The sequence below is a fragment of the Symphalangus syndactylus genome, chromosome 16, assembly GCF_028878055.3.
Source record: "Symphalangus syndactylus isolate Jambi chromosome 16, NHGRI_mSymSyn1-v2.1_pri, whole genome shotgun sequence".
Taxonomy (NCBI): Eukaryota; Metazoa; Chordata; class Mammalia; order Primates; family Hylobatidae; genus Symphalangus; species Symphalangus syndactylus.
In genome coordinates, this window is record NC_072438.2 from 30745283 (window position 1) to 31898715 (window position 1153433).

Below are 1153433 nucleotides of genomic sequence, written 5' to 3' on the forward strand. Positions count from 1 at the left end.
GAGAGAAAGAGAGCCAATCTTTGGGGTCAGGTGCACATGAATCAAAAGAGTAACTGAAACATTTACTGTGTATGATTTTTGAGAAGTGGCATGAACTCTGCAAGTAACACTGGGTGATCTGTAAAATGCTGGTAATCATACTGACGGCAGAGGATTTTTCTTAGTATTAAAAAAGTGGTGAAGCATAAGCCGTTAAATGATAGTAGTTTACTTAATCCTCTCCCAGTAGAGGGAACTTGATGATGAGCATCACCCATTGCTCTGCATTGTATTACACCAGTTTTCCATCCAGGCTCCAAGTCACTGCTTTCACTGTGAGTGTGTCTGCTTCAGTTAGCATTCTCCCCACTCATGTAGCGTTTCAGACTTGCTAAAACCATGCAACAGATCATCTCACACCTTACAGCTGAGGGTTGATTAAAAGGCAACATGCTCTGAATGAGGGTCTAGCCAAAGTCCATGTGTAGTTAAGGTTTAAGTTTTGTGGACGTTCTTTCCCTGGCTCAGAGTTCCTTCACTTTTATTTCTGAGCTCCATTAGGTTTTAAATTATTGGTCTTATTAAATCCTTGATAGTTCCTTCTATGACCTGTTCCTCCTTCTGCTTACAACACCACTATGCATAGCATCAATATCTTCCCAGTTACTTGTGCCAGAAACTGGGAATCATACTTGCATTCACGCTCAGCCTAAATACCACAATCACAGTAGGTTCTATCAACACAACCTCTCAATTATATTTTATATCCATCCCCTTCTCTCTGTCTCCCCTGCCACCCTGGTCTAGATTTGTACCATCCCTCCTTGGAAGTATTCTAGGGCTTCCCAAATGGATTATTTCAAGTTAACTGAAGAACTTATAAAATTGAATTATAACCTAGCCTTTATTTAAGAAAACTGGGGTTTCTGTAATATATTTAGGAAGACCTCTATACCACTGCTGTCTGTCTTTCTTTTGATTATTAAAGTAGTAAGTTTCAAGTTACTTGGAAAATTCAGTAATGTGGAACCTCTCATTTAACTGTGGTGAACAAAAAAGAGGATTAATATAGTGCATTTATTCAAGATTGATTTTTGCGAAAGATTGTTCCCATTTGTAGTTTGTACTTCTGACTCATGGAGTCTCTCCTTTTGTTCTGGCTGCTTTCAAAAGCCAAGCAAAAGTTCCTTCAAGCCCAGCAGTTAATTGTCACAGTGATGCCTGTTTGATGACTCCATATTTATTTTAAGAGGAACTGCATCCCGTTGGGCCTGCCAGGATGAGTTAGCTGCGAAATGCATTCCTAAATAGCTAAATGATTCAGCGCAGAAACCCATATATAAAATTGACTTTGTAATGCAGCTACATGTCTCTCTGTTGGAAAGTCTATCTATTTCAGTTCTGTGCTTTATTTTATAATTTAATATTGCATATGAATAGGTAATGGAGGGAAGCTTTCCTGCCTCACAAAACCCATGTTACAACCAGTATGTTGTTAAGACTTCGCGCAGTTACTTGGAAGCTTCCTTTGATGAGGAGAGCTCAGTTATATGGAGGTAAATGTATCCGAAAATATTCACAATTGCACACTGCAGTTTGCAAATAACAACTAGGATGCTCTTGAACCGAGAAACCCCCAAAAGGGTACTTACCTCCTTTGCATCAATAAAGTAAAACAGCTTCTTATCAGAGGCTGACTTTTGCTTACATCTAGAAATCTGGCTAAACCCAGTTTCTAACCACTTAGAGATTTCAAATAATTCCCAAATTATACCTTCCTTCAAAGGGAATGTGCTTTAAATCAAGTGTTTAATGTTAGGAAAATAATAATTCACATACTTGCACACCTTAGCAGCCTGTTTTAATTTAGAAACAAAGAGAACAGAGAACAGCACAGATTGTGCTTTGGTCCCAGCCTCCCCACTTCCCCCAAAAGTACTCAGGAAATATGCTTCCTTTTAAAGAATAAGGACTTAATCAGCACTGAACCCCACAGTGACTCAACTGGGCATTTTCCTCAACAAATAGTAGATTAAGGATAAAAATGTGGTGTTTTTCTGATATAGGCCTAATGATGTAAGGTTGCTGTTTACAAGGTCCAGAGTACCACCTGATTTTCAGTAAATTCTGTGTGTGTGTGTGTGTGTGTGTGCGTGTGTGTGTACGTGTGTGTGTGTGAGATGGTTAATTTTAATTGTCAACTTGACTGGAGAATCTCGACTAATACAGTGCGTTTCATTCCATTACTACCAAAGCAACCAAAGGCTGTCAATGGACTGGGCATTTATATCCATGGCTCCCTGTATTCTGTGGACCACCTGATAATTCTGGGTGGAAAGCAATCCTTGCATTGACAAAATGTGTGATGTGGGTGGGATGAGAGATACAGTGTGCTGCCAAGGATGGCCCATCTTAATGAGAGTTGTGGGTGAAAACAAGGTTAGTGCTCCAGATATTCAGGTACTCAGGTAGATAGGAACCCGCTTTCTCTCCTATGTATCTTTATAGTCATCAAATTATTTTTGTGCATTCTGTGGTTTAGTTAAGAAACCCCAGATGAAAAAGGCTGGTTGAGAATCAGGATGCACCATTTCTAATGTTGTCATGTCACAAAGTTATAAAATTTTGAGAAAACCAATTAATTACATTTAGTATCATTTTCTTTATCTGTGAAACACATAAGAAGAGCTGGTTGATTTCTGAGATGCCTTAGTGCTCAAAGAACCTGAGGTGAGTGAGAAGGGCGGAGTAATGCAGAGGGATTATTCATACTGACGACATGCTCAGGAGTTTTGTATCTTCACAGTTCAAACTTTTTGTATATATTTTTACACTGGAATTTTTTTTTTTCCTAGATCAAAGCGAGACAAAGACAGTGCCATACAATCTAGTTCAGTCTTGTGGCCAACCTTTGAATTTCTTCTAAAATACTTTTACTAAATAACTACATATTCCATACTTGAATGCCTCTAGTTACAGAATACTCATAATCAGCAAGTTTATTCACTCCATTTCTGAAGCATTTTCTAACCATTTTGCCCTATGTAATATGTTATTTTTTTCAGCTCTATAATAGGACTACAAAACGAGGTTACATTTTTTATACAAAATAATCTCTCTAAAGATGGTCTAGTTACTGGAGACTCACCCTTCTCAGTGCTTTCACTCCTTTCTCCTGATGCTGTCTCATATAGACTTCAGACAACCCTTGGAATCTTCTGTGTCAACAGACTTAACTCACCATGGTGCAAGTTACCATGTTTTCTGGGAGAGAGGCAAGCTAATGCCTGGCTTCCATATGAGAAGCCAGGTACCAGGGTACCATGAGAGAAGCCTAGTACCAGGGTCATACATGGTGCCCCTGGAAGGAAAATGTTGTTTACAATTATAATCAACTCACCAATTGGGACCCACATCAGTAGGGGCACATAGGCTGGCAGTGCCTCCAACATGGGTCCTTGGATAACTAATAGGCATTAAAGTTTCCAGTTCAGTTTAAATAACTGAGTCTAGTTCTTTATGATGGACAGACTACCTGAGAATAGTTAATCCAATTTGTTCTGTTTGTCTACACCATCAGCTGGGTGGCATTCATCCACCCCATTAAATTACTGGCAACTGCTTTGGTAATGGATGAGGGAAAACATCTGGAGGTGTTGGTGGGGGTTATGAGTGGGAGGCATAGGAACTGGGACCCTCTTCTGCTGTTTCTGATAGACTTCTCAGTAAGGTTAAGGTGAGTGGTGGTCAAACTGTGCTGGGAGCTCTCTGGTAGACACAGCAGTTAAGCTACTTGCAATACTTTGAGAGAGCGGTATCAGAATGTTTTCTTTAATGGTTTTTGTACAGGGTGTTTTCTTCCTACAAGTGGCTCTGAAGGACAGATGATCATTAATGTCCCCCTCTCTCTCTTATGTACCTCCATGAGTTTAAGTTGCTGAGCACTGGGATTGTTACTCTCTCTTCACTGATCCAAAATCAGTGTGCCCATTCCAAGAGCTGTAGCTTCACTTTTTCTCCAGTCATCCCCTATTCACACTGAGATTTTTGTTAGAAACAGTCTATTAAAAAGGGTGAAGAACACTTTTATAAAATGTAGAGACACTAATTATATACTCCAGTTTGTCTTACATGGGCCACCATAGAGGGACTCAGTGAGACATGTATTCATTATCTTTATGATCTAGGGCCATGTCAATATGACAGGAGAATCCAGGTGGATGAACTAGAATGAGCTCTGAATACTTTAGGTGTCCTTTTGGTAAGGTACCTCAAAGATGTATCAACTAGATTTTGTTAGAGTTGCTGTTAAGGGAAAGAAAAAATTGTCAAGCTTAGGAATTGTCAGGCTAGAATCCTGAATTTTCAAAGTAGGTCTGTATAATACATGCCACTTTCTTCCTGACAATTACTGACAATTACCCAAAAGGAGCTAAAAGGAGATAATCCCTTTCTGTGGAAAGGCTGTATTCAGTGACCAAACTGTCTTTCTAAGATGTATGGATTTGGAGGTGTTGAGAGAGGTAGAGTCAGAAAAGCTTTTTGAGTCCATTTTGGAGGCTGTTCCAAACACTGTGTACTGATGTTAGATTGTAAATTGTACAGAAAGCTGAAAACGTGACATGGATTAATTTTACAGGTCATAATGATATGGCTAAAGTTGGATAATTCGGTGCAACTACGCATAATCTGAAAAAGTATTGACAGTGATGAGGCATCATTAATCATCTTGCAAGGGGTTAAAGTTCTGACACACTCAATCTACAGAGAAGAGATGGGGACCACCCCCTGTGAAATATGGTCTTTCCAACTGCAAGAGAAACTGATCAACTTTGGGTAGGATTCATATCTGGTATACAGTAGTGGTCTGTGCCTCAGAAACAAGGGATCCTTGACTTTGTGCCCAGTCTGTGATGGTGGATGCATTGTCATGTCCAGTACTATGATAGATCCAGGCAGCACTAGTGACAAACTGGGCTTAGTTAGCAGCTTGATTCCAGTTGGTCTCATCATAGAGCTATCCCTTACCATAAGGGTCATCTACACAAGTGACTCAGATGGTTTGGTTAGCAGCTGTGATGTGCCTCCAGAGTTTGTAGCCCAAACAAGGTATATCTTTCACCTGCCAACCTACGGTTTTCCAAGTGGCAGACAAAGAGCCAGGCTATTGAAAACAAGTACCACTAGCTCAAGGATTAGTAGGAGTTGAGAATGGCCTTGAGTTTTGTGCAGGGAGCCAACTGACCACATCTACTTTCTGTTCTATATGGCTGGAGCTGAGATTTAACAACTGCAGTAGCCAGTGAACATAATTGGGTTTCAGTTTAGATGAACTATTAGTAAACCAGGCCCAGACACTTAAGGGAACTTTAATGTATTGAGGGCCCTATTGAACAGCAGCTTTGTGGAGTATAATGTTTCTCCTGAAGGGAGAACTTTCACTTTTTCATGAAAGTTTGAGATGTTGCTTGGGCCAGACTGATTACATTACTGAATATACCATTTCAATTTCACAAGCAAATTTTGTTGGGCCTTTTCTACCATGTTGGCCATTTAGTTAAAGTTGAATCACTCTAAAATGGCAATACCAGCCTGGGAAGTAACAAGGATTCTATGGGTCAGGAGTTGATTTATGTCAAGAGCCCAAGAGCAAGTTGAAAGACACTTTATGAAAGATGTCTACTTGGTAGACTTCAGAGGCAATGACTTCAAACCTAAGAAACTCCTCTGGATTGAGGTTACCATGGTTTGCCTGAGGCTCCACTTGGCAAAAATCATCAGTCACAGAGATCTTTAGTGTTAAAGGGATCATCGAGACCATGGGTCCCCAGAGATATTACCACTTCTTTATACGCAGTTCTTCTCAATCAGGAGAATCTCCTCAGGCACTTATGGGATGAGGAAGTATAAGCATATAGTACAACACTTTCTCTTACATATTCAAATGAAGAAGAAAAAAAAAAACACTAAATTGGCCCAAAGGCATTATCCACAAGGTCATGTTCACTTTCCTTTCTCACTCTTAACCCAACTCAAACTCAATCATTTGAATCCAGGTAGGCCCTCTTGTCATGGGACTGGATTGGATGGTGAATTTAGTACCTTTATCCAAAAAAAGCCGTGAAAGTTTGTGACTGTCTTCTCCCCAAAGTTTTACTACATACTCAATTGATATGACTTTCAGTCTCCTTTGGGAACAGGGAGAGCTTTGATCTACCCCTAATCATCTTTATGTTTAGAGTAGTTAAGATGAGGGTAGAAGGGCATGGAGGGCTAGGGGTCCATGGAGAGGAAATGCTTCTGTGCCAGCTAACAAGGCTTTGCATTACTTTCAATTTTGAGTGACATAGCACCAGCTCTTGTTTCAGTTAAACAAATTTTCAATGTTTCCAGCCCATATAGTACTTTAGGTGATGAGGTCAACATTATTGATATCATCTACTTCAGCTTTGGTGACTGCTTTTCTTAACAGCCACAACCACATTGCTTGCTTAGTAGATCTGCCAGGTTTGCACACTGTGGCTGACTTGGGCTTGACTCCTACAACCCTTATTCTTTTATTTTATTTTATTTTATTTATTTATTTAGAGGCATTCACCTTAATCTGAGGCACTTGCTAACCCGTTAGCAAGATAACATCCTGTAAGTTCTTGCCCAGTTTCAACATAAGAACTACAGGGAGCTTTCTAGGACAGTGGTGCTAACTGCAAGAATTTAATCTATGTTTTTTGGGGTCAGTGTCTTATTTTCCAATATGCCATCTTTATCAGCACTGTAACCCCAGTCTGATCAATAAGAGCCCTACTATTAGTGCTTCATCTACGGTTTTCCACAGGACTTTGTCTGTTTCATGGAAATCTGCCTGAGAGGGACAAAGCGCTTTTATACAAGCCAGGATCCATTAAAAAAAATCTGAGCATTTTTACTATCAGCTTGATGGATCTCAGATGGCATGAAGATAAATTGCATCAGGCAATGAACTATAATACTGCCATCCTTCCTTGTCAAGCACTACATACTCTATTCCCTTATCTCCCAAGACGAGCAGCCAAAGTTCTCATGAAATGCCAGTTTTCTGCCCTCAGTGGTCAAGAATTCCCTCTTTGCCCCTCAGTGTAAGTTCATGTCTCTGTAATCCTTGTCTAAAAGGGGACAGAACCTTCTTCCAAGGTAGGGCAAAGCTTAGACTGGTTGCTACAGTGTTACAATAGGGTGGACCTGACCCTGATCACCAGATTGGCTCTCCTCAAGCCTCGGGGACAGATGGCAACAACCAAGGCACTTTACAGGAAGTTCCAGGGTTTTTATTTATTTACTCATTCATTCATTCATTTACAAACACTTAGTGTGTATCTACTAATGCTAGGCACTTTTCTATGTGCTAGGAATTTAGCAGGAAACAAAATAGATAAAAATCTATTTGCAGAATAAAAGCTCCAAGTAAGTAAATTACCACATATATTGGAAGGTGGCAAAGGCTGTGAAGAAGAAGCAGAAGGAGGAAAGAAAGGGAGAAGGGGAGAAGAAGAAGGAGAAGAACAAGAGGAAGGAAGATTAGGGAGGAGAGAATGAGACAGAAGAAGAGGAGAGGAAGGAGAAGAGAAAGAGTGGGAAGAGGAGCGAAAATGAGAATAGCATACTAGAATTCAGGCATGGAGAGGGGGTGGGGGCATGATGTGATGAGAGCAGGGTGTAGCTTAGTTGAGGTCTGGATAGCTTGTTGACAAGGTGAGAATTCAGTCAAGAATTGAAGGATTGGTAGTTAGGCAAACCGAATTGTATGGAAAGAACATTTCATTTCCTATCATGTACCCACCACCTAGAACAGTGCCTGATACACAGTAGCTCAATGAAAACTCACTGAATGAATGGAAGTGCAGGCACCATCTGTTGAGTCCTTTTCTTTATTCACAGACTGATGTGAAAATTCCACATTTTATCTTTGTTCAATTTCCAACTCTCCTGTGAGCAAATCAATAAACATGAACACATAAACCCAATGATCAAATACTTTTTAGTTGTAAGAAGAACATTTAATGGTTCAATCTGGAATATTTTAAGTGATCTGTTTTCCCTTAGGAACAAGGAGCAGATTCTTGTCTTGCACCTACATGACTGAAGGAACTCACTAGAGGGATTCTCTCCCTGAACAAAAGGTGGATCTGTTCCAAAGACAAATTTCATTTTCTAACTAGAATGCAAAAATTGCTGGCAGACCCAAATTGCAGATTTCTAATTTCAAAAAAAATGTGATTGAGACTCCATCCACTATCTGTTATATTAAGCCAACATGTGTCTCCCTATATTTTGCCCATGGTCCCAATCCTACTTTTGGGGCCATAAAAATGAGTAGAATCCCTCTTTTATGTATTGATGCTAAAATGTTTGAGGCAGACTGATATCTTCCCTGCGTTTTCTCTTCTCCTGGAGTAAGTAACTTCATCTTAAAAAAAAAAAAAGATTTCATTTAAGACATTGGAATTTCTTCACTATCTTATAAAATGTCCTCAAAAAATGTTCTAATTTGCCTTAAATTGTGGTACTTACAATTGAATAAGTACACTAGATGTGTTTTGAGCAGCACAGAGAAAAAATATTTCCATCTCATTTGTTCAAGATACATTTTTATTCACGTAGCTTAAGATCACATTCGCTCTTTTAGGGTAGTTTCATCTCCTCATAAGTAATTATTGAAACTATTTCCAGCTAAAACAATTGTTGTTTTCAGCTGTGCTCTGCTAAGCCAAGTTGTCCCTGTGTTCTACTTGTGTAAGTTGTTTATAAGAGAACCCCAATAGTAACTTTACACTATTTCCTATTAAATTTTAACTCACAAGATTTAATTACAATGTTTCATTCTGTCAAAATATTTTTAATTTTGGTTTCATCACCCAATGTATTTGTTATTTTACCCAAGTTTCATCTTATTGTCATATTAGGTCAGTTGGTCTTTCAAATGATTATTCAAGGTAGTGAATTTAAAATTTACATGAACAGAAAGCTTTTTGAAGTAAACTGTTACACAGTATTCTAATATATAAAGATTGCACTTGTCAGTATAATTTTATTTTGCAAGTTAAATTATTAATATTTATTTATTATGAAGTCCTTCATATTAGTTAAATGAGGCAGTTATTGTTGAACACAAAATTTTCAAATCAGTGTTTATGGATAACAGCTGAAATCAGATCAATCTCATTATCTAATGTACTTGAATATTTTATTTTGGTTGCACAGTATTGTGAATATTGTTACTGAAACAGAAGTAGTTGCAGTAGTCTGTTTGGTTGGTTGATTTTTAACTCCATTGTCTTTGCAATCTCAAGATACCTTTTATTAATGAAATATGATGTTTGAGAGAATATTAGAATTTTTTGTTTAAAGCAAAATACAAATAATTTTTACAACTGTTCTCAATGACTTATTCAACAAATATTGCTTGAGAATCTCCTATATGACCAGCACTATTTTACCTGCTGTGGGCAGAGTGATGTATAATGGAAAAAAGTAACTGGCTCTTGGTACCTACACTCTAACGATGTGAGACAGAAAATAAACACATGCACATATAGATATGTGTGTACATGTGCACATAAATTGATGTAGTTCAGTGTGTGTATATATATGCATATTGTATGTGTGTGTATGGGGATGTTATATTATAAAACCCAAACCTGCGTCTGTGCAGTAGGATAGGGCTGGAGAGAAAATACACAGTTTATGGACTCTTCTCACTTTATACTCATGTCCACTAACTTGAATAATACTACTTGGTGGTTATACCACATTTCCCCAGTCCACTCTTCTACTTTTCTTGAGGACTATTTCGCACCTTCTTTTCTCTTCTCAATTGTGAACTGTTTTCCCATTCTCACTTGCAGCCAAGGACTGTGCTTCCTACTTCTCTGAGAAAATAGAAGTTATCAGATGATAGAATTTGTAGTGTATCAATATCTGCTCACTTTTCAATTTTTGTTTCCACTATAGCCTGAGTATTTCATAGATGAAAGAGCCATGCTCCTATTTAATGCCAACCTATCTACTTGTTTCCTAGATTCCATCCCCTTTTGCCTATTCAAAGACCTGTTTGCAGCAATCCTCCTTTATTTTTCCTACGTTTGCTTTCTACTGGATTAGTTTCTCCCATCAGTCCTCCTTTTGATTTCACTTCCTCAAACAGCTACTGCTTCATTTCTTTGCTTTCCTTTGAAACAGAATTCCTCAAAAAGTATTTTCTATTCTCATAATCTCTAGTTCTTCTTCAATTTTTTAATTGCTTGATACCTTAGTATTTTTCTAATGACTTTGGTTTTTTTCGTTATGAAATATAACACAAGCAAAAAATTACCTAAAATAAAAGTTGATATTAATAGCTTAATAAATTATTAAAAACTCATATGAAAACCACCAAAATCAACAAATTGGATATTTCCAGCATCTCAAAAGCCCTTCACTGGCTTCTTCCAAATTACTACCTACCTCATCTCTTCCAATAGGTAATCATTCTCTTGATCTTTTATATTATTTCTTCATTATATAGCTCATATACCAGTTATGCATCTGATATGGTTTGCCTGTGTCTCCACTCAAGTCTCACCTTGAATTGTAGCTCCCATAACCCCCATGTGTTGTGGGAGGGACTCAGTGGGAGGTAACTGAATCATGGGGGTGGGTTTTTCGTATGCTGTTCTCGTGATAGTGAGTAAGTCTCATGAGTTCGTTATAAAAGGCAGTTCCCCTGCACATGCTCTCTTGCCTGCTGCCATGCAACGTGTGTTTGCTCCTCCTTCACCTTCCGCCATGATTGTGAGGCTTCCCCGGCCATGTGGAAATGTGAGTCCATTAAACCTCCTTTCTTTTATACATTACCCAGTCTCGGGTATTTCTTCATAGCAGTATGAAAAGGGACTAATACAGCATCTCTAAGCAGTTCAGTTTTATCTGTTTCTGAACTTCGTTTAAATGGAATTATGTAGTCTTTGTGTCTGTGCATTCTTTGTATCTGGTTTCTTTTACTCCGCATAATGTTTGAGTGATTACCTGTATGTTATGTGTACTAGTAGTTTGTTCATTTTCATTGCTGTGCATGGTATAGGTGTACTACAGTTTGTTTTTCCATTCTGTCATTGATGGGATTTGGTTTGCTTTTAATTTTATTGTGAAAAATGCTATTATGAATATTCTTGTGCCTGTCTCTAGATTTTTATGTATACACAGTTCAATGGCATATATGATGATAAGTAAAATTGCTGACTCATAGGGACACATATCTTCAGCTGTAATAATGTCACATTATTTTCCAAAGTGTATTAATTTACAGTCTCACCATCAATACCTGAGAATTCCAGTTGTTCCACATGCTTGAAAAATTCTTAGCATTTTTAACCTTTTTAATTTTTTGTCATTCCGATGGGCCTGTGGTAGTAATCCATTCATTTTAAGTTTACATTTATATTATGACCATAAGGATAAACACTTTCTTTTTTTGAGACGGAGTCTGGCTCTGTCACCCAGGCTGGAGTGCAGTGGCGCGATCTCGGCTCACTGCAAGCTCCGCCTCCCGGGTTCACGCCCTTTTCCTGCTTCAGCCTCCCGAGTTGCTGGGACTATAGGAGGCCGGCTAATTTTTTATTTTTAGTAGAGGCGGGGTTTCATCGTGTTAGCCAGGATGGTCTCAATCTCCTGACCTCGTGATCTGCCCGCCTCAGCCTCCCAAAGTTCTGGGATTACAGGCGTGAGCCACTGTGCCTGGCCGGATAAACACCTTTTCAAATGGCAACTGGCTATTAGGACGCCACTTTTGTGATGTATCTGTTCAAGTCTCTTGCTTGTTATTTTTTCGTTGTCACTATTTCTTATTGTTTTGTGGAAGTTCTTTATACGTTATTCTGGATATTAGTTCTATGTCAGCTATATGGATGAAAATATCTTTTTCCAACTCATGCTGTCTTTTAACTTTCTTAATGATCATTTTCATGAACGAAATATGGTTAAATTTATTAATACTTCCTTTACAAATAGAGCTTCTACATCTTATTAAAAACCTCCCAACTTAATGTTAGGAAGTTATTCTCCTATATTATTTTCTAAAACCATTATTTATTTTGCATTTTATATTTAGATCTTTATCCAAAAATTTATATTTGTTGATCATGTGAGGCATAGGTTAGTTTACATTTTTTTTCTCCATGTAGGCATCCAATAATCTTTCCCCAGATATCCACCTGGCTAACTCGCTCTCTTGTTTCAAGTCTCTGGTCTCATGTCATCTTATCAATAAGGCCTACCCTGACCACCCTAATCAAAATTGCAGCCTACATCCACCCTTCAAACACTGCCCCAGTCTCTGGCACTGTATTCTCTTATGATAAACTGTACAATTTGTTTATTGTCTGTTTCTTCGTTCACATGTAAGCTCCATGAAGGAAAAAATCTGTGTCTGTTTTGTTCACTGATTTATGTCAAGTACCTAGATGGTGCCTGGACCAGAAAAGGCGCTTAATTGATACTTGAACTATATGAGTGAATAAAGCAATGCACAAAAATAGGAGAAAATACTTTGTTCAAGTCAGTGCCTACACTTGTTCATGTAACTGTATGATTTATTGTATTGGTGGTATCCAATATGTGAAATTTTGAAATATGGTACATTTGAGCATGTGCACTATTTTATTTATTTATTTAAAGCCTTTAAAATAATTAAATATTTTAAATAAATGTTCAATAAAATATTTTGGAAACTCGGAAACTGCTCTGGGGACATCTAGGTTACTGTGAAATGTCCATTCATTCATCAAATATTCACAGAGCACCCACTAGGTGCCAGGAAATGTATGAAAAGTCTTGTGGAACAAGACTGAAGTTGTCCTTGCCTTCAAGCAACTTGCAATTTCCTAAGAACACAGTTTAAAATCACAAAACTAAGGTATTTAAATTTAATTCCAATCTTTGTGATTCAGGTTAAGCGGCTCCAGCAATGTAAGATTAGTGCTAGAGAAGGCCTAAAGAAATCATCAATGAAAGTTATTTTGAGCATGAGGTGAGGCCCTGGATCAGGTCAAGATCCACCCAGGACTTGACTTAGTGTCTAGGTCAGCCTGTGACCTACATGGCTTTAAGTGTTTCCTGAGGGTGGATTTTACAGGACTTAAAAGGTTTCCTGGGTAACCTTTAAGAGAAGGTAATAGAGGGAGCATTTGCACGGAAGCAAAGACTTATTTTGAGTTTTAATTCACTCAATTGTTATATTATTCATTCATTCATCAAATATATATTGCATCTGCATCTTTTCAGGGTGAGGTAGGCACTATTGTTACTCTGATAAATACTCAGAGATGTTTAAAAAAAACTTGCCCAATCTATAACATTTTTAGGTGGCAGACCTGGGCTTCATTCTTTGGCACTCTGGCGAGAGATCAAAATCTTGGCCCCTCCTTTATTCATTAACTCATTAACTGATTAATTAATTCCTTTGTCTAGCAGCTACTTAGTGAGTGCCTACTATGTTCCAGGAATTATGCTAAGAGCTGGGATAATGCGTGAACAGGGCAAAGGCTGTTCTGATCTTTTATGAGCTGATGGCCAAGCGATTACCCACATGCAATGTGGTCTGTAATTATGCTTGGACTTTCTTTATCACAGGTTTATTTTGAGCATCTAAATGACATACAGATTTGGGAGCATTTTTGTAAGCCACAAAGTTCTGTACAGTCAGCAGTTTATTATAATTATTATTTATTCAAAGGTTATATGATTCAATAATAATATTAAAAAATTATTCTCACAATTTGACATTCCTTCTATAATTTTTGTTTGCTCTCTTCCTTTCTCCTTTATGCGAGTAAAAACAAATATTTACAAGGTGACATAATTTAAATGAGCCCCAGTTATAGGAATTTGAATTTCTAAAATTTATTTAGGAAAGTAAATTAAACAATAGTTCTCTTAGTTTATTTAAAACATCATTTAATGTATAAAAGTATTGGATTTGCACATACATTTTCAAGGGTATACTGTATACGTTTGCACTAACTGGTTGCGGTGCTTATATTGAAGCCATTTTTAAAAAGTGAAACAACAGACCAAAAATACCACTGTATCCCAGAAGAGTCAGGCATCTCTGTCCTGAGTTTTGATTTCTTGATTGCTGCTACATTAAAAGTTTTTGAAAAAATTAGGAATATGTATTTTAGTAAATTGTGTATCAAATACATAAAATCTGGAAACAGATGGCAAGGCTTATTAGCTATATGACCTTGGGTGGGTCATTCACCTTCCCTGTTGTTGATTCTCCTTATCTGTAAAGTGGGAATGATCATAACAAACTATTTCTCAGTGTTGTTGTGAAGCTCAAATGAGTCAATATAAATCAACTGCTTATAACTATGTCTGCTGTCTGGTAAGCTGTTATTTCTATTTCTGCTAAAAAGAAACCTTAAATCTTTTTGAAAAAGAAAGAAAGGAGGGAAAGGAGGAAGGGAGGAAGGGAAGAAAGGAGGAAGGGAGGAAGGAAGGAAGGAAGGGGAGGGAGGAAGGGAGGGAGGAAGGAAGAAAAGAATCATTATTAGATTTAGAAAACCTGACTGTAGTCAATTCTTTTCTCAGAGTTTTGATTGTTAAATGTCATTTCTGTTGTCAGAAAAAGAGAGAGCGAGCGAGAGAAAGAATAGCTACATGTGATTATCCAAAGCTGAAAGCCAAGCACAAGTTAGATAGCAGCCATGAATGCAATGCCCAGTTTTGAAGAGGAGCTTAAAACATTAGTCAGTGTCTGGACACATTTGTTAAATTGTCCTCAGCATTTCCATGTAGATCCTATTATTTCTACAAATTCCTTCATAATATTGCACTTTTTGTCATGATGAACACAACCTCTCTTATCTCAGAAGTGGGGTTTTCCAGCTGTTGGACTGAGGAAGCTCTATTCTTACGAGTTTCATATGGAAGCAGTGATAAGAAAGACAACACTGTGGTATTTTAACTAGCTGCTCCGATGAAAAGCTTCCATTGTCAGATGGTGTAACACCAATTGTTAATTTTAATCAAAGGGAATCTAATAGCTTAATGAAATCATTGACATTAGATGTTCCTGGCCCTCCAGCAAATTGCTGACCATATTATGGAAGTTTATTTTTCTCATATTAAAGTAATTATACTGCAGAACCCAGTAAACTTATTTATCAATTTTTTTGTTTTGTATTAAAGAAGCCCTTAATTCCTATTTCATTATGCTGTATGTAGCTGCTTTGTAGGTGAGAGAAATACCATGTTTTTAACCTCTTAATTGATGTAAATCTTTGGCAAAATTCTATGGTCATACTGTTTCCTGCATTTTCCATCTGAGGGGACAAAATGTATTTTTGTTTCCTAGTATTTAGATATTTGTGAAGAGTCTTGATCAAACCACCTTTTACATGATAATTATATAAAATTATTGGTTATTGATTGATCACTCTATCAGCTCTCATCCTGTGTGGTATCTTACAAATCACTCCTAGGATAGTTTCCATAACCTCAAAATGTAAAGTGGTTACTAATGAGCCTTCTAGCAGTCAAACAATAGGAGATTTTGAAATTCTGCTGTAAAAATTAAAGACCATAAAATGTAATTATTAATTTTTAAACATAATTTAAAACATATTTATATTCATCTGCTTCTATATTCTATGTGTGTGTGTGTATATATATATATATATATATATATATCACAATTTTCAGTTATAGGAAATTGTGGGCAGCTGATCAACTATTATTAATCATAGCTATTTCTTGAACCAGATAATTTAGCCTCTGTTAATAGCATATACTGTATTGGTCTCTTAGTTAATCAATGATACATTTTGAGTGACAAATATATTAAAGGAAATGTGTTTGCTTTATTTGTGTTACTATTATCTTTCCAATAAAATTATGAGGTCTTTGTAACCGGGAAAATGGCATTTATTATTTTTATATTCCTCCTCTTAAGAACTACATGCTTATGAAACCCCTGATGATTATTTACTGATGTGTAGCAACTTACCTCAAAACTTAGTAGCTTAAAACAACTGTAATTGTTTATTATGTATGTAGTTCAGGAATTCAGGAATGCTTTCACTGGTGTTTCTAACTCAGGATTCTCACAAGGTTGCAGTCACAAGTAGTGGGGTGGGGGTTTCAGTCTAAAGGCTTGACTAGGACTAGAATTTGCTTCTAAGGTAGGTTAATTATATTACTGACAAGTTAATACTGGGTTAGTGGCCAGACTCAATTCTTCATGTAAGGTAGTCCGTAGGGATGTTTAAATCTTCATGGTGAAGGTAAAGGATCCCAAGAGACTGAAGTTGAAACTTTTATGTCTTTTATGACCTAGCCTTGGAAATCACATGCTGTCATTTCTGCGATCGGACATAACCAGTCCTGATTCCATGTTAGAGGAGACTACATAAGGACACAGGTACCAGAAGGTAAGGACCACTGGGGGTTCCCTGAAAGGATGGCTACCATACTCCTTGATAGAGCTGTCTCCACTACTCAGAAGTCAGCAATCTGTACTTGCTAACTTTTACCTGACATCCATTACCATAAAAATGATTCAGATAAAGATATCAGAAAAACTGATTATTTTAACATAGATGACTTAAGGTTTCATAACTCTCAACCACAGTTGTTGTCTGTAAGAGAAAATTCAAAATTATATTGGCTTAAACAAGGAGGGAAGTTGTTGATTTACATAATGCAAAAGATTAGAAATAAAGTGGACTTAATCTAGGTACTCAACAGTGCCATGAAATACCTACTACATGTTTTGTCTCCTTGTTACACCCTCATCCTAAAATGGATTCCTTTCATGGTAGTGAAATGGCTGCCAAATACCCCTGGTAGTTTTATTTGTATCCATGTTATTAGTTTAACAGTAGTTTTCTGACTGAACCATCCTTACAGCCATGGCAAAGGAAATATCCTGAACGCATAGGTCATTTGAGACCCACCCAGAAAGCAAGGGTGCTGCAAGATAGGGAAAGGATGAAAAAAAAAATACTGGGAGGAACTACAGTGTCTTCTACAGGGACAGATACTCATATTTGTTAAAATTGGTAGCCCTGATTAAGCTAACCAGATACATATGCTGTACCAAAATAAGAATATTTTATACTGCCCTTGTCTTCTTTCTGTAAAAACAAAGCAAATTCTTCAAAATTTCGATGTTTCTTCTAAATATCTCCTAAAGGGTACATTGTTCTTTTTAGTCACTTTATTAAAATTCAGATATAACTTTATACATTTGCAATGCTAATACCTCGCTTTCAAAGTAAGTCACCACTTAAATAAGTTTCAGTTATTTGAGATTTGCATATTTGGGCAGCAGTGATTCTGGTTACTTGCCAATAAACAAGAAAGTTTGAAAGTAGACTCAATATTTGGGCCATAATTGTAATTAATTAATTCACTTGTCGTTCTCTACCAATAGACTGTAAGCTTCTTAAAGTCCTGTACTATACCTTTTCTTTTTCTCTTCCCAGTATCTGTTGTGTGCCTGGAACACAGATGAAAGTCAGTAAATAATTAAAGAGTAGATGGGTGAAATTCGAGGCTACATTAATACTATTCTAGCCCCCAGTCCAGTGTGTGATGCTTCAGGTAGTCAATAAATGATGTCCATCTGCTTTAGAGAATTTCCTACACATCACATTAAAGACTAACAATTGCAATTTCAACCTGCATCATTTTTCATTTTCTAGGCCATATGTGAATGTCTGTCAACAGCTTGCAGATTTCTCTGATTGAAAATCCCATATGTTAGAATAAAATAGACCTGAGTTCAAATCTTTACTTTGCTCCTTAGTAGCTGTACGACTTTTTGACTAATTTGATAACCTCCATAACTCAGAGTTTTCTCTAGAACAGATAATGATTATAGTGTCTACCTCATAGAAGTGCCAAAAAGTTAAATGAGATAATGGACTGTGTTAGTTTGTTTTTGTATTTCTATAAAGAAATACCTGAGACCGAACAATTCATAAAGAAGAAAGGTTTATTTGGCTCATGGTTCCACAGGCTGTACAGGAAGCAAGATGCTGGACATCTGCTCAGCTTCTGGGGAGACTCAGGAAACTTTCAGTCATGGCAGAAAGCAAAGGGGAAACAGGTATGTTTTACTTGGCAGGAGCAGGAGGAAGACAGAAAGGGGAGAGGTGCTACATATTTTAAACAAAAGTAAAGATCTCATGAGAATTCTATTACTAGAACAGCACTAGAGGCATGGTTCTAAACCATCAGAAACTGCCTCTATGATCCAATCACCTCTCACTAGGTCCTACCTCCAGCATTGAGAATGACAGTTCAACAAGAGATTTGGGTAGGGACACGGATCCAAACCATAGTATGGACATAAATCTCCAAGAGCACAGTTCCTCACACATCGTATGCTAATTAAGCATCAGCTATTATTATTCATATGTGGAGATTTTGCCCCATCTCCCATAAAATACAAGGAGATTTCACATCAAAATTCAAAGTTTCGTGAAACTTGGAATTGCATTGGAAACCTTCTTGGCATCACCAGTATTTTACTCATGGGAAACTGGGTACTGCAGAGCAGAGGAGTGGAATGTAGTATAAAATATTAGTAAAGAGCAAGCACTTTGAATTCAAATAGGTCTGATTTGGTTACTGATGTTGCCACTTCTTACCTGTGTGACCTTGAGCAACTTAACTTACCTCTTGTGTTAGTTATCTATTGTCACATAATAAATTAACAAATTTAGTGGCTTAAAAAAACATACATTTATTATCTCGCAGTTTCTGTGGGTCAAGGAGTTGGGCATTTTTACTGGGTCCTCCGCCCTAGTGCCTCAGAAAGCTGCAACTCATGTTTAAATCAAGCCTGGGTTCTCATGAGAGGCTCAGCTGGGAAATGCTCCATTTCCAAACTCCCTCAGGTTGTTGGCAAAATTAATTTTCTCATGCCTGTAGTATTTATGGCAACTTGCATCTACAAAGCCACCAGTAGAGAAATTGAGTATGTTAGCAAGATGGAGCATTACGTAATAAATTGTAATCATGGGAATGATTCATCACCTTTGACATGTTCTGTTGGTTAAAAACAAGTCATAGGTTGCACTCACACTGAAGAGGAGGGGATTATACAAGATACAGGCACCAGGAAGCAGGGAAGGAACATAAGGGCCACCCTAAGGTCTAGCCACTGCTCCCTAAGCTTTCATTTCTTCTTTTGTATAATGAGTAAAAATAGTGCCAACCATGTACAGTAATCCATACAAAGTGCTTAGCATTCTGCTTGGCACTTGATGACAGCTTATATAGTGGTACAATCTATTAGTTGCTTATTAGGTAAGGGTAAAAATGAATCATTAGCCAGAGTGAGCTATCGAAAATCAGGACTACTTGCAGGTAATTCATCCTCATTGCTCCTACAAGCTCCTAAATTTAAGGTATCTCTGTCTCTGTTACGTGACACTTCTCAACATTGCTGTTATTTTTGATGCCACAAAGCCCTTTTCTTCACACTTCAGTGATACAGGCTTGACTTTTATTCCCTCAGAATCAGATTTTCTAGGCTAATAACTATATTGATAAATTAATTTTTGATAATAGGTAAAAGCCAGAGAAATACTTTTCCTTTGCCTTTTCTCCATCCCTTCCTCTCAAATGTAAAGCATACTTTAAACAGTGCCGTATATGAAACAAACACTTTTAGGGTAGAATTTGACAATTCACAAATTACTCTAGCATACTTTACTGAGCTTTTGAGAAGCTAAGTAGTCTTCTCTCTCTTCTGCAACTATACTACTGTAACACTCATTTGGAGATTCTCAAAAATTTATGCCAAATTAAATTTTAACTAATGTCTATTTCAGAGTTTGTCCCTATGCTAACTTTAACATTTAAATAAATTAGTATAATAAGAATTTTGAACCAAGGGGGAAAATATCAAGAAGTTCCATTCATCACAGTTGGGTAAAATATTATTTAGAGATAAGCATTTGGGCTAATTCAAATCATACTAAGTAGGTGGAATCATTACACTGACTCCCAAGTTTAGCCTGGTTTGTGGTATAAAGGAGGTTCACAGACTTATTCACAAACATGAATAATCTACATTGGAATTTATTTATTTAAAAGCCAAACTAAAAATATAATGAAGTACTAGACTACATCATTACACCATAATCAACCACAAACAATAATAAAACTGAACAAAACATATAAATTATTGGGTTTGAGGCTTTGCACAATAGGCAGCACAAGACAATGATCCCTGAAAAATAAAAATGTATAAAGGGAACTGCATGATTTCTGTGGTTATTTGCCTGAAACAAATCCCCAACAATAGTACGAGGAGGGAGAATCCAAGAAAAGAAGAACAGTTTCTGCTGAGCTAAAGAAGCTAAGATCTAAGTATAGGAACCTTCCCTGAAGCAGTTGAAGTGTGAAAGAAAAGACACTGGGGGCAAAGAGGCTCTTTATGATAAATACAAATCTGTGAAGGCAAGGGCTCCTCATGAGTTCCTGATTGAGGCTCATTTGCACATACACAGAATAAAACTACCCAGGTCTACCAGAGAGCAGCTGCTATGGATTTTATAGCAAAAAAGAGATATAAAAGTTTGAACAGTGCTAAGGAATATTAGAGTTCTGGCCTATGTAGAGTAGAAAAATCTCATTAACACTTTTGAATATAACTGAGATACCAAAGTAAGGCCCCTCAGGAGAGACTTCCCCTCAAAAATAAAGTCCACACCTTAGAGTTACTTCTACTCTGTAGCAGCCTTAACCAACCCCAAATCAAGTTCTGATGACAACTTTAGAATTGATAGTTTGGAGGTAGGATCTAATATTAGAAGGACTAAATAAATTTATTTAGTTTTCTACAGATCCATCTAAAAACACACAAAATCAAGCCTACACAGTTTACAGGGGGGGAAAAGCCTATACAATTTCAGCCTTTAATTGAAATGCTTATTAAAACAAAAACAAAACAAAAATAAATACCCTTCAGAGGAAAATAATAGAAACCAGAATCTCTACAGCATTACTGACAATGTCTAGTATGCAATAAGAATAGATAGACATGCAAAAAAAAAAAGAAAAATGCAGCTCAGCTTTAAGTAAAGAAAAACAAACAGACATTAGAAGTCAAATTCAAGATGTCCAGGCCAGGTGCAGTGGCTCATACCTGTAATCCCAGTGCTTTGGGAGACTGAGGTGGGCGGATCACGAGGTCAGGAGTTCAAGACCATCCTGACCAACATGGTGAAACCCTGTCTCTACTAAAAATACAGAAATTAACTGGGCACGGTGGCACCTGCCTGTAATCCCAGCTACTCGGTAGACTGAGGCAGGAGAATTGTTTGAACCAGGACCTGGGAGGCAGAGGTTGCAGTAGGGCCGAGATGGCGCCACTGCACTCCAGCCTGGGCTACAGAGCGAGACTCCAATGCAAAAAAAAAAAAAAAAAAAATCAAATTCAAGATGTCTTGATATTGGAGTTAGCAGACAAATACTGTAAAGCAGCTAATACATTTTCAAAGAATTAATGAAATATATTCAAATAAATAATAGAAAATATGCCTAAATGCAAAAATATATAGGCATTCTTAGCAGAAATGGAAACTACATGAAAAACAAAACCAAAATTCTAGAACAAAAAAATACATTAACTGAAGTGAAAAATTAACTGGATGGGTTGATAGCAAATTGGATATGGAAGAATACACAGTCAATAAATTTAGAGACAATTAAATAGAAGTTGTTTAATTTGGAAAAGAAAGGGGAAAATTTAAAGAAAGTTGAAAGATGTACAAGGATCTGATGGACAATATTAATTGGAGTCACAAGCATTACAGTTTTCTAAATATGATGAAAGACCTCACTGAGGCACATCAGATTTACTAAAATCCAAACATAAAGAAAAAATTTTGAAATCAGCTAGAGATCAAAGACACATAACACACAGGGAAACAATTATAAAAATAATTGTTAGCTTTTCATAAGAAACAACAGACTCTAGAAGACCATGAATGACATATTTAAAATGTTAAACACAAACAAAAACTGTAAAAAAAAAAAAAAGGACTCTTAATGTAGAATCGAATTGGCAAAAATACACTTTAAAAATAAGGATAAAATAAAGACATTTTCAGATTAAAAAAAACCTGAGACCATGTATCACCAGCAGACTAACACTACAAGAAATGCTAGAGAATATTCTTCAGGGAGAAGAAAATAATATCAAATGTAAAAATTACATCTAGAAGTAGGAAAGAGAACCAAAATGGGAAAATATAAAAGAAAATACTATTTTTCTTGTCATAAGTTAATGTAAAAATAATAATATTAAAGGCAGAGTTAAAATGTACATCAAGGTAAATAAATGACCACAATGGTACAAGGAAGCAAGGGTTACATTTGTGAAGTAGAAACTGTGAAGTTTAAAATGTAAAATGGGAAGTTTATTAGTTATTAATAGTAATTAGTGATGTAATGAAGGGTGTGAAGTATGTGGGAAGTGTGAGGTGTGAAGTGAGAAAATATTAACTCTAAATACATTTTGATATGTAAAGAATGGATACTATAAATACATTAACTAAAAATACAATAATTGTAGCTAATAAGCCAAAGGGGTCATGAAACATAACCAAATAATTCGAAAGAAGGCACACAGGAAGAAAATAGAAACAAAGATCAGGTGAGAGAAACAGAAAAATAATAGCATGAATATATAGACTTAAACCTAACCATATTTATGACTACACTAAATACAAATTATTTAAATATTCTAATTAAAAGCAAAGTTTATCAGAGGGGATAAAAAATAAGTCTCAGCCAGAGTTTATCTGTCAGAAATGTACTTTAAATACAAAGATGTACATAGATTAAAAATCAAAAGACAGAAAAAATATACTCTGGGAACACAAATCAAAAGACAGCTATGCTGGGTATATTAACATCAGACAATAAAGGCTGAAGGACTATAAATATTAATAGAGATAAAGAGGAACATTTTACATTAATAAAAGGGGCAGATGTACATCAGGAAGACATAATCCTAAAGATGTATACAGCAAATAATAGAACTTTAAAATTAATGGAGCAAAAATTGACAGAAGCAGATGGAAAAATAAGAAATACATAATAATAGTTGGAAATGTGAACAACACTCTCTCATTAGGATGAAACAAGTAGAAAAAGTTTTGGAAGAATATAGAAAATTTGAGCAACACTGTTCACCAAGTTAATTGACATTTACCAAACACTGTACACACAACTGCAGAATAAGCATTCTTTTCATATTGATATATAATGTTCATAAAAATGTACCACATAATGAGCCACAAACTGCTTCTCAATATATTTCAAACAGTTGAAATCTTATGATATTTGATGTTAGACAACAGTAAAATTAAATTCAATACCAATAAAAAGAATATATCAAAAAATCTTGAAATATCTGAAAATTAAATAGCAAACTTCTAAGTATCTCATGGAGACCAGAAGAAATCAGAAGATAAATCAGAACATATTTTAAACTGAATAATAATAAAAACAAATCAAAACTTGAGGGAATGCTCTAAGCAGAGCTTAGAGTGGAACTTTAAGTATTAAATGTGTAGTTGAATGAAGAAAGTTTTAAGTTAATGATCTAATTTTCTACTTTGAAAAGTTAGAAACAACAATAAATTCAACACAATAAGCAAATTAAAAAAATCAATGGATTGGAACAGGCGAACAATAGAGAAGATTAATAGCCAAGCATTAGTTCTTTGAAAAGTTTTCTAAAATTGAGAAATACCTGACTGGAATTATCAAGACAAAAAGGAATAAAATACAAGTCATCAATGTTATAAATGAAAAAGGAGATATTATTACACATCATACAGACATTAAAAGGAATATGGGAAATAAATAATATGAAGAATTTTATGCTGATAAATTCAATAACTTGGTTGAAATGGTCACATACCTTAAAAAATACATTTTACCTTAACTGACATAAGATGAACTAAAAAATCTGAGTAATTGTATATCTGAATGTATAATAAGATATATATTATATATATATAACAAGATATATAAAATTTGAATGTATAATAAGAAATATAAATCCAAGGAAAATTTAGGGTCCAGGTAAATTTACTGGTAAATAGTATAAACTGTTTATAGAATAAATAATACCAATTTTATGGAACAACAATAACAAAACTTTCAGAAAACAGAGATAAGTAGAATGCTTTTCAACAAATTTTATAAAGTGAGCATAAGCGTGATATCCCAATTTGACAATATATTACTGAAAAAGAAAAGTACATATTAATATCACTCATGAACATAGGCACAAATATTCTCAACAAAATATTATCAAATTGAAAATAGCAATCTATTAAAAAAGGATAACATATCATGACCAAGTGGAGGCAAGTTTGGTTTAAGCATTAAAAAGAATATCAATCAATGCAATCCCCATATTAACAGATAAAAAAAGAAAAAAATATAATTATATCAGATGTTTATGTTATATAAATACAGATATATAAATGTGTAATTATAACATGCAAAAATAATAGTTAGTAAAATTCAACACCTATTCAAGTTTAAATAGTCAACTAAGGATAGAAGAAAATTTTCTGAGTTAATAAGAAGCACTTCAAAATTCTAAAACTGTTATCATGCATAATGATACAACACACAAAAAATTTCTCTCTACAAATGAGAACAAGACAAGAATGTCTGTTCCATTAAATATAATGCTGGAAGTCCTTGCCAGTATAACAAGAAAAAGCTAAAGTGACATACATGTACCAGTTTGGAAGGAGAAATGTAAAATTGCCTTTATTTACAGACTATGTAAGCAAAAGAAAATATTAGGGAATCTTAAGCAATTTATAAAAAATTTTCTGGACTTGACAAATGAATTTAGCAAGGTTTAGGATACAAAATTTATAACAAAATCAATTAAATGTCTATTATATTTAAAAATAAAATAATGACATAACAGCAATAACAACAGCATGAAAATACCTAGAAATGAATGTAACAAAAGGCTTGAAAGATGACAACATTGAAACTGACAAAGAAATTAGAAAATGGAGGGGGACATCATATTAATGAATTGGAAGATTCTGTATTTTTAAGATGTCAGTTCTTCCCAAATTGAACTCTAGTTTGAATGCAATCCCCATCAAAATCCCAGAAAAAATTTTTTAAAATAGGCATTGTTAGGTTGATTCTACAATTTATTTCAAGAAGTCAAACGCTAATGCTTCTAGAAGAAAATATAGAAGAGAATGTTCATAACCTCGGGAAAGGCAAAGATTTCATGGATAGTAAATAAAAAGCACTGACTATAAAGCATGTTACATGAAGCTTAATCTAAAGTAAAACTTGTTTTTAAAAATACAGTATTAAGAATAAAAATTAAGCTACAGACTGGGAGAATAATTAAAATGCATAATTCTGACAAAAACTTCTATCCAGGATATGTGAAAGCCTTTTACAACTTATTAATAAGAAGCTAGCAAATTAATTAAAAATGAGTAAAAGGACTTGAATAAACTTTTTATATAAACTCTTTAAACACCTTTGTATACAAAGGTATCCAAATAGCCAGTAAGTCATGAGAAGTTGCCCAGTATTACCAGGCATCATAAATCACAAACTAAATCATTATAAGAGAACATTTCACTTACTAGTGTGGCTGAAATTCAAATGAACATGAATATCAAGTATTGGCAAGAATGCGAAGCACATGGAATTCTCATTCTTTGTTGATTAGATTGTAAGATATTGGGAAATAATTATTCAGTTTTTATAATACAAAGCAAACATTACCTTGTGACCTACCAATTTCACCCTTAGGTGTTTATTTTTGAAAGCATAGGCCCACAAAAAGACTTGTACACCAATGATCACAGTAATTTTATTCATAGTTGTCAAAACTCGAAGGTAATATTCATTAATAGGTAAATATATAAACAAGTTGTGGTATTTTAATACAATGAAATTTTGCCCAGACACATACAGGAACAGGTTACAGATGTAACAAATCTGAGAAATGACACACCACCACCTCTTTCCTGTTCCACTGGTCACAGAAATTGAACTTGGTATGTGTGAGCAAACTATAAACAAAAGTATAAAGGCTGTGAATACCAGGAAGTTGGGATCATTTTGGCGGTTGGCTGCCATAGACATTTTTAAGAGGCAGTTATCTGATGACTATCTGGTGGTGAATTGGACTATGGGATGTCTGGAGTGAGATAGGCAGGAAACTTAACTTGTATGTGGCAGAAATCAAACTATCATTTTATCCAAAGTAAATTGTAAAGCAACTCATCTGTAGCAATGAGACTGAAAATAATGTTGGATAAAACTCCTTCAAAAGGTCTCAGTTTTGGAATCAAGACTAGGAAATACATGGTCCTCTTGTGTCCAAAGGTATCCAATTGGTTTGGCTCATTGCTGTATGTCTGTTGATGTTGATAGATAATTTGCAAATTGTGTTGTCAACACAACATTTAATCTGCTCTGAGCAGCTCATAAACAACAGTTTGATTAATTCTTTCAGTCTGTGTCTTCTGGACAAGATTTACAGGGCTCTGCTTATTTGGATGAAAAATAGAGAAAGACAAGCTGTCAGTAGAAAAGGAGGGGAAAATGGGAAGATTTCCTTTTCTCTTTCTTTGGTTGAAGTTTAGAAGTGTTTTGAAATCATGATTCTTTAAATGTTTGGTTTTTGAAAGGAAGGATTTCAAAGTGAAACTCAGCAATTGGCATGAGACAAGACTCAGTGTCAAGGTGGCAAAAGTTAGGACAGACAGAGGCAGGTTGGCTGTGGAATATTGTAGGGAGGGAAGAGTAAGTCAAGCCTAAGGCAGGAGATGACTTTCTGAATTACCCAATTAATTCCAGAAACCTGTTGGATGATTATAACTCAGAGAGCTTGCCATCCATGCTCTCTATAGAATACTAAAGTATTGTGATGAATAGAATTTTGTTCAACAAGCACATTTTGGAAAAAATAGAATTAAAAAGAGGCTATCAATCAGTGACATGAATATAAAGGTAAATTTTGTGTTATTAGTAGTACTGAACAGTAATGAGAGACACAGAGAAAGAGATTGAGTCCGTTGTCTTTTTCTTGTATTATTACATGCCAGTTTTGTTCCTAAGTCCCCAAATCTGTTTAGTTGAGTGGTTTCTATTAATTTTGGCTTTGAAATAACTGTCCATTGAAGCATGGCTTTTAATCAGCACCTCTTTACCTGTGTTGATTTATCCTAGCCAAGATAAGTGAATAGAGTTCTAAAACACTGTTTATGAATACCCTTATATCACTTTGAAACATGAGGATCATCCAGGAGCTTAGGCATAAAAACCTGGAAATGAATGTCATTTGGAATAAGGTCCTTTCATAGCAATTATGACACAAGATGTACAGACAGTCTGTGGCTGATAGGGAAAAAAGATCCAAGAAAATAGCTATCTAATAATTTCAGGACTATCAGAAATGTAAATAACCCAACACCACAATTCCTCCTTGTATTTGTCCCCTTTTATGCCTGTCTCCTCTCAAAGGGATAAATATGATTTTTATGAGCTGTATTTTGGAATGCACACATTTGCAGTGATCATGCCAAGTGTTTCTTTTGTTGTTCACATCTGCATCTTTCGATATGATGAAGAGTCAACAAGAAAGTAGATTTGGTTTTGTTCCTTTGACAAATAAAGTTCACTTTGGGACACCATTGGAGACAAGGGAGAGAAAACAACATTGCATCCATACCAGAAAAACCAAAGCTGAATTTTCTATTAGTGGCGATTATAAGTTGTAACTTATATGTGATGGTCTTTGGAAATATTAACCCAGATTCAGAAATGAGTAATAATATTGACCTTGACATCTGTCCTCATTACCTTGTTCCCAGCTCACACAATTAGTTTAGCTGAGAATGTCATCAAAACCCTGCACTTTAGATCTATTTCTAGCAAGAAACTCCTTCAAATCATTGCCCCATGAAAATTACAATATTAAGGACACAAAGGTATACGTGTATCTAATTGCAGTAATTGTGTTGAGAAAGAATTCACATAAATCTCCTTTAGGGGCTTCATTCTGTTTGATGGACTTCATGTCCTCTCTTAAAACTGAAATGATTTCAAAGCATTGTTCCACAAAAGATTATCAGCAATTATTGTATATGAAAAGAGAAAGGGCAAGAGAGAACACTTTGAGAGGTTCACATTGTGAAATAAACTTCAGGCTTTTAGCTTGAGGATGGCAGAGGCTGACTAAACCCTTGTAATTCTGGAACTCCCTGTTTACTGTGCTCACTCCCACTCCCACCCCTCAGACCACAATTTGTTGGGAGCATTGTTGTTGTACAAGCAATATGCTGACAGAGTCTAAATGTAACGCTACCCTCCTGAAAAATGAGGGAACCACGTACTCATAGAAGAAAATACCTAGTAATTTTCAATTTCCTAAAAATAGTAATAATAGTCTATTGGGTTTATTTCATGATTATAAAAGGCTAATAATCTATGATAGCTGAAAGCAAGCGTGATTTATTAGGGTCTCTCACAGGCAGAAGATAAACCCATAATGTGCAGGCAAACATTTTTTTAAAGGATTGTGCTAAAAAGAAAATAGACAACAGCTTGCTTGCTCTGTAGCTCCAGAAAGTGATGATTTGAGGCTCTGAAATATCAGAGTTGATGAATGGGTGAAGCAAAATTATAACTGTTGTTCCATGGTGAGATAAACTTTCACCTCCGTGAAGAAAATATAGATTACTGAAACGGATTGCAAGCAATCAGCACTGTAGATTCTTCTTCCCTAACTGAGCAATGTTTGAATTTGCGCCTTTCAGACAAAGGCATTAATAACATTTAGCCACTAGGTATTTGTGGAAGAAATTGGAAATTGTTTTTAATTTGTTGGTTTGGTGAAGCGATAATATACTGAGCCATAAGGGAGGGGGTTAAAAAAAAAAAACTATTGGTATTTGGTTTCTATTTGCATATGTAAATATATTAATGCAAACAAAGCCATGTTGTTCTTATAAACTCTCTCACGCAAAGGAAGGGGTTAATAGACAGGGAGTTTTTTTTTTTTTTTAAATGCATGACCATGTTGTGAAATATGAATTTAACACATAACTCATTGGAGGTTCCAATGAGTTATGGGCCTCATTTACTGCATATTACAGACATTTTTTTCATACTCCTTTTCAGCAAGGCATTTGTTTTAAATTAGTTTCATCTTGGATTTTCTAGGGTCTTTCGTGGACTATTTCCTGCAACAAACTGTAATACTCTTGCTCTTTTAATTCTATAGTAAGATGCTATTAAATGCAGTTATTTAATTACCATGTAAGGCAGTGGCTCAGGAACATATTCTGTAATAGCCACAAGCAGAGTAAGAGTTTAAATTACAAATTTATACTCAGTTGATGAACTTAAAGAAGCTGCAAATTCTTTATGGATGCAGGTGAATGGGTAAAAGGTCAGTGTTAGTTGGGGATAGCAGTAGGGGCCATTTGGGATGAAAGCGTTCAGACCCACCTTCAGTTGAATCAGGCAAGGAGACTGTGATAGGTAACAACATCCTGAAGGGTTAAGAATATTAAAGGACCCCATTTCCCATAACTTAGCTCATAAATCATATTTTCAGGTACTTTACATGATTTATGAGAGGCCGGCTGTCTGCATGATTAGGAAGTTGCATTAAAATGGCAATTGGTGCTTCCAAAACAGAGCCTTATGATAAGAATCCAAATCTCAGCAGAGAAGTTGTCGGAAAACCTTGGTAAAAAAGGAAGCATCTACAGTTCACTCTCCATGTCTAACACTCAGAATGTAAAATTGAAATATTAAGTGGGAGAAACACTGACTGAAATGATGATGCTTGGGTTTTTGATGTTTCCTCGCTGTGATCTTAAGCCATTTATTTTATTTGGATCTCAGTTGCTTCTTTAGCAAAATAAAGGATCGAGGACACTCTTATCCCTGAATATGCATGCATTGCATATAGCTTCCTTTTTGGGGCATATATTTATGTCTTGTTTATTATCTATGTGCATATGATACGTTGTGTGATATGTATGTATGTATGCATATATATATTATGTTTAGGATGGTGTTTCCTTAAAAATAAAATATGTGAAAGGAGCTAGAGTGAATATATACATCTTTACATATACATACATATATAAGAATTCTATATTTGCATGCATTCATATGCATATATGTATAAAGTATATATTATAAAATAATGTATACATATGATACATGAGACAACTGGTCACTATTCAGCACTATCAGCTTAAGGGTCTCGTTACCTAGTTTTACCTATTATTCTGAAAATAATAAATGCCGACTCCTAAAAGTATAAAATTTATGAATGGGATTATAAAATACAATTGAGCACTCTATTCAATATTATAGTTAGATAAGGATAGTATGTTGTTATCCTTCAGAAATGAAAACTTATAGGAAATTGGTATTTGACACTGATAGTAGGTAAATGAAAGATCAAAATAGAAGCTTATAACGGATGTCTTGTCACTTTATGTTAGTGAGAATAAATTCCATTTCAAGGGTGAATTAAAATTCATAGCTTCGTTATTAGACCTTTATTTGAATGCAACTCATCCATATTTGTATTTTATAATGGAGGACTGGTACATCTTTTGAAGCTTTCTTAACAGGATCAAATTCAGTATATATTGATCTCTTTGCAAAAGACATTTTATCCCATTAGGTTATCTGGAAGTTGTATTTTCAAACACACCAGCCATGAGTAAGGCTCAACAGGTCACTGAGAAGCCAATAAGTAGAATGTGTTTGAGTTCAGAATTATTTGACATATTGAATCAGTTTAGACCTATGAAACGTAAACTTTTCATTATTAACAGAAATTTAGATAAAGGTTTTTTCCCTGGTAAACTATCCCTAGTCATTGTACTCAAAAACACCGCTGACCTCTGGTGTTTGCGCTCATTACTTAGAGCCATTACCTCTATCTCAAGCTCTTAATCAGCCACATAAGAAATCAACAGTCCTTCAGATTTGGTCATTTGGGCTGCTGGCCCCTTTTTCAGTGAGACAAATTCTACCGTTCCAGTTAGTTTCCCATGGCTTCCTTCCCCACTGCTCCTGGATCCAGTCACTTTCAGTTAAAAATCTTCAGTGTGCTTTGGACCAAGGATCCTGTTGGTCATGATGCTAATCATATCTGTGTCTATGACTCAAACATGCGTCACTTTCTTCCCTTGAAGCCTGGGCAGCACATATGGGAGCCAAATTTGAGTTTTCTACATGAAACCAGCTGCTTTTTTTTTTTTTTTTGAGACAGAGTCTTGCTCTGTCGCCCAGGCTGGATGAGTGCAGCGGCGCGATCTGGGCTCACTGCAAGCTCCGCCTCCCGGGTTCATGCCATTCTCCTTCCTCAGTCTCCCCAGTAGCTGGGACTACAGGCGCCCGCCACCACGCCCGGCTAATTTTTTGTATTTTTAGTAGAGACGGGGTTTCACCGTGTTAGCCAGGATGGTCTCGATCTCCTAATCTCGTGATCCGCCCTCCTCAGCCTCCCGAAGTGCTGGGATTACAGGTGTGAGCCGCCTCACCTGACCCCAGCAGCTTTTAACGTTAAAATTTTGGAAATATTTTTCAAAAAGTTCATTTGATTATTTTCTCTCTCTCTCTCAGTAAAATTGAGACTCTGCTAGGTCAACAGTTATGTTGTTCACTACGGTATTTCCAGAGGCTTGAACAGAGACCAGCACGTAATAACCATTCAAAAAATATTTCTGAATAAATGAAAGTGAGGATGCACAAGAGTTCTTTGATTTACTTTCAGTGATTTGCAAATAAAGCTGTATAGAAATAATATGTAAAAATGTTTTTAAAATAACAATTCTGGATGCTGTCCCTGAAGATGATAAATCAGGTTTAGATAGGGCCCAAGAAAGTAGGTGTACACATACATACATACAAGCATGCATACACGTGAATGTATATAATAGATTTTGTAATATTTAATATTAATATTAAATAATATTACATATGTAATATTTAATATTATTTAATATTAATATTAATATTAAATAATATTACATATGTAATATTTAATATTATTTAATATTAATATTAATATTAAATAATATTACGTATGTAATATTTAATATTATTAGCATTTGAAATAGACTAGTATTTCTGTAGAATAGCTCTTAGAAAGTGAATTGCTGATTAAAAGGTAACGAATTTTATATATTTTTAAAATCAGATATTGTCAAATTTCCCTCCAAAAGAATTCTATACTAATGAGAATTTTTATTCTCAATACTCTAACCTACATTGAATATTAACAATTAATTTTTGTGTCATGTTCTAATTATTCTAAGATTCAGCTTTTTCTGTTTTTTATTCATGTATGTTTCCTGTTCTATAAATTTTTTATCCAAATATTTTGCTCACTTTTCTATCAAATTATTTGGGTTTATTTATTTAAAGATAGATTCTTTAAAATTATTTCAACTTTATTTATTTAATAATGTTGTCCACTGTATTTGAAGTATATTAGGTTTAACACAGCACATTCACATATGTACATGAGTTTATTTCTCTAGACTATTTATAATTTTCCCTCAATCTATTGAGGTATGGTATGGGCCCACACCAATACCATATTATTTTAATTTCTGTAACTGTATAATATATTTTGTTATCTGGTAAAACAAGTCGCCCTCATTGTTCTGCCTTTATAAAATTATCCTGGCAAGTCTTGAATATTTTCTTTTATAGAAATAGTTAAGATTACCTTATTAAGTTCTATGAAAAAATCTTGTTGGGATTTTGATAGGTATTTAACCAGAATTCCAGATTAATGTTGGTGAAATGAATATCATTTTTGTTGTTGTTGTTGTTTTTGTTTTGTTTCTGTGTTTGTTTTTTGAGATAAGGTCTAGCTCTGTCGCCCAAGCTGGAGTGCAGTGGCGTGATCATGGTTCACTACAACCTCGGCCACCTGGGCTTAAGCGACTCTCCCACCTCAGACTCCTGAGTGGCTGAAACTACAGGTATGCACCACCATGCCCAGCTAATTTTTTTTTTTTCAAGAAATGAGTATCTTCACAATATGTCTTCTTTTTGAGGAACATGGCATATCTTTGCCTTTATTCAGATATTTTATGTCTCATCTAGTACTTGAAGATATAGCGACAATTAGATCCAATTTGACTTTTGATTTATTGGAAAGAAAAGTATCCATATCTTCGTCTTGCTATTTGTAAATTGCTTGCAAAAAGCAACTTGGAACACTTATATCCTATCATACAATCAAAAAACACGAACACATTAAAAAATAAATCAGTGGTTTCTTTAAAATGCAGTTTTTAAAGATCCCAAATAATAAGAACCAAAAAGTTTTTTGTCTTATGTTTTGATGGTACGAGCTACAGTTAAAATTTAATCTACATTTTAATACTCATTAGTTCTACAAACAAAAAACAATATATGCCATTTTTGAATTTATTTGTTAACAATTCATGCTTTTATTACATAATTAATTTAAAGTCAATGAAACAGTATGCATCACTTGTTAAATGGGAAAAGTAAAAATTTGTCTTTATTTTGTATGAATAATATTAATGGTTCTATTAGCATCTTTATAATATGATATTTAATAATGTATGAATCCAAAACCACTTTTTTCTTAAATCACTTATTATACCCACAGAAAATGATAAAATGATACAAAATAATAAGTGGGGGCTCTCAAGGTTCTATGTGACAGGAATGGCTGTTTTTAAAGACAAGCAAGATTGCGGTATATTTCAGGATATGTGATATGGTTTGGCTGTGTCCCCATCCAAATCTCATTTTGAATTCCCACGTGCTGTGGGAGGGATCTGGTGGGAGGTAATTGAATCATGGGGCAGGTCTTTCCCATGCTGTTCTTGTGATAGTGAATAAGTCTCACGAGATCTGATGGTTTTAAAAATGGGAGTTTCCCTGCCCAAGCTCTCTTCTCTTGTCTGCTTCCATGTGAGACAGGCTTTTAACCTTCTGCCATGATTTTGAAGCCTCCCCAGCCACGTGGAACTGTAAGTCCATTAAACCTCTTTCTTTTGTAAGTTACCCACTCTTGGGTATGCCTTTATCAGCAGTGTGAAAACGGACTAATACAATATGTTTCTATGAATGTGGTTCCTATTCCCTAATTTGGAGTAAGTGCCCAGTGTGCTTTGTTTTTGCCCTGGCTTGTCTTTTGCTTTTCATCCAAGATCTCCAATCATAACCAGACTGCTGAGACAGTGGATAGGGGCTGGAGAGAAGTTGAGGAACATAGCAGTCAAATACTTGCTCTTCATTTTACGATCATTGCTATTTTTCTTTCAGAGCTTAAAACTATCAGGCTAAACATAATAATAATAACTTGGGCAACTTTGCATTCCTATCTAGGACTTAATTTGAGGAACATTAATATTTTATCAGGAAATCAGCATTTTTCTCTTAAATGTGTACTTTAAAAGGTTTGTTGTACCCTAAGTTGTGATTTGTGATATCTCGAGGCTCAGATATTTTCTATTGGAATGCTCTTCCCACTCATTCACAAAAGTCAACTGGCCGATGGAATTCAATATACAGAGCTTGCTTTTAGAGGTATTCGGGTCACTGTTGCAGTTTAGAGATTCAAAAACTATTCCCCGTATACAATGGTATGAAAAACCAGTTGTTTCCATGAAACCTTCCTTATTTTATTTTTTGAGACAGAGTCTTGTTCTGTCACCAAGGCTAGAGTGCAGTGGTGTGATCATAGCTCACTGCAGCCTTGATTTCTGGGGCTTAGGCAATTCTGCCACCTCAGCCTCTCGAGTAGCTGGGACCACAGACACACACTGCCATGCCTGGCTAATTTTTAAATTTTTTTTGTAGAGACAAGGTCTTGCTATGTTGCCCAGGCTGGTCTCAAACTCCTGGGCTCAAGCAATCCTCCCGCCTTGGCTTCCCAAAGTTACGGGATTACAGGTATGAGCCACCACACCTGGCCCTGAAACCTTCCTTTATTATTCTGTTAGGTCACAAGGAAGTCTTGATTTGAATTCTTTAAGTTTCACACAGAAATTTTAGTATGTAGCTTTAACATTTTTATCTAATATCCCACAAGCATTCGAGTTCTTTTTCAAAGAAAAATCAGAGAACAGTTATAGGAGGGTGGGCACCCCCCACCTCATGCCACCAATCCCACATTAAAACAGCCAGTAGGCTCTGTGTTAAAGCCCAGGAGGAAGAATGTGGTAAATCAGAAAAGGCAGAAACCTGCAAGACTTCCTGGTTTTTGGTTCTAAAAGACTAAGTGCATTAAAACAAACAGAGTGCTGGCTCCAATCTAGAAAATGACTTCCTGCTGCTGCAAGATACATGAGTCCCATGGCAGTATTGTCTTGAGAATGTGGCACACCCAGTAGCTGGAATCTTAGTCCTAGAGCTCCCAGCCTTTCAAGATTCTTGAGTAGCAGGCTAGCATCATAGAGACAAACTTGAAAAGAATGCATTAGCAGGGCTGATAAGCATTTCATTCATAACCACTGTGGTCCAATGATGAAGAATGCAATGACCTTCCCACCACTAGCCGCTTCAGCTGACCCTAGAATCTCAGTGTAACACTGAGGAAGCACCAAGATAAACTAACATGTTCCCACCAGTAGAACATGTTAGTTCTACTGGTTGGAGCAGGGTTGGCCTCTCCCCTGCTCTCTCTCTCTTTTTTTTTAATCCCTTCTCTCTATCTCTTTCATAAGTTCTTTCTGCTTTTTCATCCCCATTGCAGAATTGTGCCTACATCTTTTCATTGTTAGTGACGCAGCTGACCAAAGGAATCTCAGCTTCAAATTTTTAGGAGATAAATTTGATGGGACAGGAGATGGTTCTCAGAGTCTAGCACTTACGAGGTCTCATGTTTTTCTTCTCATTATAATCCTGAGTTCATACAAACAAAATACCAGTGATCTAGCTCTTTATCCTTTTTGACACGGCCGGAAGTGCCTGATTTAGCTGTCCATATTTACCTAAGGCTTTTAAATAAGTATCCGTATTGCATACAAGTAAAATCTTTGCGGCAGAAGATACACCTATGAAAATCACATAAAATCGCACATGCAGAAAGCATATAAAGTAATCAATGATAACATACTATGCACAAGGAACACAGTCCTTTTTAAAATTTCTCTTCCTTTTCCCAATTTTCTTCTATTTAGTACTTTATGCCATGCCTTAACTTTATTTTTTCTTCTTTCTTCTTCAAAACTAATTCCCAAACATATTTCCTCTTAGTTCCTTTCTTTAAAAGCTATTATATTTTCCTTGCAATCTCACTTTGCAAAACTTCTGTAATGCATTATTCCAACAGGGTTATGTAATGATGGTTGATGTAAATTTCTGACCACTTTGCTCCTTCGTCTTCGCAGAACTCTTTAGGATGCACAGGAGGCTAAGGTAGCCTTATTTGCTAAATCACTGCTTCGTTAATCTCATTCCTTTACCCCAAATTTCAGCCCCTTAACAATTTTAAATGGATCCTCAGTTTTTCTCTTCCAACTGATTTGCATTTTTCTTGGTTGTGTGCTGTTGAACAGCTGCTGTTTTCTCCCCAGAAGGGGGTGGGGGATGGTTTCCATGGAGATGGTGATGACTCTGCTAGATGTGGACACCTCCAATATTCCCACTGCATTTGTAATTTCTAGCATCCTTTCCATGTGGAGTGTCTAAGTAGTTTCATTTCCTTGTGGCAATAAACCCCTTGGAATTAGGACTCCAGAACTCTTTACTTGGCCCTGGTTTGTGACTACAAATTTATTTAATTGACATCTAGATGTATTTATTTATCATTAAGTCCTTAAGTGGCTATGTGCTACAGAAGGCAATTAAAACAGGTACAATGCCTTTCATAAACAGGACACCTTGTAGTAGTGCTAAAGTCATAGTAGACATAGAACAAATGCTTATTGATTGATTTGTGGCACTATAAAGGAAATGTTTAAGTCTATTATGTTACTGCAGAAGGAAAAAAGAGAGACTAAATTGAATCAGTTCAAAAGCAATATTACCAAATTCATTAGTTACATTCTATTTTAGTCATCTTTAGTGTTACAAAATGCCAATTTTAGAGATAACTTGCCTAACCTCATCATGAAAAGTAATTTAATAACTTAGGCGATATAGCTGGCATTGTAGGGTAAGGTTGAGTCATGGGAGGGCAGATTGTTGAAGCACTGTTTAAAGAAGAAAAAAATTCTAGAAAGTAAAAAAAAAAAATTAAGGCCTATAATACAATCATTCATTTATTCTTTCCTTTATTGATCCAACAAATGTTTATTGAGGACTACTATGTGCCAGCCACTGCCAAGCAGCACAAATAAAATTCTGAGCAAAATACATTCTTTTCCTTACAGAACTTAGAATCTAATAGAGAATATAAATATTAAACTAATCAACTCAGAAATATATAGTTACTAGCAGTAATACTATTTCTTCCAGAAAGGTACAGAGTGGTATAAAAGCACTGTGTGACAAGAAGATAGAATCTAGACTGAGGTACATGTGGCCAGAAGAAATCCAAAACTTGAGTAGGATTTAATTGGATATGGTCAGGGTGAAGTTTTAAGCAGCATTAATGTTCTAAGCCGTGTTTAACAATGGCTAATACTTGTTGTTCAGTTAGGATAATTGAGTCACATCTAAGTACTTTGCCATGAGCCTGGTTTTACTATTACTTCTATATATGCAGAAATGAAGTGTAAAGAAGTTAAGACCAAGGTAAGAGAAAGGCAAGGCCAGGATGGGGGCCCAGGCAGTCTGAAACCAGGGCACACACACACCTGATCATTACTATATATTTTCTTACGTGGTGAGCAGAGGCAATAGTAGAAGTTTTTGTTCCAGTAATCCAGTGATTTCCTAAGACCACAAATATTAGATCTGGGTCTAATGCCCAAAATGTTATCATATTAGTTAGGCATAAAATGGGCTGAATGTATTTATGACTGCAGACAATGTACATACTAAAGACATCATGAAACTGGTGAAGGATGTGAAGGGCTTTCACTAGAAGTCTATGCAAAGTGTTGATCTCACACCATAATTTCCAAATGTCTTCTGTCTTGCTCCCTTTTTGCCCTTCCTTAATAAGTGATGCAGACAGAATAATATATTTAGCTATAGTCCTCTATATGTAAGGACTGGCAATCAGAAATATATACCAATTTTATTTTTTGTCATTAAGGAAGAGATTCCTTAAGTCATCAAAAGCCAGAAAACACTAACAATTGTTTTGCGTAGTTTCGTTTTCCCCAGGAGTCAAGATGGTAGAATGGGATGTTGCAGTTTAAATTTGGGCTCACTCATGCTAGGAGTAAATGGTTTTTAAAATTTAATAGAAATAAGATATATAAATGAAATAGCTAAAGTATATGTGGTAATTCCCTATCACATATAAACTGAATTTTTGGTGCAAAATAAAATAAAGCAAAGTAAAAATACGGAAGTTGGGTTTATTCAGGCACATAGAATAATATTTACACAGATTTCACTGGAAAGAGTCAATTTGGAAAACTCACGTCCTCCCATCTTTTTTTTTTTTTCTGTTTCCACAGTTGTTTTAGGCCATTATGTACTAAATATCTGGATGTTTCCCAACACTCCCCACTCATTTGGCCCAAGAATAGACATAGCCTAAAGTTGCTATTGGTCTCTTTTGAATACACTAATAGCTTAATTGTGTTTTAAAATAACTGCTAATGCCCAAAGCCTCCATAAGTGAATTTTTAAAACCTAGAAAATAAATACAGGTCTACATTGTTGCAGGGAGAGGTTCTCCTTCATAACACTGCTGGGTCAGAGGGCTGCTACGAAGTCTAATCATTTAATGTTTGTAAAGAACTTTAAAAAACATTACAGACCAGAAAAAACAAATAATAACACCTATTTTAAAAAAACATTCATTACTTTTGAATATCATGCCAAATATATAATTTGATATGCTTTTATATGAAAAATATTGAAAAAGTAATTTAAATTGACATTTGGTAAACTGCTGACATCTTGCCTTTCATTTTGTACAACATAGATCTCTTACACATGCAGATTTCGAATAAGAACCTCATACTAACCTCGTAAAAACGGCAAGATTAGTAATGTTAATTTATTGATTAGTGAAGAAATGAAGTTCAGAATAAGAGAATGAGTTCTATAAAGGAGGCAGCTACAAAGTTGGATGTCTTAGTGCTCTTCCTACCACAAAACAAAAAGTTACAACTCATTTGGAAAACTTTGTATTGTATCAATTCTTTACAAGTATCAACTTGAACACCATCAAGAATTATCTAGGATAAGGGATTGAGTCTCCAGCTAATGTACCAAGTTAGTGAGAACCATGCCTTTTGGGTAACAAATAAATAAGCACAAAACTAATTATTTATATAACTTTGGTGGAACTCTGTTTTATTGGCTGTAAGTGGTAGAAATCTAATACAACCTAACTTAGGCAGGAAGATAATTGACTTGCTACCACATCTAATTATTCCAAAGGATGGGACTGGTTTTGGTCTTGGTTGAGTTCATGGATTCACAGCATGCCATTAGGACCCTCTGGTCTTCTCTTGGTTCAGGCTTTATATCTGGCTTTATTTTCAGGCTGGCTGTCTCTATATAAGAGCTAAGATAACTATTGACGAATCTAAGGCTTTCATTGTCTTCTCAGATTGCCATTCCAGAAGAAAGTAGCACATATTTGGAAGACTCAGAGAGGCCCAGTTTGGATCATGCGATTGCCCATGAGCCTATCAATGTGGCTAGGGAGATAGAGTGCTCTAATTGGAGAGGTTTGGGGTATGTGATGATTCCAGGAGCAAGGTGTAGTGGGGTCATCCCCACATGGTCTTAATGAGATTACTAAAGATTGCAGCAACCAAAGCTGCTCTACTTTTATCTTTTCAATTTGTTGAAACTCTAGATATTTTTGAAGAAAGGGTTCTATAGCCTCAAAAAATCATAAACAACTGCTGTAGTGTAGAATGTTGATTAAAGCTAAGGAAAATGGCCGGGCACGGTGGCTCACGCCTGTAATCCCAGGACTTTGGGAGGCTGAGGCAGGCGGATCATGAGGTCAGGAGATCGAGACCATCCTGGCTAACACGGTGAAACCCCATCACTACTAAAAAAATACAAAAAATTAGCCAGGCGTGGTGGTGGGCGCCTGTAGTCCCAGCTACTGGGGAGGCTGAAGCAGGAGAATGGCGTGAACCTGGGAGGCAGAGCTTGCAGGGAGATTCCGTCTCAAAAAAAAAAAAAAACATAAGTAAAAAATAAAGCTAAGGAAAATGTAATCCTTCTGGTGAGTTGATTATATTGGAGATTAGGATATGGAGTTGAACGACCTGGGCTTGATTTCTGGCTTTTCCACTTAGTAACCCTGTGCCTTTGTGCAGAAAGCCTGAGCCTCAGTTTCTCCATCAGTTAAATGGCTTAAACGTAAAGCCTGTTATGTTTTAACAACATGTGTAAAAGTGTTTTATAAAGGTTAGTTGTTGCTGCTCCGGTTGTTATTTATTTTATTTCTTTAATTTGCATGTAAGTCCAGGTCCTGACAGAAAATAGATGGTACACTCAAAAGAAAAAACACCCTGAGACTAGCAACCATGAGAAACCACTATGGCCTCCATGCCTGAAGAGGAAAAAGAAAGGAAGAGTTGCCAGAATTCTATGAGAACTAGAACTCTAGGAAGGGCTACTAGACAGTATCTGTGGCTTTATGGAGAGAAACATAGCCACTGGCAAACCACAACTGCGAAAAGGGATGAAATGATGACCTCTGCTTCTCCTTACCCTTTCCCTTGCGTCTCCTGCTGATGCTTTCCATTGCCCAAATACATCTGGAGTCTAGAGCTCAGGGACCCTGGTGGTGATGCACTCCTTCCTTATGGAGCTGCCTCCTGGGTCATAGAGCTCAGTAGGGAAAATGGAGAGAGGGCTGGAGGGAGAAATAAAGAACATCATGGGCTGAACGCAGTGGCTCCCAGCACTTTGAGAGGCAGGTGCATGGATCGCTTGAGGTCGGAAGTTCAAGAGCTGCCTGGCCAACTTGATGAAACCCTGTCTCCACCAAAAATACAGAAAGTTAGTGAGGCATGGTGGCTGTGCCTGTAATCCCAGTTGCTAGGGAGGCTGAGGCATGAGAATCGCTTGAACCCAGTAGGCAGAGGTTGCAGTGAGCTGAGATGGTGCCTCTGCACTCCAGCCTGGGCGACCTTTCACCTTAATTAGTTTTATTTAAGAACATCAATTGTTTCACTATTTCATTTTATTTAGTTTTTAGCATATTAAAATTTAATGATTGTTAAAACATTTAAATGTGGGCTTCATAAAAAATGTTGCTTGTGTTAATATTTTGTTTTATTTTATGATCTGTACACGTGGACTTACAGAGTACCCTAAACATCCTTCAATGTCATATGAAATTCTGCCTCAGATTGCAAGGCTATCTCTCATTTTGCTTGTGAAAGCAATACATAGAAGCGGTGTAATTTTTCTATAGCAGTATTTTCAGATGTACTTTAAATTAAGTATTTCAAATAAGGATTTAATTTAGGTTTAATGAGGGAGTTATTATATGTTAATTAAATATCAACTGATTATTATGAATATCTATTGGGGCATAACAACCTTTTTTATTAAGATGAATATCTCTTAAACAGTTGAAGCTTAGTAAATATGTTACAAATAATTAGCTTTAAACTAACATTCAATAGAAAGAATACATTTAAATGTACTACCTTGAATATAATGTGGTTATTACCTATTAAATATCAATAGATTATTGGGACTGTGGTTATCGAGTTTCAACTCATACATCTTAATAAACTTCTACTTGCACCTAAATAAACCACCATAAGTCAGCTATTATTTAATTAGCAGAAATATTTATAGCATCACATTTATATTAGCATATTTATAATGAAATAAATAATATAATAACTATTTTATTAAATCTAAATTAAATCCTTGCCAGAGGCATTTAAAGAGCAATGAAACTACATTGGCTACATGGTCTTTAATATTTAACTCATTACATGATTTTTAAACTTTACTAATGTATTAAACAATAAATTAATATACTATATATATTCTAGGGATATTATGAAATTGCACCTAATATATTTAGGACTGAAAATATTTAGGTTAGACTGGACAAGAAAATCCTTGAATTCTTTTATTTTGTGCCTAGAACTAGGCACGAATATGGAACATGAGTAAAATATGTCATTATAATTGGCTATATTTATTGTTGCTAAAGAGATTTAACCAACATAAGTGGAGGACAGGGTTGACACTGCGGCATGTGAGGTGGCCACAAAAGCTTCTGTAAGCAGGAGTTTAAATGCCAAATTGCACCCATAAGAAGAGAAGCCCTAAGGAGGCCCTGTATATAGTTAGTTATATGTTTATAAAAATAGCCTTGCTTATCACTCCACAGATGAATCAGCAGTTGTCTTGCACAGTTAAAAGTGGAGCATGATTTCCTTTCAAGAGTGAGGACTAAAATCCAAACTAATTTTATTTCAATATTGAAATGTCATAATTAAGTTTCTTTTCACACAAAGCAGCCGAGAATGCAAAGAAAGCATATCAGTCGAGATCCATCTCTTCTGAGGAGCCTAGTTAACTGTTCCCTCATCCTTGCTCCAGGTAGAGAGCTTATTTCAGTAAACCTGTTCATTTCATGTTCTGCTGGGGGGAAAAAAACAAAACAAAACAAAAAAACCACATTTTACTCTGTATACATTAATTTCTAGGAAATAATTCCTAGGAATTAATTCTGTGAGGAAGCTGACAATGTGACACTAACTTGTGTATACGTGTTTACATTGGCCAAGGAAATCAAGGAAAGGCTACTACTAATAAGTGGGCCCAGAGCATGAGTGAAGAATTCCACACTCTCCTTAGTGCTAGTGAAATTCCCAGCTTCTTTTCCATACATTGTTGTCAAGTGAAGGAGACATGGATATTGATAATGGTAATGGTGGTTTACATTTATGGAGTGCTAGGCAGACTTGCTGTGTGCAAGGCAATGCTCTCATTGTCTCTATGTGGATTATTTTATTTAATGCTTGGATCTCCTTTGATATGATACTGAGGATATCTTAATTTCTCTCAGTGATCAGTGATAGAAATCAGTGGCCATCAGGTGATTCTTTGCAAATCACTATGACTTTCCCAACTTTATCCAAGTTATTTTACATGGACAAAATGCAGAGAGGATGCACTGGGGCAAGTCTTGTACTAAAAATTTGCTGTTTTGATTGCTACTCTCACTTCTGTGGCTAACTAGCTGCGATTTCACCAAGTTCTTCATATATGAAATAAGGGGTTTAGACTTCAGGATCTCAAATCCCTTCTGGCACTAGGCTTTCATCCTTGAGGAAATTAAGAGTTTAGGGGATCACATATATTGCAAGAATTTGGAATATAAAATACCTTTATTTTAATGTTAGTCTAACAATACGTTATTATTTTCATGGGAGCCGGTTATATTAGTCTGAATATTAAAACTTAATCTTTATGCATGTCTTGAAAGGAGAAATAAAGATGGTAATTATTGAATCTGTACACCGTCTGTCTCAGAGGGGTTTACTTACTTTCCATTCAAGGAATACCAAAGGGAAAAACTTATAAAAAAAGAAGGCTATGTATTTTGAAGGAGGCATAAATGTAGCAATTCTTCTACTCTATTTTTATATCATATTTCTTTCTAAGATATACTGATAGAATCTTTCAAAATTTAGCTCCTGTAGAAACAGAAGTTTTAATTCTTTGATTCACCATTTTAGATAGTTTCACTTAATTTTGCCCCCAATATTGATTTGCTAAACCTGGTTCTTTAAGAAGGCAGGGAACCAATGGTGCTTTTCTAGGTAGTTAAACTACCTGGATCAAATTTTCTAATGTCAGCATTGGCTTCCTTAGATAGAAAGAAGGCAAAAGATGACAGTGAATAGAAAGCCCTGAGATCCTCACTACCCAGAAGCTGGAAATTTCTGTTCCAGACTATAGGGCTAAGGAGATCAGCAGAGAAAGAGAGAGCTTAGTTGGGGTCTAATTGTGAAAAAGAGAATTCAGACTGGAATCAAAGTTTCTACTTTGAAATTTGATTTTTATATTTGTATTTCTTTCCATATCTCTGTTGGATAACATCTTTAAGGGACTCTTTGAGTATTGCTGTATTTTGCATTCTGATTTCATCTAGCGGTATACAAATAATACCATCAATTTTGATATCTTATTTAGAAGTCAGATTAGGCAGCCACACATACATTAATAACACTAGTGCAGGGGCAGGTGCGGCGGCTCACGCCTGTAATCCCAGCACTTTGGGGGGCCGAGGTGGGTGGATCACAAGGTCAAGAGATTGAGACTATCCCGGCCAACATGGTGAAACCCCATCTCTATGAAAAATAACAAAAATTAGCCGGGCGTGGTGGCATGCGCCTGTAGTCACAGCTACTCGGGAGGCTGAGGCAGGAGAATTGCTTGAACCCAGGAGGCGGAGGCTGCAGTGAGCGGAGATCGTGCCACTGCACTCCAGCCTGGCAACAGAACAAGACTCCAACTCAAAAGAAAAAAAAAATACTAGCGCTTCTCTTTGGCTGCTTCTTTTTCTAGTACAAATTAGATATGGTTTTCCAACATTACAAATCATGGATGAGATTGATTTTGCCATTTATTTCCAATTTTAGGGCATGGTACTTTTTTTGAGTTTAGATGAGTTTTGCCAGAACCATTGAACAAAGAAATCTAAGGTATAATAATCAATTTTAAAATATATTGTATGTGAATGTAATGTTTCTACAGCTACCATCTTAGTTGTAAAAAACATCTAAAATTAACCTGCTGCTTTTAAGAAAATAAACTGCATGGCTTGGATCTCTTTGTAAGTATTGTGGTTTAAATGTACATGCAATTTTTACATATGTTATTTTTCAGGGTGCACATTTGTTTTTGTTGATTGCATGGAATCTGCTGAAATATTCTTGAAAGTACAACTAGAAATAGGTGTAAAAACCACCTTTCTATTGAAATCCCAAAAAAATAGGACATTGCATTTTTTTTAGAGGTCAGTCAACAACTACATACTCATTTCAAGTGCAAAGCTCTGCTTCATCACAACAACTCATATTGCCTGTGTCCCAAATATGTGATATTAAATGACTTGATCAAACAGCTTGTCTGGCAAAAAGCAGATAAACCTCTCTCTAAGTGGTGAAGATGAACCTACTTTGAAAACACATTTAGAAATCAACTCACAAGATCAAGGTTATTCCAATGTAGCTTGAGTATAGGAAACAGATAAAGAGAGACTTGAGGAAGAGAGACAAGAAAGCTCTTGGAGTGATTGAGAAGAAAATTAAAACACCCAAAGTAAAGTACAATCTTATGTTACATAACTTTGCCTTTGTTACAAAGGCCTTTTCTTAAAACTATTGCATCTAGATTTCTTTAGTTTTTCTAACATGTTATTTCTAGGATGTGTGTGTATATATAGATTTTTTTTATCCATAGCTTTTGTATTTCTCCCGAGGCTACCAATTATTCTACACTTCCTTTTCTTTTCTGAAGTGAGAACACACTTTGATTAACCTCTCTTAACCCATTTAGATCTTGTCGCTTCTCTGTGTTACTATATTTAATTCTTGTTGTCTCTACTTGGATTACAGACACTTTCCTCCATTTGCTATAAGCCAGCCCTTCTATTTTACATCTGTGAATCATTCACATGCAAGGTTGAGAAGAGATTTATAAGATCTTAATGCAATAATTCAAAAGGCATATTTCTATCAGACATCTGATTTTCAAAAGAATAACAAATAAGTTCCCCTCCTTTTAAAATAAAATGATAAATGTAGATTTAATCATGATTTTAAGCTCTTTGTTTCATTGTCACTTTCACAATTACTTTAAGATTAGTTCAATGGTCATTTGAGTTTAGAGAGTGGATTTGGGTATCTCATGTTTACATCAATATTTGACTTTAATTATACAACTTGCCAAATGTATAGGATTTGTTTATTTTTCAAAGATAAATGGGATCAGCCCCAGACTCAGTTTCTCTGTATCTTTTTTTTTCTAATACATTTCAGCTGGATCCACTGACCTGGAATGCCTGGACTGAAGCAGGTAGAATATAAAGAGTTCAATACCCTTAATGTGGGGCTTAGAATTTAGCTACTCATCCAGACGGACCCAGGGTACAGTGACCCCTACAAAGATGCCATGCTCTCCCAATTCTTTATGCTACTTCTCTGCAAGTGGTTATTTGCCAGTTTCTCATTTTCTCCATACTTACTGCCAGACTTAGCCAAAATCACCATCTCTCAACTTACTGTCCATTTTTTCCCCATATATTTATCGTCCAGTTCATTATTTGAGTGTTTAGCTTTGAGATTGCTAGGACCTGGTCTGCCTTGTTTTCCACTGTATCCTCAATGCCTAGAACAACGCTACCACTTCAGACTTCTAACTCCGTCACTCTGCCTTTTCTAGACATTCATTCCTTAAATGCTGAGGCTGTATCTGGACAAACATATTTACTCTCCCTTCTTTCTGCAACATTCCTCATCCTCTTTCTATTCTTTTTTTATTTAATTAAAAAACTCTATTTTTAAAACTTTTAAAATAATTTCAAATTATATTTTAGATTCAGGGATACATATGCAGGTTTGTTACATGGGTATATTGCATGATGCTAAAGTTTGGGGTACCATTAATCCTGTCACCCAGGTAGTAAGGATAGTATACAATAATTAGTTTTTCAGCCCTTCCTCTCCCTTTCTCCTCCCACCTCAGTTAGTTCCCAGTGTCTATGGTTGCCATCTTTATGTACATGAGTACCCAGTGATTAGCTCCAACTTGTAAGTGAGGCAATGCAGTATTTGGTTTTTGTTCTTGCATTAATTCACTTAGTATAATGGCCTCCAGCTGCGTTCGTGTTGCTGCAAAGGACATAGCTTCATTCTTTTTATGACTGCATAGTATTTCGTGGTGTATATGTACCACATTTTCTTTACTCAGTCCACCATTGATGGGACCCTAGGTTGATTCCATGTCTTTGCTATTGTGAATAGGAAGGAAATGAGCATCCAAGTGCATATATCTTTTTGGTATAATCGTCTATTTTCCTGTGGGTATTCCCAGTAATGGAATTGCTGGGTCTGATGGTAGTTCTGTTTTAAGTTATTTGAGAAATCACCAAACTGCTTCCCACAGTGGCTGAACTAGTTTGCATTCCCACCAACAGTGTATAAGCATTCCATTTGCTCCTCAGCCTTGCCAGCATCTGTTGTTCTTTGACTTTCTAATTATAGCCATTCTGACTGGTGTGAGATAGTATCTCACTGTGGTTTTCATTTGCATTTCTCAGATAATTCCTAGCAAAATTAAGACAAAATATCTTGAATGATTTCCTTAAATATATTTTCCAGGTTGTTTGCTTTTTCTTTTTCTCTTTCAGAAATGCGAATAATTTATACATTTGGTTGCACTTTACATAACCCCATGTTTCTCGAAGACTTTGCTCATTTTTAAAATTCTTTAATCTTTATTTTTGTCTGACTGGGTTAGTTTGTAAGACTGGTCTTCAAGCCGTGAAATCTTTTCTTTCCTTTTTTTGGCTTGACCTTGTCTATTGATAACATTTTCAATTGTATTTTGATATTCCTTAAGTGAGTTTATTTTAATTCCATAAACTATAAATTTTTTAATGATGGTTATCTCTTTCTTCATTTCTTTGATTGCTTTAGAAGTTTCTTTGTGTCAATTTTCAACCTTGTCTTGGATCTTGATGAGCTTCCTTGCAGTCCATTCTTTGAATTCTTTATCTGTCATTTCTGAGTTTCACTTTGGTTAGTGATCATTGTTGCAAAACTAATGTGAACCATTGGTAGTGTCAGATTTTTCATGGTACTATAATTCTTGTGCTGGTTTCTTTTCATCTGAAGAAGCTGGCACTTCTAATTTTTGTAATTATTTTCATGTGGGTGGGATTTTTTTCTTTCTTTTCTCTCTCTCTGTATATTTTATTTTCCTTTCCCTTTTGCCTTCTTAGGAATTGCGACTGTAGAGGATGTTGAGTAGGGTCTTTTGACTTTGCTTTTATAGCCTTATGCACCTCTGTTGGCAGGTTTTATATTATGCTGTGCAATTCAACCCACAAGGCAGTAGATGGAAGTTATGGGAAAGAGCTGGCTGTGGCCCAGACAGCTGGGTGTGTACATGATTCTTGTTTACTGGGAGAAGCTCTCTGTTGCCTCAGGCAATAGGCTGATCTATAAAGGCACAGTGGTCTCAGCTCCCTTCTCAGCCCTGGTAAAGTTGTGGGGCAAGTTGGGCCAGACTGAACCAAACAGGCTTATCTACATGTTCCCTGATGGCAGACCTACTGATCTTCTTCCTCAAACATGAGCATTGAGTAAGAATAAAGTGGGTGGCCACCAAGCATGCAGAGGTGTGCCAACGCATGGAGCTGGGAAACCTCCTTGGCCCCAAGTTCTCTTCACAGGGAGAGGGTGTGGCCTAGATTTCTAATCCAAGAGAGTGGGTGCTCCAGATGTCTGGAGATCTGCCTGAGCATGAAGTAGGGAGGAACCCACTTCATCACAATCTGCACAGGAAGGATATAGTGGCTCAGGCTGCTAATCCACATGTGAAGGTGTTCCAACTGTCTAGAGATGTGCGTAAGTGTGGGGCAGCCAGGACCTTGCTTCACCACAGTCTCTGTACAGGAAGAGTGGGCAGGCCCAGGCTGCTGATTTAGGTGAGCAAATGCTTCAGATGCCTGAAAATCTGCCTGGGCTGGAGCAGAAAGGGGCCTCATATATTCGGATCTCTGCACAGTAAGGGTGGAGCAACTCAGGCTGATAGTCTATGTGAGCAGGTGCTTTGAATGCCTAGAGATCTGATCTGCCTTGGTGCAGAACAGAGATAGTCCTCCTGCACCATGATTTATGCCCAGGAAGGGTGGAGTGGGTCAGTCTGGTGGCAGCTGAGTGAGTGCTCTGAGTGCCTGGAGATCTGCCTGGATGGATCAGGCAATGGGTTGCCTGGGGATCTGTGTGGATCTGCCTGGGGCCCCACCTGCACCAAGATCTCTGCACAGTAAGGGTGTGGCAACTCAGGATGTCAGTCCATGCCTCTGGGTCCTCTGAATGCCTGGAGATCAATGCCTGGAGTTCTGCCTGGGGCCGGAGCAGAGGGTGCACTACTGTACCATGATCTCAAGAGAGCACCCGTAGACTCATTCCAGGTCACCAAGCTGTCCCTAACTGCAAGCCTTGTCACCCAGGAGAAATCACAGCTGTAGCAGCTCTCCTCCCACCTCCGGCCTGTGAAAAGGGACAGTACAATTCCATCACCTACTACTGTACTGCGGTACTTACCACCACTCTGGCTGTGGAGCCCCCTGCTCCACTCCAGAGCAAATGCTCCAGCCTGTGGCCCTAGACCAACCTGCCTGCATGGCCACAGTACCAGGTCACCAAAGAATGACGGATTTTGTATGTGCTTGGATTAAATATGGCATCCTGTTTTCATCCTACGTCTGAGAAAATGCCTGCAACTTATCCCAGTGTCTTTCTCTTTCAGTGACCTCAAGCCTCTTCCCAAGTTAGCCCCCTGCCTTAGAGAAACAAAGTGTTTTATCTTTGCTTGGGTTGCTAGGGTCCCCACTGGAAAGGTGAGTCACAAAAGGAGGCTCCCCTTTTTCCTCGTGTACTGGGGCTTCACTCCTATCAACTAGCCACCATCATGAGGGCTGTTTGCTCGTATTTTCCTGCCTGGGATCTGGGGTGTCCTTCATAATTCTGGAGGATTCCAATTTTCCATCTTGAATTAAAGCAAACAGAGCTGATCTTTATGAACTATCTTGCTATTTCCAAGTGACTGAGGCACACTGAAAGTCTGTAATCCACCATCTGAGAAGGAAACAAACAAACAAAAAAACCAACTTAAACATTTGTCAGCTTTTACTCATCTTTCGAGTTTTAGCTTGGAGCTAACTTTCATCATCTCATGACTGAGTTAGACATTCTTTCAGTGTTTACCCATAGCAACCCTACTCTTCTGTATTGCAATGTTTAGTGTATTTCTCTTTCACACTTCAGTGTAAGTTTCTGGAGGGCAGAAACCATATCAGGTCCACTGGTGTGTCCTCAGGCCCTAGTAGATGCTCGGTAAATATCTGTGGAGGGTGGAATAAATTTTCTCAGATTTACCTTCATCCTATACATCACTTGGGACCAGTGCATTGAGCCAAGTTTTTGCCTTAATCCTCTTTCCTAGGTTTGGACTATTCTGCTTCGTTCTTAACAGTATTCTTTTTGGGGACCTCGTGTCATACCCAGAAGAATAATTAGGCACCGGCTCCCTGAGGGTAGATCTTTAGGATAAGAAAAATATGTCTGCTTGACCTTTGTGCTCTATCCACGTAATCGGAGATCCCTGTGCCGAAGTTTTTTTGTAATTGCACCTAAGTCTGATTGATTCTTATTCTAACTAAGCAAAACTTGTGACTGTAACTCAACCATCCTGGATGCTTGCTCAAGTCCTAGATAACAACATTTAACACAAAGGAATCTTTACAGGTGATATGACTCAATAGCTCTCAAACATGGTTGTGCAGTTGAATCAGCTGGGGAATATTTGAAACGTACAAATTCTGTTTTTTCCACAGACCCACAGAATAAAAATTTTCCAAGGGTAGGGCCCAGAAATTTTGAGTTTTAAAAATATTCTCTGGTGATTTTGATTTACAGCCAGTTTAGAAACCACTGTTTTTTTTTTATTTTCATATTCTGTCTCAAGGATCAGTACTATGAATCCTGAACTTGGAAAATATAATTATATTTCTTCATAAAGTAAGGAAAAGAGATAGTTTAAAACAGTATCAAATAACTGCCTAATTTTTCTTCAGAAAGTGAGATAAAAATTAGGTATCAGACAAAATTAATGAAGATATCCTAGAAAATGAACCAAAATTCAAATAGCTAAAGTAAAAGGCTACTTTCATTTTCTTTTCTAAAGGCAATTACCAAAGTTTCCAGTGCCTTCCCCATTTCACCTCGTTTGTTTATTATATCACTAACAATTATTTATTCAGGGCCTGTTACTGAGCAGACATTATTCTAGGTGTTAAGAATGTAAGAATGAGCAAAATTTGATCAAGTCTTGTACTTACAGGGCTTAATTTTTAGTAAGAACAAAAGACCAATAAATGAATAAACATATAAATGATGAGTTTATCTTTTTTTTTTTTTTTTGAGATGGAGTCTCGCTCTGTCGCCCAGGCTGGAGTGCAGTGGCGCAATCTCGGCTCACTGCAAGCTCCGCCTCCCAGGTTGACACCATTCTCCTGCCTCAGCCTCTCCAAGTAGCTGGGTCTACAGGCACCCGCCACCATGCCTGGCTAATTTTTTTGTATTTTTAGTAGAGACGGGGTTTCACCATGGTCTCGATCTCCTGACCACGTGATCTGCCCGCCTTGGCCTCCCAAAGTGCTGGGATTACAAGCGTGAGCCACTGCGCCCGGCCTGAGTTTATCTTAAAATATTAGGTTCTATAAAGAAGAATAAGGGAAAATGAAAGCATAGAGTATTGCTGTTTTATCTAGGGTGATCGGAGAAGGCATCTCTAAGAAGGTGGCAGATGAGCAGAGAGACCCGAACAAAGTGCTTAAGAGAGAGTTGCAGGCCGCTTAGAGAAAAGTAAGCTCTAAAGGACTGAGGCAGCAGTGCATGCTTTTATGAGAGAGCAACATTTGGTCAGTCATTTACCCCTTCTGAACCTCAATTTTCTTATTTGTCAAACGGAAGGATAATTCTGCTTTGCCTAGTTTTAAGAGGAAGGCTGTGTATTGAATTAAGCAATCAATGTACGTAAATATTCTTAGTAAAAGCAAAAGCACCATACAAAGGGAATCTGTCAAGTATTAATATGCTAATGCTGATCAATGTCGCTTTTACCCAGAATAAAAAGTACAATTTTAGATACACCAGAGCTGAAAGGAACCTCAGGAAACCTTCTTACCTGCTCTAGGCTTTGAAGTTGAAGCGATATTATTAACCTACTTTTCAGGTCACAAAATTTCATCCCAGGAAAATTAAGTGACTTGCCCAAGGTGACATGGCTAGTTAGGACTGGAAGGGATCCGGTAACTTAGTTTTCTGCTTTCTGAGGTAGGGTTCTTTCTACTAGAGACTTTTTTGGGGTACCATCTTATTCAGTCATTTTGGCCCTCAAAGTCCCTCTAATGTGTTTAAACATCAAGCGCTGGTGAAGAAAATGCAATCCAGTCTCTCCGCAGGCACTGTCCAGGCTCAGAAGTGGGGACAGGGAGCCTTCTGGTCCCATTGCTAAGATCATAAATATCTCTCTTGCTGAATTAGCCCTGGGGCTGCAATCCTTGACTCCAGAAAATGACTTCTGCAGCTGGGCCTTCCATCACTGTTAAGTGATATATATCATCATCTGTTATGGATTGGCCAACGTAAAAAAGCTTCTGTGTGCACAAATATTGAGTCATTTTACTGAGAAATGGGACTTGAGAAATTGCCCAATGTCATCCTTACTGTAGCCCCTCCCCGAGAAATGGATATACATGACTTGGTCTGAGAATGCTGTGGTTTAGAAAAACTCCATTGGCCTGGAACTAAGAGAGCTGACTTCATGATTTTGGGGTGATTAAATTTGTCATTGAATTCCTTGCAGGAAAAAGTCCTAGAGAGCAGATATCATATTGGTTTATCCTGCATAGAGCCTTGGTGAGCAAATTACGTAGAAAGGGTAGCATAATAATGCAATCTCTTTGTGCAAGAACTGGTCAATTTGGAAAGCTGCCTTAACTCATGCTTAACTCAACACTTTGGGACCTTTGAGTAAATTATTGCCTCACTGGGAGCGGCTGGCTCATTAGGCTGCCACATAGACAGCAACGATGGCTTTATATTTCCATTCCTAGGAATGTTTGATAGATATTAATGGACTCTATTAAAGACTAGAGGCAGGAAGGATGTCTATTAGAAAGATAGCCCTCCATTTTATTTTACTGGCTGTGCTTTCAATCTCTCAATTCTCAGGGGGAAAAGACATATTCACTGAATGCCTACTATGTGTCAGTTGCTTTGCATAGGATTTTACTCACCGACTCTTACTGACAATCTCTATTTTCTAAATTAGGGTACTAGTGCTGTCTGTATTAATTAGGGTTCTTCAGATAAACAGAAACAACAGGAGGTCAATATCTATATCTATATCATCTGTATCTATCTATATCATCTATCTATATCTGTATCTAGCTGTTATAAGGAATTGGCTCTTGTGAGTATGGATCTTAACAAGTTCCAAGATCTGCAGTGCAGAGAACCAAGAGAGCCCATGGTGTAGCTCTAGTTTGAGTCTGAAGGCTTGAGTACCAGGAGAGTCAATAGCTTAAGTTCCAGTTTAAAGGTGGGCAGTCTGGAGACCCAAGAAGAGTCCATGTTTTAGTCTGAGCCTGAAGGCTGGAAAAGACCAATGTCTCAGCTCAGCCGCCAGGCAGAAGGAGTGTTCCCTGCTACTCAGCCTTTTTTTTCTCTCCTATTCAGGTTTTCAATTGATTGCAATGAGACCCACCCATATTAGGGAGGGCAATCTGCTGTACTCAGTCTACTGATTCAAATGTTAATCTCATCCAGAAACACCCTGACAGGCACACCCAGAATAATGTTTGACTAAGTGTCTAGGCATCTCATAGCCTAGTAAAATTTGACACATAAAATTAACCATTACAGACTCAGAGAAAAAAGGAACTTGCTCAATGTCACACAGATCTGGGTGAACATATTTCTGTGCCTCGAAGCTTGAATCTTTTCCTTGTACCTCACTGCCCCTAACTACTTCCTAACTTGTCTCTCTGTGTGGAACAGTATGTGTTTTAGTAATGTGACTTGTTTTCTAATGACTTCAGGAGCTACCCCTACAAGTTTATCTTTCACTATTCTCCAACATTAAAATTCCAACTCATTTAAACTCATGTCATTTTCAATGATGTATTTATAACCGATTGTATATATGTGACTATAACTTACATTGTATCAACATCCTATAGCAACTGCTATCCTGCTTCTGTACGTGTCCTCCTCTACTCATTACTTGAATGTTTTTAATTTCCTACCAAATGCTGGAAATTGTGCTGAATACTAATAACATAGAAGTAATACAAATACTAATCATAGTTATTATGTATTGGGTATTACTCTGTGCCAGACACGTTTTAACTATTTATACATATTAGTTCATAATGGTCCTTACAGAGCTACCATTCTGCCCTTTGTTCCAGGAGACTAACCAGCATGGGCTACATCAAAAAGGCTGCCATCTACTTTCTGCTGGGTAGGGGCACCAGAGAGACTTGTCAGAAACTAGAAGGAAGGTAGAGTGCGAAATCTGAGTGTTAATTCCCTGGGTTCATCAAAGGACACTGGTCTTCACAAGGAAACAGACTACATGATTCTCCTGTTGGGCTTCAGTAAAAACCCCCTCCTTTCATCCCTTAGTCTAGGGATGGTAAGAGGTCAGCAGCTAAGAATTCCAGGTTCTTTGTGGTTTTCCCGTATACATGTCTTTGATGATAGCCCCTTTGGAAATAAATTCTCCTAGACTTTTTTTTTTTTTTTTTTTTTTTTTTTGAGACGGAGTCTTGCTCTTTCGCCCAGGCTGGAGTGCAGTGGCACAATCTCGGCTCACTGCAAGCTCAGCCTCTCCGAGTAGCTGGGACTACAGGCACCCGCCACCACGCCCGGCTAATTTTTTGTATTTTTTAGTAGAGACGGGGTTTCACCGTGGTCTCGATCTCCTGACCTTGTGATCCGCCCGCCTCGGCCTCCCAAAGTGCTGGGATTACAAGCGTGAGCCACCGCGCCCGGCCTCCTAGACTTTTTTTTAGGGTGATTGGGTCATTGTTTTTTCTCCTGGAACCCTGAGTCCTCATATCAACCCTATCTGAAATGTACCATTATTGCTACATTTTATAATAGAGGAAGATAGATGGCTTATATAATTTGATGAAGATCACACGTTTTGTAAGAAGAGCTGGGATTGGAACCCTAGCAGTCTAGCTTTTCAGATCATGCTCTTAATCACCACAATAAGTATCAATAAGTGTCAATAATCACTATAATAAGTGCCATTGTAGCATAATGACACTCTACTTAGAGCAATAGCTTAGTTCAAGTCATCTTTTCCTATGAAACTTTCCATTTATTTGACTATTATTGTTTCATAGACCCTTCCCCTCAAGTTTATTGAGGGTCATACTTAAATTTTCTATGCTTATGCTCTTTTTTAATAATCACAGAAAGAGTGTACCTATCTAGGGGGCAGAGACTACAGGTTCAGTTTTTTAACCCACGGCAAGTAGTCGTATCCTGAAAACATGGTACAAGTTTAATAAACGTTTGCTGATTTATTTAAAAGTTTACTTGCACTTTGTAAGTAGCTCAATAAGGAATATCTTCTTGAATGTGTCAGGAATATGGAAAGAATTAGGCTGCCATAGAGTGGAAAATCTTGGGTCTAGCAGCAACTCCAACTATTCTTTCTTCTTAGCTGTGTGACGTTGGATGAGTCACTTAACTTCTCTGTATCACCATTATCTCCATGAGAGTAGTTACCATGTTTGTGCCCCATATGTCTTGTGTGGACCTTGGAATCTATTAGACATTTGAAAAATATGTGTTAAATAGTTAAATAAATATGTATTTCAAAAATAAACTTTACTTTTAGAAGAGTTTTAGGTGTACAGAAGATAGTACAAAACATTCCCATATATCCTATACCCAGTTTTCCCTGTTATTAACATCTTGCATCATGGTACATTTGTTACAATTAATGAATCAATACATTATTGGTTTATTGTTTTATTTACTGAAATCATACTTCATTTCAATTTTCTTAGCTTTTACCTAATGTCCTTTTTCTGTTCCAGATTCCTATCCAGGATACCACATTACTTCAGTTGTCATGTCTCAGACTTTCTTGGCTCTTGGTGGTCTTGATAGTTTTATGTATTCTGGTCAGGGTTTTGTGGGCTGCCCCTCTATTGGGATTTGTCTGTTGTTTTGTCATTATTATACTAGGGTTGTAGATTTCCTGGAGGGAGAAAACAGAGGTAAAGTTCTGTTAGATATGAGTTCTAAATTTTCTCTTCAAAGAACCAATATGTTAGTATGTTCAATTCTTTGCCTTCTACTTTTAAACTTAACTTCCTCATAGAGCAACCTTTTTCAATTACCTACTCCACCCTGACTCATTCCGATTACCTGCTCTATCATAACCATTTTTCCCGCCAAACTATTCACCCCATTACTCTCTTTAAATTAGCCAATCGGAGTTAGTTTAACCTGTGCAGTCTAACTCTAGCCAATAGGGGAATGACACAGCAGCAGGGGCCACCTGCATCAGGAATAAGATCCCCTTCCCCTCCCTTGTCCAAGTGTGCGCTCACCATTGCTCCATCTGTGAGGGCACAGCGTTCTATAGAAGGAAATTGCCTTGCTGAGGATTAAAAAGAAAATTTTATATTAGAGTGCTATTTCTTTTGCGGCACCAAAACTTTATTTATAGCAGTTCATTCTCATCACATTCTATCAAGGGTATATATTATCCTCCTAACTTAATGCTGTTGTCTCTCTGTTGCTGAGGCAATGCTTGTCAGATTCCTCCACTGTACAGTTTTCCCACTTTTCATACTGTGGAGTAAGGTCACTATGTTTAGCCCACACTTAAGGAGTGGTGAGCTATGCCTCACCTTCCTGAGGGTGAAGTATTTACATCAATTATTTGGAATTCTCCTGCATGGGAGATCGATCTCTTTTAACCCATTTACTTCATCATTTATTTTAACCAGTATGGACTCATAGATACTTATTTCATTCTGTGGGGTATAATCCCATATTACTTTATTTTGTTGTTCAAATTGTTCCAGGTTTGACCATTGGAAGCTCTTTCAGTTGGCTTTTCCGTCACATTAATATACCCCATCATTGTGTTTTGGTTTGCTCTGTGTGTGTGTGTGTGTGTGTTTGTGTTTTGTAAAGAACTTCTTTACTTTCTTCCACTACAAGATGCTCCAGAGTCACGTGGTACATCTCCCATCCTAGTCTTGGAATCAGCCATTTCTTCAAGGAACCTTGGTTCCTTTTATTGGAGAATAGAATTAGAAATAAAGATCTGGATACAAGATACACTCAATAAGTTTGTCTTTAATGAGAGTAAAGGAAGAGGAAATGTTTCCCAAACAAGGACCTGTTGCTACTAAAAATAACAAAATGACTTGCAGTGCATCACAGGCACTGTCCATTTGGATAACATGTAAAAGGTGTTTATGTCTTTACAACTTTCTTCTAATTCTTCTGGTTCAAGGAGAAAACTTCAGTTTGATCCTGGTAATCTCAAGCTTCAGAATCTCCTTTCTAACAATGTGAAGAAACCTCAGGCTCCATGCCTCTGGCAAGCAAAAATATCGAGCTAGAATTTAGCAGTATCATTTTGTTTCATTGGTAATACTTTTTTGTTTCAGTGTGTTCATTTGTATTATCACCAACAATTTATGGCAAATTCCACTAATTTTCCACTACAATAGCAATACATACTTTTTCCCTTAAAATACATTAAGTAAAAACTGTAAGTCAATTTATAGGAAAAAGGGTTAGTGGTTGGTGCAACATACAGAAAGTGGTGAGTGAATGATTGAGTTTGGAAAAAATTGGAAAGTCAGGCACAGTGGCTCACACCTATAATCCCAGCATTTTGGGTGGCTGAGGCTAGAGAATCACTTGGACCCAGGAGTTCAAGTTCAGCATTGGCAACACAAGGAGACTCCTGTTTCTACAAAAAATTTAAAAATTAGCATGGGGTGGTGGCTTGTGCCTATGGTCCCAGCTACTCAGGAGGCTGAGGTGGAAGGACCACTTGAGCCCAGGAGGTCAAGGCTGCAGTGAGCTGTGATTGTGTCACTGCACTCCAGCGTGAGTGACAGAGTAAGACCCTGTCTCAAACAAACTGGAGAGAGTAATCTCAAAAATCTCTTGGATCTCTAGAATTTGATATTCTATGTCAACCAGCATCTATTATCTCACACCCATGGCTGTGTACAATATTTGGGATAGAAAATATTTTGAAATCTGAAGATCAGAGAGAAAGACGTCCTTGTTGAGAGCACTAAAATCTTTACAGTTATTTTCTTGTAGCTGTTCTCAGCCCCAAAACGGATCTAAGAGCCAGGCATTGGCAGAGAGGTGAGAAATGCCACGTAGTGCCTCAAGAGAGCTGTGGCGTTGGGATCACAGAACTACAAACCAAGGGGAAGGTTGATCCTAATAGCATCAATGGATAGCTTCAAAATATTCATAAAAATGAAAATATAAAGCAAATAATTGTGACAAGCATATTTTCTAATTAAGATGAATGGGACATGGTTCTTATGCATTTTAATCTGTTAAATAAACAGCATATTAATAAGGCTTAATTATATCACCACATACTTAAAGTGACTTTCTAAAATAAAGTTTATTTTGATTTAACATATGCTTTTTTTGTATGTTTTTGTAGCACTTTTACAAGCACCATATATAAATAACATCTTGAAATAAATCTCTTGGATGTGTTCCCCATCTTGATAGAAAATTTTTCCTTTTAATTTATTGGATAATTCAGGATATGTAAAATAATTTTTTATTTTGCGATATGAGTTCTTTCAGCCCTTTCATCTGAATATTGGAGAAATGACCTTCTTATCTTCGATAGTGTTTCTTTGCAATTTTGTTTGTTCTTACCCATTCCACATTTAGATGGTCAACATATACTTCTTATTCCATCTCAGAAATAGCTCCATAGTCTGTCCCCACCTGCCCTTTACATCTATGGAGAATAGCTGCAGATTCTTTGACCCTCCCCCATCAAGAGTTAGGGTTAATTTCTTCTCCCTTTGCATTTAGGTTGGCTTGTGACCCCATTTTTCACCAACAGAATATAATGGACACTATGACCTTCAGAGGACTGATGATTTCTACCTTGATCTCTTGAAGCCCCTAGCATCAATAAGTCTGACCACTACTCACCCTGCTGGAGGAACCACATCTGAGACTATAGGAAGAGGGAGAGAAGCTCAGCTGAATCTAACCTTTAGGCCATTTCTGCTAAGAAATCTATCAAGTGAATGAAGCCACTCGTTTACTCCAAACTAGCCCTAGGTGAACACTTGAGATTCATGAGCATAAGAAATTTTTAAGCCGCTGTTTCAGGGAATATGTATATAATAGATAACCAAGATAATAGATTTTTCAAAATAATGTTTATCCTTCCCCGTAAGAGATTTATAGCTCCCTACTCTTCTGAAGTCCGATTTTGCCACCACCTGATTTCTGGCATTCTTCCCTTTGGGGGGATTATACTTCCTTATCTCATTGACATCACATGACCATATGATTCATTTTAGCCAATAAAATGTTAGCAGAAATGAAATGCCACCATGGCACAGAAGTTTTAGGAGCCATCATGTTGTTCTGTCGCCTACCTTTGCCCTCTACTGAGGGAATAAGAATGCCCCAAATGAGGGATATTCATTTGGCCTGGCTGCTAGAATAAGAAAGACAAGGAATGGAGGTGCAGCAGACTTACAGCTAACATGTAATGCAGTGAGAAATATTTCTTTGTTGAAAGCCACTGAGATTTTAGGGTCTTCTACAGAGCCACCAGGGTCATCCTCCTAAAAAATAAATTCTATTATGTTATTCACCTACATAAAAGACACCATATCTGTGTGGTTTCTTACTATTTTGTTCTGTCTTACCTCTTCAGTCTCACCATGCATGTACCTCACAGTTCAGCAGGGCTTGACCTGATTCTTTACTTTTGGATGTGTGTGGTCCACTCTACTTGGCACATACTTTTCAATTTCTCCACCTGCAAAGCTGATACTTTGAGACTCACTTTCGATGCCATTTACTTTGTGAAGCTTTTTCTATTTTTCCTGGACAAGATTAGTTCCTCCAATTTCGGTGTTTCCATAGCAATGATGATGAAGCAGCACAGGAGGAGGTTAGTGAAGAGAATGGTGGTAACACAGTCCTCTTTATGCACCAGGAATTGTCTTAAGTAGTTTGAATTTTCAATTTATGTAATCCTTGTAATAACCCCAGAAGGAAATTCTAGCATTTCCATTTTATAAGACAGCAGACAAGCACTGAAATGTTGGGTAATTCACTCAATATCAAACAGTTATTTATTACTGAAGCCAGAATTTGAACTCAGGTGGTCTAGCTTCTGAGTCAGTGCTCTTTATTGCCATGCTTCACTGTATTTACAGCTCACATTTTTAAGGTAGCATTTATAAGCTGTAATAAAGTCATCTGTTTTCATGTTTACCCCAGTAGACCGTGAGTTTATGCAGGGCAGTGACCATGTTAGTTGTGTTTATACTCTTGCACGTAAGCCAAAGTCAGGCATATAGACATTCAGTAAATAACTTTCAATAACTAAGTAAGGGTTTGAATTTAAATCCTGAAACTTTAAGTCCAGTTTTTTATTTTATCTTTATCACATTAGTCACCTTCATTTTATGTGGTTTTTCATTTTTCATCTTACTATTATAAATGAGTTCTGGAAATGCATCTGTTCTATTAGTTGAAATAGTAGCCAAGACATTTATTGAAGAAGACTACTATTTCATTTCAATTATTTCCTTTAATGTTACAATAATGATGATTCAAAAAGGAATGCTAATTTTATGAGATCTTGTTGTGCATGTTAAAATGTAGTCTAATCTCATAGCATCTTCTTCAAGGTCTCACACTTCTTTTCTGGAATGTTCCCCACTCTTCTATCCCAAATTATGTTTTCTATTATAAATGATCTGTAATTTTTTGGTTCAAAGTTTTTACTAAGTACATTGGTTGAAAGGTTCTTCTTTTTCATTAATATTCCCTTTCTATCACTGAGCTTACTGATCCTTCTCTTTCCTTAGTGACACATTTCTATGGAAGTACAAACTACCTTGATACCAATGCCACTCATGACCACTATGACTGTAATCATAATCATGATCATCATCCTTGTCCTCATTCAAATATCAGGTGGGGTTGGTAACCTTGCCCATATTATCTCAGATGATTAGGTTCAGACCTGAATACAAAGTAAATTTAACACCTATCCTAAGATTTTCATGCTCTAGGTTATTTCATGTTCTCCTGTGGTTTTGAGGTCCTGCTTTCTCTGAATTATTTCAGTTTAGAGATTATCTTGTTTCTGGACTTCATTGTCTTTTGTCTATAATGCATGGACCGAAACACAGAATTCAGCCATTTTCCACAATTTCTACTATGAAAACCTACTCACATCAGGATTCCATATGTGAAGCAGGCTTTCTAACATACAGGTGTGAAGGACTTGTATTCAAGTCAAAGTGAGAAGTACAAATTTAGTTGAGGCTTCTGATGTTCATCATGCTGTTTGGCCATACTTCTTTCATTATTTTTCTCCCCTCCTCTGCTTGACCCTCCCCATAGGTGACATTTTTGTTCAAGTCTGACTTAGCTAACAAAATTCTAGTGACCTTTTTTTGTTGTCTTGGTTTCTCCAAACATATGCCTGCCTCACTCTCCTCCAACAGGCAGCCTCTCAGGTATGTTTTTCTGACCACATATGTCTTTGCTTCTACCTAACAGACATTTATGTGCCATTATGCTTTTTGTTTTGCTTTCCATAATAACTGTTTTCTCCTATAGATGATATTTTATAGATCTTTAAAGTACTTTGATTTTTTTTTGATATTTTTCTCATAATAGACCTGTCAGATAGGAGAGGGACCAGATACATTAAACTTGTTAACTAAATAACATAGTTGAAGCATGTAGTCCCATGTTTGAAACATGAAGTTTATATTAGATAAGGCTTAAATTCTATTCTCTCTCTCTGTGTGTGTGTGTGTGTGTGTGTGTGTATGAGTCTTAAAGTTGAAAGAGAACTCAGGGACCATTTAATATTAGAAAGATAAGATATTACAATTTCTGCTTTACAGATGCTTTACGTGATGTCCAGAGAGTTTCAGTGATTTGCTAAAAGTGAGGAGAAATGGTGACATGTAGTCACAGAATCCACTCTCTTCTACTTCTTGGGCAATGTTCTTCCTCATTTCTCTAGGAAGTGTATCCTTTAGTGGAAGTTTGTGAAAAGTGGGGAATAAGACAGTAGGGGAGCAGCTGGGCATGCATGTGGTTGTCAGATATAGGTCACTGGGGGAGAGGATGCATTGCAAAAGGTTTAGAAATAATACCAAGGAAACGAATTGTTCACTTAAGTGTAGATTCAGCATATGGAGAGTCTGCGAGAATGAAGGTTTGTAGAGATGTATTAGTAATGTTTTTATTCAACTTGCTACTCCGTGCATCATTGCTAGCATCTTTGGATGGTTAAAGTTTCATCAGAGAGAAAATCATGCTCTCATATTAAGATATTAGACCTTATAAAGACACACAGCTACTTGTTTCACCAAGAGGTATAATCACCTCCAACAACATATATTTATACATTGATTTTTAAAAAATTTCTGTAAAGGACTAGGTCAACAAGTTTAGTTTATCAAAGGGAATTTCATTTCCTCATTGACTTTAAACAATGAAGCCCTTGAAACATTCAGTCAATACACATCTCAGGGAAGAACAAAGGCAGCATCTGAAAGGAGGATTAGTAAATTACCTGCCTTCAAAACTCAAATAAACGGCACAAAAGCAGTTCTGTAGTATGGCTGGTAATTCAACAAAGAAAGTCAAATGAAGCCTATAGATTCTGGTTATGTAGAAATATTCAGCAAGCTGAAGGTTGTGACGAAAAGATGTTCAAATAAAGATCATTCCAATGAATATAATTAATAGAGGGCTGATATGCATAATGAAAAATTTAAAAAAACATTGTTTCTGAATGGTTGGCACACAATTGCAGCATCACACAATTTGGGATTATAGAAAAATAATTGAACTGAATCATTTATGGGAGTGTACCAAAGTTGGGGTGGGGGGACCTTAAAATTCACTGAGCACCTACTACGCTATTAATGTATTGAAATATGTTATTATTTTTGTTTGTTTGGTTGGTTTTTGAGATGGAGTCTTGCTCTGTCACCAGGCTGGAGTACAGTGGCACCATCTTGGCTCACTGCAACCTCTGCCTCTGGGTTCAAGCGATTCTCCTGCGTCAGCCTCCTGGGTAGCTGGGACTACAGGCATGCCTGGCTAATTTTTGTATTTTTAGTAGAGACGGGGTTTTGCCACGTTGGCCAGGATGGTCTCAAACTCCTGACCGCAGGTCATCCGCCCACGTTGGTCTCCTAAAGTGCTGAGAGTACAGGTAGGAGCCACTGCACGTGGCCATTATTATTTTTGATCCTTAACTAACCTGAGAACAACAAAAATAAGGAAATTTTGATTCAGTGGCTAATGAGAAAGCTTCCTACAGGTCCACACTCTGCTTTTCTACATTTCTCTCCATTTTGTGCTGTATTAGAACAGTTAACAATTAGAAAACCCATAATTGAAAAAGTAGTGACAGTAGCAGGAATAGTAAGGAGAAGAGAAGAAAGCCAGTTATTTTCTTTCTCATTTTCTTGCCCCTCTAGCGTGATGGAGACTGTTAGAACAGTGATCTTCAGGGGATACAACTTAAACAGAAATAACTATCTAAAGGGTAGAGTCAAACATCGGTTTATAAGACAAACACCTTTATGACAATCATGCAAGGTTTTTGTTGAGGTAAGGATTATTGAAAAAAAAAAGATTATGGGGAGAGTGTGGAAATGTATTTGAAGCATAAAGTTAATTTTGGTATGGAAAGTGAATAGTGGGTAACCGTGTCCAGTTGACCTTTCTCTGGCTCAGTCACTGTGTTTTTCAGAAGGCAATAATAAAATCTTTCTTTACCACCTCTCTTAGGATAAGCAGGTTCTTGGTTACTTGATGATACATAAATCACATTTCCCTTTTTATATTATCATCATCTCTAGGAATAGAAAGTGATGAATTGCAGGGGTGGTCATGATCTTATTAAATATATTAAGATATTATTAGGTTATAAACAATAGAATTGGGACAATTTATAATATGGCTTTGAAAGATTAGACTTTAGGAATAATAAAAAAAGACACAGAGGTGCAAATTGAGCAAAGAAGGTAGTCAGCAGAAGGTTAGAAGGAAAAGCAAGATCAAAGACTAGGAACAGGTAGAGGATATTGATGTGTTGTAGGGTAGGTAAGTGGGCCTGATACAGATTGGTCCAACATAGGCACTTGAAAGGAAGGGATAAAATGAGAGTGGGGTTGGAGTAGAGAGAGTAGCAATCTAGGTTCACAATGAGAGCATTGTTTCGGGATGGCAAGTAGACTGGCTGAATAAAAAGAGTCAATCCAATTACAATGAACAGGTAAAGATGTAGTCCAGAACCCAGAGCCATGTTCCAAACCCAGATGGTAGCCACCTGCTTATCCCCTCCAAAACCATAGCAAGGTAATAATGTTGTTGACACAGTGGACACTTAAGTTTGTATTGGATTCAATAAAAAAGAATCACATTGCACTTTTTTTTTTTTTTTTTTTTTTGAGACAGAGTCTTGCTCTGTTGCCCAGGCTGGAATGTAGTGGTATGATTTTGTCTCACTGCAACCTCCATCTCGTGGGTTCAAGCTATTCTCCTGGCTCAGCCTCCTGAGTAGCTCGGACTACCGGCGTGTGCCACCACACCCAGCTAATTTTTGTATTTTTAGTAGAGATGTGGTTTTACCATGTTGCCCACGCTGGTCTTGAACTCCTGACCTCAGGCGATCCGCCCACCTCAGCCTCCCAAAGTGCTGGGATTACAGGTGTGAACCACCACACCCAGTCCACATTGCATTTTTAAAAGACAAGAATCTATTAGTATTTGCTTTAACTTGGACTTATCCACTGTAGTTTCCTTCTTAATAAAATAACTTGCACTTCAGAGAAACGAATCCTACTCAACACTTCCTTCTCTGAATTGCTCTCAAAGGTGTAATGCAGACAGGAAACTCTTTTTATCTCCAAGAATCACTTTCACAAACTGAAATGTCTCTTGAATTGAACATTTCCAGCCAAAGCTTTGATTCTCATCATCTGTTACCTGTCTTGTATTTCAGTGACCACTAAATGGGTATCCCTGCTATGACGACTCACTCCCACCTATTATCCATGTTGTCACCAAAGTATCTTCCTAAAACGTGTACCTGATAATGTCATTTTCCTGTTTAGAAACCATCACTGGTTTCTTTTCTTCTGAGTTGCTCATTTGACCTTAATATTTCTCCAAACACTCTTCCTACCTTCCAGGATGCGCACCTGACCCTCCAGCCCTGATGAAGGCTTCACCAGTGCCCCAAAATGGTGTGTTCCACTATGACTGTGTCTTTGCACATGTGTGTATTTTCTGTCCCATTGACTTAAAAACTCTTAAGCATATTTCAAACTTTACATCTCCAAAGAAGCCACTTCTATATATGGTAACATTTCCCCCTTGGTACACCCAGGTGATTTTAAGACTAATATAAACTCTTGACACCTCTTTCTTTTGGAGACCCCACCTCATATTATATCAAACATATAAAAATGCATCCAAATCCCCCAATAAATATATTTTCCTGTTAAGATTTTTGTGGAGATTTTTGTAATGGACTTTGAAATTGTTTGGCTGCATATAACTTATTTAAAGTTGTTATGATTTCTCAGCAGTCATTGTGCATACTCAATAATTTTTGTAAACTAAGAGAATCTATCCTTCAAATTGTTTTCAAGTGTAATGAAATGTTTATGAGTGTTGAATTTGACAATGAATGAAATTGACATAATATGTTTATAGACATCTAATTGAACCTTTGTAAATTTTGACTTAGCAGTTTTAATTTAATATTTTACAGCAGCAATTAGATTTCCTTTTGTCACGACTCAGATATTTTCTTGGGCTTTCAAGAGGGTCGTTGGCCTCAGCCACTGTGTTTGTAATAATGAGAGAGCTTCCTGTCTCTCATATTGCTAGATATTGTATAACATTATCTGCCTGTTCAACTACATTGAGTTTCTCAACATTTTACCCAGTACCATTACCTGACACATAGAAGTGGTTGTATATATCTACATATATATGTAAATGAATATAGATGCCTTAGACATGGATATAGACATATAGACATAGCTATAGACAGAGACATATATATATCTTGTTTGAAAAAAATTCGCTGAAGCTAGACAGTTTAGTCTATTTGTGTCTACTGGAACTCAGAGGTTCCCGATCGTGAGTTCCAGATCTAGAGCCTAAAATGTTCATTTTCCATTTATGCAAGAAGTCTTCATTTGCTGCTTGTATTGTATAGATAATTTGCAGAATGTCAATTAAAACTTTTTTTGATCAGTGATTTGGCACTTTGTTTCAGGCAGTGAACTCTATGGATTGGAATGAATTTCTTTTCACATATTGTTCACTCAAAGATTTTACGAGAAGGCATACATTGGTGTGTTATGCTTGGCGAATGATATATTCTTACCATCTTATGATCTTCATACTTTGAAAACATTTCCAAGAAATACTTTTCTAGGTACCATGTGAAACTGACACATGACATAAGCATTATCGATTTGCCTTATTGCAAAGCGATTCTGTATCACCACACTGTAAGCCTTTCAGCAACTAGTGAAGTATCAAAGCTTTTACTATTAAGTGGTTAGTTTACTAACCATTAGATTTTACCATTAGGTGGCTACTTTATATGGAGTTACATAAAAATTTGTCAAATATCCCCTGCTATTAATGAAATCTTAATGACAGAGCTCGTACTTTGACATCATTTTTGGCAATGAAAAGTAATTGCAGGTTGTTTGGCATAGAGACTAATTGAGGTACTACTATTTTCTCTATCATTTAAGTATGATGTTTAAAGTTTTTATGTGTTTCACTTATGTACATTTTTCTACTAACATGCAGTGGGCTTTGCAAACTTAAATTCATTTCAATTGAGCCATGCTAAAAATATTTCTGAGGTTGTATACTAACCGTCTGAAAGGACCAGGTGAGAATTTTAGGGGAGTAGAGAATTCAGCATACATCTTGGTATATAGAATAGGTTGTGGGCAGTTTAGTGATAACTTCTGCTAATAATATTGAGAACTGAACATCTAAGTTTTTATAATCAGTAATAAAATGATGTTCAGACTTGCCTACAGTATATTAAGAGTTAGCAAGCAGGGTCCCTTATTTTCCAGCACCTCAAGTTAGTCCATTATGGGCAGGCTTTGTCATGTTATTGACTGTTTTTATTACATTTATCAGAACACTCATATCCATTAAGTGCAAAAAGCAAAGGTTAAATAACATTAAGGTTCTGACACAAATGAACAAAAGAAATTTGATATGCAAGCCAATGGCTTCTCTCCCTCTCACTGTCTTTTTTTTTTTTTTTTTAATTTGCCAGCGTAGGCAGAGAGTGAATGAATGAGAAGGTAGCTAGAATTAAGGTAGAATTTCTACTTTCACTTGGTATTTCTGCTATGCATTATTGTTCTTTTCAAGGTGGAAATTATATGTGTAAATTCCATCCTTCTGTATTAAAGATATTTGAGAGTTGAGGCTTTGGACAATTTCCTATAGACATTTGACTATACATGTGTAGACCCCTCAAGATCTATGAGCACAGGAGATGGGTCTGGCACCACTGTATCCCCAGCACCTAGTAAATAGTAGACACTCAATACGTATTGGTGGATTTGTAAATAAGTCTATAAACGTATTCTTAGCCACAACTTAACTACTAAAACATATATTTGGGCATGAAATGTACAGCATTAAGCATTAGATGTGGGAAATGCAGTGGCATACCTTATTCAAAGAATAATTATTTTTGCCCTTCTCTGGTTTACAATCTAGTGAGATAAGTAGTCAAAAATTAAACAAATAATCACACATTAGGTAATTACAAATTATGAGCAGTGTGCTGCAGGAAATACATCAAAACCTTGAGAGATCATTCCAAGGGGTTTTTATTTTTATTGAGGGTTCAAAAAGGAGGTCCCTGAGAAAGTGTCATTTAAGCTCTGTTGTCCTTTGACAACTAGGAATTCACTCATTGAATGGTAGAGATAAGAACATTCCCAACATAGGGAAAAGCAATGTTCTGTGGCTGGAAAGAACATGGCGTCTTCAAGGAATTGAAGGAAGGCAAGGTATTCTGTGTAGACCAGAGATGGAGAGGGTGGCATGAATTGAAGAGGGAGGGGAGGGAAAATGCTTGGAATTTGTGTGTCATGCTAAAGCTTTGGGATTGGATTCTAAGATTTATGAGTAAATATTGAATGAATTTATGCACATACATAGGAGTTATGTCACCTATTTTGGATTTAATAGAGAGCCTTGTAGCAGCTTTGTGAAGATGAATGGAGGGAGACTAGAGAGGAGATAAGATATCATTGAGGAAGCAATCACAGTACTCTAGGAAAGAGATGATGGTGGCTTAGACCAAGAGAGTGATCTTAGAGGTAGAGAGAAGTTGGCAGACTTGAGTCACAATTTGAAGATAGAACCAATAAAACCTTCTGTTATTGGTAGAGAAATACTGGGGGAGAGGAAGGTATCAAGGACAACTCCTGGATTTATATGAACATCTGAGTGAAAAGAAATGTTTAATAAGAGGTAAGAGGAATATATCTTGGGGAGACATCTAAAGTTTGAGATTATTGTGAGATTTTTTTTTTCTCAAGTGTATACATCATACAGGCAATGGAGGTTAGAAAAAAGTCTAGATTGGAGATAAAAATTTGGGAAAAGCCAACATTGGAAACATGGGATTGGTATAATTCCTTAGGGAAAGACTGTGCCATAAAAAGATAAGGAATCACAGAATTGTGTACTGACATAACTCAGGTTAACAGAGAAAGAGGAAACTGGAAAAAAAAAAAAAAGATTGCCAAAAATGTTTATGCCTTCATGGAATGGATGGAACTTAGGGACCCCAATTCAATGACTCTTAAGACTCTTAACCTGGGGCTCATGGTATCCTAGAGGATGTCCTCAAATAGGATTCAGGGAGTCTTCACCATGTGACAGTCATATGAAAAGTTCTGTAGATTTGTACTTGGATCCTTTCCTAATACTAATATTAACCCATGAAAACTCTCTAGGTGTCTGTTGCCTCGAGTTCCTTGACTTCTTCTGTTTTTCCAAATCTTACTTAAATTTTTTCATCCTTCAGAATAGAGGAAGCTCTCAATTTATGTATTCCTGTCTAGAGAGATAATTTGCAAAACACGCTTGTGAATAAACAAATATATTCTTATGCAAGTGATGGACCAGTAATTTATTAGGAAAACCACCCAGGCTCCAGGGCTTCTACTTTTTGGAAAATTACTGAACTATACTACTCATGCAATTTTATAAACACCATTTTTAAAAACTCCCAGAACTGTGTTTCCCTCACAGATTGAAGCATATCAAACGCTTAGAATATATGCTTTATATGCTGCAGAGAGACATATAAAGCTTTATGTGTCTCTATAAGTATATCACATTCTAAGTATGTGATATGTTTCTAACTATGTGACTTACATATACTTAGAATGTGATGGTGTATGTGTGTGTGTGTGTGTGTATAAAAGGGATGGAGATATATATATTTCTCCATCCATTTTTTTTGTAGAAACTTCTAAGTGCTGCTGTATTTCACCAAGCTCCAGTTGATATCCAAATTGGACAACTGTGTGCCAGGACAATCTGCCAGGCTTGCTTTAAAATGATGCATACAAATAAGATAAAGCAAAGAGACTCGACTTTAACATTCAGTAAAACAATAATGTGTTTCTTAATAATAAACATTTGCACGTAAATGTATCCCATTTTAAGAAAAAGATACTTTACCTATGCTGTTTGTAAGTTATGTTTCCTTATAAATTCTATTTTCTTAGCAACTCTCTGTAGTTTCAGAGATGTCTTGCTACTTCCCCTTTGTTTCTCGTGGTGAATAGCAATAAATCAGCTTCATGCTTATTGCCATGATGATAAATCTGCATGAGTATAAAAGGAATTGAGGACATGTACATTATAGAATTGTATTGATATGTACTTTTTAAAATTTTTATTTATTTATTTTTTGAGACAGAGTCTCACTGTGTCACCCAGGCTGGAGTTCAGTGGCATGATCTTGGCTCACCGCAACCTCTACCTCCTGGGTTCAAGCAGTTCTCCTCCCTCAGCCTTCCAAGTAGCTGGGATTACAGCATCCACCACCACGCCCGGCTAATTTTTGTATTTTTAGTAGAGACAGGGTTTCACTATGTTGGCCAGTCTGGTCTTGAACACCTGACCTCAGGAGATCCGCCCACCTTGGCCTCCCAAAGTGCTAGGATTACAGGCGTGAGCCACCGCATTCAGCCCTGATACGTACTTTATATGAACATATTCATTTATTTAAAAATTATTATTGAATACCTACTAGGTGCATATCATTTTAATAAAGTATAGGACATAGCTCCTGCCATCAGTGAACTTCTAATCATGGGAAATGCAGACAATAAACAATGATGCAAAATTTATATTTAACTTATAAATATAAAAAATATATGTTTTAGTGTATATAATGTGTCAGTTTTTGAGTGTTGAATTTGACAGTGAATGAAATTGACATAGCATACTTATAGACATCTAACTGAACCTTTGTAAATTTTGACTTAGGAGTTTTGATTTAATATTTTACAGCAGCAATTAGATTTTTTTAAAATCACAACTCAGATATTTTCTTGGACTTTCAAAAAGTTCATTGGCCTCAGCCACTGTGTTTATAATAATGAGAGAGCTTCCTATGTCATATTGCTGGATATTGTATGACATTATCTGCCTGTTGTGAGTTTCTCAACATTTTATATTATTATTATATTTATATATTGTATTTATATACCAAGAGCACCAGACCTGTGAGAGAGGCCATCCTAGATCAGCCAAGTCCAGCCCAGCTGTGCCAGACCAGAAGATCCATCCAACCAACCCATAGAATTATGAGAAATAGTAAATATTTGTTCTTTTTAAGACCCTAAGTTTTGGTATAATTTGTTACATACTAACCTTTACAGCAGACATTATTTCAGATACTGGATTTCTGTCCTTCTTAGCTTGCCTTAGCTTCCTAGATAGATGTCATATTTCATACCAAAGAACAGACAAATTACATCACTTATGTATTATGTATTTATAATGATGACAAAAGGGAAAAAGAGTAAAATGTTTCCCTTACTCCATTCCTATTTTTACTCAAATGTTACTCTCTCCAATAATCTAACCTAAAAAATAATATGCTTAGCCCACCATCACTCCCTAACTCTTATCCTGTCATTTTCTTTTATGGTATATATCGCTACCTACTATTATTATGATGTAAATTTCCATCATAACATACACACACACACAAACATACATACATACCATATGGTAGGTGGTGCCTAATTTTATGTGTCAACTTGGCTATGCTATGGTGCTCAGTTGTCATTGTATTAAGCCATGACAACTTTGGAGCTCTTTCTTACTGCACCAAAGCTGATGAATAAATTAGTACTGGGAGTAAAGTGCTGCTGTGTCAACATCAACAGTAACAACTTAAATTATATGACATTGACTTTAGGGTTGGACAGCAGAAGGCCAGGAAATTGTTATTGGAGGCTAGAAAAAATGGTAGCTTGTATTGTGAAGAGGCAAAACATTTAGTATAACTGTCATTTATTGTAACTTGGTAGGCAAGTCATCTGCCCAATGACTCTGTGACTTTTAGAAAATATGCTTAAAGACATAATACACAAGTTTCCTTTGGTTATAATTAACTGGATTTGACAAGATATTACCAGAAAGAGATGAGTTCAGAAAATTATTATCCGTTTGCAACAGCAGTGAAAGGAAAAAGTGGATTTTAGGAACTAAAAGATGCACCTGTCTCTCACTTTCAACCAGTAAAAGGTAAAGTTGAAAAATGATTTGAACAACAAAGGCAAATTAAAAGCCCTCCCTGGAGCAAAGATTGAATCAAGAGTATGGCTGTTATGCTTCTGTTAAAACCTCTGAATCAGTTAAGAGGTAAGTGAGCAAGTCCTTTCAAGGCACAAAATGACTCAGGAAGAAAGAAACTAAGGGCATCATCCCATGGAGACTTGATTAGCTCTCTGGAGAGAGGAAGGCCTGGAATAGAATTAGAAGTGTGGTTATTGACATATGAAGATGGCTGCAGTCAAACAAAGAAACAAAACCAACAGGAGCAAAGCTTTTCAGAGAGTTGCACTGTCAAAAGCACTGGCAGCTTGAATGCAGTCTTTGAACAGATTGTTGCTGTTCAAAATGTAAAATGACCTTTCAGTGCATGCTTCTCTACAGGGTGGAGTGAGGGTTGAGGGTGGATTCTTATTCAGCTATGCCCAGGGAGGATAATGCAACAAGAAGGACCTCCCAGACTTCAGAATTGCTTTGGACCAGTGTCATGTGTGGCTCAAGATTTTCCCCCTTCCAAAAGGGAGTAAATTTGTTTATGGTCTTTTGGGCAAATATGCATCAGGTGTACGGTGAACAATCTGTTTTTTGTTTTTAGTTCACAGAACACTGAATTAAGTGGACTGTATTAGTTTGTTCTCACACTGCTATGAAGAAATACCCCAGACAGTAATTTATAAAGAAAAGAGGTTTAATTGACTCACAGTCCTGCATGGCTGGGGAGGCCTCAGGAAACTTACAATCATGGGGGAAAGGGAAGCAAACATGTCCTTTTTTACAAGACGGCAGGAGAGAGAAGTGCTGAGCAAAGAAGGAAAAGCCCCTTATAAAACCATCAGATCTCGTGAGAACTCACCATTACGAAAACAGCATGGGGGTGGGGGGGGAGCGGGTAACCTCCCCCATGATTCAGTTACCTCCCACTGTGTCCCTCTCGCGATACATGGGGATTATAGGAACTACAATTCAAGATAAGATTTGTGTGGGGACACACCAAACAATATCACGGAGCCACAGCTATTCATGTTATAAATCAAGAGATCCAAGAATTCATCCCAAAGCCAATTGGTTACTTTTAGAGTGTATTCCATGGATGGAGGTTGAGTGAATTTTGCTTCCCTTAAGGGCGTAGGTATTTGTGACTGTGTCAGTAGACTGCAACAGATTGTACTATTGCTCCCAGTGATGTGCTTCTCCCCTCCCTGCAAAGTGATTATACATCCTCAGCATTGCTGTTTCTGTGGGAAAGTGTACATCCTGCCCCACTGCTGTTGGGATTGATCATGGGATGTGTTTTGGCCAATCAGTATGTGCAAACTTAGTTTAGGCCACATCCTAGCAGAAGTTTTAGAGATATCATAAGTTTCCTATAATTCTCTTTCTTACTCTTTTCCCTTTGCCATAAGAAATGTATGTCTCAACAAGGGCCTGATTATCCACCTGGGCAACAGAATCCAAGAACATAGGCCACAGAGGCACGGTAGCTGACCCACAGCCTCTAACATGTAAAGTGAGTGAGAAATAAATATTATTATAAGCTACTGAAGTTTGGTGTGGTATGTTACTCTCTAAAGCTGACACTGTGGGAATGAATTATTTTTAGAGAACCAGGACTCAGGACAACCATTTTGAGCCTGAAAAACTCTACATGTATTTTAAATAATAAGAATAGTAATTTTTCCCAGGACAAATACCGTTTTTCTCTGTATGATATTTCAACCTTGCTGTTTTTTTTTAGAGAGGTTTTATTTATTTATTAATTTTTGTTTCTTTCCTGACACATTTGTTTCCCCAGCTTCCTATGTAAGCTGTCTCGTTTTCTCCCAAGCCATGTGCTTGTTTTACAGTATCATGTGGAAGAAATGTTTGAAGGATTTAGACTAATTTTAAATCCTGCTTCTGCTGCTTGCCAGGAGCATGTCAACAGGGCCACCAAGATGACACTGAGGCCCCCACCCAGCATCCCAAAGGCAGTATCACTGCAAAAGGTGGTTGTCCAATATGTGTAATTGCTATTTTTTTCCTCTAGAGACAACTTTGTATGCTTTGTAATCTGTGTGAATGTTTAAGACTATCTCAAACTCCTTACTTTCCCACTATCAGCCTCATCATGAAAATTATATAAGGAACATTTCAAAACTTCTCTTCTTCCTGAAATAACCTTTTAAAAGGGTATCTCTTCACCTCCATTCTCAGTGCACAGATCTGTTCAGTTTTGAAAGCCTTAAAATGTTTCAAAGGGTTCATTTGTTTTGAGGACTTCCTTTGGACAGATAGAGGGATGTAGAGCATTTCCTGTCTCCGCATTGTTCAAGCTACCTGCTTTCATTTATCACAGTATGCTTGAGAGAGTCTATCTTTTTATATATATACACACACACATACACATATATATGTATCTATACACATATGTATATATATGTATCTATACATATGTATATACATATATGTATATATATAAATCCTACATATTCATATATATAAAACAAGATATATATATAAAACAAGATATATATATATAAAACAAGATATATATATATATATAAAAAACAAGATATATATATATGTCTCTGTTGTTTTCATCAGTCCAGTTTCGTTATAAGAAATAGTGTAATGGTGGCTTCTAGCTATTTGGTGTGTTTGGTTCTAGAATTTAGAGTCCTTTTATTTCTTCCTGATGAGGGCTTTTGTTCTGGGGTAAATCTTAGTCTATTGAGTCCTTGTATCCATGTTTCTTTCTTTTTTCTTGCTTGCTTTATTAGCTCTGGAGTCCTCATGACTCTTCCCTGTCAATACGCACAGAAGATTTCTGGTGAGATGCCCAGTCCCTCAGTACCAATGCCTCTTCCAACTGTGAGGCAGTTGGAAAAAGTGTAGCTGGGGCCAGAGGAGAGTAAAACCTCAAGTTTCATAGCAGGATTTCTGGTTTTAACTCTGAGACTACCACTGTGCTCCTTTCAACAAGTCACTTCCCTTCCTCAGTCTGTTTTGTCTTTTGTACCATAGGTGAATCCCAGGAATTTATGAGACTGCAAAAAAAAAGTAATTTTCTAATAGTTCACTTAAATATGTCATTATATACACAGACACACACACACACACACACACACACACGAAGGTTTATATTTTGACTCGGTTAACGACTGTTTTTTTTTTTTTCTTAATGAGAAAACCATATAATGGTTTGGTCCCCACTTCCTTGCCTATTTAAGAAGGACTTAGATTATATTTTCATGTAACACGTGAATTCAGCCATACTCCTTTAGCAGAAATAGACATAAAGAGAGACATGCAGATAAGTAGACAAAGACGGATACATCTCCTTCGTCAATAGAAGCAATAGTAATATACTTCAATACTTAAATGTTTGACTTGCTGAGAGATGATATATCAGCCACTTCCTAAAGAAAGTTCAAGGATAGATTTTAACCTTGTGAAATGTTTACCTGCTCAGGGCAGGCCCTAATCCTATGTGGGATGTAGGTCCTCTGCACTGCATTTGGCACTGGTTTAATCTTGGGCACACATGCATCCTCTATGTCTGCACTCAGGCTGCCTGTAATGTGTTTTGCAAGAATAACGAACTTTGTGGAATGTCTGCTAGGTATCATGCACTTTACACACACATCACTGCCTGCTCTGTAATGTATATTTTACTTGTCCTGTTTCCCCCTAATGAAATCAGAGATACTTAGTCACATGCTCAGGGTCAAACACAGCAAAATTATTGCTTAGATAATGTGTTTCAAACCCACATATGATTATTTTCAAGTCCAACAGGACAAAGTCCAAGTTCATCAGCATGGCATACAAAATATTTTGTGGTCTCACCGTTCCATGCTCCTCCACACTTATCACCTCCTCCTGCTATACTCTGCTGCACCACTGCTGAGAAATGCTGACGTCTTCCCCAATACCATGCTTTGCCCCTCATCTTTGTTTTGTGCCTATGTTATCCTCTCTGTGCAGAAACATACCTCACTTTGCCTGAGTAACTGCCATATGTCTTTTAAGATTTAAGACACTGAAGATACAATTATGTGATTAAGAACGTAGCCATGTAGCTCTCTGTCACTTTCTAGCTATGTGTCCTTTGGCGAGTTATTTAATTTCCCCATGCCTCAGCTTCCCTATTTGTAAAACAACCATAAAAGTACATCACAGTATTGTTGAAAGAACTAGTTGAATTAAGTTATGCATGTATCCAGCACAGGGTAAAACATTACATGCTAGTGTTTGCTCCTTAGATTTGCCTCAGAAATCACCTCCTCCAGGAAGCTTTCCTTGATTCCTACTCTCCTTTCTACCAAACAGGATTGAGTGTTCTCTTTTATAATCATCTACAATATTAATTTATTTTAGTATTACCTGTTTAGATGTTTGTCTTTGCTACTATACATGTTACCCCCCCCCAAAAAAACTCATAAAATAAAGACAGACATCTAAACACACAAGGCTAAATAAAACACATGTATTTTTGAACGCCTAACAGCTAGCACATTGGCTGCGACATAGTAGAACTCAAAAATAATTGCCAAATGAATGAATGAATGAATGAAATATTTACTTTATTATTGTTGTTATTATTGTATTGTTGTTCTAACTAACCTTTACCGGTTACTTATTGTGTGCTAGGCACTGTTTTATGCACTTGGTGTGCATTCTATAATTTAACCTTCACACAAATCCCATAAGGTAGGTATGATTAACCCCATTTGATGGATGAAGAAACAGAGATACAGAGAGATTAAATAACATGTCCAGGGTCAATCACTAGTATCTATGTGAATATGAATTTAAGCCAAGTAGTCTGATCCAAGAGTTCACATTCTTAGCTATTTTCTGTTGCAGCCTCCAAATGGATTGAAAGGGAAAATAAGAAAAAAGGAAAGGAAGGAACAGGAATAAATGAGAGAAAGCAGGGAAAAAGAGAATAACTGGAGTACCACAGTCTTGATTGGCATCACCTGAAGGCTTATGGGATTGCCTTCACTGGCTTCTAGATTTATGTTAAATCTTTGACTTTTCACAAAAGTCATTGCAAAAAATAGCCCTGTGGAATTTCCTTCTTCATTTGCTGTGAAAAATTACTAGTGAACATCACCCATCATATTATTTGATTCTTCTTATCCCCTGCCACACACACACACACAAACACACACATACAGAGTCATACACAGAGTTTGTTCCTTGTAAAACTGTTGTGTCCCTGAAGGCACTGGCCTGCTTCCTTCTATCTGATCACCACGGTTGCCCACTTAATGGAACCACTTTGCATTGACTGCTGTGAAACACAGAGCCAAGCTTCATGCTTGGTCACAGAAATTGTATTGCCCTCTGATTGGAATGTTAGTTTTTCTCTTTTGACTATCTTTCCATCCTAAACTTTATTCCTATATAATTAATTGTATAATATTAGTATTTCTGTCTTCTGCCAGCAAAGTATAATTTTTTTTAAAGAGGTGGGTGTCAATATATACATTGAGTAGACTATCTGTATGATATAACCTCCACCCTTAATGATTAATGTCATTCTAGAAGGGTATATTCAACCAACTCATGGTAACCATTTTAAATAATAATAATTTAATGATAATAATCTTTTGTAAATAAGGTTCAGAGGGGTTAGGACTTTGCCCCAAATCACAAAACTAATTAATGGCAAAGTCCAGGGACAAACAGAATTTTCAACTCTGTGTTGGTGCCCTGTTTTGCATATAATGGCCATCAATATTGATCTTTTGAGGTAATATCAAAATAGATGGCAATGCCTCCTAAAACACATTAAAACATTAATTGTTTAAGATGAAGTGTTAGGTTTGACAGAGCAATATTATAACTTATATGAGAAATTTAGGCTGTTGTACAATCTAAATATATTCTTTATATCATTTATCTCCTGTTTTCAGCTTTAAAAAATAAATTTATATTTAATTCATCACAAATGTTATGAATACCAATCATAGAAAATGTAGAAATCCAATAAATTAGAAGGAAGAGAGAAAAAATTACTCAAAGCCTACCACTCAGAGTAAGTCACTTAACATTTATATGTATTTAAGTCTTTTTGTTTGTATAATTATTTTTTAAAACTTTTCATAGTTGTAATAATACTATTTTATACTCTTATTTGTTACTGAAGGTACCATAGGTATTTCTCCATGTTATTATCAGCACTTAGCAATAGAATTTTAAATAGCTGTAAACTAATTAGAAAAGTAATTCCTGATAATTCCCTTAACCTTTCCTCTATTACTGGGCTTTGAGTTTATCCTTGATATTATTCCCAATGTTTCAATAAATGTCATGATGTGTGTAGCCTGTTTGTATTCAAATTACTGTGGTAGGTCATATTAGAAAAGATCTAATTGTTTGCCCAAAGCTGAAGTGATGGAGTGTGCCGGACAAAGCACAGGCTCTGGTGCTAGAGAGACCTGGATTGGAATCTTGTTGCTGCGTCCCACTAGCTCTATGGTGTGGAGGAAATAGCCTCACAGATCCTTTGGGTCTTCTTTTATGAAATGGGGACATTCAGATCTGTCTCATAGGGTTGTTGTACATTAAATTAGATATTGTATGTAAGCTCAGCAGTAATGTTTTAAGGGTTTGATGCCTTTTGCCAAATTATTTTCGTGATGGTTGATCCAAGTTGCTTTCTCATATTCAAGCAATGTATGAAAAGTTCCCATTTCATCTCAACCTTCCCAGCATTTTTTGGAAACTTGATAGGTATTAGGAGTGTGTGGTGATTTTTCAAGTCCTCCCATGTACTTTGCTTCTCAGGGAGAATGAGCACGTTCACATGGACTGGTTACCAGGGGTTCTACATCTTTTGTGATTTGTTGATCTTCTTTTCTTATGTGTTGATTGGGATCAGTTATTGATTTATGAGGATTTTTTTCTTCCTCAGAAAAGAAATTTTATGTATAAAATGATTATTCCTGATTTATCTTATCCTTTACTGTCGGGTTTAAAATGTCTATTCCTTAACATCCTCCATAGTCTTTTCTTTGTGTCTTCTCTTAAAGCCTTGTGATTACAGGATAACTCAAGGAACTGGTTCTCTTATATACAAACTATTCTTGTTTACAGGTGGGATCTAATGAAATCTTACCTGCATGAGTAGAATCTTATTGCTTTACTAAGAGTAATTCACTGTATGCAAGTAATTCTTTTTAATACTTTATTTCTATATGTGTGTATAGCTCTTTTATTTCTATTTACTTCAGCTTAGCAAACATTTTATTGAGTGAATACTATTTCCCAGACATCATGTGAGACTACAAAGCATGTGCACCCCAAATGCTTTGTGGGTATAAACCAATGTGATCTGTGAACTTGGGTATTAAAATATTTATCAATTTTCATTAACCTCTTACCAACTGATCATTAGTTCTCTCAACTGCAAATGTAAAGCCACAAATTCCAGCAGTACTAGCCATATCGGTGTCAGCAATAGAAATCACAGATATTCTATTTTCAAATGATAGCTATTGCCGATATCTAGAAATGTTGTCTTGTATTATTTCAAACTTATGTAAGTTATTAGTATAACTATTGGCACTTATTTTGTAATGTATTACTAAAAAAATACATTGCTATGTCATAAATTTGTTTTTTAAGTTTTCGGATGGTTTTATATATAAATATGCAAATGTTTTTATCGTTTTCATGTATAATTCTATGAATGTTATTTATCTATTTAAAAGCCTTTTTCTGGAAATATGCTATTCTGTACATGTTACACCAGCTTGACAAAGGCATGGCAAAGAAATGTTTAAAAACCTCATCGAATGAATAAAAAATTCATAAAAATAAGGTTCTCACAGTACTTCAATTCTTTGGATTTTCCACATGTCCTCTGCATCTAATACAGATACTACTGGGGAATGGTGATCCTTTGGTATTCTTTACTCCTTCTTATAGGACTTAAAATAATGCATGTGTACCAAACTCTTACCATGTGCACCAGATACTTCATGTTAACTCCATTATCTCATTTAATTCCTCAGAATGTCTTACGAGTTGAATACTATCATTTCCCTCATTTACCAGGTAATGAAACTGAGGCTTGGAGAAATTAAATAACTTTCCTATTCATAGTGCCCTTTAGTGGAGGAAACTGAGCTGGTTCCAAGGCCCATGATCGCAATTGTGGCCTCATTAAACAGGAGTCACTTGACATAATTAATTTTAATAAAAACCACCGAATAACATAACCCATATCCTATTACCTTATGAGTTCCAAGAACTAAGAGGAGAATGGCATGCTTCCTCTCTCCAGCATGTAGAGGAGTTTCTGTGCTGTTCATTTTTTATTTTCCCTCCAGTTACATTTTTTATCCTTCTCAACCTGCACTCTGCCTCAGAAGTCTGGTCTTAAAAATTATGTTACTTGGCCGAGCACAGTGGCTCATGCCTGTAATCCCAGCACTTTAGGAGGCCCAGGTGGGCGGATCACAAGGTCAGGAGACAGAGACCATCCTGGCCAACATGGTAAAACCCCGTCTCTACTAAAAATACAAAAATTAGCTGGGTGTGGTGGTGGGCGCCTGTAATCCCAGCTACTCAGGAGGCTGAGGCAGAAGAATTGCTTGAACCCGGCAGGTGGAGGTTGTAGTGAGCCAGGGTTGCACCACTGCACTCCAGCCTGGGCGACAGAACGAGACTCCGTCTCAAAAAAAAAAAAAAAAATCATATTACTTGGGCTCCACTTTTTCTCTCACTTTTACTTAAGTTCTGTGAATGGAAGTTACTTGCAAGAGTTGAAGAAAGGAAGGGGAGGGCTACCATTGTTTCTTTCTCTCCTGTATCCTGCTGGGCCATGGTTTTGGCACTGACTGTGTTTCTTTTTCTACGGGCACAACTCCTGGGTGGTGGTTCCTTTTCTTTTGCTACAAGTTTTTCTGAGTACCAGTAACATCATTCTCATCCCTGCCCCTTTAGGCCTGTGTTAATAACATTCTCCCACTGTTGCTAGTCCCTGGGTACCTCACTATTTTTGCTGGGAGGCTTAATTTTTTTTTTTTTTTTTGTTCTGTGTAAATAATGCTTTCTTTGAGGTTTCTTCATTTTAACACACTAAGTAGGCCATCTGATTCTTATCAGTACCCCAGCTGATACAGTCTTCTTTTCACAGATGGAATGGCCAACCCTTGCCCTTACTTCAAGAAAATCAAAAGTGGTTTCTGTTCACTAAATGTTTACATTCTTCTGCCTTAAGATTTTCATATTTGATCAAAGTACATTTTGATGGATGAGAAGTTGAGTAAAAGAGAGGAATAAGTGGGAAGAATACTAAGTCAAAAAACTTAGGTCTTGCTTTTCAACGGTCACATCTTACTGAAGTAAACTCAGGCAAATTCTAGAGTCTTGGTGAAACTTGATTTCTTCACCATGGCAACGATGATAAGGATGCCTGTGAGGAAGTTGTGAGGAACGAATGAGATGAGCCAGCGAAAAGACTTTTCTATAAAGATACATGTAAAGTGACATATTCTAAACCTGAAAGATTGCTCACACCCTATGTTTACTTAAAAATAGGTAATCAATATGGAAGCACAGCAATAATTAGATTTTCTATAAAGGTTATTTAATTATTTATATTGTATATTCCAGAAATTTAGAAGCTGTTTATAGCATTGTAACAAAATATTTGAAACTAAGGAACTTATTAAAAAAAACAGAAATGTATTTCTCACAGCTCTTGAGGCTGAGAAGTCCAAGATTATGGGGCCAATAGGCTCGACTGTCTGGCAAGGTCTGTTCCCTGCTTCCAAGATGGCACCCATTGCTGCATCCTCAAGGGAGAAGAATGCTGTGTCCTCGCATGGCAGAAGGTAGTACAGCAATTTGGTACAGCAAGCTAGCCAAATGCTGCATGAAGCCTTCTTTGTAAGGACCTTAGTACCATTCATGAGAGAGGAGCCTTCATGGCCTAATTACCACTTAAAGGCCCCAGCTCTTAATATCATCATATTACCCATTAATTTCAACACCTGAATATTAGAGGTGTTGTGAAACCATCACAAATGGCAAATGGGAAATGGTCTGATGTGACTAACAGAAGTTGGCTGTGAGAGGGGTGCTAGAAATAGTGCAAGCTCAGGTGAAGATTGGAACATACATACAAAATAGGCTTCTAGGCTAAGATGGAAATTTTGTTTAAGTAAATGTAAGCCAGAAGCAAGAGGAATAATCAAGATTAGATTCAAAGGTTCTAACTTGGATGACTGCATAGATAGCAGCACTCAGCTGATCATAAGGAGAAACTTTGTGGGTGGACCTAACTCACATTCAGATGTGTAATGGAAAGAACCAGTGGGGCATGTAGACAGAGATGTCTGACAAACTTTTTGAAATCTGGGTGTAGGATTCAAAAGACAGGTCAGGGCTGCAGAATTAGGATATGAGATTTTATGAATGCCACAAACAACGAGTCATTTTTAAGAGCAAAACTTTTTGAATAGTGTGGGTTTATTACTTTAAACATTAAAACTTAAAAAAATCATTTGGAGGAAGATCTTTCTAAAATTTTATTGCACATTTTTCTGCCATCTTAAATGATGCATCTGGAACAAAATTTATTTTTTTCTTCTTGTCTCAGGGTCATCATTATCATCTGTTATGATAGCATGCTATAATTCAAAGATGTTCTTAGAATAATTGACATGTGCAGAGCTGTTTCCCTTTATTAAACAACTTCAGATCATTGCTGTGTTTTTTTGTTCTTGAGTTTCATTTTTATCATTTCTATGGTTTCCATTTGCTCTCAGCTGTCGCTTCCTGTGGCTGTTAATGCGTCACCCTGAACTGATATATGTGTCCTTTCAATAATTTGCTCCTCTGCTAACACTAGTTGGAAAACCAGATAATCCAACATATGGTAGCTATGTGCAAACAGTTTCAGAAGAAGGCACAGAGCATCTCCCCTAATAGGCAACTACACTTTGGCAATACCTCTTCGGACTCTTCAAAGGACTTTCGTGTTTATACTTTAGTTTTCAGCTGTGTTTCACAAAGTTGCATGTCTAAAATTTGAGTTCTGGATTGGTAAAATGTTATTATTGTATGCATACCCCAAAGGACAAAATAAACCAGTGGTTTAGGAAAGTACAGCTTAATGTGTATTTTTAATTTCTTAGAGATAGAATCTGCTGTGATTTTCATCAATTATATAAGATTAAATTTTCAGACTATTTTTTTCAGTACATTTGCTGTAAGAATAAAGAAGACAGGCTATCTGACTAGCAGGTCTTTAGTGTGAAGATTGTGCAAGGTCAGTATTCTAACAATTTTTTCAAGATGACTAGATTGAACCTGGTCGATTGAACACACCAGTGTTTGTACAGGGCGAGCCTTTGTTTTCAGTCCATGTGCCCTTGCATTGTTTTCCAGGCAGGTTTTCCTGATGCATTGTCTTGTGTTGGCCTATGCTAATACGCTGAAATGTGTTGCAGTTTCTTTCTCTAGTTGAAGTCGTCCTTCACCATTTGTCACCATTTGTCACCACAAATGCTGCTTTGAAGCTCTTTCACTCTCCCACATGCACATTAGTTAGCAGTTTCTTGGTAGCATCTACTGGGTTATTTGTCTCCGAAAAGTATCATTTTTGGTTTATTTTCTCTGATATTCGTTTAATGATTTGTCACTTCAGCTCAAGCCATAATTTCCTGTCAATTATATTGTAAATTTCTCATGCATCCATCAGCATGTCTCCTGGTATTCCTCTTGTTATGTCTTGTCTTCAGAAATTTTCTTTCTACTATGACCTTTGGCTTTCTGAGGGTTTCATGTTTCCCTTCCTGTACCTTAGGACCAGGAAAGTATTTTCTGTTTTTACTCCAGCAGCTTTTTAAAAGATAGCAAGAAACATACATAGAAGACAGCTCCCTCCACTCTCATTTTCTTGTAACTTTTGATATCTAGACAGACATGCACAGGCCAAGGGGGAATGCCATGCTCTGATTGGAGTTATGCATTCACAAGCCAAGGAGTTACCAGAAGCTAGGAGAGAGACCTGGAACAGACCTTTCCCTGGAGCCTTCAGAGGTGGCATGGCCTCACTGACACCTTGATCTCAGGCTTCTACCCTCCAGAAACGTGACAATAAATTTCTGTTGCATGAGCCACTCACTTCATGATATTTTGTAATGGTAGCCTTGGAAAACTAAACCAGTTCCCACAATTTGTCTCTTTTCTAAACAAAGGCAGACTTGTCCAAAGAAAAATCCTCTGTAGAATCTGCTTTGCACACCTCAAGAAGGAGACTCTGGGGTTTTGGTATTGAAAAACCCGGGAGAAACTTTCTGCCCAGGCTTAAAAAACAACTTTTCAAGACAATGTTCCTCAAACCTAGCTTTGCCAGAAACACTTGGATAAAACTTTTTTAAAAATGCAGATGTCTAAGTTTAACTTTCTGGAGATTCAGATTCAACCTGTTTGGGAAAGAACTTAGTTATCTATTTTGAATAATTTGTTTACATAATTATTATGATTGGCTCAGTGTAGGAAGCACGTACCTAAGATTTTGAGTAATGAAGGAGAGATTTTGATAATTGGGGCATGTCATTCTTGGGGAAAAAAAAAGATAATCTAATAAAACTTTGACTTCCTTGCCTCCATTTTCATTGATTTTAAGATGGAATGAACTAACCAGAAAATCTCTGACCTGAATTTTATTCTTGTAAAGCAAAAAAGATGGGGACCTTGAAAGAAAGTGAATGTAATAAACTTCTAGGAACTTTAACAGGCAATGAATAAAATGTTGGGTAAAGTTGGGTATTACAGGAAATCAGATTCCATTCACTAGTCATTCAACAGAGTTACAGAGGACCTACAATGAGCCAGTTAATATGGACATGAGCAAAGAAGGGATATGCTCCTATGACCAGAGTTTCTAAAAGAAGAGATGACTAAAGAAGAAATGACAGCAAGCTTGAAAATGTAGTTCTGGAAATACGACCTCAGGTGCTACAGAAACCACTGTGGCTGCAAGAGGAGCCCTCTCATGAATCCAGATTGTCAAAATTATGTGCAAAATATTGAAGGAGAGACACATCGAAAAAGACTACAAAAGAATAACGTGAAGCTAAGAAAAACACGGCCAGAAAATCTAAACCCTTTGCAGCAGCAGAGCAGGCATTATAGTTTTTATTCACAGATGGGTAAACTGAAACTAAGAAAGATTAAGGAACTTGATTGTATCTCATACCTGGTCAAACGGACTGAGGCTTGCTCTTTCATTTCTTCTACTACCCTGCTGCCCAAAGCTAACATTTCTGTTCTCTGTGGTGCAAACCTAAAGGAGTCACATGTTTCCCTGGAGAAAATAAACCAAGAATTCCAACCTTTCTTCATATTCATATAGACCGCCTATACACAAAGGAAAAGGAAATATTTATTAGTCTTCAAAATATTCTTTTTGCTGAGAGTTGGAATAAGATAATCCCTGAGAAGGAAGGGATATCAATATACTTTTTCCTGACATCAAAAAATTAGGATATGTCCCAATGTTTAATTTTTTTCTAGGTCAGTTTTTATAATCTTTCATGTTTTGAATTACTGTAGTCAGCTGCCTGATTTTAAAAGCTTGTTGAAATCCCAGCACTTGGGGAGGCCAAGGCAGGTGCATCACCTGAGGTCTGGAGTTCCAGACCATTCTGGCCAACATGGTGAAACCCCGCCTCTACTAAAAATACAAAAATTAGCTGGGTGTGGTGTCAAGCACCTGTAATCCCAGCTACTAGGGAGGCTGAAGGTTGCATTGAATCTGGGAGGTGAAGGTTGTACTGAGCCGAGATGTGCCACTGCACTTCAGCCTGGGCAACAGAGACTCTGTCTCAAAAAAAAAAAAAAAAAAAAAGGTTGCTTGAATGAGTGAATGTCTCTTAGTCCTAGGGTTTGAGAGTGTAGAGATTAATCTCTTTTCGTGACCAACTTATGGCATCCCCTTATGTCCAGATATGGTTATAATTTAGGCTTTTATTAAGCTAATTGTTTTAGTTTTGATGAAAATCAGTAAAACCTCCCACTGAATACAACTCTAGCTCTATGACTGTAAGTGAAGCCAGACTAAGGCTCTGAAACACACCTAGAGATAGACTTTTAAATCGTTAGTTGACTCTTAAGGTATATTGGATGAAATCAAAGGGTTCTGTAATTACCTAATCAATCCTCCCAATAAGTCTTTGAGGTAGGTGTTTAATACCATTGAACTCATTTTGCCAATAGGAAGCTGAGGCACTGGGAAAATATATACTGCTGCCATTTATTTATGTGTTATATGCAATTCTGAAAAAGAAATCCTGTTTTCTTTCCCACTTTCAATCTCTAGTCTTAGAATAGGTTATTTTTCAGTAAATGATGAGAATAAAAATAAGAGAAAAAATACTAAACAGAAGTGAATACAGAACCAGCTGGAGTAAGCTTGAACACAGAAATAGATTTTCTTTTAGAAAATCCTTCCATCATCACAGATATTTATAAACCTTGCCTAAAACATCAGACTTGACTGACATACTACATTGTTGAATCATGATCTATTTTAAAAGGGAGAGAGGGTACTGTCAGGGTGTCCACACAAAGGTAAGCAGGTATTCTGTTCTATTTGAAAAGAACAATGAGGATCATGACCTGTAACTTGCAGAGAGTTCTCCGCACCTCTGCAAGAACTAACTGGTCAAAAGGACATCAGAAATAGATCATGGAATTTCCAGGCAAAGGGCAAAGGAAGGATGTGTACAAAGTGAACTTTCTTAAGAGATGAGAGATCTGAATGCCAGTCAAGAGCGTCAAGGGGGTACGTGAGTGAGACTGAAGAGCAAGATAGCTGTAAGGAACTAGCAAGGGTCTGCGTCTTTAGAGTTTTACCATATATCCCTGCCTGTATTAATCAGTTGCAAGCGTGCATGAAAATGCTGTGGCAAGGTCTGATATTCGTTCCCTACCATCTATTTTAACTGGTGTGAAAATTACCCAGACTTCTCTATGCAGGAGCCCACCCTACAGGAAACTTACAGGGCATTTAGTTCAATGCTCCCATTGTACAGATGACAAAACCAGACACAAAGACATGAAGTGATTTGCTAAGGTCACTCCACTTATTAATAACAGCTTGCAGACTAGAGCTAAGGGATCTTAAGCTCCAGAACTTTTATTTCATGAACACTATGTTGTCCCTACTTTTTGTTAATTCATTTCTTCATTCAACAAATATTTATTAAGTGACCACTATGTGCCAGATACTCTGCTGAGCACTGTCTAGTGCCTTCTATTTTTCAAGAAAAAAAATAAGGCAGTCTCTGACCTAAGACCTCACAGTTTAGAGAGGGAGGCATATATGTATTAAGATACTGACAGCAAAATGATAAATACCATAAGAGTGGTATATGCAAAGAGCTATGGGAATGGAGAAGAAGGATGAGTGTGGAGCTTGCAGTGGCACAGAATTCACTTTCTTCATAGGCTTATTTTACAAAATCAATTATTTACCTAAGAATTCCAATTTAAATCTTTGATCTGAAATAAGATCATTTAAAAATTATATGCTTTGATTTTTTTTCTTATAAATGTGAGTCAAAAGCCATCATAGGTTTGGAAATGTATTTTTTCTTGGAGGTTTTTAAGTTTTGAATAGGCTTCTGATATGGATTGAATTGCGTTGCCCCAAAAAGACAGGTTCAAGTCCTCACCCCCAGTACTTGAAAATGTGATCTTATTTGGAAATAAGGACTTCATACAGACAATCAAGTTAAAAAGAGATGATTAGGGTGAGTCTTAATCTAATATGACCGGTGTTTTTATAAAAAAGAGAAATTTGGACACAGGCAGATGCACACAGAGGGAAGACCATATGAAGACACATGGGGAGAAGATGGCCAGGGGACTGCTATGATGCATCTACGGGTCAAGAAACATTAAGAATGACTCCTTAGAATTTTGGATTTCTTTGGCTTCAGAACTCCAGCCTCCAGAGTTATGATAGAGCATATTTTAAGGCACTAAGTTCCTGCTACCTTTTTTAAGGCTTCCCTAGGAAACGAATACAGCTTCCTTGGAGAGTGATCAAAGAGCAGAACTAATTTCTATTCCTAATACCTTGCTGCAAGACTTGGAGAAAAACACTGGCATCTGTGCAACCATTTTTTTTTATGAACCTTGTGGAATCTTGACTTTACATCCAAAACAGTCAGACACTTGCAGAGGATTCTACGAAGGCTGAATGGAGATTTGAGGACACTCATCTATCCCCACCTCCTCCACATAACCATTTGTGTTCCTTCAGTCCTTCAGTAAGTTTTCAATGCTGGCTTCTTAACATTGTCGCACAATTATCGCATGACACAAAAACTATGAACAGCAGACCAAGGCTAATAACACCTCCTCCATCTCTTTGGGATTAGAATATCAGGCTTTTTGCACTGAAATGATTGGGCTTGCAACTTTCCATTGACAAACTCTAATTCGGTGATTGTTATTAAAGAGTAAGCTTATGTTTTAAAAATGATTTTGATGACCATAGCTGCAATAAGGGGTACAGTGCTTTTTAAAACCATGAAACCATGACTGTAGGTGGCATTTGAAAAATACACTCTTTCAGCATAAAAAAAAGTTTATAAAAGTTATTAGGCAGCATCTTTGAGAGTTGTAACTTTACCTAGAAGACTGTCATAATTATTTGAAGACCTAGATATTCACAACTTGCATTAGAAACATCAGCCCTTCTGCAGTTGACTAGTTGTGCATCCGATGCACTTCACTTACCCTCTCTGGGCTACTGTTTCACAGAGCAGGAAACCTGAACAATGATATTTATTTCCTTAAAGGGTGATGAGAAAACAGAAATTTGTGTCAGGGGTGCTTTTGAAATCCAACAAGTTGGAAAAAAAAAAAAACCCTTTTTATACTTTCCAGAGCATCTTCAGGAGACTTGTTTTCAATTGATAAAGAGGAATGACATTCTTCCTGTACTTGAGATTCTTATGAAGACCTGTTGTATATCTAGTCACTGATATAACAAACTCACGGTGGAAAATGTTGGTTACCAATGAAGCTAGAAGCTGCATGAATGGCCTGAGATCTAGAACCTCTGTCCTGAGATACAGCCAGATATTGGGCACAGCAAGTTATAGAGCCAGGAAGTTCAACCCCACATTGCTAAAAGACCAGGTAGTGTCACAGAGTAGAATCAGAATGTCAGTGTTAATGTACTAGTTCATGAACAGGAATACAAAAGCAGATCTGATAATACAATTAGAGAGATTGCTATTGAAGGTCTTCTTGTATATGTTACACAATCACAGGAGATGGTTTTATTAGAAGGTTCTTGAAGGGTAATTGCTTACCTCTCTGATCAAAAGAGAGCATCAAAATCTTGATTTCCATCTTGAGGTAGATTTCATCCTGTCCAGCTATATCTCTACTTTTATTACAGATAATAATATTTAGATAGGTATGTTAACTTGAAGCATTGTACAGAAAACGCTTTGATGAGGATGACTGAGCTCATCTCTATGTTAAGAACTATATACTGTTTATCTCATATATCCAGAGTGAATCACATAAGGTGTTATCAACTGTTCTGATATCAAACTCTGCTTTCTCTTCACTAGCAAATTGGTGACAATGTTTTACTAGTATAAGCAACAATATTCTCTCCCTTTCGTTCTGGTCTGTTCTACAGTCCTTTGTGGGCATTTCAAGCCACTCTTGCTTTCTGCTTTCTGCTATGGGGCACCGTTTCTTATTTCAGTTCTTTTAGAATTAGTCCCTGAAGCTCGTAGGCTTGGAGGGTTGACACCTGGGTCTGCTGGATGCTGCAGCTCTTTGCCTCTTTAACCCGAGTGCACTGAAGTCATGTTCTCTGGGAACAGCTGGAATCTTTCAGTAGAAACACTATTTTCTCTGATCTTAGAGAATTAAAATAGGGCAATGCAAAATCGTTTTCTATAGTATAATTATTTACCTCTGGATGCTGGCCGGTTGACAGTACCACGCCATTCTCTATGCAGTGCTACTGAATTCTCTCCCTATACTCAGATACTTGAGTGTTATAGCTCAATTATGTGTTACATTATAGCTCCAGTACACAATTCCCTTCCTAATGAATCCCCTCTCTTTTCTTTTTTCCCTCACCTTTCTCTTTTTCTGTTATTTCCTTTAACCCTCACTAAGCAGTTAGTACACACTCAACACTGTACTAAGTACTGTACACACAAAGATAAAATAACCATATCTTTTATATCCCCTCCTAGGCTCACAATTTAGTGAAGGAGATAGTTAGGTAGACAGAAAAACTAAATAAGAGTGTGGTAAGTGCAAAATGAGCAGTCTGTAAAAACTACCATGAAGACAATTAATACTGTGTGGGGAATCAGGGACCTTTCACAGAGACGGTGTTATATGTGAACTGAATCTTTATGAGAGAGACAGAAGATGTTAGGTAGACTAAGAACAAAATTATAAGGGTGTATGAGTATGTGGTATGCTAGCCATTGCTCTTTCAGGTCTGAGAGCTACCATTAATCATGGTTATTGCACATGATAGTATATTGTGTGTAGTAGTCATACCTATGCCCTGTCAAAAGCCACCTAAATACCTTCTTTGAGTTTTCTTACCTTCAGGGTACTCATCCCCAATTCTTACATCACTTTCTCATATAATGATTTTATTCCCTCCCTCATTCCTCAAATCCCACGAGTGCACATATGTTCTCATCCTGGCCTCTGTGGAAATGTTCAAGTTTGCCACCAGCCTTTGTCTTAGAATGTGTGTGAAGCCAAGAGAAGACTATTTCCATTCACTAGAACTTCTTCTAAAGTCTTCTAATAGATGTTGATGGATCCTATGCCATCAGCAGGTCAGTGTAATCCATTGTGCCAGAGTAGATGGATAGATGATGGGCTCTTCCTAGACAAAGCTGTGGAAAGCAGAGAGGATTTATCCTGTAAAACTGCTGCATTTTGCTTGCTGCTACAAAAGTCTCTCCAGCTCTCCCTCTCTAAAATGTTTTCAGGTACTTAAGTATATAATGCAGAAAGTGCTACCACCGCTAAGGGTCTCCATAGTTCGTCATAATTATGGCTCTTTAATCAGTTTTTAAAGTTCTTTTTATTCAAAATAGAATATAGCATCTCCTCCCACCTGAAGGGCACAATTAAGTGTCTCCTTTTTAGTCTTGGAAGAAATTCAAGCAGGCATCATTTGGCAACGTGCCTTAGGTCATTATAAACTTTACTACAACAACTAATTCAACGTAGTTCAACAAATATTTGAAGGTCTATTTTATGGATAAGCATTGTGCTAGGCTCTGAGGAAAGGGAGGAATGTAAGAATGAATAAGCCATAGTCCCTGACTGCAAGGAGCTAACAACCCAATGGTAAAAATAGATATTCACACAGCAAACTATATTACAGACACATAAGGAGATTCCTATGGGAAACAAGAAGGCAGAAACATCACTTTTATTTAGTAGATGTGTATAGGCATCAATAAGATTACACCGCTTGAACTGACCGTATCACCAGAAGACCAATACTTACATTGAAACCCCAAGAGCCTGTGGCTATACCTACCTGAAAAAAGGATTTGAGCCCCGACTTCTCCAACTTATTGTGTATCCTTATACAAATTATTCAACCTCTTTATGTCTTAGTTTTGCACTTAGTTTTGCTTTATTTTGTCTCTATGCCTTTAATGTGAAATAATAACATTAATCTCACAGGTCGTTGAAATGATTAAGTAAGATATAGGAAAAAATGCTTTGTCAACTCTAGAGGACTCTACAAGTTTTAGTTGTTATGATTATTTTTGGTTAATCTCTGCGGATGAAATAAGAAACATAATCTTATAGGATACTATAAACAATATATTTAGTTAAAAGGTAGAATTAATTAGAACTACAGTTCTGATCTGGGTCAATGCCTTCCCCATGACTCATCCAATAGAACAATGGTTAAGCCTGGATAGTCCAGTTCCTGGTTGTTTTAGTACTGTGAATTGAATGCAATATTCTGTATTCTTAGGATTTTCATTTTTTCTGAGGTTAGCTGTACTGTTTGGAAGGCAATAGTGTGGAAGGACAAATTATATCTTGGTCCTAGATAAATTTATTTTACATAGCATCTTCCAGCGCTTAACAAAGTGCTACACAGTGACTGTAAACTGAAACACTGTGTTCCTAATTGCTAATTGAGATACCCAGGCTGGTCTCTGTCTACTTCTCATTCCACTGGCTAACTCAGAGCTCTTTTTATTCTCTCCATGATAACCATCAAAAATAAAGACCTTTGACTTTGTTGAATATTTGTGACTCTGAATTGCACACATGTTATTGAAGCTTGCTTCCCTTTCAAAGCAAGGCTATGGTTTTGCTCTGGAGTCTTAATTATCTCCTCTTGCTATAGAACAGATATGTCAGGTAACATTTCATTTCTCCTCACCACCTCTCAGATAAATGAAGAACCAGCATAGCAGAAAGGAATATCAAATTCATTAATGGAATTTGAGGGTCACCAATTGAAATACTGCTTAAATCAGCTGGAGGATGAAGAGGGTGAATTATATGATGCAAGATGACATGCTGACAAGAGTCCTATCTTCATGAAAACGGATGATTCTGTAGGTTTCTGAACAGATGGACATTCATCTTATATTTTCCTGAGGCTATTGGCAAGTGACTCTGGCTGAAAAGTTTAAAACAAAGGTGAAAAATCATTCTAGTTCAGTAAACCTCTGCGTCAACTTTTCCTGATCTCTTCACAGTTTTCTTGCATCTTGGACCATTGAAGATTTGGCATAAGGCAGAAAGGCCTCTGACCTCAGCAAATTGTTTCTACCTGTGGACACTTGGCCTGTGTTTCCTTTCTATAGCTCTAGGCTTTAAGAATGCAAGTGTGTTAGTCCATTCTCATGCTGCTAATAAAGACAGACCCAAGACTGAGTAATTTATAAAGGAAAGAGGTTTAATTGACTCACAGTTCTGCATGGCTGGGGAGGCCTCAGGAAACTTACGATCATGTCCTTCTTCACATGGTGGCAGGAAGGAGAAGTGCTAAGCAAAAGGTGGGAAAGACCCTTATAAAACCATCAGACCTTGTGAGAACTCACTCACTATCACAATAATGGCAGCGTGGGGGTAACAGCCCCATGACCGCCCACTGGGTCTCTCCCATGACACATGGGGATTATGGGAACTACAATTCAAAATGAGATTTTGGTGGGGACACTGAGCCAGACTATATCATTCTGCCTCTGGCCCCTCTCAAATCTCATGTCCTCACATTTCAGAACACAACCTTGCCCTTCCAACGGTCCCCTAAAGTCTTAACTCATTCCAGTATTAACTCAAAAGTCCAAGTCCAAAGTCTCATCTCAGACAAGATGAGCCCCTTCTGCTCATGAGCCTGTAAAATCAAAAGCAAGTTAGTTATTTCCTGGATCAATGGGGGTGCAAGCATTGGGTAAATACACCTGTTCTTAATGGGAGAAATTGGCCAAAATGAAGGGGCTACAGGCCCCATGCAAGTCCAAAATCCAGTAGGACAGTCATTAAACCTTAAAGTTGCAAAATGATCTCCTTTGACTCCATGTCTCACATCCAGGTCACACTGATACAAGAGGGGGGCTCCCTTGGCCTTGGGCAGCTCTGCCCCTGTGGCTTTGCAGGGTACAGCTCCCCTCCTGGATTTTTTCACAGGCTGATGTTGAGTGTCTGCAGCTTTTCCAGGTGCACAATGCAAGCTATTGGTGGATCTACCATTCTGGGGTTTGAAGACCAGTGGCCCTCTTCTCACAGCTCCACTAGGGAGTGCCCCAGTGGGACTCTGTGTGAGGGCTCTGACCCTACAATTCCCTTCTGCACTACCATAGCAGAGGTTCTCCATGAGAGCTCTCTCCCTGCAGCAAACTTTTGCCTGGATACCCAGGCATTTCCTTACGTCCTCTAAAATCCAGGCAGACATTCCCAAACCTCAATTCTTGACATCTGTGTACCTGCAGGCTCAACACCATGTGGAAGCTGCTAAGGCTTGGGGCTTGCACCTTCTGAAGCCATGGACCGAGCTGTACCTTGGCCCCTTTTAGCCATGGCTGGAGTGGCTGGGATGCAAGGCACCAAGTCCCTAGGCTGCACACAACAACAAGGCCCTGGGCCTGGCCCAGGAAACCGTTTTTTCCTCCTAGGCCTCCAGGCCTGTGATGGAAAGGGCTGCCACAAACAGCTCTGACATGCCAGGAGACATTTTCCCCATTGTTTTGGGGAAACTTGTTACTTAGGTAAATTTCTGCAGCAGGCTTGAATTTCTCCACAGAAAATGGTTTTTTCTTTACTATTACATCATCAGGCTGCAAATTTTCCAAACTTTTATGCTCTGTTTCATCTTGAATGCCTTGCCACTTAGAAATATTTTCTGCCAGATACTCTAAATTCTCTCTCTCAAGTTCAAAGTTCCACAGATCTCTAGGGCAGGGGCAAAATGCTGCCAGTCTCCTCGCTCAAGCATAACAAAAGTCACCTTTGCTCCCATTCTCAAAAAGTTCCTCATCTCCATCTGAGACCATCTCTGTCTGGACTTTATTGTCCATATCACTATCAGCATTTTGATCAAAGCCAATCAACAAGTCTCTAGGAAGTTCCAAACTTTTCCACATCTTCCTGTCTTCTGAGCCCTCCAAGTATCTAGGAAGGTCCAAACTTTCTCACATTTTCCTATCATCTTCTGAACCCTCCAAGCTATTCCAACCTCTGCCTGTTACCCAGTTCCAAAGTTGCTTTCACATTTTTGAGTATCTTTATAGCAGCACCCCACTACCTGATACCAATTTACTATATTAGTCTGTTCTCCCACTGCTAATAAAGACACACCCAAGACTGGGTAATTTATAATGGAAAGAGGTTTCATTGACTCACAGTTCCACATGGCTGGTGATATAGTTTGGCTGTGTCCCCATCCAGATCTCATCTTGAATTCCCACATGTTGTGAAAGGGACCTGGTGGGAGGTAATTGAATCATAGGGGCAAGTCTTTCCTGTGCTGTTCTCATGATAGTGAAAGTCTTACGAGATCTGACAGTTTTAAAAATGGGAGTTTTTCTACATGAGCTCTCTATTTTTGCCTGCCACCATCCATGTAAGATGTGACTTGCTCCTCCTTACCTTCCTCCATGATTGTAAGTCTTCCCCAGCCACGTGGAACTGTGAGTTCTCCATTAAACCTCTTTCCTTTGTAAATTGCCCAATCTCAGGTATGTGTTTATCAGCAGAGTAAAAATGGACTAATACAACTGGGGAAGCCTCAGGAAACTTACAATCATGGCAGAAAGGGAAGCAGACACATCCTTCTTCACATGGTGGCAGGAAAAGGAAGTACCAAGGAAAAGAGTGAAAAGCCCCTTATAAAGCCATCGGATCTTGTGAGAACTCACTCGCTATCAGCAGCATGGGGTTAAATGTCCCCTTGATTCAATTACCTTCCACTGGGTCTCTTCCATGATAGGTGGGATTATGGGAACTACAATTCAAGATGATATTTGGGTGGAGACACAGCCTAACCATATCAGAAAATCAGTATTGTGAGAAGTTCCGTCTTTCTGTATTCACCCTCAAGCATACCAGTCAACTGTAGCTTTTTCTCCACCCCAGAAGTGGATAGATAATTCCAGTGCAAAGAGATAATTTGGTGCCCTCCTGTGTCTCGACCTGAGATTCTCTTGACCTCACAACCTCTTTTATGCCTATGGGAAAGGGTGTAATGCAATATATCTTTGGAGGGCTTCTTGGCTGCTTGCATGTAACCCACATTTTTAGGGCAGTAATCCACCATGCCCTCAATATTATGTAATTATCACAGGAGCAAGAGTAAAAAGACAAAGACAGACCTGATCATATTTTATTTGTAGAAAGAGCTAAACATAACAAAAACAAGTATAAAATTTCAGTCCTAGTACCATCCCTTACAACTCTTTGTTCTTAGAAAAGCCATTTATCCTCTTTGGACCTGCAGAGATTTTTTATGGAACAAGAGCCTGGGGCTAGATGATCTCTAAGGGTCTCCTCAGATTCTATCACCCAATGATTCTGAAATACCAGGGAAGGAAAAAAAGTTTCCAGATGACTTTTACACTTCAACACTTGGTAAAATGTCTTTTTAGCATTTTGGCAACTCAATTTGCTTTAAGAATTTAGAAAGAAGTTGCAGTAAAATGCCCACTTAAATCATGCATGGTATATAAGTAAATATGTGTGTAACCTAAATAAAATTTCTCATTGCACCTGCACTTTAGCAAGATGGGATGGCAGCTTGAGAAGTCATCAAGAGAAAGCATTCTAATTTCCTTGTTTGACAAGGATGAAGGACATATAACTCTCTTTTTGCAGTGCTTACTGCTTGACAGTGACCAGTATATTACGAACTAATAAATGAATGGGAAAAAAAAAGTAACATCTGTCTTAACTCTTTTCATGCATACGTAGAGAAAGCAACTATTTTTATGACAATAAAGAACAAGAAAAACATCTACCTATGACTTAAATTACTCTCTTTTTTATTACCCTGACCCCTAACTCAACAGTACAGCCATAGTGAATCTTACCATTAGAGACCTATTCATCCCACTGGGTAGCAGTTGAGTATCCCCAGGGTTCTTCTTTATGTAAGCAGTTGTCTGGGGAAAATAACACCTTATGGCTGGTAGCAGAGGCTAAGTAAAGGATTGCTGAATAAATAAGGGGATATATCAAGTTATTATTGGTCATGAGCACTTTTGCAAGAATCGATTTGGAGAAGAATAGCAGATAAGTCCCAAGGAGAGAGAAACAAAGTGAGAAGAGACTGGCAGAAGCAAGGGTATAGGGGTGTTATTGCTGGTGGTGATAACCCACTAGAACATTAAACTGAATTTGAGGCAAGGAGTTCTGTTTGGAATATTAAAATAAGGACATTAATTAGGCAGGAGAATGTTCTTTGACTTTAGACCTATGCTGCACAATACAGTAGCCATTAATCACATGTGGCTATTGAGCAATTAAAATATGGCTAGCCCAAATTGAGATGTGGCCTTACAAAACACACTAAAGGCTTTTGCAAAAAGACCTAGTGCAAAATAAAAAGATGATTTTAAAGATTAGTGCAAAAAATACATATAAAACTCTCATCATATTTTTATATTGTAATTTTTTAGACCAGAGACAATAGTAGCTTTGAACATGATGTAGCAATGTTGAGAAGTGGTTAGATTCTGAGTATATTTTGAAGTTTCCACCCACAGGGTTTACTGATGGATTGAACGTGGGGTATGAGAGGTAGGAGTCAAGGATGACTCTAAGGGTGCATTTGCCGTTAATTGGGATGAGGGAGTGTGCAGGAGGAGATATGAAGAAAGTCAGGCTTAAAGATGTCAAATGATTCACCCAAGGTCACACTGGTAATTCAGAGAGAAATGGAATTAATTGACCTGTTAGGAAACTCAGAGATCTGCTGGTCTTTCTTATTTTACAGATGAAAAATTTGGAATCTAGTGAAGAGAAGTGACTTGTTCAAAGTCACACAGCACACGAAGAACAGAGCCTCTATGATGAATTTCTTGACAGGTAGGCTAGAAATCCTATATTTTGTTTTTTGGGTTTTTTTTTCTTTTTTTTTGCCACTACATACTTTTTTTTTACTATATCTGTGAAAATTAAAATGAAACCATGTTTAGCTATGTCTCTAGATGCATTAAGGAAAGAAGAATCACTAGTGACACTTTAGGGGTGAGTCTTCAAAACTCTCAGGTAAAGCATATCCTAGAACATTGAATGTTCGTACTAATTAGATAACTAATTAGATAACTAGCTAATTAGTACTAACATTCAATGTCAGCACTAGTTAGTACTAATGTTAGTACTAATACTAATTAATACTAATGTTAGTACTAATTAGATAACTACCCTACTTGAATTTGGAATAAACTATTTCCTCTTTAACATTAATTTAATGTCATGATGACTAATGGTAACTATCCCTTAATGAGAAAAAGTTTTTATCAAGAGTACAAATTTCATCCTTAGCCCAAAGAAATCTCAAGGCTTACGTCAAAGGAAGGGAGACAGATAAAATATAACAGATTATAGAACACAAAAGCCATCCTTTCAATATTTTTCTCTAGAACGAGAGTTCAAGCTCAACGTATTTTAAACTGGTTGTGAGTATTCATCTATTTAAATATGAGACCCAAATATGTGATCATCTTGTCATCTGTTTCCATTGATTCCATCAATATCCATTGATGGAAACAATTTCCATTGATTCCATCAATATCCATTGATATTTTTCATAAAAAATTCAAACTAGCATGGCATGTGGTGATTTTTTTGTAATGGACATTTGGTAGAAGTCAATTATTGCCACAATAATGTAGCATAACAAACCACACCAAAGATTCAGTGGCTTATTCTGTAATGAAGAATTTCACTAGCCTTTGTCCCCAGTTCCTGGGTGGTAGCCTCTAAGTCCTGTGGATTTCCTGAGCCATAGAAGTGTCTTTGTTATTCATGATGGGCCCTGAGAGTTCACTCAGAGGGGAGATTGGCCATGCCAGAAAGACCAACCATATGATTGGATGGTTGAGTTTTGAGCTATATGATAATATCTTGACTTCTTGGGAGAGGAGGCTGACTGTAGATTGAGTGACACAGGGATGATTCAATCACTCATACTTAGGACACAGAAGCTTAAGTGAACTTCCCTGGTTGACAGTATTCTGAGCATTGTTAAACAACGATGTGCCAGAAAGAGAACTCTGGACTCCATGAAGAGAGGACAATGGGGCTTCCATATTTGGGAGCCTCTCGGACCTTGCTCTGTGTCAGTACATTCAGCTAGTTCTGATTTGTATTCTTTTGCTATAAGAAAACTACAATTATAAGTACAGTTCTTTCTTGAGTTTTATGAGTCATTTTAGCAAATTAATGAATCTGAGAGGAAGTGGGAACGTGTGGATTTGTAGCCAGTTGGTCAAAAGTGAGGGTGGCCTGGGGACTCCTAACTTTGTGGCTGGTGTCTGAAGTGAAGGCTGATTTAAAGAGGACTGTGCCCTTCACCTGTGAAGTCTGACCTAACTACAGGTACTTGGTGCCAAAAGTCATTGCACTTACAAATGTAAGTATTTTTATTTAAAGCATATTTAATTAAATTACTTAATGTTATTTACATATTTTAAAATTTTTATTTATTTTAAAATTTATTTTATTTTGATATATTATTTTATTTATATGTATTTTATTTAAAGCACATCTATTTACTCACACATCTGAGGGTCAGCTGGGAAGTTCTGCCTCAGACTGTGAACTGACAGGGCTTGGATCCAGTAGCAGGTCTAATTGATGTGTCTCATTCTGAACTGCAGGCTGGAGGAGCTGTGGCTACCTGGGATATGTTCTCTCCATGGTGATGACAAAAGCAACTACATTAGCACATTAAACTTTTGCTTACATCACATGTAATAACATCCTGTTGACCTAAACAATGTGAACAATTCAAAAATTATTGGGCGGGATATATAGTTGACCCTTGAACAACACAAGTATTAGGGGCACCAACCCCTGCACAATAAAAAAACAAGCAAACAAACAAACATACAACTTTATCTCCTCCAAAACTTAACTACTAATAGTGTACTGTTGACAGGAAGCCTTACCAATAATATAAATAGTCAATTAACATGTATTCTATATATTTTATGTCTTCTATACTGTATTCTTACAATAAAGTAAAATAGGGAATAGAAAATGTATTTAAGAAAATCACAAGGAAGAGAAAATATATTTACTACTTATTAGGTGGAAGTGGATCATCATAAAGGTCTTTATTCTCATCAACTTCACACTGAGTAGGCTGAGGAGAAGAAGGTAGAGGAGGGGGTGTTGATCTTCCTATCTCAGGGGTGGTAGAGGCACAAGAAGTAGAGGGGGTGGAAAGGGAGTCAAGAGAGGCAGGCATACTAGGTATGACTTTAACTGAAAAAAAATCCATATATAGGTAGACCTGTGCAGTTCAAACACATATCGTTCAAGGGCCAACTGTAAACTCAGTCCTACCACGAGGCCATGAAAATGGTGTGGGTATGTAAGTATACTAGTAGGGGAATGACAACTAAGACTTTTATTCAATATTCTGCACATTTACTGAAGAACATTGTACACTCAGCACAAGCCATCTTTAGCGTTGTGTCATCTGACAGTTCTGATCTCTCATGTTTCTGAGAGAAGACACACATGTCTTCTCAGAACTCCTCCACAGTGCTCAGTGTCTCACTTACTGCCCTGGGCAACTCTCCTCTTATTTCAAACATAGATACCCTCATTCAAAAAAAAACAAAATCCTGGAGCTAACTCAGCTTATTATTTTCTTGGATGCAATTTAGTGATCATTTTTTTCTTTTTGTTAACTACCAATTGCTGTCTATGTGACCTCCTGCAAGTACATTCTCATTCCTTGTCTTCCTTGTCTGTGAAATGGATATATATTACCTACCTGATAGAATTGAAATGACATCGCAGTGAGATAGACATTTAAGCCCTTAGAACAATAACTGGAACAGAGTAAGCATTTAATGATAATCCTAGCAATGATACTATGAGGTCAGTATTTTGCAGTTTTGTTTTTCATCCTCATGTTACATAGGATGAAATTGAGGACCAGGGAGTCACACAGTCCATAAGAGGCAGAGATGGAATTTTAACTCAGGTAGTTAGGCACTTACGTCTACCCTCTTACCCTCCGTATAGTATTACACCCATCTTCAGAGCTCAATAAATGGTTGTTGTTGTTGCTCTTGTTTTTATTTGAGCTTGTCTTTTAGATCTTGCCACTGCACCAAGAAACTTATAATAGGTTTTCTTCCAAGCACATTTAATAATATTCATAAAAGCCCTTTAGATAAATGCAGTTTTCCCTCACTTCTTTACATTTATTTATTTCTGTTCCACTTGGTTATAAATGGGGCTTAATGCCTTTTGATGTAAAAACGTACAATACGACAGGAAAAAAACATAAAGAAAATTGGCTTAAACAGGAATTATTTTTTCTATATTGTAATAAATTCATCTAGAGTTTATTTGTAGACCCTCAAAAGGGGAACATGGTATAATGTCATGGAACATACTGTCAATGATATGGCTGCCACAAATAGAGTGGCAAGAAGGAGTAAAACTTTTCTTGTAGTGTTTCTCAACCAAACCTGTGGGCCAAGTGCCAAAGCACAGTATTGTAAAAAGAATTTCATGAGAGGCCAAATCATAGCTGAGGGATGTCAAGCCCAATAACCCAGCACCTTGAAGCACCCAGCAACAACTTTTCTTAAGTTCCAAGTGTAATTACGAAGTACTGTGATTAATATTTTAATAAGATTATTGGAATTGTGCATCCAAATGCATGCTATCATTCCAAATCATCACCTTGGGAGGCTGTGAAGGTGATGCTATGCTAATGATACTACTATGACTCAAAACTCATTTTAAAAATCTGCATTCAGTGCCGGTTTAAGGAATGAAACAAAACTACCAGTCTCACTAGTTTGTAGTTATAAACTGCATCACTCAGTTTTATCACCAGCCCTCCCACCCACCATTCTACACATCCCACCCTTCATAGTACCCAAGGAATGACCAAATATCTTTGGCTGTATCAAAATGTAAAGCACACTAAAAGGAGGTAGATTCATTAAGAATAAAAATGTTATAAATAATACTGTTGGAGTTTCAGGGTGCTAATACATAACATCTGTATCTTCCCTTGCTGAATTAATTAATTAATTTATTTATTTATTTGATTGTTTATTTGTTTTGGGGGGATGGAGTCTCACTCTGTCACCCAGGCTGGAGTGCAGTGGTGCTATCTTGGCTCAGTGCAACCTCCGCCTCCTGGGTTCAAGCAATTCTCCTGCCTCAGCCTCTTGAGTAGCTGGGACTACAGGTGCACACCACCATGCCTGGCTAATTTTTGTATTTTTAGTCTAAATGGGGTTTCACCATCTTGGCCAGGCTGGTATTGAACTCCTGACCTCAAGTGATCCACCCGCCTTGGCCTCTCAAAGTGCTGGGATTACAGGTGTGAGCCACCATGGCTGGCCCCTTCTTGAACCTGGAACCAACGTAGAAATGGATGTTGGAGTTAGATATTTATAGAGCAACTTGCTACATTTACAGTACTAATGCCAACCAAGGTCTGTGGAAATGCAAGCTTGCCAATCCAACAGCCCTAGAATGAGACCAAATGACCTACCAGATCACTGATTGCTGGGATACCAGCAGACTTCTAGGGCAGGGGAAGGCCCCTTACTCATGGTGATCAGACCTGTGTGCACATCCTGGACAATCCAGGGCAGCTGCTCTGCAGTAATCCAGGGAGGAGAGAGAAGAATAGGATGACAGTCCCTAGAGTTTACAGGTTTTTATTAGATTCATTACAGCCAAATGGGAAACATGAACCAATTAAGGGCACCTAACAAACAGGATCTCACTCTTCCTCCCTAAGAGATATTGAAGTGGAGTAGGCAATCCAAATTTATACTGTAGCTAAAATTGCCTCATGGAAACACAGGGCCAAGGAAAAAGAGAATATTCCCAAACTTCTCCACAGGGTCAACTATCTAACCCCAAAGACTCTGAATGCAGAGAGGTTGTAAGCAACAGCTCCAATACTAGAATGAATATACATAATGTCATGGTAACTATTGTTTTGAGATGAAGTGTCGCTCTTGTCCCCCAAGCTGGAGTGCAATGACACGATCTCGGCTCACTGCAAGCTCCACCTCCCGGGTTTAAGTGATTCTCCTGCCTCAGCCTCCCGAGTAGCTGGGATTACAGGCATGTGCCACCACGCCCGGCTATTTTTTGTATTTTTAGTAGAGACGGGGTTTCACCATGTTGGCCAGGCTGGTCTCGAACTCCTGACCTCAGGTGATCCGCCTGCCTCGGCCTCCCAAAGTGCTGGGGTTACAGATGTGAGCCACCGCGCCCAGCCTGTCATGGTAACTATTCTAAAGGGGATAAACTTATCTACCTGAATGCTGTTTAGCATTTTAGTAAAGTATTTGCTACTACAGCTTTGTAGTATCTGTTTAAGAAATTCAGTTCATTGTATACATTTACTGTATATATGACAAAAAGTTTAGTACAAGCCTTGCAAGTTTGGGTTACAGTTGTGCAGGGACTAAAATGATACTCCAGCAGTGAGGGTTTCTGAGTACCCTGAAAAAGTGTCTCATGAGTACTTCCTCAGACCCCTGCTGGGCTAATCACCTTGACTCTAGAATGTGTCAGAGATACATGGGGAGGCTCTCTGGTCTGATAAAATTAATGCTGTCAGGCTTAAAAGATGGAATTATTTATAAATATTCCAAATACAATTATGAAAGCAAAGATGTAAGGAGAGGAAACAAACACGAGAAATTCGGAGCAGATGTACTATTTCTTTTATATGAAGGTTTTTTGATGTATCACAAATGGATAAACGCATGTGATAACCTCAGCAAGTATTTCTCTATAAACATACATTAATAAAAACAAATGTAACTTTTGAATTGGATATTGTTTAATAAATGAATGAATTACATGGAATTTGTGTTCTAAATTTGATGGTGGCAGTTTCAGATAGTTCCTAGTATTGATCAATATTATAGCATTTCTGGGTATTTCAGGACCGGTTCTGCAGTTTACTAATCATCTCCTAATTATTGTCACACCCTTTACCAACTGCTGTTTGCCCCTATTTCTGATGCCGTCATACTCTCTTCATTGAGTCCCACCTATGTGATCTTCTTTCCAGTTCTAATTTAGTCATTTATAGACATGTTTGGTTTTGCAACATTTAGGCATTATAAATCTTACTCAGAAATATGTGCTTCCTTTAAAAAGATTATAATCTAGAAAGGGAGCTAAGCATAAATTGCTTTAACCTAAGCAGAGTAAATGCCGTGGACAAAGAACACAGAATGTCCTATAGGAATTCAGAGACTGAAATGGTTATTTCCATCTGGGAACATCAAGAAACATTTCATGGGAAAAGTGACATTTGAACTGGGTCTTGAATGGGTCAGATCTGAGCATGAAGTAATGCAAAGAAGGAGGCAGAGAGAACAGAAGACACATAAGCTTGGCAACAGAAAATTGTAAGGTGCTCCCTATGATTAAGAAATGATCAGTTTGCCAAGGGATAAAATGAGAGAATTGGAAAGAGAGGGTAGGGTCAGGTGTTGGATGATCTTGAATGCACAATTCATTGAGAACAATCAAGTAGGAGACTGCTATGGGCAGTCCAGATCTGTGGCCCAGGCAGAGCAATCATGCATCAGTAAGAAAGATGCATGTATTACCAAAGACTGAAGATGCAGGGAGGATTAGGAAGCTGTTCCAGATAATATTTTGGGCTTTGACACAGAACTCATTTTCTCCAGTTACAGTTTGGTTTACTGAGTACCTGTTAACACTTAGCACTTCCTCTTTGACTCACTCTTTTGTTAATTTCCTTCAACATAATTCAGATCTTCACTAACATCAATGTAATTAGCTATTGTGTATGTTAAAATACATTCTTCCCCGACATGCATGTATTCATCCAGTCTCCTCTGGTTCTATGAATGACTCCCAGAAAACATGCAACCCATTTATTCTGTTAAAATATGACTTGAGTGAGACCTATGCTCTTATTATTAAAAAAACTTTAGAAGTTACAAAGTTTCCTTCTCAGCATTTTTCCTCATCCTGTGCCCCTTCCTTCTGTCACTGGAACCTGTGACATACACAGGTTTCACAGAATGACAGGTATAGGTCAAAAGGTGTCATTTTTAATCATATTTAATCACGTTTAAAGTATATACACATTCAAGTAATTTTTTCAGTCGTATGAAATGACTTCTGAATGCCTTACTTCCACTCAAAGGATTAAATCATAACCAGAGTGTCCAATTCTAATTTTCTTGAAAGAAAGACTGCCTATTCATCTTCATGTTCCCCGGATCTAGCACAAAGGCCTGGTAAACAGTGGGTACTCCCCAAACACAGGCTGAATGAAAGAATGAATAAATGAATGAATTACTGTTTTTCTGGCAGTACTTTCTAACATTATAAAAATAGCATTCAGTTGGACTGCTTATACTTTGACCTTGGCCATACAATCTTTCCAATTATCTCCATTGCTCTGTTTTTCTCCTTATTATCTTGAACCGTTTGTTCACTCCTTTCCTTTGCTTCTCTGTCTCCCTCAATTTTCCACTTCCCCTTTAAAGAGTGTGATGAATATTAATTATGTTTTAATATACAAAAATAGCACCCTCATTGCCTTTGATTTTTCTTTGACTTGTCCTTACTCTTTCTTTGACTTGTCCTTATTCTTTTGATTTTTCATTATTTTATGTGAAGCTCAGTCAATGAGCCCTCTTTTTTTCTTTTTATCTCGTCACTTCTTCCTTTTGAAACTGCATTTTCTTTTACTTTCCTTTAACTGTTTTTTCTCATTGTCTTCAAATTGTTTATGGTCATATCCCTTACTTTATAAGATAGCATCTAAATGCAAATATTCCCCAGAAAAATCACAGAGTGGCAGAGGAAAGTAATGGTTTGAAATAAACATTGTATATTCAATTGGTTTCCAAATCAGCACCAGCTAAACAAATGCCAAATAGCAGTCCTTAGAGAGACAAGATTAGTATGTTCTGAAATGAGAGGTTATCTTTTCCTCTCTCTCTAACTTCCCCTTCCTCTTTTTCTTTTAAAATAGCATAAAGAATTCTTGCAAACAACAAAGGAGACTTAGCTGAAACTTTTGGCCTCATATCAGAGAGTTCATGTTTGTCTTTAGACAAACAGATAAACAAATGGAATGTGGGAGAGGAAGCATTAATTTGACTTGCAAGCAAATCATTTTATACTAAATAAATGAAGATTTTTTATGCTATCCAGTCTCTTTGAGATGTATGTGCCTTATAAAGATGTTCCTAAAAGATTCAAAGCCATGAAAAGCATCCGTGCACTTTATTAAGGTCTACCTCTGGTTAATTTATGATGGAATCAGCAAAGAAGTCCAGTAGGGCTTTCTACCTGTGAAAAGAACATGGTTTGAAGCCACCAAACAAATCTAACTGTCGTCTTTGTGCTTATTAGCCATGTGGCTTTGGGCAAGATGTGGCCTGTCAGAACTCCAATTTCCTCATATGCAAAATGTGGTAGATTCCAGTTACCTGTATGAAAGTGCAATAAAACATTGCCCATAAGGGCTTGTAAGAGTACCAACAGTTTTTGGAGCTCTAACTTGTAACAATTGCACTATTAAACTATTTCTGAAAATAGTAATAAACATGTAATAACCCTAAATACATACTGTCCCGGAGTATGCAGTGATCTTTCACACATTCTTGCACACGCTACCCTCTTTTCGTAACATGCTCTCTTCCCAGTTTGTCAACTGGGAACAAAGTGAACATTTATTCATTCTTTATAACCTATTTGACACCATCTTTTCAGGAAGTTTGCTCTGCCTTTCCTGAGCATAACTGATTACTTCAGGCATTGAATAATTCAACCAATATTTACCCAACGACTTCTATGTGCCAGGCACTATTCTAGGAGATATGGAAATGATTATAAAAAAAAAAACAGTTAAAAACAAAACCTGCTTTCATTGAGCTTACATTCCACTAGGAGTCAAGGACAGTCATCAAAACAAATAAGTAAAATATACAGAATGAAAAATGCTCATTAGTGCTATAAAGAAAATAAAGCAGAAAGAAGTTACAAGATGCCAGTCTTCGGGATTTGGGCAGTTTCAGTTTAAACAGGCTAATCAACAAAGACATTTCAACAAATGTATGAGAGAGGAGAAAAAATGAATTACTTGGAAACTGGGTGAAAATTGATCCAGGCGGAGAAACAGCACATGCAAAAGCTATGGAGAACCACCTTTTGTTTATTATACCTCTGTACCATATCTATTAATACATTTATTAAAATATTTTGTGATTATTAAATGTTTACAATAAATAGATTTATGTTATATAAATTATACATTTTAAGTTTGCATTTATGTGTCCCAGGCTATAAAGGCAGGAATTGTGTCTCATTCATCTATTAATTGTGCTATGTAGCAGAGTCTAGTCTTGAGCTGGTACTCAAAAATATTTTTTCCATTGAATTTAATTATGATACTAATCTTTCTGGACAAATGCTAATCTTTAGCATTGTCAGTTGCTAAAGTGGTTGGTCAGGTTAGGAAGTCTTAGCAAGGTTTGGTAGTCTGTTGTTGGCTACTGAGCAATAGACACATCCCCTTGGTGTCTTACATTTCCTTTTCTTTTTCTTGCTAAATTGCTTCCTTGGAAGCTACTTTCTGATCAGAAGAAAGGTATTTGGGATGTTGTAGCAGCAATAGGCATTATACTTTATTTCACTGTACTTTGAATATATTGTGTTTTTCACAAATTGATTTATGGCAATCCTGTGTTGAGCAAGTCTATCAGCACCATTTTTCCAAAGCGTGTGCTTCCTTCTTGTATCTTCATATCTTGGTAATTCTCACAATATTTCAAACTTTCTTTTTATTTTATCTTTATGATGATCTATAATCAGTGATCTTTGCTGTTAATATTGTAATAGTTTTGGAGCAACACAAACCACACCCATATATGATAACCAATCTAATTGATAAATGTGTATATTCTGATTGCTACGGTGACCAACCATTTTCCTATCTCTCTTCCTTCGCAGGGGCCTCTTTATTTCCTCAAACATAACGATATTAAAATTAATAACCCTAAAATGGCCTCTAAATGTTCATGTAAAAGGAAGAGTTGCACACCTCTCACTTTCAATCAAAATGATTAGGCTTAGTTAGGAAGGCATGTCAGAACCTGAGATAGGTTGAAAGCTAAGCCTTTGTGTCAAACAGGTAACAAACCTGCATGTTGTGCATGTGTACCCTAGAACTTAAAGTATATATATAAAAAAAGAATACAAAGGAAGGCCAGGCACGGTGGCTCATGCCTATAATCCCAGCACTTTGGGAGGTCGAGGTGGGTGGATCACAAGGTCAGGAGTTTGAGACCAGCCTGGCCAATATGGTGAAACCCTGTCTCTATTAAAAATACAAAAATTAGCTGGGTGTGGTGGCGGGCACCTGTAGTCCCAGCTACTCAGGAAGCTGAGGCAGGAGAATCACTTGAACCCGGGAGGCGCAGGTTGCAGTGAGCTGAGATCACGCCACTGCACTCTAGCCTGGGTGGCAGAGTAAGACTCTGTCTCAAAAAAAAAAGAATACGAAGGAAAAGTTATTGAAGAAAATGGAAAGAGCTACTCCAGTGAATACAAGAATGATAAGAAACCAAAACAATCTTATTGCTGATCAAACCAGCCTCAACATTTCCTTAAGTCAAAGTCTAAACCAGAGCAAAGCCCTCTCTTCAACTCATAGAAGGCTGAAAATTATGAGGAAGTTGAAGAAAAAAAGGTCTGAAGTTAGCAGAGGTTGATTCATGAGGTTTGAGGAAAGAAGTTTGCTCCATATCATAAAAGTGTAAGACGAAGAAGCAAGTACTTATGTGGAAGCAGCAGCAAGTTATTTAGAAGACCTAGCTAAGATAATTGATGAAGTTTGCTACAATAAACAACATATTTTTAATGTAGGTGAAATAACATTCTACTAAAAGAAGATGCCATCTAGGACTTTCATAGCTAGAGAGAAATCAATGCCTGGCTTTAAAGCTTTGAAAGACAAGCTGACTTTTCTTATTAGGGTCTAATGCAGCTGGTAACTAAGTTGAAGCCAATGCTTACTTACCATTTTGCAAAACCTAGGATTCATAAGAATTATGCTAAATCAACTCTGCCTGTGCTCTATAAATGAAGCAAGCCTGGATGAGACAGCACATTTATTTATAGCATGGTTTACTGAATATTTTAAGCCTGCTCTTGAGACCTACTGCTTGGAAAAAAAATATTTCTTTCAAAATATATTACTGCTCGTTGACAATGAACCTCACCACCCAAAAGCCCTAATAGAGACATACAAGGAAATTAATGTTATTTTCATACCTGCTAAAACAACATCCATTCTCTATTTCATAGACCAAGAACTAATTTGGACTTTATGTCTTATTGCTCAAGGAAGACATTTCCTAAGCTACAGAGGCCATAGGTAGTGATTCCTCTGATGGATCTTGGCAAAGTAAGTGGAAAACTTTCTGGAAAGAATTCACAACTCTAGATGTCATTAAGAACATTTGGGATTCCTGGGAGGGGATCAAAATATCATTAATGGGAATTTGGAAGAAGTTGACTCCAACCCTCATGGATGAAATCGAGGGATTCAAGACTTCAGTGGAGGAAGTAACTGCAGATGTGGTGGAAATAGTAAGAGAACTAGAATTAGAAGTGAAGCCTGAATATGTAACTGAATTGCCGCAATCTTATGATGAAATTTTAAGAGATAACGAATTGTTTCTTATGAATGAGCAAAGAAAATGGTTTTTTGAGATGGAATCTACTGCTGGTGAAGATGCTCTAAACATTGGTGAAATGACTATTTAGAATATTACATAAACTTAGTTGATAACATGGTGGCAGGGATTGAGAAGATTGACTCCAATTTAGGGAGAGAATTACTACTGCAGGTAAAATGCTGTCAGACAGCGTTGCATGCTACAGAGAAATCTTTCATCAGAGGAAAAATCAATTGATGGAGAAAACATTATTGTCATCTTATTTTAAGAAATTACCACAGCCACCCCAGCCTTCAGCAGCCATCTCTGATGAGTCAGCAGCCATCAACATCAAGGCAAGACTCTCCACCAGCAAAATGATTACAATGTGCTAAATGCTCAGATTATTATTAGCATATTTTAGCAATAAAATACTTTTATTTAAGGTATGTACATTGTTGTTTTAGACATAATGTTATTGCATACTTAATAGGTTATAGTGTAGTGTAAATGTAACTTTTATATGCAATGGGAATCCCAGAAATAGTGTGACTCACTTTATTGAGGCATTCACTTTATTGCAATGGTCTGGAACCAACTGCAATAGCTCTGAGCTGTGCCTATATAGTAAAATAAGAAGTTGGTAGATTTTAGCCTTTTTGTAGCTGTTCTCAGTCATTTTTGCAATATACAGTATACTTAGATTGGAGCCATGGCATCTTAAGTTGAAAAGAACCTAGTAGCATCTAGTGCAGGCATCATGAATGGCCATACCTGTGGAGCCAGGTGGGTGACATATAGCGGTAGGATTGTGGCCAATGGAAAGTGACTCCTTATCTCAACATGGCTACTGCAACTCTCTTCCAGGCATCAGGTGTCATGTCAAAATGAAAGATTAGTTTTTCAAGGTGTTTTGAGCAGTATTAGATCTATATGTTATATAAAATCTGACTTTTCAATGTTGTCAACATATCCAGTTTTTTGAAACAAAAAAATATGCCAAAACAAAATGCCAAACAAAACATGCCTGGGTACTAAATTCAGTCATTTTACAGTCTCTTATTTGGTTAAACCCACCCATTTTGTTTGGCAGAGAAAATAAGTAGAAAAACCAAGTGCCTTGTCCAATCACAGTGTGAGGCAGGGGAAAACTCAGGCCTGGAACCTCTAAAATTCCAGGCTGTTATAAAAAATCATTTCATTTTTCAAATGCAAATAATAGCTACTGTGTTTAATATACATATTCAGCTCTGATATTCAAATGCGTTAATAAACATTGCATATCCTTTTTCTTTCAGTTTGTTTGAAGGCTTAGTGTAGAAACAACTTCTGTTACATCAAAGTTCAAAACATCAGATTTTGAAACATTTGTGTGCTCATTAGAGTTAGTGTCAAATGTATCTCCCTGGCTCACACCTACCTGCCATTGAAGGGAAAACATCTTATCAACTATTTGTGGAAGACCCCAGGGGCTTCCTCTTGAGAGATCTTGAAAATGTAATTTTCACCACTGCATGGCAACTGCCACATTTCCTCCACCTCTGCCTCTGCTCCCTAACAACCCTTTAATAGTCACTGGTATTAACACTGCTGTGGATTTTACCCTCCAAAGTCATGATTCTTAAATTGGCTCCCTTCATTTTACTTCTGGCTAGTGCCTTGCTACCCTCACAGCACACTACCGGAAAGAAAAGAAGCATTTTTTTTGTTTATTATTTGTATTTATTATTATTTTTTTGACACAGAGTCTCCCTCTGTTGCCCAGGCTGGTCGCAAACTTCTGTGCTCAAGTGATCTTTCTCTTTGGCTTCCCAAAGTGTTGCGATTATAGGCATTAGTCACTAACCAGGCCAAGAGGCCAGTTTTTACTCACGCATTTCCTGTTATGTCATTTTTGTTAGGGTTATCCCAAGGCCACTTATTTTGCCTTCCAAAAATTACAGGAGTCTGTGTGTGTGTTGCATATATGCATATGTGTGTGTTACACCTGTGTGTGCAACAGAGAGACAGAGAGAATCTTTCAACTTTAATTTATAGGCTAAGTGGTTTTCAAAGGATAATTTAATGGCAAGAGAAAATAATAATGTTACAATCTCAAATGTTTTTTGAACATTTTTCTCAATAATTTGTACTTTCATAATTTGAAAAAATGTATTATCAGTTAATTGTTTAAATACTTTGATAATCTAATTAGTTAATGTATTTCTTAGTCTATTTTAAAGACAGGTTTTTCAAAGTATAATTTACATTAACAAAATTTACCTTCTTAAAGTGGACAGTCGGGTGAGTTTTGGCAAATGTATGCAGTTGTGTAACTATAATGATAATCAAGATGTGGAAAAATTTCTTCCCCCAAAATGTTCTCTTGTATAAAAGTACATAAAGTGCAAAAATCAGTCTACCCCTTATCCTATCTCAGTCCTTGGTAACTGGTGATGTTCCCTGTTCCTTTGATTTTTGTCTTTCCTAGAATGTCAGATAAATGGACTCGCACAGTATGTAGTCTTTTGTGGGTGACATTTTTTCATAGCATAATGTTTTAGAGATTCATCCACGATGTGGCACATTTGCTCCTTTTTACTGTTGAATAGGTTTCTATTATATAAATATACCATGAATTGCTTATCCATTTACCAGGTGGTAAAAATTTGAGTTGTTTCCCATTTTTGGCTATTAATAGCTATTATATACATTTGGATACAAGTATTATATCCATACTCTTTGTATGGATAAGAGTTTTCATATCTTTTGGAGCAGGGTAGCTTGGTTATATGATCAATATGTGATCAACTTAGAAGAAATGGCCAAAATGTCTTTCAAAGTGCCTGTACTATTTTACATTTTCACCAGCAATGTATGAGAGTTAGAATTGCTCCACATTTTTACCCATATTTGGTACTATCAGTCTTTTTACTTTTAGGTATTTGTGAGGGCTAATTTTATTCATCACCTTGGCTGGGCCATGGTGCCTAGATATTTGGTCAAATAATTTAGATGTTTCTATGAAGGTGTTTTGTATGAGATTACATTTGATTTGGTGGACTTTGAGGAAAGCAGGTTGTCCTCTATAATGTCGGTGGGACTGCTTCCATTAGCCAAAGACATAAATAGAACAAAAGGTTGACCCACGTTCCTCTGAGCAAGAGGGAATTCTACTGGCAGACTGCCTTCAAACGTGGTCTGCAACATCAGCTCTTTGTGGTTTGCCAGTAGACTGTCACTGGACTTAACTGTGCTTTCCTGAATCTCTAGTCTGCTGGTCTCCCCCACCAGATTTTGGACTCACTAAGCCTCCACAATGGCATGAGCCAATTCCTTAAAATAAATCACTTTCTGTAGATTATCTATCTATCTATCTATCTATCTATCTATCTATCTATCTATCTATCTATCTATCATCTATCTAATCTATCATCTATCTATCATCTATGTATCTAGATATAGATGTAGATACATAGATAGATATCTAGATATATATATCTAGATACATAGCTACAGAGATAGATATCTAGATAGATAGATATAAACATCTTATTGGTTTGATTTCTCTGAAGAACTCTTATTAACATCATGTTCTAGTGGGTTTATGATGATATCTCGTTGTGGTTTTAATTTGCATTTTTCTGATGACTAATAATGTTGAATATTTTTAATGTGTTTAATGCTGTTTGTGTATCATCTTTTGTGATGTGTCTATTCAAATGTTTATCCAGTTATCCAGGTTTTTGTTTGTTTTGTTTTGTTTTGTTTTGTTTTGTTTTGGTGAGGGGGCAGGATTGTTTGCCTTCCTATTATTGAGTTGTAAGAATTATTTACATATTCCAGATACAAGTCTTTTAGATAATATGTGTCTTCCAATATTTTCTCCCTGTGAGTGGCTTGTATTTTCATTTACTTACCAGCATCTTTAGAAAACCAAGAGTCTTCATAAAATCAAATTTATCAATTTTTCTCTTCTGACTCACGTTTTGGGTTCTATTTAAGAAATGTTTTTACCTAACCCAAGTTTGCAAAGAACTTTCCCTATATCTTCTCCTAGATATTTTATAGTTTTAGATCTTACATTTAGATCAATGATCCACTTGGAGATAATTTTTGTATATACTGTAATGTAAGGGTTGAGATTTATTGTTAGGTACGTGATTATTTAATTGTTCCAACAGCATTGTTGAAAAGGCTATCTTTTCCCAAGTGAATTATCTTTTCATTTTTCAAAAGAATCAGTTAACTGTGTATTTGTAGGTTTATTTATGAATTCTCTATTTTATTTCATTGAACTATATTTCTATATTTATATCAATAATACTATAGATTGCAAGTGAATCTCAAAGTAAGGTAGTGTGAGTCTTCTAACTTTATTCGTTTTGTTCACAATTATTTGGGCTATTATAGGTCCTTTGTATTTCCATGTATAATTTATAAGCAACTTGCAGTTTCTGCAAAAATATGCTGTGATTTTAATTGGGATTGTGTTGAATCTGTTGATCAATTTGGGGAGAATTAACATCTTAAGAACAGTGAGTCTTTCAATTCATGAGCACTGTATTTCTCATCATTTATTTACAATTTATTTAATTTAGCTCAGTTATTATTTGTAGATTTTAGTGTACAGATCTTGCACATATTTTGTTAAATCTATCCCTGGGTATTCTATGTCTTTTAATGCTATTGTAAATGGCATTTTTAAAAAGTTTTTATTTCCAAATGTTTACTTCTAGATTAGAAAAATATAATCAATTTTTGAATATTGATTTTCTATTCTGCAACTCTCCCTAACTCAACTATTAATTTTAATAAGTTCAAAATTTCTTAGCATTTTCAATATACGTTATATCGTTGTCTACAAGTGACAATAGTTTAATAACAATTCTTTAAATATTTAATTCTTTAAGTCTTTCACCATTAGGCATAATGTTATGTGTAGTTTTTGTGCATGTGCTCTTTATCATGTAAAGTAAATTCCTCTGCATTCTGAGATCCCTGTGAGTTTTTTCATGATGAATGTTAATTTTCTGTCAACTACTTTTTCTGCATTTGTTAAGATTATCATATGGTTTTTCTTTTTTTACTTGTTGCTGTAATGGATTATATTGACTAATTTTCGAATGTTGAACCAATCTTGCATTCCTATCATAAACACAACTTGTTCATGATGTAGTATCTTAATGTATTGTTGGAGTGAATTTGCTTATTTTTCGGTAATGATTTGTGTGTTTATGTTCACAACGTATTGATATGGTTTGGCTATGTCCCCACCCAAATCTTATCTTGAATTGTAGTTCCTATAATCCCCACATGACACAGGAGGGACCCAGTGAGCGGTAATTGAATCATGGGGTAATGGTCTTAAAAGGGGAGTGATAGTAGGAGGGACCCAGTGAGAGGTAATTGAATCATGGGGTAATGGTCTTAAAAGGGGAGTGATAGTTTTATAAGGGGCTTCCCTCTTTGCTCAGCTCTTATTCTCTCTCCTGCTCCCCTGTAAAGAAGTGCCTTCCACCATGATTGTAAGTTTCTTGAGGCCTCCCCAGCCATGTGGAACTGTGAGTTAATTAAACCTTTTTTCTTTACAAAATTACCCAGTCTCAGGTGCTTCTTCATTGCAGTGTGAGAACAGACTAATACAGATATGTTGATCTTTAGGCTTTTTTCCTTGTATTTTATCTGCTTTTGATATTTGGGTGTTAATCAAGTTTAGCCTAAAGTTGCCTCCTTACATATTTAACTTCAGCCTAAAGGTTTTTCTGTACATCGTGAACTGTAACAAGTGGAGGTGTAAAACAACTGTAGTCCACACCTGTGCCAATCACTGAGTTCTGGCCAATCAAATATAACCAACTGTTTGAACCATGTTCAAATAAGGGCAACACCTAGCTGTAACCAGTTCAGTTGTTTCTGTATCTCACTTCGGATTTCTGTATGTCATTTCCCCTTTTTTGTCTATAAAGAGCTAGAGTCTCCCTGAATCTGCCATGATTCTGGGGGCTACCACATACGTGGATCATTCATTCCTCAATGAAACTCCCTTAAATTTAATTTGGCTGAAGATTTTCTTTTTCTTTTTTTTTTTTTTTTTTTTTTTTTGAGAAGGAGTCTTGCTCTTTCACCCAGGCTGGAGTGCAGTGGCGCAATCTCGGCTCACTGCAGGCTCCGTCCGCCGGGGTTCACGCCATTCTCCTGCCTCAGCCTCCCGCGTAGCTGGGACTACATGAAGTTTTTCTTTTAACATGGGTAATATTAACTTTTTTAAAATGAATCGTCAAGGGTTTCACTCCTTCAATTTTCAGGAAACTATTTGGTAGATTTCACCAGTGAAGCCATGTAGGCTTAAAGATTCTCATGCCATCCCATTTATGTGTGTGTTAATACAAAAGCTGTTAATTATACATGTACTTTCTGTAATAGATAAAGGAATATTCATGTTATCTATTTCTTCTTGAATGAACTTTGGTCATTTGTATCTTTCAAGGGATTTTTCCATCACATCTAAGTTGTAGAATAAACAAACAGTTGTCATAATACTCCTTTATTATCTTATTAATAGCCGTAGGATCAGTAGTGACGTTTTTTATTTTATTCCTGAACTTGGTAATTACATTCTCTCTCTTTTTAAAACAATTATTTATTTATTTAGCTAGAGGTTTATTAATTGCATTAAACTTTTCAGAAACAGCTTTCAGTTTTATTGATTTTTCTGTTTTTCTCTTTTATGTATAATTCATATGTTCTTTTATCTATATTATTTCTTTCCTTCATTTTTAAGTTTAACTTGTTTTATCTTTTTCTAGTTTCTTAAGGTAGAAAATTACAGCATTGATTAGAAAATTTTCTTTTTTCATAATATTAACTTTCATTCAGTTCCTTTTGAGCACTGCTTTAGCTGCATTTCTATAAAATTTGATATGTTACATTTTCATTTTCAATCAGTCCAAAATATCTTCTAATTTCCAATGTGATTTTTCGTTGACCTTTGTGTTATTAGAAATGTCTTGTTTCATTTTCAACTATTTGGAGATTTTCCTTGTATTTTTCTGTTATTGATTTTTAGTTAATTTCTTGTGGTCAGAGAATACATTTTGTATTATTCCAGTGCATTTATATTTATTTAGATTTGTTTCATTTTTCAGAATATGGTCTATCCTGATAAATGTCTATTTGCACTTTAAAAAATGTGTATTCTGTTGTTGAGAGGCATGTTCTATAAATGTCAATTAGTTCAAGTTATTTAGTAGTAGTTGCATGTCTTTTATATCTTCACTGATTCTCTACTTTTAGGTCTATTTGGTTTCTTTATGTATAATAAGTGCTAACTTAATCTCAAGTATTCTATAATAACTCTATATAATAACTCTTAGCATAAGGCCACTATTGTTAAGTGCTATTATTGTCTCCTCTTCGATGGTGAGAAAACATGTGAAAATATTTAATTACTTGCCAGATGACATATAACTCATATGTGGGCTGGCTGGAATTTGGACCTGGGCATTCTAGAATTTATACCTGGTAAAATACCAATTGAAATTAGAATGCTAAGTGATATGGTTTGGCTGTGTCTACACAAATCTCATCTTGAATTCCCACATATTATGGGAGGGACTTCATGGGAGGTGATTGAATTATGGGAGTGGGTCTTTCCTGTACTGTTCTTGTGATAGTGAATGAGACTCAGGTGATCTGATGGTTTAAAAAAAAAAAAGGGAGTTTCTCTTCACAGAACTCTCTTTTGGCCTGCTGCCATTCATGTTAGATGTGACTTGCTCCTCCTTGCCTCCTGTCATGATTGTGAGGCCTCCCAAGCCGTGTGGAACTGTAAGTCCAACTAAACCTCTTTCTTTTGTAAATTGCCCAGTCTCAAGTAGGTCTTTATCACCAGTGTGAAAATGTACTATTACAATAAATTGGTACTGGGGATTAGTGGGGAGTTGCTGAAAAGATACCTGAAAATGTGGAAGCGACTTTGGAACTATGTAACAGGCAGAGGTTGGAACAGTTTAGAGGGCTCAGAAGAAGAAAGGAAAATGTGGGAAAGTTTGGAACTTCCTAGAGACTTGTTGAATGGCTTTGCCCAAAATTCTGATAGAGACATGAACAGTAAGGTCCAGGCTGAGGTGGTCTCAGACTGAGATAAGAAACTTGTTGGGAACTGGAGCGAAGGTGACTCTTGCTGTGTTTTAGCAATGAGACTGGCGGCATTTTGCTCCTGACCTAGAGATTTGTGGAACTTTGAACTTGAGAGGAATGATTTAGGGTATCTGGCAGAAGAAATTTCTAAGCAGCAAAGCATTCAAGAGGTGACTTCAGTGCTGTTAAAGGCATTCAGTTTTACAAAGGAAGCAGAGCATAAAAGTTCGGAAAATTTGCAGCTTGATAATGAGATAAAAAAGCAAATCCCATTTTCTGAAGAGAAATTCAAGCCAGCTGCAGAAATTTGCATAACTAATGAGGAGCTGAATATTAATCCCAAAACAGTGAGGCAAATGTCTCCAGGGCATGTCAGAGGTCTTCACAGCAGCCGCTTCCATTATAGGCACAGAGGTCTAGGAGGAAAAAGTGGTTTTGTGTGCTGGGCCATGGGTCCCCATGCTGTGTACAGTCTAGGTACTTGGTGCCCTGCGTCCCAGCCACTCCAGCTGTGACTAAAAGGGGCCAAGATATAGCTCAGGCTGCTGCTTCAGAGGGTGGAAGCCCCAAGCCTTGGCAGCTTCCACATGGTGTTGAGCCTGCAGGTGCACAGAAGTCAACAATTGAGGTTTGGGAACCTCTGCCTAGATTTCAGAGGATGTGTGGAAATGCCTGGATTCTCAGGCAGAAGTTTGCTGCAGGGGTGGCACTCTTATGGAGAACCTCTGCTAGATCAGTGCAGAAGGGAAATGTGGGGTCAGAGCCCCCACACAGAGTCCCTACTGGGGCACCACCTAGTAGAACTGTAAGAAGAGGGCCACCGTCCTCCAGAGCCCAGAATGGTGGATCTGCTGACAGCTTGCACTGTGCACCTGGAAAAGCCTCAGACACAATGCCAGTCCATGAGAGCAGCTGGGAGGGAGGCTGTACCCTGCAAAGCACAGGGGCAGAGCTGCCCAAGACTATGAGAACCTACCTCTTGCATCAGTGTGACCTGGATGTGATACATGGAGTCAAAGGAGATAATTTTGGAGCTTTAAGATTTGACTGCCACGCTGGATTTCAGACTTGCATTGGGCCTGTAGTCCCTTTGGCCCAATTTCTCCCATTTGGAATGGCTGTATTTGCCCAATACCTGTACCCCCATTGTATCTAGGAAGTAACTAGCTTGCTTTTGATTTTATAGGCTCATAGGCGGAAGAGATTTGTCTTGTCTTAGATGAGACTTTAGACTGTGGACTTTTGAGTTAATGCTGAAACGAGTTAAGACTTTGGGGAACTGTTGGGAATGCATGATTGGTTTTGAAACGTGAGGTCATGAGATCTGGGAGAACCCGAGGGCCAAATGATATGGCTTGGCTATGTCTCCATCCAAATCTCATCTTGAACTCCCACCTGTTGTGGGAGAGACCTGGTGGGAGGTGACTGAATTATGGGGGCGGGTCTTTCCTGCACTGTTCTTGTAATTGTGAATGAGCCTCACAGGCTCTGATGGATTTTTTTTTTTAATGGGAGTTTCCCTGCACAAAACTCTCTTTTTGCCTGCTACCATCCATGTTAGATGTAACTTACTCCTCCTTGCCTTCCACCATTATTGTGAGGCCTGCCCAGACATGTGGAACTGTAAGTCCAATTAAACCTCTTTCTTTTGTAAATTGCCCAGTGTCCAGTATGTCTTTATCAGCAGTATGAAAATGGACTAATACACTAAGTGACTACATTTATTATTTACAAGAGAATGAGATAGAGCTGGGAAGCCAATAGTGGATATCACTATGTGGCAGATTTTGGGTGATTTATTTCTTCTTCCTACAGTTTTTCATTTTAAAAGTGTGCTTCTTAATTTTAGGTGTCACTTTGAATGGATTAAGGGTTGTCTAGAGAACTGGTAAAAGATTACTTGTGGGTGTGTCTGTGAGGGTGTTTCTGAAGGAGACTGGCTTGTGAGTCAGTTAACTGAGTCAGGAAAATCCACCCTCAATGCTGGTAGCCACTGTCCGATCAGCTGGGGGCCTGGATAGAACAAAAGGCAATTTCCTCTCTCTCTGGGACCTGGGATATACTTATCTTCTCTTGCCCTTGGACATCAGAACTCTAGGCTCTCCAGCTTTTGGACTCCAAGACCTACACCAGCAGCCTCTGGCTTTCTCAGGCTTTTGGCCTCAGAGTGGGTGTTACACAATCAGTTTCCCTGGTTCTGAGGCTTTTGAACTTGGACCGAGCTGTGCCACTGGCTTTCCTGGGTCCTCAGATTGCAGAGGGCCTGTTGTGAAACTTCTCAATCTCTGTAATCATGTGAGCCAATTTTCCAAATAAACCTTTTCTCATTTTTCATCTATCCATCTATTTCATATTGGTTCTGTTTCACTAGAGAACCCTGACTAATACAGTAAGCTTTCTACAATGCCTGTATAAATTTGTTATAGAAAGAAAAAAATTAAATTATTTTATTTGCTTGTATTTACTAGAATAATTAAAAAGAAGGCAAGTCATTCAACACATGCATTTTTAGTAAATAACTTGTGTTTATCTGCCCAATAATTTGCCATAATCTATTTAATCACACTTTTAATTTTATTTTTAGAATGCATCCAAATTTGTTATAAACAATGCTGTGCAAAATAGTATTGCATATAATATTTGACTATATTTCTTATTATCTCTTTAGCATGAATTCCTACAAGTGTATTACTGGCTCAATTGTACAAAGAGGTTTATTTATTTTTAGTTTGTTTGCTTTGCCTTTAGACTGTTTTACATAAAACTTACGTTTCTGTTGAAAAAGAATCCTGTCAAACAAGTTAAGCATTATATTTAGTTTTTTAGGAAGTACTTTATTGAGCCACAGTAGAAGAGAGATACACAGAATAATTTGCTATCTCAAATATAAGAATTACATAGTTTTCATAGTTTAAGCTAATACATGTATATAAGGTAGGAAAGGAGAAAAAAATACAAGAGCTTCTAAGGTTTCTTTATCTCTTAAATATTTAACTAATAGCTGTGTTTGAGAATGTGATTTTATACAGTCACCTAAAATATTTTTTACAACACATGACATTCACACTGACATAGAATTAGATGAAATTATTTTTAAAGTAGATTTTAAAAATGACCAATGATCACTCTTATCGTTTAGATTCTTCACAGCAGGTTGACAAGAGGGCTAAGAAACAGAGGTGCAGCAGTACTTAGCCTATGCAAACAAAATCCTCTGCTGACAAGATGTTCAAAATAGTCAAGTCAGAATCATACGTTGTATTGCCTTTGAATTAACCCTGTGTTCCCGGGATTTCTTCAGGTTTTTCCTTAATGTATATAGATTTATTTCTTAAAAAGACACTCATATTTCTAATTTCATATTTATTCTTCTTAGTAAGGAGCATTATATTATCCTGTTTGCTAAAGGGTAGTTGAAGAATTAGCAAAAAACAATTTTCTAATTGTTCTATTACCAAAACCAAAGCAGTCAAATTTGGCTGTTTATTCTTCCACCTTCCTTCTTCTATTCACCACCTGCCTTCTGCTCTTCAGTAGCTGAAATTTGTTTGTTTTTCACAGGTGATAATGACATTTATCTGCATTTGTGAATCTGATGCTACAAGTGAGAAATTTTAAAAGTCTATTTTATTTTGTTCATTACAGGTTATTCTTATGATGAAAGATAATGAATCAAAATGAAATTCTTTTCATTTAGATTTTTTCAGATAATATTGTGAAATATCACCATTGCCTCGATACTTTCGCAGGTTCATTGTTGAGGCTAATTCAGTCAAATGTATCATATAAATTGATGTTCTTGTTTAGGACATTGTGGTGAATAAGCTAGGTTTTGGACCATGGCTGTTTTAACAAGAAAATCACAACCTTTTTAATACCAAAACTTACTACTGAGGTTTTAATTTTGTTTGACTTTTGTTCAATGCATGTTGGCTGATACAGAAATACATACACACTGATATGGTTTTTCTGTGTCCCCACCCAAATCTCAACTTGAATTTTATCTCCCAGAATTCCCATTTATTATGAGAGGGACCCGGGGAGGGAGGGAGTTGAATCATGGGGGCTGGTCTTTCCTGTGCTATTCTCGTGATAGTGAATAAGTCTCACAAGATCTGATAGGCTTGTCAGAGGTTTCTGCTTTTGCTTCTTCTCATTTTCTCTTGCTGCTGCCATGTAAGAAGTGTCTTTCACCTCCCACCATGATTCTGAGGCTTCCCCAGCCATGTGGAATTGTAAGTCCAATTAAACCTCTTTTTCTTCCCCGTCCTAGGTATGTCTTTATCAGCAGCATGAAAATGGACTAATACACACACACATATACACACATTTGAAGATAAACATATATGTAGAAATATGAAGATACATAGATAGATGTGTATATAAAAATATAAGAATTCAGAAACCACTACATACATTTAATGTATTTATCTATCTATTTCTATGCCCATTTATATGTGTATATAAGTGTATCTTGATGTACATATAATCATCAAATCGGAAGTTGAAATATACACACATATACACCCATATACATACCCATATATAAATATAAATAAAGTTGTTTCTGACTTCTTGTATGCCTGAGAATGTATTTTTCTTTGCTTTCAAGCAGAAAGAAAACATGGTAGAAAAAGCTAAGAAAAATCCTTCTCCTGTCCAGTAGATTTTGCCACACTGCCCTCACACTTTCAGTGTTTCAGATAAGAAGCTGAGATTAATTTCTTTTAGAATAACTAAATTTGGTTTTTGAAACTATATAAGCAGTTTCCTTTTTCCTGGTTTTGTCTGTGTAGGACATTGTTTTTTATAGTTATAATACAAAATTCTTCTAAGCTCTAATATAAAAATTTTGCCAGGAAAAATATTCTTATTCTTTCACTTTTTTGTTGAAAACTTGATAAGACTGTCAACCTTGTACTACTTTTCTATGCTGTATAGCAAATTATAAACTTAGCAGCTTAAAGCAACACAGGATTATTTGCCCACAGCCTCTGTGGTCCAGGAGTTGAGGCATAGCTTGACTGGGTCCTCCTTAGGGTCTCCACAAAGGATAGGGACCTGGCTGCATTCTCCTCTGGATGCTTGCCTAGGGAGGAATCTGCTTCCAAGCTCATTTGGATTGTGGGCAGAATTCATTTTCTTGCAGCTGTATGCCTGTGTTTTGCTGCCTATTGGCTGGAGGCTGCCCTCAGTTCCTAGAAGATGCCTGACTCCATTGTCCCTCTGGCAATATGGTAGGTTATGTCTTTAAGCCAGCAAGGAGAATCTCTCTCCATCTGCTAACACAGGGCTTTATAATCTGTAGTGTAAGCATTGGAGTAGCATCCCATTATCTTTGCCATGTTCTTTTGGTGAGAAGTGAGTCACAGGTTCTCACCTGTGCCAGCAGGGCATTCCAGGGAAGAGATTTTGGAAGGGTGTTTGCATTGGACATCACTTTAGGGCATGTCCACATCAAACCAACTCTCTTTGAGCTCACAAAATAATTTTCTTTAAGTCTGATTATTGGTTCTTTTTCAAATACTTCATTTTCTTCCTTGGCAACAATGGTAATTTGTAGTTTTCCTAGGCTGGTATTCTGTGTTTGTTAGGACTTTTATGATGCTAGCAACAGAAATTCAGAGCTAACTACCTTAAGCAAAACCTGAAATTTAATGAAAAGATCCTGGGGTAGTTGAAGGAATACAGGCAAGGCAGAGATCAAAAGAGCAATGGAAAAGTCCAGCAGGTGTCAGGAACAAATGCAAGTGGGAAAGGTCCGTTCTTGGAGTGGCCCTGGTTTCTGACTTCTGCCTTGTTCTAGGTGCTGCTGTTTCTCTCTCTCGCCCCATGCTGCCTACCTTTCTCCCAGTCCAAAGCTAGATAATAAAGGATTAAATGAGTTAGTGCACTAGAGCCATTAGAACAGTGTTGGCACACGGCAAATGTCTGGCCATTGTAATGTGTTATTATTGGTTTTTTACCATGAATTTTATTATTATTGCATAATGTGTATAATACTGTTGTAGGAGGGGAGAAGCTCCAGTGCTAAACAAGGTTGGAGAACGCTAGAAAGGCTAATTTCAGTTTGTCCCTAGAATTTCAATTTTCTCTTCTTTTCACTAAATTATAGTGCTTTGTCTTTTTCTTGCGCATTCTCTAAGATCTCAAATTTTTATTCTGTATCACTGATTCTGCATTCCACTCTATCAATTGTACTATTTTTCATTTCAATGTAGAATTTGAATCTACAACGAACTCCATCTTTCTTTCTCCTGAAACTTTCTTTTCTCATGGTTTCCTCTTCCTTCTCTTGTTTGGAAGAGGAGGTTGTCCCACCAGTTTATTCTTTCCTATGCCTCTTTGCTTTAGTTATGCAGAGACTATACGGTATGTATCCTCCCAAGAATAGAAAACATTTCTCTAAACATTTTTCTGGTTATTATAATAAATATTTTTCAGAGACTTTTTTTCCTGTGAGCTCTTTACCTAAATATTTTTTTCTAAATTCTGTTGTTTTATGATTTTGTGTTGATTCTCTTCTCATCTAATGACCTTTCCAAAACAGATAGATAAGAGATTCTGTCAGTCCCTACCCATATTTCTTCTCTACTCACCTCTCTGGGCAGGGTAGTAGCTTCATACTGCAAGCACCTGGGATTCTACCCATAAAGCCTTTCTTTGGCATACTTGGGGACAGGACAAAAGTGCTGGGGAGTTGGCATTCCTGACAGTAGTCCTCATGGGAATAGCTCAATGATGGAATGAAAGCTTCCCAGTTTCTTAGTCTCTTGGTTGAGACAACTCCAAGACATGGCCTAAGTTCTCTCCCAGGAGTCTGCAGTGGGTCTAAGTGCCTGTGTCTCACAGCAAAACTTGCTTGGTAATGCCGCTTCCTGACTACCTTCCCTTCCTTTTGTTATTTCCTCACTCCCTGATTGAAGCTTCCTGGGATCCCATCCCATATAAACACTTGCCCTCCAACCTTGTCTTGGGCTCTTGTAGGGGAACCTATACTAAGTTAAGTCATTGTATTAGTCCATTTTCACACTGCTATAAAGAAATACTTGAGTCTGGGTCATTTATAAAGAAAAGAAGTTTAATTGACTCAGTGGTGGCCGGGCACTGTAGCTCACGCCTGTAATCCCAGCACTTTGGGAAGCCGAGACAGGCGGATCACGAGATCAGGAGATAGAGACCATCCTGGCTAACACAGTGAAACCCCGTCTCTACTAAAAATACAAAAAATTAGCTGGGCGTGGTGGTGGGCGCCTGTAGTCCCAGCTACTCGGGAGGCTGAGGCAGGAGAATGGTATGAACCCAGGAGGCAGAGCTTGCAGTGAGCTGAGATCGCACCACTGCACTCCAGCCTGGGTGACAGAGCGAGACTTCCTCTCAAAAAAAAAAAAAAAAATTGACTCACTGGTGACATGGAGTGGAGGCCTCAGGAAACTTACAATCCTGATGGAAGGTGAAGGGAAGACAGGCAGCTTCTTCACAAGGCAGCAGGAGAGAAAAGAATGAAGGAGGAACTTCCAAACACTTACACAACCATCAGATCTCATAAGAAGTCACTCACTAAAATGAGAAGAGCCTGGGGGAAACCACCCCCATGATCCAGTCACCTCCCTTCCTCCACACATGGGGATTACAGATCTTTCCCTCTACAAGTGGGGATTACAATTCAAGAAAAGATTTGGGTGGGGACACAGAGCCAAATCATATCAGTCATCTGTCAAAAAATCAGGTGAATTATTTCCTCTTGGGATTAAATCACATTTTGGATTTAGAACTGGAAAGCAAAATGATGCACATGGTTCCTAATTTTAAATATTGTCATTTGGCTTTACATCATGAGGAACAGCATCTTATCTGTCCTCAAGAGACTCACAATCTAATATTTCTGAACATGTGGACCATAGACTAGCTACAGCAAAATGACGTGAAAGATGAATTTGGGACCTTATACCACAGCTGTTTTCTGTTTGTGTTTTCTGAGTCCTTGCTTGTCTGAAAATATTTCACTTCCACATTTTATAGATTTGGCTCAGCATACTACCTTAGGTTGAAAATAATTTATCCTTAGAATATTGAAGGCACTCTTCTGTTACCTTCTAGTGTTCACTGTTGCTGAAAACAATGCTAGTCTGATTAGTTTTCTCATTCTAGAAGCTTTTAAGATCTTTCTTTTTTCTTTGGGGTCTTAAAATTTTGCAATAATACGTTTAGTGTGATTTTCTTTTTATTCACTGTGCTGGCACTCAGTGGGCCCTTTAAGTTCAATGTCACAATCATTCTGTGTCTCTAGATGCTATTTCTTCAATAATTTATTCTTTTTGTCTTATTGAGAATCTTATTATTCTAGGCATTGGAACGTATGATTCTCTCTCTTGCATTCTTTGTTTTTCCCTTCTCTACATTCTGGGGGATTTCTGAGTTTTATTTGCCTTTTTTCTTTTCTTTTTTTTTTTTTTTGAGATGGAGTCTCACTCTGTTGCCCAGGCTGGAGGTTCTGGAGTGCAGTGGCGTGATCTGGGCTCACTGAAACCTCTGCCTCCTGGGTTCAAACAATTCTCCTGCCTCAGCCTCCCGAGTAGCTGGGATTACAAGTGCATGCCACCATGCCCAGCTAATTTTTGTATTTTTAGTAGAGATGGGGTTTCACCACGTTGGCCAGGATGGTCTGCATCTCTTGACCTCGTGATCCACCTGTCTCAGCCTTCCAAAGTGCTGGGATTACAGATGTGAGCCACCGCGCCCGGCCTATTTGCCCTTTCTTTTACAGAGTTTTTAATTCCAGCAATTCTGCATTTACTGTCTAGGAACTCTTACTCATTCTGTGAGTGTTTCTTTTTTATAGAATCTTTCTCATATTTATTGATATAGTACATTGATGTTTTCTCCATGTTAATTTTTTTTAAAGGTCTCTTCTGCTTCCATTTTATCTAGGATTTACTTTTTTTCCTGCATGTTGATTTTGGCTCTTCTCCTTTATGCTGCTGTTTCCAAAATTTTTGATTATCCATTTATAGTTCTTAAAAAAGCTTTGTTAACTGATGTGTATTCATTTTTGCTTATTATATAGTTTGTATCCTCATTGGCCTCATTGGTAGTAATAATTCTTTCAAGAGTCTAGCAATAAGTTGACTTTAGTTTTAAATTGTGGAGAAGTTGTAAGACTATCTGTTTTATCTCTCTGTTTAGAAATTTTTGAGGCAGGCTTGGAGTGGCTGCATAAGCCACTAGCCATGTGCCAATTAAAACTGGAACTGAGTCCTGTGTTTTCCAAATGAAGTTAACAAACTTGGCTCTTAAATTCATAAACTATGTAATGACATTGGCTGTGTTTCAATTCTTGCTCCCAACTTGTGTTAAGTACTACGGCACTGGTAATTTCCTGGTATATATATTGACCTTTGTTGAAAAAATTCTACCTAACAAATGTGATGAGCTGCTACTTCCAGGCTATTATTTGCACATATTGGGGTATATTTTAAAGCAGAGACTTCAGGCCAAGTGGTTTTAATCACCTGAAAAGCAAATTATCCTGGGTAATTTATTAAGTTTTTTTTTTTTAAATGTGTTTTTGTTCTCTGGAATCCTTAAATAGAAAAGAAACTATCCGAGACAGGCTTTTTTAGGCTGGAATACCATGGTGCGCATCTGCCTAATAAAGTTGTTGTTGAAGCCCTTCCTGTTGACTTTTAACCTCAGGGTCTGTGTAAAGCCCCTCATTCATTAAGCAGTTGATTCCATTAGCAGCAGGCTGTGTCTGGGATCCTGGGGACCCTGCACCTGGCCTGCTTTCTTTCTGACAAATCATCTAATTTTATTGATAGCCACCTGGAAAATTATATTTAGGACAGGGGGCCAGGACACACAGCTCAGAACCCACTCCTCCAAAATGGGCAATGAGAGACAACCCCCTAGAATAGGATCTCTGCAGCCAGTCCACAGAAATAGGCATTTTTAAAAGATTGGCTCAGTATTGCTTTGCCAAGTTCACTCTGCTATTTCTTTCTCTGAGGGGTATTTTAAATGAGGTAAGTTTCTCCTGCAGCTCACATTTCAGAGGGGGCAAGGCCAGCTCCCAGCCTGCCATCAAAAGTCTTCAATGGCCCTTTTACCAGAGTGCCTTGTCAACTCCTATATGACTGTGTCCCCCAGACCTCACAAGATGCTTGTGGGGTGGTGCCTGGCAGTTCGGGAATAGCAATGCTTCTGACCCCTGGCAAGCCTTCTTTCTGGCTGCCACATTAGATCAAAAATTGTGTGAGATTATCCCTTCAGGAGGCAGTTCTCCTTTTTCAGTTGTTAGCAGGTGTTGCTGAACAGATTCACACTCTCCGGGGAGATGGGAAGCGCATCAGTGTTAGAGGGAGAGATTTGCTCCAGGTTAATGGCGATGATGCCACACCTACACACACTTCGTGCAGTTCCCAGAATTTCATCTGGAGCTCTGAAGCAGTAAAGGCAAAATTGGTGAAAAGTGTTTTCTTCTGGGGCAGAGAGAACAGAAACCTTCTAATTAATACAGAGAAAGGAAGAATCTTTGTCAATTATGTTTCCAGAGATGATGAAAAGCTTGAGGGCACTCTCCAAAGTAGAGTCAGAGAGCTTATTTTGAACAGAAAACAAAACAAAACAAAACCCCATAAGATTGCACATGGTTTTAGAAATGAACCCATGTTTGCCCCCGTTTCTTGAGATTCGAAAAGGATGGAGCTTGAGGTTTCCGTGGCTTTTCTAGCAGCTTAGGTCTTATGAGTTCAAGTTCTTAACAGTCCTTCTACATTGAGTTCTACAGTTGCAAATAACTAATCATCACTGATTGGGAGTGGGGAAAGATATAGTGTGTAGTGAAAGATTGCAATGTTTAAATACTATCAAGAAATAATAGCTTTTGCATAGATTATGTAGACTTATTGCTTTCAAGAGAAAGAAATTATCCAAACTAGACCAACTAAAGTATTGCAAAGCACAGCTCCTTGGAACCTTGGAGTAGGGGAAATGACAGTTCATTTGCATTGGGTGATGCAGGCTTAGATTCCTTTCATATTTCCCATTGACTGTGAGATTTTGAACCACGTTGCCATTTAAAGCTATAGTTAATACTATCTCAGTTTGAGAAAAACGCAACTATATTACAGGGTTGTTGATAGAAGTAAAAACAAAACAAAACTATAAAACATGGAAGTCACCTTCTCATTTTCCATAGAATAAAATCTAAATTCCTTGCCAGGACTTATGGGAGCCTGCATGCCCTATCCCCTACTTCCATCTCTAGCTCATCCACTGCTCAGCTCCTCACTCTCCTTGTCTCGGCTGCTTCCCACTGTGTTCTCCCAATCTCAGCACAAATCTCTCTTCTTAGAGATATCTTCCTTTGCCATATAGCTCTAGGTAATATAGTGTCCTCCAGCTCTACCCCATTTATTCATTCATTTGACAATATTTATTGAGCATCTACTATGGGCCTGGCATTGTTCTAATAGCTAAGAATATAATACTGAACAATCTCCAATAGATCCTTGCTTTCATGAAACTCCAATTCTTATGGGGTAAACAGATTAGAAAAAAGCAAACAAAATGATTTTAGACAGTAACAAGATCTATAAAGAAAGCAACATGAGGGTGGATGGGGCTAGCATACTTTCAGGTGTCAAGGTCACCAGTGAGGAGGTGGCTTTGAACTGAGACCTCTGCTTAAGCCAGAATCTTGCAACAAAAAGAAAATAAGTTCTTTTTAAAAGAAGAATTTCCTATCCCACTCCATGTTAAAGGAGCAGGTTTTGTGACAAGAATAAACCTGGATAAAAATGTACTTCTGCAAGATAAACTTGAGTTGCCATATCACTCTTTCCCACCAAGTTCTCTGACTTTAGGAGGACAATAAGATTTTCCTTGGAAACTATTGCAACTGCTGGGAGAAAGTACCTACAATAGAGTCCAAGTTTATAAGGTTTTACAATGCGTCACTTCAAAAGGGAAACTTTTGAAAATCCTGAGTTGGATGTGTGGCTGATGTTTTATTTCACCACGGAGAAAGTTGCACTTTTTTATTCCTCCTCTTCCCTTGGTCATCCATGTTTCCAAAACAACAATTATGTGACTGGCAGCAGGGCTCTTCTCACTGGTTGTATGGATAGGCTGTCCATGAAGTCCACAGCTGGCACCATGGCTCATTAGGCATTTATCCAAGGCAGTCATCTCGATTCTGACTGTTTTCAGACCATGGGTCTTTCCACTGTGGCTATTTCTTCCTCTCTCCTCTGATGTTTCACTCTCTCATTGCTTTAACATGTCTTTGGGGAGTTTCTTTTCAGTGTTATCTGGGAGAATGTTTTTCTTGAATCCTTACTTAAAGAGAATTATGAACCACTGGGAAAAAACTCTTCTGTTGATTAGGCTTTTTTTCACCATTTGGGGGAAATCAAATGACTAAAATATAAATTTGGTTTGAACAGTTCTTAAATATCTTTTTTTTCAACATTGACAGGAATTTTGCTTCTGCATTTTGATTTTGCATATGTAAAAAGTCAACCAGAAAGACTCTTAACAACTAAAAGTAGAAATTGCAAAAAGCACTCTAAATACAAACCAGCAAAAATGATGATGATAAAATGTCTTTTGAACGTCTAATCTGTAAACACATCTAATGGCTCACTCAGAGAATGATGATAGTATTATTGCAAGTAACATATTCTTGGAAAGTGAGTCCCAAATTCAATTTTTAACTGTCCCAAAGAATTTGGAAAGGTTGTCAAATACGGTTTTTAAAAATGCAACACTCTCATAGACCTGCATTACAATTTGGAGAAAACAGAGAAAGACAGGGTAAGGTATTCATACTTTTACTAATGGATGAGGAATGTATCAAGTCAAAGAAATGATCAATATTTCACATAAGGCATAACATGAGCTGCTCCAGAATAGTGGTAGGTTTCAACATGATTCTGCCTAGTCTCCTGTTGTTCAGGATCAAGAGAGTTCAGCAGCAAGTTTTTCTGGATACCTTCATCCTCTGAGTGGTCCATTAGATGGCCAGCTTTCCATCTTGAGTTAGTTTAGCTAGATCCTCAAAGACACATCACTCCAAATGAGGCAGTCGCATCAGATGAACTGCTGGGATGAAACCATCCTGATTGAAGGCAACTGAAAGAACAGCTAGATAATGACTCAGAATGCACAAAGTTCCCTTGACTGTGGTCTGATTCTTTCAGCAAGAAAGCTCACTGTTTTTCAATGCCATCTTTTCCTGCCTCAGTGGCTTCCTTTCTCTACCCCTCTCCATTCTACATCATCATAATAACTAGACATTGAGAGGTAAGGGAAATCAGCGCTACCAGAATACAAGGAAATCTGTCTGCCTTATAAGGGTGTCAGCTGCACTTCACAGTGGCATGTCTGGTCTTTGTTTCTGATTCTAAATTGAAACACTAACATTTAGCTGTTTAGGGTGAAGGGAGCTGAGCAGGAAGAGGACTTCAGGTATAAATCAAGGAATTCAGTGAGAACCTAAATGCAAAACAACAACACGCATTCTGCTAGTTCAAAAACTGGTACTACTGCATATAGAAGTTAGCAACATAATTATACTTTCAACTATGTTATGGTAGAGTGCAAGAGTGGAAACATGTTTTTCTCATCACTATGAGCATGTCACTCTGTAATGTGATGCTGCTGCTTCTCCCTTTAAGAGGTGAAGTTGATTTCTTTAGTCCTTGAATTTGAGATTGTTCATGCAACTTGCTTTTAGCAAATGTGATGGAAGCAGAGGTGTACTGTGGCTTTTTCTCTCTCTAGCTGACACAGAACAGAGAGAAGTTATCCTATCTGAGACTTCCTAGACCAGAGATTAGCAAAGTTTTTCTGTAAAAAGTGAGATGATAAATATTTTAGTCTTTGCAGGACATATGATCTTTGTCATAACTACTCAACTCTGTTCAACAAATGAGCATGATTGTGTTCCAAAATTAAAAAATGAATGATGGTCCATGAGCTGTAGCCTACAAATTCCTGCTCCACACCAGTCCACCTGCCAAACACCAGCCAAAACTCCAGCTGAATGCAGATGTCAATAGGCAAAGATAATATTTGGCACAGACTGGGAGAACCACCCAAATGATACCTGACTCATAACTTTGGGTGGTTTATTATTCAGGAGACAACAAATGATGATATCTTCTCTTGGAACTCATATGTTCCTTTGTTTATAAACTCAAGTACCAAATAAAATGAATGCTTTTTGATGCATCAAAGGATATTGGTGCATGAAACTACAGAGTACAAGTCAAAGACAAAATTTAGAGAAAGAAATAAGTCTCTCCAGAATGGCTGCAGCCCAATTTCTGTTTTTCTAAGAACTTAACAGCCACCAAGCCACAAATTCAAATGGAGAGAAGACTTGAAATGTGGGTATATATAAAACATTTTCATGAACCCCATGGTGGCAGCATCTTGGGTTTTGATAAGTTTAAAATAATTACAAATAAAAGGCCCATTGTTTATGATATTTACACAAAGTATAGGGTCCCCAGTGATACTAGGTAAAAACTAATATTGTGTGAGAAAATGGGCAGAGACAGCTTTGGAATCCATAGCCATGTGCTTGCATAATAAAATAAAAGCAGGAATTCGATTCATTTGTCTCAACTTATTTAGCCACACTTCTGATGGTAGTATTGCTATTTGGTATGTCATTTCTCTCCCTTGAAATTCTTAACTGTCACTTTAAAAACCTGACTGTTTATTATTACATGTCATTCTTCAAGTCCAGAACAATCACCAAAGGAGACATATGAGACATTCTTTTAATGCCAGGATTTACTGGAAATCACAATTTCTTCTTGCTGGAAAAAGAAAGAGGTAGAAGACAAAGATGACAGGGGCACCTGTGCTTAGTTACATATGATTTGAGACTCAAGTTAATAGCATGAAATATATTCATACAGTGAACTTCTGCAAATGTGAAATTTCTGTGCTTCAAATCGAAATTCATTATCAATGGAAAGGTTTAAAACCAGAGAAAATGACTGGGGAAAACTACTTGAAAATATAAAAGGCTTCAAAAGCAAGAGAAACACAAGATTAAACTAAAAAGAATGACCTGGTATTTAGTTGGTTCAGTAAGATTTTATATGCATAAAATCTTCATAATTATGAATGTACAAAGGAAATTATGATAGGAAAATGTAAAGGCTGAAATTATATACATATTCAAACAAAATAATGATAGGATTTATGAGAGACATAAACTATATAGGTTCAAATTTATGTTGGAACTAGGCATAGGACTTCCCCAACTGTCACCATATATATAAAATTTGTAAACCCTTGTTCAAATTCACATCACTGCAATTCTGACATGAAAACTAGTACCAAAAACAAACAAACAAAAATCTTCCTTTGAAGTAATTTGCAAATGATCTAATTAAATAAATGAAGTAAAGTTGAAATGGAGCAATTTTCTTACTTTTAAGTTTATTCACACAGTAATGAGAGTCAGGGTAACATGTGCCAACCCTGCCGCCTTTCAGGTGCAGACATTTATCAAATTTGACTTGAGAAATCAAGGAAGGCCAATTTCTTGAGGAACTGGTTTCCTGAAGAAACAGAAGAGTTAATTACTAGAGGCGGTGGGAGGGGGGAAGAGCATCTCAAGCTCAGGAAACAGCATGTGCACAAGCCAGTCTTGTGGTAAGAGGGAGAATTGTGCATGTGATGAATTAAAAGGAGTGTGCCGCCATTCAGTCGTTCACTAAGATCATAGAGTCATAGGCTGGAACGGGCCCTTGGGATGCCCTAGTTCAATCTATTCATTTTACAGGTGAGGAAACAGACTCAGAGGGGTTAAGTGACTTGGCCAAGGTGACACTGCTAATGAGTGGTGGAGCTGGGATCAGAGCCCAGGGCTTCTAATTACCCTTTTAATGCTTTTCCACCACACCATGCTGATTCTTTGTATCGGTGCTAATGAGTAGATCAAGATGCTGCAAAATTAGCATAATAATTATTTGTATATAAATACTGCATTTAAAATACTGCTGTATAACATAGCTTATCTTTCATGACCCACACCTACAAGCTGCCAAGGTATGACTCAGAAATAAATAATTAACAATTGGCTTTTCATCATTAAATGGTCCAGATCAACACTCAAGCTTGAGACTTCTATGTATTAACACAAACCCTATATTAATGCATTCTAGATTAATGACATTTTATATATTGTTTTATTTCTTTATTTAATAACCATAGTGCTGTTTTCCAAGCATTGTACTGGGACTAAAATCGTCTCATTTCAGTAAACAAGATCCAGTTGCTTCATTCAAGTTTATAATTCAGTAATTCTACTTATGCTTTACTCTTTTTCTCTTTGCATCTGAAAGCTGATATAAGTCTTTTGAGGTACAGCCTGGCACAAAAAGGATGAGATTTGTGGGCAGAATTTTGGAAGAATATCTCCCAAGAGAACATTCAGGACAGGTGACTTCTTAGATGAGAATGGTTTCGGGGTGGAGGGGATGAGGGTGGGTTGATGGGAGGAGATTGCAGTTGTTACTTAATTAGACCTTGGTTAGGTCTTCCAATTGAAATTACCTGGTGTTCTCCTATGACAGATTGCACTGCTTTGGAGAGCAGGTGATGAAATCCGGCCATTGAATTACACTGCACTATAAACTTCATTTGTTCTTGGGTGCATAGTGATTTGCTATAATAATGATCATCCATTTGCCAGACAGCTGAGATTTTTTAAAAGCTTGATTGCTTTTGGCATGGCATTATTAGTCCTGGAAGAAGGCAGCACATTTGTAGCAATTCTCAGCTTGAGCAAACTAGAATATTCACCTCCCACAAATGCTGGCCATTTAAGATCTGCGTGTTAGACTTTGGCATTTTTTTCTAGCAATTCTACAACAGCATACACACTTTTATTTTTCATTAACACCGTTGTGAATATGCCCATCTCTAAAATTTCAAGGGGGTTCACTTAAGCTACTGAGTTTTATGGACAGAAGGGCCAAGAAAAGTCCCCAAAGAAGAGTGCATGCTGTCAACTGTCAATTTTTTTTTCTTTTTTTTGGCTAATGAAAGCCAAACAATTGCAGACAAACCCTTTTCTAAGAAATGCACTACATATCTGGATCCAAATAAATACTCATCTGATAAGAATCTAAAAGCTCTACTGAATTACAGTGGATGAGAACATGATGATGGTGATTCTTTGAAGATTACTGAGGAAATCAACTCTCATGTCTGATTCTGATACTTTTTTAGTCCATCCATGTTGAAAATGTCTATGGAATGATTCTGTTGTACCTTGAGAAATGAAATTCATAGGCATGGATTCTCTCACACAGCAACTTTATATACAAAGATGAGAATAGAAGAAAGGTCATTTCCAAAGAAAGTGACATTTATTCTGTATTCACTGAAAAGCCAAAAGAATTTTCTCATTCACCCATACCGACTGAGCCCTGCATCTCCCTGAGAAGAGGTGAAAGAGACTGCTCCTATCTGCTCCTGCATCAAACTTCAGGCTCAAGACCTGTCCAGAAAAAACAAATGTCTTCTTTCAGGGATGAACCTGCTGTCCTCATCAGAGGACTTATTTTGTTTAGAATTCAAGCTCACTTGACAGGTATTCTATACTTTTTTCAATACAACTAAGCTAATGCCCACCTTCTTTCCGAACTGATTTCATCCCAGTATTACCCTTCATAGCTTTCTCTTATATAGTAAGACAATAGCTGAACAGGTTTACATATACATGTGTAAATATCTAGATTTTATACAGGTGTATGTCTAATATATGTATACATGGGATGTAGGGACATATATGTATGTGTGTATGTGTTTATGTATGTATATCATGAAAAGTTACAATACTTTCAAAAGGAACATAGGCAGGCATCAATTACTGAGGTTGGTGGAGGCCACGACCAAAGTCAAATCAACGTATCCTTCCCAAACCTCATATTAACCAACAACGCCATCAGATCGTTTCCTAAAGTCCTTGCTAACCAGACTGCCAGAATTGAGTTTGAAATAGCAAATGTGGCAGAGAAGTCAAGCAGTTTTTAAGCAGTGGCTTTACATAAATTTGAATCACAGTTCCATCCATTCCCAGGGTCCTACGAGGGCAAGGAGTGCAGGTGCTGTAGCAGAGAAAGGGAGAATACTGGTAGGATGGAAAGGTTTTCTGGCTTTCTTGTTTGCCTTAAGTCAGAGCTTTGTGGCCTCCATCACACATAATGAATAATTAAGAGTTTATTGTCTTTTGCTCAATTGAAACTGATTTTGTTGGAAGATTGCATTGCAGAATGGTTAATCACACAGATTTTGAAGATAAATCATGACTATGCCACCTACTAGTTTTGTAATCTTGAGTAAAGTCCTTAGCCTGTTTGTGCTTCTGAATCTTCACATGCAAAATAAATTTCATTTATTTTGGGTTATTGTGAAGATTAAATGAATTAATACATGTGAAGCAACTGTAACAAATCTTGACATGTGGTAAGCACTGTAAATTGTGAACCATTTAGGAATGCCCCATTGGAGACAATTTAGGTCACTCAGAAATTGTAAATTTTGAAAGGTGAGAGACCATGTTGTTCAAGTTAGGGCTGAACTGGAACTGTAAATCTCATGGTTGAATAATAAACAGAGTAATTATTGAAGAATTAACAGCAACTCTTATGGTATTACATTTAAGACTTGAACCTTACTCAAACTACTTTTAACATCTTTAATGTTTAAGGGCTATAAATGTCAGAGCTCACTAATTTCCTTGGCTTTCAATAAATGCCAGTGACTTTGAGAATTGCTATCTCTTTAGCTTATCTGGCAAGAAGAGCACAAGCTTAAAGGGTATGCAAGAGGACACTGATGACCCATTCTCTTCCCAGTGGAAAATGCAGGCTTTTGAAGTTAATCAGCCTCTGGGGCCCAAGTCCTTCTAGGGAGCTTTTATGTGGAGTCACTTGAACTAGGTGCTGAATGAGGTTCCTAAGGTCAGAGAAGACACAGCCCCTCTGTTAAAGAATGCCTACTCACGAAGGGAAATATGTTGACAAAGATATACAAATTACTCTAGAATCCTTGAGAATAAGATAATTTTATCTAATAAAATGTTTCAAATAACCAAAGCTTTTCCTATGTGGGTCTGCAAAAAAGCAACTTAAATATTTCAAATGGAAATCTTTTAAATAGAAGTTGAACACACTTGACCAGAGACTCTGGAGAAGAATTTTGCCTTTACTTAATAATGCAAGATCATCATTATGGACATCAATTATTGAGCTGCGCTACAGTGTAGGGGGCTACTGAGGTATGAAGGACTGTTTGCTCCTGTCCTAAATAAACCGAGATGAACATCCTTTTTATAGCTCTTCTGTTTCTTTCTTTTTTAGATAGGCTGTTAGCTTTCTTTAAATAACACAGCCTTTTCTCTTCTCTTAGTGGGCTGGACTTCCAGAAGAAACGTTTTCAGAACTCTGCCCAACTGAAAACAAGCCTACTAAAAATAAATAAATAAACAAATAAATAAAATTTAAGAAATTGATTAATTAAAGGAAACCATTTTCTTGAGTACCTCCCGTGTGTTAACAATCTCTGCCTTCACCATTACCAACTAGTACTCTAACAATTTTTGCAACATAAAGGAAGTGACTGGGCTCAAAGCCTTTCCTTGTGTGACCTAAATCAGTGCTTGTCTAAGTTTTGTATACCTAAGAAGCACAAGAAGAGCCTGGTGAAACGATTTCCTGGGACTCATCTCCAGAGACTCTGATTCAGTAGGTTTGAGGTAGGGGCCACACATTTGCATTTCTAACAAGCTCCCAGGTGATGCTAATGGTGGTGCTCACTGAATAAAATTTCCTGGATGATATAATTAAGAGATAGATGGAATGCCGTCCAATGACTAATGTCAGAGTGCACTATTTTCGTGAAATCACACTGTTTTGAATATGTTGACATAAATTTTGTCTAGTTAGACATACATTTTGCTCATTTAGGAGTCTGAATTATTATGCTCTTAGTAGCTACATTTTGTGGATAAGTCGGTAGCTCCAGACTCAGCGATGTTGCTTACATAACCGGTTCCTAAGCTGTCTATGCATATATAGGTATTTATTTCATTTTGGTAAATGTTGCTGGTCAGGTATTGTTATAAGTGCTGTTGATGAATACATCAGAAAACAAAGATGTGCAAATTCTTCTTCCTGGTGGATCTTGCATTCTGTAAGAGGGAGTCAGATATAACAACTAAAGTAAATAACAAAACATGATAATTTCAGAAAATGATAAGAGATGTGACGAACTTAAAAAAGACTGGCAGGATAGAGAATGATGACATGAAGAAGGCACTCCGGATTGGGTGGACAGGAGAGACCTCTTGGATGGGGTGGTATTTGAGCTGGTACCTCAGTGTCATGAAGGAACCAGGTCATTGAAAACTCGGCAAGTGAATCCCTTCTGATACAATGAAAAGCTCCTAAGCTGGGGAATTAGCTTAGTTTATTTAGAGGGAGAAAAAAGCCCATTGCGTTTGTGGTCTGCCTTGGTCACCAGGGAACAGTACAGGACACCTGGACAGAGTCAGAAAGATGACATAGTTGAAAAACTCTTATTTCGTCCCATTGCTGCATGGTGGCAAGGAAGAAAAATAAAACCATGAAGGTCGGGCACAGTGGCTCACGCCTGTAATCCCAGCACTTCGGGAGGCCAAGGCGGGTGGATCATCTGAGGTTGGGAGTTCCAGACCAGTCTGACCAACATGGAGAAACCCAGTCTCTACTAAAAATACATAATTGGCTAGGCATGGTGGTGCATGCCTGTAATCCCCACTACTCAGGAAGGCTGAGGCAGGAGAATCGCTTGAACCTGGGCAGCGGAGGTTGCAGTGAAGCGAGATCGTGCCTCTGCACTCCAGCCTGGGCAACAAGAGCGAAACTCTGTCTCAAAAAAATAAAAAAAACCATGAATGTGAGAGGAGTATCCAAGAAATTGAGAGAAGGACTTTGAGAAGAGCTGAGTAATAAGTGAGGATCCAAAGAGAGACAAGGGTGTACTTCGATGGTGTGCGTGTGAAGGAGACGGCTTGAAGAGACTTTTGACGAAAACAAGCTTCTCTGGTGGCCTGAGCCATACATGGAAAGAATTAGTTATATTAGATAGTAAAGTCTGTTTATGATCAGCACTTATTAATACTTAGAGGCCTGGCAATAGGTAAGGGCGGTAAGATGGCCTGGAATTTAGTTTGGTTATATATGCATACATATTTAAACAGTGATTAACTATAGCCATGAATTAAAATCACCTGATGCTGAAAACTACAGTGGCCTGAACCGCATTCCAGATGAATTAAATTGGTATCTGTGGGTATTTGGGCCTAGGGTGATATGCGTAGTTCTGATGCGCACAATACCCCCAGCTGAGAATCATTACCCTAGAGCAGGTGTTAGCAACCTTGACTTCATATTAGAATCACTTGGTTAAGCATCAAAAAATAACCCATGCCCAGGCCTCAACTTTCATCAATTAAATCAGAATTTCTGGGGGAAGGGGACCTGAACCTTGGTATTTAAAGAACAAACAAACAAAAACACCGCCCTCCCACCCCACCCTTGCCAAAGTTTCTCAGGTGATTCTAATGTACTGCTAGGGAGAAATCCAGCTTGGGGCTACAAAGATAAATGAAACAAGGTCTCTCTTCTGAGTTTACACTCTAATAGGAAAGATGTGAATAAATGCAGGGCAGTGAGCCACTCTTTGTAACATTAAAAATAAAAAGTGGAGGAGCATTAGAGGAGAGAGGGAGTTATTTTGTAACTGAGGGATGGAGCAGGGTGGCCAACTCATCCAGGCTTGCTGGGAATTTTTCTGGTTTTAGAACTGAAATTATAAGTCCCAGGAAACCTCTCAGTCTCATGCAAACCGGAGTAATTGGTCACTCTAGTTGGTGGTAGGATTATCTGATGAAAGTTTTGAATGGTAAAGGGCCTACCAAGTGGGCTGTATGGAAGTGCAGGGGAAGGTCGAGATGGGTCCATTTCAGGCAGTGACGACGACTTGCAAAAAGGTCCGCATGGATCAGGGCTTGGAAGCACAAGGAGCTTAGTTCTGTGGTGTGAAGGCTGTGAAGTGGGGTCAGAAGATAAGTCTGGAGAGGTAGCTCTAGGTCTTGAATGGACTTTCTTATATGTCCGGAAGCTCTGCGTTTCATCCTGAGGGCATCGTGGGAGTCATTGATAATGTTGAAGCAGGTGGTGGGAGAACATAGTTGTGCTCTTCCCTGAATTTGGCTGTTCATTTTAAAAAGATCCCGGAGGAGGCTCTGGGGTCAGACGCTTTCAGCGTCCGCTTTCAGCACCGCAGACTCATTCTGGGACCAACTCATTTAACCTCTCTCTATATGCCAGACTCCTTAGGAAAACACAGGGGTCACAATTTTCCCAAGGCAACATTCAGATGAAAGCAGTTTTTATCTCTTGTGAGAATGCTTCAGATGAAACAGCTTAGGAAGTTGCCCAGTATTCAGACATCAGATTTTGTGAGGCTCTGAAGCCCATCTGGGCTTTGCCACACAACCCTAACAAGTTCATCAAGTGGAGTCTCGCGGTAGCAACCCTAAAGAACAGAGCTTGTCCTCTAACCCAGATGGTGTGGAGATTAATGAAGTTTAGTTTGAAAGAATTTTGCACTCTTGGAGGGAATTTCTCACATAGATGTTTCTGCTATTGTAGAAATAATAGTGGCATCACAACCAAATAAAACATAACTAATTTTCCCAAGTCAGTGTGTTTCCTTGCTGGAAAAGACCACACCAATGACAATCCCATTTTAATACCTGAAGTATTCTGATGCAACATTAACCTTTGGTGGATTATAACATTTTGATATCACTATTGTATCAATATTTTTGTGCTCCTTCTCCATACACTAATCCGTTTAATTGAATGGGTCTTAGATAACATTTCATGTTAACTTTTACCTCATCTTCCTCACTCTCCCCTAATTTTAAAAGAAGCAAAGAAACAGCCTACCGAGTCTGATATGGTTTAACTGTGTCACCATCCAAATCTCATCTTGAATTGTTGTTCCCATAATCCCCACATGTGGTGGAAGGGGCCCAGCTGAAGGTAATTGAATCATGGGGGCAGGTTTTTCCTGTGCTGTTCTCGCGATAGTGAATAAGTCTCAAGAGATCTGATGGTTTTATAAAGCACAGTTCGCCCGCACCCACTCTTTTGCCTGCTTCCACATAAGATGTGCCTGTGCTCCTCCTTCGCCTTCTGCCGTGATTATGAGGCTTCCCCAGCCATGTGAAACTGTGAGTCCATTAAAACTCTTTTTCTTTATAAATCACCCAGTCTTGGGCATGTCTTTATTAGCAGTGTGAGAATGCATCAATACAGAGTCCTTAGTTCACAACATCACAAAGAACAAAAAGAGGAATAATAAAAATAAGTAAACAATAAAAATAAACCACAAACATTAGTCCTTGAAAGTGATGTATCTACATAAAGTACGTGGAATTTGTCAGTATGGGAGATTTGCCTCTTCCATTTGTTCATTTAGTCAACCATTTACTTCCATTAATTTGGACACCTGGATATTCATTTTATACTTTGGATTATAACCCAATACTATGTTATTTATTTTCTTGCCCAGAATATTCCGTATTGTTCAATGAGGGAGCTCTTTCAATTGCTTCTTGTGTGCCTTTGACCTGCTCCATTCTTTTGTTTTTTGAATCCTTTCTTCCTTACTGGCATAACAAGGTGTTCCAGGCACATTTGTATATTCCCTGTCCCAGCCCTAGAATTAGCCCACTTCTTAAGCTGGAGAAGGACATTAGAAAACAAAATCAGGGTGCTGGCATGTCACCTTTGTTTTTGAGAGTTGTCCTTAGCCTGAAAATATGACAATTTTGTCTGTATCTGGAATGCTGATTTACTGTTAACTCTGCTTTACGAATTTTACTGAAAGCAAATTCTCTTTAGCTTTTTGGATGCACGCAGTACCATCCTTAAATTCAGCTATGAAACTTATACACTGTTTTCAGGAGCTACCAGTCATGTGTTTGAGATTCGATTTCTGACTTTCTAGTTCTTCGTCCTATTCTTCATGTTCTGGTGGATTTTCCAGAGTTTCCTATGTGTGCCTTGCTCTATTTTTGGTTTGTCCTATCACCTACTCAGGCACTTCTTTCTTGCACCTGAGCTTAGTGAAGATAATAGCTAAGGGAGGCCTTGGCCCGCTATGATGTCCCAGTACCTAAAGTACTATTTGGCATACAGTGAGCACTCAATACCTATTTGTCAAGTGAAATAATTAATGAATACATTCTGATAATAGGATTCATGAAGATACTATTGATCAGCAATAGCTTAACATGATATTCTTTTGAGGTCTAAATTGGTGAAAACTGCAGATGAGATCATTGGTGATACTACGTTAAAGTGATGACAGCTGTCTGGGTTGATTAATCCCGCCATCTTCTCTCTCCATCACCTGTTTTTCATCATCCAGTTTAATAATACTATGTGAGCTTCCTACTCCCTGTCTAGCATGTAAGAAACTTGGCAATTATCACTCTGTCCTAACAACAAATAGAAAGCTGAACAAGCCAAACAATAAAAAATTATTCTTAAAATCATCAGAGAAGTCATGTCACAGGGCAATCATTGTTCCCCAAAATTGGAGAGACAGACAGATGAACACAGACAGTCACAACTTACCAGAGCAGGAACCTCTTTGGAACCAGAGCCAAAGAAAGAAAAAATCTGAACCATAATGGAGAAATTGCTGGAGGCTCAGAGTGCAAGTGCCTGAGGGGTTCTTCCTGCCCACTGCACAAATAAAGACCATGGCATTGCAGTAAAGAAAGTTTAATTGACACAAAGGTGGCTGTGCCACATGGAAGACGGAATTATTACTCAAATCAGTCACATCTCAGGATGGTAGATTAGTTTTCCAAAGGCAGTTTGGGGAAGGGGTAGAGGTGGCCAGCTAATGGGTGCTTGCTGCTGATTGTTTGGGGTGGAGATAAAATTGTAGGAGGCCGAAGCTGTCCTCTTGAGCTGAATCACTCCTGGATGGAGTTACAGGAGTGGTAGAGCCAACAGTCCAGGTGGAGCCATGGGGGTCAGACATGCAGAAAACCTGAAAAGACATCTCAAAAGGCCAATCTCCAATAGTGAAGCTGCTTCTCTCACAAGAGAGACCAGTCCACAGCTTACGACTTCAGGCTTCTCTCCTTCCCCTAGTCAGATGGTCTCTCATTAGTTTACAGAGGTGGTTGAGTTTTGGGGAAGGGCTATTATCATTTAAACTATAACCTAAATGTCTTCCAAAGTTATCTCTGCATAAAAGCCCAGGAATAATTAAGGGAAAGGAAAGATGGGGTGTGGGTTAGATCAGATCTCTTTTACTGCCATAATTTTCTCACTGATACAATCTTTGCAAAGGCAGTTTCAAGAGTAAACAAGCCTGGGAGTAAAAAACTCTGGGGGACCCACTTGCACTCATGGCCCACAGTTATCTGAGTTTAACCTTCAAGGGCTAAACCAGGTTCTCATAGTGAATATCAGAGAAAAATCCTCTCATGCTTCCAGAAGAGGAAGGGAAAATGTAGTCATTTTGAAATACACTAGAGCACTTCATTTTTCTTAACAAGGCCTGTCATTAAAAGAAACTATTTTACTGGGGCCTAAACTATTGGAGTTTTATAGAGCCTAACTGACCTGGGGGAATGAAAATACTCAACTCCAGCACACTCTAGGTATCCTGTCCTAAGAGCTTAGTGTGGGACTAAGAAGCACATGCAAAAATGTCCAGAGGTACAGATTCATCAAAAGACTAATATCTAATCATAGGACTATATAATGCATTTGCTGCCCACCACACTGCTAAAGGCATATTTACCACAATTCCCTTTACCCAGTGTATCGTATCCAACTAGAAAGAAAAAAATTGCAAGACATACTTAAAACCACAATTTAAAGAGAAGGAGCAAACATTAGAAGTAGACTCAGATATGGCAGAGGTGTTGGAATACTGTGTGAGGTACCAGACATCAATCCATTTACATCCTATGTAATCCTTACAACCTCAAGAACTAGGTATTATTTTAGTCATTTTACAGATAAAACATGAGGCTCTGAGAGGTTAAGTAAACTGTTAAAGGACCCACAGCTTCTAAGGGCAGGTGTAGAGGTCATCAAGACACCATGTGGTCCAGGGAGAGCCTTTGTAATGATGCTTACCTGCTACAGTTGTGCCTTCCAGTATGGAAGCCACTAGACGTTGGTGGCTATTTAAATGTAAATTAATTAAAATTAAGGTTAAATATAATTAATTTTATTTCCTCATTTGCATGAGCCAGGACTCATGAGCTCAATGGCTGGTTGGGCTAGTAGTTATTATATTAGACTGAGCAGATATAGAATAGTTCCACTATTGCAGAAATGTCTATTGGGTAGTGCTATTTAGAGTATTAATTAGCAGACCAGGAAACAACCTCCTTCACACCCAAGTTGAAAAGCACTTGGGCTGCAGATCAACTTCTGCTTCTTTCTTCCCACATTTAAGTCAAAGTTCCTGGCTCAGCATCTTCTCTTATTAGTATAACTGGACACCCCCTAGAGGAAGATGTACACATTACCAGTAATTGACATGGTCTCCCATTGGTGGCCAAGTAGTGCCTTCCTGTTTAAGCAAAAAGCAGCTGATGCAGGTTTCACTCTATCTCTTCCTACAGCAGCAACTTAGAGTGGATGCATTCTGCTTTTTTATTCTTGTCTCAAAATTTATTTTTGTTAGTCTTGCAATATTCTAGCTTATCCAATTTACATCTGCCCTTCAAAGGCTTATATTCTTTTTTTCTCTCTAATCTCTAATTTGATCTGGGACTAATGTCAAATCTTTTTCTACAGCTCTGGTACATACTTCTTATAAACAGACATCACCCCCATTTGAAAATTGAGACAAGAGTGTGCCTTCTTGGATAATGTAGATAAAGGTTGCTTTTGTAATTGTTAGACTCAAAGTTTTTTTTTTTTTTTTTTTTTTAAATACAGAGTCTTGCTCTGTTGCCCAGGCTGGAGTGCAGTGGTGTGATCTTGGCTCACTACAACCTCCACCTCCTGGTTCAAGTGATTCTCCTGCCTCAGCCTCCTGAGTAGCTGGGATTACAAGCTTGTACCACCATGCTTGGAAAATTGTGTTTTTAGTAGAGATGAGGTTTCACCATGTTGGCCAGGCTGGTCTCAAACTCTTGACCTCAAGTGATACACCTGTCTCGGTCTCCCAAAGTGCTGGGATTACAGGCATGAGCCACCACACCCAGCCACAAAGCTATCTTTTAAGGAGAAGATGCTTAGTTCCTGAGTAAGAGCTTGTGTAAACCTGGGGGTTATTGAGATAGCCAATGGAACTCTCAACTCCTCTCTGACTTTCTAAATAAAAGTCTTTCACAACACAGCTGTCCGTTTGGGAGAGTAAGTAGAGGGAGGGAAAAAAGCCATATATGGGGTTTGTGTGTGTGGTCATGTCTCCAAGAAACAGGGAACAACAGGCTGTGTGCCTCACTCTTGATTTGCTGTTATTCTTTTTTTTTTTTTTTTGATACGGAGTCTCGCTCTGTCATCCAGGCTGGAGTGCAGTGGCGCAATCTCGGCTCACTGCAAGCTCCGCCTCCCGGGTTCACGCCATTCTCCTGCCTCAGCCTCTCCGAGTAACTGGGACTACAGGCGCCCACCACCACGCCCGGCTAATTTTTTGTATTTTTTAGTAGAGATGGGGTTTCACCATGGTCTCGATCTCCTGACCTCGTGATCCGCCCGCCTCGGCCTCCCAAAGTGCTGGGATTACAAGCGTGAGCCACTGCGCCCGGTGATTTGCTGTTATTCTTGCTTTTTTTTTTTTTTGAGACCGAGTCTCACCCTGTCGCCCAGGCTGGAGTGCAGTGGAGCCATCTCGGCTCACTGCAGCCTGTGCCTCCCGGGTTCAAATGATTCTCCTGTTTCAGCCTCCTGAGTAACTGGGATTACAGGTGCACACCACCATGCCTGGCTAATTTTTTGTATCTTTAGTAGAGATGGGATTTCACCATGTTGGCCAGGCTGGTCTTGAACTCCTGACCTGGTGATCTGCCTGCCTCAGCCTCCCAAAGTGCTGGGATTACAGGGTGAGCCACCACGCCCAGCCTATTCTTGCTTTTTGTATTTTATTTTAAATATCTCTGGGACAAGGAAACTGTGTGTTTTCCCAGGGAATGTTAGCACAGTGGAGAGTGGTCAATATTTTAAAGGCCTTTCTTGTTTGAGGATTAAGAGGAGTAGGTGTGATGGATGAATGGGGAGAGGCTAGTGAAATGCCCCTGGAAGCTGGAAACAATTCAAAGCAGCTTGCCTGCTGCACCTATCTTTAGGCTTAGTACAGCTACTCAGATTTCCCCGAGTTGATAGTCAAATATGAAGTGATTATAAACAAAAGAAAAAGAAACAAAACGAGATGAATTGCTCCCAAGGAACTTAAACAGAACAAGGAAGGAAGTCCCAAATATCAATCATATGAGACCCGAGTTTTCTGTATGCACTTAAAGCCTCAATTACCTAAGATGAGAGAAACTGAAACTCAGGAGTTTCTTTTTTTTTTTTTTTTTTTTTTGAGACGGAGTCTTGCTCTGTCGCCCAGGCTGGAGTGAGGAGTTTCTTATTAACAACTTAAAGCTCAGACCCCTTCATAAAATTTCAATTCATTCAAGGCCTTGGCACAGAGATGGAGTCCTCTGTGATTTTTTTTCCCTGTTAGAATTGGAGACCTGATTTGGAAACACCACAATAAAACTAACTCAAATTCCCAAAGCACAAAATGCAGAAGCAGACATTTATTTCTTCAATACAGTGGAGATTTTCTATAAATTTAACTTCTGACTAGAAAACTTTTTACATTGGAAAATTTCAGCAATGAAATTTCAGTAATAAGCCAAATGCAGGTCTGCTCGAGGTCGAATGAAATTTAGATGAAAAATCTAGGATTATCAAAAAGAATGAGGGAACTTCAAGTTTCTGTACATCCAAGGTCAATGGGTTGGATTCTTTCATTTTTGATTTTTATGGCAGCACATAATTTCTCTTTCTAGTTGGCTTTCTGCTTTTTTCAAGCAATAAGTTTTGAGTTAAAATAGTATACCTCACTTCTAATCAAGCCTTTATGTTTTCCTATGTGAATATTTCTATAGTACCTATCACTTTAGCATGCTATGGATTATTTTCCTTCATAGAAAATAACAACACATGAAATAGTCCTTTAGTAATATTTTCTTTTTTCTTTTCTTTTTTTTTTTGAGGGGGGGGCCAGAGTCTCGCCCTGTCACCCAGGCTGGAGTACAGTGGTATAATCTCAGGTCACTGCAACCTTCGCCTCCTGGGTTCGAGTGATTCTCGTGCCACAGCCTCTGGAGTAGCTGGAACTATAGGCACCTAACACCATGCCTGGCTGATTTTTGTATTGTTAGTAGAGATGGGGTTTCACTATGTTGGCCAGGCTGGTCTTGAACTCCTGACCTCAAGTGATCTGCCCACCTCGGCCTCCCAAAGTGCTGGGATTACAGGTGTGAGCCACTGTGCCTGGCCACCCGTAATATTTTCTAGCAGGATGTATTAATCCTAGTCATTTAATTATTGAGAAACTGAGTTATAAAGGAATGAGTCCATGGTGAGCAGTTCACATTGAACTTATCTTCTTCTAAATAAGAAAGGATATAACATTCATTAAGCATCTATTTCCATACCTATTTTCTCATTAATTTGTAGCATATACTCTTTATAGCAATCGTTGGGGAAAGCACCCTAGTATTGTCTGTTTCTCTCTGCATTGTTGCCTTTCGTTCTGATGCCATCATAGCACCTTTATCATTCACTCTTTCTAATAAGACTGTAAATTATTTATGGGCAGCGATGGTGCTTTGAACTTGTGTTTCTCTGTCATAATGCCTAGCATAAATACTCGAACACAGTCTAATCTAAATGACAATCGTGACGAGATGCCTGCCAGACCAGTTGTTGGAGACCTCCAGTTTTAACTTAAGAGGCCTCACTTAAACCTCACCAGTTTTTAACTTAAGAGCCTCCCAAAGGCTGTGTCTTTGGGAGAAAGCGAATAGGGGCTGAGGGGATATAGGAGGAAACCAGGGAGAATCTTCATCCTGCAAGATTTCCCTCAGATCAACGTTGTCTCCGTAGTTTCTCTTGTGGGAGCCTTACCCTTTACTTATGCCATGTTGAATAGAGGGAAGGACTCAACAGAAGGGATTTATGGCTGAAAGCTTCCTTAATTATAGGCTAGTATAATAAGTCCTTCCACTATCTTAATGATTGGGGAATTAAGAAGCTCCTTAATAGAAATTGACAGGTTCCATTGTCATTGCAAAGAAGGTTCTGTTACGGTCTAGAGTACCCTGCCAACCATCCAAGGATTTAGGGTTCCCCAAAGGCTCATTAACATCTTAGACCATAAGGTCTCCAAAGGAGGCACTAATGGTCCACCTCTTTATGATCTGAGGATAATGACTGCTTGACATGCGTATCCATTGAGATGATAATGGCTCTGTAAAAACTGTTACGATGTCAGCAGCCAAAAAAACATCTCATTTGCACTTTATAATCTTTGGTTTCTAATATACTATAGTATTTAAATTATGCTAAAATTATTTTACGAATCTGGTTTAATAGAGGGAATGCATATGATGCTCTTTTAAAAAAATCAAAAGTCTCTTAAAAACAGCTGTTATCACCCTTATATCACTGCATAAAGGGTAAGATTAGTAAAGCTCTTATAGCACCAAAATACTTATGAGTAATTGAATAAAAAACAAAGACTTAAATTTCTCGTAATTTACATACACATTTACTCCAGGGAGTGAAAAGAAATTCTCTTCTTAGAATGCCCCCAAACAGAGAAGCCCATAGTGATGATAATACTAATAGGAGAGACTGTCAACTCACACCAAGTGCTTATTATGCATCTTGTCCTGGACTAAGTAATTTTCCTGCATCTCATTTTCATCTTTGCTGAAACATCTCTGAGGGGGCATCTCTCTTGCCCTCACTGTACAGATGAGAATAGGGAGGTGCACAGTGGTGAAAGATGCTGTCCGTGATCCTCAAGGTGGCGCATAGCAAGGTGCAATTCAAATCGATTCACTCTGGCTTCAGACTTGTGCTGTAACTATGAGGATTGTGTGCCAGAAAGAGTTATGGGTTTCAGAATCAGGAGAAATGGGCTTATGCTTGGCCACTAACTAGGTATGTGAACTTGGAGAATTTATTTCACCTCTTGGAACTTTCTGGACTAGTAAATCTTGAAAGCATTTTTTAGTACCAACGTTTTTACTGACAAGGACATCTCAGTAGCAGAATCGAAGTCAGAATTTTCACATTATTCTCTCAATAGCTACCAGTATTCATGAGTAGTAACATCGTTTTCCCATTGTAATTCAGTTTGGCTGAATGGTTTTCCACTTTGGTACCAAAGTGCTGATTTTAAAATAATCTTACTGCTTATAGAAAGCATATGGAAAAAAACCATCCCATATTATTGTTTAACTCTGTAAAGTATACCAAAAACCGTTTTTCCAATCAATTTCTATTTGACTTTAAACAAGGGAAAAATGGAGATGATTGTAAACAAAAATCTATTAGTCAGTGTTAGTACAGCCTTTTTATAGCTCTAAGCATTTCCCTGTGTATAAAACATAAGAAAGCAAATTAACATTTTAAAGAGATTTCTCTATTGAGTTATCTTTAATAACAAACCAGCATAAAAAGGAAGAATCTTGTAATAATAATTTTCTAAAAATCTGCAGATGCTCTTACAGCCTTGAAGCTTAGCTATTTGTTGGAGCTAAAGCTGCAATACCCAGATTCTTCCACTAGAGGGGTGAATTGTTCCTAATGAATAAGATCTCATTGGGGAGGGGGACAGACTGGTGCTGATAACTTAACAATGATACTGTGGACTCCAAAAATATTCTTGGAGTGGCTTTTACCATAATATTCATATTCAGTGAAACTAGCTATAGGACAGAGTGACAGAGAAGAGGTTTTAACTATCAAGTCCTAATGGAAGTACAATCTTGTTATTATGAAATTATTTAGGCTGTGGATGGGAAAAGAAAAGATAGTTGTATTCAAGTTGTAACAAAAGATGTCAATTTGGCTGCAGAATGATAGATGAAAATAGAACTTTTAGGGGACGCTATGGTAATTCTGAGTATCAGGAGAAAGTTCACTGAGAACCTCAAACATTTGTGGTTACTACAGTTGTCTTGCAGAAATACAGTTATTGCAATTTTTACACAAAACATGATTAATTAGAAAAACAATAGGCCTGGGCATAAATAGCCAACATTCTCTACTTTGTTTTTTAAGGAGAAAGGAATGTACTGCTGACAAATTCTCTTTAGCTGCACAGTTCATTTCCTATTTGCTACTGCGTTCTCCAGGAATGGTGAAACGTCTGACTGTAGCAGGCAAAATATTGAAGGAATAGAAGTGTCATAAGCCACAAGGTTGGCCAAAAATATGTATTAGTATATCCTGACAATCATTGTTTAAAAAAGTAAAAGTCAAAAACTAGCTTCTAGTGTTCTAGCAAAAGCAGAAATGCTTTAAGCAAATAATTTCAAGTTATTTCCAGTCCAATGTTGCACATTGACTTTATGTGCACAGAATGTAGACATCATTTTGACATGTTGCTGATGGAAGAGATGCAAAGAAATAAAAATGAGCAGAAAAGAGGTATTTCAAAGGAGGCATACATATATATGTATATATCTTTTTTTTTTTTAAGAGAAGTTCATATGTTAGAGGTTGTTTCCAGTAGTTTCCAAGCTTTTTAAAGGATCCTTCTTGAGGAGACTTTACATAAAACTCTCCAGCAATGCACAGTCCTTTCAGTTTGTGTCAAGGAACAGTTTCTGACACAGTAAGAAATACTAGCTGGTGTCTGGGATAAAATTTACTTCCATCACACACACACACACACACACACACACACACACACACACACACACAGAGTCAATCCTTATTATTCACACATCCTGTATTTGCAAATTTGCCTACTTGTTAAAATTTATTTGAAACCACAAAATCCATATTTCAGGTGATTATTGGTCATTCCTAGGCATGCATGGGGTGGGAAAATTTTGATCTGACCATATGCAAATACCCAGGTGAGGCTGACATAGCAACACTCTGCCTTCTTACTTCAGCTCTGATTGTAAACAAGGGTCTTTTTTGATCCATTTAGTGCCTTTTTGTGTGTGTGCTTTTTTGTTTGTGCTTTAAAATGGCCCTTAAGTGTCATGCTTAATTGCTGTCTAGTGTTCCTATGTGCCAAAGGCTGGGATGTGCCTTACAGAGAAAATACATGTGCCAGATAAGCTTGCAAGTTCAATGTTAATGAATCAACAATAATATTTAAAAAGGTGACTTTAAAACATGATTATATATTGGTCGATTGATTGAAATGTGACCAGAGGCTCACAGGAACCTGACCTTTGCTTTCCCTTAGGAAAGTTCAGTGCCCATTAGCTCAGTGTTGGCAGAGACTTCATAGAACACAACCACTGTGAATAATAAGAATCACGTGTGTGTACAGAGAGTGGAAGGCAGAGGGAGAGAACAGGGAAAAGAATCATAATTGTGAATAACAAAGTGTCCTTCACTTTGGAATATTCCTCTCTGCTGACAAAGACAAAAGCATTTATTTTAATTTTTGCATTCAAACCAAACTCAATAGAATTAGATCAAATACTCCAAAACTGATGAGGGGGAAAACACCCCACTACAACAAAGGCTGATATTAAACCATTACCAGCAGTATAAATGAAGATTTGGTATAATAAGTATGTGTCTGCCAATAGCATAAGGTTAGCTCTAGTCTGCCCAGGACTCCTTCTCAGCTATGCCAACTGCTACAAATGTGATCTTAGATGATTTATGAAAAACCTTTAGCCTCAGCTTCTTCATCTGAATAAATAGAAATATCTATTCAAATAGTTTCCATGAAGTTTGTATAATTTATATAATACATCAAGCATAATGATTATCTTATCAATGAGCATTATTTTACCTTTTGTATTCATTTTTCCTAACAGTTTTTCTTCATGTCCCATATAGAAAAAAAATTAAGACTATGCTCTAAGCAATCAATAGCTTTTAATTTAGGATCAGTCATTTATGATCTCCAGTGTCACCCAGCTCCTTAGCATTTCTCCACAGTTCTTGTGTGGTCCTTTGTCAGTCAGTTCCTGTACCCATTACTTACAATACCTATCTGGAGCTGTCTCCGATATTCTCCTCCTCCTACCTTATCATTTCCTTTGCTCCTCTCCCACATGGCCTGGATGTCTGCTGCAAAGGACTGAATGTTTGTGTCCCCCCAGAAGAAATTGTGGTAAAATCTTACCCCACAATGTGATGGTGGGAAGGTGAAGCCTTTTGGAGATAATTTGGGTCATTAGTCCTCAAAAATGAGACTATGGCCCTTATAAAAGAGGTCCCAGACTGTTCCCTAGCCCTCTTTCCACCACGTGAAGTTACAATGAGGAGTCAGTAGTCACAAACCAGAAGTCTAGTATGAGGGAAATATGAGAAGAAAGACTGAAGAGGTAGGCAACGGACAGATCAGAAAGACCTAGTGAGCTAAGACAAAGAGAAGCCCTCTTTTGCAAGAGCAATAAAGAGGCACTGTGGAAAGTTAAGGAGAGCTGTGATATCAGATTTTTGTTTCAGGAAAATTCAAATTTGACAGCAATGGGGAGAATGGATTGCAGGGATCAAGATAAATGCTGGGAGACCCATTAGAAGCTTATGGAAGTAATCCAGGTAAGAAATGGATTACTTACTGTAGCCCAACCACACTGGCACCCTGATTTCAGACTTCTAGCCTCCAAAACTGTGATAAGTAAATTTCTGTCATTTATAAGCCACCAAATCTGTGGTAGTTTGCTACAGCAGTCTTAATGGGCTAAGAAACCTACTACAGAGAAAATAAACACTTTCAGAAGATAATTCCCTCAGCTTCCTCCTCTATCCCCTAAGACACAATTACGTGCATCCACCCCTATCCTTGGGTATGTATCTTTTATTAGGGTCTTAGCAATTTGTGGAGAATTACACTAAATGCCCAACATATTTATCTTATTTAGTCCACATGACAAATCTTTGACATAGTTCAACGCTTGGTACCCCAGGTGTGCCTCATTGAGGAAGATTCTGAGGCTAAATGGCAGGATAATGAGGAAGGGGTCTATGATAAACCCTTTGTATGCTGTGTGCACAAGAATGCGTTTTGGTGGTCCTTTTGCCACGTGGTTGCCATCTCTCCTCTTGCAAATCTTTCAGTCTCCTATTGGCATTCTTTTTTTCTCTGTTCACTCCTTAAGTGTTGGCATTTCCCGGTGTTACACACGCGCCATATGCACGTCCACTCTACATTTTCTTGAAGGCTGACTGCATCCACTCTTACAGCATCACTTTCTTATGTGAAGGTGACTTCTACTTCTCCATCTTTGGACCTTACTTATTTTCCTCCTAAGTCAGACCTCTAGTTCCATGTGAATTTTTATAGGCATGTGGCCCTCAACATAGCCAAAATGGAAGTCACCATTTGACCTTCTGAACTTTCTTTTCCCGGAGTGACTGCCGTCTCCAAGAGCAGCATGGCGATCAGCTGACTTCCTCCCCATGCCACACACCCAAAGCCATTCTCAAGCTCCACCTTTACGACTACCCTTCATATTCGTCACTCAAAAAGTCCTGTTAATTTGACCCATTGAATATTTCTGAGATCTGCCCTCTCTTTTCTATTTTCTCTACCATTTACTTAATTCAGATTCACATCATTTCTTACCTGTATTACTGCCATAAGCTTCTAGTGGGTCTTCCAGAATTTATGTTGATCCCTGAAATCCACTCTCCCCACTGCTGTCACATTTGAATTTTCCTGAAACAAAAACCTGACCATATCACAGCTCATCTTAACTTTCTACAATGCCTCTTTATTACTCCTGCAAAAGATGACTTCTCTCTGGCTTAGCTCACAAGGTCGTTCTGATCTGTCCCTTGACTACCTCTTTAGCCTTTCTTCTCATTTGTCCCTGATGCTCACTCCCATATCATAGTCACACTTAATTGCTCTCAGTTTCTTAATCATGATAACATACTGTATTTTGCTTCTAAGACCTTGTACTTGCAAATCCCCTTTCCTGGAGCCATCTACCTTCTTCTTATCAAAATAGCCTCCTAATATGTTTAAAAAATTAACTCAAATACCACCTACTTCACAAAATCCTTTTCAAACAAAGTCTCACATGATCTCTATTGGGCATTTTTATAATATCTCATTCTTAACTTAGAGCACATAACACATGATTTTGTAATGGCCTGCTTACTTGTCTGTCCCTGTCTTCATGTTCACTCAGAAGCAGATTCTGACACAAGGGTTCAAATGCAAATAGTGTATAATGTAGCTGAGTTCAGGAACCTCTGGTAGGAGAGTGGAGAAATGAGTCAGAGGAGAAAAGAAAGCCAATAAGGTGTGTGTCCTCATGTAAGTTACCACTATTGGTAACTGGAACATAAATCTGCTAAGGAACTGTGGGAATCAGTTTTGAAGATATGACTCAGAATTGTTCCTATTGAAGGGTTGAGGGAGCTGGGTTATTTATACACCAATACCCATTAGTCACTGTTGAGGGGCTGTTAATAGGGTGGGAGTGTTGGTGGGTAGAAGATAATTTGGGGACATGTCCAGTCTGCTGTGTTACACAATTCCTTAGCAAAAAGATGAAAATGCTATGATTGGAATTCAGGTTGGTATGCACGTGAACACAAGGCCCCAGAGCATAGGGACAGAGCACCAATCTAGCAGTCATCTACTTGAGAACTGGGGTCACTACCTGAATGTTTAATGTTAGAATATTAATTTCCCCATAATAGCACATGTAATAAAACTCAAGTGAACATTTTAATCCAGTTTTATCAGACTTGAAATTCTTAAGTCTTTTTCCCACATCAGACAGCCACCCATCTAGACGCCAAATAGGAGAAAGGATGAAAATGAGGAGTGTAAAGGCAAGCTATCAGTATAAAACAGGTACAATGGAGACTTTAGAGATGTTAAAATGTGCCTAAAAATTTCGGTTTAATTATGTGCAAAGAACTATGTTTTTCCTATGGGATCACAAAGAATAAGAGACCATCTCATTTTCAAGTATATCGTTATCTATGTGTATTTGGGTTTTTATGTATGAGTTTGTGTGTGTCTGGGGGGAAGGGTGGTGGTGGTAGTGGTAGAATAGACATATATGCCACTTCAAGGAAATTTCTAGCAAAGAATGCCTATGCCACCCAACTAATTTAACTTTTACCAGCTTTATCATGGCCATAAACATTTCTGTAGGAAAAATTTACTTAGAATAAACCATTGTGTAGTGAAAAGAGCAAATCAGTAGAGTGTCAAAAGCCGTGGATCCTATGCATAACTTTGCAGCAAAATTGCTGTATTACTTCTAGTAAGTACTGATTTTCCTGGCCTCACTTTCCTTATCTGTGGAAGGGGGTGAAGGCAAACGACCATTATTATTTGAGGAGCTCTAAGGTCCCTTCCAGATTTATAATTGTCATGTTGTGCCTTAAAACAAGCTGTAAACTAGATAGTTTCAGATGGATGTTCTTAAATTCCTTTTTCTCCAAATGAGTTCTGTGACAGTTTAGTATTTGCTTTTTAAAAGAATCCTTGCATTTTCTTTTTTTGATGACTAAAAGTAACTCATTGATATTCCAAACAGGATATTTGTTAAGCCTTCATTTCACAATATGACCCTTTGCACATTAATAGTCAGAAAACTAAGACTTAAATAAATAGAAATTACTGTTTGTCCCAAGGATTAAAAGAGAACAAGTTTGTTATTGTAAAATAATTTTCACAAAGAATATTAGAAGGCCATGCATAGGTTTTATAACAGGACAGAACAAATTCAATTTTCTAAGTTAAGGCCTCAGAAGAATAAGTATTATATATAAATAACATAAATTTTAAATGTACATGTATTAATTTATAATTATATATAGTATATAAAATATTTAAAGAATATACATTCATCTATTGATGCATACTCAACAAGATAAATATTTTGGGGGCTGAAGTATGGCATTTTATGTTTGATTTATTTCAAACTTCAGAATAGTTATAAATATCTAGAGGACTCACAAGAAAATTTTTATTGATTATTGATTGATGCTGTGTGATGTTAGGACCAAAGAAAAAACTTTCTATAAAAGTTCTCAGCGTATTGACTTGAAGAAAACTCAAAAATGAAAAATCATAAAATTAGAGCCAGAGAAAAGAAAGAACACATTTGAGATCAGAAATATTGAAGTGTAATACCAAGTAGAGAAAATTACCCTTTTCATTATTTTCCTTTCGTTTAATTAATACACTAACCATGTTACATTTGCTCTCATGTAAGAACCAATCCTGTGCAAGATCCACCTCCCCAAATTGTTTTCTGAAGTTTGCATTACTTTCTTAGAAACATTCAATAACTACTATGTTTTTGTTGTGACAGTAAGTCCCAGCTGGAGGCTACATATGTTTGTGGCTGATAAACTGATGTGTATTATCAGTCATCTGAAGCTGATATTTATTGGGGCTTTTTTTTGGCCAACAGAGTCCTGATTGGGGGAAAGGAAGATTGGTAAAATATAAAAATGGTTGTTTGAGGCATTACTTTCTGTCTTGAATCCTAGAATTATATTTAAGCCTTGAGAGGGAAAAAACATAGGCAGAAGTCTAAGGCAATTTTTTTTATATGCTACATCCTCTATTGGGAAGACCTAATCCATTATTTTCTTGATGCCCCCTCTTTTGGGCAAAATTATGCATAATTCAGGCCTAAGCTCTTTGGGGCACTTCTTACAGGAAGCATTCCCTACATGTCTCCCCTCTTCTGACCAGCATATATCTTTCTGTTATTCACTCTGTTACTTCCTAGACGTTTTCATGTCACTTACCACATTAATAGTTGACAATTAGGGTCTTTCTTGCCCCAAGACAGTAGCAACCATGCTCATCTTGTTCCCTAGTGTATTTTCAATACCCAACCTGGTGCTAAATTATGTCAGTTGAAAAAAATGACTGGTCCTGTTTCTTGCCTAAAGAACAAAGCTGGCTAGGTGAATATTTAATGAATTCTTGAACATTTCAAAAGCACTCTAAAAAAATAGTCATCTCAATTTTTGGTATTTTATGGTACTAGAAAGCAAACTATAAATCAAGACCATAAAATAATGTTTTTAACATTTTCATTGGCAAAATTTGAAAAGTGTGATAATACCAAATGTCAGAGAAATCATAAATCAACAGGAAGTCATCCACGTTGCTCATAAAGACATGTTGGAAAACAAGTGACATTGTCTTTTATGGCCCAATAGTTCCACTCGTACATATACACCCAAGAGAAATACTTTTACATTTACCTTAGAAGTCATGTACAAGAATATACATAAGAAGCACTGCTCAAAAAGTGAAAGACTAGGAATATAATCAAGGCCCCCTAACAAGAAAGGATAATTTGTGGTATGTTTAACAAAATATTAAACAACAGCACAATAAACTCAGCTACATGCAAAACTATGAATGAATCTTAAAAATGCGATATTGAGCAATAAAAATGTCTCAGAAGAAAACATGCCAGATGGTACCCTTTATTGTAATTAAATTTAAGAATCACAAGAAAATGATGTATATTTGAGGTAGAGTTATGTATATAATAATAGAATTTTATAAAACAAAAAAAGGTAAATACAAGATCCAGAATAGTCCCTACCTCATAGCTTGGGGCAAGACAGTCAGAAGGAATGGGAGGTATTCAAATTCTTAGGTTGGACGGTGTATTCTCAGGTTTTCATTATAATGCCACATCAACTGTATGAATAAATGAGTGTGTAAATTGATGAATCAATAAACAAATGCACAAACTAGTAAATAGCTAAATGAATAAATAACAAATAAGGTCTGTGAACATACAAATTATTGCAATCCACAATAAACCAAAGTTTGTGATTAATACAATTTTATGTTCCTGAGGTTCAATAAAAATGCATCAGAGTATATAATGAGTGGTGACAACTTTGATTTTATTTCTTTAATTGCTCAGATTTGATGATTCTTATAAAGGCCAAGATTAAATACCAGTTTGTTGCCCAAAAATTATCTTTGAAATAAGCAGACATATTTTTGAAACTTTAGGTTCATTTGTTCATTTATTCATCCACTTAATTTTATTCTAGGACTATTTAGTGAACATCTACTGTGTGCTAGCAACTATATTCAGTATGTCAAGAAGTGTGTAAACTCAATCCCTAAGACGTGAATTAAGGCTCAACCTTAGAATAGGAACAAATCACTAATTACTACTGTGATAAATGCTTCAAAGGTAAACATAAAACATATCTACTGTGGGGGAATTCTGAATGTTTCTAAAGCAGGAGCTCAATAACTAAAATTAATCTGTTTTCTGGGGCAACTTATCTGGTGAACAAGCATCTGAATTGAGACTCGAAGGATGAATAAACAGAATTAGAACCCCTGAAATGAGAGAATGACCTATTAAAGGAGGTAACACAGGCTGGAGATAGGAAGAATAGCAAAAGATGAAACTGGTAAGGTAGGCAGAAGGGCATGTTTACAAAAGCTTCGAAGGTCATAAAGTCTGAACCATATTCCAGGAGAAGTGTAATTCCATTGAGGTTTTACAGCAGAAATATGGCAATAATACATTTCCACTTGTTAAGGATCATACTTTCTGCTGGGTGGGGGAAGAAGTAATGGAGGGGTAGGTCAGTTGTAAGGCTATTTCAGTGTTTCGTGAAAAGGATCATTGACACTTTGACTCAGGTTTTTGTGATAAAGACAGAAAAATGTAGGTTAATTTGAAAGATATAGAGGAGGAATGTTTTATACACAGAATTTGTGTGTCTCTTCCCCCCAAAATTCATATGTTGAAACCTAACCTTCAACATAATGATAATAGAAGGTGTAGGGTGCTTGGGGGGTGACTAGGACATGAGCATAGAGACCTTATGAATGAGATTAGTGCCCTTATACAAGAGACCCTGGAGAGCTCCCTTGCCCCTCCTTCAACTTTATGAGGGCACAGTGAGAAGAACCAGAAAGCAGTTCCTTACTGAACACTGAAACTGCAGGTGCCTTAATCTTGGACATCCCAGCCTTTAGAACTATGAGAAATACATCTGTATTGTTTATTAGCTCCCAGTATATAGTATTCTATTACAGGAGACTGAATGGATTAAAACAGAAGTATATATAGAATTCGGTTTCTGATTAAGATTGTTCTTTACTTTTGTTCTACTCTTACTATATTAGTCTTGTGTAAATAAATATTGCTTATTTATCATGCTTTAAATTCACTGGGTTTTCTGAGTCCCAGCATATTGGTCCAGGTAATTAATTCTAGCTTCTATAAAAAATAATCCACAAAGTCATTGTTTTAACATGCTAAAAGTTTTATGGCCTTGCTCATGCGAACTTCAATGCAGATGTTCCTGATTAGTGGCTTTCCTGGGCTTTTGTCCTGTAAGCAATGATCCAGGTTTCTTTAAGTTTGCCCTCGGGACATTAACTTGTAATATTTTCTGAAGGATGGAGAGGTGAGAGAGAGATGAGAATGTGGGAGGCACACCAACTCTTAACTGTATCAGTCAGAAAGTGACCATCTCTTTCATTTCCATTCCGTTGCAGAGAACCAGTCAAATGACTCATCTAAATGCAAGGAGGGCTGGGAAAAATAGTTTACCTATATGCCAAGAGCAATTGACTAGTCTCCCATACTGAGGAATACAGTCTTTCCCCCATTCTAAGCATTTCAGAGTTATTAACTCTTCAAATACTGTCTCTGTCTCATTCCGTTTTCTCCTTCTAGAACTCCATATATCTAATATATATAATTTAACATATTTGTTTTATATATAATATTTATGTATATTTTGAAGTCTGTCTTTTATACTGACACCTCTGCTTCTTTGTACTGAATATTAGGTAATTTTTTTCAGATTTTTTTTCCCAGTGTATCAATTCTCTTCAGCTGTAATATTTAGTGCCTTTGTTGAGTTTTTTATTTCAATGACTGTATTTTTTAGTTTGAAAATTTCTACTTTTAAAATCTTTGGATTGTTTCTGATAGTCTGATTTTTCTGTTGTATTTCAATTCTTTATTTAAAACATATATGCATACATTTTGTATCAGACAAGGCACAGTGGCTTATGTCTGTAATCCCAACATTTTGGGAGGCTGAAGTGGGAGGATTGCTTGAGCCCCAAAGTCAGAGACCAGTCTGAGTAACAGTAAGAACCCCACTCTGCAAAAAAATTTAAAAAATTAAAATTAGGTATAGTGGTGCCTACCTGTGGTCCCAGGTACTCAGGAGGCTGAAGTTGGAGGATCACTTGAGCCCAGGAGGTTGAGGTTGCAGTGAGCCTTAATCTCACCACTGCACTTCAGGCTGGGCAAGAGGGTGAAACACTGTCTCAAAAACAAAACAGAACAACGAAAACCTTGTGTCTGAGAATGTCGTATCAGAAGTCCCTGGGAAGCCTAATTCCATTGCTTATTGTTTATTCTAACTTTTAGTGGCCTGTTTCCCTATGTTAGTTTTGGATTATGGAATCTTATTCGAGTGGTAGGGCTTTATCTTTAAAAATTCTGCAAAGCTTGGGATTCCTTTCTTTAGAGAATATTTGTTTGCTTCTTCCTGGCTCTCCAGGATTCTACTAAGTTGAGATGATTTTGAAATCATTGTTTTTAGCTTGTAGTTTGTCAGATCATATACATAGTACAAATAACAATTTCAGACACAATTAAGAAATAGCCTGATTTTTACAAATTCTCTGAGACATTTTTGTTTTTACCTAAATCTGGGCTAAAATACATGTTTTCTTTAGGCAGACCTTTTTTATGGTCCACGCTTTCACTGAACTCATGAGTTTTGAAAAGCTTGTCTTCCAATTCTAAACTCACTTTGAGTGGGCCTGATGTTATAAAACACAGGTCTCTTGAGTTGTGGAAGTTTCATGCATGTCGTCAAGGTGTAGGTATGGCTCCATCACATTTTTCCCTTGTTTCCTTATTTCCAGCATTCTTTATAATTTTGTCTTTTTAGAATCATAAAATCATAAACCACTGTTTACTTGCACACTCAGCTGTATGTTTTCCAAGATAATTACTATCATTCAATATTCCTAGATGTTTTATAGCAGAAAAGCTTTTCTGGTTTGTAGTTAACCATGCTTTCAGATAGGTAAATTCTTTGTAATCAATTAGATATGCAGAGTTTTCTAATATTTATTATATTCCCACAGGCTCACTTATGTTGCTGGCTGCTAAATGTATGGGTTATTTTTCTTCTTTTCTAAACCATTAACTATTGTTTTCAGTTTTATGTCCATTGCAGCCATTTTAAACATGTTATGCTTAAAATAGTATACCTCACCTTTCTTCTCACTTTGGGTTCTCCCACCTCTGTTTTCTGCTTAACCCCCAAGTCTTATTCTCATACCTGGGTCCACTGGTGCAAGCTCAGTTCTGCCATGGTCTTGGAGGATATCTGGACTGAGTCACTAGATGTTGCCAGAAATCTATGGCCCATAAATCCAGTGGATATCACAATTAAACTGTATATCCAGTCTAACAAAAAGACATTAAGGATACTTCTACTTGTGAGCTAGTTCAAAGTGTTGAGTTATATTTTCTTAGCAGGCTTTGGTAATACTAGAGAGTTAAGGGGACTTCTTTATCTCAATGAGTGTTGGACTAATAGAAGGAGTGACAACAATGTGGCGAGTTACAGCAATGTCACCTTCTAGTAGCAATGTCAAGGTCAAGTCACAAGGCAGAAAAGCAACAGATTCAGGGTAGCAGGTAGGCGTGAGGTTGGCACTGTGAGCTTTATCAGAACCTGAATATCTGCCAAGGAAATCACATGAGAAACTTCGACACTGCCTGAAGAAGAAAGAGAGTTAGAATTCTTGTATATTTAGAAATTTTGTTGAAAGAATACTCAGACCATATTTATGGCCATCACAGATGTTCTCTTTTAGGCTAGAATAGTAAGAGTTACCCATATATTACTAAAGTACCTGTAAAAAGGAAAATTTTAATACAAATAAATATTACAAATAAGTACTTGAAGTGGAGAATACTCTCATATTTATACTGCCACTGTTTCACTTACATTGCCTATTTGTAACAAATATTACTAATAAGAATAATACAAATAAGTGCCTTAATATACGGGGTTGGAGATGTAGTCAATTGGTTTCTGAGAATAGAGGAAATTTATGTATTTTATCCATTTCATTGCATAATATAAAGAACCAAATTACCTGCGTTTGAGAGAATTTGGTTTGGGATTCCTCATGCTGAGACAATTTGAAGTGGCTATTCAAAGTAAAATTTTCCTAAAGCAGCAGTATTAGGATAGTCATGATTATTTGGTAGTAGAAAAAGAAATCCAACATCTTAGTGGCTTAACTCAATAGTTTATTTCTCATTCAGGCAAAGTCCCTTGAAAGTCTGGCCAATTCACCTTTTATTTTCCCAGAGGATGTTACATACTATTATCATTTTAGACACACAGGTGAGAAGTACATTTGTTTTCACAAATCAAGGCTTAATTCTCTCATGAAGGGCAACTGCCTTCCACTTACTAAGGCAGTCATCTGGGCTGAGGAAGGTTCTACCATCCTCCTCCTATATCATCTGGAATATCTACTCTGTTCAGTCAACATGATAGAAGAAGAGACAGCTAGAGAGGTATTGACCATCTCTTTGATACTTCTGCCCAGCAATGTCCTGTCATATATGACCACAGCCACTGACCAGACCTAGTCTCATGACTTCACCCAATTGCATAGTGGTAGAGAATTAGAATGAGAAAAGAACCAGACATTGGTGAACACTATAATGTCTACCAAAACAAATTATGGTGATAGTTAAGAAATAATAAAATCTGGTTTTGATTTGTAATTTGGAGAGAAAAATATCTAATATTATATGCTTTACAGAAGAATTATGAGAAGAACATTCTTTGAAGAAGTGGTAACTTTTCTATCAACAGACAGAAGGTGGTCTTAGGATTTTGATTATATATGGAGATAGGTAATATCACTGCAAACTTAAAAATACTTTGTGAAACCAAATTTTTAGAATTTTTTTATAGGAATATCAGTATAAAAACATATCCTTGAGGAGTTACTAATCAAGAGGCATACAGCTTCAGTTAAACAAGATGAATTAAGTTCTAGATATCTGTTGTACAACACTGTACCTCTAGTCAACAATTGAACTGTACTTAAAAATTTGTCAAAAAGGGAGATCTCATTTTAAATGTTCTTACCACAAAAGTAAACCTAAAAACATAAAAGAATGGCAGGATATAGACCAAAATATTGTCAACAGCTTTTCTTTAAAGAGCTGAATTTATTATATTATGATTTTTGTTCTTTATTTCCTAATTTTTGACAAGATACATGAATTAACGTATGATGCATTCCTCCATGCAACAGTACAATCTATATGCATATCTATAATGCATACATATTACTTTCATGGCATAAAATATATCCAGTTGACCCTTGAACAACAGGAGGATTAAGGGCGCTGACCCCTGCACAGTCAGAGATCAGAAAGAAGAACTGAAATCAGAAAGTCAGATATATTGGTGTTCTTATGTTAACTGCAGCACTATTCACAAAAGCTAAGATGTGGAAACAATCTAAATGTTCATTGACAGATGAATGAATATAGAAAACATGGTATATGCATACAGTGGAACACTACTCAGTCATAAAAAAGAAAACTCTGTCACATGTGACAACATGGATGAAACTTGATGACATTATACTACATAAAGAAAGCCAGTCACAGAAAGACAAATATTGCATGATTCCACTTATATGAGGTATCTAAAATAGCCACATTTATAGAATCATAGAATGGAATGGTGGTTACCAGGGACTGGAAGCTGATGGACATAGGGAGTTACTAATAAACAGGCATAAAAAGCAAGTTGAATACCCTCAAGGGATCAGCTGTACATTTTGCCAATAGTCAACAATAAAGTATTGTACACTTAAAAATGTGTGGGAAGAGTAGATCTAATAAGTGTTCTGACTACAATAAAATGATAAACACATCTAAAAATAATTTCAAATTCTGATAACTGCTATGTAGTGTTAAGTTTTCTATAAAATATTATTTTTTGGGTAGAATGGGAATGAAAAATTCTATGTAAGACATGTTAATTTTGAGACACCTGTGAGACCTCCAAGTGAAGATATGACATTCCAGAGAAAAGGAAGCATGAAAAAGCTGTCAAAATGCAGGCAAGCACCTTTAAAATTTGTCACACCTAATACATGATTTTCTCTGATCTATATAAATATGAAAATCACAAATATTTCATTGAGATAGAAATTAAAGGCAGGCAATGAGTTTGTCTTATGGAGAGATTTATTGCCAAATCTATATTAAGTCCCTGCTTTCCAAGTATATTTCCATAAAATGCCTCTCTCCCTTTACCTGGTTTTCTATGTCTACCCTATCCACCAGCTCAGTCACACAGTGATTCTTGAACTTCAAAGTGCATCAGAATCATCTGGGGAGCTAGTTAACAATCCCAGACTCAGGGTCTGCTCCAGAAATACTTTGGGGCAGAGGGAAGATATTGCACTTTAAAGGGTTTCCCGAAGATTCCAATTAATTCATTTGTGAAATTATTCATTCAACAAATATTTTTTGAGCATTTAGTATGTGCCAGACACTAGAATATAACTCCCTGCTAATAATAAACCAAATAAAACTCTGCTTTCATAGAGCTTACCCTTGGGGTGGGAGTAAAAGAGAAAGTGACAGACAATTAAAAATATATAAACACAAATGTAACATAGTACATTTGAAAGTGGTAAGTACTATGGTGCTGGTAGGGACAAGGGGCAGAGAAATTCCAGTCAGAAAAGGGCGGGTCCCTGACAAAACCCCACCTTCAAGCCAAAAAGCATGAAACCCAAAGCCCAAAGTGAGAACTTCTATCCCTGTGTCCCCAGTGAAATGTTGCCTTTTCCTAAACCACCCATGGCCCTGCCCCACCTCATTCTGTGCCTATAAAGACCCCAGACTCAGCTGGCCTAGGGAAGAAGCAGCTGGACACTGGGGACTATGGCTGGATGTAGGAGAGAAGTGGCTTGATGTCAGAGGGGCAGCTTGGCGGTATAACTTTGAGGAATCTGGCCACAGACAGCTGGGTGTCAGGGGAAGATTACCTAGTTCCCCCATCCCCTTTTCAGCTCCCCTTCCCATTGAGAACCACTTTCATCAGCAATAAAATCCCCCACATTTACTGTCCTTCAATTTGTTGGTGTGACCTCATTTTTCCTGGATGCTGGACAGGAGCTCAGGAGCCACAAGTGTGGATACAAAAGGCTGTCACACCGGCCCTTTGCTCTCGCTGGTGGAGGGCAGCTGCCTCATGTGAAGAGGCGAAGGGCCCACTGAGCTGTTAACATTTAAGCCATCCATGGATGGCAGAGTTAAAAGAACACTGTAACACACCCTTTGGGACTTTGGGGGTTGCAGGAACCCCCACCTGGGTGCTGCCACGGAGTTCGCTCCTGCTGTGGCTGAAGCAGCCTGCCCGTTCCAGTGCTCATCCAGTTCCCACCTTGTCTGCTTGCATGTTCCCTCCCATGAGGAGTTGAGAGCATGAGGCTGAGTAAATGAGGCAACCCTGCTATGAGTCCTGCAAAAGGGTTCAGGGAAACAGCCTCCTTCAGGGTAAATGAAAGCTTGAACTTTATTGCCTTGGATTCGAGTCTGCCCACAATAAGCACTATTTTACCATCAGTGTGTTGGTCCTGAGCAAGAATATTATATTCTCATGTAGCAAGTATAAAATTTCCTGTCACAATATTCTATAAATGCCAGTGACAAGGTTTACTTCTCCTTATTTCCCCTTTAATGAAAATAAACCTTGTTCTTGAGGCCCTATTTCTCCTAATGACTAAACCTAAGTCTTGTCAACTTTGTGAATTTGAGTGCTTCCATCTAAGTGAAGCCTGTATTTCAAGATTCTCCTGCTTTGTCTTCTGCCCTAGGCTCTGTCCACAGGTCTGACCTCTTATACTGACAAAACAGGGAGGGTGGTTTTGGTGGTGGTTGCCTCTTGACTGGGTTTGCTGCTGGTGAAGTTGGCCATCTATTCTCCTTGCATTAGTAAAGATCAGTGAGGAGCTCACTGTCTGCCCCTACTGGCTGGGCTCCAGCTCTGACTGATACTGTTGGTTCTCCATGATACAATCACATTGTTCATTTCATTGTTAATCTGGCATGAGGCTTGAGTAGTTCATCTGAAACCACATGATAGCAACCCCATAGGCGATCCACCGGCTTTCAATTTTAATTGTCATTGCTTCCTCCCTGGACATGCAGGAACTTTTAGAATATCCCCAACTCCTTACAGAGGCCGTGGGAGACTCAGTGCCGGACTGCATCTCAGACATCCCTGCTGCCAATACAATCCCTTCTGTTACTTCTACTCCACTGCAGCTCCTACAGTTGGTGTGGGACATTGTGAGAAATCATCTCCTTCCTGTCCCAGACAGAAGGGGGTCATGTCCCACTCATCTTCCCATCTACCATTAAAATGCTTCTGAGATTTCTTCTACTCAGGGAGAGTTTTGGCTGCTGAAGATAATAAGGATCCAGGCCCCTACCTTAGCATGAACACTTTGACTCACCATAACCTATCCTTTCAGACCTCTTTTCTACAGGCAAAGGAGTACAATTATTTCCTCCTTGGGCCCAGAAAAATGTCTTGAGTCCTCATTCCTTTATCTTTAGCCTATTTCTGGCAGAATAAATATGTTGCATCAAAAATTTAGAGCAAACCCAAAACGTGCATAGTCATCAGGGCTAAATTGAGGTTTGTGCCCTGTAAGGGGTTGGCTAGTGCTGGAAGCTAAGAGGTTTTTTGTTTCATGGACTTGGATGGACAGGAGTAGAGGCCTGTGGTCATGGCCATTTTAATTCACAGAGTTAAAACTGAGAGCTCCTTTCTCATCCAGTTAAAAATAAGATCCCTAAAGGGTAATCTATTGTTTAAGAAAATCACCTACTAGCAAAAGGAAATAACACAAAAACATGGGTTAGCCTTGATTCCAGATGGGAAAATGTATCCCTGAAAATTTTGATCTATGGGCTTGCCATTAAACAAGTCTGGCTTTATACTACTCAGGAGGTAGAAGATTCTCCAAACTAACAGTACTCTTTCCAATATATCTGTACACTAAAAATAAAATTCTAAGGCTCTCCAACCATCTGAATGGACTTCCTCCTCAGCCGGGGCTCTTTTAAAATGTAACCTGAAAGACTGGTTCAGGCCATGAAGGGAAGTGGGGGTCGGACTTGCCTCATTATACCTCTCCAGCATTAACACCAGCACTAAATCTGATTAGAAACATTTTACAACCTATTCTCTCTGAAGCCTACTACCTGGAGGCTTCATGTGCATAATAAAACTTTGGTCTCCACAACCTCTTAACTCAGACATTCGTTTTTTTGATCCAAGGTCTTTAGAAAAACTCAACCGTCTACCAGAAAATACTTAAACTTACCTATAGCCTAGGAGCCCCTCAAACTCCCCTGCCCTCTTCAAATTGTCCTGCCTTTCTGGACTAAATTAACGTATTTCTTAAATGTATTTGATTAATGTCTCATGCCTTCCTAAAGTGTGTAAAATCAAGCTGCACCCCAACCACCTTGGACACATGTTCTCAGGACCTCCTGAGGGCTGTGTAATGGGCCATGGCCACTTATATTTGGTTCAGAATAAATTTCTTCAAATATTTTACAGAGTTTGACTCTTTTCATCAACATATCCATTTCCAATTCCAGAATTTCAGGTCTTCCTTTCTTTATTCCTTTAGTAGCATTTATCTCTATTGTACTATATATCTCGTTTGTTTATTGTCTCTGTCTCCCCAACATAGAATATAAGTAATATGAAGGCAGGTGTTTTATCTGGTGTGTTCACTACTGTCACCTCCAGTGATTAGAACAGTGCCTTGGTATTCAGTTAAGTATTCTTTTAGGAGTGAATGTTGCATTAAATATAAAGAGTGGTTTCAGGATAGGTAGTAATATCTCGTAATCACAAAACAACTCTAGTAAGAGACCCTCCACTCAGGCCATATAGGATTTCTGCAAATCTTTCTGAAGATGAATTCCTAATCCAAAATTATAAAATTTACTAAGAATTCACTAGGAATGAGAGTCAGCATGTACTACAAAAAACCAAGATTAGATACTCAAGAACTTCAATTAAATTGTTAGATATGAAATCAAGTTGCTTAAATTGGAGACCTTAAAAATAATTCAAAACATAATAAAGAATAAAAACATTTTTAAAATGATTTAGTATATTTGAAAAAAAGAAAAAACCAGCAACGGCAAACTAAACCTTTATGTTAGGAATAATGCTCAAAATCCTAAGGAAATTGAACACTCAAACAAAAGATTCTTAGCAAAGCAATTTTACTTCTGCGCAGAGGGGTGCCTCCTTGGCCAGTTGCCATGAGAGCACACCTGAACAAAGGGGCACCAGAGCCTTTATTCCTGACGCGAGTCCTGCCCCTGTACCCTTTCCCCATTGGCCGGGGTCAGGTTGTACAATCTAAACTAATCCCTGTTGGTTAAACATTTGATTTTTTTTTTTTTTTAGATAGGGTGAGCATGTAGAAGAAAGTGAAGAGGAAGGGGAAGGGGTGTCTGTAATGAGCTAGAAAGTTAGTCCTCTTTCCAAATAAGGAAAGGAATCTGAGCTGGTACTGATAACACTTGGTACTGTGGTGTGCTCTGGGCATCTAACAAAGGCAAAAAGGAAAGGAAAAGGGGCAGTATGGATTAAAGAATAAAGGATTGATCAGATTATTTGAAGAGAAACCTCATCATATCCCACAATTTAGAAATGAATCATGGAATAATTTAAATTAAAAACGCAATAGCCAGATTAAACAAAAAAATTAGAGCCAAAAAGAAAATTAATAAAAATTAATATTGCAACTTAATATTTTAAATAAAAAATAATTCCAGTATCTTATCTCCAAAAGATAGGATTAAGAATTTTTAACAATTTACTTCCGTATGCATTTTTCTATTTCAAAAGTTTTTCATAAAAAACATTGATTCTAAAATTAGAAAAAAAAATTAGAAACGTTTATGTTTGTTGACCTTTACAGTAATTACATTGAAACTCTCAAAGGAACAAAAATACTAAGTTAAAAGTTATTCAGCCAAAAAACAATGCTTGCTCTTTGACTGATGCTTTCCCTAATTGCGTCATTTTATTCTGAAAAAAATTTAGAAAACAATCTAAGCACTTTGAGATTTTAATATGAGAATGTCACTCCCTTTTTCCTATAACCTTCCCTCAGGGAAAGTATTCTTATTTTAAAAGTCTATAGGTGACAATTTAACTACAAAATGGGGAAGAATGATTATTGGAGGATAATTTCTAAATACTATCTTAACAAATCATCCAGGGCAGAGGTGTTGCTACTTGGAATGTCCCCTGGGGTGTTTCGTAAATTAGGCTAGGCTTCCTTTGTGAAGGGAAGGTAGAAAATTCTGGAACTGTGGGTAACACAGAGCTATTACATTTTTACCTTTGAGGAGAGATCCCCTAATGCTATTGGACAGAGTCTAAATTTAATGTTTATGTTGCAGGTCTATTTAGACCTTACTCAAAGCAGAGAAAAAGAAAGTAAATCAATGTTTTGTTTTTGTGGTTTATCAATAAGCATAGATTATATGCCAATATAAATGTAGAAACTTATGTTTATTATTTCCCTTCAGAGCCAATGAATAAGGTATAATAGGGAAGACAAATTGATTAAAATTTATGTTAAATTATTTAAAGTTTTTTTTAATCAGTTTGATTCTTTATTCTAGTTTGTAAACTGAGAGTTCTAGAAAGGTTTACACTTATAAGCAGTTGCCTGAGACGAAAATTTGCCAGTGAGTAGTTATAGCTCAAATTTGTATTTTGGTAAACCCTCTCCTAAAATAAAACTAGTTACTGACCACCTCATTTAGCAGTTCTTGGAATACAGTCTTGGGATTCTTGTAGGTCCCTGAAAACCTTTGAAGAGGACAATAAGATAAAAACTATTTTCATGTTAATACTAAGAATTATACTAAGAACTATTTACCTTTTTTACTCTTATTTTCTCATGAATGAATTGCGCAGTTTTCCAGAAGTTACATGGAGTGTGATAATGTCATTACTTTGATGGTTAATAGGATGCATACTTATATATTATATTTTAAAATTTCTCCGTTTTAATTTTGATACAGTAAATATTGATAGATATAATCCAAATAAACATAAGCCTTTTGAGTTCCTTATTTTTAAGAGTTTTTAAAGGAATTCCAACATCAAAATGTTTGAGAACTGATGACCTAATTCATTGAGCTGATACATGCCTTCTCTCCTAAAATTAACAGTGGCCCTGTATTTCCTTTGGAGCTGATAAATTCAGGGTTTGCTTTTGTTGTTATCGTTTGTTTTTTTTTTTTTTTTCTTTCCCTTTCCATGTCTCTTCTAAACCTCTTTGTCTTTCTCCAACTTTTCTCCTGTTGCTTGGAGCTTCCCAATACAAAACAAGAGTGAGATCCGAGGAAGAGGTTTTTTTCCCTAAGGAATAAAATATATTCGTTAAAAAGATAAAAGGATGCTAAATTGTTAAAATAGAGATGATAATTAAGATCTAAAGTGCCACATATGAGGTAACAGAGATGTGAGACAGAGCACCAAATAGAATTTATAGTAGTGTCCGGAGAACAACAGCACACTCTTTACTCCAACTCACTCAGAGTGCACAAAAGAAGCACAGGAATAAAGAAACTGGGAGGAAGGTGTCTTTGGGGAACTTTGTGTCATAGCCCCATGCAAGGGGTGAGAGGTAGGGTTACTTTATCTTTCATTGAAAGTCAAGAGAGAGGACCTTAAGTGGACTGGTATGAGCCAAATGTGAGACACTTGCATTTTGAAGAAATTTTAATTAATGATGTCTGACCTTCATCTGGGAAATTTGGAAGACTTGAATTAGCCACTGCTTTCTTGGTAGATGGGACAAAGCAGAAATGTTTTAGATAGACGTGAGATTTTATACTCCAGGGAAAAGAATGCATGATTGATTGCAATGGACCAGATATGGGCATGTTTTACACACACACACACACACACACACACACACACGTATATGTATGCACATATGATACACCATACTAGGAAAAAAACAAATCTTGATAATAGCAATTGAGATTGATGGGGAAGAATCTCACATCAGATTGAGTGGTCAGAGAAGGCCAGTCCTAGTTGGTGATGTTTCATTTAAACTAAGAAGAAAAAAGTTAGCCATACAAGGATCTCCGCAAAGAACATTCAAAGCAGAGTAAATAGCTAGATGTGAATAAATTCTGCATGCTCAAAGTCCAGAAAAAAACAAAAAAAACCCCAGGGAGGCTGGAGCCAAGCTGAATTTTGGAAGATAGGATGATGAAGGCAGGAACTAGATCAGTAAGGTCTTGTTGCCCAAGGTAAGACCCATATAGCTCTGCTGATGACAGACAGGACTAGCTGGATTTCCTAGGCTGACAAAGAATTCCTAAGCCTAGCTGGGAAAGGTGACCGCAACTACCTTTAAACAGGGGGCTTGTAACACAGCTCACACCCAACCAATCAGGTAGTAAAGAGGGCTCACTAAAATACAAATCAGGCCAAAACAGGAGGTAAAGAAATAGTCAAATCATATATCGCCTGAGAGCATGGGGGAAGGGACAATGATCAGGATATAAACCCTGGCATTCGAGCAGGGAGCGGCAACCCCCGCTGGGTCCCCTCCCATTGTATGGAAGCTCTGTTTTCACTCTATTAAATCTTGCAACTGCACGCTCTTCTGGTCCATGTTTGTTACGGCTCGAGCTGAGCTTTTGCTCGCCTTCCACCACTGCTGTTCGCTGCCGTCCCAGACCAGCCATTTACTTCCACCCCTCCGGATCTGGCAGGGTGTCCACTGTGCTTCTGATCCAGCGAGGTGCCCATTATTGCTCCCTATCAGGCTAAAGGCTCGCCATTGTTCCTGCATGGCTAAGTGCCTGGGTTCGTCCTAATTGAGCTGAACACTAGTCAGCGGGTTCCACAGATCTTTTCTGTGACCCACAGCTTCTAACAGAGCTACAGCACTCACTGCATGGCCCAAGGTTCCATTCCTTGGATTCCGGCCAAGAGCCCCAGGTCACAGAACAAAAGGCTTGCCGCCATCTTGGGAGCAGCCTGCCGCCGTCTTGGGAGCAGCCCGCCACCATCTTGGGAGCTCTAAGAACAAAGACCTACCCTTAACACTGATATCCTCTTCCGTGTACTATTAAAGCTCTACAATAATTTTCCAAACCTTCAATGAATTTGAGGTTTCATATTCTTCGTCTTGGAGCTTTCAAGGGAAGTCATAGAAACTATAATTTTATGGGTTCTGAGGAGATTGAGTATGGCTATCTCTATAGTTTTATTAATATCTAATCCCATGAGGTCCTCTAATAATGGTCCAAAACATTAATTTTAACAAAGGCTGTATTTATTACATGAATGCTCTGAGTAGCAGTAGAGGGGTTTTGGGCCAGATGTTATAATTCCTATTTTATTTTTATTTCCCTGATCACTGTATTAACTCTTGATTTTAGGAACACTTGTCCTAGAAAAAACTTTGACATTCTTTAGAAAAAAAACCCACATCAACCAATTTCTTTGGCAATATCATAATTATAATGTTGGTCTTTATATTGAAGATATTTAATCTTGGAAGAATTTAAAACATTCTTTAATAGGTACTATTTTAGCTGTTTATTATTTTAAAAATATTGTCAAATATCCATTGTCCATTCTTTTAGGTGACTCTTTTTCAGATGTTGTAAAAATAGAGAATGAAAAGCAAATAACTCTTCTCCCATTTCTTATAGAATCTCTCAATCTGCTTGGAAAGATGTGTCTGTGTGTGCGTGTGTACATATATATTCCAAATACATATAATTGAACATATATACATATTTAAAATAATGCAGTTATAAAGTTTTAAAGATGAATGATATTATAGCTAATAAAACCTGCAGAAATTTAGGACTAAGAGACGATTGAGCATCTTCCTTGAGGAGGAACAAAATGAACACGAGCCTGAAGAATGACAGGAGTTGAATAGGAGAGTATGAGACAGATGAAGCATGCAGGCGTGAGTTGATAGAAAACGTGGCTATGGAATCACATGAAACTTAGTTTGGAAAACTGAGAAGGCCAATTTGGAAAAATGAGTGTATTGGTGAAAAGAATTGTAATAAAATTGGAAAGAAACTTTCAAGCCAAAATGAGTTATCTTCTCTACTTTAACAGTAGATATGTCAGAACATCTAGAAGTTATTGTGAGGAAATATTTTAGATCTGCTTGGAAATTCTCCTTTTTAGTAATACATCAGTCACTACGAACAGCTTTTAAAATGAGCAGTCAAGACTTGCCCATGACCTTCCTGAGAAGCATGCTTACAAAATAACATTTAACAGTTTATAGACCATACTTCACAATTGGCAAAATTTTATGGGATGCTCATTTTGGCCCAACCATAATACACTAATGATTCAGCTTTAGAATCCACCAGAATTATTTATTAGTGCCACAGATATTCACATCTGCTCCCAGGGCAACCCATCATTAAATAATGCATGAGTAGGAAAAGGATTAAAAAAATTTCTTTAAGGTTAATGCATGTTTCTTTAAATATTTGTAAATTGACAAACAACTTTATAATTTGGTCGCAAACTGCAAGGAAATGATACTTTTAAATTTAGGGCTTGCCCCTGAGAGCTAGACTTGAAGGAGCAATCACACACAGGACACTCTTGTGTCCTGCCCTGACTCTTGATATTGTAAGTTCAAGCACTGTTTTATCTCCTTACATTTCTGCTGCAAATTAATTTCACTTGTCTCATGAAGAAGATTAATTTTACCTCTAGTTTTGCTCTCTTTCAACTCTTTCTCTTCACTTTTGGCAGAATGGTTTTTCTAAACTGAGACAGAAGGAGATCTGATTACGCTACATTGTGTTTAAAATCTCAGTGATTCATTTTTTTTTTTGAGGGCGAAGGTTAGGCTGATTCAGATGGCAAAGAAAATCATCTCACCAGTCTTCTGATCTCTGTTTAGCTATTACATCCTTAGAGAAGTCTCTGATACCACTTCCACCAGGTTAATTTCACCTGTTAAGCTTTCACAGCACCATGCATTCGTTACAGTTTTAGCATTTATCACAATTGGATATTGATGACTGGTGTCATTATTGATAAAATGTTTGTCTCCCTCACTAGACTGCAAGTTTGATGACATCAGGGACAAAATATGCTTTTAAAACCTATTCTTAGCCACTAACACAGGACTTAACAAATAGAACTTGATAAATAGTTGTTGATATTTTGATGATGCATGAACAGATTAACCTATGACTTGCACAGATAATATAGCCATCACTTATTACATTCACAGAATCATAACATGTTTGAGAAGAAAAGTTTGTTGGAAATGTTTCATTCTAAATCCCTCATTACTTTGATAAGAAAATTAAAGCCCGGAAACTAAATGGCTTGCCCAAGATTATATAGGTAATCGGAATGAGAGCTGGGTTTATAATCTGGGTTTCTACTACTACTCTGAACTTTTTTTTTTTTTTTTTTGAGACGGAGTCTCGCTCTGTCGCCCAGGCTGGAGTGCAGTGGCGCAATCTCGGCTCACTGCAAGCTCCGCCTCCCAGGTTCACGCCATTCTCCTGCCTCAGCCTCTCCGAGTAGCTGGGACTACAGGCGCCCGCCACCACGCCCGGCTAATTTTTTGTATTTTTAGTAGAGACAGGGTTTCACCGTGGTCTTGATCTCCTGACCTAGTGATCTGCCCGCGTCGGCCGCCCAAAATGCTGGGATTACGAGCGTGAGCCACCGTGCCCGGCCTGAACTTTTTAAAAATTATGTTATAGCTCCTCTCAGCCAACCTCCTCATTCCAAAAGTGCAAGCTAAGGACCAGAGTCATAATAAATTTGTGTGACAGCTGAGTGCTTCGGTCAGAGGTGTCTCCACCTGTCTCTATACCTTTAGGGATCACGAAATAGTTGAGTTTTGTAAATCTGACAAAGTTGCATTTGACATGATCTCTTCACTGTGCCAGAAATCTTTCCCTGACCCTTCTTAGACTAGTGTTCTCAACATACATATCATGGTCACAGAAGGACTAGGAAATGAGTCTGAATGGAACCGGAAAATATCCACACCTCCAGTAAAAGAGCTCAACAATCAGATCCAATGATAGTAGTTTTAATCCAGCCTGTTCACACAGCCATGCATGAGATGTGAGCTTATTAATACATCCCATCAGCTTCAATTCATTCATCTCTAAACTCCTTAAAAATACTCTTTATTTCTAAAATCCTTTGTTTCTAAAAATGTCCCAAGGAATTCTCTTCATCATTTTTTAAACTGTTTTTCTGCTCAATTTTATGAATTTGTTGCCTCTTAATTATAGCAGTGGAACTCAGTGTGAAGTAAACACCACTCAATGTGTCCCCCATTCACTGCAATGTCTCATTACCGAGTGGGTCAGATCAACTAATGTCTTTGCTCCCTTGGGAAGCTTGGGGTTACCCCTAGGTAGTCAGATAGAGTAGTAGGTTGGCCATTTAATCTCCCCCCATTCTCCATTTCACTTCCTTTCTTGTGAACACAAAAGAACTTTAAGTGATCTGTTCGCGGCATTGAAATGCCAACCTTAGTTGGTACTTTGAAAACTCAAAGCCTTTTACAAGATGAATAGCAAACTGTGGATGACAGCTCCTGTGGAGCCATTATTGAATTGCAGCCCTGATGGCTGCATTACTTTGGATTTAGATAAAAGACTCCATACAAGACAAATGGTAGGAGGACATCAAACAAGACTGTGTCCATACAGTGACAGAAGCAATCCAATTGAAGAAGCTGTTGATTTCCCCAAGGCTACATACTATTTCTTCCTGTGTAATTTATATTAAGAAACTAAAGATTGTATATTCATCTATTCATCTTCTATTTATACTTTTCTCTAAAAATACTAATGTCCAGTTGTCAAATCAAAGTCTTACTTCTCTGCTCTTGCCTGGAAGAGAAATACTGATATGGGAACATGTTAATTATTTTGTATTGTGTTTTATTTAACCACAATAGCAGTGTGTGTAAAGGTTATAGACTGAGAGTTACAATCTATAATGATCAGATAAAAAGATTAGTCAGCAAATCGATAGTTCCCTGTACCAACAGGAAGCTTGGTATATTCAAGGCAACAATGAGTACAAAGGGTACAGATAAACATCGGGCACCTTTATTTAGATGAAAACTAATTCTAGAGAACCTCCACCACCTCATTAATTATGTACCAACCTTCAGGAGGAACTGGGTGAAACATCATTAGGGGCTTTTGGAATGTGTTGGAAAATGCTTCTGGCTTTATAAAAACTGTATAAAATCAGAGCTTTTCTTTCTGTTGGGCTGGCAGATGTTCACGCAAACCCAGTTACTCAAAATGGAAAGGGTTTCGTATATTGAACTTGCATACATTTTTTTGCATCCAAAATCTTGAGAATGTAGGAGGCTTTAGCTTCAGAAGTACCATCAAAATTGTTTAAAACACGGATTTAAATATTAATCTACTTAATAGGGAAATAACACCCTTTATATATGCTTTATCCTTAACCAGCTCTCTATGTTGACATATTTAAAACAAAAAAATTAATGCCTTTCTGATGTGAACTTTGCATTTACTAACTTGCATAATAACAATTTCCTTTACTTTTCCTGTTTTATTTGGCATAATCTATCTTCCTTCCACCCTTCCCTTATATAAAAGCTAATCCGTTGAAAAGTGGATTTGGATTGGCTGAATTGTGAACTTTGAATAGAATCTTTGGAGTGGAATGGGGAGCTTTGTTTAAATTAAGATCTCTTTTGGAATTACGTGTAACTTCATTCATTTGCATTACCATCTTTTGAATGGGGACTCTTTAGCATTTTTTACTTTGCGTATTTCTAAAATAAGACCTGCTCTCTTCTGGAAAATTATTCAATTATTCAGGAATTCATCAAGATGAAAGCAGAATATCATTTGTTTGGAAAAGAGTCAGACAAAAGAATAGATTTCAATAAGCTCAAAGTTCTTAGAAATAGCTTTAATGGTGTCTAATAGGTAATTCCTGTTTCACACCAATAATTAATACCAAAGAAAATGTAAGAAAAGAAAAAAGAACTTAAAGAATCTGACAATGGAACTCAGTAAAAACAGTTTGATTTTCCTGAAGCAATCCTCAAATATTACTTTGCATGATTGCTTTTAGCATTTTTTTTTCATCCACACTTTGCAAGTTTGAATGGGTATGTATTGATTTCCTTCTTCTGGGTCAAATTATTCCTTTAGATTTGCTCCTGCAACTCTCATGCTGAATCCAATGTGAAATACAGCCTATACTATGTCTCTTAAATACAAAACTCTAGGGGTGTGTGTGTGTGTGTGCATGTTTAGTCAGTCTCCAGGAATGTGTAAACAAACCTAGCTACTGCTAATTGTCAAAAAACTGTGCTGTCTTTCCCGTTGCCTTTGGGAGGTTGTGTGTTTGGCAACAGCTTTCTTTTGCTGAGCTCACCTTAGCTGTGGCTACTTGTGTAGCAATTGAACCATTGAAGAGGGGTTCTGATTAGCTTTCATTTGAGCCAGTCAGCAGCCATCTGGAGAACTGGCTGAGACCTGGGTTACTAGTAATCCTATTGCACGTCTAGGGTAGACTAACAGTTGTTACCAAATTTAACGAAACACTTTGACTTCTAATGTCTATTTAGCTGAAGACTACTATTCCTCTCTGACTTCCTCTCCTGCCTTACTCATCTTCATTCTGTTTCTTTCTCCCTCCCTCTTTTCTTCCTTTCCTTTCTTCCTTCTTTCTTTCCTTTCTTCTCAACACCATAGTAGCATTTTACACTTCACAAAGTAATTTCACACTCCGCCTCTGCCATGATTCAGGCCCTCCTCATTTCATGCCTGGGTTACTACCATGGGCTCCTAATTTGTCTCATTCCTCTCTCACTGGCTCCCACCACCCCTGCAGTTGCTACACCCTGATCCTCCACAATGCAGGCAGAGCAATCTTTCTAAAACACATCCTTCTGCTAAAAATACTTCAGTGGCTCTGCACCACATCTAGGAAAATGATCAAACTCCTTAGAAAGGCATCCAAACCTTTTCTTGGTCTGGTGATTGTTTATTTCCCTGGTCTTATCTTCCGAATTCTCCCAGGCCATACAGATTCCCAGGCATATCCAGCCTTCTCACACATCCCTGCCTTTGTGTAAGCTGTGCAAAGTTCATCCCTTTTCTCCGTATCTTACCCTTCACCTGGATCTCTATTTTTGGCCTGGCTAACTCTTATCTTCTATTTAAGCTAAAGAAATTTCTCTTTGAAGGCTTCCAAGACCAACCACCTAGGGCTGTCCTCTCCAGCGCCCCCACCACACATATGCGTGCGCGCACACACACACACACACACACACACACAACGCCACCACCACCACACTCACATTGACTTGGGCTAGGATCCCATTATATCCCTACATGTCATTAACTATACTGCTGTGATAGTATTCTAACGTATTAGAATTGCTGATTTACTTACTTTTATAATTTTATTTATGTATTTATCTTTGAGACGGCTGTGTCCCCCAGGCTGGGGTGCAGTGGCTCAATCTTGGCTCACTGCAGCCTCTGCCTTTGGGTTTAAGCGATTCTACTGCCTCAGCCTCCCAAGTAGCTGGGATTACAGGCGTGTGTCACCACACCCGGCTGATTTTTGTATTTTTAGTAGAGACAGGGTTTTGCCATGTTGGCTGGGCTGGTCTTGGATTCCTGGCCTCAAGTGATCCACCTGCCTTGGCCTCCCAAAGTGCTGGGATTACAGGCGTGAGCCACCACACTGGCCCTCTGCAATTGTTGATTTACTTTGATATCTCTTCTTCTACAGCCAGGATTATTAAACCTGTCATACTATGAACCCCTTTGGCAAATTGATAAAACCCATAACCCCATTCACTTTTGAACACATAAAAACCAAATAGGTACAATTATAAAATATATGCGTGTTTCTTTTCTAAATCATTAAGTCGAGCACCAAGTCCACTAGTGTAATTTGAAAGCAGTAGTGAGTAAAGACAACATTTTAAGATATCATCAGCCACTGTACTATATTTGTCATTTCTAACTGTGACAAAATACTTCTGTGGTTTGTTGTCTGCATATATATATATATATTTTTAAATGCTGTTTTATTTGGAGATATGTAAAACTAAAAATATAATTATCAAGTCAGTTCATGGACAATCTGTATTCTAGAATTTTGTTTTAGTTTCAGACTATAAGGTCTTTGAGGTTTTCATTTTAATATATCCATGCCTTGGACATAATATTGAGACATAGCAAATACATAAATGTTTGTTGCCTAAATTAGTAAGAAAAGAAATAGTTTTGTATTTCATGTAATTTAAACTTTAAAAGCCTCCCTGTTAATTAGACTTTATTATTCTGATCACATATTAAGAAATTGAAGCTCAGAAAGGTTAAATACATTTCCCTAGTTCACACGGCTTTTAATGTCTATTCCACCATAAAGTTGTCTCTCATTTATTAATTAAGTTACTCAGTAATGACTTATATTGTATCTAACCTATGAAATAGTCAAGAGAAAGGGAACAAGCATGGAAAGGTTATACCATCAGTCTCTAAAAGGAAAAGTGTATTTATGATACCTTAGGTAACTCTTGGCTCCCATTATATTAATGTTCCATCATTGTGGACCAGCTGATTGTGTGGCATTCATTTGGACCTTAGAGAAAGTCTGAGCCCACGTAGGAGATGAGCCTGACATCCCCGAGAGTTTGTCTCACCAGGAGAGATGCTTACTTGGACTCAGGAACAACTTGAGAATAGAAATAAGGATGGAAATACCACTTCCTCAACAGCCTGCTAAGGGAGCAGCGGTTGTATAGCCTTGGCTTTTTGTTTCATTAGCTCTCTTTGAGTGGAAGAATAAAAGAAAATGACTGAAACTAGGACAACCCTTTCACATTTCAGAATACGAGCGAAGGAATATTTGGTGTGCTCTATTCTGTCCTGCTCATTGAAATGGTCAGATCATTGTGTGGCACAATAACTCTTTCTCCAGGACGGTGGTTGTTATTGTGCCTTTCTGCTGTTCTGTTTCTCTCCTGTCTCTTTGCCTTTAATTTTTTTTCCTGTATCTAGTCTACAAAGAAACCACTTAGTAGCAATGCCTGGGCAGACTTCTTAAGGAAAGCGAAGTGAAAGAGAGAGACACCTGCCCCCCTCCTCTCCCTAACACATAACACACACACACACACACACACACACACGAAAAGGAAGAGATGGAGGTGGTGTGAACCCTGGAACTTACAAGCTATGCTGATGCAAGGGTACAAAGTCACTTTAAACACACCAAAACCTTGTTTCCCCTGGCATGAGAAATCAAACAAAACAGAAAACGATTTACACTGTCAAGGTTTGGGAACTTGGCATAAGGATAGTTAAGCTCCTGCCATCTGATATGTCTCTAATTTAGGTATTTCTTGATCTTTTATTTTATGTCTATATATTTGATGGGTCAAACTAGCAACATCAAGAATTGCACAATAGTTTCTAGGGAGCTCCAGCAATAAGATGTGTTCTATTAGTTATACAAGACAGAACCTCAATAGCTAGGGTACTTTAGAACAGGGTGCTAATTTAATTGTGAGGCCATAAGGAAATCCTCATTGGTTCCCATTTTTGCTATTACAATTTTAAAAAAATGCTTTAAATTTTTTTTCCATTTTATTGCTTAGAGAATGGTGACCATACTTTTAATTTTGTTGTCTCATCATATTAGTGCTGGTGTATTAGTCTGTTGTCACAGTGCCATGAAGAGATACCTAAGACTGGGAAATTTATAAAGAAAAGAGGCTTAATTGGCTCACAGTTATGCATGGCTGGAGAGGCCTCAGGAAACTTACAATCATGGTGAAAGGCACCTCTTCACAGGGCAGCAGGAGGGAGAATGATTGCCGAGGGAATGGGGAAGCCCCTTATAAAACTGTCACATCTCATGAGAACTTACTATCATGAGAACAGCATGGGGGAAACTGCCACCATGAGTCAATTATCTCCACCTGGTCCTATCTTTGACACATGGGGATTATTACAATTCAAGGTGAGATTTGGGTGGGGACATAGAGCCAAACCATATCAGCTGCTATAATAAAATAACTGAAGCTGTGTAATTTATTAAGAACAGAAATTTATTTCTCACAATTCTGAAAGCTGAGAAGTCCAAGCTCAAGGCATCAATGATTTTGGTGTCTGGTGAAGGCTCAGTCTATGCTTCCAAGATGCCACCTTTACCATTGTCCTCCAGAGAGGATGAGTGCTGTGTCTTCACATGGCAGAAGGGATGGAAGCACAAAAATGGGCCTAGTTAGTTCCTTTCGGCCTTTCTATAAGGTTGCTAATCCCATGAAATAATCACCACCTAAAGGCCTCACCTCTTGATATTATCATATTAGGTCTTAGGTTCCAGCATACTCATTTTAGGGAGACACATACATTAAAGCCATAGCTATTATTATTTATTACTTAATTTCAAGGCACCTTACTGTAACTCATGGGCATAATTCTAATCACTATTGCGCAGCAGTCATAGTGCTATAGACCAAGAGATAGATAAAATTATGATGCCGAGAAACACTATAAAAATTGTTTTCCTCGCCTAGAGAAGGGATGTTTTTGGGTTAAGAAAGCACATAAAGGCCGAGTGTGGTGGCTCACACCTGTAATCCCACCACTTTGGGAGGCTGAGGGGGGTGGATCACGAGGTCAGGAGATCAAGACCATCCTGGCTAATAGGGTGAAACCCCGTCTCTACTAAAAATACAAAAAAATTAGCCGGGCATGGTGTTGAGTGCCTGTAGCCCCAGCTACTAGGGAGGCTGAGGCAGGAGAATGGCATGAACCTGGGAGGCGGAGCTTGCAGTGAGCTGAGATCATGCCACTGCACTCCAGCCTGGGTGACAGAGCGAGACTCCGTCTCCAAAAAAAAAAAAAAAAAAAACACCCAAGTCAGACAGCTCTGGATGTGTGACTCTCAGGGATGTTATTTACAAGCTATGTGTCCTTCCATAAATTGCTTGACTTTTTTCATCCACTGGACTCCTTCAAAAAAATTGTGGGGGTGCAATTTTACAACCTACTTAATATTGTATTGAGAATTAAATGAGTTAAATAAATGGATGATGTTTGTACTGTGCTTAACTCAGTGTCTGGCACACAATGAGAATTTAATAAATAATGAATAGCTGTTATTATCTAAGTCCTGTTGTAAACTTGTTAAATTGTGATCTGCCTTCAAATGGAGTATACAATAAGGACAACTTATTAAGTATAACTAACATTTGTCTACATTTTACTTTTGTACAAAGTATGAGAAAATATATCATTTCATTTAAGTCTCATAAATTCCACAGTGTAGTTACTATTATCTTCCTCATTATAACAATGGGGGTGGGGCTGAATCTTGGATAGTTTAAGTGCTTGCTGAGGGTCCAAGCTAATATACGATACAGCGAGAGCAGATTGTCTTCAAAAATCCACTTAATGGTTCTCATGAACTGCAGTTTTACCTTAGATGTAATTAATTAAGTCTCCGATAAGTATAATTACTTTTTTTCCCTCATTTCTTATAGTCACATGTATTGTCCAATAAAGGATACAGCTTTGGTGTGCAGAACAGCTATCTGGAAAGCTTATTAAAACATGAATTCCTTTCTTCCTTTCCCTCCCTGACTCTAAAAATTCTTATTCAGGATTTCTGGCATAGGGCAGAGAGGTTGCCTTCCTAACAAGCTCAGGAGGTGCTGAGGGTACTGGTTCTGGGGCCACATTTTGACAAACACTGCCTCAAGCTATTTTTACCATCAGTGAATATCTTGCAGTACATTTCATGAAGAAACTTCACAGTCATTGCTTTATTTAGGCAGAAAGGATGGAGCAGCCCTCTTTTCCAAATAATTTGTCCTGAGATGCATCTTTTTGGCAGTCATTCTATCGAGCTCCTAGAATAGAATAATGCCATTTGTAATACTGGTGATGGAGGCACCCTTGCACATTTCAGGCGAGGTTTTGGTGCACAGCACTTTTCACTGTCTTCTGACAGCAATTTCAGGCTCCTGCTGCCTGCCCCGTGACCATCTCTCATTAAAACTTTGTGAGTAGCCCTGCTGCAACCGTGAATCATACTCTGAGGGCTTCACACAGGCTGGGTTCATTGAGCTGCATTATAGGAGACTATATCTCAGATGACTCCAGTGCAGCCAAAACAATCTGTCACTTTTAATTCTTCCTGTCACCTCATTAAGTATATGGCAACATTGACAATAAAACACATTTTCAAACAAACACACAACACACGCACCACCCCAATTGCAACATTTCCTCCTCTTATATTCAGATGTAGTTATAAATATCTAGTCATTGAAAGATTCATTGAACAAACATATGTGCCAGGGTACTGTATATAACTGAGGGAGGCACAGAATAATCTCCATGGACACATTAAAGCAGTTAAAAATAACTGTGCTTCCAAGCGGGCTACTATAATACAAAGGTCAGGCCCATAAATATGAACAGGGTGGCAGTAATGTCTCTATCCAAATATACCCCCAAACACATAACTACAACAGTTCAGAACTCAAAGGTTAATGTAAAAAAAGAGAAATCCCTGAAATTATTCCATATTCTTCTCATGCCTTTTACTTCTTGTGGTCTTTTCATCAAAGGTTAATATATGTGAATATAGTGGAAAAATTGTATCAAGGCCAAATGTGTGTCATCAGGAACTACTTTACTCAATGAAAAATATTTACCCTTGTACATATGATAAAATGAAGGCGCTGTAGTACATTTTCTGTGAAAGAAAAAAAAATGTCTATTGCTTCCTCCCCCTTTCTTTACTAGGTTGCTTGTTTTTACATTAACTGCACTGAAGTTTGAATTTTACTCAAAGCTGTAGAGAGACTGTTCTGAGAGCTGGGATAATTTTTGCAGTAACACACTGAGTGTGATAATAAGGTTTATGCATGGTTGCAAAGAATGTGCTGACAGATGGAAAAGAAGCCACCTCAGTCTGCACAGAATTCATTTTTATATATATTCAAAAAATTCATACAACACCTGACACTCATTCAAACAGCAGTTCTTCCTCCTGCTGTCTTCTGGAAACAGAAATATTTTAGAGTATATAGAAAAAAATCCAAACCCCAGTGGACTGATTCACTAAAATTTCAAGTTCTGTGCACATCAGAGTAACACAGGTTCCTGCATTACCATTGAAGGTGTCATGTGCAATGTAAAACTTATTCCCACCAAATATGGATCTTTACGTAGTAAGTGCCTTAGATAGTGAGCAAGTAAATTCAGCAAGGAAAAAGATGTGAACAGAATGTCTCCTACAAAGCGCAGGCATTTCCCACCCTTCCTCTGAAAAGCAAAGGGAGAGCTTCTTTGCCAAAGATTTGCTTTCATCAAGGGATATTAAAATATGAGAGCAGATTGTATTAGAACATTTAGGTCATCTGTGCCTCTCTGTGATGTTGTGACATTTGAGAGCACATTGATTAAAGGAAAAGAGCAGTCTGAGGTAAATTCTTTGCTCTTAATAATAATGAAACAATGACTAACCCACCTAGCACCTTGATTCTCTAAGGCGTCAGTTTTCCACTAGAGAAAAAAAAAGCTGCTCCCAAATTCTTCTGTCTCCTAGACCTTATTACTATTTTCTTAGAAAAGCCTAATTCTTGGTTTAAAAAGGAGAATAAAAGTTAAAAAAAAAACCGTTATTTTCCATTCATCCTCAACCTTTGGACTGAATGCATCTGTCATATGGTTTGGTCATGTTCCCATGCAAATCTTATCTTGAGTTGTAGCTCCCGTATTTCCCACATGTTATAAGAGGGGGCTGATGGAAGGTAATTAAATTATGAAGTGAGTTTTTCCCATGCTGTTCTCATGATAGTGAATAAGTCTCATGAGAGCTGAGGGTATTATAAAGCACAGTTACCCTACACAAGCTCGCTCTTGCCTGCCTCCATGTAAAATGTGACTTTGCTCCTACTTTGCCTTCTGCCATGATTGTGAGGCCTCCCCAGCCATGTGGAACTGGGAGTCAATTAAACCTCTTTCCTTATAAATTACCTAGTCTCAGCATGTCTTTATTAGCAGCGTGAAGACAAACTAATACAATCCGTATTTGTTTTCTAGGGCTGCTGTGCCAAAGCACCACAAATTGAATGGCATACACGACAGAATTTATTATCTCACAGCTCTGGAGGCCAGAAGTTCAAAATCAAGGTGTTGGCAGAGTTTGTTTCTTCTGAGGGCTGTGAAGGAAGGATCTGTTCTAGGCTTCTCTCCTTGGCTTTTAGATGGCCATCTTCTCCCTGTGCCTCTTCATATCATCTTCTCTCTTTTGTGTCTTTGTGAAGTATTGGACTTCAATGTGTGATTTTTTGACAGGATACAATTCAATCCATAACACATCTTGTACTCAAAAAAGGAAAAAAAAAAACAAAAACAAGCAATATCAACAAAACAAAACTTGGATCCTCCCACTTGTGCCATCTCTTACCCTGCTGCCTTCCCAAACAGAGATGACTCATACATCCCCAGAGCAGATTCCAAAGACGAGTAATTTTTTTCATTATTGCTAAGATGCTGCTAAATTATTGCATCCACTAACTTTGATGTCTCACAAATTGCAAAGAACCAGCTATGCATTTCCTACTTCTATGATGTGTTCTCATATACTAACCTCAAAATTAATCCCAACATTTGACCATTACTTGAACAGTTGGTCATTATTCTCTCATCAAATTCTGGCATGACTGTTGGTCACTTCTGTAGCCATGTGAATTAGCCACCCAGCAATCTATCCAATTTGCTATTGACCTTTTCTTTTCTTTTTTTTTTTTTTTTTTTTTGAGATGGAGTCTTTCTCTGTCCCCCCGGCTACAGTGCAGAGGCACGATCTCGGCTCACCGCAACCTCCACCTCCTGAGTTCATGCCATTCTCCTGCCTCAGCCTCCCGAGTAGCTGGGACTACAGGCGCCTGCCAACATGCCCGGCTAATTTTTTGTATTTTTAGTAGAGACGGGGTTTCACCATGTTAGCCAGGATGGTCTCGATATCCTGACCTCGTGATCCGCCCACCTCGGCCTCCCAAAGTGCTGGGATTACAGGCTTGAGTCACCGCGCCCGGCCCTCAGCTACAGTCTACTGCTGCTGCCTAATCATATACATACTCTATCTGGCCTATACCTTGTATTTATGCATCAGGTCTAAAAGTTTAAATTTGAATACTCATTCTTTGACTTCTATCTGCTTATGTCAGTCTTCTCCTTTCTCTACTTCCTTTATAGCATCAGTTACCAAATTATGTTATTACAAGGAAAAATAGTGTTTTAGCATGTTCATAGGAGAGACACAGAGGAAGATTTTATTAGTACATTTTCACACTGCTGTAACTACCTGAGACTGGGTAATTTATGAAGAAAAGAGGTGTAATTGACTCAGTGCTGTAGGCTTAACAGGAAGCATGACTGTGAGACCTCAGAAAACTTACAGTCGTGGCAGAAGGCAAAGGGGAAGCAGGCATGTCTTACCATGGCAGAGCATAAGAGAGAGAGAGCAAGGGGGGAAGTGCCATACACTTTAAAACAGCCAGGTCTCACGAGAAACTCACTATCATGAGAACAGCAAGGAGGAAGTCTGCCCGCATGATTCAATCACGTCCCACCAGGCCCCTGTGGGAATCATAATTCGAGATGAGATTTTGGTGGGGACACAGAGTCCAATGATATCAAAGATAAAATGGTGTGTAGGGTTAATGAAAGTTGAAATGTTTCTTTACTGAAGAATTACAAGCACTAACATTTATTCTGAATAACCAAGATTTTGTAATGACTTTAATTAAATTTATGTGAACAATTAAAAAAGCCTAGTGATCTACCGAACACCAGTTTGGTAAATAGTTACAACTGTTCTTTTGTCTATAACACCTAATACCCACTCTTCATTTTATTTACCCACTTCCTTAGCATTCTTTGATATATCCCTTACTGTACTCTTTTGCTAAATGTTTTTTCCACCTACTTTTATTTTCAAATCCACTTTGCAACTCTATGTCCTGTCTATTCCCGTGCATATATTTATGTTCTCCAAATTTCAGTAAGCCTTCAGAACTGCAAATAAGAATATCTATGCTAATTCCTCTTCTAATTTCATGAACATGTCATATATTTATTACTATTTTCTAGGTTACCTACTCATCCACCTAACTCTCCTCTATGTCACAAGGAAGAGCAACACTAATTGCCATTATGTAGGGAAATGCTCAACTTCTGACTCTCATGTAAAACAGCATGCATGGCCACATACCCTCTTAATTCCCTCCATTTTCAGTGAAAAGCAATTCCTTTCTGAAGACAAATTAGTCCCAGTCTCTTTCTATTTCTCCTACCATCTCAGAGACTGTTCTCCATCTTTTGTCCCTCTTCTGTGTCTTCATCCTCTTCTCTACCAATTCTTTCTCTAGGATTATTAACCAATTCCAAGGTTCTCACTTTAATTTTGCTTTTTCTTTTACTCAACTTTCTTGAATTTTGGACTTGTCTTCCTTTTCAGCAAAGTAATTTACTCTCATAATTTCAATGTTCTCACTTCCAATAACTTTCTTCAATTTTCTGAAAATATGGGCACTTCCATCAGCATTAGAGTATAGCTTTTTCTTTTCTTTTTTTGTTTAACGCTCTTATTTATGGCGTTCATTTGGCACAGAGAAAGGAAGAAAGTGTGAACTTTGGATCCTCACACTAGAGTTTGGGTTTCAATTTCAATTTTTCAGCTTCTTAGCATTATGGCCATTGGCAGTTTTTCTTAGTCTTCTTGAGCTCCAGTTTTTTCTTCTGCAAAGGGGCAAGGATAATTTTATCTAAGCAGGATTTTGGGGGGAATAAATTAGGCATTTTATAAAAAGCTTCTAAAAGTTGGTCAATAAGTGTTAACTGTCTGATATTGTTTGTCTCTGTGTCCCCACCCAAATCTCACCTTGAATTATAATCCCCATAAACCCATGTGTTGAGGGAGGCACCTGTTGGGAGGTGACTGGATCATAGGGCTGGTTTCCCACCTGCTGTTCTCATGACAGTGAGTGATTTCTTACAAGAGCCGATGGTTTTAAAAGTGTTTGGCAATTTCCTTCATACCCCTGCTGCCATGTAAGATGTGCCTTTGCTTCTCCTTTATCTTCTGTCATGATTGTAAGTTTCCTGAGGTCTCCAAGCAATGGAGAACTATGAGTCAATTAGACCTCTTTCCTTTGTAAATTATCTAGTCTTGGGTATTTCTTTATAGCAGTGTGAGAATGGACTAATACACTGTCCTACCCATTGACCTCACTCTTGCTTCATCCTTTGACACTGCTGCTTACTCTCTCACTGAAATTCTCCCTCCTTGTTCATGTAGCACCACAGTCTCTTGTGCCTCTTCTTAGTGCTGTGGCTGTTCCTACCTTGTCATCATTCCTTCACACTTAATATTGATGTCTGTTGGTTTTTCCCCTCTAAATTTTCCTTCCTTCTTAACATAAATTTTCTCTAAGTTCCAACTACCATTTCTAAAGATTCATTTTTTAAAAAATTCTGCAACCTGGGAAATTTGTGTAATGCCAGACGGGTATATCTAATTGTTTACTGCACATCTCAACATGAATTTATTTTTTTCAATGAAGTTAATGAATTTAAATTTAAATTAAATTCAAACTTAAAATGTGTAACAATGAATTTGTTGTCTGTCTTCACTATAAAATTGTCACCTTCTTGTATCCCTTGTCTCAATAAATGAGACCACTATTGGCATACATGAGGCAATTTTAGATGCTATTCTATCACAACAATAATTAAATTGAATTAAATAATTAAAATGACATTCTTTTTTCAAGCGTTTCAGAATACAGCAAGAAGAAAGCTTCTGTTTTGGACTTAGTATGTCTTTGGCCCTTTTAATGCACTTCAAAAGCTTCTATTTTAACAAATAGAGGTCAATTTTAGAACCTTTAACATGGTAAAATTTAAAAATGTTGATTTTGTCAATTTTGTCTTTAAATTCTATTTGTGGTAAATAATCCATTAATGAACCAGCCTCCTCAAGAAATAGGATTAGCTAAACATCAGTGAACAATAAACCAATAAAATAGTTTTCCAAGTGTGAGTTTTAAACTGCAAATATAAAAATACATTTTTTAAAAAGCAACTCAGATACTTTAAGATTTTAAATAATAATCATAATCGGCTTTCTTCCTAAATGAATACCCTTTATTTCTTTCTCTTGCCTGATTGCCCTGACCAGAACTTCCAATACTATATTGAATATGAGTGGTGAGAGAGGGCATCCTTGTCTTGTGCCAGTTTTCAAGGGGAATGCTTCCAGCTTTTGCCCATTAAGTAAAATATTGGCTGTGGGTTTGTCATATATGGCTCTTATTATTTTGAGGTATGTTCCTTCAATACCTAGTTTATTGAGAGTTTTTAACATGAAGGAATGTTAAATTTTATCGTAAGCCTTTTCTGCATCTGTTGAGATACTCGTGGTTTTTGTCTTTAGTTCTGTTTATGTGGTGAATTACACTTATCGATTTATGTATGTTGAACTAACCTTGCGTCCCAGGGATGAAGGCAACTTAACTGTGGTGGATAAGCTTTTTGATGTGCTATTTGCAGTATTTGATTTGGTTTGCAAGTATCTTATTGAGGATTTTTGCACAATGTTCATCAGAGATATTGGCCTGAAGTTTTCTTTTGTTTTACTGTATCTCTGTCAGATACTGGTATCAGGATGAGGCTGGCCTTATAAAATGAGTTGAGGAGGAGTCCCTTCTTTTCATTTCTTTTTTTTTTTTGGAATAGTTTCAGTAGAAATGGTACCAGCTCTTCTTTATACCTCTGGTAGAATTCAGCTGTAAATCTGTCTGGTCCTGGGCTTTTTTTGGTTAGTAAGCTATTTATTACTGCCTCAATTTCATAACTGTTTATTGGTCTATTCAGGAATTCCATTTCTCCCTGGTTCAGTCCTGAAAGAGTGTATGTGTGCCGGAATTTATCCATTTCTTCTAGATTTTCTAGTTTATGTGCATAGAGGTGTTTGTAGTATTTTCTAATGGTTATTTGTAATTCTGTGGGTTCAGTGGTGCTATAAACTTATTTCTGATGGTTTCTATTTGATTCTTCTCTGTTTTCTTCATTAGTCTAGATATCAGTCTATTTTGTTAATTTTTTCGAAAAACAGCTCCTGGATTCGTTGATTTTTTTTTTTTTTTTTTGAGACAGAGTCTTGCTCTGTCTCCCAGGCTGAGTGCAGTGGCACAATCTCGGCTCACTGCAACCTCCGCCTCCTGGGTTCAAGCAATTCTTCTGCTTTAGCCTCCTGAGTAGCTGGGATTATAGGTGAATGCCACCATGCCTGGCTAATTTTTGTATTTTTAGTAAAGACGGGGTTTCACCATGTTGGTCAGGCTGTTCTCGAACTCCTAACCTCACGATCTGCCCACCTCAACCTCCCGAAGTGCTGGGATTACAGGTGTGAGCCACCATGCCTGGCCAATTTGTTGATTTTTATAGGGTTTTTTTGTGACTCTATTCCTTCAGTTCTGCTCTGATCTTGGTTATTTCTTGTCTTCTGGTAGTTTTCCCGTTTGTTTGCTCTTTGTTCTCTAGTTCTTTTAGTTGTGATGTTAAATTTTTGACTTGAGATCTTTCTAGCTTTTTGATGTGGGCATTTAACGCTATAATTTTCTCTCTTAACACTGCTTTAGCTGCATTCCAGAGATTCTGGTATGTTGTCTCTTTGTTCTCATTAGTTTCAAATAACTTCTTGATTTCTGTCTTAATTTCATTGTTTATCCATTCAGGAGCAGGTTGTTCAGTTTTCATGTAGTTGTGTGGTTTTGAGTGAGTTTCTTAATCTTGAGTTCTAATTTGATTGTGCTGTGATCTGAGAGACTGTCATGATTTCAGTTCATTTGCATTTGCGAAGGAGGAGTGTTTTATTTCCAATTATGTGATTAATTTTGTAGTAAGTGCCATGAGGTGATGAGAAGAATGTATATTCTGTTGTTTTGGGGTGGAGAGTTCTGTATAGTAATTAAAACAGCATGGTATGGGTAAGAAAACAAACACACAGACCAATAAAACAGAAGAAATAACTGAGAAATAAAAACACACACCTACAATCATCTGATCTTTGACAAACCTGAAAAAATGCAGCAATGGGGAAAGGAATCCCTGTTTAATAAACGATGCTGAGAGAACTGGCTAGCCATATGCAGAAAAATTGAAACTGGACCCCTTCCTTACATTTTATACAAAATTTAACTCAAGATGGATTAAAGACTTAAATGTAAAACTCAAAACTGTAAAAACCCTAGAGGAAATCTAGGCAATACTATTCAGGACATAGGCGTGGATAAAAACTTCATGACAAAAATGCCAAAAGCAATTGCAACAAAAGCAAAAATTGACAAATGGGATCGAATTCAACTAAAGAACTTCCACACAACAAAGGAAACTGTTATCAGAGTGAACAGACAATCTGCAGAATGGGAGAAAAATTTGCAATCTATCCATCTGACAAAGGAACTTACAAAAATTTACAATAATAAAACAACTTCATTAAAAGGTAGGCAAAAGATATGGACGGACACTTCTCAAAAGAAGACATTCATGTGGCCAAGAAACATGGAAAAAAAGCTCAACATCACTGATCACTAGAGAAACACAAATCAAAACTACAATGAGATACCATCTCACACCAATCAGAATGGTGATTATTAAGTCAAGAAACAACAGATGCTGGCAAGGTTGCAGAGAAAAAGTAATGCTTTTACACTGTTGGTGGGAGTGTAAATTAGTTCAACCATTGTGGAAGACAGTGTGGCGATTACTGAAAGATCTAGAAGCAGAAATACCATTCTACCCAGCAATCCCATTACTGGATATACATCCAATGGAATGTAAATCATTCTATTATAAAGATACATGCACGCCTTTCGGAGGTCGAGGCAGGTGGATTATGAGGTCAGGAGATCGAGACCATCCTGGCTAACACAGTGAAACCCTGTCTTTACTAAAAATACAAAACATTAGCCAGGCATGGTGGAGGGTGCCTGTAGTCCCAGCTGCTTGGGAGGCTGAGACAGGAGAATGGCGTGAACCCGGGAGGCGGAGCTTGCAGTGAGCCGAGATCACACCACTGCACTCCAGCCTGGGCGACAGAGCGAGACTCCATCCCCCCCACCAAAAAAAAAAAAAAAAAAAAAAAAAAAAATACATGCATGCATATGTTCATTGCAGCGCTATTCACAATAGCAAAGACATGGAATCAACCCAAATGCCCATCAATGATAGAGTGGATAAAGAAAATGTGGTATATATACACCATGAAATACTACGCAGCCATAAAAAGGAATGAGATCATGTCCTTTGTAGGACATGGATTTAGCTGGAAGCCATTATCATCAGCAAACTAATGCAGGAACAGAAAACCAAACACCTAATGTTCTCATTAGTGGGAGCTCAATGATGAGCACACATAGACACGTGGTGGGGACAATACACACTGGGGCCTGTCGCAGGTGGGGTGGGGGGAGGGAGAGCATCAGGAAGAATAGCTAATCGATGCTGAGCTTAATACCAAGGTGATGGGTTGATCTGTGCAGCAGACCACCATAGCACACTTTTAGCTATGCAATAAAACTGCACATCCTGCACATTTTCCCTGGAACTTAAAGTTGAAGAAAACAACAACAAATAATCATCATCATCATTATCATGATCTAAAATATTAGATTAAAGGAAAAAAGTGGATAATAAAAGTTTGTTTTACTTATCAAGAGATAGTCATACAAACTGTTTTTTAAAATAAAGTTTTAACTTTACAGAGAAATTGTAAAGATAGTACAGAGAGTTTCCATGCTTCCTGCACAATTTCCTCTATTATTAACATCTTTTGTAAGTTGACCACCTGGCTAATATGTTTGTGTCATGTTTCTCCACTGTAAAGTTTTCTTCTCATTGAACAGTATACTCTCTCGAAGGAAGTCACTATGTGCAGCCCACAGTCAAGATGTAGGGCCTTATGCAAGCAGATTATCCACTTTCTTGCAAGCAGATTATCTATATCATGTATGCAATTTATTATTAAAAATATATGTTTTTGGGAAATCCCAGGATGGAATGTGGAATGTGACAAATCAATCTCACTGTATTACAAATGTGGGAAGCAACATCACCACAAAGGATGAAGGATAACACGCTGATTTAAGTAGAAATGAGTGGAATTTGTAAAATTGCAGGCAAAAAACAGTGCATATTAAAGTATGGGAATTGAGTGGAAAATGCTGTTTCATACAAAACAATTAGTTTAAAACTATTGTACTGTTATACATGTATACAAGAATTGAACAATTAAGTAAGTGGATGGTGGATAGTGGGAGCAAGGTGGGAAGTCAGGATTTACCCATAAGCAAAGGGAGGAGGCTAGAATAATCCATATTTCAATAGATAAGAGTTGTAGACATCAGTATGAACTCATGTGTAAGTTTATATACATATGTATGGTTACATAGAAGTATTTAGAGATGTGTATATACACAGGTCAGTGTACATGTGTATATACACAGGTTAGTATACATGTGTATGTTTTCTTACTTCATCAACCTGGAAGTAAAAACATCCTAGTATGTTAACAAGTATATCTAGAGCTCAGGTCTTGGTTCTGAGTACCATTCTTAAATAAAAGGAGCCAAGGCTCCTTTAAGAAATGGCTGATCTAGGCCTGGGGCTTGGAGCATCTTGTATTGCTAACGGTAAGGAAATGATGAGGGAAAAAAAAACCAAAAAACAAAATTCTACTCTGACGGAGCCCTGTCAAAGGATACAGATACACTAAAAGAACTCCTAATAGCCAAACCTGGAATAATGGGAACTAATAAAATTAAATAATATTAGATTATAAAATAAATATGTATGATCCCACATGGGTATCAATTATTGAATAGGTAAATAAATGAGGGAGAAGAAACAAGTATCCCCTACGGACAAATTAAGATGTAATTTTATAAAAGATAAGATCACTAATTCTTTTCCAAATATTTTAAGGCTGATCCAGGGAAAAATACGGAATAAAAGCATGATTTTCAAATTCCAAACTAGAATTAAAAAAACGGTTAAAAAGTAGATCATGGGCAGAAAAAAAAAAAAAAAGAATGCAAGTTGAGTGTCCCTTATCTGAAGTGTTTGGGATTAGAAGTGTTTCCGGCCGGGCGCGGTGGCTCATGCCTGTAGTCTCAGCACTTTGGGAGGCCGAGGCGGGCGGATCACGAGGTCTGGAGATCGAGACCATCCTGGCTAACAGGGTGAAACCCTCTCTCTACTAAAAATACAAAAAATTAGCCAGGCGTGGTGGCGGGTGCCTGTAGTCCCAGCTACTCTGGAGGCTGAGGCAGAAGAATGACGTGAACCTAGGAGGTGGAGCTTGCAGTCAGCCGAGATCCTGCCACTGCAATCCAGCCTGGGTGACAGTGCGAGACTCTGTCTCAAAAAAAAAAAAACTAAAAAAAAGATTCAGATTTTGGATTTTTTTGGAGTTTGGAGTATTTGCATCATACGTGGGTTAGCATCCCACACCTAAAAATCTGAAATCCAAAATACTCCAATGAGCATTTCCTTTGACTGTCACATTAGCGCTCAAAAAGTTTTGGATTTTTGAGCATCTTGGATATCACATTTTTGGATTTGAGATGTTCAACCTTCACTCATCAGAGAAATTAAATAAAAATGGAAGACTAAAGATCAAATGCAACATTTATTTTCTTCATATAAGAAATGTTAATTCATTAGTTCTGAGGTTATGCTAAGACCAATTAATGTTGAAAAATTTTCAAGGCTATTCCAAATTGTATTAAATTTTGTGAGCTACTGATACGATAGAAAATTTTTTTAAAAGTATCTATGTTACATTATGAAACAAAAGGAATGCAGCATCAAATGTAGAGAACATTTTTGTAAAGATTATTTAAATTCTTTATACTTTTTAGAATACAATGAAATGAACAATTTTCCAGAAGGAATTTTTTGTTAAAATTAATACTTTATGATGAAGCTTAAAATAATTTCATAAATATCAAATAAATAGGAAATAATATCAAAGAAATAATTATCAAAAGATCATTCTCACCAAATAATTTAGGTTGTGTTATGAAACTGATGTGTTTAACTAGTTCATATTATAAAAATTGATGGAAAGCTTCCAAATTTCAATTATGAATAAAGCAAAATCCTATGCCAAAACATAAGAAAAATGGAACATTTTAAAGAGATTAGACATCTTTAGAACCACAGCTGCAAAATATTAGCAAATCAGATGTAGCTCCTTATTAAACGATAGCACACTCTGACCAAATAGGTTTTTATTCCAGGAATGCACTAACAATTCAATATTAGGAAACCAAATAATAATTCATCACAACAGTTGATCAAAGGAGAAAAGAAAATTTTATCTTGAGAGACACTGAAAAAGTGCTTTAAACTAATTCAACATCAATTATTGATAAAAAGTGTTAGTCATTTAGGAATTGGAGATCAAGAATAAATCCCCAAAATGATAAAGGCTAGCTATTTCAAACTGACAGCAAACATTATGTCTAATTGTAAAACATTAGAATCATTGTCCCCGAAGTCAGGAATAAGGGAATGATCGCTCTTATTGTTTTCTTGGTTAATTTATTTTTAAGTAAGTATTATTGATGTATAAACAATAAAATTGTTTTTTAAGTGTACAGTTTGATGAGTTTGGACAAATGTAGTTATATAATTATCAAAATAAAAATGGAATTTTTTTTTCAGTTCATCATATTTTCTCTTGCTCTTTTGCCTCTCTGTCAGTTTCCAGGCCTTGCTGACGACTCTTCTGATAACTTTCCCTGTATATTTATCTTGTTTATTAGAATGTCCTGTCATATAGTATATAGCTTCTGTGCAATATATGATGCTTTCAAAATTCATCCATGTTGCATGTATCACTAGTTTATTATTTTTTATTGCTGGGTACTATTTCCTTATATGGATATATTACATATTGTTTATTCATTTATAAGATACATTTTTGCATTATTTCTGATTAGTATGGATAAAATTGGTATAAACATTTGTGTACATGTCTTTGTGTGAAGACAGGTTTTTGGTTCTCTTTGCTGAATATACAAAAATAGTGTCTTAGACCGTTTTGTATTGCTATAACAATACCACAGACGGGGTAACTTATAAAGAAAAGAAACTTATAGCTCTGGAGGCTGGAAAGTCCAAGGTAGAGGGGCCCACATCTGGCGAGGGCCTTGCTGCTATGTCTTCCTAGGGATAAAGGTGAGAAGGCCAGAAAGCAGGAGAAAGTAAGAGAGAAATGTGGCCAGACTCGTTCCTTTTATTGAGAACCCACTCCCATGAGAACTAATCTACTCCTGCTATAATCCCATTAATCCATTGATGAGGGCAGGCCCCTCATGACCTAATCACCTCTTAAAGGTCCCGACTCTTAACACTGTTGCATTGGGAATTAAGTTTCCAGTACATGAACTTTGGGGGACATATTTAAAACACAGCAAGTAGAATTACTAGATTATATAATCAGTGTATATATATATATATATATATATATGTATGTAAACTTTATAAATATTTGTCAAACTATTTTCTAGAGAGGTATACTATTTTGCATTTCACAAGATAAGTATGAAAAGTTCTAGATTTCCATATCACCAGCATTTAATATTGTCAGTCTTTTTAATTTTAGTCATTTTAGCAGATGATAGTGACATCTCATTGTTTTTTATTTGTATTTCTACAATAACTAAAGATATTTAAACATATTTTATGTGCATATTTGCCTTCTGTGATTTTCTGCATAGTCATTCATGAATAAAGATTTTTTTAACTCTATCTTAAAATCTTGAAATTGGGTAATGAGAATTCTCTTTTTATTCTCTTTTAATTTCTGTCTAAATTTTAGAATCATCTCAATTTCTAAAAGTAAAACAAATATCTAATAATTTGGATTGAGATTGTCTTGAATCTATGCATGAATTTGGCAGGAATTGACATTTGTTTGTGTTAGAGTTCTTCAGAGGGACGGAACTAATAGGATCTGTGTATATATGAAAGGGAGTTTAGTAATGAGAATTGGCTCACATGATCACAAGGTGAAGTCTCACAATAGGCCGTGTGAAGGGTGAGGAGGAAGGAAGCCAGTAGTGGCTTAGTCTGAGTCCAAAAGCCTCAAAGGTAGGGAAGCTGACAGTGCAGTTTTTGGTCTGTAGCCAAAAGCCTGAGAGCCCCCAGCAAACCACTGGTGTAAGGCCGCGTCCGAAGGAGGAAGAATCTGGAGTCTGATGTTCAAGGGCAGGAAGCATCCATAACAGGAGAAAGATGAAAGCTGGAAGACTCAGCAAGCCAGCTTATCCCACCTTCCACCTGCTTTGTTCTAGCCATGCTGGCAGCCAATTGAATGGTGCCCACCCACACTGAGAGTGGGTCTTTTTCTCCCAGTCCACTTACTCAAATTTCAGTTGCCTCTGGCAACGCCCTCACAGGCACACCTAGAAATAATACATTACCAACTATCTAGGCATCCTTCAATCCACTCAAGTTGACACCTAATATTAACCATCACGTTAATATTTAGTCATCTGACCCATGAATACAGCATTTTTTTTTTTTGAGAGGGAGTCTTGCTCTTTTGCACAGGTTGGAGTGAAGTGGTGCGATCTCAGCTCACTGCAACCTCCGCCCTCCGGGTTCAAGCAATTCTCCTGCCTCAGCCTCCCAAGTAGCTGGGATTACAGGCACATGCCACATGCCTGGCTAATTTTTGGAATACAGTATTTATTAAATTTACTTAGGTCTTTTATATTTCTCAGTAATGTTTTATGGTTTTCAGTGTACAGATTCTGCACATATTTTGTTAAATTTTCTAATGTTTTTGATGCTATTACAGGAAGTATTTTTAAAAATTTTAAAATTTCCAATTGAACACTGCTAGAAATACAGTTGCTTTTGTTTCTAATAACCTTGTCTTCTGTTATCTTGCTAAAGATAACAGTTCCTCGTGAGCCTTTTTTGTTAGCTATGTTGTGATTTTTCTCTGTAGGTGATTATCTGTGAATGCACATGGTTTTTAAACATTTTTCTTATGTTAGTATTTTGTTTCTTTGTCCTGCCTTACAGTCCTTGCCAGAACTTCTGGTACAATGTTAAATAAAAGTAGTGAGGGCAGACATACTTGGATTGTCCCTGATCTTAGGGAGGAATCAGTCTTTCAGCATTTATATGTTAGATGTGGTTTTTTAATAGAAGTGCTTTTCAGTGTTAAATTCTCCATCATTAATTGTGGAATTAAATATATTTCCTTGTATTTCTATAGCAAATATATTTTTGCATTATTATGTTTTCCTGATAAACTTATCCCATTATTTTAATGTAGTACGATATTTCCTTTTCTCAAGTCTAGTTTGTCTGATAGTAATATAGCCGCTTCGGTTTTCTTTCAATTAGAGTTATGTGGCATATTGGTCTATTGATTTTAACTAATCTATGTCTTATCTTTGTCATTGATCTCTTTGTTGGTAGCATATATTATTGTTTTTTATATGATTTTAAAATCTATGCCTTTTAATTTAGCATTTATATAATTTGCATTTAATGTAATTGATGTATATGCTTACATTTAAATGTACTATCTTGCAATTTTTTTATTTATACTATCTGGTTTTTGATTCTTATTTTTACTTTCTTAGTATTTTTAATTAATTTATTACTTATAATTATTTTATATTAGTTACCATAATGTTTACTATACATATATGTATCTTTAACTTGTCACAGCCTGTTGCCCAATAATATTATGTCACTGTATGTAAAGTATAACAAACTTAGAATACTTCATTGACTTCGTTCTACACTCTGTGCTATTTTTGGTCAAATATTTTAATTCTACATGTAAGTACCACAATACCTTGGTACTATTGTAGCTTTAGACAGTCACATCATTTAAAGATATTAAACATAAAGAATAATATATTTTATATTTACTCACGTTTTTATTCCTTCCCAGGTATTTTATTTCTTTTATTGATCCATGTTTCTGTCTGGTATCATTATTCTTCTGCCCGAGAACTTCCTTTATTATTTCTGATGGTGCAGGTCTAGAATGATAACTTCTTTTACCATGTGTATTCCTTAATATGTCTTTACTTCATCTTTATTTTAAAATTTTTCTTGATAAACTTTATTTTTAAAACAGTTTTAGGTTTACGGAAAAACTGAGTGGATAGTACAGAAAATTTCTATACATTTATCTCCCCCCCACACACACACGGTTTCCTCTATTAATATGTGCATTTGCATAGTATATTTGTTACAGTTCATAAGCCAATAATGGTGTACTATTGTTCACAGTTTATTCAGATTTCCTTCATTTTCACCTAATATCATTTTCCTGTTCCAGGATCGCATGGAGGATGCCACATTACGTTTCACTGCCATGTCTCCGTAGACTCCTCTTGGTTGTGCTGGTTTCTCACGCTTTTCTTGGTTTTGAAGACATTGACAATTTTCTTCCATTGGGATTTGCTTGATGCTTTTCTCATGATTACACTGGAATTGTGACTTTTTAGAAGGAAGATCATACAGGTAAAGTGCCATTTTTATTACATATAAAGCTTATTATTAACATAGCTTCTTATCACCATTGATGATTTTCAGGTTCCCTTACTGTAATTCTTTGGTTTTTTCAAATTGTAAACTTTGGAAGGAAAAGTCACTGTGTACAGTACAGTCTACACTTAAGGAGTGGGAGTCATGTTCTATCTCCTTTAAAGTGGAATCTCTGCATAATTATTCTGCTTCATTGGAGATGTGTCTCTTTTTCCTCATTTATTAATTTATTTAATAATTATAATAATAATACATTGATATTTATTTTATACTTTGGCATATAATCCAATACCACTTTAATTTGTTGCTCAAATTGTTTCAGATTTGGCCATTGGGAACTCTTTCAAATGGCTACTGTGCCCATATGACATATCAGCATCCAGTTTTTAAAACCTTTTTTACTTTCTACCATTAACACGATGCTCCAAGCTCATCTTGTACATTTCCCGCTCCAGTCCAAGAATCGGCTGTTTATCAAAAACCTCTGGTTTATTTTATTGGAGAATAGTATTAGAAAGTAATATCTAGGTGCTAGATGTGGTCATTGCTGCTGAGGTGTAATTTCCGTTTTGCCCCTTTTAGCTGACAGAGCAAGGAAACTGTCAAACTAATTCTAAAATGGTTGCACTATTTCGCATTCCTATCGCCAATGACTAAGAGTTTCTGTTGTGCTGCATCCTCAAATATCAGCATTTGCTGTTGTCAGATGTTTGGATTTTAGCCATTTTAATAGATTTATAGTGCTATCTCATTGTTGTATTAATTTGCAATTCTAAAATTAAAAAGGTTTTAAACATTTTTTAAATATCCTTATCTGTACATCTCCTTTGGTGAAGCGTCTGTTCAGATATTTTGCCTGTTTTTAAATTGGGTTGTTTGTTTTATTATTGTTGAAAATTCACAGTTCTTTGTATATTTTGAACATAAGGCCCCTATCAAATATGCATTTTGCCATAATTTTATCCCAGTCTATGGCTTGTCTTTTCATTCTCTTTACATTGATATTTACAGAGAAGAATTTTTAAATTTTTGATAAAGTTCAACTTATCAGTTTTTTCTATCATGGAGCATACTTCTGGTTATATATAAAAACTATTAGGAAACACAAGTTTACCCACATTTTATAATATTTCTCTAGAAGTTTTAGGAGTTTTCATTTTACATTTAGATCTAGGACCAATTTTGAGTTAATTTTTGTAAAAGGTACAAGTTATTAAATTCTTGCATTTTTTGGATATGAATATCTAGCACTATTAAAAGACTGTCTTTTCTCCATTGTATTGCCTTTGTTCAATTATCAAAGATAAGGTGATTATAGGTAGGTAGGTCTGATTCTGGGATCTTTATTTTGTTTTGATCTACGTGTCTAGTATTTTGTCAGTATCATGCTGTTCTTATCACTGTAGCTGCAGCTGATAAGTCTGAAGATAATAAGTCTGAAGTTGAGTGGTAATATCAGTCCTCTATTTTGTTCTTTTTCTTCACAATTGTGTTGGTTACTCCAGGTCTTTTATTTACACAAACTTTAGATTCAGTTGATCAATATTCATGAAATAGTTTGCTGAAATGTTGACTGGGTTGTGTTGAATCTATAGATCAATTTGGAAGAAGGGACATCTGAACAATGTTCCATGAACATGGTATATTTTTCTACTATTTTACATCATTTTAAAATATATTTTTTCAAGTTTTTTAGTTTTCCATATATAAATCCTATATATATTTTGTCAGATATGTACTTAAATGTTTCATTTTTTAATATTGATGTAAATAGTATTATGTTTTAAATTCAAATTGTTCATTGCTGGCATAAAAGAAGTATTTTCATATTTACCTTGTTTTCTATGACTTTGCTACAATTAATTCAGAGTTCCATTTTCTTGTTGATTCATTGGGATGTTCTACATAAATAATCCAGTCATCCTTTTAAAAAGACGTTTTGTTTTTTCATTGATGATCTGTATACCTTTATGACCATTCCTTGTCTTACTGTACTAGGTAGGACCTACAGTACAATATTTAGTATTAAAGACTGGGGAGAGGGGACATTCATTCTTTGTTCTTAATCTTAAAAGAAAAATATACAGGTACTCGCCATTAAGTATGATGCTATCTGCGGTTATTTTGTAGATGTTCTTTATCAAAGTGAGGAAGTTCACCTCTAGTTTTCTGAGTTTTTTTTTTTTTTTTTTTTTTTTTGGCCGTAAATGTATGTTGGATTTTGCCCAGTGCATTTTCTGCATCAGTTGATATGATTATGTGATGTTTGTTCTTTAGCCTATCGATATGATATGATGGATTACATTAATTGCTTTTCAAATGTAGAACTAGCTTTGCATAAATGGAATAAATGCCACTTGGTTATTTTGTATAATTCTCTTTGTACATTGTTGGATTCAACTTGCTAATGTACTGTTGAAGATATTTTACTTAGTTCCGTAAGAGATATTGGCAAGTAGTTTTCCTTTTTTCGGAATGTCTTAATCTGGTTTTAGAATTGTATAATGCTGGCATCATAGAATTAGTTAGGCAATGTCTATTTCTATTATCTAAAAGAGATGGTAAAGAACTGGTATTGTTTCTTAAATGTTTGATGGAATTCACCAGTGAAAGCATCTTGGTCTGGTACTGTCTTTAAAAAAATTATTAATTATTGTTTCAATTTATTTAATAATTATAAAGCTATTCAGGTTATCTATTTCTCCTTTTGTGAATTTTTTGGAGTTTGTGTCTTTCATAGAATTGGTCTGTTTTAAGTTATTTAATCAGTGGGCCTAGAGTTACTCATAATATTCCTTTGTTATCTTCTTAATGTCCATTGGATCTGTAGTGATGATGCATTTTTTTCTTTACAATATTAGTAATTTGTGCCTTCCCTCTTTTATTTTTTTGGTTAGCTTAGCCAGAAATTTGTCAAATTGATTGATCTTTTTGAAAACCAGCATTTGGGTTTGCAGACTTTATGGATTTTCTGATTTTACTTTCAGTGATTTCTATTCTAATTTTTACTATGTATTTTCATCTGTTTTTATTCGGATTAAATTTCTCTGACTCCTTATTTTATAATATTTTATGTTATGAATATTATATAATTCATAATTACAGTATATAACTAATAAGTATATTATAAAATGAATAATATAATATTTTGTAATATTTCTTTTTTTTTTTTTTGGTGTAAATTGAACTTGGTTTATTTATTTATTTATTTATTTTTTTTTATTATACTTTAGGGTTTTAGGGTACATGTGCACAATGTGCAGGTTTGTTACATATGTATCCATGTGCCATGTTGATTTCCTGCACCCATTAACTCGTCATTTAGCATTAGGTGTATCTCCTAATGCTGTCCCTCCCCCCTCCCCCCACCCCAAAACAGTCCCCGGAGCGTGATGTTCCCCTTCCTGTGTCTGTGAGTTCTCATTGTTCAATTCCCACCTATGAGTGAGAACATGCGGTGTTTGGTTTTTTGTCCTTGCGATAGTTTACTGAGAATGATGGTTTCCAGTTTCATCCATGTCCCTACAAAGGACACGAACTCATCATTTTTTATGGCTGCATAGTATTCCATGGTGTATATGTGCCACATTTTCTTAATCCAGTCTATCGTTGTTGGACATTTGGGTTGGTTCCAACTCTTTGCTATTGTGAATAGTGCCACAATAAACATACGTGTGCATGTGTCTTTATAGCAGCATGATTTATAGTCCTTTGGGTATATACCCAGTAATGGGATGGCTGGGTCAAATGGTATTTCTAGTTCTAGATCCCTGAGGAATTGCCACACTGACTTCCACAATGGTTGAACTAGTTTACAGTCCCACCAACAGTGTAAAAGTGTTCCTATTTCTCCACATCCTCTCCAGCACCTGTTGTTTCCTGATTTTTTAATGATGGCCATTCTAACTGGTGTGAGATGGTATCTCACTGTGGTTTTGATTTGCATTTCTCTGATGGCCAGTGATGAGGAGCATTTCTTCATGTGTTTTTTGGCTGCATAAATGTCTTCTTTTGAGAAGTGTCTGTTCATGTCCTCTGCCCACTTTTTGATGGGGTTGTTTTTTTCTTGTAAATATGTTTGAGTTCATTGTAGATTCTGGATATTAGCCCTTTGTCAGATGAGTAGGTTGCAAAAATTTTCTCCCATTGTGTAGGTTGCCTGTTCACTCTGATGATAGTTTCTTTTGCTGTGCAGAAGCTCTTTAGTTTAATGAGATCCCATTTGTCGATTTTGGCTTTTGTTGCCATTGCTTTTGGTGTTTTAGACATGAAGTCCTTGCCCACGCCTATGTCCTGAATGGTAATGCCTAGGTTTTCTTGTAGGATTTTAATGGTTTTAGGTCTAACATATAAGTCTTTAATCCATCTTGAATTAATTTTTGTATAATGTATAAGGAAGGGATCCAGTTGCAGCTTTCTACATATGGCTAGCCAGTTTTCCCAGCACCATTTATTAAATAGGGAATCCTTTCCCCATTTCTTGTTTTTGTCAGGTTTGTCAAAGATCAGATAGTTGTAGCTATGCGGCATCATTTCTGAGGGCTCTGTTCTGTTCCATTGATCTATGTCTCTGTTGTGGTACCAGTACCATGCTGTTTTGGTTACTGTAGCCTTGTAGTACAGTTTAAAGTCAGGTAGTGTGATGCCTCCAGCTTTGTTCTTTTGGCTTAGGATTGACTTGGCGATGCGGGCTCTTTTTTGGTTCCATATGAACTTTAAAGTAGTTTTTTCCAATTCTGTGAAGAAAGTCATTGGTAGCTTGATGGGGATGGCATTGAATCTATAAATTACCTTGGGCAGTATGGCCATTTTCACGTTATTGATTCTTCCAACCCATGAGCATGGAATGTTCTTCCATTTGTTTGTATCCTCTTTTATTTCATTGAGCAGTGGTTTGTAGTTCTCCTTGAAGAGGTCCTTCACATCCCTTGTAAGTTGGATTCCTAAGTATTTTATTCTCTTTGAAGCAATTGTGAATGGGAGTTCACTCATGATTTGGCTGTTTGTCTGTTATTGGTGTACAAGAATGCTTGTGATTTTTGTACATTAATTTTGTATCCTGAGACTTTGCTGAAGTTGCTAATCAGCTTAAGGAGATTTTGGGCTGAGACAATGGGGTTTTCTAGATATACAATCATGTCATCTGCAAACAGGGACAATTTGACTTCCTCTTTTCCTAATTGAATACCCTTTATTTCCTTCTCCTGCCTGATTGCTCTGGCCAGAACTTCCAGCACTATGTTGAATAGGAGTGGTGGGAGAGGGCATCCCTGTCTTGTGCCAGTTTTCAGAGGGAATGCTTCCAGTTTTTGCCCATTCAGTATGATATTGGCTGTGGGTTTGTTGTAGATAGCTCTTATTATTTTGAGATACGTCCCATCAATACCTAATTTATTGAGAGTTTTTAGCATGAAGGGTTGTTGAATTTTGTCAAAGGCCTTTTCTGCATCTATTGAGATAATCATGTGGTTTTTGTCTTTGGTTCTGTTTATATGCTGGATTACATTTATTGATTTGCGTATGTTGAACCAGCCTTGCATCCCAGGGATGAAGCCCACTTGATCATGGTGGATAAGCTTTTTGATGTGCTGCTGGATTCGGTTTGCCAGTATTTTATTGAGGATTTTTGCATCAATGTTCATCAAGGATATTGGTCTGAAATTCTCTTTTTTGGTTATGTCTCTGCCAGGTTTTGGTATCAGGACGATGCTGGCTTCGTAAAATGTGTTAGGGAGGATTCCCTCTTTTTCTATCGATTGGAATAGTTTCAGAAGGAATGGTACCAGTTCCTCCTTGTACCTCTGGTAGAATTCAGCTGTGAATCCATCAGGTCCTGGACTCTTTTTGGTTGGTAAGCTATTGATTATTGCCACAATTTCAGAACCTGTTATTGGTCTATTCAGAGATTCAACTTCTTCCTGGTTTAGTCTTGGGAGGGTGTATTTGTCGAGGAATTTATCCATTTCTTCTAGATTTTCTAGTTTATTTGCATAGAGGTGTTTGTAGTATTCTCTGATGGTAGATTGTATTTCTGTGGGATCGGTGGTGATATCCCCTTTTTCGTTTTTTATTGCATCTATTTGATTCTTCTCTCTTTTCTTCTTTATTAGTCTTGCTAGCGGTCCATCAATTTTGTTGATCTTTTCAAAAAACCAGCTCCTGGATTCATTAATTTTTTGAAGGGTTTTTTGTGTCTCTATTTCCTTCAGTTCTGCTCTGATTTTAGTTATTTCTAGTCTTCTGCTAGATTTTGAATGTGTTTGCTCTTGCTTTTCTAGTTCTTTTAATTGTGATGTTAGGGTGTCAATTTTGGATCTTTCCTGCTTTCTCTTGTGGGCATTTAGTGCTATAAATTTCCCTCTACACACTGCTTTGAACGTGTCCCAGAGATTCTGGTATGTTGTGTCTTTGTTCTCGTTGGTTTCAAAGAACATCTTTATTTCTGCCTTCATTTCATTATGTACCCAATAGTCATTCAGGAGCAGGTTGTTCAGTTTCCATGTAGTTGAGCGGTTTTGACTGAGTTTCTTAATCCTGAGTTCTAGTTTGATTGCACTGTGGTCTGAGAGACAGTTTGTTATAATCTGTGTTCTTTTACATTTGCTGAGAAGAGCTTTACTTCCAACTATGTGGTCAATTTTGGAATAGGTGTGGTGTGGTGCTGAAAAAAATGTATATTCTGTTGATTTGGGGTGGAGAGTTCTGTAGATGTCTATTAGGTCCACTTTATGTAGAGCTGAGTTCAATTCCTGGATATCCTTGTTAACTTTCTGTCTCATTGATCTGTCTAATGCTGACAGTGGGGTGTTAAAATCTCCCATTATTATTGTGTGGGAGTTTAAGTCCCTTTGTAGGTCACTGAGGACTTGCTTTATGAATCTGGGTGCCCCTGTGTTGGGTGCGTATATATTTAGGATAGTTAGCTCTTCTTGTTGAATTGATCCCTTTACCATTATGTAATGGCCTTCTTTGTCTCTTTTGATCTTTGTTGGTTTAAAGTCTATTTTATCAGAGACTAGGATTGCAACCCCTGCCTTTTTTTGTTTTCCAGTTGCTTGATAGATCTTCCTCCATCCCTTTATTTTGAGTCTATGTGTGTCTCTGCACGTGAGATGGGTTTCCTGAATACAGCACACTGATGGGTCCTGACTCCTTATCCAGTTTGCCAGTCTGTGTCTTTTGATTGGAGCAGAGCATTTAGCCCATTTACATTTAACGTTAATATTGTTATGTGTGAATCTGATCCTGTCATTATGATGTTAGTTGGTTATTTTGCTCGTTAGTTGCTATAGTTTCTGCCTAGCCTCGATGGTCTTTACAATTTGGCATGTTTTTGCAGGGGCTGGTACCGGTTGTTGCTTTCCATGTTTAGTGCTTCCTTCAGGAGCTCTTTTAGGGCAGGCCTGGTGGTGACAAAATCACTCAGTGTTTGCTTGTCTGTAAAGTATTTTATTTCTCCTTCACTTATGAAGCTTAGTTTGGTGGGATAGGAAATTCTGGGTTGAAAATTCTTTTCTTTAAGAATGTTGAATATCGGCCCCCACTCTCTTCTGGCTTGTAGAGTTTCTGCTGAGAGATCAGCTGTTAGTCTGATGGGCTTCCCTTTGTGGGTAACCCGACCTTTCTCTCTGGCTGCCCTTAACATTTTTTCCTTCATTTCAACTTTGGTGAATCTGACAATTATGTGTCTTGGAGTTGCCCTTCTCGAGGAGTATCTTTGTGGCGTTCTCTGTATTTCCTGAATCTGAATGCTGGCCTGCCTTGCTAGATTGGGGAAGTTCTCCTGGATAATATCTTGCAGAGTGTTTTCCAACTTGGTTCCATTCTCCCCATCATTTTCAGGTACACCAATCAGACGTAGGTTTGGTCTTTTCACATAGTCCCAAATTTCTTGGAGGCTTTGTTCATTTCTTTTTATTCTTTTTTATCTAAACTTCCCTTCTCACTTCATTTCATTCATTTCATCTTCTATCAGCGATACCCTTTCTTCCAGTTGATCGCATCTGCTACTGAGGCTTCTGCATTCTTCACGTAGTTCTCGAAACTTGGCTTTCAGCTCCATCAGCTCCTTTAAGCCCTTCTCTCCATTGGTTATTCTAGTTATCCATTCTTCTAATTTTTTTTCAAAGTTTTTAACTTCTTTGCTATTGTTTTGAATTTCCTCTCGTAGCTCAGAGTAGTTTGATCGTCTGAAGCCTTCTTCTCTCAACTCATCAAAGTCATCCTCCATCCAGCTTTGTTCCGTTGCTGGTGAGGAACTGCGTTCCTTTGGAGGAGGAGAGGTGCTCTGTTTTTTAGAGTTTCCAGTTTTTTTGGTCTGTTTTTTCCCCATCTTTGTGGTTTTGTCTACTTTTTGTCTTCGATGATGATGATGTACAGATGGGTTTTTGGTGTGGATGTCCTTTCTGTTTGTTAATTTTCCTTCTACCAGACAAGACCCTCAGCTGCAGGTCTGTTGGAGTTTACTAGAGGTCCACTCCAGACCCTGTTTGGCTGGGTGTCAGCACCGGTGGCTGCAGAACAGCGGATTTTCGTGAGACCACAAATTCAGCTGTCTGATAGTTCCTCTGAAAGTTTTGTCTCAGAGGAGTACCCAGTTGAATGAGGTGTCAGTCTGTCCCTACTGGGGGGGTGCCTCCCAGTTAGGCTGCTCAGGGGTGAGGGACCCACTTTAGGAGGCAGTCTGTCCGTTCTCAGATCTCCAGCTGCGTGCTGGGAGAACCACTACTCTCTTCAAAGCTGTCAGTCAGACAGGGACATTTAAGGCTGTGGAGGTTCTCGCTGAGTTTTTGGTTGTCTGTGCCCTGCCCCCAGAGGTGGAGCCTACAGAGGCAGGCAGGCCTCCTTGAGCTGTGGTGGGCTCCACCCAGTTCGAGCTTCCTGGCTGCTTTGTTTACCTAAGCAAGCCTGGGCAATGGCGGGCGCCCCTCCCCCAGCCTCGTTGCCGCCTTGCAGGGTGATCTCAGACTGCTGTGCTAGCAATCAGCAAGACTCTGTGGGCATAGGACCCTCCGAGCCAGGTGCGGGACACAATCTCCTAGTGTGCCGTTTTCCAGGCCCGTTGGAAAAGCGCAGTATTAGGACGGGACTGACCCGATATTCCAGGTGCCGTCTGTTTCCCCTTTCTTTGACTAGGAAAGGGAACTCCCTGACCCCTTGCGCTTCCCGAGTGAGGCAATGCCTCGCCCTGCTTCGGCTCGCGCACAGTGCGCTTCACCGACTGTCCTGAACCCACTGTTAGGCACTCCGTAGTGAGATGAAACCGGTACCTCAAGCAGAAATGCAGAAATCACCCGTCTTCTGTGTCGCTGGGGCTGGGAGCTGGAGACCGGAGCTGTTCCTATTCGGCCATCTTGGCTCCACCCTGTAATATTTCATAATATATGCAGTCAATGCAATAAATTTTTTTCTATTGGTGCAAAAGGATATGCACTGCAGTGCAGAGTTTTACAGCACCATTTTTGCTATATCGCACAAATTTTAATAAGTTTCTGTTTATTTCACATAGTTAAGATTATTTTAATATTTCCATTGAGTTTTTTTTTGTTTATATTTGACCCAAGTGTTATTTAGAATAGTGTTATTTAAGCTCCATATATTTTGGAATTTTCAAGCTTTCTGTTATTAAAATTTAATTAATTTAATTAAATTTAATTAAATCTAATTAATTGAATTCCATTCTAATCTGAGATTGTACTTTGCATTATTTCTATTCTTTTAAATATGGTATGGTAATTTTACAGTCCAGAATGTTGTCCATCTTGTTGAATGTTCCATTTGAGTTTGAGAAGAATGAGTATTCCACTGTTGTTGAATGAAGTATTTTACAAATGTCAGCTAGATCCAGTTGATAAATGGTGGTGTTTATTTCAACCATGCCCTTCCCAATTTTCTACTGGTTATATTAGATACTGAAAGAGGGATATTGAAGTCTATAACATAATCATAGATTTGTCTATTTCTCATTGCTTTTTTCTCAGTTTTGTCTCTTTAATGATTTGTTTTCAGGCATGGAAAAGTGGTTCTTTTATTACTATGTAATGCCTCTCTTGTATCTCTGATAATTTTTCTTGGTCTGAATTCTGCTTATCTGAAGTTAATATAACTACCTCCACTTTCTTTTGATTAGTGTTAGCATGATACACATTTCCACATGTCTTTACTTTTAACCTGTCTTGCTTTTTATTTAAAGTAGGTTTCTCGTAGACTACTTGTAGTTGAACTTTGTTTTCTTTTTTTAATTCAGTCTGATAGACTGTCTCCTAATTGTTATATTTAGACCCCTCACATTTAATGTGAATACTGACATATTTTGATTAGTGTCTATTGTGTTTTGTATATTAATTGCACTTACCCTTTACTTTTTTAAAAAGTATTTAAACTTCTCTGGCTTTAACTGAGCCAGACTATTATTATTTTTTCTCTTAGTATATCAATGGTGCTTCTTTTCAAAGTATTTTAGTGGCTGTCCTAGAATTTATGATATACATTTACAACTAACCTAAGTCTACTTTCAAATAACACTATACTGGCTAGGCGCGGTAGCTCATGCCTGTAATCCCAGCACTTTGGAAGACAAGGCAGGTGCTTTATTTGAGTTCAGTAGTTCCAGCCTAGCCTGGCCAACCTGTTGCTACTAAAAATACAAAAAATTAGCCAGGTGTCGTGGCGCGTGGTTGTAATCCCAGCTACTTGGGGAGCTGAGGCAGGAGGATCGCTTGAACCAAGGAGGTGGAGGTTGCAGTGAGCCGAGATCACGCCACTGCTCTTCAATTTGGGCGACAGAGTGAGATGCCATCTCAAACAAACAAACAAACCCACTATACTGCTTCAGGGTAGTGCAATTACCTTGTAAAAGAGTATCTCCAATTTCTCCTTTCTTTTGTTCCTTATAAAATTGCCGTAATTCATTTTACCTAACCATATTTTATCATCACTAAATACATTGTTATTCTTATTTCTTTGAACAAACAAGTATCTATGCAATCAATTAATAATTAAAACAATAAAAGATTTTATTTTATCTGCATTTATTCATTCACCAGTTTCTTTATGTGGATGTTAATTTCTTACCTATTTTAGTTTCCTTTCCTTTGAAGATTTTCTTTTATTAACAACATTTTACAAGACAGTTCTTCTGACAGATTTCTTCATATTTTGTTTGTCTGAGGAACTCTTTATTTCTACTTCACTTTTGAAGAATAATTTCACTGATTATAGAATTCTAGCTTGGTGGTTTTGTTTTCATTTCTGTACTTTAAGTATTTTGCTCCACTCTCTTCTTGTTTGCATCGTTTCTGACAAGAGATCTACTGCAATTCTTATCCTTGCACCTCTAGAGCAAAGGCATTTATCCACACCTCTGGCTGCTTTCAATATTTTGTCTTTGATTTTCTGCAGGTTGAATAAGATTTGCCAAGGTGTAGGGCTTTTTGTTATTGTTGTCTATTTTTTTCCACCGCTTATAGTACTCAGTGCTTTTTGAGTTTCCTATATGTGTTGTTTGGTGTGTATCATTAATCTGCAAAAGTTCTCAGCCGTCTTTAATTCAAATAATTATTCTGTTCCTTTCTCTCTTTCATCTCCTCTTCTCATTTTAATTATGCAGATGTAACAATTTTTGTAATTGTCCCACAGTCCTTGTGTATCTAGATTTTTAAAATTCTTTTTTAACTTTCTATTTTAGTTAGGAAGTTTTCATTCGCATATCTTCAAGCTTATTGATTCATTCCTCAGCTGTGTCTAGTCTTCTGATGAGCCCATTCAAAGTAGCCTTCACTTCTGTCAAAATATCCTTTAGTTCTATCATTCATTTTTGATATTTTTATCAAGTTTTCATCTCTCCGCTTACCACCTATACTTGCATGTTTTGTACTTTTTTTTGTTTTTGAGACGAGTCTTGCTCTGTCGCCCAGGCTGGAGGGCAGTGGCACGATCTCGGCTCACTGCAAGCTCCGCCTCCCGGGTTCATGCCATTCTCCTGCCTCAGCCTCCTGAGTGAGTAGCTGGGACTACAGGTGCCCACCACCATGCCCGGCTAATTTTTTGTATTTTTAATAGAGACGGGTTTCACTGTGTTAGCCAGGATGGTCTCGATCTCCTGACCTCATGATCCGCCCACCTCGGCCTCCCAAAGTGCTGGGATTACAGACATGAACCACCGCACCCAGCTATACTTTTTTAATTAATGAATTTAAGATATTCATCATGGTTGTTTTAAATTTTCTAGGTAATATTTTGAAAGTCTGTGATTCTAACTAATCCTTGTCCTGATACTCATTTTGTCTCCTCAGAGACTGGGGTTTTTCCTTGCTTTATCTAGTCTTGTACTTTTAGTTGAACTCTGCACATGATGTATTGCATAGTAAGAACTGAGATAAATAGACTTTTAGTGTGAGATTTTATGTTAATATTGCTAGGGACTAGGCTATGTTTAATATTTACAGTATATTTACATGTAAAAAGCTTCCGTTTTCTTCATTGTCCCTATTTATCTTTATTTTTCCTGTTGTCTTTGGATTTCCCTAAGAACACCTAAATCAAGTCCATGTCTTGTAGTGCTGTTCATCATAGTGATCTACTGTTATTACACTGAAGTTATGTTGATGTGGTGGTAATGACCGAGAGAAGAAAAGCGTTCTGTAATTTTATAATTAAAACTTTAACTTTTTTTTGTACTGAATTTCTGAGTTGTGACATTCAGAAGAGTTTCTTAGCCTTCCCTCCACCCTCTTAGTATGAGTCAGGAAAGCTAGGGAAGGATGGAGTTGACTAATTGCTTTTCCTCCAGGTAGGCAAGACCCTGAAGACCCTGGTAAAACTAGGTTTTCTTGAAGAGCAAGCCTTTGTTATGATGAATGTTCTGGGTATATTTGAAATGGCTACATTTTTCCCACCCTAATTGAAACTGGAGGGAATGTGTTTTGGATCTTGAGAACCTGATTAATTTTCTGGAGGCAAAGTCCATTAAAATGTGCATCGAGGGCAGGGATCTTAGGCTGCAGCTTCTAGTAGCTTCTCATCTTCACTGTAGGCCACAGCTTTCAGCAGTTATTCACAATTGCCTTTTAAGTGTTCCCACCACTTTCTGGCTCCAGTAGCTTCTGTTATAGGTTAGGTGGTTTGAGGCTGTGATTTTCTATATTCTCCTGTCTCTCCAGTTTTTGTTATGGTACTTTACTCTGTCACCTTAATCCTCTGATGGCTCTAAGAAAAGTTGTTGCTTTGTAGTTTGTTCAGCTTTTTTCTTATTGTAAGAACAGAAGTGATGACTTCCAAGCTCTCTGGTTGGAGTTAAAACCAGAAATCTTGCCTTTGTTTTTTAAGAACATTTTCACTAGATATAAAATTCCAGGTTGACAGTTTTTTTCTCTCAGTACTTGAAAGCTATTGCTTTACTATGCTCATGCTTGGATTGTTTCTCAAGAGAAATATGCTCTTTCTTCTCTTAGAACATATAAGAAGGAATAAAACAAGCGAGGGTTGGAGAAGAGGAAGAAAGGCCTTCAAAAACACAGGAAACATTTATTAAAAGATGAATTACCACATCTGGAACAACGAATAGGGAATAATATGCCATTCTGAGGAGGGATACTCTGGCAGACCAGCTGCTAAGCTTTTGATGGTTTTGTCACCCTAGGTAAATTTTAGATCCACAGGACTGAGAAAGAAGTGAGATTTCAACACTCCCATGACTTTGAAGATGAGCAGTGGGAGTCACTTTTACTTGGGGAGGTAGAACACTTTTCTAAAAAAGTGATAGGAAATGTATAATAAAAAGTGTTCAGCTTTAGAAGCAGTCTTAATAAACCAAGCATTCAGGCCCCAAGTTCAAGAACATGGCATGAGAAATGGCAGAATGTCAGGAGTATTAAAAACTCTCGTCTTCCCTAAGATTGGAAATATAGCATCTCATAAATCAAGCATAAACCAAATAAGTATTAAGCACAGTTGAAACTTGGGAAGTAAGTACAGACTGTCAAAAATGTAGAATACTATTTTTCTTTTAGTCTTTAGATGATATTTCAATGATTTACCTCTAAATGAATTTCCTCAATTTTAGGGTTCAGTCTCTGAGCTGTAAAACAAACACATGGTATAGCTATTTACTTATTAGAAAGCAATGTCAAAGTGTAGAACTTGTTGTTTAAGTCTCACCACAATTGGCCGTTTTATCAAAGAGTAAAACACACATAGCTGAATGCACTCATAATATGATTAGTTTGTGATAACATTTTGCTCGATGGGAAGGAAAGTTTCACATAGTCCCTACTTTGGCCTCTATTAAACTTAAGCACTAATAACACAGAAAACTGACACAGAAAACCTAAACATTTGGAAGTACAATAAATACATTACACAAGTGTATAATCTAAAAGCAGAATATTATATGTCTTGTTGCATGAAGGTATCAAAGTGAAAAGTAGCAGAATATTGCATACAAGACAAGGGAAAATATATGTGAGTGCTTAGGGGTATGAAAATCATTCTATTTATGGGCAGTTTTATTTATTCATTTATTGTCAAAGTTTTTGACAATCTAGTGTATACTACATACATTTCATAAGAACAGCAAGTCAAGATGTATTGCTTTTGACGTTCTCAAGGAATAGACTGGTTAACAGGCAATTAAATGCACTAGGCCATGTTCTTTAATAGGAATAGTTATTGCTTATTTTGAAGGGTCATAAGAAACTTTGTATAAATGAGGCAGGAAAAAAGATCATCTAATTAAGAATAGATGTATAAGTGAAGAATAAGAGTATCTTGATCTGTTTTCTTTTGCTATCACAGAATACCTGAGAATAGATAATTTATAAAGAAAAGAAGTTTACTTTACTTATAGTTTTGGAGCTGTGAAATCCAAGAGCATGGTGGCAACTTTTGGTGAGGGCTTTTGTACCACATTATAATGAGGCAGAATAGCAGAAAAGGAAGTGGCAGTTGCAAAAGGGGTGAAACAGAGGGGTGACCTTACTTTTATAATAAGCTACTTTTTCAGTAGCTAATCTAGTCTAGTGAGAGCAAGAGCAAGGTGTCAGTCACTCCCATGAGAATAAGCCAAGTCCTGCCAGAGCAGCATTAATTTCTCTGACTGACCGACTTCTTAAAGGCCCAATCTCCCAACACTGCCACATTTGGAACTGAATTTCCACCCCATGAATTCTGGGGCAATCACTCAAACTACAGCAAACAGTAAGCTCACCTCCCCATCCCAGTATTAGCATACTGAAGGTAGATGTTTTTAGAAAGACTGTCCAGTGTTTCCTAAAGTCCAGTTGATGGCGGTGGCTGCTGCCATCATGATGGCTGCAGCAGGGAGGAGGGGCTGGGGCTGCACACTTCATGGAGCCACTGGGAGCCCCGCCCTTTCTGAGTTGGAGCCAGAGCTCCCCCAGTGCCACTGCAGCTGCTTTCCTAGGGACAAGACCTGGGCATCTCTGCAGTCTGCACCCTCGGGGGCCCCGTGAAGGACCTTTCTCTTTCCACAACCCTGCAGGCTCAGGGGTGTCTGCTGCTGCTGACTGGCCTCTCTCTGCTCCAGGTGACTGCTTCGATCTCTCAGAAGGGGTTGGGGACTGGCCCCAGGGACTATGAAAGGCAATGGGAGGCAGATTGATTCCTAGATGCAGAGGTGTGGGTCCCCAATAAGGCCCTACCTTCAGCTTAAGGAGGGTCTGAAGGCTGGGGGACAGGCTGACAGTCCTGCAGGCAACAGTAGGGACTCATGATGCCTCTTCCTGGCTGCCCATGGCCACCCATGGACAAACTGACACACACTTCCTCCTCTCTGAGGTCCATAAAAGCCCTGGGTTCAGCTAGAGCAGGGCAGAGAACGGCCAGAGAACAAAAAGGGCAGAGAGACCACCCTCTCTGCTGAGAGCTGCAGAGAAGACCTGCTGTCAGAGAGGAGCCACTCTCTCCAGGCCTCCTGTCCACTGAGAGCTACAGACCTCAGGATGACCAGTTGCAGAAAGGAGCTACCCTCTTCAGGGCCTCCCCTCTGCTGAGAATGGAACATCTGATGGATGACCTGCCTACAGAGAGCGCTACCCACTGTGGGTCTCCTCTGAGCTGTTGTAACACTCAGTAAAGCTCATCTTCATCTTGTTCATCCTTCACTTGTCTGCCTACCTCATTCTCCCTGGATGCAAGACAAGAACTCAGACAAAGGCGCTGTGGCCACAGAGGTTTCCAGCCAGAAAACACCCCAAAGATCCTGTAACACAGTCATTATCAGACCACCTTCTCCAATATGGTCATGTCCTGTACCAACTGTGCCATTACTTAATGATGTTCTTTATGCTAATTTACTCTTTTGTTCAAATAACTTTTTATCAAAAGGGAAGGTTTCTATTACTAGCATAAAGACAGTTACATAGAAAGTAACCATATAAAAGATGCAATAAAAACACAATTATTTAGATACGGTTTTCTGAAAAAGTTTGAGCACAGTAAGATACGTAAGCATTCAAGATTGCTGAAGATGGGTAGTACTAAACTGAGAATTTCTCTTTGACAGAAGGACAGAAGGAAAATTGAAATTATATTTTTTATTTCATTTGAGGTTTATGTGCCACAAACTAAATCTGTTCCCTATGCCTGCTAAACCCCTATGCCACATATGTCTTCTACACTTTGGGAAAGGCTGGGCTGTATGCAACAAATAGAAGGAGTAAGGTGAATACTAGAGCTAAAAGCAGGAGGAGGTGTGAGAAAGTTCTTTTTTCTTTCAATAAAAATGTATTATCTTATTGAAAAGAAAGTTAGACAACCTCAGTGTATCAGGGTCTATCTAACAGTATTGTGATAGTTATTAATTTTCATGTTATGTTATAACCCTTCCACTATTAGATCCCATATTGTTATATTAATATTAAAGTCCAGCTCCATGTAAATCCCAGACACTAGTTCTACCTTCTAAAGAGGTTTACATATGAGAAATACTCTGTTGAGCTTAACTGAGTTTATGTGACATTCTAGTGGATATACATTTACCAGGATCTCTTTCAATAAAGAATGAATTAATAAAAGTGATGTTATGGGAGTAAACTGGAATCTCTAATTTATAACGAGTGAGTCTCAATCACAGACTTGTAGTCTTTAATTGTTTTTAGTAACACATCAGTTGGGATTCACCTACCAAATGACTAAAAAGAAGTGTGTCCCCACTGGGAGATGTGTGGGAGAACTGCAGTTTCCATGGCACAAAGCAAGTCTATTTTTGTTTTCTTACTGATTTATAAGGGTTTAGGGATCACTGTCATTTTCCTTGATTTTCTCTTTTCCAGTTTAAATACCCTCAGATATGTCAAGAAGTGATTTGAAGTTGGTTTTCATTACCCTTATTACTTGGGTTGCCCTCATCTGAGTGGACCTCAGTTTCTTGGTATCTTTCATTGTGCGTAGTCTCAAGGATAAATCCTAGTACTACAGCTATGCTATGTCCAGTGAAGAACATGGAATAGCTACTCTTCCTTGTGAGTTCCACTCTGCTTCAGTTTCTGCTGATTCAGATTCATCGTGATTATTTTACCTGCTGGCTACTGCTGGTTAAGATCCATTGTGATTACTTTAACTGCTACATTTTATTGTTGGCTTATTTATATAGAATTCATGTTCAATGAAAACCTCAAATCTTTTATTTTCCATGTGAATTGCTTATCATTATTATTATTTTAAACATATGTATATAATCGTGGCTTTGTCTCTGCTGGAATTTCCAAACAAGGAAATTGTCTGCATTGAAATCTAGTTCTTATATTAACTAGCTGTTTGGCCTTAGATAAATAGCTTCTCCATACTTTTTCTTCCTTGCTTTTAAAGTAGTGAAAATAATAGTGCCTACTTTATAGGATTGTTTTGAGAATGTAAATTAATATATCCTTACTTTTAAAGTAGTGAAAAAATAGTGCCTACTTTATAGGATTGTTTTGAGAATGTGAATTAATATATGTAGCACAATTAGAACAGAACCTGGCACATAGCAATGTCATATATGTGTAACTTATTATTTTGGTATGAGACCCTGGATATTCGTCTTCCCCTAACTTCAATAGAATACATCATGGAACATCTTTTAAGTTAATCTCTCCTTTTAGTTTGCCAGGAAAGCAACATGTGTAAAAGAGGTAATTAAAAAGTAGTTATTTCTAAAATTCTAATCCATATATGTTCATTACTTATAAGCTTATTTCCCTTTTTTCATCCTATCTACCATTAAAAGTAAGTTTTTTCATCCTATCTACCATTAAAAGTAAGTTTTCAGGTTTTATTCTTGCAGAGAAAAAGGAAAATATAACAAGGCAAAAGTCACTGCAAGACACTAAGAAAAAGAAAAGCTGGTTCTTCCAGTCTGGTGATTTGTGGGGAGGAGAAGGAAGAGTGAGTGAAAGATCTCCTGACCTCCCTCACAGAGGGGAAGAGACATCATAAACAAAAGAAAGATAAAAGGCATAGAGCTTTGACGAGTTCCTCCTTTATAGTCTGTACAGAAGTTCTGTTGTATGGCTCCTCTCCAATATGGAGAAGCAAAATTGAAGAACGATGGTATAAGCTAAGCCCAAGTTAACATTTCAGAGCTGCATGACCCTGAGCTCCTGAATGGAAAGGGTCTGACAAGTGTGTAGGGGGGTAATTGAGCAGAGGATGATAAGACAATTGATGGACTGGTGGGAAAACTTAACAGGGAGAAGCGCTGTGACAGCAGTGATGTGGCTCCATAACTGAGGGCAACAGAGCAGCACCGACATCGCGGATAGTCTGCTTTTCACAGTCTGCTCTCTGGAGGCATCCACAGAACCAGATAACTGAGATGAGGCTAAGACCTCTGGCCATGCCAAACAAGTGGACCACAGGAGCCTCTGGGGCAGACAGCAGCAACATCTACCAGTAGGAAACCCAGAGACTGGACCAGATGTACATCTCAAAAGACATTCCATAGCACTCACCCAGTAACCAGCTGTCCTGCTGTGGAAAGTGCACCAAAAAGAGACAGAGGCAAGGTAGAACTCCTCTACCAATACAAAAAGGCTAAAAACTTTCTCCTGCTTTCAGTTGCCATCTGGGTAAGGACACAAAAGAAAAAAGAATGTCTTCAAGAAATATTTACAGCACAGAGACTGACTTACATAGAAAGAAGAGGGATATATTCACAATTAGCAGTTCAGGTCAACCTCTATGCTTCTGTTGGGTGAGGATACTTGAGGAAGGTGATCATAGAAAAATAAAGATGTGTCCATTCATTCATTTATTAATTCACTCTTTAGCCTTTGTAAATTTGGTATAATTTAGCCTTTGTAAGTCTGGTAAATTTGAAATGCTCTGGCGCAGGCTTCTATGTAGCCTTTGAATTATATATATATATACGCATAATTGCATAGGGGAGTTCCATTTGCCAACTTGTTCTATCCTCACAAATACCTGGGAAACAGACATTCTCCATAAGAGGGCCATGGTGCTCAGAGTCGAGCAATGAAGTGTCCAAGGTCACGCAGCACAGTAACTGGCAGAGATTTTTCTTTTTTTTTTTTTTTTTTTGAGACAGAGTCTCGCTCCATTGCCCAGGCTGGAGTGCAGTGGCGTGATCTCGGCCTGGGTTCAAGTGATTCTCCTGCCTCAGCCTCCCGAGTAGCTGGGACTAGAGACGTGCGCCACCACTCCTAGGTAATTTTTGTATTTTTAATAGAGACGGGGTTTCACTATGCTGGCCCAACCTGGTCAAACTCCTGACCTTGTGATCCGCCCTCCTCGGCCTCCCAAAGTGTTGAGATTACAGGCGTGAGCCACTGCGCCCCGGCGAGATTTTTCTTCTGTTCCATTTAACGTGGGACGGTAAAGAGACGGAATAGTAGACACGCTTCCTGTTTTGGTGCAATGGGAGAGAATTTACACCAATTGTGTGCATTAGCTTTTCTTCTCTTTTAATATCCTTTGAATCATTCATCTCCTCTGATTCCAAAACTATGTTCTGTCTAAAAAAAAAATAGAATATTATGCATTGATGTTCTAACACATTTATGTATGAATTTTTACTCATCTGAGAATGAAATAAGAAAAATGCATTTATTGTAGAAAATAATTTTCTATGCTTGGCATGTGACTTATTGAGTCCAGTTAAATTTTGACTGAGACATACATGTGAAATAAATGTATATCTTTTAAAATCAGTTTTCCTCTTGATCTGATTATTTATTAAATATCTAATGGTTAGCAACTTGGATACTCAAAAGATTCACTTATTTTAAGCTCTAAAATTTATCTGCCTGGATTTATTTTGAATACCTTGTTTTTTCTAATGCCATTTCCCTAATATCAACGCTGAACTAAAACTAAAGATAGCAAGGGGGTAAGAACTCAGAATAGCAGGAACTGAGAAGACCAGTGTAATCAGCAAATTAGGGCTATGTACAAATCATGCAATTGGCATCTTGGGAGCAGCAAGGGCCACACCATGTGGAGAAGAGAACACTCAACGTTGATCACTTTGATTAGCATTAACATTGATCGCATAATTCAGTTACCTCCAGGATGTTTCATGTGGCTAATAAATAAAAGATGACACTCTTTAAGAATGATGGCTTCTATAGTACTGTGGCCAGAGACGGCTGAAATGTGGGGTGGAGGTGTTATTTATTTCACCTGCATTTTTGTGGTTGTTTTTAATGCTGCTATGGCTAGGAAACCCAGATAGAGCTGTTTCTCAAAAAAGGGAAGCAAAACTGTAGCTGATGTTCTCAGGGAGATTTATGCAGCAGCTAGCTTCACCTTCAGACCCAACTCCTCTTTTCCTGGGCTTTCTTCTCCTATTTGACTGGGCTTCTCCAGCAAACCAATGTCCTGATTTTTGCCTGTTTAGTTCTAGGTCATCTTGGACAGCGTTTCATACTCCATGCTTTTGTAGACCTCCTCCTCCTCATAGCAAATGCAACCCTCATCCACAGTACTTTATAGGTTCTAATTGCTTGTTATACGCAATATATACCAGAATTTCTTTTTCTCCCTGTCTGTCTTTATCTCTTCTGTCTCTCTCCATAAAGTTCAAAGGCCTTAAGAAATGTTTCCAAGTTCCTAAGTCACAAGGATTTGTCACAAGGTCAAATTGTCTGCTGCCTTAGACCTTTGTCTCTTTATACTACACCTTACTATTCTAACTCCTTTACTTTCTCATTTTCATGAACTAACTAGCATTACAGTGGTCATAGTTGATAAACATTACAAAGAAGCACAAAACCTCAGTACTCAAAGTCAGTTTCTAGCAGGCTAATCTGATAGAAATCGAGTGAATAAATAGAGCTTTCAGAATCCATACCAAGGTAGCTGGATGCGGTGCTCGCACCTGTAATCCCAGCTCTTTGGGAGGTTGAGCAGGGTGGATCACTTGAGGTCAGGAGTTTGAGACCAGCCTGGCCAACATGGGGAAATTCCATCTCTACTAAAAATACAAAAATGAGCTGGGTGTGATGGCGGGCTCCTGTAATCTCAGCTACTTGGGAGGCTGAGGCAGGAGAATCACCTGAACCCGGGAGGCAGAGGTTTCAGTGAGCCAAGATTTTGCCACTGTACTTCAGCCTGGGCAACAGAGTGAGACTCCGTCTTAAAAAAAAAAAGGTAGAAGAATCCAGACCAAGTTCAGGTTCCTTGGATACCCTAGTGAGGAGGAGCTCATTTCTTCTACTTCCATCTTTCTGTTGTCTTTTAAATTAGCTTTTGGTAACAAGTTGAAATTTATTCCCAGAAACTTCTACTTTTTGATTCTAGCTCTGGGTATGAAGTCAAATAATAACATTAACTAATATATACATTGCTTACCTAAGTCTGTGTTCGTTCCAAAGACTTTAAGCACATAAACATTAACTTAAGGTAGTCTGTTGAAAGGTTGCAATAAGCTCATTTTAAGATGGGGAATCTGAGGCTAGAGAGAGGTAATTGCTGAGAAGTGGCGAGCTAAATTTACAACTGACTATATCTCCTTAGCTGACACACTTAGCCAACAATCACCACTGTCTTGTGGCCACTTCTAATGTGCTAGACCTAACAGAAACCTACTTTTTAAAAAACTTTTAAGTTTGGAGTACACAATTACAGGTTTGTTATGTGGGTAAACTTGTGTCATGGGGATTTGTTGTGCAGATTATTTTGTCACCCAGGTATTAAGCCTAGTACCCATTAGTTATTTTTTCCTGATCCTCTCTCTCCTCCCACACTTCACCCTCTGATAGTCCCCAATGTCTGCTGTTCCCCTTTTTGTGTCCACATGTTCTTATCATTTAGCCCCCATTTATAAATGTGAACATGCAGTATTTGGTTTTCTGTTCCTAAGTTAGTTTGCTAAGAATACTGGCCTCCAGCTCCATCGATGTTTCTGCAAAGAACATGACTTGTTTTTCATGGCTGCATAGTGTATGTGTACCACATTTTCTTTACCTACTCTACCATTGATGGACATTTAGGTTGATTCCATGTCTTTGCTATTGTGAATAGTGCTGCAATGAACATATGCGTGCCTGTGTCTGTATGACAGAAAAAAATATATTCTTTAGGTATATACCTAGTAATGGAGTGCTGGGTTGAATGGTACTTCTCTTATTAGGCCTTTGAGGAACCATTTTCCACAATGGTTAATTAATTTACACTCCCACCAACAGTGTATAAGCATTCCTTTTTCTCTGCAACCTTGCCAGCATCTGTTATTTTTTGACTTTTTAATAATCGCCATTCTGACTGATGTTAGATGGTATCATCATTGTGGATTTGATTTACATTTCTCTAGTGATCAGTGATGCTGAGCTTTTTTTCCATATGCTTGTTGGCCACATGTATGTCTTCTTTTGAAAAATGTCTGTTCATATCCTTTGCCCACTATTTAATGGGTTACCTAATTTTTTTTAAAATTAATTTGTTTAAATTCCTTATAGTTGCTGGATATTAGACCTTTGTCAGATGCAATTTGCAAAAAAAATTCTCTCATTCTGCAGGTTGTCTTTTTACTCTGTTGCCAGTTTCTATTGCTGTGCAGAAAATCTTTAGTTTAATCAGATCCCATTTGTCAATTCTTGCTTTTGTTGCAATTATTTTGGCGTCTTTTTCATGAAATCTTTGCCTGTTCCTATGTCCAGAATGCTATTGCCTAGATTGTTTTCCAGGATCTTTATGGGTTTGGGTTTTACATTTAAGTCTTTAATCCATCTTTAGTTAATTTTTGTATATGGTGTAAGGAAGGGGTCCAGCTTTAATGTTCCGCATATGGCTAGCCAGTTATCCCAGCAAATTTATTGAACAGGGAATCCTTCCTCCATTGCTTGTTTTTATCAACTCTTTTGAAGATAAGATGGTCGTAGGTGTGTAGTCTTATTTCTGCATTCTCTATCATGTTCCATTTGTCTCTGGTTCTGTTTTTCTATCAGTACCATGCTGTTTTGTTAACTGTAGCCTTGCATTAGAGTTTGAAGTTGGGCAAAGATTTTGAATTTTATCCTGAGATTTTTTTTTCATCTATTGTGATGATCATGTATTTTCTTTTTAGTTCTGTTCATATGTTGAATCACATGTATTGATTTTCATATACATTGAACCAACCTTGCATCCCAGGGATAAAGTGTACTTACATGATGATGATGGACTAGCTTTTTGGATTTTTGATGTGCTGCTGGATTCAGTTTGCTAATACTTTATCAATAAATTTGTGTCTATGTTTGTCAAGATATTGGCTTAAAGTGTGCTTTTTTGTTGTCTTGCCAGGTTTTGATATCAGTATGATGCTTGTTTCATAGAATTATTAAGGAATGAATCCTTTCTCAATTTTTTGGGAGTAATTTCAGTAGGAATGATACCAGCTCTTCTTCATACATCTGATAGAATTAGACTGTGAATCCATCTGGTTGTGGACTTTTTCTGGTTGGTAGGTTTTTGCTACTGATTCAATTTAGGAACTCATTATTGGTCTATTCAGGGTTTCAACTTCTCCTTGGTTTAATCTTGAAAGGTTATATATTTTCAGGAGTTTTTTCCATTTCTTCTATGTTTTCTAGTTTGTATGCATAGAGGTATACATGGTAGTCTTTAAGTGAGGGTTTTTTGTATTTCTGTGGGATCACTGGTAATGTCCCCTTTGTCATTTCTAATTTTGTGTTTATTTAGATTTTCTCTCTTTCCTTTATTAGTCTAGCTAGCGGTCCATCAATCTTATTTACATTTTCCAAAAACTAACCACTGGTTTCATTGATTTTTTAAAATTTCCATAGTTTTTAGGGAGCAAGTTGTGTTTGTTTGCAAAGAAAAGTTCTTTAGTAGTGATTTCTGAGATTTTGGTGGACCTATCACCTGAGCAGTGTACACTGTACCCAATGTGTAGCCTATTATCCCTCAACCCCTCTCACCCTTCCCCCTGAGTCCCCAAAGTCCATTATATTATTCTTATGCCTTTGAGTTCTCATAGCTTGACTACAACTTATAAATGAGAATATATGATGTTTGGTTTTCCATTCCTGAGTTACTTCACTTAGAATAATTGTCTCCAACTCCATCCAGGTTGATGCAAATGTCACTATTTCATTTTTTTTTTTAATGACTGAGTAGTATTCTATGATACATGTCACATTTTCCTTGTCCACTCATTGGTTGATGGGCATTTAGGGTGGTTTCATATTTTTGCAGTTGGGGATTGTGCTGCTATAAACATGCATGTGCAAGTGTCTTTTCATATAATGACCTCTTTTCCTCTGGGTAGATACCCAGTTGTGGGATTGCTGGGTAAAATGGTAAATCTGCTTTTAATTCTTTAAGGAATCTTCATACTGTTTTCCATAGTGGTTGTATTAGTTTACATTCCCACCAGCAGTGTAAAAGTGTTCCCTTTCACCACATCCATGTCAGCATGTATTATTTTTTGATTTTTTTAAATTATGGCCATTCTTCCAGAAGTAAAGTGGTATCTCATTGTGGTTTTGATTTGCATTTCCTTGTTAAATAGTGATGTTGAGCACTGTTTAACATGCTTATTGGCCATTTGGATATCTTATTTTGAGAATTGTCTATTCATGTCCTTTGCCCACTTTTTGATGGGATTATTTCTTTTTTTTTTTTTTTTAGTTTTTTTTTTTTTTTAGTTTTTTTATTATTATACTTTAGGTTTTAGGGTACATGTGCACAATGTGCAGGTTTGTTACGTATGTATCCATGTGCCATGTTGATTTCCTGCACCCATTAACTCGTCATTTAGCATTAGGTATATCTCCTAATGCTGTCCCTCCCCCCTCCCCTAACCCCACAACAGTCCCTGGAGTGTGATGTTCCCCTTCCTGTGTCCATGAGTTCTCATTGTTCAGTTCCCACCTATGAGTGAGAACATGCGGTGTTTGGTTTTTTGTCCTTGCGATAGTTTACTGAGAATGATGTTTTCCAGTTTCATCCATGTCCCTACAAAGGACATGAACTCATCATTTTTTATGGCTGCATAGTATTCCACGGTGTATATGTGCCACATTTTCTTAATCCAGTCTATCGTTGTTGGACATTTGGGTTGGTTCCAACTCTTTGGTATTGTGAATAGTGCCGCAATAAACATACGTGTGCATGTGTCTTTATAGCAGCATGATTTATAGTCCTTTGGGTATATACCCAGTAATGGGATGGCTGGGTCAAATGGTATTTCTAGTTCTAGATCCCTGAGGAATCGCCACACTGACTTCCACAATGGTTGAACTAGTTTACAGTCCCACCAACAGTGTAAAAGTGTTCCTATTTCTCCACATCCTCTCCAGCACCTGTTGTTTCCTGATTTTTTAATTATGGCCATTCTAACTGGTGTGAGATGGTATCTCACTGTGGGGATTATTTCTTTCTTGCTTGCTGATTTGTTTGAGTTCTTCGTAGATTCTGGATATTAGTCGTTTGTTGAATGCATAGTTTGTGAAGATTTTCTCCTATTCTGTGAGTTGTCTGTTTACTTTGCTGATTATTTCTTTTGCTATGCAGAAGTGTTTTAGTTTAATTAGGTTTATCTACTTATATTTGTTTTTGTTGCATTCACTTTTGGGTTCTTGTTCATGAACTCTACCTAAGCTAATGTCTAGAAGAGTTTTTCCAGTGTTATCTTCTAGAATTTTTATGGTTTTAAATCTTAGATTTAAGTCTTTGATCCATCTTAAGTTGATTTTTCTATAAGATGAGAGGTGAAGATCCAGCTTCATTCTTCTACATGTGGCTTGTCATTTATCCCACCACCATGTATTGAATAGGGTGTCATTTCCCCACTTTATGTTTTCATTTGCTTTGTCAAAGATCAGTTGACTGTAACTATTTGGCTTTATTTCTCTCTTCTGTTCCATTGGTCTTCATGGCTATTTTTATACCATTGCCATGCTGTTTTGGTAACTATAGCTTTGTAGTATAGTTTGAAGTCAGGTAATGTGATACCCTGAGATTTTTTTTTTTCCTGCTTAGTATTGCTTTGGCTATGTGGGCTCTATTTTAGTTCCATATGAATTTTAATCTTTCTCTAGTGCTGTGAAGAATGATGATATTTTGATGGGAATTGTATTGAATTTGTAGATTGCTTTTGGCAGTATGGTCGTTTTTACAATATTGATTCTACCCATCCATAAGCATGGGATGTGTTTCCATTTGTCTGTGTCATCTATGCTTTCTTTCAGTAATGTTTTGCAGTTTTCCTTGTGTAGATATTTTACCTCTTTGGTTAGGTTAGGTATATTTCTAAGTATTTGATTATTATTTATTTTTTTGGAGCTGTTGTAAAGTGAGTTTGTTTATTTATTTATTTTGACTGAGTCTTGCTCTGTCATGCAGGCTGGAGTGTTGTGGCATGATCTCAGCTCACTATAACCTCAGCCTCCTGGGTTCAAGCTATTTTCCTGCCTCAGCCTTCTGAGTAGCTGAGATTACAGGCCCCTGCCACCACACCCAGCTAATTTCTGTATTTTTAGTAGAGACGGGGTTTTGCCATCTTGGCCAAGTTGATGTCGAACTCCTGACCTCAGATGATCTGCCTGCCTTGGCATTCCTAAGTGCTGGGATTACAGGCATGAGCCACCATGCCAGGCAGACGTTGACTTCTTGCTTTGATTCCCAGCTAGGTCATTGCTGAGGTATAGCAGTGCTACTGATTTATGTACGTTGACTTTGTATCCTGAAACTTTAGTGAATTCATTTATCAGATCTGGAAATTTTTTGGATGAGTCTTTAGGATTTTCTAGGTATACAATTATATAATCAGTCAACAGTGACAATCTGGCTTCCTCTTTACTGATTTAGATGCCCCTTATTTCTTTCTCTGGTCTGATTGCTCTGGCTAGGACTTCCAGTACAATGTTGAATAGTGTGGTGAAAGTGGGCATCCTTGTCTTGTTCCAGTTCTCAGGGGGAATGCTTTCAACTTTTCCCTGTTTAGTATACACAAAATTTAGTTATAGTGTGTCTTAAAGGCTGCAGATACCGGGATATGCTTGTATCTCCACCAAATAAACAGGCATTTTTATAATCCATTGGGAAGACCAGGATTCACACCTGGGAGGAGAGCCAGGAAACTGGTGTGTGGAACTGGTACACTATCTTAGGTGGTAAGTGAAATAAACTTCTTCACTACCGTATTAGTTCATTCTCATTCTGCTAATAAAGACATACTCGAGGCTGGGTAATTTATAAAGGAAAGTGGTTTAATTGACTCACAGTTCAGCATGGCTTCAGAGGCCTCAGGAAACTTACAGTCATGGTGGAAAGGGAAGCAAACACGTCCTTCATCACATGGCAGCAGCAAGGAAAAGTGCTAAGCAAAAGGAGGAAAAGCCACCCCTATGATTAAATTATCTCCCACCTGATCCCTCCCATGGCATGTAGGGATTATGAGAACTATAATTCAAGATGAGATTTGGGTGGGGACACAGCCAAACTATATCAACTACCTAGTCACTGTATCCTCTGTCACTCTCTTAGTCCTAAGTATTCATGAATGAAAATAATCAACCTTTGGAGACTCCAAATAATAATCTTCAGGCCAAACTAAATGAAGTTGAAAGGCATTTCGGTAGCTCCCGAATTTGTATAAATTACAAATATATAGAAAGATACTGAAAATTAATAGGCTAATTTGCCAAAAGCAATAACCTGATTAGAAATGTCCATGTGCTTGGAAGAGAGGTACTGTATCTTTACCCACAGTTATATGTGATCTGGAATATGCTTGCATACAAACACGTGCCAATTAAAATGGGTTAAGTCTTTTAGAGGCATGTTGTTGTTACATTCCTCCAAGAATGGCATTTGATGATCAACTCACTTAATTCCCTCAGAGGCCTGAAATGACTTCCCTACATTTGATAATGGACTTAGAAGTTCTTTTGTGTCCTTAGAATCTCAGGTGATACCATTAATGCTGCATAAAACATCACAAAATACCAGGATATCAAACCAAGTAGCAATTACCAAAAACATTTTTCTGATATCTCCCCAGATTTTCCTTTAGGGAGTGCTAACTCAGTAAGTGTTCACTATACATAAACAAAGCACAGGCTATAACTCTGCAAAGAACTTACGATCTTTTCTAAAGTGTTTTCCCTTGTTTGATAAAATAGTCTTTGGGGGAAACTCTAATGGACAAAAGCTAGAGATCCAAAGAAAGGAAACCTGATCCATTTGAAAGTGAATAGGGGGCTGCAGAGAGAAGTAAAAAAAATATGCTGCTGCTCACTCAGAAAGTGCTGATTTCCTCTAGTAGACCATCTTATAGGTCCACCTTATACCACATAATAGTGTAATTAAAAATCGCTGATGTTGGGTACCAGGAAGAATCTGCCCTCTTCAACCCTTGTTGAAACAGCAATGAATCTAACTTCAGTGGGAGTCACTGCAGCACTGCAATTTTACCAATAGCTCAGGATACAATCAAACCTCATTAACCCAGACCTCACTAATTCTGAATTTACAGGAATTCAGATATGGCTTAAAAATTGATTCTTGCTGAGCTAAAAAGCTCCAGATAATTTCTTCTTTTGTGAATATCAGGGTTTTATTCACAAGACCAATAGAATCAAACTTTGTAGTGGTTGTATCAACAAAGGGCCTGCTGTTCAAAGTTCTGCTGCAGTGTTTGAATCCTAATTTCCCACAGAAACTTATTACTATGAGAACTAGAAATGTTAGTCAGGCCCAGTTATTTCAGGCACAAAAATCAGTGTTATTGAAAGAATAGAGCCGAATACATCACAAAGTAAATTTAGTATTTGAGTTTAGATGCTGAGATTATGGATAATTTTAGATTCTACATTTCTTTACTTTCCAATTTAGAAAAAAGCAACAATCATTTTATAAAGACTAAAATCATCAAAAAATTTTTTTGGATTTGGAAAATAGTGGACATATACAAATCTTACTAATATAGTAATGTGAGCTTCTCCTGCCTAACTTCAATAACAATACTCATTTCATCATAGTTTTATAACTTAAAAAATTAAAAAGATAAAAAATACATTTCTTCGTTAGTCATATATATATATATATATATATATATATATATATATATAAAATACACTGGTTTATTATATATATTTTCTTTATAATAAGTGGCCAACAGGGCATGATCTGACTTGAGGAAGTTTATAATCTTTGAAAGTAAAATAAGTACTAAAAAGGGAATATTAACTTCTCCCAGGAAAGTGACTAGCTGCTTTTCTTTTTCAGTATACTTAATTATTACCCAGTAGCTACCGTTACCTCGATCCCTCACTCCGCTCTCAATTAGAAAGCCAAATATTTCCCATTTAATTTCCTATTTGAGTCATTTACAAGGGCACGTTGAGGACTTCTTCACTCAGCCCCACCCTACAAAAGCTACACAGGTTTTTCCATCTAGATTTTCTGGGTACGGTTCAATGGAGCTGAATGATAGAGTATTTTACTTGCTGTGAATGTAGATGAACATTCATAACAATTTCAGTATGAACAGGTCTAAATGATATGCAGTCTATCTAGTATAAGGGGTATTAAAATGAGAAAGTTTGAAGAAAAGAGATAACTCTTTCCTTCTCTTCTTCCTTCTTCGTCTGTGATAGCTTCTATGAACGTGGTAGGTTTATTTCAAGGTACTGTAGCCCGAATTAGTGTTTTTTGCCATGTGATCTGTGGACAACAGTTGGTCCACACTGTTTGTTACTAGTACACGAAGGGAAAGTGTCCAGAAACTTTATGGCAATTTGCCATTGCTGTAATATTGAAGCCGATGATCAATGGACTTGGCTCATTTTATTGGTTACCAATTGGTTTTAATGCTGTTTATCTTGTGTGGTGGCTTGTGTGTAGTGTGAACTGCAAGTCAATATTGGCGCAAGAATTGGAAGAAAAAAATAGCCTTCACCACTGTGTGAACACTGGCCCACATACAAAGGATGATATGCATGAAAAGTGCAACTTCAGGTAGTATCTGAGTATGCTGTCCATAATAAGAGTGAATGTAGACAATCAGCTACAAACTAGATTATAAGCACCATGGAGGACAAGGGGGTTATCTGATTTATTCACCAATGTATGTCTGGAAACTAACACAGTGTCGGGTGTGTCTTAGACACTCAGTCAATCTTTGCTGACTAAATGCATAAATAAGCGACAGTGCAGTTTGTGATTACACAATTTTGGCTCATTAGATTAGGGCACACACTTGAAAATAACTAAAAATTAAAAAACATAAAATCCAAAGCTTAACAAAGACAAAGAAGCAAAACATTGAAATTCAGTTGTGAATGTTAGTGTTGACCTCCTAGAACCTGACTGTATACAAAGTTCCCAAGATTATACTAGCAAAATCGAGAAGTGTTTTATGCTTTTTTCAGTAAGCCTTCCCTGACCTCCTCAGCATCTTCTTAAAGATCTCTGTACTTGCCCAATTATAGCCCATACCACCACAGAGGCGGGTACTGCTATCTTGAAGAATTGTCCACTAAACTATAAACTGCATGACACTTGTCTCAGCTCCTTGTACACTTGGAGTATGCTTGATAGGGCCCAGAAAAACTTAGTTGATTGAGTTAATGCTTACCATATATAATAAGCTATGCTTGATGTTTTACATGCATAGCCCCATGATAAATCAATGAGGAAAGTAATTTATTTTGAGGCTAGTCTGGCTGTGTCCCCTAGGCTGGAGTGCAGTGGCAAGATCTCAGTTCACTGAAACCTCCACCTCCTGGGCTCAAGCCATCCTCCCACCTTAGCCTCCCAAGTAGCTGAGACTGCAAGGTATGCACCACTATGCCTGGCTAATTTTTGTATTTTTTATAGAGAAAGGGTTTTGCCATGTTGCCCAGGCTGGTCTCAAACTGCTGGGCTCAAGACATCAGCTGACCTTGGCCTCCCAAAGTGCTGGGATTACAGGCATAAGCCACTGCACCTTGCTGGAAAGTAACTTTTTTTTTTTTTTTATTGTTTGGTGGATGAGGAAATTGAGACTCAAGATGGTGAAATGATTTGCTCCAGGTCACCTAGTTAGTAGTTAGTTAAATTACCTTTTAAATGTATTCTGTTTAACACTGGAGCTTTTATTTTTGTATTAGTCTGTTCTAATGATGCTGTGAAGACATACCCAAGACAGAATAATTTTGAAGAAAAGAATTTAACTGACGCACAGTTCCGCATGGCTAGGAAGGCTTCAGAAAACTTACAATCAAGGCAGAAGGTGAAACAGGCACGTATTACATGGTGGCAGGTGAGAGAAGTGAGTGCTGAGTGAAGGAGGAAGCCCCTTATAAAACCATCAGATCTTGTGAGAACTCACTCTTATGAGAACAGCATGAGGGTAACTGTCACCATAATTCAATTCCTTCCCTCCAGGTCCCTCCCACAACACATGGGGGTTATGGGAACTACAAGATGAGATTTGAGTGGGTACACAGCCAAACCATATCAATTTTCAACCATGCCATTAAATTGTTTAATGGTTTCTAAAACCTTAGCCCAATGGGTGACCCAACTTGTTGTGTTCCAACTAAATCCCTCTGCCAAGAAATGAGGTATAAAACGCCTTTCTCTCAACAGAAGCAGAGCAGACACAGAAGCAGCTACATAAGGAAAGGAGCTGAGAACATTAGCATTATTTTGATAGCAGCTATTTGCAGGGTAAGACAATTAGCTAGCATTTTACACTAACTGGAATGAGAACAGCATGGCATCCAAAGCAGATGATCAGTCATCAGTCATGGATAAAAACAGCAACAACAAAAACAAAAACAGCAACAGCAACAAAATACCCTGCATGACCATACATAACAAACAAGGGGAATATCCAGAATTTCAAAATTTCTTAGTGAAGTGAAATTAGAGAAACAAATATCAGAGACGTGCTGTGTATAATTTGCAATATTTTGTACTTATATTTCCACTTATTTCAATTGTGTATGGTGTTCAGTCTATGTCAACCACCAATCTATTGGTGGTTGTTAGAGTCTTAAAATACTTCTTGCAGTATTGTTACAAACAGCTGTACAAATACAATAAATCACGAGTTAAAACTATTTCTGTGTTATCCTTACTGGTAACCCCTAGATGCTTGTGGCTACTTAAATTTCAACTAAGATTAAATCAATTAGAAAACTTAGTTTCTTAGTCATACTACCACTTTTCATGAGATCCTAGCCAAATGAGGCTAGTGGCTGTCACATTTTGGACAGATAGAATATTTCCTTCCATTGCAGAAAGTTCTGTTGGATAGCACTGTTCTAGGTGCTTTTGAATAAAGTGTGTAAACCCAGTAAGCAACATCCTTTCTATAATGTCTTTCTCAGGCTTTTTGTATTCTGATATGCCAAGGATACTTCTATTTAAGCATGTTGACTTGGCATAAGTACTAGTAGCGTCCCTCTTTTACTTTGAAAAATGTTCCAATTTGACCAGTAAATTATGGCCACCTTAATTTGCCTCATGGCACACTGCTCATGATACTCACTTCCTTCCTCATCTCTCCCTGTCCCAGTACAAGTAAGGGTGCATCTATAACTTACTGTCAGCCATTCAGGTGTTTTCTCCTGGTACATTGCCTCTTAAGCACATGTTAAACACTGGTTAGAAGGTGTATATTGCAGCTGAAGTGCTGATACATTGTACAGTCTGTTCCTGCTGCCTAGCTCTGCTCAGTTTTCTAGTCCAACCCTCCAGCTCCAAGCCCCTTAAATTCCTCCAGTCTGATTGTACTTTTGCTTAAAGCAAACAGAATTTCTATTATTTGCACCGAAGAACCTAAATAGTGCAACAACCTTGAAGGGAACTTTTAACTTGCAAACTCCCGGTTATACTAGCTGTACTAAGCAATGCTACACATTTTTATTGCAGTTTGCTCAGTGCTGAGGCTCACAGAGGCATCAGACTAACTCTCCTCCAGATGTACATAATAACATCTACGTAATCATATGTTCCTCCACAAATTAAGATTGTAAGGTTAAGATTAGAGAGTTCCCTTCTTCAGAAGATTCTTCTTCAGATATTATCACAGCTTCTCCAGATGTTTATTAAGCATACATTCCCTTTATAATCTGCTTTCGACTGCAAGCCGGCTTCTGTCTTTGCTGATGCTCAGCTGTATTATTATGTGGGTCATGGTCAACTCTCCACATTTTCACTATCTAATTATTGTTTATGGTTTTACTTTGGATTCTGCACTTCAATTACCTACTCTATATTGAACAAACATACTAAATTTCCCTCTATTTATTATATCTTCCATAAATTGTATTGCCCATCTAGGATAATGGGTATAGCTAGTATATTTGTAACATTTCAAATAGCCTAATTTCTTGATAGCTTAAGTGTAGGGTGTGAAACTGTGGGGCTTCAATACTGCATATTGGAAAAATGATAGACTTCTCAAGTTCTCCTAGCTGTGTGTTTTTATATTAAAGTTAATTTCCCCTTTGGTAGAGATTGCTGTACAGCTGTGACTGTATCTTTGAAAAGTCGATGAAATAAAGACATACTATTCTCTCCATTTAAAACTTATAAATATTCCTATATTAAAGAAAACTCAAACCAGTGAGGAAGCTAAATTTGCAGAGAAATTCCACTGGCATCTGGGGAGGTGATTTCTTCCTTCGAGGGGGCAGACAAACATGGTTACGGAGACTGAGGTTATCACATCCTTCTCCCTGAACTTGAGATTTCTAAAGACAGATCTGTAACCACCAGGAAGACCCTGGGCTGCCTATTATGCACTGTAATCAGTTGGAACTGATTACTCAACTCTGGTCATTTTCATCTACAAACAAATTCACAAGTTTTCCAGACAAATATGGATGGGCTGGCAAATTTAAATTTCAAATGAAAAAATATCTTTCTGTAATGAGTTCACATACCTTTTATTTAGACTTCCAAATGCCAGCATAATATGATTAGTTTTGATGTTGTTTCTTTCCACCACTTACGAGAAATCACCTCATCAATCATATTATCAAAATTAGATATGGAAAAGACCTCGCATGTCAACAGGACCATCCCTAGTGCCAGTGCAGACTTGTTTTAGCCAGTCTGCTGTACTTTTTAATATCTTCTTCAATCTAATATTAAACATCCCCTGTGATCCAGCATCTACCGTTTCTGTTGTAATGACATAAATATAAAGAATGAGTAGTTTTCTTAAGAGGATATATCTATGTTTATCCTCTCTGTTTTTCAATAAAGAAAGCTCATGGTGAACACATAGAAAATAAAGATAAATCGAATATATCATGATCAATAATTTTTATTATCATCAATACTTATCCTTAATATTTTCATAGAATTTCCACGTACTGTGTGATACACATTATAGTAGTTGTTATATTGGTAAACATTACTTTTTAGAAAAAATGTATTGGGTGTCCTTTACCTGCCTTCAATTAGGCATATATAGGTGTGTTTAGTTATGCTTTGAAAACAGTTTATTAAGACTTGATTGAGTAGTTTTAGCTTGGCAAGGTATAAACTTGAAAGGATTTTGCTTACCTGCAATCTGTGTCTTTAAACTTGCTCTGTCAAAGTTTCTTCACACATCATTTATTGAAAATTTGTGTAAATTTCGATTGTTAAGATTTCAGTCCAGATTACAATTCTGAATTTGTCTAAAAGTTGCTTATACTGAATCCAGACTCTATGGATTTGAATTCCAGAACCACCACCACTAGCTTTGGATTTTTAGTTTAGTCATCACTTGGGTTAGTCACTCAAATTCAAATGGACTCCATTTTCTCAACAATCAAATGGAGAGAATAAAATAATCCACACCCTATGACTCTTATCATTTGCTATATGTTGAGCACTTGGAACATTGCCTGACATAGGGAGAGAAATATGTGTTAGCTGCTATTATAATTATTAATATTATTTTAATTATTGTTATTTTATCACTGTCTTCATCTCACACTTAAGCCATGGCTCAAAGACATCTGAGGTTGGGAAGAGCCATTATTTTTCCTCTTCATCCTATTCTAGCATCTGCCTCTTTTCAAAGCCGCTTGTATTAATTTTGGCAGGAAAAATAGGTGAGAAAGGGACCACTTTTCCAGACATGTTGGTTTCAGGAAAGAATCCTTGATCTGGTTCTAGCTTGGCCTATTCCATTCATTGCGGGTAGTCTCTCTCAGTGGCTTGGTCTCCACCTGTAGAGTACGTGTAGTTTTGCTGCAACTGTGATCAACATTAATCCAGCACTCTGTTGCTGTTGACCCACTTGGGGCAGTCGTATCTCTTTTTATTTCTTACCAGTAATCCATGCCTCCAACACATTATTTTCACTTTGATCACATGGTCAGCCCAGGGTACCTGCTTCTACCTCAAAGCATTGATCACTTTGAAATCAGAAATAGCTGATTTCCTTATCAATGCCCTTTAAAGGCTGAAAGAGACTTAGATGAAGTGGGAAGCTGCTCCATCTTCTTCCTAGGCACATTACATTGTGATTTCTTTTTGTCCTGTTGTCAAAAGCAAGTCTCTCATCTTGTGAAATCTCCAGATAATGTGATCCCATGCTCTGCGCACATGTAAGCCCCTCACCTTGAGAAGGTGCAAGTCATTCTCCGCAACCACTCTTTTGCTTCCACCTTGATTGATTCTGCAGTCCATCAATCATTTAGCAAGAAAGAGATCCGAGCCTTTATTTCTTTCAGATTATGCCGATCTCTAAGAATTATCTTCCTAACATCATGACTTAACTTTTCAAAGAAGTGGAGGAGCACTTCCTTTCTAATCATAAACACCATGTTCTCCAGCACATTAGTCATCCTCAACTTTTTTTTCGTCCCACTCTTATTTTTTTAACCATGAAGAGGGTTGTGGGGCATTCTGTTTTTGGCAGGTGGTTGTAGGGCCATTTCCAGTGACTTAAAGTAAGACCCAGCAGGAGCTGTCAAAACATAGTTGTTGAAAGTTCTCTTTAGAAAATAGGGAGCTCAGTACCAATTTGTTTGCAGCTTTGAGCCTTAGGCACTAAATCCAGGGCAGAAGGAAAAATCCCACTTAGTTTTATGTTATATAACTATGTAGGGCACATAAATCTTAGAATGTAATCATTAAACCTATGTCATATATTTATACAGATTAATATTACATTTTAAAGACTACTGGGTGGCTGGCCTGATAGTAGGTGCTATATCTATCTTTTATGTTTGATTATCAAAACAATTTGTAAGCTAAAGGGACATTCATTTTTATAGAGAAGAGAAAGTTGAAGCTGAAGAGGTTCAGTAGTTCTCAGTCACATGATGAGCAAGTAATCAGCAGTGGTAAGAGCAGGGACTTAGACCTAAGATGTTCACCTCCAAGGTTCAGATGAAGTATATGGCACTCCCACATGCATGAAAGCATTAATAGGAATGTTGCATGGTAATAGATTTTATATTTTGTAAAGCTAAGACTCCATAAATGGTATTTGTATTTTGAGATTCACCTAAAGAAATCAAGTCAATAGGATCAAATCCAGGTCTTTGGTTCTGCTGAATTCTGGCCTTTAGGGAACTCAACAGCAGCTGCTTCCTAAGCCTTGACAATTGAACATGAAGTATCTTTGTTCTCAGACATCATAGTCACTATAAAAATGAACACAAGACCCAATCCCCTTCTGAAAAACAGAACTAGGAAGGAATCTTTCTTCTAATCAATCATATCAAGTTGACCATATTGGGAGAGACAAGGGAGGAATGTTCCATTCGGCCAACTGGGGACACTCTCAGGAAATGCATTGTGGTGTAAGAGCTATGGGAATTTTTCTCATTTTTAGAGAATATGATACTTTTTATAAATGATGCATATATACTTATGACCTATGTAAACACCATATATCCCTGGGAAATTTGACAGGAAGGAAATGAAACTGCAAAGCTTTGGAAACTTGGTGATTTTCAATAAATCATAATTACACAAATAAATTCATGAGTAAATTTTAGGTAAGCAATCAAATAGCTAATTATCTTTGTGTGCAACTAAACATTCAAAGGGATGACCACAGCCTCCAACTGAGGGTCAACCAATTGTTTGGAGGTTCTCACCAAGGTAAGAGGTAATTTCATTTCTCAAGAGCCCCACTTGCTGGAATTGCTGGTATGTTAGTGGTGCATAATCGTGCAATTGCCAGCTTTATCCAAAGCAATAAAGTGTACCTCCTGAAAAACAGTATTTAAGCTGTCTAATCACATCAAAATAACACTGTTGAAATTCAGTAGAATACAGAATGAGGGTAGAGAAGGCTACTTGAAGGCCAAATCATTAGTTGAAGGGAATCCCAAAGTGGGAGGGTTTTACTCCCACTTGTATTGTATTGTAAGGATTTGAAATAATGTATATAGTACTCCTAGCATATAGCAGTTCCTCAACAAATGGTAGCTGCATTATCTCATTAACTATTCTTGAATATAACCTAAGTCATATAAACATACATCCTCATTTTAAAAGAAATGATTATGGATGTCATTAATACTGGGCGAGTTAATAATTACTAAGAGAAAAAATGCAGTCAATAATTAATGGATTCCTTTATAGAAGGGGTCTCCTTTTTTGCTTTGATGGGTAATCCAAAAAATACCCTGTGAAAGAAGTGTTGCTCCATCCATTTTAGTGATGAGAAAGTAAGTAGGGTGCCATATCATTAAGCAACTTACTCTAAATCATGAGCAGCAGAGCTGGAATTAAAAACTGAGATCTGTCCAGAGCCTTGACTTTATGCTCCTTCTACTCTGCTACTCAACCCTCAGAAGATGTAGCATCAGAAAAGAAATGTGGTTTAAAGGAAGACATAGAAGTTGGAGGGAGATAAAATGCGTCATGATAGTGCTTATTTAGCACTATTTCTCCACCTTTTTCTGTGGGCAAGCCTAAGCAAATGTGGCTCCATTTCCCCATCTTCAAATCTCTCTGGTCATCCATATGTCCAATAACCTCTCTTAGTTAAGAGTGAATAATGCCTGTTGTGTGTAATACTGTATTGATGCTAAAAAATTGCATGACTTTATTCCCCAAATAAATTATTAATTCCTTTAATGTTAATGTTATAATAAAGACTGTCAGGGGTCAATTTGGGTAATGGAAGGGATACCACTTTCTTCCGTATCTCCAAGTAATCGAGACAAGCTATAGCAAAAGGATGAAGGTTAGATCCTTAAGGATACTGTTCACTTGGAATTAGTACAGTTTCCTAAGTTGCTTCTAGCTTCAGAGTTTACCTCTGGTTTTGCTGAAAGAGGAGAGGAGACGAAGAATGAGAATCTCTGTATGGAGATTCTTGGACAGTGCCCCCTGTAGGTGACATAGTCAGCATGAGGTGGGAAGACTTTACTGCCTTTTCATAATAAGCACTCTATACATATTGGTTAAGTTAGTGAACAAATAAATCAATGTCTTCTCTTAGCCCTGTGCTAATCTCTTAATCTCTTCACAGTTAGCATTATGCTGCTTGTTGCTTTTCTCATTTCTCTCTTTGTCCAACTGTGAGCACCTTCATGTAAGAGAATGTTGCATTTCATATCCATGATCTCTACTGCTAAGAAATGACTGCTTGTCATTCAGTACTTGCTTGATAATTGCTGAATAAATACATAACTAATCTATGTCAGATAGAAATGCTGACTCTATGGCAGACATGCACTTCCTCCCTCCCCTCTACTTTATGTCTAGCATTTTTTTTTCTCAACTATTGTCTCTGCTTACAAATAGAAGACCCAGGCATAGGTGCCTCCTGTAGATCCACACTGGCAGCAATTACACAGTAGCAGGGTTTCCATAGCCCTCTCCACAAGCTTCCCTTTATGGGACCACTTTGGCATCGAGATGTATTTGGCTTACAAGATTTAAATGAGTGATTCTTATTCTTATCTTCTGACTTCTTTTTTATAGATTTTCACTTCTCTATGTTATCACACAACCATGTAAGATTTAATCCCTTATTCCCATTTTTCTTATAATAGTTCTGTTTTCCCAACTAAACCCTTTTTAGTAATTTTCAGTGCAAGAAGGGGGGTTCTGCCATAACAAATATAAAATATGTGACATTAGCTTTGGGATCAGGTAGTGAGAAGAGACGAAAAAACAAAACAAAACAGTGATAGAGTAATGGAGTTGCTATAGAAGGCTGGGAAATGGTAATCTGTACTATGTAATTATAAAAAAAACGGTAAAATTGTTGCCTATTGTAACTTGGGAGATAAAAATAAATTTTGAGATTTGAGTCAGAGTCTTAAGAAGAGTTGCTTCTACTACTTATTTATGATAAGGTACTACAAAAAAAGAAGTAAGATTTTAAAAGATCTGGCTAGTTTGCCAGCAGAATGAGGACTTCCTATACCGGAAAAATAAAAGTGTTTCTCATCTGTAGTTTTCTTTGCAGGGAAGGGATTCTCAAAGTAAAATATAGCCTGGAGCAGAGATTAAATTAAGGGTGTATCCATAAGAAGGATTTGGAGTGGTGCCTAGCACCTTCTTTAAGATCAACAAAAGTGCTTCTAAGAATCTTAAAGGCATGGTCTCACAGAAGCATGACCATACAGTAATGGTAAGCCAAGAGAAAATAAGACATGTCTTGAAAAACATTGTGGCATGGCTTTTGGAGTTAATATGAACTCAAATCAGATGCATTAACCGCCCCCCGCCCGAATTATTCAGGGAATTATATTAGCAAAAGTGTCTTCAGTTGGACTAAAAGAACTTGAAATTATTGAAAGGCATTGTATTCTCAACTTACTACAGGCAGGCACTAGGATGAAGAAAGCTTCCGAAGGGATTATTTCCTAACACTGTTTCAGAAGTGGCCAATGGAAAAGGGTGGCTAGTTTGAAGAGCACAGTCAAAAGCCATAGAGAACAATAAACTGAAGAACTGTATCAGAAAAACACATCCAGGTCTGAGATGGACCACAAAGTTCTGGACTCCAAGCCTGATGCCATGATCATTAGAATCTTTTTAGATCCTTGGATACTATGATCTTGTTTTGCATGTTGAAGACACAAGAAGTAATTGAGAACAGAATGGAGAACTGGTAGATTGATTGAATTAAATAGCCCAATTTTTATCATTTTTATATCACACCTGATTACATCCTTTGTGCCTTCCTTTCCACACTGACTCTGTGTTTGGCTGTACAATTTGCCAAGGCCAACGGGACAAAATCAAACTTGATACAAGCAAAAACCTTAAAAGCACTTGTGTATTTCTGTTTTTGCTCTATAACCCTTGTTTCTGCTCTGAAAACTAGCCCAGGTTATCCTGTTGGAGGAATGTGAGAGATATTTCGAGGGGAGCTGAATCTTCCCAGAAAAGACTATCCAAGACTATCTAGGCCCAGCCAATTCATGAGTTGACTGCATAGGTATGAGGAAACCCAGCCTAGTTGAACAAAGACAAGCACAATTTAACAGAACTGCCTAGCCAATCCATATACTTAAAAGAAAATAATAAATAGTTTTTGATTTAGGCTGGTACGTATTAGAGTGGTTGTTATGCATTAATACCTAATTTAGACATATCCTCTTACAAGTCAGAAAATAGAAAACTCTTTCAAGTAGCAAAAGAGTAAATACGATCTCACTCCTGGTTGCCAATACAGATTGATTCTTGTTGTTCTTTGCCTTTCAATAACACTGACTTCCTTGCTTTGTGTCCACTTACCATGAGCTTCAGTGTCAGGCCCTTTATACTTGATTGTTCTCTTAGACCAATCGTCTTTCCCCCTGTTCTTTGTATATCTTTCTTTTCTCCCTCCATTCATATAAGTATCAGGTCAAATGTCATCTTTTCAGGCAGCGCTGACCTGACCACTTGTTATTTTAATTCTCTTACTCTGCTTTATTTAATTCCCCTACATGATACCAAGAAAGATTAAGTCCTATAAAGGTCCTGTATAGATACACACACACATATACATATATATTATATACATATGTATTATAAATACAAGCCAGGTAGATAGATAGATAGCAGGGGCAAAGCCAGTAAATATATGGAATGGCATATATATGGTGTGTGTGTGTGTGTGTGTGTATATATATATATATATATATGAAGATGCTTATTAATAAATATAGAAGGAATTGGTTAGCTTATTAATGAAAATGTTAAAGTCAAGAATCTTGGGGCTACACCAACCATCTCTTTTTATAGAAGGAGAAACAGGCCTAAAAAGATGAGGTAAACACCCATAATTAGTGCAGAATTTTTATTGTTTCCTGTGTACTATGTTTTTGTTTTGTTTTGCTACAGACATTAGTGAATAATTAGGTTTATGAAAATATTCTCTTTCAGAAACATTCAGTGACTCCCATTCATGTGCAAATTTAACACTGAGATGGTATAGAACACTCTTTATACTCTGCCTTTTCTACCTTCTAAAATGTTCTATGAATGCTCCCCATGCCACGTTTATTACCCTTTGTATTTCTCAGTCTGTGTCTTTAATTGCAGCAAAGTAGATAGCGGTCCACTTAAATCCGTGTTGCTCCTTCCATAGAATACAGTTGTCACTAGGATGTGGCTTCCCAGGAAAGGTCTACATATCCCGGTCCATTTGCATCAAGGTATGACAATAAGACCAGATCCCACCAATGGAATATTAGCACAAATGATTGGTACCCTTCCTTGGCCAAGGCTGTTATGAAGCAGTTGTGCCTTTTCCAAGTTCTTTCCTCTTCTACTTGCCAAATGTAGAATGCTCTAAGTCCTAGATGACAGAGTCACAAGTTAAAAGAACCTTCATCTTAGAATCGTCAAGTTACGAACAATTAATTCTACATCAGAAACAGCCACCATGGTCTGTTATGTGTGTGACAAATTAATTTATATTTTATTAAGAGACTGAAAATGTAGGATGCATTGGCAGTAATAGCTGGCATTACATAACCCACGTATTGTTCAATCTATTCGTTCTGTGTAGCATGCTTTTCCCACTAGAGCTATCCATTGCTCGAAGATGAGCTTAAATGCCACCTTCTTCACATCTCCCCCGAATCCTTTAGTCACACTTAATATCTTCCTCCATCACCTTTTTCTAGCTGTTTGTTGTATGTTATAATTAATCCTGTTCATGGTATTCACTACTAAATTATGAGCTTCTATGGGCAGAAACTCTATCTTAATCACTTTGTACCTTCCAGAATGTCAAACACAGTATCTCACAAACAGTAGGTGTTCAATAAATGTCTGTTACATTAAACCAAATGAAACCGACTTCATATATCTGAATGATTAATATGTTTCTTTCATTCAAGATCTTAGGGCTGGTATGAAAAAAAAAGAAATCTATTACTTCAGTCCGACTCTTTAACTTGGCAGATTAGAGTGGAATAAAAATGTGTCCTGGATGAAATGAAAATGCATTGTTTTACCTAAGATATGGCAATTTTGAAAAATACATTGATTTAATGTACTTAGGCCAATGAAAAATCTGTTGGTTTAAGCTAACTGCCATTAGTTTCAATTAAAATGTATCGATCTGGGTAAATGTTGGTTAGAATAAATGTTGCCTGACTGTGGAAAAACAGCCATTTTCTTAAGCTTGCCTTGGAGCACAATCAGAGAGAGAGGTGAGGTGGGCAAGGGTGGGGGGAGCGAGAGAGTGAGTGTGTTAGACAGGCAGTCAGGCAGAATTCTCACTTCTCTGCACTATACTCCACTTGAAGAGGGCAAGACCAGTGGCCAATTAGTAGGTCACCATCCTTTGGCTTTATATTAACTAACATCTGTAAATGAGAAAAGTAGCATTGAAAAAGAATTTTGCTTAAATTAAAATGCTTCTGTGTGAGGCCCACATTAGGTCAATACCATTAATTCATCATCCGCCTTCAAATAGGTCAATTCCATTCATTTATTTAAAAGGTGAAATAATTCAGTTATTTGAGTTCATAATGGCAAAAAAAAAAAAAAAAAACTGGGGAAGTACATCTTTCACTTTTTAACAAACGGTTTTAATGCTTTTATTATGTTGAACAATAAAACATGGCCATTTTTTGGTAATGACAAACAGTGGATTATTGGCAATTTCGTAAGTTTCAACCAAATAGATACTGCTTAAGGGTAATTAGAGAAAGAACTAGATTGTACTTTGTTTTCATTGATATTTTCAAACATAATGATGTGTTTCCCCTTCTGGTCTTTGGAGGCAGGAAAAAACATACACACACACACCCTGCCCAATATATGCACATACATGTACACAAACATGCAAAATTATCTTTCTCTTTCTCTATCTCTATCATCTAACATCTTTGCATTTCCAGTCCAACAAGGTAAGGATCTGAAACATAGGAGGTATTCGTTAAATGTTTGATAAAGGAAGATATAGGCAGGAAAACGTTAAATGATAGTAGATAAGTTTAGAACAAAAGGAACAGAAAATAATGGGAAATTTCAACTAATTTATTAATTGTAACCATTTGAGAAATGAATATTCTTTCTTCCCATGTGTTTTTAATGATGGGAAGGAACCAGATGTCTTAGCAATGAATACTGTGTAAAACATACATAAATTAAGCCAGTGCATAACAAGGAAGTCTCATTGTTAAAGACACAGAGAAGGAGATGCCAAGGAAAATTTGGGAAAGCAATGAGGAGGATATAAGACATCTGAGTAACATTGTCGTAGGAAGTGGGGGGGGTGGTGATTGTAAAAATCTATATATGGAGTATCTGGAAAGGCAAAGATCATTCAGAAGAAAGACTCAGAAAATACCCCAACGTGTTAAATAAAATACCTGCAGATAAAAGGGGAGAATATGTCAAGAGATAAATAGAAAATATGACTTAGGTTGTATAATTATAAGTTCTGATCACATATTCTTTATTAAAAGCAATTATATAGTACAGAGGAAATTAGAATTGATTTTTCAGTCTGGATTCTGCTGATAATTTCTGGGTGACTTAGACAAAACCCTTAAACTCTTTGACATTTTTGAAATGTAAAATAGAGATAATGAAAATAAATCTTTTTTTGCCTGATTATTGTGAAGATCAAAAAGGAGAAAGTTCAGTGTGTACAATAAATAAGAAAAATACATCACTGAGGACCTACAACGAACAGGTGATATGCAGGCAATACAAAGTACTTTATCTCATTTAATCCCAATGGTCATAACATGACACAGACTTTATCTTCAGTTTTCAAGAAGTAAGGCTCGCCTGTCAGAAGTTAAGCAATTTATCCAAATTTAAAGTAGGCACTTAGCAAATATTTTATGAATCACTTGATGAAGTACTCCCTAGCACTCTCCTTTGGCATTCCTCATATTTAATTATTAACATAAAGTAGAACTTGTGAATATGAAATTGTGTATGGAAGGGGTCTATGCTAAATAAAAAGTCTGAATTAAATATTTGGTGAATATAAATTGACCCAACGTTCTTTCCAACTTTTGAGTTTGGCTTATTTGATAAACTTCATGGTGTACAGAGTTATAAGGATTATATCAAATTGACTTTTTATTGTTATTTTAAATATTATCTAAGAATGCTTGCCATACATCCATTCATTCAATCAGCAAATATTTAAGGAGCACTGTGCTAGGTAGTGAGGATTCAGTGATGAGCAAAATTATATAGCCTCTGCTTTCAGAGGGCTTCTAGAATAGTGAAAATAATGGATTCTACTCAAATTATTACAAAAAACTTAAGAACAACACTATGATAACATGATCCTATTGAGAGAGCCTATAAAATTAGGGTTTGCTTTGGTAAGAGAGAGAAGGAAAAACTTGAACTGTGTTATGAGAAGTAATAAGAGACATGTGTCCAGGACAGAAGGAACAACATGAAAAATGATCTCTAGAAGGAGGGAGGAAGCTGAAATAGAATAAAGAATACCCTGCTACAGGGTTAGGTGGTCAACGTAGAATGCATGTGTCTTCCTCAAAACCAATCATGAGTGGCAGAGGTGGCAGGTAAATGAAGATCAAAATATGAGCTTCATTAGTCATCTTGATCACTCTTTTGGGTGATCAGCTAAAATCTGGGACAAATAAGTCTTCCAACCTGCTACCTCCTCCAGCCTCCTCCAGTCTAAACCTCAGAATAATCCAATGAAAGTCAAATGTGCAGGTAAAGCACACCTACTTAGGATCATTGTGAAGAGGAGAGGAAATAAAAGAGATGGAAGAGCAGAGATAAAATAATTGATGCTATCCATTTTATGTTATGTTATGTTATGTTATGTTATGTTATTTTTCTGAGACGGAGTCTCGCTCTGTCGCCCAGGCTGGAGTGCAGTGGCGTGATCTCGGCTCACTGCCAGCTCTGCCTCCTGGGTTCATGCTATTCTCCTGCCTCAGCCTCCCAACTAGCTGGGACTACAAGCACCCACCACCATGCCTGGCTAATTTTTTTTTTTTGTTTATATTTTTAGTAGAGACAGGGTTTCACCATGTTAGCCAGGGTGGTCTCGATCTCCTGACCTCATGATCCCCTGCCTTGGCCTCCCAAAGTGATGAGATTACAGGCGCGAGCCACAGACCCCGGCAGATGCTATCTTTTTATTTGATAAACTCTACAGAGGTAGAAATGAGAACCAATGGTGTCCACCCATTCACTTGCAGAATGAGTAGGGGTAGCACAAAAGGCTAGGAATGTTATTTGAAGTGCAGGATCTTCCACAGGGAAACAGGTCTAGTATGAGAAGAGAAATCTTCCTTCCCAAAAGTTAGGAGAAAAGTGGTTCTAGGTAAAGGATAAAGAGTTGGACAGGACACAATGTTGGTCTTACAGGTGACTTCAAAGATGTCTATCATGATCATAGGGACAATAAGAAGTTAGTAAAGGACTTAAGAGGTATAGGTTGGAGTAATCTTTTGAAAAGCTATTACTAGCTGTTGTGAGTTAAAAAGATTGGGAAAGGAAAACGGAAAATTATTGTGAAAGCGTAGGCAAAAGAATATTAGTAGTTTGGATTAGCATCCGGAGGATGGTAGTGGTGGTCAGGAGACATAGATAGGCATGTGAGCTGTTTATTATGTGAAATGAACAGGCTTTGTTAAAGAGTTAGATATGGGGAATAATGGGAATATTGACAATGACCCATGTTTTGGGGAATGATGGATGTTGGTTTAATTTAGTGAATTCAAGGAAACTGAAGGAAAACCAGGTTTGGGTAGGGAAGATTACATGTAAGTGTTTGAGCCTATTGAGTACTAGGTGCCTTTGAAGTTGGCCAAACATTTGCCGCCATATTAATATTTCAAAATTAATTTGTACAGTTGATTTATCCCAGCAATCTTATTTATACTACCTAATTACATGAAAACTTTTTTCCAGATCTACCTGTCAAGTAGTCATTACAAATTTCACAAGACTGTAGTGGAATATAAATCAACGTGGCTTCAATGTGCTTATAACTTTCTAAACCACCTAAATCTATTCAGATATTCTTTTAGGCTTTTGAAAGTTTATTTTCTTTTTTGCCTTTCTGTGTTGTGTTTCTGTGATGTAATTGTCAGACCTTCTGAACAGCTTTTAGGGAAATCCTCTCGAAGATAGCAAAGTAGAATCTGATGGCAATCGTTCTTGTGTCTAGTGATATTTTACACTATTATGCATGTGAGAACTCATCGTTAACATCATAAAGATTTCACAAATGTGGGAAATTAAGTCCAGGCAACTTTTTAAAGAAAAGAGGGTTGGAATTATTTGTGTAGCCTTGCTGAGTTTAGAAGGAGCTGCCATTTCATCAAGTTTACCTTGGCTTCCTGTAAGACCACAAGAAAAGTATCTCACTAAGAAAAATGTACCCTGTGTTTGAATAAGGCTTAAAATATTTTTTTAAACTTTTTATCTAGGTTTTCCCAAAATTTATCCACTATTTGCCACCACAGAAGTTCTTCTTTACTCCAAATCTAAGATCTACTTGCTGGTAGTGAAACATACTTCTTTTTTCTTTTTCTGAATGAGAGATTTTACAGAGATAATTTTATAAGTTTAAATCTATCAACGGTTTAAGGCACACACACAGGACTAGAAAATATTGTATTTTATGTGGAATCTAAAGAGAATCTTGCACTCATTGTTAACAGCTTAAAATATTTTCATGATTTTTTTCTTTGAATATTCAAGTGCAGAAAACTTTAAAAAACACAAAATAAAATTTTAAGTTTCAGGAGCAAAGAAATATCCTAATTTCTAAAGTGGTTTGTGGAACTCATACACAGATAACTTTGAACTATATCTACAAATGGAGGAAAGTCTGTGTGGAGATACGAAATATACAACCAGTAATTTCAAATGTCTTCACTAAAATTTTATGAGAGCAATATCTGAACTGATTTTTACAACTGCTCTTTTTCTTCAGCCTATGCCCTTCTGGTTAGGGATCTTCTAACAATCACATTGACATGGTTAAAAGAAGGAACATGAAGGAAGACCAAGGAAGACTATAGAGCATTTGCAATTCACCAATTGAGTTATATGCAAAAAAAATCAATCTTAAGGTCTATAGCATTGTGAAAATATTTCCCTATTACATTGGGTTTGATGTAAAAATGAATCTTATTGGATCCAGTAATTCATGTGAATGCCTTATAACTTAAAAGCCACTCAGCTCTGTTGTAAAAATAATTTCTTATAGGGCTCATATAACACTTCCTCTGAAACTCTTTCACAGCTGAACAAATTATGGTATCTTCATTCACCTGTTGAGATAAACACATTTTTAAAACAGTTTTTTTGTTGGAAAAAACAATAACAACATACAAAAATGGAAAATGTGAGTACAAGATTACTCAAGAGCCAATGAAATCTGATTGTTATTTCAGGGGATATTTTAGCTATTTTGGCTATTTCACATCTGTGACTGTATGGAGACTGTATGGCTGCATGGTCTGGAGAGTTTGGTGTATCTTAAAGACACACTTTCCATTTGTAATGAAAGCCATTGCTGTGAAATTTTTAATGAAACAGTAGTGTTTTATTCTATGGATACTGATTAATATGTATCATATACCACCTTCGGGTCCTATAAAGATTTAAAACCCATGAAATCTTAGATTTCAAGCTTTCACAACACAGAATCATAATCTCTTAGAAATGGAGAAGACCATTCCTCCTCCAATGTAGCAATTCTTCATGAAACATCTAGGACAAAACATGGCTGAAGCCTCTGTTTGATTTTCTACTGAGCGAGAACGTGATACTTCACCAAGCCGGTTGTTCCTCTGCAGTACAGCTGTTTCAAAACTCTGTTTCATATGCATTAAAATTTATCCTATTTGTTGGCTCTACCCTACTGAGGCCTCATGGAATATGTCCTTATTTCCACATTCCAAATTCTCAAATATCAGAAGGTAGCTATTGCAGTTCCTCTAATCTCTTTTCCTAGAAAAATGAACCCATTCCCCTTTATGATTTTACATAAAACATGATTTTCAGATTCTTGGTCATTCAGATTTTCCTGATCTGGACATGTTTTATGTCAATGTCCCTTTCAACCTAGTGGCCAGAATAACACTCTATAAGGGATTCTAATTACATGTAGCACTTTGGGGCTGTCATCTCCCTTATTTAAGATGCTAAAATATTGCTAATATAGAGCAAAATACTCAGGTGGTTTTAAAATTAACTCTATTCAGAACAAGATATTTTTATCTTGCTCATTTTTATAGTCCTTTAAAAAAGGTAAAATTTACATGCCTTTTAATGCACAAATATTAACTACAATTTTGACAAGGTAATACACCTATTTAACTAGCACTTCTTTCACAATATGAAACATTTCCACATCTCCGGAATGTATCCTCATGTCTCTTTCAAGACAATTCCTTTTAGCTGTACCACAGAAACAATCCCTGTTTCTACGTACTTTTCTTTCAAGTTCTTGAACTTTAGGTAAATTCAGTTTGCTGTGTCTGGTTATTTTGCTCAGGATTTAGTCTGCGAGAGTCTCCAAACTGTCAGTAGTTTGTTCCTTTTTATTATTAAGCAGCATTTTATTATATGATGATATCACAATTTGCCTATCTTTTCTTTAGTTGATACAATTTCAGTTGTTTCTAGTTTTCCACGATTGTAAATAAAGCTGTTGTGAATTTTTGTCTACAAATATTTGTGGAGACATGTGTTTTAATTCTCTTGGGTAAAAACCTGGAATTGACAGTGCTGGGTAGTACAGAAAGTATATGTTTGACCTATAAGTAATGACCCAACTTGTCTCCAAAGTATCTAAACCATTTTGCTTTCCCACCAGCTGCATATGAGATTTCCAGTCACTCCACATCTGCATGTAGTATTGTAAATCTTTTTATTTCTATCGTTCTAGTTGGTGGCTATTAGTAATTACACTGTGGTATAGAGCACCAACAATGCCCATTATATGGAGAAACCTTAGCCATGCCTTTATTTATCCAATTAAAAGATATAAATGGTTCCAAATATATTCCAATCATTTTATTGTGCACCAAGGGTCCACTGCCTAGCAATAAATAGTCCTTCCAGGAAAGAATTATGAATGTAGTCATAGGGAATCTATGCTGTAGCTTTAAGTGTGATGTCATTAGAAGTTCTCAGTTTAGAACAAATCCTAAAACTTCGGATTTGTGGGGTTTTTTAAATAGCTCTTATTAATAAAGCAGACCTAAGAGTATCAAGTATAGGATGACTATACACACTGTCTCACCCGGGACGTCCAGATTTGTGCTTGTTTTTCCAGTTTAATTTTTGATAGTGCTCTTTTCACTCTTAAGAGTGCTCCAGTTTAGACAATGAATTATATGGTCACCCTGGTTAAGCAGGGACTCTGATATGACTTATTTCCTAATGGTGGCTATGAAAGGGCCACAGTTGCAAGTACCAAGAGCTATTTGAGTGCAGAAGAAACACAAGGTTGGTGGAGGGATACTATCCAGAGATGCTACTGAGAGGAATTAGTCCTGGAAACTGTCTCCAATGAATGCCACATGCTAGCAACAGTTGAGCAAATTGCTAACTCATTTATTATTTATTAATTGCCATTAAGAATCATCACTGTTAGAACTGCAACTAGAAACAATAAATAGCATCAGGCAAGAGATTGCTTAATAGCTAAACTCAGAATTTCCAGTATCAAAGAGCATGCTGCATAACAAATTGTCAAACATTTAGTGGCTTAAATCAATACAGAATTATTATCTCACAGATTATGTAGGTCAGGAGACTGGGCATGGTTTAGCTAGATTTTCTGCTTCAGGGTCTCACTAGGCTGTCGTCAAAGTGTAAACAGGTTCCCTTCTCATTTGGAGGCTGGAGTGAAGAAGGACCTTCTTCCAAGTTTATTCATGTTAGTGGCAAAACTTATTGCCTTGCAGCTGTAGGACTTGAGCTTCCATTTTTTGCTGGCTATTGGTTGGAAGTGACTCTCAGCTCCAAGAGGGTGTCCAAGTTCTCTAACATTCAATTTTCTTCATAGGTAGTTACACCATGGCAGCTGGATTTTTTGAGGACAGCTGGAGGGTAAGATCTAGTTGGCTAGCAAGACAGAGTCCTATAAAATGTAACATAATTATGGGAAGGACATCTCAACAACTTTGTTACCGTCTACTAGTTAGAAATAAGTCAAGGGTCTCACCCTCACACAAGGGGCAGCCATTACACAAAGACATGACCTCCAGGAGGTGAGGATGATGGCAGCCATTTTAGACTTAGTCCTGTTCCACATTCCACAATATATTCTTAACATGGACATTAGAAATTGAAATTTATTTGATCTCCATTTTTCTTAGACAAGGGTAACACTTTTCCAAAAAGAAAACTAACTTGAGTGGAAGCTTGAGGTATATATTATAAATTTAATTGTAACCAGCAGCTTAGTTTCCCAAGGAATTTTCTCTTTTCTCTCTTTCTTTCTCTCTTTCTTTCTTTCTCCCTTTCTTTCTTTCTTTCTTTCTTTCTTTCTTTCTTTCTTTCTTTCTTTCTTTCTTTCTTTCTTTCTCTTTCTGTCTGTCTAGCTGTCTATCTACCTATCTTTTTTTATACTTAATCTCATGCTTATTCTTCAAGAATGATTGTTAATCTTTCTTCTACTAGGCCATAGTCAAATTTCATAAAAAATTTCTTAACTATCCTAGTTCATAGGAATCTCTTTTTCCTCTTAAAGTCAGATATATGTGGGTTTGAGCTGACTCTTATCATTTACTGGATTTTATCACCTACAGCAGATACTTGAACCTCTCTTAATTTCAGCTTGTTGGTAAAGTGAGAATAACACTATTTGCTCCGCCTGCTTCTTGATAAATTTAAATGTAATTTTCCAGAAAAATAGCTGGGCCCACAGAGCATCCTGCTCAAATGCTATTTTCTTTTCTTCCCTCTTTTTCTTGTTTTTCCCTTCTCTATATGTAATTATTTTGACAATATTATCCTGCAAAGTTCATTTTATGTGTATATGTACATGTATCAGAGATACAGGTGAGTGGTGATTACACGTTGCATTCTGTTGTGTAAGGCTTGGTTTTCCAGCTGTAGTGATGCGTTTGTAGTGATTCATCCACGTTTTCCTTCCAAATCTCCAGAATAAGTTGTAACATATTCATGAGATGACTAGACAGGTTACACTTATCCAATCTTTGATCACTGTATATAGAATTCTTTTTGTGGTGCCTATCCTTGTTATTCTAAACCCTGTTCTCTTCCAATCTTTGGGCCACTCTCTGCCCCATGCTTCTTATACCCTTTTGAAGCTCTCTAGGGAGAAAAATATTCAGGGTCCTGCTTCATAGTTTTAGGTAGCAGATGGCTTTTTGTTATACCTGCCAGAGAAGTTTTAATTATGTGAACTCCTCATCATACAATTCCAATGGGAAAAAGTATATATTTTTAGGAACATCCTCTTTGTTTTTAAAGTCCACTTACCTAAAATTAATATAAAGCAACATAACATTTTTCACCCGAAAGAGTAACTTTTATAAATTTTCCCTAAAAGTATTATTGTCTTACTTTTTAAAAAATCATTACATAAATAAAGTCACGAGCTCCATTTGCAGGTTCTATAACTGAAACTAGAATAAATAAGCTATGGGTAACTAAATTCTGAATTCTGATTTTACCACTAAGTAGCTAGCTGATGATGAGTGGGTCATTTTTATCATCGTGAGCCACAGATTCCTAGTTTCTGAACTGTGGGATTTAGATAAGGTGATTCATAAGTTCCTGTCAGCTCCACAATTCTATAACTTTGGAAAATTAGTTGCATTTTCACTTATGTATTCTTGTTTAAAGTTGCATTCATTCATATTTTATTGTAACTTTCATTTTTTTCTCTTCCTTCATTCCTAAGTTTGTATATGTGCTGGTTTGGGAATAGGATATGCTTGTTGAATTCTCATCAAAATGTTTTTCCATATAAATTTGTGCTGCTCAGGTGACATAAGAAGACAGAGATTTCTAACTAAGAATAGATAATTAGAGGCTCCTTTTGAACAGACTTATATTTAAGAGAATAGAGCTTCTCTTTGTTATCAATGCCAAGGATGCAAACCAGGATACCAAAATTCGCAAGAATTTCAGGATCGAGCCCTAGAAAGAAGTGTTAAGTTTTTTTTGCTTAGCAATGCAAAGAGGTGGGCGCACAATGGAGGACCAGGAGTGTGTTTCAACATTCAAGTAATAGAAGTTTGCATTTGAACAGCAAATTTGCCTGGCAAAATCTGAGCACATTCAGCAGGTGACTTCTAAATCCTTAAGCTACGGACATTCTTTCTGAGCATCTAGAATATTAAGAGATGGGAAAGATGGCCAGCATATGCCGATCACTGTTCTCGACACTGAACACCAGACACATCTGACAAAGCTGCTGTCCCATCATTCAAGTGTGGCTAACGGGGCTCATTTCTGACCTGCAGTCTGTTCCATGCTGACTGCAAATATAGTTTGCGCCTTCTCAGGGCCAGCAGGGCCACCCGTGGAGCCTGTCACTCAGCAATGGGCAGAGGCACAGTTACTTTGCCTTCAGTGATGCATCCTGTCTTTAATCAAATTTCTCTTTCCCATTCTGGGAAGCTCCTGGGCTTCTTGTTCATTCTTAAATGTCAGAACAGGATCGCTGCCTTATTTGTTTTTCCTATTATAAGTACCAGTAGACCTTTAGCCCACACTGGTACATAAGGGACCACCTTCTCTAGTACCTCATTTCACAGAGCAAAGGAAGAAAGGCTCATGCAGGGAAGTGACTTGCTCAAGGTCAAATAGGAAGAGGCATAACTGGAATGATGACTCATGTATCTTGATTTCCAGTTCCAAGCACTTTCTCTGACTCCATGCTGCATCAAAACGTTCTGATCTTTTTAATGCACATCCTGCTATGGTTGGCCAAGTTTGACCTTCACAGCTCATTATTATCATTGATCCTTATATGATGAACCTGATAAATGAGCAACAGCTAAGGTAAATAATTATGGTTAAACATACTGTCCTTTAACTCTAATTTTGTTCAAAGTACTAATCTCGTGTAGAAAGAGTGCTTTATCATTTTAAAAGGCACTTTCATATATTCGATAACTTTGATCTATTTTTTTCTTCATTAAGACAACCCCGTGAACTTAACAAAATGATTGTGCCCAAAGGCTGACAGTGACTGTGGCAGTAATTTCAACTTTTCATACAGAAATACCTATTTATTTATGCGTAGGTATGAAATGCTTAAACCAAGCATTCTGACAGTCATGCCTTAGATACACTACACTACTAGACTTTCTCAGACAAGAATAACTGAAACATTCAACATACATGTAGTACAAATGGTTCATTTTTCTTTAGTAATTGAAAGGGCATTTCGAGTATGGCTAAGCCCTGGGATGGTTATATTGAATATCTCCCGTAAGGCTAGAATATGGAAGATGCAGAACTTGTAAGCTCAATATACTGTTATCTTTGAAAGATTGAAATAGATTATCTTTAATGTCTCTTTTAGCTTCACTTCACTTGGCTCTGATTTTCACAGAAGCTGTGAGTGGGCAGCATTTGTGAATTTCCAATTTAAATCCTCTTGTTTCAGGCCTCCAGGCAGTGCCAGACATACCATAACAGGTATTCAACAAACATGGGTGTTCATGGTTTTAGTGAATTCCCTGGATAGCTCTTGTCTTAAGATGTTGCATTTGATGAAATTGAGGTCCTCTCATTTGGAGTCCCTCCAGTTCAGGCAATTCCTGAAGCCCTTTGTCACAGGAATGATTTTCTTCATTGCTCCAGGGGGCAAGCTTCTGAATAAGTGCTTCCCAGAGGGAGGAGGAAGTTATTTGGAAGAGGCTGGACTCTGTCAGATAAGTGAAAACTTTTTATTAATACCTGACTTGGAAGTGAGGGAGAAAAAGGTTTTCAAATCAAAGTGCTAAATTAAGAAGCTTAATTTTGGCACTTCAGCTGACTGAGTCGTTGATGGGAGGGTTTATGCTAACAATTCCCCTGCATCTACAGGGGATCAGGAAAGGAAGCTGATAAGATAGCTTCGGGGGAATGAAAGGACAGTCTCACTCCAGTAGCTCTGTCTTCAGAAAGCATGAGAGGAGTGCTGAGTCTGGGTCTGTTTCCGTCCCATGCTGGCACACAGATAGCTACAGCGTACTGACTTCCTTTCCACTGCACTCTCCTTGGAGGGACAGAGCCAAGGAGCATGTTTCCTCTGGAGTGCCCCAATTTATCATTAAAAATATAGTAATAAAAAGGAAACTCTTTGTCAGAGGGAAAGAGAAAGACATAGGACACTGAATTGACATTTAGACTGTAACTCTAATCTCGAGTTCTAACAATGCTTGCTGGGAAAATTATTTACTCTGGAGCAGCTTTTATTTTTTTTTCCTTGTCCATAATGTTCTCCACTCTTAGAAGCGATATTTTCTATAGCTCTAATATGAAATATATTCAAAGAATATTCCAATATGTTTGTTTCAAAGTCCTAAAAAAACAGTTTTGGCATTGGACCTAATTTAATTTGGGGGGCATTTATATACAAATAATGAGACATTTGCAGAAGTGTTTTTCTATTAGGATCTTTATTTCACATTTATAGTGGTAAAATTTGGGAGCAGACTAACTTCACAAAAAGGAGATTGAATACATAAATTATAGTTTGTCCATATGAAAGCACAAGCTATGCCTATTTGAATTCATATTGCTGAAAAATATTTAATGGAATAGAAAATATCCAAGGTGAATTCCAAATGATAAAATCAGATTGAAAACACTAAGGAGATATCTCAGTTTTGTTAAAGATAAAAATGAGTATGTGTAAGTGTATATGTTGGAAGAGAAAAAAGACGAGAGGCTTCCATTCTAAAATTTCAAATGTTTATGTTGGTTTTGGTAGTTATTTGTAATTTTTACTTACTATTATAATATTCTATAATTTTCAATACTTTTAAAATGAAAATAGCATTTGTAGTCATAAATAAACATGATTAATCTTATTTAAATGTCACATGAATAAAAAACAATAGATGTACACATCCTCACCTTCTTTCACTCTCCTACCTTCAATAGCTCAGAATCTTCAAGTCTTGTGACGAATGATATGCCATCTCAACAAGTTGACAAAGTTGAAATCGCTTCCGTTTATTTTTTGCATTAATCATAGATGTCAGGGCTACTGGAGACTCATTCTGGTTTCTCAAGTCACTTTACAGAGGCTTAGGAAAGCCATTTCAACTGTCATATAACAATAGTAGAAAAGTAATATAATAAGTTGCCCTTACTCTTAGAGTATTCACCATTGTGCCTCAGAGAGCTGAAAGAGTTTCAGAAATTATTTCATTGACTTTTCACTTAAGCTACAAAATTTGGAATCAAAATTCCCCATGTCTGACTCACAATGAGGCATATAGCACAAAGTCATCTTGAAAGGACTCTAGCAAAGGAACAAAAGTATTAAATGATCTAAGACACTAAGATTCTTAAAAGCCTGAAAATATGCCCACAAAAGTCAAGAAGGTTCAAATACCTTTCCAAATACAAGTAGGACAAATAGAATAATTTTGTCTCATAAAGCTGGGTGAATACAAAGTTGCCCATTCCTCTAGATTTCTGCCAAAGTATAACTAGACATTATGGTATCTGAAAGGCATTTTATTAAATCTAAATAAATAGGTAGATTGTTATTATGGAATATGGAAAATTATATGCATTTACCACCATCCCTCATCTCAAAGAGCAATTTCTGGTCATGTGGTATTGCAGCTTAATGACTGTGCTTTGACCATTTGCAGCTGGTGTTTGTCCCTGGGACATAAGTCACACAGGGCACAACACGGCTGATATCCAGAAAGATCACGAGAACCACACCACTGCTTTGGCACCCTTTCAAGAGCTGCTCAGCAAGGAGCTCGTGACTGCTGACCATCTGGTTGGAAATCCTGGCAATGATTTGTTTAATATTAGTGTTAATATGATGTCTGTCAGTAGAAAGCACTTTGCGGGATTGTAACCATCATGGTAGTCTATGTTAGGTAGACTCAGTGTTATTTTTGTTTTCACCCTCTCATTGGTTTCTGGAAAGATAATTCTGAACTGTCATCTTTTATGGTCAAATGTTTGCTTATTAGAAATTCGAACATAATATACTCAGTTTTTTATTATCTTAAATGCTGTCGGAATAGTTAAGTTGATTTCATAGAATTAACAATTTTAATGCTGGGACTTTAGAACAATAGGAACTCTTAGTCCTGTTGCTGTCAGCATAGTTCTAGATGTGAAAAAATTCTATCCAAGGACATGAATACTTCAGAATACATTTATTGATTTTAGTTTGTAGAAATATATGCATCTTAATTAAATATTATCTAAGCTAGCATATTACAACATAGATGAAAAAACTGAAGCTTAGGGAGATAAATATTCCTAAGGCCATAGCATTAGAATGAGGCCCAGCACCTCAGTTTTTAACCCAATTCCATGTGTTTTCTTATAGGCTGACCACACCAGCTCACACTTGTTTAAAGTTTTTAATATGGCTCTTGGGGATTTGAAGAAATAGAAAAAAAATAAAATATCAATTGTAAAATATTAAAGTTATAAGTAATTGCAAGTTAAGCTTATTATATTGTTGAGTTTTATAGGCTTATACTCTTGTCAACTTTCAGTTGTTGTCATAGAAGCCCTATAGTTGTATTCATTATATCTGCCACAGGTCTAAGAGCCTCTCTCTTCCAAAATTCCTGACCTGAGTTTGTCTTTTTCTCATCTCAATACCAGGATAGAGGTGGTGGTGCTGGAAACAGTGTATATATTCTTTTTTATTCTTATAGAGTCTCTCATTATGGGTAGAGGTAGCCTGGTGAAGTTCTGACTAAGATACAGCATAAAGAAAATGTCTTTGGATGTGGAGAATAAATACAGCCCACTGTCCATAGTTCTCAAATGCCATTTTAAATTAACTTGGAAACTGGGTGACTTTGGTCCAACTTATCTCAAGAAATCTGAACAAGGTGAGGAAAGAATTTCATGTGGAAAAGAATAGAGGAAGCACAAAGTGAGAGAAATGGAGAGAGGATGCCAAATAAGAATGGTTTGTCATTGATTAGGGAGAAAAAAATCAAGAGACTATTCTTTTGGTATACTAGTCAAATTTTTGCAGTTTTAAGAAAAGATTGTTTTTCTGCCGGTAAATTGGTTGGCATGTGACTCTCCCATCTCCACCAATCTGTGCTTATCGATCTCCTTAATGATAGGTTTAGGTCTTAAACAGCCAGGCATATCATCTCTAGAGAAAATCATGGAGAAAATATACATGCTTCTCTGGATGTTAAATTTAAAGTAATCACCCATTTTTGGATTAGCTCTTCTAGATTTGAGATATGAAGCAGAAGAAAGCTATGACATGGGTCATTAAAATGCTTCATAGTTGAGATGATCACCATGAAAAGATGCTAGAGACACCAAACAGAATAATAAAAATGTTTATGGCACATTAGCAAGAAAATTATCCGTGTGGCTAGTTTTCATTAATTTCTAGGCATCGAGGTGAACAATTCCTATGCATTATTTCACTTGATTCTCAGAACAACCTTATGATATTGACATTATTTTTACTTAAAAATTATGTGAGAAAACTAAGAATAACGGATACTGTTTGGCTGTGTCCCCACCCAAATCTCATCTTGAATTATAGCTCCCATAATCCCCACATGTCATGGAAGGGACCAAGTGGGAGGTAATTGAACCATAGGGGTAGGTTTTTCTCATGCTGTTCTCATGATAGTGAATAAGTCTCCGAGATCTGATGGTTTTATAAATGGGAGTTCCCCCACACAAGCTCTCTTGCCTGCTTCCATGTAAGACGTGACTTTGTTCCTCATTTGCCTTCTACCATGACTGTGAGGCCTCCCCAGCCATGTGGAACTATGAGTCAATTAAACCTCTTTTCTTGATAAATTACCCAGTCTTGGCTATGTCTTTATTAGTAGCATGAGAACAGACTAATACACTAACATATTTTTTAGAATGTTCAGAGATACATGGCAGTGCTCAAATTAAAACTGTCCTGATTTCACAATTTACGTCTTTAACAATGTAGCAATATTGAGTAATATTTGTGTCAGTGAGAATATTGTAATAAGTCCTGGCTGGATTTTAGGAAATAACAAAACTGTCCAACCTCTCTCAGTCTGAGCAAGGTGATATGTGGAGACAAATTGAAGTGGAAAATAAAGAAGGGACAGACACTAATATCAAAATTGAGTTTTGAAGAATGAGAAGAAAGTCACCAAGCACTGCAGATAGGGTCAAGGGCATGCACAAAGTTCTCAAATGTCGTAGGGTACTTGAGGTGTGATCACTTGTCAAAATGGCTTTGTTACAGGATAAATGCTGAGAACATGGTGAATGGTGAGGAGAAAGGATTTTAAAAAAGATACTTGAAAGATAGAAAAAAAAAACAAATTAGCTGGGCATGGTGGCATGAACCTATAGTCTCAGCTACTCAGGAGACTGAGGCAGGAGGATTGCTTGAGCCCAGGAGGTTGAGGCTGCAGTGGGCTGTGATTGCTCTATTGCACTCCAGCCAGTACAACAAAGCAAGATCCTGTCTCAAAATAATAATAAATAAGTAAATAAATAAATAAATGAAAAGACAGGCTTTATCATGGAAAGTTTTTCTTATTAAAGCATTTAAATTATATCCCATGGACAATGGTAAATAAACCACTGTGAGATTTTATATAGAATAAAGACATTTATTTTGTGAGATATTCCTAATGATGGTATGAAGTTTACAAAATCATTCTTCCCATTAAAAATTGATGTAGGCCCACACTATTAAAGATTTCTGTGAGATGTAGCATAGTGAAAAGAGCAGTAGAGAGAAGACCTAAGGTCTTTATGCGTTTTTCCTACACTATGACCACTATGACTTTGAACAAATAATTAACCTCTGAAAACTAATACTTCATTAGCTAGATTTCATAGGTCTAATTTTTTTTTTTTTTTCGAGACAGAGTCTTGCTCTGTCATCCAGACTGGCGTGCAGTGGCACAATCTCAGCTCACTGCAGTCTCTGCCTCCTGGGTTCCAGCGATTCTCCTGCCTCAGCCTCCCGGGTAGCTGGAATTACAGGTGTACACCACCATGCTTGGCTACTTTTTTGTGTTTTTAGTAGAGACAGGGTTTCACCATGTTGGCCAGGCTGGTCTCAAACTCCTAACCTCAGGTAATCCACCTGCCTCTGCCTCCAAAAGTGCTGGGATTACAGGCGTGAGCCATCGCATCCGTCCTGTTTTTTTGTTTTTGTTTTAAATAGAGATAGGGTCTTGCTGTTGCCCAGACTGAAGTGCAATGGAGTGATCATAGGTCACTGCTTTGAACTCCTGGACTCAAGTGATCCTCCCACTTTGGCTTCCCAAAGTGCTGTGATTATAGATGTGAGCTACTGCACCCAGTTGACCGGTCTCAACCTTTAAGGTCCTTTTGAAATAGTGTTTATACATCCCTTTCCCTCTCTCTGCTGAAGAAGACGATAACATCCACAACCCAATTATTCTGGATCTTATTGTCCCATTTGTGGATTGCTTTGTCATCTATGTTTTCATTATCTCTCTTCTATTACCAGTCAGGTAACCATTATATTGCTCATTTGCACCTCTACTAGAAAGAAAAGATGTGATAGCCAAACCAATCAACATTTTATTTGCTGCAACTCTTGTAAAAAGTTCACTAAGGGGAAAGCATTTAAAAAGTAATGAATATAATAAGATCTAGAGATGTTCTGTCAATTCATTTCTCTATGCTATGTTTTTCCCCACTAACCTATGGAATAGGTATGTTGATTTTAAAATTTTGTAACCTTAAACCATATATTATACTGTTTTCCCTCCCCTGTTTTATTTTCCAGGAAATGGAACTGAAGTAAATTAAGTGTTAAGTGAATTCCAAAACATACTACATCAAGTTAGGGAGAGGGCTTCAATTAGAATCTGAATCTCCTAATTCCTTGATCTGTCTGTGGTCCCAAATTCAATCTACTCTGTGTCCTCCAAATATTCTCATCGATTAGATACATAAATCTAAGAAAAAAGGACTGCAGCTTCAGGATGATCATTTAATTCACCATCCAAACAAGAACATCTGTGGCAGTGAAAGGGAGCACAAATAATAATTACTCCAGGACAATAGGCATAAAACCAGATTTATTTCAGGTTTGCCTGGGTAATCTCTACTTCAGTCTAACCGAAGGTCATCCTAATACGTGGCCTTAACATTCAGGATTATCATTCAGGATTGTGTTCTTCAGGTTATGGCCCTGAACCAATCCCCTGTTAGGTATACTAGATATAGTTGTGCAAGTTCCTTCCGTATTCATTAGATTATGACCAGATTGTTTGAAAGGCTAGGGAGTTTGGGCTTTATCTTATGGATAATGAGAAAAAAATCTGTGTTTTTGTTTTTGCCTTAAAACAGGTAGGCTATACAAACAGACTTGTTTTTAAGAATGTAATTCTGCTGGTAGTATTAAGAGAAATTGAGTCTAGATAATGTTTGTGTTTACATGGCTCTTTGGAACTGAAGTATGATCATGAGGTATATATGTAAATGTCTTAACCACATGTAGGTGAAGTATTCACTTTTGTTACAGCGATATAATCCAGCCTCTTTTCTCACACTTTCGCTCCACCCTTTCTAATACATTTTCATTGGAAGTATTTATTGTTATCATTTTAGAATTCTACGACATAGTGACTCCTATTTAGGCTAAATCATAAGTTCTCTTTGTCCTTCAGCTTCCAAAAAAACTACGCTTGAGATTTCTGTTTCTTTGGTTTCTCTCTATTAATAAAATGAAGCTAAATAGCAGGTTTTTTTTCCTTCCCTTCTCTTTTGTTTTAGTTGGTTTCTATTTTTTCCTGTAGTCTTTGATCAGGGAGAGCTGCCTACATTACCATCAAATTTGCTGAGTCACTTGTAATTTTCTTTGAATGCTGAGGGCTTCAATGTCATTAGAGATGAGGTCCAAGTCTCGTTGGTTTTTGAATATAATTGAGTCAAATTACATATTCTAATTGTACATACTAATTTTTAATGAAGCTAAAATGAGAAGGGGTCATAAGGGTGCATGTACTTACAAAATCTTTCATGAGGTAACAGAGAAATAGTGATTTATATCTTTCACTGTTGCATTTTCAAGGAGAAAAGTCGCTTTAAAAGAAGCCAGAAAAGAGATCAAAACAGAAACAAAAACAGGAAAATCTGAGCTGCAGGAAGCATGTTCTAACTTTGAAAGATGTAGGGGTTTGTTTCAGATAAACTATAAAATCACTGTTTGTTTAGAGAAGTCAAATGCTCAAGTGTGTATGTGTTGTGAAGTCTGAATATGATTTTTGATTCACGTTAGCATATTGTTTTATACAGTGACCCTCGTCATGTCTTGTTTGACTGACTTGATATTTTAAAAGTGGCTACTAGATTTTCAGCTCTTACCATTAAGAGTATATTTCTCTATTTGAATTTTGACATGGACATGTGACTTGCTTTGACCAAAAGGACATTAACAAACATAATACAAGCCAATAGTTGAAATGTATTCTCCAATTTTTTTGCTTCTTTCGGAGTGCAGCTACCTAGTAAAGAAATCTAAGATAGCCTTCTAGACTCTGAAGCAAGGTGGCCTAGTTATCCTTTTCTCTGCAGCCACCACCAGAAATGTGATTAACACCATCTGGGGCCAAGAAGCCCCAAGGAAACCCAAGAGATTAGTCGAGTTGCATGAGAAAATTCAGCCGAGATAATCAGAAGAACTGTTCCTCTGAGTTCAGCCCAAATTGTCCCCACCCCCAACTCTGTAGTATCATAAATAATCAGTTATTGATTCAAGCCACTAAGTTTGAAAGTAGATGATAAGTATCAAACACTAATAGGTTAATGTGTCTCCAACTACAATAAACCAAATTCGAAGATGATCCTCAAAATTCTTACCCCCCTTGTCCCTGTATAATCTGTGAATACAATAGGATACCACTCCTAGATTATGCAAAGGCAAAGAGATTTTGCAGATATAATCAAAGCTGGGTGGGGCACAGTGGCTCACACCTGTAATCCCAGCATTTTTAGGAGGCCTAGGCGGGCAGATCACTGAGGTCAGAAGTTCGAGACCAGCCTGGCCAACATGGTGAAACCCCATCTCTACCAAATAAAACAAAAATTAGCCAAATGTGGTGGTGTGTGCGTGTAGTCCCAGCTACTGGGGAGGCTGAGGTAGGAGAACTGCTTGAACCTGGGAGGTGGAGATTGCAGTGAGCCAAGATCAAGCCACTGCACTCCAGCTTGGGTGACAGAATGAGACCCTTTCTAAAAAAAGAAAAAAAAAAAAGATATAATCAAAGCCTCTAATCAGGTGAATGAGTTAATCAAAGGGGAGATTATGCTGGATGGACCTGGCCTAGTGAGGTCTGTCTTTAAAAGAGTTAAGAAGGACTTGAAACAGAAGTAAAAACTCTTCTTTTGGCCTTGAAAAAGCAACCTGCCATATCATAGAGATGATCACATGGCAGAGAATAGTGGGCAGCCTCTTAGATAGATAAGAATAGCCCTCAGGTAAAAGCCAGCAAGAAATTGGGGATCTCCATTCTTTAGCTGAACACTTTCAACAGCCAGTAGCTTAAAAGAGGACCTTGAGCCTCAGATGAGGTCACAGCTCTAGCTGGTCCCTAGATTTCAGCCTGGTGAGACACCAAGCAGAAGAACCAGCTAGCCTGTACCTGGACTCTTGACTCATGGAAACAGTGAGGTAATAATGTGAGTTACTTTAAGCTAAATTCATGATAATTTGTTACTCAAAAAGAGAAAACAAATACACCAACCTAGACTTTCAAGTATCAGATATAGCAAGAACTGTAATTTACAGAGATTATCAGTTTACAGGTTTCTTCACCAGGTTTTAAATCTTTACAGATTTTAAATCTTGGTAGAAGGAAGAAGTAACATGATTTTACTTGAAGAGAGCCATTTTCTTTTCCTGGAGGCTCATAGAAAATGTATCCTCTTTCATGCCATGTGATTTAAAACAAAAAGGAAGATTTTATCTATAAATGATGGTCTCTTCAAAAGCTGATATTCAATTGGAGTCAAAGGATTGGATTATCTGAACTCTTGAGGGAATTTCTTGCTCCCATAATGTTGTGGCTCAGAATAATGTCATCTTTTCTTGGTCCTAAAAGTGCTGAAAGGCACTCAAAATTGTAAGTCAAAGTGCGTGACTGATGGGATTGTTAATGTTGAAAAAGGAATGACTTGTTCTCTATTATAACACAAACAAAAGGAACATAACTTCCACCAAGGAAAACAAAGATTAGAGGAAAACTGTCTACTGATAAAATAAATGACATAATGAAGCCAGTAAAAGTCCCAGCTGGTTACAAACACAGATACAGACTAGCCAAATCTCCATGTGGCAGAATGGATGCAGAGCTTTCTCTGACAGAACAATGACAAGAGATTTCAGTGAATATGCATTGATTTAGCAGGGCCTCGGACAAATCCATCTTTACTGAGTGGCATATACAAGTTCCCTGTCATTAAGTACAAATCAAAGCATTTAAAATGCATGCAAGAAAAAATTTTCAATCCTGCAAGGCTTAGCACCATGCAGAGAACACCATAGGGCATCAGATTTTTAGCGTGTCATTCCTGTACCACTTTCCGGGATCTATCTCATTTTCTGCTTCCTAATTTTCACTGATTCTTCCAAGTTCTGACCTTTTTATATGTTCACCCAGGCCCTTTCTAGCCATATAGCCTTTGCATACGTTCTTGAATATGATTTACATCTTCCTCTGAATATGCTGTCTTTATCCCATGTTCCATAATGCTGAGATCTTCCACTACAGACCGCCTATTTCTCTATGAGGAGTGCTTTCATCAAGTTTATCCCAACCCCTCAAACAGACTGAGACAAAGCTTAGGTATTATAACATCCCATTGCAAACGCTGTTCTCTTCCTCAAATAATTATTCTAATGCTTTGAAAATTGTCTGGTTGTCTTTATGGAGAATAAGGACTTTGAACAAGGACTTAAAGCTTGGAGAAGTTAGCTGGTCCTTCAAAGAAAGAGGGAAACATGTTGGGAACTAAAAGACTAGAATGTTGATGACATCTTGACATAACCAAGTATATACTTGGTTTTTTTCTTTCACACATAAAAGTCCGAAGGTATGGCATCTCTGAAAAGCCATGAGGTGCCCAGGATCCTTCTCTCTTATAAGTCATCCACAAAATCAGGTTGTCCACATCTGCACACACCAAGATGCACCAAGATGGCGCCTCTCTAAGTCCCTGTTTCAGCTATTGTGAAAGGCAGAGGCACAGGGTATGCTCAGATATTGCTCAAATCATTTTCATTCATGTCTCAGTGTTCAAAACTTAATTACTTGGGTTTATGTAGCTGAAAGAGAATGCTATAGTTTGAGTGTGTCCCTCCCGAGATTCAGGTGTTGAAACTTAATGGTCAATGTAATGGCATGAGAAGGTAGGGGCTTTAAGAGGTGATCAGGTCATGAAAGCTCCTTCTGCACAGCTATAATTAAGGTTCTTATGAGACTTCACACAATGTTGGGCTTTCATACTCTGCTTCCTTCTGACACATGAAGACACAGTATTCCTCTCCTCTGTGGGATATGGTTCTCACCTGTCATGTAAACCTGGCAGTGCCTTGATCTCGGACTTCCAAGCCACCAGAACTAGGAGAAAGTAAAACTTCCATTTCATATAAACTACCCAGTCTTAGGTATTTTGTTATAGCAGCAAAATGGACTAGGACAGAGAGGCCCCTATTACTTTAGAAGAAATTTAGAAAATATACTGGGAGACATCTAGCAGTAAGAAGATGATCATGTGTTCAACCCTCAAGTTTTGTTTGAGATGATAATTGGAGAGGCCATTTATTTAATAAATTTTAATTAACAACCTACTCTATTTGGCATACTTTTAGAATCTTGGATTATATCAGTGAACAAAACACATGACCCTATTGTCTTAAACTATTGATGCATTTGTGCATATAACTATAAAATGAGTAACGAGAAATGGGAGATTTGAATTCATGTGAGAATGTGGGAATAGACTTGAGTTCTTATCAAGTATAATTCACTGGACTAGGAACTTTACTTACATTACCTCTTTTAATCCTTCCAAAAACCAGATGAAGTAGGTATTATTATACCACATACAGATTTGTGAGATATAAATCTAAACCCATGAAAAACTTTTTTTTTTTTTTTTTTTTTGAGACAGATCTCTCTCTGTCACCCAGGCTGGAGTGCAGTGGTGCAATCATGGCTCACTGCAGCCTTGACCTCCCCAAGCTCAGGTGATCTACCTACCTCAGCCTGCTGAGTAGTTGGGACTATAGGCATGAGCCACCACACCAGGCTATTTTTTAAAAATTATTATTTTGTAGAGATGGGGTTTCATCATGTTGCCCATGCTGGTCTCAAATCCTGGGCTCAAGGGATCTGCCCACCTCAGCCTCCAAAAGTGCTAGGATTACAGGTGTGAGCCACTGCACCCAGCTATGAATAAGCCCTTGATTATAGTGTGGTGCTTCCCTGAAATCATGAATAAACAGTGTGATAGAAGTTGAAGAGGATGAAATATTGAGGCGAAAGGAAGTGAGCTTAAAATTTTTCTCTGCCAATTACTAACAGTGACTTTGATGGCCTTTCCATTAATATTCCCTGTTAACCGTGATTTTTCCTTGGCCTAAAAAACATAGACTTGAGAAGGTTATGTAGGTACCTCCTGTCAATTTGTATTTTTAGTTGCTATAAACCTGCATGAGCCTATTCACTTGCCACCTATTTGTAGAGGCAATTCTGACTCATAGCATCTTAAAGAACTTATTTTGCAAATACATCTCTTACCTCTAAAATAAGAAGTGTACTCCTATCCTCGCTTTCCACCATGTTACTTTGTAGCTTCTATGTCAATGTGTGCCAAGATTTTACTATGAGAATCACTTGGAGATGTTATTATGGAACACAACTCTCATGGTGTTTGATTCAGTCAGTCTAAAGTGGGGCTGAAATTTGCATTTCTAACAAATTCTCAGATAATGCCAATGTTTCTGTTCTGATCACCACATTTTGAGAACCACTGTCCTATACGTTTACTTCCTTCTTTAAACTCATTCCCTACTATATAACTCTTAACCCCTCATGCATATGTAAATATATGCAGGCAATCCTCACTTTGCTAGTTCCAATATGCACAAACTTAGCATGGGTTAGTTAAATAACACCAATCCTTCACAATGAGGTTCAAGTTTCAGTTACCATGGTTATTAATTATGAGTAATTGTATAAAGGACCAACTTCCAACTTCAGTTCACAAATCACTATATACGTAACGGATGTCCCTAATAATCAATCATGCCACTGCTTTCAAAGTCTATTGATGATTGTTACTGTGTGCATTGTGTCAGTTGACCTGCAGATAGCAAAGTGATGCAGTTATTTTGCCTCATTGTCTCCCAGTAATGAACAAGCTGTTTTAGTCAGTTTGGGCAACTATAACAGAATGCCATAGACTGGATGGCTTAATCCATATAAACTGATTTCTCATAGTTCTGGAGCCTGGGAAGTACGACAACAAGGTGCAGGCAGATACGGTATCTGGCAAGAGCTCTCCTCCTTGCTTGCAGACAGCCACTTTCTTGTTGCATCCTCACGCTTTAAAGAGAGGATCATAACACTTGTGCTTTATCTTATAAGGGCACTAATATCATTCATAAGGGCTGCACCCTCATGACTTAATTACTTCCCAAAAGCCTCACCCCCAAATACCATCATATTGGTGATTTAGGCTTCCACATATACATTCTGGGGACTGGGGGACACATTCAGTCCATAGCATTTAGAATTTTACATAAATGGATAATTAAAGGAGAGAATCGGCTAACAAAGAAAAAGTTCAGCAAAGAAATGAAAAGTGAAAATATTGGAAGTAAAACTTGAATTAAATGTAAATAGGATTATAAAAGAAATAGCTGAGTGTGGAATATTGAAACTGCCATATTTCAAGATCCTAAATATGAAATAGTGAATCAACATACATGAAGAAAGGGGTCACGACAAAAATGATGCCCATACACTAGCTGAAGTAATTCCAGCAGAAACTTTAAAGGAATTCTCAAAATATTTTAAAACATTAAAGTTGGAAAAGATAAAATATTGGAAACGGAGCCACACTTAGAAAGATGTATGGTAATTTGCCAAGTCGTAGAAAAGGTCTTTGCTCCCTATTTTTAATCATATGACAAGAAGAAGAAAGAAAGCCCTATTCAAACTAATCTTGACACAAAAAAAATAAAATACTTTAATTCTCAATCTTCCCAATGCTTTAAATTATAGTGTACTAAGTAACTATTAGTGTTACTGTGTTTTTTATGTTTCTATGCATCTTCAATAGACAGTAAAAGAAAAATGTTTTGACAAAAGTTTTCAAATGTTAAAAAGCTGTCATAATTTTCCCCATTGATAATAAACGTCATTTTGCATAGTTTCAGCTTGCATGGTCATTTTAACAATCCCATACTACAATACAAAGTGAGTACTACCTGTACCTATTCCTCTCTTCCTAAGTATAGAGAGCTGCCTTTGTGCTTCTAGTGAACCAATGGTAGCTATATCAGTATCTTTCTCAAAGCCTCTGGTTTGTCCCCCCCTTTTTTTTTTTTTTTTGAGACACAGTCTTGCTCTGTTGCCAGGCTGGAGTGCAGTGACCAGAACTTGGATCACCGCAACCTCCACCTCCTGGGTTCAAGCAATTCCCTTGCCTCAGCATCCTGAGTAGCTGGGACTACAGGCACACTCCGCCATGCCCGGCTAATTTTTTGTATTTTAGTAGAGACAGGGTTTCACCATGTTGGCCAGGATGGTCTTGATCTCCTGACCTCATGATCTGCCCGCCTCAGCCTCCCAAAGTGCTGGGATTACAGGTGTAAGCCACCGCGCCTGGCCTGGTTTGTACCTTTTAATCAACCTGCACAAGAATAGTACTACCTTTGAGCAATACAGGGGTTAGGTATCCTGACCCCCTTGCACAGTCAAATTTTTGTGTAGAAATTTTGACTTCCCCAAAACAGAAGGGTAACTACGAATACCCTTCTGTTGACCAGAAGCCTTACCAATAATATAAACAGTTGATTAACACACATTTTGTATGCTATGTCTATTTTATACTGTATTATTACAATAAAGTAAGCTAGAGAAAATAAAATGTTATTAAAAATTGTAAGAAAGAGAAAACGTATTTACTATTCATCAAGGAAAAGTCAATCATCATAAAGGTCCTCATCTCCATTGCCTTCATGTTGAGTAGGCTGAGGAGGAGGAGGAAGAGGAAGGACTGGTCCTCGTATCTCAGGGGTGGCAGAGGTGGAAGAAATTCCATGTATAATTGAACCCACACAAGTCAAACCCACGTTGTTTAAGGGTCACTGTATATGGCTGAAATTTACTGCTGTGGTCTAACTGGTGACCTAATATCAGTGACCTACAATAATACATTTCTTACTCAGCTTCACACCATTGTACCCACTCAAAATGAAATGACAGTCTGGAGAGTGTACCACCCAATATGCTTTTCTAATACACTAGCCATTTGTGTTAATTTATAGGCTGCTATAACAAAGTACTACAAACCGGGTGGCTTGAAACAACACACAAAAGAAATGTATTATCTCACAGTTCTATAGGCGTTTAGTCCAAAATTAAGATGTCCAGTAGGGACATACTCCTTATGAAATCTGTGGGAGAATCCTTTCTCCCTCCTGGTGGTTTACTAGCAATCTTTGACATTTCTTGGCTTGCAGCTACATAACTACAATCGTTGTCTTCGTTGTTACATGGAGAGCTCGTGTGCGTTGCTGTTCTTACATGACTGTCTCCTTATAAGTAAGCTCGTATATTGGATAAGGAGCCCTCCTACTCCAGTATGAACTAGTCTTAACTAATTATATCTGCACTGACTCTATTTTCAAATAAGATCGCATAACACTCACGTTTATTGTCACTGTGTCATGTAAACCAGCCATAGTTCAAATATTTAGGTCATGAGATCTAACCTCTCTTAGCCTCCGTTGCCTCAATATTTGGGATATTAATTCCTAGTCACAGGATGGTTCCAAGTATTAGGCATATTTGTAATGCATTCATCAAAAGGTCATGGCTCCTTAAACACTTTTCCTGAGCACCGCCCCACCCAAGCCTTTATAAATTAAATATTAAACACTCAGCATTTACTATCTTATATTACTAATAAATGTCTATGTTGGGTCACCTAACTAGATTGCAAAAAACAATCAAGATAATTGTGTGCTAACTATGATTTTGTATCTCCAAAGAACATAACACATGTCTGAATATAGATATTTACGTAGCTTTATTGGATATTCCACCACTCAGAAAAGTTAACTGTATATAAATGCATGTTATGACCCTGATTCCTGAATAATTAGATCAAGATAAAAATTTGATTTTCACAATTGAAATTTCACAGAATAAATAAAAACCAGAAGAAGTAATTACTGTTCTTCTGGTGCTAAACAACTGTTTTCATTTTTTACTTTCAGGATAACATGGGAATATGAGTAATAAAGAAAACAAGTAACATTTTTCTCTACAAAAGTCTTTTTGTTAGGTGAAGGTGAACAGATTATCTCAGCTTGGAAGGGAGAGTTGTTTTACAGTTGAATGATTTTGGATGGAAGTGTGAGGGATTCTGATTTTAGATTTTTCTGGTTCTACACTTTTCAAGTCAGTGGATTTACTTACAAAGAGAAGTTGTAGAATTATTCACTGGGAAGTCTTAAAAATCTAATGATAAAATTAGCAGAGTGTGGTGGCATGCACCTCTAGTCCTAGAGTCCTAGGTACTCAGGAGGCTGAGGCAGGAGGATCACTTCAGCCCAGGAGTTTGAGATCAGCCTGGGTAACAGAGAGACCCTGTCTCTTAAAAAAAAAAAAAAAAAAAAAAAAAAGGAGAAGGATATATCATACAAATACTAGCCAAAAGAAAGTAGCTGACTTTAAAATAAGAAGTGTCCTAATGGTAACATAATCAATTTTTCAAGAACATATAACAATTATAAATGTGTATGTGCTTAGCAGAATTTTTAAGTACTTGATAAAATACTTATAGAATTAGAAAATCCAAAATCATAGTTAGAGACTTCACTCATATATTCATCAATAATTGACAGTATCAGTAATTGATAGTAGAAGTGAAAAAAAAAATAAGAATATACAAGAATTGAATTACCCTATAACCAAATAGACCTATTTTACATTTAGAGATGATTCCACCCAACAACACCAGAGTACACTTAATTTTCAAATGTGTATACAACATTCATCAAGACAGACTGAATTCTGGGCCACAAAACAAATCTCAACAAATTTAGAGATCACAAATCATACAAAGTATATTTATTGGCCATAATGGAATGAAACTAGAAGTAAATAACAGAAAGATACCTGGAAAAACATATAAATATTTGGAAAGTCAATAGCATACGTTTAATTATGTCTTATCCATGAATTAAGTAGAAACTCTTAAGGGAAATTGAAAAATATTTTGGATTGAATAACAAGAAAAGTACAACATATTCAAGTTTGTGGTATGCAGCTACAGGAATGGTCACTGGGAAGTTTATACCATTCAATGTTTATATTTGAATAGAAAAAAGGGTCAAATAATCTAAGCTTCTACCTTAGGAAATTAGAAAAATAACAAACTAAAGAGTAAACTTAAACCAAAGCAAACAGAAAATAAAAATAATAAGTTAAAAATAGAAAGTCATTAGATAAAATCAATGAACAATGGATAAAATTAATTAATTTCTAGCCAAACTAAGAAAATAAGTAAAAATACGCAATTTATCATATCAGAATTGAAAGACAGGATGTGTCTGCAGACCCCATAAACATTAATAGAATTAAAAGAATAAAATGAACAACTCATAACACAGGCCCCACAGATATTAACAAGAGGAAAAGGATAATATAAAAACCCTATTTCTATAAATTTGCAACTTGAGGTAGGAGCACAAATTCATTGAAAGACACAATACCAAAATTCACTCATGGGAAAACAGATAACAGAATAATTATATATCAATTAAAGAAACTGAACTCATAGTTAAAACATTTCCAACAAGAAAACCACATTCCCAGGTATTTGCTCTTGTGAATTCTACTAAATAGTTAAGGAAATATATATAACTAATTCTGCAAAGTGTGTTCTAGAAAATAGGAGAGAGAACATCTCAGCTCATTTTAAGAGATCAAAATGAGATAGACATTACAAGAAAAGTACAGAATAATATTTCCCATGAAAATAAACACAAAACTTCTTAAGAAAAATATTAGCCTACTGAATTCAGAAGTAGATACAAAAAGATAATATGTCATAAAATGTGGAGTTTATCCCTGGAATTCTGGATCAGTACTCAGAAATTAAGATAATTCATCATGTTGGATAAATGAAGAAAACCCATACTATCATTTCATCTGATGCGGAAAAAACATGTAGAAGACTCAGCATCCATTTCTGATTTTTAAAACCCCTTGAAAACTTGGAAGTAAAGGAAGCAATTTTTAAAACAGCTTTATTGTGATATAATTGATATACAAAAAAACTGCATATATTTAATGTATACAATGTGATGAATTTGGACATGTGCATACACCCATGGTAACACTGCCACAATGAAGATAATAAACATATTCATCACCTCCAAAAGTTTCCTATGTCCCTTTGTGCATTTTTGTTGTTGTTGTCAATAACATTTAATATGAGATTTCCCCTCTCAACAGGTTTTAATGTGCACAGTATTGTATTGTTAACTACATAGACACTACGCTGAATAGCAGATCTCTAGAACGTATTCATCCTGCATAATTGAGTTTTTATATCCCTTAAGCAACACCCCCTTATAACCCTCTTGCCCCCAGACCCTGGCAACCACCATTCTATTTTCTGCTTCTATGAGTTTGACTATTTTAGATACCTCAGATAAATAGATTCATTCAATATCTGTCTTTCTGTGACTGGCTTATTTCACTTAGCATAATGTTTTCCAAGTTCATCCATGTAGTCATAAATCATAGGATTTCCTTCTTTTTAAAGGTTGATTGATAGTCCATTCATATATATACACCACATTTTCATTTTCTATTCATCCGTTGATGAACATTTAAGTTGTTTTCATATCTTGGCTGTTTTGAATAATGTCACAGTGAACATGGGAGTAAAGATATCTCTTCAAGATAGTTATTTTTATTATTTTGCATATATACCCAGAAGCAGGATTGCTGGATCACAAAGTAGTTCTATTTTTAATTTGTTGAGGAACCTCTATACTGTTTTCCATAGTGGTTGCATTGTTTTACATTTCCACCAATGGCATACATGATTCCAGTATCTCTACATCCTTGCCAGGATTTCTTAGCATTTAAAAAATAGTAATAGCCATCCTAACAGGTATTAAGTGATATCTCATTGTGGTTTTGATTTTCATTTTCCTGATACTTAGTGATGTTTAGCACATTTTCATATGCCTGTTGACCATTTTATATGTCTTCTTTGAAGAAATTGCTTTTCAATGCCCATTTTTAAATTTAGATTGTTCATTTATTTATTACTTTTGGTTATAGGGGTTCCTTATATATTTTGGATACTATCCCCTTATCAGATACATGGTTTGTAAATATTTCTCCCATTCTATAGGTTTCCTTTTTACTCTGTTGTTTTCTTTGCTGTAGAGAAGATTTTACTCTGACTTAGTCTCACTTACCTATTTTTGCTTTTGTCGCCTATCCTTTTGGTGACATATCCAATAAATTACTGCCAAAATCCATATTAAGGAGATTTTATCCTATTTTTTCTTCTAATAGTTTTACATTTTCAAATCTTGTGTTTAATTTGTCAATCAATTTTGAGTTATGTGTATAAGGCCCATTTTTTGCATATGAATATCCAGTTTTTCCAACAGCATTTGTTGAAAGACCATATTTTACTCATTATGTATTCTTGGCAGTTGACCATATGTCTGTGAGGTTACGATAGTTCTGTTATCTGTGGAGGAAATGTTCCAAGCCCCACAGTGGATATCTAAACTGTGAACAGTAGGGAACCCTAGAAATACTATTTTTTAAAACATATATATATGTTTTATATCTATATATACACACACATATGTATATATAAACTGTTATACATATATACAAATATGTATATATAAACTATGTTTTATACATATATACACACAAACACGATACGTTTTAATATAAATTGGGCACAGCAAGGGATTAACAACAACTAATAATAAAAAAGAACAATTATAGCAATATATTGTAATCAAAGTTATGTTAATGTTTCTCAGTCTCTCTCCTTTTCAAAATATTTTATTGTACTGTGCCCACTCTTCTTCTCCTTGTGATGTCAGTTTGATGTCAGAAATGGCTACTAAGTGAGCAACAGGAGAGTAACATGTATAGCAGGGATGTGATGGACAGAGGTGATGATTCATATATGGGATAGGACAATGTGGGGCAGTGTGCGATTTCATCACACTACCTAGAACAGTGCACAATTTAACCTTGATAGGTTATTTCTGTTATTTTCTATTTAATATTTTCAGACCATGATTGATTATGTGTAACTAAAATTCTGGAAAGTGAAACCATGAATAAAGGTAGGACTACTGTATTTCCATCTGTCTATTCTGCTCTATTGGTCTATATGCCTGTCTTTATGCCAGTACTGTACTGTTTAAAATACTGTGGTGTAATATAGTTGGAAATCAGGAAGTGGGATGCCTCCAGGTTTCTTCTTTCTCAAAATTGATTTTGCTATTCTAGGCCTTTTGTGGTTCCAAATAAATTTTAGAATTTTTTTCTATTTCTGTAAAAATATACCATCAGGATTTTGATGGGGATAGCATTGAATATGTAGATCCCTTTGTATGGTATGGACATTTTTAATAATAATATGTTCTTCAATCTATGAACATAGATGTCTTTCAATTTATTTTTATCTTTTTAATTTTTTGAGACAGAGTCTCGCTGTCGCCCAGGCTGGAGTGCAGTGGCGCGATCTTCGCTCACTGCAGGCTCCACCCTCCGGGGTTCACGCCATTCTCCTGCCTCAGCCTCCTGAGTAGCTGGGACTACAGGCACCCGCCACCTCGCCTGGCTAATTTTTTGTATTTTTAGTAGAGACGGGGTTTCACTGTGTTAGCCAGGGTGGTCTCGATCTCCTGATCTCGTGATCCGCCCGCCTCGGCCTGCCAAAGTGCTGGGATTACAGGCATGAGCCACCGCACCCGGCTATCTTTTTAATTTTTTAATTAATGTTTTGTAGTTTTTAATATGCAAGTTTTTCATCCTCTTGGTTTAATTTATAGATCAGACCAATAAAGTAAGAAGATTCAATTAGTAATCCAGTATCTCCCAACAAGAAAAGCTCAGGACTCAATGGCTTTACTGGCGAATTCTACCGCTTAGAGAAGAATGAATGTTAACCTTCTCAAACTCCTTCAAAAAACTGAAGAGGAGGGAATACTTCCAAACTGACATTAAAAGCCCAGAATTACATTGATACCAAAGCCAGACATGAACACTACAGGAAAAGAAAATGTCAGGCCAATATTCCTGATACATATAAATGCAAAAATCTTTAAGAAATACTGGCAACTATAATTCAGCAGCACATTAAAAGGATTATGCACCGTGATTATTTCCCTTCTCTCCACATTTTTCCACCACACCAATATAGCTCATGTATTACAGTGGAAAGAACTGAACATTTTAGACCTTATTTAAGAAGATATTTCTAGGGAAACAATAAAACAAAAGAAAAAAACGTAAGAACAACTGAAGAAATTTCTCACCCCTACCGCTGCAGCAAATCAAACACTGCCTAACTCTTAATCATATAAGCACAACCCCCACACTAAAGGACTATGTACTTAAATTCCTCCCACCTAGCATACTCAACATTCAATAAAATATTACAGTGATACTAACAGACTAAAACACACAAGAGAAACAGCAGGTGTCAGAGCAACACTCAGACATGGCAGAAATTTTAAAATCATCAGATTGGGAATTTAAAACAACAATTAGTGTGCTAAGATTTCTAATGGAAAAAGTGAACAACATACAAAAACAGAAAGGTAAAGTAAGCAAAGAGATGTGAAGTGTATACAAGAGTTAAAAAGTTAAAAATCCAAAAATCCAAAACACTGTAAAAAAGAATGAATTTGATGGGTTTATTAATATACTAGACATAGTAAGCAAAGAATCAGTGAGCTTGGGTAAATAGCAATAGAAACATCTAAAATCAAAATGCAAAGAGAAAAAAATGAAAAGGATGAAGCAGAATATCCATAAACTGAGGGACAATTATGAAAGGTATGATATATGTATTATGGGAATACCTGAAGGAGAAGAGAGAATAAAACACAGTAAACATTTGAAGTGATAATAATTGAAGATTCCCAAAACTAACAATAGACACCAAACCACATATCCAGGAGCTCAGAGTAGGATAATTACCAAAAATTCTGCACCTAATCATATATTTAAACTACAGTAAACCAGAGACAAGGAAAAATCTTGAAAGAAGCCAGAGAAAAAGGCCACCTTATGTACAGAGAAACAAAAATAAGAATTATATTAGACTTCTCTTCAAAAACCATGCACATAAGAGAGTAGAGTAAAATAAAGTATTAAAAAAAACTACTAGCCTAGAATTCTGTATCTGGTGAAATTATCCTTCAAAATAGAAAATAAAGACTTTCTCAGGCAGACAAAATTATAAGAATTTGCTTCCAGTAGATCTGCCTTGCAAGAAATGGAAAAACAATTTTTTCAGAGAAGGAAAATAATATAGACTAGAAACTTAGGTCTTCATTTCTGTAATGATCGGTGATACCATCTCAAGCCCATCAGAATGGCAATTATTAAAAAGTCAAGAAACAATAGATGCTGGCGAGGCTGTAGAGAAATAGAAACACTTTTGCACTGTTGGTGGGAGTGTAAATTAGTTCAACCATTGTGGAAGACAGTGTAGTGATTCCTCAAAGATCTAGAATCAGAAATATCATTTGACCCAGCAAAGGCATTACTGGTTATATACTCCAAAGCAATATAAGTAATTCTACTATAAAGACACATGCACACATATATTTATTGCAGCACTATTTACAATAGCAAAGACATGGAACCAACCAAAATGCCCATCAGTGATAAACAGGATAAAGAAAATGTGGTACATACACACCATGGAATACTATGTAGCCATAAAGGAATGAGATTATGTCTTTTGCAGGGACATGGATGAAACTGGAAGCCATCACCATCAGCTAACTAACACAGGAACAGTAAACCAAATACCGCATGTTCTCACTCATAAGTGAGGGCTGAACAATGAGAATACATGGACACAGGGGAACAACACACACTGGGGCCAGTTGGGGGTTGGGAGATGAGGGTAAGGAGAGCATAAGGACAATCAGCTAATTCATTTGGGGCTTAAAACCTAGATGACGGGTTGATAGGTGCAGCAAACCACCATGGCACATGTATACCTATGCAACAATTCTGCATATCCCAAACTTAAAAAGAAACTTGGGTCTACATATAAAGAGTGTTACAGAAGGACCAAATAAAAGTAAAATTAAACTTTTATTTCTCTTATTCCTAAGTTAATGAAACAGGTAATGTTTGTTCAACATAATAATAGTAAAGATGTGTTCAGTGATTATAGATTATGGGAAAGTAGAATGAAAAACAGCAATGTTATAAGGGACAGGAAGGAAGAATTGAGAATACTCTGTTGGAAGGTACATTTACTATTTGTGAAATGGTTTAGTTTTATTTAAAAGTGAACTTGGGGTAGATGTAAATATATATTGCAAACTCTAGAGCAATTGATAAAAATGTAAAAAAGGCATAATTAATATGCAGAGAGAGGACAGAAAATTGAATCATATAAAATGCTTCATATCTAGAGAGGAATAAAAGATAGTAAAAAACAAAAAAAGAAGAGGGGGGGTAAAAGGAAGAAAGGAAGGAAAGAAAGAAAAGTAACAAAGAATAGAAAAGAGTAAAAAATATGGTATATATAAGTGCAACTATATCAATAGTCCCTTTAAACATCAGTGATCTAAATATACCAATTAATAAACAGAGACTAGCAGAGTGGGTAAATAAAAAGATGCAGCTGTGTGTTGTCTATAAGAAATCTACTTGAAATGTAAAGATGCGGATAGTTTTAAAGGAATGGAGAAAAAGACACCATACCAACACTAGGCAAAATAAGTTGGAGTAGCTATATTAATTTCAGACAAAACAGACCTCAGAACAAGGAAATTTACCTTGGATAGATAAGGACATTATATAATGATAAAAGATTTAATTCTCCAAGAATATACAATAATATTTAATGTGTATGTATCTAAAAAGAAATCATCAAAATACATGAGTCAAATACAGAAATACAAAGAGAAATAGATGAATCCACTACTGTAGCTGGAGAATTCAGCAACCCTTTTCCAGTAATTAATAGACACTGTGGGTGGAAAATCATCAAATAATAGTTAAACAGAACAGAACCATCCATCAACTGATTCCAATTGACATTATATAAAACTTTATTCAACAACAGCAGAATACACATTCTTCTCAATCTCACATGGAGCATTCACCAAGATATATTCTGAGCCATTAAACACACTTAACAAATTATAAAAGAATGGAAATCACGCAGTGTCTTTTCAGAAAACAATGGAATTGAACTGGAGATTATAATAGAAAGATAGCTGTAAAACAAGCAAATATTTCAAAATTAAACAAAATACTTCCAAATAGCACATAGATCAAAAAAGCCTCAAGAGGAATTTAAAAATGTTTTTACTGAATGAAAATGAAACTACAACTTATCAGCATTTGTGAAATACAAGAAAAACAGTGTTTAGAAGGAAACATACAGCTTTGAATGCATGTATTAGGAAAAAAAAATTTCTTTTTTTTTTTTTTTGCTTTTTTTTTAAATTATAGTTTAAGTTTTAGGGTACATGTGCACAATGTGCAGGTTTGTTACATATGTATACATGGGCCATGTTGGTGTGCTGCACCCATTAACTTGTCTTTTAGCATTAGGTATATCTCCTAATGCTATCCCTCCCCCCTCCCCCCACCCCACAACAGGCTCTGTTGTGTGATGTTCCCCTTCCTGTGTCCATTTGTTCTCATTATTCAATTCCCACCTATGAGTGAGAACAGGCGGTGTTTGGTTGTTTGTCCTTGCGATAGTTTGCTGAGAATGATGGTTTCCAGCTTCATCCATGTCCCTACAAAGGACATGAGCTCATCCTTTTTTATGGCTGCATAGTATTCCATGGTGTATATGTGCCACATTTTCTTAATCCAGTCTATCATTGTTGGACATTTGGGTTGGTTCCAAGTCTTTGCTATTGTGAATAGTGCTGCAGTAAACATACATGTGCATATGTCTTTATGGCAGCATGATTTATAATCCTTTGGGCATTTACCCAGTAATGGGATGGCTGGATCAAATGGTATTTATAGTTCTAGATCCCTGAGGAATCGCCACACTGACTTCCACAATGGTTGAACTAGTTTACAGTCCCAACAACAGTGTAAAGTGTCCCTATTTCTCCATGACTGTATATCTAGAAAACCCCATCATCTGAGCCCAAAATCTCCTTAAGCTGATAGGCAACTTCAGCAAAGTCTCAGGATACAAAATCAATGTGCAAAAATCACAAGCATTCTTATACACCAATAACAAACAAATAGCCAAATCATGAGTGAACTCCCATTCACAATTTCTTCAAAGAGAATAAAATACCTAGGAATCCAACTTACAAGGGATGTGAAGGACCTCTTCAAGGAGAAACTACAAACCATTGCTCAATGAAATAAGAAAGGATACAAACAAATTTTTCAAATTAAAAATATCTCTATTGGAATATAACTTACATAGCATATACTTGATTTACTTAAAGCGTACAATTCAATAATTTTTAGTGTATTCACAGATAAGTGGATCCATCACCACAGTTAATAAATTTTTGAAAATTTTCATTACTTCAAAGGGAAACACCATACCTTTTAGCTTTCACCTTTGTATCCTCCCACCTCACTCCTCTCTTTGCCCCCAACTCTAAGCAAATTTGGATTTATGGTTTTTGTTTATAGTTTTGCCAGTTCTGGATTTGCATGTGAATGAAATCACGTAATATGGGAATTTTTGTGATTGGCATCTTACTATTTAATATAAGGTTTTCAAGGCTCATTCAAGTTGTAGGGTGTAACAGTACTTTATTTTTCTTCTATTTCCAAATAGTAATTGTATGGATATAACACATGTTATTTATCCAATTGTCTGCTGATAGACATTTGGGTTGTTTCCACATTTTAAATGTCATGAATAATGCTGCTATAAATACTTGTGAAGAAGTTTTTTATGTGGACATATGTTTTCATTTCTCTTGGGTGTATACCTAGTAGAGAAATTGCTGAGTCATATGCCCACTCCATGCTTAATTGTTTGAGAAAGTGATAAGAGTGTTTTGCACAGTGGCTGCACTGGTCATTTTATATTTCTACCAGCAGTGTACAAAGTGTCCGATTTCTCCATATCCTCACCAATGCTTGCTATTATCCATCTTTTTGATCCTAGCCATCTTAGTGGGTATGAAGTTGTATCTCATTGTGATTTCAGTTTGCATTTCCCTGATAACTAATGATATTGGGCATCTTTTTATGTACTTTTTGTCTATTTGGAGAGAAGTCTATTTAGATCAGTTGCCCATTTATTAAACTGAGTTTCTGTCTTTTTATTATTGATATATTTAGTCCAAATAAAAATCCCTTAAAAATGTGTGATTTTATGTTTTCCCCATTCTGTGTGTTGTTTTTTCACTTTCTTCACAGGGTTCTTTCTATCACAAAAGTTTTTAATTTTGATATGATTCAACTTACCTACTTTTTTCTTTGGTTGCTTGTGACTTTTATTCCATATCTAAGATTTTTTTTTTTTTTTTTCCCAATCTAGGGTCATAAAGATTTACCCCTGTGTTTTCTTCTAAAGGTTTTATAGTTTTAGAGCTCTTACATTTGGAAGCTAAAATAATCTAAATTTCTACCCTAGAAAACTAGAAAAAGAAGAGCAAATTATCTAAAATAAGCAGAAGAAAATACATAACAATTAAATTTTAAATTGATGAAATTATAAACAAGAAACCAATGGGACAAAAGTCAATAAAACCAAATGCTATTTTTTTAAAAGATAATAAATTTATAAAGATCTAGCCAGATTAACCAAGAAATAAAGAGAAAAGGTACAAATTGCTAATGTCGGAGCAAGAAGGACCATCACTACTGATGCCATGGACATTAAAATAAAAGTAAAGAAATACTATAAATGACTCTATGCCCACAAATTTCATAACTTAGATGAAATTGACCATTTCTTAAAATGATTTGACGAAGTCACACCAAAAGATATAGATAATCTGAGTAGGCTGATGATTTTGAATCAATAATTAAAAACCTTCCAAAAAAGCACAAGGCCCAAATAGGTTCACTGGTGAATTCTACCAAACATTAAATATCTTAAAGGAAGAAATTATACTAGTTCCCTTCAACCTCTTTTAGAAAATAAAAGTGAAGGAATATTTCCTAACTCATTCTGTGAGGCTAGCATTACCTTAATAGCAAAACAAGACAAAGAGGTAACAAAAGAAATTTACAGACCAATATCTCTTATTACACAGACCTACCTAAAATCCTCAAAAAATTTTAGCGAGTTGATCATATCAATGTATAAAAATAGAGGTACACATCACAACCAAGTGGGATTTATTTCAGGTATTCAAGTCTATTCAGTATCTGAAAATCAATTCATATAAATCAATCCATCATGAATAAGTATTTTATAAGAACAGAACCATTAGTAATAAAAATGTTCAGCAAACTTAGAGGGGAATTTCCTCACTTGATAAAGGACATCTCCAAAAACCCTACAGTTAGTATCATAATTAATGGTGAAAAAATAAATGCATCTCTGCTAAAATCAGAAACCAGGCAAGGATAGGCCCTCTTACTACTCCTATTCAGCAGTGTGATGGGAGTCTTAGCTAATATAATAAAACAATAAAAAGAAATAAAATGTATACAGATTGGGAAGGGAGAAATAAGACTGCCTTTGCTTTCAGATGACATAATTGTCTATGCAGAAAATCCTAAATAATCAACAACAACAAACTTCTAGAATTACTAAGCAATTATAACAAGATTGCAGAATGTAAGATTAAAATGTGAAGATCATCTTCTTTCTTATATAAAAGCAATGAAAAATTGTCATTTTAAATTAAATTGCAATACCACTTACATTAGCACAAATGAAATTCATAGATATATATCTAACACATATTCACAATGTATTTATGAAGAAAACTAAAAATCTCTGATGAAATAAATCAAAGATCTAAATAAATGGCAAGATATTCCACATACATGAATAAGAATTTTTGAGATACCAAATTTGTAGGTATAGAATTTTTCATAATATATTTTTATTATCCTTTTAATGTTCATGGGATCAGTAGTGATGGAACCTCTGTCATTTCTGATATTAATGATTACTGTCTTCTATCTTTTTTCTTAGTTAACCTGGCTAGAGATTTATCAATTTGGTAATAGATTTAGCCTCTTCAAGCATAAAGGCCATGTTATCACTAAATATCACAGGTGCAACGTCTGATAGAACTAAACTCTTTAAGGTTACAAGATACAGAGCTGAAAGCAATCAAAGCTAATAAAAAACACTTTGTCATTTGCATAGTACTACAGCATTTATAAGTAATTTCCTTTCTGGACATTCCCCTAAATTATAAGTTCTGTAAGTGGTGAATCTTGGATTTATTTGGCTTATATCTAATGTATTTGAAGGGTCTGGAATGGTGAGCGAAATTATGGCAACTGGCAAATAAAATTTTTTGAATTGATCTTCTAAAATATATTATTCCCATTTTTAAAAATGAGAAAAACAGGAGCACAGAGAATTTAAATTACTAGCCCAGCATTTAAAAGTCAAAGAGCTAGATCTTTAGCACAGACTTTCAGATGCTAAAATGTTTCATTTTATTCCATTCTACTAGGACAAACCAAATCAAACAAAAACATATTCTCACCTCAATCAATATTTTAAATTACCTACCAACTGTAATCTCAGAAGAGTAACAAAAATAACTATGCTTTGTGATAGCTGGCAATAGAGAGATGATAATTTTTCTTCGATTAACTGTGTTAATGATGGAAGAGTTGAGACAGTGTCAATTACTGTATTTTGAAATACTTTATATTAATGAATAAAATATAAAAATATATTTTTTTCTTAATCAGGCAGAAATTTCTCTTTTACTGTTGCACTGTGTCTGCAGGGACATGACTATTTTCATTTAAAGCAATGACCCATAGATCACTGAGACATTCCTAATCATTTCTGACTAGTAGAAATTTTCAAATATGGTTACTAGATTTAAAGTATTAAATTCATTTTGTTGCATAATTCTGTTGAAATTTGGGAAGAGAATATGTAATTTCCTATTAATTCAATACTTCAACAAATCTTTTCTATGTGCATGTTAAATACCAGGCTGCATGCCATTTTCTGTGGGTATAATCCTGCCTGCAAGGAGCTCACAATCTATCAGAGAAGACAGACGCTAAACCAACATTCATATGAATTGAAAATCAATATAGTAAAAACATAGGATGTTCAGAGTGGTGTTTAGGTGGAGGCCAGAAGGGTAGGTAGGTAATAGGCAATTGAGTGCCAGAGAAAGAGGTTCCAGGCAAAAACAACAGCATATATGAAGGCTCAGAAGTGAGAGAGAACTTGCCATCTCCAAGAAACTAAGAGGAGAGCACTCAGAATGCCCAGAGTGCAGAGAGCAATGGGAAGAATGAAGATGGGGAGCTCACAGCATGGAGGACACATCAGTCATGTTGGGGAGCTGGACTTCACTGAATGTCTCTAAGCTGGTTAATGAACAAATTAATTATGCATTTTAGAAGAATCTTCCCTGCTGATTTCTTTGAAGTCTCTAATAGTTATGCTACCAACAGACTGAGCTTTGCCCTTTCCATTTTGTAGATTCTCAATGTATTATTATTGAATATTTCATGGATAACTACGAATAATCTCCTTCACTTTGTTTGCTTTACATTTATATCCTGCCTGCTCCCGAAAGGATTTGGAGCACAGTTCAGAGAATGTGTTTATGGAAATGTTTTTTCTCAAAAGTTCACTGGTTTATAAAACTAGAAGACAAGTATTGGGACAAGTAATACTTATCTCTAAATAATTATTGTGAGTTTCTGCCTATTGTGAGCTCTCTGAGCTTTGGCATGATACTCAGTAGATGCTCAATTAGTGTTCAGTAACAAATGAATAATGAATGAGTACTGTACTGAAGATGTAAGGTGTAGATGACCTGCACGCAATGGCAAGTGTTGTACTAAGCACTGGGCAACATATGGAGTGGTGCATGTAACAATCTCTTTCAAGAGGCTTTTGCAATCAAATAGAGGATATCACACCCACAAACACACAAAAAGATGCACATCATTACACACGTGCCTTAACCTGAAGGCTGAACATGATAAACTCCATAAGAGAGGAATAGTGTGTCCTGACTAACACGGTGAAACCCCAGTCTCTACTAAAAATACAAAAAAAAAAAAAATTTGCCCAGCAGAGTGGCGAGCGCCTGTAGTCCCAGCTACTCGGGAGGCTGAGGCAGGAGAATGGTGTGAACCCGGGAGGCGGAGCGTGCAGTGAGCCGAGATTGCACCACTGCACTCCAGCCTGGGCGACAGAGCCAGACTCCATCTCAAAAAAAAAAAAAAAGGAATAGTGTGTATATTTTCTAACACAAAACACATTTTTATTCCTCCTCAAAATAACTCAATTTGCAAAAGTTCAGATGCTTATTAAAACTAGCTCCAAACTCTGAAGCCTTGGGAGTTTTCTTGTCACTGCTTATATTTCAGTTTTGAAAAATAACTGCAGGATGACTTAATTAATTGTTCCTTCTTTCAGTTTTCTGTCTAAAGTAGATGAATACCTATGCATCCCACAAATCAATGAGCTGTGGAACTTCCTACAGATAGATGAGTACGTCTGTAGTTTAAAGCTGGTTTGCATGAGAAGGGAAAAATATATTCCCATGAGGAATGTTTAAGGGATCAATTCATAAGCAAAGAAAACATGCTATTCTCAGCAAGGAAACAATACATTTTGTATCTGTTGCTATGATTAATTACATACTACAGCTTGGAGAATGTTTTTAAAGGGCCACAGTCAATCTTTTAAGACCCACAAGTTGACCTGCATTAAAAGTTGAAGAAGAATTACACACTTATTCTGAGCAGCTTTGTGTAACGGAACTGTTGTGTGAGAAATTATGGATAATAATAAAAACGCACAGTCTGGGTAACACTTAAAGTAGACGGTGTTGTCGCACCTCTTGTGACTGATTCCACTAATGAATCACAGTTAAAACAATCAAACCCCTTTCCTGAGCGTTCCACCAATTATACTGCAGTGAAAATGAGGATAAAATAGCATCAGTAAAACTTCAGTGAGCCTCCTACTCTTCTAGATTCCTTCTAATAAACAAAACATTCACAAATGCATTTCTAAGAGAAATTTTTAAGAACAGATATTTGAGGCATAATAATGTTTCCTGATTTAGTGTTTAAGATCTTATTAAATCTATATTCTGCATTCAATGATAAGAAATTAATAAATATATAATAAGCATAGTCTTTCAAAGTCAGGACTTGTGTGCAATTGCTCTGTCCTCCCTTCCTACTTATCACAGCCTTCTATCTTCTTTCTTTACTGATCTTTCCACTCTCAAGTAATGAGGCATAGCTTTCTCCAAGTGCACACCGTGCTGCAAACCAACTTGACAATCCGTTGCACCATGTCTTCTTGTTTTGCAAAATCGAGGATCGTATTCACATTTCTTCGGTAAAGTGTTCTTCTTACTGTGACCTCCTACCCACTGTATGTCATTTATTTGTTCTCTATTATGCTGAACTTGCAGGACTAGGACATGGATTCTTAGCGTGCAGATTTTCCACACTTTATCTCTGAGCAACTTTCTCCTGCCTCACAAAGCTATGTACTCCTACCTGGGACTATGTAAGTAATAGTTAATTTGGTTTCAATTCCAGGCAGATGAACCCTGCCTTTACACACTGACCTCTGGCAATCAGAAGAAATGAAGCATGTGTTCTGACCACTCATATGTGGAGAAAGGTTGGAAACATCTATTTCATCAGTTTTTCCCCCATTTTTTCAAGCTTCATTGCCACTGGTACATTCCCAGCGATGCCCTGGAATGGGTCCTTGAAAAAACATAGAATCACTTCTGGTTTGTCTACTTCATAAGTATCTGGATAAAGGGAAATTATCTGAAACCCATAAGTTTGAAGACTACTACCTTACTCCCATAAAAGCTTAAGACTTCATTTTTGATGCCTCAAATCTACCACACTGTGGCAGTGAGGAGGCTGTTAAGAATAACAGCAAGAACACATAGACACAGGGAGGGAAACAACACAATCTGGGGCCTGTTGGGGGGTGGTGGGGGAGGAGAGGGAGAGCATAAGGAAAAAGCTAATGCATGCTGGGCTTAATACCTAGGTGATGGGTTGATAGGTGTAGCAAAGGTTGACAGGTGTAGCAAACCATCATGCACACTTTACCTATGTAACAAACCTATGCATCCCGCACCTGTGCCCCAGAACTAAAAATAATGATAATAATAATAGAGTAAGAATTAGTTGCTTAAAAGGATACCCATCTGTCCTATGAAATTGTTCTAATTTCTGTTATCCTGAGATCTCAATCACAGGCATTCTGCAACTTCTTGGTGCTTGCTTTGTAGATTCTTGTTCTGGAACTGAAGTCATGGGTACGATGCTTGAGTTTTAAGAACTTAGAATTAAAAGAAAAAGAAACATAGAAGCATACAAATGAATATAATATCTCAGATTATCTGTCTAATCTTCACATAAGCTGCCAAAACTAGACAGGCATTAATCTCAATGAATAAGTAGCTGTAGGCACAGTTTCTAAGAATAATATCATTCTCATTCCATGAATAATCTCGTCCTGTCTTCCTTCACTGGCATTGCGTGTGCTGTCCCCTGGATCTAGTGTGTTCTGACCCCCATCCCCTCACAACTCATCCTCCCAGAAGCATCTTTGCAAACTCTTTCTCTTAGAATTCTTTCTAAAACAACTTTCAGTTGGTAAATTTGGTTTAGGTGCCCCACTTTCCCCATAGCTTCCCATACTTATCCCTTGTAGCACTTTTTACCTTGTGTTATGAGTGGCTAACTCTATGTTGGTTTCAAATAGGAGATCTCTGGCAGGAGAAACTCTATTCATCGAATGCTTTTTTTTTTTTCTTTTCTTTCTTTCTGAGCATCTATCTAAAAACCTGTTGCATTCATGAATATTAGTTAAATGTGTATCATAAATGTGTTTAAAAGAGTATGATCTAGCAGATATAGGAGGAGAGAGCATTAAGTGTTAGCAATGGGAATCAATTGGAAAATAAAAAGAAATGGAGATGGGAGAAGAACGTCACTTTGCCAGCTTTGGAACAGAGGTTCTTCCTTCACAGAATTGCTTTTTTTTTTTTAAACAGAATCTCACTCTGTCACCCAGCCAGGGATTTTTTTTTTTTTTTTTTTTTTTTTTTTTTGCGATGGAGTCCTACCCAGTGTAATCTTGGCTTACTGCAGCCTCTGCCTCTTGGGTTCAAGCGATTCTTCTGCCTCAGCCTCCCAAGTATCTGGGATTACAGACACGTGCCACCAACACCCAGCTAATTTTTGTATTTTTGTAGAAATGGGGTTTCACCATGTTGGCCTAGCTAGTCTTGAACTCCTGACCTCAAGTAATCTGCCAGCCTCGGAGTTCCAAAGTGCTGGAATTACAGGCTTGAGCCACCATGCCTGGCCAGAATTGAATTTTTTTTTAAACTTTTATTGTTCCTATTTAAAGAGTACAACTCCTCAGGACAAACATGAAAACAAGAGAATATATCAAACTTGCTTTCCCAGTTACAATATCTCAGGAAACAGAAAAAAGAAATTAAATGGAGGCAAACCAGAGAAAATGTGAAGAAATAAACTATTAGCCAGAGACCTGGAGATTGCAGGGAAAAAGACCATTTGCCATATATTTGTCAGCATTTTCTTCAGGTATTGGCAAGACAATTAGTTAGGCTGATGAGTTAAATATTCACCTTGGTAACAGTAGCGTGGATAGGGCATTATATGGAGAAATTATACAACATATTTACCAAATGTAATGGGCTGATTCTATCACCATATTTTAGAACATAAAATGCAGGTATTTTACCTTAAATTGCTTTTCTTAGTGTATTACAAACCTATTTTCTGACACTGGTTATTACTTATTTCTACAGCCTTTATTAGAGGAGCAGTTAAAGAGTAACTTCCACTGTTAAAAAGGTTGATTTGTTTTGCTCCAGGAGGGAGTCTGGTGTGAAATGTTGAGACAAGCTTTACTTAAAGGGCAGTTGCCAGGTGACAGTAGAAATCATTCATCTCCTTCGTATCCTACCTTACCTTTTCTTTCCTCATCTTTCTAACAGTGAAAGTAATTGGTTACAAAGTCACTATCCTTGCTTGCCTATTTGCAATGCTCTTTATTTTATCATTATTTTTTAATCCCCTCACTTCAAGAGATAGCCAATGGTAGATGCAACCATGCATATCTGTAAAAGAGAGAATGAAACAGGGTCACTCACTACATAATGGTTTTAATAATTGTAGATAGCATATTTTCCTCTTGTGCATTAGAAAGTTAGGCTAAGTTATTTAATTGTTTGCTGACTGTTAAGACATTCACCTTACCTTGTAAGGGCATTCATTATCTATTCAGAGAAATTCTTCAGCTTACAAATGAAGAGACTTTCATTCTGGGTGCTTTTATATATTTAAAAATATTTTAGTTATTGAGGTTTCCTGTACTTAATCCAGTCTTTTACTTTCTTTCGTGGAAAAAAAAGGGCAGGTCTAAATGCAAATTAACATTACTGTTTAAATATCACAGACCATTTTCTCTGAGCCCAGTTACAATAACTAGTAATTACAAAAATTGCTTGCCTTCGGCTTCCGGCTAAGCCAGTGCTAAACTTGTCCTTTTATTAGATCTGTCAGACTGAGTTAATTATCTTTATGATAATAGATGTGCCTTACCTCCAACAAAACAAATACACTTATAATTAGCTTTTTAGTTAGAAGTTTAATTTATTTATAGAGACTGTTTGTTTTCCTTCTTTTTGCCTGTTTTAAAAACCAGAGCATGGGGAGGGAGGATTTCTAGTTTATCAGGTTACCAGCCTGCTTACTAGTTTATAAAGACAGAGAAGGAAAAACGACTCATTATATCTAACCACCAGGTCCAGTGTTTAATAGTGGTTCATTCCTCTTCAATATTAGATCAGTTCAACTCCAAGGCATTTTATTTTTCTCTATGTACACAAAAAAAGGCGCTTTTTATCTGCTTTCTGCCTTCTCAACAGAGCAGTGTTATGGAAGCTATTGTATGGAAGTACTAACAAGTATGAATTGGAAAGCTTTCTGTATTACAGCAGAGCTGCATTAAAAATCAAATCATTTTATACTGGTGCCATGTCCCCAAACTTTTGTGGCACATACTCCTCTTTCATCTACAACTAGCATGTTTCAGAATATTACACAAATGCCTGCAATGAATTATTGGAAAGTATCTATGATGAAACAGCAAAGCATAAAGAAAAAAACATATGCTTTGCGTCACGTCAAACAAAGCTGAGTTTCAGTTTTGGTTCTGATGCTTGTTGCCGTGTGACTTAGGCAAGTTGTTCAACCTCTGTGCCTAAGTTTCTGCATCAGTGTAATGAGAACAACACCTACATTAGGAGGGGCTGTTGAGAAAACTCAAAAAGAATGTATACAGAAGGTTCAACACAGTGCCTGACTCAGTATGGGGTACTTTTCATTATTAGTATTGTTGTTAGAATTATGAAGGAGTATAGATGCATGGAGAATCTGAAGTCACTATTACAAACTAATAATCATTTTATAGGTTCTACTTTATATGTAGATATGTATTCTACTGGTTTGTAAAACAGACTTCCCTGATGATCTAGAAATTTCTTCTGATTCAAACAAAAATAATGAAAGCCCATACAAAGAAATGATTTTCCAAAGCTGCTATGCTGAACTTCTACCAATGTCATGCTGAAAATGGGCTGCTTTATCTCAGAGTTATTTACACAAAGCATAACTCTTTTTTTATTTCTTTCTATAAATGGACTAACTCATTTTGATTTGAAAAATTCTATTGGCTTAATGTTCCCTTCCAGTTGAGATTTGCCAAATATAGAGATCTTGGTTATGATAGCAAAGATCTTATTCACTCAATATAGAACCTAAAGATTGTTTTTTAAATGTGAAGTCAGATTTACCCAGAATAATGTTCAAGCTGCAGGAAAATCATTAGAAGTGAGCATCTTAAGCTGATTCCTGGCAAGAAGAGGTATCCCAGTGTTGGGAGTGGTGATGTTAACACCTTGACCATATAGCCAACTGCTCACACACCTGAATAGAGAGCATGGGAGGGATGTGAGGGGAAGGAGCTCAGGGCAGTACAGAGCCTAACAGTGCCATCCTGAGTTGAGCATCCTGGCACCTAACACTGAACAGATTTGTTTCTAGAGGTGCTTTAGGTGTTTGGGCATCAAGAAGCAGGATGTGATCATTCAAGTGCCATCCAAGGCCCTTTGCTGTAGGATTTCCATGACCTTCCCAGTCAGGTCATTATGCCATCTACATTATATTCTTATGAAATCACCTGAATGTCTTTTCTCTACCTCAGGACCATAGTAAACACACTCAAATCCCTCTATTCCATCATCAAACTGTGTGGATTTTTCTTAAGGGTCCCTTTTATTCCCTTTTTCCTAAATAGGAACAGAAGTCTTTGTTTCAGCGGTCTCTGGGTGGTGTTGCCAACATGAGATTATGGCACATATTTCTGTGACCTGTACTTTAGTCCTGAGCTCCTACAACAGGAAATTTATTCATTAATTCAATAGCGATTTTTTTGTGCCAAAGCAGTGTGCTGGAGGCAGCGTGTACAGCGGTAAAATGATGAACACATTCTCTGTTCTTTCTTTACCTCTGCTCCCACATGTTTGTAAAAGGTCAGCTGTGACATGAAGACAATCCAGGGACAACTACAACAACAGGGAGGTGGGCACATTATGCAATAATCCAGAAAAAAGAAATATTCATATTTAGAAGAATAGTATTTAAAATAACATTTTATCACTTAGGGGCTGGATAATCAGAACTTGGAATGTTGTCAGTGTCTCCAGCATTTCCCTTTTTTTTTTTTTTTTTTTTTTTTTTTGAGATGGAGTCTTGCTCTGTCACCCAGGCTGGAGTGCAGTGGCACAGTCTCGGCTTATTGCAATCTCCGCCTCCCGGGTTCAAGCGATTCTCCTGCCTCAGCCTCCATAGTAACTGGGATTACAGGCATGCACCACCACAACCAGCTAATTTTTGTATTTTTAAGAGAGGGTTTCACCATGTTGGCCAAGCTGGTCTTGAACTTCTGTCCTCAAATGATCCACCCACCTCGGTCTCCCAAATTGCTGGTGTGTCCGGAGTTGGTGGGTTCTTGGTCTCACTGACTTCAAGAATGAAGCCGCGGACCCTCGCGGTGAGTCTTACAGTTCTTAAAGGCAGCATGTCCGGAGTTCGTTCCTTCTGATGTTCAGATGTGTTCGGAGTTTCTTCCTTTTGGTGGCTTCGTGGTCTCACTGGCTCAGGAGTGAAGCTGCAGACCTTCGCAGTGAGTGTTACAGCTCTTAAGGCGGCGCGTCTGGAGTTGTTGGTTTCTTCTGATGTTCGGATGTGTTCAGAGTTTCTTCCTTCTGGTGGGTTCGTGGTCTCGCTGGCTCAGGAGTGAAGCTGCAGACCTTCGTGGTGAGTGTTACGGCTCTTAAGGCGGCGCGTCTGGAGTTGTTCTTCCTCCTGGTGGGCTCGTGGTCTCGCTGGCTTCAGGAGTGAAGCTGCAGACCTTCGCGGTGAGCATTACAGCCAATGAAAGCAGTGTGGACCCAAAGAGTGAGCAGTAGCAAGATTTATTGCAAAGAGAGAAAGAACAAAGCTTCCACAGTGTAGAAGGGGACCCAAGTGGGTTGCCACTGCTGGCTAGGGCAGCCTGCTTTTATTCTGTTATCTGGCCCCACCCACGTCCTGCTGATTGGTAGAGCTGAGTGGTCTGTTTTGACAGGGTGCTGATTGGTGCGTTTACAATCCCTGAGCTAGACTTAAAGGTTCTGCACGTCCCCACCAGGTTAGCTAGATACAGAGTGTGGACATAAAGGTTCTCCAAGGCCCCACCAGAGTAGCTACATACAGAGTGTGGATTGGTGCATTCACAAACCCTGAGCTAGACACAGGGTGCTGATTGGTTATTTACAATCCCTGAGCTAGACACAAAGGTTCTCCACATCTCCACCAGCCTCAGGAGCCCAGCTGGCTTCACCCAGTGGATCCAGCACCGGGGCTGCAGGTGGAGCTGCCTGCCAGCCCTGCGCCATGCACCCGCACTCCTCAGCCCTTGGGTGGTCCATGGGACTAGGCACAGTGGAGCAGGGGGCAGCGCTCGTTGGGGTGGCGTGGGCTGCACAGGAGCCCCGCGGAGGCGGGAGGCTCAGGCATGGCGGGCTGCAGGTCCTGAGCCCTGCCCCGCGGGAAGGCAGCTAAGGCCCGGCAAGAAATTGAGCGCAGCGCCAGTGGGCTGGCACTGCTGGGGGACCCAGTACACGCTCCGCAGCCGCTGGCCCGGGTGCTAAGCCCCTCATTGCCCGGGGCTGGCAGGGCCGGCCGGCTGCTCCGAGTGCGGGGCCACCAAGCCCACGCCCACCCGGAACTCCAGCTGGCCCGCAAGCGCCAGGAGCAGCCCCATTTCCCGCTCATGCCTCTCCCTCCACACCTCCCCCTCCACACCTCCCTGCAAGCTGAGGTCTTGGCCAGCCCAGAAAGCGGCTCCCACAGTGCAGTGGTGGGCTGAAGGGCTTCTCAAGTGCTGCCAAAGTGGGAGCCCAGGCAGAGGAGGTGCTGAGAGCGAGCGAGGGCTGTGAGGACTGCCAGCATGCTGTCACCTCTCCCTGGGATTACAGGTATGAGCCACCACACTCAGCCCTCCAGCACTTTTCAATCAACAAAAGTCATTTATAAAACAACATAACTATTTTTTTTTTTTTTTTTTTTTTTGAGACGGAGTCTTGCTCTGTCACCCAGGCTGGAGTGCAGTGGCGCAATCTCGGCTCACTGCAAGCTCCGCCTCCGGGGTTCACGCCATTCTCCTGCCTCAGCCTCTCCGAGTAGCTGGGACTACAGGCGCCCGCCACTATGCCCGGCTAATTTTTTACAACATAACTATTTTAGCAGTTAAGAAAACAAATATAGGTACTTAGTAAAGATATCTGGAGTTTGTATTCTTATTAAAATATATAGGCATATCATCTATTGATTCAACAAATACTAATTAGGATGCTAATATTTATCGGGTACTTCCAGGCACTGGGTATTACTAGTGAACAGGGCCTTTTCTTATATCTGTACATAAGGCTAGGTACATAATACAGAAGAAGCTGTCTCAAACCCTGTCCAGACTAAACAACTTTCTAATCAACCCTTCCATTTTCCCTCTCAAACCTACTGAATAATGTAGCACCCTGCATTTTTATAACTGCTCCTACTCTGTTGAAGTATGGGCTTATGAAAAACCATGTTTTTTTCGTTTCTAAGTTTTGTGTGTACCAGTTTTTTTTTTTTAGTATATTTATGGGAGTTAATTAAATAGGTAAACTAATTAAACGTGAGCATAAAAAGGGAATTGTAAATGTATAAAACTAATTGAAATGTTTGAGAGAGACTCAATGGGAATGAGTCACTAAGATGCATTTGTTTTTGAAATAAATACATGTGCAGCAAATGCTCATCTATCCTCACATGTATCTGGTAATGGGGAATGCCCTCTGGACATTTGTGATGACTGTATCTATGGCTGGCTGAGGATTGGAAGGTATAATGGAGCTCATAGAGCATTTGAAATATGGGAGCCTTCCTCAGAGTAATTTTGATGAATATCCTAAAGAATGAAAAGTAATAATTCACATTCTCTGTTTCACAAGAAATTAAAAATGTCTTCATTTATCCTTCATGAATGAATTCATGATTTAAATATTTTGGTAAAAAGAATTTTTTTAATAGCTGCTAGTGAAGGAAATGTGGCTGAATGTAAAAAGGCCAATCTTGCCTTCCTTTTCTTTCTTCTGTGTAAATCATTTGGGGCTTTTCTTTGCTACTGCTGTGCTCCAGTGAGCCAATCTGATCTCTAAGTCATTATTACCTTTTTTCCCTGAATGGCAGGGCTACATACAAATAGAAGTTGTAGTGTAATTCTACACTTGTATTAACACTTATTTCTCTCTGTTTTATTTAAGAGTAATGGTGCAGAGAGGCCCCAGAATAATATTAGACTCTAGTAGCATGTCTGCAAATTACCATCCATTTCTCTGTATCCTGCATTTCCTTAGCTGTCACTTCCATGGGCTTATTCATAGACTTTAGCTCTTGCATCTGGTTCTACCACTGATGCTTTTCAAAGATTTATCAGATAGAGGTGGAGGATGGTTTTGCATGTGTCTATTTAATTAATTTATTTCTTTAATTTTTTTTTTTTTTTTTTTTTTTTTTTTTGAGACAGGGTCTGGCTCTGTCACCCAGGCTGGAGTGCAGTGGCACGATCTTGGCTCACTGCAACCTCTGCCTCCCAGGCTCAAACTATCTTCCTACTTCAGCCTCCCGAGTAGCTGGGACTACAGGCACACTCCACCATGCCTGGCTAATTTTTGTATTTTTGGTAGAGATGGGGTTTCACCACGTTGCCTAGGCTTGTCTCAAACTCCTGGGCTCAAGCGAGCCTCCTGCCTCGGCCTCCCAAAATTCTGGGATTACAGGCGTGAGCCACCATGTCTGGCCTATATGTGTTCATAAACAGTTCCCGTCTCCTCACACATGGTTTCTACAATGATCTCGTTCTAAAAGCCAGGTCAGGCATCTTCTCTTAGGCAATTCACATTCCTGGGCACTGTTTCTTTCTATTATGTCATCTCCTGCTCTTCAGATCAGGAGAAATTGGGGTAAAAGTGGGGGTATAAATCTCCACCTCACAAAACATTCAAAGATCCAGTCTGATAGAGGCTCTGCCGTCTTTAACATACGTCTTCACAGATGACCTGGAATTACTACCCAGTCAGAAAAGTAGAAATGAGTATGAAGGAGTATGCATGGGAAATTTATAAGGCCCAGTCCTGGGAGCTGCAAATATTACTTGTATGTGTATTAGCCCTTGGTCACATAACTGCACAAAATTGCAAAAAAAAAAAAAAAAAAATTGTGAAATGTAGGCTGTCTGTGGACCTAAGAAGAAGAAATGGCTTTTGGTTTCAGGTGACAGTGACCACCACAGTGACGTTATAGTTTTTCTGGAACCCAGTTGTTGGATCAAAGAGACCATCAATTACAAAGCAGAATTTTAGTGTGACGGGATTGAAAGAAGAAAAGGTTTGGAAATGGGCATTCTTACACAAAAACTCTCTTAGAAATCCCAATTTAATGTGTTAAGCTCAAAGGTTCTTGTCACTAGTGATCATCAGCCTGGGGATGCTATCAGAATGTGGGTCCTCAAATTTTCCATGTCTTCTGGGAGACACAGTTGGGTTAAGAGTGACTCTGCCTCTTGAGAATGAAGTTCTGTCACATTAGGAAAAACCCCAATGGAGGGCTCGCTAAACCTCTTACCTGCAGCCACATCTGAAACAGTGGCCTGGGTGCAGTCCATTTGGGTCATGGTTTTTGGAATCTGCTGTTGTTAAGATTCTCACTACCAAGGATGAGGAGCCAGTCTAGCAGTCAGATCTCCATTTGTCTACAAAGCTGTCTCTACTACGTGACCAAAATTGAGTAATTCCTCATGGGCAAAAATATAACAGGCTTGGCAAATGGTTTCAACTGGTCCTATGCAATACAATTATCTTATGACTTAGCCTGGTTATAGGGTAGCAGTGCCCAGCTGGGTATGATAGTAACTGCAAATATTGAGACCCTCCACCAATCACATTGTATTCCCATGGTACTTTCAGGGGTGGTGAAATGGAGGCTATCTATACATCCATAAATAAACTGGCAACAAAGAAAGTACAAACTCTTAGATGTTTCTTATATTAGGTACAAGGAACAAGGTACCATTCCAAGTCTTTCTACAGCAGTTCTCCAGGGAGGGATCGGAGATATTTGATAAGCAATATTCGTTGCATATCCTTCACTTGGTGCCCATTTGTAGTAATATTTACTCAACATTTTTTGCATTTATTAAACTATGATTTATAAGAATTAGGTATCAGAGCATTTTCATCAAACTCTCAACTGAATTCCTTGCAGAACTTCTTTAGTAGCCACATTAATTTTGCATGAATAACCTACTAGTTCTGAAAACAAAATTATATATATTTTGGTCAGCTTAAAAACGTTTTGATATCTAGATTTGCTTCCACACAGTGATATTATCAGTATGTAGTCATAAAGTCATTGATATTACTAGATTTTCTTTTCTTTTCTTTTCTTTTCTTTTCTTTTTTTTTTTTTTTATTGAGATGGAGTCTTGCTCTGTCGCCCAGGCTTGAGTGCAGTGGCGTGATCTCGGCTCACTGCAAGCTCCACCTCCCAGGTTCACGCCATTCTTCTGCCTCAGCCTCCCAAGTAGCTGGGACTACAGGCGCCCGCCACCATGCCTGGCTAATTTGTTGTATTTTTTTTGGTAGAGACGGGGTTTCACCATGTTTGCCAGGATCGTTTCGCTTTCTTTTTTTTTATTTTTATTTTTTTATTATTTTTTTTTGTTATACTTTAGGGTTTTAGGTTACATGTGCACAATGTGCAGGTTTGTTACATATGTATCCATGTGCCGTGTTGATTTCCTGCACCCATTAACTCGTCATTTAGCATTAGGTGTATCTCCTAATGCTGTTCCTCCCCCCTCCCCCCACCCCACAACAGTCCCCAGAGCGTGATGTTCCCCTTCCTGTGTCCATGAGTTCTCATTGTTCAATTCCCACCTATGAGTGAGAACATGCGGTGTTTGGTTTTTTGTCCTTGCGATAGTTTACTGAGAATGATGTTTTCCAGTTTCATCCATGTCCCTACAAAGGACACGAACTCATCATTTTTTATGGCTGCATAGTATTCCATGGTGTATATGTGCCACATTTTCTTAATCCAGTCTATCGTTGTTGGACATTTGGGTTGGTTCCAACTCTTTGCTATTTCGCTTTCTTAACCTCATGATCCACCCGCCTCGGCCTCCCAGAGTGCTGGAGTTACAGGCATGAGCCACCATGCCCAGCCCTGATATTACTAGATTTTCTAAAATGAATGCTAATACTAGTATTTTTTGGTGGGTTCTGGTTTCAATAGGTTAGCTCAGGCTTAGAGATTTTGACTTTAGATATTGTGGCTGCTTTTAGTTTTCTGTGAAAAAGACATTTTCAACCATTATTTTGCCACCTTTGTAGATGCCCCTCATGTATAGCAGCTCATATGAATGGATTAGAGGAGATGAAGTGGATGATGAAGAAAATTTTTCCTTAACAAATCACTGTTATTCCTTTTGTTCCAACATCTCCCTCTTGCTATCTGTTCAGTTTGTATTTTCAAGGTCCATGATGGACCTCAGCTTTATTCCTCCACAAAGATATCAGGCCACTTTTATCTACCAGAAGAATATCATCCATGTGTAACTTTGCCTCTCTACAGCATCCAAATGAGAAAAGTTAGAGCATGACATAGGAAGGATTCCTTAAAAAATACAGTTTTGGAGATTACAAAGCTTAAGAGTCATTATTTCTCCTTCCCTCCATGTCAGAAAAATAGAAAATAGACACAAGGATCACTAGCTAAATGTGACAAGGTATTAGCTTTGCTAATGGCTAATCAGGTGCCAAATTGTCCTCCTAATATAGGCCTCCTGGTAAAGTATGTTAGAGAATGTAGCTTAGAACCAAAGCCTGATGAAAAGTTTTTGTTTTCATTTTAAAATGAGACCTAAAGGAGAGCTGGGTCTGCAGAATAGACTCCAGTTATACAAAGCTGGCCTGCCAAAAGAACTGTAGGCCTGGTTCATACGTGGTTACCAGAGAGAGAGAGAGAGAGAGAGAGAGAGACAGAGAGAGAAATGGCAGGTCTTCTTCAGGGCACTTATCTTATGGGAACAGAGAACAGAGAAGGAAAGCTCACTCCCTATATGTGTAAGCAGTTCCGGGACAGCGAGAGACTATACCTGACCTCAGCAATGAGCTGCTGCACAATAACCACACCCACTACTAAAAGTATGTTCTTACCATACCTGGGTTCTCACTAATCAAGGTCAGCTGTTCTCCCTCTTTAGAGGAGGAGGGAATAAGACAGCAAGAAAATACTGATGTGCAGTGTGAGAAGTTAGAGGATTAAATGCATACAGGCATAACTCGATTTATCATGCTTTGATTTATTGTGCTTTGCAGATAATGCATTTTTTACAAATTGGAAGTTTATGACAATTCTGAGTCCAGCAAGTCTGTCAACACCACCATTTGTACTCATTTCGTGTCTCTGCATCATATTTTGGTAATTCTTCTAATATTTCAAACTTTTTCATGTTTATTATATCTGTTATGGTGATCTGTGATGCAGAGATTTCTGATGTTACTATTGTGATTGTTTTGGGGTGCCATGAACTGTGCCCATGTAAGATGGCAAACTTAAAAGATGTGTGTGTTCTGACTGCCCCACCAACCAGTTGTTCCCTCTTTTCTCTCCCTTTCTTGGGCCTTTCTATTCCCTGAGACCCAACAATATTGAATGTAGACCAATTAATAACCCTGCAATGGCCCCTAACTGTTCAAGTGAAAGGAAAAGTTGCATGTCTCTCACTTTAAATCAAAAGCTAGAAATGATTACGCTTAGTGAGGGGAGCATGTTGAAAACCAAGATAGGCTGAAAGGCAGGCCTTTTTGCGCCAAAGCTAAGTTGGAGATGCAAAGAGGAAGTTCTCAAAGAAAACTAAAACTGCTACTCCAGTGAACACACAGATTAAAAAAAAAGCAAAACAGCCTTATTGCTGACATGGAGAAAGTTGGAGTGGTCTAGATATATGGTTGAATCAGCCACAACATTCCCTTAAACCAAAACCTCTCTGCAATTCTACAATGACTGAGACAGGTGAGAAAGCTGAAGAAGAAAAATCTGATCAGATGCTAGCAGAGGTAGGTTGATGAGGTTTAAGGACAGAAGCTATCTCCATACCATAAAAGTACAAGGTGAAGCAGCAAGTGCTTGTATAGAAGCTATAGTAAGTTATCCAGAAGACTTGGCCAAGGTAAGTGATGAATGTGATCACCCAAAGCAACAGATTTTCAATGTAGATAAAACAGCCTTATATTGGAAGATGTCATCTAGGACTTTCATAGCCAGAGAGGAGGAGTCAACACTTGGCTTTAAAGCTTCAAAGGACAGGATGACTTTCTTTTTAGGGGCTAAGGAATCTAATGACTTCAAGTCAAACAAATGGTTACTTAAAATTCTGAAAATTCTTGAGCCCTTAAAAGTGATGTTAAATCTATTTATCTGTACACTTGAACCAAAACAACAAAGCCTGGATGACAGCATGCCTGTTTACAACATGGTTTCCTGAATATTTTAAGCCAACTGTCGAGACTTATGACTCAGAAAAAAATGTTTTTTAAATACTTTTGCTCACTGACAGTGCACCTGGTCACCCAAGAACGCTAACAAAGATATACAGACAATTAATGTTTTCATGCCTGCTAACACAACATTCATTCTGCAGTGCATAAATGAAAGAGTAATTTCAACTTTCAAGTCTTAACATTAAAAAATGATCTTATCATTATGTAAAGCTATGGCTTCTATAGACAGTGATTCTTTTAGTGGATCTGGGCAAAGAAATTTGAAAGTCTTCCAGAAAGGGTTCACCTTTCTAGTGCCATTAAGAAAAGTAAAACCTTTATGGAAAACAATATGGATTTAAAAAAATAGAAAATCATGTCCTTTTTAGCAACGTAGATGCAGCTGAAGGCCATTATACTACGTAAACTAATGCAAAAAATAGAAAATCAAACACTGCATGTCATCACTTACAAGTGGGAGCTAAACAGTGGGTACAAATGAACATAAAGATGGAAAAAACATAGACACTGGGAACTCCAAATGAGGGGATGGAGGGAGAGAGATAAGGATAGAAAAACTACCTATTGGGTACTATGTTCACTATTTAGGTGATGGGCTCACTGGAAGCCCAATTTCCAGCATTATGCAGTATACCCATGTGACAAATCTCAACATGTACCCTATGAATCTATAAAAAATGCTAAAAATAATACAAAAGATAACTGTGGAAATTTCTCAAAGAACTAAAAATAGATTTGACCCAGCAACCCTACTATGGGTATCTACCCAAAGGAAAAGAAATAATTATATCAAAAACTGGACATCTATGTACCCTGCAGCACTATTCACAATAGCAAAGTCATGGAATCAACCTAAATGCCCATCAAACAGACGCTTGAATAAGGAAAATGTGATGTGCACATATATATATATATATATGTATATATGTATATATATGTATATATGTATATATATATGTATATATGTATATATATGTGTGTGTATGTGTGTATGTATATGTATATATATATATACACACAGACACACACACACATCATGGAATACTACACAGCCATAAAAGAATGAAATTATGTCAACATTGGTGGTGCTGGAAGCTATTATCCTAAGTGAAGTAACTCAGAAACAGAAAATCAAATACCATATATTCTAACTTACAAGTGAGAGCTAAACAATGGGTATGCATGGACATACAAAGGGAAATAATAGACACTGGGGACTCCAAAAGGGAGGAGAATGAAAGGGGAGTGAGGGTTGAAAGGTTACCTATTGGGCACCTTGTTTAATGTTTGGGTGATGAGAAACCCAAACCTCACTATTATTCAATATATCCATGTAACGAACCTGCATGTGTACCTTCTGAATCTATTTTTTTAAAAAACAACACTTGAGAGTTATGGAAGGACATGAAAATATCAACATTAGCAAGAGTTTAGAAGTTCATTCCAACCCTCAGAGATGACTAAATTGCTGCAATGTCATGACAATACTTTTAACAGATGAGGATTTGCTTTTTATGGAGGTGCAAAGAAAATGGTTTGTTGAAATGAAATCTCCTGGGGAAGATGCTGTAAACATTGTTGAAATGATAACAAAGAATTCAGAATATTATTAATACATAAGCTTACTTGATACTGACTACAATTTTGAAAGAAGTTCTCCTGTGGGTGAAATGCTATCAAATAGCATTGAGTGATACAGAGAAATCTTTCATGAAGGAATAAGTCAGTTCATGGGCTAAATTTCATTGCTGTCTTATTTTAAGGAATTGCCATAGTCACTCTAACCTTCAGCAACCACCACTCTTGTCAGTCAGCAGCCATCATCAACATTGAGGAAAGACCCTCCACGAGCAAAAGAATTATGGCTTGCTGAAAGCTCAGATTATTCTTAGCATGTTTAGCAATAAAGCATTTTTAATATTAAAGTATATACATTGTTTTCTTAGACATAATGCTATTGCACACTTAGGCTACAGTATAATGTAAACATAACTTTTATATTCACTGGGAAAACAAAAAAAATTCATGTGACTCACTTTATTGCAACATGTACTTTATTGTGGTGGTTTGGAACTGAACCTGCAATATCTCAGAGGTATGCCTGTACTTCTGCACATGCTTTTATGTGTTGGAGTAGGAGTATTTCTTGGAAAGCCTAAGAGTCCCTTTGTTTTCATCCGGCACAATGAAAGCAGAAAGAAATATTCTGAATTGGCTGGAAGCAAAAGGTGAGGGAAGAAAATGGGTAGCTCAACTCCCATGGCTTTGAAAGGATTGCTCGTAAGGTGGCAGGACTGGTATAGACAGGTAGTGTCTCTGAATGTTATATTGACTCAAAGTGCCCAAACTCAGACTTCCACAAGGTCTTTCTTTATGTGGTAGCTAATGATGCTTTCATCCCCATCTGGCATTCAGTCTTCCAGGTCCTTCCTCACCTCCACCCCTAGCACCTGCCTTCTCAAGGACATGAAACCTAGAATTTGAAATGAAATTGAGGACTGATAAGTAGGAATGTATTAGAGGAAAGGAACATCCTAAATTGTGCCACCAGGGAGATCTCTTATGGGGACAGGTTTATCACTTTGCTTATTCAACAAACATTTATCAAGTGGAATGTAGCCATCCTCAGGGGTCTACTGATGCCAATTTGTGAAACTGCAATAAAAGGTAAAGTCAGTCTGCCACTTTAGTTGTTCCCTTGATACTAAAATGTTGTTGAAAACAAATTCTAATGTTAGCCTTTGAAACACAATACAAAGTTGTAAGGTGATCATCAATAATATGTTCATCTGTATTTTTAATATCATTATTGAAACTCAAAAAGAAATTCAGAGATCATGTGGACCAGAAAAATATATCCTAAGAATGCCAGAGACCTTATTCCACAGTTTTAGGAATGGTAGTGTAGAGGAAAAACGAACTATTTTGCGCCTCAAATAGACTGAAATTCTAATCCTGGCTGTGGAACTTACAAGACACTTTATCTTAGCCAGATTATATAGTGTAATAACTTTATATTTAAAAAATGAGAATAATACAGCTTATATCATGGAGTTCTTAAGAGGAAGACATAGCATGATGTGTATAATATATGTCCTATAGCATGTTATCGAGTAGACTCCTAATCAATATGGGTTCCTTTTATGCCACACTGCCCCCTCTAAGTGCAAGGAACAATATTAGAGATTCAGTGATCAATTTAACATTATCAATAAGAAGATCCCAACCTGTAAGATGATAGAAATGTAAACACAAATACAATACATTCTGATAAATTATTGCAATAGAAAATGTAACACATAGAAAAATATACATTTTAAATTGTAGAAGAGAAATGCTTATGTGATTACAGAATTACGAGGCATTTTTAAGACGACTATGATGTAAGAAATATAAAATCCTATTTTAAAAATTACGTGGTTTTCTTATGCCAATATAAAAACATACTAATAGTTCCAACGTTTTATTTATGCCATATAGGATGATGGTTAAAAATTGGAGAAAGAATCTAGTACTAAAAAAAAACAGCAATGATTTTCAATAAACAAAACAGAGGAAGAGAGGCCTAAGCTGACATGCTCTTGCCCCATCGCCGTGTGATACCCTCCACCATGTTAAGGAATAAGAAAAAGGCCCACCCCAATGCAGCCCCTTGACCTTAGACTCCTCAGCCTCTAGAGCTGTAAGAAATAAATTTATTCTCTTTAGAAAAGACATGGGGCTACTGCAGCTTTCTTACCACCACACAGCAAGTGCAAATGAAACCAGAAACAGGAGAGAGTAAGAACCAGCAAAGAGATGGTCTAAAGAGCATCATTTGAAGCATCATTTCCAGCCTCCAATTTCAGTTACCTGAACCAATGTATTTACTTTCTACTTAGGTCAATTTGGGTTATATTTTATTTTACTTGCAATCAGAGGACTCCTGAATAAAGAAGTAGGGTTGCTTAGATGCCTAGTCACATTATTTTCCAAAATTGTTATATACTTGATATGTATCTATTATCACATGTGTTTAATATTATATTAAAAAATAAACTCTCATAATTCTGGCTTAAGAAGTTGCACATCACCAGGGTCATTATAGGACTCTCTGAGGTTCTCCCTATCATCAGCTACACATTCCAGAGATAACAACTAATATAAATTTTATGTTTATCATAACTTCAACTGTTTTTGAATATTATTAAAATACATTATTCTTCAGAAATTTACTTTTTTGTTAAGAATCATGTAGTCTACATAACTATTTTCACAATTGTATGAATAGATCACAGTTTATTTAAACATTGTACTGCTGAATAACCTTTGAGATGTATTTGAGTGAACTATTAAAAATGGGCTTTATGAACATTCTGATTGTGTTCTCTGGTGCAGATGAGTAAGATTTTCTCCACATATACCCAGAGAAGAAACTGTAAAGTTATAAGACAGTCACATATTCAATATTACTAAATAATATCAAGGCTTTCCCATAGTATTTTTTGCAGCAGTGTTATTTCCACCAATAGTGTGGGAGATTCTTCTTTACTGTACATTCTTGCCTACCTGGGGTTTTGTCAAAATTTTTTGTTTCTACCCAATCTGTGAAATTATAACTCATTATGATTTTTATTTTTATTTCTCTAATTGTTATTAAAAATAATGTTATTTATCTCATATATTTCATGTTCTGTTAATGTTTATTCATGCATTTTGTTCATTTTTCTTTCTTTCTTTCTTTCTTTTATTTTTTTGAGACAGAGTCTCACTCTGTCTCCAGGCTGGAGTGCAGTGGCGCGATCTCGGCTCACTGCAACCTCCGTCTCCTGAGTTCAAGGTATTCTGCCTCAGCCACCCGAGGAGCTGGGACTACAGACGCGTGCCGCCATGCCCAGCTAAGTTTTGTAATTTTAGTGGATGGGGTTTCACCATGCTGGCCGGGATGGTCTCAATCTCTTGACCTCGAGATCTGCCCGTCTCGGCCTCCCAAAGTGCTGGGATTACAGGCGTTGAGCCGCCGTGCCTGGATGCATTTTGTTCATTTTTCTGTTGCACTGTTTATCTTTTAATTATTGATTTATATTTTCGTTACGTATTTTGGATTCTAATCTTTTACTGGTCTATATTTTACAGACATTTTCTCCCAGTTTGTGGCAGATCTTTTCACTCTTATGATACTATTTGATGACCAGAAGTTTAAAAAAATTTAACATATATGAATTTATTAATTCTCTTATTTTATGAATTCTGTATATTAAGAATCCTTCTCTATGCCAAGTTCATTTTTCTGTATTTTATTGTAAAAAAGTAAAAGTTTGCCTTTTAAAAGTATCTCCTAGGCCAGGCGCGGTGGCTCACGTCTGTAATCCCAGCACTTTAGGAGGCTGAGGCGGACGGATCACAAGGTCAGGGATCGAGACCATCCTTGCTAAAATGGTGAAACCCTGTCTCTACTAAAAATACAAAAAATTAGCTGGGCGCAATGGCGGGCGCCTGTAGTCCCAGCTACTCGGGAGGCTGAGGCAGGAGAATGGCGTGAACTCGGGAGGCAGAACTTGGAGTGAGCCAAGATCGCGCCACTGCACTCCAGCCTGGGCGACAGAGCGAGACTCCGTCTCAAATAAAAAACAAAAAAAATTTCCTAAAGCCTAATAAGTACTTGAAATAGAAATATAATTTTATATTTTTTCCTGTAGATAACTGATTCTTCCAGTAGTGTTTATTTAAGAGTCCATCCTTTCTTATTGCTCTGAAATGTCACCTCTATCATAAATCATGTTTGCATAAGTGTGGGTTAATTTTTTAACTCTATTCTAGACCATGTGTCTCTTTGTCCAAGGCGTGCCAATAATGTTGTCTTACTTCTTAGGCTTTTATAAGATGTCTTAATGTATATCACAAGTTCCCTCTTAGGATTCTTTTTAAGAAATGTCTTCTACATTTAGCCGTTTTCTTATGCATATTCGTTTATAATCACCTTGGAAAGCTTTGTTGGAATTATTATTGAAATTAGATTGAATGTATACATTAATTTGGGGAGAATTGACATTTCAAAATGTTGAGATTTCCTATTTGTGAACATGGTATATCTCTCCATTTATTTAGATCTTCTTTTATGTCTAATAGTAAAGTTTTAAACTTTATAAAGGTCATGTACCTCTTTTATTAATTTTATTCCCACGTAGCATATATTTTTACCTTGTTTTAAAATTACATTTTCTATTTATCATATCATAGAAATTCAATTGATTTTTATATATTTGTCTTATGTCCAACAAATATAATAACATGTCTTATTAATTTTTAAGAACTTCTTCGTATGTTTACTGGAGTTTCCTGTGAGGACAATCTTATTAATTGTGAAAAAGAATCTTAATTTTTATTCATTTTCAATCCTTGTACTATATTTTTCAATATCTTATAACTAGGCCTGAAGTAAATGATGAAGAGTAAATGATGTAAAGTAGTGCCTATTTTCAATTTCTAATTTTATTGGCATTTTACAGTTAAATTTTAATATTTATTTTTTACTCCACTGCATTGTCTTAGAATATGCTCTGAATAATAATGACTTTTTGAGTTTTGTTGAGATCACACTTATGACCTCATTAGTAGTCAAATTTTTATAAAACTGTATACTATCAAGTTTATGGATGCAGGATATTGTTAATACATCAACTTATATAAATATATTTTTACTTATTTTTTAGGTTTAATTTAATTACTAAATGATGTGTGTTAAATGCTGATCCTGTTTTATTAATCAACCCTTTTAATACTGTAAATGTTTATGTTATGACTCAAAGTTTTTTGTAAGTCTAAAATATATAATTCTGTTAAGCTGAAACTTTTATTCTTATGGAGAGATATTCTTTATTTTGAACAATGCCTTTTATGTCAGTATAGCTACACTTTCAGTTAGCAAATGCTTGGAAATTTTCAATAATTTTTTGTTTAACCTTACTCTTTTACTTTGATTTAAATCTATCTTTTGTAAGCAGCATATAACTAGGTACCGTTTACTCCAGAAGGACAAATTTTATCTTTTAACTATCAAGATTAGTCTATATTTAGAGAAATTTTTACAATATTGGAGTTTTTCTGGCATCTTATTTTGTGTGTTTTTGTCTTATTTTTTATTCTTTCCTGACTTTTTGGGACTGAGTTTTTAAAAGTTTATTCCATTAATCCTTCTGTATAGTTGAAAGTTATGTCATCTGTTTCTAATCTGTTAGTGACTATTCTAGATATTTTAACAGGTATAATTAATTTAATCCTGAATAACATAAGGAACTTAGAGAATTTTTTTTAGCAAATCACCCCATGTGTATATTTGTCCAGAAACGTAATTCTGTATCTATCTCCATATATTATCTATGTTTATTATTGTTTTGTATCATTGAAGTCTGTTTAAATTTATTATTGCCTTATTGTTTTCTTTGCTTATCATTTCTTCCTGCACTTTAAGACTCTCAGGAATTATTCTTTTCTTGGAAATGGCACTTAGAAATTCCTTTAGTCACTTCCTTTACCACTGTCAGTGGTAAATTCTTTCTTTTTTAGTTTAAACTGTGGTAATTTTGTCCACACTTCTGATAAGTATTTGGTTGTACAGTCCTAAGTTAGCAACTGATTTCTCTCATCACTTTAAAGTTACTTTGTAAACACATTGCTGTATATTACACTTACCATTTCTGCCCTTGAAATCAATATAATATTCATTTCTCTGAGGAAGTTTGGCTTTTTCCTGGCTACATTTAAGATCTTATTTTACATTCTATAGGCTGAGTACAGAATAAATTGGTGTGAATCTCCAAAAAAGCATTCTAATTCAGATTAACTATGTTTCCTAATCTGTGATTTAATGTCATCATTTCAGGAAAGTTCTAAGCCATTATGACCTGAAATATTTTGACTCTGTCCTCTGTATTATTTCCTTCAGGAAATCTGATTAAATCTATGTTAAGTATTATCATTTGTATTCCGTCTTACTTCCTATCTCTGTGTTACATTCTGGGTAATTAGATTTATTTTTGGGTCACTAATTCTCTCTTTAGCTAAATCAAGTCTGCTTTTCAATATATCCATTGGAGTTCAAATGTCAAGTATAAATTTATTCACGAAAAACATACTTGTTTCATAAAAAATGTCTGGTCATTTTTGATGATATATTTTGTTATTCTTACACAGTTCACCCTTGAATACCGTGGCAGTGAGAGGTGCTGACTTCCTGCACAGTGAAAAAACCTATGTACAATTTTTGATTCCCTAAAAGCTTAACTTCTAATAGCTTACTGCTGAACAGAAACCTTACCAATAACATAAACAGTTAATTAACAAATATCATATACGTTATATGTATTATATACTGTAATCTTTTTTTTTTTTTTTTTTTTTTTTTGAGACGGAGTCTCACCGTCGCCCAGGCTGGAGTGCAGTGGCGCTATCTCTGCCCACTGCAGGCTCTGCCCCCCGGGTTCACGCCATTCTCCTGCCTCAGCCTCCCGAGCAGCTGGGACCATGGGTGCCCGCCACCTCGCCCGGCTAATTTTTTGTATTTTTAGTAGAGACAGGGTTTCACCATGTTAGCCAGGATGGTCTTGATCTCCTGACCTTGTGATCCGCCTGCCTCGGCCTCCCAAAGTGCTGGGATTACAGGCGTGAGCCACCGCGCCCAGCCTATATACTGTAATCTTAATATAAACAGTTAATTATCAAATATTTTGTTATATGTATTATATAGTGTAATCTTGAAATAAGCCAGAGAAAATGTTATTAAAATCATAAGGAAGAGAAAATATATTTATTATTCATTAAGTGGAAGTAGATCACCATATAAGTGTTCATCCTAGTTGTCTTCACATTGAGTAGACTGAAAAGGAGGAGAAAGATGAGGGTCTGGTCTTGCTGTATCAGGAGTGGCAGAGGCAGAAGAAGTGGAGGAGATGGAAGGGGTGGCAGGAAAGGCAAGCACACTTTACAGAAATATGTCATAATTTATGTCTGAATTTTTTGCTTTATTTCTCTAAAAATATTTTTATATGGCATCAATCCTTCTTCCACCATTTCCTTTAGTTTCAGTGCCCATGTCATAGAAGGCTATATCATAAAAGAAGTCAAAAGAAGTCTGAATAATTGGAGTCCTTCTGCCAGAATGTCTAATGTCAGTTTGCTTTCTGGTACTGCTTCTTTTACATCTTCTTCCTTATTGTCTGAACTGGTTCAAGAGCACTCATTTCCATCAAACAGACATCTTTTAAGTCCTCTAGTGTGCTCTCCATTAACTCTTGAGTTTCTCCAGGATCCCTATCTTGAACTCCTTCACCCCTGCCACTCCCACTATTTTTTGCCATATCCACAATCGTTTCCACGATTTTTTTTTTAATTGGTTCTCTGATGAACTCCTGAACATTTGGACACAGTTTGCTCCAGCACGAATGTGTTATTTCTGGCTTAATTTCTTTCAGGGCTTTTTCTATAACAACCATGACATCTTCAATGGTGTAATCCTTCCAGACTTTCATGATATTATATCAGGGTTCTTTTTCATAGTGTTGACAATCTTTTCATAGAACACTATAGTATTGGTGGGAAGTAGACCATTTCCATGTCTTTGGTGTTGAGCTCATGGCATTCTGGGTAGTCACTGGCATTGTCCAATATCAAAAGAACTTTAAAAGGCCATTCTTTACTGGCAAGGGTACTTCATTACTTCAGGGACAAAGCATCAATGAAAGCAATTCAGAAAAAGAGTTATTGTATGAGCCTTCTTGTTGTACAGCCAAAAACCTGACAGGTGATGTTTATCTTTTTCCTTCAAGACTAGGAGTTAACAGTTTTATAGCTGAAGGAAGGATTGTTTATAAACCCAACTGCATTGAAACAAAGCAATAAAAGTAGCCTATCCCTTCCTGTCTTAAATCCTGAATAGGGCACTTTCATCTTCATTAAAAACCTGTTCCGGAAAATATTCTTTCTCCTTTGTGATTTTCTGAATGGTGTCTGGGAGCTTTTCTGCTGCCTCCTTGTTGGCAGAAGCTGCTTCTCCTGCTATCTTGACGTTTCTTAAGCCAACTCTCTTTCTAAAATTATCGAACCATCCTTTGCTGGCATTAAATTCTCTAGCTTTAGGTTATTCACATTCATTTTACTTTTTCATATACTGTAATGACTTGGCTTTTTCTCAAATCATACTAGAGTCTATAGGTATGCCTTTTTTTATAGCAATCCTGCACTCACAGAAATGCTACATTTTCAGTATGAGATTAAAAGATATTTTGTAAAAATATCAGCTTTTCATGCCTGCTGGCACAGCTACAGTGGCAGCTTCATGAATTTCCTTTTCTTTTATTACAGTTTTCTTTACACTGTAATGGTGTAAAGACATCTTAAAATGGTGGGCAACTACAGTTGCAGACCTCAGTCTATGGTATATCTTGAACTATTCAACTTTTAACAAAATATAGTATCTTGACTGTTCTTTGCTTCTTGAGAGCACTTCCAGCATCACTAGTGGCACTACACATGGGTTCAAGGTTTTTGGTATTGGACTCAACACGATGAAAAATACGTGAGAACTGTGAGGGATCACTTTTTACTGAAATATGCAATTTACTGGAGAGATTAACTGCTCACGTGGAGATTATTAGCATCACAGTGCATTTTAAACGATACTGACAATACTTGAGTTCACTACAATAATAACAGGTGGCTATAAAATTATTAGTATAGTATGTACTACAGTAATTTTATGGAGTTATGATTCAATACTGCCTCTATATACTGATTTACATTTCTCTGAACAGTGATGGTGCCATGTCCAGTCTCTGAGTGTTTTTGTGTGTTTTGATATTTTAACTTTTTGTAACAGATTTGTGTATACTTTATGGTAGTAAATAACAAAATAAACTATTAATAGTTTTACATATATTTTATGCATTTATAACATATCTACTTTTTAAATATCTCTAGGCTACTCTGCTTATCTGTGAGTTTTTGCCAATTATCACACATCTACAAAAAGTTTTCCAATATATTTATTAAAGGAAAAATCTACATATAAGTGGACCCATGCAGTTCAAATCCATGTTGTTCAAGAGTCAACTGTGTAAGTCTTGCTTATCCATTTAAAAAATTATCTACTCATATTTCCTGGGTTTTTATTTTTGAAAATTCTATGGTGAGTAGGCTTAGGGATGATTTCTATATAAATTAATGCATTTGGTTTTGCTAGGCTTCTGGGGGAATTATCAAACCTGGAGCACTATAAACTGTTTTCTCAGCTTGAGGGTTTTTAGCAAAATAGAAAATAAGAATTTAAACTTGATAATAAATTTAGACTGTTTTATGTATACACATATTCATTGAAAACTTTTTACTTTCCATTATGGCAATGGAAAAGATATTACTGTCATCTTTTTTCCGGCAGACATTTTTCCTAGTATACCTTTTCCCTGATCTTACAGGCATTTGAGGGTCATGACATTATGCAGAAGTCACTATTCCACGTCCCGCTTTGAGCATACTCAAGAATCTTTTGTTATTTTTTTAAACCTGTGTGATAATTAAAGGTCAAAGCTCTAGATTACTATTCTTGCCTATTGCACCAAGATAGCTTTTAGCTTCTTTGCTCAATTACCATTCTGGATTTGCTTCTGTTCGGGGTCTTAATTTCTTAAGGGTTTCTCATATTTTCTTGTGACATTAATTCTATACTGAGAAGGAGTTTAAAAATGGCATTTTAGGGCATCTCAAGGAATTTCATAGCTGGACAGTTTGAAAACAATTAGAATTTCATATCGCTGATCAAGGAAGCCAGCACAATAATTTCAATTCATTTTTTGCTGTGGAATTCTGGAAGAATATGTAAACAAATAGAACACATGAGTTAAAATTTATTCTGGTGGTTATGGGATTGGAGGGCTTCAGCCTCCACTTGCTCACCACATCATCCCATGTACCAATAGAGAAAGCTAACAGAGTTTGCCAAAGAAGAATGATAGACTCATGAGAAAATGTCCCAAGTTCCCAAAAGAAACTTTGCAAAGAAACTTTGAGAAAAAATTATATGGTTAAGTGTGCAACTACCCATCTTCACTTGCAAATATTGTGGATTTACTGTACTTGTAGACCATCTTATTATGGACCTGAATAGAGAAACAGTGGGTTCGAGCACATCTTGTCTGCAAGTTTTAAGAAGGAAGCCAATTCCATTTTGGAGAGGCATACCTTACGGGATATCTGGACACTGAGAAAAAAAAAAGTGCTGTGCAAGGGATTGGGGCACTTTTTCTTTTCCTAAAAGGTATATGGATACCTGATTCCTGCAATGTCAAGAGCTTTCCATCCCAGTGAAAGAACCACATGGACATCAAGATTTATCTTCACTTCATACCCATCAAATCAATATAAAAATCTGCTGCTTCCGTGGAATGAGAATGAACCAAGTTTTACAGTAATGCCGATAAGATGAGCAAAAGAGAAAATGCTGAGAGTTTTTATTTAGGAGCTCTATCTAAATGGCATGTGCATAAAATATCAAGCATTTAGATGTGCTGAAGTTATAAGGAGATCATGTTGGTATGAGGAACACAAAGGGTCTTTTACTCCCAAAGTGACTATTTCATGCATTCTGTATAGTCTAGAGTGAGTCCACCTGTTTAGCACACCATTGCCCATTTTAAATAGCAAAACCAAAGCTACTGAAACCTCTGGGCTCATTTTAAAAATGAGTTAATGAACATCAAAGTGTAAGAGATGGATGATGAAAATGTAAAACACTGTAAAAATTCTCCGGGCAAAATGTCCAATGAAGTAAATATAGCTTCTATTGTTTTTTTTCTGTCGGAGCCCTCATCTTTGCTTATGTGGGTTCTTGGTCACTGACACTCCCTAATGTTGCTCCTTGGCTGCGAAAATTGATTCTGCATCCCAACATGTCCACCTTCCCTCTCTCTCTTTTGTTTTTTCCCTTTAATATATGTTTGTCAATTTAAGCAATAGCTTGGGAGTTTGATTAAAGCAATAGCTAATTGAAAAAGCTTAGATTTAAATACATTTTCTCAAAGGAAATTAAATAATATGGGAAATCAATCCAATTATAGGAATTTTAAAGATTATAGCAATTTTTTCTGATAAGCCACATGAATAAGAAGAATGAGCAGATTATAGAAAAATTAGAGATTTATTTATTTTACTGATGGTACGTATAGTCACTGACTACACACGATTGAGCTAAGAGTGGCCTTAGCTAATAATCATGAGGTCTGTTTTTTTTTCATCTTCTTCATTCCTGGAGTTCAAATCTAAAAGTTCTTTGTCATATTCAGCAACATTCTAGACATTAGCTTTGTTTTAATCCTCAGGGTGTTATATATTCCTTGTGCTGAATCATTCTGACCATGTGTCTCATCCTAAGCAGCTTGAGTCATTTTCCATATTCAATGCCTGTGGACACCTCAATTTTGACTCCGTGAGGGCTTTCCTTGTTTCCTCTTTTCAGGACCTCTTTTCCCTTGAGGATGACTGGAATTTTCCTGTCCTATGAAGTAACCTAGAAAAGCAAACAAATAAGTAAAGCACCCACTGAAAAACAGTTATTTACAGGGTATTATCAAATCTTGTCAGAGTATTATAGCTTCACACTGTCTCTCTCGGTGTTAATTTATTTGTGACATTTATCATTACCTAAACTTGCATATTTATTTGCTTGTGTGTGGTCAGTAAAATCCTGATAAAATGAAAACTCCATGCAAGCTGGGGCTTTATCTGTTTTCTTCACTTTCAGGAATACCTACGCCAAAAACGGGTCCCATCACAGGGCATGTGATCAGAGATCTTTGTTGAGTAAATGAATGGCTGGCAAAATATGGATGTGAGTCAGGAACTCACCTGAAATAATTCCATGAAATATGAGACAGTTGTCAGTGTTGCCGACGGAAGACCCCAAACACCATTCTGGGCAGTTAGAGCAATTTCATTTGGAAGTTAATGAACATACATTTTAAAAACTGCTGATTTCTGTCACTTTTCTCCAAAACGTATGCAAATAATTGGACAGAAAATAAAAGGTGACTGCATTTCATTTAATGCTCCTAGGCTCTGTAGATGTGTTGTATGAAAATCATAAACATGATAAATAGAAAGATTTCTCACCTCTTTTAATTCAGGCTTGAGTAATTGACATTCACACTAAGTCTTTAAGTAGAGGGAGAGATACGTAGGAAAAGGACTGAAAAGTAAAAAGCAAAAAGTGATTACACACACACACAAATGACACCTTTTAATCCGCGCTTTTCACCTATTCCTGCCGTGTGAAGGTTTGCAACTGTATATGTCATGTTGTCTTAAATGTCATGATGATGATAAAGTTAATGATAATAATTATGGTAACATTTACCTATATGAATTATATTTCACATGTATAAACTTATGCTATGTACTGCATAGATTACAGGAGGTTTAGCACCAGCACACCCTGTAAACCCAATTATTAGGGCCCTACCTGTCATTTGCTTTCCATTTTAATGCTTCCTAGCAGAAAAAAGATGTAGGATTCAAGGAACATTAGTGAATAAGATATTTGTAAGTCTCACAACTGCCTAAATTATTATTAATATAATGGCTGTTAATCTTAAAACAATTGTTAAAGAATGATTTGTAAAAATATGAAGACACAACACACAATTATAATAAACTGAAAGTAAAAGTCTAGATGATTTCACCGGACATGGGAGGGTATTGGACACAGGAGGGAAATAGAACAGCAAGGTACGAATTTTGCCTTGGTTTGAGGGAGGTATTAAAGTATTTTAAACATTCATTTTGAATGTGTGTATTAGTTTCCTAGGACAGCCATAATAAATTACCACAAACTGGGTGGTTTAAAACAACCAAAATTTATTCTTTCACAGGGCTAAAGGCCAGAAGTCCAAAATGAAGATGTCAGCACACTGTTAGTTCCTTTTGAAGGTTCTGAAGGAGAAACCCATCCCATGCCTCGCTGTTAGTGTTTGTGGCAGCTGTGCAACAGTTTCCTGGTATTCCTCATGCTGTAGCTGCATCACTTCAGTCTCTGCCTCTGTCTTCATAAGGCCTTCTCCTCTTGGGTGTCTATCTCTACCTCTTTTTTTTTTTTTTTTTTTTTTTTGAGACGGAGTCTTGCTCTGTTGCCCAGGCTGGAGTGCAGGGGCGCTATCTCAGTTCACTTCAAGCTCTACCTCCTGGGTTCAGGCCATTCTCCTGCCTCAGCCTCCCGAGTAGCTGGGACTACAGGCACCTGCAACCACGCCTGGCTAATTTTTTGTATTTTTAGTAGAGATGGGTTTTCACCGTGTTAGCCAGGACGGTCTTGATCTCCTGACCTTGTGATCCTCCTGCCTCGGCCTCCCAAAGTGCTGGGATTACAGGCATAAGCCACCACGCCCAGCCTCTCTACCTCTTATAAAGACAACTGTCATTGGATTTAGAACTCACCCTAATTCAAACTAGTGTCCTCTTGAAATCCTTATGTAAATTATATCTGAAAATAGCCTTTTTCCAAATAAGGTCACATTCTCAGGTTCTGGGAAGGAGTATGTTTTTGGGTGGTCCCAATTCTACCACTCCAATGTAGTAAACTCTTACAACATTTATAATATGTCAAGCACTAGGTGCTTTCTATGTAGGAACTGATGTAATCTTCCCCTATGAACTATGTACTATTTTCCCATTTTACTGATAAGAAAAATTGCCCCAGATAACACACAGGAGGAGTAAGTGGTAGAGTAAGGGTTAGAATCTACAAGTCTAATTCTAAAATTTATGTCTCTAACCAATTTGTTAAGTCTAAGTGCTACAAATGAATTGCATACAATAAAGGATGTAAAATCCCTTTGTATGTTATCCAAACAACTAGAGGAAATTAAACTGAAACAAAGAGTACTCCATAAATTCTGCAAAAGGCAGAAAACTTCAGAAAGCCAAAAAAGAGCATAGAGAAAAACCCAAACAAGATGGCTGATACAAATTCAAGTAAAATATGGAAATTTAAAGAAAACCAAACAGTAATTTAAAACAAATTTCTACAATACGTTTTTCAAGAAATAAAATGAGATAGAGGTATGACAGTCTCATTTTAACGAAAGTAAGGAGTTACAATATTTTTTAGAGACGGCCCAGAGAATATTTATTTTTTTTTATTTTTTTATTTTTTTATTTTTTTTATTTTTTAAAAATGTTCGTCACACCATGTCATTCCCAGGTTCAGAGCCATGTAATGGCTTCTTCTTGTATTTCGAATAAAATACCAACTCCTTCAATGACCTACAAAGTCACAAATCATCTAGTTGGTCCCTGCCTAATTTTATACCTTGTCTCCTCCTCTCTGGATATCCCTCCCTATGTTATGAGTCCACTGAGAATGTTATTACCCAAACTTATCTGTATACTCACTCTTCTCTTTGCCTAAAATATTCTCTCTCTGGCACTTCCCTGACATGGTTTCTTGACCATCATTCAGATCTAAGATCAAAGATCACTTCTTCAGAGATGTCCTCCCCATCTTACCTGAAGTGACCCACTGTTATGCTCTACCACTTTTCTTTAACTATTACCTTCCCAGTATTCCAATCACTTGATATTATTTATTTGTGAAAGTCATATACAGTTGCTCACAAAGCCATCTATTTTACGTCACAATGACCTATTAAATGAATACCCCTACCTCCAGTCCATGGCACAAAACTAATCCATGCCACTAGGAATCCAGGAAATCTTATACAGGATGGCACCTAAGATCAGTCTTAGAAGATAAGCAAAGCTCTAGCCTTTAAGTTGGGTAAATAGTGGTAATTGGTGAATGAATTTCTAGAGAATTTAAGTATATCCTAGAAAACATATATTTTTATTTATATATTTGCATACATATGTATATATAACTATCCACACATACATGTACCTGTGCGCACGCACACACACACACACACACAGAAAGAGAGACAGATAATATGAACAGTGATCATACGTTGTTGACGCTCTTTCAGTCATACCATGAGAAATCACCAACAGTATTATTCTAAATATCATCTGTTGGTCCCTTGGGTCTACTCTGCCTCCTCCTTCCAACTGCTTGGTGCCAGTAAGTGTGACCACATCAAAGGGCACTCTTGTTTTCTGGATTTCATTTAAAAGAATAAAGGGAGGTTGGCAATGATTCTAGCCTGAGAATAAAATACTCTCCTATGTGGGCTCCCTATACCCTGCCCTCACCTTTGAAAATAGTCCTCCTATTAAACTTTGCTCAAATTAGTTCAAATGTGTAATTTGTTTCTTGCTGGGGCACTGACTAATACACATGTATTTCCTTTGAGCATTTCCAAATGCCAAGAGTACATGCTTCATTTTGTTCTCCCTGCAGTTATTAATTGAGTGCCTACCATGTGCCAGGCACTGTTATAGACCATGGGGACATCCAGTGAACAAAGTAGAGGAAAACAATTGTTCTTATGAAGCTTACACCCCATTATCGGAGGTGACAATGAACAAAATAAATATGCAACATCATATTAGATATACCAGTTAGTACTATGAAGAAAAAATAAAGATAACAATGTTGGGGTGTGGGGGGAACTTAAAGTGGGGGTGGCCATGAAGGCTCCACTGAGAAAGTTACATTTCAACAAATACCTCAAAGCTTTAAAGATCTAGCCAGGAAGCTTTTTGGGAAAAGAGCATACCAAGCAGAGAGAATAGCAGAGGCAGATGGCCCAGGACAAAAGTGAGCCTGGTGTTTTCAAGGAGCCATGAAGACTCCAGCATGATGGAGTGGAGTGAGTCAGGCAGGAGAAGAGGTGAGGAAGGTAGATCCCACAGGACCTAAAAGCCACTAGAAAGACTATGGATTCTACTCAGGGTAAAAAACAAAAAGGAGCACACTAGAGCATTTGGAGATCTGACACCATCTGACTTACATCTTACAATCGTGGTTGTTGCATTTGATTTGTGGTGTACGTGCAGTGTGTGTGTGTGTGTATTTTGGTTGTTGCATTTGTTTGATTTGTGATGTATGTGCAGTGTGTGTGTGTGTGTGTGTGTCTGAATAGACTAAAGGAGGGAAAGAAAAAGCGTAAATTAAATCTTATTTAGGAAGTTAATAGCAATAATGCAGGCAAATTAAAATGATGGCTAAGACCAAGTTAGTGGCAAAGGAGTTTGTGACAATGTGGTATGATAGAGATTCAAGTTATATTTTGAAGGTAGACTCAACATGGTTTTCTGATAGATTCATTCATTCAAAACATATTTATTGAGTGTTTTCTATGAGCTAACATTATGCTAGGTACTTGAGATAGAATTGTGAACAAAACAGAGATCCCTGCCCTTACAGGATTTGAAATATAATGTTGATATGTAGGCGGTAAACATTGAAAAAAATGGAGTGTAAAGTATGTTACAAATTGTTCCATGCTACGGAAAAAAAAATAAGGGGTGGAGTAAAGAAGAGCAACTGGGTTAAAGTAATAAATGGCCACGGTCTGCCTCCTTGAGTAGATGACTTTTGAACAAGCGTGTCAGGGAAGAGAGAGAATCAGCCAAGGAGGTATTTAGGAGAGCAGGTCTTTAGATGGAGAGCACAGCAAGAGCAAAGGCCATAGGGTAGGCACATCTGGGGGTTTAAGAAGCCACCGGGAGGCTGGAGAGGCTGCAACAGTATCAAGAATGTATTAGAAGAGGACTTGAGAGAATTAACAGGTTAAAGACTAAAAATGACCTTGTAAACACTGGTGTAAATAAAACTTATTTTGAAAGTTAACAGCAATAACCTAGGCAAATTAAAATGATAATTTGGGTTTACATTCTGAGTACAGTGAGAGCCAATGAAAGGTTTTGTGCATAGGAGTGGCAAGATCTGAGCATTGCTTTAATGTGATTACTCAAATTACTCAAATTATTGGGACTAAGTTCTGGATGGCAAGTATTGAGAGTAAGTTCCGGGTAGCAGGATTTGAAGCATATAGACCTGCTGTGAGGTAGGATTTGTGGGCGGGGAGGGGGGGTTGTCAAGGACGAAGTTGCCACTTAAAGGTATATAAAGACTGAAAGGAAATTAGGTTAGAGGGAGGATGGTAGGAAGGTTAGGATCACAGCATTGGACATAATAAGATTGAAATGACTATTCATGTTTCACTATTTTTCATCATATAGAGGGACTTCTGGTCTCTCTCATTCCATAGCAGCATACCATTTGACAGCTGAGTTGGGAAAAAAGCAACTGGGTATGCTTAGCTTAGCCAGCCCTTTGGTCCTCTTATTTTGGGACCCATCTTACTTGCAGGGAGGAAAATGTGTTTTCTAATTCTTTGTAATGTAAGTTTTAAACAGTCAACCCCCCAGTGGGGTGTCTATGTCTGTTGAGCAATTGTGTTTGACTAGATGAGTAGACTTAAATATCTGGTGAAGTATTAGCAAGTCTAGCTTGCTACAGTTCCATAGAGACTTTCTCTAAAGAGCTTTATATAGAACGAACAGTGATGACTTGAATCTCCATATGATAGTCTCCATGTCAATCTGTCAATCCTTTTGAAACTTGGGGGTGATGGAAGATGACATTATTCCTCTGTCTTTAACCTAAAGATTTTTTAAATGAATGCAGAAAGAATTTTACACTAAAGATTATTATCAAGAGGCAAACTTCACATCCAAGTCTCCTCAATTTTGAAGGTAAAATTGAATTTGACCTTTAACTAAAGATCAATTCCACTGGGTAACCAATTTGGACTGATTCCACTGGAGATCACCTAAGAGTATTCTGGCATTGTAAATGGCCATTAAAAGCCATCAGCGCTATAATTCTTTGAGAAACAGATAGTTATGTGAGAGTCATATGATGGTTATTGCTTTATGATTTAGATATTATTTAATGAATAGTTGGAAATATCTATCAAGTCTAAGTTGACAAAAGAGGACAGAGAGGACCTCTATCTCAGCCAAGACTACCTGGGGAAAATGCTGTAATTTCTAAAACCATATCCTTTAAGCTGACAATAATAGCACATTACCCATTTGCTTTACATCTCTGATTTACAATTATCAAAACCCTTTGCAGTGCTTTACTTCAGTCTTATGCCTTCACTAGCGGCACAGATATACATCATTAGGGCTGCCCACCACCACCATCAGAGGTCACTCTAGCACAGAGGTTTTTATCTGTTTTGTGCAATGGACCATTTTGACAATCTTTTGAAACCTTCCAGAAAAATAGTTTTAAATACATGGGAACTCAAGGTAAGAATCATATTAAAATAAGTTGTATTTCTTTCAAGTCTACTCATTTTTCTCATTTTGCCAAAACTTGAGACCTAGTCACAAGTTTGTGGGCATTTTTGTTCACCGAGAGTAGCATTATTGTGTTAGTTACTTACCATTGGCCTATAAGATGCTTGGTTCATCTATGTTGCTCACAAGCATCATAAACATTATTTTTGCTGTGACTATCTCATGGCTGGTGTAAATTCTTTGCTAGATTGTTCGAACTTTTTCATGGTCTTATTGATTCAAGTTCCTATAATGTTTCTGGCAGTTTATAGTTTAATGGAATATAGCGATGTATATGTCTTCCCCCCAACAATGTACATATTTACCCTTATTTATTTAACCAGTGTTTCTTAACTATATTATTGCAGACCCAGGCACTATTCAAGATGCTAAGTATTCAGTCCTGAATAAGACAAGATAAGAAAATAAGAGAAGGAAAGAAGGAAGAAAGGAAAGGAAAGGAGGGAAGGAAAAAGGGATGAATGGAAGGAAGGATGGAAGGATGGAAGCAAAAAAAGGGAGGGAAGGAAGGAGGAAGAGAAAGAGGAAAGAAAAGAATTAGAATGTTAAGCTATAATGACAAGATAAGAAGTAATAGGAACTGAGAGTGAGAGAGATGGACAGGAAAGAATTCTTTAAGTAAATGACATGTGAATAAAATTAACATATGACCCTGAAAAATAATGTATTGTTGACAATAACCAAATTTGCTTAATTAAGCATACTCATACTTACATACAAAGTTAAGTGTTCTGCCTTATACCGGAAAGAAGGAGCTCCCGGTGTCTGCCATTCCCAATAGGGTAACAGTGAAGACACCTATTGCAGAGTCACGTCTGGCAAGATTGAAGTGGTGGCTGCCCCACTCTAAGCATAATAAGGTACCTGATGAGGAAGTGGTCAAGTTCCCAGGAACATTTGACTTGAGTATGTCTCCCGATGTACTACTATGTACTACTATTACATAATCTTCTCTTCTTTCTAGATACCTTTACTCCAAAAAATCAGCTTCTACATCAAAGAGTAAGGGCCATTCTCCTTCTGAAACCCACGGGAATGAATCCTTTCTTGCCTCCTCTAACTCCTGGTGATTTTGCTGGCGATCTTTGGAATTTCTTGACATGCAGCTGCACACAGTAATTTTTGCCTCTGTCATTGTATGGTGTTCTCTGTATGGTGTTCTCTCCTCATGTGTCTGTTTTTATATTGTCTTTTTATAAGGACAATAGTCATATTGAATGAAAAGCCCACACTGTTCCAGGATGACCTGATCTTAACCACTTAGGTCTAGAATGGCCCCATTTCCAAATATTGTCACATTCTGAGGCCCTAGTGTTTGGAAATTCAACATATACTTTGGGGAGATGCAGTTCAGCCCACAATGGTCATTTCTAAAGTTTACACAAAAGGCCAGGCATGGTGGCTCACACCTGTAATCTCAGCACTTTGGGAGACCTAGGCGGGTGGATCACCTGAGGTCAGGAGTTCAAGACCAGTCTGGCCAACATGGTGACCTCGTCTGTACTAAAAATACAAAAATTAGCCAGGCGTGATGGTAGATGCCTGTAATCCCAGCTACTCAGAGCAAGACCCTGTCTCAAAAAAAAGAAAAAAAAGTTTACACAAAAAAATGTGAAGTACTTAGCAACCAAAGTGAGTAGAAAGAATACAGGTCTAGCAATTTACATAGCTAATTATTTCACTTTTTTTTTTTTTCTTTCCAGGATGGAGTCTTGCTCTGTTGCCTAGGCTGGAGTGCAGTGGTGTGATCTTGGCTCACTGCAACCACCACCTTCCAGGTTTAAGCAATTCTCCTGCCTCAGCCTCCGGGGTAGCTAGGATTACGGGCACATGCCCCTCCGCCTGCTGGCTAATTTTTTTTTTTTTTTGTATTGTATTGTTAGTAGAGATGGGGTTTCATCATGTTGGCCAGTTTGGTCTCAAACTCCTGACCTTGTGATCTACCCACCTTGGCCTCCCAAAGTGCTGGGATTACAGGTGTGAACCACCACACCCAGCCAATTATTTAACTTTTTACATTACCATTTTTACATTGTTGATCTTAGAAGGTTACTAAAATGTCTTGATTCAGTCTTATAAGCCAAAAACAAATAGTAGTATTAACTATTTTGCAGAACTGTAGAAATAATATAAATAAAATGGGAGTACATAGAAACTCAAATTCCTGTTCAATTGTTTGTGTAAGTATGATTGGCACTAAAAATGAACTACAAGCCTAAGTAGATATTGTAAGTAGTTAATTCTTAGGAATAAATAGAGGTCCTGACTAAAAATTTCTTACTGAAGATTAAAAAAAAAAAAATGTGCTTTTCTGTATTGAGGTCAAAACTCAAAATTAAGATGATCCCTGATATACTTCCACTGCAAATTGAATTGAATCAAACCAATGAATGAATGAAAAGTCCAAAACTCACCAAAAAAAAGAAAGGAAAAATAGCTTAATGCTTGATTTGCAAAATAAGAGTAGTATAGTTGCCCAAGAGAGATCAGTATTTCCCAGCAATTACTTATCTTGAAGTTAAAGCCATGGCTTGTAATTAAGAACATACTTTTCATCAAAGCCTGTGCTGACTACCCCATGTAAATTATGTCCACCCCTGGTAGTCTATCATAGCAGGTAGCTCTTTCCTCTATAGCATCTATCACAATTTATAATTATATATTTAAGTCAGTGTTTACTTGTCTACTCTGCGTTTCCCATATTAGATCTTAAGTGTCTAGAAAATGAGGACGATGTCTCTAGCCCCTAGCGTAGTGACTGTCACACAAAAAGGGCTCCATAAATATCAGTTTAATGAATAAATGGATTGGTGAGTTTATGGATGAATAAAAACATTATTACTCTCTCTAGACATCCTCATTTGACAGAATTCTCTTCGGCAAATATAACACAATAAATTGTACATTTATTTACATGCCATTACAGGGAGATATTGGATAAATTCATGGGACTTTGTTGGAAAAATCCTTTAAAATTTTCAGCAACAACATATTTTGAACATCAAGGATATCTGTGACTTGTTACAGTTCTTTCTTTTGTGTCTGAGGAAAGGTACACATCAGAACTGTGGAGCTGAAATACTGGAAAAAGAACAAAGCAAAGCAAACAATGTTAGTGCAAATGAATAAGAAAAAGTCGAACAAGATATAGATGAAAGTGAAAGGCAAATTAAGCCGAAGTCCAAAAAATAGGATAAATATGGAGATATAAATAAGCCAGGTTAAAAAACTTAATGTAATATTTCACATTTCCGCAGTTTGGACCACAGTAATATGTTTTACCTTATTTTTCATTACTAAACACATTGGTTAATATCCCCATTGAATTTCTACCTTGCAGCACTCTTCTTCCCTCCTCTATGCCTAGAACACCTCCACTTGCCTGTCACTAGTTTTCTCATTGTATTGTCTCTGAAAACCCCTTTGAGAATCCAATTTCTCCATTACAACCTTCTTATTTAATCTATTGAAGAGTTTGAGACTCGGGGTAAAGAGACATGCAAGTTCACACAATTAGTGACAATGCCAGGACTAGAATACAAAAAGAGAATTCTTTCTACTGTGTTCCAAAGTCTATGATTTCTAGCATTCTTTACTCCAAGACTTGAAATAGTTTACACTATTGTCAACTGAGCCAGACCATGTCTATCTACTTGGGTCAACAGAAGGAACAGGAAATGTTAGCAGAGGGAATGAATCTATTGGATGATACTTACTGTCAAACCACAGGTAAACATGATAGTGCCATCCAGTATATTTATATCTTTCCTTTTTTTTTAAATTTTTATTTTATTATTATACTTTAGGTTTTAGGGTATATGTGCACAATGTGCAGGTTTGTTACATATGTATCCATGTGCCATGTTGGTTTGCTGCACCCATTAACTCGTCATTTAGCATTAGGTATATCTCCTAATGCTGTCCTGCCCCCCTCCCCCCACCCCAAAACAGTCCCCAGAGTGTGATGTTCCCCTTCCTGTGTCCATGGGTTCTCATTGTTCAATTCCCACCTATGAGTGAGAACATGCGGTGTTTGGTTTTTTGTCCTTATGATAGTTTACTGAGAATGATGTTTTCCAGTTTCATCCATGTCCCTACACAGGACATGAACTCATTGTTTTTTATGGCTGCATAGTATTCCATGGTGTATATGTGCCACATTTTCTTAATCCAGTCTATCGTTGTTGGACATTTGGGTTGGTTCCAACTTTTTGCTATTGTGAATAGTGCCGCAATAAACATACGTGTGCATGTGTCTTTATAGCAACATGATTTATAGTCCTTTGGGTTTATACCCAGTAATGGGATGGCTGGGTCAAATGGTATTTCTAGTTCTAGATCCCTGAGGAATCGCCACACTGACTTCCACAATGGTTGAACTAGTTTACAGTCCCACCAACAGTGCAAAAGTGTTCCTATTTCTCCACATCCTCTCCAGCACCTGTTGTTTCCTGACTTTTTAATGATGGCCATTCTAACTGGTGTGAGATGGTATCTCACTGTGGTTTTGATTTGCATTTCTCTGATGGCCAGTGATGATGAGCATTTCTTCATTTGTTTTTTGGCTGCATAAATGTCTTCTTTTGAGAAGTGTCTGTTCATGTCATTTGCCCACTTTTTGATGGGGTTGTTTGTTTTTTCCTTGTAAATTTGTTTGAGTTCATTGTAGATTCTGGATATTAGCCCTTTGTCAGATGAGTAGGTTGCAAAAATTTTCTCCCATTCTGTAGGTTGCCTGTTCACTCTGATGGTAGTTTCTTTTGCTGTGCAGAAGCTCTTTAATTAGATCCCATTTGTCAATTTTGGCTTTTGTTGCCATTGCTTTTGGTGTTTTAGACATGAAGTCCTTGCCCACGCCTATGTCCTGAATGGTATTGCCTAGGTTTTCTTCTAGGGTTTTTATGGTTTTAGGTCTAACATGTAAGTCTTTAATCCATCTTGAATTAATTTTTGTATAAGGTGTAAGGAAGGGATCCAGTTTCAGCTTTCTACATATGGCTAGCCAGTTTTCCCAGCACCATTTATTAAATAGGGAATCCTTTCCCCATTGCTTGTTTTTGTCAGGTTTGTCAAAGATCAGATAGTTGTAGCTATGCGGCATTATTTCTGATGGCTCTGTTCTGTTCCATTGATCTATTTCTCTGTTGTGGTCCCAGTACCATGCTGTTTTGGTTACTGTAGCCTTGTAGTATAGTTTGAAGTCAGGTAGCATGATGCCTCCAGCTTTGTTCTTTTGGCTTAGGATTGACTTGGTGATGGGGGCTCTTTTTTGGTTCCATATGAACTTTAAAGTAGTTTTTTCCAATTCTGTGAAGAAAGTCATTGGTAGCTTGATGGGGATGGCATTGAATCTATAAATTACCTTGGGCAGTATGGCCATTTTCACGATATTGATTCTTCCAACCCATGAGCATGGAATGTTCTTCCATTTGTTTGTATCCTCTTTTATTTCATTGAGCAGTGGTTTGTAGTTCTCCTTGAAGAGGTCCTTCACATCCCTTGTAAGTTGGATTCCTAGGTATTTTATTCTCTTTGAAGCAGTTGTGAATGGGAGTTCACTCATGATTTGGCTCTCTGTTTGTCTGTGATTGGTGTACAAGAATGCTTGTGATTTTTGTACATTGATTTTGTATCCTGAGACTTTGCTGAAGTTGCTAATCAGCTTAAGGAGATTTTGGGCTGAGACAATGGGGTTTTCTAGATATACAATCATGTCATCTGCAAACAGGGACAATTTGACTTCCTCTTTTCATAATTGAATACCCTTTATTTCCTTCTCCTGCCTATTTGCCCTGGCCAGAACTTCCAACACTATGTTGAATAGGAGTGGTGAGAGAGGGCATCCCTGTCTTGTGCCAGTTTTCAAAGGGAATGCTTCCAGTTTTTGCCCATTCAGTATGATATTGGCTGATATCTTTCCAAATATGCAGAATGAGGTAGATAAAACTCCTAAGGAGTCAAAACGTAAAAATGGCCCAAAGATACATAGATACATAAAAACTCTTAATATCAAGGGATGCATTTATGGGCACACAAGCAAAATTGAATGAACAAATTCCTGTTCAATGATGTGATTTGCATGCAGTACAACATGTATAACTTTAAGGAGATAATTTACTTTTTGTTTCTAATCCAGAACATAATTCTCATTAATGTTAATATGTGCCTATCAAGGGAAAACATATCCATTGATATGGGTATTTAGAGATCAAACGATATTTTTAATTTAAAAGTGTAGTACAGTTACACAACATAAAATCAATATTTATTGGATATTAAAATAGTTCATTCCGGTTTGACGTTTACAGAATTTTGTTGGCTAGTTTCTTCATTTACCTTATCTGGAGACTCAAATAAGTGCCTATGAACTATGTAAACTTGTCTCAGGAATTTTATATCTACTGCCATACACAAAGTCCACATAAGACTCAGGGTAATAAGTTAAACTAAACAAGTTAGCAATAAGGATTTTTTACTTATAAGTAGAAGTTTCTTGATTTTATAAATGGCTTAGAAAATAATAGAGTAGAAAATGTTCATGGCTTGATATGTTTTTAAAAGAGAAAAACGATAATTTCTCTGGAAAACAATAATAAAAGAAGGAGAATACTATGAGAAACAAAAGATTCCCTGAAAACTTTGTTTCCTAAGACAAAAATTAAAACTTTTCATTATTCCAATATGTCTTCATATAGAGCTTTCTGGATTGGAAAATACTTTAGAGGAATCGATATATGAATAGACGGTAGAGAGAGAAATGGATGGAAGAGTGTGTATATATGTGTGTGTGTGTAAGGGGGTGTGTATGCACACACTGTATGTATACATATAAAGATTGAAGAGTTTATATATGTGTGTTATGTATATAAAATACACAATTCATGTGTAAATATAATGTACTAGATAAAATAGAATAATATAATCCAGTTACTGCTGGCGTACCTTCAAGGGAGAAACCTCATCACTTCCTGATGTTGTAGATGCTTACAGAGGCTTCCATCTACTCATTGATTCATGTATTTGTTTCATAAGCATTAATTGTCCTCTATTATTGGATACTTCAGATTTTTTTTAAAGTCACCGTTCTTATCTTCAGGGAATACAGAGTTACCGTGAGAAGGTATATGTAAAATATGAATGCCATAATATAGTGGCTTTGAGAAAAATGTGAATGAAGAAGAGAAAATATGGTTAAGAATGGAAGTTGACAAAATTACTATTGTAAGGGAAGTTTGCAGTACAGGGAAACCTCAAAAGAAGATCCTGTAGATTGCAGGGGCAACAGGGCAAAGGCTCGGAGACTCGGTTGCAAGGTCTCTGGCAGAATTGCAAGCCTTGCCCGATGACTTGAATTTAAAATGAAACACTTAAAGCTAAGTGAAACTACATGATTATAAACAAAGCAGGAGTAAATATATTTTCAGGTAAACCTAAATTGCAGGTAAGCAGATGTCACAATATTAATATCCATCAAATAAAATTTAAGGCAAAAGCATTTTATAAGAGAAAAATAGCCATTTATAGCAATAAGTATAATTTACAATAATATAAATGTTAGCTATCAAATAAAATTGGCTCCAAATACATGGAGGTGTAGTTAAAATGTAATATTAATGGGAGTCAATAGCACACTCATTTAAGTTTTTGGCAAATCTTGTTAGCCAAAGTTAATCAGGATATAAAAGCTATGAATTTATACTATATACTACATATGATTTTGTGAGCTATTGTATATTACTATGTATCATAACATTTTATTATCTCCTACTTTATTATATGTAATATAGTGTATGTCTAGGCTAAACATTCTACCCTACAAATAGCAAATTTGCTAATTTGCTAAACATTGCTGATCACAAATCCTTTAGAAGAACTGAACATGTAGTAGGCTACCATTGAAAAGCTAGGTAAATTTTTTAAAAAGTCTATAAGCCATACTATATGATAATGCAACAAAAATAGATATTAATAAGAAAAACATATGTTTAAAATTCTAGAAAAACAAATAAAATTATCATAAGTAACTCTGAGGTCAATACAAATTAAATTTGTCTTGACAATGACATAGAATGCAATGTAAATGAGACTGCCACATATTAATAAAATGCAGCAAATCTCCATCTATAGAGAAATATACAAACCTACATGCACATATTTGAAGCAAGAAATAATGGATATTTTAAAAAGTGAACGTTCAGATCAAGAACTCATAACAAAGCAAATGAAAAACGAGTAAAGTATGATAAAGGTAATAATAATAAGAAATAGAAGAAGGGAATGAATTATATAAACAAGAGGTACAAGAATGAAAAATGCATGTAAAATATGAGTTGAAAAAATACAGTAGTCAAGCCTTGCAATGTTAATTGCGAAAGGAAATAAAAGTGAGGAAAATTACCTATGAAACATTCAAAGTAAGAAGGATTAGATTAAAAACACAATGTTATTTTTAATGTAAAATTACTATAAAAATTGCAAAACATCAATTGCAAAATATATTTAAAAATTATATTATCAAAATTAACATGAGAATCATGTAAGACCAGTTACAATTACAAAACTTAAAAAGATTATCTCCCAAAAATTCTGACAGTGGAAGATGGTTTAGATGATTTTATGAAAAAGTTATGTCAGAATTATTCTTTTCTTATTTAAGCTGTTTTAGAACATAGATAATACTTTATGAAGCTTAGAAAAGATTTATCTATAAACCTTCAAAACTAAAAATGCATCATAGAGTGACTGTGCTTAAGATTATAGATATAAAGATCCTTAAGAAAACACTACAAATTTTGCCTAGTATTAAATAATATAAGATGATGGAATGAACTGGGCCCCCCAAATTTAAGTATAATGGCTTATTATGTTCATTATATTAATAGGCAGATTATTTCCCTGGACAATACAATAGATGACACAAAATGCAATTATAAAAAAACTGCTTTTAAAATTATTAGAAGCATTATGTGGTAAGGTGCTTCTATGCCTTATCTGATTTCAATGTGAATGTTTAAATCTGTCCAGTTATCTACCCTTCCAAGAAATTCTCATCCCATTAATTTCTTGTTAACAACTAGTCTTTATTTCCTTCCTTTCGTGATTAATCCTTATAATTTTTATAAAGCTACATATCAATCCGAAAATTTTTTTCAGATCTTAATTTTTTTCTCTATCTTAACTACAAGTTGTCCCATTCTAGAGGATTCCACTTTCTCTTTTAAATGGCAGCTCCTGTTTCTACACTTTTGCAAACATCTCAAGATATAACCTGAGAATCCTACTACCCTTATCGTGTTTTTTCTGACTGTTATGCATTAACCTCCATTTAAAAAACAAACAAAAGCGAAACTAAAACCTGCTTCTTTGAAGTACATGTCATCTGGCTAAATCATTTGTATTCCTTCCTGGGGTCATCCACAAACATCTGAGTTAATCTTCTCACTCAGCTAAAGACCTTGACCCTTAGTTCTCACTCTTCCTTTTCATCAAATTCCCGCTGTTATACAAGGTAACTCTTGAGCCACACAGAGGATGCATACATTACTGCCCATTGCCACAAATTTGAGCCATACGTTGGCTGCCACTTAAATTTTATCCTCATCAGGAAAAGTCGTATCTCTGAAATAATTAACTCAATGACTTCACTCTCTCTCCCAATCCCCCATTCCTGCAGTTCCTCAACTCGACTCTCTTGCATCACTTCTTCCACCTAACTGGAATACCCAAGGCGTTGACTGGCACACATTCAACTCAGTTGAGTGTCTTTAAGACGATGTGGATGCTTTTTTGTCCTATGAAAGACCAATTATTTTACAATCTCTACACTTCACATTTAGGCTCTAGTGAACCCAAGCACTGTGTAGGCGGGTTAGAACCACTGCTCTCGGGTATTTATGTCTCTACTCTCATTTCTTTCTTCACTGACTTTTCTACTCAGCTTGGATTCCAAGTCTCATCACTTCAAATTACCCTTTTGCCAATAGTTTCAATTCCATTCTTTTATGATCACTTACATTTTTTCTCATGGGTAAAGCTTAAGGCCTCTTGAAAAGTATTGCCCTGAGCTTCTAAGCTGAAAGAAGAATAACATACAACCTTTCATACTGCTATTGTCAATACTTTGTAGTCATTAATAATAAAATGATTTTTGTAGCTGCCCTGCAGTCCTACTGTGTGCATAATAAACTCAATTTTCCATTTCTCTATGACACATGTCAAACCATCTCCATTTGAATCAAATCTCTATCCCCATCATCTCTCACAGATGCCCTTAAATGACAACCTCACAGTAAGAACAGAATCCTTTTAATGAAAACTCCCTGAACTTTCAGCTATCACAGCATCGAGCATATTTGCTTCTGCACAATATTATGTCTTTCATTTAACTGCAATGTAATAAATGTCCTTCCTCCCATCCAAAGCTCACCTCTCAACTTGTTTGCTGAATCCCTACGGCTCCTTCTCCTCAAAGGCTTTGCTTTCTTTCTTATCTGTAGGTAATTGGTTTAATGTTGTCAGTCACAGTCTGGGTTTGAACCATGGCTTCTCACTAAATGGCTGTGTGAAAATGAGCAGGTGACTTATCCTATTCAGACTTATATTTTAAATATAAAATGGGGATATGAAATATGTCTATTTCATACAGTTGTGGTGAGAATTGAAAACAGTAATATTTATAAAGACCTTAGAAGAGTAAGCACAATAAAAGTGACAAATCATTTCTGCACTCCTGTATATTTCAAACCTACCATTATATTCACTTCTAACCAGCATTTACACACTCGCTCCATGTTTTCCTTCAGTAGCTCACGTATTTTCCTCTTCCCATTCACAATCAAACTTATCAGGGAAGTCTGAATTTGGTCTCTGCTTCTGTTTCTCCTTTTCACTCCACAACCTTCCAAAATCTGGATTCTGCTTTTCCAACTCTGCCGAACCTGCTCTTGTCAATGTCAGCGATGATGGCCTTGTAGTTAAATCCAATAAATAATTTCCAGGCCTTATCTACCTGAACACTTGGCAGAATTTGACACTATTGACTGTTTCTCCTTTCTTGAAATGCCCTTTCCCTATGACTTTTCTGTTACTGCACTTTCCTTACTTACCTTATACTTCTGTGACCCTTTCATTTTTGTCTGTTTTGTGAGCTCGTCTTTCTCCTTGGCCTACCCTTTAATGATTGGCAATTTTCAGAACGCTTCCCTAAACTCTTTTACCTGCATATTTTAAATAATTTCCCTGGCTAAAATTTTCTGCTTTCAAGGCCCCAGTTTCCATCTATAACCTGATAGGTCCCAATCTGTAAATCTCCAGCTCAGATGAGGAAGAGTGGGACGATGTTTAAAAACATAAATTTTAAAGACAGGAGACCTATGCTCAAGGTTTGAATTCTTACTTTGCTATTTTCTGGATATCTGATAGAGAAATGATTTAACTACTCTAAGCTTCAGATCAGTTTATTGTAAAAAATTGTTGAAAATAATTTCTTTTATACTGTAATTAAGCATGTGTACATTAAGAGAGTCAGTGACATGTTAAAAAGTGCTTAATACATTTTACCTATTTTTTATTGCCTCTACCTGTAGCTCTTTCTCTTGAATTTCAAACTTGTATGTAAACTAGCTATTTGATACCACTATTTGATTGACCCAGAAAGCCCTCAAATCCAATGTCTGAACATAGTTTCCCAAGTCTCTTTTTCGTAATGTGTTTCTTAACTCATTGAATGGCATAGCTATTAAGAACCTCATTCCCAACACTTCTTTCTTATTTAACACCTTTTTAAGTTTTGTGCATTTGCAGTTATATCACCCTTTCCATTTATATTATTATTTATTTAGGCTTTTTTTCCTGTGATAAATCCTCCTGGAAATGTATCCATTTTATTAATGTCTTCAAAAAAATAACATTTTTATATTTAAGAAATAATTTTAAAGTAATTTTATATTTTATTAATTCTGCTGTTAGGTTTATTATGGCTTACCTTCTTTAGTTGCACACTTTGCACATTAACATTCAGCTTTTCTTTTTTATATATAAGCACTTAGTGTATTTCCTTCTAAGTAAAAGCTTTAATAAGTAGTAGTTTTGCTACATTTGGTTATAACAACTTAAGAACAATAAGTTATTACTCTTAAATAGAAGTGTGTATGTGTAATAACTCTTTCGTTATTAATAGTCTTGTGATCAGAGAATTTGACCATTTATATTGACCTTATTGGGAAATTTATTAAAATCTACATTATGACCCAGTGCACAGGTTTTCTAAATGCTTTAGGTGTTTGAGAATAATGTACATTTTCTTATTCCTGGTTGAAGGAGTTTATATAAGTCTGTTAATTCTAGATTCTTAATAGTCTTCAAGTTTTCTGTATTTATACTCATATTTTCCCATTTATCAAGAATTGATAAACATGTTAAATTTGACACAAGGATGAAGGATTTGTTAACTTTTTAAAGTAGCTTTATCAATATTTTGTTTTATTTATTTGGAGATAGTTTTATTAGGAGCATAGAAACATAGAATTGTTAGAGAATCATGGTAAATATAGCCTTTTATCCTGATAACAATTTATATCCATAAATATACTTTTGACCTTAAGGTATATTTTTCTTCTATTAAGATAGTTATGTCCACTTTCTTTTAAGTTAGTATTTGTTTTGTATTTTTTTATTTTACTTTAAGCCTTTCCATGTCTTTAATTTTTAGCCATGTCTCTGTAAACAGCATATAGTGACACTTTAAAAATCCAAATTGATAATCACTGTCTCTTCTTGATGATCATAATACATTTATAAATTTTTTTATTAAAACATAATTGGGTCTGTTTCTACCATCTTACTTTTAAATTTATACGTGTCTCCCTATTATCATGCTGCTTACATTAAAAAAGTTTAGCTAATGTTTTTTCCTCATATTATTATTTATTTTTTCATCTTTTTAGTTTGTATACCCCTGAAATTTTAACATGCAAATTTAGTTTTAGTAAGTCACAAACTAAACAATATCTTAATCCTCTTTTGTAATAATTTCAGAACCGTAGTACTCTCTAAATTAGATCACTCTCCTTCTGACTTGCATAATATACAAAACGTGGCAAATTTTAGTTTTATTTTCCTTCCATGTTAAATATATTCTTTCAAATTTTCTTTCTTTCAGCTGTGTCATAATGTCTCACTTTTGTTTATTTTCGTATGGTTTATTTCACACTTTTCTTCAAGAATGGTTTTGCTGATGATATGATTCTAAGTTAGCAGTCATTTCCATCAGCAGCTCTCTTGCTACTGCTTGCTGGCTTCCAATGATGCTCCCTGTTTATCTATTTGTTGGTTATATGTTATTTCTCTTTGTCTATTTTTAAATTATTTAAATCATTTTTAGAATGAACAATTATTATATTCTACTTTATACATTGAAAACATTCTAATATAGGACTCATAGGAACAAGAAATAAAAGGCAAATCACTACAAGAGACAGTGTTCAGAGGGAAATAAATGTGGAATTGGAAGTCCAGGGTTTCTGTCCCTATTATGTCACATCTTAGATGTATGACCTTGGGCAAATCACAAAAGCCCCTCTAGCTCCAGCATCTCCCTCTTTCAAGTGAGTATCCCCCTCATAGGGTTATCAAGAGGACAGAAGGAGATAGCATATGGAAACAATTACCCGAGAGCCTAGTTCAGAGACATGCCCAAGAGATAATGCTAAATCAAGAGAAGAAAAGGAAGCTTATTCAACCCCTGACGTGGGTCATCATGTGTGAATTGTACACAAGCTGCTCATGCCATCTGGGGTTCAGGAAGCAGTCTGATAAGTTAAATACACCAATATTCAAAATAGCTAACATTGTTGAACATTAACTATGTCTCTTAGACTGCTTTTAAAGTTTTCTTTTTGTCTTTATTCTTCCAAGATTTTACTACAATATGTTACAATTTTGACTCCTTTACATTTATCCTGCTTGAGGAACATTCCAATTCCTAGATTCATAGATACATATTTTCATTGATATTGGAAAATCGATTTTCATCTCTTTACGTATTGCCTCTCCTCTATTCTCTTCATCTGGGATTAAATTATGTGTTTGTTAAAATTACTTATGTTATCCTTTATATCTTGTAACCTTTCATTCATATTTTCCATCTTTTTTCTCTCTGCTTCCTATTGACTACTGTTGAATATGTATACTGGTTCTCTAATTCTCTCTTTAGCTGTATCCGTTCAGTTGTTTAATCTAGTCAAAGTTTTTATTTCAACCAATATATGTTTAATTTTAGAAGTTATATAATCTAAAATGCATCTTTTTATTTCTAATAAACTGAGTACCTTTAAGACAGCAGTTTTTGTTTTATTATGTCTCATATAGAGTATTCTTTTATCTTCTGAGTCTGACATTTACAACAACTGCAGAGATTTTTGACTTAATTTCTCATTTTTATTTTTAGTTTTCCTTTATGATGATCCTTAGACATAATGGCTTGCTTTCCTCTTTTGGGAATCTTGAACTATGTGTTTCTTAAACAGTGAAAGTTCAATGAGCATAAATTAAGGGTTAGGAAGCTTTGTGCTAGAAGCCAATGAATGCCAGAAACTTGTGAGCATTTCAGTCCTTTCTGATAATCTAGACTCAAGTTCTCCTTCCCAACGTCCTGCCATTTCCCAGTGGTATTGTTGCTATTAATAATTCCCCAAGGGACTTCAGTCATTGAACTTCAGCAACTGTGGTTTCTCTCTAGCTTTTAGGCCTTAGTTTATTTTGTCTTCAGTCCTAATTTATAGGACATACATATACATTTATGTGTCTGTACATATACATTTATAGGACTATACATATCCCTGCATATTTATCCTCCAAACAAATGAACAAATCAAAAATGTTTACAATGTACTACTTTTCTCCATCCCCATTTGCAATATTCCTGTTAAGATGACCATAATCTCCCGCTTATATTACTTAAACAATCCCTTAACTTTCTCCTCCTCTCAATCTGATTCACGTCTAATCCATACTTTCCATGTAGTTAAAGTGCAAGTCTAAATATATATATTTGCTGCTTGAAACCATCCAATGACCTCTCTTTCCTTCAGATAAAAGTCCAAGCCCCTTGTCAAGGTTTTCTCCTATGGTGCCCACATAAAATGACCATCGCTTGCCTTCTGATCTTATTTCTCATTACTGCTCAATATTCCTCTGCTCACATTCTACATTTCAGGCAGTATAAATACTTCATCTTGTTTCTCTTTGTCATGTACACTCTCCCCTCTAGAACCACGAGTATGCTATTTTCTATTTGGGATATCCTCCTTCCTCCCAGATCCCTACCCTCATCTTAAGTCTCCATTTCTTACCTCTACCAAACAGAGTCTATTCATTCCTCCTTGGTTCCATTTAGATATAACTTCCTTCAGTAAATCTTGGAACACTATACTAGATTGGGCATCCCTTCTAGATGCTCCTATGAAACACTATGTTTCTTTTATTATAGAACTTGTCACACTTTATTATAATCACTCTTTATTTGTTTGAATTCCCAACTAGACTTTACACTCCATGAGAACAAGTATTGTCTACTTCGTTTATGATTGCATCCCAGATATGTAGCAAAGCACCTTGCATTGGGGTGCTCACAAAATTGCCAGCTACCACATAGTCGCTCATTCTTACTTTAAAAAAATCAGATCTATAGTTCAATAAAGATTTCTTAAATAAATGCCTTAAATATAAAAGCTCAATAATTTTATTAAAGAACTAAAAGATATTTATGGGTTACAACTAGTGACATCCTTGTACTTTTCTAAATAAAACTTACAGTAAAAGTGAAATTATGAAAATACCTGGTTACTTGATGTATCAAAACATTTTTTCTTACAGTTTACATATAGCATAGTATTTTGTCTTACGTTCATTTTCACGCAAATTATCCTAATTGATATTTGAATTTCACTATGATCAGTTTGTCACAGAGTCCAGCCAAACCACAGTATCCCACATGCTACACCACCCACTGTCTCTAACCATTTTGTCCTGTCAGAGGCAGATCAAGCAGCCCTGAGTGTAATCACATCAAAATCGATTTTCATGGCTGAGAGAAAAATAACGGAAATTTCTTTAATGTAGTAAATGTGTGTGTTCCTTTTGGTTAACCAAAATAGCCTATATATCAGACCTGTCAAAATTAAGTGTTCTTGATTCAGTGCTCATCCATCGACTTGTATACAAATTACAAAGGCATACTGTGGAGCACTATGATGCAATCTTCATGCTTCTCTGGACTGCTCTTGCGTCTCCCTCAAATGAATAATACCACCAAGTTACAAAGCTACAAGCCAATATACAGTGTGAATCCCCAAGCATCTTGCTCTATGTTAGGATAGTACTTTAAACCTATCACTTCTTTGGTCAATAGATTCTCCCATCATGAGATGTTCCCAAACAGTAACAATGGTAATATTTGGATGGGATCTGAACCAAATCAAATACCATCCTTTTGAACTCTTTTCAGTGTCTCATTTTCTTCTTCCTATAATCATTTGAGCAAAGGAATCACTTGCTTAAATATCAGTGTTCATTTATCTGAAGCCATTCAGGGTGATCAACCATGTTCAAATATGATCCCAATGATATGGTCACTCTACCTACACGATTCCATGTTGTCTCAAAGCAGATACATTTTGAAAAAGCTTGCACAATTTCTTTTTTTTTGTCTTTTTTTTTTTTTTGGTTTCTTGGTAAGCACAATCACAGTTGCATGTGATTAACCTGATTGATTCAGACTACACTCTTTAAAGGTTAGTAGTTCACTACTAAACTTTGACTACCAAGATAAGTGGTAAATAATGGCTTATAATAATGGTAATGTACAGGTGCAAAGTCAACTAGAAAAATAATAATGCTTTTATTACTAAGGACAGAATGAGGTTCAATACATTAAAGAACTGACCCATGATATAATTGTGAAAATTGCTGACTAATATATAAATCATTAGGTTAACAAATAAACCACTTTTATAAAAATAGAATACAGCATCCATTTACAAACAGCAAGAAATAAACCAAAAACTACTTCAAGTTCAGTATACCTAATGTATTATGCTGAAATTACAGAATTATTTTTTTGGCCTGAAGTAAAAATGAGTATACATTAAAATGTGCATCATATAAACAATGCCAAGATCAGTTCAAAAGAAACTTCTGGTAGTGTGGATACTCCCATTAAAAAAAAAAATAAAGTAAGCTTTCCTAATATCCATCCTTTTAAAATCAAGCTTATTTTCTTAGCTCTGTTTTCTTTATTAAAATCAAACTCTTCTAAGCTCAGATGAAAACAAGATCAATTTTTAGAGTTTGGTAACTTGTGAACAGCAATGAGAAATTGGTTTGCATGTCTGATAATGGAAACCTTGCTAAAAGTCAGATTTCTGTTTTAAGCTTCTGGGATTTCTGAACAAGGTATCATGGTTACATATATGAGCAACCAGTGATAGTACTGTTTATCAATATTCAAATTTAGTAATCTTTACTCTAATTTGATGCTACAATTCATTATGTTCACTGAGTTATTTTTAATAGCAGACAATATGATATAGTTGAAAAAACACTGAACTTAGAATTAAGAGTTCTTTGTTTCAACTTTATTTTCTGAATCTGGCTGGCCCATTAAACAAATCTGTCTTGCCAGTGAACAAACTCCTTTCAGCATTTTTTTAAAATCTTTTTTAAAAAGCCAGTTTTCTTGAGCTCTAAGACTATGTGTGGCTAAAAAAAATATTTCTTATTGGTTTTTCATCTTTAAAAACCTAGAAGAATTTTTTTGCCATCCTTTAAGATCTTTGAGGCATTTAGGATTTTAAAAATCTAATAGCAGAACTTTTATGGATATATGGTAATTAAGTATTGACTGAAATAAAATCTGAACTGGTTTTGATAAGACTCTCCTTCAAAGACTGATGAAAATGTTGTAAAAAGGCCAACCTAAACAGAGTGATAAGAAATCCATTCATACCCTCTCACAGACTTTCGATTCTAGACATTCCAGCTTCTAGATGGCATGTCTCATGTGATGCATATTAGCATAATCAATAGGGAAATTGATCCAGTAAAAAGATGAGGAGGAAGAACTGACAAAGGCATTTCCTTCTTGAAGCACGTATTTAAAAAAACATAATTTCTGGCTGTTATGTAACAGTAGAAATTTCTTGACCTGCCCAGACTTTCAGGATGAAAAATAGCCCTCACAATCTGTAAACTCTTAAAAATTAGGCCACAGAATAAGTTAATACAGAAAACCATTATTATTGTAGGATCTATTAAATTGTAGAGATCTTGGTGATTGTGTGTCTGTAGATTTCAATATGTTTCAAAATCATACACTAAAGTCCTGGCAATGCCTCGTTAACAACTGTGTGGGTTCAATACATCAGCATTATAATGTGTATATTATATGTGTTTTATGCACATAATGAAGTTGTTAAGTGAACATTCACTCACTCATTTGCAAGTATTTATTGGACATTTACTGTTTGTAATGATACACTAATAAGTGCTCTTATTTAAATTCATATTAACTTTGCGATAGCAAGGATTGGACATATTTCTTCCATTTTGCTGCCTGAGTTCAAATTCCATTTTCATCACTTACCTGTTACATGAACTTGGACAAATTATCCAACCTTTTTGTGATACATGTTTTTCTCATTTATAAGATGGGGATAAAAAGAACAGGAAAAGTCATGGAAGTTTTTTGATGATTAAGCTAAATAATGTATTTAAGTGTTTAGTGTAGCAAGTTATAAATGCTATACATGGTAACTGCTATTATTTTCTTCATTTTAAATACCCCAAACTAAGACTATAGAAAGAAAATACCTTGTCTGTGAGTACGTAGGTTATAAGTAGAAGAGTGGGGATTTAGACACTATTTCTTTAAATTGAAAGACTTATTTTTCCTCATCTTTATAAAGATTATTAATTTTATCTACATAATGCCAAGATAGACTGGATTAAAAAAATGTAGTACATATACACCATGGAATACTATACAACCATAAAAAGGAATGAGATCATGTCCTTTGCAGGGACATGGATGGAGCTGGAAGCCATTATTTTCAGCAAAATAATGCAGGAACATGAATGGAGCTAGAAGCCATTATTCTCAGCAAACTAATGCAGGAACAGAAAAGCAAACACCATATGTTCCCACTTATAAGTGGGAGCTGAAAGATGAGAACACATGGACACATTGAAGGGAACAACACACACTGGGGCCTGTGAAGTGCAGGGAAGGAGAGCATCAGGAAGAATAGCTAATGGATGCTGGGCTTAATACCTGGGTGATGGAATGATCTGTGCAGCAAACTACCATGGTACATGTTTCGTATGTAACAAACCAGCAAATCCTGCACATGTACCCTGGGACTTAAAATAAAAGTTGAAGGAAAAAGAAACTGTAAAAAATAAAATAAAATAAATAATAATAATGAATAAGACTTAAATGCAAATGGCACCAACCCTCTTCTTTTTCCTCTGCTTTCTTAATTCCAGTAAGAAATTAATCTTTCTATTTCTTGGTTTATTAGTTTTAAATATTCTTCATTATCTTCTATAATGAAGACTTAACACCCAAATATCTTCACCATCTACTTTGCATTATTTCATTCACCCAGTAAAGTTATATCAAAATAGTTCAGAAAGCAAATTTCAATGTTTGCCTTATAGATGCTAAGTAATTATTATTTGCTCCTCAGCCAAGTCAAGCACTATGTTCCAATTATCTTTCTTGTGCAATATTTTGTTAAGATTTAAATGATTTTTAAAATTAATTTTTGCATAACTTATGTCCCTATTATTAATTTTTCTTAAATTTTTCAAAAATTATCAAATGACTTTTGAGTCCTCTTTCTTAGAGGGCCAAACACATTAGATCATCTACTTATTTATTCCCGCTGGAGGTACTGCTCCATTTTCCTACTCCAGTTTCAACAGTTTGTATGTCAGGCCAGGTATGCTGCTCTCATGCTGGGATTTCTCTTTTCTCCCTTCTTCAAGACAAACCCACTCTTTCTGGATTCTTGGTCTTCTTTCTTGATTATCTTCTTGTTTTGATGGAACACATTTTGAGATGCTAGAATAGTTGCCTAAGAAAAGGTGCCTGAGCAGTAAGTATAGTTGACTCTTGAACAACACACATTTGAACTCTGTGGATTCGCTTATAAGTGGATTTTTTTCCACCTCTACCACCCCTGAGGCAGCAAGACCAACTCCTTCTCTTTGTCCTCCTTTTCTTCAGCGTACTCATATGAAGACAATGAGAATGAAGATTTTCATGATGATCCACTTCAACTTAACGGATAATAAATAGATTTTCTCTTCTTTATGATTTTCTTATTAACATTTTCTTTTTTCTAGCTTACTTTATTATACGAACACAGTATATAACGCATATACCATACAACATACGTGTTAACTGATTGTTTATGTTACCAGTAAGGCCAACACTAGGCTATTCATAGTGAAGTTTTGGGGAGTGAAAAGTTATATGCAGATTTTTGGCTGCACAGGGCTCAGCACCTTTAACCCCTGTGTTGTTCAAGGGTGCACTGTGGTTTGCAAGTTAACGTGTCTGAAAATGTATTTATTCTACTCTCATATTTGATAGTTTGACTAGATGTAAAATCCTATGTTTTCAGCCTGACCAACATGATGAAACCCTGTCTTTACTAAAAATGCAAAAAATTAGCCTGACGTGGTGGTGGGTGCCTGTAATCCCAGCTACTCAGGAGGCTGGGGCAGGAGAATCATTTGAACCCGGGAGGTGGAGGTTGCAGTGAGCTGAGATTGTGCCACTGTATTCCAGCCTGGGCGACAAGAGCAAAACTCTATCTCAAAAAAATAAAAAATAAGAAAATAAAATGAAATCTTATGTTGGAATTGTTTTTTCAGAATTCGAAAGGAATTACTCTATTCTTATGTAGTTTTTAGTTTTGCTTAAGATGTCAATTTCCATTCTACTTCTTCCTTTATGTGTGACATGTTATTGTCTCCATGGGAATATTTTGATTTTAATTTATTCTAGTTTCAGGCATTTTATGATGATAGGACTTAGTACGGGTCCTTTTTCCCTTCTTTTAAATTGTTCTGAACACGAATGGGTCTTCAATTCTGAGAAATTTCCATGCACTATTTCTCTGATAATTCCCCCCTTAAAATTTTTTTCTCTCTTTTTTTTTTTTCTTGAATTTATGTTAGCCAGATGATGGACCTCCAGTTTGTCACTTATTATTTAAGAAATATGCCCTTTTTTCTACTTTTAAAAATATTGGCCTTTTGATTCTACTTTCTTTGATATTTCTGTTGAATTTTTAATTGATGCTGTCTTTTCAAGAGATATATATTGTTCTCTAATTATTCCCTTTGTATATTACCTTGCTCTTATTTTAGGAATGTTGTATCTTCTCTTATCTTTCCAATGTTAAAAATTCAGTGTGATTTGTCTGTTTTGTGTTGAGATTTTTCCTGCTCTCTGTCCTTGTTCATGGCAAGCTCCCTCCATTATTTGTTTCAATCTCCTTCTTCCATGCTGACGTTTCTCATATATGCCTGTTGATTTCTGAGTACCCACTCTAATTTCAAGTGAAAGCACTAACGAGATGATTAGAAGCTCTAGGTGAGCAAGGCATCACTGTTGCGCGATTGAGACAGGAACTAAACACTCTTTGCCCCAGTGAACTCAAATGTTTTTATCTGCATATCTTTCTGTGCATTTTCTAGGCCCATTATGTGCTTAGTTATCATCCTTGTATTTCCAGAGAAGAATCTTCCAATCCACTATCTTTAAATGACAATGCAGTGGAAAGAATAAAGCATAAACCTCCGTAATAAAATTCCGGGAGCTAAGAAGAAGAATGAGGGTCTTATTATTTAATATGCAGAGTTTTGTTAATATCTCTATTATCATTATTGTGCTGCTTATCTGCAAGAGCTGGAGAATCTTGACATTAATTTCTCTGCATAGCAAGCTTTCTCCCACTATGAGTGAGAGGGATAGCTACACAGATACAGAGGATAAAGAGAGAGTTTCATGAATATAACTACTCCTTCTTCAAACTTTCAACCAATTCCAAGCCTTATAGGAACTTCTAAAGTAGCTGATGCCTCAAATGCCTGAGCTAAGATTCTGCAACATGGGCTTGCCTTGCTTCTCATTTGATACTTCCTTAAGTATAGGTAATTACTACATTCATTAATTATTAGATAATTTTTTTCATATCTTAACATTTTTGAACATGGGGAACTATATTACAGTTATTGGCAATATGGCGGCTTGTATTTTCCAAAGATGATTGTAAAAGTATCTTCTATCTCACATGTATTGCTTTTATTATGACTTTGCCATGTTTTATTACGACCTTGTTGATGACCTATGTTTATTATGACCTATGTTTTTATTATGACCTTGCCATCAAGACATGGAATGTACGTCTTTTCTCACCGAAACTGGTTGAATCTTTGTGACTGCCTCAACTGACAGTGTAAGGTGCAAGTGAGGCTATGTGACTTGAAATAGATTATAAAGAGAGATACAGCTTCTGCTTAGCTGTCTCACTTGGGATCTTTGATCTTGCAACTCAGCTACCATGTTGTAAAGAGGCCAGGGCTACATGTAGAGGCCACATGTATGTGTCCTGGCCAATAAGCCCAGCTGAAGTCCTAGATGACAGCTAGTATTAATCGCCATCCATGAGAGTAAAGACTTTGAGATGACCCTAGCCCCAGCCTGCATCTAATGACAACTTCGTTGTTGAAGTTGTCATATGAAACCCTGAGCCAGCCAACCCAGTCAGCTCCCAAAACTGTGAATTACAGTAATGAAAACATTGTTGATTTAAGCTACAAAGTTTGGTGTGGCTTATTATGCAGCAATAGATAACTGAACATTTATCATTATAAATTTAACAGTTATAATTGGCAGTGATTTTTCTTCCTTAATGAAACAAACTAACGGTGCATCTTATAATAAATGACATCACAGATTCAGAAAATATATTAGTATTCTATTTTCTGTCTTGCTAACTTCTCTTCTGCTTTCTATGCTCCAAAATGTTGTCCTCTCTGGTTTACCAATAGTTCCCCTGGTCATTTTATTTCATTTTCCTATTCTCATTTTAGTGAGATGTTTGGAAGGACTTGTAGTAAGTGTGTGTTCCATCTGCTGTGCATAGCTAAGCTCATCATGTTGTTTATAAGGTTCTGTACCTGTAGATAGAGACTCAGTGTTGATGGCTACCTAAAAACGTGTGTGTGTGTGTGTGTGTGTGTGCATCATTACCTAGGTCTTATTTCTTTACTTTAGTGATATCACGTTAATGCTTTGTAACTGTTCATTCAATGAAATCCTTCTGTGCAAAAAATAGAAATATAACCAAAAGTGGACTAAGATTTAATTCAGTAGAGCTGTATTATAAGACATTTTACACACTTGATTATGGAGTGACAATAAGCAATTCAATATAACTTTCTGATCCTCAGTTTCTATAAGGACAAAATGGAAATATCAATTCTAACAGGAATTTTACACGATAATTTAATGAGATATGTGAAACTTTGTCTTACAGTAGTTTATATATAATTCTAATAAATGATTACTCAATATGAATCTACTTAACTTTCTTCATTATTTTAATGGTACAGTTATAAATTAAGTTTTAAAAAGCATAAAATATCCCTGAACTATTCATCATGTTGAGTTTTTCACCATACTTTGTATACTAATTTCTCATCCTGAATGAGCTTAATTATAGAATTGCCTTTTATCTCCCCAGCATCTATTCCTTTTTTTTTTTTTTTTTTTTTTTTTTCTGGTAACAGAAGATCAATTTTCCTCATTGGTTTTGGTCTTGTTAAACTACCCAATCATGTGTCTCTGCCCTCCCTTTGGTAAAGGATATGTAAAAGTTCAAGGTAGGCCATGACTAAGTTTTCTCCCAGAAATTTTAATATTGAATTGAGCTACACAGAGTTTAAAAATGGCCAGCCGGGCATGGTGGCTCATGCCTGTAATCCCAGAACTTTGGGAGGCTGAGGCGGGCAGATCACGAGGTCCGGAGATCGAGACCATCCGAGCTAACAAGGTGAAACCCCGTTTCTACTAAAAATACAAAAAATTAGCCGGGCATGGTGGCGGGCACCTGTAGTCCCAGCTACTCGGGAGGCTGAGGCAGGAGAATGGCACGAACCTGGAAGGTGGAGTGAGCTGGCAGTGAGCTGAGATCGCGCCACTGCACTCCAGCCTGACTTCCTCGCAAAAAAAAAAAAAAAAAAAAAAGCCACATTTCAGTCATCTACAGGTAACATTTTGAAGAAACTGCCCTTTGATGCTTGCTGCCTAGATTCTTGGAATTGCCTTATGTGCCCTTGCTGATATGTGTTTGTTAAACTCTTCCTTTGAATCTTTGAGCTATTCTGTCTTCTTCCTAATACATTTCTGGTTTTATGCAAATGAATCAGAATTTGTTCTTGTTACATGCAACCAACAAATCCTAATTGATCATTGATATGCTGAGAATTCATTTCTAACAAAAGGGCAACCTGTATTTGAAGGTAAGTCTGACAATATAAATGAGCTCAATTTAACTGGCTTATTATTTCTCATATTCTGTCCATAAAATACTTTCTCATTCTCAAAATAAGATGTTCTTATGTACATTACAGCCAGATTATTCACTTTCCATTTCTTTGAGATTTCAACAAATATAATGGTATAGAGAGATGTGCTGGGAATATATAAAAGCAAGCCCTAAAATAGACTGGGTGAAATTGCCATCATTTGAAAGAAAAATTTGTTTCAAATAAGATAACCAAATATGTCTTCACTGAACAGGTAAACATGTTAAATACACTTATCTAGGAATCTAGTTGCTGTAATTCAGTAAATCAACTCATAGTTTTAAATTCACACGTCATTGGAAGTTTTCTCCTTCTACAAGAATTTACTTGGCATGGTGGGAAACAGAAGTGAGTCCTCTGTGAGCTGTTGCTTAAATAAAACACAAGGGAGACATTCATATGATGGGCCTCTGAACACATTGCCAAATTATAATTATCCATAAACAATGACCAGAAACCCAGAAAAAAATCTATTAGTGTTGCCATGCCTTCTAAAAGCTCTTCCTTTGATGATTTCTATTGCTACTCAGAGTCACATTATTACCAACTGATAGGTGGCACAGATGGCTCAGTGCACAGAGGTTTGTTTCTGTCAGGGTTGATGCTATTTCTTCATGTCTCTCTCTTTTTTTTTTTTTTAATGGAGATTTGGCATATTTCAATTTTCTGTATTTCTCGGATAATTCTACTGTATTTTTGTTGTTGTTTTCACTTAATTTGTCAGAATGTGGTTTATGTATATGGGGCACTAGCTTGGCTCCCTTTGAACTCATGGTAACAGGAGACAGCTCTGTTTATTTTCCTTCTGCTGTTTGTTTGAAAAATACTCTAGCTGATTTGGCTTTCACCATAAAGCAAGAAGCGGGCCCTGAGAATTTCAGCCCTAGAATCTGAGCATGCGTGCACATGTTATCTTGGGCTTTATAATGCTTTCTCAACTTTAGTCTTTCCCTTGCTTTTCTTACTCTCTGTCTCTCTCTTCCTCTCTCTCTCTCTCTCTCCCTCCCTCCCTATTTTTCTCTCTTTCTCCTTCTCTCTCTCTCTCTGTTCATTTTCTTCCTACACACCACAGACATACACACATACCACACACACACGTTTTCACCATTCATGGACACTGTCATTACTATGTATGGGAGAAATTCAATAATGCAAAGTAAAACTATCAGCTCCAAACTCTCCTATTTCAAATTACTTTCCAATGTCTGCTTGCGCTATTTCCATTTGTTTTCTTTTTTTCCCCCTCTCATTATCCTTATTAATTCTTCTGCATTGCTATAATCTTTAGCTTGCTTAGGAATTTGACTGAAGAAAATCGTAGCAGAAGCTTTGGGTCTCCTACATTCATGAATCCACAGAAAGTTTTAGGGAGGATTAAATGGCCCCGTCGTTGCCACTGTTCCCATGATCTTTGATATAAATTTTCCGAGTAAGAAATTCAGACTAATTTCTCTAACCACAAACTTCCATCTCGTATATACTTCAAGAATCAATTTTAGCTACTAGGGTTATTTGATTTCACCTTCCCAAAACTTTCATTTAATATACTCTTCTTACAAAGTTTACATATATTCAAAAGTTCACAGGCAATGAATCTGTAGAACATATGAATATACAGTATTTCCATGTAGCTTCCACCATATTCCTTATAAGTGAGTCTCAGAATTATATTTCAGAATAAGGACCAAAGGGGCTTTTAGGAGAATAGTATGTCATTAACTCACCTTCAGGCATTTTAACTGTTATCAGCTGTACAGTTTAGTTTTATTACAACAGACATTATTGTGATAACTTTTCCTACTTTATCTTTGCAATTTATTGAAGCAGTTAATTTCTCAAAAAGTAAGAACATTTTTTCTCATTAGAAATTCCTTCATGGCCTCTTTAATACATGTTCCTTGCTATTTAGAAGAACTGCTGATAAGTGATTTTGACTTGTATCCTCAATAATGTGAGATGTTTAAGGGAAACTTGGCAAACCACTTAGGGTCTGAAGCCATTTCTTAAAACCGGCCCCAACTGATTAATTTCTGTCTCATTACTACCCTCAACATTCAAAAAGTTCCCAAATTGCAATGGTCAGCCAAATCTACTTATAAACTTCCTAAAGAAAAAGTTTTTACTTTGTTTAATAAATTATTTTTTCTCAGATTATTGTTTTTTCTTTGATTATTTAATTCCAGTATTTGACAGCATTGAGTTTGAAGGACTGGATTTATTAGCTCAAAATAAGTGGGAGAGATTTTAATTATCCAATAATTATATACTTTTTATAACTCCAAACCATGTAAATCATCTTCTTTGATCTAATCAACCAGCAAAGTCAGACTCTCTCTCTCTTTTATTTTTTCTTTTGGACTTTGATTTCTCTGTGTGTATTTGTCTAGTTGTTGTCTCCTGACAGAACTCTAGCAAGATAAATGAGGAGAATTTACATCTGAGAACATGACCCAAATGTAACAGCCTTCAGAAAGTCTGGTAAATCATAAGAGGAAATAAGACAGATAAGAATTCAGCGATATGAGTAGAACAGGTATTAAAGAAAGAAAAATTAGAAAAGATTGATACTGACTGTGATGAAGAGTTGAGGGACAAGTTTAACCAGCCTAACATGGAAAGTGTCAATGTTATTCTTCAGATTTTGGTTATGTTTCTCTTTCCATGGACAGTGGTTCCCTTATAAGTCCACGTAATGGTCCACATTTAGAACCCAGAGATTCTATTCTCTAGCTCCTAGGTTTATAGCCTACCGTTCGGACTGGTGAATTTTTCTAAGCACAGTTGGGTAAGTCAATGTTAATTAATGACAAAGTCTTAACAACAACCCCAACATTAATGAATGTCTACCATTCATTAATGACCAACAGAGCTAAAGATATTTTACACACATGATGTTATTTATTTCCTTCTATAATTCTTTATGGTAATTATTGTTGTTCCTATCTTATAGTTGAGAAAACTAAGCCTTAGAGAGATGAAGTGCCTCCTTCCAGGTCCCACAGGCAGTGAGTCACCAACAGGTCTTTGGATTTAGATCTCATCCACTGTGCTCTATTTAAATGCTTGAAGACAGCTGTTCTGCCACATCTACCCTCCTACCCATTTGTCCACCACATTCGCACTCAATGCTTTCCAATTCAAAAAAAAATATAGTAAAGTTTAAGTGTACTACTAATTTTGAATTCTAATATATCTTAATTTCATTGGAAAGCCCACTTTCAGCTGTCACCATATTTATAATAAAACACACATTTATTAGTAACACTATATATTTTTTCTAAGTATCCCTAAAGGTTTGGAAAGTGGGTAATTTTTACATCTATTGCAATGCTATGCTTAAGGCACTGTGTGATAATAAGACCCACAGAGTCCTGCTTCAGCTAGCTTACACCAAGAATCCAAATGCAGAGCAACAAGAGTCTTAAGTAAGTCATCATCAGCTGAGCAGTGGTGAGTTTCATGGGCTTTTCCTGAAAGAGGTGATCTTCAAACATGCTTCTTGAATATTAAGTAGAAAACCAGCTCTGGCCTTTGCAGAGGCATAAAACACCCAAACGGAGTTTGCATGACACAGAAAAAATTTCAGAGACACTATGGAAAGAAAATCAGAAAGGCTGAAAAAGAGGAAATTGAGAAATCACCCAGTTTATGCAAGGTAATGCAAAGGGGGTACTAGAGGTTTAGGAATGACAAATGACTGATTGCCAGAATGGAAGACAAAAGCAACCTTGATAACATTATTCTGAATTGCTCATGAAAAAGCTATTTACAGTACTACCAGAGCATTCTTAAATGACTTCCTGTACTGATGTTGCCTGAATATTAGGAAGAAGACTAATGCATGGTTCGGCCTCTAATTCCACACCTCAAACCACAGGGCACTTGGGCATATCTTTGTGCCTTTCTGAAGATCAGAGCTAGGAGACTGTAAGTCTTTGCCAAGTCCATCTCCATCATTTAGCAGATAAGGAAACCAAGTTTTATGAGATGAAATGACTTGGCTTAAATCACAATGGGCATGAGTTGTAAAACTGAGCACTTCACTGCTTCTCAGGATGCTGGGGAAGCTACTGCAGCAAAGGATTCCTAAAACTAACTGACTTAATTAACACTTTAGGGCAGGGAGGTCACAATACCACCCAGAGACTCTGCTACCCTCATCACATGGTTTCCAAAGACATGGTTTCTCATTTTCATCATGTCTAGCCAGAGAGAAGTGACAATATTGACCATTTCTTGGACCCTGTGATTCTGAAAAACAGTGAAGGTTAAGAAATCTCCTCATCCTTTTGTGCCCTGGTACACACACAATGACTGTTTTTCATATATGTTAGATAACATGCATGAATTACCCCTTGTTTACCTAGGAAAAGGTTAGGCCCAAACTCGAAATTCCAATTCTATGACTCATAAAGAATTAACTACTTATCCCTATGATTATTTGGAACCAGATGTTTGCTAATCAAACTCTGGTGAAGTTTCTCTTCTCCTCCCAGGTCCTGAATTTTTAGCAAACCTTAGCCTGAACTGGTATAAACCCTTGCTTAAAAGCCTTTCCTGAGAAGAGGCTGACCTCAGAGTAAAAATGTCCTGTGGTCTACTATGGGACTGCACAACCCTTACATTTCACATCAGCTCTTTGTAGCCTCTTTCCCTCCCCCTTAATAAAGGGGGAACTCCTGTCTTCCTAACCTCTGAGACATTGCTGATCTTATGGTCAGAGCATGATTCTCACTGCAATAGTCCATTTTCTCTTCCACTTCTTCCCTTTTCAAATAAAGCCTCTCCTTACTAAATCCAGATTTTTTTTCTTAATTTGGCAGAAAAAAAATCAAAAACAACAACAACAAAAAAATACCTAGAAGTTTCAACATTGTCTTTGAACCACACCCATCAACATGTGGGCTCAAATACTGGTCTTCTCTATATTCTAGGATCAGTGCCAAATTATGTTTTACCTTTCTTGTGTGTTAGTCTCCTCATTTAAAATAATGATAAAAACAGAATCTGCCTCATAGAGTTTGGGGGGGAAATGCAGGTAGAGTGCTTAGTATATTATCTCCACACAGTAATCAACAAATAAATGACAGCCTATCACATATGAGAATAATGCCCGGCATTTTTAACACCTATTATCTTTTAAAATTCTCATAATGACATTATAACAATATTTAAAAGTTGTATTATTGTTATCGTTTTACAGAAGAGGAATTGGAAACTCAGATTAAGAAAATCGTTTTTCTGACTATAATTCCTATCTCTTTCATCTCCATGTTAAATCATGCATTTCCTTAACTTCTAGAGTATATTAAATGATTACAATCCCCTGAGTTTAACAGTAAAACTACCTTTTGTATTACTGAATCACTTTGCTCCAATGAAATGCAAAGATATGCATCTCCAATATGTACAAAAGAAAGAAAAGTCTTACTTATTTTTCTCAAAATAAGTCATGGAGAAACAAAAGTCCATGTAGACAATGCCGTTGAAAATTTGAAATCTCTTTAACCTGGTTGGCCAGATCAAAGCCCATGGCATGCAACAGTCAATAAAGATGTGCTGAACTACTGCATGGAAAGAAGAAAACATGGCAACACTCCTGGGGAAATGTCAGTCAAATGAGACCACTGAATAGAAACGTAGGAAATGACGTCAATCCCATTACATGTAAAGGCAAAGACATACTTCTGTTTTGTTGTTGGATTAATGATGACTGCAGACATTCTCTAGAATTCCTATTCTGTTCTTATCTACTTCCATTGCATCTCACCGGAAGTAAAATAACAACATATTAAAATGGTTAAATGAGGTATTCGGGGCTGCTTTTGAGTTTAAAATTAGTATTTTCAGAAATTTAAAAATCAAACCAGCTATTATAAAAAATTTTCATATTTCAAGCTCTCAATACATTATGAGGCTCCTTCATGATATCTTTAGGATAATGATAAGATTGTGGCCCTAGAACATTAAACATAAACTGAAAACAGAGAACATGATGGTTTTAATAGTGGAAAATATTTCTCATTAACTGCATGCTTGTCCTTGATCTCCATTATTAGACTATAAGATTCTGAGGACAGAAACAAATTCTTATTCATGTCTGTCTCCATCTGTCCATCCATCTGTTCATCCATCCATCCATCCACCAGTTATAGAACCTCTATTGTATTCTTGACATTGCTTGAATGGAACAGAAGATGAGAACACATTTTTTTTTCAAATGCCACAGTCTACTTGAGGACACAGTTACATACAACTTACAGTGATAGACCCAAACTATGAAAAGTGTTCTAGGAAAAATGAGGTAAATGTTTAGATAAAATAATGATTAATTATGACTAAATGATTAGATGAGGTAAGTACCTGTACCTAGTGTAGTGGGTCATATGGTGCTGACAAACAACAAATACTGAATGAGTGAATAAATTGGACAATAAAAGCCACACTTGATCACGGTGTTTATTTCAGGCTTGACTGAATTACTCATATTTGGTATTGAAAAGGAGTCTTAAACCAGATGATTTCTAGGTCTATGAAGAAAGCCAATTCAATTCAACAGAATTTGCTTTCATAAGGTCCTTGTGCATAATACTGGATTGGTTCTCCTGGAAGCTGACAGATGGTGAATCCTGCCTGTCCAGTCCAAGATGAAATGACCAGGAACCCTGTGCACATACCTGAGGTTGTTAAGGATCTATGTGGTTGGAAAGCAAATAACTCTGCATCAAGTTCCTGAAGCACACTTTCCCCTCTGAGCCTTTTCATAGATTGGCCCTCTTATTCAGTAAGCCTACATATGTGTATATACATGCATGCCATATACACAACTTGAAATCAATTTCTACAGGAAGTTTCTTCGATTATCCCAATACTAGAGAAGGCACTTCTACATGGTACCCTGTACTTTCTCTATTATAATATTTATGACAGTGTTCTACTTTATGTTTAATTTTCTTGATTATAATTTTCATGCAAGCAGAGAGTGAGTCATATTCACCATTATTTCCCCATTGCCTAGCGTAAGTCCTGCCATACAGTCACAGGACAATAATTATTCAGTAAAAAATTAGAGAAATGAGTTTAATGGATTACTAGTCTAGTATTCTCAAAGCACAGCTCTGATCATACTATACTTCCAGTCCGAAACTTGCCCCTGAATGCCAAATGAAGTTTAAACTGCTTAGAGTAGTAGTGTAGGTCTTCTACAATCTAGTCCTTACCCATATTATTGCTCAATCATATGTCAAAAATTTCAGCAACATTGACATTCCGAATATACCCTAGGTTCAAAGGCACTGCACATCAAAAATTTCCCTGAGCCTCATAACACTGTCTGTTTCAACTCTGCCCATCTTTAAAACCCAGCTGAACTCCTCTAAGGAGATGTCCCTAATCCTTTCTTCCTCCAACTCTACCCTAGCTCTGAGAATTATTTTCTTTCTTCTGTCCACCCATAGCTTTAAATATACCTGTATTACAGAGTTTACCACAAACTACCATGAATCATATTTGGCTTTTTAATACATGCTTCATCTCCCTTTTCAGACTGTGAGTTCCTGGAGGGCAGGAGCTATATCTTATTCACCCTTATCATTATCACAGTGGAAAACGAATACAATTTTATCACTATGCAAAGGGAGAAAGAACTTTCCAAGTAGATAGAATTTATGATACCTTTTGATTCATTGTTGAAATGGCCATACATTAATGTATAATAAAATATTTTAACCCATCTTAAATGTATTGAATGTCTCTACACGTAGTTGTTCCTTCTTCAAACCTATTCCAGAAATGTAGGTAATAATACCAAGTTACAGGATTCTTAAGATAATCAAATGAGATGATGCATATCATGTATTTAGTGTCTGGTCCATAGTAGACAGGAAATACTGTTTCTACTTATTGCTATCATTCCTATTCCTATCACACCATTTTCATTATTTATAATTTTATGTATCAGGTTGGCATTTCAAGGAGAACTAGAGCATATTCACACTCAATTTTCAATTCTTTATTTTGCATGATTTTTCCCAAAGACTCCTATGTCGCACTGTTGCACGAAGTTATTACCACCAAAGCCAGAGCCCCATGTCTTACTAGCGGAACTGTATGATTCTTGACTCCATAATACTTGGAAGATGCATGCTTCACTGAAGTGCCATTGATTTTCAACTAAAAGTGAAATGCTTTTATTTAATGCTTTCTTAAGAGAATTACAATTGAAAGTTGAAGAGGGTTTGGCTTTAGAGAAATCCATTATTAATTTTACATGGCAAAATTGGGATTTATATATCGAAATTTAAATATAAGGGTCCCTTACATCTGCTCAATCAAAATGTTGTTCTAAAGCTATTTGTCTTTTCTGTGAAATGGAAAGCCTGTTTTGTCCTAGACTTCTAAATCCCTTGTTTTGCTCAAAAAAGCCTTAGTATTTGCTCTCAGGGAGTGCTACCTCTTTGTTCAGCATAATGGTTGTAGCCTCAAATTTCACATCTGTGTACTGCTTTTTTTTTTTTTTTTTTTTCTGAAGAATCTTAAAGAGATTTGGTCATCTTAAAACACCTTGATCTCTTGCCCTCTCTCCATGGTAAAAAATAAATAAATAAATAAACCTTAGGCTATGCCAGACATACAAATACATTCACACTCCACTCTGAGTGGTGCTGTTAATTCACTTTGTTTTAAATGATGCTAACTTTAACTTTGATTGCTTTCACTGCTCACCTTGGAGGCTTCTAAAATGAATTGGTATATCCTCAGTGTTCTGGAGGGGCTTCAGTCCAATGCAACACCTTAGAAAAAAGAAGAAATGACTTTAAGAGCATCCTTTTTCCTACCACTTAAACCTTCATAACTCTGAAGAAAAATTTGACCTTCATCCCATTCAGTGGCTCCTGTAATGTCGTAAAGCTCTATTTTCCATTGATACACCTTTTCTAAGCAATCGAAGTATAAATAAAAAACAATTTCAGTAGAATGTGATATATTTTGTCCATGTTTGCATAACTTAAAGACAGAATGAATTCAGTTTGGAGTACTCTCTCCATTCCCACAAAAATTTTTTCCTTGGGCTAAATCAAACATAGGAAATTTTTGCCTAAACACATTTCTTAAAGAAAAAGTCATAATCAATTGAAAAAAATAGCAACTTATAATGAAAATGGTTTTTTCAAGCATAGTGATAACATTTGCTGCTGTGCATTCTATAAAAAGCTATTAGATTCCTATAACAGGACTGTGATATTGCTTTGCTTCCTGCTGCTGATTATAATTTTAAAGATGGAAAATCGAGATGCTTCTATTTTGCCCTATGAAACAAACCCTGACTTCTTGGTCAGCCTGGTTTCGTATTTCTCTAGCTGAGACCAAAAATTTTCCTAGGCAGCAACAAGAGAATTTACATTTTTAAAAATTTCTCCAAATAGAAGGACACACCTTCTATTCTTGCTTCTGGGGTACAGTAATTTAAAAATTCTTGCTAGTTGAAAGTTGGATCTGTAAAAAAAAATGGTTAACATACCATGTGATTGGAATTATAATTAATATTATATGCAGTGCTGTGGGGATGTAATGAAAAAACATCCATGTCCATCTTAAAAAGAAATGTCAATCTTGTAGAACCTTCAAAAAGAGAGAACTCTTGGCTGTGGATAGTCACTGCCTTCCTACCCGGAATGCGGGATGATTAGACTTAATGACGCTTTCGGGGGCCAAAAAGAAGAGTTGGTCTATAGAGTCATTAGGCTGCTTGCTCTGTGTGCCTTGATGAATCTGTATCTGAAGGCAATTTTAAATGAAAGCTCCAAAATGTTTTGCATCAAAGTGGCATCACTGAACATTAGGCTCTTAAAATTAAAAGTGCAGTAGCACAGTATAGAGATTAAAAGCACGTTTTTGGAATCAGACATTCTTTTTTCAATCCTGTCCAGCCCAAGCTAGCAGTTATTTAGGCCAGTTACTCAACCTCTATGTAAGATTCAGTTTCCTCATCTATAAAATAGAGATAATATACCTACCTTCAATAGTTGTGAAGACTGTACAAGATAGTATATGTGAAGACTTACATAGTATCTGGTACAAAGTAAATACTTAATATATGGTAGTTAATACTATTATGATATCAGTATATATTTATGATACTTCATAGTTTACAAAGTACATTCAAATACTTATCTTGATTTGTTTAAGTTTCACCACAACCTATTTGTTCAGGTTTTGTTAGCCTCACATTATAGGAGAAGAAACTGAGGTTCAAGGACTAGTAACCAGCAGCAGATCACACAGCTGGAAGACAACTAAGAGCAAAAAGAGGTTAGTCTTTTGATGGCTATATCAGGCCATGTTCTTCCCAGTATAGCAAACCTGAACCTCTGTGGATGATGATTGAAAAGAGAAATACAAGCTCATCTTAGAGATTATCCTTGTCTTTCCTAGACATTATTATTTTCACTTAAAAAAGTTGAAGGTTGACTCACATCAAAAGGTAGGGATGGGCCTCTTTAAGATAAGGCATAAGTATTAATGCAACAGCTTTTAGTAAATTACTGTTATTTAAAATTTTTTCTATGCTCCTCCAGGATGTGTAATAGCTTGCCTCATTTATGTTTTTTCTTATTCATTCATTCTCAATGGGCAAAATTTCTAATTCATTCAGTCTCTCCTGACACATTGTACTTGGCAGGTAATTCGTAATAAGCTTTAATTTTGAAAATGAACATTTGTCATTTGGGACCGTCACTTAGATAGTTTAAAAACACCGAACCCACTGTGCAAACATCTGGAAAAGTTGATGATAGGAGACTGTTTGCTGCAGTCAACATGTCTACCAAGCAAATGACAGAATCGGACTTAGGTCTGTTGTCAGAGATCACCAGTAATGATGATTTGTCTAGTAAGAGATATTAGAGGAAGAAGAGATGAAAAAAAAAAAAGCATTTTCCATCCATTTGGCAAATGCATTTGCCATTATATGCGAGTTGCTAATTGATGCTTTAAATCTGTGATCATATGTGCTATTAAATATGAAACCTGTACACACAGACATACAGACTCATATTGATGTGAGGATAAATGTCTGAGGCAAATTTAGAGATGAGAAAATTAATGCAAGATGCTTTACTTTGGAAGTAACTCCTTTGGGAATTGTCAAATGCCAGTCAGGGGCTTGTGTAAGTCACCTTTTTTTTGTGAGGGCTGAAAGACCAGGAACAAGGTTCTAAGAATTTAGACCACAGATTCTCTAGTAATGTATGCAGATAATCAAAGAAGTAACATGAAGAAAAAATGATGATTTTAGTTTTAAAATATGATAATCTATTCTTCTTTAAAAATAATTAACATCACAAGACCTAAAGCCTTCTTGTTCACTCTCTTCTCCGATAAGCTTCATTTTGAAAAAGGCTAAAAACTTTTAGGGAGATTCTCTAGGGAGATTCTGGACTTGACATGCAAAAGTGTCAGAGTCTAGCTTTCATAGTAATAGAGAGGTCAAGAATGCTGCTGAAAAGCATTCTGGGGCTTACCTTGAAATGGGATATTAAGTGGACTCCAGAATTTTAAAGGAGCCAATCTAATACAGCTCCTTAAGGTAAACTAGATGTACCTAAAATATGACTGCTTTTAAGTAGTTGGGAGAAACAAACATAAACAGATATTTTTAAATTACAATATATAACTTCTTCCACAGAGGCGCAATTAAAAGTGCTAAGAAATCACTGCAGACAGAGAAGCTGACACTGACAAGGAGAATTACATATGCATCAATGAGGAGCTGGCATTTTGGCTCAGTCTAGAAGTCATAGGAATTTTCCTGGAGAAGGTTTTTTCAAAGAGAATAGCATATGCAAAAATGGTAAGAACTATTGAGAAATAGAGAGATTTTCCTTGAATGTGAGTTCAGTGAGATTACAAGGTTTCCAATAGCTCCTTTTGGTAGTGAATAAAACTGAGTCAAATTTGAAGAAATCAGTAACTCAAGGGAATTCCTTCATTGGTCTTCTTACTAACGTGAGTGCATATGTGTGTGTTTTATGGGATGTGTGTGGGAGGGGGTGTTTTTAACTATTTCTCAGAGCCACACCCTAGCTAAATATTGTACGCTCCAAGTAAATTGAGAAAACAAATGTTGGAGATGGGGAGAATGGAAATGGAAAGATAAAGAAGAGTTTTATCTTTGAAAATAGACATTGACGGTACCTTATTTACTTTAAAATAAATGAGATACCTATTCATGCACATATCTCAGAATAATTAATGTATTTTCTAATGGGAGAAGCCTTAGAAAATATCCAGTTTATTGCCCTATTTTAAGAAATGAGGAAACTGAGGTTTAGAGAAGTTGAAACACATTTTCCAAACCATGGTTACTTGCAGATATAAAGAATAGAACTCAAATGTTTTCACTCTTAGTACAAAATTATTTCCTTTCTACCAATGCAGCTTTTAGACAAATCATCACATTATTAATTGATCAGTCAACAATTTTTTATTGATTATACTACAGTGGGCCTTATAACTGGGCTCTATAAGAAATGGGAAATAAAAAGAATATATGAACTGAAGACAACCTATTAAAATAACAGAAAGACAAGGTAACAGCAATTTTAAATGAGGCCCTGTATTAATTGCTGTGGCAGAACCTAATGTTACCAAATGTTCATTTGGATAAAGTGGATATCTGAAAATCATAACCTTGATTATTAGGTTGTCTGATATGTGCTGTGAATGAGAAGTAGACTTTATTTCACATGGTCATTCCAGTTGATTTACCATGTTTTCTTCAGGCACTTAGAAGAATTCTGAGGTCCCATTTGATGTCAACAGAAAGAAATGCTATAATCAATGTGTAATGACAGCCATACTAGTGACAATAAGACCAGGTAATTATCAAATATGTAATCAGTATAATAATAAACTCATATTGTACCTTTCTTCGAAGAGCAAAGGTGTTTCCAAATTCGAGTCATGAAATTAAAACAGAAAGCCTTACTTCTTACTCCAGAGAATGACTTGATGCCAAAAGATTAAGCATCACTAATGTGCTTACATGGGACAATATTGTGGCCAATTATATTTCTATCCTGCCTACTTTATTCAGATCTTAAGGTGATGTCACTATGTGTTTGTGTGTGTGTGTGTGTGTGTGTGTTATGACATTATACCTGGAGAGAAAAACAAATCACCAAGGCTGATTTCAGAAGAAGTTTTGGCATCCATATGCCACTCACCTTAATCATTTTTAAATCAGACTGTCCTTCAATCTTATGACTCAGTCAAGGAGCTAATTGTATTTTGTCAATGCCATAGATACCCTCAAAGTCCTATAAAAGATGTTCTGGGCTTATGTAGGCTGAATTAAAAGACATTCACTTGTAGCTTTAAACCACATAGGATGACTCATCATATCAGTTATATCCACTTGTGCTGACGTTTGTCTTGCGTAACCATTGTGTTAAGTGCTTTCCATAAAAAGCATTCATGCAAATCTATTTTTTTTTCCTGATCATTAAGGCACTTTAACACAAAGAGGTAGAACAGTACGTTGTAACCACATCCTGGGTTTGTTTCTCTGTAAGAAGATTGCTTTGTGCCTGAAAGCTATACAGGATATTTAAAGACTTGAGCAAATGATTAAATTTACCCACATTTTTTTTTTTGTTCCTGGCAGCCTAAGCCTAAGCTTTACCTGTCATTCAGCTCATCTAAATGCCAAAGAAAAGGGCTGACACAGAGTAGAAATCTTGTCACATGACCTCACCCTCCTCCCCATCTGCTATCTAAGGGCTCCTGCAATTGTCATTTACATTAAAGTTCCGTGCTTAGGCCTGCAGGTGGAGAACTGCTCTTTTGTTGAGAGTTAATTTCTGTTACAGGTCAGAAAACAGAAGACTTTGTCAGACATTGGGCTGCTTTCTAAAGTACCTCATTGCCAGCATTTTCTAAACAAGAAAAACCAGAAAGCAAGGCAATTCTTGAAATGTTAGTACAAGATAAAGGTGTCCATTGGGAAATGAGCAACATGGCTCTGGGGTTCTCTTGAAATTCAGAGTTGAAGAATTTAGCAACACTGACACATCTGATATGTAGAGGAAATGTGGGAGGAAAATGCAGCAATTCAGTAAATTCTACAAACATTTCTATGCTACTGATAGGCTGGGCATTGCTCTAGGCCTCAGAGATACCAGAGACTGATTTAGACTATTTCTCCAGCTTCAAGGAGCCCAGCGTCTGGTGAGAACAATTATACATAAGCAGTTGTAACAGAAGTACAGACTCAGTATACTTGGAAGGGATTGAAGGGCACTGCAGAGTAAAATGAAACAGAGGGAATGGGAAGTTCTTCTCATGTCTCCCATCATCTTCAAGTCTATTTTGAAGACATAAATACGGACATAGTGCAGTGTAGATAAATAAGCGTGGCCTTTGGAACAAGTATGTCGTCCAATCATTTTCTGTCTAGGTGATCTTGGGTCAAGAAAGGTTAGGCAATAACCAGAGGATATTCCCTATATGTCTTCAAAATAAAGTCTATTGTTCTAAGACCATAGAAAATATGAAGATTTAACTGAAATAATGGTTCGTATTTTAGCCTAAGTATATATCCTGTTATATAATCTGCTGTTACTTTCTTTTAATTATTTTTGTAGTGATTGTGAATTTCCTTTCTTCTTTAATCTTGTTTGTAATTAATTGGCTTTATTGGATTACGGAAGTAATGGATAGTTTTCTTGAGATGCTTAGAAAGTACAGAAAAATTCAGAAGGGAGTGCTGTGGTTTTAGTGTTTGTCCCCTCCAAAGTGTGTCCGAAATTGGTGGGTTCTTGGTCTCACTGACTTCAAGAATGAAGCCGCGGACCCTCGCGGTGAGTGTTACAGTTCTTGAAGGTGGCATGTCCAGAGTTTGTTCCTTCTGATGTTCAGATGTGTTCGGACTTTTCTTCCTTCTGGTGGCTTCGTGGTCTCACTGGCTCAGGAGTGAAGCTGCAGACCTTCGTGCTGAGTGTTATAGCTCTTAAGGTGGGGCGTCTGGAGTTGTTCATTCCTCCCAGTGGGCTCGTGGTCTCGCTGGCTCAGGAGTGAAGCTGCAGACCTTTGCAGTGAGTGTTACAGCTCATAAAGGCAGTGTGGACCCAAAGAGTGAGCAGTAGCAAGATTTATTGCAAAGAGCGAAAGAACAAAGCTTCCACAGTGTGGAAGGGGACCCCAGCAGGTTGCCACTGCTGGCTCGGGCAGCCTGCTTTTATTCTTTTATCTGGCCCCACCCACATCTTGCTGATTGGTAGAGCCTAGTGGTATTTTGACAGGGTGCTGATTGGTGCGTTTACAATCCCTGAGCTAGACATAAAGGTTCTCCACGTCCCCACCAGATTAGTTAGATGCAGAGTATGGACACAAAGGTTCTCCAAGGCCCCACCAGAGTAGCTACAGAGTGTCGATTGGTGCATTCACAAACCCTGAGCTAGACACAGGGTGCTGATTGGTGTGTTTACAATCCCTGAGCTAGACATAAAGATTCTCCACGTCCCCAGCAGACTCAGGAGCCCAGCTGGCTTCACCCAGTGGATCCAGCATCGGGGCTGCAGGTGGAGCTGCCTGCCAGTCCTGCGCCGTGTGCCCACACTCCTCAGCCCTTGGGCGATCGATGGGACTTGGCACTGTGGAGCAGGGGTTGGCGCTTGTAGGAGAGGCTCGGGCCGCACAGGAGCCCATGGAGGGGGTGGGAGGCTCCGGCATGGCGGGCTGCAGGTCCCGAGCCCTGCCCTGCGGGAAGGCAGCTAACGTCCCGTGAGAAATCGAGTGCAGCGCCGGTGGGCTGGCACTGCTGGGGGACCCAGTACACCCTCCGCAGCTGCTGGCCCGGGTGCTAAGTCCCTCATTGCCTGGAGCCGGCAGGGCCAGCTGGCTGTTCCTAGTGCGGGGCCTGCCAAGCCCACGCCCACCTGGAACTCCAGCTGGCCCGCAAGCGCTGCATGCAGCCCTGGTTCCCGCTCGCGCCTCTCCACACCTCCCTGCAAGCTGAGGGAGCCGGCTCTGGCCTTGGCCTGCTCAGAAAGCGGCTCCCACAGTGCAGCGGTGGGCTGAAGGGCTCCTCAAGTGCCACCAAAGTGGGAGCCCAGGCAGAGGAGGCGCCGAGAGCGAGCGAGGGCTATGAGGACTGCCAGCACGCTGTCACCTCTCACAAAACTCATGTGTTGAGAGCCTAATCATTAAGGCAACAATGTTGGGAGGTGTTTAAGTCTTGCGAGCTTTGCCTGCATGAATTGATTAATGCCACCATAAAACGGTTTTTGAGAGTGGACTGTCTCCCTTCCACTCTTCACCAATGTGAGAAGCAGCATTGCTCCGCCTCTGAAGGAGACAGCATTCAAGGTGCCATCTTGGAGTCAGAGACCAGGCCCTCACCAGAAACCAAACCTGTTGGTACCTTGATCTTGGACTTTTCCACTTCGAGACCTATGAGAAATAAATTTCTGTACTTTGTAAATTACCTAGTCTCAGGTATTCTGTTACAGCAGCACAAAACAAACTTGAGACAAGGGAAATTAACCAATGTATAATCATCTTATCCCACCACCCAGACTTAATCAGTGTTGACATTTTCAAGCATTTTCTTCGAGAATTTTAATAACCTGTTTTATTTTCCTAAAATTTATTTTTTGGATATCTGCCCCATCACGATTTGTGTTACAATCTGATTTTTATTGGTGGGAGTATTCATGCTTATAATTTATTTAATCAATCCCATATGATTGACTATTACTATTTATTTTTCACCAACATTATCACTTTTCAAGTGTTTCCACATTATCACCACTAGTCAAGAAAGAGGAGTCAATTAGATACATTCTATAAAAAGAACTAAACATAAACTTTATAAAAGTCCTCTATTCATGAATTAATGGCAATATATTTGAAATCGAGGTCTATGTCTTAAAATTATTTTGAATTATCTCCAACAGAAACTGTAGACCAGGTAGCCATGGAATACATGGAGTAGCTGATCTCTAAGTATGTAGAGATAATTTGATTGACTAAACATCACTTAGAAAATTTCAGAAAGAAAATAATATGCTATAAAACTAATTACTTAGCAGGCATTATGCTAAGCATCATTAGGGATTCAAGAGCCCCCATGCTGAAAGCATGTCAATGATTTTGCTTTGGAATTAAAATTCAAGTGTCTCAATAAGGGTAATAATGACATAGCAACAGTTTTGAGTGTTTTGTGAGTTAGGCATTGTACTTTATAAATCTTAACTTTTTTCCTATTGAAACTTACTTAGATTCAGAGAGAATAAGTAACTTGCATAAGGTCACACAGGTAGTAAGGGCATAGAGTGGGATTTTCTCCAACTATGGCTACCTCTCGTTTGTTTTTTATGCTTCACATCAAACGTTGCTACCCTCTATTGTAGATAGTTTTTATTATAAGGCCCTGGTTTATTTTCCTCAAAGTACTTATCATTAATAATGTTATTTTTCCTCTGATTTGTATGTTTACTTTTCCTGTTTGCATTACTAAAACATAACATCCATGAAGGGCACGGACTTTATGTGTATTATGCTTATTACAGTATCAGCACCTAGAACAATATCAAGGAACTAACTGATAATTGATGAATATCTCATTAAAAAAAAGAATGTATGGAATAAAGAACACAGTGTCTGCACTCAAAGAACTGACCATCTATAGAGTCAATTCTAAGATATGCACAGGAATTCTAGTTTACAATCCAGCACGGAAGAAGCTTGGAAGTTGCAACTCCATTCTAACAACATATAAAAAGCTGAAAAAACTAAAAAATTCATAACTCTTGTTAAATCCATAACAGAAATTTTCCATGCGATCCTTAGATGCATAATTTGCCCAAGGCAAACCACTGTCCCCCAGATTGCAGAAACTGAGAGGCAAAAACAGAGAATCACAACTTACTGGAGCAGAAAACCAAGAGCAACAACCTTCACAGGAACTAGTGCCAGGCTAGGAAAACCTGAAGTGTAATTAATGAATTGTGAATTCATGAGCTGGAAGCTCCATGAGGACAACTCTGAGAGATAAAAACCGTAGGGGACCCAGCCTTCAGGAGGCCCCCTGCACTTTTGTTAGTTATATCTTCTGACGCTCCACTAGGTTCTCAAGGTGAGTATCAGAGGAAAAATTCTCTAATGCTTCCAGCACGGGGAGAAAAAAAATTTTAAATCAGCCTGAGTATTCTGTTCTTCCTAAGGAAGGTTGCCCGCAAGTGAAACTATTTAACCAGAGCCTAACCTGCTGAGGCTTCCTGGGGAAAGGAAAATACCTAACTCTTGCCTATTCTAGCCAACACTGTTTCACCTAAGGTGGGGCTGAGAAGCACATGTGAAGATCACAGTCCAAAGGCACAGGTTCAGGGAAACACTAAGACCTAATCAATCATAGCATTACAGAATGCTTCCCTCCACCCTGCACTTACCACCAAATTACTAAAGACTTATTTACAGCCATTCCTTTCACACGGTACGTCATGGCCCACAGTCAAAAAAAATATTTCAAGATATAAAGCATTAACACCAGACTTATATGGCAGGGAAGTTGAAATTATCAGGATATGAATTTAAAACAACTATAATAAATATGCGAATGGCTCTAGTAGATAACAGACACCTCATACAAGAATAAATGGGCAATATAACCCTGGTGATTCCAGAAATGAAAGAGTGCCCCTTCAAAGGGAGAGCTGTGAAACCCCATAGCCTTGATAAAAACACATCAAATGAGATGCTAACGCCCCACATTGATCACACTCAGAAAGCCTGACTGAAGATGTTTATCCTAATCCTCCAATCCAGACACTTCCTGAGATATGGTCAGGAGGGCTAATTACTCCAATACATAAAAAACAAAAACGCTCTCAACTCAAGCAGCCAGACAGATCTACATTAGCAGCAACAGCAGTAAACCCTGACTCTGCCTCCTTGGTGAAAGAATAAAGAAATGTCGGACCAGTGACAGCAACATCCATAAAATCCAAATTGGATTCCTCCCTTGAAAATGAGCTGCAGACTTCATCCCTCCCCCGATTACTACATATTAAGAAACATGTTTAAAAAAAATTCCAACTGGGAGAGGAGATTTTCCTTGCTTTATTAGACTTTAAAATTGCCCTGGATTCAATCTGGCACCAGAAGTGAATCCACAACTGCTACAATGGGAATGGATGGAAAAACAAATGATGTGTTTAGGCTCCTATATCAGTCCATCAATTGAAAGATGGAAATAAGTATAAATAGATGTCTTCAATGGGAAAGTGAGAAAAGGATGCACATCTCATAGCTTGATAGATACTAAGATGAGCGACTGCCAGGGTTGGAGCTTGCCCAAGCTCAGGGTTTTTGATAAACCAAAGAGGAACTGCCTATTGAGACACAACACTGGACTGATTTCTTTATGCCCTTTAAATCATCAATGTGGGGACTAAAAAGAAGGAAGTTAGTCACACATTAGTAACCAAGCTCTCTAGATCCATCTGCAGAGAAGTTCTTGGACAATTTTATTGATAGTATGATAGTGTAATGATTGATAATAACACAATATAGAAAACAACATGCCTGGTTGATCGTTAGAATGTGAATAATGAAGAATAAGTAATTGCCATGTACTTAAATCAATTAACTTATTTTTCTGATTCCAGAAGTACAAACATATCTAGGCCTTGAAAGAGCACACACTATTTTAGAAAAGGAAAATATAAATATAGATTAGAAAAATTTTCTTACAATCTTCTTAATCTTTTGAAAGAGCAGAACCTTGATATTTCTGAGAGAGGCCTCCAAGGCCTTTCTCTGAACCAAGAATATGACTAGAGTACATAAAGCTGCCCAATTCCTTTGAACCTAATGGAATAACTCTGACATGCAGTATTTTAAATTCGAAGTTGCACAAGATCTGCATGAAACTACCATAAAACAGATGATGTTGTCATCGGGGTGCCAGCCAAAGTTTGAACCACAGCTTCTTATGGTCCTTAAAGGCCTGTCATTTGAAGAAGAGTTAATAAAAACACTAGCTTTAATTGTAAAGGCAAATGGTCTCAAAGTAAAATAATTACTAGATCCTTAGCTTCTTACATTATGTATTTCCGGATAATGTTTTCACTAAGACCATATTATTCTAATATAGGTCTGATTTGTTTTTGCTGAACATTTACTTTCCAACCTTTACTCCTTTACCTCAATGAGTCTTTTAACTCTAAGAGGAAACACTCCAGAAGCAACATGAATTCAGTTAAAAAATACTGAGCCTCTGCTACCTCTCAGACACTGTAAGGTATGGCAGGCAATGTCCTCATTCTTGCGGAAGTGATGGTCTAGTGGGGAAGAGTGAGGCCTTAAACAAATAAGTGAACAAGAAAAACTTCACACAGTGATGTGTTCAGCTGAGACACAGAATACATGACATGTTAGAAAATGAACGAATGGCTGTTTTTATCAATGGTCAAAGAAACCACCTCTAGAAAGTTAATATTGAGATCTAAATTACCAAATAGATTGAGCCATTTTTAAAGGAAGGATAAAAGCATTTAAGGCTGAAAAATGCACTTTGAGCAAGTGCAAAGACTAATAGGAAGGATAAGCTTTGGCTCCCTCAAAAAAATAAACAAACTCCAGTGTGCACAAAAATTCAGAAAGGAGAGAATGGTGTAAGAGTTACTCAAGGATTTAGACATAGGCTGGATTTTTCAGGGCTTTGTAAATCTGAGTAACAAGATGGGGTTACACTGGGGGAAAGAAGAGGCCGTTGGAGAATTGTACTCAGAGAAATTACATGCTCTGGCTCAGAATTTTAAAATATCACTCTTGCTTCCATGTTGAGAATTGACTGCATAGGGGCAAATGTAGGTTAAAGCATCAATTGCAAGGATCCAGGAAAAAGATAACAGAGGCTTGGCCTAGGCCAAAATTGGTGGCGTTGGTGACAAGCAGGCATATGCGGGAGATATTCTAAAGGAAGAATGCAGGAATTTTACATTATCTAAATCAATTCTTAAAATCTTAAATGTTAGATCAGATTTTGCCTGTGATACATAGGGGTTCAACTTTTGAAATTTATCTAAATTGGGCTAGTACAGAAAGATATATGTATGTATAAAAATATTCATCACTTTTAAGGTAAAAAAAAAAAAACCTGAGAAATCAAATGGGGAATTTTGAGATACTCATCAATGGGAAGCTATTTAGATAAGTTATAAGTAAAATATTATAATGTTATTAGAGTTGGTGTGAGTTTATATTTATTGACAAGAAAATATGTCAATGACATATTGTTAGGTAAAAAAGTAGGTTAAATAACATTATGTATACTGTTAAAAAGAAATTTGAATATATACTGATATGGAGTATGTATAGAGAGAAATGTGGAAGGAAATGCACAAAAGTATTAATGTATGTCATTTTAAAATATCAACAATAAATATATTGTCATTGGGGAGAAATAGATATTCAGAACTTAAACTAATACGTTTACTACTCATGACATCCCTAGAATTATTTGTGCAGACTTGTGGATATTAAGGTGTCAGTCCTTTGTCAGTTTAAGTTTCCTAACTGTCCACATCTCTGCTAAGTCATTAATTTGTCAGCTTACATATATGCCCTGAAGATCATGCTTTAAAAGCAAAAGTATCAACAATGCCCCCATAAGACTCTGATTATTTTTAATGATAGCAATTGAACACTAAATTTTAATTTCTTCAGTATAACTTTTTTAAACCAGTGAATATTTCATAAAATAGAGGAACAAAAATTGTAATATTTGGACAGTTGGATTTTTGTTCAGCAGCCTACACCATAACTGAAATTTCTCTCAAACATTGTCAAATTACACTAAAAGCCTCCTGGCCACAAATGTTTATGTAGTTCAATGCTTTACTTCATATCGACATAAAGAAATACAGAATAAGAAATTTTAGTTATATAAGTTTTAAGATAAAGATATCCATGACACTTTACAAAAGTCCTATGGTAACTATTGTCCATAATATAACAAGTTATTTTCTTAGAGGGCTTCCATTAACTCATTAATATATTATTTTTCTTTCTTCCCTCTACCTTTTTCCGAAGACAGTGTAATTTTTAATGTTGATTTTTAAAAAGATAAAATAGGATATCTAAAATGACAATAACAATAATAATTTCCCCTTTGTGGGCATACCTCCCAGATCTTTAGAACTAGGGTTCATGTTCTCTGGGTTAAGGGAATTGGTATGAAAATTGAGAAGCTCTTCTGGGATGCATTGTACATGATGTCTGAAAAGATGAATGAACACCACCAAGCAGAGGTATGGCATGGACCAGGGGCAGAAAAGGAAGGGGGACACTCAGATGGAACAGTAACCCAACTAAACACAGAGTGCTGAGAAACAACGTGGAGCCTGCAGGAAATACAGACACCCAAGGGCAGCCGAAGCAAAGTGCAGACTAAAAGACAGGTGGGACAAAGCTAGACAGGGTGTTATAAATTGTTCCCAAGGCTAGGCAACGTTTCTTTGAAACATTGAAGGATCTCAGTTTCTTCTTATAGTTTCTTCTGCCCCACACCAAGGAGCTCCACTTTGCCTGACATTACTTGCTATGCCTAAAACTGGACCAGAAAATCTTCTAACTGGGGATCAAATGCTCAGGTTTGTGAATACGTATTGCAGAGGTCATTTACTACCTAAAGATTAATGGAATAGTAACTAAAATGTGTTGCTCTTAGAGACCTAGTCTCAGTCTCAGACCCAGGCAAGAGGGGCCCTGCCCTTAGCTCCAAACTTTAGGGACCTATTCTCTGGCTGCCTTTGGCTATATTATCCTCCACAGAGTAAGGCATCCACAGGGCCTACTGCGCATGACCACACAGGACCCAGGTATCACTAGCCCTCACCTCAAAAATGCATAGATACCTCAAATCCTAGAATCTTCTGCCCAGTGGTCCCAAGCCCTTGTTTCAAGTTCCCTGTTTGCCTTTATTAACAGGTATCCAAAAGACAGCTATTTGCAAGAGAATGGGCTGGATAGCGTCAGTGTGTATAAAGCTTAGCAGTGTTTCTGGGTTGCCACCACATGAACATGCTTAGCTGTATACGATGGAGTTCGGGACGGAAAAAGAAGGAACAGACTGTATCTGGGGCTGAAGGGCCAGTGGTGGAAGAAGATCGTTATGGTGTAAAATTTTCAGGAATCCAAGACCTGTAAATTTGAACCTAGCCTTATAGGTCATTAAGGAAAGAAGATGAATTCAGTGATGTGCTAAAGCCAGTTCATAGATGAATTCAATGATGTGCTAAAGCCAGTTCCATTAAACTTCATGTTTAGTGGAATCATGTCAGTTGCTTGAAATTAGCCATGGAGAGAATATTGATACCACAGAAATCAGCAAATGCTACCAATCAGTGTCTCCCCTGTTTCTCCTTCAAAGACCCAATTATTAAACATATTTATAATGCCACTGGGTAAAGTAGATTTTATTTAATGGCTTAGAGTTTAATTTATAACTTTTATACCTTTAGATATGTGGTATGTAGGCCTCCATTCATACTCAGCAAATGTTTGGGGAAAGATTACCATGGGTATGTCTGGGTGATTGCATAGCTGTATAAATTTACTAGAAGATATATGGTCATCTCTTACTGGACAGCAAAAGGGTGAACACTTTGTCCAGGTACTGCACAGTGGTCATAAATGTCTGTAATAGGACTCGCCCTCCATTTCTTTTATTCTTATAATTTAACAACAGAGGGATGTTGGAAGGGTGCCAGGATATGTTATCTTTATTTTGTTGTTGTTGTTAAAGGGGGATATATTTATTAATATTTAACATGTTGGCAATTAAATCTGAAAAATTTGGAATGCAAGCATGCATAGCCATACATTCCAATAGCCGCTAGATCCTCTATGACCCATTAACCATTATCCTATGATGTTATGACAATTCATGTCCTGAAAAAGTGCACTGTACAGCTCTCAGAGAATGAGAGCAAAAATGGCAAATAACATTTTTGTATTATTTGACCTCTTAGATCCCCCAGCGTAGATCTTGAACTCCAGGGATACTCAGATAACAATTTAGAACCACCATTTGCAACCATGTACATAGTACACGAATGTCAAATGATAAATGAGCCCTTCGTGATGAAATGGCCTTTAAAGTTTCACTCCTGTGTTTTATCTTTTTGCTTTCACTTGTCTTAAAAAGTTTAAATCCAATAATTTTGTTTATAAAGAAAACAGGAAAATATTTTTGTTATATATTTGTGTTCTGTCTCATGGCACTGTGTACTCTTTGAATCTGTTGTGGACTTGAATCTGTCTTATTTTTACATGAAAACAATGAGGTCCCTGAAGGCTATGATTTTTTCCGTAAGTTTCTGATGTTTATCCAAGGTTTCACAAGTGAATTCTGAAGATATTGTGCTTTGAGGAATGACCATCAGGATACGTTATCTTTATAGGAAGAATAATTAGACTTTGTTTTTATAGGCTTTAGATTTCTCCCTTAAAAACATGAAAAGAAGGTGCCCTTTTAAGCTCTCTAGACCTCACAGGTAACTAGGGCCAGATTATAAGATTAGAAGGGATATGGTGCACTATGATAAGGAGCTTTTTCAGAAGGTGCATTCTAGAATCTCCTTATATAAATCTAGGCCTCTCCCAGGCCACAGTCTTTGACTCATGCTTCTAATTTGGGTCCTAGGAAAGGGTTTTTCCATTAATATCTTGAAACTCAGGTGTAACTTAATCTAGGATAAACTGCCTAAGTCAGTTTTCCACATTTTAAAACACATACAAATGCCTGTGAAAGTAATTGAAAATGATGATTCTCTTTCCTCAGTCTCAGAGATTCTGATTCAGCAGATCTTGGATGGGGTCCAGAAATTTGAATTTTTAGTCAACTTCCTAGTTGTTTCTGGCCGACATAGTCCATGGATGGTACTTTCAAGATACTAACTCCTATTTGGAACCATTTGTCTAATATTAATTTCTTAGAAATCCTCTTGGCTGTTTGGTATCATAGACATGAATGGACCTTATTTGGTATGTTTTGGCCAACTCACACAATCACCATGAGTGTTATGGGCTAAATTGTCTCCCCCTAAAATTCAATGGGACTATATTTGAAGATAGGGCCTGTAAGGAGGTAGTTAAGGTTAAATGGGCCATCCTTATAAGAAAAGGAAAGATACGCCTGCAATGTGGTCACACAAAGGAAGTACTGTGTGAGGACATAGCAAGCCAAAAGGAGAGGCATCACCAGAAACCAACTCCGCCAACATCTTGAGGTGGGCTTTCAGCCTCCAGAACTGTGAGAAAATTAATTTCTGTTATTTAAGCCACTGGTCTATGGTATTCTGTTATAAGGGTCCTTGCAGACTAACACAACAGGCTAAAATATTTTTAAAAGAAGTTTCAAGTGATAGATGAAGTCAATATGATAGTTCTTAACATGATGAAACTATTCCTGCTGGAAGCTGGATTCCACCATTATAAGAAGGTCAATGTTTAATTGCATAAGGCTTTGACAAGAAAAGTATTTACATTGGCCAAACCAAGTGCTCTGATTTTTTTGGCTCTTAAATTGGCATTACCAAAGATTAACTCTCTGACTTTTTTTTCTTTGCTATAGTGCAATCATTCTTCTGGTGAACTCCTTATTTCTTTAGCTTTGCTTGTTTGTTTTGTTTTGTTTTGTTTTTACCTAAAGCAGTCGATATGTTTACAGTTTGGTCTTACCACAGATCCACTTTATTTTTTCTAAGATGACTTGGCATGTCTCTATCCAAATACGTTCCAGCTGCATAGTTCAATTTGCAGAGAAAGATCTGCAAGGCAAGATCTCAAAGTGAGAAGAGAGGCTACTGTATATCCTTCAAAGTTAATTTCCTCCCATTTGGGGTTTTAATAGTAGATGAAATAATTGGAAATTTCAAACAGGAATGAATGATGCCACAAACTCTCTTTCTTGGGAAAATTGGTGGCAGGTAAAGAAAGTATTTTCTCTCAGTCTGCAGAAGAGTTGATTAAGAGGGAAGTTTCTTCTCATGACCACAATGGATAACCCAGTATCTATGCTCATTAAAATAGATGTACTGACATCTATAAGATGTGGTTCAATGTCTTCTTCTTCTGAATTCAGATTTTTTCCCTAGTCACTTTTTAATAGTAAGTATCTATTATAAATAAGTTAGTTTTAAGTAAGCTATTTCTAAAAGCCCAAGGAAGTATATTTTTCACATTTCTTTTTATTTGCTGTGGTGAAAAAGGAAAGCTCTGTCTCAGTCACCATGATTATTAAGTCATTTCTCCACAGGTTTCCAGGGACCCTCTGCTAACTAATTTCCATTTTCAGTTGCTGATGACTATGTTCACTCAACTAGAGTGATGGAGTTTCTTTTCACTGGTTTTAAAATAGGGTCTTTTATGGGAGGTTTCTGCATATCACTGCTGAAGGTGCAGTCTGCCATTTGTTTTTGTTAAAAGTTTTATTCAAGTCATACATGACTGAGGACGGCTAGATGGGGAGTTCTGCACTGAATTCCCTGCGTTTATTACTGAAGAAATTTAGTCTTCAAGTATCATATGGAGTGGAGAAAAAAAATGGTTATTAATAAACATTGTTTCTATTTGCAAGTACCTTACAACCGGCAAATTGTAATATTACATTACAACTTGTAATATTACATTACAAGTTGCAAGTACAAGGTATTTGCAAGTACCTTACAACAGGCAAATTGTAATATTACATTACAACTTTGTAATATTATTTCTATTTTCCAGATGAATACACTGAGGACCCAAAGGTCAAGCACGTTAACTTTGGGATACAGTAGCATTAAGAGGAAAATTCACTAACTTCCCCTTTAGGAAATGAAGAAGATAGCAGCCTTTAATTTTAAATCTATCTTAAATCTGGGGTGATAAAGTAGTCCCAGTTTTCCCAAGACTTTCCATTTTAGCACTAGAATTCTTACTTCCTTTTTGTCTTACATGAACCAGAAGAGTGGGATTGCTCACCAAATCCTAGGCTCTTTCACAGTACCACATTATGGATTCATGCAATGGCTATACCTACAGATTTGCTAAGTCAAATGTTTTAGGCTGGACACAGTGGCTCACGCCTGTAATTCCAGCACTTTGGAAGTCTGAGGCGGGCGGATCACGAGGTCAGGAGTTCGAGACCAGCCTGGTCAACATGGTGAAACCTTGTCTCTACTAAAAATTCAAAATTAGCTGGGCATGGTGGCGGGTGCCTGTAATCCCAGCTACTCAGGAGGCTGAGGCAGAAGAATTGCTTGAACCTGGGAGGCGGAGGTTGCAGTGAGTGGAGATCATGCCATTACACTCCAGCCTGGGCAACAAGAGCAAAACTCCATCTCAAAAAAAATATATATATATTATTTTAGAGGAAAATAGTATGAAGTGCATAATATTTTAAAGTATTACACATTTTTCTTTCCTTTGAGTGTACATTATGGCCTTTCTTATAATCAGTCAATTAAGCCATTCCATGTACATTACTGTCCAGATAGAGTGTACAACAGGAAATAAGGAGTCGTTTCCTTGTCTGTTTCAAATGATTAGTTCCTCTAAGAAATGGAAAGGTCTTTAATAAGGACAATAAATTTGGTAGCCCACATGATGATGTATATATAAGAAATTTCATCACTGAAAATGATGACAGTAATAGCGATGATAGCTAAAATATGTTGGGCACTTACAATGTCTTCGACCCTTTTCACGATTTCCTTGTGAGTTGTTGTACTCTATTTTACAAATGGGAAAACTAAGGCACAGAGAGCTTGAGTACATTTTCTAAGGTCACGCATAAGTAGATCCAGCGTTCAGCCTTGGGCAATCTGGTTTCAGACCCTTGTTCTCTTAAGCATCATGTCATGCTGAATAGAAATAATAACATTCACTGTAGAGAAGAGGGCGAATCGGAGAAGGACGAATAAGGAATTTGATGCCAGTAGTTCCTTGAGAGGAGGTTCAATAACTGTTCAATCAGTCAGGGGCTACGCCCTAGAAAGAGAAAGTAAGAATATCAAGGTATGCTTAGAGCAAATATGAGACAAGAGTAGATTTGAGCCCCATTCCCAAGAAAGGACAAGATCCCAGAGTAGAAATCACCCTGTGGTTAGGCTAAGAGCTCACTCCTGAGATAACAGAGATCAATTAGTGTTTAATTCAGCTGTCTATAACAAAACCTCAAAATAATGGAGGCTCACAATCACTGCACCCTCTTCCCCAGGTTGCTCTAGAAATAAGCTGCTGCAGGCCAGGCACGGTGGCTCACGCCTGTAATCCAGCACTTTGGGAGGCTGAGGCGGGTGGATCATGAGGTCAAGAGATTGAGACTATCCTGGCCAACATGGTGAAAACCCATCTCTACTAAAAATACAAAAATTAGCTGGGCATGGTGGTATGCACCTGTAGTCCCAGCTACTCAAGAGGCTGAGGCAGGAGAATTGCTTGAGCCTGGGAGACGGAGGTTGCAGTGAGTGGAGATCGTCCCACCGCACTCCAGCCTGGTGACAGAGCGAGACTCCTTCTCAAAAAAACAAAAAAAGAAATAAGCTGCTGCAATCTCACATTGGAAGGAGGCAGAGACCTCTCTGTTCCTGATAGGGAAAGTGGACATTTGTTTTGCCTTCCTCCCTGGCTTGTTCCAGTGATAACTCCAGAGCAGAAGTCTCCCCCTGCTAGGAGAGTGTGAGACTTCTGCTTGTTCAAAAAGAAAGGAGAGTGGGCACTCGTCACACCTTCTTGCCTGGCTTGGTTCCGATGAATCCAGATCTGTAGATTCTTCCTGGAGGTAGTTTCTGTATGCAACGAGTGCCCCAACTTTTACAGCCTTCGCCTGAGGGACTGGCTCCTAAATCACCTCACTCTGGGAGTTGATGGAGGTGACTTTTAAACTTGCAAACGCTCAGCAGTCAAATCCTCAGGCTCAAAGTGAGCAGTCTGACCAAGAGTATAGGCATCTGCCTCAGACCCTCTCCTTGGTGTAGGGCAGGACAAGTAGGAGATAAGCTCTGGCTCTTAGCCTCTCTGCAAGAAAATAAAGAACTGGAACATTCATTGAACGCTGTAATCTTTCCAGCTTAATCCCAAGGGACTGGCTTCCCTTCCACCTTTTTCAAGGCAATAGCATGACTTGAAACAAATGAGTTTATTTTTTGCTCAAAAAGTCCAGTTACAGTAACTCTGTAATCGTCGGGTAACAAGGTTATCTCCATGTTTCTAAGGCTCTAAAATGGCTGTGTGAGCCATTTCATTCTTATTTAAAAGCAGGAAGGAGATAAAACAGAAGGGCAAAAGAACATGCCTTGTTACAACATTCCCACTTCATAACTTCTGTGTGCATCTCAATGGCCAGGATTTAGTCACATTGCCACATTTGGCTGAAAGGATACAAAGAAGTAGTCTTTTATTAGGCACCTTGCTACCCTTAAACAAAATTTTTTTTTTTTTTCATTTAAACTAAAATAAGGAGAGAATGGATATTGTGCCGAAACTATCAGTTTCAACAAGAAGTATGTAGTAGCAGTATATAGTAGCAGTGGGCAAAATCAGTAACTGAAGGAATCTTTTGGTTCAAGAGTGGCAGAAGACTTGAAGGGACTCACTGTTCTGAAGAGACACAGTTTTGAAGAAACGGCATGACCTAGTAATAGCAGAGGGATTCCTGAATGCCAGATGGACCCAAATTAGCTAAAAATATTCAGACACAAAAGACCTTGAGGCCAAAAGGGAGGTACAGCATAGCAGCAATCTGCATGACAGATGAAACTAAGCACATTTAGAAATGATCTTCCCTAATGTGTGATACTACAGTTTCTCCTCATCAAATACCTTTTAAGTCTCTGAGAACTGGATATAATCTTAGAGATGGATACAGAAGCCCTCCCTGGGCTGAAATTAACTTATTCCACCACAACAGAATGGGATGGAAAGACTCACTTAATGTAGACTGAGATTCGTAAAAATTACATTTTTAAGTAAAAAGAGGGATACATCATTCATTACGTGTATCTTGTTAGTAACAAGATTGTGCTTAGAGCCCAATGAATATTTTTATGGTACCCTTTGACACCATTTGATTCTATCCCAACCTCTGTGGACTCTAGTGGATCTTAGACTCTAAAATAAAAGTTATTTTCTTGAATTCAACGGTGCCAGTGTCCGAGGGCTGCCATAATGAGGCACCACAGACTGGATTCTTTGAACAACAACAGTTTATCTCCTTCCTAATCTCCTCTTATAAGAATACCAGTCATATTGGATTAGGGCCCACTTGAGTGACCTCATTTTAATTACCTTTTCAGAGGTCCTATCTCCAACTACAGTCAAATGCTAAGATACGAGGGGGTTGGAATTTCAACATACGAGTTTTGGGAAGGTAAAATTCAGTCCACAACATCAACTTTGCACAAAAATGATCCTGCACCTAGTATACTATTGAGTGGTACATCAGGACCATGAAAGCCCCAGGGTTATTATTGTCATTAAGAATTATTGATCTAGCACCTTCTGTTTTTTTTGTTGTTGTTGTTGTTGTTTTAATAGTTGGAGTCTCACTCTGTTGCCCAGGCTGGAGCAGTGGCACGATCTTGGCTCACTGCAACCTCCACCTCCCAGGTTCACACCATTCTCCTGCCTCAGCCTCTCGAGTATCTGGGACTACTGGCGCATGCCACCACGCCCCACTAATTTTTTGTATTTTTAGTAGAGAAGGGGTTTCACTGTGTTAGCAAGGCTGGTCTTGATCTCCGGACCGCATGACTTGCCCGCCTCGGCCTCCCAAAGTGCTGGGATTACAAGAGTAAGCCACTGCGTCAGGTCTGATCTAGCACCTTCTATATGCCAGCCCTTCTGTTAGGAGTTTTAGGATCATAAGACCCAGCAATTTGCAGAGCTTCTCATGGACTAAAGTTTCGGGATGTAGAAATGAAATGCTGCACAAGGCAATCTCCTCTACTTGCTTTCTTATTGAAATTTATTCTTCTATAGAGCTGGAGAAAGGTCTAAATACTTAAATTATAGATGTGCCACTGCTTTAAACATAGCAAGTATGTGATAAATATACATAGTGTGAATGAATGTGAGAACCAAAAAATACTGTGAAAATCCCTTGTGATGAAGTCTAGTTTATTGGGATAATAATTATTTATAAAGCTCTGTGGTATAACATGCCACATGGGCACTTTTAAAATTTGAATCATACTATACAGTAGTTATTTTTAGGATTTATATTAATGCTAATTGTATACACTCTCCATTATCTCCATGCATGTTCATTTTAGTCATGAACAAGCCTCCTGACACATCAGAGACTTGTGCACAACTTTGTCTAACATTACTATCATCCTTCTTGGTAGTATCTAAGGGCACAAAAATGATATTCCTTTGGAGTCTGCAATGCTCACAAACTTCTATGTGCAGAATGCACTTTTTGCCCAATTTATCTATAGGAAACTAGGGTAGGGCTTTCCTACTTTATCTATACATAAAAAAATATCAAAAATGATTCTGTATCAGTTAGGTTTATGTCAGGTTATGTTGCCAGAACAAAATAACCCAAAATCTCAGTGTCTAAAGAAAGCTTATTTCTTGCTCATACTATATGCCAACAGGCAGAAAAGGTTTTCCCCCTGTAGTCATTCAAGGATCAGGGACAACACATGCTTTCCCTTGATATACACGTCTACTAGTGGAATTTGGTGAAATGCATAAACTATACACTGAATGTTGGAGATTCTGCCAGGAAGTGACATATACCACTTCTGCTCATATTCCCTGGGTGAAAGCAAGTCATGTGATCATGCTTAACTCTTACCGTGTGCCTAGAAGAGAGAAATAACTATTCGGTGAACAGTGATAATGACTAACATATTCATTCAATTCCTTACACACGATTAAAGTCTGCCATGTATAAAGAAATGTTCCAGGGACTGAGGATATAGGAATGAATAACATTTCTCTATCCTCATAAACCTTACATTCTAATGCTTATTTAGTATGTCATGAATATGCATGTGATGGAAAAATATCAAAGCAACAAAGGTGGGAAGAAATAGTCTGGAATAGTGATTGCAATTATATATAGGCTGCTTGGAAAAAGCTTTACAAAAATGCAAAATTTTAATCAACATGTGAAGTAGTTAAGAAGACAAGTCATATGGGTAACTTTTGGACAAGCATGCCAGGCAGAGAGAACAGAATTTGCAAAGATGCTAAGGCAGGAGTATACCCAGTATTCTTGCAGAACACTAAGATGAATATGGCTGGAGTAGAGTGAGAAAGGGGAGAGAAGTAGAGAATGGGGTTACAGAGCTAATGGAGGAGAACATCATATAATATAGGCCTTTTCACATTATTAAAAAGACTACTATGAGTGAGACAGGAAGGCACTATGTGTTTTAAAGAAAAAGTAACAAACTAAACTTATATTTTAAAGACTTAAGACCAGGGAAGAGGGCAAAAAAGAAGCAGAGAGACCATTTAAGATACTGTAATTCAAATGAGAAAAGCTGGGGGAATAGACCAATGCCCATGTATCAAGATGAGGACGTTGGAAGTAGTAAGATGTCTGTTTTGAAAATTGGCTCGATAAGATTTGTCAATGGCTCAGCTTTCAAATAAAGATTTGAATTAAGCTTTGGTATGAAAAAATAAATGGTTGTACAGACCACTGGTATTGAGCTGTAGGTCCTTTTAAATTTATCTTTAGATCAGCTGCTATTATCTACATATTTTTCACAACTCATTGCTAAATTCCTGAGGGAGTGCAAAACAGAGTAGGAAAATCATGCAATTCTATTTATTCTAAAGATGTTTTGTTTCTGAGTGAGAAAAGTAAAGAGAGATACATTATGTATGGTTGACATCTTAGGGCACCCTTTTAATCTTGAGTGATATGCCCTGTATCACTAGTATATCCCAGGTAACTCATTTTGTAACAAATACTTGTGGTGCACTTACTTTGCACCAGAGACTGTGGTAGACACTAACATAACAGGCACAAACCATCCAGACATTAACCAAGTAATTGCAAGTGCCATCCGTGTTACCAAAGTGAATGTCAAGTCCTACGGGAGTCTACAACGTAATTCAGGCAGTAAAAACAAATAAATGTGTCTGGGCGCGGTGGCTCATGCCTGTAATCCCAGCACTTTGGGAGGCTGAGGCGGGTGAATCATGAGGTCAGGAGATCGAGACCATCCTGGCTAACGTGGTGAAACCCCGTCTCTACTAAAAATACAAAAAATTAGCCAGGCGTGGTGGCAGGCGCCTGTAGTTCCAGCTACTCGGGAGACTGAGGCAGGAGAATGATGTGAACCCGGGAGGCGGAGCTTGCAGTGAGCCGAGATCGCACCACTGCACTCCAGCCTGGGCAACAGAGCAAGGCTGCATCTCAAAAATAAATAAATAAATAATAAAATAAAATAAAATAAAATAAATGTAAAGTGCCTAGACCAACATATGGAACAAAGGTTTACGTCCACCATTGACAAACTCAGTTTGCTAGTCATCTGCATTTTTTTTGTAAGTAAATATATTTTGGAACACGGTTCTGTCTATTCTTTAAGTGTCATCCATGGGTGCTTATCAGTACGAAGGCAGAGGTGACTAGTTGTGATACAAACTGTTACGACCTGCAAGTCTACTGTATTTGTTACCTGGTCCTTTAAGAAAACAATTTCCCAACCTCTGGACTATAGAATGACGAATATCCAACCACAAGAATATTCATAACTTTTAAGTGTAGAGTAAAGCTGTTATTCCTACTTCTATCTCATATAGTTGGCATTGGAAACAAAATTCTTTGCTAATTGGCCCATGAAAGCAAGCCTAATAAATAAGGACATTTCTCTATGCTGGCCTTAAAGACAGCATCAGTCTTGTTCGGTTGTTTTTATACAAGGCAAACAGCTTTTCCTACCATGTGGCAGTTGGTCTATCCTTCATTTAAAATAGTGAGAAAGACAGCACAGAGACTATCTCCAGACCCAAGTGCTGACTTACTGGCTTTGGCAACTCTTAAGTTCATGTTTACTTTGTCATGACAATAAAGTTACTCAAGTTGAAGTTGAATCAAATTGACAGACACCAAGAGCTATTGGTAAACTGGCACAAGTACAATTTTTATTTATAGGATTCAGCATAGTGTATTGTATTGGCATTTAATGAAGGCCAAAAACAGTCCCCCAACTGAGAAACAACCTAGAACAGAACAGCAAATTGACCAGCAGTTGTCCACTCATCAGGGTTTTACATAGAATGCTGTGTGAATGGTGTTCCTTGAAGGAGGCGGTGCACAGGCACAGTGACTATTATTATTAGGAAAAGAACTATTCTTTCCAAAACAAAACAACATTTGTGAACCCCCTGCCCAAATATAGGGGTTTTAATGAAATGTCAATGGTCACACAGGTATTTTCATTTTTTCCCTATTTCTGAGAATGAAATCCTGTTGTTATTTCTTCACAAGTTTTATATTCAGTTACTTAAATTTACAACAAATTTGAACTCCTTTATACCCTTTCAGTATTCAACCACATTTATTAAACATTAATCAGCACAATGGATTGATTATATAAGCAATACCAATACGAATGAGAGGACAGGCCCTTTGTCTTTCAAGAGGATACAACCTAAAAAGAGAAAGAGAATAAATTCTAAAATATTTTGTAAAGCCCATTATAAGCCACATAATACACACACACCATCACACAACATGTTTATAAATGATGTGAGGCTGTGGGGTTTCCTGGCATATTGGGCTGATTATTGATTAAGTTTGCTCAGAGCAAATTTGAAGTGAACTTTGAATTGAAAGGAAAGAATTCATGACATTTACAAGATTCTTTAAATCAAGAGTCAGTAAACTACAGTCCAAATCTAACTTGCTGACTGTTTTTGTAAGAGAAATTTTGCTGGATAATAGACATGTCCATTTGCTTATGTATTATCTACAGCTGCTTTCATGCAACAGTGGCAGAATTGAGCAGTTACAATAGAGATGGTATTTCCTGCAAACCTGAAATAATTTACTATCTGGCAGTTTAAGAAAGAGTTGGCTGACCCTGAGAGTGGAAAAAAAAAAGGCAGAAGCACTGACTAGCAAGTAACTCTTATATTTCAATTGTAAAGTGATGGGGACATGGATATGTGTATGTTTTTTATCTTAAATTATTTCTGGAGAAAGGATGGATATAGATTAATATTAATATATAGCATGATAATCACATAATTGCTTGAGTCTTGATTTCCTTATTTAAAAACTAGGAATGATATCTCCTACCAACAGATCTTTCAGAGAACTGCATGGGAGGCAAAGTCCTTTTCCCATGAAACGTGGCAGCGTTATTACCCTGGAGCTAACCTCCTCACTATGACTGGGTTGTGAATTGTGTGTTGTTATTGCCGAACCAAGGTCCACTTAAATAAATATTTCCAACTTTTCCAAATGTTTCAGCACCTTCTTCTGAAGGAGGAACTAGGTTGTCTTCTTTCATCATTCCTCAAAATTGTACTCTGGATTTCTCAATTTAGCTTAAGTGTGAACTGGCGTTTTAATCTGTGAAGGTTTCATTGTGAATGTGAAAAAAGAATATAAGAAATTTGACATTTCTTGAAATATGTCCTAAACCATCTTAGGACTTGTTGGGAATAGAAAATCATGCTTTGAACATCTTTTTTTTTTTTTTTTTTTTTTTTCAAAATTTAGAAAAAACCTTCAAGAGGACTACATTATCCACAAAAATATTCTAAGTACTCCCATGCTATAAAGTCCAGCTGTGAAACTAGTTCTACCTCATGTATAATGCACCAAATACCAAGCTGCAGAATTTAAAGTAATTTTAAGAATTATGAGTAGAGATGAACACATTTCCCTTTAAAGGTACTACTAAATTGAAGCTTATGCAAATATGCCATAGACATTTACGTTCTTAAATTTCTAATCCTCCAACCTCTGTCTAGGATCTGAAATGTGCTTCATGTTTCCAAGTATGTTCACATTATTGGTTTTATCCCATAATCTGATTTGGAAGACAGGGTGAAAGTAGTTGTTCCTATTTTTTTCTGATATAAAAACTGAGGCTCAGCTGGGGTAATGGGCCTATTCAAGATGCACACCAGAATTTCTGCTAATGCCCAGATCATTGGCAGTACTTCTAAGATCCTTGGAAAGATAAATTTCACATTGCATAAAAACTGTTTTAAATGTCTAAGATTTAAGTTAAAAATGAGGTATACATATGTATGTATGTATGTGTCTATATTTATATCTATCTAAACTATAGGTATAAATATCTATATATATATATATAGACAGAGGTATTCCACATCTGTTGCGTATCTATATCTGTACTCTATGAAAGAATGCCTTTATAAGAACTTTAAGTTTCTATCTACAGAGAGAGTTGTGGAAATCACATTCACTCTCTGTTATGCTATTGTTTATTGCTCAGCGACCTTTAAGAGAAAATTTTGATGGCAGAGGTGGCCCATCTACAGTGGCCACTATGAAGACCTTGGCTGCGGTGGCAGAAGTACTGCTGGGGCTCAGTGCTTCACAGAGCCAGCAGGAGGTGGGAAGAGGTGGGATTCCTGCCCCCTTCCAAGATGCAGCTGGTAGTCCCTAGTCTGTCTGAGTCTGGCTGGGTGGGAGGTTTTTATGGCCTAGAAGGGAGGAAGTGCATGCTGATTGGTCCATGGGCAGCCATGGGTGGGCCTGGAAAAAGCACCTCCCCTGAGTGCAGCTGCAGCCACCCAGCCACAGCTGCAGATGGGGGCATCCCTGTGCTCTCAGGGCCCCAGGAAGCACTTACCCCACTGCCCCCACAGGCTCAGAAGGGCCTACTCCCACTGCCCGGCCTCTCACTGCTCCCAGCACCTGATTGAATTTTGGAGCAAAGATGAGGCCAAACTTGGGAGCTATTGCCACCCGGCCAGGTATGTGCATGCTCAAGGAGGCACTAACACACCAGCTCCCTGCCACCTTGGCTTCCCCCAGACTTTGGGCACTGAGGAGCATGGGAAGGTTGAGGGGGTGCTGAGGGCAGTTCAGTGCAGGCCTGCAGGTGCCCCTTAGCATAAACAGCCTGGGTGCAGTGGATTACATGTGTAGATGGTGGCAAGAGGCAGACAGCCTCCCGGGCAGAAAGGGGCAGGTCCCTGGTGAAGCCCAGCATTCAAGTCAGGGAAGGCCTGAAGCATGGGGGTTGGGCTGTCAGTTCCAGGTGGAGTCCCCAGATCGAAGTGAGAACTTATGATGATTTTTCTGGGCACACCCATGGCTGCCCATGGACCAATCAGCACATACTTCCTCTCTTTTGAGCCCAAAAAACCCCTGGACTCAGCCAGACTCCAACACACATCAGCACTACCAGTTCCAGGAAGGAGCTACCCACATCAGGTCTCCTCTTCACTGAGAGCTGGATGCTTGTGGGGATGACCTGCCTGTGGAAAACCCACTGCAGGTCTCCTGAGAGCTGTTCTGTCACTTAATGAAGCTCCTCTCTACCTTGCTCACCCTCCAGTTGTCCACATACTTCATTATTCTAGGACGAAGGACAAGAACTTGGGACCTGCTGAATGGTGGGACTGAAAGAACTGTGACACAAACAGGGCTGAACATGCACCCCTGCTTGCCATGTCGTGGGTGACGAGGAGAGAAGAGCTGTGGCCCTTTGGGGAGCCTAGACCTAGAGGTTCCCAGAGCCAGGGCTGTGACACCCTCATTGGGGCTGTGCAGTTCCTGGCTTCTCCAAGCTTCTGGGCATCACTGCATTCCCCTTGTGCAGACACAGGTGCCTGGAGCAGAAGCTATGTGTCGTACATCTGGTTCAGCAGTAGCCTTGCACAGAGCTGGCACCTGTACCGGCACCTGTACCAGCACCTGTAGCTGCCCGCCCCGCTGCAACAACTGGCATGCCTGGCTGTGTACAGTGGCCAGACCCTGCACTCGCTTGCCTACACACCCATTGCTGCTCCATGCCTGGCTTGCCCATGGCAGATGAGGGATCCAGGCCAGTAGTGTGAGCCGATTGCAGCCTGCCAGGCTGTGTGGTGGGTGGGATGAACCCAGCAGGCACAAGCAGTACTCAGGCAGAAGGTGCCAGCGGCCACAGAGTTTTCTGTCTGGCAAAGCAACACCCCAAGGATCCCGTGACAATTTCATAGATTATACTTTTTTTCTGCAGGCACAGCAGATGGAGGACTCAATGCTTATGCTGGAGAAGGAAGCTACATTGTCCCTTAGTTCATGGAAATGTCAAGTCTAGAAGATGGAAGAGTTCAGTTAATATCTCCAGAGACCCACAGTGAGTTTCACGCTCCATAAAATTACTTATGCTTTTATATACAGTGCATGATCATCATCTCTTGGCAACTGGACACAAGTTAAGCACCTTCCATATGCAGCAGGGAAAACCTCTTCAGCAAGGAGGACTACCCATTGGCATGCACAGATGATACTAGCTTTAGTTTTCCTGTGTTGAAAGGAACATTCGCCATGCTTAATGAGAGGTGTTGGATTAATGCCAGGTGTTTTCCAAAGGGGATGGGATGTTCAGATGCTTGAGGAAACAAGGCACTAAGAGGGTGTAGTGAAAGTCATTTACTCACATTAACAAATTAATTATTTTCATGGCTGTGAACAGAGTCTGCAGTGTGCACATGGTGTGTGTGTGTGTGTGGAATATACACACATATTTTAGGCTCTGTTATTGCACTTATGTTTAATTTATAAAGCCCAGTGAACAGCACTACCTTGCCACAGATAAGCAGACAATCCTTCAAGTAGCCTTTTCTTCCCTTGTGGAGAGGAAGCCTCGAGAACATGGATGTGTCTGTATGTATCCCCAAAACCCTCACTTTGTGTGCCAACTTGATTGTCCTTTTCATTAATGTTTAATATGATTACTCTGGAGTGCTCTGAATTGGAAACTAAGATGGACCAAATGACAAGATATCAATTTCATGTTCAAGATAGTCTCACTTTAGAGACTTAGGGAATACGGGAGATACTCTTGTCTTAGTAAAAGAACATTTTGAAAGCACCTATTAAGAGGAATTTTATGGTCAAATTCCAAAACTGACTTAAAGATATATTTATGTCTTATTTCAGAAAAATCCATTTCTTTGGTCAGCCTTCCATGATGCCTATAATTTCCACCCTGAATATCATCATCCTTCTGGGTTTTAGCATTTTGCTTTAGAATGCCTCTAAGAATATGTATCACATATAAAGTCAGTATATTAAGAGTTGTGTCTTTGGGACACTGTTTCTTATAGACACTGTTGAGTAAACTGGCGCATCTGAATAGTCTGTCCACTAAAGGAAATTGCACAGGGCAGGTAAGTTTTGATTCATAATAAGGAGGATGCATTTATTTAAACACTCATTTATCCAAGCATTCCCTGTTTCTTTGTTGAACATGCTTTATTTTTCACTCTGAATGTCCACAGGAGATGCTAATCCTAGGTTTGGTGAAGGCAATGACACCATGAGGCACCTAGGTGCACCAGGCACAGAGGGGTCTAAGTTTGCAGAAACAATATTGACAGTCAATAAAAGACACTCATGAAAAGGGAAATCATGTTAGAGAATCAAGGTGAAGTCTATTCGACCTCTACCTTACCTCCAGGTGATCCTGGCCACTGTCCACATCACTGGACACCTAGGTGGCAGAGGAGACTGTGAGGTGTCTTGAGACAACTGTCAGGGTGGAAACCCACTGTTGCCTGTCCAGGAACACACACCAGGGCTTCTTTCGTACACTGTTGCTGCCTGCTGTGGCCCTCTTGAGGATTCTGGGTTATAGGCCCTGAGATAGGATTTTAATGTTAAAGCCAATAAAATGATACTTTAAAAAAAGATGTAGAAAAGACTAACAGACCATTAAAGCAAGTACAAAGACCCTGTACTTGAGGGTCAAAGACAAGATATTCGCAGTGGTCTACCAGGTTCCCATGATCTGTGTCCCACTTCCTTTAGCTCCTCATTACCGATCCAAATTCAACTCCCTATTTGCTTGTTTCAGAGTCATCTCTGTGAACACAGGCAATGGGGGTTTCCACAGTACTTAGAACAGTGCCTGGAAAACAGTAGGCACTCACTATGTTTTTTAAAAGCAACACATGAAAAATCGAGGTCTTACCTACTCTATTCTATAACTTACTTGAGCCTCAGATTGCCCATTTGGTAAAGATGCGATCCTGCCCATTTTGCAGAGAAGGTGGGAAGATAAAAAGGATCATACACATAAAAGTCTTGGCAGAAGTGCTCACTTAGGCAGCATATGTATTCAAAAAAAAGAAAAGGATCCTCACAGAGTGTCCTACACAAAGTTGGTACTAAATAATGATTTGATTTGCTTCCTCTCCTCTTTTATTCTGAATATAATAATGGCAGTTAATACTTATTGTACTTCTACTATATGGCAGGCTCAGTGTTGAGCATTTTATAAGGATTGTCTCAAACTTTTCTCAACTCTGTGAAGTGAGAAACATATATTCTCATTTTTTAGATGGGGATTATAAAAGTTAATTTTTTTTCCCAAGGTCATCCAGCCAGTGAAGAGTCAAACCAGGGTGCAAATTAGATTTACCTGACACTATCATTCCGCACTTCACTACAACACTATACTATGAGTGGCATAAGGAAAACTTAACCGTACTCTCAAGCTTGTTTCACACCTTGGTTAGGTGACTAATATATTATCTATGCTTTGATAGCTGGGACATAAAGTGTTTCTTACAAATGGACATTATGAATCGTTCACATGTTTTTGTTTTTGGTTGTTTTTTATTTTTGTTTACATGGTTTTTGTTTTTGTTGTTGTTGTTTTTTAAATCTCAGGGTATCTTAAATAGCCCAGCTAACTTAACACGTTTGCCTAAGCCATCCTCATAAAACTCCATCCCTGACTGTAGAGAGTTGATGTGAAGGTCTTCCTAATATATAAAATAAAGTTATAATCTGTCATTGATTATTTCCTTGCAAGGAGCAATAATAAAAAATTAGATGTACACATCTTATATTGCACATAGCACCTTTTTTAAATCACGAAATGAACCCTATTTCATAGGCATTATTATTATCCTCCAATATCACTGGAGAGATTAGAACATTTGCCCCATGGCCACACAGCCAGTAAGTGATGGAGCCCTTGAGAAATTATGAAAACTGAATTTTAGCAATTGATTTTCATAGGTGTTAACATAACTCAAGAACCTAATTTAGTCTAACTCCAATGCCTGTCCTCTTCACCATTGTATTAAACTATAAAATGCTATATCAAGGTGATAATTTATTATACCTTTTCTTATACCATTATTCCATGTGGAAATTTCTTCTCCGGAATGCCTTCACAAGAACTTCAAGTTCCCATATGTGGAAACCCTGTTTACAACTATTTAAAGTTGTAAGTGAGCTGGTGATCACTCTCACAAGTATCTGAGAACAAAGGCCAGAAATGACTTTGGCATAACAACCCGTGCTCCTCAAGTGTCTGACCACGTTGGCTGACTAGAGAGGCCCTAAGCTGTGAAGTAACAGATAGTTCTGATAAGGCATTTAGATGGGTTGTCTAAAACCAAAAGTTGGCAATCTTCCCAAAATGATGTGGCGAGGTTCTGACCCCTTACTGGGTAGAGGGGAAAGTTGAAGGCTCTTTTCTTGTTGCTGATGGTCTCAGTTGCCAAGGGTATGTGCCTGCCAGTCTCCAAATCAACTTCTGATAGAGACTGGAGGTGGAGACCACTTCTGTAGACTAAATTAGGCAGGAGAAATAGTATTAATTCTGTCAAGCTGCTTAAAACTAAGTTAGGAGTACTTCAGCCTCCCGGCACACTGCTTATATGATCAAAGTCAGCTATATCTTACAGCCAATGCTGTTCTTCCCTTGAAAAAACTTTTCAACAAAGTTGGGAGATTTACTTCTTTTTTTACCTCATAATCTGCTGTTATAATTTTAAAATTATTACCCAATACCATCATTCCCATTCTCTTCTACATTTTCTACCAAAGGCAGCCACATTCATTGAGTTTAGAAATATTTAAATTTCTTGTTGAGTTTCATTTTACCCCTAAACTCGTTCATCAATATCTGTCTGCATCTTGTCTTTCATGTTACCATTATGGGATGAGTCCACTTGCATAGACACCAGCCCCCTTCACATGTACAAACTTGTATGTCATGTCTTATAGCCCACCACAGCACAGTGACACTTTTCAGGGTGCACCGAAAGCAAGGTCAAAGATATGATGAAGTGACATAAAATTGTAAGCCACCAGATTCACAACAACATTCAAAAGTTTGGCAGGAGGGCATCATTAATATTTGAGAAGATTCCCTGCTTTTTGGCAGGAATTCTGCACACAACTTTCCAATTAGCGTGCTTTATGGCTGGGGAGAAGCTGGTTTATCGGTTGTAAGTACATTGTCTGACTGAAATCTTTCCTGTCAGATAAATTACAAAGGAATTTGTACAACTTTACCCAGACTCAGACTTAGCTCAAGATTAATATGAAAACAGGGCCCTCCCTCAAGTCTTCTTTGAGTTCTTCTGAGAGTTTTCTTCATTAAGTCTTCCGAATGCTCTGCTTAGCTAGTGAAACATTAAATGATATTCTTACCAGGAGGTGCAGGATGGAAGTTTCAACTAAATCTTCTCACAAGAATGATCTAGATTGAGACATTGCATTAGGGACTGGGAGTGAATTACTTACCGTGACACAACCTTCTTACTTTCTGCTTGCTATGGGTTGAACTACAATTAATATAACTTGAGCTGAGTAGGATGAAACCTTAACAAACAAAAGCTTGATGGTGTCTCTTCCATTTTATGATTCGTGCCCTCCGGGCAAAATCTCAGAACATCAGTAGGGAATTTTTCTGGGGATATTTTATTGTTTTGAAACATTTTAAATGTGTTTCTGAGATTCTGTATGGTCCTATTTGAGATGAAACATGACTTAAGGATGTTCTTGACTTACTGTTGCATGAAAGGGACCCCAAACATTTCCCGTTAGAGAGGACTTTGTCCTACATGAGGGAACCTTTCTATCACTATCAAACTGTTAGTGAAAACTTACAGGCTAATAATTTAGTTGTTCTAAATTTGCAGCATGTTGGTAGAAAACATTATTTCCCTTGTGATATTTATGGTTTAATTTGAAAATCAAATGCAAAAGAATTCTGCACTAACACTGTACACACAAAAAAAATCTCTTGAGGTCGCATCATAACAAGTATTCATAATTCTGTGATTAACAGCCCTAACACATATGTATTGTGCTTTGAAATTGAGATGTTACATGTAATAGCTAATCTAATTTTCTGATTAACTTTGAATATATCTAAAGCAGCTGTTATTCATATAGGACACATTTATAAACCCAATGTCTATGGGATTTATAATAATTACATTGTTTTCTATCAATGTCTTATTAATTGATGTGTTATGACAGCATGAATATTTTGTCATATGAGAAAATAGAGTAAATTATGCTACTAGTAAGCAAGCCAAAATCTCTTTGACAGTCATTGTGCCCAAATGGGATTTTTCTAGATGGATGCTATCCTTTCAATGATGAATTCTTCAGGACCAGGACTAGTGAGACGCACTTTCTAAGCAACAAATTTAAGGGGGCTCCAAAAAGCTCAGTAATCAAGATAAATAACACTTTGAGATGATATTTAAAATCTAAATTAATGCAAAAATGCATAATGAACAAAATACCAAAATTTTAAATCAAGACAGGGTTAGTATCACTGATATTTCCTTTGCCTCAGGTTCCATTATGGCTCAGCAGGACACTAGAATGTTTCCATTTCTTAACAGATCAATGGTAAATATTCACTTCGTATTATTTGTATAATAATATTTTCAGCCTTGATGTTGCACTAGTTTTAAAGTGTTAACTCACTTTAATATGTGATTCTTTTTCCACCAAGACTGTAAACTATTAGAAATCAGAAACTCTGGGTATACCTCTCTATTGCAGTAAACTACTGATCATAATAACCGTTTAGCTCTACTTAAAACCACACTTGGATAAGGAGAAGACAATCTTCTTAAGAGGCTATTTATTGAAACAAAAAAAATCATACAGTTAGCAAGTTACAGGGAAGAAAAAAAGCAGTGGTTTGATTATTATTATCTCTGCCACTCAGTACCTGTGTGACTTCAGGCATGTTACTTAACTTCTCTGGTTCTCCATTTTCCCACCTGTGATACAAACATGTTACTGGGTGACTCTGAAGATTAAATGAGATAACCAGTGTGAAACCCTCAACCCATACCAGACACTAAGGATTTTTTTCCTTCCCGAATTGCATTGTCTCTGTCATATCTATGAATAATTAATACACACTTTTAGTTCCAAGATGCCAACCAAGTAGGCAGTCATTCTTCTCTACGGATCATCACTGGAGACATAGAAGTATGCCCGCACTCAAGAGCTAGCTCCGCCTCCCCACCTTTCCTGACCCTGGCTATATCTGGCTATTGGTTGTCTAACCTGGGGTATACACCAGATGGCAGTGTCCCATTGAGGACTAAATGTTTCTAGCCTTTCAGCTCACTGACCAAGTGACCAGTTGCTTTGCCATATCTGTATGCGTGTTACAGGTCAATAGCCTTAGCCTTGGGGCCTAGTAGATGTTCACTGTAAAAATAAACACTGGAAAAACCTCTGTACAGATTCTATTCCCCTTCAATTGCAAAGCATTTCATTTGCAAGGTCAATTGGAAAAGGTACATATGTGATGTAGTAGTAAGCATGCACTTCAAATAGGTTTGTGTCAATATTTACATTTCTGTGCACTTCAACAAGTAAGTACATAACGATTCTTTACGGTCTGACACAGTGCTAGGCACCAAAGCTGCAGGCATAAGGAATGCAGGTTCACTACCTTCAAGCAACTCATTGTTTGGTAGAAAAGACAGCTTTTTATGCAACCAATAATAATACAATGTGATTATTGTTATTCTATTTAACATGGATGACTTCCAATTTTTTTTATCTTTTATGTATCTGTCCTGGAGTTAATGCATTGCACGGATTTTACTAAGTTCACTTGCCGTTAGCTAAAAACTGTCAAACGTAGATGCCTAGTGTTTTCCATTTAAAATATATCGAACCTTTCTATCTTGCTACAATCCATCATGTATGTGATGCTTGATGCGTATATACCATATCCACTTTTTAATACTAAGAAGTAGTATACTCAACAGTTCTGCCACATCTATTAATTTATCTTACAAATATTTATTATGGGATGCCAGGTACTGTGCTTACGGAAGTGTAAATATGAATGAACTAGAGTTCTTGCTCTAACAAAAGGTTAAAAATGGTTAGAATGTGAAGTTCTGCTAAGTCAGTGTGCTGCAAGCACGTGAGTGAGTATGAGCGTGTATAAATTTATGTACACATGCAATTCTTAGCTGTGCTACTGCTATCTTTGGTAATACTTGTGAACTGATGGCTGAGTCATTTACACAAGGGATGTGTGTGTATGTGCGGGTGTGTGTTGTCACTTGGTGTATGATTATGGTTGCTGAAATTAAAGACCACTTTTCTGTGTAGTTCTCACAAAGACACACATCATCTAGGATTGCCAAACTGGAAAAATAATAACTAGAGTAAATTTATTCTGGTCACATTGTCCTTCCCCTTTTCTTATTCATTCCCTTCCTGTCTCTGTCCTGAGCCACCAGCCTCCCACCAGAAGCAGTCACGTGCCCTCCTGTGACCTCTAAGGACTCACAGGAATCTGATTTTCCTACTGCATCCTGCCAGCTGGGGCCTTGGGAATCTGATACCCCACTGGATCTTTCACAGGCTCTGCCCTGGCATTTCAGAGTAGGCGCCACACAGATCCCTCCCTCTCTTGTGCCCCAATCTATGCAAGGACACTGCCCATGGCATTTCAAAGACCAGCTCTGCTACTGGGAGGCTTGCTGTCCCTGGGAACCTGACTGCCAACACCAATGGAAGCTCAGCAAAGAGGCAGCTTTTTAGGTTCCTTGGCCAGTGGGGCCCCAAAGGTGCCTATTAGAGCTGCACATGGCCGACAGATTGAAGTTCAAATGCAGCTGGATCATTATCTGAGATTTAGATGAAAAGGGGATTTGAAACCCTCTCTTCTTTCTCAAAGTGCTGATAATTTCCCTCTGCACAAAAGGGAAGATTCCCTCTGCACAAAAGGGAAGAGTGGAAATAGTCCCCGAAATCCTGACTTACCTGTGGAATATTGGAACTGACATCTATTTTTTGGCCATTGATGATTTAGGAGGCATCCTGGTGACTGTATGTTCTTTCCTATAATTCACAAGGTCTGTGGCTGAGTCTGGGAATCTGCATTTTTAAAAGTGCACCTTTTTTTTATGTAGTCTAAATGGAGGCCACTGTTTAAAGTTTCTTCCTAACCTAATGCACTGTGAGTCTATTGTCTCCAGGATACAAACAGGGAAGCTTATCATTACAAAATCAAGTAAGAAGACAGGAGCAGACCAAGCTTAGACCTCGAGTGTCCTGGTACCTCATTGACCCCTGGCCCTCTGCACTCAGCTGACTCCAGCAGAGCCCAGGTTTTACCATGTGAGCTTCAAATGAGGAACGAGGCCTGGACTCTGCATGGAAAAAGCAGATGGACACTTACAAGGCTTCCACAGGGCTCCAAAAATGACAAAGTCATTGTTGAGTGCTGTGAAAAGACAGCCAGAAGAAAAAGGAGTTGTGAGTTCTGGGAATGAGATGATAAAACAATGCAAATTTCTAAAAATGAAAGAAGATAGCAAAGAATGAAGCGAGGGCTGGGGTGGGTAGGCCCTTGGTTGAATCAGGCTATGAGGTGTGAGAAGAACGGCTGTGTTCAATTGTGTAAAGCAAGTCATGGGGCCTGGGAAATTGTCCAAACAGAGCAGGCTCTGGGAAAGGATGACAGCCCCAGAGAAGGGAGGAGGATGGCAGTGTTTTGAAGACAACAGTGAGCTCCTGCATGATATATTCAGATCACCCACTGCTCACACCTTGAAACATTTATCTCTAGGTCCCTGTCAAGATGACATAAGGGCAAAAAGACTAATCACAATGACTACTAGTTATTGAGCATGTGCGTGCTCTGTGCATAGAGCAGGTCTCTTGCTAGCATGCTCCTTTAAGGAAGCAGAAGTGATTTACTATGAAGCTGTAAAGCTTACACTTCAGGGCCCTCACTTGCATAGGTCCCACTCATGGTCCTGAGAGGGGGCCCTAGAAATGTGTTCATTCAGTCACGTTTTATAAAACTTACAAAGAAGAATATTTTTAAATTCTGTTTCAGGAATATTTAATTCTGGGCCCCACAGATCCTGTTCAACCTCGGACTTTGGGGAGGCAGGTGATGGCGGTGGTCCTGGTATTGATGCTGCTGCTCACCAGCTGCAGCATCTTAGACAGAGAATATTCTTTCTGAGCCTTATTGTTCTCATCTGTAAAATGGGGTTATCTACCTTAGCCAACTTTATAGTGACTCAAAGGATCAAAGTCCATTCTATGAATGAGGAACTCCAAGAAATGTAACACACTTTTATTTCAGGGTTTTAGAGACTGTCAATATCTATGCAAAGAAATGTTTAGTTTAAAATGCAAAATATTATCTTCCAATGGAGTTACGAATATATATGTAAAGGCCCAGTCATCTGTGCCTTTGGATGGGCCAGAGTCTAGCTCTGGAATTACAACAGTTACTGATAAAAAGGTCTCTAATGTTTATTTACCTAAAAGCAACAAGATCCCATTCCCCTCCTCCATCACAAATGGTCAGCTTCCCTACATCAAAGACTATTTCACCAACCTCTCTGTGTACCAGAGGGGGTCCACCCAGAAAAAATGAGAAATGGAACTGTCTGCTCCATTAGCAATGCACAAATTGTTGATGGCCCGGGACCACTCGGAAAGAATTGCTTATGACGTGATTCTCAAGTCATCAAAGCCCTTCCCACACGTGTAGTGAGGTTAATGCTGATGTCTCAGCCTTGCTCAGGAGAGGGCAAATCACTTTCCCTTCCCTATTGTGGTGCTTTAAAGATACGGGAACATTTTGAAAGAAATGGCTTCTTCCCAGCATAAACCTCCTTTGTTTACAAGGTGTTTCAGTTGGCCCAGATCCCCAATGGATTTCTTTCTCCTGACTGTGGAATATCTGTCCTTGAAGGTAAAGTTCAGGTGCCTAACTGATAAATACTTACTTTCCTTGGCTTCTGCCTTTTCTTTCAGAATGGCCTCCAGGCCTCCCCTGTTAGAACGCCAAGGATGTCTCTGCTGAGACAAGGGGATGAGGAGAGCACAAAGAAATAAGTGGTAGATAAGAAAGAAATAAAGCATAAAATCCAAGATGCACTGAGTTCCTATAATGCAGCAGATACTTCCTGCATATCATCTTATTTAATCCTTTCTAGCAGACTTAGGGGAAGGGCTTATAATACTCATTTTGCAGAAGAGAAATCTGAGTGTCAAATAAAACTTTCCCAAAGTCAACAACTAATGAGAGAGAAAGTCAACATTAGACTCCATACTTCCAGAATCCAAAGCTCTTGAACTATTTTCCCCAAATTGCCACGTCCTTTAAAAAAAGGAATAATACATACATATATAATACATATATATAAATACATATATATATATATATATATATATATATATATATATATATATATCTTTTTTTTTCTTGCCCTCAAGATTACAAACTGGGCTGGGCGTGGTGGCTCACGCCTGTAACCCCAGCACTTTGGGAGGCCGAGGCAGGCGGATCACCTGAGATCAGGAATTTGAAACCAGCCTGGCCAACATGGGGAAACCCCATCTCTACTAAAAATATAGAAATTAGCTGGGCATGGTGATGCTAGCCTGTAATCCGGTAATACTAGCTACTTGGGAGGCTGAGGCAGGAGAATCACTTGAACCCAGGAGGTGGAGGTTGTGGTGAGCCAAGATCACACTGCTGCACTCCAGCCTGTGTGACAGAGCAAGACTCTAACACTCTGTCTCAAAAAAAAAAAAAAAAAGAAAAAGAAAAAATTGCAAACTGGCTTACACCGAGTGGAATGCAATCAGATTCCATGGCCACTTCTGTGTTTGTTTTTAGTTCCATGTAATCACCATGGCTGCAGCTTTTAATCCCCTGAATGGCCATAGCATACATTGCTGGTTCCATGCCAATCCCCAGAGCCCAGGCACCACTGAATGCAAGTAAGTGACTCACATGCTTTGAAAAGTTCCTTGACTCGCCCTGTCAGTGACTATAGTCAGGGTTCCTTATCAACAAGTCCTGCCCCTTCTTGATAGGGGAGGACCTCTCAGCAGCACGAGTTGCCACTTCATCATTCACACAAAGCTGTGGTTGTGTGGCTCCACAGCCCCCTTGTCAGTAATGAAATGGCCATGTGTGCAGTACTGTGAAGGGCCACAGATAGTTGCCAGGCATGCCAGCTGCAGTGGAGTGTTTTGAGACATTGGAGTTTATGAGTAATGATCTAGGAGAGCATAGTTATTTTTTCTGAAGTGGGCCACAGTGAGTTCATTCTGGTTTAAGGGGCAGTGACATCCTATGAGTAGTGTGCCGTTGGGGAATGCTAAGTGAATATTTTATGGTTACCTATACAAAATGGATGTTTTCCCTCTGCTTTTATTCACCCATCCATTCGTGTAATAAATATTTATCAAGCAACTATTATAATCCATGTACTATGCTAGGAACATGGAAAACAAAGATGAATAAAGTATAAACTGTGCTCTCTGTAACTTAAGAGTTCAGATAGGAAGGTGTACTTGTAAACAGAGGCATTTGGTAAAGTGTTCTATTATAGCCCCAGCATATGCAGGGCTTAAAGGAGAATGTGCTCAATAGGATCTGGGAAGGAGACAGAGAAGAGCATTCAGAAATACTTCATAGGGGAGAGCTTCCTTGCAAGAAAGCATTTTCAGCAGGAAAATAAGAGCTGTTGAATTAGATCAGTATGAAATTAAATCCTAGTTCTATTTGACATTGAGCTATGTAATCATGACCTTGATTTTACCTTTCTGAGTCTCATCTGTACAATGAGGATGACCCTACCCATGCCTACTGCAGAGACTTGTGAACATTGAATGAGATCCATGTTGGGCAATTCAAACAGAGTTTTTAATAGTTGTGTATAATTCAGTACTTTTCCAGGGAGACAGTCCCTCTGGGTAAGAGGGATGATTTTCCCAGTCATGCTGTCTGAACTTTGGCATGTGAATGTTTCCTTTTACCAATCTAAGATGTGCCAAGAGCAGGGCACCGTGACCTTAAAGATTAGGAATGTGAGCTGACAAATCAAAGAATTCAGTGACACCCAGGTACACGTGGTGGATAGTGATCACCACTGTTCCCTTGAGGAATGACGATGTACTTTACAACAAAAAGGAATGTGTTAGCTATTACCTCATGCTGTCCTTCTGGAACTGTGAGAGTGTCAGGTATTCATATGTGGAAACCTGAACAGGACATAAACAAATGTGACTTAATTTGCAATCTTTGTCTTTTTAGACTAGTCAATTATATTACATATTGAATGTAATGCCTTTTCAGACTTATAAATTGTATATTTTCTGTTACATTTGGAAAGTTAAGTCCATGTAATAGACTTATCAACTACTCAATAAAATAAAGCAGTGATTATTAGTACTGCATCACCTAAGGTTCTATATTGCAAGCAACAAAATCTGACTCTGGCTTACTAAGAAAGAGAGTTTATTGAAAATATGTTGAGTAGCCCACAGAATCATTAGGCAGGCTGGGGAACCAGGGTAACTGCTAATCTTTCAGGAGCTGATCTGATAAGAAAAGCAAGAAAACTATGGCCCCCACCATTGAACATTAGATGCCAATGCCCTATTCTTGGAAACTTGTCATTTCTGAGGAACTTGGCCTTATTGCTGTATTAGAGAAGAAGGAGCTCTCAGGCCCTTCCTTTCTCCATCACTAGGTCTTTGAGGCCTCTGATTCGTGGTGCACTGGCTATAAGAGAAGGTGGATGAGTTTATTCTTTTATTTTGAGAAAATAGAATCTAAGGCCGGGCATGGTGGCTCATGCCTGTAATCCCAGCACTTTGGGAGGCCGAGGTGGGTGGATCACCTGAGGTCAGGAGTTCGAGACTAGCCTGGCCAACATGGCAAAACCGTGTCTCTACTAAAAATACAAAAATTAGCCAGGCATGGTGGCAGATGCCTATAATCCCAGCAACTCGGGAGGCTGAGGCAGGAGAATCTCTTGAACCCAGGTGGCAGAGGTTGCAGTGAGCTGAGATCACACTATTGCACTCCGTCCTGGGCAACAGAGCAAGACTCTGTCTCAAAAAAAAAATGAAAAGAAAATAGAATCTATAATGTAAGGAACCCCAAACTTAGAGTGTTGAAAAAGATGTTGTAGATCCACAAACAAGACAGGCATCCACTGTAATATTTAATTGTTATTGTCATCATCATTATTACTGCCCCTAGTGATCCAATAAACATTTATTGAAGCACAAGCAAGTGTGAGGTATTCTGTAGAAGAAAAATTAGGAATAAAGGCCCTCAACCAGCTTTCACCTGGGAATAATAAGGCATATACCTCAAATTAAAAAAAAATCTTATTATAAGTCATTGAAAAAGGAAATTTGATGTAGATGTGAGTATTGCAAAGGGCTTCATGTAGCCACTTAGAAAAACTTGAGTCTTGAGGGACCTGTGTAATTTGGTTACCAGGACTCTTTCTCCATCCAAGAAGTTAGAGCTGGGGTTCTCAAAGTTTCACACACATCAGAATCACCAGGAAGACTCGCTAAAACAGATTGGTAGACATAACCTGCCGAGTTAGTGAAAAGGGACAAGAATTAAAATCTTCATCAAGTTCTGAGGGTAATACTTTAAAAACCAAAGAATTAAAAAAAAAAAAAAACCTCCAGAACTAGAGACATGGAAGAAAGAATAAACCAGTGGGATTCAATGGAAAAGGAGATAGCTACATTCAGAAGATAATCTGTGTAAGGGAAACATCAGGAACAAGATTGGAAAAATAAATTTAGACCACGCATTCAGGTGCGGATTGTGCTTGAATGCCCTGCTGAGGTGCATGGAGTTAATGCTACAGACAGGAGAAAAGGATAGTTGCCATTGGGCGGTTTATTCCAATTAATGTGTAATGGAGACTTTGTTGAGTCTAGTATTGTGCTGAGTGCTGAGAATAATACAGTTACATTTGATTTTTTCAATAAGCAAATCCTTTAATTATTCTCAAGAGAAAGGAAGACCAATCCAAATGTGAAGTGGGCCTTCTACAGTGACTTACCAAAGCAAATGAACAACTAAAATTAATGACATTTGAGAAAAAAATTAAGAAGATGTCTAAAGAGAAACCACTGTCCTCGCTACTAGCTTGCTGTGTGAGCTTGAGCACACCATGGAACTCCTCTGGTTTTCAAATACATTAGTTGTTAACAAGTGATTTCTAAAGATCTTCCTGTCTCTAAAGGTACATGAGTCTATGATTAGTCTGACATCTGAAGAAGAGAGATGACTCAATGGTAATTCAACATTATAGGACTAGAAAACTGGAAAAATTATGAATCCATGAGAAAGACAAAAATAATGTTAACATTTTTCATCTCAACTGGAAAATACTATGACCTTGCCTCAAAGCAGAACAACAACCACAACAAAAACTAGTTCATCAGAATGTCTTTGTTTAAAAAGTTGCACTCAATTTTGGAGGTTAAGAATAGATAATGTATTGGGAGGCAGCAGATATGCATATAGATGAAGCCTAATTCAATGCAAACCTGTTAGTTGATTTATGTTATTAATATGATACCCTAGAGGATATAAACCAATTAAAAACCCATTTCAATTATTAATTGGGTCCCCTAATTGAAGGGACATAATAAATTAATTAAAATGTCCTCAGCTGTATTCACTAAGGAAAACACCTAAGTCAGGGAATGGATTGGACAAACAGGTAGGTATTAAACTCTTAAACTGGGCCGTATTCAACAGATAGAAAAAGTAGCTAATTCACAGGAGAAGGTGTTTGAATGAGAAGCCCAGGAAAAGAGAGCTGAAGAGATGGATTTTCCACTTCATTCTGTGGATGTAGTGTCCTGGACATGCCATCTAAATATGTCAGGATTCAGTTTACTTAATTGTAATGTAAAAACATTGAATCAAATAATTTAAAATGTTCCTCTCTTGTGGTGGCCATTATGAATCACAAATGAGTACTTGAGCCAAAAACGTCAATCCTAAAACTTCCAGCGATAATGAATCATTAATTAAGCTTTTACTGTGCAGACTCCAAGCCTCATCTTATGCTCAGAACTAAAGGGTAGGAAGGTGAAAAACAATTCTTGATGTCAGGCAGCTCACTATCTCTGAGTGTCAGAAGTAGGTACTGAACATGTGAAGAGAAAATAGGGACTTGGAGTGAAACTACATTGGCCTCAAGTCACAGGTCTGAAAAGAGATGGGCCTTAGTCTTCTGTTTTCTGGAGGAAAAAAAACGGCAAAAATACATTTCAGAGGGTCACTGTGTTTATCAGACAAGATAGATGTAAAGATTATAACACAACACCTGGTAGATAGTATTCAATACAAAGGCTGTTTTACTTTCCCACATCCTTTCCTATAAATGGAGATGTGCTGTCCTCCAGGGAGGTTCTTAGAGAATATCATGTTACTTAAGAAAAGTGGGTTTTCCTGTTCTTTTGTACTGAACTATTAGCCAAGGTTTGGGGAAAGCAAAAAAAACAACAAATGGTTTCAATGGCCAAATTTCAATAGATTAAAAGAAGCTCATTTGAATGGATTTTTTTTTCATTTTGTAATTGGGAAATATGCCATACATATCAAAGAGTGTATATAAATATGTATGTACATGTTAAAGAACATTAATAAAAGTGAATAAAGTAGGCCAGGTACAGTGGCTCACGCCTGTAATCCCAGCACTTTGGGAGGCTGAGATGGGTGGTTCACTTGAGGTCAGGAGCCTGGCCAACATAGTGAAACCCTGTCTCTACTAAAAATACAAAAAAATTAGCTGGGTGTGGTGGTGGGTGCCTGTAATCCGAGCTACTCAGGAGGCTGAGGCAGGAGAATCGCTTGAATCCATGAGATAGAGGCTGCAGTGAGTCGAGATCATGCCACTATGCTCCAGCTTGGGTGACAGAGTGAGACTCTGTCTCAGTACATTAAATAAATTTTTAAAAAATTAAATAAATAAATAAAACCCCCTGTACCTAACATCAAGCTTAAGAAATACCTTGAAGGTTTCCAAATGTACTTCTATAAACTATTTCAACATCTTCAGAGGCAACTGAATTTTTTGTGCCAATAATTTCACAACTTTGATTTAAATTTTTATTACATATGTATGTATGCCTAAAGTATGTACTATTTGGTAATAGCTGGTTTTGAACATTAAGTATATAGAATAATATTTTATACTGTATAAGTCCAGTGATGATTTGCTTCTTTCACACATTTGATTTTTGAGATTCATCCATATTGTTGCATGTAATTAGTTTATTCATCTTTACTCTTATATAATATTCCATTAAATGAATAATCACAAATTTATATATCCCACTATTAATGAACATTTTTTGCTGTTGAATGCAGTTCTACAGATGTTGTTTCATATCTTTGTTGACTAGCATATGAGTTTCTCAAAGATACAGGACTTTAAGAGTGGAATCACTGGCTACCAGATATGCTGAGCCTTATTAAACATGCCAAATTATTTTCCAAAGTGGCTGTTTAATTGGGGAACCCCACCAGTGATTATTCCACTTGTATGAAAATGCTTGGTATTTTCAGACGTTACGGTGGTTTCCAATCTGGTAAGTAAACAATTAGCTGTTCTCTGCTTCCTAATAAAATTGAGAATATTTTCATATGATTTGGGGTTGATTTGTGTTTTTCCTATTCTGAAATGTTTGTTTACATATTTTGCACACTTTTATATTGGATTGTCTTTTCCTTTTTTTTTTTTTATTATTATTATACTTTAGGTTTTAGGGTACATGTGCACAATGTGCAGGTTTGTTACATATGTATCCATGTGCCATGTTGATTTCCTGCACCCATTAACTCGTCATTTAGCATTAGGTGTATCTCCTAATGCTGTCCCTCCCCCCTCCCCCAACCCCACACCAGTCCCCGGAGTGTGATGTTCCCCTTCCTGTGTCCATGAGTTGTCATTGTTCAATTCCCACCTATGAGTGAGAACATGCGGTGTTTGGTTTTTTGTCCTTGCGATAGTTTACTGAGAATGATGTTTTCCAGTTTCATCCATGTCCCTACAAAGGACACGAACTCATCATTTTTTATGGCTGCATAGTATTCCATGGTGTATATGTGCCACATTTTCTTAATCCAGTCTATCGTTGTTGGACATTTGGGTTGGTTCCAAGTCTTTGCTATTGTGAATAGTGCCGCAATAAACATACGTGTGCATGTGTCTTTATAGCAGCATGATTTATAGTCCGTTGGGTATATACCCAGTAATGGGATGGCTGGGTCAAATGGTATTTCTAGTTCTAGATCCCTGAGGAATCGCCACACTGACTTCCACAATGGTTGAACTAGTTTACAGTCCCACCAACAGTGTAAAAGTGTTCCTATTTCTCAACATCCTCTCCAGCAACTGTTGTTTCCTGATTTTTTAATGATGGCCATTCTAACTGGTGTGAGATGGTATCTCACTGTGGTTTTGATTTGCATTTCTCTGATGGCCAGTGATGATGAGCATTTCTTCATTTGTTTTTTGGCTGCATAAATGTCTTCTTTTGAGAAGTGTCTGTTCATGTCCTTTGCCCACTTTTTGATGGGGTTGTTTGTTTTTTCTTGTAAATTTGTTTGAGTTCATTGTAGATTCTGGATATTAGCCCTTTGTCAGATGAGTAGGTTGCAAAAATTTTCTCCCATTCTGTAGGTTGCCTGTTCACTCTTATGGTAGTTTCTTTTGCTGTGCAGAAGCTCTTTAGTTTAATGAGATCCCATTTGTCAATTTTGGCTTTTGTTGCCATTGCTTTTGGTGTTTTAGACATGAAGTCCTTGCCCACGCCTATGTCCTGAATGGTATTGCCTAGGTTTTCTTGTAGGATTTTAATGGTTTTAGGTCTAACATTTAAGTCTTTAATCCATCTTGAATTAATTTTTGTATAAGGTGTAAGGAAGGGATCCAGTTGCAGCTTTCTACATATGGCTAGCCAGTTTTCCCAGCACCATTTATTAAATAGGGAATCCTTTCCCCATTTCTTGTTTTTGTCAGGTTTGTCAAAGATCAGATAGTTGTAGCTATGTGGCATCATTTCTGAGGGCTCTGTTCTGTTCCATTGATCTATGTCTCTGTTTTGGTACCAGTACCATGCTGTTTTGGCTACTGTAGCCTTGTAGTATAGTTTGAAGTCAGGTAGCGTGATGCCTCCAGCTTTGTTCTTTTGGCTTAGGATTGACTTGGCGATGCGGGCTCTTTTTTGGTTCCATATGAACTTTAAAGTAGTTTTTTCCAATTCTGTGAAGAAAGTCATTGGTAGCTTGATGGGGATGGCATTGAATCTATAAATTACCTTGGGCAGTATGGCCATTTTCACGATATTGATTCTTCCAACCCATGAGCATGGAATGTTCTTCCATTTGTTTGTATCCTCTTTTATTTCATTGAGCAGTGGTTTGCAGTTCTCCTTGAAGAGGTCCTTCACATCCCTTGTAAGTTGGATTCCTAGGTATTTTATTCTCTTTGAAGCAATTGTGAATGGGAGTTCACTCATGATTTGGCTCTCTGTTTGTCTGTTATTGGTGTATAAGAATGCTTGTGATTTTTGTACATTGATTTTGTATCCTGAGACTTTGCTGAAGTTGCTAATCAGCTTAAGGAGATTTTGGGCTGAGACAATGGGGTTTTCTAGATATACAGTCATGTCATCTGCAAACAGGGACAATTTGACTTCCTCTTTTCCTAATTGAATACCCTTTATTTCCTTCTCCTGCCTGATTGCTCTGGCCAGAACTTCCAGCACTATGTTGAATAGGAGTGGTGAGAGAGGGCATCCCTGTCTTGTGCCAGTTTTCAGAGGGAATGCTTCCAGTTTTTGCCCATTCAGTATGATATTGGCTGTGGGTTTGTCATAGATAGCTCTTATTATTTTGAGATACGTCCCATCAATACCTAATTTATTGAGAGTTTTTAGCATGAAGCGTTGTTGAATTTTGTCAAAGGCCTTTTCTGCATCTATTGAGATAATCATGTGGTTTTTGTCTTTGGTTCTGTTTATATGCTGGATTACATTTATTGATTTGTGTATATTGAACCAGCCTTGCATCCCAGGGATGAAGCCCACTTGATTATGGTGGATAAGCTTTTTGATGTGGTGCTGGATTCGGTTTGCCAGTATTTTATTGAGGATTTTTGCATCAATGTTCATCAAGGATATTGGTCTGAAATTCTCTTTTTTGGTTATGTCTCTGCCAGGTTTTGGTATCAGGACGATGCTGGCTTTATAAAATGTGTTAGGGAGGATTCCCTCTTTTTCTATCGATTGGAATAGTTTCAGAAGGAATGGTACCAGTTCCTCCTTGTATCTCTGGTAGAATTCGGCTGTGAATCCATCAAGTCCTGGACTCTTTTTGGTTGGTAAGCTATTGATTATTGCCACAATTTCAGAACCTGTTATTGGTCTATTCAGAGATTCAACTTCTTCCTGGTTTAGTCTTGGGAGGGTGTATTTGTCGAGGAATTTATCCATTTCTTCTAGATTTTCTAGTTTATTTGCATAGAGGTGTTTGTAGTATTCTCTGATGGTAGATTGTATTTCTGTGGGATCGGTGGTGATATCCCCTTTTTCGTTTTTTATTGCATCTATTTGATTCTTCTCTCTTTTCTTCTTTATTAGTCTTGCTAGCGGTCCATCAATTTTGTTGATCTTTTCAAAAAACCAGCTCCTGGATTCATTAATTTTTTGAAGGGTTTTTTGTGTCTCTATTTCCTTCAGTTCTGCTCTGATTTTGGTTATTTCTAGCCTTCTGCTAGCTTTTGAATATGTTTGCTCTTGCTTTTCTAGTTCTTTTAATTGTGATGTTAGGGTGTCAATTTTGGATCTTTTCTGCTTTCTCTTGTGGGCATTTAGTGCTATAAATTTCCCTCTACACACTGCTTTGAATGTGTCCCAGAGATTCTGGTATGTTGTGTCTTTGTTCTCATTGGTTTCAAAGAACATCTTTATTTCTGCCTTCATTTCATTATGTACCCAATAGTCATTCAGGAGCAGGTTGTTCAGTTTCCATGTAGTTGAGCGGTTTTGAGTGAGTTTCTTAATCCTGAGTTCTAGTTTGATTGCACTCTGATCTGAGAGACAGTTTGTTATAATTTCTGTTCTTTTACATTTGCTGAGGAGAGCTTTACTTCCAACTATGTGGTCAATTTTGGAATACGTGTGGTGTGGTGCTGAAAAAAATGTATATTCTGTTGATTTGGGGTGGAGAGTTCTGTAGATGTCTATTAGGTCCACTTTGTGCAGAGCTGAGTTCAATTCCTGGATATCCTTGTTAACTTTCTGTCTCATTGATCTGTCTAATGTTGACAGTGGGGTGTTAAAATCTCCCATTATTATTGTGTGGGAGTTTAAGTCCCTTTGTAGGTCACTGAGGACTTGCTTTATGAATCTGGGTGCTCCTGTGTTGGATGCATATATATTTAGGATAGTTAGCTCTTCTTGTTGAATTGATCTCTTTACCATTATGTAATGGCCTTCTTTGTCTCTTTTGATCTTTGTTGGTTTAAAGTCTATTTTATCAGAGACTAGGATTGCAACCCCTGCCTTTTTTTGTTTTCCATTTGCTTGATAGATCTTCCTCCATCCCTTTATTCTATGTGTGTCTCTGCACGTGAGATGGGTTTCCCGAATACAGCACACTGATGGGTCCTGACTCCTTATCCAGTTTGCCAGTCTGTGTCTTTTAATTGGAGCATTTAGCCCATTTACATTTAACGTGAATATTGTTATGTGTGAATCTGATCCTGTCATTATGATGTTAGTTGGTTATTTTGCTCGTTAGTTGATGCAGTTTCTTCCTAGCCTCGATGGTCTTTACAATTTGGCATGCTTTTGCAGTGGCTGGTACCGGTTATTCCTTTCCATGTTTAGTGCTTCCTTGAAGAGCTCTTTTAGGGCAGGCCTGGTGGTGACAAAATCACTCAGCGTTTGCTTGTCTGTAAAGTATTTTATTTCTCCTTCACTTATGAAGCTTAGTTTGGCTGGATATGAAATTCTGGGTTGAAATTCTTATCTTTAAGAATGTTGAATATCGGCCCCCACTCTCTTCTGGCTTGTAGAGTTTCTGCTGAGAGATCAGCTGTTAGTCTGATGGGCTTCCCTTTGTGGGTAACCCGACCTTTCTCTCTGGCCGCCCTTAACATTTTTTCCTTCATTTCAACTTTGGTGAATCTGACAATTATGTGTCTTGGAGTTGCTCTTCTAGAGGAGTATCTTTGTGGCGTTCTCTGTATTTCCTGAATCTGAATGTTGGCCTGCCTTGCTAGATTGGGGAAGTTCTCCTGGATAATATCTTGCAGAGTGTTTTCCAACTTGGTTCCATTCTCCCCGTCATTTTCAGGTACACCAATCAGACGTAGGTTTGGTCTTTTCACATAGTCCCAAATTTCTTGGAGGCTTTGTTCATTTCTTTTTATTCTTTTTTCTCTAAACTTCCCTTCTCTCTTCATTTCATTCATTTCATATTCCATCAGCGTTACCCTTTCTTCCAGTTGATCGCATCTGCTACTGAGGCTTCTGCAATCTTCGCGTAGTTCTCGAAACTTGGCTTTCAGCTCCATCAGCTCCTTTAAGCCCTTCTCTCCATTGGTTATTCTAGTTATCCATTCTTCTAATTTTTTTTCAAAGTTTTTAACTTCTTTGCTATTGTTTTGAATTTCCTCCCGTAGCTCAGAGTAGTTTGATCGTCTGAAGCCTTCTTCTCTCAACTCGTCAAAGTCATCCTCCATCCAGCTTTGTTCCGTTGCTGGTGAGGAACTGCGTTCCTTTGGAGCAGGAGAGGTGCTCTGCTTTTTAGAGTTTCCAGTTTTTCTGCTCTGTTATTTCCCCATCTTTGTGGTTTTATCTACTTTTGGTCTTTGATGATGGTGATGTACAGATGGGTTTTTGGTGTGGATGTCCTTTCTGTTTGTTAGTTTTCCTTCTACCAGACAGGACGCTCTGCTGCAGGTCTGTTGGAGTTTACTAGAGGTCCACTCCAGACCCTGTTTGGCTGGGTGTCAGCAGCGGTGGCTGCAGAACAGCGGATTTTCGTGAGACCACAAATTCAGCTGTCTGATAGTTCCTCTGGAAGTTTTGTCTCAGAAGAGTACCCGGCCGAGTGAGGTGTCAGTCTGTTCCTACTGGGGGGGTGCCTCCCAGTTAGGCTGCTCAGGGGTGAGGGACCCACTTTAGGAGGCAGTCTGTCCGTTCTCAGATCTCCAGCTGTGTGCTGGGAGAACCACTACTCTCTTCAAAGCTGTCAGTCAGACAGGGATATTTAAGTCTGTGGAGGTTCCTGCTGACTTTTTGTCTGTCTGTGCCCTGCCCCCAGAGGTGGAGCCTACAGAGGCAGGCAGGCCTCCTTGAGCTGTGGTGCGCTCCACCCAGTTCGAGCTTCCTGGCTGCTTTGTTTACCTAAGCAAGCCTGGGCAATGGCGGGCGCCCCTCCCCCAGCCTGGCTGCCACCTTGCAGCTTGATCTCAGACTGCTGTGCTAGCAATCAGCGAGACTCCGTGGGCATGGGACCCTCCGAGCCAGGTGCGGGACACAATCTCCTGGTGTGCCATTTTCCAGGCCCATTGGAAAAGCGCAGTATTAGGATGGGACTGACCCGATATTCCAGGTGCTGTCTGTTACCCCTTTCTTTGACTAGGAAAGGGAACTCCCTAACCCCTTGTGCTTCCTGAGTGAGGCAATGCCTCGCCCTACTTCGGCTGGCACACAGTGCGCTTCACCGACTGTCCCGCACCCACTGTTTGGCACTCCCTAGTGAGATGAAACCGGTACCTCAAACAGAAATGCAGAAATCACCCGTCTTCTGTGTCGCTCAGGCTGGGAGCTGGAGACCGGAGCTTTTCCTATTCGGCCATCTTGGCTCCACCCCTCGTCTTTTCCTTATTGGTTTATAAAAGTTTTTATTAAGTACAATTTCTTGCACTAATTCTTTGCTGGTTTTATTTTTACAAATACCATTTCCGAGGGCTTATCTTCTTTTCCGTCTCTACATAATGTCTGTTGAGAAACAGATCTTAAAACTATGGTAGCTTTTCTTTTATAGTTTGAGCTTTTTTATCTTAAGAAATTTTTATAAAGACTAAAAAACTGGAAGAATCATGAATCCATGAGAGAGATAAAAATAATGTTAACATTTTTCATCTCAAATGGAAAATACTATGACCTTGCCTCAAAGTGGAACAACAACCACAGCAAAAACTAGTGCATCAGAATGTCTTTGTTTAAAAAGTTGCATTCAATTCTGGAGGTTAAGAATAGATAATGTATTGGGAGGCAACAGATACACATACAGACGAAGCCTAATTCAATAAAAACCTGTTAGTTTATTTATATTATTAATATGATAACTTATATTTACTATATGGCCTCCAATGTTTTTATTTAATCTTGCCAGACTTCTGTTCATTTTATTAGCCTTTTCAATGAACTAACTTTTATAGTTCTAAATACTTTGTAATGATGTATTTTTTTTCTTTTTCATCATGTCTACTCTAACCTTTATTATTTGTTTCATTATTCATTTTTTTCTAAATTAAGATAGATGCCTAATTTATTAGCTTTCGAGATATCTTCTTTTCTACCATAATAACTTAAAACTATATATTTTTCTCTAATTATTGTGAAATTTAACTGCCTCCCACAAAATTTCTTGCATGATATTTTTATTGTTATTTTGTTCTAAGTATTTTTGAATTTTCATTATGATTTCTCTTTTGGCCCCAAATTTTTCAGTAGTATATTTTTAGGTATATTTTAAAATTTCTAAAATAGAGAAGTTTAGCTTATATCTTTGTTTTTTTATTTCTGGCTTAATTGAATTTGATCGAAGATTATATTTCAAATGATTCTAGTTTTGAAAAATTTATTGGGCTTTGCATTTCAGCCAAACTACATTCATTTTTGGTAAATACTGCATTAGTTTTTAAGATACAGAAATTATAGAAATTATACATTTAAAATTGTTGTATCTTTTTAATTTAGTGAAAATATATTAGTTCTGCATTGGCTCTCCTCAGGTCTAGGAAAGCTTCTTGATGTATTTGTCTTCTCTTAATATAGCTCTATAGTCTTCTATTATTACATTTGAGTTTATAATTTTTCCATCATTTACTTACAATTATGCTGCATCTTTCTTTTTTTGCTGTGTTTATTTTAAGCAGCATGTAGTAGAAGTCACTTTTTTTTTTTTTTTTAAACTTGAGGTGTCACTTGGTCACCCAGGCTGGAGTGCAGTGGCGCAGTCATAGCTCACTGCAGCCTTGAACTCCTGGGCTCAAGGTATCCTTCTGCCTTAGCCTCCCGAGTAGCTGGGTCTACAGGGGTGCACCACAGTGAGATTATTTGTATTTTAATTTGTCCTATTTTTCTGCTTATTTTCTATCTCATTTTTTTCTTTTATTGATTGATTTTTGGTGGAATATTTCACTCTAGATTTTATTTTTCCCTTTAAAGTAATACATGTGTACTCTTTCATATTTAGCCCTTGAAATTTTTAACAATACAGATGATTTAAAATAACTCAGAATGTATCAACTCTAATCAATTCTTTCCAACATACATGTTTTTGGCTAGTGTTTTCATATCACTTAGACTTATTCTTAAGGCACATTCATTGGTCAGCATTTTTATTCTGTTTAACAACCAGGGTTTTAATTTACACACATTGTTGCCTTTTATTTCCATGATCCCCTTAAATATCTGAATTTCCTTCTAAAAGTATTTTCATTTCTCCTAATGTACATCCTTTATTCTTAAGAGTAATCCATTCTCTAAGATTTTGCTTGTGTTTCTGAAAATTTTTTTTTGCCACCATTAAAAAAAATCATAAAGAGACTGAAATTAGGGTGACTGTCATTACTTTGTTATCTAGAAGTTTAAGGTCATAATTTCACTGTGCTCTGACTTTCACCTTGAGAGTTCCCATGATCATCTAATTTCATATTCTTTGTGGATGAGTTGTTTCTTTTTTCTGGATGTTTCAGAGATCTTAGGCTTGTCTTTGGTGTGTTACAGTTTGAAAAGAAAATAAAAAGTGTCTATATAGGAATCTTTTTCTTTTTTAAATCTTGGTTGAGATGTGTTTTTTCCCTGAAATGGAAGATTGCTGGTTTTCATCACTTCAAGAATATTTTCAGCCATTATCTCTTTTCATTTGGGCCTTTGAGTCATTTCCTCCGTATGCTGCTTCTGAAATTCTAAATTTTTTAAAATTTCTTTACTTTTCTATGCCATGTTATTTGTTCAGGCACATTTTCAAGTTATCTAGCTGTTTATTAGGATTTGGCCAATCATATATAGTAAATTAATTTGCCCTGTGTGTTACAGATATTATTTCCCAGTCCTGTTTTCTTTTTTCTTCATTCACAGTAATTTTCATATAGGTGAATTTATTATTAATTTATTCCATGGTGTCAGTGGGTTTTTTTTCTTTTAAAAATGAATTACACACTTCAGGCTTATATAATAAATATTCTTCTGTGTTTAGATGTTTATTTCATTTTATACTTGTATATTCCAACTACATAGATTTCAATTTGGATTAAAGAAAGAATACTATACAAAACTAGTTTTTTTTTTGTTTCTAAATGGCAAAAACATTTTGAAAGTATAAATGTCTTTGCTGGATTAGTGGACTGCAAGCTCCTTCAGGGAGGCCACTCCACCTCCTCATCATTAAACACGTGGAACTAACTTCAGTGACTAACAATTAGAAGTTACTCTATATATACTTTGAAGTAATTTTATAAACAAACTAGCAGCCTTCAAACATGTGCAAATTAATACATTATATTTAAATTTCTGACTTCAGAAATTTTATGTGAAAATGTAATACAGCCTGGACTATGTGTAGATTATACATAAATGCATATCTTTTGTGTTAGCATATAGCAAATGTTTACATATTTATGTAACATTAAGAATTCTTTTATATTATTTTATTCTCTTTATGTCTTACTAAGTAGTATATTATAATTTTTATAAATGCATCCATTTTATTAAGTTCATTTACCATATTTAATTAAACTTATTATTTGATATTGGCCATTTAGTTTCTGATTATTTTCGTTATAATAGATTATACTTCAGAAACTTATTTGTGTAGCTAGCAACGTGTATGTGCTGTGGCATGACTGATTTCACAGTAGGAACTTTGTACAAGGTGTGTGTTCAAACCTAACTTCACTTCTATGTACTAGCAAATTACTTGACCACACTGGGCTTCATTGGGCCAAGCTCACAGGGTTTTCACTGGGATTAAGTCGAAGAGAGTATGTGGACTTCACCTAGTGTAAACTCAACAAATGCTAACTGACTCTACCCTCCCTAAGTCTTTCTCTTTATAATAAAGATATATCAGTAGAATTATTTAGTCAAAGACTACAGGCAGCTAATGCCTATTGCTAAGTATTTAACTGATAGCCATTGCCTAAATCAATGACTCATGACTATTTAGCCTAGAGCAGTGTAGTAAACACGAGCATCACTTACATCACATAAACAGCATAACCTACAAAGAATGTCCCCCCAGTTTAGAGATGAGGTAGTGAAGCACAGAGAGGTAAGTGGTTTTCTAAAACCGCACAGCTGAAAAATGGCAGTCAAATGACAGATTTGTATCCAGGCTTTCTAACTCCAGTGATTGTGTACTATGATGCCTGAAACTTTTACAATCATGTCCCGGATACTAATTACTTTCTATTTCATGACACATTTTAGTAAAGTTTCTTAATTTAAAATTGCACAAGATTTAGGGCAACCTTTATTTTCTTTAGTAGTCATTTTCCACTTAGTCATACAGTACTTCAGTGTTAGTGATTTCACAAATGTATGTATATGCCTCCTCTGCGTATTTTAGGCTTCTTTAAGAGTTAGACTAACTTCACATACTTCTTTTTAATTCTCTATAATATATCCATAGTGGCTAATTGGTAAATACTTATTGCTTGATGTTTAGACAGTCTAAATATTTCATTTCTCTGTGAAATATTCTTCTTATAATAAGCCAATAGAAAATTAAAGTTGTCATAAGAAAACAAATCTAAAGAGAAAAAGAAATGTGTCCAAAGGTCATGTTTGATGCATGCTACTGAGTGTTCTAGACCAGTATCTTCAACAATTTTTTGTGAAAATAATCCTATTACAGTTTCCTGAAGATCTTCGAATAGAAGAGTATCAGTGCTAGAATCTTCCTAGCTAGTAATCTTGCCAGTCTTGCATCTGGGTGGGAAATAACCAACCAGCTTGAATGCAGGTAACAGTTTATAATCTAAGAGACTATCTCAAACTGCCTTGGAAACCTAGTCTAAAATTAGCACCATGCCAAACATGGTGGATGTTTGTATTATTGTTTCTAATTTGAGAGATGAAAGCATAACTCCAAACTCAAGAGGCAGTAGGAAATATGGACAGAAATTCAAACCAATTTTGATGATTACATTTGCCACCAACAAGCTGAATAAACTAAGCTGCTTTCCTGATACGTGGAGCTTCAGTAAAAGGTACAGATAAATAAATCCCTTAACTTCACAGGGATGCTGTAAAGATTAATGTGATAATATATTATCATTGACCCTGTAATAGGCACCTAGGAAATGATGTTCTTGCCATGATTAAAAGATTACTTATGAGGAGCACCTACTTTCTATTCCTTCTATAGCCATCTGGGTTTTGAGGGCATCCAGTTATTACAAATATAAATTGAGATATGTTTGAAGATATAACGTATAGATATTATTTGTTCTTCAGTAATTATATATTATACTGCTGCAACTGTAACTAAACTATAAAATCATACTAATAAATTTGTGTGAATTAACAAAACATTAAGTAAATCAATTATTATTTATTATATTGAACTTCAAAATAGATTAACTTTCCTTGAGATACAGTTAGAAAAATTATTGGTAAGGCAAAAATTGCCTAATAAATTTTATTTTTACATATGGAGAAAATCTTTTCTCCATCAAATAGTCTTATTTTGTTCAATGAACTTGAAGAGTAAAACTATCACTTAAAAATGAATTAAATGGTAGTCATAAAATTTTCCCCAAATCTGCCAAATCAATGACCACATGAAAAGAACTACAGGATACATTTATGATTCAGTAAATTTAATACTGTCATTGAGAAAATATGGATATATATCTAATGTTGATCTACTCCCAAAGCATATATTTTAGAAACTTTGTGGGTTAATTTCAGTGCCTACTCCAAGACGAGTTGCATTTATGCCCATAATGTATAACATAGTTATATAAGTACTGAGAAGTATTTTTTTCCCTGAAAGCCAATCTACTGAGTCATCTAGGCTGGTTTGAGGTACTCAGATCTGCATACCGTTTCCTTCCAGTTAGTGGAAGAGCAGCCAGACTCTCAATGTCATTCCCTCCAGCTCTGTCACTCACTCTGAAGTTGAGAGGGAAGATGAAGCCAGGCTGACTCCGGTCAGCAGTGCAATGATGAGGTTCACCAACATCGTTGTTCATCGCATCTTGACTGAGAGACACGGGAAAAAAAAAACAGATTCAAAGGCTTCCCATGCGGCAAGCAAAGCAAGCGAAAACAATTTTAATGATGGAAAATATTTACTTCATTTTTTTCTTTTTGCTTAATCAGATCAATTAACACAATTCAAAGATAAGAGACAAGGGTTAAGACAAAAATCCTATCTGTTGGACCATGCAAGTTGCCACCTTTGATGGGCAGAAGCTCTGTGCATATCCTCAATTATTTTCAAGTGACTGACTAAGACCATAATGGAGAGATAGATGACTTTATTTACAAGGCAATGGGCGCTTTCATCTGATGCTAGGGTACTATTACATGATATACATATTCAACTCAATGGGATTTTATCATATGTATTTTGATAGGAGAGAAAGAAAAAGAGAGAAGGTAAAGGAAAGAGAAAAGAAGTAGAAAAGAAGACAAATATCCATTTAATTGATACTGATATTCAGCTTGTACAGTCGTTCAGTGTGCAAATATTCCAGAACTAGCATAAACTGCACAAATTGGGAGCCCAGAATCTGCCTTCTGCTGGCATCTTGGTTGCCATATGCCTCAAAAAGCCTTAGCAGCTCATCCCATTAAATGTGTTTAAAGACCTCATTTTTGGATCAACATAGCCTAGGTGAAGAAGCCAACTCATTTATCAGGGGTTCAGCTGAATACACAGTGATCAGTTCCAACGCTGGAGGAAACACTGACTTTGCTCAATTTGGTGAGAAAAAGTCTCTTACATGGCACCCACCAAAGGGAGTTCCAAGGGTAATTTCAAAATAATCCAATTTTCTTCTTGTTTATGCTCTAACTTTATAAACTAACCTTCATGTGAGGGGCACCTTCATTTTATTTCCAAGTGTTCTCAGTTAATACAGCCTTTTTGCAGAAGATGGTAGCCCAACGACAGCTCATAAATGAGAAAGAGCTGTGAAGGTAACAGATGCAAAGCAGAATAAGGCATGGAGCAAAAGGGAAAGGGGTCAAGAGAAAGAAAAAGCAAAACCAAAAAGTGGAAAGCATAAAAAGGGAAGCCAACAGTAAAAATGGGCACATGGAATGAATTTTGTAGGCCTTCCACTACCCTTGACCCATGTAGAATTGTTCAAAATATACACTTTATTTGTGTCTGTGATTGTACTTTAATGTCTGAACTTGCCATACTGAAGTTGATCTGAGATTTGAAATACTAGCCTTTCATTAATCTAATTGTACTCCCAATATTTAAATAATTGTTGAAGGAATTCATAAGTTCTCCAATGTTGAATCACTCTTTGACTAAAGGAATTCATTAGGTTTTTCTTTCTTTCGGCTTCTCTTAATGAAGTTATATTGGAAACAAAAGTTCATTTATGAATAGGAAGAGGTAGAAAAGTTATGTGGAATTGGACAGCCCATAAAGAAAGAGATCAGAAAGTCTTATTTTTCAAAATTATTTTGAAGATTTTAATAATGTTTTATTCATTATAGTAATTTTTTTATTTACCATACACTGGCCCACCTAAGCAGCATCAACTGTGGACACAATGCTTGGCTGGATTCCCACGAGTGAACTTTTACTGGATAACAAATGCTTATTTTAAGGACTGATGCAACTCTTTATCCGTTAACCTAATGCAAATTGAAACGTTAGTAGGTATCCAGGAATAGGCTAGATGGAGTTGAAACATATAAGAAAAATAAACAACACATTTTCTTTACCCTAAGAATATCCATTATTGTCTGGGGCAAACCAAGTGAAGATAGAAGAAACAGAAAATAGAAGATTACTATCACATTGCTGTATTATGCCTTTCTTGCGATGAGTGCTATCGGACTTCAGAAATAGGAGATTAACATGTAGGCTCCAAGGGCCAGAGTAAACTTCATGAAAAAGGTGGAATTTTAATTGGGCATTGAATAATGGGTAGAATGTGACTAAGCAGTGAAATCAACCCAGGGGCTTTCCAGACTGAAGAAAATGTCTTAACAGAAAGCACAGAATGGTTATAGGTAGTGTTTGGAGAGAGTGGGAAATGGACAGCAGGGCTAGCAGACATGGGGAGGAGGTTCAGGTTTGAGGGTACCCAAAAGGAACTGTGAACAGTTTTATTTGTGGCAAGATACAACTTGCTGTGGCTATAGTTTCTTTTTATATCCAAATAAATACCATGATCCAATCTCAGCTGTGAGAAAGCCTGCACCCTTCTCCATTTCCTGAGGGTTCCAGGGCAGGAGTGCTGATGTTCTCCTGCACCTGCCTCTGCAATCCTCTCCATCTTACTTCTGCTTCTCCTACCACATCTTTCCTTTTACAACACCTATTTACTTCTACATCTCCTGAACCTTCTAGGTACTACCTGGCTCTGTGCATAGATACAGCCTGTCCCCTTCATTGATGGAACCACCACTAATTCAAAGTGGTACAGAATATAATATTTTATACGGTACAGAATATTACATTCTAACTGAAGATTATGGGAATTATACAGAGGTATTGGGGGGATATTACAGCAAAATGGCAAACAGCCTAGGATTGATAAATATGACTATTAAAATTTTTTAGCCATCTCTATCCCAAGACATTTTTTAGAAAGCCTTATTCTTGCTCAGAATCCAGCTGGCCACAATTTCCTGATGTCTCTGTGTGTCTGTGTATGTGAGTGTTTATGTATAATGTGTTTGTCTCAATTTCCGTATTCTCCTATTTCTAGAATACACCACTACTTCTACCCCTAAAACCACCAAGGCACAAAAGCAAACTTCTTGACACTTGATACTTCAGAGTAATTTTGTTCTTCTGTCTCCACTTCCACCCTGGACCAGTCTTGGGGACCTAATTTTGAATAATCTAAAAATTTCATCAGTGTGTTTTCCTAAACAAAAGAGCATCTACTCCAGAGATGAATTCTGCTATTCTCCTATAATGCAGAAAACAGCTGCAGCCATTTCTATATTTTAGTGATTTCCTTTTCTTGCCTGTTACATATTATTTAAGCTTGATTAGCTAAGCAAATCACTCAGGTTCAGGGGCAAGAAAGAGGCATAACAAACAAAATTTTTTAGGACGGCAAGCTCATGTGAAGAAGTCTCTGGACAGTGCTTGGTTAATACTTGGGGAAAAAACAAAAAGACCTTCCCTTTGTTTTTTTTTGTTTTTTTTTTCTTTTGTCTTTCCGCTATATTCAACAAAATAAACTCTAGCAAATAAAAAGAAAATCACTATATGAAAGCAAGGTGATAGCACTGAAAGTGCGGAGTGGGAAAAACTGGCTACATAGATAGCATAGTTCTATTATTTTCACAAAATATTTTGCCCTTCACTGGTGACCCTTTGCATCTGTTGCATGTGGTGCTGAGCCAGGGACATTACGAGAGTCAATGGGGATAAAGTAACAGACTCCAGTTCCCTAATGGGAGAGAAGCCCTCATTTGTGCTGTTGTAAGTGTGCATTCTGAAGACTTACAAAACCATTTAGATTTTTTGAAGCTTTTAGATTTCCCTGAAAATCACCAAACCGCCATCTTAATCTGTGCAATTAGTCTGTGTTTAGGAAGTGTGTTGATAGCAGTCTTTTTGAAAAGGGAGTTATGTGTGAATAAATAGTTCAATTTGTCCTTTACAGGTCCTGGGGAGAACATTCAACTGTGAGGCTGGTTTGACAGAAGCTGTATTTAGGGTGTTTTCCCTGAATGCAGCTGCAAGATTAGAACCTGGATAAAAACCCAGGAGTATAAAATGTTCAACTGCCAGCAGGCACCATACCTAGGCAGGGTCAAGGCCCCAGACAAATGACACTGTGCCAGGTCCATCTGCCCCTCTCTTAGTCACTTGGATAAAATCTAGGTAAGATGAACTTTGCTGGCAGCCTTGATCAATGAAACTGGAGCACAAATATCACAATCTGTTATCAGTAGATAGAAGTGGTTTTGGGTCCAAGCCAATCTCCAAGGGGAGGACCTGAGATTCACAGGCTGGTGGTAATTTTTATATCGGTGACCAGGTAGTTATGCCCTTTCGTTTTTCCCAAAGCTCTGAATCACAGAATCCACTAAGGGGCAGCTTAACTTGGCACAAAACTTCGGCCACCTGTTATTCTCAAGGCACAGCCAAGGAGGCAAGATGTGGGCAAAGACTAGATGTCCCTTGCCGTAATAAGACCTTTTCCTGCAGGCAGCCCTTGACTTTCTTCATCAACAGTGAGACTACAGCCAGCCTGCTTTGTCCATTTGTTAAAGCGAAGTATGAATTGCTACTCTTTATTGTCCTGAAAAGTCACTCTCTTTGGTGATGCATATGTGTATCAAGTGCTTGGCTGTGATTGAACAGCTTTTTCTGTAGAGAAGGAAGCACCACCTTGTATTCCCACCAAATGTCTTGGTCTGCCTCTTGGTGCACACTACCCCATGATGGATGCATGCATAAATTCAAACTGCATGTCTTTTATGCGTTGCATGCTGTTTCTCCAGCTTTTTTTTTATATAGCATCCTCCTGCTTGCAATGAAACAAGCATATTGGGTTTTATACAGTTACTAAATTTCACATAAGACAAACTATACAAAGGCTTTTTATGTAGCTTTAGACCTCTTCACAATACTTTTTTTTTTTTTCCCTCACCACTGCCACACCCCCTAACTCCCCATTCTATTTTCTTCTTTTTTCCTCTGGTCTTGAAACTTCTTATTCAAAACATTCTGGAGACTTCCATTTTTCTTTTTCTGCCTGTTTCTTTCTTGCTTTTATGAATTCAATGTCTGGGAATCATTCTTTTTAACTATGGAGAAGCACATGAATGAAGGTCTATAATGACAACATCTGTCTTTCCTAAACAGATGTTGGGATAATCCCTGATTGCACACTTAGTATTCGGGTCACTACAACCCAACATTCACCTTGAGAGTGAGGGTCCTCTGGTATTCTTAGGGCAAAGGCAGATATTTGATTATCTCAACTATACTTTATTCTTGATGGTAAACCTCATTTTTGAACACAAAGGTGCTAATCTACCATCTACTGTACAACAATATTTAGTTGTATGTATTATACTATAAATTAGGTAGCACACAATGGCAGTGTCCATATTATGACATTTGTTTACAAAATAATGTGCATAGGTTCTATATTATATTGAGGTATATTTCTTTATGCAATAAGTCCAGATCAGCATTCCACTACATTACATGCTATCCTAATTAACAGTAGTCAAATATTCCCAAAGGCTTTTGGGGATTTAAGTTAATCCATGGTTAATCATGACCTTCACATGAAAACTTGGCTGTAGTATTATTTCCCAAAGAAAACTACAATATACCAGCCATACCTTGCCAACACCAAAATGCTTACGACATGATGAGCAAGTTGCACATATACCCTTATAAACAAGTCACAGAGTTGTAATTCGGATGGCAGGCTGGGAATGTATTATTCTGAAGAATGTAATTCAAGATGCCTGGGAAATATGAAGCACGAGTCATCCCAAACTGCACACTCAGGAAGAACAGCCTTTAGAGAGAAGCAATGCTTGAGGAGAAACCTGTATGAAAGGAGGGCACCAGACATGGAAATACCTAGGGAAGAGGACAAGAGGCATAAGGAACAGCAAACACAAAGTACCTTATATAAGAATGAGTGTGGAAACAGGAAGGAGGACCATGTGGCTGGAGCAGAGTCAGCTGGGGAGAAGGTGGAAGGAAATAAGGTCAGGAAAGTAGCCAAAGGCAAGATCAGGGTCTTGTAGACCTTTAAAAAACATCTTGATTTTTACTCTAAATGTGGAAAGTACAAGTAATTGAGAGCAAAGGAATGATAAAGACCAAGATAATACAATAATTATGTTACAATATAATGAGTAGGAGCTATTTAAAAATAGAATCCCAGAAAAGAAAATGCCTAATATTTCTTAGGAAACCAAGGCAAGTAAAACTGACTTTGATCTTGAAGTACTTGGCTGAGAAAGGGGAAAAGATGTTTTAGACTGAGGCAACAGTTATGTGCAGAGACAACAATATACATAAAAGTAGAGGAGGAAAAAATACCGTAATATATTGAGACAACCCTTGAAATAGTCAATCTGGTTGGAGAATGGGGGGAAGTGGCATAAGGTAAGGTTAGTATCAGATCTTGAAGGTCCCCATATGTCTCCCTAAAGAATCTGGACCTCAATCAGCAGGCTAGGGAAACACTGAAATATTTTAAGCAAGGAAGTTATGCAGTATGATCATAGTTTTATTTTGGAATAATAAATCTGTCTGTAGTGTGAAGAATTAATTGAAGCACAGGGGACTATCTGAGGTCAGGACTACCAGCTGGATAACTTGAAATAATCTATTTGAGTAAGAAGAAATGAACTAGGGCAATGACAGTAAAGAGAAATATATTGGAGGGTTATTTGGAAGGGATGGCCTCACAACTAGATGTGAGTGGTAAAACTGAAGGCTGTCAGGCATAATTTCTCGGCTCATGGTTTGAAGAATTGAGTCTGTGGTGATATCATTACCCAATATAGAATGGAGGATCAGGTTTGAGCCTAGATGTATTTTCAGGTTTAATAAAAAATGTAATCTGTGAAATAGAGGAGATACTCAATCGAACAAAGACCTAGGGAAGGTAAGAGAAAACACAATAAGGGCATAGGTCTAACAGCTTTGGCAAAGGATGAGGGACAGCTTATTTATTAAGTAGAAAAATATGTAGTGGTTGATGAAATCCTGGGTAAATTCAGAAATGGAAGGGGAAAAACGTTAAGGGAGTTCAGTCTGAATTACTCCTTTCTCTGTGTGTACTGGATGCATACACATATAAATATGGTATGTGCATGTGTGTATATATGTATACATTATTAAGTGTAGATTATGTATACATCAATATAATTATATAGACACACTAAGAGAAAAGGCTTTGTAGAAGATAAGTTAGATAAAACAGGTTTAAAAGGATGGATGACTTTGCACAGAACAAAAATAAAAAATGATGCTGAAATTTCAAGCCTAGGTGGTTAAGTATGGTATCCTTTGAAGAAGCTGAGGAAACAATTTGGGTACCAGCTTATTGGTAGGAGAGGGTAAATTATTAATTTAATTTCAGACATGTTGAGTTTGAGATGATGGTAAGTATTCAAAATACATATGTTCACTAAAAAATTGAAATTACATTATTGGAGCATAAATGAGTAGTCTGAGCAAAGTGGATAAATTTGCAAAAAAGGTAATGGTTGAAGCTGTAAAGTTATATGGGTTATCAGAAGCAAAAAGAGAAAATGGTGAAGGAGAAACCGTTGGACAATTATCTCCCTTTGACAATTGCCTTCCTAGTCAGTGAGATGAAAAAGTCAAGGAGTTGGATATAACTTGTCCGGAGACTCCAAAGTCATTCGTCACCACAGAGTCCTGAACTGGCTCTATGCTGGTTAATTACTTAAGGAAAAATCTTACTGAAGAAATCACTTAAGGAGGCAGGTGTCTTACACCAAATTAATTCCATACTGAGAATTGATGAAAACAGGACGGGGAATGCTTACTCACAAGAGAGTGTGTTAAGAATATCAGTAGGAGGGTCTATGCAGAACAACAAAAATAGGAAACGGAGAATAAGGCCATAAACATTGTAAATTGCTGAATTTTTCAAAAGGACAACAAAATATAAAAATGGCATTCTGTGGCAGAAGATACATTATGTATACATGAATGTTCATCTCCATCACAGACAGGGTAAATTGGCCATGCTAAAGTGAATCATTTACACAGAGATTTCTCCAATATGAAGTTAAGTTTACAGATTGTAGATTCCAGAAAAAGACAACTAACCCATATTTCAGTAATGGTGACAACCACATTTTCTCCATTCATTGTCCTTACCTCAATGCCACCAAGTATCTGCCACGGTCTCCGGAAACACTGATCTGGCTTCTTGGAACATGAACTTGTCTGGGACAACTGCCCTTGTGAAAGAGGATTGGCTCATTCTCCAATTGGATGACTGCAGGGCCAGGACTGTGAAAATCTCATGTGTCCCATTAATTCTCTGAAATCTTTAAAAGGTTAGAAACATCAGATTCTTGGAAATAAGTTAACATATGAGACTGAAGAAAGTATACAGAACTTTTTGAAAGACAGTCCAGGTTATAGCTGCTGATGAAACCCCAATGCCATCAGTCACCAAAAATATCTCTGGCAGAGACTGTGCAGAATATGAAACTGTGGAATGCTAGATTCTTTTAAGCATACAGATAAAAATAATTAAATTTTGGACTTTATTATTTCTGATCTTTAACTTGCAAAGTGTTATATCTATAGCTTTATTTCTCTTCATAAATTTATTAGTAGGAGAGTTTATATTCAGATGGAAACATTTCTGTGTTTTACATGTTGTACTACTGGATTGTCCTTGTGTATTTTAGTATTGAAGTATCTTAATGCTGTCATTTCATCTGATAAATAAATTTTCTACAAGCTCCATTGACAGTGTGGCTGGCCAAAATTTGGAGTGAAAAATATAACAGGAAGGGCAGTGTCAACTTTGGTTAAAAAGGCTGACCTTGAAGTTGATTATATGATGTACATTCCCAAACCATTTCATAACTTTATGAGGAGAGTATAAATCACAAACAGTTGGTCCAAGGATAAAACCTGAAAATATTCAGGTTGCCATTGAAGGAGTAGCCTCATAAGGATAAAAGCAGTGTAATCTTATCTTGGTAGAGGCCAAAAACCTCTCATGTAGCAGATAACCACATTTTTATTTACCATAGGCTTAGTAGGTAAACTTAATGGGCTAAGAGGACAAAAAGTTGAAGAGTTTTAGGAAAGAGACCGTCTTGTTCACTTTTCTTCTCCTGATTTCTATAAAAAGAGATGTCTATGTGTCTAATTTTATGCCACTACCATCCTACCATCCTACCATCCTCTTTTGGTTACTATAGCTCTGTAGTATAATTTGAAGTAAGATAATGTGATTCCTCTGGTTTTGTTCTTTTTGCTCAGAATAGCTTTGACTATTCTGGGCCTTTTGTGGTTCCATATAAATTTTAGAACTGTTTTTTCTATTTCTGTGAAGACTGTCATTGGTATTTTGATAGAGATTGCGTTGAATATGTAGATCATTTTGGGTAGTATGGACGTTTTAATATTGATTCTTCAAATCCAAGAGAATGAAATATCTTTCCATATTTTTGTATCCTCTTGAAATACTCTCCTCAGTGTTTTATAGTTTTTACTGTAGAGATCTTTCACTTCTTTGGTTAAGTTACTTCATATGAATTTAATTTTATTTTAAGCTACTGTAAATGGGATTGCGTTTTAGTTTCTTTTTCACATTTTTAATATTTGCTGTTGGCATACAGAAATGCTACTGATTTTTATATGTTGATTTTGTATCCTGCCACTTTACTGAATTTATTAGTGCAAATAGTATTTCTTATTGTAATATTTTGTTTTTTCCAAATATAAGATATTATCTGCAAAGAAGGATAATTTTACATTCTCCTTTCCAATTTGGATGCCCATTATTTCTTTGTCTTGTCTGATTGATCTAGCTAGAGCTTTCAGTATTATGTTGAATAACAGTGGTGATAGTGGACATCTTTGTCATGTTCCAGATCTTAGAAGAAAGGCTTTCAGTTTTTCCCTATTTAGTATGACACTAAATGTGGGTCTGTTGTACATGAATTTTATTATGTTGAGGTATGTTCCTTCTACCCCGTTTTTTGAGGGTTTTGATTATGAAGGGGTGTTAAATTTTCCTTCTCTGATTTTCAGAATCGGTTGAAATACTCATATGATTCATGGCCTTCATTCTGCTGACATGATGTATCACATTGATTAATTTGCATATGTTGAAGCATCTTTGAATTTCTGGAGTAAATATAACTTAGTGATGACAAATGATCATTTTAGTATGTTGTCGAATTTTGTTGAGGATTTTTGCATCTATGTTCATCAGGGATTGCCTGTAGTGTTCTTTTCTTTTCTTTTTTGTTATGTGTCTTTGTCTGGTTTTGGTATCAGGGTAATGCTGATGTAATAGAATGAATTTGAGTTGGATTGGTATTATTTATTCTTAACATGTTTGGTAAATTTTAGCAGTAAAGCCACCAAGTCCCAGGTTTTTCTTTGCTAGGAGACTTTTTATTATGGCTTCAATCTCATTGCTTGTTATTTGTGTATTCAGTTTTTAAATTTCATTATGTCTCAATTTTGGTGGTTGTTTTGTGTCTAGTTATTTATCCTTTTCTTCTAGGTTTTCCAATTTATTGGCAAATAGTTGCTTATAGTTACCTCTAATGATCCTTTGAATTTCTGCAGTATCAGTTTTAATGTCTCATTTTCCATCTCTGATTTTATTTATTTGAGTCTTCTGTTTTTTTTCTTAGTTTGGTTAAGAGTTTGTCAATTTTATTTATCCTTTCAAAAACCAACTTTTAATTTCATCAATCATTTGTATTGTTTTCTTCATTTCAATTTAATTTATTTCTGCTCTGATCTCTATTATTTCTTTTCTTTTACTGACCTTTGGTTTGGTTTGCCCTTTATTTTCCAGTTTTTTTTTTTTTTTTTTTTTTTTTTTTTTTCTTCGAGACAGAGTATGGCTCTATTGCAAATCTGGAGTGCTGTGGTGCAATCTCAGCTCACTGCAACCTAGACTCCCTGGTTCAAGTGATTCATCTGCCTCAGCCTCCCAAGTAGCTGGGATTACAGGCACACGCCACATGCCCAGCTAATTTTTTTTTTTTGTATTTTTAGTAGAGAGGGGGTTTCACCATGTTGGCCAGGCTGATCTTGATCTCCTGACCTCATCATCCACCCGCCTCGGGCTCCCAAAGTGCTGGGATTACAGGTGTTAGCCACTGCATCTGGCCTATTTTCTAGTTTTTTTTTTAAGATGCATTCTTAGACTGTTTATTTGAAGTTTTTCTACTTTTTTGATGTAGTTGCATATAGCTATAAATTTCTCTCTTAGTACTGCTTTTGCTGTATCCTATAGGTTTTTACATTTCGTGTTTCCATTATCATTTGTTTTAAGAATTTTTCAATTTCCTTCCTAATTTCTTCATTCAGTATAATGTATAATTTTCATGTGTTTGTATAGTTTCGAAAATTCCTCTGTTATTGGCTTCTAATTTTATTCTATTGTGATTAGAGAAGGTGCTCGATATTATTTCAGTTTTTTGGAATGTATTAAAACTTGTTTTGTGGGCTAACATATTGTCTATCCTTGACAATGATTCATGTGTTGAGGAAAAGAATGTGTATACTGCAGTCATTGAATGAAATGTCCTGTAAATATCTATTTGGTACATTTGGTCTAAAGTGCAGTTTACATCTGATGCCTCTTTGTTGATTTTCTGTCTGGATGATCTTTCCAAAGGTAAAAGTGAGATAGTCTCAAGCTATTACTGTAATTGAGGCCTATCTCTTTCTCTTTAGCTCTCATAATATTTGCTTATTTATCTGAGTGCCCCAGTGTTGGGCACATATATATTTACAATTGTTACATTCTCTTGCTAAATTAACCCCTTTGTCATTATATAATGGCCTTCCTTGTCTCTTTTTATAGTTTTTGTCTTAAAATCTATTTTATGTGATATAAGTGTTGCCACTGCTGCTTTTTTGTTTCCATTTGCATGGAATATCTTTTTTCTATCACATTATTTTCAGTCTATGTGTGTCTTTATAGGTGAAGTGTGTTTCTTGTAGGCAAAATATCATTGAGTTTTATTTTATTTTTAATAGATTTAGCCACTCCATGTCTTTTGATTGGAGAGTTTAGTCCATTTTCATTCAATGCTGTTATTGATAAATTAGGACTTAATTTTGCTATTTTGTTGGTTGTTTTCTGTTTTTTTTTTTTTTTTTTTTTGTGCTCTTCTCTTCCTTCTTTCCTTCTGTCTTGTCTTCCTTTTAGACAAAGTGATTTTCTCTGGTGGTATTTTTACTTTTTATTTTTTGTGTGTATGTTGTGTATTTTTTTATTTGAGGTTACCATAAAGCATGAAAATAAGTTCTTGTAATCCATTGTTTTAAACTGATGACAACATAACACTGATTGCACAAACTAACAGACATGTGAATAAAAAATTAATAAAAACACCACACTTCAACTTGATGCCCTCACTTTTAAACATTTTGTTTCTGTTTGTATCTTATCGGACTACCTATGTCTTGAAAAGTTGTTGTAGTTATTATTTTTGATCAGTTCAGTTTTTAGTCTTCCTATTTAAGATATGAGTGGTTTATACACCACAATTACAGTGTTATAATATCCTGTGTTTTTCTGTGTACTTACAATTACTGGTGAGTTTTGTACCTTTAGGTGATTCTTATTGCTTATTAATATTATTTTCTTTCATATTTAAGAACTCCTATTAGCATTTCTTGTAAAACAGCTCTAGTGTTGATGAAATCCCTTAGCTTTTGTTTGTCTGAGGTCTTTATTTCTTCTTTATGTTTGAAGGGTATTTTTGCCTAATATACTATTCTACAGTAAAAAGGTTTCTTTCCTTCAGCACTTTAAATATATTATGGCATTCTATTCTGATCTGTAAGGTTTCCATTGAAAAGTCAGCTGCCAGACATATTGGTGCACTATTGTATGTTATCTGTTTCTTTTCACTTGCTGCTTTTAAGATCCCTTCTTTACCTTGATCTTTGGGAGACTGATTATTAAATGCCTTCTTTGGATTAAATCTGCTTTGTGTTCTATCACCTTCTTTACTTAAATATAGATATTCTTCTCCAGGTTTGGAAAGGTATCTTGTCATCCTTTTGAATAAACTTTCTACCTCTCTCTCTCTCTCTCGCTCCCCCTCCTCTTTAAAGCCAGTAACTTAGATTTGGCCTTCTGAAGATATTTTCTAAATCTTGTAGGAGTGCTTCAACCTTTTTTATTCTTTCTTTTGTTCCCTCTGACTTTTGTTGCCTTTGACTTTCAAATAGTCTGCCTTCAAGCTCACTAATTCTTTCTTCTGCTTAATCAATTCTGTTATTAAGAGACTCTGATACATTCTTCAGTATGTCAGTTGCATTTTTCACCTCCAGAATTTCTGCTTGATTCTTTTTAGTTGTTTCAATCTCTTTGTTAAATTTATCTGATAGGATTCTGAATTCTTTCTCTATGTTAACTTAAATTCCTTTGAATTTCCTCAAAACAGGTGCTTTGAATTCTCTGAAAAGCCACATCTCTCTCTCTCTTTCTCTGGGATTGGTTCCTGGGGTCTTATTACGTTTATTTGATGAGGTCATGTTTTCCTGAATGGTCTTGATGCTTGAGGATATTCATTTGTGTCTGGACATTGAACAGTTATATATTTATTGTAATCTTCACAGTCTGGGCTTGCTTATGCCCATCCTTCCTTGGAAGGCTTTCCAGATATTCAAAGGGACTCGGGTTTTGTAATCCAAGTTTATGGTCACTGCTGCAATATCTGCAGCAGGGGCCACCACAAGCCCAGTAACATTGTGGCTCTTGCAGACTCACAGAAGTACCACCTTGGTAGTCTTGGATAACATCTGCAAAAATTATCTGTATTACCAGGCAGAGACTGTTATTCTCTTCCCTTAGTTTCCTCTAAACAAATGGAATCTCACTTTCTGTGCCGAGCTACCTGGAGCTGGGGGAGGGGTGACTCAAGCATCCATGTGGCCACTATTCTGGTATGGGCCAGATCTAAAGGATCACTGTGATCACTACCTGGCTACCACCTATGTCTACTCAAAGCCCTAGGGTTCTACAATCTTCAGGTGGCAAAGCCAGCCAGGCTTATGTTGTTTCCTTCAGGGTGGCAAGATTCCCTGGCCTCATATTGTTCCTGATACATCACCCAGGAAGCAAAGTGTAGAGTCAGAAACCTTAAAAACTTACCTGGTGATCTGTTCTACTGCAGTTTAACTGGTCTTTAAACCACAAGACAAAGCTCTTCCTACTCTTCCCTCCCCTTTCCACAGGCAGAGGAGTCTTTCTCTGTGGCCACCACAATCTCAAGCCCATGCACAATATTGCCATGCTACTGTCAATTTTCACTTAAGGCCCAAGGGCTCTTCAGTCAGCTTCTGGTGAATGCTGTCTTGCTTGAGACTAACCTTTCAAGGCAATGAGCTCCCCTCTGGCCCAGGGAAGGTCCAGAACTGCCATCCAAAATCCAAGGCCTGGAATCTGGGACCCTAAAAGCCTGCTTAATGTTATACCCCATTGTGGTGGAGTTGGTACTTAAGATGCAAGACTAAGTCCCCTTTAGTCTTCTCTCCACTTTTCTCAAGCAGAAGTAGTCCCTCCTCAGCTGCTACAGCTGGGATTGTGCTAGGTCACACCAGAAAACTGAACATCTCAGAGTCTTGTGCAAGGCACATGGTAAGTACTTTCTGGGTACCACTGCTGATTATTCAGGGCCCAAGGACATTTTAGTCGGAAATTGATAAATCCTGCCAGGACTGGGTCCTTTCCTTTAAGGCAGTGGGTTCTTTTCTAGTCCAGGGTGTGCTAGAAATGTAGTCTCAGAAATAGGGCCTGGAATGCAGGCCTTACAAGTCTTCCCAGTGCCCTATCCTACTGTGGCTGAGCTAGTACCCAAGTTGCAAGACAAAGTTCTCTTTACTTTTCCATCTCCTCTTGTCAAGCAGAACAAAGGACTCTTATTCAGAGCTATCAGCTGCACTGCATGGGGTTGGAAAAAGGGTGCAGGCACTCCCTTAGCTGCCCTGGCTGGTGTTTCACTAGTTTGCATGCCCCCTGAGTCCACTAGCTTTGAACCCAGCACATCACTAGACTTGCCTAAGAGTTGCAGTCATTGTGGCCTAGACTGCCTTTCAAGTTTATTTAGGATCCCAGAGTACTGTAGCCTACAGTGGCAAGGCTTGCAGAAACTCAAGTTTTATCCGCTGAGATGTGCAATTCCCCTCTGGTTAGGGCTCTTCTAAATGCTCCCTCCCTGGACGCTGGATGAGTTCTGCCTGATGATACTTTTTGCTGTGACAGGGCAGCACTATGTTCCAGTGCATAGTTCCCACAATTACTGCATTACTGCAGTCCGCCACCACCAAATGCAGATTCTTTACACCACATGGCCACTGCTGGAGGGTGGGGGAGGAGTGGTGTTTGTCACTCAAGACTGTCTTTCATCCCTCTTCAATGCCTCTTTCATCAATATAAAATTAAAATCAGTTACTATAGAAGGTGATTCTTTTCTGTGCATAGTTGTTAAATTTGATGTTCCAGTGGGGAGTACAATCAGCGAAGGCTTCTATTTGGCTGTATCGCACCACCTCCTCTCTTAGTAAAGGAAAAATTTAAAAATGAAAACCTTTTTTTAAATTTAAATTTTTCAAAAAATAAATGTTTAATTTTTTGTACTCAATTTTAATTATTTTTTGCCTTCTATCTAAATTTGAATTATTATTTCTGCCTTTATTGTCATACTTAACACACCAAAATTAAGTTTCTCATTTAAATTGAAGTACTTTTATGGTTGTATACTTTATATTTAAATTTTTCAGGCTAGTTTTTTTAGTTTTAATTTTGGTACAAGTCGTGAGTTGGGAGTCAATTCTGTTCCAAAGGATCAGGCAGTTGTTTGAACACCATTCATTGTCATTTAATTTTAGTCATACATTAAATTAATAGATGTATTTGTCTATTTCTGCTCTGTCTAGCTTTAATAATATGTTGCTTACTTCTCCAATAAGAAAACTTTAATTATGGCAGCTTTAAGCAATTATTTCAATATTTGGTAAAGAAAGTCTTCTTTTATTATTCCTCTTTTCAAATTTAATTTTAACTTGTGAAGAGTGTTTTCCAGACAAATTTTTCTCATAGATTTTTTAATAAGAAAAATAATTCTACTAGAGTTTCTGACTGTCATAATATATATAAGTTAATCTAGAATTCTATATTTATTAATTTAATCACCATCTTCTTCATGTCCTCCATTGATTTTCTGTCAACATTCTCATGATGGTATCATATGTCTCTTTTACTATTTATTTTAGTTGCTTATATTTCTGTCACTAATCCAGTAGGGTATTTTGTCTTGAAAATAATTTTACCTGGCTAATATCGGTATACAAGAAGGCTCTTATTCTTTCAAATATCTCATAATTGTTCATGTTCTAAATTCTTTTATTCAAATAATTGTTTTGTTGATTTTTTGAGCGGTGTACATTTATAATATTTACAATTATATTTTGTTTAAATGTTCACTATTTATAACACTTTTTAAAAATTTTAACTTAATTATATTGGAAAGTATGGAGAATCATAACAAAATTTCCCTGTCCTGACTTCGACATGACTTCTTCCAGTAACTTGCCTTTAAACATTATGGTTGTTATTAGTTTAGGATAGACTGCTTAAATGTTGCTACACTTTATTTTGAATGGATATTTGCGGGTTTTTGTTTTTTTTTTAATCCAAAGTGAATTTTAGGCCAGGCATGTTGGGTCATGCCTGTAATCTCAGCATTTTGGGAGACTGGCAGGAGGATTACTTGAGCCTAGGAGTTCAAAACCAGCCTGGACAAGATAGCAAGACCTCTTTTGTACCAAAAATACACATAACACTAAAACGATAGCTGGTGCCAAACACCTGTAATCCGAGTTCCTTCCGAGGCTACTGTGGGAAGATAGTTTGAGCCGAGGAGGTAAAGGCTGCAGTGAGTCATGATCTTGCCACTGCACTCTAGCCTGGGAGATTCTGTTTAAAAAAAAGAAGTGAATTCTAAATAACAGATGCATGAATATAAAATCTACAATCATGCAGCCTGTGTTCTAGCAACGTTGCTACTCACAGAAAACATTACTCTAAGAAAATTATTCAATCAATCGTAACTTTGAATTTCTCATTTGAAAAGTGTAAATGATAATTTTCTATTGTCTTTCTACTCAGAAAGTTAGGTAAGGTAATTCTTGTGAAATTATTACTTGACAATGCTGGGCAATGTTAAGTGCTAAATAAATATTAGTATTATTATTTACCATGATTATCTCCTTGTTTTTCCCCTGAAAATATTTAATTTAATGAGTAGATATCAAATACATTTCTCGAAATTGAAAAAGTATCTGGCCTATAGTAAACAATAACTTCTAGCATCATTATTGGTGATATTAAATTATGGCTCTATCTCAATTAACAGACACTGCAAGGATATTACTTTTTTCCCTAAATACGTGGATTTTTTTAGTTATACTTTTGTCATTTTTTTCTAGCTTAATTCTACTTTTGTCAAAGAATATCTCTTCAACTTTTCACGCCTTTGATATTTGTTTGTACATGCTCTTTGTCATACAATATAGTAAGTTTTGGTAAATGTTCTCTGTGATCTGAAAAAGGAAGTGTATTTTGAAGTTCTTGACTTCAGTGTTCTGTATTTGTCAATTAAACCATATATATTTCTATGTATTTATTGATGTTTTTGTGCATTTGTTCTCAGATAATGAGAGGTGTGTTAAAATTCCCACTATGGTTCAGATGTATGTATTTCTTTTTTAGTGTTGTGAGTTTTTACTTTATTTGTTATTTTTAAGCGAGTTACTGGAGCATGCCATTTTAGAATCACTATTTCTTTCTGGTTAATTGACCATTGTATCATCGAACTGTTCCTCTATCATGAATGTGTATATTTTCGTGCTCAATTCTTCATTGTTAGACATTTATTTAGCTAAACTGTCTTTCTTTTACTGTTTAGATACTAGGTTTAGATTATAAATGTGTATGAAGTTGCTTTTATTTTAGTCATTGTTTTGAGATTGTAACATGAATCCTTGCCTTAATACAGTCTAATATAAATTGATACTTTCACCACTTCCAGGACAATACAATTGTTTAAAACACTTTAATTTCTTTTTCTCCTTTTCCTGATACATGAGCTAGTGTTGTAATATGTTTTAATTTTATTTATATAAACCAACAATATTCATTGTTGGTTTTTAAATATATTTTATGTTTTTTCCATTTGAATCTTTTTTATTTTTATTTTGGTTTAGATTCAGGGAGTGCATGCATAGGTATCTCACATGGGTATACCTCATAATTCTGAGGTTTGGGTTATGGATGGTTCCATCACCCAGGTACTGAGCATAGAACCCAATAGGTAGTTTTTCAGCACAAGATCCTCTTCCTACCATTCTCCTCTAGCAGTCCTCGGTGTCTATTATTCTCCTATTTGTGTCCATGTACATTCAGTGTTTACTTCCTATTTATAAGTGAGAACATGCAGTATTTGGTTTTCTGTTTGTGTGTTAATTTGCTTATGATAATGGCCTGTAGCTGGATCCATGTTGCCAATAAGGACAAGATTTTACTCTTTTTCATGGTCGTGTAGTCTTCCATGTATATGTACCACATTTTCTTTATCTTATCCACGGATGATGTTAATATGGTTTGGATCTCTGTCCCTGTCCAAATCTCATGTCAAACTGTAATCCCCAGTGTTGGAAGTGGGGCCTGGTGGCAAGTGATTGTATCATGGGAATGGGGTTCTCATGAATGGTTTAGAACCAACCCTTTGGTGCCGTTTTCCTGATAGCATTCTCATGAAATCTGGTTGTTTAAAAGTATGTGGTGTCCCCCGACCCCCATCTCACTCCCTTTCTTCTGCTCAAGCTATATAAGACATGCCTGCTTTCCGTTACCCTTCTGCCATGAGTGAAAGTTTCCTGAGGCCTTTCCAGAAGCCATCATGCTTCCCATACAACCCACAGAACTATGAGCTAGTTAAACCTCTTTTCTTTATAAAGTAACCAGTCTCGGGTATTTCTTTATAGCAGTGCAAGAGAAAACTAATACAAATGGGCACCTAGCTTGATTCCATGTCTTTACTATTGTGAACAGCACTGAGGTGAACACAAAAGTACATGTGTCTTTTTAGTAGAACAATTTATTTTCCTTTGAGTGTATACCCAGTAATGGGATTGCTATGTCAAATGGTAGCTCTGTTTTAAATTTTTTAAAAATTCTCCAAACTGCTCCCCACAGTGCCTGAATTAATTTGTATTCCCACCAACAGTGTATAAGCATTTCCTTTTCTCCACAGCCTTGCCAGCATCTGTTATTTTTTGACTTTTTACTAATTTCCATTCTGACTAGTATATAATTATTGTTTTGATTTGCATTTCTCTGATCAGTGATGTTGAGCATTCTTTTCATGTTTGTTGGCTGCTTGCATGTCTCTTTTGAGAACTATCTGTTCAAGTCTTTTGCCCATTTCTTAATTGTGTTACTTGTTTTGTCCTTGTTGATGTTTAATTTCCTTGTAGATTCTGGATATTAGATCATTTTCAGATGTATAGTTTGTAAATATTTTCTCCCAGTCTGTAGCCTGTTTGTTTACTCTGTTGATAATTTATTTTACTGTGCAAAAGCTCTTTAGTTTAATGAGGTATCACTCGTTAATTTTTGTTTATGTTGCAATTGCTTTAGAGAGCTTAGCCATAAATTCTTTTCCAAAACCAATATCAAGAAGGGTATTTACTAGATTTTCTTCCAGGATTTTTACAGTTTGAGGTCTTGCACTTAAATATTTTATCCATCTTGAGTTAATTTTTGTATATGGTGAAAGGTAGAGAACCAGTTACATTCTTCTGCATATGGCTAGCCACCTATCCTAGCACCATTTATTTAATAGGGAGTCCTTTCCCCATTGCTATTTCCATTGACTTTGTCAAAGATCAGATGGTTGGAGGTGTGTGTCTTTATTTCTGGATTCTCTATTCTGTTTCATTGGTCTACATATCTGTTTTTGTACGAATGCCATACTGTTGCTGTAGCTTTATAGTTTGAAGTGAGTAATGTGATCCTTTCAGCTTTATTCCCTTTGCTTAGGATTGCTTTGGATGTTTGGGTTTATTTTGGGTTCCATGTGAATTTTAGAATAGTTTTTTTTTTTCTAATTCACTGAAAAAAAGAGGCATTTGATAACAATAGCACTGAATCTGTACATTGCATTGGGCAGTTTGGCATTTTAATATTATTGTTTCTTTTAATCCATGAGCATGGAATAGTTTTTCCATTTATTTTTGTCATGTCTAGTTTCTTTCAGATGTGTTTTGTAGTTCTCCTTGTAAAGACATTTTACCTCCTTGTTTCTGTGTATTTCTAGGTGTGTCATTTTTGGTGCCTATTGCAAATGGGATTGTGTTCCTTATTTGGCTCTCAGCTAGAACGTTATTAGGGTCTAGAAATATTACTGATGTTTTTACACTGATATTATATTCTGAAACGTCACTGAAATTGTTGTCTTATCCAGGAGACTGTTAAGAGTCTTTAGCTTTTTCTATGTATAGGATCATGTCATCAGCAAAGATAGTTTTACTCCTTTTCCTATTTAAAATCATTTTATTTCTTTTGCCTGATTGCTCTGGCTATGACTTCCAGAATTATGTTGAATAGGAATGTCGAGAGTAGTCTTGTTCTAGTTCCCAAGAGGAATAGTTTTAGCTTTTGCCCATTCGGTATGATGTTGGCTGTCGGTTTCTCATAGATGGCTCTTACTATTTTGAGGTATGTTCTTTCGATGCCTAGCCTTTTAGGGGTTTTTATCCTGAAAGGATGTTGAGTTTTATCAAAGGCTTTTCTTTGCATCTATTGAGATAATAATGTAATTTTTGTTTTTGATTCTGTTTATGCAGAATCACATTTATTGATTTGTATATGTTGAACCAATCTTGTATCCCAGGAATAAAGCCCACTTGATCATGCTGAAGTAACTTTTTGATGTGCTGCTGTAGTTGATTTGCCAGGATTTCGTTAAGGCTTTTACACCTATGTTCATTAGGAATATTGGCTTGAAGTTCTCTTGTCTCTGCCAGATTTTGGTATCAGGATGCTGCTGGCTTTGTAAAATGAGTTAGGGAGGAGTCCTACCTCCTTATTTTTTGAAATATTTTCAGACGGATTGCTGTCAGTATTTTGTACTTCTGGTAGAATTTGGCTGTGAATCCATGTGGTCCATTTGTTGTTGTTGTCGTTGCTGTTGTTGTGAGATTGTTTTATTAATGATTCAGATTGTGGAACTTGTAATTAGTCTGTTCAGCTTCTCACTTTCTTTCTGGTTCAATATTGTGAGGTTGTGTGTTTCCATAACAGGCTCTGAAGATCTTTTGTATTTTTTGGGATTGTTTGTAATGCCATCTTTGTCATTTCTAATTGTGTTTGTTTTAATCTTTTTTCTTCTTTGTTAATCCAGTTAGCATTCTATCAATCACATTTATTCTTTTGAAGAACTGACTCTTGGTTTCATTGAGCTTTTTAATGGACTTTTGCATCTCAATTACATTAAGATCTTCTCTGATTTAGTTATTCATTTCTTTTGCTATCTTTGGAGTTTTTTTTTTTTTTTCTGGTTCCTCTAAGTGTGACATTACATTGTTAGTTTGAGATCTTTCTAACTGCTTGATGAAGGCATTTAGCACTATAAACTTTCCTCTTAACACTGCTTTAGTTGCAACCCAATTAGTTTGGTAAGTTGAGTCTCTGTTTTCATTAATTTCAAATAAATTTTTATTGCCGCCTTAATTTTGTTGTTCACCCAAGAGTTATTTAGGAGCAAGTTTCTAATTATCATGTTTTTGCATGGTTTTGAGAGTTCTTCTCGTTAATAATTTCTATTTTTACTGCACTGTGGTCCAAGAATGTTCTTGGTATAATTTCTACATTTTTGCATTTATTGAGACTTGCTTTATGACTGAGCATGTGGTCAATCTTAGAATATGTTTCATACGTGGATGAGAAGAATTATGTATTGTTGGGTATTCTGTAGACGTCTCTAATGTCCAGTTGGTCAAATGTTGAGTTTAAGTTCTGAATTTCTTTGTTATTTTTCTTCCTCAAATTTTTGCGTCTAATTCTATTGGTAGGGTATTGAATTCCCCTGCTGTTATTGTATGACTGTATATGTGTTTTCATAGGTTAAGAAAAACTTGTTTAATGATTCTGGGTGCTCCAATGTTGGATGCATACATATTTATGATAGTTAAGTCATCTTGTTGAATTGAACCCTTTATTATCATTTAATGCCCTTCTTTGGTCTTCCTGATCATTGTTGGTTTATAGCCTGTTTATCTGATATGAGAATGATGACTCCTGCTCTTTTATGTTTTTCCCTCTTTTTTGTTTCCCCATCCATTTACTTTAAGCCTGTGAGTGATGTTACATGTGACATGGGTTTCTTGGAGACAGCAGACAGTTGGGTCATGTCTTTTATTCAACTTGCCACTCTGTGCCTTTTAAGCCGGTGTTTAGACCACTTACATTCAACATTAGTATTGATATGTAAGATTTTGATCCAGTCATTTTGTCGTAAGCTGGTTGTTTTGTAAACTTGATCGTATAATTGCCTTATATTGTCTGTGTGCTATGTGCTTGTGTGTTTTTTGTGGTAGCAGGTATCAATCTTTCATTTCTATGTTTAGTATTCCCTTAAAGACCTCTTTTAAGGCTGGTATAGTGGTAACATATTTCCTTAGTGTTTGCTTTTTTGATAATGTTTTAATTTATCCTTCCTTTATGAAGATTCATTTAGAGGAATATAAAGTTCATGGTTGAAATTTTCTTTGAAGATGCTGAAAATAGGCCCCTAATCTCTTCTGGTTTGTAAAGTTTCTGCTGAGATCTGCTGATAACTTAATAGGGTTCCTTTGGTAAGTGACCTGAACTTTCTAGCTGCTTTTAAGACTTTTTGTGCGTGTTGACATTGGTGAATCTGATGATTATGTGTTTTGGAGACATTTGCCTTCATAGTATCTCACAGGGGTTCTCTGTATTTCTTGAATTTGTATGTCTACCTCTCTAGCCATATTGGGAAATGTTTTATAGGCTATATCCTCAACTATGTTTTCCAAGTTTCTTACTCTCTCTCCCTCTCTCCTTCTCTCTCAGGAATGCCAGTGAGTCATAGATTTGGTCTCTTTATATAATCCTGTATTCTTAGAGGTTTATTCATTTTTTTAAATTCTTTTTAAAAATTTTTGTCTGAGTTAATTTCAAGAACTAGTCTTCAAGTCTGAGAATATTTTCTCATCATGGTCTGTTTTTCTGTTAAAGCTTATGACTATATTATGAAATCTTTGTAATAGTGAATTCTTCAATTCTAGAAGTTCAGTTTGGTTCTTTTTTTAATATGGCTGTTTAGTCTTTCAACTCTTGGATCTTTTTTACTGGGTTCCTTGTTTTCTTTGGATTGGGTTTCAACTTTCTCCAGGTTCTTGATGAGCTTTTTGACATCCAGATTCTGAATTCTGTATCTGTCATTTCAGTCATTTCAATCTGTTTAAGAACCATTGCTGGGGGGCTAGTGTGTTTGAAGGTAAAAAAAACCACACTGGCTTTTTTAATTGCCAGAATTCTTTCACTTATTCTTTCTCATCTGAGAGGGCTAGTGTTTCTTTAACTGTGATGTAGGTTGAGTATAGTCAATTGGCTTCATTTCTGGATGCTTTCAAAAGGTCAAGGATCTATAAAGGATCTCAATTTGTGGCTGAAGATTTCCTTGGGTTTTACAGGCACTGTGTACTGGCAAAATATTTTTGGCATTGTAATTTGGACTGTGATACAGTAGGTGGTGCTTAAAAATGACAGCTGACAGATAGGCTCTTATTCAGCCACATGGCTCTTCTGTATTTCAACATGTTCACTTATGCTGTGTGATCAGGGAGAAAATGGATGACTGTCCCTCACCAGGTCTACTCCTAAGCTTTAAATTAGCCACCATTGATCACTGATAGGACACCCACATTTTCTTTTGTATTAGTTTGTTGTCACACTGCTAATAAAGACATACCCAAGATTGGGTAATTTATAAAGGAAAGAGGTTTAATTGACTCACAGTTCAGCATGGCTGTGGAGGCCTCGGGAAATTTACAATCATGGCAGAAGGGGAAGCAAACAAGTCCTTCTTCACATGGCAGCATCAAGGAGAAGTGCAGAGCAAAGGTGGGGAAATCCCTTCATATAACCATCAAATCTTGTGAGAACTCACTATCATGACAGCAGCATAGAGGTAACATCCCCCATGATGCAATTACCTCCCACCAGGTACCTCCCACAACATGTGGGGATTGTGGAAACTACAATTCAAGATGAGATTTGGGTGAGGACACAGCCAAACCATATCACTTTTTAATGTGTTCCAGGCCTCCAGGCTGTGGGACTCCCTCAGATAGTGGCCACGGATGGCTGACAGGACGCATTCTTTCCAGTCTGGCCCTGTGAAGGGAGGCATGCCCCATTCCTCCACCAGCCCAAGAACATGGGTATCTCAACCCTCTCAGTGTTCTGAGAATAGGGGCTACTCTCCTGCTCGGGGACTTCCCATGTTGGTAAGTCTTGCCTGATTAGGAGCAGTTGGGGTGGGAGCCAACATATCTCTGGATGTTTTCTAGGGGAACACAGAGCTGTGCCCACCCACAGATTGCAAGCGGGGGCAGAGTCACTGTGCTGGAAGCCCAAGCTCTACAGTCTAGCCTGGCTGGCTCATTGTTGTTTGAAACAGTCAATATTTGTTTGTATTTACAAACATTTCTAGCCATTTTATTCACTTTTATTTATTCTTTGGATGGTTTTCTTTCTGCCTAAACACATTAATATTTCCTTTACTGAATGACTTTACCACCAATCCAATGGCAGCTATTGGTTTTGGTTTTTGTTTGTCTGAAAATATCTTCATGCTCTTTTAAAACATCAATTTCTGGGTATTGAATTTTAAGATGGCAGGGTTTTTATCAGAAATTTTAAGATTTCATTTCATTGCCTTCTGGCTTCTGTTGATTCTGTTGAGCATTTGTCATATTATTACTTCAGTGAATGCAATGTGCCCTCTCTGGATTTTTTTTAAGGTATTGACTGGTTTTCAGCAGTTTTACTATAATATGACTAACTGTGGGTTTGCTTGTTTGTTTGTTTTTGCATTCATTCTGTTTGAACTTTGTAACTTTCTTGTCTCTTATGTTGAAGTGATATCTTTCAATAGTTCTATTAGGTTTTCAGCCATATATCTGCCAATATTGCCTTTCTATTTTAATCTTCTTCCTCTCTGATATTTCAATTACTTGTATATTAGAACTTGTCATTGTATCACATTTGTATCTAATGGCTTTTTTCTGTTGTCCATCTATTTGTCTCTTCACATTTCAGTCTGTCAGTTTTTCCTGACTTGTCTTCCAGTTCACTAATTTTCTCTTCAGTTATCTAACCTTCTGAAAGCATCTACTGAATTATTAGTTTCAGTTATTTTATCTTCAGTTCTATAATTTTTATTTTATTGTCAATTATACTTTTTATGTTTCCTTAAAAAAAGTTCCATCTTGTTATATAATTACTTGAATGTAGTAAACATAGATATTTTTAAGTGTGTGTCTAATAAATTCTATCTGTGCATCTCCCATGGTTTTCTTTCTCATTTTATTTTATTGATAGTTCCGTGAAATAGTGTCTTCCCATATACTAGTTTATATGTGATTGTTATGTATTGCATATAAATTTGTAGTAAAATAATTTTGTAAATTATATTACATTTCTCATAAGATTTACATATTTTTTTCTATTTGATTGCTATATTGTGGGCAAATATGCCTTTTTTTAATCTAGTTGCTTGTCATTATCCTCTGTAGCACATGACAACATACCTCTAGGAACCAAAATATCTAATGCCCAGAAGTCAGTAAGGGGTTAATTGGACAATGAATGCATTCACCTTCAGGTATTACGTACATTTTATAGTTCAGAAGTAAGTGTTACAGAAATGGAAATAGACTATTTTTCTCTGTAAATATTATCACTTTTTCCATCTTTATCTTGTACTCATTGACTTAGATGTCTACCTCTACCTTATTCATTCACTTCTTGCACTGACCCAGGGAGGAGAGAAGATCCTGGATTCACAGAGCCTAAAAAAGAAAAGTAGAATATAAATAAAAAACTATAATAAATCAAAACATGCTCTGATAAGTGACGTTAAGAATGTTGTGGACTCTCTGCAAGATATTATTTGTGTCATGTGACAGAATTTATTAAATCAATTAAGTCTTAGATGGTGGTGTATAAATAACTTTGCCATTATTTGCATGCTTAGAATATCCTCTGAACACACAAGGGAAAACTGGGCAAAATAAGTGATCTAATATAATGTTTATCAAAATGCAGGATGCGTGGTTCCAACGTGTTATAATTAAATAATATTAAATCACAGACTGAAAGAGTTATTCCCTTTAATTTTTTTCAATACTGATCTCAAGAGAAAGTCCGAGGTATTGTTTTTCTTGTTAATCTCTTCTCTTAAAGAAAGTGTCGATTCCCAGCTCTGAGCATTTGGCAGGAAACAGTATCTACCTAGAATTTAATAACATTGTCCTTGTCTGTTGTTTTTTATTGCATTTGTATTGTTACATTTTATTTATTACGAGTGGTACAAGTTTTCTTTCTGTTAGTGATTTTTTTTTTTTTACTTTTAAAGATAGTATGTTAGTTAAAAAGGGAATGTAAACTATCAGATTGAAGCATATGAAATTCTCAATTTACCCATTTTTGAACTACGAAAATGGCAATATTACATGATGCAAACTAATTGTAATAATATAGGTGGGATGTGATGAGGGAACTTTTGTGATGATGTAGAAGAATGGCTGAAGTCTGGGAAAACTTATAATATAATGGGTAGCTTTTACAGGCACTCCTATGAGTAACATTGACAAAAAGAGCTTTTTCTTTTGTCCTCTCCTTATGTGTGCAAATCATTTTATTTTAACAAGGAGAGTGAGAACTGACTTTGATTTTAGCCTTCAAGCCAGCAATGACCCATATACTGTCATTCTCTAATCTAGTATATTAATTCACCAGATATTGAAAAGAACTAGCAAAATGAGAGGCTGAACACTATGCCATGGGCCATGAGCCCAAATATGACTTCAACATCTAATTGGCTTGTATATCTAAAAGTTTGAGATTATTTAGAGAAAGCTACTTTATAATACAAAAAAAGGTATAGTAGTCTAATTAAAACCACAATGTGAACTGAGCAAAGACCAGCGGGGGAAAGAGAGTTGGGGGAGTTGTTAGCAAAGTTGATCCTCATCAATTACCAAGCTTCTACAGACAAAAGCCCTATTTCTATTATAATTCAGCTGTTTGGTCTTATTGCTAGATGAGTTATATTAAGAAGTTGTAGAAGGAAATTGCTCACAACCAAAGGGCTTATACAGAATACAAATGAAAAAAATTCAGAGCTATCAATATATAATCTCTGAAAGTGAGATTTCAGTGCTAAAAATCAGAAGGTTATGAAATGAAAAAGCAAATTATAAATGCATTCCAAGAATGTGAGAAAATGAAAATGGAAGAGAACTTGAGGGAAAGCTTCTTAAGAAGGGAATAAAATTAACTTCTCTATCTCTAGTTTATCTTTTCTTGGTTAGAGAATTCACCCAGCCCTTTCCCGTGGCTGTGAAAATTGAGGCAGTGTTACATATACACTTTAAATGTAAAATGAAGGGAGAAAATAAATAAGTGAGGCCACAATTTCCAAACCAAGAGAAAGAGAAAACGGAACATCATAAAACTATACAAGCAAAGAGGAAAATCAATAAAATTCAATGCAGCACATCTTCCTGCTCACTTCTGAGCATGCAAGTTCCGCTCATCTGGAATGCACCAGGTGTACGGTATGTGCTATAAATCTTTCACGTCTTCAGAAATATAATCTACCATTAGAAGCACTAAAAAATACCAGTTGGCTTCACTAATCGTGGTTTTTGCTTTCATCCAGACTCGGGTATTGAGCAGCATCCTGGGTACTTTGTGTCCGTGTTAGTCAGAGAGGAGGTAGAGAGATACTAAGGACGGTGTTCTTACCATAAATTGCTGGCTCTCACTCTCTCAATCCTGAGTCAGAGAATATGAGAATGGAGAGTCTCCTTTGCTCCTCCTCCACATGCAGCAATCTCATTCCTATATCAGGATATTAAGATCTCACCACTTCATTCTATCCCTGTGATTGACTGTTTCAGTGATTTCAAAATTGTCTTCCCATGAAAATAATCTGAGAAGTCTTTATTCATGCAAATTTTTGAGCCTCACCTTCATCGCCTTCTGCCAAAAGTGATACTGCCTTGGAGTTTCCATAAATCTTCATTTCTTAAAAACTCAGTATTCTGATATAGCCAGTCACAGAAACACATTTGCGTATCATTGTGGAAAAATCCTCATTCCTCCCTTTAGTCCTTATAATGGGCAAGATTTATACCATCCTGCTCTACCTTTGAAGAAGAGAATCTCTATAAAATCCTTCCCTGTCCTCCCAAAGTTGTGAAAATATCCCCACCTTAATTAATCTTACCTCCTCCACATATGTTCTTCAAGTATCTCATCCATTTTCTTTTAGTCTCTTATTAAATTCTGGTGTCTTATGTCCATTAAGTTCCAACATAAATGTTGCATGATGTAAAATGATTCTGAAGGCTGGCTAGACTTTGCTGGCATCACATTTCTCCCAGCTTGAATTTATGTCTCGAAAGCTGGAAACATATTTTTACTATTGAGCCTAATAGTCTGACCAAAAAAAAAAAAAAGTAAAAAAAAAATTCTTAGCCATTGAGCGTTATGAAAAAAGCAAACTGCACTATTCCAAATTTCCCAAGTGGCTCATTAAAAGCATTTCCTCATGTTACTTAAAGCATTACAGAGAATTCCAATAAAGTTCCAGTGTTTGGATCAACATTCTAGCAGAGTTCACTGCACTGCTTCTGCTGGCTGGGGTCTTGCCTAAGAAAGACTATTTAGTGGTATGCTTTGTTGTATGGCCTAGAATAAGGGTGCTAAGTCTTGCCCAGTTGTTATTTAATGGCTCCTTACCACTACACCCTATTTTATGGATATATTTTGATGGATTCAGAATGTCGGGCAATAGTTTTACTACATGCCACAATATATGAATTTCTTGGCTAGATAGAAAGTGGCACAAACAAGTCAGGTGACCTAGACACACCTCTGCTAGTAGTAAATTATGTGATAATACAGGCTATCTATCTCTCAGGTCTTCAATATATCTAGCTATCAATAGATGGCATGGGTCAAGACAAATAGCTTTCAAGCTTTTTTTCAGGCATATCAAACAATATAACAAACTCTTCTAAAATAGAACATTAACAAAACCAGTAGCAAACTCTTTAATATTAAAAATCCTTTCTCCCACAACAGAATGGTAGCACAGGTAAACATAACCTATCCTGAATTACTGTATATCATTCTCTTGTTCATCTTTAGAATTTTAAAGTGTTTGTAGCCTTAAAAATAGATATTCTTAGTTTTTATGTATAGTTCATATTCAGTCTCATAAAATATATTCTTCAGTGACTTGTCTGTGTTCATTATTATTCTTTTATATATAGGCCAAAATATATACGTTATTTCTTCTATTGTGGGATATTTGTGTTAGAACCAGCTACTTCTATTAAAATTTTATATACCTATCTTAGTGGCCATGTGTGTGAACTTTTAAAAAGTATAAAGAAATAACGTTGGATCTTAGGATATACTCATCTTCAACTTTATCAGGCCATTTCAAATCACTTTTAAAACTACCCATATCAATCCATACTCCAAATAGCTCTGTATGAAAATTCCTGTTCCAAATATTATCAATACTTATTATTCCTGTTTTTTTTTAAATTTTTATCTTGCCTTCATTAGCAGCAACAATTAGACAGGGTTTGATGGCAAAAGAAGACTCACAGAATCCAAAGTCACAATGCTTATGAATTTATGTTTTATTGTAGAATAGTAATACAAAATAATAACAAAGTAAGGATATGTATCAATGACAAAGGCTGCCTCATGGCAAGAGGTTAGAAATGGTAAGCGTGCATTCCAGTTGTCTTCTCTTGTGAAGGCCACACTGAATACATCCTTTTTTTCTTAGGGTCAACTAACATGTACACAGCACACCTCAGAAACAGAAAGTGCAATACAGAGTTTTATCCCCGTCTTCTTACACCTTCTTGATTACATAAGCACATTTTTTTTTTCTACGTAACTAGTCTCAAAGGCACATCTTTCTTGGAGGGTCTCACCAAAACCAAATGAAAATAATCAATGCTCTTGTTGTTAATAAACAAATAGTGACAAGCCGATACAAATAAGCTCAAACTCTTCAAACTCATAATTATAAAACACCACTATTAATCAGTATGTTTTATTCCTTGTCTAGGAATCGGTTCAGGACAATTCCAGGCCTCTATACATCACTATTCTAGTAATGTGCTGTTAATAACTAGTAGACACATTCATACATTTATTGGCTGGTTGAAATTTCTCTTCAATGAAATTCCTGTTCATATCTTTTGATCACTTTTTTTCTCGAGTTTTTTTTTATTTTTAGTGTTAATTTTTAGGAGTCATTTACATATTTTGGATACTAATTCTTTACTGAAATCTCTCTCCTCCTCAAATTCAATTTGTCATTTATTCATAATCTCATTTCATCATTCATAGTTTCACCTGTCTTGTACTTTTGCTCTATGTGTCTGTATCGTATTTCAAATGTTTACTTGGACTCATTTTCTTATTAAGTAATTCTTTTTAAAGATATGTTTAATTAGTTGTTTAAATGAACTAGTTAACTATTGCTATGTAAAACATTACAAAATCCAATAGCTTAAATCAATGATGATTTACTGTCATCCACAAGTCTACGGTTTATCTGGAGATTTGTTGATGTTGGTTGGGCTCAACTAGAAAGTGCTGATCTGAGGTATCATGTGGATTAGTTGGGGGTTGGTAGGTCTAGTCTTGGCAGCTCAATTCAGGTGACTCTGCTCCATGGGGTTCTCCTGACGTGCTTTTCTCATGATGATGGCAGAAACGTAAGACAGCCAATGAAAACACTCAAAAGAAACCTCTGAAGGCCTGAGTTCAAAAGTGGCACTCATTACATCTACTTCACTATATTAGCCATAGTAATCACTATGGCTGAAATCAAAGTTTAGATACAGGGGAGTATACTACAGTTTGACTAGAGGCTCTACTAAGTCTTTTTTTTTTTTATTATACTTTAAGTTTTAGGGTACATGTGCATAACGTGTAGGTTAGTTACATATGTATACATGTGCCATGTTGGTGTGCTGCACCCGTTAACTCGTCATTTAACATTAGGTATATCTCCTAATGCCATTTCTCTCCCTTCCCTCCACCTCACAACAGGCCCTGGTGTGTGATGTTCCCCTTCCTGTGTCCATGTGTTGTCATTGTTGAATTCCCACCTATGAGTGAGAACATGCAGTGTTTGGTTTTTTGTTCTTGTGATAGTTTGCTGAGAATGATGGTTTCCAGCTTCATCCATGTCCCTACAAAGGACATGAACTCATCATTTTTTATGGCTGCATAGTATTCCATGGTGTATATGTGCCACATTTTCTTAATCCAGTCTATCGTTGTTGGACATTTGAGTTGGTTCCAAGTCTTTGCTATTGTGAATAGTGCTGCAATAAACATACGTGTGCATGTGTCTTTATAGCAGCATGATTTATAGTTCTTTGGGTAGATACCCAGTAATGGGATTGCTGGGTCAAATGGTATTTCTAGTTCTAGATCCCTGAGGAATCGCCACACTGACTTCCACAATGGATGAACTAGTTTACAGTCCCACCAACAGTGTAAAAGTGTTCCTATTTCTCCACATCCTCTCCAGCACCTGTTGCTTCCTGACTTTTTAATGATGGCCATTCTAACTGGTGTGAGATGGTATCTCACTGTGGTTTTGATTTGCATTTCTCTGATGGCCAGTGATGATGAGCATTTTTTCATGTATCTTTGGCTGCATAAATGTCTTCTTTTGAGAAGTGTCTGTTCATATCCTTTGCCCACTTTTTGATGGGGTTGTTTTTTTTTTCTTGTAAATTTGTTTGAGTTCGTTGTAGATTCTGGATATTAGCCCTTTTTCAGATGAGTAGATTGCAAAAATTTTCTCCCATTTTGTAGGTTGCCTGTTCACTCTGATGGTAGTTTCTTTTGCTATGCAGAAGCTCTTTAGTTTAATTAGATCCCATTTGTCAATTTTGCCGTTGTTTTTGGTGTTTTAGACATGAAGTCCTTGCCCATGCCTATGTCCTGAATGGTATTGCCTAGGTTTTCTTCTAGGGTTTTTATGGTTTTAGATCTAACATTTAAGTCTTTAATCCATCTTGAATTAATTTTTGTATAAGGTGTAAGGAAGGGATCCAGTTTCAGCTTTCTACATATGGCTAGCCAGTTTTCCCAGCACCATTTATTAAATAGGGAATTATTTCCCCATTTTTTTTTTGTCAGGTTTGTCAAAGATCAGATGGTTGTAGATATGCAGCATTATTTCTGAAGGCTCTGTTCTGTTCCATTGGTCTATATCTCTGTTTTGGTACCAGTAGCATGCTGTTTTGGTTACTGTGGCCTTGTAGTATAGTTTGAAGTCAGGTAGCATGATGCCTCCAGCTTTGTTCTTTTGACTTAGGATTGACTTGGCAATGCAGGCTCTTTTTTGGTTCCATATGAACTTTAAAGTAGTTTTTTCCAATTCTGTGAAGAAAGTCACTGGTAGCTTGATGGGGATGGCATTGAATCTATAAATTACCTTGGGCAGTATGGCCATTTTCACAATATTGATTCTTCCAACCCATGAGCATGGAATGTTCTTCCATTTGTTTGTATCCTCTTTTATTTCACTGAGCAGTGGTTTGTAGTTCTCTGTGCAGAGTTCCTTCATGTCCCTTGTAAGTTGGATTCCTAGGTATTTTATTGTCTTTGAAGCAATTGTGAATGGGAGTTCACTCATGATTTGGCTCTGTGTTTGTCTGTGATTGGTGTATAAGAATGCTTGTGATTTTTGCACATTGATTTGGTATCCTGAGACTTTGCTGAAGTTGCCTATCAGCTTAAGGAGATTTTGGGCTGAGACAATGGGGTTTTCTAGATATACAATCATGTCATCTGCAAACAGGTACAATTTGACTTCCTCTTTTCCTAATCGAATACACTTTATTTCCTTCTTCTGCTTGATTGCCCTGGCCAGAACTTCCAACGCTATGTTGAATAGGAGTGGTGAGAGAGGGCATCCCTGTCTTGTGCCAGTTTTCAAAGGGAATGCTTCCAGTTTTTGCCCATTCAGTATGATATTGGCTGTGGGTTTGTCATAGGTAGCTCTTATTATTTTGAGATACGTCCCATCAATACCTAATTTATTGAGAGTTTTTAGCATGAAGTGTTGTTGAATTTTGCCAAAGGCTTTTTCTGCATCTATTGAGATAATCATGTGGTTTTTGTCTTTGGTTCTGTTTATATGCTGGATTACGTTTATTGATTTGGTATGTTGAATGCGCCTTGTCTTTTTTTTTTTTTTTTTTTTTTTTTTTGAGACAGTGTTTCGCTCTGTCGCCCAGGCTGGAGTGCAGTGGCGCAATCTCGGCTCACTACAAGCTCCGCCTCCCAGGTTCATGCCATTCTCCCGCCTCCCAGGTTCACGCCATTCTCCCGCTTCAGCCTCCCGAGTATCTGGGACTACAGGCGCCTGCCACTGCACCTAGCTAATTTTTTTTTTTTTGTATTTTTAGTAAAGACGGGATATCACCATGGTCTTGATCTCCTGACCTCGTGATCCGCCCACCTCAGCCTTGTCTTATGACAAATGATGTTCATCTGAGGAAGATTGGAGAATGTGACTGTCAATTCAATCTACCGTATTCATACAGAGTTGTGATGATATTTGAGGTATCAGTTTGGCTGGGCAAATATGGTGCCCAGATACTTGGTCACACATTATTTTTCATATTCTGTGAGGGTGTTTTTCAATGATAGTGACATTTAAGTCAGTGAATTTTGAGTAAAAGCACATTGCCTACCACAATGAAGATGAGTTTCATCCAGTCAGTTAAAGATCTGAATTAGAAAAAAGTCCTGATCATCTTCCCTGGACTCCAGCCTGCTGACTCACTGTATGGATCTTGGATTTGACAGCTTCCATAATCATAGGAGTCAATTTCTTCAAATAAATCTCCATGTTACGATACATACATACGCTATTGGTTCTGTTTCTCAGAAGAACCTTGACTAATACATGAGACTTACATTTCCGTTTATGTTATTCTTCTTTGTAGAATTATTTCTGGTCATTTTTTCAAAATCTACTTAAAATCAGTTTGATCGTTCATCTCTTTAAGTATGTAATATGTATTTAATTCATTTAGATATATTTAACATTAAATATGTTTTATACATTTAATGATGTTTAACATTTAAATATATTTCATATGTATCACCATTAAATATATTTATCATTGTGTACTTAAGTATATGTTTAAATATATTTAGCATTCATTATGCTAAATTCCAAAATCTGAAATCTTTGATTCTATAGAATTTTTTTGTGTTTATCTTCATTCTGCCTTATTTTTTTTTTCTCTGTCTTGTTTGAAGATATTTTCTATCTTTGATTTACGACTGTTTGAATAGAATATACCTAGGTACAGTCATTTTAGGTAGAAAATGTATATCCTTTTTGGTGCTTTCAGAGCTTCCAGGAGCTTTGTGATTTAGTGTCTATATTGATTTTGGAAAATTCTAAGACATTATTACATCAAAAATTTCTTTTTTTCTTTCCCTCTTCTTTTGGTATTTTAATTACACACACTTATACATTCTATAATTGTTCCACAGTTTTTAGGTATTACATTGCATTTTAAAATCATTTTTTTCTTTGCATTAGAGTGTTAGAGGTTTCTACAGAACTCTGTTTTTGATTTCTAGGATTTTCTTCAGACTCGTTCTTAGTGTTTCCATCTATTTATTGCATGTTGCTCATTGTTTTTCTGTTGCAATTTTTAGCACATTAATTGTAGTGATTTTAATTTCCTGGTCTAGTAATTCCAAAATCTCTGCTACACTTAAGTGTGGTTTTGATGTTCACTTGGTTTTTTTTTAGACTCTGTTTTTAGCCTTTACAATCCTTGTAAATTTTTTTGTTAAAAGCTAGCTGTGATGTATCACATAAAATAAATTGAGTAAACAGGTCTTTATGTGAGGGTTTTATGTTTAGTTGACTAGGAGTTAGGCTGTCTTTACTATTTTACTGTGGCTATAGCTATCAGAAACTAAAATTTCCTCAAATGCTCTTATTTTTGTCTCCTGTCATCCTTGGGTTTCCCTAGAAGCTCCTCCTTAAATAGGATCTGAGGCTTCTAGTTTTTTCAGGTGTAACCCACTTTTACTATACAGGAGCCTGATTGACATGGTGGTAAGGCATGAGGGGGAAGGGAAGCATTCTGGGATGCTATGATTAGGTCTTAGTCTTTTGGTTAGCCTGTGCCCTTGCCTATGACCCATAAAAGTGCTTCTTACCTTTTTTTTCTTCACTCTCTTAGGTGAAACAGGAATGCTAGAGAGAGCCCAAGATCAGTTAAGCTGTGGTAAAACCCAAGTTTGTTAGGTTTGTTTGGCAAAACAGCTTATTTTCAGGATTGAGGGCAATCTTTTGTTAAGGAGAATAGAATGCTCTAGACATATTTCACAATGGTTATTTTTTTCCCCCTGAAGTATGAGAGTTTTCTCCAATCTTCACCCTGATAACTTAGTAGGTGTTTTGAAGGTAGAACTGACAAAAGTGTAGGGGCCTTCCAAAGACTAGACTCCTGGAGCTTTTAATATCCAAGCTAGTTCACACTGGCCTGTACAATCAATTACAATTTAAGTGTTCATATGAGTACTGGCTTTAGCAAAGGCTGTCTGTTTTGGGCAGCTGTTGTAGGTACACAGAAGGTTATGTGATTTGGTGTGTGTGTGTGTGTGTGTGTGTGTGTGTGTGTGTGTGTGGTGAGAACAGGAGTAATGACTTTCCAAACTCTTCATGTTACCCCAGAAACCACACACCTTATTTCTTTATGAACATATTTATTTCTACTGTAGATTTGTGTTCCTTTGGTGTTAGCTATTGAATTCTACAACATCTAGGTCCAGAATGCCTTTATATATATAGACATACAGAAACATATAGAAATATGTTGAATTCTTAAAAGGCTCGTTTTAAGGGTTCATTTCTTAAAAGAGGACTGTCATTTGCTTCTGCTAGACATTTAAAGGAACTCTGCTTCAGAAATGTTTTACATAGTTTCTTAATTTAGAATTTCTAAGTAATGCAGATCCTCTTTCCAACTGGTATGATGGTTAATATGTAGTTAAGAACTTTTAGAGAAAATTGTAAAGTTTTATCTTACCTAAGATCTAAGGCTGGAATTGACAAGTTTCTTTGATTTATTTATTCACACAGGGTGTGTGTGTGTGTGTGTGTGTGTGTGTGTGTTTGTGTATTTCTTACTCAGCATTTCACTCAGGGAGTATCTTTTTTGGGAATTCCAGCTTTTCAAATGTGCCTTTTGTGATTCTGCATCTTTCTATAGGTCCGAGATCTTTTCTTCCCCTTCCCCACACAGCTGTTAAAAGAACAGCTCTAGCTTACCAGGAATTCATGAGTGCTTTTAAGAAATCTTCCATTTTAGTATACTCTATTTCTGATCCCACTTTTTTTCTGTCCCTTGTAAACTTTCCCTGTTTTCTAAAGTACTGAGATATATATTTAAACATTTTAAAAATTCCCATATTTGTAAAAGAAAAGTTCCCAGTGGATCTAGTCCACCATATTGCTAAACAGTCTAGTTCAGCCTTTATTTATCTCATATAATAGGATTTTTAAATAATATATTTTAAATTAAATTTTCCATGGCTACAAAAATATTTTAAATCATTAAATAAGAAAATCTCCAAGAGCATTGCCTTATCTAAAATCAGCATTGTGGTTAAGACTTTGAGCTTAGGAGCCAGACTAACTGATTTTGATTTCTAGCTCTTCTAATGATTGCCTGGGCTACCTCACACTAGTTACTGAAGGTTAGTAACTGTGCTTCATTTTCTTCATCTGTAAAATGAGAATACTGTATACTAGCATCTATTCCATAGGGTCAGTATAAGTATTAAGTGAGCCAATATAAATAAAAACATCTAAAATTGTGACTTCCACATAGCAAGCATTTAATAAACCCCAACATCTACTATTATTTTTATTGTTACTTATTATTGCTGTTGTTGTAGGGTCATCTCTTTGAAACATACTGCTGGGCTGAAGTCATTACTTCTAGATAGGCTGGCCCCTCACAAGACACCTGGAAATAGGCCTTGTTGGCGCAAAACAAATGAACACATTACTTTTAGGTGTAGATGTACATACAGTTATACAACCCTGCTTTGTTCAAATATGGCATTTCTCCTCCATCCAGGAGCAGAATTGTGTATTTCTTAGAGAAGTGAGGTTTTCCACCTGCTCAGAGACCAAATTGTTGTACTGGTATTTCCTAGTTTAATTTCTTTGTAGCCCTAGACAACAAAATGGAAGATTTCCATGTACAATCAGTGACGTGGAACAGGGAGGCCACTTCCACACCTACCTAGACTTGCACTTCCACCTTTATCTACCATCAGATAACTGAAGACCAACAACTACCTATGTATTTTCACATTCTACTACCTCTTATGTGTTATTTACCAGTGTTATAACATGTGCTGTGCTAGGCGCTTGTGAAACTGTGTTGATTAACAGCAAATCCTTCTTCTCAAAGAAGTCATCATCTAGTGAGGAAACTTACCCACAACAAGAATATGTGTCATAGGCTATGGAAGATAGTCTATGTGGGATGTTGAATTCTCAAAAGGCTTATTTTAAGGGTTCGTTTCTTGAAAGAGGACTGGCATTTGCTCCTGCTAGACATTTAAAGGAACTCTAGTTCAGAAATATTTTACATAATTTCTTAATTTAGAATTTCTAAGTAATGCAGATCCTCCTTCCAACTGTGCTGGTTAATATGTAGTTAAGAACTTTTAGAGAAAATTTTAAAGTTTTTTAAAGTGGGATGTGCATAGAATATGGAAGATAATAGTGCCTGCTGGAAAGCAGAAAACAAAAGCTTTAGTGAATGGAGGTGGTCTTTGAGCTAAGTATTTCAAACTGAGAAGGAATTTTTCTCTTGGAGAGACAGGGAAAGGCATTCTAGGCAAGGGGAATATTATAAAGAAAAGTGTATGAGTCATCATTTGTAATTGTATGGCATACTTGGGCTTTAGTGAGCAAACTTATATGAGGAAGGTAGGAGATGTTTGAGAAGTAAACACAAAAAAAATGAGACTAAATTTAGTTGAGGAGCAGAGGTCTCATATACTGGAGTTTAAAACTTCATCCTGAAGGTAGTAAGCTTTCACAGCAGAGCAAGTGAAGCAGAGTAAGCCATGATCTTATTTCTCTTTAAGAAGAGTAATATGGAATACTAAGGGTTCTCACACTGAAGACCAATTTGAAAGCAGTTATGGTGGATCTAGGAGACATGAAGTTGTCTGAGCTCAGGCAGAAGACAGTGAGGATGGAAATAAGGGGACTGATTTGAAAGATATTCACAGGTGGAAATGACAGGACTGGATAAGTGATTATAAATGAAAGATAGGAAAGAAACAGAGTAGGGCTTAAAGAAAATTTCTGTATTGGATGGTGCATTTAACTGACAGAGAGAATACAAAAGCATTAGAAGAAGATGAATTTGTTTTTAATTCTGTACAAGGAAAACTTCAGCAAAGATAGGTCAAGTCAGCACACAGGCTTTGCCCTTTGAAGCCTCGAACCCTGTGCAGCCCAGGCTTGGCACTCCCCTGTTTTTCCTCAGAGCAGGCCCCAGGGTCTCTTCCCACTCCCTGCTCAAAGCTGCCAATTCCAAGTCTGTCCCTGGAGGGTCCTCTCCTCTCCAGCCTTCCTGCGCAAAGTAGCTGTCTTTCTAGCTTCCTCCTTCCTCCAGTCCCCAAAGACATGTACACATGACATTTTCTTTAAAAATTATTATTAATCACTACAGGGAAACAGAGAAAAGCAAGAATAACAAACACAGAGGAATTACAAACCTTAAGAAATCTTACAGATTTCTTTATTCTTCTCTTACTGAGAGTATGACAAAGAGCCTGTCTCTGCTCTGCCTTGCTTTGTTAAACCCTTTTTCCTAAGGATAGAGTTGAACAATCTCCCCAAGCTTCATCTAGGCCAATCCTTTCAGAAGAGAACATGCTAATTCCTTTCTCAGAAAAGCCCCCTTTTTTTAAGCAGCTGGCCTGAATTCCCCCATATCTACACATTAGTTCAATACTTATTGAACCCTTGCTGTCCTCCTGCCACTGTGTTAGACCCTGGGAATATAATGCTGAAAATGACACAGTTCCTGCCCTGGAGCCTGATCCAATAATGGGTGGAAGAATTTGAATACATATGCATTAAGATGCAGTGTCCTTTTCCCACGTGAATATTGTATTCAGGTAACTTCCATGGGGGCAGAGATTTTTTAAAAAATAAGTTTTGTTTACTGCTGTATTCCCAACACCAAGAATAGGGCTTGGCACATAGCTGATGCACAACACATATGCTTTGAATCATGAAATGTACTCTGCTAAAAACAGAAAAGTCTTCAAACATTTCTTCATAGAAGAAAGGCTCCCTTTTATGATTGAGGTATTCAAGAATAGTCCTATAGAAATGATATTCTTCATATTCATAAAACTATGATGAAAAAAGAAATTCACGTATTGAAATTTATTTTACTTCATTTGCAACTTCACTTCTGTGAAGTGCACTAAAAATATCAGGCAGTGAGTTGCACTAGTATTATCCTGCCTGTTTCAGGCCCTAAATATGGGGGGTGGGTGGGAGAGGGAGGAAAAATAATATAAAGACTTCGAGACATCACCAAGCTTCTTATATAGGGATTCAGTCTGTTTGGTGTCCAAAGTTGTCTCAGATTGCATTTTCCCACAATATCTACCAACACATACAATCTTCTTTCAATGTGATTTTGACATTGCTCCTGTTGAAATGTGAAGTCTTAGTTCCCTCTTTTTCAATCTGGATGGTCTCGTGACTGTGACTAAAATGATGCTACATGACTTGTGAGGCAAGTCCATAAAAGCAACATAGGTTCTGCTGATTTCCTTGAGGCACTCACCTTTGGAGCCCTGAGACACCGTATGAGCAATCTGTCCTCAAGCCACTATGCTGTGAGAAAGTTCAAACTAGCTTACATGGAGAGATCACAAGGAGAGAACAGACCTAAAATTATTTGAAGAAATGAGAAGTTCATACAGCTCCCAGCCCCTTCAGCTCCCTGTTGTTCTAGCACCAGGGCCCTTCTGACACCAATCAAACAAGATGAAGCCAGAAATGCCCAACTGAGCCCTTCCCAACTGTTCAACTTACAGAAATCTTGAAATATAATAAGATAATTGCTATTGTTTTAAGTCTCTATGATTTCCAGTGATTTGTGACACAGCTGTAGATATCTGGAACAATAGCAAATGCTGATTCATTTTACTTGATCCTAGAAGGAAGTATTGTTGTTTCCCAGTTGTTCCTTATTGTGTTTTCAACAATACTCACATATAGTTGCTTTCTCTTTTTCATTCTCTTTTTTCCTTTTCTTCTCTTCTTCCCTTTTTTTCTTCTTTTCTTTTTTTTCCCTCTCTTTTTCTTTTTGAGGAATTTTCTTTCAATCTGAGAAAAGGTCAGACTTTGTCTTGGTCTTGTTCTTGGTGCAGGAATAAACCAAAGTACCAAGAATAAGAAATATACACCTCTCCCAGGACTTTAAATCTTGGAAAGAGTAAAACAATTACCAAAATAAATTTTAAAATAGAACTTGATTCATCTCAGCTCTCATGATGAGATTATTACTCAATGTTCTCTAGATCCTTGGCACTGTTCTGGCTCTTATCCTATTCTAAAACTACTTTTGTGAACTCTCCTACAATCTTATGCAAATTCCTTTTCTGTATAAGTTATCCACCATGAGTTTGACATAAATTCTTAGATAATCCAAGTCAAATTTTGAGTTATTTCCAAACTGATCAATCTACACAAGTAATAATAACAAACTGATGTTGACTCTCCACTTCTTACTGGAGAGAGATTATTTTGGTCCTTGACACCTTTTGCTATGGTTTGCATGTGGTTCGTCCCCACCAAAACTTATGTTGAAATTTGATCCCCAATGTGGCAGTGTAGGCAGGTAGGTCATAGTATTAAGCGTTTGGATCCTGGAGGGTAGATCCCTCATTAATAGATTAATGCCCTTTCAAGGTGGTGAGTGAGCTCTTCTCTTACAAAAGTGGATTAGTTTCCATGACACTCAGTTTTTAAAAGGAGTCTGACTTCCTCCGTTTCTCTCTCTTGCTTCTTCTCTTGCCTCTTCTCTTGCCATGTGATCTATTTTCACATGCTCTTTCCTCTTTCACTTTCTCCCATAAGTTGAACCAACATGAGATGCAGCTGCACAATCTTGAGCCTTACAGTCACCACCGTTGTGAGCCAAATAAACCTCTTTTCTTTAGAAATTACCCAGCCTCAAGTATGCTGTTATAGCAACACTATATGGACTAAGATGACATTTTTACAATTGATATTCCCCAGCCAAATTGATGTTCAGGGCTTTCTAAAGGCAGAAATTCTTATTCTTCTCTCTTTTTTTATACCATAGGTATTTAATATACTAAATGAATATTTATTCCTCATAGAAAGTTATGGAAAATTGTGATAAAATAAAGAAGAAAAGGGAAGGAAGAAATGCAGTTTTTCCATATTACTAAGAACACACAGTTAAAACAATGCCCAATTTGAAATAATTTGTGTAAGTAAGAAATGAGTTGGCTCACGTAACCAAATCGCATCCAGAGCAAGGATGATGCCATTCTCAGGGATGACTGGATCTAGGGATTGAACATGTCAAGATTTTTCTCCACATTTTTATCTCTGCTTATCTATGTGAGAAAATTTTACTTTCTCCTATATCACAAGAGCTTCCTTAGACAGCTTAGGGGGTGGAAAGATTTAACCACAGACAATTTCAGTCTGAGTCTAGCATCAATGCTCACAGATGACCTCCCAGGAAAGAAATACCTCATCCAGCTGACTCTGTCTTTATTTGGCAGCTGTAATCTTCAAAGGTCTTGCAAATTCCAAGTGTGAAACAACTTGACCAACCCATGTAAACTAGTTGGCACAGGCAGTCAGTTCCATTCCCCTCTGCCACTCCCACTGCTCTGTTAGTCAGGTATTTAACTCTTAGATAATCTTCATAATCCTCAACCTCATTTCTACTGCCATGAAAAAAATGACCCCTTGATAACCCTCAGTGTATCATTAGAACTAAAAATTCCACCCATTCTTGGCTGCCAAATTCACATGATGATTCAGAATTTTCTGACATTCTTAAGACATAGGATCTTCAGTTGTAGAACACGGGTTGCCACCAACAATCAATTCAAAGGCCTCTCACTTTTTATGCAGGGACAAAAAAGGACATATATTATACATATATTATGTACCAAGTTCATGCTAGTTTTCTTAAATATACTCATTCTCCTTTTCCCTCAAGAGTGTAAACAGCTGCCCCGAGGTGTATATTCTAGGTTACCAGAATGTCTCTAACTTGAGCAAGGACAGAAGTCTTCTATTATAGCTGTGGGGGGTTTAGAGAATCAAAATATATCATAATTATCTATCTCTCACCAAGATTTGAAAACAATTAAGAGATAGACCCAGAATGACAGGAATCAATCGTTAGCTTCACTATTGAACGAAAATTTAGACTGGAGAACCAGGCTTTGATTTGCAAGCAAATCGGGTTCTATAGTTGTCTGTTCCATGCTCACCCTCTCATATCCCCTGTTGTCCTAGATTTTGGGTCAGCCTTTCTAAGGGACAGCATGTGCCTACAAAATTCTTGTAAAGTTGCCTGGGCACGGTGACCATGCCTGTAATTCCAGAATTTTGGGATGCTGAGGCGGGTAGATCATCTGAGGTCAGAAATTCGAGACCAGCCTGGCCAACATGGCAAAACCCCTTCTCTACTAAAAATACAAAAATTAGCTGGGCGTGGTGGTGTGCACCTGTAGTCCCAGCTACTCAGGAGGCTGAGGCAAGAGAATCACTTGAACCTTGGAGGTGGAGGTTGCAGTGGGCTGAGATCACGACACTGCACTCCAACCTGGGCAACAAAGTGAGACTCTGTCTCAATAAAAAAAATAAGAAAGAAAAAAAAAGTCATGTAAAGTTTGGGGAGAATAAGAAGAACAAGTCCACAGTTATTTAGTCATTTAATGGATTATCTTACTGTATAAAGAAATGTGGACTTGTGAGTATTTCTATTCCAGAGGAAAAGGCTGAAGATATAGAGAAGAAATAAGAGGCAGGAATATTATTCTTGTGGTGATAACTCCATCTAAAATATGAAGACAGTGGCATAAGCAGTTCCTCCAACCCAGCATAGTCCTGGCTACCACAAGTGCAATGGAGATGGATGGGCGTAGTAGTCTAGAATAGTCAAGTGATTTCTGCTCAGCCTCAGGTGAATTGGTGTTCTTTCCAGGTCAAATTCAGAGCTTTGAAGTTTCCACACTCTGGTAATCAGCAATCCTATCATGTGTCACTCTCCATCCTACCTCAGGTACCACCTAAGTCTCCCTCACCCAGAAGCTGTTCCCTTCCTGCTCTCTGTCCCTAAATCTGAACTCATCACCATGTCCTCTTAAGCCTTGTCACACTGATCCTGGGCAGAGGCAATCCACCATCAACAAAATATCTCAAGTATCCTCAAATTTTTCTCTGAATGGTCTAAAATATCCTCAAATTTTTCTCTGAATGGTGTCGTCCCTTTCTTTCTCTAACTGAAATATGTGCCCCCCTGAGAACTCTGATTCCCAGTTTCTCTCAACCACAGACTAGATTTCTCACAATTTCATCTTCATTGTAACTGATTAATGATTTTTTTAACCTTCCTAGCTCCCGATTGCTTCTTTCAAACCCTTTTCTTTCTTCAAAGACCTCAATTTATTTAAGGTGTGTGTAATGAGATGTCATCATTTACTTCTGCTTTTTGGTGTTGCTAGTTATCACTTCAGTCCTTTCTTCTCATTTATGGATGACTGTATAATCCTTTTTCAATACCACTCTGGTCCTCATTTTTAAAAATTCTCAATAAAGATAGAACAGATTTAACCAACATGCTGGCCTCTCACAACTTCTAAGTCCTTGATTCCAAAAATTTCTGTTAGGTTATGCAAAAGTGATTGCTGGTTTTGCCATTACTTTTAATGGCAAAAACTGCAGTTACCTTTGTACAAACCTAATACTTCCACATTACTTTAGCCTCTCATATGATCTACTCTGATATTACACCAATAACTGTACCTTTATAACCCACATTTGTCTTACCCTTAATTTGACCAAGCTCTTCTTTCCAATTCTTCATCTCTGAATGCTCACTTCAGAAGTTACCTAGTATAACTGAATTTTCTAATCCATAATCCTATAATATTTGTCCTGTCTGTTACCTCCTTTCCATTATCACTTCCATCCAAGTTTAGCCTCCTTTTCATAGTCTGGCATCATAATCCCTTTTTTAAAACACTCAACTTCCTTTTTCCTGTTTATAATTTTTGTAATCCCTATGTTATGTTTTTCTATGCTGTGTGACAGGTTACCAAAAACTTAATGGCTTAAAACAATACCCATTCGTTATCTCACAGCTTCTATAGGTCAGAACTGCGAACATTAGCTAGATTCTATGCTCAGGGTGTGACAAGACTGAAATCAAGTTATCGGCCAGCCCATGTTCTTTTCTGGAGGCTGGGGTAGAGAAGGAACCACTTCCAGGCTCCATTAGGTTGTTGGCAGAATACTTTTTCTTGTGGTTGTAGAGTTTATGAAGCTCACCTCATCAAAGCCATCAAAAGAGAGAAAGTGTGTCTCTGTTGCATTAAGTATCTTTAGGAAAGACTTGAGCCCGCTTTAAAAGAGCTCAACTGATTAGGTCAGGCCCACCAAGGATCACCTTCCTTTTGATTAATACAAATTCAAATAGTGAGGGACCTTACTTAGATATCTGCAAAATCCCTTCACTTTTTCCATATTCTATTAGTTAGAAGTAAGCAAAGATGAGAGAATTAAATATTTGGCTCACTGGGGATTAATTTAGGGTATATCTACACAATCTTAGCAAAACCCGAATCCTGGTTCATATTAGTTTAAATCCAACTTTCTGCTAACTCTGTACCTATATCCAAACATACCTATATTATACATAATATAAAAAGTGCACATTTCTCTGGCTACTTTTCAGAGACATGACAACAAATCTTGAATGGGTATTTAATACAGAGAATATTTATCTAGAAAGATCACTTTCACTTACAGAAAATGATTTTTTATTTTCTCAAAACCCCAAATCCTCTCACTTTTCACCCTTAGCCATTGACTATGCCTTATAATTAATAGAGAACTACTCATCCTTCTATTATCAAGTCTACCAGCTCCCCATCATCTGCATGTATTCTGCCTTCCATTCTTTGTCTATTTCTAGCTAGTGAAAAACCTCTCTATTTGTATCAGGAATGTCTCCCCTGTGGATCACTTCCTCGAAGAATTTATTATCTGCTGGATTTATCTCTTTTGCTCATCAATTTATCCCTCTTCTTTAAAAATTGCCTGTCTTAAAACACAATCTTCAAGAACAATCTCTTTAGTTTTTCCATAAATGTAAAATTATTCCAAAATAAAAAGTGTGTGACTATAATAACAAAATAATCTTTGTCTACAGATCTCCTCTGGTTGCCTTTGAATTCACCCCTTAAGAGTCGTCTCTCTTTGCTCACTGTGCATGGTCACCTCTCATTCTCTCCTCACCTCTCCCAATTGGACTTTCGTCATCTTATAAAGAGTATCATTGACTTTTCTTCTTACTCTAGTCAATATTCAATAATTCTGAGTATTCTCATACTTCCATTAATCACTCATAATTTTCTTCCATTAATTGCTCCCTTCTTGAATGTATTTTTCTCTGGGATTCAATGGCACTATATGCAACTGTTTTTTCTTATATTTTACTGTTTTCTCTTTCTCAGTCTTTTTTTTGCTGGCTCCTCTAAATGATGGCCCCGAGTTTTCTACCTCCAGTTTTCCCTAGGTAACTTCCTCGGTTCCATGACTTTAAATATAATAAATATCATAATGATATGTCTGTCACAGGACTTTCCCCAGGGATATAGACACAACGTCCTACTTATTATACAACATCTTCCATGAATCTTTAAAAGACATGTCAAAGTTCACATGATCAAAACAGAAGTAGATTTTTCCCTCCAAAATGGACTCTTTCCAAGATGTTTTCTAGCTCACTCAATGATAAGGCTATTCACTTCAGTTGCTTAGTTGAAAAACTTACAAGACTCATCTCTTTTTTTTTCTTTTATCCTCCATATTCAAGCCACTTGGCTCTTAATCAAAAATATATTTTAAATATAATTACTCCTTTGATGGTCTTTCCTTGATTACACCTACTAAAGCAGCACTATACTTCCTTTCATTCTTTTAACCTAAAATGGTTGCCAGGGGCTTCATTTGGGCCGCTATAATACTGAGTAATTTATAAACATAATTTTAAGATTTATCTCTTAAATTCTTAAGACAGAATTTTGCATTGGGATTAAATAAATAAAAATGTGCTTCTCACAGTTCTAGAGGCCGGGAGCTCCATGACCAAGGCGCCAGGAGATTTCATGCCTGGCAAGGGCTCTATGCTTACTTAATATATGGCACCTTATTGCTATATTCTTATGTGGCCAAAGGTATGGACGTCTTCCTTAAGCCTGTTATAGAAGTGCAATTAGTCCCATTTATAAGGGCAGAGCCTTTATGATCTAATCACCTCCTAAAAGTCCCAATTCCTAATACAACCACAGTGAGGATTCAGTTTCAGTGTGAATTTTAAAGGGACATGAACATTCAGACAACAGCAGGGGCTTTTCTGCATTACGTCCTTCCTTATTACAAATCTTGTGGAAGAATGTGAGAAAATTTTTTTCTCAAGCAGAGTATATAAATTGTTTAATTTATTATTATTGTTATTATTATACTTTAAGTTTTAGGGTGCATGTGCACAGTATGCAGGTTTGTTATATATGTATCTATGTGCCATGTTGGTGTGCTACACCCATTAACTCGTCATTTAGCATTAGGTATATCTCCTAATGCTGTCCCTCCCCCCACCCCACAACAGTCCCCGGAGTGTGATGTTCCCCCCGCAAAAAAAATAAATAAATAAAATAAATAATTTAATTTTATTGAATAACATGCTGACTTCTTTTACTGAATCTTAGGTTCCTATAAAATTTAATTAATAACTATGCTTAGATAACAAATGTAAACCAGAACAGGTTAATGTACACTTGGTCATATGCTCACTCTAACTATAGTCAATGTCATATGCTAACTTTCATCTTGCAAATAGTATGTTTTGCAGTGCTTAACAAAATGCGCTCCTGTTTTTTTTCTTTTCTGGTTTCTCCTTGAAAAGCTTTTTTGTCCATATGTTAAATATTAGGTTTTTAGAAGTTTTGCTCTAAGCTTTTCTTACATAGCATCTTTTTTCTCTGGATAATCCAATCTACTCTAATGGCATCATTTATCATCTATGTGCTAATAATACCAAACCTTTATTTCCATCCTACATAATACCCATAAACTCCAAATGCATGCCAATGTGTGCAAATACATGTTGGATATCAAGAAATGAATGCTCAAAAGACACTTCAATAATATCTCATACTTTGACTGTTCACAATATACTAAGTACTATTCTGAAATATTTACATGTATTATCTTGTTTAATTTTAATAATAACTATGAGTTTAGTAATGTTATAATTATATTAACATTCTCCAGAAAACATAACCAATATGATATAGATAGATATGTAATAAACACACATATACATATATAAAGATATTTATTTTAAGGAATTGACTCATTAGATCATGTCGGTTGACAAGTCCTAAATCTGCAAGGTGAGTCTCAAAGAACAGCTGATGCTGCAGTTCAGTTGCAGAGGCCATCAGGCTGCAGATGCAAAAAAGAACCAGTGTTTGCCACAGAATACTCTTTCTGTTGGTGGAGGTCAGTTTTTGGTTCTATTCAGGCCTTCCACTGATTTGATGAGGCCCACCCACATATGGAGGGCAACCCACTTTCCTCAAAGATCACCATTGTAAATGTTAATTTTTTAAATGCCCTCAGACAAATATCCAGAAAAATGTTTGACCAATTATCTAGTCACTGTGGCCCAGTCAAGTGGACATGTAAAATTAACCATTCCAATTATCTAACAACATTCTAAATATGAAGAAATAAAGATATGTAGAGATGATTCACCAAAGATCACTCAGCTAATACATGGTGGAATCAGGATTTAAAACTAGGCACTCTGAATTCGGAGCCCATTCTGTTCACTCTCATTATTTCAAATGTATCACCTCCAACACTGAACTCATTGTAAATCTCGGTCTCTGTGTCCAGTATGTCATTGAAAAGAGTGATGTTGCTCATTATGCAAGTGTCTAACTAGAGGTCACCTTTAATTACTCCCTCATATTCAATCAATTCATCAAATTCAATAAATTCCTATTGTTCTACCACCTAAATACATCTCTACAACAAATTTCCACAACCAATACCTTAATTGGAAGTTCTATTTTTCCTCATCACCATCTCTTCCATATGCAGCATTGCAGCCAGAGACACCTAATCTCCATCTCTAATTTCACGACTTTGTATATATTATTTCCTCTGACCTAGAAAATATCCCCACTTCTCTGCTTCTGGACAATCACGTGTGCATATTGACACATACACTGACACCACCTACCTAAATCCCAGTGTTGGAATAGACCTCAGATAAGAAATTACTCTTCTCCAGCATTATTAATTGATATAATAAGAGCTAGTAAATTGGTCTCTTTAAGGGATTTCCCATCCTCATAATCAGTGCATATTACCTGTGGCCGAATCACCTGTAGCTATTCCCCAAAATTCGTGTGTTAGTAATGTAATCTCCAATGCAACATTGTTGGGAGGTGAGTCTTAATAGAAGGCCTTTAGGTCATGTGGGTTCCACCCTCATGAATGGATTACTATCACTATTAAGAACTTTCAAGAGTGAGTTCTTTCTTTTTTGCCCTTCTACTTTGCATCATGTGAGAATGCAGCAAGAAAGCCCTCACCAGGTGTCAACATCCTGATCTTGGAGTTTCCAGCCTCCAGAATTGAGAAATAAATTTCTGTTGTTCATAAATTACCCAGTTTCAGGTATCCTGCTATAAAAGCACAAAATGGACAAAGGCAGGCATTGGTGCCAGAGGAATGGGATGTTGCTATATGACAAATACTTAAAATATGGAAGAGTCTTGAACTGGTTAATAGGTAGCGGCTAGAACAGTTTTGAAGTACATAACAGAAAAAAATCCCTGTATTGCCGTGAATGAAGGATTAAGGGCAATTCTGTTCAAGGCTCAGAAGAAGAGAAAAGATGTAGGAAAAGTCTGAAACTTCTTAGAGATTCCTTAAGTGGACATGTACAGAATGCTCAAAGACATGCAGACAGTAAAGGCCATTCTGTTGAGGTCTCAGACAAAAATGAACAACAATGTGTTGAAAACTGAAGAAAAGGCCATCTTTTTTATAAAGTGGCTATGAACATCACTAAATTATGTTGGTGTCCCAGGACTTTATGAAAATCAGAGATTAAGAGTGATAAACTACGGTATCTGGCAGAAGAAATCTCTAAGCAGAAGAAATCTCTAACCTGTTCAGGATGTGCTGCAGCTGTTCTTAACTGCTTTTAGTAAAATGCAAGAAGAAAGAAATGATTTAAAGATGGAATTTATAAACTTAAGGGAAACAGAGGAAAAAAAATTGAAAACCTCTCACCCTGGCCAGGTAAAGAATTTAAAAATTATGTTAGGGAGAGGGAATACCATGGGTGTGGCCAAAGTATTATTTGATAGAGAAATTAGTATGAATCAAAGAAATTCAGCTGCTATTCATCAAGAGAGTAGGAGAATGACCCCAAAGGCATTTTGGAGATCTTCAAAGAGGTTGCGTCTTCTATCATAGCCCCACAATGCTAGGGCCTTGAGGCAGAATGGTTTAAAGGGATGAGCCCAGGGCACCTGTGGGACCCCAGGGATCACTGCCAAGGGCTGCCTTGGGTCTTTACTCCCCATGTTCCAACACCACCCCAGTTGTGGTTCAAATGTGCCCAAGTGCAGTCCAGGTGCATCCCAGGCCACTGTGCCCCAAAGGGTGCGAGCAGTGAGCCTTGGTAGCAACCACATGGTGCTGATTGTGCAGGCACACAGAGGGGATGAGCTGTGAAGGCATGGCTTCCCCCACATGGATTTCAAAGGATGTCTGCAGCAGCCTCAGGACTATGGCAGAGATGTACTACAGTGGTATAGCTGCCACCGAAAGATCCATCCCCCCAGCCTCAGGCAATGCTCAGTGGAACTATGGGGTCCAGGCTACTGCAGAGAGCTCCCACAAGGGCAATGTCTAGTGGACCTGGGGAAACAGGATGGCTCTGAGACTCCAGTCCTGTAGAGCCACCAGCGTGCAGCACCAGCCTGGAAGAACTGCAGGAACTTTCTTCCAGCCCATGAGAGTGGTATGGGCAGTACCCAGCAAAGCCATGGGCTTGGAGACCCCAGGAGTCTTGATGACTCAGCCTCCGCCCCAGTGCGTCTGAAAGGCAGGTCATGGAGTCAAAGATTATTCTCAAACTGTGAGATTTCATACTGTTTGCCATTTTGGGTTTTGGACTTGCTAGGGACCTGTTACTCCTTTCTTTTCTATTACTTTTTGTGATGGAATGTTTATCCTATGACTGGCCTACCATTGCATTTTGAAAGCACATAACTTGTGTGGTTTCATAGGCTCACAGCTGAAGAGAAATACTTCAGGGTGAATTGTACCTTGAATCTCACCTAAATCTCATTTAGATGAGATTTTGGACATAGACTTTAAAGTTTGTGCTGTAACAAGTTAAAACGTTAGGGGCTATTGGTATGGAATAAATGTATTTTGCATGGAAAGAACATGAATTTGTGGGGCAAGAGGCAGAATGTTATGGTCTGAATATGTCCCCTAAAATTGGAAATATGTCCCCTGTGTGTTGGAAATTTGATCCCCAACGCAACAATATTGGTAGGTGCAGTTAATGGGAGGTGTTTCGATTGGCAGGGCTCCACCTTCATGGAGGGATTAATAATGCCATAAAAAAGGGACTGTGGGAGTAGATTTTCCGTCTCTTTCCCTTCTGCCTTTTGCCATGTGAGAACACAGCAAGAGAGCACTCACAAGATGCTGTCACCTTGATTTTAAACTTTCCAGCCTCCAGAACTGTGAGAAATAAGTTTCTTTTCTTTATAAGTTATCGAGTTTTAGGAATTCTGTCATAGCTACACAAAATGGACTAAGACCTGGTTAGCTATTTGATTCTTTCCCTACACGACCTGCTCCTTGAAATCCTCTCTGTGTGGTATAGTGCCTGTATGTTATAAACACTCAAAAATTACGTGTTAGGTAAATGCATCTATTTTTTTGTCTTATATCCACCTTGTCTTTCTTAAATTTGCCATATCCTACTCAGGGATGCTGTACTGAAATACAGGCCCACGTGAATATATACCATTATGAAAAGTATAAAGAAAATGCTTATTGCTTTTTAATGTTTAAAAATACACTTGGAACATTCTAGTGGCCAGGTTTTGTGCCATCAGTCAGTACTTTGCCACGTGAAACATGGTGAACAAGATCAGTCAGGAAAATATTGAGTTTCATCTACACTGATAAGTCAAGCATGTCCAATGGGAGCTCTATTTAGACTTTCAACATTATGTAAGAATTCCCAAGTAGGTAGATGGCATGAGCCATGGAAATGGGAGTATCTAGGCAGAAATCATGGTTTTGGGTGTTCTGTGACAGGAAGAACAGAAGACCACATTCCATGACTAGAGAGAAGAAATAGAAAAGATAAACATGGGTGGAGGAAGTCCAAGCTTTGGCCATGTAAACAGAATTATTTTTATCACTAGAGAACAGACATGTAAGCAGTAGCAAAGGTAGAATCTCAGGAATTTGGGGGAGATGTATCTTAATTGCATAAGCATATGTCTGCCCACTGCTTTGTGTAGCTGTGTCATGTCATGTGCCTCAGACAGCACTTCAGAGCTACTAAGAACTAACCACAGTCACAGTTGACTCAGGAAATTGTGAGCCAAGCCTATCACTGGGAGAGGCTGGAAGGTACTAAAACACAATGGTAAAATTTTTCCTTTCTTTGATGATTTCTGTCCACAGGTTAGTGCTGACTAGAAATGCAGTCAACATTATTTCTTACTGACTTTTCTATAGAGCTTCTCTATTACCAAAGCTTAGTTAACAAGCGCTTTTTGTAGGCATAAAATATTCCACTTTGCTTCCTTCTTTCTGTTATTCCTTTAGGATCTCCTCTTACCCACCCGTGTTTACACTATAGAATAGTGATCAAGAGCAAGGACCCTGAAGATAAGGCCTAATATCAAATTCCACCTATACTACATACAGATGAGTTATGTAACCATGGAGAGGTTACTCAATCTCTATGCCTCAGTTTTCTTGTTTATAAAATGAGGAAAGTTATAATGCCTCCATGTCAGAATTGTTGTGAAAATTAAGCTGTTAATAGTAAGTAAAATCTTAGAAGGGTACTTGGAACATAGTAAGCTTTGTATGGTGTTAGCCATTATTTTACAGAGTTAAATATACTTTCCTATGTTTGAATAATACTTTATGCATACCTCTGTTACAGCTCTAATCACATTATATTCATTGTACTTTACTTGTATATCTCCCCTCTGAGTTGGGAAGCCTTTGAGGGCATATTATATTCTCTGTATTCTTGAGTGTATAACATTGTGCCCAATATTGACCAAAGATGAAATTTAAGTCGATAAATCAATTAATTCCCATGAAATACACAATGCAATTTTTCTTGTCTCTTCCAAATGAAAAAGGGCTATATTATTTATTAATTTATTTAAAATTTAGAAAGCAAATGAAGGAATACAAAGTCATTCCTAAACTCCTGGGTTTATGCCAACAAGAGCAAAGGAGAGTGCTTCAAAATGTGATTCTGAAGTTACATTTGCTTTATTTAAAAATCATAATATATTACAGTAATTAAACTGTTTCATGACCTCATTGAAATCCTGTAAGGCTTAATTAATGTTTATAAAGCCTTTTGCAATCCTCAGGTGAGAAGCACCAGGAAAGTGTAAGAAATCATTATTGTTATCACTGATTCCATCTTAAATGATTGCAAGCAGTTTGCCTCACCTAAATTTGCTGATTAAATTCAAGCTATGACCATGCAGAAACACAAGCAAAATTCATTTCTACAGTGTAGCTCAGCTTTTCTTATTTAGAAGGTTGTAGACAAGTAAAAATACTGTCATCTCTTTATATCCGTGGGGGATTGGTTCCAGGACACCCACCAGATACCAAAATCTGCAAATGCTCAAGCCCCTTATATAAAATAGCATAGTATTTGCATATAACCTACAAACATCCTGCAGTATACTTTAAGTCATGTCTAGATTACTTATAATACCTAATACAAGGTAAGGAGTATGTAAATGGTTGTTATACTGTATTTTTAAATTTTTATTATGTTTTGTTATATTATTTTTTATTTACTTTTAAAAATATTTTAAATCTGCAGTTAGTTAAATTCATGCATGCAGAACCCACAGATATGAAGGAGTAACAAAGTATAGTTTTTCAATATAACTATTGTTCAGAGAGGTTACATATAAAAATGATGATAAATAATGGGTAAAGGCAAAAGCATGAGAGTAGGCCATTGGCCTCAACTGTACCACCTGCGAACTTGTCCTTGCAAAATATCTTCCTATGAAGTTTGGAATGAGGCAGATCTAGGTTAGAAAACTGTCTCTATAACTGTCTTTCTTTGTAGCTTTGGGAAAATTACTTGAAGGAGCAAGGGCTACGCCGGATAGGTACAAGACTCTAACCCAGTCCTTAACATAGGACCTGGCACATAATACGTGTTCAACATATATAAATTTCAATATATAAGTGATTGTATAATGATGCATATTAAACAGTTAAAATACATTATCACCAACATTTAAAAGATTAATCACCTCTATCTTTTGAAGTGCCATCATTCTATCATCCAAGGTGACTTAATCCCCAAGAGCTCTGAATAACTGCAGTTCGCTGTGTTATTTCCATGACTAACAATTCTGATTTTGAAGGGCACTCAATCATGAGTCATATCAAAGGCTTTAACTAAGATGTTCTGTTTATCTATTGCTGCGTAACAAACCACCTCAACATTTAGTGGTGTAAAATGCTCATTTTTATTATGCTCACAATTCAGAAAGGTAGAGCAGGATGATCTCATCCCTGCTCTGTGATGACTGGAACCTCAGCCAAGATGACTCAAGTATCTCAATTTATCTGGGCCAGTTCAATGGTACTCATATGTCAAGAACCTTAGTTTTGTCAAATTCATCTTCATTTTTCTCTACATTGTGTCTCCTTGGGCTGGAATGTCCAAGATGGCTTTTTAATTTAAAAGTCTGTTGCCTCCGTTGGGGTGGCTGACACAACTGGGACTAGCAGGTCATCCCTCTCTCTGTATATAGTATCTCCCCATGACTATCTTGAACTTCTCTAAAGAATGGTATTCTCAGGATTTCTTACATGGCAGTTGACTTCTCCTAGGATGATCATTCCAAGAGGCATGGACAGAGTTGCACAGGTTCTGATGACTCAGGCGTAGAAGTCCAGAACATCACTTTTGCCACATTCTGTGGATCCAGCAAGTTACTATGGGCATCCTAGGCTCACAAGGATAAAATTAGATTCCACTTCTCAGTTGCAGGAGTAGGAAAGAATCCACATCCACTTCTTATCTTCCCCATAAGAGAAAAATCATTTATTTCTTAACTTTGTAGAAATCAGAAAAGCGTCATGAAGAATTCTTTTTTATTTTTGAGACAGAGTTTCACTCTTGTCGCCCAGGCTGGAGTGCAGTGATGTGATCTTGGCTCACTGCAACCTCCACTTCTGGGGTTCAGGCAATTCTCCTGCCTCAGCCTCCCAAGTAGCTGGAATTACAAGCGCCCGCCACCATGCCCGGCTAATTTTTGTATTTTTAGTAAAGACAGGGTTTCTCCATATTGGCCAGACTTGTCTCGAACTCTTGACCTCAGGTGATCTGCCAGTCTCGGCCTCCCAAAGTGCTGGGATTACAGGTATGAGCCACCGTGTCTGGCCAAAGAATTCTTCTTTATTAGCTCCCTGGTCCACTTCAAAGGTTAAGAGGGATAAGCTATAAACTTGGTTCTGACACTTATTAGCTGTGTGATTGTGAACACATCTCTTAATCTCTCATCTTCTAATCTCTCAAGGAGAAAAATAATGTATTTTTTATCCATATCACTGATTTGTTGAGAAGGTGACATAATGGAAGAAAAAGGTGAAGCAAATTTAGAAATCCTACACAGCTGCTAGGTATAGTGAAATGTAGGGAGGAAACTATAGTCACTAGGATTTGCAGGTCTAATTAAGAAGAGTTAGTTGCCTTGAGTTCCTAGACTCCTGACTGAGGCACATAGAAATTTCATAACCAAATAATAGTTTTTCAATTTGAGGTCAAATTTCAACCTCAAAATTGAGGCCTTGGTTGTACCTTGGTCTGACTCTTTGTCCAAGGTCCTTGAGTCTCCAACTGACTGGTATCTATCTCACCTGGAAAGATGAATAAGATGAAAATTTTCCATGTACATAATAACTAAACCATATAACCATTTTGTGACTTTTTATCAATTGTAAGTTTATTTGATTATAAATATGAACACTTGATCATTTGTTCGTTTTGTGGACAGAAGACCTTTAGGCTCTAATTCTTGCTGACAATCAGCTGAGGAAGGGAAAATACATCTGAGGAACAATTTAGTAAAAACTGGGGTGTAGCTGCTCCTGTGATCCCTAACATCTATATGGCTTAAAGGTAGGGTCCTGTTGTGTGTAGCTTTCAAAAATATGAGTCTTCCCTTCATTTTGTGCTTCTGAGTATTTTACCACTTTTTAAAAAATGTGTCTTTTCTGGGATTATTTCAAGAAAGATAGAGATTTCCTTGAACAATGTTTAAACACAACATTTAAACTTAGAAAGGTAATATGGTATAGAGACAACAGCACCAGCCTAGTATATGTCAATACTTGGGATATAAATGTTGGAGTTTCAGTTTCCTTTGAAGACAATGAGATCAGAATAGTTGAATTACTGGAATTATGAGATTCTATGATTCTTTGGTTGACTTTTTTCCCAAATATGTGACCATTGCTGATTCTGAAATGGTCTAAAACAATGTAACTATAAACTAAGTGTAATCTTAAAACCCAAACAGTGAGATGGTCTCTGGCAAATTTCTACTGTGACGGAACAGCAACAGCCCTGACTTGGCAGAGGGTTTCCAAGTAGTTACATCTTCCTAGAATCACTTATGGTCTGAGAGAAGTGAAAAATTCTACGTATTCTAAGAAGGATGTATATATTCTCCCAGCTCCTCCTTAGTTCATACTCCTCTTAAGGCATCAAAATGATTCTTGGATCTGTCTGCCATTAAGTCTCATGTCCACCTTCCAGGTTTCATCTTTCTTTACTTTTCGGCAGTATTTGACACTGATAACCAGATTCTTCTTAAACTTATTCATTCTTTGATTTCTGAGACAAAACTCTCTTAGTTTTCTTCCTACTACTCTGGTACATTCTTCGCAATCCTCTTTATGGCTTTTTCTTCTATTGCCTGATCCTTAAAGGTTTAAGTAATACACACCTCTTCTGTATATATGTTTTTTGAATGATCTCACCCATATCCAAAGCTTTCATCATCATCAATTTGACATGTAGCCAATAAATACTTATTTACTGTCTTTCATCTTCCAGAGACTATAGTCTGATATTCTGAATTTAAATCTACAGCCGGGTTCTTGATGCTGAGCTGCCCACATGCATATACATCTGCATACTAAATATATTCACTTGAAAAAACATGACATAGTAGAACTAGTGGTCATGGTCTATGTGAATGATCCTCCCTGGAGCTGTGCAGCTCTCTGCCTTTCCTAATGTATGACTCAAAGTCAACTTGTCCAAAATTAGACTCATCTTCCATTCCCAAAATGACCATTGCTCCTCTTGTGTTTTCTAGCTCAGTGAGTGAGATTCAAAATTGGCAAGTTGTAAAATCACTGAGTCATCTGGATCTTCCACTTAAGAAAAAGGGGGGAACAATATCAACCTTAAAAGAATGTTAAGGCTCCTGTAGAAGACTGAGCAAAATGATAAATGCAAAACACTCATTCTAGTATTTTGTGCATATTAAGTATTCAGTATTTATTACTCTCCATCCCATTAACCTCTAAGCCAGAAACAGGACCTCATCCTTGATTTTTTAAAAATCAAGTTCAGCAAGTTCAAAAACACCTGCCTCTTTTTACATATTTTCAACTTAATATTATCTCGGTTATGACTATCTAGTTGAGAGTACCATATCTTCCTGTCTTATCCTACTAACTGGTTTTCCTAATCTTAGCCATGACCCCCTTCTCCACCTATCTCTTACACCTTTTCCTCAATGAACTTTCAAGACGCTATTAAATTCTCTTGTTCTGTTTGACAGTCAGCACAGGCTTTCCACAGCTGATATAGCTTGGCTGTGTCCCCACCCAAATCTTATCTTGAATTGTAGCTCCCATAATCCCCGTGTGCCATGGGAAGGACCTGGTGGGGGGTAATTGAATCATGGGGGCAGGTTTTTCTCTTGCTGTTCTCATGATAATACGTCTCACAAGATCTGATGGTTTTATAAAAGGCAGTTCCCCTGCACGCATTCTCTTGCCTGCCACTATGTAAGATGTGTTTTGCTCCTCCTTCACCTTCTGCCATGATTCTGAGTCCTCCCCAGATATGTGGAACTGTGAGTCCATTAAACCTCTTTTTCTTTAAAAATTACCCAGTCTCAGGTATTTCCTCATAGCGGTATGAGAACAGACTAACACAACAGCATTTGGGGCCAAAGTCCAAACTCCTAAGCTTGGCACATAAGGTACTTCATGACATGGCCCTGTTTAATATCCACCACTTTTCCCCTTATACTCTGATCCAGACAAACTCACCTCTTTCATTTCCCTTGTAATGTGCTGCTTCCGCTGCTGGAAATGTCCCTCCTTCTTTCTCTAATTTACTTCTGCTACTGTTTCAGAATTTAGCTCATGGTCATCTTTTTAAGGACATTCTTCCAGATGCTGAGATTGGATTAGGTTCCTATACTGCTTACATGTGGCAATAGAATAAGGTCCCTGAAAGCATAAACTGCCTCTCATCCACCTTTGTAATCCCAGTGCCAAGCAAAAGGCCTAGAGTGCATATACTTATGTAAGCAATGAATGAAAGAATGGATGTAAGAAAATGGTAGCATCCAAGTGAATGCTATCCAGCCGATGATCACAGCTGTTAAAATTGTATATACAGAGAAATCTTTAAGCTGCATTAGATTGGGGATAGTGGAGGTTGCAGGGAGCAGCTGAAGGCCAATCTGTGATCCTTCCTGGGATTCTGATGGATCTAAGTATGTCTATAGAATGGAGGAACTAGCAGACAGGAACCTATTTGTGTGATATACTAATGAGCCTCTATGGGGAAAGAAAATCCAAAGCAGTGTTTCTCCATCAGGGTTTCAAGAATTCTAAGATTTTTTTAAAAGCTTTATATTTCACTTGGATGATAATACAAATAGCTACAATATATTGTAAGAACACACTAATTTATAGCTGGGCAATGCAAGAATTTTCAGAGTCAGTGTTAGTTTTTACATAATGCAATTTTAATTACTGTCTGCTAATACAAAGAAAAAGGAAGAAATTTGTTTGACACATAAACACCGTTTAACATAAAACATAAGCCAAACTACATCAAAGCTCATTGAACTAAAAAAAAAGAGTCCATGATATACTGAAGAGTTGAAATTGGTGGAGAAATTTAATACATGCCCCTTTAAAAATAGAAAAAAATTGTGCCATAACATATTGATGCCATATTCACATTATCGGAATTTAGTTTCAGCCAAACAACATCATCCATCAGAGTATACTAATGTTGTTATTTTTAGATATTTGTTCTGTTTTTATTGAATTTATAAACTCATTTTTGCTTTATATTACATAAGAGCTTTACACATACAAACATTTAAGAGACAGTATAATAAAAACAACTTAGTATAATGCTGGAAACTTGAGAGATTATCTTTTTTAAAATAATTTGCACATTACTCAGAATGGAAAAAGACTATGTTGATGAAAAAAGAATCAGGTCATAACAAAATTGGGAGTAAAAGCTTCTTTGTCAGAGTAGAAGGTTTTACCTCCTAGCTCAGCACAAATACACACTACACACAAACACACATGCACTCACAGATGTTACGCAGACACACAACACAGCTAACTCCCACACAAGAATATACACGTGCAACATACAACATAGACTTAAACATACACACTTGCATAGTAACATGCATGTGACACACATACACATATTTATGTATATCACAAACAGCCCCATGCATAAAGAAAACACACACACACACACACACACAACTTCCATGAATTTGTGTCTGCATTTTATTAAGAGAGGAAAAGGACAAAAAATATAAACTGAGAGGTCAGTTCTCCAGAGTTTAGTGCTGCAGTTTTTAAAACAAGCCCTCTTGAATTAAGCTGCTCAAATAACAACCCCAGCTGTGCCCTATCCTAGCTGAATATCCTAGCTGGACATTCAAGTTCGGTTCCTCACTCTTCTGGTCATTAAATTAGAAAGGATAGTGAGCATTTAGCTCATGGAATTGTTTACAGAAGTGAATGCATTATTGCGTGATGACAACTTTAACACTACCTGGCACATAGGAAAAAAATAGTGGCCTCCTTTGGTAAAAATTTAGATTTGATGGACAGAGAGTACTGCTTTGGGATCCTATGTGAGTTGCAAAATTAAAGAGGGTTTCTGCCTTCTTTTTTCAGAGGAAATGAGAAGCCTGGGAGTTGTCCCTAATCTCTTGCAGTTTGTCACAACCCACACTTAATCAATAACCAGTCTTGTTGAATTTTTTTCCCTCTGAAACTCTTTTTGGTTGATGCATGTCTCTTCAACTCATGTGGGCTGAGGCAAGAGGTTTATAACTGCTTTCCCCACACCTACTTTGTTTTCCCCAATGCAACCAAGCAGGACATTTTACAAAGGCAAATTTGATCCTTATTCCCTTAACACTTAATGACTATCCAATGCTTTGAGGATAAAGCTTTGCACAATCCAACCCTGCTCAAATTCAACATGCTCCTTGCTGGGTCAAGATACTCATCTCTGTTGTGTGCCACTCCCCTATTAGAAAGCCTCATAAGAACAAGGACTGTCTATTTAAGTTAACCATTTTTATCACCTACTAGAAGCCTCTCTAAATGTTGATTGGATGGATGAACAGAACAAAACACAACACTGCTATAACACATCAGCAGATGTGTGCTCTATTTTGCCTTTCAATTGCCCAATTTGGGTGCAAAAGGGTGCTGACCAACAGAAAAGACAATGATACATGATATCATAGGACAGTACCCCACGGTATATGACAGTATCTGGTGAAAGGTGGTAGTGTGATGGGGTACACGTGATAGGGGTACATGTATAGCAGATGCTTGAATCAAACATGTAAGAAAGCTAAGGTTTCCCAACTTGAATACAGACCTATTTAGTTGAACATTCAGATATTGCTCCCAATTACCAGACAGACCACTGGTGTCTCTTATACCAAACAAAGGCATATAGGAGGAAATCTATATGGTATAGTGGTACCATCACTATGGTTCACCATATGTTGGGAATAATATGTTCACCATATGTTGGGAATAAGGTAACCATAAAACTGTCAGTGGTGCCTAATGAACATACTGGCTTCCAATAAAAGGAAGACAGACTAGAAGTGGTATCTTTTGTTTGTTTGCTTGCTTGCCTTTTGTTTTTCTGTGGTTTCGCAAAGATTTCTTTGTGAACACAAATGAGATTCCTCCTGGCTCTGTTTAGTAATACATAGTGATTTCATTGTAGCAGAATGGAGGGCTGGTAAGATCCAGAAAAAAAATGGCGGCTATATAGCTGTATCTCCCTTTTTTTTTCCCAGGTGAAATAAAAGCCCTGCACTGGTCTGTTTCTCTGACGTGCATGCTAATGGGAAACTCTACACACATATCACAATTTTATTCACACCCAGCATAGTTTGCTTAGCTCAAACCATGACAGGGAATGAGGATGGGAAATAAAGTTCTTGGCTCATTGGCTCTAGTCTCTCTTGGTTCCATGGAGATATGCTTGTCAAGGCAAGGTGGCTAAGGAGGATTAGAAAAATGCGTTGTTAGGTTTGAGATGCCTGCTGCTCACAGATTTCCTCGTATATGCCTTTGTTTGGTATAAGAGACACCAGTGGTCTGTCTGGTAATTGGGAGCAATATCTGAATGTTCAACTAAATAGGGCCTATATTCAAGTTGGGAAACCTTAGCTTACTTACATGTTTGATTCAAGCATCTGCTGTGCATGTATCCCTATCACGTGTACCCCATCATACTACTGATGTCACCTTGTATCACTACAGACATATCACTACAAGTATTATCAAAATGTAATTGGTGTTAACTGTGCGTACTTTTTCAATTGATTTATATTATCTTTTCCAAATTCTTAAACTCTTATTTGTGGGATATACTGAATTCAAAGTAGTTTCAATACTCCATTCGGATATTAACTTCATTTTCCCTCCAGCATAACCCCATCGTATAAAGTAAATGACCTGATAACTAACAGTTGAATGCCCTAGTTAACTCTGATATTTCAATAATTCCTCTGTGAACTTTTTTGTAAAGTGAACAATTTCTCTGTAGAAAAATGATCCTCCCCAGTTATTGTCTTATAGATATGCAGAGATGGGAAATCATTTTTAAGTGAGTAAATTGTAGATTTTCTCTAACTGAATATGTATAGAGTTATTACATGAAAGTTACTGTGAGCATTATATATACTCATTTGTTCAAAATTAAACTTTCCCTTTAACACTAAAATTACAGAAAGATTTATTTCTTTTCTTCTGTCACTTCAAAATTCTGCACTGTTTGGGGGTCAGCATTCATATTATAAGGAAGATATTTTGCATTATTATTTATTTAGATATTATTTATCAGATTTTTCAAAATGGGATATCTTTTTTTATTATACTTTAAGTTCTAGGGTACATGTGCATAATGTGCAGGTTTGTTACATATGTATACATGTGCCGTGTTGGTTTGCTGCACCCATTAACTTGTCATTTACATTAGGTATTTCTCCTAATGCTCTCCCTCCCCCATCCTCCCACCCCATGACAGGCCCGGGTGTGTGATGTTCCCCACCCTGTGTCCAAGTGTTCTCATTTTTCACTTCCCACCTATGAGTGAGAACATGCGGTGTTTGGTTTTTTGTCCTTGCGATAGTTTACTGAGAATGATGGTTTCCAGTTTCATCCATGTCCCTACAAAGGACATGAACTTACCATTTTTATGGCTGCATAGTATTCCATGGTGTATATGTACCACATTTTCTTAATCCAGTCTATCGTTGTTGGACATTTGGGTTGGTTCCAAGTCTTTGCTATTGTGAATAATGCTGCAATAAACGTGTGTGCATGTATCTTTATAGCAGCATGATTTATAATCCTTTGGGTATATACCCAGTAATGGGATCGCTGGGTCAAATGGTGTTTTTTAGTTCTAGATCCTTGAGGAATCACCACACTGTCTTCCACAATGGTTGAACTAGTTTACACTCCCACCAACAGTGTAAAAGCATTCCTATTTCTCCACATCCTCTCCAGCACCTGTTGTTTCCTGACTTTTTAATGATCACCATTCTAACTGGTGTGAGATGGTATCTCATTGTGGTTTTGATTTGCATTTCTCTGATGATGAGCATTGGGGGGAGATATCTTTCAACAGGAGAGGATGATTTCCCAGGAATCAATTTGTTATATAATCTTGGTCACATACTTGGTATTTTTAAAATGCTGCAACTGTTCTACAGAAAATGCTGATCCATCCACAATCGTTTCACTCACTTGCTCATTCATTCATTCAACAAAATATTTACTGTGTAATTACTATACGTGCAACATCCAACGCATTTTGACAGCTTTTTAAAGGTATGATCAACAAACAATAAACTGCATATATTTAAAAAGTGTACAATTTGATAAATTTTGACATGTTTGTGTCTCTGAAACCAATACCACAATAAAGGTAAGGGGCATACTCTTTACCCCTAGAACTTTACTTGTGACATGTCATCCCACCCTAACTACCATCACCAGTAACCACTGTCCTGTTATTTGTCCCTATCGTTTAGTTACATTTTCTAGAGTTTTATATGAATGGAAGTTTGTCTTTCTTCTTTTACTCAGCATACTTACTTTGGGGTTTGTCCGCAGTGTTGCATGTATTAATAGCATAGTACTTTTTATTGTTGAGTAGTAGTCCATTTTATGCATACACTACAATTTGTTTATTTATTCATCCATGATGGGCATTTGGGTTAATTCTAGTTTTTAACTATAATAAAGATGCTATGAATATTCAAGCACAAGTCTTTGTATGAACTTACATTTTCACTTCTCTTGGATAAATGCCCAGCATTAGAAAATCATATAGTAGATACATCTGCTATATCTAATTTAATTATTTTATGTACAACTTTTTTAAACTGGTTGTAACATTTTGCATTCAAAACTGTAGTGTATGGAATTACATTTGCTGTGCATCCTCATCAACACTTGATATGGGCAGTCTTTTCAATTTTGGCCATCTAATATATGTGTAGTTATATATCATGTTTTTAATTTGAGTTGACTTGATTTATGTTGTTAAATATCTTTTCGTGTGTTCACTGCCACCCCTCTTTCCTCCCCTGTGAAGTATCTGTTTGAATCTCTTTTCCCCATTTGCCACTGGATTGTTTATTCTCTTATTACTGAGTTTAGACTATCTTTAGATAGTCTAGATACGTCTTTTACTGATGTGTAATTGCAAAGTTCTTCCAATCTGTGGCTTGTCTTTTCATTCTCTGAACAGTGTCCTTCAAGATTTTTAATGTTAATTAAGTTCAGTATATTAATTTTTCCTTATGTAGATCATGCTTTTGGTGTCATATGTAGAAATTTTTGTCTAATCAAAGGTTTCAAATATTTTTTCTTAGGTTTCTCCTAAAAGCCTCAAAGTTTTAGATTTTATACTTAGGCTCATATCTCATTTTAAATTAATTTTTATATGTAGTGCAAGGTGGAAACTCATTTTTTGGGTATGTGAATATCACGGTCCCACACTATTTTCTACAAAGGCTATAATGTTTCTCATGAATTGCCTTTGCACTTTTATTAGAAATAGTTGTTCATATGTGTATCTAATTCTGAAATCTCTATTTTCTTTTATATAGGTCTATCTTTATACAATATTAAATTGTCTTGATAACTGTACCTTTATAATAATTCTTGATACTGTCTCATTTAAAGTTGTTTTGGCTATTCTAGGTTTTTTACATTAAATAGGAATTTTAGAATTGACTCATCAATTTCTACAATAGAGCCTGCTGAGATTTTTATTGACAATATATTACATGTATTTTTCAATTTGTAGAAAATTGTTGTCTTGGCAATATTGAGTCACTGAAACCATGAACAAAGCATGTATCTCCTTTTATTGAGAGCACCTTCAATTTCTTTCAACAATATTTCATGGCTACCATTATAGTTATTTTACATATTTTGATAGATTTACTTCTAACTATTTGATATTTTTCATGCTGTTCTAAATGGTATAAATTTATTAATGTAATTTCTAAATTATTTGTTGCTTATATATACAAACACAACTGACTGTTTATTACATACACTGCATCTCCACTTATTACTTCTATTAACTTATTGGTGGAGTCAACATACTTTCTACATAATGACCATGTCACCTGTGAATACAGAATTTCTGTTTTGGCTTTTCCACTCTAAATGCCTCTATTTTTGTCTCTTGCCTTTTTATCCTGACTAGAACCCACAGTAACACGATAAGTAAAAGTAGAAAGTGGACACCCTTGCTTCTTTTCTGATCTCAGAGGTAAAATTGAGTTGTCATTATTAATTGTGATATTATCTGGAGATTTTCCTTGAATATGCTCTATCAGGTTGAAGACATTCCCCTCCATTGCCGAGAATTATGCTGTTGTTGTTTTTAGTCACTGATAGATGTTGGAACTTAAATGATATTTTTTCAATGATTGAGATGATTATATATTTTTTTAATTTTTAGTTTATTAAAAGAGTGTTTTTGTTTTAAAAACACTTTCCATTATTGTTAAATTTCATTGTCTAAGTGTTTTAAAATATTTTATGTCAATTTTTATTATCTACATTGGTTTGTAGTTTTTATCTCTTACAGTGTCTTTGCTTTTTGAACCAGAGTAATGCTGGCTTCATAGAATGAGTTAGGAAGCATTTCCTCATTTTTAATTTTTTGGAAGTTTGTGTAAAATTCCTGTTATGTTTTCCTTATTGTTTAGTAAAATTTACTAATAGAACCATCTGGACCAGTATTTTGTTTATATATCTAGAAATTTATATTTTAAATAGGTGTAGTTCTAGTCAAGTTAACTATTTCTTCTTGATTGAGATTGGTAGTTTGTGCCTTTTAAGTAATTTGTTTATTTTACTTGTTAGTGAATTTATCGGGATGACATTTTTCAAATAAAGCATTATTATTATAATTATCTGTTTGATCTGTTGTAATATCATCTTTCTCAATGCGAATATAATAATTTTCTGTCTTCTCTCTTTTTCCCTGATCAGTCTGTCTAGAAGTTTATTAATGTTATTAATTTTCTCAAACAGTTTTTGGCTATATAATTTTACATATATTGTATTTTTTATATCACAGTTAATTACTTTTTTCTCAGTTACTTTTGATGGCATATAAATTATAAGAAGAGTACCTTTTTAAAATTTTTATTTTTATTTTAAGTTCTGGGGTACATGTGCAGGATGTACAGTTTTGTTACATAGGTAAACGTGTGCCATGGTGGTTTGCTGCACCTATCAACCCATCACCTAGGTATTAAGCCCCATATGTATATTTTTCCTAATGCTTTCCCTTCTCCCACCCCAACCCTCAGCAGGCCCCAGTGTGTGTTCTCCTCCCTGTGTCCATGTGTTCTCATTGTTCAGCTCCCACTTATAAGTGAGAACATGCGGTGTTTGGTTTTCTGTTCCTGCATTATTTACCCAAGTAGCTACCATTTCTGGTCCTCTTCATTCCTTGATATAGATCTGTATTTCTATCTGATCTTCTCTTCTTTCTGTTTAAAGTACTTCCTTTTAACATTCTCTGTCATCAAGGCCTACCCATAATGAATTCTTTCAACTTTTGTGTGACTAAAGAATCTCTATTCATGTTTGAAACACATTTTGTTGTATATAAAATTCTAGGTAGAATTCTAAGTTGACAGTTTTTCTTTCAATTCATTAAAGACTGTTCTCCAATATTTTCACTCACATTATTTCCGGCAATAACAAATCTGCCAGCATCCATATTTTAATTCTTCTATGCATAGTTTAAACTTAACTCTTAATTTTTTTATTTTTTATTTTTAGAAATGCAGTCTCACTATATTAACCAGGCTGATCTGGAACTCCTGGCCTTAAGTGATCCTGTTGCCTCAGCCTCTCAAAGTGTTGGGATTACAAGCATGAGCTACCTCACATAGTCTTAAATAAACATTTTAAGTTTTAGATTTACAGAAAAAAAAATCTTTAGACGGTACACAGAGTTTCCATATACTCTTCACTCAGTTCTTCTATTATTATTATTATTATTATTTATTTATTTATTTTTTTTTTGAGAAGGAGTCTTGCTCTTTCACCCAGGCTGGAGTGCAGTGATCTCGGCTCACTGCAGGCTCCGCCCCCCGGGGTTCACACCATTCTCCTGCCTCAGCCTCCCACGTAGCTGGGACTACAGGCGCCCGCCACCTCGCCCGGCTAATTTTTTTTTTGTATTTTTAGTAGAGACGGGGTTTCACCATGTTAGCCAGGATGGTCTCGATCTCCTGACCTCGTGATCCGCCCGCCTCGGCCTCCCCAAGTGCTGGGATTACAGGCGTGAGCCACCGCGCCCAGCCAGTTCTTCTATTATTAACATCTTACATTAGTATGGTATATTTGTTACAACTATTAAACAAATATTGATACATTATTATTAACTAATGTTAATAGTTTTAAAACTTAGATTTTCTTAAGTTTTTACGTAATGTTCTTTTCTGTTTGAGGATTTCATCTAAGATATCACATTATATTGAGTTCTCATTTCTCCTTTGCTTCTCTTTGCTATTATAGCTCATATGTGTCTCTCCTGCACCCTGTCGCACCCCTGGGAGATTTTACAATTTTCTCTTCACCACTGGTTTCGAGACATTTGATTAAATGTGCTTTGGTGAAGTTTCCTTCCAGTATTTATTTTAATTTATTTTTACTTGGGATTTGTTGGGCTTCATGAATCTGTTGGTTTACAGTTATCTTCAATTTTGGAAAATATTAGGTCATTAATGCTACAGGTAAATTTCTGTGTCCCTTCTCTTTCTCAGGGACTCAACCTCTCTGTTTAACACTTTCAATCCTCCTTTAGTTTTGTGAACATATGGAGTACGGTTATAATAATTGTTTTATTATCCTTGTCTGCTAATTCTAACATCTGTGTCACATCTGTGTCAGTTTCAATTGATTGATCGTTCTCTTTATCATAGGTCATGTTTTTCTGCTTCTTTTCATGCCTTCTAATTTTGATAGGATGCCAAACATAAATTTTATTTTGATGGGAGCTGTGGGTTTTTTTTTTAATATTTCTGTAATACTTTTGAGCTGTGTTTTAGGACACAAGTATTTACTTGGAAACAATTTAATCCTTTCAAGTCTTTCTCTTAAGTTGTGCTAGGCAGAACCAGAGCAGCATTTTATCTAGGAATAATTATTCTCCTCCACTGGGACAAAACTTTTCTAAGTATTCCACCCGAGCCCTATACATTATTATTATTATTATTAATCTGGCTGCTAGAAATAAGTGCTATTCTTAGCCTGCGTTAGTACCAGGCACTCTTTCCTCTAATTGTCTCGGATTACTTATTTCTCCAGTCTTTATTAGTTACTTGGTGTGCATGTCCTGATTTTTACTTTGCTAAATGCTTGAGAAGATTCCCTCTGCACAGATTCAGAATGTTTTCTCTCTGAAACCGTCTTCTTCTTGATACTCTGACTGTAAATTCCTGCCACCTTGGTCTCCTGCAACTCTCAGCTCTATCTCTAACTCAGTTGTCCACCGAGGGTAACTGGGTTCTCCTCTCTTTGCCATGGTATATAAAGCCTCACCTTTATGTCTTTCTGACACATTGGTCACTTTTGGATCCTCCTCATCTATCTCATCTCTTAATATTGAAGGACACCAGCGACCTCTTTTCTTTCCGTATCCACTTCCTCGCTTCTATCAGTCAGTCTCATTCGTATGCTAAGGGCTCCCAAATCTATATCTCTACCTTAGATATCTTGTCTAACGTACATATTTTAAATGTTCAATATATAGCGTAAATGTATATCTTAGGCCTAGTATATTGAGATAACATATCCCTACCTGAGGTGTGATCCCCTCCTTTCTCATAAACCTGCTTCTCTTGAAGTCTTTCCCATCTCAGTTAATGGTAACACCACCCTTCTTAGGCTCAAAGCCATGGAGAATTCCTTGAATCAGCAGTTTCTCTTATTCCCTCTAATACTTGAACAAATCTGCTGTTTTTAATCTTCAAAATATATCCAGAAACTAACCAATTTTTCACCATTTCCTTTGCAGATAACATCATCACTTACCCAGCTATTATCTACTTAAAGTCTCTGTGTTATCTACTTACAATATAAGGCTGCTATTTGTACCATTTTTAAACAGAAGTGTTACAAATAAATAGATTTTGATAGGAAGCATGTATAGTAATGAATCCCACAAATAAATTTTATAAGTACAGAGAAGCCAAAAGATAGTATATCTTAAGAGATTTGACAAACTTTGTTTCTGCAAAGAATAGATTTGCTTCAAATATTTTGGATAAGCTTTTTATTTTAGAATAATTTTAGATTTCTAGAAAAGTTGCAAAGATAGTTTAATCTTTATACCACTTACCCAGCTTCAGTTTTCCTAATGTTACCATTTTACATTATCTTACCTTTGTCAAAACTAGACACCAGCATTAGTACATTATAAACTTTACTGTATTTGAAGTTCACCAGTTTTTACACTACTCTCTTGTTTCTGGTCCAGGATCTAATTCAGAATCCTGCATTGCATTCAGTTGTCATGTCTCTGAGTCTCCTCTGGTCTGTGACATTTTCTCAATTTTTCTTCTTTTTCATAACTTTGACAATTTAAAAAATACTGTTTATGTATTTTGTAGGATGTTGCTCAAATGGTTTGTCTAAGTATTTCTCATTGTTAGAATAGGCTTATGGGTTTTGGAAGGACCACCACAGAGGGGAAATGCCCTCTTCATCACAGTATATCAGGGGGGTACATGATATCCACCTGGTACCATTGACGACATTAATCTTGATCACAGATAGTAATTGCCAGTATTTTCCACGGCAAGGCTCCTATTTTTTTCCTTTCCATACTCTGTTCATTGGAAATGAGTCACTAGATCGGATTCATACTCAGAAGTGAAAGAGTATTTACAATCTTCTGTAAGGAAGAGTTGTCTATTCTCCATTTTTAATCTATTTAATATTCGTTTATATTAGTATAGACACATTTATATTTATTTTATACTTTGGGCTATAATCGGTATCATACTATGTATTTTGCTGTTCAAACTTTTCCAGCTTTGGCCATTGGGAGATCTTTAATGCTGCATCCTAGTTCCTTTGACATAATCCCATATTTTATTTTTGACCACTTCCTTTTTAGTATCTTCCAATAATTTATTTTCAAAGAATAAAAAACTAATAAAACTGAAAAATACTTAGGCTTTTCTAACACTGTGCCCTTTATGAAAGTAAAACATTTGTCATTGGTTTCAATTACTAGCTACAGCAAGATGTCTGGGGATAGCGATTTAATTGGGTTAAGATGCTCTGGATTCCTTTGTTCAGTCTAGCTCAAGGCTGGCTGTGCTTTCTGAATTTCCCAAGACCAATCTACATATTTTATAAAACTTTTTAATTCTATTACGGACACCAATAGTATCTGCCACAAAATGAGCAAATGTATCTAAATATGCCCTCTTTTACAGTAATGTGCATGTCTATCTTTATACCTAAAATTATTAATTGCACTATTCTTAGGGAAAAAACATGGTCCCAAAATATTTCTCTTTTTGCCAATTAGAGGTGAATGGTACCTGAGGCACATATAATAGACAAGTTATTTATTACAGTGGATGATGGGAAATTTCAAAGTGAATCAGATGGCAGAAGCACATATGGTCGGTATTTTTACATTTTTTTGTTCTTTCTAGTATTGTCACAGTTCATAACATATGAGTGTGCTTAGGAGCTAAAGGATGAGCCATTATCCTGATACATATATTTGAATCTTTGTAATATGTATTTTAATATAGAGAGGACTCCCTGAATGTATGACTTAGAAAATACAATACCTATGATTAAGTTAAAAAGCAATATTTGTCACACTTATTGATATCTCTTAAATTTTTCATAAATTTAGCAGGGTTTCTGTCAAACTGTATGGTTACCTATGTTAAAATCACACAATGTGTTCAGAATAAACCTTTCTCTCATAACATTTTACTTAGCCAAATGGTTTGGTTAATATTAACATCAACCAATTCCAGATGTCAACAATTAAGTTCAATCCAACAAAACATTTAGTCAGGCACTTTCCTCTGACTGAGAATAAGAAGACTTTACATAAACATATGTACTGGATTTTTAGTCTATCTTAAGATAAAATAGTTGTGTTTAGTTACTAAACATATCATTACACAGATGCCTGATCCTCTTTTGCAGCTGTTCTTGCTGTTTTGGTTCTACTTAGCCCCTTTCCTTATCTTTCTTTTGTGTGGCACTATATGGGGGGAAATCTGCAGATGAGGGGTTCTGGCTGATTTTGCAATGTGCCTGCAAAAAGCTAAGCTTGCATTGTAATGAGGTCAGGTTTCATTCTAAGCAAGGTCACGCTCCAGGGTTGGTAGAACTCCAAGGAAAATCAAAGTGCTGACAGAAACATCTAAAAGGTGGTGATTCGGTAGGTGGCACTCTTTCCTCCTCACAAATACCGACGTTGGTGGTCAGGTTCAGTCTGTCTTTCAGAGTGAATTTACAACATGTCCTCTTTTGACCATTAGGGATTCTATTGTAGAGAGTTTTTTTTAGGGGGAGAGGGGTAGTTTGTAGTTTTCCTCAGAAAGCAAGGATGTTTCTTTTAATCCCTGTGTCCCAGATAAACATGAGCTCTGTATTTTTGTTTTGCTTTGCTTATAATTTCAACTTGATGAGCTAGGCTAACTGTGCAGTCACATATGCTGCCGAAAACCTTTACTCTGCTTGGAAAATGTTTCCTTATCTACATATGCGTTTTCTTCATTCTGATTATTTATGAAATTCTCACTTAGTCCCCAGAGTTGCATGAACCTCAAAATTAGCCTGCCCTGGAAAAACTTCAAATTTTAACAACAACCAAAAATATAAATACTGATTTCTCTTCTCTTTCTTCATGAGCCTGAAAAACACTACTCTTGGCTTTTATTAAACTGAATGTCAACCAGGGTCCAGAAGATGGATTTATTAATGAATTAGTTTTTTTTTCCAAAATGTTTTTTTCAAATGTAAAAATAGAACAGGAAAATAAAGCTGGTACTTTTTTACAACAAAAACTAGGATGAAGATCATATAAATGAAGATTAAGCCATAAAGGTGAATGTGCTAGACAATGAGTCATGATTTAATGTTAATTGAAAAAGTTATGGTTTATCCTATTGTTTTATTATCACATTTTCTTTAAATTTTTTTATATTTTCTTGCTTACATTAGCCTTTCAGTTGCAATGTGACTTTCCTTTTGTTAAAATGTATAAAGAATGTCAGGTGTGACTGAACTCGGGATTAACAAAAGCAAAGGAGTGTAAGTAAATTCATTTGAGGTCCCATTAGTTCAACCTGAAAAGGTTTCCTGGTTATGATGGTTTGACATTTACTCAGTACCCACAGAATGTTATGCAGAAAAAAAAAAAAAAAGGAAGAAAGAAAATCTCACCCACTTTCAGGCACACATGCACACAAATGCATTCACAGACACAAACACAATGTAGGATTCTATTGAGTCGAATCAACTTGATCAGCTCCAAATAGAAATAAAAGACTCAATTTCCAAAGGCTGTGACAATGATATAAACCATCTACTTCCTCTAGTAATGTTGTTTGAACCCCTTCAATAGCTTCATTTGGGTCTATACGAATCCTTCCACCTATTAAGCTTTGACACACCAACCAGTGCCAACCATAAACCTCAGTTACAAAATTATATGATCTGCAAATCTCCCTAAACTCCTTTGGCTCCTAGTCCTAGAACAATACTGTGCTGTATGTAGTATTAATTGTTTCTGATGACAGGGATAATTTTAGAGAGCGCTTGGCTGGCTTCTCTGGTCTCCTTATTTGCACTTCTTTGTGACAAGTTCTGGAAGAAGCCAGGCATAGATGAATTCCCTGTAAAACTAACCTCCAATCCCGAGGTCATTTGCCTTGATGGGAATCCTGCGTTCTTTTTCTTAAACAAGTCAGAAAATGCAAAGCAAGATTTAGCCTGCATTGTTTGTGTTTGATTCTATATTGTTTCAATCATCTTTTTTGGATCCTGTGATATAAAGGTTTTAAACAAATCTTGACTGCAAATAAAAAATAACCACCGCTGTTTGAAGCTGGCATGGATTTACAAAGTCATACCTGTGTATAGTGAGACACATGATTACATAGAAGTATAATGAATTGTCACCTCCATGCCCCTTGGAACTTTATACTCTAGAAAATCTTCACCTATGGGTCATGCTTTTGTATATTCTCTTCTTTCTTACCAGATTGTCATTCCTTAAAGAACCTTCCCTAATCTGCTTTGTCTACTAGGAAACTTTAAAAATTCAGTGCAGACATAAACTCGTTGGAGATATTTTAGTTTACTTCCCACCAATGCAAATTGAGTTCATCTCTCTTTTCCCTATTCAATGACTGGACTTCATTAATTGAGCCTCTAGGGCCAATTAATTGGCCCTTCTAGTTGCACACTTCTAGGGAGTGATGATTCTATATGTATGGTGCCTTTGATGTTTTACAAAGAAGCAGACCTTGCCTAGAAGCTACCACAATGCTTGCCACATAAAACCTACCCAGTAGACATTGATTGAACTGAATTTGTCTAATGTAAAACCAGGAATTGCAACCATGAAAATGCTAGAGTTGAAAAGAACTTCAGATGTCCTTTAGCTTATTTGTTCACTTAGTTCATTTAGTTCAGGTGTCATTTATCCCCTTAATTTATAGAAGAGTAAAATACACCCAAGGCCATGAATTGACCAATTTATTTTGTACTGCTAGGTAGTGGCAGATTGACTTGGATTAGAACCCAGTTTTTGTGTATCCATCCTTTCCACAGCAGCAAGCTGCCTCCCAAATCACTGAAATGGAAAGCTACTCTACCAGTAGGAAAATATTGACTTTATAAAATCCTGACCTTGGAAAGCATCCCTATGGAGAGACTCGCATTTCCTTCCAGTGTGTTGGATGACTATGACTCTAACTAAATTGAGCAATCTCTTTATCCATTTTGGTTCCCAGGTTAAATAGCACTTTGCACTCCTTTCCTCTTAAGATCACAGAGTTCTCTACAGGTACTAATTAGGCCTCATGACACTCCCCTGTGGAAATGATCTTATTATTATGACTCAGATGGTACTAAAGATATTTAAGGTGTTTAACCTAAAGTGAAGAAAAGGCACTAAGTAGTCCAACCCCAAGCTCCAGGTACTTACTGAAAGCGCTCCATTGGCAAGAAGCTTGACAGCATGGCCTGAGGCAAGCTGAGGAAGAGGAAAAGGCTTGTCTGTGGACACGTCTTCAGAGAGACCATCCCACTCAACTGTCTACACCTGCTTCTTTTCCACCCCATTTTAACTTGGCCCTCCTTAGACATTTTTTTCCCAGCGTTCTTTTTACCCCTTTGATTTCTAATATAAGATGCTCCTTTAGCAACCTCATGCTTAACGCTGATAATTGGCTGCTAAAGAGCACAGACTGCAATGCTTTATGCACGTGTCTATTCTTTGGACAACTATTTTGGTTTGTCTTTAATTCTACAGTGCGGGGTAGAAATATATATGCTATGCCTTTTATTTATCTAAACCAACTCTGATCTACTCCCAGCACCTATCCTGCCTTGCTGCCGCAGAATTTATTGAGTCATTTAGAAGTTTTTCTTTGCCACCTAGTGCATAGCAAAGTGCAAAGTTTCTGTTGTGGGAAGGGGTCCTCATGCAATTATGAACATTTATAGAGAACCCACAACTTTGGACCACCCTGGTTTTTGCTAAAATGGTCACTGGTGTAATTCTCTTTAGTCTCTTGAGTGTAGGGGATATGTTGGCTTCTTAGGCGCCCTTGGGTATTGTCTTACTTGCTAAGGTATTGCTAAGGTAGGGAAAGGAGAGCCTTAGTCCAGCTAAGGTCTCCTGGTGTCAGAGGTCATTTAGCCTCAGTGTGATGTTAGAAGGGACTCTGGGAAGGTCTCATGACTCATAAAATCTATGCTTTTTACAGTCTTTTGGGAAGCTCCCCTCACCTCCTTCTAGCGTCCAATTGCTTCTGTCTTCCTATCCCAAATCTTTTTTTTCTCTAAGGACACCCTGAATAACCCCTTCTGAATGGGCTTCAGAAACCAAATTCTGTCCTTTCCTTCCTTTGGGAAGATATGAAAAATTAGATCATTGGTAATTTTCACTTATCCATTTCCCTCCCTCCTTCCCTCCCTCCCTCCTTCCCTCCCTCCTTCCCTTCTTTCCTTCCTTCCTTCCTTCCCCTTGTTCCTTCCTTCCTTCCCCTGGTTCCTTCCTTCCTTCCCCTCATTCCTTTCTGCCTGTCTGCCTGCCTGGGTCTTCCTGCCTTCCTTCCTTCTCTATAAATGTACCTACTCTTTAACTCCTTCATATACCTTAATAAACAGATTACCAAACCTATCTTCCATACTAACTTTATGCAATGCTGTTTCTCATTTCTTTAATTATTGCCATTTGCCTAAACTTGCCTTTCCTATCATTTGATCATCAAACTCCTATTATTCCAACAAAATCAGACTAGGCATCACTTCATTGAATCATTTAGTAAGTATTTAATAATGATTCAATAATTCCAAACTCTAGAGACATTTTAGTAAAAAAAAAAAAAGAATGTTTTTTAAAAATTTTAATTGATAATTATATGTATTTATGGGGTACAGCGTGATGTTTTGTCATATGTATACCTTGTAGAAAGATTAAATTAAGCTAATTAATATATCTATCACTTCACCTACATATATATTTTTAAATCTACTCTTAGTACTTTTGAAGTATATATTATTATTAATTACTGTCACCACTATGTAACAATAGATCATTAAAAGTTATTTCTCTGGTCTAACTGAAACTTTATAACCTTTGACGACCACTCCTTTTCCCATCCCACTCCCACCCCAAACCCTAGCCCCAGCCTTTAGTAACCACCATCCTACTGTCTGCCTTTATGAGTTCAACTTTTTGAGATTGCACATTTAAGTGAGAGCATATGGTATTTGTCTTTCTGTGCCTAAGTTATTTCACTTAGCATTGTCCATCAACAGGTGCATAGGTTTTAAAAATGTGGCATATATACACAGTGGAATATTATGCAGCCTTTAAAAAATGAAAAAAATGCTTGTATGATGCTACCTTTCTTGTGAAGTGTACTCTGCCATTTCTCAGCATTAATATGTATCTTCTATTTTAGCAATGATGCTGGACCAAGGTGTATTATTGCAGTATTAGGTTCTATTAAAATTATTGGTTTTCACATCTATATTTCCTGTATTTCTTGAAAATTCTTGAGACTGCTATTTGTATCATTGTGTTTTTATCTCTCCCCTCATTTCATAGTGTAGAGTCTGGCATACATTAGGTGATTATAAAATGTTTTTGAAACAGATGTTGGCATGGATGTGGAAAAAGGGTATTTTTATACACTGTTGGTGGGAATGTAGAATAGTACAACCTCTACAGAAAACAGCATGGAGATTTCTCAAAAAACTTAAATATAGATCTACCATCAACCCAGCAATTCCACTACTGGGCATCTGCCCAAAGGAACATTTAAAAATTATGAAAAAAAAAGACATATACTCATTTATTTATTACAGCACTATTAACAATAGCAAGGTCATGGAATCAACCTAAGTGTCCATCAATGGATGACTGAATAAAGAAAATGTGGTACGTATACACCACGGAATACTATCAGCCATAAAAAAGAATAAAATCATGTCCCTTTCAGCAACATGGATGGAGCTGGAGGCCATTATCCTATGAAGTAACTCAGAAACAGAAAAATCAAATACCACATGTTCTCACTTATAAGTGGGAGCTAAAAAAAATGGGTATGCATGGACATAAAGACAGAAATAGGAAACACTGGATACTCCAAAAGGAAGGGGATTTGGAGGGGGATATTGGGTAAAATGTTCACTATCTGGGTGCTTGGTATGTTAGAAGCCCAAACTTCACCATTGCACAATATATCCATGTAACAAACCTGGATATGTACCCCGTGAATCTAAAATTTAAAAAATAAAATCAGTAAATGTTACCCCCCACAAAAAATCCCAAATCTGCCCATCATAATACACAACAAACCCAATTTCATTATTATCTGAAACAATAAAACAAAAAGGCTTGTATAAAACAATTTCATACAAAAGCAATAAAAATATTTATTATTTAATATAAACAGAAAAGAAATGCTTGTTGAACTTTGATAATCTCAAACCTCTTGAGTGTCCACTCTACAAAAGTATTGTAATCATCCTTTTAGCAATTATAACAATAAGATAAATAAGATGGGATTTGATACTCTGTCTCAAAAAAAAAAAAAAATTCCCTAACAAAGGAAATAGTGAGTTGCTGTTTAATGAATATAGAATTTCAGTTTTGCAAGGTGAAAAAGTTCTGGATACTGACTGTATATCAGTATGAATACATTTAACATTACTAAACTATACTTTTAAAAATGAATAAGATGGTAAATTTCATGCTATGTGTACTTAATTACAATTTTTAGAAAAAGTCTACTAGAGATATGTTTTGTTTAAATTTGATAGTAATATTTAATAAAAAGTGAAAATTCTCCTAAGAGATACGCTAATCTAACTGCAATTTAAAAAATGGAAAACAAGAAAAGTCTGTCTCTTTTTCCTCCAGAGAACTTGCCAACCCCAGGCAGAAAGAGTTGAGTTTCTTTTGTGGAAAATCATTGGAATTTTTCCCAAAAAGTAACAGAATTTGTGGGGAAAGAAAAGTTAATATTGTTTGACTTTGAGTTAGCTAAAATCTGGAAGGACTTTCTAGGTGAATTTGTCTGGCAGATAGAGAGAAGGTTAGGACACAGGTCTGGATGAAACATAGCGACTGAAAATTCACTCCCAACAAGGCTGAGGATCCAATGACAGTGTAATATGTTTAAGAGGAAAGAGGGCAGGAGAAAGAAAATAGAGAAAGCTGAAGACTAGCCTAGGAACAAAACTAAGAACATAAGAAGAAAATAAGATGTATTAAGGAGCTGAAAAGAAAACATAAGAAAAGATGCAAATCGGCTGGGTGTGGTGGCTCATGCCTGTAATCCCAGCACTTTGGGAGGCAGGTGGGTTACCTAAGGTCAGGAGTTGAGACCAGCCTCACCAATATGGCGAAACCCCATCTCTACTAAAAATACAAAAATTAGCTGGGCATGGTGGTGCGCGCCTGTAGTCGCAGCTACTCAGGAGGCTGAGGCAGAAGAAACACCTGAACCTGGGAGGTGGATGCTGCTGTGAGCTGAGATCACGCCATTGCACTCTAGCCTGGGCAGCAGAGCAAGACTTTGTTTCAAAAAAAAAAAAAAAAAAAAAAGATTCAAATATACGCATAATATTTTTCAACCTTCTAATAATTAACACTAATCTTTGTGGACATTTTATAGTTTTAAAGGTAACATTATGATATGTAGTTTTTAATTATCTAATAATAAGCACTAGCATTTATATGATGCATTACAATTTACAATGTTGGTCCTGAGAACATTCCTGTGAGGAAAGAATCGATTCTTTTCATTTTGCAAAATAAAACAAAATAAAAACACAATTTAAATAAGCTACCAAATGGGTAAAGGAAAGAAACCATGTTTCTAACACAAATTCCCATTCTCTCTCCTTCTATTTATTTGTTTGTTTACTTATTATTTTGTAACTTTGGACACCTTAGAAACAGTGATAGCTTATTCTGCTAGTTATGTGAAAAAAGTAGCCTCAATGATCAAAAAAAGACATTGTATTTTATTAGGTTGGTGCAAAAGTAATTGCAGTGTATGCCTTTTTTTTAAGTAATGGGAAAACTGCAATTACTTTTGCACCAACCTAATATAACTGACAAAAATTGCATATACTTATTAATATTTTGTTAATCTATACATTGTAGAACAACTGAATCAAGCTGAGTAGCATATTCAACACCTCATATAGTTCCTTTGTGTGTGTGTGGTAAAGACATTTAAAATCTACTGCCTTAGCAATTTTCAAATATACAATACACTGCTGTTACTCATAGTCAGCATATTGTACAATAATTCTCTTTAATATATGCCTCCTAGGGTTTTTTATTCTTTGACTGTCTCCCTAATTTCCACGCCCAGATCCTTGCAACCTATCTTCACTCTGTTTTTTATAGATTCCACATATAAGTGAGATCGTGTGATATTTTTCTGTGCCTGATTATTTCATTTACCATAATATCTTTGAGGTTCATCTATGTTGTTGCAGATAACAGGATTTCCTTCTTGTTTAGGACTCAGTAGTATTCCATTGTTTATATGTACCACATTTTCTTTATCCACTCATCTTTTGATGGACACTGTATTAGTCAGGGTTCTCTAGAGGTACATTACTAATGGAATATATATATATATATAATATATATATGAAGGGGAGCTTATTAAGTATTATCTCACATGATCACAGGGTCCCACAATAGGCCATCTGCAGGCTGAGGAGAAAGGAGAGCCTGTCTGAGTTCCAAAACTGAAGAACTTGGAGTCCAGTGTTCAAGGGCAGGAAGCACCCAGCACAGGAGAAAGATGTAGTCTTGGGAGGCTAGGCCAGTCTCCCTTTTCATATTTTCTGCCTGTTTATATTCTAGCCACACTAACAGTTGATTAGATTGTGCCCACCCAGATTATGGGTGGGTCTGCCTATCTCAGCCCACTGACTCAAATGTTAATCTCTTTTAGCAACACCCTCACAGACACACTGAGGATCAATATTTTGTATGCTTCAACCCAATCAAGTTGACACTCAGTATTAACCATCATAAGTCCACCTCTTGTCAACTGGAACTCATACACATCTGAGATCATACATAATTTTCAACTAAAGACAATAATAATATCATAATTACGCCTAACATAATACAACTATCATTCATACAACCGGAAACGCACCAATCCCCAACCCAAATACTATTACATAAAGTTAACAACACTTAAAGGCTGAAGTGAAGTCAATAAATCTTATATCAAATGATAAAGGAGAAAGGAAATAAAACGAAGATATTTTCCTAGTACAAGTGTATAATGCACAAACACGTTTTTAACAATTACAGTGACATGCCAATTACATGTCATGCCAATTACATGTCATGTCAATTACATGTCATGACAATTACAGTCCTCATTTCTGCAGCTGGTCACGTGGTCATAGCTGGTATTGATGATTTCCTTCTTCCGCTACCTATTCTGTATTCCCTTTGCCTTCAACAAGCACCTCAGCAGGTCGTGGTCTTTTTCTTGGTGGAGTGACCCAAACCTTCATTCCTGAAGGGTCTAGGTCATTTGTAGTCTTGCTTGGATTGGGCTATTGTAGTTTCCCATTGACCTTAATCACAAGGCATGGTAATACTAAGAAACGCCCTAATGGATATCCTGTATTCCATGCATACTCTTCCTTACCTCTGTTGTGGAGTAGTAGACTGATTTCATCTTAATAGTCCAGGTCAATCACCCCAATCAACACTGTAACTTCCTTTTTAGCCTGTTGACTTAAAGGTAGGAGGAGCCCAAATTGTCCAGATGGCAATCTTAACTTATAGTTTAATGGAATTTGTTGTTTCTCCTGGTGGTAGTATTCCTCCCTCTGGAACTAAGACCTCCAGGCCAGGAGAACATAATGTCTCAGGAACAGGAAGCAAAAATTTTGCTAGTGAATCTCTAAGGGTGATGGTGAGTGGTGCCACTTCTACTTCTACCCCTTGATTCCTGGACCTGGGAATCCTGGCTATGGGAGAAACAGTACCATATTGGATGCTGATTCAGAGCATACACAGCCTTCTGGACAACTTTGCCTCAGCCCTGCAAAGTGTTGTCACCTAGTTGCCATTGTAATTGTGATTTCAAAAGGCCATTCCAATGTTCTGTCAATCCAGCTGCTTCAGGATAGTGGGGAACATGGTAAGACCATTGAATTCCATGAACATGAGCCCACTGCCACACTTCTTTAGCCATAAAGTGAGTGCCTTGGTCAGAGGTAATGCTGTGTGGGATACCAAGGCTGTGGATAAGGCATTCTGTGAATCCACGGATGATGGTTTTGGCAGAAGCATTGCCTGCAGGATAGGCAAACCCATATCTGGAGTAAGTGTTTATTCCAGTGAGGACAAACCTCTGCCCTTTCCATGGTGGAAGAGGTTCAGTATAATCAAGCTGCCACCAGGTAGCTGGCTGATCACCCTGAGAAATGGTGCCATATCGAGGGCTCACTGTTGGTCTCTGCTGTTGGCAAATTGGACACTCAGCAGTGGCTGCAGCCAGGTCAGCCTTGGTGAGTGGAAGTCTATGTTGCTGAGCCCATATGTCACCTCCATCCCTACCACCATGGCCACTTTGCTTATGGGCCCCTTGGGCAATAACATGGCTGGCTAGGGAAAGAGGCTAAGTGGTATCCACAGAATGGGTCATCCTATCCACTTGATTATGAAACTCCTTCTCTTCTGAGGTCATCTGTTGGCAAGCACTCACATGGTATACAAATATCTTCACAGTTGTTGTCCACTCAGAGAGATCCATTCACATACCTGTTCCCCAAATTTCTTTGTTACCAATTTTCCAATCATGCTTCTTCCAAGTCCCTGACCATCCAGCCAAACCATTGGCTACAGCCCATGAATCAGTATATAATCACACATCTGTCCATTTCTCCTTCCATGCAAAACCAGGTGCACTGCTCAAAGTTCTGCCCACTGGGAAGATTCTCCTTCACAGCTGTCCTTCAGGGACGTCCTAGGAAGGGGCTGTAGTGCTGCAGCTGACCACTTTTGGGTGGTTCCTGCATATTGTACAGAATCATCTGTGAACCAGGCCCTAGTCTTCTCTCCCTCTGTCAGCTGATCATAGGGAACTCCACGTTAGGCCATCAGTGTTGGCTGGGGGAGAGAAGCTAGGGTGGCAGGAGTGGATACTATGGGCATTGGAGCCACTTCCTCATGTAACTTATTTGTGCCTTCAGGAACTGCTTGAGCCCCATCACATATATATCACTTCCATTTGATGATTGAATGCTTCTGTGTGTGACCCACTTTATGGCTAGATGGTCCAGAAAGCACCCAGTTCATAATAGGCAGTTCAGGTCGCATGGTGGCTTGAAGACCCACAGTCAAATGTTCAGTTTCTACCAAAGCACAGTAACAGGTCAAGAACTGTCTCTCAAAAGGAGAGTAGTTATCTGCAGATATAGCAGGGAGTAGTTATAGCAGGGACTTGCTCCAAAATTGTAAAGGCCTCCACTGTGATTCACCTATGAGGGCACGCCAAGGGCTCCAAACAGCATCCCTATCTGCCACTGACACCCATATGCTGGGTCATATGCTCCAAGTGGCAGAGCAGCTTGCACAGCAGCCTGGACCTGTTGTAGGGCTTTCTCCTGTTCTGGACCCCACTCAAAACTAGCAGCCTTTTGGGTCACTTGATAAATGGGCCAGGGAAACACACCCAAATGAGGAATGTGTTGCCTCCAAAATCCAAATAGGCCCACTAGGTGTTGTGCCTCTTTCTTGGTTGTAGGAGGGGCCAAATGCAGTAACTTATCCTTCACCTTAGAAGGAATATCTCGACAAGCCCCACATCACTGGACCCCTAGAAGTTTTACTAAGGTAGAAAGTTCCTGAATTTGAGTCAGATTTATTTCCCATCCCCTGGCATGCAAATGTCTCTCCAATAAGTCCAGTGAGTTTGCTACTTCTTGCTCACTGGATCCAATCAGCATAATGTCATCAATGCAGTTGACCAGCGTCATATCTTGCGGAAGTGAAGTGATCAAGATCTCTGAATAAGATGATGACACAAAGCCACAAAGCTGGAGGGTTGATATACACCTGAGGTAGGACAGAAAAGGTATATTGCTGGCCTAGCCGGCTGAAGGCAAATTGCTTCTGGTGGGCCTTATGAACAGGAATGGAGAAAAAGTCATTTGCCAAGTCAGTGGGTGCGTACCAGGTACCAGGAGATGTGTTAATTTGCCCAAGCAATGAAACCACATCTGGTACAGCAGCTGCAATTGGAGTCACCGCTTGGTTAAGCTTACGATACTTCATTGTCATTCTCCAAGATCCACCTGTCTTCTGCAGAGGCCAAATGGGAGAGTTGAATGGGTATGTGGTGGGAATCCCCAACCCTGCATCTTTCAAGTCCTTGGTGGTAGCACTAATCTCCACAATTCCTCTAGAGATGTAATATTGCTTTTGATTTACTATTTTTCTAGGTAGAGTCGGCTCTAATGGCTTCCATTTGGCCTTTCACACCATAATAGCCCTCACCCTACCAGTCAGGGAGCCAATATGGGGGTTCTGCCAGCTGCTAAGTATGCCTATGCCAATTATGCCCTCTGACACTGGGGAAATGACCACAAGACAAGTCCAGGGACCCACTGGACCCACTGTAAGTTGGACCTGAGCTAAAATGCTATTAATTATGTGACTTCCATAGGCCCCTACTTTAACTGGAGGACCACAATGACATTTTGGGTCCCCTAGAACCAACATCAGCTCAGAGCCAATGCCCAGTAGTCCTCGAAATGTCTGATCATGATCATTTCCTTTTCTGCAGTGGACAGTTACCCTGGTAAAAGACCAGAGGTATCCTTGCAGAAGGATGAGAGAAAGATTCACTGCGTAAATTGTCAGTGATGTAGTGAGGTCCTTTCTCAAGGGGACCTAGCCTCCCTTTTATTCAAAGGATTCTGGGTCTGTAAACTGGCTCAAGTCCAGAAATTGATTGAGGGGCCATGATTCTCTGTTTTTATAATTCAAATTACTCTTTTGTCTATTTGACCTAGAAGTTGTTGGCTTATATAAATTAAGTAGAAATACAGTGGACTTTCTATCAACTTCACTTCTAGGAACACCGTGATTAATTAGCCAATGCCAGAGCTCTACACAAGTCAGACTCTGATTGCTGCTTTGTCTCTCCTTTTCATTATGATAGCTATGCCCCCCTTGCCTTTGACAGTTGAGTGCTGTCACTTGGCCCTTGCTGCCACAGGATCCAATTACTCCCATTGTATTTAAATTGTAGTTGAGTGACTGTGGTTCCCACTTTTAGATCTGACATACAGAGAAGAGCAATTACAGGGCTCTTCAAAGATGCAGGTGCTGCCCTCACAAATCTGTTTCACAAAGCATTGGTCAAGGGTATATCTTCTGGACCTCCCAGCTGAGACAAGTAGGTCTAAAATGACTAATTCATTCCACCATTCCAATCCCCTAAGTCTTTGGATCTCTTCCTCTACATTAAACCCAGGGAGATCAGGCATTTCCAGCTCGCTCACAGTGGGCCATCTTTTAATCCATATTTCAGCTAGCCAAGTAAATAAACTATTGGAACATTTTTTAACTCTCTCAGCTGCAACATTAAATTCTGAGTCCCTAATTGGAGGGCCCAAATCAATAAATTCGGCCTGATCTAACTCTATGTTCCTTCCACCATTATCCCACACCCTTAATATCCATTCCCATGCCTGTTCACCAGATTTCTGCTTATATAAATTAGAAAACTCAAGCAGCTCTTTTTGAATGTAGCTCATCTCCTCCTGCATCACACACTCAACATCACCTTTGGGGGCCTGCCAGGACTTTAGTTATAGGTCTAGAAGCAAACAGGGGTGTTAGGGGTAGCTCTTGAGGAGCATCAACATTATCTTGCCTGGCAGCTGCCTCAGAGGAGGCCATCACTGTTGCCTCAGGCAGTGCAGGGTTTATTTCCTCAGACAAAGGTGGAAAGACTGATGGTAGAATGGATCAGGGAGGGATTTTGCCATTACTAGGGATGCTGTTTCTTCTGGCAAAAAAGATTCATCAGAGTTTACAAACTCAGTGTGCCCAGCTTCATCGGGATCCTCCCACGTTTCCATTCCAAGTTGCAGGGTCGCATTCTTTTCCAATCAATGCCCTCACTTTAACACTAGACACCTGACGAGGCTGTGCATGCATCTTTCATTGCAGGTCGGCTGCTCACATGATAAGAGCTTTTGTCTGTTTCTTCACAATTTCAGCTCTTTCTCTATAGGAGATAAGACTCACACTCAGGGCAATCTTAGCAGATTTGAGGCTTAGTATCTGCTTCTAAAGCAAGGAGATAGAATTCCTATGTTTATCATTTTCTTTCATCACTTTGTCCACTGAACTTAGGAGCAAACAACAAGCTTCATTATGTTCCTTGGTTCTCCACATATGGTCAAAGGTATTATGTATAGAGTCACTAAACTTGCCTCTCACAAGCAATGAATCAGGAGTGCCAATTGTATTTATTTTGCATAACTCTCTAAAATATCCATGCCAACGACTATCAGTGTTCTCAATACTATTAGAAGTAGAGTCTTTAGCATTTTGAGGTCTAATCATATTAAGCAGCCAACTCCAGAAACCCCAAAACCAAGGAAAGAACTCCATATTTAACATTCCATTCTTCTAGAACCACTTCTGGTACCAAAATGTGTATTAATCAGGGTTCTCTAGAGGGACAGAACTAATGGAATATATATACATATATATATATATGTATATATATTCCATTATATATATATATTCCATTTTATATATATATATTCCATTATATATATATATTCCATTATATATATATATTCCATTATATATATATATTCCATTATATATATATTCCATTATATATATATATTCCATTATATATATATAATATTAACTCACATGATCACCAGGTCCCACAATAGGCTGTCTGCAGGCTGAGGAGCAAGGAGAGCCAGTCCCCAACTGAAGCCAAGGAGAGCGAGTCCCAGCTGAGCAAGGAGAGCCAGTCCCAAACTGAAGCCAAGTTCCCAAACTGAAGGACTTGGAGTCCAGTGTTTGAGGCAGGAAGCATCCAGCACAGGAGAAAGATGTAGGCTGGGAGGCTAGGGCAGTCTCTGTTTTCACATTTTTATGCCTGTTTATATTCTAGCCACACTGACAGCTGATTAGATTTTGCCCACCCAGATTAAGGGTGGGTCTGCCTTTCTCAGTCCACTGACTCAGATGTTAATCTCTTTTGGCAACACCCTCACAGACAAACCCAGGACCGATACTTTGTATCCTTCAATTCAATCCAACGAAATTGACACTCAGTATTAACCATTGCAAATGCTTAGGTTGTTTCCATATCTTAGATATTGTGAATGGTGCAATGAACTCAGGAATGCAGATACTGTTCAACATAGGAATTCAGGCAAATATCCAGAACTGGAATTGGTAAATCACATGATAGTTCTATTTTTAATTTAAGAAACCTTCATACTGTTTTCCATAATGACTGTACTAATTTACATTTCCACCAACAGTGTGCAAATGTTCCCTTTCCTCCATATCTTCCCCAACACTTGCTATCTCTTATCTTTTTGATAACAGCTATCCTAGCACATGTGAGGTAATATCTCATTGTGATTTTAATTTGCATTCCCTGATAATTAGTGATACTGAGTAGTTTTTAATATACCTGATGACTATTTGTATATCTTATTTTGAAAAATGTCTTTTCAGTTCTGTGGACCATTTAAACAATTCAGTTATCTATTTTCTTGCTATTGAGTGGATATTGTTTACTTACATATTTTGGATATTGACCACTTATCAAATGTACAGCTCACAGATACATTTTCTCATTCCATAGGTTGTCACTTCACTCTGTTGTTTGTTTCCTTTGCTGCATCCAAGCTTTTTAGTTTGATGCAATCCCTTTGTTGCCTCAACTTTTGGGATTATCTCCAAAAAACTAACTGCCCAGACCAATGTCAAGAAGATTTTTCCCTTTGCTTTCCTTTAGTAGTTTCAGTTACAGATCTTATGCCTTTAATCAATTTTGAGTTAATTCTTTTTTTTTTTTTTTTTGCATATGGGTATTCAGTATTCCAAACATCATCTGTTGAAGAGACAGTGTTTTCTCCATTGTGCATTCTTGGCACCTTCCTCAAGGATGAGTGGACTATTACATGTGTGACTTTATTTCTGGACTCTCTATTCTGTTTCATCAAAGTTTATGTCTAACAGTACCATGCTGTTTTGATTACTAGACCTTTGTAGTGTATTTTGAAATCAGGTAGTGTGAAGCCTCTAGTTTTGCTCTTTTTGCTCAGGACTGCTTTGGCTACTCAGGGTCTTCTGTGTTTCTCTCAGAATTTCAGGATTTTTTTTTTCTATCTCTGTGAAAATTGTCATTGAAATTTTGATAGGGATTGCATTGAATCTGTAGATCTCTTTGGGTTGTATGGACATTTTAACAATATTTATTAGTTCAATCTAGGAATACTGAATATATTTCCATTTATGCTTTATAAAATATTGATAAAAAAATTGAAGAGTTTTCATTGTACAGCTCTTTTACCTCTTTAGTTAGATTTATTCCAAAATATTTTATTTTTCTCAATGCTATCTTAAGTATGATTTTTTCAAAATTTCCATTTTGGATGGTTTTTTATTAGTGTATAGAAATACTACTGATTTTGATGTTGAATTTGTGTTCTGTAATTTTACTAAATTTGTTTATTCTAACAGTTTTTTGGTGGAGTTTTGAGGATTTCCTCTATATAAAATCATGTCATCTGTAAAGAGTGACAATTTAACTTTTTCCTTTCAAATTTAGATGACTTTTACTTCTTTTTCTTGTCTAATTGCTCTAGCTAGGATTTTACTATGTTGAATAAAAACAATAAGAGTGGGCATCTTTGTCTTGTTTTTGATTTTAAAGGAAAAGCTTTCAACTTTGCATCATTGAGTATGATGTTTGTTATAAACTTTTTATTTATGGCTTTTATTGTGTTGAGGTACATGTTTTCTTTACCTAGTTTGGAGAGAGTTTTTTTTTGTTTTTTGTTTTTAAAAACTTCCATTCTCATTAAAAAAAAAAAAAAAACTCCCATTCTCATTTTAAACACCATTTAGTAACATCTCATTTTTAATACCAATTTCTAATTTTTCCCTACATGTCTTTTTCTTATAAAGTATTAAATCCTTGAGCAAGGTAGGATGGCTGACTTTATGATTATTGATGACACTGAAGAGATAATTGAAAAGCAGAGATCTCTGCCAGCCCCCAAGGAGTGTGTGTGTGCTATCAAAATGAAGGCAGAAAATGTAATCTGCTCTGGTAAGCATTTTGGTAGTGAAACAAAGCAGAGTTAGGCCGTTTTCTTCAAAGGTATAGAGTTGGATAAGATATTTTTCTAACATAAAAGAGACCTGAGAATGTATATGTAGAGAAGTATACTGTGTATACAAAAATAAGGAAAAATGTAAGAAGAAAATGGAAGAGTAGATGCAGAAGGTCTCAGGGAAGACAAGAAAAAATGAAAACAGGAGATTGTAGGATTTACCTGAAAAAGGTGGAGGGCCACTGTATTAATTCATTCCTATACTGCTATGAAGAAATACCTGAGACTAGGTAATTTATAAAGGAAAGAGGTTTAATTGACTCACAGATCCACATGGCTGGGGATGCCTCAATAAACTTACAATAATGGTGATGGCAAAGGAGAAGCAGGCACCTTCTTCACAGGTTGGCAAGATGGAGTGAGTGCAAGCAGGGGAAATGCCAGACGGTTATAAAACCACCAGATCTCCTGAAATTCACTCACTATCATGAGAACAGCATGGGGAAACCACCCTCATGATCTGATTACCTCTACCTGGTCCCACCCTTGACACATGGGGATTATGGAGATTACAATTTGAGGTGAGATTTGGGTGGGGACACAGAGCCAAATCATATCAGCCACCTTCTCCCAGACACAGGAAGGAATTTCAAAGTCTATCTAAAAATAACAAAAAGCATAGGGTGGACATAGGGTGGATAAGGCAGGGTTGTTAACCAAAAAAATTTTGAGAGTGAGAGAGGAAAAAAATTACACTGGATTACAAGAAAGTTTGAAAGAGAATCTTTTGCAAATGTTACTAGGAACCAGCAAGTGATAAAATAAACTTTAAAAATAGTCTTGAAATAATGAAGAATTAATTCCGTTTTTTTTTTTTTTTTTTTTTTTTTTTTTTTTTTTTTTTTTTTTTTTTGAGATGGAGTCTCACTCTGTTACCAAGGCTGGAATGCAATGGTGCCATCTTGGCTCACTGCAAACTCTGCCTCCTGGGTTCAAGCAGTTCTCCTGCCTCAGCCTCCTGAGTAGCTGGGGTTACAGGTGCCCACCACCACACCTGGCTAATTTTTGTACTTTTAGTAGAGAAGGGGTTTCTCCATGTTGGCCAGGCTGGTCTCGAACTCCTGGCCTCAGGCCTCAGCCTCCCAAAGTGCTGGCAATTAATTCTTAATGGATTCATTATTCTTGGTTTCTGAGCATCATTTTCCTCTAAAAGAAATTAGAGAAATAAATGATTCCAGAGATGGGCATAAAGAATATAAGAGAAACTGGAATATCTTGCTGTGCCTGAAAATAAAAAGTGCTGAGAAAATCAGGAGGACAAGTAAAAAGTACAAAAAGGCCAGAGTGAAGTGGGTCCCAGAAGACAAATCTGAGACAATTTGAGCTTCATAATAAATAATGACACTAATGAGTTATAATCCATTGAATATAATAATAATACATGAGCCCATACTGGTAATAAGTGAAAAAAAAATAAACATTTAGGGAGAAAACACAGCACAATGTCATCTAATAAAAGTAGAAGAAATGAATCAGTTAGCAAAATAACCATTGTGCAATCACCATAATAATAATTGAATCAGGCAAGAATCAACAATGGACACTAAAACTAGTCTATAAAAATTTCATGAGGAAAATAATATTTGAAGTATCTCCTTACAAATTATTTATTAACATGGGAAAATATTAACTAAGTGGAAAAATGTGACAGTCATCACTTTAACCAAGCAATCAAAATCAAAATTACTAAAAATGGGACAAACCAATTGACATAGTGTGCCTCTTGATATGCTGTACTGAGAAGAACACAAAATTACATTAATGGCATCCCTGCCTAAAAATGTGTACTTAAATCTAATCATTAGAAAACATTAGACACTCTGAACTGAGGACTATTCTACAGCATAATTAGTCTATTCTTTAAAATTGTTAGTGTCATGAAGGACAAAGAGAGGCTAACAAATGATTCCAGATTAAAAGAAACTATAGAGACACACCCAAAAAATTAAATGTGTGATCGTGCATTTCATCAATCATGAAAAATAAAATCTAAAAAAGAATAAATTAGAAAAATTTAAATATTGAGTATAAATAATAGTGTTTATTAGTATTAAATTTCCTGACTTTTATAATTTTACTATGATTACCTAGGCTAATACCTTTGTTCTTAGAAAATATATGTAATGCTAACACTTTTAGGTACAGAGGCTTTATGTCTATAATCTCAGTGTTAATTCCAATTTCCTTTTTATTCTAATTTTTATTTTTTCTTTGCTCTTATGTGGTTCAGAAAAAAATATGCTTATATAGAAAGAAGAAAATTATAAGGCAAATGTAGCAAAATGTTGATTTATGAATCAGATTGAAGGATATATGAGAGTTCTTAATATTATTCTTGAAGTTTTCCTGAAAGTATGAAGTTATTGCAAAATAAAAAGTAAAAACAATAAGATTTACAACCAAGCAAGCAATAAATTAGCACCTGCTAGACACCAGGCTTAGGCCAAATGCTGGCCATACAGAACTATAAACTACAAATTCCTGGTCTCAGATGGTTCCAAGTTTATAGGAGAAACAGACAGAGAAACCAGCACTCAGGACTTTGTGAAATCAAACTGCACTAGAAGAGGAACAAAATAGCTCATAAACATCCCTTGAGCTGGAAGCTGAGGTCAAAAGGTAGGTTGGTGCATGTATTTCTCTCCTCAAAATGTTCAAAGGGCTTCCTCTTGCCTACCAGAACAAAACAAAACTTCAAATATGTTAGCCCAATGGATTTTCTCTCAGTTTTGCTAAGCCCAGTTGACTGTTACTGGCTGCCTGGAGTTGTTTTAAGAAATGTTCTGAGGCCATGACATGCACTGAGGTGCAGGGATGCATCTGCCACAGCACTAGGGATTTGGGATCACCGCCCTTATTAGTCTCCTAGGACTGCTCTAGCAAAGTACCAAAAGTTATATGGATGAACAACAAAAACGCATTGTCTCACAGCTCTGGAGTTCTGAGATGTCGGCCGGCTGGCTCCTTGTTAAGGCTGTGAGACAGAAGTGGCTCCATGTATCTCCCCTCATTTCTGTGGGAGTTGCTGACAATCTTTGCTGTACCTGGGCTTGTTGACGCATCACCTCAATCTCTGCCTTTGTGTTCATATATCATTCCCAGTGTATGTCTCTCTATCCAATTTTCCTACTTCATAAGCACTCAGTCATGTTGGACTAGGGCTCATCCTAAAAACCCCATCTTAGATCACCTGCAAAGACCCTATTTCCAAATAAGGTGACATTCCCAGGTACTGAGGCTTAGGATTTCAACATCTTTTAGATAGACACAATTCAACCGATAAGACTGCTTCTCTGTGATATTCGCAGCTTTCAAAGACTTTTTTTCCCAAACTATGTTTCCAATCTTATTTCATACTCCTTTCTACAAAATCATCTGTTCCAGATAAACTACTGTAAGTCTCCTTGAAATATTTTCTTCCTAGATCTGATCACGGCTAGTACATTCCCCTCCTTCCATTCACAGTTTGTAACACTCTGAGTTACTCTTTAACACTTCATGTTGCTCAATTTCCTTCATGGAGTTTATACTTTGATTTTTTTAAAAATATATTTACTTTTTTGTTATCTGCCTCTTGCTGCTAGACTGTAAGTTTCTTGAAAGCAAGGGTGCTGTCTGTTAGGGTGACTACCATAGACTCAGGGTCAAGCTCAGCTTCTGGCATGTAACAGATGCTCAGCATTTCAGCAAGTGTGATAAGTACAAGGACCATTTAAGTTTTCGTTCTGTGTTTTCTTATTTTGATCAGATTCTGGTTCACTGGCCCAAAGTAGGCATTCTAGGTTTTGGATAAGTATATACATCGGAGCAACCAAAATGACAGTAACAAGAGATGACCAACAATAGGATATTATTACTTGAAGGCAAACTAAATGAGCATCTTTTCATGGCTACAGATAGCAAAGAGGATAAAAACTCAGCTGGAAGTAAAATGGAAATGTACAAACAGTAAAACACAGGAAAACAAGAAAACCAACAAAATCTGTAACATGGAAAATTGCTTAAAAGCATTCATAAAGGCTTATGAATCTACCTTGTTGTACACCCAAATGGTCAACATTGGAAAAAAAACACTTGCAGAAAATATTCATTTTGGATCCCTTTGTTGTTGCTGTTGCCCAACTTGCTTTTGTACAAATTGCTTTGGTTCTAAGTGCATTCAGCCTCGGTGCTTTTGTGTGTTTATTTTCTTGCTAATAAGCAAGGGCGTGCAAAGGCCACTTATTAAATCATTTAATGTTAGTGACTATTACTATTATTATTACTGCTTTTTACCGTATATCTAATTGGAAGGTGGAAAAGGAAATGGGTGCTCAAAAGTCTTAAGTGACTGATTCAATGTTAGAGAGTCCAGAGGGCTCCTTCTTTCCCTGGTCCACACCATCTTTTTAGATTTTATTTGTTCAATCATAATCTGAAACCAAACTCACTTGGGATGGAGTGCCTAGGGTCTCATTTTGCCTAGCTTTCTCAGACTCACACTGCTAAGCTGTAAAGTTATCCCATGTGACTCAGCTGCCTGCTGTACTGCCAGTTGATAGAGTCACATGGTCAATTCCTATCAGCACGGAATGTCACCATTCCTGGTTTAGTCACCTGTGTGTCAGTGAAGCAAGAGGGCCCCAAAGGTAAAATTGCAGTCACATTGATATAATTACTCAGCTGTTCTGTCCATGCACTGGATAGCAAAAGATGGCATGACACTCAAAAACAGACCCTATGAGACAGAGAAAAACAAGTATTGATGAAAAATGCATTAGGGGATGAAAAGGAGAGAGAATGTGTCTTAAGTTTGATTTTTAAGCAGTGCTTGTCAAAAGCCCAGACTTAAGAGCTGCCATATGAGCAGGTAGTTAGAGTTGTAATATATTTTAATGATAGCATGTGTGTGTAAAGGGCAGAAGATGGACTCTCACTGAGTTCGTGGATGATAATGTTGAATTGGTAAGCTGCCTTCTAAGGAAAAGAGGAAACCTCCCCGCAACATAACAAGATACCCACAGTCTAATATAAGCTTTGTATACAATGACATATTTATCATGCCTTCCCTGCCATCCATTCACATCTCTTGTCGTCTTGGGTGGCCTTTTACATAATGGTAAGCAATGTATCACTTACACACTCGAAACAGAAATATATACTTTTTTAATATGCAAGTCTAATGGTTCCGTTTGACAAGAGAAATCCCAGTGATCTATATTGTCTCTTAAATTGATCCAACATATTGTGGCGTTCAGGCCGAGTTACTTCCTGCTAATAATTTCTTAACAGAAAATGGAAAGACAATAGCATTAGTAAATCAAACCAAACGTGTGATTAAATGCTGCTTGAATATCAGGCATTTGTTTCAGTTCCACCAGCCTGACTCCATTGCAGCCCAGGCAGAGAAGGTCGTGTCATTTGCATGATACAGCAAGGTGCATTCTACAAATCACCCTAAATTATCGACCGTTATGAGCAAACTGGTTGCTGGTATATAACATTCATACATCAAAGGCAAATCTCCAGTGAGAATATACCTTGATTTCTCATTTAAGAGAGTACACTCCTTGTTGCCTTAGCAATACTTGCCTTTTCCCAGATCCAATCACACTAGTTTCAGGTTTTTCTAGATTTAGCCATCCTGGCAAACTGGCAGCAAACTCATACTTAAAAACGTTTACATTTTCTGTATCCATCTCAACACTATAGACACTTTATATTGCCCATTTCCACAGAATTCTTGGCTTTAAAGCTGAGATTCTAAACATTCTAAACTACAGCTTTAAATCACATGAGATCCAAGTTTTTTTTGGTCTGTATTTCTGATCTCAGTTTGAACAATTGTTCTACATTCTTTCAGTGTGCAGTTTTGATGACTTGGGTCAGGGATGCATCTGAATTGCACGATGGTACCTAGGTGCTGTTACACACTGTAGAACACCTTTCTGTGAGTGACACATCCATACACTAGGTGTCTGAACTGTCAGGAATGACATGAGTCATGCAGTTGCTGGTAAAGTGTGAGCACTCACAGTGTCTGTATGTGGGAGGGTGCCTTCCAATTCTTCATGTAGATAGCTGCCTCAGGGTCTCATTGAGAAGGCCTCAATTTAGAGGGAGAAAAGCCACCTCTTTGAGACAGAAGATATCTATTTATTCATTCAATCACTACAAATATTTGTGGGTATGTAAAATGGACAGATGTTTATCAGTAGATATCAGTGCAATGAATTAATTTAATTATAATCCTTGGTTTATGGCCCATGTCATCTTTCATAAATTATCCTCTCTTAATTTGTCGATTTATTTTAGTTAGATATTGTCAATTTTTGTATTGCTATAAAGGAATATCTGAGGCAGGATAATTTATTTTAAAAAAAGAGTTTTTTTGTTTGTTTGTTTGTTTTTTGGCTCACGGTTCCACAGGCAGTAGAAGCAGCAAGAGGCCAGCATCTGCTTCTGGTGATGGTCTCAGGTTGCTTCCACTCATGGTGGAAGGCGAAGAGGAGCTGATGTGGGCAGAGATCACATGGCGAGAGAGGAAACAAGAGAAAGGAAGAAGGTGTCAGACTCTTTTTAACAACCAGCTCTCAAAAGAATTCTTGAGGGAAGTAACAGAGCAAGAACTTACTCATAATTGGCACCAAGCCATTCATGTGGTATTCACCCCCATGACCCAAACATCTCCCATTAGTTCCCCACCTCTAATACTGAGTATCAAATTTCAACATGAGACTTGGAAGGGGCCAAATAAACCATATACAAACCATAGAGACATTAAAAAATGACAATCATGAACCCAGCACTTAATACCTCATATCTACCAATTTGCTTCTACCCAGTCCCATTGCTTCTACCCTCACAAGGTAATCACTACCTTGAATTTTCTGTTTCCTCACTTTATTAAAGTACTTTTTTCAACATTGTACTGTTTTGTTTTAGTTGCTTTTGAATTTTTCAAGAAGGGGACCACACAGTCTTCTAGGATGTGCTGTTTTGGCTTAGAATTATGTCACTAAAATTTATCTAGTTGCTATATAGTTGACTCTCATTCAATAATGATGTTATATAAAGCCACTCTGAACAGTGTATTAGCCAATACTGAACTATTGCTTTTAGGGGAAATACAGGGTTATGTTCCTGTGAAACTCTGATTACAACATTTCCATCAACCAGTCAATGCCTAAACTTGTTTTATGTGTTTCTATTTAAAGATGCCTTATTCGATACATACTGTTGACTCATTAGAATTGAACTCATGGCCAACCATACTATCAGTCATACCTGAACAAAACTTTTTAACACATAGTTTTTTCTCTGTAAGGTGCAACACAGTTTTATTGTACTGAGGAACATTAGACAGGACTTCAGCATTCACTTGGGGTCTATTTTGAATAACAAAACCACTTACAAAAAACAGTAAAGTGAGAAAAATAGGGCACTAAACAGACCATGCAAAGGTCACTTTTTTAAAGCCTGAGAGCTGAAGCAAAAATTCAGAGCATCTCCTTGTTTGACCCCAGCTGGGACTGTGTATGTCACAACTCACATGTTTTCACCATTGTGTGCATTATGAGAAATTACCATGTGATTTTGAAGTTACAAATAAATTTTAGCAAGTAGGCAACTTTGCAATGACATAATCCATACATGGTGATGATCAATTTTAGTTATATTTCATTTGTTTTTCACTGTTATATAATATTCCATTGTCTAACTATATCTTATTTATAAATCACGCTTCTCATAACGTAGCTTTGAGATCTTTACCAGGAAGTTTTCAAAAATATTAATTTTGCATCATACATGAATTGAACATGTTACTGAAGTTATTTCATGTGGGAAAATACTATTTTCCTATAGATATAGTATCTGTATTAACAATGACATTATGCCAGCTTCCTCCTTCTACCAATTATTATACACATTTAACACTGGACTTTGTAACAGAAACAGGTGTATTGAATGCAGTGCAATTTTTATTATCATTTCTGAAGGCAGACATGCAATACTAAAATATATGTTAGAAGCACTGTGAGACACACTGAAAACACAGAAATAAAAGACATGTTCATTATCCTCTATGAGTTTCAAGTCTAAAGACTTGAATGGTTATCCTGTAAATGGTAACATAAAATTATAACTACTACCAGTGTAGTATGGACACTACATAACCCAGGGGAGGAAACATTTACCTCTGCCTCAAGCTATCAGAAAAAGATTTCAGAAGGAGGTAGAGGTGAATGTTAACATTTGATGCATGATGATATGCTAATTAGGATGTTTTTATGGTGCATTTCAGTGAAAAATTTGTAAATTGTCTGGGCTTCATTATTATTTGATTTTGAAATACACAGAAACCAGGATTGGCCTTTATACATAATCATTTTCCTCAATTTCATGCGGCCCTCTCTGCTGACAGTAAATAGGGGCTTTGGATGCTGTGAGCTGGTTTCAGCTGCTGTGGGTTTTGATGAAATAGGATTTGTCCTCCTCTATACTCCCTTAATCTGTTGGTTACATGTGTATTGCATTTGTGCTATTTCTGAACCTGATGGTATCAAGTATGATTGGCCACTCTTGTCCAAACAGTCAGTTCCTCTTCACAGGTATGTAGACCTCATTACTGTAAGGCATTTGATTCTCCAAGTATGGTTTTCAAACCAGCAGCATTAGCATCACCTTGGCTCTTGTTAGAAATGTAAATTATTGGCCTTTGAACTGGACTTTCTGAATCAGAAGCTCCTGAGATGGAGTCCTGCAGTTTATGACTGAAAAAGTCTTCCAGGTGATTCCAACAAATGGTAAAGTTTGAGAACCAATGCTAGAAGGAAATCTTTATCGATTTAACTTTCTAAGCACCAGGTTTTGTCAGGGCTGTGAATTGATCAGAGGATGTATTCTGACTCTATCTTAATTAAGGAGTTAGTGTAAGAATTTAAAGAGTAGCTGATGAGAGGGCTACAAGTTATAAATCACAAGCAGTAGGGTACAAATACATTACACAGGTTGTAACTGAGAGAGTACTTAGAGAAATGAAGACATTTGCCATTGTAACCAAACCCAGATGTCTACACCTGGAAGCAGCACTTAAGCCTGTATTTTTTTAAGACTTAAGCCTGTATTTTTTTAAGACCCACCCAAATGGACTACTAGATTCATGATTCAAGTATCTATGCTAATTCTACACAAAAACTAGTCCACTGGTCAGTAGTGTTAGCATCATCTGGGAACTTTAAGAACTAAAGAATCTTGGCGCTCTATCCCAGACTTACTGAATCACTATCTGCTTTAGAAAAAGGCCCCCAAGTGAACAACAGGCACATGAAGGTTTGAGAAGCACTGGTCTAACCTCTTGTACATAGTACGTGGTATATGGTGCCCATATGATGGTTCTTAATTTTGAAAGAATAAGGGAAACTTTCCATGAGTCATTTACCCTTAGGCATTGGGTAGAAACCCATCCTATAAGGGCAAATACACATCTAGCATCAACAGTGTTCCAACTGTGACTTAAACATGTTACATGTGTTAACTCATTTAAAACTCACAGTGACCCTATGAAGTACATACGATTGCTATCCACACATTACACAGAGAGGTTATGTCACTGGTTCAAGATCATTCAGTTAATAAGGGACAGAATTAGAATCCAAATATCACCGCTGTGGCTCTTTTTCTTGTCCTGAGACTCTCTCTCTCCTGATTTTCACATGAGCAGAGAGTGATAATGCACTTCATTGGATTAGGAGCTGTGTTGATAAAGATCCTCGTGCCAAAACTCATGGAAAATAAAACTTACTCTGGACAGGGGCAGATTATGAATCCACTTGGAACCTTTAGTCCATACTTTTTATGATTTCTTTTGAAGAGCTTTCACTAGAGAAATCCTTCTGTCCTCTCGGGTTCCCTGAACTGTCTGAACTTACAGAAGTTCCCTGAACTGCTATGAAGAGCTGGGTCCCTATGAATTAGCTGCTTCTGTGCGATCTTAGGATCTCCCTAACTGGAAGGAAATCTGATATTTCTCAATATACCTAGAGAAAAGAGCTTATCTCTATTTTGTGAAGCCTGTGGTTTTCTAGCCCTACCTAGTACTGGGAATTAAATCTTAGCAATCAGGAAATCCATTGTTGCCGTATATTTGTGATATATCCTCCAATCTGCCCATCATTACCAATCTATCTGTAATAGTCTATTCTTATGCTCCTAATAAAGACATGCCTAGAAATTTATAAAAGAAAGAGGTTTAGTTGACTCACAGTTCCACATGGTTGGGGAGGCCTCACACTCATGACAGAAGGCAAAAGAGGAGCAAAGTCATGTCTTACATGGTGGCAGGCAAGGCAAGAGAGCTTGTGCAGGGGAACTCCCCGTTATAAAATCATCAGATATTGTGACACTTACTACCACAAGAACAGTATGGGGGAAATTGTGCCAGGATTCAATTATCTCCACCTGGCCCCACCCTTGACATGTGGAGAGTATTACAATTCAAGGGAAGATTCGGTTGGGAACACAGCTGGACCATATCACTACCCATCATCACCAATAACAAAAATATTTTTGTATCTCCTACTATATTCAATGTCTCAATAGTGGAACTCTTATTTTGTCTTCTTAAAATCATTAAGATTTATATACAAACAGGTGCAAGACTTCTTGTTTAGAATTTTCATAGCAAAAATATTCAGTCATTATAGCAGGCATAAGTGAAATCTAATTAAATTGTTTCCATATAATGAGGTACCCAGACTTCTGTGGTACTGTATATACTCTTTTCTCCATCTTGTCTACCTGCAAAAGTCTTGTTTCCCTTTGTGATATGTTCACCTCTCTAGAAGTCCCCTCTGTTATGAAGCTTTCTTTGGCCTCCCTGGAAAACATGCACTGCTCCTCCTCTGTGCTCTCAATGATAGTGTATTATAATACTCAACCCCAAACTGAGAAGCCTTGAGGATAGGAGACATCTTACTCTTTTTTGAAAATATAGTGCTAGGAACAAAGTGGATATGTACTAAATGTTTATTCGATACATAAATGAATGAATAATTTGGACTTGGAAAGTGAACACATTTTGAAATTAAACATGGACCATCTCACTCTTTGCACACAGAAGTAAAAAACTGTCATGGAGATTCATGAAAGAGTATTTGCTCTGATCTGGAGAAAAGCCCCAAAACCAAATTGAAATATAATTGTGTAACTTCAGAACACATACAGAAATCATGGTGACTTATAGCCCCACATTTTGGAACAGTATCAGACTGAGCTGTTTGCCCAATAAGCACACACATTGGGGAGAGACTATTGGTCACAATAACAACAACTCATTCTAGTCTTGCACTGTGACTTAGTGTAGGTCTTTTGGGAGTTTGCTGAAAGGACCAGGTAACAACAGTGCCTGCATGTGGCCTACGAGTGGTTCTGTGGGAAAGTCTACCACTGATACATTTGGGAAAAGGCTAGCTCTCATGAGCATTTTGAATATTTCCTAAGGCTCCACATGCTCCTGATTTGGTTTGCCTTGGACTTGCACAATCCATGAAGAAAGTGTTTGTTAAGAAAATCTCCATCCAAATTATCACAAATTTCAAATTGTCAGCATCTGAATTAATGCGATTTTTACCCTACTTCATTCCCTTTCAGCTCTTCCAAATAAAGTGTGCTGTGAAACATTTGGAGGCAGTCCAGAAGATAGCAACTAAAATGATTAAAGGTTTGACTAATATTCCCTCTGAGGAAAGGCTAAAGGAACAGAGTTTATTTAACCTAGAGAAAAGAAGGCTGAATAAGGAATTAATAGCAGTTCTCAAGTATATGAAGAAGTGTGTGACAAGCAGATTCCCTTATTTCTAATGAGTCCAGAACAAGAAGAAAGTGACTTGTACAAGAGAGCAAACTACACTTTATCCTTAGAAGACCTTCCTGGCTATGCAAGATTCACACTAGGCACCTTTGGGGACTGCTCCAATAAGCAGAAGGCTCTTTGAAGCCGGGCACTGTGACTCATACCTGTAGTCCCAGCACTTTGGGAGGCTGAGGTGGGTGGATCGCCTGAGGCCGGGAGTTCAAGACCAGCCTGGCCAACATGGTGAAACTTCATCTCTACTAAAAATAAATTAAAAAAATTAGCCAGGTTTGGTAGTGCACGCCTGTAATCCCAGCTACTCAGGAGACTGAGGCAGGAGAATCACTTTAACCCGGGAGGTGGAGGATGTAGTGAGCTGAGATCGTGCCACTGCACTGCAGCCTGGGTGACAGAGTGAAACTCCATCTCAAAAAAAAAAAAAAAAAAAAAAAAAGGGAAGGGAAGGGAAAGAAGAAAAGAAAAGCCTAAGCACTTAACCTCTTCCATGAATTTATGTGGAGTCTTGCCAGGGACACAGGTGGGTCAGAGTAAATGACCCCTTAGTGTCCCTTCTAACCTGGTGATTCCATTTGATAAAAGGTCATCTGAATTAATCAGAAAGTTTAAATTGCGTGCCTGAATCAGTGAATCCGTAATGAAAGAGAGAAGTTACCATTTGGAGTGTGAGTTTGAATTGTATCGCACTGGCAGAGCACCAAAGTTATACTACATTTTCAGTGCATCCAGGACAGAATGCACTATCTAAAGTAATAAGCCTTGCTGGCATTGCCCTGAGAGTGTTCCATCTTGTCTTTGAAAAGAGTGATTCAGGGTTGCACGAATGACCAAACTGCAGCCACTTTTAAATTGACCTCGGGCACTAAGGCAGTGAAGCCTTTACTACAAAGCCTTGTGGTGACAGAGGAAATGAGACTGCTTAGGCTTTCACTTCTAAACTCCAGAGGCTCCAAAACAAACACCATAGGATCAGAATCGGGATTCCTAGAACATGAGTGCCCAGAGATAAGCCTGAGGGACTTGTTGTCTCCATCCTGTCATCTGAAAGACAGGACAGGCACCAACTAGAGAATCTGGAGCTACTGTAGTAAACATAACAGCAAAAAGTCTTCCTAAGAAATTAGAGAACTCAGCCAGACTAGAAGTCCAGGTGAGATTCTTGACTCTGAAACTCTCTCTCTCCAATTAAAATCCAATTACTCATCCAGCCCTGGGCTTTTTCATTCCGTAACAGCTTTCATATAGAGCTCCTCTCTTGAATCCTCATTGCATCTCCTTGACTTATTTCTTTTCAAGTTTCCACTGGACTTTTAAAAATAACCTCCTCAGTAGTCTGCCTCTCTTGTCCAGCCCTCAAACCACTCTTCGCAATAGCCAGACTTTCTGAATTGCAGATCTCATCATATCACCTACGGCTTAAGGATCCTCAGATGAGTCTCCTGAATTCCAAAGTTCAGAATTTGTTACAGTAAAAGCATGAAAGATGTTTATAGGGTTGCCAGTGCCCACTTCTTTAGCCATATTCAAATCCCATATCCAAAAGTCTCCTGTTGACCTGGTGTGACTAATTTCCCATTTCTTTAATGAATTATAGTTTTCAAGCCTCTGTGCCTTGACTCATATTACTGAAGTAATATCGGGCTAAAATTCCTCATGACTTTCCAACTCTACTCCCTTCTCCCTACTTCATACTGATATTTATTTTCATATTTCGGTTAAAGCATCACTTCCAACAGGAAGACACCCTAAATCCTTTGGGGTTATTCCAGTATTAATGCTATGTACTTCTAAATTTTTCTGACATAGAGCTATTTTAGTGGCAATTTTCTGTTTTTTTGTCTGCTCAGAATTCATGCCCTCTGTTTCTGATTTTCTTTCTCTGTGATGTGCATTCTTAGGTGGTTTGCCATCTAGAGTGTCCTGCTTCCTTCTGGCCAAGTGGTGAGTTGAGATAAAGCTAGGCAAATTGAGCTTACTCTCTTGAAAATTGAGATCTTGAGTGGAAAGACACCAGGATGGAGAATGGTTAGGGCTGATTACTACCAGCACTGGCAGCCTGACAAAAACAACACTGATTGGTTCCTGCCTTTTATCATGAAGGTTCTCTGGCTCTTGTCCATTTGGAAGCCTTAGTTACTCCAAATTTCCTTCAGTACTGTGACCAACTCCATAGTTTTCATTTAAGTTTCTTTTTGAATTAAGTTAGTGAGAGTTGATTTCTATTGATAACAACTAAAAAATCCTAACAGATACAACTTTTCCAGGATTTATCTCTTTATTTTTCTGGCTCACGTAACAGGCTACCTTCCCTTTAAGGGCAGGGAGTGGGCATTAAACCTTCTCTTAGATGGATACTCATTGTCCAATATAATGCCTGCCTTATAATAAGTGCTGACAAGTAAGTAGATGCACAATTTACCTATTGGAATGAACATGGACAAAAAGCAATCATGAATACCATAGAGGAAGGATATTAATAGCATACAAAATAACTTTGCCATTAACTTTATTTTAACTTACAGTATGTATCAATGATTAGGATGATGATACCGATGACATGCATATCACATTTGCAATTGGCATATACTGGGAAGAATAGAAAATATTATATTAAATGACCAAATCTGATCCCAAACAGTAGAGGCAGGATAAAATGATGACTTGCTTTTTTAACAGCTTTATTGAGATAATTTGTGTACCATAAAACTCACCCATTTAAAGTACACAATTCTCGGATTTTCGTATAATCACAGAGTTGTGAAACCATCACTGCAATATAATTTTAGAACAGTTTCATCACTCCAAAACAAAACCCCATACTCATTAACAATTATTCCCCATTCCCCACATTCAACCCTAGGTGTAGACAATCATTCATCTACTATCTGGATCAAAAGATTTGCCATTCTGGACACTTTATATATACAAAATCAAATAATGTGTAGCATTAGTGGATGCTTCCTCTTTCACTTAGCATAGTATTTTCAAGGTTTATTCAAGCTGTGGCATGTATCCGTACTTCATTACTTCATTCCTTCCTACTGTTGAATAATGTTCCATCATGTGGAATGACTACGTTTCATATATTCATTCATCAAGTGATGGATATTTGGATTTTTTCCACTTTTTGGCAGTTGTAAAAATGCTGCTGTAAGTATTCATGTACAAGTTCTATCTGGATATATGTTTTCCCTTCAGTGTATACTGTAAGTGGAATTGCTGGATTATGTGGTAACTCTGTATTTAACTTATTGAAAAACTGCCAAAATATTTTCCAAAGTAACCATCTTACATTCTCACCCACATTGTATGAAGGTTCCAATTTCTTCATATTCTTGTCAGCACTTACTATTGCCTCATTATTGATAACAACTAAAAAGTCCTGATAGATATAACTATTTCTGGAGCCATCCTTGGATGTGCAAAGTGGTATGCCATTACGGCTTTGATTTGCATTGCTCTAATAAGTAATGATGTTGAGTATATTTTCATGTGATTATTATCTATTTGTATAACTATTTTGGAGAAATATATATTCAATTTTTTGTTTTTTGAGACGCAGTCTTGCTCTGTTGCCCAGGCTGGAGTGCAGTGGTGCTATCTCAGCTCACTGGAAGCTCCGCCTCCCAGGTTCACACCATTCTCCTGCCTCAGCCTCCCGAGTAGCTGGGACTGCAGGCACCCGCCACCACACCCAGCTGATTTTTTGTATTTTTAGTAGAGACGGGGTTTCACTATGTTAGCCAGGATGGTCTTGATCTCCTGACCTCATGATCCACCTGCCTTGGCTTCCCAAAGTGCTGGAATTACAGGCATAAGCCACCACGCCTGGCCATATATTCAAGTATTTTACCAATTTTTAAGTTAGGCTGTCTTTTTATTGTTGAATTGTAAGAACACTTTATATATAATGAACAAAAGTCCCTTATCAGATATATGATTGCAAATATTTTTCTCTCACTTAGTGAGTTTGCTTTTCACTTTCATTATGGTATCATTCAGCAGCACAAATATTTACAATTTATTGTTTAATCATTCATGCTTTTGGTGTTGTATTTTAGAAATCACTGTCCAACCCAAAGTTATGAAGTTAGTGTAATGTTTTCTTCTATGAGTTTTAAGCTTTTACATTTAGGTCAATGATCCATTTCGAGTTGATTTTTGTACATGGTGTAAGGTAGGTGTTAAACTTCATTCTTTTGTATGTAGACATCCAATCGCTTCACACTATTTGTTGAAAACACTATTCTTCCCCCATTTAATTACCTTGGTGCTTTTGTCAAAAATCAACCAACCCAATGCATGGATTTATTTCTGGATTCTCAATTGTTTTTCTATTCCATTGATCTTTATGTTTATCTATATACCAGTACCACATTATCTTGACTTGATAGATTTATAGTCAGTTTTGAAATTGGAAAATGAAAATCTCCTAACCTATTATTTTCAAAATTGTTTTGGCTATTCTGAATCCCTCACATTTCTATATGAATTGTTTATCTCAGCTTGCAAATTTCTACAAAAACAAATAGCTAGCAATTGAGTAAATTTACATTCTATGTGATGACATATAATCTGGTTAAATACATATAAACATTATCAATGATGAGTGGGCTGAACGGAATTGAAGGTCTTTGTCAATTCTGAGATATCAGGCTTCTGAACATTAACCATGTTAAATCAGAATAAAATATCTACTAACAAAGTGTCAGGAAATAAATAATTAATTTAATTCCTAAACTGGCAATTTCCTTTACTTCCTTGGTAACATCAAGTCTCAGAGCCCTCTTCTTATTTGCCCATGTTTCCTCACTGTCATCACCATCAAGCATTAATATTTCTAGCTATTCATGATGAAGCTGTTTGCTCAATATTCTGATTTAAGCTCACTTGGAAGAATAGTAATAATTTTTATTTTAATTAGAGTGACAGTAAAGGTTTTCTGTCCTCAGATGGCAGCCTCCATTGATCTACTTCTCTTTATAGAACCAGCATCTAGGCTCTGATATTTCATCCTTAAGGCTCTGATTTCCCAAGCTAGTCCCAAGGCATGAAAAGGTGGTTTTATAACAGCTCCCAGATGACATTCATCTGGTTGTTCTCCCATTGGTTATTGCAATACTTCTAAACTTTTTCTTAAGATTCTTTCTAATTTCATCACCAACATTTTCTTAAAAAGCCCCAGAAAATGTCTCACAGATGGCCACAAGGACCATCTTCTTGGTTATTCATTATCATCTGCCGTTTTCCTATTATCCAGTTACAGCTCCGTGGAGATGTGTCTGAAGCTTCAAATACACAGAGGCTGAGAAGGGTCCACATATCTCTGATGACTGTTCTTTATCTCAACTCCTACCTGTACTCCATTCTCAAGGCCACATGCTGCTGAAGTTGTGTTCTACTTCTCCAGACCAGAAGTCTTAGTAATAATAGTAAAGATGTTAGTATTATCATTAATAATAGTTATTTGTTGATTATAATTTCTTTTAATTCCTTATTCACGCTTTTAATGATTTTTAAAGGACCTCTTACCCCCTTGGTTTTTACTTACTTTTAGGAATTCCTTTTATACTGAATTTTATGTTGGCTTTTGTTTTTGCAAGTAATTTTTTTATGGTACACTGGAAAAAATATATCTACTATTATTATCTATTTTCCATGGTAAACTTTATTAATGATTTCCTTCATTAAATAGATATTCTTAATTTTTAAATATTCACAATTACCAATTTTTACTTTTATGTTTTTCCTTTTGCCATCTTATTTAAGAAGTTCTTCATCACTCCTAGGTGATAAAGATTTTCTCCAATTTTTTATTTTTATTTTTTGAGTTGTGTAGATTTATCTTCCACATTTAAATCTTTAATCCATGGAGTGGCACTGTCTTTTATGGTGTAAGCTACGAATTAAGCTTTTTTTTCTATAAATTTAGCCAGTTTTCCTTCCTCTGTGATTTAAATCAAATTACAATATGCAAATGAGTATTACTTTAAGCAAGTGAGTATTATTTTATTAATTTACTTTTCCTATTCTTTAGCCCATTTATTTCTTTTGTTTTGGTATCAGATTTTTCATGTTTTTTTTTTTTCTATTTCTTTTTGCAGTGAATTTGCAATATACCCAGAGGAAATGCTCTCATTACTTTTCTTTTAAAAAATATTATCTATAGCACTTTCATCTTTCCTTATGTTTTGGAGTAAAAGTTTCAATTTTGTCAAAATGTTAAGATTTTTATTAAGATTACACTGAGTTTATTGATGAAATCTGGAAACTATTGGCCTCTTTGTAAATTAAATTGAATAATCCAGGAACATATTTCTTTCTATTTGTTTTCAATTTGCTTTTAGGTCAATTAATGAAGCTTAACATTTCTGTCGTAAAAGTGTTTTTGCAATCTTTGTCAGATTTTTTTTTTTGGAAACTTTAGATATATTTCTATTGCTGTTTGAATGTTACATGTTTTATACTATTTTCTAGATAATTACTGTTGGTAAAGGGACACTATTGATTTTTATAAATTGATTTTATATCAGATAGCCTAATTATTCAACTAAGTCTAATATTTCATCTTGGGAGTATGCTGGATTTCCTATATAGATGACCATCTTACTCGAATCCTAAATTTTATTTGTCCTCTTCTAATCTTTACATTTCTTATTTCTTCTTTTTCCTTGCAGCATTAGTCAGGAAATTCAATACTATGTTAAACAAGAGTGATTATAAAAGACATCATTATCTGATTCACAAACCTGAAGCAATGTGGTTGAAATTTTTGTATTAAATATGAAATTGTTGTAGGTTTTAATTATATGATCTTTTGATCTTTATTAAGTTAGGGAAGTTTCATTCTACCACCAATTTTCTGAGTTTATACCAAAAATTAACATTGAAATTTAGTAAATGAATCTTTTGAAGCAATTAAAACAGTTATATGGATTACGATAATTATTTGGCAGATAAATAAATCAAAAACCATAACATACACACACACAATTGAATATTATTCAGCTTTAGAAAAGGAAATCCTATCATTATAAAACATGGATGAACTTGGAGGATATTATGCTAAGTGAATTAAGCCAGACACAAAAAGAAAAATACTATATGATCACAGATCTTTGTGGAATCATTTTTTAAAGAGTCAAATATACAAAGATAGAGACTACAACAATGAAAAGATATAAATCAGAGGATACAAAATGGTAGATATGTAAGATGAATGTCTAGAGACCTAATGTACAACATGAGGGCTACAGGTAATAATATTGTGCAGTATTTGGAATTTTTGCAAAATGGGTGGCTTTTAGCTGCTCTTGACAACAGAAAACAAGGGTGTGGGGTAAACATTTGAGATGATGGATGTGTTAATTTGCTTCACTATAGTAACCATTTTACTACCTATGTGTGCCCCACAGTATACCTTATATATATACAATACAATTTATTTTTAAATTTAAAACATAAAATACTATAAACTACAAAATATAGTTATATGATTAGTTTTATATGTGGTGATAGATAACACGAATCTATAAATGTCTTATTTTACATTTTCTTTATTCAATATATATTAGCCTCATCAAAACTTCAGTTTTCTAAAACCTGTTTTTTTAGTTTTCTAAAAAGTCTTTTATAAGTTAGGAACCATCTATCCCTTGAAAGTATGGAAGAACTCAGCTATGAAGCTATTTGGACTTGAGGCATCGTTTGAGGAAAGCCTGAAATTACCATTTCAATTTCTCTAATGATTATTGATCTATTCAGGGTTTTTACTCTTCTTGCTCCAATTTCGGCCTTTAATATTTTTATACAATTGTCTCTCTTCTTTCTAGATTTCAAATATATTCAAATGTATTACTGTATAGCTGCTATAAGAAATTTGTATTTTTTTAAACCCCTTCTGTACATATATTCATTACTTTTTTCTATATCATGTTGATTTTATATTCTCTTTTATTTTGTTCTATATGTCTTGCCAGAGATATCTTTACCATATGAATCCTTTAAAAATACATTTTTTGCTAATATTCTTTATGTATTATTGGGTTTACTTATTCATTTACTTATTAAATATTGATTGAACCACCTGTCATTTGCTTGGCACTGTTCTGGGCACCCAGATTTATCAATGAACAAAGCAGACTAAAATCTCTGCCCCTGGGGATTGCATGCTCATGTATTCTCTAATTATGATTGGCTGCTCTCTTGCTTCATTAGCTTTCTTCTTCTGTTTGTTTTGTCCAACTTTTTAAACTGAATGCTTACTAATTTCTCTCTTAGAAATGCATTTGCATTGCCATTCAGTGCTAAATTTATTATGTATTATCTCTTCTATGATTTCTTATTGATATACGCTCTATTTTTAGCTTTCAATTAATTATGTTTAACTTATAAGTGTATATTAAAATATCATTTTAAATTTATTAGTAACTGTCTCTTCCCCTAACCCATATAGTAATTGAAGATATCTCAGTAGCCTCAGATGTGTATCATCTTCACTTCTCTAGGCAATATGTACCGTCTTTGCTTCTTTAGACAATAAACGACAGAATTATTTACTCATTCCTAATTTCATTTACTTATTTCATGTACATTTCATGTGTGTGCATGTCTGTGTCTGTGTGTTTCTGCTAGAAATTATTTCTCTTCTTGCCTGAGTACTTCACCCAAGAATTTTCTGAAAGAGGGTTGTGTAGGGTAAACCTCATGAGAACTGAAAATAGCCTTATTTTTTAAATTTATCTTATAATAAATTTTAAGTTTAATTTTGTTTAACACTTTGAAAGTATTGCCCCTTTAGTTTTCCTTGTATTGCTGTGGAGAAGCTAAATATTAAATGATCTGCTTTTTTTCTGAAAAATTTTAGTATATTATTATTGTCATTTTTATTCTTATCATTCACCGTAAGTTGTCTATATTGTGGATTTTCCTTATCTAATTTTTCAGCACACTGTAATTAATATTTTTCAACCTGAGGTCTTTCATTATCCTCTAATCTAATTAACTCTCACCCCTTATTCCATAAAATATATTTTCACCTTCATTTATGTCCTTTCTTTCCTTTATAAAACCTTATCATAAAAACGTGAAAACTTACAGTTCTCTTCTTTATATCCCTTAACTTAAAAAAAAAAAAATTCTATCTCTCTGTTCCTTCCTGGTGTCTTGTGGTAGCACCCAAACCCCATATTGTAGGTCGTACTATGTTTTAGCTGGATACATTTTGCTATTTATCCTTTCTATTGAATTTTTAATTTTAATTCATATTTTTATTTCCTGTGTGCCCCTTGAGTCAATTTTATAACTGCTGGGTCCTCTCTTTTCTTCTAGTATCCACCCTGTTGTTCTGATGATGACTCCTTGCTGTTATTGCTCCACTAATTCACATAGCAAAAGCTCTCCTGTGTCTTGTCCTCTCAGTGCGGATGACAATGGAGTTTTCCCCCACAGTAGTCTCCATATGCTCCTTTTTTTGGTCAAAACCACTTCTTATGTCTCCAAGATTGTTCACATTGTGTTGCTTTTGTGTATCTAACACTTCTCTCCTATGTTATACCACTAGGACAAGCTTTGGGAGACAGAGGCATATTATACTAATTCACTATCTTGTCAGGGACTAAAAATCAAAATTATTATTTTATATCAAGGGTAGAAAGCAAGAGAGGCAGGGAGGTGGAGCATGAGTCCTGGCAGAAGATCCACCTGGCCAGGCTGGGTCCCTTTCATGCATGTCCCAACAACTTCCTCGGACCTGATGAAGATTGAAGACCTGGGACAGTGACGTAAAAATCAAGCAACAAGGAAATAAATTCCAATGACAAGTAACATTTTGACTGAGAAACCATTATCCTCTTCCCTGGATCGATATTATTATTTTATACTTAAAAAAGCGGTGACTGAAAGATCAAAAGAAAATAGTCTCGCTCTCATCTAGGCAATCCAACCCGGAGGGTTTCAGGAGGCACATTGATTGATCCTGAGCAACTGAAGCCTTCAGAATTTGTTTTCTTCTTGCTTCTGTCTTCTTCCTTCTATTTGCCCTTATTTATACACACACACCAATACACATTTATTTCACCTGAATTCCGCATTACATAAAAGCTGACTTCCCATGAACCATGCACAGGTTGTCACCAAGGATTCTTCATTGTCTCCCACATTTTCTGCCACCTAATTGTAAAGAGCACCTTATGCTGCATTCTAGATGTATATGCAGTAATATAGGTATATGTATATATATGCATGCTATTTAATAATAAACTATTAAATAATAGTATAGCATTATATACTATCCTGTAATATTTAATATTTAATAAAGTATTCTCAGCTTATCTGCATTATTCTGTATACTATATTATTCTATATGTTATGCAATGGTCTCATACTATTCTATATATTATATACTATAGAATATAATATATATTCATACTATTCTATACTATAGAATATAATATAGTATATATTATATTCTATAGGATAATATAGTATATATTATATTCTATAGGATAATATAGTATATATTATATTCTATAGGATAATAATATAGTATATATTATATTCTATAGGATAATATAGTATATATTATATTCTATAGAATAATACAGTATATATTATATTTAATAATATATGCTATATTATTATTTACTATAGTATATAATAAAGTAAAATTTAAGTTCACCTGGTTTTCTTCTGGTGTTTTCTACAGGTCTTTGGCTATCTGTACATGTATATCATAGAAAAATAGGATGTGGAATTCCCAGTGGTTTTCTTATGTTAATAGTGCTGATGTTAAAAACTACCAGTCCTGTTTCTTCAAAGCCCAGCCACACACTTCCTTTTTGCTTTGGGGAGGTAGAGGAAAGAAACAGAGAAAATAGGTAGAGCCAACTGTTGAGCTACGACTTCTCAGGCAACTCTAACATAGTTTTCATCATGCTCTGCCAAAATGACAGATCCCTCTTTCATGTGCTGCTGAGGGAGGCGAAAAGCAAAAAACTGAAGAGGTATAGGAAGCCAAGGGGAGATTCCTGTGCTGGAAGTGGACTGGTATGTATGCAGGCTCTATTCAACCCAGACACTTTAGGAACATTATTTCCATCTGATCGTCCCAACAGCACTATTCATTATATGTTATTATGAACTTTTCATAGATAATGACACTGAACTCAATGAATTTCAATATTGTCCTGATTTCATGAGTAATAGTGGAGGGACCAGGAATTCCTCAGAGGCATGTCTGAACATAAAGACTCTGTCCACTCACCACAAAATCAGAGAAGAAAGGATTCTTGCCGTAAGACAGGGCTTACTACTCAGGGTTTGTCCTTGATTAAATATGGGAAGTTTACCTGTGATACCCCCGACCTGTAACTTTTCTTTTTGAGGCTTGATCTTCTCTCTGTAATAGCCAGCACCCCTCCATTTGTGCATCCAGGGCTCTCAGCTTGCCTGCATTTTCTATAAGAGGACCATCTACGATAAACTGATTCTCACTTAGGTGTTAGCTAAGAAGTTGTTTTTGTTATTGTTTTTGGTTTTGGTTTGTTTGTTTTGACTTTCCTAGAGAACCATAGATAAAAGGAGAAATTGTTTCTTTAATATTTGCTATTAATTCAAAGAAATGAATCTCTAAATGTAGAATTTCCATCTCTTGAACCTTAGCAAAAAACATATAGATGTTAAATTTGCTGTTAACAAAATGAAGTTAAATCTAGCCAATTTCCAATGTCACATGGTCTGGTTGGCACCAGAAAGCCTAGTATCTGAGTACACAACAGAAAGCAAGTCAGGTGGTCTTTAAACAACACTCCCCTGAGACAATCAAGGTGGAAATAAAGAAATCTCCAAAGTTTAGCGAGCAGATGTTTATCTTGCTAGATACCGTCAATAGTTTTCTGTAGCTACTTTTTTAAGGTAGCTAATGTTTAATTTGAGTAACCTTGTGGAAAGACCTGTTTAAGTGGCACTATCAAACAATAGCAGCAAGAGGAGAGATAAGAAGAAAGTAAAAAAGGATTATTAAAGAAATGCTGGGGGTGAAATTTATCTCTTTGAACAAATCAGGGTGCACTAAGTTAATGGAAAAATCCTATAATGGATGGACTGATAGTAAACTGTTATTTTCCAGAAGTTAAAAGCATGTGATTTTTACCCTGATTTGGTGGCAGGGAGTTGGGGACAGGAGGCTGTGAATTTCAGATTATTATGTTCATAATATATTTTCCAAGATACTGGCATTCCAAATACCTTTTTAAAAATATTACATAATGAGGTTGCAAAGGATGAAACTGAAGGGGAGGGACAGAGACTGCCTATCCTGAGCTTCTATCCATAATTTATCTCTGTAGGAAGAAAATCTCTTGATCCCATTTTCAATTCTAGTACATCTAACAGCAACACCAGAATAAGATTTGACCTACTAAGTTCTCTGTTACATTGGAGTTGTTTAGATTCACCAGAGTATAAAAAATATATATAGAAAGACTAATTACAAAATAGAGGCTAAGTTTGTCTTTCAGTATTTCTATTATTTGGTTAGTCCAGGCTCAGCCCCTAGAATCTGAATTTGTCAGGCTTCTGAGCCCAAGCTAAGCCATCATCACCTCTCAGCCCCTAAACTTTGAATTTGTCAGGCCTCTGAGCCCAAGCTAAGCCATCATATCCCCTGTGACCTGCATGTGTACATCCAGATGGCCTGAAGCAACTGAAGAACCACAAAGGAAGTGAAATAGCCAGTTCCTGCCTTAACTGATTACATTCCACCATTGTGATTTGTTCCTGCCCCACCCTAACTGGTCAGTTGACCTTGTGACATTCCTTCTCCTGGACAGTGAATCTCAGGAGCTCCCCATTGAGCACCTTGTGACCCCCGCCCCTGCCCACAAGAGAAAACCTTCTTTAACTGTAATTTTCCACTACCTACCCAAATCCTATAAAACTGCCCCACCCCTATCTCCCTTTGCTGACTCCTTTTTCGGACTCAGCCTGCCTGCACCCAGTTGATTAAAAAAGCTTTATTGCTCACACAAAGCCTGTTTGGTGGTCTCTTCACACGGACACGAATAACAGAATTTATATGCAGTAAAATTTCCAATGTGTTCCTCAGATTATTACAGAAGAGAATTAATAATGTGCATATATTGATGCTTTATTTGTACCATTTTTGAAGCAAAAGAGTTGAAGTAAATAATTCAAGATTCTATTTGACCAGTCAGCTTGTATTTTTAAGGGCTTAATAAGTAGCTGTCTCTGAGGAGGTTTAGAGAAGGGCTGTCAGAGATGGGTAACTTTTCTTCAGGTACTTAGAGAAGATGAAGGGTAACAAGACAGGCACCAAGCAACTGGAATGGTGGAGAAAGATGCTGTGGCTTCTGACTACTTGCCTGTGGTCTTTTGTGTTAACCAACAATACAGAATTACTAGACTTTTCCATAGAGATAAAGGGCTATGAAAATAGTTTGGACCAGGCACGGTTGCTCACACTTGTAATCCCAGCATCACTGGAGGCTGAGGTGGGTGGATCACTTCAGCTCAGAAGTTGGAGACTAGCCTAGGCAGCATAGTGAAATCTTGTCTCTACCAAAAAATATAAAATATTAGCTGAGGTGGGAAGAGGTTTGAACCCAGGAGGCAGAGGTTGCAGTGAGCAGAGATTGCACCACCATACTCCAGCCTGGGTAAGAGAGTGATACCCTGTTGAAAGCAAGGAGGGAAGAAAGGAAGGAAAGAAGAAGGAAGAAAGGGAGGGAGGGAGGAAGGAAGGAAGGGAGGGAGGGAGGAGGATGGAAGGACGGAAGGTAGGAAGGAAGGAAGGAAAATAAAATAATTTGAACAAGTAGCTGTGTGTCCCAATTGCTTATGAAGTTCTAAAAGTTCAGATAGATAGGCTCCACTCTATATAAAATAAATCAGAACATCTCTTGGTGTTATGGGCTGAACATGTGTAACCTCCAGATTTATTTGATGAAGCCCTAACTCCCAGTGTGATGGTGTTTGGAGGTGGGGCCTTTGGGAGGTAATTAGGATTAAATAAGGTCATGAGGATGGGACTCTCGTGATGAGATTAGTGGCCTTATAAAAGACACCAGAGAGCTTGTTCTCTCTCTCTCTCTCTCTCTCTCTCTCTGTATTCACATAAGGAAGAGCTCATGTGAGCACACACCAAGAAAGGGATTGTCTGCAACCTAAGAACCTAAGAGGACAGCCCTCCCCAGAAACTGACCATGCCAACACCCTGATCTCAGACTTCCAGCCTTCAGAACTGTGAGAAATAAATTTCTGTTGTGAAAGGCAGGAGTTTGTTGGGAAATGAGCTCCTAGTCTTTTTGCCTTTACTTAAACTACTTTGGTAGCATATAATTGGGTTTTTCCCCCCTTGTCTCATTGCCCTCCAACCATTGAGCTGTAGTCACTTCTGCTTCTATAGGAGGGTGAATACAACCCAGGAAAAAAAGAAAAAAAATGGATTTAATCACATGAAATTTCCCCTGACCGTTGCCAAAAAAGAAAATATGTGTTGGAATCTTAACCAGCCAGAATGTGCCCTTGTTTGGAGATAAGATCTTGATAGAGGTCATGAAGTTAAAATGAGGTACAGAGTTGGCGTTGAAACTATGTTAAAAAAAAAAAAAAAAAGGGGCAGCAAATCAGATTTATTTTCAAAGGAGGGTAAAAACAATGTTCAGGACGATCACAGTTTTAGTAGTTCAGATAGGTTCATACACAAGCCACATTTTCTTCAAAAATACCCACAATTCTGTTTGCTGGATTATTAGAAATGGAGTAGGAGGATAAGCAATAATAAAAGTTCCAGCAGAGTGAAACAGTAAATAGTATGTACAAATCCTTGTAACTGAACCTGATACCACACGTTCAAGTTGTGAGAGGTCTCTCTTGGGCATGCTTTATATAGGCACTGATTCCATTCGTGAAGGTTCTGTACCTATGACCTAATCACCTCCCAAAGGCCCCACTTTCTAATACCATCACCTTGGTGGTAAGGATTTCAACATATGAATTTGGGGTTAGGGGATGCAGTTGTTCAATCCATAGTAGGTTGTGGGTCTGGAGAAGCAACAATTCTCCCTCAGCCTGAGCTTGGGCTCTCTACTCAAGTAGGCAGGTTTCAGTGCGTCTTTTATAAGAAGGAATATGGATTTATTCTACTTTCATTTAACTTAAAGTCATAGTGATGACTCTTTCAGAACATTGGAAGTCTATGGTTAAAAAGGGATCCGAGTTTATAAGTTCAGAAACATAAAACAGCCAGGAATGTTCAGAAGGTAACTCCAGCTAAAATAATTAAGCCTCTCCATGATGTAGTTTGGATCTGTGTCCTCACCAAATCTCATGTAAAATTGTAATCCCCAATGTTGAAGTTTAGGCCAAGTGGGAGGTGATTGGATCATGGGGGCAGAGTTCTTATGAATGGTTTAGCACCATCTACCCTTGCTATTGTGTAGTGAGTGAGTTCTCATGAGATCTGGTTGTTTAATAGTGTGTGACACCTCTCCCTACCACCACTCTCTTGGTCCTGTTCTGCTGTGTAAGACACCTGCTCCCACTTTGCCTTCCACCTTGACTAAAGGCTCCCTGAGGCCTCTCCAGAGGCAGATGCTGCCATGCTTCCTGTACAGCCTGCAGAACCATGAGCCCATCAAACCTCTTTTCTTTATAAATTACCCAGTCTCAGGTATTTATCTATAGCAGTGTGAGAATAGACTAATACATACCACAATGCACAGAAAGTATATCAAGCAGCCTTACCTCAAAGAGCAGGAAGAATATTTTTTCTGAAAACTATTTGATTTTCTTTCCCTACACTATTGTAGTTCAATTCTTCCCTGAAGCCTATTCAAAGGTGAGGATGGAAAATAATGACTCAAGAGATCAACACAAATATCATCCCAAGCAGAATAACCCTTTTCCATGAGCTTGCCACCATTGTAGCCTTCAGTTTTACATGACTTCTGGTCAAACTATGTAAATAATTAAAATATTTTTGCTTTAAAAGCTTTTGTTAGTCTTTAGGCTCAATGTAGACATCTAAATAAATAGTCGTAGGGCAAATATCTGAAAGAGTAAGTGTTCTGGCATCAGACAGAACTTGATTTGAGTTTGAATTCCATCACTCTTGTGCAAGATATGCAGCATCCCAGAGATCTAAACATCTCATCTGTAAAATAAAGCTGATTATATCTGACCTCAGTGATTTATTGGAAAGAACACATCACATTACACTTGTAAAATTTTGAGCACAGTGTGTGGCACAATTAGTAAAATTAACTATCATAAAGAAAACAGTATTTTTGAAAAGAGTGCTAGGTAATATGTTAAATAAAGAAGGCTGAGAAAATAGTTGTGTAGGCCTGCAGAAAAAAAAAAATCATTTTCTATTAACCACTCCATAAGCCAATTTATCATTGAGAGAAGGATTTGGCTTGATAATGAAATTTGTAGAATAAGCAAACTCTAGTTCTTGACAGAACTTTACAATCAGAATCTTTCAAATGATCAAACTATACCATAGACTGGGCAGCTTGAACATTTATTTCTCACAGGGCTGGAGACTGGGAAGCCCAAGATCAGGGTGCCAGGAGATTGGGTGTCTGGTGAGGGTTCTCTTCCTGGTTTCCTCACGTAAGAGAGAGAGAGAAAGCAAGCAAACTCTCTTCTATGTCTTCTTTTAAGGGCACTAATCCCATTATGAGGGCTCTTCCTTCATAATCTAATTTTTCCCAGAAGTCCCACCTTCAAATACCATCACATAAGGGATTATTAGTTTTGTCGGGGGGTTGGGGGGTGCGGGGTACAAACATTCAGTTCCTAGCTCTTGCTCCAGGTCAAACAATCACTAGTCAGAGCCAGCACTAAGCTACATTTCTCATATGACTCTACCACAATATATTAGACCTTGATTTATATTTGCTGAAAGACTGGTCTCATTTCTTTTTGAGATTTACACATTTATAAAATTATAAAGCTGATTTAGGACTGTTAATTCCAAGTAACGTGTCACCCAAACAATTGCACATTGGTTTGACAAACAACATTTCAATCCATCAGAAAAGTTTAGGTTGATGCCTGCACATATTCCAGAGACATGAAAGTGGAGGATAGTGCTTTTAAAGCAAACAAGCCTGAGGTGTGTTATTAAAGGACACTTGCTTTGGAATGGAACTCTGGAGTGTTTAATTATCAACATGTGCCTTTCCATCCCCGGCCTATTAAATCATCTGGCCTGCTAATAATAGCCTGTTTAGCCATCAGGAAAAGATGGATGAGTTTTAGTTCCCATTTTCAAATCCAAGGGATCTGCCCTGTTTCTGAATTATCTGCAGATGAAGATTAGTCACTGAGGCATCTGTAGGTTGTGCAGAGGACATTGGAGTCCTGGCCAGGATATTTATCCTCAGCAATGTGCTCCTCCCTCTCCTTCAGGCCTTCCACTGGTGAAAAGAGACTGAAAGAGCCAAACTTAAAACGTGAGGAAGGGAATCTTACCAATTAAATGCTCTTTTTAGCATTGCAAACTGAATGTAATCACTTCCTGTGTTTATACTGTCTGTGAATAGATCATGTATTTAGCTTTGCAAAGGAAGTTTTACATGTAATACCACTGCTTTCCCAAAGCCAGCTGTTTGGGTGTTTGTTTTAATCCATATCCAGTGTTCCCATTACCTGTTGATATGTAACAAACTATTTCAAATCTTAGTGGGCTAAAAAGGCAGTTTCTTTGGATCATGATTTTTGTGGAAGAGGAATTGGGGAAATGCTTAGCTCGGTGTTTCCTTTCTGATTCCTGAGATGTTAGCTGAGGTGGCATGGCTAGTACTAGTGGATGCATTTTTTTTTTTTTTTTTTTTTTTGAGACGGAGTCTCGCTCTGTCACCCAGGCTGGAGTACAGTGGCGCAATCTCGGCTCACTGCAAGCTCCGCCTCCCGGGTTCACGCCATTCTCCTGCCTCAGCTTCTCCGAGTAGCTGGGACTACAGGCGCCCGCCACCACTCCCGGCTAATTTTTTTGTATTTTTAGTAGAGACGGGGTTTCACCATGGTCTCGATCTCCTGACCTCGTGATCCACCCGCCTCGGCCTCCCAAAGTGCTGGGATTACAAGCGTGAGCCACTGAGCCAGGCCAGTGGATGCATTTTTAAGATGGCTCCCTCACATGGCTAGCAAGTTGGTGTTAGCTGTTGGCTGAGAACTTGGCCTAGTCTTTTGTTAGGGTAACTTGGTTGTGATCCATAAAGGCCCACTGACAGGATGCTTGGGCTTCCTCATTGGCAGAGCAGTAGAGTTCCTAGAATGAGTATTCTTTCAGTTGAGTGTAATCTGCAAGACTCATTCTGACCTAGCCTCAGAAGTCCCAGAAGACCACTTTCACTGCATTCATTGATCAGCCAAATTATTTAAAGCAACTCAACTCCAAGAAGATAGAAAATAGACTCACCCCTTCAGTGGTAGTTTAGCAAAGATATAGCAGACATCTTTAACCTATCACATCAAGAAAAACTGTAATTGCTAGATTTTTAACTACCCCCTCCACTTTACACATTATCTGGTGATTCTCAGAAGCATCAAAAATATGTATTTAATTTATTCATTGCATCTCTTTCCACTCATAATATTTAATAAACACTTTCTGATTGCTTTGAACCTGTGGTTCAATCAATCAATCAATCAATTCCATTTCTTTTTCTGATGATTACTTCTTTCCTTCCTAACCATTCCCATATTGAGTACAGTACTTCAAATGCCATTCTGGATCCTGAATAACTAATCTACTCAGTAACAAATAATGTAATCTTCAACATAACATTCTCTCTGAGAGAGTGCAAGGCAGACAATGGAGACAACAATTCAAAAACACTTTCCAAGTTGAAGTACAATCTTAACAATGGCAGTATTTTTGAGATATTTAGGTGGCTTTCACACTGTCCTTTTTTTATGCCCCAAGGTGTAAGGGTAACAAAGCAGTTTTCCAGATCTTATCAGTAGACCCAAAAGTAGAAATTAACTAGTAGTAAAAATCACTTATATTAAACCCCTTTCTTTTGCATATATTTGCATATGAATACCTAATTGTTTTGAAGTAACAAGAGAACAATGGAGGAAAAAAAGGGGGCTTGAGGCTGCAACAGCCACCTGGGAGACTGTATTTTAAAAGTCTGTATTTTTACATATTTGATTTTATTTCATAAAGAGAAAGGTGTACTGAGTCATGCACGCAAAGTACTACCAAAAGAATTAAAGTGGGAGAAAGTTTCAACCTAATGATGCTATTTTCTGATAGACACCTCTTTAATTCTTCCCACTTAAATCTTGAATAACAAAGCCTTGTAATGTGTATAGAAACCAAAATTCTACAGATAGTGCTAAAGCAATTTTTAAGATTCCCTTAACAAGCTCTTAAGTTGATAATGGCCCCTGTTTGAACTTGTATTTTTAAATAAGTAGTTGTGTAACATTTCTTTAGTATACAGAAAACACTGTACACTATCAGTAGGATCAGGTGGCCTTCCTTTCCTCTACTTTGTTGTCCTGAACAATTCAGCTCTGGCCCCAAATTAGCATCATCCACTCAGCAAAACAAATGCCCCGTATTTAACTCCTCTTACTCTTGTTACAATTTAGCAAACATCTGTGTTTTCTTGAGCATGCTTTGTGGCATTTACTCCTACAATTGATTTTTTTTTTCCCACTTAACATTTATCCCTCTTCTGATAATGGCACCTTGATTTTTCTTTATACAACCTCATCTCATAGTCTCAGTCTCAGTGGCTTCTGATGAGACTCACCGCCAGCTCTAAGAATTGAGCCAAAAAAGGGAGGCATAGTTCAGAAATAGAGAGAAATAAATCAGAGTAAGATAAACATAAGAAAAAGGAGAAGAAAAAGACAAAGGGAAGAAGTGGAGCTGGGACACTGATGACATTGTTTGAGATCTTGGATCCAGTCATGCTTCAAACTGTATTTTTCAGTTATACAAGCTAATTAATATTTGCTCTAAAACACACACACACACAGACACATATGCATACATGCACACAGACATATTTATTTATTTATATATTTATTTATTGGGATTTGCTTAAGCTGGTGTGATTTGAGTTCCTGTCATTTAAAATTAAAGTTTGAAATTAGGCTTTACCAATACAGCCATTTACCAATTCAAAATATATTAGCAAAGTATTTCTTCTAGTTATTTATAGAACTGTTCTTGAAATGTATTGTGAAATCTGAACTAGTACATAAAATTGACTTCACTGGCTTTAATATATGTGCAAACCAATAAAAGGCAGCCTGTTCAAATTACTTATATTTATTATGAGATTATTCAGTATTACTAACCAAAATAAAATTACTAAATGTGCGTAAATTAAACTTTTCTATTAATATACAACACACTCGTGTATTTTTACAGAGTCAGAATAAAAGGCCACAAAACCACAAACCTGTAGGTGGGTGCACATCCATTAGCATTCCTATAAATACGTGTATTTGGTGGCTTTGCTAGAGTAACAAACTACCTCAGAATCGCGGTGTTATATGAAACAAAGGTATGTTTCTTGTTCATATTGCATGTAGGCTTCAGGCTACCTGAGGATCTGCTCCCATTGTGCTCTGCTCTATCAGTCTTCTCAGCTAGACTTCCAGGCTAAATAAGCAACCTCTATTTGGAAAGCACCATTCTCAGAGCAGGAAGCAGAAGCAAGATTACCATGTCATCCTATTTAAAGCTTCTGCTCCAACATGGCTTATATCATATTCACTCAAATTGCACTAGACAAATTTAAGAACAGGACAGGAAATTTCATGCCATCTACACAGCTGTACTGCCAATTACAAGGCAAAAGCAAGGATCTATAAGTGCTTACAAATATGAGAGTCAATGATTTTGAACACTAATATTACCTGACAAAAGAGACATGTCCTGTCTTTACCTAGCTGCTTTCTAATACACTGCTGTGGCTTAAGGGTAGTACCCAGGTATTCATTGCAATTTTAGAGTCACTAAATGTAAGAATTTATCTTCAAGTTGTAGAATCAAAAAGGGAAAATTTCTCCTTTACCCTCTGAAGACTTAGTGAAAATGAATTTACAATAGTCAGATTAATAGGAGAAAAAGGCATACAAAATTGATCTAACAGGCAAGGGAGAAATATCACGGGAGAGTGAGTGCTCAATTTTTTTTAAAAAAAGAGAAAACCAAATTCTAGTTTTGTTTCAATGTACTTTTGATATTAAGGCTCAATATTAAAACCCTTTAATAAATTTATTTAGCTTGAGTTCATTTAAGATTTTCTTTTACTCTCTTTTATTTTTCCAACTTTTTATATTCATTCGTTTTGCCTATAAGAATTTTTCTCCACTTGTTCATTTTGAAACAATATTTAAGCATACTCTACACTAGACAAAATTAATTTTTCTTAAAATCCATTATCTTCATGCATTCCTTGCAACCTTCCTCACCAAAAACACATCCCTGTACGCTCTATGTACAGAACTGTTTTTCTTATTTTTAGTAGTTTTAATTAACTACATTAATTAGAATTTCAATTTTTAGCAATTGTAAACCAACATTCTGTAGACTTATGAACATCATTTTATAATTTATAAAAATGTATCTTTCTTAATGGAACTTTTTAAAAAAAATTGGAACAGAACATATTTACTAACAGATCTAAATATATTTTGTTTCCTTGTAATAAGAAGCCAAAAGCAGATAAACTTAAACCTCTTGTTAATGTTTTAGTATTGTATATTACTTAGAAATAACCTAGAAATGTGATGAATATCTATCATTAACTTAGCAAAACTAGAAGGGTGTATTGCTAAAGTGACTTGGGAAATCTTTTAAGTAAATACAAGTATGATTATCCGTGAAAAAATATATTTATCAACTTCTATCCCATTTACATCTATTTTATTTATTAATCCTTAAAAATTATGCTTGGAAAATTTTTACTTTATTTTATTTCATTTATTTTGAATTTCAGTAGTTTTGGGTAAAAGTGGTTTTTGGCTACATGGATGAATTGTATAATGGTGAAGCCTGAGATTTTCGTGTACCAATCACCCAATGTACTATACATCATACCCAATATGTAGTTTTTTAATCCCTCAGCCCCTTCCTACCCACCTGACTTTTGAGTCTTCACTGTCCACTCTGCCACTCTGCATGCCTTTGCAGACCCACATCTTAGCTCTCACTTATAAGTGAGAACATGTAAGTTTTCCATTCCTAAGTTACTTCTCTTAGAATAATGGCCTCTAGCTCTATCCAAGTTGCTGCAAAAGACAATATTTCATTCTTTCCTTATAGCTGAGTAATATTCTATGTGTCTATATACCACGTTTTCTTTATTTATTTTTTTTTTTTTAGACAGAGTCTCACTCTGTCGCCAGGCTGGAGTGCACTGGCACGATCTCGGCTCACTGCAACCTCTCGGATTCAAGCAATTCTCCTGCCTCAGGCTCCCAAGTAGCTGAAACTACAGGTGCAAGCCACCATGCCCAACTAATTTTTGTATTTTTAATAGAGACGGAGTTTCACCATGTTGGCCAGGATGGTCTCAATCTCTTGACCTCGTGATCCTCTCCCTCGGCCTCCCAAAGTGCTGGGATCACAGGCGTGAGCAACCACGCCTGGTCCATATTTTGTTTATCTACATTTTGGCTGATGGAAACTTAGGTAGTTCCATATCCTTCCAATTGTAAACTGTGCTGTGATAAACATATGCATGCAGGTATTTTTTTTTTTATAAGGACTTCTTTTATGGGATGGTAGATACCCAGTAGTTGAATTGCTGGATTGAATGGTAGATCTGCTTTTAGGTACTTGAGAAATATTCACACTGTTTTCCATAGAGGTTGTACTAATTACATTCCCACCAACAGCATATAGGCATTCCCTTTTCACCATCCATGCCAACATATATTGATTTTTGACGTTTTAATGATGGCCACTCTGGATGGGGCAAGGTGGTACCTCATTGTGGTTTTAATTTGCATTTCCCTGATGGCTAGTGATGTTGAATATTTGTTCATATGTTTCTTGGCCATTGTATATCTTTTTGGAGAAGAAATTATTCATGTCATTTTCCCACTACTTGATGGGATTATTTTTTTCAAAATTTTTTTTCTGGCTTATTTGTTTGAGTTCCTTTTAGATTCTGGATATTAATCCTTTGTTGGATGCATAGTTTGCAAATACTTTTTCCCATTCTGTGGGTTTTCTGTTTACTCTGATGATTATTTCTACTGTTGTACAGAAGCCTTTGAGTTTAATTAAATCCCATTTATGTATTTTTTGTTTTTGTTGCATTTGATTTTGGGATCTTAGTCATGAATTCCTTGCCTAGGCCAATGTCCAGAAGAGTTTTACCTAGGTTTTCTTCTAAATATTTTTCGCTTCAGATCTTAGATTTAAGTCTTTAAGCCATCTTGAGTTAATTTTTGTATATGGTGAGAGAGAATGATCCAGTTTCATTCTTCTATATGTGGCTATCTAGCTTTCCCATATGTTTGAAAAATTTTATCAGACGTTAGACACAGTTTAGTCATCTCGTTTTTTTTTCTATTAATTATTATATAATACATGTATGTCAGGCAGTTACCGTCCAAACAAAAACTACTGAGGCATTTTGCTGATAACTTAGAAGATAAATCTGTTTCTATTAAACCAACAATCTTTAACTCATCTAATTTCCTAAAGATTTATTTAAGTCAAATAAACTTTGAAAAGTATTTGGGCTTAATTATTCATACATGCTCATTTTATCTCTATGTCAATTTTGCACCATGTAGATAATATATAAACTCATGTATAGAAGTAAACATGCAGACACAATATGCAACACACATAGACGTGTGCATCCAAAAGCCAAATAAATTACGTTGCTCGATACAAAAAAAGAGCAAAATTTCAGACCTGAGATGAGCCCATCCGTGTCTCTTGAGACTCTATAAGGAAGGCAGAAATCCCCAGTAAAGAGGTCAGTGGCACATTTTTTTGTGTGCCTCTGTAGGTCTCAGGGTCACTAAAAGTCTCCCTTAGATCACTTCATGTGATACTCGAAGATCTGATGTTTTCTGTCAGTAATTTTTTTGCCATTAATCTTCAAATAAAAGAAGTAGGGGCTGACAAAGGTGGCAAAAGGAAGGAGAAGCAGAAGTAAATGGAAGAATGGGTCTTAAAGTAACCAGTTTCAGGAGATCTTAAGTTTCACAAAAAGGCCAATGAAGGTCTAGTTAGTAGAGGTTCAAGAAAAAGAAGTCCAGTTGACTGAGAAGTAACTTAATGGCAGGAACAGGATTCAAAAGAGAAAAATCAGAGGCCTTTACATAATATTATAGCCTGGATTTTAGCTTTTAATTAAGCGACTTTTGACCATAGAACACTTAAAACATTTTATTATCAAGTTTTAGCCAAGCAAAGAGCAAACTTTCCCATTTACCAGTTTTTTCCCCTGAAATTTGCACCTAGAAGGAGTTTTGGATGTTGGTAAGAATGGGTGGGCTTTGGAAGCAGCAGGTCTTGCCCTGGAACGAAAAGACTGGAGTGGGCTGTAAATGGGGCAGCATCTTTCCCACTGCCTGGGAGGAACCTGCTGCTGACTTGCTCAGAGATTAGGCTCGGGGCAGAGGCAGGAGGCCTGTCTCTCTGGCCCAGTCTATGGCTAGTCACAAGGGTCTCTCCTACCCACTCCTAAGAAAGACCACATAAAAGTCTAATGAACAAAGGTGAGAAAGACAGGGCAAAAAGACCTTCCAGAGTAAGATTTCTGGTTTTGTCTCAACTGGCTCCTTTCTTTCTGAGTATATAGTTCCATTTTTACCTCAGGAGAGAAGGCTAAACAAACAAAAAAAATTTTCTATCATGCTCTGAATATAAACCAAAGGAGTATATGAACAATGATCTATAAACCAAAACAAATATTCACATACAAGACCAAAGCCCAGAAGCCCTTTGTGATTTTAGCCAGTCTCCAAAGAAGAACAAACTGAAGCCCTTCCAAGATCCAGACCTCAAGACAGCTTAAAGGAAGAAAAGTTTTAGTAGGCACAGATGGGGTACAACACACATTTCTATCCAGCCATATCCTCAGGGATTCCAACCTTTGAGTTAGTCATGTGCGTAGAGCTGCCTGACAACCAACATGCCCCTAATCAATGAAAAACTAAGAGATGAAGAGTTGATAAGACAAACAGGCAAAAGATTTTCATGGGAAGGAAAGGATTACTAGTCAAATGGGTACCCCAAAGAGTCAAGAGCCATACAAATATAAATTCAAAAAGATTTTTACAGATAACTCCAATTAACTCTCATAAATGTTTTTCTCCTGAGCCAAACAAGTTTATGTCTCTAAGGTACTTGTTCCCTGACCAGGAATTGACCCCAGGCAAAAGCATTGACAGTGCAAATCTTAATCACTAGACCACAGATTGAGACATCTTCTAGCAAATCTCACGGAAAATTCAAAACAAGCAATTGGAGCATTCAAAAACAATTAAAATTATTTTAAATCTGATTTTTGCTTTTCAATCTTGCTAATGAATTTTTTGAAGTAGATATTATATTTTCTGTTGTAACTTTTTATAGATACATATGAGACAGCTATTTAAAAGAAAAATTTAAAGTATTTAAAATGTGTATTTTATATAAGTTAAATATTTAAATATTTAAAATTTAAAATATTTAAAAAAAAATTTCTTTTAAATGCAGTCAATTTATTCCAAAGATGACTCAAGCCAATAAGCCTTTCTCATAGAAAAGCCTGAACAAATTACTGATATTGGTAATTTGTGTATTTTCACTTTTTTTTCTCAGTCTTGCTAGATGTTTGTCAATTTTATTAATCTTTTCAAATAATTAGTTCTTGGTTTTACTAAATTTTCTGTTTTAATATTTTCAAGCTCATTAATTTCTGCTTTTGTGTTTATTATTCTTTTCCATTGTTTACTTGGGTTTATTTTGTCCTTTTAAGGCTCTTTTAGTTTTGTTTTTGCTTTTGGCTTTTGTTTGCCTGGTTTTGCTCAGTATGTTTTTGATGAAGGAGCCAGGGTTTTTTTTTTTTTTCTTTTTTCCTAGGTTTTTGATAAGGAACGTTAATTATTGATTTGAAACTGCTTTTTTTACCTAATTTTTGAATTTGGTTCTATAAATTTTCTTCTTAGCACTGCTTTAGCTGTGTCTAACATATTTTAATAAGCTTTATTTTCTTTCAATTAAATATCCTTTTTAAAATTTTTCTTGAGGCTACCTTTTGACTCATGGATTATTTACAAATACACTATTTAGCTTCCAGATGTTTGGAAACTTTCTGCAATAATTCTTTTATTGATTTCTAATTTAATTCCATTGCGGTAAGAAAACACCTTCTGTATAATTTCAGTTAGTTTAGATTTACAAGATTTATTTCATGGCCCTGGATACAACCTACCATCGAATGTGGTTCATAAGCACTTGAAAATGAGTGTATTTTGCTGTTGCTTCTTTAAAAATATTGAGTAAATACTGTTGGTTGATGATATTGTTGAGTTCTTCTATATCCATGCTAATTTCTGCCTAGTTTGTCTATAAATTTTTGAGAAAGGGGTGTTGAGGTCTGTAAGTATAATAATAAATGTCTGTTTTTTGCTTCAGTTCTGTCAGTTTTTGCCTCACACATTTTGCGGCTCTGTTGTTTTGCTTGGTGTGTATACACTTAAGATTACGGTCTTTATCGTAGGCTTTAACTTTTATCAGTGCATAGATCCTGCTGTCTTTCCAGTAATTTTTCTATATGCTGAAGACTACTTTTTCTGTTATTAGTATAGCCACTTCTGATTTCCTTTCATAGTCTGAACGATATATCTGTTTTTTAAATAGTTGGATCATTTTTGCCAATTTTTGTCTTTTAATTGGTGTAATTACATCATTTACATTTAATGTAATTAATATGTTAAGCCTGCCATTTCATTTTTAGTTGCTGTTTGTTCTTTCAGCTTCTCGTTTCTTTGTTTTCTTTCTCCTGCCTTTCTGTGATTCACTCGAAGTTTGTTAGAATTCTATTGAGATTTAGCAGAAGTGCTTTTGTGTATATTAAAATATTATAGATAAATTATAGATAAAACTTTATGTAGCTATTTCAGTGGTTATTCTAGGCATTACATTGTGTGTGTGTGTGTGTGTGTGTGCATGTATCACAGTCTACAGGTGACATTATTTTATTATTCAAAAAATCATAATAATTATATCTCTCTTTAGTTCTCGTTGACCTCCCCTAGTTATAATATAGTTGTCTTAAATATTTCCTCTTCATATATTTATAACCACATTATACACTGTTATAATTTTTGCTTCAACTACCAAAAAAATTAGAAAGCTTGAGAGGAAGGAATTGCTATTATATTTTTCTATTTTTTTCTTACCTTATTATCTCCTCTTCCCTGATCTTAAAGGGTTTCTTATTTTACAGTTTCTTAATGTTTAAAGAAACTTCCTCTAGCCATTAATTTAGAATAGATCTGAGACTAGACACATTCATTTTATTTTTTTTCTCATTTTAGAATATCTTTACTTCCTCTTCATTCCTGAAGAATTCTTTTTGCTGGGTGTAGATTTCTGGGTTTACAATTAGTTTCTTCCAGCCTGTGATTCATCTAGCTTCCATCATTTTTTAATGATAAAACAGCTTTTACTTTAATTGTTATTTTTCTAAAGCTAATGTGTCATTTTCCTCTGGCCACTCTCAAGATATTTTGCCCTTAGTTTTCAAAAGTTTAATTACAATGTATCATTGCATGGATTTCTTTTTTTTTTCTGCTTTGTGTTCACTCATCTTCAATCTGTAGATTTAAGTCTTTTGAACAAATTTTGGAAGCTTTCAGTCATTATTTATTGATATAGTTTTTCAGCCTTGTCTTTTTATCTTCTTCTGGAACTCCAATGGCATGGAAGTTAGATCATTTATGATAGTCACACAGTTTCTCAGGATTACCTCATTTTTTTTTAGTCTACCTTTTCTTTGTTGTTCATATTGGGTAGCTTCTATTATTCTATCTTCCAGCCAACTGGTTATTTTATCTGCCCTATCCATATTGCTACTAAGCTCCTCCACTGTACTTTTCATTTTAAAAATTTTATCTTTCAGTTATAAACTTATTTTATAACTTTTATTTCTTTATTGAGACTTTCTCTTTTCGATTTATTTTAAGAGTATTCATAATTGCTCATTAAAGCAGTTTTATGATAGCTGCTTTATAATCTTTGTCAGAAAATTTTAACATTTCTGTTATGTCAGTGTTGCCATCTTTTGATTGTCTTTTTTTCATTCAGTTTGAGATCTTACTGCTTTTTGGTATGACAAACCATTTTTAACAGACACCTGGAAATTTTTGTGTCACAAAATTTTCAGTCTTATTAAACCTTCTATTTTAGCTGCCTTTCTTTTATATAACTCTGATAAGGAAAGAGGAAGGCATCACCATAGAGGTAGAATTTCAACTTGATACTCAGCCTTCATTGGCACAAAAGTTAGGTAAGTTTCCTCATTACTCCTAGACAGAAGTAGGGGATTTGACTCCCATTTTGTCTCCACTGACAGCAATGGGGGTGCCCTTGTCACCACTGGGTGATGGTGAAAGATCACACTCTACATTAGGTCTCCTTGACACCACCCAACTAGAGAATGAGAACATTATTGCCAGGCACAAGTAGAAGTCCAGGCTCCCACATGACATGAACTAACACGGTGAACGAGGAGCTCGTTACTGGCCAGCACAGATTGCAATCCTGGCTTTCTACATGACCTTCAACACCAGCCCAGCAGGGGCATTGGGATTTTAGGAATAGCCTTGTGTGGGTCCCTACTCAGCCTTTGCTGGTAGGAAGGGGTGAGAGCTTTAGCTAAAATAGAGCAGCTTTTTTTTTCCAAAAATTTTTTGTCTTGCTAAGCTGCCCCTTTCTAGTTCTTTGTCGAGGGCTTTAGTTGGAAATTTTGACATCTGTGCAAGTTTGTGTTTTTAGTTTACTGGCTTCACTAGCTCTAGGTCAGGATATATGAGGCAAAAGGAAAACCCAGGTAACTGATCACCATGTTATTCTTTAGGTCCTAAGATTCTTGGCCAATCAGCCATCTTCTCTTGTATCTTTCAAAGATATCTTATGTTTCTTTTACATATAATGTCCACTATTCTTAGTTGTATTTAGCATGATGATGAGGGAAGTATGTCTACTTCATCTTTTGGAAGCAGAAGTCAAATTAGAAAACTTTAAAAAAAATGATTGCACTTATAATTCTTTATTTTTTTAGGTTGGTTTCTTTTTTTACTGAAAACTCAGTAGTCCAGTTCATGTGAAAGATTTCCCAGGAAATAACAGAATTACAAAAGGAATATTTGCTACTGTGATTATACAAATGAATGCATTCAAAATGTGCTTAAAATATTAGCATCTATTCAATCTCCAACTCCTAAAGACCCAGGAGATGAATAATGTACGTATGCTTTCAGTTAATACACAGGGGCAGTGCTTGAGCCAGACACATGTAGCACAATCTTGGGATAGAAGTTAAGACCAAGTAAAACATGGTAGTCACAGGTAGGCAGACAGACTTGGGAGGAGAACAGGCTTGCCAACAGTCTTTTAATTTCATTTCATCTCACTTCATCTTTACAGTAGCCCTAGGAGTCAGGTACTATTATTGATTTCAATCTTATAGAAGGGGAAAGAGAAGCTTAAGAATTAAACAATTTTTCCAAATTTTCAGAACTTATAAATAAAGGAGACATTGTTCAAAACTTGTGTGTCTGACTCTAATTATTGTCTAGACTCAACTATTAGAGGTTAGAGATGCTCAGATACAGTGACTCTAATATTAGTATTTCAGACTGGGGGATATAGCAATAATATTCCAGGGTTATAATGATCTCTAATATCAGTTTAAATGATTCTGCTAAGGGAGGGATTCAAAAAGTAGCTGTGGGTTTTCAACAGATTTACTGAGCTTCAATAAGTGAGATTCTAGCACAAATACAGTGCAGTTGTTTGCTGAGAAGCATGACAGCAGCATCAGAAAAATAGGCAAGGAGAGGAAAGCCTTAGTTGATGGACTAGGGTCAGAGTAAAAAATTCTGGACCTGTTTGAAAGAATGTAATGGAGGTGTAAGAAGTGGTCATGGAACTCACAGGGAGAGGGGAAGCCTGCCCAAGTGACTGTAACATTGACTAATAATCAATAATCATGTTGATAATGATGACTACCAGTTAATGAGTGCCTGCCATATGCCAAGGACTAAGCTAAATACTTATATGTTTCAGTAATTGCAACATACTACAAAAGCTTAGGCTTGAATTAAGTGCACTGGGTTTCCTTTATCATAATGGAATACCCTAAAAGGATATACTTGAGATTACATCATTCAGCATCAAAGGCCTTAGAGCCCTTATGAGGAAAAACAACATTATAAGAAATTCATGAATAAGGGAATGGGCATTTTTTTAAGTTTTCTTTTGTTTTTATTTTTTAATTTTATTATTATTATTATTATTATTTCTTTTTTTGAGATGGAGTCTCACTCTGTCGCCCAGGCTGGAGTGCAGTGGCGTGATCTCAGCTCACTGCAAGCTCTGCCTCCCGGGTTCATGCTATTCTCCTGCCTCAGCCTCCCAAGTAGCTGAGACTACAGGTGCCCGCCAAGACGCCTGGGTAATTTTTTTGTATTTTTAGTAGAGACGGGGTTTCACTGTGTTAGCCGGAATGGTCTCAATCTCCTAACCTCGTGATCCTCCCGCCTTGATCTCTCAAAGTGCTGGGATTACAGGCATTTACACCACTGCCCCCGACCTTTATTTTTGGGGGGTACACAGTTGGTGTATATATTTATGGAGTACATAAAATATTTTGATATGGGCATGTAATGCACAATAGTCACATCGTAGAAAATGTGATATCCATCCCCTTAAGCATTTATCCTTTGTGTTACAAACAATCCAATTATAAACTTTTAGTAATTTTGAAATGTACAATTAAATTATTATTGACCATAATCACCCTGATGTGCTATCAAATAGTAGGTCTTATTCATTCTTTTTTTTAAATTTCAAAATATTTATTAAACAGAAATATAAACATAAGCCCCAAAGAAAGCAACATGACAAACTTTATATGTAAAATGTAATTTTACCCTAAAATATATTTACTTTGTGTTCATGGTTTATAAAATGACTGATCTTTCCCTTCTATCCCTTTGTACTTGTGTGTATCTAGCAGAGAAGTTCTTAGTCTGGCTATGGGCACACAGAAACTTCCTATTGATGATTATGTTCAAATGTTTATTTACTTTCCCCAGAATAAATTGGGAGACTGGCACTGTCTGGATCAATCACAGGAAAGATATTCAGGAAGCTCTGATCATCTTGAGTTTCACGTTTATGAGCAAAAAATGGACGCAGTGGCTCTCTAACAGAAATTTTGTTGAATGTGTAGATATGGTACCCATCACTAACATCATAAAAAGAAATGAACCTCATACCTATATCCAGGAAAATCCCCACTCTGTGCAAGTGGGGACTCACCCAGAGAATAGTCAAAGGCATAGTGCTGGCAGCAAAGACCTTTCCTTTGCTGGAACCCACAGTCCAGAAGCTGTGTTCTGAAGAAAGTACAATTCTTTATTACTTATTCATTCTTTCTAACTATTTTTTGTATTCATTAACCATGCCCAGCTCACTCCCATCCCCATCTACCCCTGCTACACTTCCCAGCCTCTGGTAACCATCCTTCTATTCTCTATGTCCATGGGTACAATTGTTTTGATTTTTAGGTCCCACAAATAAATGAGAGCATGTAGTTTGTCTTTTTGTGCTTGGCTTATTTCACCTAACATAATGACCTCCAGTTCCATTCATGTTGTTGCAAATGACAGGATCTCAATTTTTATGACTGAATAATACTCTGTTGTATATATGTATCACATTTTCTTTATCCACTTAGATGTTGATGGACACTTAGGTTGCTTCCAAATCTTGGCTATTGTGAAGAGTGCTGAAACAAACATAAGAGTGCAGATATCTCTTTGATATGCTGATTTCCTTTATTTTGGGTATATAGCCAGCAGTGGGATTACTGGATTGTATGGTAGCTGTATTTTTAGTTTTTTTTTTTTTTGGTACTAATTTACATCCCCACCAACAGTGTGCAAGCATTTCCTGTTCTGCACATCCTCTCCAGCATTTATTATTGTCTGTCTTTTGGATAAAAGCCATTTTAGGTCAGGCGCGGTAGCTCACGCCTGTAATCCCAGCACTTTGGGAGGCTGAGGCAGGCCGATCATGAGGTCAGGAGATCAAGACCCTCCTGGCCAACATGGTGAAACCCTGTCTCTACTAAACATACAAAAATTAGCCAGTCATGGTAGTGCGTGCCTGTAGTCCCAGCTACGCAGGATGCTGAGGCAAGAGAATTGCTTGAACTTGGGAGGCGGAGATTGCAGTGAGCTGAGATCCCGCCACTGCACTCTAGCCTGGCAACAGAATGAGACTCCATCTCAGGAAAAAAAAAAAAAAAAAAGCCATTTTAGGTGGGGTAAAATGATACCCAATTTTAGTTTTGATCTGCATTTCTCTGATAATCAATGATGTTGAGCACCTTTTCATATGTCTGTTTGCCATTTGTATGTCTTCTTTTGAGAAATGTCTATTCAAATCTTTTGCCCATTTTTTAATCAGATTATTGGATTTTTTCCCCATAGTTTGAGCTCCTTAATTATTCTGGTTATTAATCCTATGTCAGATGAGTAGCTTCCAAATTTTTCTCCCATTCTGTGTCTTGTCTCTTCACTTTGTTGATTGATTCCTTTGCTGTGCAGAAGCTTTTTAACTTGATGAGATCCCATTTGTCCATTTTTGCTTTGGTTTCCTGTTCTGGCAGGGTATTACTCAAGAAATTATTGCCTATTTGAAAGTCCTGGAGAGTCTCACCAATGTTTTCTTGTAGTGGTTTCATAATTTGAGGTCTTAGATTTAAACCTTTAATCCATTTTGATTGATTTTTGTATATGGTGAAAGATAGGGGACTAGTTTCATTCTTATGTATATGGATATCCAGTTTTCCAAGCACAATTTTTTAAAGAGGCTATCTTTTCCCCAGTGTGTTCTTGGGAATGTATATTTCGCACCTGTTGGATGAAAAGTTCTGTAAATATCTACTGAGTCAATTTGTTCTACAGTGCAGCTTAAGTCTGATGTGTCTCTGTTGAGTTTCTGTCTGGGAGATCTGTCCAATGCTGAAAGTACAGTGTTAGAGTCTCCAGCTTGTATTGTACTGAGGTCTATTGCTCTCTTTTGCTCTAATAATACTTGCTGTATATGTCTGGAAGCTCCAGTGTTAAGTGCATATATGTTTATAATTGTTATGTTCTCTTGCGGAATTTATTACTTTATCATTATATAATGACCTTCTTGTCGCTTATTAACCATTACCTGGTTAGCATCTATGTTCACTCAAGGCCCTAGCGCTCTACAATCAGCAGGTAGTGAAGCCAAGCAGGTTTGTGTCCTTTCATTCAGTACAGTGAGTTCTTCCAAGCTCTAGGCAGGTCCAGAAATGCTGTCTAGGAGCCAGGGATTGAAGTCAAAAACTAGAAATTTACCTGATGTTCTATTCTCCTATGACTAAGCTGGCACTCAAACAACAATATAAAGTCCTTCCCACTCTTTCTTCTCCTTTCCACAGGCAGAAGAGCCTCTCCCTGTGGTCACCACTACCACCGGCCCAAAGTGGGTTCTGCCAGGCCACTGCCCATATTCACTTAAAGCCCAAGGGCTCTTCGGTCAGCTTGTGGTGAATGCTACCAGGCCTAGGACTCACCTTCTAGCCCAGGGCATAAATGTTGTCCAAGAACTTAGGCCTAGACTTAGGGACCCCAAGAGCCTGCCTGTTGCTCTCCCCCACTGTGGCTGATCTGGTGCCCATGGTGCAAGACAAAGTGATCTTTACTTTACCCTCTGCTTTTCTCAAACAGAAGGAGTCTTTCACCATAGCCACCATAGCTGGGAATGTGCTGGGTTACACCCAAAGAGAACATGTCTCAGAACCCAAGCCCACAGTGTACTATTTGGGTATCACCACTGGTTATTCAGGGTCCAAGGGCTCTTTAGTCAGCAGGTGATGAATCTTGCCAAAACTGAGTCCTTCTCTTCAAGGTAGCAGATTCCCTTTTGGCCCAGTGTGTGTCTAGAAATGTCATCTGGGAGCCAGGTTTTGGAATGGGGGCCTCAGAGAATGGGCATTTTATCCACCTCCTGTCCCAAGTTAGGATTGGTCCAGAACACAGGGTGCAGCTAAAGCTGCAATTGAACAGATCAGTGACCTATAAGGATTACAAATAAAGAATTGAGGCATGAAGACTCTCACATTCACTAGGGATACACAGATTATTCCAAATCCAAGAGGCGAAAATCATGAAAGAGAGTATCCCTATAATCCATCCACCTATCAACCATTAATTCATCAATTGTTGACTGTCTGATCTATGTTTGGACTCATGCTATGTCCTCGGGATACAAAAAAGAACAAAGCAAGCCTGATTTATCCCTTTATTGAACTTACTAACACCAGAGCATGCATAACACTATTGACTGATTGGTTAATCTCAGAAAATACTTGATATAGTGGATTGACTGCTTAAATATGGAGGTGTCCCTTGCAACAAGGGGTGTAATTAAATTGTGTAGCAGAGAGACAAAACCTAGCCTAGGGGAACAGAAAGCCTTTCCAGAGGAAGTGACATTTAAACTGATGCCTTGATTTTGAATGCGTTGAGGAGGGTTAGAGTTAACAAAGTACCCGTCAGAGTGAATAGCCTGTGCAAAAGCTCTGAATATGGAAGTTGCCCTGTACACTGCAAAAGTCAAAAAAAGGTGGCTGCTCACCCCTGTGTCAACAGAGGCAGAACAAAATTATCTTAGAGGGGAACACAGAGACGGGCTGGTGGGCACCATAGGAAGTGTCTATGAAGTGGCCAGTTCAGTTTAGTTACTTTATGGGTGACAAGAACCTCTCTAACTCTCTGCTGCCTTTTCTGTCTTTATACTAAGCACAAAGGGCGAGGATGTGAAAGGTCCTCATCTTTGTATCTTGAAAACCTCATCTTCTCCGCAGCAGGAGTTCTCAAATGGCCTCGAGTTGGTATTTGGAGAGCAGTTCCAACTCTGGCCTTGTGAAGAGTCATCTATGAGCAATGGAAGTTATTTCTGTGTCAGCTCCTAGGATCAGAGGCAGCTGAGCATCTAGGATCCTCATGGCAGGCTCCATGTCACCATGTAGCTGAAGAAAAGGGACTTGGAACTCTGCCAGGTATGAGCTCTAGTACTGAGGAGCTAAAGGGTGTGTTTTAAGCTACTTCAAAACCTACGATTTTTCTCTTTGAAGCTCATTATGGCACTGGGCCAACTATTAGGAATCCCACTGAAATCTAATGCCAAAAAGCAGTATAGAGGTATAATTTTTACCCCATTCAAGCATCCTGCTTTGCTGAAACCCACCTCATTGTAAAACACAGAATAGCATGTATCATGTATTCTTTCCCCCACTTATAAGTGAAATTATTTTAGCAAGACTTTTATTTGTGTATTTACATACAAGGATGGGTGTCACACCTTTGATTGAGTAAATACTGACTGTATGCAGCTAGAATAATTAAGTGCACAGGCTTATTTCATTTATTTCATATATATTTAAAGATAACAACTATCTGCAAGGCCCACTTCTAGGTACTAGAGATGCAGTACAGAAGAGATTCACAAAGTTACTTTTTGTGTAGGGCTTATAATCTATAGTTGAGGCAATAAACAGATACCGAAAAAAAGGAAATAAAGACAGAGGCGGAGAAAAGAAAAAAAAGAAAGGATGAAAGGAAGGAAGGGAGGGAAAAAGGAAGTGAGGGAAGACATTTCAGGCAGTGATAAATAGTAGAAAAATTAAAACGACAGTGTGAATAAACCATACTTGGACCTATGTTCTGATTAATTATTGCTATGTAACACACTACTCCAAAACTCAGTGGCTTGACACAACATTGTGTTTTGTTTACAGTTGTTGTGGGTTGAGAATTCTGGAAAGATTCAGCTGGATGGTGTGTCTATGATCCACACAGCAGCAGCTGGGGCAGGAAGATTCACTTCCAAAAACCATTCACATGTCTAGCACCTCAGAGTCTCTCAGGGTGTTTATCTCTCTCTCTGTCTCTCTGTATATAATCACATGGCATTTTATCCTTAAGAGTTGCTCCATGTGGCTTGTGTTTCTCAAAGTATGGCAGTTAAGGGGATTCACACTTGTAGTTACATGGCAACTTCCTTCTAAATGTGAGTAAAATTTGCCAACGTCTTATGGCCAGAGCCTAGAAACTGATGCAACACTTCTACCATATTCTCTTGGTGTGAGCAGTCACAGAGCCCACCCAGACTCAAGGAGATGCTGTATAAACTCTACCTCTCCAAAGGAGAGGTACCAAAGCATGCGTTGCTATCTTTTAATTCACCACAGGGTCTCCAGCGTAGTGTTCAGTGATCAAGGATGTCTTTCCACCTAGGCAGCATTTGAACTGAGTCCTGAATGACAAAAAGAAACTGAAATGCTTACTTCTGACAGCAGACTATACTAGGCAGAAATAATAGCAAGTACAAAAACCCTAAAGCATCAAAAGTTGGTATGTTTAAAAGGAGCAAAAGCTATAGCAGACAGGGCTTGGTGACTGAGAGGGAGATTTTAAGGAGACGAGGTAGGAAAAGTAGTCAATAGGCCCTGAACTGAAATTCATATACTATTCTTAGTGTGAGGGAAAGCATTGGAAACTTTTGAAATTAGTGTGAACTAATTTACATATTTAAGGGATTATAGAGGTTCAAGAATAGCAGTTGGAAGAGCAGTAAGGAAACTATTACAATAATCCAATCAGGAGATGATAATGACTTGGACTATGTTGATTCCAGTGGAGATGGATTTGAGATGAATGTAGGTATAAGTATAGATATAGGTATAAATAAATTAAGTATGGGTAAAGGTGTAGGTGCCTATGTAGGTATAGGTACAGACATATATATATGTAGATACAGTACAAAGATAGGGCTATGTTGCTATAGATGTAAATAGAAATACAGATTTAGATATAGATATGCATAGAGAAATTGATGTAGAAATAGACATAGATATAGAATTAAAGATAAGGTACACAGATAGAGATAAAGATATACTGTCATTCTTTGGTATACTCAGAGGATTGGTTCCAGAACACCCACATATACCCAAATCTGCACATATTCAAGTCCTGCAGTTGGTCCTGTGGAATCTGTATATAGGAAGTTTTGCATCCAGGAAATATTGTATTTTTGATCCATTTTAGTTGAAAAAAATTCGTGCATAAGTGGACCTGCACAGTTAAAACCCATGTTCTTCAAGGGTTAACTGCACAAATATAGATTTAGATAAAAATAGAGCTAGATATCAGTATAGAAATTGATATATGTATTTAGGCAGAGATAGAGACACAAGAACAAAGAGAGGTATTTGAGATGGAGACAACAGAATTTGATAAAAGATTAGTAAAGGGGTGAATATATAAAACATCTCAATGATAACATGAGCAACTGGAGGCAGAGTAATGCTGTACTTTGAGTTAAGGGAGACAGATTTATGGATATTATTCCATAAAGAGGTAAAATAAGCCCAAGGAAACTTTTGAAATCTGCAATACTTAAGGGGGAAATGTCTAAAGTTCTGTAGATACCTACTGATTATTTTTTCTTTTTCTCTCTCACATGAACAGTCTCCCTTGCCTCTATATTGTATCATAGCAGTTCCCACCTCTGAAATATTGTAATGGGCAAAGCGTCATAGACTTTGGAGAGAAACAGGCCTATATTTAAACCCCATTTCCGCCATACATAAGCTGTGGACTGTGGGTAAATTCACTCATGTTTTTAAGCTTAAGTTTATTCAGCTACAAAATGGCAATAATTTTATCTGTATCATAGGACTGCTGCAAAAATTAAAAGTAAAAAATGTGTGTGATTAATTTAGCACCATATCTAGAAATTAGTAGGGCTCAAGAAATGTTACTCTTATTTTTCTGATATTCTTGAACTTTTCAAAATCCTACTTGTTCTTCAAGACCCAACCTTTCTCAGCTGCTTTATGAAACTTTTTCAATCATCTCCATTCCTCATCGCATTATTCCAAAATTATTTTCATTGAGCTAATGCAGTTCCTCAATCAAACTGTAATTTTCTTGAGGGTAGTGATTCACTCTTAAATATCCTCCTTTTTCTATAACATCCAGCCCAAAGCTGAGCATTCCATAAGTACTCTATAAATCCCTGTTGATTGATTTCTATTTCTTTCTTTTTGGTGAATTAATTAGTTCTCCACCAAAATATTGAAGATCCAATGAAAAATTGACTCTAAAATATATTTAAGATATAGAGTTCAATGGGTTTTCTTAACTAATATGACAAGGACTTTTAAGAGAATTTTTTTGATTTTATTCTTTTCAGGTGGTTCTCATACTAAACAGAATCTTATAGATGTAAAAATGAAGACCACTGTAATGAATGATTTTTTTTCCATTAAGTTTTCTGAAGGCTAGACAATCAACATCTACAAATCACACTGATAAGTCATAGTATTAAATGAGTTGTATTATATTAGAACATTTGTGAATACTGAAAAATTGGTTCAATACTCTTGATATAAAATTTACCTCTGAAAATCTAACCTCCTGAGAAAGACATTGTATATTGCATTTTAAAATGTATTTGTGAAAAATAGTTTGTTTTATTAAAAATGGGAGTACTGGGCAAAGTTACATATTAAGATAACATCTTGTTCTCCTCTCTGACCATGAAAATGTTCTCTTTCTTACACAGCCTATAAAGGCATGCTCACCAAAGTTGGGGCTCTTGCTATCACTAGAAAACTTATCATCATTCAGAATGAAGCTTTGTCTCCAATTCTGATTATATGTAAGCAATGATATCTTCGTCAAATATCTTTAATGTGAAGAGAGTTTATCTTCTTGTAGAATTGTTTTCTTCTTTTTTGTTTTTGTTTTGTTTTTTTTTAGACAGGGTCTTGCTCTGTTGCCCAGGCTAGAGTGCAGTGGCGTGATTCACAGCTCACTACAGCCTCTACCTCCCAGGCATAAGCAATCCTTCTACCTCAGCCTCCTGAGTAAATGGAACTACAGGTGCACCCACCACACCAGGCTAATTTTTTTTTCTGTGTTTTTTGTAGACACAAGATCTGGCTATGTTGCCCAGGCTGATTAGGTACCTCTAGGCTTAACTAATCCTCCCACCTCAGCCTCCCAAAATGCTGGCATTACAAGCATGAGCCACCACACCTGGCCTTTTCTGGTAGAAACTTTACAATGTGTTTGTAAAATCATTTATCTTTGATTTGGGAATCTCTATTTTCTAGAAATATTTATTTCATTATTGTCTTTCTAGTAACTTATTGATCTTAGTATTCAGTGATTTTCTACATTGAATATTTTACAAAATGATAATCTTTATTTTAATAACTTAATATCACGTAGGATATTTCAAATAATACATAGACTAATATTCCCTTAGTGCACTGTGCAAATCCTTTTGTTGGCATATTCTTCTTATCAAAATCACCAACAGAATGTTCTATAACAAACACTACACACAACCACACACAAAAAAGAAAATTATAAAATAAGAAATATCGAGAGTGGCCAAGATAGCTGGCTAGAAGCAACTAGTATGTGTGGCTCTCATGGAGAGGAACGGAAGGGGTGAGTAGATACAACACCTTCAACTGAAACATCCAGGTACGTGCACTGGGACTAATCAAAGAAACAATTTGACACATGGAAAATGAAGAAAAGCAAGACAGGAGGACAGCCCACCCAGGAGCAACACAGAGCCAGGACAACCTCCCCTATCAAGGGAAACAGTGAATGAATGTGTGACCTGGGAAACCCCACTTATCCCACAGATCTTTGCAACCCTCAGGTCAGGAGATCTCTTTGTGAACCCACTTCACCAGGGCCTTCAGTTGGACAGAGAGAGCTACATGGATTTTTGGCACTTGTGAAGACCCTGGGACCTTAGATACCTGGGCTCTGGGCTTCCTGGTAAAAGTAACTGCAACTCTAGCAAAGTGAGAGGTTAAATCCCTGCATATAACCCAAGGAGATAGGCTGAATCCAGAGGGCTCAGCAGCAACAGTCTGCAGGCCCCACTTCCATGGCACCTCACAGGATAAGACCCACGGGCTTGGAATTCCAGCCAGCTACCAGAGCAGCATTGCGCTTCTCAAAAAGGGGCTCCTGGTGGGAGGGGCAGGTGGCCATCTTTGCTCTTTGGGCACCTTAGCTTTTCCAGCCTTCAGGCTTTGGAGAATCTGAGCTGACCAGGAGTAGAAGGGATCCTCAAGCATGGCACAACTGCTCTACCAGAATATGGCCAGACTGCTGCTTTAAGCAGGTGCTCAATCCTGTTCCTCCTCACTGGATGAGACCTTCCAACAAGGGACTCCAGCCACCTCTGCCCGTGTTCCCCAGCTGACAGAGATTTGAATCCTCCCTGAGACAGCGATTCCAGAGGGAGGGGTGGGCTGCCATCTTTCCCATTTGGGCAACTTAGGCTTTCTAATATTCAGGCTTCAGAGCATCCAAGGTAACTTCAGGCTGAAGTGGACCCCCAGCACATCATAGATGCTCTACTAAAATGTGGCCAGACTGCTTTGTTAAACAGGTCAATGATCCCAATTTTCCTCACTGGGCAGGACTTCCCAAGTGGGGTCTCCAGCCACCTTCTACAGGTGCCCTTGAGCCAGCAACAGGCCCATACTTCATCTCCCTGGGATGAAGCTCCCAGAGAGAGGGTCAGGCCCCCATCTTTGTTGTTTCTCAGGCTTCACTGGTGATACCTCCAGTTGCTGGGAAATCTGAGGCAACTAGGGACTGGAGCAGGCTCCCAGCATACCACAGCAGCCCCACAGAAAAGTGACCAGACTACTACATGAGTGCTTTTTCCCATACCTCCTCAATGGGCAGGTCCTCCAGGCCTGGGCCCCAGCCACCTGCCACCAGAGGTATCGAGCCAGTACCAATTCACCAACTCCCTGGACAGAGCCTCCAGGGGCAACCGAAAGTCTCTTTGCCACTGCCTCTGCAGTGGAACTGCCCTTGCCACCCTTGCACTAACAAAAGAGCAAAGACCTTAAATGCCTTATCCACACCTCCAACAAGCTGCAGTAGACCCAAGGAGAGGAGGCCAGTCTGTCTCCCAAGGGTTTCACATATCCCCCACTGTTTGTCACCAGACAGAGAACTCCTGGCTTGGGCCCACAGCACAGACCCTCCACCCAGGGCTGATTGCACCAAGCAATTCCTGATCTGCATCTCTCTGGGGTGGAGCCCCCAGGAGACAAGCAAACCACTATTGGCCACAGCCATTACTAAGGTCCCTCCCTCTGCTGCCTCCAAGTTAGGGAAGGAACATAAACACTGAGATCTCCCCAGAGCTGCAGTGGTAACCCAGGAGTGTCAAGTCATCATCCACTGCCAGCACTCAAGGTAGGGAGGAATGCATGCTTTCAGAACATTGAGAGGGAACATTGCTGCAACTGTGACGAAACATAGGGAGCCACACAACTGAGCAAGAGTCTACCAACTCACCAATAAGCCTAAGTGCCACCTGCTGGATCACACCCCAAAGCTTCAACACCAAAAATACCATGCTTATTTATCCCCCTCTGAAACCACAGTCGAGAAGTTAGCTTCAAATAAAGACTCTGCACAAAGCATTGGCCAGGTGAAAACATCCAGAAAATAAGTTGATTGACTGTAATCAACCCGCACTGCAGTTAAAGAAACACCCGTGCTCAGTTCGCCAACAAGTTCTTAACCAGGCTGAACTGGCTGGAATGACAGAACTAGAATTCAGAATATGAATAGAAGCAAAGATCATTGAGTTTCAGTAGGATCCAAAACCCAATCCAAGAGAAGTAAGAATCACAATAAATAATGCAGGAGCTGAAGGATGAAAACACTGGTTAAAAAAAAAAAAAAGAGAGAGCATGACAGCTGAATAACACAATACAGATAACAATACAAGAGTTGAATAACACAATACAAGAATTTTTGCAATCACAAGTATTAATTGAAGAATAAACCAAGCTGAGGAAAGAATCTCAGAACTTGAAGACTGGTTCCCTGAAATAAGACAGTCACACAAAAATAAAGAAAAAAAGAAAAAAAAACCTCCAAAAAGTATGAGATTATGTAAAGAGGCCAAATCTATGAACCATTGGCATTCCTGAAAAAGAAGGAAAGAAAGTAAACAACTTGGAAAATATATCTCAGGATATTGTCCATGAAAACTTTCCCATCCTTGCTGGAGAGGCCAACAGTCAAATTTAGAAAACACAGAGAACCCCTCCAAGATCTATTCAAGAACATCCCCAAGACACATAATTGTCAGATTTTCCAAGTTGGACGTGAAAGAATGTTAAAGGCAGCTAGAGAGAAAGGGCAGGTCACCTACAAAGGGAAGCCCATCTGGCTAACAGTGCACCTCTCAGCTGAAACCCAACAAGCCAGAAGAAATTGAGGGCTAATATTCAACCTTCTTAAAGAAAAAAACATCAACCAAGAATTTCACACCCAGCCAAACTAAACTACCTAAGTGAAGGAGAAATAAGATCCTTTTCAGATAAGCAAATGTTGAGGGAATTTATTACCACCAGACCTGCCTTACTAGACATCTTGAAAGGAATATTAAATGTAGAAAAAGATAATGCTACCAGCTAACACAAAAACACACTTAAACACGCAGATCAGTGTCATTATAAAGCAACCACACAAACCAATGTAATAACCAGCTAACAGCACAATAACAAGATCAAACCCACACATAGCAATACTAACCTTGAATGTAAACAGGCTAAATGGCCTAATTTAAAGGCACAGTGTGGCAAACTGATTTAAAAAGCAAGACCCAATGGTTTGCTGTCTTCAGGAGACCCATCTCTCAGGTAATAACTCTCATAGTAATAACTCTCATAGACTCAAAATAAAGGGATGGAGGAAAATCTACCAAGCAAATGGAAAACAGAAAAATGCAGGGTTTGTAATCCTAATTGCAGACAAAGATTTTTTTTTAAAAAGACAAAAAAGGGCATTGTATAATGGTAAAAGATTCAGTTAAGACCTAATTGTCCTAAATACATATACACCCAACACATTAGCACCCAGGTTCATAAAGCAAGTTCTTAAGGACATACAAAGAGACATAGATCCCCACATAGTAATAGTAGGAGATTTCAACACTCCACTGATGGTATTAGACAGATCATTGAGGCAGAAAATTAGCATGGACATTCAGGACTGAAACTCAACATTGGACCAAATGGATCTGATAGGCCTTTACAGAACTCTTCACCCCCAAAACAACAAAATATATGTAGTTCTCATCACCACATGACACACACTCTAAAATCGACAACGTAATAGGGCATAAAGCAATCCTCAACAAATGTAGAAGAACTAAATCAAACCAAACAAACTCTTGGACCACATCACAATAAAGATAGAACTCAAGACTAAGAATATCCCTCAAAACCACGCAATAACATGGAAATCAAACAACATGATCCTGTATAACTATTGTTATTGTTATTATATAACAAAGATCCAACATATTAGAATCTCTGGGACACAGCTAAGGAAGTATTAAGAGGGAAATTCATAGCACTAAATGACCACATCACAAAGTTAGAAAGATCTAAATTAACAACTTAACATGAAAAATGAAAGAATTAGAGAAGCAAGAACAAATCAGCCACAAAACTAGCAGATGAGAAGTAACAAAACTCAGAGCTAAACTGAAGGAAATTGAGATGTGGAAAACCATTGAAAAGATAAATCCAGGAGTTGGTTTTTTGGAAACATTAATAAGACAGGTCACTAGCTAGACTAATAAAGAAGAAAAGAGAGAAGATCCAAATAAACACAATTAGAAATGATGAAGGAAATGTTACTACTGATGCCACAGAAATAAAAACAACTGTAAAACTACTACAAATACCTCTATGCACACAAACTCAAAAAGCTGGAAGAAATAGATAAATTCATGGACGCACACACCCTCCCAAAACTAAGCCAGAAAGAAATTGATTCCCCAAACACACCAATAACAAACTCCAAAATTGAATTAGTAATAAATAGCCTACCAACCAAAAAAAGCCCAGGACCTAATAGACTCACAGCCAACTTCAGTACCATTCCCACTGAAACTATTCCAAAAAATTGACCAGGAGAGACTCCACCCCAACTCATTCTATGAGGCCAGCGTCATCTTCATACCAAAACCTGGCAGAAACACAACAAAAAAAGAAAACTTCAGGCCAATATCCTTGATGAACATTGACTCAGAAATCCTCAACAAAATGCTTGCAAACCAAATCCAGAAGCTCATCAAAAAGCTAATCCACCATGATCAAGTAGCCTTTATCCCTGAAATGCAAAGTTGGTTCAACATACACAATTCAATAAATGTGGTTCATCACAAAAACAGAACTAAAGACAAAAACCACGTGATAATAGATGCAGAAAAGGCTTTTGATAAAATTCAATACTTCTTCATGTTAAAAACTCTGAATAAACTAGACATTGAAGGAACATTCTTCAAAATAAGCACCATCTATGAAAAACTCACAGGCAACATTATACTAAATGGGCAAAAGCTGGAAGCATTTCCCTTGAAAACAGGCACAAAACAAGGATGCCCTCTCTCACCACTTCTATTCAACATAGCATTGGAAGTCTTAGCCACAGAAACCAGGCAAGAGAGAGAAATAAAGGGCACTCAAATAGGAAGACAGGAAGTAAAGCATTCTCTGTTTGTAGATGACATAATTCTATATCTGGAAAACCCCATAGTCTCAGCCCCACAGCTTCTTCAGCTGATAAACAACTTCAGCAAAGTTTCAGGATACAAAATCAATGTACAAAAATCACTAGCATTGCTATACACCACAACAGCCAGACTAAGAGCAAAATCAGAAAGGCCATCTCATTCACAATTGCCATAAAAATTATAAAATACCTAGGAATATTGCTAATCAGGGAGGAAAAGATCTCTACAACCAGAATTACAAAACACTGCTCAAAGAAATCAGAGAAGACACAAACGAATGGAAAAATATCCCATGCTCATTAATAGAAAGAATCAATATCATTAAAATTGCTATACTACCCAAAGCAATTTATAGATTCAATGCTATTCCTATTAAACTATCAATGACATTCTTCACAGAACTTGAAAAAACAATTTTAAAATTCATATGGAACAAAAAAGCCTGAATAGCCAAGGCAATCCTAAGCAAAAAGAACAAAGCTGGAGGCATCATGTTACCTGACTTCAAACTATACTACAGAGCTACAGTAACCACAAGAGCATGTTACTCATATAAAAACAGTCATATAGACTGGTGAAACAGAATAGAAAGCCCAGAAGCAAGGCCACACATCTATGACCATCTAATCTTCAACAAAGCTGACAAGAGCAAGCAATTGGGAAAAGACTCCCTATTCAATAAATTGTGCTGGGATAACTGTCTTGCCATATTCAGAAGATTGAAGCTTGACCACTCCTTACACCATATACAAAAATCAACTTAAGATGTGTTAAAAACTTCAATGTAGAACCCAAAAATAATAATAAAAAAAAAAATCCCTAGAAGACAACCTAGGAACTACCCTCCTAGACATAGGAATGGGCAAAGATTTCATGACAAAGACACCAAAAGCAATTGCAACAGAAGCAAAAATTGACAAGCGGGATCTAATTAAACTTAAAAACTTCTGCATAGCAAAATAAACTATTAACAGAGTAAACAGACAACCTACAGAATGAGAGAATAATTTTTGCAAACTATGCATCTGACACAGATCTAATATCCAGCATCTGTAAGAAGCTTTAACAAATTTACAAGAGAAAAACAAACAACCACAATAAAAAGTGGGCAAAGAAGATGAACAGACACTTCTCAAACGAAGACATACATGTGGCCAACAAGCATATGAAAAACAGCTCAATATCACTGACCGTTAGAGAAATGCAATTCAAAACCACAGTGAGCTACCATCTAATAACAAATGCTGGTGAGGCTGTGGAGAAAAGGGAACACTTATTAACTCTTGGTAGTTCCATAAGTCAGTTCTACCATTGTGGAAAGCAGTATCATGATTCCTCAAAGACCTAAAAGCAGAACTACCATTTGACCCAGCAATCCCATTACTGGATATATACCTAGAGGAATATAAATCATTCTACCATAAAGACACATGTTCATTATGACACTACTCACTATAGCAAAAACATGGAATCAACCTAAATGTGCATTGATGACAGATTGAATAAAGAAAATATAGTACATATACACTATGAAATACTATGCAACCATAAAACAGGAGATCATGTCTTTTGTGGGAACGTGGATAGAGCTAAAGGCTATTATCCTTAGGAAACTAATGCAGGAAAAGAAACCAAATAACACATAATCTCACTTACAAGTGGTAGCTAAATGATAAGAACTTATAAACTCAAAGCAGGAAACAACAGGGCCTACTTGAAGGTGGAGGGTGGGAGAAGGGAGAGGAGCAGAAAATATAACGAATGGGTGCTAGGCTTCATATCTGGGTGATGAAATAATCTGTACAACAAACCCCCGTGATACATGTTTACCTGTGTAACAAACCTTCACATGTACCCCCAAACCTAAAATACATGTTAAAAAAAGAAATACCAAAAAAGGAATGAAAAATATTAAGCAAAAAGTTTATTTTCCTAGTACTACTGTAAAAAGGATTATCTATATGTAACCTCTTAATGCTGGAGTGTGTGCTGTTACACAGTTGAAACATTGACACAATAATCTATGACCCAAATGGATGATTTTGTAAGTAAATAAAATACTCAAAAATGTCCAAGTCTTTTATTTGTTTTTTTTTCATCTACACCAAGTACAGATAAAATAAAAAGTTTAACATTGGAAAATCCAACATTTTTCAGCTTGACACATGGTATATTTTCATCTTTCAGTTTAAATATTACCTCCATACTCAGACTTTCTCTGGCTATGTGAAGTACAGCTCCCTGTGTATCTCACAGGCATTTTATTTTTTTCCAAATGCTTACCACGATGTGTGATTATCCTACTTGTGTGTTTAGGCATTTGTTGTCTGTCTTCCTAACTAGAACAGGAGCTTCATAAGAACAGGGAATGTGTTTGTCTTGAACATCACTCTATTGCTACTGCTGGTGAAACGACTGGCTCATAGCAGATGCTCAACTCATTTTCTGCATGTATGAATAAGTTTCGCACTTACACCATGGAAATATAGTGAGTGGTAAGTTTATATGACCTTACCATCAGCTTCTAGTGAGGTGATTGTAAATTCTTTCTTTTCATTGTATTCTCTTTTTACCTCTCCATCACTCTTTGTCTAATGCTTAATAAAAACATGCCCTTTGGAGTCAGATAATCCTAGGTTTGAATCCCATTTTGACAAGATTGTTCTTTAACTCATCCAGTAGTAAAATGCCAGGCATGATGTTAGATCTTGTGGACGGCTAAAGAGTGACAGTTTGTAAAGTAAAAAATGAGCAGCTACCAGACTATAAAGAGACGAATATACGATTATTTATCAAATTTGCTTGTTCACTAGGATCCATGGGGCTTGTTAAAATGTATAGAATTATAGCAACTCATGCTGTCCCAGAACTACTGAGGTTAACTTTCCAGGTGTGACACTTAGAAATTTGGATATCTAGCAAGAATATATTTTCTTCTTATGATTAAGCAAGTTTAGAGAATATTAGCATATTGCAAACTAAAGATTTAACCTGAAAAATGAAAAAAAGCAGTAAAAACATTTAAGCTGGGAGAAATCTTTTATAAGGATTTTCTGGTGGCTGAATGTAGCAGTCAATATAGAGGAGGCAATTATTTGTATGCTGTTAGGTAGAAAAATGGAGTTGGGCTTGGCCAATGCTTATATTTATGGGCTGCAGCTTCTGTTTGAGAAAAAACAAGTGAATAATGGTGCCCTTCACTGAAATAGGATTTAGAGGTAGAGGAGAAAATTAAGAGTTGAGAGATGTGTGTGTAAAATTAGTGAAGCTTAGAGCTGAGGGCTCAGTCTATAGAAGGATTATGAGTTTAGCTTAGGATACATCAATTTGAGGTGCCTGTGGTTCATTCAGTTCCAGTAGGCAGTTGGGAATTTGAGTCAGGATTCTAGGTAGAGTTTTGGGTTAGATGTATTGATATGGGAATAGTCAGCATAGAGATAACTATGGAAGTCATTGAAGTAAATTAGATTTGAGTTGGTGACTATATAGACAAAGAAAGGAGAAAAAGCATGATGTTAGGTATCTGTGGAATTCCAATAATTAAAGTATAGACACAGGGAGAAAGATTCACAAAAGAAACTAGGAAGCATTGCCCAAAGAGGTAGGAGAAAATCCAGGGATGAATGTTGTTATGGAATAACCCAGAAAGGATTTCCAAAAGAAAAGAGATTACAGTGTTAAATTTTGGCAAATCCAAGTAATATTGGAACTCAAAATGCTCATTGAGTTTATAAATAAGGAGATAACTAATGACATTTGCTGGTGAACTTTCAATAGATAGATGACAATAGAAGTCTGATTCTAATGAGCTGCAAAATATATGAAATAAAGTTACAGAGATCTTCAGAATCCCATCTATAAAATAGATATAATCATACCTTTTTTGAAGAACAGATGTAAGGCTTAAATGAGATCACTGGCTTCTGACACAATATTGAGCATCCAGTAGCTACTCAAAATATTTCGATGGATTTTTTTTTTTTTCAAAATTATCAGTACAAGGCCAAATATTCCATAATAATTCAGTAGGATTTAGTTCAATTTATGTAGGCTAAAAGCAAATATGGCATTAATTCATATGGTGAAGATAGCAACTCATTTTCATAATTATTTTTACTAATGATGAGAACATAGGACAATCCCTTTGAGCACATAGAGTTTATAAAATTTATCTGGTTAAAATGTGCTGAAGCCCTATCAAAAGTAAGCAAAGTATACATTGATATGTTGTGGTCAAAATGAAGCACTTAAAACTCTATGTATGCAAAGACAGACATAATTTAATAAACTTATACTCATAAATCGATTTTACACTCCAATCCAGAATAATGCTTATATACTATATTGTGAGTGGCAGAGATCAAGGGAGCATGAACAGGAACTGTAAGAAACGTTATTGTTAGATAATTAATTCATTTTTATTCTTAGTTTTGAGTGAATTCTATAAGTGAAACAAATGTCATTACAAATATCACATAGCTTCCTAAACTTTACCATAACTGCTAAGCAGAAGATTCTCATTCCTCTTTTGCAGATGAAAAGATGGGGGTTCACAGAGAGTAAGAGTTGTCTGGGAGACACAGTTATTTAGCAAAATTGCTGGGATTTAGCCTCTGACTGTTTAATTCTGAACAAATTAGGATGTATTTTCTTTATTTTTTTGGCATCTCTACTCAAAGAAGCAAGGCATTGAGTTACAGTCATGATTCAGCCCCATAAACAAATATATCTATTGGTTAATGGGCATAGTTCTCTGTAAAATCTTTACATGTAAATGGGTATGATATGACATTGCCATTTGCTTAATTAAAGATAAATAAAATAATTATACATACCCTCAAAGGACTTCTGATTAGTTAGGACTCGTTATTAGTAGTACTATATACAAGGGAAAGAAAGTTTTACTCTTCTTTAACTTCAGAAAGTTTAAAGGCTGGATGGAGTTTTATTTACCTTTGAGTGCAGCTTTGTTCTTGGGCACTGTCTTGTGCAGAGTTGGCACTGGATGTTGTTTATAGAGATTAAAAAATTAGTAAAGATGACATCTTAGTTTATTCCTGATGCTATAACAAAATGCCACAGGCTGGGTAATTTGTAAAGAACAGAAATTTATTTCCTCAGAGTTCTAGAGCCTGGGGAATCCAAAATCAAGGTACCAGCAAGTTTAGTGTCTGGAGAGGGCTCCATCTCTGTTTCCAAGATGCCACCTTACTGCTATGTTCTCACAGAGCAGAAGCTGGAAGAGCAAAAAAGCTCAGCTAGTTCCCTTCAGTGCTCTTATAAGGCCCGATTCCATTTATGAGGGTGAAGGCCCGGTAGTCTAATTGCCTCCTGAAGGCCCTAACTCTTAATACTGTTGCATTGGGAATTAAGTTGCAACACAAATTTTGGAGGGGAGACAAACATTCAAATATAGCAGATGATGAATTACTGAAGTACTCAGACACTGGCAATCTGTGGAGCCAAGAGTGCAAAATGAAACCGGTTTTCCATTGTGCCTGGAGTCAGAATGGCAAAAACTGTGTACCATTGGTGAAATTAATAAATATGTTTTTAAATCTTTCAACAGAGAGGGTACTGTTATGGGTTTGTTAATTGGTTAAGCTACAACCCCCATGCAGATGGCTGCTCTAATCAGGAATTCACTCCAGTGGTGTCTAGCTAGCATTCTAATTAGGTAACTCTTGCATCTAAAAATAAGTTCCAGAGACCTGCTATACAGTATACTGCCTATAGCTAACAATATTGTATTGTATATGAAATTTGCTAAAGGGCTAGATCTTACAAAAAAATAATAATAAAGGTCACAAGAGAAAACTCTGGAGGTGATGAATATGCTTACGGCCTTGATGATGGTGATGGTTTCACAGGTGTATAATCATCTCCAAACTTATTGAGATTTATACATTACTTATATGCCAATCATACTTCATTCAATAAAGTAGTTTTAAAAAGAATGTGAATAAAATAAATGTGTTCTTCTCCTAGACTAAAAGTATGTTTTGAAAGGAAAAGTCTTATTCTAGAATTGGCATTTATCTGCACTTCTGTTACCCATATCTAGATCAATAACAATAATTCACTAATTAACTTAGGAATTATCAGAAAAAAATGATCAAATTTAGCATCCTGTTAAATACCGTGGTTAATATTAGAAATGGGTTATCTCTGGTAAAATTACTCAAATTAAATGGACCAGCAAACATATTTTAGAAAAATTCTCACCATTGCATTAACAGGGTATACAAATGCAGAGAATTCTCTAGCAAGTACATTACAGAAATGTTTCCAAAAGTTTCTGTGCCAGGATATTGGCCAGGAAGGTTTTCGGTTGCCTTATAATAGACCATAAATGAAAGATCCCTTTGTATGGCCTGTTGTTACATCTGCTTTGAGTGAATGTTTCATGCAAGATGATGGCCAAATTCCTTAAAACTGTAACTTCATCAGACTTAAACAACAAATCGTGTGTGGTGGCTGGCAAGATGGCCAAATAGGAACAGCCCCAGTGTGCAGCTCCCAGCGAGATCAATGCAGAAGGCGGGTAATTTCTGCATTTCCACCTGAGGTACCCAGCTGATCTCATCATGCTAAAAACTCTCAAGTAGGTATTGATGGAATATATCTCAAAATAGTAAGAGCTATTTATGACAAACCAACAGCCAATATCATACTGAATGAGCAAAACCAGGAAGCATTCGCTTTGCAAACTGGCACAAGACAAGGATGCCCTCTCTCACTACGCCTATTCAGCATAGTATTGGAAGTTTTTGCCAGGGCAATCAGGCAAGAGAAAGAAATAAAGTGTATTCAAATAGGAAGAGAGGAAGTCAAATTGTATCTATTTGCAGATAACATGATTGTATATTCAGAAAACCCCATCATCTAAGCCCAAAATCCCCTTAAGCTGATAAGGAGATTCACCAGTCTCAGGATACAAATTCAATATGCAAAAATCACAAGCATTCCTATACACTGATAATAGACAAATAGAGAGCCAAATCATGAGTGAACTCCCATTCACAATTGCTACAAAGAAAATAAAATATCTAGGAATACAACTTACAAGGGATGTGAGGGATCTTTTCAAGGAGAACTGCAAACCACTGCTCAAGGAAATTAGAGAGGACACAAACAATTGTGAAGGACTTCTTCAAGGAGAACCACAAACAACTGCTCAAGGAAATAAGCAAGGACACAAACCAGTGGAAAAACATTGCATGCTCATGGATAGGAAGAATCAATACCATGAAACTGGCCATACTGCTCAAAGTAATTTATAGAATCTGTGCTATCCCTGTCAAGCTACCATTGGCTTTCTCCACAGAATTAGAAGAAACTACTTTAGATTTCATATAGAACCAAAAAGAGCCTGCATAGCCAAGACAATCCTAAGCAAAAAGAACAAAGCTAGAGGCATCACGCTACCTGACTTCAAACTATACTACAAGGCTACAGTAACCAAAACAGCATGATACTGGTACCAAAACAGATGTATACACCAATGGAACAGAACAGAGGCCTCAGAAATAACACATCTACAACCATCTGATCTTTGACAAACCTGACAAAAACAAGCAATGGAGAAAAGATTCCCTATTTATTAAATGATGTTGGGAAAACTGGCTAGCCATACACAGAAAACTGAAACTGGACCCCTTCCTTACACCTTATACAAAAATTAATTCAAGATGGATTAAAGACTTAAATGTAAGACCTAAAACCATAAAAACCCTAGAAGAAAATCGAGCCAATACCATTCAGGACATAGGCGTGGGCAAAGACTTCATGACTAAAACACCAAAAGCAATGGCAACAGAAGCCAAAATTGACAAATGGGATCTAATTCAACTAAAGAGCTTCTGCACAGCAAAAGAAACTACCATCAGAGTGAACAGGCAACCTGCAGAATGGTAGAAAATTTTTTCAATTTATCCATCTGACAAAGAGCTAATATCCAGAATCTATAGGGAACTTAAACGAATTTACATGAAAATACAAACAACCCCATCAAAAAGTGGGCAAAGGATATGAATCGACACTTCTCAAAAGAAGACATTTATGCAGCCACCAAACATATGAAAAAAAGCTCATCATCACTGGCCATTAGAGAAATGCAAATCATAACCACAGTGAGATAGCATCTCAGGCCAGTTAGAATAGCAATCATTAAAAAATCTGGAAACAACAGGTGCTGGAGAGGATGTGGAGAAATAGGAATACTTTTACACTGTTGGTGGGAGTGTAAATTAGTTCAACCATTGTGGAAGACAGTGTGGAAATTCCTCAAGTATCTAGAACTGGAAATACCATTTGACCCAGCAATCACGTTACTGGATATATACCCAAAGGATTATAAATCATTCTACTATAAAGATGCATGCACATGTATGTTTATTGCAGCACTCTTCACAATTGCAAAGACTTGGAACCAACCCAAATGCCCATCAGTGATAGACTGGATAAAGAAAATGTGGCACATATATACCATGGAATACTATGCAGCCATAAGAAAGGATGAGTTCATGTCCTTTACAGGAACATAGATGAAGCTGGAAACCATCATTCTCAGCAAACTAACACAGGAAAAGAAAACCAAACACCACATGTTCTCACTCATAAGTGGGAGTTGAACAATGAGAACACATGAACTCAGGGAGGGGAATATCACACACTGGGGCCTGTCAGGGGGTAGAGGGGATAGGGGAGGGATAGCGTTAGGAGAAATACCTAATGTAGTTGATGGGTTGATGGATGCAGCAAACCACCATGGCACGTGTATACCTATGTAACAAACTTGCACGTTCTGCACATGTATCCCAGAACTTAAAGTATAATAAAATAAATAAGTAAGTAACAAATCATGCAGACATTTAAAGTCTGCTTCCAAATAAATGTTTTTTAAAAAAATGATAGTTTATGTGAGAGATGTTGGTCTGAAACCTGCTGTTATTGTAACCAAATAGCAAACTTGTAGAGGATTAACCAGCCACAGCCCTCCTCAGACTTCTTGGTTGGTCTGTTTTCTACCACTAGGAATCTGTGAGATCTATATATATGTATCTAATTTATTTCAAGACCATGTGCATAAAACAAATGCTTGTGGACCAAAACATAATGAAGAGACACAGCTGTTTAAAATAAACATCTATAATAAATATCATCATCCAAGAGCAGAAAAAGATCTAGGAGGCCAACAATCCTGTCTCTCACGGTCCCACTCATTTTTCTACTTTCTGATCATCTAGAATCCCCTTTAGCATTTCCACAAAGCTTCTTTTCTACATAGTTGAGGGTCTCAGAGAATACTGCCGCAACCATTGGTATACCTTTCTGACATGAAAGCACTCATTAAAACAACGCCTTATAAAAGTACCAGTTTTTCAAATATTTTTCAAAAGCGTCTTGCATTCTAATGTGTAATGTTAATGCTTTGCTGCTTAGAAATTTCTTCTGCCAGATACCCTAAATCATCTCTCTCAAGTTCAAAGTTCCACAAATCTCTAGGGCAAGGGGCAAAATGCCACCAGTCTCTTTGCTAAAACATAACAAGGGTCACTTTGCTCCAGTTCCCAAGAAGTTCCTCATCTCCATCAGAGATCACCTCAGCCTGGACCTTATTATTCATATTACTAACAGAATTTTTGTCAAAGCCATTCAACAAGTCATCTCTAGGAATTTTCAAACTTTCCCACATTTTCCTCTTTTCTTCTGAGTCCTTCAAATTGTTCCAACCTCTGCCTGTTACCTAATTCCAAATTCGCTTCCACCATTTTGGGTGTCTTTTCATCAATGATCCACTCTACTGGTACCAATTTATTGTATTAGTCTGTTTTCATGCTGCTGATGAAGACATATCCGATACTGGAAATTTACAAAAGAAAGAGGTTTATTGAACTCACAGTTCCACATGGCTGGAGAGGCCTCACAATCATGGTAGAAGGCAAGGAGGAGCTAGTTGCATCTTACATGGATGGTAGCAGGCAAAGAGAGAGCTTGTTCAGGGAAACTCCCATTTTTTTAAAACCATTAGATCTTGTGAGACTCATTCACTTCATGAGAACAGCGTAGGAAAGATGTGCCCCCATAACTCAATCACCTTCCACTGGGTTTCTCCTATGACACATGGAAATTGTGAGAGTTACAATTCAAGTTGAGATTTGTGTTGGGACATAGTCAAACCATATCACCCTCTAACAGAGGTTATTCCACAGCATTTAGAGAAGAAGCAAAATAGTACATGGTTTTGAATTCATTCTAAAAATGTTTGATTGGAGCACTTGTTAATTGTCTTTAATTTTGCATATGGATACCATGTTTGGTGCCAAAGCAACTCAAAGTTTTATTTTAGTGTTAGGGAATCAATATTAGTGACTGAATGGGATAAGTTCATCAATCTATGCAATATTAAAATGTGACTGATGTGGTAAAACTACATCTAGTTGTCGGGAACAGAGATATTTGATAGCAAAATAACTGGGATATTGCCAAAGAATTTTTTTTCCCACCTCTCCCTCAGTGACATCTGGATCAGAACCAATGTAAGAACTATCACATTTCTGGAATGTTCTGAGGTCTCCTTTCTGAGAGTTGCTGCTATTCTCTTCCTTAAATGTACATTTACTCTCATATTAACATGGGTTTCATCTGTGGAATAGTTTTTATTACAACTTGTGCCTTTGAATACAAAATTATATAATGTAATAGAGTGGGAGAAGAGAGTTAATTTTTCACAAGACACTGTTTCAAAATTTTTCATCCTGCAAACTGCTTTTTCCTCATTTTGGTGGTATCGTTGACAGAGCCTGAGGTTAGCCCCCAGGCATAAATGCACAATTTTGGGGAAAAGGTTTAAATCCTCCAATGCAGATTTGCAACAGGATTTTTTTTTAACCTGCAAAAGAATCATTTTTTAAAATGCTGCATTAAAAGTCCTTGACATAGCATCAGACAAAAATGGTAAATACAGACATAGGCACAGTAGATGACTAAATATATCTCACCTCACCTCAATAGACATTTTGGTATTTAGGTTTTCAGTTATCTGTTAAATGCTCTGCACATTTTTTTTTTTTTTTGAGATGGAGTCATGCTCTGTTGCCCAGGCTGGAGTGCAGTGGCATGATGTTAGCTTGCTGCAACCTCCGCCTCCCAGGTTCAAGCGATTCTCATGCCTCAGCTTCCCTAGTAGCTGAGATTACAGACATGCACAACCATGTCCGGCTATGCTCTGCACATTTTAAAAGCTGTTTGTGGGCAATACATGTAAGATGGGATACAGCCAATGATTTGGCTTTGCAAAACATATGTATTTAAGAAATTCAGTTTTGCTTCACTTTGATTTTTTTGGCATATTACGTATATATTTTACTTTTCTAGGTTTAAAAAACTTTCTTAGTAGCCTTCCAATCTTTCTTACAAAGAAGTAACAAATGCTGCCTTTCTTAGTACTCTCGAATGGTATTCTCACAACAAGATTATCAGAATTCATTTTGCTAGTATAGAATCCTGAATCAGCAAAATCTGCAACTTTGTTGCATACTTAAAATAGACTGGCATGAATCTAGTATGGTATTTCCAGCATGTTTTCTTTAAAAAAGTCTCTAGGATCTTTAGAATGTGACCAATGCATGGAAAGAAAGAATTTGTCTTCCTGACACACTCCAGTGTCTGCTCCCTTTCTATTCCTTTGCCTTTATGGTTCAAGAAGACATGACTAATGATTTTGAATTACAGTGACCTGGTGACTTGTCTGTGACACAGAAATGATGGACTCCTTCACTAGCTCAGTCTTCACAACTGCCTGGTACTAGTTTCTTCTTAGCCGTTCATAATCAGGATTCAACAATCTTTGAGATACTCTTAAATCTCTAGATAACCCATTTAATACAGACAGCTGTTGAAAATTGGGAGCGGATATTGCCATGTGGTAGAAACTACAATTTCTTTGGTAAATAGAAGAAAGCTGGGTTTCAAGGCACCTTGGGAAAACAATTCAACCACAAAAGAAAAACAAAAAGAACCAATCCAGAGGAGTGGTCATTTGTTTTATTTCTGAAATTCTTTTTTTTGCTGAAGTGGCAGTGTTCTCTTCTTTCTAAAACTTTTCTCTATGAATACTGGTGGCTTTGTGGCTTGTGTGTGCACGCACGTGAATATGCACATGTGTTTTTTGCTTGTGATTTTGCCTCTAACTCATCGTCTCCAACTGCAAAGGTTAATGCTTTGGGCTGCTTTCAGAGTTTTTGCTCTTTGAAGAGAAAAACAACTATGGGAGAACATGTCCAAATGCTGTGGATATTTACTGTTCTGTCTCTTTAACATCCGTGGGTGCTTTCCAATAGCCCCTAAATTTCCTTTTGTGGAATTTACCCTCTTTCATTGATTGTCTTCTTGATGTGATGATAAACTATTTTCTCCATTATGGGAGCCCAATGAGTTCTTGGAACCACTACAGCTCTTTTGACCAGATCCAATCTCTGCAATTGATTATAGCTAAGTAGTAACTTAGTATATGCCATAAGCTCAACCAATCAGATTATTTCTCCTGGAACTTTGAGAGATTCAACATCTGAAAACATGGTTTGTGTTCATTCATCCTAACTCCAGCACTCTGATCATCTAACTGAATAGTTCTCCTTCCCTAGTTGTTCTTGTTCTGTTTAAGACTATGTATGTGTGGTCTAGTTTTCTGATCTATAGAATGGTTTTATGAGCTACTCAATTTCTTTCCAGTAAATTTACTTTTGCTTACATCTAGCAGTATAGGTTTTTATTGTTTGCAACTAAAACAAACAAATGAAGCAAAAAGAAAAAATCCTGAGGGATATTCATCATAAGTCATTTCTGGAACAAGGCTAATAAGTATAAACATAAGCTTTGAGCATATTGTGTTTTTTCAGTAGTTGTAGATATTGTTAATCCTGAACATCCCTTTGTAAGACAGCTATAATGAGAATTCCCCAACAGAGATCTTAATTCTCCCTGGGACAGAGTTCCTAGGTGAAGGGGCAGACTGCCATCTTTGCTGTTTGGGCAACTCAACCATTCCAGCCTGCTTTGGAGAGTCCAAATTGAGTGGAGAGAGAAGGAATCCCCCAGAACAGCACAGCTGCTCTACCAAAACGTAGCCAGACTGTTTCTTTCAGCGGGTCCCTGATCTGTTGCTCCTCACGGGGCGGGACTTCCCAAGGGAGGCCTCCAGCCACGACTGCAGGTACTCTCTGGCCAACAGAGACTTGAAAACTTCCTGTGACAGAGCTCCAAGAGGAAGGGGTGGGCTGCCCTCTTAGCTGTTTGGGTGACTTAGCCATTCCACCTCCAGGCTTTGGAGAGCCCAAGCCCATCAGAGGTGGAAGTGGTACCCGAGCACAGCAGAGCCACTCTACAAAAGCATGGCCAGACTGCTTCTTTAAGCAGGTCTCCAATCCCATTCCTCCTTACTGGGTGAGACCTCCTAACTGGGGTCTCTAGTCACCTCCTACATGTGCATTTCGGCCAGCAACATGTCCATACCTCCCTGGGGTGGAAGTTCCAAAGGAAGGGGCAGGCTGCCATCTCTACTGTCTCATAGCCTTCACTGGTGATACCTCCAGCTACTGGAAAATCCAAGGTTACTAGGGACTGGAGCAGACCCCAGCAAACCCCACAGCAGCCCTATAGAAAAGTAGCCAGACTGTTAAAAGAAAAAACCCATCCACCCATCCAAAGGTCAGCAATCTCAAAGACTGGAGGTAGATAAGTCCACAAAGATAAGAAAGAATCAGCACAAGAATGCTAAACTCAAAAAGCCAGAGTGCCCTCTTTCCTCTAAATGACTGCATCATCTTTCCAGCAAGGGTTCCAAACAGGGCTGAGGCTGAGAGGCTGAAATGACAAAAGAAGAATTCAGAATATGGATAAAAACGAACTTCACTGAGCTGAAGGAACACATTATAAGCCAATGCAAGGAAGCTAAAAATCATGATAAAACATTTCAGGGTTGGGTGCGGTGGATCACACCTGTAATCCTAGCACTTTGGGAGGCCAAGGTGGGCAGATTGCCTGAGCTCAGGACTTTGAGACCAGCTTGAGCAACATGGTGAATCTTCGTCTTTACTAAAAATACAAAAATATATATATATATATTAGCCAGGCGTGGTGGCACATGCCTGTAATCCCAGCTACTCGGGAGGCAGGTGAAATCACTTGAACCTGGGAAGTGGAGGTTGCAGTGAGCCGAGATTGTGCACTCCAGCCTGAGTGACGGAGTGAAACTCTGTCTCAGTAAATAAATAAATAAATAAATAAAATTTATTTCAGAAGCTGACAGACAAAATAGCCAGTATGGAGAAGAATGTACTGACCTGACAGAGCTGAAAAGCACACTACAAAAATTTCAAAATGCAATCACAAGTATTAACAGCACAATAGACCAAGTGGAGGAAAGAATCTCAGAGCTTGAAGACCATCTTTCTGAAATAAAACAGGCAGACAGAGAAAAAAGAATGAAAAGGAATGAACAAAACTTCAGAGAAATATGGGATTATGTAAAATGACCGAATCTATGACTGATAGGTGTATCCAAAAGAGATGGGGAGAATGAGGCCAGGCGCAGTGGCTCATGCCTGTAATCCCAACACTTTGGGAGGCGGAGGTGGGTGGATTGTTTGAGGTCAGGGGTTAGAGACCAACCTGGCCAATATGGTGAAACCCATCTCTACTAAAAATACAAAAATTAGGTGTGGTGGCAGGCGCCTGTAATCCCAGCTACTCAGGATGCTGAGGCATTAGAACCACTTGAACCCAGGAGACAGAGGTTGCAGTGAGCCAAGATTATGCCACTGCACTCCAGCCTGGGCGATAGAGTAAGATTCAGTCTCAATAAGTAAATAGATAAATAAAAAGAGAAATGAAGAGAATGGAACCAATTTGGAAAATATATTTCAGGATATCATCTATGTGAACTTCCCCAACCTAGCTAGAGAGGCCAATATTCAAACTGAAAAAATGCAGAGAACCCCAATAAGATACTCCTCGAGAAGATCATCCCAAAGACACATAATCATCAGATTCTCCAAGATAAAAATGAAAGAAAAAAATGTTAAGGGCAGCCACAGACAAAGGCCAGGTCACCTACAAAGGGAAGCCCATCAGACTAACAGAGGACCTCTCAGCAGAAACCCTATAAGCCAAAAGAGATTGGGGGCCAACATTCAACATCTTTAAAGAAAAGAATTCCAACCCAGAATTTCATATCCGGCCAAACTAAGCTTCATAAGCCAAGGGAAAATAAGATCCTTTTCAGATAAGAAAATGTTGAGAGAATTCATTACCACCAGATATGCCTTACTAGAGATCTTCAAAGGAGCACTAAATGTAGAAAGAAAAAACACACTACCAGCTAATACAAATACACACTTAAACACACATACCAGTGTCACTATAAAGCAACCACACAAACAGGCCAACATAATAACCAGCTAACACCTCAAAAAGCTTATCTACCATCATCAAGTAGGCTTTGTCCCTGGGATGCAAGGTTGGTTCAACACATGCAAATCAATAAATGTGATTCATCACATAAACATAACTAAAGACAAAATAGCATGATAATCTCGGTAGGTGCAGAAAAGGCTTTGATAAAATTCAAAATCCATTTATGTTAAGCACTCTCAATAAACAAGGTATTAAAGGGACATACCTCAAAATAATAAGAGCCACATATAACAAAACTCACAGCTAACATTATACTGAATGGGCAGAAGATGGAAGCATTCTGCTTGAAAACCAGCACAAAACAAGGATGCCCTCTCTCATCATTCCTATTCAACATAGTATTGGAAGTTCCGGCCAAAGCAATCAGGCAAGAGAGAGAGGAATAAAGGGCATTCAAATATAAAGAGAGGAAATCAAATTATCCTTGTTGGCAGATGACATAATCCTATATTTAGAATACCCCATCATTTCAGCCCCAAAGCTTCTTAAGCTCATAAGCATATTCAGCAAATAATCAGGATACAAAATGAATGTGTAAAAATTGCTAGCTTTCTTATACACCAACAACAGGCAAGCTGCGGGTTAAATCAGAAATGAATTCCTATTCACAATTACCACAAAAAGAATAAGATATCTAGGAATAAAGCTAACTAGGGAGGTGAAAAATCTCTACAAGGAGAACTATAAACCACTGCCCAAAGAAATCAGAGATGATACAAACAAATGAAAAAACATTCCATGCTCATGGATAGGAAGAATCAATACGTTTAAAATGGCCATACTCCCCAAAGCAATTTATAGATTCAATGCTATTTCCATCAAACTATGATTGACATTCTTCACAGAACTAGAAAAAACTATTTTAAAAATCACATAGAACCCGAAAAGAGCCCTAACAGCCAAGACAATCCTAAGCAAAAAGAACTCAGCTGGAGGCATCCTGCTACCTGATTTCAAATGATACTTCATGGCTATAGTAACCAAAACAGTATTGTACTGATACAAGAACAGACACATAGACCAGTGGAACAGAATAGAGAATCCAGAAATAAGACCAAACACCTACAACTGTCTGATCTTTGAAAAACCTGATAAAAACAGGCAAGGGGGAAAGGATTCCTTATTCAATAAATAGTGCTGGGAAAGGTGGCTAGCCATATGCAGAAGGTTGAAACTGGACCCAACTTACACCATATACAAAAATTAACTCAAGGTGGATTAAAGAGTTAAATGTGAAACCAAAAACTATAAAAACCCTAGAAGACTACCTATCCAAACCCTCCTGGACATTGGAATTAGCAAAGATTTCATGACAAAGACACCAAAAGCAATTGCAACAGAAGCAAAAAATGACAAATGGGATCTAATTAAACTTAAGAGCTTCTGCATAGCACAATAAACTATTAACAGAGTAAATAGGCAACCTACAGAATGGGAGAATATTTTTGCAAACTACCTATCTGGCAAAGATCGAATATCCAGCATCTATAAGGTACTCAAACAAATTTACAAGTAAAAAACAACTCCATTAAAAACTGGGCAGGGCCAGGCACGGTGGCTCACCCCTGTAATCCCAGCACTTTGGGAGGCCTAGGCTGGCAGACCCAGAGGTAGGGTGCTCCAGTGTAAGCCACTCTTCTGGCTTTATGTCAACTTGAACCTAGTATGTCTCATTACCTACATAAAATCTACTCGCACCAATGTGTGTCACCGATATAAAACTTCTTAAAGATGAGTTAGAGAGTAAATGGAAGATTTTATATTGGATATCTTCAACTTAGCCTTAGATATATTTTCTAGAGGTCTCCTATCTCAACCCCCCTTTTTTGTTCTTTCCTCTGACATTATTTGTCTATTCCCCTGTCTTGCCATCAAATGTCTTCCTTGAGATTTCTCCTCCTCTCACCTGGTGTTTTCAAAATAATCACTACTCCATATTTGCTTTAGCTTACCCATTACTGTTTTTAACTAGCAAATAACCTTATGACTGTAGGATCCATCATCCTTAGAAGACAATGAAGGTGTATGAAAATGTTCGCGGTAACAATGAGGATATTTGATGTGGGTCTCAGCCTGTACCTAAAATTTTCCAGTTAACGTGGGTCTACAGAATTCTTATAACTTCCTTGAATTTTATTTTACCCAAGCTAACCTAGACCTACTTCATTTGAGGGTCTGTTGTGAAAATAAACTATGAGTGTTGTAAAACACTCCATGTCATAGATGTGTAAGAAAATAAAATTTGCCCACTTTTTAATGAACTTGTTTTTTTTTTTCTTGTAAATTTGTTTAAGGTCCTTATAGATGCTAGGTATTAGGCCTTTGTCATATGTATATCATAGATGTGTTGGAAAGTAAAATAAAATAAGTTGTGGTTTGAGCTAGTCAACTGTAAGTTATCTCAAGATGTTATTTGCTAAAGTGAATCATTATATAAAAGAAAGTGAGGAGAAGTAAAGGACAAGAGAGCACCAAAACGTTCATTGCTAAGAATTTCAAAGCAACCGTCTTTGCCTTGTGAAGTTAGATGCTTTCTTAGCACTGCTGAGTAACCTGATATTCCCATTCCAGAGTATTCATTTGGATCGCAGCATGGTATAATCAAATACTCTTACCCATGGTCACTTTTTCCTAATTGTTCAGTGGAAGCCAGTCTAGAAGGATGAGATTACAGGCAGGGAGGCAAACTCATGACACTAAAAATGCTCCATTATAACAAGCACTCTTCTAAACAACACACACACACACACACACACACACACACACACACGCACATACATTCCTTTAGTTTAAAAAAACCTGCTCAACTTGGAGTCTTTTTCCAGTAGTTGATTATGGTAAAAGAGAATGCTTCTATTCTTTCTGAAGACTTTTTGTCCAGAAGAGTTGGCTTTCTTAAGAACAAGCCAAAACTCAGCATAGGACTTACTTACCTTAAAATTCAGTTGAAAATCCGTGAGATGTAGTGTGTTGGGCTGTCTCTGGGGTAACAGATATTCCCCTTCACTCTTAGCAGTTCCAAAATCAGATTCATTAAGAAATTAAGCATAGGTAAAAGCTGTGTGGTTTCCCTGCCACTGCATTTGGTGTCAGACAACTAGAGCATCTAGAGCTAACGAATACATAAGAGTTGGTCACAGTTCATTACACTGCCTTGTCATGGGGTGTTCATATTAGCAGTCATCTCTAAGCAATCTATTTCATCTGAAGCAAGCTTAATGAAGTGTTAATATATGTTATGATTATATTGAAACTATAGGCAATGTTCCTCATATCTGTGCTGACCTAAGACAGTAAAACATTAGGCATTTAATCTGTAAGACAAAAATTCTATGAGAACCAGTTGCTTTATATGAAATAATGATTGTAGTAACCTATGGCCCCAATATGGAGAATAAAACAAAAGTCTTTGCCTAAACTTAATCCTACATAGAATTTCCCAGAAGGCATGTCTAAATAGGCCAGGACATTTTTTTCAATTACCCTTCCCCAACTTGACAGGCTAAACCTTGCCCTACATAACAGGTCTGTGTGATGCATAACAGAACTCTGCCTTTGTATATTTAAATCTGGAGGCTACATAGCCATCTATCATTTGTGCAAGCAAGACTTTCAGTGTAAGATGCCGGGGAGTCCTGTGAGGACAGACCTAGCTGCTTCCTCCGCACTGTCATGACCTACTGCCCCAGAGCCACCAGATCCCCTGAGGGTGTTGTCAACACTAATTGAAAGAAAAACTAAGACAAAAATGTGGCTCCCACATGGTGAAGTTACTTACGTTTGTGACTTTAAGTTCAAACGATTAAGACTTGCCACATTTTCAAAGAAGGGACACGCTGCCCTCCTGAATTTTCATTAAATGACAATATATGAAAATATATATTTAAGCCCTAAGGGAGTATTCAGGCAAAAATCAATTTAAGAAGTAACCAAGATATGCCTCATATGCAACTAAAAGTTAGATGAGAAGACCAATCATTCCCTTCTTTCCCAATTCCCACTGTATTACAATTTCTAAGTACATAGACTTGAACTTGAAGCAATCCAATGGACATGTCCAGTTTAGCCAATTATTATAGTTTCCTAATGTCCTCAGAGATTCTGATGATTAGAATCAGGAGAGGGTCACTCCCGAGCTTACAAGCAGCAAATGTTTTTTTAAACTAGAGCGACTGCTAACACGAAAGGTTTTTGCTTCATATTAGCAGACATGCAACACGTTCCTATGTGGTATGAACTTTTCAGAAAAAAAGTAAATGTACAACATGAGAAACTGCCAGCACATGCCCTTAAATGTGCTTAAAAGACAATAGCATGTTTTTCTGTTGCTTTCTGAATTAACTCTGAATTGAAAAACCTGAGTTTCTTCTGACAGCATGAGTCGCTCATGCAGTATCCCTTCTTCCCACCCCTCTTTGGCAGAAGAGAAGAGCTGGTAAAGCAAAATGATACTTATGGATCAACATGGACAAATTGGCCTGAGGATTAGATACAAATGGTTACACGCAGATGATGATGCTGGCAGAAGCAGATCTTTCATTCTAATTTTAGGCATTGAATTTGGTTTACTGAAATGAAGGGTTTTAGGCATCATATATTCAATATAAACCTTTCTGGGGAGCGTTTTCTAAACTCACTTTTTAGTGTGCGGTACAGGGGAGTGATAGGGTGGAACTTTTGCTGAGTTGCCAGCCCATAGGTTCCTATACTCAGCCATTCTGATGTCTCTGACTGCAAACAAACTAGGCTTGAATGCAGTTGCTGTGGAATGCACTAATTAATTACATTTACTTTACATAATTGGCATTACAGCTTTTTGAACAAAAATGCAAATTTATGGAAATTGGTTGAAATACTTATGCAAAATAAAATAAAAATGGACCCCTAAATTATTGGAAAAAATAAGGTAGTTTTAATTGAACAGCTAAAAGATTTGTACTTCGTTATATGATTACATCTAGTAAACTCAATTTAAAAAGTAAGTTCATTTGCTTTTATCTAACCCTTCCATATCTCGCTCAGTGTTGTTGGTATAATTATCACCAATAAAGGGCCAATCTTATTTTCTATCTCTTTTAGCATCAAGCGTTAGTTCTGTAAACAGAAATGGAATATGTTATTCTATTGAACAGAGCCTCGTGCATTACAAATTAGGAAGCATTGGGCCAAAGACTGGCAAAGCAACCAATTATTCCTTGAAGGGGACATGATGTAGTACCCTTCTTGTGTTTTTCAGAGAGAATGACTTTGCTGTCGAGCAAGCCTTTCCACAAAGGATCATTGCAACATTGCAAGGCAGTTGTAAGGTAGATGGCTTTGCAATCAATAGAATGTATCTGGCAAGGGTGACAAGGAATGGGTAATGCAGATGAATGTGCAGTTAGTGGTGCCGTAAAAAGAGTATTAAGATGCCCATGACATAGGAGTGAGTACCAGTAAATGGGTACTTAATACAAAATGTGTCAAGAAATGTGAAATACAGATGGGTAAACCCTAAATGACAAAAGTGAGAAATAAAACATTGCCAAGTTAAGTGACATAGACATTTACGCACAATTAACTAGCTGTTAGTTATTGATGGACAACTCCCAAAATTCAGAGTGCCAGTTTAATATACATTCAGCTAATCAAGAACTTATACTGACCTCCAAATTCCAAGGCTATGAAAGTAATTTAACAGGATCCCAATAATTATGATTATATTTTAAATTTCTTATTCAGTATTTTTTTTCTTGGAGGGTGTGGGGTATTGTGGAGCAGATTTAGGGTGGCCTTACTTTTCTGGTGCTATTTTAGGACTTCTACTTGGGTAATTATTTCTTAAAACATCCTTGGGATTTCAATTGAATACTTCGTTCTCTTTAGGTTCCTGCCATAAAATGTAATGGGGATGTTGCCTGAGACTATTTAAAGCTTGTCAACTGCTCATCAGGAGACAGTAGGTGAACTGATCTTTATAAATAGAGGGCTACATTCTCACACCTTGTTTCTCTGGAGTGACAAGTAGCTAAAGGACAAATCTCCTCTAGCGATCTGAAATGGATAAATGAAATAAGTAAGCCTTAAAAACTATTACCTGAGATATTCAGACTTTTAAAGCCAAAATGGGGCTGTGATCTTATTATTTCCATTATCTATTTTCTGTGAGATGATAGGCAATGTCTTCTGTTTTCCTCTTTTGATTTTTAATTTAATGCACTGCACATTTCTTTTTTTCCTACTATGTGCAAAATAGTACCTCAGGCCCTGAGGAGAAACACAGAAATATAATTCTTGCTCTTCCATGCAGGCATAAACAAAATACAAAAAAACACACACTGTGTGGAAAAGGTTATAATAAAAGGAGAAAATAATGAAGTTTAAAAATAATTAACTTGGTTGTTCCTAGATGAAATGTATGACAAATGTGACATAAAGATGCATCTCTCCTAGTTAGTGATTAATATCATATATTTCACTTCCTTGTGTTGTGGTAGAAGGCATTGAAATTATAGTACATTCTCTTCCTCTCTTCTTCATGTCTCTCACCATTCATTATTCATCCCTAGATTAAAACTATTTGGTTCGTCCGTGCAAGATTTCTAAAACTTTTGTCTGCCCCAATGGGGAGGAGTGCAAGTTCAGAAAGATATCCTAAAAACTATTGAGTTGTTCAATTCAAATGGGTGAACATTATGGTACATAAATTAGACCTCACTAAACAAACTAAAACACTAGGCTAACTAGCAAATTCATACTAATAAAATCATCAACATGATTAGAGTCTGAGCTCACTCATTCATTCACAAAGTCATTAAGTATATTGTTCATCAAATAGTTGGTTCAGTGTTGGAATTACACTGATGAATATGAATCAGTCCCTACCCGCAGCCCTTAATGTGGGAAAAAAGACAGATGTGCAAAAACACCATTGAGCATGCCCAGAAGGGTGCTGAGTGTGACAAAAGGAAAAGGTTTTAGGATCTGAAATTGGGGGTTTCAGGATGCAGGGTGGTGGTAGGGAGGGGGTGGTGCTGAGAGTGATGGGATGGTCAGAAGCAGAAGTATGAAAGAGGAAGTCTTGGGGAAGGTGAATGCTGAGCTATGGTTTGACAAATAGACATTTTTGGACAAAGGTATGTACGTTTGGATCGAGAGATTCTGTATCAAACACAGAGCAGACATGGAGGCATTAACCATAATGGGAAAACTCAAAAATACTAAATATTTTTAGATTATAAAGTTCCAGGAGATGAGCAAGTGGAGACAGTGGTCTAGTCATAAAATATTTTGCATGCCAGAGCAGTTAAGTTTGAACTTTCTCACCTGTTGGCAAGAGGAAGTTAAGAAATTTCTGATGTATTTCTCCCAAAGGACGATTTCATTCAGTTTTGTTTGCTTGTTTAATACTTCATACACCTACGCAATGGGCTTGGTTAGGAACCTGTGGTGAACAAAAGAGAAAGGTTTTTTTTGTTTATTTGTTTTTTAAATCAAATCTTCCAATAGTTTGTTGTCCTTTTCCTATTTTGAAAAAAGAAGAAATAGCTTAGATTTTTGTTTCTCTTCTCCTTGCCAACTCCAGAGTTCTGCCTTTAATTAATTAACTGATCAATACAATTTTTAAATTAAATATCTCTATTGTCAATAAGAGCAGGGAAAATGTTCTTTTGTAATCTTTATTAATATCAACAGAAAGCATCAATTCATAAGAAAATTTTCAGAACACACTAAATTTTGTCAGTTCAGAATAAGTAAGTTACAAAAAAAGTTCAGGTATTTTAACCTAGGAATTAAAAAAATGATACATGATACATTTGTATATTTCTTTCTTTGCACCATAAAACTTCAATTAACTCGTATGAGAATACTATGTAAACCATTTATTAACTCCACAAGCTATATCAATATACTAGGTCCAGTAGAGATCAAGACACTTGCCACACGCCCCACAACCCTTTTTTGAGTATGGCTGGGTTTTGACAGATTGTCTCCTAATTCTAACTTACGGCTCTTCCACCAAAGACGTGATACTCACATTCCATCCTCTGTGCTTCAGAAATCCCACTGGCAAAAAGCCAGAATGAAGACGGATTAGAAGCATATTATTATTGGAATTAAAAGAACATTTAAATTTTGGTAAATACTTGTAAGCTTTAAGGAAGATAGTTTATTTTTACGTGATTTTTTTTTTTTTTTTTTTTTTTGAGATGGAGTCTCGCTCTGTTGCCCAGGCTGGAGTGCAGTGGTGCAGTCTCAGCTCACTGAAACCTCTGCCTCCCGGGTTCAAGCAATTCTTCTGCCTCAGCCTCTTGAGTAGCTGGGATTGCAGGCATGTGCCACCATGCCCGGCTAATTTTTGTATTTTTAGTAGAGACATGGTTTGACCATGTTGATCAGGCTAGTCTCGAACTCCTGAGCTTGTGATCCGCCTGCCTCAGCCTCCCAAAGTGCTGGGATTACAGGCATGAGCCACAGCGCCCATCCTTAAGTGACTCTTTATAGGACATATCTCCTTACAGTAAGATTCAAAAGTTTCCAAATTGATTTTATTATGTTAATATTTCTATAGAAGAAAAAGGGGGACACTCAAACTTTAATGCTTTTTGTAGGTAATCTAATGGCCCTAAACACATTTACACACACGCACAGACACACATGCAGTGCCAAAAATTATTGTATTGACTCTCAGGAGGCGTGTGTACTGGACCAAGAGTGGGGTCTCAAAGTAGAGTCACCCAATGCCCTATTGTGTTTTTCATATTTGAGCCCATGTCAGTTCCAATCACTGTGCTAAATGCCTTATATAAATGTAATCTCATGAATATCCTACAATAATAGGGAGTTGCTATGAAAGTATAAGTAGTAAATGTTGATTTTGAAATAATGTCTGTCTGATTCAAGAACTCATGCACTTAATCCTGAAATCATCAATACTGAAATTTCAGTATTAAGGTTCAAATGTCTTCCCAACCAAAGCACCTAGATGAGGATTGCTGGAAAGGTAATGACTAGACTTCCGCAAACTAATATTATATTTAGAGTTGATTATCATATAAATAATAAAGCAAATGATTAAAAACCAAAGATATAAAACAGGAACTCCTCATATTCCACTGACTTATTCTCATCCCCACTCTCATCAGGTAATTACTGTAAAGCATTATTTCAGGACAAATAGAGACCACTAACTGTACAAAATATTTGTCAACATTAAACAGATCTTTTGATTTTTAATTTGAATAATAAGGTATTTTTCAGTTATGCCACCCTTATTTCTTCTCTATTCGATCATGTTCTTTCAGCAGTACCATAACTGTCACATTATCAAGGTTTGCAAATATAATTATAATATCTAGCTTTGCCCAAAGTATTGTTCTAAAAGCTGAAAATTAATAAAATGTTTAGCTTTTTACCTAGGTAGTATAAATGGATCTGTAAGAAATATTAAAGCATACCACTTAAAAAGTACTTTGTAAGTCTAAATAAAATTATCTTTTTTCAATTACTCACGTTTATATGATTTTTTTTAGCACTCTTAGAAATTTTATGAAACATTTGCGTTTAAACCCATCAATGCATGCATTACAGTGTGGTCACCATCCATTCACTGAAATAAGACTTCATTTACAAAGTGGTAAAAAAGAAAAACTTTTAGATGATTTAGTATTGAATGGTTTGATCTTAAAAATTGGAAATTAAATTATTGTGACCACATACATATGGTTCACTGATTCAAATCATGTTTCCTACTTATGTAAAACTTGTTTATTTTGGAGGCTCCCCAATGCCTTTTATTTTATTTACTGATTTATTTTTTCAGGTTACATGTGATAATTTAATACATTCATATAATAAATATTAAGTCAGTATAATTTATATCCATCAGCTTAAATATTTGTCTTTTCTTTAGGCTGGAAACATTCTAATTATTCCCTCCTGGCTATTTTGAAATATACAATAAATTATTTTCCTTATTTATTTATTTTTAATTTTTTAATTTTTTTTTTTTTTTTGACAGAATCTCGCTTTGTCACCCAGGCTGGAGTGCAGTGGTGTGATCTCAGCTCACTGCAACCTCTGCCTCCTGGGTTCAAGCAATTCTCCTGCCTCAGCCTCCTGAGTAGCTGGAATTACAGGCACATGCCACCACATCCGGCTAATTTTTTTTGTAATTTTAGTAGAGACGGGGTTTTACCATGTAGGTCAGGCTGGTCTCGAACTCCTGACATCGTGATATGCCCGCCTCAGCCTCCCAAAGTGCTGGGATTACAGGCGTGAGCCACCACACCCGGCCAAAGGTTGTCCCTTTAGTATCCTAATGGATTTAAGACTAAGCATTTACAGATCATGTTATAATGTAAAAAGTCATTTTAACAAAGTGTCTAATACATGCCTGTTGGAAAGTATAATATTTTTATTGTTATTGTTACTGTAATAAGCATTCAAATGATTGAAATGAGGTGTTTCTTTATTGTAGCCTACAGTGGTTTTCTTCTGCTCTAACTGGAAATGACACTTGAATCGCGTTCACTTTATTTTGATCAAGAGTTTGTTCAAATTACCTTTGACTCCTCCAGCAATGTAGATATTTGAGTGACTTCGCTGTTGTCTTTGAAGAGAGGGAACAGCATGCCTAGGCTGTAAGGTGGGAACACAATCAGTGTTAAATCTCAGGGAGGCAGTTTGAATGAAGTAGGGGGTGGTGGGGAAGCTGAGGTCAGATGGGTTTGAGGATAGGGTTACACAGGGTCTTGTAACAGTTTTGTTGTTCACTCTGAATAAAATGAGAAGCTACTTGAGAAATTTTAGCAGAAGAGTGACATAATCTGACCTATGTTTCAAAAGAATCGCTCCAGCTGGTGTTCCAAAAGTAGACTGTAGGAGAAGGGTAGAAGTGAGGAGACTGATCAGAAGGCTCTAGAAATGATCCAGATGAGAGATGATGGCTGCTCATATGGTAACATTTGCAGTAGGGGACATGAGGAGCGGTCAGATTCCAGAGATGTGCAGCTATAACCAAGGGAATTTTCTTATGTATTAGATGTGTGCTGTGAAAGAAAGGCACTAAAAAGAGATCATGCTAAGTTTCTAGGCCTGAGAAACTGGAAGGATTCTATTGTCATTTGACTGAGATAAGAGAGACACTGGGTGGAACACATGTTTGGGGATAGGAAATCAGGGGTATAGATTTGGACATGTTAAGTTGAAGGTGCCTCACAGATATATGTGAGCTGAACTGGAACATGGGACTCTAATATATTGGGATGAATAGTGTCCTCTCAAAATGTATGTCTACCCAGAGCCTTTGAATGTGACCTTACTTGGAAATAGGTTCTTTGTAGATGTGAACAAGTTAAGGTGAGGTCATGAGGGATTAGAATGAGCCCTAAATGCAATAAGAATAGCGTTCTTATAGGAAGAGGGATATTTGAACACAGACATGCAGACTCTCAGTGAGGAAGGCCATGTGAAAACAGAAACAGAGACTGAAATAATGCATCTACAAACTGAGGAATGCCAGTGTTTGCTGGCAACCAACTGAAGGTTAGAAGTGGCAAGGAAAAGTCCCCTTCTAGACTCTTCAGAGAAAGCTTGTTCTTTCTGAGACCTTGATTTCAGATTTCTAGCCTCTAGACTCATGAGAGAATAAATTTCTGTTGTTATAAGCCACCCAGTTCATGGTAGTTTGTTATGAAGCCTAAAAATTTAGCATGCTTAGTGAGACTTTACTGGCCCTCAGTAATTCAGAACCATCATTTCCCCTATTTAAGATTTCCTCTTCTCCTGCTCCTCTTGCAGCAATGAATCATATTCACTCTAGCGGGCAGGTGGTGCCTCACATAGCTGACTCCCATTGGGCTAAATGTCTAAATTCCCTAATTGGATTTTAAAAGTCAGGGGCACTGATTTTGCTTGCTGCCCTCATGGCTAGTTTGTTCTCCACCTTGTATTTATGCAGATTATTTTCTCAACATGAAATCTGTCTGAAATTTAATTTCCTCGCCTCTATGAGAGAGGTACTAAGAAATACAATGCCCCTCTATAATGGACTTTTAAGTTATATATAATTGGTTTAAAAACTTGGAGAAAACTTAAGAGCTTGCCTTGTGTTATAAATACTGATTCTAAAGAAAATTTTTAGATTAAGAAGATTAGTAAATATTTTAAAATAGCATTTTGTCATGTTTAGGTACTGTTTGTCTTGGTACCTTGAATAATTTATGTAATATTCAAAATATTCATTAAGGAATCCAATATTGCTCTTTTGGAAATTAAAACTGCCTTATTCACATTCTATGTGTACAAGAAAGGTTTAAGTTCTAAAACTGTAAGTTGTAGTATCTTATCCGAAAGGCCTTTGGTGTCCTCTGTTTTAAAATTCTGCATCTGAATTTGCTTATGGCTGGTAAAAAAATAATGTGTTTGTCTTTTATCATGTGTCCTCATTATTTTATCTTTTGTCACGTGTCCTCATCATTTTGAGTTATATGCAGTTGCAGAAAGAATGAAGCAGGGAAAAACCCTTAGAAACTGCAGAATTTTTTCAAGGGTCAGAAACACAGTAGGTTTTTTGGAAAGTAATGGGAGATTATCACATGATAAGGATAAGTTGATGGGGTTGAGCTGAAAGCTAAGCATCTGGCTTATGAAAATTTTTGCTGTCGCTGCTGGAGCTAGTCAGCATTATATAGTTCCTTGATCACTAGGGACTTTACGATCTGTCTTAAGCTATTTGTGCACTAACAATAACTCTAACTGTTCATTCCATGATTTCTACTATTTGTAGAAAAAAAAGAGTAAATGATGTCTAAAAAATTTGAACATAAAGAGATGTTAAAATAAGGAGATTGGATGTAAAAAAAAATGCCAAAGAACACCAGGAGATGCAATAAATCCAAATGGTGTTCAAAACAAGAGGGAAAAAAATAGTTAATGCAAAACTGAACTGAAAGATGCAAATAAATAAGTAAATTTCTCATTCAGGATCCATTTGGAGGCTGTTTCTTGGCAGAGTTACTGCTTATTATTTTTATGTTTCTAGTTTCCCATCTCCTTTTGTCAGTCTATTGAAAGCTTGTTAAAATCTTATTTGCTTTTGCTGTACCTTTGTCATTGTTTTTGCCTTAACTTTAATGCTAAATCATGTAGAAGTAAGGTAAAAGGGAGAACAGAGTTAACACAAATAGTCATTGTAGCAGCCTAGTTTTATGGATACTTCATATATTGATCAGCTTATGTTTTATTCAGACTAGATGGAAGAACAATTGGGAAATAAGAAGTAATCTCTCCCCTAAATAGTAAATTGCAATGCTGATGCAAAACATGTAAGGGTTTCCAGGAGAGACTGGTTAGCCTCTGAAAGGTGCACTGACATACAAAAGAAATAACCTGTCTGTCCATGGGAACACTCCAAGCAAAATAAGAGTTGCTACATTAAATTCTTTCTGTTTCTTTTGAAAAAGACAGAAATGTACTTCATATATATATATGTATGTGTATGGGAATGTATACATGTGCATGTATACATGTATAAATATATGTGTATGTGTGTGTGTATATATGCATTTATATATGCATGTATATAATATGTGTATACAAATACATACACACATATACACATGCTTGTTTTGCATAGTGCTTGGCACATACTAGACCTCTAATAAATAGGTGGTCAGTGTGAAGGAATATATAAATAAATAAATATGGCAGTAAGTATGTCAACCAAGCCAATTAAAACCTATAAAAACTTTCTAATGGTCAGAATAGTTGGATTGTCCAGATTCAAACCAAGGACCATATGAATGCTAATCCTGTGCTGTTAGACATGCTCAACATGATTCAGAAAGTACTAGCTGTGTGGTGTTTGGCAAACAGCCTAACCTCTGTGAGCCTCCGTTTCTCATACTGAAGTGGAGTATCTCAACGCATAGTTTTGAAAACAAGGGATAATGATACATGTAAAGGGCTTAGTATTGTGCCTAGCACATAATTAACATCACTGGTAATGATGATGATATATGTAAAGATAGAGTTGTCCTAACTGCTTTCTTTTCTATTCTCAACCACTCCCACTCCCCTAACATTTGCTCTTTCTTGATTTCCCACACCTTCTAGAGATTTTCTAAAATTATATCCACCCTCGGCTGCCTTTCACAATGCTGCCACCTGCATCATGGAGAACTATGATCCACTTAGTATTTGTTCATTCACCTCTGATAACTATTACACTCAGGCCTAATTTAAACCTCATTGAACTCCATACTGAACTAGGTACTATAGAGATGGTAATGAAGCATTCCTGGCCATTTTAATCACACATATGCAATTCCAATAGAATAACAGTGACTTGCTTATGGTGAGCCTGTATTAAATATTTATTTTTATTTAAGAGCCTTACTTTACTTTCTTCAGCTACTTATACCTTTTAGCAGAAGAACAAGATAGATTCACATGACTGTTTCTTTTTTTCTTTTTTTTAATTTTCCCTCCAAATCAAAGTATAGATTTCAGCAGACTAAATCAAGAGACCTATTGACACTGGTTCTTATGTTAAAAATTATAGGGATCTCAGCCACATTTCATGAGAACATTAAGGCAATTTCACCATGATTTACCAGTGAGGTTAATTATTTTTTTCAGAAATATATTGTGATGCCGCTTTCTAGAAGATGCTATGGTGTGGCCGGGCGCGGTGGCTCACGCTTGTAATCCCAGCACTTTGGGAGGCCGAGGCGGGCGGATCACGAGGTCAGGAGATCGAGACCACAGTGAAAACCCCGTCTCCACTAAAAAAAATACAAAAAATTAGCCGGGCATGGTGGTGGGCGCCTGTAGCCCCAGCTACTCGGAGAGGCTGAGGCAGGAGAATGGCGTGAACCTGGGAGGCAGAGCTTGCAGTGAGCCGGGACTGCGCCACTGCACTCCAGCCTGGGCGACAAAGCGAGACTCCATCTCAAAAAAAAAAAAAAAAAAAAAAAAAAAAGAAGATGCTATGGTGAACTTTACCCTGTATTGGAATTCCTGAATTAAGTTCTGGCCAGTATTCTAAAAGAAATGAGAAGGAATTAATCTCTTAAAAATTAAGATTACCTCTCTCTCTTCTTTCCATGCACCCCCCACCCCTGCCAACCCCATTCACCATGCCTAACTGAAGGCTGTTATATTGGTGCTAAATATAAAATCTCTTACCAGTGTGTGCTCTGCATATCTGAAAATCATGCAGTGGTGAACCTCTTGAGTGTATTTCTTTCTTTCTTTATTAATGAAAAGGTTTTTATTTGTGCCCTCTGTTATTCTCAGAAGTACAACACAAAACAAAATGGGAAACCGTGATTTATCTTCTATTTGATAAAAACATCTGCAGAATTAAATGAGCCTCTTGATGCCAGAATTGTCATCAATGATGACTTTGACAAAATGAGCAATACATAATTTGCTAGCTCCCTTGCGAAGCTGAAACAGATTGTCAAATAAAACACTGGAGGAGATGCATATGGGCTGAGTAGACCGGCTTTGAATAGGAACATGCGCAGGTGGAGGCTTAGTAGTGGCTGTAAGAAGGAGGACTGCCCTAATTTGGAGGGTCATTTGCATTTGAAAATGCTCCTTGCTAAATTGTGAGTATTCCCTACAGGAAAAGAGAATGCATTCTGCCAAAACTGCAGCTATTTTTGTTTCTTGGTAACTTGAATAAACCAGAAAACCCAAGGCAAAGCGGAGGGGGTTGCACTCAAACCAACCATTTTTTAATGGTGGGCTTATAGAATACAAATCGGTAATATATGAAAAGGACACTTATGAAAATCAATTGCTTTATGGTTAAAAATGGATTTTTCATCAACACGAAGCATGGAAAGTGTACTAATGGGTATATTCAGCATGCGTTTTTACAAATGACAGTCAAATGCTTTTATTAGTCTTTATACCTGAAAAGTATGGCAAAAATCACATAACTAATTCTCAACTCATTTGGTTTTTTGTTGTTGAATGGCCTAGAGGACTTTGCTTGTTTATATATTTTATTATTGGTATATGAGTTGTACATATTTTGTGGGTATGTGAAACATTTTGATACCTGTTTACAATGTGTAATGATAAAATCAGGGTAATTGTGATGTCCATCACCTCAAACATTTATCTTTTCTTTGTGTTGGGAACATTACAATTCTTCTCATTTAGCTATTTTGAAACATACAAGAAATTATTTTTAATTATAATTTCTCCACTGTACTATCAAATATTAGAATTTATTCTTTTTTTTTTTTTTTTTTTTGAGACAGAGTCTCCTTTTGTTGCCCAGGCTGGAGTGCAGTGGTGTGATCTCAGCTCACTACAGCCTCCACCTCCCAGGTTCAAGAGATTCTCCTGCCTCAGCCTCCCAAGTAGATGGGATTACAGCCATGCACCACCACGCCTGGCTAATTCTTTTGTATTTTTAGCAGAGATGGGGTTTCACCATGTTGGCTGATCTCAAACTCCTGACCTCAGGTCATTCCCCCACCTCGGCCTCCCAAAGTGCTGGGATTACAGGTGTGAGCCACCATGCCCAGGCTATTCTTTTTATCAAACTCAATTTTTGTATCTGTTAACCAACTTCTTTTTATCCCTGTCCCCCCGACCTCCTTCCCTTCTCAGCCTCTGGTAGACACCATTCTACCCTCTGCCTCAATGAGATCCACTTTTTTAGCTTCCACATATGACTGAGAATGTGCAATTTTTGTCTCTTTGCCTGACTTGTTTCACCTAACATATTGACCCCCAGTTTCATCCGTATTGCTGAAAATGACAGAATTACATTAATTTTTATGGTTGAAACATATTCCATTGTGTATGAATACTACACTTTCTTTATCCATTCATCCATTGATGGACACATAGATTGATTCTATATCTTGGCTATTGTTAATAATGCTGCGATAGACATGAGAGTGCGAATATCTCTTCCATATATTAATATCCTTTCTTTGGGATATATGCCCATCAGTGAAATTTCTGGATTATATGGTAGTTCTCTTTTTAGTTTTTTGAGAAACCTCCATACCCTTTTCCATAAGGACTATACTACTTTATATTCCCACCAACAGTGTATGAGCAATCCCCTTTCTCCACATCTTTATCAGCATTTGTTATTTCTTGTCTTTCTTATAGTAGCCATTTTAATTGGGGTGAGATGATAGCTGTTTGTGGTTGTGATTTTTATTTTACTAATAATTAGTGATGTTGAGCATATACCTGTTGTCCATTTCTGTGTTTTCTTTTGGGAAATGTCTATTCAGATCTTTTCCCCATTTTGCAATGATTTTTTGTTTTGCTGCTGTGTTGTTTGAATTCTTTCCATATTCTGGTTATTAATGATTTGTCAGATGGATGTGATTTTCACAAGTCAGTACTGATTGCCCAGATAGACAAACAAAGCTTTTATATCCTAAAAGCTGAGGAATCCTTTTACCTGAGGAATCTTGACTTTGTGGAAAATTCTGTTAATTTCAGTTCTTTAATCATGAGAAGGAAGCAGTGAACGTTTTCCCAAAATAGTTACTCTTTTTCCTCAAAATATTGTTCTCTCTTAGTGTATATATATTTTAAATAGACTTTTTATCTTAGAATAGATTTAAATTTACAGAAAAGATTTGAGGATAGTAGAGAGGATATCCATATAGCCCACAAATGCTGTCTTCTATTAACACCTTATATTAGTATGATGCATTTGGTCGAATTAACAAATCAATAAAGATACATTTTTATTAACTGAAATACACTGTTTATTCAGATTTCTTAGTTTTTCTCTAAATATGCTCTCTCTGTTTTAGAATCCCAACCAGGATACTGAAATACATTAAGTCATCATGATCTTTAGGCTCCTGTGGGCTGTAACAGTTTCTCAGGCTTTCCTTGTTTTTAGTGATCTTCACAGTTTTGGGGAGTACTGGGTTAGGTATTTTGTAAAAGGTTCATCAGTTGGAATTTGTCTGATGTTTTTCTCATACTCAGACTGGGATTATGAATTTTTAGGAGGAAGACAACAAACATGAAGTGTCATTCTTCTCAAACGCATAAGCAGTATATGCTGTCAGTGTGACTTATATTGAGGTTAATTTTGGTCTCCTGTGTAAGGTAATGTTTGTCAGGTTTCTCTACTGTAAAATTACTTTTTTCTCTCTTTCCATAAACTATTCTTTAGAAACACATCACTAAGTAAGGCCCACACACAAGGAGTGGGGGATTGAACTCCACCTATTTGAAAAAGGAGTATCTACATTATTTGAAGTTCTTGCCTATGAGATTTGTCTCTTCCATGTCTTTTATTTAATTATTTATTTATACCACTATGTAATTATTAATATTTTTATATGTGGGGTTGTAATCTAATGCCACTTGTACTAGTAAGGTTTCTCCAGAGAAACAGAATAAAAAGGGTGCGTGTGTCTGTGTGTAGTATATATACATAAGTGTGTGTGTGAGTGTGTGTGTGTGTGTGTAGTAAGTTACAAAGAGAGACATTTTTAGGAAGTGGCTCACATGATTGTGGAGACCAACAAATCCAAAATCTGAAACATATGCCAGCAGGCTAGAGATTCAATGGAGAGTTGATGTTGCAGTTCCAGTCTAAAGGCAGTCTGCTGGCAGAATTCCCCTTTTCTTGGGAGAGACAAGTCTTTTTTTTATTAGGGCCTTGAACTGCTTGGATGAGGCCCACTCACATATGGAGGATAATATGTTTTACTCAAGTCTAAGGATTTAAATGTTAATCTCATCTAAAAAAATACCTTTACAGAAACACCTAGAATTGTTGCAGACTTGTCTACTGGTAGTTCTTTAAGTGGTCTACCATGACCCTTTGACATATATTCATCATTGTGGTTTTTTCATTGTTGTTGTTCTTGTTTTTGTTTTTTGAGAAGTTCCTTAATTTCTGACACACAATAAGCAACTCAGTCTTATACTGTGTATTTCCTGCCAGAGTCATAAGTTAGCTCTTTCTCCAAGCATCCTGTTTCCTTTTATTGAAGAATTGTATTAGAAACTAAGGCACTCCAGCAGAGATCGCGCCACTGCACTCCAACCTGGGCAACAGAGTGAGACTCCGTCTCAAACAACAACAACAACAACAAAAACTAAAGCCTGCATGCTAAGCATTCTTTGGCTACTGGGAAGTTGTTACTTCTGGGCCCTCTTAGCTGATAGATCAAGGAAATATATGTATCAACGATCTCATGTAACTATGCATATTATATTACATATATATACACATGTATACACATGTATATGTATACACGTATACATGTATTTCTATAGGTACTTTTATTAAGCTAAGCATGAGTTTATACTGGTGTTTCCAACTCTAGCCCATTAACACAGATGATTCTGGACTTCCTTACAATCCACCATTCATTTACCTAATTGTTCAGTTCTAGAATTCATATATAGCAGTATTGTAATTGTTAACACATATCCCAAATGAAATAGCTTTATCAACCAGAGGACAGTGTTTATATTTAGTTAATTTTGCCTTATGTATTATAGACTCTAATTATTTCCAAAGTTATTTTATAGTAAGTGGCTTCCCTTCACCTGCCCCTCACTCCCTTTAGTGAGTTTATTTTGTACATTTGTAATACAGTTAGATGATTTGTCATAATACGTATTCTCTCCTCAGACCCTTGACCTGATCAATGAGTTTATTTTAATTTGCATACATTAAGGTTTGCTCTTTGTATTGTAACATTATATGGGTTTTGACAAATACATAATGTCATATATCCACCATTATAGTATCACACAGAATAGTTTCAGTGCTCCCCACAAATCCCTCTGTTTTACCTGTTCAGTCCTTTCACTCTGCAAACCCCTGGTGACTACTGACAGAATCATTTAAAAACAATTTTAAGGCTATGCATGGTGGCTCATGCTTGTGATCCCAGCACTTTTGGAGGCCAAGGCAGGTGAATCACTTGAGCCCAGAAGTTCGAGACTGGCTTGGACAACATAGTGAGACCCCATCTCTAAAAAAAAAAAAAAAATTAAATGATTAGCTGAGTATGGTGGTGCATGCCTATAGTCCCAGCTACACAGGAGGCTGAGGTGGGAAGATTGCTTGAGCCTGAGAAGTCAAGGCTGCAGTGAGCTGTGATCGTGCCACTGCAATCCAGCCTGGGCAACTGAGACCTTAAGGCCCTGTCTCAAGAAAAAAAAAAAAAAGTAGTTTTACCATATATAACCTTTATAGTCTCCCTTTACTGATGTAAGTGTCCATTTTTTCACTTCTCTCATTCAAATATGCACTTAAGATTAATCTATGTATTCTAAACTCAATACTAAGTTTTTTTTAAAAAAATGCTGAATAGTATTTCATTACTTGGATACACTACAGTTGTTTATTCACCTATTAAGAGACATCTTTGTTGCTGTAAGTTTTTGGTGATTATAAATAAAGATGCCACAAACACTCATGTGCAGATATTTTTGTGGAAATAAGTTTTCAAGTCAGTTAAGTAAATACCTAGAAGTGCAATTACTAGATTGTATAGTAAGATTATAGTTAATTTTGTAAGAAGTATCCTGTTTTCTAATTTGGCTGTGCCATTTTGCATTCTCACCAGCAATGAATCCTGCTGTTTGATTTCCTCTTCAACACTTGCTGTTATCTGATTTGTTTTGGAATATTAGTCATACTAGTATGTGTGTAGTGGAATCTTGTTTTATTACATTTTCCTAATGACGAATGATTTTCAGCATACTTCCATATGCTTCTTTGTAATTTGCTTCTCTTCTTTGGTGAGATATCCATTGATAAATTTTGCTCATTTCTTAAAATGAGTTTTTGTTTTCTTATTGTTGAGTTTTAAGAGTTCTTTGTATTTTTGGATACAAATATTTTTAAAGTCATATTTTTGCAAATGGTTTATCTCAGTGCATGGCTTATGTTTTCCTTCTTTTAATGGTGACTTCCATAGATGAAAAGATTTTAACTTTATTTTTTCTTCTTTTTCTTTTTTTTTTTTTTTTTTTTTTGAGATGGAGTTTTGCTCTTGTTGCCCCAGCTGGAGTGCAATGGCACGATCTCCGCTCACTGCAACCTCCACCTCCTGGGTTCAAGTGATTCTCCTGCCTCAGCCTCCTGAGTAGCTGGGATCTGTAATCCACCACACCTGGCTAATTTTTTGTATTTTTAGTAGAGGCGGGGTTTTACCGTGTTGGCCAGGCTGGTCTTGAACTCCTGACCTCAGGTGATCCACCGGCCTCAACCTCCCAAAGTGCTGGGATTACAGGCGTGAGCTACCACACCTGGCTTATAAGATTTTAACTCTATTAAAGTCTAACTTATTTTTTCCCTCATGAATCAAGTTTTTGGCATTTATCTAAAAACCCATCAACACACTGAAAGTCATACAGAATTTTTCTCATATTTTATTTTGGAAGTTTTCATAGTTTTGGGTTTTACTTTTAGGTCTATGATTGCTTTTGAGTTAATATTTGTTTGAGTAAGGAGTGAGGTCTGTGTCTCAGTTTTTTTGGGGGGGGGGGGTATGAACATCCTATTGTTTCACATCATTGAATACAAGCTTTGTCCTTTCTTTAATTGCCTCTGCCCTTTATAAAAGTCAGTTGATATTGTCTGTGTTAGTCTACTTCTGGACTCTTCGTTCTAGTTCAGTGAATATCTGTCTATTTTTTCATTAATCCTATGCTATCTTGATTAGTGTATCTTTCTAGTAAGGCTTCAAGTTCAGTAGTCTGAGTCTTCCAACTTTGTTCTTCTTCAGTATTGTGTTGGCTATTTTAAAATTTTTGCCTTTTTGTGTAAACTTTAGAGTCAGCTTTGTTTATATCTACACTAGAGCTTGCTGAGATTTTTATTGAGATTGTGTTGAATGTATAAAGTTGAGAAGATTTATCTTCTCAACAATGTTGAGATTTCCAATATGTGAATATAGATTATCTGTTTATTTCTTTGTGTCTTTGATTTATTTTATTTACTTGTTGTTATTGATACTTAGATTTTATACAAAATTTGTTAGAATTATTATTAAATATTTCAATTTTTGGTATTATTATTATTATTATTATGTTTTGTTTTGTTCTGGGGGGATGAAGTCTTGCTGTGTCACCCAGGCTGGAGTGCAATGGTGTGATCTCAGCTCAGATCACTTGATCTGGCCTCAAGTGATCTGCCCACCTCAGCCTCTCCAAAGTGCTGGGATTACAGGCGTGAGCCATCATGCCTGGCCTAATTTTTGGTATTACTTCAAATGGCATTTTGCTGTTAATTTCTAAATCCCTGTGTTTATTTCTATAACATAGAGAAGAAATTGATGTTTGCCTGTTGACATTATATCCTACAACCATGTTATACTAGCTTATTACTTTCAGGAGCCGTTTTTATTTATTTACTTATTTTTAAAAATAGATTCCTTATGGTTTTCTACATAGACAATCATGTCATCTGCAAATGAAGATAGTTTATTTCTTCCTTTCTCACTTATATATTTTCATTTCTTTTTCTTTTATTGCACTAGTTATGCTTCCAGTGTGATGATGACTAGGAGTGCTGACTGAAAACATCCTTATCATGTTCCCACCTTAGGGGAAAAATCTCTAATCTCTCACCATTAAGTATGATGCTTACTAAAGTTTTTTTCTAAATATTCTTTATTGGGTTAAGGAAGTTTGCTGAGAGTTTTTTTCATGAATACATGATAGATTTTGTGAAATGCCTTTTATGTATCAATTGATGTGATCATATGATTTGTCTTTATACATTTCATAAAATGGAGAATTTCATTAGTTGATTCTTAAATGTTAAACTAGTTTTGCATCCCCAGAATAAATAACATTTGTCATAATGTATAATTCTTTTTATAAATTGTTGAATTCAATTTGTTAGTATTTTGTTGAAGATTTTTACATCTACGTTCATGAAAGATATTAGTCTGTAATTTTTTTTTCTATAATGTCTTTAGTTGGTTTTGGTATTATGGAAGGCTAGCTTCATAGACTGAGTTTGGAAGTGTTCACTTTGCTTCTATTTTCTGGAAGAGTTTGTGGAGTATTGGTATCATTCCTTTCTTAAATGTTTGGCATGATTCACTGGTAAAACCATCTTGTCCGAGTGCTTTTTTTTGAAACAGTAATTATTGACTCAAGTTATTTAGTAGATATGGTGTCATTCAAATCATCTGATTCCCCTTGTTTGAGTTGTAGTTTGTGTCTTACAAGGAGTTGGTCTATTGTATTTGAATTATCAAGTTTGTGAGTTAGATTTGTTCATAGTATTCTTTTATAGTCTTTTTAATGTCTGTGATTAGTAATGATGGTCCTTCTTTCATATATAATATTTTAAATTTATGCCTTGTTTATTTTTTGTTCTAGTTAACATGGTTAGAGGTTTATCAATTTTATTGATCTTTTCTAAGAACCAGCTTTTGGTTTTGTTGATTTTCTTTATCATTTTTCTGTTTTTAAAATTATCTCCACCGTAGTTTGTATTATTTTATTCTTGTTTGGGACTTCATTTGTTCCTTTTCTTTAATGTCCTAAGGAGGGAGCTTAGATTATGGACTTCAGATTTTTGGTTTTATTTCTAATATATGCACTTGATGCTATAAATTTCACTGTATAAAATACTTTTGACTCATGCCACAAATTTTGTTGTTATATCTTTATTTTTGTTTAATTTGAATTACGTTTTAAAATTTTTCTTGAGACTTCTTAAATCTATGAGTTATTTAGAAGATTTTTAAATGCAGATCTAGCTATCTTCCTGTTATTAGTTTATAGCTTAATGCCCTTGTGGCCTAAAAGCAGACATTGTATGATTTTTGTTCTTTTAAATTTGTTTTTTGTGACCCAGAATATGGTTTATCTTGGTGAATGTTTCATGTTAGTTGGAGAAGAATAAGTATTCTATTGTTTTTGGGTGGAGTATTCTATAAATGTTTATTAGATCATGTTGATTGATGGTGCTGTTTAAGTAGTATATATCCTTTCTGATTTTCTGCCTGTTTAATCTATCAATTACTGGCAGAGAGATGGTGAAATCTCTGACTATAATGATAGATTTATCTATTTCACTTAATTCTGTCAGTTTTTGCTTCATGTATTTTCAGTTATTAGGTACATATATTTTTGGAATTGTTATGTGTTCTTGGATAATTGACTTTTTATCATTATGTAGTACTCTTATTTATCCATTTTAATTTTGCTTATTCTGAAGTCTGCTTCTTCTGCAATCAATATAGCTATTCCAGATTTTTTTTTTGGTTAGTAAATGTGATATATATTTTCCTAGTTCTTTGCTTTTTACCTGTGTCTTTATATTGATACTGTGGTTCTTATGAACAATATACATATTTTTAAAAATTCACTGTGATAATCTCTTATTTTCATTGATATAGTTAGACTGTTCATATTTAAAGTCATTATGGTTATAGTTGTATTAATATATGCCGTGTTTGTAACTATTTTATTCATTGAATTTCTTCATTTTCCCCCTTTTTCTCTCTTCTCTGGTTATAATTGAACATTTATATAATTCAATTATATCTTTACACATTTTCTGCATATGAAAATAAATTTTTATGCTTTTCTTCCTAGTTATCTGTCTTCTGTAAGTTCATTTTCAGTGAACTTTCAGTGATTCAAGAAGAATCGTTATCTCCACCCCTATACTTTCTTTATGTAGATCAAAACTTTTGACCTATACTGTATTAGTCTGTGGGGGTTTCCATAACAAAATACCACAGACTTAGTGGTTTAAACAGCAAACATTTATTGTCTCATAATTTGGAAAGGTGTAGGTTTAGTTTCTGCCTTATAGCTGGCCACTTTCTGCTGTGTCCTCATATTGAGTGAGGGGGTGGGGAGGGACAGAGAAAGAGGGCTCGCTATCTGATGTCTCTTCTTATAATGACACTAATCCTGTCAGATCAGAGCCTAATCCTTATGACTTCATTTAACCTTAATTAGCTTCTTGGAGATCTCATCTCTAAATACAGCCACATCGGTGGTTAGGTCATCAACACATACATTTTAGGGGACACAAAATTGGGTTGGAAACATGTATTATTTTCCCTGTGGCTGAAGAACTTCTTTTAACATTTCTGGCATGGTTGGTTTGCTGGTGATAAATCTCAGATTTTATTAGTCCAAGAAAGTTTTTATTTCTTTAACATTTAAAGAATAATTTTGTGATATAAATTCTCATTTGTGATTTTTTCTTCCAATACTTTACGTATTTCACTCCATTCTCTTTTTGCTTACATTATTTCACTGCCTCTCATTTTTCTCAAGATTTCTCTCCGTTAATTTTTTTCCTCAGTTTTAATAAAGTGTGATTAAAGGTAGTATTTCAGGCTATTTATTCTGCTTTTTGTTTTCTGAGCTTTCTAGATTTGTGATTTTCTGTTCTTCATTAATTTTGAAAAGTTTTCAGCTTCTATTATTTTAAATATTTATTCTACTCTATTCTTCTATTATTATCTGAATGTTAAGCCTTTTGATTCTGTCCAAAGCTCTTGGATGTCTTCTCTGCTTTTAAAGTGCTTTTATCTTGCTGAATTTCAGTTTGGAAAGTCTCTATTGACTTATCTTCAAGATCACTGATTCTTTCCATTTTCATGTTGGATCTACAAATGAATGTATAAAACATCCTTCATTTCTGTTACAGTGTTCCTAATATCTAGCATTTCTTTTTGATTATTTTTTAGAAAATTATCTTTCTCCTCAAATTATCTATCTCGTATATTGTCTTCGCTTTTCTTCATTATAGCCATTGCCAAGTTACTTGTAATTATTTTAAATCCCTTATTTGATAATTTCAAAATCTGTGTTCTAGCTAAGCCTGGTTCTCATGCTTGCTCTGTCTCTTCAGACTGTTTTTGCTTGGTTGTTTTTGCCTTTTGACATACCTTGTAAGTTTTTCTGGAAAGTCAGATGAGTTGTATGAACTACTGGGAATTGAGGTAAACTGGCTGTTAAGTTGATGATTCCAGTTAATCTGTGGGAGTTCAACTGTGTTTAATGTTTGCTGTAGCTATAGATGCCTAGAAGCTTCAAATTTGTTTACTGCCCTTGTTTTGTTGTTTTCTGTATCTTATTCCTCAGAAGTAGTCCATATCTGACAGCTTTTTCAGCTGTAACCCGCTATTATTATACTGGGGCCCTATTTGTGCACTGGCAAAGTGAGAGGGGATACAGAATGTTTTATAATATGTCAATTAAATCTCCTTTACTGGGAATTCTTCCCAGGGCTGTTAACTTCTCAGATGTTTCTCCTTTGATACACCTTTTCTCCCATCATCTATCTACTCCCTTCTTTCACCTCACTCTTCTCAATCTATTTTTGCAGCATTGATCCTGGTAGGCTATGCTCTTTCTCCTCTCAGGTGAGACAGAGAGACTACAGGGGACCAAGGTGGGAGAAATTACATTTCCCAGCGAAACCTTTTCCCTAATAAGTAGGCCTTTGTTGTGGATAAGGCTCTGGGTGCATTTCACAATGATTACTCTTCCCTACCTCATGCCCTGTGGGTATCTTTTCTGAATTTCTACTTTGAAAATGTGGTGGAGTTTCTAAAGGCAAATCCTGTAGAACTGTGGGTTCCCTTTCAAGACTGTGACCACCAGGAATTACTCTCAAGCTAGTCCACACTCAGTGTCAAGCAGTTTACCAAAATTACTACTTGCTACAGTCTAAATGTTTGTGTGTCCCCAAAGTCCAGATGTTGAAATCTCAACACCTAAAGTATGATATTAGGAGGTAGAGCTTTGTAGGTGACTAGGCGGATAAGGGCAGAGCCCTTATCAATGGGATTAGTGTACTTACGACACAGGATTTTTATCAGTTGTTTTGCTAGCCAGGGCCCTTTGTAGCTGATGATGGCCCACCCAGGACTCACTCAGCCCTGGGCCTGCCGCAGGAGCATCCCACCCACTCAGCCCATTGGGCCTTGCCTGGCTTGCACACTGGCTCATCCTGCAGCTGGGCCAGGCATGCCCCACCCAACCTGTGTTATAGCTTGTACCTGCATTTGGTGGTACCCAAGTTCTTGTTCCATGTCCAAGAAGAATGAAGTTATGCTGACAATTGAAGGGTGAGGAGGGTGGAGAAGAATTTTATTGTGCAATAGAACAGCTCTCAGCAGAGAGAGGACATGAGGGTGGTCCCCCACCAAAAGTCGTGTGACCTCTCTGTCCATGTGGCTAGGTTTGGGGCTTTTATGGGCTCAGAATGGGGAGTGCATGCTGATTGGTTAGTGAGTATGCAAAAAAGTTTAAAATAGAGGCACCACTCAAAGGTGGGCATGACATTGTAAAAAAACAATTAGGGAAGGGTAGGTATATGTAAAATAGGTGAAGGGTAGGCATCAATCTGAGGAAAGCATTCCAAACAGGAAGACAGTCTCTCAATCCAATCTGTGGATTTACCCAGGATTTGTAGCTAGACCTTAAGCTGTCTTTGCCTTAAAAGTCAGGTTTCACTGTGGACCCACCATGTTTGCCTAGGCATGTGTCAGCCTCCTGCTGCTATCATTCCCCCCTCTGAAGAGGTACATCTAACTGCCATTAGGATAGGGATGATGACCGGTCTTAAATGCTTCATGCTGATAGGGGGTTCTGTTTAGGGAAGATGGCAGTCAGATCTCTCTCAGAGGCCTATCTAAGGATCCCCAGTAAAAGGGAGCCATCATCTGAGGCTCCAGTTGCATGACCATTTAGAGTTTGATGGCCTGAAGATGAGAGGAGAAAAACCAGTTTATTAGAAGACATGTATCAAAATGAAACAAGGTAGTAAGGATGGCTCGAAAATCCTGAAGCTGCTAACACACCCAGATAGCTGGTGGCTATAGCTATGCCTACTAAGATTTGGGTACATGGGGCTTTGCTTTGGTTAGCTCCCTTGGTCTTATTTTCCACAAAAAGAAACCTCTGAGTTATGGGCACCCTATTTACCCCTATTTACCTGGCAGGGTTTGCAGGATAATTGCCCAAAACTAGAATATTGATCCAGATTTTCACATTACCCATCCCTTTTTTTTCTTCTGAACTGCAGCCAGAGCTCACTGGTTGGTTCACAGGAATAAGCGGAGCTAGTCTAAAATGCAGGAAAAAAATTTAAAAACAACTAATGAGACTAGAATTTAATGACAAGTATATGATAGGTTTTGAAACATAATTTTTCTCTCTCCAATCCTCATTTTTGTTAAAAACAAATCATGATAAGACTACATTGTTTTCAAAATAAACTTTAGTCTTATACTTGGCCTGATTATTTGCATAAAGTGTAGCAAGAATAATTATTTTCACATAGGTTTTTAAAAATTGGCTTTGATGGAATCCTGTTCTATCAGGAATCTCATATATGACTTTTTAAAGCTGAGCCCAGCCATGGGTTTGTACCCTGAAATATCTATGAGTTGGGTAAATTTCTCTCTTCTTGAGGTCCCAAGAAAACTTGGAGCTCCTGGGCCTGTTAGAAAGTGACATTCTTTACTCATCACAGGTTAGGAATCCTGTACAGGGATTGTGTAGGCAAGGTATGAAGCCAGTTTTTTCAAGGGGCTTTAATTGGCTTTGCAAGTCAAGCTTGATTCCTTAAACGGAAGCATACCCTTCCAATCAAATTGTTGGTAAAACAACCAGTTTCTCCAACTGCATCCTGTTGCAAAATAAAATGGATTCTTACTGCACTTATACAAATAACTACGTTGCCCTAAGTTAAGAATACTCACAAATAGTTTCCAAATTCTGGAGATACTAGGCAGAGAGAAACAAATATGCCCCTAATTTTGTTCACAGGGGTATACCTTACTCAATTGTGAAAAGCTGTAAATAGCTTGAAATAAAAGTTTTCCTGACTTTGAAAAACAAAGGATCAGCAACATTTTAAGCAAAAAGTTAAAATGATTATTTCAGTTTTCTATTAATTCAGTCCATTCAGTTAACTCTTGTTCTGCTTGATATTCAAGAACATTTCAGTTCTTCATGAGTCCTGTATATTTTTCCTCTATTTCAATGTCACAGTCTCCAAAGATATCATAAACCTGCATTCAAGAGCACCTGTCAGAGTTCTATAGCTGATTATAAACCATCTTTTGAAGATACTGAAAACAAGTCAACAATTGCCTGTGAATGACAAAATGTCTGGGTAGTAACAGTCAAAAACACAATTGACAAACGAATTTGGTTATTTCTGTGGTTTACAATAACTTAACACAATAACCATAATTATGATTGATAGCATGTACTCAGACATTAGAATTTTAGAAATCCCATACTATCTGGGAACATATATTAATATTATTCACTAAAATATAACCTGAAGAAGATTAAACATTATTTTTATTTTGGTGATCCCATGTAACTAAACATGTCAAATAATCCTGTTTACCTCTCTTTTGGATGCTCCAAGGGCCCTCTGTAGCATCCAAAAGTTAGGAGTTAGAAAAGACAATTTTGAAGCAGTAATTTGATTTTGGAAAGCCTATCAAATCTGTTAAAGGTTTCAAACGCTTAATATTATGAAATAGAATTCCAGGTTATCACAAGCCATTTATTTGGCCAAAGTCATGACTGAAAAAGTTTTTAAAAGGCACAAAAGTCCGGGCACAATGGCTCACGCCTCTAATCCCAGCACTTTGGGAGGCCGAGGCAGGTGGGTCATGAGGTCAGGAGATCGAGACCATCCTGGCTAACATAGTGAAACCCCGAATCTACTAAAAAAATGCAAAAACAATTAGCTAGGTGGACACCTGTAGTCCCAGCTACTCGGGAGGCTGAGGCAGGAGAATGGCGTGAACCCAGGAGGCGGAGCTTGCAGTGAGCCGAGATCACACCACTACACTCCAGCCTGGGCGACAGAGCGAGACTCTGTCTAAAAAAAAAAAAAAAAAAAAAAAAAAAAAAAAAAAAAGTCCTCTTAGCCATTAAGAGGGAAATTCACCTTTCCAAACACTCTGTCTCTTGTCTCATAAAAGAGGCATGAGCGAGCATCCTTACCACTTCTACCATATAGTGAGAAGACATCATCTATCAACCAGAAAGTTAGCCCTCACCAAACACCAAATCTGCTGGTGCGTTGATCTTGAACTTCTAGCTTCCAGAACTGTGAGGCATAAATGTCTGTTGTTTATAAGCCACCCACTTTATAGTATTTTGTTATAGCAGCTTAAATGGACTAAGACATCACTTAAGTGTTTCTAGCTGTTTATGGCTCCAGGGTTTCTGTTCCATGTAAGCTGATCATGCTATATCTCTTTGGACACACCTACATCCAGAAGTAATCTAGATATTTCAGTGTGGTGGTTTACTCTGAGACTTCAGTTCTCTGATTAACCTGTGAAAAAGTCATTGATACTCAACTATCTAGTATTTTCTTGTAAGAATTATGGCTGACAACATTCAAGTACTTTACATGCCAGAGCTGATGTCAACAGTCTCTCTCAAATATATATATTTGAAACAGGGTCTTAATCTGTCACTCAGACTGGAGTGAAGTGGCACAGTCACAGTGATAGCTTACTCAATCTCCCTGGCCCAAGCGATCCTCCTGCCTCAGCCTTCTGAGTAGCTAAAACTACAGGCACACACTACCATGCCTGGCTAATACTTGTATTATTTTTAGAGATGGAGTTTTGCCATGTTTCCCAGGCTGGTCTTGAACTCCTGAGCTCAAGCAATCCTCCTACCTCTGCCACCCAAAGTGCTGGGATTATAGGCATAAGCCATCATGCCTGGCCAACTGTCTGTATTTTTAAAACTCCATTTCATTGTTCAGATATAATTTGTACTTGTCTTTCAAATTAGAATTTCTAAATTACCATGTCCTTGAAATTGCCTTCTTATTATCTTCCTCTTCAGATAGATTCTTATGCATGCATTATTATTGTGGCGGCCAAGGACCTTGGCCTCCTGGAGATTTGCTAAAAATCACTGATATGAGGCAGATTGATCACTATTTATTTAACGTTTATACATTTATTTAATGTGTATACACAGGAGGCTTCAGAATCCCCTCCAATGAAATTTGGAAGCTTACATAACACCCTGGCAAAACATGTTATGGAATTAGGGAGAAGAGGAATTCTGTTGACAGGATTACTAGGGAGAATGAATAGATCCGGGAACACAGATTAACTTGTAAATAGTTCTCTTTGACAGTGAAAGGGTCTGTTCCGTTCAGGTGTGGTTATATTCTTGGTTTTATAGGAGGGAGAAGGAAAAACAATTGTTCTTCTTGGTGGGTCTGGATTTTAGGTAGATGAAGGACCTTCGGAGAACAACTTTATCCTATGCTTTGGGAAAGACTGGGGAAGCAGCGAGGTCAGAGGGACCTTGAGGCTTCTTCAGTTCTGCATGTCAAAACACCGTATTTTTGGGTATTGGCTTGAGCCCTAACATTATCTAATGATGTTCTGTCTTCACCAATCTATCATGAGAAACTTTTGTTAATTTCTTTTATATTCCTCATCTACTACGTGAGTCAAATCAGTTCTCCACTAATGACTAAAGATTAAAAGATAGCAATTCTTATGACATCTAATGGTAAATAATCAGAGTAATTTATAATCAAATATAACCCCAGGTATCATTCCTCAAGGAGACATACTGTCTGTAATGGTAAAACTAACATGACAGACTAAGAATAGAGTCATCAAAACTGGTCCTTGCCCTTTTTTCGCCTTTTTAAAATACACTACTTTTAACTATTTTGTGATTGGTTGTGTGTTTATGTGTTTATTTGTGTGTGTATGTGTGTGTTGGTGGTACTTTATGGATTCTGTGATCAAAAATTTAAAGTCTGGGATAATGAATGTGTCAAAGCACAGGACGAGGTGAAACCTGGTGCTTCCTGACAATAAATGTTTAATCTTCTTTCCTTGGAGATTTCAGAAAACTCCAGTAATTGAGGAAACAAGAATATGTAACCCTGAAGTACAACTTTTTATGAACACTGTGTAGTTCATGACACACAAGGGATCTTTTAAAAACACACATTGGTGTTCAGTAAGTTTACCCATTGACAAATGATTGTTTTACTGTATACAATACTCCCTACAAAACTTTTACTACGATTACACAAAAGAGTAATAAAATGAGAAACACTTTTTCCCCTCTATTTATACATCTCGCTCATCTCTGTAACTAAGTTTAATGTTTACCGGAGAGAGGAAAAAATGTAATTCCTAGGGAACCCTGTGCCGTGCTAATGAAATGAGCGGTAGGGCAGCCTAAGGAGTAGGGATTGGCCTCCCACAAAATGATCTAAATATTGTCTTTGCAGCACCACACCCAACACACTCTGTATTCTGCCAGTCCACAACTAGAGAGCCAGGGAAAATGACCCTTCCAAAAAATGTTTTATCTAAGCTTAATAACAAAATCTCTCTATAAAGATAAACAAGTATTTCCCAATTAATTATTAACATTTTTCTGTACCATCCTATTGGGAAAATGTTCAATATGAATGCAGAAATTTACAAGCACCCCTTCTATTCCCTTTTCACCCCTACACTGTGTGCCTAAAGAAAAATGGTTCTGGGGACGATATTATGTGGAAATCAAAATACACCCCATTAATTACTCTCTCTAAGGAAGAGACATGTGACACATTTTACAGAATCAGCTCAAAAGACAGAAAATCCAAAGCACTCATTATGTATTTTCGTCTGACGCAGCACATTAAAATTTGAAGAAAGAAAGCCATCTTATCATAAAGTCAGCAAAAAAAACAAAACGAGGCTCCTATTTATTTGCACACCTCTGTTCATTTGGAAGATGATGCATTGTGCTACAAATATTGTTTTCCAAGGATCCCACTTGATATAGTGGGAGGAAGATGGAATGCTAAGTAAAAACGAATTAAATCTCTGTGATTTCCAAATCTGTATGATCTTCTAAGAGTTACTTAACCTCTACGTTCCTCATACTTAAAATACTACCTGTCTCTAAAGGTTGTAGTGAGAAGCTTTATGAGATAGTGAAAGAAAAGCACCTCCCAAAGGGTTGGCCCCAAATGTAACTCAGCAAATGTTTATTTCTTTTAGACTGACAGTCTTTCATTAGGCAAACATGACCTGAAATGTATCCACAGAGTCGTAATTCCTTTTGCTACTGGTAGGTTGAATGATAGTCCCTAGAAGTGTCAACTATTCAATCTGATCAACAATCTTTTCTGCATCATCTGTTAAATGCTTTTCTCCTTCTGTCGGTTTTAAATAGAAGTTGCTTAGATAACCAGTGTTCCAGGCAGATTGGATGAGTCAAAGTAGACCAATCAGAAAACACCATTACCTCAGCCAAAATGATTGGACTAAGTATTTCAAAGGAAATTCAAGCCAGGCAAATCAGAATTTTTTACTAGGTGTTTTCATGTGGTTGCCTGAAGGAGAGAAATCTTTGCCTATTTAAAGAAATACGAACCTAAAAATTGGGTGGGACAGTGATGTTCTATGGCTGAGGAGAAAGCCGGTTGTAACAGAAAGGAATGAGGCTGACAAGCCAAGGAAGCTTCAGGGACTTTTATTGCAATGGCAACTCTAAAAACATGTTACCTTCTTGACAATTAGGTCGTTCCTTTAAGATTCAGCCCAGGTGTCTTCTCTTCTAGGAAGTTTGTCATGATTCTTTCAGGCTGGATTTAGGGCTCTATCTTCTGTCTTTCCATAGAATTCTGTGAATAATTCTGCTCTGAATCTGACCACTTTATAATGTATCTATCACTGCCTGTCTTCACCACCAGTCCATAAAAGTCAAGAGTGACTTGTCTCAACTTTCAATACTCAGTACTTCTCTTGGTGCCAGGCGTATTTTAGTCTCCGAGACACAGATACATTATTCTATTTTAACAACTCTTCTGAGCTGAGTTTAGGTCTTTGTTTCTTCGTAGTCCACAGCTGTGCCACAGTATTTGAAGTTTCATCTTGATGTGTCTTTATGGTTGTTTTGATTGGCCTGGTTGAGATTTGATGACTTAAATGATCTATGGCTTTTATTTATTTAGTTAGTTATTTTAGCATCTTCTTACTACCACCATAGGCAACTGGAAACCTTTCAGCAAAACAGTCCTGGAAGAAAAAAAAAAAATTATCTTTCAGGACAGATATTTATATCGTGGTAGAAAATCCTGCTAATCTATATATAAGTGACTTGAAAACAAAATGGCAAAGAACCACACTGCAATTTGAAGTTTGTCTCATTGTTAAAAAGGTATCCTGTTTGTTTGCATTAATTATGAGAGTACTTCCACCCACAAATAAAATATCACATTAAATGCCAAAGTTTGAGAAAAGTCACAATCTTGTCACACTATAATTAAGCAGATTTTTACTATTTATTTAGACTATTAAGTATGCAGAACTCTTAATTGAATTGAAGTGAACCTAAAGTAAAATGATTGTCACTTTCCCTACACTTTCCTCCAGGAAACAGAGATCAGAAGCCAAAGATGAAGATGCCCCCAGGCAAGAAGCAGTTTAAAAATAAATGGGAAAATTTCCTAAGAAGGGCAGAAAAAGATTGTTCTGGCTCATGATTTTCAAGGTTTTTACTAATTCTCATCTAGAAAGTAATCACCAAGTCCTTGGTATTTAACAAAAGTAATTAACAATTCAAGGCTTCCTCTTAAGATTCCAGTTTCCAAAAAATGCCTTCAAGCCAATCCATGTTCAGTACCATTGAGAGGGGATCTATGTCTAACCCCTTCGTTTAGATTGCTTGTCCAGCCTCCAAAATCAAGGGGCAATGGTCTCAGCCCTGACTTTGGAGTCAGGGAGGCTTATGTTAGAATCCAGTTTTCACTGACTGCAAGCTGTGATTTTTAGCAGGTCTCAGTGCTCCTATGACTCAATTTAATTGTATGAAAATTTCAGTGAAATGATACCAAACTCTCGAGGTTGTTGCATGTAAAAATGAGATTTATACATAAAATGTGTAGTAGGTGATCAATAAAGATAGTTGTTATTAAACAACATTAGGAAATTATATATTTGTTTGTGCCAGGTATTGTGCTGGGTACCAGTAAATAAGGGGTGAGGGCAAATTCTTTCTCTCTGAGGGCTTACCTTTTGTGGGAGACAGAATTGGTTAAGGAGCAAATGAATGAATGAATGAATGAAAAACAGAGTGAATGAATAATTTCAAATTGTAAAAAATACCATGAAAGGGAACAGCAACAAACAGGATATGGGCATGGGAGAAAGAAATGTGTATTTAAATGGAAAAGTGTTAAGAATTGGGGTCTCACCAGTGGAAATCAGGTGGAAAGGAACATTCTAGTCAGGAAGGACACATGCAAATCCCCTGGGGCAAGAAAAGGCTGAGCTTTCAGTCAACTAGCATAAACTAGGAAAACTAGCAAAAAAGGAGTTTGGAAAACAGGTAGATTTTGGTTTAAAGATGAGCAACATAAACCAGGAAACAATAGTAAGTAAGAGTTTCAATTTGATTCAATGGAGAAGAAAGTCTTGAAAGATTTAAAAAGAATGTAACTTATGTTGAGTAATCTGGCCTGTATTAAATAGCCTGCAGAAGGGCAAGAGGTGAAACAGGGGGGTCTAGTCAGAGAGTTATCAAAGTAGTCCAATAAGAAAGGATGATAATTTTTATTCAGGTGATAGTCATGGAATTGAGGATATTTGGAGTGACACATCATACATATTTGTTGCTTATCATCTTAATATAAGTAACATCAGCCATACCAGATGAAAGCACCTGCACTCAGCCTTGGCTCCAGCTTCCTTAAAGCTCCACTTCTTCCACTCTCTGTGTTGTTTGTTCACATCTCTCTCGTCCCCGTGTAGATCAAAAGCTCCTGTGAGATTGGGGGCTCCATCTTACCTAACTCGCATGCCAACTCTTTTCATCCTTTCATTCCTCTCCTAGAAACAAGCATATAATATTTGCGCAACAACAACAAAATATGGCCCAAATAAATAAATGATGAACATCACAGAAGGCAATTTGCAAGGATAACAATTCTCTCTAGTTCTTTTCTTCTCTAGAAAAGTATTACAAGTCTCCTTCCTCTGAAATTTGAGGTGCCCTGACATTCTTCAGAATGCTACCCACACCAACAGTGCAGAAAATTCTGCCCAGTTATATGGCTCAGAAATAGATTCTTTGAACTTCCCATCATAATCAGAGGTGAGTTCTTGGCTCTGGTATTATTGCCAGCCATAATTAGCTCCAGTTAAACTGCCTCTGTGCATCCTGGCAGGCAGATCACCTACATCAATAATGCTACCAGCTTAAGCTTGCTCTGGGGAGACATTGTGTGTGACAGACTTTATTTTCAGGGCAAACTGCCATTGAATGCAGTTGCAGAATCCATTGCTCTGCCCTGTTAAGCCAGAACTGTATTTGATCAATGGGCCTTATAGGTGAGTGTCAGAATAATAAGGCCACTAATCATTTGCAACCCCATGGCACCATTCATCAAGGGATCTCAGAGAACTTTACCTGAGTTAATTAATACTGGCAATGCCTCTGTGAGCTAGCTAAGTGTTATTATTCCCATTTTACAGATGAGGCGACTGAGTAATGGAGAAATTAACCCAATGTTGCTCAATAAAGAGATGAAAACTCCAAAAATACCTCTGAGCCTGTGTCTGCCTTGTCAATTAAATGCATCAGCTCATCAGTACTAGCTGGCTGCTTCTTAGATGAACATGTTTTATTGATGTACACTGTTAAGCAGCTGCCACATTTCACCCAAGAGGTGGCTACCTTTCCATCAAGGAGAAAGTAATTCTGGTTTGTAGCAACTGTGGTAACAAATGCTAAGGAAAGCTAAGCTGACTTCCTTCCATTATATTGTTCACTATCTGCCCTAAATGACTTCTTTCTCAGAGAAAAAAAAAATCTGGACAAAAATTTTTGACATGTTATATTGTACCTAAAGTAGTTGGGAGTAGTTTTTGACACAGGAGGAAAACATGCGACAGTCACATTATTCAATCAGGGAAGAAAACCTGCCTTGATATAAAAATAAAAAGCAAAAACCCATTATTTTACATAAACAATGGAAAAGTTACTGAAATAAACATGTAAAATGTCTCATGTAATGCATCTGAGGGGAGAATAAAAAACTTTGAAAGCTTCAAGCTATCCAGGTAGAAATTTTTAAAGCCCTTACTTTGGTCAGAAAGTGATAAAATTTCTGCCTTTTGCAGGATTACAGAGTTAATGGAAAGGTGAAGGGCAGAGAAGCCAAGCCTGAGACAGATGTGAAGAAAGGGAAATTTGTTTTCAAGGCCCTCCCATGACCTTTTCTTTGTTTGCTTTCTTGCACTGTAGCATGTGACTGTGCAAGAATGTGATCTTAGGAATAGGAAAATATTTTCCCTCGTTTAATTGAGTAACCTTGAGCAAGATTTTGAATATCTCTAAACCCCTGTTTCCTCATCTGTAAATCTGGAATATTAGCCTTCTTGCAGGATTATAAAGAAGATGAAATGAAACAGTGTATGTAGGAGTCTAATTTGGTGCTTAGTATTTTGTAGATGGTCAAGGAAAGGTAGAAAATGCTACTATTGTTAGCAGCCACTCTCTCTACCTTAAACCACTCCACACCCTCCAAAGCTGCACACACACCTTAGCTATTCAGTATGCTCCCTGCTGGTCTAACAAGAACTGACCCTGCAAATGCTATCTCTACTTTCTGCTTCCCCCTTCTCTACAATCCAGTCCTTTAGAACGTCCTTGAACAGTCAGTTGACCAGCCAGAGCCTCAAATTCTTCATCTGTTAAATGAGAATAACAGCTCCCCTCTCCCTACCTTATCTCATAAGATTATTGTAAGAAACAAATGAGGGAATAACTCAGTTTGCATTGTAAACTCTAGCATACAATACATTTTGACTTTTAAACATTACCATTATTATTTCTTAAGACTTAGCTGAGGGAAGAAAATCCATTTTAATTATTCACAGTAAGACATTAATGACAAAGAGTTAGTAGTTTACCCCTGCTAGGTAACATTGGTACATTTTAATAGGCACATTTACTGCCTTAATCCAAAACTGGAAATATTCGTGAAAATTCAAGGCAGAGAAACAAACAAGGAGAGAAATTCATTTGAATGAGGAAATCCCTAAAGTGATCCTCTATGTGCTAACTTTTAGAGAAGGACTGTTCTGGCACATTTTGCTATCTTTGCAAACCCTTTGCTCAGTACTCAAAGTTGATCCTGATGGAAGAATTCTAACATAAAAGAAGTTGATCCCGTGGTCTCCAAACAGCCTCCCTGTCTCTGTTCCCAGTACCGAAAAGATTTTCTTGCATAACAAACTCAATTTAAACTCCTCCTTTCTCCTTTTCTACAGCTAAGAAGAGTTTTCTGCTGCAAGTGTTAATTGTCCTGACAGGGATGCCTGTCCTCTCTGTTCGCAGCAGTGGCTGTGCTAAAGGATTCAAAATATACAAAAATCCATTGTTACCTCCCCGAATAGAAAATGCTATTAAGAAAAGGTCTTCTTTTTTTATACAAAAATCCGTGCTAACTGTTTTACAGGTAGAAAAGTAAGCCTAGTACAAATACAAAATCCAAGTGCCAAAAAGCTAATAAAATGATAAGAAGATCCTGGCACTGATTTTCAGTGCTTGCAATGACGTGCTAAAATATGCCAAGTCATGCCCAGGAAGAACATTAGGCTGTTCCTATAAATGGGACCTACAGATCAGCTAAAGCAATAGAGTCTAATTACTATTATTAATAATAGCAAGAGTATATTAATCTCTCCTATCAGCAAGCAGGTATAATATTGACCTTTTCTTTCAAAGACAGCTATAATGCTATTATTTACTATTCTAGGCATTTATTCTGCAGTAATAGTTACAAAATGATTAACACAATGATATCCCATGCTGCACTGTCAAAATTCTCCTAAATTCTGTTGGAGAAAAGGATGGTCATGCCCTTCAGTTGAAGAGCACAGGAATCGACTCACAAGAAAATGTGGAAAATGAACACCAGCTTAGCTAAGATAATTATCTGAAACAATGATAATCAATGAGGCATCTCATATTCATCCATCCACCTATGCATCCATCCATCCATTCATCCATCAATCTCTCTTAAACATAATCTTCATGATCTGCCACCAACATCACCAGCACATACTGAGGCATACCCACTGATAGTAGACCCCAAATTCTCACAGGAGGTCAAGTATGGCAAAGACTCAATAAATTTCATGCATTCTTATACATTTCTCCTATTGGGACAATAAAGATTGTGTATGCTAATGAACTGTGAGAAAATGATTTCCATCAGTTCAAGAGCAAGACAATTAAGAGTCTGTATGTATCCTTCACATCTCCTTTCCCTTACTAGAACAATTTTGGAGGTCACACATGCCACATGTCATACCTCCAAATAGATAGGACCACCCAGCCTGCATCAGTTTCATATGAGAAAAGAAGGAAACTCCTGTTTTATTAAGCCACTAAGACTGTGAGGGTTCATCTGTTTTAGCAGCTAGTGTTAATTTTTCTCATACGTAAGATCCCAGCTTGATTTTAACATGATCAGTGATTTGGGGATATCATTCAACCTCCTGGAGTCTATTTTCTCTTGGATGAAACAAGGAAATACCCTTCTCTCAAGCATTCCATAATTTGTAATAAGTTCCTTGAGTATGTAAGAAAAGAAAACACACGCCAAACAAATAGCTATGTCATTGTTGGGTTTCATCTCTAGGTTTCTCTTACTCTACAGACAAAGTATATTGTCAAAATATATTGGCATTCTTAGAGTTTTTATGCATAGTATTTAACCCACTGTATTGTAACTATTTGTGTACACATCCTTCTGTGTTTTTTGTTGTTTTTGTTGTTGTTGCTTTGGTTTTGTGTTTTGTTTTTGCATAGAACTGTGAGCTCCTCTGGGGGCAGGAATTGCCTTTTTGATCACTTTATCACCAGAGTCTGGGACAGTGCTTAGCCATCAATAATTTTGTTGTTGTTGTTGAAATGTAATTATGAATCTTGAAAAGAAAGCTTGCAATAGCTTATCTGTCTCTTCCCTGCCACCACTGAGGAAAAATTGCCATAGAGGATGCGTAAGGAGTTTTAGAGAATGGAAGCACCCACAAAGGAGGGACAGAGGCTGAGACAGAAAGAATGAAAAAGCAATTGAGGAGACCAGGCAAGAGAACAGGAGTAACTTATTGATGTCAAAGGGGACATGAAGAAGGTACGAGGGAGTTAAGCCAGGTAACGTAGTAAAAAGTCCAGGTCAGAGTGCAAAGGCCATCCCTAGCAGAACACCTCATCATTTTTTGAAGCAGAAAATGAAATGTGACTGAGAAATGGGATTTCAGAGATGGGATGAACGTGTATCCAATATATATATTTTTTATTTTAACTTGGGATATGCATTGCTGGGACTTAGAGGGAATGAAAATTTGAGATCTGATGGCGAGGCCTCAACTCTCCAGATGTCTGGGGCCAAGGAATACAAGGCAGGGTGAATTGGTCAGGATGCTGGTGACAGTTTCAAACTTGTTTGACAAGTAGAACAAGACAGGATGATAGGACTAGATGCCAAATGGAGTATTAGGCCTCTGCTATTGTCTCAACTAATGTAATCAGGGAAAGAAAACATTTTACGCTGTCTATCACTAAAAATGTCCAAACAAGGGTTGGAATCTCAACAAGGCAAAGGCTGCTCTTCAGCGTGTCACCCTGTTCCTTAGAAGGCCATTTGTTTTAATACTGGTTAGCCACTGGTCTTTACCTGAATGCTTCTCATCACTGAAACAAGGATCCTTACTCTTTCAACACGGTGTCTTCTGCCTCTGAAACTGATCTTTGGTATATTATCCCCATTCTGGGGAAAGTGACAAAGCCTGGTAAGCAACACTCAACAGCAACCTGCCTCAACCTTTGTCAAATTCCACCTCCACTGAGGCTGCAGCACCCAGACCAAGGAGCTAGCTGCATAGAAGTATATCCAGATCAGGGTCTAACTTGCAGGGTGCCAAAAAAAAAAAAAAAGGCAAGAGCTAAAGGGTATTACAGAGCAAAGTGTTTAGGTAGTTCTGAGAGTCAAGTATAAGTCCTGAACCCAGAAGGCAGCAGCAAAGGTAAAGCTAAGAAATGCAATCCATGATCAGGAGACAGGACCACTGGAATAGATGGGAGGAGGTAAAGAGTAAGAGTATAATGTTTCTACATCAGTATTTCTCCAAATGTGTTCAACAAAAATGTATACCTCAAAAATATCTGCCTCTATACCCTAGTTCAAATACATGATGTTCTTTCTGAGCACTTCAGCTCCAAAAACTATTCGTTAGAACAATTCTCCTGTATCTAAATTCTTTTCCTAGGTTCTATGTAGTATTCTTGCACCTACTACTTCACCAGTTACTCCTACTACCAGGAGGCCTCCTATGGGCTATAGTACCACTTTCAAATTTCACAAATTCAGTGGCTTAAGCCTTTTGGCCTCCCCGTGAGTAACCCATCAGGGATTGTCTACCTGTCTCTTTGTCTACTGGATGGGACTTTATTTTCCTATCTGCCTCTCTCATGTCATTTCTGCATTAATTTCTGGGACCTCTTAACCCTCTTCACTGTCTCCAGGATCACTGTGATGATAGGTCCAGAATTCCTCCCTTCAGTGCAACTAGGTCAGTGTGTTGTTCTGTCCTCAGGCATTGACCCTTCAATTTCTCAGTTTCCAGGTGATTTTCAAGTTCCAATGCTGATTGCTACATGGGTGAAATTGCTGATTATATAACATTGATGTATGTGGTGTCCCAACAAGTGTAAGCTGTTAGCCCATTCTGCCTGCTTTTTTTCATAACTTAAAACATTTTGCATTTCTAACCAAGATTGCTAATATTATCATTTTTTTGTTTTAATTTGGGAAGGAAAGTCTCCAGTTACCAGCTCCCTAATTTCTCCTGTTGTCTCATTATCCAGAACTGGGTGACATGACTGGCCAAGGGGAATGAGAGGATGATTGGATTACATCAGTCATGATGCATTCTGGGTCAGGAGTCTGAATTCCATGCAATCAAGGGATTCCTCCCAATTACCTGAGTCAATTAGAATCTGGTATCAAGAAACAAAGGGAAATTACTGTTGAATAGGACATGGACAAGGTCTATTCTATTTTCATTTATAACATCATCATCAAGTTCATTGAGTAAGAAAATTCCACAAATTAAAACTGTCCAACAACCCAAAGAAGTCATGAGTTACACTCAAAATAATCTCTAAGGAAATGTCATTTGACCATCTTAATGTATATTATAGATGAGTATCTGAAATAGACACTAATTTCCCTGCCCCACATAGCAGGAAAAGTCATTATATAGTAGGGGAAATCATGAAAACACTAGAGGTGAGGACAAATGAAAAGAGAAAAATTTAAAAAGCAAATTTGACACACTCTACAAGTTTTCCAGGACCCACAAACATATGACTCTTATTGTCTGTGGCATAAATGGTTTCCCTCCAATGTTTTTTTTGCCTTCCTACTTTAGTAAAGGAATTACTAAGTCTCAGTTTTGCAAATGGCAGCTCAATTGAAGACTGCAGTTCCCAGCTTCCTTTACAGCTGGATGTGGCCATCCTAAGTTTTATGTAACCGAATGGGAGTGAAAGTGACATGTTCAACTTCCTAAGAATAGCCTTAAATTCAGTAGACCACCTCTCCTTCTGCTCGTCATCCTCGTTTCCATTGCCTGGAATGTGCACATGATGGTAAATAATCTTGAATGGTGTAGGTGAGGGCAAAACACTTGAGATAGCAGAGCAACAAAACAGAAAAAGTTTAGCTCCCTAACACTATGGGGCCACCAAACCAGTCTGCATTGCTTATGCTCAGATTGTTACATGAAGGAAACCTAAACTTTTTTGTTTAAGCCACTGTTATTTTGATCTTTGTTACATGAGGCAAATCTTTATCCTACATTGGCCCTCCTCCATTTCAAACAATGGCTTTCGCAAATCTTTGATGGGTCTCTAATAGCTCAAGACTAATCTTACCGCTTTATCTCTGTAGATGGCTCCATATCTCACTTCTAAAAATTAAGGGAATCTGGATAGAAATCTGAACCCTGTTTTAGTCAGTTCAAGCTGATATACCAGAATACCATATTATCGGTTACTTAATCAACACATATTTATGTGTTACAGTTCTGGAGGTTGGCAGATACAGTGACTGGTGAGGGAACTCTTCCTGGTTTGCAGATAGTCATCTTCTGCTTGTATCCTCACATGGCTGAGACAGAAATCATCGCTTATGTCTTTTCTTATAAAGACACTGACTTTGTTCATGGGAGCTGCACTCTCATTATCTAATTACCCCCTGATATGGCTTGGCTGTGTCCCCACCTAAATCTCACCTTGAATTGTAATAATCCCCATGTGTCAAGGGCGGGGCCAGTTGGAGATAATTGAATCATGGGGGTGGTTTCCACGTTCTGTTCTCATGGTAATGAATAAGCCTCACAAGATCTAATGGTTTTATAAATGGGAGTTCCCCTGCACAAGCCCTTGCCTGCTGCCATGTAAGACACGATTTTGCTCCTCATTCATATTCTGCCATGATTGTGAGGCCACTGCAGCCATGTGACACTGTAAGTTAATTAAACCTGTTTCCTTTATAAATTACTCAGTCTCAGTATGTCTTTATTAGCAGTGTGAGAACAAACTAATAATACACGCCAAAGGCCATGCTTCTAATACCATCATATTGCAAGTTAGGATTTTAACACATGAATGTTGGGGTGACACAAACTTTCAGTCCATATTCTTTCTCTGGCCCTCCAAACGTTATGGCCTTCTTGTATGGAAAACACATTCATTCCATCTCAACAACTCTGAAAGTCTTATTTCTTTTCATCATCAAGTCTAAAGTTCATAATCTCATCTAAATATCATCTAAATCAGATATGAGTAAGACTAAGGTGTGATTCATACTGAGACAAAATTTTTCTCCAGCTATGAATCTGTGAAATCAAACCAGTTATTGTTTCCAAAATACAATGATGGGACAGACATAGAATAGATATTGCCATTCCAAAAAGAAGGAAGTGGTGAGGAGTTCCACACAGTTCCAAAACGTAGCAAGGCAAACTCTTTGAGATTTTAAGCCTTGAGAATAATCTTCTTTTGCTCAATTTTCTGGCTTCCAGGCACACTTGGGTAGCAATAGCTTGGTGCGTTGGTCCTGCTCCTTCTACCTGAAACTACAGCTCTCTACAATGGCCCCACATGCCCGTCCTTGAGCCATTGGCTGGGGGCATCCTGATCCACTAAAATCAGACAGGCAATTCCACCCTTAGAAGTCAAGGAGCAATTATCCTTTCCCCCTGTGCCTGTAGTGGGAGTGGCAGCCCTGTTGATCTCAGAATCACCTTTGGGGACCTTCTTTTCTTTTCTTGACAGACAGCACATGTTCACAGCCTTCTTTCCATTTTCTCTGTTTTCTTTAGCCCCAGCTGGCAGTGTTTCTGCTGGTGTAATCCCATCTTTATCCCTAGCTTCTGTTGAGATGGGTGATTAAGTCCTCAGTTCACACTCACACTAATCTTATCAAATGGTCTATCTGCCACACCCTTAGAGCTGTCTTCAGAATATGGGTTCTCATTTCTTGCAATATGGATTGGCTGAGAATTTTTCAAATCTTTGATTTCTGGGACATTTTTGCTTAACAATCACTTCTTCAAATCATTTCTCTCTTCTTGCTTTATACTGTAAGCAACCAGGAGGAACGAAACCACTCCTTCAAAACATTGTTTAGAAGTTTCCTCAGCTAAGTATTTAATTTCATTGTTTGCAATTTCTACCTCCCATGAAACACTAGTACATTAACATAATTGAAGTCTTTTCCCACTTTAAAACAAGGCTTGCCTTTTTGCCATTGTTCAATAGCATATTCTTTATTTCTGTCTGATATCTTATCAAAATTTTCTTTAAGGGCCAGGCGCGGTGGCTCACGCTTGTAATCCCAGCACTTTGGGAGGCCGAGGCGGGCGGATCATGAGGTCAGGAGATCGAGACCACGGTGAAACCTCGTCTCTACTAAAAAATACAAAAAATTAGCCGGGCGTGGTGGCGGGCGCCTGTAGTCCCAGCTACTCGGAGAGGCTGAGGCAGGAGAATGGCGTGAACCCGGGAGGCGGAGCTTGCAGTGAGCCGAGATTGCGCCACTGCACTCCAGCCTGGGCGACAGAGTGAGACTCCGTCTCAAAAAAAAAAAAAAAAAAAAAAAAAAAAAAAAAAAAAAAAAAAAAAAAAATTTTCTTTAATGATCATATTTCTACCAACAGTCTGTACACAATTATTTATGCATTCTCTAAGAAGACAGAAGCTTTCTCTAGAGTGCTGATTTTTTCTTTTACTGAACTCTTAAATCAGAATCACCTTTAAAGTTCCTTTATAGCAATGTCAGCTTTTTCTGGAACGTAGATATGGTTTTGCTGTGTCCCCACACAAATCTTATCTTGAATTGTAGTTCCCATAATCCCCACATGTTGTAGGGGGGACCAAGTGGGAGGTGATTTAATCTTGGAGGCTGTTACCCTTATGCTGTTCTCATGACAGTGAGTGAGTTCCCACAAGATCTGATGGTTTTATAAGGGGCTTTTCCCCCTTTGCTCAGCACTTCTCCTTGCTGCCTCAGTGTGAAGAAGGATGTGTTTCCTTCCTCTTCTGCCACAATTGTAAGTTTCCTGAGGCCTCTCAGCCATGCTGAACTGAGTCAGTTAAACCTCTTTCCTTTATAAATTACTCCATCTTTGGTATGTATTGATTAGCAGCATGAGAATAGACTAATACAGTAAATTGGTACTGGGTAGTGGGGCTGTGTTTTAAAGGTACTGAAAAATGTGAAAGCAACTTCAGAACTAGGCAGAGGTTGGAACAATTTGGAGGGCTCAGAATAGGACAGGAAAATGTAGGAATGTTTGCAACTTCCTGAAGACTTGTTAAATGGCTTTGACCAAAATGCTGATAGGGATATAAACAATAAAGTCCAGGCTGAGCTGGTCTCAGGTGGAGATGAGGAACTTGTTGGGAACTGGAACAAAGGTGACTCTTGCTATGCTTTAGCAAAGAGACTGGTAGCATTTTGTCCCTGCCCTAGAGATCTGTGGAACCTTGAACTCGAAAGAGATGAATTAGGATATCTGGTAAAAGAAATTTCTAAGTGGCAAAGCATTCAATTAGAAGCAGAACATAAAAGTTTAGAAAATTTGCAGCCTGACAATGCCACAGGAAAGAAAAATCCATTTCCTGAGGAGAAATTTAAGCATGCTGCAGACATTTGCATAAGTAACAAGGAGCCCCAAGACAATGGGGAAAGTGTCTCCATGGCATGTCAGAGACCTTCATGGTAGCCTCTCCCATCATAGGCTTGGAGGTCCAGGAGGGAAAAATGGTTTTGGGAGCTGGGTCCAGTGCCTTCCTGCTGCATGCAGCCTAAGGACTTGGTACCCTGTATCCCAGCTGCTCCGGCCACTGCTAAAAGGTGCCAAAGTACAGCTCAGGCCATGGCTTCAGAGAATGGAAGCCCCAAGCCATGGCAGCTTCCAGGCAGCGTTGGGCCTGCAGGTATGCAGAAGTCAAGAATTGAGGTTTGGGAACATCTACCTTGATTTCAGAGTATGTAAGGAACCACCTAGATGTCCAGGCAGAAGTGGGCTGAGGGGCTGGGCCCTCATGGAGAACCTCTCTATTAGAACATTGTGGAAGGGAAATGTGGGGTTGGAGCCCCCACATATAGTCCCCACTGGGGCACTGCCTAGTGGAGCTGGGAGAAGAGGGCCACCATCCTCCAGACCCCAGAATGGTAGATCCACTGACAGCTTGCACCATGTGCCTAGAAAAGCCACAGACACTCAATGCCAGTCCATGAAAGCAGCCAAATGGGGGTCTGTACCCTGCAAAGCCACAGGGGCATATCTGCCCACAGCTGTGGGAACCCACCTTTTGCATCAGCATGACCTGGATGTGAGACACGGAGTCAAAGGAGATCATTTTGAAACTTTAAGGTTTAATGACTGCCCTATTGGACTTTGGACTTGCTTGGAGCCTGTGGCTCCTTTGTTTTGGCCAATTTCTCCCATTATGAATGGCTGTATTTACCCAATGCTTCTACCTCCCTCGCCCCAATCCACCCTCCCCCCCTCCCCCATATCTAGGAAGTACCTAACTTGCTTTTGATTTTACAGACTCATTGGTGGAAGAGACTTGCCTTGTCTCAGATAAGAATGTGGACTTGGACTTTTGGGTTAATGCTGAAATGAGTTAAGACTTTAGGGAACTGTAGAGAAGGGCATGATTGTGTTTTAAAATGTGGGGATATGAGATTTGGGAAGGACCAGGGAGGGATTATGTGGTTTGGCTGTGTCCCTGCCCAAATCTCATCTCGAATTGTAGTTTCCACATCCCCATGTGTCATAGGAGGGACCTTGCGGGAGGTAATTTAATCGTGTGGAGCATGGTTACCCTCAGGTTGTTTTCATGATGGTGAGTCAGTTCTCACAAGATGTGATGGTTTTATAAAGGGCTTTTCCTCCTTTAGCTTGGCACTTCTCCTTTCTGCCACCAAGTGAAGAAGGACACATGTCCTTCCCCTTCTGCCATAATTGTAAGTTTTCTGAGGCCTCCCCAGCCATGCTGAACTGTGAGTCAATTAAACTTCTTTCCTTTATAAATTACCTAGTCTCACGTATGTCTTTATTAGCAATGTGAGAATGGATTAATACACATGTACTGCAGATTCTTCCGGCCTCTACTCATTACAAAGCTACTTCCACATTTTTAAATATTTATTAAAGCATTACCCCAATTCTTGGTACCAATTTGTGTTTACTCAGCCCTTTGTATCTGCAGGTTCCACATCCACAGATTCAACCTACCGTGAATTGAAATATTTGAAAAAGAACAATAATACAATAATAATAACAAAAATTTAAAACAGTACAGTTTAAAAACTCTATATATAGCATTTTCATTGTATTAAGTATCATAAGAAATCTAGAGATGATTTAAAGGTATATGGGAGGATGTGCTTAGGTAACTATGCCATTTTATATAAGGAACATGAGAATCTGCACATTTAATATCTGCAGGGTGTCCTGAAACCAATTCCCCTTGGATACTGAGAGACAACCGTATTAGGGTTCTCCAGAGAACCTTGGCTTATGCAATCATGGAGGCCAAGTCCCACAATCTGCTGCCTGAAAGTTAGAGACCCAGAGAAGCCAGTGTTGTAGTTTGAAAGCCTGAAAGCCAGACAGCCAATGGTATAGATTCCAAAGTCTGATAGCCTGAGAACCAGGAGCACTGAGGGCAGAAGATCAATATCCCAGCTCAAGCAATCAGGCACAGGGAGGGTGAATCCAACTTTATTCCCCTTTTTTGTTCTTTTCGGTCCCTCAATGAGTGAGATGATACTCATCCATATTGGAGAGGACCATTTGCTTTATTCAGTTCACCAATTTAAATGCTAATATTTTCCAGAAACACCCTCCTGGACACCTCAGAAATAATGTTTCATTAAATTCTAGGCATCTCATGCCCCAGTCAAATTGACACATAAAATTAACCATTATACTTTTCAACCCACCAATCTATCTCCATCCACATCTATTTTGAATTTAGACCCTCCCACCATCACTGAGTGAGTAGGCAAACTTTCTCAAGGAACTTACTGCATTTTTTCCTCTTATATAATGTTAACAGTACTCTTTGTTGTTATAATGCCATTGGCATTAATATAAGCTCAAGTTCTCCAACTCTGCGTATGTTTTTGCGTGTGAGTGTGTATATGTGTAGTTGAAAAGCAGGGGTGGAATTGAGAAGAGGACAGCTTAAGAAGGTGTTTGAAGAACATTCTTTATCTCAGAATTTGTGATTCTCATGATAAAATATCTAGAAAAACACAGAAATAAATGGGAGTGCATAATAGACCAAGAAACTAAGATTTACAACTAATCTACTGCCAAAATCTTAAAGGAATTTCCTCTAATTATAATATTCATGAAGTGGAAATGAGAAACACAATTGTCAGGTGACAGTAATACATACCTTGTCACCTGCAAGAGATCAAAGCTGCCAATGTGAAGGACAATGCAGAGGCACATCAACACATTTGTCTATGCCTTGGCTCAGGAATATAGAATCTGTGACAACTGCCAACCACAAATTGATTGCATAGCTACAGCTCTACCAAATAGAACATAGAATACAAATTCTACAATAGCCGTCTGTGTGTGCATACACACACGTACACACAGGCACACCCGCACATACATATATTGCAGATGTAAAGGATTACAGGCACACATATATTCCACCCCAGATTTCCCAGTTTGGACTTGTCCTTCTAAATATGTTCAGATATTAAAAATTTCAGGAAAGCTATGGACCATAAGGCAGAAAAGGGCATATGGCATATTTGCATCTTAGAATACAACTCCAATAGTATGAAGATGGGGGAAGAGAAAAAACCATGTAATTGAAACACTAAATTTACCAATATTGTTTCAGGACAAGAAATAACTACTCACTGCTTTAGATCATACATAAATGTTTATATAATAATAATAATAGCAAATATTAAATATGGAACACAAAATGGAAAGTAGGTTACATAAATCCTAATCTCACTTATACATCTTACAAGCTATGTGGCCTTGAACAATTTACTTAACATGTTTCTACTTCAATTTCCTCATGTGTAAAATGAGAATAAAAATAGTTGGGAAGATTCTGTGAGTTAGTAGGTTTAAAGTACTTTATGTTTGATACTAATATCAATCCTGGTGATGATCGATCACAGTGATGTATGTGCTATTATTAATAGCACAGTGATGTATGTGCTGTTATGGTATTATCATGCCCATTTCACAGATAGAATAAAGTGAGCCTTGAAGAGGTTCAACTACTCTTTTAATAATTGGTAGAACACGGATTCTAATGCACCATTTTATGTATAGATCTAATACTCTAATTACTGTACTATACTACCTCACACAGCAAGTTAACAATACTTTAAGAATAGGGAGTCTCCTAAGACCAACATCACATAATATAAATGACTGCTAGACACCATAAATGTGGGACCAATCCGTGAATATCAACAAATCTTTATGCTTGAGATCGAGAACTGTATTTTAATAGTAGTCTAGGGCTGAGTGGAAGCAACTGACATATAGTCTGTCATCAACCATGCATAGTGCTCCTTTGTTTAAAGATGACAACACTGAAAACAGAAAAAAAAACTTTCAGTGAAAATATTCTGCACACTAAAAGAAGGAAAGGGCAATTAAGATGCAGAAAAATTGCACTTTAAAAAGTTACTAAAGAAAGCAGAAATTGCAGAAATATTCTTTGTAATCTCAAGGGAATATGAAAACTATAGTCTGAATGAAGCGATGAAAGATGAGATTATATGAAAATAAGTTGAGATAAGAAGGGAATTGGCTGAGAGGCAGGCAGAAGTAAAAATGAAAGTCTGCCATGATAAAGATTATAAGAAGATAAAAAATGCAATAATAGAATAGAAATCTGCATTAAAAGCAATAAAGAACAACATTAATGCTGTAGAATTAGTGATGATGAGTTTAAGCTCTAGAAACTGTAGAATAAATGCAGAATGAAGAAAAACTCAAAGATGCAAATGTCGATGGTAGGAATAAAGGGCAGAGAAAGAGAGGTCAGTTATGAGGATACTTGGTTTTTTTTAGAACCACAAATCACAATGAAAGCAATTATTAAAAATGTTTGAAGAGACATACATATAACATGTGTTCAGTGTGTTTACAGATCATAAAGGATTACTTAATACATGGAATACACCTGACTGACATTTTAAAAATTGTGTTTATAGATCAACGTTACTGCTAATTACATGATATAATATGCACATTGGGGAAAAATTGAAAAATGTAGACAAGAAAATATTTTTAAAGTTTGCTACAATCCTATTATATGGAACTACTATTAACTGTATGCTGGATATTACTTCAGACTATACATGAATATTAATTACATTATACAAACTTACAAACATGCACACAAAACATGCATGATGTTTTGTATAATATGTTTAGTCTATAATTGTACTATAGATTTTCTCTTCAAAACCAACATTTTTTCATTAGGGATCAAAATATATTCATGGTTTATAAAATCAAGCAATTGCAGAATGTTATGAATAAGAGAAAATTTAAAATCACCCCAAATCTTGTTGACTCAGAAATCAGTTCTACCACCATATTAAAGATCACTCTTTTAGATAACTCTCTATGCAAATGGGAACCTATAAGTATAGATTAGATGTGAATTTTACTAGAGGTAAAAACACAGAAATAGTTCAAGATAGAAATAGATATAGACATTTTTCATAAATGAATCATATAGCCAATGCTCTATTAACAATGCATTTTCACTTAACAAGGTATTGAACATACTTCTGTTAATATAGATTTGTTTTATTATGTTGATTTCATTCGATTACCTTAAATGGCTATGTCGTGATTTATTTAATGCATTCTCTTTTGATGAGCACTCTGGTTACATTTAACCTCTCTGAAACTTAGTTTGTTCATCTGTATGAAAATAAATAGCACTACTCTCAGGTTACTTTAAGAATAAGCTGAGTTAAGTACACAGAAATTACAAAAGTGTATAGTGCATAGTAAAAGCTATATAAATATTTGATATTTTAAATATTATATTTAGATTATATAAAACATAATGTTATGTAAACCATAAACAACCATGAATATAACTATAATGAAGAAAAAATCTTATGCATGCTTTTTATAAATTAGTTTGATTTGATTTTAAGCAGGACTAGAACCAGGTTTTGGGGGTCTGAAAATGCTCCTTTTAAGAAGTAGAATTCAAAATTAAGCACTGAGATATCTAAGAACATGGAAGGAAGTCATGCGAATGAGAGACTCTAAAGCTTACGCTTTGGTACCTTCATGGAAAAATATGCCTCATTCTTTTAGAAAACATTTTGAATCCAAGAAGGTGGGGGACTGTTTATGGCATAGACATGTATTTTTAGATAAAACCTAGCACAACACGTGTATACTAGATCTTCAATATTAATTGTATAGCCTTGGGGGAATTACTAGATCAAATAAAATTTTGCTACAATTGGCAAACTTATTTCCTAAAATTTGTACCAAATTTAGCTCCACTCCAAAATTCATAAGAATTTCCATTTTGTTTGAGTCTTACCAATGCTGGGCATTTTGTTTGGTTCAATTTTGTTTTGTTTTGACACACTGAAGTTTTTAAAATATGTATTTACATTTATCATCTTTCTAAAGAATAACTGTTAGGTTTCATGTCATGTTTAAAAAGGTCTTCTATGTTCCAAGAGGATAAAAATAATCACCCATGTTTTCATCTCAATATTTCATAGCATCACTTTTTAGATTTAAACATTTGATCATTCTAGGATGCATTGCATTATAGCAAATTACTTCTAAATCTAATGTTTTCAATGCTTAGTCAGTTTTTCTTCTGAAATTTTTGATTAATACTTATTTTCCCTGACATAAAACATTATCAATATTATATACTAAATTTCAGCATGTAGTTAAATTAATATCTGAAGTCTCTATTTTCTTTTAATGATCTATCAGGATTTCAACTAAGATTGGTTTGGATTAATAAATTAAGTTAGACAAAATGATATCTTTACAATATTAAGCCATCCTATTCAAGAATAATATGTGCCTCTTCATTTATTGGAGTCATCTTTTATGGCCCTCTGTAGACTTTTAGGGTTTCTTCATGTAAATTTTGAAAATTTTGTTAAATTTGTCCCAGAATCTTTAAATTTTTGTTATTTTTTATTATTATTTTGAGTTGGCTATTACATGATATGTTAAAAGCCTTTGTAAATTATATTTAATTTTGTAGTCTCCTTAATTAATTTTCTTATCAATATATTTTTCTCAATTTTTATTTATAGATTTTCAATTGATTATTTTGATTTATCTTATTAAGCATACTTTTTAATTTTTTTAGCAATATATATTCACATTATAAGAAAAGAGTATGAAAAATAAGTTATCCAAATATTCTGGCTTGCCAGAAACAATCAATATTTGATATCTCTTTATGCATATTTTTCATCTATTTAAACAGACATAATAAGAGTAGAGAGATACATACACACCAAGACATGCTAATATGCTAGTATTAAATTAAGGAGGACTTAATTTCATTTTACCTGAACTTAAATGTAGTCAAGCTAAGGGAATTAATATATTTTAGTTAAAAGGCTTTTTGATTTTTAAATTATGAGATATTAAATCCTTTAAATTCTTCTGAGTTTAAGGAAAAAATATTAAAATTATTAAGCTGAAGGCATGATATATTTAAACACATATTTAATGTGGAAACCTTGAATTATTCATTTCTGTCAAATATGAAATATTTAGATTCACACATTTCCTGATCCTTCATCCTTCCTCTAACTATGACTTTTTGTTTGTTTGTTTTGTTTTGTTTTTAGACAGGGTCTCCCTCTGTCATCCAGGCTGGAGAGCAGTGGTGTGATGACAACTCACTGCAGCTTCAACTTCCTGAGCTCAAGCAGTCCTTTCACCTCAGCCTCTGGAATAGCTGGAACTACAGGTGCGTGCCATCACTCCTGGCTAATTTTTTAAAATTTTTGTAGAGACAGAATCTAGCTTTGTTGCCCAGGCTGGTCTTGAATTCTTGGGCTTAAGTGGTCTTCCCACCTTGGCCTCCCAGAGTGCTGGGATTACAGGCATTAGCTGTCATGGCTGGCCTTATCGCTTTTTACACATAAATTTTGTTTCACATTTTCTAGCATTCATGTTATGCTCTGGAACCACCATACCCAGTCACTTCATCCTTTTTGTACATTTAAATAGAATTAAGATGATATGAACTTTCCCCCATATTTGAGCTCTTTATTTTAATCCACCTCTTGGTTAGCTTTTAGTATATTTTTTCCAAGTAGAACATTTGGGTGCTGTCTTCTCTGAGTTTTTTTCAAGATTATATGTCTTTTGTCCGGTATGTCTATTGTTCTGTCTACTTGAGCATATCTTAGTTGGGTATTGCAATTTTAAGTAACACTTCTTTTCCCTTGGAATTTTGTAGATGTTATAATAGTTTTCTGAGAAGTTTGAGACCAATACAAATTTTTTACCCTAGAAAGTACACTTGTTTTGTCTATGTGGCTACCTTAAGAAATCTTTTGTTGTGATTTAAATTTAGTACTAAGTCAAGTTGTAGCTAGAAGCATATTTTTGATTCAATTCTTCTAATAGATGGATTAGAAGAATTTTAATTCTTTAAGTATTTTTATTCTTCATATAAGTTTGAGAATATACTTACTGAGTATCTAAAATTTGAGTTATATAATAATTTCTTGGGTAGTTTATAATATTAGGCCATTCCATAGATAGAATACAATTATCTACTTAGTAGTCTTGTGAGATCTTTATTATTTCATAGATTAAGAATAGTGTCTGTTTAAATATAGATTGCATTTTATTTTTTTATTTTATTGCAAGTGGATCTTTAGGTTATTTCAGATTGATCTTATAACTGATAAGATTACAACTTTATATTTAATAAAGTTGTTTCCACTTTTTATTTTTTCTGTGTAGATAATTATATTCTTTGCAAATAATGATAGTTTTAGGTCTTACTTTTCAGTCTCTACACCTATTATTTCTTTGTTTTCTAAGAGATTTTTTTCCAGTGCTATGCTTTTAAGAAAAATGTAATAATGGGCTTCATTGACTTAAAGAGAATACATTTAAATTATTCTGTTACATATGTTTACCGAATATAGAGAATACGAGGTATATTGGCCAGATCCTCTCCTCCCAGACTGAAGCTCTAGTTCTCCCTGCTGTTGGCATATTGAAGGCCAACAGCTCGTATCCAAGTCTGTTCAAGACTTGACTTTAGCTGAAGACAACTTCCTTGCACAAGGTCACGCCTTTTTCTCAGTAGCATCCTTTATCTAATGATGGATAGATTTGATTGCCTAAAACCCTGGTCCTCTTGTCCCAAATGGCCTCAACTCTGAATGGCTCATACTAGTTTCCATTCTCTGTATGAGATTGAGGTCTGTCACAAATGCATAGCAGTGGGCCATCTCCTGCCCAGTGCTACTTTGTTTACTTCTTCCAAACCCCAAGTATTGTTCATGTGAGCACGTCCCAGGAAACTTTGAAAATGTCTGTCTCAGTCAGCTTCCCACCAGTGACATGAAGATAGGAAGAGCTCTTTAATATTTTCAGTTTAGTAGGAATGTTTTAACATGAATGCATGCTAAAATATATTAAATATATTTCTTCATCTATTGGAATAATCATATAATTTTTCTCTTATGTTGATGTAATATATCATCATGTGGATACTTTCTGATGTTGAGCCGACTTCATATTCCAGAGATAAACCTAAATTAGGGATCATAATATATTTTATAAAACTTGCTGTATTTACTTACCTAATATATGTATAATATATATATGATTAAAATTTAATATATGTTTCTATTAGGTTTTAAAAATATGCATTTATAAGTGAAATGAGGCCATTATTTTCTTTTTCGTACTTCCCTGAATCGATTTTATAATAAAAACTATACAAGCTTTAGCAAAAACATTGGTTGTAAGGTTAATCAGCGTACATGAGGTTAAATCTATAATAAAAACAATCTCCACATCTCAATGTTTTAAACACAGCATTCCATTTTTTTCATGCAAATAAATGAAAAATGAAAAATGCAGCTTTCAACATTTCTCTAACCAAGTTATCTTCTGTATAATAACTCAGTGACCAGGTCTATCTTGATTTTGCAGCTCAAATGTTAGATACTTAAGAAATAACTCCATTACCACTTAGAAAACTTTAGGTATCCCTCTATTATTTTTCTTTCTCTCTTTTCACATTTCTTAGTGTTCATTATGTTACAGTTTGTCACTATTGTGTGATAATATGATATTTATCTCTCCTATAGATTGTAAACTTCAAGAGTACAAAAAACCCTTTCTCCCTAACCCTTGTCAGAGTGGCTAGCATATGTTAGAAACTAAATAATGTTTGCTTGATGAATAAAGTACACTATTAAAGTTTACTGTGAATCATCTAAAAAATTTGAATAATTAAAAGATATGTATCTAAACCATAAGTGTAAAAATTATGAAGTATAAACTCTTTCTCTATTAATTTCTCAATTATTATATTAACTTAAAAGAGAACATCAGCCATTTAATTTATTTATTTAGTTAATTACTTTCTGGATTGTAAAATCCATCATTAGGACAAACTGAACAAAAATAACAAATAATTTTTTTATAAATAATTGACTAATTGTCCCTTTTAAGGTAATGAGTTATATTAACAAAAAACCATGTCTATGACTGCAGTATAGATATAAACACCAATGGGGATAAAAGGAAAGCACAATAAGCTCATGTCTTCATCACTTAAGCCAATTTAAGTATCAGTTTTGCCCATCCCAATGTTTTGCCCATCCTAATGTTTGAAAAAAAAAATAATTAGAATGTCACTGGGTAAAACAGGACCTCCCAATTTTACAATGTATCTGTGACCTACTATTTACCTATACATGTCTACTGAACCTATTTAAATAACTTATGTAGACTCTGTTGGGATTCAAGTTTATCACTCACCCTTTTCTAAAGAAATTTAGAAAATAAAAAATGGGCACTGCAGTCAGTTAGAAAATGAAACATTGTTTTGTAAATGTCCCTAGAACATGCTTCAGAAAATGATTTACATTTCATTTTCATTCATTACGTTCATTGCATATTATTTCATTCAGGAAATAAGGGATTAATGTACTCACTTTATACAAGAACTTACAAACCAAAAAGAAAATGTAAATCAACATTTTGAAAAACTAACATATGTTTTATGGCATGTTCACATAGAGGAATATTATATAGCCATTAGAAGTAATGATGTAGAAAAGGCTGGGTGTAATGGCTCATGCCTATAATCCCAGCACTTTGAGAGGCCAAGACAAGAAGATCACTTGAGCCCAGGAGTTAGAGACCAGCCTGGGCAACACAGTGAGACTCTGTCTCTACAGAAAATTTAAAACTTAAAAAAAATTTAGGCAGGCACGCTGCTGCATGCCTGTAGTTCCAGCTATTTGGGAGGCTGAGGCAGGAGGATCACCTGTGCCCAGGAGGTCAAGGCTGTAGTAAGCCGTGATCATGCCACTGCACTCTAGCCTGGGTGACAGAGAAGAAAGGACAGGACAGGACAGGACAGGAAAGGAAAGGAAGAAGGTAGAAGGAAGAAGGAAGGAAGGAAAGGAAGGAGAAAGAAGGAAGGAAGGAGGGAAGGAAGGGAGGAAGGAAAAGAAAGGAAAGGAAGGAAGGAAAGAAAGAAAGAAAAGAAAAAGAATGACATGGATATGTAATAACTTAGGAAAGCAAATATATATTATAAACTCAAAAAAGTTAAAAAAGTATGCATTGGATATAATCTTTTCATTAAAGAGGAAGAGCTAGGGAGATAAGGAGAAGAGAGGAGGAGAAAGAACAGGAGGGGGAGTATGGAAGAGAAAGAAGGGGAGAGAAGAGTAGAGGATACAAAGGTGTTAAGAATAAAAGTTTCAGTTCCTTGGTGCCTTGGTGAAAGTCTAGATTTGCCTCTTACACAGAACTTGGATCAAGTTACTGACCTCGGTTTGTCTTAGTTTCCTCATTAGCAAACGGAAATGATAATAATAGTATTTCCTTTACAAGGTTGTTTTGAAGTCTAAGTAGGTTAGCATATATAACAAATCACTTAGATTTGTGGCTAGGAAACATTTTACATTACAAATTATAAGCTATTATAAGCAATTGTTTCAAAGGAAGTGAAAGTGGAAATACGCATTTCAAAGAAGAAGAATCTTGAGGTTGTGGAATTATGTTTCCCAAACAAGGATTCAGACTCTGAGCCAAGCTGCCGAAGTTGAAATCTTGCCTCTGCCTCTCAAGAGCTTTCAAAGGTCTTGGGATAGATTATTTAAACCTTTTGCCTCTCAATTCTCACATTTGTCAAGTGGAAAAACAACAATAACTATCTCAGAGAATTAACTGAGCTAATGAATATGAACGAAACACAGTGCTTGGCCCATAGTAAGAGCTGCAAGAAAGCTGGCTGGGAGCGGTGGCTCACGCCTGTAGTCCCAGCACTTTGGGAGGCCGAGGCAGGCAGAACACGAGGTCAGGAGAGCGAGACCATCCTGGCTAACATGGTGAAACCCCGTCTCTACTAAAAATACACACACACACACACACACAAAATTTAGCCGGGTGTGGTGTAGTCCCAGCTACTCGGGAGGCTGAGGCAGGAGAATGGCATGAACCCGGGAGGTGGAGATTGCAGTGAGCCAAGATCGCGCCACTGCACTCCAGCCTGGGGGGACAGAGCGAGACTCCATTTCAAAACAAACAAACAAACAAACAAACAAAAGAAAGCCCTCTCATGTCTAAACACTTTCTCTTTAAGAAAGAAATAAGGTTTGTTTTTTTTTTCACGCGATTGCATGTGTAAGGTATATTGGAAGGAGTGCATGCATGTATTTTAAGAATTTTAATTGGCTTATGTAATGAGTCTTTCAAAGTTGAAAGGTTTGGCAAAATTCCATCATGGTGTAAACATTTATATGCTCTTGGCATTTTTTTGTAAAGGTTTGGCCTATATAACAATTTTTCATTATTGCATTGTCTCTCCTTCATAATTCATAACTTTTTTTTTTGCAATTTGGACTTATTGTTAAACTAGTATTTATTCATTTCCTCACTCTTCATTTCTCTGAACAACCTCATGCCTCAAAACTTGACGGACAACAGAGGAAGTGTTGAATACCTGTTTCTCTATTTTTTAAAGTTTAAGTAAGAAAGTAGACATTCAGACCTGCATCCTCTGTTTAAGATCTATGTGGCATCTGAAAATCATGTATTCTGATCTCAGGATAATCTCTCTTGCCATGAAAAAGATGTACTTTACATTGAAAACTTGCACTAACCTGTGTAAGCTTTTCATTTTAAGAAAAGTTCTTATTAACATCATTGACATAATTCCTAGGTAAACCATAAGGGACCTTTCTTATTTAATCTTGCCTATTTTTGTGGTTGGTACTATCTTGGAATCTGAAATACAACAGTGAATAGCTCAAGTAAGGTCCCTGTCTTCAAGAAGCTTGCAAATTAATGAGGAAAAGTTAATTATACCAATAGAAAGATGGAAAACACATAGAAACTGATTTTTTTAAAAAAAATTTTAAATGTCCAACACACACACAGTTTTAAACTCACAAACAATACATCATTTTAAAAATAAAACATCTTTACCTATCCAATTAAACTTAGAAAATAATAACAATATGATTTTTGTATAAGAAAATAAATGAAAAAGATATCTAAATATCCAAAAGGGGAGAAATGCTCAAATGAATTATGGTGCACTCACACAATGAAAAATTATGCAGTTCTCTTCTCTGAGGGAACATGAGATTAAGTAGTCACAGGATTCTACCCTTTGGGCATATCAATAGTAGCATTATGAATTGGATATCATTTCAGCACATTTAAGACTGAAGCAAGAAATAGATCTTCTCAGTTAGCTACCATGTGTCGCCTGATCCTATTTATAAGGCTCTTGAACATTAAATGGCTCTTTGAAAATAGTTTTTTATACCTTAAGTGCAACTTGAATCAGTAATATACATATTTTGTAGCTATTTGAATCACAGAAATGATTGAGTTTTTGTCAGTTTAAGAGGGATTATCAACTGTTCATATTATATCTTTGAAATGCCAATGGGCTCTCTTCTTTGGGTTTTTACTAGAAGAAGAACACACAGTATTGTCAGATATGATTTTGTTTGCATCTCAGCTTTGACCACGCATTACCTTTGCAAATATCTACATTCACTTTAGTATATTATACTTATCTGTAAAATGGAGATTACAGTGAATAGTTTTAAAGTATTGAATGGATTCAGATTTATAGAGCATGTAGAACTGTATTTGTGTCACAGTTTACATTGTGAAGATAAGTTTGTTTCTACCTCTTATTTTTTCCTTTATGGCTTCTGCATACCTGATGGGAAGACCAAAAGATGTTTAGCTTTGGTTGGAAAATTAAATCTTCAAAAAGGAAGAAAGCAAGATGGAACCTAGGTGGGGGAGGGGGTCGTCTTTTGCAGTAGCAGAGTTAGGCCTGCTTCAACTCTTAGCAACCAGAGAAACTTCACGTTATTCAAGACAGAGCTCAAAGGAGTCCACATAATTGATTAGGGATAAGGAAGTACCTGGTAGCTAATAGGAGTGCCAGGCAAATATAAGGGAACACAGACAATTTTGGACCCCAACCATCTGGGTGATCCAGAATCATCACAAAGTCAGACAAGAAATTTGAGTCCAATGTGTCATTTAAGTAGCACATTGATGTCTTAGTCTGTTTTGGGCTGCTATAACAAAGCATGATAAACTTGGTAACATTTAAACAATGGAAATTATTTCTCACAATTCTGGAATCTAGAAAGTCCAAGATAAAGTCACTTCCACATGTGGAATCTGGTGAGGGCCCATTTCCTGATGCATAGACAGCCATTTTCTCATGTCCTCATGTGGTAGAAGGGACAAGGCAGCTCTCTGGGGTCTCTTTTATAAAGGCACTGATCCCATTCATGAGGCTGTATTCTCATCTAATCACCTCCCAAAAGGCTTTCTCTTCGAATAGCATCACATTGTTGATTTCATTTCAGCATATAACTTTTGTGGGGGACACCAATATTCGAACCATAGCAAAGTATTTTAGAAAAAGAATAAAAATAAACAGTACATGTGACACTCACATATGAAAAAAGTAGTAAAAGTGGTATACCTGAATGAATGTCTGAAGGTTAGGAACTACTCTCCTAGCCAAAGTCACGATGGAGGGTGTAAGAGGGAAAGCAGTGGGACATTCCTGAGCCAACATTTAATTAGAGCTGTTACCTGGTTCCGCTGTGTCCCCACCCAAATTTCACCTTGAATTGTAGTAATCCCCACGTGTCAAGGGTGGGGCAAGGTGGAGATAATTGAATCATGGAGGCAGTTTCCTCCATACTGTTCTCATGGTAGTGAATAAGCCTCATGAGATCTGATGGTCTTATAAATGGGAGTTCCCCTGCACAAGTGCACTCTTGCCTGCTGCCATGTAAGATGTGTCTTTGTTCCTCATTCGCCTTTCACCATGATTGTGAGGGCTCCCCAGCCATGTGAAACAATGAGTCCATTAAACCTCTGTCCTTATAAATTGCCCAGTGTCAGGTATTTTTTCATAGCAGTATGAAAATGAACTAATACAAGCTGTGAGACATTTATTGCTCCAAAAACTACTTAAGTGCTTCTGATTTAGCACCCAGCATAGTGCTATGCACACCATATATATCTGATGAAATGTTAGTTCCTTTCTCAGTCTATTGACCTTTGTCCTGTTCCTTGGCATTTTAAATGTCCTTCACTGGTGATTAGACCATCTCATTATGTCTGTCAAAAGGGCTATGACCTCAAAGACTGAATCTCATGTCTTCTCCTGATCATCATTGCCAAGGCCTTGACAATTCAGAGAACTGTCAAGCTTCATCAGAAACTTTCCCAAATTGCACACTTTTCTAAACTTTCAATAGGATAGGCAATTCTCTGCCTTGATCTTAGACTATTACTCTGAAAAATCTTAAAGGCAATCAGTGATACTACGACCTTTCCATTTGAAGAAAAGGGAAGTCAAACTGGCAAAACAATAACTACCAAGAGAGACATTGCAAAAGGCTGGAGATCCAACAGTGAAAAGCAAATGCAGAGATGCAGAGTTTCTTCTGGCATCTGGAAAGCAAACATCCCAAATATAATTAGACACATGAGCATACCCAGAACCTAAGAAATCATTGTGACTAATGATAAAAAAAGAGCATTCAAATATGCTATCACCTCTTGTGAATTCAAGTACAGAATGGCCTGGGCTCAGGAAAAACACCACCCAAAACATGCAATTCAGTAAATGGAAGAGCTCCTTTAAGTCTTTATTATCAAGAATTCAGGGATGTTAACTGTAGGGAAGGAATTAAGCTGGTTTTGCATGTGTCTTCAGTGTGATTGCAAATATCACTATTGTAGAATAAATGAAAAGGGAAGATAACATTCGTTAAGTGACCATTATGTACCAAGCATTTTGCACAAGTTGTCATGTTATTCATTCAATAAATATTGAGCACATAATACATTATTATTATAAGCCAGGGGATATCAAAGTGAAGAAGACTTTGCCTCAGGTAGCTTAGATTTCAATGAGAAAGATGACGAGTAAAATAATAAATATACAATACAATTTCATGTATAAATAAGTACTATGAAGATAGATAAAGGAGGGTAAAATTAAGGAGTGGGCCGGGCGCAGGGGCTCACACTTGTAATCCCAGAACTTTGGGAGGCCGAGGTGGGAGGATCACGAGGTCAGGAGTTCAAGACCAGCTTGACCAATATGGTGAAACTGCGTCTCTACTAAAAATACAAAAATTAGCCAGATGTGGTGGTGTGTGTCTGTAATCCCAGCTACTCAGGAGGCTGAGGCAAGAGAATCGCTTGAACCCAGTAGGCGGAGGTTGCAGTGAGCCAAGATCGTGCCACTGCACTCCAGCCTGGGCAATAGAAAGAGACTACGTTTCTAAAAAAAAAAAAAAAAAAAAAAAAAGATTAAGGAGTGACTGGGAAGATAGGCAGCTGTACACACAGTGTCAGGGAAGGCCACATGAAGATGTGCTTTTTTTAAGCTTACTGTTGAAGGAATTCATAGAGTAGGCCAAGTAAAACTGTAAGGATATTTTCAGCTATGGGGAAAACAGATACATAAGCCATAAGGCAGGAATGAGTTTGGTCTTGTGAAGGAAGAGCAAAGAAGCCAGTATTGATGAAGTTGACTGTGTAAAGGGAGAAATGATAATGAAGAAGCTAGGATTGCCATGCAGGGACCAAATGATGGACTGAGATATACTTCCCAGCAGGAACTTTGGATCACCTCATCTGCACAATAATCTGGTGGAGGAGGCTTTCTGATCCTAGATTCAAAACATTCAGAAAGCTGATCTCAAAGTTATTAACTGTCTTATTACTATGATTTTGAATGAAACAGAGAGCTAGACAGATAGACAGAGATAAATAAAATATTATAACCCAGATTTTAAGAAAGCACATCAAACCCTAATTTCATGGTACTACACCACCTAAATTACATCCTGAGTTATTCAGCAGTATGAATTAAAGACCATTTATAAGAAATTCTCTTTTAAAACTTTAAAATAGGCATTTAGGCAACTTGGTTCTATTCAACATGTAATTATCAAGACTAGGTATGTCTCCAAATGGGAAGAAAAGACTTTCAAGACATCCTTTGCATCCAACGAATTTTCAGTCATTATGGAGAATTCAATAGTAACTGCAACCGTTTCTGAAGTCAAGGCAACTATAGATACAAGAGAGACACTGACATGGAAGATAGAGCCTGTGGGGGCTGGTTAAAGAAGCTAGGGTGAGGGAGTCTTAAAAAATAAAATGTTGCAATTCCAATAAAAATATCAACTTCTTTTTCCTGCAATTAGCAGTCTATTTTAAAAATACTAATTTCCATATGGAAAAATAAGCAAGAGTATTGAATAAAACCACGCAAAGAAAAATAACACAAATTATCTTGGTGGAGAATAGTGGCTGATATGGTTTGGCTCTGTGTCCCAACCCAAGTCTCATCTCAAATTGTAATCCCCACGTGTCAAGGGAGGGGCCTGGTGGGAAGTGATTGGATCATGGGGGTGGTTTCCCCCATGCTGTTCTCATGGTAGTGAGGGATTTCTCACAACAGCTGGTGGTTTGAAAGTGTGGCGTTTCTGCACTCTTGCTGTCTCTCTTTCTTGCTATCATGTGAAAGGTGCCTGTTTTCCCTTTGCCTGCTGCCAGGATTGTAAGTTGCCTGAGGCCTCCCCAGTCGTGCAGAATTGTGAGTCAATTAAACATCTTTCCTTCATAAATTTTCCAGTCTCAGGTAGTATCTTTATAGCAGTGTAAAAATGGACTAATACAGTGGCTCATGCTTGTAATCCCAGCACTTTGGAAGGCTGAGGCAGAAAAATTGATACCAGCCTTGGCAACATAGTCAGACAAAAAAAAAAAAAAAAAAAGCCAGGCATGGTGGCATGTGCATGCTTCAGTGACTAGGTCGCAGAGCAAGACCCTGTTTCTTTTTTTTTTTTTTTTTTAATACTTTAGGTTTTAGGGTACATGTGCACAATGTGCAGGTTTGTTACATATGTATCCATGTGCCATGTTGATTTCCTGCACCCATTAACTCGTCATTTAGTATTAGGTATATCTCCTAATGCTGTCACTCCCCCCTCCCCCAACCCCACAACAGTCCCCGGAGTGTGATGTTCCCCTTCCTGTGTCCATGAGTTCTCATTGTTCAATTCCCACCTATGAGTGAGAACATGCGGTGTTTGGTTTTTTGTCCTTGTGATAGTTTACTGAGAATGATGTTTTCCAGTTTCATCCATGTCCCTACAAAGGACATGAACTCATCCTTTTTTATGGCTGCATAGTATTCCATGGTGTATATGTACCACATTTTCTTAATCCAGTCTATCGTTGTTGGACATTTGGGTTGGTTCCAACTCCTTGCTATTGTGAATAGTGCCGCAATAAACATACGTGTGCATGTGTCTTTATAGCAGCATGATTTGTAGTCCTTTGGTCTATATACCCAGTAATGGGATGGCTGGGTCAAATGGTATTTCTAGTTCTAGATCCCTGAGGAATCGCCACACTGACTTCCACAATGGTTGAACTAGTTTACAGTCCCACCAACAGTGTAAAAGTGTTCCTATTTCTCCACATCCTCTCCAGCACCTGTTGTTTCCTGATTTTTTTAATGATGGCCATTCTAACTGGTGTGAGATGGTATTTCACTGTGGTTTTGATTTACATTTCTCTGATGGCCTGTGATGATGAGCATTGCTTCATGTGTGTTTTGGCTGCATAAATGTCTTCTTTTGAGAAGTGTCTCTTCATGTTCTTTGCCCACTTTTTGATGGGGTTGTTTGTTTTTTTCTTGTAGATTTGTTTGAGTTCATTGTAGATTCTGGATATTAGGCCTTTGTCAGATGAGTAGGTTGCAAAAATTTTCTCCCATTCTGTAGGTTGCCTGTTCACTCTGATGGTAGTTTCTTTTGCTGTGCAGAAGCTCTTTGGTTTAATTAGATCCCATTTGTCAATTTTGGCTTTTGTTGCCATTGCTTTTGGTGTTTTAGACATGAAGTCCTTGCCCACGCCTATGTCCTGAATGGTATTGCCTAGGTTTTCTTGTAGGATTTTAATGGATTTAGGTCTAACATTTAAGTCTTTAATCCATCTTGAATTAATTTTTGTATAAGGTGTAAGGAAGGGATCCAGTTTCAGCTTTCTACATATGGCTAGCCAGTTTTCCCAGCACCATTTATTAAATAGGGAATCCTTTCCCCATTTCTTGTTTTAGTGCTGGAAGTTCTGGCCAGAGCAATCAGGCAGGAGAAGGAAATAAAGGGTATTCAATTAGGAAAAGAGGAAGTCAAATTTTCCCTGTTTGCAGATGACATGATTGTATATCTAGAAAACCCCATTGTCTCAGCCCAAAATCTCCTTAAGCTGATTAGCAACTTCAGCAAAGTCTCAGGATACAAAATCAATGTACAAAAATCACAAGCATTCTTGTACACCAATCACAGACAAACAGAGAGCCAAATCATGAGTGAACTCCCATTCACAATTGCTTCAAAGAGAATAAAATACCTAGGAATCCAACTTACAAGGGATATGAAGGACCTCTTCAAGGAGAACTACAAAGAACTGCTCAATGAAATAAAAGAGGATACAAACAAATGGAATAACATTCCATGCTCATGGGTTGGAAGAATCAATATCGTGAAAATGGCCATACTGCCCAAGGTAATTTATAGATTCAGTGCCATCCCCATCAAGCTACCAATGACTTTCTTCACAGAATTGGAAAAAACTACTTTAAAGTTCATATGGAACCAAAAAAGAACCCACATTGCCAAGTCAATCCTAAGCCAAAAGAACAAAGCTGGAGGCATCACGCTACCTGACTTCAAACTATACTACAAGGCTACAGTAACCAAAACAGCATGGTACTGGTACCACAACAGAGACATAGATCAGTGGAACAGAACAGAGCCCTCAGAAATGGTGCTGCATATCTACAACTATCTGATCTTTGACAAACCTGACAAAGACCCTGTTTCTAAGAAAAAAAAAAAGACAAAGAAAAAAGACTAAAAAAGGACATGTGTCAGGAAGCTCTGCCGGATATTAAAACATAGTGTATACTATCTTCAATTGAAACACTGTGGTATTGATACATGAGTAAATAGATAATCTAAATGGAGCACAATAAAAAATTCAGAAGTATATCTAAGTTGACAATGAAAGTATGGTATAAGGAAAAGATGGTACCTCCAATCAATGGGTATATTACCTTCCTAGGGCTGACATAAAAAATGTACCACAAAGTCTGTGGCTTAGAGCAATAAAAACTTATTGTTTCACAGTTCTGGAGACTAAAAGCTTGAAATCAAGGTGTTGGCAGAGCAATGCTCCCTCTGAAGACAGTAGGGAAGAATCAGTTCCAGTCCTCCCTCCTAGCTTCAGGTAGCCTCAGGCAATCCATGACCTGGGAATAGCCATCTGTTTCTTCTGCCCGTTCACATAATCTTTCCTCCCTCAGCATGATGTCTATCTCTATGTCTAATTTTTCCCTTTTTAAATAAGGACATCAGTTATATAGAATCAGGGTCTACTTTACTGACCTCATTTTAACTTCATTGCCTCTGTAAAGACTCTGTTTCCAAAATCATTGCATTCTGACATACTGGTGGAAGGACTTCGACAACTGTTTCTAGGGAGGACATAATTCAACCCATAACAATAGGTGGAAAGGTGTTAGGGAAAATAGCCATGAGTAAAAATATCCAATCACATCCATACTTCACTTTGGAAACTAGAAAAAAATCTAAATGAACCAGAGATTTAAACATAAATACTAAAATCATAAAGATTTAGTAAATTCATTTAATACATGAGAATGAAGAACACTTGTAAGTTTAAAACAAAATCCAAAATAATAAAAGACCATATGGATTCACTCAACTGTAAAAATGTTGTTTTAAACTTTTAAATTGGCAAAAATTCCTCCACTAAAATCAAAGTCGAAATAAAAAGGAAAAATCACAAAATTTATTTGTAGATTCCATTGTAAACGAGTAATATCTCCAAAAGTAGACAAGGTCTTAAAACTTAAGAAGAAAACAGCAAACAAGAAAAGAATAAAAATGAGCAAAATATAGATAGTGAATCTTAACCGTATGAAAAGAGAAGATCAACTTCATTTATAAAAATATTGTTGAATATTAAAATTGTCCTGAAATACTGTTTCTTCCTTATCCGACTGGCAAAATTGGAAAGTTTTAACAGTATATTTTGTTAGCAATACTATGGGGAAAGAGGCTCTTTCTATATAGCTTGTGAGAATGTGATGATTCCATCTTTATGGAAGTAATTTGGACATCAGTCATATTGAATTAATAATCATTCAATAATAATTCATAATAATAATATTAATACTTTGACAATTATTCAATAATTAATAATAACTATTCAATAATAATTGAATAATATTCAGTAATAGTGGTTATTGGATAATTATTAATATCCTAACAATTAGGACATTTTACATGTATTTACCATTTAACTTAAAAAATAAATTTTGAAGTATAATCAAAAATATAAAATAACTTATGTATAATGTTCTTCACTGAGATATTATTGATATGGCAAGTGTCTATTAATAGGAAGCTGAGCAAAGCATAGCATACAATGAAACATAATTAGCAAAAGATCTGTATACACTGATATGGAGTAATCTTCAAGATATTTGTGCAGTACAGTAAATAAGGTCTAGAATACGATATATATTGTGATTCTTCTGTGTAATAAAAGGGATGAAATATGCATTTCCTCTTTTTTTGCAAAGAGAAAGGGGTAGCAAAAATAAAGAACAAGTAAAGTGGTTATCATAGGGGAAGCTAAAAACAGGGAGTCAGATATTTTTACAAGGTAAATCAACCTTTTCTGAATATGGTCTCTATTTCAGATGTATATTTCTATACGCATCTGTTTTACATTGATGTGTTTATATACTCAAAAATGAAATTAAATTTAAAAGGTAATCACTAGGAATTGTAAACAAATTGAAGTGAATGTATCCATGTATCGAGTTGATGACATAATCAAATATCTGAATTAAAGTTACTTAAAAACACAGTATAGTACAGTATTTTGACTCTATATCCTCTTTAGCGAATATTTAAAGAACAATAAAACCTGAAAGGAAGACTTAAAATTCGTGTAGTAATCTAATTGTTCATAGCATTATTGATGCTATTATTTTAGAATTATTTTACATATGTTATAGGACAATGCAAGTAAATAATTTTGCTAATGTTACTAGAAATCAAGCTTTTCAGAGTAATAAAAAGAGAAATAAAATAATTTACTTAAGGAAGTAAAAAAAACTGTATTAGTAAACCTGAATTGAAAATATCAGTATATAATCATATTTGCTATTAAAGAAATATGTATTTTATAGCCCCAAAGCAGTGAGCCTAACCATCACTTGTGTCCCTGAATATTATTCTTCAACAGAATCCTGAGTCCTTGAAAGATAACGCTGGCTATTTTTTGTTTTTGTACCCAAAACAAGGAAGCTAACAAAGACTCATGAGTTATCAAAATAACCCAAGGACCAAAATCAAGAAGTATCTTTATTTTGTGCATCAAAAAGAAAAGTCTATGGAAATAATTGAAATGTATTTTAAAAATCCTCATTTCTTTACAATAATTTTAAATTGAAATAAAAAGAGTAGTAAAATAATTTAATGAAAATACATACATATATACCACAGAGATGTACAGCATACATCTCAATAAATGTCATAAAGAAATTAGGACACCAATTCCTTTCTCTGAATATTGGAAATTAAAAGAAAACAGTTTAGTGCAAACTCTTTATACTTCCTTTTCTGTAGAATATATACTGAAAGATAACCAAATAGTCATAGATGAGGTGGGAAAATTGTTCTTTAAATAGGAATTTCATTTACTAAATGTGGGAATAATGACAAAATTAGAAAATCACCATTTTGTGCTGTCCAGTTAAGTAGTTGATTCAGACAATAATCATCAATGGATGAAACCATTAGATGAAAGTTTAATGGAGAATACATTGTGGTGATCAAATTGCTATTATTTGAATCATGGTCAATCTTTGCATCACTAAAGGTAAGGAAAATCAGACATTGTTAGTCTCCTAGTGAAATTCAGTATGAAGCACAGCACATCTACCATGAATTAATCTGTCAAAAAGTAAAATCCAAATATAACCAAGAGCTAACTTCCATGTATGACTACCCAGAAAATAAAAGGAACAAGTTAAATGACACAAAAGTAAGCAAACAGATAAATGCATTATGCATTACACTCTGCATAACAACTAATCAGTCTCTGCATTAAGTCCTTGGCATGAAAACCAAAATGGGAAGAATATTCGCTTCATTAAAAAAATAAAGAGTTGTGACATACAAGTGTAATGGTACCTTATTTGTTCCATAATTCATACAAACCAACTAGAAAAATAATTTTTAGACAACCAGAGGAATTTGACTAGGTACTATTATGTAATTAACTATCGTATTAATATATCAATATCTTAGAATATAGATAAAATATACAACTATGATTTTTTAATCTGGTAGATGTGATGAGGACTTATCTAATACTTTCTTCAAAATATGTAAGAAAAACATTTTTGAGAGGAAAGGAATAGATAAGCAAATTTTAGGCAAAATTGGGATAATTGTCAGATCTCAATGGTTAGTACCTGGGGGATAATGTACTAAATATGTTGATTTTTTTAATTAAAAAAACAAGAAATAAAGTCTCTGTTTCTAAACTTTTTTTTTCTTTTACTCCCCAAACTTTTATTGAGTAGTCACTTGCTTACAACTACTCTTCTGTTACATGCAATCAAGAACTTTGACAATAAAACTGTATGGCAGCAAAATTGAAGAATATGAATGACATATATAACGAAGGTCTGGTGATTTTCCACAGGGAAAGCCATTCTAGAAGTGTATTCTGGAAAACTACATATATATCATTCATTTGAACAATATAAAAATCACGTGATTTTATTTAATGAGGAATCACTGAAGTACAGCCAATAACCAACAAAACAGTGACCAAAATACTCCATGCTGTTTGTATGACAATGAGTAAACCTTCATGTATGCAAAAAAATTAGGAGGCCACAGGATCCTAGGATGGAATGGAGAATGTGACAAAATATAATCTAATTATATTACAAATGTATGAAACAACTTCCCTGAAGGGTTTGGAGGAAAGATGCTAATATAAGTAACTTTGGAAATGAGTGAAGTCTGGAAGTCTAAAGGCAAAACAAATAATACATAAGCACTGGACTCTAGTTGATGAAGCTGTTTCCCACAGGGATATGGGTTAACAGCTCTGATACTGCTTTACATGTATACTGTGATTGAACAATTAAGTAAATGAATGGCAGATGGTGGAAGCCAGCTTTCTCACTGTAGGAGTGTAGGTTACAGATAAGCAAGAGAAACAGTCTAGAATGATCTATGTTGTAAGGAATTAGTCATAGACATCTGTATGAATTTATATCTAGCTCAATATAAATACAGATGGTTACACATAGAAATATTTATAGATATTTGTATACACACAGGTTAGTATACACAAACACATATATCCTTGCTCTGTCAGCTGAGTGAGTCTGAAAGCAGTGACACCCCAGAAGCAAGGAGTTCATCTGGAACTGAGAGTTTGGTTTGTAGTACCATTCTCTGATTAAAGAAACTGGAGTTCCTTGGGAAAATATTTGATTCTAAGAACAGGGGCTGCCACCCTTCCTATGCAGAGATCCTCCTGCAGGGATGTGTTCCCTCCACTCCACATCCAGGCAGGTCTCCAGGAATCTGGAGCACTCACTCTCCTGAATTAGTTTAGGCCATCTCCCCATCCCTGTGCAGAGAACTTGGGGCCCAGGAGGTTTCCCAGCTCCCCACCTAAGCACACCTCTGAGTGCTTAGTGATTGCCCACTGGATTCTCCCTTGGCACTGGTGCTTGTGTCTGCTGTCAGAGGACCTGTAGTTGGACTTGTCAGGTCTGGACCCACCCTTTTTGACCACCTCCTCAGGGCTGAACAGGGAGTACAGACCATTGAACTTCATAAATCAGCTCTTGCCTGAGGCAACAGAGAGCTTCTCCCAGGAAACAAGGATCAAGTATATACCCAGCCATACTGGCTACAGTTGGCTCTTACCCATAACTGCCATCTACTGGCTTATAGGTCAAACTGCATAGCCCTGTATTAAACCTGTCAACAGAAGTGCATAGGAGTGAAGAAGCAAAGCCAAAAGACTCTACCCAACATTCTCTACAGTGACAACCCCTAGAAAGGGGGTGGAAGAAGGGAAAGGAAAAGAAAAAAGAAACAATGGGAAAGGAACACAAAGAAAAAATTCTATTCATATGAAAATAATTACAAAAATTAGAAGTACCAGCTTCTCCAGATGAGAAGGAATCAGAGCAAGAATTCTAGAATTCTGCATCTGAATGTACTGAAAATACCAGAAAATCATTCTAGCTCTCTAGCTATGATCCCTAGCCGAAATGGAAATTCAGAAATGACAGATAAAGAATTCAAAGTATGTATTGCAGAAAAACTCAACAAGATACAAGGTTGAAAATCAACACAAAATACTTCTAAAGCAATCCAGGAAATGACGGAAGAGACATATATTATAAAAAAAGAAATCAATCAGAGCTTCTGGAATTGAAAAACTTACTTAAGAAAATTCAAAATGCAATTGAGAGCTTTATCAATAGACTAGATCAAGCAGAAGGAAGAATTTCAGAGCATAAAGACTGGTATTTCAAATTAATCGTGTCAGACAAAAACAAAGAAAATTTTTAAAGATGAACAGTCTTTGAGAAATATAGAATTATGTAAGGCAGCCAAATCAATGAATTATTGCCATTCCTGAGAAGGAAGGAGTAAAGACAAACAACCTGGAAAATATATTTGAGGGAATAATTCAAGAAAATCTTCCTAATATTGCTAGAGATGTAGACATCCAGATACAAGAAATCCAGAGAACATCTGTGAGATACTATACAAAAGGAACATCATCAAGTCATATAGTCAACAGAGTGTCCAAGATCAATAATAAAGACAAAATCTAAAAGGCAGCTAGAGAAAAATGTCAATCACATACAAAGGGAATTTCATCAGGCTGAGTGGGCTTCTCAGGAGAAGCCCTACAAGCCAGGAGAGATTGAAGTCCTACTTACAGCATTCATAAAGAATAGAAATTCCAAGCAAGAATGACATATCCTGCAAAACTAAGCTTTATAAGCAGAGGAGAAAAAATATTCTAAGAGAAGCAAAAGGTAAGGGAATTTGTTGCCATTAGAGCAGCCTTATAGACATCCTTAAGGGAGTTCTAAACATGGAAACAATAAATGATACCTGCCACCACAAAAACATACTGAAGAATATAGCCCACATACTCTACAAAGCAACCACATGATAGAAACTACAAAGCAACCAGCTAACAACTTCACAATATGATCAAAACTTCACTTATCAATATTAGCCTTGAATGGAAATGACCTCTATGCCCCACTTAAAAGGCACAGAGTGGCAAGTTGGATAGAGAAACAAGACCCAACCATCTATTGTATTCCAGAGACGTATCTCACACATAAAGACACCCACTGGCTCAAAGTAAAGGGTTGGAAAAAGATCTATCATGCAAACAGAAAACAAAAAAAGAGCAGAAACACAAAAAAGAGCTATTCTTATGTTACATAAAACAGACTTTAAACCAGGAACAGTAAAAATAGGCAAAGAAGGGCATTACATAACAATAAAGGGTTCAAATTCAACAAGAATACTTAACTATCCTAAATATATATATATATATATATATATATATATATATATATATATATGCACCAACATTGACCCAGAATTAGAAAACAAGTACATTTAGACCTACAAAAAGACTTAGACAGTCAGACAATAATAGTAGAAGACTTCAACACCCCTCTGACAGCATTAGGCAGATCACCAAGTCAGAAAACGAACAAAGAAATTCTGAATTTAAATTTGACAGGACCAACTGAATCCAATAGACATCTCCAGAATACTCAACACATCAACAACCAGATATATATTCTCCTCATCTGCACATGGAACATACTCCAAAATTGACCTCATATGTGGCCATAAAGCAAGTCTCAAATAAATTTCAAAAAAAAAGCCATACCAACCATATCCTTGGAACATATTGGAATAAAAATATAAATCAATACCTAGAATATCTCTCAAAACTACACAATTACACAAAAACAACTTGCTAATGAATGACATTTGGGTAAACCACAAAATTAAGCCAGAAATCAAGTAATTCTTTGAAATGAATCAAAACAGAGACAGAACACACCAAAACCTCTGGGACATAGTAAAAGCAGGGTTAAGTGGAAAATCTATAGCAATATGCACCTAACTTAAAAAGTTAGAAGATCTCAGATTAACAATCTAACATCATACCTAGAGGAGCTAAAAAAATTAAAAAGCTAGCAGAAAGAAATGACTAAAATCAGAACTAAACTGAAGAAAATTGAGACCCCAAAATACATAGAAAGAATCAACAAAACCAAAAGATGATTCTTTGAAAGGATAAACAAGTTTGACAGAACACTAGCTAGATTAACAAAGAAAGGCGAAGATCCAAATAAGCATAATCAGAAATGAAAAGGTGACATTACAACCAATCCCACAGAAATACAAAAGATACTCAGATGTAATGAACACCTCTATGCACATGAAGTAGAAAAGCTAGAGGAAATGGATAAATTTCCGGAAAAATACAATCTCTCAAGATTGAATCAGAAAGAAATTGAAACCCTGAGCAGACGAATAATGAGTTCCACAATTGAATGACTAAAAATAAATAAATAAATAAATAAATAATCTACCAAATGAAGAAAGTCCTGGACCAGATGAATTCACAGCTGAATTGTACCAGACATACAAGAAGAGCTGGTACTATAGAATTAGTACTATTTCAAAAACTTGAGGAAAAGGGACTCCTACCTAACTAATTCTACAGAGCCAGCATCACCCTAACACCAATATCTAGCAAAGACACAATGAAAAAAGAAAACTACCAGCCAATATCCTTGATGAACATAGATGTAAAAAGACCTCAAGAAAGTGCTATCAAACTGAATCCAGCAGCCCATCAAAAAGTTTATTCACCACGGTCAAGTAGGCTTCATTCTGGTTTGCAAGGTTGATTCAACATACACAAGTCAATAAACGTGATTCACCACATAAAAAGAATTAAAAACAAAAACCAGATTATCATCTCAATAAAAATGGAAAAACCTTTCAATAAAATTCAACATTCCTTCATCAAGAAAACCTTCAAGAAACTAGCTGTCAAAGGAACATACGTCAAAATAATGAGTCATCCATGACAAACCCACAGCCAACATCATACTGAATGGGCAAAAATCTAGAAGCATTCCCCTTGATAACTGGAACAAGACAAGGTCTCCTATTCAACATAGTACAGGAAGTCCTAGCCAGAGCAATTAGGCAAAAGAAAGAAATAAAAGACATTGAAATACGAAAAGAAGTCAAATTCTCTCTCTTCACTGAAAATATGGTTCTAGACCTAGAAAACCATAAAGACTCCACCAAAAGACTCTTGAAACTGATAAACAACTTCAGTAAAATTTCAGAATACAAAATAAACATATGAAAATCAGTAGCATTTCTATACACAAAGATCAAGCTGAGAGCCAAATGAAGAACATAATCCCATTTGCAATAGCTGGAAAAAAAATGCATTGGAATACATCTAACCAAGCAAGTAAAAGATCTCTACAAGAAGAACTACAAAACACTGCTGAAAGAAATCATAGATGATACAATGAAAAAACATTTTATGATCATGGATTGGAAGCATCAATATCACTAAAATAGCCATCCTGCCCAAAGCAATCTAGACTTTCAGCGCGATTACTATCAAACTACCAATGTAATTTTTCACAGAACTAGAAAAAACTATTTTAAAATTTACATCTAACCAAAAAATAGCCCAAATAGCCAAAGCAATCCTAATCAAAAAGAACAAAACCAAGGACATCACATTACCTGACTTCAAATTATACTATAAAGCTACAGTAATCAAAGCAGCATGGTACTGGTACAAAAACAGACACACAGGATAACGGAATAGCATAGAGAACCCAAAAATAAAACTGCATGCCTACAGCAATCTGATCTTTACCAAAGTTGACAAGAATAAGAAAAGGGGAAAGGACTTCCTAGTCAATAAATTGTGCTTGGATAGCTGGCTAGCCATATGCAGAAGATTGAAATTGGACCCCTACTTTTCATCATATGCAAAAGTTAACTCAAAATAGATTAATAATTTAAATGTTAGACTTCAAACTATAAGTAAGAATCTCAGGAGAAAACCTAAGAAACACCATTTTTGACATTGGCCTTGGGAAGGAATTTATGATTAAGTCCTCAAAAGCAATTGCAACAAAAATAAAAATTTAACAGTGAGATCTAATTAAACTCACAAGTTTCTTGCACAGCAATAGAAGTGATAAACAGCATAAATAGACAGTATAAAGAATGACAGAAAATATTTGCAAACTGCATCTAACAAAGGTCTAAAATCTAGAATCTGTAAAGAACTTGAACAAGCAAAAAACAAATAACCCAACTTAAATATGGGCTAAAGACATGAACAGACACTTATCATAAAAAGACATATAAGTGGCCAAGAAACATGAAAAATGCTCAACATCAGTAATTATCAGAGAAATGCAAATCAAAACCACAATGAGATACAAACTCACATCTGTTAGAATAGTTATTATTTTAAAAGTCATAAAACAACAGATGCTGAAAAGGTTGCAGAGAACAGGAAAAGCTTATATACTCTTGGTGGCAATGCAAATTAGTTCAGCCAAAGAAAGTGGTTTGTGATCAAAGAACTTAAAACACAGCTACCTTTTCACACAGCAATTTCATTACTGAGTATATTTTCAAAAGAAAAAAACCTGTTCTATCAAATAGTCACATGAACTTGTATATTTATTGCAGCACTATTCACAATTGCAAAGACATGGAATCAATCCAGGTGCCCATCAAGAGTGGACCAGATAAAGAAAATGTGATACATATTTACTGTGAAATACTACACAACGATAAAAAAGAAAAAAATCATGTCTTTCACTGCAACATGGATGCATCTGTAGTCCATTATCCTCAGCAAATTAACACAGGAATAGAAGACCAAATATCACATGTTCTTACTTATAAGTGGGAGCTAAATCTTGGTTACTTATAAAGATGTCAACGATAGACACTAGGGACTATTAGAATGGGATGAGAGGGAGAAGGGCAAAGGTTGAGAAGCTATCAGGTACTGTGCTAAGTACCCGGGTGATAAGATCAACTGTACCTAAGCCTCAGCATCACACAATATACCCAGGTAACAAACCTGCACGTGTATCCCCTGAATCTAAAATAAAAGTTGAAATTAATAAAAATATATATATATATAAAGTAAAACGGGCTGGAAATATACAAGAAGTTCCCAGAACATACTGTGGTGCTCAAAACTAAACAAACTGCACACACACACACACACACACACACACACACACACTCTCTCTCTCTCTCTCTCTCACATAACACTCAATAATCAATAGCACTGACGTGAAGATGTCCCAAGAGCCAACCGAAGGAACTCTCAGTAGACAAAGATAAAAAAATTGGAGCAACAAAATAAATCAAATAATATTTACACACTGTTGGTGGGAATGTAAATTAGTTCAGCCAAGGAAAGCAGTTTGGATATTTCTGAAAGAACTTAAAACACAGCTACCCTTCAACCCAGCAATCTCATTACCGGGTATATTTTCAAAAGAAAATAAATTGTTTTACCAAAAAGACGCACGCGCTCATACGTTCTACCAAAAGACACATGTTTAAAGTATAAAATAAATATGTCTGAGTCCATGATGATATAAATAAAGGATAAATAAATGCAGGAGAAGAGACAACCCTTCCTTTCAGAAAAGTTCCAAACAGTTTATGTAGTTACTCTACCCTCCGGGAAGTGGAGTGTAACTCTCCATCCTTAAGTGTGGGCTGTTCATAGTAACTGAAAGTACAGACAGTATGGGAAGGGACAGGCCCAAACACTACCTTAGCCAAGTGATCAAGGTCAACAGCAACAATGATAAGTTATATTGATAGTTCATACTCTTGATATAATGTAAAGAAAATGACTCTGCTCTTGTATTCTTCACGCAAAACCCCATGCCTAATCTAATCATGGAAAAACATCAGACAAAATTGAGGGACATTCAACAAAATACCTGACCAGTACTCTCTAAACTATCAAGGTCATCGGAAACAAGGAAAATCAGGACAGCATCACAACCAAAAAAAAGCCTAAGGAGACATGACTACCAAATGTAATGTGATAGTCTCGATGGTATCCTGGAACAGAAAAAGAACATTAGGTAAAAACTTAGGCTATCTGAGTAAAGTATTGAACTTATCTAACAATGATGTATAATTATTTGTTCATTAATTATAGTAAATACGCTTTACTAATATAAGAAGTTAATAATATATGAATACTTTGTCCCAATTTTTCTGTAAACCTAAAACTGTGCTAAAATAAAAAGTGTATTTAAAAAATAGAGCACAGTTACATAAGTATATATTATTTTAGAGGTTGAAGAAATCTAGAGATATTTTAGTATAACCCTACCCTTTTATTTTGCATTAGGGAAAATTGATGTCCAGAGAGAATAATAGACATGTGTAAGATCACTTAGCATCCAAACTTGTTCAGAATCATGATTGTTTCACTTTATCCTAAATGGTGATACAAGCTAAGATACAAGCTCAGAGTGACTTGAATCCAAAAAGTTCTTCCAATAATTCTTTCCAAAAAGTCCATAAAATTAGTCAAGTTTTGCAAATAATTGTCAAAAATTGATAGGTCTACCAATGTAACATTTAGCACAGCACACAGAACGGATGTTTCCAATGAGTATCACCGAAGGAAAGGCCTCACTCGAGTGGTGTCATGATTCCGTTTAATTTTTGCAGTTTTTGCCTGGGCTATGGATAAAACCCAAAGTTTTCAGGGCTTCAAGCTAAGCAGACTTTGGAAGATTAATTCTACTAATCAAACTTAGAAGAGACTAAAGTGAATTTAACAAGTCATTTTATTGATTCATATGTAATGAGACATGTAAGTATCTCATAAAGCAAAATGCTGGTGTTCACATGAGCAACCTGCTCTTACGCTGTACTAAGATCAACATGAAAAGCCATTTGATAACCCAAAGTGTGCTTGGTTGGAACCAGAGCAAAGAGTGTAAGCTGACTGTTTTGAATTGTTAATAGAATTAAACACAATTCCCACTTTAGTCCATCTTGCCACTGAAAACTACTTGCTTAGGGTGTACTAGCAGTACATTGGTTCATCTTTTCCAGGCTTTATCAATTTGGCTGCACATTAGAATCTTGTGGTGAACTTGGACAAAATGCTGATGCTGAAGCCCCACCCCAGAACAACTGACCTGGAATCTCTGGAGGCAGGACTTATTTTGCCATATTGGCACTTGTAAATAGCTTCACAGATTCATCAACTATGAAGCCACATTTGAAAATCACTAGTCTGTATCCTGTATGCTCCCTGCCCTTCCACATACACCACTTCTGAAAGCCAAACTATTTTGTTCAGGAACTTTTGTTTCAAAGAAATATTACAACTAAAAATGACAATGCAAACTTCATATTTTAATAGACAACTCCTACCACATTACATCACACATGCTGTATGCTGATGAATGCTCATGTTCAATTCAAATCAAGTAAATCTTTATTTATATACCATTTTATAGCATGCTATATAAGAAAAGGAATTATATATCTGCCAGACATTTTCTTAAATTGGAGCTCAACTCTCGCCATCTTCTCCTAGGTTCGCTGTAAGGATCACCATCACTGGAGAAATAGAAACGTCAGCAAGAAGTGGGTTCAGTAATTATTCATTTGTAAGTTGTTATATTATTATTTTGTAAAGTGCTATTTTTCATGGTTTTCTGTGGTTTCAAATGTTCAATTGTTTATGCTGTTCCTTCTCTCCAACTCCCAGGGGTACAAGTGGGGTTTGGAAGTGACAAGAGACGTTGGCTATGACTCATTCATGGGCCTGCACCTGTATAACTTCTCCTCTTCCTCGCTGCGTTACTTACGGTATGTAAAAAAATTTTTCATATCTTCACCTCAGCAAAGAGGACGAGGACATAGACTAGAGTGAAAACATATGCCGCCACGCTGTTTTTTTGTTTGTTTGTTTGTTTTTGTTGTTGTTTTTGAGACAATCTCACTCTGTCGCCCAGGCTGGAGTGCAGTGGTGTGATCTCGACTCACTGCAGCCTCCGCCTCCCGGGTTCAAGCGATTCTCCTGCCTCAGCCTCCTGAGTAGCTGGGACTACAAGCACCCGCCACTACGCTGGCAAATTTTTTTTGTTGTTGTTGTATTTTTAGTAGGGATGGGGTTTCACCATGTTGGCCAGGATGGTCTGAATCTCCTGACCTGGTGATCCACCCGCTTCGGCCTCCTGAAGTGTGGGGATTACAGGCGTGAGCCACCGTGCCCAGCCGGCCAGACAGTTTTTGTTGCTATCCTTGTTACTAATGTTTTCTGTTTCAGTATGAGAGTAGATGGGCATTATGTTTGAAAAGTAAGTTTTCCCATTTTGTAAATAGCTATAAAATGTTATTTTTTAAAATAAAATAATTAGTTAACAAAATAATTAGAAATTCACAACTATTGTTCATACAGAGGCATAGAAAAAGAATCTAAGATTTTACAGTAAAAACATAAAAAGGCAGTGGTTGTATAGTGTTCACATGGCAGCAGCCTAATAGTGTTAGGCCCACAAAACAGTCTTTTTAAGGGGTTTTATGTATTTTATTCACTACTTGTAAATTGTGTGATTTCACACTCAATAGCTGTATATCTCCTATGACTGAATATTGGTGGTACCTCAGTCATCATCCACATTTATATATATATATATATATGTATATATATGTGTATATATGTATATATATATGTGTATATATGTATATATATATATGTGTATATATATGTATTTGATTTCACCTTTCACTCCAAGAGACATACACATCTGACTGCTTTTGTACATCTGGCTTCATCAAACACATCTGCCATCCTTCAGTGCATATGTCTATTCTAAATGCGTCTGTCTGAATCAAAATCATACTGCATTCTCCCACAAACACAGATTTTCATGAAGCCCAAATTTTAAAATGTTTCAGAAATAAGATATAGAGTCTGTTTTTGGTCTACCTAATTGCCTTTGTTTTCCTTTCAATGTTCTTTCGTGATTTAATTTTTATCCCATGAATAAGCGGCCTGGAAGCTATGGTTCTTCCTTTTTCAAACCTCATTGGGAATAACTCTTATTTCAAAACTGACACCAAGATTTAGCTCTGAAGTTCCTAGAGTCTGACCCTTCGCTGGATTTCATGATTGAAAACAAAAAGAAAGTAAGCGTGCAGTATTACTGTTTCTGGCTCTCTTTGTGCAGAATAGTCCTCCCTAGCTAAGGAAACATCAAAGGAAAACATACAAGATAATCTTTAATTACCCGTGAATGCAACCTGCTTTAAAGATAATGAAAAGGGGAAAATTGAGGCCTGATTTGTTCCAGTTGACAATCATTAAGGGACCTTTTGCAATGCTGATCCTAACTGCAATCATATCTGGCATCCTTCATTTTCTTATACATTTTACCCCAGTGGACGGTTTAGAGAATGGAAGGCAGAGCAAGCAAGTGGTGCAAACGTAGGTGTGTTACTATGGATTCCTGCTATGTGTCTGCATGCATTTGTCTTTATCTGATTTTTCTCCCTTTCAATTACCTCTACACATAAACTCCCCCACCATTGCCCCATCCCCATTGCATTGATTTATTTTAAAGTAATATCAAGACATTAGATGGAAACATGGCTAAAATAACTGAAGAAACTTGAAAGCTGCTGGGGCTTTAAAATGAAAGAGAGAATTTTAAAAACAGTAATGAACTGCTTCCAACAAGTCTTCAGAATCAGTCTCAAGGAGCTAGATATACTCCAGGCTAAACCCGTAGTAGTTCCAGCGAAGTTGTCCACAGGGGCAGCTAGTAGTAATTGATTCACACGATATACTGCCTCTTTACCTTCGTCTCTCCCAATTCTCTAAGTTTCAAGGTTTTATAAAGGCTAAGCATGTATCAAGTACTAGTGCACTTGTACCTGCTCAGTCAATCCAATAAAAATTTAGTCAAGTTGAGCACTTTCTATATGCCAAGCACACAATATTGCACTGCGAGTACAAAAGGAAATAGACACAGGCTCTGCCCTCCAGGTGTTTATTGCCTAAGAGGAGAAAGTAGTCATGTAAAAGATGTATGCATAAAACATTGTAGTAACACAAGGAGAGTTGTTGGATATACCTGATAATTCAGAAAAGGAGAGGAGATGACACACAGATGAGATGAGATTTAGGGAAATAAGCATGGGAAGACTTTTATAGCTGGAATAAAATGAATCAAGTAGGAAACAGAATGGTAAACGTGGTTAATTCCAAGATGTTGAACAGTGTAAGCACATCAACTGTGAGTTGATGAAGGCAGAAATTAAAGCTATAGAAATAGGTTGGGGGTGGTCCTGGGAGACTAAGAAATTTAGAATCATTCTCTATATGATTGTCATTTAAAGGATTTAAAGCTTAAGATGATTTCCCAGTTTTCTGACTTGAGTGTACAAGAAAAGAGGGATACCATTGCACAAGGGAGTCTGAGGAGAGAGTAGGCTGAGGAGTGAAGATGAGATGGTGAGTTCAGTGAGTCGGGGAAGGCTGGAGACCGCCAACTGGATTTTCTCAGAAGGTTGTCAGCTACATGTGTTTTAATCTGTTAATTAAAGGTGAAGATAGAGATTTAGGACTCATCAGCATATAGATGGTTATAACATTATGAAAGTAGAGTATATTTATCAATAAAAGCATATATGAAAAAACAAGGTAGATAATATGGTTTGGCTCTGAGCCCCCACCCAAATCTCATCTCAAATTGTAATCCCCATTGTTGAGGGAGGGCCCCTGGTGGGAGGTGATTGGATCATCGTGGCAGTTCCCCCCAGGCTGTTCTTGTGATGTTGGGGGAGTTCTCACCACAGTTGATGGTTTTAAAGTGCAGCATTTCCTGGCTCTTGCTCTCTCTCTTTCCTGCCACCATGTAAGAGGTGCTTGTTTCTCCTTCGCCTTCTGCCATGATAATAAGTTTCCTGATGCCTCCCCAGCCATGCAAACCTGTGAGGCAATTAAACCTCTTTTCTTTTAAATGACTCAGTCTCAGGTATTTATTTATAGCAGTGTGACAATTCACTAATACAGTGGACAAGTGAAACCTTAGAAAACATTATCCTTTGGGGGATGAGATAAGGACGGTACTTCCTTTTGAGGAATGCCCACTAGAATAATTTGTGCTGCCTTTTCAAAATGCGTATGCTCAGGTCCATCTTCTAGCCTGTCACATCCAAAATAATATATCTTAGGTAGGACCTGGCCATAATGCATTTTGAAAAAGTTTCCCATAGATTCTTTTTCATGCTTCTAGTTAAATACTGAAGTAGAGAGTTTCAAAAGTTATAGGTAGAAATATCACTGATGTCTTAATACTTACCCTACCCTTGATTTAATGGAAAGTTCTAGGACAAATGATGACTGATAAAAATCAATAACTCACAGTGTGAGGTATTTAAATGTTGCCCAATGAAAAAAGTCAAATAAGGTTCAGAGTATAAGCAACCCAAATGCATTGCCTTTTGATTCCCATTTGTTTTAAAGAAACATCCATCAATAGATTAGTCAGGAATTCCACTCATGGAAGGGAGTTTCAAAAGTGGTGAAAGATAATGCCTGGAATGTCCTGTCTTTAGGCATGTTTGACCTAACCATCTGGGGACACTGGGCCACGCTGCATTCACACAAATGATCGAGATTACAGCTGTGACTACTATTATCAATTCCAAAGGAATTGATATTGCCTAAGAGGAGAAAGTAGTCATGTAAAAGATGTATGCATAAAACATTGTAGTAACACAAGGAGAGTTGTTGGATATACCTGATAATTCAGAAAAGGAGAGGAGATGACACACAGATGAGATGAGATTTAGGGAAATAAGCATGGGAAGACTTTTATAGCTGGAATAAAATGAATCAAGTAGGAAACAGAATCAGTTCCAAAGGAATTGATAATAGTAGTCACAGCTGTAATCTTCTCGCCAAGAAGTCGAGTCTGATTTAGAGGCATGGTGAAGACAGATTACTGGTGGGTGTGACCACAGGAGTAAGAGAAACCAGGAGGAATTCATGTAGACAGACTAAATGAGCCTTTAAAATGATGTTTTTGAAGCCTTAATGGAGTGAAACAAAGCCCATAGTACAATTTTAAGTGAAAAAAAAAATGCAGAAAAAAAATTATATATACAGCAAATAAGTTGAAAAATATAAAATTTACCATATCTCTACATCACCACCTCCCCGCTTCCACCACCACCACACACACAACACATACCCAAGATTAGGGAACAAAGTGTTGTCATTTTAGTGGTCAATGATATTTGAATGATAGGACTACAGATCATTCATTTTTTCCTTCTTCATCATTTTCTATTTTTCAAAAATTTTAGAATGTGTGTGAATTAACTATACAGCTGACAAAATAAGAAGAATAAAAACACATGTTTCCTTGGTTTATGACAGCCATCTACTTCACCTAGCTGATGCCTACATGGTCATTTAGCTCTTATTAAATCCAGGAATACAACCCTATCCTAGAAATGTACATTAAAGGCCCTACTCTTGTTCCTATGGGACCTGTGTTTACCTCTACTCCCTGTCATATGCACTATAATGAATTATCCGTTTCTCTACTAAATGGAAGTTCTGAGGACAGGGACCATGTCTGATCTCACCATTGTTGTGGACCTCATTCAGTGCTTATAATACCTGGTACATAGTAAGAACAGAAAAAGCCCAAAATAATTAATGCAAAATATTACCTACAAAAGAAGGCATGAGGGAAGTGACACTTTAGTGGTGAGTAGAAATTGAGGGAGGATCTGATTAAGTTAAAACATCCAGAAAGAATATCTCTGAAGCAGAACACAGTAGAACCAGGGCAGGGAAGAGAATTGCTTGAAACAGTCCTCGTTGGCTGAAGGCAAGGAGAGGTGGAGAAGGGCAGGTTGGAGTCATATGAGAACCACGGAACTTTAGTAATAAGGTTGTCACCTGATATGAAGGGGTAAGGAGACACTGTCCAGGGTTTAAATAAGAGAATTGTCATCATAGGAAGAAATAAGAGAGTTTTTAATCCCTGAAAATAGACAAAATTATAAGTAGCAATACAAGGATATTACCTGTGCTCTACAAAGGAAGCAGAGGTTTCTTTGTTTCTCTAGAGTCCTTAAAGTGCTGTGTCATTCTCCTGCTGTAACCTCTTCTGCAGGAAGCTTGGCAGCAGCTACTGCTTCCTCACTCCAGGTAAACTGGAACAGGAGGGAGGACAGAGAGAGGAAGATGGGCTTATAGTCCATACAGGACTAAGCAAACACAAACTCTCTTGCCTGTCACACAATCCGGAGCCTCCTGCCCCACCACTGCTTTTGAAGGAATGGTGGCTTTGTGTTCTTTTGGATAAATTTATTTGCAATACAAAGAAATAGTTCTGCAATACAAAATAAATATATTTGTTATCCTGTTTAATCCACTAACTAAGGAAGTAGAGCCAAAGAGGACAAATTGTCTTTTCAGGACAGAACTCAAAAGCGAATTATGTCAACTTCCTGGTTTAAAAGCTGCTTTGGTTTCTGGAATCTAAGAAAACACTTAACTCATTGAATTAAAGCTGCTTTAAGGTTCTGAGTGTCTATCATTGGAAATAATATAATGTAAAAGACTACAGAAAACAGGCCAATGACGGGTCTTCTGATTGGCTTTGCTGTTACGAGAGTTATTAAAAACCCAATGCACCACTTCAGGAAGATTTTAAATACAAAGGAATTAAAAAATTAACAGGTTGTCTTCAGAACATTGAGAGTAGCTTACACTGGTCAAAGAATATGTCCTTTGCAACAAAATATCTTGAAGAACAGCAGCGTAACAACTGAAAAAAAAAGAAGGAAACAAAAAAAAATCCTCTGGATCTAAGATTCTGAGAAAACTCAGGAGCATAAGATAATCAGTGATCCCACAACATACTGAAGTCTTCTGTTTCAAATTGAAAAATGACATTTTATCCCCCTGAGGCTACTCATTTTTGGTCATTATGAGAATTAATGCTTAATATATACTAGAGCTAAAAATATGTTTATGACATTAAAACACTTGTAAAACTTTGAATTGATAAATCATAGTCATTCGTGTTTTTCTAGGTCCCTGAGGTGAGATCGATGTTATGGAATTTAGTCCTTTTAATTTTATGTGGATACTAAAAATACTTCCTTGATAAGTTTCATTGGACTGAAAGAATTTTCCAATAGTTCCAATGTAGGATGGCTGTCAGTGTACCATCAGGGTTTCAGATTTTGAGAACAAAGGAAACTGATTCTAGATAAATTAAATGGGAGGATTTTTCCTGACATAACATACGAAGGAACTCACAGAACCTATGAAAACCTGGAGAACCAGGCTTGTAAATGATCAGTCAACAAAAAAAGTCAAAAGCATTAAGCTGAAATATGCCAATTGCTTCATAGCAGGAAATATCTGGCCAGTTGGAAATAAAATGATCTCCAATTGACACTACATTCTAGTACTACTCTACTAGCTCAAGATTTTAAAACCTCAGTCTTCCAATCCATGAACACAGGATGAATGTCTTTTCGTTTCTTTGTGCCTTGTTTTAATTTCTTTCAGCAATGCATCATAGTTTTCAATATACAAGTCTTTCACGAAACTCTTTAGTTTTTTCCTACATAGATTATTCTTTTAGGTGGTATTGTATGTAAATGGGATTATTTTCGTATTTTTCTTTTCAGAGAGTTTATTGTTAGTGTATAGAAACACAGCTCATTTTTGTATATCGACTTTTTATCCTCAGCTTTACTACATAGCAGCTCTCGCTTAACTGCAGGCGGTACATTCAGGACCACCAGTGGTTTCTTGAAGCTATAGAATACTAAATCCTGTATATACTATGTTTTGTGCTGTCCACATATAAATATAATAAAGTTTAGGCCGGGCGCGGTGGCTCACACTTGTAATCCCAGCACTTTGGGAGGCCGAGGCTGGCGGATCACGAGGTCAGGAGATCGAGACCACGGTGAAACCCCGTCTCTACTAAAAATACAAAAAAATTAGCCGGGCGTGGTGGCGGGCGCCTGTAGTCCCAGCTACTCAGAGAGGCTGAGGCAGGAGAATGGCGTGAACCCGGGGGGCGGAGCTTGCAGTGAGCCGAGATCGCGCCACGGCACTCCAGCCTGGGCGACAGAGCGAGACTCTGTCTCAAAAAAATAAATAAATAAATAAATAAATAAATAAATAAATAAATAAAGTTTAATTTATAAATTAGGAACAGTAAGAGATTAATAACTATGGCTGGGTGCGGTGGCTCATGCCGGTAATCCCAGCACTTTGGGAGGCTAAGGTGGGCAGATCACTTGAGGGCAGGAGTTTGAGACCAGCCTGGCCAACATGGTGAAACCCCGTCTCTACTAAAAGTACAAAAATTAGCCAGGCGTGGTGGTGCATGCCTGTAATCCCAGGTACTTGGGAGGCTGAGGCAGGAGGATCACTTGAACCCCAGAGAGAGAGGTTGCAATGAGCCAAGTTTGTGCCACTGCACTGTAGCCTGGGCAATGGAACAAGACTCCATCTCAAAAAAAAAGAGATTAATAACTAATAATAAAATAGAGCAATTATAACAATGTACTGCAATCATCATTATAGGAATGTGGTCTCTCCTCTACATTCCTTGTAGAAATAGTGGTGGATCCACCTACAATATAACTTGGGATCGCTGATTCTAATAGACCAAAGTAGGAAACTCATATGTTCCAAAACAACATAGTCCAGGTAATAAAAGAAGAATTCCTATACAAAGCAAATGTTTTATGAATTCTTTATCCTTTCTTTTTAATTTTTTATTTCCATAGGTTCTGGGAGAACAGGCAGTATTTGGTTACATGAGTAAGTTCTTTAGTGGTGATTTGTGAGATTTTGGTGCACCCGTCACCTGAGCACTATACCCTGAACCCACTTTGTAGTCTTTTATCCCTCACCTTACTCCCACTCTTTCCCCCGACTTCCCAAAGTTTATTGTGTTATTCTTATGCCTGCGCATCCTCATAGCTTAGCTCCCACTTACGAGTGAGAACATACCACGTTTGGTTTTCCATTCCTGAGTTACTCACTTAGAATAATAGTCTCCACTTCTATCCAGGTTGCTGTGAATGCCATTAATTAGTTCCTTTTTATGGCTGAGAAGTATCCCATCATATATATACACACACACACACACACACACACACACCCCATATATATATACCACATATATATACATCATATAAATATATAATATAAATATAAATATATATACATCATATAAATTGTATGTGTATATATATATATATACCACAATATCTTTATCCACTCGTTGCTTGATGGGCATTTGGGCCAGTTCCAAATTTTTGCAATTGGTAGTTGTGCTGCTATAAACGTGTGTGCCAGTATCTCTTTCGTATAATGACTTCTTTTCCTCTGGGTGGATACCCAGTAGTGGGATTGCTGGATGAAATGGTAGTTCTACTTTTATTTCTTTAAGGAATATCCACACTGTTTTCCACAGGGGTTGTACTAGTTTACATTCCAACCAGCAGTGTAGAAGTCTCCCCTTTTCACTGCATCCACTGCAACATCTATTATTTTTAGATTTTTTGACTATCACCATTCTTGCAGGAGTGAATAAGGTGGTGTCACATTGTGGTTTTGGTTTGCATTTCCCTGATCATTAGTGATGTTGAGCATTTTTTCATATGTTTATTGGCCATTTGTATATCTTCTTTTGAGAATTGTCGGTTCATGTCCTTAGCCCACTCTTTGATCGATTATTCTTCCTAATTTGTTTGAGTTTCTTGTAGATTCTGGATATTAGTCCTTCTATGTTAGCTTTTCTTTATACTATTCTGAGGAGCTATGAGTAGTAATACCAGGTGGTTAATAACACAGGTTCTGGGGTCAGACTGCCTTGATTCAAATCAAAGCAACTTTATACAAAAGCAGTATGAACTCGGGAAAGATGCTAAATACACTGACCCTTAGTTTTCGTCTCCACAAAACAAGGGGAGTAATAGATTCCATATCTTAGCCTTGTCATGAGTATTAAATTGGATAATCTGTGTAAACCAATTACTGCAGTTCCTGGCACATATTAAATGCTCAATTAGTACTACTGACATTATTATAAGAATTGGTCTTCAATAATCTGGATAGAAACAAGAAAGGTTTCCTTAGTTAACTAAATTTTTGAAATAATAATAATAGTTTCACCTTTTTTGGAAAGTCACAACATATATTAACTTATTAAAAGCTCTGAAAAGTCTTGCATATGTTTAACACAACATTTTCTAAACTTAATTAGCCATCCAATCATATTGGGCTTTTTCTGCATTATGCACATCTCTCCTCTCCAACCACTCCAAATGAATATTTAATTTATTCATGGAGTAATAATTCAAATTATCCTTTTAGAAGCTATAACCTTAAGACCGTATTGCAAATGGGAAATCCCATTTCCTTGGGTGTGTGAAAGTGGTCTGGCTATGACATCTATTCTATTCTCTGGTCCATGTTTGAGAGCTCTGGATATTCTCCTCACATATGGTCTGATGAAATAGCTTTCTGAGATAAACGAGATATTTTCTCTAGACAAGGTTTAAAATGAGTTTTACTTTCCTCTAGAATTTCCACCCTCTCCAGAGAACCCCAGAAGCCTTAGGAAAGTGAGTTTTCATCAATGGGATTTTTCATATACTATGCAAGTTTTCGTTTGGATTACCAAAATGAGTCTCTTATGCATTCTTTTACTTTGAAAATGCTGGGATTAACCAATACCATTTTTTTATTAAGTAACTGGAGAGGGTTGAATATATTTCATTTTTGTCCCTTAGAGTTCAGCAGTGAACTGGGCTGAGCCAATTTGCAGAGAAATGCCAAGACCTTTGGATGATATTGGTGATTCCATCGTGTCCTGAAGGCTCTTCCCAGGGAAGTCAGTGTACAGACCTGCCCTGCAGTTTTATATTTCCCATTCCAGCTCCTGAGTCCAGAGGTCTCCATACATATATATATATATAAAATATCAAATATATAAATATTAAATATATATATATTGCCACTTGCAGATATTAGATATTTTCTACTCTCCCTTAGGCTAATTTATAAATATGCAATGTGGTATGAGGGTGGTGGTGTCTTCTGAATATTTTTGTTCCACATGTACACTACTGATTGTTCCAACCATAGTCCAGACACCACTATGAACACCCAGGAGATTCCATTTTATTCCTTTGCTCAAAAGTTATTAGTGTCAATAAAAAAATGTGATATTACTAGAACTCTATGGTGTGGGTTATCATGTACCTTTTGCAGTTATAAATAAAGACAAATGACCAGAGAAGAAACTGGATAATCTCCTGGACCTACTTGGACCAACAAACTATGGCCTGAATCAAAGGTTATTGTGACTGGTCTACTTTGGATTATGTGTATTCTTAAAATCAATAGCCAAAAATCAATATGAGTGATGAGGCTGGGAGTACCAGTAGTAACCATAAGAATGGGGTAAGAGCAGTTCCTAAAAAGAAGCAGTTTGTAGGAAATCCTAGAGGCCCACTTTGGAGAAGAAATACAATAAAAGAAGAAACTTGGGAAATAGGTACAGGGCAGATAACATAGGACTTAAAGAGTGAATTAGTAAATGTTAAGTGTAATTAAAGATCTTGTGCACATGTACCCAAAAACATAAAGTATAATAATAATAAAATAAAATAAAATTAAATTAAATTAAAAAAAGACCTTGGTAAGCTTCAGTCATGACCCAAGATGGCCCATAGGCTTAATTGACTTGGCCCAGGTCTCCAGCTCAGACTCACCTTGCAACAATCCCTGTGCTTCTTCTGCCTCAGCCATATCATGCTATAAATCCCACCAAATCACTGCTTTCATATCTTCTTGCAGAGATATTTTGCACGTAGATCAAATATCACCCTCCCCAGAGAAGCTTGCTGAAGGTGGTCCCACCCATAAACTTTAAGTCCCATGACATCAGGACCCATATTTCTATTGATCACTATTTCACTTCCAGGGATCAGTGTAATACCTAGCATTCTTGGTATCCAATAAATGTTTGTGGAATGGATAAATTAATAAATAAGTAATCAAATTATTTCCTGAATACATAATGTTATCTCACACTTCTGTACTCCTGTAAATGCCATGTGCTTCTTCCCAGGTTTTCTTCATGGAAAGCTCTTGCTTTAATTTTGACGACAGCTCAGTGTCTTCTTATCTGCTACACTTTTTCCATCTTCCCATTCCCTCTCAGAAATTCAGATGCTTCCTCTGTGTGACCCTAAGCATCATATGAATTTTTCAATAATGGCAAGTCATTGCACTTTATTGTAAATTATGTTTCTGTAACCAGCTTTCACTGTAATTTGAGTTCTTACAACATAGTAATGTGACTTTGCATCAGCACCAACTAGCAAAGTGCATGAAATATACTACGTAGTTATTAAATATTTCTTAAATTGGTGAATGAAGTGAGAAAATAGGACTTTATCACTGGAAGTGGCTACAAAGATTCTCTTATTTTATAAATGAGAAAATAAGAATATAAAATATTGTTATTTTTTTCCACATCAACCAGAAAGTGAATTGTGTGTCTATTTTGCCCATTATTATATCCTTAAAGTTTAGCACAGTATGTATGTGTAATACAGTACAGATGTGCTAAACATTAAGACATAATGCTCAGGGTTCAGCAAAGTATATATATCCAGTAAATAATGCTTAAATGTTATAGTTTAAAGTCTCTGAATTAATTAGTGAAAGTGCTATTTCAAGAAGTAAGATATTCAAATACTAGATTCATCTTCTACAGATCAATGTGTGGCCTGTTAAAGAATGCTGACTGCCCTTGTCTTGTAGTTGTTCTCAGAAGAAAGGATAAGTTTCTGTGCATTTTCAACTTAATAAGATAATCCTTCTTTGACTCTGTTTCCTCCCTTTTTTCTTTATTCTACGTTCAACCTTGTCCCTTGAAAGATTCTGGCACAATGCACACTCTCCTAAGATGTAGTTCAAATCCAAATCAAACAGTCAACCATGAGCATAGAGCAGCTACAGCTGTGGTTCCTGGGAAGCAAACTGGGTCAGTGAATATTGATACAGAGATGGCATGGAAGCCCTATGTTCTCTTGTCCATTTATAAAATACCCTCACATCTTTCAAAATTATCCCTAGCATCATATGCTAAAGCTGCCTAAATAAACTGTAGCAGTTCGTCACAAGATATTTTGCAGGCATTGGAAATCTTTCAAAGAATTTTCAGTGAATTGGTGAAATAGTCAGCATATAATACTAGGTGATAAATTTGGAGAGAAAGGTGTGTGTACCATATGACCTTGATTTTGAGATAAACGTATAAGAGAAAATATTTAGAAACCACATCAAAATATTGAGCGGTTTTCAAGAGTGGTAATTCCCTAGCTACTTAAAATATCTTCCTTCTGTTTTTTTTCTATTTTCCAGATGTTTTACAACAAGCATGTAAAGGTCCTATATCTGGTCAAAAGTAGTCTTATAATATTTAGTACCAATCCCCTACTCTGAAAGGATCTGCAATTGGTCATTTGTGCATCAGTAGGGTCTTATTTTATTACTTTGTCCTCTCTAAAGGCATTTTCCCTCAGACTCTCTTTCTCATTGTGCAATAAAATACTTTGTCTCCAGTCAAAGGGCTTCCAAAAGGAAGAGGAGAGAATAATACTGTGGGACAAATTGGTATGGTGGAAAGAATATGAGATTCTTACAATCAGAAAGATTTGGGTTGGGTCCCATGTTTGCCCCTTACCAAGAAGATGATCTTCCCTAAGTTGACTGAGCTCTCTGAGATCCAGTGTGTTCATTTGCAAACTGCAATTGCTAATGAGAGGAAGAAATGGACACAGGAAAAGGGAGTACATATAGTATGTTGAAGACAGAATGGACTGGAGCAGTCAGTTAAATTGTGAGGAAAAAGGTGAAATGACCTGGACTCCAGGAAAGAAATTACTAACGTTTATTTAATGTCTATTGTGGCCTGTAATGTGCTTTGCTTTGAATATATGCTTTACTAGAGTGAACTAGAGTTAAGTGACAAGTCACAAAAGCAGTATGGTAAAAGTAGTTGGCTTGGGGCAGGAAATTACAAGCTGAAAGCTCACAGAGGCCAGGTTATACAAATAGTGACCTAGGACCCAGGCACGTTTATCTTTCCCCTACATTATATTAGTATTACTAGGGAACCTTTAAAAACTACGAATGTCTGGGAAAATTCTCAAATGAATGAAGGTGAGGAGGTGAGATTCAGGCATTCATCCTTAAAAAAAAAAAAACTTTCCAGGTAATTCTAATATGCAGACAGGATTGAGAACCACTGAGCCAGGTTACCCTCACGCCTATGTTTCTAGAAGTAGGTGGCTCCCATCTAGTTTCTTTTCTCCATGATTAAAAATGTGTATAGTAAGAAGTTTCTCAACTGGAAGATGAACATCACTGTTACTCTTTCAATAGCAACTGACCCTATACCTGTCTATCAAGGAGGCAATAGAGAGTGGTGGGGAATAAGATAAATTGGCTAGCATATGCCCTGTCTGAAGGGGCATCTGCTACTCACTCAGGTCATACCAATTGTTGACAGGAGGAATGCCTGCCCAGTGTTGGAGATTATATTTTAAAAGAGAAACCAGAATTCAAGATTTTGAATAACATCTGTCAATTTTTTAATGTTGGTTCAATTTTTAGTAACATCATAGGGGCCAAGCAAACCACGTCTACTGGCCAATCCAACCTTTTGTCCACCCATGTGTGACTTTTGGCTTGATATGTAGTATAGGCATCCATCACCTGACCCTTGGAGGGGCTGGAGGAATGGGCTATTTCAATGAAATATAGCAGCTATGAAACAGAGTTTACCTTCAGGCTGTTGAGGAGGTAGTTCTTGCCCTTGCACAAGGGACATAGCACCGGCACTGATGTTGGAAGTGTTAAGCTCATTAATAAGGCTGATCACTTGGTTTGGGTTTGTGTACACAGACCTAAGTCAGTCTCTGCAGGGGCCATAATGATAGTTCCTAACACACTGGAGGTGACATATGTAAAGTGCATAGCATAGCACCTGTACATAGAAGACATGTAATAAATGTTTGCTTCCTCTTCAACTCCTACTTTGCTGCTTTTCTCCCCTCTCTCCCTCTCCCACTCTCCCCTTGCTTTGAAAAGTAAACACTGGACATGTCACGTTCTCCTTCAGGATAGCATTGGTCAATGCCATTGATGGCTGTGCTGCTGTCATCACCTTTTGAGCTTTTGAATAGATGATTTTAACATTTGTCAAGCATCCTCTTGTCCTCTTCTCTACCCAAGAACAGCAAGATTCTGACGGAGTGGTCAGTGCAAAAGTGCAAAATATGTTTAGTGAAGAACAATTTGGCAATATCTATACAAATGTAAAATACACATTCCCTTTGACGTGAGAATTCATCTAGGAATTTGTCTTACAGATGGGCTTATCCATTTCCTCAAACACATGGATTTGGAATGCTCAGTGCAGCCTTTTCTTAATGATCTCTGAAGTTGAAGATAACCTAAATATTTATCAAAAGGGTGTACACATTTATACAATAGGATCCTCTACAGCAGTACTTCTCAACCAGGAGAATTTTGCACCCCAGGGGGAATTTGGCAATGTCTGGGGACATTTTCAGTTGTCACTACTGGAGAGGTTATATAAGCTTATATATCCTGACAATATTTCTGGAGAAATGTATTTAAAAATTTCTTAGCAATGGTTGCTACTGGAGAGAGACTAAAGACTGGAGATCCACTGTAGAGGGAGGAGTTACATTTTGCTTTTATACACTTTGTACTATTTTAAGTTTTTAGCAAATCAACCTATTTCATTTCCAGTAAAAATTTGATTTTATGGTTGTTTTTGTTAAGCAAAATGAGTAAAGGTAAAATGGGACAGTGGCCAATATCTCTCCTCTTTTTTACCCTTCTCTTCTGTCCAAAAAGGCACCTTTCAATTTAGGATATCCGTAATTTTCTATGATCACAGTGGTCTCCCAGGAAAGGCTCCGCTCCCTGTAATTTTAACTTTAATAAAAATCTAATTGAAATGTAGACTCTGCTAGGAAGATTTACGTTTTAAGTTTTGCTTTTCAAATTCTGTTATGTAATAAAAGATTGTGTTGTGTGTAGTGAGATTTTAAGTATGGAATTTTCTGGAGTCAGGAAGACATTTTTGGAGCTTCTAAAAATATGCCAAATATGGAAGCATCTCCTCCTTTAAAAAATAAATGTTGTGTATATTTAAGGTATACAACATGATGTTGTGGGGTACATCATAGTAAAAAGGCTACTGGAATAAAGCAAATTAATACATCCATCATCTCACATATTTATCTGTTTGTTTGTTTTTGTGGCAGGAGCAGCAAAAATTACTCACTTACCATGAATCCCAAATACAGTACACTTTTATGACCTATAGTCCTCATTTGTACATTTGATCTCTAGACTTGTTTGTCCTACAGATCTGCTACATTGAATTCCCTGACCTATATTTCCCCATTTTCTCTCCACTTCCCCACCACTGTTTTCTTCTCTATTTCTGAATTTTGTTTAAAGAATTCACATATGAGTGATACCGTGAATTAGTTTTCTTTTTGTGTCTGGCTAATTTCACTTAGCGTAATGTCTTCCAGGTTTATTTATGTTGTGGCAAATGATGATATCTCCTTCTTTTACAGGGCTTAATATTATTCCATGATATGCATGTACCACAAATCTATCTGTCCGTTGACAAACACTTAGGGTGTTTCCATATCTTGGCTATTGTGAATAATACTGCAGTAAAAATTGTAAAAATGGAGCTGCAGATGCCTTTACAAGGTAGTGACTTTTTTTCTTTGCGTATATTGCCAGAAGAGAAATTGCTGGGTCATATGTAATTCAATTTTTAATTTATTTAGACAACTTTATACTATTTTCCATAATGACTGTACCAATTTACATTCCTACCAACAGTGTTTAAGAGTTCCCTTTTCTCCACACCCTCACCCAGCATTTATTTGTGACTTTTTGATGCAGCAAAGGTCAAAACAGGTGTGAAGCGTTATCTCATAGTGGTTTGGATTTGCACTTTTCTTCCTCATTGCTCTTGGGTTGAGTGAACAATTTCCTTTGGGTACTGTACCACTTTACTTGCGTGTTCAGCGCAGTCACAAAACTTTACAACAGATTAGCTCAGCAATGTGTACTGCAGTCTCTAGGAAAGCATGAAAATTTTTGGTTTGATCTTTAGAGTCCTCTTTTGTTTCCAAAAGTTCCCAATGAACTCTAAGATTAAGAATTCTATCTCTATTCCAAGAATCAATTATGGCATTTACCAGTTAACTAATGGTCATTACATATGACAAAAAAACCCACTAAAACATTGAAGTCCTGCTCTAATTGGAAAAGAAACACTCTAAAAATAAATAAACTAGGGTGTTTAAGTTTTATCAACAAATGAGAAAACAATCTGGGACTGGTGTAGTTATGTAATTTAAGAAAAAAATGCCAAAGGATGGAGATGTAGATAGGGACTAGTGCCAATGATATTAGATAATACTGCCACATAAAAGCCTATACATGGCCGGGCGTGGTGGCTCACGCTTGTAATCCCAGCACTTTGGGAGGCCGAGGCGGGCGGATCACGAGGTCAGGAGATCGAGACCACGGTGAAACCCCGTCTCTACTAAAAATACAAAAAATTAGCCAGGCGCGGTGGCGGGCGCCTGTAGTCCCAGCTACTCGGAGAGGCTGAGGCAGGAGAATGGCGTGAACCCGGGAGGCGGAGCTTGCAGTGAGCCGAGATTGCGCCACTGCACTCCAGCCTGGGCGACAGAGCGAGACTCCGTCTCAAAAAAAAAAAAAAAAAAAAGCCTATACAATTCTATCAGCGTTTATATGTGCATATTTACAATCTTTCAAGGCAGGAAATACTTTTCTCATATGCTTCTTCTTTACTATGTAAAGTAGTCTTTTATAGACTATCCTCTTGGTTAATATCAGTCCTTCCAATCAAGCATCCAATTGTAATCCTGGCTCCCTCCCTTGAATCAGTTTTGCTGGTTGTATATTAACTATACAGCCAGAACCATATAGTTATGATCTCCATCTGTAAAGTCTGATATTTTCAATGGCCCTAGCAAGATTTCCTTTGGGTACTTTGAACAGAGACAGAATAGGCAATTGACTATCCTGAAGCAATTACAAAGCTGGATTGTTCAATTTTGTATGGTGAGAATCTATTTGCCTTACGTCTCACCTAACATCACTGCATATAAATGCAATAAAACCTGTAGGCTCAGACTCAATCTTGGCATCACATATCAGAAAATTTTATCTTATCAAAAGCACTTCTCGGGTGAAATAAGCTGCCTATAGTTACAGAAATGCTTCAGCCATAAATGTGATTGCCATAAAAAATTACATTAGCTAAAGGTCTACCATTTAAAGAGTCAAAAAAGCTATCTAACATGCTCTCTAAAAAGAAATTCATAGTTTCTGCTGGTAAATCCCAAAATTAAAATACTTTTCAGTGAGTCAAATACTGTGAGTAACATAACTATAATTACTTACCTCGTGTGATCACTACAATAGCCTCCTAATTGTTTTCCTTTAATGGAGAATAGTAAACCATTCCAAACTAGCCTTGATACTTCTGCCAGGATAATCTTTCTAAATGGCAGTCTTGTCTGGTCACTCTCTAGTTTAAAACGATGACTCTCCCTGGGAAAAGTCTTTGGAGATCTTCCTCAGACAACAAAATAAGTCTTCTCATGATCTTACTCCAGCCAGTTTTTTCCAGCTACCCTTCTGCAATTCTTCCACTTTCACCGTACACTTCAGCAATACCTAATCAATTGCAGTTCCCTAGGTAGTTCTGCTACCTGATGCTCAGAGCCAGGAATTAGGGTGAAGAGAATGAGGCATTTGCTTCAGGTACAAAATTTAAGAAGATGCCAAAAATCGATAATAACAATAAATAATGTTTTAATGCAGTATTTTTAAAACCAAAATTAATGTAACAATCTGTAATAGGTAAGATTGTAATAATATAAATACAATATTGCAAGCATCAAAATATTATTTTTCTTCTAATAATCATTCCTCTTGCTTGACATATGTGTTCTGCATTTGTTACCTCTGCTCATCTTACTCATCCTTTAAGACACTCCTCTTCAAGGAAGTGATCTCTGATTTTTCTTTTCCCAGAAAGAACTCAGGGCTCCTTCTGAACTACCATGGTACCTTGTACATGCTTCTATTTATTCATTTTTCATCTTGTGTTTGTTTATTTCTGTACCAGTGTGTGTTAGAACACATATCTCTATAGACACTATGCTTATTCTGCCTAACATCTAGAGACTATGGTAAGCAGAATTCTAAGACAGCCCCATGATTTCCACTCCCACTGCTATTACACCCGTGATTAAGTTCCATTATATGGCAAAGGTAAGGGATCTCACCCCCTTGATTAGGTTACATTATAGAGCAAAGGTGGAGGGATTTTGCAGATGTAATTAAGGCTCCAAATTGGTTGAATTTAATCAAAAGGGAAATTATTCTGGATGCCCCAGACTTAATCAAAGCCCTTGAAAAGAGGGCTTAGGTTTTCTTTGCAGTCAGAGAATATCCTGCTGGCTTTGAGGAGCAAGTTGCCATGAGTTCTTCAGCTATAAGGAAATGAGTTCTGCAAAACAAACAAACAAACAAACAAAACAACTAAGTGAACTTGGAAGAGAAGCTCAAGCTACTCTGTGCTCTAATCTGTGCTCACACTACTGACCCACAGACACTGTTTTAAGTTGCTGTGTTCATACATAATTTCTTGTGAAAAATAGAAAACTAATACAGAGAATATTATATTAACCTCCTAAGTGAATTCCCTGTATACAATTTACCATTAAACTTTTGATCTGTTATACCACATCTATATTAATCTTTCTGAAGAGCTATGATTTTATTATTCTCTGCTAAAGACCTCCATTTAAAAACTCCTCATTTCCCACAAAGTAATGAAAAACTCCATAGTCTATATTCTCAGTGATCTTCTTCCAATTTGTCTTTCAAAACCTACCTCCCACTACTCTATAAAAACTTACTCCACTCTAATGAAATAATCATTCCCTCTTCTTACACATGATCTAGGCAATTATTGCCTCTATACTTTTGCTATATCTACAAACAATTAAATACAGGATGATAAGTGCAAAAATCAAAGCATGTTTAAGGAACATGGTAGTTCAGAAGGAGCCCTAAGTTCTTTCTGGGAAAAGAAAAATCAGAGAGCACTTCCTTGAAGAGGGGTTTCCTAAAGCATGAGTAAGATTAGCAGAGTTAACAAATGCAGAACACATATGTCAAGCAAGAGGAATGATTATCAGAAGAAAAAATAATATCTTATTTGATGAAAAATGAGGCTATAATTAGTAGATATAGCAAAACTTATTTTTCAGCAAATATGATGAAAAATATGAAGCTACAATTAGTAGATACAGAAAACCTATTTTTCAGCTCTCAATCCCAATTCTTAACTTTCATTATTATTATTTATTGAATGTATACTTTCTTATCTTTAAAGATAAAAGTTTTGCATTAGGTTGGATATAATAAGAGCATATTTTACCCAAATTCTCCCCTGTAAAGCCAACTGAAAACAATGAAGAACATAAAAAGACAGTGATAAATGCCTATAATTGATGTAGAAGACATCCATCCTGTCAATCAATAAACTATAAATAATCATCACTAAATATTGTGAAATACAACCATACTGAAGAAAGACTTTGAAAACATATAAGTACTCATGCAGAATGTGAAAAGCTAGAAGAAATCTCCATAGTCAGGTGGCTTATTCTAAGGGATAAATTTATTGACATATAAAGTACATGACAGTACGATAAGAGTGTCAATGAACTTTTATCGAGACCTCAGCCATAGACGAGAAAGGGCCAAATGAAGATAACCACTGTGTTAGTCAGGTTTGAGATATACACACACACACACACACACACACACAGATATGTGTTGCTTAATGTCAGGGATAGGTATAACCTATTGCTGCTAGGCTACAACCTTGTAGAACATGTCACTCTCCTGAATACTGTAGGCAATTGAAATACAATGGTATATATTCGTGTATCTAAACAGATCTAAACATAGAAAATGTACAGTATAATCATGACATATCAGATAAAAAATGGTACACATGTATAAGGCAATTACCATGAGTGGGGCCTGCAAGACTGGAAATTGCTCTGCATGAGTCAGTGGGTGGTGAATGAATGTGAAGGTCTAGGACATTACTATACACTACTGTAGATTTTATAAACACTGTGCATTTAGGTTACACTAAATTTATTTTAAAAAATTATTCCATAATAGCCTGGGTGTGGTCGCTCATGTCTGTAATCCCAGCACTTTGGGAGGCCAAGGCTGGCGGATCTTGAGGTCAGGAGTTCAAGACCAGCCTGGGCAATATGGTGAAACCCCATCTCTACTAAAAATGCAAAAATTAGCTGGGCATGATGACGCGTGCCTGTAATCCCAGCTACTGGGAGGCTGAGGCAGGAGAATTGCTTGAACCTGGGAGGAGGAAGCTGCAGTGAGCTGAGATTGAGCCACTGCACTCCAGCCTGGGCAACAGAGAGAAGCTCTGTCTCAAAAAAAAAAAATCTATATCTATATATATAGATATATAGATATAATTCTTTAATAAATAACCTTAGATTACTGTAACTATTCTTACTTTGTACAATTTTATTTTTTTTTAAATTTTGGACTCTTTTGTAATAAACCTAGCTTAAAACACAAATACATTTTACAGCCATACAAAAATATTTTCTTTCTTGATATCCTTATTCTGTAAGCTTTTTTCATTTTTTTTAACTTTTTAACTTTTTTGTTAGAAACTAAGACACAAACAAACACATTTGGCTAGGCCTACACAGGATCAAGATCATCAATTTCACTGTCTCCCGTCTCCATGTATTGTCCTAGTAGAAGGTCTTTAGGTGCAATAACAGGCATAGAACTGCCCTCTCTTATGATAACAATGCCATCTTCTGGAATACCTCCTAAAGGGCCTGCCTGAGGCTGTTTTACAGTTAAATTCTTTTTTAATGAGTAGAAGGAGTACACTATAAAATAATGTTAAAAGGTGTAGTATAGTAAATACATAAACCAGTAATACAGCTATTTATTATCATTGTCAAGTATTATGTACCATCCATAATTGTATGTGCTATTCTTTTACATTAATGCTAGCACAGTAGCATCACCTCAAACACATGAGTAATGCATTGCACTATGACCATACAATAGCTATGACATCACTAAGCAATAGGAATTTTTCAGCTCCATTATAATATGTATGCAACAGCTGTGTTTTTGTGGTTCATCATTGACTGAACTATGGTACATGACTGCCTACACACACACACACACACACACACACACACACACATTCTGAAAAGTATCAGGATCTGCTGTCTGCAAGCGGGAGACCCAGGAAAGCCAAAGAAATAATTTAGTCTGAGTTCCCAGGCTTGAGAACCATTGAATCCATGCAATAAACTCAGCCCAAGGTCTGAAGAAGATGAAATGTGATGTACCAGTTCAAGTGGTGTGGCAAGAAAAAAGGGGTAATTTCCTCCTTCCTTTGCCTTTTGTTCTTTTCAGGCCTTTAGTGAGCTGGATGAATGACCACTCACATTGAGAAAGGCCATCTGCTTTACTGAGTCCACCAGTTCAGATCCTGTCTCATTTAAAAACATTCTTACAGACATACCCAGAAATAATATTTAAACTGGAAACATTGGGGCTAGTCAAATTGATACATAAAATTAATGATGACAAGCACAGAAACTAACTTTGCAAGAAGCTGGTTGCTTTTGTGGCAAGATGAATGAAAAATGAGAGTGAGTAATCGCATATGAATCTACTGATCTTGCCAGTTACTTAAACATAAACAATAAGCCCACAATAATAATTGTAATATGTGATTTTTTTGCTGTAGAATTAGCAGACCTTCTATTGACTTAGAATAGAATCATGTTTCTGGGGTAGATTGTGTCAACTGAATTAAATCCAACCTGCCTGCTGTTTAGCACCCTTTGCAAATCTCTCTCCACCTACTACTAGTCTTTAGCAAACTGCTGGCTCAGAATAAATGTCCCAGATTTTAAAAAAAATATGAAAGTCTCCAACATTGTAATTACTCAAAGACACAGCCAGGAGAAAAGAGAAATATCAAAGAAATGTAAATAATTTCAAGCATAAATATCAGCATAATTGTCACAAAAGATAACTAAAAATGAGGTACAAGCACTTTTTGATAAAATCAAGGTAATTAAAAAAATTAATGTCATCCTGAAAGGAGACTTAAAGGTATAGACAAAAGTGATAAAAAATAGAAAAAGAAATAAATAGTAAGATGGAAAGTAAGATAGCAATAAATGGAAAATTTAAAAAGAGCTTCAGTTATTAAAATTATATTAAAAAACAGTAAATACAAGAGTAGACATTGCTAAAAACATTGTGAACAAAATAGGCTTCAGAAAATTGAACAAAATAAAACAATAAAATATTTTAAAAAGAATTACAGAGAAAATGACAGATCTGAAAGGCAGTCAGAAGATTCATAATGTGCACATACTTGGTGTTTCAGATGAAGTAAAAAGTGAAAGTGAAACAGGAGAAATATTAAAGATGTAGTAAAAGAAAACTTTCCAAAAGTTAAAAAAGACATGAGTCTAAAGAATAAATAGGAAAATTGTACCTTCGAAAAACTTCATACAGGATAAAAACAAAAATAAATGATAAAGTATACACAATGAAAGGGTTATCTAGGGAAAATATTCAATTTATTCATAAAAGCGAAAAATTCAGGCTGGCTTCAGGCACTTTTATTAAGTTTAAAATTGTGAAATGTGTGAAGAGCAATGTTACATAGTCCTCAGAACAAAAAAGTGTAACCCAAATGTTTTATACAACTTTCAAAAACTCTTAGAATACAGCACCCATGAGCTCTTAATGAAAAAAAGTTGATGTACATTCTTTCATAAATCACATAGTGAAAGAAATAAGCCTGGAAATAGGAATGAGTAGTAAATACATAAAAATAGGTAATTAGAAATAAAGAGGTATGGAAATTATGGAATACAATATAAATATTATTTATATTGTAATGTAAAATTATGCAACTATAATACAAATCTCAGGTATAAAAATAAATTAAAGAAATTTTAAGTGTGCTGTTTCTCTTCCTTTTTAATAACTTGAGATTAATTCAATATATAAATAATTTAATACAAGTTTTAGAAATTTAAAAGTTTGAAGTGACCTATAGAAAAATTAAAAATAGAAATATAGTCAAACCAAACTTGAGGCTAGTTTGGAGAAATAGATGTGGTAGACAGGAATGGAAATTAACTAGATACCTCATTTTTATTGATAGGAGATCAATTTATGGTATCTAAAGTTGACATATACAGAAAAAAATATTTAAATCTAATTAATATATAAAACTTTAGGCCGGGCGTGGTGGCTCACTCTTGTAATCCCAGCACTTTGGGAGGCCGAGGCGGGCGGATCACGAGGTCAGGAGATCGAGACCACAGTGAAACCCCGTCTCTACTAAAAATACAAAAAATTAGCCTGGCGTGGTGGCGGGCGCCTGTAGTCCCAGCTACTCGGAGAGGCTGAGGCAGGAGAATGGCGTGAACCCGGGAGGCGGAGCTTGCAGTGAGCCGAGATTGCACCACTGCACTCCAGCCTGGGCGACAGAGCGAGACTCTGTCTCAAAAAAAAAAAAAAAAAAAAAAAAAAAAAAAAAAAAACTTTAAAGACAATGTTCCTAAATACTAAAAAGAGCCCATAAACTTGTTAAATTATCAGGAGGAAAATGCACAAACATAGCAAATTAGAGAAATGTTGGTTTTAGAAAGGAGAATGTTAAATGAATAAATTGGGATTACATGTTCTCATTTCTGCACGTGTACATTGATATCCATGTATATGCATTGAAAGTTTCTAGAAGTATATGAAGTAGTGACCAATAGTAACTTCCTGGAAGGCTGAATTAATAGAAAAAGTTTTATTTTGTAAGCTTTTGATTTGTTTGTATATTTTGCTATGTCCATTTATTACTTTACAAAAATTAATAAAATATGTATCTATTAATCTATATCATATAACAATATATATTACATTATACATTGTGCAGTATATGTTATGGTGCAATATAGGTACATTGTACAATATATGCTACATAAATGTACACAACTTATTGTTCGATATAATCATTATATACATATAACAATATAGACCTTTGAAGAAGAACTATAATCACATTTGCAGTATGATTACATTGTCTCTATTTAAAGGGGAAGAAAACACACATGGAGATCAATCCAAGATTGTTATTATTATCTTTGTGTATATTATGAAGCCTTTTCCCATACACATATTTTTCTAATAGATTTTATTATATTTTACATAGAATTCTGTATCCCACTTTTTCAGTTGACTAACATAACATTTATTAAAATGATTCCATATTCTTCATATGCATAATTGTAATGTCTGGAAAATATTTCTTAAATAACCATACCATATTTATTTGAGTACACTATGAGTCAACATTTAGATTGATTTCATTTTTTTCATCATTGTAAATAATATTACAAGAAACATTTGTTTTCCAAATGATTATCCTTATTTAGTACATTTTTATTAAGGTAGATTCTCAGATGTGGAACTGTATCAAAGATATCAGTTATCATACTTGTGGACATTCTTTATTTCCCACTGGCTAATGTAATCTCTAAACTAAGACACCTTGGCACACTTCTTTACGATGTACTATACAAATTTATATTTCATAGGTGACTAATATCCAACCAACATATGAATATATAAAGTGGATATTAATCAATAAAAGACACTGTAACCAGGTTGTAATAACATTAAGCTATTGGTAAGAGGTCTACACTAGAGATGTCCAGTCTGTGATACTTCTGCTTCACACACCACTACTGTTACATCAAGATTTTCCAAGAGCTTCTGAGTTCTCAACTTCCTTAGATATTCTTTCTTAAAATTAGTCTCCTTGAGAGCACAAAAAGCACAATGCAGATTTGTTATTTCCACCTTCTTTGACAAAAACTTCTTTTCTTCCACTTTAGAAAGGAAAGGAGTAGCTCTCACTAATCTAGAATCTACCGCTGGTGAGGTGCCCTGGGTTGTATAAACCTCTATGACACCAAACAAAGGGGCAAAGTTTGGCGGAGATGCTGAAAAGCTGAATGACTCTAATGACTACCTGACAAATCTTTCTTGAAAGTCAAATGGTTTCCAAATCTTTGCTTTCAGCAAAATTGGGGAGGACCTAATCAAGGTGTCAGCTAATAGAGTAAAAGTAATTTATGCAAGATGACTGTGAATTTGGGCAAATATCTCCAAAGGAGATCAAAAATGGAGGGACATTGCTCCTTCCATTTATGCCCACTTATTTATATGACTATGATTCCTCAGGGCTTATATCTGTAAAATCCCAAAATAGAAGCAAAACTCAGGCAGCAACTATGTGATTCTTGGTAATATTCCACCCACTGATATCAGAACCAATGAACAAATAAAAGACACCTACCTCACTACAAGATGAATATCCAATAAAATATTAAATTCATGCTTCATAATTGTTAATCAAATGTGAAGTATAATACATTGTTTTGATCAATGTTGTGCTTATGCCAATTTCAATAACTCAATGTGGAAAATATTTTTAACATTTAACAGTCTTATGGTTACAGGAAACATTGAAAAATTAAATCTCCATTTATATAACTAATATATTTTAGCAAAGTATGTTAAGGTAATCAATAAAATCCTTTCAAGCATAAAATACATGACATTAGGATAAAACATTTTGGAGAAAGTAGAATAAAAATGCTAGCTTGAAGAGCAAAATTAATGCTGTTATATTTAAAACTGTTTATGTATTTTAAATGAATACTGGTGAGTATTTAATAATATGGTGTTTACATTGTATTGGAAAAATTTAAAGCATAATCTAACAGTTTTATTTTTAAATGTCAATATTTGCACTATGCATGAAATGACATCTTTGAAAGTGTTTAAATATATGATGACAAATTTCAGCTGCCAACCAAAAAATGTAAAAATGTATGTATAGTTTTACTAAATTATTTTAATGATACTCAAAACATTTCAAGGATACTCTATAAGCTGCACTCATTAATTTTGATACTTTATCATAATTATTATTCCAAGTATTATGCACAACAGACAACCTCACCTCATCCTTGAGCCCCACTTTATCCTTATGACACACCCCATTTTATCCTTATGACACACCCCACGATGGTCTCACCCCAAAACATTAACACCATTTAAGCTCTGAAACCATCTCTGACAACCATCAAAATCGAAGAATTAAATAGCACACATTCAGCAAAGCTAACTAATGAACTTTAGTGTTTTCCATTGATCCTGTCACTTTGCTCCTTTAGTACAAAGGAAAACCAAACGCAATCAAGCCAATTTCTTTTCTTTTTCTTTTTTTTTTTTTTTTTTGAGACAGAGTCTCGCTCTGTTGCCCAGGCTGGAGTGCAGTGGCACGATCTCGGCTCACTGCAAGCTCCACCTCCCGGGTTCACGCCATTCTCCTGCCTCAGCCTCCCAAGTAGCTGGGACTACAAGCGCCCGCCACCACACCCAGCTAATTTTTTCTATTTTTTAGTAGAGATGGGGTTTCACCCTGTTAGCCAGAATGGTCTCGATTTCCTGACCTCGTGATCTGCCTGCCTTGGCCTCCCAAAGTGCAGGGATTACAGGCGTGAGCCACCGCGCCTGGCCTATCAAGCCAGTTTCTAAGGTGAGCATCTCTTCTGACAAGAAATGACTCCAGATAGACCATTGATCTCTCCTGTTGCTCTTGCCACTCACAGCTATGGCTGTTGCCTCTCAGTCTTCTAGTGTATTCTACATCCCAGGGGCAACAATTAGGCTTTTGCTGTCTTCTTTCAAACATCCAACATGTTTGTTACAGGGTAAGACATTCCAGATGTGATGCAAAAAAAAAAAAAATCTTTTCAGTTAAAAATTTTCTTGAAAAGATTTCTGATTTTCCATGTCTGTGGGTTATTTAGAGTTTTATTCTAGCGATTTTTATTTGTCCTGGAATTAAATAATGGAAAGGATAGAAATGAAACTGATTTGAAAATATGCATTTAAAAAGTAATATGGAAGATCTATATAAGCCTAACAGGTTGTACCACATGCTTTTTACTCAAGATAAAGCGCTATTAAAATGCTCTTTGATAAATTGATCTATTGGGAATATCTAAAGTTCTTATTCTCTCAATGAGGAGGAAGAAAAAATGATTTCCTTTATGTAAATGGAGATGTTTCAAGGGTTTCCTCAAAATTAAATATAAGATTCAACCAGGGCATAACTCTCTGGCTCAAAAGGTGCCTTACAAACATGTCAAGCTGGAAGAAAATTGTATGTAATAAAACAAACCAGATTTTGATTGCTCTACTTCTTTTTCACCTTTCCAAAATATAGTCATAAAAATGTATTTAAATCAGGTAATCCAGTTTGAAATTATGGTGATTTTTAATGCTGAATCAAAAAGATGCTAAAGGGAAAACAACATTACCCATTTCCACCAAACACACACATCTAGAATTTGAACTCTCTACCTTTGCAATATGAAAGAAACCACTCAGACTTTCACAGAATTATTTGTGCACGTAAAACATACACAGCAGTGTTAAAGGTATTGAGGATTCAAGCTGAATAAAAAACAATCCATTCTAAGAGCTCACAGTCTATAGGGAGCTAAAATTATAAATTGTAAATTTATAATTGTATATTGTAAAAGGTAAATTTATAAATTGTAGTGCACTATGTATTTTAGTGAGAGGAATAATAATCATTTTCTACTACTGATTGTGTTTCTTCTACTTGATAGCTACATGCCAAGCATGTGACTTAATATTTTTAGTCTCCTAATGGTGTCCTAAAGTAGATCTTATTATCTACTAAATCTGAAGTTGAGAAAGAAAATGTAGTCAATTTTACATAACAACTATGTAATTATAGGCCAGGCATGGTGGCTCACACCTATAATCCCAGCACTTTGGGAGGCCAAGGTGGATGGGTTGCTTGAGGCTAACAGTTCGAGACCAGCCTGGACAACATGACAAAACCAAGTCTCTACTAAAAATACGAAAATTAGCCAGGTGTGGCAGCACACGCCTGTAGTCCCAGCTACTCAGGAGGCTGAGGCAGGAGAATAGCTTGAACCTAGGAGGTGGAGGTTGCAGTGAGTTGAGATTGCACCACTGCACTCCAGCCTGGGCAACAGAGTGAGGCTCTCTCCAAAAAAATAAAAGTATGTGATTATAGCATAAGAGATAATAAACGTGTGTAAAATGCATAGTGTAGCTGCTAGTACATTTTTAGTGTTTAATAAATGGCAGACACTAGTGGTTGGTCTTGTAACACAATTGTAAGTCAATAAAAAATGGAGAATGTCAGGAGTTCAAGACAAGCCTGTGCAACATGGAGAAACCGCATCTCTAAAAAATATATAAAAATCAGCCAAACGTGGTCACCTGCACCTGTAGTCCCAGCTACTCAGGAGGCTGAGGTGGGAGATTGAGGCTGTGGTGAGCTGAGATTTCACTACTGCACTCCATCCTGAGTAACAGAGTAAAACCTTGTCTCAAAATAACAAACAAACAAAAAGGGTATGGGAGTCAATGGAAAGGGGATTATGAGGAAAGACATTCTAAAAGAAGGGACAGCCACAATAGGAGCTAAATTTTGCATGGACGGCCATGCAGATGGTAAGGATTAGGGTATGAAATACTCTCTGCCTGACTTTCATGAAAACATGCTGCTGGATTTCCTTCTGCCTCTTTTCTTGTAATTTTTCATGATTTTTCTTAGCTGGATTTTCCTCTTCTATTCACTGGCTAATTCTGAAATATTTCCAGGGCTTTGTCCTCAACCCTCTTTGTTGATTCTTGTAATTCCTCAAAAGTGAACTCCTCCATTCCCATGACTTTAAATGCTACCTTTATGTAGGTAACTTTCAAATTTATATTATCAACAGTAGCATACCCTCTAAGCTCCAGGCCTGTATACCCAATTACATACTCGTCTTCTCCATTCGAATATCTCATAGGCATCCCCACACTTGTCTGCTCAAATATGAAAACATGTTTACTCCTAAAACCTGGATTTTCCCCTTTCATTACCATTAAAGTTTCCACTACTTATCAGTTGCTGATGCCAGGACGCTGGGGGTTATCCATAACGATTTCTTTTTTCTACCAACATGAAATCCATTAAAATCTGACATCAGCTTCACTTCCAAAAATATATTTCAAATCTATCTCACATCTCCCATTATTACCATCATCACTCATCACCTGATCCACACATGAAAACTTCCCTCTTGGTGTTTTTGTGTGGTATGGTTTAAATATGTTCCCCCAAAAAGCATGTGTTGGAGACCGAATTCCCAAAGCCATGGTATTAAGAAGTGGGAATGCTGACAGTATTAAAATTATGTCATGAAGCAGAGCCTCCCTTGCTAATGGATTGATGCCATTTTCAATGGAGTAGGTTCCCGATAAAAGGACAAGTTTTGCCCCCTTCTCTTTCTCTCCGATTCTCTCTTTCTCTTGCTTTCTTACCTTCTCTCTCTCTCTCTCCTTCTTACTCTTTGCCATGGGATGATGCAGCAAGAAGGCCCTCCTCAGATTCTGGTCCCTCAGTCTTGGATGTTCTAGACTTCAGAACAATGAGCCAAATAAATTTCTGTTTATTATAAAATACCCAGTCTGTCGTATTCTGTTATGGCAGCACAAAATAAAATAAGACAGAAAATTGGTACAAGAGTAACTAGAGTATGGATATAACAAATACACAAAAATGTGAAAGCATCTTTTGAACTGGGTAATGGGCAGAAGCTGGAAGAGTTTGAAGGAGCAGGCTAGAAAAAGCTGATATTGCCCTGAACAGAGCATTAAATGCAATTCTGGTGAGGGGTCAGAAGAAGAGAATAACTGTAGTAAAACTTCTTAGAGATTACTTAAAGTGGTCATAATCAGGTTGTTAGTAGAAATATGGATAGTAAAGGCAATTCTGATGAAGTCTTAGATGAAAATGAGGAATATCTTACTGGAAACTGGAGTAAAGGCCATTTTTACTATAGAGTTGCAAAAAATAAAACAAAAAAAAAAAACAAAAAACAAAAGCAAACAAAAAAAGAATACCCTGGCAGAACTGTGTCCATGTCCTAGGGCTTTATGGAATGCAGAATTTAAGACCAATAAACTAGGATATCTAGTAGAACAAATTTCCTTTATTTAAAATTTATTTCTTTTATTATTATTATTATCATCATCATTATTATTATTATACTTTAAGTTTTAGGGTACCTGTGCACAATGTGCGGGTTGGTTACATATGTATCCTTGTGCCATGTTGGTGTGCTGCACCCATTAACTCGTCATTTAGCATTAGGTATATATCCTAATGCTGTCCCTCCCCCGTCCCCCCACCCCACAACAGTCCCCGGAGTGTGATGTTCCCCTTTCCGTGTCCATGTGTTCTCATTGTTCAATTCTCACCTATGAGTGAGAACATGTGGTGTTTGGTTTTTTGTCCTTGCAATAGTTTACTGAGAATGATGGTTTGCAGTTTCATCCATGTCCCTACAAAGGACATGAACTTACCATTTTTTATGGCTGCATAGTATTCCATGGTGTATATGTACCACATTTTCTTAATCCAGTCTATCGTTGTTGGACATTTGGGTTGGTTCCAAGTCTTTGCTATTGTGAATAGTGCCACAATAAACATACGTGTGCATGTGTCTTTACAGCAGCATGATTTATAGTCCTTTGGGTATATACCCAGTAATGGGATGGCTGGGTCAAATGGTATTTCTAGTTCTAGATCCCTGAGGAATGGCCACACTGACTTCCACAATGGTTGAACTAGTTTACAGTCCTACCAACAGTGTACAAGTGTTCCTATTTCTCCACATCCTCTCCAGCACCTGTTTTTTCCTGACTTTTTAATGATCGCCATTCTAACTGGTGTGAGATGATATCTCATTGTGGTTTTGATTTGCATTTCTCTGATGGCCAGTGATGATGAGCATTTCTTCATGTGTTTTTTGGCTGCATAAATGTCTTCTTTTGAGAAGGGTCTGTTTATGTCCTTTGCCCACTTTTTGATGGGGTTGTTTGTTTTTTTCTTGTAAATTTGTTTGAGTTCATTGTAGATTCTGGATATTAGCTCTTTGTCAGATGAGTAGGTTGTGAAAATTTTCTCCCATTTTGTAGGTTGCCTGGTCACTCTGATGGTAGTTTCTTTTGCTGTGCAGAAGCTCTTTAGTTTAATTAGATCCCATTTGTCAATTTTGGCTTTCGTTGCCATTGCTTTTGGTGTTTTAGACATGAAGTCCTTGCCCATGCCTATGTCCTGAATGGTATTGCCTAGGTTTTCTTCTAGGGTTTTTATGGTTTTAGGTCTAACATGTAAGTCTTTAATCCATCTTGAATTAACTTTTGTATAAGGTGTAAGGAAGGGATCCAGTTTCAGCTTTCTACATATGGCTAGCCAGTTTTCCCAGCACCATTTATTAAATAGGGAATCCTTATCCCATTGCTTGTTTTTGTCAGATTTGTCAAAGATCAGATAGTTGTAGATATGCGGCATTATTTCTGAGGGCTCTGTTCTGTTCCATTGATCTATGTCTCTGTTGTGGTACCAGTACCATGCTGTTTTGGTTACTGTAGCCTTGTAGTATAGTTTGAAGTCAGGTAGCATGATGCCTCTAGCATTGTTCTTTTGGCTTAGGATTGACTTGGTGATGCGGGCTCTTTTTTGGTTCCATATGAACTTTAAAGTAGTTTCTTCCAATTCTGTGAAGAAAGTCATTGGTAGCTTGATGGGGATGGCATTGAATCTATAAATTACCTTAGGCAGTATGGCCATTTTCACGATATTGATTCTTCCAACCCATGAGCATGGAATGTTCTTCCATTTGTTTGTATCCTCTTTTATTTCATTGAGCAGTGGTTTGTAGTTCTCCTTGAAGAGGTCCTTCACATCCCTTGTAAGTTGGATTCCTAGGTATTTTATTCTCTTTGAAGCAATTGTGAATGGGAGTTCACTCATGATTTGGCTCTCTGTCTGTTATTGGTGTATAAGAATGCTTGTGATTTTTGTACATTGATTTTGTATCCTGAGACTTTGCTGAAGTTGCTTATCAGCTTAAGGAGGTTTTGGGCTGAGACAATGGGGTTTTCTAGATATATAATCATGTCATCTGCAAACAGGGACAATTTGACTTCCTCTTTTCCTAATTGAATACCCTTTATTTCCTTCCCCTGCCTGATTGCCCTGGCCAGAACTTCCAACACTATGTTGAATAGGAGTGGTGAGAGAGGGCATCCTTGTCTTGTGCCAGTTTTCAAAGGGAATGCTTCTGGTTTTTGCCCATTCAATATGATATTGGCTGTGGGTTTGTCATAGATAGCTCTTATTATTTTGAGATACATCCCATCAGTACCTAATTTATTGAGAATTTTTAGCATGAAAGATTGTTGAATTTTGTCAAAGGCCTTTTCTGCATCTATTGAGATAATCATGTGGTTTTTGTCATTGGTTCTGTTTATATGCTGGATTACATTTACTGATTTGCATATGTTGAACCAGCCTTGCATCCTAGGGACGAAGCCCACTTGATCATGGTGGATAAGCTTTTTGATGTGCTGCTGGATTCGGTTTGCCAGTATTTTATTGAGGATTTTTGCATCAATGTTCATCAAGGATATTGGTCTGAAATTCTCTTTTTTGGTTATGTCTCTGCCAGGCTTTGGTATCAGGATGATGCTGGCCTCATAAAATGTGTTAGGGAGGATTCCCTCTTTTTCTATCAATTGGGATAGTTTCAGAAGGAATGGTACCAGTTCCTCCTTGTATCTCTGGTAGAATTCGGCTGTGAATCCATCAGGTCCTGGACTCTTTTTGGTTGGTAAGCTATTCATTATTGCCACAATTTTGGAGCCCATTATTGGTCTATTCAGAGATTCAACTTCTTCCTGGTTTAGTCTTGGGAGGGTGTATTTGTCAAGAAATTTATCCATTTCTTCTAGATTTTCTAGTTTATTTGCGTAGAGGTGTTTGTAGTATCCTCTGATGGTAGATTGTATTTCTGTGGGATCGGTGGTGATATCCCCTTTATCATTTTTTATTGCGTCTATTTGATTCTTCTCTCTTTTCTTCTTTATTAGTCTTGCTAGCGGTCTATCAATTTTGTTGATCTTTTTAAAAGACCAGCTCCTGGATTCATTAATTTTTTGAAGGGTTTTTTGTGTCTCTATTTCCTTCAGTTCTGCTCTGATCTTAGTTATTTCTTGCCTTGTGCTAGCTTTTGAATGTGTTTGCTCTTGCTTTTCTAGTTCTTTTAATTGTGATGTTAGGGTGTCAATTTTGGATCTTTCCTGCTTTCTCTTGTGGGCATTTAGTGCTATAAATTTCCCTCTACACACTGCTTTGAATGTGTCCCAGAGATTCTGGTATGTTGTGTCTTTGTTCTCATCGGTTTCAAAGAATATCTTTATTTCTGCCTTCATTTCATTATGTACCCAATAGTCATTCAGGAGCAGGTTGTTGAGTTTCCATGTAGTTGAGCGGTTTTGACTGAGTTTCTTAATCCTGAGTTCTAGTTTGATTGCACTGTGGTCTGAGAGACAGTTTGTTATAATTTCTGTTCTTTTACATTTGCTGAGGAGAGCTTTACTTCCAACTATTGGTCAATTTTGGAATAGGTGTGGTGTGGTGCTGAAAAAAATGTATATTCTGTTGATTTGAGGTGGAGAGTTCTGTAGATGTCTATTAGGCCTGCTTGGTGCAGAGCTGAGTTCAATTCCTGGATATCCTTGTTAACTTTCTGTCACGTTGATCTGTCTAATGTTGACAGTGGAGTGTTAAAATCTCCCATTATTATTGTGTGGGAGTCTAAGTCTCTTTGTAGGTCACTCAGGACTTGCTTTATGAATCTGGTTGCTCCTGTATTGGGTGCATATTCTGTACATCACCATCATCAAAGACCAAAAGTAGAAAAAACTACAAAGATGGGGAGAAAACAGAGCAGAAAAACTGGAAACTCTAAAAAAGAAGAGCACCTCTCCTCCAACAAAGGAACGCAGTTCCTCACCAGCAACGGAACAAAGCTGGACAGAGAATGACTTTGACGAGTTGAGAGAAGAAGGCTTCAGACGATCAAACTAGTCCGAGCTGCAGGAGGAAATTGAAACCAATGGCAAAGAAGTTAAAAACTTTGAAAAAAAAATTAGTCGAATATATAACTAAAATGACCAATGCAGAGAAGTGCTTAAGGGAGCTGATGGAGCTGAAAGCCAAGTTTTGAGAACTACGTGAAGAATACAGAAGCCTCAATAGCCGATGCGATCAACTGGAAGAAAAGGTATGAGTGATGGAAGATGAAATGAATGAAATGAAGCGAGAAGGGAAGTTTAGAGAAAAAAGAATAAAAAGAAACGTACAAAGCCTCCAAGAAATATGGGACTATGTGAAAAGACCAAACCTACGTCTGATTGGTGTACCTGAAAGTGACAGGGAGAATGGAACCAAGTTGGAAAACACTCTGCAAGATATTATCCAGGAGAACTTCCCCAATCTAGCAAGGCAGGCCAACATTCAGGTTCAGGAAATACAGAGAATGCCACAAAGATAATCCTCGAGAAGAGCAACCCCAAGACACATAATTGTCAGATTCACCAAAGTTGAAATGAAGGAAAAAATGTTAAGGGCAGCCAGAGAGAAAGTTCGGGTTACCCACAAAAGGAAACCCATCAGACTAACAGCTGATCTCTCAGCAGAAACTCTACAAGCCAGAAGAGAGTGGGGGCCAATATTCAACATTCTTAAAGAAAAGAATTTTCATCCCGAATTTCATATCCAGCCAAACTAGGCTTCATAAGTGAAGGAGAAATAAAATACTTTACAGACAAGCAAATGCTGAGAGATTTTGCCACCACCAGGCCTGCCCTAAAAGAGCTCTTGAAGGAAGCACTAAACATGGAAAGGAACAACTGGTACCAGCCACTGCAAAAACATGACAAACTGTAAAGACCATCGAGGCTAGGAAGAAACTGCATCAACTAACGAGCAAAATAACCAACTAACATCATAATGACAGGATCAAATTCACACATAACAATATTAACTTTAAATGTAAATGGGCTAAATGCTCCAATTAAAAGACACAGACTGGCAAATTGGATAAGGAGTCAGGACCCATCAGTGTGCTGTATTCAGGAAACCAGTCTCACGTGCAGAGACACACATAGACTCAAAATAAAGGGATGGAGGAAGATCTACCAAGTAAATGGAAAACAAAAAAAGGCAGGAGCTGCAATCCTAGTCTCTGATAAAATAGACTTTAAACCAACAAAGATCAAAAGAGACAAAGAAGGCCATTACCTAATGGTAAAGGGATCAATTCAACAAGAAGAGCTAACTATCCTGAATATATATGCACCCAATACAGTAGAACAAATTTCGAAGCAAAATATTAAAGGAGCTGCACAGCAGCTCAATAAAATGAGAATGGAAAGAAATGTCTTAAATGCAGACTTTATAATTAAAAGGGAAGCAGAATACAAAGCTTTGGAAAATTTGCAGCCTGGTCATGTAAAAATAAATAAATTAATTAATTAATTAAAAAAATTTAAAAACCTGCAAGGGTGCCACCAAGGGACACTTTGATAAAGAGATTTGTTAACGGAAAAAACTAACTCTGTACAGTATTTTAAAGAGGTTTGTTCTGAGCCTATATGAGTGTCCATGGCCTGGGGAAAAAAAGTCTCAGAAGAGCCTGCAAAAGTGCATCTGAGGCAGTTTGGATTACAGTTTGGTTTTATACATTTTAGGGAGGCAAGAATTACAGGCAAGGACGTGAATCACTATATGGAATTTGCCCCCAAAAGGCCGGACATTTTGAAGCAGGGGCTCACAGGTTACAGGTGGATTCAGAGGTTCTTTACAGTTGGCTAAAGGAATAAGGCTCTGTTTAAAATTTAGAGTCAGCAGAAACATATGTTTTAAGTTAAGAATGCTGTGTAGCAAGATTGACAGCCTGCGGGCATGACTTAACCCTTGCCTTGAATGGCCTTAGGTTTTATTTTTAACTGTTATCTTATTGCCAGTAGAGTCTGTTTTGTCAGTCTTGTTTCTATTTCTGGTTAGTTGTGCCTAAAGTCCAGAAGAGAGGAGGTATAATAAGGCATATCTGAGCTTTCTTTCCATCGTTGTCAAGAACTCTGTTTTTCAGGTTTTTCTGGGGTCCCTTTGTTCAAAAGGGGGTTCGTTCAGTCAGTTGAGGGCTTAGGATTTTATTTTTAGTTTGCAGATTAGTACAGATAAAAGGAGGTCAGGTGCTATTCAAGACAATGGGAGAATGACCCCAATGGCATGTAAGAGATCTTGGAGGGAAGAATGGATTTGGGGGTTGAGCCGGGGCACACTCCACAGGCTTGCTGCCCAAGGCCATCTTGGGACTCTGCTCTCCACATTCTGGTACAGGGCTCCTTGGCCAGCCCAGCTGTGATTCAGGTTGTCCTGGGTGCAGCTCACGATGCTGCTCCAGATGGTGCAAGTGATAAGCCTTATCTATGTCCATGTGGTGTTAATTCTGCAGGTTTTACAGAGTGTACAAGGTGGGTGGCCATGGAAGTTTCCACTTGGATTTGGAAGGATGTATCAGACAGCCTGGGGGCCCAGGCAGAGACTTGCCACAGGAATAGAACCACCGCAAAGAGTTCCCACTAGGGCAGTACCTAGTGGAGCCATGAGAGTGGGGCTTCCATTGAAACACCAGAACTGTAGAGCTATCAGCATGCAACTCCAGCCTGGGAGAGCTGCAGGCATGATACCTGCTGCAAGCTGTGAGCACTGCTGCATGGGCTAGTCACAACAAAGCCACGAGACAGAGAAGCTTGAGGCCTTGGTGGCACAACCTTCACCCCCGTGTGCCCAGAAGGTGGGACATAGAGTTAGGAAAAATTCTGAAGCCTTAGGTTTACTGTTGGGTTTTGGACTTAAGTAGAACCTGTTACGCCTTTCTTCTGACCTATTTCTCCCTTTTGGAATGGAAATGTCTACCTTATGCCTTTCCCACCATTATGTTTTTAAGGTTGATAACTTGCTTAATTTCACAGGCTCACAGCTGGAGGGTAATTTGCCTCAGAATAAATCATGCCTTGAGTCTTACCCATATCTGATTGAGATGTGAGATTTTGGATTTTGGATCTTTTGAGTTGGTGCTGGAAGGAATTAAGACTTCAGGACTATTGGGATGGAATGAATATATTTTGCATGTGGGAAGGACAAAAATTTTGGAAGCCAGGGATGTAAGTTTATGGTTTGAATGTGTTTCTCATAAAAACATTTGTTAGAAACTTAATCCCAAATGCAACAGTATTTAAAAAGTGGGAAGTTTAAGAGGTGTTTAAGTCCCTTCCAATCTCATCCTCTCACCTTCTGCCATGGGGATGACTCAGGAAGTGGGCTCTCAACAGATGCCAACCCCTTGATTTAGGACTTCCCAGCCTCCAGAACTGATTTAGTTTGGATGTTTGTTCCTTTCAAATCTCATGCTGAAATGTAATCCCCAGTGTTAGAGGTGGGGCCTGGTGGGAGGTGTTGGATCATGAGGGCAGATCATTCATGAATGGCTCAGTGTCATTTCTTTGGTGATGAATGAGTTTCTGCTCAGTTAATTCATGTGAGATCTGGCTGTTTAAAAGAGTCTGGGACCTCTACCTTCTCACTCTCGCTCCCCCTCTTGCCATGTGATATACTGGCTCAGTCTTAACCTTACACCATGATAGGAAGCTTCCTGAGGCCTCACCAGGAGCAGATGCCAGCACCATGCTTCCTGCACAGCCTGTGGAACCACAAACTAAAGTAAACCTCTTTTCATTATAATTACCCAGCCTCAGGTATTTCTTCACAGCTGCACAACAATGTACTAATACAAGAATCGTGAGCCAATAGTTTTCTATTTCTTATAAATTACCCAGTTTGTGGTATTCTGTTATAGTAGCACAAAGTAACTAACACTGTGCTTTCACTCCTGTCCTCCCCTAACCACCCTCAATCTACCCCTAGAACTGTAGTCAACATGCTCTTTTTTTTAAGCCACAATTCTGATCTTCTCACTCTTCTGCTTAAAGCCTCCAATGACTTCCTATGTTATATGAAAGAAAGCCAAACTTCTTATTATGACCTGAATCATTATGACCTGTCATTCACGATAGGACTACTGCCTATTTCTTTAACCTTATCTTGCGATATCATTCGTATGCTCCAGAGACATTGGCCTTCTTTCAGTTATTCCCAGAGGTTAAGTTTTTTCTTTCTCAGGATGTTTACACACATTTACTACCTGGAAATATCTTCATCCATGGATTACACAGCTTTTCTCTTCTCTACATTGATCAAGATTTTTAACATCATCTCCTCAGAGAGGACTTCTCTAATTATGATAACTAAGAAGAATTATTGATGACAATTGTTTATTGCATCCGATCCCTTTCTCTCTCTTCACTCACTTTACAAATACCCATGTGTTTACTTATTTCCTATCTTCCCAATTGAAATGTAAGATTCACAAGGCCTGAGATTATCTATTTGGTTCGCTAAAGTATTAATATATCTAGAGCTTATCAGAATGTTCGACAATAGTTGATACTCACAAATATTTGCTAAGCAACTAAATACAAAATTAATGTTTTATTTAATGAATGAAGGAGGAACAGTATATGGACTTCCAAACATTTGGGAAGCAGTCAAACAAAACTACATCTTGTTTAACCCACCTGTAAAATAGGGGAAAAAATGACTATCTTTACTAAACTCTTATGGATAGAGTAAATATTATAAGAAGGAAATCGAGGTCGAAGTCTGGAAAGTTGAAGGCTTCAAATAATTGGCTTTTATTAGTATTTAGTTATTAGTTTTAAATACCTTATTATTATCCTAGATAATATAAATTCTGATTATTGATAACTAGATGCTAAAAAAAGTTCGTCTCTTCTTGACAATTGTGTACAATGTTCCAGTACAAGTGCATATATAGGAGTTTCTATGTTAATAAGAAAACCGAGTCAACATGACTTCATGGACTAAAAAGATCTTAGAACAACAAAAAATGGCCAAGTTCCACTTCCTGCCTAAGGCTGACTTAATGTGGAACTTCAGAAAAGTTGCTTGACTTCTGTGGGACTCAGTTCCTCCATCTGTAAAATGGAAACTCTTTTTCTTAGAAAGGACTCTGAAAAATAATTGAATGAGAGCAATCACTAATTGTCAAGAATGAGGTTGGAAATGAGGTGCCATCTGCATATTAAGGGCTATTCATTCTAATAAAGCACAAAGGTCACTAATTTACATCTTTCTCCTTCGAGAGACTCAGCCAGATGGTTTTGGAACACTTTTGCAGAAGTCTCTATTAGGCCCTTGCGTTGAGCTCATGATGTCCCCGGGAGTCGGCGAGAAAAAATTAATCTTTCACAATAATAGGTGTCCTGCAAGGGTAATAATATATTTCAAATTTCTCTGTATGCAGCTCTTTGGTAATCCATAGATAATGCTTGGCAAACAACAATTGAGATAAAAAGTTTCCTCCTTTAGTGATTTTCCTTTTGATCACCAAAGCCAATATTATTGGAACAGTGAGCCAGTGCTCATCATGCCCTGCTAATGGACTCAACCCAGACAACCCCCCGCCAGAGTGTTACATTTAGGAAGCTTCCTGCATTCCAATGCCCAATTCATCCTCTGGAAATATTACTTTAAACAAGTCACTTTCCTGCTTAAAGACCCTCAGGGCCAGTTACCCCTGTGGTCTTCCAGAGACATTGAAAAGTCAAGCCCATGAACGGAAGACCCCAGCTGGCATTCCAGACTCTTCATGTCACTGGCTTATCTTCTGGTGCTCTCCTTCAGGTCTCCCACAATATAGCCAAAGTGATCTGAACATTGGTTCCTGGTGCCACAGTCCACGTGGTTGTGCATGCTGATTCTTCTGGGCGTTTTATTTAAGCTAAACAGAGCTCTTTATTTTAAGCCCTCTATAAACCCTTCACTAACTGATCCTCTTCCTGGAATTCTCTTCAACCATGTATTCATTCAATACTTGCTTATTGAGTACCTACTATGTACAAGCCTTGGGCACAGAGCTGCAGAGACAACAGACAAATTTCTGACTCATGAAGCTTAAATATTGCTGAAGAGAGGTACCCCAGAAACAAACACAACAATGGTATGATAAATGTAATGAAGAAAAATAACAGAAGATAAGGCATGGCAGGTAGTAAGGAGTTGGGGGAAGGAATGTCAGGTATGGCCATGCAGGGCCTCTCTGGATGGGTAAGAATTGAGTGGAAAGCTGAATGATGGAAGGAAAACATCTGTGTGTGTATGGTGGTGGTGGTATGTTGGAGAAGGAGTTCCAGGAAAAGGAAATAGTTAGGAAAAGAGCCTGTCTTATTTGAGAGAACGCTTGGAATTTCAGAGGCTTGAAGTTACTCAAAATGAGTGAAAAAGGGGCAAGCAAGTAGGGGACAGAGGTAGTTATGGAGAGAGTGGAAGACTTCATGCCTGGTAGATGTTTTATTTCCTGGAGATGAGACACCATGAGTGGGTTTTAGGAAAGAAGGAGTGTATTAGTCAGGGTTTTCTGGAGAGACAGAACTGATAGGATATGGAAGTTTATTAAGGAGTATTGACTCACACGATCACAAGGTGAGGTCTCACAATAGGCCATCTGCAAGCTGAGGAGCAAGGAAGCAAGTCTGAGTCCCAAATCTGAAGAACCTGGAGTCTACATTCGAAGGCAGGAAGCATCCAGCATGGGAGAAAGATGTAGACCTGAAGATAAAACTAGTCTAGTCTTTCCAAGTTCCTCTTCTTGCTTTTATTTTGGCCACACTGGCAGCTGATTAGATTGAACCCACCTGGATTGAGGGTGGGTCTGCGTCTCCCTGTCCACTGATTCAAATATTAATCTCCTTTGGCAACACCCTCAAAGACACACCTATGATCAATACTTTGTATCCTTCAATCCAATCAAGTTGACACTCAGTGTTAACCAAGGAGTGATATCTTTTGACTTAGTACTCTAACAGTCCCCCTAATTTTTTTCCCTCCACTCAGGCTGCAGTGCTGAGTTAGGGGCTCCCTCCTTGCACTGCAGTCCAGAAAGCACTTCCTCATAGAAAGCTGGGGCAATTGTAGAGCTCTTATCAATCGTTTCTCTCCTCTGTCCTATAGTTCCCATTTTCCAATGCCTCACGACAATCATTTTGTACATTTTGACCTGTTTTCTTGTTATTTACAGCAGGAGGGCAAGTCCAGTTCCAATTAAGAGGCAGCTTTAAATGATTTGCTTTTGAAATTATTCTCTTTATAGTTTGAATGGTTATAAGTATTTTATTGTCTGTTTTAAAGGGAATAGGAAGATTTGGAAGGAAAATGTTTAGGTTGCTCAGACAATCTAGAAAAACCACAATCCCAAGAGAAGTTTATGAAAACTGTAAATTCAGAACACATTTGTCCTTTCTACCTATGGAGGCAGAGGTACATCTGATCACTTATTTAATTTATATATGTCTAAGACATCATATTGTGGGCAATGTCTGCTCCAGAAAGTCTCTTTCAGCTTTATTTAGTGCTGACACTAAAATGACCTAAAGATCATACCGCCTCTGGTGGGCACATTGCTGTCTTGTGGTGGTTAACGTTGTCTTCGTTATTATTATTTTTCACCTCCATAGGCCTTGAAGTAAGTTTTTGTTTGTTTGTTTGTTTGTTCATTTGTTTTTTGAGATGGAGTCCCGGTCTGTCACCCAAGCTGGAGTGCAGTGGCCCGATCTTGGCTCACTGCAAGCTCTGCCTCCCGGGTTCACGCCATCCTCCTGCCTCAGCCTCCCAAGTAGCTGGGTCTACAGGTGCCCACCACCACGCCCGGCTAATTTTTTATATTTTTAGTAGAGACGGTATTTCACCGTGTTAGCCAGGATGGTCTCGATCTCCTGACCTCGTGATCCACCCGCCACAGCCTCCCAAAGTGCTGGGATTACAGGCATGAGCCACCGCTCCCAACCTGAAATAAGTTTTGATTGGAAAGGGAGGACGGACTGTTAGAGGATGGAAAAACATGAATTCACAAGTTTAACACCACCAATTATTTCAAATAAGGTTGGCTTCAACTCATCTGCTAAAGCAATAGATCACAAGTCTCACTCTTCTTATTAATCCAGACATATAAATTTTGACTTTCTACCATTTGTTTTTAGTTTACTTCCCTCAATCCACACAGTATTTTTCCTTCAAGGCCCAATACATACCCAACTCCATTAAAAAGACTTCTCAATTCCTATTATTTCCTGTTGTGTATATTTATTGTTTATGATGTGTTTGGGCCCTTAGTCATAAACTCTGCTCTGAAGGGTTAGGTTATAAGGTGAATCAATATCCTTCCACCAAACCTATAGGCTCTTTGGAGCATTAGATATTTTTGTATCTCTCATAGTTCTAGAAACTAGGAACTCTCAGTAAATATTTAATGAATTGCTTAACATTGTTACATTTAATTGTATGGATCAATTGCTCATCATGAATGTCTTAGTTCATTTGAGCTGCTGTAACAAAATACCGTAAACGAGGTGGCTTCGAAACAAAAGAAATTTATTTCCCACAGTTCTGGAGGCTAAAAAGTCCAAGATTAAAGGCACTGGTAGATTTCATGTCTCATGAGAGCCTGCTTCCTGGTTCATAGATGGCTGTCTTTTCCCTGTGTCTTCACATGGCCGAATGGATGAGGGAGCTCTCTGGGGTGTCTTTTATAAGGGTACTAATTGCACTCATGATCACCTCCCAAAGGACCCACCTCCATATGTTCACATGAGGGATTATGTTCCAAGCTATGAATTTAGAGGGGACATAAGCATTCAATCTATCGCACTAAAAATACAGAAAAATATTTTAAAAGAATAAAGGCATTTGGTAAATTAAAGTAAATTAAAATAAAGTAAAAGTAAAAGACATTAACCAACAATCCACTGAAGATATTTGGCCAATAAGCCCACAAAACTATTTAGCTTTAATAGTTACCAAAGAAATGAAAATGGCAACGAGATATGTATTTTCCATTTTAAAAACAGGCAAGCATATTTTTAAGTAATAATATTCAATGTTAAAAAATTGTAGTGAGACAATAGCAAAGACTTGGAACCAACCCAAATGTCCAACAACGATAGACTGGATTAAGAAAATGTGGCACATATACACCATGGAATACTATGCAGCCATAAAAAATGATGAGTTCATGTCCTTTGTAGGGACATGGATGAAACTGGAAAGCATCATTCTCAGTAAACTATCGCAAGGACAAAAAACCAAACACCACATGTTCTCATAGGTGGGAATTGAACAGTGAGAACTCATGAACACAGGAAGGGGAACATCACACTCCAGGGACTGTTGTGGGGTGGGGGGACGGGGGAGGGACAGCATTAGGAGATACACCTAATGCTAAATGACGAGTTAATGGGTGCAGCAAACCAACATGGCACATGGATACATATGTAACAAACCTGCACATTGTGCACATGTACCCTAAAACCTAAAGTATAATAAAATAAATAAATAAAAATAATAAAAAAATTAAAAATTGTAGTGAGAATGGAACATCTTTTTACTAGAGGATGTATAAATTAGCACAAACTTTCTGAAAGTCAATTAGCAATATATATGAAAAGCTTAAAACAATTCGTATCGTTTTATTCTATTTCTAAAAATCTACCCTATGGGAATTATCAGAAATTTGCCAAAGAAATGTGCAGGAAAGGATGTTCCTCAGCATTATTCCTAACAGTGCATAAAAAAGCAAGTATCAACCAATAAGGGAGAGGATAAATAATAGTACATATAATAAGATTTTTATGTAGCCATTAAAAACAATGTTTCAAAGAATATTTAATGGCATACAGTATGACATGAAGTAAAAAGTCAGGCTACAAATCCATATATAAAAATGCCAGCAATTTTGTTAAAGTCTAGCTCCACAGGCAGAGAAAGTAAAAAAAAAAGATAGACAAAATATTTAAAAAAACAACAAATAATAAGATTATCTTTTTATTTCCAGATATATTAGTAATTACATTAAATGGAAATGGATGAAATACCCTTCTGGCTCTTATTCTTTCTAAATGGAAGTGCTTATTTAGTTATCGTCTCTCTGTTATTTACTATTCATTTAGTGGCTTCAATGGAAATTACAGTTCGCATTGTTGACCTTAAATTAACAATTTTTACTGTCTCAAAGACAATGCAAGTAATAAGACTTTTAACCTCATCTTTTGTGCTACTACTATCTTTTTGGTTACTATGTTTCAATAGGCACTAGTAAATGTTTGGCAACCAGTTATCTAGGGAAATTGCATGCCTGTATATGTGCATGAATTGAATTTACTTTATCCTCCTATAAAGGGTGAATATTTGTACTAAGTGTACAAATAATAAAATATATAGTACTGTGTATTGTAAATTTCATATAGCCAATTGATTCTTACAGAATGCCTACATTTAATTTTTTCTAATTCTTGCATCCTTAGTCAAACTATGGTTGATATTCAGTAACACAGTATAATTATAGATGAACAAAGTATAGTTATGATATGAATGGGTTCATATCTTAGTAATATTAATAATCACTATGAAAATGAAAGAATGAAGATGTTTTGATCAAACTTTGAACAATGTCAGAGTTTGACACATGGACATTAGCAATTTCTTTGCAAAATTGAATAATAATCTGCATAACCAACTTTTTCTTCATTACTTTCTGGACAATGAATAAAGATAATAAACCAAGTTTTGAGTTGTGGAGTTTACCAATTTCCATGATGTAAATACTCTCATCATGCCCAACTCTAAATTACAATGCAACATCACTGAATGCATGTTGGGAAGAGATGTGCAGTAGTAGTATACCACTATGTAGTAATTTCACCATAAATTTTTTTTAAGAGACTAGGTCTCACTATGTTGACCAGGCTGGTCTCGAACTCCTAGTCTCAAGTGATCCTCCCATCTCGGCCTCCCAAAGTGGTGGCATTACATGTGTGAGCCACTATGCCCAGGCCATCATCATAAAGATTTAATAGAAGCAAATAACCTCAGGAGCACAGATATAATAAAATATAGTAAAATAATTAGGAAGTGATGACTTTTGAGTATTTATTACATTTGTTTTTCATATCATGTATTATAATTGTATACAATTTAATTTTTAATAATGGTTAAAAAAATAAGGCATTTAACAACCAGCTTACAGAATTACTGAATGTTTAGCAGTAAGTTTCTACAAACCAGTGCTATCTGGCTCCAGTACATCACTGGAACTTATATATCCTTCAACTCCTCTAGATGTTATTATCATCTTAAACATTTATGCTATTCATGTATTTACTCTTTTTGATGACTTTTGTTTATTACTGTATTGTCATGCTTATTTTAAAGAATAATTTCTCTTCTTCCTGAAGGTCTGCTTTTGGTATTTATTTTAGTGACTGTTGGTGAAAAATTTTCACAATTTTGTCTATGTGATAGGCAGAATAATGGTCCCAGAAGATGATCACACCCTAATCCTCAGAACCTGTGAATGTGTTACCTTTCCTGACAAAAGGGACTTTGTAAATGGGATTAAGAATATTTACCTTGAGATCAGGAGATCATCCTAGATTATCCAGAGGATCCAATCTAATCACATGAGTCTTTAGAAGTGAAGCACCATTGACAGTTTCAGGAAATCAAAGGGTTGGCAGCTTGGGAAAGATTTTGACAACTGTTGTTGATGTTGAAGATGGAGGAAGGAATATGGAGGAACTCTAGAACTTTGATAAGACAAGAACATGGATTCTCTCCTAGAGTCTCCAAAATTGAACGCATCCCTGCCAACATCAAGATTGTAACACAGCAGGACTAACGTTGGGCTTCTGATCCATAAAATTATAAGATTATAAATTTGGATTGTTTATGCCTTGAAATTTGTGGCAATTTATTATGGCAACAAGAAAATACTAATGCAGTTTGCAATACCTTTACTTTCATTTTTGAGGCACATTTTTGGTGACATTTAAATTCTAGGTTGGCAAATACTTTTCCCCACAATTTAGAAGTCATTCCATTATCTTCTGGCTTCCATCATTTCTGTTTAAAAATCAACTATTTTTCTTAGCACTATAGCTCCTCCTTTGAAAATAACCTGCCTTTTGTTGCCTGGTTTAGTCTTCTTTTTTTTAAGTTTGACTTAAAATTTAAAATATTGTTAGATATTGTTTATTCTTTTTTTAAAAAAATACTGTAATTTGCCTAGTTTTTTTGGTATTTATCCAGTTATGGTTTCCCTACACTCTAAATCAGCAGCATAATATCTCATTGGCTTTGAAAAATAATTTCTCAGGATCTGTTCAAATATATTTGTGTTCAATCATTTCTCTTTCTCTCACCTACTGTGGAACTCAAGTTTCAAGGATGTTACACATCTGTATTGTGCACTAGATATCTGCTATGCTTGATTTTTGTATTTTGCATCCTTTTTTTCTCTCTGTGTCTCATACTAAATATTTTCTACTGCTCTATCTTCTCATTCATGAATCCTATCTTCTATTTAGTTTAATCTTCTGTTAAAAAATCTATTCGGCTCTTAATATCTGTTATTTTCTTCTTCAGTATTAAGATTTCCATTGATTTCATCTCACATATTTAAGTTCTATGTCAATATTATCTCTTTCCACCTATTTTAACATATTAATCTTTCTTATCTTAAGGTCTCTGTTGGGTAATTCTAATAACCGTTTCATCCAAGGTGAATAGATATATTTTTAAATTTTCTATCTTTCTTCTCTTTGGGGTCATTTGGTTCTGTTTATAGTAGTTACTTAACCAAATGCTAGATATTGCATGTGAAGAATTCTAGAGATTCTGAAGATGTCTCTGAGATGTACTTTTCTTCTGGCCAGTAGCTAGAATATGGTCCTATCACCTTAATCAGTCAGGGCTATTTTTCACTGGCCCTTATTTCTAGGGTATTGCCCTTTCAGGCTCTCAAGAAAGCCTGGACTGTACTTAGACTTCTCTTTCTTCATTGCTCAGATTTCAGTTTTATTCCTCAAGCTCCATAAAACTGATTGTTTTTATTTAGTTTATCAGCCTCTCAGAAATGTCTCTCTGAAATCTTGTCTTTCAAATCCTGATTACCTAGGTTGTTCTCTATATCTTTAAATAACTGGTTTTTTCCCTTTGTATTTTATCCAGATTTTATAGTTGGTTCTAGTGAGAGGTTTAGCCTGATACCAGCTATTCCATTAAAGCCAGAAGCAGAAGTGATTAAGGCACTATGCTTTATCCCTGTATGTACTTAAGGTTTAAGGGAATGTTGTCAAATAGTAGCTGACTGGATATTTGGACCAATTTACATAACCCTCATTAGAACTGCACTTACTGAATTATGCTTTGATTTTATGCCATCTCCCTACACTATTGGGTACTAAAAATTAATAGTCCTATGAAAAGTATTATGATATTATTGTTAGATATGTTCTTGAGGAACTTGCTTATTATGACAGTAGTGTCCTCTCTAGGAGTGCGCTCAGGAAACACACCATGTGGCTGTACTGCCAAGAATAGTTGTCCTTTGTCGTATCAATTGGTCTGTTTTTATTTCTGAATTTACTATGTTCCGTAACTGCTCAGGGTTTTGTTTTGTTTTCACATTTGGTTGATAGAAAGGTTAGAGGACATTTGTAGTCTATTCATATTAAGTCTCTATGATATATGATTTAGTTTTATTCCTCACTACTTTTTATGGTCCATCCTTTTTTTTGTTCCTGTTATACCTGCTTAGAATATTTTATTTCATTTTATGTATTTTTGATTGTTACCTCAGGTTTTTAATGGAACAAGATAGAGTACAAGTAAATTATTCGATTTTTTACAAAGTGTTTTCTGTAACATATATTCTTTCTCAAAACTGTCCTTGACCACATTTACATTGGTAAGAGTGCTTTGGTAAATATAACATATACATACATAATAAATATTTTATACTTTAAATAATACATTTATGCATTTTATTTAGTTATTTCATAGCTAATAAAATAGTACAAATATTAATTAACTCTGCCATGACTACAATAGATAAGGAAACCAAGACACAGAATTAGACAGCATGTGAAAAGTTAAAATCCGAGCCAAGTATCTTTATTCCACGTAATGTGAGTAGAAAATAATACATACATAGAAGTGGCTTTGCCTATCAAAAAAAAAAACATGCCAAGACCTTGGATGCTTATTCCTGCTGTCTTTCTCCCTTGCTTATGAGAGTCTTCAATTAAACAGTACAAATATTTTCTTAAGTATGATAATACCATTTTATTTTAGCTTAGTACTTACAAATCCTTTCTTTGCTTATCACCACACTTTTTGTAAAATAAGAACCCTTTAATTTGCCTTTCACACATTTCTGCTTAAAGGTACACCTTCAAATGGATCAAACTTAATTGCGTTGTGGCCCTTAGCTAGTTCAAATTCCTCAATCAATTCACCTCAGACTCATCTTCTTTCAAGACTAAACAACCCCATTTTTCTTAATCTCTTCTCATATGTTCAGTAATCCCTTCCATTTCATTTATCATTTCTGTTGCCCTATGCTCTCTCCAATTTAGCTATAATGTTCTTCAAATAAGGTCCTCTATCAGATGGACACATGCTTAAAACTTCCCCTTCCACACTCATATTAGGCCAACTAAGAAGCTGCTCTGGTAATTTCAGTTTGCATGGTTATTATAAGTCCCAAATCAATGAAATGTTAAAGGCAATATTCTAAAGACCTGGGAACAAATGACATTTCCTATGTTAATATTTTAAGATGATACAGTGTTTTGCCTAAAAAAAGAAATGCTGTGTCTTCAAAGCCCCCGAAATGAAGCGCTTTGCCAGCAATGTGGACTTTGTGATATCCATATTGAAGAGCTAATTTGCAGTTTCAGGAGGCAATGTCATAACTGTAAATGATTAAATATAGTTCCTTTTTCCAAAATGCCCAATTACTCTTTTCAAGAGGTTATCTATCATTATCAAGGAGATGAGTTTGACGTGAATTCAGGGTCTTCGTATTAGTGAATCAAATTCATCATAAGATGATACCTGCTTGAAAAATAAATAAATAAACAAAAATGTAAATGTTACCTAAGGATATTAGTCTGAAGCTCTCTAAGGCATCTCTATTAAAAAAAAAAAGAAACATTGGTATAAGAAGCATCAATTACAAAAACCCCTGAGTGATAAACAGCTACTTTCATGTAAAGAGTAATTGCTGTCTCCAGAGTTGACCCAGAGAATCTCTGTGGGGAGTGAATGTAATAGTGTAGCTGGAGCCATATGTCATGGGCATCTCTATGCACTGATGGAAAAGACTTATTTGGGAATGAGTTGGAGGAAGTCATGTGTGTTCATACAAAACAATCTTGCCATTCTTTGATAAAGAACACAAATTCTATAATTAGATTCTTAAGGGAATGACACAGTGGTAAGAACAGTAGTTGGGCAAAGCAGATCACTGGTTAGATCTTGAGAGCAAGTGCTCAACTGAGACGGCAGCAAGAGCATGGTTGAACAGTCAGTTTAAAAGGCTTGGCTTATAGACGCTGCCAATGGTGCTAAGCATTTCAAATGCATTTGGCCGTTCTGACGCTTGGAAGTCAAGAGAATGACTAGCTTTGTATTGTTTAGTGGCAAGGGACAGAGTACCAATTTTACTAGTTTAAAGGAAAAAAATGATAATTTGTTGGCTCTGGCAACTGAAAAATTTGATCATGTTCTGGTTTCAGACACAGATGGATCCACAGGAAATCAAATGGTATCCTCAGTACTCAGTCTTCATCTATCTCTTTACTATGCTTTTCTCTGTTGTTCCCACTGTTAGGCAGGGTTTCCACTCGTGTTGGCAAGAGAACTGCTAGCAGCTCCAAGGTTATTTCTACATCCTAGCCTCTCAGCAACTCAGGAGAAAGAGTCCATTTTTTTCCTAATCATTTTAAAAGAAGTCCAGAGTGAGTCTCACTGACTCTGAGTGGTCTGGCTTGGTTCGTATGTCCACCCCTGGGTTACCCCTAAGCCCTGCTCAAGTCACCTTCTTGAGGCCAAAAGATGACCTCCTCTAAGTTGTCCCACAGGATCACATTAATATTTCTCAGTGGAAGAATTATGGTGTTGATTAGAAAAAGAAATGAATGAAAACAAAGAGAAAAAAAAACCCTGTTTAATTCACCATAGAATATAAAGGAGAAGAACTACTTTGGGAAATCCCATAGGACTATAAAAAGTAAGAATGCAATCCCTCTCCACATCTAAATACTTATGCATATTTATGACTACCACACTGCCCCAGAAATGTTTAAAATGTTATTGAGAACAAAAATCCCAATGGATGTCTTTGGTCATTTCTTAGCATAAATTTAAGATTGGCAACAGACACAAGGTCAGTTACATCAACAACCCTAGAAATCACTCATTTTTTCTCCTTTGCTTATTTCTTTGTTTGTTGTAAAGGATAGATGCACCCTGCTAAATGATTTATAAACTATATCCCGTTTAATAATTGAAACAGTTCTGGAAGGCAGTAATATTGATAGCTTTTTACACGTGAGGAAACTTGGTCACAGGAGGTTAAATGGCTTCTTTGTGGCTCCACAACCATTGATGGCAAAACTGGGATTAAGATACCAATTTATTTGACCCCTTTTCTACATAATGCTGACCTCAACGCTCTAAATTAGCAACACCGTTTGAAAAGCATAGAAAGTAAACTCTAGTTTTATTGTTAAAAGTAAAGCTCTTTTTATAATCACGGTATGCAATACTCCAAAACTTTAGTTTACAATGGTTGCTAGCCTTTACATAACCATTTGAAGAGAACTAAGAGTTTATTCAGAGCTCTGCATTTCTGAGTTCTGTTCAGGCTGGCAGTCATTACTGGATTAAGGCATGTGGTAATGAGTGTGGTCTAAGAGATTGGACAGTATTAGTTCAAAACCCATTTCTACCACTTTCTGGACGTATGAATTCAAAGGTTTTTTAACCTCTGTTTTCAATTTTTCCAAATATTAAATTGGTCCGATATTTGTACCTATTCCTGATAGCAATTTTGAAGATTAATTATGGGTGACAACTATTTAAAACAGTCCCTTGTACACAAAATTCACTTGCCAAATGTAGTTTTACTTTTTTTTTCTTTTTCTTTTTTTTTTCTTTAATTTATTTAGAGACAGGGTCTGGCTCTGTTGCCCAGGCTGGAGCACAGTGGTGGAATCATGGCTCACTGCAAGTTCAAACTCTTGAGCTAAAGCAACTCTCCCACCTCAGTTTCCCAATTAGCTGGGACTGCAGGCACATGCCCCCACATCTCTGATTTTTTGAAAAATGTTTTTTGTAAATATGGAGGTCTCATTTTGTTGCCCAGGCTTATCTTGAAATCTTGGTCTTTTCCCAACTCAGCTTCCCAAAGTGCTGGGATTACAGGCATGAGCCACTGTACCCAGCCTGGGTTTATTATTACCGTTATTTATTGTTTTATATTGTTGTTGCTGCTGTTATTATTATTAAAAGCAACATTATATGACATAGTTATCAGAATCCAACAAATCAGAAAGCAGGGTCTATGTGTTCAAGTTGATAAAAACTGATGTAAAGCAATTTTTTGTTGTTACTGGAGCTTGAAATATACAAATCCAAATATACACAGGGGATTGATGACTAACATTTATACTTCAGTCATCAAGAATGGGTTCTCAGCAGGGAAAGAGGTTGAACACTACAAGAACAAAAGAATTGGCCATTGCAATATCATCAACTCTGGGAATTTGTGTAGTTGCTTACCTTCCTGAAACCTCAGTTTCCACATTTGTACATTTGGGATTATCATATCACTTAAAAAGAGATTTAAATGAAGCAATGTCATAGTTTATGATATATGTTAGGTCCACAACATGACTTAGACGTTAACTCACATCTTCATGGATACAGGATTCTGTCTGACCTTTCTGACCCTAAACTTTTCTCTTTCCATTATCAATGTGTTTCAAAACCATATATATACATATATATATATATATATATGTATATATATGCATATATATACATATGGCCATTTTCCAGGCAAATAAAATTTAGAAAGTGATATGGTTTGGATATTTGTCTCCTCCAAATCTCATGTTGCAACGTGATTCCCAGTGTTGGAGGTGGGGCCTGGTGTGTGGCAATAGGATCAGGAAGGTGGATCTTTCATTAATGGTTTAGTGCCATCCCCTTGGTGAAGAGTGAATTCTCACTAGTTCATGGGAGACCTGGTTGTTTAAGAGTCTGGGACCTCCCCCTCTTTTCTCTCTTGCTCCCTGTCTTACCAAGTGACATGCTGGCTCCCTATCACCCTCTGCAATGATTGTAAGCTTCCTGAGGCCCTCACCAGAAGCAGATGCTGGCATTATGCTTCCTATACAGCCTGCAGATCGGTGATCCAAAATAAAACCTCTTCTCTGTATAAATTACCCAGTCTCAGGTATGCCTTTATAGCAATGCAAAAATGGACTAACACAGAAAACTTTTAACTTATTTAGGCTACGTGTTTTTAAAAAGCAATTGACTTTAACGTGTATCATATTTTTCTTCCTCAACTACCTGTTCTAATTCTTTCTCTATTTTGGCCAACACCTTTGGCTGCTGTGAGTGGTTTACTGAATGGAGTGAGCCAAGCCCTCATTCCTGAACCTCGCCATAAATTCCACTCAGTATCTGCCATAGACTGAATGTTTTTGTAGCCCCCAAAAGTCATGTTAAATTCTAATGCCGATGTTTGGAGGCCCTGCCTCCAAACACCATCACATTGGCATTAGAATTTAAGATGAGCTTTAGGGGCTACAAAAAGGAATTAGTGCCCTTTTAAAAGAGGTCCCAGAGAGGGCTTTTGCCCTTCTGCCATGGGGGCTACAAAAAGGAATTAGTTCCCTTATAAAAGAGGTCCTAGAAAGAGTCTTTGCCCCTTCTGCCATGTGTGAACAAGAAGATGGATGTATGTGAAATGGGAAGTGGGCCCTCGCCAGACACTGAATCTGCTGGGGCCTTCGTCTTGGACTTTTCAGCCTCCAGAGTGGTGACAAATAAATGCCTGTCATTTATCAGCCACACAGTTTATGTGCTCTTGCTATAGTAGTCTGAATGGACTAAGACAGTGTCTTTTACCAACACTGATACCATTAATAACTTAGAGTTGGCCATGGTCCAAGCAGCAGGGTCACTTGCGTGAAGCGCAAATCTGCAACAGAACCCTTTTGTGTTCTGTGCCTCACTCATAGAAGTCTGTCTTTTTGGTCATCCAGGATAGGGACTGGAGCAATATTACCAAGTATAGAATTGGCTGTTTCCTGAGCCTAAAGACCCCTGTGACATATTTTGCTTCCTTTGTCACTATGTGAGGTCCAAGATGCAATTATTTGTCCTCTAATCTGAAAGGTATGTCACAGCATGTCTCATACCAGTGGAATCCTAAAACCTTCAATGAAATATTGGTCCCTTTAATCTTCATCATTATCTCCTATTCTCTTGAGGGTTTGTGTCTTACTAAGGCTGGTAATATACTTGCCACTTCTTCTCATTCCCACCAATGAGCATGTGTCATCAATAATGGGCAGCTGTGATGTTCTGAGGTATGTCAAGACAGTCCAGCTTTCTTCAATCTATACTTTGACAGAATGTGGGAAAGTTTTCACATAGTTCTAGGGCAAGCCTATAAATGCATGCAGTTGTCTCTTTTATGTAAATACAGGCTGTTTTTGATCTACCCTTTTATTAGGGATGGCAAAAAATTAAAAAATCATCCATCAGATCAATGGCTGAATACCATGTGCTTGAGGCCATTTCTATCTGCTCCGGCAAATGTGCCACGTGTTACACTACATCTGCAATTGAGATACTACTCAGTTGAATTGTCAGTAGCCTACTATTAACTTTCAGAATTCATCTGACTTTTATAAGGTACAAATTGATGAATTAAATGGCGATATGATAGAAACCACTATTCTTGTATTTTTTAGGTCTTTAGGTGGCACCAATGTCTGCCATTTTTCTATTTTTTGGTTTTGCTTTGTTTTGTTTTGTTTTTCCACAGCTATCTTGGCAAGAGAGGGAGGCTCAGTTTCAGAGGCTTCCCTTGGCGTTCCTTATTACAGTAGCTCTTATTCCACAACTTCTGGAACCTATATGGAGATATAAATAGTAAGAATGTCTATTCCAATTATACATTCAAGGACTGGGACATTATCACTGTGCCGCTCCTTGGACCCACTGGATGCACTGTGAGCCAGACCTAGGGCAGAACACTTTTTACTACTTGGCTGACATGTGCTTCATGTTCACTAGGAGGGGACAATAACGAAGCTTTTGATCCCCAGGTTTGAATGCTAACTCGGAGTCTCTGTTCCTAAAATATTTGTACATCCCTTTCCTTGTTGTGAATGGCTGAAGTTCCCTTTGAGAAATATAGAGCAGTGGTCCTCAACTTTTTTGGCACCGGAGACCAGTTTCATAGAAGACAATTTTTCCAAGGCAGGGTTGGGGGAGACTTTTAAGGATGAAACTGTTTCACCTCAGATCATCAGGCATTAGATTCTCGTGAGGACCGTGCAACCTAGATTCCTTGCATGTGCAGTTCACAATAGGGTTCCCGCCTCTATCAGAATTTAATGCCACTGCGTATCTGACAGGAGGCGGAGCTTAGGCAGTAATGCTCACTCGACCACTGCTCACCTCCTACTGTGCAGCCCAGTTCCTAACTGGTACCAGTCTGAGGTCCAGGAGTTGGAACCCCTGGAGAGAAGACAATACTGGAAACATTGCTGTATTGCCACAGTGTTCTAGGAGGCTTTCTCCTGAAAAGCTGGCCTCTCCTCAGTCAGCAGTCTGCAGATGTGAAAACTGGCCTTCAATCTAGCAGCTCGGGAGGGGATCATGACTTTTATAGGGTGGCTACTCTCAGGCTGTTGATGATCCAGTCATGATTTCTTTTGTTAGAGTAGATCAGCAATTATTCTTTTGGCTATTGTTTGTTTACAATATCCATAGCTCTCTGTAGGTGATGTCCTCCTGGCTGCCAGTCCAACCCTAGTGCTCTTTATGATAATTATGCCTAGTTGGTGTCTGAGAATTAGACACTGCCGCCTGCCCTCTTTTATTTGGAATCATATTATTCCCAATGCTATAAGAAGCCCAATTTTGTAACAGTATATCCAAATACTGAGACTAGCCCTTAGAGGACAACCATCACTCAGTTTCTCAATGATGCTGACACCATTTTCACCAGTGACCTCTTTATTACTTTGGCAAATAAAATGTCCTCTGGGCTCTCCCAGAGAACAATCACCCAGTGTTCAAGCTTATGTAGTATTATCGACCCTAACATGCCTACTTCTTGGAGCTTTTTGAGCTCTTCTTCCATAGTCTCACATGAGAGTTATAGTATACCTAATTCATTTAATGTGGACCATAACTTTAAGCTTCTGAGAACTATTCTAGCAGTATGTTAGCACAGCCTCCTATGCCTAGGCAAGGGTGTTAAATCCCCCCGGGAATACACTCACAACTAATATGGCATTTACAATCATGCCAGTCTGATTTCAAACTCAATGTTCTTTGATTCATTTTCCCTTATTTAGAAAGTTTTGCATTTTTCTAATTTATGTAGATAATAGACAGTTTAACATCTTTCTTAGGAGTAATTTGTGTTGTTTTTTTTAACATAAAGTCTTAATATAAATGTTCTTTGTCAATGTTTGCTCCAAAATGCAGAAAGAATGAGTATGAATACTCACTTTCCTAGCTGATTTCTGTGAATTGCCCTCATATGCATATGGGGGAATATAATTAGGATAACTTTGATTTTTATGAGATTCAGTAGGTTCCTTCTGAGTGTCTGAAATAGATTAGGAGGTCAATCAGTTTTATAGATTAATAAAAGATTAAATAATCATAAGTAAATAAAAGATTGAATTTAATTTGTTGGCTCTGTTCCCTGATCAATACCAAACATCTAGAGCAGTGCCTGGAACATAGTATATAGTACTCAGCAAATTATTTGTTGTAAGAATGACCAATAGAGAATGGTGGTTATATGTTTGCATATGTGTGTATATATATGTATATATATAGTCTTAATTTACATCATTTTAATTAATATATGCTTATCTTAAAATATTTAAATAATATAGATACCTATAGTGAAAGTTGTATTTTACCCAAACTCAATTTATTTAATTCATTCATGTAAGAGTCTTTCAAGTGGCAATGCCTGTACAATGTGCAGCAGACACAATACTTAGCAAAAATAGACTTTTTCTCAAAGTAACCACTGTTATTAGACTGGTGTTTATCCTTCTGGATTTTTGTTTTTTGATTGAGACAGGATCTCACTCCATTGAGACAGGATCTCACTCCAACACTGCAGACAGTGGTGTGATCATGACTCTTCTTCAATTCCAAGCTATCTTCCTACCTCAGACTCCCAAAACGCTGGGATTACAAGCATGAGCCACTGCTCCTGACCATCTATTTTCAAACACACACACATTCATGTCAGTTACATATTATTTCATATACGTGAAATTAAACTCTACATATGATTCTGCAGCAAGCATTCCGGGTTGAACTAGGATATCCAAACTTCTTTATGTCATTGCAAACATAGAAGATAACAATATATGCCTCACCAAGATAGACAGGTTATAACTTAATATAGACATTTTCTTTCTAAAATGAATTCTTCAGTGACATAATACCAAATCATGAAATAATATTTTAATAAGATATTAGATTAAGATTGCTAAATTTTAATCTATAATTTTTGTCTACATATTATTGAATAGTAGGTTTATAAATTTTTTTATCTATCCTTTTCCAATGTTGGCATAAGAATTATAACAGCTTTATAGAATGAGTTGAGAAGCTCTGCATTTTATTCTAAGAATTGGGATAGTTTTTATATGAATGAAGGACTTATTTGCTTACAACGTATAAGCACCTCACCTATAAAACTGTCTTGGTTTATTGCCTCTAGTGGGAGCAGGGGATGGGGAATGGTAGAATGTGATCTGAATCTTTCCTGTGATTTTCAGCCTGTTAAGATTATTTTTCTCCTCTGGAATCAATCTTGGTCATTTGTATTTTTCCAGAAAAATCATCCATTTCATCTTGATTTAAAATTCCATTTTTCAGGCTTTTTTCTCTGTAGCTTATATCAACTTTCTGATTTAAAGTGAGTTTGTGATTTCTCTCCCTATCATCTTGACTGGACTGTTACTGCAGCAAGCTTCTCCCCTGAATGAGAGGGCTAGTAGAGTGCTGTATCTGGTGGGCAGGGCCTATTAGCAAGCTGACTTCTTTAGGGTTTGTGAATTGATCAGAAACAGGCGTGAAATTCACTCCCTCCCACAAAATGTCCAGGGGAAGGTTGCCATTACTCTGAATAAAACACATCGATGTGCTTCACATTTTCGATACTAGGTGAAGCTGCCTTTTCTTTTTTCTTTATTATTATTATTATTATTATTATTATTATTATTATTATTATTATCTTTCTGGATCTATTACGAAGGTCGGAAATCATAACACACTCTGGTTTATCAGTCCTGCCTGACACATGGCTAAGAGCTCTCACCAGAAATACGTCTTAGTTTTAGCTAAGGGTGCTTTGCTGCAGGCAGCCACTGGACTGACTTTTCCATAGCAAAGCCCTAACACTTCCCTCATGATCACCCTGCTGTTCATGCTCTCCCTGCCTCTTCGTTGTGAGCTAAGCTTCCTCCTGCTCCTCGTTGGTAAAAACTCCTCTTGCCTCCAAAGTTGTGATTTTCTCTGGTTTAATTTCTGTATTAATTTGATCTCTTATGCTTTGTAACTTCCAGAATTTTTCAAAATTTCTGTTTTGCGAATAGCATTCTTTTATCTGTTCCAGGTCTGTGACAAATGTGTACAACTTTTACAATATTGACCTCACCCTTGAAATTTATCATTAACGGTTATTTTGTTATCTTGTGGAATTAAGGAAACTCTTAGGAAGCTAGAGATGACATGTGTATCATATTCACTTCCTAAATGCATCTATTCATGTGGGAATTATAAGCAATTTTGTAGTTCTACTTATACAACTATGTAATTTGTGCATAATTTATAAAATTTGTCCTTGTTCTTTGAAGAATCATTTTCAAAATCTTTCATATTCTGGTAAAAACTGCCACTTTGGCAGCCTGATGGGGAACTTGTTTGGAGATGGTGATTGGAAAACATTCCTACCACCATACAAAGCGTTCCTGATGTATGTCAGCACTTTGTGATTTTAAAGTATGTGCATATTTCACCACCCAGATTCCCGCTCATGATAAGTGACATGTGGACTTTTAGGCTCCCTGCTCCAGGGACTGTCTTTCGTACTCAGACCGTGAAGTCCTTTCAGATTTCAGCAGCATTACTCATCTTGATTATGCCACCAGTCTCTTTGATGGGAGGCTCACCTGCTTCCTTTAAGAATAAGGATGCCATTTAAAGTTTAACTTCCAACATTTAAGGCACTTAAGGTGCCAGGTCCAGTTTATTTACAGCTTCTGATCATGAGTACTTTCTGTGTGGAGCATGCACTTCGGCCAGGATTACTTCCCTCCAGTTCCCTCACCATCCCTGTTGACATGTGAAGTAGGCACCCTTTCCCAAAACTACCCAATACCATGGCTGTTTGTTGGTGTCTGACCTAAGCAAGATCTTTGATTTTGTACTTATTGAAATTCCAGTAGTCTAACTGGAGAAGTGTTTGAAGACTATATGCAGGAAAAATGTTAAAACTTGAGCCCCTTAGGAAAATTCAATGCACACTTGCCACTGTGAAATCCAACTTTTATTAAGGTTTTAAAAATGCTATATAATCTGGTTTGGGGCCGACCAAACAAGTAAACCAAAATGGTTAATGGGAGGTAGAAAATTTTCTGTCTTTGAACAATATTGGTTGTGTTTTGTTAACGACTGTCGCGATTTTTAATGTAATTCTCCTGGGAAGAAAGCAGGGTGTTTGTGGCGTAGCAATGCCTAGGCAGGGACAAGTGTGGTGTGCCCTTTAATTCTCAGTTTGTCACTAGGAGCTGTCTGACCTTTGTCATCTCACCTGTCTGGCCATGAGCTTCTACAGCTGTGAAATAAGCTTTAAGTTTCCTTTCATTTCTAAGAATCTGTTGTCTGTGCTACTGATTGTGTTTTTTGTTTTATGATTAGGCTCTGAGAAAGTTATGAAAATTCCCATACAAGTAAATAGACAATCATAATAATGACAAAAACAAAAATTAGAATCTACAACTTCATTTTTCCCCCTAGCAAGTCTGTAGTTATTCCAGTATTGTCTACAGGTATCTGATTTTATGGGAGTGCCATATTTAAACATTCATTATCAACTCATGCAATCAGACTTAAGTGCACCTAAGTACACCATCTGTCTTTTTCTTTCTCATATATTCCTCTGTAGTCACACATGGATATCTGCTATTCTAGTAGTGTCTGGAGCCTATTTAGCTGCACCAGTTACAGTGTAATCAGCAGAGAAGGCATTCCCTTCCAACCTCTGATTTTCAGAATTTAACAGCACCAACGCTTATAATGGCTCTATCCTTAAATGTGATACATTCACGCTTTTCTACACAGGTGTATGTTTTTTGTTTTTCGTTTTTTTCCCAATGCTCCAGAGGCAAAGTCTATCTTTAAGGGAAGAGTTCAAGCTTGGATCTCTTTTTAAAAAGCCAAAGGATGACAGAAAATGTTTTACAAATGCAAGCGGTTTCTGGTCAAGCTGCACAGTCATGCAAACCGTTTCAAGGCTGCTGGCTACTAGGCAGGCAGAGAATGGTTGGAAGGCTGCTGGCTGTTTCATCACTATAGTCCCTGGAACAACAACCTGGGCCTTTGCATGGGTTCTAAAGCAGTGTTATTCAGACAGTGTGCCTAATTTTGACCAAAAGAGGCATCAGTTCATTCTCTGCAAAACAAATCAGAAAATATCTTTTCATCAGTGATGACTTGATGACAGTGGAACCCAAATGTATGAGATGCCCATGCGAAGTGGTAAGACTTGCATTTTGGTGGCCTAATGCATAGAAATGAATAGGATATGTGGCTAGAGTTGAGGCCACATAAAAACCAAATAAGATCCCAGCATGTATTCTGAGAAAATCAACCATGTGCCATTGAAATAAAATTCCCCAATGAATGTTGATTCTTGACCCTCAGCCTTCTTACTATATGTGGTCTATGTGTGGTCTCTTGGGACAGAAATATTTCTGATGAAACAGGGCAACTGGGCTTTGAAATTCAGCAGCTTTCATTTTAAGTTCCATCCCTGCCACTAATTATTTATGTGATTTTGATCTGTTTGCTTAACCCTGTTAGTCCTGGTTGCCTCATAAGTGATGTGGGAATTACAATATCCATTGTTCATAGTTGTTGGAAAAATTAGCAAGAAATATTAGAAAAAAAGTATAATGTGTCAAATGTATGCTTAGTTCTGCATAAGCAGAGAAATTAAAAAAATAATATATAGCACTAATATGCCAGGCTCTATTCAAATAACTCGTATGTTGTTGTAGTTAATCCTCACAACAACCAAGAGGTAGATATCATTAGTATCTCCATTCTCCAGATGAGAGAATTGCAGCAAGGTTAAGATGCCTGAGTACATTCAGCTGGTACTTGGTGAAGTCAAGTTTTGAACCCAGGAAGTCTGATGTAGTCCAGGCTCACACATCAAATACCCTTTTGAAGGAAGTTCTTTTTGAAGGAAGCCAAACAGTCATCCAGCCATGTTGCCCAGTGTATAAGTATGCTAAAAAATAACATTTACTATGCCTAGCTATCCACAGCTCAATGGGAATCACAGTGATTCTCTTGCCATGACTGGTTGAACTACTTAAATGACCTGGCTCAAGAACTGCCCATCCAGAAAAAGGCCAGCAAGTGATGATTTAGCCAAATGTAAAAAGTGGGGTGATATGGTTTAACTGTGTCCCCACCCAAATCTCATCTTGTATTTCTCATAATCCCCACATGTGGTGGGAGGGACCTGGTGGGGGTAATTTAATCATGGGGGCGGTTTCCCTCATGTTAGTCTTATGATAGTGGGTAAGTTCTCACAAGATCTGATGGTTTTATGAGAGTCTTCCCCCTTTGCTTGGCTCTCATTTCTCTCTCCTGTCTCCATGTAAAAAAGGATATGTTTGCTTCCCTTTCCACCAAGATGGTAAGTTTCCTGAGGCCTCCCCAGCCCTGCAGAACTGTAAGTCAATAAAACCTCTTTTATTTATGAGTTACCCAGTCTTGGGTATGTCCTCATAGCAGTGTGAGAACAGACTAATACAGTAAATTGGTACCTCAGAGAGTGGGTTGCTGCTATAAGGATACCCAAAAATGTGGAAGTGACTTTGGAACTGGGTAACAGGTAGAGGTTGGAATAGTTTGAAGGGCTCAGAAAAGGACAGGAGAATGTGAGAAAGTCTGGAACTTCCAAGAGACTTGGAGGGCTCCGAAGACAGGAAGATGTGGGAAAGTTTGGAACTTCCTAGAGGCTTGTTGAGTGGCTTTGACTAAAATGCTGACAGTGATATGGACAATGAAGTCCAGGCTGAGGTGGACTCAGATGGAGATGAGGAACTTCTTGAGAACTGGAGTAAAGGTCACTCTTGCTATGCAAAGAGACTGGAGGAATTTTACCCCACCCTAGAGATCCATGGAACTTTGAACTTGAGAGAGATGATTTAGGGTATCTGGTGAAAGAAATTTCTAAGCCTCAAAGCATTCAAGAAGCAGAAGTGCATAAAAGTTTGGAAAATTTGCAGCATGATGATGCAGTAGCAAAGAAAAACCCATTTTCTGGGGAGAAATTCAAGCCAGCAGCAGAAATTTGCATAAGGAGGAGCTGAATGTTAATCACCAAGACAATGGAAAAAATGTCTCCAGGGCATGTCAGAGACCTTCACAGCAGCCCCTCCTATCATAGGACCAGAGGCCTAGGTGGGAAAAATGGTTTCCTGGGCTGAGTTCATGGAACCCTCTGCTGTGTGTTGCCCAGGGTCTTGGTGCCCTGCATCCCAGCTATTCTAGCACTGGCTAAAAGGGCCAAGGTACAGCTGAGGCCATTGCTTCAGAGGGAGCAAGCCCCAAGCCTTGGCAACTTCCATGTGGTTTTGGGCCTGCTGGTGCACAGAAGCCAAGAATTGAGATTTGGGAACCTCTGCCTAGATTTCAGAGGATGTATGGAAATGCCTGGATTTCTAGGCAGAAGTATGCTACATGGGCAGAGCCCTCATGGAGAACCTCTGCTAGGGCAGTAGGGAAGGAAAATGTGGGGTAAAAGCCCCCACAAAAAGTCCCCAGTGGGGCACTGCCTAGTGGAGCTGTGAGAAGATGGCCACCATCCTCCAGCCCCCAGAATGGTGGATCCACTGAAAGCTTGCACTGTAGGACTGGAAAAGCCACAGACACTCAATGCCAGCATGTAAAAGCAGCCAGGTGTGGGGCTATACCTTGCAAACCCACAGGGGCAGAGCTTCCCAAGGCCATGGGAGCCCACCTCTTGCATCAGCATGCCCTGAATGTGAGACATGAAGTCAAAGGAGATCATTTTGGAACTTTAAGATTTAATGACTACCCTATTGGATTTCAGACTTGCATGGGGCTTGTGGCCCCTTTGTTTTGGCCAATTTTTTCCATTTGAAACAGGGGTATTTACCCAGTGCCTGTACCCTCAGTGTATCTAGGAAGTAACTAACTTGCTTTTGATTTTACAGGCTCATAGGCAGAAGGGATGCCTTGTCTCAGATAAGACTATGGACTTGGACTTTTGGCTTAATGCTGAAATGAGTTAAGGCTTTGGGGAACCATTGGGAAGAGCATTATTGTGTTTGAAAGTATGAGGACATGAGATTTGAGAGGGGCCAGGGCTGTAATGATAAGTTTTGGCTGTGTCCCCACCCAAATCTCATCTTGAAATGTAATCCCCACATGTGGTGGGAGGGACCCAGTGGAAGGTAACTGAATCATGGGGGTGGTTCCCCCATGCTATTCTCATGACAGTGAGTAAGTTCTCACAAGATTTGATGATTTTATAAGCAGCTTCCCCCTTCGCTTGGCTCTCATTTCTCTCTCCTGCTGCTATGTGAAGCAGGACGTGTTTGCTTCTCTTTCCACCAAGATAGTAAGTTTCCTGAGGCCTCCAAAGCCCTACTGAAGTGTGAGCCAATTAAAACTCTTTTCTTTATAACTTACTCAGTCTCAGATATGTCCTTATAGCAGCATGATAACAGACTAATATATAGAGCAATACAACTTTTTCACTAGGGAATGTGAATAAAGAAATGTAGAGAGAATTTGTCCTTAAGCATTTGGAATAAGAGTTGAACAATAAAGAGGCTGTGGTGGCTGAGTTTAGTCATGGTAGTATCAGTGTTATTAAGCCCACATTGAATGCACCATGATACTTTAAAGTACCAAAATACTGGTGTTTTTTTTTCTATGATATCACTAACTCATGCACACACAAAAATGTGAAATCTGAGCCATTTAAAACTTTAGAATCATACAAAGAGGTTAAAGGAACAAAGTGGTACTCTGAAAGTGTTCTAACCATATTCCTCCCTTGATAATAACCCTTCCCAGGTACTTTGTTGATGTTTTCAATTCTTTCCTAGATAAGCCTCTTTTCATATATTTATGAATCATTTGTATACACACCAGTATAAATTTGAGTTTCTGGTTACTTCTGGAGGCCCTGATGGGGCTGGCTTAGAGTGATAGAGCAGGTGCCTTAAGGAAAATAGCAGAATGATGAGGAAAGGGGATTGGGAGAGAGGAGGGCAGAGGAAAGGTGGGAGGCTCTCCCATACCCAATTTCTAGCTCTTTTCCTAGCCTAAGCATCTCCCTTCCCTCAGTGCTGGGTTCTCTCCTTTTTCCTGCTCCTTTATCCTCATAAGTCAGATCCATTTTTTAGATTCTCATCACTGCCATTCCTCCAGCACTATGAATACTATCATGTATCTTATCAAGGGCCATATTTCCCAATAGTCTTCCCTGTTGATACTTTAGCCAAAAGGTCAGAATAGCCTCAGTCCTCTCTATGGTAGAACAAAGTCTAAAGACAAAATGTAGAACTGTGTTGCTCAATACAGTAGCCACCAATTATATGTAGGTAGATCTTGAACACTTGAAATGTGGCTAGTCCAAATTGAGACCTGCCATAAGCATAAAGTACATACTAGGTTTCAAAGACAGCACAAATAAAATAATTAAATAATCCAATGCATTTATATTGATTACCTGTTAAAATATTTTGGAACTGATTTAAATAAAATATACTATTAATATTAATTTCACATGTTCTCTTTTTTAAAAAAAATTTGGCTGCTAGAAAATTTAAAAATCATATATATTTATGTTGGGCAGCCCTGGAGTAGAAGTTGATAGTAATCATATTTCACTTTTTATTAAAATACTGTAATGAATATTAATGTTAATACAGCCATTTTGAAGTCACATGAAATAAATACCACAATGCTGGTAGGGTTATTTTGCTTTATAGCAATCTCTGTGATGTATTATATGCAAATTAAAATTAGGAGAAATGAGTCAGCAGAAACACTGAAAAAAGAAAAATACACAGAACAGTTGAGGATCAAGAACCCAACTGCCTAAAGAACAGAACAGGAACAAGCTGTAAGAAGGTAATGGCTAATAACACTGACTAATGGCCAAAGGGCAAGGGTCCTCAGCTACAGCTCTTGAGGGTCTCACCTTGGATCTGGAGCCATTTGCCATTTTTCAGTTTCTATTCTTTCTGAGGTTATGCTTGTGTAGCTTCAGAGGCAAACTTTTTTTTATTAACCAACTTCAACATGTAAAGCACCTTTCTTCTGCTAGGGTTATAATAGTGAACAAACCAAGCAGGGCTTTGCCTTAACATAGCTTGCACTTTTGGGGAAAGAAACTATTATTATAGAAATAATCAGTATTTGATAAAAACTAAACTAAGCATTTACTAAGCCAGAAAAATTGACATAGTGAGAAGGTCTTCTAAAGGCAATGAAATAGGTTGATGCCACAAAGAGTTTTTGTGAAGAGATGACTACTCATTCAGAAAGTGACAGTTGAATTGGGACATGGAAGATGAGAGAGAGCCAGTCATGCAAAGAGCCAGGATTAGGGAGAGGAAGGGGAGAGCATTCCAGGCAGGAGGTAGCAGCAGGTGCAACATCCCTAAGGCAGAAAAATTGTTAGTTTGTTGCAGAAACAGTAAAATCGGACTGGAGGGAAGGAGAGTGGTGTGAGAAAACATTAAAGAGTCAGACAATGAATCAGGTCATATAGGGTCTTGTATGCAATTTGGATTTTCTTCTAAATGCACTGGAAAACTATTGAAGAGTTTTAAGCTGTGGAATTGCATGACCAATTAGGAGTCTACAGCAGTGTTTCAAGTAAGGTGTGATAGAAGCTTGGATTTAAATAATCCCCAATTCTTTCTAATCACATAGGGTTGTGCTATTTTATTAAATTTACTAGGAAATAATAATGTTCAGCTACTTTTTCAACGTCTAATTCTACTTTTTTTTTTTTTTAAGAGACACAGTCTCACCGTCACCCAGGCTAGTGTGCAGTGGTGCGATTTTTCTCACTGCGGCATCAAACTCCTGGGCTCATGTGATCCTTCCATCTTAGCCTCCTGAGTGTCTGGGACTAAAGGCACATGCCACCACACCGGGCTAATTTTTTTTTTTTTTTTTAGAGAGACAGGGTCTCACTATGTTGCCCAGACTATCAATTCTATTTTTATTGATTACAAACTTACATACATTCTTTGAAACAAATTTTGAAAATGTGAATAGGCACCAAGAAAAGAAAAATAAATTCATATTTCCACCATGCAGATCACAATTGACATCTTAGAGTGCACTGTTCCATAATTTATAATTTCTACATATTTGTATATATACAGAAATAGAATCAGATGTTATATACTTTTCAGAAAACTTGTTTTTTACTGACACTGAGAATGTATTTCTATATTATTAAATATTCTCCTATAGCATCACAGATTACATGGCAATTCAACTGTATGGATTTTTAAAAATTGACCTGATATACTATAGTTAGGAATTTATTTTGCTTCCAATTTATTATTATTATATATTTTAACAATATAATATGTCATGATGATTACCATCCTCCTCTAAATAAATATTTGTATTCACCCTTAATTATTTACACAGGATAAATTTCAAATCATGTAATGCTATCATAATTTCAAACTATTTTCAAATTTTTAAGGTTTTTGATACAAATGCTATTTTCTTCCTAAACAATTTACATTTATATCCCTAATATATGAGGATACAAATTTCCTAGAACTTTTGAACACAGAGTATTATAATTTAAAAATTATTTTACTATTTAGTAGGCAATTCATAATATATCTCACTATTATTTTACTTAAGCTATATGTTTGAAATTTGTATTTCCTTCTGTCTAGTGAGGTTGAATTTTTTTCATATGCTTATTGACCATTTACTTTTATTTTCTTACAATTGCTTATTCATATTCATTTTGCTATGGAGATGCCCGCTCAGCCTGGTCTTAAAGTAAATAAAAGGATAAAGAAATGGTTATCAATTTCTGAATCATGAAGTAGAATCAGGAAAAAACATTCTATTAATTAATGGCATAGCTAACACAATTCCTGGAAAAATGATAATATCAGTAACTGACAAGATTCCAAGAGACTAACCTACAAGAACATTGTTCAACACAAAATTTTCTTCTCCTCTATAATGTTTGCTGAGAATATTCTCAGAGGTCCTTAAGGATTCTAAAATACTGTGTATGCCATATTTCACGTACTCTTATTTATAGGAGGCTCCACTTGGAACATTATCTACTCAACTTGTTCAAGGTTCTGGTCTCCCTAAAACACAGCTCAAATTAAAATATGAAATCTAAGTACCTAGTGAAAGAAAGAGGCGTATCCTACCAGTTGCAAAACCTAATATTCTCTGTTTAAAGTTAAGAATTTCAAATTAATCATTTGTTTAATTAACAAATGGTCCCAAGACACTTTGCAGAAGTTTTCTTATGGGCCAGAATTCTGAACTGTATCTTAATCCTTGACCATTTCTCACATAAAACAAATTATTTTATCAAAGACGCCAAACACTAGTACTTTAGGCTCCAAATACAGGAGGCTTACTTTCACTGAGAGCATTACAATTGATCTCAGACCAGAGTGAGCAGGGCTCAGTAGAAAGGTAAGGTGAGATTAATTGTCAAGAGATCTGGGTTCATGTACTGGCTTCATGTTACTACTGACTTGTCTCCCTGGGTAAGCCACTTAGATAAAGTAATACTTTATTTTTCTGTAAATGATATTTATTCTAAAAAGTTATTGTGAGATGAACCAAGTTACAAAATGTGAACTTACTAAATGAACTCAAAAGTTACATATGAGTACAGGAAATGTTATCAGAGCTAGAGTCACCAACTCAAACACCTATAAGGGCCATACTAACTTCTCAATGCATGAAGTGGATCAACCAGGGCTGTGGGTAATCCTAGTGCTTGACTCAGTTTGACAGGATTGTTGCAATTATGGCAATAAGATGCCAGTGTTGCCTGACATTTTAATTTTTTCAAAAGAAAAACTATAAATCCTGACTTCATTCACCTTCCAGTTTCAAAGTATTGACAGCTAATTAAAATATAAGTCAAAGTAATTTTGTTGGCTAAATAAGTCATATGTTTGGATCAAAGTTGGACCATGACTAGCCAGTCTGTAAACTCTTGTATTGTCTCTGATTTATATGGTTAGTAATACTCTCAAACCTCCATGGTAACATCTTTAGTTAAGAGTATTTATTGTACTGAGTGCATCAAATATAGTCCCATCTTACAGTAACCAATTATTTGTAATTATTTCCACGATGAGGGTTTTTCCCTTCAGGTGGCCAATTACTTCCTATCAAATTATCACTGAAAACCATTATTTTCATTTCCATTTGTAGACATCTCAAGACTTTATTTTCCATTTGGTACAAGTAAATGAAAAGGAAATTGTAACAGCCAATGCAATTATGACTGTGATCTTATCTGTCTGGATTGATTAGAAGTCCTTATTCTAATCACCCAAACTCTTTATTAATGTTAAGTTTATTAAAACTTAGGTTCAGATTTAGATTTTTATTAAGGATTTCATTTATGTTATCTTTTTTCTTTTATAAGATGATAGGGAATGCAAGATGGGGAAACCAAAGAAAAACCTAGTCACCAAAGAGACCTCGTCTCCTTGCAACTTGGCTTCACAACACTGATCTCTCTTTTACCATTTATCAAAACTCCATCTCTGGCAAATTACAGTGAATTACAGTGGAGTGTTGCTAATTCATACTAATGACTGGGGTACCCAGTGCAGATTGAATTCTGAGAACTGGCAACTGAGCAACAAAGGAAAAAAAAAAAACAAAACAATAAATTGAGACCACTGCATAAAAAAATCCTTTGTTCATTAATTTTTTTCAGTATAAGCTAGTTTTAATTAATTTGGTTAATGTATCATTGATACTAGTACAAATTATATCCCTAAATCTCTCCAACATTAAATATTAGTTTAAAAATTAGTTGCAACTTTATTTGGCAGTGAATTGAAATAAAACACTGGCAGAATAGCAAGGTAAGATTTAGATCAGTAGTAAATTTACTACATTTCCACTTAATATAATATTCTTCACTTTTCAGCCTTGGAATCAGTACCTGGTATTAAATAGGCTTTCTGATTCTCACACAAGAAAATTGATTAGTACTCTAGGGAAGAGTTGTCCACTGTTGAACACTCAACCTGCTTAAAGGGATGGCAACTGGATGTTCACAAAGAATTACCATAGTTGCCACGTATCCAGGTATCCACATATTGCCACAGACATCTCCGGATGGAGACCAACCACCCCCATCCCATACTTCCCACCCCCTACCCAGCCCCTATATCCCACCCTCCACTTTTTTTGGAGAATAAAGGAAGAAAAACTGGGTAGAATATAGTGAAAATATAATTACCTTTTTTTTTCAGTGGTAAGCACTGGAAGCCTTCTTATTTTATAAGTCCCATGAACAAAGATTGGTTTCATGCTCTTAATTTACTTCTTTAGATGCTGGAAGATGGCTCACATTCTTTCTTACATTTCTTCATCTATTCTTTTAGTGAACAGGCTCTATGATAGTATCAACCAAGGTTTACATTTGTTTTCTGCTCACATTGTGCCCACACAACTTAGCAGAGTTTATTGGCAAATAGAATCATTCTTTAAACACCCCTTTAGTGACTGTATGCTTACACCATACCATGTGGAGTCCCAGGTACTAAGGATACAAGACTGTGGGCCTTTCCTTTAGGGAGCTTGCATACTTGAAGGGAAAGAAAGATTATCAAACCGATGTTTCTGTGATACAGGGTAAACTCAGATTGCTATGAAAGCACAGAGTAGGGGAAACTAGCCCAAGGTGGTGAGATCATGAGAGGCCTCTAGAGGGAAAAGTTTATGCTGAACCTTGAAAAATCATAAACAATTATCCAGGTAGAGAAGGTTGGAAGTTTTTAGGGAGCTTCACATAGTTCATTGTGGGGAAGGGATAAAAAGGGAACTAGAAGGTAGCTAGGAAGTAGTTCAAATGGAGTTTGTATGCCATGTGAGCTGCTTAAATTTCATTTTGTTGTTATGAGGAGCAGTATCAAACATGCACCAGAAGAGACAAAACCAGTGGCAAGGAGCTCAATTAGGAGATTTGCAGGATTCCAGCTGTGATTTGACAAGGGCCTTATGTGATCTGTGGAGGTCACTCTGTATATATTTCCTTCTCTAGTGATCAACAGATTTCAAGACAACAACCCTTCCACCCACTTACAGTTTGCAGATTGGGTGAGATGATTTCATCCTCAGCTCCAAGGGTGATTCTTAATTAGCTTAAGTCAATCAGCAAAGTCCACAGCAAAGCCATAGTAATTGGATTGGGAATAAACACGAGACTCAAGTGGTACAAAGGAGGCTGGAGAGTATCTGAGCTGGGCTTTTGGGAGAGAATCTCCTTTGCTCTCTGGGAGAACTACTGAGAGGGGTATTCTTTCTTCCTGAAGGAGGAAATGCATAGGCTAGATGCTGCTGGTCACCACATTGTAACAAGAAGAAAATCAGTCAACACTACACAGAACAAATATGGAAAAATAAATGTAGCAAAGCTTACATTCAGCCTATGCTAATTTGGGACTTTCATGCCATCCGTAATTATGAGGATTTCTTTTTATCATTCATGTAATTCAATGTTGTTGTTCTGTAATTTGGGCACTTTTGTTCCTGGCATTACCTTAACTGCTAAAAACCTGGCTGTTGGCAGTGATGATCAGAATAAAGGCAGGATTAGATAACCTCTTCCAGTCTTTTTCTTCTATGATTCCCTTTCACTCTTAGTTTATCAAGATAGTTGCAAACAGCAAGCTGATGACTGACAAAAAATGGCAAGAACATCATAAGAGTCAAATTACTTCTCCTCAGTCCCATGACAGCTCTTCTCCCCTCTCTGTTGCCTGCCTGCCTTTGGCTGCCAAGAATTTGCTGTTTGCTTCTCACTTCCCTCATCCAATCCATACTGAGAAGATAATGTGCCCAGCTAGCTCCAGAACAGAAAGCTGAATGTCGGCACATATTTTGCCTTGAATGAAAATAACCTATCGGTGCAGAGTGGCCTCTGCTATCCAGGGCTGAGACTGTATTGGGTTCGGTGGTTAATTCTTCAGCCTTATAGCCCTGGGATTTTAGCTAATGGCTTTAGGGTTTGCACAAGCCCCATGTCCATGGTTTTAAAGTTACCACTGTGGATGAGAGCTTGTCATGTTGTATAATATTACAGTTATTCCAAAGCAGCTTTCTGGCTAAGTGACAGCATTTGATGTGTCTCTAATATTGACAGTAGTGATGACTTTCAAGTGTTCTATTTATGTCAGGTAGAAGGGGAGTAGACGTTTTTAAATAAAATAAACATGTGCAAAGAAAACTTCTGGTTTAGTATAATAAAAATGTCAAAACAGTCTGAATACCTGCTCTGCTATTTTCTTGCCATGGACTCTGGGGCAAGTTTAAAAGATACAGTATCTCCATCTGTAAAATGGAAATAATGATGGTGCTTACTTTGAAAGGCCGTGGTTGTATAATCCAATGTCTCTAAGGTGCCTTACGTGGTGCCGGGCTCATGCTCATCACAGACATTTAATAATGGTACATACATTAATTGTTATTCGTGCCATGCCCATAAACTTTTTAAAGTAAACAGCTTCAACCAAGCACTTAACTCCAGGAATTCTTCGGGAACATTGTTTCCACCATAAAGCTTAGACGATTGAATGATTGGTAGCCACACTCTACATGTGGCCTATGAGGTGGCCAAGAAATTATGACCTGTGCTAGTGTCAAAATCTGAGTGGAGTCCAAGAGCCTGACAAACTTTTGCTTGCTTGAGTCCTGAAAGAATCAGAAAGAATTTACAGAGAGAAGTAATGATATAAGGCCAAGGCATGAGCAGTCACTGAGGTTATGAGGAATGAGAATATAAGCAAAGTGGGCAAGTTCAGAGAGATTTATAGAGAGAAAGAATAAATGAGTTTATGGTGAGAGAAGCAGACAGACCCAGAGAAAAGCAGACGTATTGAGAAAGGCTGAGTCACATGAATGGCAAAGCATAAGATTAAAGCCACCCACCTTTCTGTTGAAGTCTTTGCTACTTCCAGTAGATCATCTAGAGGCAGGATGGTTCAGGAGGAGTCTGTATGGTGGAACTGTGAATGATACAGCTTGGGAATAAGAGTAGCTGGGCTCAAGTTCTGGCTCTGTCATTTACTAGCTGTGTCACTATGGAAAGTTTCTCAATCTTTCCATGGCTATAAAATGGGGAAAACCATGAAACCTACTATTGGAGCCATTATGATGATTAAACAAGTTAGTATATGTGGCTTAGTATCATAATGGAACATAGTAATTTTTCAATAAATGGTTATTAGCCATTATTAGCTGCTGTCAACTATACATTAATAGCCATAAAACTGATATACGCATTAGTCCCTCAGCTCCAATATAATTCCTGTTTCCCTTATGTCCAAATGCATCTTATAATTAATATTGTTGTTAATAAAAAATTTTTAAGTAAATATGTATTATCATTTTTATTTGAAGAAGAACATGAAATAAGAGAGACAAAAAAAAAGGAGATTAGGCCGGGTGTGGTGGCTCACGCCTGTAATCCCAGTGCTTTGGGAGGCTGAGGCAGGAAGATCACTTGAATTTAGAAGTTCAAAATATGCCTAGGCAATATAGTGACCCTATTTCTACAAAAATTGAAAAATTAGCCACACGTGGTGACACATGCCTGTGGTCTCAGCTACTCTGGGGGCTGAGGTGGGAGGATCACTGGAATCCTGGAGTTTGAGGCTGCAGTGAGCTAGGCCTGCTCTACTGCACACCAGCCTGGGCAAAAGAGCAAGATCCTTTAAAAAAAAAAAAAGAAAGAAAAGAAAACAAAGAAAGAAAAGGGAAGATTAAATGTTGAAATAGCAATACATTACATGCAATAATATTTACCTTTAAAATTTTTGTTTTTGTCTCAATAATTTTTTGAGTTTTTTTTTATTCATGTGTCATGTTTTATCAGCCTCCGCAGTAGCTGAAACTACAGATGCACACCATTATTCAGGGTTTTTTGGTTTTTTTTTTTTTTTTGAGATGGAATCTTGCTTTGTTGTCCAGGCTGGTCGCAAGAATTATTTTGTGCAATTTATTCATTCATTTGTATATTTATTCACTTTACAAATATGTATTGAATTCACACTATGCTGAAGTGCAATTTAAAAACAAAACAAAAGTAGTCCCTGTACTTGTTCAGTTTTAAGGTCTTGTGATAGTAGACAAATGATGAGGAAGGATTTGAAAGCTGACATCAAAAGATGAAAAATCTGCTTACTCCCTTGCCTCATTTAGATAGTGACTCAAAAGTGAGTTCTTGTCTAACCAACCATATTAGGCAGGATAAGCTAGGTAATATGGTGGTAACAAATTCACAGCCAATTACTGGCTTAACACAACAAATATATATTTCTTGCTCATATTGTATTACGTGTTTAAAGTGGGCTTGTCAGGCAGATGGTTTTCCACACAATCACTGAGGGAATCAGGTTGATGAAGGCTCTGACATCGTTTACTGGCACTGGTAGAGCACACGGCTAGGCTTCTTGTTACAGTGACAGAACAGCCATGGAGGATGCATAGGCACTTTTCAATGCCCTTAATGGAAGTGACCACATCACTTTGACTATGGGCGCATTGGCCAAACCTAGTAATGTGGCCCCATCTCACTGCAAGGGGCTGGGAATTCTAGGGTGCCAGGGTGCTTAGGGCACATGTAATCTGTACCTGACTATCTCAATTAAACTAGAGAGCCAACCCTAACCCTTTCTATTCCTGCCCCTGATTTATGTTTCTCTTTAGATTGTTTTCCATTTTACATGTTAATTTGAGACTCTCTCTCCTAAATGGAATGTAAGCTGTAAGCAGGAAGGCATTCTTGTTTATTTTATACTTTGATATATCCCTAACACCCAAAACAGTGCTTGGCAGGGAGATGGTACTCAATAAATACCTGCTATGTAAATGAATAAATAAAACTTTGTAGTGGCAACATTAGTAGTAAAGAGCATAAAAAAGATCCTGGGACAGGAAGGAACTTGTCTTGTTCAAGCAAGAGAGAAAAAAAAAAAAGAAAAGAAAAAAGAAAAAAAACCAGCGTAGCTAGAACAGAATGTTAAGAAAAAAAAAAGTGGCCCAATATTAATATGCGTTTTCTTTAAGGCTTACAAGAAACTTTAGAAGTAAGAGTTGTGATATTCCTGGGATATAAAAAACTAAATCTTGGAAAAGTTAGCTAACATTCCCAAGCACAGACAGCTAGCAAAGTGAAGAACCAAAATTCATCCTGAGGTGATGCAATTTTTACTCTCCCAGAAAAGGGGTACTTGTCCGGCTCATTCAAACTAACCTATAGCTGCCAGGAAACCAGATCCATAAAGTCATTGTTATGTGACCAACTAAGAATAGTATCTACAATGTCAGCTACATACCTATCAGTTTAGGTACCTCCTTTTAGTAATGCCTGATTGGGTCCACATGGTAAAATTATCTTCAGTTACTAAGTCCTGATAACTTCTACATGTACATGATACACACTAAGGAGAGGTAAAAGCTTAATATTGAAACTCAGGGGCTTGATTTCAAATTAGTTGTTTGAACCCAGTAAGATAAACCACTTGATTACAAAAATTAGAGAAAACTGAAAATCACTCAAAATTAGAGAAAACTGAAAATCACTCACAATTAGCATGAGTACTAAGAAGAGAAACTAAAAACTACAAAACCAATGAGGGGAAATTTCACCTTCAGGCCATTCATTACTCACAAGGAAATACTCATAACCCTTTGTAAACTTTCCAGAAGCCATAATCCAGAAGTAAAACCTTGAATTTGGGTACTAGATACCACAGTTGCATCGGTCTTTGACACCTCATATATAAAAAACAGGAAAATAAAGGTGCTCAACAGAAATGTCAGGATTAAATTAGAATAATATATTTGAAGTGATTAGGAAAGTTCCTGGCCCAAAGTTAAGTTGTCTGCCTTCAAGACTTATATCGGAGAAAATCCCTCAAACATTGAGAAGTGTTTTATATAACTCCATTAGAAATGTAAAAAAGCAAAAATCAAAATTCACTTTTCCAAAGTCCTTTTCATGCATATGTGGCCTGCTCTCCCCCAGTAAGATGCATCTTCTAGGGACTTCTACCAGGAAGTAGCTGGAACAGTGGAGAGTCTACTCAAGTTGGGGCTGTATGTTGGAATCAACATCCAGCTTACATGTGCCCAAGGCCAGAGGCAAAAGTAGAACAATGATGGCATCCAGTATTCAGCATCAATGAGAGCAATATCCTTATAAATGGATGGTCCCAAAGTGAAATTTTCTGCTGCTATCTTGACCACTTTCTGAGCTTCATTAGCAGTATTTTTAAATTAAATTATATGCTTCAATCTAACAGAGTCATTTTCATTGCTTGCAACTAAGAAACCTGAGTATTACAACATTCCGATATTAATAACCAAGTGTGACTCCAGCAAGGAGATGACACAATAAAATCTATGAAAGCTGACAGATAATAAATAGGTAGCAAGGTAGGTAGGTAGATGGATGGGTGGATAGATAGGTGATAGATAAATAGATGATAGATAGATAGATAGATGATAGATGATGATAGATAGATGATAGATAGAAATAATAGTTAACATTTATTACATGATTACTATATGCCAGAAACTTTCCTAATCACTTCAAATATATTATTCCAATTTAAACCTTATATTTGTGTTGAGCACCTTTATTTTCCTGTTTTTCAGATGAGCAAACTGAGGTTAAGAGAGGATAAACAAACTGCTCAAGATCACAGAGCCAGTATGGTAGATTATTGTTCCCCAAATATTCACCCCTTTTTCTCCAACCCAGGCTTCCCTTAGAAGATTGTCCCTCCCTGTCTCACTGATGTTGAACTTGGTCTTGATACTTGATTTGGTCTCATAGAGAGTTGATTGTACGTCTCCTTATTTTAAGACTTGGTTGTGTGACTTGCCTCAGTTAATGGTGAGTTAGTGTGTGTGACATAAGAAAAGTGTGAAGAAGCTTGCATGTGGTTGGACTTTCACTCTTGCGCTTCTATCTTCACTATTAAAAGAACATGACCCAAGCAGCCTGCCAGTCTCAGAAGGATGAAAGGCAAATGCAGTGCACCTGAACTGAACCAATGGCCTGATGCCAAGTACAGATGAGCACAGCCTCGATCAGCTAAACCTTAGCTTTGTCACAGATATCTGAGTAGGCAAACGATTCTATTTTTTGCAAGCCTCTGAATTTGGGAGTGATTTGTTATTCAGCGTTGTTGTGGCAATAGCTAGTAAACCATGCAACAAGGATGCAAACCCAGACACTTTGACTCTTCAATCTCCTTCCTAATTACTTTGCTGTATTACGTTCCCTGCTAGGTCTGACAGTTTACACCAAATAAACACAAAGTATTAGTGCACCCCAATCTCTGACACCCCTGCAGGTATAAGAAAATTTATCTGCTAGAAATGTCTATGATGGCGTCTCCATCTTTCTCTGACCACAGCCATATTTCAGTACATTAGCCTTGCTCTGTATGGTTTGCCTCTGTGCTTTGTCTCACACTATTATCCAGAAGGCAATGCTTCCTGGTGTCAGTGCTGATGTACATAGTACAAAGATTCTCAGACTCTTGGACAGTAATATCTTGAAGTTCTGTCTTTAACTTGTGAAGCCCAGCAACAAAATCGTAATTTCCTTTCTTGTTTCTTCTGTTTCTGTCCTGAATTCCCATTTCACAAAGCTAAGAGAAATGAGAAGTACATGGGGTGAGAGTATTTTATAAATAACTTGTGGTGGCTCCTAAATATTTCTGATGCCTAATTATTCTTCTAGTGATTGAGAGGTTTTTTTCCCTTTTGGTTTAGAAAGCACATCTGTGCCAAACACTCTCGAAAAATGGTTTTTCCCATTACTCCAAAACATTTCCCATTATAACTGTTTCTTGCCTGTTCCTTAGATGTTATTACATGGCCAAAGCACTGCCTTCTCATACCTGGTCTTAGGTACATCTCTATCATGCCACATAACCACTGCCCAAAGATTTACACCAGCACATATACCTCACATCTCCTTACATTATACTGACACTGTGTAATGAAGAACGAGATGATCAGGTGAAGGCAGCTGGCCTTGCCTGGTAGTTGTCTGGAGTGAGAGATGCAAGACACAGTTGATGATGTTTGAACATCAATGCTGACAATCACCATCCATTTAATAGCCTGTCATTCATGTATTTGTAGAAGAAAGGAAAAAAATCTATAACTGGTTTGCCTCATATAAGAAGGACCTTGAAAGTATGATGTTAGTTATCCCTAAAGAAGAAAGGAGTTTTGAATTCCTGAGATTGGCACTTGGGTATGGTAAGAACTGGATCCTTCATGCTTCTACCCTTCAGGTAATCCATATGGTTTATTGCCCAACAGGATATGGTGTGCTGAGCTAGATGAGGTACAAGTGGATCCTGCTCCTTTTAGCTAAAGAGGAACAAACTGTAACTGAGTCTTTCCTGTTCTTGCCACTTACAGAAAGTCTTTGCTCAGAGAGCTTCCTGATCTGTGTCTTGACAGCATGACTTTGCCCTATAGATCCTAAGGATATGAGAGCTAGGAAACAACAAACCAGATAGAATCAACCATGTGGATCAGTGATATCGAAATCAGGCTGGTCACAGACAGAAGAGAAAATTGCCCAACAAAATCCTGATCTAACTCAGGATTTACAAAGTACAGAGGATGGGGACCTTGGATCCAGGAAACAAAGTTAAAAACCACCCAGTGACAGGACCTCCATCTCCTGCTATGGGCAAAACTTCATTGAGACAGTCATTTGTGTAAGTAAATGCACTTTACAGAGCCACACACAAGGTTCTAGATTTCTTGTACTATTGAAATTATTTTAAGGACTAGGCAGGATCTCTGAGAACACCTAGTAAGAAGGAAAGAGGTGAATATACTAGATAGTGTTAATGTGAAAATAATCTGAGGCTCAGAGATGCATAAAGTGTTTAAAAACAACATCCTCTTCCCATGTAGAAAAAATGGATTAAAAGAGTCCCTTTACTCTTTCTGTCCTCAAATCCCTAGAGACATCATATATAAGATTCTATTAACTTCACAGAATATCACAATCAAATGATTAGGGGAAGTCAACTGAACTTGTCTTGTTGCCACCTGCACTGAAATAAGTGATAAAAGTCTCTGAATAATTCCCAGAACTCAAGAATCTCAGTAGTTTCGGGTTTTGTTTTTCCTTCTAATCAGGATTCATCATTCTTAATGAGAAAAGAATTGAAGGTAGAAATTCTGGGTTCTGGTCCCAGATGTCACTTACTAACTATACAACTTTGGTCAAGTCTCTTTACCTTTCTACTTCTCAGCTGCTCTATCTTTAATGGGAATAATACCCTTTGCTCCTTCTACCCAAAAGGACATCCACTAACTGGCACTTCTGTAACATTTTCAACTTTACAGGGTACTTTCTACACAGCCCCTTACTTGCTCCTTATATAAACTCTCTGGGAGAAGTTGGTTAATGGTAACTCTTCACACCCCAACTTCCCACTGCATGGATCCAAAAACTAAGAAGCCAGGAAATGAAGGAATTTCCCAAGCAGTGAGTTGGGATTCATACCTCATATTCAAATTCTAAATCCATTGTTTTTTTTTTTCCCTTTACACCACAAAAGCATCTGTAAAATGTAAATGTATTTCAACATTGCAATCTGGCTTCTGAAAGGGAAACATTGGTAGAGGTATTATAATTATCCCAAACTCCGTTTTCCTGTTTGCTATGTCAAGATGGAAAACAGGCTTCATTGTAAGTCCATGAATTGTCCCAGAGCAGCAAAACAAAAAGAGGCTGCACAGGCCAACATAGCAGGGATACCACTGGAGGAGAAACAGCAGCAGAGCACTGCTCCAAACAGTGGGTATAGGGCAGTGAGAAGGTTCTAGAACGCATGCATCACCTGAACATCGGCGTCCTCACTCCTAAATGGCAAAGCACCCACAGTGTTAGGAAGAAAATCATTAGACCAAAGACATGAGTCCAGCTAGTGCTGAGGGCACACATCATCTTAAAGAAAAGAAACTGCCAGGTTATGGGGACTGAGGCAATTTCTAGAATCGAGGACTTTAAAGGCCAAGTCAGACTATGTGATGGTCAATGGGAAATCCTTGGGATCAACCCCATCTTGCTGATAAAGTTGACGATGAATTCCATGATGTCACATAATAGGGGTAAATAGTAGGAGTAAGGAGTTTTTGGAGAATGGAGAAACTGTAGCCAAAGATTAGCTAGAAAAGGGAAGATACAGATCCACCTGATCCTCTCATTATCCCACAGAGAGTTAGGCCAGGACCAGGACACGGCTGTGCATGCAGTGTGAGTACCCATTCCATGGAAGTGACCAGGCACCACTCCTTACTCCCTACTGTATGGGCAAGTGTAAGAAAGCAATCCTGTCTGTGGAAAATGTACAGGCGGCTTGGCATCCAACAGTCTGGATATGAGTACCAGCCCTTTATAGGCACTCTCTGCACCTGGAATCTCTAGCACCGTGAGAAGTATAGTTCCCCTACTGGAGAGGAGGATGCCCTGGTTCAGGGAAAGCCAAACTTGGATGCAATTCCTTCCACTGTGGAAAACACTATGGAAGGAGAAGCTGGCCCCACTATCTCTTTGTCCAAGCATCCCACAGTTAAGGACCCAGGGTCACTTTCCAACAATTCAGCTTCTCTGAAACCACACTATTTCACCAGCCTAGTGTCTCCACAGCGTGTTAGAGAAAAAAAGTATCTAGGCAAAGATAACCCTGCAAAGCTGAGGAAACCTCCTCAATACAGATTATTAATTAAAATAAAACCTGAATCTGAGTTGTCTTTTATTAAATACATTAATTGAAGTGTCATTAATAGTGATTTTTGTTTTTTTTTTCTTGCTGCTTAAAAAAAAAAAATTCCAAGGCTGCATTCCATAAAGGCATTTCATTAACCAGTCAAATTTAAGTGACTTAATTGATGTAGTTAGAGCATTAACTTTGCTGATAAAAAAATAAAATGACTCAGGGCAAACACACTGTCATATTGTTATTATTTAACACGGACTGCAAAGCCCTAGCACAGGAGTTGCTGCCTACCGCACAGTTAGACATGGTCTGTGTCCCAGGGGCATGCAATCCCAGCAAGGTTGTTATATGGTATTCATTGCAATTTGATGAACTTCATTTATCTAGACAGCCACTTATTTAGGATGAATTGGAACCTACTGAATCATCTTAATTCAGAGGCTTCTACTGCACCATGGGTCTGCAGCAGCTATTAAACTTGGGAAGATTTGGCGGCCATGACACAATGAATGTATTATTCCTGCAGAATGATCTGGGTATGATGAATCATCAGCTTTATGGACAGGTGTTGGGTGATACCTGCTATCACCTTCCTTCCCCTTTAGGTTTTTAAGTATGATATCAGTACTGCAGTCACTGTTACTCATCTTCCCCAGTAAAGAAGTTATCTGTCACAGATGATGCTATTTCCCCAATAGCACAATCATTCAATTCTTGGGGAAAAAAAATCACACAGCCTGAAACCCTGGTACAAGATGAGGGTTCCCCTAGGCACTGAGTTCTCTGAAGCGATGAGTTAATGAGGAGAGAAGAGTTCTTTCTGCGATGGATACAGCCACTTTATGGCATTCTATTACTAATTGAGAGTAGGAACTCCCATAAACTATACATAGAGGATTTATTTGGGTTATTTACAAGGCCAAGGGAGGAAACATGCAAATAGAAAGACTTGCATATAGAATGAATCCAATTGCCGAACAACTGTAAATTCTATGTATGGACAGAAGGGCTTTTTCAAAGACAGGTGATATGTAAGATTTGAATGAAATCTTAAGGTTATAACTCCCAAAATTCTTGACTGCTCTCTAAATTCAGGACCACAGACTCTTGCAACGTGTAGACCAAGTTCTATATTTATATTGTCTTTGATGATGAAGCGTAGGGCTTGGAAATTAAAATGAAACAGTTTGGTCTTATTCCAAAAAGTCACAGCAACTTCCAATTTCTCAGACTTGAATAAACACTAAAGGCATTTTATCAGTCAGGGTTCTCCAGAGAAACAAAACAAACAGGATACATACATACATATCTACATACATAGATATTTGATTTATTTTTAAGCAATTAGCTATGCGTGATTGAGTGGGCTGGCATGTCTAGAATCTGTAGGGCAGCTTGGCAGGCAAGAAACTCAGACAAGATTTTCTGTTACCTTTTTGAAGCAGAATTCTTTGTCTCTGGGAAACTTGCTTTTGTTCTTCTGGCCTTCAACAGATTGGATGAGGTCCACTCACATTACTGCTGTTCTCTTTTAAAGTCAACTTTAGATGTTTATCTCATCGGCAAAATACCTTCACAATCATCTTCATGAGTGTTTGACCAAACAATTGGGCACCGTAACTTGGCCAAGTTGACACATCAAATTTAACCATCACAGGCATCACCTTTGTTTGTCAATGTTTATGCTATGAATGTCATCAAACACTATTTCTTAAATTGGCACATACAAAACCAGTAGGATTTGCGTTCCATAAAACAGAATCATGCAACTTTTAAAAATTATTTTATTTTATTTTTATTTTTATTTTTTTGCTGTTACAGCTCAAACTAAAAGTTCTTTGGAATTTGAATATGCTAGGCCTTTATTGTACCAATGTCAATTATTTTGTTGAAAAATATTTCTTATGTTTCTATAAACTCAGTATTTGCAAATTATGGCCCATAGCTAACTGACCTATCACCTGTTTTTGCATGGCCCATGAACAAAGTATGATTTTTACATTTTTAAATGCTTACATTATAAATGGAGATGCAAGGAATTGTACATTCAAAAATGGTTAAAATGGTAAACATCATGTTATATGTAATTACAACACACATGCACACAAAAGTTATGTAATTATCTACATAATATTATCCTGCATTTTGCCACTTGGCCCTCAAATGCTAAATATTTACTCTCTGGCCCTCTAAAAAATGTTTGCCAATGCTTCTTATAAATCTAATATTTTCTTGTTGAAGAACTCCTAAGCACCCCATCTAGCTATATGGAGCATTATTGTATTGTAAAGGCTTCCTTTAATTCCTTTCTCTCTCTCTCTCTCTCTCTCTCTTTTTTTTTTTTTTTTTTTTTTGCTTTGTTTTGTTTTTGAAACAGTGTCTCATACTGTCACCCAGGCTGGAGTGCAGTTAGCGGAATTATGGCTCACTGCAGCCTTGAAGGCCTGGGCTCAAGTGATTCTCCCATCTCAGCCTCCCAAGTAGCTGGGACTGTAGGTGCACGACGCCACACCCAGCTAACATTTTTTATTATTTTTAGAGACAGGGTTTTGCCACATTGCCCAGGCTTGTCTCAAACTCCTGGGCTCAAGCTATCCTCCCACCTCAGCCTCCCAAAGTGCTGGGATTACAGGCAGGAGCCTCTGTGCCTGGCCCTAATTCCTTTCTTAATATCCTAATTCCTCAGTAAGCACTATAAATACAACCTTTAAAACTTAAACTCTAATCTTGATTAACTAAACTTTAAGAAAACGAGCTTTAGTATTTAGTGAAAGAATCTTCATTTAAAGCTAATAAAATCAATCAGGCAGTGGATTTGCAGGGCCTGCCTGATTTGGCTTTGCCCTTTTCTCCACTTCACCTCCTATGCCTGTCCCCTTCCTTCATTCCACTCTAGCCATCCTGATCTCCTTTTATTTATTTATTTATTTATTTATTTATTTATTTATTTATTTGAGATGGAGTCTTACTCACTCACCCAGGCTGGAGTGCAGTGGTGCGATCATGGCTCACTGTAACCTCCGCCTCCCGGGTTCAAGCAATTCTCTTCCTTCCACCTCTTGAGTAGCTGGGATTACAGGTGTGCACCACCACACCCTGCTAATTTTTGTATTTTTAGTAGAGACGGGGTTTTGCCATGTTGGCCAGGCTGGTCTTGAACTCCTGACCTCAGGTGATCCACCTGCCTCAGCCTCCCAAAGTCCTGGCCTTCTTTTTGTTCCTGGAATACTTCTACCTTGTTCCTACCTGAAGGCTTTGCACTTGCTATTCCCTCTGCCTGGAACACAATCCCCACAGAACATCCCCAGGTTGGCTGCTTCTTATCATGCAGATGTAAACTCTGATGTGACCTACTGAGACAGGCTGTCCCTGACCATGCTCCTAAGCCACACTCTCCATTCTTCTCTCTATCTTACTACTCTATTCTATTTTTTATATAATGCTGTCCGGAATAATCTATAGATTGGTATATTTCTCACCAGTAAAATGACAGCTCTGAGAGAGCAAGAGCTGTCTGTCTTGCTCATGGCTGTAGCCCAGTATCTAGAACATCCCAGGGTCCACAGAAGGTGTTTCTTCTGTATTTATGGACTTTGCAAATAGACAGACACAACATGCAATGAGTCATCTTAGTGATTATTCTTCCAATTAAGTCACCATTGGAACAACAGTGGCCTGGAAGTTATTTAACCTGACTATTCATTCTTTTACCTAAAGTGCTTTCAGCATCCAACCTTGTCTCAGGCCATATACTAGGTGTGGTGGATACAACAGTTAAGAAAAAAAAAAAAAAAAATGAGTCCCTGCACTCAGGGATCTCACAAAATAATACATTAGCAACAGAGGAATTTGAGGATAATGCCATGTTCCAGTGATATTAGAAAACATGTTTTGTATATGTTGACTGTGTCTTTTCTCACCTCAAATGCTTCAAACTCTTTTTTTTTTTTTTTTTTTTTTTTTTGAGACAGAGTCTTGCTCTGTCGCCCAGGCTGGAGTGCAGTGAGTGGTGCGGTCTCAGCTCGCTGTGACCTCCACCTCCCAAGTTCAAGCACTTCTCTGCCTTAGCCTCTCAGGTAGCTGGGATTACAGGCACCCATCACCATGCCCGGCTAATTTTTGTATTTTTAGTAGAGATGGAGTTTCACCATCTTGGCCAGGGTGGTCTTGAAGTCCTGACTTCATGATCCACCTGCCTCAGCCTCCCAAAGTGCTGGGATTACAGGCGTGAGCCACGGTGCCAGGCCTTCAAACTCTTTTAAATCAGTATTTTCTAGCTTTAATGCATCTGAGCATTCACATATGGTTCTTTTAATAGGCAGGGCTTTAATACCACATCAATGTTGACAATAAGAAATTATAAATATTTAAGCTAAAAATTAAAGACAAAAAATTATCCTGTGCACTACAAAACACAATATAGAAAGGAATTTGTTCCCAACATTCAAAAACATTGATCCTCTGACTTTACGCCTACCAGTTTGATGTTACAGATGAAAAATTTCTGAAGATGTGTATGATGCTTTATCAGTTGTTCAGATTTCTAACATTCGTATATTACAGCTCTTTTTAGTCAGAAAGGGGATATTTAACATGCCTTTATTTACATCTTCCTTTTTATGCTTCTTTTTTTTTGTTTCGAGATGGAGTCTTGCTCTGTCGCTCAGGCTGGAGTGCAGTGGCGCGATCTCGGCTCACTGCAAGCTCCGCCTCCCGGGTTCACGCCATTCTCCTGCCTCAGCTTCCCGAGTAGCTGGGACTACAGGCGCCCGCCACCACGCCAGGCTAATTTTTTGTATTTTTTTTGTATTTTTATTAGAGACAGGGTTTCACCATGTTAGCCAGGATGGTCTCAATCTCCTGACCTCGTGATCCGCCCACCTCGGTCTCCCAAAGTGCTGGGATTACAAGCATGAGCCACCGCGCCCGGCCTATGCTTCTTTTTAAGAACTTACTTTATAGTTTAACCATGACCTGGTCCCATATATCAGGAATCCCCAAACTCTGGGCCAGGGACTGAACCACAGCTTGTTAGGAACTGGGCCACATGCAAGAGGTGAGTGGCAGGTGAGCAAGTGAAGCTTCCTCTGTATTTACAGTTGCTCCCCATCACCGGCAGTACTGCCTGAGCTCCGCTTCCTGTCAAATCAGCAGTGGCATTAGACTCTCATAGGAGCATGAATCCTATTGTGAACTGTGCATGGGAGGGATCTAGGTTGTGTGCTCCTTATGAGAATCTAATGCATGATAATCTGTTACTGTCTCCCATCACCCCCAGACGAGACTGTCCAGTTGCAGGAAAACAAGTTCAGGGCTCCCACTGATTCTACATTATAGGGAGTTGTATAATTATTTCATTATATATTACAGTGTAATAATAATACAAATAAAGTGCACAATAAGTGTAATGTGCTTGAATCATCCTGAAACCACCCCTCCAATCTGTGGAAAAATTGTCTTATACAAAACCTTGGTCCCTGGTGCCAGAAAGTTTGGAGACCGCTGCCATATGATTTTAAAAACATCAGGTGACCTCCACAACCCAGGGTCTCTGTCTCAAGAAGAAAGATCAACAGCAAAACTTGGCAAGGAGTCCAGTAACATCTCAAAACAAGAATGAAAAAGAGATGCAGAGACACTGGATCTACATATTGTAGTTTATGTGTTGTTTTTCTTCATGGAGAATTTTGCATTTTTAACTCAACACAAGTTTATTAAATAGAAAAAACATCAAGTCTTAACCTGATAATTCTTTCTTCATGTCCCTGCCAGTATCTGTATGGTTGTCCCTTGACATTTTTTCTTGGAATGTACCCTTCTAAACACGCACACAAAATTAAAGGGGAATTGGAGGGCCTCTCTCTTACTTACTTCCTGGTAAATTTGGTAAGAAAATTTGCGGCCAGGCACGGTGGCTCAAGCCTGTAATCCCAGCACTTTGGGAGGCCAAAGCGGGTGGATCATGAGGTCAGGAGATCGAGACCATCCCGGCTAACACGGTGAAACCCCGTCTCTACTAAAAATACAAAAAATTAGCCGGGCGTGGTGGAAGGCCCCTGTAGGCCCAGCTATTTGGGAGGCTGAGGCAGAAGAATGGCGTGAACCCAGGAGGCGGAGGTTGCAGTGAGCCGAGATTGCACCACTGCACTCCAGCTCGGGCAACAAAGCGAGACTCTGTCTCAAAAAAAAAAAAAAAAAAAAAAAAAAAAGAAAAGAAAATTTGTATGTAAACCAGGCCTTAACGTAATGTTCATAATGTTGAGAATTTCTTTGTTTGAATTACTTTTTCTGTCATCAAGACTGAAAGTGAGAACTGGACACAGATAACTGTCATGAAACCAACCAACAATCAGGAGACCTGCTACGTCTATGTCACTAAAAATCTTTGTTCTTGAATAAGTGGCATTAGTTCCTTGATCCTCAGTTTCCTCACCTATAAAATGAAGACATTATATCATTCCCAATCTGCTCACTTCCAATTCTACATTCCACTATAAATTTGTATATGTTTATAATAAGCACAGTCAATTTTAAGCAGTAAAACCAAAAATGAACCAGGACTTTTTTTTGGAATTTCAAGATTGAAGCTGTATACATATGTCAAAACACACACAACTGCATACTATAAATGTATGTTGCTTATGGTACATCAACTCTACCTTAAGAAAGCTCTGAGGTTAAACAAAGCATGACAGTTTAGGTTGTTATCTAAGAAGAATTAACAGCATTTTGAGGAGGAAAATAAGAATAACATAAATTTTCATAAGAGTTTTCTTTTTTAACTGCTGCTTGGACAAGTAAAGAATCAAAATGACCCCTTTAAGTGTACAATCACTCTTATTGCACAGCACTAAGTAGCCTTGTCTACACAAATAAATGGCATTGAGACAAAACCCCTGCTGGCGGAATTGTATTTACCTATTTCATTATTGTTGTTTTTAATTTTACAGACAGGATCTTGCTCTGTTGCCCAGGCTGAGAGTGCAGTGGCATGATCATAGCTCACTGCAGCCTGGAGCTACTGGGCTCAAGGGATCCTCCTGCTATAGCCTCCTGAGTAGCCGGGATTACCACCATACCCAGCTAATTTCTGTAACTTTTTTAGAGACAAGGATTTGCTATGTTGGCCAGGCTAGCTGTATTATTACTTTTTAATAATCTTGAATTCTGCTAGTGGATAGATATTCATCGTTTTCAAAATAGCCAGTGGTTTGATCTCTACCTCCCCATCTCCCCATGTCCTTCCCAGCCTGGGTGGAAGCTGAGGCAGAGTCTCTGCTACCAGCTGGTAAGTGGAAGAAGGCAGATCTATTTACCTGCCAAGAAAGGCCTAGAATAAGAATGGTATTTAGTTGTGCTGCCTCAAAACAAAAACATGTTACAGTGAAAAAAATCCAGTCAAACTGAAATACAAAATAAATTTCTCTAAATTCAACCATATTTTGATAGACAAATTAAATGAAACCAATTAACAGAGGGTCGGGGAGCTTTAGCGATAATGAAAAGAGAAAAAAATACAGGATGGAGAGAAAACAAAAGAAGAAAAAATAGAAACACAAGATGAGTAGGTTGCAAAAATTTTCTCCCATTCTGTAGGTTGCCTGTTCACTCTGATGGTAGTTTCTTTTGCTGTGCAGAAGCTCTTTAGTTTAATTAGATCCCATTTGTCAATTTTTGGCTTTTGTTGCTGTTGCTTTTGGTGTTTTAGACATGAAGTCCTTGCCCACGCCTATGTCCTGGATGGTATTGCCTAGGTTTTCTTGTAGGTTTTTAATGGTTTTAGGTCTAACATTTAAGTCTTTAATCCATCTTGAATTAATTTTTGTATAAGGTGTAAGGAAGGGATCCAGTTTCAGCTTTCTACATATGGCTAGCCAGTTTTCCCAGCACCATTTATTAAATAGGGAATCCTTTCCCCATTTCTTGTTTTTGTCAGGTTTGTCAAAGATCAGATAGTTGTAGATATGCGGCATCATTTCTGAGGGCTCTGTTCTGTTCCATTGATCTATGTCTGTTGTGGTACCAGTACCATGCTGTTTTGGTTACTGTAGCCTTGTAGTATAGTTTGAAGTCAGGTAGCGTGATGTCTCCAGCTCTGTTCTTTTGGCTTAGGATTGACTTGGCGATGCGGGCTCTTTTTTGGTTCCATATGAACTTTAAAGTAGTTTTTTCCAATTCTGTGAAGAAAGTCATTGGTAGCTTGATGGGGATGGCATTGAATCTATAAATTACCTTGGGCAGTATGGCCATTTTCACAATATTGATTCTTCCAACCCATAAGCATGGAATGTTCTTCCATTTGTTTGTATCCTCTTTTATTTCATTGAGCAGTGGTTTGTAGTTCTCCTTGAAGAGGTCCTTCACATCCCTTGTAAGTTGGATTCCTAGGTATTTTATTCTCTTTGAAGTAATTGTGAATGGGAGTTCACTCATGATTTGGCTCTCTGTTTGTCTGTGACTGGTGTACAAGAATGCTTGTGATTTTTGTACATTGATTTGGTATCCTGAGACTTTGCTGAAGTTGCTAATCAGCTTAATGAGATTTTGGGCTGTTGTGGGGTTGGGGGAGGGGGGAGGGACAGCATTAGGAGATATACCTAATACTAAATGATGAGTTAATGGGTGCAGGAAATCAACATGGCACATGGATACATATGTAACAAACCTGCACATTGTGCACATGTACCCTAAAACCTAAAGTATAATAATAAAAAAAAAAGAAACACAAGAAAAGGGGGAAAGTTATAGTTTACAGTTTTAGAGTCAAAATTTACGCTATTTATTTATTTATTTTTTGCAGTCCGTCTCACTCTGTGCCCAGGCTGGAGTGCAGTGGCACGATCTTGGCTTACTGCAACCTCCACCTCCCAGGTTCAAGCCATTCTCCTGCCTCAGCCTCCCGAGTAGCTGGGATTACAGGCGCCGCCCACCACGCTGAGCTAATTTTTTGTATTTTTAGTAGAGATGGGGGTTTCACTATGGTGGCCAGGCTGGTCTCGAACTCCTGACCTTGTGATCCGCCCACCTCGACCTCCCAAAGTGCTAGGATTACAGGCCTGAGCCACTGCCCCCTGCCAATTTACACTTTCCTACACTTTATTTTTAAAATCCCTTCTAGAATTCCCAAGCAAAATCTATGCCAACATGCCAACTCTGTGACTGCAGACAGGAAAAGAAAGAAATGAAGTAACTATACAGATACTGAAGAACAGTCTTTACTGATCATCAAGGAAGTTAAAGCAAATTATTTTCCTTTACCTCGAATTATCCAGAAAATCATCTCCATGCTTTACTTCTCATTGTGTTGTAAACAAAGCTTAAACCAAATGAAAAGTTGGTCGAGTTATTTGTAATTCTTTTATCTGTCTTCATAACTCAAGCAAAAAAAAAAGCAAAAAACAAAAAACCTCTGAATTACACAGTACCCACAAATTTGCAAATGTGTGGACCTTGTACTGGAGAATTTCATGAAATAGAAGAGAAGGGAATGGGGTGTGTCTATGAAAAGTAGGTAACATAAAAATGCTTTATGGCGTTTCCCTATGTCTTTTCTGAATGGTTGGAGATGTTTTATTTAAGGTTCTGCTTCCATTAACACTTAGGCACTGTTCCCTTCGTCAATACTGAAATGACATTCTAAATGGCGTGTCTGTGTATTATAACCAGGTCCCAATTTCTTCTCCCTTTTTGCATCTCACATCAACAGCAGGACAGGCAAAAGATTGGCCTGGACAATGCCAAAGCAATGGAAAAATGCCTTTAGTTATTATTACCAGAGTAAATGAAGAAACTGCACACCAGATGGGTGTATATTATCTATCCAACTAAAAAAGTGTCTTGTTAACAGAGATAAATGGTCTGAAATGGCAGAACATTTTCTTGCAATTTTAAAAAATAATAGCAGCAATATTTCAGAGGATAATTCTGCAATTTTTTCAAGGTTTCTGTTAAAAACCACATTTGATATTGATAGATACATGCTTAAAGTGTTCATTGGCACATTCATAAATATGTGAAGTTGAAAGGGATTTTTTTTTTTTAAATCCCAACTACAGTGATCTCTATTGGAAGTGTGAAGACATGATGTGAATGGCCTATAGCATTTGCTAGGGCGAAACATGTTTCATTCATTCCTGAATCAGCTTTGTCAAAACAAAGCAGAAGCAGTGTGGTGCAGTGGACTGTGCCAATTGCTATCAGTGTGACCTTGAACTTGCCAAATAATGTAAAATCACAGTTTTCAGATCTCCTTTTTCTTTCTTTTTTTGAGACGGAGTCTTGCTCTGTTGCCCAGGCTGGAATGCAGTGGCACAATCTTGGCTCACTGCAAGCTTCGCCTCCCGGGTTCACGTCATTCTCCTGCCATCAGCCTCCCGAGTAGCTGGGACTACAGGCGCCCGCTGCCACGCCCGGCTAATTTTTTGTATTTTCAGTAGAGACAGGGTTTCATCGTGTTAGCCAAGATGGTCTTTATCTCCTGACCTCGTGATCCGCCCGCCTCAGCTTCCCAAAGTGCTGGGACTACAGGCGTGAGCCACCATGCCCGGCAGTTTTCAGATCTCTAAGATGTGGATAAAATCTACCACACAGGATTGCTATGAGAATTTTCAAAAAAATCCTATAAGTATCCTGTCTGGTACATGAAGGTGCCATCTAAATGTTCACTTCTCAATGAACAATATTTGTAGAAAGTATTAGGTTTTTTATCTCCTTATTGAAAGGAGCGTCTAGTTTCATACAATGGGAATGTTTTGCTTTCTTTTAATGTTATAGTGCATTGTTCCACTTTTGATAGTGAATAAAACAAGATCTCTGGCAAAAATATACAATAAATATTATCCCCCTTCTGTAGTCCTTGGCCTAGTTAAATCTGTATTACAGTTAAACCTAAAATCCATTATGAATATGAAAGCACTGCCTTCATTTGCATTCAGCCATATCTATAGGCAAAAAACGTTATTTACTATAAGAAAAATACAATTAATTTCTGAGATGTTTTATTTTATTTGGAAAGCCTCCTTTCTCCAGGAACATAACAATGACTTACTGATTTATAAAGTCTTATACTTTAGAGTTGGCCAAAATACTTTTCTAACAGTCGTAATGGCTTGTATTTCTAATCTCAGTAACACCTAGCTGGAAGATAAAAACGGTCTTCAGAGAACCTTTGGGCCTTTTTAGTTTTTGTCACCTCAATTTTGCTCTTGTATGCACCCGGGAACCTTGGGTGGGTTTTAATCTTTCCATTTAGCATTTGGTTAGTTGGTTTGTTTAATAACTAAGAGTACTGAAAGATACAAGTTGACTTATCAGTTTGTCAAGCCAAGGAGAGAAATACAATGCTGTCTATGATACCCCAACGATAATAAAGAAGATAAAGGTGCCTACCCTGGAACAGCTTTGTAAAGTCCACTGTGGTGGGCATGGTCAAAGGAGTCTCATCTTGCTTGGGGATTCAAGTTGGAGCCCTTGGTAATGGTCATGTCAAGTGAAATGACCCTTGAAAAAAGTAAAAGGCATCATAGGCAGAACCCACACAATATTTTCATCATAGTAGGCCCCTTTTGCTCCAGTTTTTTCTCTGTTCTTCATTTGAACACCAGCAGAAGTAGTTTGCTTGGATTGAGAAGATCTATCATATATGAAAAAAACAGTCTCAACACAACTTGGAAGCCGAGATTGATGGTGGTAACATCAAATTGATCTCTCTTAATTCATGATATAGGAGAAAACTCAGTGGCATACAGTGGATCTGCAGCTGTATTTATGTGATTAAATGTGTATTTTAAATAATTTCATCACATTTGTTTTCTGCACAGGAAAATTCTTTTACTGGGACCAGCTCCTTCCCTATTCTATCCATATACCAGTAACTGGAACGGCCATGTTTTTATATAGCCTCACACCTCCCACAGTCTGGACCAATCCCTGCACTTTCCTGAGATATTTTAAATTTCAGAGCACAGAGAGGGTGATACAGTCTCCCTCTTGTGGTCAAAGCCAAAAAATGTGAATCCTGTTTTCCATATGCCTCTACAGAAATAGAACATACAGTGAAAAAATTAATAGTAAGAATACAGTTGAAAGGCAGACAGATGGAGCTTTGAGACCTGGAGGGAGGGTCTATAGCATTCAAACCCCTGATTCCGTTTGTTCTTGAGATTCTGCAGGATCCTGCCTCCTACCCTTGTTTGACTGTTCAACTCTGTCCTGATTGTGAAAGTTGGTAAATGACCCCTCTAGCCAATAGCTTGCTAGGGTTAGCTTTCTGCTACTTGCAACTACATTGATATAGTCACCAAAGTGTTTACTTAGATCAATGTTCTCCCCAGCAAAGACAGAAATAGCAACCTGATAAAAACTTTATTACTGTCGTAAATGTATAGTGGCCTTAACCTTTGCAAAAACACTTCACTTGGATAGTCCAACACGACTTAACAATTTATTTTTGTTCTCTCTGGGCTTTAATTTCCTCATCAATGAAATGGTAGTGTTGAGCTAGATCAGAAGAACTAAGGGAGCCGCATGGACCACCTAGCTGCATGGCAGTGAGTGTGCGAGTGTGCGCTCATTCTGACATTCTTTCCCAAGGACTTTCAGTTCTACTTCAGAAGACTTCTCTCCATAGTATGCGGGGTGGAATTTACTTTTCGTTCCTGAACCTTAAATGATCTTGAAATGCCATTATAACCTTGCTAACAGTGTAGTGAATTAGACCAGGCAAGTAACTGATTCCCATTACACAAGTGAGGAAATTGAGTCACAGAGAAACTTGTAGTTTAGATAAACCTGTTCAGCTTCTTTTTAACCCTCTTTTCCCTGTTCATATATACCTGGGGAGGTGGAAGGAGGATGAAAGACTGTGGCTGTTCTTTAGTAGTTTCTTTCCTTGGAAAAATAACAGGATGGGGCATGCCACCGCTCTCGAAGGCTTCTGTACTGTTGCATTGGAAATTACCTCCTTTTCTGCCCCATCCCTTTGTCTCCCCTAATTTATTGCATCATGTCAGCACCAGCTGGCTATACCCCATAGTAGAGGAAGATGGGGCCCCGTCAATTATTGCGTCTCTGAACTAAGCTGTACCCTGGTGAGTAGCATTCCCAAAGGGGTTTAACTTAGGAGTGGGAAATAACAGAGAAACATGTTCAGAGACCAACTTTTGAACACAAGCAGAGATGCAAATTTGGGGTCTAGGCATGCCATTTAGTCAACCATGCAAATTAGCACGTGCTCGCTTGCCTGGGGCCTTGAAAGAAACCAGGAGGGAACCCACAAGGAATTCCAGTCTGTTCTGTTTCTCCTTCAGTTGACTTTTGGTCATGTTTTAGTTGGTATTTGCTTCTGTGGATGCCTATGGCTGAAGGTAAATGTTTGTTTTCTTAACCTGGGCATCAATAAGCAGAGATGAAATAAAAATGAGTTTAGATTGAAAGTTAATAATGGTAAATTTTAACAGTAAACTAGGAAGAAAAAATAGAGCATGTGTATAATTTATAATATTTATTATATATTTATATATAATTTATATATTTTTATATATATATGCACACACACAAAAGCTGAAAAATTAGTCCAAAAATTAAATTCCAACCTAGTCAACTCCATAGCTAAGAATCTTCCTTTTCTTTCCTTTAAAGGTCACCATTCACCATTACTGTTCATGGGTGCAGGGGTGAGGACGACTGTATTTAGTTGCAATTGTTTAAATTTTTTTTTTTTATTATACTTTAGGTTTTAGGGTACATGTGCACAATGTGCAGGTTTGTTTCATATGTATCCATGTGCCATGTTGATTTCCTGCACCCATTAACTTGTCATTTAGCATTAGGTATATCTCCTAATGCTGTCCCTCCCCCCTCCCCCAACCCCACAACAGTCCCCGTAGTGTGATGTTCCCCTTCCTGTGTCCATTTGTTCACATTGTTCAATTCCCACCTATGAGTGAGAACATGCAGTGTTTGGTTTTTTGTCCTTGCGATAGTTTACTGAGAATGATGTTTTCCAGTTTCATCCATGTCCCTACAAAGGACATGAAGTCATCATTTTTTATGGCTGCATAGTATTCCATGGTGTATATGTGCCACGTTTTCTTAATCCAGTCTATCATTGTTGGACATTTGGGTTAGTTCCAACTCTTTGCTATTGTGAATAGTGCCGCAATAAACATACGTGTGCATGTGTCTTTATAGCAGCACGATTTATAGTCCTTTGGGTATATACCCAGTAATGGGATGGCTGGGTCAAATGGTATTTCTAGTTCTAGATCCCTGAGGAATCGCCACACTGACTTCCACAATGGTTGAACTAGTTTACAGTCCCACCAACAGTGTAAAAGTGTTCCTATTTCTCCACATCCTCTCCAGCACCTGTTGTTTCCTGCTTTTTTAATGATGGCCATTCTAACTGGCGTGAGATGGTATCTCACTGTGGTTTTGATTTGCATTTCTCTGATGGCCAGTGATGATGAGCATTTCTTCATGTGTTTTTTGGCTGCATAAATGTCTTCTTTTGAGAAGTGTCTGTTCATGTCCTTCGCTCACTTTTTGATGGGGTTGTTTGTTTTTTCCTTGTAAATTTGTTTGAGTTCATTGTAGATTCTGGATATTAGCCCTTTGTCAGATGAGTAGGTTGCAAAAATTTTCTCCCATTCTGTAGGTTGCCTGTTCACTCTGATGGTAGTTTCTTTTGCTGTGCAGAAGCTCTTTAGTTTAATTAGATCCCATTTGTCAATTTTGGCTTTGGTTGCCATTGCTTTTGGTGTTTTAGACATCAAGTCCTTGCCCACGCCTATGTCCTGAATGGTATTGCCTAGGTTTTCTTGTAGGATTTTAATGGTTTTAGGTCTAATATTTAAGTCTTTAATCCATCTTGAATTAATTTTTGTATAAGGTATAAGGAAGGGATCCAGTTTCAGCTTTCTACATATGGCTAGCCAGTTTTCCCAGCACCATTTGTTAAATAGGGAATCCTTTCCCCATTTCTTGTTTTTGTCAGGTTTGTCAAAGATCAGATAGTTGTAGCTATGTGGCATCATTTCTGAGGGCTCTGTTCTGTTCCATTGATCTATGTCTCTGTTGTGGTACCAGTACCATGCTGTTTTGGTTACTGTAGCCTTGTAGTATAGTTTGAAGTCAGGTAGTGTGATGCCTCCAGCTTTGTTCTTTTGGCTTAGGATTGACTTGGCGATGCGGGCTCTTTTTTGGTTCCATATGAACTTTAAAGTAGTTTTTTCCAGTTCTGTGAAGAAAGTCATTGGTAGCTTGATGGGGATGGCATTGAATCTATAAATTACCTTGGGCAGTATGGCCATTTTCACAATATTGATTCTTCCAACCCATAAGCATGGAATGTTCTTCCATTTGTTTGTATCCTCTTTTATTTCATTGAGCAGTGGTTTGTAGTTCTCCTTGAAGAGGTCCTTCACATCCCTTGTAAGTTGGATTCCTAGGTATTTTATTCTCTTTGAAGTAATTGTGAATGGGAGTTCACTCATGATTTGGCTCTCTGTTTGTCTGTGATTGGTGTACAAGAATGCTTGTGGTTTTTGTACATTGATTTTGTATCCTGAGACTTTGCTGAAGTTGCTAATCAGCTTAAGGAGATTTTGAGCTGAGACAATGGGGTTTTCTAGCTATACAATCATGTCATCTGCAAACAGGGACAATTTGACTTCCTCTTTTCCTAATTGAATACCCCTTATTTCCTTCTCCTGCTTGATTGCTCTGGCCAGAACTTCCAACACTATGTTGAATAGGAGCAGTGAGAGAGGGCATCCCTGTCTTGTGCCAGTTTTCAGAGGGAGTGCTTCCACTTTTTGCCCATTCAGTATGATATTGGCTGTGGGTTTGTCATAGATAGCTCTTATTATTTTGAGATACGTCCCATCAATACCTAATTTATTGAGAGTTTTTAGCATGAAGGGTTGTTGAATTTTGTCAAAGGCCTTTTCTGCATCTATTGAGATAATCATGTGGTTTTTGTCTTTGGTTCTGTTTATATGCTGGATTACATTTATTGATTTGCGTATGTTGAACCAGCCTTGCATCCCAGGGATGAAGCCCACTTGATTATGGTGGATAAGCTTTTTGATGTGGTGCTGGATTCAGATTGCCAGTATTTTATTGAGGATTTTTGCATCAATGTTCATCAAGGATATTGGTCTGAAATTCTCTTTTTTGGTTATGTCTCTGCCAGGCTTTGGTATCAGGACGATGCTGGCTTCATAAAATGTGTTAGGGAGGATTCCCTCTTTTTCTATCGATTTGGAATAGTTTCAGAAGGAATGGTACCAGTTCCTCCTTGTACCTCTGGTAGAATTCGGCTGTGAATCCATCAGGTCCTGGACTCTTTTTGGTTGGTAAGCTATTGATTATTGCCACAATTTCAGAACCTGTTATTGGTCTATTCAGCGATTCAACTTCTTCCTGATTTAGTCTTGGGAGGGTGTATTTGTCGAGGAATTTATCCATTTCTTCTAGATTTTCTAGTTTATTTGCATAGAGGTGTTTGTAGTATTCTCTGATGGTAGATTGTATTTCTGTGGGATCGGTGGTGATATCCCCTTTTTCATTTTTTATTGCATCTATTTGATTCTTCTCTCTTTTCTTCTTTATTGGTCTTGCTAGCGGTCTATCAATTTTGTTGATCTTTTCAAAAAACCAGCTCCTGGATTCATTAATTTTTTGAAGGGTTTTTTGTGTCTCTATTTCCTTCAGTTCTGCTCTGATTTTAGTTATTTCTAGCCTTCTGCTAGCTTTTGAATGTGTTTGCTCTTGCTTTTCTAGTTCTTTTAATTGTGATGTTAGGGTGTCAATTTTGGATCTTTCCTGCTTTCTCTTGTGGGCATTTAGTGCTATAAATTTCTCTCTACACACTGCTTTGAACGTGTCCCAGAGATTCTGGTATGTTGTGTCTTTGTTCTCGTTGGTTTCAAAGAACATCTTTATTTCTGCCTTCATTTCATTATGTACCCAACAGTCATTCAGGAGCAGGTTGTTCAGTTTCCATGTAGTTGAGTGGTTTTGAGTGAGTTTCCTAATCCTGAGTTCTAGTTTGATTGCACTGTGGTCTGAGAGACAGTTTGTTATAATTTCTGTTCTTTTACATTTGCTGAGGAGAGCTTTACTTCCAACTATGTGGTCAATTTTGGAATAGGTGTGGTGTGGTGCTGAAAAAAATGTATATTCTGTTGATTTGGGGTGGAGAGTTCTGTAGATGTCTATTAGGTCCACTTTGTGTAGAGCTGAGTTCAATTCCTGGATATCCTTGTTAACTTTCTGTCTCGTTGATCTGTCTAATGTTGACAGTGGGGTGTTAAAATCTCCCATTATTATTGTGTGGGAGTTTAAGTCCCTTTGTAGGTCACTCAGGACTTGCTTTATGAATCTGGGTGCTCCTGTGTTGGGTGCATATATATTTAGGATAGTTAGCTCTTCTTGTTGAATTGATCCCTTTACCATTATGTAATGGCCTTCTTTGTCTCTTTTGATCTTTGTTGGTTTAAAGTCTATTTTATCAGAGACTAGGATTGCAACCCCTGCCTTTTTTTGTTTTCCATTTGCTTGATAGCTCTTCCTCCATCCCTTTATTTTGAGTCTATGTGTGTCTCTGCACATGAGATGGGTTTCCTGAATACAGCACACTGATGGGTCCTGACTCCTTATCCAGTTTGCCAGTCTGTGTCTTTTAATTGGAGCATTTAGCCCATTTACATTTAACGTGAATATTGTTATGTGTGAATCTGATCCTGTCATTATGATGTTAGTTGGTTATGTTGCTCGTTAGTTGATGCAGTTTCTTCCTAGCCTCGATGGTCTTTACAATTTGGCATGTTTTTGCAGTGGCTGGTACCGGTTATTCCTTTCCATGTTTAGTGCTTCCTTCAGGAGCTCTTTTAGGGCAGGCCTGGTGGTGACAAAATCACTCAGCATTTGCTTGTCTGTAAAGTATTTTATTTCTCCTTCACTTATGAAGCTTAGTTTGGCTGGATAGGAAATTCTGGGTTGAAAATTCTTTTCTTTAAGAATGTTGAATATCGGCCCCCACTCTCTTCTGGCTTGTAGAGTTTCTGCTGAGAGATCAGCTGTTAGTCTGATGGGCTTCCCTTTGTGGGTAACCCGACCTTTCTCTCTGGCTGCCCTTAACATTTTTTCCTTCATTTCAACTTTGGTGAATCTGACAATTATGTGTCTTGGAGTTGCTCTTCTCGAGGAGTATCTTTGTGGCGTTCTCTGTATTTCCTGAATCTGAATGTTGGCCTGCCTTACTAGATTGGGGAAGTTCTCCTGGATAATATCTTGCAGAGTGTTTTTCAACTTGGTTCCATTCTCCCCGTCATTTTCAGGTACACCAATCAGACGTAGGTTTGGTCTTTTGACATAGTCCCAAATTTCTTGGAGGCTTTGTTCATTTCTTTTTATTCTTTTTTCTCTAAACTTCCCTTCTCACTTCATTTCATTCATTTCATCTTCCATCAGCGATACCCTTTCTTCCAGTTGATCGCATCTGCTACTGAGGCTTCTGCAATTTTCGCGTAGTTCTCGAAACTTGGCTTTCAGCTCCATCAGCTCCTTTAAGCCCTTCTCTCCATTGGTTATTCTAGTTATCCATTCTTCTAATTTTTTTTCAAAGTTTTTAACTTCTTTGCTATTGTTTTGAATTTCCTCCCGTAGCTCAGAGTAGTTTGATCGTCTGAAGCCTTCTTCTCTCAACTCATTAAAATCATCCTCCATCCAGCTTTATTCCGTTGCTGGTGAGGAACTGCGTTCCTTTGGAGGAGGAGAGGTGCTCTCCTTTTTAGAGTTTCCAGTTTTTCTGCTCTGTTTTTTCCCCATCTTTGTGGTTTTATCTACTTTTGGTCTTTGATGATGGTGATGTACAAATGGGTTTTTGGTGTGGATGTCCTTTCTGTTTGTTAGTTTTCCTTCTACCAGACAGGACCCTCTGCTGCAGGTCTATTGGAGTTTACTAGAGGTTCACTCCAGACCCTGTTTGGCTGGGTTGTCAGCAGCGGTGGCTGCAGAACAGCGGATTTTCGTGAGATCACAAATTCAGCTGTCTGATAGTTCCTCTGGAAGTTTTGTCTCAGAGGAGTACCTGGCCGAGTGAGGTGTCAGTCTGTCCCAACTGAGGGGGTGCCTCCCAGTTAGGCTGCTCAGGGGTGAGGGACCCACTTTAGGAGGCAGTCTGTCCGTTCTCAGATCTCCAGCTGCGTGCTGGGAGAACCACTACTCTCTTCAAAGCTGTCAGTCAGACAGGGACATTTAAGTCTGTGGAGGTTCCTGCTGACTTTTTGTTTGTCTGTGCCCTGCCCCCAGAGGTGGAGCCTACAGAGGCAGGCAGGCCTCCTTGAGCTGTGGTGGGCTCCACCCAGTTCGAGCTTCCTGGCTGCTTTGTTTACCTAAGCAAGCCTGGGCAATGGCGGGCACCCCTCCCCCAGCCTCGCTGCCGCCTTGCAGCTTGATCTCAGACTGCTGTGCTAGCAATCATTGAGACTCTGTGGGCATAGGACCCTCCGAGCCAGGTGCGGGACACAATCTGCTGGTGTGCCGTTTTCCAGGCCCGTTGGAAAAGCGCAGTATTAGGGTGGGACTGACTCAATATTCCAGGTGCTTTCTGTTACCCCTTTCTTTGACTAGGAAAGGGAACTCCCTGACCCCTTGTGCTTCCCGAGTGAGGCAATGCCTCGCCCTGCTTCGGCTCGCGCACAGTGCACTTCACCGACTGTCCTGCACCCACTGTTTAGCACTCCCTAGTGAGATGAAACCGGTACCTCAAACAGAAATGCAGAAATCACCCGTCTTCTGTGTCGCTCAGGCTGGGAGCTGGAGACCGGAGCTGTTCCTATTCGGCCATCTTGGCTCCTCCCCCGCAATTGTTTAAATTTATGCTCTTCATAAAAGCAAGTGTCTCACTCTGACAAGGGTTGTAACCCTCATGCATTTCCTACAGCTCTAGCTGAATTGGAACTATTAGGTCCCATTCACTTACACCTTCTCAGAGAAGATTCCATTTCCCAATTATTGGAACATTGAGTCAAATAAAAGCAAATGTTAAAGAAAACAACATGAAAAGAGTCTTTCAATATCTAAAGAAAGCTAGGGATTGATCGAAACTAAGTAGTTGAAAATGCATCTCTATCCATGACTTGAACCACAAAGGTGGTGGGAGGCGGGGTAAAGGAAAGAGGGGTAGGAACTTGGAGCAGGGGCAAGAAAGAGAAAATTTATTGAAATAAAGAAAGATAACTGGTATCTGGAATTTACTCTGCAATTTAAGGCTGTCAGGCCAGCATCTTGCACATCTTCCCAGATTGAACACATCGCTATTACGGAAGCAGAGCTCTATTCTAGGATAGATTAAAGAGCTAATAGGTGAAACCAGCTGCAGGGAGCATCTGTTTTTTTGTTTTTGTTTTTGTTTTTGTTTTTTTCAGCGCAAGAGTCCTTGCAGAACTAGAAAAATACAGATTCCATAGTTCTCAGGGGGTTGTAGACTAGGAAGGAGTTTTCACAACCTTCCGATCTTTAAAGTGCGCTAAGCTGGATGAATCCCCATGAATCCTTCCAACACGTGACTTGCCATAGCAACTTTATCTTCCAAAATATTACTGGGGTGAAAAGACCTGGAGCACAGCTTCACTTTTACCCAAGGTACTTCCTATTCATTGCCTTATTAGTTGACTAACGCGTGGGTGGCTATATTTGCAGATCCTGTCTTCTAGGCTCCATTACTTATTTCCTAAATGAAGGAGTTGCTCCATTACTTATTTCCTAAATGAATAGAACTACTTCTTCTCAGTCATCACAGCCTAAGCAAATGGTTTGAAATGATAAACCTGCCAAACAGCTTGTGGTCACAGAGCTGACTTGTAGAATCTTTAGGAGCTTTGATTAGTATGACTTGTGGGGGTGTTGGAAAAAGAGAAATCACTTAGGATAACATTTGTTAAGAATCAGTGGTATGTCCTATGCAGCCATAAAAATGATGAGTTCATGTCCTTTGCAGGGACATGGATGAAGCTGGAAACCATCATTCTCAGCAAACTAACACAGGAACAGAAAACCAAACACTACATTTTCTCATAAGTGACAGCTGCAAAATGAGAACACATGGACACAGGGAGGGGAACATCATACACTGGGGTCTGTCCGGGGGTCGGGGGCTAGGGGAGGGATAGCATTAAGAGAAATACCTAATGTAGATGGCGGGTTCATGGGTGCAGCAAACCACAATGGCACATGTATATCTATGTAACAAACCTGCACATTCTGCACTTGTATCCCAGAACTTAAAGTATAATTTAAAAAAAAGAAAAATAAATCATTATGTGAAAAAAAAAAAACAGTAGTATGTCAGGAAATTTAATTTCAGTATATTTTCGTAATAACCCTGCAAAGAAAACCTGGTTATTCCCGTTTTCATTGAGGAAACGTAAGACTTCTCAGGAATCTCCAACATTCATGGCTAGGTTTGAGGGAGCAGAACTCGGTTGTCTTTGACTCCAAAAGCTCATGAACCACAGAAAGTGCATCAACCTTTTTTTTTTTTTTTTTCAAAGCGGTGTCTATCTCTGTCGCCCAGGCTGGAGTGCAGTGGCATGATCTCGGCTCACTACAGCCTCTGCCTCCCAGATTCAAGCAATTTTCCTGCCTCAGCCTCCCGAGTAGCTGAGATTACAGGTGCCCATGACAACGCCTGGCTAAATTTTGTATTATTAGTAGAGATGGGGTTTCACCATGTTGATCAGGCTGGTCTCAAACTCCTGACCTCAGGTGATCTGCCTGCCTCGGCCTCCCTAAGTGCTGGAATTACAGGCGTGAGCCACCGCGCCTGGCCAAGTGCGTCAACTTTTAGAGCTGCATTACCTCCTCCTGAAAGCGCAATTGAACAGTGAACTTTTATGGTATGAAGAGTGTATTCCTATAGGCCAATGTGTTAGAAGATTCTGTGGATTAGTAGCTGTGCTTTTTAAGCCTTTTTGTTCATGGTGCAAATAAGGAATGAATTTTATATTAGGACCTTGTATACACATACCTATTCTATGTCTATAAAAGTATATTTGTAACTGAAAACCACTCACAAAACGATACCTTCTTTTATATGTAAGAAGCATTCTGACATTTTCTAGTGTATTTTCAGACTATGTATAATACTAGAACAGTGGTTTTGAGTACTCGTTATGGAGCAAAACCAGCTGGGATCATATGTGCATGCAGATACTTGACAGTTGTTGTAGGAACTTGGAAAAGCGACTTAACCTATAAAAATAATGATACCTCATAAGGTTGTCATGAAGATTAAATAAATATTACAAGAAAATCACTGACATAAAAAGTACCCAATAAATGTTGGCTCTTACTCTGTTAGGACCTCAGCACAGGGCCTAGATGGAGCAGCTTTACAATGACTGACACATAAAAGCACCACAAAAAGGTTTGCTGTTTGTGATGCTGTGTACTTATTATGTCTACTAAGTGTAGGGCAATGCGATAGGATGTATAAAACAAAAGAAATTGGAGAATATTTACATAGATGAGCAAAAGGAATGGGACATGAAACAACATAAACAATTTTGTGGAGACAGATTTAAAAAAAAAAATCTGAGATCAGATTCTTAGTCATTTCTTTTTATAATTTAATATAAAAATAATATGGTATATGTATTTGTCTAGTCCCTTATTTTAGGCTACTTCTCCCACTAGACTGTAAACCTTTTTAGGGCTAAGACTGTGTCTATTAACCCACCACTGTATTTTCTTGGCCTGTAGCCATATCTTTGACATAGAAATCATTCAAATTACTACTTACGGCTGGGCACGGTGGCTCATGCCTGTAATCCCAGCACTTTGGGAGGCTGAGTAGGGTGGATCACAAGGTCAGGAGATCAAGACAATCTTGGCTAACACAGTGAAACCCCGTCTCTACTAAAAATACAAAAAATTAGCCGGGCGTGGTGGCAGGCACCTGTAGTCCCAGCTACTCAGGAGGCTGAGACAGGAGAATGGTGTGAACCCGGGAGACGGAGCTTGCAGTGAGCCGAGATCATGCCACTGCACTCCAGCCTGGGCAACAGAGCGAGACTCCATTAAAAAAAAAAAAATTACTACTTACTGAATGGAAACACAAATGAATGGAGCAGCATTGTTTGTTTATATCCATACAACTTTATTTGCTTTTTGAAATCATGTTGGTACCCTCATAATATACAGTTATTGAGTATTTACAATGTGCCTTCCCAAGCCTCACTCCCAGAAAAAGCCAGATTTGGAGAAATTTCACATTTCTCTGTGAAACACATCTTTCTAGGCATGTGACACCTCTCAAGAGCATGATGTAAGGGCTCCAAGATGAGTTTGGGCTTCCCAGTTCCCCAAGTTAGGAAACTGGTAGCCCATAAATCCTTAATCCATCTCCTAACCCATAGAGGGGAGAGGAGCTGAATGAGATTATATCACCTAAAACTTCCTTTTGCGGGTTTTTTGTTGCTGTTTTGTTTTTTGCCTTTCTCTGTTGATCTGGGCAACAGCATAGAGGGAACTGGCGGTAGGAGAAAAGTACTGACATCCAAAAGGGAAAAGACCTGTGAGATTATGACACATTGTTTCCTGCTGAGCTTTCCAGCTTCTTTTCATGCCCACTTGGCATTTTACCCTTAACCACACTCATTTCCATTTCTGTTAATAGAAGTGCAAGGGAATTGCAAAGTTGGAATTCTCCAAAGCATTGAGGGATGAATCATGTTTCCAAGTAGAATGGTCGTGATTCACCTCTCTAAGTGGGAGATGGTAGAAGGAGCAATCCTGAGATGGATAAGCCAATTATGTAGCATTGCTGAATGACTATTGCTTACCTAGTATTGTGCAGGCAAAACAGAGGAGAAGAAAGCAGAAAACTCCATCCTGTTCAACAGACTGGCATGCTTTCTTTGCAGTAGGAGAGAATTGACTAAAATATAAAAGATATAAAACCCAGAGGGTATGACTTGCTCCTTGTTAATCTCTGATCCTCTCTACTTAGTGCACAGTAGGTAAATGTTAGGAGTTGACCAATGAACAATTTAAAGTGGAGCAAGCTTAACCCTTGGAGTTGAATAGACGCAGATCTCAGATCTGTCATTTTCCAGATATCTGATTCTATACAATTTTTTTGATCCAAGTGTTGACTTTCACAACTTCCTTCATCTTATCTTAAAAATAGAAACATGAAAGATTAAGTGGATCAGAACTAAAACATCCAGGACAATGCCTGACAAAGAGTAATGCTCGGGAAGTGGTTATTGCCTTGTGATGGTTGCTGAGATCACATGTTAGCTCATATTCAGCATGGATGCCTTCTTCTATGCATAAGGATCCCTAGACAAAGCAGAGAGCAGAGCACAATCCCCACATATACCTAGAAGTAGCCCTGGAGATGTCCCCAATTCAAACATGCTCCTCAAATTTCTCCCCCACTCACATTCTGCTAATCTTAAGTTCCACTCTTAGCCATTCTGAGATAATACTGATACCTGGTATCATATAAAGGTAGCCTAATTTATATCCCGACAAATCAACAGAGGCCCAATCTCACCAGAACAATGCTACCAGGAAGTAGGGTGACACTAGAGGGTGGAAAGACATAAAGCAGAAACAAGATTTACATGATAAAAAGAGAACACACTTTTCTGAAAAATCCTGAGTTCAAGTTCAAGTTGTGAAATATACTAAGCTATATGCCCTAGGGCAAATTATTTAATCTTTCATAATTATACATTTTAAATTTTGATGTTTTCTTCAAGGTTATTGCAAGAATTACATGGCATAATGTTTCACACGTTTAACATAGTTCCTGACACAGAATAATTACCCAGTACCTGAACTTCATATTTTTTATCCTCTTAACCTGATATTAGAACCCTAATACTGGGCAAAGCCATTTTTCTGCATACCCAATTATACTCTCCTAAAATAGTTTAAAAAGTCCTTTAATTTCACACTGCTTCATTGAACACTAATATTTCTTACTCTTTTTAATCATAAGTCTTTTTAGTTTGTGAAGAATTGATCATTTCCGTCATTGGACCCCAGAAACTCTTAACTCCTGAAATAGTAGCTTTCCTTCTTGAGCTAAAAAACCTTCATCAACAGCCATTACCAACTGCAGCAAAATTTATTCCTTCAAAGCCTCTAGAGGGCAAGATCACTGTAATTTTCTTTTAAATTTTATCTGATTGTGATTCCAATTTGGCTGGAATTATGAAATGTCCCTTCAAATTAAGTAAACTACAGCAACTCTTGCACTATCTACTGGATAACAATATATCCCATTAGCTCTGCTCTACAGATTTCAGTGAAATCCAAACTCATCTGTAATGGCTTCACAATTGGCACTACTGCCCTTGATCAGTACCAAGAAAGTCTACTGATGGAAAAGACGCATCAGCAATCAATAGACAGTGTTAACTTTTTAAAAAGCTTCTGTCACTTGCAGATGGTAATAATAACTTATTAGGATGTTGACTGAACCTAGTCATGAATCAAGACATAAAAAAGAGAAAATCAGTGGACTGCACCACCATTTATGAGGTATCCTGTGAGAAGGTAGAAGTATTAGATAAGTATAATGGATCCCATATTCTTAAAAGGAAATAATTGGACTTAAGGTCCAAAGAATAGAACTTTTGATATCTCTCTCCAGCAGGTTTTCAGACTGAGTAGTTAAGAAGTGGATAGTGCCATGCGGGTGTTAGAGAGGGGAAAGTATTTCATACACCTACTCTATGCCAAGTTGCTGAGCATTCATTGTTTATATCATGTAATCCTTTCCACAACACTATAAATAAAATGTCTCAATGTTTTAAATGAATGGAGATTCAGAAAGGTTGAATAAACTGTACAAGAGCACACAGCTAGAGGTGGAGGAATCAGGATAGGAACAGAGGTCTGTCCAACTTCAGAATCCACACCACATGTTGGCTACTAGACTAAAAGCAGATACATAAAGGTCTGGAAGAATATTATCTTGAAGACAAGGTCTAGAGATGGTTGGTTTTAAATTCAATTTTTAATTCCATTCAATTCTGTGAATACTTATTTGGTAACTTTTATCATAGCTGCCCAAAAAAGGCTACATGCTCTAATGGTTATGCCTGTGCATTCCAGACTCTGATTCTCCTGTCATTCAAATTTCTGCTCTGCCATTTCCCAGCCATGTAAACTCAGGTAAATGTACTTAACTCCTTCTCTAAGCCCAGGTTTCCTCATCTGTAAAATGGACATAAAAATAATTACCTTGTTTATAGTTTCTATAAAGATAAAACAAGATGGCATATAAAACCAAAGTACACTGCCTGGCAAAATGTATTCAATATATGGTAGCTATGGCTACCACTCTGTTATTACAAAGCTATCTTATAAGATAACAGCATATAAATAAACAAGTTGAAGTATTTGGTAGCAATATTATTTATTAAAGGAAAACAGAATAAGATAGACAAAACACTAATTATTCAGGACAAGGAAAAAGTTGAATTCAATCATCATATCTCATCCAGAAATATGAGGAGCATTCTGGAAAACAGGAATATTAAGGGGACTAGTCCTGTGGTACTGCCAGGAGCCATACAACAAACAGATGGGTAGGAGAAAGGCTATTACCTGCCTGTGTTAAACATATTTTTCTGTTATTATGTAATCAAAATATCAGAGAGAAAAACTTGCAAGAGTTTGTGGCAATTAGCATTGGCTGGGGAAATTTAATGGGCAGCAGACATCCAATGCTATAATACTTTGAAGTATCATCCCAAAGTGTATCATCCCAAAAGTGTAACTGTCTTCTCTCAGAATCTGATTCATCTGTTCAAAATCCCTGCTTAGCTGCTAGATTAAGGGCAATGCATCCTTTTAAAAAAGCAGTTCGTCAGGATAGTTTTCTCAATTCTGACCAATGGGTTTGTCAGGGGAAAAGAAATGCAAATAGTGGCCATAAAAATGCAAAAAAGTCACCCGAAGCTCCTGTATTCCATGCTGGCCCACCTTTTCTTGGCATATAATCCAGATGAGCTGAACTTGACCCAATTTTATTCAGATACAAGAAACCTTGGGATCACAGTGGTGGAAACAAGATGGTGACGAGTTCCTAGAACGCGGAGAGTTAGCCCCTGACAATCTTACTCCCATCTAGCCCCATCTCATGTTGTAGATGAAATGTTCACATGATCTTTTGGTTATTAGCTTCCCATACAGCTGTATTATTTCATTTTGGAAGCAGTAGTTCTCCAGGTGGACCTCTACTAAGCCATTCTGTTTCTCCAAAAAATCACTATCCTCCATCTTACTTGGGGAAATGTTTTTATGAGGTACTTGTAGAAAATTGATCTATTATACTTTGATAAATTCCACCTGAGACAAAGAAAAGAGAAATCAGACTGCATTCTAATGCCATGGTATTTCTCTAGTTGCCCTTGACATCCATTCCTGGAATCCTTGGGCACGCTTACTTCTTTCCCGCCTAAGACTATTCCTTTTAACTAGTATTTTCTCATTGTCTTCTAGAGTCCTTTGCCTTTCTTTGTTCTTTCCCTCTACCTTCTTATTTGTTGCAGTCATCACAAGCCTACACCAATTGTTAGTATGCTACCTGTTCTTCTAAGCTTGACTTTTTCCCAGCCATGGCCTGGGCTCTTTGTCATAAGCTTATTCTTACTGGAATCTTCTCCCCAAGCAAACGTCTACTTGCGATCTCTTCCACAGCCTATTTTCAATTTTTCAAAATGCTTACAGGAAGCAAGGTAAGCTTGGAAAGCAAGTCTTGACATTCAAAGCATCTTCGAATATTCACCCCTACTGGGTTCTTATTCCCAAGATGTTTGTCTTTCTCTTCTTGTTAGCAGAAGGCTGGATTGGAAAAAAGGAACACACAATATGCTTGCTGATATTGGTCTTATGAGACTGATATTTTCATGGGAACAGCCTGTTTGTTTACAAATAGTGCCTTCAGGGTGGTTACCATTGGTGGTTGCTGTGGCAGCTTCAACAACACCATCAGCAGAGATTCACCTCTACCCTCTCTTTTCACCACATTTCTTTCTCCTCCTCCCATTGCCCAGACCCTAGCTATGGGGAAGCAACAACAGCAACAACAACAACAACAAAAAAAACCAAAATGTTATCTAGACCCTTTTTGTCAATAGAAAAGTTCATTTGCAGTAGTTAAGCCTGTGTTTGCAAAACTTGCTTCCATTTCTAAACGTCTCACTCTGTCAAAGCCCAAGATAAATGAATCTGTTCCACATTCAGCCTTACCTTTGACTGAGTCCGTGACACCGCATAGTACCATAGAAAATTCCAGTTTCACATGGACACTGCGAGGGTAACAACACAGACCAGGGCCTGTTGGGAGGCGGGGGCGATGGGAGGGAACTTAAAGGATGGGTCAATAGGTGCAGCAAACCACCATTGCACATGTGTACCTATGTAACAAACCTGCACATTCTGCACATGTATCTCGGAACTTAAAAAAGAGTAAATAAACTTTACAAATTATATATATAAAAATATCTAGTTCCTACCTTTCTTGATCAGCTGATGGCTTAGTGACTCCTGTGGCTGACACCAAGGAAAGCTCGGTGTAGTAAGAGTTAGAATGAAGAAAAAGATGGCTGCTACTGTCTAGTATGCCTACTTTCTAGTGTGCCTGAGGATAAAATGAGCTCACAGTCTCATTATTTAGTCTTGAATGTGATGTCATACCATCTGATTGGCTTTATCCTTTCTCTTTTTCCTTCCCTGTCCTAAACCTCAACCTATTCAATCAGAACAAATCCTAATTTCATATCCTTGTGTCAATTGAAACTGATCTCTTGAATTTAAAACTGTAAACCAAAAGTTCACCATGCTGCACCTGGGTCATTTTGTATTTGACTGCTAGAATACTGGCAATAGCTGAATTATCCTGAATACAGTGCAAATTGGACTGACACTAAAAGACACCCTGAATACAATGCTTTGGACTCTGGCTCTTCCTAGAAAGAAAACTTACTCAAAGGGATTTGACTTCTAATGTTTTTTAGCAGCTTAAGGGACTATAAGTAGAAATGTTATAAAACAAATCACCACTTTAGTAGATCAAAGTCCTGGGAAGCTATGTCTTTCCTGTCCATGACCTGGGTGCTCTTTCCTAGCATGTGGAAAAGAGAGGAAGATCGCCATAACTTCATGCCAGTAAAATATAATGACTAAACAATTTAAAGACAATCACAAGAACCCAGGCAGCCAGCCCTTTCAGTTTTAAATGACTATGAACTCATTTAAGCATTTGTTCACAGAGGGCCAAAAGTCTATGATGGATCATGCAAGTCAGAGCTAAGTAATGGTTCACCATGGTCTGGTTAATAGTTAGACAAGCTGTTCACGTTTGATTAGGGTTTTCTTTTCCATTGCTATAATTGTATGATAATTAACTCAACAGACTTACATCTCATTTGGGGGAAATATGTACATTTTGAAGTTTCAGGATTAACAGACTCCACATGCCAAGAAAAAGTCTGAAATCACACTGTAGTTCTCCCACACAGCCATAAAGATCAGACCACAAGGTGTGTGTCTTGTGAGTTTCTGTCTCTAAAGAAGCTGGTGAGTTTCCTTAGCTCTGACTTCTTTCAAAGGCTCTATGCACAAAAGTGCTCTATCCAGACATCTGTTGATAGATTAGAATTGCCAAGTGGCAAACAGCATGAACATCGAATGACTCTGGAGCTCAACGTGAGATGGAGCACATGAGGCTTTCCTAAAAGAAAAGGCATCCATTAATATAGGCACAACCCCATGATCAGGTGTTGTACATAATGAAAGGAAATTCTTTTAAAGCATATGGCAAAGTAGCAGAGTGAGTGTCCAAATTAAGTCATTTATAAATTGGCCATGCCGATAACCCTGGAGATCTTTTCTTTCCTCTGATCGCCTATAAACTTATCCCTATCACACATCACAGCTAATAATCATTTACTGCCTCATGGTTATGCTAATTTCTAGAGTTCCTTAGATCTTTAAAGAAAGAAGAAAATTTAGAGTGAGGACCCATCTCTGTTTCCTTCAAATCTTGCTAATTCAGTGTTAGTCTGTGATGCCCTAATACATGTGTAGAATCATGTGAGCTTTCCTAAGAGGCCACCCTTAATGACCAGTATTGGTAAGTTGTCTCTACTCTGACATTCTGGAGCTTTTTGAAGTTAGAAAAACATAGGATTCATATTCATGTATTAGAATTATTTTCTTTGTCCCACTGCTATTCATGAAGAGTAAGAATTGTGTGGGTATTATTGTATCCCTAAACTCCAGCAACATGTGAGTCTATAGTTTATTCTTAATAAAAAGTTTTGAATGATCAACCACAATTTCTCTTTTAGCAAACAGTAAGAATGATAGAAACATCCTTGATAAACTGGGTGTGGCTATCAATTTGTCTTCTGTCTAAAACAGAATTATTTTCCTGACAAGTTTCAGTAGTCCTATCACATTACAATTTAGAAAGTTAAATATATTCCCTTAGAACTTTTAGAGTATAGTGGGGTAGGAGTGAGGGGGAGAGAATTGTAAAATTTCTGAAAGGTTAGTACAATCTTGCTTGATGAGGCAGATAGCAAACAAATTATCTTCATTAACTCTTGTTCATGGCTAGCAACATCTCTTCCGGAGTCCTTTGGATCTTAGACTCACAATGGGACAGGCAATCAAAGCATGGTTGGTTGGCCAGGTGTGGTGGCTCATGCCTGTAATCCCAGCACTTTGGGAGGCCAAGGTGGGTGGATCACGAGGTCAAGAGATTGAGATCATCCTGGTCAACATGGTGAAACCCAGTCTCTACTAAAAATTCAAAAATTAGCTGGGCGTGGTGGCACGTGCCTGTAGTCCCAACTGCTTGGGAGGCTGAGGCTAGGAGAATTGCTCGAACCTGGGAGGCAGAGGTTACAGTGAGCTGAGATTGCATCACTGCACTCTAGCCTGGCGACAGAGCCAAAAAAAAAATAATAATAAAAATAAAATAAACCATGTTTTTTCTCTACTGGAGAATTCTAGAGACCTGGTATCTCTTACTGAATTCCTTGATTTGGAGGTAGATTAATGTTCTGGGACATAACTATGTTCTACACTTCCTCTTCTTTCACTACCTAGCTACTCCTGCTGTCACACCATGAATTTGTTTCTCTCCCTTTGAACTTTTCCTGTCCTTTACCTATTTCCACCCTATCCCAGCAAGGAAGCTCTTTTCTTTCTCTCTGTTCCAAACCTGAATACAAATCTCTCTCTTTAGTTCTCCTTAGAATACCTAAAACAAGTTGACATTTTGAACAGACACTTAAATTATAGAAAAATAACCAGATCAAATACAGGCTACATAGTTCATCTTGGCAAGTACAGTTTTGATTTAATACATCCTAGGAAATGCAGTGAAGAGCCTTCACATCCCAAATTCCCCGTTCCTAATATAGTTGCATTCTTGAAAGTGTTTGACACAGCCCTTACCATGGTCCTTCCTTCCAAGCCTGGCTGTCAGCCGTGTTACCTGAGGCACCATCTTGCCTCTCCAGCACCCACATGTAGAACTACTTATTTATTATATCCTTCCAAGGATAAATTCCAACACATCTAATGACAACATTTGCTGGTTCAGAACTTGCAGAAACCTAGGGCCTTTCCTCTCAGCTCCTGTCTCCTGGTGGTGAGTCTAGCCTGGTGCATAAATAATTTGCAAAGAGATATTTCCTGACCCTGCTTGTGATCCCCTTGAGTAACCTGATCCTTCCACTCTGGATAATCATTAATTCTTTACATATCTACAGAATTTTAAATGACTCACTAAAGGGAGCACCATCACCTGTATACCTAGAGAAGTAATGTCTCACTTAACCATCTAACTGTACAGTTACTAGAACATAGTTAACAATAAGCACAAGCAGTACTTTTTTGAGATATATTGGGTTTATAGACACTTAAGTAATGGTACTTACAATGTTCTACTGATCATTCTACTGAGTTAAAGGACTATAAGTATTAAATATATGACTGCCTATAACAGTAATCATTATACTCTCTACATACTTGTTTATGTTTCTGTCTCCCTAAAAACCAGGAGCATCTTAAAGTCAGAGATTATGTCTTCTTTTAAATGTTTTATTCTCCCTCATCAAGCACTTAGTTAGCCCTCAGTAAATGTTTGATTAACAAATGAACGTGCAAATTAGATCTGATACAAAGTAATTCTTGCTTTCTATTCAAAATATTATTCCAACTTAAATTATGAAAAACATAATCAAATTCAGATAAAGCATCGTGATTGAGTGTCCTAAATGTATGTGGAAGGTGGTATTATCTTAGGAATTTAAACTTGAGGATGAAAACCTGGATTTGAATCTTGCTCCTACCACTAATTAGGGACATCATTTTTGGCAAGTTTATTAACTTGGCAATTTCCTTGTGTGAAAAATTGGGATAATTATACTAATCTCTTAAAGCTGTTAATAAAATAATGTTTGTAAAGGCCTTAGCACAAGCCTGGCACAGTAAGCATTTATAAAATGGAAGCTTCTGTTGTTATCTGTGTATCATTGTAACAATAGAACAAACGACACTGCTGAAGAGGCTCTTGATTAAGAGATGCCTAGAAGTCTAAGCAAATCATTACCTGAGGCATTTGTCTAGATAGCTGAGTTCCAGACCATGGATTTAAGTTCACAGTTAAATATGTAATCTTTAGAGACATTGACAAGAGCCAAATGAAGACTTTTAAGTGGAACTAGGGGTTTTAAATGGACAGTGATGCATGAACTCAGCAATGAGCCCAGAACAGAAATGTTATCTGACCACATAAAGTGTAGGACCAGTAGGGACAAAGAGCAGTGACTCATGGTCCTGCAGGGAGAACTCATGCTCAGGAAGGGACACCAGGCCTTCATATCCAAGGCAATGGATTCATACTAAGTCTCATTAGATATAGAAAGTGTTTCGAGTATTGGACTAATATGGAAGGAGCAAAAGAGAGCAGAGGTAGGTCAATAGAAACCAGGCCTGGCACAAAGCCTGCAGTGCCTAAGGAATGACCATGGCATTGGGGTAATGGTCTAGAGCTAAAGTTGGCCAAAAGAAAATCCTGTATGGTCAGGCTCTGTGCATATGACAAACACACTGGGCGTCTATCAAACTAAAATCATGTTCAAAGTAAAATCATGTTTGCATGACCAGCAACAATGCGTCAATCAAAATGTACATCCAAGTCCAGGATGTAGTGAGAAATCAGAAATACATGACAGCATCAAATGCCTGTAGCAGTATGATACAGCAGAAAGGCTCAAGAGGGAAAATTTGAAAGAAAATGCCACAGAAAAACAAAGTTATGGACATATATCATGCTCCAGGGCTAAGATGACTTAAACAGGCATGTTCTAGGATGCGTTCCTCCTTGTATTAAATGTGTAAGAGGCTCCAGTAAAGAAATTGTTTCTGTGCTCAAGTAACTAAGAAAAGCCACATGCTAAAGCCCTTTTAGGCAGGTACATTATATTAGCATATTAATGACCTGAAAAGTCTTGTTAAAAAGCGTGCATATATTTATTTAATCTAACACTTCTCAATCTTCTAGGGCCACTCTTTGCTTTTGATAATACTTAATATTCTCTGAAGTAACTTTGGAAAATGCTAGCCCCAAACCACCCATATTGTAGTAACTACGTGTGTTTGATCTTCAGTTTCCTCACTTTAATAACAGAGATACCAGCAAACACCATGACAAAGTGTAAGGATCAAATTAGTTAATATATAGTAAGCACCAAGAAAAGCACCTGACATGTAAAGTGCTATTTAGAAACAATGAAAGTTAACAAGAAGAGTTATTGAGAGTAATAGTAGCTAAGAAGAATATTCCCATTAGAACTAGCGTGTCTTTGAAATATTAGAACTAATACTCATTGGATTATTTTAACCAATGCATTTTTTCATCTGTATCCTCTCTCCAAGAATATTTATCATTAGATCCTCTCTCTGAGGTCTCATGTTATAAAACATAGTATTAATCATTTCTTGTTTCTTCTTCACAACAAATTGTCAATCACTGTCAATCTTTGTCAATATCTGTCAATTTCTGATCACTGTCAATCTCAGATCACATCTATGTGGTCACCCAACTTCTATCTTGTTTTCTTCCAAAAGCAGCATCGTTTTGAGTGAAAACTGAAAAACAAAACAATACAACCCCCCCTTCCACCCCCCACACAAACAACATAACTTACCTATTTTCTTTCATTTGGATTTTCAACAGGAATGAAGAATCAGATAAAACTAAAAATCTTAAAATTGAAACTCAGAGAAGAATAAAAAGGAAGGATCCTCCTTCCCACAACATACACATCTCCATGACACCAAAGTCATTATAGGTCTTGCACAAGTTTGAGTTCTAGAGAGTCGATGTTGAGTTTTCAATAGCCCTGGGCTTCTCCCTAGAATTTGACATTCTTAAATTCACCTCCCTATTTGGCATCTCCAGTTGGATATCAAAACTAAATTCTTGATTGAGCCCCTTGGCTACCAAATTCCTTGTTCCACAGTCATTCAGTAAATGCAGTAAACAGCACCTCAATCTTATTACTCACCCAGAAGGCTCGGGGTTATCTTTGACTTTGCCCTCTCTTACACACCACTTCCAGTTCTGCACAAAGCCTATCAGTTCCATCACTACTATATGCCCTTGACTACTGTGCAAGCCACCACTGTCTCTTCCACAGATGACTACCCTCTCCTCCTAGAAGATATATCTCTGCTTCTACCCAGTGATTCTTCTAAGATGTTAGTCCTCTACTGCAAGCCTCCCAGCAGCTTCCTGGCTCACTCATAGAGCTATTTAAGTTCTTCCTGGGGTCCCTGAGGGTCTGCATTCTCTATCCTCCCGCCCCACCTTGTCACATCTTTAAGTCTCCTCTCACACCTTTTTCTCTTGTCTCTGGCCTTTTTGCTCCCTCTAGAACATTCAAGAATGTGCCCACCTCAGAGTGAGGATTAAATGATTAATACAAATAGAGAGCTTAGGGCTGCATCTTATTCATAGTATGTCTTAATATTTCAAGACTACTATGTCTTTTTATTTCTCCTCTGTATATTTTTACCACATCATGCACCATCTTACTATTTTATAAACAGCATTGAGGAATGCTGCCACCTCAGGGCATCTTCTCTAAGTATTCCCTCTGCCTGAATAGTCTTTCCCTGGAAACCACATGGTCTGCAGCTTCGCTGTCTTCAAATCTCTGCCAAAATCATCTTATTGATACATCCCTCTCTGATTACACTGCATAAAATAGCACCTATGACACAAAATGGTGGTGAAAATATAAAGAGGCAAAACAAAAAAAATCATAGGAGCTCCAAATAGCTGTGAAACATTATTAATTGATACTATGAGTAAGATGTGGACTTAGCACTTTACATGAATTGATTATTTAATCCTCATAACAGTTATATAGTTAACATTAGCAATTCAGTTTTTTAGATAAGAAAGTTAATGTACATAGAACTTACTAACCTGCATAAGGCCACACAGCTGAAAACTGATAAACCTAGGATTTGAACCTAGGCATTTTAAATTGATAGTCAATGTGTTTATTTACACTACGGCCTGTGTTTCATGCTGATCTTTTCATTTTAGTGTACTTAGAGTCCATCTTTCTCTTATTCAGCAGTGTTTTGTAGGCACCCGCTATGTGTCATGCTTTAGTTCTGGGGAAAAAATATTGGTAAGACATTAATTTGGAGAGGTAGCCAGGGCTCAGGTCATATACAGTTCTCCAGACACTAGTGAGAACCTAAGGTGTTTTTCTAAGTGTGATGAGGAGTCATTAGATTGTTATGATCACATTTGCAACACTCTGGTTGCTGAATGAAATGTAGATTGCAGGGGGCAATAGAGGAAGCTGGGAGGTCAGGGAAGAGGCTATTGCTAGGTCCTAGTCCACAGGAACAATGTTGGATGGGTTATGGATGGTGTCTGTGAAGGAACTGGTAAAAACTGGTCAGAGCCAGGGTATATTTTAGAAGAAGAACTAACAGCGTTTGCTGATGGATTGAACATACATCTTCCACATTCTTTTAAATAATCCTGTCACATTCTACAATATGAATATCCTATTTTTTATACAGTCATTCCTTCTATTTAAGACATACTTCACACCACCACCATTTTTTTCAAACTACAGATCATACTAGGTTGTTTGTCCATATTCGTGATTTTTTTTATGCGTGAATGACTGTTTCTATAGGGTTATGAAGTGAAATTTCTGGGTCGTAGAGTACACAAAAGTTTAATATTAATACCTACAGCCAAATAAGTCTCTAAATCATGTATATCAATCAGCCTGTGCCAATTGTTATTTCTGTAGTCCACTCTTTCCAATGTATTGCCAATGTGATTTCAATTTGACGTTGAAAATAGGCCCTCTCTCTGTTTCCCTGTCTCTCTGCAGGTTATGCTGGAACACAACCTCAGCCGTATACCAGTGAACCGTAAGATGGTCCTTGCTACATCACTAGCCTTCCCTTATCTAGTAAGTGCAATGCCCAAGCAAATTCCCCCTTAATCCTGTCTTTTCTGGGCAAAGTTGAGAAATCACAGAGAGAGAGGAGGCGTGGTGAGTTTCAAAGGAAATTGTAACCGCTGCATTTAGCTACCCTTGTAAATACCTGAATACAAGGAGAGTCCTCACAAGTCTGGTTATTTCCTTGTCAGGAAGTGTCTTTTCACAGGCCTGGTACAAGGTCAGGCAGTGCCTTCAGGGGCTGTTAAGAACAGGTTGCTCTGTAATTAACTGATTTGCTACAACACAGTAGTAAGGCATGTGTTTCCTCTAACCTTGAATATAACCCAGTGCATAGGTGCTCATTGACCTGTAAGTTGAGAGCTTTCAAGGAAAAGAGATAACTGTGCCCAATAATCTTTCCTACCAAGCCTTCATAACCCCCCAGTATCTTGCACACTCACCCATAGATTGCCTATCACAACAGACTGTAGACTTTCTGATAAATAGTGCTTGACACTTTCTAAACTTTCTCCTATTAACCCTTTCAACCTTACATGCCTGGAAGCCAAGCAGGCAGGGTGATATTATTCTAAGTGTATTGAGGTCAACTTGAGGAATGGAAAGGTTAATTGACTTGGCCAAGATCATAAAACAAGCTACAAAGAAAGCCAACAACAGAATTCAGATCTCTAGAAATGTTTCCAGTATAGTGTGGGAAATGTGAAATAAAGTATATTTCTCCAACTGCACTGTTCTTTTCTACAATCTCATCCCCCAGGAGCAACCTTGCTTTTCAAATTCTTCTTAGTTATATTACCACATGATGACACACAGAAAATAGCACTTCTCGTATAAAGCATGAGAATCAATGGATGATGATGTCTTGCTGTCTAAGTGACCAGCCTTGAGCCCCAGCCATTCCGTAGCCTGCCAGACTCCCCTGAAGGATGAAGGCTTCAGAATCTTTACCAACTGTAATCCATGTGGGGCAAACCAATAAGGAAACATTCCACATTCTTATAAAGTTCAACTTTATGCAAAGAGCAATCTCCCTCTGCTTGAGTAAAGATATAAAAGTATGATAGTACACTCATAATTGAGATTGTATGTATACTGGGGGAACTTCAAGGCCTGGTGTTTGTAGCGGCTCCTGACTGGAGCTATAGGAGACCATGGTTTTGGAAGAGGTAGCTAGGAACTATGTCATAACTCAGTTAAGGATGAGTTACAGGACCATGAACATGGCAATGAGACAGAGAGCAAGCACCTGATTTAAAATAAATATCTTAAGAGATGGTGACCATCTGTGTGGAGTGTTGTAGCAGAAATCAAGGATGTCTTCAAGATGGTTAGATTTTAAACTTCTCCCTAATGCCCCCTTCTCAATACTTCAACATAAAATCTCAAATCTGATATAGTTATCTTTCTAACACAAAAAATTAATCACACTTTGTGTGAAAGCTTTAATGTTTTTTTTTTCAGGCATAGGAAAAGGTCCAACCTCATTTCCCAGGCATGCAAAATTCTCCAAAGCCAGTGCCTAGTAATAAGCCACGAGATTTCTCTCTCTGTACTACCTATCTCAAAACTGGCCTTTAAGTCACACAGAAGGATGATCATTCCCTTTCTAAAACTGAGTTCTTTTATGCCTTCAGGATGGTCTTTGCTGTTGACTTTACCTTGTTCTTTGCCTAGCAAACTCCTACTCAAGGACCAACTCAAATGTCACCTCCAATTTAAGATTTTTCCCAAATCTATCAAGCACATATAGTTTCTCCCTCCCTTTTCCTCACGTAGAACTTATACTTCCCATGTATTAATTAATGATCTGCTTATGTCTGTCTCTTCCATCAGATAATGAAATTTCCCACCAAAGTGAATGCTGAGAAACTCAGCATCTAGCATCATATAGTAGCAGTATATAATAGATATTCCACAGGCGTTTATTGGTGGAATTAAATAAATATATTCTGTATGCTTGATCATATTTAAAGGCTAAGAAAATAATGACCTCACCTTCCTCCAACATCCTACTAGAAGTTGGCCTCAATGGTGCGGTGAACTGGCTTAAAGTAATACATAATCTCTTTTATGACTTAAGATTTTAAGTGAGTTACTTAATATCTTGGGGCCATCTTTCTCTCACTTGTAGAATGAATATATTAATTCACACTTTACAAGGTTGCTGTGAAGATTCATTGTGACCCTAAGACTTGGTACATTCTGGGATGTTCAGTGAACTCTTCTTCATTCCTGCTTTTCTTCATTAAAGCCACTCTGAACAATAATGAAAATATTTCTTCTGCAATGCTCATCTTCATTTGCATTTACATCTTCTCTTTGGTAAAGTGCACACATGTACTTCTTTAATTTAGTTTTATTTTTCAGAGACAGAATTTTACTCTGCCACACAGGCTGAGTACGGTGGTGTAATCAGAGCTCACTGCAGTCTTGAACTCCTAAGATTAACTGATCTTCCCATCTCAACCTTCCAAGTGGCTGGGGCCACAGGCACATACCACCATACCTGGCTAATTTTTAATTTTTTATAGAAATGGTGTCTTGCTATGTTGTCCAGGCTAGTTTTGAACTCCTGGGTTCAAGTGATCTTCCCACCTCAACCTCCCTGAATGCTGGGATTACAGGTGTGAGCCACCACTCCTGGCTTCACATGTATTTTGGTAATTATTTATCTATGTGAACATGGCACTTTTAAGTACATATGAATAGATATACCTTTATGTATATAAACCAAAATTTTGAAATAGTATTCCCACAAAATATATTATTGTTGCTAAATAAATACCCATATAGACACAATATATAAATGGCTAAAATGTGGTTAATTATTGTAATAACCTGAGAGATATAATATGTAAGTTAAGAGGTTAGCCTAGGAGTAAGAAACGTTCTGAATTCTGACAATGTCCGTTAAAAGACTCACTTGTGATGCTTCAGTTTCCTTGACTGTATCATGGATGTGATAAACATATATAACTCCAAGAGTTATCATGAGGTCTGAAAGAAACACTAAATGTAAAGCAGTTGGCAAAGAACCTAGCACACGTTAAACTCAATAGATGTTATTTGTATGATTCTAATCATTATTTCTCTGGCTTTCACCCAAACCTGCTCTTGCAGACTTGGAGATCTCTGATAATCTTACTCACCTATTCTGAGCATTCCTGCAGGGTGTCCTCACTGTGCCTGTGAATGTGGCATCTCAGCCTTCCCCAAATAGAGAGTGTAGGAAGAAGGAGTGGTGGCTATTGGCAAAGAAAGTGTATTACCACAGCGGCTCCACCCAAGAAGCTGTGTACCTCTTCTTAATCTCATTGGTGCCATCAATGTAGTAATCTACCCTTCAACCCTCTATCATCCTTCTGCCCTCACACAGCCACCTCTAGGCACTGCCTCTTCCTATTCTTCTGCCACCCGAGCCCTAGGTGTTCTCCTGATGTGCCAGAGTAATTCTGGGTTCTGTGTCAAAAGTGGAGAAAACACTTGGCTACATCTGTGGTATTACACTTGTGACATAGGTACAAAAATGACTTCGTCTTGTGACTCAATATTCTATAGAGTTTTTAGTATGGGAGAGATTGAGGGAGCCTGTAGGTTAGGGTACAATAGGAATGATCTAAAGAATTTTATTACAGTCACCATTATTTATGTTCTAATAATAGAGTCAGATTGCTAGATACAGTCAATTTATTTGTCTTATATTTCCATTAGAAGAGAAAGTCACTCTTGTTAGCACTCTTCAAAGTCTCCCATCCCAGTTCTATGCACAGTGAATCTGAACCCTTGTGTGCCTGGGAACAGAGCCCAAAATGGGCTAACACGAGATCAAAATCTCTTTGATATCTTGTCTTTTACCTTAGAAAAAATAATCATAAGAATTTGGCATCCTCTTCATGGTATTATGTGAATATGAAATACTGGTATTCTTTCTCCAGATCTTTGAGTCCGTTTCATGGCTTAGATACCCTCTGCAATGTCACATCAACTTTAAGAGAACTCATATCCCAAGGCTGAGATCCCTGACCAGCCTTGGAATAAATGAGTTATCTCCCAGCAGATCCCTCCTTCGTTAGTACTTGGAGGAAAAAATAGATTTTTGGCATATACTTTCCACTTGTTTGTCAAACATGCCCTGACATAGCTGAATCCCAGCAATGAACACAATTTAAGGCTAAGCTTGATTCTCCTGTCCTCCAACAGATTTAAGCACTACTTCAGAGCCATTATCAAGAACCTCAGTTTTTATTATACCACCTGCCTGTGTCTTTGCCTGTTAAATGTGAGGTTCTATTGGCTGAATAGTCAGGAGCAGAAGGTTTGCTGTGCATAATTCCTGATGTGAATCGTATTTCTTCAAAGTATGGGCATGCACAAGGGAAGCATTTGATAAATGTCTCTTAGAGATAATTCCTTGCATGGAAGTATCACTTTATACGAAGACATATTGGGTCATCCAAAGGCATTCAAGACCTTACAGAAAATAAAACCTATTCAATTAGTTCCCTTCATAGACTTAAGCATTTAAAAGTAATGGATCCATATAAATTATTGCATTCCCTACTCACACCAATTAAAATTTTCTCAGATGGTTCAGTCAGTGGCCCATATGTATAATAGCTCTAGTAACTCTCATCTCTTTCATAGTGCAAGTCAACCATATGTAGTGACATAGGCTGTGCGAGAAGTACCAAAATAGTTTTTGAAAATGAATGCTTCTGCACTGTGGCTCATAAAATCACCTGTTAATTATAAACATAAGTTGACTCAGCCCAGTATTAGCTGAATGACATAAATGTAATTTCTAAAATGCAGGGAAATCAGCAGCTAAATGGAGTCACCAAAGACTTAGTAAAAAAGTAATAAGAGTAGGCCATGTTACTATCATCTACTAATCCACGTGGTTTTCCAGGAAGCATGTGGAGCTCACTGCAATCCTCTGAGACACAGCGGTACATGGCCTCTGCAATGGTTTTGCTTAAAAAGAACAACCTACCATAAAAAGCAATGAAGCACTGATGCATGCTACAACATGGACAGACCTTGAAAATACTAGGCATAGTAAAAGAAGCCAGTCACAAAAGGCCGCATGGTGTATGGTTACATTCAAAATCTCCAGAATAGGTAAATCCATAGAGAAAGAAAGTAAATTTGTGGTTGCCAGAATCTAAGGGAGGGAAGAATGGGAAGTGACTGCTGATAACTACAGTATTTCTTTTAGGGGTGATGAAAGTTCCAAAATTAGATAGTAATGATGGTTGTATAACTCTGTGACTCTTCTAGGAACCACTGAATTGTACACTATAAAAGTGTAAATTTTATGGTGAATGAATTATATCTCGACCAACCAGGGTGTGGTAATAAGTGGAGCCCAAGAACAGGGAAGGATGAAGCATGATAAAGAAAGCTAAGGCCTGGTCACAATCAAAATCCTCAGAAGGGCTGCACTGGAATTATCCCTTCCTACACAAGCCTGCAAAATAAAGTCCAGAATAATTCTTGGACCTTAGAGTTTCTATTCCCAAGATCCAAAAATCAAGTTACTGACATGTTTGTGTTTTCTTTTTTCTTTCTTTCTTTTCCCCCTCATTGGATTTTCTAATAATTTTGAGTCAGGTGGAGGGGAGTCTGCTTCTCTTGTGCTGTTCGTAATGGAAATTGATTTGACCCTTATTTGCATCTATTTGCACTGCCATCAAGCTGATTTAGAATCCAAGGGTGGTTGCAACCTCCTCTGAAGCTGGCAGATTTTCTCTAAAAACAGAGCCCTGGAACTTTCCAACCAGCTCTGAAGAACTTGGTCTCTTGCCCTTTTGATTTCTGCACAGTATGGGCAGAGTTTCAGAGACATATAACTAGGGGTAAAGGAAAGAAAGGAAACCTTTGTTGCCATCTGCTATAAATAGCCTCCATTCCCTTGCTTTCCCGCCAAGCTGCTAGTCAACCTGCCATCGTGGGTTGCACATCTGAAATGAATACATTGGTCCTTGGAGCAGGTGGCCCCAGGCCAGTTTGCAGGCTGCCAACCAGAAGCAAAGGTGTTCAATCTTAAACAATCCAATATAGCTTGAGCATGGCAATTATCCCTGCTGGGCTGACTCACAAGTTTCTTACTAGCCTCGGAAGGGCAGGACTGCAACCTGGGGGCCAATGTGCCAAGGTGATGAGAACTTAGGAGAAGGCAATGTTTACCAGGCTTAGCTGTTCTTCCCTCTCTTCTCTGCTTTCCCTTTCCTTTATCCGACACCTGCTCTACTTGGTTTCTTCATGTGTCCAACAACAACCCTCATCCTCACCTTCCCTATGCAGCCTGCACTCTCTTTTATTGTCAGAATGGAAATCACTTTATTGCTGTTTATGATTGTAAAGTATTGAATTCTCATTGTAAAAGAAGAAAGATCGGTTTACATAGAAAGAGAAGAAAAAAAGGCATAAAGATTAACTGTACTCTCACCATGCAAAGAAATTCACTCATACTTCAAATGCATAGTCTTCAAATTCAAAGGGACTATTTTCTTTTTCCAAAATGAAACCTAAGAGACATATCTAATTTTCACTTTGAAATCCATCATGTGCATCTTTCCATTTCAATAAATATAGATCTACACTACCATTTTTAGCAATCTCTATAAATGTATCCATAATTTGGACAGTTAGTCTGTTTCTTCTATATATATATATATATATATATATATATATATGCTCATAGATAATGTACACATTTGCAGTTTTTTTTGTATCTCCAAATTTATCCATGAGGCCCTCATTCTGTCCTCAAGTTTTCCATATTTCCTCAGTCGCACCTGACATCTGTGCCTTCTGCTGCCCCGAACTGTCTGCTCATCACAAGTTACCCATCCCAGGCTTTACTCCTTAAGACAGTATCTGCTTGGTGATAACTGGAAAGCTGTAAGGAATAAAGTGAGCTTATGGGTTAATTGATACAGTAGTCTTTATTTAGTTTCCACAGATAACTGGAATACGGATGGCTTTAGAAATAACCTGACATGGCATTTCCCCAAGTTGTGGGTTCATAAGAACTTAGGTTGGGGTGCGGGGGCTAGGTTGAATATTTAAAAGTCTGCTGACTTCTACCACAGAGATTTCAATGTGGTTAGTCCTGCATGGGGTCTAGAAAGCCATCATTTAATAAGGATTCCATGAGATTCTTTGGATGAGTCAAATTTCAGAAACCCTGATTTTATCCAATTTCTTTATCTTTAAAATGAAGTAATACAAGAGCAAATATATCTAATTTGTCTCATTTACATGAACTATTAGGGGCAGGACTTAAGGTAATGTCTACATTTTTCTATCCCCAAGCCTGTCATCTTTTCACTGCATTAGAGCTATTTTTTCTAAGGAAAAATTGTATTAGAACTTTAACTTCTGATTAGAACACTGTAGCAGAAAACATTTTTGCCTGGTAATTCTAGAACTCAAAGTGTACTTAAGAGAGATTGACTCTGAGGCAAGAAATGGCATTTTATTGACACTCAAATCATATATCATGCGAATGGCTGTTTACTTCCTATTTGGGTGTGTGCATGTGTGTGTGTGTACACAGCCACATGTTGGTCTTAAAAATAATTAAAGTTAAATATGATTATAGAACCAATAATACAATAATAAACCATCTGTAGAGCTTTTTCTAGACTTGTTTCTGATGAAGAAAAAAAAAATACCAGTGCTAATGCAGAAAGACTGGATCTAATCAAAAGCAAAGTTTTTTGTTTATTTGAGTCTATCTTCATATGTGCAGAACTGCTTCAGCAAGATATTCAACTTTCATTGAAAATATGTGAAACAAAGAACACACAGACAGAAAGGAGGATCCTTAAATCGATATTTAATAGGGAGCTACTTACATGGTCTGGTGGTCAACTCAGCCTTTGTTTATATGTAATAAGTACCTGGTAGAATTCTTTTTTTTGATTCAAAACTTTATAAAGATAATAAAAGTGGTCATTTAAAAAGTCCCAACTCATGGAATAGGAACTATAATGAAGTCCTTCCAATTTTCTGGAAGACTATAATTCCCGTGGGTATAGCTTTAGGTAGCACACCCTGTTGAACACTTTGTGTAAATAGCCTTACTGACTATCGTGGTACCTGCTATGGGTTGAATTCTGCTTCCCCTTTGCCCCAAAGTTCATATATTGAAGACCTGATTCTCTGGTCCTCAAATATGACCTTATTCAGAAATAAGGTCATTGTAGATATAATTAGTTTAGTAAAATGAGGCCATACTAGTGAAGGGCTAGCCTTTAACGTAATGATTGGTGTCTTTAGTAAAAGGGGAAATTTGCACCCAAAAGCAGACACACACACAGGAAGAATGCCATGTCAAGACTGGAGTTCTACTGCCATAATCCCTGAAATACCAAGAGCTATGAGAGGGGACAGGGACAGGTTGTTTCCTAGAGCCTTCAGAGAAACATGACCTTCCAACCCTTTGGTCTAGGACTTTTGGCCTCCAGATCAGTGAGAAAATATATTTCTGATTTCTAAGCCACTCAGTTTGTGGTACTTTGTTACGTCTGCCTAGGAAACTAACAGAGTACCCTTCAGAACATGACCTCCAACCAGGTGATACATTTTAAGGCAAGGGCAATGCAACAATGGGCTAATACCCATGACACTCACTGATTTAATCATACAAAAGCTTAATGGATTTGGAGATCCTAATGCCAGTGAGAGACACCTGCAACAAGATACTGAGCCTGATTTTCTTGAAATAGAAGCTGATTCTTCCCCTCAGCTATTTCATGTTCCTTATGCAGCTGCACATCAATGGTAAGACACGGGTGTCTATGCTTGCACAGGTGGCTAATCCTGGGTCATTGGATTGCTGGCATCAATGAATACAAGGAAGGCCAGATTTCAAACATCAAATGTCCCTAGGGACATCTCTTAATACGTCTTATCTAATAGTAATAACGAATAGAAAACTGAATCTACCCAGTGTCCTGCTCAACTCCCACCAAAGACAAGATCACTAAGGACACAGACCTACTGAAATAAAGGTTCGAGTCACCACTCATCCAGCCAAGGTGTGAGGAACCTGAAATAGATGGTAGAAGATGGGAGTTATGATGGACAACTTAGGCCTTATGACCAGCCACTAAAGTCAAACCAAAGCAACTAAACATTATGATTCTTTATGCTTTCTTATCTTCTACTGATTTATTATATCATGACTGTTGGCTAACGTTTTAAGTTTCATGTACAAGAATGAAGAAATTGACATCACCCTCACTATGATATATTTAATAGCAATGTTTTTTTGTGTCTCTTTGTTTGGGCTGTACATATTAGCGAACAAAAATGGTTGCCCAGGGACCAGAGGGCTTGACTATGTTGTAGGTCATCTCTTTTTCTCTCTAGATCTGCTCACTTCTCTTCCACATCTTGTTCTTTGTTTTGGGAGGCTAATCTATGAAAGTGTCATCAATGGACTCCCAGAATGTCTGAATTCCTGTTAGAGTCAACCAATGGGGAGCACTGGCTAGAAACCAAGGAAAGGGAAAAAGAAGAAATCATGTAGTTTTCCTCACTCTCCTCATTAAGTCATTGTGCTTGACTTGGCTATATTCTCATTAGAAAATGAGAGGGCCTATCTTCACCTTATATTTTTCTCCTTTGCTTCCAGTAACTGTTCTCTCTCTCTGCTCCTTTATTCCTAGAAATGTTAATGTGTGCTGACCACCCCCACATTAATAGTCCCTGGTTATATGTCTCTATTCTTTGTGGTTTCCTATATCTTTGAAAGCACTTTCTCTATTAAACACTCTTCAGATTACTTGATTTGAGTATGTCATCATTTATTTGCTAGGACTGTGACAGAAAGAAACTCTTGTTTAACCATATGTATAATGTAAACAAAATTATATTTAGCAAATTCATATTGTATGTAAATGAAATTCCCATTTTAATTTCCAATTATTCCTCCCTAAGAAATTGATGAAAACCCCTAGCTGACAGTGACTGGGTTCAATCTAGTATAGATTTCATTCTATTGGCAGTGGCTGTATTTGACTAACCCTCAATTCATGAGAATTGAGCTGCTCTTGTCCCATAGCAGTCTGCGTTAGGTTGTTCTGTTCTTATATCCAGGACATATCCAAGTTGATTTTTCTCAAACGTTAGTAGTTTTAAGTTTTACTTGGGCCATCTGTTTATTTAGCTATGTGATTTCTAAAATTTGTTATCTCTTCAATATATTTTTGCAAAGTTCTACCTAGGTGTTATTTTATCCTGGCAATGGCTTCATCCCCACCTCTCTCCCTATATTCTTCCTCTCCCTTTCCTTCCTCCCCTTTCCTCTCATTACTCTGTAATTGCACAGAGGAGTGATGGGAGAACATTTCATTCTGCCTCTCTCATGGAAGGGGTAACTTTCTTACTGGGAACTAAGGTCAAAGGAGTCATGCCTCCTGTTTAACAGTGGCTGTAGCTTCTTGGAGGTGTTATTATTAAACTATCATATGTGTGATTTCAGATGGTTTCACTACAATCTTCCTGCTACTGATTTTATGTAGGAATTCTTTACAGAGCATGTCAGCTGTTAACAACATACTGCCCTTGAAGCATTTTAACATAATAGATATCTGAGGCTACGAAGAAACAGTATGGTCCATGAGGCACCCCATCATCACCATAATCAACAACATTTTGAAGATACCATATTTTGGGGAGACAACGTTTTGAATCATGTCTTGGTACCATAGGCACTCTTGGGGTGGATTCTTCCATTTTTATGATAAGCAAAACCTACTTCTGGCCAGGCGTGGTGGCTCACACCTGTAATCCCAGCACTTTGGGAGGCTGACACAGGCAGATCACTTGAGGTCAGGAGTTCGAGAACAGCCTGGCCAACGTGGTGACACCCTGTCTCTGGTAAAAGTACAAAAATTAGCCAGGCATTTTGGCTCACACTTGTAATCTCAGCTACTAGGGAAGCTGAGGCAGAAGGGTCACTTGAGCCTACGAAGCAGAGGTTGCAGTGAGCTGAGATTGTGCCATTGCACTCCAGCCTGGTGACAGAGTGGGACTCCGTCTCAAACAAACAAACAAACAAACAAAAAATACTCTTTTAGAGACTATGACTCAGAGCCTTCTTTCTTTTCTTGAGTTGAGGCCATTCAGCTCAACTCTATGAAATTCAGTGAGATTCCCCTTAATTCCAACCCCAAAATATATCTGAAACACTATGGTGCTTGGTACTATAAGAGATTCAATAATGACTAAGTTGCTATCATGTTATTCTTAGTACATTTCCAGTCTCAATTTCACTTCTTCTTGCTTGTCATCCATATTTGTTTCTCCCCCATGTGCTCAGGTCCTTCATGATATTCCCTGGTTGGCCAAAGCCTGATAGTTCTGGGTCCTGTCCTTGCTTGGACCTCATGAAGCTAAAGCTCTTTTTCATTATTTTTAAGAAAATAGTCCTACTCTCCATGCATTCCTATCAAGACATGCCTTAATCAGCGTACAAGATCTAATAAACTCATTTCCACTATTTTTCTCTGAGGCAAAATAGGAATTGGTAAGAACTAAATTGATTATCTCTCCCTGGAGCCAAGTTTGTGTTTGGGTATAATTCTATGGGGCAATGGAGTCTGTTACTAATAAAACTCAAAGTTTCAATGGAAAATAAATTGGGAAAAAGACCCTAGATAGGAAGGGCCCAGATGTTTTCCATTGATTTTCATCTTACCAGTAGGGTTCTTTCTCCCACTGTTACCACATGGAGATTCTCTTTCCAGAGTTCTTCTCAGTGAAAACCTTAGAGGGTTCTGTGCTTTGCATCTGTAATTGTGTGATTGGCTGTATCAAAGAGAGTAAACTCGATATGAAAGGTGATGCTGAGAAAAAAAAAATCCAAAACCATTTACGCAACTGTCATATCATTCTCCTTCTGGAACACTTTTTTGTAGTGCTTTGGGCTCTATTTTCTCCTACATGTATTGAGGCATATAATTTGCGTATAATAAAATATACTCTTTTAGATTTACATTTCTATGCATTTTGATAAACTTATGTAGTCAAGTAACCACCAAAAGTCAAGATGTACAATATTTCTATCACTACCCCCTGCCCCACCCACTGCCAAATTTCTCTTGTGTTCCTTTGTAGGCAATACCCTTTCCTCACTCCCAGACCCTAGCAACCTCTGATCTGAAGTCTGTCCCTTTAGTTTGCCTTCTTTGAATGTTATATAAGATGAATCATACAGTCTTGTGGCCTTTTGAGTCTTACTTCTTTCACTTAGCATAATACTTTTGAGTTATTTTGTTTCATGCTTTAGAACTTCATTTCTCTTTTTATTGCTCAGTAGTGTTTCATCATATGGTATACCACAATTTGTTTAATCATTCACAAGCTGGCAATTATTGGCATTGTTTCAAGTTTGTGACAATTATAAATAGTCACTATTAAAATCCACATACAGTTTTCTGTGTAGACATGTATCTTCACTTCTCTTTGGTAAACACCAAGGAATGCATTGATGAGATGTGTGGTAAATTATGTTTAACATCGTAAGAAACTACCAAACTGTTTTATAAACAGCTATGTCATTTTGAATTTGTGCCAGCAATATATTAGCATTCCAGTTCCCCAACATCATCTCTAACATTTGGTACTGTCACTTATTTTTTTTTAAATTTAAGCCATTCTAATAATTGGGTAGTGGTGTTTCTTTGTGGTTGTAATCTGCATTTCTCTAATGGTTAACACTGTTGCATATCTTTGCATGTGACCATTTGTTATCCATATATCTTCTGTAGTGAACTGTCAGTTCAAATATTGAGCCTATTTGGAGTTGTTTGTTTCATTATTGAGTTTCAAACTTTATATATTCTGGCTATTAATCCTTTTTTGTGTGTGTGTATGTGTGTGTGAATATAAGTAGCTCCCTTACAAATATGCAAACCAAAAGAAAGAATCATATCATAATTGTCTTACCAGATTTTGAGTAGTATCCAACAGCAGCTATTATACTCCTCCTTCAATCTTTAATCTTAAAATTTTAGATTAAAAAACAACTCTTTGAAAGTTGTGTGAAAACTAAGGACTCTCTGTATAAATGCATATATATATGGGTATACATATACACACATAAATATATGCATATATGTATATATACACACATAAATATATGCATATATGTATATATACACATAAATATATGTTTATATATTTATGTGTGTGTATATATATACATACACATATACACACACACACATATATATACATATATATACACACACACACACACACACACAGAGTGAGAGTAAGAGTGCACCAGAGAGAGACAAATTGTCGCATTCCTTTTTAGGAGTCCACAAGATAACTACTCCTCAGGTGGTATATAAACTATGAATCATGAACCTCAGGTTAGAAACTCAAGTGTGACCCTATAAATGCCATCTTGCATCACTATAATTATCTGCCTTCTTTATCTTAGTTTGACACACACTGTTTCCTGATGCTGAAAAAAATCACACAACTGTGCAAACTAATACACAGTAGATACATTTTCATTCATTTTAGTAAGGTCTGCACAGCTACACAATAATTTTGTTTATCACTCTGCTTACTTCCATGTTTAATTCCCAGAGAAGCCAGTCAACAGTCACCATTTACAAGTTCTCTTTATCACCTCTGTCCCCTTCACTTTCAGCAGATAATCTTGATACCTTCTTCCTAGAGAAATAGAATAAATCAAGTGTGAATGAATTCCCCACTTAATTCAAACTTAGGCCTGTACTGATCCTTTCTTCCTTCTAATCTCAGACAGAGATGTGACTCTCTTTCAGGCAATGCTAATTCTTTCATCTGGGCTCTCGATACCATTCTATCCTAAGCCTTGTTTCAGGAAACATCTCCTCCACCTGTATTATTAATGTTTCCCTCTTAAATCACTGTTTATTCTCAAGATGTGATCATGTTTATCTTTTACCATATTAAAAAAAAAAACTCCCTCCAATGTGTAGCTCACTTCTTATTTCTTTTCTTTTTTTTTTTTTTTTTTGAGACGGAGTCTCGCTCTGTCACCCAGGCTGGAGTGCCGTGGCGCGATCTCGGCTCACTGCAAGCTCCGCCTCCCGGGTTCACGCCATTCTCCTGCCTCAGCCTCTCCGAGTAGCTGGGGCTACAGGCGCCCGCCACCACGCCCAGCTAATTTTTTTTGTATTTTTAGTAGAGACGGGGTTTCACCGTGGTCTCGATCTCCTGACCTCGTGATCCGCCCGCCTCAGCCTCCCAAAGTGCTGGGATTACAAGCGTGAGTCACCGCGCCCGGCCAGCTCACTTCTCATTTCTCCTCCTTCTTTACCCCAGCCATTTCTCTTCTATTACAACCAAGGTTTTTAGAATATGTTACTCTCACTGGCTCTAATGACTATTTTTCAATCCAGTACCAACTCTGTGGTAACCCCAAGAATCCATTAAAATCATTATAAGTAATAAATAACAAATGGTCTAATTACAAAACAAATGAACTGATTATTTTTGACCCTTATAATACCTGACCTCTTGGAAATATTTGATATTGTTGACTATTTCCTGAAATGTATTCTGTTCTTATCTCCTATAGCAACACTCTCTCCAAACTACACTATTAGTGTCCACACATTTGTTGTGGTTCTCCTTGACCTCTTCTCCAACGAAATACAACTATGTTGGTGATAGTCAGGCCTCTTTGTTGAGACCATTTTATTCTCAGTTTACCTAATGCTCCTGGGTGACTAAACTATGATTTAATCATCTATAGATAGATAACTAAACTACCATCGCTCTTTAAATTATAAGTCACAACTCTGGACTTCATACCAGTTCACTTTTAGGAGTTCTTCTCATAAGCCGCTCAAGTCCATCCTGTTCCAAATAGATGTCATCATTGTCACCTTTCCCAAACTATTCTCCAAACTTGTTTCTCCCTGTTATTTCTACCTCTGTGATTATCCTATCATTTTCCTTATCATCCAGTAAGAAGCCTGAGAATCTCACTAAATTGTTCTTTTTCTTAAAATTCCCATTTCTGAGTAGTCATTTAATCACTCATACATTCATCAGTGCAAGAAATAGTTTTGAATATATACCCTATGCCAGTCACTGTGCCAACATTTTGCTAGGTGGAATCTTCTCTTAGCTTTCAAACTGCTTACAATTTAATGTTGTAGAGGCAACATGATATATTTGATAAGAGCTTAAGGAGGTGGTATCTTAGTTAGACTGCAGTGGAAGAGTCAGAGAGAACTTACCGGGGGCAACCCTTGAATTGAATGATAAAGGATCAATGGCTTGGCTAAAGAAAGGAGGAAATAATAATCCAAGAAGGAACAGCATATTTCAAACCTTGGCAATGCAGTTCTACCTCCTAAACCACTCATAATCTTTCACTTTCTCTCCAGATATATGGCCAGAAAGTTACATACAGCAGGTCTACCATATTTCTCATACTTTTAATGCAATTAAAAAGTCTTCCTAACAGGTCTCATTGGCCTCTAATATTACCATCCTCCAATCCATCTTCTAAAACACTGGTGCTAGAGTGATCTTTCTGGAGTACCAGCCTGAGCATATCTCTCTCCTACTTAAAATCAATCAGTAGCCCCCAATTTTTTTTATTTGCATCAAAAGACATAATGATTTAGCCCCTTGCTAGCCTCCCAGGTTCAATGAGTGACCATCATCAAGCACATTTTTGGTCATTCAGCTTACTGGATATGCCAATGTTCTCATCAATTTTTGATCCTTTGCATGTGTTGGTTCTTCCTTTTAGGAATTGATTTTTTCCTTTTGTTAGACTGATAGCCGCTTACGCTTCATCAGGCTCAGTTATGAGCTCTTCTTACACGTCCCCCTTCTTAAAAGAACTCATAAACTGAGTCTTGATGAAGTGTAAGTGGTTATCAGTCTAACAAAATACATTAGTCTATCCCTTTAGATGCTCAGGTAAACAAACATTACTTCCTTTATGTTCCATAGCAATTTATGCATACATTTATTATGCCATATATTACATCATATTATAACCATTTACGTCTCTATTTCCCCAGAGTTTCTTGAGGAAAAAAAATATCTTTATCATCTCCATATCCTCAATACTCAACATAGTCCATGGTATATTTATAAACTGTTCAAAATATTTATTGAGTGAACATGAATTAATGAATTAATATTAGGTAGTTCCATTGATTAATGAGAGGGATTTTTGCTGTGAAGTTGAGAACTTTTCTATTACCCTAAATAGTTAACAATTGTTTACCAAGCTCTTACTCTACTGCAGTCATGGTGCTAGATGCTGATGATTTAAAAGTGAGAAATGCAGTCCTTGCTTTCAAGAGGCTTATGTTCTATCAAGGAAGACAGACTGAACAGGCAACTACAAAACAGAATTGTTAAGAGATGTGATAAGGAAAATAAAGAGAACTATGAGCTTCTGAAGAATTAGGGAAAAAAAAAACAGAGTAAATGAGGGTTAAGATGAGACCTGAAGAATGGAAAGGGATGACTATTCTAGACAGCCGGAATTATATGTGAAAGTCCTGGATGAAAGGAATGGCACAGCCTATCCAGGGAACTTACAGAAAATCAGTCTGGATAAACCACAGTAATCTATGGAGAGTAAATTGGAGATAAGATTATGAAGGGCTCAAATAGTTCCCAAGGCTTAAAAACAGGGGGCAGAAAAGGGAAGATTATATTTTTAAAAATTCCACTAGCTGCAGGTTAGAGAGTGTGTTGCAGGATGGCAGAAGTGATAGTGGAAGTTTATTCCAGTCATCCGGGCAGAAGCTAATGGTGGTATCACAGGAACTCTGTCTTCTCCACCATCCTTTAAGAAAGTGCTTTGTGATGATAGAGTGAGAAAAAAAGCCATTATGCACTGAAGGGCCTCTAACACCCTGCCTTCTTCCCTGGGAAATGACGAGAAAGCAATGGCATGAGAGCCATAACTTAATGGCAAGAAAGAGCTTCTATATCTGGCTTTATCTGAATGCCAGTTTAAATGTGATGTAACTCTTTATAAGACAAGGCATGAGGTGCTTAGGCTCAGAAATGATGAGAGATTGGGAATTAGGCCTGAGCAAGATAGAAATAAGAGTATGTTACAGAATAGATCATGAAACAACAACAATAAAAGTATCTTCCACAGGCAAGAAAAACCTGCTCTTGATAGTCTGCTGAATAGTGACTGAGATGACTGGCAGTAAAATATGAGACTTTTCAAGTGGATGAAAGTTAAATTCAATAGGCAAGAAATATGATTTGAAAAAGGAGCTTCTATTCATGTACTTTCTGTCTGTGAAACAGATTTTAAAATGAGACTTCTCTGGTTCTACATCGCTGCCTAGCATGGGCACCCAGGCAGAGTCCAGATTGTCCCAAGTTGTTGCTGTCATTTTGCTTTCTTAGAATCTGGCTCCAAGTCTTCCTTCCCTTAAAAAAAAAAAAAAAGTCACATGAACCAGAAGGTAGAATTTGAGTGGCCGGAAATATTTTCTACCATACATTTCTTTCAAAATAAACAACTACTGTAGGGAAGAGCTCCCCTAAAGCTCCCTGCTGCGTTCCTTATTTCAATGCCTCCCAGTGGAGCTTCCGTTTGGTTCCATAACTGGAGGAAAATAATTCAAGTGTAAACCAAGCCTCCTGGTGCTCTAATACAACCCATCCTTTGCTATAAATATTGTGCTTATTTCATTAAAATGAGAGGTTCTCTTGTCCTGTATTACGAAATATGAAAATATATATTTTGCAGGCACAGGCTTCTCATAAGCCCCCAGTCACTCATTTAGATGTTACAAACATGGCATGAAATCTTAATTCAGTGATATTTACTCCAGATGAATAGCAATATAGGCATTATAGTACACAATCCATATGGAAGGCCCATGACAAGTTCTGCTTGACTTGACTTCCTAGATATCTCTCCATCCCATCCACTTTTCTCTATCCTAATGGTCAGTGCCAAAGTTCAAGCCATTACTATTTCTTCCCTGGTGACTGTAACTGACTGATCCCAGATGACTTTGCCTACAGCTTTGCCCCATCCAGTCTGTCCTCCACACTGTGGCCAGAGTGATACTTCTGGAATGCAAAATGAATAAATCATGTCACTCATCTATTTAACACTTATCAAAGGCTTCTTAGTACCATTAAAATAAAGTCCAAGCCCTTCAGAATGCCCTTGCAGCTGGGCATTCTGCCTTTCTCTTTTTCTTAATCTCTCATCCTTTTGTCTTTCCCACTTGATGTTCCAGGTAGGAAATGTGTACCTTTCTAGCTCTTGAACATAGTTTTACCCCTGCTCAGTGAGCTCTTAGTGACCATTTGTTTTTCACTTTAGATATTATTCTTAAAGTCTGTTCTGCCTCTTGATAAACAACATTAAGTGCCCTTTCGATGAAGTCACACTGTATCTTGCATACTCTTGTTGTACCTCACACTTGATCACAAATGATGATTTATTAACTGTCTGATTTTTTTCTGCTGAACTGTGAACTTCCAAAGAAGAAAGTTTGTCAGTGTTGTTCACCTTTGTATTCCCAGCACCTAGCATAAAAATGTGCATATCAATGTGTTAAATTAGTTAATTAAATCAGTGAATAGATGGATGGATGCATGGATGGATGGACGACAGTGAGTCAGAAAAAGAGTGTATTAGTCTATTTTCATACTGCTATAAAGAAATGGCTGAGACTGGGTAATTTATATAGAAAAGAGGTTTAATGGACTCACAGTTCCACATTGCTGAGGATGTTTTACAATCATAGTGGAGGATGAAGGAGGAGCAAAGGCACGTTTTACATGGCAGCAGGCAAGAGAGCATGTTCAGGGGAATTACCCTTTAAAAACCATCAGATGTCATGAGACTTATTCACTATCATGAGAACAGCACAGGGAAACGCAGTCCCATGATTCAGTGACCTCCCACAGGGTCCCTCCCATGACATGTGGGGATTATGGGAGCTACAATTCGAGATGAGATTTGGATGAGGACACAGCCATACCATATTATTCTGCCCCTGGCCCCTCCCAAATCTCATGTCCTCACATTTCAAAACATAATCATGCCTTTCCAATGGTCCCCCAAAGTCTTAATTCATTTCAGCATTAACTCAAAAGTCCACAGTTCAAAGTCTCATCTGAGATAAGGCAAGTCCCTTCTGCCTATGAGCCTATAAAATCAAAAGTAAGTTAGTTACTTCTTAGATACAATGGGGGTACAGTCATTTGGTAAATACACCTCTTCCAAACAGGAGAATTTGACCAAAATGAAGGGGCTACAGGCTCCATGAAAGTCCCAAATCCAGCAGGGCAATCAAATCTTAAAGCACCAAGATGATCTCCTTTGACTCCATGTCTCACATCCAGGTCATGCTGATGCAAGAGGTGGGTTCCCACAGCCTTGGGCAGCTCCTCCCCTGTGGAACAGCCCTCATCCTGGTTGTCTTCAAAGGCTAGTGTTGAGTGTCTGTGACTTTTCCAGGTACATGGTGCAAGCTATCAGTGGAGCTACCATTCTGGGGTCTGGAGGACTGTGGCAAAGGGAAATCTTCCCACTGGGCAGAACTTTGAGCAGTATAACTGGTTGTGCACTTTTCATGGAAGGAGAAATGGCCAGATATGCAATTATATACTAATTCATGAGCTATAGCCAGTGGTTTGGCTGGGTGGTCAGGTTTGGCTGAGGTGTTTGCTGAAGGCGAAGGAAATGGGTAGAAGAAGGATAGTAGAAGAAGGTAATCATCAATATCAGAATGGGTAGTAGAAGGTAGTCATCAATACCAGCTATGACCACATGACCAGTTGCAGAAACGAAGAATGTAATTGTCATGAGTATTTCCTCTTTCTTTTGTTAAGAACTTATTTGCGCATGTATACAGTTGTATTAAGAAAAATCTTCATTTTATTTCCTTTCTTTTGCCTTTATCATGTGACATAGGATTTATTGACTTCATATCAACATTTAAGTGTTGTTAACTTTATGTAATAGCACTTAGGTTAAGGATTAGTGCACTTCCAGTTGTACAAAGGAGAGCTGTATAATGTTAGGCATAATTATGACCTTATTATTGTTTTTATTTGAAGATTATGTATTATTTCAGGAAGTGTGTATGGGTTGAAGTTGACAAGGGGTGGACTTGTGATGGCTAATATTGAGCGTCAACTTGATTAGACTGAAGGACGCAAAGTATTGTACTTGGGTGTGTCTGAGATGGTGTTGCCAAAGGAGATTAACATTTGATTCAGTGGACTTGGAGAGGCAGACCCACCCTTAATCTGGGTGGGTACCATCTAATCAGCTGCCAGTGTGGCTAGAATAAAGCAGGCAGAAGAAAGTGGAAGGACTTGACTTGCGGAGTTTTCCAGCCTTCATCTTTTCTCCTTTGCTGGATGCTTCCTGCCCTCGAACATCAGACTCCAAGTTCTTCAGCTTTTGGAGTCTTGGACTTACTGGTGGTTAACAAGGGGTTATCAGGCCTTCAGCCACAGACTGAAGGCTGCACTGTCAGCTTGTCTACTTTTGAGGTTTTGGGACTCAGACTGGTTCCTTGCTCCTCAGCTTGCAGACAGCCTATTGTGGGACTTCACCTTGTGATGATGTGAGTCAATACTCCTTTATACACTCCACTTTCTATATGCATCTATCCTGTTAGTTCTGTCCCTCTAGAGAACCCTGATTAATACAAGGTTAGTTCTGTCCCTCTAGAGAACCCTGATTAATACGGGGTTAATAAACTGTACAGTTTGTACAAAGAATGTAAAGGAAGAGGATGGAGACTTGTATCCTCTCTATAAAGTGAGGATGATTAAAATAAAAAAAAACCCCTCATATTATTATGAAAGTTAAATGAGATACTTATTATATGTAGTGCACTAAAAACTGTGTCTGGCATGTTGTAAGCAGTCCCTCCAACAATCTCAGCTATTGTTAATAATCATAATGTCGTATTCTCAAAAATATGACAATAAATGGATAAAAATTAAAAATCCGGAAAAGTTCTTGCTGATATCTCTCTCTTGGCCTTAATGATAAAAAGGCTTTGAGACTTTCTGACAATGCCCAGCATCTGTGGTCCTAACTCATTGGCATTCAGGAGGTAGTAATAGAGTACAATGGAGCACTTTCTGCCCTAGGATCAAAGTTCAAGCCTTATTACTAGAGTTGTTTCTGCCAACTTTCTAACCTCTTCAACTCTGGACCCTGCCTGTGTTCTGAGGCCCGTGGCACCTTTTTGCTCCCCCCTTGCTTTTGCTGACCTTCTAGTCATTGGTCCCTTGCCCGCCTACACTGGTGGTACTTGATTAAGTGGGCTTCTGCTCCTCACCCTTCCTTGTTTGGCTTGTATAGAAGATGGGTCAATGGCTTAAGGGCCTGCCCCTGGGCAGAGCACTGTGCCAAGACACACAGGAGAGGAATGCCACAGTGGTTAGTCCACATTAGCATAATTATCTCCTGAATCCACTTTCTACCAATTCATACTTTGTCTCTAACCAATCTATTTTTTTTTTTTTTTTTTGAGATGGAGTCTTGCTCTATCGCCCAGGCTGGAGTGCAGTGGTGCTATCTTGGCTCACTGCAAGCTCCACCTCCCGGGTTCATGCCATTCTCCTGCCTCAGCCTCCTCAGTAGCTGGGATTACAAGCGCCCGCCACCACACCCGGCTACTTTTTTTGTATTTTTTAGTAGAGACGGGGTTTCACCCTGTTAGCCAGGATGGTCTCGATCTCCTGACCTCGTGATCCGCCTGCCTCAGCCTCCCAAAGTGCTGGGATTACAGGCGTGAGCCACCGCGCCCGGCCTAACCAATCTATTTTTTAACCTTCTCTTTATTTTTTATAACTTTCTTATAAGTGGCATTTACAACTTGATGTCCTTTTTAAGGCTTTGATTAGCATTTTCCTAATGTGACATTTTCTCAGAAAATGTTTGCCTTTGTCCCAGGATCCCCCATACCAAGGAACATACTTCTCTGCTGCCCTAACTGAGTATAAGCCAGAGTTGATAGATGAAATATTTAATATTAATACCTGGTAGGGTGGAGGCAATGAAGAATCAAATGAATGTTGGCAACAAGGCTTGAGATGGATCCTTGAAGGCCCCTATACTTTGACAAGCATTAAACCTTTAGCAGTGAGATCTTAGGGTACAGATTGCTAGTTTGGGTAAGCAGCTAATTACCATGAAGTGTAAAAACATTCCAATATTTAAGATCTGCTCTTTAACGAAGAATTTCTCCAGGATAATGTCTTCCAATACAAGCCTATATTTTTCATATCTCCACAAGGTGTTGTCCATTAGACTAATCCCTAAACTTAGGCACTAGGATATAGGATGTCTCACAATTAGAGACTATGCCTACACATGTACTGGCTCTTAGTTATCCCATGTGGAAATTATCAGAAGCAAAATGACTCCCAGAGTTACTACATTTTTGAGAGGATGATGTTGCTCAAGAAACCCAGACTTTGACTGTTAACCCCCAAGCCCTTGAACCTATGTGAATAAGAAATAAATTAGGAAAGTTGTACCTTCCTCAGAAGAGCATCTTCTCCAAGCTTACTTCAGGTGTGGCCATCTACGAAATTAGCATATTTATCTCCCTAATCCTCCCAGATCCTAGGGATCCTCCTAGAAAAGACAGGGATGGGCAGATTGTCTAATAAAGGAATTTACTCCACTGCCAGGGCAAAGTCTTTGCTGTTTAATGTGTGTGTTATAGGCCAGCAATTTGTAAATAATTCCCGTTGTTCCTTTTCCCAAGATGGAGATTTCATTGTGGGTATCCTGTTCCCTCACAAATTTTTTTTTTTTTTTTTTTTTTGAGACGGGGTCTCATCTCATTCTGTCGCCCAGGCTGGAGTGCAGTGGTGCGATCTCAGCTCACTGCAAACTCTGCCTCCTAGGTTCAAGCGATTCTCCTGCTTCAGCCTCCAGAGTAGCTGGGATTATAGGTGTGTGCCACCATGCCCAGCTAATTTTTGCATTTTTAGTAGAGACGGGGTTTCCCCATGTTGGCCAGGCTGGTCTCAAACTCCTTACCTCAGATGATCCACCTATCTCAGCCTCCCAAAGTGCTGGGATTACAGGCATGAGCCACCGCGCCTGGCCAGCTCACCAACACTTTATGCTGGATAAAGGGAACAGATAACTTGTTTTTTAGCTATTAGTCACTAGACCAGAACATCCACATCTGGATCTGATAGTAAGGAGTGTACATCACTCAGCAATACTGCACTTCAAGCTAGATCCTAAAATAAATGCTATTATGTGAGTGGTTATTTTCCATGGATGAATAGCCTCTGTTAAAACATATCTATAGGAAGAAGGATATGTATGGATAGCCACTAGGCTAAGAGGTACACCGTAACAGAGACTAGTGGTAATACCCTTCTTCCTTGTCTCATCCACCACAGAGGGCAGTAAAGGTAAATATATATTTTCCCAGCTGCTTCTGCAACCGGTGTTAGCCATATGACATGCTTCTAAATAAGAAGACATAAAGGTCAGAGGTCATATGTGAAAGCTTTTACTTTACTGACAAAAGGGGATGCCACTGGTTCTTTACCTTACCCCATTTTTCCTTACATAAAAGTGGACATGAAACTTGGTGATGTGGCATCCCTCTGATAACCATGAGAAAAACCCCAAGAGAGTTGAAGTGTTGCAAATCCTGACACTATTATGCTACTGAACACATCAGCAATAATCAATCTCCTGATTCCTGTGATATGATAAACAGTTATTCATATTGCTTTAAACCACTGTGAACTGGGTTTGCTATTGTTTGCTGTTGAAAGCATCCTCAACAGGGTCTTTGTAATGTAGTTGAAGTCTTTAGTATCACTGCTCTGGTAAAATCAACAGTGATTTTTGCACTGAATATCTTATTCTTTTCTTAGGTCAAAGTCTCTTGTTTCTTCACAGTCCATGTGGGATATATGCTATCTGCCATGAAATCTGTCAGGGTGCAGTTTTGCAATAGTCTCAACTGGGCAAACAATACAAGGGCCAGATGGCTATCATGATACATCAATCTTCCCAGAAGCAAATTTTATAATAACAGATTTAGAAACAACAACAACAGCAAAAAAAAGAAGAAAATTAAATAAACTATGAAGTAATAATTAGACATGAATAAACAAAAAAAGTCATAGAACTTAATGCTAGCACTTGCAAGTACGATGCCCACAAGACACTGCTGATAATTATAGCATTATTTCTCACAGATACCACTTAATACTGGAGAATCCTTCCGAGTGCAAAGTTCTAGGCAGCCACTACCAATCAGTTGGAGTTGGTATATGATGTAAAACATAACTGTATATTTTTTTGAGACAGAGTCTTGCTCTGTCGCCCAGGCTGGAGTGCAGTGGCGCGATCTCAGCTCACTGCAACTTCTGCCTCCCGGGTTCACGCCATTCTCCTGCCTCAGCCTCCTGAGTAGCTGGGACTACAGGCGCCCACCACCAAGCTCGTCTAACTTTTTGTATTTTTTTTTAGTGGAGAGGGGGTTTCACCTTCTTAGCCAGGATGGTCTCGATTTCCTGACCTCGTGATCTGTCCCACCTCGGCCTCCCAAAGGGCTGGGATTGCAGATGTGAGCCACCGCCCCCAGCCACATAACTGTATTTTTTAACAATTGTATACACACATTGTACAGGTATGGTTCATGATTCAAACACAAATCCATGCTGATCCGGGAACTGATAATATCTTTTTGTTGTTGTAGCGGGTGGTAGGGTACAAGGTACTGAGTGTTTTAGTCTTGTTTTCTACCCTCTTATTTCCCTTCAGTCCTAATTGACTTTGCCATTTCAAGACTACCTACTCAAGAAGACACACAGAATCTCACTGAATTCATTCGAAGCCCCATAATTATGATACTTGTACTCATTACCATAGCCAGCAAACCATCGATGTCCTTTATATTGATAATTAATTGCTTTTATCTCTGTCCCCTTGTCTTTATAGCCGAACACTGAAATTTTGTCAAAACTATTCTTATTGTTATGTATGAAAAGATGACTCTACTAACCCTATACAAAAGATTATTTATATGTCATTTTGGAGAAACTACAGCTGTCATTAGAAGGAATTTGCTTCTAGATGTGACTTTTGAAACACTGCCCCTCCCCTATCCAGGAAAATGGATCTTTGTTTGAGTGACCTTCCATTTATCACTTGAAATCTATCTGGCAACTTACCTGAAAGGAGACTAATAAGGAGTGAATTATTAGGAGTTAATGCTTAACACTTTCTTTCCAAGTACATGAAATGTACTTATTTTATCTAGGCTATATTTAAAAAGGGCTAAAATATACTGCAGAAGATACCAAAATAAAGAGAAATGTTATCAGGAAACTCAGACAAATTGCTGTTTGGTGACTTGAAAGGAAAGAATTACATAGGAGAAGAGCAAATGAGAAGGTACAAAGAAAATGTAATATAGTTTGTGGGGAACAAAATAAAGCATAAAATTAAGCTTAATAACATTTTGGAAATAAATGTATGTACATAAAAAAAAAACTAAGAAAAAATGGGCTTCTAATTAAAGCCAAGCCAGAAGTAAAAAGAGTGTAAAAAATAGAGAAAGGTTGACTTAAAATCAGCTGATGTCATGGAGAAAGAATGAGCACAGGAATCCCAGCTCCCCGTGTTATAATGACATGAACTTGAAAAATAACCCTAAATTCTCTCATTGTAGGTAATGCCATGAACCCTCCCCAAGGGAGGTACCAAAAGCCTGCATGAAGCAAAAACTGGAAACAAATAAAGGAGAGTATTGTGACTTTGCACTAAGTTACTCATTTATTCACATAATTAATGAGTTTCTATTCGTGTTAGGCACCTTTCTAGATGATGGTATAATTAGTTAACAAAAACCTCAAAACTCTCGCCCCCCATGGAGCTTACATTTCCAGGGAGGGAGAGAGATGATACAACAATAAGAAAATACAGAGCTAATGTCATTCTATATGGTATAATTATGTAAAATCAAGCCTGAGTATTTGACAACTTCTCGGATACCACAGATCTGTTGTTTAATGAAATCGGCCTAAAAGATAAAATTGTGTATTTGCATGTACACATCACCTTGCCTGTATTATGAGTCAGCATTTCTTCCTATAGGAAACCACAGCTTGGTAAAAGGTAGAAGCTCAATTTCCTAATAAAGAGATATGTTTTACTAGGCAGTCTGTTGCACTGCATATTACTGTCTCTGACCTTGGCTTTAGTCCCAGGAGGATTAAACCCAGAAAGAGAAGGGAGTAAAGCAAGGTGTAGCAAAAAAGCAAGAGAAAACAATACAAAATAACCTCAAAGAAATTAGTAACAATAATTAGTGCATTCAGAGATTATATCTTTTTTTCTTTCTTTTTTTTTTTTTATTTTTTGAGACGGAGTTTTGCTCTTCTTGCCCAGGCTGGAGTGCAATGGCGTGATCTCAGCTCACAACCTCCGCCTCCTGGGTTCAAGTGACTCTCCTGCCTCAGCCTTCCGAGTAGCTGGGATTACAGGTGTGTGCCACCACGCCGGGCTAATTTTGAATTTTTAGTAGAGACGGGGTTTCTCCATATTGGTCAGGCTAGTCTTAAACTCCCAACCTCAGTTGATCCGCCCACCTCGGCCTCCCAAAGTGCTGGAATTACAGATGTGAGTCACTGTGCCCAGCTGAGATTATATCTTTTTGAAAGCTAAAAAATATATATATATAACACTGAGTGAAGGAGTTACGTTTTCAGGTAAGGGCTGCTGTTCTTAACAATCCATCATCCATCCATCCATCCATCCGTCCATCCATCTGTGTATTCTGGAAGGAGTGCGCAACTCATGCAAAGACATGAACAAGTTTACTCTCAATAGTAAAGAGTTGCCCTGATATATGATTGCTTGCAAACTTATATTCAAGTCCTATGGTGTTTATTCTGTAGGCTTTGCCAATATAGCTGAATCTTAGGAAAAGACAAACCAAAACAAAATTGTAACGTAAGCCATATTTGTCTTCAGCCTAGCCTTTTTTTCTGTTACTGCACATTTCCATACCTTTGCATTTTCTTTGTAATGCATAGGCTTGAGTGTTCAATTTCTTAAAGTGGCTAGATGTCCCTGTCCACAATAGACAAAGTCACACCAAAATCCTAAAAAGAGAAAATTTGCTTTCCATCAAAGGCCTGACATACTTTTGCCGTGAATGATATAGAAAGATTCTATAATAGACTAAAGGAAGCTCTGGGAAATTTGTGTTAAATACAATCAGTCTTACATAGACATATATCTTTAAGGTCGACTGCTTGACATTTTTTCCTTAAGATGAAAATTAAATAATGGCCCTCTGTAAAAAATCATTAAAGGTCTCCCTTCACTGAAAAAATAAAATAAGCAAAATAATGAGACTCAAGCTCAACTTCTGTTTTGCCCGCCTTGAATCCCTTTGACACACTTCCAAGTCTACCTTACAGCAGTAGGAGCGATTCCATAAACTGGAGATTTATAACATATGACGAGTCAACCCAGACCCTTATGAAACTAGAAATGAGTCAGCAACATTATAGCTGCTTGAAATTCAGGGCATCTCAGAGTGAGGGGGAGAAATATTCAAGAATTTCACAGAGGATGTTTTACTTTCTGAAAAATTGCTGAGAATTCTTCAGAGGCAAAGTGGTGCCTGGGTTTTTATTTTCCATGTCTAGGTGGTCAATGAACCAAGGCTTTATGAACTGGGATCAGATAGCTGGCAATAAGGGCCACATCATCATCTGGATATCTAATTACTTACTTACACACCGCCTTTCCTAAAAAGTGGTTAACCTTCAATGAATCTCTGCTTCTTAATGTAGGAGCCAGTTTATGACAGCCTTGTACTGCATTAAGCCTTGTACTGAAGGCTCTCAATGAACTGGCTCCTGCATAACCATCCACATGTCTCTACTCCAGATTTCCTACCCTTCCCCTCTATACCCATTGCAAATATCCGTGAAACTGAAAGCTTTTCATTTCCTCAATGGATCATGCTCAAGTTCTAATTATTATTGAGTTTATATTTGATAAACTCTTAATAAATAAAAATTATTATACATAATAATAACAAAAATAGAATTTCATCTCTTGAGTATCTACTTTGTGTTGGATATAAGGATATAAGTCTAGCACTTGCCTATATTTTGCTAATTTTCACAAAATCTCTGCAAGCAAGGCTGACCTATTTTAGGGCTCAGGAACCTGCATTTTAAGAGGATCAGTAATAGGTCCAGGGTAACATGGCTAACACATGGCAGATATGGAATTTTAGCATATGTGCAAGCCCACTACTTCTGCTTCTTCCTTGACATTCAAGATTCAGTTCATGGCAGCTATGCCGAGAAAGATTTTCTCTGATGCTCTCTGCCCCTATGGAGGAAAATGGGGGCTTCTCTTGCCACTTGAAAAGCAGCTAAGGACTCTATGATGCCTTTATTCTAATGTCCTCACTGACTTACTGGTCTGTCTTTCCAACTTAGATTGGGAGCAACAACCTGGACTCTTTCTTCTCCGCAGCTTCATTCTCTAGCACCTGGTAGGTGCTCATAAAATATTTCTCACACTTGGCCTAGCATAAATGAACAAATGATTTAAAAGATGCTGCATAACTACTCAGGGACCAGGTAAAGCCCAGGGAGTAACCCTGCCAAGCCATCCTCAGTCAGCACCATCTGAAGCTACTTTTATGCTATAATAATTTGCTGCGAAAATTAAATTGAATAACCAGATGCGGCTAAAAGCTTTGTTTTTTCAGCCCTCACCCTCACCCCCCACCCTGGCCCAATTCACCTCCAAAATGATCCAGAAAAACTAAAAGACAAAATTATTGCCCTACAAGGAGGTTTATAAGGGAGCATGAAAGGTGCTGCTGTGAGCCTGTGTGGAGGGAAATCATGATAAAGGCCATTAGGAGGCTTTATTGAATTGTAACCCGGGAGAAATGTGGCTGGATTCATCAGGTCGTGGTTAGGGGACCTAGGAGCAAATTCTACTGGCTGACCTTAACTAGAGAATTGATTTTTCTTTTCTCACAGCTCCCATAACAAGAGTGAAACAGAGAAAAGACTTAGGCCAGCAGGGATGGAGAGAAGAGATAGCAGTTCTGTGACAGCCCAGCTAGAAGGAGTCTTCCTTTCCTTCTTCAAGGAGAATGTACTCTGTGTAGGACTGAGGCCTCCGATAGAGAGGCCCCGACAGGACCCTGCTGAAGATGAAACACCTGTGTCCCTGGGTTCCACTGGGTTGAGAATTTCCAGACCATATCAGAAAGCAGGTCGCAGAATCGGGGTCCCAGGTGGGGACACCGTGGTTTCCTGCTTCATTTTCGAGTGCCAAATGAGGCATATGAAATTATTCTCTCTCTCTCTTTGTTTCTATGTCTGTCTCTTTCTCTTTGTTTCCATCTTTGTCTCTTTCCCTCTGTTCTCTCTTTCTTTCTCTCTCTCTGTCTTTCTGAGTTTGACAAGGAATCAGTATCACATGTAAGTGCTCTACACACTTGTTTACCAGGTAATATATATTTTTAGCCCACTAAATGTCTTATATCCTATTACCATGAGAGGACTCAGTAGGAGTTGAAGGTAGCAATATCTATTTACATGAAGAAGCCCTTCCAAAGTATTCCACTTATTAAATAATGAAAACTCCTCCCTGGCAATGATGATTATCATAGAAGTCGCACAGTCATTTGTACTTTAAAAAAGATAACCATGATTTTTTTTAAATGTCACCTCTAGTAATTTCTGAACTGCAACCATGATTCTTGATAAAAATAGCTATTTGTAGGTGTAATCGCACTTACCTCGTGGGGACTGTGAGCATCCAGTGAGATAAGGTATCTCCAACATAGAGTGCCTCCACAGAGAAATAAGCATTTTATCAATGCTTGCTGTTATTATTAGCCATATTACTATTATCTCCATTTTACAGATGAAGAAACTGAGGCTTAGAGGAGTTACAAATTTGCCCAAAGAAACACAGCTGGTAGTTGGAGCTTGGATTTGGTTCCACTTGGGCCATGGAAAGAATATACTGAAGTCTCTTAACAAAATCAAAATGAGTGCAGAATCAGAGGAGCAGAGAGGTTCATGAGACTACCTCCTTCTCCGCCTTAACTCACAAGAGAATGCCAGTGGAAGCTTTCCAATAGGTTAAGTAAGGAAGGTCCAACGGTATTTTGTGTGGTGAGAAAGCAGCTGTTCTCTGGATCATTTTCACCAAAGGCCTCCCTAACCATCATCAGGAACAAACTTGCTCAAGCTGTGTTTACTGGGGAACTTGCTGTAACTGCTTGGAACTCAATTGCATTCTGACGCTCTATTCATCTTCCAGCTTATTTCCCACCACTGACCCTGATCTTAGAAAAACCTTGGAGAATATCAGTAATGGCACCTTTTTTTTTTTTTGACAAGTTACTCCAGAATGTATTTAATATCTTAAAATTGTCATTGATGGAAGCTAGTAATTTTAAGTGAGCAGTTTCAAACTAATATTTCTCCTTTTTTTCCTTAATATTTTTTTCTCCCTAGTCACATACCTGATCTTTTCAAAGGTATCTTCTTAAGCGGTCAACGAGCTATAAAATTCTCTAATGACAGAGGAAGATAGAGGTAAAATTTTTAGTACAAGTTTAGCATCCCAAATTTGAATATCTGAAATCCAAAATGCTCTAAAAATCCAAAACTTTTTGAGTGCTGACATGATGCTCAAAGGAAATGCTCATTGGAGCATTTTGGATTTCACGTTTTCAGATTAGGGACACTCAAGCAGCAAGTATAATACAAATATCCTAAAGCCCCCCAAATGTACAATTCAAAGCACTTCTGGTCCCAAGCATTTTGGAGAAGGGATACTCAACCTGTAGCATAGGCCATCTCCAGGTGCTTGAGTTGCTTCCCTCTGAATGTCTTACCTAGAACAGAGCTTAGCACATAGTAGGTGCTCAGGAAATATTTAACAAATTATGGAAAGTCATTTCTAACTGAAACTTATTATTAAGACAATTAGAGGCTTAGATCTCTATACTCAGTTTTTCAGTGGGGCTTTTGTAAGCAAGGAAATGCCAAAAACATGTGGATAGAATAAGTGACTGCTTCTCTGAGGTTTGAGAGGCCATAAAGTTTTGTCTACTTCAAAAATTTATCTTTCTCAGCAACCTTTACCAACTGGAATTTCTCTCTTTGACTCTGTATTTAGTACCTAAGGAAAGGCACTGACTTTGGAATTAAGAGCTATTAGGCAAGATAAGTTTATTTCATTAGCTAATTAAGACCCTGGGCCCCTAAAGGACAGGGATAGGGCTGGTGAGACACAGTTTCAGGAAAGAATAAAAGGGTGCTTGACTAAAAGGACAGCATGATTTGTCGCTGTTTGAACAGAGGGAGTGGGAAGGAGAATGCCAAAGGTAAGGGATGGCCACCCAAGATGTAATTCACCAACTTAAACAGCCCTGGCCCCAGTTCCGAAGGAATGCTGTGTATTTGCTCCAAGAAGCTACATTTGCATGATCCATGAGAGAAATGCAGCAGCATTAAAAAAACAAAAACAACAACAAAACAAAATATGGGTTTAGAGTGCAGAACACCTCAATTCGCATTCCAGCTCTATCACTTTTTAGCATCAGTAGCAAGTGACTTACTGTGTGTTAGCTCCGTTTCCTCATCTGTAAAGTGGGGACAGTTGCTGCTCCCATTCTGAATTGTGATAACGCATAACTGATGTCACAAATATTCTAATGTAGAGTCTGGTGCAGAAGAGGCATTCACTAAATGGTGGCTATCATTGACAATAATTCTTTTCAAAGTAATCTTTATCTTTCTTAAAGCAGAAATGAAAGAGGGAAATGAAAAGGAGTGGGAGCAGCAGGGATAGGAGTATTTATAAAGCATCTAATATATGCTAAAGACCTACTCAATTACTTTTCATATACAAACACTCCATGTGAGACAATACAATTTGTATATATGAATTTTGCCTCCTTAACTTTGCTCACTTCACTATATCCCTTAGGTCCAAATTCTTCAGGTTTTTCAATATATGGAAATAGCGATGAGAAAAGGAAAAACAGAAGAGAGGAAGAAAGAGGAAGTTCAATGTAAACCAGAAACTTACCTGCTTGAGTGCCAAACCATGCTCTTATCTTAAAACTCTGAGCACCCCTTCATGGGGAGAGGCAGAGTCCCACACTGCAAGTAGGAATCAAATCCTAAGAACAGCAGCCCCTATAGCAAATGGAAACCCTATGTGTGCTGGACCTAAAATTTTCATTCTAAAACTAAAGAGAAAGCGGCCATAGGGAAGGGCAGATCAAGCAAATCACAGAGTAACAGAGTAATGCAACATTGTCTTATCATCTTGGGATATTCCGGAACAGAAGAGGTTCCATCCCTCCTGCTATTTTTTCATCACCTCTTCAGAAGTAGTCAAATGAGTTAAGACAACTGCTTCACTTGGCATTTGGATCCATCTATTACTACTCCAGGGCTCGGGTGCTTAGTCATTTCTTAGCTCATGTCACTGCCACTTTGTTCTCGCATTTGACACTGACTCCAATAACCTTGTAGCATCTGCCCTCCCAATTCCCCTGAAAACCCTGAGCAGCCTGCTTCGATGAACGCTCCTTTGAATGTCCTTTTTTTTTTTTCCTGTCTTTCTCTCTTTTTTTTTTCTTTTGACAGGGAAAACAGCTATCAGGTTTCTGGAACATTCTTGAATAGCTAATTCCTGGAGTCCTTATCCTCACTTCTTCTCCTCTGTACCTCACTGGCATTTGCTCCAAGATCTCCTTTTCAAACAACGTCCTGGCACTGAGCTGAGATTTCCAAATGTTAACTCCCTGGCATCCGTCCTGTAGGTGCTGAAAGGATTTTTCCCTGATTTGCACACAAACTTTTCATTTCGATGCATATCAGGGTCATCTCGGCTTTGTGCCTTGCCTACAAGGTGGTTTGGAGGCCATGGCCCAGAGAACAGATTAAAGGGATTTTTCTCCTGCTTTTCAGACCATCTCCTCCCCAGCCACTCTCACCTGGGCATCTGGAAACTCAGTCCTTCCAGGCTCTTATTTTTACCTCCATGGGCAGAGTCCCAGGTTGGACACTGACCTACATACCAGCTTTTCAGACTCCTTTCAGGAAGGCCTGCAAAATTCTCCAGCAGCTTGCCTGTGCTGTTCTCATGCCCTTGCTCAGGGGAAAGCTTGTCTAAAGATCCTGTGATCAAAGCACCTTTCCTTCCCAGGTGCCACTATTAATACAATTTCAGCAGAGCACCAGGGGGCAGTCTACATGTCTCCTCTGGGTGAAGGTGTGGCCTCACCTGACTGATATATGTTAGTTTCCACATTCTCTACCTGATTCTTAGAATTTAAATGGAGCATAATAAGAGGGGGAAAAGAGGAAAAGAAAGAAACACAGGTAAAGAGAGAATCCACTCATTCATCACTCATCCAGCCATTCATTCATTCACTCATGCATTCCTAAAGGTTTTTTTTAGTGTTACTCTATGAAGCTGGGAAAAGTGTTGGGGATTCAAAGGTGTAAATGATGCGGTCTTTGCCCTCCAGAAACTCAAGACTCTACCGAAGAAAGAGAGTAGAATTCCAACGGTGTATAAACAGAGCCTATTACTTAAGTAATTAACCAATGCTGAAGGAAGATTAGGGGTTCAATAAAAGCTTCCTAGAAGAAACAGTGACTTAGTTGAATCTTGATGGAAACAGAAATTCTACGGTAGGCCTGCTTGGGTCAGACAATGACAAGTGCTAAATAAATGTGAACAAAATAGACTATCTCTGGCATCCCGTAATGTAAATTCCAGAGCAGAACATGAGAGATGTGGTTGGGAGAAGAGAGGAGGATCATAGAGTCTAGCTGTAAAGGACAAATATGAGTTGCCAATTATTGATGTTCCTATGTGCCTGGCATCACACTAAACACATCATATTTAATCTTTACAATGACATTATGTGGTAGGTATTGTTATTTGCATTTTAAAAGTAATACTACTAAAATTTAGATGATAAACAACCCGCCGACTATCACATAGCTTATAAATACTGGATCTGGACTTTGATCACGGATATGTCTTACCCCAAAGCATAGACTCTTAACCACCCTGGAAAAAACTCCCATAGCCTCTCTGATAGAGAAAGAAAGGTAGGGCATTCCAAGCAGAGAGAACAGCTTTTACAAAATTTTAGAAATATAATAGAGTCTATTCCACAAAACACAAAAAATGCAGTAAGAATGGGGCTGTGGGGCTGAGAGCGTGGTGAAAATAACTTTTGAATGAGAGGGTGGGGATCATTCAGGGATAAACTTATACTTGATGCTAGAGACTTTATGTTTGATTCCAGGAAACCAGGTGAAACTATTGGTAGGCTCTAGATAAGATAGATAGGATAGAATGTTAGCATTTTAGAAGCAATGTTTTGACTGCAAAGTGGAAGATATAGTGAAATTGATTGTAAATGGAAAAATGCAGATGAAAGACGATTGATTTGAGGGCTTTGAAAGAAGTAAAATAAACAAGACTTGGTAATCAATTAGATGTGATTGTGAATGGCAGAGAGGGCTTGTGATGATTCCTAAGCTTTGGGACAGGGAAGTTTGAGTTGATGACAATCTCTGAAAATGGAAGAATATAAGTAGATTTTGGTCGTGAATAAGATAATGGGTTCAGTTTGGGACATACTATGTTTAAACTTTGGGAGAAAACTCAAAAGGAGGTGTCCAGTAGTTAGTGAGTCAAAAGCTTGGGAGAGTGATTTCAGTTGGGGAAATAGATTTAGAATCATTTCCCATGGTCTTAGGGAAGTCAATATTACTGCAGTCAATGATACATCTCAAGGAGAACATGGACAAAGAAAAGAAATATGATTAAAGAAAACAATCAAGGGAATATTTGCATGAAAGATTCAAGTAGAAAAACAGTAATTAATGAAGGAGAACATAAAGGAGTGGCTAGAGTGGCCAGGAAAAGATGAGAGGTTGATGCACAAAGTACATTTTTTCATTTGCATAGCATGTCAGAATTGGAAACTGTCTCCCTCTTTACTTTACAGATGTAGCAGATGGATCCTGGAGAGGTAAAGCACATTGGCAAAGTAATTGCAGCTGGTCAACATTAAAGCCAGAACTAGAACCCAGAGCTTCTGGTTCCAACCTTGGCCAGAGCCTTTATGTTGTTTTTATCTCCCTTAGCCTCACTGTCTAAAACAGTGTATGGGAAGTAAAATAAAATTGATTTTTAAAAAATGCATTATTTTTAATTTTTTTATTATTTTAGAGTCAGAGTCTTGCTATGTTGCCAAGACTGGAGTGAAGTCTCATAATCGTGGTTCACTGTGAACTCGATCTCCATGGCTCAAGGGATCCTCCTGCTGCAGCATCCCAACTAGCCTGGAATGCAGGCATGTACCATCATACTCAGCAAATGTTTGTATTTTTTGTAGGGTTAGAGTCTTGCTATGTTGCTCAGGCTAGTCTTAAACTCCTGACTTCAAGTGATCATCCCACCTCAGCCTCCCACAGTGCTGATATTACAGGCATGAGCCCCACCCCCAACCAAATGTATCCTTTGAACCCAAATTTTATCACTAGTTTCCATTTTTTCAAAGACATTTATCTTCTTGGCCACTAATTGTGAAAAGGGAGCATGACCATCGTTTGCCAGGTCCCTTTAGATAGATTAACCTAAAAAATGGGTTAGATCAACCCCACCAAGTTGGCTTTCTTTTCCTATTTTCTATTGAGGAAACCGAGGCTAAGACATGTAAAGAAATAAATGCCCTAGAGTCCCATAACTAGGGTAGACCATTATTTCATTGTCAGGTTGTCCTAATTATTTCTCAGTCAACGTCTTGGGGATTCAATGCTGACTCTACATGCAAACTACCCAGAAGAAATCATTTGGGGGTAGAATCTTAATAATTAGAAGGGGGATAGGTTGATTTTAAAACTTTGTTCTCTGTACTAGGGTACTTAGATTAGGTCTAAAGTAGGGCCATAGCTTTGGGGCAATTAACAATATCTTTTTGTTTGTTTGTTTGTTTTGAGATGTAGTCTTGCTCTGTCACCCAGGCTGGAGTGCAGTGGGGTGATCTCAGCTCACTGCAACTTATGCCTCCCAGGTTCAAGAGATTCTCCTTTGGGAGGTCAAGGTGGGTGGATCATGAGGTCAGGAGATGGAGATCATCCTGGCTAACACAGTGAAACCCCGTCTCTACTAAAAAAAAGAAATAAAAATAAAAAAAATTAGCCAGGCGTGGTGGTGGGTGCCTGTAGTCCCAGCTACTCGGGAGGCTGAGGCAGGAGAATGGTGTGAACCTGGGAGGCAGAGCTTGCAGTGAGCCAAGATTGCACCACTGTACTCCAGCCCGGGCAACAGAGTGAGACTCCATCTCAAAAAAAAAAAAAAAAAAAAAAAAAGATTATCCTGTTATCCTGCCTCAGCCTCCCGAGTAGCTGGGACTACAGGTGCATGTCACCACACCTGGTTAATTTTTGTATTTTTAGTAGAGATGGGGGTTTCACTATAGTGGCCAGGCTGGTCTCGAACTCCTGACCTCAGGTGATCCACCCACCTCAGCCTCCCAAAATGCTGGGATTAGCGGTATCTTTTAAGTAATGCCAGTAATTGAGAACTAGGTCCATGGTCATTAATGGAAGTCGTGCTTTCTACTTTCAGGACAAGTCTATCATTGTGCAGGGGCCTCAGCTTCCTGTGTTGGAAATGAGTTAATGTAGTCACAATATGACACGGTATTTTTATTCCTTACCCGGATCAGCCATATTCTAACAATACATTTCAAAGTACTGCTGACGGAGGCTCCACCTGAAACCTGTTCTCTCAGATAAGTATCTTCATCCCATTCATCGTTTCAAGAAAAAAAATAATAAATCTTACAGCACGGCAGCATTTTCATCTGCTTTGGTTTCAGCCAGAGATAAACTGTTCCTGCTGCAAAGTAATTAATATCAGTCGCCTGGAAAGCAGAAATTGGGAGACAACAGGCTCCTCTTTCTTGATAAACAGATTGTTGGGTAAGGTATGCACATGGATGTGACAATTCATTTGGCCATAGAAATAGCAGAAATGAGACGTTTTTAGACAGATATTTGGAAGACATGAGTGAATATCCCCAGGCTTCATCCAATTGAGCTCAGATGAGTCTTTTGCACTGGGTTTTGAGCTTCTCCAAGTCCCTAGGATCAGCAGAAATCTCTAGGCCCCCAGGGGTGTACCCTTAAAACAATACGCAGAATCAGTACAATCACGGCCAACTCCTGGGAAAGCTGGCTCTGTGCCCCAGTCCTCTGCAGCCCCCCTTTCCTGACCCAACTTCCCATGTGACTAAGGAATCAAAAACTTGGCCTAGCTGATGTGTAATCCAGGCAATCAGAAATTAGAACCGTGCAGCTAGGAAAGATGAGCAAAAGATGCTTAGAAACAAGACAAGCAGAAAACAACTTCCCCAGAGCTAGCCTGTGTGGGGAAACCTCCAAAAGCTAGGGAAAGACAGCATATGTTTTGCATGGTCCAGGAGGGGCAAGCTCATCATGGCTGCCTGCAAATGAAGAAATCATGTTTCTGTCATAGCAGAATGGTTATGTTTTGGGGTGTTCTGTGAATGAGACATGAGAGGGGAAATGCTACCACACAAGTATTCCTTACATTCAATTCTTCAGAGAAGGCTTCAGGGATCATTTTCCCATCTCAAGAAGTATAAATTGCCATTTTATAGAAGCTTGAGAAGAATATTCTAGAAGCGATTCAGAGCCAGGACATTTGGGGATTTGTTTAGGTAAACATGAAAATTCTATCCATTTTTATTCATCCATCCCAGCAGCCAGCCAGCATCCTTACTACTCGGAGAGGCTGAGGCAGGAGAATGGCGTGAACCTGGGAGGCGGAGCTTGCAGTGAGCCGAGATTGCGCCACTGCACTCCAGCCTGGGTGACAGAGCGAGACTCCCCGTCTCAAAAAAAAAAAAAAAAGGCAAAGTAAAGTAAACAAATAATTTAGAATATAATATTATCAGTGCTGTGATAGGTTAATGTGCAGGAGACACAATAAAGGAGTGAGTTCTACAAGTCTGGGGACAGGGAGTGAGGAGAGATGGGTCAGGAAAGTTTTTATTGAGCAAACCCTTGAACTTAGTAATTGAATAATATAAGTGTTTATAAGCGGGTAGATTAGCAAAAACTTGGATACTCTCAATTCCAGGAGAGATCCAGGAAAGAGAGAGTCGTACTATTTCTGCTTGTCCCATTGCCTAATTCTACATGTCAGGGGCCAGCTCAGGCCATATAGATCCCTTAGAGCCTTCACTGAACTTCCTCCCTCCTTAGTAAATTTTTTTTTCCCACAGATCTTGAGACATTTATTAGTTATACACTAATTACCTTATGTACATCCACCAGACTGCAAATTGCTTGAGGACAGGGTCTCTTATTAATTCATTTCTACCACATTGGTGACTAAAACAATGTCTGGGATACAGTAGGTGAGCTTTTTAAAGTTTGTTGAATACTATATATGTCTCCACAATTGATTAGAAGTTTCTTGAAGGCAGGAAGAACATTATTTATCCTTTCTATGCCTGGAACAGGGCTCAAAGTGAATGTTCAATAAATGTTTAATGAACAAGGAGCCCACTGAAACTTCCACATGATAGTGAAATTGATGTCACCCTCACTATGTGTCCTTTCTCTGAGCACCTAGTGTCACTTCTTCCTGCCTTTCTCCAGGCAGTGAGGTCTTGGGTATCCTTATTTCTCTGACTTCTGTCCTAATGCAACTAGCTCGCTCGCTCTCTCTCTCTCTGTCATTTTTTTTTTTTTTTTTTTGAGGCGGAGTCTCTCTCTGTCCAGGCAGGAGTACAGTGGCGCGATCTCGGCTCACTGCAACCTCCACCTCCCTAGGAGTTTCAAGCGATTCTCCTGCCTCAGCCTCCCTAGTAGCTGGGACTACAGGCACATGCCACCATGCTCAGCTAATTTTTTTTTTTTTTTGTATTTTTAGTAGAGACAGGCTTTCACCATGTTAGCCAGGATGGTCTCGAGCTCCTGACCTCGTGATCCATCCACCTCAGCCTCCCAAAGTGTTGGGATTACAGGCGTGAGTCACCAAGCCCGGCCTTAGCTCTCCTCTTAAAATGATCTAGGTGAGGATTTGCTAGAACTGATGATGGCTACAGTTTATTGTCTTTCTTAATTTAAAAATACATGAATTAACAAATGTTGGGTTTCCAGTATTATTTGTAAGCCATGGAGAATGTATTTTGATGAAAAATATCAACTCTGAATCTTTCAGCTCATACTATGGATACAGCTGCCTAAACTATCATAGGACTGAGCCTTCCTTTTGGTCACGCACTTGACTGGTCCATTAATATCTCTGCTGTTTGTGTCGACTCAGTTTATTCTGCATGAGTTTGTTTTTGTCAGTGGTTTATGTTCCAATGTTGCATGGTGCCAGGCAACTTGAAGTGTAACTGCAACAACAGTGGCAGCCTGTATTCTAACCCAAATTATTTTATCAGCTCAAAAAGAGCTCATGAAATCAACTGATATATTTCACTGCTTTTTCTTAGGTTTCCTTTGGGAGGGGAAGGAATAACCTTGAAGAGAGGTGAGAATTGTCATGGATTTTGTGTGACTTGTTACTCAAGATGACTCATTAAGCTGCCAAGAGCCTCACAGCCCATCCAAACTTCTCAAACAACCCTTCAATTCCAGCCCTTGACCTGATCTATGTAGAGGGTTGGAAAATTCGCAGCAATAGAAAGCTATGGAAATAGAGTATAATCCACATATATGTTGGGTGATGGGGGAGACATGAAGAGCAAGAGACTGTGGAGACAGGAAAGTACCATCATTTGCTATGAGATTTTCCTTGAAACCATCTCCTTCTTGAATTTAGACACTCATTGTTTATGTGCAGTGGCCCTAGGTACAGAAGGGTCACCACCCCAAGGAGAAGTATACCCTCCAGACTCATAAACCAAATTCTAGCCAGTTTCTCCCAGAATAAAATACTACACTTCATCCATTAAGCTAAATCTCCTTTCGACAATTCCCTTCTTACCTGGCCCATGAAATGAATCATGAAGAGATTATTTTCTGGGCAAATTGGTAGAAAAATCCTGATGCAGACAGTTCCCCTTCTGATTGCACCTGACTTCCATTCATTGACTATCACATCAAGTAGTGGTTCCGGGAATTCAAAGGAGAGCTCAGCAAAAGAAGAAGAAAAAAAAGCCCACGAAGTTTTTCAAGGTACCTACTGCAGTTATCAGTTCATAGATGTAAATGTTCTCACTGTATGCTTGATTTGCACATTCCAAATCAATTTGGTAATTTTTTTCATTTTTATCTGCGTGCATGAAGTGATTTGTAATACTGAAACAATTTAGAATCATATTTCATTTGCAACAGTTCAATTAACTTAAGTGCTGGAACATGCTCTCCAACTGGTGACTAGTTTAATTGGTTACTATTACAAGAAATAAGTTCTATAGTTCTGGGGCTCCCCAATGTCCTTTCTAGACAGGGCCCAGCCATGCAGAGGTATGTGGGAGTGGGAAGGTGAGGAGTGTAGCAAAATTTCTTACTTAAAAAAGAAAAATCCAAGAACCCATTCTCTTAAAAAAAAAATAACTAGGTGTGAGTTTCCATTTTCTGTTGTGATTTTATGACCTCCAGTTCCCTTGGATCAACTTTATAACCACTCAATAAGCAAGAGAAGGGTGTGGATCAAGGGTGGAAAACTTTTAAAGCTATTGCGTAAATGCACTTAAGCATGAGCCAAAGTGATAAATAGGAAACCAAGATGCATGTCAGGAATGCAGCGAAGAATGATTAGCTGGGACACTTTGAGCAGCTGTTAAGGCAACTCCAAACGCCTGGAAAGAAGGATTTCCTTCTGGCTTACACCAAGGCTCAATTGCTCTAGTTGTATTTGCATTGAAAGGCACTACTGCCAAATTGTACAAGAGCACTTATAGTAGAAAAACATGTAAATTGTCAAAAGATACAAAATAATACTGCATCTCATTTGTGGATATATGGAAATGCAGTTAAAGAGAAAAAGTGAGTAGGCACAACACATACTATTGGGGAGAGAATGTTACTGAGGAAGAAAGGAGAATAAAGGGATAGGTATGTGATTTAAGTGCAATCTTAAGCATATTGAGTAAAATACTAACATAAATCTGGGTAGTAGATATATGGGGCTCAATTCTATTATTTTATGTACTTCCATGTTTATTTGAAATGATTTCTAATTAAAAGTTAGAGACATTTAAAAAAGAAATCTGTTCCTGTTTTGCAGCCATTGGTAAACCAGTCATTTCTCAAAAAATTCTTCTGTCTTGGAGATCACAAACTCTAGGCTGTTTTGATTAAGGTTCATGGAATTCTGAAGATGAAAGTTTATGACCACCTTTCCTTCTTTCCCACTTCATAATCTTAACTGACCTCATGCTGACTGAGGATGACCACTGGATTGGAAATGGGCCTCTGGTATTGCAATGTTAGAAACTGAGCCTGCTTTTTCCTACAACTGGTGCCAGGTGCAGCAAAGACACTACCCTCAAAGGGCGATCCATAAATTAGAACACTGAGTGTCTACCGATTAGTATCTACAGTGATCCTAAGATTTGATTGTAGACAGGTTAGCATTGCAGAAAGAAACCCAAATAAACATATTTAAGAAATCTTAAGAAGGTCTTCCATCATGAACAGCTGATATCCGAGCTAGCATTGTGTCATAACAATGAATGTAATCACAGAAATAAGGAAGCATTTGGTCCAAAGGTGGATTCTCTGCGTGCCTATTGCTTATATGAGGATACTATAAGAATCTCTGGAAAGAGGGGGCTCAGTTTCTCACATTGCAATACCAGAGGCCCGTCTCCAATCCAGCGGCCATGCTCAGTGAGCATGAGATCAGTTAAGATTATGAAGTGGGAAAGAAGAAAAGTTGGTCTTGAACTTTCATTTTCAGAATTCTATGAACCTTAGTCAAAATAACCTAGGGTTTGTGGTCTCCAAGACAGACGAATTTTCTGAGAAAATGACTGGTTTACCAATAGCTGCAAAATAGGGACTGATTCTCTTTTAAGTTTTTTTCTTATATGAGCCCTAAATTGAAAACTTATTTATTTATTTACTTATTTATTTGAGATGGAGTCTCGCTCTGTCTCCCAGGCTGGAGTGCAGTGGCACAATCTCGGCTCATGGCAACCTCCACCTCCCAGGTTCAAACGATTCTCCTGCCTCAACCTCCCAAGTAGCTGGGATTACAGGTGCATGCCACCACACCTAGCTAATGTTTATATTTTTTTTAGTACAGTTGGGGTTTCACCATGTTGGCCAAGCTGGTCTCGAACTCCTGACCTCAAGTGATCTGCCCGCCTCAGCCCAAAGTGCTGGGATTACAAGTGTGAGCTGCTGCGCCCAGCCCAGAAACTTTTTAATAGTGCTTGAAAAACCATAAAAAGCTCTTAAATTTGATTATTTTTGTGATTTAACTTCTCAGTGGTAAGAATATACCATTTTATACCTCCAAATCCATTTTAACTTATGGAAGAGGTTTCTACCTCTTTGTAAAGTTGGTTATCAGCGCTTGTAAGTCAGATTGTACACCTTGGAATCACAGCACTAGGTCATTCCTGCCTATTAAGTATGAGGATCTCTGGCCTCAACCCTCATAGACATTGGTCTTACAGCAATATACTTTCCACAAAATGCAATATATGTAGGTAGGTGGATAGACAGATAAACAGATGGATAAATAGATGATAGATGATAGAAGATAGATAGATACACAGATACATAGATATATAGATACTCACAATAAGGATTCTGGTGAGAGTGTCCTACTGAAGCTATTACAAAATATACATTTTAATTTTTTCTTACTATACTGCCAACTAGATGTGGAGTTTCTAGTATGTTGGAGGAGTTCCATCATTGTAGAATGATGAATGCAATACATGCAGAGTTTGGCTTCAGTCAGACAGTAGCAACAAAAGTACACAAATTTTAACAATTAATTACCTCTAACAGAACTTTTTTCTTTTGAACATTAATATTTTATTCCTGGAGGCATTATATATAGCACAAGAGTTTCAAAAATAAGTTTTAGGACCAACTGGACTTTGCCCAAATCTGGGCAGTTTTTCAGCTACCTTAACCCTCCATTCCCTCCTCAATAAAATGGGAAGAGTTGTATACCTACCTTACGGTTTGTTTAGGAGGATTAATGAAGAAAATTCATGTAAACAGGTAAGTAAAGTGACTAAAAGATAAATCCACAATAAATGTTCACTAATACGATCATCATCTTTGTCATTACCTTCACTGTTTTAATCACATCCTGAATTCACTGGACTTTCCAGTGGAGGGCAGCTTTTCATGTTTGCTTTCTTACCAGTACAGGAAGATTTCTCTAATTTTAAAATGAGGATGTTAAGAGGTCATATTGAGCAACATCATTACCTGAGGTCCGATGGCTGGGATACAGGATGACCAGCTGTGTCACTAAGCGCTGATTCTAGGAAAGGGAGTCTCCAAGTTGATCAAGTTTCTAAAAGGAGCTGATAAAGCTAAGTTTTTAAGACAGCAAAAACAAGCAAATAATATCTTTAAATTATTGCAATGCCATGAAGTTATGTCTCTGTGAAATATAGCAGATATGATTTTTGAGGGGACTTGAGTTTAACCTTCAGAATGCTGAAAGTTGGTGAAAGTTCCTTGCTGGAAATGGCTACTTTGAGATGGTAGAACTGAAACAATGAGAAGAAAATAGGGGGGCCTCCTCAATGCATTATTGGAATCTAAAGAGCTCTTTGTATTGTATGAATGTAGGGATTATCTTTTTATCATTCCACAAAATTAAAGCTTAAAAGTTCTATCCAAAAACCTAGCTATGGAGAAATCCTCAAGGGTCTCCCATTAATATGGTAGCCAGGAAGTACACAGGATTTCAATCAAAGGCCAGTGGCTGTCTATGTGACACAGAACTACCCCCACATATAGAACCAATATGTGAGGTTCATTCCTTTCTTCACAATTCTACAGCCTAGCTGCACAATTGCCTCTTTTGTTTATATAATCTCATAGAATGAGTTGGCATACAAGGCAAATAAGAAACCATGGGAAATCTCTGTCCGAACCTTGCTTTGTGCCTGAAGTTCAAATGTGTTTGGTTAACCTTCTATTTATTCCTTCTCTTTCCCTCAGGTGACCTTTTTGGTCTTAGTTTTTGCCATGGCATGCCATGGCACGCAGTGGCTCAATGGGACTCTGGCACCATGTGACAAAGAAACTCTTATGAGCTGTCTATGAATTATTTCATTCATTAGGTGCACACATTGGCACTCCCTTTAATGCCACCGCCCCTGCCACTGGAAATGGGCAAATGTCAGCCCAACATATAGGTACTTCCCACCCTCCAAATACTGAAGCCAAACAATGGATGGTGAACTCCAATCTTTGCTTTCTGTTCAATTGTTTTCCTGTTGGATAGTCTAAACTGCAATTCAGATTGTTGACCCTGGAAAAGGCAGCTCATTGAATCAGTACCAGGATGCTTTTCCCAGGTAAACAGATAAGCGGAGGAGAATGACGCCTTGCATTGCACTTGATCATTAAATTGCCTGACATGAAAGTAACACGACTCCATCACATGCCGTGTGACCAGTTTACTAACTTATGCTTCTCTAGGAAGCAGAGTAATTAATCATCATTCTGTGATAGTGTATACACATTCCTGCCAACAAATAGGGAAGTGCTTACAGAGGGCAATACTTCTAAGCACTATGAAACATTAGTCATACATCTGATTAAAGGGTATAGTGATCAAGCTGAAAACCTACTAGATGGTTAAACTAAGAACAAGCACGGCCTCATTTTCTTTTAAGAATTAAGTCAGTCTTTCAAGCGCACTGTGAAGCTATGATAGGAATAAGCAGGGGACCTGCTTGGAAATGAAGTGAGAAAGCAATGATAAGAATGAAGACAGGACTTGATTTTCAACACCACCAAAGTCCATCAAAGGCAAGTACCTGTGAATTTCCTTAAATGATTTGCTGAGGGCATTTTGTGGTGACTATATTACTCTATAGCCACTTTTTTTCATCAATTAGTATTGTTAAAGAGAAGCTTGACTATAGAGTTCCTAACAGCAGCAAAAAATAAATTCCCTCCAATTAAGTAGTCTAATAAGCTATTTAGGATTTTACCACTTAACATTCTTTCCTTCCCATTTAATTTTGGCTTTCACGTGGATGTCATCTTGTTGAAAATCCATCACAGAAAACTATGTGGGGAAAAAAAAAAAAAAGATAATGTTGCAAAGTGCCCCTGATGTTCAAAAACAAGCAGAAGCACAATATTTTTTCTAAATCACCCCAGGATTTTTCCTAATAATTCGGCTTCTTCCTACTATAAATTAATATATGAAAATATATGAAAATGGTCAATATGCAAATTCAAGTATCACACTAGCTACTTGCCTTCAGTAAGTGCTATATGCATAAATTTGAAATGATACAATATTTTAAGGTCCTTGATTATAATAATGCCTTGGTGTGCATATGCGCATGTATAATTACATTCATTTAATTTAATCATGAAAATATTATAGGATCATTTGATTTTCTCCTCTAAAAGTTCTCTTACTCTTTTCAATTAATTAATTTCACTCTGCCCCTTTATAAGTCAGCTAATGGTAAGTAATGGGTTTTGAGCTGAACAGAATATGGTCACATTCCTCTGGAATTATGGACAGAAAAGAGTCATGTGGGAAGATGGTGGCCTCTTGCCTTTAGCCTACATCCTAGTCATGAAACAATGTTAAGGCTTTTCAGTCGAACCTGGTCCTGGTCCTCAAAATATTCACATTTCATAATCATTTCTTCTACAGGTTTCCATTGTCCCCAGTGCTGAGAATTCGCCCAAGGGCAGTCACCTGATTACAACAGAAGAGACCTGGAAACCAGCCCACGTGACCCCACATTCCACATGCTTGACAAGAGTGGAGCTTTTGGGACTCTGCATAGTTACTGGAATCACATGGAATATAACAAGGGAAACATGGGGGTGGAGGACATTTAACATTCTCCATGCACTAGGAGAACAGATAACACCCCAGTAAGTGGAAAATAAAAATGGGCCATTTTGAATGGAAGGGAGGAAGCATAACATGAAGGTTATGTCTTACCATCCTTCCCCTACAAGAAAATCTTGTTTTCCCTCTCACAGAAAATCTGTGTTTCTTTTCCCCAACATGCTAACAGAGACCAGTGAACAGAAATAGGCTGCTTTGTGTCCATCGATAGAATCTATATACCATCTTTTCCCCCAGGGATTAATTCAGCTTTTGATTAAATCTTTCTGAGATTTAAATCATGATGTTACAAACCTCCAAGGAACTCCTCTATGAGTTGTGACCTTCTTTATTACTCTCTGCCGTTTGATAAAGTACAAAGATTGATTTATAATGGATTGTAGTGTGTTTGAAAACAAGGAGTAGCAACGAAAATTGCAAAATATAAGATTAATATAAATATTGCAAATGGAATGTTTTAGTTAAAATATTCTATAACTAATACTGAGTTACAACTGTATAGCTAGTAACACTACAGTCGAGTCAGTATAGTAACATTATTAGGGCTGTAAATTATATCCAATGATTAGCTAAATAAACCTAAAAAGAAGAGAAAACCAGCAAAGCGAAAAAAGAATTTCAATTCAGTATCATATTGTATATAGTTTAGACAGATTTGGTTTGGAGGACTTTTGAATTGAGACAATCTTCTTTTTAAAAAAGCTGTATCAAATGTTAATTATTTTTGTCAGTCAGCCCAATTTTGGTTTTAATAATTATTTTGCCATTGTTATCAACAAGAATGAAAGTGATTCAATGTTTTGAGGACAATATGAAATAAATCCTTTATCTCAATCAGGATATTCCAGTACCAAACTAGCAGCTACTAATGCTGCTTCTGAAAATCCCTCATTTTCTCTCTGCCCTCAAAAGATTTGTTAGGGTAAAAAGTTAACCATTTAGGGAAGAGTTGTAATGTCCTTGCTGGTTCCAACCAGAAGATTAAAAATGCCTTATGCATTGAAACTCAGGAGTGCTTGGTATCCACAGTGGCAGATAAATTCAGTATTTGGGTAAGATAATGGTAGATTTTTATTTTCCTTTTCCATAAAATAATTGATGAATTTTATATTGGTATAAAACAATCCATGGGGAGTGTATCTTATGTGATTTAGCAGATTTCAATGCACTTCTGATAGCTCTTATCACATTTCCGATATTTACAAACATTCTTTTTCTCTCTAGGAGATGGAAATGATGGAATATAATTTAGCCATCATCCTTCCCCAATGTTGAATATGTTGAGTCTTGCAATGCAAATGATTGGCAATGGGAACAACCATTTGAAATTGGGCAAGGGCATTCTCTGTCATTAGGACCACCATCATCTACCAGCCACAATGGACATCCTGACAGCACGATGTGTCTTCAGCTATCAGCTCATCCCATATTTAACCAACCCAATGACTTCCATATGATGGGGAACTGCATCCTGTTACAAGTCTTGGAGAAATATTCAGTCCATCTACAACAAAATCGCTTTCTGCACTGAATATTCGGTGAGTTTTTCCCTGGGGAAAGAGCTTGTACTTAAAAATACACACGTCCCAGGGTTAAGTACAAAAATAGAGCTATTCCATTTGATACAATCCCATGTCATTTTTCACCTCTGTACGTTCGTTATAGAAACCACCACGTCTGCCTTTGCCGTTTAGAAAAAGACAAGATACAGAAGGTGCACTTTACCTTAGAGCTGAAATGCATCCATGAATATGGAAAAGCAGGGAGAAAGGGAAAGAGAGCCAGAGAGGAAATAGAATAATAATAAGTGAGTAATGGGTACTGATCTGAGAAACATGCCAGGAGTTTGGGTACGATAAATAAGAAAAGCAGAAGTAGATTTGAAACATTCGTTTCCCTTTATTAGCTCAGTGAGGCTGATGTGTACTGCACATTTAAAAAAAATCACAGGAATTTTCATACAATGAATAAAACCACAACAATACATGTAGAATTGGCAGGTGGAAAAAAGGCCCGGCAAGGGCTCAACTAATCGCTCACTTTCCCTCTTCAGCATAGTTCAACCAACAGTATTACACTTTCACCTACAAATCTTAAAGTAGCTCCATCAAATCAGCAGTTCACATTATTGAAAATGTCTGTCACATAGGTACAAATTTAGAATCATCACATTATAGTACATGGCTATTCTAGGTCATCTATAGATCAGGTCTTCGACTACAGTGATTGAAGTTCTCATTACAGCCATCAAGAAAGGACACATAATCATTACCTACTGGAAGCTCACATCTAAAGGCATGAAAAGGTTTCCTTTTTTCAACTGACCCAAACATCATACCCCAATAGTGCAAAGTTCCCTCTCTGCTGCTTTGAATGTTGACAGCCCAACCGTTGTTCTCGGAGTCGTTTAGCAAAAAATTGATTTTGTTGCACTGGAAGAATTATTCTGCTACATCATCTCTTTTAAAAAAGAAAAAAATCCACATTACTAAAGCACCAGTTCGGTTACCAAAATTGTAGATGTGGTACTTACCACGGCATGAAGGCAATGGCCTACGGTCATCTAAAAATCCTACAGATCTATGCTGAAATTTGCCTCCAGTGATGATGGCGTGCACGTGTTCATTTGAAATATTCTCTCCCAAAAAATAAAAATAAAAATGAGAGGAGCACAGCCTACATTTTGATGGGCTACCCACAGTGTCTGCAGAAGATACAAAAGCTCCACTAATTTTAGATGCAATTTGAAGTCCATTGAAGAAAACTATCTTCATGGTAACAATATTTGTCAGGCTGGGGGTGGGGGGGATAAATTAATCCTCAATATGATACCTGTAGTGCTGTCTTTTGATAAGTAAGAAAAGAAACCAAGTATTCCATTCATGTCAACAATCCAGGGCAAAAAGGAGAATGTATTATTTAAAATTGGATCACAAAAATTTAAAGGCAAAATAGAGAACACATGTGGTCCTTGAACACATAATAGGATTTACTAAATATCGATTTCTTAAAAATAATTTATTGCTCTTAATAGTCTTTTTATTATTATTCTACAACAGAAGATACTCAAAATTCAGAAAGAAAGACTGTAAACTTTAGTTTGGCGTTCACACAGAGTTAAAATACCTGCATTTAACCTACAGAACAACAAGAATTAGGCGGATTAAAGATGTGTTACTGTTGTAACGCAGAACCTGTGAACAAGTTCTTTTATTTCATAGTATTTTTATTGCTTTCTATCTATCTACTTAGAAATAAGAAGCCAAAAAATCAAGCAAGCATCCGACAGGACAAACAGTGGATTCACTCAGAACACAATATGCTGGTGATAAATGAATGCAGCTATCAAAATTAGCTGCATTGGCCTGGGGGTGAAATCCATCTTATAAGATCATGTTGGGTGAGAGAAAGGAAAAGAACAATTAAGTAGTAGGTGTATCATGTCTTCCAGAAAAGTCATGTCAGCCAAACAGTAATCGAATCTCAATTTAGAAACTTGAATACACACTCGAAACGTTACTGAATTCCATTCCAGGGACTCCACACTCAGATGAAATCCTGATGCTCAAAATGGAGGTTTTTCTGAAGTTTTTATTGAATTTAGCAGAAGCAATGTCATCAAGAACAACATCATGGTCACGTCAGAGGCCATGCTAGTGCAAGTAGAAACACTGCTTCTGCAAAAGCTGAATTTCCCAAATGAAGCACTTACACTCCAACCTGACAATTGTCATGCATCCTAGGTAGAAAATTTCCACTGGCTTTATTATTTTCATCATCTCATAATTTATAATAAATAGGCTATCTGCAACTGATAAATATGTCTCTTTAGTAAACAAAGGAATGAAATATCAGTATCTATACAGGATGCATAACTGTAAAAAATACAGATAAATACCATCGTCATATTCTGCCAAGGGAAAGAAATACTGGCTTCAAAGATAGTCTTCAGACACACATTAATTATTGTAAAAATCATACTATAATTATTACCTCAGCATTTTGTATCAAATTAAAATCACAAAAATTAAAACAAAACAGCATTTTAAAAAGATTTTTGACTTTTAGTTTCAAAACTACTGTTGATAGAGAAAATAAAAACATTTCTTAATGGTTACCCATTGAGAGACTTTACATAAAATCATGATATCTTCTAGAAAAATTTTAGATGAGAAAATTTCATTCCCCTAACAAATCCAGTGTATAAAACTTCAAAGAAAAACAAGCGACAAGAAAATGTGGAAAAATATCGCAGAAGTGGTTCATACCTTTAGGGGACTAGGATATTTCTTGACAAGATGCTTAGATTGAAGCTCACCTAAGGGATGGATGTGCGGAAAGCATCATTTTGCTCTTGTTGCACTCAACAGACACACACACTGTCTTTTTGTTTTTACAATCAAATATATATAAGCAGTAAGTTCAGCTTCTAAATATGTTAGTGTACAATAATTGTTTCACCTCATAATTACATTTGAATATTCTTGATTAAGAAAAATTTAGCAGTTTTGAAAAGAAGGCTGCATTTACAGTGCATAGCTGTAACAAAAAAGAACATTGTTGTATAGTATATACATAAAATAAAAATACTCCATTTAACATCTGTAAATACTTAACTACATCAGAGAATGTAGCAATTACACTATCTGAACACACCTCAGAGAGTTCTACCCAACTCTCATTAGTAATGTAACCCGGTGTCCGCTCCTCAGAAAGAACCGCTGAACAAGCTGCACGCTTGACCATTGACAAGGCTTTTGAAATTTGCAGTGGAAGATCAACATTTTGGACATTTACATGGGTGTCAGGATTAAGGACGAACTACAGAAACTTCAAAATGTTAGGAAACTTTAGCATTCTGGTGCCCGCAGTATCCTCTCCCACCCAGATTCCATGGCAAAAGGAAAAAGAAAAAAAAAAGAGAGAGAGACAGGATATTAGTTCTATGGAACCTGTGTTTCTTCAGGATTGTCATATAATCATTACGTTATGAGAGAAAGCTTGCTTCAAGTTGATTCTGCACTTTCTTAAAAAAACAGAGTACAAAGGCTGATGCTCAGACATCAGCGGCTGTCATTTTAGGGTGGTCTGTGGTTGGTTGGTTGGTTGGTTGTTAGTTTTCTTTCCTTTTTAATTTATATATATATATTTTTTTCCTTTTGAATAGAATACGAACATTTTGAAGTTCTAGGTTTTAAGTGTGTCTTCATGGAACTGCTGCCATTTGAAATAGTTTGCCCTTGCACATTCTGGTCAGGTGCCCCCAGTCCTCACATGTACCCACACATACTTCCCCTAAACCAAGCACACACACCACACACATACATATATGCACACACACACACACTCCATCACCAAGAGACTCCAGGAAAAGCAAAGTTGACACCCATGAATAAACATGTGCTTACTGGATATCATTCTGTCTCTTGCCTCTTCAGCAGCTGTGTTCATGTAAACCATTGTTGTTGTTGTTGTTGTTGTTCTTGTTGTATTGTTGTTGTTTTGTTTTGTTTTTGTACAGAGAGTGTAAAGTAGGAGAAATTCCTAAGTATGACTTGCAATAGTCTTTAGGGAAGGACGCGCTGTCCCATGAGGTATTCGCCATCCCTCTGTCATCCTCAGCTAGGGAACATGTTACCTGCGCAAGCTTCTCTGAGCTTCTTTCAGTAAACTATCAAAATCCAGAGAGTCATACTTGCTCTTGGTGGAGGCAGGGTCAAAGTCATCTGAGTTTGAATCTGAAAGAAACACAAGCCAGTTTAGATACACACTTTGCTGATGGCCATTAACTCAATTATTCCAATTCAAGATTACCGGATTCGATAACAACTCTTCCAATCAATATACTTTAGAAAAAAAATCCAGATTTTATTGGACATATATGGATATATAGGAAGAGGACGGGGAGTAGTGAGCTGTCAAAAACACTCACCTGTTGACTCATTTAGGCTTAAAACACCCTGGGAGTTAGGCAGAGCACACGTTAATATATCTCTGGCAGATAACCACCCTCCCCTTCCCCCCGACACATCAAATAACTTGCCCATGGTTCCTCAATAACTTAGATGTAGATGTGAGAGTACAAGCTGCAACTAATTTTCCTATTCAATGGGATTAATTTAATTGAGCATAAAATCCAGTTGAGTATGAGAGAAAGAATCATGAGAATTTCCCCTAAACTTCAACCTGATGCTTCTCTTTGAGGCAGGAGGGGACATATGATGTGGTCCTCTACTTCTGTACCTCTGGGCCTCCCAGAAATTTTGGTGCAAATTCTCCCCAAATTGGAAGGTTGAAAGAAATGCTTCACATCCCAGGAGAGTAAATTCGGAAAGAAGAAATAAAGTGCACGTATAAATAAAGCCATGCCCTTCTTAGACCCTTAAACGAGTCCAAGTAAGCTTTTGAGCAAAGATTCACTGCTACTTCAAATAGACCTCAACAAAATAGATACATTTTAGCAATATAGAAAGCCAAGTAAAATTCTGTTAAATATTCTTGTTTTTTCTCCATTGACTTCTATGAAAAAGCCAGATATTTCTGCTGGTCTTGCAAGTAACAAAGGGTGGCTTGGAAATAAATATAATAAAAAGCCTCTTATAAATACATTACATTAATTCTTTTGAAAACATTTATTTGAAGGAAAGCAAAACCATTCTGGAAAACTAACAATTCTACCAAAATATTACAATTCCCATGCTTTTCCCAGAGTAAGTTACGAAATCAAAATGGTCAAAGTAATAGAAGGGTGTAATACTAAATACTACAGAGGCATAATCGTTGACCTAAAATGTTTTGCTGACAAGATTGCAAACCAAGCTCTCTAGCACCGGCCTGACTATCCCATTTCCCAAGTTTCAATCTACCTTTACATACCTAGATTTAAAGACAAAGAAATGTATTTATGTTTTCCTTTCATTCTGATCACCTTTGGTCTTTACTGCGTTTTTTTCAGCAAGTTTTTTAAGGTAAGAGCAACGAGAACAATTACAGTCTCAATCATAAAAAACAGAGACAAAACTGGCCAATCTTTCCTCAATAACATCTTAAATAGTCAGTTCTTAAATTACACTGGCTTCAACGCTTCTCTTCATAGGTTAATGAATGCTTTTCTTGTATTGCTAAGGCCTCACAAACAACTGCTGTTAAATCAAAATCTTTTTTGTAGAGACAAAAAAAAAAGTCTAGCTCATTGCTAGAGATTAGTCTGAAATCAGAAATTCCACTTGCATTGTAGATCAAGAGGGAAGATTCCCCCAATGATGGAGTCTGTGTGATAAAAGTCAGCCTGGAACCATCAGGGACATACACACATACCTTTCCTTGAGGAACACTTTGAGAATATTTTAAGTTTCCTTACTTTGCAATATTCTAAGCAAACTCTAGAATTTCACTGTTTCTGTATTTTATTAGCAAATATTTAAAAAAATGTGAAATAGTAGTTCTCAAGAGTTTCTTCACTGTGAAATACAGTGTTCACATATATACCCACTTACACAGGCACACTGTTACTCAGAAAACAACCAAAAATATTTTTTGTTGCATGAGATGGAATGTGGTTACATTTAATTTCTGAGGCAATAACATCTACTCCACCAACTTCTCTCCTGCTAATGAAAGGATATTGGAGCACAGTAAGGTATAATAAAAATGTTATAGGAATAACTCAAGCCATTCTAATTTTTCAAAATAAATTGTTATAAATAATGATATTGTATTATTTGAAACAAATCACATCACACTTATATTCCCACTACCTGAAGAACTGTTGGCACAAAGGAGGCACTCAAATTGATATTTGCTGAGGAATGTACTAATCTCAAACACCAAAATATTATTAAAGCCATGGTTGAAAATATTTATATTGGGATGTGGGAATGATTTATCAATGAATGGCAAAGAAATACATAAAGTTACGTGTATAATCAAGAATACTGATAATACAATACATTCATTTCAGTTAATGAATAATTTATAATGTATGTGTCTTTTTTAAATGTTTAAGTTATGTAACATAACTAATTCATAATCAAAACTATTACATTCATAATACTGACCCATCTTTCCGTTTGTTTGGATCCTGTAGTCCTACTTTAATTTCTCTTTGTCTTTCCCCTCTGATTTTTTTTCACTGAGGTCTTTAGAGAGATCCATTTGCTTATAAGACAGTAAATAGACACACAGACTACAGATTCATGGCAACTAGAACTTAAATCTTGGCTTCACTGTTTTAACCTTGATCAAGTCATGTTAATCTCTCACTCTCATTTATAAAACTGGGTCATAAATAGTAGCTGAAATCGTTATGTTTTGCTCTAACAATATTGTAGTCACCATTATCTAGTTTCAGTAGTAGAGAAATAGGATGTATAAGCTAACTTAATTTGGGGGAGCAAGTAAACAGAAAGAAAATTGGTTAAATCTATCTAGAATGATAAGTAACCTTCCTGTCTTGGTAAAATTAATCTGTGTCACATCATTTTTGCTTTACTATTGTGACATATGTGTAAGCTCCTAACCCCTGAGTCCAGTACACTCGTATGCCCTGAAGCGTGCATGAACACTAAATATGGTGAGCACAAGAATATTTGAATTCTTCAGGGAACAAAGACAAGACACAGGAAAAATGTTTTGGGTTCCAAAGCTGATTCCTAGAGTCGATTCTTCCATTTTAAAACAACTTTACACTTCTAACTTCTCATTCCCATCATTTTAAATTACAACCATAGCCACTATTTATTGAGCACCTATGTTATGCCAGACACTGTGCTAATAGCATCACAAACATTTATTTAATCTTCACAATAACACTATACGGTATGTTACAAATGAAGAAGCAGAACTGAAGGGGTTGAGTTGTTTGCCCAATGGCAGTGGTAAGTCAGATTTCAATCCCAGGTCTGCAGGATTCCAAAGCCTGGCCTCTTCAGACTATACGATGCTGGAGCTCAGAAAAAAACTACCTTTGTGCCATCATAGAGCTTGAGGGAATTGGAAAAATCCATGCTACTACAATGCACATCAAACATACTTTTCAGAAAATACAGAACGAGCTTAGCAATGGCAAAGTTTCTATTGCTGCCGGCTAGGCAGGGAGATAATGAGAGAGGAAGCATTCTTCTTAGAAATATTTCAAGGAGGCTCCAGTTCAATTTGGAAATACCATCCAATCCTCCCTCTTTACCAGTGATGAATCGTAGATCTAAAGGCCCCTCTAGGTAGCTTATTTTAAACTCTAGTTGTTTTGAGAGACTAGAAACACCCTGGCCTTCATCACTGAAGAAAATAAGTCAAATCAACTCAACACTTCAATCCGTCTTGATTGTTTTTATCAGCCAACATTTGAACAAATGACTTGCCACGTTCTGTATTTTCATCCCTAGCCTGCTATCTCTCTAACAGTCAGCTGCCTCTCCACTGCTTCCCACTATCTATTTAGCTTCTGGAGTGAATTATAGCATATTCCCTGTGAACAATGCACATCACCTGTATCAATTACTCTAGGAAGACATCCCATCGTTGGACAGAAGAAAAAAAATCCCTGTATTTGGTATTTGTTTCCTTCTTTATACCAACCCAAAGTGCATATAGATATCTAATGATGAGGACTAGATTTATATGTTAATTCCATGATAAATATTACAAATAAATTTAATATAATTATGTCATATGCACAAGACATCTGTCACTTTCCTTCCTCAAAGAATTTAAAGGCTTACAAGGCACACATTAGATGGGGAACAACATGCAAATGAACAAAATGAAAATTGGAAAGGAAATTAAGATGTCCATTTTAGCATTATTTATAATATTGAAAAATTAAAAATTAAATGGCTATAACGTAATGACTAAATATAATGGTACTATTCACTCAGCAAAATACTGTGCAACCATTAAAGTATGTTAATAAATTATTTTTAATCTTGTGAGTCACAGCAGAACATGAATTTATATATCAATTGAGAAAAGTAGAATTTGGAAGTTTATATATATATAAATAAATAAATATATATATATAAATTCAACTATAAGAAATTAGACATGCTGAGACAAAATACTGGAAGGCAAATCATTTCGTTGGTAATAGTGGTTATTCCTGGATGACAGGCTGATACATGATTTTAATTTTTTTTCTCAATACCTTTTTATATTTACCACATTTTACCCCTTGAGTCTGTACAGCTTTTATAACAGGAAAATTTAATATTATGTATGCTTCAGTTTCCTTATCTGTAAAATGGGGATGATAATAATAATATATACCTCCTAGGATAGTTCTAGTAATTAAATGGAAAATGCTTTCAAAGCTCCTGGCACAGTGTCTGGCATATGGAAGGACTCAACAAATAACAGGTGTTTCTTTTTTTTTCTTTTTTTTTTTTTAAAGAAAGCATCGTGTGATTTAGTATATGAAATTTAATTTTCTTCTCTCTAGCTGTAGTTCATAGAAAATGATGATATTTCTAAGTGTCTGTGAAATAATAAGAAAAAATGAGACTTGCATATTCTGTTCCATAAAACAATGATGGCAATGCTATGGTTCGTGAAAGGATTCAGGGTAGGCCTGGAAGGCAAAATCAGGTTACAAACACACACACACACACACACACACATGAATCATAAACACATGTAGACACATACAATATCTGCATACATACACACATGTAGACACATGATAGCCACACACATCTGCACAACACATGCACACACAAAGCACAATACCACACACATACATGTTTAATATTCACACAACACACACAGACACACACTATCCACAGAGATACACACAATACATGCACTCACAAAATATAAAGCTGCATGCACACACAACACACATACAGAAATCATGAACACACGTGGAAACACAATATCCATATACATACCTACCACAATTTTCAGCACCTTAGTAGATAGTACAAAGAATTTACTTCTGTCCTTTCTTGCCAAAACCTAGGCCCCTTTCTTCTGAAACTGTCTTAGACATTTTTCTTAAAAATCTGTATTCAAACATTCTCTTTAGTAAAATAAAGTGATGGTTCAACTCAAGGTGCCTACGGATTATGTTTGCTCCCATCTTGAGCTCTACATTATGGATTCCTCATTCCACGTACAATAAAATCCATACCTAGGTCTGCATAGTTAGACTTGAAAAATTGCTTGCGTCCACAAAAGTACAGCTCGAAGTCAGTTTCATTTGACCTGCGCAAAGTGTATCCATTTTCAAGAGCAGCAAAAGCATCACAGGTATAACGGTAGGTAATGAAACCATAGCTGTCTCTGCAACGGACAAAGAAAAGTTCAAAGCTGGTTAAGAAGTATTAGCATATGGGACTGTAACCCTTTCTACTTTGTGAGACTTCTCCAGTGCCAGTGTCTGAGCCACTGCATCCATTTATCAGTGTGATTGTCCTGTCAAGCAGCTAAATACTTATTTCTGGGACAGGAAATCTCAACTAGAAAGATTAATAAATAGGGATGAAAGAAAATAAATAAGGGTCTGAACTCAACATGTCATCTGTCAAAGCACTTACATTGGCAACTCCCATCCCAGTAATCTTATGGCTATAATTTTTTACATACGTCAGCTTCTAAACAAGAAATAATCTTCAAGATTCTCACCCATCATCCCGCAGATTTACTGTGCACTCCTCAATTTCACCAAAAACTTCAAAACGGTCCCTCAGTTCTGTCCGTGTTGTGTCAGGTCTGATTTTACCGACATAAATCACACGGCGCTCTTCCTATGGAGGGAAGGAAGGAGAGAGTTCTGGAGATGGGAAAAAAGCTAACCCTCAGCCGGGCACAGTGGCTCACACCTGTAATCCCAGCACTTTGGGAGGCCGAGGCAGGTGGATCACGAGGTCAGGAGTTCAAGACCAGCCTGGCCAAGATGGTGAAACCCCCATCTCTACTAAAAATACAAAAATCGGCCAGGCGTGGTGGTGGGCACCTGTAATCTCAGCTACTCAGGAGGCTGAGGCAGAGAATTGCTTGAACCCAGGAGTTAGAGGTTGCAGTGAGCCGAGATTGTGCCACTGCACTTCAGCATGGGCGACAGAGCGAGACTCCATCTCAAAAAAAAAAAAAAAGCTAACCCTCTAGAAACATTCATAAATGTACGATCATGCATAAGAAACCCCACCAAGCATGGCAATTAGAGCAAAACATACACTACAATGGAAGGAAAGACTACATTTGGACCAAGTATTAATTCCCATTTCTTCAGTATCAATCTCTTCTTGCTCACATAGATTCTTCTCTTCACCTCTACTCTTTTCTACCTTTCCTATCTGTCTCTGTTCTACTCTCAGATGAACTTGATGTGTTAGAAAAGAAATCCTGTATAGTGCATTCCTTTTTCAAATCATGGAACAATACCTATTAAATATTTGAACATTTGTGACTTATGAATCAAAATTGTTATGAAACTGACCTACCTTACAAAACTATTACATTTCTCATTAACTCAGAATTCTAATACTGAGATGAACAAATACTGACGTCCTCAAAAGAGTGGTTCTTAAACTCTACTATAAATAAAAATTACTTGGGGTGCTAATTAAAAATGCAAATGATTGGGCTTTATCTAGTTGTACTAAAAAAAATGTAAGATAAGGTTCTACAACCTTCATTTTTAAGAAGCACACCCCAGCTATTTTGATGCAGGTGGTCCAAAGACAATAATTTAAGAAATACAGTCTTAAAATGTAGGCCATTTTAAGCCATGAGTCTCCGAAGAATAAGAGCTAAATAAAAGAGGCTATAAATTTCACTTTGCCAATAAATCTAGTCTTATTTTAGGAACAGACTAGAAGGGTGTGGCCTAATTTTCACAAGTGGAGTCAATATCATCATAATCTGAAAGTCATCAGTAATTTATAACCTACAAAATACAGGAATAATATTTTATAGCCTGAGGATAAATTCTTTTTTTTAAAGCACAGCAATGCATTCTTAGTGTAAGAAGCAATCCTATACCTCTTGTTCCAAGAAGATAAGGCCAAAAGTTATGATGTCTCTCAAAGTTTTAAGAACATAAGGAGTTAATATAAAGAATGTGCTCACCAACTAGTTTGATGTATACTAAGGACAAACAACGATAAAATGAATTTAAGGTTGCAGACATTTAAGTTAGGTTGAAGCAAAGACTAGAAGCAGAGAACTGAGGTACAGACTTAGCTTGCCCAAGAGTTTTCTTTGGATGTACTGAGAGTCCCTGGTCTGGGGTGATGAAAAGAGTAATCTGGGCTGAAAGCAAAAAGATGCCCTTTCTTATTTACTGAATGGTTTTCCTTTGCTTAAGCCCAGTATTTGGCCAAGAATCTGGTAAGGAGTAGGCACCCCACAAGCATTTGTGAAATGTAACTGAACAATTTGCAGACCCTGTATCTTCCTGGATGATAAGCTAACCAATGTCTGATCTTATTCTACCATATTTAACATTCTTGCCTCTATTTTTTATTAGGAAAGTAAATTCATCTCAACCTCAGGTGCAAATAATCAACTATCTACTTGACATCTCAGCTTGGTTGTGCCTGAGGAACCTCACACTACACCAACCTTACCGAAGCCCAACCCTCCAGCCTTGCCCTCTCCCCATTTGGTTCTTTCCCAATGTTCTTGTATTAGTGAAATGAACACCATCTAGCCAGTTATTTAGGACAGAAATTTAAGTACCTCCCTTTACTCCTTTCTCTTGGTCCTCTCCACATGTCTAACCACTCAAGTCCTATTAATTTGTATCTCCTAAATCTCTCTGTAATCTATTTTCTTTATTCCGTTTGTCCTAAGCCAAGCCTCCAGCTTCTTTCTGGACTAGTGTAACAAACAATCTCTTAACTTGGATCTGTGTCCATGTTTATTCTTCTCCAATCTATTCTTCCATTGTTGTTAGGATAGTCTTTGCTAAGAAAACAGGAATCCAATGATGTCCATTAACTTCTAAAATATTCCAATGGCTTCTCATAACTTTTAATGAAAAACCTAAATCATTAACAAGACCTACAAGGCCCTGTATGGTCTGGGCCTGTTGTCATCATGGGCTTTATCTCTTATATCGCATTCTTTCTGTGACTCTTTTCCAGCCACACTGAGCTTCTATTAGTCTAGTATATACTGTGCACCTTCCTTCCCAAAGCCTTTGCACATGCTCTTTCCCTGCTACTGGGACACCCTATTCACACTGCACCACTCCCAAGCCTCTCACATACACACACTGTGTACAACAACCTTAAGCTCAACAATCACATTTTTTCTGAGACTTGCAATTAGGTCAGAATTCCTATTAGTTGCTCTTATGGAAAACTCTCCTTTCCAATTATAATTAATAGTTTATCCACTGTTTAATGTCCACCTCCCCAGGATAATAAAAGCTTCATGACAGTAGAGACCATATCTGTTCTATTCACTACTGTATTTTAAACAAAGCATCAAAACATAACAGACTGTCAATGAATATCTGTTGTAAAATCAATCAATTACTAATCAATTAATCATCTTGAACACTTTTCCCATTCCCTTCATTACATCAAAGATGCCTAAGAGTGGTCCTTCTTCTCTGAGACTCTCCAACACAAAGGAGAAGGAAAGTTAGATTTGGTGTTTTATCACAGGAAAAAAAAAAAAAAACAAAAAAAACCATGCTCAGGTAGCTCAGTTGAGTGAAGAAACAAAGATTTCCATAATTTGTTTTTACAGATTTAAGTGTAAGAAGTAGCTACATGTTTGCAGGAATCTCACTCATAAATATCACCTCTGAAAATCAAAGGTAGGAGATAACAGTTGGTAAAACAGAACTCTACGAACAATAGCTATTGAGACTAAATAAATGACCAGATGAAGCAGAGTAACCAGTGCAGGCTGCCTGACGCCCTTCCATGTAGATTGTATGTCTCAACTGAAGGCTGTGATTGTGCCACTTCACAGCACCAAGTACATCCTGGCAGTCAGAAAGTAGAAATGGATGAAGAGGCACATCCTAGACCATCGATGCACACTTGAGCAAGGGAATCATAACACCACATCCCATTCTATTTACACAGCCAGCTCTAGTCAAACAGCCAAATGTGATGGGACTGTTATCTAAACTTAAATTTCCTGGCGCCTGCTTTCACGGGTGTTAAGGAATTTTTTTTAATGAGCCTTTTAGAAAAGTTACTACTGTATAGAGAGGAGGGAGAAATGCAGAAGTGAGAGAAAGAAATTGAGACATTGCAAAGAAATTGCTCAACTACCATTATGGGAATAAACACAGCCTATGTATTCAAGGAAATTTGAAGTTAAAGCGAAAATCGACCATATGTATGCCCATATGCAGACATACTGGGACAGTCTCTGAATTGCAGCTTTATATGAAGTTGTATGCAGCAACGATCCCATACAAAATATAAACCAGAGGACCTTTTATAATGGATACTGATACATTCTACAGTAAAAAGAAGATATAACCTAGAGGGGAGAAACAGGAAACCGAAGGGGTTTTCCACAATTACTTGAATTACCTATTTTTCTACCATCTCTTTTTATGAAACACAGGAATGGGGCCACGCCTCACTACCTTACAAAGATCAGAGATTCAATACATGTTGAAATGCTTATTTGAGAAAATTATTGAAGTGCTTGATTTTCCTACTGCTAAAAATGAAAATAAAAGGCATCCAAATGCCTAGAAAGCAAAGACAAAAATCTTTCTAAGATTGGCCAAATGTCTAGCAAGGAACTGATTCTTTTAAACATGTTGCAGTTGTATTAGACAGATGAATAGATTTCATATCTTTAAAAAACCTTAACATTTGCAGCCAATTTTTCAAGACATTAATTTCTAAACAGGAGATGAAAGGAAAAGAAATCAAAATGCTTAATAACATTTTCAACTTCTTAAAGGCTTGGAGGAACTCTAAACCTTTGGAAACAGCTCCTTGAAAAATGATTTTTGGACCAGTTTTCACCATTGAGGAGGATGGAACATTTATCAAATAACTTTTAGCTTCAGTTTTCACAAAAGCTAGTAAGCTGATGGGGTGGATAATAAAATTGAAGACTTACATTGCATTAACATCTATAGTAAATCCGCATTATACCAAAACATGGGGGATAAAGAAAGAAACAAAAAACTGACTGAATTAACTGACTTCACATTACTAAAATCTTTATCAAAAAGAGTCTAGAGCTTCCCAGTTACTGGAGGAAAACATACAGTGGTTGTTTCTCATCAAATAAACTACTCCTGATAAAAGGGGTTTGACTAAGAAAAGACAGAAGGTAGTAGAGAGATGAACATTTGTTTAATTCTTATCTATGCCAAGTACTGCATTTAATGCTTTTAATGGGTGATCTCTCTAAAATGTCCTTTAAGCTAGGTAACAAGGAAGAGCTTGATATAATGTAGATTTCAGCTCTCTATGTTTGCAAGTCAGAATAATGTAAAAATCTTTTTTTCTATGCTAAGGAAACTACGTATCAACTTTGGCAGTGAAATACTGGTGTTCATTCCTAGATTAGCTATAACCTGACTGCCTCAAAAATTGCAAAGATATTATAAATACCATTGAGTGTATGGTGTATTCCAACTAAAAGAAAAGGTGAGTGGAGGCCGGGCGTGGTGGCTCACGCTTGTAATCCCAGCACTTTGGGAGGCCGAGGTGGGCGGATCACGAGGTCAGGAGATCGAGACCATGGTGAAACCCCGTCTCTACTAAAAATACAAAAAAAATTAGCGGGGCGTGGTGGCGGGCGCCTGTAGTCCCAGCTACTCGGAGAGGCTGAGGCAGGAGAATGGCGTGAACCTGGGAGGTGGAGCTTGCAGTGAGCCGAGATCGCGCCACTGCACTCCAGCCTGGGCGACAGAGCAAGACTCCGTCTCAAAAAAAAAAAAAAAAAGAAAAAGAAAAAAGAAAAGGTGAGTGGAGTGGAGAGTCATGGAAAGGTACAGATAGAAAGAAATACAAAGATTCTAAAAAATGCTAAAAGTGTCTTGCCGTTAATATTGATTATCTAACCTAGTTCAGTAGGTAGTCAATAAATGCCTGCTACTAGGAAGTGTTCTTAGAGAAAAAACAAAATTGTAGCATTAAATTTTTCCAAAGTGTCCCCCATTCACGTACCGTGTGCTACTATCCCTGCTTAGTGTCTAAGGCTGGTTAATGTGAATAAGTCCAGGTTAGTCTACTTAAAAGGTAAGATGCAAATAAAAGCTAACATGCAAGTAAACATACTGGTAAGTCAGAAAACATGAAAATTATAGAATAAGAGTATGCATAACTACTTTTTAAAAAAGCTTCACTGAAGTATAATTGATATATCAAAAAATTGTACATATTAAACATATACATTTTGATGGGTTTGGACATATGCCTATATCCTTGATACCATCATCACAATCATGGTACTATATGTATTCATCACCTCCAAAATTTCCTTGTGTTCTTTTGTGTTTTTTTCTTGTGTGTGTGTGTGTGTGTATGTGTGTGTGTGTGAATAACATGAAATCTATCTCTCAACATTTTAAAGTGTACAATAGCATAGTTAACTATAGGTACTATGTTGTATAGCAGATCTCTATAATTTATTCATCTTTCCATAAAACTGAATATTTCTAAATATTGAACTTAGAGTCACAATATAACATATACTCACTCACATAAAATATCTCTTTAAAGAGGCTTGAATAGAAAGCTATTTCATTTTCTCCAAAAAAGAATAACTCTGAGCACTTTGGGAGGCCGAGGTGGGCAGATCACGAGGTCAGGAGATCGAGACCAGCCTGGCCAACACGGTGAAACCCCGTCTCTACTAAAAATATAAAAAATTAGCCATGCGTGGTGGTAGGCACCTGTAGTCCCAGCTACTCAGGAGGCTGAGGCAGAAGAATGGCATGAACCCAGGAGGCGGAGCTTGCAGTGAGCCAAGATCGTGCCACTGCATTCCAGCCTGGGCAACAGAGCAAGACTCCATCTCAAATAAAAAAAACAAAAAAAAACCTCTGAGTAATTGCACAGTGTTTTTCATTTTATTTGGAAGAAGTTTATAATTATCAGCAGTAATACACTGTCCCTGGCTTCTGAGCTGGACACTGAGCAACAGAGAAGTAAAGTAGTCATTGCCACCCGAGCAGATTTGGTTTTGGTTTTAAGTGCTGAGCTGTATCACAATGTCTAGATTTGCCCTTTAAATTAACATCCCATTATCATGTTTTCTGGCAGAAAACTGTACAGATTGCAAATGGAGTTGGACTTAGAACTCCACAAGAAATTAGAGCAGTGACAGTTTAGACATTAAGTACTAAACTCTGGCTTGCAGAGTCCCAATATAACCTGAATTGTTTCAAGCTTACGAGTCTGAGAAAGGCAGAAAGTGAATTGCTTTTTGAGAAAGAGTCTGGATGGAAATTACAGGAAAGTGCCAACTGAAACAATGGTAATATTCAACCACAATATATGGTTTTGCATTGGTAATTACTAATTATTAGTGTTCTCTTTGCTTTTGGATTTGGTTCACTCAACTTGGGCTGAATTAGGATTTTAGAAACATAAGCAATGAAAAGTTTACAGATCTCCTAAAACACCTCCTACTTATGGAACTCAAAATAGAAGTAATGCAAAGGTTAAAAAGATGACTTTAATTTTGTAAAATAACAATTATTGAATTTCTAAGGGTTTTTTTTTTCATTGCCTTTTGGAGTCTCTGTTTTTCTGGTTCCCTAAATATATGATTGCTTTGATTAATGAAAAACCCAACACTGCCCCCAAGATATCTTATATGTAATTTGCTTCTTACTCATTACTTTAAGGTTGTTTCAAACATTGAAAGAACATCACCTACCTGACCAACTGAAGTCTGGACTGTCCTTGTTCCCTTAGCTCTTCTATGTATGAATTTTCAAGCTAATTTTTTCAAATCAGTTGAAAATCATTGCATGTATCCCTGCACTCAAGTCCATAGAAATATACTTTGGGGATGCATTATGGTACTAGAAAGCTAACTATTTGGAGGAGGGGAATCAATTAAAAAAAAAAAAAACTCCTGTGGGTAAACTCATTAAATAGTTCCACGATGCCTTCAAGATAGCTTTCAAAATCTTTAGCATGAATTATAGGACCCTTTAGGCTGTCTTCCACCATTCCCTCTAGACTTATTTCTTGCCCCTCTTGTGTCTCAGTGTTCCAATTAAATGACTAGTAGTTTCTCAATATACCTTATTCTTTTTTAGAGGCTTAGTATAAGCTATAGCCTCTGTCTAAAACAGCAATGTCCAGTAATAATATAATGCAGTATACATCATGTAAAATTTTCTAAGAGCCACATTTTAAAAAGTAAAAATATGAAAAACTCAATGTTAATAATATATTGTATTGGGCTCAACATGTCCAAACTATTATATCAATTTGTGATTGATATAAAAAGATTAATGAAATATTTTACACTATTTTTTATACTAAGTCTTCTAAATCCAATCACACAGTGCATCTTAATATGGCCCAATCAAATTAACCATGTGGCTAAAGGCTACCATATTGGATGCTGCAGGTGGAGAAAACCTTTGTCCTTTCTCCCTTTAGGATTTGGAATCAGTCTTACCCTGTCTGAGGATGTTCTCCTTCATACATAGATCTGGATGCCCCCAATATACCACCACAACAGTGCCACAGATGCACCCCTAATAATAGCACTTATCACACGGTATTGCCTGTTTGTGTATCTTTATCTGCCAGTAGAGTTGAAGCTCCTTGGATACAGGGACCATGTCTTTCTTAATTTTATATCCCAACCAAATGGCAAATATTTATTACAGAAAGAGCTATGAATTTTCACTCGTGTTCAATAGAAATAGCATGTAATTGTCTAAATGGAAATTGGTTAAACAGTAAGTTCCAAATCTTTATTAAGCACTTATCACTTACAGTTCACTCTGTTGGTAAACAATCTCTATGTTCTAGGTTTCCTTCAATCTACTTTTCAAAAACAAAAGCGAACTTTAAAGCCAAAATTCTCACAAATGGCTAGTTAATGTAAAGTGATTTAATAAAAACCAAGTTGACACTTGTATTACAAGTGCTCTTTGGAAGAGAACTGATACAGATTACTTTCATCTAAGAATTAACAGAGGAACTAGTCAACATTTGTAACACAAAGGGACAACAGGGTAGCATCTGCTTCCAAGCTGAGGCTGGTGACCCTCAGGGTGCTTTTGTCTCATCTAGACCAATGACACTACTTGCTCTATCTGTAAAGGGCCAAACTAGCAACAAAAAAGACACCTCCCTTCCTTTCTTTATTAGTATCTGGCACTTAATCATCTTTAGAAGGCATAAAATAAACACATCATTTATTTACATACTTTTGATTAAAATATTAATCTGGCTTTAGTTATAACTGTGTTGTGTCTTGGCCATATAAGCAAATTTATGATGAAACTGTTAATCGTTCTCTTTAATGTCCTATTTTCGGGGGAAAAATGAAGGATTTTATAAAATATAAATTTGCAAACACCAAAATGATCATTTTCCTGCATGTTTGCTCAGCATGATTTTCTTTTGCAATGATTATAATGTGCCATATTAAAAGGCTTTGTAAATTATAGTAACTCACATTTATATAGTGACATATAATTATTGAATAGGCCATTAATTAAATACAGTGATATTAGAAAAATTAAATTTTAATTTTCATTAGTCTTCGTAAGTGTTAACTAATGACACTTTGGCAAATCTTAATATCACTGCTCATTTGGAAGTTGAGAAAAATGAGGCAAATTGTTGTAATTTGCAAAATGCCTTTGATTCAGTCTTAGGTAGATTCAAAGTTAAATGGCAGCAAACCCTCCAAAACTTTGGCCTAAGTGTTCAATTACTTCTCACTTCTTTCTCCTTAAGTGCCTGTGTTGAACAAATCTCTCATTTAACCTTTTTTCTCCAGCTGGTAACTGTTGGCCAATGCTTGATTTTGATTCCATTAGTCAGCTCTTTTATATAGCTTTTGCAGAATTGTGTTGATGTTAGTGAGTTTTTTTTAAAGATAACACATAAATCTAACCTTTACAGTCAAAAATCATTTCCCTAAGCCTTGGCTAGCTTAGATGCAAGATATGTCAAAAGCTGATCTTCACTGAGCTAACTCTGAGTGGCTAGCACAGAGAGGCAGCAGCTGCACTGAATAAAAGCAGTGCTATAGCTCATTGATTAGTCATGGCTCCCTAGAGCACCATGTCAGAAAAGACCATAAGGCTCTGAGGGGGCTCAATGGGAAAGAGTTCCATTATCGATTAGGAATGTCTGCCACGGGCATGGGCTGGATTTTTACAACTGGACTGACTTATTTTTGCCATCCAAAGTCTAGGTTGATAAACAGCGGTAGGGAGTAGGGGTAAAGCCTAACCACTAGTCAGCAGCTGCTGAAAATGAGGACTGATCTTCAGACAGCAAACAAATATAACATAACGTGGATCTTTACACAGAAGGGTCAGCACTGTCTATATGTCAAGTGAATATAATACCCCCTGGTAAGTCGTGCTGAAATCTATAAAATGTCATTGAAAAGTAGTTCATAAGAAATGTGGGTGTGTCTATCTATGACAAATCCACAGCCAATATCATACTGAATGGGCAAAAACTGGAAGCATTCCCTCTGAAAACTGGCACAAGACAGGGATGCCCTCTCTCACTGCTCCTATTCAACATAGTGCTGGAAGTTCTGGCCAGAGGAATCAGGCAGGAGAAGGAAATAAAGGGTATTCAATTAGGAAAAGAGGAAGTCAAATTGTCCCTGTTTGCAGATGACATGATTGTATATCTAGAAAACCCCATTGTCTCAGCCCAAAATCTCCTTAAGCTGATTAGCAACTTCAGCAAAGTCTCAGGATACAAAATCAATGTACAAAAATCACAAGCATTCTTGTACCCCAATCACAGACAAACAGAGAGCCAAATCATGAGTGAACTCCCATTCACAATTGCTTCAAGGAGAATAAAATACCTAGGAATCCAACTTACAAGGGATGTGAAGGACCTCTTCAAGGAGAACTACAAACCACTGCTCAATGAAATAAAAGAGGATACAAACAAATGGAAGAACATTCCATGCTCATGGGTTGGAAGAATCAATATCGTGAAAATGGCCATACTGCCCAAGGTAATTTATAGATTCAATACCATCCCCATCAAGCTACCAATGACTTTCTTCACAGAATTGGAAAAAACTACTTTAAAGTTCATATGGAACCAAAAAAGAGCCCGCATCGCCAAGTCAATCCTAAGCCAAAAGAACAAAGCTGGAGGCATCACGCTACCTGACTTCAAACTATACTACAAGGCTACAGTAACCAAAACAGCATGGTACTGGTACCACAACAGAGACATAGATCAATGGAACAGAACAGAGCCCTCAGAAATGATGCCGCATATCTACAACTATCTGATCTTTGACAAACCTGACAAAAACAAGAAATGGGGAAAGGATTCCCTATTTAATAAATGGTGCTGGGAAAACTGGCTAGCCATATGTAGAAAGCTGAAACTGGATCCCTTCCTTACACCTTATACAAAAATTAATTCAAGATGGATTAAAGACTTACATGTTAGACCTAAAACCATTAAAATCCTACAAGAAAACCTAGGCAATACCATTCAGGACATAGGCATGGGCAAGGACTTCATGTCTAAAACACCAAAAGCAATGGCAACAAAAGCCAAAATTGACAAATGGGATCTAATTAAATTAAAGAGCTTCTGCACAGCAAAAGAAACTACCATCAGAGTGAACAGGCAACCTACAGAATGGGAGAAAATTTTTGCAACCTACTCATCTGACAAAGAGCTAATATCCAGAATCTACAATGAACTCAAACAAATTTACAAGAAAAAAACAAACAACCCCATCAAAAAGTGGGCAAAGGACATGAACAGACACTTCTCAAAAGAAGACATTTATGCAGCCAAAAAACACATGAAGAAATGTTCATCATCACTGGCCATCAGAGAAATGCAAATCAAAACCACAGTGAGATACCATCTCACACCAGTTAGAATGGCTATCATTAAAAAATCAGGAAACAACAGGTGCTGGAGAGGATGTGGAGAAATAGGAACACTTTTACACTGTTGGTGGGACTGTAAACTAGTTCAACCATTGTGGAAGTCAGTGTGGTGATTCCTCAGGGATCTAGAACTAGAAATACCATTTGACCCAGCCATCCCATTACTGGGTATATACCCAAAGGACTATAAATCATGCTGCTATAAAGACACATGCACACGTATGTTTATTGCGGCACTATTCACAATAGCAAAGAGTTGGAACCAACTCAAATGTCCAACAATGATAGACTGGATTAAGAAAATGTGGCACATATACACCATGGAATACTATGCAGCCATAAAAAATGATGAGTTCATGTCCTTTGTAGGGACATGGATGAAACTGGAAAACATCATTCTCAGTAAACTATTGCAAGGACAAAAAACCAAACACCACATGTTCTCACTCACAGGTGGGAATTGAACAATGAGAACTCATGGACACAGGAAGGGGAACATCACACTCTGGGGACTGTTGTGGGGTTGGGGGAGGGGGGAGGGACAGCATTAGGAGATACACCTAATGCTAAATGACGAGTTAATGGGTGCAGGAAATCAACATGGCACATGGATACATATGTAACAAACCTGCACATTGTGCACATGTACCCTAAAACCTAAAGTATAATTAAAAAAAAAAAAAGAAAAAAAAAAAAAAAAGAAATGTGGGTGTGTCAATTACCCAGTTAGATAGCGACCATCACACAGAAGAAATAACTTTTTTTTTTTTTTTTTTGAGACAGAGTCTCACTCTGTCACCCAGGCTGGAGTTCAGTGGTGCAGTCTCATCTCATTGCAACCTCCACCTCCCTGGTTCAAGCAATTCTCCTGCCTCAGCCTCCTGAGTAGCTGGGATTACAGGCATGCACCACCACGCCTGGCTAATTTTTGTATTTTTAGTAGAGACAGCGTTTCCTGTCTCCTGTGTTGTTTCCTGTTTCCTATGTTGGCCAGGCTGGTCTCAAACTTCTGGCCTTAAGTGATCCACCCGCCTTGGCCTCCCAAAGTGCTGGGATTACAGGCATGAGCCATCGTGCCCAGCCAGAAATGATGACTTTCTTAGCAACTCTTCCTCCCCTGCCTCCTTTAAATCCAACTTGAACTCAGTCTCTTCATGGACAATTTAAGTCTCCTGCCGGCCAAAAAGACAAAAACTGAAATGAGATAGCAATCCCTCCTCATTTTCCACTCAGAGAAGTAACAGGAAACAGAAAGAAAAACTCATCCTGTGATCAGAAAGAACCAATATCTGACTGAAAAAAAAATCTCTACTCCCTCCATTTTTCAAAACAGAAGGTGAAAACAGTAATGAACTTCAAAATGAAACTGTGAGTGAGAAATATACTGACTTAAACATTTTGTTTTCCAATAAGTTAGGTCAACGGGGACCGAAGACTTATGGATATTTTAAAGCCAGAAGGCTGAAAATGGCCTGTTCTAACAAACTAACAAAGACTTAGCTTTTGTTTATTTTCTAATTTATCACCAAAAAAAGCACACAGAAAAAGAAGAAACCCTACTTTAAAATAAAAGTGAGCTCCAGGCCACTTACAATTGCCTTCTGCCTCTGCCTCTCCCTTTGCTTGGCCCTCTCAGACTCTCGCTTCTCATACTCTCTGCGATATTCTTCCCTCTTCAGCCTCTCGTGCTGATATTCCTCGTAGCTGTCATACCTGGGAAACATAACTTCATCACTAAGTCAACCACCTCAATTTGCATGAGCAAAATGAATAATAATATGGGGAGGGGTATAGGGTTTTGGAGAACATCTTGTCATCTCAAGGAGGGGATAAAGGGAGCCAAACGAAAATGACATGCCTCATTACCTGGGCCGACGGCTGTAGGGCGATCTTGAACGTGATCTCACATACAAGGGAGAATTTCGGTGCGTGCGGTGTCTGTAGTGGCTTGACTCATAGTAATAGCAGGATCTGCGACAGAGGAGAAAAACAAAAAGGGCGTTTGCAACTGCCACTTAACCCAAGTTTATCAGCACTGTGGAGCATCCTCTGGGACACTGTATTACAGAGACTGGCTTTTTCTTCCCAGCTACTAGTGAGATTTCCCAGTGACAGTTTGTGATCATCTAGTCAGCTTAGAGGGCTGGGAGTGATGTGCTCTCTCTCAGCGTCTTTTATTGATGTTAACTGAACACCAGGTCTGGTACACTGTCAGCTTTATCTTGCATGGGTCTCCGCTATCCTGGCACAGGGCAGCTCTCCAGGTAATGGAAAAAGTTAGATGAGCAAGTTTCTTAACAAATTGCTCTCTCTGATAGGACTGGCTCAAGGCACTGTGCTCAGAGCTGACAGATTTAAGAGAACATGGAGAGAGATGTGAGTGTAACAACATTCTCGTTAGTTCCAGCAGCGCCAGAATTGCAGTGGTCGGGCAAGAATGGCTGCAGATTACAAATTTTTATTTGTATTTTATTTTTTTTACTTCTTAGGAACACCTTTTGTGTTATTAGGGTTTTGCCAAGGTTTACCTTGAAGAGGATCTACTGCCTGGGGACCTTGATCTTGACCTGGAATATGGTGATCGGGAACACGACCTGTGTCGAGAAAAGGACCTTGAACGAGAGCGCATCCTTTGGGGTCTTTGAGAAAATAAGGATTTGGGTGGTGACACGGAATCTCTACATGGAGAGTTAAAAGAAGAGCAAGAAGGAGACACATTGAACAATGAATAGGATTGCGTGCCATCCCAAGGGTAGCTCAGTTTATCACTTTCATCTTCGCTGTCATCAAACAGGCCATCCATGGCTAGTCCTGAATTTATAAACATAGGTAGTTTGGAGAATTGTTCATTACTGAAATCACTGTCCCTCAGTTCACTGGTCTTGTCTGCTTCGTCGTCAAAAACAGCTTGACTGGGATGACCGAAGTGCTTGTTCAGCTCGGCTCGGATTTCCTGGTCTTGGAGCTGTTTTCTTGTGCTGCAAGGAGAGACCTGCTTGCTTGCCTCCAAAGTCTCTCTCAGGTAGCACTGGTCTGAATCTGTAGAAGAACAAATCTGCCCCTGCCAATCAGAGGAGACATCTTTATTTTCTAGTTGTCTAGAGTCTTGGAGCTCCTGTGATATATTAATGAGTATTTCCGTTTTGGAATTAATTGACTGGCAATAGTCATGGTCACCAAACAGCCGTAGACTGGGCCGCTTGGTCTTCCTTTCCTCATGTCCACCAGTGAGCACTGAGGACTTGCTGAGTTGTGCATACAACTCGGATTGCTCCGGCCCTTTCTTGGTGGAGTTATTGCCTTGTATACCAGAAGACTCACTGTACCTGGGCTTCTTTGATGGTGGTGGCACCACAGTCTTGCAAGATGACTTCAGCTTTGGAGAAGCCCTAAAAGGGTTATCTTGGTTGGCTTTATGAGGAGGAGTGGTGGGTGGAGTTAGGCCTAAGGCAAAAATTAGAAAAAAAAAAAAAAAGGGGGGAGAGAAAGAGAAAACAGACAGAGATAATGTTCTTAAATGCCAAGACACATGTTTCTAATTTTTCCAAGATTTCAGACAAGGATTCAAACTGAGTGAAGAAGAAGGAAACTAATTTCATGACAAGGCCTGAAAAACTGACTCATCCTCTAAGCCTCTATCACCAAGAAAAGATGGATCTACAGTGCTGAGCAGGAGGCAGAGCTGTGATCTTTTGTATTTCAAACACCAACGGTAACAAATCCTGCTTCCCAGAAAACATGAACTCATCACCCCTGGCCTGCACGGAACTAGGCATTATTACCAAAGCTTGCATTTTCAAGGGGATTGTATGGGCTGCTTTATGGAAAATTAACAAAGTGAGACTGAGGAATCACAGAATAGCCTTGGTAGCATTTGTCTGCAAAGAACATTGCAGAGGATGCAAGCAGCTCAGGGGTCTTTGTCCAATCAAGAGAATCTACCCGTGGAGCCAAGGAATTAAGCAACTTAAAAGAAAAAAAAAAGAAAAAAAAAAATGGGATGACAGGAAATATGGGGCAATGGTGAGAGTGATGTAAGCAACTTCAAAGTAAGTTCAGTGAAATACGACAGCCAAACGCAGGGACCTAGAGCAACTCTACAACTTAATGGCAGTGATTCTTTGTCTCCACAGTTCATTAACCTAGTAAACCATGGCTAATGTAGGTATAATACATTCTTGTAAGCATAACTAATACATTCTGTCTAAAATATGGTTCTGCAACAGAAACCTAAGTGAACAGTAGCACTAAATATCGCAGTGCCAGCTGACCATTTTATATAGAGCACAACATAAGGGAGGGTTATGAGACTGAGGGATTGAAACTCAGCCAAACTTCAGCAGTTAACTAATTAAATAAATAAAAAGGAAGAAAGGAACAGCCATCAGTTGTTGCTCCTTCTGCTTTTTTATAGGAGGGCAGAACATTTCATCAGAAACCACTGTGGGAGAGTTCGTGAAGTGTAGTAATTTCCTCTGCTGAGTTTCCCCCCGAATAAGCCCTACTCATCCCTTTGTGCCGAGGAAGAACCATTGTCAAGTGGCTCCAGAGTCCAAGGAACTTTGAAGAAGGGCAGGCTGGAGTTCAAATGACTTTATGCTTACAAGGGAGCATTTTAGTTTACGATACATTTTCTATTTAGGAGGCGGGGTGAATACAATTCAGCAAAAAGAACTTCAAGTCTGCTAACAAGCCTGGGGTTAGACTTAAGGCAAATTTCAAGGAAAAAAAATGCGCTACCTTACTGGAAAAAAAATAAACACAGACACACACACACACACACACACACACACACACACATATACCAAGAGCCAAGTAGGTCACAGAAAGCCACATGAAATTTTGATATGAACAGGAAGATGCTGCCTCACTCTCCTACTTTATAATAAAGAAATGGAAAGAATGAATGTTTTCTCTAAAGTGAAATATTTTACACAACTATTTGGCAATTTTTATTATTCAAAGCTAATTCTCCCTGAGAGAAGAAAAGGTATAGAAATGCAAGGTGGTTTGACTTCGGAGTTCTAACTCAGAAAAGTTCAGAAAGATAGAGAAATGCAAACACAAAGCGAATGGTACACTGTACTCCATTCATGGTACACCTGAGTCTCCAAAAGGCTTCCCTTTGTTAACAGCTGCCCTTGGATGGCTCTTTACCCCTCTCTTTGCTATAGCAAAGGGAGTGACTTACATGACTGAATGAAACATCTGTGCCACTGAGGCACACTCAACTCTTGTTTCCTCTCTCATAGATGAGTATGTCTTTTACTCAATCTAAGAAATTCCTATTTGGTCAATCTTTTCTTTTCTCTCCGTTTTCACTTGTTTTATTTACCAATTGCACTGCCTTATTCATGCATACTGATTTCTTCTACATGCTACCTTCAATTACCATTTGCAATTCCCAGCAAGAAAAAAAAAAAAAGCACACTCTCAAATATTCCTCCTAGGAGCCTAAGATACTTAAAGAAATAATGATGAATAATCTCTCTTTGCTGAGTAAATACCAATCAAATATATCCAATGACATAGCCCTTGAATTGGAGGAAATGGCATTCAACATCCTCACATCCACCTCCATAAATCTTTGCATGATCACCCCAAGCTAGGGTAATTTTTACTTCTTTAGTAATTTATTGTCAGGATCCCTCTCTTGATACCAATCAAATATTACTATACATTTTTGCTTATCTCTTTTTGAATGTGAATTATGTCTTGTCTTTCCAAATCAATTATAAGCGCTTTGCAGGATGTTGCTTGGGCACATTTGTTGCATTATTATTTTGTACTAATTTTATTTTTTCTAGATTCTCCTTTAGTCATGAGTCTCACATTTCAGCAGCCCAAGAATCACTTGGGAAACTGGGTAAACATTTTTAATGAGATGCTTCAGAGGCCACATCTGGAGAACCCCAGCCCTAGAGTGTCTGCTGCACGCCCCTTTGTACTCTCAGGTACACATATCTTGACAGATATTTTAGATTTATAAAAAGAAACCTTAAACTTCAGGAACGCCAAATTAGGCCACTATTAAAGAGAGACTGGTTCTAAAAATAGCTCAGGTATCTAGGGATTTCAAATATAGAAATCCTTCTGAGTCTTGAAAATTTGAAACCCTTGTCCTAGTACCTAAGCTCATTATCGCTTAAATAACTGGTTCTCAAGTTGCTCTGGGGAGTGGCGACACCTTGATTGTACTTTCTTTGAGTTAAAAACAAAGCCTTTTACCTCTGTCACACATTAGACAGCCTGTGGCCATTGAACAGACATTCGTTGAACACCTACTATGTGCTGGATATGACACCAGATACTGCTATTTCAGGGACTCAGCCTCCAGGGACTTCAAATCGATTTTAATAGAAAGGCGCTTCTTTAAAATTTGACATGAGTATATTTTTCTGCATATACGCTTAAAATTGATGGAATGAAGAAGGATCTTAGGCATTCTTAAAATTCAAGAAAATAAAACTAAGCTCTTTGAGAACTGCTTCTAAGATGCCAGCATATACTGAAGTCTTTTCTGTCACCAAATTTGTACCTCTAAGTACATACGTAGATATTGTCTTCTGTAAATAACCTATTTTTTTCTCTATTCTCTGCAATTTGTTTAAAGAATAAAGTCCAAAGTCAGATCTGGAAAAAAAAAAAAAAAAAATTGATGGAAACACCCAGAGACCATCAAATATGCCCTGTGAGTAAAAATATCAGGGCTGTAAATTTCTGCTGGCACCATTTGTTGAAACAAATAGGTAATACTTGCTTATTGAATGGAAGATATTTCAAGATTAGTGAGTAGATGGAGAGAAAAAAATAATTTGGTTAATTCCCTAAACCCTTCATTGTTTACTGAAACCTCTCTAACCAGAGAATATCTCAAAGCAAGATTGAGAAATCTCACAGATGACAAGATTTCCTATCACCAAGTGCCTCCCTAATGGAAAGCCTATCTCCAGATACAGTTGAGACCCAAAGCCAAACAAAACAAAACAAAGGTGCAAGGAGTACGTTTCTTTCTTTTAACACAGTGTTAAACTTTTCAGAGCTGCTGATGAGACAGGCAACCCCTTGCTGCCTCTGAACTAGTTGTTATTTCTCTAGCCTCACCTCTGCTACCCAAAACTTTCCCCCTGAAGTAAGAGGGAGGTCGGTGCTCAATCCCTTGATGCCACTACCTTTGCTCATCTTCCCACTAATCTCTGGACTCTCAATTTCATGCCACAAGCCCAAATCAACAATGCTAATGCCTCCCATAACCTCTGGATTATTTCCTGCGTGTTGATTTTCTGGGGAATGTGTACATTTTGGTGTTGACAGTACAAGGTATATTCCCTGCTCTCTCTTGAACTTAGCAGGTTTTGACAGATTTATGTGAGGACAGATGGCCATTACAGGCTGAAGGCTGACAAGAGGCAGTTCCAAGCATTGTTAACACACTTGCACAAACTCTCAGCAGTGCAGCTCGGTGCAGAATGTAATTCAGACTATAGCTTTTTTATTGCCGCCTATTTTCTTTTGTCAAAAGAGCCTGCTGTGCAGAGCAACAAATGGCTGCTATTACCCAGAATGTAATGGGTGTCAGACAAATCACATAACACAAACAATCAAGAGTATGTAGGTCATATTTCAACAGAGCACAACCTTAGCAATATTTATGATTACTGCATTGAAATGTGCTCCATAATAAACAAGCACCTCTACATCACTCACACTTACGCACTTCTGCACAGCAAATCTGGGAGAAGTGGCACATACTCTACAGTCATCTTTTTAAACAGCCCTTTTATTTAAAAAAAAAAAGGCAAAGACAAGTTTTGTTTTGTTTTTCATTATCGCTATGAAAGGATTTTCTTGGAGGAGTTTTCTTTTGGGTTGTTTAATTGAATGACTCTGATAAATGGTGAGTCCCTGGCTCTGTTTCTTGTGATGTGCTATTCACCAATGACATCTTTTTTTTTTTTTTTTTAGTAGTTTATAACATTTTGCAGAATCTACTGCAAAATCTGCAACTTACTTTCAAGTTTATTTAACAGTGGGATTTTGCATATGTTGCATGCCAATTCAGGTATTTAAGAAAAAAAAAAATCAGGAGATGAGTTTCTAAGTTGCTTAAAAACACACCAAAATAGGAAGACTGAGCAAAGAGAGGTGTGTGACTTGTCCTACTCACATATTTCAGGCCTCATGAATTTGGAGTGGGTGTCAAGAGTGCAGAGGGAAAGCTGATATTCACTGAGTACCAACCGTTACCTCTACAGCAGTTGTTAAAATATTCAGTTGATAAAAGCTGCTCTAGTGTTCTCTCCTTCTGCACCTACTTCCCCAGGACTCACTGGAGCTCCACAAGACCCAGCAACTGAAGTGTTCACACTTGGCATAGAAGATTCTCCAACAGACCCCGCTGGTCCTCTGGCTGGCCACGGTCCATTTGGGAGTGGCCTGCCTTCAGTACATTTTAAGTATTTCTCCTATCACCCCTGGTTACTGGGGAACAAACTGGCCTTGGAAAAAAGCTTCAGAACATTCCTATGACATATGCCTAATTCCCCAACTCTTGCTCATGGAAGATGAAGATATCATTAATTGACCCCTGTGTAAATTCCCCACAGAGCTGGGATAGGGGATGAGTAAGGGGAACCTGGCATTTCAGGTGGCTATTGCCAAACCCCAAAGCTGATGTGGGAGAGAAAATTCATTTGCCATCCTTGACTTACAAGAAATAGGATGGTACCATTTCCAGAAAAGAAAAATTAGGAATAAAGGAATTGTCATTATAGACACTGGGTCAAAAAGAATGAAATTGAAAATAGAAAATGAAGAATATGGTTGAAATATGGAAGAAATCTCTGACAGTAAGAGCCGCCAAGCATTGGAATGGGCTGTAAAAAGAATTTGTTGGGTCTTCCTTTCTTAGATTCTTGAAGCACAGGAATAGATTATGTGGCCTGTCAAAATCACCTTCCAGTTCTCTGATGCTATGGTTTTCCTTTTAAAACTACCGACAACTACCCATATTTTATTTTGATCCACTTTCCCAAAGATATGTCACATGCACAAGGAGTATGTATGCCGAAAGGCTACAGCCGTTTGTCAATATTTATGCTGTTTGTCAGTACATTTTTCCAGCAAAATGAACTTTTAAATTGAGAGTCCAAAAAGGCAATGTAAAATTCAACATAAAAGTGGTAGTTACAAATTGGTTAATGAGTATTTTGTTGTTAATTTTATTGTGAGTCTACTAAAGTACACTTTGAATGACTGCTGATTAAAGCCTAGAGAAAAAATTAAGTAAAAAATAAATAACATCAAATCACATGTCCCCTCTGATGAAAATAACGTGGAAAAACATATATCAATGGAGAAAAAAATTATGAAGGCCTACTTGTTTTAGGGTGATGATATCTGATTATATTTTTTGCTCTTCTCATTTTCTTTATCAGTTATAATATAGTTCTACTGCTGTTACAATGTTTACAGTAATAACAAATAAAAACTATATATACATATACATAAAATTTTGGGGTCAGTCACTTTAGTCCCTACCCAAATTCCTTCGTGTCTGTGGTTAAAACCGTCACCTTGTTGAGCTGATATTGCTTTGCCATTCCCATTTCAGAAACAAAAAAGTGTAGCACTCTGAAAATCTCCATATGCAATAGATTTAAATGCCTTCTGCCAAAAGAGCATTCTCTTTTCTCTCATCTTGCTTTACTAACAGCTATTTTGAAATCAAATTAGTTTTTACACCTGTAAAAGAGAAGAGTTTTTTTTATCAGCCAAAATGAGCTAGTTTAGGACAATCACAAAGAAGTCAGACCAGCTGGCAATACCTAATAAAGCAAACTTCCTATCTCATCCCTCCTGTTTCCCAAAGACACTGCAGATGGGGCAGAGGCATTATTCTGGAGGTCTTAGAATTTTGTTGACTCTTTACATTTCCACTTAAACACTTGGAAAATTTCACCAAAATTTGTGAGAGTAAGGAAAAAGAAGACACCAGAAGGCCTGAGCCAAAGCTTGGGTCACTTCTGCTGCTGCAATCAAACCGATTATGCCTGTAGACCAAGGATCAACAAACTACCAATATAAATGCTGTTTCTACCCTTGCCACCCACCTGCTGCACCTATGGCAGACATCACTAATTGATCATGACATTCCCCGTGAGCACAGACTTGGCCTTAGAATCTTTCTCAACACAATGCTCCTGGCAGATAGTACCAATCAATGACACTTGGCAAGTGCAATGAAGCCTATTTAACATAACATATATCAATTATGATCTTTAAAATTCAGACTTCAGGAAAGAGACATAATTTCTCTTCAGGCAGACCTGCTTTGAACCCAGGGTCCATTATATAGCTTGTGTCAGTGTATAAATCTTTCCTCAACAATGAAATGGGCAGAAAGTAAGGAAGATACTGTATGTAAAGTGCCTATTTAGGGAGTGCCTAATTGCCAGAAATTGTGGTCATAGAAGTAGCTGTTGCTGAGAGAATCTCAAATCAGTGAGTGTTCTACCTGGATTTGGTGAATTCCATTCCTACACCAAAAGCAGTATTTGTTCAATTTGATGTGAAAATAGTGGGGGGTGGGGGAGGCACAGAAAAATAATAAATAACTTCATATATGAGATTGCCAAAGAGGATACACAGCAAGTAAAAGGGAAGAAGTGAAGACAGTCAAAAGTTGAAAAGATAAGAAGCAAGGTACAACGACCACTGCAAATGAAGTTAACTCAGAATTAGTAATTAAATATCTAATATTTATTGAGTACTTATATAACAAGGGGGCATTCATGTTTTATCTCATTTAATCCTAACATTGACCCAGTGAGATGTAGGTATTGTTACCATCTTCGTATCATGCATAAGAATCCTAGTCTTTCAGAGGTTAAGTAAATGGACCAAGGCCACACACTAGATGGGAGGTCATTCAGAATTTAAACTTGGGTTTGCCCGACATCCAAGCCAAGGTTTTGTAAACTTCGCCAAGCTATGCCATCTGCTCTTTAAAATCTCGATATACTACTTTTAATTGAAGCTTTACTGCTTATAAACTGTTTTACTTCAGATCAAACCACATAAAATTCCATTTTTGTGTGTCAAAAATGATTGCATACTGGCAATTTTATTTTTCAACCTATATTTTAGTCTTTTGAGTAGACAATTTTATAAGTAGTTATGAATATGACTTTGAAATGGAGGAAACTGAAGTGTAGAAGAGATCAAGGATGTAGAACAGAGTCTTAGCAATCAAAAGATCCAGGAGGGAAAGTGTGCATGCCATCTTGTAGCTCCTTATTGATTTCACAGTCCTTGCCAAATTCATTGTCATCTGCGCATCCCTTTGGTTTCCTGCTTTCTTGCTTCTGCTCCATCAACATCTTCTCTCCATTCCACCCCTATGCTTCAAAATGTGTGCAATTTTTTGTTATTGTTTTCCCTGAAGGCTCTCCAAGTCAGGTTAGCCTATGGAGAGTTCCATTTCCTCCACATTCCTTTCCATGGATCACCTCTGTCATTCACTAGGATGATAGTATTGCCTAAATATTTCTGTCAGTCCTTTAACTGCCTTTATCATTTTAAAAAAATCTTTTGGCCAATCAATGTCTTTAAACTTGAAGCTAGGCTACAGTGTTTTCCCTTTGATAACTCTTTTTCTCCCTTTGTGATTCTTTCTAGTTACAATTAGTGTTTGTCACAATCTTCAAACACTACTAAGCGACCAATTTTGCTGAAGATTTTTAGAGGAGATGACAATTGTAGACATTATATGTTGCATTGCATTTCAAGCCCAGAATATCTCTAGAGAAAAAACAAATCTCCCTCAATCTCCTCTTTACATTATTCTCCAGGAAGATTCCAAACTTTACCTTCTAGCCTCATTCAGCATCTTTCAAGACCTCATCTCCTTGCTTTCCAAAGCTCTAAATCCCTTCTCCTACATAATGCAATTGGGCTTTACTTCAGCTTCCCCAATTTATATCTGTACAGCTATTACAATCACACTCAACAAACTAAAAACTGCTTTCTGGGCCTACCTTTGTTAGAAGGTGGTGGAACATATCCAATAAATAATTTGCTTTCATGCTACTTATCAATGTGTCTCAGTACCCCAACAGACTAAATAGTTAATGTGCATTGTACTGGTGATTTAAATTATGTAAGATGGTAAAATCTCCTGTAAATGAATGAAATGTGAGTGTGGAAAAATATTCCTGTAAAAAAAAAACTCAAAAAAGGTCATTGCTAAAATAAGTGTTATCAAATTAGTTGTGGATGGATGGAATTGGAAAATATTGGAAAAATTATAAAAATCTAGAAGAATTTAGACTACCATACCAATGTCTCTAATCTTTTCCTTCAAGGAGCAAGCAATAAAAAGTGGCTACCATCTATAATATGTATTTTATAATAATATATTAGTGTGGTTTATACAAGAAAGACGAATCGATAGACCTCCAAATAGCAAACATAAGCTCAAGGTAAAAATCTCCATCTTCTACCAAAACTGTAATATTTGAATGTATATTTTTGTGTTTTAAGCAAAGGTAAAATAAAACAGTATAAGCTTGAATCAACTTTTTTAATAAACCCACCAATTGCTGGTCCTCACTGGTCAGATAAGAAGGCCTCTACTGCATATAATATATATACACAAAAGCTACTCCTAAACATATGTGTAATTTATAATGTATTTAAGAAATAGTGTTATGTATGTATTTAAGAAATGATGTTAAGTATATGCTTATAAGTAAAGATTTGTGTGTCTATGTGTGCATGCCTATAAAGATACGTATCTATGTACATATGTGTGAGTCTGCACACACATACACTATATATCTACACCATGAAATTAACTACTCTACTGCTTGACCAAGTCATGCAATCATGCATTAGACCTTTCATAAGAAGGTAATTTAGCAAACTTAAAGTGTGAAATTAAACTAGCAACAATGACCACGGTGCATGTAGGCACCATAGTTCTGGTTGAAAGCATCTTGTTTAATGTACTGTTCCATTAACCTTATCAGCAATGGCCAGAGCCAAGGAATTTCTTGTTTAGACATCCCACAACTCACTTTTTGGTGGGGTTCAAGTACCTAAACTTAAAGCACTTAGTGCAAGGGCACCATTTGCAACCAACTCAGAAGTTTGCCTAAGAGCTCTTCAGTTAGTCTAAGTTTTTTAGGTGCTTCAGTATTTTTTATTAGTTTTTTTTTTAAAAAAAAATAAGCAACTGGAAATATTTACAGATAACTTCTTATCCAATTTTGTATTCTTTGTTAATTCCATTAACCACATAGACAGTACACTCTATTATCTTATTACACACACACACACATATACACACAGACACACACAAGTTCTAAGTGAAATACAAGGCTTACCTGCAGTTCCAGAGAGTTCCACACTTAAGGTGCGTTCAATAGTCTTGTTCTCAAATGGGGAACCCTTGGGGTCACTGGAAGATATGGCACATTTATAAAAACAAACTGAAATGGAGTTGCTGTAGCCAAATGTATTAGAACCCCCTTCCCTTTCAGCAAATGGTTACATTTCTTAATACTTACTTTGGTGACTCTGGGGTCAGAGGAAGAGATAAAGTTGTTGGTTTGGCTAAAGAAAAAAAAAGAAACTAATTATGTAATATTGAGTGTCTTTTAGATTTCTTTTCTTTCCACAACAGTCAAGTTGGAAAAACAACCAGAAAACTGAAAGACTAAACTAAGAATTCTCTGAATATTGAATCAAAGTCAGACAAAAGTCCATTATGCTAAAACAAATTCCAAACAGCATTTGCATCAGTAAACTACCATTCAAAAACACATACGAAAATAGAATTTTTCCAAAAATGAACCCTCCCTGTTACAGATACAAAATTTGCATCATACCATCAGAGAGAAATAATGTTTTCTGTTTTAATTTGGAATACAGTACACGGTTTGTTTAGACAAGAAAACAGCAGAGCAACTATAAGGCAACAGAACGTTATGAATATTCAGTTGATTTTACTTCTAAAACATATAATTTTATATCTAGCCCTGATAATAGGTTATTTCTATGAGGCCAAAGCTCATGTAGTAACTATTCCACTCACTGAAAATTAATTGAGAGATGATGGCAAATTGTGGGCATTGATCCAGATGGTTTAGAAGGGGTTCAGATCCCCAAATCTGATAGACAACTAAAGTAAGATACCCTGTTAATCAGTTGAAAGGTGTGTAGACTTGCAAAGAGGCTAACTACCGCCTTTGTGCTTTTCTGAATCTTACCTCCTACGGGAGGCATTTCCCAATAATGAAGGGTGGATTAAGAATCTTCTCACCCAAAATTTCAATTGCTTCTCTGTGGCAATCTTGCATTTTGAACAGAAGGAGGGGAAAATTGGATGAGAGGCATACTTGGGCTATACATTCATGTATTATGTATATCTATGCTTATCTATAAGCATATGCTTATGTGTATGTAGGTTTATGTCAATTTTTTCTCATTAAAATAATTACTTTCAAAAGGTCAAGTGGTAGTTATTTATGTAATGAAAATCATAGCGTCAAAACCAAACAGGTCTTTAGAATAAAGTTTCTTATCTTATGGTTGAAGAAACTGAGACCCAATGATACTAAGTGATATTTTCAGGGCCATAAAATAGTTACTCACAGAGTTGGCCAAGATTCTGTTTCCTTTATCCTATTGTCAAAAGAAATTGCATTCAACGACTTTAAAGTAAATTAATCAACCCCAGCAATTAATTTTTTTGAAATGTGAAAATATTATTCATGTCCAAATTAACCTGAAATTAGACACTTTACTTGGATAAATAGTATTTGCATATTTAATTTATAGATTTACACAGTTGAATGGTATATCATACTTCCAGAAATAGGAAGCTCATGATATCTTCAACAAATTAGATACATTGATTGATTCAGTTTTTCATTTATACAGATAAATGAGCTGATTTTACATTAATTTTTGAGTATGTCTAATATAACAAGTTTTTCAAAAAGAATCCATTTATGAAGAAACTTTACCAAGTTTTATGATACTCAACTAATAATTAGGATAATTCATACAAGTTCCAAAGAAAATATAACCAGATATTAACTATGTGCTATGTGACACAATAAATGTACATTAAAAATCAGTCACTGAAATTCTGGTTTTCAAGAGGTAGGATAGGCTATTTGAAATGCTCAAAGGAAGACTCTCGAATTCTGATTGCTGGGTACAGGTAAGGCCAAAGTCAATGAAAGGAGAGGAAATGGCAACAGTCATAGTTAATGAGACCAAAGGCAAACAGAAAATGAGATCCATAGGAAGGGGACAGTCCCCAAACCACATACAGAATCTGATCCCTGAATAAACCCAGACTCTCTAATGCTACCATTAGAGGAGTACTGATTTGGTTTATTGAGAGTTTAATCCACCCTGTTCCAGTGACTGGTAGACCAGAGACTAGTAGGATCCTTGAAGTCAGGAATGTGTCTTTTTCATGTAGATTGTGGTATTTGGATGAATGCATGAATAAATGAACAAATAAATGAGACATCAACCTACAACCATGGCTAGACAATCATCCTAAGGAAATGAAAAGAACCTGACTCCAAAATGTTTTATGGAGATCATACGTGATTTTCAGTGAGAAAAAATTACAACACCTTAAGCAAGGTAATTTCAATCGATCCTCCTAGTTATCTCTAATTGTTCATGTATTTTCCACATTTTGATTTTGAATAATAATTCAAATAATCACTGAAGTTGAGCATTTATTAGTTCTTACTTGTCAGCCATGTTTCATTTCTTTTAAGCCTTTCATAACTAAAGGATTTTGTCTGTTTGTCAACAGGTTTTGTTCTGGGGTGAGCCTTTTGTGCCTTGCCACAGATGTATACCATAAACAGCCAGTCTCATCTAAAGAAAATTTCCTCCAAAGGCCTATTTAATTCTTCATTGTCATGATTTGTAAAAGTTTACTAAAAGAAAAAAAAAACTTTAAAACATTTGCTGCTGGGCTGGGTCACATATTACAAGGACTTTAAATTTGGCCACAGAAAATGCATGCATGACCAGGACAGGGTGAGGAGTAGCCCGGTGAATTCATTTGTTCACTCACTAGAGCGAGCTCATCTGCTTCCCCTCACCTGAGGCCTTCATGACCAACAAGGCCTATGGCACAGTGGTTCTGCTCCAAGAAAAACTGTTGTAGTGCTTATGAGGAAGATCCAGCTGGAGCAATGAGAATATGGTCCATTTCACTAAATATATTTTCCCAAACTGTCAGAAAGTGATGGGCAGTGGATTTGAGATCTCTACCAGGGAAAACCTAATGGAAAGCCAATTTAAAATATTAAAGGAAGGCTTCTGAAAATCCTGGGCTAATACCGAGGTAGAGAAGAGGGAAGAAGATTCAAAACACTGGGAAAAAAAGCATATTGAATCAGCAGCAATAACAGCATACCTACACGAATTAATCATGGTGAAAAGCAGAGATCATTGGCTCGCACTCTGCAGTTAAAAGTTGGGAAAATGAAAGTGAAAAAAAAAGAGGTGTATGTTTATAATTGGCGTGTTATAATATGCCTACTTCCACCACAAGGTTAAAGTAGAAGCTGGCATGTTTTCAATCAACTGCCCATTTCAAGGGGTCTTTGGGCTTCTAAGACCACAACATTTTGAGAAGGAGGAGCCAAAAAGACACAAAATTGTATCTCTGCCAAGAGAGGTTTTCCCCAAATCACCAAGATCTGCCTCAGAAACATCAGCCTTCTCTAGCAATATATGGGGATAATAAAAATCAACCCAGATGTTTAGTTTAATCTAGGCACTTTCTTAAATAGAAAGAAAATAATCAGGAATTTTCAAATCTTTATTTACAGAATAAAATCTGTGAGCAAAGCATGTGGTTGTAGAAAAGGAGGAGAAGGGGAAGAAAGAGTAGAAAAGGAGGAGAAGGGGAAGAAGGAGTAGAAGAGGAAGAAGAAGAGGAAGGGGAGGAGCAGGAGGTGAAGGAGGAGAAGGAGAAAAAGGAAGAGGGAGAAAAGAAAGAAGAAGAGGAGGAGGAGGAGAGAAGAAGAAAGAAGAAGAAAGAACAAGAAGAAAGAACAAGAAGAATTAGAAAAGGAATGTACTTAGTAATCAAGACAGGCTGCATAAACACTATTTACTACTTCTTAAGGTGTATATAACAAATCACTGGTGGCTCATTTTTTCCATTACTGGAAGGGAAAAAATAAAAGCTCTGTAATGAATTGGTTTAGCCCAGCTTGTTCATAACCTCAATTATCTCAGCAATTCAGAGATTCATATAAACTTCATGTGATGTTGCAATTCCTCCCCACCTGGCTAACATTTCAGGAGTCTTTTGGTGCTTGTGAATTAGACTGCCTATCAGCTGAATAGAATATGTTTAACCTGTGTCCAGAGAAAGGTTTCTTCCCCTGCCCTATAATAAGTGCTGAATTCTCTTTCCACAGAGTGACACTGATGGGATGGAAGCAAGAAGTTGGTGTGTTCTCAGACCTTGCCTGTGCTTTCTTTGCTTCCAGTGCCCTCACCAGCAGCTCGTTTTGGTCCCCAGCCTACCTTGCAAATGTTGTGACTGCGATTGTGTGTGGGACTTCTTTTTGGAGGTGCATTTGTCTCTGCTGCTGTTTCTGTTCTCTGTGGGTTTGGTGTGAGGAGGGTCATCGTTTGTGGTCAGATATTTGAGAAGCTCCGAGCAGGGACGTCTTTGTGGCTTTTGCTGTTGACAAATACTCTTCGCTTTATTGCTCCATGAATTCTCAGTCTTAAAAACAAGGCATAAAGAAAGCTAAAATTAGTGAACTGAACCTTATCAGAATGATATAGGTTTTCTGAAGAGATGGGATTTTTCAATGAAGTGTTCAGTCTAAGTGTACTAGATCTATGAGCTGTGAATAATTGTTTGCAGAACAAGGAAAGAAAATTACATTTAAAATTCCTAAATGACATTTATGCAGCTTTTTGTTTTATTTCTCCTACATTTCAATGTTCCTACTCAGCAACATGTAACTAACAAGACCCTACAGCGCCTTTATTGTGAATAAAAAAATATAAGCTGGCTTAAACCTTAATTTGCCACTGATTGCTGACGCCCAGTACTCACAACTCTCTTAAGTACCCCTTAATGCTCTGTTTTCACTCACAGTGAATGGCAAGACAAACATTGCTTAATACAGCCCACTAGCTGAATTATGGCATTGCCAGCATTCCATCCAATTAATGGCAGAGATAGATGTTTTGTGGTGATTCCAAAAGCAATCTTTCTCAGGTTAGACAGCTAGCAAAACAGCAATTCTGCATCTTAAAGCCACTCGTAGATAATACCAGCTTATCAGCAAATTTTACTGTGGCCCACAATGCTGCAGGTAACAATAAAGTGGGCAAGAACTAACAGACAGTGGCACTTCCATTCCAAACACCCAAAGACAATGTGTAAATGAACTCTGCCTAGTTTAAAGTAGCTCAAGCGCTGTTTACGGAATCCCATTCATAATCTATTTCATCATTATGAGGCAGCTTCAGGGTCCCAGCTGAATTAATACCTACAGACTTATTTGTTTTACTGCTTCAAGCCAAAATCCTTTGGTACTTCCCCCCTGTATTAAAAAATTTACATTTGTACCTTAACAACTGCAGGGTTTGTTCTGATCCTGTGATTGTGATTTGCATGGTTCTGGGTACTGAGACCACTGCATTCATTATAACTTAGCTGAGTGTTGGCTGGTGCCAGTAAGAGCTTCTTAAGCTAGAAACATTATCAGGGAAAGGGAAAAGCAAGTAAAGTTATGCATCTTTTAAGCATTGGAATAAGTTATTGAAATTTTAAATGTAATTTATTATAATGATAAAAGTTAATTCTATCATTTTATTTATGTCACACCTTAGCGCAATAGTGCTACAGGAAATATGATATTTAAAGAGTAGAAAAAAGTTTGGCATTACACTACCAACTATGAAAATATTTCCTTTCCTTCCAATTCAATTTCTAGAATTGTATGCATAAGAACAAAAATGCAAATATGCCAATTATTATACAATTAATAATAGTGAAAAATAGAAGGAAAATCTCAAAATTTCCAGCCATAAGGGATTACTGAATAAATTGGACTTGGTGTTGTCTATGTATTTTTTTTGAACAAATAAAGCAAAAAACATCTTTCTAAAATAATTTCCAAATCACTACTAGGTGAGAAAAGCTGCCTTGCTAAAGGAAGACATGGGAGTGGAGTGTGGGGGGTGGGGGAGAATAGATATACATTTTCTTTTCAAAAACCCAAATAAGTGGCAACAAATGAAAGATTTTGTGATGCTTTGAACCATGTTTCATAACCTAGTATATGAAATTACTGATTCAAAGATGTCTGGGATAAAAGAATGACTATCACTGATTTTAGAAAAGAAAAGAAGGATTTGTAAGTAGAGTCCTGGCCTGTGGATCAGGAGATGTGGGTTCTGACACAGGCAAAGCATTTGCTGTCTCCTGACATCTGTTTCTTCATTTCACTGGATGACCCTCAAGGATTTCCCTGTCCTGACATACAGTATGTCTCTGAGTCAACTGCTCTTCCCAAATGAACAAATTGAATAGATGAAAACAATCTGATATCAATGGGAAGAAATCAGGGTACTAGGGAGCAAAGCCAATGACACTAACAAATGGAGAAATTGGAGAATAAATAACAATTACTTATGAGATATTCTCTATATCAGAAACTCAAAATCCAATGGACTCTAAGTAGGGCCTCCATATATTTGCATAGAGTATTTTTAACATTCAAAAACTTAGCGAGAGGAGAGTAACAACCTCTAAATGGCATGCCAAACATGATACTAGAGTCTGGAGGATCATGGCATCCCATAATTTACACAGCATGCCCTTATATCAGATTTATAGCAAATGACAAATGGCTACCATAGATGAGAAAGTAAACTGTGTCTTAGAACTAATAAAACTGGTCAAGTACTGCATTGAAAAGAAAATTCTCTCTTCATTTCCAACAAATTCAGTCTTCATTGTCTACCATAAATTTAAGTAACTTGGGTGGCAAACGTGCTATAGTTTTTCAATCTTCATAAGAAATATGGATCCAAAGTCTTAAAACATTGCATATTCATTGATCAACCAATTCTATCTCTAAGATTGTATGTATAAGAATAAAAATGCAAATATGTCAATTATTATACAATTCAAAATAGTGAAAAATAGAAGAAAAAACTAAATATCCACCCATAAAAGATTGCAAAATAAATTAGAATATTTCCATACAATAAAATACTATGCAACCATTAAAAATTATGCATATATTTGAATTTGAACCAATATGTTCATGATATATCGTAAAAGGATATTGCAATCATTTTTATATGACAGGTTATTTGAAATCACTGGTGAAATTTTTAGTCTTTTCTTTTTAGTTGTCAACATTTTCTAAGTTTTCATCATGAACATAAATAATACTAAGATAGAAAAATACACACACGTAACAGCAAAAGATAGCAAAAAAAAAAAAAAAAACTGGAATAAGACTACATGAAGACGTGTATTATCAACACTTTTAAACAGAGAATCACACAATTTGCAACTCTGAGTGTGCTTGGGGATTGCTTTGGCATCATTCTAAATGAACAAATCCAAACCTTATTGTGACTACATCATACCCATGCAGCGGGTAGCCAGAGGCAACTCCAATTCCTGCTAAACAGTAGGAAGGGTTCTTACTAGAGACGGCTCTTCTGCCTCCTGGGGTGGAGGGGTGCCGTCAGGCATGGAGGAAGGACTAGCCTCATTGTCAGTGGTCACGTCTCCATCTGTCAGTGCATCAAATGAGGGCAATCCGTCTTCATCCACAGGGAGACTGTCCAGTGTCTCTGTGAGGACTGCTAGCAAGTTTGCCTCATTCTCTTCATCTATCTTCTGCAGAAAGAGAAAAAAAAACAGAAGATGTGAGTTGACCCTGGGAGGCAGGTAACACTATGCATCAACATGTTTGACCAAATGAGTGAACCATATGTGAAATCTAGAATGCCCATTCCAGAACACAAAGATCATATCTTTCTCAAACTCCAAATTCATGTTTTGGTCCAAATGACACAATGAATACCTCTACTCTACTAACCTCTGATGGTTGAGCTGCCCAATTTATCAATTTGTTATGTCAGTTCTAAAACTGCTGTATACAATTCTTCTTGGTTACAGAAGTGTTTTCCACTTGCTCATGTTTTCTTTCCCTGACTAAAAGAAAAGATTTAGAGAATCTTGGAGCTTGGGAGAATTTTAACCATCATCAATTTCATTTTCAGATATAGTGTTTGAATCTCCTATACAGCATGCCCCCCAAACTGTCTAGACAGCTCTCTATTTGAACACCACCAGAAAGTGGAACTATATTGAAAGCAACTACACACTTTCATGGTTTCAATTATAATCTCATCACTGAACACTCCAAAATCATTTATTTATTTTGCTCCCTGACATCTCTCCCAACTTTAGTCATAAATCTCGAACTGCCTACTGTACACTTCTACTTCATAATAGCTCCTTCATCCCCAAAACCCGAACTCTGTAACTTTCACAACAAAACTGCTATTTCTTTTGACTTCTTTAGTTTGGGTAATAATTTTTCACACCCAAACTCTGGACTTATTTTTACTCTTCTTTCTCTGATCAGTCACTGAATAAAGTCTTACTTTGTACTGTTTCTTAAATGCATTTATTTCTTGTGGCCGGGGTACTATTCCAGTGCGTTATTATTTTTTTTTTTCTTCTTCTTTTTTTTTTTTTTTGAGGCTGAGTCTTGCTCTATTGCCCAGGCTGGAGTGCAGTGGCATGATCTCGGCTCACTGCAAGCTCTGCCTCTGATCCTGTGATTGTGATTTGCATGGTTCTGGGTACTGAGACCACTGCATTCATTATAACTTAGCTGAGTGTTGGCTGGTGCCATCCCAATGGGTTCACGCCATTCTCCTGCCTCAGCCTCCCAAGTAGCTGGGACTACAGGCACCTGCCACCATGCCCAGCTAATTTTTTTGTATTTTTAGTCGAGACAGGGTTTCACTGTGTTAGCCAGGATGGTCTCGATCTCCTGATCTCGTGATCCACCTACCTTGGCCTCCCAAGGTGCTGGGATTACAGGCATGAGCCACTGCGCCCGGCCCCAGTGCACTATTATTTCTAATAGGGGCTCCTGCAAATATATTCTACCTTGTTTTTGATTCATTCCCATCAACACACTCTTAGAAAGCTAATCTTCAATCATTCACTTAACAAACAGTTTTGAACATCTACTCTGTGCCAGGGACATCTGAAGTGTGGGAGATACAAAGAGAAACAAGACAAAATCTGTCCCTCTAATAACACTACTGTGGAAGGGAAGAACCTGTAAACAATTCATTATAAAATATAATATTTATTTCAGTACTCTGTAAAAAAATGTTCACGGACTTCCAAACATGTACCTTGTTAACAAGGCAACGTGTTATATTCTATGCACGTGGACAACCAGTACCAACACTGGGCACATGGCATAGCTAATCAATGATTACTTGCTAAATAATTCATTGATCTGCATTTATTGCCAACAATATCTTCTGGACCATTTTCTTTTCCTTCTTTTAGCGCTTCACATTGTTTGTTCAATCTGACCTGCTTCCAAAGTCTTCTTTTTAAAGTTCTGTATGCTATGACATTAACAATATGGGCTAAATTATCCCACACAGATTTTATTATAAAATGCACCTAAGCTGCTGACATCTAATGAAGCTAGCAGTACCCACACTTACTTTCTCTCTAGCACTGAACTCCAGTTAATTGACCTGACAAAATTATAAGAATCACAGAATAAGACAGCTAATCAGAAAATCAAATTGTATTACTAGAGAAATTAGGCAGGCCTTTATCACGTATACATTCTATTTTCACATAAAAATTGTTTTCCTTAATTCCTGATCAGCCTCCATCCAGGAGTAAAACTAAAGACTTCTTTTGGATTCAAGAGGCCAAGAAGAGCCATTTGTACTCCCCAGGGACTTTAGTTGGCATTTTTTAATTTGCATAATGCATCCCTTTCATGTCCCTGGATTTGAGTTTGGGTGCAATGTGGTGCGTATGAAGTTTAAAATTTTAATGCACGTGCAGGGCATGGTGGCTCATGCCTGTAATCCTAGCACTTTGGGAGGCCAAGGCAGGAAGATCACTTGAGGCCAGGAGTTCAAGGCCAGGAGTTCCAGGCCAGGAGTTCGAGGCCAGCCTGGCCAATGTGGTGAAACCTCGTCTCTATTAAAAATATAAAAATTGGCTGGGCGTGGTGGCTCACGCCTATAATCCCAGCACTTTGGTAGGCCGAGGCGGGCGGATCACCAGATCAGGAGATCAAGACCATCCTGGCTAACATGGTGAAACCCTGTCTCTACTAAAAATGCAAAAAAATTAGCCAGGCATGGTGGCGGGCGCCTGTAGTCCCAGCTGCTCGGGAGGCTGAGGCAGGAGAATGGCGTGAACCCGGAGGGTGGAGCTTGCAGTGAGTCGAGATCTTGCCACTGCACTCCAGCCTGGGCGACAGAGTGAGACTCTGTCTCAAAAAAAATAAAAAATAAATACATATATATAAATTAGCCAGGTGTGGTAGCACATATCTGTAATCCCAGCTACTCAGGAGGCTGAGGCAAGAGAATTGCTTGACCCAGGAGGCTGAGGTTGCAGTGAGCCAAGGTCACGCCACTGCACTCCAGTATGGGTGACAGAGGGAGACTCTGTCTCAAAAAAATACCAAACCTCTAATTCAGGAGGCAGATCCTAATCAGAAGGGGTAACTGTTAACTTCAAAATGGTGCCACCTACTTCCATAAGCTGACCAATTGTTAAAATCCAAATTGCACAGGTCAATAACTAAAGCTTATTGAATACCCTCAGGCCCTCAGGTAGATTCTTCAATCTACCTTCTTTCAATATGCCTTCGAAAGGATCCTGTATATGTAATTCTAATACTAAATAGACTGAAATGATATTCCTTATTTTCTGCCCAGGATCATAATCTGGTATCCAAAGATTTCAATAACTCCCTTCTTTGATTCACCCACATACAAAAATTAAATTGAGGTTATTTAACTGTTCCGAATACAATTATATTTAAATGAAATATATGTATTTAAAAAATCATCTCAAAGTCATGAGATTTACATTATTATAACTATCTCCATATTATCTAATAATTTTAGAAAATACATCAAATACACATGCACAGACACACATACACACTTTCAGTAAATTGGTCATTTTTCCAAGTATCCTATTTTTCAAAAAGGCTTATTTCATTGATGTTCAAAAATAGTTCAAGAAAAAGACTTAAGAATATTTACCAATAAATGGATAATTTTGTTTACTATGATTTAAATTTTGTGTTTGGCTTTCCAGCAATACTACAAGCCGTTATTTGCTTTCAATCACATAATACAATAGCGCCTTAGCTCTATCCCTAGTGTAAACAAACTACAATAATTCCAATCAAGTTAAAATGACAAAGAATACTTAAATCAACCAGTTTTCTCCAATTTCTTTAATAAGTCTGGGAGAATGTATAACAAATACAATGGCAAAAATATTGGAGCTTGATAATGTCATAATTAATTTATAAGATCTGATTAAACCACCAACTATTTTAATTCCCCTCTCTACTGGAAACACAATGAGAGGGGAGGATCTGTAAGATGGGAGATTAGCATGGCGGTGTGTGTGTGTGTGTGTGTGTGTGTGTGTTGGAGTATGTGGGTAGTAAGGGCTACTATTCAACCAGTATCTACCATAGGGCTGTAATGATTATTTATAGTCTGTATCCATTACAAATGATTATTCGATATTATTGTTATTATCTCTGTATGTGGGTGACTCACAGAGGTGCTCCAAGACCATTTATTTTAGTAAACTTTTTAGTGAATTAAGGAAGGAAAAAAATGTTATTGTTTCAAATTATCTGTGTTTTCTTTAATCATAGAAAACTGGGAAGAAAACTTGATATTTGCTGATGACACTTTGTGTTTATATAATGTTGAGTGGATATTGCCCCTCACTGTGGCAATTTCAATTAGTTTAGCATGAGTTTCAACAATCAAACACCCCGGAGAAGGCAATGGATGTGACAAAGAGGACTCTGTTAAACAATTAATGTCACTTCCCATTATTGCTTTGGTCCCAATTTACAGAGCAAATAAATCAAAGTCACTGCAGATGAAGCACACTGGCCTACTCACACATGTCTGTTCACAGGTGACAGGGTATAGAAACACATTAGTCACTGCACTGACATTGCAAGACAACCTTTCAAAGACTCGGCTCTGATACTGCTTTCTAATTGTTTGAAATTACTATTTTACAAAAAATATACATCTTAGCTCCATCCAAGTTGGAAAAAAAAGAAAATAAAATGCAGAGTAGGGAGGAAGAAAGAGCAGGTCACCAATTAGATAGTGATCTACAGCTGCACAAACTAAGCCCAGCCTTGGAGCTGGCAGCAGAGGCAGAAGGAAAGGTAGAAAACAGGCCAACGGGCATTTCCACAGTTGAGCTCCGTGGCTATCAAACAGCATTTCCCACGGTTGGTGTCAACCTTGGGTTCTCCTCACACAATGCAATTCTTCCGACCTAAATAAAGGTCTGTGTGACTGTAACACCTTATTCTCTAAGGGCCCTCTAGGAAGAAAGAAGGCATATCAACAAAAACTCAGTCACAGTATAAAGAATTTCCAGTGACAGATGATACACATGCATTTATACTAACAACCCAAAATTTAGAATCTGCAACAATTCCTAAGTGTTACCATGTCATTAATAAATGATAGTTTAGAACAGTCAACAAAATGAGAAGGTTTAGCTCTGCTCTTTGGGACAGCTGAGTCCCTCTATGACCTGTACTAGTCTGACATAATTTAAAAGGCACAGTTGAAAGATAGGTTTTGGCCCTTCAGGTAGCCAGGGGCACCTCTAGATTAAAATTCTGAACCCAGTTTGTAATGTTTGGGTCTTCTTCCTTTGTACACAGTTGGCAAAAGGATCTTCCAACTGGTTATACATGGTGTGGCAGACAGTGCATTCAACTCACCCAACTGCACACAGAGGGTCAATAAATCCACTAAATTAAGGAGGAGAGGAGGGACTCTGAGATGCTAACTGCCACCTGAAGGGAGAAATGCAGAGTGAATACTGCATGTGGTATCCCAAAGACTTCTAAATGTGAGCTATTATGAAAGGACTATGCCCTGCTTATGTTAGTAATTTTTTCTGCATCTTGTAGGATTGCAATTACACTCTGTGTCCCCAGATTCTCACACTCGCTTGATCTCTGTTTGATAAAAATAGTTTAATAGCCATTTAATCACAGCTTCATTATCTTGGCTCTCTTAATGCGAATTAGGCCAGGAGAATTCTCGCTTCCTCATTATTCAAATCATCAATAAGAAGGAAACAGTGGGGTCTTCTTATCATTCATTAATCAGTTTCAGTATCTTAGGTACTGTGTACTCAGAGATCAATCTGTGTGAGAGGTGACTTAACCTCTCTGAGCCTCTAATTTTTTTTTTCTATACAAAATTTCATGTGATTATTTGCCTAATTCCTATTATGGAATTTTTTTGCACTCATGATTAATAGAAAAAAAAAAAGAGTTGACAAAGGCCTGAGAATTCTTCAAGAAAATGTTCATAAACATTTCCGGTGTATATTCCCATCAACTTGATTATCCGTATTTGAATTGTATTCTTTGAACAGGATCTACCACAGACGTTTAGCACTGGGCCAACTCCCCCCAAATACCCAGCATGCCCCAGGCTTCCTCCTTGCCCCATCCTGCTGACTTGGAAACAGCTAATGAAGACAAAATTAACTCCTACTTTAAGTGAGGCCTAATTAGGAAAGGAAATCTGCTAGAGTAACATCTGGTAACGTATTCCAAAGCCAAATATAAATGACATTCTTGGATTATCCACTACTTTGGATTATTGGTTCCACTAGGCCTCACCAGGAGTTCAAATAACTACATGGGAAAGCAACTGTTATAATAGATTCAGGAGTTCATATAAGAAATACAGTGGGTCAGAAGTGTGTCCCTTTCTTGAATCTCCATAGATAAAACCCTGTACCTGTTTCACGCATGGATCAGCAAAACATATTTGCATAAATGTACAGATTTTGCTTCTAATGTATAAAGTTTGATTCAATATTTATAAGAAAGTCAAAATTTAAAGAAAACTAAGTTTTTTTCCTGCAATAAAATTTAAAAATAACAATCCAGAGTCGACTACTGAAATAGGATTTGAGGTTTTTAGCTTTTTTCTTTAACCCGTTCCAATCAGAACAGACACCACTTCACTGCATGTGTCTACTTAAAGTGGTCTGAGCCTTTGCTTATAGGTTGTTAAATATTTTGAATACCCACATTCAAACAATTGATTTTTTCCCTCTTCCTTATCTTTCTCCTCTAAAACCTCTGCAATCCACTGTGGGTTTTGTTTTTGCTTCTTTTATATCCAAGTGTAGGCACTGACAGTATATCTGCCCCTTTCTCACACACCCAACCAAAAGTGGGCGGACTCCCACATGTAATGACTGAGAGGTTCCTAGCTCCCACCACACTCAAAGGAGGAGTCCTTAAAATAACCCGATTACTTTTTGTTTGTCATACGAAATACAGGGCTGAGAATAAGGTATGGGCACTGGAAGGTGGGGAAAAAGAAAAGAAATCTCAAGCATATGTGTGCAATAAAAAAGTCAAGACAATAAATACCACCTTACATTACATAACACATTATAAAATGCTTTTTGTCCATTCATTTCTTACATATTCCCTGAGAGTTAGCTTATTCTTATTTTATTCCCATGAGAGATAAGCACATTATGTGACAATCTATTTTACCCTGTTGGATGCCAAATTTGCTGGAATTTGTGGGCCGGTAGAAGTAACATAAATTTTAATTTCACTGCCTGAGTAACTCCCCATGGGCATACAGGCTACTTGAAATACCAAGTGTGTAAATGTGTCTGCCCATATCACACCCACAAGTTTATATCTCAAGCACACATATTTAAAACAGAATCAAATACACATATATATCTCAATGCCTTGAGTGCATTCTCTGATATTCAATTGTAGTTGACTATAAAAACATGTATAATCTGTACATACGTTGTTCCTCTCAGTTAACCACTCTAACTGAGGAAAGCAACGATCAAAAACCAGGGCTAATTCCTGTAAAAATAAAATAAGAATCAAGTGGAAATAAAATATAAACAAAATTGAAGAATTCACAGACATAATTAGACCCATGGGAATCCATTTAATTCCAATTAATACACATATTCCTATTTAAGCAGGCATAAAATATATATTCACATCTGTACTTAGACTCCATTCTAATTGATTTGCTTATATCACACATTCATGAGTTAATAAACATGTACTGTACATATGAAATTCAGTATTCTGTAGAGGTTATAAGAGCCAAAAGTATAAATACAGAAGTTCAACAGAAAGTCCTAAAAATTCCTGGTTAATATATGCAAAATGAGCTATTTCAGGGGAAAGGGGGAAAAGGTTTGGGGAGGTTGGGAGGGTCATGCCTATTTCTCACAATGGGAAGAGGAAGGAACTGAGTTGTGCCATCAAACTGGAGACTTAATAGGCCTGAAAACAGCGAGCAAGGCATTCTATTTGTTCTCAAGTTTAAACTAAAAGAGAAACTGGGCACTGGGGGAAGAACTCCAGACTGGAAGTCAGGAGAATTAACCCTAGATCCATTTCCGCCACCAGCTAGCTACACATCCTCAAGTGAAACAACTCAACTCTCTGGCTGCATTGCACAGTCTCGAATGACAATCCCATAGGTTTCTGGTATCAGTCTGTTTTCACGCTGCTGATAAAGACATACCTGAGACTGGGAAATTTACAAGAGAAAGAGGTTTAGTTAGACTCACAGTTCCACGTGGGTGGGAGGCCTCCCAATCATGGTGGAAGGAAAGGGGAACAAGTCACATCTTAGGTGGATGGTGTCAGGCAGTAAAAAAAAAAAAAAAAAAAGAGTTTGTGCAGAGAAAGTCCCGTTTTTAAAACCATTAGATCTCGTGAGACCCATTCACTATCACAAGAACAGCACAGGAAAGACCCGCTCTCATAATTCAACCACCTCCCACCAGGTCCCTCCCACAACACATGGGAATTACGGAAGCTACAAGATGAGATTTGGGTGGGGACACAGAACCAAACCATATCAGTTCCTAACTGGCTTCCCATTTGCCAACCCATCTCAATATTTTATTCTCAACACAGAAGACTAAGTGATCCTGATGCAACCTAAGTCATGTGAAACCCCTCTTCTGACCAAACCCTCCATGGCTTCTCATGTCTCTAAGACTAAAAGCTAAATCTTAAGACTGCCTTACTAACTAAGGATCGCCATATAATTTATCATTCAAGCAGAACCTTTTTTGAGAGGGAGAGGGGATAGTGCACATAATCAGCTACTCAGGGAGGAACCCAGACTACACCAGGCTAACTGGAATGTATGGTGGCCCTACACTCGGCCAACTTCATCTGACTCTGGCAACCCCTCATTCACCTATCTGAATCCTTCCCAATCAGTCTGATCTCCTCACTAGTCCACAAAAATGCCAAGCATTCTCCTGTCCTTAGGCCTTTGCACTTGCTGTTTTCTCTGCCTAGAAGGTTCTTCTGCCAGAGGGCCACATGGATTGCCCCTTTGTCCCCTCATTTACTCAAGTGTCACCTTCTCAGTGCAACATTTCCAACTACTCTGGACACATTCTACATATTTTCCCTATCTTATTTTTCCCTTTGGCATTCATCTCTCTGACTCAACATATGTTTTAGTGATTTATCTTCTTCATGAACTATCTAAAAGAGGAGGTCTGTGAGACCCATTTGATTATTATTGAGATACTTAGCATATAGGAGATGCTTAACTAAAATGAGTAAGAAGGGCAACTAAAGAGTCTAATCCATCCTGACAAGAATATATGGATTTTCATTCTTCTTTTGTTATTGTTATTTTATTTGTAATCCTCACCTCTTCCTATCCTCAGACAATTTGTCTTCTTAATAATGTTTAGCTTAGCCTATGATTCAAAATTATCTCACATTCATTTCACATATACCAGCTGACAGGCCAGGCAAGCAAGTGATATATTCTTAGTGGGGAAGAAAGAATATGAACAGCTACAGCTATAGAGGGCCTAATTCTGAAATGAACTCCTCGGCAATGAATCTATAGAAGTAAATGTAATGCTCATCTTTTGTAAAAAAGGAAGTTTAAATGGGTCTTGAAAATGCAGAAATTAACCCAACTCTGTTGTCTGGAAGGATACTGGGACACATCATCAAGCAAACATCTTGAAAGAGTCAAGATGCTTTCGTGAAGAGATAATCATGCCAGACAAACCTACTCTCTGGAGTGTTGACTCTCTAGTTAAGAGAAAACCATTGATGTAAGCTATCTGGACTAAAGTGCTGAGCTTCTTCATTCCATACCATATAAGACACTCATCTTCAAGTTGGGAATATATATTAATCTTATCCAGAAGTTTTTAAACTATGTTTCATAGAACCCTGGACACTAGAATAGCTGGTATAAGGATTTATTATAAATCTTATAGTGTATATTTTATGTATTTATATACCTTAATTCATAGCCAATAGAAGTCATTTTTTTTTAGAAAACACACTTACGTGTGTTAACTTTCTTATCATAAATACAGAAACACAACGGAAACCACGACCAAATTAAGCAGCCAAATTGAATCGTTTTGTATTGTATTCAGATTTTTAAAAATCTTGAGAACTGAGGGTGAATAGTTTCAAACCTGGAGCCATTTTAAAATACTCATTTCTATGAGGCAGGGTTTTCTCAATCCCCTTCAAACAAAACAAAGCACAAAATAATCAGTTGCTATGACTGATAATAAGAACCTGCCATCATCTTAACTCCCAACTTGTACTTTTTCTGTTCATTTAAATAATGCCATAGTTCTCTTAGATAAAGATTACTTTAATAAATAATAATAATAGTAAATAGCAGCTAATCTTTACTATTTTCTATGTTCCTGATGTTGAGTTAATTTCTTTACATGCATTATTTAATTGAAACCACCCATTTAACCCTATTATTATGTCCAAACTGACATGGCTAATGAAAGGCAGAGTTGGATATTAAACCAGATATATCTGATGAAATATCATTCTCACTCCCTTTCTTTATATTTTGGGATTTTATGGAAGATATTATTAGAAAAATGAGTGGGCATGGGCTATTTTATCTTCATATTGGGGAATAAGAAGCGAGTTAGAATGACATAGCATGTATTTATCGTCAGCTAAAATCTAAGGAGGCAGATGCAAGTTACATGCCATGAGGCACAGTTGGCCCTCCATGCAGAAAGAGGAGGTTACTTTGCAAATGATTTTCACTATTTATTGCTGGCTGGCCCAGTGTTGGTTCATAGCCTTTTTTTTTTTTTTTAATCCTACTGGGTGTGATTTTCTCTTCTATTTGAATGTTCTTCCCTCTTTACATCTTTTGTTTCTATTCTATCCCTACCTCAAAGCCTACCTTAAGCATTCCCTTCCACGGGATGTTTTTCAACAAGTCCAGCTCTACTGATAGCACCAAGCTTCTAATCCTTTATCAGAAAAACTTAGATCCATAGACAGAAATGCAGATTTCAAAGCCTCATCACAGACCACTGAATCAAAATCTCTAGATATGGGTTTCTGGGCTGCAGCACTGTTGACATATTAAGCCAGATAATCCTTTGTTTTGGGGGCTGTCCTGTGTGTTTTAGAATGCTTAACAGCATCCCTGGCCTCTACTCACTAGATGCCAGTAGCACACCTCCAGTTATGACTACCAAAATGTCTCCAGATATACCAAATGTTTCCAGGAGGCAAAATTGCCCTCAGTTGAGAACAACTTCCCTGGGAGGTAGAACCTAAGATTCTGTAATTTTGATAAGCAATCCAAGCGATTCTGATAATCAGGCAAGTTTGGGTAATTTGCTGTTTTGTGGCTGTTGAGTAGTGTGTAAATCAAGTTGAAATGTATGATTCCATCTATGCTAGATTTATTCTCTCTAACACATGTGATTCTAGATCTTAATAGTTATTAACACATTTTTATTTATTCAATGTGAATTATTTTTCCCAATATCTTACATTAATGTGCCTAGTTGTTTTATGGTCTGTCCTTCCCTGTTGATTACAGCATATTAGGTACTCACTTCCTGAATTTGTTTTCGACAGTCCTAAGGCAGCTCAGTCTGTATATTGCCAATCATTCTCTTTCTTCAACATCTTCTGACTATCACCATTATCATAAAGTTCATTTCAGTTCTGGAGTCTATTTAATTACATAGTCTACCTGCTAAATGATTCTTAAGGATTTTCTTCTATATATTTTCACAGAGGTCTTAAGCATTTCTCAACTTTTTAAGATTTTTTAAAGGCCGTATAACATTTTTATATTATTTGAAATAGGCAGTGAGGCAAAATACAGATTCCAAAGTTAGATTTCCTGATTTGGGGTCCTGAGTACATCACTTACAAGGTGTGTGACCTTCTGCAAGTTACTTAACCTTAATAAGACCTACAGTACAGGGCTGTTTTGAGAATTGACTGAGCTAATCCATGCAAATCATATAGAACAGTGCCTGGTATATAGTGAGGATTTATCTTTACTGCTAATAACAATATCATTATCATTTTCATGCACTAGATTGAATTCAAAATAAGTGAGACAAAATATGGATTTGTTGAAAACAAATTTGAGGAAGAGATAAGACATGAACAAATGGAGTGAAAAAGGAAGAACACTCTACAATAAGCCTACACAATGTAGAAATTGTAAGGATGGTACCAAAATTACTAAATACATATTACTTAAAAATTCCTACAATTTGTATAAAATTCATTATCTCCCAGTTACTAGTTAAGGTTGAGATGCTAGAGTTAACAGGCATGGTTTGACATGATCACTGACTGCTTGCCAGTTATTACATGGAATGATCACCTTTAATCCATACTCAGCTGAATTACAATATCTATACTTGACACACCCTTCATTTGTGAACATACATGCAGACCAATATCATATTTACAGACACATATACATATGTATACATATATACATTTTTACAGATACATATTACAGATACATATAAACATGCATATTTATGTGCATATTTACAAATATTATATATATATATCTTTATTTACACATATTTATTGAGTGCCTACTATGTACTATAATTTGTTTTCTAGGAACTTACATTTTAGTTTGGTGGTGAGAGGATGGCAGATAATAATAGATTTTATATGTATACATCAGGAGAATATGTACAGTATACATATGTGTGTATATATAAAACATATACACACATACAAAGAAATTATTTTTATTAGCCTCAAAGAGTTTAGAATCTAGTCAAGGGAGTGAGACAGGAGCAGTGAAAATACAACTAATGACACAAGGCCATGTGTACATGACATTATAATAATCATATATTATATTATAATCATATAATATATATTATAATCATATAATATATTATATAATAATCATCATATAATATATTATATTATTGTTAATATATAATTATATAATATATATTATATTAATATATATTATTATATAATATATAATATAATATATAATTATTATATAATTATATTGATATATAATTATTATATATTATATTAATATATAATTATTATATAATATATTATATTAATATATAATTATTATTATATAATATATATTATATTAATATATAATTATTATATATTATTATATATGATATATTATATAATAATTATATATTATATTATATTATCATTATATAATAATATATAATAATTATATAATAATATATTATATTAATATATAATAATACATAATATATATTTTATATATACACACACACACATACATACACAAAGAGAAAAAAAAGAGGTAGCATTTGGAGCAGTAAAGCATAATAGCTAAGAAAGAAATGTTCTAGACTGGGAAAAGAGTAAGAGTAAGGGCCAAAGGCCCTGAGGGGGAACTTGCAATGAGTAAGAAATTACTTTTTCATGGTTTACATATAGGTATAAGCAAGAGGGGGGTGATAGGCAAAATATTTAACAAACATCACACAGGAACATTGATCAATCAGAACAGCAGCACCAGGACTTTAGCAAGGAGGCCTGCTGTGAATACCTCACAAAGCTCTGCTGTTACAAATTAGCAGACTACATTAACCCAAGGCATAACCAGTGTTTTTTAGACTATGTAACGAAGAATAATTTCCTGTTACAACCAGTGAGTTCTCTATAAGATAGTATATTTGCTGACAAAAAGAAGTGCTTAGAAGTCACCATCACAGAGGTCAATGCTATTTGTTCATAAAGACTTAGCACCACAAGATAATGTGGGAAATTGTGCAGCTGCAGATTCCTGACACTTGGATCTATATGGTGTATTAAGGTTGGGGACACTAAGATGCAGGTAATGTCAAATGATCTGATTACTGTAATATCCTGGCAATAGCATTAGAATGAAAGAAAATTGTCTCAAGGTGGTTGGAAGCTATTCAGAGGCAGGGTGTCCTTTCTGTGAGGCCATCTAGGGTGAAAGAAATCAAAGTGTGCTCCATGCTAATCCTCTGAGCTTTTCCAGCTCCTTTCCCCAAGAAACTAGGAGCCACTTAGAGCTTGGGATTGGGTCTTTGACCCCTTGACTAACTTTCATATTCCACTAAAGTGCTCTGCACAGAGCAATGGGTTGTCAATAAATGCTTGCCGAACAAATACAATATGAGAAGTTCATCTTCTCAATGACTTTGTATCTAAGTATTTTACATGGGTTTAGGTTTCCAAAGCATCTGAGCAAGTTTGCAGTCTCCTAGGATTTAGATACTGTGCTTCTTTTAATACCAGACTGAGTGAACCCCTTGTGAAGAATCTTTAAATACTTCACACTGAATCGATTCCAAATGCAGACTCATTCATGATTATCAGTGACTTATATGCATATGTGGAGAGCATGCACAGTGGAGAAGCGTATGACATTGGGTTAGACAAAGTAGCTAATAACCTCAAAGGGGGATTTTTAAAGTGAGTTTGATAACAGGATAAAAAAAAGCACGTGTCCCTATAACAGCATGGAAAATGACAAGACAGGTGTAAATCAATCTGGATAAAAATGTAAGATTTACAGAATGATGAAAAGGAAAAATATGCCATTTAATGCCTTGCCACATTGTGGCTCCTATAATGATAGGATGTAGTAACATGGAAACACTGAATAGTAAAAGTTGCATGGTCAACTCTTCCAACAGTATAATGTTGGAGATGAGAAGGGTGAATCCAAAGGGTTAAACAGACTTTCTCAATGTCATCTGGTAACTGATCTAATTCTACATCTGTTTTGGACCTATTGGCTCCTTAGTTTTTCTATTATACCATGTTGCTTATCAGGGGAATAAAAGGAAATAAGTGGCAAAGACTCTGTCTCTTACATTTGCCATATGTTTTCTTTAAAACTCAACATTGTTTAACATACTATAAATATATTACAATTTATTAACCTCCATAGAAATACTGGATTGTATTTTCATATCTGTGTCTTTTTAATAGATCACAAGCTTTCTGAGACTAGGAATCATGATTTGTGCATCAAGATTAGTGTTAACAATTTTAACAAGAATTTTCTGAGCACTTACCATGTGTCAGACACTCTTGACACTGGGGATATAGCAATGAACAAAATAATTAAAAATTCCTGCCTTCAAGGAGCTTATTCTGTTGGGGGAAGAGAGATGATCGACAAAATAAATTACTATAAACAAAATAAACAGCTGTGAGAAATAAACGAAAGGAAAAAGCAATAAGAACTCTATTTGTATTTAAGTAAAGCCAACATAGATTTAAAAATCAGGCTTATTTACAAAAACAGGGCACAAATATTTTTTCTTAGAAAAGGTTTCATACTGGGATGCAGGTTTTCTTCTGACTCTTACAGAGTAACAGATGCCTGTGAAGTAGTGACTCTCAATTTTGGCTCTAAATTTAATCACATATGCATTTTAAAAAAATATGCTTGCCCCTTCCCTACCCCGTTGAACAATTAAGTCAGTATCTTTGGAGGTGGGAGTTAGTAATTCCCTCGAGCAGTTAAGTCAGTATCTTCAGAGGTGGGAGTTTGTAGTTTTAAAATCTTCCCAGGTGAGATTCTAATAGAAGCCAGGACTAAGAATCATTCCTGTAAAAGATTAAATAATAGAAACTTCGAGGAAAGGTGAGAATATTTGTTATGATCTATTGTGTGGGCTGAAGGAGAAGGCTTGCCCATCAGTGAGAACCAGCTGTGGCATACTGAGATGCCCAGAATCCCTCACATGTGCCACAGAACATGGATGTTTTATCTTTGTCCAGTGCATACTAAGTCTGGCCCCTTGACCAAAGGAGTCTTCTTTCCTGAGTCCCAGTTCTCTCCTCCATTACCACTCAGACCCTGTTTCAGTACTTGTGAGTCCATGAAATGTCTTAAGTCATGAAAGCTCTTTAGTGTATGATGGCAACACCTGCCAGCCAAAAGTCTTATTACAATGACTACTGCCTTCAGATTGAACACCTTTAAAAACAAAGAATCACAGATCACATTAGAGTTACCTCTGAACATAGGCTGTGTAAGCAAAGAGTACCTGGGTTTAAAGATAAAAAGAAAACCAGGGAACACATACCAGGAAATGCTTGATACCCATTAAAACAATTATATAGGTATACCTTTGTTAAAATGAAACATAGTCATTAAATATTATGAGATGAATCAAGACAGTTGTCAAATAGCACTTGTTCAGTCCATGATCTAGGCATGGATACTGGAAAAAGCCTAAAAGAATGAATCCCAAAATATTACAAGAAGGTGAGATTTCAGGTGACTTCAAGTCAATTTGCCTTTTTCCAATTTTCTGTAATGAGCATTTTATTCTTACAAATATATAAAAATAAAGAACCCCAGAGTGTGTTTGTGTATGCCATACACGAGAAAATGGGAAGAGAAATAGCTAAAGTGTTATTAAATAATTAATCAAAGTCAGACAAGGTCTACACAACTTTGTGGCCCTGCTTTCAAATTTGTCATCCTTGGGCCTTAATTTTTTGATCTGTAAAAAGGCAGAAGTGAAATCTGCCATAGTTGTCCCATAAGGTTACAGGATATAAAAAATAGCACGATCATTATCTGCTTTAAGGAAGAGTTAAGAAGCATTATATAAAAATGTAGTGCTAAATATTCATGCCTCTCAGATAAAATCATTCGAGCAATATTTACTGAATTTGTACCATGCTTATATAGTTGCAAACTTGACTTAAATTTATTTCTTCCTCACAACACCTCACAGTAGCAAGTAGACTGTAACAACTGGCATTAAAAACAATGACAGTATTGGTCTGAGACTCTACAGCAAAGCCACAGAAGCAGAAGAGAAATCATGATGCCCTCAAGCTAACCCTCTCCCAGAGGCCTCTTCGCCTGAGATCCCATCAGTGGTTGTAGACAAACTTTCCAGGTCTGTTTGTGAGGATAATGTCAGCCAGCTGTAATCTCTTCAGGGGTGAAAGATCTGATGCTATCAGCTAGAGGTGGCCCTGGAATAGATCTGCACACGATATGAAAACATAAGGCTTTAGCAATTGATAGCAAAATAATTCAGTGCCATTTCAGCATCAATTTGTCCCCGGAAAAGCATTCAATATTCTTGAAACATTAACCCAGGACCTCTCATTTTTGCTGCTGTTCTTATCGATATTATGCCCATTGTGAACATTTCCAAAGTAGTAGACTCAAAGTCTTATGGGATTTAGCCTTAGAAAAAAAGGGTTTCAAGTTATAATTCTGTCATATACAGGCCTGTGTCCTTGAGGAAGGCATTTGGGCCCTGGAACCCCAGTACTATCAACTGTAAAAATGGAGACATCTGTAATCCCAGCACTTTGGGAGGCCGAGGCAGGCAGATCACGAGGTCGGGAGATCAAGACCATCCTGGTTAACACGGTGAAACCCCATCTCTACTGAAAATACAAAAAAATTTAGCCGGGCATGCTGGTGGGTGCCTGTAGTCCCAGCTACTCGGGAGGCTGAGGCAGGAGAATGGCATGAACCCGGGAGGCGGAGCTTGCAGTGAGCCGAGATCGCGCCACTCTAGCCTGGGTGACAGAGTGAGTGAGACTCCGTCTCAAAGAAAAAAATGGAGACATCTGCTTCATAGAATTGTGGTGAGGATTAAATGAGACATTGAGCATAAAGAGCACCGTAATACATCAGATAAAAATTTCCTACTATTCTTCTAATGATGTTCCTTATTTAAAATTGTTTTCAAAATGTTATGCTGGCAATAAAAGAACATATCTTAAGAAGGAACCCTAGGAAACCATATGCCATGTGAACTTAATCTGTTACCTAAGATGAGCCATGTCACAATCTTTAGCCCTGAATACATGGTCTTTCTACTTACATAATAAATTGAGTATCGCATAGCTGATAAAAAGGCTCACAGATATTGCCTTCAATTTGGAATAGCTGAACTGGGACAAAACTATCATTTAAAAAATCAAAAACCACTGAATTGTAGCAAATATAAACAGGGGATACAGATGAAAAAGAAAAGTTTATTGTGTTTGAAGATGATAAGGGAAGAAATAAATTGATTTATCTTACATAAAAATAAGACTAGAGAGAATAGAACTTTTAGTAAATATAGCAAGCATGTTACTTTAATTCTGGATAATATTTTTTAAAAAGAAAAGAGGCCATAATACATATTTAAGCTCTTTGAAGGTCATAGTCTTGTTTCATTTGGCTTTATTCATTTATTCCTTTTTGTATTTATTTGTAGATTTAGAACTTTTTTTTTTGGAGGGCAGGTGCTTCATGCATGTGGGGACACAGCAGTGGCCCTAACAGACACTGCTCCTGTCCTCATGATGTTTACAGAATCCTCGCCGCACAGTAGTCATTAGTCTATAATGTCATATAATTATTTAAATGTTGAATGAAGGAAAAAAATAGACAAAAATGAAAAGAAGAAGAGAAAGAAAAGAAAAAATCAGAATAGGGAGTTAGAAGGAGAATGGAGTCATCCATAATTTTATTTTCGCTTTTAGTTGGAAATGAAATACTCTTTTCATATTACACTGTTTGTTTGGGCTATAGGCTTCAGGAAATAATTAGGTTGGTGCAAAAGTAATTGCTGTTTTGGTCATCACTTTCAATGGCAAAAACTGCAATTAGATTTGCACCAACCTAATGCTATCTTTGAAATATAAGTTAAAGCTTTAATCACCACTTGCAATGCTGCTTGTACTGCTTCTTATACATTGCCAAGATCATCTTTGGGAGCTGTCACTATAATAAAGCATAAGAAGAGAAGCAAGAATTATCTTTGAGCTTCTGTGACAGTGCTCAGAGTAATATTGTCACAAAGGCCAAGTGAAAACAACCATGATCTACCAGGGAACTAAAAGTAAACTCCTGCTTTGGTAGACACCATCAATTTCTATAAAGTACAAGCATGGCAGTAAGGTACAGCCTTCTTTCTAGCCTCATTTCTAGTAGAAAATACAGTGAGATACATGATCTTTAATGATTACATCTTTGGCCTTGAAGAAATAAAATCAAACTTATTTCAAGGCAAAGGCAGGAGAATTAAAATATCTAGGTTGAAAATTAAAGAGTGACAATAGCGGTCATTGATACGCTCTTGCTGTGCACTAGGGATACTGTCAAGCCCTTTGCACACACCGCTTCCCTTTATCTTCATAGTGATAGTTTGAAATAACTATTAAATCACCTTTTTTACATATGAGAAACCTGAGGTTTAAAGAAGCTAAGTAACTCATTAAAGGTTACTTAAACATGTGTCCGAGAAGGAGTTCAAAAGCTGGTTCCCCTCTTTTCAGTGACCCTAAATTTTCCAGAACATTTTTCAAGGCAGAATTCAAAACTGTTTTACCTTTATAGGTATACATTTAAACTTAATTGTTAATTTTATTTTCAAGATCTCTTTGGGGGAAAAAGCAGCTCACTGAATATTCTAGAAAAAATGTCGTGTGTTTCATTGCTTCTAATGAGTTGCTGCAGTTCAGATGTTTCATTACATTCTGACAATTAAGTTGCTAATAAAGTGAGGAACCACTAAGTGACTTATCCGTCTCACAAACTCAAGATCCAGCTAGCAACCTAGAACACAATTTCGTCACTGGAACAAAAATAATTCGCATTTTGCAATACACATAGTGATTAGATTTAATCTAGGTAAACTGCAGATTGCTCCTGCACTTGACATGAAGTTCTGACTGGGAACATACACACACACATGCTCACACACATACAATATTAGTAACAATATGTTGTGCTGATGCAGACTGTATTATCAGAACCAATGATAAGATGATAAGATATTGTTATGCTGGGGCAATGCAATGGCTATGGACCCAATATCAAAAATTTATGGTAATTGAAACCACAGAATCTTAGGAAATGCAGTCAATTTCATAGAGTATCAAAAGGTCACTCTATTCAATTTATATTTGAGGCTGAGCACAATATTGAAAAAACACGTGAAAGCAAATGATGTTATCAGTTGTCCAGGATTCAACAACTGACTTACTAAGGTAATTTACTGATTACCAAATATGTGCATAACCTGTGTTGAGTCTTGTGCTTGGCACACCAAGTTCTTGTAAAAAACTTAACACTGTAATGCATTACTAAACATATCAACATTACCATAATAACTGCTCTGTTCAAGCTTCGGTAAGAGTGAACCTTTTTATTGTCTCATGTTTCACAAAGATTCTCTGAGATTTTGCTATCTCTTCAAACTTTTGCTGTATGCTGTGTCTTACAGAAGCTATTTTAAAACAAGAACATTAAGTATACTACATCCAGTGCTTCTCTAACATTAATGTGCATATGAATCACCTGAAGATGTTAAGACGCAGATGCTAATTCAGGAAGTTTAGGGTACAGCTTAAAATTCTGAATCTCTAACAAGCGTCCAGGTAATGCTCAATCTGGTCCACAACCAAGAGTTTCAGAAGCCAGGTTCTAGTTTTCTCCATCAATTCAGCACATTTTTCTACTTGTCCCCATCATGCAGGGCATAAATATTCTGTTCCATTACAATTAATCCCCACTGAGGAGTCAGGCCACAACATTTTGAATTAAAATGTAGAATCATTTCATTCTTTCTAGCTCAAGTTTCAAACTAGAGGTCTTCAGGAGGAACTAGCCCAGACATATGTTTCATTTGGCTAGCATGGTTTTGCCTACAAAAGGTTTTTAAACATTATTAGATTACTTAACAACAGTTATTAAACCGCAAATTGTATCTGAAATTTCTGCTTTCAAAAAATAAATCTGAAGATCTAGAGAAACTGGGATTTGAGGAGGAGTTGATCACTTTACAGAGAGGCTGCTCTCCCCAGATTTCCACTGTCTCCACCCCTACAGCACTGACAGTGAATTTTCATGGCAATCTTCATTGTACTTGCTCCCCATCAAGACCACATCACTCATTCTCTTTCTTGCCTACGTCCCATCAGCACTGGAGTCACTCTCCTCTGATTGTCATTTTAAAAATCCACCCTCCCCCATTTTTCTACCTCCACATTTTGGTATCTTCACTATAAAATAGTTTTCTCCGTTTTTTTTTCCTTCATAGAAATCCTAAACTTAAGATCCTATTTGAGTTCTCTTCTCCCATGAAATATTGGTTAAGCACACCAACCTAACTCTTTTAAAGTATTATACAGCATTATGCCATGTTTTATACTTACCATATAAAGCCTAGTTTTTATCTCTTCACGAGCACGTTTTTATCAGCCTTTATGTAGTGAAATAGATATGTACAAGACACATGACCCAGATAGGCATATGCATGTGTGCGTGTTTGCACATGTATTTGTACACAAATTATTTCAACTCCCAGCTACATCATCACTGCCCTAAAAAAAAATTATAACGCACTTTGTCTTTTGCAGGTTAACAGGATGGTCTGCATGAAATAATTCCAATCAAAATTATTCGTTAATTTGATTCTGGAGCTAAAAGATTTCCTTTCACAGGTTTTTCTTTTTATATAAGAAATTTGTAAAAGAATTTTTTAAATTAAGCATTTAGCATTTGGGATACTGGTTTTCTATATTAGAAGAGTATTATAGAAAGCAAAATACATTCTAGAAAGCAAAATACAATCAAAATTTCATTATAGAAAGCAAAATACAATAAAAATTTTTAAATACACAAAATTTCATAGTTCGATTAAAGGAAAGTACAGAAAGGGGATAGTTTTTAGTGGCAAGCACTCCCTAGAACATCTTTCAAATTGGGGAAAGTGAGAGACATGTAAGATAGAAACATGGTACAGAAAATAAAGCATAAAACAACATTAACTTAGGGTCATTATACTTTATGTGTTCTATTACAATGCTCCAAAAGACTATTATTTGTTAAAGAAATGAAAATAAAGACTTCCTAAGTTATATCTGCTATGCTATCTCAGATCAATGAGACACATTTTGAGGAGGTACTCAAATGTCCTAGATGTGTACAAGAGGAATCTCAAATATGGAGATGTTTCCATATTTGAACCTGATAAGCACTTAGGCACTGTGAATTTTCAGTGGTGATAATGAGGAGGGATTTCTGTAGAAAATTCTTTGCTGTAGCTGAAATAAACCCTAATCCTTTATACTCTCACCAAGAATATTAAGAAAATAACAACTGCCTTATATCTCCTACCCAGAAGGATAGACAGAAACTTGATAAAATTATGAGACATTTAGAAAACTATCTGATAAATTAACGATTTAATTTCTGGAGTATCTTCCACGTGCAAGTCGGCATGTAGTAAAGCACAAGACATCTAGAGAAGACACAAAATAAAGTAAACAAGGGTACAGGTTCTAGAGTCAGACTGCTTGGACATGAATCCTAGCCCTGCCAATTACTAGGACTGGGGACCTAGGGCAAGCTATTGAACTTGTCTGAGACCAGTTCCCCATACACAGGGAAGATCATTATAAAATACCTGCCTCAGAGGTTGTTGTAAAAATTAAATGAAACATGTAAAGTGCTTAGAATACTGCCTGGCACATAGAAACCCTCAATAAATATTAGCTATTGTCTGTATTATTTTTATTAGCCTCAAAGAGTTTATAATCTAGTCAAGGGAGTGAGACAGGAGCAGTGAAAATACAACTAATGACACAAGGCCATGTGTACATGACAAGTGTCAGATAAGTCACTCCGATACTGAGTGTTAGTTCTGAGAAGAGAGAATCATTTTTAGTTTTAAGTAATGTTGCCAGGAATCCAGGCATGGGATTTCTTATCAGGTCACAGAATTTTTAGCATAGTTATGTTATTTTGGTCATGGAAATCCCTTTAAAAACAATTTCAGAAAAGGCCTCTCCTAACCTTTGGGTGTATTAAGGCATCCAGATTTTCCCTCTGACCTGAGGAATGAAGGCACATCATCAGCACATCCAGACTTGATATAAAATTTGATTATGGTCCTATCCAATTACCAGAAATTCGTACAAGTTTCCGATGGCCTCTCAGCTGTGTCTGGCTTGACTGAGAGGCTGTACAGTCCAACAGTTCCACAGACTTGGCCAAGAAACATAACTTGAGAGAAGAAATAAGAACTATATAAATGAAGATGGCCTTGTCCCACAAATATGAGTTTTTATGCTGAAAATAAACACTGTACTAAACTGTTTGGTTCAAAGGCAAGATTAACCTTTAAAATTTTTTTTACTGTTGTGTATTTCCTGGGGATGGGGTGTGTCATTTATTTTTATATTCCAAGTATCTAATATGATGCTTGGTAGACACTGGGTAAATCCCAGATGGAAGAATAAGAAAATATAAAGAAAAAAAGGTAAGGAAGGGAAAGAAAGGCCTGTTTTCAATATAAACTAGGTTGAAATACTTTACCAGCCTAAGTGATATCCTCACCCACTGATATGATTTGGCGGTGTCTCCACCCAAATCTCATCTTGAATTGTAGCTCCTATAATTCCCACATGTGTGGGAGGAACCCAGTGGGACATAACTGAATTGTGAGGGTGCACTGCCCAATACTGTTCTCGTGGTAGTGAGTAAGTCTCACGAGATCGATGGTTTTATAAGGGGAAACCCCTTTCATTTGGATGTCATTTTCTATCTTGTCTGCTGCCATGTAGGATGTGCCTTTCACCTCCTGCCACAATTGTGAGGCCTCCCCAGCCATGTGGAACCGAGTCCATTAAACCTCTTTTTCTTTTAAATCACCCAGTCTCAGGTATGTCTTTATCAGCAGAATGAAAATGGACTACTATACCCATGCGACCCCTGACCCTTCAGTGTCTTATTTGAATCTGCCTTTTAGCGCTCAAGACTTATTTAATATTAGTTATGTTTTAAAATACTTATCTTTACTTCCAAATAGATGGTAAACCAGAACATAATTGGCGTTTAAAAAGCATTTGTCAAATATATGAGGATCACTGAGCTAACTGAATGCTCTCTTGGGACAAGCAGCGATCTACTATGCTCGATGCTTCTAAAAATGCCTACTCTTGTGCATTGCATAATGTACTCCAAAAAATAATTTCAGGTTTATTTAATTCCATATTCTGCATGCATTTAATATATGCTTAATAAGCACCAACTATATTTCAGACACTGAGTTAAGTAATGATACTGGGTTAGTGACAACCATAGCCCAGACCCTTAAATAGCTTCTCATCCCATGGGGGAGACAGAACAAATAAGAAACAGGCAGATTGAGAAATCCTGGGAGAATGTAAAGCTGCTACAGGGCCCACATCAGAGGCACCTAAGCTGTGGTAGGGTGCCAGGTGTTGGTGGTTTGGGAGAAGTGATGTAGGAGGGGAAGTCTGGATTGTTATAAGGAATTAGGCTGGCAAAGAGATGCATGAAGGGATGTGCTACATCAGAATGAAACAATAAAATTTAAACACAGAAAAACCAAAATGTCACCAGACTCAACATATAGTAGATAGTTAATAAGCAATAATTGAATAAATAAATTATTGCACTAGTGTTATGTCATTTGAAACCATCTGACATTGAACTATCCCCAGGTTCTCCCCCCATGGACCAAAAGTGACATTTGGAAATGTGTTGCAATAGTTATAATACAAAACAAAGCTTGTATATCTCCTATTCCCACCCCATAGAGCTCCCACAGTATATACTTGAGCTTCCTGACTTTCCAGAATGTGCCAACACAACCATAAAGAAAATCAAACAGCAATCATTGCAAATGCCAAACGCTGAACTTTTGCAGCCAGTATTCCAAGAAAGAATTCTCTGTGCTTATATTTTTTGAGGTGTCGGCCACTTCTTGGTGTTTTCTTACCAGCGATTAGTCATTGCAAACACTGTTGACTAAATGTGGTTTGTTTTAACATACAAAATGCCTTTGTTCGTTGGCTTTCATCAGCCCCATCAGAGAGAGGCCCGGGCCATGCTCAAAGCTGCAGGACACTCGGAGAAGTCACACTGTGGTTGCTTGTCTTCCCTCTAAAGGTTACATTTCATGACAGAGATTAAACGTCTTGCCCGTTCTATGATTGCTTTTGAAAATTATGCACTAATGATAGCCACTCAGCAAGTAGCTTAGTCATTTCCCTTTGGCCTCTGTAGAGAGAATCCCAATTTGGTCATTTCTCCAACAAATGTTTCTTGGGTGCATATCATGTGCTAGAAACTGCTACATGCAAGGTACAGTGGCCTATAAAACAGGCATGGTCCCTCCCTCATGGAATTTACCTTTGATTAAAGGTACACATTGAATACATACTGCGGAGCCAATAACAGAAGCCCGACTCTCCCTTCATCACCGAGAGGCTGGCACAGAGCCCAGGGGCAGGCTGTTGAACACTCTCTCCCTGGAATTTGAATCTTGACCAGCATGCTTGTGCAGTTTTGTTCCCAAGGACGCTCTCCATTTTACAGAGCTATCCAGGAAGTTCAAGGTATTGGAGTGTTCCTACAAATTGCCATTTATTGACTATCAATTAAGTGCAAGCATTGAACTATACACTTTCCTTATATTATTTCTACATATATTATTTGAAAACTTAAAAAATGGAAAGGCTAATGTTTCTTGGCAGAGACACACAAATGATTTCTCAGGAATAGCAAATACATGTAATTATAGAAGGTAATGTAACAGGTCTCTCCATATTCCCAGAGCCAGTGCACCACTGGACTCACAGAAGATGCTCATCACTGATATTCTATAGGTGTTTCTGGGATTGCTGTGACAATATAAAAGGCAACAAGTGCATAGTGACAAATATCAAAGAGATGAAAACCACAAGATGGAGGACTCACCTTTGGCAAATAAAGCCAGGGATGAAGTTTCATAAAATCTATTTAGTACATATATGTGTGTACATACATGTATGTACACATGTGTGTACGTGTACACGTACACACACATGTGTGTACGTGTACATGTACACACATATGTGTATGTGTGCATGTATGTACACGCATACCTGTACTAAATAGATTTTATGTACTAAATAGATATACATTTATCTGCATATGCATACAGATAAATGTATATTTACTCATGTTTCAAAAGCAAAAATTAAATCATAAGCACTAGTTTCAATTCATGGAATTTCAGAGGATAGCCACTGGGTGGTAGAATTCCCACTGTTTAGTTGGGAACAAGAACCCCATTCCTTTACTTAATGTCAAAAACTTTGTGCTGACAGTATAACTCATCCAGCTTTAAGACCTCAGAGCTGTCACGGGTTGTTTCTTGACTGCCCAATAGATTTGTAAATGCACCACAATTTCCCTTCAGAGAATTATCCCTCCTTGACTGGATACACACCGAGAGCCAGTAAGCAAAAGCCTCACTCTATCCTCACCACTCTAGGGCTAGCACAGAATAGGGAAAACCTATTGACATTTGAATCGTGATGAGACTCCTCTTGCAGTTTAGTTCCCAGGCTCCAGGTCTTTTAGGTACTAAGCCTAGTTCAACACCCTCTCATCAATTCCATCAGCCATACATATCCATCTGCCTTTCTGCTTGAGGAAGCTAGAGTTGATTCTTTGTTTTCTATTCCATTGTTTGCAACCAAAGAACTCTAAATTATAAAAACAACTACTATGGCTAAATACTGAGTGCTTTCCATGGAAGGAAATGGTTCTTGGAAAAGTAAAGGACTTACTCATACTACATTTGCTATCTTTATAGATGCAAGGAAAGGCAAAAGCTATTACTTCCAGGAGTTTGTAAACTTTGTCTTAATTCTGTCACAATGCATACCCCCTCTGTTCCACGCACTGTGCAAGACATTTTCAATGCATTGTCTCATTTAATTTTAACAACAACCAACTAGAACATAAGCTCCAGGAGGGCAGGATTTTTTTCACTCCCTGATTCACTACTATATTCCTAGAACATTTTCACACATGATAGGTGATCAGTAAATGTTTCCTGAATGAATAAATAACCCTGAGGCAGGCACTATTTTACAGAAGGAGAAAAAAGATATTCGTGGTCCTACTGCAAGTCAGTGGTAGAGCTAAGATTTGAAAGGCAGGCATGTCTGACTACAGGGCCCAATCTCCTAACCATCTTGCTACCATTGCCTTTAGGTTCCTGGGATACAAAGAGAAGAGAGGGTTGCTGACCTCAGGGAGTTTGGGCAAGCCCCTGTAAGTCCTGGTTTCCTCATTGTGAAGTAGAGATATGTCCCTCATTTGGTTTTTGAAGACCTAAGAAAGTCCTGGAAAATGCCATATAGAGATGATATGCTAATATTGGAAGTCTGTGTAATGTTCAGAAAGGTAGAAAATTGACAGTCAAATCTCACCTTTGCCATTGCTAGCTGTGACCTGGCAAACCTCTTAACTCGGAGACTCAGTTCCATACTGCAGAACATTTGCCTTTTAGTCTTTTTAGAAAGACAGGAAAAATAACTGCAAGTTGTATGGACTGGCTGAGTTGAAATATAAATACAAATTAAGGTATATAAACATATACCTATATAAATATAAATTATATAGATTTAAAGTGCAAATTTGTATTTATATTTTATAGAATAAATTAAATATAAATACAAATTAAAGTATGTAAATATAAATTTATATAATACAAATAAATAAGTTTATAAATATAAATTAAAATAGTATTGTAATAACTTTTAATACTAGCCCATTCCAGTAAACGATTCAAATATATTATCAACTCTGTGAGCTTTCCAGAGAATATTCCCAGGGAATGTCCTTGTAAGAGAACACTCAAGCATCATTTCAAAAACTATTCTTCTTTAGATTGCCTCTGTTAATTAGTGAAGAGTTTTAATGCTTAAAATGTCAGTCCCAAGTTAGGCCAAGACAAGATTCTTAAAGATGATGCCAACCCGTTCAGACACAGAGCCACTGGCGAGCTATGTCAGACATGACCTTTGGCTTGTCCAATTATCTCTAGTTGGCCTGAATGCTGAAAGTGGAAGGGGAAGGTACAGGTACATTTAGGGTCATCTAGCAAAGGAAGGAGAAAAGATGTGTTCAAAGAAGAGGGAAGGAAATTGGGAGACTGCAAAGAGGAACATTAACAAAAATTCAAAATATTTAAAATGTAACACCACGGTGGCTCATGCTTGTAATCACAGTACTTTGGGAGGCTGAGGTGGGTGGATCACAAGGTCAGGAGATCGAGACCATACTGGCTAACACGGTGAAACCCCATCTCTACTAAAAATACAAAAAATTAGCCGGGCGTGGTGTCAGGCACCTGTAGTCCCAGCTACTGGGGAGGCTGAGGCAAGACAATGGTGTGAACCTGGGAGGCGGAGCTTGCAGTGAGCCGAGATGGCACCACTGCACTCCAGCCTGGGTGAGAGTGTGAGACTCCGTCTCAAAAACAAAAAAATATATATATATAACACCAAAAAAGAGGAAGAATTTTCATGTAGCTTGGTCAATAAGGAATATTCAAGTAGTACGGAAAATTCAAGAAGAATGGGGACCTGAAAAAGAGCTTTTGAGTTAGACAATTAAGAAATCTTTGAGTAGAAGGTGGGGCATAGTAGCTCAACCCTACGATCTCAGTACTTTGGGAGCTCTACATGGGAGGATTGATTGAGGCCAGGAGTTCAACAGCAGCCTGGCCAACATAGTGAGATCTTGTCTTTACAAAAAATTTAAAAATTAGCCAAGGGTGGTGGCATGCACCTGTAGTCCTAGCTACATGGAAGGCTGAGATGGGAAGACTGCTTGAGCCCAGGAGTTTGAGGCTGCAGTAAGCAATGATCACATCACTGCACCCAGCCTAGGCAACAGAGCAAGAGACACCCTATCTTAAAAACAAAAAATAAACGAGTAGAATGATGGTTACCAGGGGTGGGGGGAGGAGAAGGTACAGAAAGATAAAGGTCAAAGTGTACAAAGTTGCAATTATGTGGGATGAATATGTCTAGAGATCCAATGTACCACATGAGGACTATGGTTAGTAATATTGTACTGGATTCTGAGAGTAGATTTTAGATGCTCTTACTACCAAAAATAAAGTATCTATGTGAGGTGATGGATATGCTCATTTGCTTCGCTGTGGCAATCATCACTACGTGTTTGTAAATCAAAACATAATGTTCTATATCTTAAATATATGCAGTAACAAATAATGCTTTTTAAAATAAGTCTCTGATAACAGCAAAGGAAGCACCACTCAACTCAATGGCAGAGAGATTACAAGCAATGCTATTGTTTCCTGATAATCCTTCAAAAAATAAATACTTCAGCAAGAAGCAAAAGAAGCAAGGAACAACAGAAAAATTCTAAAAAGTCAAGGAAATCTAAATAAAGAGTCAAAAGATGAATGCAGGAAAACACGAGAGCCAGAATTCAAATAGCGGTGAATGGAGAGAATTGGGTACCACTGGCTTGCACTCTGCCTACTAGACTCTTGGTAATATTTACCTTCTGACCATTCTTATAAAGCCCCCTTGGGATGACTAGGCTCCCAGGAAAAACAATAATGCCAGGTAATAGCAGTTGCATGCTTGGATATTTATCTTCGTCCAATCAGCAGTACAGCTGTTACCATAATACCCTGATCAATAATTTGCTACCCAAACCAGAACACTATGACCTCTAAGTACAACATATTTCAAACTAAGGGCAAAGACACATAACAGCCCTTTCTCAATGTGCTGCAGTGGGAGTGGTTGAGAGCACTCTCATGTTTAGACAGCAATAAAACACTGTTTTGTAAACATAACCAGAAATGCAAAATAGGCACCACTTTATCTTAAACATCAATGCACAAAAACCTGTATTATTCGAAACAAAGAATGAACATGCTGAAATGGAATTACTGACGTATCTGAAGATTTTGATATGGTCACCAGACCCATCCCGGAAGCTGCTCAACAGCTCATGTTACCCAGGTAATTTTCCCAGTCCCCTAAAAATATTTCCAATTTGGTTTAGTAATGGTTTAGATGATCATAAGTTAAATGTCATTCATTCATTCCTTCATTCACCAGCTACTGAGTACCTTTTATGGACATAATGTTGAACTAGAAACTGAGGAGTTGCTAGGAGAACACAGGAACCAAAAGAAATAAAAGTCATTATCTCTGCTTATAATGTAGGTGAGAGAATACCATGCAGTGTTATGTATTTACTGAGCTCCTATTATGTGCAAGGGATTGTATATAAGAAAAAGATGAATGAGGCATGGTTTGACTCCTTAGTCCAGAAACAAAAAAAAGCCAAAATATTTCTGAAAAAATGCATAACCACAAATGCAACATGATTTGCTGCCCACTAAAGGAAGGGGAATGATCACAGCTAAGTGCAATTTGTAAGAAACTGTTTATTTGGGGAAACATACATATATTCCATTGCATTTTAAAAAGAGTTATATTCCTCACTAAACTTGTCTCTCAGGAGACTTATCTAGCAGGCATATTCTACTGAATTTAGTACGAAGACATGCCCAAGAGTTCAATAAAAGACTTTAAAGCTAAGTTTAAGATGCATTATCAATACTTTGTAATTGCCTTCCTTCTCAACCAAATGCCAGCAAAAATCTTAGTCAATCAGTCAACAAGTATCAACCACATACACCGTGAGGATGAAGAATGTCACAAACAGTGCCCAGTTTCACAATTCTAATACATGCTTTTAAGTACAAGCCTCTGCAAATGGAAGTGTCTACAGCTCTATGGTCAGTAGGGCATGAACTGATCTGTTGACCAGTCTGTGATGGGACAGATTCATGCTGATCTCTCCACTAAATAATACAAAATCTACTCGGACAAAGTCAGGTCAAGGCTCTGCTAGATGTTTAGGTAGAGGTGGAATTAATTAGGGAATACTTCCTGAATTTGAGAGGTTCCTGTGATTTTAAAATTTGAGAAAATTGAAAACAAGAAGACAGAAATAATTCCAGGCATTTGGAAAATTTGAAAGAGGCTGGGAGTAGGAGGGGATGAGAAGCGTAGTGCCTGGCAATAGAGGTATTAATTGGTTAGCAGTGTAAGGGAGTGATTACGAACTTGACTGTTAGAGTTAGGCAATCTTAGTTCTTCTGGTTACTTTCTGTAACTTGGCCCTGGGCAAGTTACTTATTTAAGCCTCACTTTCCAAACTGTAAAATGAGGTAACACTTTCAACCCATCATTGTGATTATGAGAATTAGATAAGACTAGTATTTTTTTATTTTTTTAATTAAACTCTATAAAACTATGTTTTTAACATTGTCTTAAGATGTTGAGTCCAGTGCTGGGCATGCCCAGAGCTACTGTAGTATTATTATTATTGGCAAGAAGAAGCCTGGCGAATTATCAAACTCAAAGCAAGAGAAAAAATCTTTACTATGTGGGGCAAAAGGGGATCCCTTACATTTTTCCTCCAGTTTATTTGCCAAATAAACAATGTCCTTGAAGACACCCCTCCTTATCAAGCCCTCCATGACTTCTCCAGAGCTCCATCATTGTATATTGTTCATGGACTTTCTTCCAATAGCTGCCGCCCTACCTGCTTTACAATCTGTGCATCACATTCCTCTCTGCGCCTTCCCTGAAACATGTCCTCTTCTCATTCTCTCATTTTTGTTAACTGAGCCCAAATTCTCCAAATCACCCAAGGTTGAAACCACAGCCATTTTTCCTCCCTTTTTTCACCACAACATTCAACCTATCATTTAATATGACAACAATCTTTATTGATCCTTCCTTTGGGAAGTCTCTCATATGCATTCCTTCCTTTCATTGTCACCATCACCCCCTAATTCAAGCTCTATGACCTCAAGCCTGAAAACCTCAACAGCTTCCTCACCAGGCTCCTGGTTGCAAGCTCTAAGATAACCTTTCTTCACTGATGCCACCAGATAACTTTTAAGAGTCCCTGGTGTCTAACAAACCACATATTGTCTTTTTTCTGCTTGTCCTGACTTAACCTTGATATTCTTTATGCAAGTCACTTCATATGCCTGGGCCTCAGTTTCTCCATTGTGAAATGAGCATGCTAGATGAAATCTCCCCTCACGTTAATTTAGTACAATTCCAAGATCCCATTCACTTGTATCTACTTTCTCTGCAGCTCTATTAGATTAGTCCCCAGTTATCACTCGGTCTTTCCTCACCACTACTGTGTTGCTCATAGCATTGTCTCCATCCTATGCAGTTTTTTAATTCCAACATCTAGCATAAATCCGTGCACATAGTAGGTGATAAATATGTGTTAAAATAATAATGAGATGAAAGCCGATGTCTAAAATAACCCCCCTTTCCTCTCCATCCATGGAAATCTCTCTACATCTTGAAGATATGTATCTTTTTTGTTGTTGTTTTTTGAGACAGAGTTTCGCTCTGTCACCCAGGCTGGAGTGCAGTGGCACAATCTCGGCTCACTGCAACCTCTGCCTCCCAGGTTCAAGCGATTCTCCTGCCTCAGCTTTCCGAGTAGCTGGGACTACAGGCGCGTGCCATCACGCCTGGCTAATTTTTGTATTTTTAGTGCAGACGGGGTTTCTCTAGGTTGGCCAGACTGGTCTCGAACTCTTGACCTCAGGTGATCCACCTGCCTCAGCCTCCCAAAGTGCTGGGATTACAGGCGTGAGTCACCGGGCCCAGCCTTGAAGATCTATTTCAAAGGCAACCTCCACCAGGTTAGCTTCCCTCTTCACTCACAGGTTTCATAGATCTCTTCCCACCTCTAAAATTCTTAGAATAGTTTGTTAATATCACGCCAATGCTCACGTTTCCTTAGTTTGTAAGGACACTGAAGGCAGGGGCTAATTCATTGTCTCTTGTATTCATATGGTACCTAGAACAGGGCTTTGCCCACATTTTACTATCTACATTTTACCCATTGTTTGATTATGTCACCTGGGTAAGTCTTGCCTCCTTATACAGCTGTGCATCCCCAAAGGAAGGGAATCCCAAGTCCATATACTTGGTCTGTAATTATCATGGTTTCTGGCAAAATTCTAGGTACACAGCAGATGCTGAAAAAATAATGCTTGGTTTAACAATCAAGTATTGTATGTGTGGGGTAGGATACCTTCAGGAGTAGCAGGGACCAGCCCTGGCAGGGGAGAGGAAGGCTAAATCACCTAAGTATGAGTTACTGAGGGTTCAAAGGAAATGATGGAGGAAGATGGTGAACATGCACTGAAGAACAAGAGGAAAGTCTTTCGCAGCAGACTGTACATGGAGAACAAAGGACAGATAGAGATAATGACCCCAAGGCTTGTGGTTTTGGGGGGAAACAGCAAACTGGTTTCTGATCCCTGGGAGCACACAAACAAGAAGTTAGGCAACCTGGTGTGCACTGTATTGCAGAGTCAGCCTTGGGCTAAAGATTAACAGCCGGTCTTAAAGGGGACTAAAGATCAGTAGCAAGCTTGCAAAGCACCAAAGACCTCATTGGCAGCAGACTGCAATTGCAATTGCAACCAGCAGTTCTCTGCAAAAAAGAGGCACCACTGGCCGGGTGCGGTTGCCCACGCCTGTAATCCTAGCACTTTGGGAGGCCAAGGTGGGTGAATTGCCTGATCTCAGGAGTTTGAGACCAGCCTGGGCAACATGTTAAGACCCCATCTCAAATAAAAACACAAAAAATTTGCTGGGCATGGTAGTGCTTGCTTGTAATCCCAGCTACTCGGGAGGCTGAGGCAGGAGAATCACTTGAACCTGGGAGGCGGAGGTTGTAGTGAGCCAAGATGGTACCACTGCACTCCAGCATGAGCAACAGAGTGAGACACTGCCTCCAAAAGAAAAGAAAGAGTCACAATTTGATCCTTCAACCATTAATGGACCATCTCAGTCCAGCAAATATATCCTTGAACATGGCAATGTGACTGGCCAGCGTTTCTGAGGATTCCTGATAGAAAATACCCATTTCTTCTCTGACACTGAGGAGAAGCAGTAAGAACCAGGAAATCTGAGTTCTGCTTAAATACTAAGTCCTAAGTTCCTCATCTGTGGGAAGACAGAAACCACCCATAACCAAGGGTAGTGATTGACACTTAGCACGGCCCCAATAAAATGTTTATGAGAAGGCTGGTAATTCAGGTAGAATCAGACCTATTAAGAGAGAAGACCCACGCATGGTGTCTGGGACACAGTAGGGACTCTATAAATGTCTTAAATTTCCTTGGGTGGCATTCTATCAACATGGGTATCTCATTTCTGCAGTTCAGTGACAAGTCTCCTTGAGGACTGAGGCCTTTCCACCTCTTACTGCACCTGGCGTAACACCTTGCACATAACAATATGAACTCAATAAATATCTGGTGATTAATTGCCTCACAGGTAGCATCTGTGGCTGAAATCTATTTCATACTAAATTGGCAAATTCAGGCTTCAGAATGTAGGTAAACTGGTCAACCTGAGAACAGTCTTAAACTTTGATGATCAGCAGCATGGTTTCTGATGAAATCAGTGGAAACTAGTATATTGTTAAGTGTTGTAATCTACACATGCAGTTATATGGCTTAAACTGAGACAGCCCACATTTATTCCTAAACACACACGCACACATGCACATGTGCACTTAGAAGATGGTGAAAAATAGTTGATGAAGTTGTTTGTATACACTATATAGAGACAGACAGACAAGAATTGGCAGAGCAATAGGCTGACAAAGAGTTGTTGATATGTAAGAAAGAAAGATACCAGGAATAGCCAGCCTAGTGTTTTAAAACTGCATTTTCTTTGCTTTCTGCTTTTAAATTACACACTGCAAAGTCACTGAGGAGAACGCTTTAAGAAAACTTTCATTTGCTATGGTACAGCTCGCCGGTCTTTCTTTACCTAAAAAAAAATAAATAAAGCCCTAGAAACATTTCTTTCTTCTCATAGACATTAATAATGATAGCTTGAACTGTAAAGATTTGGTTTTACTGAAGGTAATGGAGTAATGTTTATTTCCATTAGACTAGGCCTATAAAATCCTCTTTTTATAACCACGAGCCTACAATTTCAAAACAGCAAAGCTTGACATTTTGGTCTCTGACAGGCAACACTTAATATTGGGATGTTTTAAAAATCTATATGAAAAAAGCTCTTAATACAAGATAGGCCGAACATTTTCCCCACAAATGGTTTGTTTTAGCTATCTCTCTTCCTCCCTGATGGACCAGGAAAATCAGACAGCTTATTGGCTTAGTTTGTTAGGCCAGGTTAAAGGGATGCAATGCCGAAAGACTCTTAGAGGAGCTTACCCTTGAGCTAAAAATAGCAGGCACTAGAGAATTATCTTAAATACGACCAAACTTGTTCTGTGCTGTGAATGCAGATAACTGTAATATGTTTCCATTTTGGGTCATTTCAGAGCTTTTCTTTTTTTTAGCTTGGCTTGCTGTAGCTGACTATTTAATTCATTTCTGATTCTATTTGTCACATTTGCTCTCAGAGATACTGCCTGGGGGTGCTTGACTAAAGAATCCTTCTTATTTAGCTGCGCTGCTTTTGTTAAAACCTAATGAGCCATTGAACTGCGGAGTGCAATATAGACGGGACTTGTTAGAAGGCAAATTTATTTTCAAATGTTATTGAGAACCTACTATGTGTATCCTTTTTCTTGTCTTCCTCCTAAGAGGTGGGAAGTGCAGTTTGCTAAATTTTATAAATAAGTAAAAGGGTATTTAACTTCTGACTTATTGAAGACTCACGAGTAAAAAAATCTAGCAACAATTATCAAATTTTCTCTTTTCTCACCCTTTTCACGGACATTTTTACTCCTCTATCTGTGTCTTCATGGCACTTCACTTCTAACTTTAATACAGAATGCATTCCCTTATTTTATAATTGGTTGCCAAAGTCTGTCTTTCTCACTAGCCAACCAACTCCTGAAGGGAAAATTCTGTGTCGTAGGTATTATGTACTTAATACATCTTTGTATTTATGAGCGCTTAAATTAGTTCCTGGCATGTAGTTGTTGCTTTTTAAAATAGTTGATAAATGGGTCAATTTAAGAATGAATGAAATCAGTTTCTGCATCAGAGCATCCTGCATAGGAACATACTGAATTATAACATGAAAGTCAGACTAAAATCCTGGACTGGGTAGAATGTCCCATCTAACAAAGATAGCTCACCAGCTTTTGCTAAAATAGCAATGATGTTCATATAGTCAATTGTACTACAGACACCAGAAAAGGGCAGGGAATTAAGGTGAAGGAGATCCTCTCTCTGCTATTTTTGCATCCTGGTTCCCATGATCACAGACTATAAGTGAAAGTAAGGTCAGAATCATTCACAACTTCTGAAAGATCTGAATGCCTTGAGAAATTACCCATCATTCCCCAGCCCAGGATTTCTTTCTAGCCCCTATGCTTGATTCTTCCAAAAATAAGGTAACTGCGTTACAAGTATGGCACGGTAAACTTGTACAATCATGCACACTTTTCCACAAGAGGTAAACTGTTTTCATTACAATCGTAAACGAGGAAACTACAACAACAACAACGACAAAAAAAGTTGCAAAAATTTTAAGTCTGAATCCATTGAGAGGGCCAAAACCAGCCAGGAAATATGGGCGAGCTGTGGCTGTGCATTTTCATGAGCTCCCTAGGAACAGCGGGTTCCTTGAACAGAGACACACTTCTTTCATGCTCTGGAACCCCGGTAAGGTACCTGTCCCTGAGCTCTTCATTGAGTGTCAGAGCCATTTCCTCTTCTTGGGGAGAGAAGAATAAATGCTCTATGTCTTCAGTAGACATATAGCAGCGCCTTTACCCACCAACGCACATTGGCTTAACACAACCACATGTCTCCCAGCTCCATATATCTTCATCTGAACAGCAAGTCTTGTAGCTGAGTTAGGGGGTAAGTTCACAGACACTCTGGCAGACACACAGCACACTGCTGTCACTATTGGCTCTGTTTACAAACCATCTCTTGGAGAACATGTTCTCAGATCTTGGATATGTCTTATTTTTAGCTTGATTGGTCTGAATGGCTGGGAAGGTCATGTTATATTCTCTCTCTCTCTTTCTGAATTTGGTAGAGCCCCTGTAAATCCATCCATTAACAGAAACTAGAGAGAGTTTTAATGTGCACGGCTTTGTGCTAGGGACTGAGGAGGTGATGAGGTCCCTCTTTTCCTCATGCAGTTTATAATGCACCTTGAGAGATTTAGCCAAAAAGCTATTACCTAGAAAGCTGGACCACAATTCAAAGGCCTTAACAAAAGAAAAAGATGCTTTTTTGCACATGTGACAACAAAAATTCACTTTGTGCCAAAGATGGCCACACATACCTTCCTAAATTTCGGGACTTAATAGTTTATCCCGTGCCTGGTAAAGGCTTAATGTAAACACAGACCGAAACAACCAGTCTTTAAAATAGCACATTGTGACAATACCGTTTATGGAAACGGTGTCTATGGAAAGTTTCCTTTGGGTTCTCATTCCTTAAGACTCATTTCCAATGGCACTCAAAGGAAGACAGATTTAATTTCTGATAACCCCCAACTGCATGCCTTATTCTATCCCTGCCTCTGCACTTAATTTGCATGGATACTCTCCTTTCCACTGCTTGGTTTCATGGAGGGTGCAGAGATGGCAGGGCAGCCAGCCTTGCACACAGCCTGGAATCAGCTTGTTATGTCACTGGATGAAAGGTCAGGTGAAAAGGCTCACCACTGGCACCATTAATCTAGTCACTCAGGGACCATGCAGTGGTTCAAGAATAGCTTGCAGGTGAGTGATGGACAGGGTCATGGCTGCCTGGCTGTATCAGGGGCTATTATGACAGCCATAAAGAGAAAGGAAAAAATTGAACAAGGGGAAGAATTACTCCTGAAAGAGACATGAAGAAAGACACAAATGTCTTCGTACAAAGGATAAGCATGAGAGAAAGTACCAGGGGAGCTGGACTGCTCACAGTGGTCGAGGAGGGCAGCATTCTTTGAAACTGCCAAAGTTTGAATATTAATGAAGGATCGTGGCCTGACCAAGGCTCTGGGTCCATATAGAGAACCTTGAGCTGTGCATTCTCGGGTGAAAGGTGCCAGAATCAGTCAAGAGAGTTTGGATAGAGAAGATACAGCTAGAGCATTCCCTAGATTTTTAGACAGAAATTAGATTTAGGAAGCCCAGTCCTGTACATTATCTGAAATTCTTTATCCAAAAGCAAGTAGCACATCTTAATGATTGTTTTGAAAGCTCTAAGGTTGTTCATTTATTTATAAGGGTCTCCAAAGCAAAATGGCAGGGAGGGTGGGGTTAGTCTCTGTACTGATATTATGATTTCATATGCTCCAATGAATATTTACAAGTGTGTTGTGCATTGCTGGGGTGGTGGCTTATTTGAGGACTGGGTAGGATAAATATGGAAAGCCACGAAGGAGAAAAGTATAGACGATTTCACTCTAAAGTAATGTGGGAAATTGCTTACTTAATGATAACTCTACTGAGCTATATTTGTCTTGACCAATGTCCCTGTAGCCAAAAAGCTTTACTATTGATAAGGAAAAAGAAGTTAGTGGTCTCTTTATTCAAGAAAATTTCAATAGTTGTATTTTTAAGGGAAGATGTAATCTAACAGATTATAAAACGAAGTTCAATATTTCATGGAGCACTTCTTTATTATTGAAGTCTACACAGGAAACGCTTACAGGATAATACCCAAACTCCATTAAAATCTGTTAGATCTAAAACTACGTGTTTGTGTTTTTATATATGCCTCACCTATTTCCTCACATGATCAGGCTTTAATCCATATCGGCACTGGTGCAGATAAATCAAAGAACTTAACTTGCTTAAGCACCAAACTTTTTATGAAAGCTTTTTTATGGAAAGATTTCCGAATCATTTACATATTTTCCCCACTTTAAAAATTATGAGGATTGATTTTGGTAGCACTGTCTGGTATTGCAAAATGACTGTATGGACCTATTGAGAAATATAGGATTATTTTCCCTCAAACTAAAAGGCCCCAGACTGTCATATTTTCAGGGTTTGTCAACTTTTTGTAGTTTGTAGTCTTGTCTCTTTGGGTCAGTTGTCACTGCTCACCATTATCTTTTTACTGTCACCATTTCATGAATTTTCTAAACCATTTCTTCTAATGTCATATGTGCTCATAGAACATTACATATCGGATAGAACATTAGACAACAGGATTCATTTAAATCATAAGCAGCAAAAGGAAGCAAGTGTTAAGTGAGGGGTGAAGAAGTGCATCTGGGAATAAAATGTGCTCCATCTGAGGGAATTTTTCTGAATCTAGTTTGGCTTCTCAGAGACATTTTAAAAACAGTGTGCTTCTCACCTATGTTTCAGACAACTAATAATCCTAAACTGTTAATGGCTACAGAAATTAGGTTTTCCAGTATGAATTATAAAACCAACCATAAAAACACATACTATCTATGGAACATACATCTTCTCTTTCAACTATAAAAGATGTAGCTGGAAATAAAAATAAACCAGCAATTAAAGGAAAGAAGTGGTATCCATTTTTTTTTTCCTTTTCTATACCACAAAAGCAGCAGGGAGGTCACACAGTCCTATTGGAGGGTATCATCCCTTATGCTGAATCACAGAAGAAACACATTTGCCATTGAAAGACAAATTAAACAGGGCATGGCTTGCACTATGTAGGTCCCCAGACTTAGTTATCTGCCAAGACCAGGCAACATTTCATAACCTCCAAATGCATCGAAACACAGAACATTTGTTGGCTCTTTGCAAACAGAAAGTCTTTGTCAAAATTTTCAGTTTCAACAAATGTTGCAAAGCGGTCCAGACTAGATTTGTCCCAGGAGAAACTGACACAAATTCCTTTAGGACAGGGGCAGCCACCTTAGCTACATTGCTGGGATTGCCAGTGATAGGATTAAAGGAGCTAGACAGTGGCATTGTGACCTAATGTAACTCTCAAATCTGTTGCACGCAGAGCCCTGGAAATGGGGACCAGCAGGGAAAAGAAGTCACTTACCCTATACGGCATTGCTGTGTTCAAACTTTCAGGCATTTGCCCAGACTCTTCTCCAGTGGGAATAGGAGGTGAACCTGCCTATCAGACAGCATTGCCTAAATGAAAAATGCAGGCTGAGATATGCAGCTCAGAGGAGAGAGCAGGGTGTCCCCACTAAGTATGGGCTGGCAAGACACAAGAGGATTCTGACATGGGAACATATCTTGACAGAATCTGGGTTGGCGAGGACCCCTGGACACCCAGGAGAACTATGTCTGGAATACAGAAGCTATAACTTCATCTGAGAAAATGAGATGGCACCTAGGGAAGCTAATGTCCTTAAGCCAAGAGCCCAGTGGAAAAACCAAGGGCAGTCCTATAATAGAGGCACTTTTCCCCTATACAAGAGCCGTTTCAAAGCAGAAATAAATTTCTCAGAAAGAACTGTGGAGAAGAGGATTTAAGCTCGAGTATTATAGGAATCTGAAAGAGATCTAATTGAGTAAGGCTTGGCAGGGATGTAATGCCTGGTACCTCTAGAGGGAAGAGGAAAGGGATTGGTAGCATTCTTCCTGCACATGCCTCTTCCAAGGGTGCAGGATAGCCCCTGGATAGCATTACCCCATGAAGCAAGGAGCTATCACTTAGAGATGATGGATCCAAGAGAGAGAGAAAAGCCACATACACCAAGTGTCTCAAACAGGCAAAAAGTGTGTCAGTCCTTCCAGCTGGACTGAAATGCCATTCTCAAATAGAAAGGTCAACAGACCTAAAATGGTACCAAACAGTTCTCATCCATAGAAGCCCCACCAAGGGCACAGCATTCTGGTCAGGTCAGACTTGCACACTGGTTAAAGAACTCTCCACTGATGGTCTTGCTGTCTTCCCTTGGTTGGCTTCCTCTTGTTTCCCCTCCACACCCCCTGGCCACCCTGCAATTCCAATAGGCAAACTGTTATTTTAATATACTGTGTGTAGGACATCATAAATTTCAGGTCTTCCAACTTCAAATATTCTGTCCCACTGCCCTGCATTTGTTGGGGCAGTAGAACAGATCTTGGTTTGGTATAGAATATTCCTCTAGCTAGGAGAAATGCTCTCCAGCAGAACTCCATTTCAAGGTGAAGGCATTTCTAAAGACAATAAGTAGGAGAAGAGCAGAATTTATCTGCTAGTGATAACTGGGTAACAGACAGATGGAGAAATTCCCTGCTCTCCTCAAACAGACAGCTTATCTTATTTTTAAAAGGCCTGTCTTCATCACTAACCAAATTTTCATGGAGCCAGAGACTAGGTTTACTTTTAACCACTGTATCCCCCCAAAATGGCCAAACACTAAGCATGCTAATGGATGACAATTATATTTTGATGAATGGGTAAGTAAATAAGTGAGAGAAGAGATGAACTTTTAAAATCCACAAGCAAGAAGAAATGTGAAGATGTTGCAGAAGTTGGAAACTGAGAGCTTTAGCCAGTGAATTGGTTCTTGTCTAAGAAAATGTGGGCTGGGTGTGGTGGCTCACACCTGTAATCCCAGCACTTTGGGAGGCCATGGTGGACGGATCATGAGGTCAGGAGATCGAGACCATCCTGGCTAACACAGTGAAACCCCATCTCTACTAAAAATATCTCTACTAAAAATACAAAAAAAAATTAGCCGGGTGTGGTGGCAGGCACCTGTAGTGCCAGCTGATCACTCAGGAGGCTGAGACAGAAGAATAGCGTGAACCCAGGAGGTGGAGCTTGCAGTGAGCCAAGATCGTGCCAGTGCACTCCAGCCAGGGCAACAGAGCAAGACTCCGTCTCAAAAAAAAAAGAAAGAAAAAAATGTGACCAGCCATATCCCAAGTGATATGGGATGAAAAGAAAAGTGTTGGTAATAATCCTCAGTAATATTGCATAGTGCTTTAGAGATCTGAAGTACTATCTCAAGGTGTGGAAGTTAGCAACTTAACCAGATAATACAGATTGCAATGCCTTTTTGTCTTCAGGCCATTGGAAGAAAGATGAGGAAGGTTGAACACATCTAAGAATTTCTCAAAAGTGAAAACAGACTTGCATCAGTTTCTACCATGCCTCTGGTGCAGAAATATCAGCCACTGTGGAAACTGGTCTCTGAGTTTCTCTGTAGTTACCGGCAAGCACATTTCATTCTTCCTTTCTCTTTTTAGTAAGGTGCAAATTTGGTTCAATAATTTTTTTCTGCATCTCTTTAAATTCTCTATCTCAACTAAGTTTGAATAAAATGTCCAGCTTTCACTATTTCCTAATGCTCTGGTATTACGTTAAGAGTTAACTGGGGTGAAAAGGCAACAAGAAAGCTTGCCAGAGTACAGCTAGAGAATTTCATGACAATTAGCACTGATTTGCACTACAAGAATAGAAAGAAAAAAAAAAGAAGTTTTAAAGGGGAAAAAAAGCTACTCACACATACCCAACCCAGAAAAAGCCTCCAAGTACTAGCTGAAAATGATAGCGTTATATGACAGCAGAAACACACCAGATTAGCCAATTAGCATTCACCCAAGAAAAGCTAGTGCTTTGGAGGGAGGGGAGAAAAGGAACTCATCAACAGTAATATCAACTTTACAATAGCCTTGACTGGTTATCTACCCAAAGGAAATGCTACCTCCTCACTTTTTTGTGACCCTCTCAACAATTCTGGGGGAAAAAATGTTAGTTCAACATTATCGCAAGCCAGAATATGACTCTATTTATGTGACAAGTTGACAACATACAATTTCATGCTTGTTGAACTGATCGGTGTTATATATTCACTGTGAATATTATGAAGCCTCACCATTATAAATATGAAACAGTATACACTTATTCAAAGTAACTCCAGCAGTGGCAATTTATAGCTTGGTTGTTTGTGTTCTTATGAAGTCCAAATGCCACCTTAAGAAGCTGCAGCTCGCAGAAACAGATGTGCAGTGTGACTGCGACCAAAATGGATTGACGATGACCTATGTGAAAGCAGGCTATTACATTTTGGTCTGCATGGCAGCTGACACTGGTTTGTATTTAGATATGTGACTCTTGGGAACACTGTGTCCTTAAAGCTCTGTTTAAACATGGGCCAAGACATTTGTCTATTGGACTAATTATTTTACCACCCTTCTGTGGCAAAGATCACTCCCCCCCCCAAAAAAAAAGGATATGAGAGAGTGTATATGCACACACACAGGCACACACTCTCACTACGCTTTATAAAGTTACAGCAAGGACTTTAAACCTTGGTCATGTCAGGTGAATGTTGGCAAGATTTCCAGAATGTCTGCATAACAGGATTGTACCACTTTCTTGATCAGGTGCCTGAGAACAGGACAAGGCCACAAACCATCAAATCATAAGCTGTCACAGCAACTGCTTTTGGTCAGGTTTTTCCTCCTCTTCCCTACCCCCTCCCTTTCTTTCTCTTAGCAAGCTTCAACCAATTTACAAGTGTTCGCTTCCACAAGGACAAATTTGGAAGAGTGAAGAACAACACAATTTATCCAAATGTGGGAGGAAATGAAGGAACCAGGCACCTTGCTAAAGCTAGATATCAAAAATTTGCATAAGTAGTTTTGCAACCACAGAGGTGCTATTTGGAACAAAATAAATTGCTTGTATTGTATGCAAGGGCACAAACCTTGACCAACTTTGCGGTGTCTTCTCTGCTTGTACACTTCTTAAGCACATCCAGATATTCCCACTAAGAAGTTCAAGTTAGTATCCCTCAATAGGGAGACCTAAAAAGATAATTGTTTGTGGACTTAGAAGTCTTCAGCATCTTTGAGAATTAAGAAACATGAGTCCAAAATATGCGAAATATAGAATTAGTTCTCCAGGATGTTCTTGTAATTCTTTTGTTTCTTTTTCATTTATTTGCTTAATATTAGGTCATATCCCTAGCTCTTTTTTTGAGATCCAGCACAGAAGTCAGTGACTGGAATCCTGGCTCTCTTTTGAAACATTTGAATTAACAGTGTTTTGGAATTTCCTATTCTAACAAAGTTTGCTATCCAAAACCTGTATCTCTTTCTACTTTTCCTGTTGGGATAAAGTGAAGGTGTTGTCGGTCTGTCTAGTAAATCCAACCTACGAGATAACATAATCACATACATTCATTTCTCAGGGACCTTGGCGGCTCTTATCTCCTTGCTTTTATGATGTCTTATGAACAGCCAGGAATAGTAATTTGCAGCCTATTTGTAAAGCCATCTTAGTCTGAACCCAGCCTTCTCTTTTATCACCCAATGATATTCTTCAGCTAAATCCCATTCGCCACAGCAAAATTTGCTCTGTGATCCATTTTAGAATAATATAAGTATTCTCTGTGTGTATGGAACATATCAAACACGTAATGGAAGGTAATTATCATTTCAATGAACTGTTTATTAATAGAAGATGTTTTGTGTGCTTTGCTTAGATTTATTGCTATGCTGCCCACTGTACATTGTAGCTTGAAGCTATTTAGTTCACGTTCATCAGCCTCTCAGGCAAGCAGCTCTGCTGTTCACACAGTTCTGGTTTTTCTATGTGCTTTTTTCAACTTTATTTTACCATTATATCACCTAGAACATTAAACACAATGCTCAAGTTCCATGTGTTAAATCACAATTGCTTTCTACTAAAGTTCCAAGCTACCCATTTTTATTAACAGTTACTTTATTAAATCCTTAATAACACAGATAGAATAGTTAGTTAATTTGTGTGTTGAGCCATGGATGTTAATTTGTAAACATAATAACATACTGCAATCATTTGCATAATGGCATTTTAATCTTTTTAGTAAAAGCTGTAATTCCCTACAAAGTACACTGCAGTAGAAACTAAGTGACTATTGGTAATAATACAAAAGGCCTTAAAATTCTGATCCTATTATAGTGTTGGAACATACCCAAACTGCTTCCATAATCTCTGAAATGTTACTGTTCTCTGATTTAGGTGTCTGTGTCAAGAATAAAAATGAAGTATAACTGGTAGCAGTAGACTATTTCCTAAATGTAATTTAGTATTCACTAAGCACCAGCACTTTGCAAATAGCTCTGAGGCTTTCCTTCAAAGTTCAGAGCTCCAGCTATGCATATTGTGTGAGGAGGACCCTGGAACTCACTCTCAAGTCTGTGCTGAAGACAGGACTCTGATAAATCATGCTGATTTGGAGCAGGGAAGGGCATCGGCCACCAGGGATTTGGCTACTGAGTCTCCTTCCTCCTCTCTGCTCTACCAGCCTGATTGCTCCTCCTTGAACTGACGCTTCTGAGCAGAAGTTCAGAAAGAATGAAAAAGTGCAGTGAAGCTTTAAAAAAGCTAGTTTAAAAATACTCGATGGGGGCTCACTCTCTCTACAGCCCATTAACACTCATTGTAAGACTGCTCCCCACCCCACCCCCCCAAAAAAGGAAAGGAGAAAGAAAAAAAAAGTAGTTGTTTAAGTCAGGCCAAGTCATTTTATGCAAGATCTGGTAATTCATTAATCCATCTGGCTGCAAATCTTGAATGAATAACTTGCAGTAGTAATGGAGATGGTCAGGTCTACAAAATATTAGTGTTTAGAATCTGAAACTGTGCAAATCACTCTATCATTCTGGAAAAGAAAAGGCACAAAAGTATCTTCCATCATCACTTTGGGACAAATGGCTTAATGGATAAGAAGTCATTTAGCTTCAAACAACTCTGCCATTGCCAAGAATAAGAGTGTGTACTTCGTTGTGAATCTCTCTCTCCTTTCTCCTGCTCTCATTCTAGCTACAGTAAAGCATAGGATCCTGCCTTGCTTTCAAATGTACCTCTGAGCGCACAGTCTTAAAAATTAAAAGGAGGCCTAGTGCAGTGGCTCACGCCTGTAATCCCAGCACTTTGGGAGGCCAAGGAGGGCGAATCACGAGGTCAGGAGATTGAGACCGTCTTGGCTAACATGAGGAAAACCCGTCTCTACTAAAAATACAAAAAAAAAAAAAAAATTAGTTGGGCGTGGTAGCAGTCGCCTGTAGTCCCAGCTACTAGGGAGGCTGAGGCAGGAGAATGGTGTGAACCCGGGAGGTGGAGGTTGCAGTGAGCCGAGATCGTGCCATTGCACTCCAGCCTGGGCGACACAGCAAGACTCCGTCTCAAAAAAAAAAAAAAAAAAGAAAAAAAGTTAAAAGGAACCTGAGAGGTTAAGAAGAAAAAAATGGTCCTTACTGAAATTGTTTTACATCACAGGCAATTCATTTTATAAAACCCACAATAAAATTTTTCATTACTCAAAGAATAGGCACATAATTATAGGGACAAATTAACCTTGTTAGATGCGAAGTCTGGGATAGGGAATGGTGGAGGAACAATTTGGCTCTCTGCTTTAACAATGTGGTCTTTAATGTTCAGCTTTTTATCTGCTTTGTGTGTTGATTTCATCCAGAGGTGAGTCATCTGCTGGGCTGTGCTTCCAGGACCTGGCGTAGAGATAGTGGTGCATGGACAAATAAACACAGCAAGTGTATAAGGTCTCTACACAGACACACGGTTGCTATACAAATAGACAGTTGGTCCAATGCGGCACCCTGAACCTTGCGATTACTTTCACCTACACTATTATCTTTGAAGTAAATCTAAGAAGCAATGAGCTACTTTTTCCTGATTCTGCTCCAAGATTTCCTCTTTGTGAATTTGGGTCTCCACTATTTTGGCCCCAAAGATATCCAGGCAGAGTAACTCTGATGAACCAGTTGAGACTCTGGAAGGTTGGAAAAACCTACAATAAGCCCATAAAACATCCCAGTTTACTTTCTGGAGTGCCTAGAGTATCTGACATGAAATCATTGGTTTTTCCCATCCCAAAAAACAAAATAGCACTTTCTAAAATCATCGTGCCTAATGAAACATACACATTCTCACTTTGCAAACTGCAAATGGCTAAGAACCGAATCAACTTCCATTAAAAAAAAAACCAAACAAACAAACAAAAAAAAACCAGCAGCCAATCTCATCTCTCCTAGCCACACCTTCCATTAACAAAAGCCACCAGCAGGAAAGTTAGTGCCAGTGAAAGACGGTCATGTAACCTGCATCCTGTGAGTTGCTATTTATTAGCAAGGGTTGATGCCAGGAGACAGAGCCCTGTGGGTCAGAACTCCTGAGCCATATTTTTCCAGTGGTCAGCATAATGGCAGGGAAGAAATAGGGTGATAAACCAGATGTTCCCAAGATAAGCCAGATGTTATCAAGCCGAGAAGCCTAAAACAACAGTGCTTAAATGAGGTGTGTAGATGAACACACACACTCACAAACGAACAACACTATTTAGTCTCCCTGCAAGATAAGCCGACAGGAGAGGCTGAAAATAAAGCAGCACACAGGCTGGGTCAGATTGTTGCTTCCTGATTTGTGACTCTCCAAGATGAACATCTAACTGATTTATACCCAGAATTTGGAATTTTGTGGTAGACTACAAATGCAAAGATAAGTACAACATAAATTTTTTAAATTCTCCATAAGTCTCCATGAGTTACAACATTCTTCAATGTTCTTATGTTACAGCCAATTATCTCTCCACTTAAATGGCTATTATTTTCTTACTTGAAGTCTATGTTCTTTGTAAGTATCATTACCAAGTGTGGCAAAAATCTGGCTGTGGGCCGTAAATTTAATTTAAATGACAAACATTTATTGATTGCAAATTGGAAATCCCAGAAATCTTATAAAAGTGATTATTGTAAATTAATTCAGTCCTCCCACATAACAAAAAAGAATTTATTCTTCCAATGATTAAATTAAGGTGAGGTTGTGTATACATGCATTCTTTCTTTCTTGTCTATTTGTTTTGTTAAAATTCCAAGAGGTTTGCATTCATAGAAAAGTCTGTCTGGCCACAGGCACAGTCAGAAGCAAGAATTCATTACCATGGAAGGCTGCAGAATTTCCTCCAAGGAGACAAGTGAAAAAAAGCAGACACCACGTAAATTTGTGGATTGGGTTAAATATGTTCTGTCCCTGAGGCAGTGGAAAGATAGAGGGCCCCTTTGTAAAATGACTCACGAATGTAGGAAAGTACTTCAGCTCCTAAAGGTGAGCAGAAACTTAACCAGGAACGATATCCACGAGGTTCTGCTTCTCTTTGGAATATCTTTGAGTTAGCATTCCTTACCACCTCTCTCTCTATCCTAACTCAGAGTTATCAGTGCTGATGGAATTTTCCTTCAAGGTACTTTGAATCTGTTCCCTGAATGCCACCCCCTCTGCTATCACCTTGTCCCTTCCCTGTACCTGTATCATATTGGGTTTGGAATGCAGCACGGCCTGCTGTCTGATTTTCCGTATTTCCTACTTGCCTACACTTCTTAGGACTGTCAGCATTATCACTATTAAATACTACCTCCATTATGTTGATTTGCTAAAAATCTTCAATGACATCCTACTTTCTAAACAGACTCTAAACATTTCCAACTGGATTCTCATGACCCACCGTAATTTTGTACCTACCTTACATCCAAACTTACTCCCACTAATGTTGTGTTCCCATTAATATGTATTTTACTTTGAGTAAACCAAGCTCCTCACCTCCACATCCCCTCTATGAAAACACTTCCCTCTTCTCTTACAAGGCTTCATGAATTTATTCTTGCTGTTTATCTCCTCAACTAGAAATACACATACATACATACACACACATATATATGCATGCATATATGCATACATGAGCTTGCAATGTTTGCAAATTGCAAATATATATATAATCCTATGTAGGTACATATACATATATACATATACATGAATATACAGTCTTATATTGTTTTCCAATTGCTAAGAAATAAAAACACATGCATATACCTGTATATGTGTATACACAGCCTTGCATGGTTTCCTAATTGTTTTACATTTGTTCATCTTGCCTCCCAAACTAGATTTAAAGTCCTTTAGGACACAGGCCTTCTTTTGTGCTTTGTATATAATCTTCACATTACCTAACGCAGTTCATTCCGTCAATAAACATATGAAGATCAACGCATTCATTATGCAACAAGTATTTGTTGAGTTCTTACTTTCTGCTATTTTCTAAGAAAATATCTAGAAAAATGTCAGTGAAAAAGACAGGCAGATTCCCTACTCCCCAAATGCTTATGGTCTGCTGAACTGCCAATATTTGTTATTTTTAACTTTTTGATAGGCACATAATATATGTCCATTTTTGCAAAATTTAGAATATAACTGAAAGCCAAATGAAGAAATGTAAAGTATCTATATTCCCACTAGAATAACCAAGTAGTTTTGAAAGCGTCCACATTCATTTCCTTGATGGCATACAGCAGGATAAGTTACACACAAATACAAAACCACCACTCACCCTTTTCTGCTACAAAGTTCACAGTTTCAGGCTTCCTGAGAGTTCCAGCAATGACCAAACATGAACGCTGGCTACAGCTGTGAGAGTCCTTCTCTCCCCACCAGCAAAGGCAGGCCTCAGAACGTATTACAAGTAATGACCTAGAGACGACTGCATTCTCACTTGCCATCATTCTAACGAACCCCAAGTAGCTTCATTCAGAAGTAACAGACGAATGAATGAAAGATGCCCATTCAGTTGTATCATGGAGGCATTAAAGCAGGTGTTAAAATAAACCAGGGACAAGGTTGCCCACAGTGACCCAGAAAGGCCAATATGCTATTTAAACTAACCCCATGCCATCCATCTTTACACACTGCTGTGCTGTAAAAGTAGTCCTTTATTCTCCTCCTTCAAACAATGCACAAAGGCAACAGAGGGAAGGAAGTTATGTTGCAATATTCTGAAACATAAATCTTGCTACCAGCCGGTCCAGGGACGCATCCTGTTTTCCTTACACATGGATCAGATTCACTGGAGGCTGTTACTTCTGAGCCTTTTGCCTTGCTTTTTAAAGTGGCTTCTGAATCGTACCTGGTCACCTGCATTTACACATCCAAACACAGGTTGCGTAAGCAGAGAACATTGTTTGTGTGTCCAGTTACTCAACCAACATGTGCCATTGCATGTCACTACCCCTCTGCCACCACCCAGAATTCCCTTTCTCAAATTGTGACATTCAGCTTCATTTTTTATCATTATTAAGTTTGTGATGTTAAATAAAAATTAAACTTAGATTCAAACATAAGGAAGAAACAAAAAGAAGAGATACATAATTTACTCTCAACATTTTAAGACTCTGCCACTCTATTATCTACCCCTAAATCCCACTTTCTGCTTTGATGAGAATTCAGAGAGCTGATGGCCAGTTTCCAGTGGTGTCTTTGACATGCTACTTGAGTCAGGGAAAAGCATTTAACTACTCAGTGCCTGATTTTATTCTGGGAATCCAAAGTAGATAATGCTTGTTATTGTCAGATCAGAGACAGCAGAGCCCGTGACTGTTTAACTTGCTCAAGTACAAGGCCTTCTCAAATGTGATGAGGCAGGGCTTTGCAAATTGGAAGAAGGTGAGTGCAGGTGAAAAGTCCACTGTGAGTGCCTGGCCCTGGGAAGGCACTTCCCTGAAATGCTGCTTTGGTAGAAGCAACACAAACCTGTGGCCATGAAAGAGTTATCTGGTTTCATATGAACCTTCTTCACAGGGAACACCCAAATTTAGAATGTCACCTCTGCTTAAAACACACTTTCCTTTCGCATTATAGAAAAGATGCCTGAGTTTAACACTAGAGGGCAAAGAGTGGAGGTGTCCTCACACCATGCAAATACTCCTGAAGCTGCTGCTGTTGGTAAGGGCATTGCCACATACGACCTTACCCTTTGCCTAGATAAAGAATGGGCTTTGTGACATCAGAGAAAACTGTTATGGGAACTTACCTAAACAGCCACTTTTGCCCTCTGACACTAAGAGAATACCTGACATATTAGTCCTGGAGCCCCAGGCATCCTGATATCGTTATATGACTTCTCATTCTTTATATCCAGTACCTTACTATGTCTTCTCTCAGAAATCTAACCAATTAATCATTAGTAATTTATAAACGGGCAGTCTGTGACTTTTTTTAAAAGCAGGGTTTTTCAACCTCAGTGCTTTTTTCATTGGAGGCTGAATCATTTTTTGTGATGGGAGCTGTCCTGTATGCTGTAGGAAGTTTAGCAGCATCCCTTGTCTCTAGTCTCTACCCAATAAATGCTCGTAGCCTCCCCTTGTCCCCAGTGATAACAACCAAACATGCCTCCAGACATTGTCAAATGTCCCTTGAATTGGGGTGTCGGGCGGGGACAACTGCCTTTGGTTGAGAATCATTGGTCTAAAAATGACCTAATGAAAGACTAAATTAAATGAACTTCTGTTTTAGAGTGCTGAAAATAATTTTATTAGCATAGAATATGACATAGGGAGACAAAAAGGGTTGCATGGCATATATTAAGCACCTACATGTAGATAATTAACTAGATGCTGAACCAAGTCTCCTGAAGGTATAAATGTGAAGTACCTCTCACAAATACCACAACACAAAATACAGGGACATAAAAGTTATGGAGGAAGTTGTATTTTTTTTAAAGTAGTCCACCAGAGAGGCATTGACTCCTATGCCATCTCCCCCTACTGCTAAGTTATTCTCTAGCCTCTACAAAATGCATGGCATTCACCTGATATGAAATAGCTGATTTTTAGATAAGAGGTCTATGGAAATGGACATTTTTTAAAGCACTGTTTATTTAATGCAGCATGACTTAGAATGGGCCTGTAACCTGACAAGTGTACTGAGTGAGGAATGTTCAATTTACCAGTTCTAACTGGCCAAGTCCTCACATGAACTTTCTAAGACCCGGCTGAGAAGCCTGGGAAAGTAGAACTAACCACAACCTTCAGTGTTTCCTCCACCTTGTTCTGTCTCCCCAGTCCAAACTCTACTACCTTAAGCATTCTTCTAAAACCCACTTAATCTCCAGAGGTATTACAAAATCTCAGCCATCGGCAGAACCTACAGCCGTCTCAGCTCACCAGCTAACTCTACCTCCATGCCAACCAACACTGAAAGGAAAGATTCTGTTCTATTTTTAAATATATTGAGCAAAGAAGCAGCTTGATATGTCTTTGTAAAGGATGGCTGTCACCCAAATTCATGGGTTCTCTATTTTTATCAGGGATATAAACTTTGAAGTCTGAAAAATTTGGGGTTCAAATCCCAGGTCTTTATTGTCAACTGTGTGATTTGGGGAAAATCAAATAACCTCTCTGAGTTTCAGTGTCTGCACATGTAAAACAGGAATGATAATAATAGGACCTAACAATAGGTCGTTTTCAAGGACAAATGAGATGACATATATTAAGCATGAGTATACCGAAATGTTGGCCATTATTGTCATTACTATTATTGTTATCAACATTAATATATTCATCATTCACTCATGATTTAACAAACATTTATTCAGCATGTATTATATGCTGGGTTCCAGAAAAACTCAATTAATATTTTAAACTTGGCTTTCTTAAGACTCAGATTTCAACCAAATAACATGGAAGTATAAGAAATGTCTTTGCTGGTGAATAAGAAAAGTCCAGCACATAGTAGGTGCTCAGAAAACATTAGATGATGATGATGATGGCACTGGCGGTTGTGATAAAGAAAACTAGCTGATATGTCATTCTTCATTTAATTCACTTGCCAGAGTACTCACTAAATGTTTGCTCCTATAAAAAATAATGTATTTTCAAGTAAATGAGTACTGATCTTGTGGGAAAGAATTCCTTTTCTCAAAGTAACACTTTCATAGGAATAGATTAACATTCTTTATTACAGGGTAGGCTTATAATAAGGGTCCGGAGTCACGGAGGTAATTCTTGCTATTGAAAAGTAAATGAATTTTGACTGATTTATAAGTATACAGTAGATTAGTCGGGTTTAGAAATTCCCATTATATAAAGAAATTGGAGATATGAACCAAAAATATAATTAATAATAATAATCAAAAGAGCTCACCTAATTAGTAAAGTAAATAAAGGTAGACATCTACCCCCTTGGTTAAAAAGAAAGGCCTTCTTATTTATTAATTTATATGAGGTACCATTTATTGCTCATTCTTTCTGTGGGAAATAGACAGGAATAAACAGGTTTAGACTTTTGTTCTTCTTTGTCACTAATCTTTCACAATTATTTCAACACAGTTTAACTCACTCACAGTTGTTGATTCCTAGTCCCTAGTTGATTTATTTTTTAAATCTTTAAAAAAAAAAAAATGAAACATTTGTTTTCCAAACAATGTTTTTCCATAAATTAGAAAGTATGTAACTGTGATGAAAAGTCTTTTGATGATAGCAAAGTAAGAACTCATTATGCATTCAGGCCTATTACCATGTTAGTCTGGCCCAAGCCAAAGTCAATGAAAAATTAATGTTTCCAAAGGATGTCCTTACCTCAAATATGTTTGAAGGCTCATTGTTGTACTGATTGGATATTATTTCTGATTGGTCACTGCACCACTTGAGTCCACCCAGAAAGCTGTCTGTATCCAAGTCGTTCACATCTAGTTCAGAAAGATCAAGTTCAGGAAGATCTGGGCAAAGAGGCTGGTCTTCACCAACCAGAGCAGCACACTGCAGGAGGCAGAAAAAAAAATTTAAAAAAGCTTCCATTAACCACAGGAATTTATTAAACTGCAATAGCATGTGATAGGAATTAAGCCTGGTTAATTCAACGACACTACCAAAGCTAGTTTCTGGCACTTTAATCACCGGGAAAAACATCCTAAAATCTTTACTCACTTGGCTCCTGAAGGATAATTTCCCTGCTTTATTCCATCCAAAATCTACCTCCAAACACATGGTAAATACCATGCTCCATGAAGCCTTCTCCGATTCTTCCAGTTAGAAATCAACTAGATATTTTTGGACCTCTTTGTACAAAATCCTAGGTACCTGTTTGGTAGTTACTGCTTCCAAAGTTTTAAACTGTCTTATAGTTAACCATAATACAAACTTGATTTTACCTTGGAAATTTCATCACACATAATAGACACTCAATAAACTATTGCTAAATGGAAAAAGAACAGAGGAACTATACTAGGAAAAATTTTCTCCATTTACACTCCTTTTAAGCATTATAATCCACATAATTCATTTAGCAACTAATGATGCAAAGCCCTTTGACTCATCTGTGGTTCTCCTGAATTGTTATTTAAATCATTTACTCTTATTTGACTCTTCATGACTTTCTGGACTTCATCCTTAAAGGCAAAAGCAAGTTCCTTAAGATGAAGGACAAAAATCATAATTTTTTTTTTCTATACAGCTTTTGTATGTAACTTGCAAGATGTGTGTGTGTGTGTGTGTGTGTATGTGTGTGCATGCATATGTGTGTGTACGATTGGAATCACCTAGTACCTGGAAAAGAAAACTCACAATAGCATACCATCACTATATTTTGTTCATTATTTATGTATATCTAAACTGTGCTCTACGTGAATTCAAAATAACTATTTTTGTTTAGAGTTTTAAAATAATTTCTACATATTGAGAAGTTTAAAATATCTTCTACCATGGCTGGGCTGCTTATCACCAAGATTATTTTAGATTGTCAAAGTATTTCATCCCCTTACATGAAATAGACAGTCTTTTAACTGTTTTACCATGTGGCTTTTGGAGGCAAGTGGACTCCCCTTACCAATGAGGTGGTCTCCTAAACTTGAATTGGCTACCTAACCGCTAATGTCAGTCTGCAGACAGTAAAGAACACTGCAGGAACTCCTATTGCAGGGGTCTGACATTGCCAGAACAGTAAGGACTTCATCCATCTGTAAGTGGGGGTGTCTACATCAGGAGGCATACACTGACGCAGCACCCTCATGGCCCTGCCTTCCAAGGTCTGGAGAGATGCTGTGAAATTATTCACATCCAGGCAGCAGTTAGGCATAAAATGAAAGATGCTCTTTGACATTTATATTTTGAATGAAATAAGTTTTATGCAGATTTTCTTTCTCAAGCACCCCTGTTATCCCTGGCAGGGATTCCTAGCAGGCCACATTACACAGGTCATATGCAGCAGCGTGATCAAAAGCAACACGCTGAGAAGTAAGTACTGGGTAATGGAGTCAGCAGTTGGTAAGGGGAGGATGGGGGGAGAACGAAAATCATTGCCATCCTTTTCTAAGACCATTGGACCCCAGTGAGATCCCTGGCAGCAGGGACAAGGGAATGCAAAGAAAGGGCCGTCCTCACCATCAAAACTCTTTCCTTATCATTTTATTGGTCTTTCCTTTTATTATCTGAGTTAGCCCAAAATTACAGGTCAGTATACTTGACAAGGCATATAAGTAAGTGGAGGCTGGGCTGAAGAGATCTCGTTCTGGTACAAGGCTCATATTTGGTTGTGGCTGTAACACCGCCCAGACTCCATTCTTGCCCACACAGCTGATCCTCCAAGCCCAAACACACTATCTTAACTTTTCCTCAATGTCACCAATTCAGAGATAGGGGGAGAACTTTTTCAATGGTGCAAGATACACTAGGATTTTATAGGGGCATAGTCTTTAAAAAAAAAAAAAAAAAACGTGAACAACAAAAATAGCAACACAAAAGTAAAAATAATCAAGAAAACGTAGGCTCTCTATGTATGGCTTCAGTTCCTGTTGTGAAACTTTGGAACCAGCCATGTTTTGGAATGCTAAAGTGGCATACTGATTTGTGGACAACTTCTTGTTGTCCCTCTCTTTAACTGCCCTCTTTGGCATGACTTGTTCAAAACCCTTTAACCTTCCATAAATATGTATTTTTAAATAACTTTTGAAAACCATTGAACAGACCAGGTCAATTTGTTGTGTTGGTGCTATCTTGTCATTTACATATTCCTTTCCTTCCTCTCACTTGTTCACTCATGCTCTGTCTCTCTCTCTCTGTTTGTCTCTCTCTCTCTCATTTTGCTTTTATGTTATGGTTGAGAAAAGTGCATGCATTCTTGCCAATGTTGACATGCTAATAAAATCCGTGCTTCTGAATGTGTCTTTATCCTGCTAATCTAAAACACATTAGTGGTAGCAAGTGTTCCTGTTATTAATTTATATTTGGCCTTTGGACAATGCCAGACTTAACAGTCCAAGCCCTGTAACTGTCCTCATCTGACATGCTGATATTTACTGTTTCCCTATACATCTGTAACAGGTGTGCTTTATTGCAATTACACAGACACATTCTACTGCCTCTTTGCAACTATGACAGCTATTTCACAACTGTAGCCTCAATTTTATAATAAGATTTAAGAGGATAAAGCAGTCACTAAACACAAAAGGCTAATTATTGTATGTTATTTCACCCCAACAGACTTTTCTCTTAGTTAAGGAGCAGACAATAAATTAGCTTAACTGCACTGATGATAATGAATCATTATAATTAAGTATAATTCTCCATTAACCTTTTGGAGGTTTTTGTGCCATTGATGGTAAATTTTAAAGAGAGAGAGAAGAAGGAGTGGACTTGGCCACATTAATTATATTAATGAAAAAAGAAACTCAGTTCTTAAAAAAAATTAGTTAAGACAGGGGAAAGGAGGTGGAGAGAGGGGCAGTAAAGAATGACAGTCTTAGTGGGGTGTATGTCATGTGAATTGTCTCTATCAATCTTAGTAACCTTATTGTACATCACCTTCATTAAACTGTGAAACACAGGGCACTCCAAGTAGCTACAGTGATATAGGCCTTTATTAACCAACGTACTACCCTGTCATTATGTGCAAAAGGGCATAATACGTTTTAGGATGACAGCAAACATTAATGATTCAAAAAATGAAAACTGCCAACACTACCTGCTGCTCATAATATTTTATACAGGCGGAGGTGATTCCCAGAGCCGCTGCCATGTAGGCAAAGCTTCTAGCAGCTAGCTGCCTGTGGTGCAACAGAGAAGTGACTGGCCAATCTCAGCCGACTGGCGACTCCATCCATGGCTGGACAAGTAGCCAAGACCTTTCCTCCTTAAGAAAAAAATTTAAAGGCCACTGTTCTAAATGCTTCTGATGCTTATTTGAAAATGACTGCAGGAATTCCAATGATTAAAATAAATCTTCCTTATTTCCATATGATCTAGTTCCTCAATCAACTCCTAACAGCATCAGGAATAATACATGATGGAAAAATGAAACTACAGCAGCTGAGACCCACAGTGCCAGCCAGACAACCACCCACAGGACACTCCGGCTACTCAAAGACAATTAGGACTTTGAAGCCACTTATAACCCTGACTCATAATGGCTACAGGGCATATGAATTATCCATATCTATTCCGCCTTACCAAGAAATCAGAACAAGATAACAATTACAATCCACAAATACGATCTACCAAGGCAAGGGAGGGCAAATGGAGCCAACATTTGCAAACCCAGCAAAGAGTTAAGAATCCCGGGCATGCCTCGCTAGATAGGAAAAATGCATTCACCGACGGCCTTGGCCAAATTATTTTCACTTTAGATGTGTATCGCTGCACCACATGGACATCTTATTTAATCAAATCACGTGTGGGCTTGATCCTCCCCCTTACCCTACGTGCCCCCAGCTACCCAGAGGAAACACTCGCAGTCGTTTGCCAGATTCATTGTTAGCAGCTGGGATCCTCCATGCAATTCAATTTGAGTCCATCTCACCAGAGTCCACAGAAAGTTTCGCTTGTTTCCCAAGTTGCCCAAACTTTCCTTCCGAGAACATTCCATTGTGCTGAATGCAAACACGCAGAGGTCCTCCGTCCTCCCACTAGACTCCAGAGATTACGAGGAAACTGCTTGCGTTATTTTCCCCCTGTATGAATTGTAGCCAGCAAAGACTGTGGAATTGATGTATTGCTGTCTATTTTTACACTAGCAGCGAGCAGCTCCACACACAGTCCTGCATAAACTCTATTCTCCCTCGGCTTCAGGCAGCTCTCCGTGGTACAGGAAGATTTAACCATTGGCTTCCCTGCCACCGACGCGAACGGAAAACCTTGCACTGCCAGGCATTTCTTTTTATTCGCTGGCCAAATCTTTCAACCACGTATAGTTTTAAAGGAAGCAACATCGTTGTTTTGTGTTCTGTGGGAAAAGCAATCTAAAATAGCCCAGCAGGATTATTTAGGATTTTGTAAGTTCTCTGATGAACAGAGACAGAAGGGGGGAAAAAATCCGGACTAGAGTCAAAATGGGCTATATTTGAACACATCCATTTTAATATTTTTATCTTCGTCTTATTATAAATAGAAATGGCATCTTTCCAACCAGGCCACTAAACACCACTGGAAAGACTTCAGCTTCTGATTCATATCAATATCTTAGAGCATAAATATTGCATATGAGTAGAAACAGTGCCAAAGTCACATGGAAAGAGTTTCTAACTGCAACAGATACTGATGACAGCAGCTAAGCTTTGATTTGCTCAAGGCATCTCAGAGCCACCTTAAAATAGCAAACTTATTGGAGTTAAGATAAGATTGAGATTCCCTTCTAAAAGCTCCTGCCTGGACTACTTTCCGGGCTCCTCTCTTTGCCCAAGCCCATCCCCCCTTACAGGAATAATAGCATCTGAAGGAAGCGTCAGTCCTGGCTGCAGCGCCGAGCCCTGCCCCAGCTCACCTCGATGTCACTCCATACAGACTCAGAGTCCTGGTTGCACATGTCCCACGCCATCCAGCTCTTGAATGACGCCAGTCAAGCTTTTTCAACTCCAATCCACAGTGACACAGAGCACACACTCATGCAGGCAACCAGCCCCTTACTGAGAGTGAACTGAAGGCACCTGTCTTACTACAGTCCCCAGTCACATGACAAAGCTATTAAAAAGTAGGCTGGGCTGTCACTCACCCAGCCTCCCTTCCCCTGTGCAGCTTGCTGCTCTAACTCGTGACGTCACTCAAAGGCAGCCCTCTGCCTCAGTGAAGTAACGCTTTAAAAAAAAAAGAAAGAAAAGAAAAAAGAAAGAAAGAAAGGAAACACTTGGACTTTTGGAGGCTTCAAGCATCATGCTGTGATTAAAGCCAGCTTTGAATGCCACAGACTCTAAACGGAGCCCTGGCCATGTAATAACCAAAATCCCCTGCAATCTTTTTTTAATTTATTTTCCTTCCAAAACAAGCAAGTGTCAAAGCTCCCTGTTTCATGACAGAGTAACTATATTCTTAGCTAAAATGTGTATTCCCCAAGAACTCTTTAATTCTAACATCTCCAAGTGGACTCAAGCTCAGTTTGGGACTAAAGCAAGAGCTTATCACATGATGCATTTTTATGAGACATTTTCTCATTGAGGGAGTGTTTGAAAGCGCAAATGGGGCTTTTTTTTTTTTTTTTTTTTTTTGCTTGTTTAATCCACAAAGTAGCCTGTATGTGTTAAGGTATAAACAAACTCCTCCACTCAGAATTCGGCTGCCCCCATGGCAGTAGGGAATACCAGCTCCCGAAGAGTTGCTGCAGTTTTCTTTGCTCCATATAAGGAGAACAAGCCACAAAACCCCATCCTTTCAGCTTCCTTCTAATTATTTCCATTTCTCTCATAGGCTCCCAGAAAACAAGTGTTAGTAAATACAGTTGCTGCTGCTGTGCTCAGATCAGCTTAGATTCCCAGCTCCTATTTTTCATACATGTAGCGTTTCCTCCCTAACTGCCTTAGGGTGCCTTTTTGAATAAACATTGAATTCCAACCCTAGTGCCCTGGGTTGTGTAGTTTGCATTTTGAAATCAAGAATGTCCGTGAACTGAGGGAAAAATACCAACACACTATTAGCAGAAATATTCAATTCCTGAGCTTTACTTTCTATTATTTTTCAGCTTGTACCTTGAGACAATGAGGGCTAATGCAGGTGCAACTGTTTTATGATGACACTACATATTGAATACATAACAAACTCAAGGTACTGGACACAGTGGAAAAACACTTCCTGTAATATGACAGTGGTCTGACTTAACCCTTCCAAGTTCCCAGGAGATGTACACGTGTATGTATCTGTGTGAATAAACATGTAAAATTTTAAACCCAATATACTTTTAGAATCAGCTCAATTCTTTTACTTGATAATAATTTACCTGAAAACAATCCCCCAGTTACCAAAACATAATTTGTAAAGCACTATTCTACTGAGGTTAATTTACCCTGTTCTTCATTGTCCATCTCCTTAAACAGAAAAACATGGTGATTTGCCCTAACACATATTTTAAATATTAAGTTTCTCAAATATTAAAGTGAAAGAAAGAACAAAAGAAACAAAATACCAGCAGACTGCTGCTTATTTCAGACCATACATATTATAAGAGATTTGTGTGCTGTGATAGCTTCAACAAGTTGCTAGTAAATTCCCAAATAACGTAAGGAAGTTGACAGTTTATCATTACTGGGCATAAAAAGGTGGCCAAGAGCTTTGACACTTTAAGTTTGCTGAATACAGTTCACAGGCACATTTTCCCTTTTACAAACAGCAGAAAATTACTGTAGTTTTAATTTTCTAATGAAAGAACAGGAAAATACAACCTCGGGAATGCTTTTATACAAGCAATTAGTGGCATTACTCTGCACTCCCCACAAAGAAACACTAATTTTCTTCCCAATTATATTCTGATTTAATGTAAAACTTCAGTAAATTATTAAAATTCAGGACAAAGGTCATTGGCTCTACCCTCAACGATCAACTGTGAAATAATATTGGTCACCTGGCCAAGAAGAGTCAATGTTTATTAATTATTATCATGTGATTCTTCCACTGTGATATTCACTGATACTTTTATTTGTGTTTATCCAATGCTAGATATTCATCATATTTTGAAAACCTATTCACATCTTTTAGAGATGTTCTTTACATTAGAACAGGCTTGTTATAATTTTTGATATTCTAACCTGCCCAGATTGTATTGTTAGGGTTTTCTTACTTTTTGCCATCTAATTCTACTTCTAAAAAATCAAATCAGCACATGCACTGAAACCAGAAGTGATTTCAAATACACTTGTTTTTTCTTCACTCTCACTATCACAAAGAGGATGGAATTCAGAAGTAACAACATTTAAAGGACTTATAAACTACAGTATATTGCATTTTCCCCTCAAATTTCTATTACTGGACAAATCAAAATTAAATAGATTCCTAGGATAAATTAGAGTGCTTTCCACTACTTTTTTTTTTTGTCTTAAAACTACAACTGTAATGAGAGAGATGTTTTAGAGGTTTTATAATTTTGTTAATTAACTCTTCAGATTAAAATTTTTCTTCTGTCCAGTTTTTTTTTTCTTTTCTCAGGAGAACTTATATTGTTCATTGCTCACCAACCTTGGTTTTTTTCTGGTTCCCTGGGCCATTTCTCTGTTTAATTCTCTCTCTGCTTTGACTATTTCTCTCACTCTCTACCCACAGCCCTCCTTTCACCCCTTCGTCAACTCTATCTCCAAAATTTCCAAATATCTGGTTTCAGACAACAAGGATCTATTGAAACCTTACTGTGTGCACAGCCATGTATCACAAGGACTGCCAAGGAAGCATATGACATGGACACAAGAGAGCTTACAATTTTAGGGGGATGACAGCCCTTAAAAATGGAGAATAATTTGGTATGAAAAACCAATGTCACTTGGATCAATACCCAGATTCCTCTTCTACTGCTTAAAACACACCCTGGTGAGGTACAAGTTCCTTTCGTTGACCACTGCAGTTCACACCCAAATCAAACCCATTTTTTCTCAACAACAGAAAGAGGTATTTATTAACATCTGCTGAGTGCTCCTAATGTTGCATATCTACACAGAGCCTACATTCCATCCTGATAATTTCTCCCCTCTGTAGTTCTGTTAACATTTTCCAGAGTTTCAGTATTAGTAGAGGCAGGAGAATCTATCTCGAGTTGCTAACAAAGAGAAAAAAAAACCTCAAGAGAATAATTCAATTCTCTAACAAATATGTTGAATGAAGTGTATAACATTTGGGTTTCCTTCCTCACTCCTACTCCAAATTAAAGGCTTTTCCCATCCCTCCATATTTCAGACAACTGCCGATTTCTAAAAATTAGAATCAAATTCAAACCCCCAAACTCGAAAACCTCAGACAATAGCAAAAACAACTGGTTTTGTTGTCTATATTGAATATAGGTGATTTCAGACGCAAACTCAGAAGAGCCATTAGGATAAATATATTTGTTCACTTGTTTTTATAAGTTTATAAGTTTTTATTTTAACAAAACAAACAAAAAACTACCAGACTGCTGCTTCTTTCAGATCATACATATTATAAGAGATGTATCTACTGTGATATCTGCAACAAGTTGCTAGTAAATTCCCAAATAACATAAGGAAATTGACAGTTTATCATTACTGGGCATAAAAAGGTGACCAAGAGCTTTAACATTTTAAGTTTGCTGAATACAGTTCATAGGCACATTTTCCCTCTTACACACAGCAGAAAATTACTGTAGTTTTAGTTTTCTAAATCAAAAAAGAACAGGAAAATACAACCTCGGGAATGCTTCCATACACACTATTTATACAATAACTACGTAAGAATATATGTATGCAGAAAATTCTCAAGAAAGAAAGTTGGAAAGCAAAACATATACAGCAGACCACGTATGGGCTAGACATTAAGGTCAGCGCTTCATATACCACATCTCAATCAATTTAGTCCTCCAAACTATCCAATAAAGATGACCTGTGTACCCATTTTACAATGGAGAAAAATAAGGCTGGGCAAGGTTTAGAGGGCAGCTGGAAAGAGCATGCAAATCGCTGAAAGTCTTTCTAGGAAGAACTAAAGTTTCATCCATAAGAACAATAATCATCCTCAAATCAAAGCCATAGCAAAGACCCCGGAGGCAACTTTATAACTGAGGGACAGTCTACATAGCTGGAAACCAATACTCCTGGGAATGCTGCCTGCCTAGAGCATTCGTCCAGAAAGCAAAGGGGCCTGCCTAGAATTGCTAATATTTTTCAAGTTAATCATTGTTAACAGGCATTCAATTGCTTGCTTTTAATTCCTAGAGGGACTAATTGATCCTGATACCCCACATCAGTGTCTAAACACATGCTTTGGGCTTCTGGTTAGAAGCAGAGATTGCGTAGAACACAAAAGTTGGTAGCAGGATAGGATATAACAAAGACTTCTATTCTATAAATACTTTAAAATTAAACCTCATTTTGCTCGAAAAAAATGCCACAGTGATGTCCATGTGAACAAAGAACCTTTGAGGAAATAACTAGAGGAAAATCAAGACAGCTTGAATGTCTCCTAGCATTTATTTTTACTTTTTTAATAAACAAGTTATGATAGACAATCTCAGCAAAAACATCTCTCATCTCCAGTAAAACCTTCTGCAGATCGGCTCTATGGAACTGAGTCAGCCTCTATTTTAATTTGGACCTCAAAATGTGCTTTTGGTGTTTTTCATATTAGAACAAAAAATAATATGAAAATTAATCTGAGTTGCAGTCAATTGGACTAATCAAAACATAAAGCAACAATTGTGCTTATTAAGCACAGAAATAAGAGATAATAAAAGGGTGGTTAAAATCTGATTTTGTCTGATGTTCAACTGTGTTGTATTTGTGAATCTACATTTTCATTTACCTTAATTATTCCAGGTTAATTTATCTATAATGCAGACAGTTATTGATTATTTAGATGATAAATGTTCAATAGGATTATCTAGCAATGTTTTTTTTTTTTAAACTGGAACTGAATAAGGCATACTACATATTGTCAAATTTGGCACTATTTAAAATTTTAAAGTGCTACTGAACTTTAATACGTAATATAATATTTCATTTACTAAGAAGGATTTTTTTTTTGCACTAGCTGAAGTTAGTAAGGGCCAGGGAAAATTGAGGTACACAAATTGTTAAACTGAAAAAAAAAAAAGGCAATCAAACTGTTCCCCTGATACTTATTTTTTAGCGCTTGAGTCCTAATTAGCTTAGCTTTTCTCGATCTTAGGGAAACAAAACAAAACAAAACTGTATTTTGCAAATAGTCTCAAAAGGTAACAATAAATAGATATATTTTTTCTTTTTCTTTTTCTTTTTTTTAATACCACCAGGCAGTCTTGGAAGGATTTTTGGTTATTTGACTTGTGTTTCTGTTATGGGTTTTTCCAGTGCTTTGATGTTTGAATTTTGCTCTAACAAAACTGATATGTATATACATATATCCCAAACATGTCAGAGAGGTAGAAGGGAAATAAATTCTCATCTTAAGAAGCAATTAGCTTTGAGGTCTAAGCTCAGTTTTGTGGTGACAGATAAACTCTTACTTTATATTTGCTAGCCCAATTAGACACAAGATTTTTAAGAAAACATCCTTAACCAAGACAACCACTTCTAGGATTGACCTCTACATTTAGCAGCTCAATCGAAAAATAGATGTCAGATACTACCGGTAGGATTATACTGGGTATAATTTTTATACAGAGCAAGCAGGCAATATATATTCAAAACTTTTAAAAACCTCATAGACCTAGAAAATCTACTTCTAGAAATTCATCCTGAGGCAAAAATAAGGGAATGTGTACAGAGATTTTTCATATGAGAATGCCCAATGCGACATTATTTGTATTATTGAAAACTTGAATGCAATGTGAATATCCAACATTAAGTGACCTGGTTCAATAAATTATAGAGATGTATATACATATATATATTTATTTAATGTTATCATTAAAATCTGTTGTAAAATATATTTAATAGCATAATGGGAGAGTGTTCAAAATATATTGGGGTTTAAAATGAAGCTTGAAAAAACTACAATCATGAAAAGTTTACCTGTAAAAATATATCTTCAGAAAGAAGAGGATAAGGAGGAAATATAACAAGCTGTTAGTAGTGGCTGATGGCATTATAAGTACTTTTTAAGTTCCTTTATGTGAGTGTGCCTTTCTGTAATTTTCAAATTTTCTCTTATAAACATGCATGACTTTTATATTCAGAAGAAGAAGAATTATTCAGTTTTGAGAGGAACAGAGAGATTCAGTATTAAAGCCATGCCTGCTTAACATACTGGGAATGTAGCAGATAGAAATAGCCCCTGACGCCCCATATTGTATCTCAAATATTCATCATATGTTTAAAATGAAGCCATTTCTGCCTGTCACACCAAGTCCAACAGCTACTCCACTTAGGATGCAAAGCTCATGAGCAACACTGAGGGAAGTTAGTACCTGGTATACTTAGAAATCCCAGAATTATGGAGAGAAGGAAGCTATCAGCTCCTATCAGCTTGCCTCAGAGGTAGACCCAAAACCACTATCCCCCAGACACCACTACCATCTTCCCTTTGTTTCTCAATCTGAAATTTAATCAATTATTAAGTCAATTTTCTCTTTAAAAATCTTAATTAGCCCGGGTGGGGTTAAAGAAACTTCATTCATTTATACAATAGTAAATATTTTCAAGAATGGTATAAATAAACTGGTAAGAATAATTCTCGAGAAGAGGGTCTACCAACTAACTGGGAAAAAAAGGAGGGGCCACCAGCAAAGGCTTAGGGGAAGAGTGTTTAGAGACATGGCTTCCACTGGAGATGATTGAAATTGATTTGACCAGGAAAATGCAGTCCCAATTTCAACCCGGTGACAAGCAAGTAAATTTCTGGAACACAGCCCATCCCTAAATGTGAAACAACCTGTGTAAATGCTGCCATGTTGCAGGCCCGTGCTTGGGCAGAAAGCTCATGTTTGGCTTCTCAAATATCACAAGAGGGGATAACTCACTTCTTTCCCCTGGAAGGTCAACTATATTCACAGGAATGAAAGCTTTATATCAGCCAATTTGATTTCATGTTCTCAAATTTCCTGGGCCTTTTCTGCAGATCATTCTTCCTACACGTGGGTGTTCGTTATTTTGACCATTAAGAATATTTGTAAGAAGAGGGGTAATGAGGTTGAAACCAAAATCAGCCAGCCTTATGAGATTTAAGGTGAGTACCGGAGGCTCAAGTTTATCTGACAGGTGGAGTCATTTTGAGGATCTTGATTCAGCCCAAAATGAAAGGAGAATGCATGATAAGAAGAACATGGCCCTCATTCAGCTATGTCACTTGCCAGCTCGACTTTAGGTGGTTCATGTAATGATACTGAGCCTTGGTTTCCTTATCTGTCAACAAAGATGGCCAGATTCAATTAAATCAAAGATCTCTGCCAGATCTAAAATGCAGTGATGTGCCTGTCTTGACAGAGACAGACAACACAGGAAGCCTTCTTTGCACAGGGTGAATCCAAATGTCTCATTTCACAAAGATACCGGAAATCAGAGATGTTGTACAAGAAAGGCAACTGGCGCTCAGTGTTGCTGAAAGAGCACAGCTTTATCATTTTCCTTGCAATACAGATATTTAACCACTCAACCGTTCTAGAAAAAGAATACTAGAGAACTTGTGAAATATAATACTTTCAACCACAGGTATTGGCTCTGAGAAGATCAGCTTCCTAGAGACCTGCATTTCTTACAAAGTTCAGGTAGCTGCCCAGAGAAACAGTGGGTTTTCATCTTGTTTATCATTAATTCTGGAAAGTAGCACGAGTCATATGTAAGACTGAGTCCCTGCATGCACAGCAAGTGTGAAAACCACACAACTGATGTGGTAGTCATTACATGTGATTTAGAAATGGTGTCACCCAGAGAGAGAAGATTTAGAAAGGAGGGTGGATATTATACTCAGGGTTTTGTAAATAAGAATAAGGTCTATAGCAGCTAAGGAAATGAGAGCTTAAAGTAACATCCTTTCCTCCTAATACGAGAAGATTCTCCTTAAATAAGAAGCTCATTATATTTGGTAAAAGATTGTACATATTTTTAATTTAGAAGGGATCAGCTGAGATATTCAAGTAGGGTGTGGAGGGAGGAAAAAAGGTCATATGCCTAATATTTTACCATAACAGTATTAGCAAATGTATTAAACCAAGACCATATCACAGGACAGCATTTCCTTTTCAACTGTTTCCTTTGTACATACAACTCTATTGAGTGAGAGGTAGGAGATGTATGCTTTGGTGCCACCTAAGACCAACCAGCTTAGAGGTTTTCCTTTAAGGTTGAGTGAATTAGTCACAGGAAAACTAACTTCTCTACCAGAAATTAGGAGAGGGAGCACTGACAACATAGGAGTAAGGAAAGTATGACCAGGTAAATGATAAACCTCAGTCAGGACAATGCCTTGATAAACCCTCAGCCATTCTCACACAATACTGGGTTCTCACTAGCAGTATTCACTGGCATTACATTCACATTTTCCTGCAACCACGAAGAAGAAGCAATAAGAAAACTAACATAAGAAACACAAGAGGGGATAACTCACTTTCTTTCCTCTGGAAGGTCAACTATATTCATAGGAATGAAAGCTTTATATCAGCCAATTTGATTTCATGTTCTCAAATTTCCTGGGCCTTTTCTGCAGATCATTCTTCCTACACATGGGTGTTTGTTATTTTGACCATTAAGAATATTTGTAAGAAGAGGGGTAATGAGGTTGAAACCAAAATCAGCCAGCCTTATGAGATTTAAGGTGAGTACTGGAGGCTCAAGTTTATCTGACAATCTGCAGATAGTGAGACTATCTGTGCTTGTGAGACAATCTGCAAAAAGAGGTTGATGAGAGATCCATTTTAAACAAGCCAAAACCTCTATTATTCTTTGAAGGGTCCAGATTGTACTTTGCACCAAGCAGATGATCAGAGTAAATTCTTTCTCTACCTCTTTTCAAAACAAAAATACATCTTTAACAATTTCTGAGGGGGATTTGTTGTTGTTGTTGTTGTTTTTGAGACAGAGTCTTGCTCTTTTGCCCAGGCTGGAATACAGTGGCACAATCTCAGCTCACTGCAACCTCTGCCTCCCAGATTCAAGCTATTCTCCTGCCTCAGCCTCCTGAGTACCTGGGATTACAGGCGTGCACCACGATGCCCAGCTAATTTTTTTTTTTTTTTTTTTGTATTTTTAGTAGAGATGGGGTTTCACTATGTTGGTCAGGCTGGTCTCGAACTCCTGACCTGATGATCTGCCCCCCTTGGCCTCCCAAAGTGCTGGGATTACAGGTGTGAGCCACCTTGCCTAGTCCCTGAGGTGGACCTTTCTACCATCCATGTTAGTAGATCCATTTGCATGCAGGCCACCTAAAAACGGGCCACACCTAACATTTTGTACAGCCATACAAAGCCACTAAGTGGGAACTCCCACCTGGGGTTCTCCTGTAGGTATGTTCAGCTTGTGTGCTCTCTTTGTCTTCTCTATGACATCATTCAATGTCACTTATTACGTAAAACCACAGGACAAGAGTGATTTCCTGCGTTGTGTTATGCTCTGTAACTGCTGATGCACCATATTTCAGCTTTGTTATTTTGTTTTAGCCAGAATCACACAAAACTATAGCTACTAATTTTCTAGGAAAAAAGCAATTTAAATAGTAATTAATGTGAAATAAACCTATTCATTCCACTTAGAGTATTATGGTTGTTAGGGATTTTATACTTGAAAGTATGGCCAAATATATCAATGAGAATTAATGAACTTCTGCTACACACCAAAATGTAGATAAATCCCAGAAATGTAATGTGAAGCAAAGGAAGCCAGACACACATGAAAAGTGCATATGTTATAATTCCGTTTCTGTAAAGCACAGAAACATATTTAACCTAGGTGGCTACAAATCAGATGAGAGTTTGCCCTGGGTGGTGGTTTGGGGCGGGGCAGGGAGAACCACAGTCAAGGGGGAAGAGGCTCCAGCAAGCTAGTTAGGTTTCTTTCTTGCTATCTGTGCTGGTTACATGGGTACCTCGTTACTGAAAATTCACTGAGCTAAACTCTTATGATATATGTACTTTTCAGTACCACATACTTTGATAACAAGTTTAAAATGCATAGAAAAGAAAGAGAAATAAATGTTTCTATACCATAAATTTTTGAAGTTTGCTGCCTGTCAAAAAAAAAAAAAATTCCAAATGTCCAACTTACCTCCTTAAAGGGGCCCTTAAACCACTTAGACAAACAGCCTTGGAACAGAAATCAAAGGACTTGATGTCTAGGTTTGTTTGTCTGACCTTGGACAAAGCCACTTTAACTTTCTCGATCTATTTCCTCATCTATCAAAAAATGGAATAGGATTACATATTCTCTGTATTTATTTCTTGAATAAGTGAAGTGAAGGAACATTACAACTCTAAAATTTTAGTCTTTCTTCTTGGTTCAAAACTCATTATTGAACGATGTCATTGACTTGGTTGGAAAATGTGTCCTTCTTCTCCAAGAGCATGGACTTCGGGGTCAGACAATGTAGATCTGTTACTTATTATCTATCTGTAGGAACTCTAGACAGTTACCTAAACTGTCTGAACCTCAAGCACTTCATCTACAAAAATGGAAATATAAATGCCTATTTTACATGGCTCATGTTAAGATTAAAGAAAATGTGTATAAGCCAAGTGGTTGGCATATAATAGCTACTCCATAATGATACCTGCCATTCATGTTTGACTACTTAAAACTCAATGTAAAATCAAGCAACATTACAGTAGATGCAAGTGTTTGCTCTTCACCTGCCTTCCTCACCTAAGAAAAATAAAGATTTGGAAACCAAGCACATCAGATGTTGTCTTTAAGTCCTATAGGAAGTTGACTTTCTATGAGGGACAGTGTTATCACAAGTTGCAGGAATGCCGGTGCCTGTTTGTTTCTCTACTTACCTAAAGAAAAGTCAAAACCAGCCTCATGCCAGTCCTGAGCTGGCACTACATCTAAAGAGAACAGAAGCAGCAAGTGAAGAAAACAGTTTTTGTTTCCATTAGGCTGGCCACAAAGTTATTTGAGCCAAAAGTCTTTCAAGAATTTTTCTGTTAAGAAATAAGAAATCCAGCTGGGTGCGGTGGCTCACGCCTGTAATCCCAACACTTTAGGAGGCTGACGTGGGTAGATCTGGTGAGGTCAGGAGTTCGAGACCAGCCTGACCAATATGGTGAAACCTGGTCTCTATTAAAAATATAAAAATTAGCCAGGAAGCCGGGCGCGGTGGCTCATGCCTGTAATCCCAGCATTTTGGGAGGCCGAGGCAGGCGGATCACAAGGTCAGGAGATCGAGACCATCTTGGCTAACACGGTGAAACCCCATATCTACTAAAAGAAATGGAAAAAATTAGCCAGGCATGGTGGCAGGCACCTGTAGTCTCAGCTGCTAGGGAGGCTGAGGCAGAAGAATGGCATGAACCCGGGAGGCAGAGCTTGCAGTGAGCCGAGATCGTGCCACTGCACTCCAGCCTGGGCGACAGAGCAAGACTCCGTCTCAAAAAAAAAAAAAAAAAAAAAAAAAGTAGCCGGGCATGGTGGCATGTGCCTGTAGTCCCAGCTACTCTGGAGGCTGAGGCAGGAGAATCGCTTGAATGCAGGAGGTGGAGGTTGCAGTGAGCCAAGATTGTGCCACTGCACTACAGCCTAGGCAACAGAGTAAGACTCCGTCTCAGAAAAAAAAAAGAAAAAAGAAAAGAAATAAGACATCCATATGGTGCATGAAAACTGACAAGACAGGATGAGCTTGGGACAATGAGAGGAACCACAAAGTATCAAATTGTGTTTTAAATGATGATATCTGAAATACACACAGAGGGAAGAAGGGAAAACAGCCACAGGACAAAACAACTCAATATAAAGTCCATTGCACCACCAGTGGGCTATCAACTAAATTGTCTTAGCATTCACACTTCTCACAAATTCGTGATCAACCATATAATCGCTTCTTAAATTGATAAATGACATAAAGGATACGTTATATTTTGTCTTAGATATCTAAGGTTTTTTTTTTTCTTTAAGGCAATTTCGTGTGTAGTGAAATGCTGGCAAGTTGCTATCTAAGTCCAAAACTATGCCAGCCAATGCAGTAGCCAACAGCCACATATATGGCTACTGAGAACTTAAAATGTGTCCAAACAAAAATTGAGATGTTCTACAGATATAAAATATACCTGGAATTTCAATCTGAATACAAAAAATAGAATGTAAAATATTTCGTTAATAACTTAGAGTTATATGTTAATATTTTGAATATATAAAGTCAAAGACGTTAAAATTAAATTTACCTTTTTAAAAATGTAGTTACTTTACAATTTAAAATTAGATGAGTGGTGTGCCTAGTATTCCTATTTAACAGTGCAAAACTTTAAAGTTTTGCATTTGGTCTTCAAGTAACCTATATCATAGATGCATAGAAAATTTATAAAATCAGGAAATTTCAGAATTATTAAGGGAAAGTAGAGCAGAGCCTCAGCAATGCACAACTCCAGGGGGCGCTACTCGCATCACAGTCTGTCAAAAGTGATCCTCAGGACTTCACAGGGCTCAGCCTGCATGGCCCTGTATTGAATGCTGTACAATCCATTCTCCCTATAAAATCAGCAATCCCTTCTAGAACATCCCTGGGGCAATCCCATAAAACTGTTCAGCACCCTCCACATCTTTTGCAAAACATATAGAGAGTAATAAGACAGAAATACATAAAGTGAGTGGAGAATAGAGCTGACCGTACTCTAGGATGCAGAAGATGGTCAGAGCAACACCAAGTATGCAAAGTCTGAGATCTATACAAGGATGCAGTGTTCTCAAGAAGGATGTTTCCTTCCTAGAGACTAGAGGCATTTTTCAGAGGGTAACATTCACTTTAATTACAAAATGCACCCGCCTCTCTCTTCCAAGGGAGAAAAGCCTGTTGTTGCATTTATAATGTAGCTTTAGTTTTTGATGCCAAAAATGATTCAGTAAACACAGTCATGTTATGGTATACTATTTCTTATTCAGTACTCAAATTAATCTCAAGGCAGTGCTGGCATTAATTCAATTTGATGCCTGTACTTAGGATTTCACATAGGTGCCTTCATCCAATTCTTCTTTGCAACTAATAAAATCTTAATTCATGGTAATATATTTATTTCTAGTTCAGTTCATGTTAAGGAGTGCAGTACTTTACAGAAAACTAATTAATATCAATCATATATTATAACACTTTTAATGGTTCATAGGAAAATCCTACACTGGGGGAAAGATTAGATGAACCAAGGGGTCTTAGCCCATCCTATTTACTCTATTTTTAGGACTTGAGAAAAAAATATCAAGCATCATTTCAAATACAAATTTAATTGAAGGTGTGCATCATAGGACGGCTGGGAATTAAGAACCGGGTTCTTATCCCTAAAAGGAAATTGATTTGATGTGGCCCAAGAATGTAATTTACACCCTCAGACTCTGTTTTCCACCTATTTTGTGTAATAACCATATAATTTGCAGTTGGTGAAGATATTTAAATGGAGATGCATGGCATTATTAAAATAATGAACAACTTCACTAATAGCAAGCCTCCTGCAACTGTTGGTAACAATTCTACTTTTACTTAATGTTTGAGTAGTGTTGAGAGCATCGTATTTCTGGAGATTGTACACATAGCCAGCAGGATAGTTTAAGTGTGAATTCTTGACTATGAGTGCCTGGAGTCATGCAATACAGTGGTCCTCACATTTCCTTAAGGAGCTACATTTAAAAAGCTGAATTCTCCCCCAGAAAACTGGAGCAGTGGATTACACAACTCTAAAAATCTTTAAAAATAAAAATAAAAAATAAAAAGCATGCACTAGATCACTTGAAATGCATGGTCATAATATCCAGTCTTTCCAAATTAGGCATTTTATTCACTCTACAACAAATTCTCCACACTGACAAAAGAACAGCTTTAAAAAAAATGAAGCATACTACACACTTATCTCTCTCTTTTTAGCAATCTACATACAAAACCTCCAAATCTGGTATACACACATTTATGTAGCTTTAAAAGCCCTCATCACCAGAAATAAAACAAATCCCCACCTACCAATAGCATAAAGCCTCCTAGGTGCAGAGATAATGCCTCCTGATACTCACTTTCAAAATTGAATCCATAGATGATAACCCCAACATGTGTGTCATTCATTTTACTGCAGTGCAAATACTGGTATGATGAGATGAGGGAACACTCACAACAAGGGCTTCGGCAGGCCACTTTTTAATTCACAAGGGCATGGTGACGTGGGAGGGCACCTCAGAGTCACTGCTAAATGAACTCCACAATAGGGCACAAATCTGAAACCCAATCTTAGCCAGATACGAACGTAAGAGCAAATATGTACAGTATCATGTGCTTTCCAGCAGCCCTGTGTCTCGAGGGAGCTCTCTGACATCAGCAGTTGAGACAGGTGGTTCCCTTTCCAACTGTGGAAAATAAAACCCTAGTGCAGAGGCACTAAGTAAATATAGCAGTACTGTAATTTTTCCTTGGTGCACCCTCCCTGTGATTTCTGTCCTATGATGACACTTTATCCCAGGAACCCATTCAGGACATGCATCCATGCCCATAACTGACTAAACATTTGCAAACTGGTTAATATTGACATTAAAGAGAGCGTAGAAGACTCTGTTTCATGGCCCCGGTTGGTAGAGCTAGGGTTTTCCTCCTCTCATTTATTTGGAATACATTGTCAAGTGGCTGCTCAAAACTTTACTGAACTATTTCACCCTTTGTCCCCTGTTATTAATACAACCCAACAGAATGACAGACAAGAGTCAGACCATCTTAAAATCACATGCACAGAGCAGGTCAATACCAATCATATCCAGATTAAGTCTGAGAGCTAAAATCAGCTGAGATGTACTAAGCCCTTTGTGGTCACAACTATTTGCTTTTGAATTTAAGAATTACTCACAGAATGGCACCCCATAACGTGTGTATAAAATTGCTTAATTCAGCTTCTATTTCCCTTTCTGAACATAGACACTTTTACACTCTGACAGCCGCTGGCTCTTAAAGCATTCTCCTTTTTGTTGTATCTCCTTAGAAACACAAATCTTGTTCCCTGGCAGCGGTGGCGCTAAGTGCTGTACCACATGCCCAAACTAGTTCTCCCTCGCAGCTTTAATTCACAGTAAGTGGCATGAAAGGAGGTCAACCCTTCTCAAAAAACACTCAGAGTTCTTTTCGACTTCAGAATCTGTTTCGGAAAGCCCCACTCCCTAGTATGTAAAGAGCAGCTTCCCATTTTGAAATTCTGGCCATAGCTATTGACAACTTTATGGAATGGTCCACAGAAGGGCAAACATAGGGATATGATCACACTTTCAACTCTCGATCTTAATTCTCTGTGGATTCTGGAAATGATGTCAGACAAGGAAGTCAATAACTGCCATCCACTCTTCGCCCCCCAGATAACCCTTTTCATTTGAAAACTACTTATGGCATGCATACATGTTATGGCTTTTCTTCCCTGAGGTGTTCATTGAATGCTTAACTCAATAATGCCATCTTAATCCTGAAAGTTTCCATGGTGACCTACAACTGTAATAAACAAATCTAAGGCATGGAAAATGAAGTCAGGTCCTCTTTTTTCCCCCTATTCTTCTTCACCTTTACAAATGCAGCCTTCTCTGCTTCTCTAAGTTCATAGTTCATAGATTTGGGGGCTAGAATAAAAATAAAAATAGTAATACAGAAATAACATCCAGCATTTGGTGAATGCTTACTGTATGTCAAATGCTGTGCTGAGTAGTTCTGTAGATTATCTCATTTAATCCTTACACTAACAGTAGAAGTAAGTATTATTACTAATCTGATTCTAGGGACAAAATCACTGAAGTTGAGAAAGGTTAATCAACTTTTCTAAAGACAAAAAGCTTGTAAGTGGGAGACCAGAAACTTCAAGACAGTCTTATTTGACTTCAAACATTTTGTTCTTAATGATCGGGCTATGCAGAAAAATAGCATTTTTTGTTTGTGCCCAACAGTCGCATAACTTAGACATGTAGGAGTCTCTTCACAAATCAGAAGGGAACCACAGCTTCATGTTCAGCAGGAAGATAAAAACACCACACACATCCAGCTAAAACCACCAGGGAAATTAGGAAAAGGCAGGACTCAAAGATGAGCACAGCCAACACATGGCACCCTGCTCTGATCAAAAGAAGCCTTACAACAAGTGTCTCTAAATTTGATCTGACATACCATTTAAAAGAGTGCACTTTTCTTTGCAGATCAACCTCTACAGCTAACTTGGGGTGTCTGATTCAGGTCACTGAAGCACACCCCCAAGGAGAAGAAACACTTATTATAATGCCACCCTTCTCCTTAAATGAAATGAAGGCTCCTTTTGAAGATAGCAATTCCACACAAAGGCCGGAGTAAAACACATATTATGACCACATGAAAAATCTTATTATAAAGATGTTTTCCAGCTGGGCGCGGTGCCTCATGCCTGTAATCCCAGCACTTTGTGAGGTCAAGGTGTGAGGATCACTTGAGATCAGGAGTTCAAGACCAGCCTGGCCAACATGGTGAAACCCTGTATCTACTAAAAATACAAAAATTAACTGGGGATGGTGGTGCGTGCCTGTAATCCCAGCTACTCAGGAGGCTGAGGCATGAGAATCGCTTGAACCCAGGAAATGGAGGTTGCAGTGAGCCTTGATAGTGCTACTGCACTCTAGCCTGGGTATTGAAGTGAGACCCTGTCTCACACACACACAAACAAAGAAGATATTTTCCATGCTACAAATGTGTTTCCATGAAGTACATACAGTATGTTTATCTAATCTAGAACAGACCTTAACAAATAGACTAACTTTGCCTCTTAGCATCAATAGTAGAATTAACTTCCAATAGATATTTTGCAGCCTGTGCTTGGAAATGTAGTCAAATATGAAAAGGGTCACATGGATTAAGGTCATTCAAAACTCACTGTGGTGCCAGCCTTTAGAAAGTGGGGCTAAAATATGTGGCTTTCTAATCTCCTCTGATTTAGGAAATATGAATAAAACAAACTCCACTAAATTTATTTCCAAAAATGTAGGCTTTGGGAACTTTGTGGCTCTGATTTAGGAGTAATCATAGCTAAGCTCCAGAGTACCTGGGTCACCTGGCAGTCTGGCGAGCTATCACTCAATGGGGCAGTTTCCAAAGTAAATGGCCCAGAACACAAAACCAGAAGAGACTGCCTCTCCTGATATCTTTACACTTTCTGGAGCTAGAAGAACAAAGGCCATCAGGGATGACCTATGGCTATTCAGAGTAGACCCATGAATATTAATTCTGAAACCCCTATTGCCACCATCACCATCACACCTAAAAAAACAAACAAGGAAGAACGAAACATAAACCACTGATTATAACCGAGTAGCAATGAAAGTTGCATGCATTGATTCTGTAATAGTTTGAGTTCTGACGCAAAGGTAGTGATTTAGTTTTTAAAACTAACTTTGTAAGAAAGCATTAAGTTTACATTCATCACCCTTTCTCGATTTGCAAATTATGCATTTAAAGACACAGACCTCAAAGCAGAATTAGAACTCAGTCACATGCAGAATACGTTGGTTGTGAAGGCTGTGCATTCAGTAAGGAGTCCCAGAGACACAAACCTGAATGTGAAGTCCACTTCAGTACTCCCTACCTCAATACCACTAGTGAAGCTGCTTAACTTTTCTGATTCTTTATTTTTCCATCTCGAAAATGGCGATAATATCTACCTCACAGACTAAACATGGGAATTCAAGAGGACTAAGTAAATGGTTGTAGATGAGGAGCCTTTCAGAGCGCCTGCTCTGCAGTTCCCACTATATAAATGCCCTTTTCTACTTTGTTCGAGTGTCTCAGCTTCAGCTAGCTTTCTGTTCTCCTAACCTTTCCTCTTCCTCCTTACTTGGGGCATTTTAAAATAAAATGCACACACTAAGATTTCTGCATGTTTTATCCCACGAAGTGGGTGTTGGGACTTAGGAATGCACAAACATGTATGGGAAGCAGCGGCTCGTGTTTCCCTCTCCGTGGGTGCCTTGTGCACATGGAGAAGGAAGAAAGAAGAAAACTGTTTGGAGCACAGAGTGAGCCTCTAAAATCAATGTGTAAGGGAGGCATTTTTTAAGATTAAAGATTTGTATGAAAAAAATTGAAAACTTTGAAATGGACAAAGTGATATTTGAATTCACTACCGATGCTTCGTCATAGTATGTTGGGGCACATGTTTGTGGAAAAGTACAGTGCACATTGCCACCAAATGTAACTCTTTAAGAGAATGAGTGACAGTGTCTGCATTTTCCAATTTCAAGTGCCTCCTTAGGTATTTATAGGCAAAATCATCAAGAATTAACTGAAAAATTAAAATTTTGAAAATTCCAAAAATAGGTGAAATGCAGTAATTTCTCACACAGAATAAAAGGAAAACTTGTCAGTTAGAGTACTTATATGTACTGAAGCTTTCTTTGAATATTTGTATCATAAAACTACTCTATAACTACCCAAAGTTGAAAATAAGTAAAATAAATTGGTGACATAGGAGAGAAGAAATGTAAGCATAAAATTCATAGATTATATCTCTAAATATTATAAGTAGCCACCACCACTCAAAAGGAGAATAGGGAACAGGAAAAAAAAAACACCCTACTTGGAAAATTATCCAGAGAAATATATCTCTTCAATTCATGTGTACAGTGGTTATTTATGTCTCAGACAGTAACTTTAGACACGTCAAAGGGTGCAGAACAGACTTTATTCTTCTCTACATGAACTCTGCCTATGAAATCCTAAATGTTCACAGTCTTTCTACCTTATAAAGATAAAGTTGATCCTAAACAATTAAAATTAAAACTAAAAATCCTTGATAAAAGGCTCCACTGGGGTCCAACAACTACTTTAGCTGCATGATGCCAGGACAAAGACAGAGACACACACCACAAGCTCTCTACACATGGGTGCCTGTGTGGGAATGTGTGCATCTGCAAATGTGTAGAACACAAGATAAAAGTAGAAACCTCAATCAGAATTTACTACACTCCAAATGACAGTTCAGCAACATCCCAGGTGCTTAACTTGTGTGAGATTTTATTGCTGTCTTCTCCGAAGCTGCTTACAGTCTAAGAGTAAACAGAAGATCCAACATGTAATCAATCAAAATATCCACATGTGACTACTACAGTAGTTGAGTGCATTGATGGAGAAGTGGTGGGGATCAGCCAGGGTCTTGAAAACAGATCTAATTAATCTCCAAAACATCCTAGAATGAGTATGCCAGTCAGGCCCTATGAAGACTTTTATAGGTCCCTGACCCATACGTAATTTGAAATAAAAACTAGACTCATTATTAAATTATGTATGTGTAGAGACAGTAAAGTTCTAATATTTGTCATAATAGCAGCTACAGTTATTACTTTAAAAGATCAAATATAATAGTCTTTTAAGGAAAAAAGACTGGTGCCCTATGTTGGGCTCATGCATTGCTGGATGCCCTAATCATGAGGTTAGCATAGTACTGACTAATCCTGCGTGGATGCCAACGTACAGATACAGGAAAATAGGTATGGTTTGCCAAGACCTTGCTTATTCATTCATAGCCCCTCTAATAAAAGTTCTGGGATCCAGAACAAATGGTTACAAGAGTCATACTTGGCCAGAGAAGAACACATGGATTCCTCCGGCTTTTGAGGGGTGCCTGCTGGGACCCCAGGAAAGTGAAAGGCAGAAGGAGGAGGGATGATGAGGGCAAGACAGCATTCCCTTTGACATGAGGCCAATCTGGAGGCAGAACCAGGCTGTGACACTTCCTAACTCTTTGAAATGGGCCAAGACCCTGAATGTCCCTGGGCCTCTATAAAAGAGAGATGAAACCACTGTCCTTATCAGTGTATAAGGATCAGATACCTAGCTTGGCACCTAGTAGACATTCGGTAAATGTTAGTTCTTCTCAATACTAAGGAGGCTAGAAAACAAAAAGTCCTAGTGACAAATGATGAATCATACCAGGTCCAACGTTAGCTGCCAAGGGAAATACAAAGAAATATGAAAGGTAGTGGGAGCCAAGATTTGGCTCTCAACCAGGTGGTAGAATGCAGCTGCTAATGTGATTTTATTGTGAAAATTGTTCTTTAATCCATAAAATAGCAGCAAGTCACTAGAAGACCAGAGACATAAAATCAAGACTAGTTTACAATGAAAATAGGCATGTATATTTTATACATATGTATATGCGTGTGTGTATATATAGACACACACATATATACACGTATATATATATATATATATATATACACACATATATATATATATATATATATATATTTTTTTTTTTTTTTGAGACAGAGTCTCGCTCTGTCGCCCAGGCTGGAGTGCAGTGGCGCAATCTTGGCTCATTGCCACCTCCGCTTCCCGAATTCAAGTGATTCTCCTGCCTCAGCCTCCCAAGTAGCTGGGATAAGAGGTAGGTGCCACCATGCTGGCTAATTTTTGTATTTTTAGTAGAGATGGGGTTTCACCATATTGGCCATGCTGGTCTTGAACTGCTGACCTCATGATCCGCCTGCCTCCGCCTCCCAAAGTGCTGGGATTACAGGTGTCAGCCACCGTGCCCGGCCATCTATTTTATATTTTATACCCATTACTATTTAAAGTGCTTTACACTTATTATCTTATGAAATGGCAACTATTGTTATCTCTCTTTTTTCAGATGGAGAAACTGAGGCAGAGAATTAAGTAACTTGCTCAGGGTTATACATGTAACATGCAGGAAGGGTCACACTTGAACCTGGGCAGCCTGGTTCCAGAGTTCATGCCCTCTCCTCCCCTCAACCCCCACCCAAACTGCCTCACTCTAACGTCTGCCAAAGTTTTAAATCTTTACTGCTTAAAACTGAGTGAAGCACTAAAGCAGCACAGTTGAGTAAGACCTGGCTCCTGGTCTCCCTGCGGCCCACAGCCTAATAGAGAAAATGGAATCAGTGAGTCTGGAGTAATAGAGAAATCTACAGGACATAGTGAAATGCTACAGAGAAACCCAGGCTGCCTGGAATAAAGTGGAGAAGAAGAAGCAGGTGTTAGCAGAACGGTATTCCTCCCCCCTTCCCTACTTTGACATCAACCTACCTGTCCCTAGCATAGCACTGGGCACATTCAGGAAAAATGATCACCTTTGTCATCTTTGGATAATCAAGATAGCATTTTCCACTAATCTTATTTACAAATACAAACAAAATAGAATCTATCCCCATAAGGTGTCACCAATCTTCAGGGGGCAGAGATGCGAACACAAATACTTCTAATATGCATCCCCATGGTTTATGGCTATGACCTGAGATCCTGAGATGACAGATACAATATAGAGCTAGAGTCCTGACATAATCACACCATCAACTTCTGAGAATTAACTGATGATTTTCCTAATGGATCATGAGTTTGAAGTATTTGCTGTTAATTGTTGATAAACTGAGATAAACAAGCATATATTTATCCAGGAAACACATGTTAAATTATAATTAGGGAATAACTTTCCAATTGGACAAGAAATTGACAGTGTCCATCAAGGACTAGAGAAATTGTGACAAGTCAATATGAATTTCACCAAGAAATATATATATATATATATACTAAAATGCATATTGATAGCTTTAAAAAAATCACTCATTTTTATTGTGGAAAGAACCCTTAACATGAGAGCTACTTCTTAACCTATTCTTACATGTACAATACAGTATTTTTAACTCTGGGCACACTGTTGTGCAGCAGATCTCTAGAACTTAGTCACCTTGCATAACTGAAACTAAAAAGCACCCGTTTTTATAAAGGTGTGATCCTGGAAGCTTCTCCAAAACTGCATGTCCTCAAACATAACCAATTTCAAACTGAATAATTGCAAAATGGAGGGCTTGAACCACAAAGAGACCATTAGGGTAAGTCTGAAAAGATATTCAATATGAGAAATGAATTTTTTAAGTGGGGAAATTTTTTAGAAAAGGAGAGACAGAGAATTCCCAGTGAAGAGATGGCATTTTCAACAGCAGGTTCTAGGTCAGACCAAGAGGCAGCTTGTTGCAGAGTAGGACTTAACACCCCTGGCTTCTGGCAGTGACCTCAGCTCACAGCTCTATGGCCTAAGGAAAGGTACCAAGGCTTTCTGTGTCTCAGTTTCTTCACCTATAAAGTAGGAATCACCATGCCTACATCTTAGGGTCTTATGATGATCCCATCAGGATCACGTGAGACAATACAACTGATTCTTAACGTGTGTCAATTTGGCTCAGCTATGGTGCTCAACTGTCTAATAAAGCACTAGTTTAGATGTTGCTGTGTGGGTTTTGTGTAGATGTGATTTATAATCAATTGATTTAGGTAAAGCAGATGACCCTCCATAATATGGGTGACCCTCATCCAATCAGCTGAAGGCCTTAAGAGTGAAAGCTGAAGTTTCCTTGAGAAAGAATTCCCTATGAGCTACGAACCCTGCCTGAATTCCCAGTTTGCTGGCCCACACTGTGATTTCTGATCTCAAGACTGCAGTATCAACTCTTAAATGAGTTTCCAGCCTGCCCGACCAATTGTAGCCTTGCCAGCTTCCACAATCACATGAACTAATTTTTTTTTTTTTTTTTTTTTTTTTTTTTTTTTTTTTTTTTTTTTCCGAGACAGAGTCTCTCGCTCTGTCACCCAGGCTGGAGTGCAGTGGCGTGATCTCGGCTCACTCCAAGCTCTGCCTCCTGGGTTCATGCCATTCTCCTGCCTCAGCCTCCCAAGTGGCTGGGACTACAGGTGCCCACCATCACGCCTGGCTAATTTTTTTTTTTTTTCTGTATTTTTAGTAGAGACGGGGTTTCACCATGTTAGCCAGTATGGTCTCGATCTCCTGACCTCGTGATCTGCCCACCTCGGCCTCCCAAAGTGCTAGGATTACAGGCGTGAGCCACCGCGCCCGGCCACATGAACTAATTTCTTAGCATGCATGTGCACACACACATACACTCTCTCTCTCAATTGATATATAATATATATATCATATTACATATGATATATATAGAATCTCTCAATTGATAGATACATAGATCATATTATATATTATATATATCATATTATATATATCATATTATATATATTATATATATAGAGAGAGAGAGAGAGAAAGAGAGAGAGAGAGAGAAAGAGAGAGAGAAAGAGAAAATCTGTTTCTCTGGAGAAACCTAACTGATATATCTTCCAACTTACTGAATTCTCTGTATATGGCAGCAGTGATCAAGCACTTTTAAAAACTTTAACTCTTAAATCCTTTTCTCTCTGATTCCAGCCACACTCCCACATAATAAATGAGCATATGGAATGGAGGCCCTTCCTCAGTAGTAGAACAACTGGTGAAATGTGTAAAAGCCCAGGATAGTAACTTTCAATGTGATTTCAAAACCAAACCTAGCACTCTCTGAGAAGAGGAAATGTGAATAAAATGAGACTTGAAGATATTTACAACATAAGCTCCACGAAGACAAGAACAATGTCTTGTTCACAATTATGTTTTTAGGTACTAAAATGCTAACTGAACAACTCAGTAAACGTGTTGAATGAATGGATTATAGAGTTCTATAGCTAAGTAGAGGCAGGTGGGAATTTTTTTTTTCCTATTACTTGGTATTAACCCAAACTATTTGACATCTGAGCTGACACTAGAGCCTCACAGAGGAGGCATGTGCTCATTCATCCATCTTTGCATCCATCCATTCACCTCACATGCACTGCGTGCCTGCCACATTCTACAGGCTGCACCTCAGGACTATGAAGATGAAAAAGCCAAAAGCTTGCCTTTGAAGCACTCGCAGAGTAGTAAGTTGAATAAGCAAGTTATATTTATATTAATGTTATGTACTGGAGTAAAGCTAAGCAGGAGCTGCTAGAAAAGTCCAGAGAATGGACACCTAACCTCTTCTGGGAGGGATTCAACCTTTAAATAAATCTTTATTGAAGTGAGCTGTGCGCCAAGCACTATGCTATGCCATGAGACTATTCCCCTAATATAATATTAAATATTAATCATCATTAAATTTTATTGAGTGCTTATTACTGTGTTTCAGGCATTGTTGTAAGACCTTTGCATTTATTTACTGATTCTCTTCACACTAGGGAATCTGATATGTGTTAATATTTTTTAATATCCTTTTCTATAAGACAATCATAGAGACATACATTCACATACTGCCTTTTCAAATACTTATTGATCACTTGCCCTCTAAAATACACTGTTAGGCACCAATTTAATCAGCATATAGTGTCTGTCCTTAAAATTAGTGGAGGAAACAGACAGATCCACAATCACTACAATCTCAGGCTGTCTGACTCCCACAGTCCTGCGAAGACCTTGTTATGAGCATAATCACAAACACACCACCTCTAAAACGTCCCCAAAACTTGAGAATCTGATTTTGAACACAGCCAACGCAAATGTGTTGAGAATGTTTTGTCCCATCCCTATATAAGGAAAATAACCAAAGAGAAATATTTTTAACATACATGACAGATATCTTCAAAATCGTATTTAAAAACAACTCTTTCTTTCCATGACTAACCATGCCAACAGCAGTCAGTGTGGCATGAACCTAACATGGCTACCTTAGATGTCAGTCAATATCAAGATGTTTTCAATTACCTTCCAGCCACTGACACAAACAGAAAGCATTGTTTCTCAAGATCTAATTGCTAAGAGTGGGCACACAGCAACAGAAGATGCTGATATCAATATTTTGCATTATTGATAAACAGCAAGTATTTGTCATCAATTAACAGCAGTTATATATTACAATAATTTCTGAAGGAATCCTTATAAATAACAATAATTTTAATTACAGGAGAAACCTCTCACATCCATCAACATTCATGGCTCCCAGTAAGTATCATAGAGGTCCGAGGAAGTTCCATAAAACTTAAAAAGGAGGAGAGACTCCTTCGAGCTAAAGGAAAATAGTCTCTCTTCATTTCTTTTGTACTTTGGACTGACTCCATTCATTTTTTTAATGTTTGAAATTTATTTTCTTTTTTTAAAATGGGATTTTTAGTTACATTAAAAGCTAGGCACATAAAACAAGGCAATAGGAATATCATATCAATAGAAACACCATATCAAATCCACTTAAAATGAACAAGGAAGTAAATGCTAGAACATACCTGGAATGCACCATTTTTTGTAGCTGAGTTCTGAATTGAGCTTTGAGTTTCTTGGCAGTTTAGACAAAAATTAAAGTGTGTTGCATTAAATAAATTTCATTATCCAACAAAACAGGACTTCCCTGACCTCCCTTATTCAATAGTAACACCATCCTAGTCCCCAGCCATTTCTTTTCTACTTCTAGAAAAGAAATTCTTTTCTATTTTTCTTCATAGCATTTATCAGTTGTCTAAATTCTATCTTTGGTATATTTTCCATCTATTCTGCTAAAATGTAACACTCATGAGGACAAGAGTCTTTTTTTGTCGTTCAGCCCTAGAATAATGCCTGGCACGTGGCAAATGTGACATAGACAGGTTGATAGATATAAACAGTCACATAGAGCGATTTTATTCCAAATACTGAATTCCAGGAGAAATTTATCATGAAGTCCCATAAATAAATTACACCAGGCTATGAGGCTATGTTGAGGTGGAGAGACAATAGCCTGACAATTCATGACCAGCATAAAATAAAAGGCACATGCAAATGCGTAGTGACAAGGGAAAAGTATTTGGAGCAGAAGATCTAAGTTCAGCTCCTAAGGCCACCACCCCCTCCCTGTGCCTTCCATCAGGCAGCATGGCATAACTGTGAGGCATCTGGGCGCTGGAGCCGAGTGCCTTGGCTTTAAATCCTGGCTCTGTCATTTATAGGTTTATAAGCTGTGTGACCTCCAACAGTTTATTTAGCCTCTCTGTGCCTCAGTTACTTCATCTATAAAATGTGGATAATACTTACCTCAAAGAATTACTGGGGGAATTAAATGAGTTTATGTAAGTAAATCAACTATATAAGGCAATAAGTAAATTACATTGCCTGGCACAAGTAAAATAAAGTACTGGCAGTTAATTTGAACTTACCCTTCATTCGTAAAACATGGATAATAACTACCTTTGGCATAGATGTAAGGATCAATTAATCTTAATATGTGATAATGTGCTTAGGCGTTTTAAATAAATGACTATTGTTTTTTATTTTCATGGAAGAATATATTCATCATAAGGCTTTCAGAAAATGCAGAAAGACAGAAAGGAGAAAGTAAAATCTCCTACATCCTAGCAAACAATGAGAACCACCATTAGCATTTTCCTGTATAAATTTCCAGATTTCTTTCTCTGCCATAATCACATGCAGATTTATATGTGCATGTGTGTGTTTATGAAAACATAATTTTTAAAGAGCTAGACATACACGATGTACTGCTCTGAAACCTGCTTTTTGAAAAAAAAAACATACTATGGGTGTTTCATCTCATATCTCACGTGAGTAAATAAAGATCTATATCATTCTATATAATAGCTGCCTACTATTCCATTGTATGAAAGTGCCTTGATTTATTTAGCCAATACTCCATTCACAGACAGTTAAGTTGTTTCCAATTTGTGAAAGTGCTTTGTAAACTACAAAGTAAAATACAAATGTTAGTTATCATCACCACCATTTAAAAAATAAATATCCAGACATTATCATTAAACTTGTGAAGGTCTTCTCTCACTATTTCTTTAACCTGCTGGAAGTGGTGCTTCGATATAATTGTATTAACATCAACATTTTTAAAACATGACGTTTATGGATTCCACATCTGAACACATACAAAATAGCAAATGAACTACTGAGTCAGAACTAGGGGAAGGTGTTGTGGACTATTCCCAAGAGCCTGTTTCTCAGTACGACTGTGTTCTTGTTCCCGGCACATGCTACCTCACCCTCCTCTGCCTGTAGATTGACATCACTCATTGACTGCTGCCGTTTTCCCCAGAACCTACCCAGGGCCTCAGAATTTTTGACAATGAACTCCAAGTAGTCATTATGAAGCAATTGGAACAGGCAGTAGAGACGAAATGTATTAGCTAAACCCATGTTGAAGATATAAAGAATAAAATGGGTACTTACTGAGTAGCTACCATGAAATGTGTACATGCTGCAAGTGGCAGATTTTGCAGTTATATTACACCACTGCCCTCCTAGATCCCCAGCTCCTTGCTATTAGGAACTACATCCTACTCTTTTCTGTGTTTTCTTTCTTTTTTTTTTTTTTTGAGACGGAGTCTGGCTTTGTCGCCTAGGCTGGGGTGCAGCAGCGCGATCTCTGCTCACTGCAAGCTCCGCCTTCTGGGTTCACGCTATTCTCATGCCTCAGCCTCCCAAGTAGCTGGGACTACAGGCGCCCACCATCACGCCCGGCTAATTTTTTGTATTTTTGGTAGAGACAGGGTTTCACCATGTTGGCCAGGATGGTCTTGATCTCCTGACCTCGTGATCCACATGCCTCGGCCTCCTAAAGTGCTGGGATTACAGGTGTGAGCCACCATGCCTGGCTTTCCTCTGTGTTTTCATCTTTCCCTGATAAAAGATCACGTAAGGGTAGGTACTTAATCAATGTTGTTCATTTGTGGGTGAGCAGTTTGAAATAATGAGTGAAGCCCCGATCTCAGGTATTTTGCAATCTCATTGATTGAAAACTAAAATTAGCAATGCCAGTGTATTCTCTGAAAATGAAACCTGCCATATTATTTCTGGTAGGATGGGGTTTGGTAAGATATCCAAATGCATGAAAACAATCAAATTAATATCGCCACTCTTTTCGTACAATAAATTTTATCTATTAATTAATGTTGTGACTTAGAGCAAATGTGCATGGCAGGAAACAGAAGGCCCTGCTGATACCAATTTTACAGAAGAATGGAGTCGGTCCATTGAGATACATTGTGGATACCTATGCTATGGCTCCGGTGCCGGCATGAGCTGGATGGATTTAGCTTATAAAACTCTGGCCTTTCACCTGTTCAAGGCTACAATTAACCCCTCTGTGAGTTTCATTCACTTAAAAAATATTTACTGCATGCCCAATAACTACCAGGCACTGCAATAAGAGCTAGATTTGGGGAGGTCCGACACAACAAAAATAATTTAAATTCTATTTTTTTTCTTTTTTTGGGGGGGATGGAGTCTCCTTCTACTGCTCAGTCTGGAGTGCAGTGGCATGATCTCTGTTCACTACAACCTCAGCCTTCAGGTTCAAGCAATTCTCCTGCCTCAGCCCCCTGAGTAGCTGGGATTATAGGTGCCAGCCATCATGACCAATTAATTTTTGTATTTTTAGTAAAGACAGGGTTTCACCATGTTCACCAAGCTGGTCTCCAATGCCTGACCTCAAGTGATCCACCCACCTCGGCCTCTCAAATTGCTGGGAATACAGGTGTGAGCCACAGCACCCAGTCAAAAATAATTTAAATTCAAAATCGATTATACATAAACATTTTGGGTCTCTTAATGAGACATCATGACAAATATTACTTATGACTACTAAAGTTAGGGCTTGTATATTTTTATCTCCTAATATTAAAATATAAACCATTGCTCTGGTCAGGAAGATCTTGTTACCCAACATGGAGGTTAGCCAGTAGATTTCATGGTCTCCTGTCTATTCTAACTATTTCATGCTGACTATCAGAAATTATTTCAAAAATAATAAAAAGTAATAATGATTTGATCATTCCAGGGCTCTGGAAAAGTACTGCAGTCAAGGAGAAATGTCTAACATGAATAAAGATAGGAGCAAGCGGCCTCTGTGTCAGGGATTTGCCATTCCTATCCTATATATTTCATGCACACTGCTTCTCTGTCCTCTAGTAGTCTCTCTGTTTAACTCTATTCTGCTGGTTCTGTGTGACTTATTTTAGGACCCATCTATTTTATAAACCATGACCCAACATGGTTAACATTGAGTGCTCCTCCTATCCATACTGTACCTTCTAGCACTTGATTATAAATCAAGCCTCATCCTTCGCTAATTTCATCAATTGGATAGGTCCTATTTTTGAGAAAAATAATGTAAAACTCCTGAGGGCAGCAACTTTCCATACACATTGTTTTAACCTGTATAGCACCAAGCATACTCCTAGCTATATCAAAAGTGCTCAACAGATACATTTAGGTTAATGTTTATATTAGTCCTTAAAAATGGTAGTTTGTTTCTACTGTGGTCAGTTGCATTAGAAAAAAAAAATTAGTCTCAGACCCCTGAAAATTCGGCTTCACATACTTACCACATGCACAACTTTGGATCAATGTATTAAAATACACTGGGCCTCAGTTTCCCCATCTTTAAAACATAGAGATGGCAACACAAAGTCTCCAAGTCCCAGATCAACCTACCATCCTATGAGTTTACACATCTTAGAAGGTATTATGCCTCAAGGAGGACTTTTGCAGTTTGAAATATCTTTCATCTAATAAAATGAGTAGTTCTTAAAAAAAAAAAAAGAAGTGAATTGTGAATCCCTTTAAGAGGCAGCTCAGATTTTGCTCACTCTCTCTTCTAAGTTCCCAATAAATGAATGGTGATTCTCTCCTCTTGCTTCAGCCCTTAAAAAAAGTCCATCCTCTTACTAATAGAAAATAGGATTTGAGTGATGGCCCTTACACTAATTGGTCAGGAGCCCTAGATAAAATATTGTTATTGACAGAATGTTCTCCCTTTTTCATGCACAGATAAAGTAGCTTAGCAGAACATACACATAGAGAGCAAGTGGAGGACAAAGAAAGAGTGCCCGAAACTTGGATTAAATGGGAAGAATCAAGCCAGTGCAGTAAGGTTCTTGCTAATAAAAGATCCACTAAGAGGATATAAGAGAAGCCAGCATATTCAACAAGATAATGGGACAAGGGAAGCAAGAATCACCAGTGGTGAGTGAGAGCCTAGGAAAAAAGCAAAGATCCAAAAGATCTGACTTGTTCTGTTTGACCCTTGAGGTCCATGTAGGAGCAAATGTAAATGAAACAATCTTAGAGACAGTGATTTTTAACTCAGCAAGAAGAGAGGTATGCATAAAGAAATCCCATTACAATCTGTCAGAAACTATCTATTGATTTAAAAAAGATAAAACATAAAATGTTCAAAGGAACATCATAAATATAACAGTATGGGTTAAGATCAAGTACAGGGAAGCTTCTACCGGTGGGACTGTATTCTGCCATGGCAGGTGATGAACTAGCTCCATAAACTACCAGGTCTTTTCCCTGAAAAGAGCCTCTGGCTGCTACAACTTGATCTATCTGATTTTTTAAAAAATGAATCCAAGGTTAATATCTATATTAGTCCTTATAATGGTAGTTTGTTTATACTGTGGTCAAAATTTCAATTTGTCATCCATTACCACTGAACTACTAGACTGCAGAAAACACTATGTGGCCAGCAGCTTGGTGATGCATTGAAGGAAACAGTAGCCATGACAGGGCCAGCAAATGCCTTTTACCCCTGGGTGATTTAATTCAGGCATAATAGTTATACAATTCAAAGCTTCATTTTCCCTGAAATTCTAAAGTTGACTATGAAACCCTGAAATTATTCATCTTGTCTTTTCTTCTGTCCACTTCAACTTTCTTCCTCCCAGCTCTATAATCCTCACCCTCCCCTAAACTCAGAAAAGGGGAAATTATACAGTATTTTGCTAGAATTCTTTCATGTAATCTTCCATCTCCTACAGTGTCAGCGCTTGCCCTGCTACTGAAATGACCGAAGCCAGGACAGACTCAGGTTCCTATTTGGAAGTAGCAGGGAGGTTCCTCCCATTCTTCAAACCAGTTCAGCCACGGGGAGCCTGTTTCAGCCAGAACTCCATCTCTGCTGAGGATATACCAGCCGCAGGACCCAGCCTGGGCTTGCCCGTCCAGTAAACAGCAAGGAGCCTAGAGGGCACAACCCAGAGGACTGGGGGTTCTTCTATAAAAGGGACAATTGAGTCTCCCGTGCCACCCCCCACCCCCTCCTGCCACCTTTCTCAAAGGGAAAGGAGTGGGCTACACCACTTTGAGCACAGTGCAAAGCGAACAATTCCTTTCTCCCACACTCACCCCGTTCTTCTGAGGAGTGGGGCTGACTTTGATTCTTCAGATTACATTCACAATTAAACTCTTTAAGACTTTGTACCCTGGGAAAACAGTAAACAACTCAACTCTTGTCCTCAGATAACCAAGTGCATGTGCGTGTGTGTGTGTGTGTGTGTGTGTGTGTGTGTCAGGGGACAGGGATTATAAAAGAATCAAATTGAATGTGAAGGGATTCTTCAACTCCGGAGAAAGTCTCCCACAAAGAGAAATGCATGTGGGTGAAACACCTTGTAATTTAAAACTATGTTTCTTCCAGTGTCTCCAGTTCTCAGCCTGAGCCAGGCATGGGATTCGGTTTGGCTGCCCTTACGTTAAAAATGCACTACACAGCAGACATCAGGGTGCCAGGCAGCTCATCATGTAAAGCCCCCAGGCACACTGAACACCATTTTGTTTGACATTTCACTGGCAACAATAGAACTGTCTGAAAATGCTCACATCCCACAGGCAGGTGGGAGGGGAGGGGTTAACAAGACAAGTGCACTTTGTGTGTGGCTCTTCTGGAATGTATTGGAAATGTATTGGAAAGCCTATTGAATGTAAGTATTGTGTGTGGCTCTTCTGGAATGTATTGGAAAGCCTATTGAAAGCAAGTGTGGTTTTACTGGTGCATACTTCGTGGATTAGTTGGGAGTTAGAAATTACTTGGACTCAGTTTTCGAATGAAGGCTCAATCCTAAAAGTTAAAATAATAATGATTCTGTGGCTTAAAAGGAGACATGGCATTCACCTAAACGGAATACCTCTGTTGGCCCCAAAATTATGGTGTGGTACTACAAGTGTTAGAGAGCACATTCTACATGGTCAAGCCTTGCTTATTACCCAGGGACAGAGAATAATATCATTCATTCATTCATTCCACAAACATTTATTGAATATGCACAATGTTCATAAAATATTGTGCATGCTTGAAGGTTAGCAGAGCAGAGAAAAAATGCCCAGATAATCAGAGATGGATTTTGACCTTATGGAATTTGCAGTCTTGAAGGGGAAATGCTACACAAACACCTAAGATCCTTCCAGAGAGTGCAAGGCAGAAATGTTAGGCATGTTAGACACAGACCTCTAATGGACTGGGTGCTTGGCACTCAAAGAGAAATTGATTCCAGCTGGGGCAAAGTCTATTGCTTAGCTTTGGTATCCAACAGAAGACCAGGAGTCCTCAACATCCCATCACATCAAGGAAGGAACATCTCCAAGACAACTTCACTTTCTTGCCAAAATATGCAGGTACACATCTATGTGTGGTCTGAATTTCTATAACCATCGAAGCATTTCTCCTCCTTTCCTTCCCCCAGAAATGGCAGTGGAATAGATGCATTCACACAATAGCTAAGATGAACTCCATCATGTTTTAAGAGAGTTAGTTTTATTAGTTCAGTTAGTTCACTCTCCTTTGGTTTCATAATGTAAGAAACAAAAAGAGTAAGAGCAGTGCTTTATTTCAGTAAGCACAGGGTAAGGCTTTAACTTTCTGGGTCTGAGGCGGAGGTTTCTGCTGGCATCTTAGCTTTCTGCGTATTTGTTTGGTTTACTCCTGACAGAGACAATGGAATGCTTCAATGAAAACGCCCAACTCATTTTCCATCTATGAATGAACAGAAGGCATCCCGTGGCTAAGGAGGGATAAATATTCCGTGCCACTGGAGGCCTGCTGGCTCACCCGGGCCACACCACTATTGTACCCACTCTGGCTTCCACACGCAATTTACTAAAGCTTGTGCTGTTTCATGGCAAGGTGATTTATCACCGACACCTCTTTGCCATTTCAACTGGGGGCCACTGCAATGGGGCAAGGTTCAAGGAAGTTGGCCGAAACTGAAACAGACATTTTATCAGCTAACTATTGCATTTTCTAGTTCTTGACTTTTCCCCAGGAGCTTTTGTTTTTCATTTTGTTGGCTGCTGTTAACTCCTCTGATGCTGTACAACCCCAGGTTATTTTTTTCTAAAAACAATAGAGCCTTCAGTACACTGGATTTTGTTGCTTGCTTTGTTTTTATTTTTTTATTTTTGGTGAAATTATATTAGGGCTCCTTGCCTCTAACAACTGAGTCTCGCCATGGTTTTGAGTGTGAGGAAAGTATTACTGAAGGCATTTAATAGGTGGACAGACAGGTATGGAATTGTGTTGAGGGCCTTAAATTATATGCAGGTCAGCAGAGGTAACAGAAATGTGGTTGTACGCTTGACTCACCCACTTGAAAACAATCCAATTCCATTATTTGTTCCTTTCACAACCTGTTCACGTGCTCAATCACTGATTTATTTATTCATCTATTCATTCATTCAACAATTGAGTGCCTAATATGAGAAATGTTACCATCCAGTGACAGGATGCTAGTAGACCAAAAAAACAGTGAATAAGATATGGGTGCTCCTTCCAAGGAATTCACAAGTCTGTGGAGAAACTACTCAGTCGACAAAAAATGCAAAAAAAGAAAAAAGAAAGAAAGAATGAAATGACTGCTAAAAAAGAAGTAACATTGAAGAGCTGTTAGAATACGAAGGAAGGGAATGTACCCTGATGTGCATATATTTAGAAATAGATGCCAAAAATGCTGCAATTGTACTGAAACAAAATTTAACTTGACCTCCTCAGATGGAAAAGGAAGAGGGCCATCTCATTCTTTTCTTCAGATAAAGTATTTCCCCAAAAGTTCACTTTTGAAATCATTTTCCAACTTCCCTTCCCTTAGTTCTCCCTCCACCCTCAATACCTCTTCATATTCTCATTCTTTTTGCTCTAGTGGAAGCTATGTCATTTTCCTTGAGAGGACTACACTCCAGAGTACAAGGACAAATCATGACATTTCCTTTCTGGGCTGGCCTGCATGCTCACTCTTTCCTATGGAGAGATGCCTTTTCAGAGCCCAGGAGGCAGGGGCAATTCCATTTCCATGCTGGCTCAGCCCTGGCCTCTCCTGGGCACAGGTAGAAATGATACCAGGCCATGCTGAATCACTTACAGTGGTTCTGTGATGAAAATAACTAGTCACAGGAGATTATCTTGGCCATCAAATTCATTGCATGTTGCTGAAAATCAACTAGGACCCCAAACGGGCCAGTCTTCAACTTCTTGGCAACCCTCTCTATGAAAACAAATGCTTTGCCTTACCCTTCCTATGAGATTCCGCACTCCCTTTTTGGGGGCGGGGGGGCTGTCAGCACTCTTTGAAGGAAAGGAACAATTGATGTTCACAGTAGATGTCCGAGTGTCTAGGCCAGGCGCGGTGGCTCATGCCTGTAATCCTAGCACTTGGGGAGGCCGAGGAGGGTAGATCATGAGGTCAAGAGATCGAGACCATCCTGGCCAACAAGGTGAAACCCCATCTCTACTAAAAATACAAAAATTAGCTGGGCATGGTGGTACCTGTGGTCCCAGCTACTTAGGAGGCTGAGGCAGAAGAATCACTTGAACCCAAGAGACAGAGGTTGCAGTGAGCCGAGATCACACCACTGCACTCCAGGCTGGGTGACAGAGTGAGACTCCATCTCGAAAAAACTTGCATTCCATTTCTTTTCTTAGATAGGTGTCCAGGCAGAAGGATCTCAGAGTTTACTTTCTGCATATACAAACCTCCAAACAGCACCATGCCTAGGCATGACCAACTTCCTCACATAGTTGCTTATTGACTTCCTCCCCTCACCCAAATCAACAAAGTGTGCCAGGATGTGATTGCCTGGCATAGCTCACTGGTCCTGCATAGTTTTTATTTAAGACTCTCCTGCTCTGTCCCCCTTCATACACCAAACAGAAGAAAGGTGGATTCCTAACCCCACTTTCCTTTCTTTTATAGAAGAGTGATGGATTCATGGTGCATAAGATCAGAATATGTCATCTTCAAGCAACACACATTACCTTTTGAAAAGTATGAACTACTGTAACAATTAAAGCGTTTAGGAGACAAACCAAGTGTCCTCAGAAGAAATGTGTAAGCACAATTTTCTTCTAAAATGCAAACTTAGAGAACAAAATATGGGTCTGAAAGCATTTTGTTTTTAATTAACTTTTCTAAAAATCTTCTCAATTTGAGTGATCTTTTACTGACCCATTGTCGACTGGAGGAAACAATTACTTTGGTCATTGAAAGAGTCATTTTTACCAATAAGCTGTCATTATCCATCAATCTAGGGTTCCCTGCTCTAAATACAAAAATGAATAGGCGAATAAATCTGTAAGTGGATAAACTGTCTGCACACCAATCCCCGCAGGCCATGTGTTTATAAGTCAACAGCTTAAAATGAAAACATCTGATGAAGGTAATACACCTGTTAAAGGAGCATAAAATTCCAAACCCAATGGTAAAATATAAAGATTATAAGGCCTCTTAAAGGAGACATCAAAGCAAACTATTAAATGAATACATCTGCTCTGTGCTAGACTCTAGTTTATAAGTGCCACTCAAAATAAAAGAGATTTAGGACAAACATTTCATAAAAGATGTGAAAAGCAGTGAAGGAGATGTATTTTGAGGATGATGAGAGAAAATGGAATGGATTCAGTTAAAAAGAAGAATTGACCTAAGCTCAGGCCAGGACTCACAGGAAAGGTTTTATGAGTCTAGTTTTCATTGGAAGGGGTGAGATGTGAGGAGGTATAGCAGAATCATTTTTCATGTCCAACTGTATACTTTGGTTTTAGTCTACAGACAAAAGGGGAAAAAATCAGTTTAGCACTATAGTTACTTTTAGTGAAACCTAATACTAGAGAGAGAGAAAAAAAATTTTTTTAAATAAGAAAGAAACTTCTAGTCAAGGCAGTTCCCATAAAATTTCAAACTTATAATGTTAACAAAGAAGTGTGGTAAGACAGTGGTGTTAGTTGGGCATGACCATGTTTCTACCTGACCCTCTTAAATGTGGTTTTAATCATGATGCATTTTCCTGGTTTGCCTGACTCTCTGAATGCTGCTTCTCAATGTTTCATCCTTTAACTGCCGGTGTTGCCTATAATTCTGTTTTCAGCCCACTTTGCTTATTCTTCTTAGCCTTCCTTGGCTCATCTCATTGCCTCTCAAGGCTTTAACTGCCACCATGACAGAATCTGTCTCCAGCCCAGATTGTGCCCAGAGCCTCAGAGGCAGCTGGGTGCTCACCACCAACATCTTGCAGGACCAGAACACTCAAAATATACAAAATGGACCTTAACATCCTCCCAACCTCAGCTGCTTCCCTGCCTGTGTTCTTTGCATCTGTTGAAAAGAAGTAACCCAATCCACCCAAACCAAAAATACACTCATCCCCTTCAATCTTAATCATTCTTAAGTCTCTTCCTTCCTTTCCATTCCATGATGAATGTCCTAGTTCAAGCCAGCGATCTTTCTAAAACTTGACTCTGGCTACATCCTACCTTGGTGTCTATCATTTCAGCCCCTCAACATTGACCTAGAGAAAGCTCTTGAACATGGCAAGAAAGTCTTCTCTGAGCTGGCCCCTGCCCTGCCTCCAGCGTGACCTCTTATCCCTCCCTGCTTCCTACTTCCAAGAGAATGCCCTTTTATCATGCTTTTGCTCCAGCCCTACCTGAAATCATTTCCCAAATCCTTTTTCCTTATCTAACTCTCTTCATTCTATAAGAATCAGCTCTGTTGTCAGTTCTTCCAGGGAGTCTTGCTGCCTGCTTGAGGCCAAATTAGGTCCTTCTGCTCATGGCTCCTCCAGAGCCTGGGGTACTCATCTACTACTGCACCCAGCACATTATAATCACTGGTTTATGCATCTGTTTCCCCCACAGACAATGAGCTCATTGACAGCAGGGGCTCTCTGTTATTCACCTATATCTTCCATGTACATAACAATAATTACTGAATACATGCTCTATCTAACAAAAACACATTTACAAATACAGATGTGCCTTGACTGACAATGGGGTTATGTCCAAGAAATCCATTGTAAGTCATAAACATCTAAGTCAAAAATGTATTTAATACATCTAACCTACAACCTAGCTTAGTCTAGCCTACCATAAATGTGTTCAGAACACTTACATTAGCCTACAGTTGGGCAAAATTATCTAATGTAAAGCCTATTTTATAATAAAATGTAATTTATTGAATACTGTACTGAAAGGGAAAAACAGATTGGTTCTATGAGTACTCTGTACTTGAAGTATGGTTTCTACTGAATGTATGCCACTTTCACACCATCATAAAGTCAAAAAATCAAAAGTTAAATTATTATATGTCCAGGACTGTCTGTATATCCTACATGTAGATATTTTAAAGATATATGTTATTATGCCAGTAAAATAAAAGCCTCCTATATATTTATTTCTTCACATCCATCAAGAAAAGTTTTATGGTTTTTTTCTTGTTTTTGTTTTGTTTAATTTTGTAGTTAGGAGAGAGGGTAACTGGATCTGTTTCGCCTTTCTTGAAATCAATCAAATTTAATCTTGAGTTTTACAAAATTTTCTAATAAGAATAATAATAAGTAATCCCTCCTGAGCATCTGTTATCTTGAAACATTGTTCTAGGTGCTTTGTATGTCTGACTTAATTTTTCCTTGCAGTAGCCCTAGGCAGCCTGCTGTCTAGGCATTCCTATTCTTACCATCTACACAAACTAAGGCATTGAGAATAACTCAGCCAAGTCCACCCACATCAGAAGGGATGGCATCTTGATCCAGCCAAGGCTCCTCAATTGTATTACACTCTCCACAATCAAAACTCAGTTTCTGCTATTGATGCCTACATCATGGAACAGAATTGTATTATGACTCAAAAATCCTTGCAGGCTTAAGAGCCAGTATGGAAATGGACTTCAATCAATCAGAAGGCATCCTAGGGCCCCTGCTGTGGCAAGAATTAATCTTTTGGTTACTAGATCATGAAGCAATTGAGGAGTTCCAAAAGCAGGAGCCACACTGACAGGGTCTGGGCACTTGGAGGGCCTGGGCAGCAGCTAGCATTTTAATATTTTTACAACTGGTACTACCATGATGGTGCACCCCAGCCGAATATCAACCCAGATCTGATGCCTCAAAATAAAGATGTCAGGAAAAAGTGTCTGGACTATTTTCGGAGTCTGGAGCTTCGTTCGTTCAAGGTTATTGTTCTTGGATACAGCTGCCACTAAGTAGAATTTCCTTAGAGAGAAAATCCACAATTTCTGGTGGGAAAATGGAGGCAGCGAAATTATATCCTAGGTTTCTAGGCTCTATTTCTCTTGTATCTCCAGGCCTTACAAGGGTACCTGCCACAAAGTAAGTACTCAACAAGAATTGTTATGAATAAAATGCAAATCAAAACCACAATGAGATACCATCTCACGCCAGTCAGAATAGTGATTATCAAAAAGTCAGGAGATAACAGAAGCTGGTGAAGTTGTGGAGAAACAGGAATGCTTTTACACTGTTGGTGGGAATGTAAATTAGTTCCACCATTGTGGAAGACAGGGTGGGGATTCCTCAAGGATCTAGAACCAGAAATACCATTTGACCCAGCAATCCCATTACTGGGTATATGCCTAAAGGAATATAAATCATTCTATTACAAAGATGCATGAGCACATATGTTCATTGCAGCACTATTCACAATAGCAAAGACATGGCATGAACCAAATGCCCATCAATGATAGACTGGATAAAGGAAATGTGGTACATATGCAGCCATAAAAAAAAAAAAAAAAAAACAGGATCATGTCTTTTGTAGGGGACATGGACGGAGCTGGAAGGATTTGGAAGCCATTATCCTCAGCAAACTAATGCAGGAACAGAAAACCAAACACTGCTTGTTCTTGCTTATAAGTGGGAGCTGAACAATGAGAACACATGGACACAGGGAGGGGAACAACACACACTGGGGCCTGACAGGGGATGGGGTTGGGGGAGGGAGAGCATTAGGAAAAATTGCTAATGCGTGCTGGGCTTAATACCTAGGCGATGGGTTGATAGGTGCAGCAAACCACCATGGCACACGTTTACCTATGTAACAAACCTGCACATCCTGCACATGTACCCTGGAATTTAAAAATCAAAATCAAAATAAAATAATAATGAATAAATAAGTAAATAAAGGTAACTCACCCAAACTGGATTAAACGTTAGGTCAACCCAGGGAGGTATGTAGAACCCCAGTCTATAAAAGATGCTAAAGTATTGCTATAGACAAAATGAGACAGAGCATGCTATATGTGGTAGAAGGAAAACTTGTGTGAGTTACTGCAGGTGGAAAAACAAAACCCCTGAGGATGTGCTCACATCAAAATAGACGTTCCATCAACCACCATCTTAGGATGCCAGTTAGCCACAGACCTTTTATATGGTTGAACAGCACATGCAAGTTTGGAGCCAGAGCTGAATTGCTTGGAAAAATAAAAGGAGTAAGGCTAGTGCTGCCTCCCGAGGCTCTCCCCTGACACTTTGCTGGAAGTGGTTCAGGTCCCTCTGCAGTAGCAAAGTGTGAACACTGTTGAATGTCAATGACAGAAACCATGGCAGGCACTTTACTGAGAGGAAAAAGTGCAGCACCCATTATGGAGAGTGGGGAAGAAAGACTGGCAATAGCTTTACCCTCAGTGGGAAAAGGTTGAAGTGGCCCCAAGATTGAAATCATCCTGGAGGTGTTAACACTTCAAGTCTGTGTTCAAACTTTGCTGCCTTCTGCTGCAGAGGATTTGCCTACAAATAACAATAACAAGAATAATAACTAGAATAATACCTGCCACCTTTTATTTAGCATTCATTGTGCTCTAGGCTAAGCCTTTATGAGGCTGTTCTCATTACATCTTTTTAACAACCCTATGAGGAAGGTATTATCCTTCCATTTTACAGCTGAGTGTTAACAGGGCCTAAACTCACCAAGGAAATCCTCAAAACATGGCTGATGTTCAACCTCTCCTCTAGGTTTGCAGACTCTGTTGTTTGTCACCCCACTCCAGGGTGCCACATTAAATATATGTACATTTTAGCATCCTTGACATCTTTAAATGATATCATCTGAATTTTTACCTAGATATTCTGTTTCATATTTACCTTTAAGTCCCCAAATCAGATTTGAAATTCCTTTTCACTCACACAGAAAGAATATTTATATTACTACCCATGGCTTCAAGCAGGACAAAATCCCTCTCCACCATGAGTGACTCTGAACTTGATTTTTGGTGTAACAGCCCTCACATTGTACCATTACATGTATACTCAAGGGCAGAAAACAAATAATAAATTATAGCATTTCTTATGTTTGCTTTGCACCATCCAAGATGTCAATCATATTGTGGGGAGTAACGCCTTCTGATCACTGACATTTAGGTACAACGCTGAAGGACTATTTCTCCAGCTAGCACTTCAACACAGTTCTCTAATATCTTAAAGATCAACCTTAACAACAACAGTGATGGCAAAGGTATGGAATTTTATCAGTACAAGGTATTAAAAAAAAAAGGTTTTGAAATATGAACAACCTTATCATTGATTTCTTTTCTTTTTAGGCCAAAAGAGCATATATAATTCAAGCTATGGGGACAAAAATAAATTGTTGCCAGAGGCTGTTCAAATGGAAACCAGTAGCACCCTTCAGGGTTCAATGTACTTTTTTGTTTCTTTTTTCCTTCTCAGACTCTCAAAGGGACAAACACATGCAGGAAAGTGATCCTGGAAAGAAGGGGTTAATATAAGCTGCACAGTGCACTCAGTGATGCCTTAAATAATTGTCACATGTCCCCTATAATCTGTCCCATGCTGTCAGCACTGAGTTAGTCATAATAATATCAGATAAGAGCTGTTCAAAGTGACACACTAACCAACATGGGAGCCACATGACTTTCTGGCTTGGCTACTGCCCTTCAGCTGAACTTTGGCTTAGAACGCAAGGCTCCCAGAGGCAGCCCGGCACATGCCGCCGCGTGGAGTGTCCGGTGGCATTTTCCGTTGCTAGGGCCTCTGTTGCTTCACAGTCTAGTGAGGGGCAGCTAGGGATCAGTGACAGGGAGTCGCCTGCTCACCCCACCCCTGGGGCCAGGGAAAGGAATTGGCTGCTGTGGTGGCCGCTGCCTTTCTGGGCTTGTGCTGGGACTCCCTGTCCCCTCCACAGTTGATTAGTTTTGCAAATGTGTGTGTCACGCGTTATGCCAAGAGCCACAGCAGGGAAACTCGGATCCCCAAAGGGAGTTTGTGCTGGAAGAGGTAGAGAAGGAATGTGACTCTTGGCTAAGAGGACACAAAGGCAAGGGCAGGAAGGAAGGAGGGAAAAAAAAGGAAGGAAAGTGATTACCTCTGGGTAGAAGGTTACTGTAGACTAGCTCTGTTTTATTTGTGCTTTTCTGTATCCCCCACCCTGACTTTTTTTTTTTTTTTTTTTTTTACCTCCAGCATATTTTAGATTTTTAATTTAAAAAGTTAAGGCACATATGTTTTAAAGGAGAATAAAGAAACAAAGAATAGTGAAAAAGAGGAAGAAAGGAAGGTGACCCATTCACTCACTGATTCATTCACAAAGCAGAGACCAGAAAGGAAGCAAGAATCCAATGTCATCTGACATTGGATTTGAGAACATTTATTGGCAGTGTGCCTCTGGCGTACTTACCTAACACCTCTCTCTAAGCTTTATTATCCTCAGCAGTAAAATGGAAAAATAATACCTAATTTACAAGACTGCTATGGGGATAAAAAGAGGTGATATATGCTAAGTGGCTAACAAGTGGTAGGTGCTCATGGGAAGCCACGGAAGTTATGATGAGCTTTGGAGTCAGAGATACCCAGATCCAAAGTCTGACTCCAGCACTTAACATGGTGTGACCTCAGGCGAGTTATTTCACCTTGCTGAGCCTCAGTTTCTCATGTACAAAATGGGGATAATGATACCCCACTGTCAGGGTTGTCAAAAGGAGTTACTGTTAATGCTTTACACTTAGCAAATAATCAGGCACATGGTAGTTATACAGTCATTTGTAACAGGAGTTGCCATAGTGGTGGTGGTCATAGTAACTAAAAATAGAAAGAAGGCAAATCCATTCATTAATTCAACAAATGGAAATAGCAAGATGTACAAGTAAAAGTAATAATCAGACAAATGTATAGAGAAGACATAACTAAAAACCAAAGGTACTGATCAATAAAGATTGGAAGAGTCTAAAAGGACCCAAATAAATGAGAAGACAGAGAAGGAGAGAATGCTCTTAGTGGGACTAATCTTACCTCCCTTGGCTGGGAACTATGTAGTCCAGCCTCCTTCTGCCTCCAGGGAGCTAATGCTATCCTTCCATTCTATAGATCGAAGTGCAGACATCTCCAGTGGCTTTTCCCAGATCACACAGCTAATAAGTAGCATAAAAGGGGCCAAAGCTCAGGAGTGCCCCTACTGTGCTCTTTTAGGGAAGGCATTACCAAAATTAAATATAAATAGAGAAACATTAGCAACTAAACCAAAAGCAACAAATGTCAGCAGAGAAAAATTATTGTTTACTTTAGGGAAAATGGAAAAAATGAAGTATTGTTTTTTTAAAAAAAGAAAAGAAACCGTATCTTAACGAATTTTTTTTTTGAAAAATGAGAAATAAAAAATTGTATTTAGTAGAAAGACATCTTATTGGAGATAATTCTTACAAGGTAGAATTTCATGGAGAACTTAAGAGGGAAGAATTCCAGTTGGAAGGAAGAAAGCAAGATTTTCCTGCTCATGTACTCAAGTCTGATTCCTCAGGGTACTGCATATTCTAAGATTTCCCTGACAAAATTCCATAGCAATTTGCTCAGAAGAGGAGAAGGCCACCAACACATGGGGGTCCAGGAATCAGTCTCGCTGTTCTAAGCTGTTAACATTAGACAGGTGCTTCAAGGAGAAGAAAGAACACTTGTGTTGTCCAGTTGGGCAGAGTTTTCCCGACAAGCGGTGACTCTAGTGGTATAAAAATCAGAAAACCCTAAAGGGAAAGTGAAGTGAAATAGGAAGGAATTGGGGCCAGCCAATGCCTGGAGCTTCTTCCCAATTCTTCTGGTGCCAAAATGTCTGAAAGCTCTGTGAATTTTTTTTTAAGTAGGGGCCATTCCCTTTCCAGAAGCCAGGCGGAGTGCTGGAACAGAAAACAACCACAAAGAATGAAGTCTACCTCTTTCTTTTGTTATTCAAGAGCTGTGTGGAATGGGCCTCTCCCTAAAGCTCACCACCTTCATTGAGTTTTTCTCCTATGTAGAAAGAAAAGTCCTCAGTATGTTCTGAAGAATAAATGAGATAAAGTAAGCAAATATATCTGATGCATGGGAAGTTATACTATTATTTTCACTTTGCTTCCAGGAGTAAGTGTTTGCAACTTCCTCTTCCCTACCACGCAAATAGTTGATTTGTTGGACCAACTCTCAACTTCACCTCATACCAGTAGGAAGATTGTGAGGCTGAAGCAAGAGAAACTCATGTAAAAATGGGTGACAGAGGAACTGGGGAATGGAAAGAAGAAAGGAAACATGATTTAATATTAAGGAAAATAGCCTACTGGCCCAGCATACTCTGAGAGGCTAGAAAGCATTTTATTTCAGACAGCTTTCTGGCTATCACCTGAAGTTTATGAGAGCTAGCCTTGCCTGTGCCATGTGTATAAATCATCCCTGCCCACTTATTAATAATCATAATGCCTTCTTTTATATAGAGTTCTTTAGAAGGCACTTTCACATACATCACCTAATCATTCATATGCCGCAGGGTATCAGCAGCTGCCAGCCACTCATCCGCCCAAGTGGGCAAAGCAACTCTGTCTTTAGTTATATAAATATGAGGCCCACAGGCACCATGACTTCAGGAAAAGGTGTAATGTGTCCTGTGTGTCTCCCAACATCCTTTGCTAGACAGAACTGTCCACTGGGGAAAGGTGAATACACTGGCATAGGGGCTAAGGAGATCCCTGGAAAGAAAAATGGAAAGGTCTCACTTGATGCTCAAAGTTATTAGAATCCCTCTGTTAGAATGGGGCAGTCTCAAAGTTTTAAAGGAGCACCCACAAGAAAGGTGGGAAGGTTAAGGGGGTGGCGACATGGGGAAGGGTAAATCTGGCTGAGACTGCAAACTGCCTAGGACCTGCTGCCCTTTCTTGGTGTAATGCTATGAGGACCACTAACCTAGCATGTGAGTGTGATGAAAGAAAAGTGGTAACTTAAAGTCAAAACAAGGGGACGTCACTGGATCCATGTAGAGAGCTGTGGTAACAATGGCCCCTACAGAGCAAAGGCCCAGCCTCCACTGTGCTATGCAGGATCAATGTTCAGCAGCGACACTGTGTGGCAGCAACTGAAGTAGCCGTGCTAGTAGACAGCATGGCATCCAACCTTTCCCCCCAGCCACCCCCTGCAGACTGGTGGGGTTTTTGTTTTGTTTTCGAGGCTGAGCTAACTGGCCTAAGTCAACCCCTAGTTACTTGGAACAATTGGAATTGTAATCTGTGGAATGAGGGAGAGACTTCACGAAGGAGACTTTGATCTCCTGCTGATAATGGGGTCTGAGACTCTCTATTGACTAATCAGAATAATAAGAGACATAACTATATGTGGCCCATGCTGGTGAAGCTAATCATACTGGTAATATTTGCAAAAAAAAAAAAACAGCAAAACCTCTGAGTTAGGCACTATGATATAGGCAGAGAAGTTACTATTAGTCTCAATTTATTGATAAGGAAACTGAGGCTCATCTAGGTTTTAAGTGGCTTGCCCAAGACCCCGGATCCAGGAAGTGAATAAGCAGGTTCCCTTTCCAGTGGAGAGGAGTTTAGTTAAACAAAAAACAATTGCCACTGCCTTTCTCTTCTTTGGAACCAAGGTGGAATATCCCACCAGACCTTGTGGAATTGTCTCTGCATGTGAGCTGCACCCTTTCACAAAGCTTCCCTGTCTTTTCCACTCCCCTACATGTACTTGGGCAGAAACCAAGCTCGAGGTTCTGCTCACATGCTTGTGGTTTGGCTCCCAGCTGGGGATCACATTCTCTGCTCCACAGGCAAAGCCAAGGATCCTTCTTGCAAAATACTACTGGTGTCCTGGTGCCACCTCCCGAAAGAGCTGCCCACAATGCCCGCATGCCTGGGAGGTAGGGTGAGCAGGATCAAGCACTAGCAAGCAGGACATCCAGCAAGAAAAGATTATGCCTGCTCTTTCTCCCAGTAAGTTTCCTAAGAGCCATAGACTTGGTCATTAATAAATAGACACAATTTCAGGAAACCTCTCAGATATAAATTGGTGAAATTAAAGTGAGACAACATCTGGAAGTAAATTATATACTAATTTTGGCTATTTTCTTGCTGCTTACACACTTAGCAGAGAAAGAGCAAATGTCCATGGATTTCTGGTTCACAGGTACTTGTCTTCCTAGCTGTATCATTATAATGATAATGTTAGTAGATATCAATTTTTGTATCAGGCCCTCTACTGCGCAACTCCAAGGGATACTACTTACATAGAATACCATGTAAATAGTGCTCCCCAGAGGTGTGCAATATGGCTTTTTCCATAGAATTATTTCCTTAATCCAGGCATAAAAATTATTTACATGCAGTATCTTATTTTATTACAATAACAAACCATGTGGTAGACATTTGTATCTCTGTTTTACAGGTGAGAAAAACAACAGGCATTGAAAGTTTAAGTGATTTGCCTACAGTCATGTAACTAGTAAGTTACAAAATCAGGAAATCAGGATTCAAACTCAGTGCTATCTGAATCCAAACCTCATGTTCTTAACTGTTTCATTATCCTAACTGAAGCCCTTGCATAACAGTAAGACATGAACCTTAAAAAAAAAATTGCAAAGTTGGTTAACATCTAAATATTGAGCCTATATATAAACAGCCTATATATGTATTTTTTCAAGAAGAAAATAGTTTATGTGTTCTGTCTTCTTAGCATGTAAGACTTTTCAGCACATGTTTAATTTAGTGAATACTAAGTATTGATATTACTGCATATGAATTCCTATGTACATCAAGGAAAAAAGTTTAATCAATTTTATTTAATTTTAAATAAGCTAATATCACCACAAAGCTTTCAGATACAACTGATTCACCAAAATGATTGGCGAATCAATACAATAAGTATGATGTATTGAATGCCTACTATGTACTATTCTAAGTCATTTTCATATATTAGCATGTCTAATCTCCCGAACATGCATGTAACATAGGCACTGTTTTCAGCTCTACTTCGCACAGATGGATTGAGGAACTTGCCCAAGATCACATAGCTACTAAGTGAAAGATCCAGAATATGAACCAGGCAATCTGGTTTTAGGTTCTACTCTACAGCCTCCAAGATCTGAAGTATGGCAATCCACAGGACATGAAAAGCAGCAGAGGGAGTCAAGAAGCCTAATCAGGACAAGCGCAGTGGCTCACGCGTGTAATCCCAGAACTTTGGGATGCCAAGGTGGGCAGATCACCTGAGGTCAGGAGTTTGAGACCAGCCTGGGGAACATGGACAAACCCCATCTCCACTAAAAATATGAAATTCAGCCAGGCATGGTGGCAGGCACCTATAATCCCAACACTTCGGGAGGCCGAGGCGGGTGGATCACTTGAGGTCAGGAGTTCAAGACCAGCTTGGGCAACATGGGAAAACCCGTCTCTACTACAAATACAAAAATTAACTAGGCATCTTGGTGCATGCCTGTAATCCCAGCTACTCGGGAGGCTGAGGCAGGAGAATCGCTTGAACTGGGAGACGGAGGTTGCAGTGAGCCGAGACCACATGACTGCACTCCAGCCTCGGTGACAGAGTGACTCCATCTCAAAAAAAAAAAAAAAAAAAAAAAAAAAGCCTAATCATGTGAAAACAAGTAAATAAACTAAACACAGACTCCCAGAATGGAGCAAAGCACCGGCTCCTGCATGTACTGAACATGACAGGCATAGGCTTCTAGGCAATGCTCAAAAATAAGAAGGCACTTCTGTGCAAAGTCACTAAGAAGACCAGAGACCAGGAGGGGTGCCATGAAGGTCAATTGCTAAGGCAACAAACCACTAATTTCATGGTCCACAGAATGATACACCTCTTATACCAGAACAGAGAGGGAGAAAGGATAGGGGATACTATAAGATAATAATATTTCCAAAGTCCCTAGGTAGCTTCTCCTGATTTGTCTTACTTCTACTGCTTTCATGGTAGTTTTACAAGTAAAATCTGCCTTTCGTTTATTTATTGGCTTTCTCCCACCAACATAGGGAGCTGATTAATCTTCAAAATACCCTCATGCAATGTGCAGATGCATTCCAAAATGCTGCTGATCCCGTCTGTACCAGGAAATTGGGGCAGAAAGTTCTGCCACTTCTGTCCAAAGTAAAACTTGGCACTAAGCCAGAGGTAGAACTGTGGATCAACCCCAAGAGTGCCTATTCCCAGCCCACAACTTCCTTTTTCTTTTCACTGAAAATAATAAAATAAAATAAAATAAAAATAACCCAGGGCATTAAATTTTGTTTACTCCTTTCAACATTTTTTTTCCTATTAAAATAAGCAAAATTTCTGCCTATCCTCAACAGGTCCAGAAAGGTAGAAATGTACTGTCCAATTTTCAATCATTAAGCATAAATTCACTTGTTGGATATTACTCTCCCACTATACATACTATAAGTCTGAATGGGTTAATAGTTGTCTACCAGGGACAGAAATGATCTCTCTGTCCCTCTCGCCTGGAGGAAGAGCTGAGATATTCTGTGGCTCACAGGTACTTTTCCTGTGATATTTTTCTGCCTCATCATCACAGTCCATTCAATTATACAACTTCTCATTATTTAGGATCAGTCCCCTTTCACAGTGTCCCAAAGGAAAGTGCCTTGACAAACATCCCATTCATCTCAATAGGACTTTGCAAAGTCAGAATAATATGCGTAAACACAGTTGGGCTTGGAGGTGGGTCCAAAAGAAACTATCTAATGCTGTTGTGGCAGATGAGAGCCTTGGAGAGGCCAAAATGGGTCCTATGAGATCCAGAGTAAAGATTTCAGGAGACTAAAGAAAATAAGTGCACCAAGGAAGTAGAAGTGTTGCATAGAGACAGGAAAACCAGTAAAAAATTCGGTTTCTGCTAAGCATTGCTTCTGGTTCTTACCTTGTATTTAATTTTAGCATCTTTGGGTATCTTGAGTAAGAATTGTTACAGAGAAAGTCTTGGGAACCATGAAAAGTCTCTCCCTGGAAGGCAGAGGCACCAAAGGACACTTCCTCATTTAAAAGTAAAAAATGTACAACTTCTTCTGGTCCAACAATTTTCTAGGTCATTCATTTATTTATTCTTTCATTAAATGATTGCACTTATAATACATGTCATATGTTATTCTAGGTAGTCACCAGAGGATACGGTAACAAACAAGACATGCCTTCCAGGAGCATGCAGTAGAGACAGAAAAACTGACTCTGCAAGACTGTTCAAGATGTACAATGATTGAGAGCAGAGAATGATGAATGCTAAAGATGACAAGGAGAGCTCTTCTTGAAGATTCACAGTGTAAAGCACCATGAACATGAATGGGAGTGTAAGAGACCTGAAGAAAAGAATGACACCGAATGGAGTGGTAGCACCATAGCCCCTTTCATTAGGCAGGGATCACATAGAGAAAACACGGAGGTTTGAGCACGAAAATTAGAAACAGAATCTAACAAGAAGGTTAGGAGGTCAGAGAAATAGTGTAGGACAATGACAGGGAAGCAAACCTTCCTCCCATCCCCCTAGGACATGACTTTCATCTAGGAAAAGTAAGAGCTAAGGAGAGAGCATGTCTGCTGCCCAACAAAGGTTGGTCACTGGTGGCCATATGGCATCATGTGGCTGCCCCAGTGGATGTTCCTTTGGTGTCAGGGAGAAGCCTCCACAGCTGCTCTTGCTCAGATGCTCAACAAGGCTATTTTGGGCTGGATGGGGTCCATGGTGATGACTGCCCAGCCTGGGCAGCTTACCCAGTGTTGCTTTTTAGCATTCTGTTTTTCTTGTCACTTAGCTCTCTACCATACAATTACTCAAATAAGGAAAAGAAGAAGGAAAAAGGGAAGAAGAACATGACTACATCTTATTTTTAGTACTCAAATCAATGGTAGCAACCTCCTGTGCATTTCAATAAGAACTTTGCATATCAAAATCCCCCCAAATAAAGCATAGAAAACATATTAAAATCCATAATGACATTTTTCTGTGCTGTTTTAAAATATGTTTGTTTGTTTTGAAATACCAAAATGGCTCAGCCCAAATTAAAGACTAATTCATTGACAGATGGGCCAAAATAATGCATAAATGCAATAAGCATCCTCAAAAATGTGTGTTTCACCTTATTACCCTCTAGGTCAAAGGATGTTTAGAAAATAACAAGTATCTTTTATTTCAATATATTCTCCTTCCAAAGAACCAAAGCACATTTCAAAGATTATCATGATCACAGGATTCTATAGTGGTAGGAATCTCAGAGGTTTTGCCGCCTTTGCCTATGTTTGAAACTTTTCTGGAAAACAAATTTCCCTCTCTAGAGATAGGGAAAGGATTGGGGAGCAGCTAACTAAGAAATGCCACAAACTTAGAAGTTATAGAGATCCCCAGTTCAACACTAATAATGGCTACCATCTAACTAACTATGCAGACACTAATGCTGAGAACTTCAGAAAACAATGTCATAATTTAACTCTCACAACTCAAGAAGAAAGTGATATTACCCTAGGTTTACCCACAAGAACAATGAGGCTCAAGGACATAATCAGTAAGAAAAGAACATAATAAGAACCTCAGCGTCTGGTCTCTTTTTCAAAAGTAGCATATTAGCCCTCAACCACAAGGGAAAAAGGTCACTCTCATTATTTTAAGCCATCTCTTCTCATCTTCCCTCACCTGGAAGTATTCAGAATCTGCATATAACTATGAATTTGAAAACATATTTCACATCCTTTAATGTTCCTGGAATCTTCCCTAGAGCTCTAACTTCTCAAGCCTCCCCTAATTTATCCAAATTTGTAAAATGTAATCAATGATTTATCAGAACCAGTCTGGGTCTTCTTTCAATAATTAATTTACCAAACAGTAATTAATTTATCAAACATGTGTTAAGTACCTTCTTCTGTCATGTACTGTTTCATCCACAGACATGAAAAAAATACAACCCTGGTCTTGAGGAACTCAAGAGACATGCAGAAATATCTGCATCAATGTAACAAATCATAGCAGAGAACTGTGGAAGACGCTACATGGAACATGGAAGAGAAAACAGTGCCAACTCCACCGTTAGCTTCAGGGAAACTCCAGAAGGAGGTGACATTTCATTTAAGTCTTAAAAGATGAGTTGGAATTTCTCAGGTGACGTCAACATGAAATTGTCCAAGGAAGAAGGACAGATTGAAGCACATTTGAGATTTCCATTTGAAAACATGTTATAGATTCTGCTATCATGTTAAAAACAAATCACCAAACAAAAAAGAAAAATCTCATTTTTACTGACTCACCAACTCTACATGCTAATGAAAATATCAAATGAACAGTAATGGTTCATTGTATGGTCACTAACAGCAGCATCATGAAACAAAATGACATCAACAAAGAAGAAAACAAAAAATTCAATTACTCCAAGAAATGTTTGTAGTTAGTTAGCTCATAGAACTGTCTTGTTCTCTGGGCTTTCTGACAAACTAGATCCAGGCCTCACAGAGTCAGTGTGTAGGATGTAATTCCAATTTGCCTGAGTCTTTCTTGGTTGCTTGCTACTTAAAAATCCTAGCCAAGATTTTCCCCTTCCAGACTCTACAAAAAAAATTTAGCTCAAAATGAAATCAATGCACTTTAAAATCCCAAATGTAAGAAGTATCCAAAACTATAGGCTAAAATGTGGCTTCCTAGAATGTCTCATAAAATTAATGTTTGTTAAACAGATAGCTTGTCAAAAACAGAAACTTGAATCACTGAAAATAGTTTTTCTTAATTTTATTATTATTATCATTTTAGAGACAGGGTCTCACTCTGTCACCCAAGCAGGAATACAATGGTGCAGTCATAGTGCACCGTATCCCCCAACTCCTGTCTCAAGCCATCCTCCCACCTTAGCCTCCCAAGTAGCTAGGCCTACAGGCATGCAGCACAACACCCAACGAATTTTTTTAATTTTTGTTTTTCAGAGACGAGGTGTTCACTATGTTGCCAAGGCTGGTTTTGAACTCCTGGCCTCAAGCTAATCTCCTGCTTTGGCCTCCCAAAGCACTGAGATTACAAGTGTGAGCCACTGTACCCAGTTTCAATTTTTTTTAATGTCATATGTCTAAATGGATTAACCAAACTATTTTTTGGGAGGGAAAGTAAAAATTCAATTTACAGAATGGAGTGTGATATCTGTCAGACTGGATCAGATGGGCCACTGATATAAAGAATTTGGGAATCACCTTCTAAAATCGAAATAATGGCCCACTTTTAACCTCATCCCTGAAGGGACTTGTAGTTTATTTCATTTCACATACACTCATTTGGGAAAAGAGAATGGCTCTGGTGATGGATTTCCATGTCAGAGGGTACCTAGTGTTGGTTTTTAGAGCAGGAATTCTGATGTGAGATCGTTCTAGCTCTACGGGGGTCATGAACCGTCATAGGGCACAATGTCACCACTAAGTGGGCTTCAGATCCATTGATCCTTTCAGGTATGATTTCCCTGGATACATGTTGGGAATTGTCACTGAAGGAACTCACTGCATGCACCCAAGCCACAACACTAACCACCAATACAACCACATCCTAAAGAATAACTATAATATCATTCCTTTTCCTACTTACCTCTACTACTAAGAATGACTTTATCTAGATTTGGAGACTCAAATATCTGCCATCATTTCAGAGAATAGCCAGACCTCTTTGGACTCCCTACTTTAAACTGGATAGGCTTTAGCTCTTAAAAATCAACAACTCAACACCGCATACTATGGGCGGATATAGTCTTTTCACTGTGAAAGATAGTGGGAAAAAAAAGAAGAAAGAGAAGAATCACACTCTCATGGATTTTCGGATTTTTACCTTAATAGAATGATTTTCACATTTCACCTCTTGGCAGTAATCCATGCGTGTTCTAAAACTGTACCATCAGCAATCAACACACAGGCCTCTAAGCAGGGAATAATACACAGGAACCCATAAGAAATAAGGGAAGTGAGTCATTGAATTCACTGAAAAACATTTGAAAATGTCCTTCTGAGAAAGGACTTAGTATCAATATTTAGATTTTATATCTAAATGATTCCCAATATTCTTGTCAATTCTGCATAGGTTAAACAGAACTAGTGGATTTGGCTGTTAATATTCTAAGAATTTTTGTCCGTTTTGCTCTTGTCCAACCTACCTAGACATACTACATTACTATCATCTCAAATAAGTATAGAGTTTAGAACAAATCCCGATCTTTGAAACACCCACATTACTGTTATTTACTTAAAATTCACTTCCACACTTACTGAATCTGTACAGCTCTGTGTTCACCATATCCCATTAAGCACTCATACACTTAGTATTAGCAAATTGGTCCCTCTGGGAATCTAAACTTAGGCACACATAAACACTACATCTTGGAATTCATAATTCTTTCATAATCACCTCCCATTTGGCATCTGTGAACTCACAAAGGCAAGTTTCCTCAGTAAAGATCTGTTCTGAGTCCAATATTTACATAAACAATTTCTGTTTGGAGTGTAGGTTTCTTCATGCACCAATAACCTCTCCATCTATGTTGGTCTCTAAATTTCATGTTAAATAAATTTTAACACTACAGAAATACTTCAAGCAATGTTCACCATTTTCTCAGCACAAAAAGTCATGTAGACACAGTCTAAGAAGGTGTTTTGTGCATTTTTAGTGGAATAAATGTAAATACAATTTGAATTGTAGGTATAATTTGAGTTGCAGGAATAATTGAAGATTTTTTTATGTTGCCTTCATCCTGAGGCTTAAATGTCTTTGGGAGTTGGGACTATTTACCTACTCAGTTCATAGCCCAGCAAATACCCCTGAATTAACTTTAGTCAACCTGAGTTTGTTTCATTGTAAAATAAGTAAGTGTAATTTTGATTTCTCAGTCAAAATGGGACTTTGACTCTGTGTTCTTCTTTTAAGGGTATGCCCACTACATGCTTAAATTCTCTGCTTATTGAATCTTTAGTTATTCAAAAGAATAATGCACAACAGTCCTTTGGTTTAATAAAGCTAGCACACATGAGTGCCAATAGGTTTTGCCTCTGTAGAAAGTAACTTATCCAGATAAATTTAAAGGTTTTGTTTTTTTTTTTTTTTCTAAATACGTACCCTTTGGCTCGAATTTATACAGAAGGGTTTATTTTAAAGGAAACAATTTGAGGGATTTAAGGATATTTGTAAAGGATATTCATGTGACATTGCCTGTGATAGTTAACAAAATGGTAAAACCGCAAGATCTATCAATAGGTTATTGGGTGAATCGGTTGTGGAACATCCATGCAATGTAGAAATGCGATCATGCTTCCCCCTCTGGAAAGTGAAATGTAACTCCTCACCCCTTAAGTGTGAGCTCTATTTAGTGACCTATTTCTAAAAGTACCTTATGAAATGGGGGATAAGGAGTGACTGTGCAGTGGAGAACTCTGGCACCCATGACCTCTGGTGATCAAAGTTAACATCATCATAATTCTTGTTGATAGCATGTCTTCTTGACATGATACGTTGAGAATAGCATTTCACCTCTGTGGCTTTGCTCCCCAAAACCTATAAATCCAGGCTAGCCATGAGAAAAACATCAGACAAATCCCAATAGAGGCATATTCTACCAAATACCTGACTAGTGCTCCTCAAAACTGTCAAGATCATCAAAAAACAAGGAAAGTCTGAGAAACTGTCACCACCCAGAGAAGCCTATGGAGACATAATGATTAAATGAAATGTGGTGTCCTAGATGGGATCCTGGATTAGAAAAAGGACATTATAGAAAAACTAAGGAAATCTGATTAAAAGTAGAGTTTAGTTAATTGTCATGTATCAATATTGGTTCATTAGTTGTGACAAGCATGCCACAGTAATATAAGATATTAAATTAGGTGAGACTCAATACAAGGCATATGGGAATTCTCTGTACTTTCTTAACAACTTTTCCATAAATCTAAAAAGATTCTAAAATAAAAAGTTTATTTGAAAGAATGCAGTCATGCACAATAATGATAAATAAATATGTAGACCCCCTCCAGATTAGGTTAGGTGCTACTCTGTCCTCCAAAGCACCCTGAACTTCTCCCATCATAGGGCACAGATCCCATGTATTTACCTTCTTGTCTCCCTCCAGCTTCATTAGGGCAGAGGCTAATACTATTCTGTGCAAAATCTCCTAACACTACATAACACCTACCAGGTACTTGACATCTGTTAAATAAATGAGTGTATCGTTATGTTGTCAAGTGAAAATAAAATCAGATTCCAAAACACTGTTGATATGTTTGGGCTGTTTCCCTACCCAAATTTCATCTTGAGTTGTACAATAGTTCCCATAGTCCCCACATGTCATGTGAGGGACCTGGTGGGAGGTAACTGAATCAGAGAGGCAGCTTCCCCCATCCTGTTCTCATGATAGTGAGTTAGTTCTCATGAGATCTGATGGTTTTAGAAGGAGTTTCCCCCTTTGCTAGGCACTCATTCTTCTCCTTGCTGCTGCCATGTAAAGAGGGATGTGTTTGCGTTTCCTTCTGCCATGATTGTAAGTTTCCTGAGGTTTCCCCAGTCATGCTGAACTGTGAGTCGATTAAACCCCTTTCCTTTATAAATTACCCAGTCTCAGGTATGTCTTTATTAGCTGTGTGAGAACGCACTAATAAAACTGTGTACCTTGCTCTATCACCTATTAGCTATATGACCTTGGGCAAGTAACTTCACAGTGCTGAGCCTCAGCTTCCTGATCTTTAAAATATAAATAGTCATTGCACATGTCTCATAGGGGCTAGTATGTATAAAGCCCATAGAATAGTGCCAGGTACATTATAATCCCTCTGTCTCTGTCTCTCTCTCTCTCTCTCTCTCTCTCCATCACTCAGATGGAGCAATAAAAAGTCTATATTAGAACTAAACACCTAACATGAACAATATTTGCCATTTTAAGATTTATATTTTCAATTATTTTAAATTTATTTTTGCTTATCTTTGTGCATACATTTTAGGTACCAAAAATATATTATACTTATTAAAAACATTAATGAAAAAGAAAATAAATAAACATGCATGCATATACACCCAAGCCACATAACCCAGATACATAGGATACTGTTCTGTTCCCCAAGGAATAGAATTTACCATGCAGCTGAGAGACAAGGGAAAAAAACCCACTGCTGAGAAGCTGAAGAACCACTTAGTAAAGAAATAGAAGAGATGCCTTAAAAATGCCTCTGATGAGCAGACAAGTGACCAGAAGAAGCAATCATGAGGACAGAATTTGAGAGAAAGGAAAGAATAAGGCTCTGAGATGACAGCTGGGCCTAGAGAATAGGAAGTTGAGTAAGCGGGGAGGGTGCTCTTTGCAGTAGGGACGGCATGAGCAAAAGCACAGCATTGAGGAAGCCAGGGGCAGATAGTGTGATAGGCACAAAGCCTGCCTTATAGATCTGTCCATCAACCTGGGTCTTTTCATTATCCCCAAGTTTGTGTTTTGAAAACTCCTGATTAATAAAGCCCTCACCAAACCTTGCTAACTTGCTACCGTTGCAAGGAAAGAGGAACAAAAGAACAAAAGAAGCCTAACCTGATTTCTGAGTTTGTATTTCCAATGCCAGTGACTCACATGTCATCATGGCCAGCCGCATGTGACCTGCAGATGTGAGTCACAAAAGGCTAGAGATTCAGAACTGGTGCAACCCAGAACAGCTGGAGGTGGACACAAAGCGACAGGCCGGACCCTCCCTCCTCCCCAGGGCAGAATCTGCTGTCTCTATATCATAACTTTGCATGAATATCTTTAAGATACCATGTTCCCAGACAGAGTGGGGGCAAAGCACAGGGAATGAATCTCGCTTCATTAACCTCACAACACATCACGGGGTATATATTCTCTCCCTTTCCCCCAAAACAGAGCACCCATTTTGTCTACCAACAGAAATTATAGACTTTTAAAAATAGATTTTGCCAAACAACCATGTGGGCAAATGCTGACTTGCAGTCTGGGAGATATCTCTTCGTCAGGCCCAGCAAGATTAAAGCAGGTTCTATTTTCATAGAGAGAGAGCCTCAAATCGAAGCACAAGAAAGAAATTCACTTCTTGTCGACATCAAGCAGTGCCCCTCACTAGCCAAGGCTGGGCTGGATCTAACAATTGCCAAAGTACCGTACGCAGATTCAGAGTGGCTTCCGCTTGAAGAATGGCCTCGCGCTGCTACAAATCCAGGACAAGAGGATTTCCCAGTGCCCAGCTCAAAGGACAGAAAAATTCTTTCCTACTCTGGTGTGCCAGGAACTTGACAGTAGAATAATATTAGTAAGAAGAACAGCAAAGGTACAGTGCAACCCAGACATGCAAGAAAGAAAGGAGGACACGAATAAATCCTGCTACAAAAGTGTAGGGGATTGTTTGTTATTTTTTATCTATTTGGTTCCCCCTCACATCCTAGGATGGAATTTATCCTTCAAGCTTCAAGTCTGAGAGTAGTTTTCAGAGGCAAATATTTCTTTCTTGGTAGGGAGATGAAAATATATGTACACACACACACACACACATACACGTATGTAACCACTGTCATTAACTGCTACAAAGATGGTATTTTTTAATATTCTCATGGCACCTCTAGTGTAAATATCTCCTTACAACAATCAAACTGAACCCACAGAGCCCAATCGTGCACTATCTGCCTCTGGCAGGTTGGTACGAAATTTGATTTGTACTAATCAGCCCCTGGCTATTGAAGCATGTAATATACTTGATGTGACAATTCTCTGTCTTACAATATCTACTTTCCCCCCACTGGAGGTTCCCTGGTGCTAGCTAACTAGGAGCAATCACCTCACTGAGAGAATTGATATAAAGAAGGGTCAGGTTCAAAGCCCAATAATAATGAAGATGAAAATGATGATTCTACGAGTACTGATACAAAACCTAGCAATGAATATATATTGTGTGCCTACTGTGTGCCAAGCACTGTAGTAAGTGCTTTACATGGATTAGCTCATTTTACCCTCAAAATAATCCTGTAAGGCAGACATAATTATAGTCACTGTTATATAGTGAGATATATAGCTATATAAAACGGTGATGGAGAAAATGGAGACTTAAAGAATTTTATCAGTCTGCTCAATGTCACGTTGCTGGTAACAAGTGAAGCTAGGATTTGAACTGGGCAGTGTAACCCCAGCACCTGCATCTTCATCCACCCCTCAGCTCATACCCATATCCTCCTCAAGGATATCTGCTCTTGCCCTACTCTCTAAAGCTTGTTGACAACCCTTTACTGCAGACAGAAAACCAATAGCCACTAAATCAAGACATGGCCCCTCTGTTTCACAGCCATTAGATGTGGAGACTGCACTCCATGGAGATCACGCTTCTCTATGCCCAACACAAGAGCTGACATCCTCAGGTTCCTGGCTTTGTCCATTGCACCCTGGGCGTGTGGCTGCCTGTTAGAGCAGCCTTGCAGAGAGGAGCTCCATAATTGCCAGTGTGGGAGGCAGAGAGTGGGCACAGGGAAATTATATGGTTTTCCTTCCTCCCTGCTGTCCTGGGCTCCATATTGCTTTTTCTCCATCTCAGAAGCTCAGCAGGAACTGTGGAACCAAGTGGGGACATGAGAGCCCAGTCTTTCCTTGGTTATGACAGTCCCTCAGGAAGAGCTTTCTTATTGTGCCACTCAGCTTAAGTTTCCATTTGGGAAAGACCGCTCTGTGTTCGCATGCCTTCTGAATTCTCATCAGCCAAGAACGCAGCCACACTCTTCTCCGACTGCAAACTTCTGTTCTGGAATGACTGCTCTTCTTTTACTTTTAAATTCAATCATCTATTCAACAAATGTTTACTGAGTAGGTCCCGGGAACCATGTGGTTGGGATACATGATGAATAAAACCCTGTTGCTTCCCTCAAGGGGCTCAGCATTTAGTAGAAAATACAAAACCATTGTTCCTTCCTCTAAAAATGTATATTAATTTTCTTCTATGTAATACTATTTGTCTAGATGGGGAAGAAAGGAGGCGACAGGAGGGAGGCAGGAAGACAACAAGGCATTTACTAAGACTCCTGTGTCGTGCTTCCTGTCATAGATGCTTGACATGTATTTCAGCCTTTCTACAGTTCTGAGAGGCAGGTACTGTAGCTCCCATTTTTATAGCCTACTGAGGTAGAGAGAGGCTCAGCAACACGTTTTCTCAAGGCAATGAAAACTTTGGTTTCTCTCTAGGAGGCCCTTTGGGCTGAAATCTCATTGGAAAAGGAAGTAGTTAGAGACTTGGTCTTGAACTTGAATTTGCAGAGTGAGCTCATTGTCCTTGTCTAGGGACAACACACATCCCAGTGTGCTCTGAATAATTCCACTTCATGCCTGTGGTCCCTGAGTAATTATTACAAACTCCTCTTTTCATTCTCAAATGTCCCATTTTTATGATAAATTATATGATCACCCTATTTTCATTTCAATTTTACTTTCATTTGAGGTGGCATGGAGAAGCCTGATGGACTTTGTTGGAACTAAAGTCTTTGTTTCCCAAGCCAGCGCTTAGGAGTGCTCAGATCTAAAAGGCTAGTGACCAACCTGAAAGGGCTTCTTCCTCAAATTATCAGACTCTGAACCCAGTGCTCTTTCCCTTAGCACCTATGAGAATCATAACTGGATGTAGACTTAGAATCTAACTCTTAAACCATGTTACTCTCTATTTGCCTAAACTAGTTTTCTTCTTCATTTTTAAAGTCACAGGCAAATGGATAGCTTCATAGCACAGCACTGATTCAATGAAGATCATTAATGAGTTAGCTGCCCATTATTAGGAAATCAAAATACAGATCAATTAACAGACCACTCAGAAACTCAAGGAGTTTGAGTATGTATGTACTACATACATAGACCAAGTACAATATTACCTTCCTGCAAAACATGTCAATGTGATTTCTAATTTTTAAAGCACATTTGGAGTAACATGCACAAAAGAAACAAAGAAAACATAACGACACTTGCAACCATCAATTCTCTCTGTGCTGGGCTGTTCCATTATGGAAGTCCCACAGCACCAAGCACAGCACTAAATTATGTACAGGTAGTGGCTGGCTATAGCTGCCAGCCAGCTTTCAGCAACATCCCCCATATGGCTAGGAACACTTGTGCCAGTTAATTAGCACTGGCATTAATCGAGAGAAGGAACATTGACCAGGACATCGAGGTTATCCTTAGACTATTTAAATACGTCATGTGATCACTCGTTCCATCTGTTATCAACATACTTCACACTTAATCCAGTAAATAAACTCCCAACCATTTTAAGCAAATGGATTCCATTTTGCCAGGCCTCCGTAGACTTTGCAAATCTCAAGATGTCTTCTTCCTCTAGAACCTACATTGTGAGGTGTCACAAGGTTCAATGACACAGCCTGATGTGAATTCAAGGACAAGAGTCACCCCTTCCCCCACAATCTATGAAACTCTGGGGCAGCATCCACAAGTGGTGGGGGAATAAAAACAAGCACATGCCATCACTCATTCAAATGCATATTTTTCACTTTGCAACTACCCTACAAATCTGCCTTGTTTTCTTTCCTTGCTCAGAATTCTGCTGAAAGCACATAGAAAATAAAGCCTATTATTCAAATTAACTTCACCGTGCACTAAAAATGTGGCTGAGTTTAGATGGAAACCCATTTTAAAAGTGCTCTCCTATGAAATGGATGATGCCCGGCAAGGTATAAAGAACTTGGGCATTTAGAAAGGCAGATAGGAAATAGCCTAATCTCAAAACACTTCATTGGCAAATTGACTCATCATTAGGTATAGACCCAAAGTAGATTTCAAATCCACTTTCTAGAAAGGTATATATTCCATACATCTTCAAGAATACTGATATAAATCTTCCCTGAGAATCTTATTATCTTTGATATAGTGTTCTCTTGCCCTAAGAGAAGTTATATTCATTATCTCATCAATCTCTAGCACTTCTGTACCCACCTCTTCTATAAACTTCCTTCCTCTCCAACCCTATCTCCCAAACCAACTCCTGGTAAATTGACAAAAAGGTACATCATTTGCCCAGTACACAAGATGGCCTTTAAAGGACGATCAAAACCTCATCAAAGCTGTAGGAGGTAACAAGCACTGGTCGATGCAAGTAAAAGTAATAAACCTGATCATGATGAAGCCTCTCTCAGTGCTGAAATGTATCTTGTAATGATTTATAGAAAACACTGGACCTGACTCAGGAATACCAGGGTTCAAATCCAGCTTCCCCCAAAATGGTTACCTTTGGAAAATTATTTGATCTTTGCTTGCCATAAGTTAACAATTAAGATCCCACCTCAAGAGTGGATGTAAGGATCCTGTGCAATAATGGACATTGTTATTACCATCTTTCTTGCTGTGGACTTGGTGTGAGTGATAATCATGGTTAGTTCTCTTCCTTATACTTTATGTAAAACATATTACCTAATCTGCCCTTTAGTCTTAACAAAAAGTACAACTTACACTTTCAGGTAGTTTAGTGTGATGAAGCAGACACTTACTGGTCTAATTTTACCCCAAGCACAGGGAAAACCCAAAAGTCATCTCAGGAGCCAATTAATCAGAAAGAGATAATTAAATTTTACACATTGGACTAAGTTTTAACTAGGACACTAAGGCTACCTTGAGGATTACGTAGTCCTCTCTACTTTGGGGGAAATGCAATTTTTGCAATTATACAATTGTTCAGTTCAACAAATACTTATTGATGATTTGCTACATGCCAGAGCGTGCACACTCTGGATACTAATAAGAATTAGACCCTCTCTCTGACTCTGAAAGACCCCCAGTCCAGTAGGTTGAGTCAAACACACAGATTTTGATGTATAAATGATAACACAGAGGTACACAGGGAATTAGGGGATGGTTTCCTACGAAGAATGCTGGGACCAAGCCAAGTGAGTAAGAGTTATATGCATGATGAGAAGCGGGAAGGGTATGCCAGGCAGAGGGAACAGCACAAACAAACCCTATAAGTGCTTATACAGAGAGCTACATGTTGGTCATTTTTACTAGAAAATAAACATAAAGGAGCAGAGTCTGGAACATGAGGCTAGAGAGTATGAGAAACAGCTCACCCATGAATAGGAGATATAATGCCATGCATTACCAAAGGATTCTTTACTTTCCCAGCAATTCATCCCATGGTTTTTATTAAAGATCAAAACACACAAGAAAAATGTGTTCCAGTTTGTAAAACCCAAATGTATAACAGATTTCAAAGAAAACGTCCATTACCCAAATAAGGAACAGCAGGATACATGAATGTCAGGGATGAGAGTCTCAGGAGAGCCTTTGGCTAAAACTCACAAAAACCTACATCTGAGTTAGATGAAGCATTTAGAGCTTAACCATCCCTCTCCTAAACTCTTCAATTTATTGACTTTAGTAATTTCAGGTCTCTCAATCTAGAACCCATTCATGAAAAATAAGTTCTCTTCCCTCTGCCCTACCAGAAAAGCTTTTACTTTCACTTCCAAGACGTTTCAGGAGTCTAATGATCATATTCATTCATCAGTAATATGTGTAAATATTTGAACAGTTATTAATGAAAGCTCATGATGAAAGGTAGTTGTTCATCTGGAAAGTGTCTGTAGATTGAATGATTCTGTTTATAACTTGTGTTCATTTCCTCCCACTTCCCCATCATATTTACTGCCTGGGCCACCCTGGCCCATGGTCACTCTGTGTTCTGTTCCTTGTTCTGATTGAGGCTATTGTACAAACCAAACTCTGGAGCACAACTTTAAATGCCATATTGCATTTCATTCTTCTCAGAATCTACCACTAGAAGAAACTCTTGGGTTCGTAGCCTCATAGGAGTCTCTAAGAAAGAATCCAAAACACAAAAGTACACATTTAAATCATCTGAAAGAGAAAACAGTCACCCTTTATTCTTTTCTCCCCACTCCCTCCCCATTCCATTCTCGTTCTCCGCTCTGCATCTTGGAGGCCCATATACAGCCTCCTCTAGGTGCTTTTACCTGCTGGCTTCCTGATGGCTTCAGCCAATGGGAAGCACTGCCAGAAAACCAGGAAGTGGGGTGGGAGAGGGCTCAAGGCACCTCTTTCTCACTTCCTCCCTGCTCCTGGGCTACCTCTCTAGAGGCATCTCTGTTGTTCTACAACTTTACCCGCCACTGGACAGTTACCCCACCATAATTCCAGTTCTCCTAGGCTCAGGTAATGAATGCTGTGTCCTCTTTTTTACCTTTGGCCCTAGGAGAGTTAAGTCCTGGGATATATCCAGGTTTTAGGGGGCCCGAAACTTGTATGATTAAATTTGTAAATTTTGTAAAAAGAATATGAATATGAGAACATATTGCTGGTTCCTCTCAGGGCCTTGGAAGGGCTTATACGATATGAGGAACCCTGAAACTTAAAAACTTTATTAGTTTCACGCTAAGTCTCCACTCAGCTAAAGACTTTCAGTTTTTGCTAATCTTTTAGTGCCTCTACATGGCTATTTGTTCTCTTTACATGGACACACCTCTCTCAATAGTTCTTTCGTTAAAGTCTACTCATTTAAACAATCTGCATAGATTCTGTGTCCTGAAGAAATCCTTGTCCATAAACCTACTATAATGCATTATGTGAATGCATTATATTACTAGTATAATGCATTACAACCTTCCTTTCTTCCCCTATTGCCTACCTACCTGAAAAGACATTAAAGTTTGCTATAACTTACTTAGGTCTAACTTTTGAGTGTCACCTTTCTGAAAATAATAAATAAACAAATAAATAAATAAACAAAACTAAGCATTACTAGAAAGAAGTACTATATTCTATCACGAGCTTTTTCCAAGCTGATCACAAGCTAAATGTGTTGGATATGTACTCATTAAATGTGTAAAAGAAATATAAGAGTACCCTTTCAGAAAATAATAAATAAACAAATAAATAAATAAACAAAACTAAGCATTACTAGAAAGAAGTACTATATTCTATCACGAGCTTTTTCCAAGCTGATCACAAGCTAAATGTGTTGGATATGTACTCATTAAATGTGTAAAAGAAATATAATAGTACCCTTTCAAAGACATGTTTGCTCAACTAAGATTTTTAGTCGGTGTAATTGCAATGTAGCTGTCTAGCATTTCTGAATCACTCCTTACTATTCCTCTTGAATAAATCTCTTAGTAGAAGGTATTACTCCATACTATTCCCTTTGAATAAATCTCTAGTAGAAGGTATTACTATGTTACAGAAACAGAGAGAAAAACTTTATTATGGAACAATGTTGGATTGGTTTAAGCATACAGTACACAGTCTGCGGGTATTTGAGTCAGATGTTTGAATGATCAGCTTTTTGTCTTTACTGTAATATTTGGAGTATGCATTAGAGATTAGGAAATCCTTATAGAGTAATATCCCCAGGGAAGTAGCCAGGGCCTCATTGCCCTGAACATTCAAAACTCACTTAAATTAATCCTGCAACAGTGCATTGCATGATCTGTTGATTCTTTTCAATTTTCAGAACCATGTCATTACTAATGCCCACTGACAGAATACTTGCGAACAAAAGAAATAGTGACCATTTTATAATTGATTCAAGTCATCAAACAACTTCACCTTCCGAAGTTAGAAACTCCAAGAGATATGTGCCAAGAAGAAAATACAAGGCTACATTGTCACATGTGGAAAACAACAGTATTCCAGTCACTTCACAGGATAAAAATGCTTCAAGTTAGAACAGCACATTCATTGTTATGAAGATTTTTCATAAGATCCTACTGTCTACTAGAAAATATTCAGTTAAATTTCTTTTAAAATAAGGCTTCTTCCCTCCACCTTATAACTTACTCACCTAACCCCTTATACTCAGTAATTTTTTTTAACTGTGCATAGCAATTTCACAACTAAAAGTTTACATTGCCTGTGGTCACTGGCTAGCTTTCTCACAAGCTGAAATTTACATTCTCACATTTTTAATAGTGTTTCTAGAATGAAAGAAAAAGTACGGGTGAATGAGATCTTCATAGCACATTCACCAAACTAAACGCAGTACAGAAAATAAGCATTCTAAGTTTTTCCACTCTAGCAGTTTAGTAATGCTAACTGCGTTGATATAGTTTTCATACATTGCACATTTACTAAGTTAATCCAAGGCATATGTTAGTAACCAAATATATATTTATTTTAAGCAATGGTCATTTTAGAGGCTCTTTGGACAATTTTGTTATTTGTAATTTAAATGTAATATATACTCATATTAAAAAATAACTACAGAATTATTTCACACTGTTACAACTCAAGGTCTTCCAGAAAAAGCTCACATTTAAAAGTTTAATTTGAAGACGTTTAAGTAAAAGTTTGAAATATTCTCGGTAATCATATGACATAATTTTAGCATAATTCTTATAGATGCCAATCTGAAATATAGATGTTTGATTGATATTTGATTAAGAAGGCAAACTAAGATGGAGAATAAGAATATAAATATAAAACATAGATATTTGTTTCTGCAAAGTTGTGAAGAAATGGATTGTTTCATATTCAGGGGTGATATTCTGTTCTTTTTATTTTTAATAATTATAACTTGCTGGATATCTGAGTCAATTTCTCTATTTTCTAACTCGTAAAGGCTGTACCAAGAAGATATCTACAGTAATTGAAGATCTAAGGAAATTACCTGGTACTTAACACCACAGCCCAAATATTATATTCACAACCAGGAAACAGCAGCACATAAATCCCCTGTTTTACCGCTGTCTTGCTCTTTTCACTAAGCATCATTGGGTATCAGTATTTGTAGAAGAGATATCAGAGTGTAGCTAATAAGAAAAGGCACAGGTAAAAAGCCAATAACATTCCATTTTTCTTCGAACTCTTTCTTTTAAAGGAAAGTTATACTTCAGTTGAAGAGATAACCAAAATGTTTATCTACATTCAATTTAAGTTCAAATCAAGGTCCAGGTATTAAATACTAACATGGTTATTTGCAGCATTCACTCAAAATGGAAAAATGTCCACAGCAGTGATTTCTTTATTGCAGCTTTTAAAACGTGTTCAAAACATCTAATGCTTGTGTTTCTATAAATAAATGTTAATTCTTTACCCTAGAAAACCTCTAGAAATACACACAGCATCTGCCCAGAATATAAAACAACATTGATTTATGCCTTGAAAGTAGAGTTATAATGAATAACAAATTCATTATGATGGCATAAAAATATCAAAATAAATTACTCCCTAGTATCTACACCACATTGTAGGTTATTAGTTATTAATATCATTATTCATGACAGGCCTAACTACTGATGTAAAGGAGCAATTTTCTTTATTACTACGATTCCTGTAAAATCAGTTAGTTGGCAAGGGCAGGAATCAAGGTAACTTAGAGTGAATGTTCAGGAAAGCAACAGTGTTGGGTGAAAAACACACAGGATTAAAGCAAAAAAACTTGGGCTATAACACGATCATTTATTAACATTTTTATTTAGTAATAAGAATAACAGATGATTCATATTGAGCACTTATTATGTGCTAGGCTTTGGGATAAGCACAATAGATGCTTTATTCCTATTTTGTTCTGATCTCATGAGGTTGAATTTGTATCTTTATTTTACAAGTAAGAAAAGTCAAGGCACAGAAAATTTAAGTAACTAATTACATATTGATAAATAGCCATGTTAGAACAAGAACTAAAGTCGTCCGGGCGCGGTGGCTCACGCTTGTAATCCCAGCACTTTGGGAGGCCGAGGCGGGCGGATCACGAGGTCAGGAGATCGAGACCACGATGAAACCCCGTCTCTACTAAAAATACAAAAAATTAGCCGGGCAAGGTGGCGGGCGCCTGTAGTCCCAGCTACTCGGAGAGGCTGAGGCAGGAGAATGGCGTGAACCCGGGAGGCGGAGCTTGCAGTGAGCCGAGATCGCGCCACTGCACTCCAGCCTGGACGACAGAGCGAGACTCCGTCTCAAAAAAAAAAAAAAAAAAAAAAGAACTAAAGTCTTCCTGACTCCCAAATGCTCTCTCTAGACCTGAAGTCAGGAAACTTTCTGCAAGAGCCAGATTGCAAATATTTTCAGCTTTGAGGTTCATATGTTCTCAACTCTGCCATGTAAATCAAAAGCAGCCATAGGCAGTGTGTCAGTGAACAGGCGTGGCTATCCAATAAAACTATTTATAGACACCGAAATCTGAATTTCATATAATTGTTATGTAACACAAAAAAATTATTCTTCCTTTGATTTTTCTTCAACTATTTAAAAATATAAAAACCATTATTAGCTTACAGACTACACAAAAACAGCTAGTAGGCTGGATTTGGTGTGAGGACTAGAGTTTGTCAATACCTGCTCCAGACCCCTGCTCCTCACTTTAATGTACATGCCCATCACCTGTGGATCTTATTAAAATGCAGATTTTGATTCAATAGGTCTGAGGTGGGGTTTGGAAGTTCTAGATTTCTAACAAGCTCCCAGGTGACATTGATGCTGCTGGTCTTGGGACCACGATCTCAGTAGCAAAGCTCTGCACTCTAATGATATCCTAAGCAATCTCTGAAGATGCAGATTTTCCTATATCCAGGGTTTGAGTTAACGACTCACAGAGTCAGACCACAGAGTCGTCTGAGCTGGGAGCCTTAGAGCCCCCTCCTCCCATTCTTGTTTTTCTACCACTAAAATATCTCTCCAGAAGCTCTGTCCCTCTCTACCCCCAAGATCGTTGCCAAACCATATCCTCCAAACAGGTCACTCACTAGTCCTCTTTTTTCTTCAGTCCCTCCCACTTTGAAATCTTTCCTCTATTTGACAACCTAAGAGTTCCTTCTCTCTAAAATACAGTGCAAATATTTCCCTCCATGATTCATACCCATCTCAGTAGTAGTCCAATGCACACAGAATAAAATTCAAATGCTAAGCTCTTCAAAGTTTCACCAAACCAAGCTTGCCAATTTTGTCTTGCACCATTTCCTTATAATCATTGTAACCATAGCCACAAAATCTTGTTAACTTACTAGGTAGAAGGCACAATTGTATTCATTTCTTCTTTGCTTCAGACTAGCACATAAGGTAGGTGCCCTTATTTCCATTTTACAGATAACAAAACTAACAGTTTAAATTACACCAAGTTACAGTGCTTGTAAGTGTGGGGCCAGTATTTTAACTCAGGCACTCTGACAGCAAAGCCCACATTCTAACCACTACAAGATACTCCTTTCCCAGGTTGTTTCACATGCTCATCACAGCGAAGGGCTTCAGAGACAGGCCGTGTCATTTCCTGCCACCCAGCCTAGGCAGTGCTCATCCTCTGCCTACAACCCTCGTTAGTCATCAGACGCCTCCTTCTCCTCTCTCAGCAGTCAGCTCACACGTCACTTCCTCTGAGAGTGTCCCTTGTCTCCCTCTCCCCCCAACTTATGAAAACACCCACGGAGTCATTTTGTTTTCTGTGTCTGTTTCCCCTAGGAATGTTAATGTCTGTTAAGGCAGGGTCTCTGTTTTATTTTTTTCTGGTATTGACATTAGCTAACACTACCCTTGGTAGGTAGGGGTATTCAAGAAATATATGATAGATGAACAAGAGGAATGAATAATAAATGAATGGATAGGCAATCGATTTAGCAAACCATCCTTAGCCCAGTTTGTACATCTGTATAAAGAAACAGATACGTTTTAAATAATTTTCATCAAGAGCCATCATGTATCTATTCATTTACTCACTCCAATGTTTATTGAGTGCTTACAGCATGTTAGGCACCATTCTAGGTCCTAAGCAAACAACTGCAAAGAAAACAAAGTCCCTCTTCTAATGCCACCTACTGTCTGATGGGAGAGAGAGAACAAGGTGGTAGTGATAAATGCCACAGAGGGAAAAAAGCCCACTAAAGGAGTACTTCCTTATATAGATATCCACATACAGGTAACAAGCATAGTTATTTATAGGTGATATTTATAATTTTATTAATCAACCCTTTTGCGTGCAATTAAGGAACAGCTCCCTCTGGTCTTTAAAAAACATGGGGAAAACCTGGAATGCTGACAAAAAGATAGAGGGGACCTGAGTTTAGGTTGATTATAGAGTCCATTCGGGGCCTGAAAATTGTAGTTTTGCAGTTGATCTGCTTAGTTGCTAGCAGTCCATCCCTGTGTGTGCATTTAAATACAGATACTGCAAATAGGAAAACTGGAGAGATATGAAACAAAAGCTTCCCATAGTTTAAGAAACAGTATCTTTTGGAGGAATGAAACTTTTACTTGCTTGACTGTATGTAATAAGCACAAATAACTCTGTTCTGTTCAAGTTTGAGTCAATTCCAAGCACTGGGCGATTTTTAAAAATAATCATCATTTTACTTACTTTTTATTTTAATTACTGGTCATTTTTACTGTATACAGAATTAAAGGTGTAATATAAATGTAAGCACATCTCTAGATGAAACAATTTGAAATCCTTAATAAATGTTCAGAAAACTCCAGGAAGACAAACTTGTAAGTCAGTGTATTGAAGTTATAAATAGCCAATAAATAGATTTCAGATGTGCCACAAATTCATAACAAAAATATATTTGAGCCTGGGGTCCTAAACAATTTCCAAGTTTATAACTCAAAAATCTCTTTATGTTTTCTAAAACTCTGCTTTATTTTAAGTAAATACATCTGTATTAAGTGTAATCTACTCCAGCAATTCATTTTGCCTTAATGGTATCAATTTTTCTCAAATACAAGGGAGTTTTTCAAAAGGTGATCTTACATGGACATCAATACATACCTATGTTTGTGAGCATAACACACTGTGCTTTCTTTTTAAAACCCTCAAATATCTAATGTAAAATAAAGTATTTATATCATAATATTTATAGTAAAATTATCTCTAGAAAGTGTTAAGCTTATTCAAGTAACAGGATTGTCTTTAATCCAGACTCAGACATGGAATAAAAATAGATTGATATGCCCTTCCTACTAAGAAAGGCTAGAAAATGTTGTTAGCAGCAATATATTGGAATAGAATACTATTTGCCTTAGTTCTTTAAAAATACGTTTATTTGTATTATTTATCCTTAAAGAGCTTATTCATATTGACAGAAAGAGCAGAATTTGGAACATATCCTAGAACTTGAGTATGCAAATAAATGACTTTAGCTAGTACACTTGATGTATTTACCAAACCAAAAAAAAAAAAGAGAGAGCGAGAAAGAAATCTTCATCACATGGAAAAACTGAATTCTATGCTCAGTTCTGTTCCAAACAGGTTCTCTCAATAGGAGAGGAGTCTCCCCTTTACCATCTCATCAGAGAATGAATGCAAATGTGACTACATTGATTGAAGGGGTGGCATTGCCCACCATATGGTGCTCCTCAATGGAGTGAACATGAGGAGGAGCTCTTCGCTGACAGAGAGCTAAGCTCTGTCAGGGAACAAAGTGAACACCTGGTCAGATAAAAATCCATCAGGATACGTGAACTGGCTGCCCAGTCTCCAAATTATGTGCAGACATCAAATCCAAGGTAAAATGAAATGTGCCCCTCCTGCATATTTCAGTACTTATTATGGCGTTAGAATGTGTATGACATACTCCTGAGTGCAGAAACCTTCTCAATTGACCAGTATGATTGCTAACTCTACAGAAGGTGATAATAAGATGTAGAAAACAGTGTAAGAGTAATTAGAAGTAAAAAATCCACTCTGTTTCTTCAGTAGGGGCATACAAGCATGACGTGGCTTTGGGGAAAATCACTTGCCTACCTTCCTCTTGGCCACTGGGAAAGATGCCAACAGGAACATAATGAGTCTTGCTGCCCTTCTAAACCCTCAAGAAGCTATGAGCTCTTGGGATCTCCTATGAAGATGGAAGGAGAAAGGTATTTATGACAGGTCAGTCTTCTTCCTTCTTAGCTGTCCTGATCAGTGTTTCTTTGTCCTTCTCATTTACAGAGCAGAACTTTCATATCAGCCGGGAAGGTAATGGTGGCAGAAGATTTCAAATAGTTGGATGCACAAGTCAAGGCTGCTTATCAGTAAGTGCACCAGGCCATGATAAGCTCAGCAGTCTCATGCAATGAGTGCCCAAAAGCAGAGGGGAAACCTTGAATCTGTAAAAAAGCAACTCAGCCTATAAACTTGGTCAGCCTGGGCGAGTGCTCAAAATGGCAATTTCAAGGCCAGACTAATGAGCTAATAAATTATAGTTAGTTCACACACAACATGGTATGATTTTTCCTGCTGAGTTGAATCAGGCAACAATCTAGGATAACCTTTAAAAACTGATTTGAAATCCCATGATAAGGTGGCCAGATAGATTCAGCCTCTACTTTAGATAGGAAGGTCTAAATATTTATTCTTTTGTGTCGGGAATATCTGTAGATCAGTAACAGTTTTGTTGCTCAAGGGACACCTGGCAATATCAGGGGACATTTTTTTGTTGTGACAACTGCTGGGATGCAAGAGGGGAGAGATGACTGGCATTGAGTAGGTGGAGGCTAGGGATGTTGCTGAACATTCTACATCACACAGAACAGCCTCACACAACAAAAAAATTACCCCTGGCCTAAAATGTCAATAATGCTGAGGTATGATCAAGAAACCCTTCTCTAGAACATACAAAAGTAGGTAAATGACAACTAGTTTGGCCAAAACAATGAGCTGCTCATCTTTGGCTCCTATTTTGAGAGGTAGGAACGGCCAAAACCCATGAGCCTACTTGGGCAAGCCTTGGGCAGGTAAATCCTTCATAGAGTTTCGCTGTGCATAACACACTTATCCTGTGAAAATGACTACAAGGAAAATGAGCAAAATTATCATTATTTCTGGCAGAGAGCCCCATCATCTGGAACTGTGTGATGTGTCCTGCAGATGGGTTAGTTTAACAAGCAAGTTCAATTAGCTCTCTTACTTCTACCTAAGGCAAAGCCATCACATTGTTAAATTGCCTGAGGCCTCGGGCTCCCCTTAATCTGCCCAAATTCATAAAATAATTAAGCATTACTAACATAAGTCTTTCCAATTTCTCTGGGAACCTGATCGAATAGTTGAGCTTCTATGTACATGGTAAAACCACGGTAGCTAGAGTAATCCCTCTGATCAGTGAGTGTTCTCAGCATTATCAAGGAAATAATCTATAAACAATTGCATTAATTTTGTTTCTATGTTTTAACTTAGCTAAGTCTACATGTTGGTAAAAGAAAAGAAGATGGCTAAGAGAATGTGTATGTGTGCATGTGTAATTTTTCTAGAAAGTGCTTTTAAAAAAGCAGCACACTTCTAGGTAGCAATAATAATGTCAGGAAAGAGGGAAGTAACACCATCTTACTATTTTCACCTCCTAACAGTACTATCTTTCTATGGAAGTTCTGCCACCATAACAGAACTTCCGATGACGAGCAGTGATTTAGGTTTAATTTCCCTCTGACCAAAATTTCACTGCACTTGAAAGAAGAAGGTCAAAATCTCTTAACTGGAGGACCAGGGAATAGCACTTTTACTTCTTGAGGATTTCAGGGATGCAGCTAAAACAAATGATATGATTTATCCTTACACTTCTACAGAAACCATAGGATAGTGGGAAGTTCTCAGCATGTTTAAAATGTATCTTCATAACCTATTGGGGAGACTAGACATCACCCCTGCTTCCCTCCACATCTTATCCTTTCTATAAACAGTTATAACATGTGTGGGTAATTTCAGCATGAATCCATTTCCCAGAGCAATCCACAACAACCAGGCTGACTGACAAGGACTCACTATCTCCCACATTGCCCTGTCACCTGTTACTGCATTGTAACCACATGGTGCCAGAACTGGCTCTCTTCCCTGTGGTAATTGGGACAGGTATTAAATGGCCATGTTCTCTGCCTCCCACAAGCCACCTGTGCATGTTAGGCAGTGATGAGATGCTCATCACAGATAATTCTGAAATCATTCTTTTACCCATAAGGTGATGGCAGTCCACAAGGTGACACCAGCCCTAAAGGTGTCGAAGTGAATACTTTAACTAATAAGCTGTTTTGAAGGCCCTGGACAAAGAAATGGGTTTGCAGATCATGACCAATAAAGATAATGAGCATTTGCACTGTTAGGTGCCATTTCCAACTAAATCAAACCCTCTGGCCAGTACGAAAAGGGTTAGGGGGAAGAAATCAAACAGCAAATCTGCTGAGAAAGCCAAATGGGCCCATCTTCCATAACCCCTCTTCTCATCTTTTTATTTCTTTTAATAACAACAAGAGAAAGTAGAAATAGCAAGGGGACAATTTTTTTTTCTAGATAAACTGCTGTGGAATAGAAAAGTCTCAATATCAACTCCACAACAATTGTCAAATTCTGTTGTATATTGTGGGGGAAAGAAAGTAAAGCAACCCGGGAAGGGACTAAACTTAGGGTAGTTACCTAAGAGGATCACATTTAGACCATGGGGTCATCTGGCCCAATACCCTCCTTCTACAAATGAGAAAGCTACGGTTCAGACAGCCACAGAGAGCTTATAGCCAAACAATTCTCTAGCAAGAGCGCCTCACCACTTGCTTTTCCTCTCCTCCACTAAGAAGATATCACTCGAGTCTACCATCTCTGAGTCCAAGGCTGCCCAAGACAATGAGACAGTCAGAAGCAGTCAATGCTTCCTAATTCCAAATCCAAACTGGGTGTTGGAAACTCAGGCTGGCTTTTCCCAGCTGGGAAGATATTTGTCTACAACTGAGCAATCCCCAAAGTCAATACAAGACTCCTGTTTGCCAATGGCTTACTGAGTGAATTTGGTCTGTTGAGAGCACAGGGCCAGGTGGGAGCCTGCACGTACAGATTATAACCTTGACTGAAACCCAAATAGAGAAGGTGATAAATGCAATTGCCATTAGTCTGTACCTTTTACCTCTTCCATTTCAATTGTCTCCTACTCTTACCTGAGCCCACAGGAAAGCTGCACAGCAAGAAGCACCACTAAAAGAAGGGAGGCCTCTTAAGCTCCAGGGACTTGAACTAGCTGCAAATTTCCTTTCATTCAAAAGAACACTTGCCACCTTTTTTCTCAGCACAACACTTAGCATGCCCATGAAGGGGGGAAAGTGTTTCTCGCCAGGAATAAGCTGTAAGGTATATTTGAAAATTGAGATTTTTGAATTGTAATTGCCATTTCTCAGTGCCTTTCCAATGGGGGCCATCTATCTGCAAAGTGACATTTTGTGATCCTGACGTGGTGGAGACCCCATGAAAAAAACCACAATCAATCAGCTTCTAAAACACAGGCTGAAGAAACGAGGACCTAGCATTAAACCTAGAAGATCTTTTATGATTGTTCGTCAAAGGAAAATAGCTAGGGATATTCATTTTGCAAATTATTCTCCCTCACTGGCCTCTCTTATTGCTATTACCATGAACAATATCATTCTTTACCTACTGCAGGAACATTTTGCGAGCAAAATACCATTGAAAATCTTTACTTTCAAAACCATTCACTCCTGGCAAGAGACAATCCTAGATGAACTTTCAGAGTGCTCAGCAGAGTGAATGGGTGGCTTTTGGTTGATCTAATTTACACGTCTCTTTTTTTATCTATGTATAATTTCTGTTACATGGGTATTTAATGCCTTTGTCTTCTAGAACCTGTAAGCCATTTGTAATTATTAGTTAAGACTCACAATCCATTTGAAACAGGAGGTATCTTGTCTTTGTAGAGATGGAGAAACTCTGGGAGGACTGAAGATCTACATGGAGGTACAGTTTTACCTCAAACCCTAGAGAGAAGTCAGTATGTTTCCCTACACCCTCTGGTCAGCTTACCTCTCCATAAATGTGTGGCCATAAATTAGGTTCCTGCTAACCTCACAACTGCTTTCATGAACCCCCTTTCCTGGGTCCTGGGTGTCCTGCAGTAGGTCCCGGGTGCTCCTGGAAAGCTAGCCAAGGGAATGGGAAATGAGGGTGTCATAGTGGGGTGAAGAGTAAGGAAGGACTGGCCAGGGAGGAAATTTTGAGGGTTCTGGTAATCTTCTTCAAATGAGTCTTCCTGATAATGTGGTCAGGTAGCAGTGTGGAGAACATAGCAGATGGAGGTAATACCCGGAGGCCAGTTAGGATGTCTTTACAGGGTGAAGCCACACCACCATTTTGGCTAAGGGAAAAACCTTACACAGTATTGTGGAGATTCTATGAGATTAATGTAAAGCAAACAGAACAAGATTCCTTACAATACAAGTTCAATTATGATTGCAAATTCTTCAATGGTGCCTGCCTAATCTGGGAACTGTTCTTTTATTCATTAAATCTTTGCAACAACTCCAAGAGGTAGATAACTATATTTTGCCTCCATTTTTACAGATGAGAAAATTAAGATACAGAGAGAATTAGTAACATAAGTTTTAGATCCAGAATTCAAACCCAACACTTTGTCTTCAGAATCTGTGCTCCTTTCATCATAGCAACCAGTATTAATCATGAAGGTCATAGATTAGAAATGGAGATTGATTTAAAATATGTTAAGGGCATGGTGACCAGTATGATATAAGGATGATAAGAAAAGGGATGACCTAGACTGGCTCCTAGGGTTTTTCCTGATAGTCCACGGTATTTCTCACTGCTGTGCAGAATATAGAAAGAGAAGCATGCTTAAGCCCTGTTGAGCAAGTCTGATGTGTCTGCAGAATATTCAGGTAAAAATGGCTAATATGCAGGTGGTATATGGATCTGGGGCTCAAAAGAGAAGTTAAGCCTGATGTTATAGATTTGGGGGTGATCAGAAAACACATGGGAGTCATATGGGGGGATGAGATCACACAGGAATGTGTGTGCAGTGAGAAAAGGGAAGACTGAAGAGAATCCTTTTGAGAGCAGAATGGAGTGGAGGGGAACCAACACTGGAGGGTTGGACAAAGAAGAATTCTTAAAGAAGTTCAATGAAGAGTGGCTAGAGAAACAGAGTACTTAGTGGAAGCCAACAGAGAGGAGAGTTTCAATAGTCTTGATCTGATTTAAACTGTGTTTTTCTAATTGAGGAAAAAACCTTGTCTCCCTCCACTTGCCTCTTTAGGATACCACTAACAAACCAAATACAAAGAATTTCAAAGACAGCATAGATAGACTGGGGCCATCCACTTATTTCCCAGGAAAACAAAGGCTCACTTCATTAGCTAAGGAGAAGTCATTGGGACCATCCCTCTCCTATTCCCCCATCAGTGGGACCAGAGATGGACCATCCCCCATATCTGACCACTAAGGACCCATTTCCTTCTTCATCTCAAAGACTATCTCCTCCATGAAGTTCTTCTGTATGCTCCAGTTGGGATTAAAAAGGAGATTCCTTGTGGTCCTAGAGAACCCATCCATAGCTATACATCACTTTTCTTGGACTGATTAAAATCACAGTTGCTTGTATATCAGTTCAATTTATTGCTAGACCAAAAATTTATTGATGGCAGAATTCACCTCTTATCATTTCTATACCACTAATGCTTGGCACTATGTCTGGCCCACAGTGGGGGTGCTTAATAAAAGCTTGCAGAGCACGAATGAATTTAAGTCTTTAGTGAAAGCATAATGAGTACATTCAAGTCAGCCTCTACCAGTTACTCCAGCTTCACCCTTATTCACCGTACCTCTCCGTACAGAGGTACAGTACAGAGTTTCCACATCTGTAAAATGATTAAAATAGCAAGAGCTAGTGAAAAACAAATGATATTATACAGAGAAAGTGCTTAAAACACAGCAAACACTCAATATTTGTTAGCTACTAAGCAGCGGCTCCTCAGCTTGAGGGCTGGCGAAGCTCCTGTGTGGAGGGTTCTAGAAATCCTCTCCCTTCTTTTGGCCTTGCTATGGGCCCTTCCGAGACCCAGGGGTCCTGATTCCCAACCCACTCCTTTAACTCCTGTCCTACAGGATTTACAGCCTGACTGTGACAACTAATTTTGGAACTGTAATGCCTCCTGTCATCTTCCATAAATTTGACATAAATAAATCACAAAATACCCTTTTTATATCGCTTTTTATCTTGCCATGCTTCTTGTTTCTTTTGGAAACAGTTTTTATGGCAAATGCAGAGTGTAAATCCACCCGACAATAAAGCATGCCAAACAAGCGTGTAGAACAGGCACCTGAGAGGAAATTACCCACCATTTGCAGAGCTCTACACAATTATCAGCAGGATGTTCTGGAGTGGGCCTATTAAACGCACTGCACTGTATTGCTCACACACAATTTGCATAGCCCCAATGTAAACAATATTGTTAAACAAAGGAAAGTGGGCACACACTTGTCCACATCTTCATTCTGGCCTCCTCTTGCAGCAACGTAGAGTCTAGACTTTGCATGATATCTCCCCTGCCTGTTTCCTTGGAGAGGTCATTTCTCCTAAGGCAGCAACATCCAACAGAGCTTTCTGCAATCACGGAAATGTTCTGTATCAATGCTGCCCAGTATGGTAGCCACTAGCCACCCCTGTGTGGCTGTTGAACATTTGGCATGTGGGTAGTGAGACAGAGAAACTAGATTTTTAATTTTATTATAAGTTGAATCAATTTAAATGTAAATAACCACATAGAGCTAGCAGCTACCACATGGACAGGGCAGTAGAGATTATGCGATACATGTGCGCTTTCAAATATCTTGTCCCACACATCTTCAATTTCAAATACCGGGAATCACATTAAGTATCCACTGATTAATTTCTCACCCATCTCCTGTATTTTATCCTAAAAGTGACCCAATGGAGTAGTTCTTATCCTCTCCATCATTTAAAACGGGTATCAGCAGCTCAGAGAGCTTAAGGAATGAGTGTGGACTCTCTCGACTAATCTGTGCTGGAGCGGAGATTCGAACCCAGGTCTGTCTATCAAAGCTTTGTTGCTGCCAGAGTAGTTTTTAGACCAGGCATTGTGGCTTGAAGTTATTATGCCTGAATCATTAGTGCAACCTGTGTATGAATTTGTTAGCACTGCAGGTTCAACATTCAGAGGAGAGGGCTTCTGTCTAGGAATGAAGAGAGCCAGCTTCTTATCATGCCATACTGCCCACTAGCTGTTGGTGTGAGGCCATGCATCTCCCAAAGCATTTCTTCCTGTGTGAGTACAGGAAGAAATCTCTGTCCCTGCCTACCTCTCAGCCTTGTTGACAGCATATGCAAAACTCATTTGAGGATGTGCCACAGAGTAAAAGTACTGAGATGTAATGCCTTATTATTAAAGGAAATTCTAATGAATCCTAAAGCACCCTATTTATTTCCCGCCTAAGTTGCCACAAAAGCCATATGCAATATCATTACCCACATCGATACTTACAGAACACCCCTAAAAGCCTACACTCTGTGCAGCAAAATTAAAGGAATGCATCCCGTGGCCTTTTTGTAATACCAAATTAAAGCAATGACAGTCCACCACAGAAAACCCACACCACCATGCGCCGATTATTAACATGTTAATTTCTATGTCCCAGCTTTTGAAAATGATTCTGGGAACTACTTATTGAATTTTTAATTTGCAGATTATCGACCAAATTGGCTGCAATGGCTCTGAGCAATGGGGCCCACATGTCAGCTGGGTAGGTAAAGCAGATGCATGCAGACAACAGCAGCTCCAGTGCTGATGGGATTAGTCTGCCTACTTGGGAACCGGGCTTCTGATTGGCTCCTCGGAGTGTCAGGTTCAAGGGAAGGAATTTAAAAATTTCCCATTAGTGTGTATAGGGAAGGGAAGAGGTACAGGAATTCTTTCCTAAAGAAGCTTCTAAAAATTATTACACAATCTGAACCTCCAAAGTCATTATCAGGTTTATCTTTGATGATATAAACCCTCCTTTTTCTTTTCCTTTCTTTCTTCTCTCTGCCTTTTCCTCCATCCTCCTTTCTTTTGAATATTGTAATGAGTAAGGCAGACTCTGTCTCTGCTCTCCTGGAGCTCAGAATCCTGCTGAAGGTTATCGACACAGAAGCAGTGTGTGAAGCGGTGTGCAAGGGCTGTGTTGAAGAAAGTACATAGGAACATATAGCTTAGAGGTGGGGAAAAGTGTATCAAAAGAAGCCTTCCCAGAAAAAGCAAATTAAAGAAGGAGGAGGAGAGAGCCCAAGAGGTGAAGGGAGAGAATGTTTCAAGCCCTAGAAACAACAGAAGAGAAGAACTGGAAGTAAGGAAGCACTTGGCACTAGTATCCCCATGGCCAGGTCCTCTCTCTGCCACCTTTGCTCATGGAAAGGCTGTGGAGCCCTCATGGTTGAAATCCTAGACACCAGGCAGAACAGCCTCCAAATCCCATAAGCCCCATTGTCCTCAAGCAAGTGACTTAAACTTTCTAAGCCTCAGTCTCCACGTCTGTAAAATGGGAATCTGATAGTATTTTTATGAGAATTAGAGAACATGTTCAGTAGGGCATACAGCACTGTATCTGTGAAGGGCTTCATAAATGCAAAGGGCTTGCAGTCTTGTCACTATCATCATATTCTTCATGCTCATGAAACTGGTCTCTGGTATCCTTTCTGCTGATCTAATGTCCTTCCTTCCTTCAGAGCACAATGTTAATCCCACTGCACGCAGCCTGTCCAGCCCAGCCCTCAGATCATGCTGGAGTCCCTTCCACACCTAACGTATCGTTAGCACTCTTTCGTTTCCCATTCATTCTATACTCATACTTTTATGAAGACAGTCATCTTTTTCTTCTAAATACCTTATTTCTGCAACTGGATGACAGTAACTTATTCCTAATAATACATACCTTATTAAATAAGAACTATTGGCCAGGTGCTGTGGCTCATGCTTGTAATCCCAGCAATTTGGGAGGCCAAGGCAGGAGGATCACCTGAGGTCAGGAGTTCGAGAACAGTCTGGCCAACCTGGTGAAATCACATCTTTACTAAAAGTACAAAAATTAGCTGGGTGTGGTGGTGGGTGCCCATAGTCTCAGCTACTAAGGAGGCTGAGGCAGAATTGCTTGAACCCGGGAAATGGAGGTTGCGGTGAGCCAAGATCACACCATTGCACTCCAGCCTGGGCGATAAGAGCAAAACTCCATCTCAACAAAACAAAACAAAACAAAAAACAAAGAACTACTGAGGCTTCACACTTGTCCAGAACTTCATAGCTTGCAAAGGGCTTTCACCAGAGAGTGTTATGGAGGCCTGCAGAGTAACCCTTCTCACCCCATTCGGCGAGTATTAAGATTCTAATTTTCCTGACAAGAGCTCTGTGCCTCAGAAAAGCACAGTAGCTAAGTGACTTGTCTGAAGCCACACAGCTACTTCATGGTCAATGTGAGTCTAAGATTCAAGTCTTATGGCCATGACACTAAAGACAGAGTCTTGATAAATGTCTGTTTAGAGTCTTTAGGAAATGGCTAAAATTTATTGAGGGCTTACTGTGTACGCTGTTCTAAAAATGTCATCTATATGAAATACACTAACGTCACAATTATCCCATGAGGCCAGGATTATCTATGTGTTTTATTGCAAACAAGGGAACTGAGTCCCAAACGTGTTAACTGGCCTTCCCAGCATCACTAAACTGGTAAGTGATGCAGCTGTGACCTACCTAGGCCAAATCTATATGCATACTCTTGTAATAAATATGTAGCAATTTCTTTTATACTTTTTGGGATACTTCCAGTGCCAGGAAGAACACACCAAACATGAATGTGCTCAGTGAATATTTACTAATATTTTTAACAGTTTACTCTATCCTAAGAAGTATTAAGTATTTAGGAAAATTGGAAGGTGTGGATTGTTTATTTTCTTTCGAAGTTCCCATGATGATCTCAGCTGTCCACGAATCAACTTTCTCTAATGTCTTTTTAAATTCAGCCCCAGTCCTAGACCTCTGGATATTCTGATAATTTCTTTCTTTCTGCCACTAGGTCACTCATTGAACCCACCCACACTGGGACTCCCAGACATATGCCTGCCTCAAGGGCAGCATCAAAACATGAATTACACACTCTCCACAGGAAGCAACTTTTCCTACTACTTGCTCAAAATATCCCAGTATGTCCCTTAATCTTTTCTCCTGGGATAGGGGAGGACTTCCCTTTGTTTTGTTTTCCATTTCCCACAGAGATGAAGAAACCATTCTATCCAACATTCTAAAAGCAAATGAGACAGCAAGATGGTGACATAAGCTATAAATACATACTGATTCCTGTAAGCATTCTGTGTGATGGCTTAGAATATGACTACCCCATCCCTGATTGACTGAAAGCAATGTGGACTTACTAACATTTAGACAGATTCTTATTTTACTAGCTATCCTTTACCTCTGTCTAAGGATTCCTGTGTAAGTCTGCAGAGGACTGAGGAAACATATGATCACCATAAATTTCAACTCACCATAGTAGCAACCCTTTGGTAAGACAGGAAACCAAATGACGCAAGCAAAACTTGGCCTGCTGCTGCAAAGGGCTGAGGCATTCAGGTGCAGTCTTCTTGGGCTTTACCACTAGAGCTGAGGCCGAATGAGTTAATGGCAGGCTGTGAAGTCAGATGAACCTTGCAACTCTGAGTGCAGCCCTGCTATTTTGCAACTTAGCAAAAAACAAGCTGTTAGCCACATGTCCCAGCCTGGCCCCTCCAACTTTTCAAATCATGATTTATATGCTTGGCTGCTTACATATGATACAGGCACTGTAATGCGTGGTTACTGAGGGGGTAGGTAACGGGGTTAGGGAGTGCTACATAAAGGTTTAGCACAATTAACAAGCTTGAATTTGACCCTTGGAGAATGGTGGATTCCATTCATGGAGTCATGCGCTATGTTCTTTGCCTTGAGATCAATTTATTCTGGTGAGTGTTTGTGTTACAAAATACTTTACCTGCAGCTAAGGGACTTCAGGTCACTAACTCACACCCTTTCTTCCTACCTCAATGGAAACAATACCAGGTTGGTATCTATTCTGAGGAGTCAGTGACAATGATTTTCATTAAAGGTCAAAAGGCCATTATGTCCCAGATTTTGGCTTTCCTTTTTGATTTTTCTAAAATAAGAAAAATAGTACTCACTTTTGTCTATTTCCTAGTATCCTTCTGATGATGCACACAGGCCTGATATTCAGCACCGTGTAGCTGCATTGTTGTTAAAATATGAAAACATTTTCATGCTGGCTACCTGGGTACTCCCATGCCCACCGCATGATCTGCCAGACCTTTCAACATCTAACATGGCACAGCAGAGGGCTCCAAGCTCCAATTTCTGAGCTAGAACCAGGTTAATTCTGATTAATCATTGCCCAAGTGGTTGTACCCATGGTTTCACATGTATATACATATATTAAGAATATTATCTCTAGATAGATGGGACACTAAACGCAAGAGTACTTCAAGATTTTTGGAAGTGAGTTTCCATATACATTTAAGGTAATAGTAATGTAGTAATTCATGTATTACATGGTTACTAATGTAACCATCAGTATGGTTTAGGCATAGTGTGTTGAGAATTTCCTAATCTGCCATTTACTGAAGGTTGATCCACTTTTGCAGGAAAACCATCTGTATTAGTCAGAGTTCTCTAGAGGGACAGAACTAATAGGATAGAAAAATATATAACAGGGAGTTTATTAAGTAGTATTAACTCACACGATCACAAGGTCCCACAATAGGCCATCTGCAGGCTGAGGAGCAAGGAAGCCAGTTTGAGTCCCAAAGCTCGAGAACTTGGAGTCCGATGTTTGAGGGCAGGAAGCATCCAACATGGGAGAAAGATGTAGGCTGGGCAGCTAAGCCAGTCTAACCTTTTCACGTTTTTCTGCCTGCTTTATATTCTGGCTGCGCTGGCAGCTGATTAAATGGTGCCCTCCCAGATTAAGGGTGGGTCTGCCTTTCCCAGCCCTCTGACTCAAATGTTAATCTCCTTTGGCAACACCCTCATAGATACACCCAAGATCAGTACTTTGTATCCTTCAATCCAATCAAGCTGACACTCGGTATTAACCATCACACCACCCAAAATAAAGATCCTCTCCCTAAAAGATAGAAATGGACCCCCAGACCATGTGTTTCAGGCATCTAACTTTATTGGTTGAGCTTTCTCTAGTTTATATATATATATATATATATATATATATATATATATATATATATATATATATATATTTTTTTTTTTTTTTTTTTTGCAGAAAACAGCCATTTTTAACCAAATACATAATACATAATCTACCATCAGGACCATCATCTGTACTTAGAAACAGCATGTTATGGCTGCCAAGTTGCTTATCTCTAATGATGTTGGTTAAGTAGGATGGAAAAGAAGAAATTCATCTTCCCCAAATGACACAGGAATAAAGGCACAGACATTTAAAGAAATAAAGTAAAATTTGAAATGTAAAACATCAGAGGTGGTGCTTAGGAATAATGAAACTGTAAGAAGTTAAACACAATCAGGTTTAAAGAGATAATGATAAAAATGAAAATCTGAAATCTCTTGCCAGTAGAACAAACCTAGGCTAGGAAGATGAATTCAATATTTCCTGCAAATAAACAGCAGTTTCTAAAAATAGAAAGCACAGATGTGCAAGACAGAAAGTTTCAGAGAACTATAGATAGAGATGGCCAAAGTATGACTTTCTGTTACTCATTGGGATTGCAGATGAGGGATTGCAACCCCTCAGGTAACTGAAATTTTTATTAAACTGACAGACCATAGTTTAACACATCCTTGATGGAATATACATGTGCTTACTTTTCAGACATAATATGTATGGAAGTGTTTTGTGAAGCACTAAACTAGTATCCCTTCAAGTGTGTTTCAAAAAATCAAGGACCTATGAGATACTTACTGAAAAATCAAACTACTTTTGTGCTGTCTCATACTATGTTTCTCTTATTTATTTACCACACTCATGAATATATGAAAGACTCTGAAAAGTCCTACAACGGAATTACCTTTTTTCTTTCTTCAATCAATATTTCCCAAATTTATCTGAGCACAGAAAGCATTTTTATTTGTCAGAATCTGGTGAATGTTACATTAGAAAAAGGTAAGGTATTAACATTATTCTATTGGAAGATGCTTGAAAGACACATTTTCCATGCATATCTTCAGGTGTCCTACCCTAAGGGTTCTCAGAGGGACCATCTCAGACTTCGACCTGTGACTTCCTATCTGTGCCAGTGATGTTAGTTTGAGAATCGCTCAGCTGCTTGTTAAGCAAAGATTAACTGCATTATTATTCAATTGCAGGGATTCTACCGACTGACAAATCCCTGCAGGATCAGATAAGCCCTTCCTCTGTGGTCTTCTTGGGCTCGGGATGGACGCTGCTTGCAAACTTTCCTATTACTTCACTCTCTCACTTCTTACCCAGCATTTTTATCACTGGCCAGTGTTTGCAGGAAGGGCAATCCCATTGAAGAAGAAGGAAAAAAAAAATTAGAGCAAGTGACTTGTTTTAAGGAGAGCAGCCTTAGCAAAAACATTGTCACAAATTAGCTACAATATTAGGTTCTCAATTCTTTCCTGATTTCCTCAGATACCTGGTCTTGGCTCTCCAAAGGCTTTCAGACTTTATTTTCCTTGCTTTGATTGTGCTGGTTAGAAAGATGGAATTCTAAAGGAAATGCATCATAAAATTTATATTTGGGCAGTCTTATCAGCATTGGACATGCATAATCTTTCCTTGCAAAGTTTTTGCTATGAAATTGCACACAAATTTGTTTCTTAAAGAGAGAGAGAGAGGAAACCCTCTATGTTTCTATGGTGTTTGATGTCTATTTATATGTTTCTTAAAGATAAAGCATTTATTCTATGCATGATTTGAATTTTATGCATCTCTTCTCTTTGCCTTAACGGAAGTGAATTCTTATTGCATAGCCAAATTTCACACTCAATTTATTCTGCAGAGTAACTCCCTCCCTCCAGATGGGACTATAAACCAGTAGAATGGAGTTTTTTTTAAAGTGTTCCTAATTGAATATATGGAATCTACTTCTGAAATGAAATCAAAAGCTCAGGGGAAAACACAGAACATCTTTGGTAAAGGACACTAATAACCATAAAACAAAACAAATGTGTTGGTGCCAGGATGGGTTGGTAACCTTTAAAGTATTGCATCACCAAGTCATAGAAAGGGCCAGCATATGGTGGGCTACAGAGGAGGAAAACTAGCTCTTGAGGCAAAAAATAAAAAATAATAAAAAATAAATAAATAAATAAAAGATTTTTCCAGCTGCTTTAAAGATTATTGGAGATCAAAGAGAGGGACTTCTGATGGCATACCAAGATGGAAAAGGAGATGAATAACTACAAAGCAGTAGGCAACAGGCCCAAGTATTAGTAGATCCAGAGCTAAGAATTAGTTGCACTATGTCCAATATTTATTGAGAATCCAATAATAATAACATGGCAAAAAACTGTTCCCTGCTTAAGAATGTGTGCGTGTGTGGCATTGGGTGGGAATGCTGTTTCCACAAAGCATCTGTGACAATGTTATATACAAGCAGAGCAGACATCTACTATGGATCCAGAATAATACCAATAAGAGTAACAATAATACCGACCATAACAATTGCGGAGTGCTTGCTATATACCAGGGAATTGTACTAATTCTTTGCATGTGTTATTTCGCTTAATTCTCACAGTGACCTTTGAGGTCAAAACCCTGTCTCTGATGTTCACAGTCATATAAAAGGTGCTAAATAACTATTTATTGAATTAAAAAAATTGCTTTAACGTGGTTACCATTATTTCATCTCACTTACATAGGAGAAAATGGTCTCCAAGAGCTTTGAAAAGGTTAGGAAATTACATAATTAGTAGCTGCAAAGTCTGGCTTGCACCCAGACTGTCAGTGTCTGTTTTTTGTTATTGGTGGTTTTTTTTTTGAGACAGAGTCTTGCTCTGTCGCCCAGGCTGGAGTGCAGTGGTGCGATCTCTGCTCACTGCAAGTTTTGCCCCCCCGGGTTCATGCCATTTTCCTGCCTCAGCCTCCCGAGTAGCTGGGACTACAGGCGCCGGCCACCACACCTGGCTAATTTTTTTTTTTTTTTTTTTTTTTTTTTTGGTATTTTTAGTGAGAGGGGGTTTCACAGTGTTTGCCAGGATGGTCTCAATCTCCTGACCTCCTGATCCGCCCACCTCGGCTTCCCAAAGTGCTGGGATTACAGGCGTGAGCCACCGCACCTGGCCCCAGTGTCTGTTTTATTTAGATAATATTGTTCAAAGTAGGACAGCTGTGGGTACTTGGGATTGGGAGCCATGGCCATGGGTGCAGCACAAAGGCAGGAGAGAGGTTATAATGCAAAGAGCCACCAAGACAGGGCTTTGAGTTTATTATTAGCTAACTATTTAATTATTTCAAACTCTTTTCTGTCCTTGATTTCTTTATCTGTAAAATGGGGGAAATGAAATCTATCTTATTCAACTGTGAAAATTTGAGATTGTATAGATAAAGTGGTATTTATGTATTCAAAACTGGTAGATATTTTTATTATCTATTGTAACAATAATAATCCCAGTTGCCTACAGTTTGTTGGGTGGCATTTCTTAAACAACTATGTGAAAATAAGAATGACTTGGGACCTTCTTTTTTATTAAAGAATGAGTTGAACTGTGGAAGGTTTCTAGAGTCTCTTCCTGATCTAAACTATGCTATTCATTCCTTTTTTTTTTTTTTTTTTTTCCTGAGACAGAGTCTTGCTCTGTTGCCCAGGCTGGAGTACAGTGGTGCAATCTCCACTCACTGCAACCTCCGACTTCTGGGTTCAAGCAATTCTCATGCCTCAACCTCCCAAGTAGCTGGGATTACAGGCGCATGCCACCATGCCCAGCTAATTTTTGTATTTTTAGTAGAGACAGGGTTTCACCATGTTGGCCAGGCTGGTCTTGAACTCCTGGCTTCGAGTGATTCACCCGCCTCAGCCTCCCATAGTGCTGGAATTACAGGCATGAGCCACTGTGCTCAGCCAAACTAGGCTATTCATTCTTAAGAGCATAACAATAAATAGTGCAGGTGCTAGAACCAGGTTTTCTGAGTTCAAATTCCTCAGCCAGTTACCGATGGTGCAATCTTGAGCAAATTATGTATAAACCCTTACGAACCTTTATTCTAATTTATAATATTCAAATAGCATAATGATCTCAGTTTCGGCATTGCAATACACAAATAACCATAGTAACTACTGGATATGGTGGTTGCAAGAATCAAATAAATTAACTTACTTAAAGCAATGGCTGCCCAATAAATGTTAGCAATAATGATGAAGATAGCAATGAAAACAATAATGATAGTCCTTTATCAGCCAGCTATTGGAGTTTGAAATTCTCGCCATATAAGTAAGTCAGGTGTGGTTTAGCAAATATGAGACATTCAGAAAAATGAAGGGCAGAATGTGCAAAGAGTGAGCACAGGGGTGAATAAGCTGTAATGCAGGGCAGGAAAGAGGAATCATGGGACATTTATTTGATCATTAAATAAAGAAGGATCCTAAAATCTAGTGATTTTGCTAAAAGCATTCCAACAGTTCTGTAGGCTTGGGACCCTGAAGAGGAGTAGAGCTGATCTCTGGGGAAAGAGATGCATTGAAAAAGATAAGTGGGATATTAAAAGGAGGGTGAGGGTGGGGATGGGGGTGTTAACACCTTCACAAAGAGATCCCTCTTGGAAGTGAAGTGTATAACTTTTGCTTTCCAAAAAAGTTTGATGATATCTTTTCATACGATGGCCTGAACTGACTATTTATCTAGACAACCTTTCCAGTAGCTGTTTTGGACTGAATTATGTCTCACCCTACCACCAATATTTATGTGTTGAAGTCCTAATCCCTAATGTGACTATATTTGGAGACAGAGCCTTTAAGGAAGTAATTAAGGTTAAATGAGGGCATAAGGGTAAAGTCCTAATCCAACAGTATCCATAAGATGAGAAAATACAGACGCCAGAAATGTGTGTGCACGCAGAGGAAAGGCCATGTGAGGACAATGAGAAGGTGGCAGCCTGGAAGCAAAGGGGCCAGGCCTCACAGGAAGCCCACCCTGCTGGCACCTTGAGCTTGGATTTCTGGTCTCCAGAACTGTGAGAAAATAAATTTCTGCTGTTTAAGCCACTAGGCCTGTGGTATCTTGTGTTAGCAGCTGTGGAAGACAAATACAGTAACTCCAAGAACTTGCAGTTTCTCTGATTAACAGAAAGGACGAAGAAGGAAGAAGAATAGGAAGAGGAAGAAGGAGGAGGAGGAGGAGAAGAAGAGAGAGGAGGAGCAAAGGAAGAACGAGAAGGAGAAGATGAAGAGGAAGAAGACGACTTGCAGAAGGAAAAAAGAGATGGAGAGGCAGAGGAAGAGGAGAGAAACACTCCCTGGTATCTACTTTGGACCACAATATTGTCAATAGTTATTACTGCTGAAAAATCTTCCCATGACCCTCCAGTGAGGATGAAGAGATCACCTCTCTCCAGTGCACATGCTCAGGATTAGTGCTACCTAGCTGCCACCTTCCTCTGCATGTGCACTAAAACCATTCATATTTGCCACCCAGTAGCTTTCCCAGCCATTGCATTCACTGAAATTAAATCCAAAGCAAAATATTTTAAATACAATTACCTCTACTCTAAAGAGAAGAAGAATAAAAAGGAAGCTTAGCTATCTGTAAAACATCTCACTGTAATAAACAGACAACAAAATACTTATCAAATTCTTAGGAAAGCTGTCTATCTTATATAGGGCTACAATGAGAGAAAAATTTGTGTCTAATAAATGGATAGCTCTATCGTGATAAATAGCTAATGTATGTGGGGCTTAATAACTAGGAGATGGATTGATAGGTGCAGCAAACCACCACGGCACACGTTTACCTATGTAACAAACCTGCACATCCTGCATGTGTATCCCGGAACTTAAAACAAAATTAAATTAAATAAAAAGAGAAAGCAATGGACAGCTCAAAGAGAAATACAAATATGACAAATTAAAACATGTTTTTACGCTCAGTCGACTTTGGGATCATCAGTCCTTCTGTTCCCTACTTCAACGACTAAGATGGTACCTGTTTGTCAAAAATTTAAAGGTAAAAACTAAATGTTTTTCAAGACATTTCTGTTTTATAATACAGAAATAAATATAAACCTGATAAATTTGCATTAGAATTGATTAGGTTGTCTTCTGTTTTCAGAAACTATGGAAGTTTAATATTGAAAACTACTAGAACGTTGTACAACAGGTAAGAGAATTCTATCAAAATGATACTATTTTCAGTTGGCATTTATAGAAAGACTGCATTTGGATATGAGGGCCATAGTTAGCACCTCACCACCCCCAGCCTCCAAGTGTCCAATTTGCATCCTTACTAGCTAAAGAAAAAGCTCTAGCATTACACTGAACCAACTCCAATGTGACAGGGGAGGACCATTTAAAAGGAAATAATGTATTCAACAGTAAAATTCTTGCCTGTTGAGGTCACCTCACCATCCTTCCCTATTTTGTTTGAGTTTACTGGCTGGAGACTATTTTAATTCATTTTGTAGCAGAACAGTTAGATTATGCTCCATTTATTACAAACATTTGGTTTGCATAGAAGATTTGTTATATTTTATTAATCCATCACATAGTCTTTCTAAAAATGTGATGAACGAGGCAGCATAAAATGTCATTCTTTATACACTTTATGTGGTTTGGCAATTAAGGCGTCGAGCCTCTGTGGCTCTTCTGAATCAAAGGCTGTTTTCTGATATGGATACATCTTGCCCACGTCATCTATGGAATGGCAAAACAGATGATATATTCACGCACTTGACAGCACTATTTCTATCAGGTTATAACCCTATTTAATAAACTCAAATCAGCAGCAAAACTATACCAGACTAATGAAAACCTCTCCAAAAGTGCACCCTGCCCTTCATTTCTGGGGAATTGCAGCTAAGATACATTCTAAAAACATTCACAACAAATGGGGCAGGGTTTTTAGAAGAATATTTTATTTAAAGCGACTGGGGAGGGGGAGAGGGAAACACCTGCAGGATTGTGTGCTCATCACATCATGTCCAAGAAGCTGCAGCAGGAACAAAATAAAATGAAATGTGTTTTTTGCAGATGAACAAAAGCTTCTTCAATTATAAAAGAGTAAACTGATAATAGAATCCCAGAGACAAAGAAGTAATCCAAACACATGGCTCACTGCTTACCATACATGCAACATAGAAACAAGTTGCACCCTATTGCATATAGAAAGAGACGGGAAGAAAGTAAAGAAGACAGAAAATAAAAGAAGGAAATATGAGCTGCACGTTTTACTACACTTAGCTCACATTGCATTCAAAGGATAATTTCATGTATAAAAATGGTTTAACCCAATAACGTAGTAAAATTTCTGGCTTGTATGTAATTATTGAAGAACACTAGCACCATTTTTTTCTAAGAAGATAACATTGTCATATTCAGATCCTGACCTTTTACCATGCAATATAAAACCATTAATAAAAATTTATTTTTAACATCAGCAAGCACAAAATACTTTGAAATATCAATTTTAAGGGATACTTTCTCCTGTATCTTTTATTGTAAATGTTATGCAGACAAAGGCAGTAACCAAAAATCAATTTTTAATATATTTCTTCCTACCACAGGGCATGAGCAACATTAATGGTTTCTGCATCTACATGGTTACAATTATTCGTTTTGCCTTTCTAACACAGTGCACATAAAGTCTGCTCGGCTTACAATTTGGGGGATGGAGGTTCTATTCTGAAGGTTTTTCTGGATGTAAGTTAATAAGCAACAATCCAAGATCTTAAGAGTCATGCCATTACTTGCTTCTCCTATCCAGCATCCTGATATTTACATGATCACTTACACGGAGACAGCAGAGTAACTTAAAACTTAATGATCCCAATTCACAACCCTGCAGGGGGGACAAGATGCTGCTGTAAACCTATTGAGGGGTGGTGCCATGGTCCCTGGCTGTGCAGGGAGGGAAAATAACCACTTGGATGGTTTTGCTTTGCATCTATTCAGATAGCCTCAGCATGCACTTTTGTGCCTCTTCCCTCCCAGTGTGTAATGTCTTTAGTGCTATTGCTGAGGACAGGTGTAGTGGACATCTCCTCTCTCCTCTGCTCAATGCACCTGATCTCTCTGGACAACCATCCCTCTCTCTATGAACAGCTTTATTGGGGCTGCTAATGAGGGTAGATGGCTCTCTCCTAGCCAGGGGGTAATTACAGGAATTAGCCCACTGAAAAGACTGTATAATATTTCTTTCCGTTTGGCTCCTCAGAAGACCCTGGCCCTTCAGACTTTGCTGAAGCTTGGTTCTTCAGGTTTCCCTCTGATTCAATAGCTACCCCATAGCCTTTCTTTTCTGTTTTGATTAATTTAGACAGCGTCAACTCCTGTGGCTAGAATCCAAACTCCCAGCCAGCAAAAAAATGGAGGATACATGGCTTGGTCTTTATTTTCTTCCAAACTTGTATTCAGTGATGTCATCTATCTGCTCAAACATCTTCAGTAGCTCCCTTTCTTTATCATTTTAAAAATCATCATTCCTCTGTGAGGCACTCAAGGGTCTTGTCATCTGGTCCCACCCTATCTACCCAAACTTAATTCCTGCTTTCCCCTAGAAGGAACTCATTAAGTAAATTCACTTTTCTTGTTTAACACTATTCTGAGGATATACATGTTCTTTTGGTCACTCTACTTAACAAATCTCCTAATCTTTACAAGCCATGATTCTCAGTTGGAAACAATAGTACCCATTTGTGCAAGTTTAGACAGAAAAAAAATAGAATCAAAGGGATATAAAGAACTTCCCAGAAACTCCAGGAAGAGTAGAGCATCAAGCTGGAAGCTAAGCAACCAGGAGCAATGCCCAAATGTCATTTCAGGGCAGCTTAGTGGGGACCCAAGGCATTTGGAGACGGCCACAGACTCTCCACCACATAGGATGGAGGCTTCCACTAGATATTCTACCCCTACCACCTCTGATAGCAGGTTCTAAAGTGGAGCCTATATTTTCAGGTAGTTGGCCTCCAAACTGAAGTCTCACATGGGTGCAGAACTTAGATCACATGTCTTCACCTTAGAATCAAAGGAGTCTGGGAAACAAGTTTCTGTCTCCTGCCTTCAGGGAGGTATGAATGCATAAGGTCCAGGGTGACCGTGAACTTGACAAACGTCCACTATGCTAGCCTTATGGCCCCACCTCCTCCATAAGACCTTCTTCAAGTTTTCTAATATGTAATTTCTCCCTTGTCTCTGAACTCTTGTAACTCATTATCTACATCTAAAATGTTCTGCTTGATTTAACACATTTAAACCACATTATAATTTGCAGAGCACTTCTACACATGTCTCTTTTGATCTTCCCAATATCCTTGCAGTTGAGTATTTCTCCTAGTCCCCTTTTATAGAGAAGGCAATGGAGTTTTAGTAAAAGTGAGTGACTTACCCAGCTTCCTACTGAATACATACTATATACATTATCTTCAGTCAATACACCATGAGAGCAGAAATCTCAAATTGCTGACCTCATAACCAGAAGAACATAACACATGCAAAAGAAAAAGTTCTTTACTTTTCAACTTAGATAACAAAGTTAAACAGCATAGACAACCACAGGACATCACCTTTCCAAGGAAATGTTCCAAGGATACAATTGCCATAGAGATCCTCCCTATAAGTCTCCTTGTATACTCACTCAAGCCAGTTGGGCAGCTTGAGGGAAATTAGGCATGGACTGGAAAAGGAGCATTCCTGGAAAATGAGATCAGCATCATTGACCAAAGAGAAGGGGCCAAGAGGAGGAAAGGAGTTTCACAGTACAGAAAGCGAGAGCCCAGGACCAAACCCTTCAACAAGGAGTCCACAGCCAGAGATCATAACCCCCTAAATGCAGAAATGCTGTAATACTTTTAAACTTTGTAATTTTCCCATGTGTGTACTATTTTTTAAATTACTATTATTCTCTGTGTTCATTTTGCTGTTTTGTTTTGTTTTGCTTTGATTAGTTTGATCACAAAGTGATCTTTAGTAGATTCCCTCACACTTTTCTTTGAGGTCACAAGGAATAGGGAAGCTAAGAAGATGCTGGGCTTAGTGAAAATAGAAAGCTCAGGAGTTACATAAGAGTAACTGAATTGAAGAAAAGAAAAGCAGAAAAGGTTGGGTCCTGAGGCCAGAAGGAAAATGTAAGGCCAAGATAAAGAGCCAGAATTAACCAGAAAAAGAGCAAGATGTTTTGACTCACACACGTCAAGAAAATGACACCTTTTCATCTTGTTTCTCCCTGAGTGCTGAAAATATATCCACTCCTACCCATAAGCAAAAGATACTTCTGAGAGAGAATCTCCTCAGGACATGTCCTCTTCTTCCAAAATGGGCTTTTATATTAGTCAAGAGACAGGTTTAGATACCATAGAAAGCTCTTCAAAATAATGGTAGTTTAAACAAAAGAAAAGTTTGTTTCACATAACAGTTCAAATAACAATCAGTCCTAGGCTGAAATGCTGTCCATTCCAGGTACTCAGCCATCCTTAATCCACTGGTTCTAACGCATGGTCTAGAGAGCTGCTCCAGAGCCTGCCATCATGGCGGCATTCCAGCCAGTGGAGTGAAAAATAAGACAATGTCATGGCCATGCTCCTTTCTCCAATGAGCTGCGCCTGGAAGTTGAAAACGTCATGCATACCCACATCCCATTGACTAGAACCATCACATGGCCACACCCCACTACAATAAAGGCAAGGAAATGTGGTCTATAGTGGGCAGCGTGAGCTCAGCTAAAATTCAGAGATGCTATACTAAAAAAAGAAGAAATGATAAATATTGAAGGACAACCAGCAGTGTTTCTCAACAGCCTACACATAAAAAAGACCTGAGTTTAAATCCTGGCTCTGTCACTGATCAGCTGCTTCACCTGAAATAAGCTACTTATTCTGGTTAAGTTTTTGTTATCTCATCTATAAAGTTGGGATTAAAACACTTACACGGAGAGAGTTGTAAAGATTCAGTAAGATAATGTCTGTAAAGCAGTCGACCCACAGAAAGGCAGTTGATACGGAACAGTGCTTAATATTTTATTATTATTATCTTTAACAAAGTTTGGCAAACTACAGCCCATGGGCCGAATTTGGCTTACCACCTGTTTTTATTAAAAAAAAAAAAGTTTTATTGGAACACAGCCAATCGCTTTTTAACACACTGTCTGTGGCACCTTTCACACTACAATGGCAGCATTGGATCATTGCAACAGAAGCAATACGGCCTGCAAAATTTAAAATATATACTATCTGCTTCTTTACAGAAAAAAAGTTTAACTGACCTTTGACCTATAAAACCAAACAAACCTTTCCGTAGGTCACATATGTTCTTTTTCCTCAGTGGCAAAATGTAGTCATTATACCTACTTCAGATTATTTTATTTCCGTTAGTGTATGGTCAGCGTTGCTTCTATGAGAACACTACTGAATGCATGAAGGACATCGTGAGACAAAAGCAAGTATCTTATTATAATGTGCTTACATATTGAAATCAGATGCAGTGCCTTTAAAACGGGTAACGACCACACAGGGCAGCAACAACTCATGCTGGATATGCTAGGAATTGCTGTGTGCACCTTCAGTCATTACCTGAAGTCCAAGTAAGAAAAACAGCATCCACCTTCATACAAGGAATAAGTTCTTTATATACATATGGCCAAAATGTATAAAGTTTGAAACGGGAAGATGCAAAATCTAAGCCAAGAATTTCTAGAAATACAGGATATAGAGAAAATGAAACAATGCCTTATGCACAGAAATATTAATTAAATGAAGAGAACAAATGGAGGGAGGAAGAGAAGCAGGTAAGAGACAGAGGAAGGGAGGGAGGGAGGGATCCTTCAATGGCTTTCCAGTGTTTTTACAATAAGAAAGAAAATTCTTCCTGGCCCATCCTGTCTCCCTCTTTAGCTAACCACACACCACCAGCACCTCTGATTTTCTTCTTGCCAACCATACCATGCCTCTTGAAGTTTCTTAAAATTGTCCCATCTCTCCTTCCTTTATCATCCTCCATGCACCCTGTTTCTACATGGCTAACACAGTATTCTCCTACCATTTTCAATTGTACATTTTCTTTAGTAATAACAGCTTATCACCCATTCTCTTATGTGAGTATTTAGTCATTTATAAAATATATATACAATTTATGTATGTGTATTTTTCTTCAAAAATGCCAAAAATAAACATTTTAAAGTTAGATTACAAAGTTATTATGAGTTCGGTTATTAATAGTTTCTCATATTCTCTGGACATCCACACCTGAATTTTCCTCCCCAGGCTCTATCCCCAACTCATTTTCCTCCAGGTCTCATCTGGAAGGTCACTTCCTCAGGGAATCCTTCCTATACCAGGGGATTCCTGCTCTTCTATGCTCTTATAGATCTTTTTACTTCTCCTTCATGGTGCTTCTCACAGTCTAAACTCTATGCTTGTCTGAAATTATTCAATTAATGTCACTCCCTCTCTCTTTCTCCCAACCCCATCTCATCAGTAATTCTAACATCTACTCAAATGTCTATTCCAACTTCCAGTGGGGATAAAGATCATGTCCGATTTACTTACCAAGGTTTCCGTATCATGTGTGCTTTGGCATACTGTAGATCTTACTAAAAGAATAATTAAACTAGTACATAAAACTAGTCTATAAAAGAAATGGATGCTTTAAAAAAAAAGTCTTAGGGAATACATTTTAAAAAATTGTCATATTAAGAAGGTTGCTGATAAGGTAAAGCCAGGTGTATAATCATGTATCACTTTCCACAGGCATCTTCATTTTTCAAAAAAGGCTTTTCTATATGTAATTGCATCAGATTCTCTCAACATCTTCAAGTAGATGAGATTAGGGATTTTTATCCCCATTTTACAGATGAGGGAACCGAAATGTAGGGAGTAGGAATGATCTTCCTAAAGCCATACAGTAAGTTGGTAGCAGAATAAGAACCAAAACCCACATCTCCCAACTCCCAGTCTACACTGGCCAGTGGTCAGAAAGGACGTAGAGAACAATTTCCCCAGGCATTGAGAAGTTCTTGATGCCTTGGGGAAGATGTGAATTAGAGTTGTCAGACGAACCCACTATACACAATGCCATCTAAGGCTGACAAACATTTCAGAGTGGCCAGAAGACAGAAATGGAAATAATTAAAGTTGTGGGAATTAAAAGCAAGAAAGATTACAGAACTGTGGTGAAAGTTTGGAGGACAAAAGCTGAGAGATGAGTTACTAACAGTCTTCAAGTCCATCAATGTTTATTACATGGCGGTTGGGTAGCCAGCTGTTCTTCAGTTCTGAAGACTACCAAACAAATGGGAAATTGTTGTAAATTCTACAAGGACACACACTCCATTCATGACACAGATGACTGGGTGAGCAAAGCAGTTGTCAGACTGCAGAATTCACTTCTGGTATCACAGTTCCTGATGAGAAAGAGTGAGAAGGGCTCATCTAACAGGGCGTGTATTCTGATGGAAAGTCTGTGGAAGAGGCTGGCTCCTGCGGACCAGCACTGTCCAATGTACAGAGGTGGCTTTGATGCATAAGGAAGTTTCCAGGCCAGGATAATTAGATATATCTCTGCAATTTTTTCTGCTGACCACACTTGAACTGTGGGCGTTGATTCTCAGCTTCTTTTTAGAAAAAAATATTTTAGCTAAACGACATATAGTAAGCAGAGATAAAGGCACATCGATAAGCATGGTGATTTTGACCAATTACTTATCTAAATGGGAGGGAGCTGTTTTCAAATTTGAGAATGGAGCAAAACAAAACCAAACCAAACTATAAAATCACACACAAATCACAATTCTCAAGGGATAATAGGGAAAAGAGAACATTGAGATGTTTCTATTTTATCATCAAACTAACAAACAACTAATTTACATATATTCATAATGGTTCTAATTGGGGCTATTTCTCATGAGAGTCAATTATGCCAAAAGCACATCATACATCATACCCTAACCAATTTTTTAATGAGAAAATTATGGTACACAATGGTAAATTAACTTGAAATATGCTGGTTAAAAAATCAGAAAACCTGTCCCTTCGGCCTTAGTTCTGAGACATAACCTCAAGTCCACTGACCTTGGACGATGACCCTTCATCTCTTTAGACCTCAGTTTCTTATCTGTAAGATGAGAAGACTTGATTTGAAACTCCCCAAGTCCTTTGTCGGTTCTAAAACAACCCGACTCTCTGATTGTACACTCCTGAAGAGTTATGAAAGATAAGCTATGTATTAAAGGCTCCCTCAGTGTCAACGTGAAAATTAGAAAATTTCTAGTAAACATTTGGAAAGTAAAGTATTCACTGGGATACATCACAGTATTAATTGAAATGCCTTAAGGCAGATTAAAAAAAAGTCTCTGAAATATTTACATATACTTAATAAAGATTAGCTGGGGGAAAATAGAAAGATTTCACCGTACTTTGGTTCGTGGCATTCTTCATCAATTAAACTTAAATGTTTAACATTTTGACTCAGATTCTCAAATTAAAATGATTTGTATATGACTCCAGGTAACACTCAGTTAAAAGTAAGAGTTAATAAGTCTCTATTTGCAAGGATAACTGTGTAGTATTTAGCCAGCTTACACAGTCAGCACTGTGAGACTTCTCAACAAGCTCAGAGCACTAGACTTTTTCCTGCAAGAGGTAGAAGCAAACTCTTACAGAAAAGGCTTACAGAAACCTAGACTACATTAAGCATTTTATATACATGATCTCATTTCATTCTTTCAGTCTCACAATAACAGTTGGTAGTAGCCTCTAAATTTTACAGATAATGAAATTGAGGCTGAGAAAAGTCAAATTTGCCCTAGGTCACACAGTTCACTATCCAGCAAAAACAAAATTCTAACTCAGGCATGTGGATTCTCTCTAATATACTGTCTTGCCTCTCTGGAATATATTATTCAACAATGAGGCATTATTGAGCCTCCACGTTAAATAAATGACTTGTTCAAAAGAGAATTACAAAGAAATCCACAAAATGCATATCAGACATCAGCAAGAACATCATTTCTCTTTTGTATCTTCAAATTCTCCTATATAACCTGGCAATTACACATTGTTTATTTCATTATTAATACTACTGCCAAGTGAATGAACACAGAACTTGTTGTAAAAGTAAATCCCCAGGTATCGAGGCTTACTTTCCATCATAAAGTCCCATAACACCTCTTATGGTGTTATTGTAGATATTTGATGGATTCAAAATGGAAATTTCCTTACAGTAGTCCATGTGGCAGAAATATCAAGTCAAAGGCACAGAATTGCAAAATCACTTGATGAAAACAATATTAAGAATATTGAGTTTGTCCACCTCGCGTGCTTTCCAGAAGCCCTGCATTTCAGACATAGATGACACAGAGGAATCCCTCTGCACCTGAAGAACAGCAAAAGGTGATTTCATTGTAGCAGAATTTCTTTTACTACAGATCCAAACCTTTGCATGCATATTGTAAATCACATTAACACTCATTCCCCACCATTGCGCCCTTCAAAATGTATTCCAGCCCTCAAGAATTACTTTGATTCTCTAAGCCCATCATGATATCCTTGCCTCTGAGTCTTAACAGATGCTGTTCACTCAGCTCAGACAACCCTACGCTCCTCTCCCAGCATCCACCTAACTTCTGTATCTATTGCCTTAGGGGTCTGTGTCACTGCTTCCTGGAAGCCTTTCCTAACTCCCACCCTACCCACCATGTCCATAAGCGGTGCCTCTCCTGTATGTTTCCAGAGGATCTCATCATCCCTGTATTCTAGCACATACACTTCTAAGTTATGTTACCTCTGACCTCTCTCATTTCTCCACTCAATTAGAAGCCGATGACAGTAGACCCTCAATTTATTCACCATGGTATCCATAGCTCCCAACTCAAGGTTATACCTGATAGGTTATCTACAGATGCCTTTATTATTATTATTATACTTCAGGTTCTGGGGTACATGTGTAGAACGTGCAGGTTTGTTACATAGGTATGCACCTGCCATGGTGGTTTGCTGCACCCATCAACCCATCACCTACATTAGGTATTTCTCCTAAAGCTATCCCTCCCCTAGACCTCCCACCCCCTAACAGGCCCCAGTGTATGATGTTCCCCTCCCTGTGTCCATGTGTTCTCATTGTTCAACTCCCACTTATGAGTGAGAACATGTGGTGTTTGGTTTTCTGTTCTTGTGTTAGTTTGCTGAGAATGATGGTTTCCAGCTTCATCCTTGTCCCTGCAAAGGACATGAACTCATCCTTTTTATGGCTGCATAGTATTCCACAGTGTATATGTGCTACATTTTCTTTATCCAGTCTATCATTGATGGACATTTGGGTTGGTTCCAAGTCTTTGCTATTGTGAATAGTGCCACAATGAACATATGTGTGTATGTGTCTTTGTAGTAGAATGATTTATAATCCTTTGGGTATATGCCCAGTAATGGGATTGCTGAGTCAAATGGTATTTCTAGTTCTAGATCCTTGAGGAATCATCACACTGTCTTCCACAGTGGTTGAACTAATTACACTCCCATCAACAGTGTAAAAGCGTTCCTATTTCTCCACATTCCCCCAGCATGTTCTTTCCTGACTTTTTAATACAGATGCTTTTTAATTGAATGAGACTGAAGAACTCTGGTGTGCAACATTGTTGGAAAGACCCAGATGCAAATACTATCCTCAAACAAACCTTTGAAAAATACACTTGTTAAAATTTCAGTGTACTGAAGATTAATTAAATTATATAGGGTATGTTCATGTGAATATTTATATATAGAGAGAGATAGATACGTATATTTATGTAGAACAGGCATTAAATACAACACATAAAAAGTTTTAACCATAAAAATAATTTGCATCATAAGTTTATGTGTTTATATTTGTATGCATATATATATACAAACACACATAAATCTATGAACACTTAGAGGTCAAGGAAATAGTATACTATTATGCATATATTTTAAATAGCATTATATATTACTATGTATTATTTTATATAATATTTATGCATATAATAAAATATAGATTTATATAAATATATTATTATATATAATATATACTATATTTTATATAATATACAAATATATACTATATAATATATATATAGTATATATACATGTAATAGTATACTACGTCCTTGACCTCTAAGGAACAAATCTTACATTTGGACATTTCCAGATGCAGACATGGTTATGCAGAAAAGCAAGGCTGGAAAGGTTGCCTGCAAGTATATATTTATCAAAGTGTTTCTAATGTCCCATCATTACAAGATCTAATACCTTCTAAACTTTCAGATGAATGGCTTTAGAATTTGGGGTGAAGTTTTCTTTTAATAATGCACATTTCAATCCTCGGTTAACAAGAGGTCACGTCAATAATTAATGGTTTCTGTAGCAGTTGAACACTGCATCATTTTCTTGACAGATTTTTTTTAAATGTATGCTTTGTCTTCATAACTAAGTGCAAGTGGGTAAGGGAATAGGGAAGTGTGGCATGATGCATTTGAGCTTTACATTTTTAACCTGTGCTCTAAGTATTATCATATCTTATCCCCTTTGACAGGCACAGCGATCTTGCAGAAAAATTGGGGAGAGAGGAAGAGGGACGGATAAGAAAAGTGGAAGACGCTATTATATATATTTTATAGAATTAGAGAAACCAAAGCGTGGAAGAATTACATAGCTTCACTAAGGACACAAGCTCCATTAGAACAGGAACGCTGCTTTTACTTTTCATCACTTTACCACTGGCATGGTTGTTGCTCAATACATATTTCCTGTATTAAATAATGGATGAGTGAATAAATGAATGAGCAAATGAATACTAAAGTTTTCTGTAGAAAGAGGTCCTCAACTAATTTTCTGACTCCCCATATCATGAACTTATTAATGTATGAAATATTTTGTTCTCAGGCTATTCTTTGACAAGATTTAAAATGATTTAAAAGAAAATAATTACATATATGCAAAACAAATAACTAATAATTTTATCCCCACCCCAAAAGGCAAAACAGTTGGAATTTTTTTTAATTAGCTTCTTTAAATGATTTGTACCTACTATTAATGCTTATTTCTAGGGATATCTAGATATGTGTATATATATATATATATGTATATCTATATATCCCTAGAAATAAGCATTAATGGTAGGTACAAATTATATATAGATATGTATATCTATATATCCCTAGAAATAAGCATTAATTATAATTATTAATTATGTATATATAATCCATGGAAGATATATAATCCATGGAAGACATATAATGCACATTCCAATCCTTGGTTAAAAAGAGTCACATCATATATTATATATATGATAATGGATAATAATAACAATAAATTGAGCCTTTTTGTTGATAATTTACAAGGTACTCTGAAGGCACAGAATAACAATTATCAATAATAGTAAATTTTGTCATGCAAATATTGCATTCAGTATATTATGTGATACTTATGTATTAGTGCAGCAATTACACAGCATCACCTTATCACAGTAGAAGTGCACCATAGATTGTAGTAAGCAGAACTAAGGCACATTAGGATAGATTGTGTTCTTACAGTAGTTACTGGAATACTACATTATCCATAAGAAAATTGCCACATGCTTCCACGAAACATAAGGAATGACATCCGTCTCCCATTTTATCACCGTAAGAACTCTGCCAGCCACTCTGGAGACTGAGTTCCAGCTGAGAAACATTCAACATTTCCTGATCCCTGGAGAACTGAGTTAGTGCACTCAGATCTAGCTCATCACTCAGGGGTGTATGCAGCCATCCTGACATGTGGGGTTTCTGGAAGCATCACTAACTCAGAGGCAATGAACAGAAATGGAGGAGCATCCAAGACCTAGGCACAATTTTTAATCAATTTGACCTACATCCATTTATAATCAGTTCTTTTAACTGGAGGAGAGTAAAGCATGACCACTGACAAAGCAAAAACCAAGTTGAGTGGGAGAGAGAAAGATTCCTCTCCCCCAATACAGAAATTCACATCTGTGGCTAAAACTGTTCTCCAAAACACTAAAATAAAATAAAAGTATCTAAAGAGTTCAACCTACAAGAGTTTGGAAGCTGCAATCAAACTATCCTCATAAGTAGAAGACATGTTTAAATGTAGTTTTCACATATCCACTTAAACTGAAAAAGAAAAGAGCTCTCCAGAATCATATTACTAATATTAACCAGGTGGGAAGGCCCTTCCCAAGTCCAGTCCTCAAAGGTCAGTCATAAATGACACAGCCACTCCACTTTCTAGAAATGATAGCCATTCCTACATAGATAAGCCAATTAAGAGAGAGGGAAAGGCAGATAGCTTTGTGGTTTTGAGAAGGGATGTAAAAGTCCAATGAAAGTTCTATGAAATGAGGAATAATGTTTCTCACCCTTATACTACAGTGTCAAGCACAATACTGCTCAATAAATATTTGTCAAGTAGATCAAACAATTGATTAATCTAGAATTAACAAAAATCAACCAGGTAAGAGAAGCACCTGACACTGAGAAAATTACTCAGACAAACACAATCTCTACTGGAAGGGAAAGCCCTTCAAACCTGGGGGCTCCTCCACTCTGATTGCATCAAGAGAGCTTTCCCTCTTGAAAGAGCTTCAAAGAGATCATAAAAGGAAAAGCTGGGTGGCTGAGGCAGTGACATACAAGAGCCTACAAAGAGGCAAATCCTGCTCTTGAACTTGACCTGCATCATCTCAGCTTATCTCCCTAACAACCCTGCAAACTAATTTTAAGAGTTTCATTTGACCACTGAGAACACTGAGACTGGGACAGCGTAAATAAATTGCTCAAAACATCACACTAACAAGAGGCATGGCAGAAATGTGAGCACAGGCTTCTGAAACCCATTGCCATGATCTCTCCTTTACACTCCAGGTGTTTCAACAACTAGAATGAAAATTTAACGTGTGATAATGTTAAGAAGTCAAGACATAAAGAAAGATGAATGAAAAGAAAAAAAAAACAGCAAGAAATCTTAGCTGAGGAAGGCTGCAACCTCAAAGCACGAAACAGTTTGCATTAAGTTTCTAGTATCTAACAAGTTCCTGCTATCTCATTTTAGGCAAGAACAAAACATTTTACAGGTACTACATTTGGGAAGAAATTTACTTTGGGGTTCTTTTTTTATGACATTCATTGAACAACATAATAAATAATTATTGCATCAATTACTGCATTTTCCCTTTTTTCAAGTGGTCAGTCCTTAGGAAGTTTCAATCACATTTCCTTACATCTGTCCCATGGAAAATAGAACTCTCAGTCGTTCCACTTATAGCTCTGCACTAGTACAGAAGGCAGGAACACACCAGATTGTATTGCAATAGATATTATTATTATTATCAGATAATATTATTACTAGTCTATACTATTATTATCCAATAATATTATTACTATAGTATACTATTATTACTATTCTGTTTTTATTGCATGTCAAGCATTTTTCTGAGCACTGTACACATGATCTCATTTGGCCTACATAACACCCTGTAAAATGGGTATTATGTTTCTCAGGTAAAAATAATCAGGAAACTGGCACCTCAGTAGTTATATAACTTCCCTACCAAGTTTGCACCCAAAAAAAACCAGCCGAGTTGGGATTTGAACTCAAATCAGTTTGACACCATGGCTCATGTTTTCAGACACAGCTAAATGAAGGGTCCCTGCCTTTGTGATTGGTAATCGTACCTTTTGACAAGCTGCATGTTCCCATTTTAAAAGACTGATTGAAAGGCTCGATATAGCCTATTAATTTTATACCCCCTTGTATCAAAATCCTTCAATTCCCTTTGCAGCTTTTCTGCTTTCATTTTAAACTCTTCTTCCCTCTGCTGCTCTTGCCCTCTATGTATACACATGGAAATGAAGTCTAGAGGCTCCTGCTAGCCAAATCTTTCAACATTTGAAGAGCCAATGAAAGCACAGTCTCTATGTTCAATTAAACAACATTTAATTCACAAAGCACTTTCTGAAAAATTCAAAGATCCTTAGGTACTTTTAATCAGATGTTCTTGGTAACTAAAATACTGCTTATGTTTAATTGTGACCCCTTTATATGATAAATTAACTTCATATCCTAATACTAGAATCTAAAGGAACTTGGCCCTACTATGTCCTTCCTTAAAAATCAAAGGCCACTAAAGCAAAGCAAAACAAACAAAAAAAAGGGCAAACTCAGTGCACACAGTAATAAGAAAATTTTTTTAAAGCTATATTCTATGTCACCTCGTTATAGAAACTAAATGGAACAATGATGTTATGTAACAATTATTGAGTATCTCTCTGTGCCAGGTAATGCAATAAGTGTCTTACATAGATTATCTCTTCCTTCCACACTGAATCATAATGTCAGACGATGACGGAAGAGAAAAGTAGATTTAACCCCTGTAATGCATAGAGAAGACGACAAATGAAGACAGAGTAGAAAGTAAGTGTATTAGAGCAACAGAGGAGGGATAAATTGCTGACATCTAATGATCCCACATCAGAAAGTGTTTACCAACTTCCTCCATGAAGTGAAACTAATGGTTGAAAACGAATTCATATTTTCAATAGTGTGTTTGAAATTAGTCATGTTCTGCTTATTGTAGGTCCTCAATATATTCTGTTCATCGTTTCACTTCATGAGCCAGGGCCCCTTATCATCAGCCCCATTTTGCAGATGTTGAAACTGAGGCGTGGAAAAGGTAAACAACTTGCCCAAAGACACACAGCTCAGCTCATCAGGGCTACAGGCAGGGTGTGAACCAAGCTCCAAGTCCATGCTATTGATGACTACACTTAAAGGCTCTCGGGATTGCTCATTACTTACCGATGAAATCACCAGGCTATTGGAAAGTCAGCGGGATTTTAGAGGATAGAAGGAAGAAAGCTTTCTTTTTTCCTAAACAGCACAGTAAAGGCACAATAGTTTCTTGAGTGACTAGGATGCCATTCAATACCCTTAAGAGTAATTTTCTCAGTGGTATCCTAGGGGCTTAAAACAATCCATCAGACACTTTTTCCATCCTAAAGGGACTTCAATAGTAAAAAGATTGTCATTTGTGTTTGACAATTTCTTCTGAGGTTAAATAAAGAAAGAATAGAAGTTTCCAGGTAATGTGAATTGGAAATAAAATGTCCCAGCCTGCTCAGATATGCAGGCCATGAGGTAGTAATAAGCTGAGGATTCGAATCCCGGTCACCTCATGTCCAGGTAAAGGCTCTTTGTACTAATATTCTGGACATTTCCCTCTGTCCTGCTTAACAAGCCCATCCTCCCCTGTCTATGTAATCCCTGTGTTGTAGGCAGCAACCCATTAAAGGATCCTGAGCAGATTTGAAATGTTCTGAAGCTCTAGGAGCCCAGAGTTCTTTTGATCCGTCCTGGAAGATTCAGCAGAGAGACTTTAAAGTATATCAGTAAGAAGGAACTATAGAAAGGGGCTATTTTGTTTCCTGGGGTGAAAGTCTTGGAGGGTTTTGAGGAGAAAAGTGGTCTGTGGGGAAGTCAATCTTCCCACTAATAAAATAGGCTTTCCTGGTGGAAATAAACATTTCTGCATATTGGGCAGAGAAGGGGGGCGGTGAGAAGAGTACACAACTTATAAAGCACTAATAAAGGTCACATAGATAATACGTGACACTTCCAGGTTTCCATCTAGAGTCTGTCAGATTTCAAAGCCCACATTCCTTGCAATATGCCCCACTGCCTCAAGAGCAGGGATGCAGCAACAGACCAGAAGGAAGGATACAAGAGGCAAGAGCATGCAGGGAAAACAAATGCATAAAACATCATAAGAAAGAAAGAAGGCTGTAGGGCAAGGCAGGAAATTGGTCAGGCTTTGCAGGAAGGACCCCAAGGTCCTATCAGAAATGATAGTGACCAGACATCACCAAATGATGTTGATCATCGCAACATATATAGAAGATGACAATAGAAGCAAAGAAGAATTCCAGTCAACCAAGAGAGTAACAAAGAGACAATCTCAGACTTCAAATATTTACCAACTCACTCCATGAAGAAGAATTGCTGAGCAAAAAGGAACACATTTACAAGGGTATGTTTGAAATTGATGGTGTCCTACCTAAGTTGGCAGTTTAATATAACTTATTGTGAGTCTAAATTGTTTTCTATAATCAATCTCTTGTGGTGGCGAGTTCTAGTTAAAAACCCCTAGTGGCACTGACTGTATCAAAACTCATGTCAAGGTAAAGGCTGCAGACTAATAAGAGTGCCCAAACAGGGACTGGTGGGTTTTGGTGGGTCCTGTTAATATCTTGGGCTACACAGTAGAAAATCATGTGGGAAAGTCATGCAGGTTGACTGCCTGAAAAAGAGAAACACACGTGTACATGCACACATACATATCCCTCACGTGGGGGTCACTTGTTCAGAATTTCCCAGCTTGCCATATGCTTATTCCCCTTGCAAGTATAATATTTCAGTTTACAGTTTCCTCTCTGACCTCCAAAATATTGTCTTCTTTTAAAGACTTGTTCACCATTTGATCATGTCACAGTCCTGCTTAATATCCCTCACTGGTCCTCAGTAGTATGTGAGATAGAATTCAAATTCCCTCAGCTTTGCACATACAGGTCTTTGTGATTTTCTTTGTGAGCACCTCACATCACTCTCCAGAGGTATCCAACTGCATGTACCTCCTCTCACTCTGATACTTGCATTTCTGTCACCTCCTTACAGTACACAGGCCTGGAATCCTCATTTCACCCTCCTCCATTGCACAAAGTTCTCGAGATTTAGCTAAAGAGTTCCTTCTGTGGGGAAGTCTTCGATGACCTCCCAGGGAAGGGGCCAGGCTCTCAGGGAGCCTCCCCATGAGCCCAGCCTTTCCTTCCTTCCTCATCCTGATTGTCATTTACCTGCTTGTTCCTCTAGTAGACTATAGGAAGGAAATGAGCCATATTTAGTTTTATATGTTCATTGATTAGCTGAAAAAAGCCATGAAGAATCCCTTCTAGCAACACAGAATGCTTCAGAAGAAAAAGTAAATTCTCACCAGCCTTCCAAAGGACACCTGACAGTAAGCCAAATCCAGAAGATTCTCAACGGCGAGATAGAACGTCATCCTAGAAAGTCTTAGTGATGCTAAGGAGAAAACAGGCTCTTTTCATCTTCAGAGGATAGTAGTGAAAGGGCAATTCTTAGTTGCCCAGACATTGCAGTTTGTAAGCACTTTCACAGCTGTGATGGCATTGCCTACCTTTGATTAATGGGAGGTGACGGAGACTAACTATAACCGAACTTTGACTGGTACTTTTCATATGTTGTGTCACCTAACAACCTCATGAGGTAAGCAGCTCCCCCATTTATGCGAAGTCCCAAGTCACACGGAAATTGAGGAGTGGTCATGATCCCAACTTAGGTATGATGCTGGGGAAAATGAAGACCTTTACACAATACAGCGGCTTCTGCAGGTGAGAAAAGTCCCCCTATCCATTCGTCTTACCTTCTTTCAATCAAAAATGACTTCCCAGTCAGAACTGCAGAACAGAATACTACATGAAGCAAGTTTGCTGCTTCTTGTTGCCAGGGCCAGTCAGATCTGATCAAAGCCTAAAAGATCAGCTCACAGGGCCTGGCTGGAGAGTAGGCTTTGAGTTCCTCCTCTGCTACGTACTTCCGCTACTCTCTCCTCTCCCAACCCCACTCTGTTTCTCCTGAAAACACTTCCTAATGTGTCTGTTTCTACAAAAAAGAAAAGCCTAGATACAGGAAACCTATAAAGATTTAAGCCAAACGTCAGCAAACCCTTTCCGTAAAGGGCCAAAGAGCCAATATTTTAGGTATACAATCACAACTACTCAACTCTGCCATTGCAGCATTAATGCCCCCATTGGCAATACATAAATGAATATGCATGACTTTATTCCAATAAAACTTTATTAACAAAAACCGGTGGCCAACCGGATTTGACGATGAGTGCTAGTTTGCCAACCCCCAGTCTAGGTGAAGGACAGTAATTAAACTTCATCATTTGTGCCAGCTTTGATCAATGAGTAGTTGGTTTCCTGGAGTTTGGTGTTCATGAAGACTCAAAAGGCTGCGGGCTCTGTAGGAAAGATGCTATGATCAATTAGTGATGTCTGCTCTGGGTGTCAGAAGAATCATGGTAGTATATGTGCCATATTTGCCGTCTTCTGGTTAAGCTTTGAGTGTGCATATAAAGACACCATGAAACAATAGAGTTTCTAAGTAGCCTGAGACCCACCAAAGCTGAACAATCACCAATGTGCCATTCTGCCACTGTCTCTTTCCCTTGTAAGTTTCATGTCTTTTTTTATTCTAAATAGTTCATAAATCAGGAACATGTGATTTGGAAAAAAAGAAGGCAAAATGTCTATCTATAGACAGAATCTAAAAGTAAATCATGCATTGAGAAGTTGGATTAGGTAAAAATCCTTTTTTTTTTATCTAAGGTTTGTATGTCAGATTACCTAAGATTACAGGATTAAGAAGCATCCTGTTCTCTCTGTAGCAAAAGCAACTGTAGCAGGCAAGAATTTTCTTTTTTAAACAAATTCACCCTGAATAAATATATATGCCAAGAAAACCCCCCCCCCTTTTTTTTTTGGAGACGGAGTCTAGCTCTGTCACCCATGCTGGAAGTCAGTGGCGTGATCTCAGCTCACTGCACCCTCCACCTCCTGGGTTCAAGCATTTCTCCTGCTCAGCCTCCCGAGTAGCGGGTACTACAGGTGCACACCACCACACCAGGCTAATTTTTTGTATTTTAGTAGAGACAGGTTTGCCCAGGGTGGTCTTGAACTCCTAAGCTCAGGCAATCCACCTGCCTCAGCCTCCCAAAGTGCTGGGATTACAGGCGTGAGCCACCATGCCTGGCCAAAAGCCCTTTCTATAAGCAGTGTTGTAGTTGGCAATAGAGATGGTTCAAGAAGAGGATTTTGAGTTAATATTGAACTTGCAAGTAAATACCTAAAGCTTCAGTACCATAAAGCTAATTTAAAAAGGACATTTCTCTTTATAGTTCCCTGGAGTATTACAGACTCTATGATATTCTTCTGCCATAATGTAGGATTCATTAAGGAACTGAAGCCATAATTGTCTACATCAGTACATATGAATCAACTGGATAAATCGTCCAAATGAATTGGCTAATACGACCTCAGTTCTTAGTATGAAGTTCTCCACATGACCCCTGGCAGATGGACAGAAAACTGAGGACTGAATTTTAATTGTAAGAATATCAGAGAAGGGAATTCAAAGGGAATTTGCAAAGCATGATAATTTGTATACACATAAGACAATTTTATCCCTTCAGAGTGGAAAATGATTAAATACATAAAATCACACATATAAAATACATATATGTGTCTTTTTAAGATTTATGTAATAATTATGTATATTGCTTACTGTGGTCAATATTACCTTTCTCTTTATATCAATAAGGGAAAATTTAATTTCACTAGAAAAGTATGTATCATATAATGGCAAACCCATAGCAATTTTTTTTTTTTTTTTTTTTTTTTTTTTTTTTTAGTCATCATGTTTCTACAATTTCTTGTCTGTACAATGTCAGGATAAAGTATCAAAGAGAGAGTAAAGTAAGAGCTATGCAAAATGATATCTTCTTAATTAAGCAATGGTAGGTCACATGATGACAGGAAACCTAGAATAACACAACCTTTACACTAAACTCAGCATCTAATTTACTGACAACAATTTTAGAAGAGTCAGAACAGTTAGAGTACATGGGCCAGATATAGATATAATTTTGTCTGTTTAAAATTTCTGTGCATTATCATTCATAAAATATGTATGGCTTTATTGACTTCCTAGGGAGAACAAGAGGTTGCTTCCCTTCAGAATATAAAAAGCCAGGGAAAACTTGAAGAGTCAATAGCTCTCATACTAAATGCCATGGTAGCTTGGCCTATATTTGAATGTTTTGATCTCCCTTAGTTGTTGTCAATTTTGAGGACTATTTCAATGATTAAAATTCCAAATGGGATACTGTGACTAAAATCAGAAATGTAGATGCTTGATTTATTATGTATCATGCACACTGAGATCAATCTTATGAATACATATTTATTTATTACAATAAAAAGAAGGAATCTGTGATAACAAGGAACTCTGGAGATTCTTCTGCCTATGTTTCATTTGGGTTGGTTACAGACAACAAAGAAAACAGCATATGTAGTACTCCTAGCAAGTGCATATCTACGAGAATACCAAGGGCCTCTTCCTGAGTGCCTTTATAAGCCATGGTATTCCCTACACTCTTCTGTGGAAGTTATCGCTGTATTAGATGTTGTTGAACATATTTGATATGAAAGCATAGTCTGTTTGCTACCAGTATCTAACGAGTCTCTCCCCCAGAGTTGCCAGCAAGGTGCTGATTAATTAACTGAAGTAGTGAAGCTGAATCGTGCAACAGCTGTTTAGAGAATTGTCATTAACTTGGTCTCCTTTCCTGTCTATTAGCTTTCTTGCAGCGATCCCACTAAAATGCAAATCTCAGAAACTCAGCATTAGTCTCTTCCTTAACCTCTGTGCCCTGTTTGATGCAAAAAAGATGTGAATGGTCTGGGTTGATTTGTTGTTGTTGTTGTTGTTGTTTTAAGGGAAATAAGACGAAGAAACAAGAATGGAGAGAAGCGAAGCCAAAAGGAGTTGGAAAAGGGATTTTGGAAACTTCCTAGAAGTCACAGTTTGCCTTGTCACTTGTCATTGGCAGGTAACAAGAGGACAGCCCTTTGGGCTGAATGTCAAAATGGGAATTGCAGATATCCTAAGCTTATTGAACGGTCGGCTATCTGACGATCTTTTCCTGGGACCTCCTTGCACGGGAAAGAAAAAGGCACTCTGTGACGGAGAGAGAGGACAGAAAGAGCAGCGTGGAGGGGTAGATGCAGCCGCCCCTCTGGAATGACGACAGTTGGTGAAGGACTCCAACCTGTAGACCTCAGCTGCCTCAAGAACAAGGATGATTATTCAGAGGAGTGGAATCTATATTAAGTGGCAGATTGGAGGGAGGGCCGAGTTGATGAGACGCAAGCACGTCATTAAAATGCTCTCGGGTGCGGCATAGTGACTCAGACCAAATAAAAATGATAGGTTTCAAATTCTTTCCTTCCTTCTTTCCTACCTTCCTTTCTTCCCTCCTTCCTTTATTCTTTTCATTTTCCTTTCTTTTTTCTTTCATATCTATGTTTAAGTCTACCTGCAGATTTTGTGAAAGACAACAATGTCTTCCACATTCAGGCCAACAAAATTAATTCATAACAGAGGCTGTCACCGTTTCATCCTAGGTATCACCTGATAACCCCACTAAGCTCTGCTTATTCCCTCTGACATGAATCTCAGAGACTTGGTACCAGGAAGCTCAGATGTTAACACCTTCTGTTGCTATAACAGTTACCCCTTGCAATTTCATTTGCCTCGGCACCCCTTCACACTGGTCTCTCTCACTTTATAAAACAGCTAAGGAATTTTCAACTCAGAAAAAAGTACAAATTAAACACGTGCTTAAATAGCACATAATGGGGTCATCAGGGCATATAATAAAAAAAATCCAAATACATCTTAAAACTGCAGCAGGTGCTTTTTTTAATGAAACAGATAAATGCAGAAATGAATGCACTGATACAGACAGAGCATCTGCCTCATGATAAAATTAAGTCTTGTGACAGAAATAAATCACTATGGGGGAGAATGTAACCCATTATCCAGTAGGATTTTTTCTTTTTTTCTTATGTGACAGGACTTATTGGATTCCCTGACACTAGGCAGCTAAGTGCATCCACAATTTGATGATAAATCAGAGACTGCAGGATTTGAAATTTAACAACTCCTTATTTTTCTGTGATATAGAGATGAGGGGAAAATTTCAGTGAGTAACTATTAAATTGGGAATCTCCTTTTTTTTTCTGATAATCTGATCCTCTGGTACTATGTCACATCATCACACAATGCCAACAACCAGCAGTGAGTAAAATAGATTTTGGACTAAGATGAATAAGGGAGCTACTTATCTTTCCTTTTCTTTTCCAATATTCAGTTTTATCTAAAGAGTACTATAGAAAGGTTACTTTTGACATAAAAATATACTGCTCTTATTACGCTTTCCTTTTTATCCCCTTCAATACTTTAAAAAATGGCAATAAAGGCATGTTTTTCTTTTTAAAACATTTTTCATGTTTGAACAATAGAAAAGAAAAATCCACATGTCATGTTAAAAATACACGGGAACTAATAGAGCTCAAGATTACCTTACCATGTTTGATAAATGTGACTTGCAAAAACACACCTTCACGTTTTAATGATTTTCTTTGTTATAATATGCTATTAATTGGTGGAAGTGGGGGGGAAATAATTCATCTCTTCAAGATGCACCTTTATTTTTCCACGTTGAATCTGTGTAGCACCTTGAGTGCTTTGCTGACACTGGCACCAATCACAAGCTCTCCTACCGAACTATATAGATTGCCCTTGTAAGAAACAGAGAGAGAAACTCAAATGATTTTTTTTTCTCCTGGTAATTTTTTTAAGTGAGAACATCTTCAAAAACCTGATCCATTGTGTAAAAACATAGCAACAATTTAGCAACTGACATCCCAGCAGAAATAGTGTATTTTTGTTCCAAGGTATACTTCAAAAGCCAAACCAGAATCCCTTTTCTTGTAAACGAAATCAAGCTCACTATAGAGCTCCTATCACTGATTTTTTTTTTCCTACATCTTGTCTTGTGAAGGGGCGAAGGTGGGGTTGGAAAGAGAGATATTAAACATTGATCACTGGTAATTACGGTAATCTCCTTCAGGAGCTTTAACTGCTACAAACTCATCCTGTCTTCAGAGAGAGCTAACTCCATGTGACAACACAAGGAAAGCTGTTAAAGAACTGTAAACTCCTGCAGCTGGGTACCAGCCTTTAATTAGACTGTGGCACCAAAACAGACGTTCTTCAAGTACCCAGAGAGATATAATGAGTCTATTAGTCCAAGAAGTAAGAGATATAATCGGCCAAATCATACATCTATCAAAAACATACCAAGAAATGGGGGAAGGGCACAGAGAATCAACCAAACATCCTGACCATCAGGAAGAGAGTCATTGAATGTGGCTTGTAATTCTGTTTCACACAAATTGGATGATAAAATCACACACACACACACACACACACACAAAGAGAGAGAGAGAACTTGAAGACAAACATTTCTGGAAGTGCCTGGAAACCAGGCTGGAGTGCAGTGGCACGATCTCGGCTTACTGCAATTTCTGCCTCCTGGGGATCAAGCCATTCTCCTGCCTCAGCCTCCTGAGTAGCTGGGATGACAAGCATGCGCCATCACACCCAGTGAATTTTATTATTTTTAGTAGAGACAGAGTTTCATCATGTTGGCCAGGATGGTCTCAATTTCCTGAGCTCGAGATCTGCCCGCCTCGGCCTCTCAAAGTGCTGGGATTGCAGGTGTGAGCCACTGCACCCAGCCACACCTCTCTATGTTTTAAAAATTCAGTTTGACCTGACTCATCACTTCTAGGGAACAGGAATTACTAATCTCCTTGCAATGTGCTATTGAAACAGCGGGAAAGGTTTAAAAAGAAGAATCAAGCAAGAGATCCTGGCATAATCCCAGCGTTAATTATGGTTCTCAAAAGTGCATGCTGCTTTTTTTTTTTAAAACAACGATGACAATATTTTCCTAGCTTTGCTTTCCACAAAAACACAAACAAAAAGAACTAGACACAATATTGACTTGGCAAGTTCTCCATGGGAACCTCAAGATAAAGGACCAGAAAATGCACCTTGTAGTGTCCTTCATTAAATGCCACTGTTTCACTGTTTGGATTCAGCTACTCGGCATGCCACATATGCCCACAAATGTCCCACTTTTGTTTGCTGTGATTTGTTCCAGTCATACATGCTAAACACAGTTCTGTAATGGACCCACATTAGATGAGACTGGGTCCACCTCACAGGATCTTGAATTTTTTCCAAAGACAATTTGAATAATTTGAAATGTAAAACTGTGCTCATTATATTCTTGTGGATTTATTTAGTCTGATTCCTCTCTCAGTCACCACAGAGAAATCCATTTTTATGATGGCGAAAGGAATCATAGTCTTGTTTGAAAATTCTGGCCATGAATTAAAAGAAAGATGAAGTAAAAAGCCTCTCATTTTCCAGAAGTGAAAACTCTAAGACCCAGGGAGGTGGATGTGTTACCTACACACACACAGCTGATTTGCAAGAGGGCCAATCTAGAACACACATCCTCTAATCAAGAGTCCAATATTTTTTCCACTACACAGTCAAACTTCAAGTTTTCTTGCCCTCCAAGTGAACAGAACTGAAAGGGAAAATACCAAGGAAATCAAAGATATACTCCTTCTGCCTCTAGGAACTTAGTTGAATATATTTTTAACAATACATAAGGCCTAAAAACAGATGTAGAATAGATGAAATAATAGAATTAGGATGAAAAAAACATGCAGTCGAAGAAGATTGGCTTGAAGAAGAGGGTTAGATGTTGGGCTCAGAAATTAGCAAACACATCTGGAGTATTGCCCAGGCCATGGGGATTAACTCAGCTGACACCGATTTCAGGTGTCAAGGAGCCAACCACACAGACATCTTCCCAGAAAGCATTTTAAGCATAAAGACCAGTAAGTACAAAGACCCTGAAGTAGAAGTGAATTCCAGGAATAAGGAAAAGACCAGAGTGGCTGCAAGGAGCCAGCAGGGGGTAGGGTAGAGAGGAAGGCAGGGATCAGCTGCTGTAGGATATCTTACACCGTGAAGAGGAATTTGGAATTTGTTTTGATAGCAACAGGAAGTGAATGAAGGGTTTAATGAAAGGAGATGATAGGATCAGATTGATTTTTTTTCTTTTTTCAAAAAAGATCACTATGGCTGCAGTGTGAAGAATGGTTTGTAGGATTGAGATAACACATGAAAGTCATTTTGAAGAAAAAATGGTAAGGCAAAATCTAAATGGACACTGTAACTGTCATTATATAAACAGCAATGCAATCTTCAAAAATAATAACGCATTGAAGTTTTTTTCAAAGAATCTTAAAATTTGGCACTAGTCAGTCATATGGTTTGTCCATGTTCTGAAACACTGAGCAATAGATCTCTGAAACAGACGCAAGATGAAACTGATGTTGGGCATCGTTGGGTTGAGTCATCGTTGGAATTCATGCCATCTGTGTTGCTATAGCAGATTAAGAAAGCCCAAACTCGAACACAGGCAGTCTCTGGTGCTCAAAGCTGTGACCATTTCAGAATTCTGCCACCTAAGCCTTCCCAGTTGAATAGAGAGGAAATAATACTTTTAAAAAGAAAAGTCCAAAGGTCCTCCTTTTTCAAAAAGAAGTGGCATGAATGAACTGAGAAACAGAAAAAACACAGCTTCTGCAATGAGAAGGCGCAACACTCCGTGACTTTAGAGATCAAAGTCCAGATCAGTTGGGATGATTAAAACCCAATTACTGACTTTCTGCAATGAAAAAGTAGTAAAGTCTTGTACCACAGATAAATCCAAACTGATGAAATATTATTCTGCCAATCTCCACTCAGTTTCAGTAGTGACCATACACCATTAACCTAAAGCAGATTTCACCTCTGAGGTGGCTGCTGATGATAAATTTCCAAGGATGTTCAGATAAGACAGAAAATGAAGCGGACAGTTTATAAGTGTCTTTTAGGAAATCACTGATTTTGTTACTGGTCTTCAGTAAAAGCTAAATAATTCAACAGTTGAAGAACAACACAAGCCACATGTTATGAAAAATTGGAGTTCTTGGGTTCGAAAAGGCAAATTACTAGAAGAATGCCAGGCTTCATAGACAGATTTGGGTTTGAATCCTGGCTCTCCTCCTTGCTATTTGAGTGACTTGTGGATCTTTATAAATGAAAGTCTTATTGATCATCACAGCTGTTTGATGAGAGGGTTAAAACAGGGTCATATGTATAAGGCCCATTGTAGGTACGCAAGAAATATTCATTCCATACCAACTTACCTCATCCCTTTTTCCCCAAGGGCTTTCCAAAAGGATTTATGACTTGGAAAGACTCCACCTGCTTATAAAAACAGAGATGAGGTCTTCAAGGGGGTGGGAATCTTTAAGACAGGTCCTTGAAGAAATATCCTAGGTCCTTCGGTTATTCCCAAGAAAGGATTTAAATTTTAAAAGCAGCAGTAAAGAGTCTCAAAGCTAGTGGCTTAAAGAAAATTACAAGCACTAAACTTGTAAGAGAATTCATATTTATACTTTCATATATGTGAAATAAATGCAGAACTTTTGAAAGAAAAAAAAGATATGAGTCAAAAAGTTTTGTACAACTCAGAAGGCAGAGTAAATAGAAACTTAAAATAGGTCTTGGGAATCTATTGTCCCAGGCATGGTTGAGAATGAAAGTCAGCGCGGTAGTCTGGAGAGTTGGGAATGGTAGCCTACCCACCCCTACCAGCTGGATAACCTTTGGTAAATTATCCCAACCCCATCCCCTTGAAAGTCTGCTAATCTGTTAAATGAGCTAATTAGCTGAGACAATCCCTACAGATCCTGTCAGATCCAGCATTTTTATACTTCTCTGGCTCCAAGATGACGGGGACTAAGACAGCAGCATTCACTGTCACATTATTGAGATTTTCATTTCTAGACACAACTGGAGGTTTCCATATTTGAGGAGCTACAGCAAGGCCAACGGAAAGGATTGAGGTGAAAAGAACAAATGCCAAGAATGATGAAACAATAAAACCGAAGGGGAGAAGAGGTAGAGGACATCACCTGGGCATAGTGACCGGCTCTGAACATGTGTTGATTGGCTAAAAAAAGATGGAGCAGAATCAAGGGAGGAACATGGGGAAGAACAAACCCAGAAATCTTACGATTCCATTATCATATAGGGTTGGCGGCTCGGATTAAGTTGGAAGATTCTTGGCGACATGTAATGCACTGAGCCTCATGGGGTGACACAGCTTGACAAGGTCACTCAGCTGGTTACAGATCCAGAACCAGATGCAAGATTCCTGATTTTTGAGCACTTAGGGTTTTGTTTTTGGTTTTGTTTTTGTGTTGTTGTTGTTTTGTTTTGTTTTTTTGAGATGGAGTCCCACTCTGTCACCCAGGCTAGAGTGCAGTGGCTCAATCTGCTCACTGCAACCTCTACCTCCCGGGTTCAAGCAATTATCATGCCTCAGCCTCCTAAGTAGCTGGGATTACAGGTGTGCACCACCATGCCTGGCTAATTTTTGTATTTTTAGTAGAGACGGGGTTTCACCATGTTGGCCAGGCTGGTCTTGAACTCCTGACCTCAAGTGATCTGCCCACCTCGGCCTCCTGAAGTGCTAGAATTACAGGCATGAGGCACTGTGCCTGGCCAGTTTTCTTTCCATGGGGAATTCTACTGATTGGATCCTAGAGCAAAGGCTGCAGCACCCATGTGGGGAAGGGAAGCTGAGAATGTCACTGGTGAGAGCAAGAGTAATGACTTTGCAATTTATAAGTTTGCCCCTTAACATTGGCTCAAACCATTGTTAATCCATTCTTTTTCAGAGTAGCATGCTGCTGAAATAACCTCAGAAAGATGCACAAATATGCTGAAGGGAAAGAAAGGCTTGGATACCTTTTAGAAAACATTTCATACAGTTTGTAACTTGCTGGTCCTCTGGTTAGTACACACCACTGATAGCCATGATGTCTTTCTCTTGCCATATTGTAGCCTGCCCCTCATATGCCCAATCCCTTGAGAACTGAGTGTTACTTTTCACCAGTCAAGGATCTCGTATGTAGCTAGATGTGCCTCAATTCACTTTATGTTATCAGATGAAACCAAAAACAAACAAACAGAAACACTTCTGAGGTCTAAATGTAAAACCTGGTATGCAACAGCACCAACCCACAGAGACTGCATTCTTCAACCCACCCTATATCCATTTGACAGTCAAGTTAGCTTATTTTTCCTAGATTTAATGTAATTTAATTCTAATATGTATCAATTGTAAAATGGACATCTTTCCACTTTGTGTCATCTATTATTTTGATGTCTAAAATTGGGAGGCATCTTATAATCAATAGTATGTCATAGTTGAATTGTCAGTGTTTTTTCTTCCTTAGTGATATATAAAGTAATTGTGTATCATAAAATTACGGTGTCTTAGATTTAATGAAATACAGTATTTAAAGTAGAAATGGAGAGCCATTCCATCACGATCTTCCATAGGTTACAAGAAAATGAACTGCCCATCTAGCTCTCTCTCTTTCCCTTTCTCGATCTCTCTCACACTTTTTCATTCTTTTATTCTTTCCTTAATTAAACTAGGATTTATCAAATGCCCACTCAGTGACAAATGCTACTCTAAGCACTGAAGATGACATAATGAGCAGAAACAGATGTGTCCCCTGTCCTCATTAAGCTTATCACCTACTAAAGATAGAAATATATTGATTGAACCTCACAAAATCGAACTACAAGTATAGTAAAGGACTCCATGGAGAGGTGCACGGTGCTATGAAGGAGCACAGGGTGATGACCTAGTTAGGAAGATTTCCCCGAGAAAGTGAAGAACGAGTAGAGATGAGAAGAAGTGACAGAGGTTGAAGGCAGGGCATTTTGTGCAGAAGGAATTTAGGATCCAAAGGTTTTTTGGCAGATGTAAGTATAGCTTTGAGAAGGCCACATCCCTGGAGCCCAAAGAAGATGGGAGGCACAGGTGTGAGATGAGATACGGAGGGAGGGAGTCCGACCATGGCACGGCTCTGTCTTTATCTTAAGAACAATCTGGAGGCAAAGGGGAGGTTGGGAAAGGTAAATGCTCAGATCAAAACCAGCATTCTGGATGCTAGGCGGGTTCCTTGGAGGATGCAGGTTAGGAGGCTAGTGCAGTGGTCCAGTCGAGAACTGATAGGGACATAGAAACTCAGAGCTGCCCTCTCTCTCTCCACCAGCTCAGTGTGCAGCTCTCAGCTCTGCAGTGCAGCCATTCCATCGTCTCCCGCTCCGTACACAGACTTTGCAGTGACATCCTGGGAGCAATACCCAGAGAATGAGGTCAGAATATTCAATAAAGGTTCCTGCTGCAGATGGGAGAGAACCATGAACAAAGCACGACAGAAAAGGGAGACTGGGAATGCACAAGGAGAGGAAGAGAGCACAGCCCACACGGTCTGCCAGATCTCACCCAGCTGGGAAGCTATGTGACCAGCCTGGACTCTGTCCTCTGAACTCTCCAGCACTGAGTCAACCTATTGTACCCCTGGCTTGATCCTCATTAGATGCACTGAAGATCTCACAACCAACTTGGGGAAGATAAAAGTTTATTTGAAGCCTGAAGAAAAAGAGCTCTTTATTTAAAGGAAACAGAAAAGATCCTTAGGAGTTTTTTTCCCCCTTGGCAGATATTGACTTACAAACTGATCTTATTCCACTGGTTGGGATATATCTATTTTCAGTCCTTGTACATCTACCCTATGAATTGCGATTTGATGAAGCCATACGAACAACTAATAAAGTCTCAGTGTAAAAATGCTATATGTTCCTAGGAAAGGAAAACATAAAACTTCAATCCATGGTTTATTAAAATCCCTAGGTAAGCAGAGTTTACAAAGCTAAACGCCAATACCTATAATTTACCCCATGATAACGTTAGCCATAGAGTAACTGCTATCTCTACCAGCATTCAAGTTTGGTTGCCCTTCAGAAGTACTGAAGATCTAACTCCTAATGGCTTTTTATATAAAAAAAACCATCTTTGATTGACAGAATCTAATCACTAGAAGGGCAGCAAACAAAAGCAGGGAAAAGCACTGTTAATTTTTTTTCTTTGCAACATCTATAGGCATCTGATCACACAGTTTTGCAATTATTTGCTAACTGAAGATGTTATTATTCTGTTACTGTCTTAGAAAAACAGTAACCTTTCTCAGCAAAGATAAAAATATGTGGGTTCTTTTCCCGCAGTTTATATGTCTTAAATCTTGATCATTTTTACAGCAGCTCTCTCCTCAACTCTCCCACCATTTATCTTTCCATTCTCAGCAAGGGCTAGTTTACTTAATACAGGAAGACCTTCACATAACTTTCTGGCATTAATTATTATGGTGGCACAAACTCCCGTGTGAAATATTTGCTGCAATGTGTCCCGCAGTCTATAAAAAAAAAAAAAAAAAAAAAAAAAACTAGAAGAAAAAAAGAGAAGGCAAAACATTCCTGATGATTATTCATCATTTTATATCGATTTTACATAATTAATTGAGAGTTTTATTATAAAGCACAGGGCCACTTCTGTGCGGTCTTACATTAATAAGCTAATATAAACATTTTGAAACTGTCTGCAAGTAAAGGAGGCAAGAAAGAAAGATGGCCAAATTTCTTCATTCTGAAAATAGGGTCTGATTTTATTCTTGTTAGACGTGCCTTCTGATGATGGCATGAGGGTTATGAGGCAATGTGAGTGACATTAAAATAATATAGCCCTAAAAGAAAACGAATAAGCAGCTCTAAAGGGTCAATCAGCCCATTAGGATGACAGGCAGTAGAAGCTGCTCATTTCAGGGCTGACAATGTATTGCTAGTTTCTTTCTCATTCTCCTTTTAGTAACTACAAACAATTATCTGTAAACTTCCACTTTGAGAAGTGAAGTGGGTAAAACACAAGTTATGGTGAAGGTCTTAAGGGACAGTTTTGGGTGCAGCTTGACTGGAGGGAAACTGATGAGATCTCAGTTTCAGAACACAACATTGGAGTCTGCTTCGGAATCAGTGGCAACTTCCCACAAACAGGCTGTCGCTCTGGTCCCAGCAATGGGATATTTCCCTATTCATTCCCACCTTTATTGGGAGTAGCTGTGAAGTAAATGGGCTGAAGCTTATCAGTTTAACCTGCTATGTTACACAGACCCACCTACACCTCCTCTTCTAATTCCTTCCCTGATACTCCCCTACCAACCTTAGCATGTAGAAAAGCCACGGACCCTGTCACCAGATGCCTAACATGATACCTCACACATAAAAACTTCTCAGTAGATTAGACTAGATTAGTTGATTGGTTGGTTGAATAAGCGAATCAAAGAAAGACATTGGGAGGCTACGCTGGTTCAGAAAGTGCCTCTGGAGTTCATTAGACCCGCAGTCAAATGTTGGCCACTCCTATTATTAATACTGTGTTCTTAGGCAAGTCCTTAACCTCACTAATCTTTAGTTTCCTCATTTACACAATTGGTATAACCATAATCTCTACCTCATAGAATTATAAATGGAATGACTTGTTCATATGTTCAATAAACTACTTATCCCAGTACCTAGAACACAATAGACAGTTCAACAGACAACCTTAGTTTTCAAGGTGGCTTTGTGCAGGATGAAGTATTTAAAGGAGGGAGTAATTCAGAAATACGCAGAAATACACAGAAAGTGTTTCCCATTGCTGCCACCATTTGTTCCCTCACTCGCTCCCCAGAGTCATCCACTCATTTAACAAATATTTATTAAATGCCTACCATATTCCTCTTCTGAGAAAAAGCACCGAATAAAAATAAATTTTTGCCCTCATAGAACTTATGTTCTAGTGGGAAGGACAGACCAAAAAAAAAAAAAAAATCAAGAATGTGTGACATGTCAGAAAGTAGTCATGCACATCAATTATTAATTCATTCATTTAATATATATTTACTTATGACTGCTTTCTACAAAAATATACATTAACACATTTTCTGATCATAGGGCAGTAATTTTGATAAATATGTTCCTAAACTATAAATCATGGAGAACAATAACAACCTGAAACTGTCTACACGGCCTCCTCTGAGCAGACTACATTCCTGTAATATTTGCTTAGGAGGAACAGAAATGCTGTAAATTGTGATTACTGACACACTCCAGGTTGGAGCAGGGTCTCCAAAAACCAAAACTGAGATCTTGGTTTTAGAATGGCAGAGAGTCCCCGTGAGTGATAATTTTCACTTGGCATCATACAGAAATTCAGCGAAATGCTCGGGACCATCTGTTCAACTATGATAATGAGGGGTAGTGGGTTTTTCTGGGGCATGTGCTGAGATGTATGAAGAATTAGTAGCAGAAATAGGACCTTTGCAGATTCCAGAACAAATGGAAGGGACCACTGTCATCCTGTCTGCTACCTGTAAAACTGCAGATTGCCAATCCTTCTTTCTTCTTTTAAATGCAAAATAAGTCATCTGAAAAATAATAGACGTTAGAGTAAGGTCAGGTTTTTTAGAGAGGTCAAAACTTTCTGTCCCTTCTCTCTGGAGCTCTTGGGCAAAGGCACCCATGTATGGACTTCACCATCAGCCATCTGGCCTTTTGCATCCCATCTTAAGGGCTTGAAGGAAACAACACAGCCGCAATTATGCATTTACAGACTCATCCACACAAGCACTCACACATACACACTCACACCCATGCATGCAAACACATATTAGAGACTCTCATTCAAAGAGTTTATAGAACTTTCACTCCTATACTCAGAGAATAAACAAGACCATTTGAACCCAAGAGGAAACATGCTAACGTTGCTTAGTTTTCCAGTCGGTGACCTCTGGTGAGAGTCACTGGGGACCATCTAAAGGCTGCCCACAGACTGCTCTCCCGTGTTCACAATGTCCTAGATTTCCATTCTCACCGAACTTTCCTGACCCTTAGTCACTACAACTAAATGCTCCAGCTGTTTAATGCCCAAGACCTGAATTTAGTCAGTCCAGAATCTGCAGGAAAATGATGGAAAGAGAATAAACTTCATCACAAGTTTGTGGCAGCAGCTTCACGTGAAATCTGTGGCAACCTATACCTTTTTTGAACAAGCATTGCCTCTTTAAGGACAATTAGGTATTTATTGGTACAATACATAATTTATTCTGGAGGTTATTGGTTTATGAAGGTATGGGAAAACTGCCAACTTATCATATGAACAGTGGTTATGAGTAATAACAAGTGTTATAATTTACATTTAAATTCTGTTTTTACATTAATGAGGTACCTAAAATGCGACCCAGCAAAAGGCCTTTTGTGCACATAATCTCTTGCTACCTAAAATAGAAATCTGGTTTTACATTATAACTTGTATACTCCCGGCCTCCTCATAGGAGCGCCTATAATATTCAATTAGAAACTAGTGATGGGGCGACTTGACAAAATGTAGCTGCCATCATGAGCCCAATGAATCTTAGACACCAAGAAATATTTTTCATGAAGTGTCTAGAGTAACTAATGATAAAACTGCTTGTATACAAAGAGGTAAGCTGTTTGGAAGAAAAAATATGTTGTGGGTCACCAGACCTCCTAGGGTGACCACAGAGTTGGTCATTTCTAGGTGAGGATGGTGATATTAGGGAAGCCAATTGTCAAGAAGTACAAGTCTTCTCCTAATGGTGGACCTGAACATATTATGCTCCTGATCCATTAGTCAGACTGGACATTTGATTTCTACTATTCACTCTTAGCCTGCCCTCCACAGACAGCATCTAGCCTGGACTTCTACCTGGCCTATCCTATGACCACTGCCAGCCCATCTGAATTGTACACTCCCCTCTGCCTCAGATCTTTGAGGGTCTATCTCGTGCCAACCTGCTTTTCTGCTCTGAGGCCCTGCTTCATAACACTTTCCAGATCTAGATCACTTACCTTGAACTCAGTCGTGGCTTACTCATCAGCCTCCAAAGCCCTTCCTTGTCCCCACAACCTGGTAGAATATCAAAGTGGAGAACCTGCCAAAACCTTAGGAAATCTTTACTCATTCAGATCAGGTGGGAAGAAAGGCTAATTACCAATAAAAGAGATACTATTTTTGGAAATAAAAGATATATTTTTGTATATTCTTCAAAATATACAGTAAATCCAACTGGACTATTAGTGGATTTATTTGCAGCACTCCTTTGTAGCTCTGTGGCTAATGAAGGACAAACAAGGTTTTGTGATTGAGCCAGTTATTTCCAGAACAAGTGGAAGCGGCCACCCATCATCCTGTCTGCTACCTGTAAAACTGCAGGTCGCCACAAGTACACAATTTCTTCTCCCACATTTTTGTTTTTACACATGCAATCACACAATCTTATTAGAAAACCCCTGTAACAGGTGAGATTCATTCATTTAGCCCCTAGTTGTGTTTAGCACCTACTACAGGCAAAATGGTTAGATGCTGTCTGTGGATGTGGCAGAGAACAAGATGGATGTGGCTCCTACCTTGGCAACACTAACGTGTCACAAATTCTAAATTAGCAGAGCATTAATTAATTAATTTTTTATTTTGCCATGCATGGAGAAGCACAAAATTTTAACTAAAATTATACCCAATTTCAAATCCAAGTTCAACGTCTGCTAAAAAATTAATAAGTTAATCACCACCATATACTCTTCTTCTTCTTCTACCCAATTCTCCTTTTCCTTCCCATTCTAGTCCAAATATCACTTCCCAACTGCCTTCCCTATTCCCCGAAGCACGGTTTTGTCTCCTTGTCCTCTCTCCTTTTCTTTGTATTCATCATTAAACAGTCTATCAAAAGTTCACGAGTGGTCATTTTTGCCTACTTGCTTTCCTAATAGACTGTAACCTCCCTGAGGCATAGTTTGTCTTCCTAGAACGGTCTTCTTCCAGAGCTCCAGAGCACAACATTGCAAAAGAAGGGACTTAGGAAATAGAACTCATGTTCTCAAATATTCCCTTGCTGTCATATGAATTCTGTCCTTACCCTCCTACACACACAATGACCATTCCCAATCCTGCTTGGGTAAGTTCATTAAACAATTAAATTCTTGGCAAAAGGAAATGCAATAATTGCACATGTCCCATGCCTGGACATTTAGTCAGTCAATTCATACCTAAGGAAGTCACAGTTGTGAAGCACTGCTAGGGTGCCAAGAATTAATTACCCCCAAATAAGTTCTTGGGGAAGGACCAAGTTTCCCTCATCAACATTCAAGGCAAATGCCATCACACAAAGGGAAAGGGGAAGAAAAAGCCCAGAAGTCTGAACAGGAAAGAGCATTAAAAAAGAAAGCAGGGAAATAAAAGAAGTGTATTAGAGCAGCCACACGCCTTCTTCCTCATGCAATGCTGTAGGATGACGTATGTAAGGGGAACTTCAGTTTACATTCAAGACCTCATTCCTAGCATCAAATGCCTGGTATTTCCAAACTGAGAGCAACCTAAATATTTTAGTCATGAAAAGAGAACTTCTCCCTGTTGCAGTAAATGAAATAAAGCAATACAAATAAAGCTGAGCTCAGATACGGTTGCAAAAGCCCCAGCTGAAGCCAGAATGAACAAGAGACTCCCTCTGAACCTTGACCCTCACTTGCATCTTTCCTTTGGATTCACTTATCGGTGGAGGTGGATGGAGCATGATGCTAAGAAGGCAGGCGGCAGCAGGCACAGGTGCCATCAGAACCACTGTCTGAACACACAGATCTTTTGATGTTTGTATTCATTTTCTCACATTGCATCACTAGTCATCAAAACTTAAGTGATTTAAAACAATGCACTTTTATTATCTCACGGTTTCTGTGGATCAGATGAGCATATCCTAGCTGAATCCTCTTCTCACGGCCTTGCAAGGCTACAATCAAGATGTCAGCCAGCCTGTGGTCTCATCTGGAGCTCAGGGTCCTCTTCCAAACTCAAAGTGTTAGCAATATTCAGTTCCTCACAGTTGTAAAACTGAGGCCCTCAGCTCCAGAGGGCCATCCTTCTTCATAGGCAGCTCACAATATAGCTGCTTGCTTTGTCATGGCCATGAGGAGAGTATCTGTTGCCTCAGGAAAGACCCACACCCTCTTTTTAAAAGCTTTCACTTGATTAACTCAGACCCACCCAGGATTACCTCTCTTTTGATTAATTCAAAATTAACTGATTTGGGACCTTAATTTCAGCTGTAAAATCCGTTCGCTTTTGCTTTATCATGTAACCTAATCACAAAAGTGATATCCCATCATATTCACATGTTTTGACCACACTGAAGAGGAGGGGATTAGACAGCTGGGAATCTCAGGGGCCATCGTGATATTCTGTCCACAGCAATGTGGCAATTCTCACTTGACATTCCCAGCTCCTTCTCTAGCACAGAAGGAAACAAGGAAAAATGGGTGGAGAAGGCAGAAAGGAATCCATTCTGTGGATAGAGTTGGTGGGCTGAGCCATATGAAATTGCCAATATTTCATCATATTTAGGTCAACAGAAATAGATGATATACAGTTATAAATAAATATACACAGAAACACATACACATATATTTATATATATACATACATAAATATAGTTTAGGGATAGGAATAGGTATAGATGATATAGAGCTAGAGATAGAGGTAGAGGCTCCTTTCATAAAGCGATGTCTCTAAGTCTTTCTAAATCACCCTGTTGCTGGGGTACCAATGAATACTCTTTCAGTTTGGTTCATAGTATTTGTATATAAGCTGATATTTCAGTGGTTTTATGGGTAAAACAGTTACTATTTACTCTACATTTTAACAAGTCCTCTTTTTCACCTTCACTTTCATTTTTGCAGCAACAATGAAGTCCCAAGGAAGCAAGGAAAAAGGGAAAGCTCACCCTAGATCTGGCTTTTATTTCTGAGTCAAACTATCATCATGACTGCCTAGATCTTGAACAGCTCAGAGCTGACGATGCTATTCTCAGTTCACAGTGGCGTGTGTGTGTGTGTGTGTGTGTGTGTGAGTGTAATGCACTCTTGTGTACAGGCACTTGGGAGACTCTAGAAGGAAAGGTCTTCAAAGTACTTGTCATTTCTGGTAGATGTGTTAAGTTGCATCTAACAGACAGTACATATGACTTGTACAAAGCTGCTCAGAGAAAGCCTTGCCCAAAGCAGAAACACATTGCAAAATTAAGTAAACTAATGTTCATTTCATAAGATCGGAGAACTTCAAGAAGACACCATATATTAGCTTGAAGAGAACATACCTGCTTTATTGCCAACAGTTGCTAAAGAGATGAGATTGACGTACATGGAGAATCCCAACAGCAGAAAGGCATGAGTTCTTTGGAAGCTGATAAAGCATGCACAAATATGTGACCGTGTGTACTTTTGTTTGATAAAATCACTGCCAATAGAGTGGTGCTTAGGCTGCAATAATTGCAATACGACTAGAACAATATGAACCCAAAATGTCAGAATTCCAATTGTTTAAGCAAGGAAACAGTTTGTAAATGTTCTGAAAATTGGAAACCATTATTTTCGTGCAATTCTGTTGGAAATAAGAATTAGAATTTGAACCACCAATACACATGGCCATTTCAAGGGCCCATGGAAAAGGAAAATTGAACATTTACTGAGAAATTGGGTCACAATGGGGTGTGATGGGGATTGGGATGGAATGAGAGGAAAGCAGCACTTTTTCACTTAAATAAATATTTGAACCAATCGGCCAAATCTAACCCATTTTTCAGTGACTTCATGTATAACCAAAGACAATTATTTTCTCCTCTCTCTGCTTCAGTTTTATAAACATACATGAAAATGTTCATTCATTCAACGAACATCCATTAAATGCTAAACATAGGCAGGCCAGGCATTGGTGTGCTCTTGCCCTATTCAGAAAGATTGCCACAGCCAGAGGGGCAGTAACAGGGAAAAGTTATCATACAATTGTAGGGAAAAAGAAAATTGAGACATGATCCCATGAAAGATCCTTCCTGAAGCCCACAAGAGTTATGAATATACTGGATCATTGGAAACTAGACAGGCCCCAATAGAATTTCTAAGTTCTTTCAACTTTTGTTACTGTTCAAATTAAGATAAAATTTATTTGTTTATTTTATGGCTCTTACAGTTAAGACAATGAATAACACACCTGAGAAATATCAGAGGACAAATTACACCAATAGATCTAAATGGTTGACTCAGATATCAATGATCTCAAATGACATTAGGAGCTGTTTCACAGCAATTCTTATATCAACATTCTCCATCTTGGGTCAAGTCGTAGGAACTGGAATTTCCATTGTTCTCACTCCTTTTAGTGGAGAAGAAAGGGGGTTTCCAGGAGAGGAAATTGTAGGAACAGGAAGGAAGAAAACAGAGATAGCAAAGTGTCTACAGAGATTAGGGTAGTAACATAAGTGAATGAAGATCGCAAGGGGTGAGGGCAGAGCTGCGATGTATTGGAGAGCATGGGCAGTTGCCCTTTCCACGTCAGCCCTCTATTGCCATGCGAACGGTATGCAAAGAGGTTAAGTCTTCTGATCTTTTAAAAGACAGTCCAATGCGTTATGTAAAATTTTTGAAACTCTGGCAACCAATTTAAAAAATTTAGGCAGTATTTGGATCAAAGAAAAAAACCAGGTAACCAGTTGTGACTTCAACAGTAGAACAGAAAACATGAAGACACTGAAATCCTAACATTGTATGTGAAATTAGCCTAAGATAGTAATTCCTGAGAACTAAAAGGGCTCTGAAGAAATGAATGATGAGGGTAAGTTTTGTGGGGAAAGCTAAGACTCCATGGCAGGGGAGCGGATTTGAGGGTAATGGAGAATGTTTTGTACATAATAGTGTACACCAGAGAGATAAAAAAAAAGACAAGATGGTTAAGCAAACAGAGAGCGCACACACAGAGAGAGGGAAAGAGAGACTACAAAGCAACAAGGAAAGGGAGAAACTAAGGCAGAAATGGGTGTCTCAGAAAAGTAAATATACTTCATCTAAATTTGTACTTAGAATATTTTTCCTAACAAAACAGTTTTTAGCAATTTTTACTGACAACAATGACATCATTATTTACAGCATTCAGCATACTTTCTGATGTTCAACTTTTGGGTGTGTTAAAGATGAATGGGACCCTAGAAAAAAACTTATTATTCCTAGGATTAAATACTTAACAAATGGCAAAAGTGTCTAAGGACAGTTTTGACAATATGATAGCTTTGGGACAAATATATTTTTCCCTTGCAAAAAAACTTGTAGTTAAAAGGATAAAATATTCATAAATGTGCTTTAGCCCTTTGGAGGAAATAGACACATTCACTTATACTCAGTCTTACACATGAACACATATGCTTCCTGTCTCAGAAAGAGATATATTCAGCTGGAAGCCCTAAAAGTTCCAGAACTCTAAGGGTCAAGTTGTAGCATCATAAAAATGATAAATCTCCATTTGTGAAAATAATTTTCCACTTATGAAGAAAATTAAGGGACTTGGCCCACTCCTGAGGTATGAACATAAATAGATATTTATAGCAATCATGTGTCCCTTCTAAACATTATTTCAATTTTTACAAAATCCATTGGGATTTAGACCCAACTATTTCAATAAAGACTTGATATAAAACTATCCTCAGTTCTTCTTGCTTTTTCTCCCCGAACAGGTACAATTTTCTTTTTTCTTTTTTAACAAGAGTCAGTAAAAGTGTTTAAAATGTCACAAGTTACTTTTTCAAATTTCTATTCAGGTAAGTCATATTTTGAAAATGACAACTAGTCTTTCTGCACATAGCCATTTTAGAAGTTTTATAGCTTATCCAATTTAATTCAGAGGGTAGATGGGTGAGGGTTTGGATGTGAGGTGAGGGTGGTGAGGGGGGCAAACCATGCCTCACCCTGCCCATAAATGCCAATCAACCTCAAGGCGGAGGCACAGGTCTCCATTTTTCAAATGTCAGTAAGTCTTCTAATAAAAAAAAATATGGGGCCAAGCAACTATACCGTTCTCATTCCTCATGATCTCATTTTCAAATGTTCCTGATCTTTCATCTCTTGCTTATGTTTTCTGATGGAATGACACAACCTCCAGCACATTCAAGTTCACATCCCAAATCTCTGATAAAGCCTTACTGACACTTTCACTTTTTTTTTTCACCACTAAAGATCTCCCCCACTTCCCCCACCTGGGGGACCTCACCTCATTTTAAAGTTTTCTTTTTTCCAATCAAAAATAGATTTTAATCAAGTATAGCATTGTAACAAAATGTAGGTAAGCAAAAAAAGTAATTAAAACATTAAAAATTGTATTCCCATATACCAGGGTACACCTAGGTATTATTTTTCTATGTGTGAGTATATATTTATGCACATCATATTTGAACAAACAATAGAATGATACTATTTTGCAACCTCATGTTCACTTAAATTATTGTGAATACTCTTCTTCCACTAAATATCATCCACATGGTTCTTAATAGCCAAATAACACAATAGTCCTTGTACATGTTTGCTATAATATATATAGGCGATCCAATTTTTCCCTATTATAAACAATGCTGTGAAGAACATCTTTCCAACCAAATCTCTGGACATATTCCTACATATAATCTTGCCCTAGATTCCTAAAAACAGCACCAGTAATAATAATAGAAATAATTATATTTATTGAGGTGTTACTTCATGTCAGGTTCTGGCTAAACACTTTCATACATTGTCTCATTTAATCTTTAAACCAACCCCAGTTTTACAGGTTAGAAAACTGAGATATAATGATCGATAAGTAATTTGTCTTAGGAAGTACTATTTCCAGATCTCCAAGACCTGGTTGAATTCCAAATTCATCCACACTCTTCTACTACCCTGAGGGTAAAGTTTCAGCTCAAACAATATTCACATTTCAAAGTATTCTGATCAGACACTAAACTGCCCTCCAGTTATAACAAAGTCCACTATCTCCGTGTATCTAAGGGTTGGGTTTTCCCAGCACTGTCCAGAAACATCTTACCAACACCACCAACACAATTTAAACACTGCCTTTAAGTTAGCTTTAACACCTCAGAAAACGGGGCTATAAAAATAAGCAAAAGACCTGGGACTCAAATTGAACATAAAAGTTGTTGCAGATATTGTTTCTTGACAAACAGCCTCTCCAAACCACATAAATTGTCCAAAACCTCTTAAACCTTTGCTCTACATCACTCACATAGGACTGCAAAGGGAATACCACAAAAGAACTACAGGCTAATTGAAAAATCATTCACTTGAGATGCTGTAAGGATCATGCTCCATTTCTACAGACATATATAGAAACTGGAAACAAGTGGAGACCTTACCGACCTGAACAACTGGCTAATCAGCACACTCATAGAGAAATTATCTCCTTTTTCCTACCTTGCATGGCTGGATTCATATTTAATAATTCATGGGAGAATGAAAAACAAAATATCTGCAGGGGAGATCAGGTATCCAAACTCCATCCACTCCTTCATCTTGGCTTCTTCCCTTTCAAAGAGGAACTGCAATATTGACCGACAAGCCAGTCTACCACCCAAAAGCTGATGTTTCTAAAACCTATTGTTCAAAGATCATTATCATGGTTTTCCATTAGCAGGACTAAGTAAACGCTTTCCTAAATAATCCTGTCAATGGCTTAAAAATATATTTGTTTTTGGAAGAAAGGCTCAATATGGCACTGGCAAGGGGATTATATTGATCCTCATTTTGGAGGATTTTTTTCCCCTTGCTTTTTTTGAGGGACAATTAATATTGACTGTACCTATCATTAATTCTCCACAGTCAGCCAGGACTTTTAGGTTTTATAAGTATAATATCAATACAGACTGTCTTAGAAACTCTTATTTATTCTGTGTTTTCCTCCTCTATTCAATGTTCTCTATCCCCACAAGACAATGCTTCACAGGTTTAAGCAATCTGCTACTAGAGAATTCAATGCCTGCAAGGAGATGGGCTCCCCTCATCTTTCCAAAGAGATCGGGATGTGAGTAAAAGGCAGTGATTTCGCAGCTCCTCTGTCCTGGGGAGTGGGGAGTGGGTATTAAAGGCAGAGATGTGAAAGGGAAGGGGGGACAGAGGAGGCGACTTCCTCATCCTCATTCCGGTGCTCAATTTCTCACACCCCTTGTCGCTGAAGCCTCCATGAGCACAGGGGCATCTGGACATGCATTTTTCTCCCCACGGTGAGTATCAGTACTTTGTACTTTTCTTCTATGAAATACCTCTTTCTCTTCATTCTGCCAAGAATCACCACAAGAACACCAAGGATGATGTTATGAGTTAAAACCCTGCCTCTGTGGCTCTGCTCAGGCCAGTGTGGCAGTTGGCCTAGCATTGCTGAGGCTGCAAAAACATGAGGGCTTCCTGTCAACTGCCCAGTCTTCTTGACAACGGCCTGTGTACCTTTGGGCATGAAAGCCCTTCATGACCTCTGAAGTGCCACCAAAATGTGTCGGCCTTGAAGCAGGGTTCCTGGCCCATAGCATGCAAGCAGGGTTCCCCTCCTCTGGCCCTCTGTCCCTTGCAGGCACAGGAGAAATGCAGAGTCTCTGCAGACTGTGCAGCTGCCTCCAGGGGACTATGGTCCACCCATCACCAAGAGTCTCCTCACCCAGGAGCATCCCTCCTCCAGCATTCTATCCTATCTCAGACAGGCTTATGCTGGGCAGTGGCCACTCAGGTCTTCCAAAGCCCATGGCTAAGAAGCACACAGGTCACTTGCTGGCCCTCTCACTGAGCAGATGTCCTAACAGTGATATGTTTATTCATTCCTTCCTCAGTAATGTACTTAGAGCTGATTCTCAGCCAGGTACAAAGAAACCACCAAAGATATTTGTCCAGTTCTCAAGAAGCTCACAGTACATATTATCTAGTGGGGTAGGGAAGGTGAGAAGTGGGGGGCATAGAAATATCACAAAAATTGTGATACAGTTAGTGTTAGGAGTAAGTATAACATGTACCTGTTTATTCATATTAGAAGAATAGGCTGCTCTATTTACAAGCTAGGTTATCTTGGGCAAGTTCCTAAACCTCTCTGTGCCACATTCATCACCTCTAAAATGAAGCTAATAACAACTGTCCTACCTTAAAGCATTCTTAGGAAGATTAAGCAAGGCAATACAGGAGAAGTGTTCAGCACAGTGCCTGACAGTAAGCATCAGATGTGTTCAATGTCACTAGCATTAGCATCCCTGTCTCAGTTCACCTATAGCTGGGATGAGTAGCGGGGAGCCCATTAAAATGGGCCCCCAATGCAGAATGGAGCAGAGAGGTCAGAGAAGCCCTTGCGAAATAGATGACGCAAGAGCTCTGTCTTTAAGAAAGGCCACTTACTGCAATGTGGCCAGCATGGGAGTGATGGGAAGAACTGAGACAGGAGAGGAGGGGACTGGCCAGTGCTAGGGAAGACAGTGGTGTGAGAAGGTACCTGGCAGAGGGGCCAGGTCAGGCTGCAAAGGAGAGTGAGAGGGCTGAGCTACAGGCGGATGGATGAGCGTGCAGGTGAAGGAATCCTTGCTCCTCGGCACAGCAAGCTCTCTTTTGCTCTTTCTGCCTAGCTCTCTGTATCTCACTCCCTGAGCATCTTTCTCACTGTCCCTCAAAGTTTCTCTCCTTCCTCCCTTGTCGCTTTTTTGTCAGTCTCTATCACTGGGCTGATGTGTCTGTTCTTTCCCTTCTCTCTCCAACGATGTCTTTCCCTCCCTGAGTGCCTCCCTCTCACCCTGCTCTCTTTTCCCATAGCGCTCACTGCCTCCCCACATACATATCAGTTACTTACTGTGCCTGTCACTTCGTGCTGGACCCTCTCCCTTGCCAACTGTGATGTAAGCGCCACGGGGCTGGGGTTTTCTGCCTGTCTGCTTCCTGACAGATTCCAAGCACCTACCAAAGCACGTGGCACATGAGAGTAAACCCAGCATTTGTTGTGATGGTGGTAAGGGTGAGCAATGATCCAGGGAGGTGAGGGTGAGACAGGAGCAGGGGCTCCCTCCCTTAACAGGAACCAGAACCCCTAATTTGGAGTTGGTGTCACCAGTTGCCTCAGATTAGAGAGGAGCTGGAGCCCCTGGGCAATAAGGATAGGGATTGGGTCCCAGCCCACGTGACCACTCAGTTCTGCTGTGGCTCAGGCCACATATCCCTTTCAATCCCAAATGGATATGAAGCCTAAGCAAGAAATAAACCTTTCCTCTTTTAAGGATTGAAATTTCAGGGTTGTTTGTTACTGTATCAGAACCTAATCCCTCCTGACATATAAAACTAAAAATAATCCAGCAACTGTACTTGAAATTGGGATGAATAAGAAATATGCCTTAACCTCTAGGAGCTTAATATTTTGAGACACGATAGGAAGAAAAATTTGAAGGCAACACTTAAAATGCTAATTAAAATCTTTTATAATGTACTCTTAATTTCTCAACTCTACTATAACTATTTTTAGTTAATACTATTTTATGATATGTATATATATATTCATGATTTTTCTACGGTTATTATATTAGATATACTTTGGAGGATTTTACTCCTTTCCTATTTAAGAGTATTGACAAATACTTGCCATAGGTTTGCATTAGTCATCACTGTTATGATGAATATTTAAGATCAAATTCATTTTGATTCTGTTTGATTCTTTTGTCAGGAAGTTACAGGAAAAACTCAAACTGGCTTAAGTTATAAGAAAGTTTAATATTTCACATATATGGAAGTGGAAGCCTAAGTTAACAGAAAATAGGTTTAGAAAAAAAAAAAAAACAGATAACGGCCAACTGAGATCCTCACCAATAAGTAGAGAAAAACAGAGACCAGTGGCCCCTTGGTGCCACACATGGGCTCCCTGCTGTAGTGTTCAGGATACTCGTCTTCCAGCTGTGATACCACAAGGATATAGTAGTTGATATCACAGAAAACATATACTCCTTGGGCCACAGACTTAAGTTTTATTTCCCTTTGACACTTAAAATAGAGATAATATCATCGCTAGCCAAGAGAAACTAAGACAGGTCAATAAAATCATCTCCTTACTTTTAAGCAAACATCTGTTGAGCTCCTATTCTAGCCAGAGATTGTCCTGGATCCTCTGGCTGCATCAAAGCTGGATCACACAGGGATTCTGTCCAGAGGCATTAATAACCCCCAAACACTGGAATACAAGGTAGAAATACTAAGTGGCAAAAGAAAAGTGAAGAAAAACATGAGGGCTGATCACAGAAAGTGGTATCCCTGACAATCAATAGCTGAGATTGTTTTGTTACAAACCTTCAAAGCAGATGGAAAGCTTCTTTGAGGAACGCATTCCAAAGTGTAGCCAACTAGAGCTGCAGATTACAGCTAAAATGTTGTCCTGGGATGTCCATACTGCAAACACAGGCATGATTTGCTTGTTTTTGCCTTCCCCCTGGGTGTAATCAACAGCTGAAAGTAATGGGACAACCCACATGTACCAGGAAGGCTAGAATAAGAGATGTTAAACAGCCTGTGTTCCAGTGTAACTCATTTATGGACACCTTACTAAGTTCAGGGTTAGGCTTCTAATCCTGACAGGATTAGCATTTACAAAGCACACTCTATGTGCCACTTCCTTGCCCAGACATTTTACATGACTTATCTCACATAATCCTCCCCATGAGCACACTTCACAGACATAGAAACTGAGGCTGAGTGGTTAAGTCAAGTCGCACAGTAGGTGAATGATGAAACCAGATTTGGAATGCACGTGCATCTGATTCCACGGACCACATTCCTTTCACTACAACAGCAGCCAGTTCTTCCCTAGCTTAATTCACATGAAGCAGCTCCCATCTCCTTCCACCTTCACTGTCTGCCTGTATTGTCCTAGTTGACTCAATTTTGGGTTTTGCCTTTTCTCAACTGCCTTGTCATATTGCTGCCCATACCTGGTGTGACAATCCCTAAATTCTGATGGGCAGCAATTTAGATCCACATCATCCTGTCCAGGTCTTTCTCAAAGACAGACTTTAACGGTTCTCTGGAAATGAAAAGCAGCAAGCATCATGGTATCTAATGGCAATTTAAACAGGCCAGCCAGTGGTCAAGCTGTCCCATTGGCTAAGTTTATCAAGTCATCCCCATATAAGTGCGTATTAGTTCACACAGTAGCACAATGCAAGGATGGGGAAGCATTGCCAAATAGCTGCTGTGCTCTGCAGTTCTGTAATATTTATCTAATAGCTAATATAATATCAAGTGACAGTTGAAACAGGCTACTTTCACCTAATCTGTGCATGCTGTATGCAAAACAGCTCTGACCCTGGCTTGACTCCTTAAAGCATGTAGGATTTAATTATCTCCCACTGTTATAGAAGTAACGACATGTTACTTAGTACTTTCAATACTGATAAATAAACTGCTTCTGACAAGTGAGCTAGAAACGCACCGTGTTACAAAGTTGCAATATAAAATGTTGCTGTTCCTAAACTGGGAATTTCCTTTCCTAATGGTGAAAATGATCCCTAGGCCTTTAAAATGGATAGTTTTGGACTTTCTAAAATATGGTACACCTAGAGCAATGAGATATGCAGTGTCTTTTCTTCAGGTGCTCATTGGGAAGAATTAACAAAAGGAGACTGGGAGCATGAGGAAAGAGAAATGAAGAGATGCCTCTGTGCATTTTATTAACACAGAACTTCAAATAAACATCGGTGGGAGTCTCAATACACTTGACTACACACCATCATCTTTATGTCACAGCTAAGGCCCTGGATTTTGAGAGTACAGTAGAGATTTATCTTCAGAGATAAAATCTCCAGTTTCTCACAATTCACATTCATTTCTCCCATCTTTCTTGAAAGAGCACTCTCTCCTCCCTCCCCAAGAATCACAGATCTGTTCCCTCCTCCCGGCCCCACCCCCTTCGAATCTCTCTTATTTAACTGAGTTTGACATATCTCTAATACTTATTTAGAGCTGCCTGTCACCTCTGCCCAATGCCTCACCCCCTCACAGATGGGTATTTGCTGCTACACATTGTCACCAGGAAATAAGGTATGGGTATTAAAACAAGTGGCACAGAAGCCAGCAAAGCCTCAAGTGCAATAGATAGAGGGAGATGGAATAAGAGACATTGTCATAAATATACGTAATGTTCAGTGAAGGAGGAGTTGCTCTCAACTGACCTAAATATAACTCCAGGTATAGGTGATGTTTAAAAATCATCATCTAATTCAATGGGGAAAGGAGGAGGAGGAAAAAAAAAAAGTGTGTCCTGGAGCTGTAACTGTCGTTCCCTAAGTTGCTGTTTCCCTGTTTTCCAAAGATTCTTTTTGAGAATCTTATGAGTTATAAATCTGTGTTTGAAAATCTGTGGTCCATAATTTGCACTCAATCCAAAGTAATGCTGTGCTTTGTCTGCACCACATCTTTAAGACCTTTGAAAGAGTTGCCTACATTTAAAATTAAAATATTTTACCTAAAATGAAGAAAACTGGCTTCTTTAGAACATTTCAAAGGTCTGACAGTCCTGGATCGGCACTACTTCTGGTAACAATTAGTTCATGCTGAAAAGCAACTTTTCCTTACAGTGGAATATATGGTGTCCAGTTGGCCTCACTTCCCAATTGCCCTCCATCTGACAATGTCATTCATTTGCATGATCTGTGGGCCCATGCATTTCTGATTCCTGCCATAGACCCTCTCTCCAGAGAAATGTTTGTATACACAAAATTCACAGTAAAGATTCAGAGGTACATGGAATTCCTGGTAGAGACTATCTGTTATCCAGAGCTCCAAGAGCTTGGCTGAGTCACCTGTCTGATCTTCAGCTTCCTTTTCTGTAGAATAAAGAGTATGCATAATCATTTCAGGTCCCTTTCTCCTTTTGCATTTAAATGAAAAGACAAAACCTCTTTCCAAATCAATACTCAAGATAAGTATGAAAAGCTCAGTTTCAAAAAAAAAAATTAAATTCTGTAGACCAATAAAGGAGCCACCACCAACAGCACAGACAGTCAAAGACTCTGTAGGAGAAAATTGGCCAGTTTTTAGACACATGCTTCCACCAAATAATCATCCATCCACCACTCTGAACCATGAAGTGTCCACTTTGCACAACAGGCAATCATCTGCAGTTTGTCTAAGGAGCAGGGTGTATAGGGAAGCTGTGGGATAAGAAATACAGCCCGAGAAATCTTTCCAGCAACAATGCAGTTGTATATGTTCAAGAAGAGAACTCGTGCCGCAGGACTAAATCTCAAGTAAGGAGCTGATAACGTGCCTTAAATTGCTCTGTCGGGCCTCCCATCCTGCCCTCTTTCCCTCAAATTTTATAAATAACACCTAAATATAAATTAAGCCATTCACATAATGGCTATTTTTTAACAGGTCAGTAATGTGGTGGAGACATACGAGGAAAGCTGTATTTTGTCCTGCTACTTACAGTCTCATAGGCTTTTAGTGACAGAAAGGACTTTCAAGTGGCTCTAATATCCCCTTATTTTACCAAGGATGCCAAGAACCAGAGCAGGGGAAACATTTTGCCCAAGATGCAGGATCATGCACACCTGACCCCAGGCTATTGTGTATGTGTGTGTGTGTGCATATTTTTGCCTGTAATGCCAACTCCACCATTTATAGCATAGCATGGGCTATAGAACCAGACTGCCTGCATTCAAACTTTGGTTCAGTTCTTACTACCCAAGTCCCAAAATTTCCCTTGACTCTGTTTCTTCCTCTATAAAAGTGGAAATAATGGAGTGTTTATCTCATACTATTGCATGAAGATAACATGAGATAAATCATATAAACTACTTGGAACGAGGCCCAACACATAGTGAAAACTAAGTAAATGTTAATTCATTATTTATTATCAGTCTTTTTTTCCGGTTAGACTGAAAACAGTGTGGGATGCATCCAGGTTTACCCTGGGCTCAACCTATGGGGTTTCTATGTACTCACTATGGGTCATTGAACAAGTATCTTAACTACCTTGAAATTTAATTACTGATCAGTGAAATGCTGAGAGAATTCAATGAACAATGTGTATGGAAATGATCAGTACCATGTCCGACATGTCACAGGTGCTAAGGAAAAATAGTTGTAATAATTAACCATTAATATTATCATTAAGGTGCATTGTTTTTGGTTGAAGGCTGTGGGTTTCCTCCTGCAGGGAGTAGATGATGTCTTGGAACTCCACCCTTTTTCCACCTCGCAACATACCAATCAGCACCCATAATAATCACTAAGAGTTTATTTATCCTCCAGATACTATGCTAAGTGCATTTTATGTATTAATGCATTGAATCCTCACAGCTACACTCTGAAATAGGTCATATTATTATCATCCCCATTTAATAGGTGAGGAGACTGAGGCTTGGAAAATTAAAGTAACTTAGTCAAAGGCCTTCAGTGAAAATGGAAACAGCTGGACTTTAACACCAGGCATTGGACCCCAAGGCTCCTCAAGGAAAAAAAAATCTGTGGTGCTACCGGCTCCCCAAGGAAACTAAATTTATTCTCATAGTAAGCCTTATTGCTGGCCATTTCTACCACAGGGTTTGGAAATAAATGGGTAGAGATTTAAAATGATAAAATAAAACTTAATTTCATAGAATAAGAAAAGTGACATTTTCTGACAAACATGACAGTTGAGACACATTGACATGGGGAATATTAACTGCATCGAATCAAATAATCCACCCCCAATCATTATCAAAGTGCCACTTGGAATTTTGCCCTTGTCAAAGTGAATGGCTTCCATTTGTTGAGCACCTATGCCATGCCAGGGACCATCTATGAGCCTTTGAGGAGATGTCATTTAACCCTAATGTCATACAGGTACTAAGTGACAGAGAAAAGACTTGCTCAGTGTCCAGCCCACTTCACGCCCAAGCTCTGTGCACTATGAGTCAAGGAAGAATACAAAGAGGTTAACAGGGAAGGTTCTAGAACCAGCTGCCTGCCTTGCAATACTGGCTCCTCATCTCACTACCTGTAGCCATAGAAAGTCATTTATGGTGCTTCTGTTCCCTCTCCTGCAACATGGGGGAAATAAGCCTCCTCAGAATGACTGCACGTAAGTTTCTTAGAAAAGCACTCCTCAAAATGCAAGCTGGTCTGTATCCTGTATGTCCCCAGTTCATGACCAGATAAGTATGAAATTGACATCTGAGAAAGTTATTTTTATGTCCATTGACTCTAATGATAATAAAACAATGAGACTTGGATTTTCTGTGCCATTTTTACTTTTATTTTTCTATTAATTTATTTTATTATATGTTAATAAGGCAACAGTCTATGACTGATTAGAATTTTTAAGAAAAAAGAGGAAGAGAGGGAATCCTTTCCCACAAATAGTTAGAGAAGCAGATTAGATGCTTACCTGTTATACATAACCTCAACCAATGTTAGTTATTTATATAATTATTTGCTATGCTGTCCCTCCATGTCCTACAAAGAGAACCAAAAATTCAAGCAGCATCAAGATGATAAATTCAAGGACATAGGATGCTGGTAGGTTACTGACCAGACTTTGACTCTCTCAGAGCTCTGGTTCATGATCTATTGGGAGAAACGACTAGGGAATTCCCAAGGTTTTGCTGAGCCAGATCAATGGGCTCCCATGAAGCCCATAAGTGGAAATGGTGGAAAACAAGTCAATGCCTCAACTTTTTTTCTCCATTCTATGTCCAACATTATCCTATTTTCCCTACAAATCTTCTCACTTGCTTTGCCTTAACCTTTCCCAGGTCCGTTCTTCTCCTGGATGGTATCTGATGGGATTTTTCAGAAGGTTGAAGCAAAGGCAAATCTGGATTGGAAATCCCAGATTGCTATGTAACTGGCTCTGTGATTTGGGGTGTGCTAAAAATCATCTCGGAGCCTTGATTTCCCGATCCGAATAATTGGAATCATAATGCCTACCTTAGAGGAAGGGTTAAATGGCATACATGTGCAAACATCCAACAAACTTGATTCCCCTTCTCCATCCTCCTTTGCAAAACAGGTAGTACAGTAGTTGGTAGAAGTGGGTGAGGAAAGGGAACCGATAAAATCTGAGGGCAGGGTCCCTTCACTCTTATTGTTTATTTAAAGTCAAAACTCCAAAACATCTGTAAGACCACAGGAAAACAAATATGATATGATACATCACTTTTATGTAATTACCAGAGAAAACATCTCAGTGGACAACACCATTTGACTGAAAACCTGAGGAAAATGCCCTATGTTAAATAATCTGGGGGTACGGCACATGCTGCCAAGTCCTCTCTGTAGAAAAAGGATATGTAAGCCTGTAGAGGGGTTTACAAGAGGGAACTCATATTTGGGAGAGACTCCCCATGCAACAATCAGCCCCCATGCAGACAGAGTGCCTTTACAAGTGAAGTGAAATACAGAGACTCTACTGTAAATTAACACTAATAACCTATTGATGAGGACAACAGGCCATTGACCAAGTTGAGTGATTCTAAAAGAACTGAATTAACTGCTACACAATGGTGTTTAACAAACAGCCAGTATGTGATTGGTTGCAAGTGTCTTTGCAATGAGTCAGAACTTTTGATTTCAACGAGGGCTGCAGGTGACAGAAGATGAAGTCACCCACAAACAGATATCAAGTGCATCTGAAAACTCCATCCTCACTCCTATGCTCTAACACAAAAATGCAGTTGCCACCAGAAAATACAGTTCACATTGGGAGCACCATTTATAATGGCTGATGCCAACAGTCTGAGAAAGGTTTACATTCGGTGTAAATAAGTTAGATTTGAGAAGTTAATGAGTTCCACTACCCAAGCTGCTCCTTATTAATTCATACAACTCAAAGACACCCACTAAAAATAATACCTTTTGAGCTATATACCATCTTTATGAAGATCATTAATATTTCCCCATAATACAGCAGTTACTGGTCCCATTATTTCCCTTGATCACCTTCATGATCCTGACCACAGCACCACCTCATCCACAATTCTCACTTGTGTTAAAAATGCCCTCAACTCTCATCAGCCTCCCTTTCTCCAAGTGACCATTGTCTCCACACACCCTCATGAGACCTCAGCTGAAAAACTGCCTGCCTCACCTCTCTCGTATCTCTCTTTCTAATGGGAGACACAGAGTAGACTGGAATGGAAGGTGAAAGGGAAAAGACGTCTTAAAAACTGCACAAAGACTGGCCTTGAAGCATAGCCTCATTCATTTGCTCACTCACTCATTCTTCGAACAAACAGTTGTTGTGCCAGGCACTAAGTAAGATATTCAGGATGCAGGAAGCAATTAAAACCTAGTCTCTGCAGGGAAGCAGACAGATAAGCAGACGATTGGAGAAAAGGAGGCAGAAAAGGAGGCGTCTTTGAGCTGGGTCTGGAACGATTAGTAGGACTTGCCTGGGAGATGAAAAAGGGATGGGCACAGGAAACCTCAGATTGACAAGCAGAGACTTGCTCCATTTGGCTCTTTACTATGTCCCTGGCAATAGCACAGAGCCGGGCACACCACAGATGCTCCCTAAGTGGTGAGAGAATGAATTAATGAATTAATGATACAAAAGGATTCCCACAAGAATCTAATCACTCGTTGCCTATCAGTCCCTTAGAAAGACAGACAGAATCATTTGCATTCCCTTTCTGGCCCCTTAATAGATGAATTGCTTTATGCTCATTGCTCTAAGGTATTCGTGATTTCATTTCTTCTGTCACATGACACCTCACCTTTGTTCCCAACTCCCTGTCACCAAGTGATAGAGAGAATAGGAAGCAAAGGCTTCTGAATAACAAAATTTATATGTGGTCCCTTCAAATGATTAAACTGTCTAATAAACCTGATAAATTAACTGTGGACCTGAGCATCAATACATGGGCAATTGCAGCTCAGCTCTAGTTGACCTGAAAACACAAGGTAAGCATTAAGCAAGCATTGTTCAGCCCAGGCAGTACTCACACTCTGGCTCCGATCATTCTTCATTGTCTGTCCTACACATTGTTCGATGTTTAGCATCATCCCTGGACTCCATCCACTAGATAACAGTAGCACCCCACCCCTAAATGTCCCTGGGTGGGAAACAGTCAAAGTCAGCCCCAAATGAGAACCACTTCATTAAACTGTGATTAGCAGTAGATGATAGTACCCTTGGCAATCTTTCCCTCTGAGAGTCTCCAGTGGTAGGACGCACAATCTCAGAAGACTATCCCAGTATCCCAGTATTAGAAATGACCTTGGACATCATCCAGCCTAACTTAGATTTTGCCTATGAGGAAACTGAAGCCCAGAGAGGGGGAACTGGCTGTCCTCAGACCACAATGCCCGTGGTAGCAGAAGCCCCAGGCCTCTTGCCTTCTACAACAGAAGGATTCCACCACACCAAAATCCTGTATGACATTCTTTTTTGAGGCTTCTAAAAGTAAAGAAAACTAGCATTTATTTAGCAGCAATATAGATGCTTTCTTATGATAATAATAATGAATAACAATAATAATAATAAAAACTAACACTCACTAAATAATTGCCATGCACCAAGCACTTTTCTAAGAACCTTTTTGCATTTTCTCATAACCTTTTGACATGAAAAATCATAGAAATCCTGCTAGGTACATATTACCACTTCTATTTTTATAAATGAGGGGCACAAGCGTGCCAAGGCTAAGAATCTTGCCCACAGTCTCAGAGCAGAACAACTGCAGAGGCAGAGCTCACACAGGGTCTCCTGGTGGCTTATGGTGCCTCTTGCCTTTCCACTTTGTCATGGTGTTCATAGAGCTCACCCAGCTCCCCAGGGGCCAGCTCCAAGCTGACCACTGCCCTACCATTCCTCCTGGCTTGTACTAGCTACAATACCAGCTGAGCCAGGACTGCTCCACCTCCTGGCCTTTCAGACACACTTCCATCTGGCATTTGCATTTTTGAGCCATGTTTGGTGACAGCCTTCAGCAGCTGATGGAGTTGACGGGGTTCATCTAATCCAACAAGTATTTGCTGAGCTTCTCCTGTGGGGCCAAGCTCTATGCTCAGCATGTCTAGGAATGCTGAGAGGAGTTAGTTTATTTTTTAGCACATGTCAAAATTTGTCATTGTTTGTTGATTTTGTCCACTTTCCCACCAGACACTAGACAGGAAGCTCAGAGGGCATGAACCATGTCTGTATTGGCCATTCTTGTATCCTCTGAGCCCAGAACAGGCCACATGCTCAACAAATGCTTGTTAAATCAAATCGAATTTGTGGAACATCTGCTCTAAGTCGCACACCCTCAGATACTTAATATTATCTCATTTGATATCTCAAAAACCTTACACAAGGTATATCTTTATTTTAAGGAGAAAAACCTAGGAGCACTGGCTTTTAAGGGATTTGTTCAAAGTCACAAAACTTGTATGTAGAATTGTCCTAGCAATGGTTCAAAAGAGGATATGTCCAAAGTGAATATACACATGATTCCAAAGAGGCTGAACAGACTACTGGCTAAAACATAGGCTCAGCGGTCAGACTTCCTAGGTCTGTGTTCCAAGTCCACCACTGATTATCTGTGTGATCTAGAACCAGTCACCTCTCTGCTTCAGTTTCCTCTTCTGTATAATGGAGGTAATTAGAATAGTCCCTCCCTCAAAGAGTGAGGTGACAACTAAATTGGTCAATATATACAAAGTGCTTTAAACATTCCCTGATGTATAATAGCTTATATTTATTTAGCACTTCCTGTTTTTATGATAAAGGAGATAGAAGGGATAAACAGATACATAGATGTAGACACACACACACACACACACACACACACACACATGTCCAGGTACAAATTAAAGAACAGAAGAGCAGTATAAGAGATAATCAAGAGTGGCACACAGGCGAAGCGTCACAGGGGAAAATAATAATCTCCTGTCCCACAGGAAATAACACTTTGCATTCAGGGTTTTGCTATTCCATTTAGAATTGAAAGAACACATCCTTGTCTCTGACATAAGCCACCTTTTTACTAGCATTGAATTCAATTTGCTTTATATGCTGTTAAAAAAGAAAAAAACACAATTCCAAAATGCCTTCGAGTGGATGATAGAGGGAAAAAGGAACATGTACAGGCATACAAAAGCAGTTATTCCTGTCTCATGCTGCTACCCTGTGTGAAACTGACTAGGCAAAGTTCTGCAGAAAGGGTTTCAAATGGCTGGAAGAGAGGGGGGCTGTGTGGAGCCGGTTGATGGAATGCTTAACTCCGACTCATATTCATTTACTGCTACATTTAAGCTTCTTTCAAGACAGTTTCCCCTCAAAAATAGCATTCATATTAAAATGGCAAAGTTCTGGCTCAGAAGCCTCAGGAATCTGAGTGGTCTGTTTGGCCTTCATCTCCTAAACAAGTGGGTGAGCAGAGTCTTGGATAGATCAGCAATGTGCTAGCACCATAAATAAATAATTACGTAGGTATCTGCTGGACTTGCAAAAAGTATATCCCTAAACAAAGAAGCCTCATTATTTCTCCCCAGGAGTAGCTCAGAAGTCAGTCCTAATGCCTTTTTCTTTAAAGATACTTAAGATAGAGAGAAAAGCAGCTGTTCAATATCCATATTCTATTTTGTAATGTAAAGTAAGTTAGAGGTGATCGGTCTTCAATAAATAAATCACAAAGTAAAACAAAAAAAGGACACATAGATTAAATGAAACTCAAAAGACATATCACCCAATACCAACATGTGGGCCTTATTTAGACCCTCATTCAAACAAACTATTAAAACATATGACATTTATAAAATAATTGGAAATTTAACACCAACTGATGATAATAAGACTTATTGTTAAACTTTTCGATGTGATAATGGTATTGTGATTGTTATTCATTAATTGGTATTGTGTATGTTATTCATTAAACATACACAATAAAATATTCACAGGAGAAATAATACTTTGAATTAGCTTCAATGTAATATGGGAGAGGGAAGTAGATTGTGGTATTGAAGAAGCAAGACTGGCCATGAATTGTTAATTCTTGAAGCTGAGTAACAGGTATATAGTGATTAATTATAATAACATAGCAATGTGTCTCTGTTTTTATATGCTAGAGGATGAGAGTGGAATAGATACATTAATTTTTAAAGAAGCAAAAAGAAAAGACATTTTAAAGTAAGTGATTGAGAATAAAGACAAAATGGCTTTTGCTCCCATTAATCTAAGAATGACACATACAGAAACCAAAATGGCACATACAGTCATCGACAGCTGGTCTCAAGTCTGTCGGGAAGCATCTGGACGATATGGAAAAGCTGCTTTGAAGACAATGGCATGGAACACTGCAAACAGCTCTGCAGCACATGGCCAATTCTGCCCTCCTGTAAAGAAACTTGTGGCCACAGCTAATTCTTCCTCCTCTTTTTCCAGATTGTAATCTCCACAAGATAGACCACTACTAGGACTGGATTTTGCTCATTGCTCTGCTTCACGAGAGTAATACATGATATCTGGGAGATAGTATATGTGTGGCAAACACTTGTTGAAACTAATAGGGCAGTCCATAGGCACATACTATTATGTGCCCATATATTAAATTAAATATTAATTTTTCATCATTATATAATAGCAACAATTGTTTAAAAAAAACTTTGGACCAGGTGCAGTGGCTCACGTCTGTAATCCCAGCACTTTGGGAGGCTGGGGCGGGCAGATCCCTTGAGGTCAGGAGCTCGAGACCAGATAGGCCAACATGGTTAAACCTTGTCTCTACTAAAAATACTAAAAATTAGCCGGGTGTGGTGGTGTGCCCCTGTAGTCCCCAGCTACTCAGGAGACTGAGGCACGAGAATCATTTGAACCTGGGAGAAGGAGATTGGGTTGCAGCGAGCTGAGATCGCGCCATTACATTCCAGCCTGGGTGATGGAGAAAGACTCTGTCTCAAAAAATAGTAATAATAAATAAAATAAAAATAAAAAACTTTGGAAATATGAGTAATTTTTGTAGGTAGATCTTCATATAACTGAAACCAATGTTTCCCAAATTATGAGCAGCATGATGGTACACAGGCAGTTTTGTGTGGTTCACAAACAACTTTTCTTTGGGAGTTATAGATTTATTTTTAATATTTATTAAGACAAAGGTAATTGGCATTTATATAGATGCAATAGTTTAGGAAAAGTCTGCAATCCCTTATGTTTTACACGATTAAGTAAATATTAGCATGGTTGGGAAAGAACTATAACAAAAGTGCTAGAAGTTACTATTCATAAGCTTGAAAAATTGTGGATTTAAATATGAGTAAATGATGTTAAATGATATTATCCCAGAGAATAGCTACATGTTTACTTCCCATAACTGCCCCTCTTGGGCAGCAAAGTGTTCTAAATTTAGAATTTAGAACCCAGACTACCTGGGTTCCAATCCTCTCTTTGACACTGACTAGCTGTGTAAACTTGGGCAAGTTACTGTGCCTCAATTTCCTCATCTGTGAAATAGGGATAGTAATATTGCCTATCTCATAGAGTTATTGTGAGGATTAAATATAAAGCATTTAGATAGAGAATAAAAAAGAGATACTACTATATATTCACCTGCAGGGCTGACATTTAAAAGACTGACAATAATAAGTGTTGACATAAATGTAGAGAGACTAGAACTCTTACATATTGCTATTGAGAATGTAAATAATTTCAACCACTGTGCAAAACCACTTGGCAGTGTTTACTAAAGCTAAACACATGCCTACCCTACAACCCTGAAATTGCACTCCTGGGTTTATATCCAAGAGAACTGAATATGTACATCCACCGAAGCTCATGTATGAACATATTTATAGCAGCTTTAATTACATAATCTCCAAACTGGAAACAAAATGTCCATCAACAAGAGAGGGATGAAGTGAAATGTGATAAATTAACACAATGAAACACTACATGGCAATAAAAATAGTGAATCACAAATATATGTAAGAACATAGAAAAATCTTACAGACTTTTTTTAGTAAAAAAAAAAAGATGAGAAACAAAAGAATAATGATTCCATTTCTGTGAAGTACAAGAACAGACAGACAAATTGATAATGATAGAATTAACCTCAGGGGGTGATTGCCACTTGGGTAGGGTATTGAATTGAAAGGGGAACAAGGGAAACTTCTGGCATGTTGGAAATATTAGGTACACATGCGAATATCCTTTCAGCTGTATACCTAAGATTAATGTACTTTATACACTTTACTTTTTGTACATAAATCAAAAATAAATTTCAATGTCCAGTACTTAGAACAATGTCAGGTACTTACTGAGCACTATGGAAGTATTTGCTATTAATATTGACTCATATTTGCTAGTTATCTACACATTCAAAAGAGTTTACAAGCATGTCTCAAGAGCTTAAATGTGTTATGATGATACAAACATTGTCAAATAAAGTTCCCATCCTGAAGAATGGACAAGTTATTTGGGAGTCCTGTTAAGCAGTTCCAGTCACCTCTCTGGAAGCATCAAGTAAATAGGCTCTGAAGTCAGAAAAACCTTCCTTAAATTTTGTTCTGTCATTTACTAACCTTGGCAATATTACCTAACATCCAGAGTCTCTGTTTCTTTATTTTTAATATACAGCTGATAATAGAAGCTACTTCATATGGTCTTTCTGAGATATTAGAAAAAGTTAGCTACTATTACCATTATTAGATTCATTTGATCTTTAACTTTCAGAGAAAAATGATGAAGGCTAAAGCTGGGAATTTTACAGTCATTAATTACATTTGAGTTAGCTACCTTCCCGAGCTCACCTTCATTTGACTCATTTCAGAATATTTAAGTAGAAGTTACCTAAGAAAGGCCACAAGATCTTTTCAGATCACATAGAAGTATCAACTCCAAATTATTTACAGCCATGCTTGCAAAACCTGTAAATAGAGCGGTCTATTATGATTTTATTTTTAAGTACTATCTCTATTAATAGCAGAGAAAGCAGGGCATCCCTTGTTGTATGTTTGCATTCGTCTCTTGATTACTGACAGATTTTCCAATAACATAAGAGAAAAATCAGTGGAAGCATCTGTACATGTGAAAGTGTATTGCACCCGCACTTGTGTATGTGTCTTACCAAACCTCTTTGTATCCATGACATGCTGTGTAAATATACTTTTATCACTGGGTATATCACAGTATAGCTCCTTTATCCATTTACCTGGCTGTCATCCCCACTAGGTTCTAAATACTAAAAAGCAGAAACCACAGCTTGCTCATCCCATACCCACCAGAGCTTAGCATGGTGCCTGATAAAAAGTAGGCACTCAAAAATTTTGTGTTGACCTAAATGTCAAGAATAATCCAGGCTGCTAGTAGTCTAAATGGCAACTCTTTTAAAACAATGAAGATACCCACTTTCTTCCAGCACAATCAGCCCCACACCATGGCACACAGTTCAGCAAGCACAGAATAGACTGGATTTCAGCCCCCAACTTGCCCTCTCAAAACAACTTCCCTTGTGCAGTAAACAACCTGCCCAAATATACGTGGATGACCAGGAGAATGTCATGACTTTGTAGAGCAAAATAACATAAAGTGCCTAGGGCTTTGCTTCGCATAACTCCGCGACTCAGGATTGCCTGTAGCCCCTCTACAAAACCAGACCTGGATGTCTCTGTCACTTCCAGGCGAGATTACTATAACTCAGAAGGGAATCAACTAACAGAGAGATTGACCTGGGTGCATGAGAGTTTACCTAAGCCTTCCTTTAATGGATAGAATCAGTAGCACCTATCCTCCATAACTTGGGTACCCCTTGAGCCAATGTAATTAGCTCAAAGTCTGTAAGTGATATTTATATTTCAGGGACCAGGTTCTAGAGTAATTACCTCTCCTGAGTCTGACCCTCCAAGGTTATTTGAATCCAGCCTGCAATTCTAATTCTCTCTTCCAATGTAGAGCAATAACATTCTATATCCAGGCCCTGAAACCACTCCTAGTGCTGTTCCTCAGGGTGATATTTTCTCTGGGATCCTCAAGGTAGGGAAGAGTCATTCTAACTTCGTTGCTGGCTTGGATTTTTCCTTTCAGTTCTTTTTTTCACCCACTCTTCAGTTGTGTTTATGAAAGCAAATGGCTATATTCAGCAATGGACCCAGCTCCAGTTTAATTTCTATTTAAACTTTATAAGTGCACACCAGACACTACACTGAGATGGGCATTCAGAATCCAAGTAGAGCAAGTGATATATGGCAGAAGCTAGCAAATCCTCCCTTTTAACTCTCAGGCTTGGTATTTCCCCACAGAACACTGGCAGCTTCACCTCACGTCACCACAGAGATTTACAAGCTAAGAGCCACAGTGAGGTCTTGTCTTACACAATTTAATTACATTGACGAAACAGACAACAGTGCATTTACTGGCCCACCATTAAATATTATCATAAGTAATTTAAACTCAACTTCACTTGTCCAAATATATGGACAAAATACATTCTGTCATCCCAAAGCTTTAATGTTCCCTCCATAACTGTGAATCATCGACAAATCCCAAGTAATTTATTTGCTTTCCAATTGGAAGCATATCTTAACGGGATAAAAGTCAGAATGTGCAACACTTCTGATAGTAAACTTGTCCACCTGCTATACAATATAAATTAAGAAGCTATACTTTAGTGATTCAATTACACCACTAAGTAATTGAAAATACACAATTACAAGGAGTTGAGGTTCTTATGAGAAATATAATATCTGCATTCCAGATTCCCTAGTATTTGATTTATAATTGGAATATTGGCATAATATTCTACATTTGAGAGGAACTGGTCCCTTCTGGATAGTTCTAGAATATGAATATTTAAGGCTACAAAGAATCTTAGAGCTCATATTGCTTAATCCCTTGCTTTATGTATGAGGAAATGGAGCCCAAAGATCAGTCAGCTTATAAAATGCAAAGGGAGGTCTCAAAAAGAGGCCTCTGATGCCAAGTGAGAACATCTAGGATGATGGTCAAATTCATAATCTCTGGAATTGGACAAAACTCAACCTCAGTGATGCACAAGCTACTTAATCTTTCTATAACCTCATTTCTTCTTCTGTTAAAGAAAGATGGTAATTTCTGAAGCAACTTGCCACAAAAAGAGAACAACTCCTAGAGTTGCTTATAGAAGTACCTTCTCCGAAACGCTTAGTGTTAAGCATATGTAAGCACTCGATAGAAACATAGCCACGGCCACTGCTGCCACCACCACCACCATCAACATGATCATCATCACCATCATCATCATGTCCAGTGTCATTTCACTGTATCATTTCATAGTCTTCATTTAAATTCTATTGACACTCCCAATATCTAACCAACCATTTGGCCACAACATAGCACTGTCACTGTTCCACAATAGCCAGGATATCTCCACATCCTATCATGAAGACAGTATACATATACAGTATGCTTCTCCAGTTTGAATAACTGAATTTCTGTCTATTTTGAGGACAACATGATAACCAACCAATAGACATCCAATACTTGATTCATTTCCTGGGCTACACACTGACTAGGTATGTTTGCATTAGGTACAACACCATCAGATCAGTTTTCCTATGCTACCTGTTCCAATCCAGCCACATACACACATCTTCCATCTTAGCCCTGTGACTATGAGTTGTAGACTCTGCATTTTAATGTGCAAATATTTTTAAAAGCACAAATGATTTTTCTCATCACTGACCTCCATTCTGTCTCTTGACAAAGGAAACCACAGCCTCTTTGAAACCCAAAATAAGCAGATGTAATCAAATGCTAATTTAGCAATAAACAGAAAATTGACTTCAAATCATCTCTCTGTCACTCTAATTGATTAACAGTCACATGAAAATTGATAACATGATTTTCAGCAAGAGAGCGTGTGGCACAAGCTCTTTGATTCTATTGGCTTCAGATATTGACTTCCTTCCAAATAAAGCTTTTTAAGAGTACATTAGTGAGTCCACTAATAAACTTAAAAAGCAGTCTAATTACAATAATGAACTCTGTACAATGAGTTAATGCAACACTGGAGCTTACAGATCTGAGTCTCTCGCTGAAATAAAAACAAAGTACAAGTTCTGTTGAATATAATGCAACCATAGTTTTGTTTCAATAGCAGGGAATAAATGACTATTTTTCCTCCTTGCTTCTCTAACATTTTAGCAAAATGTGCTCATATGCTATCTCCTTTCCTTAAACGTTTTCCCAACATCCATATTAATTATCTTAACATGAAATTCATTTTAAGCTGCTGATTCTCTCATGTTCACCGGGCTCAGTTAGAAACCATCCTTAAGAAGTAGAAGACTGAAAACATGCAAATAGAAAAAGCTGCATTAGTCTAGGATGTGACTATTTCTAAACTGCTTAAGTTATTATAGGAGAACTTGGCTACAGTTCATGTTGGCAGTGGGAGAACCGACATTGGGATTATAATGAAACATGCTAGCTAGGTTTCCCTGTGCAGAGAATTCTCTATTTGCTCTTCCAGATCTATGATTCACCCTTCTCTATCCCCTGTGCCTAGGAGACTGACCTTTAAAGACTATGTCAGTGGGCTTTCTTGCCTTCCACATCTGATTAGGTTCAGATATTGGAAGGCACTAACAAAAGAGCCAAGGTCAAGAGGAAAATGAAGTGGGACGTTTTCCCTCCAACTCCTCCCTGCTGGGCACAGTTTAGAAGGGGCTGCGTTTCTCCACCAAAGGCTACACTCTTGAAGTATTCCCTCTCTAACAGTGATAGCTTCCCCTCTCTGAGTTCTGGAACTAGCTCCCTCCCTGGCATCTTCAGGTCCAGGTGGTCCTGGCCTCCCACTGTTGCTAGCCCTAGGGGAGTCATCACCTGCTGATTTCTTTAACCCTTCCCATATCTCGAAAACAGTCTCTTCATTAAACTCTGACCCCATTTGTGTGTGCCATCTGCTACCTGTCAGATTCCTACAGTTATGTCTACCTTCTATTAACCCAGTGGTTTCTCTGCCTGTTGAGGGTTACACACCCCTTTGAAAGCCTAAATGAAAAGAGTATATAGAGATCATTCTCTGCAGAAAATTCACATAGTCACAAACATGAATTTTTTGATACAATGTCAAAGTGTCGACACACATCCATGAAGCACATATGTGGATCCCAAAGTGTGAATCCTACTATGGAAAAGTGATTTTTAAGAAAACAGTTTTTATTTTCAGGAGTGAATTATATGGGTAATATGTTGTTCTTTAAAGAGTCCTACTTTCAGGTATCAGTTTGTGAGACATGAGGTTATCAGAAGGCATCCCACCAAAAAAAAAAAACAAAAAGAAAAGAAAGAAATCTCTGAATAATCAACCTAAAATTATGACTCTACATGGAATCTTTAATTTTACTTCTTTCCGTATTTCTCATATTATGTATTTATCACACATACACTCAGAATGTGTTTTCCACCAGTCATGGTTTTACCTCCTTGTAAAGTTTATTATTAATCATTTCAAGTGCCATCTGGGCAACTGATAAGTAAATATCTTCAAAAATCTCTGAAAGAGATTTCTTAAAGTTCTACTGTCTACCAGCCCTGCTCAGCATTCCCATGCCTGATCTCCAAGGATGCCAGTATGTATTCAGCTGTTTTTTTATTAACACTGGTGGCTTCATAATATTAAAAAATGTATACACCAAGTCACCCCAATAGAAAACAGGCATGGATTATGATGAAACACAAATTCCACTTCAAATAATCATCCTCTCTGCCTAAATGCCTTCCCTGTAGTCCAGAATGAGCATCTTTCTATAGATGAAAGAAAGCAAGCAAGCTGAAGTCCAGCACTCCAGTGAGCTTGAATCTCTTGAGGTCTCTATCAGTGGCTATTAAAATTTAAAGTGTACTGCATAATCCTTGATTCCCAAAACACATGCTACTTATATTCCTTAAGCCACTGACAGCTTAAGCTATTCTGTGTGGGAACACAGAGGGGAACAAAAGAGCCAATGCAATAGATACCAGACCACATAAATGTCAATTGAAGACCACGTGAATAAAAACCTTAGGTGATGTCTGCCTTCTCATGTCAGTCATCTTAATGACCCAGTAGTTAAAAGTCACTTTTTAAAATATATAAATTTGTTTAAATATCATGATATAGTGTATATAAATGCATATGTGCCCTATGGGTATATAAATTATTCTCTTTTTTAGGCCAAAAAATAAGACTGGTATAAAAGATTCCTTTTGTGTTCTTAATTTTAAAGAATGCATAGATATATAAACTGCATCATTCACATAGAGTATTAGTAGTGAAGCACCTCTCTTTATTATCTGACATTATTTTCTTTGTTAACAAAGATCTCCTTGATTGTTTTGGTGACTCTCATTAATAGCGGTAATCAGCAATACCAAGAGAGTGCCTCAAAATTTGGTTTTTCTTCTCATGATGACCTAATCTGTCAGGAAGCTATCAATTTTGTAGGCAGCTATTTGGGGTCAGAAAACTGGGATGCCTTCCCTTCTTCCCTTCCCCACACAAGTCCTCTCCTATGGAATCAGGAGATGACTTCTGTTTAATCTTGAAAGAATAAGCAGGCAGCTAAATTCAGAAGCCCAAAGGAGGGTTCCCTCCTTGCTGTCTCCAGCTCACCTATGTCCCCTACCCCTGACGCCATCCAATACACTGTTGCCAAATTAATCTTACTAAAAGCACAGCCCTGATCATTCTCCTTCCAACCCATCTTGTTCAAACTCTTCAAGTGCTCTTCATGCCCTACTGAAAGAAGAAATTGTTTGAACTCTACAGCCTGAGACTCAAAACCCTTATTAGTCTGGCACCAGCTTTACTCTAACTTCATTTTTTCTACTCCATGTTACTGTGGGTTCCAGATGAATTACATCCTCATTCCCTGGAGGATCATATTCATTATAAACACCCCTTTTCTCATCTTTTCCCTCTACCAATACAGAATGCCTTTCCTTGGGCAGTTTAAATGTTACCTCATCGATCGCATGTTATGATATCTTTTCTATACCTTTCTACCCACTGCTCTCCAGTCCAACCCCGGTAATTTATCTGGTAATAGTTTATCTATTTGTAAACTATTAGATTCATTTTACCTAGTTGTAAAATGGGGTAAATAATGTTAGGTAACTAAGAGGATTGAATATACAACATACTTAAAACATAGCTATGGTTTTTGTGGTAGTTGTTGCTTTTATCTTAAACCAGTTACTATATAGTAAGAAACTTGAAAATTGAATAGAATTTTGTTTATTTTTTGTTCTCCACTGCCCCTACCTGCCACAATATAAATAACTTGGAAGGACATGGAGGAAGGACATTTGAAAGAAACCACCTGTCCTCAATTCTGAGGTTAAGAAAGAGCCTGTGGTTTTGGATTCTGAGTATATCATCTATGTAGATCAATTTGGCCTGGAAATGCCATATGTGTATGCTGGCTTTCACTTAACAAAGAGTGTCAAATTGGGTCACTACACTACCACTAATTGCATTCTAAGAGATGTCAACCGTAACGCCTAGGCTGAAGCTCCTTCAAGAAGATGGCAGTTGAGTCTAACAAGAACCCCTGCTGCCTTTACCAAAGGAACTGAGTCTGGCTTTTCCACAGCCTCCTTTTCAGCTTTCCTGAGCATTCACTCACATAAAAAGCAAATGAGATGCCACTTTGTCATCCTGGTCGCAGTTTCTCACAAATCCTTCGTCTTTTAAAAGACCTTGAGGGTCCGATTCTAATCTGAGTTGTACCATAATGAGTCTCTTAAAAGAACCGTTCTGATGCCTGCAAGCACAGCAAAAGTATTAGGAAATACAGCACCATTAGTCAAAATCACGGCGGATTCACAGAAGCCTCTGTAGGGTCAGAGCAGCCATTTTGGAAGTGTTTTAGGAAAGAATGCATGCTTCCTAACTACCGACCAGTATTAACAGGTTTCATTCTGTCAAAAGATGGCGTCTTTAATCCCAGGTTTGGCATGAAAAATGTGAGCTTAGGCATATTCAACTGCTCTGTGATATTTCAGACATCATATACGTTCAGCTTGCAGAACTTCTGAGCCATAAGAGCACTGGGTGCATCTCAAAATGGCATGTGGTGACACAGAGTTCCACCAGAGCACAGGGCACCCAGCTAATTGGCAAGGCTGGTCACTGGGAAGCACACTGCACCCTCCAGCAGCTGGCAGGCCACTTGGGCAACACCCAAAGAAACATTTTAAGTGGGCAAGAGTCCTTAAACCTCCTTGCACACAGCTCACATGACAACTCAGAAAAACTTATTTGCACTTGTCTTGCACTTCTGGGCGGTGCTGAGAGAGAACGAAAGGTAAGCCTTTCCACCCGGGCAAGTATTTTAAGCCCTACTGAGCACATAAGCTCTCCGGGGAACTAGCCACAGCCTGCAAGGTCACTGCTTCCTAATTTCCCTGGGTGGTACCTGATGACTCAGCAAGAGCCTACATCTTAATTCTTACACAGAAGAGATCATTCTAGCTCCAGGAATGTGTGCGGGAGCCAGAGGCCCTCAATATCACTCACTGCTATGTGAACTGGTGCAAGTTTCTTAATTCATCAAGCCTTTGTTTCTTCTCTACTGTGGAAATGTGATATGAGAATAGGTATAAAATAGTTTTCTAATTTTGTAATATAAATATATTTTTAAAATCAGTGATTAGTTTAGATGCTGAGCAAAGATATACCACCCTATCTCTGCCAGAACACTTCCTGTGTTTGGTACTGTCACATACAACACAGAATTAGGTCCCTAGGGGCGCTATTACAAAGTACCGTAAACTGAGTGGCTTAAAGCAACATTTATTCTTTCACAGTTACGGAGGCTAAAAGTCCAAAATCAAGGTGTCAGCAGGGCCATGCTCTCTCTTAAGACTCCAGGGGAGAAATCCTCTATGGCTTCTTCTAGATTCTGGTGGTTGCCAGGAATCTACAAGCTATTTGGCTTGTAGATACAACACTTTAATCTCTGCCTCTGTCTTCACATGGACTTCTCCCCCGTGTGTCTGTCTCCAAATTTCTCTCTTCTTATACAGACACCAGTAATTGGATTAGGACCTGCACTAATCCAGTATGACCTTACTCTAATTTGATTAACTATGAAAAGACTATTTCCAAATAAAGTCACATTCACAGGTACTGGGAGTTAAAGCTTCATCATACAATTCAACCCATAATAAATACATTAGGCCTTTCCTGACTTCATAGTCTAAAATCAATATAACTACCGACAACGGGCTACATCACATAGCCCAATCAACCAAAAGACCCCAAATACTTAGCAACAGTCACCAAGCAGTGCTATTATTTGTTTCTGGTGATGATGGCCACAGTTTAGTTCAGGTGCCAAACACAATTCCTACCACATATTTAGACTTCAATAAATGTCAAATGAACAAATATTGTGAGTACATGAACGTGGACTATGTAGAACAGAAGATATAGAGTAACAGTGTACCCTGAACATCCTAAAATAATCCTGATTATAAATATGCCAGCCCCATAACTTTATTTGAGCATGTCAGAACATATGTCCCAATAATGGTTTGGAAAGCAGGCTCACTAAAAGGAGTCAGGAAAACGAAAAAGCAATAAGGGTGTTTTGTTCATCAAGCCCATTATTTCTCCCTCACAAGTTTCTTCTCTTCCTAGGAGTCAGTAGTTGTTGATGCTTCTCCATTGATTCCTGTCCTCTCCACTCCCATCCAGTCATTCGCAACCCTCTCCAAACTCTTCCATCTCTCTCAAATGAGCCCTTTCTTTCCCACTCCCACTACCACTTCTTTGGTTCAGGCCCTCTTTCTATCATAAATGAGTCACTTTGTTAACTTGAATTTGGGGCCCCTTCAATCCTTCTTCTACCAGACTGATTTTTTGCAATGCAAACTCGATCACTGACTAGCTTAAATTGCTTCAGTGACTGTCCATTGCGCTCAGGATAAAATCCAAGATCTTTAGTATGTCTTATGTGGAATGTGCTGCTGGCTATGTGTTCATCAAAACTCATTTCTTCTTCTCCTGGGCACACAGCTGGAGTTCACTGACTAGCCTTCATTGCAGTTAAGTATGACCATGTGAGTGGGCTTCTTCTAGTCAATGGAATCTGAACGATAATGACACCCACTATTTCCAACGTGTGTCACAAAAATCTCTCATGCTGCCTCTCAAGCCGTGTCTGTCCCCATATCTGCCACTTGAAGCAAAGGTCCACCATAGAGTTCTGGGGCCCTAGGAAATGGCAGGCCCACGAGATGGAAGAACCTGAGTTCATGGATTGATATTGAAGACTACCTGCTACATGAATGAGAAATTCACTCCTGTTGTGTTAAGATGCTGGCTGGTAGTGGTTTTGATCACAGCTGCAAGCCCACTCTGACTGACTAACCATTGAAGACTCTGTTTTCTGGCCCCTACTTACCTCTCCTTTCCATCATTCATTCATTATCCCTTTCCATTTTGTACCATCTTTTTGCCTCAATGAATGACTACTTTCCCAAACTCAATCGTTCCTTCTGGACTTTGGTCCCATCAGAGTGATGCTCTCTCTACTCGAAATAGTTTACTGTCCCTATTTGCCTGATTTATTTTTCTTTATCAGACTTATCACTACTTGACATATTATGTATTTATTTGTTTATTCTCATTCCCACTAGAAATTAAACTCTTTGATTAGGACCTTCAATCTCTTCACTACTATATCCCTGGCATTTTGATTAACCTGGTCTGAAGTAGCTCTTGTATATTTCTGGAATAAATGACAATTCATAATTTCAAATACAATGTGCCTGGCACTGTGCTAAGTGCTTTACATATATCTATTTGAATCTTCACAAGAACCCTATAAGGTAGCACCATTCTTGATCCTCATTTTACATAAAGGAAACTAAGGCTTAGAGAGGTTAAGTTCCTTGCCAGGTTGCACAGCTACTGTGTAACTGGGTCAGGATTGGAACCCAGGCAGACAGACAGATACAAACCCCTTGCATTTACCAAGTTGTTCATGAAGCAATAAATGCTTAGTAATGAGTCATTCTCACCCAACAGCAGAAAAGTATCCAGCATCTGAGAACCACCAAGCAAGTAAACCAGGCCTATCTCAGGCCATAGTGAAGCCTGAGACACCATCCAGAAATCCTATTCATGAACCTACACAGGGAAGCTATACAATCGTCCATGCTTAATGCCACTCTTAATCTTACAGAGCAGAAAGTTAATAATATCATTCCTTGAAGGTAACATAAACACTTAAAATGTTTTCTTTCTAACTCTTTACACTTCACTTCCTGTCTTTTCTGGTTCAGTGCCATTGAACATAGTGGGTAAATGGGCAAATATATATATATCTCCAGACTATACTAAGCATGTCTTTTGATGTGCCCAAGTTCCAAAATGAATGTCACTCATGTTACAACCTCTCAGGTGCTTACAAGTATTAGCAATTTCCCTTTTCCTTTGCTATTTTCTTCTCTAGGCTATCTATGCTATATTACTTCAATCTCTCTTTGTACAGTAAGTCATGCCCTCTAATCCATTTATCTTTTTCGTCACCCTTGCTGTGCAGTCTTTCCTTTTTTATCTTTTTCTTAAAAGCAAGATGGTGCTCTAATAAACACACATATACACAGGCACACACTTCACAATTTCAGGCATTCCAGGATGACTGTTCTATTAGGATCCTCTCCTGACAACAGTTGACATAATTTTTTGGCCTCTATCCTCCGCAGCTCCTCTCTTTTGTCAATACTTTACTTCTCTTTCTCATTTTTGCTCAATTTTCTTCAATGATCACAATGAGTTTTTGATCTTCTATGATATACATGAGACCATTTCTTTAGTAAACATAGTTTATGGCCCATTTTCTTAAAACTCAAGAATTCTCAAGAATGATGAATGTAAGAAACTATAAATTATCCCTGACAGGACCCTATGAAATCAGGCTTCAGACAGGATTCAAGCCAATCTTGCCAATATTGATGAAATGCATCTTATCTCAAATAGTGCCTGTGAGAATCATGTCTCAACTGTCTCTACCCAACCTGAGCCTATGGACTTTACAAAGAAGGTAAAATTTTGCTTTGCTATTCTTATGCCTTTTTATAATTTCTGTCAAGCTGTCCACAGACTTGATTTTCCTGAACCCTCGCTTGCCCACACTCCAAGCTTAGACACCAACCTCTTCCCAACTATTAGTCAACTAATTTGATACACTAATTCCAACTAATTGAAATTAAAGAAATATTTTCCTATCCTTAGTCAACATGTGGCATTTCTGCACCTCAGTTTCTTTACATGTAAAATAGAGATTATATTCTACTTTGCACATATCTTTACATAGCGAACTCTCAATTATCCATATGCTTATTATGAGAACAACACATTCATTTTTACAGCCTCTTCTCTTAACTCCTCCACCCCCAAGAAAAACTCTGGTATATATATGTTCTTCTCCTCTGAGCTCCTGGGCCATATACACACGTACATGTGTGTGCATATGTGTGTGTGTGAGTATGTGTAAGAGGGAGAAAGAGACTCTCTCTCTCTCTCTCTCTCTCTCTCTCTCTCTATATATATATATATATATATATATATATATATATGAATAATCAGGGAGGTAGAGAACCTGAGAAGGACCAAGGACAGACGATTTATTCTGAAAAAGGTTAAAAAATAGTAAGTTCAGGAATAGAATGGAGGGATAAGTCAATACACTCCTGGGGTGAATTTGGGTGAAATTTGTCAGGGAAAAGGGGAAGAGAGTGAATCTTAAAGAGCATGGAAATTGTCCATCTGAAAGACAAGGTGAGAATAGAGGAAAGAAGTTGTATTACACATGCTTTACTTCCTGGGCCTTTGCGGGAGAGATAATAATGAAAACAAATTAATGTCAATGACTATTTTCCTTTAACTTTGCTCCTTGCCAAGACTGCTCCATGAGGGGTTTGGGCTCTGTAAGAGTCATGTGTAGATTATTCTCTTTTTCATTATCTAAGACCATTGCTGATTTCACCTCCCCAAATTCAGAACAGCCCACTTCAAGCTCTGCGTGCCCTTTTGAGACACTGCCTTCCAACTCCAGTCAGTGCCACCTAGGAATTCCAGCATGACGTTACCAAATATAGTCAGAAGGTGTATTCTCTTGCTGAGAAGGGAAAAGCACAGAAGCACTTGAGAAACAAAGCAATAGTTTCAAGATTATCCACAAATTTGATTTCTCTGTATTCTTCATTAGTGTGCTTCATCAAGGAGTGACTGTGTAAAGAATTACATATTTCCACGGTTTCTAATGTTCATTCTGTGATTTTCTGAAGTTTTTTTGTGAATTATTTCATGAATCATTTCCTGTTGGCTTTTTAAGAACGCTTGAAATTGATAATATGATTTTGCTGACTTATATGGCTAGAGTTTAGTGGCTAGAGTATTCCTTTATTTAGTCCCTTATGTGGCCTTTTTTTTTTTTTTTGAGATGGAGTCTCACTCTGTCACCCAGGCTGGAGTACAGTGGCATGATCTTGGCTCACTGCAACCTCTGCATCCCAGGTTCAAGCGATTATCCTGCCTCAGCCTCCCAAGTAGCTGGAATTACAGGCGCCCATCACCACGCCCAGCTAATTTTTTTGTATTTTTAGTAGAGACAGGGTTTCATCATGTTGGCCAGGGTGGTCTGTATCTCCTGACCTCATGATCTGCCCACCTCAGCCTCCCAAAGTGCTGGGATTACAGGCGTGAGCCACCGCGCCCAGCTTTTATGTGGCTTTCTAACTCTCCCACTAAAAACTTCCTGCCTTGGCTCCTCTAAGTTCCTCCTCTCTATAATTTACTTAAAGAGACAGATCAAGTGATTGCTAGTTAATTCCCTCACATCAGAGTTCCCTAGTCTGGCTTCCTTCTTCACATGAAGTGGCCAATCTGGCCCCTCATTCTCCCTTACTTTCTAATTCTGTTGCTTCAAAGAAATATTTTTGTTGTGGCTGTTCTTCAGTACTGTGGAATCTATTTCTACAAAATGCAGACTGGCCAAGGCAAATCTGATCCTTAATTACTCATTGAATTGACAACTAGTTTATTTCAAAAGCAATTTTATCAGCCTTGCTACCAAATCCAAACAACATTTTATTTAGAACCTAGTCTTTAGCTGGGCGCAGTGGCTCATGCCTGTAATCCCAGCACTTTGGGAGGCCAAGGCAGGCAGATCAGAAGGTCAGGAGATCGAACCATCCTGGCTAACACGGTGAAACCCTGTCTCTACTAAAAATACAAAAAATTAGCCAGGCGTGGTGGCAGGCGCCTATAATCCCAGCTACTTGGGAGGCTGAGTCAGGAGAATGGCGTGAACCCTGGAGGCGGAGCTTGCAGTGAGCAGAGATTTTGCCACTGCACTCCAGCCTGGGTGACAGAGCATGTGACTGTGTCTCAAAAAAACAAACAAAAAAAACAAAACAAAAAAACAACTAAACCTAACCTCTACCTATTCATGCAAATATTTTATTGCAAGGGAACTATACTGACAAATGGGAACATGATGAAAGGCATGGCTCTTGCCCTCTGGAAAAAGAGATTTCAGAGGAAATATCTTTATATTTGAGAGAAATGAAACACATTTTTAAAAAGCTATATTCTATCATAAGTGATATCAATAATGATAGTTATTTATTGTTCAGTTACTCTATGTAGTCTCTCTTTACACTAAAGGCTTTATCTTCATTCTCTATCTTAACACTCACAATAGCCCTATGAGTTAAGTGCTATTTATACCCATTTTACAGATAAGAGGGTAGAAGCTTAAAAAGATTAAGGCACTAGCCTCAAATCACATAGCCCACAAGTGGGAGTGCTGGGATTCGCATCCACATTATCTGCTTTCTTAAATTTGTCACGGAAAACGTAGAAGAACTGGCATGAGTGTCTGACATGCATGTAAGTGTCTGGCATGCATGTTCAGTGCCTGGATAACTGTTGGTAGGAAGAGGGGCTGGGAAGAAATTACTGTGGCTTAAATAACAAGTTTGAGTCAAGGAGCAATGAAAGCTAAAAATGAATAGACAAGCCAAGACCATTCGGGGAGGTGTGATTATGGAGTGAGCAGAGAGGAGAACAGGCACTGAGGCATTGAGCATGGAAGAAACTTGGTAAATGTGTCAACCTGGGACAGTTATTCTCAGCAGTGATTTGCACAAAAAAAAACTAAAAAGTAAGGGCCTCAAAACCAATTAAAAGAAAATAACTACTCCAGGATTGGGATAATAATGAATTGAATGAAGATAAAGGGTAAGAGGCATCAAAAAGAAAAAAGGCAATGGGAAACATTTGAACATTGGACGTATTTGGAGAGTATAAACAATGATCCTGAGGTTCTGAGGCTGACGACCACTACTGCTATTATTGAAAATCATATAAGGGAGGAAAATGTGTCAGTTTGAGCTTGACAAAGCAGTTGCTATGCAGTAGGCATTCAGATGTTCTCACAATGAATACATGTAAGAATGAATAAATGAATGAGTGAAGGAAGTGTTTAGAAAAGCTGAACTTGATGGGGATGGCATGGCCTCTCAAGTAGAATCAGGCTCCACATAATTTTCCCTGGAAAGACCGGTCATGGTGGTTCACGCCTGTAATCTCAGCACTTTGGGAGGCTGAGGCAGGTGGATCACCTGAGGTCAGGACTTCAAGACCAGCCTGGCCAACATGGTGAAACCCCGTCTTTACTAAAAACACAAAAATTAGCTGGGTATGGTGGTGCACACCTGTAATCCCAGCTACTTGGGAGGCTGAGGCAGGAGAATCACTTGAACCTGGGAGGCAGAGGTTGCAGTGAGCTGAGATGGCGTCACTGCACTCCAGCCTGGGCGACAGAGTGAGACTCCATCTCGGGGAAAAAAAAAAAAAAGTCTTCCCTGGAAAAAGTCTACATTTCCAGTGCTCTCATTTTATTTTCATTTGCCCTTGTGTGGCCAAGCACACTGATTGTGCCTTCTTTTCTCCATGTCTTCTTTAAATCTCTTCCTCTGAGTTACTTTAGCTAATGTGGTAAATAAACATTTCGATTTACAGAAGTCATTTCAAAGAAACTCTCCGGTGACGAAGACAGACTTTTTTTTTTTTTTTTTTTTTTTTGAGACAGAGTCTCACTCTGTCGCCCAGGCTGTAGTGCAGTGGTGCTATCTCGGCTCACTGCAAGCTCCACCTGCTGGGTTCACACCATTCTCCTGCTTCAGCCTCCCGAAGAGCTGGGACTACAGGCACCCGCCACCACGCCTGGCTAATTTTTTTTTTTTTTTTTTTTTTTTTTTTTTGCATTTTTAGTAGAGACGGGTTTTCACCGTGTTAGCCAGGATGGTCTTGATCTCCTGACCTTGTGATCTGCCCGCCTCGACCTTGCAAAGTGCTGGGATTACAGGCATGAGCCACTGCGCCCAGCCCAGATTTTTTAAGTCCAGCAATTTTTCTTACTCTCCAAGTTCTCTGATAATAAGAAGGTCCAACCAATACCTCTATCCAGTTAATTTAAGGGTTTTAAACTCTCATTCAGAATATAAATCAAATAGAGATCCAAGGGCTTACTCAAATAGCCTAAGGAATTAGTTTTAAGTTGTGCAATGACCATAGACATGTGAAAAGAGCAAAACAGAAGAGAAAGTGGGATAATATGGGTGAAAGTTGCATACATAAAAGGCTAAGCACTGGCTTTGATAACCACCAGATCTTTCTTTTTTTTTTTTTTTTTTTTTTTTTGAGACGGAGTCTGGCTCTGTTGCCCAGGCCGGGCTGCAGTGATGTGATCTCAGCTCACTGCAAGCTCCGCCTCCTGGGTTCACGCCATTCTCCTGCCTCAACCTCCCGAGTAGCTGGGACTACAGGCACCCGCCACCGCACCCGGCTAATTTTTTGTATTTTTAGTAGAGATGGGGTTTCACCATGTTAGCCAGGATGGTCTCGATCTCCTGACCTCGTGATCCACCCGCCTCAGCCTCCCAAAGTGCTGGGATTACAGGCGTGAGCCACCGTGCCGGGCCCAGACCTTTCTTTAGGCCTTAGGAGTATCCTGAGGAAAAAATGAGGGGCAATAAGAAAAAAAAAAAAGTCAAACAGGTTCCATCAACCCTAAATCTTTGTGACAACTAAAATGGAATTTTAGAGGAATCTCTCCCCATCCATCCAAAAACTATATTATGGTGAATAAGAATGAAGGCTTCACAGTCAGACATAGGTGGGTTTGAATCTCAGCCATTTACTTTGTGACATGATGCAAGATATTTCGCCTCTCTGTGCCTCAGTTTCCTTATTTGTAATATGGGGATCAAGCCTCAGGTTAGTTGTGGAAATTAAATGAAATAATCTGCGTAAATCTGTTAGCATCTGACTGGGGCTTCGTAAATTTCTTATTAAACCATGATTGTTATTTAAAACATATTATCCTGTGCTGGATACTGAATCAAAAATAAATCTAAGTCTTGCTCCTTCAACTCCTAACTCTCCACCAGCCGTAGCCAACCAAACCTCTGGATATAATGCTGCTTTAATCATCAGAACACCATGAAGATATGAAAGGAGCATGAAAATGTGTGGAGTAAATTAGAAAAATATACACTAGTTACTGATCTAACATTATGGCTTCCCTGGATTAAGGAGATTTGGGTCATGAGCTAACCAGTGTTGCTCAAAGTAGTGTTGAAATCTCTAATGGAAAAAGGATTAGAGGATAGAACCAGCTGTTTGGGGCACTGGGATTATAAGAATCTGAATGTGATTTTAAGAAGAGGTATCCTAAGGGGAAAAGAAGTGCTCATTTTTATACGTGCATTATTATTTGCTACTGAGGAGTGGTGGTGTCTGGGAGGAAGTGAAACACATCCTTCTTAATATCCTTCTTGTAAAAAAAAAACAACACTATATTTGCACTTATAATGCATGTTTGTTAGAGGAAGTAACCCATCTGAGATAGCCCATTACCAATGTCTTGCTAAAAAAGGAAAGTATTTTGGAAATGTTTATTCCACTTGAAATTTTCAACATTTATGCTTATGCATGTCCATTTAGGGTTTTAAATACCATTTTCTTCTCTTTGTCACTAATCTTATTTGTAGCCTGGAATAAGTTACACTGTAGTGTGGTAGGTGTTTAAAGATATCTTTTCAACTGAGTAAAAATTTTACATAATTTACATTTTACACATATATTTAATTCCCATGGTAAAAACATAATCTCATTCAACTGGCAAATGAGTTTATATTAACATACCTTTTTAATAATCTGAGAAATTCTACTTAAAAACAAGAAGTATGATCCCTTCAGAACTTGATGTCAGTACATGATTTCTAGGAACTGTGCTTTAAGGTGTCTTTCACAGGATATATCTGAATACAAGAAACAGTCATAAAATGAGTAATGCTTTTAAGCAGGCAGTGGACTCCATCACAGCAGCAGTAGTAACTGTAGAAATAATAATCATAGTAGCAGCAGTAATAAGCACAATATTGCTAAATTGCATTAGGCATTGCCCTAAATGCTTCATATGTGTTATTGCATTTAATCCTCCCAACAACCCTGTGAATTAAGTTCTGTCACTATCCCTTTTTACCGATGAGGAAGTTGAAACACAAGAAGGAGGCTAAACATCACCCTGGATCGTGCAGCTGCTACAAGACAGAGCTGGAATTTAAACTGGTAAAGACGAGAACCTGAGATCTTTAACACCACTCTAGAATGTGCCTCATTTACATGACTTGGGGAACTTGGGTTCCAGCCCATATCTGTGTGATTCCAGAATGTACTCTCTGATTGTGAAACCACAGTTCTGTTTCATGGGCTCCCACATCCTTGAGGACTTATTTCACCTGTTCAGGGTACTGTATAATGACCACCCATCTTCATTCAAGAAGTAGTGGTGAATTAGGTCTGGATCGTGATGAAACGTGAAATGAACATGCAGCCAGAAACAGTTCCGTGAGCCTTAGTTACGAACCTTTCTCATTTCCAGGGTGCAATTAGGAGGGGTGGAAGGAAGGAGGGAGAAACAAAGAAAAGATGTTTATCGAACAACTATACATGACAAGAAAAGTGCTAAGCATTTATGTATAAGAACACATTTCATAGGAGCACAGATATAAGAAATAGAGCCACAAAAGTAATCAAAAGACAGAATTATGTTAAGTTGGCAGAAAGATTAAGAAAGCTACATTGACTTATTGGGAAAAGTAAGCTGTTCATTTTACAGAAGTGAATAGGAACTTCACTTGGGAGAGCTTCAGTGGCCTGCCCCACGTCATAGTTGAAGTTGATTAAATCCAAGACTGGGCCAGGCCCCTGGATTTCCCCTGTTCCAGTCTGCACATTTGTATCCTCCTCCAGGTAGGAAAGCATTGCTGTGCCCTCCTACTTCCCCACAGTAGCCTGGCACCAAGTCGCATCTCAGCTGGGACATTCTGTTCCCAAGGTCTTTTAGTGATTAAGTCAGTCTGCATTAGGGAACACTTTTGTCAGATTGAACCAGAGAGAGCAGTGGTGGGACCAAGCTTGATTCTCTAACACACATAAGAAGTTTGTTTGGTTTGTTCTCACTCTTTCTTTGGGAAGAAGAGGACAGATGTTATAAAAAAAGGTATTTTTATTCCCATTTTTAGATGAGAAAACTGAGTTCCAAATAGGTGAACAAATTTTCCTAAAGTTTGCCAAGCTAAGAAGTGGCAGATTTGGGACTCCAATCTAGAATTGCTAAGCAGAAGTTTCACAGGTGGGAATGAAATGTGTAAGTTTATGTTTATGCCTTTGACCTTGGATCTAAGACAATACTCTCTGGGCTATCAATTCTTCTTTTTAAAGGCATGTTCTGCTTAGGCTGATAGAAAATAGCCATTCTGCCCCTAACCCTAGGAGGAGTCACTGGGTCGGTTCTTGCTTGCCCAATTAGGAAAGTTAGTATGGCATGGAGAATAAATTATCCCATTGTTGCTTAGCTTATTTCTCCTTTGCTTTGCTTAGAATAATAAAGGAAGAATGTCTTCTTTGTGCTCATATTCAATGAGCAGAGTTCTGTTTCTCTAAGAAGGCATGTGGCAATTTTAGCCATTAAAAGGAAAAAGAAAAGCACTCATTTTTTTGTTGATCTGTGTCGATATGGCCAGCACATAGAATAGGGCCCTTATTTTTCCTAGAATGGCTCTAGAGTCAGATAGACTTTAATAAAACCAGCTGTGCAGGCTTGAATGATTTATTTGACATCTCCAAGCCTTAATGTCCTGATATGTAAAATGAGGAATATAATACTGTCTACTGCATAGTTGTTGTGAGGCATATAGAGTACTTATCATACCACCTCACACCATTAGGATGGCAACTATGAACAAAAAACCTGAAAATGACAAGTGTTGATGGGGATGTGGTGAAATTAGGCCCCTTGTGCACTATTGGTGGAGTGTAAAATGATGCAACCACTGTGAAAAACAGCATGGTGGTTCCTTGAAAAATTACAAATCGAATTTCCATATGATCCAGCAATTCCATTTCCAGGTATACACCCACAAAGAACTGAAGTCAGCGTCTTAAAAAGAGATATCTTTACACCTGTGTTTACAGCAACATTACTCACAAGAGCCCAAAGCTGAAAGTAACTCAAGCATCCATCAACTAACGAATGGAAAAGCAAAATGTCACAAATGCAATGAAATATTATTTAGCCTTAAAAAGGGAGAACAGTTTGACACGTACTACAGCTTGGATGAAACCTAAAGACATTATGCTAAGTGAAATAAATGAGTCTCAAAACGATAAATATCATATGATTCTTCTTATACAAAATACCTAGAGTAGTCAATTCATAGAGACAGAAAGTAGAACAGTAGTTGCCAAGGGCCAGGTGGTAGGGAGAAATGATGGAACATTTTTATTTAATGGGTATAGAGTTTCTGTTTTTCAAGGTGAAAAGAGTTCTGGAGATGGATTGTAGTGATGGTTATATAGCAATGTGGATGTACTAAATACCACTGAACTGTACACTTCAAAAAGCCTAAGATGGTTTAAAAAAAAAAGCCATGGGGACAGCCAGCTGAAGAAAAGGGGAGCAATGACATAAATCAAAAGGAAACAAAAAGTATTTAGCATAGTGCTGGCCCACTGTAAGCATTTATTGAATGTTGAACCATTGGCATAGATGGCAGGGAAAGCCTTGGTAGTGGTGGAGGAGGTATTGATGTGCTATTAACACCATGTGTGTACATCTCTCTTCCTTAGAAGAGGCTGGCTTCCTGAGAGGAAGATGCAGGACTTCAATCCCAGAATGCAAAGCAATATGAAATGGATTCACTTCTTTTGCAGTGAGATGAGCCTCTTTGGAAGCTCAATACAGGTAGTGAGCTGAGTAGGCCCAGTGTGGTTGTGGCGAGGCACAGCACTCAGGGAATTTCTCCAGCAATTGGAAAAACGTGTTTTAATTAGGTTGGTTGGTTGGTGGTTCCCAAAGCAATGGGCTCTGAGCAGAAGGCAGGGGGAGCGCATGTATGCGTTTGAGCATGCTCATGCATGGGAGAGAGAGAGGGAAGCGAGTGATTGATTGGAGAGAAAGGAATCAACCTGCTGGAAACAGCCCCTGGTGCTCTGAGCACAGGATTCATTTGAAACAGACAGCGAACTCTTGTACTTTTGGACCTTAAAAGCCAATAGCATCTTCACATGGTACCGAGAAGCCCCACCCCAGAGGGGTGGCCTGGGGGCCAGCCCATCGCTCCTGCTCTTCCTCAGCTGACTCTTGACTGCTTTATGAAGTCTACAAAGGCAGGGGAGGTGAGTGTCTCATGGTCCAAGGCTAATCACAATAATGAACCTCCAAGAACAAAATTGACTGAAAAGAATAAAATTTTTAAAGTGAGACAGTTCTCTGTCATTTCTGTCTTGGATTATGTTGGGGAAGGTTGAACTCAATTTTATTGAGAAATCAATTGTAATTTGGCACTCTGCATGATCCCTGGCAGAGGACGCTGGTAACAGTCTCTCCTGAAATCTGCAAGCTAATTTACTTCTGCTGCCTACACACTCACAAACAAGCCCGAATTAGAGCCCCTCTTCCCACCACATACCCAGGCAGCCATTGATTTGTGGCCCTCTCTTCTTTTTTATGAGATAAACAGTAAATTTGAAAAGGGAAACAAAAGGGACAAGATCAGGTCAACGAGTGAGAAACGTGGCTGAGAGACAAAGGTAAAACTAAAGATTAGAGCACGTGGTGAGGCACGGTGGCTCACACCTGTAATCCCAGCACTTTGGGAGGCAAAGTGGGTGGATCACCTGAGGTCGGGAGTTTGAGACCACCCTGTCCAACATGGAGAAACCTCGTCTCTACCAAAAATACAAAATTAGCCGGGCATGGTGGCACACACCTGTAATCCCAGCTACTAGGGAGGCTGAGGCAGGAGAATCGCTTGAACCTGGAAGGCAGAGGTTGCAGTGAGCCAAGATCATGCCATTGCACTCCAGCCTGGGTGACAGAAATTAGAGCACATGCTACGAACTGAATTCCTATGATATAGCTAACCAGAGAAAAGAAGAAAAAATGACTGTGTTTTTTATGTGGGTGGCGGGAGTAGAACTGAGGGTAGGTAGTATTTTGTTGTGTTTTACCAATAAAACCCATCAAAAGATCCCTTAAGCGCATTTCTGTGTTTATTTCAATCAAGCCCCACTGCTTTAAGATGCCAATACTGTGGCTATCAAAATGGCAAAAACTCTGAATATCATTCATAATGAGTTACCAGAAGCAAAACGTAAAAGTATGCTTTTTAATGCAATGCTATGCTGACCTTTTCAAGGAGAACAGCATCTGGCCTCACCAGACTCATGGATTACAGGACTTTTCTCAGAATTTATCCAACGTATCAATGCAAATCCACCCAAAGTATCATTTATTTAGGTGGGAATTGCAGTGTTAGAGGATTAATGCTCACCCAAGTGTACCGCAGAATGCATTGTCCCCATAACAAGCCCAAGCGAGCTGTTTTCAAACATTCCTCTAAACAAGCGAGTGCTTTTCAAACTTCATACTTGGCAATTCATCTTACTGAAAAGCACCCTGAGTCTCTTATGTGCGTGAGATAGCCAAGGAGGAACAGCCACTGTCTTCAGCTGTACTTGACTCTCCACCCATGCCCATCACTCCCACATCCCACATCTGAGCACAGCTGTGGCTGTCACACATTCTTGACAAGGGTCACTTCCCAGAAAAGACAATCCCCAATGCAGAAGAGCAAATAAATGTCATCAGTTTTCCAACCACATTCGCAATTCTGGATCCAGCACCCTATGGGAAAATTTTCCTCCTACCCTCCCCTATGGAGTCCCCAGCTTTTTTCCACCTCTATAACAAGGATCTCTTCTCTCCATGTTATTCCCAGAGCCACAAAATCTAGGGCAATGTGACCTAAAATTATCATTTCCTTCAAAGCCACAGCAATCCCCGTCCACCTGGCTCTCTGATTCTGCTGTCTCTGCTCTAGCAGGAGTAAGTTTTGGAGTCGCCTTTCTGCATCCCACTGCCACCATGCACAAGCACACCTGGGACGTCACAGCAGGCACCAGGCACCAGAGAGCACTGAGCATGAAGAATACGTCTTTCCTCTAGAAAGGATCGTCACAGAGCTATTTTTCACAGACTCTTGATCTTACCTGCAGCACACAGCTTTAAGCTCTGAAGATGTGAATAAAGATTGAACTTCATCTGACTGAAGCCCAGAAAGTTAAAAAGCAGAAACAAACCAAACCAAAGAGACAATAAACAAACACAGAAGTTGAAAGTATTTGCTGGTTGTGTTTACTGCCACACAAGCAGACTCTGGAAATCAGCTATCATTTTGCAAGCAAGCCACTACGGAGAACAATTTCAGGAAATATACACCGTTAAAGAATATTATAAGCAGCTTACTGCAATAATACCTATAATTTTTTATTCATTTTAATATGCCTGTTTTTCATGTTTAGTAACTCTACCTTATTATGTTCTTTTGGTTGATGTGCCTATATAATCAGATAAACATTTGTCTGATACTGGGTTGCACTATTTTTAAAAGTACTTTTGTAGAACAACAACAACAACAAAATCACTATAAAACAAAAGCACCCAAGCCTTGCATTTTAATATTTAAGCCTTTCTAAGGTTGGGGAAAGATGTAATTTTTTTAAAGGGAGCGATTTGAAGGGAGTACTTTCTTACACATTCAGATTGTCAGTTGATCACAGTGCCCTGGCCACTTGGACATTTCAAATGAAATCTTTCTTTGTGCTAGGTGAAAGGGAAGTGCTTCATGAGGTCTTTCTTGGAAATCCTTAATTTATAAGAATAAGAGCACTGGGCACGTATTAGTAAAAATATCCTTTAATGCGGGCTCACAACATGCCAGCCCTTATAAGCCAGTGTTTCACATGAATTAACCATTTAATCTTTAAAAAAACCCTGGGAGTTCTATATAATACTTAACTCCATTTTACAGATGAGAACATAAAGGCACCCACCACATATTAAGCACTGTGTTAAATATTTACATACATAATTACTCTAATCCTTGCAACTCATTATTATCCTCATGGCATAAACATATTTGTTCTTAAAAAAAAAAAAAAGAAAAAGAAAAAGAAAAGAAAGAAAAAGAGAACCAAAGTGTTACAGGATGTATCAAAGGTCCCACAGGGGTCAATCTAGAGCCACCTCCTAGAATCCACACTCTTAACCATCATGCTAAGGTAGAGCTCATAAACTTCCTCTGCAAACGGATCCAGTTTTCACTGTTTCAGCCTTAAGTGGGTGAATGTGGGTTGGATTCACAGTGCCGAAGAACAGCCACCTTGGCTAGGAGTCAGGTTTGGCCTGATGACTTGATTCCATTCATTCAGGCAACTCAGGAAAAGCATCCTGTGCACCCTGAATGAGGCAAGTCTAGCGAGGGAGAATGCTAAGAAAGCATCTTAAAAACCACATAAAATGCCTGGCAACAACCATCCTGGTTCTACTTCCTTTGGGTTCCTACCAACCACCAGAGGATGATGGAGATCCTTTATCCATCCAAGTGCCAAGAACTGTTCTCAATGCAATAAATATCTGTGGACAGACTCAACTCACTTCTCCCTCAAAGAGGAGTCAGGATTAGGAGACAGACCATACACTAAGCAATAGAACTATGGGGAAGTGTGCTTTGGATATAAAGAAGGAAGACTTGAAGCTGTTGACTCAGCTTGCTGAGGTGTCTCCAGGCTCTTAGGTATCCTAGACTCTGTGGCCTTTCTCTTTGAACTGTGGCTCCAAATTGATGCTCACACACAGTTGACACTGTAGGAAAGGTCTGGGACTGAAACAGAAGCCAGGAGAAAGGAGGCCATTTTCTTCTACCCAGTATGGGTAAAGGAGTCCTCAACCACCTTCTCTTGGTTCAGCCAGCTGCCCAGATCTTGAGTTCCATCGAGTTTGTGAGGACCACAGTCTCAATTCTTAATTTAATGTTGTTTACTTTACCTTGCCATCTATATAAACTTCAGGAAGAAGTGATGATGGCTACATCAGGTCTGGCCAAGGCTTTAACACACAGGACCCGGAACCCAAGCAAACACACCATGCCACAAAACTTACCCTATCTATCTGTGCTCCTAACAATAAACAAAGCCTTTTGCAAACTCAATCCTAAGATGTTATTTTGACGTTACTGATAAAAACCTAAGAGACAAAGACGTGGCATGACTTGGCCCTCAGAAAGCAACTTTGACTTTCTTCCCTAGTATTACTCAGGATGCCCTGCATGTGACAATGACACTATTGTAATACCTGCAGGATTCAACATGAGAATCTCAGCTTTTGATGCCTCCTAACATTTCATAGGATATGACTGTGTTCAACTAGGTCAAATGTTTTAGAACAGATTTTGTTTACCCATAAAATGAACCAGGTGGTCACCATCTAATTCTTAACAGGTGAAATGTGCCAACCTCATCAAGGCCAGTCCAAGAAGAATATAATCTGCAAGTAGAATTTCCCTAACATGAATCATCTCTTCCACTGTGCTCCCATAGCACAGTGCACCGATCTCTGCAGCAGCTCATCTCACAATTCCATAATTATTCATTTGAACGTCTGCCTCCTCCAGCTAGCCTGGGGGCCCCCAGTGGTAGGGCAGAAGCATCATTCTATGTGACTCTGTATCCCTGGTGCCACACAGCCCATGGTTCTTCGTCAGAGCTTGACAAGTGGCTAGAAATGAGGAATAGGTGGGTGAAGCACCATCTCATCCCTGGTCCAGTTTTCTTCCTTAGCCAGAACACTAAGTGCTAGAAACTGAAACTTTATCATTGACTATATTACCAACTGAAATAGTCAAATACGTACCTTCAAAATGAAGGCCTCATCTATAAATACATTTAATTCTTATTTTTTAGTCCTTGTAATTGTTCCTAGGCATAGATGATCTTCTGTTTACACGGAAAATGTAGAACTATGCTTTATTCCTCCTGAATAATTTCAAGTTAAATAAAATACGCCCATACTTCTGGAATTCCTAACCTGTAAACAATGGTTCATCTTCTGTAAAATCCTCAAGACACCTTTGATTTGGAAGGTCTTCTCGTCTTGGCTTCCACTTTTCCAGACTGAGAGTCTTTTTGTTGTCTTTCTGTGGCAAGTCCCCCTTCTTCTTGGCCATTAAAGACATGCTTCTCCCAAGTGGGCCCTTTCATACTCCCTGAAAGTTCTGTAACGGAAACTGTCCACTATGCCCCAGCCACAGTTCTGAGCTGGCAGATTTAATTGATGAAGTTGGCAGAGAAGTGACAATCTAAACAGGCCAAGAGAGTCAACTCCCTCAAGCCTGACAAGAGGGGAATAAAAGTCAGAGGGAGAAGATGAGACCGCTTGTCTTGCCTTTCTCCAGCGTGTTCAGGGCACACTCTGTTTTCTTCTGTTTAAACAAAGGGCATTCTCTCATTCTTCCAAGGGCTCTGCATACTTTTCTGGGATCTGTCCCAGGGCATGGCCCCACCACTCAGTAGGTAGGATGTGACTTCTGCCAAGTCACTTAACCACCCAATCTCAAGTTCCTCATCTGTAAAATTGGGATAATATTTCTCAGCCGACATCCCAGGTTCCTAGCGATAAATATTAATGTCCGTAGAGGGCTTTGAGATCCCGGGGTGAAGGATGCAGCGGAGTGTTATTTTTATGACGTTGCAGCTTCCATAAAGCATCAAATTCAATGAGAAAGAGGAGAGAAGGGGTACTGGGCTAGAACCAAGAATAATGCAGGCAGATGCCGTTTGAGCTTCCCCCTACTGCCAATGCATTTTGACAGCCACCTGCAAGTCTGCTGCTATTCCAGTCCTGGGGCTTTCATTTTTACTGGTGGCCTCGTTCAGTGCCTCCCCATCCCCCTTTTCCCAGAGTCAGAATCCCTATTTAGCATCATATTAATATGGAACCTCATAACGCTGATATGGATCTGTGTATTACAAACATCAGGGGGCCCGCCTGGCAGTCTGCTGGCTTCAACATGCTACTCAGCAGGGAATCTGTGTTCGAGACTCTGGAGTGGGCCAGCCTTCCGAGCTGGAGAGATGCCAACATCTGAACTGCCCGAGCAGCACCTTCCCTTTCCCCATCTCCTTCCCAGAAGAGGCTTTCCAGGGCCCCAGGCTCTGAAGAGGAGCACACACTGCTGTGCATAGGCCTCTGACCAGAAATGAAGCTGGTTTTGTTTTAGGATAAAAACTTAGAAGGGGAATTCAATAAGAAAAAAAAAACTGGGAAGAACAATCAGTGGTAATAACGAAGAGGGGAGGGGGCTGGTGACAATGTGATACCCTGGCTCTATAGCAAGTGGGTGCCTGTACACCCCTGACATGTCCAGAAGGTCTGTGGAGAATTGGTTGAGGTAAGGGGACCAGTGGGGCCCACTGGATACAGTGCAGGGCTCAGGAGGCAATTAATCCATCATGTTAATTGCAATATTTCCATTGCCCAGGATGCAGACCACAGGCCGAGGGGGAAAGGGTCACGGGGAAGAGAAAGTGGTGGTGACAGGGAGAAGAGGGGCAGAGCCTGGGTTGGGAGAAGATGCTGTAGAGCTAGTCCCTGCCGGAAAATGAGACACAAAGCCTACCCAAGCTGCTCATATAAAGACACACAGGGCATTCTCCTCCCCTAGAAACCCTCAGCAGCCCCTTGTCCTTTTGTAAAAAGTCATCACTTTCAAAACACCCTCTGCACCATCCTTTTCAGATTTTTCATCTACCTGAAGACACTGTCCTTTCTGGGGTTTTTTGGTTGGTTTGTTTGTTTTTAATGCCAATATGTGCATCTTGCTAGCTGATTGCCCATCATACAACCACACATTCTGCCCCTTTCCTTTCTAATCACTCCCCTCATGGCCTCACATACAATCCAGGTTAGTGGATGTTGGAGTTCAAAAAATAAGGAAATATAAAGATTATCACTCTAGAACAAAGAAGTATCAGGGACTTTGTGCCAGGACAACATTAAGATAGTTGTTCATTGAGCTCTCTAAAGAATGGGTTCAGGGACACCTTGCAACCAGTTTAGGAGGACCACTTATCCCTCACTTCTTTGTTTCCATGGAGAAGACACCATAGGGTAACACTATTCCTCCACCTGATACCTCCCTCATCTCGTGGCTGGAGAAGGGACCTACCTGATTCACAAGTTTGGAAGAAGAGACCCAATCTGGGTAGCTCAGTCCCTTCTAGGTCCCTGCATTGGAGCCTGCCTACCTGCATCTGCTCCTCCAAGCAGGAGGCCTGCTTGGCCAGCGTCTAGTTGAGCCCATTTAATTCTGCTGTGCTGGCATTAGTGGGTCCCTTCCCCCACAGAACTACATCCTGTCCTTCACTCAAGCTTTCATCAACAGGAGCCCTGACATAATGATCATTAGGGGATTGCCTTCCATGCCTGCCCAACTCACTCAGGTGGAGAAGTGATCTCCAAAAACCCTAGAGCAGCCCAGCTTGTTCTCCGTTCGGCAATGCCTTCAGCGTGGCTGAGAAAAACAGGTGCTTTTCATAGAATTCATACCTTGCTTCTGCTGGGCTGCTAGTAGGCCAATTTGGTGCTAAAAAGTGTCTCTGTTGAGAATGGCCCTCTATCTGCAGAAGTTGTATGAGAAGGAAAACCACCCCCAACAAGAAACACCAACTGAGAGCTTACCCCAGGTTAGGCATTGAGCTAGAGCCTCTGTATGCTTTAACTCCTGGACTCCTGATGACGGCTCTGTGAGGTCCGAGAAGATTTCTCTCCCTAGGTTAAAGGGCAGGAAAATGAGGCTTGGGGAGGTTATGAAGCTGGTAAGAGGAATGGACAAAAGCCAGTGGCAGCCCTACCTGTTCGTTCATCACGCAGTTACAGAGGAACGCCCTGTGCTGTGCCCTTTAAAGGCAATGGAAGGAAATTAGGCCCAGGCCCTGTATGATTCTCCACTTCCTTCTCAGAAGCTCCGGCAGGAAACTTGCCTGGGAGATACTAAGTTCCTACCAACCTTGGGAATCAGCTACTTGATTTCTAACTCAGGCAAGCTGCAGCCTCCAATTTCCACAGAATCTCATGCTTGTAGTGCACTTCTCTTTGCCGTCCGTCTCCTTGGGTGCCTTCAGTCTCCTCGGCGGAAGCTTTCTGCCAAAGACCTCCCTCACAGGTGTCCTCTAACACTCATGACTGGCAGAGCCACACGAGGGAGGATGATTGTCGCTGTGCCCTGAGCTCAGGGCAAATCAGGTATACGGCTCTCTAAAAAGCAAGTGGACTAAAAATCACCTTCCACAAACTATTGCCAGGCGAGTAAAATAGTCATTTGTTTACTGTGATGGTGGTTATTGTTCCTTTGCAAAAAACAACAATGACAAAAAGTTAATACTAATATTGAAAAATTTGCTTCACCTGAAAGAGAGTTTTAAAGGTAGAATTATGGCCCTCTAAAAAGGAGCTGACACAAATCTCTATTAGCGTAATGGTACCATAACACTATCCAAAGCCTGTTAATGCAGCCCTCTGTCCGTCTCTGAACTCCAGATACAAATGTCAAAAGAATATTAGTTAGGAGTCTGTTTCTCCGTCAGTGAGAGGACAGTTTGTATGTGGGGAGCACCCATTAGTGCTAATGGGAGCTACAGATGTAAATCCCCAGGCTCCCATAGGGGAAAAGGTCCCCTGGGGTTTTCCACCAAGAACCGGTACCCTGTGATAGATACTCGGGAGCCAGAAAGTCTTTACTCATTAGTACAGTTCCACTTGGGGAGTGATTTGCAACCTCACCCCAAATATGAGAGACTGAACTAGTCTATCTTTGCCACAACATCTATAGACTTCCATGGTTTGGTTTTTGTTTTTGTTTTTTGTTTTTGTTTTGTTTTTTTTTCCTTTAGATATTGTGCCACTGAAACCTAGTTTAAGACAAATGCCATTTTAATTTGCTTTAGGCGGTGAAGGCCAACACACATTTCAGTGGAGAAAGCTATGTGTTTTAATTGCCTTATGAAGACATAGCATATGCCCTGACACAGTTAAATGATTAACAGATTACTCCAAATGTCTTTGGCATAGAATATCTATACATTCATTAGGCAGAACAATTTATCTTCTTGATAAAACTAAAATTACTTATACATCAGGTTTACTTTCCATGATTAATAAATGATAAAAATCTAAATCTGAAATGTCTCTTCTTGGCCATTAATCTCACATTTATCAGCTTCTATAATACGTATTATTAATATAAAAATTCAATTTTCAAAGCATTTAAATTTGCTAAGAAAAACAGAACACACTTAACGCAAAGAAGCATCTCAATTAATAGGAAATGCTATAGTGATTCTGAAATAGTCAGGTAGTAGACAGAGTTAGCTTTAAATATGCTTTACAGAAACAGATAAAATCCATGGAATACACAGACATCAAAATGTCCCCAAAGGGACCCCTCTCTCAAATATACTTCCAGTAGGAAACCATCAGCATTAATAGCGAGTTTGGTATCATTCCGCATATGCTCAAAAGGACAACATGAAGATCAGGCTCAGAAACAGAGCACAGAACACAGAGATCTGGAATCACTAAAGGTCAAAATGCAAGCATTGCACGTGGTCAAGGAAGCGAGCTTCGGAGGCACAGGTTTAGCTAGAGGGAAAGCCTTGGGAATTAGATCCTTCTGTCAGCTTTTTTAAATGTTGAAGACCGTCTGTCCTCCAATTAAACTGATCAAGGGGTCCAGGGTGGTTTGTTAGCGACTCTGCTCTGGAGAACACTCATTAAGTCTTGAAGCTGATTACGGAGTTCCCGTCTCGAGCACTTCACTTCTGCTGTCAGCTGCTGATTTCTCTGAATTCCAACTGCCAGATTAACTGTGGAGGCCGAGCCATGCTTTCCCCACTGCCAGAAAAGGAGAGAGACATCTGCCAGTGTCCTGAGTCACCTGTTACTTACTTGGTGACTCATTCCCCCAGAGGGGCCAGGGCAAAACAGCGCCTGAAAGGGTGTGTGAGCACATATGTGTGTGCTTCTGTGTGTGTGTGTGTGCATGTGTGTGGTCTGCACATTCACTTGTGTTCACAGATAGGTCCTGGGTCTTCCTGAGAGGCTGGCACTGCTAGGCACAGAGCATGTGGTTCTGAATAAGAATGGTTTTGCCTCACCCTCCAGGAAGCCACCCTTTAATGAGGTGGACAGAGGAATAAAGAGGAAATTGCAATGCAATGTAATCAGTGCCACGGAAGGAATAATGATGGCTCCTAGTTACACCTAACTCAGCTTTTAAGAGAGAAGAGGAAAGCGGCAGAGCACATCTCTGGAGGAGAGAACTAGAAGGTAGGAATGATTTTCCTGTCAGAGAGAACAGTATCTGCAGAAGCCCAGAGGAGTGAGAGAACCCTCATTTACTCATGGGCTCACTTTTTGCCAATCATTCACTGAGCACCTACTATACCCTAGGTGCTATGCAAGGTGGTAGAAATACAGTGAGGGCAGGATGCACATTACAATGGGCTTCAGGGAATTGCAAACTCATTCTGTATGACTGGAGCATAGTGGGGGATGAGGGATACGAGCCAAGGCTGGGAAAATATGTATGACTCAGCCCACACCACATTCAGGGTTTGTGTGTGTATATGTGTGCACATATGTTTATGTTGTGGAAGGTGTTGGTATCAGAACAGGACTCACACAGACCTGGCCTAAACTGAAATCGAAGGAAAAGGTATGTAGTAATGTTTGCCTAGTCATAGCCCAGCCAGACTGACGAAATGAGTCCTGAAGGTGACACTGGTACTTCCCCCTATGCCTCAAACTTTCTCTCATACCACTTACCATCCCACATCTTCTACTTCATCATGAGGGTTCACTCTCATCATGGACCCTCATGGTACCACCATGGTACCTCATTCTGCACTCAGCATTGTGCTGGTGATGGATCCACTGATACCACCTTCTACGACTGAGCTGTGGTGAAATGAGCATGGAATTAGTGTCAGATTTGCATTCCAATTTCAGCCCTACTCCTGGCAAGGTGTTTGGTAATGATAGTCATAACCATCTGCGGCATGTATTAAGCATTTAATATGTGCCACTTTATGTGCATTAACTCATTGAAACTTTGCAATAAAGCCACAAGGTAGGCACCGTTATGATTTCTACTTTATACAGAGGGAAACCAAGGCAAAGAAAGCTTCAGGGTTTTGCATATAGTCACATGGTTAATAGAATGGCAGTGCCTAGAGCCAATCTCAGTAAATTTGATCCTGTCTCTCTTGGGTGCCTTGTTTTCTTCAAATTCAAAGTGGATATGGTAATACTGATTTTTGGCAAGAATTAAGTGAGTAATTTGAGTGACCAGTACAGTTTGCACTCAAGAAATAATAATTTCCTATGTCTCTCCCAGGCCTACCCATTTCCAGAGCTAGGTTAAATATATGTTATTTCATGAAGACTTTTCTAGACATTGAGTCTACACTGACATGACATTCCTTCTTTGAAGTCACCTTTAGCTTAGCATAAGATGAATAGTGACACTGGTCATACTGTCTTGTATTGTTCTTGAATTACTCAAGCTTTGGTGATTTTTCCAACAACACTGCATGTTACTTGGGCCAGTAATCAGGTCTTGTCTTCCCCTCCAGAAATATCTTCTCCAGAAGCCACTGCTAAGAGCATAGGGTTTTCAAAACAGGTTGAAAGAATAAAGAATAAGTAAATACTACAGGAGTCCACATGTAGAATAAATACATGTTGCAAAGGAAACAAAGTAATTTGTAAACTAGTTGAGGGAGGAGGAATTTGTATATATCTTCATCCATCCAGTAGATTCCAATGAATTTGATTTTCAAGTATGTTCTAAATATTTAGTTACATTTTCCTGTTTCCTTCAGTACCTATTTTCTCTTAATGTCCAAAGTCAAAAATCTCCAGGTCAATAGGGAGAAAGAGGAGCTAATTGCTCAACAAATTTGAACGTGGGTATTCATTTTTCTCTCTCTAAGGCATGAGATGCCCTCCTACACTCAAGTCAATGACTTTAGCTTGGGAGGAAGCAAACACATTAATAAAAGGCATAAACACTCTTTACTGACAATAAATTTTAAAAATAATTGACCTCATCACATCAAAGTTTACAAGTGGCTTTAGTCCCATGCCGTATAAACTCTAAACTAGAGACAGGATGCCTGGCTGAGCAGAAAGAGCAATGCAGCTGGAGTCCAATTTGGCTTTGAGCTGTAGTTCCACCACTTTCTACCATAGTGACTTCCCTGAGTGTCACTTTGCCATCTGCATCAGGAATTTTATATAACAGATACTTTCTACCTCAAAAGCATGCCATTCATATAAGGGATTACTGTGATACTAGGGGTCAGGAGCCAATCAAAAGTGCAGGGATTCCATACAGGAATTATACTAAATGCAAATGAGGGGCATCAGTGACCAGTGAGGGATGTAGCTGGGCATTCTTCTCTTCACTGGGCATACTTCTGTGGTTTATTAGCCAAATAGAGTCCCTCTGACATATGAGAGGAAGTTCCCACCAGTATACATCCTGCATGATACACTATATCAGAATGCAGAATGCACTTCAGAATAACAGTCTTTAAAAGTGCCTACACCTTGGTCATGATGGCAAACATATATGGCTGCTGGTCTGTACAATGCAGTAAAGAACTATCTTTGTCTTATCCACTAGAGTGCTTGGTAGATCAGGAAATGGGATATTAGAGTGAAAAGATCACACACAGAACTTGGTCTGTGTTCAGTCAAGACTGCTGGCCTATGAAAAACAAAGCAAAAACAGAAAGTACTTAGGTTCCAGAAACACAAAATTAGGGAGACTGAAAAGTGGCAATTCAACTCTACCTGTTTGCTGGGACAGAAGAATCATTTGTTAAATAATGGAGTCTAACCTTTTGTTAACTAGGCTAACTGTCAGCAAACTATAGTCCATGGACCAAATACAGCAGCCTACCTATTTTTGCACAGTCTGTGAGCAAAGAATGATTTTTAAATTTTTAATGGTTAATGGGTGCAGGAAATCAACATGGCACATGGATACATATGTAACAAACCTGCACATTGTGCACATGTACCCTAAAACCTAAAGTATAATAATAAAAAAATAAAAAAAGAAAAAGAAAAAGAAAAAAAAATCGTGCAAAACATGGAAAAAAAAATTTTTAATGGTTAAAAACAATATTTAAAAAGATAATATTCTGTGACAACAAAATTACATGAAATTCACATTTCTGCAGCCATGAATAAAGTTTTATTGGCCCACAGTTATGTTCACTGGTTTACATGTTATCAATAGCTGCGTTTGTGCTACAGTGACACAGCTGAGTAGTTGCAACAGAGGCCTTATGGCCAGCAAAGGTGAAAATATTTGCTACCTAGCCCTTTGCAGAGCAATTTTGCCAATCCCTTGTCTAGGCCAATTATGTTTTCTTTCAGTATGTGAAACTAACCTAACACGACTTAGCTGCTACCTGATCAAACACTTTCTGACCTTAAGACTAGATGTCAAATTTTTCAGCCTCTATTAAAGCTGGTGCCCAGAAGGCCAGGACATCCTATCGACTCTTGCCTCTAACTTACCATCCCCGCCTCCGTATGATATACAGACACACACCCGCATGCATGAACAAACACACCCTAAATTCTGATTTCCATTTCCCCAATCTTTATACTTTCAGATTTCCTCTGTATCACTATTACAAGGTCTTCCATAACCCCTAAACCACCAATACTCTGTTTCCTCATCTAATGACAAACTAAAGAAACTGTCAAGTATGGAAAGATATTTACTATAACTTAATATTAACATCAGAAAGCTGCTACCAATGGTATTTTCTAATATTAAATGTTATGCCATTCCTTTTATCAATAATGCTTTATTTTTCCTGTTCCAAATCGCATGCTTTTTTTTCTGCCAATCTGGGTCAATTTTATAAGTACACTATAATTTTTATTGGTCCATTATACTTTGCACTGGTCTTTAAATGACAAATACATTGGTGAATTGTATTCATGTTAACTAGCATTTTTAAATGGTCTGACTTTCTAGAGAAGAGAACTACCTTATCAAAGCACTATTCAGGATGTGCCTGAATTGTGCCAGAAAAAAAATCCTGAGAAGCAGTATGGTAGAAAGGAAAGGGCATCAGACCCACGTTTTACCATACAGAGTGTCCAAAACTAACCGTTTAGCCTTGGACAGGTCCCAGACCCTGTCTGAACTTTGGTTTCTTTTTGATGTAACGTGAATTTACCTGGATCATGAGAAGTGTTCCCATTCTCACATTCCCTGATTCTAGGAAAATTACTTGCCATCGATTCAAATTAGTCATTTAGCATCTTATAAGAAGTTAAATGTTGAATGGCAGTTTGAAGTAGATTTAAAGTTTACTTTTATTATGGCCTGGAAAATAGGTCCTCTTCAATAATTTGGTTTAAGTATATATATATATATTTATAATTTATTTTATATATATTTATTTAAATCAGATGGTTTTATATACATATATAAGCACACATTATTTTCATTTAAATGTTATTTAGTTAAAGCTAGAGGAAAATTTAGAATACTTCCAATTCATATCTGGATTGATGAGGCTAGATATACTATTGAGTTTTAGTCATCCATATTGATTTTACACATATTTCCCAAGGGGAATTATGAGAGGAACAGGTGGGGTTACCTGACCCTAATTTCCCTTCTGATGCCACATTCTCTATTTCTGCCTCCTCTCAATTTTTTCATTTTCTCACTGAAAACTTCTCAGTTCATGAGCAAGCTCTCCTGACTAGGAACCAGGCAGTTGGAAAGTTTTAACTTTTAAAGTTCATTTATATTTGAGTCCTCCAAGAGCAACAACCCCCAAAATTAATGATATTATAATAAAAACATTTTATTTCTTCAAAATCTAAAAAAATCATTTAAAACAGATCTTGCATGAGATTTATCCCTTAAGGCTAAAATAAGGCATTAGAGCTTTTGTTAAGGCAAACATTTCCTCAAACTGAAAGAAAACAGAGCTTTAATGGAAATACAAATGCAGGCTTTGCAGTTGCAACCAGCTAATATAACATTAGAATTCTGCATTTGTGAATTGCTCTAATTTTATGTACATATATTATTCAGCAAGAATAGTGTTCCTTTAGTTTTATAGAATTTTTTCTCTCATTTAGTTGGTAATATAATTACTTGCTGTTATAAATCTGAATATGAGGAATTCACACACAAAAAAGAGAAACTTGATTCTTAATGACTTATCCTTTTTCCCCAATACACTGTCAACCCTTCATTGTTCTTTGTTTTGTTTTGTTTTGTTTTTGCTTTGTTTTGTTTTGAGACGGAGTCTTGCCCTGTCACCAGGCTGGAGTCTAGTGGCACGATCTCAGTTCACTGCAACCTCTGCCTCCCAGGTTCAAGCTATTCCCCTGCCTCAGCCTCCCAAGTAGCTGGGACCACAGGCACGTGCCACCACACCCAACTAATTTTTTTGTATTTTTAGTAGAGATGGGCTTTTACCATGTTGACCAGGATGGTCTCCATCTCCTAACCTCGTGATCTGCCCGCCTCAGCCTCCCAAAGTACTGGGATTACAGACATGAGCCACCACACCCAGCCCCTTCATTGTTAATCTACAGCCCCTCTGCACTCAGTGATCAAAGATTTTTAAACTACCTTCTTGAAACACACATACAAACTTTGTCAGGCAACTTCACGTGCACAAGCACTGTTCTTATTTCTGTTTTTCCGTCTCTTGAACCCTGACCCCTTAACTTGCCCCTAAAACTTTCAATAGCTGAAACCAACCTCAAGTGAAACAAACCAACAACATGAGAAATGACTGTATGCAAGCTCTTTGGGAGTGATAGCGAGATGATGGTGACAATGATGATGATGATTATGATGATGTGATTTTTCTACTTAACCCTTTGGTCAGCCCTATGAGGCAGCTACTACTACTATCACCATTTTATGGATGGGGAAAACATAGAGGTTAACACAAAGAGGCTGAGTAAATTATCACGTCGTCACAGCTACTATGTGGTAGAACCAGGATTTGGACCTTTAGTGCACAGACTAGCATTGCACTGGCCTCTCCCTTTTACAGGCACTCTGGAGGAGCAGTTAACCAGCTGTGTGTCTCAGTGTGTGAAATGTGAGCGTGTGGTGGTGCAGGAAAGAGGGCAGAACTGTGATGTCTCTGGACTCCTGACAGATGCTGGTGAGTATCTGCTACCACTCCCAATGCAGGACCCAGAAACAGCACCCAGTGTTCCTCCCCTTCTTCACCTGCATAGAGGGTTCAGTAAAGGCAAATCATTACCAGGAGGAAAGTGTATTGGCCCAGCAAATGCAGGGAAGGGAGGATCCCGCAAAAGGGATTTCAACTCATTGGAAAATACCTGGAAAAGAAAGAAACGGACTTTGCTCTCACATGAGGGAATGAAAATGAGAGCTTTTGCAGCCAGAAAGAAGAGAGAAGGTACTGCTTCCTACTACCTGTGTGAGCTTGGACACCCTACAGAGAACCAATTTCTCCACTTCCTCATCTATGAATGGGAATAATTGTAAATTCCTACCAATTTCCGTTTCCTCATCTGTGAATGGGAATAATTACATAATTATACTTACAATTTGCCATGAGAATTAAATGTAAACTACCACACGCACATCAGCATTTCATCACCTAGGTTGCCTTCCTCCTGATTCAGAACAATTTTTTTTTTCATTTTGGCTTAACTCCCTTTTTTTCCAGCTTTACTGAAGTATATAATGGTCAAATAAAATTATATAATGTAAGTTGTCCAACATAATGATTTGATATACAAATATTTTATTTCCTTGTTTATCTCACTTTTCCCCATGGAAGTCATTTCCCTCACACGGTCCGTTTCCTTCTCTTCCTTCCCCCAGTCTTTCTACAGCAAAATCAGCCTTGCCCTTTCATTCCTTCCTGGAATTCTCTGAAATGTTAAATAGTATGTTCTGTCTGTGCCAACTCCCAGTGCCTGAAAACATTTGCCCCATGTGGTGGGATGCAATATTTGGGTGCTTTGGCCCTTAAGTATCTACCTGACCAAGTGTTCCCTACACCCTAACTCTGCACAGAGAGAGATGTTTAGGTTTTTGGAACTATAGTACAAACAGAGTGCAATAAATGGGACACTCACACCTGCTCTAAGTGGCAGAGGGTGCTTTGCCGAAAAGCAGAACAAAGGAAGATCCTCTTTGTGCCCCCCATAGATTCCAGCTTTTCACTCTGTAGACACCTAGGTGAGCCCTAAGCATCTCCAGCCCTCCCTTCAAGTCTCAGAAGCCAAATAGCAATACTGAGTGATAGACAGAAGTGTATGATGTCCCTAGGGGAGAAGACAAATTCTACACCCTTTGCAGAAAGCTTCAGGTGTCTATGAGCCCATCTCCACTTCACAGAACAGAAAACAGGGCTTGTCATCATGTGTTTAAAATATTCTGTATCACAAGTGGAGTGTTTTTTAAAAACAACGAAGTTGCCACATGGGTTTCAAATGGTAGATCAAGCAACCTGCCATCCTTCCTCCCTGTGAAAACACATAGATGGTGGTGGTGTCCACCAGAGTCATTTTGATAAAGGTAAGAGATCAAGGCCATGCTTCTCGTGTTGGGTTAGCAACTTCTCGGAACCATCACCCATGAAAGTTTCAAGTAATTCTCAAAACTTTCACATCCAGAAATGTTCCATGGAGAATTATTCTATGGATATTTGGAAGAAATAACAAACCTTATAATATGGTGCTACTGCTAATTCTGCTCCAACTGTGAAATACGATGATATGGTTTGGCGCTGTCTCCACCCAAATATCATCTTGAATTGCAGCTCCCATAATTCCCATGTGTCATGGGAGTGACCCCATGGGAGGTAGTTGAATCGTGGTGGGAGGTTTTTCCCATACTGTTCTCATGATAGTGAGTAAGTCTCACAAGACCTGATGGTTTTATAAAAGGGAATTCCCCTGCACATGATCTTTCCTTGCCTGCCACCATGTAAGACATGGTTTTTCTCCTCCTTGCCTTCTGCCATGATTGTGAGGCCTTCCCAGCCATGTGGAACTGTGAGTCCATTAAGCCTCTTTCCTTTATAAATTACCCAGTCTTGGGTATGTCTTTATTAGCAGCGTGAGAACAGACTAACACATACCACCACCAGAGCTAGGACCAGGTTCTGACCCATGCCAGAGCTTGGTGACACCATGAGACCTGAAAACAGTTTTACACCAGCTTGACTAGTTTCTCTGCATATCTCCATGTTCCTCTGATAGTCTTACATCATAGTTCCCAATAGCCAGGTAATGTAATTTAAACATTACAAATATGTTCAAATGCATTTACTAGGATCAACTGCTCTCTCTGCTTCTTTCCACTCCCATGCTCAACTATGCTTCCAGTGCTGCCACAATCCTTTACATGGCTTATGCTCTTCTATTAGCAGGCACTGTGTTCATCTCTCACATTCATTATCTTTTTTAACCCTGTGAGATGCCTGCTATTTTAGTCCCATTTTACAGATGAGAAAACCAAAGCTTGAGATAGATGAAGTAGCTTGACCAAGATCAGACATCTAATCTGGAGGAGTCAGCCCTCAAACCCAGATCCACAGCAACAACAAAGCCAGCGCAATCGAATCACAATTCATATATACATTCTGCCTATTCTTAGCATATTTTTCTGCCTCTTAGAATGAAAGTCACATAGAATACAATAAAAATCACTGATTACCTATTTTTAACTCAAATACAAGTTTATTGAGTGGGGAATTTCTACTGAGTCATCCAACATGGAGATGTGGGAAGAACTAGAGAAAGGCAGAGGATATATTTGGGCCAAGCTCTCTGCCATAGTTTAGGGCCAAGCCTGGGGGGCTGGACAGCTAGGTGCTATATCTGTTTCTACCATGTAGGCTTGCTGTGAAATCCTGAACAAATCCTCCATCCCCAGGCTCATTTCCTTGTTTGCAAATTATAGGAGCCCATCCCACCGGGTTGTTGCATCAGGTATTACCTAGTGACGTTTGAATATGGAAAATGAGAACTAAGTCTTATATACCCCCATTCACATATATTAATATATTTCCTTTCTCTTCATTGTCCCAATATAGTTACTTCATGTTCTTGGTAAGTAAATATTCAACATTTATGTTATTATAACTATTTAACTTTTGTTCACTGCTGAACTATGGAGTGTGTCATTAAATTTTCTTTCTTACACACTTTTTTGTTTTCCCTGAAGTTAATAATTGTCTTATTTCCCTCCCTTTTTTGGCTCAATGCCAAAACAAAGTTCTTTGCCAAAACCAGAAAGTTTTTCTCAAGATATGCAAGCAAATCAGACAACGGATCAGTTCCACTTTTTTCCTCCTGCTCTGATCCACAGTGGCTTCTCTCCAGGCATTCTGCACAGCTGACATTCTAGCACTCCCCTTTGCCTTCACCCAAGGAATATCTTTGGCCTCTCTTTGGGTCTGGACCTCTTATTCCCTAGACCCCAGATCTTCCCCTTGCTTAGTTTACTCTTTTGTTTTTAAGGCACATCTCATTTAGTAGCTTTCTGAGAAATTCATAAAGACCTTGTATATCTGATAATACTTTATTCCATTCCAAAATTTGATCAACTTTACATTCTTTTTTTATTTAATTCAATGAATGTCCATTATGTTATTCCCATGGCAATGGGAGGCAGTGGCAGAATATCGATTTCTAGGTAAGAGTTAAATTTGTCAATATAGTTCTCTATTCTCTCCTAGCTCCAAGTAGTGTTTTCAGTGTGATTCTCAATTCTTTGCATGGGAACTGTTTTTTTTTTTCTTCTTGAATATTTTAGTAGATTTTCTTTAGTCCAAATGTTCTGAAATTTTTCAATGATGTGTCTAGGGTTGTGTGTGTGTGTGTGTTTCACTCATTATGCTAACATCGAGTTGACTCTTATAATCTGTGGCTCTTATAATCTTGTCTCTTGGTTCAAGAAAGTTCTCTTTCATTAATTCTTTAACAGTTCTCTTCCCTCCGTTTTATCTGTTATCTCTTTCTGAAACTCCTGTGGATTTAGATGTTGGACTTCCTGGGCTGATCTTCAAATTTTCATGTTTGCTTTTATTTTTTCATTCCCATTCTTCTCAGAGAGTTTTTTCCTCTGTTTTCTAGTTCATTCATTAATTTTAATTTCCACTTTCATATTTTTAATTTCCAAGATTTTATTCTGGTTTTCTGAATATTCCTTTCCATAGTTGCCTGTTCTTGTATCATAAGTGCAATATACTCTCTTACCTCTAGAAATAAATTAGAGATTTTAAAAAATGTTTTCCTCTGCCCTACACTGCCTCAGTTTCCTCAAATTTTTTTTTTGTTTCTCTTCTATTCTCTCTCTTTCATATTAGAGGCCTTCCAAGAATGGTCATCCGTTCCATTCAAGAGTAACACATCCAAGGCTGACTAGAAGTTCCAGGAGCATGGGCGGGGGTCACAAATGGTGAACTTTACTGCAGTGTGACATGGAGGAGAGTTGGCACTTTCATGAGAGGCCTTTTTGGATTGGTCGGTTTCCTCAGAAGACAATCATTTGCTCTCCCTCTGGCAGGGTATAAGGCAAGCTGTCCGCACTTTGAAAGGGAAGAGAGAAACTGGGGTCTCACTCTTTAGTAAACAGACTTTCACTTAAAACCTCCGTATTTTCCTTATTCCATATTAACTGTCCTTCTACTGTGCCTAACTGTCCCCTAGTCCAGATATCTGGCTCAACTTCATTGGAAAGCAAACTGTTGTATGTCTTGGTGCAGTGGGGGGAAGGGATCTGGTCCATTTGGTCATTCTGTAAATCTATTCACCTGTTTTCACTCTGACCCATATCTCACCTTCTACCTTCAATTTATGAGCATTTCCAGAATTTGGCAGAGCAAAACAGCCTGGTTTTTGTTGATTCCTTCCCCTACAAGCTTAAATTTCACTATTATTTTAATGCTGTGCCAAGTCAGTTACCATTTGTTTATTCTTCTTTGAGCTTTCAAAATGTAGTTGGCATTTCTTCCCCAATGCCATCTCCTCTTTCATTCTCTTTGTCCTTTGAGCTTTAAACTTTTTATAATGTCTTTTTGTAGGATTTCAGGTACCATATTTACTCAAAATACAGTTTTCACTCCTTGCATTTAATAGGATATCAAAAGCATTCTCCTCCATACTGAAAACATAGAGTAAATAAAACACTTTATTTCAGTAAAATACTGAAAACACCATTTGAACGGCTTTCTCATAGTATATGTAACCATTAACCTATCATTGGAACTTTAGAATGAATCAAAATTTCATTATTACAAATGGCATCAAAATAGCCATCCTTTCACATGAAGTTTAGTCTTGTCTCTGATCATTTCCTTAAGATCTATTTCTAGAATAATATTAAGTCAAGTATTTTAAATTTTTAAACTATTGATACATGTTACCTAATTGATTTCCAGAAAGGCAGTAATAAATCAGCACTCTTCCTCAAAGAAGAGGCAGTAGTTAAATGGAATTTATCCCATCATCACCAACAGTATCATTTCTCAAAATCTTTATCAGTCGTATCCCCATTATTGTTTTAATTTGCATTTCCCTGTTGACAAATGTGACTACATTTTTTTCATATATTTATTGGTAACATATATCTTCTGTTAATTGCTCATGGACCAAGCTCATTTTTTTCCCAGTGAAATGTGGGGTTATTTCTTATTTGTATGAGCTCTTCATTTGTTAAAAACATCAAGTCTTTTGGCTAGATTTCTCAAAAACATTTTTTCCATTTTTTTTAAATCTAATACAATTCTTAGACTTTATCTCTGAAACACAGAGAATTTTTACATTTTTACTTAGTCAAAATTGTCACTCTTTTTTCATTTATGCTTAGAGGCCTTCTCATCCCATGATCAGATAAATGTTACCCTACACTTTCTCCTCTTTAAAATATGTTTTGAATTTTTTGCATTTTACTCTTTTCCTCCTGAAGTTTAATTTGTAGCATTTTCTCCCAGTCAATCAGGTAACTCAACACCACTGATTGCATACTTGTCAGTTTCTCAACTAATATGCAATGTAATTTTGAACACATTTTAAGCTCTTATATTTAGTAGTCTGTTTCTTGGCTCTTTCAACCCCATTTGTCTGTTGATTCTTACTCCAGAATATCCTGTTTTAATTACCATTAACTTTATAGCACATTGCAATGTCTACTAGAGAAGAGCCTGCTTTACTGCTCTTCTTTTTCTAATTTTTTTAACTCTCTCATTATATTTATTATTCAAGATGAACTCTAGAATATTTGGTCAAGTTTCCAGAAAACGACAGAAGCAACAGGATTTCGATTAGAATTGCATTAAATATGTAAATTAATTTGAGAAGAATCGAAGCACTGAGAGTATTCATTCTTCCTTTCTGGGAAGGTGACACCTATCTCCATGTATCCAAGTCTACCTTATATCTACTCTGGGAGTTGTACTGTTTTTCCAGTACAGAGTCTATATAATTACTCAATCAGTTTATTTCTGGATATTTTATGTGTTGGTACTATTTTGAGTAATTTTTATCTTCATAGTTTCTAAATGATTATAACTATTATATCAAAAAGTTAGTTATTAATTTTTATGTATTTATTTTATACTGAATCAACTAACTCAACTCATAATTTCTAATAATTTTTCAGTGTTTCTAAGAATCTTTGCTTTACAATGTAAACAGTAATTTTACCTGGTAATATCATTTTTATCTCCTCTTTTCTATATCTTACTTTGAACCAGGTATTAGTAGGCTGTCATGAGTGAAACTGTAACACCCTTGTCATGACCCTGGTTTTAAAGAAAATACTTTCACAACGAGAATAATAATTGCTAATTTTTACTCAGTGCTTTCTGTATGCCAGTCAGTTTGCCAAGGGATTTAACTATATGATTTCCTTCCATCTTCAATCATTTTAGGAGAAAGTTACTATTGTAATCCCATTTTAAAGACAATGAAACTGAGGGTTTAGAGTAGAAATATATTCAAGGTTATCCAACTAGTCAATGACAGTGCAGGATTTCAATGCCACATTGATTTGACTCCAGAGCTCATGCTTGCCACATATTAGTTTTTCAAGTAAGCATGATTTGTTGATAGGAGTTTTGAAGGAGAGCTCTGAGATTTTTTTCTTATCTCTTTGGTATTTGTTTGTTTGATTGAATATTTGCGCTGAGAAGATGGGAGAGAGAAGAGTAGGTTGCTTCTAGGCAGGCAGAACATAGACATGAAGAGAACATTGAGTACGTTAATGATGCAAGAAAAGTGCAACAGAAAATGCTTCCTCATAGTTCTTCAAGTTATGTGTGGACACCAAAATCAATTACTAATGAAAAGAATACATTTCAAAGGCCAAAAAAATGCATCTGAGAGTTTTAGTATTATTACAACACAAATAAAGCTATATCATGTAACCACTTGACCATTTCAGTTTCCAAAATTTCTCAAAAAGCATTTTGGTCTCATTAACTCAGATCTTTGATTCACTGAATAGTAATGCAAAAGTTGGGGTTAAGGTGATTTGTGCTATTTAAGGCTCATCTTGGCAAGAAGCTGACTTGAGGGAGACAGTGTGCCTCCTTTTCCCATGTGAAGAAAGGAATCCAGCAATGCAAAAAATAAAGTCTTTTAAAGTGGTACACAAAATTATGTATTTCTGCATCATATCCCAGGCTTACTGGCTATGTAATAGCCTTGCTGGACTCCCACCACTGCAAGAAGCTCATGCCCAAAGCATTATGATCAGCATAGGAAACATGAAGATCTTACTTTTCCACCAGACAATTTCAATTGTTGGGGTTGGTAGGAGAAGTGCTTCCTTAAAAATCATTACATAAAAGTTTGCAGCTTTAAGTGCTAAAAGAGGTTTCAGCATTTAAAGTGCCACACTCTTTTATAGGAAAGGGACAATTGATTCGCACTAACGTGTTCATTTAAGAACACAATTTTTTTTTACAAGCTTTAAGAATACTTATCCTTGACCAGTGAACAGAGAAGTGGTTTGATCTGAGCAAACACACACAGGATTGTGTTTCTGACGTAGGTTTTAATCCTGGCCTTTTTGTGCAGGGCTCTTAACCTGTCAGCTCTGCGTCTATTCATTTGTCCATTGGTAATAATAACATCGCTGCCATTTCCTTGATAAGGCTTCTATGAGATTGAAAAAGGGGTATACATGGAAAAGTGCTTTTGAAAACTGAAATACACTTGATATGTGTAAGGAAAGATCCAACAGTTTCCAGGACACTCTCCCTAAAGTGTAGTCATATTTATTGCTCACCGGAACTCCTCTGAAAAAGACAGTCATCGGCAATAATGGAGTTCTGCAGAGAGCCAGCCTGTTTCCATTTCAGTTCAAAGCCCTTGAGGCAGCAAACTTTCAATCCAGGCACTGCCCCTGAGTCCCAAGTAAATTGTTTCCCCAATATATATGGTGAGCATTTAAACAGATCATATTCTTTTATCAGGCAGTGATAATCAAAATTTGAAGGCTAAAGGAAGGATGACCTATTTTACATGGACTTTATGAGAGGCTTTAGAGAGAGGTGCCACGCGATCCTAGGACGACTTGATAACGTCAGCTCTGGGTCACCACATGGCTCCTTTTTCCCTCAGTCCCTTTGGCCAGTCATTTCTTTTATACACTGTACAGTGGCTCTGTGTACTGGGGACTAGCTTAAATTGAGCTTGAGACAGGGGCCATGGAATGATTGAGTAGTGAATTAGATAGAAAATTGCAGCTTTTGCACCATAAGTGAGAGAATCGCTGCATTCAACCAGCTGCTATGACTTGAGGATTTCACACTTCTTTTGACTTTTTTTCAAAAGGAAAACTTGATGTAAAACATATTTGTTTCTTTAGATATGCAAGAGCTGCCTGTTGCCCTCGACCTTTTAAAATCTTCCCCCCACATCTCAAATATTCCTTAGCCGTCATCAGCATAAGTTGTGACCTATGAAAATCAATGTTCAAGAAAGAGTTGGAGGAGGGAAAAACCCACTCAAGGTTCATTGGGCCCCCATCAGAACAATCAGCCATGAATGTGGGACACAGGAATACAGGAGGCTGAACATAAAAGGCAAAGATACCACAGAGGGAACTGATTTCTTACATTGGCTACTTGGGTTTTACACAAATTTGTACCAAGAGGTATATAAAATTGAGTCAAATTTGAAAACTGTAAAATCACTGGATTGGTTTATTTGCATTTGTTCATTCATGCATGAGCACAACTAGTTGTTCTAGAACAGGCAGATGAGGGCACTGGTTATATATGGCCACTTGATTTGAGCACACATGACTTGAGCCTGCTCTATGCCTGGAACTGTGCTAGGCCCTGAGAGAAATAGGCAAATGAGTAAGATTTAGATTCTGGCCTCCAGGGATTGATACATAGCTCTGATTCCAGACAGTAAGAAAACTACTAGAAGAGAATCATCAAATGCTTTGGCTGTCTCCCTAACTGAGCTATAGCTTTTTACAGTAGACATAAAGCCCCATGAGCATAGATTAGGCGAAGGATAAGGCAAACACTTCCGCAAGTCTCCCAAGTCCCCAGACAATCTGATGCCACCCAGATGGAAGGACCTCTCCCCAGTGCCTGTCACACCGCACAACACAACTAACCACTCAGCATTCTTCAAACATAACCACACATTTACTCTTCCAGGTCTTGTTCACAAGCCTCCCTCTACTTAGAACACTTTTATACCATCTTTGCCAACCTAGAAACCTCTGATTATTTCCCCTGTGGCCCAACTCAGTGATCCTTAGGGTGAAAATGCTCCATGAGATGTCATTCCAAGGTCTCTCCCAGCCTCTAAGTCAATGATATGTGAACCTAAGAAATACATAGAACAGTTCACCTCTGTTGAACCATGAAGCCATTCCTGATGCCCTGAGGCATAATTGGGCCTCTGAACTTCCATCCCACATGCTTCTTCTGCTACTACAGCACTAAATGCACTGAATTGTAAATAGTTGTTTGTTAGCTATTTACTAGCTTATCCTTCCAAGTAGAATGAGTACAACTCAAGGGCAGTGTCTGCATCTTATTTCGTTTTTGTCCTGTCTAACAAACAGTCATGTGGCCATAGGTAAGTGTCAATCACTCTTCCAAGTGCATTGTGTGTGTTTCTTCATTTAGTCCTCACTACAGCCCTATGAGATAGATTACTATCATTATCCAAGTTTGCTCATGAGGGAGCTGAGACACAGCAAGTTTAAGTAACATGCTCACGGTCATACAGCTGATGAGTGGGTAACCAGCCTGGTTGTTAACCAGGCTCTTATCTGTTCCTTTATGCTGCCTTTTACCTATCTTTGTACCCTCAAGGCTTGGCTCAGAGGTCCAGTATGTGGAGCTCACTAAATGCATATTAGCTGATTAAATGACTGAGCAGGTGATCAATCAGTACTGGTTACTCCTGGCTAGACCCTCCTGCAAAATTCTAGGCTATAGAAGTTAGGGATAATAAGTAGATTTGGAGAAGGTTCAGAAAAACTCAAGAAGATAGAAATGAAGAATTATACCTACGGATTTAGGTTGCTTAGCCTTGAGAGCAAAAGCCGAAGGCTGGTTTCATAATGATCATCAAGAGAGGAAGGCTGATTCGTGAAGACAGTGACTGAGCTGTTTTTCTCCACATCTGGGGAGGAGAAAGGAGCAGAACTGTGCCTAAGCTGAAATGGGCAGAGTTTAAATCCACTACAAGGAAGAATTTCCTTGGCCTAAGTGTCATTTGTTAGACCTAGGAATGAGTTATAGAGAGAGGCTACATTAGGTTATCTGTCTTCAGCCTTTTGGACTTGCTTCTGCTCAGAGTGAGGAACATGTAGAATGAAAACAAACAATACAAGGTCTCTCCCAGCCTTATGAATCGGATATTTGAATCTAAGAAATACATCAAATGTTTCATCTTCCTTGATTCAACAAATGAAAAAAATGAATTGATGAATGAATGTGTCCCACATTTAAAAGGCAATAACAAAAAATTACAGCCAGCAATAAGATAAAGGGTCTTCTTAGGAGATAGTTTTGTGCTAGAGATGTAACAATAGAAGAAAAACAGAACTTATTTCAGCTCTTCTATGGCATCTATGATCCAACTATCTCTTGCTAGGTCCATCATCCTCTTGACATAAAATTAGAAGAGGTCAGTCTACATCCTCAGGTGCTGGTTTTGACCCATCATCACCATTTACTCACTTGATAGATGACAGTATCTTGATGCATATTTCTTTAAACATGAAGTAAACTCAAAATATGAACCACTATTTCATCAATGTGCAATCTAAAGCACTTTAAACATAAAGAAACAAATCCTTCCCTGAGAACAGGAAACAACATCAAACCTACTTATTTTTTTTCCTACATGAAAACTGAAATGCGAAATAGTAATGGAATTGAAAGAGAAGGTAGAGAGTACACAAATCTATATCCATATTTGGTACATTTCAACCCATGATTCTGCTTTATTTTCTGTTAATGACAATAAAACCTTACACTTGCAGAATGCTTTACAGTAATAAAAGTTATTTAAAACAAACATTATTTCACCGAATTTGTACCTGAAAGGTATCTTCCTTTTCATCTTATAGAGGCAGAAACAGCTCAAAGAAATAAGGCACTTGATTGAGGTCACACTGATAGGCCTTCAACCAGGCCTTCTCATTTCTAGATTGACCATTTCAGGTACACTTGTGCTGGGTGCCTGGTGAGCACCCAGTACACCTTACCGTGTACTGCCTCTACTGAGAGCTGTGGAGTGGCCCTATAAAACCTTGAGAAATTCAGCTGGTCTAATAATCTAGGGCGACCTGGCATAAGAGAAACTGCTCTATCTGTTCTGAGTATAGAATACCCACTATCAGTGAGAGCCTGCATTCTAACTCAGGGTTTCCCTGCTCGCAAAATTATCTCCTCATGAAAAACCTGGCTCAGATGCCATCTACTCTGAAATTGTCCCTATTCCCCTCGCTCCAGGTAGAGGGACATAATCCTATAAGCTCTGGATCCAGGCTGCTTGGGTCTCAGTCTCATGTGATAATTAAGTGACCTTACCCTCTCTTAACCAGCCTCATCTACCAAATAGGAATACAACTAATATCCCCCTCATTCAGAGGTGGTAAAGAGTCAATGATTTTATATCAGAAAAATGCTTCCAACAGCTCTTGGCAGAGAGTAAGCTCTGTGTTTGTTAACTATCATTATTAACTGTTCCTGAAATTATTGTCATTGGTAACTATTCCTGAAATTATTACCTTCTCTGAGTCTTCACAGTGCTTTGTTTATCCTCCTGATGTATTACTCATACTTTTTATAACTCTTCTCCACAATTTGGTTAGTTATTATCCACCCCATCATCAGCCCAGAGACCTCAGTTTCTCTTCCAATAATCTCTTTTCAGATCTCTTTTCAGATGGAGGAACTGATACCCACTTATATCTACCGCCAGCTGAAGCTGGCCTGGCTCTGCAAGGTTTTTTTCCTCCTGCCTCTTTAGACTTATCTCCCACCATTCCTGCCTCACCCTGAATGGCTGGTGTCACATCTAACTGCATGCTCCTCAACGCACACTTCAACACTGCTCTCTTTCCTATGTCTGACATAGGCTCTCTTTTGCCTCGAATTGTCTTCCCAGTTCTTTGTCTGGCTTAACTCCTTTTCTTCGTTTAAGAATTAGCTCCAGTATTGCCTCCTCCATGCAACTCCCAAGACGGATTGGAGGCCTACAGTGCTGCCATGATACATGGAGCATTTTGTGATTGTCCTATCATTATAATGACCTGCCGTGCTCTCCCACCATGACCTTGCATTGCAGGGCAACATCTTCAGTCACTTTCTCATCTTCTTAAGTATGGATGTGCTTTGCACATGGGGGATATTCAAAAAACATTGAATGTCTGATCTCATTAAGTATGTAATAGATAGATAATGACCCATATTGTGCATTTGATGGGTCACCAAGCAATGCTTACTGATGTGTTCTTCTAAACACTTTCAAGAATGTGATTCATTTAATCACCATGACAATCTTATAAAGTCGCTACTATAATCACCCCCATTTTATAGGTGAGAAAACTGAAGCAAAGTGAGATTTAAAAACTTTACCAATGTTACACAGTTAGGAATTAAGGACACCAAGGTTAGAACTCAGAAGTCTGTCTCAAGATCAACATGTTCTTGACCCATATGCTATAGTACCTGCTCAAAAAGGGGTATCATAATAGTAAAGATACCTAAACAGACACAGACAATATGTTCTAATTCCAATTTTACAGATGAGAAAGTTGCAGAAGGAAGTTTATAGAGAAGCAGTCCAGGAAAAAAGGTAGAATGCTGAACTAGAAGATGATAATCCTTGCTCCTCACTAGCCAGCGCTGGAACTTGGGCCAATCTCTTATTCTCCCTCTTCATGTAAAATCGAGGGCTTGGGAAACTGGCCCTGCTTCCTTCCAGATCAAATATCCAATTTCACTTAGCTTTGGCAAACATTCATGCAGGGCTTCTTGCGCACCAGGCTCTGTGATACACCTTTATCCTTGAGGAATTCATCTTCTTTTTTTTTTTTTTTTTTTGAGACGGAGTCTCGCTCTGTCGCCCAGGCTGGAGTGCAGTGGCGCAATCTCGGCTCACTGCAAGCTCCGCCTCCCGGGTTCACGCCATTCTCCTGCCTCAGCCTCTCCGAGTAACTGGGACTACAGGCGCCCGCCACCATGCCTGGCTAATTTTTTGTATTTTTAGTAGAGACGGGGTTTCACCGTGGTCTCGATCTCCTGACCTCGTGATCCGCCCGCCTCGGCCTCCCAAAGTGCTGGGATTACAAGCGTGAGCCACCACGCCCGGCAGAATTCATCTTCTTGTGGGGAGACAGGCACAGATAGACAATATTTCTAGACCAGTTCAAAATGGCCACAGTGCAGTGACATGAGTTGTTTTAAAGGAAACCATCCCAACATAAATCATTATCCAGACATGAGTCCTTGGCCCCTCCATAATATCTTCCATCTAACAACTGGCCAAAACAATGACGTGTCATGAAGGATCCATCCCATCTTCCCTCCAAGTCCTCACCCAAGCATAATCACCTCAGTTTACAAGTGAAGAAGCCAGTGATCAGGCTAAGTTTGCCCATGGTCATACAGCTCCCTGGTGGCATAAGCCACTGCCATCTCTGTCCCTGAGCGCTCTCCGAGAGCTGAAGTGGGCTATGGGGGACAGGGGCATTAACTGTGCTACAGCTGCTGTTGGTTTTCCAGTATGGTTATATGCTTAAATGGATTTTCAGATTTACAGTTGATTCTAGAAATTGCATCTAGTTCATTTCCAACTCCATAAGTAAAAGCTGGTTCACTTAAGGCAAACAGCATCCAATTAAAATACATTCTGTAGAAGTGAGTGAGCAAGGCATTTTGCCCAACTCTTGACTTATTAAAAAAAGAAAATCCTTTCAGGGAAGTTTTCAAAGAGCAATCCCATCACATTATTGTGAGATGAAAGAGTTAAAGTACGAATGATAAAATATAATGTGAAAATATACTTTGAGGCCAGGTGTGGTGGTTCACACCTGTAATCCCAGCATTTTGGGAGGCCGAGGCAAGAGGATCACTTGAGCCCAGGAGTTCAAGATTAGTCTAGGCAACATAGAGAGATGCCAATCTACAACAAATAAAAGATTTTAAAAATTAGCCAGATGTGAGGTGTACACCTGTAGTCCCAACTACTCAGGAGGCTGAAGTGGGAGGATCACTTGAGCCCAGAAGGTAGAGGCTGCAGTGAGCCATGATTGTGCCACTGCACTCCAGCCTGGGAGACAGAGGACAGAGGGAGATGCTATCTAAAAAAAAAAGAAGAAGAAGGAAGAAGGAAGAAAGAAGAAGGAAAAAAGGAAGAAGAAGAAGAGGAGGAAACAAAGAAAATATACTCTGAGAAGCAGCCTTGTATAAGGCGGGTACAGGTTTCAAGGTCAAGCCAAATGGGTCCATATCCCCATTGTGACCGTGTGACTGTGGGCATGTTCCTTAACACCACTTTGCCTCCGTTTCCCTATTTGTACAAAATAAATAAATACTATCTGTCTGCCAGAGTACTTGTAAGAATTATAAGTTTAGTTTAGTGTCTGGCATAGAGTAAGGGTTAAAAAATAAACTATTAAAAAACATTTTATTAAAGTCTTAATGATTCAGAGATTGATTATTTCATTAGAAGATCATCATGCTTTTTCCCTTTTCTTCCTGCCTGCCCACATCACAGCTGCTTGTGAGTTATTATTCCATGAGATAAATAATGAGATAAAATTTAATTCAGATGGCATAGTAACAAAAGTGGGAATAGGATAGGCATTGGAGTCAAACAGGCATGAACTGAGACTCTGAATGGCTTTGGGCAGGTTATGTAACCTCTCTGAGCCTTGCTTTTTACATCCGTAAAATGGGGATAATCATATCTACCTTCTAGACTTCTTACAAGGATTGAAATATGTGTGTATGTGTGTTTGTTCACTTTCTCACACACATACAACTCCTAGCACTATGGTGGGAAAATAGTAGGTAAGTAGAAAAGTACTGAATCAGTTCCAGTAAGAAATATAGTACTCAGCTAAACTAAAGCTTCAGCATCCATCACAATTTATTCTTAAATAATCTTTACTTCCCCAGCTACATTACTACCATGGATGGCCAAAAGAAATCACCTTCACCACAAAGGCCTTGCATCTGGGGCCATCAGATTTAGTTTCCTCCCTTAGGGACAGCTTTGGTGTCAACTGAAGTAGGTGACTCCAGGCTTGTGGGGACCCAGCCTAGCAATACAAATGAGTGGGGGCAGCAGGCAGACCTCTTGGGGATGTTCAAGAGGTGCAGAAGCAGATGATGCTGTAGCTGACACCCTATGACATACTTTCCACCCAATGCCTTGCAGTGCCAAGAGTCAGTGAAACCAAATCAGAGACCAGGATGCCCTTTTTCTTTTCTTCTCTTTTCTTCTCTTTTTTTTTGAGATGGCGTCTTGCTCTATCACCCAGGCTGGAGTGCAGTGGTGCGATCTCAGCTCACTGCAAGCTCCGCCTCCCGGGTTCACGCCATTCTCCTGTCTCAGCCTCCCAAGTAGCTGCTACTACGGGCGCCTGCTGCCACAGCCGGCTAATTTTTTTGTATTTTTAGTAGAGACGGGGTTTCACCGTATTAGATAGGATGGTCTCGATCTCGGGACCTCGTGATCCGCCCACCTTGGCCTCCCAAAGTGCTGGGATTACAAGCGTGAGCCACCGTGCCCGGCCTAGGATGCCCTTTTTCTAACCACTACCTCCACTAGCTAGAAGGGGGAGCTCCAGCTATCACAATGGAAATGACAGGGGTCGATCAGCTGTACAGGATCACATCTTTGAAGGCAAACAGCACAGGCAATATTTTCATTAGGTGCCTTTTGGTAAATCAATAAGCTAAAGGGTCACAGGATGCTGACAGTGATATGACACATGCATTTTTACATAAACATTTGGACTTCATGTTTCTAGTTTAAATATTTTATCCACAGAGATGTCTGAGTCATCTCCTCACATTCTTCCTCCCTTCACTCTCCTTTGAAATAAAGACTATATAAGATGACAACTTTCTAAAGGAAAACATGCAAACGAAAGACAAAAATCCAAAAGTCACATTAACATACCATAAAATATTTGAATATTTGTTTGGACCCCTGGAGACCCACCACATGTCATCCTGAAAGTAGCATGCAGAGATTTATTTTGTATCCTTTTCTACTTCCTGAATAATGCTCCCACTCAAAGTGAAAGGATTCCAATTTCATGGCAGGCTAGAGGGTGTTTTTTCTGAAGCTCCTTACTTAACATCACATTGCATACAACAAAACATACCAGTCAATACCAGTATAACATTTCACTAAAATTTCTGTTGAAGAAGAAATCTTCAGAAAAGGCTCCCTCTTTTTATAAAAGAAATAATTTTTTTAATGGACATTAAAAATCAACTCATTCTGAATTACCATTTTTATGTGAAAGTTTCTGCTATAGACAAAATGGAAAATCAGAGTTTCACTTTATCCGACATCATCCTTAAGAAATGCTTCATACACAGAAGTGTTCTTTTTTCCATATGCCAGCAGCATTATTAAAAAAGAAACAGAAAAAAAGCTCTGGCATCAGTCTTCAATATTGTTGTCTAATTAAATGGCAATGGAGTGGATGCGTAAAAATATGCATTAGAGGTGTGTAATGTGTAATGTGAAGAAGAGTAATCAAAGCCATTCAACAGGATTTAGGAAGGGATTTCAGCTGGCAGCTTACAAGACAGGAGCATATAATTTTGCTAATTTGAAATAGGTATTGTAACGTATAAACATTACTGCTTTGCATATTTTAATGAAAACTGCTTCTACACCAAAATGAATCCTTTAGCTTGAACTCTCTGCATACCACAGAGCTTCTACCTATTATGAGTTCAGCATAAATAAGGAAGGCATGCAAGCTGCATTAAAAGAATGGTCACCTCATTAAAAATAGGTTAAAACCAAGCCCCTATTCCAAGCTACTATAACACCATAAAGTAAGTCTGATGACAGGTGTTGTATTAAATTTTTATATCGCAATGAACTTGTACTCACACAAACCAAATCTGCATGTTTCCCTTGATATACACCTGCAACTTGTTAATTCAAGAATCTTTATTAAGAAAGTATAAATTTAGTAACACCTATAGATTTGTAAAACCCTATTAGCTTGTTTGAGAATCTAGAGTAAATGTATTTGGGGTCTTATTTGCATGGTTTGCAAAGACATGGAAACTACTGATGACTTTTTTCAAAAGGACGTGCTTGCAGATAGCACAGTTCCACAAATTGATGTACGCATATTACCTAGACTTGGAGCCAAAAGAGTTGAGAGAGATTTGGGTCCTGTGTGGAGCTGAGGACATCACTTACCTGCCAGCCTGCTTCTCGCTGAAGTACTTTTTTCCAGTCTTCTTCCAGCCTTGAGGAGGTCTCATCCATTGCTGATGCTGCTTGCACAAACTGGATTCGCCAGCGGCTGTTACTCTCTCTCCTTGCAAGCTTTTACCAAAGCAGCAGCCAGGGCAGTCCAGGGGCAGACTGTCATGGAGAAAATGCCATGCCAGAGGATGAGGGATCGGGCAGGAAGAACCCACCGGGGAACAAATTTGGGACACATGGGGCTACCCAGACAGATGCCAACTGGCCAAGCTGAAGGCCAGCTCAGCCATCAAGTGTCCAGAGATTAGGAACAACCAAGCTCCAGGGCCGATGGACAATGGGTCATTCTTATGCTTGTGGTGTAAAGGTCAGAAGAAGGAAGTGTGCAGGCTTGCTCTATGCTCGAGAAATATGCATTTCTATGTGTGCTCCCGTCTTCTCCTTGCCCCAATACACACACACACACACACACACACACACACACACACACACACACACGCTCATACACAACAGAATTTGCATTGTTCTGCCGGGTTGCATCAGTGGGCTGGTGTATCCTAGAAGAAATAAACTATTTTACATAGTAGCAACACATTTCATTTGAATACATCTCCCCCAAAAAGCAGCGTATGAATCACTCAGCAGCCAGTGAACATGAATAATAGCAAGCTCCTTTGGGTGAAAATAGACTTATTCCCACAGTTGAATTCTGAGCATCTAGAGTCCCTCTCCTTCCCCCATAAGATGTTCTGCAGGCAGGCATTTCAATCCCACTGTGGGCCTCAACCCCTTTTCCAAATCAGTATACAAAATGATCAGAGGCTTTGGTTTGAATGAACTCCTCAAACTTTAGAACTCAAACCCCGTCAATGCTTCACTAGCACTTCACATGCAGAATGATGCTGTCTCCTGATACTAAGAATTGCCCTTCACCCCTAGACGTTCTTATCTAATTGGTCTAAACTAGTGCCCAAGACATTGGGAATTTTTTTAATGCTCTCCAGGTGCACCCAGGATTAGAATCACAAAACTCGGTGCAGAGTTAACATTTAAAATTTCTCTGATGTAATCACTCATCTGATACCTGAATCCCCATGACCCTCCCTATATCACTCAACACGGTAAATGCACTACCTCCCAAGACGGTCCTGTTCCATGGCTGACAATTTTTTTTTTTTTTGAGAAGGAGTCTCACTCTGTCGTCCAGGCTGGAGTGCAGTGGCGCAATCTCGGCTCACTGCAAGCTCCGCCTCCCGGGTTCACGCCATTCTCCTGCCTCAGCCTCTCCGAGTAGCTGGGACTACAGGCGCCCGCCACTACGCCTGGCTAATTTTTTGTATTTTTAGTAGAGACGGGGTTTCACCACGTTAGCCAGGATGGTCTCGATCTCCTGACCACGTGATCTGCCCCCCTCAGCCTCCCAAAGTGCTGGGATTACAAGCGTGAGCCACCGCACCCGGCCTCCATGGCTGACAATTTTTGTCCCAAAATGAATTGATATCCTTCTCCCTGCAACTTCTACCCATGGATGTACTGCTACCTCCCAAGATAGTCCTGTTCCATGGCTGCTAATTTTTGTCTCAAAATGAATCGATATCCTTCTCCCTGCAACTTCTACCCATGGATGTACTGCTACCTCCCAAGACAGTCCTGTTCCATGGCTGAGAATTTTTGTCCCAAAATGAATTGATATCCTTCTCCCTGAAACTTCTACTCATGGATGTACTGCTTCTTAATTCCAGAAGGAATGAGACTAAAGCCTATTCTACAGAACAACCCTTCAGAGATGCAAAGATAGTGGTGCCCCATGCTCCCAAACTTCTACTAAAATGTCTAATTTCCAGATTAAATATTGTTAGGTTCTTCAGAAAATGTAAGATGGTTTCAGGTTACTTCTCCATTCTGGTTGCCAGCCTTGAAATATATTCTACAAGTTCCTATGCTCGCAGAAGTGATCATAATATTCTTGCTATGATCTATTATTGCACACACAGCCAAATGATCACATGCTTCGTTTGAAAAATTGCCACAATATCAACCATAATCATCATAATAAGAGCAATTAACCTTTACTGAGCATGGACCTAGGTGTTCAATGCTGTGCTGAGTGCTTTACTATCCTTGTCTAGCTTACCCTTTACAAACATTCTATGAGGTTATTATTATGCTCCTGATTTACAGATAAAGAATCCAAAAGAGATAAAGACATTTGCCTTGATGATGAGGCCAAGAGTTAGTTCAGATATAACTCCAAGCTCTACTTGATGCTAGTCGATACTCTTTCACTGACGCAGTCTCAGATCCCACTGGCTGTTGTGACGACCATACCTCATTAATACAGCACCTCGGTCAATTATGACACTTGAGTTTGTTCTTATCTGAAGACTATATAGGAACATGCTTTGTAGGCTGTAAACTGTCATACAAACCTAACTTGCCATCATTATCCTTTTAGTAATCACAAGACTATACCTTCCACCTCATCTCTAGTAAAACAGACACATGCAAAACCCTTTACTTGCCCAGTTCCTCCCTTTTACTGAGAATATACAGATGCTTCTCAGAGGTTCTTCTGAGGTGTAAGAGAGAAAGGCCAGAGGACCAAGGTTCCAGAAAATTTCCCCAGAGACTAGTCTCAATGGAAGCCTCACCAGTCATAGGGTTCTTCCCCCATTTCCCTAAATCCTTATCAACAGCATCCCATAAGGACAACTGGGAGCAATTAGTTTTATCATTTGAATTGCACCATCTGCAATGTAGTTATATCTGTTCTTATGGAAGGCAGCACACGAGTGGTTGGAAGCATAGTCTTTGAAGTCAGACTTAGATTTGATTATCAGCTCCATTATTTTCTAACTGTGTCCCTGGGCAGGTTACTCATCTTCTCTGAGACCTGGTTTCCATGTGTGTAAAGGGGAAGTATGCGTTATAGTCTCAGGCACATTATTGTCAACCAGTGTCTAGTTCCCCTCTACTTCCAAGCCCACAGCAAGATAGCATTTCCCTAACCCCCTTAAAATCCAGCAAAACCATATGACTTTTTTTGTCCAAGAAAATGTAAAAGGATGGGTATTAATTCCCAGGGTGGGGGAGTCTTCAATAACAGGCACTTGATTCTCAGCCTGCTCTTTCTCTATTGCAGTGATTGCAGATGCATATGTTGCTAAGCCGTGCCTTAACACAGAGGCAGACAGGAATGCCGAGCCGGTTCTCAAGAACAGGTGCCTTGGAGAGCCACCTGGACCAACAACAGGTATTATGTGAACAAGAAATAAGCTTCCAGTGTTACTAGTTACAACATAAGCTAGCCTATCCAGAACAATACACTTTCCAATACAGAGTTGTTCTGAAAATTAAATTTAAAAAATCTAGCTAGAACATAGATCCCAGGCATTGGGTAGTCCTGTAATATTATTTTAAATAGCTTCCATTACAGGCCCAGTCTGTTCTACCCAGACTCTCACACTTCACTATTTTCTCTTCCTTTTCCAGTCTTGATTTTTCCTGTTCATAAGATACTGGCATTAAGTGTCGCAGTTTCTAAAGATGATGCAGAAAAATGAATTTTAAAAAGAAAGAGCAAAGCATTCAAAAATGCAGTGTGCCTTCGTCTCAGAATCCAAGCTCAGAATAGCATGACTTCCATGCTACCGATCCCTTAGCAAGGAAATTAATGAAAGCAAAATGAAGCATCAAATAATAAATGTAGCTCTGTATGAATTCAATGCTGATAAAAAAAAGTACATGTCTCCAAATTGGAAACATAATGAGAACATACATGAATACAGGAGCTTATTAAACAGGATAGCTTTCATTCACTGTTCTTAAATCAAGCACTAAAAAAAGAATAGGTTTTTTCTTCTTTGTTGGATGTTTTAATTAAATGAAGGAGAAACTATAAAAATAAACATCAAGGAAAGTATATATAATGACTCCGGCCAAACCACGACACTGACATTTCAAGAACTCTAAGTCTTTTATTTCAAGCTCTTGTGCTTCTTAACACCACACAAACTTGAGCTTGCTCGAGGATACCACTGGGAGATTCTTTTTTTAAAATGTTTTCAAATGCAAGTGCTAATAACTAAATGTATGTGGGAGTCCTAACCCCCATTACTTTAGAATGTGACCCTTATTTAGAAATAGGGTCTTTTTTTTTTTCCTGAGACAGAGTCTCACTCTGTCGCCCAGGATGGAGTGCAGTGGCGCGATCTTGGCTCACTACAACCTGTGCCTCCCGGGTTCAAGCAATTCTCCTGCCTCAGCCTCCCGAGTAGCTGGGACTACAGGCGCACACAAACATGCCGGCTAATTTTTGTATTTTTAGTAGAGGCAGGGTTTCACCATGTTGCTCAGGCAGGTCTCGAACTCCTGACCTCAAGTGATCTGTCCACCTCAGCCTCCCAAAGTGCTGAGATTGCAGATTGCAGGCATAAGCCACCATACCCGGCCAAAGTTAGAGTCTTTACAAAGGGAATAAAACTGAAATGAGGTCATTAGAGTGGGCTTTAATCCAATATGATTGATGTCCTTATAAAAAGGGGAAAATTGGGTCACAGAGACAGATGTAGACAGGGAGAAGGCCATATGAGGGTAAGGACAGATTCAGGGTGATGCATCTACAAGCCATGGATTTCCAGCAACCACCAGAACCTAGGAGAGAGGCAGTGTCCTAGTCCACTTGTGCTGCTGTAACAGAATACCTCAGTCTTGGTAATTTATGAAGAACAGAAACTTATTTCTTGCCATTCTGGAGGCTGGGATATCCAAAACCAAGGCACCAGCAGGTCCAATTGTCCAGTGAGGGCTGCTTCTCTGGAGGGCAGGAATGCTGTGTGCTCACTTGGCAAAACAGCAAGTGACTGAACTGTGTGAAGCCACTTCTATGAGGGACTTAATCACATTCACAAGGGAGGAGCCCTCACAGCAGCCTCATCACCTCTTAAAGGCCTCACCTCTTAGTACTATCATGTTAACCACAACTGAATTTTGAAAAGGATCTGTTCAAACCATAGCAGGCATGATATGGTTTGGATTTGTGTCCCCACCCAAATCTCGCTTGAATTGGAGGAGGGGCCTGGTAGGAGGTGATTGGATCATGGAGGTGGATTTTCCCCTTGCTGTTCTCAGGATAGTGAGTTTTCATGAGATCTGATGGTTTAAAAGTGTGTGGCACTTCCCTCTTCGCTCTCTCTCTCTTCTGCCACCATGCAAAGAAGGCTCTTGCTTCCCCTTCGCCTTTCACCATGATCATCAATTTCCTGGGGCCTCCTAGCAATGCTTCCTGTTAAGCCTGCATAACTGAGAGTCAATTAAACCTCTTTTCTTCATAAATTACCCAGTCTCAGTTAGTTCTTTAGAGCAGTGTGAGAATGGACTAATACAAGGCACGAATAGATTCTCTCTCACAGCCCTTGGAAGGAATCAATTCTGTCAACAAACCATGATCTTAGACTTCTAGCCTCTAGAACTGTGAGACAATACATTTCTGTTGTCAACACCATCCACTTTGTAGTACTTTGTTACCACAGCTCTAGCAAACTAATACACTCTGAGTTAAAAAATAAAATAAATTTTGAAATAAAGTAAAAGTCATGGCGAGAATGTAATATTTAAGTAAACTAGATACCTTACAAAAACTTCTACTCTACCATTTCTTGCCTCAGAATAAACAACACACTTTCAGTACGTCAGGAGTGTGGGCCTGCAGTCATGCAGTTAAGCTGCTGGTACCATATGAAATTTAATGTCAAATTGATGCCAAAAAGTAATGGAAAACCTTTTCCTTACCCACTGTTTTTCCCTCCAGATAAGCAGCATATTAAGAATATGCTGACTAATAAGAAATAGAGTTTTAGAATTTGTAACATTTTCCTTATGAAAAAGTTATACATATATGAAAAATCTATACAAAGTGCATCAGTCAGTCCTCCCTGATTTAAGATAAATTCCTTTAGCTTATAGGATAAAAATGGGTTAAGCCAGGCACAGTGACTCACTCCTATAATCCCAGTGCTTTGGGAGGCTGAGGTGGGAGGATTGCTTGAGCCTAAGAATTTGAGGTCACAGTAAGCTATGATGGTGCCATGGCGCTCCAGCCTGGGCAACAGAGTGAGACCCTGTCTCAACAACGGGGAAGGGGGGGAAGGTGGTTAAGACCTCATTGTAAGAATCAAGCAACTAAAAAATAGTTTTCCAGGTAAATTAAAACATGCATGCCACAGTCCTAAATGCTGGTAAAAGATGATACTTTACCCTGCTCTGTTAGATGCAAATATTCAATCTAGAGGAGAAAACAAAAAAGTTTGGGGTGAAGGGAGCAGGAAGATAGTGAGAAAATTAAGTTCAGAGCCAAGGAGTCCCCAGGCATGGAAGAAATGGATGATCTTTCACCTACCCATGGGATTTTGTACACACTTGCACTTAACAACTATGATAGAATTTTTATGAGTCCCTACTGCCCATGTTATACATTTCCACTTTAACTTCACCTCAATGAAATTATCCTAGACATGAATAGGTATGTTTTCCCATAGATTTCACTTCCGCTTTTTGTTTTTAGGTGGGTTTTTTTTTTCATTAGATGCCAATAGCAAGGTATTTACCTTCAGAAATTCGCTTCACCAACAAATTCTAATCACGTATCAAACCCACACTGCTGGAGGTGGCTATAGATTAACTCTATAATAAAACAAATAGATCCAAAAAAATTTCTGTCCTAAGAGTGATACATCAGAAAACTATGAATTCCAGCACTGTAGTCATTGTATTTCAGAAGGTGGGGAAATAGAGTACTGGCTTCCAGTTCACTGTTGCCCTGGAACAGTGACGCTCACCATTCTCTCCGTAAAATACCTAACCTGAACTGCAGTGACACCCATGGTTTTATGGCCAGTTGAACACCTGTGGCTGGTGGAGTGAAGACTCTCTGGTCTACTTGTGTCTCTTGGCTCCCATGTACTGACTTGTAGGCTTACCAAGATTCATTTGCATTTGTCCCAATCCTGTTATTGCTAATTGTACCTGTTAATATAATTACATAATTCAATTAAACAATTATATCTATAAAATATGAGTTTGAATAGAAAAAAAAGTTGCTGCTTTCATGAAACAAGTCAAATGATTTGGAAAGAAAAGTTGCTTTTCAAAAAGTTGTTATTGGAGGGCCAGGAATCCTAAAAACCTATACAGATTGTGTACTCAGGTTGTTGGACATTGTCTTTAAATTCTTGATTCACTTTAGAGAAACTAAAACTAAAATTTGTAGAGTTACTTTAAGGCTATGGCTTACACGGAAAAAACTTCAGAATTTCTCTTTGTGAATCCATATTTAGAGAAAAGGCCTCGGCTCCACAGCAAAATAGTGGCAAATAAATGTGCATTTATATGTTTTAAGCAAAAGTCAAATGTTTTGTGTCTGCATATCATTTATGATTTCCCAATTTAATTTATGTGATTAACCAGTGAACTACCATTTTCAATTGTATAGAATAAGAAAGCTTCTATTACAAAAAAAGAACATAATAAACCAGAAAGGACTTTTTCTTAACCTACACATAATGAACACAGATAGAAAGCAAAAGACCCAAATATTCAAGCCAAGAAACAGAATCCATTTCAATACTTAACTGTACTTATATCACTTAAGTGAGAAATAACCTGGCTGTCACTACAAACATTAAATTTTGTATGAATCTGAGCCAGGTAGATGCCAATTAATTACTGCATGGCATTACTATGTCTTTCTATAACTGTGTAATAATACCAACTGACTATGATCAGAAGGATTTAGTAGACATTTATTAATGGAAATCAGATGACTTCATCCACAGTGTCTAAATTACTTTGATATGTTTGTTTGTGCCCGAAGCAAAATAATGTAATAAAAAAACAACATATAGATGAGAACCTCAATTTTTCTCTACATATGAATCTGTCACTGATTTGCAAAGAATCAAATATAAGTCCAACCAGGTGAAGACATTCAATACATCATCCTTCCCAATTCGATATAAAACTAATATTGGCCTTTCCAGTATGTTTATATCCTGTTCCTAACTTTGTGATATGCTGGGCATCAAGAGAGCCCAGAGACACAGAGTATTGCCTTAGCAAATGTTAATCCCAGCAGAGATAAATTACAGAATACTGTCTTTAAAGTTTCCTTTAAAGACTATCTTAAGTCATAAGCCCCCAGAAATCATCAATAAACTAATGAGTAGAGTGGGAATGCAGATCTTATAACTAGAGTGAATGAAAAACAAAACGGCTATATGATACATTTGAGGGAAGCTGGAAACTTCTTCGCCTCATTCTCTCCCTCCTGAAAAAAAAAAAAAAAAAAAGGCCCCCAGCAGTCTAAAAATCCCACCTGCCATATCTTTTGGTTTTAAAACCTTTTCTGTCATTGTCTATGAAATTCAAACACTCCTAGGAGGGGTAGCCTGAAGCTTTATCTTCTGATATTGTGTTACAAGTTATTTTCCGGTTTAGCTTGGAGAGCAGGACTCTGCACCCAGGCAAGGAGCGCGGATGGGATGAAAGGAGCCTTAAAAATGGCTAGGTGAGAGGAGCTGGGGGATTGCTAAACTCCCCCAGGCACAAATTGATTTACAAAATATGAATTTAAAGGTTCTGGAAAACTGGGACCTTAGAAATGACCAAATTCTTTTGATTGCAGATTATTAGAAACTACCCAATTGGTTTACATACTTGTAACATAACTAGGTTCTTGTGGCTGTTGTAAAATGTAAATTGGGGAGGGGATATGGGATGTTTCTTCCCTCTCCATTTACTCCTAATACCAACATCTTAATGTGAGGGGAACCTCAGATAGGGTTCAAGAATTTCAAAATGGGAGAGAACTAAGACGGCAATTTGGGAGGTGAGCTAAGGCTGCATTACTCAAAGAGGTACAGACCAGAATCACTTAGGAGCTTGTTAGAAATGAACAATGAGAACACTTGGACACAGGAAGGGGAACATCACACACCGGGGCCTGTTGTGGGGTGGGGGGAGGGGGGAGGGATAGCATTACGAGATACACCTAATGTAAATGACGAGTTAATGGTTGCAGCACACCAACATAGCACATGTGTACATATGTAACAAACCTGCACGTTGTACACACGTACCCTAGAACTTAAAGTATAATTTACATATATTAATTTATATATATAAATTATATATATATTTATATATAATTTATATATATAAATATAGCATATATAATATATAATAATATATATATATAATAAATATAACATATATTATATATAAATATATAATTATATATATAATTTATATTTATAATTATATATAAATTATAAATATAAATTATATATGTAAATTATAAATATATATATAAAGCAGAATCTCAGGCCACTCCAGACCTACACTATTTTATTTTCATTTTAACAAGGCTGACTCATTAAGTTTAAGAAGCAATGGGCTAGGGACACTTACCTTGAAGGGCTATTTGCATATGAAGCTTTATTTCTTTATTTTTAACCTAGAGCACAGGCTTAGGGTGGATTTGGAACAGAATGACTGATCAACATTATGGGGAAGAACTTAGCCCCCTACCAAGAAACTGCTTGTTACTACCTCTGGAGCACTTTCTCAGGGATCTCATTTTTCAAAATTCTACAAGGATTTTTAGAGGCATGATCCAGTAGGTGCAAATGGCAGGACTCCAGCCCTTAAATCACCCAACACCTTCGACATACATGGCTATTCCACTTATTAGTTCAGAAAAACAGCTGATGACAAGTGCATGACGCCGCCTCTGGACGTTCAGATGACTGATTTTGTATAAATCAATATTGAGTGCCACAAAATGTCAGAAAATACCAAATGAGGAGAAAAGAATCAATAGATAACCCTGGAATTAAATGAGTGATGAATAATCTTTACCAACTAAAATAAATGATGAAAACCAGGTTAAAGCAATATCAAGGGTCTAGCATAAAACCACAAAAAAATATATAATTTACAGGTAAGGCCACTTGCAAGTAACATGGCTGTTCATTTTTTTTTTCCCAGAAAAGCATTATGACAGGAACTACAAAATAAGAGTTGAATTCATACTTCCTAGCTTCTGTCTAAACAGCCATAATTTTTTAAGGTTCTACAACAAATAAATCACAATTTACAGGTGCAGACCATGTATTAACCTAACATCCATAAAACTGAGCATGTATTTGCTTAACACTTTCAGGGAGGAGGTGGTAAGAGTAGAAAGACAAATTCTATGATTCATTTAATTTACTTTTGATAGGGTTTGGATCTGCATCTGCACCCAAATCTCATGTCGAATTGTAATCTCCACTGTTGGAGGTGGGGCCTGGTGGGAGGTGATTGGATCATGGAGGTGGTTTCTAATGGATTAGCACCATCCCCCTAGTGCTGTCTTGTAATAGAGTTCTCACAAGATCTGGTTGTTTAAAAGTATGTAGCACCTTCAGCCCCTTTCTTCCTGCTCCAGCAATGTGAAAACGGTGACTGCTTCTACTGCACCTTCTGCCATGATTGTAAGTTTCCTGAGGTCTCACCAGCCACGCTTCCTGTACAGTCTGCAGAACTGTGAGCCAATTAAACCTCTTTTCTGTATAAATAACTAAGTCTCAGGTATTTCTTTATAGCAATGCAAGAATGGACTAATACAACTTTATTTCAGATTTTAAGTGTGCCTATCAGATATGTTCTCCGCATGAAGAAATGATAAATATTTGAAGTAACAGTTACCCTAATTACCTAATTATCATTACACATTGTACACACGTAACAAAATACCACATGTACCCCATACATGTGTAAAATTATAAGGTATCCATTTTTTAAGAAAAATGTAAATTTATAAACAGACCAAACTGGATTTCAGAATTCAAATTCAAATGTGTTTCCAAGTCTGAAACTGACATCATAGATACACCCAGTGCTGTAATAGAAATCAAGATAAATGTCTTTCTTCATGAGTAAACAGATGCAAAGTCATGTTTTTACATCATTTTTGTTTTGTCGCAGAATACGTTCATGGATTCAAAAAGCACAAATTAAATACCTACTGTGTGCTAAGAATGGTGCTAGGTACTAACGATTGAGAGATGAGAAAAACACATACAAGCCCACATGGTCTTGTGAGAGGGAAAGACAGATAAGCAACCATTACAGCTGCAAGTAAGATCAGCTCTCTGGGCAGGAGAATACGGCTGCATGACCCCAGGGATCCGTCCTATCCCAACCCCCTGCCCCAACATAGCTCAGCTCCAATAATCACCATTCTTGTCACAGCGTCCTTGGAGAAGAACAGCATGGAGATCCTATCCCACCTTTAGTGGGTGCCACTAAAACAAGAGTATCGTGGTGGTATTTAAAATACAATAGTTTCTAAAATGTTTCACTTCAATACAGACCACACAGGACAGGGAAAAATTCATGGTACCCTAATCTATAGATTCCTGTCTTTTTTTTCCAGGCTCATTTCCAAATCCAAATATCCATGGATACCTACACAACATTGATGTCCACACAGGCTAATAAACTCTCCTCATCTAGACTTCAGTCACTGATTTGTATGAACAGAGAAATTTGGGGACAAGAGTCCTTCTGATCTAATAGCTCCTGAGGCCCTGTTTCTTCCAGGGTCCCCTTTGGAGGTAAGACAATTCCAGAGCAGCTGGCATGTTAAGTCTTTCTGAATTGCATTTAACAGCAAAGAGACGCAAAACTACATCTTCTTTTAGAAGGCTTATGGAGTGGGTGGGGATTGTATTTCTTGGACTTGGGCAGAAAGAGTGCTATCTGGGAACTTTTGATTTCCACCTCATTGGAAACATCCTCAAATACTTCCAGTTGAGGTTCTATCTTCCTGGTAGGGATTGTGGGCTGCTCTTATTTATAGAGGAACGGCAGGGAGGCAAAGAGTGGGAGGCCTCTTCTCCAGAAGGCAGCCCACATGGAGCACAGATACAACACTTGTAGATACAACTTCCCAGCTAAAGCCGAGGCTGCCATCCCACTGAAAACAACACTGCGAATCAGGACTGTGAACAGATTTAGAAACCAAATTAAGCCAAGTCTGCCCTGGAGATGGTTGTTAAACCATAGTAAACATATCAAACTAGGGGCTTGAAATCATGCCACCTTGCCAGAAATTGCCCTGGCCTCACTCTTTGTTACAAAGATAAGCTCAGAGGCTCAAAAATGTTGACCAGGTGCAACACGCCATGTGCTTCAATGTCTAAAACAATTCTGTATGATATCACCATCATTCCCATTTTGCAGATGAGGACACCGAAGCATGGGAAAGTAGAATAAGTTCCAAAAGTTTTCATGGCTTTGAAAGGGGGAAGCCTTGGCCGAGTGGGTAGTTCCAGAGCCCTCTCCATTAGCCACACTCTCAACTGCCTTCCCTTCTCAATCAGCTCCTCAACAAAAGACTCAAGGTGGTATTGGCACCTGGCACCAGATTAAAGACTCACTTCAGGGACTTCTGCAACCCACATCCCAGATGCTGATAATATAGAGGTCCACCCAAAACAAATGGAAATGTGGAGCCTGAAGGTGTGTAGGATACAGAAAAGTATGAAAGAGCACCCAGGACAGAGAGCCTCAGAGCCCTTCAACACAGAGCCCTCGGGCTCACAGCTGCTGCAAGAAGCGCTAGTCTCTCCTTCTGGTCCAATGAGTACTCACAAAGTTGTTTTGCTTTTAAGATGCGCTTAATGCCTTCTTCCAAAAAAAAAAAAAAAAAAAAAAAAAAAAGCCTCGTCAGTATAAAATGAACCGGAATTATAGCTGCCGCTTTGATGCTGTGTGTTATTTTTGGCTGAGTGTCCTGCTCTTCTGGAGGCTGTTGGTAGGGTGCTGAAGCCTACTCTAGTAACACAGGCTGACTGCTGTCCCCAAAGGACCCCGAGGAAAACAAGAGGAACTATCTCGCAGTCTTCAGCAGACAGGGGAGGTTTAACATAAATAAACTCCCACTTAACGTTTTCTCCAAAAAGCATCCATTCATTATCTTTATTTCCAACACAGTATTTATGAATTTCCTTTCAGCCGGGCCCGTCAGGCCAAACGTCACCACTCCGTGGTGAAACATCATGTGCATTTTCTTTTCCTCCCAGGAAGATTAAGGCCAATGAATAAAAGAAAGGGGGATGTGGCCCCTATATTTAGCTCTCCTCACAACATCATGTCTCACAGGTATTAAAAATAGACTCAAATCACTTGAAGACATTCTGAAAAATCAAAGACAGAATAGCTTTCCAAGAGGAAGTTTTACATGTTTTCTGCTTTCTTCCTAGTTGAGTTCCACTAGTGAGATGTTTAAGCAGCAAAAGCTCCTTAACAGTAGAGTGGGCGCCCTCTTCGTGGAGGCCAGGCCTGGGTGGCTATAGGGGTTTATCACATACTTTACCTCCTACTCATCCTTCTTGTAGCTTCAGTGCTTTGTGGACTGTATTTTAAGAGAGATCTGTGCAGGTCCTTGGTAAAAAGTGTGAAATAGGCTGTGTGGAAAAAGTCTCCTCTGTCCACAACCTTTCCCCCACTCAGGCTCTGACACTCCCAAGTTCCCTGTCAGAGAGAAATCAGCTCAGATTCAATTCACTGAACAAATACGTGTTATTTGTGATCTGCCAGGCACAGTGCCAGGCAAGGCAAAGGGAGAAGAGGGGAGCAAAGGATGGACCGTCCTTGTTAGAGTGGGTGCCAGGTAATTCCACAAGGAAGTAGAGCTTCCAGAGGACCATGGACAACACAATTCAAAGAGAGAGCTGACATCTCATCAGAAGGGATCAGAAGGAACATCAAACTGGAGGAAGCATGTGAATCAGACAATAAAGACAAAAGCAGGAATGGGGCTGTTTGTATACCTGTGTCCAGCTGTGGAGGAAGGTCAACAATTAGGTTGGTGCAATGCCTCTCCCCAAAAATATATGCCCAGTAAACCCTGAGGAAAAAGCCTTTTACAGCTAAAGAAAGGAATCTACAGTTGGAGAAATCACACAGTACTTAAAAATGTAGCCTCTTTCAAATACTGCAGTTCACCAGCTGTGTAACTTTGGGCAATTTACTTCCCTTCCCTGAGCCTCAATTTCGTCATCTGGAAAATGGGGATCATACTTCACTGGGCTGATGTGCATATTAAATCATAGTGTGAATATGCAATGCCCATGTATGGCATGTGGTTCAAGGTGAGCACTCAATGAATGGATGTAACTCACTCATGTGGGAGCTATTTACATTGGAACATGTTTCTAATATGCCTCGAGTCACACACAGCACCCACTCTTCTGGCAGAAAGGCTTGATTAACACTAGAGCACAGTGAAGGTAACATAGTGTGGACTTTGCTTATAAAATTGTGTAATTTTCGGACTTCTTTATGGTTTATCCCATGTTACAGAGGAAGAAAACAGCCACTACCAGTTTCCAATGACCCAAGCAAATACACAACCTTGAAAAGGCAAAACTTCTAATGGGACTTTACTTCAATCCTTGACTGGGCAGCTCATCACACTTTGGGATCACTCATCGAGTTTGGTGAAAAGCTAGAGGGAGGTATTTTCCAACCTAAGGTAAGAGATAAAAGGGCCTGAGGAGGTTAGCAGTAAGGGAATGGAAATAGCAGGGGCGAAAATCTATGTTTATGAAATAGTCCAGTGTTTCTCAAACCTTCCTGTTGACACAGATCTTCTGGGTATCTTGTTTCAGTGCAGACTCTGATTCAGTATGTCTGGAGTGGTGCCCAGAACTCTGCATTCTCATGGGCTCCTCCATGATGCCTATGTTACTCGTTCATGGACCACCCTTGTATAATAAGTGGATGGTGTTTGTGTAGAGCCTAAGAAAGGGTTGAGTGGGGGAACCAGGAAATCCCCAAATAAAGGAAGAGAAGCTTGAGAGAAGAGTGATATCCAAACAAGATGGCAAGAAGACTAGATGATTTGAGGAGCAGCCAAGCCGGAGATGTAAATACAGAGACATGGTGTCCAAGGGTAAGGTTTTCGGAGAAGAGGCCCCAGCTCACGAAGTTCCAGTGCATTACTCACTTTGGCTGTGAGTCACTCACAGCCTTTCAGAATTGTTGACGGCAAACATTTTGGAGAGTGCTGCGATAAAGGAATGTGCTCACAGCCATTAACTATGAAGCACTAACTCATTTCAGCAGCCTGACACAAATTATGCTACACAGTTGAAAAATAGCTATTGATCAGTCCCTTCTTTCTGGTGCCTTCCAATACCCCAGATCAGCACTTCCATTCGTTTCCCCACCCCCAGATGCCCTCACACACCTAGTTAGATCCTGCCCAAGCCAAAAAAGATGCCTGCAGACTTTATTTTCTTCTAGATTTTGCCTTTAATAAAACAAGCCCAGAAAGAGGCAAACTGAAAGATGCCTCCTTTAAGTTTCTCCACGTATCTGTTTCCTATGAATTTCCCAGTCTTTTTTTCTTCTATACTCATTATAGACACAAAGGCAACAAATCAACTGATCTATCATTTCCTGGGCTAGAAGATAAGAAACGAAGAGGGCATGAAAAGGACAGAATATGAAATTAGGTTTTAAAGAATTGAACCTGATTCAGGGACAGGTCGAATGGCAACACTTTGAGCAACTTCAAGTAGCAACTAGAGCCTCAACAGAAAAAGGAAGCCCAGGGTCTTTCAAGAATCGTCCCTAGTTTCCTTCTTAATCTCAAGAGAAACTAAAGAGGCATGTAGATCTTCTATGGCAGACTGATTACAAAGAAGTCCCCGATTCTCTGTCCCTCCCTGTATCTATTTCCCTTGCCATGTGACTCTGCAATGACTCCCACCATATGAGGTAGTTTAGTTGATTTCCCCACCCTTTGAATCTCAGCTGCCTTGCCCCTTGCTTTAGCCAGTAGACTGGCAAAGGTACCTTGTCCCTTGCTTCGGTCAATAGTCTTAAAGCAAAGCCAAGGGCATCCTTGCTCACATGACCTGCCAGCCCCCAGCTGACCCACCAGCTGGCTCAGATGCAAGAGTGAGCCCAGCTGAGATCAGCAGAGCCTGGCCTAGCAGCAGAACTGCATAGAAAACCCTTAGATCATGAGCAATAATAAATGGTGGTTGCTTCAAGCCATCAAGTTTTAGAGTGCTTTGTGATATTGCATTATTTGGCAAAAAGTAACTGACATAGCTTCCTTTGGAAAAGCCATGATAAAAAGGCCAGGTATACAAATAATTCCAACATGGCATTGGTTTTCCTCTGACAAAATTATTAATGAACACAAATACATTGTAATAGCATAATTGCATCATTTATAAACACAAAAACACATTAGGAAATTGGATAATAAAAGCACATTCCTATATTACTTTTCATTTTGCAAATGGTTGAATCTATTAATTAATATACTATATTCACTTGTGTAACTTTTTAAGGTTTTCTAGACTTCAAATTGAGTCAATCATTTCTTCTTTTGTGCATTCATTTGTTAAAGATTATAATGAACTGATTTGTGAGTTGGGTACAATAGTAGCTCTGAAGATGAATAACACATTGATCCCTGATCTCAAATGACTTCCATCTAGTAGGGTTGACAAAGACACATACTCCAAGATTATTAATGAATGGCAGGGGTATTTCAGGTTCTTTCTGTCATCTCTATTATTTTCAATCTGGCCCACCTTACCAGGTCCAGATGAAATAGTCTTTTCTCTTTCACATCTTCTTTACTACCAGCCTTATTTTTTCCCCAGCTATAAGTAGACCTTCTCAGCTTCAAAAACACAATTTGGAAGATGTAGAGCAGGTTCAGACAATAGTCTAGGGCAGTCACAAAATTTAAGGTTAAAAGGAAAGCTTAATACTGGATAGATTATGAAGGGCCTTGAATATCAGTTGTTGTTGTGTGTAGTTGGTTCTGCAGGCAACAGGAAGCCATGGAGGACTTCTGAAAGAGGGAGTGAAGTAGCCAAAGCTATCATTTAGAAAGGATGATTAGCTTCAAGCCCTTGCTATAGTATCATGGAAACCTAGGGTGATAGAGTTTCAGAATGGATGAGACTGTCAATTGCAGATGCTGCATAGAGATCAAAGAGGATGCAAAATTTATTGGGTTTGCCAAGTAGATAGCCACTGGTGACACTGGAAGGAAAAAATTCAATAGAACACAAAAGGGGAAGGAAATAGAGCAGGTGGATAAGACTGTTCTCTACTTCAAATTTTTCTATGGAGAAGGCAGTTGTGATTGACTATTTACAAAGAGAATTTGAGGATGCACAGCCTTTGTCGGAAGATTAGAGTCAGTCTCTTTCCCATATGCCTAAATTGCCTTGGTTAGCTTAAAAAAGCTAAGAAGCTCTAGTATTTCTCTGAATGCCTTCGAGGGTGCTCCTGGGGGAGAAGAGAGGGTTGAGGTCTCGAGGGACATATGCTGAGAGTATCCAGACATCTTGCTCCCATTTCAACAAACTTAATCCCAATTATCTTCCTTATGTACAAGTGTTCTTAGCTGAATTTCATTGGGAAAAACTAGAGTTTCTTTTACGGATTAAAAAATAATTTTATTAATTTTAAAACCATTAGGCCAAATAATTTCCACAATCCACTCTAGTTCTAAGATAAATATTACTATACTAATTATTTTTCAATACTTAGAATGAGAAGAAAATCAGGAGGTGGGCACCTAACATCTCTTGAGCCTATTATATATAGGTTAGGCAATGTGCTGTATCCTGTCCATCCATGGACCACGCATTGAATTCACAACACAGCTCTCTGCAGGAGGAATCATTACCTCCATTCTGCAGATGAAGAAATTGAGGCCCAGAAAGATCAAATAAGTTGCACAAGATCTCAGCGCTGAATCCAGAGCCTGGACTCTTGACCAGTAAGTCACAGCTGTGCACATTTTCATGAACACCCAGTGGAGCCTGGGGTTCATCCATGAGTTCTCAAGGTTCACTGAATTTGCATTTCTGGGAGCACATACAGCAGTAACTTTGGCCAGAAGATGCTACTAAACTTAGGGGGAAAAAAGGATGTGTTGAGAGAAAAAGATGGGAAGAGGAAGGTTTAAAATACCGGAAAGAATTAGAAAAAAGTACTAGTGAATTTTGGACCTTGGAAATATTGGTAAAAACAAATCCTAATGTGGGAGCTATAAAAATCACACACACACATACACACCACACAAACACACACACACACACACACACACACCTGAGACCATAAATGCCATTGCTAGAAAGGATATGTAGGTAACAGAAAGGTACTTTTTACCCTAGGCTGAAATTGATTTTCATTTGGAAAATCTAAACTTATTGGTAATAATTGATGATTAAAATACAGCCCCCAGCAGGCCTTGTCTAGTCTGCCTTATTTAAAATTTCACATTTCCCCAACTCCTTATACCCCATCTACTTTATTTCTCTCCATAGCATTTAACACCATTTCATTTTATATATATATAGACACACACATACTTTTATTCATTTGCTTATCACCTCTCTCCATAAGAATGCAACTTCTGTGGATTGGGGGTTGGGGGTGGGAAGGAGGCTTAGCATTACTTTTGTGGTTATTCACTTTGTATCTCTAGCATCTGCCATAATATCTGGCTCCTAGGAGGCACTGGATAAATATTTGTTGAACAAATGAATGTGTTACTTCATCATGGTATTTATGGAATAAACCTTCATATCTATTCATTCCCATCCCAACTTACAGCATCTGAAATGTTAGAGTCTCCATCAATTACAAGTCTATTTAGCATTTATATGGCACTTCATATTTAAAACTCACTGTTCAATTATTGATCCCCACAATCGACCTTGAAAATAGATCCTGAGTAGTAGAGTGTCCCATGCCACATTCCCTTCCTAGGCTTCCCCACAGGTGTAAGCAAAGGGCTGGGAAGGAGGAATAAGTTCAAGGATGAGGGGCAGGAAGGCAAGGCATGTGTTCTTGAAAATGCATTCCGTGGTCTACCTTTGCCTCCTTAGAAGTGGTGGAGCAGGGCCAAGATCCTCTCCTCCAGCTGCTGCAGATGGGCTCAGCATCCCCACAGAGGAGGTGGAGAAGAAAGAAACCCCAGGAGCCTAGAGAGGAAGTGAGGCATGAGGGGAGGAGGAACCCCCAGCAGCCATCCTCCAGCAGGGGTCTCTGACTCTGCCCTATAAGCTCTCCATCTTTTTACAGGTGAAGACCAGACTGTACTTCCTTCCACACGACTTATTTGCCCTGCTCCAGTGCTCAGCTGTCTACCACAGCAAGCCTGAACTCCTTGGCCTGAATTCCAGGGCCCTCACCTAGCCATCTGGTCTACCCCACCCATTTCGAGCCCAACTTAGCCTTAGGTAAGAAGATCAATGGACACATTGTGTATGGAGATGACGCAAATGTAGTTTAAAACACCACGAGATTTTAATTTAAGAGCTCAATAAGCTATGCTTCACTTACAAATATCTCAATCTGTGGTTTTTAGGATGAGGTTGCCCTTAGCAACTCAGATGAAATCAGATAGATACCTGAATTGCCATATTAAACAAACACCTGTCTAAATCACTTAATTTAGTGCTGTGGGACTTAAAAGTCTCAGCTCCTACTCTACCAACTCCTGCCCCAGCTCTGCAAGAAAGATCACCAAATGGTCAACAGGAAAATAATCAACAGGAAAGAAGGCCCAGGTGTTGGTAGCCAAATAGGCAGCTGGGGACATGGCGAGAAACATAAGTAAAAACAATGAGGTCCTTTTCATGAACTTGGTACAATAATGGCCAGTTTTGGAAAATTCCAAACATACAAGGTGCAAAAAAAGTTATTCTTGATGTAAAAGGAAAGAGAACTAGCGTTTGACAAGCACATTAAACATCTCCAATGTGCCCAGCACTATGCAAGCTCAGCACATTCATCATCTTAAACTTCTCAAGAACCCAATGAGATATAGGTTATATCTATCTTCATTTTCAAAAGGGAAGCTGAAAAAGGCTCAGAAATGTTTAGTATCTCGCTTAAGGTCCTACAGTTAAAACATGAAAGAAACATGTCTGAAAACCAGGACTTCTGACTTTTAAGCCCAGTACTAGATATTCTGGTAGGTCATTCTACATAAATAACTTAAATACTATTTTATTTCACACTGACTTTAACTTTTTGATCATTTCTTATTTTAGCAGCTACACAGAGAAGGCATTTTAAGATATTTAATCTCTCTTTGTTGTTACTCTGAGGTCACACATCTTGCATTGCCCTAGGGAGATTATTGCAAACGTTACTTATTACAATACTGTTTGGACTCTGTGTATTTATTAAACACCTATTGATTGTTAATAGAGATTCCTAGTTGATGAAATGAGTGGGAGAGCCAGCTTTCTTTCTTCATTGTTGTGTATATTGACTTCATTATTTGAAGCCTTCATCTCAGACTCATGAACATTCTCCACACATACTTGATTCAAAGACATGTTCTCTCTACTGAAGTTGCTAATCTTCAGTAGGTCATACATTATATACACATAGCTAGTAAATACATTTAAAAAGATATTTTTTGACACACATAAATTCACACTGCATGATACTTCCTGCAAGAAACTTCCAAACAACTAACTTGCTACCAGATTGTTAATAAAAATGTTGTGGAAACTGCTTCTAAAGGATGGCAATTAGCTACAATGATCAGACAAAACATGGTTTCACATTAAATTAAATTGATATTTAAATGTAATTGTTTTTAGCTCTGTGGTGTCAAGGTACTACATAAATCCATTATTACTACTATTTAAAAGTAGTAGTAACAGCCACAATAACTCAACCAAATTTTCGAAGATTGTGAATTGCAGTGCCCCAAAGAAGCTAATTGCATGCGTAGGAGGTGGGTTAACTCTTTCAAGCCACTTGGGATTGTTTGATGATAGTTCTTGAAAGAGTTAATTGCCTTCTAAAATGGCTCCCAGTGGAGACAGTCAACACACACGTGCATGTGCACACATATAGCCACACATATACAGCTCTGAAGAAACATATTAATTTACAATTAGCTAGATTAACTCTGCCCAGATAGTTTTACTTCATTTACAACTAACTGAAATGTCAACACATTATTAAGAGAACTATTAACAACTCAAATATGAAGTTATTCTTGACTTTAGACAAACAAACAATAGAATAAAGCCTTTGGAAGACAGTAGTAGGCTTTGCTATGAGGAAAGTTTAGAGAAGTAGAATGATTTCTAAATGGGTAGAGTTTGTCCATTCTGCTTTGCCTAAATATGAATTAAAATCTCTAAGTCAGGAATGGCAAACTCCAAAGTTTTTTCATTGTCAGCCAAGGAATATAAATGACTCAAGTACTGCCAATGTAAGACAGTAGGGAATGATAGTGACTGTGGCAAACTGAAGAGGGCATGTCTAATCTAAAGAAGTTAGGGCTTCTTAGCTTCAGATAGTTATTGCAGTGTGTGGACCCAGACTTTCTACATTTTTCTATTTTTTACAGAAAAGCCAGAAATCTGAAATTTTTTTTTACATCTCTTTATTTTTAAAACACCATGTACACCCTAAAAAATGTGAAGCAGGCTGAATTTTACCACAAGCCTCAAGTTTGCCCCTCTGCCCTAAATGGTTTCTGACATCAAGACTAAGTTGGCAAGTAGGCCACTTGTAGATGTCCACCTAGGAGTTATTTATGTCATTTTGTCTTGGAAATGTAGCCAAATACAGGGCTATCTGCTTCCAAGAGGAAGAAAGAAATAGACAACATCAATGCCATGATCATTCATCACCGTTAATGTGGTTGATAATTTCTTTTTCTTCTCCTGCTTTTTGCTGTAGTGATCTCGCCCTGGATGCATCACTTGAAGTCATTGGTGACATAATTCCAATAGCAATCTCATCAAAACCAGCCACCCAATTCATCCACAAATTTAAATGTGCTCATTATCAAGTGTGGCAAAAGAACGTGGAGACCCATCTCTTGCCCTATCACCACTTCTTTCTCAATCAGAGACCACGCTATGACTAGATGTGTCACTGGCAGCTACAGGAGAGCCGGGGCAAGAGAAGCTGTGAAAAACAACTCCTGAGAGAATAATGGAAATTTCTTTCAATGAGAAAGCTGCAGAAAGGGCTTCTGTGTTTAATATAGATGTTAGATAGACATAAAATGCTCAAATCCCATTTTATTCCAGAAAACTTCCCTGCTTCTCCCATCTCTGAACTCCCAGGTACACAACACACTTTCTTTCTTTAATTACAATGACTTGGGCATATATATAATTTCCAAAATATATTAGGGTTCCTTTTAGAGCACAATCCATGTCTGATTTATCTATCTCTCTATCTCTCAAAACAATTGATATGTACCCAGCAAGTGGTAGCCATGCTTCAAATGTTCAGTAGGTGGGTAGGTAAATGAAGAGAAATGAAGAGATGGATGGATGGATGAATGGATGGATGGATGGATGGATGGATGGATGCATGGATGGATGGGTGGATGGAAATAGAAAGGATAGATGAGAACAACCTCCTTTATTTTAGCCCAGCAAGAGTGATCACAAGTGCAACTAGTAGAAATATTTACTGTGAACAAACTATCTTATAAATTGCTTTGTGGCTAACAAGGGAGAAGACAAATATTGGGTATTCATTGCCTGACAGCCATAACCCCACTTTCTCCGTGCATAGAGAAACCTTGATCTTAGTGAGTAGGGATCCCTCTCCATGCCCTAGTCTAATCCTGATCATTTGATTGCTGTTTGTTAGAAATGTGTTTAGGGAAAGAAGGGTTCCAGTGACCCAGTTCTGGCCAAGAAACTTAGGAAGCCTGCAGGATTTGGGAGAGGAGCTTCTCTTCTACGGGTAAAAATAAATGAATAAAGCCTTACAAGACTTTTGCCCCCTGCTTTTCCCTTTCTGCTTGTAACACTTAGTGTGAGGATGTGATACTTGGAGCTGTGGCAGCTATCTTGAGACCATGTGGCAATAAACATGAAGAGAAAGAGCTGAGAATAATAGAGAAGAGGGGCTGGGTACAGTGGCTCACACCTGTAATCCCAGCACTTTGGGAGGCCTAGGAGGGCGGATGACTTGAGGTCAGGAGTTCAAAACCACCCTGGCCAATATGGCAAAACACCATCTCTACTAAAAACACAAAAAATAGTTGGGCGTGGTGGTGCATGCCTGTAGTCCCAGCTACTCTGGAGGCTGAGGCAGGAGAATCTCTTGAACCCAGGAGGTGGAGGTTGCAGTGAGCAGAGATCGTGCCACTGCACTCCAGCCTGGGAGACAGAGAGAGACTCCGTCACAAAAAAAAAAAAGAGGGATGGAAAGAACCTGGGTTCCAGATGATGTTGCTGAGCTAATGAACGAACCCTGGGACCACCTAGCTCCTGTTAAGTAAAAAATGAACTGATACAGTAAACCACTGTTAGCTGGGCGTTCTGGATCTTACAGTGGAAACTATTTCTAACTGCTATGGTATTTCACCCAAAGATAGATGACAATGAACAACCACAGAAAGGATGGTAATGGAGCAGAGAAATCAGTGAGTGGGTCTGAATTACTTTCACTATCCCACCGTGCAGCTAGGCAAAGGTCTGGAAAAAACAGGGTTTTAGCTGCAATAGCACAAAGTCTCCTTGCTCCACCTCAACAGACAGTGTGGTGAGTGAGTGGTGGCAGCTCCACACTCCAAACGAGTTTCCTTCCTGAGTCTGACAACCCAGGGACTCATTCTTTCATTCCCATTTGCCTCAAATCACAGCCTCCCGGCATGCCTTCTGGATGATATTTACGCAGGGTTGAATATATGGCTCACATTAGAACAAACAGAACTTCCTAAATTGGGCAATTTGTGACTTTGCACCTCAAGTCTCACTCATCCCTGATTCGAAATGCACTAAAAGCACACTATTACTGTTTAAGATGCAAACTACTGCCCTGAAAAATACTGCTCTTTACCTGAGGTGAAACAAGTTATAAATTAATGGTTAGTAGAGGGTAAGGTGCGTGGGTAAATAGAAATTCCTTAGAATTGTGTGTAGCCCATTCTACTAATATGATGAGGCTACATTTGCTGTGGATTAATTACTCTTTTCTTCTAAATTAATTTATTTCATACTTTAAGAAACCAAAATGTCCAGTAGCCACTATGCTTGTGACAAAGAAACACAATAAAAGCAATTTCTCCAGTACAAAAAAATAAAGCGTTCCCGGTAATGCATTTTTGAATCCAGCATACCTTCCCCTAATGAGGTTTCGCCATGCTATAAATAACACTAATGAGACTTTGTCTTGCCCATGTAATATATTTCCTTGATATAGCCTTAGATTCTCTGTGTTGCATGGAAAACTAACAGCCTCAGAAAGAAATGTCGTCCAATAACACATTAAAATGAAAAGCACAATTAAATATAAATGAATTCAGTAATTTAATTGCACAATTGTCGCTTTAAAAAATTCAAAAGAAAAGTAATGATGTCATTTTTTTAAAACGGTAAATAATAAAAGTGCTTGTGGGGATGCTACAATATTTAAATAAACATTTTTCTGGCAAAGGGCAGGTAGCAAAGGCAATACTACATGCTTAGGAAAATCCCATGGCTTGGAAAAAAACCCGTGTACCCTGGCATATATCACTCTGTGCACATGATACGCAAAAACAGACATCTCAATTTCAATCTTATCTTGAAAGTTTATCCCATGTTTGGAGGGTTTTCTGATTCTGAGCATTATCAACCAGGCTTTATATTATTCCCATTAAAATCAAATGCAAGATGGCAGCGTACCTAGGAAGCTCCCTAACCAGCTCCCAGTAAAATAAGAACTCCATATGGCTACCAGAAATGCAATCGTTTTCATATATCAATGACATAGCATTTTAACACTGACAAAGTATTAGAAAATCATTAATGGCTATTCTTCATTTCCCTCTTCTCCAAAAACTGACCCAGCACAGCCTCCCTTTGATCTTCCTCTCTGATAAGATCAGAGACATGAAACGTTGTCTAAAGGAAGATCTAAAGGTAGGCTTTGGGTTTCACTTTACATTGATTTTTATTCAATTCCAATCAAGAATACATCCAAGAAATTTACTTACTAGATTCCAGCATTATGGTGAGGATAATGGGGGAAGAGACTTTTTAATTTTAAGTTAGCTATTACCTTGCATTCCAGTTATTGGAACTGACACAAGCAGATGAGAGAAAAGACTTTATGCAGCCACCTAAGCAAATTTTCTGGTAGAGCAGCACACTGGCGCATTTAAATATCCTAAGCAAATCCACCCCCTTGTTTTCATTGTGTTTGTGCTTGATTTTGACAATAATTTGTATATATGATTTTTGTTTATTTTATCTTGGATAACCATCCAACTAGATAACTCATTAATTTATTTTCTCTTTCATTCTGTCAACAAATATTTATTGAGTGCCCTGTCTGAGAGCTGGTTCTAGGCACTTGGAATTACATAGTTAACCCTTTACCCTTACACAGGCTGATAAAACTATACTCAAAAGCCATATCCACATCTATTTATAAGCTTAACATATACACATGACCTTCAGGTTATGGTTTCACTTTCAGGAGCTCACACTCTATGTGTTTGGGATCACAGATAATCAACAACTTAGCAAATAATAATAAGATCATTTCTAAAAGCAATAGGTGCTATGAAGAATATGGAAAAACATACAATTCACTCGAGCCTTAAGAGTGGAAGGCAGTTCCTTTAATAAACTGGTTTCAGAACACATCTCTAGAAGCTGATTGTGAGCATAATGAGAGAAACCACCCAATGCAACGATCTGGAAAGAGCATTCCTGGCAGAAGGAAGAGCACATGCAAAGGCTCAGAAGCAAGAACAAGTTCAGCAAGGAACCAAGGAACACAAAGAAACAGGCAAGACGGAATCATGGCTTCTATTTAACAAGGGCTGAAACTAAAGCTCAGACTGGATTCTGTGAAAACTTTGTCTCAAATCCAGACTTTCAAATTCCTAACCCTGTCTATCCCCTACACCACAGCATTGCTCGTCGTACATTAAAAGATTCAGTTATGTCCTTTGGTACAGAGTTCCTAATAACTCTGCGGGAGGGGAGTCCACTCTCATGACTGTGCTGCATTCCCCAACTGGGTTCTCTCTTGACCATCACAAAGTTTAAAAACAAACAACAACAACAACAACAACAAACAATGACCAAAAGCACGCACAGTGACGTTGGTAAAAAAAAATCACGGAAAATATATATATTTTAGGTTCCTCTGACAGGATTACATTTGTACTGAGCAAGGGAATTCCCAGAAGTCTTCTGAAATCCCAAAGTAATAATATCCCATCAATAGAGAGCTTTATACTTTTCCAAGAAGCCCAAATGGCTGGATTCATATCTTGTCAGTGACTTTATCAGCTTCATAGCCTTGAGATCATTCTGTGCCTTGGCTTCTTCTTTGGTAAAACAGAGCTAACAGTAGGACCAACACTGTCTGGTGGCTGTGACCATTAAGTGAAGGAATTCAGGTGAGTTTCCAGTTAGGACAAGGCCAAGAACAAACTAAGGTTGCTGGATGATGCTGTTGTTTTTGTATCAACATTGCTTCTTTTAGAGCAAAGGAGAGCAACAGACAACAACAACAAAAAAACTTCTGCCCCTTTTTTCCTTATTTTCAACAGGCCTTCTAGTGGAAGCTACTGAAAGTTCAGCATTTGCAGTTTCGTCTCTCTTGCCCATATACATCTAGTAGGCAAAAAACACGTCTTTGCAATTAACTTTCTTTTTTAAAAATTTATTATTATTATACATTAAGTTCTAGGGTACATGTGCACAATGTGCAGGTTTGTTACATATGTATCCATGTGCCATGTTGGTGTGCTGCACCCATTAACTCGTCACTTAGCATTAGGTATATCTCTGCAATTAACTTTCAACAGCACCAGGCACACAATGACACTTACAAAAAGAGCTCAGTGACTCCTCTGGAAAGATCGCTGCCCCTTCCATTAATATCTCCCACTTGATATGAGGATAAGACCAGATGACAGAGGGACCCTGTGGAATGGAAAAGTCCTTTACAGAAACAAGACATAATTGTTATTAATAATAATTAGTAACTAGGAAGATCAATATGCATTGGATGGATGATCCTCACGTCCACAGCAGTTTTGGAATAGTAACCTGAAAGTTCTAAGCATTTCTTATACAGCGTCCTCCCAAAAGTCCCTACTTTGTCACACAAGCTGGGCCTCATTTCTAATTCCCAGATCTCCTCAGCACAATCTCTTTTTATGCATCCTTTGGAATTCCACATGACAAGAGCAACAGCTGTGTTAGGCCAACCCATCATTCATTTTGGCTTCTCTCGCCGTAACTCAAAAAGCCAGTGATCACTTGGAAACCACCTCTGATCCATAGGAGGTGATGGCAGACTGAATTTACAACAAAGCCCTGCCTGCAGAAATCTTCCTGTCACCTGCAGGCCGCATAAACCATTAGCATCCCAGCCATAACGTGCGATCAATGAGCTACTACAGGCATTTCAAAACCAAGCATTTTGCCACTATTTATGGGCCAAGGCAGGGACTCCAGCAGCTCTGATTTTCTTGTCAGCCTGCCAGAGGAGGAGCTACAAAGAACAGCTGCGTTACCCACCCTTCTACAGTTTGAACGTTTGAAGAAAATTAAAAGAAAAAAACCCAAACGTTAGAAGGTGCCACTCCAACCTGTGCATCTCCTTGTGGAGTTTTCCTGGCCCTGTAAACACTTTTAGCTCAACTCCTGGTCACTGCCCTCTGCTAAACAGGAAAACAGCAATAGAATATCATTTTTGTCTAATTGCCCTACACAGAGTGCTCACCAAAGGCAAGCCACAGTAGAATATTATTATTTTTAGAACACTACTCGGTTTTAACATTTTAGCAACCACGTGATCTCTAGAACCACAATGGTTCTTAAATGAACCATTTTCCTCCATTCTAGAAACAGATAAATATAGACACCATATATATTTTTAAAATAAGCCCTTTACCCTTACACAGGCTGATAAAAATATACTCAAAAGCCGTATCCACATCTATTTATAAGCTTAACATATACACATGGGCTATTTAAAGTGTTGATTGGTCCTCTGAAATAGTTTTTTTCCACTTGCATAGAAAATTAAGTGGAGGTCAACACGATGAAACATTTTCTAAGTCACTGCTGTTTATTAGGAAGTTCAGAATAATAGGCTCCAATCTGAAAAAAAAAAATGTCAATGCAATCTAAAAATAACAAAAGGTGCATAACAAATTTGTCCTCATTTTGTTCTTAATAGAAGGTGTTTCTAGTGCATCGGCCAGAATGACCTATCAAACGCATCACCTTGTACAGTCAATTTATTCCTTTATCAGGCAGTCATTGGAGAGGGATTTTGTTTTGCATTGCCTCAACATAAAGTGGGATGGTGAGCTTGCTTTTCTTACGCAGTGAGGGAGGCTCTTTTGTCAGGAAACCTTTCTAAAAGACCTTTGATCAAAATGAAGATGAGACAAGGAGACTTTTCTCCTCTTTCCCCGAAACGCTGCCCCCACCTTTGGATCACAAAACCTCTTGATCTAAGAACTAAGAATCAAGCCCAGAGCAGGATCCCTTTGGCTCTCAATGCTATCCTGTCACCAGAAGCACATTCGGAATGTCTCTCAAAAATTAACTGTTTCACCAGACCTGAAAGACCTGGTTTTAGAAGGCAGGAATTGTTCTTCCAATTTCTCAGTTGTAAAAACTGAAGGAAGAGAAAGATAAGGGGGCTTCTCTGTGGCAACTGAGCAGTCAAACTGTCAGGATATCAAATTAGCATCCAAAGTGGGACCAGAGATGGTCGCTTCCTCATTTGCACCTCATTATCTTAACAAGCCTAAAGAAAAGCTGAAGGCCTGCCCAATGTTACAATAATATACTAAACACACTTGGCACAAAAAATGTATAAAGATTTCTTATTTTTATAAATTAACTGATTGGAGGATTTTAATTGAAAAATGTGCTGCATGCTTTAATAGGAAAACGGCCGCAAAAAATAAATGAAAATAAATGAACGCAGTCGCTCTAGAATGAATTGAAATGTGAGTGACTGTGTAAGCCACTCTCTACCCACACCCTCCTCAACCCACTCCTATTTGCAGACTCTTACCTCCAAAATCATTGTCTTATAAAAGGTGCCTGAAATTCTTCTGCCTGAAACTTAGTCCTAGAATCTTAAAAGCTTTATTAGCCATCATAAATTATTTTCTTAAGTTATGAATATCCCTGGGAGAGATGATGCTCTACAAGGCCTGAGAACAATGTGAATAGTAGAGGAAGGCATCTAAGGGTAGAGGAGGAAACAAAAAGAATCTTACAGGCATAAATAAAATGCCTGCGAGGTCCACGCAACATTGCATATTTGGTCTTATGTAATATTTGCATAAATCTCTTTTAAAGTAGACACTAGTGTTACTAATTTATAGTGAGGAAACTGAGGCTCCAGGGTTCAACCAGTTGATAAGTGGGATCTGAACCTAGGTCTGTCTGCTTCCCAAACTCCAAGTCCCAGGGATGTCATGGAAGGATGGATGAGGAGCTAAGCCCCCAGACACCACCATCTGGTTCCTTCCCAGTGAGGCTGGCTGACAGGGATGTGGCTAGAGATGGTTCAGAGAAAGCAGAAAGACAATAACTCTGCACCCCTGTCAGAGACAATGGCATGATATTCATAACCAAGATTTACTGTGTACTTATTTGGTACTGATTCCTGTCCTTTACATGCAATATCTCATTTAACCCCCATAAAGACTTTGTAGATAAATGTTGTTCCCATTTTATAGATGAGAAAATGAAGATCTAGGGAGAATAAGTAACTTGCAATAGATCTTACAGCTATTGAATGGCAGCTATGGTCTGAATGTTTGTGTCCTCCAAAATTCATATGTTGAAACCCTAACCCCCAAGATGATGGTATTAGGAGGTGGGGTCTTTGGAAGGTGATAAGGTCATGGGGGTAGAGACCTCAGGAAAGAGATTAGTACCCTCATAAAAGAGGCCATGGAGACCCCCTTCCCCTTTCCACCATGTGAGAACCCAGCAGGAAAGCCATGAGCATCTATGAGCTAGAAAGTGGCCCCTCACCACACAGTGAGTCTGCCTTAATCTTGGACTTCCCAGCCTCCAGAACCATGAGAAATAAATTTCTATCTTTTATAAGCTGCCCAGTTTATGCTATTTTATTATAACAGCCTGTGGACTAAGACAATGGCAAAGCAAGGTAATTGGACTTCTCTGCTCAGTGGCTTTTCTCTCTCCAATAGCAACAAGCATAAAATGATTCAGCTTGCTAGTCGCCATTCCTGTGAGCTACTTAACCCTCACTTTCCTCATCTGAAAAACAGGGGTAGCAATAACAGCCTGGCAAGGTTATTGTGAGGATTCTCTGTCACACCACTGGGACTTCCAGTGGGGCTGGATCAGAAGCCCAAGCCACTAAGGTGGCCAGAGCTTACAGTCCAGTGACAGTGGCCAGCCCCTTCAGAGAGCCAGCTTTGGCCAGGAAAAGGCTATGGAGAATACAGGCTCCAGCTATTGGAATGAAGACTTCTCCCACTCTTGTTTTTCAAACAAGTTAGAACACCGCCAACCCTGCCCTCAGGAACCTCTGAGCATGATCACGGGTCTCAGGGGTCATGCTCACTAGGGTCTCCATCTGGTTTTTCTTTGCTCCTCCTCCTCATTGCAGGAGTTTCCAGACATAACTGCTAGGGGGAGAGTAGCGACCACATGAATATCACTAAGGACTGAACAAGTACCACTGAATGAGAGAAGCTGATCAAGCCAGAGACCTCCGCCATACCTTCTTGGACACAGGAGCCACTCCTGCCAGTTCTAGGCACCTCAGATCCAGCGTCCACACTTTCTGAACAACCACAGGTGACCAGGAGAGAGGAATGCAGAGGAAACCACGAGGCCCATACACAGCTATATATTTTAAATAGCATCTCCTCTCTGCAGCCTTACGTGGGAGGGGAACATATGGTCCTACATTCATTATACTCCTGAGTTTAGGTTTGAAACATCATATTTTCATTACAAATAAGCTTTGATGACACTGCCTATTGCAATGATTTCAACGCATGGTTAATTTTATCTGCGACAGTGGTGAGAGTGGCATACCAATTTACTGCCAGAGGAGAACAATCTGATTTTAGCATCTTAACCCTGAACTCGAGTTCCCTTTGTTCCTGAGAACCTCATTTTAGCAAGATTCAAGACTCGAAGTGACTGGGAAGAGCGCGTCACTGATGCTGACTCAAAGGGAGTGGAAAAGTTGAGAGAGAAAAGGGATGAGCTGGATAAACAGAAATACATGAGACAGGGGAATAGGGAAGTGGACAGCAAAGGGTTTGGGTTTGGTGTGACAGTGTGCTTAGAACTTCAACGAGCAGATCAGGTCTTCACAACTTGGCTGGCGAGCTGGTGAGAGCAGACCTATTTGTGAGGCTCTTTTCTGCTGCATCTGACTTCAGGCCAAGACAGGAAGCAGCAAGAAAGAACTCACTCATGGAGCCCTTTGTTCTGGGCCAGGAAGTTTAGAGAAAAACTAAAATGCAGAATAATGTCACTGGTGGATAGGGTAGAGAGGAAGGTGCTCTAACTTCTTAGCTCCTCTGTGTGTGTATGTGAATGTGTATGTGTGTGTGTGTGTGTGCATATATATATATATATATAGAGAGAGAGAGAGAGAGAGAGAGAGATCCATATAAATTTTGCTTCACTCTTAGTAAACTTTTCTGCAGCCATTTGGGCACTTTATTTTAACTCATCCCATCATTCAGCACACATTTAATGAGCACTTGCTAAGTACCATAAGGTACTGAGAAAAGAAATGGGTATGGAGAACAGTGTCCCTGCTCTCTGAGCAACTCAGAACTAGCCTGGGACATGGAAATGGGACATACCAATTAGAGATGTGATAAGTTGTTCAGCTGAATTAAGAATTCTGAAAAGGAAGTATCTGACTCCAACTAACGGCTTAGAGATGTCTTCAAGGAGGCGACTGAATAGGAGTTGAATCCTAAATGATTAAGAGGAATTAACCAGAGTGATGCCACTAGAGAGAACAGCCCTTAGAAAGGCCCAGAGGCTAAATGCAATAAGGTGCTGGCAATTTGAGGAACTACAGATACAAGAAGACCCCAGGATAACATGTCATGCAATAATGTGAATCTGGGCATAATTTAGAATTGGCTCTTGTCCTCCCTTCAGCCCCAGTTCTCAAATGGGGAAGCCTAAAGTTCTGTTGAGTGTGTGTGTGTGTGTGCATGTGTGTGTGCAAACACATGCACTGGTGGTCATGCCCATGGAAGAGAGGCTGGCGGTAGGTCCCCACTTGTCAAGTATTCTCCCAATCCAATTGTTCCAGCGTGAGCCAAGGAAACAGATGACAACTAGCTAGATTCCTGGAATCACTGCAGCTATCCTGAAAGTCCTGGCCAACCAAAATTGTTTCATTCAACAACTAAGCCAGAACAGACCTCTGCCACCAGGTAGTACCAAACTACAGATGGGACTGGATGGATTTGGATCTTGCAGCAAGATCCCTGAAACCCAAGAGCTTAGCTGTAGAGAGCTTAGCTGTAGAGGGCCTCCTCAGTAATTTCCTGCACCTCACAGCTAGTGCTCCCTCTCCCTTGTTTTACACAGTTGACTTTTTTGGAACCCACACATTGTATCTTGGAAGGTTTTACTATAGCCTTATTCATTGTGAATAGTATGGGTAGTAGCATGGATGGAGTGTAAGGCAGAAAATAAGCATACAGACAAAGCCCCGATTATCAAGAGTTGCATATTCCACTATCGTTCTTGTCGGAACTGAGGTTAAAAAAAAAAAAAGTTGCATATTCCACGCCAAAGAGTTTGGACATTATTCTGAGGTCCAATGGGGGAACCAGTGGGTAAATATAAGTCAGTGGTTCAAAGTCAAGGTTAGACAAAGACGCAATTATTTTAGCCTGTGAAAGATTTTCAAAATCAAGTCATTCTGCTTAAACTTGGATCTCTGACTTGCCCTAAGAAGCTGGGCTGAGTTTTCCATTTGCTGGAGTAGCATTGCTCTTTTCAGATGGAGTGTGCTCTCCTAGTCTCTACAGGCCCCAGCATACCCAAGCGGTTTCAGTTTCATGCCTTTGCTAAGCTTGATTCCTTTAGGAATCTAAGTTGGCAAAAAAAAAAAAAAAAAAAAAAAAAAAAAAAAAAAAAAAAAAAAAACAGCTGTGACAGAATCAAATTTGCATGTTAAAAAGTTTACTGGAGCAAGAGTATTGAGATTGGGTGACAGGACGGGGAGAGATGAGAGGCAGGAGAACCTATTGGAGGGTTATAATAACCATGAGGGTTCTTTCTACATGCGGAACCCAAGGAAAGATGTCAGAAATGGCTGTGAATACCATCTTCAAAAGCCAAACGATAGCCGGATACACTATCTCGCAGTGCTAACCCATAACCCCATAATCTAAATGCAAATGTCGAGGTGTCACAGCAGCACCACAGTTTGACAATACTGATGGGAAACACAATAAATACTGAGGCAAATACACCAGTCAGAAGTAAAGTAAATTAATAGTACAGCTTAGCTGGGATCACAAATGAATCACTCCAAAAGCAATTTTGTCCTGTTGTAAAATGAGATAAACACCTACTTGCCAGTTATTTTAGGAATAACACAAATCAGCCCATCTGTCTTAATTCAATGGTACTCATCATACATTTTTAAAGTTATCACTTCCTGAAGAGTCATCCTATTGGTGCCAACACACATTTTATGTTGACAGTCTATGGCATGACCTGCAATCTGGGTGTCATTTCAGAGCAGCGTGGAAACCCTAAGCTATGCGTCTTTGCCGAAGTGACTTGTTCTCTGGAAAGCAGGGGAGAGGGAGCTCCTAGTTGCTGGCCAGGTACAGTCTTCAAATGACATTGGAGAGGAAGCTGAAAGTAGAAGTATATTTTGTTTTAGGAAGGAGATGCAAATGTTAGTACAGAGAACAATTTACTGCAAACTAAATTACTAATCAATATCTAGTAGTAGGCAGACTGTCCACCGTGGCTGTGAGAGTCATATTCAATCTATGATGGGAGATGCTAGAAAAGGAGACTGCTCTGCCTAAATTTTATTCTTGTTTTGTATTCAGACATAAATAAGCTTGCTGATCATATCACTGTCTCAGATTTATGGTAAACACAAGAGAGCACAAGAATTTCAGAAAACCTCCCTGGATCTTGCAATTTCTCAGAGTAAATACTTCACACTCCCTCCTTGGATGTAAGAAAACATGGGATAAGAATTAATCCAGGAAACTCCTAAAACTCAGGGTTAGAAACTTAAGGCATCATAGAAAATATTGGGTTAGAGAGCCTGCAGTTGAGAGTAGTGAAAAGATCTCAAAATATGTTTTATGATCAATTCAAACTTCAGGCAGAATAATGAGCCCAAGTTATATAGGGTCCAACAATGGTATTTTATACATCTTAAATTAATAGTGATGGGAATCACATAATTAACTCCCACTTATCATTATCATTCTGGACTCTCCAGAAACTTGCCAGGTCCTCCCCCAATGAGAGCTCCAACAAAATGCCTATAAATTCATTTTTGTCACAGTGAGTACACAGAGAGGCTCCCTCCCCATCGGCTTCTCCGAGGTGGTCTCCATGCAAGTATTCACTCTCTTCCTGATTATGTAACCTGGAGCTGTAGACCCCTAGCTTCACATCCCAAAGCAGCTGCTGTTAGTCTC

General features: G+C 37.8%; 1 protein-coding gene and 2 long non-coding RNA genes across 13 annotated transcripts; 2 read left to right on the forward strand and 1 right to left on the reverse strand.

Annotated features, from left to right (window-relative positions):
* The first annotated feature begins 16333 nt into the window (after positions 1-16333).
* On the forward strand, positions 16334-651436 carry LOC129464768 (uncharacterized). Of its 2 annotated transcripts, none has more exons than XR_010116208.1 (7): positions 16334-16424; positions 97621-97712; positions 199636-199820; positions 382911-383030; positions 625385-625506; positions 651168-651217; positions 651342-651436. It is a non-coding gene; the product is annotated as an uncharacterized lncRNA (long non-coding RNA). The 2 variants fall into 2 exon arrangements; XR_010116209.1 differs by lacking the exon at positions 16334-16424 and adding an exon at positions 34020-34085.
* Positions 651437-781710: 130274 nt separating this feature from the next.
* Positions 781711-1121414, reverse strand: PPARGC1A (PPARG coactivator 1 alpha). 10 transcript variants are annotated; one of them, XR_008651723.2, is made up of 15 exons: positions 1118654-1121412; positions 911176-911355; positions 858047-858241; positions 855950-856072; positions 854887-855091; positions 850875-850920; positions 850692-850765; positions 839832-840747; positions 839170-839274; positions 838896-839016; positions 825894-826015; positions 825400-825551; positions 819913-820012; positions 811643-811749; positions 790521-790745 (listed from the first exon to the last, which is right to left on the reverse strand). XR_008651723.2 is itself a non-coding variant. In XM_055246169.2 (14 exons), exons 1-14 carry the CDS (start codon positions 1118720-1118722, stop codon positions 781741-781743), a joined length of 2472 nt encoding a protein of 823 aa, XP_055102144.1. In that variant the 5' UTR covers positions 1118723-1121412; the 3' UTR covers positions 781711-781740. The 10 variants fall into 10 exon arrangements, 8 of the variants coding, with proteins under 8 accessions (XP_055102144.1, XP_063475527.1, XP_055102153.1 ...); XM_055246169.2 differs by lacking the exons at positions 790521-790745; positions 811643-811749 and adding an exon at positions 781711-781804; XM_063619456.1 differs by lacking the exons at positions 790521-790745; positions 811643-811749 and adding an exon at positions 785489-785545.
* LOC129464767 (uncharacterized) lies at positions 807716-815899 on the forward strand. The gene is made up of 3 exons (XR_008651726.2): positions 807716-807770; positions 814071-814297; positions 815499-815899. It is a non-coding gene; the product is annotated as an uncharacterized lncRNA (long non-coding RNA).
* Positions 1121415-1153433: the final 32019 nt, after the last annotated feature.

Coding starts and splice junctions, on each gene's coding strand:
- PPARGC1A (XM_055246169.2), bottom strand. CDS start 1,118,722: ATGGATGAGACCTCCTCAAGGCTGGAAGAAGACTGGAAAAAAGTACTT. Junction 858,242..911,175: donor AGCCTTCAAACATATTTGAG/GTAAGGACATCC, acceptor CTCTTTCTGCAG/AAGATAGATGAAGAGAATGA. Junction 839,017..839,169: donor CCCTACAGCCGTCGGCCCAG/GTAATGAGGCAT, acceptor TATGTTTCCCAG/GTATGACAGCTACGAGGAAT.